At 37.0% G+C, this 1,153,433-nt stretch overlaps 5 protein-coding genes, 2 long non-coding RNA genes and 2 pseudogenes across 34 annotated transcripts; 1 reads left to right on the forward strand and 8 right to left on the reverse strand.

The window, feature by feature from the left end:
* Positions 1-62,776: 62,776 nt before the first annotated feature.
* STMN2 (stathmin 2) lies at positions 62,777-109,545 on the reverse strand. Its single transcript, XM_027064337.2, has 5 exons — positions 109,326-109,545; positions 83,262-83,357; positions 80,950-81,122; positions 70,589-70,780; positions 62,777-64,149 (listed from the first exon to the last, which is right to left on the reverse strand). The coding sequence occupies exons 1-5, from the start codon at positions 109,342-109,344 to the stop codon at positions 64,090-64,092; spliced, it is 540 nt and encodes a 179-aa protein (XP_026920138.1). The 5' UTR covers positions 109,345-109,545; the 3' UTR covers positions 62,777-64,089.
* A 9,301-nt stretch (positions 109,546-118,846) lies between these two features.
* LOC106984932 (6-phosphogluconate dehydrogenase, decarboxylating-like) lies at positions 118,847-121,042 on the reverse strand (annotated as a pseudogene).
* Positions 121,043-130,579: 9,537 nt separating this feature from the next.
* Positions 130,580-270,283, reverse strand: LOC128312881 (uncharacterized). Of its 4 annotated transcripts, XR_008292789.1 has the most exons (13): positions 270,205-270,283; positions 244,284-244,737; positions 244,024-244,181; positions 230,052-230,815; positions 227,829-227,954; positions 226,395-226,578; positions 204,960-205,072; positions 174,346-174,395; positions 173,652-173,727; positions 165,734-165,835; positions 149,925-150,087; positions 134,202-136,677; positions 130,580-134,167 (listed from the first exon to the last, which is right to left on the reverse strand). It is a non-coding gene; the product is annotated as an uncharacterized LOC128312881 (long non-coding RNA). The 4 variants fall into 4 exon arrangements; XR_008292788.1 differs by having other exon boundaries at positions 230,601-230,815; positions 244,024-244,737; XR_008292787.1 differs by having other exon boundaries at positions 244,024-244,737.
* An 80,408-nt stretch (positions 270,284-350,691) lies between these two features.
* Positions 350,692-781,109, reverse strand: LOC128312880 (uncharacterized). 20 transcript variants are annotated; one of them, XR_008292779.1, is made up of 11 exons: positions 732,425-737,077; positions 731,195-731,252; positions 669,837-669,998; positions 656,868-657,286; positions 631,763-642,408; positions 614,348-615,023; positions 571,998-572,091; positions 549,653-549,897; positions 490,307-490,362; positions 354,331-354,428; positions 350,692-351,151 (listed from the first exon to the last, which is right to left on the reverse strand). It is a non-coding gene; the product is annotated as an uncharacterized LOC128312880 (long non-coding RNA). The 20 variants fall into 20 exon arrangements; XR_008292769.1 differs by lacking the exons at positions 490,307-490,362; positions 732,425-737,077 and adding an exon at positions 777,522-781,109; XR_008292772.1 differs by lacking the exon at positions 490,307-490,362 and having other exon boundaries at positions 732,449-737,077.
* On the reverse strand, positions 358,607-358,788 carry LOC113600704 (uncharacterized; annotated as a pseudogene).
* IL7 (interleukin 7) lies at positions 731,408-796,698 on the forward strand. 2 transcript variants are annotated; one of them, XM_015083151.3, is made up of 5 exons: positions 731,414-732,010; positions 737,986-738,119; positions 776,707-776,787; positions 777,882-778,013; positions 788,973-796,698. In XM_015083151.3, exons 1-5 carry the CDS (start codon positions 732,001-732,003, stop codon positions 789,090-789,092), a joined length of 477 nt encoding a protein of 158 aa, XP_014938637.2. In that variant the 5' UTR covers positions 731,414-732,000; the 3' UTR covers positions 789,093-796,698. The 2 variants fall into 2 exon arrangements, with proteins under 2 accessions (XP_014938638.2, XP_014938637.2); XM_015083152.3 differs by lacking the exon at positions 776,707-776,787 and having other exon boundaries at positions 731,408-732,010.
* On the reverse strand, positions 785,055-846,240 carry ZC2HC1A (zinc finger C2HC-type containing 1A). Of its 3 annotated transcripts, XR_008292764.1 has the most exons (12): positions 846,088-846,239; positions 836,097-836,170; positions 833,872-833,988; positions 826,231-826,372; positions 824,287-824,435; positions 816,928-817,027; positions 816,192-816,291; positions 803,207-803,314; positions 792,812-798,327; positions 792,060-792,210; positions 790,635-790,779; positions 785,055-788,172 (listed from the first exon to the last, which is right to left on the reverse strand). XR_008292764.1 is itself a non-coding variant. In XM_027064340.2 (10 exons), the coding sequence occupies exons 1-10, from the start codon at positions 846,230-846,232 to the stop codon at positions 798,162-798,164; spliced, it is 1,218 nt and encodes a 405-aa protein (XP_026920141.2). In that variant the 5' UTR covers positions 846,233-846,240; the 3' UTR covers positions 793,218-798,161. The 3 variants fall into 3 exon arrangements, 1 of the variants encoding a protein (XP_026920141.2); XR_008292765.1 differs by lacking the exon at positions 790,635-790,779; XM_027064340.2 differs by lacking the exons at positions 785,055-788,172; positions 790,635-790,779; positions 792,060-792,210 and adding an exon at positions 807,029-807,145 and having other exon boundaries at positions 793,218-798,327; positions 846,088-846,240.
* A 49,752-nt stretch (positions 846,241-895,992) lies between these two features.
* PKIA (cAMP-dependent protein kinase inhibitor alpha) lies at positions 895,993-990,831 on the reverse strand. Of its 3 annotated transcripts, XM_027064341.2 has the most exons (4): positions 990,673-990,822; positions 932,496-932,625; positions 902,831-903,008; positions 895,993-899,493 (listed from the first exon to the last, which is right to left on the reverse strand). In XM_027064341.2, the coding sequence occupies exons 3-4, from the start codon at positions 902,979-902,981 to the stop codon at positions 899,414-899,416; spliced, it is 231 nt and encodes a 76-aa protein (XP_026920142.1). In that variant the 5' UTR covers positions 902,982-903,008; positions 932,496-932,625; positions 990,673-990,822; the 3' UTR covers positions 895,993-899,413. The 3 variants fall into 3 exon arrangements, with proteins under 3 accessions (XP_026920142.1, XP_014938635.1, XP_014938634.2); XM_015083149.3 differs by lacking the exon at positions 932,496-932,625 and having other exon boundaries at positions 990,673-990,831; XM_015083148.3 differs by lacking the exons at positions 932,496-932,625; positions 990,673-990,822 and adding an exon at positions 909,653-909,783.
* Positions 990,832-1,018,484: 27,653 nt separating this feature from the next.
* On the reverse strand, positions 1,018,485-1,023,316 carry LOC106989120 (uncharacterized). The gene is made up of 4 exons (XM_053208218.1): positions 1,023,294-1,023,316; positions 1,021,897-1,022,942; positions 1,020,153-1,020,262; positions 1,018,485-1,019,564 (listed from the first exon to the last, which is right to left on the reverse strand). The coding sequence occupies exons 1-4, from the start codon at positions 1,023,314-1,023,316 to the stop codon at positions 1,018,485-1,018,487; spliced, it is 2,259 nt and encodes a 752-aa protein (XP_053064193.1).
* Between the last annotated feature and the right edge of the window lie 130,117 nt (positions 1,023,317-1,153,433).

The raw sequence follows: 1,153,433 nt of genomic DNA on the forward strand, positions 1-1,153,433 counted from the left end.
GCTCTGAGCTGTCAGCATGAACCATGCTGTCTCATGAACTGTCATGAGACATGAGATCATGACCTGAGCCGAAGTCGGTGGCTTAACCGACTGAGCCACCCAGGCGCCCCAGGCCATTTCTGCTTCTTGCAGGTGGATGTGTTGGTTGGAGCTCCAGAACTATGTAGGCTCACGCGGCAAGGAGCAGAGGGCCGTAGAACAGAAAGATAGAAGGATTGGGGTCTCTGGTGTCCCAGGAACTGTTCTTCCAGTCAGTCTTTGGACTGACCGCCTCTGGACCTACATTGCAGGAGAGAAAAAGTAAACATTTATGTATTTGAGCCATTGATAATTTTGGCTTTTTGCTTATTCACAGGTGACTCAAATTCTATAATACATAACATTTGTTGACTATATCCTATGTGTCAGGCACCATGCTAAACTGTTTAAATTTTTTTTTTAACGTTTATTTACTTTTTTTTGAGACAGAGAGAGACAGAAGATGAATGGGGGAGGGTCAGAGAGAGAGAGGGAGACACAGAATCTGAAACAGGCTCCCGGCTCTGAGCTGTCAGCACAGAGCCCGACGCGGGGCTCGAACTCACGAGCCGTGAGATCATGACCTGAGCCGAAGTCGGACACTTAACCGACTGAGCCACCCAGGCGCCCCTAAACTGTTTATATGCACTCTCTTTCTTTTTTTAAATAATGTCCTGGCCTCAGAGGCTTTTATTATTATTTTTTGAGAGTGAGCAGGGCAAGGGCAGAGAAAGAGGGAGAGAGAGAATCCCTAGCAGGGCTCGATCTCACAAACTGCGAGATTATGACCTGAGCCGAAACCAAGAGTCCGATGCTTAACCAACTGAGCTGCCCAGGTGCCTCTGTTTATGTGTATTTTCTAATTTAATCCTCATAAAAGTCATTTGAGAGATTTGACTATTATCCCCCTTTTACAGTTTTAAATTAGGCATAGTTAAGTAACTTGTTTAATATCACTCAGCGGGTATGTTCTGGGGGCGGCATTTGATCTGAGGTAGGCAGAATTCAGGAACCAGGCCCTCATTTCTGTATATTGAGGACATCCCTCTCATGCAGTTCCCTTGACATCAAGAGCTGAGAAGATTTATGTTCCTCTGGGATGAACCACAACTCTGTTCTCTATTTCTCTATTATTACTGATGGGGCACAGACTTTTCTAATCTACTTTCCTCATCCTTCTTCCTCAGAGGAGGGAGGTGGGGGAGAGAAGCCCTAAGCATCGCTTGTTTTTAAATGTGAAGGACTTTTTAAATTTGAAGGACCAGGGTAAAAAAAAAAAAATCAGGTGACTGACATACAGTTCACAATTTTTTATTTTTCACACTAAGGTCATCAGTAAAAATAAACTATCACCTTCCCTGAACAACATTTGATGAAAACGACTTTTCATGTGAAAGATAGGAAAAAATGATATACCCACAAAATAATGGGCAGTCCTTTAAGCCAAATAGATTTAATTATAAACTTAGTATTTGAAAAGTGCAATGCAAAAAATAAAAGAAAGAAAGAGAAAGAAAGAAAGAAAGAAAGAAAGAGAGAGACAGAAAAGTACAATGCATTTTCCCCGCTTTTGCTCATGTTGTTCAAGGACTGGCGAAATGTCATCAGGATTTGAGAAACCTTATTTAACATCTTAAAGGGGCACCTGGGTGGCTCAGTCGGTTAAGCGGCAGACTTTGGCTCAGGTCAAGATCTCACGGTCCGTGAGTTCGAGCCCCATGTCGGGCTCTGTGCCGACAGCTCAGAGCCTGGAGCCTGCTTCTGATTCTGTGTCTCCCTTTCTCTGACCCTCCCCCGTTCATGCTCTGTCTCTCTCTGTCTCAAAGATAAATAAACGTTAAAAAAAATTTTTTTAAAAAAAGATCTTAAAGAAGAGGCAGATAGTGGAAAAGCTGCCTCAGAGGCAAATCTGGCCAAAGAGTGATGAACAGGTATGGCAAGATGGCTGCTAGCTACTGATATCCATTCTCCCTTTCTTCCTTGGTAATACTACCCCAGTTTTTATTTGGGGCAATATTGTGCTCACCTAAAAGAATATATATAGGTCCTCGCAGGCAAGGTTGGCCATGTGACAACATTTTGGCCCATGAGATACAAGCAAAATGTTGGGTGACATTTTCAGGACAGAGCACTGGGGCTCAGCTGCAAAGGGGGACCTCTTATCTTCCTACACTTTCTCCTCCTGCTGATCTAGTAGGAGGACATGTTGGCTATTAACTATCGCATCTCTCCTAGACTGAGGATGCCAATGCAGAAAGATGGTGGTCTGGGTCCCGGATGAGAGCTTGGAACTCCGAAAGGCCCGCTTTTGGACTTGTTTTACATGAGAGGGAATTTCATCTTACCTGAGATACAGTTTTATTTTTTTTCTGTTGTATGCATCTACTCCTGATATGAAGAGGTAAATCCAAATCCGTTTTAGACAAAGAGCATCATAATTGTGTTAAACAAAATTTCAAGGAATCATCTGACTTATTTACCAGGAAGAAAATCAGAGCCAGGGCCACAAAGTGAGTAGCCCAAAGTCATATCACTCGATATTCATTCTACAAATGTATATCGAGCATGTCCTGTGTGTGAGGCTCTTTGCCAGGAGCTGGGGGTGCAAAGATGACGCAGGGCATGATTCTGGCATGATTCACAAGATGGAATTAGAAGGGCTCACTGCCTTTCTCGCTGTACTGTACAGCCAGCATACTCTATGGGGTCGGCTCTGTGGTAGGTGCTATCCAGAGACTCCAAATCAGGGGCTGAGACTGGCGCTGGGGAAAGAAGTGCCTGGAACAAAGAAGAGGGTGTGACAAGTTGCTGATCACCTCGGGCTGTCTTGTAACCTGGAGAAAAGCAAAGGTAGCAATAGAAGAAATGATCAGATTTACTTTTGTTGTATTGAAGGCTTAAGAGAATGCTCACAGAAAACCACACACACTTATATTTTCTCTTTTTGTAACCTGCACACATGTATGTAAACACATATTCAACCATACACACACACACACACACACACACACACATATGCAGGAAACCTTTTCAAAATTGCATTTCTTTTGCTCCTTTAAAAACATCTTGTATATTTGGGTGCGTGTTTATGTGATTTATGTGGAATGGGGGTGAGGTAAGGTGGGAGCAATAAAACAATACAGTCTCTGGGGGCCCCTGGGGAGAATCTCTGAATTCCCTGGGATAGGAAGTTCCCTAAGAAAGCAGGAGCCACTTAAATTCCCACCAAACAACAAAGCATGCGTAGCTGAGATAAAAGGACAGTGGGGGTGGAGAGGGAAAAAAAAAACAAAACACCTCACCCTGGTTTAGGGAAGCAGGTGCACCCAATACAAACAATATCATTTCTTCTATTATTTGTAGGGTTTAGGAACAAAACAAAACAAAACAATACTGCACCCCTCCCCTCTGCGGTCAGGGGAGGGGGCTGCAAGGATGCTCAGTGCAACAAGATAAAAAAGATTGTTTCTCAGCATACATAACAGCAGAGAAACGAAATTTAAAGCTAAGAAACAAAAAGAAAATTTCCAGACTACTAGAAAATTAGGAATTTGGACCAAATCAAGTTAAAATGACACAAAAATGTTACTTGTGGGTGTGTTTGTGATCAGCCTCCATACGGCTGGCAGAATGAATGATGGGGGGGCACCCCACCCCCAACTACTCACAAGGCTATCTCCAGCTTTAAAACAATCAACTGAGGGACTGAGTGTTTGTGTTTGCGTTTACTCAGGGATGGGGGGTGGGAGGGGGCGGCGGCAGCAGCAAGGACAAAGAGCTAAGTGGGAGGTGGGTGCATGGCAGGGCCTCAGGGCTCTGCATTGCTCGGGCCCCTTCTGAAGCCGGGGAGGGCCATGTGTCTACCTGGTCAAGTATGTTTGTAAAGCTTGTAAAAAGAGAGTATTATTATTTAAAATTGTGTTTATTTATTTTGAGAGACAGAGTGAGAGCACAAGCGGGATAGGGGCAGAGAGAGAGGGAGAGAGAAAATCCCAAGCAGGCTCCAAGCTTTAGTGTGGAGGCTGACGTGGGGCTTGGTCTCATGACCAGGAGATCATGACCTGAGCCGAAATCAAGAGTAGATTGCTTAACTGACTGAACCACTCAGGCGCCCCGAGAAATTATTTTCTTATGCTTAAAGTAGCCTCCAAAATTATATAAGCTTCAGGCCCTATACATTCTGGTTGTACCTAAGTGGGCTTCATTAAGGTTTCTACTAAAAGTCCTTTCTTGCTGAGTGATAAATCCCTTCGGCTCTCAGGATGCAAGGGTGACAATGACATATGTACAGTGTGTAGCCGAGGCTGCAAGTCCAATATGACAAAGCTGCCCTGGGGCAAAAAGTATTATTTGGGGAGTGAGAAGATTGAAAAGCTGTAACCTGTGGGACCTTGATGAGTTGAGGTCAGCGGTCCCCTTGCATAAGACTAGTAATGTGGACAAATGGCATCTTCCACTTGCTAAAACCTTCTGCAGCCTCTGCAGGGATCTGGGCTTGCACGTTGGTATTTTCTCATGTAGTATTTCACGATATTTTGGCCAAATAATTCCAAACTTGAAGAACTGCTCTTCATTTTGACCTCAGGGTTGGGTCCGGGTGATAGGCCTCAGTCAGGGTCCCCAGGCTGGCTCTGCCTAAGGATGCAGTCCAGTCGGGGGTCTAGGGGAGAGAAGATGATTTATAGGAGGGACTCAGGTGACTTCCCAGCAGAACTCAGGGGAAGAGGAAACAGTAAGACAAGGACAACAGCCTTAGAAGACAATGGTTGTTTTGAACACAACGTGGTATCTGCCATCTAGATTTTCTTCCAGCTCCATCCCCAAGGGTCCATGTCGGGTCTGCAATAAAGAGGGTCCAGAATATTAAGAAGGCATTTCACTGAAATTATCGTATAGCACTGAGAACTCCAGGCTCAACTACAGCCCGGCATGATTTGGGATGAAGAATGTTTTCTCCACAGGTCACCGTCAAAGCCCGATGGAACAGTCCCTGCTCCTGCAAAGGGAGTCTTCTGAGTGCAAAGCATCTGGAAGGGATGCAGGGAAGACACGATGCTCCTGTGGTCTTGGCAGTGTTGTGGTGACAGGGACAACTTTGGTAGCAGCTGTTAAGTAGGAGAGAACAATATCACCTTGAGGCCAAAAGAACATGTGAGCCTTCTCTGGGCCACTAAAACAAACCAGCCAGGGGGGGATCGGGGTTGAGAGGGGCCACCATAATCAGCACAAAACAATAGTTTAATAATACATAATCAAATTTATAATAATGTAATAGTTTATAATAGCATATGATTATGATGGGCCGGGCATCTGGTTTGGCTCTCTACACCCTTATTTCCTTTAATGTTCACAGCACAATAAAGTAGGTTCCATGATTATAGTTGCTCTACAGATGAGGAAACTGAGTTTCCAGAGAAAGTAACTTGCCCAGGGCTAGCACACAGCGAGTAAGTATTGCGAGTACAGCGAGTAATATTCTATCTGAATTTCGAGCCCCGCTTCTTAGCTTTTACGTACATGGTAGTGGGAGTAATGAAGCCAAAGAAGTAATGTTTTTATGCTCTTATTGTAAGTCTATTTTAACCACCGGATTGCTGGTGTAACCTGGAAAACATAATATGCCTGGAAAAATGAATCAGATTATGCATTCATTCTTCATTTATTCATTCAAAAACATTTCTTGAATGCCTAGAATTGAACTCTGGGCCATGCTGACTGGTGTCCTACTTTATGACATTCTCGTGTTAACATTCTAAAAAGTCTGTGTGATGATAGGCTCTTAAATGTTTCCTATTACTATTTTGCTGCATTCCCGCCCCCCCCCCCCCTCCTGGGCAGTTGTATTTCTCATCACCATAGCTTTTATCTAATTCAAGCTCAAGTAAGAACCACCTTCTTAATAAGGTATGTTTATGCAGTTGGACAAAAGGCTGACCTTAGTTTATTTCTAGAAAGTCAGGCCAGATTGTGAAGGTTGAATTGTGTCTCTCTGACTGAAGGGAGGAAATTGGAAAAATGTTCTTCCAAAACGTGCTTACTGATTTACTGCCCTTGCATGTACAAGAGTCAAGGTCTATTGTCTGCGGAGAGAAACTGACTGTATATAACTAAAGGCATTGACCTCTACAGGTAACTTAAACTGATTGATATATCTGCCATGTCCCTAGCAAAGAAAAAGATATTCAATTTCATGAAGGTTGAGGATCCTTTTCAAGACACCATATCGGCTGAGAAGACAGAATCCATTGAACATATAATGCTTGAACCAGAATTTCTACAATTCAAAACTCAATGGCTGGTAAAGATTTGCCTGCTGAGTGAGAACATAGTTTGGCATTTCAGTTTTCCTATTGTTTATAACTTGTTTCATGGAATTGTTTGACTTTGGAAAGGTACACGTTGTGATTCTGACTATATATAAAACTAGCTGGGGGCGGGGGATGCAGGAATCATAAGTTGTGAGGGAACCTATTTTGTTCTGGATAAAAATAGTTTCAGTCACTCTATTGCCTTGCAAGGAAAACATCAATTAGATCGAACAATGTTCCCTGCAGAATGTAGATGCCGCGTTGTCTCTGGACACCTCCTTTGAATCTGGTTTGGACTACGTCGTGTCTTCTGTTAGGAGGAAATTATCAACAACAAGAGGAAATCCTGTACTAGTATTGAATAGTCCTTATTTTAAAGGTACTTCCCTTCTTGTGGGAATTGTATGTAATCAGAACAACACTATAAAATGTCTGAATTATTTTACAAGGTTTGACTTTCAACCCCCCCTTTTTTTTTTAAAAGATTGACTTATTGTGCTCAAGATACAGTCAATTGTTGCACTAGAGTGCATTCTTCTTGAGCTGCATGAACCTCATGAAGGTGGGGTGGAGGTTAAAACATCGGGCGCAGGAAGCAGGAGGTCCTTAGAGACACCCGAGTATTCTAGAGCACACAATGACTAATAAATGCTAAAATTACTCGGGAAAGAACCCTTGAATCAAAAACATTTGCCCCTTTCTGAGAAGAGCTGGCCTGTCTTCAAGCTGGAGGGAACTGGGTAAGCTTGCCTGTGATTCTCCACCAGTTCTTTTATCTCAGCCAAATGATGGGAGGGAAGGGAAGCCGGGGTCCTGAAGACCTGGAGTGGAAAAAAAAATGTCAAACTTACTTTTCCGCCTTTGAAAGTCACTGATTAGTATTGCCTGTGGGTAGGGAGCTGCTCAGAAGCAGAAGGAGTCCAAGAGGATAGCCTTTACCTCAAAATCTCGTGTTCCCTCTGGTTCATGAAACCGATTAAGCAATATGTGATCGGTGCCTGATGCAATGTTCTAGGTGCTGACCGCTATCACAGTGCTTCTCAGCCTTTCCTGCTGAATCACTCGCAGCAAGGGGAGGATGACTTGGTATACCTGGAGGCCCTGGAGGGTTAGCTCAAAGCACCAGGTGCAAGCACAAACATTTACTGAGTTTTGCATGTTGTCTTAAACATTCATCATAAGACCCTTGTATTCTGCTCCATTTATAGATCAATGTTGGTTTCAATACAAGTTTAATAGAACTCTCTGTGATGATGGAAATATTCTGTACTTGCACGGTCTGATGCCATAGCCACTAGCCACATGTGGCTTTTGAGCACTTGAAATGTGGCGAGAGTGACCGAGGAACTGAATTTTAAAGAATGTGTATTTATTTATTTTGAGAGACACACACACACACACAGAGTGAGAGAGAGAGAGAGAGAGGAAGAGAGAGAGGGAGAAGGACAATCCGAAGCAGGACCCGTGCTGTCAGCACAGAGTCCGAGGCAGGGCTTGATCCCGTGAACCAAGAGATCACGACCTGAGCTGAAATCAAAAGTCCGTTGCTTGACCTACTGAGCAACTGAGCACCCAGGTGCCCCCTGAATTTTTACTTATATCTAATTTAAACTCATTTGAATAGCCACACATGGGTAGTGGCTGCCATATTGGACAGTGCGGCCGTAGACAGAAACAGTGCATTTAGCTACTGGCTGAATGGATTTCCTGGTACTAGAGTGTTATTTCTGAGAACAAGTACTCCCCTAATTCCTCAATTTGGGTTGTTCATGAATAAATCCAGAAGGCCCTAATGCATCTGCGATGCCAGTCTCTCTGTGGCTCTTGACTCTCAGGGGAGGGAAACACCACCACCATCAGGCACTGCTCACCTACGGTGAAACCTGCGGCTTCTCTGCGTCTCGGTCAGCACAACACTTCACGAGCCGCCCGGTCCCAGGCAGCAAGCCTGTGATTTCAGGAAACCTGAAGAAGCTCCTCAGGGCAGCATGGGTGATCCCTGCTTGGGCTGCTGCCCCAAACCTGAAGGCCTTGCAGCCTTGTTTTCCATGTCTCAGCGTGGGGGCACATTGTGTTTCTACCAGGGAACCCTGAGAAGAATAGTTCCCTGCCATTGTCCTCTGCAGAGAGCATCCTGCAGTTCCCACAGCGGGACCCGCTCCAAGCCCAGCGCCTGCCAAAATCCTTCTGGCTTCTAACCTCTTTTTAGCAGTTGTGTTGAAGTTTCCCTTCATATCCCTTTGCTAATGGAACCTGACAGTCCCAACATCACATTATCTTTACACAGGACCTTCCCAGGTTCTCTTGAGCCACCTGCAGGATTTCTTTCTCTTTTTACCAGTTCTGGAAATTCTTTGTAACTCCCAGCCCCCACATCATAAGGGTAAGCTTAGTGTGAAGAGCCCAGAGGTATTTCATGCTCTCCACTTTCTTTTTTAATTAAAAAAATTTTTTTAAAATATAAATTTTTAAATATTTTTTATATTTTAAAAATATAAATTTTTAAATTTATAAATGTTTATTTACTTTTAAGAGGGAGAGACAGAGCACGAGCAGGGAAGGGACAGAGAGAGGGAGACACAGGATCCGAAGCAGGCTCCAGGTTCTGAGCTGTCAGCACAGAGCCTGACAGGGGCTAGAACTCACAGACCCGGAGGTCATGACGTGAGCTGAAGTCAGACGCTTAACCCACTGAGCCACCCAGGCACCCCTTGTGCTCTCCACTTTCTGAACAATTTTCAGTGAATATATAGTGTACTCCAATTTCTTCCCAAGTCTCGGGAATAGGGTATTCTGGTTAACAAACAATTTTAGCTTACTGAGAGTAACTACACCTGTCAAATGTGGGTTAACTAATTTTCAGAAAATTCAGCACAATGAAATAGTGTTAACAATGAAGCTATTCTAAATGTAATGCAATCTTTCTTTGGTGACTTAGAAGGTACATCAGCATCTTGCGATGCCTTAAAGTCACCATTATGAACAGTAATCACGCTTCGATTGTACAGCACGGAATAATTATGTTTATCTTAGTTTTCTAGTAGATTGGATTCAAAATAAACAGACCTTTGCTGCAAATAAAACAGTTTCTAATTTTATTTCTAATAATGATCACATTTTATTTTTTTGGACTCCATGTGAGTTAAATTTATTATGTTACATGATCACGTAATGTTATCCATATGGAATATTTAAAATTTAGTTATATATTCCATACATTCTAAAAACCTGAAAACATTCCATTTATTCATTTATTTATTTATTTATTATTTAGAGTGCTAGTGGGGGAGGGGCAGAAGGAGAGGGAGAGAGAATTTTTTTTTTAAGTTTATTTATTTATCTTGAGAGAAAGAGAGCGAAGGAGCAAGGGGGGCAGAGAGAGGGAGAGACAGAGAATCCCAAGCTGGCTCTGCACTGTCAGTGGGGAGCCAATGTGGGACTTGAACTCACCCACAAACTCCGAGATCATCACCTGAACCGAAGTCGGACACTTAACCCACTGAGTCACCCAGGCGCCCCAGAAAATATTCCTTTTAAATACAGGTGTGTTTGGGGCGCCTGGGTGGCTCAGTCGGTTAAGTGTCCAACTTCGGCTCAGGTCATGATCTCACGGTTTGTGGGTTTGAGCCCCGCGTCGAGCTCTGTGTTGAACGCTTGCTCAGAGCCTGGAGCCTGCCTCGGATTCTGTGTCTCCTTCTCTCTCTGCGCCTCCCAGTGCTCACACTCTGTCTCACTCTGTCTCTCAAAAATAAATAAATGTAATAAAAAAATTTAAATAAAGGTGTGTTTGAGGCAACAGGTGTAATCCAGAAAGTTGAATATAAACCAGGCTTTTAAAGAATGACTTGTATAAGAAAATTCATTTGTATAAATATGAATGCATTCCTCATAATAAACATGAAAAGCACAGACTTGAAAAAAATCTATAACCTCATCACAATAAATAGCTGTGTGATTTTTCTCTTAGTCATTTTTCTATGCATGTATATGCAAAGAGGTTTTTTTTTTATATTTACAAGACGGAATTCTATGAAATATGCTTTTATATCATGCTTTGCTATTTAAGATTTTGCTATGTCATTGAAGTCATGGAAAACAATTTTAAATTGAAACAGCACGATTTATGTAACTAGTTCCCTTCTTGGACATACAGTTATTTCCATTTTCTCATTATAATGTATAATGATACTGTGAACATCCTGCTCGCAAATTTTTTAACCAATCTTATTTTCTCAGCATGTATCCTGGAGATATCATTTGCAAAGAATGGGAAACATTTTCAAAGCCCTTGACTTGTGTTGCACCGTTGCTTTCTAGAAAGATTGTACCAGTTCACTTCCCTCAACAGCACGCGATGGTATCTCCTGGCGCCCCCTGCAGGCCTGTGCTTGAGGAGGCAGTGTAGCTGGTGGTGGGAGCTGAGCTGTGGAAACCGGGGGGGTCTCTTCAACACTAGCCGTGGGGCTTGAAAGAAGTTATTTAATTTTGCTGAACCTCGGTTTCTCAAATGTAAGTGGGATGGCACGACGACAAGTTGAGTTGGTAATAAATCATTTAGCATATTATTCAGTACATAGTAAGCACTTAATAAATGTTGGCTATCCAGATAGTCGGTAGTTAAAAGGTCTATCTCACTGTTGTAATGGGCAATATGATATCTCATGTCATTTTATTTTGTATTTTAAAAATTAGAATTAGTAATGATATTTTTATTTATTTTTTTATTACATTTTTTTTATCATCACAAAAGCAGTCCTAGAAAAATGAGAAAATACAAATCAGCACAAGAGGGGAAAAATATTCATAATCTCAACAATTTCAATTTCTTTAAAAATTTTTTTACTGTTTATTTATTTTTGAGAGAGGGAGAGAGAGAGAGAGAGAGAGAGAGAGCTTGAACAGGGGAGGGGCAGAGAGAAAGGGAGACACAGAATTCGAAAGAGGCTCCAGGCTCTGAGCTGTCAGCACAGAGCCCAACGCGGGGCTTGAACTCATGAACTGTGAGATTATGGCCTGAGCTAGTCGGAGGCCCAACTGGCAGCCACCCAGGCACCCCAACAATTTCATATTTTTCATGCCTTTGTCTTTGCAATTTTTCAAGAAGGGAGTGTTATTTTATTGACAGCTTTCTTAATTTATTCCCTGGTTGCTGTACCTTTTTATATTGTTACTTTTGTTCTATTTTCTCATCATTTTCATTTATGACCATGTTTTAGAGGGTGAGAGGGTTAAAAAAATCTTCCCACCTTCTTCCAGGTGGGCAGGTTTACTGTTTCAAGTGGCCCTGCATTTGTGTGCCAGGATTCATGTGTCTGCCTCCAGTCTTATTGGTCCTGATGTAGAGAAAATTCCTCCCTATTCTGGCAATCACTTCAATGTGCCCCAGTTTTCACTGTGTTATGTTTTCTTTTCCTCCTAATTCCTAACGGCTTCCCATGACTCCCCTCCCACTGCTTCACTGGGGAGTCAAGAGAGGCTGTCTCTGTTAGTGCGTGGGGGCCTGTGCAGGCCTGGAGAGGACACGTCCCAGCTAAGCGGCACCCTCTCCTCAGCTCTAGCTTGTGGTTGCTGTGTAGGAAATCGAATTTTATAAGAGGCTGGAAATCTAGATTTGTGTGTGAAATTTCATGATTTTAAAATGTTGACTTAAATATATTTAAACATATGATCGGTGATGGCCAAATAAGACAGATCCGTGGGCCACATTTGGCCCACAGGCCATGGTTGGTTACCGCTAGATGAGTCTGGGAGGCCACAGTGCTCCAGGCGGGGAGTAAAGAGGGTCTGAGTCTGCACCCTACATCCTGGTGAGGAGAGCTGTGCTGTCTGTAAGGAACCTCCTTCTTGTTCTCAGCATAGGAGAAAAGCTGGAGGAAAATTGTATTGGATCCTTGCGAGATGAGATTTTCCTGATATCTTTACACAGTTGAGAAAATATTTTTCTCTTGTCAGCTGTCATACTTCCCCAACTCTACACAGACTGAACCGGCAGACTGGATGATGGGTGAAGACAGAGCTGGGACTTTGCCCGTCTTCATTTGCTGCCATGTTTTGAAGCACTGGTGAATGGGAGCCTGTATCATGATGGTGCCCATGGGATTTTTAATTTATAGAAGTGACTGAGTGACAGCACAGACAGACGAATGCCATTGAAAGAAGATTTTTGTTTTAAATATAATTTATTGTCAAATTGGCTAACAGTGTGCTTTTGGTTTTGGGGGTAGATTCTCGTGGTGAAAGAAGATTTTTATTACCTATATTTCCTAAGAGGAGGAGGCCTGCCACGCTTTGCATGGCCACGTGGGGATTCACCAGTGTTGGTGCGTATGAAAGGTGTGTTCCAATTATCTTAGGAATTGACCAACCCAGGGAGGGGCAGTCTCTCCCTGGCTAATTAGGCCCCCGAAAATGCCAAGGCATCATAAGACATAGAAAATAAACAATAAGATTAATATAGAGTTCCATCAGTTCTAGAAGAAGCCTGGATTGACCAAAAAAAGGTTAATTGCTAAGAGGCCCAAGTGTATTGTGTATCTTGTAGGTCTTACTTCATTTAGGTTTGATCATGAGAATAGATCAGTTCTTGTGCAATTTGGAGTCAGCCTCATTTCCTGGTTCTCACACACTAGCCTGACATTGTTGTGTTTGGATTCACAACACGGCCAGGGGATGTTTACATCCCCACCCAGACAGCTGTGCTCATTGAAAGAGAAGGAATGATGATGGTGTTTATTTCTAGAACAGCAAAACACTGAAACCCCTGGTCTCTAAAAATAGGTCACAATTTTACTTAGAGGTGAACTGGAACTGTTTACCCAAACTCAGCACTGTCTGACAATGGTTTTCCAAAGTTCATGTCAGTTGAAAAATGGTCTTAGATTATTGTTAAAGTTTTAAAAATGGCAGGTATTAGAAATTCTGCAGAATTTTCTTTTCTAATCAGAAAATGTGGAGGGACAGCTGGGTGGCTCGGTCGGTTAGGCGACCGACTTCGGCTCAGGTCATGATCTCACGGATTGTGGGTTTGAGCCCCGTGTCGGGCTCTGTGCTGACAGCTCAGAGCCTGGATCCTGCTTTGGAGTCTGTGTCTCCCTCTCTCTCACCCTCTCTGGCTCCCTCTCTGTCAAAAATAAATAAACATTAAAAAAATGAAAAAAAAAGAAAATGTGGAATCATGGTTACGGAGTAGTTTCATGTAGTCACTCTAAATTAGCCAAGTCTGGGGAATCATGGATATAGCTGGTCCTGTTCTCATAATCAGAATTGCTTCATAATGGCTGGACTCTAACCCTGAAATGTTTTCAATGTCAGTTTAATCCTAACCATATTGGTTGATTTAGGAATAAGCTAAAGGGTGCAGGGAAGCGTACTTGACCAGTAAGAGGCCATTTCTGATGGTCCTAGGCAATCGAGATACCCCTTTTCGGGGTTGATTTTTAAAATATTGCACAGTTTTCACCCTGCAACTCTCAGGGTAAAACAGTTCTGTGGACAAGCTGAGGTCTCAGGGAAAAGGCTCAGGTTGGGGGTTCTTTGTGTAACAGCAGCATCTTTTCACGGGTTAACACTTCCTAGACCCAGCTTCAACCTTCCCACCCCTTACAGCTGTATTTCTCACATCTCATATATTGCTCTCATTATTTTAAGAGCGTATATTGGAAACACAGTAAGAGAAAATTTTGACAGGTCTCAGGAAATTAAGTTTATTAGACAGGAGCAACCTCTCATTAAAATACCAAAAGTCATGAAAAAAATTAAAAACAAACTTTTAAAGAGCCTCAAATATGTTTTCCAATGTTTTCATTCTTTGGCCTGCAGAAACAGTGCTGTAAAGAGGTTCAGATTTCCATTATTCACATGCAAATGGAATCCTAGAATGCTGCCTGAATTTAAATTAATTCTTGGCTTCCTTGCTGATTCAGGTTATCTAGGTGGCACAGACTGCTGGTTGCCTACTCAGGATCTATTCTCTCCTTCTTCCTGAGTGACAGATTTTTCACTGAGCACATTGCTGCTTAGCATAAGCCACATTTCCAGATCCCCTTGTGGCGTGGAATGGCCAATTAGTTCCAAGTAGAATTTGTTGAGAGCGTCTTCTAGAAAGTGCCCCTGATGACCAGGACAGATGGAGGCAGGGCATTTTTTCTTGCCCATCCTTACTTCCTCACATGCCTGCCTGGATCATGGACTGGATGGCTAGAGCTTTGGTAATATATTTGGTTTTGAAGTGACCTTACAGATGGAGGGTCCTGTGTTAGGAATGGTGGAGCAGGGAGATAGGAGTGTGGGTCCTTGATGGTTCTGTGGTTCCACTAACACCACTGTAGACTGCTTCTTCCTGGACTTTCTTCCTGTAAAGGAATAATAAGCTTTTATCTGGTTTAAGCCACGAGTCCTATATGAGTTGCTGTGTTAATTAGTGCTGGCCCTGTTCGTATGACTGAGGATTGAATATATTCGAGAATTTCACTTATCTAATGTGTAATTAATGCTTGTTGAAAGCAAATGCTTCCTGGACTAAATGTGATGTTTATATAAAAGAATTTTAAAAACCCAGGTGCCAAAGAGAGAACTTGACTTTTAAAAGCTTCTGCTAAGAAATCATATTCTCTAATTTCCCTAGCTAGCAGGAAAACTGTACACACGCACATGCACACACACACACACACACACACACACACACACACACACTGACAGACACACACACAGAGACTTGTTGACTTTCAGCACAGCAGACCTGTGTTTGAATTCAGGGCTATGCCTCTGATCAGCTATTTGGTATCAGCTGTATGACTTCGGGCAACTTTCTGACCTTGTGAATAGCTTCTTTGTTCTTCACCTACAAATTGGGGAAGAGTAGGTACCTCACATCTGTTGGACGGTTAAGTGAGATCATATGTGTACAGCAGAAGCCAGTAAAATATAGTGGGCTGAGTTGACATAATAGAGCATGGGAGAAAAATTTAGAGAGTTGAAGGGAGGGACAAAGTTCCCCAAATAGACTCAATCGCCCTTTTCATCAGACTTCTGCATCGATATTTTAGTTGTTCTCTCATTCTTGTCCCTTGCTCTGGGGACTCAGCCTTTGCACTGTTACCTGGTCGGTCTTCTGAGGCCTGTTTCTGCTTTATGAACCTGTAGCAGCCTGGCATCTGGGACACTGCGAGATCTGGTCAGTCCTTTGGTCTCCAGCATCATATCTAGCTCTTCAGAACCTAAACTTCCTGTTTTAAGTGTCCCACCTTCTTCCTAGTTCACAGACATTTCCATCCCTATCTGGGATACCTTGGGCCAATCCTCTGTCCTTGTAAACCTACAAAGCCAACTGAAGCCCAGCGTCAGCTGCTGTCATTTCCCTGCCCACGAACTATGAAATGTAGTTGGTTGTTTGTTGCCTTATATTATTCTCTGAAGTGTGAAAGTTCCCCTGGCTTCCTCCCTGCATCCCCCCTGCCCCCACCTCTCCGGCCCAAAAGCTGGTTTTATTTGCACTTGTCTCTGTTAGGAACATATTAGTTGCGTGTTTGATCCAGAAACAATTATGGCAGGCTGTTCACAGCCCAGGAGAGGCCAGCAGACTACCTCTCCAGCTGCTCACAGAGAGGCGTTGCCTATAGGGATTTCCCTTCAATCCTTCAATCTTCAGGGCAAAGGAGCCTAATTTTATTCATTTTCTCACTCAGTTAATGTTGACTGAGTTTACCATAGGCACTAAATTCTTCAGTAGACCCAGTCTCTCAAAGGCAGACTTACAGTAACCAAATTATTTGTAAATTAAGTAAACAAGTCAATTGAAAATAAGAAGCAGAATCACTGAAGGATCTAGAGTGGAGTTCTTGACCCTCAGCGGCACGCTCTCCCATCTCCCACCGTGGGCCTACGGGAGGGTCCTGATTATCAGCAGAGGTTGCTTGGTGAGTTAAAGAAACAGCGTGTTTCGTGCCTTGGGCTCCAGTCAGCCTGATGCACCTGTCTTCCCATGGAGCTTTGCATGCCTCTGGATCACATAAGCCAGTGCTGAGTACAGGCCATCCTCTCCCTTGTCAGGCATGGCCACGGTCCTGTGGCCGGTTAACCAGCCCTGCTGCTTCTCTACCCAGCACTGCAAATGATCCGCATATTCGGGGAGGTGTTCTGACTCATTAAAGTACTTGGCCTATTTTTCCGGGTACTGGGTTTATATTTTCTCTCTCGAAGTCTCTCTGACATCTTTGTTTTAAAGTTTCTTTGGTGTGCATCTAAATACGGACAACAGCATTCTCTGAGTGCTGCTGCGTCCTGTCTCGCTACAGACAGCATGGAGTGTTTCCCCAGATTGAAGACTGGATCCAAGAAGGGCGGCCTTCAGAAGATTTACACCCTGAAGACCATTCTGTTTCACCTGAAAATGAAAAAAACAGTGGCTGTGTCTTCGGATATTAGTGAATTCTAAACGATTTTACTTGAACAATGGGGCTAAGCTACTATTACCGTTGCTCACTCGCTGGCTGTCCTATCCTTACTGGGGTTCTCCTCTTTATGTTCTGGGCCACATGTGCAGGAACGTGGGTTCAAGATACAAGAGTCCCGGGGACCACGTCTTGGATTATGATAGGCGTACGCAGCTCTCAAAGGAAAACCTCCCAGACTCATCTGGAGCATCTGTGCTTTAGTGGCTGCCACGGAAGCGCTTTAGCAGTTTCTCTAAAGGAAGGGTGATTTGTGGATTTGCGTCTCGACCCGAGGCTGTGACGCCACCGCCAACGTATCACGTAATGCCTTTGGCTGGGGATCACGGCAGCCTCTGTGACCGAGGTGGCGCGCTGTCCTCTTGCTGTGGTTTCGAACAGGACGTGACCTCCGGTAATTTAGCAGCTGTTTCTATTTCTCCTTCCTTGAGACGGCTCATCCTGCCTCTAGCCGGTTGCCTGAGAGGAAAGAGGGAGGAAGGAAAACACAGAAAGGTGGAAGGAAGTTCCTTCCCCACACTGAGTGGCCCGTCTTCGAGGATTCCTTTCCATGTGTCCTGCCCTTCGCCACCCCCACCCCCGTGCGTTTCCCCTGCCTCCGCCCCCTCCAGCTTCATCACAGCTGGCCACACAGACCTCCCAGCTGCAACTCTAGCCCGCCCCGCCTCCTTCCCAGAACTGTCTGGGCTGTAGGCAGGAAACGATTAAGCAGCCCCCAGTGCTCAAGGCCCACACTGTCAGGGGACACGTCCAGACACCGTCCCCACCCTGCTCACCGAGGATGCACGTCCCTCTGCCGACGGCTGAAGTGCCTCATGGCTTGGGGACTGCGGCAAGCCCTTCCTGTCTCCCTCCCTCCCGTCTGCTGGGGAAGGACACTGGCAGCTGACTTTTGCAGATCTGAGTCTGTCCTCCACTGGGGGTCCTGGTTTCTTTTTTTTTTTTTTTCTTAATTTTTTTTTTTAACGTTTATTTATTTTTGAGACAGAGAGAGACAGAGCATGAACAGGGGAGGGGCAGAGAGAGAGAGGAAGACACAGAATCTGAAACAGGCTCCAGGCTCTGAGCTGTCAGCACAGAGCCCGACACGGGGCTCTCACGGACCGTGAGATCATGACCTGAGCCGAAGTCGGACGCTTAACCGACCAAGCCACCCAGGCGCCCCTGGGGGTCCTGGTTTCTAAGTCGGCCTTTGGGACCTTAGAGTAGTGACCATAGAGAATTCTGAATCCAAGCAACTTCCCGATTCTGCAGGGTCAGGGGTGGCTTGCAGTGTGTTTTGGGGGAGGCTTTGACTGTCCTTCCAAATCTCCACAGCACTTAACATTTTTTGATATACGTAACTGACACTTTCTCAATCCTTTGTAAAGTACTAGCTACCTTCAGCTTTTCTAGCCCTCTTCCAACAAAATTGCTGCCCCTAAGCCCTTCTTGAACTGTCATTCTGGAGTCACCATTCTGAATGGGACTCACCTTACTGTTTCCCTAAACCCAAGCCCTGACCAGTGCCCTCACACATGCATCCAGCCCACCTATCAGGGCTCTGGCCGCGATGGGCCCTGGCTTCCCATTTTCGAGGGCTCTGCCCTGGGATCTGCTGTGGGATCATTGTTCCGATCATTCCTGTTTGTCAGATCTGGTGATTTGCCTGCACTGTGCCCACGCTGTGCTCAGTCTTTCCATCCTGAGACTCAGTAACAGTTGCCTGTACTTCTGAACCAGCTGGCTGGGGTGGGGTTGGGGCGCACAGGAAGGATACAGAGTTGGCATCTCTTCAAGCCAACGATCTTTAAATTCTGCTCAACGCTTATTTAGTGGGGACAGGGACAGTATGGAAAAGAGCCGTTTCTGATTTTTACTTCAGAACCTTGTTTCCTTTTGTGGCAAGGGACACAGTTTACCTTTGACCGTTCTGTAATGAGTCTGGAGTGGTGGTCTGAGTTCCAATGGGCCACACTTGCAGATATATTCCAGTAAGATCTTAGCATTCCTTGTAGTTGAAGCTCCAGACAGCTTAACAGGGCTCTGGGCCTTTCCAAATATCTTTGGCACCTGGACATACCTCACCCATCGCCAGGCTGTCTGCAATATGTCATGCCAGCCTCTGTCTGTGACTCCAGCTTGTTCAGTTTTCCCATGTAAAACACCTTGCCAACCCACTAGCCTTGAGATGCAACTAGCACGTTGCAAAAGAATCGTAGCTGTTAAAAATGAGGAAAAATTTCGACATAGAGCCTGTTCTCTGGGGCCCAGCGGAGTTGCTTCTCCAGGGCTTTCGCTGGTCCAGATGACAATGACCCTTCAAATGAGCCTTCCATCTGATCCCTCAGGGCATTTTTCTATGCTCGTAAATTTTGCTATCAAGACAATTTTACGGAGGGAAAAAAAGCGCATTTTTTTGTTTCTTCTCCAGGAAATTGATTTTGACATTTCCACTCTCACGGGAAGATTCTGATGGAAGACATTCCGTACAGCTGAATGACTGTGTGACTTGAGGTGGACTCAAAAGTCCTCGAGAAAAATAAATGAAGTGACCAAGGTCCTTTGAGGAAGAATCTATTTTATGAGAGTCTTCCAGACTTTGAAAAAGGCACAGGTATAACTGGGTTCAGGGGGCCCAACGGGGTCACAGAACGTGACCAACTGTATTTGGGATCTTCTCACGTTGAATGCAAGGTCGGGAGCCAGACTCATCATCCTGCCGTTTCCTCGCTCAAGGACCTCTCTCGCAGGATGTGATGAGAAAGTGCAGAGGCCCTGGGGGGAGACCACCAGCATGTGCATCTTGGTTCCACCAGGAAAATGTCCCTTGTTCTGTGCTCCTAGAGATGTATGTCCAACCTCAGCTAAGGCAGGTGCACATTCTATTACAATTAGACATGTGTGCTTTCCTTTTCCACTAGACTGTGCACTTTGAGGCCAGTGACCGTTTCTTTTACCACCGTCCATCCCATGATGGGCGCTTAGAAATGGTCTTTGCCCTCCCTTATTCTACGTGCAATATTAAGCTGTCAGTTCAGCTCATTGCAGCCCTAAGGAAGAGACATAATTAGCCCATTTTGCAAAGGAAGAGATTGAGGTTTAAGTTCTTAAATTACTCACCCCAAGACCTGCAGTTAGCATGTGGGAGAGCCAGACCCCGGAAAATGACCCCTACATCTATTCCAAAACCCAAGCCCTTGGGCCTGCTTGTCCAATCATGAGCAGTGCTGGGAGTACATTCACATTGTGTGGTTGACTGAGGGAATGTGTTTCTTTGTCACAAGCTTGGCTAAAAGTGTTCCATCCATCGTCCTCTAACTTCTCTGATAATCACAATGCATTCCTTTCATGCTGTTGTCTTCTGAGGCCCAGAGATTTTTCTCCCCACCAAATGTATCTCTTTCTCAAGAAGCTCTTACCAAATAAAGGACATTTAGTTGTTCTTATTTCTACTTTTCTGACCACACTTTTAAAAATTTCTTTCTCCGAGCATTTCAAATCAGTTCTGGATAAAAATATACAGCTTTCTGAGAAATGTGGCAATTTTGGCCCCTGTGGGAAAGTGTGACTTTGGCCTCCAGTCACATCTTTTATGGCCTCAGAGGGATGCTTAATGTGGGAGGCAGCATGGGCTATTGCTCTACTGAAAATATAATCAGGCGCAAGTGGGAATTAAATATGACTGTATTGTTTCCAGACCATCAGAGACAGTCACACATGTCTTTATTCATGGGATCTATTGGGGTTGTGAGTTTGGGGGGACGATGGGGTGTGGGGAGCGAGAGTAGTGGATGCTGAGTTAGCAGACCCCAGTTGTACATGTATTTTAGTGAGTTCGAAAGAGTTCTGCTTTGGCTTTGTGTGCTGACACACCCCGGGGTGAGGTGTGGAAAAATCATCATGGCTCAGTGGCTGGGGGTTTCAGAGGTAGAACGAGACACATGGGCCTGCTGACTGGAATCCCAGAAGATCTGGAGCCGAAAGATGTGGTGAGCCAAATGGGCTGGGTGTGCGTGAAATCTGAAATCCTCCCGGGAGATTGGGCAGGGAAGTCTGCCACCTAGTTAGTGAGTCTAGCACTTGTCACTGGTTGATCCATTAAAATGATGTTAATCTGGTTCAGTGGACTCTCTTGGCTTCTCAGCCAGAGAAAGCTCACAGTCTCCAGTGATGCTGGGAGAGGAAAGCGGAGCCGGGAAGTCCAGTTTATTTCTGAAGTAAATAGAAAAAAAGAAGGCCAATGTTGAAGCCACCTGTGCAACTCTGTGAAGGGATGAAATACTTTTAGTCAGGGGACTGCTCAATTAAAACGATAGCATAACGCACACGCATGCACGCACACACGCACGCAAACGCACACGTGCAACCAAACCCAAATGCCTTATGGTGAAGCCTGGAACCACTGGCCAGCTTCTGGCCATGTGTAAATTATTTTACTTTTCACAATGATTGGTTCAAAACTCAAGTGTTGCTAAAGAAATTGGAGAGGCTCTTCATCCTGTCTTTACTTGAGCTTTGCGGAAGTTCTGCTGGTATTAGAGGGTTAGCTGTTTGCTACCTGGCCCTGAGCAACTTTTATTTTTTATTTGTGCACCATATGAGCTGTTTAATTGATTACTTGTGTTAAACATTTGCTGAATGCCAGGTGTCCTATTAGATACAGGCATACCTCATTTTTAAATAAAGTTTTTTCAAGGTTATTTATTTTTTCTGAGAGAGAGAGAGAGAGTATGCATGGGAAGGGCAGAGAGAGTAAATCCCAAGCAGGCTCCATACCATCAGTGCAGAGTCCCATGCGGGGATTGAACCCACAAACTGTGAGATCATGACCTGAGCCAAAATCAAGAGTCAGACGTTCAAATGACTGAGCCACTCAGGCTCCCCTAGGCATACCTCCTTTTATTGTGTGTCATTTTTTTACATTGTGCTTTGCAGATGTGTTTTTTTGTTTGTTCGTTTTTTGTTTATTTATTTTTGAGACAGAGAGAGACAGAGCATGAACGGGGGAGGGTCAGAGAGAGAGAAAGAGACACAGAATCTGAAACAGGCTGCAGGCTCTGAGCGGTCAGCACAGAGCCCGACGCGGGGCTTGAACTCATGAACCACGAGATCATGACCTGAGCCGAAGTCGGACGCTTAACCGACTGAAACACCCAGACGTCCCTTGTTTTGTTTTTTTTACAAATTGAAGGTTTGTGGCAACCCTGCCCCAGGTGAGTCTATTGTGCCATTTTTCCAACGTCATTTGTTCATTTTATGTCTCTGTGTTACAATTGCAATTTGGTAATCCTCACAATATTTCAGACTCTTAAAATTGTTATTACATTTGTTATAGGGATCTGTGATCAGTGATATTTGATGTTACTTTTAGAATTGTTCTGATGTGCAATGAACCGTGCCCATATAAGATAGCGAACTTAATCAGTAAGTGTTGTGTGTGTTCTGACTGCTCCACTGACTGGCTATTCTCCTGTCCCTCTCCCTTTCTTTGGGCCTGCCTATTCCTTGAGACATAACAATATTGAAATTAGGCCAATTAATAACCCTACAACGGCCTCTTCGGTAAAAAGAAAGGTCACACGTCTCTTACTTTAAGTCAAAAACTGAAGATGATTAAGCTTAGTGAGAGAGACATGTCCAAAGCCAAGATAGGTCGAAAGCCAAACTTCTTGTGTGGAACAGTTAGCCAGGTTGTGAATGCAAAGGGAAAGTTCTTGAAGGAACTTAAAAGTGCTACTCTGGTGAACACAGGAATGGCAAGAAAGCGAAACAGCCTACCGCCAGCATGAAGAAAGTTTGAGTGGCCTGGATTGAAGATCAAACCAGCCACAGCACTCCCTTAAGCCAAATCCAAGGCAAGGCCCTGACTCTCTTCAATTCTATGATGGCTGAGAGAGGTGAGAAAACTGCAGAAGAAAAGTATGAAGTTCGTAGAGCCCCGTTCATGAGGTTTAAGGAAAGCAGCCATCACCATAACATAAAAGTGCAGGTTAGGCAGCAAGTGGTGTTGTAGAAGCTGCAGCAAGTTATCCAGGAGATCCAGCTAAAATAATTAATGGGAGTAACTACACTAAACTATAGACTTTTTCAGTGGAGATGGAACAGCTTTCTATGGGAAGAAGCCATCTAGGACTCTCATAGCTTGAGAGGAGAAGTCAGTGCCTGGCTTCAAAGCTTCAAAGGACAGGCTGACTCTTGTCAGGGGTTAATGCAGCCTGTGACTTTAAGTTGAAACCAGTGCTCATTGACCATCCCCAAAACTGAACACTCTAAAATGCTAAATCTACTCTATCCGTGCTCTAAAAATGGAACAACAAAGTCTGGACGATAGCACATCTGTTTAGAACATGGTTTACTGAATATTTTAAGCCTACTATTCAGGCCTCCAGCTCAGAAAAGAAAATTCCTTCCAAAATATGACTGTTCATTGACAATGCACCTGGTCACCCAGGAGCTCTGAGGAGAGGTACAACGAGATTAATGTTGTTTTCATGCCTGCCAAGACAGCATCCATTCTACAGCTCATGGATCAAGGAACAATTCCAACTTTCAGAACTTATTATTTAAGAAATACATTTTGTAAGGTATAGATGCCATATATAGTAATTCCCCTGATGGATCTGGGCAAAAGAAATGGAAAATTTTCTAGAAAGCAATCACCGTTCTAGATGCCATTAAGAACATCCACGATTCATGGCAAGAGGTCAAAATTTCAACATTAACAGAGTTTGAAAGCAGTTGATCAACAATCCTCATGGATGATTTTGAGGGGTTCAAGATTCCAGTGACAAAAGTAACCATTGATGTGGTGGAAACAGCAAGAGAACCAGAACCAGCAGTGGAGCCTGAGGATGTGACTGAATTGCTACAATCTCATGGTAAAAATTTAATGGATGAGGTGTAGCTTCTTGTGGATGAACAAAGAAAGTGGTTTCTTGAGATAGGATCTACTCCTGGTGAAGATGTTGTGAAGATTGATGAACAGACAATAAAGGATTTAGAATATAAATATTCTAAGCAAGTAAAATAAACAAAAGCATAAACATGATGAAAGCAGTGGCAAAGTTTGAGAGGGCTGACTCCTAGTTTGAAAGAAGTTGTACCATAGGCAAAATGCTATCAAACAACATTGCTACAGAAAAATAATTTGTGAAAAAAAGAGTCAATCAATACACCAACTTAATTGTTGTCTTATTTTAAAAATTGCCACAGCCACCCCAACCTTCAACAACCATCATCTTGATCAGTTAGCAGCCATCAATGTCAAGGCAAGATCTTCCACCAGCAAAAAGATAACAACTTGATAAAAGCTCAGATGGCGGTTAACATTTTTTAGCAATAAAGTATTTTTTAATTAAGGTATTAAGGTATTTAATTAAGGTATTAAGAATACATTGTTTTCTTAGGCACAATGCTATTGCACTCTTAATAGACTATAGTGTACTGTAAGCATACCTTTTATGTATGCTGGGAATCCAAAAAATTCATTTAACTTGCTTTATTGCAGTGGTCTGGAACTTAACTGGCAATATCTTTGAGGCACGCCTGTACTTGACTTGTGTAGTTCGTAGCTAAGGGATTCCTATCATCATTCCCATTTTGTAAAGGAAGAAACTAAGACCTAGATGGTTCAATGACTTGCTCTCAAGGCCATAGAGCTGATTAGAGCTGGGAACCAAATGTAGGTTTCTCGGATTGCAAGGTCTTCCATGGCATCTGTAAGGCTTCTTGGATCAGGTTTCTTCTGTATTAGCTGCTAGGCTGCTAAACCCAAATCATTAGCCTATTTCTAGCGAGTGTACAGGGTCTGATGAGGTATATTAAATTAAATTCTGTTTTTCTTTTATTTTCACTACTTTTATTTCCCTGGTTGCAAGATGTATTTACTTATCTGTGTCATATATATTATTATATGATATAAAATACTTTACAGTTTTTATATTATATATAATATATGTTATGGATGTTACACATATAATATATAGCATATAACATGATTATATTCTCTGTATAATTATATATATAATGAACTGTCTAAGATACTTGTTGGCAAGATATTTAGGGGATGTAATATCAAATGGGAAGGAAATACCTATAGAAATAAATGACAATCTAGACCCACTAATTGTTAATAGTTTTCCATAGAGTCCTGAAATCTAGCATGTCTCTTATTTCCCATTTCTTTGCTACCTTCCTTCCTTCTCCACTCCCCGCTTCTCTCCCTCTCTCCCCCTCCTTTTTTTGAGTTGTAAAAGCCTAAAGTGACTGCCAGACTTTTGGCTACATGCAAATTACTTTTCTTTTTAAATTGATTGACTCAAACTCATTTTTGAGTTTGCTAGAGAAATGTTTGGGAGCTTTTTCCATTCTTCATTCTGGTGTCAGCTGACTTTGGTTATAACAAGTCCAACTGTTTTATAACACATTGTCTTCCCAGGCAAATGAAACATATCATGTGAAGCTAGTGAACAATACAGTTTTATCTCTTTGTTGAGGGTGAGAAAATGACCATCTTGATCACTGTTAAGCATTTTATTATTATTTTTTTAATGTTTGTTTTATTTTTGAGAGAGAGAGAGAGAGAGAGAGAGAGAGACAGAGTGTGAACAGGGGAGGGGCAGAGAGAGAGGAAGACACAGAATCTGAAGCAGGCTCCAGGCTCTGAGCTATCAGCACACAGCCTGATGGGGATGGGGGAGGGGGGGACTCCATGGACCACAAGATCATGGACCACAAGATCATGACTTGAGCTGAAGTTGTACACTTACCTGACTGAGCCACCCAGGTGCCCCTGATTTCTATTGTTAGTGTACTGTTGATCAGCCTGTCCATATTGCAATAAATTCCCTTTTTATCTCTTGGGTCGTAGTTTTTCAATTTGACCACCAATCTTCAAGATTTTCTCCCATATACTCTAACTGAATTTTGAACATTAAAAATAAGGATGTAACTTTTTTCATCATAATTTTAAATAGTTGTCAAAGATTTAGTTACTAGTATTTTATAAATGTTGACACAAAAATAAAACATGCACATCACTCATTTTAATGACTCCAACGGAATATAATCCAACAAAATCACGACCCATTTAAGAAAACAAAATGCAAGAACAGTTTCTTCTATACTAATCACAATTCTGACATTGTTGCTTCTCCTCTGAGAACTTTACAACTCTATGGTCTGTTGATTCCTTTTGTATGGGTCATGTGAAAATTCCCATTGATAGGAGAACTCATTGGTTTGGCCAGACCTGATTCTGTAGATGTGCCTCTGTAGGAGGGGTGGAGCTCTAAGCCAGGGCACTTAGTAGGCCTACTGGTTCTCAGAGCTGTTCTTCAAGCCATGGTCAGGTGGGGTCATCTGCAAAAAGCATGGCAGCCTATATGTTAGAAATCTGTCTGAAGAAGATTGAAGTAGAACTATAAGGACTACCACAATAGCCAAAGATCTTAAATTAAAAACATCTGTAATAATACACAACTAACTTTACCCTGCTCAGATAGTACTGGTTTCTGGATTTATTCCTTTTTGCCTTCCACATTGTGTCTTGGATGTAGAAAATGGCTAGTAATATGTTCTGGTTGGCTCTTTATATATTATCTGTTAAGTAGCCACAGCTTATAAGGAATCGGAGTAGCATCCTGTGTTGTGATTTGGCATCCTGTGTTGTGATTTGGCATGGAGGAAAAGGGATCCCTCCAAACTTCTCCAGATATTTTGACCTTAAGACCTTTGATCTGTTTTCCTGAACAGAGTTTGAGAAATTCAGCTATCCAAGCTCTGACTAAAGAAGAGGAGGAGCAAGAGATGGAGGAGGAGGGGGAGCAGGAGAAGGAGGAGGAGGGGGAGGAGGAGGAGGAGGAGGACAGAGAGGAGAGAAAGAACAAATGGAGCAAACACAATTTTTTCAGGTAAGATGTTCTGAACTACAAGGAAGGGTACCCAACAAAAGTGGCATAAACAGTAAGGGGGTTGTTATCTCCCGTAGCAGGATGTCTGGAGCCAGAGCAGTTCTAGGGTTGGTGTGATTACATAATGGTGTAAAGGTGCTTTCCAGCCTTTTGCTGTGCCATGCTCAGCATTTCAGTGCTATCCCCGCCATGGCTGCAAGATGGCTGTGGTGGTTGCAGGTGTACACACAGACAGGACAACACAAAAGGAAGAAGAAAAGTGGCGTTTGCTTCAGTAAATGTCTTTTTATGAGCAAGGAAAAGACCCCAAAGCATATTCTCTCTCCATTCCCATTGGCTAAGACTGGGTTGCATATCCATGCCCAAATCAGTCATTACAAAAAGAAGTGGAGAAGGGCCCCTGAAGCAAAAGGTCACGTAATTCCTGAACAAAGTAGAGGTATATTGGCAACAAAGGAGGAGGAAATGCCTATTGGATTAGACATCAACAATGTCTGCCACATTATAACATCAACTTGGTCTGTCTGCTTCCCATCTTGCTTTCTTTGGATTTTCCTTTATGGATCTATTCCTTTGGGCACCTTTCTCCCCGTGTAGTAGTAGTTACATACTTTGGATGTGCTTCAAGGTTAGACTCTGTTAGAGGTCAGTTAGTAGTGTTTTATCCCTTTGCCTCAATGAATGGTTCAGGGTGTGGCTATACTTAGTTCATGTGGCTAGATGTCTCTTTCTCCCACATTTGAGTGAGCTTGCGAGTAGCTCTGGCTTCTCCTGGCAGCCCTTTGGATCCCTGAAGGAGTTTAGCATCAGATGAGGTCAATAGGACCTGTGGAACAACCAAGAGAAACACACAGAAATTCAGTTTGACCCATGAAAGAACTGTACCTAATTCCCTTCTATCTCTGGATTTTTACATGAATCAATACATCTACGTGATGGGCTAAGCCAGTTTGAATTGTAAAATAAACACTTGCTGAATAAGGCACTTTAAAAAACTCCTAATTATAGCTTTTACTGATTTAAAACTCTTCAACGTCTCTCCATTGTTCTCAAGATAAGGTCAAGAATATCCAGTCCCGTCCCGTCACAGCCTCTACCTGCACCTCACATTTCACTGCCTTGAAATATTTTTATTTCCCACGTTGTGTGGTGCTCTGTGCCATTTGCAGGTCTTTGCACACCTTGCTTTCTTTGTCTGGAATACCCAACCACACTTTTTTCCTGACTAGTACCTACTTCTCTGTGGCATATATTGTTACTGGTTGCTTAAAAGCATCCCCTAGAGGAAAGGGCTCTAAAGTAAAAGTAAGAGGGCAGGCCGGCTGGCTCAGTCAGTAGAGCATGTGACTCTTGATCTCAGGGTCATGAATTCAAGCCTCACATTGGGTGTGGCACCTAATTAAAATTTAAAAAAATAATAAAGTAAAGTAAGAGTAGAGGATACTTCGATATCTTCTATTTAACCCCACGCTCTTGTAGCTAATTTACTAGAGAACTGCCTTTTGAAAAGAAGGTCACAATTTCCATGGACTCTTTTTTTTTTTTTTAAATGTTTATTTTTGAGAGAGAGGGAGGGACAGAGAGAGAGAGAGGGAGACACAGGATCCGAAACAGGATCCAGGCTCTGAGCTATCAGCACAGAGCCCGATGCAGGGCTTGAAGTCAGGACCAGCGGGATCATGACCTGAGCTGAAGTCAGACGCTCAACCAACTGACCCACGCAGGGGCCCCTTTCCATGAACTCTTGAATGGAGAAGACTACCTTACTTCTCAAGAGCCCTGTTTGCAAACATCTTCATATCCAGTGGCCTAAATTGACCTGGACTTTCTTCATGTATTATTTAACTGTTGGTTCAAAACTTTTACTGAGTGTAAGTACACAATCTCATCAACTAATTGGATCTTGCCTTTAAAAGGCTCATCTCTTCTGCAACTGAACTCAAACCGTGAATATTTAAATTTTAATTGTTGCCTTTTTTGGTTCCTAGTGTACCATCTGGTAAAATGTCTCTGTGTGCTTACTTCATTGTATTTCATGAGTATTGAAAAGCTTGGTGTTTATTTATAAAATCCATAGTAACATGGACTAAGGTAACTTAAAAGGAAAGCACAAAATACCTTCTTGTTTAAAGGTTTATTTTGTTTCACTCTGTTATAAGTAATGAGCAGAGGAGAAAGAGGAAGAAACAATGATGCTGGCAATTTCAGAGCAATGAGAATAGAATTCGCAAAGCAATGATTCACCTCTAGGAGCTTGTTTGGGCAGAACCGTTCTGCCTTGGGTATCACGGAAAAACGGACCAACAGCATTTTTTGACCCATTTTATAATAATTCATAGTTACCTAAATATTCTATTTTGTAATCCCTCTATGGAAAACCTCCTGCTACAGAATCAAGACAAGTACCAGTCTCAATTGTGGAATCTTAAGTATTTCTGCAGTTTCTGGTCTGGTAAACGTGTCATGCAGTTTATTTTTCAAAAAGTGACACATAAAACACTTAATTCAATTTAACAACAAGGTTTGGCTTCTAGGCAGTTTCTTGTGTGTGACTTCAACAGGTTTTCTTGGGTTGACTAAGCACATTTGTATGGAGTATCGCATCAACTAATGATGGTTGTGCACAGAAAATTAAGTGTTACCTTGCTATTTATGCTGCTATGTCCCTTGGTGCAAATCCCAATGGAAGGCCTACTTCTCCACGAACAATTCCTAGCAGGATATCCTTCCAGTTCCATGATACTAGAGAGAGAACTTAAAACATATGAGGGGGGAAAAAGCACACTTGGGCTTTACATTCTTTATTACCTTGGTGGTGTGGTCACGAACTCCTTTTTTCAAAGCTGTAAAGCTTTTGCTGCAATGAAAATCCTTCCTGCCACGTTGCCCAGCAACAGCTGAACCTTAGTAAATGAGGACTATTTCACACCGTTAAGGAAACAGTCCTGTGTGGAATGAGATGGTACTCTTAAGAATCCTCTATTTCATGTGTTTATTGAGATTAGTAGCTTCAGGCTGCTTTGGTTTATTGTGAGCCAGAACGCCTTGGGTTAGTCCTGTCTGGTCTCTATCTCTGATTTGTTGGGTGGAGACACTTGGTAGGGGTTGGTTAATGTCACCTTGGGAGCAAAACTGGGAAGAGGGACACGTTCGTCTTCAAAGCCAGCTCCATATTAATCTTTGATTTCTTCTCAAAGTTAATTTTTAATTATACAGTGATACATGAGTATATTCTCCTCATAAAAATGGAATGGTATGATGAGTCTGAGTTTCCCTTGACCACTCTTTTCAAGTTTAACTTATTCCCAGAGGTCACTGTTCTTATCAGTGCATCGAGGATCCATCTGAGAACATTTTCTACGCATTCACATACATATATATGCACACATAGGGGTTATGGGACATTGTTTTGTGTGTATATCTGTTTGTTTGCTTTATAAAAAGGAAGATCGCACTGTGTGTTTTGTTTGGTCACTTGCTTGTTTCAATCAACAATATTTCTTGGAGATCTTTTATATGCATACTACTCCTTTTAATAGCTGTGTATATTCCTTGGTTTGGTGTGCACACAGTAGTTGACTTAGCCCTTCTGCCCTTAGTGAACAGGGATGTTGTGTCCAGTTTCCTTTTTCTTCCCTACCTCCACAGATTGGCCAATTCCTTCTACTTTAGGGCACCCAGGGTCCACACGGGACCCAGGGACCCATTAGGGTCCATCGTCCTCATGATGCCAAGTAGTACTCACTAAGCCCACTGGACCACCTGCTATCATATAAAGTTTCCCTTCCATTTACTGAGAGAGAAGTGCCAGGTTAAACTAACTTATTCTGGAGTCTTCCTGCATTTCAGAACATGGGATGGCTCCCTGCTCCTTGCAACAGTGGTCCTCAAACTTCATAGTTGTGCTCGTGCTTCTGAACTTGGCTTATTTTGTTTCCTCTGCTTGGATTTCCTTTTTCAAAGTCCCCTCCTAGCCCTCAATTCTACCTGGCAGATTTCTACTCATCAGTCAAGGCCCAATTTAAATGTCACTTTCTGCACAGTCTTCTGCTCTCTCCCTAGCCTTCCCTTTTACTTGATCCTTTATCTCATTACTAATAAAATGTGTGCTCTGGCGCACACACACACACACACACACTTTTTACGTTCAGTTATACAGGGTCCCTGGGTATAGTTGTTAAAGTTGTGTACTGTACAAGACTGTGGGGCATCATTCACACTAATAATTGTTGCACATTTATTTTGAAAAATTTCTGGCAGATGACAGGAAAGTGTCTTGAGAAAAGGGCAACTTTTTCAAAATTGCACAATGCACCATTTGGGATAGCCTAAAGTCTGGTTATATAAGGTCTATTTTCTCCGTAGATTGTGAGTCCTTCAGGGGATGAATTAACCTGCCATAGTGACCTGTGATTTACTCAACTATTAGCATATCTATTGGCACAAAACAATAAAATAACCGACACCTACTAAACATTTGCTATGAATTAGACACTTTTTAAGGACTTCTCATGTTTCAATTTATTAAGGTTATTTTATTCTTGCAATGACAATGCAAGGTAGCTGCAATTATCATTCCATTTTAGAGATGACAAAACTGAAGTGCAGGATGGATAAGTGATTTGTCTGGGGTCACACAGCTGGGATTTAGCTCAAGCAACATGATTCTTAGCTCAAACTATTGACTCTCCAAATATGTTTATTTGAATTATGGTGTTCTGACTACAGCTTAATTCATTTATTTTTATAAGGTAATAATTCTAGGCACTCCACTGTATCCTTAAGCATTGTGAAGGAGGGGAGAGAAAAATTAATAATAGCTGATATGCGTATAACCCTTTACATAATTAAAAGGCATATTTACATATAATGATAATAATAGTTTCCATTTTATTTATTTGTTTTTAATGTTTATTTATTTTTTGAGAGAGACAGAGCATGAGTGGGGGAGAGGCAGAGAGAGAGGGAGACACAGAATCTGAAGAGGCTCCAGGCTCTGAGCTGTCCGCACAGAGCCTAATGCCGGGCTCAAACTCATGGACCGTGAGATCATGATCTGAGCTGAAGTCAGATGCTTAACCAACTGAGACACCCAGGTGCCCTCCATTTTATTTTTGATAAGTGTCTCTTACATGCTAGTCACCTCTCTAGAAGATTTTTTACATACATTCGTTATTCCATTTAAAAATCATAATCACGTGCAAAAATTGGTAACATTAGTCACACTGAACAGTGAAGGAAACTGATGTGTTGTGAGGCTGAATGACTTTCCCAAGGCTATACTGCTAAGCGCAAGCGTGGTCTCTGACTCTAGGATTGCCCAGCTCCCTCCCCTTGACCCGCCACTACCCTTTTATAGAGGAGAAAACGAAAGCTCAGAGTCGTTCTGAGCCTTATCTTTATCCTGTGACTCAAAAGCTCATTGGCTTTGCTCTATAGTATGTTGGCCCTTAGATGAGCTTAATATTGAAACCAAACTGCTATAATTGCTGTTTCCTTTTTATTATCTCTGAATCATTGGCAAAACTTAATGATGAAACCACACCTTGCAGATGAGGAGATTGGAGCTGAAAAAGTTGTAGTGACTTGTCCAACGTATACCTAGTAAATGGCTAAGCCAGGACATGAACCCAGGGATTCTGACTTCAAATGCATTATAACATCTTACAATCAAGTTATGGACTGCAGACAGCCCCCTTTCCCCCGAGCCTCACTACAGTGTCACTCCGAAGCTGGTATCTCCGTCAACAGCCAGCAGCCCACATCACCACCCCAAAGGACATGATCTTTTTTGAACTTCCGATGATAAAAGCAGAGATGCATATTGCTGTTCACATGACTAGAATGCCAAGGGCACCTAACTGGCTGAGAGTTATCTGGAAAAACCGTAACCTTCTGGTGGAGTGAGGGGGTCAGGGATCGGAGTGGCACAGTGCTGAGCTCCCTGGAACCCGAAGAGTGGCAGGGTGCTATCTGTGCTTGTAGATCCTGGCCAGGGGCTGCTACCTTTGCATTTGCTCTGGGAGGGATGAGGCAGTGCCATTTTGACAGGTGTAGCACCAGAAGCCGCTAAGTCAGTGTCCCTGTAATCACTCAGCTTGCCACCCTGCCTCTCACTTGCTGATAGGCTGGCTAGCCCGGGCTTTGGGAATATTGCAAGGAAAGCATGCATGGAGTGTGGGAGGCTAAGGCTAGTTTTGAAGGAGGTTGTATCAGTTAGAAAAAGATCACCGGTCTGGAGTGAAAGAAGTTTCAGCCTGGGAATGGACGACTGCCTGATTCCGAAGCCCAAGTTGTTTTCCTCATAACCCAACCCCTGACTCACTGTTAACTTCCTAACTGAGCGTTGTTTGGACCCTTCATTTTACAGAACAAGGATGCAGTGATACCCTCACACTTGAAGGCCGGGAGTCCTGGTCTGAGGACTCAGAAGGCCATACTCATGGCGCCTTGGTGGATAGCCCTTTAGACTATTGATTGCTTTTGAATTGTTGTTGAGTTCATCTCACTTCATATAAAACAATAAATGATTGTGGGCTCATTAACTACTTATGGGAAGGTCACTCACTCTGCCAGGCCTCGCCTGTGATGTGGCCCCTGCATGAGGTTTGAACCTAGCTTTCTGCAGCAATGCCGAGCAGGTGGCCGGCATGGGGCCCACAGGTGTGACTGTGGTCCAGTGTTCATGTGGGTTTGAATAACGAGGTGGGCTTTGCGATTCTTTGCAGGATGTGCAGCCAGGAGGGGTTGCGAATCAGTGGTTAGTCCATTTTTCCCACCGAGGAAGCGTTTCATTTTAAACCTATTTGCTTGGCATGGCTCCACGTCCCTTTGGTTCTCTGTTTGTGTGCTCTGCGCCAGCGAGCTGCAGCCTGCTGACTCCAGTGTCTGAGCATCTGGCTGCTGCAGTGGGGTTCTGGGCCTCCTCTCTGGAACAGGTGGGCTTGGGGGCAGTTCCTGCCCAGGGCACAGGCAAGGTGGAGAATGGAAAGGCCCAGGTTTTTGCAGCTCATGTGACCCAGGCGTACGACTATATGAAACACAAAGAGAGCTGGGAAGACAATCATGACAATGTGTAGAAAGAAAGAAAGAAAAAAAGAAGGGAGGAAAGAGGGAAGGAGGGAAGGAGGGAGAAAGGGAGGGAGGAAGGGAAGGAGAGAGGGAGGGAGGGAGGGAGGGAAGGAGGGAAAGAAGGAGGAAAGAAAGGGAACTGGAAAAAGAAGGAACTGGAGGTGAGGTGAGGGATGACATAATCCCTACTTTGGGGCACATGCTGAGGTCTGAACCTGGGACAGATGGGTAGAGGGACATAGGCATGGCAATCGCCATGTTGGCAGCACTTACTAGACCATGGTCATTCCAAGGTCAGTGAGGAGGAAGGATAGCTGCCTGGAAGGGAAAGGAATCTCCAAGTGGAAGAGCTTGTGGAGTCCAACTGCTATCTGTGAGGGGGAAGGCGAAACCGTGGGGTCAGATGGTCAGAATCAACCTCTGTAAGAGATGGGCACCGCTGGGTGATGCTTGAGTCTGGTTCTCCACAGCACCTGTTGCCACCGGACTGCGGAGCTGACGGTATGCGGTAGAAAGGGTCCGGCACATGCACATACCAAGCCCAGGTGAGTCAAGAATTGACAACATCTATCAGGAAGTAGGTCCAGCCAAAGATCACGGCGAGCCCTGTTTTCTGAACGCACTTCTTGATTTCTGCCTCATTCCTAAGCTGACATTTAAGCGAGTGCTCATACATACCGGTTTCAGTAAGTCTCCAAATCACTCAGGCAGGAGTTACGGACCCACTGCTCTAAGACCTTTTCTCTGATTCCCTCAGTGCTGATTTGGATATCTCTGAAATAGCTGTGGAAGATTCATGGTTGATTGCTGGCTCATGTGGCCCTAGAAATCATTTCTTAACTCTTGATATGATTGTACCAATGGACCAGGAATGTTCTCAGGTGCTCATGCTACTAAAATAACTTCAGTCATGCCAACTGCTCAGTTAACAATTGGAAAGTGGACTGTGGACTTGGTGAAAATCATATGTTACACGTGTTTTGTTACAGGCAGAGACGAATTTGGGGGAAAAGTAGATTTACGCACAAAGAACACTTCCGGCCTGGGTTTATTTATGTTCAAATTCCTCAGTGTCTACTAACAAAGATGTCTCTTCCCAGTAGGAAGGCCAGACCACAGAGAGTTTTCCCCTGGGAATCTTACACATCTGGATTAGAAATTAAAAAAAAAAAAATCATCCAGTTATTTCCGTATAGTTGGAAGTTTAGCATAATCTAGCCATAAAAGCCAGCTTTTCCCTTCCAGCATAGAGCTCTTCCCATTTCGCCAGGCTGCACTGTAGGCCCATTGAATCAGAGTCTCTGGTGAGGCCTCAGCATCGCTAGTTTTGCACATCTCTAAGGGATCCCCGTGTGCAATCAAGGCTTGGGCCCACTGCTGTAGGGTGAGTCATGCTGTCTAAGGCCAACTTATAAAATCGAAACCGGGTCACAGGGGTGGTGGGAGACAGATCTTCTCAGATCTGTACCATGGGCAGTGCTGTGTCACCTCTGGCCTCAAATGTGACACAGACTGAGAGCGCCTGGTGGTTTAAAATCAATTCTTCCATGTACAGGAAGTCGACATGAGTGCCATAATGCCAACAGCAGTCAATGTAAGCAGCCATTTGGGTCAACCTTGTAAGCTGGCAGCTTCCAACAGAGGTCATCTGCTATGTGTGTGCTTCATTTCTCAACCTCTCTCTCTCTCTCACATGTGTCTGTGCCCTGACTGTCTTCTTGCCTGCCTACCTGTCATTGAATTAATTTATTTTTAAAAAGGAGTCCTCAGAAAATATTATTATAAGTCTTTAATAAGTAGAAGACATTAATGAGTGGTTGCTTATGTTCCTGGTCCTTGCTCTTCTGTATTTATTTATCTGGTCTCATATTCTGGGATTCCCTTTCTTACATCTCAGGATTTACTTACCTGGTGTCTCACCCAACCCCCTTATCCACATTTCCCTGTTTACGTACCTTTCCCATTCTTCATGGCCCACTACCAGTGCTGTCTTCTCAGCACAGCCCTGCCGTCAGAAATATAATCTCTTGCATTTCTGAGCTGCTGTAGGGCCTGTAGCCTAGGTCTTAAAGCATCTATCGCTTTGCACGGCAAGCAGGTGGATGTCTGTAGATATGTCTTATCTCCTAGTGGTGGATGTTATTGGCGGCCTATCAACCTTTCCTTCAGCTTGTGACAGATTGTATTTTCCAAAAAGAAGTTGCAACAATAGTTCCAGTCTTGTGTATTCTTCCAGAGTCTTGCCATGGAACCATCAAGATGTGGAGTTTATGTTCCCTCCCCTTGGACCTGGGTGGGCCTTTGTGACTTCTTGCACAAATAGAATGTGACAAAAGTGAGGCCAAGTTAGAAAAGGCTACACAGCCTCCCCCTGACTCTATCTTAGGACATGTACCTTCAGAGCCCCGTGTTGCTATGTAAGAAATTCAGCAGCTTGAAAGCTGCAGTGCTGGAGAGACTAAGTAGAGACCGTACAGTGAGAAGTAGAGATGCCGAGGAGCCCCCTGTGCTCTTCAAGGAGCCCCTCCCCCAGCTGATGCCAGATGCAGCAGAGATGAGTCATCCTTGCTGAGTCTTGCCCAAATTGCAGACTTGTAAGCTAAATATGATGGCTATTAAGATTGTTTTCAGGCCACCAAGTTTTGGGTGGTTTGCTATACTAATAAGCAACCAGAGCATTACTCTTCCTCCTTCCTAACACAATTTCGGTTTTGTTCATATCTTTAGCCCTTGCCCACCACCTCGCGTGCCCGACCTGGAGGGAGCTGGCCCCATCCCTACTTCTAGGGACGGCTCTCTGTAACCCAAGGATATTCCCATCCACTTGAAAAGGATAGTTTCAGGATTCAGTTCAGGCCCTAGTACAAGAGGAGAGAGGTTTGTTGAGGACTACTTGGTTTATTCTTTTCTCTCCTCTGGGAAAACTTCTGGGAGCCACTTTATCTATCTTTTTTTAGATTTTTGAAATGTGCAGACCTGAGGTCCAGAACCACCACTCCGATATTATTACGAGCCTGAGATGAGCCTCCCTTATGGAGAAGAAAAGAGGCCAAAAGTATCACAGAGGAATGGAGCCAGAAACACTAGATTACACCGTTCCTGAAGCTTCCCCAGCTGCAGGACTTCCCAACACATGAGTATATCATTAAGGTCAGGATTTGCTGAGAGTCATGTATTCCTAAAGAAACAATGATTTAAACAGGATAGATGCTTAACACTTTCTCATGTAAAAGTCTGTAGCAATGCAGGTCAGGGTTGGTGTGGTGACCACATTCTCTGAAAGAGTCAGAGAACCGGGATTCTTCTAGATCATCAGCCCAATACTTCTACGATATGACCCTTACCCTTAAGGTTCAAGATAATGGCATCTGTTTTCCAGGCAGTTAGAAAGAGGAAGGCATAAGGAAGAAGAAGGCAGTGTTATGTACCATCTGTCTCTTGGGGAAGATTCTTAGACGCTGCCAGATACACTTCTGCTTATATCTTTTTGGCTAAAACTCAGTGTGAGGGAAAGTAGTTTTTATTCTGGGTAGCCAAACACTGGGGTAATAATGGGGGATATATGACCATGGGGTATTATGGGACAGCACAATCTTTGACACAGTGAGGCAATGAACTTCTTTACCATTTAGAATGAGCTTATACTGATTTTCTGCTAACTTGTCACCAAAGACATCTTGACTAGTGTGTAATCGAGACTACCCTTTTATCACCACTCTGTTCACTCAGAAGTTCAAGTCCTGGTGACTTCGAATTAGCAGACAGGAAGCGTCTGTCATCTTACATCTTCTAAGGGAGAAGATGTAATAGCGCAAGGATAGTCCCGGTCAGGAACGGGGATATCTTTTGTACCGAATGCCAACCCTGAATGCCGACCCTGGGATCATGGCCTGAGCTGAAATCAGGAGTCAGACACTTAACCGACTGAGCCACCCAAATGCCCCCTCAGATGATTCTTAATAGCAAGTATATGTTTGCATCTTACACATTTTATGTACATTTATTTTCAATTAAAAACTATCTTTTCCCATAAAATTACATTTTTTTCCATATAAGAAAACCTACTACAGTAACTTGTGCATGATAGGAACCAATCAATATTTGTTAAGTATCAGTCAGGTTTTACGAAAACAGAGCTCTACACTCCCTGGGCACCAACTGCCACTGACTAATGTGTTTTAATTAAATATTTCTATATATGCTTTCATGTGTATTTACACCAATTAGCACCTTTGTAACCTATAAAATAAATATAATCAGTATATCACAACTTGTAGGTGATGCTAAAGGAGCAGCAAACACTAGCAAAGGACTTGAACCAAACAGAACCAAAACAAAACAAAACAAAAAACAAAAGAACACCTTTGAAGCTGGCTTTTGTTTACTTTCAAGGAAAAGAATTCAAAGTACATACTAAGCTCTAGGAGCAATGACAAGAACAAGAATGTCAAAGCAGTCACGGTGATAATGGGAAGCTAATGTGACCCGTGTGCGCAGTGTGATCTCCCAGTGGGAAAGAGCAGGACTGTTTTGGATGGATGCCTCACGAAGGAAGGAGGGCCAGTCTTTCTTTAAGAATCTTATAGGTGCCGGTGCATTTGGAATGCCAGGTCCAGTTTTCAGACTTATGCGCTCCATCCTCGAAAGAGGCTCATGTATGTGGAATAAAACGAGAAACGCAATACATAAAAATGGTTAATAATAGCCATTGATATTGACAGAGGTTTTTTATGTGTTGGACACCACTCTATATATCACTTTATATTTGTGCCTAGTTTAGAGCTCATAACAAGACCATAAGGTGGCTACTACTACTTTAAGGAACTAGGTATTGATTTATGATTAGAAATATAAGGAGAGCCTCATGCATAGCTCATAGCTCAGTTGAGAAGGATCAAGAAAGAAGGCAGGGTTGTTGACTCTAGAATACACTGCAATTCTTTAAGAACAGACCATGGCCATTTGTATTTGACTTAGAACACGGAGGAAAGAAATGTACTTCGGAAAAGGAACTCAGGCTGTATGCTGAAAACAGCAGTGTAATGGTAGTGAGTCCAGATTCGTCCTCAGGGTTGTGCCCTTTTCTTGTTTTTAATGTTTCTTTTATTTTTTTGGGGGAGTGAGAGACAGAGCACAAGCAGAGGAAGGGCAGAGAGAGAGGGAGACGCAGAATCTGAACCAGGCTCCAGGCTCTGAGTTGTCAGCACAGAGCTTGACCCAGGGCTTGAACTCATGGACTGTGAGATTATAACCTGAGCCGAAGTCAGATGCTTAACCGACTGAACCACCAAGGCACCCCAGGGTTGTGCCCTTTTGGGACGCTGGACCACAGCAGCAGGGATAGAATGGGCAGCCTCTGTGGGTATTTTTTCCTTAGGTAGCAATCACACATAGGAGATGGACCCCTTGGCAGAAAAATGGTAGCGGAGATGTTAGTACAAGGGAGATGTTCTAGGAGGAGATATCTTTATGGTCTTTCTAACCCTTAGAGGTTATACATCTTTACATTAGACTATATCCAACTCCAAACATTTTATTTAAAAATCACCGTTTCTTCATCCTTCTCTCCTCTCCTTCCCTTCTATGCTTTCATTCTTAAAAAGAATTAGGTTACAGTGTTGTGAACTGGAAGGGGGAGCATATTAAATTAATACACTGTTGCCATCTTTTCCATCTTTATGATTTTTGTGGCCTATGAATTACCGGAATGTTACAGGAAAGTTGACTGGGAAGTTATCTTAATAGTGGTAATGAAGGGGGGCCACCTGGTTGGCTCAGTCGGTTGAGTGTCCCTCCGACTTTGGCTGAGATCATGATCTCACAGTTTGTGAGTTCAAGCCCTGCGTCGGGCTCTGTGCTGACAGCTCGGAGCCTGGAGCCTGCTTCAGAGTCTGTGTCTCATTCTCTCTCTGCCCCTCCCCCACCTGTGCTCTGTCTCTCTCTTTTAAATAAATGTAAAAAAAAAATAATGGTAATGAAGGGGAGAGCAAGTAACAGGGGGTGTCTTATAAACCCTCTCATTACTAGCAGCTTTTTCTTCTCCTTAGGTCCTTCCTGACATCCTTCTGCCTGGAAACTTTCTGAGTAACTCAGAGTGGGCTTTAAACAAAGCTACCATACCCAGCTCTGTAATGGAGAACTTCTGCCGAACGTCTGGGAACATTCCTAAGATGATTACAAGGATGAGGGCAAGTCCTGGAGAGTTTGTATCATCCAGTTTGAGGGATGATGAAAGGCAGATCAAGGATGGTTCCTGAAGCCCAGTTCCCCTCCTCAGGGAGACCTTGAGTTCCCCCGGGAGAACATCTAAAAGTCCTCTGAGCATGTCTAATTCGCTGCTGTGCACGAGATATCACATCATGGAGGAGACCCTGAAGAGTAGTTTCAATGATGGAAGAAAAGTGGGCACAAGGTGACAAGTAGAGGAAATCACACAATGCCTAGGAGGAGAACATGGGGTAAGAATTCAAATCCTGTTTCTATCCTTGGATATTGTCACTCTAGTATCCTAGCATCTGCTAAATTAACTGATCAAATAAGGGCTGTGGTTCCCTCTCGTTATTACAAGTTGTGATATTCTTTGCAGAGATGCAGAGAAATTAATAGAAGTTGGTATTTGTTCCACACTTCCTTTTTTCTTAAAGTTTATTTATATTGAGAGAGAGGGAGAGAGAGATACAGAGAGAGCATGAGTGGGGAGGGGCAGAGACAGAGAGAGGGAGAATCTCAAGCAGGCTCCGCACAGAACCTGATGTGGGGCTGGAACTCACGAACTGTGAGATCATGAACTGAGCCAAGATCAAGAGTCAGATGTTCAACCGACTGAGACACCCAGGTGCCCCTGTTCCACACTTTCATAAGTATTTGAATTAAAATTTTTGAAAAATGAGAGAGTTCTTGAACAGATATAGGAGACTGCTCAAGGACTAAAGGGATATATCTGATACTAACAGGAATTTAGTCACACAGAGCAGGTGGAAGTGGAAACAGAGGGCAACAATGGAGCCTCCCGCCAGGTGCTGTGAAGTAAGGAATCCAGTGAAAAGACAACTGGCTACTTAAATTATTTTGGAAACAACTTTCCAGCTGCCAAACACACATTGGGACTTCTTCTTTTCTGCCATTAGGATCCTTAATCATTTGAGATCAATATCTCCAAAGAAACCAAAAAAACATTCATTGACTTTTTGGGCTTGGTGGTGACTCTCTGACCACTAGTGGAATTGTCACCGGAGACTAAGGTGTGACCTTTGGCTATTTGTCAAAGCTTTGACGTCTTCCTGTGCTTTAGGTGTCAAACTGCAAACATTAATGCTCTGAGGGTGTCGGAATGGTAAGGGATTCAATTTTGGCAATAAAAGTGTTTCCATCTCCCGGAGTTCCACCCCCCCCCACCCCCCCGCCCCACCGCCGGAATTGTATATTTCAGGAGAACTCTATCATGGCTTGAACATTGGGAGTAAAATCTTCTTGGGGTCTGCAGTGTTTTCCCCAGTGATCTCCATCCTATGCCCGGGGCCTTCTGCTTTTTCATTCCTTCTGCCTCTCCTTTATTTTCGGGCTTGAGATGACATGGAATTATAACTGTAGGAATTCTGAGCCTGTCTGAACTGGGGTTGATGGGGGGAAGGGGGCATGCAAAGCGTCAGGGTTCACAGGGGCAAAGGTAAGTGCTGATGGATAGCCTGTCTACTGCCTGAGCCGGGACTTGGCCCTGTGACCTGGTCCTGTGACAGCCACACTTTAACAAAAACTGTTTGAAGAGGCTGCTGTGCTCAATTCCAGATTGCTTTTTAGGCCCAGCTATGGTTCTTCAAAGTCCGAATGCCAGGGCACATTCTGCCTCTTTAAACTGGCAGAAATACACCAGGGATGTTCCAGTTTCCTCCCAGCCTCTGTTTTGTCTCTGGCACTACAGAAGTCCCTATGGCTCCCCATTCGACCAGAGACCTAGTTTCCCTCCCTCCTTCCCTCCTTTCCTCTCCTCTTCCCTTCCTTCCTATAGTCACCACGTTTCACATTAGAGTTTCAACCTTATTCATCTTACAGCTGAAAGTTTGTGCCCTTTTGCCAACCTCTCCCTACTCCCTCCTAGATAAGAATCTAGTTTCTTGGAGCATCTGTGTGGCTCAGTCGGTTAAATATCTTAACTCTTGGTTTTGGCTCAGGTCATGATCTCACAGACTGATCCCCAAGGCCGGCTCTGTGCTGACAGCACAGAGCTTGCTTGGGATTCTCTCTCTCTCTCTCTCTCTCTCTCTCTCTCTCTCAAAATAAATAAATAAACTTGAAAAAAAGAATGTAGTCTCTTGTCCCATTTTTAGTTGTGAAGTGGGTAAGTTTCAAACTGGGTTAATATTCCATACAGCCTCTGATTTTAACCAGGTTGTCAGGCTGAAACCTGGCACTGATTCGGTGACACAGGTACCTGAGAGGCAATGATTAGGGGTAGGAAGCAGCTTCGGTGACAGAAATTCAGGGGCTGAGATGATTAATAATGAACTCCTCTAACGTAAGCAAGGAGCCTATATTTCTTGGAACTAAACTACTGTAGCTCCACCAGAAGCAGAGGGATGATCCACTGACTTTGTTTCTGCTGGGAATCAATAGCATTTTTTTTTAAAAGAATTGATTCAGTTTTCAAAACAATGTAAAGATTTCTTTTGGTTTGTTTCCTTTCTTTCTCCTTCCTCCCTTTCTCCCTTCTCTCTTCCCTCTTTCTCCTTCTCTCCCTTCTTTCTTTCTTTTTTTTTCCTCTCTTGCCAATATTTCCTAATATAAAGAATCCAAAGAAAGTCATTTCTTTCTTGAAAAATAGAGGATGTGCACAAATGAACCATTACACTTTACGAGACCCTGGTGCTCTGTTCATACCACATTGCTGTTTTATGATGCCTATCGAGGATTATGGGCATAGGGATTAAGAAAAATTGCCTTTTATGTGTATTCACTTCATACTTAAGCCATGTACTGCCTTGGCTCCACATTAATAGACAAGAAAGAAAACTTGGAAAGGAGGTGGTGTACCAGGCATTTAAAACTCAATTTAAAACCGCACGAGGGGACTCTTAATTCCGTCCTTCCAGGAGAGGACTTCCTTCATGCACAGTCATGTCCCGTCACGTGTAGCCTAGTGTCTCCCACAGTGGGGATGCCCACTCACCTCTGACCGTGGAGATGGAAACTGCCTGGCTGCCTCACTCTATTGGGACATCCTGGAAGGAAAGAACCAACCATGTCCTAAAAACAAGTTAAAGGGCTCCTGGGTGTCTTGGTTGGTTGAGCGTCCGACTTCAGCTCAGGTCACGATCATAGTTAGTGAGTTCAAGTCCTGCATCGGGCTCTCTGCTGTCAGTGCAGAGCCTGCTTCAGATCCTCTGTCCAGCCCCCCTCTCTGCCTTCCCCCACTCGCTCTCTCTCTCAGAAATAAATATTTTAAAAAACAGTTCAAACTTTAGGTCCCATACAAACATTATAAAGCACAATAGTTAAACTACAATACAGGATCTGTGCTCAACAAGTGATGAGAGTGTTTATTTTTGAGGTGTATACACAGCTCCTGGATTGCCTTTGAGAATGTGTATGTAGATAAAGGGGCACAGAGTATTGGGCAGTCTGTTTATTTTGTTACAGTTTAAAAAAAAGAATGACAGGGAACACCTGGGTGGCTCAGTCTGAAGTGTCTGACTTCAGCTCAGGTCATGATCTCATGGTTGTGAGTTCAAGCCCCATATCGGACTCCATGCTGACAAAGCAGAGCCTGCTTGGGATTCTCTCTCTCTCTCTCTCTCTCTCTCTCTCTCTCTCTCTCTCTCTCCCCCTCTCTCTCTCTGCCCCTCCCTCACTCATGCCCACTCTCTCTCTCTCACAATAAATAAATAAACTATAAAAAATACTTTTTAAAAAAAAGAACGACAGGGCACCAAGATAGTGTATCTTGGGCTATAACTTATCCAAAGAGATGCTACTAGCTGGGGTAACAGTTTAATTACAATCCCCTGTTTTACAATTCAACTGCCGTTGCTTTGACGTCTCCCTGTGGAATTCTCCAGAAATCTTTGTGCTGTGTGAATAACTAGCGTACGAACACCAGCCTTGCATGAGTCTCTGTGTGCAGACCCCTGAATTAGACATCATATTTGAGGGGTGAGCAGGGCAGGAAGAAGAGCATACAGCAAAAAGACAATCACAAGACAGGTTCTTTGGACTTCAGGAACTTACCATCTTGCTCAGTGAATAGAAGATGCTTGCAAACCCCCCATCTCTCACTACCTGACCGCATGTTCACTCCTTAGCTCGTCAATGACTCCAAAGAAGCTGGTTTGAGGCTGTTAGAATGTGTTTTCCTGAAGCAATGGAAGATAAACTAAATATCTCTAAATGGAACTGGGACCTACAGGTTCCTGTCTGCATGGCCGTATTTTATACACGGACACACATGCGTGGTTTCTTTGGTTATGGTGGGTCCCCTTTGGCCTTGCCTGAGGTTTGTCACATCCTTTCGCACACATAGTGACTACTAAAGATATCAGGTCTTTCCTAACAGCTCCTGGCAGCCCAGCAGAGTTCAGCAGGTGTGGTTTCAATTTGTATTTAGTCTCTTAGATGTTCTTCGCAGGCGTATTCTCACCATGAGGTGAGTGATGGTGGTATGGCCACACCGTAAATCATCTTCCTGAACATGTTCTCAAAGAGCTACTTCTCAGGGACCAAGATCATAGCCGCCTGTGTAGTACTTTCCACCAGCAAGTTCAAAGCTATTGTAGACAAAGATGTTGAGATTTATCTCAACACACTTTTCTTTGGAAGAAGGTAGGGTATCCTATTTAAAGGGAGGGAAACTGAGACACATGGGTGACGTTATTTTCTTAAGGTCATGGGGAGCTTGCGACAGATAGGAACGGAAACTTCTAGCAGGCTGCCTTCTTGGTTACGGCTTCCTGCCTTCAGCTTGGGTACAGAAAGGCTGATTTTGATTCAGAGTGGGTTCCTCTGATCGATTCTTTATCTGGCAATAGGAATGACTCTTATGCCAGCCTGCTTTCCTTGGGGTCCAGAAAGAACCTTTGTACTTTGGGGCTTTTGCTGAAGAAAATATAGGGATTTGTTCTAGGAATGCTGATTGCCAGGCTAGTGGAGCCTTATAGTGGCTGTGTGGTACTGGGAAAGCCACTCTACTGTCAGACTCAGTTTCCTTATGTGTAGAATGGGAACGCAATATGATGACAGGACAGTTTCTGTGAGGGCCAAGTGGGATAATGCACCAGAGACAGAGAGAGAGAGAGACAGTGTGTGTGTGTGTTTTAAAGTTTATTTATTTTCAGAGAGAGAGAGAGAGAGAGAGAGAGAGAGCAAGCATGAGCAGCGAAGAGGCAGAGAGAGAGGGAGAGAGAGAGAATTCCAAGCATGCTCTGCATTGCCAGCACAGAGTCCTACGCAGGCTCCAGGCTTGCATTCATGAACTGTGAGATCACGACCTGAGCCGAAATCAAGAGCCGGACGCTCAACCAGCTGAGCCACCCAGGCACCCTCACCAGAAAGTGTTTTAATTAAAAAAAAAATTGCATGTGTTTATTTTTATAAACGAAAAACCCTATGCAAACTGGAACATATACGTGTTCAACATGAACATTCTTTAAGAATCTGTTTATCTACCACTCACTTCCTTTGGCATTTCTTAAAAACAGGATTCTTTCAGCTGCCTGCCCCATCCACTGACCCTCACTTTCCTAAATTGTTTTCCTGAAGAACTCTGTTCTCCTTATTGTCATCTCTAGTGGTTTTGTCTTCATGGTCATTTCTAGAAGACTGTGACTTCTGATACTTTTCAAGTTTTCTTGTTGTAATCATTTATTTGGATTTAAAAGAAATCACAACATATACGGATAGAGTAACAGATCAGGTAATATCCAGAAGTGTGTGAAGTAAAAGTGAATCGATTTCCCTTCCCTCCAACCCCAGATTTAACCTTTAATGTGTATGCTACCTCTTTCTCTGTGCTTATGTGAACACACCTGATGTGAATATGGGTTCATTTCTATATTCTATAATAATTTTATCTTCTATAAAAAGAGAGTCATACAATAACTATTACTTTGAAACTTGCATTTTGCTTTAAAATATAACATATTCCTTCAGGTTAAAACACACATATTCTTTTTAATGGATACACCATATTTCATATGGCATTTGCCACACAGATATGCCATAATTTCTTCAATTATTGTCTTATTTATCTTGATTCAATTTTTCATGTTTTTCTCCCCACACTCTCAGAGAATGCTGCAATACTCAAATACAAGTATCTTAAAGTATATTGGTGCTTTTATTGCTATGTGTTAGATTTTCCAAAGAGGTGTCATCAGGTCAAAGGGGAAAGTGCATTTTAAAGTGTATTAAATGTTGTCAGATTGTTGTCAAAAGATTATGGCAATTCATGCTTCCACCTGTAATATATGGAAAGGCCTGACTCCCCACATACTGGTCTCCATGGATGCCATCAACATTTCTGACAGGTTTTAATTTGTGTTTCCTTGATTATTGATGAATATGAGTATTTTTTTCATGCATAAACTGGTGATTTTTCGTTCTATTTCTGTGAAATTCCTATTCAACTCTTCACCTTTTTTCCTACAGCAAATCCTTTTCATATTAATATTAACTCATTTGCCACATGTAGTTCAGATGGTTTCTCCCAGTCTATTGTTTGCTCTCTGCTCTTATGGTATCTCTTGTCACATGGATTTTTTTAAGTCATTCACTCTCTTTTTAGAAATCTTTCCCTTGTTTTCTGCGGTGCTGCAGTATCCCTGGTTTTTCCCTTCTTCTCTGAATGATTCTTTTTCCTTTTATCTCCTTGTTTCCTCTTCTTTTTCTTCATTTTTCCCTATAGATATGAGTTCTGACCACTTAGTCTTTTTTTTTTCCTTTTTAAAATCTTGGAACATTTATCAATTCTTTTTCATTTCTCACCTTTATGCTGATGATGCCCTGATCTATATCTCTGGCACCAACCTATATATAGTTTTAGGTTTCCAGTTGGCCATCAGACATCTGCACTTGGCTCTGTCTTCCTCACCTTACAGACAACTTGGGTAAGAACACTTACTTTAACTCCCCAAACCAGTTTCTTCCACCAACTTTCCTGACTTTCTCAATACATTCGTTCTCTGTTACCTGGACTTGAAACTTTGGGATCGCCTTCAACCCTGATGGCAAGGAACTCATCCAAGTTTTTTCCAGTCCAATCCTTTCCTCCCTATGCCTGCTGGCCCCTCCCTGGCCTAACACCTGCCACCTTGTAAGGAAATACTCCCATTTTTACGGATGTGTAGTTCCTCCCATGTGGACACAATGGTGTAGTGTATTAGGAAATGCTCTTGTGCTAGGGGAGACTGGAGACACACTTCAGAGTGAAGGTTGTAGACATGGGGGTGATGGACAGGAAATCTCACTGGTGGAATGAAGTCACGTGTGATATTGATCACTTGAGGAATAGGTCTTGCAGGTGAGTCTATGGAAATGGGGCAAGAGTTCCACTAACAAAGATCTTTAAATCAGATGTCTAGATAGTTGCTCCGTACCACATGTTTGAAAGATGGTTTAGCCATATGGAACAAGCTGGAAGGAGTGCAGGGATATCAGCCTTTGGGGTGGTGTGGTGTGCAGAGGAGATCATGAAAAACAGGGCTAGTTAGCTGTAAAAGGATTAGAGACTTGTGTTTCATAAGTCAGGTTGGTTTTCTGAATATTCTTCCTGTGTTTCCACTCTACTCTCGTTTATGATTTAGTGAAAACTTTGACAAGCTTTGGCTTGTGTCAGTGCTGCAAGGGAACAGAGCAGACCCTTCCTGGAATTAGCATGGTGGTGGTGGTGGGTGGGCTCAAAGGGGAGGAACTGAGTCAGAGCAGTTCCTCTGGGAAGCAACGTAGTGAAACAATTGAAGGTATGGCTGCATAGCCAGACTCCTGTCCAGCACTTACTAGTTGTATGACCTTTGTCAAGTTACCGGACACTTCTGTGTCTCAGTTCCCTCAGCCATAAAATTAAAGTGACAATAAAAATGATATACACTCAATATGGTTGCTGGGAAGATTAAATATATTAATACATGTGAAGTGCTTAAAACAGTGCCTGGCATATAATACATATTATATCAACCTTTGCTTTTCACCAGGAAACTCTACTTCAGGAACTAAAATTTGGAGGTTCTGTACTTTACTCTCTGAAAGGAAAGGACATTATTACCTTATATTCTTCACGCCCTGAAAAATCACTCACCTCCATTTGCCACCCTGGTCCAGATTTTCTAGTCTGTAAACCATAGACTGCATCTCACTCCCAGAATACTCTTTCTCAGAGCTCACTTCCACCATGATGTTGGACTCATTATGTCTGTGAAACATTGCCTTTTTTCTTATGCTTTGCTTTGTTCAGGTGGGTCTCATAATTACCCTTGTTCCTCCCTCTTTGACTTCATTAAGAATATTCCCTTACCTGGAAGATCCTTCATTCCCAACTCTTCCCCTCATTTCCACCTCCACTCCACAAATACTATCTATTCTTCTAGATCTAAATTAATGCAAATGTTTCCAGGACATATTCTGTGACTATCTTAGCTTTCAGCTACTTATGGGTCATCTCTGGGGTGCTTATGTGACTCGGTCAGTTGAACATCCAACTCTTGGTTTCAGCTCAGGTCATGATCTCACGTTTTTGAGCCCTGCATTGGGCTTTGCACTGGCAGCTGGGAGCCTGCTTGGGATTCTCTCTTTCCTTCTCTCTCTGCCCCTCCCTTACTCATGCTGTCTCTCTCAAATAAATAGATAAAAACTTAAAAAAAATTATGGGATGTTTTATGGGATGTATATTAGATGTTTCACATGTACCTTTCTTTGACTCAACATATTTAGCTTTGAGCTGTTTGTCCCTCATTCCTCCCATTTGGTTTCTTATAGTTCCTCTCCTATTGCTGCCTGCCAGCATGTGAGTTGAAAACACCCAATCATGGCCCAATAGAAATTAAGAACACCCAATAGAAATACATCATCACTGACACTTCTCATTCCTTATTCCAAATATCGATTGGCTACCATGTTGTCTTGGTTCTACATCCTAAATCATTCTGTATTTCCTCCCTCTCATTAGTTTTTGTCTTGATTACTGAAATAGACCCCTAATTATTTCCTTGCTTCTAATCTTATTCTATTCTAAACCATTCTCCACACAGCAATTATAATAATTTTTCTAATACACAAATGAAATTGTCTCAGTCTTCTCTTTTGATATTCTAAAGGTTTTCTACTGTGGAAAGATAAAATCCCTTCCCCTTTTGCCATCTAGTCTTCTACTATTCTCCCTTCATTGTTCAACTTTTACTATGAGCTTCAGCCATTGCTGAATCATGCCATTTCCTGACTCTGTGCCCTTGCACACTTAGTTCCTTCTATCTGGAAGACTCTTCACTCATGAGTCTGCTTGGAAAACACCTTCAAGACTCCCCTTAAGTGTCACTATTTCGTGATTTTTTTTCTAGCTCTCATGCTCATCTGAAGCATTATCTATCTCTATCATCTATCTATAAATAATTCAATCTTCATATATTATAAAATACTAAAATAAAATATAAATATAATTTATAAATTATATAAACGCACAAATATATGTATACTCATTAAATATAAATGATAAAATATAACATAATCTAATCCAATCTTTATGTGTATACTTTATATATATTATATATGTATATAATTACACATATACACTATATTGAAAGTAAATTATTTGTTTACAGGTCTGCCTCCCTTAGCAGACTGAGTTCCTTGCGGGTGGGATTGTGGGTTATTCATATCCCTCTTGTTTAGCATTATGCTTCATATGTTGTAGGTGGTTCATTAATATTTATTGAATAGATTAATAAACAGAATAACCCATCTCTTTACAACTAGAGAGTAAAGTCTGCAAAGGCAAGCAGAGTACCTTTTATATATACTCTTGCATCTCAGTCATGTTTGGAACTTAGTAGGCAATCAACAAATATCTATCAACAACCTCTGAAGAGCTCTGCCACGTAGGTCTGTTTTATATTATTATTAACAAATGTTTTCATGCATCTATGCGATGCTCTCATAATTAGATTTAAGTTCCTTTAGGGTAAGGACAATTTTCATGCATTGCTAACTGCACAGTGACTTTTGCAGCACTGTTTGATGAATGCCCATTGATCGAATAATCAGATAGTGAAGCCTGGATTATTTCCTTCCAACTTTTGTGGCTGTTTTATTTCCTGGAGCAGTATCTGGCCTCTCCCATCAAAGGTTCCTAGTGAAGATGTTGCCGAGGCCTCTGGGAACAACCTACTTTGGGCCAAGCAAGGGCTCTAAGCTCTTTATACACGTCTTGATGTGCTGCGACAGGAATAACATCTCTAGGTGTCTCAAATAACACTCTAGGTGTCTTGAAACCACCTGGTCGTTGACTTTTGCCAGGAAATGGCAGTGCTCCAGGGCCTGTTCATTCTGGCTGGTGGTGAGCTGAGTGAGTTCTGGGCAGCCTGTCAAACTTGGGTGGCCATTTTCTATTCTGCCCCAACCAGCCGAGAACTCCTCTGTGTCTACTTATGTGCCAAGCAAAAATGATAATTGCCTCTCATCTATCTCAATGAGTTATGATGAGGCTAAACAAGACTATTCAATATGAAGGAAGCAGCGGTTGGAAGTGCTTGAACAGCATAAATGCAGAGTAGAAACCGGAAAACTCCTTTCACCCAATATTAATACCTGCTGTGACCTGTAGTTGAGTGATGAAAATTATAAATGATTAGGAAGTGGAGATTTGTTCCGTTAGATAAGGATAATTATAGAATTATGAATATGAAACGCCTCTTTTTTTCCATTTTAATACATTTTAATCTAATTACAGTATTTATTATCTTCGAGGAATGTGTATTTCATTAGTAATGTAAAAAAATAAATAGCAGTTATGTTCAAGTCCTTTATTTTTTAACAGATGGAGCAGGAGGGAGTGTCTCCAGAACACAAAGATTGCCTGAGGCAAGAGTTGCCCTTACGTGTGATCAGACATTGCCCCCTCGTGGTCCAAAGTGATCTGGTATTTCCTCCAGAAATGGAAAATCTGAATGCAACACATTCTAGTCTGAGATACCTGAGCACCTCTCTCCCTCCCTCTCTCTCTCTCTCTCTCTCTCTCTCTCTCTCTCTCCCTCTGCCCCACTCCCCGTGCCCCTCTCTCACACACACACACACCTTCTTTCTTTCTGTCCTTCCTTTTCTACCGTGTTATTTAAACCACCATAACTGTCACGTGCACTTTTATAATTCTACTGAAGTCTTACTTGCTCAGTTTGATAGTCAAGGAAACATTTGTTGAGTACCTACTATGTGCCAGGATTCACTACCAACAGAAATTTTTGGACAACTTTATCTTATCTATCCCTTTATTCTCACAGAGCATGAATCTCATCATTTTCATGGTCATTTTCCCAAGTTGTATGAATGCGTGTGTGTGTTTGTTTATATTTAATTGTTGTCGATTTCTTCTCACAATCATCTAAGCTCTGTGAAAGCAGGCATCATTTCTGGTTTGCTCACTGTTGTCTATTTAGGACCTAGCCATGCATTTGGCATTGTCAATAATGTTTGAATGAACAGATAAGTTAAATCATTTAACTTGTAATGTGATAATTGTTGATAGAAGCAAACACACAAGATTATAGAAGCAGAGAGGAAAGCCAGCCAATTTAGGGAGAAGGGAGCGGATGGAGGTATGTCCGGGAAATGGAACATTGGATGCCTGTGCAGACAGGGTGGTAGGCAAGCAAGCAGAGCGAATAGCATGACCAAGACCATGGGCCTTGGAAGGCGCATGGAGAGTTTGGGCTGCAACGATCAGTAATGTTGGAAGGCGCCATGGCTGAGACTCTCCAGTGGGTGACCGGCAGCCGCTACAAGAACACGGGATAGCTACATTTGTCTCTTAAGCAGACCACCATAAGGCTGGCCTCTGAGCCGAGGATCAGATTCTCTTCCATGCTGGGCCTGGTGTGCAAGAAGCACTCCATAAAAGTCAAATGCAAACATGAATCAGTAAGAACAGAAGTGAAATGAGAGCAGTCATGAGGGTGATTGGAGCAAGTGGAAGATAAGTGAAAAGAATGGCCGTATGTTTGTGTGTGGAAGAGAGCAAAGAACCGAGAAAGTAGGTGACAGTTTCGCTCAGATTGCGTGAACTGCATGGTAGATCCCCAGTGACTCTTTGCTGAATGAATCAATGAACCTTAGGACTAGTCGCCAGAGAAAAAAGTGAGCTGGAGTTGTTGCAGTGAAGTCCTACAGATCCTGACATCTCTTGTGTTCCTTCGTTGCATTAATCAAGTCCTATTTTTGTTCTGTCTGGTGTTGCACTGCTCACCCTGTAGTGTCTTGATTGTGGGCGCCATGCAAAGACCTACACCACTGATATACTTGGATTTGACCTACATTTCATAAGGTTTCATCTGTAAAATGATTGCGGGCCAAAAAAAAAAAAAACCCTGACCTCTGAGTATCACTCCTAAAATTTGATTCCTACTTCAAAGTGCGTAAACTTTGTTCCTGATGTGCTGCCGCGAAAATTATCTTCCTGCTTATCATACAGTAGGAATTTAGCCTAAATTGATAAATATGGCAAAATCCATTTTGCAGTAATTTTCCTCACACGTTTTTCTCTTTGCAGAGACCAATTGAGATTCCTGGGTCTCTTAACCAATATATTACTCAAAGTAAAACTCAAAGTGAGTTTCACTGCATGGCAAAAACTTTCTAGAATTTACTGCAGTTTCTGGAGGACATGAAAATTTAAGAATCTAGCACCACACTTTGTAAGTATTCTAGATTTTGTAAAATTTTAAGAAACAATCTATTTTTTTTACTAAGGCTTCCTGTATTCTTAAATTTACTAAATTCTTAAGTGATGAGACTGCATGGGAGGAGCCTGACAAGAGGTTTGAAAAGAAACTTAATTTGAACTTGAAATCCGGACAGTTCATGAATAATACTTTTTGGACAACATTTTTTAAAAAGTTCCTAATTATTATTACTTTATTATTTATTTACTTACTTCCTAATTGTTACTACTTTCAAAACGGGCCATTATTGGTCAAAATTCAGTCGGAAACCACTCTAGTTATGTCAAATGGAAAGAGATTTAAGGCAATTTGGTGTCTACCAGAACTTTGCAAGTCCTGCAAGAATGAAAGTCGGAAGGCCTTTAGCTGTGTTTTCCAGAAAATCACAAACTGGCTGTTGCCACCCAGGAACCAGGAGATGGCAGGAAAGGTCAATGTCCATGGTCACAGTTGTGTTGAAGTGAGGCACTCTCACGGGTATGTGACTGCTACAAAAGATCATGTTTACAGAAGCTCACACATTCACTGTTACTTCCAGAGGGGAACACATTCCTTGTCCTCCTCTTCCACCTTCCGAATCTGATGTAAGCACATATCAGGATCTATAGAGTATCAAGAACACTGCTGGCAAAGAAAATGTCTCTAGTCTCCGGGACTAGTTTCTAGTCTCTGGGAATAGTACGGAGGGAACAAGAATGATGCTGAATGACATTTGATGATATTTAGTATATTCTTTGACAATAATTAGAATATTTATAATTTTTTTTTCATTTTTAAATGTTTTATTTATTTTTTAAAGAGAGAGAGAGAGATGGAGTATAAGGCAGTGGGGCAAGGGATGGGCAGAGAAAGAAGGAGACACAGAATCCGAAGCAGGCTCCAGGCTCTGAGCTGTCAACTCAGAGCCCAACACTGGCTTTGAACAAACCGTGAGATCATGACCTGAGCTGAAGTCAGATGTTTAACCAACTGAGCCTCCCAGGTGCCCCAGAATATCCATAAATCTTACTGGCTTCTTATATCAACAGAGTATATCCTTGAGTAATTTTTTTCAGAAATGAACAAAGATTCTTATGGGTTTTTATATGTCCGAAAATATCTTTACTTTGCCTTCACATTTGATTGATTACTTGATGAATATAGAATCCTATATTATTTCCTCAAGACTTTAAAAATATCATTCCATTAGCTTTTAGCATTCAGAGTTGCCAACAGGAGGTCAGAGGCAATTTGATGTTTATTCCTTTGTAGGTACATTGTTTTTACCTCCCTTGATAATATAAATGATAGGATATTTCAAAATTTCACCATTTGTATGGGTATAGTCTTTTGTCATTCACTCTGCTTAGCACTTAGTTGGTTCTGACAAGAATAGTGTAGGTACAGTAGAATGAGGTAAAGCCTTTTTGGAGAGGGATCATGAGAGAAGAAAGGGAGACAAATGATAGTGAGGGGAATTTTGCTGCAAAATGAAGCAGAGAAATATGTTAGTAGCTGTTGGAAAAATTTTTTTTAATGTTTATTTATTCTTGAGAGAGAGCACATGTGTGAATGGACAGCAGGGCAGAGAGAGGGAGACAGAGAGAGTCCTAAGCAGGATCCGCACTGTCATCACAGAGCCTGACATGGGGCTTGAACCCACAAACTGTGAGATCATGACCCGAGCTGAACTGAACAGTTGGATGCTTAACCAACTGAGCCACCCAGGTGTCCCAGAATAGAAAAAATTTTAAGATGTTTTTTAAGATATTAGCATGTTTGTATGCTGACATTGTAGAAAAAAAATGATGAAATAAGAGGGAGAGGAGAGACTTCCTGAAACAATATATCTGAGCTGGTTAGAGGAGATGTGCTCTAGTGCACAAATGGAAGGCCTGGCTTTGGACAGCTCATCTGTGGTAATGGTCAGGAAAGCAGAACATAAGTGTGGTAGGCAGATAAATGTGTTGTTGGGAGTGGATGGATATTATATTGTGATTACTTCATTTGCTCAGTGAAGAAGGCAGGAGAATCATCAGCTAAGTGTGAACACAGGGGAAGCCATGTTGGAAGTTTGAGGAGGTTTGAGAGAACATAAAGATAAAACCAGAGAAATAAAGTATGATTGCTGGGGAAAATTAAGGGCCCAACTGAAGTTCATGTTCATGAATTTAAAGAAGACAAGTCAGAATAGTTGTGTGGTTTCTGCAGCTCTGTTCATCTGGATGGGTACAAGCATGGACCATAGGAGCGTTAATTTACCTGGGGTTATGGGTTTGGTCAACTAAGCACAACACATCAAAGGAGGGGGTTGTAGGGATATATAAGAGAGAGGTGGCAATGATTGCCCTTGGAAAATAGGCTGATAAGGAGGAAGTGATGACTGAGGAGGGAAAGGCATGTGAAAAGTTATGATCAAGGGACTGGAGTCCCAGTGTGGTTGAGGAGAGGAGTCAAGGTATTAAAGAGCTTCAACTGGAAAGATGGGAGGTGGTGGTCAAAGAGCGAGATGCAAGGAGTAGAGATAATGGAGGGATTGGGATTATTGATAATGATAAGGCCTAGGGAATAACCATGAGGCTGAGTGACTCAGGAAAAGTGGAGGAGCATGATCACTCAAGAAGGGGAGGCCAAGCAACCCAAAGCAGACCGTGGAAGCTTCAACTGTGTGAATATTAAAATTGCCAATCATTGGGACAGAAGTAGAGTTGAAGAGAGTTACAGTGATCCAGGAACTAAAAATCATAGAGAAATGAGGGAGTGTGACCTGGAGGTTGGCAGTGAATGCCAACAATGAAGAGAAGAGGTTGAACAGTAGGGTGACATGAACTTCAAGACTGGGTGTTTTAGAGAGGAAGTAGAATGATCTAGAAGTGGCAAACAAGAACAAGGTAGATACTTACCATGTTTCCTTGAGACACCTGCAGAGAAGAAGTGTACTCAGGGGAGAGAGGTCTCTATTGGGAAAGACGTTCACAGAGGGAATTTGTGGTTTGAAAGAGACAAAGCACATCCGGTGTTCAGGACATAAATGTGAGGGATTTATTTGTTGCCAAACCCTAAGAACTATGCTGATGCTATACCTTCCCATTTCTGAAGAGAGTTTAGATCACCTAGACTCCCTTTCCTCAGGAACAAATGGGAGCTTCTGGCTTCAGGGACCTGTACTAGGAGCTGCCTGAAATGGCATAACTTGTGAGCAGAATCAGCAGCCCCAGTGGTGTGGTCTGTTGGGACCAGCGTTGGTTTGATGGTGTGTGGCTGAAAGTTTTGGTGTTAAAGTTATGGTCAAAGGGTTGCCCCCAAGTGATTTTTTTTTTCTGATTTTCCTTGTGGTTAGATGTAAAGAAGTTTTTCCATTCATCACAGAAGTTTGTTTTTCTGATCATCTAAAATGGTCCTTTGTATGATATAAAGCTTAATTTCAAGCTCAAATAAAAACCAAGCAGACGCTATCAGATTATAATAGGAGGAAAGATGTGGGAACTAATATTTATTAAAATGTCTCTATACACCAGGCACTGCATAAATATTTTTGTCATTTGGATTCATAAATTCATTTTGTTCACTGACTTACTAACTCACCAGAAATGTGTGTGTGTGTGTGTGCACGTGTGTGTGTGTGTAACACTTGCTAAATACTAGGGATTCAACAATAAATTAGAAACTCCGTCTTAGAGGAGCTTATGGTTAAAGGAGCTAAGCAAACAAATTATAATGCAGTGTGATATAGGTTACTAATGACTAATTATTTAATATTTACTATGTACTATGTGCTGTGTGGAGATCTTTTATATTAGCTCATTTACTCTTCTCAGCAATGTTCTCAGACATTGTATTAATCATCTCATAATAATGTGTTATAAGCCATTTCAAACTTCAGTGGCTCATGACAACAAATACTTACTTCTCTTGTATATATATATATGTGTGTGTGTGTGTGTGTGTGTGTATTTTAGGCTGTCAGTCAGCTGGCCATGACTCCTTGATTGGACTTAGGTCTGCTCATGTGTCTCCACTGTTGTTATAGCAGTTCCTCTGTGACATGTTTTCATGACAGATTAATAGGAATGTAAGGTAGCAAGCCTCTGCACATTTAGAGAATTTACTCACGTCAAATTTATTATTATTCCATTGGCCAAAGTATGACACATAGTCAAACCAAACATCAGTGGGGTGGGAAAATATACTCTGCCTCCTCTAGTTGGAGGTCCTGCAAGTCACATGGCAAATGTCCTGAAAGGACACATGGAGAGAGTGACAAATTGAGAACAGTGATTCAATCAGCCATAGGCATTTAGTATTATACTATCCCCAACTTACATGTAAGGAAATTTAAAGGAGATAAGCAACTTGCCCAGGATCAGAGGGCTAGGAACCTTAAACCCCAGAGACCATGCCCTTGACCACCACAATATTTTTGCACTGGTGCTTTGGGAACACATAAGAGGTGTCTTGTCAGCCTAGTGGGGTGTGAAGGGTATAAGGAAAGCTCGTAGGGAAGGTAAGATGTGGGGCTGACCCTAGCAGTATTTGGCCAGACTAAGAGTATCTATTTGGTTTAGCACCAAAGAGACCATAGATAGAGTAGTAGAGTGTAGTTTTCCTGGACAGGTGAGAACAGAAGGCAGATGGTGGTAGGCTAAAGGGTGCATGGGAAGTGAAGGAAGAGAAACGGCTTCTGGAAGCTTGACTGAGATGGATAAGAAAAACTATGACACTAGGATTGGAAAAGGGTAAAAGATAGCATTTTTTTTTTCTTCAAAGACCTGAGTGCTTAATGCTAGCCTGAAAGTTAGAGAGGCCCTGTTGGATTTGGATTTGGCCTCTAAAATATCCACCACATCCTTGCCCCTTGGTACAAGATGGATTATTAGGGGGTAAGGAAGAAAGAAGAGTTGGATTTGACTCAAAAACGAGAGAGAGGGGATCATATTCATGATTGTGTACGTCACTGTGTACTAACATGTGGTCTAGCTTAGTATCTGTCGTATAGCTTACAGAACTGAACTGACACATTTACCTAACTGGTATTCAGGGTATGAGGTAACATATTTATTACAAGGAGAAAGGACTTTCCCAAAGTACCCACGGATTTACATGAAATGTTAATACACCTTGCGTCTCCCTTTAATACACAAAATGCTCTACTGAACCTCAGTCACAGGAATTGGTGTGTTAGGAAATGATAACGTTTAGAGGTAGTTGACAGAAGTACACATGTGAACATTTTGTATGCTTGAGTTTTCTTTTGTTACTTCTTTGCTCTTTTACCCTTTAAAGCGATGTGGGTGACAATAGTTGCCATCATAACAAACCAATGAAAAAAATTAATTTGCCTTTTAGTATCTGAGATAAAGAGTTCATGTGTTTAGATCAGGCCTTCCTCCCAATATCCTGGCTTTAACTGGATTCCTTGGCACTTAGCATTTAGATGAATTGAAGATATGGAAGCCACTCAGAAGCTGTTGGAACATTCAATTTTGGACTGAGGATGATAAGAGACCTGTGTGATGGTGAAGAGTTTCAATTCAATACTTATTGATGAATGACAAACAACTCCAAAATTCAGAGGCTTAAAACGAAAAGGGTTGATCTTAGGGTTCAACGAAAAGGGTTGAACCTCATGCTTTGTGTCTCTAACAGATGGGAACTGTGCTCTACTTCATCTTTATTCCAGGTCACAGAGGTGGAGGGAAAACAGGAAGGTGAATGAATCATGAATGTGCTCTTAAAGCTTCCACTCTTAGGGACACGCATTACTTGTGCTCACATCTCACTGACCAAAGTAAGTCACAAAACCTTACCTGATTCCAGGTGTGAGGAGAGAGCTATCTTGAAAGGAAAGATGCAGAAATATTTAGTGAACAGTGCTAATGACGAATAAGTGACAAGGCACCATAACTGTCATTAGTGCTGTTCACTAAACCAGTCTGTGGCCTGTACTGCAGGTGGCCACATTCTCTGTTTGCCCCTCCAGGGTCTCTCTCTACCTTTCCTCTTCTTGCTTAGCCCCAGAGGCTGACTTCTATGCAGGCATCACCTGGGCTCCTTTGCCCTCTGGTTTATGGTTCGATTTGGCCAATGAGGGGTCTTGGCTAGAGATTGAAAGGTGAGAGTGGAGACACTTACTGTTGAGACACTTATTCCCCAATCCCTCCTTGCCAGATTGCATTTGTTAGAGGCTGAATTCATCTCCAGAAGGTCATAGCCCCCAGATTAGGCAGCCTTCTTCTACAGGTACAGCTGTCTCCTGGGTCTTCACGTCATAGGAGGAAATTATTTCTCTCTGTTGGTACACCTTTAGTGCTTTACCATCTTTTTAAAAATTTTTTAAGTGTTTATTTATTTTTGAGAGAGTGAGAGACAGAGTGTGAATGGGGGAGGGGCAGAGAGAGGGGGAGACATAGAATCGGAAGCAGGCTCCAGGCTCTGAGCTGTCAGCACCAGAGCCCGACGCAGGGCTTGAACCCACGAACCGTGAGATCATGACCTAAGCAGAGGTCGGACACTTAACCGACTGAGCCACCCAGGTGCCCCAAGTGCTTTACTATCTTTAGCTGGTTTCTTTTAATCTGTCCATACCATTCTATTCTGTCTGATAGAATCTTCATTAGTTTCTCTTCATCTACCCATTTATAATAATGTATCATCCATTTCTTGCCAAGATATGGACCAATTTTAGATCAGTAAAGACTTAGCATCTCTTGGAACCACATGATGGGCAGCAAGTTAGCCGAGAGAGTTCCTCGGATTCCGAGGAAGGCATATTCTCTATACCCTGTAAGATGTGGCCAAGGAGAATGAAGGAACAGGCACATCTCCTTAGAAGACAGAGCCTAGAGCCACAGATGGGAGAATTCCTCTCTGGCAATCAGAATAGAGACAGAAGCAAGAAATGTTTCATCATTGTGTATTGATTATGTTGGGGAAAGTAACTTGTCATCTTCATTAACTTGTCTCTGGTCAAGAGGACTCATGTCCACATCTGTCAGAGAGAGTACTGTGCATTACCCAGAGACCCTGGATGTTGAGCTTGCTGCTGTGATCAAATGGACCTGGAGATTTTACCTTAGGGACAGTGTGAGCGTACTTTACATGTGGGAAGGAGGGTGACTGAATGTTTTGTGACCAGTAGGGTGGCAGTCACTGGTGCTGTTCATTAAATATTTATGGCTTTCCTCCTTTAGAGCTTATGTTGAGATTGTATTTTCCTGCCCATTTGGAGTTAAATGTGGTCATATCACTTGCTTTGTCCAGAGAAATGTGATGTCTGCTGCTTCTGGGCCAGTGCACAATTGGCCGGCTTCCCACTTTCCCTTTTCCATAGGGGCCAGCAATATCTCAGATAAAGGCAGCTCCTTGGCCTTTAGTGCAGAGTGAGGAATGACAGAGTCCACAGTGACCCATGCTGGACATGTATCAGGAGCAGAAAATAAGCCTCTGTGATTTACTAGCCCCACTTTGATTTTGTAGGTTTTATCACAGTCTGGTCTAGCATCTCCTAACTAATTTGTAGTGACCATAATTCTAAACAGAGAGTACAGCATGTGCATAGAGACCAGAAGGTTCTTGTTAAAGTGAATAGTTTGGTGCCCAAGGGGAGTAATGTTCTTGAGAAAGGAGGGGGCTAGTGAGGCACTTTACCGCCATGCAGAGGAGTGTAGATTTTAGTCTGCTGCTAAGGGGGATGAGGTGGTAGAGGCCTGGAGAGATGTGGTCAGAGTGGAGAGGGGCCTGCAGATTAGAGTGAAGGAGATACGTTGGTTGTTGTAAGAGTCTAATAAAACCCAAAGTAGGGGAGTGATTATGGAAATAGAAAAGAAGCAAGAAATGAGGGACAATTTGGGGGTCAAACTGATGATACTTGATGATTAACTGGAAGTGGGTGGTGGGGGCAGTGAAGGATCCAAGATGACTTTATGGTAATTTGGGGGAAGAGTTTGGGAACCTCAGTTTTGTTTGGGGCTGTGTGTTTGCCTTAGGAATTTTCAGCAAATGGCCTGATTAGAAGTCAAGGCTAATTGTCTCATTCAGGGCTGAGAACGCAAGATGATCGATTATTTGGTTGCTAAAATCATGGGTGCCATATCTCCTCCTTCTTCTCTCCCTCAGTGGGATGGGGGTGGATGTGGCAGAGTATGACCGTCAGTACACTCTTACATATGTTATCTCCTGATAAATGTTATAAAGGCTGGTGCTTGCCTCCAGAGAAAACAGAATTTGTCACCGTCAGTTCCATATATTTTGGGTATGGAAGAAATAGGAGAGGAGGGTAAATCTGTAAACCGATGAGCTTCTGTGAATTTTCTTCAGAGTGCATTTTAAAGTCATATATTCAATTTAAACATAGTCCCGAGGATACCGGACTCCCTGTAAAAAAAATTATAAGTGGAACAAGACTACCAAACTGTGGATAACTTGCAAAATGACATCATCTCTGCAAAGATCTCTTAGTTCAACTCTTAAAGGGTCAGGAGCATCTGAGGCGTTTTAAGCCTTACTGAAATAAGATGTGAGAGAGACAACGCTTTTGGTTCCTTGACCTCATCTGTCTCTTACATGCTTTCTTTCTATTCTTTTATGAACTTGCAAGGTCTAGTTCATTTTTTTCTTCTTCTTGGATTCCTTTGGGTTCCACTGTTTTGAATAATATTGAATGAATGAGTTTCTTTTCATGCCCCACTCCCATGGAATATGCCCTGAATGAAACAATACCACCACTGTGGCCATCACCAAGAATCCACACATCTGTATCGATTACATTTTGCAGCGGGGCCTCTCAAGTGAGGTTGCAGGCAAGCAATGCCAGTGCCACTTGAGAACATGATGGAAATGCACATTCTCAGGCTTCCACAGACCTCAGAAATCAGAAATTCTGGGGTTGCAGCTCAGCAATCTGTTTTTAGCAAGTCCTCCAAATGACTATGAATCATGCCAATATTGCAAAACATTAGTCTAGGGGAACTTTATAGACATAACACATCCTTGCTGGTGTGGTAAGATTTGAGGATGGTCTGCTGATGAGCTACCAATAAGGAGAGAAATCACGCTAAGTGGGAATTGTGACCTGGAGCAAAGTCACTTATCTTCTGTCTCTCTGGGCCTTAGTTTCTCCACCTTTGAGATTTTCAGTTGGATTGGTCAACAGTTCCAATGTAGGGACCCACAAAGTAGTGTGAGATGTTTGTCAACTATTTCTAGTTATTTCAGAAAGCTTCATAGAAATTTTATGCTTCCCCTCAGTATGCTGCAGGGACACATCAAAATATCCCCATTGGCTCACAAGTAGATTGTGAGCTTCTTGTGGTCATTCATTTTCGTGTTTCCGGGGCTCAGTCACAGGGTCTGGTCCCATGGAAGCCCTTCAAATAATGTTTTACGAAAACATTACAAACTAAGTTGTATAGAAATCAGTACGAAAATGAAGATTGGTTTATGCTAATCAGAAGCTCCAACTGACTTCCCAAAGGAAGATCGTGGCGTTCAGGCTTGCAAACATGTGTATTGATCGTTGCAGTGTTAGATTCCCACAAAGAGAGGGACCAGGTGGCCTCATCCTCAAACCTGGCTCACTAGTGCTCCTATGGACTATAGCCCAGTTTACTTATTCATAAATCTGCGTGGTTTCAATTATTTATGATTTTCTGCTAAAGCTGGATGGGGTTCCTTTGGTCCTGTAAGATCCATGTGGGTCATCGACAGGACCCTGCTGTGTCCATGTGTGCAGTATGCTTACTGGTGGTGCAAAATTCAGCACTATGGCAGGGAAATCTCATTTTAACAGGCTGGTGAAGGTGTTCTGTGGCCACATGGGAGAGCACGAGGTGGTGCCAGGAACCTTCCAAGTGCTTTGAAAGGGGGTCTCGTTCTCAGAATCGTCAGTCTGAACCTGTGGTATCTCCTGCAGTCCTGAATGTTTTCAAGGGAAACAGATTGAAGACCTCTCCTGCTGCGTTGGCCTGTCAGAAGCAGAGAGAAAAGAGATGCTGCCTGCTGCCCCAGAAGGGAAGTGAATCAGCAGGGCACTGGTTTCCTTCAAACTCTAATCATTGTCTCTTTGCTTATGAGATTGTCTAATCCATTGGCCACCCTTTTAAAATCTGAACTCCAGGTCAGATACATGAAGGGGCAAGAGAACAGACTGAACCTTTATTAGTTCACAGAACTCCAATTCTTTATTAATCACAGCTTGCTCACAATGACATACAGGAAAATAGCACTAATGAAGAGTAAATATGCAGGCAGCAACCTTCAGGAGTTGGGATTTGGGGGAGAAACGACTTCAAAACTGCGATAGGTACTTATGGTGGGTGTCTGGTGATTCTTAGTTGGCACAAATGCCCTGCCTAGCCCCCTTAGCTGTATCAGCCCTCACAGATGGAGTAATTTTTTTTTTTTAATAGGCAGGATTGCCTCACACTGGGGAAGAAAGACCAGCTTGAGTGAAAGTCCGCAGTGTTTTTGATCTCGTTTGTATGTGTGTTTCAATGCAACAACCAGCTCACAGTTTCCAAGTGGAAAAATATTCAGTAGCATCATGTACTTGTACTATAGGTAAGAGCTTAAAATGAACATCATCAATCATGGCATCCACAAATAAGCCACCTGACACATTAATTAATTCATTCCATCAAAAGAACTTAAACTAGAGAATTAAGCCCACTTCATGAAGAGCGATTTCATGGCTGCTTGAACCATTTGGATTCGAATCTGTGTTCAGCGCTTTTAAAGGGTTTAACTTTCTGCTTCTACCCAGGTTGATCTCAGCTCTGTCTTCTCATCCATCCCTTTCTAAAGCCAAAGCACATTTGTAGCACATAATCCAGGAGAAGCAGAAGTAAATGCTATGATTGGTGTTTTTTTTTTTTTTTCTTAGCCTGGTTTTGTAGTTTCTAGGCAGTTAGTAGATTATGAGTGAACAAATGTGGAGGTTCGTGTGGAGTCATAAAACCTGTAACCTAGGTGTGGTCTTAGTCAAGTTCAGAGATTACAAAGCCATCTAGGTCATTAGGCAATGGTGGGTTTCTAGCACCATAGACTGTCTACTGACCTCATTTTTCTGTTGGAATGAAAAGGGCAGGGAATGGAGTTCGACATGAGGGCTTCAAAAAGAACAGACCTAGCAAATTCATTTGAGTGGAAAGACACAACATCAAAAGCCTGTTACAGGACATGTAAGATTATGAAATAACTTGCATAATGCAATACTTGTATTTTTTAACAAAAATGTAAGTATTTACAAAATAAGATCCAAGGTATTTTTTAAACATCAAGCAAAACATTCTGCAAAGAGACCGCATTGATTTTTTTTTAATTTTTGATTCTGTTTTTTTGTTTTTGTTTTTTATAATGAGTTCTTTTTAAACCATGTCATACATTTCCCATACTGATATCGCATGATCCATTATAATATAGGCAGGGGGATTTACTAATGGTGGGGCGTGCCATACCCTCCATCGTTTCAGCCAGACAGTTCAACCTGGAGTTCCTTGTTCCTGCGCACCTCCGCGGCATGCCTCTCCTGGAAGACACCAAAGGGAGAAGTAATGTCACAGAGCCTGGGTGTCTGCTCCACAGAGAACCGGAAAGGCTTGCCTACTTCTTTACACAATACATGCCTCGTTGGAAGTCACCCAGTTGTTTGATGTCTATCATTAGGAATTCTCTTCACTTCACGAGAAAGGACAAGGGACCCAGTAAGTATAACATAACAGAAGATCTTATAAGACTTACAGCGCCTAAAAAAACCCTTAATACTGTATTTGAGTAAAACTATTAAAAAGGTCATATGATCAAGAGAATCCAGAATATTATGATCGCTATATAAATCCAGAAAATGGCAATAGAACATCCTACTGTTGTTTACCCTGTTTTAATGGTTTTTCCTCTTCCTGAATATTTTAAGGGCTTTACAATTATCAGTGGACACTTTGAGAGGATTAGACGCAGGAAGAAGACTTTTTTATATGCTTCTTAAATGCTTAACCTATTAGTCAGAGCCTTTCAAAACTTGAGTCCCAGTGACCTTTCCAGTCTTACCTTCCTTCCTCCCATCAATATAAGGGAAGTGTAATAGATCATATTTTAGCATTGTATGTAACTACTTCCTTGGTATGCAAAAATGTATGAAAGATGGCTTTAGGAAACATTCCGTTTCCCTAAGAAGATGTGATTAGAGAGATTTCTGTACTGGAAGCCAAGAAATATGAGGTCTTTCTTTTTCTTCTTTCCTTTTTTTTTTTTTTTAAATTTAATTATATGTATACTTTTTACCTTTTAAGGTCTCCTTTGCCTCACTAGTTATCAAATACAAACAACGGATCTGAACTAGATGACCTAGAGTATCAGCTCCATCTGTGAAATTCTGTTGCATGAGTCGATTTAAATGCAAGATGAGGATTGCGGTCAGAATCATCAGAAATTCTTTTTATAAATGGCTACGCACTTGCAATACAAAAGAGGGGTCAGGAGTGAGCTGTGAGTGCCAGGAAAGAACGTTTTCATATATCGAGATGATTGTGGTCATTGGAGCATAAACTTCCAATGGTACTGCTAAGCCTGCTTACTATGTGGTGTTTGATGATCGTCAACGAATTGCAGCTTCAGCTTAGTATAAAGGTTAGTATAAAGGGTGGAATGAAAAAGACAGGGGTTCAGAGCTAAACTCTGTCGTCTATTTAGCTTTGTGATCTTGACTAAATCTCTCTAAGGACAAATTCCTTAGATATGAAATGGAGACAATAACAGTATCTCCTTTCAGGGTTGTTGTTTGGATTAAATGCAGTGTACATGCAAAATGGCTGGCCTACAGCCAGCAATCAAGAACAGCTAGTTTTACGTCCCCTTTTCCTTTCATTATTCATTCCTCAGACAGGTTCAATAGTAAATAGTTACATAAATTGCATTCGTGAACAAGAATGACCCCTCCCCCCAAACAAAAGTCAGAGGAGAAGAAAACTTTATGACAGATGAAAATTAATAATGGTTTAAATCTGTATCTAAGGAGTTATATAACATCAAAATCACCTTTTCAGAAAAGAACCACAGAATCTTATTCCCTCAAAATATTTTTATTGTTTTAAGCTGTATCATATTATGGGATGCTATTGTCGCTGAAATAATGACTACAATGTTTTTGCACCAACTTTTCTATATTGTTAGAGGTGAGATGATCAATATACTAAAACAACATCTCTTACTAAGTACTGTCCTTTGTGGTTGGCTAGGTAAAGTGGCTGTCAAGGTTGTCTGTGTTTTTTTGCTTCTCTTACTCCTGAACACCATGGGAAGCTCGTTTGGTATTTGTTACAATATTATGATCTGGGCGGTCTTGGCCTTGGCTAGTGAATCGTGGGATAGAGCTATAAAGGCAAGAAGATGTGACACAATTTGAATTAAGTGGAGAATTCAACAAGGTTCACTAGAAGTCCTCTTGACTGATCTGGTAGGTTAACCAACACTCTCCATTCCCGCCATCATCCTGGTATCACCTAAATGTTGCATTGCTTATGAGGCTAGTAGGCTCTTCCCTATTATTTCCACATACTTTTCCTCTCACTGGCTGAATTACATGCTTACTTGTAGTCAATGATATTTCCACCCTGTTCGGCTAGCTAGTTGAGAATTTAATTACATAATTTAATTAAAGATACAGTAATAGAAGCTAGTGTGGGTGGAGGAAAAGCTTTGGAAATACCTGAGAAAGGGCAGTATGATCAGATATTGGATCAAGTATAAAAGCTAGGGGAAATTTGTAAAAAAAGAAAAGTTGTTAAGGTCCTATATTCATGTTATTTTGCAGATATCTTTAGCCCTTACCCAATTTTACAGAAATTGAAACTGTAAATCATAGCTAATATGATATAGGTGGATAATGGGGAAAAGGGGGACATGGTACCCCAATTAACTGATCCATCTCTCAAAATGGTCTTGGCCTACATGAAAAGATTGGTAATTGGCTGTACCTTTAAATGCTTGATGTTAAAGTTGGATGTATTATGAATGTATGCAATATTGTGAAAATGATTATACCTGCTTTAACTGGCTTTTAAAAAATACCCACTACAGATCCTGGTTGGGTCTGATGACAGAGCTGCTGTTACTCAGGGTTCCCGATGGGCCAGGCAGTGAATTTTCTGCTAGATACTGTTGAATGCATTAGGGGAGAAAGGACATGTTGGGGGAAGAAGAAAGTGTCTCTTTAATCCTTTCGCATGGCAGGAAAAGGTGTTTTTCTATCTCTGTCTCTGTCTCTCTTTCTGTCTCTGTCTCCATCTCAGTCTCTGTCTCAGTGTGTCTCTTTCTATTATATTATTCCATGAACAAGAACATTTTAAACTTCACCAGAGTGTCAATCATTGTCCACAGACTATACTTTTGAGTCCTGGGTATGACTACTTATGTCACTCAATTTGAAGACTGTTGGGTAGTTGTAATTTCGATGTGAGTGACATAAACAGATCAGCCTAGTGTAACTCTCGGTGGCAGATGCACTCCTTCTTTCACACCTTTCTCCACATTTGATTCTTTCCTTTATAATAAGCTGGGGTGTTGAGACGAGGTGCTATGGAAACAGACATTGAAAGAAAAAAGCGTAACATTCTTTTCTGAAGGCAAAAAGAACACTTCTATGGAACGAAGATAAAAATACTTAAATATAATTTATGACAATATAACAAAGCATATTTAAGAAGTCTTTAGCTCAGTGGTTCTCAACTCCTGCTATTAGCATCTACTGGTAAACTTTAGAAGTAATACTGATCTCTGGGTGCCACCCCAGACAATTAAATCAAAATCTCCTGGTTTAAAGAGCACTTCAGTGGATTCTAAAGTGCAACTGAGATTGTTTTTGCTTTAGGCTTTCAGTTTTAGCTAAAGACTTTGAGCTAACATGGCTGGATCTCCAAGAAGTTTGTGGGAATTTGTCAGTGAATGACACTGAGGAAACCACGGACACCATGGCTCTGTATCACGTCGTCTGGCTAATTGACAGGCTCAGTGAAGTGAGGCCTGTCACAGTGGTGAGAATTTAGTGTGCTAGCCTTGACATGGATTTCATTTTTACTAACATTTTTCAGTGCTTTTGTATTAACTATCTATATTGGTCCATATTATGTGTTGTCTTATTCTCTAATTTTTGGTGCTATGCTATTCGTTGCTGGTTTTATATTATCTGCATAGGGAAAGAGACGGTTGGTAAATGCTCTTTGATATTATTCCAGGTGTCTAAGCACATAGTAGGTACTCCACGAATACGCACTGAATGATTAACTGATTAATCGGTGTCATTTTCAGTAGTAATCATCTTTTGATGCATCAGATTCCAGAACAGCTTATATATGTTAGCAGTTTCATGCATTTTCAGCATTAGTATTATTATTGATTCTCTTTTTAATTTAATCTTACTGCAGTAATTTCATTCAAACAAAAGGCGAGATATTGGTCATGATAAAAACCTTAATCTGTCTTATTTAGGAAAAAGAAAACATATTTAAAATACATCAAAAGGAAGTAAATTTGGTACTCCCCAAGGAGTACCTCCACTTTATGGAGATGATAATGAATCTTGGAGGACACCGGCCAAAGGTCCCATTAGATTTGAAAAGCATCTCTGTGGCTATGAAATTCCAAGGGGAATGTGGTCCTAGAAAATGATCTGGGCTGCATTATCCAGCGTGGGATAGAATACTGTCAGTTGGGATTTAAATCAGAATAGGCTATAAACCCCCAGTTCTCAAACCTGGCCAAATATTGGAATCATCTGGAGGGTTTTAAAAAATATAGACGCCTGCGTCTCACTGGGAGATTTTGCAGCTTGATGTCAGGATGTTAACCCGTCCACAGGCTGATTATTTCTAGGACAAATTGCATGTCTGTATGCAAGTGTGTCTGAAAGGAGGTGGAGACTAAATCTGGGTGAGAATGGGAAAGAGTGCTAAAAGGTGCTGGGCTGGGGAGTGGGTGAAGAGAAATACACAGAGAAAAAGAAATTACCTATTAAAATCCAACACTTCTGGAAATACTAGTTAAAACATGAAAATTTTATGTACCACTTTATAGTTGAAATCAAGAGGGATATGCTATATATTTGCATATGTGTAATTTCAAAAACAATAATGCTCCTGGTTGTCAGTGATATAAATCTTGCACTAGATATTACGGTCTAATTGAAAAGCCTGGAATATGATCAGCATGCCCCATTTCTAGCAACTTCATTATTATTATTTTTTTTTTTAGGGCCTAGGATATGAGATGGTTGAATCATAATTATCCCAAACAGAACACACAGTGGTCTTCTGCTATCCATGGTATGAGCACCAGTCAGCAGGAATCTCCTTGGTTGTACAGAAACGTGTGAACTGAGGGCAAATGGAGGAAGACTGAATGGTTCAAGGTGAGACACATAAATTTTGCCCAATGGAACTCCGCTCTCCTGCATCTCAGCAAAGCACTTGCTATGGTACCACCATGTGTAACATGCAGAGAGCTGAACTGCCTCCTTGAAATCCTGACCTGATGCACTTGGGTGTAACACAATGACATTGTTCTGAGAGTATGGAAGCACCAGCTTATATGCATAAATTAAATTTTAACTTTAAGGTTCTGACCAAGGCATTCAGTGGTTCTCTGCTCCTGACCAGGTCATCTAGTACTTTCTCCACATACCTCTGAGAGCCTCAGTGTCCTACTGCTGTGTCAGAGCCCATAGGCCCTTCCCTAGGCAATGCTTTAAAAAATCCCTCAAAAGCACAGATGTCCATGAAAATCTCCATGAAATTATATATATATATATATATATATATATATATATATATATATATATACATATTTATGTTTTGTGCCTGATTTCCTTTGGTTTTGGATTGATATTTGTCATCAGAGAATGCGAGTAAAAACAGAGTCATCAGAACTTCAGAACAGAGTTGCCTGATCCCTGGGTCTTCCTAAGAAATACTCAGAAAACAGGAGGCTGATCTTGTCTAAACTCTTAGTGCTCTGATGACAGGGACAGTCCTAATTCTGTCTGTATCTCCAGTGCCAACATGTAATAGTACTCAGTATTGGTGCAGAGGGCAACGGCTCAGAAAAGGACTGAGGCATTGTTTCTCAAAAATCATATTTCTCAATGCTTAATCCAATTTCTGGAGATGGAAAAAGCTACACTATTCATATCTATACTACACATTTTCAAAGGAAACTTTTCTGGGTGGTGGTGGCGGTGATGGATAGATAGCATAGCGTCAACAACAGGGAAAGAGAGAATACTTTTCAGAGGATCTCCTGCTCTGCTCATCCTGATTGATGAGAATGGGTATATTTCAGGGTTGGTGAGGAGAAAGACACCAGGATATCAGAACGTGAGGAAATAAACATCCCTTACTAGCTTCCCTTCCCTTTGGTTCCATGCAATGTTACTATACCCTGGTTTCCTATGTAGATTCTCCTACATGGACAGAATGGGCTTTCCATTTTTCCTAGGTAGTCTGTCATTCCTTGAATATATTTTTCCAAGTTATTATTTATATATTCAATATTACACTCAATGAAATAGTAAAGTAAATATTGAATGTATTATTTTGTTATATATTATTGTTACTTATTAATATGATATATTTTTATGGCATGTTTCATATTTCCAATTTAATATTTTTCTAATGGATTGGTTCTTAAAGTTTGTGCAAGTCTTTTATATATTTGAAAAGCATGAATCAGCTTCCCTGAATCCATTCACTACTAAAACATTTCACCAAATTCTAGCTTTAACGTTGGATTCCCACTCCTCTCCCATGTCGCAGCGCCCACAGAGTCAGTGCTACAGTGGAAGAACCTGTTCAAGGCGTTAGCTGTCTCTGTACTTGAAACAAGTTTTGACTAAGTCCCTGGTGCCCGGGCATTTGGAACTTCACCCAGCTGTGTTGCGTATGAATGCATGCTTATGCCCAGAACTTTGTCGGGATTACCTTTTCCTGCAGACGTTCAATAATAGCAGCTAGATTAGCCTCACGGTTTTCTTTAATTTGTTCCATTTTCAGGATCAGCTTTTCCTCCGCCATTTTGCTGAAGTTGTTGTTCTCCTCCAAAGCCTTCTGAAGGACTTCTCGCTCATGTTCCCTCTTCTCTGCCAACTGTTTCAGCACCTGGGCCTCCTGAGACTGGGGAAGAAAAACATATCCATTCTATAATCACCCAAAAGCAAACCTGGCAGAATAATGGTCCACTGATTTGAGTGTTCCAATGAACACTTGTTCTAGCCTTAAGCACTATTGTCAATTAAGTACTCATCTACATGGCTTTGAGTTTTCTACTGAATGTGGCTAGCTGAATTTTCAGCTGGGGATTTTTTGGACACACCGTCTTGGAAGAAGCATTTAACCCTCATTGAGGAATTTTTGTTTTGTTTTGTTTTTTAGAATAAGTTGATGCTAAGCATTTGTGCAACCGGGAATGCTATAATTAATCATTGGATAGCAGCATCCATTGAAGCCTAAGGAAAATATGGGAGGATTGGGGCAAGTTCACCTCTTTCCCCTGCCCCATTTTTCGTCAGCTGTAGGCTAAGTCCTGAGCTTATCAACTTTAGCCAATCAAATCTCCAAATGTCCTTTCTCGTTTTATTCCACACGCACCTCTCCTCACTTGCCTGTTTTACTTTCATTACCCAAATTTTCTTTGGAGACGTGTGAACGGTGTAAAGGTAATGTCCACTTGGCCACAGAAAACAGAAAGTCCTTGTTCTGGCCCCCTCTTGAACATGCCAAGGTCACCTGGGTAATCTTTGAAACCCTGTGGTTACTTAGTGATTAGAGTAGAAACGCCAGAGGCAGTTGCACCCCAGCTAGCATCCCCCCACATTTTGTGCACTGCAGTTTCCCTGCAGCATCAGGAGGCTGTATGACTCTGTACAGTGTATATTAACAATCACTGAAGTGCTTGATAAAAATGCAGAGGCCTGGTATCCACTCCCCAAAGTTCTGATTCTGTGGTTCTTTGGTTAAGACCCAGGTTAAGACCCATAGGTAATATATGTATGTATGTAATATATAAAGTTTATTTATTTATTTTGAGAGAGAGAGAGGATGGGGAGAGAGGCAGAGCGAGAAGAAGAGAATCCCAGGCAGGCTCTGCAGTGTCAGCATAGAGCCCCATGCGGGGCTTGAGCTCATGAATCATGAAATCACGACCTGAGGTGAAATCAAGAATTGGATGCTTAACTGACTGAGCCACCAGGCACCCCCAGGAATCTATATGTTTGATAAGTAACCCCGGTGATTCTAATGCAGGCTCTTCAGGGTACCTTTTGGAAAATGCACTGGCATGGCCTCTGGTGTCAGGCCTGTGTTGGTGACCTGGATGTGCTATTTAACTTCTTCCCACATTCATTGTTTCTTTCACAGTATGCAGCTAAGAGAAATCTTACTCAATGCTGAGCTATCCAGGTTGAAGGCTAAATTATTACACAGGCATTGTTCCTGGGTAATTCCTTACGACTGGCTAGTGCTCTGAGGTGAGTCTTTGCAGGAGTCACTGTAACTCTGAACACCTAAACAATGGCAGCTTAAAAATGTGTCTCATGGCTTGTCAAATATTGATTAATTAATGTTAATGTTAAAAGCATTAATAGGAAAACATTTAGTTGATAGCCATCATGGGGTCTCACAGGAGAGATCTTGGTATGCATACAGTATGAGGCTTGACGGAGAAGAAACTTCTCTTCAGATAGGAAGGGGAAAATCAGACAGCCTTGAGACTGTTTGCTGATATGTTTATCCTGAAGTTTATCAGGAATAGGTCTCGTGACTCATGGGAGATTAGAAAATTTGGGGAACTAGCCCCGCATCTTGTTTTAGTCCCCAAATGGTTTCACTGACATCCTTAGGAGACTACATCACTTACTTGCTTTGTTATAGCTTACGGTAGAACCCAATATGAAAAACAACGGGAAATGTTAACACGGAATAAATTCAAAATCAAACGGCACCTTTCTGGAGAAAACCTGAAAAAATATTTTCTAGCTGGTTCATCCTTCTGCCTCTAGGTGGGACTATTGGTAAAGCATCCTACATTGATTTGCTTCTTTACTGCTACTAGGACCACTGACTTCAATGTGAGAGACAGACTGACTAAAGGTGTGTGTGTGTGTGTGTGTGTGTGTGTGTGTAAAAGCTTCTCTCTGATGGACTTCATGGCAAGGGGCCATATGCCTGCCGTTCTTTACTATATCAGCTCACAGAGAAAGTTACCAAGGATGGTTATCAATGAGCAAATGAGTAATTTTTAATTTTCAGGGGCTCAAATTTACTGAGGCACTTGTAAAATTGTATTTTAACTTACAGTTCACATTTGCATTCTTAATTTTCTTTTGTGAGAGACTTAAAGACAGGAGACAGCAGAGGAAGGGAATCGAGAAGGGAAACCCTGGGGACTAAAAGGGCAATATCGCAGCACATACCTCTTCAAATGTCTTGCCTTGGTGGGGCACATTTGGCTTGCGTGAACAAACACTCCCACCGGCCCCGTTACCAGTAATGGAGAGAGAGGCCTATTGCTTTACTGGGCGCAGCATTTGGCTCTGTTTGAGGTGCCTCAATTAATGGCGTTAGTACTTTTGCAGCCATTGGGGCTAAATGAGATTACCCAGCATAGGTGTCAAGTGTATTTCTTTAGCACAATTAATGGGGTGAAACAGAAACAGAAGGCAGCACAGAGCGTTCTCACGTGAGGCTGCTGATAGGTGACGGAGACCCGCCAAACTGGGCCAGCCCACTTCGGGGCTGCTCATTTCTGTGGTGCCTTTTCCTATACTGAGGGAACGTTGCATCCACCGTCCTCTCCACTGATACATTTTTGGGACCTATTGATCATCTATGTTTCAAATATTTAAAGCCACATCCGTTAAAAAAAATACATTGATTACGGAAAGGATCCCACACTGAGAAGATAACTTTTGGCACCCTATTTTGGTTTTTCCCCACAGGCACTCAACTCTTAGACAAACTCTTCTGTGGAGCTAATAGTCTCGGGGCCTTCACCTCAGTTCTTAAGGTCTCCACCGCTGAAGACAGCACTGCTCCCTTTTCCTTCTTTCACACCCTAGCATCCAGATGTCACTGCCTACAACTTCTCTGACTTTATTCCTGGGGAGAGACTGATTCTGTCATCAATACACCTTTTAATCTCCCGGTCACAGCCTCAAGGAAGAAAACTGGTTACGCTTCAGTGAGCACATAAGCATTTAGTTCAGAAAACTGCCCTGAAACATAACATGCCTGAGGATCCAGAATAAAAATATGTTTTAGACAAAAGTGGAAGCATTTCCCTTCATTTTGGTAAACGTTCTCACCACATGGTGGAAGAGGTGATTTTATTTTCTTCCTCGCTTGGGCAGATTAGCAGAAAAGAATCTTGACTGGAAGGCTTAAAAGGTAGGATTTGCTGAAAGCTGTTAAAAATAAATTGTTTAAGGGCAAAGGATCTGACCACGGAGGACCATCTCTGAATGGCATGTACCTAACATAGAAGGTCACTGAAATACTGAAATGGAAAATTAGGGCATGATAACGATCAGCTGATACAATGCAAATGTCAAGACAAACTATTTATAGAGCTAAGACATCCAACATGACATTCTGGGAGACCAGGGAACCTTCTCCACCTTGCTATTGTAATAACGGAGGCGCAGAATTGGTGCCCACTTTTTCTAAGCATACACTGAACTCAGCATCACCGAAATGATTACATGAGAGGTACGTGAAGGGAAAAATAATGAGACAGGGACAAGAGTTATTGTACATTTAGGAACACTTTAACATTTTCCAGAGAGGTTCATTACCGTGCCTTATATTACTGAGTATAAGAGTTTAATTACTATACAAATGAAATGGAAGATAAATTTGAGTTAAGTGATATATAAAACTCAATTTTATTTTATGTACTCTTATGAGATTTAAGACTATATTTTAGTTAGTACTAGTGTTCCATTTCTTTCTGGAGTGAACACATTTCTAACCCTTTATTTTATTGTCCCCTTTCATCATCTGGATATATTACTTGCCACTAACTAGAACCATTTATCAGACACTAGATCTCTGAGTACCTAAGTATCTTTAAAGGATGTGTCTCTAATTATTGGCTTTACTGTTAACAGTGAAAAACCATTAGCAACCCAGTTAGAGTCATAAATAATGTCTTGTTAAAATATGATAATTGAGGGTCACCTGGATGGCTCTGTCGTTAAGCATCTGACTGTTGATTTCGACTTAGGGCATGATCTCACAGTTGGTAAGATCGAGTCCTGAGTGGAGCTCAGCATTGGCAGCACAGAGCCTGCTTGGTATTTTCTCTTCCCCCGCCCCCCACCCTCTGCCCCTTTCCTGCTTGTGCTCTCTCTCAAAATAAACAAACATTAAAAAATATGATAATTGAATATAATTGTGCAAAACAAAAGTGTGCAATATCCACTGTGTGTTGAAGTGAGAAGTATAATAAAACATTTTAAATGGTTAAAACCCAAGCACTTTAGAATGAGCTCTTCTGCTAAAGCCTGGAATGCGTTTACTGTGGTTAACTCCTAGGAAAAGAACCACGGGGGTGCTCTTCACTGAGGGACAACACATGACACATGTGAGGGTTCTGTGGACCAAGTGTCACATCCTCCAAGGAGCAGATGCCTCCCGAATGCTGAATCACAAATAAGCCAGCACTTGAGTTTATAATCGTTGCTGTACAAACCACCCCCTCTTTTCCTGGATGTGACTGTAATTACCATCTATAATGTGAGATGCCAACAAACAAGAAAGTTAAGTCTATCAGGTTTGGTGACTAATCACGGCCCAGTTTACACCATTTTATTTAAAAAAAAAAAAAGCAATGCAGGGGTGCCTGGGTGGCTCAGTGGGTTAAGTGTCCAACTTCAGCTCATGTCATGATGTAATTAATGGCTTTGTGAGTCTGAGCCCCACATTAGGCTCCATGCTGACAGTGCAGAGCCTGCTTGGGATTCTCTCTCTCCCACCCCCCCACCCCCCACCCCGACCCTCCCCTACTTGCATGCTCTCTCTCTCAAAAAAAATAAATAAATAAACAATGCATCTTTCTTTCAGAGGTTCAGGGACTTTGCAGTTGATTGTACCAATATCGTCAGTGTGTCAATTATCTCACTGAACTGTGAGTACTGTTTGTGTAGTACTCTTCTTAATTCAATCTGTTTTAGGGTGAGATTTTATTAATGTCATTAAAATTCTTAAATTGCCATCTTTTTTTCATAATACTTATTTTTTTCAAGCCACTGTTAGTTGGGCAGACCCATTTATATACCTGTCACCTGTCAAACTATTTCTCCTTTGTAACTTGATACATAATATTTTATAACATTTAAAAATGTTCAAGAAATGTATGGTAACATTTCAGTATCTTTTTTAGCAAGAAACTTCTTTTCTCTATATGATTCTGAGTTTGCTGGACTATAGTTTCTGCAGGCAGGAACCAGCTGTGTTTTGCATAATAATAGCTGGTTGTCTCTCACAGTACTTGCCTGTGGCTTCATGTAGGATAGGTCTTTTAATTCTCATTGACCCATGGTCAATAACTCCATGACCCAGGTCCTATCATTAGGCTCATTTTACAGATGGGTAAAATAAGACATAGATGGACAGGTTAGTCACTTGTCCAAGGTCACACAGCTATTATGTGATAGAGCCAGACTTTGATTACAGGTATTGTCTTAAGCATGTTCTTAACCACTGTGCTTTAAAGATGCTCTTAGAAACTATTGCTTGGCTTAGATGACCATATAATTTATTGTCCAAACTGGGCACTTATGACATTGAAATGATAATGATGATATCAAAAAAAGGAATAAACAGGAGTTGTCCTGGGCCAGTTGGGAAATGGTTAGCTTAGGTCTGCTGTTACTTGCTAAATGTTTGTTGAATGGATAAATGGCAGGCTGGCTGGCTGGCTGACTAAAGTCTTTATATTGCTTCACCCTTGTGGGCCAGTTGTGGTATGGAAATTTTGATTTCAAAATGTGAGCGACAAGCTGACCTCATGATATAATATAGTCTCATGGAGGTGAAAGCTGATTCCCAGAGATAATCAAAGACAGCAGAAAAAGCAGGAAAAAGGGCTATTTCTTGTATAACAAATTTCTTCTACCAGCAAATCAAAGGGGCATTAATTCTGGTTCAAAGAAGCCTGAGGGAGGGTTGTCCAACCCAGTAACCAGATGGTCAGTGCTGCGATAGTGTCAACAGATGGAGTGAGGGACTGGGGACACTGCCAAAACATTTGTCACAAAGTGAGTTTGGGCCCACGTGGAAATGACTCCATGGCAGTCCTCCAGCTGTAAATCCAGAAGGACTCACACAGGCAACACAGCCTGGGTCACAGGTTCTCAGATGTGGTCCCTAAACTCCCAGAAGCAGGCCTTTCAATGGTACCAATGGAGGCGAGAGAAGCTCACAAACTTTTTTATGTTTTAAAAGCCTATCAGAAATCTTATTTTGCTTGTATGTCTCTATTTTTACATTTACTTTGAGTTAGAATTAAGTTAATTTAGTGAGAATATGCTTATTTTTATGATAATTAAAATATTAACTGGCACTTATAGATTCCTTTGATTGTAACCATGACAAAGGAATTTATTAATACTATTTAATGTATTCATACTATTATACTATTATTATACTACTATTAATATTAATAGTATGTTTGATAGGCAGAATCTTTAGAAACTTGTAACTGTGAGAAAGGAAATGGATCCAGGGCAAAATGTTGCTGATCACTGGGCTCGGCTGAACATCTATTATTAGGAACTATTTTAAAAAACAGTAAAGTTGAAATTGAATAATTATCTGGTACCAATTTGAAAAAGTAAAGGCCTAAAATTCCTCCATCGTTCCCTAAAATTTTTCTGGTCTGATCATCTGTCTCTGTGCTGTCCAACTCAGTAGCTACTAGTTACATATGGCTGTTTCACGTTTCTTTTTACTTTTAAAAATGCAACTGCTAGAAAAACTGAAAATACATATGTGCTCACATTGTATTTCTATCGGACAGCACTATTCTATATAGCTGCAGACATTTATTTTTTTTCCATGTTGGCAGAGCTACAAGCTCACCGATTGTACAGTTATGAGCTAAATAGTTACTATAATTGTTATACTAACACTAAACGTTTACAGATAAAATTGTGGATATCTGCAATTTTGCTTATCTAAATTCTATTTCCCCTTCTCTGGATGAGAACATCTCAATTTGCTTTTAGGGGTCTATACCTCCACATTTCTCTGCAGAGATCTTACCTATTTGGGGAGCGCCTGGATGGCTCAGTCGGTTGGTTACGCTTCCAACTCTTGATTTAGATTCAGGTCTTGATTTCATGTTTCCCAGTTCATGAGATGGAGCCCTGTGACTGGCTCTGAGTTGACAGCATGGAGCCTTCCTGGGATTCTCTCTCTCTCTCTCTCTCTCTCTCTGCCCCTCCCCCACGCATTCTCTCTCTCTCTCTCTCTCCCTCTCTCTCTCTCATAATAAATAAATACACATAAAAAAAAGAACTATTGAGGGGCGCCTGGGTGGCTCAGTCGGTTAAGCATCTGCTTTGGCTCAGGTCATGATCCCGTGGTTCACGGGTTCAAGCCCCGCATTGGGCTCTGGGCTGACAGCTACGAGCCTGGAGACTGCTTCAGATTCTGTCTCCTTTCTCTCTCTACCCCTCCCCGACTTGTGCTCTGTGTCTCTCAAAAATAAACATTAAAAAAAAAGAACTATTGGGAAGGAAAAGCCCTCTTTCTGCCGGAGTTGCTAATTTTTGAGGAAAAGAAATGGGGACTGACAGTTGAAAACTAAACTTTCTTGGTATTGAAACCAATTAGATGCAGGAAGAGACAGATGACAGATATAAAAAGAAGGTTTTCTGACCTTATTGCTTGATCTGGATCCAGCTGTTTTTGAAGCTGTAACCATTCCTAGACTTTTTAGTCACATACCCACTTTGTATTCTAGCTAGTTGAATTGAGTTTTGGTTACATGCATGTCCTCACTAAGGTAATCACTGAGACATATGCACTGGCTGGAGGCTCTTTGAGGAGAATTAACAGTTCTTCTAATGAGCACTCACACAGCACAACCCAACAGAATAAAATCAATTAATGATTTTTGTAAGTTGGCACTTTCTGTTAATTATATTTTTTTCTAATTAAAACCCTACTACAAGGACATAATCTATATAATGATTTTTGCCTTGAAAATTTTAACAAGTAATACCAGACACGTGAAGGAATACTGATTTTAAGGGTTTCAAAAAACATTTTTCCTAGTGTCATAATGTTAGATAATATTTGTAAATGTCTTTTAGCCATGTGGCCGGTTTCTAGTTCCATTCAATTGTATAGATGTGTAATTGTTGATAATTTATCATTGCCAGGTTGTAGGAATTTTACTGGAATCAGTCATTAGCTAACTCAGGGAGTTTTGTGAGAACAGCGAGTTAATTTTGATAATCTCTGTGTCGTTCTTTTCCTTTTAATAATATCCTTCAAATCAAATACATTACCTTAGAAACACCAGGAGCATTCTGAACCATGATCTCAAAGTTTCAATTGCAGCTCAGTCACTGACTTCCTATTCTAATCAGGTCACAGCATCTCTATGTGGCAACCTAGGATCTGTACCTGGTGCCCATTACCTCTAAGAGGACTTGATCTGCTTTGATGCAACCCACTGTCACTGCTGGAGTTACTTACTTAGAGCTGTTGGCAGCAAAGTCTTGATGGATTGTAAATGCAAGTTAAGTTACTTTACTATGAGAAGAAAGCTCTAAGTAACAACATTTGTTAAAACAACTTCCTGTACACAGATTTGAGTTAGTAGCTCAGTTTCCTCCTTTTAAAATCCACCTCTATGACAACACTAATTGACCAACTACAATAAATATACATGTAAAGAAATACTTGTCAGATGCTTGGAGAACCTCACTCTTCAGTGAAAACTGAAAATGTGATTAGGATGTTTTCTGACACAGGAAGATTTTTCAACTACAAAGGTCAGAACAGAACGTAATTTTTAGTTCAGAAAATGTAATCTGAGGACTTCTAATCTTTGGCTCTTTCTTCCTGATCTGAAGATACACACACTGTATCTGTTAACTGTACATACACATACATGTGTTTGGTTTTGTCCTGCTTTGACTGTTAGAGAATTCAGTTTTTAGAAGAAAGAGTATCTTTGTTTTCTTTGTAACTATCCAACATAGAGGTGTTGGATGTATTGGCTAACTTTTTATAGGCAATATACTAATAAAGTTATACATTATTATAAATGCAGACTGTCCATTCAAATAAGACTATGCATGGAGCCTGTTTTTAGTGACTACATGCTTCTAAAAATAAATGATGATAAAGTCAGTGGAAAATACAATGTAGGAATGAATTTCCTAAAAATAACTCCATTTGGGTTGATTAAGAGCATCTTGATGGGATGAACTTTAATAATCACATGGTTGGTACAGATGTGTTTAGACATAACTTCTATCTTTACGTGCAGAGTCCTTGGGATTTCTGAGTGCCCCTCCTTTTTAGTACCTTTGGCTTCTTAGTCACCTGATTGTGAAAAATTGGAGATTTGGAAAAAGAAAAGTGCTCTAATACAAAGAAGGGCTAATGGAAAAAAGGGAAAAAGATGCCATCAAGGCTTGGAACTGAGTAGAGGAGGATCCTAATAGATCCCAGAGAGGGTCCTGATCTTAGAAGCACAAACTTCAAGGGCAGGAAGTGAGGCCTTTAGGAGGACAGGGTCAAGCTCGGGGCCCCTATCCCGGGGTGAACAGCATCTGGGAAGAAATATTTCAGAAGATCTGGTGGTCTGTAGTTTCAAGGAAAACCATGTGTTCCAGTGGGGAAAGGACACAGACCCTGAGAAGGAGGAATCACCACTCCTGCACCCCTCCCCACCTCCAAACACTGGAGTAAAGTTACTTAAGGCTGTGCTTTCTCTGTTATGCACCGTGTATTACAGCAGGGAGATTTTATGATAAGGGATCCAGGAGAGGGAGAAAGGTACTTTTAGTGTCTAAGGGCTTTGGCTTTAACTAGCCTAAAAGCAGCAATGTTTACTTGAACTAGCCCGGCTCTGTGTCTGTTGAAGACCTACACGTGTTGGGGATGTTGCAGGTGTAGAGGTGGTTGTCTCCTGGAACCTCTGCCAGCATGTGTGTGCGTGGAGGGGGAGTGTGTGGAGAGGAGATGGAGGGAGGGAGGGAAAAGAGGAGGGAAGGGAAGAAAACGAGTAAAGACAGAATTTAAAAATGTATGGAAAAAGTTACCTTTCTTCTTTCCTCTGCAGCCTCCAGTTTTTTCTGGATCTCCTCCAGAGACAGGTCTTTCTTCTTTGGAGAAGCTAAAGTTCGTGGGGCTTCTGAGATAGGAGATGGTGGTTTTAGGATCAGCTCAAAAGCCTGGCCAGAGGCACGTTTGTTGATTTGCTTCACTTCCATATCTGAGAAATGAATTATTTGAGAATGTTAACATACATACAGAGTGTGAAGCATGTGTTTATTTAAGTAATTTGAATTCAGGCAATTGAAAGTAGCGTTCTTATTCTGGCAAATAGCAAAATGCTGCATGGGATTATTTGCTCTACATTGTTCTGAACATATTAGACGTCTTTCATTAGTATAAGGACAGATATATTTTAACAGAATAAATATTTAGTGTTGAGAAATTCAACAGCATCCATAGGGAGTTGAATAATGGTAGGCATACTTAGGAAAAAATAGCCTGAATTGATTTTAAGCTAAACTTTATTTTTCTCTTGAATAAACATGAACTTCACATGAAAATAAAGTGGTACAGATTTAGATTTATTTTTTGAAAATTACCATGGCTGGAGCATTTTTCAGGCTAAATGATGAAGAAAAAGGTTAACAAAGATTTATTGGAAATTTGAAATTCTCTAGGACGCAGTGCACGAACAATGTTGAATTACCTATTTAGCTTCTGAGACTCAACTTATACATAACTTCTGACTTTCTACTTCCACCGGCTTCAATCCCTAAAGCTGCAGCAATTGTCATTGTCACTGTCTTTCCTGTCTTACTGGTGCACTTCGTGTAACCTCTGGGTTAGCACACTTAACCACACTGTGTTCTGCTTACTGATTATTTGTATGTTGTACGTATGTCTCTTCTTCCAGGCTTTAAGTTCCTCCAAGGACAGGCCTGTTCTGTACTTATCTTTGGAGCCTCTGTGACAACACGTAGTGAGATATTAGAATCTCAGAATAAACATGGCTGGATTACTGGTCACTGGTGTCCAGCAGAGTAAGAATCTCCCTGGTTTATTGGTTGGCTCAATGAACTTACACAAAGCAGACACTGGGCTTGCGTTCTAATGAAAGTTTTGGTTGGCAACTGAAACCTTTTCACATGAAGGACATCTCCTTATGAAATTGCTAATTGTTATGTTGATGATTGCATTTATGACACGTGTGCTGTGATAGAATAACTTTGGGAGGAGAAAGCCCGAGTCCTAGAACAGGCTGCAAAGGCACAGAAGGGGTTAACTGCTACAAATGCCTTCAGCTTATCTTCAATGTATGTGTTTCCACATATGGAAAAGAAAAACGATCGGTCCACAGGTAGTAAAATATACCTCAGCTCCATCTGCTACACACATAATGGTATCAAACCATTGGATTAAATTGACTGAACTAAGTGAGGATGATATTGTTTGGTCGTGATAGCTACTATTTTTGAGTGCTTACCAGAGATCAGGCTTGGTGCCTAAGCATCTGACTTGAATTTGACCACTTAAACCCTACAACAACTGCAGGAGGAAAATACTAGAGACAAGTAAACCTCAGAAAAATCAAAGTAACTTGCCTGAGGTCAGGCAGATAGTGGCAGAGCCAGGAGGCAAACGCACTAAATAGAATGAATTTGGATAAATCAAACTGAAAATGTTGCACTACAAATGAAGTTCGTAGTCATGCCAATGCTTTAGGCTCTTCTTTTAAAATTCTCGTTATCTGGGGCCTTAGTCCTAGGTCACATTTATCATGGAAACTTGTCAGCTTGTGGACATGCATGCACAAAATATGCACACTTTATGAAGACAGTGATAAGGGGAAAACAGTGGTGGTTGTTGATTTTTACTCTTGAAGTTTCCTTAGTATAAAGCATTTTCTTGCAAATTATGAGCCGGCCCCACTAAAGCTCAGCATATTATATTATTTGCCAAGAAAAGTTTTGAACATGCTGTGGGTCTTGCTATGCTGCTAACAACAATCTAGTCATGTGTCTTAAGAGACATTAATGTGCTGGTGTTAGCATCAAATTCAAACTGTTTCAGGGGCGTCTGGCTGACTGAGTTAGTGCAGCGTGTGACCCTTGATCTCTGGGTTGTGAGTTTGAGCCCCATGTTGGGAGTAGAGTTTACTTAAAAAAAAAAAAAGCCCCTCAAGCTGTTTCAAGCAATAGGCAATCAATGAGACCTAATAGCTAGACACAACAAGTCAATAGTGAGATCTACAAAATATCGATTTAATTATACCAGGAGCTGTGAGAGAGAAACAAAGGTATCTAAGCTTTTCCAAATGATGTTGTTAGCAGGAGCATTTCTGTTGCAGGGAACTCACCATCGTAGGTGTAGATGTTGATGTTGCGAGGTTCCGGGTAAAAGCAAGAGCAGATCAGTGACAGCATGGACAGTTCCTTCATTTTTTCCTTGTAGGCTACAACGAGAGGCTCAAGATTAGTGTCTTTCATTTCCTGAATTGCCTCTTAATGCTTCTTTTAGCCCAAATAATATTACAGCCTCCTGCAGAATGAATATTGCCAGGGACCCCGCTCTGCAAAAAGAAAGACTGAAACGGGACTTCCTAGTGTGTATTCCTTATTACAGAGGGCATAAATTACATGTTATAGCAGGTTAACTATAAAGTGAGAGAAAGGAAGTTAGAGAAAGAAAGGAAAGTAGAAGGAATTGAGAGCCAGCAGGACAGGGAGGAGAGACAGAAAAGCCATGGAAGAAGCAAAAACAGACAAAGTTAGCAGAGAGATAGGTCTGTTCTAGCACAAATGTAGGCAGGTCTACTGTATATACAAGTATGACTCAGGAGGTGTCCTTTGCTGCTTCGGCCTCAGTGGCCACGTATTCAGCTGGGGATAGGCAGAGAACCCATCAGGAGGGTTATTAAGCAGATACATCCTCCAAGGACCCGTGTTGCTGCTTTCTCTTCATCCCCAAGTGCACTTTCTTGCAGCAACTTCTTTCCACATACACCATAAACCTAGATCTGAGATCTGATGAGGCTCCCCTTTCCTCTGTATAACCCAGGTTGGGCACCCACCTTGCCAAGCAGGCGCAGGAATTCAGCGAGTGATTCCCTTCCTCCTTCCCTCCCAGGATGAACGACAACCAGATGGGGATAAGGAGGTGGGGACTTCTCACTATTGTTGATTATCAATAAGTTAAGAAAATGAAAGAAAAATGAAGGTATACTGTGCACTAACTTGTGAAAATGTATAAACAAAGGGCGATGGTCTAACATGTTGAGTCTCATAGGTAACATTCACCTCGTGGGAGGGGCTTCTGATCATTACAGCAACCCAAGGGAGGGCGAGTACCTTGGGGAGATGGGAATTCCCGGAAGGTTAATTTGGGCATTATTGACAAGTGCATCTTTTGTTGGCTAAGAGGAAACAGATTCAACACCCAGATGCTTTAGAACTACAGAATGCTACATTAGGAGGGTCCTAAAAGATCATTTAGCGAACTGTCCACCCACCCCACCAACAATTTTGCAAATAACACTGGCCCACAGAGGATAAAGTCATATGCGGCCTCCAGATAAAAATGCAGGAAATGAATCAATGTCAAGTTCGCCAAGATGCCTTTTTCGACCTCTCTTTTTGGGAGGAGATTCAATGTGCCAAGAGGGCTGCAAATATTCGCACATCTTTGAACCATATGCAAAGATCAAATATTGTCATACTGTGTATATGGTTCAACCTACCACATCCAGAGGGTCTCTTTAAGAGAATTTCCCTCCTTATTTAGCTGATTTCCTTTAAAATAAGCAACACAATTTGCCCTTTGCCATAACAGTCCTGACACCCACTCTGAGAGATTTTATCAGATGCCTTTGGAACTTTAGAAGGCAAAAACTATGTTTCTTCATCTTTTTTGTCTATTTAGTTAATGAAATTATGTCACTTATGAAGGTCCAAGCAGGTCTTTACATGGATGCTCAGTGTACCCCACAGTTTCTTTTGGATAGAAACATTTGATGATTTAATACATTCAATTCCATGAAGAATAAAACCCAAACCAGCAAGTTTTCATAGGCTGTGCCTTTTTGTAAGATAAAGCAATATGGCATCGAGAGTAATTTGCAAAATTAAGCTCATATTAGGAGCATATGTTAAAGATACCAACTTTATTAGGGAGGGCCAACCAAAGAATAGAAATAAAATAAAAGATTTTCCTTCTCATTGAGTAGTAACTGATTAAAGCTATAGGAGAATAGGAATTCCCACTGAAAAAAAATACTCCTCAATAACTGTCTTCAGTTTCTTGTGAACAAAATTCAATAATTTTCAGTAAAGCCACTGCTCTGTTAAGCTTGATAATTTAATAAAGGCAGGGGATATAAAAGTTGTCAGGGGCCAATACTTTAAAGCCCTATGTGTAATGTATGATAACCATGATTGATAAAAAGTTTCTTCTTTCCTCTGCTACGTGGTCTGGGGACAAAACCCCACTGACCTTTGTGGGTGATTACTTAAGAGACTCTTTACATAAGTTCTTTTATTTTGAGAGAGACAGAGAGAGTGAGCAGGGGAGGGACAGAGACAGAGGGAAAGAGAATCCCAAACAGGCTCTGTGCTGAGCCTGATGTGAGGCTCAATCTCATGAACCCAGAGATCATGACCTGAGCCAAAATCAAGAGTGGGATGCTTAACAGACTGAGCCACCCAGGCGCCCCTTCACATTGTATTTATTGCTGGTTTGGATTTATTCTTTACTCTACATGGCATGAACCTACCCAGTAGCAGCCGTTGCTTAGATTCTCACTCATATAGTTGCTCTGAATCCTAGGGAGCTGCTTAAAACCAGTTGCAGCTACAACCCAAACAACTCTTGACTGTTGCTCTGCAGTAAAGGCAGAAGTTTCCTCTTCACTGGGTGCAGTTTCCCAAACTTTCCCCCAGGTGGCATTGCCCTTCCTAATCCTCTCCTCTCATCTAAATTCTTGCCAAAATTTCAATCCCAATTCAGATCTTCCCTCCCAGCGTTTCCCTCGCTCGGGGGGTGCTACCCACATTAATCTCCTATTGCCTTTAGTTGGCTGTACTTGATTATATACCGTTTTATGTGATTCTATATTGTCTAGGGTCATTCATTACTACTTTTTGATGTGTAATTTTTGTTTACAGAACTATAGGTTCTTAGAGGGCAAATGCTACATTTTACTTATCTATGAAAAATTTCACAGCACAGGTATGGATGGAACAGACCTTTTTTTAAAAAAAAAAGAAAGCTATTGTTTTTATTTTTTTAAAAAATGTTTATTTATTTTTGAGAGACCCAGAGAGAGAGACAGGGCATGAGAGGGGGAGGGGCAGAGAGAGAGGGAGAGAAAGAATCCAAAGCAGGCTCCAGGCTCCGAGCTGTCTGCACAGAGCCCGATGCGGGATTCAAACCCACGAACCATGAGATCATGACCTGAGCCGAAGTCAGACACTTAATTGACTGAGCCACCCAGGCGCTCCCAGAAAGCTATTTCTTAATAAATAGTGTTGGCTATTGCTTATTGATTTTAAGTCGATCTCTCCATTAACAAGCATTTATGGTCACCATTGATGACCATAAATCATCAGGAGTTTCTGTGAGGCATTATGGAATCACAAAGAGATATAATAGTATCCTCATTCTCAAGAAGCTTTTGCATCTGGGAAGTGGGGTATCTGGATATAAAAATATGGAGTGTATGGATAAAAACAGAGATCATGGGGAAAATAGGGTGTTGGGGGAGGCACAGGTGATTTGTATTAGAAATTCAGAAGAATCTCAAAGCCCTGGTGCCATGGGGAGAGTGGCAGGAAATGGATTTACAGTTAGGATTACCGGATTTCTCAAGTAAAAATACAGGAAGCCCAGTTAAGTTTTAATCCAACAATTGCATGGGACACACTAAAAACCATTCCTTGCTTTTTCTGGAATTCAGATTTAATTGGGTGACTTGTATTTTAGACAGCAACCACAGCAAAAGGACCTGGATTGTAAGGACTGAACAGTGTTGAGGAAAGCAAGGGAGGGAGAAGGTGACTTAAAATATGTTCACATTAAAGCAAACACAGTTATATTTTTTAACTAGAACGTCAGAATATCATGAATTTTAAACAGGTTACTTAAAAGAAATTTAAGCTCAAGCATCAGGTTTGAGTCCACTCTTAGGAATATTTTTTGTGGGGAAGTTTGAGAGGCATGGAGATGAAAATGAGTGAGTTAGCTGGAAGTCCTGGTTGAAGCCATTAAAAATCTCTTCTTTCACTCTTAGAATTTGGCCATCACAATGATCTTAGCAATAGGGAGCCACTGAACATTTTGAAAGGGAGGGTGACCTGATGAAAGCCTCTTACTAGATTTATCTAGCCATTTTATACAGGAAAGATCTGTTACCAAGGGATACACTTAAGACACAACTGAGTGAAGTTCAGCAGGAAATGTGGCGTGGCTTAAGAAAACAGTAGGAAATGGCAACGGAAAAAGAAAGGGAAGATCCAAGAGACTTTAGGAAACAAGAATGGACAGTAAATAATAACTGTATTTGGAACCAAGGGTAGAGGGAAGAGAGCAAGAAATCCTTGTGGTTGGGTGGTCAGGGAAGCTTTCCAAGTGTCACTAAAACTGAGCCCAGTAAAATGAGTTGGCCTAGCAGAATATAGAGTGTGGGTTGAAATATATGTAATTTGGATAACCATCTTTTACCAACAATGAAAAATCCCAAGCAAATGAGAAGGCTATTAGAAATGTGCTAATAACATTTCACTATTGATATTTCATACTTTAAATTGATAGGTCCGTTCATCAGTGTTTGGAACTCGGCATATATTAATTTTTTCACTACATCCCAACACGAAGTAGAATTGTAAGCATGTTTGTAAGGATGTGGGAGGCAACAGGTAATTCCATATAATTTTTCTCATAGTTGGTCGCATTTGTTCTTAACTATTAATGTGTGCAAGTTTGTGCATTTGTCTAGTGAATTCATTTAAAATGTAACCCATATGATGTATAACGGTTCTATTGCAATATCCATGTGACCTAATGATTTTTGAACATTGTTTTCCATTCTTCCAAATGGCTACAAGGAACTGTGAATAATGGTAACAGCTGCTGTTTATTGAGCACAAACAATATATCAGGCTCTGGGCTAAGATATTTGCATGAATTTTCTCATTCAATCATCTGAATAATGCTATGAGAAGGTATTATAATTAGACTAGACTTACAGATGAAAGAAAAAGATGCAGAGAAGTGGAGTAACTTGCCCAACATCCAACTGACCATAAAGCGTGGAGTTCAGTTTGAATGTAGGTCTGTCTGACTCTATGTGTCCTGCTTTTAATGCTCTTTACTTCCTCCAACAATTTGTTCAGACGCGTTACACACATCTTGGCCATCTACAAATTGTGCTTAACAAGAAAATGATGTATATTACTACTACCCACTTTTAAAATAAAGAATCCAAGATTTTTTTCTCTTCCCATTTTTCTTTGGCATTTATTCTTTAATTAATTCCCACGTGTGACTTATTGACTCCATGACTATAAATTCAGGATAGAGATTTACAGAAAGAAAGTATAACTTTTTCTCACTTGTGTGTTTTGCTTGGATAGTAAATATTGGTGCAGAGATGGCTAGAAAACTCAGGAACAGTTTCTCAAAAGGATCTCTGAGTGTATATATTCTTATACGACTGAATATATCTTTAACATTCGTATCACAGCTAATGAGGCAAGTGGAGCAAGTGGTAGTTACCTAGGTATTTTAAGGAAAAAGCTCCTTTGAATATTTTTTTAAATATAATTTATTGTCAAGTTAGCTAACATACAGTGTATATAGTGTGCTCTTGGCTTTGGGAGTAGATTCCCATGATTCAGTTATTGAATATTTTAAGAGTGACTTATTTTGGCAGACAACTACCAAGTTTTCTCTATTTTTTTCTTTTTCCTTTGTGTATGTGTGTATGTGAATCTGAAGAGTATTTTTTCCTTTGAGGAACAAAGAGCATCAAGGAGAACAATATGATCAATACTAGAGATTTCATGGTCAGATTAGATCTTGGATTAGATTAGATTAAAGCAGCAGAGAGGTTATGTTTATTTAGTAAAATATGAAATAGACAAACACACATATATAATTATTTCCCTACTCTTCTAAATATATAATCTTTACATAGATCAGAATCAGTAAGCTTCCAGCTCTGTTTCTGGTACCTTTCTTTTCCAGGTCATAAATTAAACTCTTCATCCTCCTTTTAACTTGATTTTGACCATATCGTGTGTGTGTGTGTGTGTGTGTGTGTGTGTGTATTGCATTTGGTAGTTCGATTGCTTTGGGATCCTAGAGACTGAGGTCAGATTATTTTTTAAAAGTCAAATCTGTCATCCCATTTAGAAATACTTTTGGGAACTCTACCACTGTGATTTGCTTCTTGAAAGATGAAACAGACTAAAAGGACTTTATTTAAAACACTTGTATATAGTACATTAGCTTGAATTTGGACCTTAAAAAAAGGTTGATGAATATGGTTGATGAAAGTGTAATTTAAGATTCAACATTTAAATGAAAAAATAAATCTCACATTTTTGAAGATCTATTTTAACATCCCAGAAGATCACTGATATGAGATAATGTTCTAGATATTTCTGCTATGATGATGTAATGCTAATTGGCTTAGTACAGAAATGGATTCAGTCTATATTCATTCTACCCACCGCTCCCCCACCCCCCAAATTATGGCTTCCTAAGATATAATGACCAAGGAGGGTTTGAAAGATTAATGTTTGATCAGCTGATACAGCATACTTTTTCTGCAGGAATAGGTATCAAATCAAATTAGGGGACATTTAAGGTCAAAGCTGTACAACCCATCACTGGGCTGTACAGAAACATAGGAGGTTCTTAAATTTCAATTCAGTTGATTCTTGGCAAAACAATTGTGACAAGGAAAAGAAATTGGATGACATGAATCAGTCCTTGTGATCAAGACTGTAATAAGAGCAGTAAATTGTACCAATCTGAGACCTTACCTTACCCTCATTCCAGTTACAGCTCTGGCTGAGTTTAATAAGAATCCTACTTATCGTGCAGGGTTTGGTCCTTTTTTTCCCTCTCTCTAATGAAAGAAATTCTTATAGTCCTACATGGAGATAAAACTACACTGGTTTATAGGAGTAATGAAAGCACTTTATTCTGTTTATATTTCAAGACTTTCTTACCAAGCTAATTTTGAGTACTAAAGGATATATTTTTTAGGCCCTCAACATGGCCAGGTTATATGAATAAGCTTAAAATGATAGCTCGATTGATTGGCACTTAAATGACAGAAAGCCATCTCAGACACTCAGGAGAGTTGGTCCATCTGGCTAAGTACAGTTCTCACATAGGAATGACTCTTCCCTGCCCTGTAGTCTCCTGAGCCGGATGCAGCTGTCATTTGAGGCTGCCATGACCTGAATTGTGTCTCCATAATTGCTTAATGTGGCACCTAAGTAATTTAAATCACTCCCCATTACTTCTTAATATTTTTGGTGGAAGACTAGAAAAACATTTTCATTCATTTCTAATTCAGCAAAGATCACAGTGCCTATGCAGACTAATTATTGCATTTGTGGGCTCAATTTCTAGAATAAATAATGTTTTGGTTATCAATGATAAGGATGTTAGCTTCCTTCTTCACTTTGTTGTAATGTGTGACCTTTCTCCAGAAAAAGAAGTTCTTGCTTCTATTTCATATGGATTTAGAATGAAGTCCATGACTTGTGTCTTTGCATTGAATAAAGTGGTACAAAACTACAAATACAGTAAATTACTTATTATGTTCTCAGTGAAAGCAAGAACTTTCAGAAATGGAAAAATGCAAATCTGTTATCACAACTGCAAAAAAAAAAAAAAACCTGTCATATAAGATTCAGATGACTTTACCTCTGTTAATGGGCCAGTTGGCTTTCCCCTCAAATGGACCAGTGGTTTACATAAATGAGGACACAGAAAATGAATTCAAAGGAAATCCCATATATCAGTCACAAGATGGGGTTGTTCATCTTCATATATTGGAATACATTAATTTATATAAAACACTGTATGAAAACACAGTAGGATTAAGCAGAGACTCAACAGCAATTTGTGTGACAAGCCCTATAAATTAATCTTGATTTAATTCTTCTCTCAGTCTGAAAACTTGCTAAAAGATGAAAGCGTATTTCTTGAAGAGTTTCTATGTAAACTTGTACTTTCTTGGAATAGTGTGAAGTTTCTCTGCATTTGAAAAGCTCCCTATTGCAGTTTTATTTCTGAGTATGTCTTACAAAATACATAGTACTGAGAATAGTTACTAGCATCAACTGAGAATAAAAGTTATTTTAGCTTGGTGTTACTGCCACATAATATTTCTTAAGGTTTCGCTGGATAGAATCCTTATCTGGATAGTATACAATCTATACTTTATACTAGTATTCCTAAATGTTTTCGTAGGAAATGAATGGCACATAAATAACTAACAGAAAGTAACCATTTCAGGCAAAGTCCACAAAAATCTCATGTAGGAAGAGCAGTCGTTTTGCTTGCTTCCAAAAATGTAATGAGAATTCCAGGGTCTCATTTAATGAAATTTTGTAAAATGCAACAGTATGTGCCTCAGGTTTAGAACTACCTGATATTAAAAAAAATTATCATAGTGATATTATTCTTGGGTGCCTCTGGGAATTTGTGAGAGTAACAGGGCCTTTGAGATGAAAACGAAGCATCTTAATGTTACAGTTTCCACAGCATGATGATCTTCAGTCCCCTTTTTCAAGGCAGCCAAATAGCATGGAAGAAACCGTTCAGGTTAATCTAGCTGTGTGATGAAAATGGCTTTTTCGTTTCGGAAATTAAATGCTACTTTCTCAAGTTCTGCCACGTAAAGACTCATTTTCTGAAATAGGATTCATCAGATTGTATACTAGAACTTGAATTAGTAATAATTTTCTGCAGGGCACGTAAAGCAACATACAAAGCAAGTACATAGGTGTCTGAAGCCTCTGCAATGCACAGTCAGTTTGTGTCACCACTGCTACAAACAGGATTAAAATGTAAAAGACAACTTAGTCTAATGCAATTGGAATCACCAGCCACAGAATTTTAGAACTGGAAGGAAGCCTTGAAATCATTGAAATCATCTAATCATTTTTGTTTGTTTTTGAGGGAGGGAGGGAGGGAGGGAAAGAGAGAGAGAGAGAGAACATAGCTGAAGGGCAGAGAAAGAGGGAGAGAGAATTCCAAGCAGGCTCCATGTCAGTACAGAGCCTGATGCAGGGATTGATCTCACAACTGTTAAGCTCATGGCCTGAGCAAATATCAAGAGTTGGAGGCTTAACTGACTGAGCCACCACGTGCTCCTAAATCATTTAATGTTATTCTCATTTCTAATGAGATCTAACCAGATCTAATAACCTTTATTTCTTTGAAGGTCCCCTGTGGGGGTGAGAGATGGTGGGGTGATGTTGGTGGCAGGGACAGAATGGAAAACAGAGGTGGGAAAGGGGTGTCATAAATGGAAGTGATGGTAGACTTTACAAAAAAATCAGTGTCTTTCTTTAAAAAGCATTTATTTTGCATTGTGGCAGTTCCTAGTTCTCCACTCTAACCCCTGCCCCTCACCCCAGACTTGGGAAATCTTTAATCTCCTCTTTCAGAGCACTTGGGAACAGCCCTTCAAAGATGGCCACACAATTTAGCTTCTCTTGGGAAGCAAATTTCACTTCATGTGAAGACGACAGCCTCAGGTACGGACACAAAGTTCTTGGGATGTATGGTACTTGTTGCAATAGGTGTACTGTTATTACTTCTGGAGTTCCTTCCAGTTACAAAATTGTCAGGAACAATGGATTGTCCTTTTACTCTAAAAAATTATGAAATGGATTGAGACTCTTTCAAGTGAAACTATGATCTTGTGTAGTGACACAAGTCTGAACTAATCCCATGTGAGAGCTAGGAAAATAAGCATTGACATGGTGACTGCATCACAGGGCCTTTACGATCTTCTTAGAACTTCAGGTTTTTTAAGACCTTGAGCAAGTCCTTTAAGCAATTTGGACCTTTTCCGCATCTACAATTAATAGCTCCAAGCTCTGGAATTTTTGGATTCTACGAATTTAGCAAATTTTGTCTTTAAATAGAGTAACTTTCTCATTACATACAGATTCATCTTTTTTTTTGCATTTTCTGCAGTAAGCATTTTCTGTACTGATGTTTTTTAAACAGATTATTTTAAGGTATTACATTTTAAAGAAAAGGAAAACTTACTCTTGATATTTCTACTTTGCAAAATTTTTCCTTTTTTCAAATTTTGGCATTTCATAATAAATATTTATATTACATAAAATAGTATAACATAGAACATGCTTCATAAAGCAATTCATGTTTTAAGTTTCAAACTGTCAAACCATTAGGGAAAATTTCACTTTTCCACATACTACAAGATTCAGTTTGGCTTTCAATATGTGTAACATTAGCCAGAATAAATGGTGCACACAAGGTAAACTTTTTGGATACCAGCTAGAACTCCTTTTGAATTCGTAACACTCATCTTAAGATGTGAAGATTACATGTTGCTATACTGATTGAATGAGATTGGAATAACTTATGCATTGTATTTATTTATGGCAGAAAATACCACATGATTTGGTGATAAATACTAAAAAACTGAAGGTGAAAAGGGAATCAAGTGTTTGGTCTGTATAGACAAATGTGGATTGGATTTTGGCATAAGTTGCTGATGTTATTTTGAAAATCACAACGTGGTGATACATAATATGCAAAGGCATCATGTTGATTTTATTTGATGGTTTATTTTCTATAGACTTATTCTGCCTGAACATTATTCATAAAAGAGTAGACTTGTGGTTGGGAATATTGCTCACATCTTCAAAACACTTGCCAAGTAATAATACAGCAGGACAGATCTGTGTCCTAGGATGTGGTGTCAATTCAGAAATGTCTCCAACAGTTGTGACTCATGCAATTCCATAAGGCTGGGTTTGTACCTTCCTAAAAACAGAAGTGAATCAAGCCTAATGGTTTCCATCTCTAGGGCCTTTGAGTTTCTTCTTTCAAAGACAATCATTCTCCTGTCTTGTTTCACAGAGGTTGGCCCTTATTTGCCTGTTTGTTTGCTGCTAATTATTTCTTACCAACTATATTTAAATTTTTTTGAGGATGAGGGAAGGTGTCTCATTTAATGTTTTCTGTATTCCACCCCCCCCCCCCCCCCACCATGTAGGAGTACATACAGCTGTTAGAAGATGGGCTGTAAACACTTATCCATGGGTTGCTGAGCAAGGTGGGGCTGTTCATCAGCTGCAAAGGATACTTGAATCAGTCGGTGGCCCAGCTGGCTTTCCCACTGAAACCAGGTATAGAGTGGGAGTTAAGAGCCCAGATGTTAGAGCCACACTGAGCTCAACTGTTCTCCCCACTAAATTCATTAGCTTCATTTTCTGCTACAGACTGGTGTTTCTGCATACTTGAAGTTGGTTGCTTTTCTCCCTACAGCCCTAGCTATAGCTATGTGGATAGTTTCAAAATGGCACTAGTGAGTGGTACAACCATAATTGTGTAGTTTCCTGGCAGAATTTAAGAAAGCTCCACCACCTTTATCCTTCACAATAGCAGGTAATCAACTCTCTCTATTCAAGGAGAAAAAGAGGTCAATGTTTCCTCTACATTTATATGCTGTGTTGCTTCCCCCCACCTCCCCCATGGGAAGAATATGAATAGGAGCTGAAGACTTATGCTCTAGCTCAGGATCTTTTCAACCTTAGACAATGTATTAAACCTGAACAGAAGTTTATTTATCCACAAAATGGAGACAGGATATTTTTGTGAGGATTGAATTAGGTATGTGTTAAGAAACTGAAATGCTGTACTGATATGATATTGTTAGTGAAGATGAGTCTTCTGCAAATTAATCTTTATTCTTTGAGTGACCTTTTGAAGCTTTACTGGGCTTGGCTATAGTGAGATGTTGTGGAACCTTATTTGGTACAATTCTGCCAGCTTCTCTTAGTTCATCCTTATGTCATTGAGTCAACGAACACAGAGGTCCTACGATGTCCAGGAGAGACATAGTGGTTAACCAGCTGAACTCTGGGATTGGACTGATTTGTCTTAAATCCTGACCCACCACCTATTGGCTGTGTGTGACTTTTTCTCTCTCCCTTTCTCACCTGTGGAAATGGGAATGATAATACCCTTTGTAAAGTGTTCGGCATAGTCACAGAACCTGACAAAGTATTCAATGCATGTTAGACAATAGTAGTATTATTATTGTCAGCCACAGAGGTGATTACAGGGGAGACAAAGTGAGTGAAACATAATTGTGTACTAAAAAACAGCCCTCAATATAGTTGGATCTAAGACAAAGAAGTGTCTGCAGCAAAACAAAGTAAGAACAGCTCATGATGAGGAAGCCAGAGTGCAGTGAAGTGAGCGCTAGATTTGAAACCTAGATCTGCCCTGAATGTTTGCACTACAGAGCAAGTCACTTAACTTCCTTGGCTTCTGCTTTCCTTCCTTGTCAGGTGGGGATAATGAAACCTGCTTGAGGGTTGCCATAAAAATTGAGGAAAAAGAGCACTGGGAGGACATGTGACGTGTGGGTGGCTCATGCATAGTAAGGGAACAATAAATGACAAAGTAGGTGATAGCAGAAGGTGCTATTTGGTGATAAACGGCCATATACTAAGAGACAGGAAATCTGTTCGAAGACTTCACCGGAAGGAAAGATCAAGAAAAGCTGGACTGGAGGTTGACTTGAGAAACCTACTGTTACTTGTTTCAAGGAGTACAAATCCTTTCCCAGAAGCAATTCTGAGAAATCCTACTTGACTTCTTAGCTGACTACCCTATATAATACATATTCCCCACTCACTTCTAAAATTTATCAGAAGTGATAAAACATGCAGTTTTCTGGATAGAAGAACTTCAGGGTTATTCGTTATTTGTTGTTTATTTTTCATGAGCGACATCTTCCCTTTGTATTTCGATGGGTGAGCTTTCATTTGGCCAGGCAGGCAGGGCACAAAGTCCAGTGTTCTCCTCAAGTTACACTTTTCTGCATTTCTTCTCTAGGATATGTTGTAACATATACTGCAATTTGTGACCAATACAGACTGCAACTGGGAGCACCATTTTAAGGTTTCATTTTAAGAAAAATTTCAAAATTTGAAATCTAATTCTTTCAAGGCTCCCTAATTCAGTATTTCTTCCACTTGGAAAAAATTTTCATCCTAAATATTGAGTTTCGTTTTATTTGTTCTACTAAAACAATTTTTTCTTTTTTTCCAAGCCAAGTTTTTGGTTGCTAGGAGAGAGGCAGTTCTTTTCTCTTCACCTTGTGTTTTGGCTAGGTATTTCAGAACCTAGCTAGAATTTTTTTTTTTTTTTTTTTAATGAGGAAATGCCTACATTTTCTTTAAAACTGAACTTTCCTACCCTGTGCAATGAACTTGTACATTGTATTATGAGCTTGTAAGGACTTATGTTATTTTAATGCTTTCATGTAAAGCTCCTCCCTTGTCATTATTCTATGTTTGTGAGAAAGTATGGAGAAATGGAGATTGCTATAATCAACAGAATCTAGTTTGAAAAAGACCTATGTAGCACTTATAAATGTAAGCACATATTTCTATCATGTTCTCAGTTATGTCGTAAATACAGTTGCAAGTTTATATACCACACATTTATATTAAGTTTTAGAGGCAAAATATTTAAAATGATCTTTTATATTGGTAGCCAATTATTAACTACCCAGAAACCCAACGAATGTTAATTTGATTTCTTAGTTTCTTTATTCTATTCATTACATTCTGCTAACATCCTCTACATTTATAATGACTGGTACCTGAAACACTACTGACTGAAAAGGTGTTACTGTCATGAATGATTGAAGAATAATATGAAACTCTACGTATTCATAGCCTTGTACCACCACAGTCATCTAAGGAATACTATGTTCATATTGTTTGGCTCTCGTGTCTTTGTTGTACTTATCTGCTAATGGAAGGAGAAGAGGGAGACTAAATTGATCCAGAGAGAAAAGCTCCTGGAGTTATCTCTGAAAGAAAAGGTCTAATTGGAAGAAGGGTGTTGGAAATGGCAGTAGTAGGTCAAGAGAGTGCCAGGTAGGGAGAAGACTAGAGAGTCAGGTGTGAAGGATTTTGCAACAGCCCAGTGATGGGGAGTGATGGGGGTCAGATGAAATTGATGGTTTAATAAGAATGTAAGGACAAGAGACTCTGTGTGTCTGGTGTGTGTGTGTGTGTGTGTGTTATGTCATATAATCCCCCCCTTTCCTGTCCTTTAAGAGACCTCAGTGTAGACTTTTACATCTTAATGTTTCTGGAATCAGTTTTTATTTCTATGGAATGTGACATCTTATGTAGATGAACCTTACTGGGCAGGCAAGAAGGGTCAATTTTTTTTGATATTTTATATGTATTTGAAGTAGGATGAGATATGAAATAGGACAGTGAAACATAAAATGAGAAATAAATGCAAGAGAAGTGTACTTTTAATTCTGGCATATTCCCCAGAATGGATTTGCTTTGGAGATATACTATACTGGCAGCTGCATCATAAATATATCAGCTCTCCTTCTGTCACAAAGAATTACTGAGTAGCGATCATTTCTTAAATTCCAAGTAATTTCTAGTAGATTTGTTACTACATGTGGAAATTTACAAAGTCCAAGAATTTAGATGTTTACTTTAAACGGTTATTTTTATTTAATATTTCCATCATCTGTTCAGGGAGTCTTGGATGGAGATTAATTTTTTTTATTAAAAGTGCTTGATATTCAATTGATTAGTTAATCCTCATAACGACCGTGTGATTTAAGTGGTATTATTTTCCCCATTCATAACTGAGAAAACTGTGGTATAGAAATGATAATTTGCACAAGGAGTATCTGATAATGACGAGTGGGGCAGGGTTCAAAACTATGTCCATCTAATATGCAACCCACTTCTAATCTGCCAGAATGCACTCTTACATATAACAGCAACATTCTTGACCTAAGCTTTTTTGGGGGCGGGGGGGGGGGGTGAAGGGGGAATTTATATTACTGTTTTAAACTTTCATAGCATTTTGCACTCTTTTAAGTTCCATGACAAGTTGCTTTTTCTTATTACACAGAGCTTTTCCTTTTTGTTTTTAACTTTTAGAGGCAGGTTTAAACCAAGCTTTCAGCACACCTGAACATCTGGGCTTGGGTTGCTTTGTCTAAGGTGGGCCTGCTTGTATAGTTGCTCAAGAGGGAAGACTTAGACTCAGAGGGTAGAGAAGGTCAAAGTGGTGCTGGCAAGGGGCAATCATGGAACCAGCAGAAAAATCTATACTAAGTGTTACCTTTTCCTTGTCAACCCTCTCACATTTTCTATTTCTCTTTGCAGGGGCACCCCTGCTTTGCCCAGCAGCCCTCTTAGCTTGAGGGTACCATCTTGGGTCACTACTTACCACCGTTCCCTTGGGTTGGGGACTGTAATAAATTAAACTTTGGGTGACTTAGTTGCTGCTTCTCAGCCAATGCTCACTTAAGAATTGTAAAGAAGAATCTTGGATGAAACCTAAGCACAAGCCCCTCAAAATATCCGATACTGCTGTCCAAGCAAATCACTCAACATTTTATTACAATTTATTATTTAGAAAGTATTTTTCAAAAAACAAAAGGCTCAGTTTCTTCACTCCTCGTTTCCTTGTTACTCATTCTAAATGTGCATTGGTATCTTGACGAGCAAAATATCCACTCATTCTATTTAATGACAAAAAAATGCAATGGGTTATATTTACAGAGTACTTGACAGGTACCAATCACTTTCATGTTTGCTTCCTTGGTTCTGAAAAGGACCCTCTGAAACAGACAAGGCAGTATGTTGCCACTTTACAGATGCTGCAGTAGAGGCAGAGAGAGAAAAAGTGACCTGACCAAAGTTGGTTAGCTGAGAGAGTAAAGACTAGAGCTCAGGGCGTCAGGATCCTGCTTCTGGCCTCTTCCTGCAATGCAGCACCAGCAGCATGTGGAGACGGGTGGAGCTGTTGGGGCTTAAGTCCTCTATTCTTTTGGGTCCACTTTGCTGAGCTGGTCAGAGGAGGGAACTCACACCAGAGGGCCATGCTTCTTCCCCCACTGCTTCAGATACCTCACTGGTCACTGACGTTAGGTTTAATCCAAGTGTGGTTCTGGACCAGAAGCATCAGCACCACCCAGAAGCTTGTTAGAAATGCAAATTAAGGAGACCCACCTCAGACCCACAGAATCAGAACTTCTGGGGGTGAGATCTGAAGTTCCCAAGTGCTGCTGATGCTCAGTAAAATTTGAGAAGCATTTTAACTAAGAGATTTCCTGGCTGGTCTGGTTGATAGAGGAGATTAGTTAAATATTTTAATTTTGTCCTTTGGGTAGATCACAATACTTCCTAACTGATGTTCTTTGTGTATAATTATGTACTGTCTTGTAATAATTGTAGGGTAGTATAACAAAATTATTAAAGTGGTGGAGACTTCCAGGGGCAGCTGGGTGGCTCAGTAGGTTGAACGTTGGGACTCTTGATTTCAGCTCAGGTCTTGAGCTCATGGCTCAAGAGTTCGAGCCCCACATTGGGCTGTGAGCTGACAGTGGAGCCTGCTTGGGATTCTTTCTCTCTCTCTCTCTGTTGCCTCCCCTGCTTATACTCGCGCGCACGCTCTCTCTCTCTCTCTCTCTCAAAGTAAATAAATAAACTTAAAAGTGGTGGAGGCTTCCAGTGATGGTTTAAGTTACTACTATTGGTATTCAACTTTTTTGTAAGTACAGAATCTTGTCTTCTTCAAAAGACTAAATTCCCCAAGCATGAGAATCATGTTCATTTCTATTCTCACAATACTTGGCATAGGCTTCAGAGGAGAATTGGTGCTTGAATCTATTTTACTTTAGTAAATCTTGCCATTAACTATTAACGACATTGGACTAAAGACAGATATGTTTAGTGTGTGACTTCCCTCACATATGCATCTTTGATTACAGGACATATTTGATTATAGGACTTACAGGACTAAGTGCTAAACTTTATTAGTTTTATTTTTTATCAAAAAATCATTATAATAATATATTATATATAATATGTAATATATATCACACATATTAAATTATATGATATATATTACACATATTATATGTTACATATTACACCATTATAATCATATATATACACATTTTACATATATATAATAATATATATATACATTTATATTTTATATATAAAATGTATATGTATATGGCCTGAAGCTTACACATATGAACTAGACCCAGTAAATTCTTTTGAGCTTAAATTTATTCATTTTAAACAGAGCAACATGTATACTATTCCCATTTCATAGGGACTATATGAAGATTAAGAAGGATACAGCAAGTAAATATTTTCTAAGAACTACAAGGTCCAACATAGATCATGCCATCTAACTTTTCTTTTGAACACTTTACATTTTCAATCTTCTGTGTCTGTCTGCTCTTTTGTTGTTGTTGTTGTTTTAATATAAAAGGAAAAAGTGAGTCTGAAGTAGAATGAGGATTTTCAAGTGACAGGAGTCTTGGATCATGTAATCTGTGCATCAAAAGACTAGAATTGACTCATAATTTTTCATGTGTTTGAATGAGGATAATGAGAAGGATGCTAACTGGCACTTCTCAGATAAAGCTGCCAAGATTTAAATAACACAGTACATATTGGTATTGGGAATAAAAAAGAACTTTGCAGTCATAAAGACAACATGTCTGGAAGCAGAGTTCCCAAGGAGGCTTCAGAAACTCTAGTGTCAGCTCAATTGCCTGACTAGCTTAGCGCCCCTCCCTGTGAGAGTCTGGAAGTGACTCTAGCAAGTAGAGTCACTAGCAAGTAACGTTTTGATAAAATTTTCGGGTCCCAGTGTTGCAACAGTCAATATCTTGTTAAGTTGAGCTTTGTCATGTGCATTAGGCTTCTATCTACGAGGAAGCCTGAACTAGAAGATTATCATTAGGTTTACTGTGAGTGGTTTTGCTGAATGGAAATCAAACTGTGGCTGCAGTTTATAGGAAAAAAAAAATTCCCTAAAGAGGGAGTAGAGTGCTAATAAAAATGTAAAGTTTAAAATGCTCTCTTGTGTGAGTATTTGTGGAACTAGGTTTAGATAAATTTCATCCATGTCTTTTTATCCTGATATAAAGACTTACCACTGAAAAACTGAAAGACTAACAGATTCATATTCTGATGATCTATTGTTTTTTTTTTTTATTCTGATGATCTATTGTTTGTAATTACATAATTACTTGTGCTGTGGATGATGTACAAACTCTGACATCGAAAGTACAATTATTCTAAAAGAATAACTGTTAAATAAGCACTTTTACAGGCATTGCTTTATGATTTTGGTTAAAAAAAATCAGTCCCAGACAATATTATTTTAAGGTACTACACTAAAATTATCTACTTCTGGTCAACCTTTTTGAATTTTGTAATTTTTCCAAATATTAAATATTTTAATCTGGAGGCCAACAAAATTGCGAGTGTGAAAAATCTTTAAAAAAATTTTTTTTAAAAAATGTTTATTTTTGAGACAGAGAGAGACAGAGCATGAGTGGGGGAAGGGTAGAGCGATTGGGAGACACAGAATCCAAAGCAGGCTCCAGGCTCTGAGCTGTCAGTGCACAGCCTGACACGGGGCTAGAGCCCATGAGCTGTGATGTGAGATCATGACCTGAGCCGAAGTCAGATAGATGCCCAACTGACTGAGCTACCCAGGGGCCCAGCAAGTGAGAAAAATCTTAAAATTTTTGTTATGGTTTTATAGTCTAAGGTATGGCTGCTTCTCTTAAGTACAACTCCTAGAGAAGCTATATTTCCAGATGACTAGCAAAATGATTGCTGAAATGCATTAATTAACCTTTATATTCACATAAAAGTGTTTTGTGAGAACAAACGTACACAAAATGTTATCTTTAATCATGGTTAATAAAAATGGGTTATATAAACACAGGTTTTACTACTGCAAATGTCTCCTTGACAAATGACAGGACCTGATTCCTTTATTAAAAGATAATTAGCAATGTTTCACAAGGGATTCAGAGCCTTCTTCCTGCTTGCTTGCTTTTGACGTAATAAGATGAAGAGTCTTGAAGAACATCTAATGATTATACTAACTGTGGATGCCCGGGTTGTATATCTCCTTTAGTTCTAGATTTACTTCATAAGACAAAATATTGAAGTTAAATATCTGGTGTTTATGGAAGGAGGTAAGGGCCCATTTTAAAATGCGATAGCCATAATGATATTGATTACATTAAGTCAAGATTTTTTTGTTTGTTTGTTTGTTTCCCCCCCAGACGGGGTCATCCTGTTGTGTCCCCACCCAAAGTCCCTGCTGATTTCTTAGCTGAGCCTTCAGACAGCCATGTGTTCCATACATTATACCCCCTCAGAGCTTTTTTTCCCTCAAAGCCTAAATCATGGCAATTATTCTTAATGAATCCCGGGTCAGGTCTTAAAAGTAATCATCAGGTTGAATGTATTTCCTCTTCAAAGTGTGTCTGTGCTAGCAAAGGATAAGAGCATCTCAGGGTTGTTAGACAAAATGGAGGTTTCACAGGTTTGACCTCCATGGTGGGAACACTTCTGCCACGGAGCATATAAGAGTGGCTAGTACTGGTTAAAAGGACAGATTCTGGAACCAGATGGCCCCGGGCTCAAATTCTGTATCTAACTGTGTGACCTTGGGTGAAAATCACTTTATCTGTCTGTGCCTCAGTTTCCTCATCTGTAAAAGTACCTACTTTTTAGGATTATTGGATGATTAACATCACTAATATGTGCAAAGTGCTTAGTTCCTAGCCTGTTATATATGCTACATAAGGGTCAAATCAATAAATAAAAGTCATTTCTCATAGACACTCTATAAGGTTTAGGTCTACGCCAGAAAAATGAATCTTGAAAGAAAACAATGGCAGAGAAAAACCTGTTAATGAACAACAGCAACAACAACAACAACAACAACAAAGGAAGGGATAACCTTGAGGCTTAATCCAACTTTGTGTTGACTAACAGTATATCCTACCAACTTTGTGGCCAGTTCTATTTGGGACTATGTTTTTAGTGCCCTATTTGGGAAATGTTGTATTTCTAATTGGAGATATTTTATGTAGTATAATTTTTCAGGTTGCATTTCCAGAAATGTGGTAATGTTTGCATGGTCAGCCACCCACTGCATGGGAGGACTGACATATGGTATTTTTGATAGTATTCTTCAAAGACCATTTTTTTTCCTCTGGGTTGACTTTCTTGAATAGTATCAAATAATGGAAGCCCTTTATTGGCTTAAGTAAGGAGAAAACACATGTGTAATCTGTTTCCAATGATGCACCCACACTCACTAAATTATTAATAATTTTCTTATGTGCTATCCAGAAAAAAATTCAATTGGGTAAGTAATAAGTATGGGATATGTTGAAAAGCAATTTTAGTACTGTTCCATCTTCTGTTTTAATTTCTACAATATGTGAGTATTTGTAGCAAATTAGCTATATGGCAAACGGGTTACAGACTTTTAGATTATCCCATAACTAAAAGGTTGTGTGTTGAACTTCTTGTTCTGCACATTGTTTTGCTAATACTAGTAAGCTAGCAATATTGATTTGTCATCTTCCCAACTGTGCCACAAGCCATATTCATTTTGTGTTAGATACACACACAGAGCCAAATTCTCATTTTCCACCTTTCTCTTGAAGGTCTTCTGCTGAGTGCTACAATATGAATATATTTTTAAAAATCCAATTAAGAGAAGGTGATGACAGAGAACACATAACTCCCAGAGGTATACAATCCCTAAAAGAATGAGTATGGAAACGAAATATTTTGTAAGGATTGCCATGCATTTGAAAATATTAAGACCTAATATCAAAGCTTATTGTGGGAGGAACATGTATATCACAGTTCTCTACTTCTAAATCTGGTATGTTTGGTGGTTAGAATCAGCATCATCTGGTAGTTTGTTAGGAATGCAGAATGTCTGGCCTCAATGAGACCTTCTGGATCAGAATTTGCATTTTAATGCAAATCACAGGTAATTCATATGCAGATTAAAATTAGCAGAACACAGTAATATGAAACTATTAAATATTTTACAGATGGATTATAGTTTCATGAAACATAAGAGGAAAAAAAATCCCTGCCAATGCAAATATGAAAAAAAATCCACTTTTGATGATCCTAAAAATTAGTTTCTGCTTGTTTTTGGTACCTCTCCTCAGATATCACTTTGTGTCTACGTTTTAACTGCTAGCCTGCAGGCTCCCTGAAGGTGGACATTGACATTCAGGTGTGTCCACAACATCTGAAGCATATTTTAACCAAATGAATAAGTAAATAATGTTTTTGTTTAATTTATTCCTTTATTCAAACATTAAAACATTCTCTTCCTAAATAATTTTGCTATTACCCCTATTTTCTACCATTCATCCACTACAAACTCCCAAAAGTAACATAAGTGATGTAACAGCAAGGTAATGAAACTAGAAAGTAAAATCGTAACAGAATAACTAACCAGGGTCTACACCTACTTCCAAGTAGGTCTCCTTGAAACGGTGAACAAACTCTTTTCATCCACTAGGGTAAAGTATGCCATTAATTTATTGAACAAGCAACTGAATGTTCCAGATTAAAAAAAAAAAAGATTTTGTTAAATAGCATTTGAAACTGGGTTAAAGAAAATCAGGGGTGCCTGGGTGGCTCAGTTGGTAAGGCATCTGACTTCTGCTCAGGTCATGATCTCACCATTTGTGAGTTCAAGCCCTGTGTCGGGCTCCGTGCTGACAGCTCAGAGCCAGGAGTCTCCTTAGGTATTGTGTCTCCCTCTCTCTCTGCCCCTCCCCTGCTTGTCCGCTGTCTCTGTCTCTCTCAAAAATAAACACAAAAAAAAAAAAAAAAAAAAAAAAAAAAAATCAATCATCTATTTCTTAAGAGAACTTGATTGCCCTCTAGTGGGGTGAAAGGTAATGTGGACTCCAAGGTTTTCCAATTGAGAGAAGTAGGAAAGAGAACTAGCCTCAGTTCTCTGATTTGGTCTTTTCTTCTTGTCTGACAGATGTCTTGCATTTGCATATAAGGTCACAGACCCTGAGACAACAGAATAGTGTGTATTGTCCCAAGAACCAATAGGAAATTGATGTGAGCTGGAATTAGGTATCAGCAGCTTGGGAGCAGCCACACCCAAAGCAAGTAGCTTTGGGCCAGCTTCATCCAGGCTTGTGAGCAAGGAGCTATTGCAGGGGAATAGGGCATATAAGTCAGTTCTGTTCAGTTGGAGTAAAAAACAGTGGTGATCGCTAAATCAGGAATTTTCCTAAAGATGGTCTGGATTCATTAATGAGAAAAATGCTCAGTTAAATATGTAATCGATTCATCTCCCAGTTCATTTTTAACTATACAGATTTAACCTAAAATTCTGGATGATAGCAACTGCTAGATATTCACAGAATTAAATAACTATTTCGATCCTAAAGTGTAGGGAGGAAAACTATCTTATTGTGTGAATCAGCTTTCTGGCACTTGGAAATGGCTGAAGGGCACTCTTGAATCTGGGTAAAATGTAACCTCTTGCAGCCTTTTCATCACAGAGAACGGGTTATTTGATAGAAGACATACTGGGCCACACGATTGAATGCTTATTCCAGAATCTATCCATTAATAATTAAAAAATCCCCAAAGTGAGCAAACGTGTTTTTAGTGCAACAAATAAAATCCTGCTAAAAATGTTAATGATTAAGAGCAGAGGCAATTGTTCTAACAATAAAAATACTCCCCTCCCCCTTAGGATGGAATAATTTACTACAAATTACTTCACAAAACCATTGCGAATTGTGACTGAACAAAATTCCAGATTTTAATGTTAAAAACCATTCAATCTTAATTATTCATTATTTCAAAATGTACTTTCAGAGAATTTTAACATGTGTAGACAAATATCACCAGGTATTTTAATTTGTACCCTCATACTAGCCATGTGTATTAGGAATACACTGGGTCACATAATGCTTATTGCAGGCTCAGCTTACTCAGCAGGTATTAATCACATATATCATTAATTGATAAGCTACTGCTGTTTCTTTTTTAGTTTTGTCTTGAAAGCCTGACCAAATCCTCATTTTTCCACTTCTGGTTATTTATATATCCATTTAGAAGGCGCCCATTTCATTGGAGAAGATAATGGGGAATTCTATATGCACCTAGTACAATCATGCTGAATAATTGTTTAATGAATCAGGAAAAAGCACCCGCCCTGGTGATTAATTGATTAGGCTTTGCAACTGAAACGATGTCAAATCCGTGATTTTAATATTGCGGAGGTTGTACTTCTTTTCATGTTTTGCAAATACAGCTTATTCATGGCAGAAAGGACCCTTGCATTGTCATATTATGGGTGGGATTTTTATTAATGGGATAGTGGCTACCATTTCAAGATCCAGGTTTCTGTGAAGAATTGAGACTGTATCAAGAATCAGCAATTGGAAGATCAGTTTCAAAAAAAAAGAAAAAGAAAAAAAACAGTTAAAATTTTTTGCATAACCTGTATTTATATATTGATAGATATAACCTTATGGAATATACAGTGAAAATCATAACCTCTTAATTGTATATGTATAATTTTACCCATTGCAGTAACAATTATGTGCGGAGAATTTTCCAGCAATCTTTGGCACACAAATCCTACTCTTAGTAAGCACCTGCACGTAATATCCAACCCACATGAACATACATGATCCGGACAGGGATTGAAAATACATTCGCTTTATAATGTAAAATGAACAACAGGACAAAAAACTCTTTTTTTAAGGGGTTGGGGAGAAGGCAGGGAGGAGTAGAAGGAAGAAAAGTGAGTGCAACAAAGGTTAATAATCCTTAATCAAATTCAATCACTTGAACCTTTTGAACACATAAGGCCGTTGAGTCATGAAATAATAATAATATTATAATGATAATGATTTAAAGTAATATTGATAATGATGAGTTTGTAGCCGCCCGCCTGCAGCAGAAACCTCTTGGTGGGGGTGCAGAGCGCAGAGCGAGATCGCCCCCGTCCCTCATTCTGAGAACCTTTCTGGACTTGCGGGTGAACCGCGAACTGTGCGAAGCGGAGGTAGCTCAGGACACTGCGCAGAAACCGGTCTCCCGGGCTGCACCCGCGGGGGCGAGCGCCCAGCTCGGGGGAGGGGAGTGCAGGGCGCGGCGCTGGGCTCTGCAGGGCTGGCAGCGCTCCACGCGCCGGCTCGCCCAGTGCGCCCCCATCCGGCCAGCGGCTGACTGGTCTAGGTCGCAGCTGGGAGGGGTGGGGCCGAGCCGCGCCCCGCTGGATTAGTGAGGGTCCTCCTAGACTCTCCAAAGGGTCTTCGTCCCGGGAAATAATAGAGAACCGCGCGTGGGCCGAGGGTTTCAGCTAGGGGAAAGTGCCTGAGCTCCGAGGCTGGGGGAGAGCGAGAAGAGAAAAACCCTTCCCGCACCCCTGGGCAGGGGTCACCTCTGCGGTCTTGCGGCCGGCTGGGGTGGGGCCGCGCCTTTGTGTGGCCGGGCGGGGCTCGAGCCAGCTTTTCTGCAGAGCCACCCTCCGGGCTGGGAGGGGCTCGGTGCCAGGACCCAGAGCCCCTCCGGGCTGGGAGGGGCTCGGTGCCAGGACCCAGAGCAAAGCCGGGTGTCTGCGCATCTCGAGGGGTGTCTGGGCTGTTCTGGACTGCGGGGCTGCAAAAAGGGGCTCTAGGACTGCAGACCGTTCAACAGCCTTTCCCCAGCTCCGTTTCCTTGCCAAGCCTCGGAGCCCGAGGTCTTCCCAGCACCACGGAAAGGGTGGGGCAGGGCGGAGCTGTGCAGAGAGAGCCCTGTCCATCGCTTTTTCCCTTCTCCGCAACCAGCACCGGGTCCCGGGGGAGGGGTGCTTCCAGCAGCCACCAGACCTCGGGTCCCTCCCTGCCTGTCCACCCCCGGGGCCACCGAGCGCCAGAACCGTGGGACACTAGAGGCGCACGACCGGTGGGGGATCTCTGTGTCTGGACTGTTTCTCTGATACAGGTTGAGCCTATGAAAATTGCCATTTTTCGGCCCTGTTTGACCTACAAGACGGGTATTTCGCGTGGCTCAATTTAAGAAGTTGGCCTCTCTTGGATCTGTATTATGATTATATCTACACACACCTAGGTTCCCGAAGCTTTTACCCAAAATGATCAATGAGTTCAAAGAAGCCTTCATCGGCGTCAATGTCTAGCCACCCTATGTGGTTTTGAAAAGAAAAATGTTAACCCACTTTTTCCCTCCTCTCTCTGTAAAACGGAACAATGAGGCCAGGGTCGGGAAGGCTGGGGCAATGGTCGGGTCTGTTTCGGAAATCGAGGCTGGGAGTCAGGAGCGCGAAGCGCGGGGCGTGGCCCTGCTGTCCCTCCTGGGCTGGGCTCCTGGGCGTCGCGCTGCGTTCCCCACCCGGCCCTCTTTCGGCTGATGCTGCTGCACCCCGCAGCGGGGAGGAGTGAGGGCGCCGGCGCGGCTTCGCACAGGGTGGGGCCGTCCGCATTGTGCGCCCAGCGCTGCAGGTGCCTCCCCCTGGGACCGCTCGTCCTCACACAAAGAAACCCCACCCCAGTGCCTTCGAAACCGCTGTCCCTCCACCCCTCCCCACCGCGCGCTTCCCCGCCCCTGCAGCTGCCCACCCGCGCCCTCCAAGCCCTCCCCGACTTCCTCTCTCCTTCCCCTCCCTTTCCCTAAAACAAAGGAGCGTAGCACCCCCATCCCCGCCCTAACCTCCCCGCACCGCGCCCTAGGACTAGCGGTTTCTCCGACGAGACAATACCATAAAATTTGCCCCGTTCTCCACCCGTTTCCCCCCCCCCCCCCAGTCTCCACCCATCTTTCAAACAGCCTAGAAGGGACCGATTTGACTTCGCATTCTGTTTTTTCTTTCCCTCACCTTGCCCTCCTCTTCCCCATTTTCTTTTTTTAACTAGAGCAGAAATAAAGGATGTTACAAAGCACTTTCCAAAATGTCCCTTAACCCCATTTAAGGCAAACAGTAAAGGTAGCTCCCCCCACCCCCCACGATTGAGCCCTAATTTTAAACATGGAAACAGAATAAATTCTCTACCCATGGGAGGGCAACTTACCTGCTTCTACCTTTCAAAAGAAAATTTTAGTTTTAGATTTCCATAGACACCCTCTTTGCCCTTCCCAAACCCCCAGAACTGCCTTCGTCCTTCCCGGTTCCTGTTTTACCCTTAACGTCTTTTTCTCTATAAAATATCTCTGAATGCCTTCAAAACTCTAAGAGAGAAGGTGAGAGGTGGGCTCCAGGTCGAGCCGAGGGAGAACGAGGCGCGATGCCTTACCCATTGCTGTTTTAGCCATTGTAGGGATGTGCAGATGCTGAGCGGTGGAGAAGGCGAAGGGTCCAGCTACAGCAGCGGAGAGAGCGAGAGAGAAGACTGAATAAGGCACTGAGTCTGCAGAGTGGGACCGTGCGAGAGAAAGAGCAAGAGGCAGGAGCCCATGAATAATTATCACTCAGAAGCTCAAGCAGATTGGCTCCCAAGGTCCCCTGACATGACTCCCGCAGAGTCAGAATCTCCAAGCATTAAATATTGATCGACCAATGGTGCTGGAGTACAAAGTACCAGAATGCAGTTTGAAATGGAAATCAGTCCTTCCCTAGCAGCTCCCCCCCGTTTTGGGGGCCTGATAGTACAGTCCAAGTAGAGTGGAGCCTTAGCCCAGAAGCCTCCTAGGAGCTAAGAACTGGGCTGTGCCTACCTGGGAGCCAAGAGGATTGACTTTGTTCACACTTGTTTTATCTCACAAATAGACATTAAAAAGGTGAAGGGATTTAAAGCTTTGAAAAGTCTTCACAGCATGCCGACTAGTGAAAACATCTGTTTAAACGTTGTGGTTTTACTTGTTCATGTTTTCTCTTTCACCTTTGACCTTGTTTTGGTAGTTTCTAGTCCCCCAGAGTGACCCCATGTCTGGCTATGGTAGCAACTTGAAGCAGAACTGCATTATTGACTTTTGTCTCTCAGCACAGTGGGACTCAGATGTCTCGGACTCTTGAAGGTCTCTGGGCAGAGTGAGGCCTGGTGTTTTCTACTCTTGGCACAGAAGGAAGGGGCTGTCTGGGTTACTTAGGAATAGGGACAAATAGTTATGGTCCACCTGGGTACCTCAAGGAGGAAGGGGAGAGTCATCTTCCAGTGTCTGTGACCTCTCCATCTGGTTACATGGCAGAACCAGGTTGACTGATTGGCTTGGGTATTGGAGGACCATAGATGGGTAATGCCATTCTACTTTGGAGATGTAGAATTGCATCTCTGGATTGAAACCCCAGTGACTCTTTCAGGTTTCAAAGAAGAAACCTTCATGCTGAAAGCTTAGTGGCAATGAAAGGTGTGATCTGGGGGAAGATTTTTCAGAGATCTGCAGACCCAATTGATACAGGTCACAGAAAGATGTGTTAAAAGTTTCAGGCTGAGCGATGTGGTATGTGAGGATCTGTGAGATCAGGTGCAAAAAGCGACCTTTGATTAGAGAGAAGGCATTCACTAATTCATTCTTATTGACTTAATGAGTGTCATTCATTAATTCATTCTTTCTCAGAAGACTCACATAAATATTCATTGAGCGTTTATCATATGCCAAGCTTTGAGGACACAACAGTGAAAAAGATTTTAGACCTTGTTCTCATAGAGATTTTAATTTAACACTTCTGTGATTTCTCTGAGCCTTCCTCTAGTCTAGATCCATTCAGGAAACTGTGGTTTTTGACATTTGAAAAAAGGGAAAGAATCGCCAATTCCATTGCAGTTGATAGCTAAAAGAATAGCACATTGTTGAAATCATGAATACATACAGAATCCTGGCAAATTTTTAATTTTATAGAAATGATTGGGATTATTCTAATGAATGAAATAATTTCTTAGCAGCTTTCTATTAAGTCATATATCAAAAAAAATTCTAGGCTCATGAATAATATGCAGTTTTAAACATAAAACTATTTGAAAATAACAGGCACTCTCCTTGGTGCTGAAATAAATTTCTTCACCTCCTATTAACTTGTAAGACATTTAAACCCCATGGACATCTGCTGAGTGATAGAAAGCTATTGGAACTAGAGCAATTCTGACCTGCTGAATCATAGGAAAAATAAAAGATAAAGTGGAGATCAATAAAATTACTTCTTGAACAGGAAGATTAGAAATTATTTTTCCTGTCATTGTACAGGTCTGTGACTATGACACAGCAAGAGAGCACTATGGAAGTTGGCAGGGTCTGGAAATATATAGCCATTTTCTCCCTTTCTAGGGTCATTTCCCACTTTAAATGTGAGAGCTAATTCCTTCTCAGTGGAGTAGTTACCAGTAATGAGATGAGAGATCTTCAGCCGGTCTGTGTGACTCAAATCTTTATGGTACTCCTCTTCTCCCCACCACACCTTTTCCCCTCAGGTTATGTATCATGTTTACATATTCTCTAGCTTCCTTGGAGAACAGGATCCCTAAGTCATGACATTAATGTCTGTAACAACTACCACTGGCAGTTGAGTGAGATCTTTTTCTGCACCTTGATCAAACAAAAAACAAAACAGAACAAAACTCGCACACATTCTATTGTCTAATCTCTCATCCTTTGGGGAACATGACTTCCTGATGGATAGAAATGTGAGAAGGAGGTCAGTATACATAGGGGCAAGTGTCAGATGTGTGACTCTTTTCTATTTCTGACTCTTTGGGTGCTAGCCACCTAACCTCAGCTTTGTGTGATTTTTAAGTAATGTCAAGCAGGGAAGAGGGTAGGTTAGTATGATTTACAATAGTATACAGAGATAGTAGGCTATCATCAACTGGCTAAAAAAAAAACCCTAAATAAATTAAAAAAGCTGACTTATTAATCAATTATTGTTCTTTCTTTTCTTCTAACGTAACAATTTGAATCATGGATATTGGCCTGGGAGGGTAGGGGCAAATAGGAATAGAGAATTATTTTATATTCAATAGTTTATTCATTATTCATTCACTTGTTCAGCCAATTTATTCACCCAACAAATATTTATTTAGTGAAATTTCAGGCTTTTATATTATGAAACCACCAACCTTCTCCTTAATGTTTAAATTTTTTAATGCACAATAAAAGAAAGTGTAACCTTCACCTCTTTAAGAAAATTATATTTATTTTGGAGGATAAATATCCTGGATATCAGTTAGACTGCTTTTGGTTGCAAAGTATAGAAAACACAATCAAGTTGCTCTGATTAAAAAAAAAAAAAAAAAGAGGATTTTTGACTCATCTAACTACAGAGATAGAATAGGCCCCAGAAGCCTGGAGATAAAAATCAGCTTTCCCTGAAACAAATGATTTTGATGAGGATGGGTGGATACCCAAATTAAGGAATAAGTACTAAGTTTCTACAATGTGATATAAGGCCTATATTCCAGGATTTGGGGTAGACTGTAGGGTTATCATGTATAAACTGCCTAAATCACTATGGATACTTAATAAATTATAACTACTATGTTTACCATTTCCAATACATTTAAACTTTTTAAGGGTATGGACTGAATAGTGTATATCTTTATATCCATTATAGTGCTTGGCTTCATGATTCACACAGTTGAAAGTCCATAAATACTTGTGAATTAACAGTGACAATAATAAAATACGGTTGAAAATAATTCAAAATGATTGAACCTGGTGAAGCCATAGTGATGCTTTCAACCACATTTCTTTGCATAGCTCCTGTCAGGAGCAGTTACTAAGCTGTTTACTATTGTTTATTTATATTCTTCCCCATTCCCTAAAGGACAGAGGTGGATAAAACCTTTGTCAATTTTTTAAAATCTTTAACAGTAGTAAAAGGAAGCTGTGGAAATGAAAGATGTGCTAACAGAGATTTTAATTACTGTGGGTTACAGTGTATTGTGTTTTATCTCTGTGAGGAAGCCTGAGGTGTTGATTTCTTTCCAAAGTGGAGAGGAACAGTTGCTTTGGAGGTTTAGCTGATGTAATCTAATGTAGTCATATGACTTTCTGCTATTAATAATCAAGTGTCTGGGAAGGAATTCTAAAGTAATTATTAGAAGCTAGTGAGATACAAAAAATATTGTTAGAGTTGAGTTAATTGTTTTGATCTGACATTAGTTGATTACAAAGGAAGTTTGGGGGGGCAGCAGAGGAAGCCATAAAATTTCTTTTTAGGTAGTTGGGAATGCAGTTATAACTGAAGATATCTAGTAATGCATCTAAAACAGTAAGATGAAAAAATAGTTAATTGACTAACATTTTGACTATTTTGCTATATTTAAACTTTTATAGATTAATAAAGAATAAAAAGAATCAGGTGCCCTTCAATAGCACTATCTAATATGGTTTAATTAAAAGGAAGTCATCCTGAGAAAGGGGAGTATTCCTTATTAATAATGAAATCTATATAGTTCAGGAATTTTCCAATGTTTTAGAGTTGTTTTCTGAAATGATGAATGAACATATCTTATTATTTCCTCTTAGATCAGTTATTTCAATATGAAGGATGTTTAGTTAATTATTATCTCCTTTTTTTTTTGTACCTAAGGTTTTCTTTATGTACAAATGGGACTTGTACATATTAATAATTAGTATAATTTACCTGGAAACAAAATGACCTATTGAGATGAATAAGTCCTATTGATAGTTTTATAATTGAACTTTTTTGGGAACGAACTTGCCCTAATCATAAAAGGGACAATATAAATTTAATAAGTTGAATCTTTACATTAAATTGGTAGTGTTTGAAAACTGTTTGCTCTCTTGGCAGCAACTACTATGACTCTTTCCTTCTCTCTGTGAGTTGATTTACAACTTGAGTTCAAGGAGAACATTAGTTGGACACCACCGAAGCTGGGAAGTTGATTCCCCTTGGGATTCCACTCAGCATTTTAGCTTACAACACTCAAGTGGGAACACAATGGAGATAATACCGAAATGCCTGGAGGAGAAATCTAGGAGAAGTATGACTCACTGTATTTATCCCATAGGCCCCATTTTATTTTATTTTTTAAACAGAAGCCCCACAATGAGCACAGTACTATACATACAATTAACATTAGTTGCCCAAGAACTTTGTTTATTTTAAATCACAGCCAGGAGGAGGGGGAGGAGGATGAGGAGGAGGAGGAGGAAGAGGAGGAGAAGGAGGAGGAAGGGGACGATGAAGAGGAGGAATTAGGGAAGAAAAAAGCAAAAACATTTTATCATACTGCCTTCCAGGGATATTTTTCCATTAATCATTTATTAACTCGTTCTCTGACCCTCTGAACTTACCCTACCCCTGTTCTGCTTTATTATCAAATGAAATTGAATTAATAGATCTAAGTAATATTTTCAAAAAGCTATTTCATCAAAAATTCAATTTGACAGTAACATTAGCTTTGAGCTCAAATGTGTATTTAACTATTAGTTAAAACTTAGGGGAAACATTTTCTTTGAAGCAAACTGGCATTTGTCAGGGAAGATAACTGTAGTTATTTATGAGTTTTCTGAAAACTCTTTCTGAAAACTCTGAAAATGATGTGTTTTATTTCTGGGTATGACTATTGCTGAACTGTTGCCTGGACTTCGCTGAACACCCCTCCTTAGTGAAACGATGACTGTACTATTTCTTGCTTATCATAATACTGTCCTCCTTTTGGTCAAAGTGGGCTAACTGAGTTGTAGTGACTTCAGTTGTTTTGACAGTGGTAGCATCAGCTAGTTGTCACTCTGGCATAGTGACAATGGAATAGCTTTTAAGCAATATGATTCAGTAGAAAAGGGAAGATGTATGAGGACAGTCATAATATTAAAAGAAATATTTGCAATCCCACTTCGTCTCTAATTTTTAGTTGGCCTAGAACCAACCAGGAGTATAAGTCTCATGGATAAATTTGGCCAACCCTAAAATCTATGTACCATTCCAACCCCTTCCTTCTCCCCCAAATTAACGATTCCACTTTTCTTCAAGTGTTTCCCTGGGCATTAGTTATTGTATTGATTCAGGATTTGGTTGGCCTGTAAATAGTCAGGGACAATTTTATTAGCTGGAACTAGTCTAGCCAACAATTTTTTTGTGGGTTGAGTGCTTAAGCTCTTTTATTTGTCATTCAGTTATAGTCGGTTATAAATTGTGGATCACACATTTCAGTCTGAGGACGACATTTTCATGGTACCTGGTGTCTTGGATCTTTTTTGATAAGCTACCTTGCCAGGTTTCTCACCACAAATATGAGATGCAGAGAGATTTGTCTTGAATCCTTAGAAAAGCAGTATGATTTTCTCAAAGTATAGGTCATATGTTGATGTCATTAGCATGGAAGGCCCATCTAATTATATAGGAAAAATAGTCCCTTGGGTGTGTACTGAGAGGGCACAAAGATAATCAGTCGGTACCAGTTTCTGCCTAGTTGTAATTAGTCTAATTGTGAAGAACAAACATTTTTGGTAGCTTTAAACAAATCACGTGATGGTTCTGAACCGATTTGTGACAAAACAGTTGACTTATAATTTGCATCGTTAGTGACATGTCCCTTCCCATTTTTGACGTCATATGGGTGATTGTGAGGCCCTGGGTATATATGTAACAGCAGTAATTATGGGAGGCCTAGAGTTTGATTGAGACGTATGCATTAGATGTGTTTGGGTTAATACTTTTTAGGAGGATCTGGACCAGATATAAAATTCCACAATTGGCAATGTTGGCAGCCGTGGCAATGGTCTGTGGCAGTTGTCTTTTTTATTTCTGTAAATTTCCTGCTTCTGAATTAGATCTCCAATGGGAATGGATATTTAGGTTGTAAAAATCCTTGGTACATTTGCATTGGAAAGTATAAATCCATGGATTATGTGTTCTGGAATTTAAGAACAGCATTAGTGGTTAGAAACACTTGAATGACCCTGTTTTCAATACAGTTCTAAAACTGATTTTCATCGGTGTCTTTCCCCATATAACCAATCTACTGGTTGTGTATTACATAGGGGTGTGTGCACAGGTATCTCTTTAGGAAGTACAGTTTGCACCTGTTGGGTATGATTGTATATGATACTAGGTTTTGAAAATACCTGTCAAGATCAAGATGTAATAAGGATAACTTAGTAAAAACGTGAGAATTTATGGGGATTTTGTGATGTACATTATATCATAATTAAGGTTAGGGAAGAACTTTAAGATAAGGAGGATCAAATTCTTCTGTAAATATTAATTGTTCTAATTTTAAATACTCTTAGTTCATAACTTTTAAACACAGTGCTTTGATTATATACCCTCAATTTAAAGACAACAAAACTACAAACTCCCCCACCCCCACAACCCAAAACAACTCTGAATCCAAAAAACCAAAACCTGCTCCTTGAACATTTCAAAATTGTTCTTGTTTGTATAGTACTGGGTGTGGAAATTCTGGAACCATTTTGTATATACAGTAGGATTGAGAACTGAGTCAATATAATCTTATTATTGGGAGTCAGGTTTGTCTCTGTGGCGGAAGAGAGATACAAATACAGAATTTGGAAAGGTAGAAAAGAATATTGTGGTATTAGGGGCACCTGGGTGGTGGCTGACTCTTAATTTCAGCTCAGATCATGATCTCACAGTTCTTGAGTTTGAGCCCTGAATTGGGCTCAGTACTGACAATGCAGAGCCTGCTTGATATTCTGTCTCCCTCTTCTCTCTCTGCCCCTTCCCTGCTTGCTCTCACTATCTCTCTCAAAATAAATAAAAATAAATTAAAAAAATAAAGAATATTGTGGTATTAGATTGGAATTAGATGTCTAAAAAGTCATAGTATAAAAATATATATGCATTTCCTAATTCATGATTTAAAATACACCATATCTATAATAAAAGTCTATGCTTCTTAGTTTTATCTGCTGATTGAGCTAAGAAGCAATTACACACTGGTATAATGAGCAGTTAACACCCAGAGTTTGGTTTTGAAATACCATTCCCCACTAAAAACAGCTAGGGCAGGATGATCTTGTCAAAGTATATACCACATTTTCATGTAGTCAGCATGAGAAAACATAAGTGTAGGAAAAAGATTCCTTGAGAGCATATGTTGAGGAGACATAAACTTATTGATATTATTGTACAGAACAAACACTCTAGGTAGATTTAAACAAACCACATAAGGGGTGCCTGGGTGGCTCAGTTGGTTAAGCGTCCAACTTTGGCTCAGGTCATAATCTCACATCATGGGTTCGAGACCCATTGGATTCTGTGCTGACAGCTCAGAGCCTGGAACCTGCTTCAGATTCCGTGTCTCCTTTTCTCTCTGACCCTCTCCTGCTCATACTCTGTCTGTCTCTCTCTAAAAAATAAATAAACATTAAACAAACCATGTGATAGTTTCTCAATAGATTAGAGACTTGCCTGATTCCAGGGCTGGGACACAGAAAATTCAAGATAAGTCTGAAGGACCTTATTTAATGAAAAAAAAAAAAAAAAAAGGAAGCTCTAAAAACTAATGGGTATTGTAAAAAGGACATAGGAGCCAGCTTGAAGGGATCTCAATGGCAAATCTGGGACAATCTAACTATCAATACAAATATAGCAGCAAAGGGGCTTCTGGGTGGCTCAGTTGGTTAAGCAACTCTTTTTTTTTTTAAATTTTTTTAACGTTTATTCATTTTTGAGACAGAGAGAGACAGAGCATGAACGGGGGAGGGTCAGAGAGAGAGGGAGACACAGAATCTGAAACGGGATCCAGGCTCTGAGCTATCAGCACGGAGCCCGACGCGGGGCTCGAACTCACAGACTGTGAGATCATGACCTGAGCCGAGGTCGGATGCTCAACCGACTGAGCCACCCAGGCGCCCCAAGCAACTCTTGATTTCAACTCTCACAATCGTGAGACTGAGCCTTGCATTGGGCTCTGCACTGCCATGGAACCTACTTAAGATTCTCTCTCTCCCTCTCCCTCTGTCCCATCCCCATTTGTGTGTGCTCTCTCTCTTTCAAAAAAAAAAAACACATTAAATCAAATAATAATTAATTATGTATTTATGATAAATAAATACATGGGAGAAAAGGAAAAGCTCTTCTTTATCATGGAATATTATATAATAAATGTAGGAGGAAAGATAGAGTTGGAAAAAAATCATCATTCTGCAAGTACCATAATGATCACTGACTTAGGCAATAATCATTAAATGCTGAAATGACTAGGTGAAAGTTTGATGAGGAAGAGATAATTAAACTGTCTTAGAGTATTTCCTCACAGATTACTTATTAATTACAAAGGAAATATTGATGATGGAACCTTGAAATCTTGTGGAAGCCAACTGAGCCAAGCAATTGAAGTTAACATCACTAGCAATAGTGATAAATGACCATCATGTGTCTCTAGATGTGGTACACTACAAACAGCATTAGTTACTTGGTTCTCCTGCCAAACATCTAAAAATTAATTATGGAGAGTCCATAAAACAACTTGCTTGTATGCTTAAAAAATATCAATCTCATAAAGGTAAAGACACATGAGAAACTGTGACAGATAAAGTAAAGAGACGTGACAATCAGTGATTGCAACTGGTGATTCCGGAATGGATTCTAGATCAAGAATGATGTATAGGAGATGAGTAGTATATTATATTATGACACCAAACCAATATTGATTTTTCTGAATTTGATCACTGGAATGAGGTTTTGTAAGAAAATATGCCTATTCCTAAAAGAGAAACATAAGAGTATTTAAAAATATAGGGTCAACAATTAAAAACATAAAAATAAAGGTCATAATATCTGTAATCAACTTTTAAATGGTTTAGCATTAGTAATAATAATCATTTTATTATTTTTATGAATATATATAATATATATAAAGACAGAGAAAGGAGAGAGATATAAAGCAAATGTGGGAATGTTAACGATTAGTGAATACAGATGAAGGGCACATAGGGGTTAACTGTTCTTGGGACTTTCCTGTAACTATGGATTTTTTAAGAATAAAAATGTAAAAAACTTAAAAATATTATTAATTCTTTTTACCTCCTCAGAGCTTTTATGCTAATAGGCCAATGAGTGTCTGTTTTTGTTTTTGTTTTTGTTTTTTACAATGGATCTTTTATTAAGTAGGGAAACAAAGGAATTCCGCTTCAATTTGAGCAAATTCCACAGAAACTGCGCCCATCTATGTGTGCTTCTATCAAGTGAAACTGCCACTGACTCCCTAACCACAGGGGATACTTGGAAAACTGTTTCCCGGAGCTGATTCTCATTACCTCGCACACGGTCAACTCCTGGTTGGTCTTTTTTTTTAAATATAAATAAAAAAAATTTAACATTTATTTATACTTGAGAGACAGACACAGAACACAAATGGGGAGGGGCAGAGACAGAGGGAGACACAGAATCTGAAGCAGGCTCCAGGCTCTGAGCTGTCAACACACAGCCAAACACAGGGCTTGAACTCATGAACCGTGAGATCATGACCTGAGCCAAAGTCAGACACTCAACCGAATGAGCCACCCAAGTGCCTCAGCTCCTGGTTGGTCTTAAGAAGCAAGGGCAGAGGGCAAGGTGGTTCTCACAGATCTATGTTACAAGTAAACTCAGGTTGGCTCCTTCAGGAGTCTCTTATGAGACTTTATTTTAAGAGGTCTGATCAGAAAATAGGGCAGAGGGCTGTGTGAGCAGTGCTGTGTGGTAAGTGGAATGTCCCAGTCTGTGGCATTGTGGCGGGTAACCAGTCTGATTGGGCACTGTATGAAGATGATGCCATAATGCCACCATGGCTTGTCCAATTAGTGTGATTAAACTGCCTAGGTTTGGCTAAGAGTTCATAAGTGTGAGCCCCAAAGTAACCCCACTGGGCCTGGATAAGGTTGGCAGGTGGCATCTCGTGTCTGTACCCATCATAGAAGGAAAGGGCAGTGGTGAAGCAGGGCACGGGAATACCTGCCTGGACACCAGTGCTGACTGCCTGCTGCCAGAAGTCCTGGTAGTTTTTAACAGCTGAGTTAAAAAAGTCATCTAGTAGTAGATTCTGAAGTTATGGGTTTTGATCAAATGCATCTTTTATCTTTCCTAGGAACACACTCCTAATGGTGCAGACCCCCTCCATGTCAGGGTGACACCAACATAGTTGAGGGTGCAGCCAAATTCCATGGCTGCTTGTCTTCGCAGCATGAAGCCTTGTGCACATAAGATGATCGTGGAAGCATAGAGGGCCTTCTGAATGTCCTCCAGAAATGATTTCTTACCACCTTCAAACTGGATCTTTGGGGACCCTTCAGCTTTTTGCTAACTTAAATCCTCTCATCCTTCAGAGATGATAAACATCAAGAAAAATTGCTTCTGCAAGGAGGGTGACAGGACCATGGTACTCCAAGGCTGAGATGGTGGTCCACTTTCCTGTGCCCTTCTGCCTCTCATTGTCCTTGATCGTCAGCAGCAGGTGTTTGCTATTGCTGTCTTGGAACTTAAGAATATTGGCTGTGATTTCAATCCTAGCTCTGTCTTATTCCATTCCTCAAATGCCTTTGCCATCTCATTGTGCTCCATGCCTGGAACATCTTTCATCAAGCGGTAAGCCTTATGGATGAGTTTGCATTTCCCCGTTCTCTGTTCCAGTGTGCACCATCTGCACAAAGTGTCCTGCTCCTTCATCTCCCACCCAGTCACAAAATGATGTGTGGCCAGCCTTTTTTGTCCCTCTTGGCCATCCTGGGCCCCTTCCTCTCCACCATTAACTCTACTCTCCACAAACAAGATACTCTTGGCCTTGAGGTCTCAACACTGTGGTATCCCTGTATCCAGAAGTTCCTCCATCAATGATGATGTCACCAGCGTCTAACAATGGTACTAATTTTTCAATGAAATCATCAACAGCTTAACCAGCCATCACAAACAGTCTGATCGGCCTGCACTTCTTCAGCCTGGAGTGAGCATCAACCACTTTGGTTGCCTTTGCCCCATTGGTCAAGAAATCATCAACTTTGGAGACTTTTCCATTAAAAGTACACACCACAAAGCCATGGTTATTCATGTTCAAAACTAAGTTCTGCTCATGACAGCTGTTCCAATCAGTGCACTACCAGCTGGGACCATGGTGATGGTATCAATGGAGCTGAGAGGAAGTGGCAGGAGGTCAAAGCTGAGTCTCGTTGCCGCCAATGAGTTTTGTTTTGAAGGAAGAGTATTGGGAGTGCCTTCTTGGCTCAGTTGGTTAAGGACCCAACTCTTGATTTTGGCCCAGGTCATGATCCCTCGGTTGTGAGATCGAGCCCCACATCAGACTTCACGCTAAGCGTGGAGCCTGCTTGGGATTCTCTCTCCCTCTCCCTGTGCCCTGCCCCACTTACGTGCATGTGCGCTCTCTCTCAAAATAAATAAAGAAACATTTTAAAAAAGTAAAAGAAGAATCTTGTATAACTTCTTAAGCATTTCACCTGTTAAGGGGGGGGTAAGTTTTCCCCCTCAAAAATTAGAATGTTAGACTTTTAGCAAAGAAAGCTTCAATTTCACCAGAAAATTAAATATATATATATATATATATATACACACACACACACACATATATATATATATATATTTCTAAAACTTAATTAAAGCTTTATTTTTGGGGCAACTAAATGAAATCTTGTAAATGCTCAAACTGGCCTTGAGGGGGGTCATACCATACTTTTATCATTTTTGCTGGGTCAACATAATTACAGGAAAGGCAAGATTTGGTCACCTGTCACATCTCTCGGGAAATACCCCCCTCCAATATTTTTGAAAAGTCTGGATCAATTTGCCTTTGTCATTGTGGGTGCTTCGTATGGCAAGTGTACACTCTAATAAATATTCTACACAAATGAATGTGCTTCTGGGGACCCAACAAAGTTGCAATCATGAATGACTTCTAAGTCTTATCTATTATCAACAGAGCTGTTAACTTAAAGCTTTAAATGAGGTAGCTTCTATAAACACTGCCCAGCACAAAATATACATTGATTATTTTTAAGGTATGTGCCATCAACAAATAATGTATCAGGGTTTTTAAGAGAACATGAGTTGAATCAAGATGGAGCATTATGAACAGCTATTAATTTAAATTCTTTTTTCCCTCCAGCTTTATTCATATATAATTGACATGCAACATTGTGTAAATTTAAGATGTACAATATGTTGATTTGATATAATTATATATTGCAAAATGATTACCACCACAGTGTTAGCTAGCACTTCTATCACATCACATGATTACTATTTCTTTTTTGTGGTGTCAAAAACCAAACTCTGCATACTGAATAAAACGAAGAAAGGTGTTTCTTGCAAGGCTTTCCACCAGCAAGCTGCAAAACTCAAGGCTACGGGAGCAGTAAACCCTGAGTTGTTCACAAAGGGATTTTTATGGGGTCAGTGAGGACATTATTTTGCAGCTAATTGGTTGTCTAGTGGGTTTTTTCCCCTATTTGAATCAGGGTAGGTGAGTCAGGGGAACAAGAAAGTCCAGAGATAGCATGAACAGATGTGATGTTCAGGGACGAGCTGGTATCCTCTGCTGATTTCTGGGAAGAGCCATAAATTCGTGTTAGGTTAGGTTACATTTCCTTCATGCACCTGTGCTGACCACCTCTATTTTGTCCTTGACATTAGTGACTCCGTTTTAGTTTGGTTCTACAGTGGTGAGAGTTTTTAAGATCAACTCTCTAAGCGACTTACAAGTATATAACAGATATAACAGAGTATTGGAAAACTGTTAAATGGTCATGGAAGTCGTCTCTACCAGGAAGTGAAAGTAGTAATGTGGCTGGATTTACATTGGGTCAGCAGTTGACAATTATATGAGAAACAGACAAAGTAGATTTTTTGGTGGTAGTCAGGCTGGCCCGGAAGTGCTGGGTGCTAGTTTGGAGTAATGAGGCCTGTACTCTATTAGAGAGTCAGAGTGGGACAGGCGAGGCCAGAATACCTTCTACGGAGACTTTAACAAGTGGAGCTGCTGCCCTCCCACTTGTAAACATGATGAGTCAACACACAAGATCAAGAAAAATGCCAAGGAAAACAATGGGTTTATGACAAGGTTCCAGTTTGGGAGATAAGCATCACAAAGCACAGTTTTTTCTTCTACCTTTAATGAGAAGGGTTTTTATAAATGGGGTGCCTGAATTCGAGAGTTGTTGTAAGGTCTACTTAAGAAAGGAAAAGGAAATTTCTGATTCTAGATGCCAAGAGAGGGTCTCTGGGCCATTTATATTAGTTAGCTTTCATGGTGATTGAGATTGTTAATATATGTAGAAATAATATTTCAATTATATCCAGTATCCATCCTTTATAAGGTAAAGTAGTAAACTCAGTGGCCTATCTGAGGAGCACCAAGGATTGTTTGAGTGAAAAAGGTATGTTAAGAATTTTATCATTCTGAATTTGGGCCTACACTTGGGAAAGACAGTTTTAAAGAGATTTGTTAGAGAAACTGGTCATTGCATCGATACAGACTCAATCACAGATGCCTAAAGTTAGGAAACTATTACTTGGTTTAGAAAAAGCAAAATATTTAAAATATTTAAAGTAAATATGATAGCAAGTATAACAGATATTTGAAACCACAGGCTTTTCAGAAACAAAGAACTTTCATGTTAAAAATGACTTAAATTCTATGTACTTTATCACAATTGGAAACGGAAATAACAATTTAAAAAATGGTTTAAGAGCATAAAAAAACACAAAAATTATACTCAAAGATCAATCTTTTTCTGAACTATGATTTTTAAGCTTTCTCTGTTTTCTAATGTATGCATTTATATATGCATGTATTTAAACATGCACAAATAGGCATAAAATTACTTAGGTGTTTAATATTAAAAAAAAATATTAGCCTCATCAGCCGGTCCAGGACAATTGCTACCCTCACTGAATTTGCCATCCTAATAAAATTGCCTTGGTTACCTTGAGAAACATGTAAAACACACCTACCATACCATACCAGTATCTCTTTGCAACTACCATATCATCTATAGTAGCTTCAACTTAAAAAAACCTAAGCAACTTTTAGTCATTCAGTTACAGAGAAAACTGGGAAGTAGGTAACTGAAACTGTCACACACTAGCACCTTAGCAGGATCTGCTTTGTTTAGGAATATTACCCAAACTTATTCTTATGGAATTTTTCTGTATTTACATGACCAATATTTAAACTTCACTTGAAAGAACTAAAGTTCTACTTAAAAAAAAAAAAAGACAAACTTTTTGATAGGTTGATTAAACCAGCATTTATTTTCTCTTTATCTTATAATGTAGCAACTAAATCCATTAATATGATTCAGGTGAACTTGTTCTTTTTCTTTCTTTCTTTCCTCACGAATTTCAACTTTTTCAAGTTCTTAAAGGGCCAGCATTTCAAAAGCATTTTTACTTTCCTTTCTTGGAGTTTGCTTCCCTAGGCTAGTTTAAATAAGAGCGTAATTAGTCTTTATAAACCAATCATAATAGGAGTTCCTCTCAAATTGAGAGAATTTATAATATAATTTATTAATATTCCCTGGTATAAATGGCATATCAATACGTTTCCTTAGAATGTATTTCACAGAAGACATCCAGATGGCCAACAGGCACATGAAAAGATGCTCAACGTCGCTCCTCATCAGGGAAATACAAATCAAAACCACACTGAGATATCACCTCACGCCTATCAGAGTGGCTAAAATGAACAAATCAGGAGACTATAGATGCTGGCGACAATGTGGAGAAACGGGAACCCTGTTGCACTGTTGGTGGGAATGCAAACTGGTGCAGCCACTCTGGAAAACAGTGTGGAGGTTCCTCAAAAAATTAAAAATAGACCTACCCTATGACCTAGGAGTAGCACCACCAAGAATTTACCCAAGGCATCCAGGAGTGCTGATGCATAGGGGCACTTGTACCCCAATGTTTTTAACAGCACTTTCAACAATAGCCAAATTATGGAAAGAGCCTCAATGTCCATCAACTGATGAATGGATAAAGAAATTGTGGTTTATATACACAGTGGAATACTACGTGGCAATGAGAAAGAATGAAATATGGCCCTTTGTAGCAACATGGATGGAGCTGGAGAGTGTTATGCTAAGTGAAATAAGTCAGAGAGAGAAAGACAGATACCATATGTTTTCACTCTTATGTGGATCCTGAGAAACTTAACAGAAACCCATGGGGGAGGGGAAGAAAAAAAAAAGGTTAGAGAGGGAGGGAGCCAAACCATAAGAGACTCTTAAAAAAATAGAACAAACTGAGGGTTGATGGGGGATGGGTGGGAGGCGAGGGTGGGTGATGGGCACTGAGGAGGGCACCTGTTGGGATGAGCACTGGGTGTTGTATGGAAACCAATTTGACAATAAATTTCATATTTAAAAAAAATTAAAAAAAAAGAAGATGTGGTATATATATATATAAAAGAATGTATTTCATACTCAATGGAAAAACCTTATCACATTCCTGGAAAAAGTTGGGATTTCCCCCTTTTTCATTGTGTGCTCTTTTTAGTAGTATTTTTCCAGGAGTACTTCTTCAAGTCCAGCTATGGGCTCACTTTGAGGTGTTATTAATATTTTGTCTTTGGCATGAAAAAGCTGTTTTTACATCTTGATTTGCCTCATTTTGTATATTTCTATGGGATTCCTATTTCTTTTCTGAAGAAAGAAAAAGTCTTGCACCTTGCAGATTTCTTGGGAGGTCCTTAGTCTTCAGACAAGCCAGAAGCAATTAATCCCATTCCATCTACATCCCCTCCTAAGTGTATTTGTAAAAGTCCCATACAAACAATTATAGTTCTTTGCTTTTCAAGTAATGCAAACGCTTGCTACTCCCTTATTATTTTTGTAATGTCTTTTCAGATTTCTATTGAAGTGTCCTTTTTCACTACTGACATTGGTAATTTGTGTCTTTGCTCTTTTTTTCTGTATCATTCTGACTGTTGGTTTCATTGATTTTTTTCTATTGTATTTTGTTTCATATTTCATTGATTTGTACTTTTCTCTTTATTATTTCCTTCCTTCTGCTTGACTGCAGATCTCAGAGACAGCTGAGCTGTCCTAGAGCTGACAGTTATCAGGGAGGGTATTTTCAGTTCTTTTCAAAAAACTTTATGACTGTGGAATGTGTGTGGTATGTAAATTTCTGGGTGATGGCTACTGGTAATGCTTTTGGTGTCCACCCCAGTTAAGGCAAGAATGTCCTATTCCCTTATTGTAATTCCCTCACACTTTTTGTTAAGAATTTCTTATAGATGGCATAATGTGTCTTATGTCACAACACATTAAGGTGAACGGATTACCTACATTTTTGTGATGCAAAGAGTGAATGATCAGGGGATTTTGGATGGTGGCAGCCTGGTCCCTCCCTCCATTGTAAATATCCCTGTCATCCAACGATTTTATCTATTGATGAGGTTTGAATCAATTATTTCATTTCAGGTTATAAAATGTGTTTTTGAGAAATCTGTAATTTCTATATCACAATCCTATAATTTCATCCCCACCATTAGGTAAAGAACTTTCTTGCATAAAGAAGAATAATTTTGGATCTCTGAAATATAGTTAATAGAGTAAAGGCAAGATGGACACTTAATTCCATCCTTTTAATTGATATTTTTTGAAGTAAGGATTTTTTAAATGCTGTGTATTAGATTTTTTTTGCTTTCTTCCTTTTTTACTATTATTTACCCATTTAAAATACATCTATATTAAATGCCTTAAACAATTACATTCATTATACTTGACACTCAAATCATTTCAAGTTTGGCCAATAGGCACTCCTTCATACTGGCTTCTGTGACCTTTGGAAATGACCCTTCGACTTTGACAATTTCCTTACCCCTTGACAAAGCAGAATGTTCATCTTGTAAATTTCCAGATCCACACTGAGAATCAGATATTTTTCAGAATTCCCTGAGTCCTTTTACTTTTTATTATTTAATTTTTAAAATTTTATTTAAATCCAAGTTAGTTAATATATAGTGTTTAATATATATACGGTTTCAGGAGTAGAATTTGGTGATTCATTAGTTACATATAACACCTAGTGTTCATCCCAACAAGTACTCTCCTTAATTCCCATTAACCATTTAACCCATCCCCCACCCAATACATCTTCAGCAACCCTCGGTTTATTCTCTGTATTTAAGAATCTATTATGGTTTGCCTCCTTCTCTGTTTTTATCTTACTTTTCCTTCACTTCCCTTATGTTCATCTGTTTTGTTTCTTAAATTCCACATATCAGCGAAATCATATGATATTTATCTTCCTCTGGCTTATTTCCTTTAACATAATGTGTTCTAGTTCCATCCATGTTGTTACAAATGGCAAGATTTCATTCTTTTTGATTGCTCAGTAATATTCTATTGTATATATATACGCCACATCTTCTTTACCCATTTGTCAGTCGATGGACATTTGGGCTCTTTCCATAGTTTGGCTATTGTTGATACTGCTGCTATAAACATCGGGGTGAATGTGACCCATGGAATTTGCATTTTTGTATCCTTTGGATAAATACCTAGTAGTGCAATTGCTGTGTTGTAGGGTAGTTCTATTTTTAATTTTTTGAGGAATCTCCATACTGTTTTCCAGCGTGGCTGCATCACTTTGCATTCCCACTAGCAGTGCAAAAATCCCTCCACATCCTTGCCAACATCTGTTGTTTCCTTGAGTTGTTAATTTTAGCCATTCTGACAGGTGTGAGGTGGTATCTCATTGTGGTTTTGATTTGTATTTCCCTGATAATGAGTGATGAGCATCCTTTCATGTGTCTGTTAGCCATCTGGATACCTTCTTTGGAAAACATGTCTTCTGCTTATTTCTTCACTGGATTATTTGTTTTTTGGGTGTTGAGTTTCATAAGTTCTTTATAGATTTTGGAAACTAACCCTTTATCTGATGTCATTTGCAGATATCTTCTCCCATTCCATCAGTTGCCTTTTAGTTTTGCTGATTATTTCCTTCACTGTGCAGAAGATTTTTATCTTGATAAAGTCCCAATAGTTCATTTTTGCTTTTGTTTCTCTTGCCTCTGGAGACACATCTTGTAAGAAGTTGCTGTGCCTGAGGTCAAAGAGGTTGTTGCCTGTTTCCTCCTCTAGGATTTTGGTGGTTTCCTGTCTTACATTTAGGTCTTTCTTCCATTTTGAGTTTATTAATTGTGTATGGTGTAAGAAAGTGGTCCAGGTTCATTCTTCTGCGCGTTGTTGTCCAGTTTTCCCAACACCATTTACTGAAGAGACTGTCTTTTTTCCATTGGATATTCTTTACTGCTTTGTCAAAGATTAGTTGGCCATACATCTGTTGGGTCACTTCTGTGTTCTCTATTCTGTTCCACTGATCTATGTGTCTGTTTTTGTGCCAGTACCATACTGTCTTGATGATTACAGCTTAGTAATACAGCTTGAAATCTGGAATTGTGATGCCTCCAGGTTTGGTTTTCTTTTTCAACATTATTTTGGCTATGCAGATTCTTTTCTCTGGTTCCATACAAATTTTAAAATTGTTTGTTCTACCTCTGTGAAGAATACTGCTATTATTTTGATAGGGATTGCATTGAATGTGTAGATTGCTTTGGGTACTATTTAACAATGTTTGTTCTTCCAGTCCATGAGCATGGAATGTTTTTCCATTTCTTTGTGTCTTCTTCAATGTCTTTTATAAGCTTTCTATAGTTTTCAGCATACAGATCTTTTACCTCTTTGGTCCGGTTTATTCCTAGGTATTTTATGATTTTTGGTGTCTGAGTACTTTTAGAAGGAAATGGCGTTTGGAAACCATAATGCTAGATATGCTCAATGGGTGTTAGCTGTGCTCAGGGCCATTTGGTGGTCATTAATTCCAGCCTCTTCAGTGGGCAGAGCTAGGGCACTTGTATTTTTTCAAAGGAGAAGAAATCATGAATTTATTATGATATTTCAAATTCAGGATTAACATTAAAATATTTGAGTCAAATTTTTGATTATGTGCTTATATTGTGTTTCTTTTACATGGAGTATTTTACTATATAATAATATTAAATTTAATTATATATTTGTGTGTATATACAGATAATGTAAAAAAAATTACCAATAATATTACCAACAAATGAACTACCATTAAGATTTTTTTGAACTGTATTTGTCCATGAAATATATTCTATTCCATTAAGTATTGAAAGTTAAAATGCTATGTGAAAAAAGAATTGTGTGTGTGTGTGTGTGTGTGTGTGTGCGTGCACGCTTATATCTTTAACTTGATACACAATTAAATTTATTTTTTCTTTTAGTTTTCATATTTTAGGGCTCTTGCTTCCATTCCAATCTATTCTGTTCTGTTCCTTCTCTTTTTCTATAGCTACTAATTTTTTTGTAACAAGTTGTAATTCGTACAGGTTTAGTACAAAAAATTCTTTTTACAAATGTAATTTGCTAAATAAACCAAATTTTTTTCTTATACAAAAAATAACATGCTATATATGCTATTCTGAATTTTTCTTTTTCCACTTAATGTATCTTGGAGATCATTTCATATCATTTCATATAATTTCATATGTATAGCAATCTTCTTCAGTCCTTTTTATGATTGTACACTATATTTTAAAAAATTTTTAATGTTTTTATTGTTTTTGAGGGAGAGAGAGAAAGAGAGAGCATGAGCTGGGGAGGGGCAGAGAGAGGGGGAGACACAGAATCTGAAGCAGGTTCCAGGCTCTGAGCTGTCAGCACAGAGCCTGACATGGGGCCTGAACCTGAGAACCTCAAGATCATGACCTGAGCTGAAGTCGGACATTTAACCTACTTGGCCACCCAGGTGGCCTGATTGCACACTATTTAATTTACCATAATTTATTTAACCTGTCTGTATGGATGAGCATTTAAGTTGTTTCTGGTTTAAAAAAATTTTTTTTTGCAATGAATAACTTTGTACATAAAATATTTCATAATTCTGCCATTTTTTGATGGATACTTAGAGGTGGAGTTGCTGAGTCAAAAAGTGAGTACATAAGTAGTTCTTTTAGTTACTGTCGAATCATCCTTTATTGTTGTTACCTCTATTTGTATTCTCACCTATCATGGGGTTGTTCCATTAAAATAAAATAATACATTGCCAACATATTGCATTTTTGCCAATTGGAAGTGAGATCTTAATAAAATTTTAACGTATGGATGGTGTTGAGCATCTTGTCATATGTTTCATTCTTCTGTATATTGTTCGTTCACATTGGTTGTTTCTATTTGTTTGTTGTAGAGTTTTTTGCCTCAAATTTTAGGATATCTTCATGTTATAAAAATATCACCACTATGTCTATAAGTTATAAATATCTTTTCTTAGTTTGTCCTTTTTATTTATGATATTTTTTCTTATATAACTTTTTTTTATTTTAGTGTAGTCAAACTTATTTTTTCTTTTATTGTTTCTAAGTTGTGAATAAGGTATATTTTCCCAACTCCCAAGTTGTAAAGAAACTTATCCTGATTTTATTTTTCTATTGTATAATTTCCTTACTTTAATTTTTTGTATTTGAGATCTCAGATGTTTGTGGTGTTAGGGCGAAATGAAATTTCTTTTTCCACATGGCTATCCTTTATTCCAATGTCATTTAGAAATGTCTATCTTGTGCTCGCTTCGGCAGCACATATGCTAAAATTAGAAATGTCTATCTTTTCCTCACTAATTTGCAATGCCGTCTTTGTTTTTGTAAAAGAATATATTTTTAAAGGTCAAAAGTTCATACAAATATTTCCGGTTTTAGAGCTAGAAGTTCTCTTTAGTATTTGACAGACACAAACTGCCTTCATTTCAAATAATGCCTACTCAAACTCATCCTTGAATTTGGCTACGTTTGTTTCATGTTAGGTCTTATCTAAATGTAAACAGGTTAAAAACTGAGGCAAAATTTCCAAGACACTATCCTATGCCATACTACAAAGACGTATAAGTCATAGATTCTGTAACTAGGAACTTATAGTCTAATGAGAGAGACAGATAGATATATAGAGACCATTTCAATGTATTTTCAATATAAAGTTTACTGATCTATGCACAGCATTTGCAAAGATACATACGTGGAGTTGGATTCTTCAAAAACAAGATGTAAAGAAACAATGAGGGCAAGATAAAACAGTTATATTTATTTTATGTCTACCTCTTGATTATTATTAGCCTTGTTTGTTTTAATTCTTAAATGTTTATTTATTTTTAAGAGAGAGGGAGAGAGAGAGCATGTGAAAGCACGGGGAGGGGCAGAGAGAGAGTCATAGGCTCCAAAGTGGGCTCTGTGCTGACAGCAGAAAGCCTCATGTGGGCCTTGAACTCCCAAACTGTGAGATCATGACCTGGGCCAAAGTTGGACGTTTAACCGACTGAGCCACCCAGGGGTCCTGTTTTCATTCTTATTTCCAAAGTAGCACTAGAAGACCTGCACATCTGGTTGAATAGATGCAAATAAGGAAAGAAAATTACACGTGTGAGTCACAGCCCAAGGATAATGAATTCTTTAGGTTCTAGTGAAGAAGCAGCTCTGCATTTCATACTTAAGGCCAGAAAACAGAAAAACTTTGAATTATCTATTTATTATCTGAAAGTTTTCCCATGTAAGCCAATGTTTCCTTCTTTGGGTGAATCCTCACCTCCAGCACCTGCATTGCTTGATTAGATGGCATACTTGTCGGGGCACCTGGGTGGCTCATTCAGTAGAACTTCCGACTTTGGCTTAGGTCATGATCTCACAGTCTGTGAGTTCAAGCCTTGCATCAGGCTCTGTGCTGACCGTGGAGCCTGCTTTGGATTCTGCGTCTCCCTCTCTCTCTGCCTCTCCCCTGCTCACACTCTGACTTTCTTTCTCAAAAATAAATAAACATAAAAAAAAATTAGACGGTATAGTTCTCAACGATGTGGTCATGTGGACTTACTTTCTGCCTGAGGCTTTTAACTTTTAATTAACCCCCCTTTCCCCCTGCGCCTCCCACTTGGGATTAGAAGGACTTTTATTACTGGGAAAAGGATGGTTTTAATTCTCCGCTAACTGGAGGATGCATCCTAATTGGAGGATGGATGCCTGGGACAAAGGCATATGAGCTGTTTCCTCACCGGAGAAGCTGTTCAGGAAGAGCTACTTGTAACTGTATTTCTCCTTCTGAACAAATGCCCATTCCAGACTAGCATTGTATATTAAAATGCTCCCCTGGGGAGATAGGCGGAAAAAAGGAATGTTAAAGAGATGTCTAGCTAATAGCTCATGTGAGAAATAGCATGTCATTTCTCAATCAATGTCATTTCTAAGTCTTGAAAGGAAATTATTTATGGGTAACGGTTACCTGCCCGTTCATACATCATTTGATCCATTTCTGCCCCCTAGGTTTGGTCAGATGGATTCAGAGATGTAATTTTAAAAAATCACCTTCAGTTGCTCCTTTGGAGTTTGGTTGGAGTGTTCATATGACTTACCAGGCTGATGTATTTGTATTAATGGAATTACTATAGTTGCTTCCTTAGCATGGTAGATGGGAATATTTGAACACGTACCATGGGGCATGATAAAAGCAAAAGAAACAAAGATAGAAAGAAAAATATAATTGAACACCTGTCTACAAAATGTGATTTGTTGTACTTTCACCTTCTAAATATACTCTCATCAGAAGAGGACATGGTAGCCTATTGTTTCTCAAGGGCTTTGAAGTCAGCTAATTCTTTTCGAATTCTTCAACTAATTCTTTGGCTCATGAGATAGATGAAGTATAGCCATTTTATATTAATAAGTATAAGTTTTTGAGTACTTATCTTGTACTAGGCATGGTGGGCCTAATGTATACACTGCTTAATTTCATTTAATACTCATGTTAATCTTATATGACATGTACCATTATCCTCATTACAGTTCTGAAATTTAAGGGCTAAGAGTTTTGTAACTTGCACAGAGTGACAAAAGTACTAAGATTTGGAAGTAGGTCTGATTCCAAAGCATACATCCTTAGCAGCTATGCTTTATCCAGGTGGAAACCTAAACAATTTTTTGGATTTGGAACTTTATTTTAGACTTAAAATATATGTTAGAAATTTGATGTGATATTTTGGGGAATAATGAGAAGAAATCACTTTCAGTGATTCGAGGTCTGGAAACCAGTTTCTATGGTATAGTAAATGGAGACTAAGCATGCATATTTATTTAGCTATGTGTCTATGAATGAATACATAGGCTTTTAAGATTTTGACTAAGAAATTAGTATTTATACATGTATAGATATAGATATATATAGTAATTCTTCAGCTGACTGATGGGATGGTTGCATTCTGTGAGATTATTATGAACTCAGTGCACGATTTCCTATAGGATCAATGTTATTCATCATGTTTATGTATTAAGACCAATCCATAAAAAACCCATAATTTTATCTATTTGTTATGGACATTTCCCTGGACTCGTAAGTGGTACCTGAAATATAGTAGATAACAAAAAAACATTTTGGTGCATAAGTAAATGAATGAAAGAAACCCGAAGAATAATATCAATTATGTTACACATGTAATATCATTTCTATTATTGCTTCCACTGGAAGATACATTCAGAATTCTAACTTGAGATATCTGTAACTTCTCTTTCCTCTCTCCTTTCCTGAATACACAGAAGTATGAGCGGAGACCCTTCATCAGGTCACTGATCCAGTTTCTACAGTTTGGGAAGAGGTCTCCAGCAGGCCTGGATGAAGGGCTGACCAGGGGATCCCAAAGGTTGGTGGTAGAGGCTACAGGAAGGGGATGTTGGAGAAGCATAGGAGGTGGTGGTGGACTGTCAGAGCAGGTGCACATGTGTAGAAGAAAGGGAGGCTAGGAGATCTTTACTTAGGGTGAGGTGGAAAGAAGAACTTTTACAGCCTGGCCCTCAGCATGGAAGAATTGCATGTAAATCAAGATGCTGTGTGTGTGTGTGTGTGTGTGTGTGTGCATGCACGTGCAATGGGAAAATATTTTTATTGTAAATTCATAATAAACATCAGTCTCACCATTTATAGCCATAGCACAAGTATATGTTTTCACACTTCAAATCCCAAACCATTCATAAGAAGAATTCTTACAAGAGACAGGGAATTCAGCTACACCAGACTAAGGATTTGTGAGTCAGACAATGGCATTTAACAAAATCTGAGGAAAATATAGCACTTAGTCCATTTTGGATTCATGCATATTTGTTGAGAAGAGCTCCGTGTATGCAAATGATGACTTGTAAGACAAATAAAATCCAAGGAAATGGGATACCTGTGATGGGATAAAATCCAAGGAAATGGGATACCTGCGATGGGCATGCTTGGGGACAGGCTCACGTGGTTTGTTTGTAATTACCAGTACTGACACCAAAAACTATTAGTAACTCTAGAAGAAGCAGAAGATATTTTATTTTTTCCCCAGTTTATATATGCTTCCCTGAAGAACTTATTGCTTTAAAATTTATATTAATACTTCCCACGGTTGCATCAATAGTATCAGGTATTTGCAGTCTTTGTTAGAATTCTGTCTTTTGACCAGTACCCCAGTCATTTCTTAGTAGAAAGTCGGTTAATAAAAGAAGCTCTTTAATGCTTTCAGTACACCAAGATATAATTTTGTGCATTACAGTAGCACTGCTTACCCCCCAAAAATGTTCCAGAAAGCCATTAAGAAAGTATACAGATCTAAATCTCAAACTACTAGAGTATACTCAATGGCTCTCAAAGTAGAATCATTCCTATCAAATACATTATAAGAACAACTTCAATCTAAAATTACTTTTGTGTTTTCTCCTAAAATAAGTGAATTAGAATGTGGGTCTTGTGGCTTCTCCTCAAATTTTCTTAGCCACCTTTTATTTTGAAGTGTATTCTTGTTATAATCAGCAATCACTTTTGCCATTTATCAAAATCCATTCATATTAATTTAAGCAACAATGGAAACATGTTGAAAGTAACACCAACCTAGTGAAAGAAGTGAAGTCACAGCTCACAAAGAGCTGGAACCAGAAATGGAAAGTCATTCCAATTCACAGCATTCTAACTCTCTTTGTCTCCCCTCCTATGGGTCCACAAGATATTTCTGCTCTCTTTCTCTCTCAGCTCCTTCATTTTCCTCTCACTTAGCAGGTTGACTTACTTGTGCACATATTGTAAAATGGCTTTCCCAGACCCCTATCTATCCACTCGGCTTGATGCTAACAGAGACAATGCGGAATCACCAAATAAATTCCTGGGAGAGGAAATCTGAGTGGCTCGAGTCAGGTTTCCACTCCTGGTTCAACCATCTGTGGCCAAGGAAGAGGCAGGGTGATGGCTGCAAGAGTCCATTATTGAAGATTGCAGTGAGGCAAGTTTTAGAGGAAGAGGAGGAGTAGGAGGAGGAGGTGCTGGGGAGGATAAAAAACAACAACAATAGCAACAAATGCTTGCAGAGCATTTACTATGAGCCATGCACTCTCCTAAATGCCTTGCATGTAGGAGGAAGGCAACTCACATAGTAGGAAGGGATTTGTTGTCTCAAAAGGTGCTCACATAGTTTAGCATTTCTCAAAGTCTGTGTAGACATTTTAAAGATTGCTCTTTTGTGTGTCCAAATAATACCTTAACGTAACTTTTGTGACTTTTATTTAAAGAAAAGAAATTAGGGGTGCCTGGGTGGCTCAGTTGGTTAAGCGTCCGACTTCGGCTCAGGTCATGATTTCACAGTTCTTGGGTTCGAGCCCCACGTTGGGCTCTGTGCTGACAGCTCAGAGCCTGGAGCCTCCTTCTCCCTCTCTCTCTGCCCCTCCCCCTGCTCTTCCTCCACTCATGCTGTCTCTATCTCTCATAAATAAATCAACTTAAAAAAAAATAGAATAGAACGAAAGCACAAAACAGGGTGATGCAGGAATGTGACCAGTGATTACCCTATGAATATTGGAAAATAGGATAAAAATGCAAACTACATTTTGTGTGTTAGTGTGCAAGTGTGTGTGTGTGTGTGTGTGTGTGAGAGAGAGAGAGAGAGAGAGAAAGAGAGAGAGAGAGAGAAAGGGAGAGAACAATGATTGTTTTCAATCATGGTTCAGAACTGCAAAGCTGTGTTTTACGATCACTCATCATCTGAGGTTATCTATATCTGATTTTTAATAGAAATTCGACAACCTTGTACTTCCAAATACTTACACTTTCAAGCATGAAAATGAAATTATTTATAGATTTATTTTCTCTGAAGTTTATGGCAAAGCCTTTTGCAGAGCTATTTATTCCTAAATCTTGTTGGAAACTGCCTCCATGGCCTCATTATTCTAGGGTCTTGAATTACTCTCATCTATGGACTTTGGACGTACAAGTTTCTTCTTTGTCAGGTCTTTACTCTCATTGATTTTTATTCTTGTGGGCAGTGTCCTCTTTAACTCTTTAAAAAAGCCTAATTACCTACCCAGTTATAGAACCCATCTCATTTATGAGATGAGAGATGAGAGAGAGTTTAATAGATCTCAAATTTGTATTTCTAAAATTAGGAAAATTTTGCTAGGAAAAATAGAAATAAAAATAATGAAATTATGCCTCACTTACAATGGCGACACAGTGAAATACCATGCCAAAGTCCTTACCGCGGTGACTGGCATGTGAAAGTCACATTGTGTGTGGATGTGTTTGTGTGTGCTTACTTACACAGCACAATGAGAAGTGGGATGGTGGAGTGGTTAAGAGCCGGACAGCTTTGTACTCTTTGGTCACCTTCTGTGGCAAGGAGTCTTTGCTGATGAGCCTTTCCAGTTTGAAACCTGAGAAGCACTAGATGGGTGAGGAAGAAAATCAAGAGTTTTAGCCTACTTTTGGGTGTCCTTAAAGGTCTATTTTGATATTAAACATTTCCAACTTAATAAGCATTCTTGGAAAGAACCCAGTAACTTCAGGGTGAATTTTTATCAAGAGATAACTTCACCTTTCTCAGCCACTCTAAGGATAACAGCAATTTATCTCACTGCCATGCTTTTTTTTTTTTCTCTATTTTAATACAAACAACTTCTTGTACTACTCCGAATTTCTATCTGTGTCTGTAAGTCTGGATTTCTTTGAAATTCTTTTATGGTAATAAGGAGATTCACATATGAAGAATGTTAACAAGCCTAGCAAGAAGATTGCAAAGGACTGTTCTATAGTTGGAGTGTGCCCTCCCTCTCCCAAATTCATGTGTTGAATCCTAACCCCTAAGGGTGATGGTATTAGGAGGTGGGGCCTTTGGGAGATACAGATAGATACCTCTGTGTATTTTAGATAATAGTTTTTGAACATTTACACTTCAGAAAGGAATATGAACTCATGGTCAGGAGATCTGGGCTGTGGTCAGGGTCCAGGTGTATAAACATGAGCATGTCAATGCCAATTGGACATCATAACTCTGATCTGTTTTGTTGATTAAAAACTCTGAACTATAAGAAAGAACCTTGTAAGTTATTGGTCGTCAGGAGTTGTGTAGAATACTTGACTCTTGAATATTTACCATATGCTCACAGAAGAGTCACTTAGCTTTTTTTATACATGTTTTGAACGATAGCTTTGGCAACACCTAGGTCTGGGTTGAAGCTTAGATGCAAAGGAGTTTATTGTTTGTAATTACCCTCTTGAGAAGAAATGTCTTTAAAGAAAATGGGGGAAACGACACTTGAAACATCCTGTTTTAAAATCTCATTCTTTGGAGGGTGCCTGGGTGGCTCAGTGGGTTGAGCATCTGACTTTGGCTCAGGTCACGATCACATGGTTTGTGGGTCCGAGCCCCATGTTGGGCTCTGTGCTGACAGCTTAGCACAGATGCTGTGTTCACACTCTGTCTTTCTCTCTCAAAAATAAACATTAAAAAAATAATAAAAATAAAATCTCATTCTTTGAAAAAATATTGCTTCTCACTGCAAAAGGCGGTTGTTCTAATTTGCTTGATCAAATAAATGTAGTTTGTGTCTGTCACCACTGGCATCACAGAAGGAAAATGATCCCCTATCACACCTGAAAAACTATCGAGAATAAGGCAAAAGTGAAGAAATACAGTTGCCTTATGCAGTATAGAAGGGGATTAGTCATAGAATTAGATATGGATGAAATGGCACCTCGGAAGAAATTGACTCCCCAATAAGAATTCAAATAAGAGAACTGAGTGGGTCACAGGGGCCTCCTGAAATCCAAGACCGCGTATCTGCATGCACACCTGCTTCAGGATTGCTTCCTTTTTTAGAGTAAATTCACTGCTTAGAACAAGTACTGGGAGTCCAGCTTCCAGAAATGAAGGAAGCAATTACTTCCTGGCAGAATTACTGGGCAAGAAAGCTTGTGAGAATTCTATCTAATTCATGCTCAGAAAAGGTTTCTTTGGTAGGGAAGGGGAAAGCCCTATGTGTGACTATCATTTGGGTAACTTCCAATTTGGGACTTCTGGTGGCGGGATCTCTCATTATAGCTACATAAATGTTGTGGGCCGTCTTCGAAGGAAAGCAGCACGGGAAAGTGGGGTGGCTTATTGGACTCTCTCCCTTCATGGCTCCCTGGTTCCCACAGCAGCAGTCACTGCCCTGGAGAAGATGGACTGACAGTGTACCTCAGCCTCTGGGTTCACTTCTGTTTCTGGAAGGCCGCAGAGAGCTTTATAAAATTCCAGACCTGAAGACTAACTTTATTTTACTCTTCCTGATGATCAGGCCCTAATTTGTTTCTAGTAGCCAAGCTCTTGCCTACTTCCTGTGGGCAGGTCACTGCCTTATTTCTGTTGCAGAATCCCAGGGAAAGCCTTGCCTGTCCTGCCTGGTTCCCTTCTAAGACTGCAACCACACTTCACCCCATCCCAACCCTTGTAGGGACTGGAGAGCGGGCTCTGAATCTCAGCGACCCTGGCCATGTACTTGCTTTCTATTGGAGCCTGCAAGACTTTCTCAACACAGTGGACCACTGTGCTGGGACCATCACTCATGTCTGCTGTGTTCTGGACTGTAAGACGCCCCGAGGCAGGCGCCAGCTCTGTCGTGTTCAACATTGTGTCTTGAGGATCCTGAATGTGCATGGCATATACTAAGTGTTCGGTGAGGCTTTTTGTTGTTGTTGTTGTTGTTGTTGTTGTTTATTTTTGATTTTCCTGCTAATATCTCTTGGAGTCACTTCTGTTGCTCTGACTAATCCATCTTATCTAGTTCGGCCATCTGAGGTCGGACCCTCCTCCTGCAGATTGATTCCCAATGCGGACATACACAATTTAGTTGGAGTAGCATACTAATTATTATTCATAGCAATGCTTAGCACTTTTCATCACCAAAATGTCTTCCAATTTTAGTTAATTAATCAGCCCTGGATTTGTGTGGAGGTGACTATAAAATCTGATGTGTGATGATAAATCATTGCAAAGTAGCATGACAGTTTAAATAGGAAAGAGATAAATGTGAAGATACTTTCAGATTAACTACTGTGGGGACGTCAACCTGAGAAGTGTGTGATGTCCCCCATAGTTTCTCAGATTAGCTTTGCACAATCAGTCAAGGATTACCTGGGTTCAATATTGAATCCACCAATTACTGCCTGATTATCACGGGCAGCTTTATTAACCTGTCATCTCAGCCTCCTTGTATGTGAAATGGGGACTTTGATAGTATCTGTAGCAGAAAGCTATGAAGATTAGGTGAAAGAACATGTAGAACACCAAATACTGTGTTGGCATGTGGTAAGGGCTCCATAGATACCTAATAATTATGTAACTGTAAATTACAGCTCAAATCAGAAAAGTTAAATTCCCCAAAATTCTGAAGCAATGAACATTTACTTTTTAGTGTAGTACAAAGAATGAGCCAAAGGACCAGGGTTTCCTTTTCCATTTAAATGGGTACACTTGACCTGAGCAGGCTGTACAACTGTTTCATGTGAACTCTTCACGGTTCACATGAAATACATGGGAATGGAACCCCTTGAGTTGGACCTCATATCCTGGCATCTCAATTTCCTTATCCGTAAGATACGTATATTAATAATTATTTTTCAAGGATATAAGGATTAGTCAAAGCAACGCTTATAAAGTTTAGTGCCTAGCATATGATAGGTACTTGATAGTGTTATTATTATTTTTTTTTTGGAAAAATAAAAATGTTTTTGGTCCTTAATCCCATGTGCAGAGTTAGATCTGAAATCATTTTTGTTAATGAATATTCAAATATATGATACCCAACTTGTTTTGAAACAATTGTGTTTTGAGCTACAAAGGCCTGGAGAAAATTGCCCCTTTATAAAAAAAAAAGTGAAATAATCTCCAGAACTTTAGTTTTCCATTCTTTAATTTTAAATTCACTTTCCTTCTTGTGTCCGTTCTCTGTATCCCCACTGCCATCCCTCTCCTCACTCGGCTCTGCCAGTTTTGAAATGTGCCCCAGGGTTAGCCCGGCTTCTGGGTGCCTGTGGAAAGCCTGGAAGGAGCCACACCAGAGAGTTCCCCAGGGGTCTGTGGCCAGGCAGCTGGGGAAGAATCTACATGATGGAACTAGCACCAGGTTACCCACTTCCCAAATTCCTCTACAGTTCTTCCCCCAAGACCACTGCAGACAACTGGGCAGCCCGTCCACTGGGAAGAGGGGATGAGGGATGAAGTCCAGCCGCAGCCATCCACGCACCGGGCTGTCTAGGGTGTGGTGGGTACACACCGGGAGAAGGGGTGTCTTTATCTAATCCACACAAAGACATCACATGGGTTGGCAGAAACTCTGCCTTCTTTTTGGGAATTCCTCAAAATTCACCCCAAGTAGAAAGAACAGAGGTCCTTTTATTCCATTCTAAGGACTAATTCCTATTTCAGAATGTGTTTGGTGCCTTCCCTCCTCTGCTCTGTTGCTAAGGCTTTTCAACTTGCTCGGAATGTCTTTCCCCACTCACTCCCCTGTCGTCCAATCGAAGGCAACCTACAACACTCATCTCAGACATCATCTTTATGAAATTTGTGTGTCATCTCGTGGCAGACACATCCTAAAAAGACCTCCAAATGAGTCATGCTTCTGTGTAACTCTCTCCTCTGAAGTGCAGGCAGAACTTGTGGCTTGCTTCTGGCCAATAAAATACGGAGAAGGAATGGAAGAGTTACTCCTGTGGTTACCTTAAGTTATAGGAGACCCTGCCTTAGCAGACTGGAGAGAGATTGTCTTGTTGGTTTTGACGAAGTAAACTGTTTGTGACTTTGAATAGAGCGAAAAACATTTTATAGAAGTAAAAAAAAAATAAGTTTATTCTGGAATGGCAGAGGAATTGCAATTTTGGGACAAGCCAGCTATGGTGGGCTGCAGGCAAGTCTGAAGAAACAAAGGGAAGTTCAGCTATTCTTAGACTTTAAGAGGAAAGTGGGGGAGGGTTGATGTGAACTAGTTCACTGGAGAAGAATGAACGTTGGTGGTTGTGGAGGTTTCTCACTGGCAGCAAGCTGTGGTTCCTGTGTGTTGCCAGGCAGAGAGGGATCTTCCTTCTTTTCCTTAAAAGCAGGAGATAAAATTCCTATGTGAAAAATGTTCTCCCTGGTCAAAATTATTATCTTACCTCATCCTACTGGTTAAGCAGGCTGCCATGAGTTGTAGTTGCATGAAATCTCCCCCATCAGGGCTCTGACTCCATTTTAAGTAAGGTTTTCTTTACTTATTTTCACACCGCCCCATCTGAGAAGGCTGGTGAGAGGCCTGGGTAGCCACCGCCTTGCAGGCGGCCTCTAGGAGATGAGGGCAGCCCTGGGCTGACAGCCAGCAAGAGAACAGGGACCTCGGTCCTACATCCACAAGGAACTGAATTCTGCCAATAACCACATGAGCTTGGAAGGCACCCTGAACTCCAGATGAGAAGGCAAGTCAGCCAATGTCAGGATTTCAGCCTGATAAGACACCGAGTAGAGGGCCCAGCTAAGCTGAGCCAGGACTTTGACCCCCAGAAACTGAGATAATCATTACGTGTTGTTTTAAGCCACTAAGCTTGTGGTAATTTGTTTCACAGCAATAGAAGACTTCTAGCACCTCCTTCAATGGACGTAGTGCACCAACATGCCCCTGACTGCCCTTATGATGTGTTGTCATATTGCTGCACTTTTATAATACTTTTATGAAAGTATCTATCAGACTATATTGTGATTGATTGTTAACTTGTCTGTTTATTATGCTTGGTTTGATGACCCCAGGTTATAATAGACACCTAGGCAGAGACTCAAGACATATAAAGCAACACGTATTTGTAGAACATCTAGCAGCGAAGAAAAACACTTGGCCAGGTAACATCTCAAGTCTCAGTCCTTGTCCAGCTGGACATTACTATCAGGTACCTTTTGCTATCGCCCTTAACTGTATCCCATGAAGAAAAGAATATATGCCATTGTGTCCATTTGTAGGAATGGAGAGAAAGGGTAAAAAAGGCATATTTTGATAGTTTATAGGATAAAAATGTATGGAGGAAAAATATTTCTTCATAAGGTGAGTGAACAGTTTTTTTTGCTTATTTGAAAAATGTTCAGCATTGCTATGAACTTCTTTTAGAAGAAAGAAATATAATTTTTGCTTTTTTATTTTAGAAAATAGAAAATTTCATATTTACCCCAAATAAACATCTCATTTTTTCAGTGGAAACAGAGCAAGAGGGTGACATGGGCTGTTCCCAACTTATCCTCACAAGAAGACCAACTAGCCACTATCCAGTGATAGGACACCATTGTGAAATCCCAGAAACCCAGGTATGGTCTGAAGCAAACCCCCTCCCCCATCACAGAAATCTGGAAGGACTGCATTAGAAGGATAATAGGAGAGGCTACAGTCTGACTTTGTTGCCCCTCTTCCAGGACTGCATTGTGCTGCATCAAGGGGCCCCTGGACTTAAGGTTTCTACAGCAGAGAACAAAGAGCCCAAGGTGAACATCCACCTTCCCATCATTGTCAGGCACTTTCCAGGGAGCCCACTTGGACATTTCTTCAGAGGAATCACTCACGGGCCTTGACCATTGAGAATCAGATAGAAACAGAGAAGGGCTGCCCCCCTTCTTATAGCAACCAGAGCTGGCTTATAGGAACCAGAGCTGTACCTGTTAGGATGGCTATTCTCAAAAAGACAAGAAGTAACAAGGTTGGGAAGATGTAGGGAAAAAGGGAATCCTTTTACATTGTTGGTGGAAATGTAAATTGGTGTAGCCACTATGGAAAACAGTATGGAGGTTCCTCAAAAAATTAAAAATAGAGGGGTGCCTGGGCTCAGTTGGTTAAGCTTCTGACTCTAGATTTTGGCTCAGATCATGAACTCATAGTTTGTGAGTTTGAACCCCATATTGGGCTCCATGCTGACAGCGTGGAGCCTGCTTGGGATATTCTCTCTCTCTTTCTCTCTCTCTCTCTCTCTCTCTCCCTCCCTCCCTCTCTCCCTCCCTCCCTCCCTCTCTCTCAAAGTAAATAAATGAACTTTAAAAAATGTTTAAATAATTAAAAATAGAACTGCCATATAAGTTAGCAATTCTACTGGAATATAGATCCGAAAGAAATAAAGTCACTATCTTGAAGAGATATCTGCACCCCCATGTTCGTTGCAGGGTTATTTATAATAGCCAAGACATGGGAACAACTTGTGTCCATTGACAGATGAATAGATAAAGAAAAATGGTTATATATACAATGGAATATTATTCAACCATAAAACCAAAGGAAATCCTGCCATTTGTAACAACATGGATAAAACTTGAGAGCATTATGTTAAATGATATAAGTCAGAGAAAGACAAATAATGTGAGCGTAGTCTAAGAAAGCCAAACTCAGAAACAGATAGAATGGTCATTGCCAAAATCAGGGTGTGAGAGGTGGTGGAATGGGTGAAGGTGGTCGAAGGTACAGACTTCCAGTTGTAAGATGAGTAATTCTGGGGATATGATGTACGATGTGGTGACTATAGTTAACAACAATGTCTTGTATATTTGAAAGTGGCTAAGAGAAGATTTTAAAAGTTTTCACCACACATACAAAATTTGTAACTGCGTGAGATGATGGAACTGTCAACTAATGTTTTTAGTGGTAATTATTTTGCAACATATACATATATCAAATCATTAAGTTGTAGACTTTAAACTCATACAATATTATATGTCAATTATATCTCAATAAAGCTGGGAGAAAAGTACATTTCCATAGTAATGTGGAATGAGAAAATGGCATAAGGTGTTATGAGTAGTAAAGACAGCCCTCTGATGTGAAGAATGACTTCCAAACCCCTGACTTCCTCCTTCCTTTATGCTCTTATGCTACTTTGAATAAGGCTTCAGTAAAGCAGTTACTGTGCTGTACTGGAATTTCATGTCTGTTACCACCACCCGAGAGAGGCTGAGCAAGAGCAAGCATGGGAGGAACACAAAGGGAAAGCCCATGCTGCAGCCGACAGCATTGAGGAAGAGAGCTGGACCGACCAGTGGCTGTGAACATCTGGGCCCTTTCCCCAGAAGTAAGAGCCCCAGTGAGTGTCAGACTCTCACCCTTCAGATTAGTTGCTTCTCTTCCAATGGGTAATTGTAGAGAAGGCAACAGGAAGTGTTCACTGCCATATTCGATGGAACTGAAAACAAGGATGGATTAGGGATTTAATGCCCACCCCCCACTCCAGTACTTTGACTAAAAGCCCTCCTCCTTTAAAGTATTTATTAACGTTTTCAAGCTTTAACCCTTGTGGTTGTAATCTACAGCAATGCTCTCGACAAAGAATGAGGTCCATGCAAACCTAAATATTATGAAATAACAACCTTGAGGGGTTTTTTTTTTAACCCTATGCAAAGGACCCATGGACCCTTAATACTTCATAAAGTCATAAAATCCTCCTTTTCATCTCCTATTGACTGCTCAACTTAGCCAGACAGCACAGCACCTTATCCCCTCAAAGCTCACTATCTTTTCCCCTACCCACCCCTCTTTCAAGCTCAAGTGTAGAGGCATTTGTCCTTATTCTACTTGCCCTATACCTCTGAGCTCTCAATTATATAGATTGCCTGAATTTCTTTGCTAAATTGTCACTTCACCCAAGAATATTCTTATATTCTAAATCTGTGCTATTCTTCCAATATGGTAGCATCATTGTGTCTACTGAGCACCCACAGTATGGTTAATCCAATTTGAAATACACGGCAAGCCTATACACACTGAATTTTGAAGACTTAGTGTGAAAAAAGAATATAAAATATCTCAATAATTTTTAGATTGATTGCATATTGAAATAATATTTTGGATATAATGGGTTGGATAAAAATATATTAACATAAAAAATAAACCAAGTGCACAGGATTCATCTTCATCCAACATTTTTGAAAACTTGAAGTGAGAAAACTTAATTTTACTGTTTAGTATTTTTAAATACTCAAACTCTTTTCTCTCTAGTGCCCGAGCCCATCATTTTTCAAGTTTTCATTTTGATCATTATAACCTCAATAAATGAACGGACCTATTTCATTGCCATCAAAAGAAAAAAAAACTTATTTCACTACAGCATCAAAGAAGATTATGAATAATTATTCATATAACCTAAGTCTGCAAGGCAATTAGAAGAGCAATTCAGTTTTATTTTTACTGTATTTGCAAAATTCCTCCTCTGACTCTGTTATTATAGGTCTGTGCTTCCAAATATGAAAAATGGATATAACCTGATTTTCAAATGGAAAAAGATGAAGAGAAGAACTGCCTATAAAATCAAACATATCCAGTCAAATGCATTACTCGGAAGTATATCTTATTTTATTCTTTCTCTCACTGTCTGTCCCATCGTTTAAGAATAAAATGAAGCCACTGAACCATTTTGATCTGGGGCCATTTGTTGAGCTCATCTGAGGCTAAATCAGGAAGTTGGGAATGCTTGTGTCTGGCTTTTTAAAATTTTTTTTGAACCTTCCTTACTCTCTTCCATTAATCTGTATTGTCCTCAAGCCACTTGAGGAAGATTCCCCCTTGAGGTGAAAAGCTTGGTTCCTCCTTCCTGGATATTATTCCACCTCAGAGGTTTTCTCCCTCCCAATCCAAAGTTACCCATGCCTAGTCTCATCATTTTATTAGGTAATAGGCTAGTGATTCAAATAAGTGAGGTTGTTCTGAGAAGTTAATGGCTTCTCCTCCTGAAAGGTGGTAATTCCTTATTTTAGATGACATTTTAGACTTTGCAAAATACTTTCCCATGCATCTCATTTGACATTCACAGTAACCTAGAAAGCAGATATTTCTTTCCCTATTTTTCCAGGGAAGAAACTGAGAGGTTACATGACTCCACCAAGGTTAGATAAGTAATTACAAGAGAATCCAGGTCTTTTGATGCAAGGCTTTTCCCTTGAATAAACTGCCCTGTTTATGGATAATATATTTTTAACCAAAGAAAAAAGCCAATGTAACTTCAGGCACTATATTAGTTACATTATTATATATTTTTATTATCATAAATGACATTATTATTTTTAAATGTTTGTTTGTTTTGAGAAAGAGAGATTGCGTGTGCCCATGAGCAGGGGAGGGGCAGAGAGAGAGGGAGACAGAGGATCTGGAGTGGGCTCCACACTGTCAGTACAGGAGCCGATGTGGGGCTCAGATTCACGAATGCGAGATCATGACCTGAGCTGAACCGGCTGAACGGCTGCTCAGGCGCCCAAAGGGGGTTATATTATTAAAAAATCCTCGTTACCCCTCAAATTATATCACGTTTTTAATGTTTTCCTTTGCTTTTACTTGTGATTCTTAGTTAGCCGAGTGAATGGCAATTATGTGTGACGTTAAAACAAGTCAGATGTTACCCCCCCCAACCCTCATCTCAGGCTTAATGAATTAAAATTTCCAGTAGATGGGAAAAAAAATTGGTAGCTTAAAAAAGTCCACTGGTGATTATCATGCCCATCCCTGGTTAAAAATCCTTATCACACGTGGGTGCCTGGGTGGCTCAGTCAGTTAAACGTCCAACTTTGGCTCAGGTCATGATCTGACAGTCTATGAGTTTGAGCCCCGCGTCAGGCTCTGTGCTGACAAATCAGAGCCTGGAACCTGTTTCAGATTCTGTGTCTCCCTCTCTCTCTTCCCCTCCTGGGGACTGGTTTGGATTCTGTGTGTCTCCCTCCCTCTCTTCTCCTCCCTTGTTCACACTGTTTCTCTCTCAAAAATAAATAAACATTAAATAAATTAAAAAAAATATCTTTGTCACAGATCCTGACCAGTAATGAATTTTTGACTTATCTTGTGGTACAGGGTTTAGTGAAAGCGTGGCCTAACCTCAGTCTAACTCTTGGTGGAGACTTCTCCCCCAGCAGCCTTTCCTGTGCATGATAAAAGTGAACGACAGTGAGACAGGTATCTGGTGATCAATTTAGGGATGTAGCAATGTACTAATCCAGCACTGAGGCTGCTTCCCAGCATTCCACTATTAACAAATCAGGCAATAGTGTTTAACAAATAGATTATTAGAATAATAGGATAGCTTAAATGGAAACCGTTTGGAAGTTACATGTTTCTAGAGTTTTTGAATACTGTGAGCTTATTTAGAAGACTAAGCATTTGCTGGAAAGCGTCAGTGGTAGTATAAGTTGAAATTGGGTGAGACTGAAAATTAACATAATACCTATACTTTTATTTCATTTTCTTCCAATTAAAGCACTGCTTTGCTAACCACCTCTCTTCTTTACCACTCATCTTTAAATGAACCATTGCTACCTATTTTCAGAAGATAAAAGTATATTAGTGTATTAGTTAGGTATTGCTGTGTAACAAATTGTATAGCAATTTATAGGCTTAAAATAATTTTATATTCTTATGATTCTATGAGTCATCAATTTGGGCAACTTTTGAGCTCAATTGGGCTGATGGCCTTTTCTGGGTCAATCACTTGGTTGTAGTCTTCTGGTGGCTTAACTAGGACTCAATTGCCTAACATGGGCTCACTCACAAGTGAGGTGGTTAGCAGTCTATCCAGATGGGGTGCTCTCTGCTCCACTCCAAATGGTCTATCCAGTAGGCTAGTTCAGGGTTATTCACACCGTGGTCTTAGGGTTCCAAATGGAGTCAAAAGAGAACATGCCCTAATGTGCAAGTATTTTTTTGAGTCTTTGTTCATCTCATGCTTGCTAATATCCCATTGGCCAAAGCAAGTCAAATGGCCAAGGCCAGATTCAAAGGGTGGAGAAAAAACTTTACTTCTCCATGGGGGGAGAAGAGAGTAACATTGCAAGTATGTGTGAATATTAGAGGTCATCTTTGCAAATGACCTACCATAGTTAATAAAGATTGATATATGGTTATTTAAAACACAGAGAAATTCAAATGGCAAATATACTAAAAATAAAAAATAGCATAGAGGAACAGAGTAGATTTTAAAATGAATTGAAGCATTTATTCTAAGCATCAAGCAAATATAAATTTAAGTAAACATTTTTTAATATCACTTAGATCTTGCTTTTTTTCCCAAAAGGGTTTTATCCATTGGGAAAGATTATGTTAAACATCATTTAAATATTTAAGCCCTGAGGCATACCAGGTCATGAATTGTATTAACTTGCACAAAATGAAACTTGCACATAAATGGCCAAACATAATTTTCAACCTAGAATATTTTATCATAATTATGAAATATCATATTAAAGTATGAGTGAATTGCTTGAGCAATGTCACCAGTTCAGTGCTCTGACTGCGAAATGAGCAGTATTTACTCTTGAAACCTTCACTCAAATAATGAGGCCCATTAATTCTGAGCAGGGTTTCAGTTATTGCTCTGAATTTAATCTGATCTTTTAATTCTTCTCTGCCTATAAAAAATTCATAGACTAGAGTTTGATGTACCACATGTTCCTGGTAAGCACACACCTTGCTTCTAATGTGCGATATATTTAAGAACAAAACAGGCGGGGTAAATGCTTGATCTTGCTGTAAAGTACAAAGTACATGACCAAAGAGAGCTCATTAAAGTCAGATAGCACCTTATGTGAAATTTTATGAGAGTCTCTGCCTAACTACTCTTGTGATAGTGTACTTACTTTGGAATTAAACTACTGCAAAAATATTCCTTTCTTCCTCTGTGCTTTCCAAGCTCTGACATCATTCATTGCTGTCCCTCTGGTTTGTCTTCCTCTTTGCTGATTCCTCCACACACACTCAGTCAAGTTCAGCTCATCCAATAATTTCATTCATAGGCTACCCATTCCTGTTCTCTCACTTAACCTTTCCCATGGTTTATTTTATTATTTTATTTTATTTTATTTTATTTTATTTTATTATTAAAAAAATTTTTTTAATGTTTACTTTTGAGAGATAAAGATGCAGAGCATGAGCAGGGGAGGGGCAGAGAGAGAGGGAGACACAGAATGCAAAGCAGGCTCCAGGCTCCGAGCTGTCAGCATAGAGCCAGACGCAGAGCTTGAATCCAGGAACCATAAGATCATGACCCGAGCCTCCAAGGTTGGATGCTTAACCAACTAGCCACCCAGGCGCCCCTATTTGTTTTTTTAATGTAAGTTTTACTTCACTGCTTGAAACTTTCTGTCATCTTCAGACTTTCTTTACTCCTTCAGTGGAAGTGTGGCTTCTTCAAATAAGACTGTATCTAACTATACATATATCTAACAATTATGAAATATATATGTGTATAAATAACTCTCTAGCTATATAACTATATATTCTATATCAATATCTATCTATCTATCTATCTATCTTGCCTTCTTTTATTATTCTGGTAAACCCAAAAGGGCTTAGCCTATTCTCTATATTTCAATACCTTTTGCATTTCAGTTATTTCCTGCCATTGGTTTGCTTGGACATTGTAACCATGCTACTGCTCACATTACTCTCTCATATTTTTTCTAATCTCCTACTCAGTACTTAGCAACCTTAATGTCCAAATCAGTTTGTTACTCAATATACTGCCAGCAACCTTACCTTCCACTTCCTAATACTGCTCATTATCACTCTCATATCCTGGATTTTGTCATGATCAACCCCGCCCCGTCTCACAGATTACTAACTTGTTTTTATCTGACACTCACCTGACATTTCTTTACATCTGCTAAATCTTACTCTTACCTTCTTCAGGAACGGGCACTTTCTCTCTCCTTTGCCTACTTTGCATTTCTACTTTGGTGCAGCAGAAAGAGTAAGACTCAGAGAGCCTGAGCCTCAATCTTCCTCCACCAAATGGTAGTGGAATGATCTTAGCTAACTGCTTTGGGTCTCGACTTACTTTTTCCTGAAATGGAAACAAAATAAAAATCTATTTCACAAGATGAAGTGAATTCTCAAAGGATGGAGTTGAACTCCTGGTGAAGATTATTGAACACATATATAAATCTTATTGAAGCTATTATTTGCTGTTATAAGAACAAAAGTAACATTTTAAACAAAGTACCGTAATGAGCCGTCATCAAGTATGTCTACTCATGTTGCAACTATAAAATGATGCCATGTTTGTGGGCCTGTGGAAGGTTCTAGGAGGCTTGACAAGTGTAGGTCTGATCAGGATCAGATTTGGTGAGAACTGAATGAGCTACTAATTGGAAACTAATTGGGGCACGTAGATTTATTTACCTCTTTGCCTTTCCGTGGCACCATTTCTCTGAGCAGCACTTGTTCTACGTGCTTTTGCTTCTAGGTCATGGAATGCTGCTGAAGAAAGTCATGCAATGGTGAAATCATTTATTACACTGTAGATTGATGATCTCCAATTTTAGTTGGGCTTTTACCACTACTTTCTTCTCTTGTTTCATGGATCACTTTCCCTGAGCTGTCATGTTTTTCTCCTCAAGCTCCTAGTATCACTGTCCCTCTTCCTTCAGGCTGACTGATCTCATGAAGTAGCCCTGCACGTTTTCACTAGACTTAGCAGCTTTCTCCAAAGGTGGTTGCCTTTGCATCATGAGACCTCTGTCTTTAATTAATGATGTATCATCGCTGTCTCTTTCCAGGTCACCCAGAGAGACAAATTTGTGTCCTTTGTTTTTTTAATTCTTTGTATATCCAATTACTTACCAAATGCTACTCTCTCTTATATTTTTCTCATCAGGGGTGCCTGGGTGGCTCAGTTGGCTCAGGTCATGGTCTCACGGTTCGTGAGTCTGAGCCCCAAGTGCAGAGCCTGCTTGAGATTCTCTCTCTCCCTCTCTCTCTGCCCCTCTCTGCTCTCGCTCACTCTCTCAGAACAAATAAATACACTTAAAAATTTTTTTTTATGTGCCTTAGTTCGGGTTCTTATTCCGTTTGTATTGCACATTCCTTTCAAACTGCATTTCTCCTCCAGGGCCAAGCCTCTTGATGGCACACCCTGTGCTGGGCCCAGATATTAAAGGCACTGCTTAGCCTCTACTATTGCATGGTTTTAAAGTACACGTCTAATAATTTAGCATCTGAATTTCTTACCTATTAAAGAAGACATGAGGTAATTTTTTTTTTTTTTTGGTCTGAGTACGAAAAGATAAAAGAAATCTTTTCATTTTTAAGACTTAGCTGAGGCATCAGCTCCTCAAGGAGATTTTTCTTGAGGGATAAATATTCCTTTTCGAGGCTTTTGTGTTACTTTACTTACCTTTATCCTAGTGGTTACCATATTATATTAAAATTATCTCTTTAGATACTCGTATCTACCACTGGACTATCAACTTTTCAAAGGTAAGGGCCGTGTCCTTCAATTTTGTAATTGACATAGATGCCTGTGTTATCTCTGTAGGTGTTCAATAAACATTTGGTCATTTGGGTTGTTAGAAAATGATGAGGACTTTGGACTTTAGTCTATGGGTTTTATCGGTTTCTATTGTTTCTCAGGATAAGCTCAGATACATATTGCGCCAGGTGAAAAATTTTCCTATTCCCTTCTGGAATTTTCAATATTTCCTTTGTTAAATTATCTTTAACAATGTATTATTTTATTTAAGTTATAGTTTAACTTTACATAAGTATGTTATTGAATTCTTCAGTACACAATCAAGAACCATCAGTCAACACTTTGCTAAGTTATGATGTCTATGATTGCTTCTCATTGAGACGGTTTTTAAAAGTGCAACTTGGAGATCATATTATGGAGACCAGTCTGTATTTGTATTGTGCTTGAGGTGATGCTGAAAATGTCAAGGCAAAAGAATGCATAATTTAGCTGATGCATTCACTTGTTTTGCTTTTATCATTAAATGTGATGGGCCACAAAAGCTACTTCTTTATGGAAAAACTCATACAATGGAAACATAAAGCCCTTGGAACCAATGAGCCCCTTACATTGGTCAGTCAAAAACACAGATAAAAAATGTGATCTGAAGAAGTTTCAATTTAAAGTCTGGAATTTTACCAAGACCAAGACTAAAGTTTTCTCCAATCCATATTCTTTTTGATCCATTCTACAAAATTGCTTTTTGTAATGTCAAATAAAAGAAGCCTTACATAATGAGTGACTTTGGCGAATCCATTTGTGCTGGAAATGGTGGCACTTATTTGCAACTTGGAGCAGAATGAGAACAAAATCAGTCTTTTACAATGATGTCATATACTCCAGAATTGCTGACATTTATTCTAGTAATTTGAAGTGGGTAATGAAGGAATTGGAAGCCACTCCGTTTTCCTTCAACATACAGTTGGAGGAAACTACAGATGCCTTAGTGACCTCATTTTTGGATTTTCACATATTATGCATGCACTGATATCATTTTGTGGGCTTTTTTTTTCTGGAAATTGCAAAATTGACTTCTTCTAAATCGTTATTTTGCTAAGAAGAAATTCAAATGGAAGAAAATTCCATTTACTCTGCCTGTAGAGGGAGTGTCTGTAATGCTTGAAAATACATCTGGTTTTGTTGGTTTGTTGAAGAATGATGTCCGTTGTTCATTCTCTGTTAGCATACATGGCATCAGAGATTCTGAGAAGAATCCCCAGAGTCTTGTCTATGTACCATGCAAGCCATCCACTTTAGGAGAGCCAGAATCTTAGATCAGCATATCTTCAATTAGCTGGTTAGAAAATAATAGTGGAATAGAAATATGCCTTTAAAAATAACCATGTAATATAAAAATCCACATATATATATGCATATACATATATAATAATACATATAAGTTTAATGTTTATGCTTTAAAATACATGCATAATAATATATAATATAAATTAATATACATTATATAAATATATGCATTTAAAATATATAATATATTTATATATTATGTATATATATTTAAAATATTTAAAATATTTAAAATGTATTTAAAATATATAATACCTGCCTTTAAAATATGTATACATTTGCAATCATATAAATTAGTATACACATCGTACAAATAAACATTGTTTCTACGAAGAGCAAGCTGCCTTGTGATCAGCAACATATGAGAATGCCTTCCTTCCTACTCCATTGCCAACACTGAGAATTATCATTGGAAAAATATTTTCCACTTTGACAAGTGAGAAAAGTATATTATTATTATTTTAATTTTCAAACCTCTGTTACTGCGATCATTTAAAAATATCTTGAGGATTTGTCTTGTGAGGTTGATAGTTCATATACATTGCCTATTTTACCTTTTTGAAAATTTTATCTTTTTATTTTTTGAGAGACAGAGACAGAGAGCTAGAGAGAGAGAGCCCACAAGAGCTGGGGAGGGGCAAAGGCAGATGAAGAGAGAATCTTAAGCAGGTTCCTCTCCCAGTGTGGAGCCTGATGCAGGGCTGGATCTCATGACCTTGAGATCATGACTGGAGCCAAAATCAAGAGCTGGACACTTAACCAACTGAGCCATCCAGATCCAGGTGCCCCTACATTGCTTAATTTAATATGGAAGTATTTATCTTTTGCTTAATGATGTCTTTGTACTCTGTGATGTAATATGGATATTAAGGCTTTCTCAGTCTCGTATATTGTGAATTTGTTTTTTGTTTGTCTTTTGTCTTTACATTTTGTATACGATGATTTTTTAAATGCTTTCTTTCTTTAAAAAACATGTATGTCATTCAATTCAATAAGCCCATGGAACGTCCTGGCTGCGCTTTGAATTGAACTGACCCTGAGAAAAGAGATCTTAGAGAATTTGGTTTTGAGATATATAGATGGGTTGGGATTCCTGGATGCATGTTAGTGTTTCTTGTTCCTTATCTTCCCTACTCCCTAAGTTATAATAGGTCATTCTTTCAGATACCTATGGAAAATAGTCTAGGTGTTCTAGTACCCATTTACAGATAATGAAGTAAAATCACAGAGTTCCAGCTTTTTAGAACTATAAATTTCTCCTGAGTAGAGTTTTTGCTGAAGGACAACATTAGAAATTCATTTCGTGAACTATATTTGCCCACTTTAGTGAGCAACAAATGACAAATTCAGTCCAGAGCATCTTGATTTTTTCAATGAAACCAAGATATCAGATATTTTGCCTTACTACATTGATGAATGACTCATATCAAGATAATCCATGCAGAGAAAAATATAACTTGGAGTCTAGTTCTTATTTTTGAGTATTACTCATGTTCATTACATGACAGGATACTGAAGTATGACGCAGATATTGAATGAATAGGAAAGACAGATTTTCCAGGCTAGTAAAATAAAGGGAAGACTGGAATTCTCCTTAAGCTTGTTTAAGGAGAGAGAGTAGGGATTCCATTGGGGTGTAAATTCTTCCTAGTGAGGGGTGCATCAAAGGTCTGATGATATAAATACTCTCCCTAAGACAGCTTCTTCTAGTCTAAGAAGAGAATGGAATAATTGAACACAAAATCTCCATCCTTTCACTTTTATTTGAGCTAAGTAGCATTCTCTTTGGAGTCTGTCTCTTAAAGGAAGTTGCTGCTGCCACTAATATTTAAGAGCAGAGGTCAGGTGGGGCGCCTGGGTGGCTCAGTTGGTTACGCGACCAACTTTGGCTCAGGTCATGATCTCACAGTTTGTGAGTTCGAGCCCTGCGTCGGGCTCTGTGCTGACAGCTCAGAGCCTGGAGCCTACTTCAGAGTCTGTGTCTTCCCCTCTCTCTACCCTTCCCCTGTTCACGCTCTGTGTCTGTCTGTCAATAACAAATAAACATTAAAAAAAAAAAGAGCAGAGGTCAGGTCAGGTCAGTTGTACAACAAATTAAAGTGGGTGAGAGATGGTAAGGGAAGAGACAATGACAGATAGAAAACTTGTATTTTGTGTCAGATTGAGATTTGATTTCCACTGAGTTGTTGCGATCTTTTGTCCTTGCCCTGGATTTTGGGGACCTGACAGAGGAATAGGGAATCCTATGTCCCAGGAGGAGCAATGGTTTTCTGCTGATTTCTACTTAGAAGATCACCATCTTACGTCATCATACCGGCTGCTGGAATAATGAAAAGGCAAATTTCTTGGTTCTTCTGCCTTTTTTTCCTTCACGGCACAGGCGTGAGTTTTATATTTCCCTCTAATTACAGGGCATTAAGTTAGAACTAGCCGTTTACACCTTACAAATGAATCTTACGTAGCATTTTATCACCTAGTTAATATCTCAAGTCAAAGTTTTATTATGCTATATCACATGCCAGAGATTTTGTAAATTGAGATTTGGTAAAGTTGCCATTGTAAAATCTACCACATAAGTCAAATGGGAAGACCGAAGATAAAATTCACTAAGATTATTTTTTAATAGAGAAACTACGCTGGAATAAGAATAATTGTAGTAAGTCACTAACTGATTTATAAAATCTTTTGGCTTCTTAATAGATGCTCTGGGAAGGGAAGATAGCTTCAAATATTTTTAAATTATAGGCGATTAGAATAAAATAAAGGTTAAACTGTCACTGCACATTTAGAAGTATTTTAAGATGACCTAGCCAAACTGACACTGGGTTGCTAATGCATGTGCTAAAGAAGTACTTGAATGGGGCCCGAGGATAAGTGGAAGGTGGCAAAGTACTCATTTCAGGTGAGTGGAACAAGTGCAAGAAGTAAAAATTGTAGAAACTGACTTGTTAAGTATTCATTTGGCAGAAAAAGAACTATATTAATTTTAATTTCCTCAGAGAGGGAACAGGGAGAAAGCCCAAGTAGTTTAAATGGATAATAATAATAGTAATAGTGGTAATAAAGCAACTAAGCATATAATTCAGGTTATGGATTACAGAGATTTATTTTTTAAATGTTAAATGAATCATATTAGCAGTGTCACCTGGTAGGAATCTTTAGAGAAACTATTTTAAAAAGCAGGTAAAAATGAGTTGCATTTAATAGGTGATTTTTGTGTAAATGGTGCTTTTAGAAGCTGATGTTAGTCTGTCTTATACTTTTGTTTATGCTATGTACCTGCGCAGACTAGTAAATACTTAATAAATGCAGACTTTTTGAGGGTAGTTTAAAATTTACTCACAGTTTTTAATTAGTATTCTTTTCAGCTATCGTGTTTACAGGGAATACTTTCTGTGTATCTGGCTTTTTGCTCGGCACTTTGTAGATTTATGATAACTATAATACCCTTTTAAGTAAGTCAGAATTTTTTTTACAGCTTTATTGAGGTATAGGAGATTGAACTTCTCTCAAGTGTTCAATTTTATGACTTTATATATATAAATATATATATACGCCTGTGAAACTACGACCATAGTCAATGTAATGAACAGACTCATCACCTTCAAAAGTTTCCTTGTACTTTTTTTAATCCTCTCTTCTGCCCATCTTTCTCTTGTCCTCTATCAGCCTCTGATTCGTTTTATCCCCCTGTAGTCTAGTTTGCATTTTCTAGAGGTGTGCATAATGGGATCATATATTACATACTAATTTTTTGCCTGGTTTCTTTTACTCAGCATGATTATTTTAAAATCCATTCAAGTTGTGTTTCAGTTGTACATTCCCTTCTATTGCTGAGTAGTATTCCATTGTATAGATATACCACAGTTTGTCCAGTCACCTGCTGATGGATATGGATTGTTTCCAGTTTTTGGAAAGCATGACTAAAGCTACTATGAACATTCTTGTACAATCTTTGCATGGATGTATACTCTCATGACTTTTAGGTAAATACCTAGTAGTGGAATAGCTGGGTCCTATGGTAGGAATATGTATAACCTGTAAAGAAACTTCTAAACTGTTTTTCCAAAGTGGTTGTACAATTTATATTCCCACATATTTGGTATGGTCAGCCTTTTTTATTTTCTCTATTCTTGTTTTTTAATTTAATTTATTTATTTTTAGTGAGCATGAGTTGATTAGTCTGACACACTGAATGAATAGTATTATCTGAATCATAAACTACAAAATCAGGAAATCACTAAGAGATAATGAGGTTAACACATTTACCAGATTAAAAAATGTATATATATCAAAGAAGAATAAAAAAATTGGCAATAGAGAGATTTTATCCTATCAGATGTGCTTTTTAAAAATACTAATGTCATCAATAATCTCTAGTGGAATTTTAAATGACCTATTGCAATCTGAAACTGATTAAAATAAATAGTAGTTCCTTGTAAATTCATGCCAAACATTTAATGAAATGTATCGAACATAAATGACTTACTTTTAAATCCAGCACTCCAAGCAAAAATGTCAGAAAAGGTTTTTCATTTTCACTCTTTGTTAATTGAAAACTAGACAAATAGATCTCCGGAAGAACAGAAGATTTTGGCCATTCTAATAAGGGCTATTCTGGATTGAATTATTTCCCCCACAAAGTCCTAACCCCCAGGACCTCAGAATGTGGCCTTATCTGGAAATAGGGTTGTTACAGATGTAATTAGTTAAGGTGAGGTCATACTGGAGGAGGATGGGCCCCTAATGTGACATGACTAGTGTCCTTACAAATAGGGGAAATTTTGACACAGATGAACATATATGCAGAGAACACACGTGAAGATTGAAGTTACGTGACCAAAAGGCCACAAACCAAGAAATTAACAAGAGATGGCTGGAAGAGATCCTTTCCTGGTATGTGTGTAATTTTTTTTTAATGTTTATTTACTTTTTTTTTTTTTTTTTTTGATAGAGAGAAAATGGGAGAACGTGAGTGGGGGAGGGCAGAGAGAGGGAGACACAGAATCAGAAGCAGGCTCCAGGCTCTGAGCTGTCACTAACTTTTTTTTTAAGAAATGCCAAGCTGCCTTCTAAGGCAACAGTTGCATTTTACATTCCCTTCAGCACTATATTACAGTTCCTATTGCTCTCTGTTCTCACCGGCACTTGGCATTGTCATTTTATTTTTATTCATTTTTACTTTTGTTTATTTTTGAGAGAGGGGGGGGAGGTGGGGAGGAGCAGAGAGAGAGAGGGAGACAGAGAATCTGAAACAGGTTCCAGGCTCTGGGTTGTCAGCACAGAGCCCAATACAGGGCTTGAACTCAGGAACTGGGAGATCATGACCTGAACTGAAGTGGGATGCTTAACCAACTGAGCTACCCAGGTGCCCCTGATACTGCTGTTTTAAAGTTTATTTTAGCCATTCTAATATCTTAGGAGTTTTATCTCATGGTAGTTAAAATCTGTGTTTTCCTAATGACGAATAATGTTGAACATACTTTCACATGCTTATTTGTCATCTTGTATCTTTGGTGAAGTATCTACTCAAGCCCTTATTGGCATAATTGTTAGTATGTCCGTTTATCTCTTCATAGACATCTGGGTTGTTTCCACCTTCTTGCTATTGTGAATAATGCTGCAGGGAACACTTGTATCTATTTGAGTCCCTGATTTGAATACCTTTAGGTATATACCCAGAAGGGAAATTGCTGGGTCAATTCTATGGTAATTCTATGTTTAACTTTTTGGGATAATTCTGTTTGGATTTCTGTTTTTATATTTAAAATAGGTCTCTTACAGGCAGAATGTAGTCGGCACTTGCCTGTCTATCAATCTGGCATTCTCTGCTTTATAATCGGGATACTGTATTGGTTTCTAGGGATGCCATAATGACGTGCCACAATTCTGGAAGCATAAAATCACAGAGATGTCTTTTCTCACAGTCTGGAGACTAGAGGTTCCAACCCAGGTATTACAAGGGCTATGCTCCCTCTGTTCCCTCTAGGAGAGGATCCTCCTCTGCCACGTCTAGCTCCTGGTAGCCCCAAGTGTTCCTTAGCTTGTGGCCACATAACTCCAATCTCTGCCTCTGTCTTGACCTGGTGTTCTTGTGTGTCTGTGTCTTCACATTATCTTTTCTCATTTTATGGGAATAGCAGTCATATGAGATTAAGAACTTACTGTACTTCAGTATGACCTCATCTTAACTACTTCAGCAACCATCATACTTCTGGTTAGGCTCACACTGTGAGCCACTAGGGGTTAGAACTGCAATATATCCTTTAGAGAGACACATTCGATCCATAACAGGTGTCTTTGTGCATGCACATTTAATGCCAATGTTACTATTTTACGGTTTCAGATCTGACTCCCTTCTATTTGTTCTATATGTTCTTCCCCCCCTTTCCTTTTGACTTCTTTTGGACTAAGTACTTTTATTATCCTTTTGGCATATTTTCTACGACTTAAAAATTTTTTTTTAAAAGTTTATTTATATGAAAGAGAGAGAGAGAAAGAGAGAGCGAGAGACACTGTGTGATCAGGGAAGGGGCAGAGAGAGGGACAGAGACAGAATCTGAGGCAGGCTCCAGGCTCTGAGCTGTCAGCATAGAGCCCAAGATGGGGCTCGAACTCATGAGCCCCGAGATCATGACCTGAGCTGAAGTTGGACGTTCAACTGAACGAGCCACCCAGGTGCCCCATTTACAACCTTTCTTTTTAAAAATCAATATTTTAAATTTTTCAATATAATTCTTTAATTTACCACAGATCATGTTTGAGTAATATTGTATTATGTCATGTATGGTATAAGAGATTTATAGCAATACATTTCCATTTCCTCCCTCCTCATCTTTGGGGTTCTTATATGTGCGTTTTATATGTAACTCATGTCACGTATCTCACAATAGAGCGTTCTTATTTTTCCTTAAAGCAGACCACTATTATTTAAAGATATGCAAATATAGGAAATGGATTTAAAATGGACTCACATATTCTATTTCTGGGGCTATTCACTCCTTTGTGTAGGTCTAGATTCCCATTTGTATTGTTTTCTTTCTGCTAAAATGATTTCCTTTGCCTTTTCTTAAAGTGCCTTTCTATTAATTTTGAATTCTTTTAATTTTTGTATATTGTCTTATTTTTTAACGTTTTATTTTGAAGTAAATATAGACTGCAGATACTTGCAAATAATAGAGAGATTCTTTATACCCTGCACTCAGTTTCTCCTAAAGGTAACATCTTGCATATTATAGTACAATATTAAAATCAGGAACCTGACATTGATACAGTCCATACACCTGATTAATATTTTCACAAGTTTTGCACGCACCTGTATGAGTATATAATTGTATGCAGTTTTATCACATGTAACCACAAAGCTCCCTCATGCAGTCTTTTCACAGCCACACACATGCCTCAATCCATCCTGTCTTTAGCCCTGGGAGCCCTTAATCTTTTCTTCATCTCTGTGAGTGTTGTTTTATGTTAGTGATATTTTAAGAATTTAGTACTTTAAAAATCTTTCTCCATTGTCTGCTGGCTTACATAGTTTTTGAGAAGTCTGTCATTATTCTTTGCTCTCTTGTATGTAATGGTCTTTCCTCTGGCTGCTTTTAAGGTTTTTCTCTTTATTATGGTTTAAAGCAATCTGATCATGACTGTACATCCCTTGATGTAGTTTTATTCATGCTTTAGCTTCTTGGATCTGTGGTCTAATAATTTTCATCAAATTACAAAAATATCATCAGTCATTATTTCTTCAAACTTTTTTTTCCCCCTCCCCTCTCCCTTCTCTCTTTTATGTATGTTATGTCACTTGTATTTGTCCACATCTCTGGAGTTTTGTTTACTTTTTAAATTTCAATCTTTTTTCTCTCTGTGTTTCATTCTGTCTGATTTGTTTTTATTGTTATGTCTTCAAGTTCACTGATCTTTTCCCAATATGCTGTTAATCCCATCCACTGTAATTTTCATTTCAAGCATTGTATCTTTCATTTTTACAAGTCTGATGAGTCATTATTAGATCTTTTATTTCCTTATTTAACACCATCAATAATTTCTCTAGCCTTTGTAAGCTATGGAATACAGTTATAATTGTTTTAAAGTCCTTGTTTGTTAATTTTATTATCTGTGTTATTTCTAGGTCTATTGCAATTGAAGAGTCATATTGTCCAGCTTCTTTGCATGCCTTGTAACTTTAACATTGAATGCCATAATATGCCTTTTATAGAATATGAATTTTACTTTGTTATGTTCTACATGTTTTTGTGGTTTATAAACTCTCTTGAACTTTCTGGGACACAAGTAAGTTTCTTGGATACATCTTGATCTTTTTAAAGCTTGCTTTCATTTCTTTTTTTTAGATGGGACAATGCAGCTTTTATTGTTTGCCTAATTTTTTTTTCCAGTATTGGAATAATTGCCTCTGACTCCTTTATCTGATGTGTCGTGTGCTATGAAGTTTTCTACCCTAGTGAGAACATATGACATCCTCAGCCTTGGGTGAGTGACAGGGTTTCTTCCTTCCACTCCTCTTGGTTTTTTTCTCCTGCCTTGGGTACAACCCACAGTCTTTATTCAGATATACTGCTCGGTACTACCTGAAGACTCAAGGGCTAGGTGCCATTTGCAGATCTCGGGAGCTCTGTCTGCAGATCTCAATCTCTGTGAAACTCTTCCCTGTGAACTCTAGTTGCTTTGGGTTCCTTGGCTCCTGGCTCTGACTCCTCAACTCAGGGAGAGTCCTGGAATCCACTTGTGTTCCAGCTTCCTCTGCTGCTGCCTGGAAATCTCTGAGCAATCAGCTGAGGTAATCAGAGGGCTCACATCCATCATTTGTTTCCCTTTTTTCAGAAACAACTGTCCTGAATTCTTGATATTCAATGTTTCAACATCACTGTTTTTATATGTATATATGTTTTTTTTTTAATTTTTTCCCAGGTGGGAGGAAAAATCTGGTCCCTGTTACTCAATCTTGACAAGAAACAGAAGTCCCAGTGAACATTTGTAAATGAATAAATGTCAGAGAATTCACTCATTGTATATATCGCTTAACCTTGACTATTTCTTTCAAAGCTTTTATCACAGTTTAAAATGTGCATTTATAGTTTACTTACTTGGTTATTTATCTCTCTAACCATGCCATAAGCTCAAAGAAGCACAGGCTATTTATTATTCACCAATGTATATCTAACACCACGTTTAGTTCATTGTTTTAATGAATAAACCAGTGAATTAAAGATTTTTGAAGAAAGGTTTTGAGGTGTAGGTAAAATGCAGCTTACCTACCATCCAAATTTTCAGAATTCAAAAGTGAAATTATAAATATTGACATAACAGAGAAAAGTGTGATTAACATTATTATTTTATTTCCAATGAATCAAAGGATAAACATAACCAGTGAAGCTTTATATAGAAAATCATTGCCTAAAAAGACAAAGTACACTGTAAGTGTAAGAAACTTGTTGATTTTTTGATTAAATAAATGTTTTCTTTTTGGTCAGTGAAAATCCACCTGAATTTCCTTATTGCCACTAAGGCTGCAGGGCTGTGTCTTATCTAGATCTCCTCCGTGTACGTGAAATAGCACATTATCTGCTTCAAGGTAAAATTATTATTTCCTCAGGAGAAGGCAAACACCATATATATATATCTCCTTTGATGGTAAAAGATGAATATCACTATTATCATTGCAGACTTCCCTAGCTACCTGTTGTACTGCATATATTTTCTTTAATTTTTAAATTCTTGCTTGAATTTACAGAGAAATGGATCAAAGACATTTCTTCAAATTGAGTTTGGATGAGAAAAATTCCTCCTCTGCAAACATCCAAACCATATGGTATAATGGAAATGGAAACAAAATTGGGCTTTTGCTTATGATTTGCAGGGGAAAATAACAAGAACTCATCATTTTTTAGGCAATGGATTTGAGCTTCCAGATCACCTTCAAACTTTTATGGTCAGCCTGATTTCCTTTGAGTTTTAAAATTTGAAAGAGATGTTTTTCAACTGTGTACTATGAAAAATGTGAAACACACAAACACGGATGGAATAGCATCAGAACCTTCATATACTCTGTGCCCGGCTCCAATAATCACCAGCTCGTAGTCAATCATATTTCCTCTCTATCCTCACCAATTCCCCAGATTATTTTGAAGCAAATTCTGTACATTGTATCATTTAAAAATCTCTAGCTCTAAGATATGCTTTAAAAATAATTACATACCATTGTAACACTTAAGAGTAAACTTTGATTTTACAATTAATTATAATTTTGTTCAGATTTCCCTGCCTCTTAAATTATTTTAATATACAATTTGTTTGAATACGTTCTAAATGAATGTAATGCATTGTAATTGTTTGATATAGCTCTCAAGTGCCTTTTAACTATATCTTCATTATCTTTTTTTCTACTTGCAATGTATTTGTGGAAGGGGTGAGTTCCTTTGTTCTATATAATTTCCTACAGTCTGGATTTTCCTGATCACATACCTGTGAAACTAACACTTCCCTCTGACCCCCTGCTTTTCTGTAAGTTGGTGGTAGGATCTAGAGGCTTGATGAAACTCAGGTTTGACTTTCATGACAAGGTTACTTCATAGGTAATGTATACTTACAACAGGACACACAAAATATCTTGCTTTCTTTTAGTGGTGTTGGCTGTCATTGATGATCAGTGCACAGATGCATTAATTCATTAGTGTTTGTAAAATAGTCATATTTAAAATCTATCATTCTTTTTTCATTTGTTAGCTATAATGCTTCTCTAAAGACACGCTTTCCTCATTAAGTGTTTGTTATTCAGATGCTTAGGTCATGCATGAAAAGCAGGGTAAGTGTTCATTCTCTTTAGCAGTTTTCAGATTCATTCTGTGGTTGCCTAGAATCCTCTAATTGTGATCAATGCGATTTTTTTTAATGAGAAATTATTTTTATAGAATAATTAGGCCATCTGGTCAACTCTGGTCTAACTCACTAATTCTTATAAGGGTCTTTGGATAATAACAGTGAAGAAATAAAGAAACATATAAACTGAAATAAAAGAAGGCTTATGATATACTAAAAAAATGTGTTAAAATAGATGCCACAATGGCCTTCTGCCTCCCCTTCCTTTCCCAGTTGACTTGTGAACTAAAAGCTATATCTTTATATTTGAAAAGGTAAAAAACTCCGTTTTATTTAAGATGGCATGATATATAATATGCAGTCTTATATTAAAAGTCAGCATCTTTAGGGGCACCTGGGTGACTCAGTCAGTTGAGCTTCTGATTTCAGCTCAGGTCATGAGGTCATGTCAAGAGGTTTCATGAGTTTGAGCCCCAGATCGGGCTCACTGCTGTCAGTGCAGAGCCTGCTTCGGATCTTCTGTCCTTCTCTCTCTGCCCCTCCCCCACTTGCTCTCTCCCCAAGATAAATAAATATTTTAAAAAGTCAGCTTCTTTAGAAATTATGACAAAATGCTCAGACAGAGAGACGCACAAGCCACGTTGGTTATTCTCTTGGCTTTTTGACTAGTTTCTTGTGTTGGAGCTTATGGCAAAGTAAAGGACAGTACCTGGGTAAGTGGCAGGTGTTAGAAATCATTGTCTGAAATATTTCTCCTTTTAAAATGTTCGTTTATTTTTGAAAGAGAGAGAGTGGGGGAGAGGCAGAGAAAGAGCGAGAGAGAGAATCACAAGCAGGCTCGGCATTGTCAATGCAGAGTCCAACTTGGGCTCAATCCCGTGATGGTGAGATCATGACCTGGGTTGAAACCGAGAGTCAGATGCTCAACTGACTGGGACACCCAAGCCCCCTAGTCTATGAAATATTTCTAAAATGTCACAGAATAATTTGTGAACAGCAAACCGGAGCCCTTATATTATTCCCACATTCAGTATTCAACGTGCAGATTTACTTGATGCTGTTTATAATACTCTATGTGATATACATCTAAGATCTAAAAATCACACTCATTGCCTGACATCCTCCCTCAAATTCATGGCTTCCCTTTTGTTTATTGACAAGGGATTTATATTCCCTAGGATTGACAAGTTGTATGTTCCAGTTACTGAGTAAAATAATTAAAACTTAACTTCATGTGTCATCACTTTTGAATTGATATTCAAGTACGCATTGCCCAGGACACCAGACAGTCCTTTACAGGAAACACTTCTTGCATCCATATGGTTATCTGTCATTTTAGATAATAACAATGTCTTTATAGTGATTATTAGTATAAATTATTTATGTTAGTGACAGGAACATGAGAAATACATTAACCAGCAACTGCCTAAATGGTACATAGCACAGAACTTATGGGCACTTTTAGTCTTACTTGGATGCCTTTTCTTTCAGCTTGATTGGAGTTTAGTTCCTGTCTTTGGAATTATATCTGTTCATATCAGTGGAGCACAGACCACAGTGCCCAAGTGGCAACGGAACACATTTCTGTCTGGAAGTCTCAAGGATGACTGGCTCCATTCTCAGTCATTGGCATCAGTATCATCATGATCATAGCAAATACTTGTTGGGTGTTTACTGTGGTTGAGGTTTTTTTTTTTTTTTTTTTTTTTTACAAATGCTATGCTGTTTAGTATCTCAACAACATTGTGAAGTGAATCTGTCTGCAGACCCAATACTACATAACTAGCTTCTGACTTGACCATGAACCAGTTTGTCTCCTCCAAACGATGAGAGACCACACTGCCTCAGTTTCTTGATCTTGAAAATGGGGATAATAATGTATCAACATTACAGGGTTGTTATGAGGATTAAATGAGTTATTACCTGCAAAGTGCGTAGAACCACAAGTGCTCTACGGTTATTAGCTGTTAATGGAACTGCTGAACCCAAAAGTAACCTAAATAATGGACATTTTGGCCGGAGAAGAACTTGGCACAATAAGAATACTTTGTGCGTTATTAACCTTGATGGTTTGTGGAATGCATGACACATTGTCTTCTGTCTTCTTGACATTGCTACATCGCCATCTGTGGTCCAGCCTCTGCAGCCCCTGGACTTGAAGCAGCTAAAAAAGGGAATTGAGACTGGTGTTTTTATCTTTTATTTTTATAACTTTTTAAAGCTTATTTTTATTTATTTTGAGAGAGGGAAAGAAAGAGCGTGTGAGTATGCAAGTGGGGGAGGGGTACAGAGAGAGGGAGACAGAGAATCCCAAGCAGGCTCTGGGATGACCAGCGCAGGGCTCGAATTCATGAACCATGAGATCATGACCGAAATCAAGAGCTGGACGCTTAACTGACTTAAGGTGCCCTTAGTCTGGTGATTTTGGTGAGGTGACAAGAAAATTTACATTGTTTGCCTCCTGGAATTCAAAAAGCATCTTTATTTAGATCAGTTTAATAATTTGCACAGTTCGTGGGTTCGAGCCCCACACTGGGCTCTGTGCTGACAGCTCGGAGCCTGGAGCCTGCTTCAGATTCTGTGTCTCCCTCTCTCTCTGCCTTTCCCCTTCTCATGCTCTGTCTCTTTCCCTCTCTCTCTCTCAAAAATAAATGAACATTAAAAAAATAAAAAGTAATAATTTTCTGTAGTACTGAAAGCCATTCTTATCAGTCAGTAGAAGCCAGATTATTCTTTAGTAACAAATTAAGCCTGAAATTGCTGGGGCTTAGCCCAACAAAGATTTATTCCCATTGGATTTTTGCCAGTCAGAGACAGAGACAGAGAAAAAAGACAGAAAAAAAAAGCACATAAACTTTTTATTACCTCAACCCAGAAGTGATGCATGTCACTTTTGTTCACATTTAATTCTCCAGAACTAGAACATGTTCTTACCTAACTATAAAAGGGCCAGGAAATGTAGAGGAGAAAATGGAATATTTAACACTGCCTTCTCTTCCACACACTCCAAATGGCTCCTGAATACTTACTGATTACAGGTCTAAGCATTTGTTGCGAGTGATCCTGTAATTGTTGGTAACGAGAGATTGGTAAAACCACTCCCTGGATGGAGTTCAGGCTATAGGAAGGGTTGGTTTGGGCTGTGACACTCACTCACTGATTGGACCATAAGTGGGTACAGTATGTAGGTGGTAAAGAATAAATGTTGTCAAAAGGAAAGAAGTAGTCTTCGTGTTTTGCTGAGACATTTCTCCATTATCCCTTTGGACTTGGCCAAGAACTAAGGCATTTTTTCCTCTTTGCAAAACATAATTTAAAAGTTCTGGGTGGGGCACCTGGGTGGCTCAGTTGGTTAAGCAGCCGACTTTGGCTCAGGTCATGATCTCGCGGTCCGTGAGTTCGAGCCCCGCGTCAGGCTCTGTGCTGACAGCTCAGAGCCTGGAGCCTGTTTCAGATTCTGTGTCTCCCTCTCTCTGACCCTCCCCCGTTCATGCTCTGTCTCTCTCTCTGTCTCAAAAATAAGTAAACATTAAAAAGAAATTAAAAAAAAAGTTCTGGGTGAATGTGATATCCCAGGATCTATGTATGTATGCATATACGTGTGTGTGTGTGTGTGTGTGTGTGTGTGTGTGTGTGTTCACTTAAGTATTTAAATGCCAATCCTGGGGATTCCTGTAATAGGTTCTATTATTATGTTTGTTTTATAGCAAAGATACTAAAGTTCAGAGACAGTAAGCAACTTGTCCAAAATCCAAAATCCACAGCTAGGAAATGTCAAAACTGGAATTTGAACCCCGTTCAGCCTGAGACTAACTTATGACCTCTTCTTGAAGGCTACACTGCACCTCCCACACCTAGCATTTCCCCCTCCCTTTTTCTTTCATTTCTTTTTTTTTTTTTGTAATATCTCTTTTGCTAGAATGTTTTGCTTCCTACCCCTCATGCCCAATACCTAGTACATTACTTTCTTTGGCATATAAATTCAATAGATCTTTAAAATATCAAAAGACGAAAAACCCAAGCTAGAATTGAGGCTTAAAAACAAATTGAAGTTTTGTGCGATGAGCCCCAGACAATATCAGAATGTGAAATTGTGTGATGGAGGATGCTATGTATACTGTGTCTTCTGCATTGAAGAGGCCAATCCTCATAGAAAACTCTCTTCTGAAAGGCTGCTTAGGCATAGAGCTGATAGGCCCCATCCTGCACCATCGCCTCTGTCCAGAGCTGGTCTGACCAAGAGAGGGCATTTGATGCCAGTCCATAGCCTGACCAGAACCTTTTAAATTGTTCCAGAATGAAACTTCGGCCAATGGAAGCTTGATATTTATGCAGAGAGACCATTGGTGATTTGGTAGCAGTTTTATAGTGTGGCTTGATGTCTGAGGAGAAGACAGCACAAAAATCAGATGAGAGTTCGAGGTAGAAACTGTGATGGAGTGGAAGCCATCTAAGAGAGAATGGACAGAAGTGCACAGTAGTGGTGGCAGGTGGAACCCTTGAGTCTTGTTAAGGGTAGAATCCAAGAAAAAAGATCAGTAAACACTTTCTGCTTAGGGATGGGATAACCCTTTTGCTGAGCTGTGTTGGATTCTGAGAGATGGTCCACTTCCCATATTCTGTTTTAGTTCTTCCTGTAAAATCTGGTGGCCAGACTTTCTTGGCTAACATAAGGCTGGTCACTTGGCTGGCATTTCTGTTTGCCTTATGTTCATGTGATGTCACCTCTTCCTGCAGGTGACCACACTGGTTTTTATAAACAAGGTCTAGCACTTTCCTTTTTCTTTCTTTCTTTCTTTCTTTCTTTCTTTCTTTCTTTCTTTCTTTCTTTCTTTCTTTCTTTCTCTTTCATAACAATTATCCTCCTCATGCCTATGAGAACAGATTGGTTTTGAAGTTTAACAACTTACCTTTATGTTTATGTGTTATAAGTCTATTTAGGGAAGGTAGGGATGTGGGTCATGTGAATGAAGGTACCAGATCTATGCCCAGGTTATTTCTGAATGGAATAGAAATAATTATTTTACAAAAAATCAAAAGTAACTCTTTTGTTTATTTCAGCAGTTCAATTGAGGGTTTTTTTTAAAAGTAAGTGCTACATGGGGCTTAAAGTCACAACCCTGAGATCAAGAGACACATTCTCTATGAACTGAGCCAGCCAGGTGCCCTCTATTTGGGTGTTTCTTAGTGACCTATCACTCTGTCTTGCTTCTGGTACCTTTGTTGTTGTTTTTTTTTATGCCTCTGTGGACAAAGAAAATGGTTAGTTACTTTTTCTTTCACTTTTATTTTCTCAGTTGTATCCCTCTTCACCAATTCTACACCTCTCTTCATCTTTTCTTATAATGTACAAAGAATTGCTTTCTACTACTCCAGGAATCTTCCCCACAAATGAAACGTGGACCTAAAAGTGCCAGAGAGTGTCTTTATACTTGAATTGGTATTAAATGGAAAGAGATTTTTAGCTTATATTTTAGACATTAAACAACATAGTGGCTTAAAGCTAAAGAAAAAAAAGGGCTTCTTTTTCTTTTTCCCTAACTCTGGTGTGCAGAGCAACCCTTGAATGAAATTGTTTTATTTATATTTTATAGTAGAACTCTACTGTAATACTGGGATAGTGGCCAAGGAACTGAAGGTTCTCAGAAACACAAAGAGATTTACTTACCCCTGCTGGGCAGTATGTGAAGCTCTGAAAAAAATGTGACCTTCAGCTGGGTGTCACTGGGCTTACATTTTTCTAGTAACTACGTGACCACTGTACTCAAAATTCTTTTGTTAAACTTACATTTTTAGTAAATCTCACAGAACTATGGGCAATATTTCAACTGCTTATTTATCAACTAATGCCAAAAGAATACTCAAAAATGTCTTTGAAGATTACTCTTAAGTTTCCATCCAAAGCTATAAACAACTTGGGAAATACTTTTGGTGGCCGCTTTGATGTGAGAATCAGAATAAATGCCGATGTTTCAGTTGAACTGTAAGTCTAAGACCATGACCTAGGGGCACATCTTGTCTTGTCCCTTTGAGTTCCTATTTTGTACTTATTACAAATATTTCTCAGACTTCTATTTAATATCACATACTGTCAATACAGAAATTGGTTAAGGTTTCTACAACAATGGTAGGTATCTTTTAAGATCCTCCTGATTTCAGAAGTGAAAAAAGGTGAAAATATTAAGCAATATTTGACTACCCTCCTGGTTGCTTATCAGGGAGAACAACTCCTAACACTATTGCAGCTTTTGCATACAAACTCTGATGATATCTCTCTCTTTTCCACCTACAGATAACTGTGTTCCTCTAATTTTGCCAAGTATATGCTCTAAATAGTCTATTTTGAACTATTTTATAGATAGAACTATAACACAGGTGTTCTTATGTGACTTGCTTTTGATACTCAACAGTGAGATTCATTCATTCCAATGTAGCTGCCATTGTTGTTATAGTATCCCATTTTCCAGGTGATGGACAATTAGGGCTATTTCCAATGTTTTGTTCTTATAAATGATTTTGCTAAAAACATTTCACAGTTGTCTTCTAAGGTAAATGTGTGAGGGTTTATATCCAAAAATGGAATTGCTGAGTCTAGATGGTAATCTTAATCTGATTGTCAACAAATGCTGTGTACGTCCTCCCTTCCCTGAATATTCTGGAGGGGACATGAATCCTGTTCTTTTTTTTATTAGTGGACAGGATTTAATTTTATATTCAGGGACTTGCAGAGGTAAAACAAGGAATACGAGAGGGAGGTGGTGGTGCTTCCCAGCCCACAGAATGACTTTCAGCCATAACTGGGGCAGATAATGGTTGAGGCAGATTGGGCACTCCTCTGTCTCTATTGACATGGGTGTGAGGTAGGGCTCTGCTCTACTAGAAAACTGGGGTGTCAGACTGCAGCACAGTTGATGTCATGGAATCCACTGTGAGGTCTCTACTATGCTATGGAATATGTAAACTTAAAAAGAGAGCACTTCAAAAAAAATAACATTTCATTCTCAGACTGTATGATTTTATTTATTTATAACTAAGGAGACTAAGCTGGAAACAGCTTGGTTCCTATGCTTTCAGTCCTTCTGATGGGCTTCAAAGTTTTCTGTCTCCTTGGTCTCAGGTGTCATGGTACAAGGGATTTCTGCCATGCTGCTCTCCTCCACAGTCTTAGACATAATGTTTACCTCTGAAGCATGTGAAGCATGGTGGGCTTTGAGGTTCTTTAATAAAGAATCAGTCCTGCTGGGTGTCTTATTTTTAGACAGTGTGGTCACTGTGGTCAAATGGACTCTAATGTTCTTCAACAAAGGGCAGTTTTTCTTGGACTCATGGAGGACCCTGAGCTAGTCATAGATTGGATCCTGCCCAACTTTTGAGATAACTGCTAGATGCCTCTCTGCCTCAAACACAGTGTTATAAAACAAAATTTAATAGAGTATATTTGAAGATCTAGTTGGCTTTGTCAAGTGATTCATGAATCTAGCAGCATTTCATCTAGCAAATAGAGAGATGCTCCAATGAGTTGTACAAAATGGAAGGTTTTTATAGGTAGGAAAACGGGCTGAAAACGTTATCAGCAAAAGAAAAGAAAGGATTGTTTCAGGCCAGAACATCTTCATTTTGGGGGGAAGGGAACAAAGGGGGTTTTTATCGTGCAGATTACATCACTAGTGCTCGTCAGGAAATTTTAGATTGCTGGTTAAAAGGTCACATTTTCCTATGATAAATTGAAACTGTAATTAAATCTTGGTTTGCTGTCATGGGGGCAAATAACTCTGTTTTGAGCTCTCTCTGTTTCTCTCTCTCTTTCTTTCAGAGACAGAGAGAGTACACTAGAGTGGGGAGAGAGGCAGAGGAAGAAAGAAAGAATTTTAAGCAGGCTCTACTCTCAGTGTAGAGTCCAATGTGGGGCTTGATCCCACAACCCTGGGATCATGACCTGAGCTGAAGTCAGAAGCTTAACTGACTGAGCCACCCAGGCACCCTGGGCTTGTTCTTTTTTAATGACAGTACTGTCCATTTTGTCCCCAGATGAAATGGCCTGAGTATTGGCATAACCCTTGGCTGTTGGTTTTAGGAGGTGAATAACTTTTTTTCCAATAAATGAAAAGATCTCTTGTATCTGAAGGGACACACAGCTTAAGTTAGAAGAGTAACCAGGCCAAGCTTCAGGTAGAGCTTTTTTTCATGGTCATGAGTGGATAACTTTACCCTCTTCCAGAGAAGCAGCATGGTTAGCTCTAAGGTCTTCTTAGGCTTGCTGCTTTTGCCCTGGTTGGCCCCACCACTTTAGCATGTTCTTTTCCCAGTGTGGAGCTGGTGAGGACGAAGCTTGACCCTGGGGAGTGTGACACTCAGAGTTAGCATTCCCACGTGGGTGTACACATTGATCACTTCTTTTTTGTTGATCTGGATAAAGTTACCCTGAAATGTTGGTGCCTACTTGAACATAGCATAGTCTCTGGCACAATTGTGGCTGCAGTTTCCTCCTGGAGATATTAAGCATGTCCACATGCTATTCAGGATTTTTATCAAGACAGCTCCTAGAGGCTCCTTCTTACCATGTAGAAGGATGCATGGCATCTCATGGCCCTGGGCTCACTGCAGGTGGGTAAACCTTGTCATCCCCAGGTGCCACCCTCCCCCTCCTTTTTTAAATTTTTTAGTGTTTATTTACTTTTGAGAGAAAGAGAGAGAGACAGAGGCGTGAGTCCGGTAGGGGCAGACAGAGGGAAATACAGAATCCGAAACAGTCTCCAGGCTCTGAGCTGTCAGCACAGGGCCCTTGGCAGGGCTTGAATTCACAGACCATGAGATCATGAGCTGAACTGAAGTCAGACACTTAACCGACTGAGCTCCCCAGCCTCCCCACCATCCTCTTTTTACCTCAGGGTCCCAGGAGGGAGGGGACACCCACAATGACTAAAAATGGGTGGGGGACCAGGGGCACCAATTACAGAACACTCAACCATGTTTTCCAGGGACTCTCTGGTCACCTGGACCCAGATGGAGCCCCGCCTGGGGCATGAGGCATGGAGTGGCCTGGGGAGTGACCTCACCTTGGAGCCAGACACACCCACTCTCTGCTGCTTCAGCAATTTGATCTCACCGAAGAGAGAGGCCCCCCGCAGAGGCAGCTGCTTATCTCCCTTCAGAGCCTCCAATTCTACCTAAACTCAGTGAGGCCTCTTTCATCCTCTGGCTCACGGTGACCTATTACCATCACACATCCTTTGTTCTTGTCCCCACAAAGTTGGCCCCTATGTGCCTTCTACCATTGAGCCTCAGACTGGGTGACACTGCCCTTAGTTGAACGGGGCCAGATACTTCATTTTTAAATGATCCTTTGCATCTTGCAACTATGTGAAATAAAAAAAAAAAACCCAAAAACATGTATAATGAAATCAAACTAAAGATTTTGCTTTCCTCTCAGAAAGAACGGAACTGTTGGTTGGTATATCAACCAACTGCTGATTGGTAATGGATGGTAATAATGGGACATGAATCTAAGGATAGAAGAGTTAATAGTAAGCAGATTTGATGAATGGGCAAGTTTGTCAATATGAAAATATGTTATCTTCTCTCCAGAGGCAGATTCACTGTGACACTTACAAAGCTCAATCTTCAAGACCCTCACTTGGCTAGGGCTCTTCCAAGATCCTGGGAAGATTTGCTAGCAATGTGTTGTGTGATTATACAGTTTTTTTTTTAATTTGCAAAAGTTAAATATTTTATTTACAATCAGAGCTGCTGGCTAGTTCCACCATAACTTTCTTGCAGTCACACGTACCCTTATGTTGGGTGGCTGTGGACTGGCCAAAGCGTTTTTGGGATCTGACTAATAAGAACTTCAGCGGGGCATAGATTTCAGTGGGTTCAGTGGGATTATTTATGTCATTTGCAGTCAGTTCCATGTATCTATCCGTGTTCAGGTTGTGCTGTGACTTCCAGGAATTCTCTTAAGACATTTTGGGCCAATTTACCTGGGTCATCAGAAATTGCAAGACCAGAAGCTGCATCGTGCTCTGTGATGTTCTACTGTCTCTGGCCATAGGATACCTAGAGGAGAAATAAGGTTTGAAATTGTACAGGGCTGGAAAATTTAGTCTAGAAAAATATTCTGATCATCAAATGTATACAATTAAAAGTGGAGGATTTGGTGTTCAGATATGCCTAGGTAAAAGGGAAGTTCACTCTTGTCAGGTAGAAAATACCTTTTGTTTTTTAACTTCATTTGGTGAGAGACGTGTGAAACAGAATTTACCAGAATTCTTCTTTCTAGGGTACCAATTTGGACTACTACAAATAGTGTGTACCTCTGTGTGTAAAGTTGCATGTTTTATGTCTCTTGGTGCATTGCACTGTGTCTTAAATTTATCAGTGCATCTTTTCCTAATGAAATCTGGCAGTTCCAGATAAAACCACACTCAGCAGAAAGGCCTGAAGAAGCAAATGTCCCAGTGACAAAACTCCTGGGTGTATTCCTCAGGAAAGTAATGTATTTTTTATAGAACGATTTAATCACATTTTATAGTTCAGTGTAACTTAATGGTGATTTTAAATTCAGTTTGAGCTGCTCTCGTGTATGCCTGAATCCAAATTAATTTGTATGTTTTCTGGAATTATTAACCCTACGAAAATTCAAACATGATGGAAAAATTCAGTGGAAATACAAACCAAAATAAATCTGGCAGAAGCTTCAAGATGCCAAAAACTCTTTTATAACACTACAAAGAAAACAAAATGTCTGATGGTTAAAATCATGAAGATTAAGGAAAAAAATCACAGCCCCAAAAATAAATAACAAAAAGGAAAAAGAGACCTTAAATCAGTATTTGCTTTTATACTTAATTTGGTATTTGGGATTTTATATTGTTTCCAATATATTGATTGTTTTAAACTTCCCAAATTATTTGTCTTCAACTTCAACATCTGGGCTTATTCCCGATTCTCTACTCTTTGGAGTAAACTACAGCTGCAGGGGAAAGGACTCTATGAGTTAGCCATGCTTCTCCTCTTGTGTCTAGTGGCCGAGGAAACTTGAGCACACTCCCTCCTGTGTAGATGGAAGGGGCTCTGGCTTGGGGTGTGATCTTTGCTGGGGACTGGGGACCAGGGCCCAGGGCTGAAACCTCACGTTCAAGTGATGTGGAGGAGAGCTAGCCCTGGCAGTGGAGAACATGAGGACTTGTTTGTCGCGGAGGAGCAGAACCCCTCTTCTCCACATATCGTCCCAGGCAGAAACCCAGGTCCGCAGGAGTCCGCAGCTGGAATAGGAATCTTGTTCTCTGCTTAGAAATCTAATTCTCTAGGGGTGTCTGGGTGGCTCAGTCGGTTGAGCATCCAAGACTTCGGCTCAGACCATAACTCACTGTTCCTGAGTTCGGCCCCGCATCCAGCTCTGTGCTGACAGCTGACAGCTCAGAGCCTGGAGCCTGCTTCAGATTCTGTGTCTCCCTCTCTCTCTGCCCCTCCCTGCTCACACTCTGTCTCTCTCTGTAGCTCAAAAATGAATAAACATAAAAAATTAAAAAAAAAAAAGAAATCTAATTCTCTGCTTCAATTTATTGCAAACATGCAAACACAGGATGATTTTTCTTCTGAATCCAGGGAAATTACGTCTTTTACATTTGGTGCATTATCTAATTCCTTGAAGCATGAAGAAAGATATGCAATAATATCAATGATGGATTCTGTTTTGTGTTGGTTTCTGTGTTAGCATCTCCCTCCTTTCTTCCCTGTCTTCCTCCATTCCTCTCTCCTCTTCTTCTTACACTCAACAAATCTTTGTCTTATGCTATATATATGTATATATATCACATCACTTGGATGACTAACATTTAAATTGTTGTTATGAATCAATGTTGCATTAAGTATTAACGCTTTTTTTCTGTAGTATACATTTACATAGGTAGGATTGCTGGGTTAAAGGGTGTATATATTAAAATATTAATTTTATAAGCAATATAAGCAAGTATTCTTTAAACTATGTTTTTAATATTCTGGATGTTATCAGTCATTTTAAATCTTGTTAAGTGATGGCAGAAAATGTTATGTTATTGTTATCTGACTTTTAGTGACATTTAATGTCTTTTTTATATATAGTTTTTCATATTTTCTCTTTGCTTATTCATATAATTTATCCATTTAAAAATTAGGTGGTTTGTATTTTTCTTAATAGCATATAGGTTCTTATCCCATTATAATTAATATTATCTTTTGACTTTGTTCAGGTTTTTTTCCCTTCAATACTGAAGCTTTTTAATATTTATCTAATCAAATCTGTCAATTTTTTTCTTTTATAGTTAAGCATTTCTTATATTGTTTGGATGGTCATCTACATCACAATATTATAAAACTTTTCTTAATATTTTCTTCTAGTATTTTATTTTACTTTTATATTTGTATATTTAAATATCCTGATGTTGAAGGTTATTTGTGGTATTAGATTTGATTGTTTTCTTCCACACCGATAGCCAATTTTTCCAGCACTGTTTACTGAATAATTTATTTTTTTCCCCAATGAATTGACATGCCACCTTTATCATAAATGAAGGTCTTTCATATACTTGGATTGCTTCCTGATTTTTGAATTTGCTTCACTGATGTTTTTGCCTATTCCTGTGCTCATACCATACTGCAGTTTTGTAGTGAGTTTAATAATATGTAGTTGTAGATTCATAGTAAGTTTTAATAATATGTAAGTAATCCCTGGTCACTAATCTTCATTATCAAATTTTTTTTGACAGACCCCATGCCTTCATTTTTCCATATACATGTTAGACATACCTAGACATACAAGTAAAAAAAAAAAGTGTGGAATTTTATTTATAATTGCACTAAATTTTCTCTGTTAATTTAGGAAGATTTATTGCTTTTATTTTACCTCATTTATTCAGGTTTTACATTCTGTTCTTTGATAAACTATTGTGGTTTTAGAAATATAGGTTATTTTTATTTGGATTATCTCGGGTATATTATAATTTTTGTTGCTGTGAATTAAGATTTCCCTCCTTCATTTTTCTATCCTTTTCAGTGTTAGCTGGTTTGGTACTGAGTCTCCTGGATTTCTATGTATATAAGCATTTCATTTATAAAAATAATTATATTTTCTTTTTCATTAGATCTTTAAAAATGTTGACTACCAGTCACATAAGACATCTCTATCTAATTCTTGATTCTAGGAGAAATATTCTTAATATTTCACAATGTAAATAATTTTAATGATAGTATCTGATAAAAACTTGCATCTTGCATAGTGTTGCTACTTAATAATTTTTGAGGAATAGCTGAGGAATTAGATTGTTTTCACATCTTTTTACATAACATTTTCTTCCTTCGCTTTTTAATATAATGAATTATTTTGATTGATCAACTAATGTTTACTCATCCGTTCAGTCATAAGGCAAACCCTGCACAGTCATTGTGTATTATTTCTTAAAATACACTGTTTGATTCAATTTGTTATATTTTACTTAACATTTTATATTCAGAAGTGAAATTGACCTATGGTTTTTTTTTTCTTCTCTTCTCTCCTCTCCTCTCCTCTCCTTTCCTTTCCTTTCCTTTCCTTTTCTGTACTTTTATCAAGCTATTGTAAATGAATTGGGAAGCTTTCTGTCCTTCTCTAGGTGCAGGAATAGGTTGAAACACACAGTAATTACTCACTCATTGAAGGTGGGGTAGATGTCGGGAGGGTGATAAAGTAGATTGTCCTGTACATGACTCCAGAGTTCTCTCTGGCCAAGCATCTGGGACTGCATTAGGAGGGGCTGTGTTCAAATTCACCCTCACCAGAGCTGTGGTTCTATGGTTTTCAGGGTCTTTGGGTTCTGGACATCTGGTTTCCCCAGCCTGAACTGCCTGTTTGTTCTTAGGCTTACTCTGTTTGGAATCAAGTACTCTTGTTTGTCCTGAGTCTTAAAACACAGTTCCTACTTTTGCCCTATAAAACAAGGAGATCTGGCCACATTATTAGGAACTTGTCTATTTTATTACTTTATTTTAATATGTCAATTCATATCAAATATATTTATTTTTAAATATTTAAAAACATCAATGTGCTTGACTTATCATTATTTTCTACTTTTATTTTATTTTATGATTTTATTTAACGATGTGCATATAAACACATTTGTCAGACATTGTCCAAAATCTCTGCAACTTTGAATTCATTTAATTCTCTTAATAGCTCTACATTTTAGTTATTATTTTTTTCCCACTTTATATATGAGAGAAATGAGGCACAGGGAGATTAAAACTATTGCCCAAGTTACTCAGCAAAAACTGGTACAAGCCGCAATTAGATATACAGGAGCCCAGGGCAGACTGCCCCCAAATGTACTCCAATGGCATATTTTTATCATTCTGAATTAAAGCTGCTTGGGTAATAGCCATTGTAAGGACACTCAAACTCTCATCTGTCTCCCCGAAAGCAGGAAACAAATCTCCCGTATGAAAAATACCCTCCTTGTACTAAGTAAAAAGACATCCTTATCACCAGAGATAAGGATTTTGGAGAAAGCTGTAGAAATTAACCTTCTCACTTTTTTTTTTTTTTTTTTTTTATTAAACTACTGCCTAGGCCCAAATTCTACTTAGAATTCCTTACTAATTAAACCTCCCAAACACCTGTTTTCCTTATCCTGTAAATTCCTCAAAAAAAATATCATCTTTTTGTCTAAAGTGTGTAAAAACTGCTTGCCTTGGTCATTTCTTTGGGGTCACAATTTTACTATTGGGCCTCCGTGCACGTGTGATAAAACTTTGTGTTTTTTTTTTTCTCCTGTTAATCTGTCTCATGTAATTGAATTCTTAGTCTAGCTGGAAGACCTTGAACGGTAGAGGCAGAATTCTGCCTCCCCTGCAGAACTCAGTGGTTTGGCTTCAGAGTCTGTAGGTGTACGTCTCCAATCTTATATTATCAAGTTTAACTTTTATTTATATTCATTTCCTTCTTTTATTTCCTTTTGTTTTATTATTTTTCTACTTTCCTAAATTTAATATTAATGATATTTATAATCAGTCTCTTATTCTTAAATATAAAAGCATGTGAAGTTATGTATTTTCCTATACTTATGATTCTAGAACTTTCTCATAGGTAATGTTTTTTATTGCTGATTTTAAGTTTTATTGCATAATGTCCAAGAAATGACATTTTTTTTTTCTTGAGTGAAAAATTTTTCACACATTTTTTTTTTTCTTGAGTGAAATAGGGTTGTTCTCTCTGGTCTAGTAAATGATCACATTTTTGCAAATATTTCTAGTAATGAAGGAAGGATGTTTATTGTCTCTTAAAGGGTAAAATACTCTCTTTAAAAAATGTGTATTTTTTAGTCCAACTTTAGGATTACATTATTCAAATCCTGCATATTTTTACATACTTTTCATTTATATGATCTCAAATACTTAGATATATAAAATTCTTGTCATAGTTTATCAGTGTCCTGTTTTTAATATTCGTTTTATGTATTTTGCTTTCATTTTTATTCCATAAATATGCAGTTTTTACATATTGTTCAGAGATTATAATTTTTAAAGCATAAAATACTATTTTGAATTTCACTTTATATTCTTTTGCTCTCTCTATATATAATTTTTGCATTTACTTGATACACTTTGCCTGTTTCTTTTATGTTCAACCATTTATCTTCTTTTGTTTTTGGTATATTTCTTACCATTACTGAAAATAGTGTTGTTTTATTTTATTTGCAAACATTTTCTTCTTATTTGCAAACTAAGACTCCTAGATGTTTTTTTATATTACAGATTATATCTCTCTGTCTCCTGACATCCAAGGTTTCTGTGAGAAGTCTGATTCTTTTTACTTTGAAAGCCAGTTTTTATTTTGGACTGGTCATATCATTTTCTCTTTACTGTTAAATCTAAGACATTTCACAAAGGTATATTTAGATATAGATCTTTTTTTTCTCTTTAGACTCACCTATTACCTGGAGATTCTCTTGTACTCTGAGTTCAAGTTTTTCTTCAATTCAGTAAAATGTACTATTATTTCTTTAATTGGTTGTTACCTCTTTCATAGTATGTTTTCAGAAGTTGTTTTCTTCATGTGTCTCTAAACTTATTTTTTAATAGATTTTATTTTTAGAGCAGTTTTGGGTTCATAGCAAAATTGAGCAGGAGGTACAGAGATTTCCTACATACCCACTGCCTCCCTCACGTGTGTAGCTTCTCTCATTATCAACATCTCCCTTCAGAGCTCTACATTTGTCATAACTGATGAGCCTACATTGACATATCATTATTAGCCAAAGTCCATGGTCTACATTAGAGTTAACTCTCCGTGTTGTAAAGTCTATAAGTTTGGAGAAATTTGTAATGACATGTACCCATCATTACAGTATCACACAGAGTATTTTCACTGCCCTAGAAATCTTCTGTGCTCTACCTATTTATCCTTTTCTCCTTTCTAACCTCTGGAAACCACTGATTTTTTTGTTGCTGTGGTTGTCTCCATAATTTGACTCTTCCAGAATGTCACATATTTGGAATCATATAGTATGTAACCTTTTCACATTGGCTTCTCTCACTTCATAATATGCGTTTAAGTTTCCTTCATGTCTTTTCATGGCTTGATAATTCATTTCTTTTTAGTGCTGAATAATATTCCATTCTCTGGTTGTACCAGAGCTTATTTATGTATTGACCTACTAAAAGACATCTTGGCTGCTTCCAATTTTTGGAAACTAGGAATATAGTTTTTCCTATAATCATCCATGTGCAGTTTTTTGTGTAGATGTAAGTTTTCAGTTCATTTGTTTAAATACCAAGGCACGTGATTGCTGGACTGTGTGGTAAGAATATTTTTATATTTTAATATAAAATATATATATTTTATATTATTATAAATATAAATATATATATAAATATATAATATAAATATATATTTATATATATTTATATATATTTATATATATTTTATATATATATATTATATATATTTATATATATTTATATATATTTATATATATAAAATAAATATATAATATAAAAATATATATTTTATATATATTAAATATAAATATATATTTAATCTTTAATTTAATATTTAAATACCAAGGCACGTGATTGCTGGACTGTGTGGTAAGAATATTTTTATATTTTAATATAAAATATATATTTTTTATATTATTATAAATATAAATATATATAAATATATAATATAAATATATATTTATATATATTTATATATATTTTATTTTTTAAATATATAAATATATTTTTTAAATATATAAATTATATTTATATATTTTATTTATATATATTTATATATTTATATATATTTATATATATTTTATATATATATATATATATATTTATATATTTATATATATTTATATATTTATATATATAAAATAAATATATAATATAAAATATATATATTTTATATATATTAAATATAAATATATATTTAATCTCCTGATGAACTGTCAAACTGTCTTCCAAAGTGGCTGTACCATTCTGCATTCCTGTCAGCAATGAATGAGAGTTCCTCTTGCTACACATCCTCACAGCATTTGATATTGTCAGTGTTCTGGATTTTGGCCATTATAATAGGTGTATGGTGGTTTCTCTAAATTCTTTATTCATAATTTTATTTAAATTTTTTTCCTTATGTGTGATGAAACAACTTCACTTGATTTTCCAGGACATAAAATTGTTTTGTCAGTCCTCTTTCTCTTTCTCTTCCTTCTCTTCCTTCTTCTTCTTCTTCTTCTTTATTTATTTATTTATTTATTTGGCCAATGTATTCTCTAATTGTAATTTGCTACTTCTAATTCTTCCATTGTATTTTAATTTTCAATTATTAGCTTTTTGTTTGCCCGTTTTAGAGTCTCATTGTTTTGATCACATATCCTCTTACTGCCAGCTTCATTAGTGGGTTTTTTCTGTTTCTTCCATTAGCTTTGGCCCAGTGGGGACACATATACAGGTTGGCTTTCCTAATCTTTCTCTTTTGGGTCCCTGAATCCTCTCACCTGGCCTTTTCTCTTATTGCTTTTGGCAGATCTTGTAGTTTTTTGCTCCTGGGAAGGTGAAATGGATGTGGATTAGGGATGGTGAAAAGTAAGACAGATATTTATTTTCCAGTAGTCCCGCCAACCTCAGAAGGACAGACAAGATGGAATCTCTGTATCAAGTCAGGGATGGAAAATCTCTGTTCTTAGGTTTCTAAGCTGTGAGGGGGAAGGAACAATCAGATTGTTACAGTCTTGTTCAGTGCTTATTGAATTAGCTCAAGATGGTCATTTTCCTTTAGCACCGCCGCCCATGCAGGGTCAACCAACCTCTCTTACATTGGCATTTGAGGGAGTTCTTCTTCATTTGCAGAAAGATGCATGCTCTGCTTTCTGGGCTGTCTCAGGGCCTGTGGTCTTTACCTCGTACTGAAGCAGGGAAGGAGCAGCTGGTCTTCCTTTCTTCTCCCTGACATTGCTCACAATGGTACATAGTCATTAAAAAAAAAAATCATTTCTTAGGTATATTTGTGACCTTTCCAAGCTCCCCAGGTGAGCCTTACTTTTTTTGGTGATATATAATTAAAAGATAACATTGTGTAAATAACAGGTATATGTGTTGATTTCATACATTTATATATTATAATATGATTACTGCTGTAGTGTTAGCTAACACCTTTATCATGTCATATAATTATCATTTCTCTACTCATGGTGAGAACAATTAAGTTCTAATCTCCAGTATTTTTTAGGTAGAGTTTCCTCAACTGGGAGGGAAAAGGTGATGTAAACTTGTAATTAGGCTACCGACTTCTCTACCCTTCCCCCTCACCTTAATTTTGAGAAGGGGAATCTGAAGCCCAGAGAATTGTCTAGGATCATAAGACTATAATTAATGCTAGGTATTTAAAAATATACTGAATGAGTAAAGAATTGTAATAGACATAGAAGTACTTATTGATTCAAAGCTTACCATATTGGAATACTCTAAGCATCACTGGAAGACTGAGGATGATGTAAGAGTCACCTTCAACTGCATGAGCAGTTTGTTCAGGATTCACATTTAGTATGCTTTTGAACGTTAAAAGGACTACCCATGGTGTAAATCCTCTGAGCTCACATATAATGACATCAAGTTAATGAAACACATTTTCTTAATGAAGAGTGAGGGATATCAAGTTGACTTGAACCACTATGTAGGTGAGTAGCTGTTATAAACTTAAGCAATCAGCATTAAACTTATTAGTGACAATTAGTATGCACAGCTTATTCAGCATATTCAATTAGCACCTTAATGTATTTGGATTATATTAAGTGAGAGGATGATCTTTTAGTATAATTAGTAAGTGAAGTGAGAAAAAAAAATTCATCTGAGGCTCTCGTTAGAAGGACCTTGTTAATTTGCTGAAGTAAAGCTTAAATAATTTTTGTGAACTTCTGGATATTTGTTTGATTTGTTCAGTATCAGCTAAGTGAGTAGTATTTAACAGAACTGTTTGCAATGACGGAAATATTATGATGTCCAAGATGGTAGCCACTAGCCACATGTAGCTAATGAACTTTTTCTTCACAATTAAAAAACCCCAGCTTTATTGAGATATAATTTATATACCAGAAGATTCACCCATTTAAAGTGCATAACTTGATGGTTTTCAGTATACAGATTTGTGCTTCCATTCCCATAATCTAATTTTAGAACAGCCCCATCACTCTACAAAGAAAACTTGTACGCATTAGCAGTCCCTCACTGCTCTCTCACACCCTTTCCAAGTGCTGGGCAACTTCTAATATACTTTCTGTCTCTATAGAGTTGCCTATTCAGGATATTTCATATCAATGGAATTATACAATATGTGGTCTTTTGTGACTGGCTTCTTTCATTTGGCATAATGTTTTTAATGAGCTTTTTAAGTGCGGCTAATGTTGGAATCTAAAATTTTATAATTTAATTTGATTTATTTAAATAGCCATATGTAGACAGTATAGACCAAGTTGCTCAAATGCTCAGAGCTGCCAAATAAGTCACTTCTCAAGTGTGAAGAGGAATATGATTTTTCATGGATAATATTTTACTTGAATAATGTCTTAAAATTTAAAAAAATGTCAAAATTACCCTATGATTTCAGTATTATTTTCATTTTTCAGTTGATGTAATGAAGGCTTTGAAAGATAAGTAACTTGTACAAAGTCACATAATTAATAAGTATATTTTTATTTTTGATTTTATTTATTAATTTCTAGGGGTTTTTACATTACGATCAGAGAATGTTGCTTGTATTATTTTAACATTTTGGAATTAATTGTGATTTTTATTGGGGCTGTTGGTCATTTTATGATGGTTTTATGTAAACATAGATCGTAGTTTTTATTTCAGGGAACAGAGTTTGATCTATAGTTAGTCTTACTTTATTATGTCACTTAGATCTTCTATATTATTCCTTAATTTTTTTTCTTTCTGGTCTGTCAAAGACTAAGAGAGGTGACTAAAATTCTACTTTTGTGTTGTTCTTTGTAATGCTTATAGTTCTTGTTTTGTGATATATCTTTTGATGCATTGATAGTCTTGACCTTTTAAAATCTTTACTATGAATATCTGCTTTTAACATTATACAGTGACATTTTGTCTTGTTTATGTTTTATGACATGAATTAAAACGAGTTGATATTAAGGTTACAATGGATTCTTTCTTTCTTCCCTCCTTTCCTTCCTTTCTCTTTTCTCTCCTCCTTTCCCCATCTTCCCTCTCCTACCTCTTTCCCTTCTCTTCCTCTTCCCGCTTCTTTCTTTCTTTTTCTACATTTGCTTTAGATAACTTTGTCCACAGTTTTCTTTTCTTAAAAATATGAGTTTAATCCATTTATATTTATTGATACGATAGGTATATTTGAAGCTAGTTCTTTGAAATTATTTATACTTTATGCTTTCACTCTTTCAAAAATCATGTATAGTCCCTATTCTTCACTTTCATTGTGTAATTCTTTATGAATAGGAAATAATTCCTATATTTAAGAAGATTTGCATTTTTGTTCCAGTAGTTAACTTATAGCTATTATGTTACATATTTTTGTTAATTCTCTAATACTTTAGACATTATCTTTTACTTCCCTGCTATGAACAATCATAAAACTAGTGTATTTCTCTTCTTTTCTCCACTATATTTTAGTTAATTTTTTCATTCTTAGTACTTTATAATGATAAACGTTTATGCATTTTAGTTGAAGGCTTTAACAACATCTTTTGAATTCTAGTTGTTAAGATGGAGAAATTAATATACCTATTTTAACTCGATTCATTTCCCCTCTGCTCTCAATTTATGTTAGATTATTTGTAAATGTCAAGGTATATAACACATAATACATTTCACAGAATCAAAGATGCCACCTATTGTGAGAAGCAACATACTTTTGGGTCACATTTTCAATGGTTTGTAAAACTAATCGATAATTATAAAAACTAAGAAAAAGAGGATTGATGTTTTGAATTAAGTGCTTTGTCATGAGTGTTTGAGACTGAAATATAAATTTGGAACATGGTATTTGAGAACAAAAAGGCAAGATTAGGTTCTAATCAAACTGAAATAGACATCAATCTTCATTGCACGTGCTGAAAGTTGGAAAAAACTACTTGGAAAATGAAACTTTGATGGGATTTAAAAAAACGTTTTATTTATTTTTGGGAGACAGAGTGAGAACTGGGGAGGGACAGAGAGAGAGGAGGACAGAGGATTCAAAGTGGGCTCTGTGCTGACAGCAGCAAGTCTAATGATGGGCTTGAACCCACAAACCATGAGATCATGACCGGAGCCAAAGTTGGATGCTCAACCAACTGAGCCACCCAGGTGCCCCTGATGGGATTTGTTAAAGTTCTTTTGTTTCAACATATTTGATTTTTTTTTTTTTAGTACACAAAATATCTTTTTTTAAAAAATGTTTTTATTTTTGAGACAGAGACAGAGCATGAGTAGGGGAGGGGCAGAGAGAGAGGGAGACACAGAATCTGAAGCAGGCTCCAGGCTCTGAGCTGTCAGCACAGAGCCCGACACTGGACTTGAACTCACATACTATGAGATCATGACCTGAGCTGAAGTCGGATGCCCAACTGACTGAGCCACCCAGGTGCCCCAAGTACACAAAATACCTTTAACACCTAATTTATGATTTGTGCTCTGTTTTTTTTTTTTTTTTTGAAGACTGAGTGTTGATTACCAGAAAACTGTGTATTAATTCTTCTAGACAAGCCATATAAAGAGAATTAAACAAACTTTTGGAATACAAAGAGTCACAAAATCTCCAGTAATCATAAGTAATGGATCTGATAACTGATTTTTTATTCTTTATTTTTGTATGCAGATAGTATTTCATTAGAAGAATAAGCTTGAGTGGAAATAGAAGCCCAGGTAAACTTCTACAGTTAGAGCAAGAAAGCCTAGCATTGCCATAGTGATTTTTTTTTTTATGCTTCTGTTCTCATAATAACTTTAGGGATATATATCTCTTTTCTTGTTATTTTGATTCATGACTAAGACACATTCGTTTGTTTATTTGTTTGTTTCAGAGAGAGCTTGTGTGTGCACATGCAAACAGGGGAAGGACAGAGAGAGGGAGAGAGAGAATCCCAAGCAGGTTTTGCACTGTCAGAGCAGAGACCCACAGGGGGCTCCATCTCATAAACTGTGAGATCATGACCTGAGCCAAAATCAAGAGTCAGTTGCTCAACCAACTGACCCACCCAGGTGCCCCAAAGACATTATTCTTGAGTAGCTAAAATAGCTAAATAATAAAGACAGGCTAAATAAAAATAAAATAGCTAAATAATAAAGACAGGCTAAAAGGAGAAAAAAATTATGGAAATAAAATAGATTATCATAGTTTACAATATATTTTAAGATTGACTGTTTTCATGATTCAATACTTATAATTATCAACATATTTATGATAATATTCTTCAGTTGGGTAGACTGATACATGGATATTTATATGACAGCTAATTTTAATTAATCCAATTTAGGTAAATATGATTCATTGGAAAATATGAAATTATGTCAGAGAAGTATAAAAAATTAAGACATTACATTTACAATTAGAAAAGAATGGGTAAGGGTAATAAGATAATGGTGTCTCTTGTGATCTTTGCTTATTGCAAAGCTTTATCCCAATATTCTCCCATGGGACATTTCTTTCAGTGATGATACTGAAGGGTGAAGATCTGCTCAATCTTATGGGATGAATGAGTTAGGTCTGGATTTAGGTTTTAAAATAATCTATCCAGCAAGAATGTGCTGTGTTGATTATTTCGAGCTCAGTAGCTAAATACATGTTTTCCAAGCTCCAAATCAAGTTTGGCTGCACCGTTACCCTTGCACAATGAACTCCCTGAGAGCTGTCCTGCTTAGCCTTGTACATCACAGCATTTGTAGGACTGCACCGTTGGGAACTCTGGCTGGCACAGTGAATGTATGCAGGGAATAGTGTTAAAGAAACAGAAAAACCATTCAGGCAGCAGCTTAAATGTTCCATACCCAGAGAAGGCTGCTTGTTTTCCAGTCTAAGACCCTCACTATCTTATCTCAGACCATTCTGTTCTTTTCCTTTGTACCAATCTCACAACTTCTGCATTTGTCTGTTGGACTAATGTCTGCATCTGTAAGCAGACTATCAGCTCCCTGACATGGGGTGGCTTTGTTTTGTTCAGCTCTGTATCTCAAGCACCTAGCTGGAAAAATAGAAGACCAAGTAAACATCTGCCGAGTGACTGGATGAATGAAAGAAAACAAACGTATAGACTTTAGAAAGATGTCATAGGTATATAAAGTTAAGAATGCATCAGGGAAGATAAATGAGATTCATTACTTTATTTGCTTTACTGATTCTAATCAGTGGCTTGTTACTATAGTTCTAATATCATTGGAAGATACTGTATTTGAAATTTTTATTTTGTGTGTCATATCAGATATGTAGATTCAGAATATATTTAAAAATAATGGCAGCTAAAAGTGCTCATGTGGCAGCAGGTCCGTACTCAGAAGAGTTGACTTTCCCTTGTGCGTCTATACATCATTTTCACTGACTGTGCTGAGGACATATGTGTATTGTCCCCATATAACTGTGCAGATGGTTCCAGCTCCACCAGTCTCAGCACCTTCATCTACCCCGTGGATCTGCCAGTGACTGCGTTACACCTACCTACAGGGTAACTGTGAGAATAAAATGAAACTAAGTAATACCACTTTATAAACTGTAAAGCTCAACACAAATTGAAAGGATTATTATAATCATTAGGACATACAGTCTTACCACTGTAAACATTTATTACTATTTTCAAAATATGCATAAACACATTTCTGATTCATAACTTTGTTGATAGGAATATGTGCACAAACATTTATGCACGTGTAGCCACAGGAGACAATTAGATCACAGCCGGATTCAAGTGCATTTTTTATGGAAGAGGAAGTTCTGCTCTTACCTAAATAAAGGGACTGAGGAGATTCCTAGAAGAAAAATTTTGCTTGTGTTGAGCTTTGCTTGGTACCCTGGAATAATGAGAAGGTAATAAAAAGCAAATCTCTTGTCCAATTCTTATTGGACACTTTTTTTTTGGTATTAAATAGTTTACTAATGCATCCCCAATCTGTTTGTTCCATTATTTATATATTTTTTTGAGTCATGTCTTTACTTCTCAGAGTTTTAGGGTTAGTTTGCTGGGAGGTTTATGTGATGGTAATCATTAATCATAGAAACAATTGGGAAGACCAAGCCTACATTGTCATTTTCCCCCAGTTGGGTGCCTTACCCAATTTTTCGATTATTACAGTCTGCCAAAAAAACCCGTGTGTTTATTAGAAATTGAAAACTATTACCACCCTACTGCACTACAGGGAGACTGATGTTTGATTTACATTTGCTACTTTGTTGCCTTTCAAGAATATATTAAAGCTTCTAGCTTCCATGCTTTTGTATTTTTGCTAATTTTTTTTTCAGGCGTGTGTGTTTAAACGCTAAAACTGAATTCTGCCTTTTATTTTTCCCACTGAAGACTTTCTGCAAACTTGTAGCTAATGTTTTAATTTTGTTCAGCCAATATTTTTTGGATTCTTCACGTCTAATGGGCAGAGAAGGTAAAATCTACTAAAGAATTCTAAGGCATAGTCTTGACATTGGAAAATGTGTGGAAGGAAGCATGCACCCAGGAGAGAGGGAACAACAGAAGACCAACACTGCTGTTGGAGGAGTGGTGTGGACAGTACTGGGGGCCCTGGGAGAGGTGTGGACACTCACTTCTTTAGCAGATCAGAGAAGGGAGAGTACAAGGTGGCCTAGAGATTTTAGCAATGTCTTTAAGCATGAGTTAGGCTTAAAACTTTGAAATTTACAATTTTCTACATTTGGAAAAGACACTTTTGTTTGGAAGGGCAAGACTCAGGAAGAAGTATAGCCAAGAGAAGTTCCAGAAGTGGGGTTCTTGAATGAAAATATTTTTTATTTAGAATTTCATGGTAATATTTAGAGATGTCAAACTATTGAATAGGAGTAAAACCATTTTTTTTCCACTAAGGAGAATTACTGTCATATATAAAATAGATAAAAGTGGAACTAGAACTGGCTTGGAAAGTGGGGCATGTATGGACAGCCCCGAAATCCACCCATTCTCCCCACCCCCGGTGTTGCCCGTGAGTCTCCCCTGAGGAACCCTGAGGCTCACCAAGATACATTTATACAGCCACTGCTCAGAATATTCAAGATGCTAATACATTGAGAAGTCAGAATTATCAATTACTGGCCAAGTCCTTACTGTCAAAGGTAGCATCTGAATCTTTGTAAGTGGCATCATTTATGTTTTGAGATCACTTTCTAATTTTTATTGTAATATCTCGTGGTGCCTAAAAGTTGTGGAGGAAGGATTTATATGAGGCCAAATTAATATAACCATTCAAACCCTCAGAAAACTGTTTGGAGAGTGACAAAGTAAATAATATAAATATGCCTTTATAAGGTTTTGGTTCAGAAAGCTTTTGGAGATTAAAACAAGCAAACAAAAAACCCCTCTAGATAGAGGTACTAATTGTCTAACCTGAAATTTTTTTTTCAATATGTGAAATTTATTGTCAAATTGGTTTCCATACAACACCCAGTGCTCATCCCAAAAGGTGCCCTCCTCAATACCCATCACCCACCCCCCATCAACCCTCAGTTTGTTCTCAGCTTTTAAGAGTCTCTTATGCTTTGGCTCTCTTCCACTCTAACCTCCTTTTATTTTTTCTTCCCCTCCCCCATGGGTTTCTGTTAAGTTTCTCAGGATCCACCTAAGAGTGAACACATATGGTATCTGTCTTTCTCTGTATGGCTTATTTCACTTAGCATAACACTCTCCAGTTCCATCCACGTTGCTACAAAAGGCCATATTTCATTCTTTCTCATTGCCACGTGGTACTCCATTGTGTATATAAACCACAATTTCTTTATCCATTCGTCAGTTGATGGACATTTAGGCTCTTTCCATAATTTGGCTATTGTTGGGAGTGCTGCTGTAAACATTGGGGTACAAGTGCCCCTATGCATCAGTACTCCTGGATCCCTTGGGTAAATTCCTGGCAGTGCTACTGCTGGGTCATAGGGTAGGTCTATTTTTAATTTTTTGAGGAATCCACGCTGTTTTCCAGAGTGGCTGCACCAGTTTGCATTCCCACCAACAGTGCAAGAGGGTTCCCGTTTCTCCACATCCTCGCCAGCATCTATAGTCTCCTGATTTGTTCATTTTGGCCACTCTGACTGGCATGAGTCTAACCTGAAATTTGCATCTGGTAACTCTATCAATTTGGAAAGTTTCCCCCTTCCACCACCCATCATGGAATCGTACATTTATTCACATCACTTCCTGCTACTCACTTTATATTTCCGTTAGAGCATTTTTAATATTGGGCTAATATTTTATTGTAGTTTGAAGTTCTGTCTGGTGGTTAAGTGCTCAGTTAAACCACAGTAGTCCCAAGGGACCCAAATAACTTACAACGATCTGGTTAAAATGTTGAAATTAGTATCTAATACTTATTGAGATCTTGTCTGGTGCTAGTCCCTGGGCTGTCTTGTGCACACATTGGCTCATTAAATCTTCACGGCAACTTTACACAATATAGCCCCATTTTATTCATGAGAAACTTGAGGCACAAGGAAATTAAGTAACTTAATCAAGGTCGCTCAGCTAGTACATGTCGGGATGGGTTAGATCTAAGTCTGTGAACTTCAACACCTATGATCTTCCAGGAGGCTGGAAGATCTGGTTTTGTGGTATACACTAACCAGTTGATAAGACTGGGTCATTTGTCCTGCTCTTTAAATGTAACCCTTTTGTATACATGACATTGAGGTCTGCTTTTTAGATTTTATTATTTTTTTTAAAAAAGTTTTTATTTATTTTTGAGAGAGAAAGAGAGTGAGTGCACATGGGCAGGGGAGGGGCAGAGAGAGAGGGGAACAGAGGATCTGAAGCAGGCTCTGTGCTGACATCAACAAGCCTGATATTTGGCTCGAACTCACGAACTGCAAGATCACCACCTGAGCCAAAGTCAGACGCTTAACCAACTGAGCCACCCAGGTGCCCCAATGAGGTCTGCTTTTTAACCGAATGTCCCAACACACTGATTGCCAAACAGTGGATATGAAGAAGACTAGAGGAATTATCCAGTTATAGAGGATATATCCTGAGACTTGGGGATATATTTGAATAGTTGCAGTTGAGAAGTCAATTCCATTAAGTTAAAAAAAAATTCTTATATAAAGGTGAAAACATGCCCGGCAAGGCTGATAGCATATTTAGCATATGGTCAGCCTAGTCCAGAGCTGAACCTGTTTGCCTATGTTTTTAGTATTTAGCTTCAGACATCTCTGAAAACATCACAGCCAAAGTTGGCATTTTCAGGGCAGCCATGTTGTAAGTCAGGAAGGACACAAAACTTTCATTATGCAGTCAACCTCCTGTTGGCTTTTAGAATATTTTATAACTTTGCAAATTACAGACATCTGCAAGGCACTCAGGGTCCGGCAATTACACAAAAATTGAGGCAATTTGATAAAACCCTGGTGTTAAAAATTCATTTACCTTTTTAAGTCTTTTTCTCAACTGCGATCTATAATATGCCCCGCAGCAGGTCAGAGAGCCACATGACTGCTACAAATATTTGTGAAGAATTTTGAATGGGAAATGCTTTGCCAGTGACTCCATTTTCACATTTTATCTTACCTTTTGAAATATTTTTAAAACAAAACCCAAAACACAGAGATGAATCCCTTGAAATTTGTTTCTGAGAGTCAGCAAAAGCAATTATTCTTTAAAGGAGCTTCTCTTGAATTCTTTTTTAAAAAAAAATTTATTTATTTTTGACAGAGAGACAGAGGGAGAGAATGCATGTGCACGTGATGGGGGGATGGGCAGGGAGAGAGGAGGATAGGGGATCTGAGGTGGGCTCTGGGCTGAAAGTAGAGAGCCCCATGTGGGGCTCGAACTCAGCAACCGTGAGATCATGACCTGAATTGAAGCCAGATGCTTAACTGACTGAGCCACCCAGCACTCCTTGAATTCTTTATATTTCCCCATCTTGACCTTAGGAATGTGGAAGGTATAATTTAAAAGTCAGGATATTTTTTTTTTTTTTACTCCAATATGCACTTCATTGCCATCATAAACATCATCTGCAACATGTTTAGCACATTTGGGACAAAGCTGGACAGAGTGATTTTTTTAATGAGACCAAACAAAGAATGTTTTGAATTAGTTTGACTTCATGAAAGGGCCATGTTGATGAACCTTATTTGCCTCAGAATCTACAGAGAATGTAATATCTCCTTTATGGCTCTCAATGTCATATAAAATGTTGAATCGATATTTTATTGATCTTTCAAAGTTTTCCTATTTTAGGTTACAAAATGCAGGTAGATCTCCATTTTCTGAAAAGGTGACACCAATCTTTTTATATTTCTTCCAGGCTTTGTCTTCAGAGAGGTTAGAATAGCCTTTAACACAGCTTTTTCCGTTGCTGAACCGGAGCCATGTTTCTTCTGTAGTTTCTCACGGAAGATGCAATCAGTCCTCGAGGACTGTGGAGGAGAGTTCATGCCACTTGCTCTTCCTTGAATGTTCTAGACTGTCAAGTTCTATTTGGTAGTTTTCTCTCTCCTAAAGCATGTCTTTTATTTTGCCCAGTTGTTTTTATGTACCCGCAGCAGCCTTCCCCATTGTTCGTAGCAGTGCCCGACTCTTCCCTTTTCCATTTCTGTTCCTCTTCACTCTCTTCCCTTTCCTTCGCTCTGTTAATTTCTCTTCTTAACTCTTCTCAGTCTTTTTACCCTTTGCACTTCAGGGCTTTGGTGTGACACAATTTGACATTTATAGTTCTCTCTTGGCAATCTGCAACACATCACATCTTCAGTGTTCCTTTCGCCATAGGTTGTTCTTAAATATTTCTTTTCTTAAATATTTCTTTTCTTTCTTTCTTTCTATCTTTCTTTCCTTTCTTCTTTCTTTCTTTCTTTCCTTTCTTCTTTCTTTCTTTCTTTCTTTCCTTTCTTCTTTCTTTCTTTCTTTCTTTCTTTCTTTCCTTTCTTCTTTCTTTCTTCTTTCTTTCTTTCTTTTTACAGGCTTTGCATGTACTAAGCTTCAATGGCTCCAGACACAGCTAATGTGAAGGCCAAAACATGCAAGTGCTAAACCTATCATGTGTTTTAAGCTTTTTGAAATTTTCTTTAGAAGGCGAGAATGTTCACAATTCTCAGTATTAATGACCCATGGAAACTGGGGAGCAGGAAAGACATAAATGTCCATGACGTCCACCAGTTTGGTTGGTTTTCCTTGATGACTATGGAATTTTTAAATAGGTTGACTCCATTTTTTTTTTTTTTTGCCAGAATTCTCAGGGTTTCTTTTTTTTTCTTTTCGAAGGCCTATTTCTGATACATATCAGGTTTGATATATATATCAAAGCGATAACTCTTAAATGGAAAGCACAATCCGAGGAGGTGAGAGAGCGAAGAACCGGTCGCAGGGTTGCTGCCTTCACTCTGGTCCACCTGGGAGTCTGGAGAACTGAGGACAGAGAGATCTGGGCAGTAGCCTATCTCCCAGCATGCCTCCATCCTGGGGCTTACCAGGTAAATTCCCACTGTTTTCTATAGATAACCTTACTATGATTTAGTCAGTCATGGAGAACATTTTGCAAATAGTAACATCTTTCTGTCTTAAAATGGATTTTGTTTTTCTGTGCTCTCTTCCACTTGGGGCAAAGCAATGAAATTAAACAAAGAAGAATATCATGGAGGCTCTCTCTCTCTCTCTCTCTCTCTCTCTCTCTCTATGTATAATGTATATTTCCCCCCGTTTTTCAACCAGACCGGGACTATCTGAAAAGAAAAGCCAGGCACATCCATTTAAATTTTATATCAAAGTTTCCCAGGCATGGTCTTGGGACCGCTTGTATCAGAATCACTTTGGAACTTGGTTACAATGTAGATCCTGGGCCAGTTTTCATAAATTCAAGCACCTTCTTTAGGCATGTGGACTGGTGTACAAGTTATATTTTAAAAACTCCATACCTCAAGCTGTTCTTAAATATAGTGAAGCTTAAGAACCCCTGTACTATGGGACCATCAATAGGTCCATCTCAAAATTATCAAGTAGGTGAAACTTAGTCTCCTTTTTATTAAATATTTGCTTAACTGTGTCTTTTACCTGTAACTCCAAGCCACTTGCGTTTTTACCTCTCCCTGAAAAATCTCTTGTCAAACCAGGATAGCATTAGTTAACGCTATGTTAAAACAAAGTGCAGATTCTGAAAAAAATTGGAAAAAGCTTGTAAAATCTGGAGCAGAGTGAGGACTATGGGACAAAGTATTTTTCATTTACTAGGATAATCTACTCAAATCATAGGGCTTCAAAGAGGCAAGGGCTGCCATGTGTATATGTATTATCTATTTAAGCTGAAAACGTTCAGCTTTAGGAAATTTCGGCTCCTTAAACAGTTCACTCCCTTCAACAACTATGTCTGAGTTGCTGCATACATTTTTTTCGAGTTTTATTGAGATACAATTAACCTATAACATTGTGCAAATTTAAGATACACAATGTGTTGGGGCGCCTGGGTGGCGCAGTCGGTTGAGCGTCCGACTTCAGCCAGGTCACGATCTCGCGGTCGTGAGTTCGAGCCCCGCGTCGGGCTCTGGGCTGATGGCTCAGAGCCTGGAGCCTGTTTCCGATTCTGTGTCTCCCTCTCTCTCTGACCCTCCCCCGTTCATGCTCTGTCTCTCTCTGTCCCAAAAATAAATAAACGTTGAAAAAAAAGTTTAAAAAAAAAAAGATACACAATGTGTTGATTTGATACTCTTTTATATTGCAATAAGATTACTACGGTAGCATTAACTACACTTCCATCGCATCACATGATTACCTTTTTTTAGTGGTGAGAACATTTAAGACTTACTCTCTTAGCACTTTTCAAGTATACAATACAGTATTGTTAACTAAAATGACAACACTATGCCGTAGATTCCCAGAACTTACTCATTTTCTAACTAAAAGTTTGTTCCTTTGACCAACATCTCCCCACTTCCCCCAGCCTCAACCCCTGTTAACCATCATTCTATTCTCTATTTCTATGAATTCAGTCTTTTTAGATTCCACATAAAAATGATATCATATCGTATTTGTCTTTCTCTGTCTGACTAAGCATAATTTCACTTAGAATAATTTCCTCAAGGTCCATACATGTTGTCCCAAATGGCAGGCGTTCCTTTTCCATGGCTGAATAATATTACATTGTATACACACACACACACACACACACACACACACACACACACATATACATATACACACACACATATATTGTATATATTGTATATTATGTATATGTATATTGTAAACATTGTATACACACACATATATATACATATATATACACACACATACATATATATACACACACATACACACCACATTGGGTATATACAGTGTGTGTATGTATATATATATATATATGTATATATATGTGTTATATATATGTGTATGTATGTGTGTATATATACACACACACACACACACACACCATATTGGGTATATACAGTGTGTGTATATATGTATATAAGGTGCATCTTCACCCATCAACAGACAATTTCGATGTCTTTGTTATTGTGGATACTGCGACAATAAAAAACATGAGAGTATAGATATCTTTTTGATATCCTGTTTTCATTTCATTCATATATATGCTTAGAAGTGGGATTTCTGGATCATATGATCATCCTGTTGTTAATTTTTTGAGAAACCTCCCTCCTGGTTTCCATCATGGCTGTACCGGTTTATATTCTCACCAACGGTGCACAGTGTGTTCCCTTTTCTTTACGTCATTATCAACACTTGTAATCTCTTGTCTTTTTGATGATAGTCATTCTAACAGGGAGTATGTTAAATGAAAAAGCTTCTGCATAGCAAAAGAAACAATCAACAGAATGAAAAAGCAACTTAAAGAGTGCAAGAAAATATTTGCAAGTCATACGTCTGATAAGCAGGTAATATTCAAAATATATAAAGAACTCATGACTCATTAACATAAAAGGCCAAACAATCAAATTAAAAAATGAGCAGAGGAACTGTATAGACATTTTTCCAAAGAAGACATACAAATGGCCAACAGGTACATGAAAAGATGTTTAATATCACAAGTTATCAGGGAAATGAAAATCAAAACCACAATGAGATATCATGCTGAATGGTTAGCATAATTTTTTATTAATGCTGTCAGAAATGACAGAGGTCTAAGTAAATAGCCAACAGTGTTTTAAAGAGTATGAGTCTAGGGGTGCCTGGGTGGCTCAGTCGGTTAAGCATCCGACTTCGGCTCAGGTCATGATCTCGCGGTCCCTGAATTCGAGCCCCGTGTCGGGCTCTGTGCTGACAGCTCAGAGCCTGGAGCCTGTTTCGGATTCTGTGTCTCCCTCTCTCTCTGACCCTCCCCCATTCATGCTCTGTCTCTCCCTGTCTCAAAAATAAATAATCGTTTTTTTAAAAAACAAAATAAAGAGTATGGGTCTATTATAATTGATTGTACAATCAGCATTGCTTCTAAGTTAAACAGTATCAGAATTTTAAAAGGTAAAATTAACTGAAGATGCTCACAACTCCTAAAAACCAGTACGTTTTTATTTTTATGTTTTCCCTTCTAGTACTTGTCTACCTTTATATTTATTTTTTAATTTAATAGTGTTCTGTCTTTGTATTATTATATTATCATTTAATGTTTTATCATAAACTAGCATATTTTCCAGGCATTACATAGCCTTTAAAATTATTAGTTTTAATAACTACATAAAAGTCCACTGGCTTTTTAAAATCATTCCCTAATTGTTCAACATTTAGATTGTTGCCATTTTTTAGTTTAGAAGTTTTATGTAATAGAAACCTTCATACTTATAGCTTTTATATCTCAGCAGTGGGACCACTGAGTCATCGGGTATGAACAGTTTTATTCCTCCTGATAGACGTTGCCAAATGGCTCTCCAAAAGCATTGTACCAGTTTATGTTGCCATTAGTGATAAATGAGTTTGTCTTTAACAATCTAGCATTAATATCCCATTATCTACCTCTCTTGTTTTCTCCTGTAATTGTACGTGATAGATTTTAGATAGATTTTAGATCATGTATATCAATAACTTTTGAAGAAAATGTGAATAAATCAAAATAAATGTAGCATGGAAATTGTTTTCTTTCAAAACATTAATCCACTTTTATACAACAGATTTTACATAATTCCCCTTGATGTTGAATCCATTCTCAATTTTTTTCCTCTAAAAAGGGGTTTATCTATAACTTCGCCTTTTCCCCCCTGGGTATGGAGCTATGTATGTATACTTTATTATTATTTGCAATTGTTTACTAATATGCAGTTTATTATTTGACAAAAGATAGAATTTACTAAACTCTTCCTTTGTTGAATTTGTTCTAAAAGCATTCATGTCCTGTTTAAGATTCAATAATGCTGGCTTGTATAGTAAAAGATTGACCTTGCATATATGATATTACAGGAAGTGTTACAATTAATCATAAATACTTCAAATAAAAATTGAATTATTGATTCTTAGAAACAGAGAATTCAGGTTCAAATCATTTAAAATTTTCAAGGGGCAGGAAATCCCAATGAAGGAATACATTTCAGTCAACAACAGTCCTCTTTTATCTGGAAAATTTAACTTCGTTTTCTTAACTTGCCACTTTAAGAGGAAATTGGGAGAGAAAAAGGGAGCATCTTTTTTAGCATCCATATCAACCCAAATAAATCTGGAAATCATTGGTGTTACAGATGTCATACCTGGATAATCCTAACATCTAAGTCATTGTGGTCATTTATGTTCTGTAATAAATTACCCCAAAACTTACTAGTAAAAACCAGCCAAGAATTTTATGGGTCAGTAGTTTGGAGAGAACACAATGAGACAGCTTGTTCCAGCTCCGTGAGGTCTAGGGTCAGCTGGAAGCCTCGAAGGCTGGAATTTGGTATCATCCAAAGGCTCATTCACTCACTTATTTGGTGGTAGATCAGGGGTTTTGGCTGGTTCAGTCCCCCAGACCTAACAGCCCAAGAGAAAGACATGTGGATGCATATCCTTGTAAAGACCTAGACTTGAAGTTAGACGGCCTTACTTTCACTGTACTGTAGTGGTCAGAGTGGGCACAAGCCCCATCATCCCCATAGATGAAAGCTCTTGGTGTGAGGACTGCTAAAGTCACTTTGAAAAAGAAACGAGGGCTGGGGCGCGGCGGGGGGGGGGGGGGGGGGTAATGTTGCAGTCATTTAGGAAAACACAATACGCTGCTTGAATGATATGAAAAATAGATTTGACATATGCTATTTTTTTGTGAGCCTTTAAAAAACTCAGTGCGGAGGAGGTTTTGTATTCTACAGATAACAGTTATAAACTCTCTTAAAAGGGTAAAAAACAACTGTTTGAAGATGGGAATGACCCTGGTTGGCCCTTTGCCTGAGTGCAGAGCCCTGTCAGCATCATACAAGATAACTGACACTCTGGTAGAAATGTGCAGTCTTACTGGCTTGGTAAACCAGAGGATAGGGTTTGGATGACCACAGCAGACTGAAAGTAGGAGGGAATTCAGTCTTAGGAAGAGGAGAGCCAGAGAGCTGAAGATTTACATTCTACATATAAACTTTTTTCAATTCTCTGGCTGACCTCTGAGCTCCGTATGTAGGGGTGGATGATAAGCAAACCAACTAAGGATTTAAAACCAACCAATGAGCCAAACAAACACTTTAACACAGATTTTGTCTTCCACTCATCAAAGGGATTTTAGTCCAGCTAAACTGTTTGCTAACACAGACCAATCAAGCAGCCAATCAACGAACCAACTAACCATTATACTTTTGAGGAAAATAACAGAATCCAGTGACTCTAAAGGTCTGGGCCTCAACCCCTGTGAAATGTAGACAAATACCTCTGGAGTAGGGACAATCCTTCTAGGTAAACTGGTATAAATTCCTTTGTAATGACAAACTCTTAACCCAGGTACCAAGTTTCAGCAAAATTTGTTCAAAAAACTCTGTACAGAATCACAAACATGCCATCTCTACATAGCATAGTTAGGCTATGGGACTCTATTATACGAATTTCTAGAAGAGGTAAAATGAGTCCCTAACAATAAAAAAAAGACTTAAAACAGTGGCTGCCTCTTGCAGGGGAGGTGGACACTCACTGGCAAGGGGTGTGTGGGGACTGTCTGGGAGCTATCTTGTTATGTATCTTGACAGAGGTTTATGCTACATTGATGTTTACATTTTTTACAACTCAGTAAACATCCAATGAAAATTTTTACATTTTGCTGTATATAATTTTATCTCAAAAATGAAACCATAAAAATGGTAAACTCTAGTTAATAAAACAAAAGGAGAAATATTCAGAAATGAGCATAGTTCAAAAAACATAAAAAAATTAAAATGAATTGTTGGGTGAGGGGTGCATGGGTGGCTCAGTTGGTTAAGCGTCCAGCTTCCACTCGGGTCATGATCTCGCGGTTTGTAAGTTTGAGCCCCGCATCAGGCTCTGTGCTGACAGCTCGGAACCTGATGCCTGCTTCGGATTCTGTGTCTCCCTCTCTCTCCGCCCTACCCGCCTATGCTCTGTCTCTCTCTGTCTCTCAAAAATAAATAAATGTTAAAATTTTTTTCTAAAAAAGATGAATTGTTGGCTGGATAAAAATATGGAAAAGCAAATATAATAAAGTGAACTGTAGTATCTGAATAGTGAATTTGTGCAGGGCTGGGACTCAGGAGAGGCAAGGGAGGCATAGATTGCAATTGCAAGATTGGAGACACTCACTTTAGACTCGTGCAAGTACATGGCGGGCCCCTGCGAGCAAGTGCCTCTTTGAATTTTGCACCCTGTGTGCCTCTCTTCTCTCTTCGCTCTCTCTAGTCCCAGCCTACTCCATCCACTATGGTCACACTTATCCTCTTGGTAGCAACTGGACCTAACTTAGGTGATAGTCATGGAGGACTGTGCTCAGATCTTACTGTGGGGAGTGCAGTTAGCCGAAAACCCCTGACTGCAGGGGCTTTTAGGATCTTCTGCTTTGAGTTGAAGTCTTGTGCTTTCAAGGCAACCCTCAACTAATGAATGAACATGGTGGTGGCAAAAATGCCCACTATATCTGGCCTGTGAGGAACTCCTCTGTGGACAACCATTGGGCTATGTGAGACTTTCACCACAGTCTGAGTCTTTTCCTGCCATTTCTCCTTTCCTTTTCCCCGTCACCTGTGTTGGACCTTCATCATGGTCTTAAGCCTTTCTCTGCTGACCTTGCCCCAGTTTTCCTTCATCTTTCACAGGTTTTGCTCCCAGCATATATGTACTTCTAAGTCTATCTTGGTGTCTACATCCCAGAGGATGCAACTACCACGTATAATTCCTGCTCAGGTTTGTGTACCTGTTTAGTTACAGGTCTCTGCTTTCTTGCCTATACAGCTCACCCTTTAAAAATAGCCACCAGTCCTCTGCCTTACTTGGACCCTCAGGCAAGTTTCTCCAAACCTGGGTCTGCTGTTTCTGTAGACCAGCTCAAGCACCTGTCTTCCGGCCATTGTCAGTCTGCATATTCCTCTTGCTTTCTGTATTTGCTACTTCTAAACCCTTTATAGTCCTATTTCCTCCTTTTAACAATTAACAACCTTTTACTAGTCGATTATTTTTGAATGAAAATTTCTGTGTTCTAATTACTGTGTGGCTTCTGGTTTTTGATTGGACATGAGCGGCTATAGAACTGATGATGAGAAGGGTCCTCGTAGAAAAAGCTTTAAAGATGGAATTTAAGAGATTGGTCTGGTCATGTCCTTGGGATCTGGTGCAGTGCTGCACTTTTTATCAGGAGAAAATGGGATGATAGTCCATGACATACGGTAGCATCACGATTAATGAAGCCATCCATCATCTGTCATTGTGATGAAGTGCCAATTTGAACCAAATGCCTTGAGAGCCCAAGTGGCTGCTGTACTTGACTGTTAGGGCAGCAGTGGTGACTGCAAGAACTATGGTGTTTTTCATAAGGAAATTGGATCACTTGCAGAAAAATAAAAAGTGATAAGCTAAGGTCCTTCTTTAAATTCTCTGCTTATGTCATGATCTCAGAACCAGAGAAATTTCATGGCTGAAAATCAAACACAAAATTAATTTTAAGCATTGCAGAATTACAACATCAGCTGAACCAAAAGCCTCAGCCTTTTCTCATGTGAAATTTATGTAATTAACTATAAAAAAATGAGACCCTAAAAACTAAAATCAGGACATCTGGTTGGAATCGGATAAAACAGTCTTGAACTCCCCATGTTACTCTGAGTCTTTCTTGCCAGTGTAAATAGCTTTCCCTCCTGTGTCTAAAGGTATGAGAATCTCTTTGCTGGAAAATCCATGACAAGCTTACCTTGGGCACAGGTCTTGCAAGGGGGATGTTCATGCTTTTTCATATCCACCCCTTGTTGCCACTTGACCTATAACTGGGGCCAAATCTCAATATGCTTCAGAACTCAGGTATAGAAGTCAAGAAGAAATAGAAGTGCAAAGTTTGCTGATTATAATCCATAACATGGGGAATGTATGTGGAAGTGAATTCTGGGGGTGTTAGACCAAGAAGGACAGAAACGACACTGGAAGGGTGGGACTAAGTACATTGATATAGGTGCAATTGCTGAAATTTTGCATTGACTGTGCTAGCTCATGGAGTTGGAAGTGACTCTAACAATTTCTTTGGTTGGTTGACCAAACTCTAAAGTCAGTAGTGGCTTATGTTTAATGATGCTGAGATACCAGTGCTTATATGGCATGATATTAGGAATTAAAATGCCCAGAATTCAATCTCTTTACCCAGGTGATGACAAATACATTAAGGAGGGGATCACCTGCATCCTTAAAAAAGATCTGGGCTCACTGTCCTTTGTAGCCAAGCATGAGTGCAGGTAATGTTATCATTGGCATAGATTCCTTGATTTTATTTTATTTTTTTTAATTTTTTTTAATGTTTTTATTTATTTTTGAGACAGAGAGAGACAGAGCATGAAGGGGGGAGGGGCAGAGAGAGAAGGAGACACAGAATCGGAAGCAGGCTCCAGGCTCTGAGCCATCAGCCCAGAGCCTGACGCGGGGCTCGAACTCACGGACCGCGAGATCGTGACCTGAGCTGAAGTCGGACGCTTAACCGACTGCGCCACCCAGGCGCCCCAATTCCTTGATTTTAATAGAGATGATAGGATCTTGGAGTATCAGAAGTCAAGTGACCAGTTGAGGAAAGACAAGTTGTCACATTTATTAGAAAGGTCAGCAGGGACATAACGATAATCAGAACTTACAGAAAATTGATCACAGTTTTCCTAGGAATGGAGTAGATGGGAAGTCTATGAGAAAATGGCTTAATTATAACAGAAAACCCTTTAGGACTAGTGATTAAATGCTTGAGGAGGGTCATGGCCTTTCCCTAGGTGTCCAGACCTAAGCCTGTTCATAGATCCAGAGCTTCTTAATTGAAGGGAAAGTCAAGTTCTTTTCAGGAAGAATCCTGAAACATTGCCATAAGTATAAACTATGAATCTATCTTCAAGCTTGCATACATTTACTAGAGTGACTCTGCATCAGGGAAAAATTCTCAGACCTTTGGGAATTGCTAAACACTGTCTCTAAATTGTTGCTAATTCCTGGTGACCCCAGTGTAGTTGTGATCAGGTGACACAAGGAGTCAACCCAGGTGTGACTCACAGCATAACCAGCTAGTTCATAGGCCCACTTTGTTATCATTTCACTAATTTCTGAATTGGATTGGAAATACTTGGCACTTGGAAGAATCCCCACATTGGCCCGTGACCCATCGGTTAAGGGCCATCATGGTAGGAAGGGCTAACGGAAACTTCTGAACTTTTCTGCTTCTCACCACAGTAGTAAAGCAGAAGCAATACCGCATCTCTGGGAGGATTTTCACATATTAGTGGTACCATCAAAGGCAAAAAGTGAGGGGGGCGGGTAATACCTATCACATTCTTTTTTAACTTGCTTATTTGGCCTATGTAGGAGTTGGATAGATTTTGGAGAATGACTGTGGATTATTGTAAATTTTATCAGATGGAGACAGCAGTTGCTGTTCAAGATAGATCATCTTTACTGAAGAAAATTAGCATAGCTTCTGGCACTGTATATGCAGTTATTGACCTGGTCAGTGTTCTTTTCTTCATATTGTAAGGATCACCAAAGGTATTTGCTTTAACCTGAGCTAGTATTACACCTTCACTGCTTTGCCTGTCAGCCTACCTGCTCTGTGCTGCAATATAGCCTTCAGAGATCATTATTGCTTTGAAATTGGACCAAATGTCACTGGGGTCACTACATTGAGGACATCATGCTGTTCGGATATAATGCAACACGTGGTCAAGTGCCTTCTTTCCTCCCGCTGCCCTTCACCCGTTTTGCCATCCTCCTACCCTCTTCTCCTCTGGCAGCTATCAGTTTGTTCTCTGTATTTATAGGTCTGATTCTGCCTTAAAATTTTTTTTTTAAGTTGTTATTTATTTTGAGAGCGAGCGAGACCGCGTGCAAGCAGAGGAGGGGCAGAGAGAGAGGGAGAGAGAGGACCCCAAGCAGGTTCCCTGCTGTCAGCACAGTGTTAGCGCAGAACCCCAGGCGGGGCTCCACCTCACGAATCGTGAGATCGTGGCCTGAGCCAACATCAAGAGTCAGATGCTTAACTGACTGAACCACCAAGGAACCCCCTGAGTTCCTTTTTATAAAAATTTGAGTATAGTCGACACACGATGTTACATTAGTTTCAGGTGTAGAGCATGGTGGTGGGACAAGTATATGCATTATGCTGTGTTCGCCACGAGTGTAACTACCATCTGCCACCTACATCACGATTGTGATATCATTGGCTCTGTTCCTTATGCTGTGCCTTTTATCCCCATGACTTACTCATTCCATAACCGGGAGCATGTATCTCCCACTCCCCTTCACCCGTTTTGCCTAATCTTCTACCTCTTCCCCTCTGGCAACCATCGGTTTCTTCTCTGTATATAGAGGTCTGATTCTGCTTTTTGTTTGTTTATTCAATTCATTTGTTCTTTTGTTCTTTTTTTTTTTTTTTGATTCCACTTATGAGTGAAATCATATGGAATTAAAAAACTTTTTTAATGTTTATTTACTTTTGAGAGACAGAAAGAGAGAGAGAGAGAGAGAGAGAGAGAGAGAGAGGCAGATAGAGAGGGAGACACAGAATCTGAAGCAGGCTGCAGACTCCAGGCTGTTAGCACAGAGCCCTACCTGGGGCTTGAACTCCCGAACTGTGAGATCATGATCTGCTCAACCGAGCCACCCAGGTGCCCCTGTTTTTCTCAGGCTGAATTATTTCACTTAGCATAATCCCTGCTAGGTCTATCCATGTTGTCACAAATGACATGATCCCAGTCTTTTTTTAGGGCTGTGTAATATAACACTCTCTCTTTCCCTCAACTACCACATCCGTGTGCTCTGCTGTGAGGACTACACCCCCTGCACCAGCTCTGCCGCCCCTCAGCCCTCCAGCACCAGCACCAGCACCAGCACAGGACAAAGATCATCAGGGATTCCTAGGCTGCAGACTAAGGCCACCCACCCCTCCTCCCCCCATGACCTCCCAGAGGGTCGGTGTCCGCACTACCCAGACTCTTTCCTCCTTAGCGTGTTTCTTAATAAAGTACTTTTTATGCCTTAGAAAGACATGTGTCAACCAGGAGCAGGGAGATAAAATTCTACCATCTTTCAGAAGACTGTCGTCTTAGTGAAGTTTCTGGAAATCCAATGCTCAGGAACACATTGTGATATCTTCTTCAAGTTGGAAGGCAAGTTGCTGCTGTCTCTTGCACCATCTATAAAGAAAAGAAAAAGGCATATTTGATAGGCCTCTTTCTAAGTTAAAATTTTAGATTTATAGAAGACATGAGGAGATAGTACAGAAAATTCCCATATACTCCTTGACACTCCACCCTCCATATCTAATGTTCTTTAATTGGGATTTGTTTGATGTTTTCTTTGTAATTAGACTGGGGTTATGGGTTTTGGGGTGGAAGACCACTGAGGCAAAATGCCATTCTCATCACATCATATCAGGGGTATACACCACCAACATGACTCATCACTGTTAATGTTAACCTTGATCGCAGGCTGAGGTGGTGTCAGATTTCTCCACTGGAAAGTTCCTCCTTCTGGCCTTTGTTTCCCACACTGTCCACAGCCCACACTTAATGAGTAGGGAGTTATGCTACCTCTCTTTGAGGTTGAAATATCTACATAAATTATTCGGAATTCTTTTGCCTAAGAGTTTGTTAATTCTCCCCCATTCATTTTTAAATTTGTTTATTAATTACACTATGGGCTGCCTGATTTTATCTTATATTTGGGGTTATATTGGGTTATAGTCCAATTCTCTTTTATTTATTTTGATGCTCAGATTGTTGCAGCTTTGGCCACTGGAAGTTGTTTCTCTGGTTCCGGAATTCCCTTGGCATGCTATGTCATGTCATTGTGGGGTGGTTTTTGTTTTTTGTTTTTATTTTTTTAGTATGTCCTTACATTCTGGCATTGCAAGATGCTCCAGATTCGTTTTGTGTTTAATTTTACTTAAAGAAGTATGTTTGACAATGTGCCTGCCCAATATCTATTAATATTTCAGTTAAAAAAACATAGTAAACATAGTAGACACTCTGTGCTAAGTACTTTGCTACACGCTGGGTGTAATATCATCTATTTTTGTCAAATAATCAGGTAAGGATCATCCTCTTGGTTATCACTTATATGCGTCTGCTCCTTTGCTTTTTACAAAGCTTCTCCATTCCCATGTATATTAGCTCATTTTTTAATGTCACAGACATTTTCTGTGACATGTATGGCAGGAGTTATGATTTCTGGTTCATGGATAATGAATCTTATCTTGACTTTTAACAGATTTTTTTTAAAGGAGAAATTAAACTCTAGTTTGTTGTCACGAGTACAGCCTCTGCGAAATATATGCAGTCATTCGTTCAGATTCTTTCTTAAGCAATTCTACAGGGTTTTCCTGATTATGGCAACACGTGACCACAATGGATTTATGTTTTGTTTTTTTACAGACTGATTTTTCACTCCCTTTCCCATTTCAAGTCATGAAAATAATAGAAAATTTCAGTTACATAAAGTCTTGGCATATTTCAACTCACTCCAGAATGTAATAATGTAAATTGAGGAAAACTCTACGGAATATATTGCAAGTGCTCCACATCCCTTCTTAAGCATAATATTTTCCAGGAAGTGAAATAAAATCCCCATATCACACTATGTAAAATATTTGATGTAAATTAAGAACGTTAATAAAATTGTGAGTTACGGCATCAAACATGCTTTGACACAATTGCATGGAGACTTTAAAGATTTTAGTACAGTCCTGGTCTTACAAAACATTGCTTTATGGTGAACTAAAGATGTTGCAATGATCTCCTGTCAAATGTCTTATGTTGTAAGGTGTAAACTAAGCTTTGTTTATTTTATTATCTTTTTTGGGGGGGGATATAGACCCCATTGCTTAATGTGTAGCTCATATATTTTTATAGGATTATGTTTGACGGGCTTTGAAATTATAGATCACGATCTTTCCTTTAATTAGAGAGAAAGCCTCCATTTATCTCCGCGATACTCAAGTATTTGCTTGTGAACATCAAGGGAGAGCACTGAAGAGTGAGTTTTGCTACAGTGACCTGCACAATTAATAGCTTCAGAGAATCTTTCCACTCCATGGGCCTCAGCTGAGCTGAGCTGTCCCACTGAGCTGTGGATAACAGATGACCACATTTAGACATTTTAATTGAACTCCTTTTGGCTTTCTTCAGGTTTTGTGAGGAAACGGCCTTAACAATTCTCAGAAGTAAAAACTATGTTGTCAAGACGTTGTCAAAATGCTGGAATTGAATTTTAGCCCCCAGTGGAAATACGTTTAAACTACATTTAAGGTTGGTTGTTTTATCACCAACCTTAGGTTCTTTTGGAGTCTGTTGTGTTTTGGAGACCCCATTCATTTTCCCGTTCATTATTGACCTGATCTGAGGGGAATGGCACCTGTATGAAACTCCACTGCTCCATTCCCGCTGCCCATTGTGACGGCAGGGAGCTGTGTGAGGTGATTCTTCACAGCCACACAAGTTTTGGAACAAAGCTGACATTTTATGCTGCAAACAATATTCTACTGGATCCATGACACGTTTGTATGGCATGTAGGAGCTGACAAACCTGGGGCGGACAGTCATCCTATAGCTTATCACCTGTCAATAAATTGCCCAGGTCACCGTGTTGATCAACGTGGACTACAAATCCTACCCTGTTTTTCACCTATCACATTCATGGTTTGTCCAAGAAATTATCTGACATTTTCCCAGGTTCTTATGTGCATCTTACAATTGTTAAGTAATACTTGGCAACGGCATTTAGGGTCAGGAGTTTCAGGGGATTAATCAGTTTGTGAAGGTAGCATCTAATCTATTTAAGGGATTTAATTCATCGGAATTTATTGATCTCCAACTATGTACAATATACTTTGCATGAGGGGGAAGATATGAATAGTTTCTGTTTTTAAGGGGCCCAGAGCCTTGTAATAAAAAATTATTAAGTAATAAGTCAAAGGAGATTAATGGTATAATAATAACCAAAGTATATTTATCAAGAGAGTATTTCCAACTGGGAGTCAAACTGGATTCATGGAGGAGAGAAAGTGCTATTTATATGGTGCCAACTTTACATAGTTCTCATAAAAATGGTATGATGCTGGTATGATCCCCATTTTAACGAGAAAGAAAATAAGGCTCAGGGAAGCCAGGTACTTGCCTAACGTCATAGAAGGATAATATCATAGTGGGGGTCATCTTTGACTCTCAAACCTCTTCTTTTTTTTCAATTAACCATTATCAAGCTCCAAGAGTAGAGGTGCCAAACCAATCTATAAGATTGTTAGTATTATATCCTGTTTTACATATGAGAAAATGGTGGCTCAGAATGTATAAGTGGCCTGGTTTGTATTAAATAGACAACAAGTGGTGGACCCAGGATTTGTACTTAGGTCCTTTTTAATATTTTTTTTATTATTATGGATACTTTTTTCTTTTTTAAAAATTGTACTATGAACATTTAACATGAGATATACCCTCTTAACAAACATTTGAAGGGCACAATACAGTATTGTTAAGTATAGGCACAGTGTTGTACAGATCTCTAGAACTAATTCATCGTGCATAGATGAAATTTATACCTATTGAGTGAGGTAATTCCTGATTCCCACCTCCTCTTTTCCCTCATAATCCCCAACCCCCAATTGGAATGGTGATAGTCCAATTATTTTATTACATCCTTATATGTTAGCTGGAATACTTCTGTAGAAAGAATTTTTTTTTTCTCGTCAACGTTTTGAATACCTGAGGTACAGTTTTTACTGGAAACAGAAGTTATCTGTAAGATTCCCTTTATTTACTAGTGTTTAGAATAATGAGCTGGTTTTCCCAGCATCCTCCAAAGGTGATGAATTTTTTATAAATTTTTTTATGTAAGTAAAATCATGCAGTATTTGTCCTCCTGTGACTGGTTTATTTCACTTAGCATAATGTCCTCCAGGTTCATTTATATTGTTGCATATAGTAGGATGTCTTTTTTTTTAAAGTTGAATAATGTTCCATTGTATGTATATACCACATTTTATGTATCCATTCATCTACCACTGGCCATTTGGGTTATTTCCATGTTTTGGCTCTTGAATAATGCTACAATGGATGTACAGTGCACATATGTCTTTGAGATCCCGATTTCAATTCTCTTGGAAAGATACCCAGAAGTCAGATTGCTGGATATGGTAATTCCATTTTTAATTTTTGGGGGAACTTCATGATGCTTTCCATAACAGCTGCATCATATTACATTCCCACCAGTAGTGTATTGTGGACAATTTTGAACACACATTGTGGCGAGAAAGGAATGAGGCATCTGCCTGTACCCGTTATTCAGACTTACCATAGTTACACTTGTTCACAGTCATACTTGCATTCATTTGCACACCATTAGTGTCTCTGCCCCCAGAATTCTTTTGAAACAAGTTCCCAGACGTATTTCATCCATAAATATTTGAGTATGTGCCTCTAACAAAAAATAACTTCTGTTAAAGAGTGCAGTCATAGTGCCATGTTCATACATAAAAAAATTCTGGTAATGTCTTCACATCATCAAATATCCAGTCGGTATTTTCTCATACACAGTTTTATTTGTTTGTTTGTCTAAAGGTTTTATATTACTGATTTGTTTGCACTGGTATCCAACAGGCTGCACACTGCACTCTGTTGGGAGGTCTCTTACAGATTTTTTATTTCATAGGTTACTTAACTTTTATTTTTCAAATTTTTTAGTTGAAATTGGTTTGTTGAAGAAACTGAGTAATTTGTCTTGTGAACTTTCCTACATTCTGTATATTGCTGATTGCATTCTCACTTAAAAACCAAAAGCCAAAAAACAACCCCACCCCCCAAATCTGCTTCTCCATTCCCCATAGTCTCCTGTCCTGTGGGTTAGATCAAAAGGCTTGGTCGTATTTAGGTTATATTTTTTGGCAAGACTATTTCTTAAGTGGTGCTGTGAATTGTCATCAAGAGATGCATAATGTCCAGCTGTCTTCTGCTGTGATGTTAACTGCCATTAAGAATCATTCCCCAGCTTCAGAGTGTACTTAGGTGTTTGCAAAATGGTGACATTCCAATTATTTTATTACATCCTTACATGCTAGCTGGAATACTTCTGTAGAAGGAATTTTTTTTCTCATCAACATTTTGAATACCCTGTGTTACCGTTTTTACTGTAATAAGGTTATTTATTTACTGTAAATAAAGTTTTACTTTATCTATCTATCTACCTACCTATTTATTTATTATTTATTTATTTATTTATTTATTTATTTATTTATTTTAATGGCCATTTGCCCTCGATGCTGATAGGTTGGGAATATCCAGAATGATTAATGGTGTCTAATTCTGACTGAAAATGGGTAAGGTAAAAAATCATACATGTAAAAATATTTAATAGGCCAATAATATTTACTAGTATTTAGAATAATGAGCTGGTTTTCCCAGCATCCTCCAAAGGTGATCAATTTTTTTTTCAAAATGATGATTGCAAATTCCTGGATTTTAACATATTTGATTCATTGTATCCTCTGATGTTATTACTCTTGTTGATGCTGTAAATGACTCATCTTTGAACAGTGGGAGCTGCTTCAAGATGGCTCATGAATCCTTCTGACAATATTCAGATACTGATAACTTCTTTGCTTTATGGAATAGCAAAGCATTCAGATTCATTTTATAAATTTCCTGCTCCGGAATTTTATATCTGATTTATGTTTCCTCTTATCACATGTGATAATTTCATGTAATTATAGTGTAATATCCCATTGTGTGTATGTCCAGACACCTACACAGACATATCCTCCCTTTCCTAGATAAATGGTAATACGGTGTATATGTACATATTGCTTCTACAACTTGCTGTTTTCATTTAATGGTGTATACTGAGGATCACACATGAGAAAGTAATTTTTTTTAACAGTTGTATAGCGTTCCATTGTAAGTATACCAGAATTAATCTAATTCATCTGTTTTGATGAAAATTTAAGTTGTTTCTGGATTTTTACCATTTTAAAATTTACAATAAATGTCTATGTATGTATATCTTTTCACATTTTATTGTTTTATCTTTGAGATAGATTCCTAGAGAAGAGGTAAACATACATAATAGGCAATTTTGCTAAATAGTGTCAAATTGTTCTCCATAACATTTGTAACATTTTGCATTCTTTTTAATAATGCAGATGTATTTATTTCCCCTTATGCTTTCCAACTAAGTATGTGGTCAAGCTTTTGTTTTTCTGTCAATTTGATAAATAAGATAAATATATCTGTGTGATACTAACTTGTATTTCTCTGTGAGCTAGTTTCTTAATTATGAGCCTCATCTACTTGAGAGTCCCAAACATGTGAGGACCATTTGCATTTTCTTTTTTTTAAAGTTTATTTTATTTATTTTGGGAGGGAGGGTGTGCGTGCACATGCATGTGCACAAAAGAGGGAGGGATAGAAAGAGAGAATCCCAAGCAGGCTCAAAGCTGTCAGCATGCAACCCGATGTAGGGCTCGATCTCACACTTCGCGAGATCATGGCCTGAGTGAGGCTGAGTCGGTTGCTTAACAGATCGAAACACCCAAGTGTCCTTGTATTTTCTTTTCTAGAAACTGTTCATATCTCTAGACTGTTTTTTTAATAGCATTGTTGATCTTTTAATTTTGCTAATGAAATTGTACTTGCCATGCATTTTTAACCTTTATGTAGTCAGATTTATTAATTATTTTTTGTTTTTATTGCTTTAAGATTTTGAGTCAGAGAGTTTTCTTCACTTCTGGGTTATAGAGAAATTCACGAATGTTTGTACTTGTGCAGTTTCAAATTTAAACTTCAATTTCTAGGGTTTTTTTTTTTTTTAATTTTCACTAGTTTGGTGTGTAAGAAATAAATCCCATGTTTATTTTTTCCTATTACTGTCCACTTATTAAAATGCCCATGTTTCCCACTTGATTCTTGATTTCACTTTCATTGAACACTACAATTAATCATGTGTATTTCTGGGTTCTTTTTGTTGTTGTTGTTGTTGATCTACTTGGCTAGTCATATGTCAACACCACATTGTTTTAATTATAGAGGCCTTAGGATATGTTTATATCTGGTTGGGCTACTAACTCCCTTTCCCCGCTATTAGTCTTCAAGTAAATCCAGATCTTTAAACACTGAATTCAAGGTTTTTTCACTAGATTCTACTTCCTTTAGCAAGACATCACAAGAACAGAATGTTTAGACTCTTCTAAAAAGGCAAATAGGAAAGTAAAATTGTGAATGAATTTAATGGCAAAGCAGAGTCAAATATAATTTCATTTTTAGTTTTGGTTTTAATTAAAAGAATAAGAACAACCAAGAATAATGAATCCATTTAGCCTTTTATTCCCCTTCTATAGGTCCCCCTAGAGAAGTGATGTATTATCCTAATTTAGCAATCAACATTTCCATCATATGGATCACTTAATTATCTCTGATAGAGTACAGAGAGATACTTTGTGTTTGAAATTACTTGAACACACTTCTAATACCTGGAGGTAAAGTCCTGGATGTTTCTGCGTAAGATCCAAGATGTGGTGACATGATTGCTATACTGGAATGTATTACGGTGTGTGTGTGTGTGTGTGTGTGTGTGTCCACACTCTTCACTTGAATAAAGTGGGGTTTAATATTCATATTGCCAGTCTCAAAAATCCAGTGATATTTCTTAACATGGTAATGTGAGGGGAGAAAACAATAATTATAATGTGTGTAGATTCTAAAGCCTGACAGTTTTAACTGTAAAAAATTTTGCTAAGGGAACTATTTGAGCAAATTATTGGATTTTCAGATTGAGATTTACTGTCATAGGTGATCTTGTTTTCAAAAGCTTAATTGTACTTCAGTAAAATATCTGTCTTATATAACTATTTTTGTAATAAGTGGGAGGAAGCATCCGTGTAGTTTAAAAAATTACTGATGACTAGAATACTTGATGAGAAAAAAATAACATGTCTCCTTTTATTTTGGAATTTAATGTTAAAACACAGGAAGGTGTCATAATTTTGGCATTTACCAAAGTATGATACTAAAACCTGATTATTTTTTGAAGTATATTTATTTATTTTGAGAGAGACAGAGACAGCATGAGTTGGGGAGGAGCAGAGAGAGAGAGGGAAAGAGAGAATCCCAAGCAGACTCTGCACTGCCAGGGCAGAGCCCAGTGTGGGGCTCGAACTCAAGAAATTGCGAGATCATGCCCTGAACTGAAACCAAGAGTCAGCACTTCACTGACTGAGCCACCCAGCCGCACCCCCGCACCCCCGCCACCTCCCTTATTTTATTTTTTAAAAGTAAGCTCCATGCCCAAACTGGGGCTTGAAATCATAACCCTGAGGTCAAAGGTTGCATGCCCTACCAAGTGAGCCAGCCAGGTGCTTCTAAAAACTGATTATTAAGTGCCCTTACCACTTGCCAAGCCCTGCATAGGTCACTATGGATATATGTCAAAGTAAGCTAGGGAGACAGAAAGATACGGTAACAAACAAGTACAATGTGGTGATGCTGTGGAAGGACAGCATAGACGGAGGCTAACTGTGCTTGGTATACAAGAAGGATCTCAAAGTAGAGTGAATGTCTGACTCAAAACTTCTAAAGCATTTACTTTTGAAATCCCTTGCACTTGAGAGGCATTTGGTGCAGTTCTAGGGTGATTTTGATTTTATTATTTTTTTAAGTTTATTTATTTATTTTAAAAGAGAGACAGAGAGAGCAAGCAGGGAAGGAGCAGGGAGAAAGAGAATCCCGAGCAGCTTCAGAGTGGAGCCCAAGGTGGGGCTCCAACCCACGAACCGTCAGATCATGACCTGAGCTGAAACCAAGCGTTGGATGCGCAACCGAATGAGCCATCTGGGTGCCCGATGAATATTTTTTTTTTAAATCGTGAGATTATTTCCTTTTCTCTTAAAGTGACACTCAGATCTTTTTTTTAAACCAATTATTGTAACCCCCACAGGTGATACTTTTTCTTTCAAAAGGAACTCATCTACCTCTGCCTAATCTTCTCCCTTTCCTCTCTTTCCTATTTCAGTTAACAAAGTCACTGTTTATGACATGGTTTAAACAAGACATCTCAGCTAATCCCCCTCTGCCTCCTGTATTCAAAGGTCTTGAAATCTTGCTAATTTTCTCTGAAATATTTGTTCAGTATGTCCTCCAGTGGCTACTGTTTTAGACTTTTATCTTCCATCTGTATTATTACAATCCATTGAACTGTTCACCCTATTTTCATTATCTTCAAAATTATCAATTCAAATTTTAGTTAGGGTCAAATCATTCCACAGCCTTAACTCTTTTGCTCCTGTTGTGGTAATGTCCTTCAAAACCTGGCGATCTCCAGCCACTTCACTATACTTCATGATGACTTCCACCCACCTTGCTACATTTCCAATCTTAGCACTACGTTCTGCTTACCCTGCATGACTTTGCTTTTCACTAAACGCGCTGTGTATATTCATGTCCTCATGACTTTTAAACATTCTCTATGCCTCAAATACCACTTTCTCATGATTCTGCCCCTTAAATTGTTCTCCTGTGGGTCAAACTGAAAGATTTTTTGTATTATTCTTCCTGACTGACCCTCCATCCTTACAATAAGTTAGAATATAAATCTTTATCTACTCATAGTACTCTGTATATACACATACCACATTTGTTATACTGGATTATGACTTATAGCTTATAGATCTAGCTTCTTGTGAAGACTGAAGTCTTTGAAAAGAAAGACTATGGCACACACACACACACACATGCACGTGCACATTTAAATGTATAGATATATTACTGTTCCCTGGCACTTTGTACTTAGCCAAGTGCTTAGCACATAGTAAGGGCTTAATTGAATGCTTTAAGATTAACCTTAATCTTGTTGGCTACAGGAAAATATGTTAAGCAAGGGCCACTTCTATTTATGATTCCAACGGGAAACAGAAGCATACTTGGGTGAAGTTCTAATGAGAATTTAATGAAGAGACTATTTACAAAGTATAGATAAACCAGTGAGGAGTGTTCCGAACCCAAGTACTAGTAAGAGATGAAGCGAACACCACTGTGGGTCTGAAGGAACAACGGGAAGAAACAGGGTTGTTAGCAGAGTCTAGCGAGAGCTGGAGATGTGCAAGGGCCTTGGGTGATGGGTGCAGAGGAATGTGACCCTTGCTAGAACAATGGCCCCAGGGTGGCAGTGAAGGAAGATCTTCCTGACCTGTCTTCTCACTCTCAGACTTCCAGTTGATGCCTCATAATGGCTGGACCCAACCAGAAGCCAGAGGCAGGAGAGCTCCGGTGATGAAAACTGTGTGGGTCAGTCCCCAGGGATACAAAACAGAGCCAGGAGGGGCAGAGAAATGAATAGGTGGTACAGAGAATAACCAGAACAAATAACTTGCTCAAACCTTAATACTAAATGGATGGGTGTCAATCAGTCTATGGAGCAAGATGCTTATAATATAGACTTTCAGAAACTAAGTTGCCTGAGAACATACACCATAATTGATATCTCTGAATATTTTCCTTATCCATACTTTGTAACAGCAGCAACAACAAAAATGACCATAGCAACAGTAAAAATTACCACTTACTATGTGCCAGATGCTGAGCTAAATATGTCACGTATTTTGTTGTTTTTTCCTCATAACACTCCCCAATTTACAAATGTGGAACTGTTCCAGAAATCAAGTAATTTGCAAGAAGTGTAACAAGTTAGTGGTGGAGGTGATTCCAAAGCGTTTTAATTTTGTACTTTAATTTTTTTAATGTTTATTTGTTTTTATTCTGAGAGACAGAAAGAGTAAAAGCAGAGAAGAGGGAGCGAAAGAGAAAGAGAAAGAGAGAGAGAGAGAGAGAACCCCAGGCAGGCTTTGCACTGACAGATGCAGGGATCAATCTCAGGAACCATGAGATCATGATCTGAGCCAAAATCAAGTCAGATGCTCAACTGACTGAGCCACCCAGACGCCCCTAAAGCCTTTAAATTTTTAACCCGTACTAGTGCAGGGAGACTCAGTATTCTGTTCCATAAAGTCATAGCCTCCTCTAAAAGAATTGTGCAAGGTGAGATTGTCCCTAGAGACAACCTGCATGAAATTGTGGTGAATAGTGTCTGTGCAAAAGAGACCTAGGAAGAAGGTTGCTATTTTTGACTTAAACACAAAGATAGGTTATTTTGCTTTCAATGAGGAAAAGAAAGATAATGCTAATCAAATCTGCTGAAGCATCAGGTTATCTGGGAAGGTTTTAATTAGAAAATCTTAGCGCATGTGCCTAATGAAACGATAGTCCTATAATTGAATATAGAGACCTGTTGGTAATTAAATGATAATGTAGAATAAATCTTTCTCTTAACAGGTTTAATTCTCTTTTACATTACGCATTAATGGAGTAACATCCCTAATATATTAGTGCATAGCATAGATAGGAGACTTTCCCTACTTTACTCACTGAAAGCTTAATTAGGTACCATAGAACTGTGGCCTTCCTTCCCTTCTTTTCTTATGAGCTGGAACTATATCGGTGTGTTTTGTCTTATTGATTAGGATAATCTAAGCAAAAGCAGATGAATTTGTTCTTACATCCTCAGCTCCTGTGGACACATGTTTTGTTTTCATAGAGGAAATTGGGCTTCACAGAGTCAGGACTGGTCCTTGCAGGTCTCTGCTTCATCTAGATCCCTTTGGAGGAGAGGAAGGATTGAAAGAAAGGAGAGAAGCCTACGATGGTAAGTCATTCATGCAGACCTTGGGGAGGCTTCGTGACAACCTAAAACACCAAAAACAGAACCCACAAGTCACTCGGCTGGGCTCCGTGCCATGCCTACATCTCTGCCTTGTTTCTGATTCTGAGCAGCCTTGTTACTCAAGGTCCATAGTTAAAAAATTATTTTATAACAAACTCCTGAGTCATTGGCACTTTCAGCTCTTGGGGGAGCTGGAAGGAACTGTTGGATTTACTGCTTATATTTTCCCAGGAAGTAAAAGGCATGGATCATTGCTTAGGATGGCCACTAGCCAGCCAAACAGATGTTTGGCCCAGCTTCTGAATTTTACAAGGGGACATTTTTAGACTTACGCTGTTTGTTTGCAGTCCAGTCTATGCTTTTCCACTTTGCTTCTTTTTAAAAAATTTTTTTTCTTTAACATTTATTTATTTTCAAGAGACAGAGAGAGACACAGTATGAGGGGAGAGATGCAGAGAGAGAGGAAGACACAGAATCTGAAGCAGGCACCAGGCTCTGAGCTGTCAGCACAGAGCCTGATGACGTGGGGCTTGAACCCACCAACAGTAAGATCATGACCTGAGCTGAAGTCGGATGCTTAACTGACTGAGCCAGCCAGGGGCTCCTTTTCCCCTCAGCTTCTTATTATTTTGTTATTGGACAATATGTTTATTTCCATGTTTTATTAAAAGAACTGATAGACACATGGGTGGCTAAATTGTTTAAGATGTTGGATTCATTAATTTAAATATCTAATTTATTTTCTTTTAAAAATAATAATTTAAAGGAAAACACACTTTTGTTTAAAGGGTATTAATTTTACTTTTTATTCTCAGTGTAATGCCCCATTAATGACTCTGGTGTAAAAAGCTTTGGTGTGAAAAGCTCTGGTGAAGTTCACTACAACCGACACATTTAAAAGAAGAAGATGAATAATTCAAAGATTCTGGACCTGTGAAAGTACCATTTCTTGATCTCTGTCTCTTGTCAAATCATTTTCACTTAATATTCTTTCATACTATTTTTTCCATTTTGGGGGGCATACATACCACACCTTATGTCTCCGTAGGTGGCTATTACTTGAATTTTGAATCAAAAATCTTTCTTTTTTAAGGATTTGTTTGCAAATCTAGAACAGGGAACGCCGGCCAGCTCATCAATCTCCTACCACTTGTCATCCTTCCTCATCCAGGCAGTGCGAGAACTTCCATCTCTTTCTCCCTCACAGAAAATGCGTGCTTCCTTTAGCACTTTGTTCCCTGATCTTTTTGTAGTCTAGTCTAGTTAGATCCTCAAATAGTAAGAAGAAAACCATTTCAATGTTTCAGTCATTTTTACTTAAACTAAAACTTAGACCAATTGCTAAGTTTTCAAAACAGTCTCCTGCAGCCAACAGACTGCTTCAACTGCATTGTTATTTTAGCCATGACCACATTGGGAAGCAGTGGAGGAGAGGGTTATCACTATGATGGACGATTAGGAAAACAAACCACATCCTGCAGGAAGATGCTCTTAAATGTGGGGCATTTTACTAAGAAGATACATTGCTACATGACTGTATCTACAATATACAGAAGCTGCTCTTAAAGGGAAAATAAATCATTTTCTTCTTAAAGTGAAAATAAATCATTTAGAACACTTTTCCTCTCCTAGGTTAACAGAATTCTGGATATTTGGGAGGAAAATCTAGAAACTCTGTTCCAGTTTATGAATAATTGAATAATTGAATTAGCTTGTTTTCTATCAGGATGTTTTGGTTTCATAAAGACCGTAAAGATGGAAAAGCCAAATCTCTATATATCTGCACCAAAGTTAGGCAGTTCATTTTTTAAAAGAAGGTTTTGAAAAGTTGCTCTTGATTTTAGGGAAGGAGAGAACTTTTAGGGCACCTCTGTACTGAATTTCTTTTGTGCACTTTCATCTAGAATACTGAACTTACTGAAGTATTGACTTGAAATGGAGGCCATCTTAGGAGACAAATTTTGGACTTGTGCAAGTTCTTCGATTTCAACCGCTGAAAAGCGAAATGATGGCAGTATACTGCAGTTCTAGGTTGGCATATTTGGATGTTTGAGGGACGACCTTGCGGAATAGTGGAACTGTTTGGGCTTCAGAAGCCTTTTACAGGCGGCGCTTTCTGCCATGCTGACCTCAGGGCCTCAGGAGCCATTGTGGGTGCTGCACCACCGGTATGGGAAAGACGATGTGCTGCTAGACTTTGCTTTTGTCCTACTCCTCATGCAGAAGTGATGTTGCTTTCATCAAGAGTATTGCCCTTTTCAGCAAATCCTTTGTAAGTAGCAGTTGGACTATTAGCTTTTTGGGTGTTGATCCTGTAACATCTTCCCAACTCAGAAAAGAGAAACCTATTGGGTTGAAACTGAGAAACTTCTTTGGAGACCTTGAGTTAATCACGTTAACTTAAGCCTCCCTTTACAATTGGGCTTTTTAAAAATCATTTTTATTGAAGCATAATTTATGTAAAATAAATCCGTTTAAGGTTTACAATTTGATGAGTTTTTACAATATACAAGAAATCATACATATGCATATACTCATTAAATCACGGCTCCAATTATGATGCAGAACATTTCCATCATGCCAGAAGATAGAAATCTGGACCCCTTTGCAGTCCATCTTTCCTTTTACCCTTACCCCAGACAAGCACTGATCTGTTTTTGTCATTCTAGATTTGTTTGCAACTTTCTAGAACATTATACAAATGAAAAAAATATAGTATGTGTTTTTCGATGTCTAGTTTCTTTCATTCAGCATAATGATTTTCAGATTTTCTCATCTCACATATATCAGTGTTTCTCTGCCTTTTTATTGCTCAGTAGTGGTCCATTGCATGAATTTACTAAATTCTGTTTACCTGTTGGTAGATGTTTGGGTTGTTTCCACTTCCCAGCTATCTTGAAAAAAGCTGCTAAGAACATTTGAGTACAAGTCTTTGTGTGGACGTGTGTTTTCTAAACAGCTATTCTCTTTTGAGAATAACCAACCAAACAGTCCAACCACCACTGTTTGAAAATTCTTGCACATTTGAATTTTGATTTTCATTGTGGCTCTTCGGAACTTCTCTAATGACTAATGATGGCAAGCATCTTTTTATGTGTTGCTTTTATCCTTATCTCTTTTTTTTGGTAAAGTGTCAAACTCTTTTGCATATTTTTATTTTTAATTTATTTTTTTCTTTTGCAGATTTTTAAATTGGATTTTTGTTTTATTATTGTTTTGCAAGCTTTCTTTATATATTCTGGACACAGTCCTTCATGAGATATGTGTTTTGCAAATATTTTGTTTCACACTCTGACTTTTTTTTTTTTTATTTCTTGGCTATTTTTTAAAGAGTAGATGCTTTTAGTTTTGGTGAGGATCAAGATTCATCAACTTTTTTTCTTTCATGGTTTGTGCTTTTGGTTTCTTAATAAATGTTTATTTAGCCCACATTTGAAAAAATATATTACTATGGTTAATTCTGGAAGTTTTATAGTATAAGTATTAAGGTTTACATTTGAGTTGACTTTTATATATGGTATGAAGTGAAGGATGAAGTTCTCTTTTTTTCACATAGATGTCACATATTTATTGAAAAGGCAATCATTTTTCCATTGAAATACCCAGCCACATTTGTCAAAAAACAACTGATATGGGTGGATCTATTTCTAGATTATCCATTTGGTTCCATCGATTGCTTATCCTTATGCCAATACAATACAATCGGTGCGTGGGCCAAATCTGTTTGTCTTAGGTGACATCTGATGAGTCTGATTATGGCTATGATTGCAGTACAGTAACCAGGGACTCCTTGGAAAATAAATATAGCCAGGCTTCATAGCTAGAGCAAACCCAGTTAAATATGTCATTAATCCAGGTGTAGCCAGAGGTATTGGCTATTGCACATACCTAGACTGGCCAGTAGGACGTCCAAGTTACTCGATCGTTATCATTCATGCTGAAGAGTTTAGATTAGTGTATGTGTGTCAGGTATATGCAAAGCCTGGTGCCCACTAAGAAATAGTAGTGACTTCAGTAACAATATTTTCTTGATGTGGGATCAGGGTCTGGTTTTATTAAGTTTGTGAAAAGTGTGCAAAAGAATTTTGTCTACCCTTAAGCAGAGGGGGGGGACCACAGGATACCAATAATAACAGCCCCTATGTTTTTTTGCCTTGGGTTTTCAATTTTTATCAAAGTTGAAAAATTTGTAGGGATCATTCTAAAACTAGTAGAAAGAACATTTTCTGATACGCACATCTGTGTTTACTTCTAGGGTAAAAATTTTCATTTTTCCTCTCAGTTCTATTTTCTTTTCATCATTTGGCCTGATTTAAAACTGATCTCTATGTTGACATATCTGAGTATTTTCTCATCCATGGTGTGCATTTCTCACCTTTGTTTCTGCTTAAAGGCATATTAAATTTTTTCAATGTTTATTTTTGAGAGAGTGAGAGAGAGAGAGAGAGAGAGAAAGCGCACACACATACACATGCATGAATGGGGGAGGGGCAGAGGGGCAGAGAGAGAGGGAGACACAGAATCTGAAGCATGCTCCAGACTCTGGGCTCCGGGCTGTCAGCACAGAGCTGAACGCAGGGCTCAACCCCATGAACTGTGAGATCATGGCCTGAGCTGAAGTTGGGTGCTTAACCGACTGAGCCATCCAGTCACCCCTTTGTTTAAAGGTACATTAAATAATGAAACTATATTATTGAGGCATTTTGGCACATTTTAGGACAAAAATTGATTTGTTCTTGACCTCATATAAGTAGTCAAAATTTCTGAGGGAAGTGGTTCTAAGGAGGTAAACCGTGCTCCTTGGTTTGTTGTGATAGGGACAAGTAATGGCTAAGAATTGTGCTGAATTAATGAGACTCCTTCCCCTTCTACTCTGCCCTCCTGGGAAAGAGTACAGTATCTGGTTAGTAGTGCACAACCGCACTGCTTAATTTACCTTTCTAAAGCAGGAAAAGCAGAAAAGATCTAATGTATTTAAAACCGCAGGGAGGTTGGGAGGAGTGAGAATGTAATTTCCCCAGCTGCAGTTTGGCCATTCCTAATCATATGAAAATTGCCAGAAAATCCTTAATGGTCACTAGTGGTTTAGAGCTCTGAATTTCACACGCCTCACAAGACTGAGCTCGTCTCAGCAGAGTGGGGACTGGGCATGTCTAAGCAGGCTTCCTGGTGATTTTAATGACAACACATGCTCTGTTTTGTTTTGAAAAGAAAATTGGTCTTGAGATTGGAAGAGTCAGCTGTAGTGGGGAATGAGAAAGCACTGACACCAAATCTGGTCGTCGTACAGATTCTTTAGGATCAACCTGTACCATGGTTTACGTGGGTAGGAAAGACCCCACCCAAACGGTGATGGCAACACCTGGCCATCATTTGGCTTGTAAGATCTGATGAGGTCACGGACCAAAGGAATTCGGTCATGAGCAAGTCTGGAGCGAGTGGAGTGACTGAGCTAGCCAATCAAAATGGGTATTTAATCTGAGCTGGGCTAAGTCTTGTGCAAGTTGTATATTCCAAGATATGTTTTCTGAATAGTCAAGTGATTTAAATTTTTGTAAGACCTTTTTTTTTTAGTGTTTGCTCTTGAGAGAGAAATAGAGCACATGTGAGAGAGGGGGAGGGGCAGAGAGAAAGAGGGAGACAGAGGATCCGAAGCAAGCTCTGTGCTGACAGCAGAGAGCCTGATGCAGGGCTTGAACTCAGGAACCCAGGAACTGTGAGATCATAACCTGAGCTGAAGTAGGATGCCTGACTGAGCCATCCAGGTACTCCAAATTTCTATAAGACCTCTTTGACAATGACGACTTTAGGCATACTTTAAAAAAGATTTTGTTGGGGTGCCTGGGCGGTTCAGTTGGTTGAATGTCCAGCTCTTGATTTCAGCTCAGGTCATGATCCCAGGGTCCAGGGATCCAGCCTTGTGTCTGGCTCCATGGTGAGCGTGGAGACTGCTTAAGATTCTTTCTCTCCTTCTGCCCCTCTCCCCAACTTGCACATGCTCCTTTTCTAAAATAAATTAAAGACAAAAGATTTTGTTTTCCAAAATGATTCTTATTGACATCAGAAATTTGTCAGAAATTTTTTTTAGTATTCTAGCTCTTTCAATGTTAGTATGCCTCTCCTCATGGCAGATTTTCTCTGCTCTTATTATGAATAATCCTTAACATTGAATAGTTGTGCTTTTTTTTTTTTTTTTTTTTGGTAATGTGTCTTTTACATAATAATGTGCAGGTTAGTGTTGTCTTTTGAAACAGAAACATTAAATGTGAAATGAATATAAAAGAAAAGAACTTAAGAACAACAGTTCCAGAAGAGGTTTTTTTGAGCAATAATACAATATTTTAAATCAGAATGTCAGTTTGTTAATATTAATGGGAAATCAATTGTCAACCTGATATTTGTTTCCGTGACTCTGCAACTAGATAAGCACATCACCAGGAGACTGGAGCTCTGGTTTTGGGCCGGGCCGTGTGCCCTCACAGCTTCCTTGGCCTTCCCTTTCTCTTCTCCGTGTCACAGAGGAGCTGACTCCTCACATCAGAGGTCAGGAGGGGGAAAAAGTTAAGTTCTGTGTCCTCATTTATCTCTGCCATAGGTGGCTTCGCTGGTGGTGGCTGTCTCCTGCCTGGTTCCAGTTTCCGTGAAGTGTCCTGGCCCTCAGGCTCCAGCACCAGGCTCTCTTCCCTTTGTCTCTTTAGCCGAGCAGTGTTTGCAGCTTCCTGCTATTGTCAATCCCTCCATCTGCCTTTCCAACTCCTCCCCAGCTTCTCGGCAATTCTAACATCTGTGCAACCAGGACTCTGCATCAGATACCCTTGTGTTTTGAATGCCTTGTATCGTCTTCTGTTTTCCTGGTTGGACCTTGAATGATGGAATAGGCAGGGAATAAGATAAAGGGCAGTTTGGTTGCACGATTCAAATATTTAACGTTATTTAGCTTTTTCTAGTAAAAACATGGGACTTGAGCAATACTCTGCTTCAGATACATTCCGCTTAACTCAAGGGTATCTAGAAAACACTAAAATCTTTAAAAATCTTTCTGAAATGTCTCTTTCTTTTCTCCTGCATTAGTAAACAAGACTGAATTTTGTTTACTTCTTCTGATGCTTTAGATTCTTGTAGTGTTACTCGGGGTATCTAGTATCGAGATATTAAAATGGAATCTGCAGATAGTTGGACTAAAATATAATTCATCTTCAGTTTGCAACTTTGAGGCAGTTCTTAAAAACAATCCTTTTATCAGTCTGGTGTATGTGGTGTGTTTGCATGTGTATATGTATTTTATCATGAAAATAGATTTTAAAAGGATAACTTATATCTAGTCTTCTGATATTTACAAGTATTGAATAAAGTATGCTAAGTATTTTATCTTAAATAGAGCAGCAATACCAGGTCAGTAAGGTTTTTTTAAGAGCAAAATTTATTTTTGGATGGCCAAAAACTAGGTCACTGAAAAAGATGGGCTTTGGAAAATTCATTCAATCATTCACTGCTTTTTAAATATTTAATGATTACCTGCTATGAGCTAGGCATTGGAGCCACAGTGGTAAACATGACAGATGGTGTTCATCTCAGTAAACTTAAAATCTGGTAGAGGAGACAAACATCCATAGGCAATCACATTAATGTACAAAAAGTTATAGGCATACATAGCAAGGGAACTTTACCTGGTCCAGAAGTTTAGGAAGGTAAAGAAGCGATCAGAAAAAGAAAGATAATGAAGACCAACATTGGCCAGCTTATCAGGTATGATCCAGCTACCCACTTATTCATCTAGTCATTTCAACAAACATCTGCATGGGTCTCAGGAAGGTGATAACAATGAATAAGGCTTAGCTTCCAGTAGGACTCAGAGTGTCAGTAAAACCATAAAAGGATGCTCTGATCAAGCAGGCACATCAAAAGTGGGGTAATGAGTTGGGGTTTATGTCACACCAATAAACCCTTGACTAATAGGGACTTTGTGTGCTCCCCAAACCGTTTAAACCTCATAGAGGTAGGGGCGCCTGGGTGGCTTAGTCGGTTAAGTGTCCAACTTTTGATTTTGGCTCAGGTCATGATCTCACGGTTTGTGAGATCTAGCCTCATGTCAGGCTTTGTGCTGACAGAGTGGAGCCTGCTTGGGATTCTCTCTCTTTCTCTCTCTCTGCTCCCCTCCCCCCAAATAAATACACATTAAAAGATAAACCTTTACTGTAGCATTTAGTACTGTTCAGTCTAAGAAACTTTCTTGAAAATGTGGTACATACACATAATGGAATATTGTTCAGCCTTAAAAAAGGAAATACGTGACAACCATATGCCATATGCGATAACACGGATGAACCTGGAGGACGTTATGCTAAGTAGAAGAAGCCAGTCACAGAAGGACAAAGATGGCATGATTCCATGTACACGAGGTCTCTGAAATGATGAAAACCATAGAAACAGAAGGTAGAATGGTGATTGCCAGGGCCTGGGGAAGAGGGAAATGGGAAGTTGCAGTTCAACAGGCATAAAATTTCAGTTAGGAAAGAAGAGTAAGTTCTATACTTACTCTTTGCTATACAACATTGTACCTATAGTGAACCATACTGTATTGTGTACTTAAACAATTGTTAAAAGAGTAGATCTCATTTTATATGCACCACATTTTAAAAAAGACAATTTCATTGAGGCCAATTTTATTTTACTGATGAAAACATTTGAGAATCAGAAGTGTTAAAGGAGTCGTCCAAAGTCATTGAGCTTACCAGTGGCAGAGAATAAATTGTATAACAGTGTGGTTAGGAGTCAGTTTGTGAACTCAAGCATGTTCCTTAAGCTTCTGGGTTGTTATGAAGATTAAAACAGAAAATATTTAAATTATTTAACACAGTGTGGGGCACAGACAAATTAATTAATATTAGCTTTTCTAGGCTTGTGAATCACTGTCCAATCTCTAAAGACTCTATCAATACATTTCATTTGATCCCAAAGAAAATGAGGGAAAAAGGAAGGTGGGTGTGATCATTTCCATTTTTGAGAAAAAACAACAGATATTAGTGATTTTCCCTATATTACACATCAGGGATTGAGCTTTGATGGAACCAGGGATTTGATGTTCTTTACTTGAAATCTGTCGCCTCCCCTAAGCAATCAAGCTGCTCCTTATTGTACTATAAACAGTTATAAAAATATATATCTCTCTTACTAGACTGGATTAGACTGGTTCTCTACAGGATTGTCTCTCTTACCAAGCAGTCTGTTCTAGGAAGCCAGAGACTAGGTTTTATTTATCTGGGGTGTCCTCATAATACCTAGTACAGAGGTATGGAATATAACAGGTGTTCCACAAATACTGAATGAAACTGAGAGGCAGACAGAGACAGACATAATGGGTAATGCAAAGGAAGTTGCTCCCACAAGGTTCTGAAGCTAGCACATTTCAATTTGCTATGGCAGACAAATGGATACGAAGAAACTATAGTTCCTGGCTTTGAGGAATACCCCAAATTTTGGGCAAAATGGATTCCCTCTAGAAGGTGCTGGGCCCCTTGTGAGCATGTGAGAGTTGTTCCTTTAAGATTTTGTTTTGTTTTTGGCTTTCCTCTTGTATGGCCCTGTGTGCTCCTCACATTGACTCTGGAAACCTGGGAGGGGGAGTCCATGGCCCGGATATAAAATTTTCTCCTGTGCTCATTTACAAGCTGTTACTATATGATTCTACTTTCCTATTCCTGGACCTGTGCACTCACCCCCATTTACATGCCTCAAGAGTCTCACGTGGCTGGCACTTACAGCACGGGGTCTGCCCCTCTGTAGGGGTGGGATGCGGATGTCGTTAAGGTCCAAGCTCCAGACTTCTTTCTTCTTCTTGCTTTTAAGTGATGCCTATGCTTGGGCACACGGAACGCTCTCTGGCTTTACCCACCCATGAGTGGGATCGCTAATCAAATCCAGGACTAACCAGGAGACGACTTTCCTGGAAACAGAAGAGTTTTCTTTAGTCACTAACACAAAAATCATGGGCCTCAGCAATGTTATGGTTACACAACCACTTTTCCTTGTGCTATTACTAGCATTCAGTTATGGGAGTCACATGTTATGCTTTGATGGAGCCATTTGTGAAAAGCCAGCAAAGGTAACATCTGTACAAATATGCCACGGGGCCCTTAGCCTGAAGCTTTCAAATGATGTCTGTAGGAGATCTTACACAATGGTTAAGTTTATATTTCAATCATATGGAGCTAAATTATAATGGGTAGCTAGTAAAAGATGTTATGGATTTCCTCTGAAAGATGGGGAGAGAGAGAAAGTGTGCGGGTAGATGTATATGTGTGTATTTGTACATATGTGTGCACCTAGATGTTTTCATAGGAGCTAATTTGGGATTGGTATGTCTGAAAATATACTCCTTGGGCCAGCAAAGCAATTTCTAACTGGTAATACTACTTTCCCAGTAATACAAAACTTCTAAATGGGTTGTTTTTAGATTGTAATAAAATCTAGTAACTATGAAAAATTTTACCCTTAAAAATAAAATCCAAAGAAGATGAGTCTAGTTATTAGCAAGGTATTGCGATAAAGGAAGAGACTATTTCACGTGTCTGGAAATAGAGACTTTGCTGTGTGTTAGGGAAATAAGAGAAGTCTATTTCTTTTCAGTGTTTCAATTCCATTTGATAAACAATATCAGAATGGCCTGGTAGCAACAAAGCATTTGCATATTGACAACGCTTGCTAACGCCGCCTTCACTTTGCTGTCATGCGTTATCACATATTCAAATGACTTCTTTGAATAGACCTCTTTCTGAGAACATAATTGTAGTTTATTATATTTGTGGTAATTACTGCATTCTTTGAGAGTGTCTCACATAGTATATCCTTTGACTTGTTTAGTTTTAAGACATTCTTTTTCATGCTTCCACTTGGAAAATGACTAAACAAGGACTTTTGTTGTCCAAATGCAAAAAGGGCTTCTTCCGGTTGATAAAAATTGCTAAATCTGACACGCAAGCTGCAGCCTATAAAATGGCAGGATTTTTCCTCTTGCTCATTTTGCCTCTGTTCCTCTTTCTTGCTGTTCAGATGATACTGGTGACTTGCGAACTACTCATGATGAGGAAATTCATGGATTCTATGGAAAAATGAATCCCCAAAATTTGAGAACAAGAAACACTGTGGTGACTCCTTTCTGAAATCTCTCCAAAGTCTTTCCATTTCAATTCTTACCTCTTGTTGCAGTTTGACCTTGAATAGCTCATAATCACAGAATGTAGTGCTGATCAAGTAAGAATGCAGGATGATATGAGGAAGCCAAAAGTTCCTTCTTCCCCTCAGTTCAGCATATGGAAACCCCTAATAAAGAAGAATGAAGAATTAATAAAAGACAAGACTGTAGTAACAGTACCCAAATGTTTAGGAGTATTTTGTGTGGGGTTCCTTTTTAAAAACATCCTTGCTTTTTCAACCCCCCACCATCTTCCATGTTTGGTATCTTTCTGACTCTTGGGTAGAATTCTTGCTTAGTTCAAATTGACTCAAATAGTGGCTGTGAATCTTAGACATTCCAGCCCTCCCTATGTCTCTACCCTCCCCACCCCGTGCCTCATTGTTTTTATTCATTCCAGCTTGATTTATTTTTGCCACCTGGCTCCTGCCCCTGGTATCACTTGTCACTTATCTTTATCTGCTCATGCCTAAGCACATTTTGCTAGTGTGATCTAGTGGAAAGACTGTGAGCTTTGGGATTTGAAATACCAGTGACTAGTTACTAGCTGTGTGACCTGGGATACGTAAGCTTTTTGAGCTTCAGTTTCATTTTCATTAAATATAAACAAAGAATATTAATACTTTCCTATTAGGATACAAGTGAAGAATTCATAACTTAACACTATACAGTTTTTATCACAGTGGCTGGTACCCACCACAAGCTCGATGCCTATATACTTCCTTTCTCCTGACCTCCACTCCCAGAGACATGTATACTTCCTCCTGCGCTGGCCAAGCTCACTGACTTTCCAGGCGCTAGAGACCTGTCTGGCCAGTTTGACTCTTTCCCTTTCCCAGCCTTCTTTCTGATGACGGTGGGCTTGTGGGTCATGACATTATGACAAGGATGACCGATGATGCGACTACCTATCCATAGCCTTCAAATTGTCCTCTCCTTCCACACTTCTTCCTAACACCTGTCTACCTGTTTTTGGTTAACTACCTGTTGACAGTTATCAGTTACACATCTATCCTTTCTACCGTTATTTCTCTTGGCAGAACACTAAAGGAGGACAGGAAAGAATCCATAAAGATATAAGCTGAGATGTCTTGAGACTTGCTAAAATAAGTAAAATCTTCAAAAATGGCATCATCTTAAATTTAACAGCAACACCATTTTAGCTTTGCACCTTATACTCTTTCTTTCCCTATTTATAGAACCCTTATTAGTGACGACTTTTCTCTCTTGTTTTACCAAACCAGGAAATCAGTTGTATTCAGTTTCTTTCAATTCTTTGAACTATCCATTGCCAAAACATTCTGGTTTTTCTTCTATGGGCTTACTTTCACCAATTTTGCCATAATCTGTAATTTAAACTTGGATTCTGTTTTAAATAGGCAATTTGGACTTTTTCCTATTTACTGAGTGATTATCATCACCAAATGGCCATGGTCAATTTTTCTGCCAGTGCCATGTATGCTCCTATGAATCTTTCTTTTATTCTTTTATTTAACTTCTGTAGTTCTCAGACCTGAAGATTCTAAGTATAGAAATTCAGGGTGTTGGAAACAAGCTTAACATCCTTAAACAATTGACATGACATTCTCGCTAAATGGTCACCTGGCCCACCTTGAACAATCCCAATTGTATAATAATTGAATCTCCAGGCACCAACCCACTCCATATTTAGACAGCTTTGATTAGTAGAAAGCCAAACCACATTGTATTACCCGTTTACTTCTTCCTTAATCTTAAATTTGTCGCTTGGAGTCATGTGTAACAAAGTTAGTTTCTCTACTTCTAAACCCCTTATACATTTGAAGGCAGCTGTATTATTCTCCAATACACTTTTCCCACCCCCAACGTTTCCTTATCAGGATAAATTTTCCATTCACTCCAGTCACCTGTAAAACAAATGTTTGTTAACACATAAGTTTATCATATCTGCCATAAAATTAAGAACTTGTCTTTCTTCACGGTAATGCCACAGAAATGATAGTCATTAAAATCATCTCCTATAGATGCCATATGTTAAAAACAAATAATAGAAGAAACACTTTTTAATAAATATTACATAACTAAATTTTCATATGAAATGATAGCTTTGCACACCCATCTATGTTGTCTTAAACATGTAATGTTGACATATAAGAACAGCCAACCATATCTATCTATCATCTATCTATCTATCTATGGAAATGGGGGTGTGTAGTATCATTTTTGGAAATTACTAATGCATCTACCTTTCAGAGTCCATGACCTTTGGCCCAGTCAATCTGAGACAGCAAATCTGCCTGACAGGGGAAGAGAATATATTATAAAAATGATGAAGAGAAAAACAGAACAATATATAATTCCTGGCATGAAAAGCAGGGATAAGGCAACATAAAAGCATTACAAGCCAGACGATGATCCCGAGAGACGGTTTCCCAAATATTTTTGTTTTTTGCCCTCTAACATATCAGGTACTCAACCCAGAGGATCCCATAGCAGAGAAAGTACCCTTCCATCCATGACAGCAAAACCCTGCTCTTGACAGAGATGAAATGTAGGAGAAAGAGAAGCAAAGCCTACATCTTTCCCAGGCCTGGAGGAGGATAGTGGGAAGGGGAGAGAGAGGAAGAGAAGGAAGGAGCGTGTTGGTCAGATGTGTACCTCCACTCCAACTCTCTGGACTGCGGGTAGATGCAGGACCCTGGTTGTGAGGTAGGTAAAGGGAGGAGGCTGTCGGTCCTGACTCCCTTCTGAGGCTCACAAAGGCAGAACTCCAACTCTTCCTACACTGAACACACCTTCATTCCTCTAGTTGTGCAGTGTTGTTGTGAGCCAGAGCCCGAGGACTTGCTTCCTTGGGCTTCCCAAGGTGATTGGGGTCCGGGCGTTGGAGTTGGCCTGGAGTCTGCTGAGGCACAGAGAAGTCTTTTTGCAGCAGAGACCTGCCAGGAACCTCAGCATTCAGGGCCGGCAGGTGCCAAAGTGAGACCGAATTGGCCAGAGAGTGAACTGGCTGTAACCAAATTGGGAGAATAAGACCAGTTAGAGACTCTAGCCATGAATGGCAAGACAGCAGCCAGATGGACAAGACAACATCATCCAGGAGAGAAGAACACCATGCTCAAGGTCTCTGTGTCTCTCCATTACACACTCCCTTCCTTGCCTCCCATTTCATACACCCAACTGCCTTCTTTCAGAGCTGAGTAGGAGAAGGCAGAGGAAAACTGAGACACTGAACTTTCTTTCTACTCTTAGGAAGACTATTGCCTTAAGAGATTATTGAAATAATCAAATCAGACTAGGCTTAAACTGGGTTAGAGACGTATTTAAAAATTTCCCCCAGCCAGAGGATGGGGTCTCATGTGTAAAACTATAAACAACAACAAAACATTCTCTCTGCCTATCCAAGTGGTGTGCATTACAATTTTTGAGCAGCGTTTTGTATCAACTATCCCCCAAACACCTCTAATCATATCTGAAAGGGGGAGTGAAATTGCCATCAGTGATTTATTACCTTAAGTTCACTGATGCCTGAAGTTAATCTTGACTTTCTATTCATGCAGGGTTTATTTGCACACAGTGTGTTACATTAATTTTTCAGCACAGTTTTTATGTATTTTTATTAAAGTATACTTTTCTTTTGACATTTTAAAAGCCCTGTTGGTATTGCAGTAGCCGATGCATGCGTTCACTGGTTTGATTCATGCCTGCTTCTTGGCTTACTGTTTGTGTTTATCTTTAGTGAGAGCAGAGAAGAAAGTCCTGTTTATCCTTTGCTGTTCATTCAATATTAATCTAGGTTTTTGCATATTCCCAGGGTGCATTATTCTTTATGCTTATATGCCAAAGAGCTGGGGGTCCTGATAAATGCAGCAATTTCCATGAAAACAATTTTTAGTATTTTACTACTGATAACAGAGTTAAGGTAAATTAACTGTTTTCCCTTAGGATTCTAATTTCACGTGCTGATTGTGTTCAGAGAGACTCGGATTTGTTGAGATTAATTTTTTTTTCCCTGAGATTTCATTTTCTTATTAGAGTTATAAGAAGTTATATTACCCACGGCTATGCTGTTTGTTTATTTTTGGGAAAAGCATGGGGATTATCTCATGGGGTCAAAACGTTCCTGAAATTTTTTTAACTAGAAAAAAATTCCCCCAAATTTATTGAGCACCTAGTCCATACTGGTCACGTTGCCTGGTGACTTCCATTTAACTTTCTTAAGCAGCCCTCTGTCCCATAGAAGTCTTAGGCAAGGGAGCCTGGATTGAATGAATGGCTTAATGTATTGCCTTATTTTACCAAGGGGCTCCTGGAGACTTTGCCTAAACTTAGAGGAATGTCTGTAAGGCTGGGTATTCTGGGACTGAAGAAGGTCTGGGAAGGAACATTTGGGAAGAAAGGCTTTCCAGTGCTTCTTAAACCGTAGGGATGCCTGCCCTATCCTGGAGCAGAGCCAAAGCAGTAGCAAAGGAGCAATGTAACCACAGAGAATGGACACACTGAGACCAGGTGAGTCCTAGTTCTGTCATGTTCTAGCGCCTGTGTGCTCTTGGGTAAGTTACATAACCTTCCAAGGTCTTACCTTCACTCATCTGTAAATTAGAGACAACAATGCGAATGGACCTATCTTGTAGAGTTGTGCAGATAGATGAAGCTGTGTATGAAAGAGCCTTTGGTACACTATGAAATGTGGTGAGTGTTGTCATAACCATTTCTTCTTGGCACAGGTAAGCAAGGCCAGGGAGGGGAGCAGGGTTGGGAGTGGCTGGATAGGAGGAGTGGTATTGGTAGGGATCCCAGTGGGGAGAAAGGAACTTATTCTTTCTAGACCTTGCTCCTACCAGATGAGTATCTCATGATACTTCCCATAACCTTCCTCTCACCAGGTCACTCTGCATGTGGGACACTACTCTCCTTCTTTCTTTCTGACTTACTCTTCTGATATGTAGCAAAGCATGCATTTAGCGTTTGGTCCATATGGAGTAAGTTAGATGGGGACTGAGCAAATTCTCAGGACACTGGAGGTGGTCTTCTTCCTGATGGTTCATCTTCTAAAGTACTGGCAGTTGTCAGAGGGAAGTCCCATCAGAAAGCCAGTAAGAAAGGCAGTTATTTGTTATGTTCACACTCACTTGAGTAGTGACAGGAAGCATGGAAATGATGATTAACTTGTCCTGCACAGCTTCTGGTTGCTCAACTATGCCTTTCTGAGGAGCCTTTTATTTTAGCACTTCCTCCAACCTCCAATATCCCCAGTGTATCCATTTTCATTACCTCTCTTCCCTCTCTTCCTGTTCCTTTCCCCAAATTCCCTTTGCACTCTGGGACAACATTGTGGAGACTCAAAGGTAAGTGTCCCTCTCTCTAATCTTCACTTTTTTCAAAAGTGAGGCCTCAGTCCCAAGTTCTTTCTGTTTCCGTTTTGGAGGCCAAAGCCAAAAAGTCTGCAGGCTCTTTCAGACCTTTTGCCTTGACGCTTCTTTTCTAAGGCAACCATTGCGATGGACTGGATATATATGTCCCCCCAAATGCACACATTGAAACTCTAATCCCCAGTATGATGGCATTAGGAAGTGAGGCCTTAAGGAGATGGTTAGGTCATGAGGTTGCCACTCTCATAATGAGATTAGTATCCTTATACATTTTTTTTAATGTTTATTTATTTTTGAAGGAGAGAGAGAGAGAGAGAGACAAAGAGTGAGCGGGGGAGGGGCAGAGAGAGAGGGAAACGCAGAATCTGAAGCAGGCTCCAGGCTCTGAGCTGTCAGCACAGAGCCTGATGTGGGTCTTGAACTCATGAGCTGTGAGATCATGACCTGAGCCAAAGTCAGACACTTAACCGAGCCACCCAGGTGCCCTGAGATTAGTGTCCTTATAAGAGAGACCCTAGAGAGCTCCCTTGCCCCTTTCTACCACGTGAGGTATGGGTGAGGAGACAGCTGAGGATGGGCATCTGTAAGCCAGGAAGCAGGATCTCCCCAGTGAATCTTCTGGTACCTTTATCTTGGGCTTCCTAGCCTTCAGAGCTGTGAGAAACAGGTTTCTGTTGTTTATAAGCCTCTCAATCTATGGTCTTCTATTATAACAGCCTGGACAGACTAAGACAAATCATGCAGCAGAAGCAGCCTCACTCTGCCTGCAAGCATGTGGGATGTGGGGAAGTTTGAAGGTCAAATAAGGGAATACACTTGGGAAGATATGTTAATATTTAAAAAAATGATCCTGTTATGCACATATTTGGATTGTTTACTGTGGCAGACTGGAGGATGTCAGAATAAATTTATGTTAACTGTCTCTTCTCATCCAAAAGAGATTTTTATTATGTGCATCAGAGGCAGAACCCAGCCCTTGACTTCGTCAGTGTCTAAGGTCTGGATTTAAACAAAAATGGAAAAAAATTGTGCCCAGTGAGAGATCATAAACTTGGTGTAAAGATGATGCCTCTTCTTGGGTTAAGTAGTCTAGAGGATTTTGTTTCGAATTTGTATAAAAGAGCCCATCTTTCTAGGCCATTCCAGACACAATCTGCCATGGTACACCAGGTAGCAACAGAGAGATGTCTTATTTATTGACTCTTATAGAATTACAAGACTTGTTAGTTCAGCTTTGACTTTGTTACCTTGATTTAGTACTCTGTTCTGGTTCTAGCATGAAGAGAAATTAATTTTTTAAAAAATCCTAAAAATAAAACAAATCCAAAATTCCCTAAAAATGTATGTTATTTTACTTGCAAAAATAGTTCAACATCTTGAGTTTGATTTCAGCCTCTGTTCCTACATATTTTATCAGCTTTCTTCTCATTATCAATTTCACACTGCAGAATAGCGTGGGGCTGACAATAACAGAGAGGAGAACCGAGATAATTAAAGTAAATTTCTCAACTATACTTAGAAATTAGGGCAAAAAACGTGTGAATAAAAATAGGATACAAAATGTTTGATGTTTGAAACCCTGCCTTTTGTAGTTCAGGGACTCTTACCCATGTTAGTGCTGGTAAACACTGAAGGAAAAACATTTTATTGAAGAGCTTAAAAGAAAATTTCAATATATTTCAACACAAATTTCCTTTCCTATAAATTAAGGCTAAATGTATACTGACTTTACACAGACTTGGGATCAAAATGTTTTTTGAACTGGACAACCTCACACATATTCGTAATTGTTGCCTTTTCTCCTCCTCCCACCAAGTTCCAGCTCATTCTCTGAAGTTTAATCACGGATTCTTCCTTCAGTCACTCAGATTAGCCTTTGTTCTAATGCTCTTTAAACATCTACTACCTTTTTCCAGAAAGTCTTATCTGGAACTCTTGAAGTTGCCCACAGTTGCATAATCTGGTTTTCCAATGGGGTTTCTGTTTCTCTTCTTTCCGTCTAAGTGCATGTCGTAGCATGAGGAAAAATCATGGCCTATTGTCAGAATTTCTTGTGAAGTTCATGAAATGCATCCTGTCCCAAAATTTGAGAAATATTTTAGAGTCCTTTAAAATCTTTCTATCCTTGATTCTTGACACTTTATCCCCAACATTCTTTCAAAAGTGACCCCAATTTTTTTGTAGGTTTAACATTGTAAGAGTAATCCTCTGTAGGATGAGGTTGATTTGTACACAGGCAGGAAAGTCAGCGCCTAGCACATAATAGGGGCTCGATAACCATTTGTCGTATGAATTAAAAGAACGACTGTGGCCATACTTCATTCCTCTGAAGACATAAAGCCCAGTCTTGCCTCTAAGTATACATTGTAATACATCATCTCCAAAATGGCATCCTTTATTTCAAACCTCTGCCATTAGTAATCTTAAACTCAAATGCATTTTCATAGCACAGTTTTTAGTTTAAGCCTTCTATAATTACATTTCCCATTTTATTCTGATGTTCAATGTGCTTTTTAAAGGTTTCTTCTGCCCATGTTGCATTTAGTTTCCTCTTTTTGTCCCCAAACAATACCAAACTATTTGGGAACTTAGTTCACTCAGAAAGAAATGTGGAATTGAATGATACAATGTTGCTTCCTTGATGTGGTGAAGAGAAAGGTGTGGCCGGTTTGTGTTATCTGATGCCTTGGCGAGTCAGCAGACTCACAGTGTCATCCCGAAGATGAAGCCAGAATGATAGAATATCACCAAGGCTAGTAAAGTATTAGATAGCAAAGATCAATGTCTACTTCATGAGCTGGGCAGAGCTTCAGGCATGAGAACTTTACTATGCCACAGGAATTTCTATTTCCTTCCAGGACCCTTTCACAGTAATTCATATAAGCTCAACCGAAATGGAATTCATTACTACTATAACTTGGGTCTGAGAGAAAGGTCCATCCAGATTCCATTTGGTTAAATCAGGTTATAAAGATGCTACGAGGGCTTCACCTGCTTGTCTCTGCTCAACTTTATTCTGCATGGATCGCTTCTCGGCCTTTTGGCTAAGATCAAGTGTATTCTGCATGGAGGTTTGTGGCACACAGTAGGCAAGGTGACCACCAGATCAAAACTTTGGACTCTAATCCTTTAGCAACTCAGGGCGATTTCCTCCCAAAGTTCGTATAGCTATCCACAGAGATGACTTATTGGTCTCATTTTGCATATTTCCACTCCTAAAGCCATGGGAAGCCAGGAAGCTGCAATGGAAGACTTCTCCAGGACATCATGGAATGGGGATGAGTGGTTCCCTCAAGGATGTGATGCTGGTGGATAAAAACAATATGCTCACAATACCCAATTGTAATATCCGCAGAACGGAGCTAAGATCTATCTCATAGTGTTGTTAGTAGGATTGAATGATAGAATGTAGACTTCTTGGCATTTGATTGGCATTCAACAAATGATAGCCATTATTATTACTCGAGCTGTGTTAACTGTGCAAACTTTCTTCATCACTGAATTGTGATCTTTATCTTTATAATCCCATATTACAATTATGTTATCTAAGCTTACTCCCCATTGTCAGGGAAGAAATGGTGGGAACAAGTAATAATTTTCATCTTCAAAATATCAAATATTATAATTGTCTATTATTTTATGAACTTAAAAACTTTTATGTGCATTATCATTTGGAATCTAATCATTAACCTTGGGAGCTAAGCATGATTACCATCACCACTTTCCAAAGAGAGAAATTTTAATATAGAGAAATTAAAAGTCTTGGCCAATATCACACAGTTGGTATGTAACAAGCTCAAGACTCAAGATGAGTTCTTCTGACTTGAAATCTTAAAATCTTGTGTTCTTTCTAGTATCATTTAATTATCAATTTACTTGTAGAAGGTATTAAATTTTTTGTAGAATCAGGTACATTTTGCAATCAAACACTTTTTTTCCCCAAAATCAGACAATTTATAGGAAACATTTTACAGAGTATGAGGAATTTGTCATTATTAAGAATTTTGATTTTTTTAAAAAAATGTATTTATTTAGTTTGAGAGAGAGAGAAAGAGAAAGATAGAGAGAGAGAGACAGAGAGAGAGGAGGACAGAGAGAGAGAGGGAGAAAGAGAATCCCAAGCTGGCTCTATGCTGTCAGAGTGGAGCCCAACGCTATGCTTGATCCCACAAACTGTGAGATCATGACCTGAGCCAAAAGTGAGGTGGAAGTTTAACCAACTGAGCCATGCAGGCGCCCTAAGAATTTTGATTTTGACAACCTGAGTGTCTTAAACTAACATTAGGAAAATGGCCATGCTAGTAAGTAGGTAGGAAGGTAAAGAAGATAAAATTCACTTTTCCCTCAGTTTTGCTGATCTGCAGAAGAGATAGTGATTGAAGATCAAACCTCCCAATATTTAGGTCTCTTGCAAGAATTATATTTTACAACTATTAAGTTTGTGAGGCTATGAGCATCATGCGACTGGATGTGTTTATAAAGAGGTCAGAAAACCACTTATTCATGTTTTGGCATGGATGTATTTTTGTTGTTTAGGAAGAGTAACAGTATCAGTAGTTTCCAAACTGGGGCTGTCAATGTTACACAGGATCGGACCCTTCTCTGGAGTCAGGGCATCATCGGGTCACTGAACCCTAATCTGTGAATTACTTTTAAGGATTCCTTTAATTCTAAGTTTATGGTTCTGTCTTTTTATATTTATGATTAATCCATTTTTGAGGACAAATAATATTGTTAAAGCACATACTCAATGATTTTAAAACCATCATGTTTTTTGACATAGTGAGTAAGCACAGAGAGAATCTAGACCTGATTTTTCTCATCAAATGAATATAATAATGCATATTTTAATACCCTGATGTTTAGGGGGAAATGCTTTATTCTTTCAGTTACTGTTCACTATATAATGGTCACCCCTTACTTCAAGACTTGGTGCTTTATTTAATTTTCATATGCCCTGGTATGAGGGTTTTAGGACACTATGAAGCACTCATACTTTGCTCCAGGACTTCTTAAATTACCTGCCTGTAAATCTCAATGTGTAACTGCATTCAGTTCCCATGGCAACATGCTTGATGTCAGTATATGTTTCAGCATATTCAGGTCACTTGAAAACCAAAAGATGTGTCTAGCTGCAATAATAAAAGCAAATGCAAAGTGGATATTGGAGTGTTATTATTTATTTATTGTTAGTGTATAGAATATAAGAGGAAAAAATCTGTGGACAGCAGGCTTTAAGATGTCTGCAAAGATCTGGGCTCAGGTTTACGAGCTTGGAACAGAACAGTAGACTTTTGATCTCTGAAATAAGTAATAGGTGACTTGTACTTCCAGAATGAGAAAAACTCTAGTTGTCTATGACATATTGAGTTTATTAGACTCTGTAATGAGTTATGTTCAATAAAGCAAAGGCAGAAGCATGAAGAACAGGCTGGACTCTGCTAGTTGAGGCTTTGGAGACCATAGGAGGCAAGGTCTCTATTTCCACTCTGAAACTTGATAATGGAACATTACATAATGAACGTCTTATGAGACACCAAATCGGTGTGGGTGGGCAGGGGGCACATCTACAGTTAAAGTCATTGCAGACATTGAGAGGAAAGTGACATCTAGAATACCCCTTTACACACATGGACTCTTTTTATCCTTCCAGTAGTATCCCTACTTAAAAAAAACTGAGATAACTTTACAGTAACATGCAAATATGTTAAATGTAGTTCAGTGATTTTTGACAAATGCATCTGTTTATGAACACATCATCTCAAACAAAATATAGAACATTTCCATTGTTCCATAAAATTCCCTCATGACCCTTTCCAGTAAGTTTCCTTCTTCTAGAGGCATAGATTAGTTTTGCTTCTTCTAGAACTTCATGTAAATGAAATCGTACCACGTTTATTCTTTAGATACAGCTTCTTTATCTCAGCAAAAAAATTTTGAGATTAATCCATGTTCTTCTGTGTGTAAGTAGGTTGTCCTACTTGACTGTTGAATAGTACTTCATTTTCTGGATATACCAAAATTTGATTATTTGTTCTTTGGGTTATTTCCAATTTGGGACTAACATTAATCAAGTTGCTGAGGAGCATTTATGTGCCAACGCCTGTGTGGCAACGTGACTTTGTTTTTCTTTCGTCCAAGTGACGTTGCCAGGCTATCGCAATCTTATACCATAAATGTATACGTTTGACTTCATAAGACACTGCCAAAATAATTTTTGGAAGTTTTCCAAAATGACTGTACCATTTCAGACTTTCAACAGTAACCTTTAAGAGTTCTGAACGCTTCAGATCCTCATCAGTAAGAGATGTGTCATTCTTTTTCAATTCAGCCACAGGAGTGATGTCCAGTGATGTCTTTGTGGTTTTCATTTGCATTTTCCTGATGACTGATAATGTTGAGCACTTTTTTGTGTGTGTCCTTATCGGTCATTTGTATATTTTCTTTTATTTTCTAGCTGTTCAAGTCTTTCCTCAATTTTTATTGGCTTGTTTGCCATTTTTTATAACATCATAGGAGTTCTTTATGTATTCTGCAGACAGAGCCCTTCTTCAGATACCTGTGCTATAAATATTTTCTTCCAGTCTGTGCTTCATCTATTCATTTTTCTTGACAGGGTTTTTTGATGAGCAGATATTTCAGTTTTGAGGAAATCCAATGTATTGATTTTTAAGTTTTGTTGCTGATTTCTGTGTCTGACTTAAGAAATATTTGCTGTCTTTCAACTTGTGAAGATATTCTCTCATGTTGTCTTCTAGAATAGCACTTTCCAATAGAATTTCTATTTGTCCTATCCAATATTGTAGCCTTTAGCTATCTATATTGGTGGTGCAGCATTTGCAATACAACTAGTGTGAATGGGAAATCAAATTTTAACTTAAATTTTAATCAATTTAAATTAAATTTTGCATGGCCATACGTGGTTAGTAGCTATCGTATTGGACAACATAGTTCTAAAAGCTTTATAGATTAAAATTTTCCATTTGTAGCTATACTCCATCTCAAATTATTGCATTATTAATTTTATTATATGAAATAGTGGTAGAAATTCACTTCTCTTTTTATTTGTTTATCCAATTGTTCCAGTACCATTGAATTGTGCTATCAAAACCAATTAGCTGTCTATGTATTAGTCTATTTCTTGACACCCTAGTCTGTTCCATTGATATATTTGTCTGTCTTTATAGTCAAATACAACATTGACTTGATTACTGTAAGTTTACATCTCTGTCTTAGAATTGAACAGTATAATTCCACTGAATTATTTTTTAAGGTTGTTTTTGATTTTCCAGTCCTTTGCAATTTTATATAAATTTAAGAATCATTTTCTCAGTTTCTATTAAAAAAAAAGCTCTTTTTGGAATTTTGATTGGGAAGTTTTCATCCATAGAAATGGATTTATTTATTTATGTTTAAATGTTTATTTACTTTTGAGAGAGAAAAAGACAGTGTGTACACAAGCAGGGGAAGGGCAGAGAGGGAGACAGAGAATTCAAACCAAGGCTGTCATCACAGAACCCGATGTGGGGCTGGATTCCACAAACCATGAGATCATGACCTGAGCCTAAATCAACAGTTGGACACTCAACCAACTGAGCCACTCAGGTGCCCCTTAGATACTGATTTAAAAAAAAAATTAGGAGTGCTAAGCATCTGACTCTTGATTTCCGCTCAGGTCATGATCTCATCATCATGGGATTGAGCCCCATGTCAATCCACAGGTTGAATGTAGAGCCAGCTTAAGATCCTCTCTCTCTCTCTCTCTCTCTCTCTCTCTCTCTCTCCCTCTGCCCCTCCCCCACTTACATGTGCACTCTCTCTCAAAAAAAATTAAAAAATATTTTTAAATGTTTATTTATTTTTGAGAGAAAGAGAGACAGCACGTAAGTGGAGGGAGGGGGCAGAGAGAGAGGGAGACACAGAATCCGAAGCAGGCTCCAAGCTTGAGCTGTCATCACAGAGCCAGATGCAGGGCTCTAACTTGTGAACCCTGAGATCATGACCTGAGAGTCAGGGTCAGACGCTTAACTGATGGAGCCACCCAGGCACCCCTCTCAAATTTTTTTTTTTAATTTAAAAATTGTAAGAACTCCCTTTTTATAGCAACCATTTAAATTGCTCAGTTCATCATTCTGTAATCAAGGGAGTATTAAGTAAGTATATATATATATATATATATATATACACACACACACACACACATATATGTAAATATATCAAAATACCAGTTACTATTATTCTTATGATATCTGTAATTTTGCCTCGCGTCCGTCTCCATTCCTTACAGCGGCATAATTTCATATCCTATTACACAGAAACAATTTAGGCTGCACTCATGGTATTTTAATTTCTCCTATACCTTCATGCCACCATACACGACTACGTTTACTTTTTTATAAACATTTATTTTTATGTTTTTTTATTTACTTTTTGAGAGAGAGAGAGCATGTAAGTGGGAGAGGCACAGAGAGAGAGGGGGGCAGAGGATCTGAAGCTGGCTCTGCACTGACAGGCTGACTGCAGCGAGTCTCATGTGGGGCTTGCACTCACGGACATGAGATCAGGACCTGAGCTGAAGTCGGTTGCTTACTCAGGTGCCCCTATAGCTACCGTTATTTTGACCATTTCTCTCCTGAATTGATGAAGATATTGTCTATCCTGTCTTATTACTAACTTCTACCGAACACACACACACACACACACACACACACACACACACAAACACACACGATTTAATCAACATTTAAAAAATTTTCTTTTCAAAATACACTGTTAAGAAAATAAAGAAGCAAATCTTTGCAAAGCATATATAGAACACACACATACATAGAACATGCAAAGAACACTTAGCTGCTCAATAATAATAAGACTAATATCTATTGCACTCCTATGTATTTACCCAAGAGAAATTCATATACTCATTCAAAGACTTGTACGTGACTCTTTAGAACAGCTTTATTTGTAATAGACAGAAAGTGGAAACAACCCCAATGTCCATTGATATGTAAATGGGTAGACACATTATATATCATATATTCATACATTTCCCACTAGTGATTTCATGACCTAAAACTTAAAAAAAATACCCCAACAATACAGATTTAAATGACTTGGTCAAAAACAACCCAAAGGTGACAGCTTAAGTATGGGATATTTCTCTTGCAGCTGACCTGATGTGTTCCTGCAACCTGCAAACTCTTATGCTCTGAGATCCTGCTTTTGGTGTCTCTCTTTGGCAATGTCCCCACTTCTTGATCTCATAATAAATATTATTATTGCTTTAAAATTTTTTTTAACATTGACTTATTCTTGAGAGATAGAGAGAGACAAGCACAAGTGGGCAGAGAGAGAGGGAGACACAGAATCTGAAGCAGGCTCCAGGCTCAGGGCTGTCAACACAGCCCAACGCGGGGCTCAAACTCATGCACCATAAGATCATGATCTGGGCCGAAGTCGGATGCTTAACCGACTGAGCCACTCAGGCGCCCTTATTATTGCTTGCTTTGGACCAATGCTTTAGAGCCCACTTATTAAATTGAGTAACTGACAAAAACTGTATCCTATTTGTCTTTGCTTCCATTTCTCGAACTACAAGAATAAACAGATAAATGCGTGAACACTTCTAGAAAAGATACCCCAAATGTTTTAAAGGTGAGTGTGTGACTGTGTGTAACTGAGCTGCCCCTTCTGGCCTGCTTAGATACAGTAGGTTTGGCTCAAATTTTGCAGGAAAGACACAGCTTGAACTTTAAACAAAGTATTTTCGAGAGTATAAGAGATTGTTTCCTTGAAACAGGACAACATCTTATGAAGGTCAGAGTAATAAAGAATTCTGAAACACAAGAGTGGCTTTGCATAAAATCCAAGATGATAAATGTCATTAAAAAGCCAACTTGTTCTTCAAGGCTGGCCCTGTGGGCTGTGTCTTATCAACATACCCTATGGAATCAAGGTATCTGGTTCTTTTTCAGTGGTACAGTGGCTAACTGCTATCGTTTGGCTCAGTAATTTGATTTTTAACCTATTGAGACACTTATTGTTCTGAGAGTCTGATGAAAATTAGAGAGCCTCTTTTTAGCAAAAGATTTTTCTAGGTATGCCCACAATTTTGTATGCAATATCAGGGACTTTGTTTTTCTACAAACCATCATGGTAAGAGCTCTGTACCGAATATTAACAGGATAATACCTCATTAGGATAATCAGGAACATTTAGGAGAATTTATTAGCTAAGTGTATTATATTGGAATGACCAAGGAAACAAACTACCCAACCTTGGTGCCTCATAAGAAGAATTTATTCTCATAGTTTTCAAGGTCAGAAGTCCAAATCAGTATCTCCGGACTGAAATCAGGGTTTTTGGCAGGCCTACTTTCTCTCCGTAGGCTCTGAGGAAGAATCGGTTGTCTTCTCCGAGATGGCCGCTGCCATTCCTTGGCTTATGGGTGTATCGCTGCAGTCTCTGCCTCAGTGGTCACGTTGCTTCCTCTTCTTCTGTCTGTCATAAGGACACGTGTGACGATATTCAGGCCCACCTGGATAATCCAGGACCATCCTTCCATCTCAAGATCCTTCACTCGATCACATTTGCAGGCACTTTTTCCTTATAAGATAACATTTACTGGTTTCAGGGATGTCTTTGGGTAGCCATTATTCAGGCTACTACACAAAGGAACTACAGTAAAACCTTGGTTTGTGAGGATAATTTGTTTCAGAAACATGCTTCACACTCCCTTGTGTATCAAAACGAATTTCCGCAGAAGAAATAATGGAAACTCAGATGATTTGTTCTATAACCCAAAGGTATTTATATAGAAATGATTACAGTACTGTATTATAAGGGGCACCTGGGTGGCTCCATCGGTAAAGTGTCTGACTTCGGCTCAGGTCATGACCTCACAGTTCACGAGTCCGAGCCCCACGTCTAGCTCTCTGCTGAAAGCACAGAGCCTGGAGCCTGCTTTGGATTCTGTGTCTCTCTCTCTGCCCCTTCTCAATTTGTGCTCTGTCTCTCAAAAATAAATAAACATTAAAAAATAGTGTAATACAACACAAAATAATAAAGACAATCCAAAATAAAAAAATAAACAAGTTAACCTGCACTTACCTTTGAAAACCTTCATGGCTGGTGTGAGGGAGACAAGAGACAGGAGGCTTATTGTGTAGGATGACTTTCACTATCACTAAGGGAATCACTGCTATCTATAGGCTCAATGGAATCTTTTTCTGCATGAAGGTCATTGTATGCACTCGCACAGATGTTGACTACAGTACAGTATTAATAAACTCTTGTCATCTACTGTATTTAATGTAACTGGCAATAAGGCAGCAGAGGAAAGGGTCTCTATCTGCAGGCAGCCTGACCTAGAATGAAGCAAAGCATTCCTGAGCTTCCTCTTGTATGGAAAAGCAGAGGACTGTCCATGGGTGTTATGAAGTGACAAAAAATACACTAGTGTCAGTTGTGGGCACCTTCCAGTTCTCTGAAAAATCACTGATTTCTGTCAAACACTGAGGCCTGAGGCCGAGCATCTGAGCATGGGAGACGATCATCCAAAATCCTGCAGAGAGAGAGAGAGAGAGAGAGAGAAGAGAAGTATTGGCTTAGTTGTGATCATGCGACATTTGGTGTAACATACTACTTATATTGCGAGACATTGCTTGTTGAAGATTTATTAGAAACGTTTGCTTGTCTTGAGGAACACTCGAAGGACAAGTTACAATTCAAGGTTTTACTATATTTACAAAGCAGGCAAGGTCTGGTAGGAGAACCACACGGGGTAGTCTAGAAACCACTGGTCAGGATTAGAGCCTCTGCTTCAACCTTTAGGCCCGAAGGGGCAAGAAGCGGTGTGGTTACTGGGACCTGGGAGGACAGAGTCATGGAGACCAGACTCCTTGAGAGAAACAGAGTGCTCCCTCTATCCCCCCCCCCCACCCTTTAAGGAGCACCACTGGCTTGAGGCAAATTTTAAAGGGAGGAGTCAGGGGAATTACATCCTGATGCCACCCTTCTTCTCTCCAATCTGGTTTCGCATCAGCTAAAGCCAACTGGAAGCCATTAGGCACATGTACCCATTGACTGAGCCTACAGAAGTTAAATTCTCACAGGAGACAACAAGATAGAGAAGTGTGGAGTGTGGATCTAGAGGGGCAAATGGAAGATACTCAGCATTCACTAATTGGCTCATAGGGGAGCATAATCCATGAAAAATATTCAGGCAATTTCTTGCCTTGCAGAAGTGTGTGTCATCTTTGAGCATCATAACACTTAAGGAACCATTTCTTTCTCTAGGTAGCTCTTGAAAGTACCTGCCACTGCTGTTAAGACAACTGAGAATTCCGTGAGAGCAGGGATTTTGCCTATTTTGTTTACCAATGTATCCCCAGACTTAGAATATGGTATTTGTCTATAAATCCATATATTATCTATTTGTTGAATAAATGGAACAGAAATATAGCGTACAAATACCTAATGGTCACCCTCCGTATTGCTTCACACTCCCTATCAGGTGTTTGTTTCTCCTCCTGCCTGCCTTGGCCCAAAACAGCTGCTGTTGCTCCATGAGACTTTGCTGCTCTCCCCTCCAAGGAGATAGTGCTTTGGTCATGACACAATTCCACTCTACACTCATATTCCTATGGTGGGTCTGGTTCTTTTAGCTCCAGTGAGCACAACTGCCTAATTCAGGTAGATTCAGGTGCTTTTAGAATTTATTAAATTTATATTTTAATAAATACATATTATTCATTAAATACATGACAGATTATGCAGGGCACCTGTCTCCTGTCAGTTGAGATGCTCCTGAAGGCAGCTGTGGGGCTGAGAGAAAGGTCACATGCCACAGGATCTCTGATGCTGCCAAGTCTCTTTGGGTATCTAGGAGGACTAGAGGTCCATATCACCCACTTTGGTCCATATCACCTCCATATTGCCCACTTTGGTTTCCAAAGGGCTGCAGACTCTAGAGGTGGAAGATGGGGAACCCTTTGTGGTAATTTTCACTGCCATCACCATCAAGATAAAGATCTTCAGAATATTAAAGACTTTGTGATAAATCCTCTTTCTAAAAGCCTGTTCTTCTCCACATTTATCCTATCCTTCAGTTGTAATATACTTCTCAAAATAAGGCCAGTTTTTAAATGTCTTTTAGCTTTTTTGTATTAGTGTTGCCTACCTCTTCTGCCTCAAATGGGGCATCTATCAATTTAATGGGGATGACGATTTAATATCCAAGACATTTGGGCAATCCTATCTTCTTTCTTGACTTAATTACCCAATAAATTTCCACTTTTGTATATTAGAAGGTAGTTTATTGCAACAGGCACACACATCCCCAATGACACACATCTGAGTTTCACCTAACTCTGAAATTTACCCCATTTTAAAAAAAAAATTTTGAAGTTTTTATTTATTTTTGAGAGACACAGAGAGACAGAGCACAAGTGGGGGAGGGGCAGAGAGAGAGGGAGACACAAAATCTGAAACAGACTCCAGGCTCTGAGCTGAAGGCACAGAGCCCGATGCGGGTCTTGAACTCAAGAACCGCGAGATCATGACCTGAGCTGAAGTCAGATGCTTAACTGACTGAGCCACCCAGGCGCCACCCCCCCCCATTTTTTAATTTTTAGAGAGAGAGCGAGAGAGACAGAGTGAGTAAGGGAGGGGGAAAAAGGGGAGGGGAGACAGAGAGAGAGAGAGAGAGAGAGAGGAGAGAGAGAGAGAAAACCTTAAGCATGCTCCACACTCAGTGTGGGGCCTGACATGGGGCTTTATCTCATGACCCTGGGATCATGACCTGAACCAAAATCAAGAATCAGACACTCAATTGGCTGAGCCACCCAGGCGCCCAAGACTTACCCCATCCTTTAACATAATCCATCTTTCTGAGGTTTATCACTTTTCTTAAATTTTAATATCATCTAGTAACCCTGCCCTTACTCCTGACCCTCGCCTAAATCCCAATCTCAACTTGTTCCTGAGTGACTAAATGATTTAAGGCAGAAATGAGTAAATGGATCACCAGTCCAAAAATTCGACATGGAATGTGACCATCATTCCCAAAGGGGCTGCTTAACTAGGTTCATAGAAACAGATTTTGGTAACAAGTTTTTGAAGGACAGAAGGATGGACTTAGTATTCAATGCAATGATTCCAGTTTTAAAAGAATGTTTTTCTCCAAAAAGGCCAAAGGAGGGTCAGAGCAGCAATATATTCCTTAAACAGAAAAGTAGTCTTGCAGATAAATCCAGGATGATAAATGCCACTCAGAGGTTAACTTAATTACTCTTCCAGCCTGACCTTGACATCTTTTCCTGCCCGGTATTGCCCTTGATTCAAGACGACTTGTTTTTCCCATTCGGTGTTTGGCATACTAAGTACACGTGTAAATTGCTAGCTAGAAACTAAACCCCATTATTCGAGGCCTTTTTGAATTTAGTAATTATTTTCGAAAATCTGAGGAGAGTCATTTTCTCCCCAAGAAAATGCACATAAATACATATACACACAATTTTGCTTACCATTTCATGGATTTTAGGGATCCAAGGACCCCATATTTAGAAGCCATGAATTAGAGATGTTACCCACTTAGGTAACTGGCCACAGAAAGGGAGTCTATTAATGGAACATTCTCCAGGCCAGTTCTTCTTGTTCTGAAAATGTCGGTTTTGGGCTTGCTTTCATTTCCTGAGTGTTCTTGAATCTCTTATATCTTGTGATCACCTGGACACCATGTCTTCTAGGTAATTTACAGCAGAAACATCATGAACTATTTACACTGCACTTACTTGAGGCTTCCTCACTAGGTTTAGCTCTGCAAAGGGACATTAGATTTGCTTTCCAGAAACAGATGTTGCATGGGTGAGATAATTAAATGGGTAGGTGGCCAGATTCTTGCAGCTGCTAAGCACTCTTATCCATGTGGACTTGTAGGCTGCTTTCTGTCCTCAAATACAGATATACACGCCTCGCCATCAGTATGAGGTGCCCATACCTGAACAGAAATACTTTAGATTCATTTATGCTGTGTCATGCACTCTACTAGAATAGATAAAGTAGAGATTCCACTTATGTTATTGATCATACAGTGAATTTCCCCAAAACGCACCAGAAATTTATGACAGTTAAGATTAAGACCTAGCTTCCCGGCATCTCAGAGTCATCACCTGCTTCACTAGTGTTCCTAGCTGCGATCTGGGCCTCTGGCTCTTTACCACCCAGCTCAGCCCAGTTCCAGAGAGTACCACAGTTCCTCACCATTATGCGATCTGAGAGAAGGCATTTCAGCAATGGAGCCATCTCACCCCACCTAATGCAAACTACAGGGCTGGCTCCTTTACCTCCACTGCTTGATCAAACAAGTTTCAAATTCCTTCACTTTTCTTGCACAATTACAGTATTTACCCTTTCTTTGGACCTCAGGACCAGAGCTACACTCCCCAACTGGTGCTTCAGAGGGTGCCTCATCGCTGCTGGTCTCTGCCGCTCCGGGTCTAATTTCATTTTCCATCTTTTCTCCTGGGCAACCATTCTATTTAGTACACATCGACTTTTTTTGTTTGTATGTGTTTTATAAAATGTGCCTTGTTTTGTGCATGTATTTTTAATGTATCTAAGTAGTATTAGGTTATTGTGCTAAGTTACAGTAATTTAGTAGCAATGACAGATAACCCCCAGAGTTTTAGTGACCAAACTCAATAAAATTTCTTGATCACACAATGGTGTAATGGAGATGTTTCTGGTTGGGTGTTTCTGCAAGTAATGATTCAGGAATGCAGGCTCCTTCCTACTTGTAGCTCTACCATCTAACCCAGGCTCCCAATGTCATGTGGAGGGCTGTTGCATTCGAAACAGCTGGAAAGGAAAAGGAGCATGAAATATCACCAAGCGCAGGTATATTGTCTGTGATCCACCCTCTTTCCTCAGAGTCTCAGGCACAAGGGCTCATAAAGGATTTCGCCGTTGCCACTAACACTTCATTCACTGTAGATACTGGGCCCAAGCTCTACAAGATGAAGACTGATTTTGAAGTGCAAGACTTTTCCAGAAAACATCCAGTAGTTGAACAAACTTCCACTCATGACTTGTCTTTAAACGTTAGTTCATTCAACAAATATTGCCCTGAGCTCATTTCTTCGCCAGGTCTTATACTAAGTTCCTTTGAGGAGAAAAAGGTCACATGTGACAATTGTACATTTGAAAAAGCAAAAACAAAGCAAAGCAAAACAAACAAACCAAAAAACAAAAAAAAGCAAAGGACCAAAGAAAAAACAAAACAACAAAAACATTATAGTTTAATGAAGATATCACAAAAATGCTGCCTAAGCGCAGAAAAGGGTGTAACAGATTTTGATGAAAAAGACAGAAAGGTTAATATTTACTGCATTTAATTGGGGAGGAAGGAGGGAAGGGCATTGCAGAAATAAAGAATAATGTTTACAAAGGTTTGAAAAAGTCAGCGGGCATGGCTGCAGAATTTGGGGGCAGCCAACAAATGTACAGGGCCTTTACATCAGGTTAGCAGCCTGGACTTCATCCAGACTGGAATCCCATGCGGGGTTTAGAAACAACATAAAGGTTCAAGTGCAGTTTTGCAGTTGAGTTGAACTATGTACACTGAAATTTCCTCATTTGTAAAAATTCCCTTGATGGTAATTCCTGATTTCCATCTGGCATTCTCATTGTGAAGCTCAAATAAAATGATCTAAAATTCTCTTGCATACTTTAAAGTTGTTTACAGCCAAGAATTTTTATTATAGTTTGTATCCCTCGTTGGGAAATATGTGACTCAGGTGAGCCTTTGGCTATTGTTACAAAATCTTACGTGTTTTATTCAATTTTTTGTCATTATGTTTTCAAGTCTTTTTTCTCTTGGCTCTGTAACTCTCATATTAGGCAGCACGACACAAACATATAGTGTGTGTCAATATACATCTTAATTTGTTAATTGCCTTTTGAAATAATTGATAGTGGCCATACCAATAGAATCATACATAGTCTTTGGGACTTGGTGGTCAGTAAAAAAAAAAAGAAAAGAAAAGAAAAGAAAAAAAACACCTTCACTAATTAAGAGAATACCTGAACAATCAGAACTCAGTGGCTGTGCCATGGGCGTGACCCAGAGCACAGAAGATCTCCATTTTCACAAGCTTTGTCAGAGCAAGCAGAGGGTCGCAGAAAGACCAGAAGGTAGAAATAAAGAAATATAGCGATAGGAAGATGGGATGTAGGCAGAAAACAGATCCAAGCAGCTTTTCAGATTACAGAGGTCAGAAGGTACATTTTATGGTCTCACTTCCTATAAGAATCATTCAAGGGATTAGAGGCAAGCCCTGGGAAGCCTGGTGAGCATTAAGTCCTGACTGGGAAACTTACTAACATAAGACTGTCAGGCAAGAACCATAGGGAAACAAGACTGCGTCTGGCTCTTGGGAAAGGCTCCACGGTAGGAGCGTGGAAGGGGCCCAGTTGCTAGAGTGAGCGTGAAGCTAGAACGGTCCTAGCAGACCCTCTAGTGGAAACAGTCATCCATTTAGAACAAACAGGATGGTCACAGGACTGGAAGCAGCACTAAGCCTGTTGGGGGTGCTCAGCCTCTTTGGTTGTAAGGTTGGGGGAGCTTAGTTTCCAAGCTCCCTGGCAACCACTCTGTGCTTAGTGGTCAGAAGATGACAAATTTGTTAGAACTTGAGGTCATCTATGGGAATAAGTTCACAAAGTCCGTGCAAGACTCCGTGAGGCACTGAGGCTAGTGAACCAAGCTAAGCTCATGGACTAGGAGTTTGAACCTTAATGTTGGACTGTTGAATTTGTCTCTTCATAATCGTTGAGTGGCTGTTAGATATTATTTTCTCAATTACATTGCCTACACCCAGTGTCCCAATTCCGTCTCATTCACTTAGTAACTCGTCACAATCTGGCTTCTATTCTAGCAGCTAGGCTCAAACTTTACTCTGTAAATTACCTTCAGTTTCCAAAATGTGAAATCCAAGGGATGTTTTTCTGGACATTCTGTCCCAGCTGATGCTGCCATTTACCTTCCTTGTATCTTCCTTCACCTTCTAGTTTTCCTTCTTCCACTTTTCTCCTTAGATCTGGGGAAGTTTCTTCTGTCCATCAGTGCACTCTCTTGGGTGATAGCCTCTAGTCCTAGAGACTTAACTGCTTTACCTACTGACAACTTGCAAATTGATTTCTTGGGCCTAAAGGTTCTAAAGACTCTCAGACTTGAGTATCTAATTTCCTATCGGCCAATGTAACCAGCACGCCTCTTGGATGACTGTAATGTAATAATTACTGCCAAATTCAGTATTCTGCTCTCTAAAGCTAACTGTTTTCCTATAAATGTTTTACCTCATTTGACAATGTTACAACCACATAAGTCATCCATGTTCCGAGCATGTAGACCAGGTGTCCCTTGTTCCCCACATTTTTCACTTCTCCAGTTCTTTAACTCACAGCCAGGCCCTATTGAGTTTGACGTTTAAGTATTTTGTGACTTTTTTTCCTATACGTCACTTTTAAAATTTCCTCAGTTGAATGGCAGTCTGACTTTGGAGTCCAAGCATTAGCTATGAAGCTATGCTGTGTTCTCATAGTTCACACTTTTATAAAATTAAAGACACACATACTGAGCATTGTTATATATTATTCACAGCTAAAATACATGTTTCTAGGTGTACGAAACATGGAACTATATATACTAAATTTATGATAGTGGATGCCTACAAAGAGGTGTGGTGCTTAGGATCACCAAGCAAGTGGGGCTTTGAACGTATTTGCTGTTTTGTTCTATAAAAAAAGAAACTTGAACCCATATAAGAAAACAATTGTCAGTCATAAATGGTGCTTGTTTAAGTTTTAATTAAATTAGTTGTAGTTTTGAAATTCCTTTAAAAAATATGATTAGCTTTTCAGGGGGTTGTAGAACAAATGCATAGAGCATTGTTGACTTTGTAAAACAAAACATATAAGGTACAAAAAAATACTCAGTGATATGTTAATGGTGTGTTATTTTGGGATGGTAGTATTTTATAGGTAGGTATTTTTCCCTTCATGCTTTGAATAATAATCATTACAAAATTAAATGAAATTATAAGAAATAGCGATGAAGTTACATTTCCACAAAACACGTAAGTGGTAAATTCAGGAGGTCTAACTTCAGAGTATATAGTCTTCAATGCATCCTTTTACCACCTCCCTAACAAAAGGCTTCTGAATCCTTTCTACCTTCTTCATTCCCACTACCTTTCTCCCAGTTCAGACTTTAATAACGTCTCTCTTGAAGAGTAACAATAGCCATGTAACTAGCTTCCTCCACATTTGTACCTCCTTCTCTCTAACCCACCCTGCACACAGTTGCTAAGTTGTCCTTCTGAAGAGCCAGTCTCTTTGTGGCACTTCATTTCCCATAGGCTTCAAGAGCAGTTTCAAATTTATCAGAAAGCACGCGAGCACCTTCTTGGTCTTATTTCTGCGTTAAGCCCTTGCCTTCTCCTGTCATCTCCTGCAGTCTTTCCACCTGGACTCTTTTCTCCGGACGTAGCAATTCTCCTGTAGCGAAATGATATGAGCCAGCTGCTGCCTCCCCCTCTAGTGTTCTTGCTTCCTTCCCTGGCCCCCACCCAACTCCTTGCCCCTTCAGCCTGGCTAACTCTTCGTCACCTTATCTAGACCAGTTCTTCTGTGGAAAGCGTTTACTGAGCAACTTCAACCATTCTTAGAGGAGATAGTGGCAACTCTTCTGTTATCTTGCAGCCTGTATGGGATTCTATGCTTATCCCTCGGGGATTAATCATTGACTTTTCTGTCTCTCTGGCCTATCCTAGTACTTGAGTGTCTGATGCTGAGGCTTGCTTCGCATTTTTTGAATGAACAAATATGTTTTGTCTCTTGCTACCCCTTTTGATTGGACCAGGAAGAGGACAGCTCCCCCGACTTCTGGTCCAAGGACACTGGGTGAACTTGCTGGGGAGACCTTCCTGCACCGAGGGGGCCAGCTTTGCATGACTCAGCTTCTGACTGCTCTTGCTTAAGATCCTTCTAGCTTCTGCAGTATGTGAGAGAAGTGACCTACATTCAGAATCACTTTATAATTCAAGAATTAAACTCAAATGTGTAACAGGAAGAGAAATTATCTCAGTATAGGGAAACATCAGTTTTCAGAAAGCCAAGATAATAAAAATGAAGAATTGAGGAAGCAAGAAGTGCTGACAATAACAGCGGAGAAAGTAGGACAGTTTAGACGAAGTTTCTTGGAGGAAAAGGGCATTCAGTGAGTCTGGAATTTTCTACCTTTCCCACATAGCTCTTTATCTGAAAATGACACTTCTGACCTTTTTTTTTTTTTTTTTTTTTACCATCACAAGGCTATTCTCTGGTGACCATTAATCCTCCAGTCACCACTATGGATACCAAGCTCAAGGTTGAGGGGCAAGTATCCTCAGCAAATATCCACTTGCTGAATATATTTCAAATTTTAGTCTCAGGTCATTCTTGCATTCATTTGGCTTTCTTCCTCCAAGAAGCATTTGTTTTAAACCTTTGCTCTTTGCCAAATCTCAGACTAGGCTCTGGAGATTTAGGTATAGTCAAGTGTTAATTTCTGCCACAGAGTTTACTTCTCTCAACTTTTTAAAAAGTGGCAAAAGCTCCACATAACACAAAATTCACCCTTCCAACAATTTCCAAGAGTAGAGTACAATATTGTTGACCACGTGCCCATTGTGCAAGAGATGCCCAGAAACCTGCCCCCATTTCCCATCCTGCATGACTGAAACTCTACACTCACCCAACACAAAAATGTCCCACCTGCCCCTGCCCCTGGTCTCTGGTACACATTCAACTTTCTGTCTGATCATTTTAGATGCTTCATATAAGTGGAATAATGAAGTATTTGTCTTTCTGGAACTGGCTTATTTCACTTAGCACAGTGTCTTCCAGGTTCATCCCTGTTGTAGCATGTGACAGGATTTCCTTTTTTTTTAAGGCTGAATAATATCACATTGTACATATATACCACATTTTCCTTATCTTCTCACCCATCGATGGATATTTAAGTTCTTCTACCTCTTGCCTACTGTGAATAATGTTGCAGTGAACAGAGTTGTGCAACCATCTCTTGGACATCTTGTTTTCAATTCTTTTGGATATATACCCTAAGTGAGACTGATGGATCATATAGAAATTCTATTTTTGACTTTTTGAGACACCTCCAAACTATCTTCTCCAGCCAACAGTGCACAAGGATTCCAATTTCTCTATGTCCTTGTCCACTGCCGACACTTGTTGTCTTTTTTTTTTTTTTCCTTTTTACAGTAACCATTTTGGAAGGTAAGAGGTGTCTCATTGTGTTTTTATTTGTATTTTCTTTGGTCGTTAGTATGTTGAACCTAGTTTCATATGTTTGATGGCCATTTGTATATCTTCTTGGAAAAATATCCTTGGATATTAGAAGTATTTTGGTATTTTATATACTCAAGCAGTTTATTTATTTATTTATTTTAATTTTTTTAATGTTTATTATTGACAGACAGAGAGAGAGAGAGCATGAGCATGGGGGGGGGGGCAGAGAGAGAGGAGGAGACACAGAATCAGAAATGGGCTCCAGGCTCTGAGTTGTCAGCACAGAGCCTGACACAGGGCTCAAACCCACAAACCGCAAGATCATGACCCGAGCCGAAGTTGGATGCTTAACCGACTGAGCCACCCAGGTGCCCCTCAAGTAATTTTTTCAACACAACTTTATGACGTAGGTGCTTTTATGATTCCTGTTTTTTAGGTAAAGAAACTGAGGCACAGAGAAGTTAAGTAATATAAGTAATATATTCTTTTAATTTTACGACAACCCTATGGCAATAGTGACCTAAGGCAGGTATTGTTACTACAATTAAAGTTAAAGAAACCAAACCTAAGAGTCCTTAAGTGACTTGCCTACAGCCTTGAAGGATAAATCCTCCTTCCATGATATTATGATCAATAATGGATAAAATCTGAAACTTTCTAGTATTTGCACGTTGCATAGATTCTTCTTCCAAAGACCTTTTTAGGCAGGTGTCTCTGCAGAAAGCACAAAGATCCCTGAACATTAGCAATGTAAGAATGCACACTACTGACTTCTTGATTTACAGAAAGAGATATACATGTACATTCTTCATGAAGCAAACAACAATTTGAACCTCTGACATATGCTAAGTCTTTGTGTCCGATTCAAGATCACCCAGGCACACCCATGTTTGTGGATACCCCTTGCTGTGGCTGGCTTCTCTACAGGAAGGATCCAAGGGCACATTCATAGCTAAACCAACTCCTGGTTCCAACTTCTTGGGGCTGAAACCTAATCCTGTGGTGAACACAAGACAGGAGCCTAGACTCAGATTAAACAGGCCCCCGGAAGGGTGCTAATGTGAAGACTCAAGTAGTATTGCAAAGGAAATGGTCCGGGGCCCTAATTTTTGATTTGATATGCTGGGTTGGGTTTGATCACAGAAGCAAATCATAGTGAAATGTGAGCATAAGACTGGAGCAGGTCAGAGGTCACATGACCTTTATGCTCTCTTGTTGCCCTAGGGTTCTTTAGGTGCCCAGTCATGGTAATGAGCAGGTCTTGCGGGAGTACTAAGTGGTCTCTGCTGGGGAGATCAAAGGGCCTCTAAACCCTGGAGCCAGAGGTAATGGTATTGATTCTACCTAGTAGTTTAGGGGCTGCAAAGGAGTGTGACTGGGTGTTTAGCTGTCAAGAGGCAGGTTTTCAAATGATGAGTGTTGGTTCAAAACCTGGAGAGTTCTTCAGATACAATCTGGAATTGGCCCCTGTACATGGAGGGCAGAAAGAGACTGAAGAAGAGTCAGGCTATCCCAGACTAGTAGACAGCAGTTTGAATAAGCAAAGGAAATTACATACAAAGCTTGTCTCTGGTGGCCACAAGATGAATAGATCTCAGTACCTGTCCACCAGGATCTTAAGGATATATAACTGAATCCCACCTTAATGGGTGGGATTCAGTTATATATCTAGTCCAGGTGGGGTAGTCTCAAAAACCCATTACTCTTTTAAGGCTGCATCCTTGCCATGGCTTCTAGTGTCAGAACAGTGGGCAGATCATACATTCCAAGGACAAGAAGCCTCTGATTGCTGGGGGTCCAGCTCACAGGTCAACCGGTGGTCACATCCTCTCAGTGACTTCCTCCAACAGAGATACAAGTGGGAATCGTTAAATTCCATATGAACAAAGAAGTAAACATTCACTGGTGCCTAATTCGTGTTTAAGATCTGACTCTCAGCTGCTTTCTGATCATTTAGTTCTTGATTATTTTGGGCCTTGTCCCTACATGTTCTGGTAAGCCTGGGGGACCACAGATTGCATCTGGCATCTCTTTATATCTCATCCACCACTCAGGATACAGCTTTGTTCTGCAGTGTTCAAACCTGCTGCTTTTGGTCTGATTTAGTTTTGATCTCCCTTTCCATGCAGTGCCAGTACAAGGGCTATTCACAAATAAGTAGAATGTTGCTTTTCCCTTGGAGATGACAGAGCTTGGCTAATTGGGCTGTTTGCCTGTTTCTCTTAATCTCCTTGATCTGTAATACTTGGTGTAGAATTATATAAACCTTGGCAAAGAAGAGTCTCTACTCATTGCCCCAATTTTCTTACTTCTCATTTACTTTTTTATTCTTCAGCCTCTGGTTTCCATCCCAGCCACTCCATTGAAACTGTTCTGTGACCAAGTAATTGCAAAACTAAAATGGTCTTTTTGGTGTCTTTGTTTCAGCTGATGCTGCCAACCACTCCAAACCACTCTCTTGGCTTGTAAGATCCCACATGCTCCTTGTACTGTAGCTGCTCATTGCCAGGCTTCTCTTCTTCCTCCACAACCTCTTTAAAATGTCGGGAAAATTCTTTCCACTTTGCATGTTCTTCCTGACTGCTATTATCTATCTCAGTATTCTCCTAAACCTTGTTGATCCCAAAAGTTACATCTTCTAGCCCAAACTCTGTCTAATAAAATTTAAACTTGTATATCCAGTTGCTGCTTGCATGTCCTCCAACCAATGCAAAAGGCAATTAAAATTCAGTATTTCTAAGCTGAACTTACATGTGTGACCACCTCCTATATTCCATGTCCCCTGGAGGCAATAACCTATGTAGTCACTCAAGCTAGTCACCTTATTTTTGATCTTCTCTCTTTCTTGTCTTCCACCTTCAATCATGTAATGCTGTCCATTCTTTCCATAAATAGTTCTTGAACTTGTTCCCTATGCTCTATTCTAACCACTACTACATTGTTTCTCAATACTTTTAATATTCTTATTAGTTACCACTCATTATCTCTTGCCCGGTTTGGTAAAAAACTTTTGGGTAGGTCTCTGAACCAGTACCTTCTTCATACTCCCACTGGAACCAACTGTATGTAATATGTAACTCATCTGCTTAATGTTCTTTAAAGGTGTCCATTACCAATAAGATAACATCCAGCTTTCTTAGCAGGACACATGCATCTCTTCATGATCTTTTACCTAGATCTGCATGTTATGGAGATCACTAATCTCCATGTTACGATGTAGCCTTCAGTGATATCAATTTGCCTGAGGTCAAGGTAAAAAGGGCAGGCAGAGATGACAATGTGAAGATAAGCTTAAAAAGGGAAATGAACATAGCAGTCTGGTATGGTAGCTATCTCTCTATACCTTTGCATTTTGAATTCTGATGTCACCTCCTTCAAGAGCATCTCTTAACTCCTTCCTCCACAACTGTCATAGTTGTTTCTCTTCTGTGAGCCAATAATAAATACTCTGTGCATATATATATATTATTGTAGTAGCTATGAGCTGTTCTGGTACAGGGTTAATATCAATAAATATGTGTGGAATTGAATTAGCATTGCTTATTCTCCTTAATTTCTCTTGGGGATATTGGTAACCCGTGTCTGGTTAAAACTGGGTTCAAATATCGACATATGGTAGTGAGCCTTTCCCACTCTAGATATGCCATGTCCACCCCAATGACCTGGACCCTCATTGCAGCCTCTTACTCCTCCACCAGGTGCTGGTCCTCATCGAGCTTTTTCTAGAAGCTTATTAACTTTGTGAGCAGCACAGTGAGTGCCCGCTCCTGATCGTCTGCTCCAAGGGTTCAGAGTTGTGGGTGACCTCTTTCTGTTTGTTGGCTTGGTTGACAATCAGTCCATTTCTTCCAATCTTCCAGATGTGAAAAGTGAAGAGGACTGGTCCCTGATCTCTGTTCCTTGAGAGTTCATGTCAACCACTTTCTGCCCAAGCCAGAAAGGGGCCTATCTTATGCTACCTGGCTACCATAACAAAATACTATAGCCTGCATGGCTAAAACAACAGACATATATTTTCTCACTGTTCTGGAGGCTGGGAAGTATAAGATCAAGGTGCCAACAGTGTTCCATTCCCGGTGAGGCTCATTTTCCTGGCTAGGAGATGGCTGCTTTGTCCTCACATAATCTTTCCTCTGAGCTTGTGTGTGTGTGTGTGTGAGAGAGAGAGAGAGAGAGAGAAGAAACAGAGAGCGAGCTCTCTCCGTTGTCTCTTCTTATAAGGACAGTAACCCTATCAGATCAGGCCCCTACTCTTATGACCTCGTTTAACCTTAATTACCTCCTTGGAGGCTCCATCTCCAAGTACAGGCACATTGAGGGTTAGGGTCTCAGCATTCAGTTGAAGATGGAGAACACACACATTTTGTATACAACATGGCCGATTCAGAAGTCTGTGCAGTGGTAATCACAAAGCTGAGCTGCCCTGATAGCTGACTTGTGAATGCTGAGAGAGCAGACCTGAGCAATAGATCTAAAAGAAAGTATCAGCTAGGGTGTCCTGAGGTCTAACTTGGGGGAAAATAAAAGATTCCAAGAAAAAAAATGTATAGAGCACATACAATCAGGAAAGAACATCACTTTATTTCTCTCATGTTTGGAAAATGTAGCAGTAGATCTGACCCTTTTAATTTTTTTTAATTTTTTTTAAATTTTTGTGTTTTTTTGGTCTTTGATTTATTTTGTTTTTGATTTATTTAGAATAATGATGTTTATGGTAACAGCTCAGTTGATATTATTTTAATGATTGGAGTTCATGCTTCAATTGCTCATACAAAATCAGGTCTTTTGTTTGTATGTCTGGCATACTGGACATTTCTATTAATGTAGAAAGTTCTATTGGACAGTGCTGCTGTAAAGATAGTAATACTGCACTTATGTTAGAAGAGCTGGGTCCATTTCTCAGTTCTATAACTTACTAGCTTTAACAACATTGGATTTTATATCTATAAACTGCAGTTTCCTCATCTAGAAAATGGAAATAATGTTAACCTCCTTCAGAAAGTTTGGAAAACGTAAAATAGTCAGCAAAAGTGATTGGGATGTTATAGATGCTTGATCAATCACATTACTCAGCGGTTAAAATCATGTTCCATCTCTGGAGCCAGACCATGCGAATTAGAATCTTGGGATCCTGATATTACCAGTTATTAGCTCTTTGACCTTAGTCAAATTACTTGCTGTCTCCGTGTTTCAATTTCCTTATTTGTAAGATGAGGATTTTAATAGTAATGATCTATAGGATTTTGAAGAGGATTGAATATCTCAACATATGTAAAGCTTCTAGAACATAGTAAGTACTTCATGAATATTAACAAGGACAAAGCAATGATTAGTTCAGAATATATTAGAATAGTCTTGATATCTAGACCACTTAGAATAGGGATTCCTAATGAACAGTATTTTTATTACTTTTTTTAATTTTTTTTTAAATGTTTATTTATTTTTGAGAGACAGGGAGACAGAGCGTGAGCAGGGGAGGGACAGAGAGAGAGGGAGACACAGAATCGGAAGCAGGCTCCAGGCTCTGAGCTGTCAGCACAGAGCCTGATGTGGGGCTCGAACTCACGGAGGGCGAGATCATGACCTGAGCCGAAGTCGGATGCTCAACTGACTGAGCCACCCAGGTGCCCCACAAACAGTATTTTTAGATGAGCTTCAGAGAACCTACGCACTCTGAGTTTAAATGAATTTAAATGGATATGTGTTATGTGCATTTTCCTGTATTTCTGATGTTCATCCCTTTCTTGATCTGAGACCAAGAAAAAAAAAGAAGGGCTGTTTAGAAGGGCTTTTTGGGGTTACATCCAAGGGAGCCCTTTCTCCACTGCTGATCTGCTCTCAGCAACTTACTTTCCCTGATAATTTTCCTGACAGAGGAGTTAATACTTGGAGTCTGGGTTCTAAAGAGAATGAGAAATTTATTTTCCCACAAATTGAGTATTTCAGTTTGGTTCTCTGAGGTCTAGTGTCTTCATCTGTGGGCTGGGAATGTGGAGATGATAATTATTGAATAACACTGGAAATCTAACATGTTATGATCCTAACACAAATGAAGTGCTGTTACTAAAACGGTCACTATATCAAGGACATTGGACAGATTTGAAACAACAGCTTGACCAGTATTGCTTTATGAATTCTCTTTATCATGAAACAAAAAATCTAGAGCAAAGAGCTCCTGAAACAGCGGGTCTCAGAGCAGAGAAGCACTTGCTGCTTAGCAACATCCCCAGCCTAGAGTGCAAATAGAAAACTGCGGGACCGCTGAGCAGTTTCCAGAGGAAAAATGAGGCAGCTCAGTTTTTTTTTTTTTTTTCTTTTTCTGTAGGAGGGATGCTTTAGGATACAATAAAGCATTGCTTAGACAATGCAGCAGAGGTCATGGGCAAAAATCTCTGTTAGCCACACTGTAAGGATGTAATGAACTGAAGTGTGACATCCTTTTTTAGCACAAATGGATTTGTAAGAATCTGAGTCTGAGCTTTACGGTGAGCAGAGACAGCTGTGCCACCAATAACCAGGCTTCGATGTTTACACACATGTGATTTTAATCTTTATCACAAAATGGTTGAATATAGCAACAACCATTATTTTTGAGCCCAAAGATCTATAAAGTATATTATTTTTTTAAATGATAGGTTTAAACAGAAAATCCTTTGAAAGGCACATCTGTAGTCATCTTGTTGAAACATGCGGTATTTCAATTTATTCTCTTTTTCTTCATGCCTGTATATGCCTAAATTATCTTTTCTCCATGTCACAATATATTTCCTTAAGAAACCATATTTTTTTTCCTGCCAACAATTCTACATGTTTGTAAGTAAAACTCCATCATATGGTAAAGATGCAGAGAATCTAATTATTTTCTAATCCAGATGAAATTTTTAAGCTACATATCATCTATCAGTCTCATAGTGGCAGTGTATGATATAATAAATGACAATAATATTATATAATACAATAAAATTATATAAATACAATATATGAATACATATATATATGTATTATGTAAATACATATAAATATATAAATACAACAAAATATATATGTATTTCTGGTCTTGGAATGTTTCTGGTTATCCAGTTTATTCAGGATCATTCTCATATTCTCATCATGATTTCATTCTCAGCCAATATTACTGACCCAAATATTTCTAAGTGACAGATTGTTCTGTCTCAGACATGAAATGTAAATTGCCTTCCATTGACTGAGTCAGAAGTCACACAAAATCTTTTCTGAAACTCTGATTAAGACTATAGTTGTCATTCATCTCCGACTTACAAGTCGTGTGTGTTTGCCTTTCATTTGACCTCAATCCCTGTTAGATTCAGGATTTCACTTTTTTGCCAATATCACTAATATTATCCTTAGTTTAGTGGTAAATATCAAACATCAACCAACCATAGGGGCCAGAGCAGATGATGTGCATAGAATTACCTGATGTCTTAAGAGAAGCACATTTTTCTCCAGAGCTTCTGGAGTGGAGACGAGACAAGGTAGAGTCAGTCTTCAACAACTTAAGAATTGCACAGAGGTAAGAGTGTCCCAAATAAAAAATAGGTCTCAAATAAAAGAAAAAAAACTTCTTTAATTTTCTTCCCTTGTCTCTACCCAGTGAATGAGTCAGGGTCAGGTAGGAGGAGGGCATTGTATCTAAAGACCTTGGATAGTTTTCTAAGTAGCATCCAAAGTAATTTTTCTTTCCCTACATCTAGGGACTCATAATTATCCCCCCTTTGCCCCCCATCAGGACATGCAGCATTTCATAGTGGACATTACCAGAGGGGAACATGCAGTGATGTAGATGTGCCTCATCACTGCAGCATTGCAGAGATCATAGGAAACACAGCAGGAATAATGCAGAACAAGACATGAGAATTTAAGGATTGCATGTTGAGCAAGAAGAAAAGAAGAAACAAGAATTGTTTCCAAAAAGCACAACAACACCGATTCACTTAAATGAATCACTGTGGGTCAGCTTGGGACACAGATCAGCATAGGACCCAAAAGCAGATCAAAAACAATGACTCAGAGCAAGAGTGATGAGAAGGAAGCAGACCACAACTGGGCTTAGTTTTAGAGAGAAATGATCGTTAGCTGCAATTGATGAGCAGAGAGTAAAGGAAGACAGTTCATAACGCAGAGTAAACTATTCTCAAGTAATTATTTTCCTTTCATTTTAAAATAAAATCTCAAATAGAAAATTCTGTAGGTTCTTGAGCAAATACTATCAAATTCTTCATTCTATTCTTTCTTGCTTCTTTCCAAGATGGAGAAACACTAATTTGACAGACATATTCCAAGAAATTGTTATAATTATACTTAGGAGATAGAATCCCTGAAGTAAAATGCAAATGACTTAGGAAAACTGTCTGCTCTCTATGGCCCAGCCTGGTTTACCAGAGTTCCTTTCTCTTGGGTTTCAGGTAAAATTCCACCTAACAATTGTTCTTCTGAACAGTTCAACATGGGTTTGTTTAAACAGGACAAGTGATTGCATTAGAATTGGGATGAAATCACAATGCTGTTATGTCTGTCTTATGACCAGGGAAGCCCAGAATATATGAATGTAATCCCAAACATAGCAATGCCTCCCTCTAGGGTCTCTGAGAGAAATATTTAGCAAAGAAAGTCAGCATAACAGTCAATTGTTATGTGGAATTTTACCTGAAATCCAAATGGTCCACAAGGCAAGGTTGAGTTCTGGGTCTGTGGGAGGCCCAGGTGCTGAGGACCTAGGACAGCTGGGGTGGGCCTGCCATGTGGTTTATGGCTGCTGGCCAGGAGGTTGGGGCTGCCTGGGCCAGCCTGGTGTTGGGTGGGCTGGGAAAGCCCTGGAAAGCTGCCTGGAGCCTGGTGGCACTGGAGTGGGCCCAGAGAGAGAGTCTACAGCAGCCTGCCTTGAGCTTGGGGCCACAGGAGCCACCTGGGGAAACAGTACTTGCTTCATTTTCCTTCCCCCCTCTCCCCCAGAAGGAGGGTTTCCCTGTCCATGCTGGGGTGTGGGGTGTTGGGGGAAGAATGACAGGGGTAATGTGAAACTTTCTCTCCTGCCCATTTGATTGTGTCTTTTCTAACTTCTGTGCTCTACCCAGGTCCTGTAATCTCTCACCTGGAATCCTTAGCTTCTTAATCATATTTTCAGAAGTAAATAGTTGTTCAGACTGATGTTTCTGGGAAGAGGTCAGTGCTGGAAATTCCTCTTCTGCCATCTTGTGTCTTGATTTGCTCCTGTCACAACCTCCCACACCATTTTTCACTGGAGACTTTCTAATAGGAGTATAGTTATTTCTCATTGTGGTTTTAATTTTTGCATTTCCCTAATGGCTAATGATGATGACCATCTTTTTATATGCTCATTTGCCATTCATCTCTGTTCATGTCTTTGGCCATTTGCTAGATGAAAAGTTTTTTTTTTTAATTGTTGAGTTTTGAGAGTTCTTTATATATTCCAGATACATTTTTGCCAGATATGTGGATTGCAAGTATTTTCTCTCAGCCTGTAACTTATCATTTTATCCTCTAACATCCATTTGCTGAAAAGCATATCCTTCCTTCACTGAATTTTCTTGCACTTGGTCCAAATTCGGTTGGGCATATTTCTGTGGGTCTATTTCCATCTATCTACATTCCTCCATACTGTCTTGGCTACTGTAGCTTTTTCAGAATTGTTTGTTATTTTCTTGTTTGCCTTTCCATATAAACTTTGAGATTTTCTATATGTGTAAAGATCTTGGGATTTCATAGAGCTTGCATTAAACCTACATAGCAATTTAGGGAAAGTTTTCATCTTTACTATGTTGCATCTTCCAATCCATGTACACAACACGTCCATTTATTTAGAGCTTTGATTTATTGAATCAGTATATTGTAATTTTTAGCATGTGGATCTTGTATACACTTTTTTACATTTCATCTTTTTAGGCTTCACTTACCTAATTCATTTTTGGGGAGTGATTGTAAATGACATTGTGTTTTAAGTTTTGCTTTCTACCTATTTGTTGCCTGTATATAGAATTATGATTGATCTTGCATTCTGTAACCTTGACAAATTTTATTTTAGGAGGTTTTTTTTTTTTTTTGGTAGATTCATTGGTATTTTCTACATAACCAATCATGTCGTCTGCAAATAGAGACAGTTGTATTTCTTCTTTTCCAATCTCTATGCCTTTTGTTTGGTAAAGAGTATTTTTGTTCTACAGGGCATAACAATCCCTTCAAGGTCCTTCTCACAATAGCCAGTCCTGGTAGACAGACATTACAAGTGTTGCCTGCTTGACTAGGAAGAACTTCAACCTCTTTTTCTACTTCTTTAAGAGGAAATGCAATTTCCATGCAAAGCTTGAATTGAAGGACATGTGCTTTTTCTCACGTATTTGTGAGGGCAGATTTCTTACTCTGTCAAGAAGGAATCCCATCATGAGTACTGGCCTACCCTGGCTCTGAAGACTTTACCCAAATCCTGGATTTGTCCTTGACTAATGAGTGCCAAGCTCTATTCAGACAAGTGACTAGAGCTAAGAATAAGACAGCTTTGCTCTACTAGATACCTGCTGTGCTCCTTCTATGAAGCTTTCTCTGATCCTTATATGTAGAATTATTCCATCTTTTGTGAGTTCCCACTAAAATATATACTCTTTTGAGAGCCTTTCATCACATCCTTCCTCTGTCTATCTTTCAGCCTACGGAGGCAGATACTCCTCTAACCCTTACTCTTTTCATTGAGGTTATAAGAAAGGGTTCTATGTCATTCCCGGTTTGTTTTGAAATTTCTGCCGAGACAGAAGCCTGCCTCAAATCCAATAATACTTGGTGAAGGCCATATACCTGGGTGAACCCTTTTTGTTACTTTCCCCTCACTGACCTCTGTATTAAGCCACTGGCTTCTATCATGAAAGACAGATACACATGAGAGCCCTAGAATCAAGACTATTTTTTTCAACTGTCTATCATCCCCATCAGACTCAGGAGGCGATGCCTCCATCCTAAGACTGGACTCTCAGAAATATAAACCAACCTGTATCAGCTCTATGGAGACTGCAACTTGAGCCAGTTGACCATCTTTTTAAAAATCAATCTGTCTTTTTACATTTTTTTCTACTTTTCCATAGTTGGCCTTTGACATCTCATCCTATCTCAACAAATAAAAGAATATCTTTGCCTTAAAAAGATTTCTGAGGTTATGATGGTTCATAATCCACACTCTATTAAGGCAAATGTTTATTTAAATCAACTAAAATTGATTTAAATTCATTTATTCTGTACACCTAAGTGTGACATCTCAAGTAATTTCAGATGGCCACCAGCTGGATGGAAATATATTTTCCCTGTTCAAAAAGTCTTGTACACCCTACTGTGTACCCATCCGTGTGATGGGTACTTAAGCAAAGAGACATGTTAGGCATGGTTTCATGACTCTTGGAGTGGATAATCTGCTTGAAGACACGACACGAAAAAACACTCAATGCATCCTTGCTCTATGATTAAAACTAGTTGTGATTCATGACCTCAAAATGCCTTCTTTATAGTCAGCTTTTCTAGAATATTTCTTCTGAGTTAGTTTTCTAACATGTTGTTGCTTAATTGATTGATTGCTCCAATTTGCTTTGTTGTACATATCAAATGGGTCACTTCTTCAAGTGTGATACAGTCCAGCCGAATAAACAAGCAGGTGTTGAGAGATGTTGGGATTGCCCTGCCAGTCATGATCTCTGTATTACCTTCTGTGTCACTCATGATCAGCCTGTGAATGCTTTTCACTGAAAAGCCAAGATGAAAAATGACTGCTGTGTGAGTTCCTTAATGCTGTGTTACCATACATCATCTGCAGGTGGATTGGCTAAGACTCCTGGTTGCCTGGAAATCATTTCAGGTTGTTCTGAGCTCTGGGTCAAACTGTGGGTGCCACAGAATGATCCTCTCTCTTCTGATAGCCTTGCAAACTTCAAATTACTTCTACTTTCAAACATTTACTGGGTGTAAGATTTTGTCCTGAGGGCTGTATAAATGTATCCTGCCTTCAAGATACTTACAGTTTGGAGAAGGGACAGAAAATGTACACCATCAACTGTACCACAAAATATCATGTTGTGCGTGCCAGAAAAGCGAGGCCAACAAAGGCCTCAAGGAACTTAAAGTGAGAAAGATTAATTCTGAGCTGGAAATTACGGAAGAGAGAAGAGAATTGGAGCGATATGTTGTAGTCTGAGTAGGACAGTCATAGGTACATTTTGTGGAGAGGGCTTTGCAAGCAAAGAAAATAGAGAGTAAAAGCATAGCAGCAGAGAGAAGTTTCTGGAGGATGATAAGTAATCTGAACTGGTTGGATTTGAATGGTTATAGGACACTGGGCATTTATGTTAGAGTTAGTGTTTAGAAAAAAATTTGGGCATTATTGTGTGACAAATCAAATGTTCTTGTTTTTAAATGATGTATTTCACTGATTTTCTTTCTTTTTTCGTTTAAAGTTTATTTATTTATTTTGAGAGAGAGAGAGAGAGAGCACGAACAGGGGCGGGGCAGAGAGAGAGGGAGTGAGAGAACCCCAAGCAGGCTCTACACGGTCAGCACAGAGCCAGATGTAGGGCTTGAACTCAGGAGTTGTGAGCTCATGACCTGAGCTGAAATCAAGAGTCGGATGCTTAACTGACGGAACCACCCAGGTGCCCTATGAATCAAGTGTTCTTTTTTTTTTTTTTTTTTAATGTTTATTTATTTTTGAGACAGAGAGAGACAGAGCATGAACAACAGGGGAGGGTCAGAGAGAGAGAGGGAGACACAGAATCCAAAACAGGCCCCGGGCTCCGAGTCAGCACAGAGCCCAATGCGGGGCTCGAACCCACGGACAGCGAGATCATGACCTGGGCCGAAGTCGGACGCTCAACCGACTGAGTCACCCAGGCGCCCCTCAAGTGTTCTTATATAGGGGATGTGGTTTTAAGTTTGTTGTTTAAGATAAACAACTCGAGAAACGACGGAGAGCATGAATTGCTTAAACAGAAAAAGAGAGTTCATTTGGGATCTGCTGTTTCATTCATATTGGAAGTAACAGAAGCTTTCCTTAGGTCAGTCATTGTGAATATGGAAGGGTGAGATAAGGAGCAGATTGGCATTGAAGACTTTGGTCATAACCTGGAGCCCTCAGGTGTTTTGTTTGTTTTTTTTTTTTTAATTTTGTTTTGTTTTTCGATGCTTGGTCTCTAAAGGGGCTCTTGTAGGAGTTAAATCATCACTATTCAATAGAAATGTAATATGTAATTAAACTCATAAATGCAACCCATATATGCAATAAAAATTTAATAGCCACATTGACAAAAAAAGAAAAATGTAAGTTTAATTTTAATAATTTTGAAGTCAAATATCAAAAATGTTATAATGTCAACATGTAATCAGTATAATATTGATGAGATACTTTCATTCATTTTTTTCTTATCCAAGTCTATGAAGCCAGTGTGTACTTTATACTTAACAGAATACTTCAGTTGGGACCAGCCATATTTCAAGTGCACATTAGTGACATGTGCTAGCCAGTGGCTATTCTGTTGGACAGCACAGACTTGGGTATACTTTTACTTATCTACTTACTGCTAATCGACTTTTGCTAATCTACTTTCTTAAAGAAACTTTCCTAATCTTCTTATTCTATTGTAACATATTAGCCTTTTCAGTGACTTTGACTCCTAGGAAGATGCCCTGGTTTTACTGATGTTCAAAGCTCTAGGGCATGGCAGAGTTTCTAACAGAAGTTCAGTCTTCAAAAAAAAAATGATTGTTACACAGGTGAAGCAGAGAATGCTGATTTGGGGCCTGTCCTTACGTTTGAGATGTGGAGGTAGGTGTGGGAAGGAAAGGAAAGGTGTATACTTCTTAGCCTGACTCAGTTCTGACTTAGGAGACTGAATAGCTCCCATTATCCCCATTGAAGCAAATGTGACTAAAAAAAGTGAACAGTATTCCTTTCATCCTCATATTTATATCAAATATTCACAGACAAGGAATTGGTGTAAATACAGTTGCTTGGAGCCACTGATGAAAAGTTCTTTAAAAATAGTTAGCATTTTTGGGGGGGTCTGCATGGCTCAGTTGGTTAAGCATTGGACTCTTGATTTTGGCTCAGGTCATGATCTCATGATTCATGGGATCGAGCCCCATGTCAGGCTCTGTGCTGACAGTATGGAACCTGTTTGGGATTCTCTCTCTCCCTCTCTCTGCCCCTCCCCCACTCACACATGCACACTCACTCTCTCGAAAATAAATAACCTTAAAAAAAGCCACTAGAATTTAAAAATATATGTATTTAGTATTTTCACTATGCTTAAAAAAAAGCCTCACGGCTGAAATATATTTCTCTATTAAAAGTGGAGTTAATTTTTTTGCATTTTTGAAATGTTTCCCTTTAATGTCATATAACTGATATCCTTTTTCTTTTCCCTATTGTATTAATCATATTTTAAAATTTTTATTATCTTATGATGTTTTGCCATCTTAAAAAATCTTTCTGGCTGCTGAGAGACTCCCCCTCCCAGGGCTAGCCAATTCTTAGAGACAGCTTGGCAGGCAGTGTACCTTTCAAATGCAAATCAACCAATCTGGGAAATGTATTCACCCAACAAATTCTATTAACTTACACATCAAGCCAATATTTCTCCTGCCCTAAATCATCCCAGGGTTGGGTACCAGGCAGCTAGAGACTGCTCCTATAGCTTAAAACCTCCAGAATTATTCAAAATAGACAATCTTAAATTGTTTCCCAGCCTTGCCTGGTCTTTCCTGTGGAAACATGAAAAAAGGCTACAGCCCAGGCTTTCCCCTCTTCTGCCTCCTGCCCAAACCCTGGTGCTTTCCATGTGGCCCTGCATAACATGATGTGCCTCCTTCTCTAGGGAAATAGAAATAATGAATTCTTCTTTCAGTACCATTGGCCTCGGTGTTGTTACTCAGTCACTTCCATAAATTTAAATCCCAAGAGCACAAATGAGACACATACATGTCTACTTCTCTGTCTCAGTTATTTTGTATTTCATTTACTTTGGACACATATTTTTACCAGAACGTAAATTTAGAACCCAAGCTAAAAGGTATGTCAGAGGATTTAAAACTGTGCCTTCACAGTGAATAGAAAGCCTTCGGGGAATAGGGCAACTGAAGAAACGAGAGTTGTGGGTAATGAGAAAAAAGGAAACACTATTTACACGTTCTTATAAAGTACATCATGGAGGCATGAAGGCAATAGAATGTGGCTTATGTGTCTAGTACATGCTGGGTATTTTTCCTATCCCCTCTCATTTAATCATCTTCAGTTAATAGAGAGGACCCAAGAAGGTAAATGACTTTCTCAAGGTCAAAAAATTAGGTGCAGACTGGGTTTGAATCCAGATCCTTCTTGGTCCCCCACCCATGCTCTCATTGCTGCACTGCATTCTCTCCATCTGAAAGCTCGAAAGCTGTGAATTAAAGTGTCACCCAAACATACTTGGAGGGCTGCAGCTTTCGTGATGTTTTCTTTTCTGAATGCCTGACGCAGGGCATGTTTTCTATATAGTATTCAGATGTCAAGAATATGAGGGCAACATCACAGATTTTATTTAGCGACAAACAGGGTACGAAGTACAGTGGAAGACAATGGCTGACATTGAGTGCCGAGAGGTATTTCTCATACTGGGAAAGGAAGAAGTATTTCTCATACCTTTAGGCTCCTGAGGTCCAACTGGAATGCTGGTGGCGATGGGGAGACTTCTGTACAGAGGAGAGGGAATGAAAAGGTGCCAAAACAAATCAAAAAGAAAAGGGAGTAACAAGTTTCAGGCTTTTTTTACGACAGCTTATGACTCCATGATCTAATTTATTAATTTTCTCGAATCTACTCTACTAGTGTTATAACTCAGTCCGTATTTGTGAAATTTTTTAAAAAGTTTATTTGTTTTGAAAGAGAGAGAGAAAGAAAGTGTGCACACACAAGTGGGGGAGGGGCAGAGACAGGGGTTGGGGGGGCGGAGAGAGAATCCCAAGCAGGCTCCATATTGCTGTTGCAGAGCCCTCTGTGAGACTTGAACCCACAAACTGTGAGATCATGACCTGAGCCCAAGTGAAGAGCCGGTCGCTTAACCAACTGAGCCACCCAGGAGCACCCGCATTTGTGAATTTTTAATGGAAACAGAGGCTCTGATACTTCAGAATGAAGAAATATAATCTGGGGGTTTCCTAGGCAATGAGTGAACATATGAGAAAGGGAGTGTAACAATAGAACATGTACCTCTCATAGCTGCAGGAGAAGAAGGAATCGTGCAAAGATTTTTCTTCCATAATACAATTTTTTTTATGTCAACACATTTTCCATATGGATAAATGAGTAGAAAGGAAGAGCAGGATGGCGATGAATAATAAGCTACATGAAAAGCAAAGAAAACTAGTGCGTCCAGAAGGCTTAACTTACTGTATAACCAAGAGTGCGAAATTGGCCCAAGAGGGTTATATCATTGAAAGTTTGGAATTAAATGGAAAATAAACATTTAATTTGATCCTCAGATGTGATTTTTAAAATTACTTTTGCATTAGAATATGTCTTTACGGTTTAATGGATTCTGATTGTGCTCACTGATGACCTTTTTGACTCTTCAGACCATTTCAAATTCTAAAACATCAAGGGAACGATTTCCCAAAGTTTAAACGTAGACGTAATTGGATTTCTAATGCTTAGAAATCAGGATGAACAATTTTAAGTTAAAGAGAAATGTGGAGAAGATGAAGTGACATATTGTGGATTTAGCAGGAAAATTCTTCGTGTGTTCCCCAGCTACAACTCTGCTAACTACCCTGTGCTCGTAGATTACTGGAAGGCAGATATCATAGAAGAAAGGGTGTTCCTATACCGGGTGAAGCAGTGAAAGCTGGAAAAGTGACTCATTGCTTCTAAATAGGAGCTATTTCAGTTTCCTTTCATTTGTGGGTTTTTTAGTTCAGTGCGAGAATATATAATGTGACTTCTAGATGTTCCATTCTCTAGAACAATTTATTCTAAAACACAGTTTGTTCTCTAGTGAATTTAAAATAGGTAAAAGAAAACAGTTTTCTAAGTTTAGGGATAGGAAGTAAAAAGGGAGAAATGTGCAGAAGGAATTACGAAAGGTGAGTCACTTGCTAGTAAACTTCAGAGTCTCAGAATTAAATCAGTTTTCCCCTTAGTACCAAGGGCAAGTCAGTGATAACATAATTAGAGCTTCGCAAGGATGTGTTCGAAATATGGTGTTTGCCAGGAGACACCTTCCTCCTTTGGGTTCGATTTTATTTCCTTCTAGAAAAATTCCCAGATGAAGGCACTTTGTGAAAGGATCCACTCTCTTGATTTTTTTTTCCTTTCATTCTAGAGTAGAGAACTTGTAAGTTTTTAGGGAACAGAAAATCTAAAATATGTGAGATAATCCCCCCCCCAAATATTGAATGTAAATGTAAAAATCCAAAGGATAATAGAATTTATTTTGCTTGTAAAATTTTCATATTTCATGTTTTCCTGTGGCCTCTTCTTTCCCTTTGTTTCTCATTTCACCACGGGAATTTGATCAAAAACAAAAGAACAAGAAGACGTCACTTACAGTATGGTAATGGTTTTAGGCTTTTAAAGATATTATAGAATATTTGATCCAGTTATTATTTTTTTATTATTGAGTTGTTGGTGTTCTTCATATATTTTGGAAATCAATTCTTTTTTTTTTAAACATTTTTTTTAACGTTTATTTATTTTTGAGACAGAGAGAGACAGACCTTGAACGGGGGAGGGTCAGAGAGAGAGGGGACACAGAATCTGAAACAGGCCCTGGGCTCCGAGCGGTCAGCACAGAGCCTGAGGCGGGGCTCGAACTCACGGACTGCAAGATCATGACCTGAGCCAAAGTCGGACGCTTAACCGACTGAGCCACCCAGGCACCCCTGGAAATCGATTCTTTATTACACATATGGTTTTGCAAATATTTATTCCCATTCAGTAGGTTGACTTTTCATTTTGTTGATTTTTTTCTGTGCAGGAGCCTTTTAGTTTAATATCGTCCCACTTGTCTATTTTTGCTTTTGTTACCTATGGTTTTGGTGTCATATCCCAGAAAAATGGTACAGCAGCTGTGGAAAACAGTGTGCAGATTCCTTGAGAAGTTAAAATTAGAAGTACCGTATGATCCAGCGATCCCCCTTCTGGGCATAAATCCAAGGGAAATCAGACTCCAGAAGAAATATCTGCAGTCCTACATTCATCGCAGCATTATTCATAATAGCCAAGACATGGAAACAACTCAAGTGTCCACTGACACACGAATGGATAAAGAAAATGTTGTATATGTATTCAATAGACTGCTATTCAGGCTCAAAAAAGAAATAAATCCTGCCATTTGTGCAACATAGATGAACCCGGAGGACATTATGCTGAGTAAAATAAGCCAGTCATAGAAGGACAAATACCTCATGATTCTACTTATATGAGGGATCTAACATAGTCAAACTCATACAGGCAGAGAATGTAATAGTGGTTGCCGGAGCTGGAGGGTGGGAGAAATGGACAGCTGTTGTCCAATAAAGTTTTAATTATGCAAGATGAATACATTCTAGAGTTCTATTAAAAAAACAAAACAAAAACAAAGGGACACAAGGAAACTTTTGGAGGCGATAGATATGTCCGTTGTCTTTATTGTGGCGATGGTATCCTGAATGTTTGCGTATGCCCAAACTCATGAAATAGTGCATGAAATATGTGCAGGGGTTTCGTTTTTGTTTTTGTTTTTGGTATATAAATTACACTTCAATAAAGCTGTCAAAAATTCTGGACTATTTGAAACTGACAGAAAAGTACAGAGAATAATATAAGACACTGATACTTAGCCATCACCCAGTATTTTAAAATATTAACATTTTACCTTCTCTTCTTTTTTCTTCAAATCATAAATTACAGAGAAGGTTAAGACTCTTGGCTACCTTACTGTGATCCCATCCCCTCTCTCCCCAAAGATAAAAACGGTTCTCATGAATTTTATGTTTAAGTTTCCCATGCGGGAACTTCATGAGCAAAGAGAATCCTAACATAGGTCGCCGTCAGGTTTGCAGCTTGGTAAACGGCTCAGTAGAGCAGGTTGGCCATGCTGCATGAAGTTGGCGATGTAGCTCTGCCGTGAAGGAGGGATTCTACCGCAGGGTGTAAGCCCAGAGCAAATCTTGCTGGTTTGTCCAGGGAGACATGTCCATTTCATTGCAGCATTGTTGGAAGCAATAAAAATTACTTAGTTAGAAATTATTTTTATTGTTAAAAACATTTGTGCCAAACTTACTTTCCATGGCTAGATGTGTATGAAATGAGGAGAGAAAAAAAGTAAACAATACAAAAGTGTGAAAAAGAAAAAAATCTTTAAGACAGATGTAAATATTTTGTTAGGCTGTACACTTTTTAAGCTTTATTTCAGTCGGTTGGATGAGCAGTAATCATATCCTTCCAGCTCAAAGTGTGGTCCATGGACCAGGGGAGGGGCAGGTTCTTGGGGTATGTGTGTTAGAAATGCTGACTTTCAGGCCCCACTCTAGGTTTACTGAGTTAGAATCTGCATTTTAACAAAAACCCCGGGTGATTTGTATGCATAGTGGTTTGAAAGCACAGGTCTAGAGCAGCTGCCCTCAATTTTTAGGTCTCAGCAGGCCGATGGGTCAAGATGAGCTGCGAGGTGAATGCAAATACACCATTAGTAATGATCAAATACACACTTTGCTGAACAATTTAAAGAAAAAGAGCAAATGTGAACTATTTCACACGGTACCGGCACTCAAATTCATGTGCATTTCCTGAGTGAAAGAAGAAGCATCGAGGTGGGTCTGTAGAGATAGGGATGTGCAATGCCACATTGCAAATATCGGAGCGATTGTGATGGGATCCCGTGGGGGGAGGCACGTGCTTTGTGACTGTGAGAGGTGGCTGACTCGCAGAGTCAGAATCCCAGGTAATTGATAACCAACGGTAACAGGTATCTGCTCTCAGAGAGGACCATGTACTCATTGAACAAATATTTACTCATCCCTTGCATATGCTACCTCCTCGGCTAGACCCCAGGGAGCAGTGGTGCCCACCACAGACACAGTCCATGTCCCAACAGAACCTACGGGCTCTCAGGGGAGGCAGCATGACTGTCATACATTAACAAGTATGACGGTCCAATGAATCTTACAGGAAGAGAGGCATGAATCTTACAAAGATAGTTAGGCAGTTAGGTAGGTAGATAGACAGTTGAGAGATTGGTAGATAATAGATAGTTGATACATAGAAAGATACATTGATAGAATGAGAACATACAGCAGAGCCGTCTATTGGAGTCCCTGTGCCAGATGGCCACACATTAGGAGCTTTTGAAATGTTAGAGAGAAATGTCTGATGTTAACAGAATATGTGTAATTATTAGAATATGCAGATGCAAAGAAAAGCAGGACGGCAAAACCTTGGGGCACTGGCTTTAAATACAATGGCCAGTCAGGTGGGATTTGTAAAAATTATTTACCATGATTAGATAAACATACAAATCCAGAAGAGCAGTAGGTTATTTGTGAAGAGGCGTTTGGAAACCTTGATTCAAATATTATCCAGACTTCTCAAGACTCCTTTCTGGAGCTTTTAGATGCACCTACTGTTTAATTATACACTGAGCCCATGCTTCTCCCCTGGTGCAGGGAGCTGTAACCAGCTCTCTCTCAAGGGTCTCCCAGGGAACTCCCAAACATTTTTTATTTGAAGAAATGAACACGTGCGAAGTAGTTTGGTTTTTGAAAATGTCTTCTTTGAGGCACTTGGGTGGGTCAGTCAGTTAAGCATCTGACTCTTGATTTTGGCTCAGGTCATGATCTCATAGTTGAGAGATCAAGCCCCACATCAGGCTCTGTGCTGCCAGTGCAGAACCTGCTTGGGATTCTCTCTCTCGCTTTCTCTCTCTGCTTCTCCCCTGACTCCCCTCTCTCTCTCACTCATTCTCTCTCAAAATAAATAAATAAACTTTAAGAAATACAAATAAAATATATTCTCTGCTACCTACTACTGCTATTTTCCTAGTCTGCCACCATGACAGAGAGACAATAGACAAGGGAACCACTCAGGGGCCCTGTCTGGCAATTTAGGGTTATTGAGAATATGCTGGTGTCATATCAGAAAACTAGTGTGTCAGGCAAACATTATAACCATAACTAAATATATATTATATGATGCATAAAAATACATATATAACATACACACACACCCACATATATATGTATCTGTATATATATATATGTGGGTATGGGTGTGTGTTATCCTAGTATTTCCTTTTCCTCAGCACTCCTGATGCTATTTCCAGTTTATTACCTCCTTAGAGAAGGGCTAAGACAGTAGAAAGAGAGAGAAACAAACCCAGAGTTTTCCTTTGGGTTTTGAATTTCAAAAACCAAACATAGCCTTCAGAGGAGAAAAGGCGTGAACGTTAAGTTTGGGAGATCCTAATAAAGAAAACAAACCTGTCTCCCCTGATGATCTGATTGGATAAATGTCCTCTGATCCATAGGACAGAATGTCAGAAGGCAAGTGAGAAGAGCACTGGGCCCTTGATAAGGTGGGTGAGGGGCTATTTCCTGTGCTTCTGAGAGGCCAAGGCTCAGAAGGGCAATAAAAGACCAGATACGTTTAGGGGACCCAGAGCAGAGATAGGCTGGGCCGTGATTCTCAGACAGACTTGGGAGGATAGCAGAACTCCGTAGAAGGAATTAATGTCTTCAAGTGGATTTAGGCAGAGGAGGTTTAGTTGGCCAGGGAGACCTTCACTTCCCCAGGGTGATATGGCACCAAAGAGCAATTCCGGTTGCCTGCGGCGGCACAGAGGTTAGATCATGCTGTAGGTAGCACAGTCTCCATGGCCCAAACTGGTGTGGAGGCTGCAGGATGAGCAGTTGGAGACAGCTGAGGCTGAGCTGGACTAAGGGCACCTGCAGTCGAGAGGCAGGGATGACACCTGGCTGGTGGGCCGATAGGAACAGACTCATCTGACTCAGATGTCTGTTCTCCCAGGCCATAGCTCCAAGCCTGGCACTCTGCCAATGCTCCAGAATTGTCGTGTTACCTCAGAATAGGAAGGGTGCAGAACTGATAAAAAATTTGGTTTTCAACTCAGGAGAATGAGGATTCAAAGTATAAACTGAGTTGAAAAAATAACGCCCCAGTTCTTCACATTAATTATTTTGCCTAAAGTTTGTGCTCATCACAGTAGCTTTCTCAATATTTGTGTGGGATGGAGGTTTGGAGATGAGGTACCTTTAGGGAAGAAGGGGATTGTCTTTCTCCTTCTCTCTCCTTCTTACCTTACCACATCGGGGTATCTGTGATGGAAGCATTTCTGTTCCTCCGGTTTACTTCTATCTTTCCCTAATTTGTTCATCAATATCGCTCTTCTCTATTGCTTGCCCCAGAGACAAAGCAGACAATATCAAACCTAGAAATATGTCTGCGGACACCCTCAGACAGATGTCAGATAACACCCATTTCTCACAGGATTATGAAGGCATCAGAAGTTTTGTCAGCTCCCAAAACCACTTGCCTTGTCTTCTGAGGCCCAAGTTATTCTGGGGGGTAAGGATGCAGAGTCTTCATAGCTTAGTGAACAGATATCAAACACGTAGAGAGAGGAAAGGGATGGAGAAAATATAGGAAAGGTGGAAAAGACTTAAGGATTTAGTTGGAGAGAAGGGAAAAAGTGGAAGTGTGGCCACAATTTTCTTGTGGAAAATGTATACTAGTTGGCTTATCTGTCATTTCCCCTGCCAGGGGGAATATGTTTCGTGGAAGATTGTACTGAGTCAAATATATGCCTTATACAGGTGCTTTGTGTGGACCTGTGAGCACTCAGGAGCAACGTCTAACTCCCTGGAGAGCTGAGAATTCTATGAGATTTTTAAAAGCTTTTTTCCTTTGTTGAGGTAGATTCTTTCACATGGAAACCTCACCCTTGCTGCTCTGCTCCTGTGTTACTGGCAGCTTAGCCAGAGGGCAGCACAAGGGCACCGTTTCTATACTCAGAGCAACAGAAGTCATTGCTGTCATGACAGAGAGAATCATTCTGTTATCTTTGGGTGCCCCACCCTCCCTGTTCCAAGGTGGAATAGGTTCCTGGTCCATTTTATTGTTGAACAACATGGATGTACCTAGAGTGTATTATGCTAAGTGAAATAAGTCGGACAGAGAAAGGCAAATATCGTACAATTTCACCTATACGAAATTTGAGGATTTAAGAAATTAAGCATTTAATAATTTAAATTGAGAATTTAAGAAACAAAACAAATGAATAACCAAAAAGCAGAATCAGACCTATAAATGCAGAGAACAAACTGATGGGTGCTAGAGGAAGGAGGGGGAGGGGATGGGCAAAATGGGTGAAGGGGAGTGGGCGATACAGGCTTCCAGTTATGGAATACGTAAGTCATGGGAATAAAAGGTACAGCCTAGGGAGTATAATCACTGGTGTAATAGCGTTGCATGGGGACAGATGGTAGCTACAATTGTGGTGAACATGGGATAACACAGAGAAGTTGAATTACAACGGTCGTACCCCTGAAACTAATGTAACCTATGTCAACTATACTCAAGTGAAAAACAGACACACAAACAAATGCACAAACAAAAACGAAAGCCCTCAGTGGAAAGCGCCTTGTTTCCCATCCAGTCAAGCTGGCCGTGTGTTCACCATGGGAACTGGCTGCCATTCTACCGGTGAAGATAATGGGCACTTGGTGCGTTGTGGTCACACTGTCATGGCGAAGACCTGTGGATAGTGTTCTGCACCACTTGCATTCGAAGAGGAAATCACCCCAGGCTGGTTACGTCTAAGTTCGATGCTTGTCTAGAAAGCTGAAGCCCAGCGCCACTTAGAACAGTGTGGAATGGTGGGTGGCGAGTGCCGGGGAGGACACAGGGAGGGAGGAGAGGCATGTGCTACTCAGGATCCCAGGCTGCAGCTTTGTCTGTGTGAAGAAGCCAACTCAGTACTTATCTGCTCCAGACAGATAGAGCTCCTGTGCTGCGTTTCCCACATTGGGGAGCAATAAAACAGATGAGGAAGGAGAAAGAGGTGGCGGCAGTGGTGGGAGACCAGAGGAAAGGCTCCATCGACCAAGGGCGGGCTGCTGTGTCTCTGTCTGGTGGCTTTTCTTTCCCGATACCCCACCCTTAACATGTGGCTGGTGTCCATTAAATATGTGTTGAAGGAATGAATAAATATTTGGGGGTGTAATGGTTTCGACTACAGTTACTTTAGTAATTAAGTTATTGGCAATAATGGTATGATAAGCATTTTGTCTATTTTTTTTGTCATCTATAGTCCTGATAGGTTTTTTTTTTTAATGTCCAATTGTCATAAAATTGTGTAACAGTTAGCTATGATGGTCAGACAAAACCTAGTCAATAAAAGTGACTGTAGGCCAAGCAGCTCTGTGGAGGTATTTTTGTATTTCCAAAAACATGATCTTAGACCCCAGAAAGAGGACTCTCTGTATATAGAAAAATTAACCACTATGCCCTCCTCACCACCAGGGAAGCAAATGGGATCTGAGACAGAATGCATTCAATAACTGCACAATCTATGATGACGGCTCAGGCAGAGCCATTATTCTTTCATGTGAAAGGTGAGTGCTTTGCAAGGCAGGAAAGAAGCAAGAGTCTCTGAACACCAAGGTCTTATTTCTCAAAGAGTAGGAGGAAGACCCCATGAATGCGAAGAATATGCTTTCTTCTATATGATTATACTCCCCTTTCTTAAATGGTTCTAGAGGGACATGGCTCAGCCATTATTGCTAAACAGCTTCTACTGGCTCCTTCTACTCATGGGTGCACAGCCGATGGTTCCCCTCAGAACCAGCAAAAGCCTGAGCAAAGAAAAACGTCTATTCCAAGTTTGCTGAAGTCTGAGGTAGCAGACTTGGCGGTAGTGCAGAAAGAGATGAAGATATCCATAGACTTTTCATGGGAGAGAAGTAGAATTTTCCTAGGGGCGAAGGGGAGGGAGTCCGAGGAAAGGTGAGTTTTCCAAGGGAAGAAAGGATCAAAGTGTCACAGTGGGAAAGGAATGGGGCCTCTGGGAATGTAGGGTTAGGGAACAAGATAATTCCCATGGGGTAAGAGGTCCTCCAAAGGCCTGGATGGAAGAGCTGCATTTTCTGATGCTTTTTCTTGGTTCAGAGGAATGAGTTAATTAAATAAGGTTACCACTCCTCGTCTTATTTTAGAGTCTTTTAAGATGCTTACTTGATCTTTCTGTAAAAGACTATTCAAACCTCTGTCAGAGGTCAAGGTCAGGGCTCCTTGTCCTTCTTATCTCCTGCTGGGTTACCAGGCTGAGGATATTGGCCAGCAAGCAACCCCAGAGAGATGGTAAAGCCCATTTCATAAACTCCCCCTCCAGAAATGGGCTGATGATACACATTGATCTATCCTTTAAGGTAAAAAGGCGTTCCTTGCACATTGCATTCTATAGAAACCTACCCTCCACCGTCTTTGCCAAAGATGAAGGTGTCCTATGGACCAGGGTGATTCTACAAGTCAGAATTTTTGTTGCTTGTTGTTTGAAAGAATTGGAAGTTAAAGCATTAGCTTTTCTTCTAAGTTTCACCCTTTAATGACATTCCTAAATGAGACTTTTAAGTATTCCAAAATGTAAGAAGATAAAATTAGAAAAATAAAAACTCTTTCTGCAAGGTGGTAGAATTTCATTAGACAAACTTATGTTTACTTTAGTCTTATCTACATTTTATATATATTGGGTATATGGCATCATTTTCCAGGTCATCTTAACATGTCATTTAATGTCCATTTAAGCCCGAACATTTCTCTACGTGTATCTGGTTTATTTTTGTTTTCCAGTGGGAATCCACATCTGTTACATGTATTATACAATTAGGTGTAGCATTGCTTGGATGTTGCAGATTCAACTGACAGGCCCTTATCGATTTGTGATCTTTCCTGCATAATGAAAACATGAGATTCAGTCTGGTATTTGAGTCTGGTTCCTTCTTACCATTAATCCTCTTTTGCAAACAATTGTTTCCTTAGCAACTGTACTAAGTTACTGAATATATTACTTAACCTGTTACTCAGGGGCTTCTCTCAAGGTGAACTGGATTCATTTTCATCTTTTTTATTTTTTCATAAGCTTGTTTTGTTAATTATAGTCCTTACTTGACAGCACTCCTTGCTTTTAGTGTTGCACTCACTTTGCACAATTTGCAGGGAAAATCAATCGTTAAACCTCTGGAATTTCACCTAATGCACATTATGCGGTCACTTGGCTCACAGAGAAGACTTTTCGTGGTACCATTAAGTGTGCTTTTAATTGTATGAAAAAGACTCCAGTATTTGTAAATCTACTTCTCATTCCCAAGCATCTTGAATTTAGTCAATAATTAAGTGAATCAGTGGAGACAGAAGATTTTTTGTATCAATAAAGGGGTTGTCTCTCAAAATTAACCTGATAAAGTATCATTTAGCAGAGTTAGTCCATCAATTGGGGAAACACAAGAGGTTTTCCATTTCTTTTGAATTCTTTTTTTGCAATATTGAAATGTCTGAGAGTTCATTACATTTTACAGGCCAAGAAAGAGCACTAGGAAACTTGCAAATTCTCCTTAAGAATATGAGGAGGGAAGGAGTGTGATGATTGGATGATCCTGCAGACGTGTGCATTCTCACTATAGTTCAGCTCACTATAGCTTCTCCAAATACCTTCCAAGGAGAGAAGCCAGACAGGATTCTACAAATGTGTGGAATGTCACCTGGACATTAACTGGGATTCCCATGGGACAGAGGTTAACATAGAACTGCCACTGCTCTTATATAGAACCCATGATAGAGCCCACAGAAGTGCTGAGGTTCAGAAGTCCTGCTCTAGACCTTTCTCTTTTAAATGAACAGAGGCACCACGTTTGGAAGGCCAATTCAAATGCAAGTGGCCGCCAAGTGCCAAGCATGGAAAACGTAGCCTATTGTTTACATTTTGGCAAGTCCCTCCTCAAGGTGGATTCTGGGAAAGAGAGGATGTTGATTTCTCTTGGTTCTAAATAGATTCAGTACCAAATGACACACTGTGGTTAAGCCTAGAAAAGTCCTTTGTGAACTTCTTATCTATCTTTCTGATGACTTATTTCTATTTTGACATATGAATGCTCACTTCTTGGCTGCTGGGTTTCCTGGCTAAGGTACATGTCAATGAATGGACAGAGCTAGAAGTTCTGACCCACTTAATATGTCTTTTACCAACCTATGTTTGCTTCATCACTATCACTACTGGTTGGTACAAAGTTTCTCTTTCAGTATTATACTGAAAACAAACTTCTCCATATTCCCCCATAATGTTTACATAAATTAATATTACCATAGCCATTTTGCTGAATTGTTTCTGATTGCCTTTTAGAGAAGTGGGAAAGTCCACACAGGGCTTCTGGTTCTAGCTCTACTTTCAAAGAATGGGGAATTGATATTAAAGTGTCTGCTTGAGGATGCCAGTCCCCAGAAGAGCTGGCAAATATCTTTATGGGATTACCCATACCTCACCAGAAAGGAGTTTTCAATGTAAGGAGTCTTCAGGGTAGTTAGTAACTTGCTCCTCAGTCTATAGTCTATGGCCCAACTTTCCCCCTTAGGGGTTAGCTAGGAGGGGATCTTTAGTTATAAATGTACCTGGGCATGTCTTTGTCTTTAGGTCTCCTTGTTCATGGTAGGAGACATAGCCACAGGCTACAGTCTTTGAGATGCTAATAAGTATTGAGAGATGAGATGGAAAGTATAGTGTTTCTCAAATTTATTTAAATATAGGTTATCTTCTCATGGGAGAATTTTAAGCAACACTTACTTAAAATAATATGTTGGGAAATTGTATGGCAAATTTATATTTTCACGCCAGAGTTTATGAAGACAATTCGATCACCTTGTTCTTGCCCTCTCAGGAAGGCAGGGCCAAATCAGTAAGAAGTGTCTCAGAGTCATTTGTATGTGTCCGCACAGGAGTCTGAAAGTACAAAGACTTGAATGAGAATTATCTAAGTTAAAAGGCTACATAACACTTCTTCTGAAGAGAATCTGAAAGGATTAGGGATCCACAGAATTCCTTTCTAAAGTTATTTAATGAATATGAAAGTTAAAAATTAATTGTGGATATAATTATGGGCTTTGTGGAAAACTGTAGACTTTGGGACACCATGTTAATTGAAATCAGTTTTTTAGTATGCTTCATTGTGTTCTCACTACATACTGAGCTTTGTGTAGATTGTACCAGAGCCTCCATTCATGAGGCTTCTAGTCAATACTGGAGGATTTTAAAAAGGAAATATAGAAAGATATATGCTACAGATGAATGAGATAGGAGAGAGTCTGTGTAAAAACCACCTACATGTACATGCCCTCATCTGCATATTCCAAAATATTGTAGTTGTGTAGATATCCATATTTATCATAATCAGTAAACATTTTGAAAACCTCTTTTGTGTTTATTACTGTTCTGGGAACTAAGTATATAGATTTAATTGAGAAAAATCTCAGTTACTTTGAGGCTTCTTTGGTCTCTAAAGGTACAACTGAGAAATCTTGTTAATGATCAGGAAGAGGAGTTACATGTAAACGAATTGAAGAAAGTGAAATCGACTTGTCAGGCTTTACAACCCGGAAGTTCAGACTCCTCTTTTTGTTAGACTAACAGGAAATAGCTTGGTAAGCATAGCCTTGAAGCATGCTCTGACCTGTGTGCATCACTGATCAACAGGGAAGGGGAGAAAGCTGATATCCACTTGGAGAAGTCACTCCCACTGTTGGACTGGCTACTAAGAGGCAACTTACCATAAAATCAGGCCTTAAGATGTAAAGGATATGAAAGCTAAAGTTAAAGAAATTTTACCTTTTGATGTGTCTGGTACAGGCTTGGCTTGTGTCTATGTTGTTGACTATTATTATTATTGTAATAATAATTATTAATTTCAATAATTTTTATTAATTGTAATTATTAATAGGACTCTCTTTTAGTCTCAAAAGTGACCTAGTTTGGAAAATAAATAATATTCTCCTCTATTTAAAGAGGAAAGAATATGGGGCGCCTGGGTGGCTCAGTTGGTTGGGCATCTGACTTCAGCTCAGGTCATGATCTCACGGTCAGTGAGTTTGGGCCCCGCATCAGGCTCTGGGCTGCCGGCTTGGAACCTGGAGCCTGCTTAGGATTCTGTGTCTCCCTCTCTCTCTGCTCCTCCCCCGCTCGTTTTCTCTCTCTCTCTCTCTCTCTCTCTCTCTGTCTCTCTCAGGAATGAATAAACGTTAAAAAAAATGTGAAGAGCAAGAATATGGGGTTTGGGACTAGAGAGATCTTGGTTTTAATCCCAACTTTGATGTTTACCAGATCGATGACCTAGTGCAAATTACATAATCCCTTTGAGCTGCGGTCTTTATCAGTAAGTGGAAATAATAATTCATTTGAAAGTTGTTGAAAAGCTTATATAAATGTAAAGTAGCCATCTGAATACCTGGCATATGGCAGACACTAAATAAATCGTGGCTACTTTGCTATTCTGATTGGTATTTTTAACTAAGGTTCAATTCCAGGAGAAGAGTGAGATAACAGAAATCCTCAGATAAGAGGTGATAGTTAAAGAAGGGTTCTAGTTTTTCTACCACCAGGGAAAGAGCATGTGTCCAGCAGCCAAGGACACAGAGGACAAGGCCCAGTGAGGGCCTGGCAGAATCTGAGACAGGTGGTCAGACACTCACGCCAATAAGCTTGTTCGAAGGCAAAACATAGATCTTACCAAAGAAATGTGTCAGAAATCCGGTTAAATGGACCAAGCACATGTAGAAGCGTTGGGAAGAGAGTAGGCATTGTGGATCCAATCCACACCAGGTACTGGATCTATATATAGGATCCGAACTGAATCCCCGTTTCCACCCTATGATGGACTAAGTCTCCCAGTGATTTCCCCATCTATTCCAGACTAACAAAGGACCTAGATATTTTGAGTGTGCAGCTTTAGAACCTGTGGTTGAGCTAGTCTGGGAGGGAAAGGCTAACCTAACCACAGCTGATTTCTTTTTGTCCTGGTGGAGTAACATTCTATACATTAAAAACATTTTCATAGCAGGAAGGCTACAGAAGCTTCACCAAATTCTGTGACATCCAAAGGCTTGTGGAAATGAACTGCAACGATTTGTACTGTTTGTATGTATGAGTAAATTCTATTGAAATAACCTTGTTGTTTCAAGAAACAAAAATAATCTAACTTCTCATAAAAATAGTAGCATTTTATGGTAGTGTTATTTTTACAAGCATCTATGGTAAACAGAATTCGAATATACCCACCCCCTGTGTATACAATGTATAAAATTCTCCCCCACTGACCATTATTGGGACTTGTGAATATGATAGAATGTCATTCCCATGATTATATTATGTTATATAGCAGAATGAATTTTGCAGATATAATTAAGGTCTCTAATGGCTTTGAATTACCGAAAAGATTATTGGGGTGGACCTGATCTAATAAGGTGGGTCCTTCAAAGAGGTAAAGATATGAAAAGTAAGGGAGATTCTTTTATTTTTAAAAATATCTTTTTAATGTTTATTTATTTTTGAGAGAGAGAGAGAGGAGAGAACGCAAGTGAGGAGGGACAGAGAGAGAGAGGGAGACAGAATCTGAAGCAGGCTCCAGGCTCTGAGCTGTCAGCACAGAGCCCGATTTGGAGCTCAAACCCACAAACCATGAGATCACGACCTGAGTTGGAGTCAGATGCTTAACCGACTGAGACACCCAGGTGTCCCATAAGTAAAGGAGATTCTTATGCTGGCCTTGAAGGAGCAAACCTCTGTGTTGTGAAGGTAGCTGTGTGGTTGGGAACAGCTGGTAGACTCCAGGAATTGAGAATAGCCTCCAGTTGATAGCAGCAAGAACGCAGGAACCTCATTCCTACAATCGCAAGGATCCCAATGCTGGCCAAAACTTGAATGAATTTGGAGGAGGATCTTGAGATACAGATGAGTCTACACCCCCATTCACCACCTGGATTTCAGTCTAGGGAGACCCTGAGCAGAGAACCCAGAGATTCTAAGTCTTCTGAAACTGAGATAGGAAGTGGATGTTGTTATAAGCTACTGAATTTGTAGTAGTTTGCTATATAGCAACAGAAAATTAATGCATCTACTAAACAAGTTTTACTAGGAATTTTAAATCTAATGGAATTTGAAGCCAGTTTGAAACCAAATGTAAATTATTGGTTTTATGTCTATAGGTTTGGCTAACTTTAATCAGGATTAAAAAGTTTAATGAGAGATAATTCCATACCTGATCAAATTCTTCAATTTAAAATTAATTCTGAAATCTGAAACCAGTTGCATTGGGTTATTTTTCACAAATTTCGGAATCACTTGAAAAGTTATTTTAGAGAATTTATTTAAGTTGCTTTCTTTAACAGCTTTGGTCCAAAATGTGTGGAAGAAACTTCATGGACCATATGTCTTATGTTTGCAAAACACTGGAACAGAATTCTGAGCTATCTAGCCTGCTAGGTATTGAGCATTTCAGAATATGTTATATGTATTAGGAAAAAATACTTTTGCAACACTTTTTATGTACTAAGCATATGTAAATCAGAATCAGTGGAAGCCTAAAAAGAATAAGATATACATTTCTTTTTGATGAGTAAATTGCATAGTCTGTTTCAACCTAGATCATAGATATTTTCAGAGAGGCATTGAAATAAGTAAAACTAATTAATGTCTGACCACATAAGAAGATAAATTTCTATCTTTCTGCTGAGTTTTTGTCTTTGAAGCTTTTTGTTTTGTCATGCTCTGCCAGTTAGTTCTTATTTATATTTCATGATATTGAGTTTGTCATATTTTTTAAGCTAATTGCAGGGTTTTATTTTATGTCTTTTCCAGAAGAAGGCCATAGGGTAAGATGAAAGTATACTAGATTTCAGATGATTCAGAAAAGAAATATCCTGGAAATGTAATGGAGGCCCTTTCTATCTGAACCGTGTTGCTGTGACTTTAATTTAAAACTTTTTTTTTTCCTAAAAATTCTAACTTGGTAAGAGATTGTGAGTCAGTTATTTCTCCTTCGATGTGCCACATGCTTTTTTCCCTTTTGCAAATGTCCTTCTGTTAAAAGGCCCATACATTCGGCACCCTTCAAAAATGATTTTATTCCTTTTTTAACTTCAAAGGAAATGTTTGAAATAACAGGAGAGAAAGAAAATGTCTGAAGTAGTGAAGATAGGATTGTGTATGATTGAGCTTGACAATATGACAGTTGATGAGCTCTGATGTTTTTATGCATTTGGGAAAAATTGCAGTGGTTCAGATTACTTAAATGATCTGTTGTCTTAAGTCAACAATAGACGTGTGTCTTCGAAACAGTATTTTCTCCCATTTGTTTCCATTGTCTTAGCCTCTTAAGCAACACATAGGTGATTGATTTATAATTTTATAAGCAGCAAGAGTCTTTACAGAACATTGATTATTTCTCCCCTTCCTCTCCCTTAAACCATTTTCTCTACAAAGGCTCTCAGAAATGGAATATTTATTGAGATTGCCAGTGGGTTCCATTAGTTGGACTGTAGCTCGTGGTTTACTAATGAGGCTAGGCTGTGTTTTCTGTCATTAAGGGTGATTTGAAAGAATGCTATAATTATCGCTTTGCATTGATTGCGGTTGCTTTTCTTACGGCTTTAGCAGTAACTATGTTCTAAGATATCTTTCTTTCAGAGTTTTTCTGTACTACTTGATATTTTATTGTTGGTGGACATTCCACTTCAGCAGAAAAATAGAGTAAATTATCTTTGTTGTTTGTCATTTGGAGGAGATGATTTATAGATATTTACATTTAGTTAAACTCCTACTTTCCCCAACATATTGTGGGTAAACACCCAGGATACTGCAGAGGTTGCTAAGATTTTCTTTTGCAAGGAAAACACCGTACTGGATCTTTTATAGGCACACTTAAGTCATGGTGATGTTCCTCCTTTAATTTGGAGGTTAAGCTAATTATTTTTGCAAATATCTTATATCAGACAGACTGATGTGTAGTCCTGTTAACCCATTCTTAGAGCTGCTAGATGTTAATTCACTCCCCATACTTGAGACTTTTCCTCCTTTGTTTGCTTGTTTGTTTCTGATTCAACCATAGTTGGCAGAGAGCTAAAGTCTTTCGAACACCCCCAGGGTCTGAGTCAACTCAGATGTGGCCAATGAAATGACTCTAGTAGAACATGTTTAACTGATCTTCACTAGACAAATTTCTCCAGGGATCATGTCCTCTTCCACAATACAGTGGAAAGCATGTGCACTGTGGAATAGATAGACTGGAGTCACCACTGGTTGTGTGATGTTGGTAGGTTACCTGAGCTTGCTGAGCTTGTTTCCTTTCTGTAAAATGTGCATTATTACCAACCTCTCAGGCTTCTTATAAAGACTAAAAAAGATAACCATAAGTAAAATATAAGTAATATATGTGTATAATATATATAACATAAGAAATATATTCTTCACAATACATGGTATGATGTCAAATGTATGTTGTCTCCTAATGCATGTTGTCTTTTGCATTTTCCTATGCTTTCATAAAAACAGTAACAAAAAACAGCTTTATGGAAATTGTCTAATGGACAGCAAATGGTGGGTTCTCACCTACTCTAGCTCTCTTGAATGAATACATGTATAAAAGTTATTATCAAAGTTATTATCTTGAATGGATAAAGAAGATACACACACACACACACACACACACACACACACACACACACACAATGGAGTATTACTCGGCAATCAAAAAGAATGAAATCTTGCCATTTGCAATTAACATGGATGGAACTGGATGGTATTATGCTCAGTGAAATTAGTCAGAGAAAGACAAATATCATATGACTTCACTCATATGAGGACTTTAAGAGACAAAACAGATGAACATAAGGGAAGGGAAACAAAAATAATATAAAAACAGGGAGGGGACAAAACATAAGAGACTCATAAAAATGGAGAACAAACAGAGGGTTACTGGAGGGGGTGTGGGAGGGGGGATGGGATGAATGGGTAAGAGGGACTAATAAATCTCCTCCTGAAATCATTGTTGCACTATATGCTAACTAATTTGGATGTAAATTTAAAAAAATAAAATTAAAAAAAGTTATTATCTTGTAGTTTCTAGGAGCAGTCAGAAGTTTATTACTATTGTGGGTTGATTTATATCATGACACTTTTCTTTGGGAAGAATTTAATGCTGAAGACATGTGCAACTGAAATATTCCATTGTTTACAATCTCCCAGAAGAGGGAGAATAATTCTTATTTATTTATTTATTTATTTATTTATTTAAAATTTTTACAAAGCTGGAGGAGAACTGCCTTGATGAGTATTCCACCGATGGTTATTTATAATAAGCTGCGACCAATGGGGATGAGGACATCTGGAGAATGGATGTCATTCCCAGACAGTTAAATGGTGAATTCCCAAACAAATTACAAGCTAAGTTTTTATTACACAGAGTTATATTTAGAACCATAGAATGCTTAGACTTGCTTAAGTCTTTATTGTTTAATAATAAGTATCCATGCATTATACTATATGGTGCATCCTTTAGAAAAATGAATTAGAATCAAGGACTGATTTGAAGACTTTTTGTCACAAACACATATATGTTAGGGAGGTGAAATTTTTGAAAAGGAGGGGTAAGTGAGTGAAAGGGAAATAGACGTCTCTTCAATAACTGTGAACTCAAGATGGAGAAGATGGGGATTAAGCATGAGGGGAGGGAGCATTGTAACGTCTATTATTAAACCAGGGAGTGGAATTGGTGAGCACTTTCCCATTAGCCAGGCACAAGAGTTGGGATACTAGCTTCCCCTGCCCACCTCACTTGATAAGTCATTTCAATAATGCCTGCATTTGACAGAAGGCATTTTGAAGACGTGTGGAGTATGTGGGAGGAATATTGGAATATAAAGAAGAATTTGTCCCCTCTGACCAGGAAACTAGAAAGTGTCGAGGATAGCAACATGGGAGAACTAGGGAAGCAGATGGTTTCAGGCTCTAACCAGCCAAGAGCTGTTGGTTCCTGTCCACGCAGTGATTTCAGAGTGCTGTGTGGTAATTTAAAAGCAAATTAAAGTACTTATACCTCTGAAGGACATATGAATTCAGTGGGTCTCAGTGCAAACTTCTTAAAATTTGGATATATTATAGTCCTTTTCAACTCCTTTTCAAAAGAAGGGGATAAAGTAGCAAATCTGGAAAGAGAATCTCTACCATGTCAAACCCAGGAATAACATGTTTATTTGAAAAAAGGAGGCCATGGAACCCCTCATTCAAGGTCATCTGAGGTTAAACTAGAGATAGTCAGATATTTTCCTCTCTGTGGAATGCTTTCTATTAGCAGAAACTTAAAGCATCATTTCTCATTATGTGAAGCTTCCTAAAGATAGACACTGTGTATTACCTGCTCTCCTCTACCTGCTGCCTAATCTGTCTCACCAATCATAGCACTCTGCAGAGATAGGTACTCAATCAAATAGCATGAAGAATGCAGAGCAAAGAGCAGTGCAGAATCAGAGCAGTTATTCAGATATATTCATTCCAAATCAACAGCTTCTTTTTGAAATTAAAAGAGCAGTTTATATTTGAAGAAGTAAAAGAGTATGAAAGGAGAGAAACTCACTTGTTTGGGTTACTATGGTCAAAACAAGACATGCAGTATGTTCTCTTGTTCTCCAGCTCTGAGACTTAGTAGTCGTTATTTTGAAGAGAAAGAGTCAGGAGGGTCTGTTGAGGCTTTCATACTTGCTAATTGAGGAAAAGGTGTTGACATTGGTCTTGTTAGATCCTCTTGTCACCTGATGGTTTCTGGATCTTCCAAGATATTTGTCTCATGGGGGAAATGAAGGAGGATGAGATGGGAATGGCTCTTATCTCCACAGGTTGGTGAGATCCCAACTGCCTGGCCCTGCCCACTGGATTTAACACAGAGATTTTGTCGCCTGATTTTTTTCTGCTTTGTTGAGGTCAGAGATGGAAGCTGGATTAAACATTTGCCAGTTTCTAATCTAGGATTTGTGCTGAAAACTGGAAATTGTCCCATATTTGACAGTATATCCATTAATATTATTACTAATTCTCAGACCTTCCACTTTGGGAATTTATTTGCTTTCTAAAGTTTGTCTGATAAATATCTCTGTATTTTCTTCAAATTTGCTCAGTGGGAACCTTTTGTAATTTATGAATGCCCTCCAAAGCATACTCATCAAATTCTCTTGACTCTTTGTATTTTTCCTGGTTATGACATTTGATCTAATAGATGCATTCAATGCACAAAAGAATATTCTAAAAGTGAGTTTCCATTGTTTCTATTTTCAACTATTTTGGGTTAGTGCATATTTATATTTTTGAGACATCCCATAATTCCAATTAATATTAGACATCAGGAGGATATACAAATAGTATGTAAGCAGTGATTCATCTTTGGAGTGTGGAAAAAGCTGCTCAAAATTCATTAGATCCCCACTAAAAATAATTTTGAATAAATTAGGAATTCTCAAAAGCTGTGCCATTCTAACATTTTCCCCCAGAGTTTCAAAAATGCATATATCTTTTGTTAGCAAGAATTCTTTTAGCCCAACCAACGAGATGATGCAATATCCTAAGTAGCCACTTAATGATTGTCAGTCACTGATGATATAGCTCTCTTAAAAGACATTTGTATTCATCTTCTTGTTATCAGAACTCTGATTTTATTCAGAAATTGGAGGATCCATATATTTTAGGAGATGAAATAAATACTTTAAGCCAATATATATTTCCGTTGTCCTTGCTAGATTGGGCATTTATGAAATTCTGGCTGATTCACAGGTGAAGAGCAGTTTCTTAGAAAAATGATCTCCACTCTTAAAAAGATACTTAGGACAACACATGTCCCTCCCTGATTTGTTTTGTTTTGTTTTGTTTTACATTTGGATTTTGTTATGTAGGAACACAATGGCTATAGATACTGTAGTCATCCTAATACAATGACAGGTGAAGCCTACAGTTGTTGAAATAGAGCAATCTTGCTATCAGAAAAGCTGATTTAATGGATGCTCTACTTTGGGACTTCCTATTATGTGAGTTAATAAACTTACCTTATTATATACAAAAAATTTAAAACATTATTCAAGTGTTATTAACATACAATAAACTGTACTTTAAGGTGTACAGTTTGGGAAGTTTTGGCATTTGCACCTAATGTGAAATCACACAATCAATATAATGAACATATCTATCTCCCAAAAGTTTTCTTATGTACCTGTCTGTGAACAAATACAGTTTTAATTTTTTTTACCAAAACATATTCTTTATTTTGATTGATTACACTGATGACAATATCTAGCACATGGTTGAGTGGGAATGGTGAGAGCTGACATCTTTGCTCTTTCTTTCATTTTTGCATGTAGTGTTTTACCACTGTGTACGATGTGAGCTATAATCTCTTTGTAGGTATTTTTATTTGAGGAAGTCCTATTCTTAGTTTGCAGAGAGCTTTTGTTAGGAATTGATGTCCAATTTCATCAAATATTTTTCCACATTTATTGAGATAGTCATATGGTTTTTCTTTTTTAATCTGTTAATGCATTATATTATATTGATTGATTTTTTAATGTTACACCAACTTTCATTCCTGAAATAAATCTACCTCAGCCATTTGACAAAATTTTGTTAAGGAATTACCATCTAGGTTTAAGAGGGTGTGAAAATTAGTAAAGGGAAACCTCCTTCAAAATGGAGTCAGGAAGTCTGAATGGGGTATTTTCATGCATGTACCACATTTGCAGCTTCTTTTACATACCCCAGCAGGAAAAAGCTTACTTGACTACCCCAGCGGGAGGAAAAGAGATTTTCTTCTTGACCAGCAACAACCCAGCCAATAAGAACCATCGTAACTCAGCCAATGAGAAGTTGCCATAACCCTGAAATCTAGTTCTCTTCTAATAACATGTCATTCTAGGCAGCTCCTTCATCTCCCTCTTTTCCTCTTAAAAGAACACTCCTCTTTGTTCTCTGGACTTGCTTGTAGCTTGGCATAATTTGCATGTTCTGAATTGCAATCTCTCTGCTATTTCTGAATAAACTCATTTGCTAGTAAACCAACTGCTTATTTTATTTTAAGGTTGTCAAGGGATATTTGTCTATAGTTTTATTTTCTTGGAATGTCTTTATCAGGTTTTGGTATAAAAGTAATGGTATCATACACCAAGTTGCTAAGTATTCCCTCCTCTTCAGTCTTCTGGAAGAAAATCATATTGTTTTTGTTTTCTATTTTACTTATTTCTGCTATGATCTTTATAATTTCCTTTCTTCTGCTTCAATTTTCATTTGTCCTTTTTTTTCTTCTAGTTTCTTGTGATTAAAACTGAAGTAGTTGATTTGAGATCTTTTTTTTTTCTAATATGGGTTTTTTTAAATCTCTATTTCCCTTTCCCTTTTGCTTTAGCTGTATCCCACAAATTTTGATATGTTATATTTTTATTTTCATTCAGTTCAAGATACTTTCTAAATGTAAATTTGGAAATGTGCAATTTAGTTACAAATATTTGGGGATCTTTCAGTATATTTCTATTATTGATTTAAAATGAAATTTTACAGTTTCTGGGTGGCTCTGTCGGTTAAGTGTCTGACTTAGGCTCACATCATGATCTCACTGTTCATGGGTTCAAGCCCCGTGTCAGAATCTGTGCTGACAGCTCAGAGCCTGGAGCCTGCTTCGGATTCTGTGTCTCCCTCTCCTCCGCCCTCCCCCTGCTCATGCTCTCTCTCTCAAAAATAAATAAAACATTAAAAAAATAAAATGAAATGAAATTTTACTGTGATCAATTATATACTTTATATGATTTAATTGCTTACAAGTGTATTCAAACATGTTTTGTGTCACAGTTTATGGTATATATAAGTTAATGCTTTGTGTGTACTTGGAAAGAATATATCCTGTTGTTCAGTGAGTGTTCTATAAATGTTATTTAGGTCAAGTTAGTTGACAGTATTGGTCAGTACTTCTATCTCCTTATTGATGTTCTGTCTACTTACATCAATTATTGAGACAGGTATGTTGAAATCTCATACTATTATTTTGCATTTATCTCCTTGCATTTATATAATGCATTTTTTAAGTTTATTTATTTATTTTTTGAGAGAGAGAGAGCACAAACAGGAGGGGCAAAGAGAAGGAGAGACAGAATCCAAAGCAGGTTCTGTGCCATCAGCACAGAGTCTGATGTCGGGCTAGAACTTACAAACCGTGATTTCAAGATGAGATCAAAATCAAGAGTTGGATGCTGAGGTCCAAGAGTTGGATGCATAACTGACTGAGCCACCCAGGTGCCCCTCTATAATGTATTTTGAAATCTTGTTATTAGGTAGATAAATGTTCACAATTGTTATGTTGCTCAGATGAATTGACACCTTTATATTGTGAAATGGCCCTTTTAAACACTGATAATATTCTGTGTTCTAAAGTCTATATTTTTCATCTTAACATATCCATATTACATTAGTAAGATGTAAGATGTTAGTATTTAGGATATTATTTATCCTGACTGGGTAATGATATACTAATATATACTATGATATTAATATAGCTACTTCTGCTTTGTTTTGATTAGTGTGAGCATAGTTTATTTATTTTAAAATTTTGATTCCAATATAGTTAACATAGAGTGTTATATTAGTTTCCGGTGTACAATATGGTGATTCAACAGTTCTATACATTACTTAGTACTCATCATGGTAGGTGCACTCTTTAATCACTATCACTTATTTCACTCATATCCCTACCCACCTGCTCTCTGGTAACCATCACTTTGCTCTCTATAGTTAAGAGTCTGTTTCTTGGTTTTTATGTCTCTCTTTTTTGTTTTCCTTTGCTCATTTGTTTTGTTTCTTAAATTCCACATATGAGTGAAATCTTATGGTATTTGTTTTTTTCTTTCTTTTTTAATGTTTATTTATTTATTTTGAGAGGGACAGAGAGCATGTGTACATGGGCAGATGAGGGGCAGAGAGAGGGGGAGAGAGAGACAGAATCTCAAGCAGGTTCTCTGCTGTCAGCACAGAGCCCAACACAGGGCTTGATCTCATGAACCATGCAATCATGACCTGAGCTGAAATCAGGAGCCCGATGCTTAACTGACTGAGCCACCCAGGTGCTCCATGAATTTGTCTTTTTCTGACTGATTTATTTCACTTAGTATCATGCTCCTTAGCTCCATCCATGTTGTTGCAAATGGCAAGATTTCATTCTTTTTTATTGCTGGCTACATTCTATTGTATATAGATAGGGCATGGTTTACTTTAAATCTATTTGTATGTTTATATTTAAAGTGGGTTTGTTTTAGGCAGCATATAGTTCGATCTTACTTTTGTATGCAATCTGACAGTCTTTGCCTTTTAACTGGGGTGTTAGGTTATTTATATTGTATGTCACTGTTGATATATCTTGGATTCTCATGACTTCTGGTTCCATCTCTTCACCTTTCAGAATTCCCTGGGCTCTTCCTGGGTTTCTCCTCTCTGTTTTGTGACCTGGTAACTCTCTCTAGGTAGTAGAGCTCTAACTCATTTTTTTCTTCTATCTCTCAGAAATCACTGTTTTTCATTGCCTGCTGTTCACTGACTTGAAAAACCATTGTTTCATATAATTTGTCAGTATTTTAAGTTTTTTCAGGCAAGATGGAAAATTCTGTCCCTGTTACTCCATCATGACTAGAAGGAGAAATTCTCATATAAGCTAATTTTGATAGTTTAGTTGTTATTTTTATTCATAATTAAAAAAAATCTTATATATATGGTGGCATGACGAAATGCATGCACATTTTGAAAATTATTTGTTTGGAAAGAAAATCTATTTACTTATTTTTAAAGTTTATTTATTTATTTTGAGGAAAAGGGGAAGAGGGGCAGAGAGGACGAGAGAGAGAATCCCAAGCAGGTTTTGTGCTGTCAGCATGGAGCCCAACACGGGGCTCCATCCCACGAACCATGAGATCATGATCCGAGCCGAAATTAAGAGTTGGATGCTTAACTTACTGAGCCATGCAGGAGCTCCTATTTAGGTACTTATTTAAATAACCTTCTTACATACCTTTTCTTCACTATAATTGCAAGGTAGAGATGCACCCTGGTTTATTGCTGAAAATTGTTATGTTTAAACATATCTAGAATAACCATTTCTGTTATATATGCAAAGAAGAAAAGAAAGTAACCCTCTATAACTGATTTTTTATGCATAAATGTCAATTAATTTTGAGGTTATTTAGCATAGGCACCACAGGTCGTGAACTCATGACCCACAGGCCTTTTATTTGTCTTTCAGTATCTCGGCCCTTACAATATTCCAAAAAGATATCAGTGGTGCCATCATTAAAAAATGTCAGAGAATTTAAATGGAAATCTAGATTTCTAGCTTCTCTTAAAACACTTTGAATGTCAGGAGATACTTATAAAGTATCATAACAAAGCAATGAAAAGTTGGAGCTAAAGGGTGATTGCCACCTTCAGATGGAGCATGCGTTTTCCAGCATACAGTCCCCATCACTCCTGTAGACTCAGATCTAGCACTTTCACTCACGTACCTCACGTGACTGATGACTAACAGGATTTGAGTTTGCACTTTGTCCAATATAAGGGTTACCTATGGATTCAACCCATCTCTAGATTTCTTTCTAGATTCATTGTCAAATGACTGGGAAAACGCCTCTGGCTTTCAGTGAAGTAAACAAAAAAACAAAAATTCTCTTTCTCTATTTTTCCTAATTTATTTTTTAAGGGGACTGGAGAGAAAAATTCCTTTCTGATTTCTTTTTCCACCTCCTTGGCAAATATGGACATGCTTTTATTCTTCTTCATTTGCCTTTTGTCACTGTTTTGGTAAAATGGGGGCACAACGTAGCTTGACACCTAATTTTTTAAAGGATCCCTACTTGTTGAAATAAACCAACATCTCTTACCCTCCTGGAAATGGCTTCCTCACAGAACCTGTACTCAAAAGCACATATATGACCTGGTTTCGTGATGATTGGGACTAAAAAAGATGAGAAACTTTATATGGTGCAGTGGTGTCCAGGGCTGGGTTTTGATTACTTTCTAATTTTGCTTGTATATATAATGTGTTTGCAATGGATGATGCTTCACTGTGACCATTCCACTTCTCCAATTCTGGTTGGACCAGTTTTTTCACTCCATCTTAGAATTAAAGAAGTGGTATAGCCTAATTATTTTGTCTGCCTACATGATTATAATATTCTTGGCTTAAATGAATCTTCTAAAATTGTAATAAGCAATGTCAAGGTTGCAAATTTCAAATGCCAGTTTTCAAATACAAACTGTAATATGAAGGGGCCACTTCATAGAAAATACATAACCTTCATCTTTTAGTCTTTAGACTTCCTCCCTGAACTCCAAAATGTATGTTTATAAATGTGTGTTGTGTCTCTTGCAGCCCCTACTCAAGCATTCACATTTACATGAATCTGGGTGGTAGCACATAGGGAAAGAAACGTTAGCTTAGAACTAATGAGTGCTAGCGATTAGCTAAAGATAGTACCCGTTTCATTCAATCCTCACAATAAGCTGTAAAGTGACTGTTATCATTTTATTTTACAGATTAAATAGAACTGAGGCAGAGCTATATTAATGTGCTCCACAACACACAGTCACATGGATTCAGGCCCAGGGAACTGACTCCAAATTCCATGCTCGTTAACCTCTACTTCATATTGTCTCCTTCTTAAAAGTGGATAAATGATGAACTACAGGACTTAAATTTGAGTCATGGTAGGCACATGAGGGAAATTTTTGCAGCTGGTATATCAGCTCTGATACAAAGAAGTTTTTAGTTTAGAAATGGCATCGGGGCACTTGAAAGGCTCAGTAGGTTGATCATCTGACTTCAGCTCAGGTCATGATCTCAGGGTTTGTGAGTTCGAGCCCCATATTGGGCTTGCTGCTGTCAACCTGTCAGTGCAGGTCCTCTGTCCCCCACTCTCTGCCCCTCTCCCACTTTCACGCTCCACAAGATAAATAAATATTAAAAAAAAGAAAAGAAATGGCATCAATCAACAGATGGCCCGGAAGAAGTCAGATGGAAGAGAACTAGGGAGATGGAGGGAGATTGAGACCAGAATTAACACAGAGACATGTTCTTTAGCCCCTTCCTTTTATGTTTCCCAGAAACTACACCTTATTTATGTTTGTATATCAACTGCAAGTTGTTGCTGGATGCATAGAATGAGTTATGGACATAAACACACACACATAAACAAACCTACACATAGCCATAAAACTTGTTTCATGTAAATGTTCCACAAACTACATTCCATTAGGAGTTTACTTTTTTTGTTTTTGACCTTATAACACCACAATATAAAATAGAACAAAATAAAACAAAAATGGGAGCAACTTCAAATAGTGCCCAGGAAAAATGCCTGGACCTGAAAGCTTTAGGTAACATTTTCAGAATCATGGCAAGGTAGAATCGTGGCAAGGTGATAGACAAGATAATGGCCCTCCCAAAGATGTTTACACCCTAATCTCTGAGACCTCTGAGAATCAGTTGCTTTATATACAAAAGGGAGTTTGAAGATGTGGCTAAGGACCTTGACACTGGGGTATTATCCTAGATTATCCAAGTGGGACCAATGTAATCACACGGTCCTTAAAAGAGTTAGAGAGGAGATGTGTTGATGGAAGCCAAATCAGAAAGATTTGAAGGCACAGACTTTGAAGTGCAAGAAGGGCCCCGAGCCAAGGAGTGCAGGTGGCCCCTGAAGCTGGAGAAAACAAGAATGTAGACTCTCTCCTATAAAGTCCTGTTGACACTTTGATTTTAGCTCAGTGAAAACCATTTAGGACTTTTGACCTCCAGATCTGTAAGACAAATTTCTGTTGTTTTAAGCCATTAAATTTGTGATAATTTGTTGTAAGCAGCAATAGGAAACCAATGCAAGCAGCATGGCCAATCTCTTGGGAAGACCAGTCCCTAGGAGATAACCTATCAAGACTATCCTTTGGAAAATTTATGATATTTTATGCTAGCCCATGCTTAGTGACATGCTTATTATGATATGAATCAGTAAATATCTACAAAAATATTTTGACTTTATATGATGGATTTCCCTTGCTAAAATATTATTTCCTCTTTAGTCTTTAATAAATATTCGAAAAAAAGTAGCTTGATTTTTTTTTTAATTTAAGAAAACAAGCCAAACAATGAATTTTCCTTTTTCCACAAATAAAAAAATAAGAGTAATTCCAAAACACATAATGCTTATCTTTTAAGTGTTTTACACTCGTGAATAATCTTTATAGAATACAAAAAAGTTTTTCTTAGTTTTTTTTTTTTTTAATTTGAGAGAGAGAGAGAGAGTGAGTGGGGAAGAGGGACAGAGGGAAAGAGAGAGGGAATCTTAAGCAGGCTCCACACTCAGAGCATAGCCTGATGTGGGGCTCAATCTCACAACCCTGGAATCATGACCTGAGCCAAAATCAAGAGTCAGATGCTCAACAGACTAAGCCATCTATGCACCCAAAGGAAGTTCTAGTATTTGTTATTTATTTGTATAATCAGATAAAGCAATTTCTCTTTTGGTGCTATTGTAAATAAATTATCTTTGAAGATTCAATTTAAAAATTAATTTGATTCAGTGATAAATTATATGTGATCAAGTTTCTGATAATCTCCTTTGCAAATCTCCATTGTGCAAATGTTATCAGTATAAGGTCATGGTTCATTGGATAATAAAAGCACAGATATTTTGGATTCTACAGATAACAATAGAATTGGAAATGTAAAACATTTTAAAATTTATGTGTAAATAAGTCTTTTTTTTTACATTAATTTCTTTATCAGGTTAAGAAGACCCTTGAAAAAGAGGGTATAATTCTTAAACAAGTTTAAAAAGTTTAGAATTTTAAAGACTTTAAAATTTATGATAATAGGGTAGAATTTGAAGGAGCACTTTGTGAAATTCTTTGCTTTAATGAGTTTTGAAAATACACCAAAAAAGCAATGAAAACTAAGATCAAATTGGAGAGTTTTTCTCCCACAAATTCATTGTTAAAAATAGACTTTTTAATATAGTAAGATATTGAAAATATTTTAAACCATAGAGTAAATTTAGGTTTGACTGACATGTTTAAGCTTGCAATTACTTCCAAAGTAATTATATAAAAAGATATATTTTGTGAATATTAATTGGGTAGCTCACACATTTCTTTTAATCTTGAATACAGTTAGATAATTTACATGGTTGTAATGTATTTTCTGATTTGTATTCTACTTTCAACAAGGAGAACTATAATATCAAAAGAAGTTTATTCATATACTATATGTAAATAGTTTAACTTAATCTTTTTATGACATACTTTATTTCTGGCCATTTTGGTATTTTCAAAGGCAAGAAATAAAAATTTAGTCCTGGAATAGGGGATTTCAGAAACTTTCAAGATCTTAGAAAGAAGAGACCTTATTTGCTATTTTCCTGAAATAATTCTTTAAAAATTCTTGAAACACATAATAAGAGGGAGGGGATGGGCTTAAATTTCAAACATGCCATAGTCAGAGCTTACTAGCAAAATATGACTTGAAATTGTAAGTAACACACACACACACACACACACACACACACAGGATGCAAAATATATATGTCTTACTTGTAATCTGGATTCTGTTTTTATAGGAAATCAATCATTTGGATCTTGTATTTGCTACTGTTTAGCCATTGACTTTGTTTGAATCATTGTACATGAGATCATTTGTTCACCTCTAATCTTTAGAAGATAAATAACCTATAAACCATACCAAAATTAATAAAGCAAAATGTTATTAACTCTAAAAGCATCTTTAAGTTTGAGGTATTAGAAAGTCTATCTGAGGACCGGTCAAACAGAAATATAAAAGCTTTGTAAGGGCAAAGTGTTTGCTTTTTTGTTAAAATTAATAAATTTTGATAGGAAGAAGGCTACTGGGAGCTCATCCAGTCCCACTGCTTTGTCTCATCCTAGACAAATTATTTTACCTTTGAATTTCATTTTTCCAATTCAGAAGATGGGGCTTGCAACACCTACTCACAGACTCCTTGTGAAATAGTGATTGAGATAATGAATATAAAGGACTTAATAAAGCGTTTGGCATATATTGAGTGCTCAAAGGTTTCTTATTATCACCACTACCCTAGAAATGTTCATTATTATGGTTATTATCCCTTTTTCTATAAATACTTCTATTACTTAATAATATTACCTTTATAAGATTCTTCATGGTTTCCTAGGTTATGATCTGATGTGTCAAAGATCCAAATAAAAGCTGAAATTTTTGGTTAATATTTCAGTTCTTGAAAATAGATGATTCTGATACCACTCACCTCCCAAAACAAACATAAAATACACAAAACTCCAACTGCTACCCACTATCCCCCAAATCAACTTTGAAACCCCTTTGCCGTATATGTTTTTCCCTAGTTCAACCTCAACCGACATTTCCCTACCTTGCAGACACACAAAGCCACATGCTGTTCTTTGAGCTTGCCCAAAGATTTCCTGCTGTCTTTCTCTCAGGCTGTTCCTGTCCATGGCCCTGGATAAACACCCTATAGGAACCTCAGCTGGGGCTTCAGAGGAGAGACTAGACTCAGCACATTGGTAGATTTTTGAATTCCCCCAAAACCTATTAACTATTTGAAAATAATTCTGTATCCTCAAAGAACTAAGGGAAATTTGGAAAATGGACCAATAAGTCACTATCTCAGAGAAACCAGAACATTCTACATTTTTAAGACCAGGTTAGACCTCCGAGTGGTTAACCACCAAGGAAAACCCTGAACCACGCTGCTAAATGGCATCACTTTTTAACAAGCCTCCTTCTTGGCCATATCTTTCTCTTACTTCAATAATGGTACAGTACATTTGCTACTGCTACCCCTGTGATAAGTTCCTGTCTTTGCTTTTGTGTCTTATAAAATCTTATTCTTTAGTCTCAATAAGAGCTACTTCCAAAATCTACATCTAAGTCCCATTTAGGAAATCCAGTGCTCCTCCTGGCCCATTGTCCTTCTCAGTCCCTGTTGCTTTCATGGCCAGTCTTTCCAGCAAGCTCCCTATGTATGACATACCCTTCCTCCATGCCTCTCAAAATCCTACCTCTAAATGGACCAAACAAATGTTAGTTCCTTCATAAATCCTTTTCTAATTTCTAAAAGGCTTGAGACAATCTTTCTATTTACAAACTCTTGAAAAATGGTTCACATGCTGCCTTGTACCATAGTTACCAGTGTACTTATCTCCTCAGCTTGTCTTGCTGGATATTAAGTCTGTAATGTCTCACTCATATTTGCATCCCCCGAGGCATATCTCATAACGCCTCTCATCAAGTAGGTGCTCGACAAATATTTCACTAATTGTGTTGAATTAAAAAACTTTTTCAGGGCACCTGGATGGCTCAGTTGGTTGTGTCCGACTCTTGATTTTGGCTCAGGTTATGATCTGACAATTGTGAGATGGAGTCCTGCTTCAGGCTCCGTGCTGGGCATGGAGTCTGCTTAAGATTCTCTCTCTCTCTCTCTCTCTCTCTCTCTCTCTCTCTTTGCCCCTCTCCCCCTGCTCTCTCTCTCTCTCAAACAAATATTTTTAAAATTTTAAATCCCTACAGATAAAAATCAGGGTTTTGTTTGTTTGTTTGTTTTGGGCACAGAAATATGTATAGAATCTTAGCCTAGACTTGTCTTCAATCTGACATTTGCCCCTTTGGTGTACTCTTCATTAATATTTTTTGCAGATGTGAAAGTGAGACAAGTGGAAAGGAAAAGAAAATGTGATGTGTTAGATCACATGTGCATTTTAGGGAAAACCCCAGGGCAGTTCCAACAGAGTTCATCTACATTACACCAAAAGTTTTTACCTAGACAAACCATAAAAATAAGCTTGACTAAATTTTGTTTTTTAAATGTTGGACTCGGGGTGCCTGGGTGGCTTAGTCAGTTAAGTGTCCGACTCTTGGTTTCAGCTCAGGTCGTGATCTCGGTTCATGGATTTCAGCCCTGCATTGGCTCCGTACTGGCAGTGCAGAGCCTGCTTGGGATTCTCTCTCTCCTCTCTCTGCCCCCTCCTCCACTCTCTCTTTTTGTTTCTTTCTCAAAAGTAAATAAAAATTTAAAAATTAAAAAAGTGTTGGATCCATTCAACCACAATAGTTTATGTCTGTTATGTTAAATAGTGGGATTAACATTTTTACATTTTAATTATTTGGGCACTGGTTACACTTACTATCTATGAGGTGACTTTCATTTTATTTCGCCATTGGCATCATCATTAGAACATACAGGGCTGTGTGTGGGTTGGGAAAATCTATAGGAGTAGGTGTCATAACATTTGGGGGTATGTTCTGGTTTTTTGGTGAGAAGTAATGCAAATTTAAAAATTGTTCTTTAGTCCCCTTCGAGCCTCATATTTGACAGATAACAATAAGAATTATTTCTATCTTACAGGGATTTTTGAAGATTAAATAAACTATTTTGTGTGAAAGGGAATTACAAAATGTACAAAATTCATTGTATTATTTGGGGTCACATATGGAATAAATGTCTTATGGAAATTGCCTTGGGATTTCCAGCCACTGGCTTTGATCGTGGCAAAGGGAGCTGATGAAAAATGTCTTTTCTTTACATTGTTTCTGAAGTGCAGGAATAATTATCCTGGAGAAGTAGTATCACTGAGGTTTGAGTGGAGAATGTCCTCTTGTAAACATACTGATGTTTGTAGCACTTAACCTGTCTTCAAATAGGAATCACCCCATGGAAATACATGAAATAATAGCGTAAGAGAGGAGTTTGGTAATTATTGCCTCCACCCTGGTTTTCAATAAGTATTTTCACATTAGAATAATCTGAAGAGGTTTTGCAAGTTCAGTACTGGGGAACCCAGTAAAATTCTAATTCAATTATCCGGGAGGAGTGCTTGGGCATTGGTATATTTTAAACCCTCCTGAGTTTTTTTGAATGGGCAGCCAGAGGCGTGTGGTACTGTTTTGGATTAGTCTTAGTTTAGATATAAAGGCTTAAAATTCGATATGTTTAATTGTTAGAATTTTATCATTCAACTCTTTTTACTTTTAATAATTAACCCATATCATGCACATTATGGGCCAGGTGTTAGTCTAAATCACTTTACATACACTAATTCACGTATTCAACTTTCATAACAACACTGAGGTAGGCATTGTTATTTCCCCTATTTTATAAATGAGAAGACTGGAACAGAAGGACATGACTAATGTCACACAGATCAAGTCATTCTCCCCTCACTCGTCATCCCAACTTTTGAGCCCTTGATTTCTTATTTTAGGGATATTACATACTGCAGATGATAGCACAATATTGAGATGAAAGAAATAGAAGACTTCGAAAGGAAAAATGCATAGAAAATTATTTAAAAAAAACTAGAATAAAGAGTCATTTGGACACAAATCATTACGACAATCCTTTTTTGGGAACAAGAAATAAACTATTTCAAACCCCAGTGATTCGTACACCGAACACAACTATTGAAAATAAATTTGTGTTCAGAATTTTTAAATGAATAATACATCAAGAAAAACATTACTAGTGAAGTATGTTATAAACCATCAGAAACGTTTAGAAACTGATTTTACGTTATTGCAGTATAAATATTATTAAGCAGGGTCTTGTTTCGCCATGAAATATGGATGGGCTGTTTAATATGCATGTAGATGAAATTTCTAATTAATTCTGGTGGTCATTACAATGAGGTGAACTTTAAAAATGAATTAATGCCTTATAATACTATATCTCGGGCAGCATTGATGTTATCCATTTTTTAAATATCCACCATCACGTGGAAATATTACAATTAACTTCATGGTGAATCAACCAAAGAAAGCAAAACTGGGAGAACTAGGTCTGTCTTGTCTATTTACTGCTTTCCAGTAGGATTATAATTTAAAATTCTACCAAGTAAAGGTTTATAAAGTTGAAATATTAACTGATTTTTCTCTGTGATTCCATAATGCCTTTTAGTTATCCACTGAAATTAGATTGCAAGTGCAAGGCTTGTCATGTAAAAGAAAGGCTAAAAGGAGAAAAAAAGATTAAAATCCTTGGTTTTTGACTTACATTTAAATGTAGTAGTTCCCAACTAGGGGTGATTTTACCCACTTCACAAGATATTTGGCACAGTGTAGAGATATATTTTTTGTTTGTTTTAAGTTTATGTATTTTGAGAGAGAAAGAGAAAGGGAGCGCAAAAGCATGAGCCAGGGAGGGGCAGAGAGAGAGGGAGAGACAGAATCTGCACTGACTGCATGAAGCCTGATGTGGGGCTTGATCTTCTGAACTGTGAGATCATGACCTGAGCCAAAATCAAGAGTCAAATGCTTAACCCACTGAGCCACCCAGGTGCCTCAAGGTATAGAGATCTATTTGGTTGTCATATCAGGGAGGGGAATGCTATTGGAACCTGATGGTAGAAGGCTAAATGCTCCACAAACACAGGGCAGCTTCCCACACAATGAATTATCTGACCCCAAATTATAATAGCGCTGAGATCAAAAAACTCTGATCTAGAGATTTTTGAAAAAAAAAAAAGATTTGGCACAAAACTCTTTGATAAAAAAAGAAGGCTCAATTTTATTGAGTACATATGTGCAATATGCTAATTGAAGATTTGTCTATACTTATATGAGTTAATGTTCAGAACAATCCAATGAATATAGGTAATTATAATATTCATTCTATAATGACAAGGTAAAACAGCTTGCACCAATTCAGATGGATAGCAAGTGATGGAGCTAGACTTCAACCTTTGGATATCTAATTCCAGAATTTATTTACACAACCACTCTGACCTGTTTTCAGGACTTCAACTGCAGGAGTCTCACAGATAGAGAAAACTGTTTGGAGAGAATTTGCAAAAGGCCTGTGGTCCTCAGAAAATGAAGTTTATACCATCAAGAAAATAGTTGGGAGGAATGAATGATTCTGTAAAAGCCTATTTTCCAGTCATAAAGGAGATGATTTTTGATGGCCCAGGGGAAAACAATAAAACACACAGGTAGAAAGAGACAAGTCCAGGTGAGAAGAATGGGGATAGAAATCCTAGATGGATTTGGGGATATCTGACAACAGAGTGAACCGACACTTCACCTACCAGGGAGTAGCTTCACACAGAAATTTGCACACCAGTTTGGTATGTCAGGATGGACAATCCAGGCGGAGACTGACTACACGTACCTCAGGGGATATTTGGCGGAGGCTGTTGCTGAGACATCCCTATCACTCCACTTCCTAAAGTGGGCCACCTTAATCGCAAAGTGGCATGGGAGAGTATACAGAATTTTCCCGTTGCTCTGAGAAGACCCTAAACGTGTCTGAGAAAGTTCTGCAGACTCGAAGACACTCCATGGTAATGGTGGGGTGATGCCATCTATGACCGTGGTGTATGGAGCCCACACCATAAGAGGCTGGGCTAGCAGGAGTAGATGGCGACGTGGATCGATGCCAACGAAGACTACATCTTATAAGGATCAGAGCGGACACCGTGCCGGCGTGAAACACAGACCTCCTCTTCTCCCAGCCGTGGCATGCAATTCATCAGGCTGTCTGGGAACATGAAATCAGTCGTGTGGAGATGAAGGGAGCAGGAGAATCCTGATTTTGAGACTTTAACAATGCCTAAATACACACTAATTGAGATTAAATCCTGCTCCAACAGCATAATGGAGACTTTGAGGGAAGCAATTTGGTTAAGGAAAATAAATTTGCATTTTTGAACTCCAGAGTTTTATGTCTTTGACATTCAGTTATGCTACATGTATCTATGCAAGAGACAGAGGAGCAGTGGGAACTAATAGCATTTTCACGAGAAGTGCGTGTGATATTCTGGCTTGCAGTCTTTCTCTGCTGCACCTATCCCTTAAACTACCGCCTAAAGAATATTTAGAAAATACTTCTTTGCACACATCACCGAATCTGCCCAAACTTCAGGGTTTCCCTTAGTTTATAGCTAAGATCCAGACTTTATGCTAACCTTCCACATTGGGCATCTGTATAGTTAATTCTCTCCGACCCTAACTGCAATTTCCATCTCCATCCCCCAGAAAGATCCTCCCTTTTACCCAAATAAATCTGTTAGATTTCTTACAGACACTCGGACAGAACTTACCTCTCTGTCTGGACCATAATGCTCTTCTAATTTGGAATATCTTTTCCTTTCCTTTCTGTCTGTCTGATTCTAAATCTCTTTCAAAATCCATACTCATGTCACACATGGTTTATAAAGCTTTCTCCAAATACCCTGATCATAACTCCTGGAAATGACAGCTATATATTCATTGGCATGTGGACAATCGGGCTATGCTTTTATCAAGGCTTTTATTTGAATTGCAAAGAGGTCTCAGTTTTTCTATCTGCAATTGCTCATGTTTTGAAGGCTGAGTTTTCATTAACCATAATTCTTTATGGTCCCTAATTTGCTTCTTCACAGATTCATGCAATGTTCAATTTAAAAGGTTTCTTTTCTTTCAATGCATTATTTTTGAAATGCCTTTTACTTAGGAGTGACTTTATTTTCCCTGTAATGTGTTTTCTGAATTGAAGTCAAGAAGTATGAGCTGTAACAAAGATGATAGTGGCTTTTACTGTTAAGAGACAGCTACCAGATTGGACGCTGTCTAGGAAACTTTTCTTTACAGTGCACAAGTTACTCTGCTAAACAACCTCCTGCCCCCGGTCTGGGGTAGAGAAGCATGTTTGGTATTCATTTTGTGTGGACAATGTGTGTTTGAGATAATTAGCATGCAACTGACACTAAAAGGTTAATTAGGATAAATTGATGTTAGCAGGAGTCCTTTTATCCAAGGAAATTGGGCCATGTGTTTGACCAATTAACCCAAAAGTCAGTCAAATGTGAAATAATACAGTCTTGTGCAGTGAAGAATTAAGTTAACTCAAAGAGAGTTCTTGCCTCAGCCTTTGGCTACCAGGAGATGATTTCTTGTCTTCTGGGGAGTCCTTCCCAGTAGGAGTGTCTTTGTTTGCCTTGGGGAAAAGACTGAAGACTAAAGGTATTAGCTTGAACCTTTGGTAGGTGCCAGAGACTAACAGACAGCTATGTGGGCGGTATGTGATAGAGCTCCAATAAAAACTCTGAACACCAAAAGGTATGGGTGAGCCTCCCTGGGTGGCAATACTCTGTGTGTACTGCCATATATCAATGCTGAGGAAGTAACACGTTTGTGATTCCATGGGGAGAGGAGAACAGAAACTCCGCAAGTGGTGCTTTTCTTGGACCCCTTCCTATGCTCTCTTCCCTTGGCTTGTTTTGGCCTGCACTGTTTCCCTGTTGTAAATCATAACTGTGAATATAGCAGCTTTTAGTGAGTTCTGTGAATCCTTCTAGTGAATTGTTTAACCTGAGAGTGGTTTGGGACTGTGCTCCCCCCTTATCACATTTGAAGTTGGTCTTAGAAGTGGGGGTAGTCTTTTGTACACTGTGTTCCTTCTAACTTTGCAGTGGGCTAAATTCAACCCAGAGGTTCATTAGCCATATCCATAAACACTTAAAGTCTCCTCCTTCTAGGCATATTGTAATGGATATATAGTGTGTGTGATAAACTGTTATCACTTGAATGACTGGGATTTGAAGATTGTTACTCCAGTATAACCTAGATATCTGAACAATAAACACACAAAAATAAAACCTTTGGCTTTGACTTAAAGCATAGAAAGGTAAATTCATTTACCCTATTTCAATAGGCATTTTCCCTGGGTATGGATTCAGTGGTTATAGGTCTTTGCCATCTTTCTTAAATAAATCAACCCTACAATTCATTATCCACTATATAGTTATGATTTCTTAGAAATGGAGCATAATAAATCTCAGCTCAGGATGCTTCTAGATTTCTCCCCTTATTTTTGTACTCGTATTTCATGTGTATATGTAATATTTCATCGATTAATGTAATCCTAATACAAATGTAACAGACATAAAATGGGTTGGGGCTGTATATGATAAACTCTTAATAGGCGTACAATTCAACTATAAGAGGAAGTATTCAGGCATACAAATGGGCATTTTAGGATTGGAGAGCATTTCGTGTGCTGTGAGCATCAGAATTTAAGTTTTACATATGAAATAGTAAGTGTTAGTTAACGAGACAAATTAATTAAATTGTGGTTGGCTAGGAGAGCTTCTGTGGTAATTGACAAAGCAAGTAAGACTTGGAGGTCAGTACTCATACTTTGATACAGTTCACAAACTTTAAATGGTGTACAGTATTTTAAATTGCAATACCTGATCTGTAATTGCTTTTTTAACCTTTAATTTCTCTTCTACTTTCCTTCATTTCACTTAAATTATGGTGTGTACCCAGACCTTCTTATAAAGAGAAAGCCTCAGTAGCATGAAAGAGAGAATATGAAACTTTTTGCCTTATCAATCATTTCATCTCTGACACAAGATAGTGTAAAGTTATGAAAGTAATTTGCATTTGTGTGTTACAAACAATATGTCTAGAACTCTAAATATATGGCTGAATAGAGAACGAAGCCAATTTGTTATTTGTTTCTACTAAGCAGTCACAGGGGATCGGCTTGATTTACCCAAGTAACGACATCAGTTTTCAACCCTACCTCATCTGGTAGCTACAGTGGTGGGATAATAGTGTTTCAGGACACTGGTAGGTGCAAATTTCTTGGGTGATTAAGAAAGGAGTCTACTCCTCCCAGAAACTCCTCAATACTGCCAATGTTGGGGAAACCCTGTGACTTCTTTCAATCACAGGAACATAGAATTTCTTTCCTGTGGACTCATTAGTTGCAGCTCTATCATCTTACAAACGAGGGACTCCAGTGTCTGAAAGGTTTTCCCAACTTGCTCACACACAAATAACTGATGGAAAACCACATATTAGATCCTATTAGATACAAGGTCTCCGGCCCCTTGATCCAAGTCTGATCACTATGCTCTATGGTCAATTCTAGCCTAGAAGATTGTTGAATACCTGATCACTACTGTTTTCTTTTACCACTAAGCCCATTTGCTCCTTATTTTATCACTTTCTCTAGAAAATGTTGACTTTTTTATTTTGCAAACTCTTTTTTTTCTTGAGCACTGGAGAATTTTATCATGGTATTATCATTTTTTCACTAAAAATGTTGAGATATAGTAATTGGCAAATGCCATTAGTTTCAGTCATTTGATATTGCGATTTGATATTTGTATATATTGTGAAATGACAATCACAATAATTCTAGTTAACATTTATCACCACACATAGTTACATTTTGGGGTGTGTGTGTGTGCGCACGTATGTGATGAGAACTTTCGGGATTTTACTGTCTTAGCAACATTCAAATATACAATATGGTATTGTTAACTATAGTTGCCATGCTGTACCTTACATCCCCATGAATTATGTATTTTATAACTGGAAGTTTGTACCTTTTTACCTCTTAACCCCTTTCCGCCCACCTCTGGCAACCATCAATCTGTTCTTTGTATCTATGAGCTTATTTCTGTTTTGTTTTGTTTCTGTTTTTGTTTTCAGATTCCACATGTAAGTGAGATTATACAGTATTTGTCTTTCTCTGTCTGACTTATTCCACTTAGCATAAGGTTCTCAAGGTCCATCCATATTGTCATAAACAGCAAGATTTCCTTATCATCCTTACTTAGAAATAATTTTGGGGAGCCTGGGTGTCTCATTTGGTTAAGTGTCCAACTCTTGGTTTTAGCTCAGATCGTGATCTCATGGTTCATGAGTTCGAGCCCCACAATGGGCTCTGCATTTCCAGTGCAGAGCCTGCTTGGGATTCTCTCTCTCTCTTTCTCTCAAAGTAAATAAGTAAACTAGAAAAGAATTGATGATTTCAGTGTTGGGGCACCTGGGTGGCTCAACTGTTTGAGTATCTGGCACTTGATTTTAGCTCAGGTAATTCTCCCATAGTTGTGGGATCAAGCTCCGCATCAGGCTCTGCACTGACAGCTCAGAGCCTGGAGCCTCCTTGGAATTTTCTCTCTCCTGCTCTCTCTGCCCCTCCCCCACTTGCTCTCTCTCTCTCTCAAAATAAAGAAAAAATAATTTCGCCATTTTCTTTCCTTTCTCTTTATGGGAGTCCTATGAATCAGAACCTGGATGCTATTTTTTTTCCAGTTACTCTAGTCATGTAAGGGATTTCACCAAAATTTAGCTCCTTAAAACAACCCAATTTGGCTCGTGATTTTGTAAATCAGAATTTTTGGAAAGACCTTACTTAGGCAGTTCTCACTAGGGGGTTCTGATGCAGTTGCAGTCAGATTTTAGCTGGGTTTGTTGTCATCTGATCGGCGAGACTGGACGTTGGAAATAACTTAACCAGAAGGTAGTAACTGATGCTTGTTGTTGGCTCGGAGCTCAGTTGGAGCTGTCAGCCGGCTCCTCTACACGCGGCTTCTTCATGTGGTTTGGACTCCAGCTGATTTCTTTCTTCAGAAATTTGTTGAATTTTCTAAGCTTCCACTGTGTGGTTTTATATTATGATTTTTTTAATATGTCTTTGCTATCATTTTTAAGTAAACATTTTAAAGAACATTGTTGCAGAAATGAATGTAGATCTTTCAAATCGATGCATTTTCATAAGTGAAAACACCTATACAAGCGGTACCTAGATCAAGATGCAGAACATTAGTAGCACTGAAAAAGCCCCAATTTCAGTTATGTTCGGAGAAGCCCTTCCACTATCCTAACTTCAAACACCATAGATTAATGTTGTTTGCTTTTGAATTATTTTTAATGTAACCATGGCGTATGTACTTTGCTTCTGGCTCTTTTTGATGGAGGTTATGTTTGTGAGAACCAGTCATGCCACAACATTTGTGATTAATCTCTTTGTTATGTTATTACATGGCATAAGATGCCACAATTTAATTCATCTGTTTTGTTGTTAATGTACATTTTTTCAGTTTTTGGCTTTTATCAATAGTGACTCTGTAACCCATTTAATTTTTATTAACTTTTTTAAATGCTTACTTATTTTTGAGAGAGAGACAGAGTGCGAGCAAGGAAGGGGCAGAGAGAGAGGGAGATACAGAATCTGAAGTAGGTTCCAGGCTCTGAGCTGTCAGCTCAGAGCCTGACATGGGGCTCGAACTCATGAACCGGGAGATCATGACCTGAGCCGAAGTTGGACGCCTAACCGACTGAGCCACCCAGGCATCCCTGTAGTTCATTTATTAATTCTTGTAGTTTATCTGTACATTCTTTTGAATTTTCTACCTACAGAGTTTGTTTGTGAATAGTGATTTTTCTATAATTATTTTATGAAGGTTTTCAGTGGGAGAAAACATAAATGCATTTTCTTAGACTTACTTCTTGTACCAGAAATCTGGTGAGCACATTTTACATATTGATACTTTACTAAATCTTCCCTCAGAAATGTTATATCAGTGTATCTTCCTAATAGCTGCTTTGTCATAGCTTTTTGGACACTGCACACTTTTCCTTATTAACCTCTGCCAATCTCTTACCCAAAAATAAAACTTTAAAAAAATTGTATTGATTGCTGGAAATTTGCATTGTAAATTTATTATACATTTGTATTAGGATTTTTTGGTAAATTGATTTGTTATAACCTTTGATAATTTTTCTTTTCACATGATTTATGAATTAAGATTACATTTGAGGGGCACCTGGGTGGCTCAGTCAGTTAAGCATCTGACTTCGGCTCAGGTCATGATCTCACAGTCCATGAGTTCGAGTCCTGCATCAGGCTCTGTGCTGACAGCTCAGATCCTGGGGCCTGCTTTGGATTCTGTGTCTCCCTCTCTCTCTGCCCCTCCCCTGCTCATGCTCTGTCTCTCTCTGTCTCAAAAATAAATAACATTAAAAAAAATTTTTTTTTAAATATTGCATTTGATGTATAAGAAATTTGGTATAGAGAGATGTAAATAGTGTTAAGGGTTGATACTGTGACTCCAGATTATTTCATGACATTCTTAACACGTGGCTTTTGTCTCATAATTGTCACTTTCTGATATAAGATGGCTGTTCTATCTCCAGCAGCGAGAAGAAGATGGGGTAAAGGTTTATACCAGGTATACTTGCCCCAATTTAAAAGTATTTCTGGAAGCTTTGTCCTGTAACCTCTGCCTCTATCTCATTGTTCAGAACTAGGTCAGGTAGTGACCCCTAGCTTCTCTGGAGCAGAGACTGTAGCTATATTATTGCCACTTCAAACATAAATGGAGTTCTATTCATAAGGAAATACGGAAGAGTGAATTACGTTGGCAGCAGCAAAATCTTCCGGTCTACACCAGTTTTGCTCCTTAACAACGCTGTGCATCTTCCCATACATAGAGTCTATTTAGCATCATTCCAAGGAAGCATTCCTTGTAAGGTTCCTCATGGTCTGGGGTGACCTACAAACCTAAAAAAATGAGTTATCACTCTCCAACACATCCATCAAGTCCTTGTTATGGCTGCCTCGAAGGGTTTGATATTTGTTATGAAAAAGTAACCACTGTGTGTTTCCTAGTGTTCCCTTTTCTGAATTGCAACTATAACTGTACTTATGAAAGAATGGTAGGACTCTTACTGTATGAAGTATGACCTCTACATGGAACCCTTGCCTCACGTTCCTCCCCAGGGGGTTTTGGAGTATGAATGGCACACAGAGCTGTTCCACTTTGGGCAAGTATCAGTGAGTCCTTAGTGGCAGGCCACCACTCCGTTGCAGGGTTTTGTGCAATCACCCAGACATCTCTGGATCCATCGACTCTCGCAGAGAGCAAGTTGTGGGAGGAGGGCTCAGCTGTCAGCCACTAGCAATCAACCGCACAGCAGCCGTGTCTTGAAGGAGCTCTGGGCAGGTAGCAAACGGCATCATCACCCAACTATCCTGGCAACTCCCAGTTCTTCTCTTTAAAAAAGTCTCGTCTTTTGTTTCCTTTGGCTTCTTATAGCCTATGTGTGTGTTGGGGTGGGGGGTCGGGTTGGAGCGGGTTGTTCCTGCTTGCTCGTTTCTTTGACTACTTCTGAGGAGGGCTTAAGGGAGGCTGTCTTTTCCTGGTTTGATCAGCTTTCTAAGGCCTCTTCCATGGGTGCCATCTGGGGGACCAAGAGATGGATTTGGGGTTCAAAAATCACAAGCTATTGCAGCCAGGCCTGCGATTCTGTTGGCAAAGCATCCTCCTCAAAAGCTTTCTATTTTATTCCTAGTTATGTGCAAATGGATGCAGTTAGAATGTTTCATATACATAATGTTTAAGTATGAAGATTCCTCGGTTTTATTTAATGGCCTCATCACTCAGGCTACTGCCCTGGGGATATTCATGGGTATTTCAGCTCCTTGGTGATGGAATTTACCGTACTCTTTTCTGTGCATTGTGGAAATGAGAAACGGAGAAGTTTTGTAGATAGCTTCAGTTCTAGTTCCTCTGACTCCAACGTTTTGACTAAATTGCATTCACAGCTACACATGATCAAGATATAATTCTAATATTAATGGAAGCTTATTTGTATTGAATACTTACTATATTATAGTTATTATTATTCCAAATGCTTTACATAAAGTAATTTCATCCCTCCAAAAAATCTATAAGGAACTTTCAAAAGGCCACATGGCTAAAAGACACTGAACTGTTTGAGACTATGAATAATATTTAGTAGAAAAATATGATTCTTCTAAACAGACTCTCTAATTCAAGTATCACTTCCTTGGTCTTCAAAACTGTTCATTTTCTTTTTCTATACATATACTTACTTCCCTTTGACTTTTGTCTGGTCCATGTCATGATTATTTCACATCAGACTATTGAAATTGCCATTTTCTATATTTTCAATAGCTGATCTCGCCTAATTCACAAACCTTCTTTCTTTCCCAAAGCAGGAAATTCATCTTTGCCATTAAAAAAAAAAAAAAAAAGCAGTCTCATTTACAAGTTTCTATTCACAATAAATATTTAGTGAATTGAAACCCCCTCTTGAGCCCATTTTTTCTTCCAGGGATTTGTCTTTCCCTTCTTTCCAAGATTGCAAATGGGTTTAGGTGGAAGCTCACCTATCTTTATGGTGGTGGGGAAGGAGGCTTCTAGTCCAAACTCATGGGCACGGAATTGCCTCCACTCCTCTTGGTTCCCGGGCATCTTTTGCTGCGTTCCGCTGACATGTGGTCCCATCCTCTTCTAGATAGTATGCTGACACCCATTGCTGGAATTTGTGGCCCCTGCCTCAGGCTTCCAGTCGATGTCTCCACTCCCCGGCTTCATGGCCCTCACCAGTCTCTTCAAACCTCTGCAGTCCGTTTGGTGTTGTGTGAGCTTCCTGTCACAGCTGCACACGGGGCAGACACCATCCTAGACACCATCCTCTTATGCCACATTGGAAGAGACAGGAAGCGAAGGAGCTGTCAAGGTGTTCTTGGATTCTCTCTAAACTTATTTGGAGTCTCTGTCAGTGTTTCCCACATGCTTCCTATGCCCCTTTGCAAAGACCCAGGCAATATCTTTACATGAATGCATCTTCTCAAAATCTTTCTCAAGCTCCTGTCATACCCGAGGGGCATTTCTCAACGTCTCCTATGTAGCATATTACTTACAGTAATTATATTCTTAGACACCTAAGCTTAGTTCTTAATGCATAAAAGGAAAATGTGGAATTTAGGATACTTTTTGTTCTCCCTGTCATCAATTTCAGGCTTTCAAGACTCACTATAATTAAACAGTCCAGCTTTTACTGCCTGGAGAATGAAGACTCATCATTTTAACCTGGAATTCAACATCTTTCACAATTTGATTTCCAACCTATCTTTCCATTTTCCAAGTTGCTGTATCCAAACAGATTTCCATCTCTTCATTCCTATTAACACCACTTTTCTACATTTAAATGCCCTTCTCTCCACCTGCCTCATCTGCTCATATTTCCTTCCTCAGCAAAGCTTTTCCTGGCTTCTCTTTGCTACCATTGCACCTTTCTTGCCTATTTTTGTTTGTTTTTTGCCTCGTACTCTGTCAATCTTGCAATCTCCTCCTTCACTTTATTTTCCTTTTTCAGCGTCTCTGAGTGTCGGGCAGTTATCAGGGTTCAGTTCTTGGTCTGTCCTCTTGTCTCATGGGTTGTCTTTGGTTGATTGTACTACTTGTTGTTCTCAACGATTGTGTCTAGTCAATGGTTCCCACCCCTGTGTCTCCACTCCTAACATCTGTCTTGAAGAATATTGTTTCTTTAATGGAGCCATTTATCTCTTCTGCAAGGTACTTCAGACGAAGGATGTTCAAAGCTGACTTACAGAAATGGGAGATGGAAGGCTGTTATTTTTACATTCTTAACACTCTAGGCCAATTCTGTTGCCTCAGGATGAAGAAATAACCAAGAAAGATGAAGAATTTAGAATGCAGGAAATTAAGATTTATGAAAGTTAAATGTTAATTTACCATAGGGAAGGTAAATAGATGCATGAAGGTTTAAAATTCACCCTATCTGTCCAAGTGTCGGAAGGAGTAATACTAGACTCTTTCATTTATGTTCTGTTTTATAAACATTTTGTCCTAATTATAGATATCATAAAATTTTATTACCAAAGAATTGGGGAAAAAATTAAAAAGAGAAAAATACAAATTATTCCTAAGTTCACCATCCAGAAATACTAACAAGTCAATTATTAAATTATATTTCATTCTGATCTTCTTTTCTATGCACATATATATATTTAATGTACTTGTTTGAATGTCATTTATTTACTTATCTATTTATAGTCACGTAAAATAACCGCAACACCAAGTAAAGTACTGTTTTTACTTAATATTATACAGGGAATATTTTTATGTTATTAAAATTTCCTGTAATTACCACTTTCAGAGACTGCAATGTACCATTGTCTGGACATACTATAATTTATCTCATTATTATCTCTCTGTTGGTACTTTAGATATTTCTAATTTTATTTTTCTGCTTTTAAATCCTATAAGATGAGAGGACAGGGCAAAGAACCAAACTCTGAGAACTGCCAGCGCTCAGGGAGAGGCTGGGAACAATAAATGATGGAGGAGATTGCTCTTCGATGAATGTCCTTTACCTATATCTTTGATCTCGTGTTTGATTATTTTCTTCAAATAAAGTCCTAGAAATTGCTGTGACTAAAGTTGGGATTTTTTTTTCTTTTCTTCAACTAAGATTCAGTCTTTCTTGTCCAGTCTGATTTGGGACTAATCAGGAAGATAGCATGGATGGCTTAAATCCAGCAGACGTTTTTACTATAGCTTTTCTTTGTCCCTCCCCCAAAATTCAATAGCTTGTCTTTGTAAATTGCTTGTAAAAAAAACTTGTCTTTGTAAATTGGAGACTTCTCCAAATGCCTATGCATTTCCACATGCTCCTTCTTCAGAATCCTCCATAAGGAACACAACAGCTTCCACCTCCTGCCTATGAGGGATGTTTAGGGTTCTAAAGCATATGAGGCCAGAGAACAGGGCTAGTGTTTCAGGGAGAGACATCATAAATATTATCCTTGGTCCGCTAAGGGGAATAAAATTATTTAATACACAACCACTTGTTTAATGTTTTCGGCCCTGCACAATTTTCTGGATACCTGTGCATTTTAGACAAAAGATATAAATACAGTTCATTTTGGTTTAAGGTTCTTTTCTCCATCACAAGTGGTACTTTTAAGCCTATATTGAAAACAACAAATTTGATTCTTTTGAATGAAGTCATTGGTTGTTAGAGCCTGAATGTTTATGTGCCCCTCCACCCCAAAAATTCATGCATTGAAGTCTTAACCCCCCAATGTGGTTTTTTTGGAGATGGGGCTTCTAAGGAAGTAGTGAAGGTTAAAGGAGATCATGAAGGTGAGGCTCCAATCCAATAGGATTAATGTTCTTATAAGAAGAGCCACCTGAGAGCTCTCTTGCTGTCTCTCTCTTTCTCCACTGGCACAAAGAAAAGGCCATGTGAGGACATAGAGAGGAGCTATCTGTTTATAAGCCAGGAAGAGAGGTTTCATCAGGAACCAACCTGCTGCCACCCTGCTCTCAGACGTCCAGCTTCCAGAGCTGTGAGAAAATACATTTCTGTTGGTGAAGCCACCCACTCTGTTGTATTTTGCTACAGCAACCTGAGCAGATTAACAGTTATTAACTAACCTAATGTCAGACGGAACGTCAGAGCACAGAAGAGACAAAGCAAGGATAGGTATAAGAATCTACAAGAAGATGTGGCCTCTGATGTGTGGAAATAAGATCTGTTTAAATAAATGAAACTAACATAAGGGCATAAGTTTTATCTGAAGGTTTTGAAACTTAAGTGATGAAAAGGCATTGCAGAGGTTCTGAAAAAATCAAACTCTTGAACCTTAAGCCCAGAGATTCTAATTTGGTCAACCGGAGTAGGGTCTTTGTGCTTTATTTTAAGCAAGCACACCAAATAATTCTGATGATGAGTTGGGTTTTGGAACTACTAATCTAAGTATTACAGAGTTGGCTTTTTATTGCTTTTTAAAGAAAGGTATTTTTCCTTTTCTATTCTTCTTAAGATGGGCATAACAACATAACACACGGTGGTCAACTGACTCATATCTGAGCCATCTTCACCTATAATTAAGAAGGAATTTAATAAAATATTATGCTCATACTGTCTCTTTATCACCTCCTTCTTTTTAAATTCTCTTTTTAGGAAACTTGCCTTGAAGCATGACTCATCTTTTATTCAGCTTCAGAAGAAAGCAGTTAAGTCTTTGTGTTTCATTTCCAGGGTAAGGTTTGATTGCTTTAGAGAATCAAAAAAAAAAAACAACAATAGCTTCATCTCCCCCCACCCCCCACAGGAATATCTCTGAAAAACAGATCCTGATTTCATTTTTATTCTCTTTTGTGCTATTCTTTGCTCTATTTGTAAAGAAAATTTCCTTCTACCTCTTATTCCCTTTCCCTCTCCTCACCACCTCCAACGTTTTCAGTCACTCTAATTTTTATGTGATTTCATTTTTTATAATTTAGAATTTGATAAAAGCTATGAAAAAGAGGAGCAGATGCTTCCTGGAAAATGCTTTTGTGTCTTTGCTTTAGAGACTGTTCTGTATTAGCATCGTGGATTTCTGTATCTCTGATTATTTACCATTGTATATGTCCCCGTTTGATTCAAAATCAGCTAATATTGACTCTTTTAACCCTATAACACATTGTGAGGCTGAAGTGGCTTTCTGTCGTATTCAATCACACGGTATTGGTGTGCTTAAAGGTGAAAAAAAACCAGAGTTGAATATTGGCAATTTCATATGATCTAGCCCAATATACTTAGTGGCTGAATAAACCAAACCTCAGACAGATTAAGTGACTTTGCTCAAGGTTACCTAAATGTAACAGACAGAATCAGTTTCAATGTGCTCTTTCCCTTAAACCATAGTTGTTTCTCTTTAGAAAAAAGTATTTACCAACATTTGCAACCTGTTTTCTTTTTTCCCCTAAATTGAAAACAATGAGATCTTAAATTGGGTTACTGGATGTATATTGCACGTGCATACATTTCTGATTCATAGGGCATACACACTATATTTGTATTGTTTTATATTAAGCAGGCCATTCTATATTGCTCTTTAAATGTTCACAGTTTCAGGGGATGCCTAAGTGGCTCAGTTGGTTGAGCATCTGACTTCGGCTCAAGTCATGATCTCACGGTTTGTGAGTTCAAGTCCTGCATCAAGCTCTGTGCTGACAGCTCAGAGCCTGGAGCCTGCTTCAGATTCTGTCTCCCTCTCTCTCTGTCCCTCCCTCACTCACTCTCACTCTGTCTCTCTCAAAAATAAATAAACATTTAAAAAATTTTTAAAAAATGTACACAGTTTTATATGAATATACCTTTTAAGGGTGAGAGATAGTTGTTATCATTTCTAGAACTTAACATTACATACAGGACAAAGAATTTTTAGATTGGACTTTTTGTGCATGTTATATTGGAAAACCCTAATATCTAAAGTATGATAGTGTTCATGTTATTTTATGTATGTGATACCTATTATGGATAGAAGGTGCTGCAAGTAATCAGATCAAAAGAGAAGTAGTCATAGTACAAGACCTAAGTCCTAGAAACTTGTTCTAAGAAGATTGCAAATAATGGAAATGTTACAATAGCCTTAGAAGAAAGTCTATTATCAGTGAAGTTCCTGAACTCATAACTGTTGAAGTAAATTTATTGTTTTAATAGTCTGGGTCTTCTTACCTCCTTGTATTCAAATTTCCTCCTGTGTAACTTTCCCATGAGCAGGATGGCCTGCCCCTCCTCTTGACTCATTCTCCATGTGACTCATTTGGCCAATGGAAGGAAGTAGAAGTGATAGTGTGCCAGCTTGAAGCACAGGACTCATGAAGCCTTATACATTTCTGTGTGTGTTCCAGAGAAGTGGTTCTCAACTGGGGGCAATTTTGGTAATATCTGGAAATATTGTTAGTTATTACAACTTGGGGGATTCTACTGGATCTAGTAAGGAAAAGCCAAGGACGCTACTGAAAATCTTGTAATGGATGTGACAGCTCCCCACAAGAAAAATTTATTCGGTCTAAAATATCAATAGTGTCGGGGAACCTAAGTGTCTGATTCTAGGTTTCAGCGCAGGTCATGGTCTTGTGGCTCATGAGTATGAGCCCCACATCGGGCTCCACGATGATAATGCGGAGCCTGCTTGGGATTCTCTTTCCCCCTCTCTCTGCTCCTCCTGTGCTCTCTCTCTCTCTCTCTCTCTTTCTCTCTAAATAAGTAAACAAACTTAAAAAAATATCAATAGTGTTGGAGTGGAGAAACTGTGTTCTTTATAGACTCTGTCATACTGTACAAAGGACATGCCTAGACTGGCCCGCAGGTGTTAGGAGGAGGAGAAAGACACAGGGACTAAAATTAACTTGCAGAAATGTGAGCAAGTCCATCAAGATGAACTAACACTCAGCCTTGTGACATATGAGATTTAACAATAAATGATGTTTATTTTAAATAACTAAGTCTTGAGGTGGTTTGTTACGCAGCATTAGCTATCTAATACAACCTTGCAATAAAGAAAAGGTGAATATTGGGTGTCAGGGTCACAAGTCAGTATATCATGTGAATCAATTACCAATGAAAAGATAAAAAAAATTAGACTATTACAGTTCCTAAACCTTGCCAAGAGAACATATTTTTAAATTTTTTCTGTGAAAATGAATTCAGTTTTAAGATTTGGATAATTAACCTATTTTATGTTAGCATAAAGAAGAACCTCTGTTCTTTTTAAAAAAATTCCTTAACATTTATTAATTTTTGAGAGACAGAGTGTGAGTCGGGGAGGGGCAGAAAGAGAGGGAGACACAGACTCGGAAGCAGGCTCCAGGCTCCGAGCTGTCAGCACAGAGCCCAATGAGGGGCTCAAACTCACAGACCATGAGATCATCACCTGAGAAGAAGTTGGACACTTAACCGATTGAGCCACCCAGGCGCCCCAAGAACCTCTATTCTAATTAAATGATTTACTATCAAGTATGCAATACAAAATAAGCACTATCAGTGCCAGACATCATCATGAGCACTGTGAGTATAAGGAAGAAAGTAGCCCCTGTGTACAAAAAACTCCCCTTACACCTGGTATATTCAAAACACTGTGTTCATGTAATTTAACTAGTTTATATCTTATAATTGATTTAGGAAGAACATCTAACTTAAAACAGACAAATCTATATTTTGAGGCAGACTTATAGCTTGGAATATTTGAATCTCTGTTTTTTTCTGAGTTTTTCTCCCTCTCTTCCACTCTCTATTGGTATGCTTGGTGCTAATTTTATCTCCTAAGCCAACACCGAAATGGAAGAAAGATTAAAAATTACATGTTCAGAAAGTCAGAAAGAGACACATATGTACATGAGGAGGTATGTTTTTAATAACCAAAGATAGGTAGCAGGGGCAGTGGGAAAGTGAGACTACATAGAAAGGAGGAGGAGAGGGGTCTCCTTCTTCAAAGGGGAGGTGGTGGGTAAGGTCGATTTTTCCATTTTCTAGCACTGGGGAACAGAGCTAAAGAGACTCATTTCTGGCTATTCTCCAATATGTATTTCCCCTCCTCCCTGGCCACCCATGGCCTGTGGACAAACCACAGTTCCACGATTCTGGATACTGTAAATTTCAGTAAATGGAAACTGGAGGCCTTGGAAACCTTATGCGGAGATGAGAGTATTAAATGCACATCACTTGCTGACCAAGGTGGGACTGATAGAATCCATTTGGACTTTTCCTATGACCGGGTACAGCTTGGGACATAGTAATACTACATTTAACTTTTTTAATGTTTATTTATTAATTTTGAGAGAGACACACACACAGCATGAGCGGGGGAGGAGCAGAGAGAGATACAGAAACACAGAATCCGAAGCAGGCTCTAGGCTCTGAGCTGTCAGCATGGAGCCTGATGTGGGGCTTGAACCCACGAACTGTGAGATCATGATCTGAGCTGAAGTCAGATGCTTAACCGATTGAGCCACCCAGGTGCTCCTACATTTAATTTTTATAGCAATACATCATATGTAACCATATTTTTATTGCTTTTTGAGTCTTCTGTAATCCATTTTTACCTGTGTTACACTTATACGTATATTTCATGCTAATTCATTATTTAATTTTCAAAATATTCTTTGTCACGGCACATACAATCAAGTTTGCGATTATTCCTTCTGGGGTCTGAAAATATGTAGTCTTAGAAATGTTTTTCTCATATCTATAGTAATCCAACATATTTTCACAGCAGCAAGGCAGGATTTCCTGGTAGCATGGTTTCTATGCCTCCCACAACAGAAGGGTTGAAAAAGACTTCATGTAGAGAGACTATGCACTTTCTCTAATTGTGGCAACATTAAATCTGGGGTGATGAATAAACCCCAGGGTGACTGCCATGCAGCCCCATCTCCTGATATTTCTACCTGTTGTGAACATCCTGCAGAAGCAGGATGGACCCACACCCAAACTTTGGTTCAGAATTCAAGAATAATGATGTCATATGTACACCAAGAGGGTATGAAAGGTATATGACTCATGTAATAATTCATTGTGGGAAAGCAAGGCAGCTTTCTCAGGCTGGTCTAGAAATGGGCCAGCAAAGCAGGCAAGGAAAATTGGCTTCAGGTTGTTGTGGTAGTTAAAGGCTGTGACTGGGGTCATGGTTCTCACATGTAGCCAGGGATTCTGCAGTGTGAATCCCTCATGGCTGCACAGGATTGAGCACCCAGGCTTTGCTATCACTCAGATATGGGCAGAAGGGGAGAGGAAGGAGTGAGGCCTAAAAGTTGTTTTTAATCAAACATCAAAAATGCAGCCAGGCTATTTCTTAACATGCCTTTACACGAACCCCTTCTGGTGTGGGTGGGACATGGGACTTTTTTTGAACCAATAGAATATATAAAATGTGATGGAATATCATTCTTGTGATTGTTACCTGGTAAAGGTGAGGATGTTACTCCCGTGATTAATAGCACATTACCCGTATACATATATGCTGACTCCACCCAGACTCATTCTCCTGCCTTGCTGAGCTTGAAGAAGCAAGCTGCTATGCTGTGAACTGTCTATGGAGAGGGCCACATGCAGGGGACTGTGGGCAACCTCTAGGGCCAAGAGCTTCAGGACTCCTGTCCAAGGAACTAAATTCTGCCAACAGCCACAACCATATAAACTTGGACGATAACTCCAAACCTCAGATGAGATTCCAGCTCAGCTAACACCTCGATTGTAGCCTATGAGACCCTGAAGCAGAAAACTCAGTGTCCAGACTCCTGATCCATGAAAACCATGAGATACTTTATGTATCTTGTTGTAAGCTGCCAAGTGTATGGTATCATATGCCTCAATAATTAATACAGATAATATGACTAATACACCACAGCATGACAGCTGTTTCCTAGACCTCTGCCTATATCTTTTCATGTGAGGAAACGATGTCTGATTTAAAAAAAAAAAAAAGATCTTTCATGGGATTGTATTTTTGTTTGAGTAGATGGCAAATAGATTAAAGCCAGAGGTGGAGGTCCTTCAACATGGTAGAGGATCTCAGAATGGAATGGAAGGAAAAGAACTGCCAGGTGGAGAGGAAGTAGGAAATGATTGAAATAACCATGACATCCCGAGTGACCTCAAGCAGGGTTCCTGCCCGGGAGGCGGGAGAGACACTCTGAAGAGGTAAGATGCTTATGGTAACCGGATGTAGGCGGTAAAGGAGATGAAGGAACCAAAGGTAACACAGAGATTTTTGAGACGGGGTCATGCAGACAGTGACTGCATTGGCAGAAATCACAGAAATTGGAAATTCAGAGAGACCTTAATTTAGAAAGAGGGTTATTTTTACATTAAACATGTTGAATTTGAATTGACCAAAAACAGAGTTGGGGTTCCAGACTAAAATTCACTATTCACAGATTCAGCAGACATGGCAATGAGCACATTCAAGGGTCTTGCACTGCATAAGCTCTGGGCATAAAACTGACCAGCAATCCAGTTAGTAAGCAGTAAATCCTCTTTCTTTGGATGTTTGGATTCTAATTCAGGTGGACATGTAATGGGTACATTCATACATTCATACATTCATACTGGGTACGAGATCTGTGATCGAGGTATGAACAATGTGCTGTAAAGCAAAAAGGTTGGGGAGAATCTTCCTCATCCTTCAAGACTCAGTTCAAGTGGAATGAGCACCTCGGTGGAGCCCTCTCTGATCAGGCTCTCCCTAGTCCCCTGTGGCCCCAACATGGCACCATTACAGCTCCTGCCCTCTTCTATGGTGATTATTTACCAACACTTCCCCCCACGCCATTACTAGAATATGAGTTCCCTGAGGGCCAAATAGCCTCATTTCTCTCTCCTTTGTATTCCTGGTGCCTAACACAGCACTTGTCATATAGTTGCATTCAAGGGATGCTTGTTGAATGTGTTATGGTTAGTGGTGTAATTAACCTATTTAAGGTGTGATTTGAGCAAGGAAGGAGGATTCTGTCCACAGAAAAAGCCAGAATCTGAGGGCTGTATCAGGTACCTCTTCCACAATCCATTCATAAAGCAAGTCTGTGAGCTCCCACTACACATAGTGTGATGGGCCCATTAAGGTTTTGCCTTCTTATAAAAAGTGACTTTAGATGTGTGGAATGTCAAAGGATGCTCATTACCAGCTTAGGAAGTGTCTCCCTGGGGGCACATATAACCCTCCACATTCTGGAGGCCTCCATGACTTAGATATCTGTCCTAGCATCTTGCAGTTTGGTGGCCATGTCTCTGCCATATCAAGTATGTAAGCTTTCAGCGTCTTGAATTGATGCGCAGTATGTGGGGGCTTGTGGAAATCAATCAACATAATAGAAAAATGTCAAAATAAAATCCAAAGGAAACATGTCATGTACCTCACAGTAGTGAACATTGCTTACCAGAGAAAAGAATTACCTTTATGAATTAGAAGCTCCCTAAGTCTCCCTCTTCATTCATTCTTTATAACGAAACTATAACTTCTGAAGTTGAATATTGCTTTCTTCCCCCTAAATCCCAAAAGAAAGATTCTGCAAATGTGTTCTAAATGTTTGAGTTATTTTGCCACCAAAAATGTGCTTCTCTATTTGGATTTAATATTACATATTTTCTTTTTAAATTGAGCTGCCATGGATAGAAGAGCAACGCGAGCATATAGCATTTTCTGTTTCCTGATGTTGAAATCTTCCGAGGTGACACAGAAAGTGGCAAAATGAATTGGAAAGGTACAAAGGGCACACCCTAAGGGAGGTATTTGTTGGGTGGAGAAAGTAGCGGTGGGAAGTGAGAGTACCCAGCCCGGAATACACCACCATTCTAAGCTAGGGAGCAGACAGTCGAAGCGAAGCATTTGCTAGCATTCATTGAAACTGTTGCTTGCCATACACTGAGACTTACATTAATTCCTATACAGGTTCTAGTGTTAGGAAAACCACAAGGAAAGTTCAGGATTTGAGATGATTTAATTCTTCCTAGTGCTATTGGTAAATTCCTAAAAGAGAAGACGAGATTTGGATGAAAGTGGTCCAACCAAATGACTATAGGAACGAAATATGGGTTTTCAGGAAGAGGTCACTTGTACCTTTGATTTATCACCAAGTCCAATGATGCTTAGTATAGCCACCTACTATAGCTTAGCTAACGTTAGTCCAAATAGCAACAGAAGGGCAGAAATTTAGCAGGTCACAATATTTGGGTTTTATTAAAGTGTGAGCTATTGCTCATTCTGCCTGGAAAAAGGCTAATCCTGGGTAAAAGATCAGATTCTTCATGATGCCTCCCCACTGAAGGCAATTGTTTCAGACTCCTTCAAGGCAGAGATTGATCTGAGACCAAAAGAGAAGGCAAGGAGACAGAAATCTGTAGCTAGAAACCAAATACTTTTATAATCAAAGGTCATATTTAAATGAAGATCTTGAATTATGGCCTGGAAGCAAAAATACCTGACGTTTAATAACTTTTAGGAGAACTGTATCCTCCTTTGGAAATATCCTGGCCACTAAAACTTCAGCAGCTCAAAATGGTCTGCTAAAGCAATGGGGTATTCTGTAAGGTCTGTTTTTATACCACTTACCTCAGGTATGATCATACAGAAAAATGTACAAGGCTGTATATACACAGAACAGAACAATGCTGTCAGATTGGCTGATCAAGACAGTATGCTTTTCCCATGACAGGGAATCTTTCCTTTTCTCGTCAGCAGAAGGTACACAGTGTGCACTAATACTTACTATGTTTAATTTCCTATTCTCCCTTTTCTTTTGTTATTTTATTACTGTTAAATTTTATTACCGTTAACCGGTTCTTTCTGTCCTTTTTGTATTCATTATTTTAGGGTTGGCTCCCTCATCTTTTAGCCCTATTGCTGGAAGAAGCCATATCTGCACTTGATGAAGAGGACTGCACATAAGCCAGGGATTTTGTACTTGGATCTAGGTGAGGAAGAGGTTTTAGACTTTCTTCAGGAAGGACATAAACATGTTTGTATAGGTATTAGCATTTCTAAAAATATATTTAGATATTGGGCAGCCAAAGAGGTGAACTGTAATGGTCATCAAGGCTGACTTCTCAATATCCCACTCCCAATGATTAGCACAAGTCAATCATGATAATCTCATTTCCTTGTCAGTCTTAGACAGTGAAACTTCAGTGGAATATTGCTACGGCACTTTAAAATGGTTGCCTGCTTCTTCCTGAGATATGTAAAAATTACATGGTTTCGTTGCTGACTCTGGAAGTTGTAGCTCTGGTTGTATTTCACACATGACATTCTGCAGCTATCTTACAACACTTTGAGGATCAATCCAGCACAAAAAAGAGATGAACAGAAATCATAGAAATGAAAATTTGGAGTCCCTGACTGTGGACTCCATGTTGTAAAATAATACATTTTATTATTGTTTAATCCAACTGGAACTGGGTCTTTTCTTATTTGGAGCAAAAAAAATACCAGCTCATGAATAGTTTATCCAGGACTATTTTGGTTCCCTTAGCACAATGGGACCTAGTGTTTTATTTGATCTGCATATATCCACTGGGTATACGTCAGAAATAGAGTTGCCAGGCTTAGCAAATAAAAATACAGAATACTCAGTTAAACTTGAATTTCAGGTGGACAAACATTTCATGGGATATATACTGAAATTTAAATTGAATTTAGCCTCCATCTTTCATCTGGCAATCCTAACAAGGATAACTCGGTGATAAGGTATAAATTGCTATTTTTGGTGCCCAAGGCTATTCTGGCTGTTTATTAGAAAAGAAGACCATATTACTTATGGATGACAGTGAAGATGAAAGGGAGTCAGATTTCCTTAGCACTCCTGTTTACACTGGGGGGTAGGGAATTTAGATGACATGTTGGCAAATTCTTTCTATAAAGGGCCAGATAGTAAACATTTTAGGCTCTGAGGACCTTACAGTCTCTGCTGCAACCATTCCTCTCTGTTATTTCAGTTTGAAAGCTGCCACAGACAATGTATTAATGAGTAAGTATGGCTACATTTCAGTGAAATTTTATTTTAAAAACAGATAGTGAGCCAGATTTGGCTTGAAGGCTGTACTTTGCTGACCCTTATCTAGATCATCCGGTGGGAATTGTGATGAGACATGACTTGAGTATCCAATCTCAGAACACTCCCTTAATACTTTATCTCTGATCCTATAACATGCCAGACTGAGTTGTTGATTAGAGAATTTGTATAAAGCCCCACATAAAACTCTTGTAGAGCCCAGGACAACCTTTACAGCTTTTAATCTTACCCATACACCAAAACCTTGATTCAATAGAACCTTCCTTTTATACAGAAATGAAGTGTGGAATGGAGGAGAATGGTAGATGGCAAATGAAATGATAGGGATTGCAACACAAGAGACAAGATCCATTGTCTCAGTTATAATCATCTCTCTCAAATAAATTTACCACAAGCAACATAAGAGCATTTTAGATTCAGAGCAACACAATATAAATAAATAGATACCAACTCCATGAATAGTAGAAGATCATCAGAACAAGGTACTATGGGCAAAGTTTGCTTGTAAATGAATCGCATATTCAGGGTCAGTAAATCAGAAACACTAAATTCCAATTCATGATATAAAAGACTAACTGGAGATTCATCTCTGGATCACAGACAAAAAGTATAAACAGATAAAATGATGATAATAAATATGGAGAATATGAGGCAAAAGTAATGTATAAGGAGATAGTAGAATTCATGAACAGACTCTATAACCAAGAAAATAATGGCAGAAATAGCTCTTGAGCTGAAAATAACATGGTTCAAGAAATTTAAGAAAAGCTTGATTATCTAGTGATATTCAGAATATATTTTAAAATATCTTATAAGCATCCAAGTAAATTAAAAAATGAGAACAACTTATACTGACTTTAGATCTCTTTTCACAGGGTTAGCTTCCAGAAAACAATAAAATAAAAATTTCCACCCGCAATATCATTGGGTAGGCAAATTAATTTTCAAAGGTAAAATGTACAGCAAGATGTTTTAGATGTTTATAGAAGAAATAAAAGCAGAATTTCTATCAAGTTATCCTTCCTACATAGATGCCTTTCAATTAATGAATCAAAGTTTAGTCTAAGAATAGGGGATTGTAGATAAAAGAGACTAACAAATATTTAAGCCAGAAAAGCCAATCGAATTACTTAAATATTTATAGAATTTGGTTTCAAAATTAAGTCAGTAAAAATTATGTGGGAAAAAAAACAGTGTTTGGAAAGAGTTTTATAGAAATACAGATTTATACCCCCAAATTACATTACAGAAAACAAGGGAAATTGCAAGGGAGTGAGAAATAATGACAAGATGGACATAGAAAGAAAACAAAGCCCTGAGATTCTCCTTAAATAATCATAAACTTTAAAAATCTGCTTATTGTTTGGCTTCAAAATTAAATAAATATAATTTCAAGAATTTAAAAATACCAGATATCCACTAAGAAATTAAAAATTGAATCCATACCTTCTAAATTATTGCAGACATTATAGACAAAATAGACAGTCTGTATAGACCCCTTCCTGTCAAATAGACTCAGAAAAGGAAAAAAGTGTAGTCTTTAAGAAATATGTCACATGAAGATAATAATGTCTAAATGAAAATGAGCCTTTTAAATGTTACTGCATTTCAAATTATATATGAGGAACAGCATAAAAGGGGAATCCTATTTATTACATATTTTCAGACTTTGTCCTAAAATAGAATAGAAGCTTGCCTTTTCTCACACATCCTTTGGTCCCACTCTGCATTTTCTCCATCCATCTCTATTTCATAGTGTTATCTTTTTGCACCAGTCTTGGCTCCTGGAGACATCAACTATGATGAGGGCAATCATGCCTCAGCATTGCATGGACTGACTTCTAGAGCCCTCTAAAGCATCAGTCCCAATAACTGTGTTCCTACTTACTCCCTGGCAGTCAAAATATTATAAAAAGTTATTAAACTAAATGTAAAATAAAACCCACTAAAAGACAAGAGCACTCATATGAATTAAAGAATAAAACTTAGCCATATGCTGTGAATAATTAAGACACATGGTGCAAGATGGTTGCAGATAAAGAGATAGGTAAAGATATATTTGGCAAACACCGTAAAAGTGCACCAGATACATTTCCAAGACCAAAATATTAAGTAGAATGTTCACCATAAATTTATAATACATTTTGAAGTCTTAACAAAATTTAACTCCAGTGTGTCAAACTTCATATTAAAATATATTAACTATATTAAAATATATAAAGCAACAACAGGCAGAAATACAAGGAGAAATCAACATTTCAGATCAAGTTTATAAAAAGGATTCTAAGGACATAGCACTTATGAATGATAAATTACTAATGATATCCTTCAGTGATGCTGACTGTCTGGAATCTATCCTAGGTCTTTATGACAATGAAAATGCTAATAGCAATAAATGACAATGAAAATGCTAAGAGCAATAAATGAAATAATTTAACCACAATAATAGAGATCAGGCTTTTTTTCTGGGTATTCTAAAAATATTGCCATAATTAACTATTACAATAGCCTGACCAGATAGATATAACATCCATTTGAAGTGTGAGCTATCTGACATTGTGAAAGGCTAAACTAACTTGTCCGCGGTCACATACTCTTTCAAAGAAGTGGCCAAAATTTGAAATTGTATTTGTCTGATTCCAGACCTCAGTCTTTTTCTATCATGCCATGATGCATGTTATGGTCAGACTTTCATCACCATAGTAGGAATGAAATGAACATAAATCATGGCTCCTCATTGAAATATTATACAATATTAAAAATTATATTCATTAGTTTTTAAATTAATCAGTTTTTAAATTTAAATCCAAGTTAGTTAACATATAGTGTAATAATGATTTCAGGAATAGAATTTAGTGATTCATCACTTACATTTGACACTCAGTGTTCATCCCAACAAGTGCCTCCTTAATGCCCATCACCCATTCAGCCCATCCCCCACCCAACACGCTGCCAGCAACCCTCAGTTTGTTCTACTTAAGAGTCTCTGATCATTTGTCTCCCTCTCTGTTTTTATATTATTTTTGCTTCCTTCCCTTAAATTCCACCTATGAGTGAAATCATGTGTTACTTGTCTTTCTCTGATTGACTTATTTCACTTAGTATAATATACTCTAGTTCCATCCATGTTGTTGCAAATGGCAAGATTTCATTCTTTTTGATCACTGAGTAATAGTCCATTGTATATATATACCATATCTTCTTTATCCATTCATCAGCTGATGGACATTTAGAATCTTTCCATACTTTGGCTATTATCAATAGTGCTGCTATAAACATTGGGGTGCGTGTGACCCTTTGAATTAGTAATCCTGTATTCTTTGGATAAATACCTAGTAGTGCAATTGCTGGGTTGTAGGGTAGTTCTATTTTTAAGTTTTTGAGAAATCTCCATACTGTTTTCCAGAGTGGCTGTACCACTTTGTATTCCCACCAGCAGGACAAAGGGTTCCTCTTTCTCCACATCCTTGCCAAAATCTGTTGTTGCCTGAGTTGTTCATTTTAGCCATTATGACAGGTGTGAGATGGTATCTCATTGTGGTTTTGATTTGTATTTCTCTGATGATGAGTGATGTTGAGCATATTTTCATGTGTCTGTTAACCATGTAGATAACCACTTTTCTTGGAAAAGTGTCTATTCTTGTCTTCTGCCCATTTCTTCACTGGATTATTTGGTTTTTGGGTATAGAGTATGGTAAGTTCTTTATAGATTTTGGATACTAACCCTTTATCTGATATGTCGTTTGCAAATATCTTCTCTCATTCTGTTGGTTGCCTTTTAGTTTTGCTGATTGTTTCTTTCATTCTGCAGAAGGCTTTTATCTTGATGAGGTCCCAAGAATTCATTTTTGCTTTTGTTTCCCTTGCGTCCAGAGACATGTCAACTAAGAAGTCGCTGCAGCCAAGGTCAAAGAAGTTGGTGCCTGTTTCCTCCTCCAGGATTTTGATGGCTTCTTGTCTCATGCTTAGGTTTTTCATTCATTTTGAGTTTATTTTTGTGTATGGTGAGAAGGTGGTCCAAGTTCATCCTTCTGCATGTCGCTGTCCAGTTTTGCCAACACCATTTGTTAAAGAGATTGTCTTTTCTTGATTGGATATTCTTTCCCACCGTGTGGAAGATTAGTTGGCTTGGGTTCTGTATTCTATTCCATTGATCTATGTGTCTGTTTTTGTGCCAGTACCATACTGTCTTGATGATTACAGCTTTGTAATACAGCTTAAAGTCCAGAATTATGATGCCTCCAGCTTTGGTTTTCTTTTTCAGGATTGCTTTGGCTACTTAGGGTCTTTTCTGGTGCCATACAAATTTTAGGATTGTTTGTTTTAGATCTGTGAAGAATTATAGTGTTATTTTTATAGGGTTTTCATTAAATATGTAGATTGCTTTGGGTAATAGCGACATTTTAACAATATTTTTTCTCTCAACCCATGAGTATGGCATGTTTCTCCATTTTTTGGTGTCATCTCCAATTTCTTCCATAGGCTTTCTATAATTTTCAGTGTAAAGATTTTTTTATCTCTTTGGTTAGATTTATTCCTAGGTATTTATGGTTTTTAGTGCAATTGTAAATGGGATCAATTACTTGATACCTCTTTCTGCTGTTTTATTATTGGTGTTTAGAAATGCAACCGATTTCTGTATGTTGATTTCATATCCTGCAACTTTGCTGAATTCATGTATCAGTTCTAGCAGTTTTTTGATGGAGTCTTTTGGATTTTCCACATAGAGTATCATGTCATCTGCAAAGAGTGAAAGTTTGATTTCCTCTTGGCTGATTTAGATGTGTTTTATTTCTTTGTTGTGTTCGTTGCTGAGGCTAGAACTTCCAACACTACATTAAATAACAGTGGTGAGAGTGGACATCCTTGTCATGTTCCTGACCTTAGGGGGAAACTCAGTTTCTCCCTATTGAGGATGATATAAGCAGTGGGTCTTTCATATATGGCCTTTATAATCTTTAGGTATGATCCTTCTATCCCTAATTTCTTGAGGTTTTTTTTATCAAGAAAGGATGCTGTATTTTGTCAAATGCTTTATCTGCATCTATTGAGCGGATCATGTGGTTCTTATCCTTTCTCTTATTAATGTGATGTATCACATTGATTGATTTGCGGATATTGAACCAGCCCTGCATTCCAGGAATAAATCCCACCTGATTGTGGTGAATAATTCTTTTAATGTATTGTTAGATCCAGTTTGCTAGTATCGTGTTGAGAATTTTTGTACCCATGTTCATCAGGGAAATTGGTCTATAGTTCTCCTTTTTAGTGAGGTTTTTGTCTGGTTTTAGAATCAAGGTAATGCTGGCCTTGTAGAATGAGTTTGAAAGTTTTCCTTCCAATTCTACTTTTTGGAACAGCTTCAAAAGAATAGTTGTTAACTCTTCTTTAAACATTTGGTAGAATTCCCCTGGAAAGCCATCTGGCCCTGGGCTCTTGTTTGTTGCGAGATTTTTGATTACTGATTCAATTTCTTTACTGGTTATGTGTCTGTTCAAGTTTTCTATTTCTTCCTGTTTCAGTTTTGGTAGTTTATATGTTTCGAGGAATTTGTCCATTTCTTCCAGATTGCCCAATTTGTTTGCTCATAATATTCTCTTATTATTGTTTGTATTTCTGTGGTGTTGGTTGTGATCTCTCCTCTTTCATTCGTAATTCTATTTGGGTCCTTTCCTTTTTCTTTTTGATCAGTCTGGCTGGGAGTTTGTCAATTTTGTTAATTCTTTCAAAGAACCACCTCCTAGTTTTGTTGATCTGTTCTACTGTTTTTTTGATTTCAATGTCATTGATTTTTGCTCTAATCTTTATTATTTCCCTTCTTTTGCTGGCTTTGGGCTTTATTCACTGTTCTTTTTCCAGCTCTTTTAGGTTTAAGGTTAAGTTGGGTATTTGAGACCTTTCTTCCTCCTTTAAGAAGGTCTGGGTTGCTATATACTTGCCTCTTCTGACTCCCTTTGCTGCCTCCCAAAGGTTTTGGGCTGTCATGTTTTCATTTTCATTGGCTTCCATGTACCTTTTAATTTCCTCTTTAATTTCTTGGTTAACCCATTCATTCTTTAGTAGGATATCATTAATCTGTAAGTATTCATGGTCTTTCCAAATTTTTTCTTGTGGTTGATTCTGAATTTTTTTCTAAACAAATTTCTTTTTTTTTTTTTAATGTTTATTTTTGAGAGCAAGACCGAGCATGAGTGGGAGAGGGACAGAGAGAAAGGGAGACACAGAATCCGAACAGCTCCAGGCCCTGAGCTGTCAGCACAGAGCCTGACGTGGGGTTCAAACTCACAGACCGCAAGATCATGACCTGAGCCAAAGTCAGACGCTTAACTGACTGAGCCACCCAGGCACCCCTCAGTCTTTATTTTAAAATCTAGTTTGTCTGATATAAGTATGGCTACTCTGGCTTTCTTCTGATGACCATTAGCATGATAGATGGTTCTCCATCCCCTCAGTTTCATTTTGAAGGTGTCTTTGGGTCCAAAGTGAGTCTCTTGTAAGTAGCATATAGAAGGGTCTTGTTTTCTTATCCATTCTGATAGCCTATGTCTTTTGATTTGAATGTTTAGTTCATTGACCTTTAGAGTGAGTACAGAAAGATATGAATTTAGTGCCATTGCGTTGCCTGTAGAGCTGGTGTTTCTGGTGATGTCCTCTGTTGCTTTCTAGTCTTTGTTGCTTTTGGTCTTTTTTGTTTTGTTTTGTCTTTTCTCCACTCAAAGAGTTCCCCTTAAAATTTCTTGCAGGACTGGTTTAGTGGTCACAAACTCCTTTAGTTTCTGTCTGCCTGGGAAACTCTTTATGTCTCCTTCTATTTTGAATGACAGCCTTGCTAGATAAAGAAATTTTGGCTGCATATTTTTGCAATTCAGCATATTGAATATATACTGCCACTCCTTTCTGTCATGCCAAGTTTCTGTGGATAGGTCTGCTGTGGACCTCACCTGTACGTATTTCCTTATAGGTTAAGGACTTTTTTCCCTTGCTGCTTTCATAATTCTTTCCTTGTCTGTATATTTTGTGAATTTGACTATGATATGCCTTGGTGATGGTCAGTTTTTGTTGAATCTAATAGGAATTCTCTGTGCTTCTTGGATTTTGATGTTTGTGTCCTTCCCCAGATTAGGAAAGGTTTCCACTATAATTTGCTCACATAAACCTTACCCCTTTTTCTCTCTCTTCATCTTCTGGGACTCCTATGATTCAGATGTTTGTCCTTTAATAAGTCACTGAGTTCTTATTGTGCACTGAGTCTTGTGTCATGCTCTTCTGTCTTTGTTTCCCTCTTTTTTTCCAGCTCCATTATTCTCCATAATTTTATTGTCTAAATTGCTCATTCAGTGCTCTGCTTTCTCTATCCTTGCTGTCATGGCATCTATTCGAGATCGCACCTTGGTTACAGCATTTTTAATTTAGTTCTAACTAGATTTTACTTCTTTTATCTCCTCAGAAAGGAATTCTATGCTTTTTTCAACCCTAGCTAGTATTCTCATTATTGTGGTTCTGAATTCGAGTTGAGACATCTTGTTTATATCTGTGTTAAGCCCCTGCTGTCATTTCTTCCTGTTATTTCTTTTGAAGTGAATCCCTTCATTTTGTCATTTTGTAGGAAGAAAAGATTAATAAAATAATTATTAAAAATAAAAGAAATTAAAAACCAAACAAAAAATTAAATAAAGGAAGCTAGATCTTAGGTGAGTTTTTGGTTTGCTTGTTGAGAGAAGCTTGATAGAATAAAGAGAAAGAAAAGGGGAAAAAAGGTATGAAAAAATTTTAAATTAAAAAATTTTATAATGAAATAGAATAAAATGAAATAAAAGAAAATGAAATAAATAAAATGAAATAGAATAAAAGAAGTTTAAAAAGAAGAAAAAAATAAATGTTTCTCTTTCTGTATCTAAGAAAGAGGAAAAAAAGAAAACAATTTAAGCAAAAGCCGGAGCAAAGAAAATGAACAAATAAATGAACCAGCCAACAGAATGAGACCCAAATAAAGTTACATCCAATTTCCCCCAGAACTGAAAATATGAAGCCCTCTATAGTCCATACACTCTGTAGGTGGTCTTCTAGCAGATGTGCTTAGAGGGCACAGTTGGGCAGGGCTTGGTGTAACCGCTTCGTTCTCCACTAGGTGGAGCTTCTTAGCTTATTATTCTGGGGTGGATCAGTGTGGCACCCCTGCACATGCACGTGCACGGGAGGGTGGAGGTGGAAGTGGCCTCACCCAGCTCCCTAGTCTCTGCCATAGGAACTTCGCACTTTCACCAACCTGCAATCAAGCACCCCTCCTTTGTCTCAGGCCTCTGTCCATTCCCTGCCTCTACCCTGCCCATGTCTAAGCTGTCTGCGTGTCAGGCAGCACGTCTCTCCAGAGTTTTATCTCAGATGGAGTTGTGTTTCAAAACCCCACACGTCAGAGACCCCTGCGCCTTGGACCCGTGCTAACTCTCTGGCAGAGGGGTCTCACTGAGCAATAGCTGTGTGCGCAGGCTTGCCCCAGAAAATGTTCACGTGATCATGCAGTGGCAGAGGTTCAGAGATTATGGCAAACCACAACACACAGTTGGCACCGGGTGTCATCGCAATCTGGTGTCTTTGTCCCGATGTCAGCAAAGGTGGCTGCTCTCCAGGGTCTGCTGGGACCTTTGCCTGTGGAGAGGTCTTATGGCCTCTACCAAATGCACTTCAAGACGGAGAACTGTTTCTCCCAGTGTGGTACATGGATCCCTCAGACCCTGCTGCCTGCTTCTCAGGATTTGCCCTGCTTCGTTATCAAGCAACGCCAGCACTGTGTTCCAGAACCTCGGACTCTGCGCTCCACTGTTTGGAGAACTCTGGTGGTATTGAAACCCTTTTCTTTCTTTCTGTCAGTGGTTTTGGGGAACAGATTTCTTGTTCAGAGCCTTGTGAGTGTTTTCACTTATTCTTTCTCTCCAGTTATTTCCAGGGGAGTAGTTTTCTTGCATGATTCCGACGTGCTGCACTCTCCCGTTTCTGTCCTCTCACCACAAAAACAACTCCCTACCCTCTGTAGCTTTTCTCCCAGTTCACCTCTCTGCATGGCATAACCATGGCTCAAGTTATGAAGATCTGATCCTCAGATCAATTTCCTGTGTGTTCAAAATGGTTTGGTGCTGATCTGGCTGCCTTTTAGGGATGAGACAAGCTCAGGTTCTCCATGCTGCTTCACCATCTTAACTCCTCCAGCTTAATTCTTCTTTTTTAAAGTTTATTTATTTTGAGAGAAAGAGGGTGTGTGAGCCAGAGAGGCACAGAGAGAGAGGGAGAGAGAGAATCCCAAGCAGAGCCTGACATGGGGCTTGAGCTCATGAACCTGTGAGATCATGACCTCAGCCAAAATCAATAGTAGGATGCTTAACTGACTGAGCCACCCAGGTACCCCTATTAATTCTTTACAATAATATTTTTATAAACATAGAATAAGAAATTGACATAAAATTTAATCCTAACTATGCGAACAAAATGTAAACATTGTGATTTTTAAAAACCTTTTTTGTATTTTATGTAGAATGGGTAGTTTTTTTCTTAAGAAATTAACTCTGAAATTCACTCCACCTTGTGTTTATGATAGCATTTCAGTAGGTAGGTCTCAAGAAACTTAAAATAGGAAGATTTTTGGCATACGGGGTCAAGTATTGCAGAAGAGTTGAATAATGCACTGGCTGCTACAGAAACACTATCAAAAAGATTTTTTTAATTTTTATTTCTTTATTTCTTCATTTTTAATTTATTTTAATGTTTACTATGTATTTGAGAGAGAGAGAGAGAGAGAGAGAGAGAGAGCATGAATGGGGTGGGGCAGAGAGAGAGGGAGACACAGAATCTGAAGCAGGCTCCAGGCAGCACAGAGCCTGATGTGGGGCTTGAACTCAAGAACTGTGAGATCATGACCTAAGCCGAAGTCGGATGCTTAACCGACTGAGCCACCCAGGCACCCCTCAAAAAGATTTTTTTTTAACGGGAAGACACCCACCTCAAATTTTTCTGGCCTCTGATTATCCTTCAAGAATATTTTAAGATATATCCCCAAAATTATCCTTCTGTTATTCTTTAAGAAATAGCTTTATAAAAATGAATCTTGTTTATAAGTACCTTTATAACCAATTTTGTTAAAGAGACAAATATTGTTTCTTATGTTTAGATTCCTAACCATAAAGTGTCTTCAAAACAAGCCATTATTCATTATATTTTTGTGAAGACAATTTAATGAGAAATATAAAATGAGTTCTCTATTAGAAACTGGCTGACAGATTACCATCATTCTGAACAGACTTGCAACATTTTAGTGTAGTTTGTTTCACAGAATTTGGCCTTTTTCAGCCCTTATGGACGTTATTCAACCCTTATGGACATAATGCGTGGGGGCTGGGTTATATTGAACACATCCTACTTAGCCCAGAGGAGGCATTAGAGTTCTGGAGATGCCACTTAAGTTCCTGGATACTCAGATTCAAGTAAATTGACCTACTTGCAAGGAAGAGGGCCAATATAGGCTTTTATTTCTTTTAGCAGTAAAAGCTTGACTCCTTTCCCGCCTAATTAGATGAATAACTGATTTTATGATCAGTTTGCAGCCTTCTCCCTACAGAGAGCAGTGCCTGAAGCGCACTAATACTCCCATCAGCAATTTTTGTTTCAAGCCTGGAGTTTTAATTTGATGAAAGATGTGCCAAGACGAAGAATCCTGCATCAAGTTTTATACTGCAGAGAGAGCCTGTGTGTGTGTGTGTGTGTGTGTGTGTTTTTAAACTAGAACCCTCATGCATCGCTTTTCACTGTGCGGATGTACATCAGAGTGTGCTGAGCTAGCCATCTAAGGTAAGCAATTCCCTCTGACATGTACAAAGCCTGTGTTTCCTGTTGACTCTGATACAGTGCAGTTCGTGTTCACAGCTGCTACATCGATGGTTTGCAAAATCAAGGAAAGCACGTCAGTGTCAGAGTTAGCATGCACTTCTGGTGGTTCTTGAGGTATATTACCTTCGAAATAAAGTCACCTTCCCAGAAGACACGTCTCTTGGCTCCAGACATCCCAGAACCCAATGGTCCTGACCACCTGGTGATGCGCAAACAGACTGTAGAGTCCCCCATCCTTTGTAGCCTTTGACAAATACTTTTAATAGTCAATTAACAGGGGTTAATTGTCTTGCTCAACAAGTACGGAATGTTTAACATTTTTAGTAATGAAAGATTGATTCAGGATCTATTTTCAATTTTGAAAAACGCTCAAGGAAGAGATTCCCCAAGAAAAAATGGGGAGACAATATAAATAAGAGGCCAGCCACCCACAGCAAATTCACGAAGTTAATTGTGGGGGAAGGCTGGATCAGGCAGTTTCTATGAATATACTAGTCACAAGATGGTGATAACATGTGGGAAATGGCTCTCCAGTTCAATTCTTGTTTTCTTTTAGATTTTCGTAGCTTTCTGAGTTTTCAGTCAATACTACCGCTGACTAAACAGAGAGACAGTACATTTTATGGAAGTAACCTAAACCATGACCAACCAATTTTGTTTCAGTCAGAAGGATGTGCCAGCCAGCAGAATGACAAAGCCTGTCACAGTAGAGAGAGGATAAAGGTAATCTCTTCCAGGACTTTCTGAACTGAAAAAAATAATAGATGCTTGATCTTTCTCTGAATCTGATATTATAAATTTCATCTCTGTTTACTACTGTTGTATATGAAAATCGTCGAGAAACGCAATAAAAGAGGTACCATGAAGGTCAGAGTTTGGTATTCATGTCCTTCTCACATGTTATTTCAGTTGGATGTTTTGTTTTCCTGCAGTTTTCAGAACTGATTATAGAGCAGTGAAGGCAAGCTACTATGTTGCAACGGTTGAGAGTTTTAGAAACATTCTAAGAGAAACAAACTGGAAAGCTACAATATATTGAGGGTGTTATTGGTCACATTAGGTATGCATCCAATGTGTGTGACACAGGGGGGCTTGCCAGTAGGTGACAGATATCTCAGTTTACCGGCTGGTCTGAATATTCTGGTTAAACTTGCAACTGTAATATAGAATCTGTTGTGCATGGATGCTGTAAATGCAATGAATGTGAAACAAAGTGAGTACTGTTACAAAATTATTGTACACAGACAGACAGAAAGACACACATACGCATTCACAAGCAGTGTTTGGGTACCTTTTGATTTCATTTCCCTCCTAAGAATTTCCAGAGATCCTGACCTCATTACTTTTCACCTGAACTTTTGCAATAGCCTCTTCAATTACTTCCCAGCTCCTAGCCCACCTTCCACAGCATGCAAAAATTACTATCACTAGAAGAGATTTAATCCCGTTACTTAAAGTCTTCAAACCAAAATCTACATTCATAACTGTGGTATATTTAAGCCAGGCAAGGACATTTTGCTGCTTCTACTAAGTTAATAATTTATTATTCTTTCCAACCAATAGTCTTAATATGTGTTTATGGATTATTTATGTATAAGGAGGCTGAGCGTCCACGTGAAAAGGGGGAGAAGAAAGCACTTAGCCTCCTTGCAATTATCACCCTCAGTTCAGCTCTGGTTCCAAACTTGTATACCTTATTCTGTCAAAAGAAAGTCCAATTATCAACCAGCCTGACATTTTGTAAGAGGGAATTAGAAGGCAGCATGGCTGCCTGGGTGAGAGTCTCCCTTTTCACATATACTACCTGCATGAGTTTTGCTAAACTCACATGTAATAATTTCACTCCTATGTGCTTGCCCAGGAAAATGAAAACATATGTTCACAAAAGGGCTTCTATAAAAATATTAATAGCCATATTATTTATAATTGCACCAAACTGGAAAATAAAGTCCTAATGTTTCTCAGCAGGAAAATGAATAAACAAATTGCCATGCATTCACACAATGGAATACTACTCAGTAATAAAAAGAACAAAGCAACATGGATAAATCTCAAAAAGGGGACATTAAATGAAAGAAACTAGGTGCAATATATATATATATATATATATATATATATATATATATATATACACACACACACACACACACACACATACATATATACATATATATTATTGTATACATTCTTTTATATCAAACAAAATACAGTCAGAACTACTTTATAGTGAAAGGACAGCTAGTGTGTGTGAGCAAGAACTAACTAGAAGGGGCACAATGGAACTTCCTTGAAGATGGAGATTTTCTTAATCTTGTGGTGGGAACAGATTTCACAGGCATAAACAGTTGTCAAATCTATCCAAGTGAACACATAAGGTGCAGGTGCTTCATTTTATGTTAACTGTATCTCAGAAAAAAGGCAGTTATGAGCCATTTATTGTTGCTTGAAGGTATTCCTTTGGGGTATCATCCCTTGTCCCAAGGAGCTAATCAGTTTTCTCTGCTAACACATTCAGATTTTTTTTTTCTGAGACGAATCTCAGTAAATATGCTTTTCTGTAACATTTTTAAGGGACTATATGTCAGACTCTGGGCTAAACTCTTCCTCACCCAGACATACATTCATTTAATACTCAAAATCCTATGAGTTAGGCTCTATATTCCCAATTCACATGAGTTAATATGAGGGTAGAGCAATGATGTAGATTAGCAAAAATTACACAGGTATAATTTCCAATAAATTACTAGCACCCAGTGAGTTTTCACAGCTCCATGTAAATGAACACATCGAGCAACTACCCAGTTAGTGCAGCCCTAATGTGGCCCACGTAGCTGAGGACACCAACTAACTCATCCCAGCCTGCCATTCTAGTTTCATCTCTGACATCGCTCACTACAAAACCTGTATTCATTTCAGCCACAAAGAACTGATACTTCCTGGGCATATCTTTGCAATTTATCCTGTGTTGCATACAGAGCATGACTGCCTGGGGGTAATTTCCCCTTTCACATTCACTACCTGTGTGAGTTTTGCTAACCTACATCATTGCTCTACCCTCATTTTAACTCATGTGAATTGGGAATATAGAACCTAGCCCATAGGATTTTGAGTATTAAATGAATGTGTGTCTGGATGGGGAGGGGTTTAGCACAGAGTGCGACATATAGTCCCTTAAAAGTGTTAGTTATTAAGGGGTCTCTGGGTGGCTCAGTAGGTTGAGCATTGGACTTTGGCTCAGGTCATGATCTCACGGTTCATGAGTTCAGGCCCTGCGTCGGGCTCTGTGCTGACAGCTCGGAGCTTGGAGCCTGCTTTACATTCTGTGTCTCCCTCTCACTCTTCCCCTCCCCTGTTCACACTCTGTCTCTCTCTCTCTCTCTACCTCTTAAAAGTAAATCAACATTAAAATTTTTTTAAAGTGTTAGTTATTACTATTTCAATAATATTATTTGTGCTTTCATACATTTGTTCTTATTTTAGAATTTATTATTTATTATTTTCCATCTCATTTACTTTATTCTAAACGATTATCTTCTTAGCTTGGTTTCTTAAAAAAGGGAACTTACCCTTTTTTTTTAAACAAAAGCGAAGTTTGCATGGAACATGGAATCATGCAAATGGAATCATATTCATGGAAAGTGTTTTGAGATATTCTTGATTAACTTTTTTAATTCACAGGACAAGGTTAAGATTACTATGAAAGCTGATATTCGGTTTCCTGGAGTTCTGTTCACATTACGCCTTCATGCTAAGATTGTCATTTCTTGAAATACTCATTTCTTGTATTTATTTTAGTATTACTGTTAATGGCACAACTGAGAGAATGAAATGCCGGGTGAAAATTTGCTTTGTCACTCTGGCGGCTGAATCAACAGTCCGTCTGCTCACAATTTTTCCAAGATCTCAGTGTATAGATTTTCTCCTCTGTCTGCTTTCTCCCCTCCGTCTCTCTCATGCAGAACTTTGTTTGTCTGTTTATTTTGAGAATATTTATTTTGCAATATAATGGACAAATATCTTAGTGGTAACCATTTCGTATGGAAGCTTAGAGGAAATTTGGGGTTGCCTGTTGCTTTTTGTTCCTTTCTGTGTGTGTAACCATTTTATTGTGATACAGTTTATATACCATTCCTTTGAAGTACACGAGTGAATGGCTTTTAGTATATTTATAGACCTATGCATCCATCTCCACAATAGTTTTAGAAAATTGTCATCACACGCCCTAGAAACCCTGTTCCCATTAAATATCACTCTTCATTTCTCACCAATATCCTACCCCCAGCCCGAGACCACCACTAACCTACCTTTGGTCTCTAGCTCTGCCTATTTTGGACACTTCGTATAAATAGTAATCATATCATAGAAGTGTTCTTTAAATTGAATATGGTTTCTTGCACTTAACATAATGTTTTCAAAGTTCTTTTCATATTGTCGTATGTATCAGTACTTTTTATGGCTCAATATCCCATCACATGTAGATGCCACATTTTATTGATCCATTCCTCAGTTAATGGGTGTTTGAGTACTTTCTAGTTTTTGGCTATTCTGACTAAGGCTGCTATGACATTTGTGTACATAAATTTTGGTGTGGACATACGTTTTCATTTCTCTTGAATATATAAGTAGGAGTGAAATTGCTGAGTCATATGGTAATTCCCTCTGCTCAAATTCCCTACCTCTAGAATACATGGTCATCCTTCAAAACCCATCCTTATTGTCACTTCTCCCTTCTCCCAACAAGAGTCAGTAAATCATTGCATTTACCTGCTTTCATAACACTTTACACATAAATGTATTGAGGGTTTTCTTATTGCGGCTATAATTGTTAGTTAATAAATCTGTCTTCTCACCCACTGTGAGTCTCTGTGGGAGAAAATAAATTTTGTTCATCTTTTTTTTTCCCCCAGTAACTAGCTCCTAGTTTTCAATGAATGGTCAAATAATTAACTGAGCATAAATGAATAATTTGTGCCTTAGTCCAGTTTAATAGTTTTTCTCCTCTGTCTTCGTTTTACAAACAAAGAAATTGGAGGTGAGAGAGAGTGATAGGATATTCATAAGTAGTTCAAAAGCAGTTCATAAGAAGTTAACCTGAATTTTATTTATTTAAAAAAATTTTTTTTAACGTTTATTTATTTTTGAGACAGAGAGAGACAGAGCATGAACGGGGGAGGGTCAGAGAGAGGGAGACACAGAATCTGAAACAGGGTCCAGGCTCCGAGCTGTCAGCACAGAGCCTGACACGGGGCTCGAACTCATGGACCGTGAGATCATGACCCGAGCCGAAGTTGGCCGCTTAACTGACTGAGCCACCCAGGCGCCCCTATTTATTTATTTTTAAAGTTTATTGATTTTTGAGAGACAGAGGGAATGAGAGGGGGAGGGAAGACAGAGAAAGGGAGAGAGAGAATCCCAAGAAGGCTCTGCACTGTGAGCATGGAGCCTGCTGCGGGTCTTGAACTCACCACCCAAGCCATGAGATCATGACCTGAGCCGAAACCAAGAGTCAGACACAACCGACTGAGCCACCCCAGTGCCCCTAAACCTGAATTTTAAGACAGTTGTGGCTTCTAATATCTGTGCTTTTTTTTTACTATGTTATTTGCTGCACGATAAATCTTTTGTGAATGAGTAGGTGAGTAAATATGCTACTATAAAGATTATTTTTGTTTTAAATAGATCCCTTGACAATATGCAGTTTTAAGTCTCTCTGTTGTGCATCTTCAGTATTATGCTATGTTGGCCTGGGGATATATTTAGGAAGGAGAATTTTGCATGACACCCTTCAAATCACACTTGAAGGAATTTAGGAGCAATGTTTGTCCCAAAACACACTGCCTCTTAATGCTAAGCTGCATGGCATTTGTATGGACTAGCACATTAGGCTCATATAAAAAATTCCATAGCATTCTAGGCTTTAACATACAGTGAGTTTTAAAGTGCTTCATATATTTATTATTATCACAAAAGCACATTGGATCTCCTGATTTGAGTGGGTTACAACAGTCTATTTGAAAATGCACGCTAATGATAGCTTTGTTGTGTGTAGAAATTCATGTGGAACACCCTCACTGTTGAACTGCAAAGCACTCCCAAGTTATAAACATCAAACTAGAGCAAACACTTTTTTAAAAGTGACAATGAAGTCACTGACAACTTTAAACAAGAAACATTTATTATCTCACAGTTCTGGAGGTCACAAGTCTGAAATGGCCGTCCACGGGCTAACACCAAGGTGTTGGCAGAGCTGTGTTCCTTCTGGAGGTTCTAGGGGTTAATCAATTCTTTTGCCTTTTTCAGATGCTATAGGCCAACTATGTTTCTTGGCCGGTATCCCCTTCTACTATTTTCCAAGTCGGAATCACAGCACTTCTAAATCTCTCTTTGCTTTAGTTGCTTTCTTCCTTTACTTCATAAAATCTCCAATGATTACATTGACATTGTTGGTGTGCCTATCATAGTAGGATAGGAGCAAATATTAGCAATTTCTGTCTTCTTATGATATTAGGTTGGCCATCAGATGCACAGAAGAAAACTGATTAAATACTCTGATGATTGGATACACCGTTGCAAGACACGCCAGAATATTAGCTTTGGTGAAATTCTTTTATGAGCTTATTCTCTTAAGACTGTAAACTTCAGAGTCAAATAATGGGTGGCTTTTCCTCACCCATGAATCCAGAGCTATAATTTGTAAAGATGCCTTATTAACCAGCTGTTTTTACAGAACGTGGCTTGATGATACTAAATAGTTGGCTCCCTTCCTTTTCACTTCTTGATATTAATATTTCAGGCATATTTATGAAGGTGTTCTTGAACAGCTGGTGGTCTGAAACATCTCTAACTCAAATTTCAAATTTGTTTTGAAGTCTGCATATATATTTTAATATTTGAGGTGGAACAAGAAGAAAGCCAGAGAGAAAGGAGAAAGTTACAGGACATCTATAAAACATAGGGAACTCCAGGGTCTCTAGGAACTTGGAGAAATTGAAAAATAGTTCAGTCTCTAGAATATTGTATAATTCAAGAAGGATTTCAAGCATGTGAGAATATTAAAGAAGCGTTATAATGCACATTTCAAAAATAAGGACGTTTGTAAAAAAGATAATTTTATCTCCTAACACATTTCAATCATGAAGAGAAGGATTATAGGCCTTCTCTGCTCATTGGAAAGGATAGTGATGACAATGAGTGATGTTTGCCTCGGGTGGGGAAACAAGGGACTGGAGTCATATGGATCACACATTTGCTCCCCCTTTATTTAATACTTTGTTTGGATCCTTCTGAAGGAACATAATAAAAAATATTAGGCTTTGTTGAAAACATGTAGAAAATGTATTTTGAACATTATTTCTATTTTATTAGTGCCACTAAAAAAATAAAGAGTGGGTTCTTCTGTTCTTCCAAGGAAGTTGACAAGTATTTTGCCAAAAATGCATTCTATTAAATGCATTCATAAAGATCATGGGAGAGGTATATTACCTCTTCTTATTATCATTGCTAAAATTATTTTATTAGGGCTACAGAAAATAATAAAGCCAGCTTTTTCCTGATATGATTTTGTAAGGGCAAAGGACAACATGTTTCATTTTTAAAATATAACAATAAAAACCAAAAAGCATAAACTGAAAAGGAAGAAAAACAGGCAAAACATTCTGGGGGGGGGAGGGAGCGGGCACCAGAATACATTTCATGATAGTTTAAAATCATGAAAAAGAGGATATCAAGTACAGCTCTGGGATAATATAAAAAAAAAATACATGAAGGGCGCCTGAGTAGTTCAGTCAGTTGAGCGTCCGACTTCGGCTCAGGTCATGATCTCCCAGTTGGTGAGTTCGAGCCCCACTTCAGGTTTTGTGCTGACAGCTCAGAGTCTGGAGCCTGCTTCAGATTCTGTCTCCCTCTCTCTCCCTCTGCAACCCCCACTTAGTCTCTCTCTGTCTCAAAAATAATAAAATTTTAAAAAATACATGAAAAATCAAAATACATGAAAAAATTTAAAACATGAAAGATCATGAAAAGGCATAAATAATTTAGGAAATGAATTTTGAAAAATCACAAATGTTTTAAAGTTTATTAATTACACAGATGTCAGGAATGACATAGAGTATTTAGCAACAATACTATTCACAGATATCAAAATTTTGTATATCAAAGTGCAAATTAGGAGGCAAGGGAATGCATTTACTTACAAAGAATAAATCAAAAACATTTTCTTGGAACAGCGTATTCTCAGAATAATGTGATGGAGCCTCGATATTAATGTGAGGTAAATGGGACAAAATAGTGGTGGTCTGCTTCCAGAAAAGGCTACTGAAGGTCCTATCAAGGGGACAAGTGTGCAGAGAACAAGAGGCATAAAAACACAGGACACGTGACTATTTGAAGCAGGAACAGAGAAACCTATTAAACTGTTTCGGTTTTTTTTTTTTTTTTTTTTTTACCAAGAATCAACTTGGCTTTATTTTCAAGAACATTTTGCAAAGTTTTGCTTGGGTCTGTCTTTGTTTTACTTTCAAAAAGTATATACTCTTATTTTTGGACTGCTGGACAGGTATGCTTGGATATTAGGTCTGGGAGCAGTGATGGGCTGCTAAACTAGCTCTGGAGAAAACAGATGCACAAAATGAAAACAACCCCAAGTTATAGAATTCGCCAGTTTAGGTGGTGTAAATTCTTCCACCATGGCTGATTTACAGCTACCAGTGTGATGTCACTGAAGGTGAAATTTGGAAGAGAAGCACAGAACTGGTTCTAGCCAGCTTCAGCAAAGCATTATTTGGAATGATACTGACTTTGTTTTCTAAAATGTGTCTGCATAACTATTGAGAATCATATTAGGAACCCTTTTCTTCTCACTTTGTGCACTTCCAAAAACCTTGAGTGAAGACAAAGCAGTAGCAAGCATATCATAGGCAGTCAAAACAAGTATAAAAATCCATTTTATACTTAAAGGATTAAAATTAGAAAATCTTTGTTATCTTCTGTACCAGTTCTGTGCCTCTGGTAACCAACTCCAACATAGAATTAGAAGTCTTTGAGACTTATTGGTGGGTGGGAGTACATCTCAAACTAAAGGGAAAGGAGTAGAGTAGGTATGGAGAGCCTTCAGACCATCATGCAAGTCTATTGTCTTAGGAAGGAAAGAAGTTAAGAAGAATTGGGTAGGAAAAGCCTCAGACTACAACACAGCTCTGACAAAGTCTTGGCCAAGACACCCAATGGGGAGCCCCAGAGCCTAGATTAACCATTAATGGCATCTCTTATGGGCTGGAATGGCCCATCTGTAGTTCCCACTCTGGGTTCAGTCATTGGCTAAAAACAGCCCATGCCTAGAGTAGCTTATTATGGCAGATACTTGCGATAGGCTGTCTTTGAAGGGACATCTGAATGGCATTCCTACAGGGCTGCCATACCCTCTTCCTCTAAGATGCAAAAATTACAAGGTCGATGGGACAGAGCTTTTTATCTTCTTTGTTCATTGATATATTGCCAGCACCTCAAATAATAAGTGGCATATAGTGGGTGCTTCATAAATATTCACTGAATTAATTAATTATAGACCATATTGTATAGCATAAACATGATTGAGTTGCATTTAGTTACTGCATTATAGAGATAACATATGTGTCTTCTGTCCTTGAAAAACGAACTCACCATTTCTTAGGAAACTAGTTACACCATTAAAGCATCACTGTAATATTGTTTAAAGCCTATAACAGACTTACGAAGAACTTCTTGAAGAATGAGAGAGAAAGAGAAGTCAGGAGAAGCTTCACACTGCAAGTGACTTTGTCTGATTTTTTAAATTATTTATTATTATCATTTTTAAAATTTATTTATTTTAATTCAAGTTAGTTAATGTACAGCGTAGTATTGGCTTCAGGAGTGGAAGTCAGTGATTCATCACTTACATGCAACACCCAGTGCTCATACCAGTCTTTAATAGTTTCATGAGATTTATTTTAAAGAGAGAGAGTGTGTGTGAGCAGGGGAGAGGGGCAGAGGGAGACAAAGAATTCCACACTCGGGGCGTAGTCCAATGCAGAACTTGATCCCACTGCTCTGGGATCATGACACGAGCCCAAATCAAGAGTCAGGGCGCTCAAATGACTGAGCCACCCAGATGCCCCAGTTTCATGAGATTTAGATACATGGATTTTTTTTTCTGAAGTGAAGGAAGAAGACTCAGTCTAAAACACTGCAAACGACCAGAAGCCCAGCCAACCAAGTTAATGGATCTCACAGTCTAGAACCAAGAGAAATCCTGAAGTTATTTGCTACAATGTGTGTTTATTTCAGTAAAGGAAGTCTTTTGGACACTTACAAGATTCCATTCCTCCTACAGCTTCAGTTCAGTTAAACCTACATTTGCTGGAAGCACCCCTGGTCAAGGGAAAAGATTTATGCATCTTACTTCTATGGGGAGAAAATAAATTAGGGAAAATTAAGAAGCAGAAGCTTATTCTGTCCATCTATCCATACATTTTTTTTTTGTCTCCTCAACTATTAAATGCCATGTTGGAAGGTGTATTTTCATGTTTCAAATAAAAAATTCTACTATGGTGTTAATGTGGTTATGGGACTTCTTCCTGATTCTCTCTGTGCCATCTGTCCCTACCCTCGCTTATTCTCGGTTGTCAGGTATTTAGTAGTGACATTGGGAGGCAAAAAGTGAGGCTTCTATCTGGCCCAGCTGCTCGGGGTCAGAGTCACTGCAAGATGTAAGTTTTTCTATTCAATTATAACTGGGTTACTAGCATTTTCGCATTCATTTCATGGGTTTGTTCACTCATCCATTTGCTCAAGAAATATTCTGTTTATAACTTCTGGACTGGGAGAAAGATTGCTAGAGGATCATAAAAGAAGTAATTTTTTAAAATGCTGGTACTGAAAATTTTGTGATCATTAAGCAAGATATTTTGGAATTACAGTGGTTACAAGTATGGAAAATGACCAGGGCGAGGCTGTGGAAGGAAACATCTGTAGGGGAGTAGAGGTCTGCCATTGGTTGTGACGCCTTTGAGGAACTAGAAGCCAGGGAGTTGGATGGTTGTCACCTGGGGGCTGAATTCTGCCAGGATTACGGTAGAGCATGGAATCAACACAAAGTCTACATCAGGTGCAGAAGTAGGAGTCAGCTATGGATGAGGAGTGTTCACTGAGGTCTGTAGATGAGACCAAGAAAGAGGGGGAAAAGGATGGTATGTCCAGATGAGATATTCCTCAAAAATGATTGCTTTCGAGAGTTGGGAGCGATGATCAAGAAACAGTGGTCGAGATTGAGAAGGACCTAGATCACCCCTCCTGATTTCGAGGACTGGAAGAGAGAGCACCACCACGTGAGGAGACTGCAAAGGAAGCACATCCTTGGTGCAGGGCCAGGTATCAGAGTAAGACTAAGAAGTACGAAAACTGAAGTAACCCAACTTCGGTTGTGAGAAGTCCAAAGTTATTTAGCCAGTGGAAATAGTAGAAAAAACTCGATTTTAATTTAGTCTTCTTTTTTTTTCTTTTTATTTTTTTTTAACTTAGTCTTATTCTTATTCACAGGCTGCACCTCCTCTGCCTTCACTGAAGTCTGAGAGTTGGAAATGGTCAGGATTCATTATAGATTGTGGCCACAGTTACATTTGAGAGCAGAACTCATTTTGCCTCCCTTCTTATCCATGAACACTGGAATAAGAAATCAGAGTAGGCCAAATAGAAATAGGAAAGCAGGGCTAATGGGAACAATAATATACTCATTTCTCCTTTCTCTTACTATGGTTTTATACACCTGAGATGGATACCTGTATTTTCTCTCTCTCTCTCTCTCTCTCTCTCTTTCTCTCTCTCTCTCTCTGGCAGGGGATGGGGTAGTGGGTATAGGAGAATACGAAAATTACATAAACTTGGTTCCTGCTATCCTAGTTTGTGAAGCAATTTCTCTCTGCGTTGGTCATGCAAGGAACTTCTTGAAAACCATTTGCCAAGTTGTTTTAGAGATTAAAATGAGTGTTTTTCTTATCATTCACCAGAATATGGGAAAGCTAGTAGTTTTCAGGTTATGTTTGAGGAAAAGTGTAAAATAGTCTTCCTCCGATCAGTCTTTTTTTCACACTTTTTCTGTCTTTGGATGCCACTGCCCTTTCCAAGAACCCCATATCTTGCGGCTGCCCTTGGATGCCTAATCCCACTGCAGTGATCCACCCAATACACTGACCTCGTTCTTTCCATTCAGTCAGAGTCGTACCTACACAGTGACCCATTTTTTTGATTATGTGCCTGTGTTATCCTCACAGGGTTTTTAGCTGAGACATTTAAATTCAAATGAAGGAATTTTCTAGCAATCAAAGTGTTAGGGAAACAGGATAATATTCCTTAAGTTAGAACATGCAGACAATTGCTTACCACATACTGCAGCCTCCAGTAGGATTTGTCGTTACATAGGATTTGTCCTTTATAGAGTGAAGCCAAAGCCCCTAAACTTCATGATTACAGAATTATTGACAAAAGCCCAGAAATCAAGGAATCACACAAAATACTTGCTGAAATCTGCTAGACAAAATGTGCCATTCTCTATCCATGCTATTTGGCTAGGGCATTACTCACCAGAGTAAACCTTGGATGTAAGATCCAGTCAACAGCGTATCTCAGACACAAGAGGCAGAGTTCTTGTCGCTATGGAGACAACAGAAAGAGAAGACCATGTCACTGTCCTTGAAGACTTCTGCTACAACAGAAATGAGTAAGAATATAAAACCTTGCTCGTACCCTCAACACCAAGTCCATATGAATGTAGTGAAAAGTGTACTACGTGAAGGCATAGCTGAGCAAAAGGTGATTTTTCAGGACATGTAGCTGGCTACTTACCATCGTGTCTGTATTAATTTTCTTCTAAAATCCACCCTCTTTAACTAAATGTGGTGGCATTTATTCCCTCTGAAGTAGTTTGGATATTGAATAAAGAGTTATAATAACTATAGTTCAATTCGTGTGTTGGTATTAAAGAACAGAAACATCATTCACGTATACATTCATTTACACATCCATTCATCCATACTTTATTAATTATATTTTCAACTAATTTTTATTCAGGGATCAGCATGGGTCAGCCTTTGATAACAATGGTAAATGATATGTAGTTCTTCCCCTTAAAAGATACCCAAATCTAATTTATCAATGAGTGAAGGCACTAACTACAATTATAAGAAGAGAGACTGTGGAGTCTAGTATGCTAGTAGTATAAACTTGACCAGTTAAGTTAGATGCTTTATAATTAAGTTTATTGTAGGTGATACGGGTATTTCTGAGAATAAAAAAATATATACACACACGCAAAAACACACACACATTCACCTGCGGAAAAATAATAACTCTTACTGATAACATTAGGAACTCCAGAAAGCTGACTGTCAGAGAAAACCAGAGCTGGATAGTAGTTAAAGGGATGGAAGCAGATTTTAATCAGAAACTATTGCAGTAGAGGAAGAGAGACCTCAGTATACAACTGGGCTCAATCCAGAGCCCTGAATGGACTAGTGGAGATTTCTAATCAAGGAGTAGAGTGAATGGAAAATTACTAAAAGTAGACATTAGGGGTAAAGGTGGGATTCTGGATAAACTGACTTAACAGGATTCTTGCTGAAGGCTGCCAAGGTGATTAGATGCCATCTGGGGGATGATGGAGATGAAGAATTTGATCAGATATCAATGGCGATCAGATATCAAGGGTGAGAATTCTGGCTAAGTCAACTTGGGAGGATTCTTTCTAAGACCAGGCAATGCAAAGACGAACAGGGAAGTCCAACAGTAGGGATCTAGAAGATGGCTCAGAATATGAAATTTGGTCAAGAAGAGACAGTCTTTGTCATGACACAGCTCCAAATGGTGCCCATAACTGTGCAACTTAACCTAGGTGGAAGAATGAGAAAAAATCAGGACACTTGCTGGTATAGAAGAATTGATGGGGTTTTCAGAGGCTTAGATTTTAGTACTGACCTTTATGTTAATAGTAAGCAAATCCACCTGTTTAAACCTCTCTGGCACTTAGTTTCTTTATTTGTAAAATTCAAGGATAGGACTCAGCGGTATTGAAAGAAATCTAAGATGACAATAGAACAGCTCCCAAGTAGTCTGTCGTGGCAGGGTGATATCAAAAGGCCATAGCAGATCTCTCTCTATGTATATATTGTACTCTTTACAGGGGAAGCTCTCATTTCTCCTTCATGGATCTGCATTTCATGTGTTCTTAGCCTGGTTACACCCATCATTCAGTCAACGAGGTCACTCAATGAACACTGAGAGTCCACTCTGTCCCAGACCTATGGCTAGGGACTGTGCTCCCGGATCTCACATTAGCTGGCACTCACTCATTCTCCTGAGAATCATCTTTCCTTCTGGTCAGATTAACATGTTTCTCTGGTTAGAAGAAGCCCTCCAAAGACAGTTCAGTGTATAAACAGGGAAGTGAATGCCTGTTTCCGCAGGGCATTTGGCTTAAAAATAGTTTTGATAAAAAGAGACTAATAGTGTAATTACCCAGTCTTTATGCTCAGAGCACCTTGAAGAAGGAGTCTGAGATGATTTTGGAGATGAGAACTCCCCTTCCTTTTCATGAACTGGGTTAAGTACAGGAACACCACAAATGCTTATGTGCAAGAGGATATGGTACAAAGAACTCTTTCTGAAAACAGTCTTTGAGGTGGACGCCTGAACCATCCAACTGTGTGTCTCCGTGGAATGCACGGTGCTATGAATTGAACTGCGCCCCTCCAAATTCATGTGTTGACGTTCTAACCCCCAAACCTCACACTGTGACTTTAGTGGAAAACAGAATCATTGCAGATATAATCAGTTGTGATGAGGTCATAACAGTGGGCCCTCATCTAACATGACGGGTATCCTCCTTATAAGGGAGAAGTGTGGACACAGAGAAATATACGCAGGGACAATACCATATGAAGATGCAGGAAGAGATCTACAAGCCAAAAACACAAAATGAAACAAAACAAATAAACAAAACCCAACCACCCAAGATTTCCGGCAAACCACAAGAAGGTAAGAGAAAAGCAAGGGACAGATTTCCCCCCACAATTTGCAGAAGGAACAAACTCTAGCAAAACTTGAGCTTGTACTTCTAGCCTCCAGAACTGTGAGACAATAAATTCTTGTTGTTTAGGCCACCCATTCTGTGGTGCTTTTTATTGCAGCCCCAGAAAAAAAAAATATCCATCAATGGGGCAGAAAACATTGCACTGACATTTCTCTGAGAATTGTTATGTGCAAGAGGCTTAGGGCAAGTTGGGACACATTTAGGACATTTATTACCTTACTCCCAGGGGTGGAAGCTTACTATAAAAGAAACATAAACTTAAATGTACATCTAGAAAATAAAAAGATATAATACAGGTTTTCCTCTTAAAACATATTTTGACAAAATCTTTTTAAAAAGGTATTGAAAAAAAAACAGATTTATATGACTTTCCGGGAGAGAAAGACACAGAGGAAATATAGAGGAAATAAAAGATACAAAGAATGAGCAAGTGCTCTCAAATGCTGCAGTTCATTCGGGAAAAGTATAGCTGCATAGAATGTTCAGTAGAGAAAGAGAATGGTATACCCACACGCACACACACACACATTTTCTCATGTTATGATCTCTACAATTTTCTAGAAAATCAGAATCACGTTTAATTTGAAGTTGTGTTTATTTGTTTGTTTGTTTGTTTGTTTACCACTGTACAGATCAGGGATTCTCACAAATAGTTTGAAAAAACAATCTTAGGGATATGGGGGAATTTGGGTGGATTGGAAGTTTACTTTTACAATCCCAAATTACAGAGCTGTGGATGACTTACTCTCCTGGTCACACTGATTCAATAACTTTCCAGCTCCTGGGGACTCTTCAGTCTCTTCCCCTCGTCCTTTTGCTTTCTTGAGTGGGCTACTAAATGAACTGAAAAAGAGAGATGAAATATGTTGTGTTTCTTTTAAGCTTTTCAGTTATTTTCATATTTGTAAGTAAAATATGAATAGGTCTTTTGCTTTTCCGCTCTTTGCCATTTTCTTTGACTAGCCTGAGGCATCCCTTTGGTCTGAGGCGATGAGATGGGCACAAGAGTGGGAATAAATTGCCACAATGAGGTTGAAAAGCATTCAACACAGGTTTTGCAATATTTGACAATAGACTTGAAGGCTTTTTCATATAAGGAAAAGGTCTTCTCTTTCCTCTTAGCGCAGAGCTCCGTACCTTCTCACACTGATGTGTTAAGAATGAGTAACAGACTAAAAAAAATATTGATTTCCTCAGAACTTCTGGGGGTTTAAAGTAAGGCCTGGGGCCAGGAATGTGGACAGGCCATGCTTGCTGGGGTCAGGCCTTCAGTTCCTCACCACCACAAGAGAACCAGGAGCTGACAGAAGCCGCCGGCTGTCTCCCAGATGAGCAGCAACCAGCGGAACAAAACATCACCATGGAAACCAAAGGAATCAGAGGACAACAGGAGGATGCAAGATTTCCTTTACTTATGAGGTCATGTGAGCCACAACCTCCACCAGGAGAAAAAGATGTAAATTCTGAGTGGCTGCATATTTTGTTTAAAAGCATTACATTATTGCATCAGGCTGTACTGCACTAATTAAAGGCGATCTTCTTCCTTTACTACCCAAGGTTCAGGGGACTTTGAGGAATATAAGATTGGTCTCAAGGAATGAAGGCAGATTCTCTTTGCACATCCATGTTACAGTGTGAGTACAGTTGCTATTCAGATTAATTCTATTAACTTTTGCTTGGTTTTCTGACTGATGTACAGGATAAGATGAATTAAGAAATCCACACTGATGACCAATGCGGAGGGGATCTGAACAGGAACATTCTGTGCCCTCCCACTGACCAGCTCTCTTCACTTCTTAAGGGAACTGAGAATCTATGGGTGGTTTTGCAATTAAGAGGGGCTGTGGGTCTCTGCAGAAATCTTTCTTCTCAGGTTTAATATAATTATGAGCACTAATATTTCAGCCCTGTTGGTTACTGGGTAGAGTGAAGACAATGAGGTTACTCAAAGAAACTTGATGATAATGCAGGTAATATTGTTTCTCAAATAATAACCTAGGGAGAGTTTCTTTTTATTCTAACCTGTTATAGACATGGTGCTTCTATAAAATACAATAAAAATGAGTCGCTGAGGTCCAGAGAATTTCAGCGTGCTCCTGAAGATCATGAGTATCGGTGGTGGCACTGGTGAATGGCAAAGCTGGAACATTAATTAAGATGATCATCTCCTACTATCATTGGGCATGCACTTTTCCTTTTCTCTATATTCATAGCTACTGCATCAAAGACACTTTGCTATGAATATCTCTTCTAACCTCAGGAAAACGGTGAGTGGTTGAGGGATATCGGTTAAACAATTGAAGTCAGGGCTTTGCCCTAGGAACTGTACAATCACTAATTTAAGTAATACAGTTCTGTCCACTCAGAGCTAATAATCAGAGCTAATGACCGGGGAGTAAACTTTGCATTTAGACCATGATACACTACACAAAACTTCTCAAACAAAGACAGTCAAATAAAACACTGAGTATCCTTGTTTTATAAATGACAATGCTGCATTAGGAACGCTCATGAGTGTGGGTAACACGCCCCAAGAAGCATTGGGGGTGGAATAATAGGATTCCTAATTACATTACTTTCAAGTTTCTAAAAGGTAAAAACATTAATGCTTCTGTAATAAGGACTGAAGGTATAAAGAAAATGTTTAAAAGGAAATGTTAATGGAAATAAAAACAGGTGGTATGTAAATTCCTAACAATAATCTCTAATTTGATGTATAATTTTCTGGTGAACAGGAAAACACAACAGTTAGCAGAGAACATGCTGCACTTGGTAGCTTAACTGCATTTGGCTCCATTAGCCATTAAAAGAAAATATTTGCTTCTATTTTACCCTTACTTTTAACAAAGCCTTTTTTTTTTTTTTTTTTTTTTTTTTTGCTATGCTTTGAATTAGTCTTAATAGGACATCTATTTCACACTGGATAACTCCAAACTGCTTATTTAGGTGTTTCTATGGTTCAGTAACTAAGCATGGATGAATATGTAATTAGCTCTTAAACTCTACCCTAATAGGCAATATACATCGCTGTTCTATAGAACTTCATTTAACATGTCCCTAAGCATTTTTAGAATGTTAAATAGACAGTATTACCTGGTATTTGCTTCAATGCAGTGAATTTATTCCCCAGTAGACACATAATCTATACAAAAGTTTGAGAAGAACTATTCAGTGTAGTGATACAAATATAAAATCTGTCACAGGGACTAGAATACACAGAACATTTAGGAAATTGAGAGGAAGTAGCTATGTCCCTGGACAGTCCTTACAGAATTCAATTTCATTTGAAGGCACAAACTAAAGTACCAAAATATAGAATGTCGATTGTTTTAGAAGTAAAATAACAGACATTTAAGTAGGTGTTGGGCAACATGACTGGAGGAAGATGAACAACCGAAATTCAGTTAGAAAATGTTTTATGGTTTATCAAAAAATCTATCTGGAAATGACAAGAATGTCCCTGAAATTGTTACAACAAGGAACATTCTTTTTCCTCCTCCTAAAAGTTGCCTTATGAGCTATGAGATGCTAAGAAAGCTTTCTGCAACATGTTATGATTACAAGAAAGATCAAGGGCAGGAGGGAGATATAAAAATAAAGTTGTTTTCTGAAATAGTAAGAAAATAACAAGAATGCTAAAAATTTTCCACTGAGTCCTCAATTGAATTTAGAAATAAAACAATGACTTTATGATTCTATTAATAAATATTTTATTGGGTTCAGGGAGAATTTTTCATGATTATTGCATACAGATCAGTAATTCCTGTAAACCTGTAGACTCTGCTTTTGGCGTCTTTGAATAAGGTAAGTGGATTCAACAGCATTTTAAAAAATATCTCTGCTGGGGCGCCTGGGTGGCACAGTCGGTTAAGCGTCCAACTTCAGCCAGGTCACGATCTCGCGGTCTGTGAGTTCGAGCCCCGCGTCGGGCTCTGGGCTGATGGCTCAGAGCCTGGAGCCTGTTTCCGATTCTGTGTCTCCCTCTCTCTCTGCCCCTCCCCCGTTCATGCTCTGTCTCTCTCTGTCCCAAAAATAAATAAACGTTGAAAAAAAAAATTAAAAAAAAAAATCTCTGCTTAGCCCTAGTTAATAGACTCAGGAATTACATAGAAAGTCAGTTGTCAATGAAAGATTACTTCAAAATGCATTCAGTTGGACATGTAAGTGAAAGAACTTAGAATAAATTTTTTAAAATTTCTGTTTGACTCCAGGCATATTCCAAGTTAACTTATCTGTGTATAAAAGTCTGTTTTCATTTTATGTATATATAAAAATATATTTCTTTCTAATTCTGAGGAAAACCTTCAGTCACCTTATGTTTTTAGAATTTTACTTTGTGATTGTTTGGTTGACTACGTATCACCTGTTTTCTTGATTATTAAAGTGAAGCATGCTCTTGGCATGAAATGGGAAAAAATGAAAATGCGTATGCTGACTTCCTGTCTCACTCCTTGCTGGGGGTAGGTCCAAGAGTTTTGAGTGAAGGCAGAGGGGGTTGGAGGGATTTAATAACAAGAATTATTGGAGATGGCAAAGGCATAAAAGTTAATGAATATAAATAAAAATAATGAAGTTGGAATATTCAGAAGAAACTCCAAAGTTTTCTAGACTTTATTGAGAAATAAAACAAGGAAAGAAGGATAAAATATTCAGTGGCATCTTCACTCCAGAAGTAATTTCCAACTACAGTGGAACTGTGCATGCTCCAGTCTATTTCTCTCTCTGCTAATGACATATCAATTAATCTTCACAAAATGCAGCCAGTAATTAGAGGTGGAGCCACAACAGTCTAATCAGCTGCACCATAAAGGGATGCTCAGGAAAATACCTCTGGATACTGGTAACATATCGCTTCTCCTCTAAACTCTAAAATACAGCATTGTCTTGACTTCAGCAACAATATGAAGAAGAACCACGGTCAGGGTCAGAAGAACTGCCTTATATAGTTGGTATGGATGTTGAACATTCTTGGCACTTTCCATGAAGATCGCTTCTGTGCCTTTAATGACCTATGAGGTCTGCATCTTTTAGAGCAGAGGTTCCGCAGGGTAAATGAGCAGAAAAATCAATCAACAACTCCTCACTGGGAAGCAACATAAGCAACATTGTTAATGGGTATTATGTTTTGGTTCTTTTTTTCTATTAGCAATAATCACGCCTCAGATAAACCTCATTGGCTATGATTCTGCCACTGCACAAAGCTTGGTTCTTCTTTTCTGTGCAATGTAAAAATTATGTCGCTGAGATTATACTGTATCGTGTAATTCTGTTTATTACTTTTCTGCATATATATGCATACATATATATTTATGCATGTATATATTTTTCATATCATTAATCATTCTTCACAAAAATGATTTTAATGGTTGCATTTTGCTTGCTAAGATTTTTTTCAGGTTAATGCATTTTTTAAATTTCTAAATATTCTATTTCTTTGTGTCATCTTCAACTTCTTTCATAAGTGTTTTATAATTTTCAGAGTACAAATCTTTTACCTCTTTGGTTAGGTTTATTCCTTGGTATCTTATGGGTTTTGGTGCAATTGTAAGTGGGATCAATTCTTTGATATATTTTTATGCTGCTTCACTATTGGTGTACAGAAATGCGACAGATTTCCGTATTGATTTTGTATTCTGCAACTTTACTGAATTTGTGTATCAATTCTAGCAATTTTTTGGTGGAGTCTTTTGGGTTTTCTATATAAAGTATCATGTCATCTGCAAATAGTGAAAGTTTGACTTCTTCCTTGTCAATTTGGATGTGTTTTATGTCTTTTTGTTGTCTGATTGCCGAATTCCATACTGTCAATATTCTTAGCTTCCCTAACTATTGTCCTCTTAGTAGCAATGAAGACCATTTCCTTGTTCTATTATTACAACAATGTGGCAGTGAAAACTCTTACATGTTTTTATATATGTCTTCTATATTCTTCTACATATATGTCTATCTGTCCACGATAGGTATTTCAACATATGATTATCGGGGTAAAGAGTGCACTTTTCTGGGGTAGGTACTGCCTGGTTCATGATCAAGAAGTCATTCCAAAAAGAAATGTCTGCTTCCTTTATCCTCATTGTCTTTCTCTGCCAAGTTTCTCTTTTACCAACATACATCCTTCTCTCAAAATCCCTCAGTTTGGTATCTCTTCCTGCTTCCTTGGAAACTCCATTCCTCTCCACATGAATTAAAGATTCATCCTCTTGGTCCATTTCAGTACCGTGGACACTACAGGGGCACCGTAAGAGGAGCACCTCAAGAAGGTCTCCTCAGTGGGCGCTTGGGTGTCTCAGACAGTCAAGCGTCCAACTCTTGATTTCAGCTCAGGTCATAATCTTGCAGTTTGTAGGATTGAGCCCTACCTTGGGTTCTTCACTGATGGCTTGGAGCCTGCTGGGGGTTTTCTCTCTCTGCTCACCCCTGGTCACTCACTCACATTCTCTTTCTCTTTTTCAAAATAAATATATAAATTAAAAAAAAAAAGGTCTCTTAGGCTTGATCGCTAGCTCTGCACAATGCTGTGGGCTTTCTAGAAGATCTGAAGGTTTGGTTCTAGCTCAAACTGGAATTCCTTTCAAAATAGCCATGGCTAACTTTCTTACCAAATCTCCAGGATGTTGGTATATTTCACCAAGACTGTATCATGTTTGCTCAAAAATGGTACACTCTGCATTTGTATTAGGGAGGGAAGATTCTATCAGTATGACCTTGTCTTTGATCCTTTTAGAAAAATAAATCCCATCATAATTATACTAAACCCAATCTCAGTTTGTAACACAGGAGAAACTACACTGGGTAAGCATGATGCTACCCTGTAGGAACTACACCAACTCTGATGGTATTCTTTTGCTCCGAATGTGAAGGGGCTTGGCAGATTGCATATTAATCACACCATATATGCACATTCACACTTAACTCTCACAAGATGCCAAGTGGTTGCTATCATTGTTCCCTTCTAGTAGATAAGGGTATGTACTCAATCTTAAGTGGTTACATAATTTAAGATCACAAAAGTAATTCAAAACAGCAGGATTTTGTCTAACTTTTGAGGACCATGACATTAGTCCCTAGGCAATCACCACCACCACCAGCACCATCATCATCAGTATCATCATATAACATTTAAATAGTTTTCACTATGTGTTAGTCTCAGTCTAAATCCTTCACCAAATTGGTGACCCAATGGAATAGGCGATCTTATTACCGTCTTTTGACACAACTCTTTGAGGTAGACAGTATAATTGTTACCCTTTTATGCGTGAAAAAAACTGGAAACAGAGAGGTCATAAAATTGGACAAATGTCGTACAGCTCAAATATCATAGAGCCAGCTTGACTAACCTTTGCCTTTACTAATTTGGAGTTTATGATCTAGATGTGACCATCACAGATAACAATGAAGAGAAAACAGTTCCTTGTGATACAGTATACCAATACTGAAAAATTCTTTAAATAAGCATTGTTTTACCTGACTTATGAGGTTGCTGTAAAATTTTATAATAATGTTTGCAATTTTTTTCATCATAAAAATAGTACATGTTCATTAGCAAATCATATGTTTCCTAACAAAGTAGGGAATAAACTCGCTTCTATTATCATACCAGGACCTCTTGTTTAGCATGCTGCTGTATTTTCCAGGTTTTAAAAATACAAATATATAAACAAAATTGGGGTCATTACTAATTTTTCCATTTTGAGTCCTTATATCTCAACAGTATGCTTTCTATGCTATTTGAATATTTACTTATTTATTTACTTTTATTTTTTTTGTTTTTTTTTTAATTAAAAAATATTTTGAGAGAGACAGAGAGAGGGAGACAGAGTGAGAGCTGAGAAGGAGCAGAGAGAGAGGGAGAGAGAGAATCCTAAGCTCCACACTGTCAGCACAGAGCCCCATGCGGGGCTTGATCCCACGAACCATGAGATCAGCACTTGAGCTGAAATCAAGAGTCAGACACTTAGCCAACTGAGCTACCCAAGTACCCCTATTTACTTTTATTTTTGAAAGAGAGAGTGTGAGTGTGGTAGAGGGGCAGAGAGAGATAAAAGGGGAATCTTAAGCAGGCTTCACCCTCAGTGCAGAGCCCAGTGCAGGGCTTGATCCCACGACTCTGGGATCATGACCTGAGCAGAAATCAAGAGTTGAAGCTCAACCTACTGAGCCACGCAGGTGTCCCTATATTATTTGAATACTTATAAAGTTAGTTCTAGGAACCGTGGCTCTGGGAAGTGAGGGGACTTCCCTCTAGTTATATGTGTCAATATCAAGGGAAAACACATGGCTTCTTATACTGATTTTCTCCCAGTTTGGGACATATATTTACGTGGGTATTTTTTCCTCTCAAGTCGTGGATTCTAACTGCCATTTAGTACTTGCACATAATTTTGTCTAGTGCTTTCTTCGTGTCAATTCTTGAGCATCCACTGAAAAATTACCAGGGTTCCCTGAGGGTATTTTGTTCTGCATCATCTCTGCTGGTGATCATTAACCAAAATGTGTGAATTGGTTTCAAAAGCACCATTTTTAAAAGCTTTTTTTCAGGGTCGCCTGGGTGGCTCGGTCAGTTAAGCGTCTGACTTCGGCTCGGGTCATGATCTCGTGGTCCGTGAGTTCAAGCCCCGCGTCGGGCTCTGTGCTGACAGCTCAGAGCCTGGAGCCTGTTTCAGATTCTGTGTCTCCCTCTCTCTCTGCCCCTCCCCTGTTCATGCTCTGTCTCTCTCTGTCTCAAAAATAAATAAATGTTAAAAAGAAAAAAAAAGCTTTTTTCGGTCTATTGAGCTCACAGGGAGTTAATCAAAGCAACTCCAGCCAGAGCTGGTGATTACCATTTGTCCTGCCACAACCCTTGCTTTGGCCCTAAAGTGGACCACATCCTTATCATCCTTGGCTAGTAAATGTAAACCAAATGATGTGTTTCACCACCTGAAATGAACTGAATCTTAATCAGAAAGTGAAGTGATAGGATCACCATATTTTTTCCTGAACTGAAATAAAATTCACATGTAACCTATAAGCTTTCTATCTACATTTTACTTCAGAAACTCTCTATGAATCCTGTATAAAACGTATTAATATTCTATGTGTTTTACTAATAGATGCTAACACTTTTAGAGTGCTTATAATATACTCAAAATGCCCTAAACACTGCGCATGTGTTATTTTATGTAAGCTCATAACACATTCATGAGATGTTATGGGCTGAGTGTGTTCCTCCAAAATTCATGTGTCGAAGCCCTAACCCCCAATTTGATGGTATCCCAATTTGATGGGACTTTAGGTGGTATTAGGTTTAGATGAGATGATGAGGGGGCAGTCCTCATGGTAGGGTTAGTGCCCTTAGATAAAGAGGTCAGAAAGATTGCTTCCAATCTTCTGTCTGTCTCTGCCATTTAAAGCCACAGCCAGAAGATGACTGTAAGCCAGAGAGAGAACCCTCACCTTGAATATGACCATGCTGACAGTCTGATCTTGGATTTCCCAGCCTTGAGACTGTTTGAAATTAATCTTTCTTATTTAAGGCACTCAGTCTGTGGTTATTTTGTTATAGTGCACCAAGCAGACTAAGACATAAGTATGTATTGTATGATTACAGATGAAACAGAAGCTTGGGGAGGTAAAGTAACTCACAAAGTCATTTTTCTAGAAAGCTGGAATAAACCATGACCACTAAATCTAGTGTCCAACACCTAATCACCATGCGATATTGCCTCCTCCCTCCCAGAGAGCCAAGCATGGAAAGAAAACCAGCCTTTCTGTGAAATATTGACAGAAATTCACAGAATTTCTTGATGTTGTTAATACACGCAAGCCAACCTAGTCCTGGAATTCAGGCGACCCATTTTATTGATGTTGTACTGAGCCCAGCATCACAAATGATCACAATAACTTCCAGGATGGTAATAGTTAACAGGTTTTATCCATATTACCCATTTTACTACAATTTATTCTTTTGATAATTATCATATTTCATTTTAAAGTAATGCTTTTTTTTCATAGAAACCAAATGAATGACTTCAGCCTTTCATTCACTCAGTGCCAAATACACTAGGATGGAAGTAACGGATTTTTGTCTCTAGATACTCATTCTTTCTCATTCATTTATTATACACACTCTTATTTAGTGCCTCCATGTCAGGCACTCTTCAAAGCATTGGGAAACAATGATGAGCAAAACAGATAAAGGTACCTGTGTTCACAGAATGTATATTCTGGTGAGGAAAGGGAGACTGATAATAAACAAATAATCAAGTAAATCAATACTTAAGATAATTTCTTGCAGTAGGAACTGTTATGGAAAAAGTAAAACAGAGACAAATGAATGAGGGGCTTCAGTCAGAGAACATTTCTTAGGGATGCCAACCCTTGCACTGATGCTTGAATTATGAGTGAGAAATTATAAGGAAAAGCATTCTAGGCAAAAAGAACAGAGAATGCAAAGTCTTAGAGTCAGAATGAACTTCCATATTCCAGGGAATAAGGGGAGATTTGTTTTTAGAGCCAATGTCCCATTTTCTTTAGGATCAATTTGATTTATTTCAGACCCTAGACATAAACCAGTTTGCATGGCTGGATTAAATAACCTAGTGAACTCTGACCCACGTTGCTTAGGCATTAAGGTTGTCAAGTACCCATTTGGGTTTTGTTTATGTCTTCCTTCCTGTTGAATGTTGTCCTATTTGAAATCTTTCCAGCATTTACTCTAAAAAGGAAGCATAGGTCATTTAAATGAGAGAGCAAGCAGACAGGAGATGCTGTAAATCAGAGCATTACTGGTCATGATTGGATTTTGAACATATTCCAAGAATACTTTTTGCATTCCTCTACAACCTCTTTTGATCTGATTGATTTATGCTAGAAATTATGATCTCATGTTACAGTCTTCTCTTGGTTTGCTGCTGGGATACTGGTGCTTTACAATGGCGGTGATAATGAACATAGTGAAATCATTAAATTCCTACAGCCATTAGCAGAAGAATTTGGGGTGGGGGACTTAATTTTTCTATGCAAGAAGTTCCATTTGAGTCACTAATTCGAGTAATGGAAACCCACATGCCACTAATGACTCAGACCACTTCACTAGGGCGTGCCTTAGTATACATGTTGGGCAAGGCCATCAAGGCAGATGACAACACATTTGTTGAAGAGAAGAAAAATTTACAGTTAAGGGTCTTAAGATAAAAAGCATGTGTGTGGAAGAAATATCTCTTTCCTTTACCAGAAATTCCCTTCTTTATCAATATTTTGTCTAATTAATAGCCTAAAAATATAAACAGAATCATATAAGCTGGTTTCAAAGTCTAATTTCAGAAATAAGAAAGAAAATATACAGGGAAAGCGATATATATCGTTATATTACTATGTATCATGATGCCAAAATAATAATTCTCTGACGACAAAGGTGAGTCTTAACTTAGTAGGATCATCAGATGACCAGACCATGAGAAAACCTTGAAAATTGTGTCATTTTTTAAAGGAAAATTATTTGTCAAATAATTTTGAATATTTAATGATATATTGAGAGGTATTTATTTTCAAAAGGTTGTAGGCCATGTTAGCTATTGTGATTTGCTTTTTTTCTATTCCAAAAGAAGTCCTATAGTCACCTGTTATTAGCTAATATCACAGGAATGTTAATGAGAACACCTTATTTAGGGGAGACAAATATGTTTCCTCAGAGGCTTTGAAAAAAAAGCTTAATGCTACATTTACCCATTAAATTAAATTCTGCCACATAGGCAGTTTTTAATAAAGGTTTTAATTTTGTTTCCCAGTAAATCTAGCTCTGCACAGACATTTACCATTTAAAAATGAACTTGCAAGTAGCTGCTGCAGTGTATCTGTCAGAGGCAGAAGAGGTGTCTAATCATAAAAGTCTGCAGTGATAAATAAAGAACAATTATCTCATGGCATTTGGTGATTTGGAAACCTATAGATTTAGACATAAATGGGGACTCACATGTCTCTCTCATGCTTATCTTTATGGGAGGACAGGGCATAGCAAGTGGGGATTTATGGTCCTCAGATAAGCATGAAGACAGTTCTACAGACTCTATTCTTCTTGCCCTGTTGGCACATATTCTCAACGTGCCCTGTTGGTGCATATTCTCAGGATACCACCTGAAATGCCTGGAATTCCAACATAATTCATTTCACAGGTGTTTGTTGGCATTTCAGAAAGCCAGGACCACTCATCACATTGCCTTACTGAAGAACCAGGATGGGCTGATCTTCACAAACATCAGAACCATCATTTTTTTAAAACAGAATTTATGTGAAACATAAAAGCAATGGTGCTTATACTAGAGTTGCTGATAACGATATACTTAGAATCTTGATTGGAAGGAAAACATGGAAGATCTTCCTTTATGTGGTAAATTTGAGAAAAAAAAATCATTCTGTTCAATAATTACCCAGAAGCCAGTAATACCTAGAATGAAAAAGAATCTATTTTTTGCTCTTTCCAAGTATGATTAATATTCAAAAAATGTCAACTATACATGCATATAATCAGATAAGACAAATACTGAGAGAATTACATTGGAAATTATTTTGTATTATCTGAAAGACGAGAAAAATTTTAAATTCTAAGCATAACCAGAACAATTATTTGATAGTTATATGTAAATCTATTAATGAATTATGTAAATATGAGATAATATATTACTGAATCTTAGCAAGTCATTTTTATTCAGAACACTTTTGAAGCTTTTGTACATAGTAAAGTGTGTGGAGAATATTTCAGCTTAGTTAATAGCTATCTTTAAAAAAGACATATTAAACATTTTTTAAGTCATAGGCTGGGAAATGTTTGCAAAGTGAATTCAAATAATTAGAATTACTTAAATCCATCTAGGATTTTTAAATCATTTAGAAGTTTACTAAATAATTATAAGGATAAGAAAATGGGAATCAAAAATCAGAATCTGGTTGAGTGTGATTTTTAAACCTGGCTAAATAAGAAAGATGATTTATTAGAAGCTTAATTTATACTTTGGATGCCTAAAAAGGGAATATTTTAGATTTGTTAAGTCAAGATTTGTTCTAGATACACCAAGTTCACAATGCCTGCAATTCCAGAAACACTGATGGCTTGTATCATCACTTAGACTTCTCAGACAAAGCATTGCAAGAAATAGAAATGAGCAAAACAGCATTACATCAAATTTTGTTGCTTTACTGAACTGACTGCATAAGGGACCCTCGTTACATACTATTGAAAATATTTTTAGTCAAAACTGTGATTGTAAGTATTATTTATTGCTTTTGCAGGTTGAAATTTAACGTATCTATTCATTCATTCAGTAATTCAATGAGTAGAATGCCCACCAAGTATCACACCCATTCAAGGCACTGGCCATTTAGAAGTGAACAAAAAAGGAAGAAACAGTCCCTACTGTGAATAAAATTATCAATTAAGTACAAAATCATAAATATAAAAATAGATGTGTCACACTGGCTAAAATCAATTTTTTAAATAAACATCAGCTGTGCTAATGGCCAAAAGTCTTCAGGAAATGACATCTGCTCTGAGAGGGATAACATATCAGTATATTTTTAGGTGTAGCATAGCTGACCTGCAATATTTTGGGACTCTCACTTCTTAGGGAAAATAAATTCCTAAACTGAAAATCTGACTCAAAATATCTCACTTATATTTCACTTGAGTGAAAAAAAACTACACGTAGATGAACAGGTAGGTAAATTGATAAACAACAGAGAAAAAACAAACACAATGTTCTATATCCAGGTTCCTCTAATATTTTCCAGGAGCAGTTCAATTAGTCCATCGTTAATAATCAGGAAGGATATTTAAGTATGATACGTGCCAAACTAACATCACTTTTGGCACAACTGCTTTGGCAACCACGTAGATGAAGTAAATAACTCTACCCAGCAAGTTAAATCACTTAGTTATACAGAGGTTCACTTCAAAGCTAGTGATCCTCATGGTTTCTAAGGATGCATTCATATGCACACCTTATAGGAACTATAATACAGGTAGGTGTTTGATAACTCTTGTACTCAAAAGCTTCTGCTTCTTTAATATACTGACATGAAAACCTTGGAGTTTCTAACAAATACTTTGTGACCATTAAAGTAGATTCATTGCTACCTCTGAGCAAAGTACTATCCTAGGTTTTAGATGTCCCTGTGGGGCCACTTTTTATTCTGAGATAATATTGGTAGCAACAGCAATGGCCAATATTTATTATTTTGAGATAGCAATAATGCTAATGGTAATAACAGTAATGATAGTAATAGTTGACTTACTCCATGCTAGGCACTGTGCTGAGTGCTTACATACATTATCTCACTTGATCATCTAAACAACTTAAAACTTCTAATAGTGGAAAGTGAAATGCAAGGAAGGAGTGTTATGAAGACAGTAAGTGGGTGATGTTCTGGATTTGGCTCAAATTTAACCAATTCCAAAGTCTGTATCTATAATTCCAGTTCGAAATAAAACCTCAACACTTTTAACTACACTTGGAAAATTTAAGGGTATACCAATCCTGTTTTACCATGACCTAGATAGTGTCGATATTTAGGTTCCTGCCAGCAATCTTTATTTTGAGGAGTTTTCCCTAGAGCTCCTCCCGAAGTTCAGCTGGATCAGTGGGTATTTATAAAGGATCACCTAAGAATAGTAGTCATGTAATTTTAGGATTATTCAAGCTTCATTTCAGCATGCAGTGAGAAATATAGAAAGCTACATGATTTGGCTATTAAGTTGGCTTTACAGAACCAAAAATTCATCTTATCTCTTTTAACGTTAGCTACCAAGTTCCTTTTGAGGATTATAAACATGCATGAAATTATTTTAATCGAACAAGAAGAATAAATGAGGTAGATAAGATGAAGGAAAAAGATGATAGTAAAACTAAGAATACAATTATGCTGCAGCCAAACATACACGTAATCCTGCAATATGTCTGTGAAGTTGACTGAAAACTTCCTTTAAGGCCAGCGAAAGGAAGGTAATATAGTTGCTTATAAGATTTAGAGTCTACAAAAGATGAAAAACTAAGTAGTATTCGAGAAGACCACAGTGTTTTCAGATTCTGAATTACGAGAGAAATTTCTCTCCGGGGATCTAATAAAGACAAACCGTTCTTCGTAGCACCTGACACTAGATTATGAATTTGACGGAGTTGTTTCTTCCATTGCCCTGTATCACTGAGCCAACCCAGTGCCGTTTAAATGTGGATTTCTGTGGTAATCAATGGAATGCATCATATAAAAATTATTCCAGAAATAACATTTCTCCTGGACTGGCTTCGGATAAGGTTTGGATCGCAAGAGTTTGAGGTTGCAGTCTTTGGCAAGAATCTGTAATGCCGGCATTTTACAAACCGATTGAGAGAAATTTCGTTTGCTTTGATATAAGATAAAGATTTATTTTTTTAATGAAAAAAACAAAACATGATCCTAACCATGTTTATTTAAGATGTTTGTTTAAATAGATGGCTATCCCACCTTTTGGGGGAACTAGGTCAAGAGCAGTGAAGGAACAGAAAGGGCTATAGAAAGTGCGAGGAGGACCGAGCACTGGATGTGGTATGTAAGTCATGAACCACAGGCATCTACCCCCCAAACCAAGAGCACACTTTACAACCTGTATGTGAGCCAATTTGACAATCAATTATATTAAAGTGTGAGGAGGACCAGGACTGAAAACCTGGATGAATATCAGTAATAGGAGACTTTGGACAAGTTCATGTACTTCTGTGCACATGTTTCCTTCCTGAAAATTGGAGGTAGTGGTAATTATTTCATATGGTTCTCATGAAGAGCGAGGGGATATGGTAGGGATCGAAACATGTATACTAGTACAGTAGTCTTCTTCAGAGCATATTTTTTAAATTAGAATTCGTCCTTGTCACTCATACTTCACTACCATGCCTTTGGTGTTATTGTATCTGTTAAATCAAATCAAACTTAGATGTATGCTAACACAAATAAATAACCATTTATATACACATCCACGTCAATGCCATGCTTAAGGCTATGCACGTTGGAAAGCAGAGTCATTATCCAGTGGGCTTGATTAGCGGAAGCAGATGTGCTAACTCACGTGTGTGTGTAGATAGGCAGATAGAGATGATGAACTTATCCTAATACTCTTAGATAAGAGAAACAGGGGTGGGGGAAGTACCCGTATGTGTTTGGATGACTCCGGGTGCCTAGCTGCTAGTGGATCACGCCCTGGATGGAGCCTGGTCATACCCCTTGCCTCTCCGAGAAACTCTACAACTGGTACACCTGCACGTTAAATATGGGGCTAACACACTAGATGAGACTAGTGACTGAAGTGACTGAAGGAGATGCCTGGGTAGATGGTGCTGTCCTGGTTATGGACTGCTGCTTAACAAGGAGGGATAGATAGTTAAGGGCGATGCTCGGAACTGGCACCGCACGATTCCCACAGTACTCTCTACTGGTTACAAGTGAAGCTAGAAAGAGTTTGCAAAGAGGAGAATAGCCGCGCTGACGAAGCTGAGCACAAGAGAATTTGAATTGAAGATGGATTTCGGCATCAAAGGTGAAGGTTAAAAGGCAGTGTTCATTTTGAAATCCGTAATTTGCTGCTTCCGGCAGTCAGTCACCCTATTGACGAGCTTGTGCTCCAGGGCAAGTGACTAGAAAGATCTGTCACGCGTTGGCTGGTGGCCATCTCTGCTGAGTATACTGTGAAGGGAAAAAAAACACCTTCCTCCCACTGTGCCTAGTCATGGTGGGCTGACCTCTGATGAGTGAGCCCTGGAGCCAGCAGGACTGGAAGCCTGATTGGAAGCACGTCTGTGATAACGACAGAAGAAAAGAGCCAAATCGCTAAATCATGACAACCTTGTTTTCCTTTTCTATTGCTTCTGTAATAAATTATTATAAAGTTAGTGGTATGGACTGCACAAATTTATTATCGTACAGTTTTGTAGGTCAGAAATTAAAGTTCTCACTCGGTGAAAATCAAAGTGTGGGTAGGGTTGAACTTCCTTCTGGAGAAAAATCTATTTCCTTGTTTTTTGTAGCTTCTGGAAGCGCCTGCACATTTGGGCTCATGGCCTCCTTCCTCTGTATTTAAAGCCAGAGGGGCACCTGGGTGGCTCAGTCGGTTAAGCGGCCGTTAAGCGGTAACTTCGGCTCAGGTCATGATCTCACAGTTTGTGAGTTCAAGCCCCGCATTGGGCTCTGTGCTGACAGCTCAGAGCCCCAAGTCTGCTTCAGATTCTGTGTCTCCCTCTCTCTCGGTTCCTCCCCTGCCCATGTTCTGTCCTCTCTCTCTTTCTCTCTCTTCAATAAATAAACATTAAAAAAAATGTTAAACCCAGAAACATTGCATCTTTTGGATCCTTCTTCCTTTTTCACATCTCCATTTGACTCTGATCTCAGCTGGGAAAGACTCTCTGCTTTGAAGGACTCATATGATTAGGTTGGGTCCACGTTAATAATGTGCCCATCTCAAGGTCCTTAACCTTAACTACATTTATTAGGGTCCTCTTTTCTTTGTAAGGTAATCTCTTCATGGGTCCCAGAGATTAGGATTTAGACATTTTGGGGAACTCTTCTGCCTACCACAAACCCATCAGAAATGAAGAAACTTTATCTTAGATTCCTTTCCTCCTGTTCCTCCACTCCATCTCCCATTCTTGCCTGGATTTGGGGGGTGCTAAGTTCTACCCTTTCCAGTGGCCACAGCAGTAGCAAATTTTCTGTATGGCTAATGTGGTGGCCAGTGGTTGCTAGCAATGCCATTAAGGCAAATGTGAAGGGGAGCTCATACGTCCCTGGTGGCTTGAAAAGAGGACTAGAACTGATTGTCAGGGACGTGTGAGCACTCTGAAGAACTGGGAGCTAGTTGAAAAGAATCTGGGGCAGAAACTGCACTTTCTGGCATGAGCCTTTGGAGAGTCAGAAACAAAATAATTGGGGGGATTAGATACGAGCTAATTTTCTTTCCTTAAAAGCTGGTGAAAGCTGGGGCATACCAGTTAGAGTTGAATGAATACATATATTGTTTCTCACGGTCACTGCTGTTTGTGCTGCACTCAAAAGCCTGATTTGCTACTTATAATAATAAATACTGGAGTGACATGGAAACACACAAACACAGAGGTATAGAGAAAGCCATTTTTAAAATGAAACCTCTATAGATATGCAAGATTTAACTTCCTTGCTCATTCCCCAGGCAGGAGCCTGCAATAGTCTATTAATAGCATCCCCTGACATATCACACTCTGCAGATGTTCCCTCACTGCTGAATTTTTCCCACACCCAAACCTGTTATCAATTATCTATATTTTCATTTGGGGAGGCCAGAGCCAGGAGGAGCATTAACTCTGGTGCTGTCATAGCATTTCTTCTTAGCATTAGCAAGGTGGCAGTAACTTTGCATAAAATATTTTTTAAAATTCAATGAGCGGTTTCCTTATGAATTTATTAAAACTCCTTATCTATCATGAAACAAGGAGTACCGGTATTGTATAGCCATATATCTTGCACCTGTGAAGTCTGAAAATCAGGACGGAGGAAGTAGTAACACTGGGCCAAATCAAAGTGCAAGAGGGAGGAGGGCAAAGGGTATGAGGAAAAGAGAATGATGTGTGTGTTTTCCACACACAGGGAGAAAGCATTGATTAACAGTAGGTTCTCAGAGTGTGTGGGTGGCTCAGTCAGTTAAATATCTGACTCTTGGTTTTGGCTCAGGTCATGATCTCATGGTTCCTGAGTTCAAGCTCAGGGTTGGGCTCTATGCTGATGGTGCAGAACCTGCTTGGGATTCCCTCTCTCTGTGCCTCTCACCAGCACTCTCTCTCTGTCTTTGTCTCTGTCTCTCTCTCTCTGTCAAAACAATAAATAAATATAAACTTAAAGAAAAGTAGGTTCTCAACTCTCTAAGAGAGCTCATTTTCTAAAGTGTCTTGGGGAGCACTATTTTGGGCACCAGGAGAAACACAGCAACTTCACAGAAGTCTTACTGACATGAAAAGAAACAAAACAACCTAAAAGTATGGAATGATCTTCTTTTCTTTTAATTTTGGCAGGGATGTTGCTTGTACTGAATTGATATAACCTTTTTGGGCATAGACATATGTTAGAGAGAAAAGGAAAAGTCACGATTAAATACTTCATCTGTTCAATGAACCTTCCCTAAATGTGCATTAGATCCATATTTTAAGAGAAAATAATTCAATATATGTTTTGCATTTCAAATGTTATGCTTGACTTAAATGATAAAGCAGCCTGTATTCTCTTTTCTGGCTGAGCTTGAGTGTGACTCATGACTACCCATTTGCATCCAACAGCTAGAATTTTGGTCTCACTCATCTTTTGTAAAAGAATTCTTGGCAACAAAAGAGAAGGATACTGACTAATGAAAGCTCACGAATGTATTTCAACAGGTTGCTCTTTGGCATGAAAATAAATAGGCAAAGTTGAAAAACTTATGCTTATTTTATGGTGGGAGTTCACCCAGATCCCAGGAGGCTTTATCCTTCCATTTTAGTAGACCTGGAACAAAGAAAAGGTTGAAATTTCTTTGCCTTTGGCTGAGCTGCCTCTTCAAAGAGATGGGCCTCTGTGGACCTTAGGGACCCATTCATCAAACTTCGCAAAACATGGGGTATTAGTCATTGGGTCCTGATCCAGCTGCTCATTTTTTAAAAAATTTGTTAGTGCTGATGGTGCCCAACATGAGGCTAGAACTCACAACCCTAAGATCAAGAGTCACATGCTGTACCAATGCTTATTTTTATTTCATCTTCTGTTTTGTATTTTCCCCATGTTGGAACTCCTTGCTAAAGAAGACAGATCACTTTCAATCATGTGACGTCTTTCCAGAAGGAAGGTGGAAAGTTTAAGTTCATATCAGTACCTATGGGATTTTAATTCCTAGAGGTTGGCCATTTGACAAGAATAGACTAGGTATGTTAAACCTTGTGGCTTGCTCTAAAGAGGATAATTAAGGTTTGGAGTCAATAAATCAGAGTTTTAGTTTTGGCTCAGCTGTTTATTAATCTGTGTAACTTTGGACAATAAAAGAAAATGTGGTATACACATACAGCCTTTAAACAGAAGGAAATACTGCCATATTTCAACAACATGGATGGGCCTGGAGGACATTGGGCTAGGTGAAATAAGCCAGTCATAGGAGGACAAATGTTGCATGATTCCACTTATATGAAGTATCTAAAATAGTCAAACTCATAAGCAAAAAGAGAAATGGTGGTTGCCAGGGGGTGGGGGGAGGGGGAGAGGAGAAGCTGCTATTCAATGCATATACATTTTAGGTACCCAAGGTAAAAAAGTTCTAGAGACCTGCTCTATGGCATTGTCTCTATAGTTAACAATACTGTGTCATACACTTAAAAATGGAAGATGGTAGGTTTCACGTTAATGGTTCTTCTCAAAATGAAAAATTTAAAAAGACTAAATTTTATGTATTGTCTGCTCCATGCAGCTTCTCATAGGGTATCTTATTTCATCCTCATGACTACACTTTGAAGCATATTTTGGTATCATCCCTATACTATAGATGAAGAAAATGAGCTCACACAGGTTAAACCAATTGCTTAAATTCACACCATGACTGACAGAGACAGATCTCAGTGCGGGAGCGTTTCTTCCCGATAGGCTATCCTCATTCTGTCTCGTACATTATTTCCCCTGAGTCAGTTTCTACTGTTATATAAGTGAGGTTAACAATGCCTAACTTGCACAACTGAGAAAGTTAAAAATCATGTGTGTGGTACCTGGTACAGAGGTTGAATAAATTTAACCAATCACCGAAAAAATAGTTGTTGACTACCTCTGCGTACCACGCATGGTCCTAGGTGCTAAGGGACATACTGGCAAACAAACACAACACGGCATGGGATGTCATGGAGCTTCCTGGTTTGGTATTATCCCATTTTATTACCAGTGATCTCAATGGGGGTTGGGTGGGAATGGGGGTGGGATGGGGAATGTATTTGTTTGCTATGGCGGCCATAAAAAAAGTACCACAAACTAGATAGCTTAACCAGCAGAGATTTATCATCTCACAGTTCTGGAGGCTGTAAATCTGAGATCAAGGTGTCAGAAAAGTTGGTCCCTTCTGAGGGCTGTGGTGGAGAATCTGTTCCATGTTTCTCTATGCTAGCTTCTGGTGGTTTTCTAGCACTCTTCAGTATTCCTTTGCATGTAGAAGCATCATCCAATCTCTACCTTCATCTTAACATGGCATCTCCTCATATGTGTGTTGAAGTTCAAATTGCCCCCTTTTGTAAGGACCACTCACAATAGTGGATTAGGAGTCCATCTTTGTAGAGATTCTGTTTCCAAATACATTCACATTCTAAGGTGTTGGGAGTTAAGACTTCAACATATACATTTGTGGGGGGGGGGGGGTGGCAGGAACACAATTCAATCCATAACAGGGAGTTTCTCAACATAAATAAATTTTGATTTCCCTTACTATGGTACAAAAAATTGCAGCCAGGCCTTTGTCTAGCAGTTAGGACACAGGAATTTGTTCATAAAAGTGAGGACACTGTGGGTGTGCTACCCGTCTACAAGCTCCAGGAAGGCCACAACGGCCTCTGAAACACAGAACTAAGTAGGTTCACGATGTTCCCCAAACACAATCAGCTTTCTGTCACTCTCATTGGTTTCTCTGAGCTGTTTTGTTCTGAATGAGTCTCAAATGGTGAAGCTGCCCCCAGCAGTGAGTGCGGCGACGGCGGTGGTGGCAGTGGTAGTGACTTCTGATCCCTTGAAGGTCACCGAACACCAGAATCAACCACTGAGTGTGCACAGAGAAAGGAGGATAACGGATGGTCTGGAGTAAGCTGCGGAGTCACTTAACGTGTATTTGTTGACAGTTTCCAGAAAACAAAGTTTCCTAGCAGTAAAACTAAGAAACATATTGTGTTGTTTTTGTCCAAGGCCAAATACCATGAAAACAGCAGTCCTAGCCATTTGTCCATTTTGTCTGATACTTAGGAGAGGCATTAAGTGAGTTCCCAAAAGTGGCTTTAATATTTACAGACTGCCAGCTTTTCATGGATGTGCTCTTGTTTGCTCCCCGTATCAACCCTGTGAGGGAGAAAATGGAAGTTTCCAAAATTTGGTAAATCACTGGACATTGCTCCAAAATTTGTGGAGCTAGTATTTTTTGTTTATTTATTTATTTTGAGAGAGAGAGAGTGTGTGTGTGTGTGTGTGTGCGCATGTGTGAGTGGAGGAGGGGCAGAGAGAGAGGGAGAATCCCAAGCAGGCTCTGCATTGTCAGCGCAGAGCCCCACACAGGGCTTGATCTCGGGAACTGTGAGATCATGACCTGAGCAGAAACCAAGAAGAGTGGGCACTTAAGCGACTGAGCCACCCAGGCACCCCAGAGCTAGTATTTATATCCAGGTTTATCTGACTCCAGTTTCAAGGCGTTCCCACAATATCAAGCAGAAGCAACTGGGCATTCTGTATGACTGGGAACACTGATTTCAAATACTTTGTCTCCTTAGGCATTCCCAGGATTCCACATGTAGTATCTCAACAGGCAGCAAGGAGACGCTTACAGAAACCTAGGCACACATCACCTGGTGCTCTCCACCAAAAGTTGTTTTGGGGCCCCAAAACACTTTTACCATGATTGGGAAATTTGATACCAGAAAACGTCTCCAGGCTTCTCACCTTCATGGTGCTCGGTCAGTGCCTAAGAGGCAGGCCACCCCAGTCCTGTGTCCATCCTCCTTCCAGCCCATTACTCCTCTACCCTTCCTTTTCCAGCCCTTCCCTCCATTGTCTCTCTTGCTCTCTCTGGATATTATGTTTTGCCTTTAAAAAAAATTCCCCTAAATTCTTCACCTCTTCTAGTATCTTTCCTCGCTTCTCAGTCAAAGCAAAACATACTTATTTTCCTGAATAACAGATTTCATTTCCTATGCCTAAGTAAAGACCATACTTAGTGTGTGCAACTTCCAAGACCCACATCGTTGTCTCAAACCCTTATCCCTATGACCTCTTACAAAACACCTTCCTGCAATGATGCTCACTCCTTCCAGATTTGTTACCGTCCTCCTTTCTCCGTTGTCTACCTATAGACATTGGCCTCTAACTCATGGTTATCCCTGACCAGCACAAGGACAGCTTCCCTCCTGAGAGATTTCTCTATGCATAATGACAACCTAACATTGAACTTCCTTAACTCTATAAAACTTAACTTTTACTTCACGTTATTTCCTGACTAGTAAAGTTATACCTGAACTTTTATTATCATCTAAGCATTTCTCTATGTGTGCAATTTAAAATTCTTACATTCCACACACTGATCTCAACTTCTTATGCTTTCCAAACTCATGGAGATTTTTCCAACCTTTATGTCCCCTCCCCCACTTCACCCACCCGGTATATAATCTCCATTTTTAAACTCATTTAATGCCCTACTTAGACAGGCATGGTCCAGCACTTAAACACATTATCCTGAATCTCAACACTTTGATCCTTTTCTGCTCTGTAAATCTTCTGAAATCTTTTGTCCAATTACTTACTACTGTTTGAGAAGATTACAGAATCATATGAGTTTATGCCATTTCAGTTTGTGACTTCTCATTTAAGTTGGGTCCTTCACACCCGGTTAATCTTTTTATTGTCTCTAGGCAGCTTCTTTTCTCATTGTTAATCTCTTTTTGCCACTATTGCCTCCTTGAAACTCTCTCTGTCTCTCTCTCTGTCTCTCTTTTTACCATTGTTAATACCACGAGTTCCCACTGTTAATTTTTTATCCGTGATCATCCTTATTCATTCCTTAGGAAAATGAGTTCCTCACGGTTTAGTCCTAGTGCACTTCTTACCTAATTCTACAAAATCTTTCTGAATGATCTCAGTCCCTATCATCCATGCACAATAACTTCCAAATACATATTCTAATCTTAATCTGTCCTGAAATATTCTAGAACTTAATACAAAGTTGTCAATGGACAATTCTACTGGAAAGTTTCTTAGGTACCTAAAATTCATGCAAAACCTAAGTAAAACTCTTCCTTCTACATCTGTTCTTCTAGATTTTTTTTTCCAGTTAGAGAAACATGATTTATGTGGTCTAAAACCTAGAAATCATGTCTGACACTTCTTTCTCCATCCCCTCTCTCAAGTCCAAGTGTTTTTACTTAACAAATCTCTCTGATTTGTCTTTTCCTATCCATAACTATTGTCTCTACCCTAGCTCTGACTTTCAGCATCTCTTGCCCAGGTAGGAAAGATCAGTAATTATGAACAACAACCTTAGTGTTTAAAGGATCTGAGCTTTGAATTCTGGGCCCATTACTTTTTGGCTGTGTGATTGTGACCAAGTTAGTAAGTCTCATTTTATTTATTTGTAAAGTAGGGATAATAATATATATAATTTAAAGTTTATCTATTTATTTTGAGAGAGAGAGAGAGAGAGAGAGAGAGAGAGAGAGAGAGAATGGGCAGGGAAGGGGAAGAGAAAAAGAGAGAGAGATAAAGAGAGAGATCCCAAGCAGGCTTTGTGCTATAAGTGCAGAGCCTGATGCAGGGTAAAACTCACAAACCGTAGGATCATGACCTGAGCTGAAACCAAGAGTCAGACGCTGAATGGACTGAGCCACCCAGAAGCCTTGGGATAATAATATTAATAATGATGGTGATAATGATGATATCTATTTCATTCTCATTATATAACTTAAACCTAGGTCTTCCTGACACTTCATACTCTGTTTTGCCATCTGGTACTTGGAGTTTCTTCCAAAACATAGTACTACCACCCCAAACAGCACGAATTTGGATGACATGATCTGTGTCTACTGTGTCTAATGCTAATCTTGGTCTCACTCCAACATCTGCCAATTCATTCTTATTTTTACAGAAAGCAGTGGACTTATAGGGACGATCTTAAAAATATTAAAAGAAAAAATATTCTCTGAGAGTCTTGATGATATTCTTGGTACTGAACAGCAAATTACAAATACTTTGATTATAATGCCCAACATTTTTAGAGTGCTCAATATATGTTTCATATTGGGCATTTTATCTTTTTTTAAACATTTTTTAACATTTTATTTTATTTTGGGGAGGAAACAAAGAGAGACAGAGCATGAGCAAGGGAGGGGCAGAGAGAAAGGAAGACAGAGAATCCAAAGCAGGCTCCAGGCTCTGCGCCCAATGTGGGGCTCAACACCATGATCACAAGATCATGACCTGAGCAGAAGTCGGATGCTCAACTGACTGAGCCACCCAGGCACCCCCACATTGGGCTCTTAGACACAGTATGTCACATGATCTTCAGGACGGTTGCATTTGGTTGTGCATGCCATCCACTCTACAAGGGCATCACGCCTAAAGGCACTATTTTCATCATAAACATCACATCACATTTATGACAATTTTTCATCAGATGACTATGCAGTGGCTTATTTGAACAAAACCAAAATATGACACATTTCTGAGATGAATGTAGAGCGAAGGGAGAAAGAGTGGATGCCATTTTCTAATGTGCACAAATTCACTGTACAGGTTTGCATCTCTACCATTGTCTTCATCATCACCTTCATCTTTATCATTTCTTTTTCAGTTAGCTGCTTTTCCCGTATAAGACAACCGATGCCAGTGAAGTTAAATGACACGCACAGCATTTCACAGATGTGGCAAGTGGAAGAATTGTGATTTGAGTTCAAGTCCATATAAATTTCAGGCATGACCCCACGCTGCACATCTCCTATGGCAACCAGTGTAGTGCTCAGCATGGATACTTGTTCCAATGATACCAAATGGTAAGAGTCAAGATGCTGAGCAAAAACAAAAATTTCAAAAATGTTGAAAACTATCAGACAGGTGAATAAGGAGAACTTGGGTAATAGGCTTTCTGGGATTCTGATTTCATTTCTTTTCCCTGTGTCTACCTATCTCTAAGGCAACATTGACTTTAGATAATATAACATGTAGAAACCTTCTCTTGAAGGGAAATTAAACTTCAGAAAATCCCAGGCATATTGACTCAGTGAGGGAATCTGGGCACTGGTCATCTTCTAAACCTTATCAGAGCTGAGACAGAGGACGGTCATCCATTTTCCAGGACAGCGATGTCTCTGAAACATTAAAATGATACCCTTTCAAGGAATGATGTGAGCAGGTTGTGTTTACAAACTTGATCGCATGAATCACACAGCTGAGCACATCCAATCAAAGAAAAAGGAAACAAATGTCCTGAAAGGTCATACACAAACATGAAATGACCCTGACCATAGGACTCTGTGACCTCAGGCAATAATGAATGCTGGCCAAGCAGAGCACGATGTTCTCCCCGCTGGACTTGTTGTCTCTTTGAGATGTGAGATTTAAACATAATAGTTCAAAGCACTGAAAAAAGTCGTCCTTGCAATGCTTTTAACTTTTGAATCAAAATCTGGTATGATTTGTCACCCCAGCCTTTCATTTTAGATAAATATTTTAATAAAGCAGGAAAGGATAATGACCCTGACATGTCTATTACTTCAAGGTATTAATAGAGAACTATGAGGATCAGAAAATATGGCCCAGGCACAATTCTGAAGAGGATGGTGTTTTTCCTGGTGCCCTCCAGCCATATGATTCTGGACCATTTCCACATATTGATATTGACAGTATCCCTTACTATTCCTCTCAGATACTCACAGAGGAAAGTGCTCTGGTTGTGACATTGTTTGATTTTCATTTGATATTATTTAGCTAACCTGACTGTGTGGTGACTGTTTCTTGCGTGGTGTTAACATACAGCTAGGCAGCTAATTTAGAGAGGCATAGAGAAGTTCCCTGGCTTTGGGCAAAAAGAAAGAGAGTGGTAAAAGCCAGTGACTCATAGTCGGACCGAGAATCCAAGTACCTTATAAATTTTTGTTTCTTTTATTTAATTAAATGTAGGTTTCCCTTCCCCCAAATAATCTTGGGCAGATGAGAGGAGAGCTGAGACTCTACCATTCAGTCAATGGTATTTCAAGCCCAATTTAGGAATCAGTGGTATAAATTGCTCTGGTATATAGTCTGATAATATCTATCAAGGTTTAAAGTACACATACCAATCACAATGAGTACAGAAAAAAGCCAATGAGATTAAATGAGTGATTGGCTATAATATGTAATGTTCTACTGATGGAGAAAAGGACAAGCCAGGATAGAGATAATGCAAGTCCATGAAGTAGAGAATTCAACAAATTCTCTCAAATAGGGAAAGGGGTTTTCAAAGAGCCAATTGATTAAAACTTTTCTGAAATGAAAAGACTAGATCAATCAACTGAAAGGGGCCTTGGTATACAAAGACAAATCAATTCAGAATTACAGAAACTGAGACATATTCTAGCTAAGTTATTGAACTGAAAGGATGAAGAAAGATGTCTTTGGTCATGTGGTCAACATATCACCCGTGATAGAAGAATATCAAGGCAACTTTATTTATTTTCCAGAGCAACCCTCAGTGGAGCAATGTCTACAAAGTACTGAGGGATGAAAAAGGTAATACATGTTTATTGTATTCATCCCAGTCATTTTTTAAGAATAAATGCCACAGAGAGGCTTTCTCAAAGAAAAATCATCATATGGTACCCATAAATCCCTCTGGAGAAGAAGGAGAACAAACAAACTTGAAATCCAGCCAAACATGAACATATCAAAAGACAGAATTTAACATATAGCAGCTATGGTAGAATGACTTTAAGTATTCAAATCCTTTAGTAAGTATTTAATCCACTAAAACATATATAAAAAAAAGACTAACTACTGAAAGAAATTCTGATAGCAGATCAGAATGTAAAGGGTGTTCATTCATCCAAAGTGAAGATCATACAAGTATCAAGGACGGAAATGTGAGTGGGAGTTGAGATGGGCTGAAATGTAACGATGCTAAGAAGTTCCTCTCTCATCAGAGAAAGACAATCAAAGATGTCAGAACTGGAAAAGTACTTTTCAATGCCATAATTGGTCTAATATCAGTTATTTTGAAAAATATTTTTTTCTGAAATTTAGATATTGTAGAATCACATGTATTTTGTAATAAAATATATTCATCTGAAAAGACTGATAATTTCTTCTGTTGTTTTTATTTTGTTAAATTCAAATAAAATTTAATTATTTTTAATGTTTAAAGTATGTATCTTAGATGATCCCATTGTTTTAGAGTAATTTCTATATTTTCTATGGATCTATGTATTTATATACCTGTTACTCCACATTTGTGCACATGTGTGTATAAACATATATTTGTGTATGCACATGTGTATGTGTATACACACACAGGCACTTATATATACATAAATACATGCATACACAGACATACATACAAAGACAGAGAGACAGAGAGAGACAGCTGTTGGCAGTAACAACCACAAAACCTTAACCCTGAAAAATGCCTGTGGCACTAGCCCAGTCACCCGCCTTCCACGAGAAATGTGTGCTCCAAGATCTTTTTGGCTTGATACACAGGTTTCCACTGCACAGGGCTAAAATAGTAGCAATGTCATTGTCAGGTCCTCTATCTTTCTGTGTTAGAAAACCTTTGACCTTATATCTGGAAGGCTTTCATCTTCATTTGTCTTTACCAAAGCCCCCTTAACTTTCCCCAGAAGCTCTTTATGGCTAAGACATTTGACCAAATACCCATAAACTTTAATGATAATGAAGTCTCATGTTCCTGGTCTCTCTGGCCACCCCTGATTGGTTTAAGGATGAACATCTACTCAAGCTGGGACAATGAGCCTGTCTACAGAAATTTGGATATTTTACCACGCTCTTGCAGTTTCAGCGGCTAGAACTTTGAATGTAATGCCACATATTGTGAAGGCTCATTTTCCACCATGGCATCTGACAAGTTGACAAAAGTGGAGTTCAGGGAGAAAGAAAGAAGCAGATAATGTAGTGGAATAGACACAGAGGTAACTCGGCATCTCAGTGTGCCCTTGCCTCTCAATCTCAGGACTGTACACCTCTGTTCTCTTAACGATAAATCCTTCTTTCAAGTCAGCCTGAGACAGTTTCTTCCGCTAAATAATCCAAATTAGCATATGAATTAAATTCTTAAGAAAGAAAAACATGTAAGAATCCTTTTATGGCATTTAAACAAATGTAATGAGATCTATAATCAAAACACCAGCCAATTCAATTCCTGCTATATTTCAAAACAGAAGTGTTAAAGACCACTTAATTTTCAACAAATATGCATTGAGTTTACTATGACCCAAGTACTATTTTATGTACTTGAACAAAAAAGACAAAAATCATTTGCTCTTAAGGAACTTACATTTTGGTGGAAGCATATAGTTTTCCAGTCTCTGGATAACGTTGAAAAGTAAAATATTTGGAAAATAAATGGGTTCATTTAGGAGTAACCAATTCAGTGTTCCCTAAAATATAGAGAACGTTTGCATCAAGAAATGAAAACATCTGTCAACATAATAAGAGAAATACTACATATTTTGGAGTTGTAAGATGAACTTGATGTAATAGAACAGTAAAAAAAAAAAAATATTTCAGACACCTGTATTTTAATGTGGTTACTTAATGAAGGAAATCATGCTTCCAGCTTTCAGCTTTTGATAATCCATAAGGTAAAAAGAAGCTGTTTGGAAAACTGCATTTTGAGGTAACAAAGCAAAAAATCTGTTCAGGAAATATCTGTTGTATGAATGAATGGCTAGTTTTTGGTCTCAAACAGCTAACACCAAAAGTAAGGGAGATATTAGCATACTTTCAACTATTCAAACCCTGTCAAAAAATGTAGATTTACTTGCTAATTCTCTATTCAGCTGTGTCTAATACAGAATTCGTAATACCAGTTTAAGTTTTCTCAGTGAGGTATCTTCTTATTTAGAATTTCTAGCATATTATGTTTTTATTCTGCTTGTTTTTTATTTATGCTCTTTTTAATTTCATATTCATGGATGCTACTCTCAATTTGTCTCTTTGAAGAACACTTACATATTTAAAGTCATTTCCAAATTTGATTTGATATCAGTGTTTCTCCTGAATTTTAGTTTTGTTACTGGTATTTTAGCGGGTTTTCAGGTGCTCAGGGCTCTGAGAAAATGGCCCATTCTTGAATTGGAAGCTCAGGTTCCTAAAGTAAGGTGATATGACATATGATACAGCTATAATCACTGAGTGAGAGGATACCCAGGCCCATGTTCTGCTTTGAGACTGTATCTTCTTACCTCCTTCACTATGTAACTTCCCCAAACTGTATCTAGTGCTCAGTTACATTAAGCAACTCTGGCTCCTGATTCTTGCCATTTTCCTAAATAATTAAAACTCCAGTTTGCTTCAACATGCTTTCAGATCTGGAGTCCAACAGGTTTATGGCTTCAGCCCCATTTCAATTTGTTTCTGGCCAACAGACATGTTTATCTTGCACTTTTAACATGGCTATTTTTTTTTTTAATGTTTCATCATTTATCATTTATCCCTCTGGAGTGGAGGGAGCACCAGAGGGTGAACTTAACAATAATATCTTGGTTGGAAGTTCCAAAATAAAGTTCTAAATTATTTTTTCCAGACTCCAATCCAGGAGGAATACTTTGGGCAGTGGGACCATTTCCCTTGAAGTGACATCATATGATTGAACTGAAATTTAAAAAAAAAAAAAAACAAAAACAAGAACAAAACCAAACATGCTCTGAAATGTCCTCTCCCTTGCAATAATGTAGCACAGGCCATCTGTATGATTAGGCAATTTCTAAGTAGTTGATCTGGTAGAATGCCATAGGGTCAGGCCCCTCAACAAGAGATCCTGGCTCCATCAAGAGAATAATCATTTATTCATGCACTGCTGGAAGTGGCAGAATGTAGAAATCAGGAATTTCTTTATCTTATAAACTGATTTCAAAAAACAAGATGAAACTTGCTCAGTAGCAAACTATTAGTTAGAGGTAGAACTGAAATTAAATTTCAGGTTCTTTGGCTAACAGGTCACTGCTCTTCATATCATACCATGCAATTTTATTTATTTCTTTTTCTTATAGAAATACAATGAATGTTGAGCATTTAGTGAGATAACCTGAAAAATGCCATATTACCCTCCTGGGTTTAAACTGCTTCATGCCATACCAACTTGCTGGTATTAATGCAAATGTATTTTTGCTGAGTGTACTTTTATTACACAGAAAACTAAAGACAGTGTCAATGTTTGTTATTTTGTTCAATTAATTTCAATTCAAATATTCATTAGGTAGGCGCCTGGTGGCTCAGTCGGTTAAGCATCTGACTTTTGATTTCGGCTCAGGTCATGGTCCCACTATATGGTAGATGCTGTACTAGGGTATCTGGCACATAAAGTGAACAAATGCAGACGTATTTCCTGAATTCATGGAATTGACACTCTAGTAGAGGAAATAGGAAAAAAAAAATTACAAGATAAGTGAAAATCAAAATGATTGCAAGTATTATGAAGGAATGATACCAGGTCCTATGTGGAATTAATCAGAGGATTTGACTAAAATCAGGGATCCAGGGAAGGATTCTCTGGAGATATAGAAGCAAAGGTCATACAGAAGTAGATTCTTTGAGGACAGGAAGGAAGAACATTCCCATCAGAGAATAGGATGTGCAAGGCCCTACGGAAAGAAGGTCCATGGGTCCCTCAGTGAATTAAAATAATCCAATAAGGGGCACTTGGGTGGCTCAGTCGGTTGAGCATCTGACTTTGGCTCAGGTCAGGATCTCATGGTTTGTGGGTTCAAGTCCCACATTAGGCTTGCTGCTGTCAGCACAGAGCCTTCTTTGGATCCTCTGTCCCTCTCTGTCTCTTTTTCTCTCTTTCCCTCAAAATAAACAAGCATATATATTCAAATTCATCTCTTGAAAATTAGTGTAATCTGTAGTTAATAGTTTCTATTTCTTCTCCTTCTCCTTCTTCCTCTTCTTTTTCTTTTTGTATCCTCCACTACCCCTTCTCATTCTTCTTTAGCTTGCTTATGCATCCTTATTTTACCCACAATCTACAAATCAAACACATCAGGTAACGTCTATTTTTTACTTTTTTTGGTGGTGGTGGGGGGAACAACCCACTTCCAGTGTCCTGCTCCATTTTATGCTGGTTGTGCTTTTGTGTTCCTGTAGTCTGGCATGAGAAAAGCATCACCAACACAGATGCTCCAGAATAAGAAGACTTAACCTAACCCAAACCCAGCCAACACTGCAAACACACAGAGACAAAGCATAATAGAGAGAGTGGGGGGAGTGGAGAGAGAGAGAAGAGAAAAGAAAAAAAAAAGACAAGGTGGATGAAATTTCCACAAATTCTGGAAAGATGGACAGTTTGTACTGTCTTTTGATGAGGAGCCATCTAATTCATTGTTTTATGGAGGGTAATTACATTACATGGATTTTTTTTTTTACCTGTATTAAAAGAGAGTGTGTGCATGTATGTGTGCATGTGTGTGCGTGCGTGCATGCACACTGGTTACCCAAAGAAGTGTGGTGGAAAGCTTCATTTTATTTCATTTTTGTTATACTTAGAATAGCATAATTCAATAAATAATTGTTGCCTCTTTAAAATAAAACCCACAGAGAATTAGGAGTTGCATCATTACACATGTTACTTCTTTTCCAATGAAACCGTATTTCATAATGTTTTTCTACATTTCTCTGAGAAGCTAGATGTCTATACAAAGTCATGGCAATGTTAAAGTGCATATTACATATGATGTAACAAATGAGGCAATTAATTTGGATTTGTTTCCACAGAATAAGCTATTTGATATTTCTGTACTCTTTATGGCAGATTAGTTTTGATCATGGTAGATTATTATATTCTTTCTGAGTCATTAAAACCTATTACCGACGTGTACCAAACTGTGTTTTGAAGCATTGTCATTATGTTTAAAACATATAATTTGCAGATAAAGGTAAAAGCATGAAGCTTGTCAAATATTCTTTTATTTCATATCGCAAAAAAGTAAGAAAATTCCTCACTTCAATGTTGAATTATCTTAAGTAGAGAAATCAGTGGAAAAAAATGATTTAAAAAAAAAGGTTTTAGCTCAATATTTGCAAGGAAACTGTGGTAACGTACGAGTGCTTTTCATCTCTGATTATTCTCTCCTTACAGACCATACAGGAAGAATCTGCTTCCCAGGTCCCTTTGCAACTAGGCAGAGTCATGTGGCTAGTTCTAGCCAGTGAGATGCAAGTCAAATCCACGCATCTGATTTCAGGCTGAGACTTTTTAAGAACAAGTATGTCATGTCCATAATCTCTCTTCCTCTTTGACAGTGACCATGGAGGCAGTTTACTGAAATGGTAGTACTCAGCAAATAAGCATGGACTTATGGAGACAATATGGAGCATGAAGCATGGTGACTATATGGAGAAAAGCAAAGACATCTGACTGACATCAGACTTTGTGCATGTGAGAAGTATATTTTATTGTTTAAGACTCTTTCACTATAACTGGTTACTAAAACAGGCATGTCTTGATATACAAAATCTGTGTATAAACTTAACTTTATTAACGTGTGCCTGGGTGGCTCAGTCGGTTAAGCATCCGACTGTGGCTCAGGTCATGACCTCACGGTTTGTGGGTTGGAGCCTTGCATTGGGCTCCGTGCGGACAGCTCGGAGCCTGGAGCCTGCTTCAGATTCTGTGACCGCCCTCTCTCCCTGCCCCTCCCCCAATTGCCCTTGGTCTCTTTCTCTCTCAAAAATAAACACTGAAAAAATTAAAAAAATTAACTTTATTAAGTGAAAATGTACTTTATTAGGACAGAGATACTCACTATTTAAAGGTACCCCAAAGTAAATGTTCCTTTAATCAAACAATTTTTTAAGTATAAACAAACACCGCTTAATTTACATGATTTTTTAACTGATTAATTAGATCATAAAGTTATATGATTAAAAAAAATTAAGAGAGGGGCACCTGGGTGGCTCAGTCAATTAAACATCTGACTCTTGACTTCAGCTAAGGTCATGATCTTATGGTTTGTGAGAGCCACCATCAGACTCTGCACTGACAGCGTGGAGCCTATTTGGGATTCTGTCTCCCTCTCTCAGCCCCTCCCCCACTTGCTCTCTAGCTCTCTCTCAAAAGGAATAAAAATTAACTTCAAAAAAACTTAAGAGGTTATGAGTGTGAATTTTAGTTTTTATTATTCAATAAAGATGGTGTGCAAGGCAAATAACTTACATGTAGTCAGGTATAAGCCTTTAAATTAGGTCACACATGTGAGAGCAATTTCTAAGCCGAAAAGCATTATAAAATAAAGAGAAATCACAAGCATCATTGTCATTACCATTAAAATCTTGCTTTCTTAAGAGTCTCAGGGCTGGCCATGCACTTAGGAGGGAGTCTACATATATTACTCTGTGACATGGTATAATACGCTTATAATTCAGTCAATCAACTGAAGTTGTTTGTACTACCTGGTACTGAGCAACCTATTTAACTGATTTGCATGTTAATTGATGGTTCATTACCTTGACTGATACAGTAAGTTGTTTTGATTTCATGTAGACAGTCTTAGACAGTTACAATTAATTACCTAAGAAGCTCATGCTCCAAACGTGGAGTCAGGGACTCCAAAGGTACGAGAGAGACTGGCAGTGACTCTGCCCTGAGGTGTGGGTTGTGTGTGTGTGCTCACACGCATTCATGTGCACGCATGTGTGTTCACAGTCTTTCATACAGCATTTTTTGAACATCCTGATATTATTCTAAATTTTTTTTTTAACGTTTATTTATTTTTGAGACAGAGAGAGACAGAGCATGAACGGGGGAGGGGCAGAGAGAGAGGGAGACACAGAATCGGAAGCAGGCTCCAGGCTCTGAGCCATTAGCCCAGAGCCCGACGCGGGGCTTGAACTCATGGACCGTGAGATCGTGACCTGAGCTGAAGTCGGACGCTTAACCGACTGAGCCACCCAGGTGCCCCCATCCTGATATTATTCTAAAGTGGCTACTGTGACAGCAACTTTAAGACTAAGCAATTTACCAAATTTTGCATAAGTAAAATGAGCTAAATCTAGGGCATTGATTCTGACCCTCTGAGTTCAAGGCCGGGACACCATCCATCAGACCATCGCTTCCTTTAGAGAAAAAGAACCAGAAAAGCTCAATATTGTAAGCCATTTTTTTAAAGTTACATTTTGTTCTCTGGCTTATCTGGAATTATTATCATGCTGAGTGTTGTGAGAAACCTAAATTTATGTTCTCTATACTGCAATCCAATAGTTTCAATCCTATTTATGTAAAAATGTATTTTACTTTCCTATTTTTCTAAATTTCTATCCTCATTTTCAAGCAGATGGAAAGGAAAATTAATTATGATCATTCACTAATAAACGTTACTATAATGGGATGTTAACAGGAGGATCAGAGCTCCTTGTATTTCTTCCCTGACTATTCCTGTCTTCTTAATGTTATCCTTGTCCCGAAATGCTTGCTGTTGAAGAACTGTGTTTATCTCCACAATCCACTTTTAAAATTTGTAATAAATTCCTCAAATCTTAAAGCAGCCTAGAAACATGGATTTTAGACATGAGACATTGATTTGAATGTAACCATTAAATACATGAGTGAACTTGGGCATGTTTCTTAATGAGGCTGATCTCAGTTTCCTCAATTCTGGCCAGCACGCTGTCCCATCAAATAACCCAGGAAAACACCCTGTTACTATCTTTTATCTGGATCTCGGTTCAAAGTCATTGTCCACTGCCACTCTGGAGAAACCTCAACAGAAGCACTGAATTATCTAAGCTCCATTTAAAATACTAACAACATCCTTAATTTTAGAAAAGTGCCCAAGCCACATGTTATTTTCTAATTCATTAATTCCTGGTCACACTGAACACTGAAATGTAAAATGAAGTCTTCCCTGATTGGACTCTCTCCTTTGCTGTGATGAAATAGGCTTCTTTAAATTTCTGGAGTATTATCTACCAACTTCATTCTTTGCCCTGACCTTCCTCAGTTTCTCAGATCTGAGTGTTAAGAAACCTCCATCCTCCTCCCGTTAGTCTCGAGGTGAGGAATGTATGGAATATTCCGGATCTGCCACATAGATGGGCTTAGAATTAAGTCAACTTGTCCATACTCCAAAATCTCTTTGTTGTCAAAAACATGTGGGATTCAAGGATAGGCCTTGGTACCAATGTCACCTCCACATCTCCCCTCTTCATTTTATTAGCTGTTGTACTAGTAATGCAGTTGGCTGTATTAGTTAGCTTCATTGTATTAGTATTAGTAAGTCATCCCTAAATGTAGTAGCTTAACTCAACTGTTTTTTAGCTTCTAATTCTGTAGATCAACAACTGGGGTTGGATTAACTGAATGGTGATCTTCTGCGCTCATCTGGCGTCACCCATCTATCTGCCTTCACCTGGCAGTGTTGGCCTCATTCACGTTTACAGTCTTGCTGCTTCCTGGCTGTGAGCTGGCTTAACATTGAATGGATACCTCAATTCTCTTCCTTTCATTCTCCAGCAGGCCAGCTTCTGGGTGATTTTAGGGCTCCAAATACAGCAAGATAGCACGATCCAATGCACACATAAATTTTAAAGGCTCTCCTCATGTCACAATCCCAATAGAGTGAGCCACACAGCCGGCTCAGATTCAAGATGTGGATACACACGCTCTACCTCCTGACAGAAGAATCTGCAATGTCATAATGTAAGAATGTAGATGTAGGGATAGAGTTTATTCCTCTTTTCACATTCTTCCACAGCCAGTCCTCTGGTCACACTGGTCCTCAATGTTAATATTATCCCCACTTGCAAAATATACTCATTTCTATCTAAGACCCTTAAAAGACTCATCCAGTCAAGGCACTAGGTTCAAAAGTCCATAATCCGGTTTTATAACTTTCTACATATCTAAATGCAGTTTCTTAGGTAGGCATATAGAAGGTGATGTTACAGCCTAAATGCTTGATGATCACCCTCTGTCGAGTGAAGAAGAATGTACCAAGTCTACTTTATTACAGGCTAAAGGTTGTGCCTTATCCACCATTACAGAGTCGTTCACGCAGAATCATTTTAGTCAGACCAATTGCCTGCCAAGTAGGATGACTGAGACTGACTGATCTGAGCAGAAATTATGGTCTATAATGTTTTTTTTTTCTGCTTCATGTGCAGAAACAGCCTCCAGCTGGATCTGGTTGAGCCAGACTAAATTGCATTTGATTCATTGACTTTGCTGCAATTGGTCTGTACAATAGTATGGCAGGGACCCAGCACTGCAATCCTTTTATTCACATGACATTAAAATGGTATGTAGTAAGTTAGATGGACTGAATCTTTTGGTATCATTTTTTTATTTGCTCAAGTAAAACTTATAGGATTTTGAAATCTTAGAAATACTATTTTGTGTACATGCATGCATGCATGCACATGCACAAGTGATTTTAACACTTTCTACACATGTTGAATCATAGCATCATCTTTAGAGAATGTTTTCTCTAAAGATTGTTTTGCTCATTAGTTTATAACAGTAATAAATTAAATGGTATTATTATTACATGCCATATATCATACTACATGGTTTCAAATCATCAGTTCTTTCAATCTCATAGAAAATCACGTCAAAGTCAGTACTGTTATCATCATCCTCATTAACAGCTGATAGCACGGGATTTGGGGAGCTTAAGTAACCTACCCAATGTCATAGAACTACTAAGTAGTAGCTGAGGTTTGGGCTGAAGCAATTGAAACCCAGGATTAGTACTGCTGCCCATCCCACCTCACTGGCTCCTCCCTCCCTCCTAAGCCACCTTTTCCTTCTTAATTCAACTGGTATTTCTTGAATATCTATCTTTTCTTTAAACTTAAATTCAAAGAAGGATACATTTCAAGGCTCTTGAGAAATTTACAGACAAGTAAGAAAAATAATTACGTGAATCACATGTAACAAATGTTATCAAAACATGGCGAATCCTCTGATAGATTAGAATAGTAAGGTGTTAGAGGATTAGAACAATAAATATCCGTGAGGTTATGTTTAATGTTAGTTCTGTTCGCCACTTTAATCTTAGACTGAGAACACTACTTTGAACCTGTCAAGCATTCAAAACATACTTGTTGATTGGATCACCGGAAGCAGTCTCATGTGAAAAGTACTTGACTGAATTACTGAAAACAGCCTCACAGACTTGACCCATGCCTGTAGTAAATTCTCAAAAGTGTCAAGTACTTAACTTAATTATGAAACACTTTACTATGGATTTTACCATGTGCCAAGTACTCTTCTAAGCATTTTGCTAATGTAAACACAAATAATCCTCATAGCGATTATTAGCCCCATTTTCCAGATGAGAGCAAGGATCTGCAGAAGACCGAGCACTTTGCTGCAGCTAAAATGAGGCAGAGCCAGAGCTCAAACACCTGCAGTCTGGCTCCCAGGATCCATGTTCCCAAGTACTACCCTGCACTGCCTTCTTATGGGTGCTGGGATTTCGAGGCCACCTTCTGCAGCTGCTTGACATTCAAAACCACATTTCTCTTCTTTTTTCTTTTTGTCTTGATGTATATAAAGAATTTTCAACTCCATTTCATTAAAGATAGAAAATTGGAATTCATGCCATTTGGAAAATTATTTATATAAATAAGAGAGTAGGTTTTATTCAGGTTTTGACAGACTTCTGTCAAGCTGTGTGTATCTATAAGCACCCAGGACTCGTGTGTGCTCAAAATTTGCATTTTTTTTTATTCCTACTTGGCTAACACTTATCTACCTTTGTAGTTTTTTTTAGCTTATCCATTTATATTTTCATCCATAACTTCATACACATCAGAACAGTGTCAGGCTTTAGGCACAGGAAATGTAGTGGTCCTGGGGCACCTGGGTGGCTCAGTCGGTTAAGGGGTCACTTTGTGTCAGGTCATGATCTCACCGGTTCATGAGTTCGAGCCCTGTGTCAGGCTCTTTGCTGCCAGTTCGGAGCTTGAAGGCTGCTGCAGATTCTATGTCTCCCTCTCTCTGCCCCTCCCTTGCAATCTGTCTCTCTCGATCTCAAAAATAAATAAACATTAAAAAAAGTTAAAAAAAAAAAAAAGAAATATAGTGGTCCACAGCTTGTAGCTTACTGTCCTAGCATTGAATCAAGCGCCTTGTGACTGCATACCTACTAGTTCTTAACAAAACAGTTGGGAGTCAGGGAGAACTGTGTTTAAATGTAAGATGTTCGAATTTTAAGTATGCAAACTTGGGCAAGTTATTTAACCTGTAGATGTCAGTTTCTTTATCCACACAACAAGAAACAAAAATAACCACTGTATAAAGTTTCATGAGAAAATGTATACTATACCTGGCTAAGTAAATGGTGGCTATTAAAATGGTTCTAATCATGGAGACTTATCCTTCTTCTGGACTCACATTTCTGCATGCCATGTTTTAGTGAATCATCCCTAGCTTTGCTCCTAAGAAGAGATTCCAACCTCCCTCTGTCTTGGGCTTTCTAATAGGACTTTCTGGAGCAAGCTTCTCATTTCTTGGCCACTTCAGCCCTCATGATAAAAATGCTATGCCACTAGCCCATCTCATTGATGCCCACCAAAAGAGGTAAAATATTCTCAGCTTGAGTTTCATAGATTTTTGTATTCTAATACCCTCATCTACCTCAAAACATTTTTTTTCTCTTTCTGACATATTCCTTTTCCCTAGTATGGAAAAACACATGGCTATTTACCTTAAAATACATAGTATTTGTTTTCTATCATCTAGGGATCTTCCATCTGGACCTTTGCAAATATTTCTTTCAAATTCTGACTTAAAATCAGCCTCCTATTATTAGGTTTTCTTCAACATTTCCTGCTCATTTTTATTGATTTTGTGTTCAATGAGATTTGATTTAAAAAAAAATCTGGAATGATACAGAATATGGATTCATTATTTTCTATTGATCTTACATTATTATGGAGCTGGTTAAACATTTTATACATAGCTTTTGGTTCGTCATCTTGTCTTGAGAATAAAGTCAACAGAGTGGAGAGTGAAGAAGGAAAAACAGACATCAAGTGGTGGAAGCAAGGACAATAGGGCCCAAAAGGGCAAGCATGAGCCCACATAGGTCTCTTACTATCATCAAGCCTGTAACTTGGTTGATGGAGTGACCTGAAGAAGAGCTGCCCCCCTTCATCACAGATGTAATATGCACCTGGGCAGGGTTTAGAGAAGCATAAAGAGATCCAGTGGGAGCTAGAGAAGCTATGGGCCTGGCTGCTACTCTTCACCAACATGATGAGCCAGATCAGTGGCAATGAGCATGAGTGGCAACAGAGCCTAGTGTCAGCATTGACCTTCTGAGCATATCTTCACTCTCTGTGTCATTCAGAGAGATCTATCTCATATTTCTTCCCCAGACATCTTTTTCACCAATTGTGTTTCTTCCAAGTCCTTGATCATCCAGCCAAGTCATTAGCTACTGCCTATGAATTAGTGCAGACCTATACTTCTGGTCATCTCTCCTGTTAGGCATAAGGAACAGCTAAGTACATTGCTTGAAGTTCTGACCACTGGGTGGATTTTCCTTTACCACTATTCGTCTGGGATGTCCCAGAGAGGGGCTGCAGTGTTGTAGCCATATGCCTTCAAGTAGTGCAAAGTCATCTGTAAATCAGGACCATTTTTTCTTCCTCAAGAAACCCTCCATGAGGTGCAGGCCGAGAAGGAGGAAGTAATGTAATAGGAAAATGGGCCATGGAAATTTGGGCCATTTGCTTATGCAATTTACTGTGTCTTCAGAAACTAATCGAGCTCAATCTCACATGTACTATTTCTGTTTGATGATGAATGCTACTGTCTCTCTCAAGGGTATGAATCAATGAATTCATTCATTCAGACAACACTCAGATGCACAGTTTAAGCCGTATAGTAATATGGTGGCGTATGGTTAGGTGTTTGTTTCCCACCAAAGCTCTGTAGCAAGCCAGAAGAGTTTTTTGAAAGAATAATTATTTGAAAAACAAGGTGTAATTTTGCCTCAAAATCCTAAATATCTGCTCTGTGAATCACTTCTAAGAACTGCCAGAAGTTCCACACAGCCTTCCTGTCTGATAAAGAGACTTCAAGCCCTGTTGTATCTTATAGATCACATAGGCCAAATGATAGGACAACTTGCTTGGCATTCTGCATGGGATGCAAGGACCTCGCAACAAGGTCCTTGCAACAAAGTCTCTTATTCTGGACCTCCATCAAAACTAAAAGTTTTTTGAGTTACTAGGTAAATGGGTGAGAGTAACCTATCCAAATGAGGCATCTTTTGCATTCAATATCAAAGATATACAATTAGTACTTTTTCTTTAGTGGTAGGAGGGGTCAGATGCAGCAATTTGCTCTTCATTTTGGAAGGGATATTTTGACATGCCATGGGCCATTGTTTGGATTCTTAGAAATTTCATTAGGTGGCCATCCTCTGAATTTTTGTGGAGTTTGTTTCCTACACACTGGCACAGATGTTTCCAAATAATGCCTAGAGTAGTTGCTACTATCTTCACATCCTTCCCAATCACCTAAATATTATAAATAAAATGAACTATCATGATATCCCACTGAATGAAGAAATAATCAAGGTCCCTGCAGGTTAGATTATGACATAAAGGTGGAGAATTAATATAACCCTCACGTAAGATAATGGGGATGTACTGTTGTTTCAGAGAGCCAAAAATAAACTGCTTCTTTTTGTGTCTACTAACAGGTATGGAGCAAAAAGAATTTGCCAGATCAGTGGCCCTATACCATATGCCAGGGGATATGTCGATCTGCTCTAGTAACAAAACCACATTTGAAGGAGCAACTGCAATTGGAGTCACCATCTGGTTAAGTTTGTAGAAACCCACTGTCATTCTCCAAGATCCATTTGTCTTCCACAGAGGCCAAAGAGGCAAGTTAAATGGGATGTGACAGGAATCACTATCCCTGCATCTTTCAAGTCTTTAATGGCGGTACTAATGTCTAAAATTCCTCTAGGAATGCAATATTGTCTTTGGTTTACTATCTAGGCAGTTCTAGTGGCTTCCACTTGGCTTTCCCTAACATAATAGCTTGCGCTCTGTAGGTTAGGAAACCAAAGTGGGAATTCTTACTAGTTCTGAGCATGTCAATTACAGTCATGCATTCTGGAATCTGGGAGATTACCCACAGGGTGAGTTTGGAGACTCGCTGATTCACTGTGAGATAGACCGAAACTCAATTTATTTCAGACCTCCATTAACCTCTACTATAACTGGTGCACCACAGTGAAATTTTTGGTCTTCAGGAGTTGGTTTAAGTTTAGAGCCAATGTCTAGTAATCCCTCTGATTATTTCCTCTTCTGCAATGCACAATCACCTTGGTAAAAGGCTGAACACCTCTTTAAAAGAAGGCTAGAAGATTTACATTATATGCTTTCATCATGGAATAAGGTTTTTCCTAAGGGTAACATTTAAGGGGCTTTGGGTCTGTGAACCAGTTCACGTCTGAGAACTTGTTGAGGGGCATGATTCCTCAATTACAATAATTTAAGTCAGGCGTCTGTTCACTAGGCCTAATTTTTTGGTGTATACAAATCAAGCAAGACTGTGGTATGCTACAGATCTATTTCAGCTCTAGAGACATCTTGTCAACTGGCCAATTAGACCATTTTGACTCTTGATTTTGACTCAGTTGCCTTTAAACTGTGCAATTTTGTGATTTGGTGAAACAGTTTACATACAGCTTTTACTTCTGTTTCTAGTTTGGGGCCTGAAGATAGTAGGAAAGGCAGTAAAATAATAAACCACAGACATAAAGTGGGGTGGCAAGGACAAACTGAAAGCCATAAGGATAGGCTGTCACATACATCCATTTCTCACAACCTCCAACCAAGTTTCTAACTTCAATGATGCCAGTAACCAGCCAGAGAAGCTGGTGCCCAGGATTCAGAGAGCATAAGGACATCTGGCAGAAGTTTGAGGGTCTGCTTTCCTAGCTGCTGCCCCAGTTGCTGTAAACACTAACCACAGATTTACTGACACCGAAGGAGATTCAACAGAGCTAAAGCAGCTGTAGGACTAGCTGCTGTCGCACAATAGAATGAGCCAGCAGATCAGGGACCAATGTATATGAGCTACAACAGCATTTATTGCCCTGCACTGAATGTGAAAAAAATATGGCTTCTGACTCACTCTGCCTTCCAAATGTCATGCAAAATGTTCCTTATCACCCATGCTAATGAAGAAATATGCAAGTGTCAGAGAAAAACTGTACCAGACAATGTTGAACAGGCAAGGAAGCCTTTGTGGAAGGCTATTACAATGGGAGAGACATATCAGAAGTCTGAGCTCATCTCTAGTGAAGCAAATGGCAGGAATTCTTAAGAGCTGGTTTGGGAGGATCTCAGGGCATCCGTGTTTACTAATTGGCTGTGCCAAAAGGAAAACTTTCTCTTATCTTCATAATAGCAGGTTTTTCTTCTTACAACTTGGAGCAAGACGCCCACTGAAGTTAGGCTCCTCCCCTCCCACAAAGTCTGGGGCTGCATGCGATCCCCTTCCCTGATGATTACCCTTTAAAAGGAGAGCTCCCTGGTCCTTGAGAAAGATAGTTTTAGGTTGCAAAAGTGGCAAGAAGCCTTTCAAAACATTTTCATCCCAAAAAGGCAGAGAAAGAATTTACAATTACAAGTTTTCTGAAATAAATATTCTAAGACAAGAGAGGTCAGGAGCCTAGCATCAGGAAAATGTCTGGTTATGGTGTAATAAAGCTGGGGGGAATATTAAGGCTATCTTGGTCTCCAGGAAGGGAATGCTAGGAAATGTAGTTTTAGCTTGGCTAAGTTGATACCATACAAATCCAGCAGTCTCTTTTCTGAACTCCTACTGTTCTAATGTCTCATTTAGTACTTATTTGTTCTGTTAAGAACACTATGCAAGAGTGGGAAGTAAGACAAAAGAATGCATGGCCTGTAAGTGTCCTATTGAAGCATTGTAATAAGACTATCTAGGGATGATTTAATTGTCGCTGTTGTAGCTGACAAACTGCCACAAACCCACGTAAAGGAATGAGGGTGGCTGTGTTCTAGTAAACTTTATTTACAAAAACGGGTAATAGGTTGGATTTAGCCCATTGGCTATAGTTTGCTAACTCCTACTCTAGATGAATGTGGTTTTGCTTGATTTATTGTTTACCTTGGATAATAACCTAGATTCTGTAAAATGAAATATTGTTTTATGGATTTATATGTTATAAATGATGTTTCTTCAAAAGAGATGTAACAGTTTTCTAACCAGTAGAGAAGATAACCCCAAATGTTACAATTTTATTTCACCGTAGGACATTAACTACTTCTGTTTTCTACACTGCAATCTTATTTCAAGGTTCTGTGTTTCCTTAACTATAAATACTTCCATCACTCTATACTCTTTTGAACCAGCTTCACTCATCTTCCATTTCCTTCATTATTGCCTTAAATAAACCTCTGATACATGTTAGCTGTGTATTTGCAATAGACTCATATCGTTAACTTTTGAAAACTATGCTTTGATAGTTCTCTGTTTTCTGCCTTGGGCATCCTAAGCCTTTCTCTGAAGAGCAGAAGCTGCCCTGATAAACTCAAAGAAAAAGAAGAAACAGTGGATCTAAACCTGTTCCATAATTTCCCCCCAAGATTAGTTAGCCCTCTTCTATTAAGGAAGAGAGACTTAGGGTGTGAGCATGGTCAAGAATGTCGCTCTAGCTTTGTGGTTCTCCCAGTGTGCTGCCCAGAGCAGCAGCGGCAGCAGCTGATAGTTATTAAATGGTCAACTCATAGGTCCCCTCAGACTTAAATCAGAAACTCTAGAGGTGGGATCCAGCAATCTGCTATTTGAGGAGCCTTCTGGGTGATTTTAATGCAAGCTAAAGTTTGAAAATTTCTGCACAGAAGATATCCATTGGGGAAATGGAGTACCTCCTTCTCAAGTAGGCATCTAATAGAAACCTCATCCACTGTCTATAGTCTGTACTCCCACTGGTGAGGACCCAACTTTAGACTTCACACTGCCGCTGAAGGGAGATTTTCAAGTCTGTCTTATAAGGGTGACTTGCTTATTCTTGATAACTTACTATTTAATTGGCAAGGTAAATTCCACTTTACATCAGGATTTATTTTTTAAGTGAAGGATAAAAATTAATTTGGGAAAGTGGTGTGGTCAGACCAGGCACTCTTCTCCTTGTCCTCTGCTGGGGAGGATAATTTATCATTGTTTTCATAAAGACAAAGATTTAAAATGAATTTCCATATCGTCTCTGATTTCTCTTCCATCCATAATTGATTTCTACTCAGGCGGATGACCTGAAGTAAGAAAAGTATAGTGAAAGAATCATGAAACAGTGTCAGAATGGGATACAGAGATTGTCCTGAACAAAGCATTTCATTCACGTATGTCAAAAGCTATGGTGGGCTTTCTGGAATTGTCTGCTTCATAATCACCCACTGGGTATGTCTCAAAACAAGCTGAAGAGTGAGTGAACAAGTGAGACAAGCAATAATAATGTAGACAGCCTTATGGGGTCTTTTTTTTCTTTTAAATACAGGTCACTAGTTGGGTGAAGCCTTTCCTACAATCACAATTAATCTAAATAGAGACTACTAGATTGCCATGGGAAGTGCTCATTGTAATGACACATTTTTCATGCCGGACGACTAGGTTTTGAATGCTGATCCAGGCTACTGGGAAAACCACTTTTAGTTGCATTGACCTATTCTGACACATGAAGGGCAGGGGAGCTGCATTTGCTGCCCAGCTTGTTATTGTAACACCACTGGGTATTCAGGCGGTGACTGCCTGTCACAGAAGTGCACTGTCATCTTGAGCTTAGAGCCCAGATTTACACCAGCACAGGAAAAGTTTCCTCATGAGATCATTTCTTTTCATCAACAGGACTTCTATTTTCATTAAGCATCAAAAACATACGCTCTCCGAAAGCAGGAGGCCCCACGGAATAAATATTTTAAGAACACAAGCCTCTTTTTCAGTAATCATGGTCTGTCTGCAAGAGTTTGCTTTAGTTACTTGGGGAATTATCTCTAAGGTAATTTTGGATTCATTATGGCCTCCAGAATATCCCTGTGTTGTACAAAACTTTGTCTGTCATTCAGCAGGACACATCAGACCATGGAAGATGGTAGCTCTTGACTGGTCCTTAGGCCAATTGTCATAAGAGTGAGTGATGCCTAAGAGAGTCTGACATGATCACAGGAGGCTGTTGTGGGCTCTCTTCTTTCTGCCTCCAGCGTCAGAGTTCACAAAGGCTGATTTTGTTAGTACATATGAGGCAGTGCAAGCTCTAGATGCTTTAGTCTAAATAAAATGAAAAATTATGGTAGCTTATTTATTAATTTGTAAGAAAATTTACCTAAACATATCACAGTTTCAAGGTATTTATACTCACTGGTTGGTTATTACTAGGTTGGCATTACTATTAAATGTTATTTTTAATATAGATGATTGTAATTTTCAAAACAACAGGAGGGTGACTTACTGAATGTTGAACATATTCCAGAGACTATTCTTACAAATGCAATATTTTGAAAATTATTAATGTAAATATTCCTCTGATATTTCTGAGCACCTGACCCTTATTTGAGTGTGTCTGTGGATTCAGAGTAGAGATTATAATTTGTTATCCAGAAGGAATGCTACAAGAAAGAGAGGGTCTAACATACAAAAATATGATTAGCAACTCAATAGCCAAAATTGGCAGGCTTGACCTAAGGCTTTAACTGAAAAAAGAGGAAGAGTATAATGGTGATAGAAGGAGGAGAACAAAAGGCTATATATACTTGCACTAGATTAGTGAAGATCATAGCAAGGGCAGAAAGAATCTTGGGCCTCTTCATCGTGAAAAGCTTTGGAAAGAGATCAGATTTGGGGCTTTCCTTTGACCAACCTGGAAATCCAGTCACACCAATCCTGAGTCACATAGCAGGGGACTCTGAGGTTAGCCTTCCTAATTCATTCCTTGGGTCATTTGGATCATGTAAACTAGACCCAGAAGGAACTGGACATCTGGCTGGGGAAAAGGGGAGTCTCATGAGGTGATTCTCAAGCATGACTGCAGAGTGAACCACCAGAATCAGGCTGAAGAGGAGGCACAATCAGGGAGGAAGAAGGTTTTAATCTAGTTCCTCTGGACTCTTAGCCTATGCTCCAATGGTGAGATGTTCTTAAGAGAAATTACCTTTATGTTGGGATAGCCAGTGAGCAGTTCTCACCTGCATGCCTACTGCCAAATAAGAATGGAAAAATGCCTTCTGATGTTCAACCTTCTTTCCCTTCAAAGTACTGAGAAGTCTTCCCTTTCTCTTATTTTCATGAATAACAACATTTTTCTGATTGCAATTGTTTTTATAACATCTCTTCATTTTGGTATAATTTCAAGTGTTTTAACTGCATTTGTACAGATTTGCCATTTACTATATTTAAGGCCTGCTGCTTCCGGAAGATATACAGGAAGAGACCTTTTCCCCCTCATTTGTGAAATGATTCAGAATCATGCAGTAGAATGAGTAAGTTCTGGGAAGACTTCCATGCTCAACAAAAGTGTTCTAATCTCATTCAGGGCATGTGATGTCTTGCTGGCCACAATCACAGAGGATAGGTAGCCCTCCTCTGTCTTGGTCATCTAGTTTGCTTCCTGACCTTGCTCTTTCTCATCTTTTGTCTTGAATTCTAGGCTTCATATTCATGTGAGGTCTGAAGCTCTGTATCCACTGGTTGGATACATGACATAAGTATTTATTAATACATCATTCTTGAAAAGTTGTTTTCAATTATTTGTATTATTCTCTTAAACATCCTAGTAAGGAAAAAAAATTATTTTCTTCTTTTCCATTGTACTGAAGGGGAATTTGGGGGGTTAAATGCTGTTCCTCAGGAAAGCTGGAGTTATACCAACAGTAGAAGTACCCAAGACCTTTAAAATCATTGATTTGCCTTACTTGACACTTCCCTTAAAATTTTATCACTTGAACCATTATGAATAAAACATGAAGTTTGCACTCACGCCATTTACATATCTCCTTGCTCTGAGGAAAATACAGTCCCCTAGATTTCTCTCTTCTTTCTCCAGTGTACTTCAGGGACTAGCAGACACAACTGAGATGATAAATGAGATTCCATGGCTGAGGGCAGTAGAGTAGCAACCCACTGACCCAGTGCTCCCTCAAACTGGACTTGCCCATGCCTGAGGCTAATGGTTTAATTTGCTGTATAATTAAGGCATGAGTCTGGAGAACTTGATTCAGCATCTATTCACTTTTGTTTGGTTTATGATTTTTGCCCTAATGCTGAGATTTTCTGCTATGGCATTTTGCCCCCTGGTGCCTTGGACTTTATTTTGGATTTGGGTATACTTTCATTACATTTTTTTTTAAATTCCCAGTTTTAATTCTTCATAGAACTAGAATATTGTTACCATATGCTTATCATTCAATCTTAATTTGCCTATTTAAAACATGAGGATATATAATAGCTGCCCATCTAATATCCTTGTTCTTAGAGTCCGATAAGATATCCAAATTATTTTTATAATATTATTAAACTCACTAAAATTACTATTCCTGCTACTACTCATGCCAAGAGCAGGACCACTACTACCACTATTACTACATCTACAACTTGTAAAGTGTCCTTACTTGGGGCTTTTATATCATCAACATATAGTAATAGTTGACTCTCAGCAAGTGCTCAGTACTTATAGTGAAATTATATTAAATTGGAGTCTAACATCGACTGCTCAAACTCATATTCTGATATCTATAAAAATACAAACTCGAAGACCATAACCGTGAAGATCATAATTCAGTATATCTTGAGTGTGGTGTTTTTGGTGATTCCAAAGCATGGTCAGGTTTCGGAACTTCAGCTAAGATCACATCACCCTCACAGCTCCTTTTTAGCACCATGGACAGCACCCCTGGCTTCAAAAATTATGCAGTGGAATGTTAGAATTCTATAGTTTTTGAATGAAAGGGATCTTTGAGATAATAAAAACAACAACAACAATACAATGTTTTCCAAGTGAGAAAAGTAAATCATACAAATATTTTTAAGTATTTCACAAAGATCACACAAGCAAGATCAACAGTGCTGACAGCCTTATATCTCATGACTTCTCAATTCTCTATATACACTGGATTTTCTGTGTTTACGAAACACACAGTATTGATCTCCCAGACCCCATTTGCTTTGTAAACTTCTCCATACCAACTTCAAGGGTGGTCATCTCTGACTTCTCAGACTAAGCCAGCTATTAAAAAAAAAAATTAGTGTATACTTTTATAGATGCATGTTGCTATCCTTCACATCTTTTATCTCAATATATAATTGTACAATCAGAAGTGTAATTATTGGGTTCATGTTCTCCTCTACCAGACTGTGAACTTTAGAGTTTGTGATAATGTTTGCTGATCTTTGTGTTCTTTCCCTAGCACAATGCCAGGCACATAATAGACATGTGATGAATATGTGTTTAATTGAATTGAATTTATTAGCAGCCATAACATGATGGAATTTTATTTGTCCTAATTTAAAATCTAATGAAATTTCTTGCTCATGCCATTTACTTTTGACTTCAGTGTGCTGTTTATGACTAACACTAACATGTGCAAGAGGATCTTTTACTATCACATAAAAGTTCTTTATGACAGTAAGCTGTTTGTTGTTTTCAATTATGTATGAGTTATAAGAAAAAATATACTGGCTCATCAAAAAGCAAAGAAATTTTAGTGTGTCTATTCAGGAAACTGAAAGATACATTTTTATTTTTGTTCCTGCAGTTATATATAGCACTGTCTGTAGAGAGATAAACAGATGATAGAGAGAGGGAAATAGAGAGAGAGAGAAAGAGAGAGAAATATAGAAATATAGATGTAGACATAGACGTATGTATATGGCATGTGACTGCATTTAATGCCACTGTACATTTAAAAATGATTAAAATGTTGTTATGTATATTTTACCACAATAAAAATACATTAATTAATTAATTAATTAATTAATTAAGGTCATGGTCTCTGCCTTCAGACAGCTCTTAATCTAGTTACCATGATATGCTAAGACAGTTTATGGACCAGACCTAAGATGCTGGTGAAGGTATAAGGTGGTCATTGTGGTCAGTGCTATCAGATCAGTGCTGTCCTGATTAGAAGCTACAGCCTTGACTCAGAAGTGAAGGTACTTGCTAAATCAGGCAACTCAATTCAGTTAAATATGCTGTTACAAAATGACTCAGCAGAATGTGTTTGAAAGTCAATTCTCTGTTCAGCAGGAAGGGAACGCTGAGCTTTGCCCAGTAAGTACCGCTCATAGCTTGAGTAGAATGCTGGCGAAGTCTGAAATTTCCCTCTTGCTGTTTTAGAGGCTCTAGATTTCCCGTCTTTTCTAGTCTGATCCTATGATTCACACAGCCTGGCGGTGATCAGGCTTTTGTCTGTCAGTGAATGGAGAGAGACTTAAGAAAGAATTCTGTCCAGCTTTGATTTCTCTATTTGTTTTGGTATTTTTCAAAATTTAGTTGAGGCAGAGAGCTTTGCAAAGCTCTTCAGATAAGATGACCATTGATTGATTATTGTTCTAATCCTGGTATGTTTATCATGAATAGCTAGGAAAGTAGACACAAAGGCAGGGAGGGTTGAAGATGAAATACATCTTCATTAGATTAGATTGTGTTAGATTAACATGGGGAAATTATTTAATAGACAGATGGTAAGGGTCCATCAGATAGATTCTAATTTAACAGGGCTTAAGTGGTGCCCAGAAATCTTCATGTTAAAAAAAAAAACAAAAACAAAAACAATCCAGGTTAAAAAAAAAAAAACAATCAACTTAGGCTGAATGTTCAGCAAAAGGGTGTAGTGGCAACAAAGATAACAAGAAGACTAGAGATTTAGGTTCTCATTTAACTCTACTATTGTACTACTGTAGTTGAAATATGTAAGCTGTATCTAAAAGCTGCAATGGCAGTGGGGCAAAATGAGAAGTCAGTAAAGCAGTAAGTTATTTCACGTAGATCACTGGATCAGGGATCTTAATGTAAAATCGACTGACTTTTTATTAAACTGCGGTTTATTAAACAGTGGTCAATTATGTCTATTGATCAGACTATTGATAGAATTAATAGGCTGTTTTGCCATCACTGAAGCAGTGTTCTTAATCTCCCTGTTTTTTGGCCTCTGTTATATAAGAAAAGAATTTTTTTTAATTACTGTAAGGTCAGTGAGTGGCTCTGAAAGGCAGTATAATGTAGGGAAGAAAATAGAAAGACCCAGGGCTGAATCTAGAGTTTGTCCCTTATTTCTGCATCTACCACCATTACCACCATGACTGTGACTGTCATCACCTCCAATTTTTCAGTACCATTAGACACAAGACAGTCTTGTAATGTTCAGCACAGAACGTCTAGGTAGGATTTTTTACTATCTTTTCCAGATGAGTGAGCTATAGTTCACAGAAGTTATGACTCGCCCCAAATCACATAGCTAGCAAATGACAACACAGATCAAAACTTTCTCCTGACAAATAGTGCATTTCTCCCCCCTATTCCAGCTGAATGATCTTGGAAGAATTTAGTATCTGCATTTTAATTTCCTTGTTTTCCAAGTGCAAATAATACCTCACAATGTCATTGCGAGGATTAACTAAGACAGAAACTGATTGGTAACTATAGGGAAGCATTAGTAGTAGTACAGCAGATATACTAGTTTTCTGTCAATACTCATGTGCTGTGCCTTTCATAGCATAGGAAAGAAATGTTCGTTGGATACATGGACTCCCCAGTTTAGCCTGCCCACTCTCTCAACGCTTCTGTACCCTGCAGTGGAGTATGGCCACGGGCCAATGAGAGGACAGAAGTGTGCAACGGCTTCCAGCAATCTTCCTTTCATAAGAAATAGCTGCTAAGTACCCTTTCCTCCACCCTTCTGTCCCTTTTCCACCCACCCGCCTAGGGATGGTAGAGTGGTGAGAAGAGGAGAGCCTGGCGCTCTAAGGATCTCAAGGAGAAGAGCAACATACCAGTCCCAGGCTGCCCATTTGCAGACGTTTACATTAAAAATAAATAAACTTTCTTTTTCCTCAAAGTCTCGAAGGATACAATATGTAGAGTAAATATTGTGAATCATTTAATATTGTGACATTATTATATGTAAAACTGCATTAGATATGATAACATATGTTTTGTATAATACATACTATAACACTATCTATAGATACAAATAGTCTATATGTATATCTACATGGAGAGAGAGATTTCTTTTGAATATTTTTTTACGTTTATTTATTTTCGATAGAGAGAGACAGAGCACAAGTGGGGGAGGGGCAGAGAGATAGGGAAACACAGAATCCAAAGCAGGCTCCAGGCTCCAAGCTGTCAGCATGGAGCCCCACATGGGGCTCGAACCCATGAAACGGAAATCGTGACCTGAGCTGAAGTTGGACACTTAACCAATTGAGCCACCCAGTTGTCCCAAGAGATTTGTTTTGAGAGGGGGATGAAAGCTAACTAATCTTTGACAAAGCGGGAAAGAACATCCGATGGAAAAAAGACAGTCTCTTTAACAAATGGTGCTGGGAGAACTGGACAGCAACATGCAGAAGACTGAAACTAGACCACTTTCTTATACCATTCACAAAAATAAACTCAAAATGGATGAAGAACCCAAATGTGAAACAGGAAACCATCAAAACCCTAGAGGAGAAAGCAGAAAAAAAAACCTCTCTGACCTCAGCCACAGAGACTTCTTACTCGACACATCTCCAAAGGCAAGGGAATTAAAAGCAAAAATGAACTATCGGGACCGCATCAAGATAAAACACTTCTGCAGTGCAAAGGAAACAGTCAACAAAACTAAAAGGCAACCAACGGAATGGGAAAAGATATTTGCAAATGACATATTGGATAAAGGGCTAGTATCCAAAATCTATAAAGAACTCACCTAACTCCACACCTGGAAAAGAAATAATCCAGTGAAGAAATGGGCAGAAGACATGAATAGACACTTTTCTAAAGAAGACATCCAAATGGCCAACAGGTACATGAAAAGATACTCAATGTCACTCCTCATCAAGGAAATACAAATCAAAACCATACTAAGATACCACCTCATGCCGGTCAGAGTGGCTAAAATGAACAAATCAGGAGAATATAGATGCTGGCGAGGATGTGGAGAAATGGGAACCCTCTTGCACTGTTGGTGGGAATGCAAACTGGTGCAGCCACTCTGGAAAACAGTGTGGAGGTTCCTCAAAAAATTAAAAATAGATCTACCCTATGACCCAGCAGTAGCACTGCTAGGAATTTACCCAAGGCATACAGGAGTGCTGATGCATAGGGGCACTTGTACCCCAATGTTTATAGCAGCACTTTCAACAAGAGCCAAATTATGGAAAGAGCCTAAATGTCCATCAACTGATGAATGGATAAAGAAAATGTGGTTTATATATACGATGGGATACTACTTGGCAATGAGAAAGAATGAAATCTGGCCATTTGTAGCAACATGGATGGAACTGGAGAGTGTTATGCTAAGTGAAATAAGTCAGGAAGAGAAAGACAAATACCTTATGTTTTCACTCATATGTGGATCATGAGAAACTTAACAGAAGACCATGGGGGAGGGGAAGGAAAAAAAGTTACAGAGAGGCAAACCATAAGAGGCTCTTAAATACTGAGAACAAAATGAGGGTTGATGGTGGGGGGAGAGAGGGGAAAGTGGGTGATGGGCGTTGAGGAGGGGACCTGTTGGGATGAGCACTGGGTGTTGTATGAAAGCTAATTTGACAATAAATTCTATTTAATATAAAATAAAAAACTAAAAAAGAAAATTGATTTTAGACTACAAAAATTTGGTATATAATATATATATGCATATACATATATATATGTATATACATGTACATATACACATATACATACATATACATACATATACATATACATATATACATATATATATATTATAGAGTATATAGACACTTTGGTATAAAGGGGAAAAACGAAATCCATAATTGCATGAGCCTAGGGCTACATTTATTTTAATTTTGCACATACTTTTCTATTGTTTTTTAATATGATTTAAAAAAATCTAGTCTTCATAAAAATGTGATCCTGAGAACACTAAATATTCCCACGAGGTATTAATTAGTGTTAGAGGCAAAAGGGTTTGGTAAATATAGTAGTCCTGGTGGAGATTCAAACTCATGTTCACAAATACCATTAGTGACTTTTCCAATTCATATGGCTCTTTTGAAAATCAATTTGGCAGTATATGTCAGGGGCCACGAAAATGCTTGTGCATTTTCACCCAGTGTCCTATCTGCAGAAATACACCCTAAAATAATCCAAAATGTAACAAAATTCATACAGGTAAATATGTTCATTTCATCTTTCTATATAATATACAAAAATTGCAATAGTAAAAAGCTGATCAAACATCTTTGACTTTAGTTCAGTGGTTAAGTGTATTAGGCACATTAAATTGAACAGTGGTCAAGCATATCTTGCCCCATGTCTTTGCTTATCCTGCCCCTTCTATGTAGTGAACCCACTGTTCTTATCCCCTTTCCCCCAAACCACTCCTTTTCAGCCCTCAGATCTTAGTTTAGATATCACTTCCTTTCCAAAGTCTCCTATGCTGTGTTAGAAACTCTTCTTGTAATTGTCATAAATCTTCTTGTCCCTTACTATAGTACTTTTCACATTTTATTGAAATGCCCTGTTTACTTCAATATACACTCCCAAATAAATTGTTAGTAACTTTTAGGAAAGACTCAAGTTTTTATAATTATTTCAGAATCTAGCACAGTATTTAATATTTTATGGACTTGAATTTCACTGTTAGAACATTTATTATGGACACATATCAAAGCAATTTGTAAACTCTATATATACTCTGATAACAACTGCTTGAAATAATATTTCCAAAATTGTATCCAATGAAGTACTAATTATGACACTTTATGGTCAAGAAAGTCAAACATATTTAGAACATTTTCTGCATTCTACACATCCTCTTATGGATTCTCCATTTATATCAGCATAAAAAAAGCACAGTGAGAACTTGTACAAAAAGAACCCTGTTATCCTTTGTTTAATTCATTATTTTTCAAATGTATTTAACAATTAGGTCTCTTTTCCTTACAGCACTGATTGGCATCTCAAGGAAATAGTGTTCTCAGGAATAAATTTTGAGGAAGCCTAGATTTGAAAAATGATATACCATACAGATGGCCAACAGGTACATAAAAAGATGGTCAATGTCATTACTTATCAGGGCAATGCAAGTCAAAATCATAATGAGACATCATTTCTCACCTGTTAAGTGGCTATTTTCTTTTTTATAGACTTTATTTTTTTATGTTTATTTATTTATTTTCAGAGAGACAGAGACAGTGGGAGTGGGGGACAGGCAGAGAGAGAGGAGAGAGAGAATCCCAAGAATCTGTGCTGGCAGCACAGAGCCTGATGTGGATCTCAAACTCATGAAAGCACGAGATCATGACCTGAGTCAAAACCAAGAGTTGGATGCTTAACTGTCTGAACTACCCAGGCACCTCTAGAATGGCTATTTTCAGAAAGACAAGAAATAACAAATGTTGATGAGGTTGTAGAGAAAAGGAAACCCTTGAGCACTATTGGTGGGGATGTAAATTGGTGCAACCACCAAAAGTATGGAGGTTCCTCAAAATATTAAAAACAATAGAACTACCATATGATCCGGCAATTCCACTTCTGGATATTTACCCAAAGAAAGGAAAACACGAATTCAAAAAGATGTATATATCCTCATGTTCATTGCAGCATTATTTACAATAGCCAGGGTAAGGAAGCAACCTAAATGTCCATCAATGGATGAATGGAAAAAGAAATTGTGGTATGCATATTTTATATATTATATACATACATTATGTATTATATATACTTATATATTATATAATATATACTTATATATTATATAATATGTATTTATATATTATATAATATATACCAAATATATATGAATATAAATATATATGTGTGTGTGTGTGTGTGTGTATATATATATATATATATATATATATATATAATGGAATATTATTATTCAGCCATAAAAAAGAATGAAACCTTGCCATTTGCAACAACACAAATGGGCTTCTATGTTGCACTACTAGGTATTTATCCAAGGGATTCAGTTGTGCTGTTCTGAAGGACACCTGCACCCCAATGTCTATAGCAGCACTATCAACAATAGCCAAAGTATGGAAAGAGCCCAAACGTCCATCGATGGATGAAAGGATAAAGAAGATGTGGAAGATGTGGTATATATATATATATATATATATATATATATATATATATATATATACACACACACACACATACACACACACACACATACACACACACACACACACACAATGGAGTATTACTCAGCAATCCAAAAGAAAGAAATCTTGCCATTTGCAACTACGTGGATGGAACCGGAGGGTATTACATTAAGTGAAATTAGTCAGTCAGAGAAAGACAAATATCATATGACTTCACTCATATGAGGACATTAAGACACAGAACAGATGAGCATAAGGGAAAGGAAGCAAAAATAATATAGAAACAGGGAGGGGGACAAAACATAAGAGACTCTTAATTATAGAGAACAAACTGAGGGTTGCTGGAGGGGTTGTGGGAGGAGGGATGGGCTAAATGGGTAAGGGGCATTAAGGAATCTACTCCTGAAATCATTGTGGTACTATATGCTATCTAATTTGGGTGTAAATTAAAAAAAAAATTAAAAACATATTTTTATAATCTAACAACAATCTTCCGGAGTGCCTGGGTGGCTCAGTTGGTTAAGCATCTGACTATTGATTTCAGCTCAGGTCATGATCTCATGGTTTCATGGCATCAAGCCCCACATCTGGCTCTGTGCTGACAGCACAGCGTCTGCTTGGGATTCTCTCTCTCCCTCTCTCTCTCTCTCTGCCCCTCTCCCGCTCATGCTCTCTCTCAAAATAAATGGAGAAACTTAAAAACATTAAAAAATAAAAATAAAATAAGTAAAAGCAATCTTCTAATTAAATCAATATTTCTGTTCCCATTACCCATTCAAAATGAATCGATATGCAAATTAAGTGTGAGTGCTCACAGACTTGAGATCTTGAAAACATGCAGCATTTTTTTCCAATTTTTTTATGGTGGTAAATAGACCTAAGATTTACCATTTTAACAATATTTAAGTGTATAGTTCAGTGGTATTAACTGTATTCATATTTACATAGCCATCGACACCATCAATTTCAACCACTATTTTCATCTTACACCACTGAAACTATGTACCGATTAAACAATAACCCCCCTTCCCCCTCCCCTCAGCTCCTGGCAATCAACATTCTATTTTCTGTCTCTATGATTTTGACTACTCTCAGTACCTCATATAAATGGAATCATACACTATTTGTCTTCCTGTGATTGGCTTATTTCACTTACCATAGTGTCCTCAAGGTTCATCCATGTTTTGGCATATCTCAGAATTTCCTCACTTTTTAAAAAAAATTATTTATTCATCTTTGAGAGACAGAAAGAGAGCATGAGCAGGGAAGAGGTAGAGAGAGGGAGACACAGAATCCGAAGCAGGCTCCAAGCTGTTAGCACAGAGCCGGATGCGGGGCTTGAACTCAGGAACTGCAAGATCGTGACCTGAGCCGAAGTTGGACGCTCAACTGACTGAGCTACCCAGGCACCTCAGAGTTTCCTCACTTTTTAAGTTAAAAGTATTCCATTGTACTTATCTCTCTTTTGATTATTTACTCGGAATCATTTTAAGCTACAAAATTTGTTTTTGGTTTTTCTATTTGTTTTAAAATTTTTCTATCTCTAGGGGCACCTGGGTGATGCAGTTGGTTGAGCATCTGACTCTTGATTTCGGCTCAGGTCATGATCTCACGGTTTGTGAGTTCAAGCCCCACATCAGGCTCTGTGCTGATGGCGCAGAGACTACTTGGGATTCTGTCTCTCCTTCTCTCTGTCCATCCTCCGCTTGTGTTCTCTTTCTCTCTCTCTCTGAAAAATAAATAAATAAACTTAAAAAAATTTTTTTCTATCTCTAGTGATATTTCCATTTTGTCATACATAGTTTTGTTTTTGACTTTCTCCACATTTTCCTTTAATTTTGTGAGCAACTTTAAGACACTTTTAAACTTTTTGTCTAGTAGATATGCCATCAAGTCTTTCTCAGGGACCATTTCTCTCTTAGGAACATTTTTTAAATTCTTTTGAATGGCCATACTTCCCCAGTTGTTTGTATGCCTTGTGACTTTTTGTTGTTGAAAACCAGAAATCTAAAATTACTATAGTAACTCTGAAAATCGGATTTTCCTCCTTCCCCAGAGTTTTCTGTTTTTCTGTTCGTTTGTTTTAGTTTTGGTGCTATATCTCTGTGCTGAGGATCAGCCGGAGGTATAAACTTAAGTTCTTTTCAGATCTTGCCAAGACTGTGCTTTTCCTTAGACATGCATGATGACTTTCTAATTTCCCTTGTACATGCAGTTGCTTTTGAATATTGGACTCCCACAGTGCAAAAAAGAGAAAACTGAAGCAAGAAGGAAGGTTCTGGAAGTCCTCTGAAAGTCACTTCAGCCAGAGGACGAAGGTATTGTAACAATGGGAGGGGGGTGCAACAACAATGGCTGTCAGTCTCTGTGTCTCCCTTTCTATGATCTGAAGCAGCCATCAGAGATCAGAGATCAGAATACAGACCCCCAATATTTGTTGGACAGGATCTGTAACAGCCACTCCGGCACCTACAAGTTGTATATAAGCTGGTCCCAGAATACATGCACAGCTGCCTGTCATCTGGCTGTGGGTGATGGACAGGTAACTGCTGTAGCAGGAAGAGCTAAAGTGGACCAAAAATAATTGCAATGTACTATCAAAGGCTTCCCCTGGAAGCAGCAAACCTTCAGTGGAGTCCAGAGCTCTAAAAGGGTAACTCAGACACATTCTACCAGTGTCATTGTTGAGTAGGAAGATGGATCTTGGTGTTACCCACTCTGCCATCTTCTCAGAATCCTCTGTTGTGCAGCTTTTTAAGGGCCTTTTTTCCCTTTCCATATGTCTTTTGTCGTATTCTATTGTCAAGGGACAGGAAGAAAAGGAAACCAATAATTACAGATATGATAATGAGTATACCATTCTGGCCCCCATTTAGGACCATCCTCAAAAATTTCAATGGAGCCTGGCTGAAGTACAACTAACCAATGTCCCTTAAAGGAATTACAGCTGTGGTCAAAATCTTTCTCCCTGTCATGGTTGCCCACTTGTATGGTAGAATAAAGCAGAGAGGTACTAGCCAGCCTTTATATTGTTGCAAGGACTAGAGCCATTTTTGGTTTTTGTTTTGTTTTGTTTTTAATTTTTTTATTATTAGTAGTATTATTTTGAGAGACAGAGAGGGTGTGCATGTATGCAAGGGGAAGGGCAGAGGGAGAGGGAGAGAGAATCTTAAGCAATCACCACACTTAGCGCAGAGCCCAACTCAGAGCTCAGTTTTGCAACTGCAAGATCATGACCGGAGCTGAAATCAAGAGTCGGACGCTCAACGAACGGAGCCACAGAGACGCCCAGGAGTTTTATTTTATTATTGAGCAATGTAGCTAGAGTCTATATAAAAGCTTTGAAATTGGAAGTTATTTTGTCTGAAGATGTGGATAATGTTGAACATCTTTTGTTTATTCCTTTGTTCTTTTCTTTCTGTTCTTAAGCATATTTTCATTTTTAATGCTAGTGGAAAATAAAGGCTCTTTAAATTCTACTCAGTTATAGTAGAGATGAGAATGTAACTTTAATTAAAGTGAGTCAACTTAAATATATTTCTTTACCAGAGCTAATTTCTTCAGTATTGTGAAATTTCCCACTTCTCGTATCTTCTCATTTTGGGACAATGAGAGAAACATTAGTCTATACTAATCTATAAAAAAGTAATTTAATCATTTGATAACTGGCATGTGTATGAAGTGATTAGATAAATCTGTAATGAACAATATGCATTAAATATAGACTGTGGGCAGGGCACTTTGACAGGTACTTCTTAAAGATCCCTATGAAACATGTGTTGTTTAATTTTATAAACTGTACCAGTGGCTGAAAGAATGTCAGTGATTAGCATTATGCTGACAGAACTGTCAGATGGCTGAAAGAAGTTTTCTAGAATCAATTCATCAATTTTGGTGTGATCTTCCTACTGCTGAATTGTGTTTACAAGATGCCTTACCTCGGCATTCAAAGCCCTATGCTTTATGGATCAAGCCTATATTTAAAACTTGAGCTTTCACTGCACCTTGACTAGTTTTTACTTCGTCCAGCTGGTTTTCTCACTCTCTCTGTTTACACCTCTCTTTTCTCCTCATTGCATTTCATTAACACAATTTGTTCCTCTCTCCTTAGTTCTTCCTAACCAATCTTTTTCATCCTTTAAAACCAAGCCCAATGCCATCTTTTTCTGCAGCTTTCCTCCTCTAAATTCTAAGTTTTTTGTCTGGATCAGCCATTTAGGAATTATTCCTCTGCTGACTTGGACATTTCCTTCTTCTTACCTAGTACTAACAATGCAAGGTTTATGAATAACATACTTGAGAAAATTCTCTACCTAATCAGTTATCATTCTTTGATATCCACCAAATGACAGGCATTTATTTCATTAACTGCACTCTTCCAAAATTCCACCACCATAAGTTAGATATTGTTATGCTTTTTGTCTATGCTGAAAAAGATACTCATAACTGTTAATACATTTTAAATAGATTCATATTTAATGAAAACTATTTAGATACATTTTCTAGTCTTGATGATATTCAGCTTTTTGATATTTCTCTGAAATATTTATTTATTTTAAAGTTTATTTATTTATTTTGAGAGAGAATAAATAAAGTTTATTTATTATTTATTTTGAGAGAGAGAGAGAGCACACGTGCACGCATGAGCAAGTTGGAGAGGGGCAGAAAGAGAATCCTAAGCAGGCTCCACGCTTTCAGTGTGGAGCCTGACATCAGGCCCTTAACTCACAAACCACGAGATCATGCCCTGAGCCAAAATCAAGAGTCGGGTGCTTAATTGACTGAGCCATCTCGGTGCCCCCATTATTTCCCTGAAATATTCAATTCATTATGTATAATGCTTATTTTTTTATCTAAATATCTCCCCAAGTCACTTAGCCTCTCACCAAGCACTTTTCTAACACTTATCATCTCTATATTATATATTAATGTGCTTACCCATTTCTTTCCACTCTAGAAAATAGTGTCCATGAAAACAATGATCTGTCCCTTTGCCTTCCTGCTATTACACTCACACTAAAAGAAAATTGTGCACAATAATATCTGTTGCATGAGTAAATTAATAAAATGACAGAACTTGAGGTTCTGAAAACCTGAGGTTCAAATCCTGGTTTTCATAATTGCTTGGATCTAGAGCCTTTGAGGAGTAGGAGGAATATTACATATAGTAAATACTATCCCTGGTAACAGATTAGCCCTAGATAATTCCATGTAGTTTAATGCTGTGAAAGTTTACTGATTGTTCAAGAGCTCTTCCGCATGACCGTTCAGCAGGCAGACATGTATAAAGTGATTCAGGGACAGAGGCTCCTTCCAACTTCTGTTTCCACTATCCCCTAGGGCTTCGGTGTCCTTGACTAACAGACAGGGGTAAAGAGTGAGTGGAAGTTTGCATGTGGTTTCTAGCCTCAGAGGGGGTGTGCATCATTTCCTTCCAAAAATCCATTAATCAGAACCCATGCACACGGCCAGGGGTAACTACAAAAGGATCTGGGAAATATATTTTAGGTATGTGCTCTAAAGAAAAGGGAAAGAGGTTTAATGAAAACCTGAAGATATCAGACTAAGAATATAGATCATACAATCCTGCAAGGTTGTGAAGGGGGTAATGTCTATTAAACTTCTTTGTGTATCTCACAACTTTGAACACATACTTACGAAGTAGATAAACAAATGACTAGATACTGAGTGCAGTATTGATGGAGGGACCGTTTATACTCATCTTTGAACATCCTGCAGTGCCTGGTTTAGTTAGCCACTGTTCATTAAATTGAATTATTTGAATTCAATTAACTAATTAATATAAAATGTTCATCAACTTATTGTAACCACAAGAAGTGAATAGGTGTGACTGGCTTCTTAGTGGCTATATGGCCATGGTTATTTTTGTTCCTACTTAGAGAGAGACATACCTGTTAAATTCTCTTTTTCTTCAGGATTGACAGTCATGGTTCAAGTGAAAGTAGAGAAATTTAGTCATAAACTACATACATATTTATAAACAATAAGAAATACTAAGTAATTACCTCAGATTGCCATTAGGGAGAGACAGACAGAGGAGGAAATGAGAGAGGAGCATGTGCACAGCTACAATATTTTAGTTCTGATTAAGTGACAGATTTGGGGATGTTTCTTATAAGTATTAAAAGTAAATAAATAAGTGGTGATGAGACACTTCACACCCATTACCATGGCCACTATCAAAAAAGCAAAAATTCGGTGTCTGTGAGGATGAGGTGGAAATGAGATCCTTGTGCACTGCTGGCAGGAATGTAACATGGTCAAGCTGCTATGGAAAACAGTATGTAGATTCCCCCAAAAATTAAAAATAGGATTACCACAGACATGAATCTCACTGCTAGGTATATATCCAAAAGCAGGGACAGGAAAAGTGCACACATGTTCATAGCAGACTTGATCATAATAATCAAAAGATGGAAGCCATCCAAGGGTCCAGCAATGGATGACTGGATAAACAACACGTGGCACACACATATAATGCCTATTATTCAACCTTAAAAAGGAAGGAAATTCTGACACAATGTCACAACATGGATGACACTTGACGACATTATGTTAAGTGAAATAAGCTAATCATGAAAAGACAAACGCTGTCTGATCCCACTCACATGAGGTACTTCGACGAGTTAAATTCACAGAAACAGAAGGTAGAATGGTGGTTGGCAAGGACTGGTGGGAGGAGTAATTCTTAGCGGTGTAAAGTTTTGGTTTTGTAAGATGACAAACCTTTAGGGGATGGACTGTGGTGATGGTTGTACAAAAATGTCCATGTACTTAATGCCAGTGAACTAGACGTTAAAAAATTGTTAAAATGATAAGATGTAAACTTTGCATCTTTATCACAGGTTTTTAAAATAAATAATTTTAAGGGGTGCCTGGAGGGCTCAGTCAGTTAAGCGTCTGACTCTTGATCTCGGCTCAGGACATGATCTCAGTTTGTGAGTTTGAGCCCTGCATCAGGCTCTGCACTGATAGCATGAAGCCTTTTTGGCATTCTCTCTTCCTCTCTCCCTTTGAGCTCTTGCTCAAAATTAAAAAAAAAAATTAAATGTAAATGAATAAATGGACAAAAAAAGTGGACTATTCACACAACAATGATAATGCACTATGAACCAAAGATTATGATTAATTAATTTTTGTTTACCTAGATGACTAAAGGAAAATAAAAGAAAAGGAAAGAGAATGGCTCTGTTTATACAATGCCAAAATAATCGGTTTACAGGCTCAATTCACTCATTAAATTCAAAGCAAAACCAAAAGGTTGCCTACAATGTGTCCCAAAGAATTTATCAAATAGATGTTTTATTTTTCAAGTGTTAGCTTTTTGTAAGTCAACCTCTTTGATATTTTAATTTCTGATTAAAGTCCTGATCCTTCAAATCTTTCTCACATAATGTGATTTCCCTTTGCTTTTCCCACTTTACTTCATGCTACTGTTTAACGCCTCTTTGATGATAGCACATCTCTTCGGGACTGTCTACCAAATGTAAAAGTATCCATAATTATTCTTGTGTCTAGTCTTCTCAGTTCATCTGGGATTCATTGCTAACATTTCAGGCTTAATAACAGATGTCTTGATCATTTATGCACTGGTCCATTTTATTTTCTCCCAAATTATTCAGTGTCATTTCAGCATTCAAAAGGAAATGTTTAATTGAAATGTTTTTCAACAAAGTAGCCCATTGTCAACATATTAAATAAAAGTACCCTTGGAAATAAACCCAGGTTTTATTAGCACGTGGAGGCTTTGCTTACATATGGAAAAGAAAGTTTCCTTGGTTTGGCTATTTTTTCTTATAAATTTTACGTTCATTTCCAATGGTAGTAAAATCTGTTTGTGATTCTAGTGATATCAGTGGGTTGTATATCATTCCGCAAATGTGCTTCAGGGTTGTCCCCGAAAGATACCTGCAATAGGGCTCTGTCATTCTTGGGGTGACCCTCTATTTCACAGAATAGTCTGCCTTTACCTCTTCACAGTGAGACTATTTGGATTTTATTTTTTCCCCTTTTCTCCTCTTTCATTCTGCAACTGCTCATTGACCTTCTTTCTTTTCTCTCTCTTTTTTTTTTTTTTCTTTTCGACTTTCCCTTTCTTTTTTGGCCATATTAAGGTTTTTCCACCTTGGCATATTTCCATAAATTATTTGCATTGGAACAGTTTGGCCTGTGTTACGTCCAAACCTCTTTAAATAAGTTGTGACAGAAGATATTTATAGAGGGCATTTGCTTTCAGGGATTTAGTACTGCGAAGGTCACCTTGGTTTTTCATTCTAAGGTGAGGGCAGGGCAGTTACTATCACTTGTTAAGGAAAATTGAGGTTGCCTAATAAGTGAGAAAAATTAAACTATGGCAAAATTGTTTCAATGGATGTCAAATGCAGTAGAGAATAAGAATTAGCTGAACTTTACAACTCTTTTTACTGTTGAATTTCACACTTGTTTATACATATATGTGTTGTGTGGTAGAAAGCATGCCTGATTTTCAGTGTTGGGTCTGCCCTTTCTCACTACGTGGCAAGCATTAAGCATCCATTTACTAGACTTCAGTTGACTCCCCTCTAAACTTGCATGTTTTAGGTGGATCTTTGAGGTCGTTGGGCTTGAAAGTTCTGTAGTTCTTCCACAATATAATTTATTTGTTCTTTTAGGTCTCTAAGGGCTGTCATTGCTTCCCAATTATTATAACAATGCTTTGCATAGCTCTTCCTAAAGAAAACACACACTCAAAAGTCACTTAGTAAATCATTGGTGTTCTGTAGTTATGCATTTCCAGCTGTGTATCTTCACGCTTTAGCATCGTATAGTAGTAATGTGCTATATTATAAAACCCAAGAGGAAACAGCTAAATGTCACTATAATTTTTTTGAAATGGCAACAAATGGTTCAGAAATGCATCCAGTAGCTCAGTGAAAGAATAGGTTGAAAAAATGTACAGTTACCATTGACAGGGAGCTGCACAGGATCTCTGTGGTGAGGAAAGAGCAGAGCAAGCATTGTAACCTAGCTGAATGACACGAAATACACATAGACTTTTAACGCCACAGGAATCATTTGAAGGCTGGAAGCTGTCAGGTTTAATGGCACTAAGTGAATAGGTGAGAGCAAACTCCCTGAACCAGTTGAAATGGCTCCACAAACAGTCACATTTCTCTCTGATACTTCGTCTTTGATGGGCAGACAAGGTTGTTTGCTTTGTGAAAGCTGAGAAGCTTTATCCCTCAGATTGAAAGTCACCAGAGTGTGAGATTTAAAGACATAAACTCGATGGAGAAATGTAAATTAGAAAACAAATATGCTGAAGGATAAGACTATTGAGCATTTCCACGTGAGCTTCTGCTTTGGCCCAGAAGACAATCCACTTACTGAAATAGAATGAGATCAGAGAATGACAAGGAAAGGGAGCGGAGGTCTCCCTATAAAGAAGAAAAAAAAAAAGCTAAGACTTCTGGTAATATGGACTCCGAAAGGTTAGAGGAAATGATCAAAAAATCAGGAAAGGGGACAGGTTTTTGACACCAATGCAAATAAGATTACACAATAAACTGTTTAAGATAAATCAACTGTCATTGCCTAAAGATAGCAGCATACAGTTAGAGCTCCTTATTTCTTTCATAAACTTCTACTTTCTCTTCTGGTTCCCTCAAGTATTGGTAAAATCTATTAGCCACGAATAAGAAAAGATTTTCTGTTTGGGGCCAATCTGGAGTTATTTTTGTTAAAAATGTAATTCCATTATAACATATATAACAACTCAATGCATTGTTACAAAGTGAACACATCCATATAAACTCCACCCAGGTAAGGAAAATGGACATTGCTAGTGTTAGGGAAGTTCTCCCCATGCTGCCACCAGCCAGAACATTCCTACTCTCCACTTTAAGGGTATCTACTGACTTTTAACAGGCCATTGATTAGATTTTCCCATTTTCAACTCAATATTATGTTTGTGCGATTCATACCTATTGCTGCACATAGCAGTTTATTTTCACTCTCTCTAGTGTTCATTGTATGAACATATCACAATCTATTTACCCATTCTAATGCTGATAAGCATTTGGGCTCCTTCAGTTGTGACCATTCTTCTGTATGTATCTGCCATGTGGACCTTTCCATGAGGCTGTTGGAGCTTCCTCACAGTATGGTGGCTGTGTCCCAAGAGAGAAGAAATTGAAACAGCGAAGTATCCTTAATACCTAAGCTTGGGCATTTCAGACATCACTTCTGCATACCATTGTCCAAAGCAGTCAGACATAACCCAGATACCAAAGGAAGGGAGGTAAGTTCCTTATGTGTGTATAGGGAGGGGCAAGAAATACTTGGGAGAATCATACCAGATGAAACTTCTGAACATTCTGTTCAAATTCTTAACCACTCAGTTACTACTATAGATTGATTAATGGTCTGTAGGCAAAAGTGATGCCCATTGCTGGCTTCTCTTTCCTCTTGGCATCTTGGCACCTCAGGTCGTCATGGGCTTTCTCTCTGTGGTCTTTAAATAGATTTGTTCAACATTTTTTCCCACTTTTCTAGGTATTTTTGGTTTGTTCCAGACCAACTAAACAGGAAAGAAAATCTTTATTCAGAACCATTGCAGTAAGGGAGAGGGACTGAACTCAACTCTACTGAAAGAAGGTGATGGGGGATGGGACATTTAAATTGTGAGGTGAGCTACTGGAAAAGTACTGAAGGATATTAGGAGAGATGTTGGTCAGTGTGATCAGTCCATCTGTGTTTGCTAATTGTCCTTTTTTGAAGTTAGACTCCTGGCCTTCTGCAGAGACTGGGAGATAGGGGTGCTATCTGCTTCAGTGATTATGTTTCAAAGGGGGTGGTTCCCAGGTCCTTCAAAAAGACATATCTAGATTGTAAAATGACTTACATTTTGAAGGGTCGGAGAAAGAGTTTACAATTCCAAGTTTTCTGAAGTAAACACTCTTAAGAAAAGGCAGGCCAGGGGTCTGTAGTCAGAAAGAAACCTGTCTAATGTTTCATCAAGTCCAAGGAACTGCTAAGACTGTTCTGGTTACCCTCAACTTCCTTTCATGATTTCAGGCCATTTGCTGCATCTCTCCCTCTTCCTCCCTCCCTTCCTTTCTCACTCCCTTCCAATCAGCTCAGCAGGTGTCCAGATATGCAATTCTCTCTGTCTTAAAGTCTCTTTATAAATCTCTTTGTCTAGCCCTTTATTCATGATTTACACTCTTAGCTACATGTCATTTCCTAGAAAGACTTTTCTTGACCCATCAACTTAAATTAGGTGTCCCTGTTTTAAATACAGGAATAGATGATGATATAGGTATAGGCATAGGTATTGGTATAGGTACAGGCATAATTAGTTGTGAAATTATTTGGTTAAGTTTCTCTATTCAGCTATATATTCAATGAGGGCAAGCACCATCTTTATTTGTTCAACATCTAGCATAGTACTTGAAACACAGAAGGCACAAAATGACTTTTGAATAAAAAGAGGTTCAAGTCTCATTACCTCAGCCAGGTAATCAAGATCAGCATCAACAGTCATAAGTAATACTGATAATATGTATCCTTGATCTAATACGATGAGAATGGCACATTAACCTCGGTGGTCTGTATCCCCAAATTTACAGCTCCAGTCTAATCATGAAAAACACCAGACAAATCTCAACTGAGCGACATTTCATAAAACATCCAACCAGAACTCCTCAAAACTGTCAAGGTCATCAAAACAAGAGAAGTGTGAAAAACCGTTATAGCTAACAGGAGCCTAAAGAGGCATGACAATTAAATATAACGTGCTATCTTGGATGGGTCCTGAAACAGAAAAAGAACATTAGGTCAAAACTAAGGAAATTTGAATAAAACGTGGACTTTAATAATAATAATGTATCAATATTGGCTCATTAATTGTGACAAATGTATCATACTAATGTAACATAATAATAGGGAGAACTAGGTTTAGGGTGTTTGGGAACTTTCTGTACTATCTTTGTAATTTTCTATAAATCTGAAATAATTCTAGAATAAAAAGTGTATTTAAAAAGTACTCCAATCTTGGGGCATCTAGGTGGCGCATCTGGTTAAGCACCTGACTCTTGATTTCAGCACAGGTCATTATCTCATGGATTGCGGGATCTGACCCTGCGTCCGGCTCCATGCTATCAGCTTGGAATTCTCTCTCTCCCTCTCTCCCTGACCCGCCCTTGCTCTCTCTCTCTCAAAATATATAAATAAACATTAAAGAAAATACTCGTCTCAATTCAATTTCCTCCGCATAAATGTTTACTGAGGACTTTCTATACCTTAGATATATGGCCAGATTATAAGCTATTTGAGCTGGAATAAAGTTTAAGCATCCATGAATGATTTCATGGATGAAATGAAAAAGCTTTTTTCATTTCATTCATGAAGAACCTAAAGTAGAGGGGTATTAAGTGACTTGCTTAAGATCATATAGCCACCAAGTGCAATATTTAAGACTGGACCCTAAATATTCCTACTCTCTCTCCAGTGTTCCTCCTGACACAGCTTTTTGCCTCCTAGGATAAAATATAATCCCTTTAAGAATTAAGCAGTTTGGTTGGGCCAATTGACAACATCCTATAAATTCAATGACTGCCTAGCAACTTATATTTTTGACAACCTCTTCAATCTTAATTTTAAGCAGTGTCACCAAAACCCTAAATTGGATCCTGGACCCCAGATTTCGTACTACTCTTTCTATTTCTTTGTATTTCTCCTCCCACAGATCAGTAAATCTCTACAATATGCAAACCATTTTGAACAAAAAACACAGCTTTATTTGGAGTATTTGGGGAGGAGTAAGGGAGACAGAGATATCGATTGTAGAGTGTCAGACTAGCTGATGGTCTGAGTTGATTACTTAATGCAATCTGATATCTTTTAACATTGTTGCTTATTATATGATTAATTTTGGAGATAATTTATCAAAGGGATAAGAATTTATTATGGTTTCTACTATTGGTTGGGCATTATGACATCAATGGAGACACACAATTAAATGATAACTTATTTACCCTTATGGAAAAGGCAGTCACAGGTGGGGAAATATATGTTATCAAGTGATTTAAGGCATTAATGGGTTATGATGAAATGCTATGGTAAGGGTGGAACTGTAAAGGCACAGAGCAGGAGGTAGTCATTTCTGTCTCAGAGGTCAGGGCTGGCTTTGTAGATAAGGTGATAATCATTGCTTACATATTCTATAATTTTAGTACGACTTTTCATGGAAATTGTATTCAAAGATTCACCACCTGTAATCTCTTTCTCAGTATTCCATGTTACCTTTGGGGACCATTATTTGCCCACTCTTGGTCTATGTGATTCAGCAATGGTGCCACTTTTAGCTTTAGGGATATATCAGAAAATTAATTTTATCACTGGCACATTATTGATGCATTAGCATAATTCCAATTGTCTTGTCCAGCAACGATTGGTGCAGAAATACACATATCTCCCAAACTGGTTTGATTCCAATGAATCCTAGGATTTGCATGGATGCCTCTTCCCTTGGAACTATTGGCAGAAAGAAGTGAACCATGAAGTGTGGGAGGCCATTATAGGTACCCTGAGGATAAACCCAACCAGCAGAAGGCTAAGCCAAGAGATGGAGAGAAAGAAATAACTTAATAATGTTATTTGAAATCCTGGATCAAGTCTAGACTAATGTTAAATTTATGCCCGGACTTTCAAGTTATATGTGCTAATAAGTCTCCTTCATTGAGAAAGTTAGTTGTTGTTGTTTTTTTTTTTTTTCCCATGTGCAATTAGAAGGGTTCTACTGTCTAATAAAACAGTGTAGAGACTTTGATTCACCAAAGCATACTCTGATTCAAAATATATGAGAACAGTAAGTACATCAGAGATTGAGAAACAGTGACTAGTAGACCGAATGCAGTTGAAGTCATCCTGGCTATTAGAAGGAATTAGAAGAGCTAGCCTAGCACTAAAGCATATTTAAAAAGCCTGATGAAGCATCAGGTAAAGAGACATAACTTCTGAAGGCCAAACAAGTCTTCCCTTTGTCGTAGGTCCCAAATTCAGCTATGTAAGAACGTGGCTCTCCACTTGACCCACAACTGCTTTCCTTTCTATCTGAAGTCCTAATCCTCATTGTTGTACATGTGAATAAATCTGGTTTTGCATCATTTAAAACGACAACAACAACAGCAATGACTTCATTTAATGACCACCTAGGCTCCCACGCAGAAGGAATCTGTTAGCAGTAGTGATCCTTCAGAAACCACAGGGGACCAACAGAATAAGAGCTGACATTTAACAGGGGCCAGGCACTCCGCAGAGAACTTTACACCTCATTTCCAATCTCGCAACACCATGGGGAGATACTTTATCATCCCCATGATGCCCAGAAGCAAACTAAGGCTCAGAGAAGCTGGGTAACTTGTTTGAGGTCACACAGAAAGGAAGTCACAGGGCTGGGATTAGACTCCATATTTATGATTCCCTCCCACTGTCTCTCTGGTTCAAAATTATAAATGCGACCCAAAGAAATATCTGTGGGTCTCTGGCCAGCTTTATAATTGTTGATTTTATGACTGAGCAGGAATTTGTTCAATAAATTTAACTTAAAATCTGTTTTGTGGGCTGCCTGGGTGGCGCAGTCGGTTAAGTGTCTGACTCTTGGTTTCAGCTCAGGTCATGAGCTCACAGTTTGTGGGTTCAAGCCCCATGTCGGGATCTGTACTGACAACACAGAGCCTACTTGGGATTCTCTCTCTCCCTCTCTCTCTGCCCCTCCCCCTGCTCATGCTCTCTCTCTCTTTCAAAATAAATAAATAAATAAACTTAAAAAAATAAAATCTGTTTTGTACATAAAGTTTTATTAGAACACAGACACAACCATTTGGATGGTGTTATCTCCTGCTGTTTTCATGCTATGAGGGCAGAGTTGAGTAATTGTGACAGAAATTGTATGACCTGCAAAGCTGAAACTGCTTACTAGCCTTTTTTAGCAAATGCTTGTTCACCCTGAATGTATATCATCTCTCTTGGACTTATTCCATGAAAGGATAGTTATATTGCATAAGTAACAGGAAATCTGATCACACTGGCTTACATCAACAAGATAAATTTATCTCACATAGCAACCTGTTCAGAGGTAGCATGGTTTATGGTTCCAGGTTGGTTAATTCAGTGCAACAAGGAGAACTTTTCTAACTTCCCCAACATACCTCATTGGCCATAATTGTGCTAAATGCCAGCTATAATTACTAGTAAGAGGAATGTAATTATCATGATTTGTTTAGGTTGGTTAGGATTTATCTTCTGGGCCTGGGGAGGGCCCAATCTTCAACCCTTCCTGTGGCACATGGCCACCTATATATAATTGTCTTCATATTTCTCTCTCTGTATCTCTCTGTCTCTCTGTCACTCTCTCTCTCTCTCTGCATGTATGTGTATATATATATATATATATATATATATATATATATGTCAAGAACATATGGATTAGCTTTTATTGAGTAAAAATTACTTTGATAGAATTGAAAGTGAACCAAATCCTTAGGAATGTGCTCCATGTGGTCCAATCTCCAAAAATGGGATGCTTTCTAATTTCCAGAGATCTCTCTTAGTGTTTCACAAATATTAATCATTTCTTTTCCATGGGAGAAGATTAAAGGGCACTTAGGGAGGTGAGGTGACTATAACTTAATTAGGAAGTATAAATGAATAGGAATATGGAAATGTAAGTCATTGCAATAATTGTTCAAACAGGGGAGGAGATGGTAATCCTGCTACACAGCAGTGATCCGGAATGATCTGGAAACCTGTTCTCACCCCTCTCCGGGGAGGTCTGGTGGGTTGAAGTGCTGCTGCTCTAATCCAGTCCTCAGACCCATTTTCTGGGTTAGCATAATATTTTACAAATTTTTTCGTTTTATTTATTTGAGAGAGAGAGAGAGGGAGACCCCAAGTGGGGGAGGAGCAGAGGGAGAGAAAGAGAATCCCAAGCAGTCTCCACGTCCACACAGAGCCCTATGCAGGGCTTGATTCCATAACCTGGGATCACCACCTGAGTGGAAACCAAGAGTCCAATGCTCAACAGACTGAGCCACCGAGGCGCCCTTGGGTTAGCAAAATATGTGATGGAGACTACTGTCAGCAAGATATCAAGGCACCAGCGATGAAGTGTGTGGAGGGATGAGAGTTGCTGGAATTATCTGATGATTACAGAGTACTTTGAATTAGGTCCAGACACCATTCCTGCAGGGCACAGGGTAGTAGTGGTGGTTAGGAGTTGTGGCTCTGCCTTTGAACTCCCTGGAATGGATCCTGGCTCCATCCATCTTTCCTAACTGCACAGACCTCAGCAAATCTTTTGAAACATCTATGCCTCAGTATATTCATCGTTTTTTAAAATAATAATACCTAACTAATGGGATTGTTATGATGGATAAGAAAAGTAATAATTATCTCTCTCTCTCTCTCTGAGTGTGTGTACCTATGTATTACTGAGATCAATCTTTGAAACAAAATAAGCACCTAGTATCTATTACCATTATTTTTATGAAAACTCCCATCACATCTCCATTTCTCCTGGAAAATTTTAAAGAAGTCAAGATTGATAGGATACTAGGGTCTTTAAGACCCTTTCTCAGACACAGCAGCCTAGGCAAAATACTGCTCGGGTAGCCATTTAAATGGATTCTTCCACAAGTCTAATAAAAAGCTGTCCTCATCAAGGCTGTCTCCATCTGATTCTTTTAATCTATCCTAAAATATCAGACAGCACTATATTTATATCAGGCATTTAATCATTGAGAGCTGTAATCAGGAAACCTGACTTGTGTAGACTTCCTTCTTGACTGACTGGAGCAGCATTCAAATGTAATGCACTCCTCCATCGGCATGATGGTGGGAGAAGAAAGTCAGTGCTCTCATTGGACTAGCTGTTGAGTTATTGACTGCACTGTCCAACTTGACCTTTAGGCTCCAGACATCAAAGCCCTGAGATACAATTAAGTCTCCTGTTATTCACCAGAAGTGGAACATTTTAATGTATGAAACTGAATCATCTTGAGAAGGCCATTCTAGTTGGAGCCTTGTGCCTAAGACAAAGAGCTGGGCAAGGCAGACACGAAACAACTTGGTTTTGATCAGTAAGAAGCAAATTGACTTTGGTTAATATAAGCAAATTGGTTTTGATAATCATATTGTACTTATATTAAGGCAGGAAATTATATGTCTATTTAATCACATTTGAAACTGGGCACGTTAAATGAGCAGGCATCCCTAATGATAGGCTGCTATGGGTGTGTACAAAAAAAATACCATAAAGCATTTTAAGCTTAAATGATAAGATTTTTAACTTTATAAATATTGAAGACAAGGCAAACCTTCTACCTAATGCTGTAAATAATGGCAATCAATCACTGGAAAGGAGACGAGGTCATTTGCAAAGAGGCCAGAAAAGATCAATATGGTCTCCTAGCAACAGACCTGCATACTGCAAGATCCTGCAGCCATGTGGGACCTTTCAATCTCTGACCTGACCCAAAAAGCCACATCAGGGTCATTGTCTGCATTTCCATAATGCTAACTCAGAGAACATATTTCCCAATGACAAAGATGTTAGTACTTATCAAATAAATATGAGGGGGAATGAGCACCTAATGCAGAATAGCCTAATAGAGAGTTAATTAATTTATATCTATGGCAAATTATATTTAATTTGACCTAGATAGCACTGTCTAAAATAAAACTGGATGTACAAAGAAAGTCAGATGCTTTTGCTCAGCAAATTAAAATTGCAGAAATTAATAAAAAAAGTGAGAATCATTGGGTTCTGGATCCTGATAGTGTTTATTTTTGTTATTCTAATCGGCACTAAGCCATATCTTTGATATGATAATCAAGATAATTTTCCAGATAGAAAACGCTCAGTTATTCCGACCTTAACCCAAATTGATTTTTAATTATATATTTTGCTTCAATTTTTTTACGCAACCTTCTTTAAAAATTTTGTTTTAATGTTTATGTTATTTCTGAGAGAGAGAGAGAGAGAGAGAGAGAGAGAGAGCAGGAGAGGGTCAGAGAGTGAGAGGGGGACACAGAATCTGAAGCAGGCTCCAAGCTCTGAGCTGTCAGCACAGAGCCTGACGCGGGGCTAAAACTCACAAACTGTGAGATCATGACCTGAGCTGAAGTTGGACACTTAACCAACTGAGCCACCCAGTGCTCCAGCACAACCTTCTTTTTAAACCCAGTCATTTCAATTAAGAATGACAAAGACAAACATAAATAAATTATTACAATAAAGTGTGATATATACAAAGCATATGATATAACATGATCTTAAATGGAACACTTTACCCTGTATGTCTTAGTGGTTGTGGATGAGGGAATATTTCCAGAGGATTTGGTATCTGAGCAATTTTTCCTAGTAGTTAAGTGTTTTATTGGACTGAGTTTGTCTGGTTTCATATCCCAGATCCAAGACCGACTAGCTGCTTGACTGGGTAAATTACATAACATTTTGGTGCCTCAATTTCTTCCGCTATATAGTAGGTATTAGAAGTTGTTCTAAGTATTAAAGTAATGTGTATGCAAAATGCTTATAAGAATATCTGGCATAGGGGTGCCTGGATGGCTCAGTCAGTTTCTGACTCTGGTTTCTGCTCAGGTCATTATCCCAGAGTCATGGGATTAAGCCTGAGTCAGGCTCTGTGCTGAGTGTGGTGCCTGCCTCCTTAAGATTCTCTCGCTCTCTCTTTCTTTCTCTCTCTTTCTCTTTCTCTCTCTCCCTCCCCCTCTGCCTCGATCTCCACCCCTCTTCCTCTAATAAAGAAAAGAATATCTGGCATATAGTAAGTTTAACAAATATTATTTTCATTGTTATCCTTAGGAATCACTACTTTGATATATGCTAATTTCATCAATTAACTCAGTAAGGATTTCCTGAGAGCCTAGTCTGTCAGGCAAAACTCTGACCCATAGCAGTGAGCATGAGACAAAGTTCTTGTTCTCATAGGGGTACACCCCTGACATCAAGTCCAACATCTGTCATATAAGGCATTGGGAATGGATGTCTTAAGTTTTAGGTTTCTAGGATGAGTGAAATAATACAAAGAAGGCTGTAAGCATGGAAGACAGAGTTTACCACACTTTCGGATAACTCACTTTATTCTGAGAAAGAGGTTAGGGAAAATAAACAAAAGTTAGACTTAAATGTGTGTCAACTTGCATAGGCAGTTAGTACATGATATTGTCTGAGAGGCACTATTGAAAGGCTTAGGCTTCTAAATATTTTTATAACCATAATATTCTCATTGTTAGGACTTCACTACTTTGGGATAGAAAACTATGAGTCTTGGAACTCATTTTCAGCACCAGATTTTTCTGGAAAGAATGCCAAAATGAAGTCACAATGATCTATTGGTACAGTATGAAAATCTATCTATGGGAGATGAGCAAGCCTGTCAACTGAGAAGGTGTAAGGGCAGGAGAAGAAAGAGTTGGAGAAGAGTACAAGAAGGCACAATTTTCCCTAAGGATCGGAAGACCCTTTGCAAGCACTGCAAAGGAGGCTCCTGTGGTCACGGGCCTGAGGGCCACAGGCACCTGGCGAGACTGGGAAGGAGCACACAATGAATGGTGCATAAGACCCCTCATTCCCACTCCCCAAAACGTGGCAAAATAAGACAAGAAAAATGAAGACACATTTCTTTGTTTGTTATAGAGAAAGATGACCCGGATTCCAGGTCAGCTTTATCTTTCACTGCCGTTGTGACCTTGGAAAAATCATTTAAATTCTCTGAGCCTCAGTATCTTTAACTCTAAAATGTCAGTTATCAATACATCTCTAGCTAGACTGTTGTAAGTATCAAATGAAATGATATTTGCAGAGCTTATAGTTCATATAGAGCTTAGTTCATATAGTAGGCATGCAATACATAAAATAATAATGACAAAGATAATAGTTATTTTATTATTTTCATTACCTTAGACCACAAATGCCCCTAAGACAGGAAGGGAAGAGGTGCTCATTTCTCATGTCATGACAGTACCCAGAAGAAAGCAACATTAAGTTGGGGGTTTATATAACTATAACTATAACTATAACTATAACTATAACTATAACTATAACTATAACTAACTATAACAACTATAACTATATTATATATATGTATGTATGGCTTAACACCAATATGTGAATACTTGAGTGTGAATGTCTGTCTGCATTGTGCCCAGTGCTGTGCAGGATATCATGAAGAACACAAAAGTATGAGATGACCATCACTCTCAAGTAACTTACCATCTAGGTGGTAAGGCAAAACACACAATTCAGAGAAGGGTCAGTGCAGGCAAAAGTCTAGGTAAGGCTTCTAAGAATAGAAAATAACTGATCTGGATGTTAAAGAATGGAAAGAATTTGGATGAAGGCAAGAACTAAAGGAGGACTTTTAAGGTTGAGAACAGCATAATTCAGAACAATTGATGGCATGTATTGAAAACCAGCCAAGGGATAACATAAGTCAGGGAATAAATAGAAGTGAGATAAATGGCGAGAACCACAGTGTGAAGCCATCCATGGAGGGCCTTAAGAAATGATGGCAACATTCCTTGCACAGCCAGAAATAAATACTAGATCATTGTCTAAAATGAAATGTAAGGTCCTGAGGGTTTTGAGAATGGCAAACAGGGGCAAAGGATTAACAATGATAGGAGTCATTGGTTAACATAACCTAGGAAATAAGCCACAGCAAAGATGGTTCTTTTTTTCCCCCATAGATACAACTCATTGCCTGATATCAAAACAATCATTTCCAAGGAAAATGGATTTTGAAAAAGAGTAATTACACATTTGGCAACATGATAGTTGCCTTTACTTTTTTCTCTATTCTTGCATTGATTTCCAAATAGAGTTGGCAAATGCAAATTACAAACACATCAGGCATTTCGTAAACATCCCACACATTTCCAGGGCAGCTCAGAGCCAAACGTGGAAACAATAGTCTGGCAAATAAAATGTGAGATCACCTCTCAGAACAGCACAAAACTGCTTCTTTCCCCCAAACTGCATACTCCTACATTGTGGATACTCTCCCTGAAATTAAAGGGTGTCAGGCCATCTTTCATTGGTGGATCTGTCCCATCGGAAGTAGTCAGGACCTAGATTGTACACTATGAGTCCCATGTGAGGAAGAACGTACAATAAATGAGAAAATAGTTTTAATGGGATTGAAATGGAGCCCATCCCAGGCCCTTCTGGCTCAAGAAAGGGAGCCATACCAGTGCTCTTGCTAACTGTGTTCAGGGATCAGAATCATTGATTGGAAAAACAAGGGTGTCTATCAATACAATAGAATATGAAACAGAACTAATTTGGCCTTATCATCAACAATAAACAGTTTTATTTGTATTGTTCCAGTCTCTTGGCTTAAAAATTGAATTAATTTAAAATAGTAACAAAGCTGAGAATTCCCAATTTTTGTTATTATTATCTGGTCTGTTACTACAAATACAAAGCAAACATTTAAAATGTTACTCAAGGCACAGATGAAAAATTAGAGGAAATGATACAGACTGTTTTCTGTATCATGGAAAGAAATTTTAATATGTCAAAATTTAACAGATAATTAATCATGTAGTACTTATTTTAAAGATACAGCATCATTCATTATAGGAATAGGAGAGAAAAATAGGAAATGCTTTCTCAATGTGAACTGGGGTAGGTGAGTATATGAAGGAGGTGTGGTTATATATGAAGGTGTATTTTCTCTAACCATTGAGGCTTTCATAAATTTATGATTCATCTTACTCATTCTTGAATTGCATAAAGGTCCATATTATTTTCTCTGAAGAGCAAGGACTGATTTCCTATTCATTCATAGTCAACAAATAATTATTGAGAAATAAGCACTGTATTAATTTGAGGATGTTACATAACTTGGCATATTTTAGAAGTTTTGTTGATTCCCAGTAAGTAGACTCCCGCACGAGTGAGTTACCCTGTGGGAACACAAAATAGGAGACATTTCAGTTTCTGAGATCCTTTCCAGATCTCCCTGAGCTGCTGCCCTGACACAGACCACCATACTTCACCTCGAACCCTTGATATTTAATGAAATATTTTTTTACAATCTTAGATTCCTTGTGAACTGAATCACTAGCAATTCATCTCTGACAAATTGAGAGATGGTGATTTTATAGGTAGAGAGAGAAGGCAGTAGAGTAGCTAAGATGAAAAACATGGCTGAAGTGTATAAGACAGGGAAAGAAAAAGATTTAAAAAACAGGTTTGGGTAAATAAGAGGTAAGAATAATAGTGGTATAATCAGAAACACACAGAGTACCTAATACCAAAAGAGAGAAAGAGAGAGAGAAATGCACAAAGAGAATTTTATCTTCTCCTCTTTTTCTTCAACTTCTATCAATTCTGATTTAGTTAGCATATGTTGGTTGCAAACTCTCCCTAGCAACAGCCTCTCATTGGCCATCTGGCTCCCATGTGATTCCATGAAATCCAGCTCAGCTTTATGCCTAAACACAGAGCCCCACTACCATCTTCATGATAAGATAAGCAGAAAACAGTTTGAGAGGACAGCAGTAAGACCAATTATTTTTTCGTTAGGGCCTAAAGATCTTCTCTAAAGGTCTACCTTATCAAATATACGCAGACAGAACCAATCTCTTCCTACCAATTAAGCTCTCATTTATTTATTTATTTTTTTTGTAGTAAGATCAATAAAAACATTACAGAGGTATTGGTTGTCTCAAATATGAATATGAGCATGTATGAATTCAATCCTAAATTGCAGAGACACATCTGGAGAGACTGTCTTGGAGCAAAATACTCCTGGGACCTCTTAGCCAAATTCAAAGTGAGGTAAGACTTGATAGAACTGTCTGTATCAGGACTTAGTTATCATTATATTGAAAGGAGATTTTTATTTTTAAGTTACAGATTTACCTATAAGGAGATCCTACAGCCTAAAATAAAGGATGGGACAATAGAAATTGTGAAGAGATGATTTTAATGTCATACTAGGTTGTTAAATTTTACTAAAAAGAAAAAAGAAAAACAAAACTCAAAAATTCAATACCAGATTGAAAGATTGCTCAGGATTCAGCACACTTTTCATCTATTCCACATACGGGGGGAATGCACAACCTACTTTAGTTTCTACAAAGTGTAGTATTTCTGATACTTTAAATAAGATTTTACTGCCTAGCGTATATCTGTACCCATCTCTTTGTTCATTTATTCTCCCAACACTGCAGTCTCCACAGAAGGAGTCTAAAATGAAAATATATCTTAAGGCAACTGGACGATATTAAGTGAAATCTAACATTTCCTTTTACTGTGATGTATGATTTCTCCTATTATAATGAGTGTCCTTGAATTTGTGCCAGGCGAGGCATTCCTTTCAGCATCTCTCTCTGGACGTGATGACAAACTATACTGCTGTGGTATTTGCTGAATTTCCAAGGGAAAAAAAATGTCCACACTCTTACCCCTCTAAATGGAACATCTGGAATGGGAACTAAGACAATGCCAAGATGGCATTAAAAACTGGATTACAGCATTTCCTTGTGCTGCCAAATTCTCTTAAAAATGCATCTTCCCACAAAATCCTACGCCACTGCAGCCTCAGGATCTGAATACCACTGTTCTAAACGTAAGGGAATTGTTTTTTTTATTGCTGTTGTGATAGAGAGACAATGAAATGTGATGTTTCCTTTCCTGGGAACTAACAGCAGGGACAAGACCTTGAAGTAGTTTCACTTTGCTTTCATTATAACTTGATTTCCACTTTTCATGGGACACAATGATAGGAGGCGGCTGCAATCTGAAGGTTATGCCGACTTCAATTTTCAATAAATGGACAACAGTGAAAGATCCATGTGCCCATGGAGCCATTCCTAAGATATCTATGTGGAAATGATTTTTGTCCTTACTTCTTTGGCTTAGGTCATAGTTCTGTTTTTTTCTGTTAGTTCAATAAACATGGAACATTTACTATGCTCCAAGCATGGCACTAGTTATTAGGAACATGAAGAAGAATATTCATTCAGGGCCCTGTCTTTGCAGTGTTAGTAGACATCACAGATGTGTTCAGATTCACTACAACACGGTACAAGGTAGGAAAAAGCAAGCACAAAGCCTTGGAAAAAGGTAGTTAGGCCTGGATGAAGGTTTGAAGCAAGAGACTGTCTGATCACCTATGAGAAGCCCTATGGGAAAGGCTGAAGTTGGGTGTTAGGATCAATAATCATTCTTCAGAGAATACATTCACTCATACCCTCAGCATTTTCTGGGTGACTTCTCTGTGTTCAAATTGTCTCAAAATTTAATCATGAACAAAGACAAGTAAATTATTGTAACCAGTAAGGGAAGTACTATGATAGAAATGTAAGTGGTTGTTATGGGTTAAATTGTGTCTCCTCAAAATCCATATGGTAAAGTCCTACCCCCAGTACATCAGAATGTGAACTTATGTGGAGACAGGGTCTTTAAAGAGGTAATCGAGTTAAAATGGGATCGCTAGGATGGGCCTTAATCCAATATGACTGCTTTACAAAAAGGGAAGGGGCGCCTGGGTGACTCAGTCATTTAAGGATTTGACTTCAGCTCGGGGCATGCATGATTTCATGGTTTGTGAGTTGGAGCCCCAAGCTGAGCTCTGTGCTGACAGCTTGGAGCCCGAAACTTGCTTCAGATTCATTGTCTTCCTCTCTGCCCCTGCCCTGCTCGAGCTCTGCCTCTCTCTCCCTCTCTCTCTCTCTCTCCCTCTCTCTCTCTCTCTCTCTCTTTCTGTCTCAAAAATAAATAAACACTGGGGCACCTGGGGGGCTCAGTGGGTTATGTGATGGACTTCGGGTCAGTTCATGATCTCGCAGTTTGTGAGTTTGAGCCCCGCGTCGGACTCTGTGCTGATAGCTTAGAGCTTGGAGCCTGCTTTAGATTCTGTGTCTCCCTTTCTCTGTCCCTCCCCTCCCCTGCTCAGGGGCTCTCTCTCTCTCTCTCTCTCTCTCTCAAAAATAAATAAACACTAAAAAAAAAAAAAAAAAAAGAAAGAAAAAAGAAACATTAAAAAAATTTTTTAAAGGGAGAATTTGGACCCAGAGGCATGCATACAAGAAGAAACATTAATTGAACATGAAGATGGCTATCTTCATAGCAGAGGAGAGAGTCCCAGAACAGATCTTGCTTCACAGATATTCTCAGAAGGAACCAACCCTACCAACACCTTGATTTCAGACATCTAGCCTCCAGAACTGTGAGACAATAAATTTCTTTTGGTTAAACCAGTTTGTGGTACTTACTGTACCAAACTAACAGAGGGGTTTAGTGTGAACACCATGAAAGGAACAAGAAAACTCTAGAAATGGCTTTTTATATATGTCTTTTGTGAAATACAATAACTCTATAAGATTAAATTCTCAAAGAAGCGCTGTTCATCAATATAAGAAGTATTTATTAAGTATCTACTATGTAAGAGATATTTCCTAGGCATTGTGGGTAAAGTACAGAGCGATATGGACCCTCAGGGAGTTTACAATCTGATAGAGACAGGCTCCATTGTAAGATATTAATTGATCATATATGCATGAGGTTTTTTTCTAGGCTATCAATTCTTTTCATTAATCAATGTGTCTCTTTTTCTACAAGTACCATACTATTTTGATTACTCTGACTTTGTAATATAGAAGCGTGAAATCAAGAAGTGTGATCCTTGTAGTTTTGTTCTTTGTCAGGATTGCTTTGGCTATTCAGGGTCTTCTATGGTTCCACATGAATTTTAGTACTGTCTTTTCCTATTTCTGTAAAAAATTGCTATTGCCCCCCAGCTGTAGCCTGCAGTTGGGTGGGGTTGGAGACTGTGCTCTGCAACTGGGTGGGGTCACTGGCTGGGGTCCCTACCTGGGCAAGGCTACCGGCTGTGTCAGCAATTGGGCAGAGCTATGGGCCAGGATCCTCTGTTGGGTGGGCTCGTAGGTGGGGCTTAAAAACGTGGTGGTAGAGTAGGCTGAGTTCCAAGGCTACCCAGAGACAATGTTGGTCTCCCTGGTTATGTGGGGCCAGAGGCTCTGCTCAGCAGTTGGGCAGAACTGCTGGCTTGCTTTTCCACACAAAAATGTAGGTTGGGGGATTGTCCGGCCGGGCTTCCTGGATGGGTGGGACTAGATGTTACACACTCAGCACCTGGGCGGGGCTACAGATTTGTTTCTCTGCCCAGACCGGACAATAGAATGGGCCCCATGATCAGCATGACCTGTTGACTGGAGACCTAGTAATAATTTGGGTTCCAGTTAAGAATCTTTTCAAGGGTAAGGAGTGTAAAAAGTGAAAATAAAGAGTTTTAAGGTAATGCAAACGTTTTCTAATAAAAAAATTAATTCTATCATACTTTAGCTTTTAATTTTTTTCTTTCTTCATTGTGAAATATAAGAAGCACAAAAGTATTCAAAATTTGTAAATGTCAGGCATCAGTTTACAAAATGTTCTCCAATAGAGCCTCATGGTCATTTTCTGATCATAAGTTTTATATAGTGCCAAGAAGTAGTGAAGGAAGTGAAAATTTAGCTCTGTTCCCTGTAAGGCTCTCCCTTATCTCTGCAATATCATTAACAGACTTACAATTGTTAGGAATCAAGAAAGCACACGCTGACCAGGTGAAACATCGCTCTTTTCTCCTGGATTGGAAATTGATTTTGGTATGAAGCAGAATTGGAGTGATTGCTGTCCAATGCAAATGTGAGACCACAAGTCACTCGGATGGCAATAGAGGTGATTATTTCAAACCTAAGGCCCCGAGTTAACAGGTCAGAAAGTCATTTTCCTTGTAATTCAGGAGAACAGACAGGTAGTTGAGAGGGCAAGAGCATCTTGTAAAAGTAGCCTACAAAATTGCACTTGCAAGGGCTGAGGAAGAGCCCAGTAGTGGCCTCAGGCCACAGCAAGAGAGTAAGGCCTTAGTGGAAATGGTGTTGTGGGAGAGAGAAACCAGGACCTCAACACTGAAACTTCTCCGAGAAAACTGAACTCAACAGATATTAATTTCATTGTTTTAGTCACTAATTTTGTTTCATATAACTTACTATTTTTATTTGTGAATGAAATTCCCTCACTTTTTAGCCTCTTCTCACATGTGTGCCTTCCAAGCAGACCAGACGGGAGGTAGTTACGTTGCCACAAATGTGCCCACATCTCTGTGTGAGGCAGGGACTGTTTAGATATTTATATGGTGCAGAATTTATTTTGACATTCTGAATAATTAAGGGCAAGATGGAGACTGCTGAATGCCTTTTCCATAGAGTAATTCCTTTTATGTAAAATATAATACTACATATCATGGATAGGGCGATCATACATCCTACTTTGCCTGGCCTGCTCTCCAGGTGTAATTATCTATTATATTCTATGATACTATACTATATACTATACTATTATTTCTTTTTTGGATCACATGTATATGTCAGGAAGACTCTGGCTGCCTTGGGCCTGGATGGAGTGGGAAGGTCTTTATTCACAATTAAAGGTGAGGAAACAGGCCCAGAGTGAAGACTTGGGGAAGGACCCTGGGGCCCTTCCTAAAGAAGTTGACTTTCTGAGGCTCTGCCCCCACCCTTCTTGGTGCCCCCAGGCCAAGTTCTCTGAGCCTCCCAAACCAACACCTACAGATTCACCCTCGGGGTATTCAATGCCCCTGAACTCTTTCAGATGTTGTCCCCGCCCCCTCTAGTGAATGCGAATTGTTTTGGGCCCTCATCCTTTAGTGACCACCTCAAGGAGGTCCCAAGGGGAGAGTCAGAGAGCATGCCCACAGCAGAGAAGATCAGGGCTCTGTGGTCCCTTTTGAGGTGCAAGGAGATACTTTCACTTTCAAAAGTATTCTTTTTTTTTTTTTTAAGTTTATTTATTTATTTTTGAGAGAGAGACAGAGACAGCATGAGTGGGGGAGGGGCAGAGAGAGAGAATCCCAAGCATGCTCCATGCTACCAACACAGAGCCTGAAGCTGGGCTCAAATCCACGAAGCTTTGAGATCATGACCTGAGCCGAAACCAAAAGTTGGATGCTTAACTGACTGAGCCACCCAGGCGCCCCTCAAAAGTATTCTTATTTGGAAGGTAAGTTATATCGCCTCTTCAGCCATGGGGAATAGAAATATATTTGAGAGCACTGGCTCTTCCCTCAAAAAGCACACAAGTAACTTTAGGAATATAAAGCTTGGTATGACTGCCATGGCTATTCATATTCATCTTTACAAGACGCTGAACAGGCCCCTCCTTTGATGTAAAGTTTGGGAGAATGGGGTGGAATTATAGGTGTTCCCCTGAATTTGAAAAAAAAAAAACTTATCTGGAAGTCAGGGTTCCTGGTCTTTCCTAAAATTCCGAAATGGGACTGGGCTTGAAAAAAAAAAAATGCATAATTTATCTGTGCCTGGATATTTTCACTTATAAAACAGGGGGCAGGGCTACATTAATAGTGCTTAGACTCTTTTCCAAGGAACCCTGGGTTACAGAGTGCCCTTAAGTGTGGGGATCAGAGGTCTATAAGTCTCAAAAATCTTGCTTCATCAGAGCATCAGATTTCTCTGTTTACATACTGTGATTCTACCCAAAGTTCACTTGACTACAAGCTTCCAGCTGTATAAATAGATATGTCAAATGCCTGATGTTTGAAATTCTCTAACAAATGATCCGGTGAATCTAACCGGGTAATGGGAACATGATTGCAGGGTGGCTGCTTGGAGTGCTTGTCAGCCCAGGGGCATATAAACTCTAAGCAATTAGAAAATGCTTCCAGTATATAGGAAGCCTGCTTACATTCCTTCCACATCTAATAAAGGTAGTAGTTGCTTATGCTTTTACAGGCTGCATGCAGAAAATCAAACCTATTGAATTTCTTTCTCAAGAGTTCTCAACCAGAAGTTCTGGGGCTATTTTCCAGCACTAGGCCTATGCCTACCTGTCTCTGTGTCAAAACATACCTTTTAGACTCTCCAATTTTCAATCCTATTGTGTCTGTGTGTAAAATCAGGACAACATATTCTGTCCTTCTGCTTTCTCCTGCTTGTTGCCATTATCAAAGAAGATAACAGGTTAAAAACAAAACAAAACCATGATCCAAAGGAGTGTGTTCCATTATTATTTTTTAGGATTATTTCTCGGGATTTTTTTTTACATAATTTTTTTTTGGTTATTCTAGAGTACCCTCGAATATGAATCAATTTAAATTGTTTATCATAACATTTTCTAAAAATATTACTTCTCAGAAATATTGTATTGAACTATAGATCAGAGATATTGGTTGCAAGAAAAGGAAACGAGCCCTGTCTCAGGCAAAATGGCATTGCATGCCCACAGGATGAGTGAAAATGTAGATGATAAGATATATATGACAAGGCTTAGGGAATAGACAGATCTAGGAGAACACTTAGACCCAAAGAGGCAGGAAAAACATAAGGTGCCTGGAGTAGTTTGGCAGCACGTACGATTGTTCCTGCAATGCATTATCTCTAACCAGGGATGGGTGATTTTCAAAATAACACATCTCTTTGTATAGCACAGGCACCAAACCATCAGGATGGTCTCTAGCTAAAAATCCATACTGTTGCACACCTACTGGATATCAGATCTTGCCTCAAATTATCCCCTATTTCTGCATCTCTAGCTCAAGATCAAAGCTCCATTTAATACCATTTCATTAGATGTGCTTGGGTCATTCTTGGTTGCATCACGGGAGGAATTTAGGAAGTGTGTAGCCAGGAGTTCTGTAGTACCAGAAAGACACCAGCCTTGGCCAAAACTGCACACAAAAGGGATTTGTGTGCGAATACTGAAGGGGTTGCATTTGCAACAGCTAAAATGACAAGTATGCACGCACAAAAAATGTGGCATTTAGTTGCTACCTTGTTTTCTTCCCATGTGTATTTTGGTAATTGAATTATCTCTTATTTCTCGAGAGTGCAGAAAAGTAGTGCCGAGGTAACAGATAATATATGCAAAACATGAAATTTTAGATGCTGATACTTACTTGCACTGATTTATTCAATGTTATTTCACCGAGCAATCAAACATTAAAATTGAATAAGACAGGGTACAGAAATATATGTGACAGATAATATTTAGCATGTCTTTTTCAGAGATAGAAACCTTCTTTAACTTGAGTAAAGAAATGAGATTCCACAAGGAAGCTTATACATTTATAAGTGTAGATGATACAGAGAAATTTTGCATATTCTCTCATATTTTGCCCATGTGCATTTTTATATACAGAAAAAAGGTTCTTCCTTCGTATGATAAAGTTATTTCCTTTGTCTTGTTTCCATAGTGATAATGGATTGGTGTTAATCTGTCTGACCCACTGCCTACAGTAGAAGTCCAGGTTATTCTGCCAGGTTCCAGCTGAGTCTCCAAGGATAAGAACGGCCTTCAGAGTGGCCAGAACTAACCCTCACAACTCAAGCCATCAGGGAAGCTGGCAATTAAAGGGATGAATCGAAGGGCCTGAGATCAAAAGCTAAAGACCAAATACAATGGAGAATGCACAAAGAGTTCATTTAAAAGCCAGAGGTGGAGAATTAAATTGGGGTCAGAGAACGGAGAGTTAACAACAGAATAGAGGTGAAATCTGAATGAAACTGGAGGAAAACAGGACAAAGGAAGTTCTGGAAATTTACCTGTAATACCAATAGTTCTTTAGAGGTCAGCAAATCAATCACAATAGTTCTGCTGGCTATTTTTAAAGGTCAGGATCAGGAAAAATGGATCTGTTCACATTTTTTTACTATTCTAGTTTATAGGCCTGCTTCTAATATTGGAGAGGCTCAGGGCCAGAGTACAAATGGAAAACCACACAGAAGATGTTTAAATGCTTAGCTGTATATCAAACCAACAAAGTGTGAAATAAAATACATTTTCTGTGCTCATCAAACAATATACTTTCATAACAAAAAATGAAGAAAAAGAGAAGGAAAGCTTTGACTTTATAAAATGAAAAGTAGGCAAAATTTAAATTCTGATTGAACTTAATTTTTATTGTGCCTATCTAGGTATTCTGTTAATGGAACCACAATGTTTAAATGAACAACAGGGGCGGCTCAGTCAGTGAAGCATCTGATTTTGGCTCAGGTCATGATCTCACAGTTTGAGTTTGAGCCCTGCATCAGGCTCTCTGCTGACAGCTCAGCTCTGTGCTGAGCCTGGTTCAGATTCTGTGTCTACCTCTCTCTCTACCCCTCCCCTGCTCATGCTGTGTCTCTCTCTGTCTCAAAAATAAATAAAACATTAAAAAAATTTTTTTAATGAAGGATAAACAAAGGCACTGGTGATTTATAAGTTACTATGTATTTATCTCATAGTTTTTTTCTTTCTCTCCTGATCATGATTTTATAATGGATACTTTGAGACACTTACATTCTTTTGACGCGATGGTATAAAAGATAAAAAAAACCAAAATGCTCGTTTTTAACGTATATAAACTTTGAATATAACATATAAAAAAAAGAATGAGATCTTGCCATTTGCACCAACATGGATGGACCTAGAAGGTATAATGCTAAGTGAAATAAGTTCAACAAAGACAAATACCATTTGATTTCACTTATATGTCGAATCTAAAAAGCAAAACATGTGAACAAAGAAAAAAAAGCAGAAACGGACCCATGAATACAGAGAACACATTCGTGGTTACCAGAGGGAAAAGGGGTGGGAGGATGAGCAAAATGAGTGACACAGAGCGGGAGATACAGGCTTCCAGCTATAGAATAAATATGTCACAGGGATGGAAGGCACAGCAAAGGGAATATAATCAGTGATATAATAGCATACGGTGATAAATGGTAGCTATACTTGTGGTGAGCACAGCATAACTGTATAGAGTTATGGAATCACTATGTTGTACACCTAAAACTAATGTAACATTTTGTGTCAACTATACTTCAAAAAAAGGGTGGGGGCAGAATGTAAATTAAAGTACGCGTAAAGAATACAATGATATTCATGTAATTTTAAAACTTAATTTCTTCTCAAATATCCAAATGTTCTATTAAGTATAAAAGCAAAATACAACTTATAATAAATATCCATTGAAAAATTCATTAAAATAAATATAAATTGTTAAGAAGATATTTTGGAAAATGTTATTAATTCTTACTGAATAGTTTTGTCAAAACGGAATTACTCACAAATCTAGTTTCTAATATCCAATATCATTGCCAATATAAAGAATCAATGTCAGGCTACCATTGTGTTATATGATATATATAAATGTCATAAACATACGTATATGTAAATGTAAGCGTAATATACATTAATTTTGGAACTGTTTCTAGGCCATCTTGCACCTCTGTTGCAATAATTCTGTTAATGTGCAGACAGCTTTGGAATTGTGCATTGAACATTGAAATACAAGTGAATGGAAGAAAAGGGATGCCCAGTACACTGGGAATTGATGCTTCCTTATGAAATAAACTGTTAGAGTCATGTGCTGTGGGAGGAAGAATGGGGCAAGGTTTTTTCCTCTTATCTAAGACCGTCTAATACTGAAACCCTTTGTGTGTCTATTTCCAAAACCTTTATCCAGGGAGATAACCCAAAACCTTTAAGCGTTCAGATAAGGGCGTATTTTATTCGAGCACATAGGATATGAGGTGGGAAGCTCTTCTTGGCCTGACCGGTATGAGCGAAGGCAATGATTTTAGGCGTCCAGGTCACGCCATGTCAGCTCTGAGCACCAGCCCCTAGTGATGTGATTATGTATTCTTTCATAATTTAATTTGGTATGTTTGTGATATTCAGGGTCTTCTAAAGCATGGGGTCCTGGGCAGGGGTCTTTCTCGTGTGTCTAAGAGTGCTAGTGCCAGTAAGAAATATTACATCTATTTCAAATCACTAACAAGGGCTAGAGGTACAGTTTTTAGCCATAAAAAGAGAAAAGGAAATCATCCAAACTTGACAGAACTTCCACGTGGTAAGTAGGGGAAAAAAATACTTAATGTGTTGGTCAAGGTTAATGTATTGAGGTTTTAACTTGTAGCTATACTTCCTTATTTGTCCTTCATGGTCATGATCAAACATGTTGGCAGACACTTATTTCTGTGTTTTAGTGTCTATTGCAAAGATTAAAGCTCGTATGTACTGATAAATTTATGCTGGGTTCCTGAGATAAGAGGGGAAATGGGCCAGAGAGAAATTATTTTTGAGAACAGCAATAGGTAAGGAGAGATTTCCTACAAATTGGTAGGAGGATGGACATCCGCAGGTTCGGGGGGGGGGGGGCTTTCACCTGAACCCTGCTTTGTGGAGGCATGTGGGGAGAAGAGTAAGACCTTGGAGAAGGTGGCATCCAAGTGTACCTATAGCCCTGGCCCGAGATAAGAGACACAGCTTCAGAAAAAGGCCCAGAGATGGAATGGAAAGCAAAAATCGCCAAACTGCAGTTCAGTGGTTAGGGACAGCAGCGTCTCAATAGTAATCAGCAGACTGGCAAGAGACGAGGCTTTCCTGAATATTCTGCTCTGCATAAGGTAAATGGGGTGAAGAGGTCAGGAGAGTATGAATGCCTGAGACTGACTTTTCTGGTCTAAAGGAAGATTTACTTTCATTTATCAAAAGTGAAGAAGTGGAATGGGGCATGCATACTTAAGTTTGCGCTGCAAACTTATTACCATTGCATGTGACTGTTTTTGTTCAGCTCTCCGTCTTTTATATTTGAATACTCACCATAATCGTCTTGATACTTAGCATCAAGAGACATCTCAACAGTACTTAACAATCTCTGGACTATATTAAGCCTTAATTTTACTATGTTTTTGCAACTAAATCAACTATGTGAATGGGCATTACTTTGATCTGTATTTGGTTGGTTGTATAGTTTGGAAAAATAAGATCCCTACACAATATCTACCCTCATCTGTGAGTAGTATTACCTAAAGATTTGTGTCTAAGATTTATTCAATGCCTTTTTTTAGTTGTATTTATTTATTTTGAGGGAGAGAGAGAGGACGGGGAAGAGAATCCCAAGCAGGTTCCACACTCTCAGCTCAGAGCCTGACGAATGGCTCAACTTCATGAATCTGCGAAATCATTACCTGAGCTGAAAGAGTCCAATGCCTAACCAACTGAGCCACCCAGGCGCCCCATTTACTGCCTTTTTAGGGCTATATTTTAAAAATATGAATTGGCCTTTAAAAAGTAATGTAAGTCATTACCATATTAATATGAAACCTCAGATTTCAGAAAGAATTTGTAGTGCCATGAAGATAGTGGGTTTCTTGGGTACAGGAAGGAAATGGATTACACCAAGGTGCAAAAGCCTATGAAGTTAAGGGCTGATGATTTTATCTGAGTCCTGGCATGCATCTATAGGCTCCAGTTTAGTAAGATTTCCAATGATATTTAGCAAACTCAAAGATGCAGTAAAACTGAGAACAAAAGTAGAACTCTCCAATCTTTCAGAAGTTTCCCACTGGTACCACCAACCAGATAAATGTTAGCCTAGTTTGAGAAAATATATTTTTGAATAAATGGTAGCTTTCCTGCTCTCCCATCCCTGCACACTAATCACTGTTTCCATCTCTCTTCCCGTCAGTGTGCTCAGAGAAGCTAATATACTGGGACTATAGCATTTGATACAGATATCAGTTTTTGACTTAGCTAGATTCATCCCTGTTTTGAAATGTATATTAGGTCAAGCCATTGGGTTTTATGTGAGTAGAAGTGGTTTGCACAAGAATGTAACGTCGTCTGCAAATGAAAGCTCTTATGACATGTATCCTGTTGAATTACTTTTTCAAATAGAAGCAACCTCAATCATGATATTCTTTTTCTTAAAGTTTATTTATTTATTTTGAGAGATAGGGGAGGGGCAGAGATAGAGGGAGAGAGAAAATCCCAAGTAGGCTCTCAGGGCAGAGCCTGACACGGTGCTCAAACTCACCAACTGTGAGATCATGACCTGAGCTGAAAAATCAAGAGTGGGACATTTAACTGACTGAGCCACCCAGGTGCTCCTGAATCATTATATTCTTATACATTGCCTGTAAATATAAACTATTCAGCCTCTTTGGATTACTGTGAGATAAGTATTGGTCTCATTTGGAAAATATAAAAAAACAAAAAACAAAAAACTGGCCTCCAAGTATTACTGATTGGATAGTGTTGTAGGTGGATTGGGATGTTTTTTCTTTCATGTGCCTCTTGAAGATCATGACACATTATGAGATTGTAGTTAAAGTCATAGTCAAATGTTAGTCATTTGTTTAATCTTGTGATGACCAATATAATAATATCAATCAACTAATATAACACTATATGTTAACTATACTGGAATTAAAATAAAATTAATAAAACAATACTTTTCCCTTGAAAAAAAAAAAAGAAAAGAAAGGGCAGGAAAAAGAGCCAGTGCTAGAAGCTTTCCTCTGGTGTTGAAGGAAGAATGTAGGCTTCTTGCCTACAGGTCTCCAGCTTTGGCCCATGGGGGTTGCCCTTTGCCCAATCCTCAGGTGTTTCTTAAAAATAACATTATCAACCAAGCCATACTTTAATATGGCTTTCTATGTTTTCCAAGTGTTTTCATACACATTATCTCACTCTACATTCACCTGGTCCTCTGAAGTCAATTTGCAAGGTATGATCATTCCAAATTAAGGGTAAGAAAATAGTCTCAAAATAAAATAGTCTTCCCAAGATTTATACAGTTAGTAAAATGACAGAACCAGAATAAAAATCCAGAGAGTCTAGTTTTATACCTTTCTATAATAATAATTGATAATTGAAGGCCATTTCATTTCAAAAATATTCCCCCCCAAATTGTATTTGTCGTTTCTAATTGGCAAAGACTCTTCAAAAATGCACTTTCCTCTCTTGAGTAAAATTAATTTCAGATATATGGAATTCAGAGGCACACCATCCTATCTCCCAAGCTCTGATTACCTGGGATGTGATGGGTGAGGTCAGGCAGGTCCCATCAGTCTTGCTGTCTTCACCTAAGTTGCAAATCACTTTCTCATTGAAAGTAAGAATTCCAACTATCTTCTTTTGCCTTCAAATATCAAAATATCAAGAGGATCCCAAAGCAATATTATTAATTTCCTCCACTTTTCCATCAATTTGTAATTCTCTCCTTCCCTTTGCTTATAGAGCTTTCTTCTCTTTACCTAGAAGGTACTCTGAGGGGAAAAAAAAATGACAGGCTAAAGCTGAAACTAGGGCAGCACTACATTCATCTGAAGGCCTTCAATTATGAAGTGGCTCAGTCATTTAGCTTTGGAAAGCTGCTTGGTTAGAGCATTGCAAGAGCATTTGATGTTCCAAATGCTTCAAAGTAGGTCAGTTTGTACTACACCAAGGGAAAAAAAATAAAGTAGTAAAATTGTTTCTGCTTGTAACTTTTAAGGATCTTCCCATTTATATTCAAACTCTTCTACAGCACTAAAATACCAAGATGGAGAGAAAAATAAATTCAGGTAAAAAAAATTAAATTTACTTATCTACGTGCTTGTGATGAAGAAACAGTTTTTGTTTTTGATGAATAGTTTACACTGCAAGATATAACTAATTTGCTGTCTGTAAAGTTCTAGGAGGAGGCCAGGCTATTATGGATAAGTAGTATTATTTATTTTAAAAATAAAGTTGAATGCTATATTTTTATATCTTAATTTCGAAAGAAGGCAATAAAAAAGTGAGTGACTATCTACTTTTCCCTTCCACAGATTTATGTTAAATGTCTACTGTGATAAGCACTTTCCATGATCTGTAGGGCATGCATGTATAAGCTAAAAAGTTATGATAAAGCCCTGAGTCCATTGGAATTAATCACATATCCAGATAAAAATACAAGATCTCTTATTCTGAGGAGTGCATCTCTGCCTGTGCAAACCGTAAGAGTCAAGAATCATACAAAAAAGGTGGAAGACAAGAGACATTCCCATTAAATTTAAATAAAGATAAAGAAGGCTGAATATTTCAACTTGGCATTTGTAGTATCCACCCTAGACGGTTGGTGACACTTCAAGTAAGAACGGGAGAATCTTAGTCTCCCCAGGCTAACGAGAGAGCTCAGAACAATCAGAAGGCTTGTGGGTAATGGAAATTGGTTTTCCCACAAAGCCTAAGGAACAGCTTGTAGAACTAAATCAGGCTAAAGCATACGCTTCGACTTTATTAACCTTTTTATAGAAGAAACTTCTGTCATTTAATCATTCAAGATATTTATGGAGGAAGGCATATCTATGTAACAGCTCTTGTATTTTCTGTTTTCCTCACAACCACCTACTAATTGTTACAGTCATGCTAAAATCTAACTACTTGAATGTGTGTATTAGAATACCTCCAAATATTCAGTTATTCTTTTCTCCTAACACACAGTCATTGCTCGTGTCCTCCTGATTCCCTTTCCTTCCTTCATACTTTCTTTTAGTTTCATCTCTGATACAAATTCACATATATATACAAACCATTTTCATAAGGTTCCTGTTTGGAAATTGGACTAGCAAATTCTCCTAATAATTAATTGTACTGTAATAGAATTTTTTTGTTTACTGTCATTCTGTCTTAGTCTATAGCATTTGCAGTATTTGCCAAGATGTATTATGAAAGGGTGCACTTAGATTTCACTATTGATGCAGTCTATTGAATCAGACTGAAAAATTCTAAAAGATTCCTAATCAACATGTATGCATGCATAAGAATTGATTTTCTTTGTGTCTGAAGATACTGCCACTAATTATGTTGCTCTGTACCCCTGCATGTGGCTGAAGAAATAAATCAATGTGGGACTATTGGTCCTTATATTCTCTATGTGAGTAAATCATAGTTTGCAGTAGACAATGTTTGTGAGGCCTGAATATTAATACAAAATTTGTTTTCCATTTTAATAAACTATTCCCACATCTCTATTAAAATTCTCCTGGTATCATGTTTAATATGCAATTCAAAAATGAGCCTACTTTTTAACTCTTTAGAGAACTGAATTAGGATTCATTTACACACACACACACACACACACATTTTCATTTAGATTATAGGAAAGGCATATCAAATAGATTTCAATTTGTTCCTTAGCCAATTGATTGGTAATGACTGGTTTGAGGATTCTGAAGCTATCTTGAAGCTCAGCAAGAAAGAGTGCTGAGATAATATCACAATGCCTACTATGTTTTCAACAGTTGGGGGTGGCATGCTTTGTATATGCAATCACAGCTATTGTTCTTTTAGGAACTGTTGTCTTCACTCCCTGCACAATGCTTGAAAAATGCTTGGCATCAAGTGTTGAATGAATACATGAATGAATCTAGGATCTCTCAATCACACTAAGGAACACACATTGAATTCACATGAAACAGGGAAAAACACCTGCTACAGAACAGGGAGAATAGTGTGCACTGGAAAAGTTAGAAAAGTCTTCACAGGGAAACTGCACATTAAAGAAGGGGAAGAGTGAGAAGAATGGTCAGGCAGAAAGCTTAGAGACGAGGATAGAGGAAACAAAATGAGAAAACATTTTGGGATATAAATATATAAATAAATATTGTGTGTTTGAAGCAGAGAAGAAATATAACGTATAATAGTGGATGGAATATAACGTATAATAGTGGAACACTAGTAAAGAAAGGTGCGTGTTGCGTGGGGGTGGGGGGGATGTCAAAGGTAGGGACAGAATATGGTGCACTTCTAAACCAAGCACAAGGATTTGAAATTAATGGAGAACAAAGTAACTTTTTTGTTTTAATAGGAAAGTGAAATATTGAGTGTGATAGTCTAGAAGCATTGGTCTCACATTTATGCACAAACAGGTGGAGAAGATGCCGGACAGCCTTGACGCAAAAAATCAGGTGAGAGGTCTGGTAACAGACTTTTGGTGCTAAAGGTTGTCCAGTTGGGAATGGAGAGGGAATGGAAAAAGTGAAAAGTATTTTGAAAGTTTTTAAAAATTACATTTTTTGGTAACCTTGACATAGAGACAGAAAGAAAGGAAGAAATAAACATTTTCCAAGTTCTTCACCTAATGTTATGAAATAACTGGAAATCTCCAGAGTATACTACTGGAGACCCTGGAAGGTCTGGTATGGTCAGAAACTATGACTTAATTTTATGTAAGATAAGCTCTAGATGTCAGAGGAAACCGATGAATATGGAAAGCAAAGACGAAACAGTGCCCTTCCTGTGGTGTATATGGATACGGGTTGTTTTGGTGATTGAAGAATAGAAAAGCAGAAAGAAGATTGGAGAAGACATTGTAATATGGAGTTTAAAAATATTCATGAAGATGTGTGTCTTTGGGTCAGATGTGGAAAAGCATATGTAATACATTCTCATTGGGTCCTGTTGGATGTTATGAGATCGTAAATCTTCTAAGATTTCATGAGCCAGATAAATTGCTGCATTCCTGTTACAACTCTTGAACCCTAAAGGGCTATGATTAATGGATAATAATTGTTTAATTTTAGGATTTGAAATAAGCAGGATGATCACCAATAAGAGAGTTTTGAATTGATTAAGAGGAAAGAAATTTTGATAAAAAAGTTAAGCTGAGAAGAATGAGGTTTATAGGAAGTTATTTATATAAAAAAGGGATTCCAGCATGTATCTTTTTACCCAATTTATGAACTCACTAAATACTTCGATACTTCTGTTTCTTTGGCAGATCTTATCCTTCCTTGTTAGATAAGATAAGATCCTTCCTTGAAGGATAAGATCTTATCCTTCCTTGTTACCTTGTTTTTCAAGGTAAATGTCAAAACAAAAAAATGAATAAATCAATGAAAAACATTATGTATCACAAATCTCTCTTTCTTAAAGCACATTGCCTAAGATGGCCACAGTGACACAGGAAAACAAGGTTTTTCTCATATTATAGCCATCAGAAGCCAGCTTCTCTTGAAGTTGAGTCATATGGCACCTCATAGTTTAATTTTTTTAATGTCGATATATTTTTGAAAGAGAGAGAGAGAGAGAGAGAGAGAGAGAGAGAGAACACAAGTGGGGGAGGGGCAGAGAGAGAGGGAGACACTGAATCTGAAGGAGGCTCTAGGTTCTGAACTGTCAGCACAGAGCCCGATGCAGGGCTTGATCCCACAAACTGTGAAATCATGACCTGAGCCACCCAGTCACTAAAGGTGAATATAAAACTGTTTGATAACTGAAAGGCAAAAAATGTATATTCAACCTAATGAGAGAGAAGGTTATAGTCTCAGTGGCACTAAGATTAAAAGTAGATTATTGGCACATCTTCAGTGATCTGCTTTTATCGGTGCCACCAGGTTGTTCCATAAAGGCAGAAATAATAATTCCACAGTGAGATCAAACCAGATGAAACAGTTTCCAAATGAAACTGAAGATGGTGCCATGAAAGAAACTTGCTTCCCCTCTGCCAAGGTCTGTGCCAATCCCAGTATAGGTGCTCAGTAAATATGCTTTGAATAAATGCGTGAAGCTGCTGTATGGGATTTGGTAGTTGTCCTTGTCAGAATCTGGTGGGTCTACTTAAATCCGAATTTTTGGCATGAGTATACAACTTTTTGGAGCAATAAACCAAATACAATAAAATAATGGCAGAGTGGAGTTCCAAGTCAAATTTTAGGAATGAGAGAAAATGAGAATCACCTCTTAGAAAAGTGGCAAGGCTTAATTACAGATATTTTTACACTTTTAAGTGTTTGGTGGAGGATAAGTTGGAAGCAGAGAGGGAAGGAATCTCCTCCAGAGAAGAAGAATGGAACTTCTAAAGAGGAGGAGTCATTGCACAGATGAGTTACCAGCAGATGTGAGGAAAGGTGCCAAATCTGAGTCATCCTGTGTCTGTTTTCTAAATCCTGGGGTGTCCTATTTTCTTCCATGCATAACAAAAGACATCAGTTACAGAGACAGATAAAAGTGTGTTTGTGGAGAGGGAGGTTGAAGCTCTCTTCCCCATTCTTATGTTTCCTATGTAGAAGAGAACAGATATTTTTGGGTAGGATGGTAAAGCATAGTATCTTTATTACCATTAAAGCATGTTTCTTCTGCCACCAAAGGATGCTAAGGATAAGGAGGAATTGGAGGCAACGAGTTTCAGAAATGAAAGTATTATACATGATTATCTTTCAGGTAATGGTACGGTTCCTCATTCTATCCTATGCAAAAGCCAGTGGTAGTTTTGGTATTTTTGATTCTGAAAGGGAATTTCTGATTTTAAGTTTCTGACACTGAGCATTAGTTCCCAAAATACAGGATCTTCCCAACAGAGCAACATTTAGGCTGGGATCACCATTTCTGGATTCAACTGTGAAGGATGAAATGGACTAGGGTCACTTATGTCAAGGGGTTTTTATATGGAGCCAGGAGACCATTCAGGAGATGGGCCTTAAGCACGTCCTCACCAGTGGAATCACGAATTTTTGAGCTGGGCCAAACCACAAATATTCCAAGGACTCAGCCCAAACACCTGCAGCTGGCTATAGTAAGGAATTTTGCTTAGAGATAGCTTGAGCAACCAATTACAGTTCGCGAAAATTAGTTTTCTGCCACCAGCACCAATCAAAATACTTTCTAACCAACACGTACAAAATTCCGTCTTTCTTTTAACACCCTTGACTTTTGTTTCCTAGGGGGGCACAGTTTGGTCTCCTTCCCAAATCTAGATTCCCCAAATTGTAATTCTGGGACCTCAAATAAATTTTGTGTTGTATTTCAGCTTTGTCTCTTTTCTTGGTCAACAGAATCTGCTGATACTGTAACTGGTGGTTTGCCTTGGTTAGACTTCTTCCCCACCATGATTGCGTCTCCTCAATCACATTTTCCAATGAGGAGAAACTATTGCTACGCTTGCAAATCCTATCAGAGCTAAATGCCCTTCCCCAGACTGCAACCAAATGGAATGAGAACCAGGGAAGTAAGCTATGGCCAGTAAGGCTAGTTCTCCCTGGTTTTCCTGAAAGTTATATTCAACTTGGACCCTTAAAATTTCTGTTCCAGTTGAAATATTTCATGCTTGCAATGATTTTTGAGTTTTAGCAAAAATGAGTTAATTACTTCAGCAAAGTACTAGCATACAAAAATCACTTTAGGTATATTCTTGGTTATTTGAATGCAGCTTAGCTTAGAAGCATACTCTGGCAGGGAAAATTCTAGATATTCTAACAAACAAAACAAAATGTTCAGTCACACCAGATTCATCTCTTTTTTTTCACCTGTTTTATCATAATGTATTAATAAAGATGAGAATAGGGTAATACAAACAACACTGCACAAAATAATCAAAAGCTGGTTGGAAATATTTCATTGCCTTTGTTAATTGCTACTTAATACAGAATTGTTCAATTTACTTAGTAAAACCAGTCATTCCAAAACACATGAGTGCTTGAATGCCATGGAATGATATTTCTCTGCAGGAATGAACATGATTTTCTGATAAATCCAGCAACAGAACATTCTGTCAGTATTCCAAATGCATAAAAAAGCTTATGTGAAAAGCTCTCTCATTGTATCCTGATAATTTTCTGAATATATAACCGTTTGGCTTAATTATCATTTTCTACCATCTACATCTGCCTGGTCCTAGAGAATCTATTTACAGATAAACTAATGGTAAAAATAGGGTGTAAAGAACTAAGGTTAATACTTGATTTAGATTTTAATGCATGGCTCTTCAATTGCGCATGCAAGGCAGCCAACATATGCTAAGCACCTATGTCGTTGCTGATGGTTTATTTTTACTGACCTAAATCGTAAAGCTGACTAAATTTTTTTCTTCATGAAGTGAGGTTGGTTGCAGCTTCAGCAAAACCCTTCCTATTCTGTGAGTGAGACAAATCAATAATTTCCCATGATTTTTGTATCATCAAGAAAACATCCATGGTAACTGGAAGCTGTAACAAAATGTTAATCATTTATGCTGCTCTTAGACCCTCTCATTGGGATACCATGGAGGGGGCTGGGATGGAGAAAAACCCAAGTCTACAGAACTAGTCTTTGACTCCATTAGTCTTACTACAGATTTAATTGTAACCATTGGTGACTGTTCTTGTTTAGCTCTCTGCTATCTGGAAATTGTACAATCTTGATAAGAGGATTTCAATTTGTCATTGAAGAACACAGGTATGGCTTCACTGCTGGTGGAGGACAACACCAGAAAATGGCATTTAATGGCTCATTTAAAAGCCATTTGCTGTGAAAATGGAATTAAGGGCCACTTAGGCTGGTTGGACATTTGCTTTTTTTTTTTTTCTTTTACTACGCACCGAGAATTGGAAATTGCTTAAACATCACCCTGTTTTTAAGGATATGAGAGGCTGTATATGATGATGGTTTGTTAATATTACAGATTTATACACAGTGGTATTATCAATTATCCAATGTTCAAATTGGTGACAAGTAGAAAATTGCATATCATGATAAGTTAGCAAGTACTTATTTAAAATAATGACTTAATTTGGTTATTATTATGTGTCAAGTCATCTAAGTTCTTCATTTGAGTTAACTCATTAAATTCCTGGAATATTCCTATGAGTTAGAAATTCTTAATTATCTCCATTTTATCGATAAGAAAACTGAAACACAGGCAAGTAAGTGATGTATTTAATAAGGGTGTATATTTTGTAAGCTGTGAAGCTTGGTATTGGGTCCAGACACTGGTTCTCAAGACTGCACGATTCAACAATCAACCTGTGGCTGTCAGTCATGTTCAGCAAGACCACAGGAGCATCATCACATTCATGTGTTTTCAGGCTACTTCTTTAGGGAGGCTTGAAAAATGAAGAAGGCGTCATTAGCTGAACAAGTTAGACTTTTCCTCCGTTCAGGTAGGTTTGTGTTCTGCCACTGGGTCTTGCTCCTCTGAGAAGAGTTATAAAAGGTTCCTAACTTATTTTCCCAAAATACTATAGCTTTTGTTATATATATAACATACATATGTGTACATACATATGCATATAGAACATATATGTATATATACATATGCATACATACTGTATATATATAACATGCATATACACGTGGGTATATGTATATTTATATTCAGATATACATATATACATATATCAGAGATCACAAGACAATAATTTATATCTATTTAGCACTTCTTCCGTGCCAGGCAATATTCCAAGACCTTTATGAACATCAACTTATTTAACCTTTACCACCATCCTATTAATTAGGTGCTGTGATTTTCATTCTTAGCTTAAAGCCAAGAAAATTGAGACTACATAGAGTAGTGTCACAACATGCCCCGGGTCCTATAATAGTTGAGCTGGGTTTTAAACACAAGCAGCCTAGCTCCAGGGTCTAATTATCTTACTATTAGCAATATTATAATTTCTATTTCCTGTAATATTTCTAATTAATGACTGACCAGGAAGCAAACGAAAAACCAGGAAGATGATTCCTCAAATTTAATTTCCCCAACCTGTAAAATTATATACTTTTTCAATTGTGGGCTTTAATAGTCACTGTGACAAGCATGTTAGTGGTTAGTGTTTATAAACAAAAACACTAACACAATAAGAAAACTTATTGTATAAGATCATCTATTGCTCTCTATAGAAACTCCTGTCTTGCAGAAAACTGAGTATACATTTAAGTAATATTAGACTGCTTTTACTGCCTGTTCTAGTAGATCAATATAAAGATCGATAAAAAAGAGAGTATCTGAGCTAATAACTAGAATGATTGCTATGCATTATTATTTTTTAACCAAAGAGAAGATGCCTCTGCTGTTGCATCTGACACTTTAATTTAGCTTCTTTCAGTAACTGTATTTGAAAGCAAGCATTTTTTTCCTCCATTAGCAACATTTTACTCCGGCTTTGACTGCAAGCTTTTAAGTATTCCTTCTGACTATTTTTACAAGCTCAAGTGATTTCAGCTCGCCTGTCACTGCTCACAGGAATCCTGCACTTTGGGGTCAATACAAGAGGGATTTCATCATATCCTGAAATGCATTGGCCTGTGGGTTTTAGTGACAGACAAGATTTATTACTTGGTGAATATAATTCTCTCGCTTATGAGTAAGTACAATGGTCATATTTTTTGAATAAAAAAATTGAGGATGCATCATCCAGCATATGTTCTGACAATAAGATGGAATATATAATATCAACTCTGTCAATATAATTTATGGCACATTATCAGCCTTTGTGTGAGAGCAGCGTGGAAAATTCAAAGGGCAATTCTTGATTTCCTTGCTTGCTTTGTGTGATATGAAAATAGAATAAAAGGGAATAAATGGCCATCCTAAAATTTGGGCTCTATGATCATCCCAATCTCTCTTCCCTCATCTTGTTCTTCTATCTTGCTTTTTTTTCCCCCACACTTACTGAGCATATTTTATGAGGCAGAAACACTACTAAGCACTGATGGGATAGAGATTAATATTATACTACTTTGACTTAACAGGAATGCATAGTCTATTTGTGGAAAGGGATACAACAAATATAAATATGTTGTTCCATGAGGAACACAACAGAGGGAATACAAGGTCAAGTGGAATTTGACATACTTAGGTTAAATTGGCTTAAATATTAACAGAGTGAAGGACTCATATAAGCTTCAGAGGTAGATCAGCAACTTCAGGCACAGCCGAATACAAGAACTCTGCATGATGTCATTCACAGTTGCATCTCTCAGTTATTCTTTCCTTTATACCAGCTCCATCCTCAGATAAGCTTCCTCTTTCCAGAGAGCTTTAGGTATATACTTTACCTATGTAATAAGCCTATCAGAGATGGGGATTTTATGGCTCATAATTCCAGAAAAAAGTCCTAGCCTTTATATTGATTGCCTTAATTGAATTACACATCCAGTCTTACAGTCTTCTATCAGTCAGCATGGTGGGGTGGGGTGAGAAAAGCTCTGATTGGCCACATCTAGTTCTTGCGACAATTCCTGGGACTAGAAAGAGGGATTGGATTGGCCCACTAGAGTCACATGAATTGTGGGTGAGAACAAATGGTTGCCCAAAGGAAAATCAGATGTTATTATTGGTAGAAGGTGGATTAGATAGTCGCTGGGCAAAAATAATAGCTGACTTTTTTAAAGTCTTTATAGAAGAGAGAATGTTTTAGGCTAAAGAAATTTGCTGAAAGACAATGATGGAAGGATATACACAGAAGAAACTCAGCAAAGAAACAGGAAGAAAGTATATGCCAGGGGATAATATGGAGTCTGTTAAATACATTATATGGTGTTCTCTAAAGCCATTTGAATTCTAGACTCTTCTGGTAAGAATGTCCCTTATGTATAATGAACCACCAACAATTTTCATACAGTGAAGATCATAAGTTCAGTTAAATTCAGATGTTAATTACAATAATCCATAATAATCCTAGAAAAGGATATGAGGGAGAAAGCACTTGTTGCTTCCTTCAGTATGATATTTGCATGCTTTTGATCTTGAAGGAGAATTTCAAACCAAAATCAATCCAATGAATACAAACCAAAGAAGGAGGACAACTTTAGTGCTTTTCTTCATTTTATCTATTCTCAAATAAGGAAGGCAATGGTAAATGTCATACAATAGAAAGAACAAAGGAGCTGGACCTAGAAAACCGAATTGGAATACTGGTCATGCTCCTTATTAGGCAAATGTATGATGTTGGAAGATTTGTTTACTCTTTCTGGGACTCCATTTTCTTGTTTTTAAAATGTAAATTATTATGTTTTACTAAAATTATTCAAAAAATAAACTGTACATATAAAAGTTTTTTATAAACATTAAAGTGGTATTATTATGACCTAGTATATGTGAGCTTACAGATATATTTAATTTTATCATTCCTTGTATTAACAATGAATATAATACATATTTTTGGCTTTCCATGATTTCCTCTAAAATTGGAGTTCAACGTAATGGCATATCGCAAGTAAAATATTCTTAAATATATATTCAAATGTGTTCAGCCAGTTCTGGACCACCAATTTTATACATAAAATTTAGGATTCAGTTTTTTTTAAGTTTTTACTTACTTATTTTGAGAGAGAGAGAATGAGTAAGCAACAGAGAGAGAGGGATAGAGATAATCCCAAGCAGACTCTGTGACATCAGCACAGAGCCCTGCATGGGGCTCGAACTCACAAACTGTGAGATCATGACCTGAGCTGAAACCGAGAGTCAGAGGCTCACCCTACTGAGCCACCCAGGCACCCCTAGGAGTCAGTTTTTATAACAGTAATATTGGAAGATTCAACTTGACAAAAATATAAGGTACAAATCAGATAATAAGAACAATTCACAGGATATATGGTAAATGGAGTTTTCTAACATAGAGGTGTTTTTTTTTTTCTAACTATGATTCAGGGAATTAATGACAAGATGGAGAATTTTGACAAAGAATTACATTCTATAAACAAAATAAATAAATAGAAATTATAGAATTAAGAAAGCCCAATAATTGAAAATAACCCCTCAGCGGATGAGTTTAATAGGAGATAGGCACAGATAAAGAGAATTAGTAACTAATGGAAAGTACAGAAAAGAGCTTAACAGACATGTGGAACACATAAAAAGATTTGATATAGGTACACTTGGAGGTACAAAGCACCTCCAGAGAATCACAGAGAATCCATATCTGAAGGGATAATGTCTGAGATATTTTTCCAAACTGCCGAAAGACATGCAACTAAGATGTTAAAAACTATATAGGCACAGCTCGGAGATATCGCATGTTCAGTTCCAGACCACTTCAATAAAGCAAATATTGCAATGAAGCAATTCAAATGATTATTTTTGGGTTTCCTAGCACATATAAAAGTTATGGTTAGATATACCGTAGTCTATCAAGTGTGCAAAAAAAATATACATACCTAATTACTTAGTTACAATACTTCATTGCTAAAAAGTGCTGTCCATCTAAGCTTTCAGTGAGTCATAATCTGTTTGCTAATGGAAGGTCTTGCCTTGATGGTGTTGGCTGCTGACTGATCAGGGTTGCTGAAGGTTGGGGTGTCTGTGGCAATTTCTTAAAATATGACTACAATAAAGTTTGCTGCATCAATTGACTCTTCCTTTCACAAACCATTTCTCTGTAGCATGTCATGGTGTTTGATAGATTTTTAACCACAGTTGAACTTCTCTGAAACTTGGACTCAATCCTCTCAAAACCTGCCACTGCTTTATCAACTGAATTTATGCAATATTCTAAATCCTTTATTGTCATTTTAACAATCTTCAGAGCATCTTTACCAGATGTAGTTTCCATCTCAAGAAGCTAATTTCTTTGCTCATCTGTTAAAAAAAACTCATCTGTTAAAGTTTTAACATGAGATTGCGGCAATTCAGTTACATCTTCAGGCTCCACTTCCAATTCTAGTTGTCTTGCTGTTTCTACCATACCCACAGTTACTTCCTCCATTGAAACCTTGAACCTCTCAAAGCCACACACAAGGGTTGTAATCAAGTCTTTTCAAACTCCTATTAATGTTGATATTTTGACCTTTTTCAATGAATCATAGATGTTCTTAATGGCATCTAGAATGGTGAATCCTTTCCAGAAAATTTTCAATTTGCCTTGCCTATATCCATCAGAGGAATTATTAGATATGGCAACTATATCTTAAAAAATGTATTTATTAAGTAATAAGATTTGAAAGTTGGAATTACTCCTTGCTCCATGGGCTACAGAATGTTTAGTTAGTAGGCATAAAAAACAACATTAATCTCATTGTACATTTCTATCAGGGGCTCTTGGATGACCAGTTGCATTGTCAAAGAGCAGTCATATTTTGAAAGGAATATTTTTCCTGAGCAGTAAGTCTCAACAGTGGGCTTAAAGTATTCAATAAACCATGTTGTAAACAGATATGCTGTCATGTAGGCTTTGTTGTTCCATCTATAAAGCACAGGCAGAGTAGATTTAGCATAATTCTTAAGAGCTTTAGGATTTTCAGAATGGTAAATGAGCAGAGGCTTTGACTTAAAGTCATCAGTTGCATTAGCCCCTAAAAAGAAAGTCAGCCTATCCTTTGAAGCTTTGAAGCCAAGCATTGACTTCTTCTTTCCAGTTGTGAGAGTCCTAGATGGCATTTTCTTCCAGTAGAAGTCTGTTTCATTTCCACTGAGAATCTGTTGTTTAGTGTAACTCCCTTAATTAATTCTCTTAGCTAGATCTTCCAAATAACTTGCAGCCTCTATGTCAGTAGGTGCTGCTTCGCCTTGCACTTTGATGTTATGGAGATGATTTCTTTCTTTAGACCTCATGAACCAGCCTCGGGAGCTTCAAACTTTTCTTCTGCAGTTTCCTCACCTCTCTCAGCCTCAGGAAACTGATTTATTGAATAGATCCAGCTATGGAAGGTCTTAACTTCTCATTTAGCTTTTTCAGAACTGTCCAATAAAATTTTCCACCACAATGGAAATTTTCCATATGTACGCTAAACAATAAGATAGACAAAGAACATGTGGCTCTTGAGCTCTTCAAATATAGCTAGCATGACTAAGCAATTGAATTTGTAATTTGTTTTTTATTTTAAATTTCATTTAAATTAGAATTTAAGTAGCTACCACATTGGCTAGAAGCTACCGTACAGGACAAATTTAGTTGCTTCCTTGTGCTCAGCTTAATCTTCCATCCCTACATTTTCTATGGACGGGGAAATGTAAGCTTAGGCCTAAATCTTGATGGATTCAAACTCAACAACTTCAACTAGCATATTTCCTAGTTGTTGCAGTTTGCATATTACATTATATCTCGAACTACTTTAACATATGATTGATAATGATTATTATCATTAGTGATAATAAGATTGATCTCAGGATGAGAATGATGACAGTCTGATCCCTCCATTTCACTGTTCTACTTTCCCCTTGAGTCTAGAGTCTAGAAAGCAATCCATGGGGTAGCTATAGTGGAACTAAACAGATGTCTGGGTCTTCTTTAACCTTACTTCCTGATTTTTTTTTAGACCAGTTGATAAATCTTGCATATGCTCATTTCTTTAGGGGTTACAGAATGATGGTTTTCTGGCTCTACCATTCCTTCCATGAATTGGCTTTTTCTTTTCTTTTTTCTTTTCCTTCCTTCCTTCCTTCCTTCCTTCCTTCCTTCCTTCCTTCCTTTGTTTCTTTCTTTTTTTTCTTTCTTTCTTCCTTTTGTTTTTAGAAAGAAGAGATTTTCTGATTAACTGAGACTATTTGGCCACCCCAGAATGCCTACATGAATGGAAGGTAGAAACTTTTTTTTTCGCCCCTACTTATCAATCTTTAAAGTAAGGTGTTGTAACAGCCACTTCATGTCCTAAAATAGGGGTTTATGGCTCTTCCTTTCATGAGTATCATTTAAAAATCATGTTTTTAAAATTAATTTACAAAGTTTCCAACTCACTACAATCACTTTTTAATCCAATCGTTATGATGTAGGCCCATGGATTCCCATTCATACTGGTTTCTAATTCTTTATTTTATTTTAATTTTTTAATTTAAGTATAGTTACACACAATATTACAGTATCACTGACTATATTCTCTGTGCTATGCTTTTTATTCCTGTGACTTAATTCTTACCATAACAAGAGGCCTATATCTCAAATACCATGTGACTTCATTCATATGTAGAATTTAAAAAACAAAGCAAAGGAATAAACAAGCAAACAAAAGCAAAATCAGACATATAAACACAGAAGACAAACTGATGAGCACCAGAGGGAGGGGGGGTAGAGGATGGACAAAGTGGGTGAAGGGGGTCTGATGCTATCTTTTAAAATGGGATGTGGATTTTATTATACAGACTTCCTCCTAGGGAGGTACCTCATAGTTTTATATAGATCATACCTTCAAAGCAGTTGAGATGCAATATCATGCCATCTTTAACATATATCTTTTGTGGAGCTCCAATATCACACCTCCTCCAGCAATATATCTCTCATTCTGGGCATCTGAGCCAGGCACAACGTTTAGCTGAAAGTCAGACTCACTTGAACCTGGATGATTCTTTTACATACTTTAAAGAGCATATATATGGGAAACGGACACCCATGTTTACTTTTTTAGGGCCATAGCTTTTCCAATGCACCAAATACTTATATGACTTACAACAAATAATCCCAAATGGTCCATACTGTATACCCTTCTGCATCCACTAGTACTTCATGTGGATAGAGCATGGCATCCATATTTGCAGGGCAGAGGAGACAAGAGAAGTATATGGTATATCTTGAGGCATAAATTAAGGAGCTATAATCTGTAAAGTGAATCTAGATTCATAGAAAGGTCCCAAAGTGGGATGGTATAATTTAATGCTGGGTTGAACAGGTATAGGATGCACACATTTACTTATTGTCTAGTATGTTCACAGACATCCATAAAGTCTATAGTTTGTCATCTTATGGTCCATGCTGAGACCTTCTGGATCTCAGAACACATTTAGCTTGTTGGAAATAAATTTTCTCTGCCAATCTGGCAATATTGAGAGATAAAGGCTAGGAAATGTTTGGGGAGTTTATATGGCGCAGGGTAGACATATTATAACTGGGTTTCACTCTGGGGAAATCTTACATGCTTTGATCCTTACACATGATAATAATGGTTTCTAATATTTCTGAATCACCTTATAGTTAACAAAGCACATCATACATAGTACATGACTTGCTCTTCACAAAAATTCAGTGAATTAGATTTTATTATATCCTGATTTTCAATGAGGAAACTGAGGTTTATAGGAATAATTTGTTCATATTTCTCCATCCAGAAAGTGGTTGAGTTTGGATTTAAACCAAGTCCATCTAACAAATTAGTCATTAATTCATTTAATAGCAATTTATTAAACACTATTTGTCAAGCCTTCTGTTAGGCACTGGGGAGACAGTGCTGCACAAGATGAATACATACTTTTCTTTTTTTACTTTAGACTTTTTAAAGAAAAGTTTTAGGTTCATGGCAAAATTGAGGGAAAGGTACAAAGATTTTCCACATACTCCCTGTCCCCACCAATGCATAGCCTCCCCCATTATCAACATCCCCCACAAGAGAGGTAGTTTTGTCACAGTTGATAAACTTACACTAATGCATCATTGTCACTCAAAGTCTGTGGTTTATGTTAGGGTTCACTCTTGGTGTTATACATTCCATGGGTTTGGACAAATGTATAATGGCATGTATCTATCACTATGGTATCACAGAGTATTTTCATGGTCCTAAAAATCCTCTCTTTTCTGCCTCTTCATCCCTCCCTCCAGCCCCTGACAACCACTGATCTTTTACTATCCATAGTTTTGCCTTCTCCAAAATGTCAAATAGTTGGAATCATACAGTATTTAGTCTTTTCAGATTGGCTTCTTTCGCTTGCTAATGTGCATTGAAGCTTCTTCCATCTCTTCGAATGCCTTGATGGCTCATTTCTTTTTGTGCATGTGGGCTGAATAATATTCCGTTGTCTAGATGTACCACAACTTACCCAAAGAAGGTAGGAAAATCTATTTTTCAATAAGTCATACATCAAGAAAATTTTTGAAAAGATCTTTTCATCTTGCACTATCAGTGATATTTTGTTTCTGAAATATTGATGAGTCTGAGAAAAGACTGTAAAACTTTTGTGGGCCGGTAAACATCTTGGCCAAGGAGAAGAATTTTAACAGCATTTTTATGGTTCTCTGAATCATTTCTGAGCCTTACCAGAAGTCTTCAAAATTGTGGTAACTTACAGAAAACAAAATTTTTACAAAGATCTCTTGTAGCTGTATATATTAACATTTTCTTTTTCAAATCGCACAACGACCTCTAAAGAGACAAAGCTTTGTTTCTTTCTGTTTTCAAAATTCTGAGAAGATGAGGCAATTAAGTGAAATTCAAATGCACAGTGATTTTATTTCATCTAAATTGTTACCTGGCTTCTAAACCTCTCTAGCCTAGAGTCTATTATTTCCAAAGCCAGTTCTACTTTTAAGCAAATGTGATGGTGGTAATTCATTAGGATGGTTTTATTTTAGGTACCTGTTCTCACTGTTAAGCCATTTTCTTAATAGCTAATTAGATGTCATGGAAAGTATTAATAAAAGAAAGATTTCATTTCTGTAAGGGTGTTGACATATCAGTTGCTCCCTCTGTTGAGTCATCAAGGTATGGATGCAAATATGTAAGAGGCTTAAAGAGTACAATGACTCTTGCCTTGTTATAATGTGACCATATGTGGCCAATTATATTTCCTCTGTTTTTAATAATGTGGTTGTTTATTTACTAGTCCACATTTTTCTCTGATCATTAATTTTTATAGGCTTTCATCTTTTGAATCACCCTCACGTGGTATGTTAACAGCAGCGCTTGCTTGCCACCACATATTTTAAGCTTCTAAACAGAACACGAAATTGTGTTGTTCCCATGGAAACCTCAAACATTGCAGAACCACAGCTTTGAATCTGCAACTCCTATTGTATGTAGGTAGGTTCATGCCCTGTAACAGTGTACTCTAATCGCCAATGCCCCTAACATGAAGATACAGTTAACCTGGATGCCATTAGGGTTAATTGTTTATCTTATTTTTATTTTTGATTTATTCCTTGGATTGGTTCTGTTATGGTAGAAAAGAGCTAGACTAGTCCATCACAATTAACCAAAATACAGAGCCTTTATGAACATTAGCATCTGTTATGGAGAGGGGAGTAGCAGCTACTGGGGCTATTTCTATAATATTTACACATTCATTCATTCATTCTTTCATTCAGTTATTATTTATTAATTGTATTGAAAGGTGCACTGTTTGGGGGCTGGGAGTTACAGCCATGAGCAAGACAAAATCTCTGACTTCATGATGCTTACATTCTAGTGAGATACAAGTATGAAGTTTAAAAAGAAAAAATATATATGCATATACACGTACACATATATGTATGTATGTGGTAGGGGTTGCTATTTTAACTAAGGTCAGCAGAGGATGCTTCTCTGTAGTAGAGGCATTAGAGCAGAGATTTAATTGAAGTAAGTGAGTGTGTCAGGCAAATACCTGAGTGAAATTCATTCTAGGAAGAGGAAATGCAATGCAAATGCTCTGAAGTGGGAACAAGCTTGATACGCATACCCTTGACGTATAGCAAGAGTGCCAGACTCCTAGCACCTAATAAGCAAGCAGGGGAGTTAAGTGATGTGAAAGTAGAGATAAGAAAACAGAGGGGGATTGGGGAAGACAACATGCAATGTCTCATAACCCACACTAAGGACATTGAATTTTGAGTATGAAGGGCTTTGAGCATAAAGTAATGGGATCCAATTTACAGTTTCAAAAAGATTGATCTATTTGTGGTGAGGATAATTAATTGAATTAAGGCTAGAGCAGAGGCCAAGATACCAGTTCAGATGCTATTGCAGTCATTTAGGTGAGAGAAGACAGCATAGAGGTGTGTTGAATTTAGTATCTAATCTGAAAGACAGAATTTACTGATGTTTTGGACACAGACTGTGTACAAATGGAGTCAAAGGCGACTAGTATTGTCCTGACTAAATAGATCAATGATAGTCCCATTTACTGAAACGTATAAAACTGAGGAAAGTGGTTTTGCAGGGAGTCAGGGAAAGGGAAGAATTTTGATTGAAACATGTTAAGTCAGAGTTGTCCACTAAGACATCCAGATGCAGATTTTTGGTGGTTCAATATCCAAGTCTAGAATTCAGAGGGGTTTGTGCAGGGGATATAAGCTGTGATTCTGGGAGACACACATTTAAGACAATCATGTGCGTGAATAGCCAAAGCTAGAAATGATGATGTTGATGATTTCTAAAGATATCACCCTCCTTACACCTATGTTGACTTCAGATGTTTTAGTTATTGATTGCCACAATAATGCTGTATTAAAGATGACCACAAAACCTCAGCAACACAGGACACCGAATTTATTGCTCACATATCTTTGGTCTGTTGGTGGTCGACCAGGCAGCTTTGCTGATCTTGACAGGGTTCATCGACATATCTGGGGATTGGCTGGCTGTCAGCTGCAGTAACTGTGGTGACTCAGCCTGCTCTGGGTGTCTTCCATCCTCCAGCACACTAGCTGGAGCTGTTCTCGTGGTGAGAGCAGAAGCACAGGAGAAAGCAAGCCCCAAGAGCAAGCCTGTTACAAGTCTCAGCTTGTGTCAGACTTTTGATTGAGTGTCAAGGAGCAGGGTATGCTACGTTGCCCACAGTGAGAAGGCACTACAAAAACAAAACAAAACAAAACAAAACAAAACAAAAACTATGGAAAAGGGTATGGATATAAGGGGAGATGCAGAATTTGGGCCATTTTTGCAATCTATCACACAGGCTGACTAAGCATTCTAAAGAGCCCATGTAGAAGGCAGCCGTACATGAGGTGAAAACCATTGCATGAAATGTCTGCTTCCATTTCAACAACACCATCTTCACTTAGACTCAGTCTCCTTTTGAAAATACAGAAACACAATTTTGAAAATTTTGAGGTCCAGTGTGCAAATTCCAGCCCCATGTCTTGTATTTCTGGGATTACTTCAACTAAAAAAAACAAAACAAAACAAAAAACTATCGTGATGTCTATTTTGTTAAGATAGACAAAATAATAAAAGACTAAAAATAATATCCAAAGTTTCTAATGCATAATAAGTACTTGACAAATTATAAATGCTCTGCTTGTTATTAGTAGAAAATTCACTATTTGTATTCTGAAATATAACCATCAGTCAGTGTGATCTGTGGCCACAAGCATAAAATTATGCAACCACAATTGCATAAGATTGAATTCATAAGACTGAATCTCCAAAATTATTACTATTTAAAATAAAAACACCTTTTACCTCCACATGTAAAGTTACTCTACGGTAGTCATGATGGCTTGAGTATCCAGACTTGACTTTTCTTTTTTTTTTAAAAAAGTTGAGCTTTTATATGTATATCTTCAAGTTTTTGTCACTGTTTTGATATAAAAAGGGATTGATTATACTCTTAAAGGTTGTCTGTCTTTTTTGCTTTAGCATAAATAAAATTGGCTCAAAATTCAGACTGCATTGTGGGAAAGCATGGAGTGATATTTCTGTTCTAATCTCCAGTACCCACACCAAGGTAAGACAGAACTGCTTAGATTGAAGAAATACGTGACTATACTGGCATTGAGGGTTTTTTTTTTTAAGTTTATTTATTTATTTTGAGAGAGACAGTATGAGTCGGGGAGGGGCAGAGAGAGAGGGAGAGAGAGAATTTGAAGCAGGATCCATGCTGTCAGCATAGAGACTGATGCAGGGCTCGAACCCACTAACTGAGATCATGACCTGAGCCCAAACCAAAAGGCAGAGGCTTAACTGACTGAGCCATCAACTGAGCCCCTGGCATCAAGTTTTAAGATGAAGATGATGTGTTTCATTACTTTTCTGATCAACATGCTAATACAGCATGGTCTAAAAATTGCTAACCCCCAACAGAATGGTTGACAAATGCCTGAATCAAAGGGCAATGTGGTTAAGCTGAATTTTGAAAAGAAGTATGATTAAGGAAGTACAGATCCCACATCCAGGTTACCTACTCTCGCCAGATAGGACTGTCCAGCTTGTCAGTTAGCTTTGGTCGTACAAACTTGTTACCACGAGTTCAAGAGTTTACAGAACCTTTTCCCTTCTTTCCTTCCAGACTGTGAGCTCTAGGAAAGCAGTAGATTTGTCTGTTTTGCTCACCCTTTGATCCTAAGTGCCTGTGTTTTTTATGGACTCAGGATCATTGGAAAGTCCTGAATTTATATTTGTTAACATATTTGTTCAATAAATGTTTACATGAAGGATTTTTCCCACATGCTTTGTCTAGTTTCTCTAGGGTTCGTCTGGATTAAAATATTTGAGAAGTAAACAATACAGTTCAAGAATGGAAGAATTTTTTTGAATATTGCTTAATGTTTTTGGAAATAATTTTACACACTCTACCCTACGTGTCCATAATATGCTTACTGTGCTACTTTAGTATTAAGTACTTCAAGGCTTCCCATCATTATTAAGATAAAGACCTGACCCATAAAACGACCATAAATCTCTGCATGATCTGGCTCCCGGCAACTCCTGCCTCTTCATCTTACATCCTCCTTTCCATCTCTCTCTGCATTCCAGCCACAATGGCTGCCTTTTATTTCCTTGGATTGACAATGGTCCCTAAGAACTCACAGCCTTTCCCCTCGGCTTGGAATGCTACTGGGTCATGCCTTGTCATTTTTCAGATCCTAAACGGACCTTCCCAGACGAAATCAGTTCTCTAGTTAGCTGCATTCATAGTGTTCAGCATTTTAGTTCCTAGCAGTTATCACAATTTAAATCATTATATATTTATTTTTATATGATTGTTTATATCCATCTTCTACCATACTGTAAAGCTCCATTAGAATATGGACTTACTTATTTAGTTCACTTCCACACTTCTAAGAATCAACACAGTGCCTGGTACAAGCTCAAAAAAAAAGCTCTGTCCTGTATAACAGCTTGCCATCAACATAATTTCTTTAACTTGAAAAATAATCAGGCAATTATAGAGCATTCTAAAGGGCTTGGTAGAAAGAAACACATTAGAAGAGACTCATGTGATTTTTAAGAATCCCTTCTTCCTACTTTCAGTACATTTCTTATTGGAATGTCAAACTCTTTTTCTCTTTTTTATCTTTCCCAAATCATCATTTTATCATTTAAAAAACAAACAAACAAGAAAAATTTGGCTTGAAGAATTATTAAGACAGAGATACTATATTTCTCTTCTTTTATCTACTTTCCAAATGAAAACCCCACGATATCCAGACTTGATTTATATATCTGGAACTATTTAGAACAGGGGGCTTGTTACAAAATCTGACCATTGACATCTCCTTTTTAAAATTTTCTTTTAATGTTTATTTATTTACGAGAGAGAGACACACATAGAGCAAGAGCAGGGGAGGGGCAGAGAGAAAGGGAGACACAGAATCAGAAGCAGGCTCCAGACTCTGAGCTGTCAACACAGAGCCCAATGTGAGGCTCGAAACCATGAACCGTGAGATCATGACCTGAGCTGAAGTCGGATGCTTAACCAACTGAGTCACCCAGGCACCCCCCCTTTTTTTGTTAATGAGAAAAATTCCTGCATCCCAGGATCAGCTGAAGTGCTTTTCATTATATCCTTAAAGATATCAGAAGATTTTTTAAATATAAAAACAATTATAGAAGACCTGGATTTTAACATGTCTTGGGTTCACTGATACTGCATCTGATCACTTTCCCCAATTACATCTTGTTAATGATTTATCTATAGGTCTGTTCTCTTAATGAACATTAAATTGATAGTCTCGTGTATTTTTTCGAATAGTACTGAAAAACAGTTCTATCAACTGATGAGATTAGCAATATCATTAGCTCATCGGGCATCAAATATTTCCAGGCTACATCCTTTATTCATTCCATTTTATATAGCCCTAATTCTTGCTATGATTTTTTCCCCCTTCAGTGACCCTGACTCGAATGGTTGCTAATACTGTCCTCACAATGATAAACATGTAATTTTCCTGTGCAGCTGTCAGGTCTCTTCTCCAGCACTTTTCAAGCAACAAGAGAGGCTCCTATATATTAGTGCAAAAGTGACAGCACACTTCTACTCAAAGTATGAGAGGAATGTGTTAATTGCCCAAACACAAGCCCACACATCAAAGGATAGAAGGTTTCTGGACTAAAATAACACTTAGTAATATTTCCTTGAGGTATATCTTCTTCCAGCTTCCTTTAAAACTGTCCATGAATCACAGAAGAAAATGAAACAAAATACCAAAAATTAATTCCGAGACAACCTGTTGCCAGGTTTGGAGGAATTTCCCTAATTATAATATAAAGCTGGTGGGTTGATTTGTTATATACTACTAGTGGTTACTTTGATTCATGTCATTAGAACCCTCTGTGGCCAAAGAAAATGGAAAAAAGCTTTCCCCCTAATTTTAACTCTCAATCCTTCAGCAGCAAAAACGCCTTGAGCTTCTACATGTGCCAGACATATAAGTAGTGAGGATACAGTAATAAAGGTCATCATCATCATTGCATCTTCACTGAGATTACTGGCTGTCAGGGGAGCCTGTAGTTTTAAAGGAATATAAGAATAATGCCACAAATTAAAAAGTGCTACAGGGAATATCATGGCAATATCTAATTTACTGCACATAGATTATAAGATAAAGTAACACCTAATTTGAGAAATAAAGAATGAGTAGTTGCATGGGACAAGATGAGAGGTAAATTATTTAAACAGAATTTGTGCTGAATGCCTGAGTGGCTCAGTCAGTTGAGCATTGAACTCTTGGTTTCATCTCAGGTCATGATCCCAGGGTTGTGGGATGGATTCCCATGTCAGGCTCCATGCTAAGCATGGAATCTGCTTTAGATTCTTTCTCTCTCTCCCTCTGCCTCTCTCCCCTGCTCATGTGCTCTCTATCTCTCTCTCAAAAAAATTTGTTTTTAAATAAACAGAATGTGTGGGGCACCTGGGTGCCTCAGTCGGTTAAATATCTGACTTCAGCTCAGGTCATGATCTTTCATGGCTCCTGAGCATTAAGCTCTGTGCTGACATCTCAGAGCCTGGAGCCTACTTTGGATTCTGTCTCTGTTTTTCTCTGCCCCTCCCCTGCTTGCTCTCTCTTTCTCTTTCTCTTTCTCTTTCTCTTTCTCTTTCTCTTTCTCTTTCTCTTTCTCTCTCTCTCTCTCAGAAATAAACATCAAAAAAATCCAGGATGTGTGTTGATTTCATATTGAGATTTATCTTCAAATAGACTATACTAGAAGTCCAATAAATGGTTTCCTACATGTCACTAGAATCACACTTCTGCATATCATCTGAGATTAGATGTATCAATGGAACCAATAGGTTTGAAGGTCTGGAAAGAAAACCAAACATGGTGCTTTCAGATGCCTTTAAAGTTTCAGTAAGACTGGATTATGAAGGGTTAGGTAGAAAATTGTAGAATATGAAATTGAAGACATCAAGTATTATATTTTACAGGATCTTTAAATCTTGTTAAGGAATTTGGGCTTTATTGCATGGCAATGGAGAGATGATAGGGTGTTGAAAACAGGCAAGTGGCAGTGTTAGGTTTGTCTTTTAGAATTATCAGCATGGCTTTGGTGAAAAGAATATGCTTGAGAAGGACAAAAGAAGAATAAGACTAAGCAGACAGAGGCAATTATAAACAATGATCTGAGGATGACATAATAGTGTCCTGGATGGTGAGAATGGAGAAATGTACACAAGTGGATGCTTTATTTACTTAGGAGATAGATGAATGTGGGGATGAGAAAGAAGAAATGAAATATGGCTTATGTATCTGGATGTTTGACACGACTCACTGACACAGTGAAAAGATGAGAAAGAATGGGTAAAGATGAGCTTAGTTTTTGATATCTTAAGCTTGTGGTCCTACAAGAGGACATGAACAACAGGTGGTTGAATAAACCATGCACATAAATATGTGAGTCATTGGTATAGGAAATCAGTGAGGTCTTGGAAATTGCTGAGACTACCCTGTAAAAACAGATAGAGTGAAAGAAGAGAGAGTAGAATAAAATTGGAGGTACACTGATATTTATGGGATTTGCTGAGACATAGAAGCTTGCAAAGGTGAGTGAGGAAGAGGGGCTGGTCTAGAAAAGAGAAAACAGCAGCATAGGCCACAGGTAAGAGAAAATTTGAGGAGGGATTGTGCATCCGTAAAGTTTAATCTATGATTTAAGGGATCTATTATCTGTCATTGATGAAGTGGTGGTCGTTTTTTGAAGGGGCCAAAATGTTTCTACCTAAATTGCTCTGTATCCATAAAAATAGAGGAAGTAGCTCAAAAATTGGGGATCAGGGTACTGTAGGTGGGAAATTATATGTTAGGGATTTAGAGTTCTAAAGTAAAATGCTTGAAGTTTGAGGTGTGATAGAAATACTGAGGTGAACATTAGCAAATAACCACACTACCCATTCAGTGACTTAAGGAAAAAAACACTTATAGGTGCTCTTATTTAAATAGGGATCTATTAAAATGTTCTCATTTGGACATTTATTCTAGTAGGTTTTTTTAAAATTTAGCAGAGACATCCTTATTAGACATTTTGGGTCAAGATTGTCATTCTACTTTAATTGTGCAGGAATATGAAGTCTCATACTCATTTAGCGAAGACATTCCTTATCCCCTCAACAGTTTAGGAATGCAGATACATGAGCAGAGAACACTGTAATTTGCTGTGACATCCACTCTGTAGCACAGAAACACAAATCAGGAGTGCCTAATGCAAACGAGAGACAAATTCTGATTAAGGAAGGCTTCCTGAAAAAGGTAGCACCTGACATCAGCCTTAAAGATGAGTAAAACTCATCCAGAGAGAGAGAGGTAAAAAGTATATCTTTGAATTCTAGAAAAAAAATGTTGTCCCTGATTTCTAGCGCCTTTCCATTCTGTATTAGGCGAAGGTAACATAATCCTTACAAGTCAGGCTCCTTAATTTATACAACAGAAGGCCAATTTTGGCTCTTGGAAACACATCAATCCTTCTTTAATTGACAAATGAGACTATCTCCTCTCCAAGCCAGGAATTGATTGCAATGAAGCAGTTGCTAAAGTGTCTGAACGTTAATTTTTTGAGTCCAATGACTACATCATATACCCATCCCTCTAAACCAGATCTTCAGAAAGTGAGATATCTAGACCACGTTATCATAGCTTTCCTCAGAGAAGTTACCTCTTTGATAGTGTGTTAGCACTAAAAAATTTATTTGAACAAATGTATTATCTCTTGCAAGCCAGTTTCAGACACTATTTCACCACTTGATACTTCTTAAACAGGAACTCAACACCATTAGTTTTATTATTATTTCACTACCAGAAAAATGTAATATCCAAGTTAATTTTTACAATTTCTTCTGCTTTTAAGTACTTAATATCTACTCAATCTTCAATTCTTGACAATTTCACTTTTCCCTCGCACTTGTTCCCACTCTCACTACTCTAGATTGGATCTTAATCTTTTTCTCCTAGTCTGTATACTGAAATAGTCTCTTCACTGGGCCTCTGCCAGGAGTCTAACTCATTCAAGTTCATCTTGCTTTCTACTACTGCAGTGATGTGTTTAAAATCAAATTCAGACAATGCCATGATCTTCCTTAAAAGCTTTCAGTGGCTCCTTGCTATAGGATATAGTTCTAATTCATTACATGATAGAGTAATCACAGTCTGCAATCTCCCATTTTCAGTTTCCCCAGACTCATCTGTAGCTCTCAGCTGCCCCCAAACTGATATTTATGGGGCAATATCCCTGATGAACTTACCTTCAACTGAGTCCTTCACTAGGGTATGCAGCAATGTTTACTGTGGAATTTAAACAAATGCACACACATGGACACATATGTGTGTACACACACCGTCCACAGAAGCAAAATCTATGGGATTAGGCTCAGGCACAAGAATTTCTTAAAATTCTCACCATTTCACAGAACTCATTTTCTTAACCATTGTGCTAGTTACAGTGTGCTGATTCCAGGTCCTGGCCCACACCTGTCTCATTCATCATACTTCTAAGTTATGGCATTTTTCCCCTCTTATCCTGGAATGCTATTCCTTAAACCACTCTCTTTCTTCTTTTGACAACTCTTCATCTTTTGAGAATAAGAATAAGCATTATTCCCTGGAATAAGCATCTCTTCTTTATCCCTATTCCCCTGTTGTTAGGTGCCCCTTTCTATATGCTCTCAAAGCATTCCAGTTAGTCCTATATTATCATTTCTGTCACTGGACTACTGTGATTAAAGTGATCAGTCTTACCTATCAGATTGTAAATTCTGCCAGTGCAGGGATTGTGGGTTTGTTTTGTTTTACTATCTTTTAAAATGATCTAAATTTAAAGGTGATTCTCTTCAAAGTGAATAATTCAAAGGGAAAATTTTTTCCAATGGATTAATTGGAATTTACATGAATGTGAATATTTCTTGTCACTAATTAAGTTTTCACTTTTGCAGATGTATATATGACTATTATGTGCTATTATTATACATACATATATACTTGTTATACAGTTATATGGTCATATTTGTATATATATATATATATATATATTTGGATCTGTATATGGTTGTATGACTATGTGTGTGTGTGTGTGTGTGTGTATGTGTATACTGTCACCTGTATACATACACCACATACACAGACACACACACACACTCAGTTGCTAAGATGCTGAGTGCTTTTTATATACCAGGCATTGTGATAAATACATTGCACTATTATTTCATATTAATGTTTTAACAATTTTATTAGAGTGATATGCTATTAACCACGATTTCACACATGGGATTACTTGACCTTTGACAGGTAGAGAGATTTGCTTATGACAAAAACTTGACCCATTTTATATGACTACAAAATCATTACAGAATACAAACTAAATAGTTTCCCGTATGCATGTTTATTATATGTATACATATAATAAATACTGAAGAGACTAACACTAGCTAATTGCATTCAAAGTTATTTTTAAAAAGTTGAAAGTTCAAATAAAGTTCACAATTTTTTAGAATGCCAAATTAACAAAAAATAAGCAAACGTTTTTATTTCACATTCCATTGTTAAAATAACACAGAAATATATTACCTTTTGAAAAATTGTGAGCAAAAATCATTACGTTCTTCATCTCTATTCAAGGTTTTGTTTTTTATATGAATGAAACTTACCTGAAGATGTCTAAATATTAGAAATAATACCATAACACTTGAGAGCACCCAAATACATAAAACAATTAATAGCAAACATGAGGACTCAAATAGATAAAATCACGAATGAGACAGGAGAGATCACAACAAAAAACACAGAAATACAAACAATTATAAGAGAATATTATGAAAAATTATATGCCAACTAATTGGACAATCTAGAAGAAATAGACAAATTCCTAGCAACCTTAAATGACAAAAACTGAAACAGGAAGAAGTAGAAATTTTCTTTTCAATTTTTTTCATTTTCCTAAATTTATTTGAGTGAGAGAGAGAGAAACAGACAGAAACAGAGAGAAAGAGAGAGAGAGAGAGACCACAGGCAGGGGAGAGGGGCAGAGTGAGAGAGAAAGAGAGACAGAGAGAGAGGGAGAGAGAGAGAATCCCAAGCAGGCTCCATACTCAGTGTGGATCCCAGCAGGGGCTCAATCCCATGACCCTGGCATCATGACCTGAGCCAAAATCAAGAATCTGATGCTTAGCCAACTGAGCCACCCAGGCATCCCAGAAGTAGGAAATTTGAACAGACCCAATAACCAGATAAGAAATTGAATCAATAATAAAAAATCTACCAACAAACAAAAGTCCAAGGCCAGATGGCTTCCTAGGGGAATTCTACCAAACATTCAAAGAAAAGTTAATACATATTTGTCTCAAGCTGCTCCAAAAAATAGAAATGGAAGGAAACGTCCAAACTCATTCTATGAAGCCAGCATTACCTTGATTCCAAAACCAAAGACCTCACTAAAAAAAGAGAACTACAGACCAATATCCCTGATGAACATGGATGCAAAAATTATCAACAAAATACCTGAAAATCGAATCCAGCAGTACATTAAAAGAATCATTCACTATGATCAAGTGGGATTTATTCCTGGGCTGTGATTGTGGTTCAATATTTGCAAATCAATCAATGTGACACACCACATTAATAAAAGAAAGGATGAGAACTATATGATCCTCTCAACAGATGCAGAAAAAGCATTTGACAAAGTACAGCCTCCATTCTTGATTAAAAAAACCCTCAACAACAACAACAACAACAACAACAACAACAAGAACAAAACCCAACAAACCCTTAGCAAAATAGGGATAGAGGGAACATCCCTCAAAATCATAAAGGCCATGTATGAGAGACCCTTATCCTCAATGAGGAAAACCTGAGAGCTTTTCCTCTAAGGTCAGGAACAAGACAAGGATGTCTACTCTCACCACTGTTATTTAACGTAGTACTGGAAGACTTAGCCTTAAATCAGACAACAAAAAGAAATAAAAGGCATTCAAATCAGCAAGGAAGAAGTCAAGCTTCCATAATTCACAGACAACATGATGCTTTATGTAGAAAACCCAAAAAACACCACCAAAAAATTGTTAGAACTGACACACGAATTCAGTGAAGTCACAGGATATAAAATCAACATACAGAAATCTGTTGCATTTCTGTACACCAGTTATAAAGCAGCAGAAAGGGAAATCAAAGAATTGATACCATTTACAATTGCACCAAAAACCATGAGGTACCCAGGAATAAACCTAACCCAAAAGGTAAAAGATCTGTACTCTGAAAACTATAGAAAGCTTATGAAAGAAATTGAAGAGGACATAAAGAAATGGAAAAATATTCCATGCTCATGGATTTGAAGAACAAATACTGTTAAAATGTCTATACTACCCAAACCAATCCTCACATTTCATGTAAACCCTATCAAAATGCCACCAGCATTTTTCACAGAAGTAGAACAAACAATCTTAAAATTTGTATGGACCACAAAAGACCCCGAATAGCCAAAGTGATCTTAAATAAAAAAGACAAAGCTGGAGACATCACGATTCTGGACTTCAAGCTATATCACAAAGCTATATTCATCAAGACAGTATGGTACTGGCACAAAAACAGACACATAGATTGATGAAATAGAACAGAAAACCCAGAAACGGGCCCACAACTATATGGTCAACTAATTTTTGACAAAGAAGGAAAGAATATCCAATGGAAAAAGTCTCCTCAACAAATGACATTGAGAAAACTGGACGGCAACATGCAAAAGAATGAAACTCAACTACTTTCTTATATCATACACAAAAATAAATTCAAAATGGATGAAAGACCTAAATGTGAGACTTGAAACCATAAAAATCCTAGAGGAGAACATAGGCAGCAACATCTTTGACATCAACTATAGCAAATTCTTGCTAGATATGTCTCCGGAGGCAAGGGAAACAAAAGCAAACATGAACTATTGGGACTTGGAGATAAAAAGCACCTGCATAGCAAAGCAAACAGTCAACAAAACCAAAAGGCAATCTTCAGAATGGGAGAAGATATTTGCAAATGATATATCAGATGAAGGGTTAGTATCCAAAATCTATAAAGAACTTATCAAGTTCAATACCCAAAAAACAAATAACCCAATGAAGAAATGGGCAGAAGACATGAATACACATTTTTCCAAAGAAGACTTCTAGATGGGGGCACCTGGTTAGCTCAGTCAGTTAAGCATCTGACTTTGGCTCAGGTCATGATCTCATGGCTCATGATTTTGAGCCCTGTGTGGGCTGTGTTGACAGCTCAGAGCCTGAAGCCTACTTCAGATTCCCTGTCTATCTCTCTCTCTGTCCCTCCCCCACTCACACTCTGCCTGCCTCTCTCTCTCTCTCTTTCTCTCTCAAAAATAAACTAAAAAATAAACATTAAAAGAAAGAAAGAATAGAGAGAGAGAGAGAGAGAGAGAAAGAAAGAAAGAAAGAAAGACAGACATCCAGATGGCTAACAGACACATGAAAAGATGCTCAACATCCCTTATTATCAGGGAAATACCAATTAAAACTGCAATGAGATACCACCTCACATGGCTAAAATTAACAATATAACAGAGAACAAATGTTGGCGAGGATGCCAAGAAAGGGAAACCCTCTTTCCCTGTTGGTGGGAATGCAAACTGGTACAGACACTTGGGAAAACAGTATGGAGGTTCCTCAAAAAGTTAAAAACAGAACTACCTTAGGGGCACCTGGGTGGCTCAGTCAGTTAAGCGGCCGACTTCGGCTCAGGTCATGATCTCGCGGTCCGTGAGTTCGAGCCCCGCATCGGGCTCTGTGCTGACAGCTCAGAGCCTGGAGCCTGTTTCAGATTCTGTGTCTCCCTCTCTTTGACCCTCCCCTGTTCATGCTCTGTCTCTCCCTGTCTCAAAAATAAATAAAACGTTAAAAAAATTAAAAAAAAAAACAGAACTACCTTAGATTCAGCAATTGAACAATTAGGTATTTACCCAAAGGACACAAAAATACTGATTTGAAGGGATACACATCCTGATCTTTATAGTATTATCAACAATAGCCAAATTATGGGAAGAGCCTAAATGTTCACCAACTGATGAATAAAGAATACATTACACACACACACACACGCACACACACACACACACACACACACACACACACACCATGGAATATTACGCAGCCATGAAAAAGAATGGAATCTTGCCATTTGCAACAACGCAGATAGAAGTAGAGTGTATTATGCTAAGCAAAATAAATCAGGCAGAGAAAGACAAATACCATATGATTTCACTCATATGTGGAATTTAAAAAAGTGAAACAGATAAATATAGGGGAAAAAAGAGAGAGAGGAAAACCATAAAACAGACTCTTAACGATAGAGAACAAATTGAGGGTAGCTGGAGGGGTGATGGGTGAGGGATGGGCTAAATGGGTGATGGGTATTAAGAAGGGCACTTGTGGTGAGTAGTGGGTATTATATGTAAGTGATGAATTACTAAATTCTACTCCTGAAACTAATATTGCACCATATGTTAACTAATTTGGATTTAAATGAAAACTTGAAAGAATAAAATAGAAATACTACCACAACAACAAAAAGAAATAATACCATAGTAAAAATAAACAAATATGTATCAGAAACTAAATTGCTGCAAAATCAAATTATTTTTATTTTTTTCATTTTCAATTTTTAACTATTGTAAATATTATTATGCTTTTCATTCTAAGTAAATCAATTAAAATAAGAATCCAATTTAACCAATAATTAGTGGCCAAAAATGTTGGCATCACTGGTGAAAATGGTAGAGAAACAATAATTAAAATAAATATTTTTATCTGTTTAAAGACATCTGATAGATGTTCAATAAATTATTTGTTGGATTCAACCAGATTTAGAAGCATCTTATCACATTGCACTGAATTTCTGTAGTTATGTCTCTCCACTCCTCTTGACTAAAGGCTCTTTGGAGTCCTACATCATAGTATTTTTATCTTCATATCCCTGATAAGCAGCCCAATGAATAGAAGGTATTTAGCATGTGCTAATCAATAAAGCAATTCTCAAATCTTTTGGTTTCAGTATCGCATTACAGTACTTGGAATTATTGAATAATTCTTTTGTTATGCAGGTTATAACTATAGGTATACCATCTCTAATATGCACTGTGTTAGAAATTAAAAGTGAGAAAAATTTTAAGTGTATTACTTAATAATTTATTTATCTTTTTACAAAAATGTTTATTTAATTTGAGACAGAGAAAGAGCATGCGTGTGGAAGTGGGGGGAGGGCAGAAAGAGAGGGGGAGAGAGATCCCCAACCAGCCTTCATGCTGTTAGGGCAGAGGCAGATGCAGACTTGATCTCAGGAACAGTGAGATCATGACCTGAGCTGAAATCAAGAGTTAGATGCTTAACTGACTGAGCCACCCAGCCACCCCTATTAATTAATAATTTTAAATACTAACAATAAACCTATTGCATGTTATCATAAATTGCATATTATTATGTAAAACAAATACATTTTCCAAAGCAAACCAACTTAATGAGAAAAGGGTCATGACTTTTAGTTTTACAAATCTCTGCAATGTATGGCTTACCAGGTATGAAATAAATATAATAATCTGGAGTTTTTCATCTGTTTCTGAATTCAATCTGTTTTGATATGCTGTTTGAGTTAAAGAATACAAAGAACATGAAGCTCCACAAATATACTAATTAGAAAAGGAGAAATATTTTCATAGACTTTTGAGAGACCTATGACTATTGTTTTATACTACATCAAACTCAGCAAATGTTAGTTTCTTAATAGCTTATTGCAATGTGAAATTTGAATCCAGATCAGTACCTTTTGTACTGTTACATTAAAATCCATTGTTCTATATTGTATATTGAAAAGATCTTTTATCCTTGTATGATTTTGCATTTATAATTTTGAAAACTTTCATTCACCCAGCCATGAAGATCTTCCAGATGTTGATATATAATATCATACAATATAAAACTATCATGTTTGTTAATTTCACCAACGATCTCAACAAAGGTCTTCGGTTATTTACAAGATGTCAAACTAATGGTGGTAGATATAAATTTTCCAAAGGCAAGAATGAATTTTATCACCAACAACAAACACTGTCAGTTGTTTTCTTTGAAATAAAAGGCTCACTTTATTTATTGCTGCCAAATACCCAAGTCTATATAATTATGGTTTGTCTGTGACAGTTTTAAAATAGACGTGGTGTTCTATGGTAAAAGCATCTGGTTTAGGTAGCAAGTCAAACAACCACACTTTTCAGGTAGACAAATACTTTTCATGTAGACAACCAACAAACTTCAATATGCCGCAGAAGTGACATTTTGCATACTCCCCATTTCTTCATAGATAATATAAAGAAGGTGTGCAAAGGAGCAATCTAGTAAAGTTATCAATTCTCTCATTCATCAAAGATATTCTTAAGCAAAATTCACCATTTTTTAATTCAATTTGATGGTGAAGAATGCAATAACTACTAATACATTTTGGTGCCACTATCTTGATTTGAGCTAAGACAATGGTAATTTTATCCACCATTGCTTTCGTACCATCAATGTAAATGTCACGAGTTAAAAAGGCAAGTAAAATCTTAGCATTATAATGAAAATAATTGTTTCTTTGTGTGGATTCCTCTGAAAGAATTTCAGGGACCCTCAGGGATTAATGAGATCATGAAAACAAGTTCTTTTTCATACAATTGCAAGAAGAATGCAAATCTAATTTCAAGTTTTGCTACCTTGCGTAGAAGTTGCTGAAAAAGTTGACTTTTCTAATTTCAGGACTAAAGTCTGTGATCATCAATGGATTTTTACATAAGCCGAAGAAAAATGTTGTTAATGCCCTGTTATTCCAGTTAAGCTCGAATCTGTAAGCAATCTGCAAGTTCTGTTTACTCTACTTCAAAAATAGATCTGATACATCCATATACTGTCATTCCAGCTCCTTTTCTAGGTATTTATACCATGCCACAGCATTAATCTCTTGAATTGTTATATTTGCTTCCTAAATATTTTTCTCTGTTCCCATATTTGTTCATATAAAATACATTCTCCATAGTAGGCAGAATGATCTCTTAAACATTAAATCAGATCTAAAAATGCCCCTTCTGAAAACCCTTTAGTGGCTTTCACTGCCAATGGAATAAAATCCAAGTTGCTAACTGTATCCTACAAACAACCACAACATGTCTTAAATATATGTCCTAGAAATTATATATGCACGTGTATGCACACACACACACACACACACACACACACACACACACACATCTAGAATACAAAGAAATGTCATAGGAATCTAACACTTTACTTCACACTTTCACCTTGATATCACAAAATTATCTGTCTCTCATTTGAATGAATAAAAATGAGGAATAAGTAAAAGACAGATATTTCTATTAACTACAGATTATGTGCAGAAGAATTTTAGGGATCTTGGAATGGATGGAAGTATTTATTACAAGTCTATATCATTAAAGGCGCTTTGTTTTGCACTATAGTGACCACAGTACATTGTTCTTTGGCTTTTCAGATGATTTAAGAAATAATTCAACTGGATTTTTTTGAGGACATAATCAAAATAAGTAAAATAAACATTAGGCAAGCAATGTTTATATTGGCTGCTTGATTGTTATTCAAAGCATCTTTGAAACATCAGCATTTGATAATGACATCAAGTAATAATATTTTCCTAAGTCAGTAGTTTACAAAATATCTTTATCACCTGCCTCTTTTCATTTGACCAATACCACTATGCTATATGATAGGTGGTAGTTATTTGTCCTTGCTTTTAAAATGTATAAAAGTTGTTACCATTGAGTGATTACATGTCAGGAGAATGTTACAAAAAGATACAATGACTACTGCTAAAACGGTGAGGCTAATTAACAAAATTTCAAGAGAAGAGAAAGGTATAAACTCTAAATGTAGAGCATTAAGTGTAGATCTTTTTTATACATAAGAGGCAGTAAATGAAAAGTATTAAATGCCTAGGACCCTGTCACTTCAGAACCTGATTTTTTTTCTTTCTTCACATGCATTTGCCCATGGGAACTTTGTTTCTTTGGATTTGGATAGGTACATGAAAGAGGCAGAGTGATGGGGGCGGGGGACTACCATGAAGCTTTAATTATATTTCTCCCATTCCTTCCTCCATATGATTACTTTCCATCTAGGAAGAAAAACAAATCCTCTTTTTCTAGTGCTCTTGTTTTGACAAAGAAATAAAGAAAAGTAAGATATTATAAGCATCTCAGCTTCTGACCTCAAAAATCAGACTAGACATTTCTAAGACACTAGTTTGGGAAATATCAATTCAATTAATTTCCTTTAGTGGAAGTTACATGGTTGAAATTTCAGCCAATACTTGAAATGTCATGCTGTAAAGACTATTTTAAAAACAATTACAACAAATTATGGATTATAATTTACTTTTGAGATTTGGCTAATTTCCATTTCAAGAATTCACTATCTCCCATATGAAAAACTTTTTTTTTGACTCATTGATTTATTTATTTTTTAATTTACATTCAAGTTAGTTAGCATATTGTGTGACAATGATTTCAGGAGTAGATTCCTTAAGGCCCTTTACCCATTTAGCCCATCCCCCCTCCCACATCCCCTCCAGCAACCCTCTGTTTGTTCTCTATATTTAAGAGTCTCTTATGTTTTGTTCCTCTCCCTGTTTTTATATTATATTTGCTTCCCTTCCCTCATGCTCATCTGTTTTGTATCTTAAATTTCTCATATGAGTGACATCATGTGATATTTGTCTTTCTCAGACTGACTGATTTCGCTTAGCATAATACCCTCTAGTTCCATCCGCATAGTTGCAAATGGCAAGATTTCATTCCTTTTGATTGCCAAGTAATACTCCATCTTCCTTATCCATTCATCCATTGATGGACATTTGGACTCTTTCTAAACTTTGGCTATTGTTGATAATGCTGCTATAAACATTGGGGTGCATGTGTCCCTTTGGAACAGCACATCTCTATCCCTTGGATAAATACCTAGTAGTGCAATTTCTGGGTCATAGTCATAGGTTAGTTCTATTTTTAATTTTTTGAGGAACCTCCACACTGTCTTCCAGAGTGGCTGCACCAGTTTGCATTCCCACCAGCACCGCAAAAAAGATCCTCTTTCTCTGCATCCTCACCAACATCTGTTGTTGCCTGAGTTGTTCATTTTAGCCATTCTGACAGGTGTGAGGTGGTATCTCATTGTGGTTTTGATTTGCATTTCCTGATGATGAGTGATGCTGAGCATTTTTTCATGTGTCCGTTAACTACCTGAATGTCTTCTTTGGAGAAGTGTCTATTCGTGGAAGAACTTCTTTTTTATCCAAAATAAATTGTCTTCCTGGATAACCTTGGAAATTTTTCCAGTGACCCTATTCATATTCTGTATTATATAAAATAAATAAAATAAAATAAAACTTCTCCCTTACAATACCAAATAAAGCATATTGCTAAATTTGTTTAAAATATACCAAACAGCAACCTGGGTGGCTCAATTGGTTAAGCATCTGACTTTGGCTCAGGTCATAATCTCACAGTTTGTGAGCTTGACCCCGCTTCAGGTGAGCTCGAGATCCACTTCGGGTGAGCCTTGCTTCTCTCTCTATTCTCTCTAGCTATTCTTTGTTAGGTTCACAAAGCACCATTTACTAAAAATGAAGAATACATTCACATGAATTATATTTATTAATAGAATATTCCTTGCTGTAAAGTTAGTTTGGATTTTATTCTAAGTACAATGTGACATTACTTGGACTTTTAAACAGAGGAGTGATACAATCTAATTTCCGCTTTGAAAGATCATTCAAATTGATGCTGAGGTGTGGAGGATGGATTATGGGAGAAGAGTGGCAGCCAAAAAAAACAGATGAGTGGATCAGCCTCAATTTAGACAACTTTAAATTGACACTTGGTCTGAAGAATTGGGAGACAACAGTGAGTGTCTGAGAATGTGGCAAACTGCTAAATTTAAAGACATGGCATTTAATCAGCTCTAGCCAGCTGTCTTACAGGAATATAGATCTTATCTCTAGTGTCGTCAGATTTCTTTAAAGAGAAAGATATAAAATCTTGTGATTGTTAAATGTTGGCAACCAATTAAAATTATTTTTTTTTCAAAAAACCACTTAGAGCTAAATAAAACCTGCCTCTACGTTGGATTTAACCAAAAGGATCAACGGTTTGCAACCTTAAGGTTGAATTAACATTAGCAGCCTAATGCTGAATGGACGATAGACATAGACAGAAATAGAATAGAATATAGATAACTTTTTATTTTCCTTGTTTTCCATTCCTTCTTACCAGGTTGGGGGTTAGACATTAGAGTTTACAAACCAATAATTTATATGTATCAATAAAGTATAAAGAAAACAGCTCATAAATCTGTTTATGTTGGATTTCTCTTCAAAGCCAATCAATTCTTTGTATCCTTGCTATTGGAAGAGAAGTCCAGAAAATAAGTGGCCAGCTAAGACTTAGGGAAGTTATATTAGAATATTGAAGCAACATCGATTTTATTTCTATCTTTTATGTAAACCAGAGTCAAAGATCTCAATCTTCTAAAAAATATGACAGCCTAGGACTAACTTATGAATTATGAATTCCTGAGATAAGCTGTGCCTCATTTATCTCGTATATGAGTGCCTAACATAGTACTTGATCTGACACTTTAGGTGCTCAGAAATGTGTACGGACTAAATTATACTTCCCAAACAATTAAACTACTAGCTAATGTCAACCAAATTTCTTTCATTGGTAAATTTCTACTTTTGAGATAAATATTTCTTTATTTTTGGTCACAATTTTCTTTACATTTGTTTTATCAGGCTAAACACCTGAAGTCACACTTGGTCCTCTCGTGCTAACTTATATCCCATTTCTAGGAAATAAGAAAACCCTATCAGCACTAATTTCTACTTATATACCTGAATCTGCTTCTCTTGATCCCCTGTCCCAGTTACCAGGCTAATTCCAGCCATCTGTTCTTGCCTGGGGTACCACATTAGATTACCATTTGGTCTTGATTCCACTTTGCCTACAATCTATTTTCCATACAGAAGTTAGAATGATCTATTTTTTTAAGTTCATTTATTTATTTTTGAGAGAGAGAGAACAAACAGGGGAAGGGCAGAGAGAGAGAAGGAGACACAGAATCCGGAGCAGGCTCTAGGCTCTGAGCTGTCAGCACAGCCCAAGGCAGGGTTCGAACTCACGAACTGAGATCATGACCTGAACCAATATCGGCTGCTGAACGGACTGAGCCAACCAGTAGCCCCTGATCTATTTAAAACACAAACAAGATCATGCCATTCCCTTGCTCAAAACACAAGCAATGATTTCACATCAAAAATTGAGCTTAAAACTCATTAATATTCTCTCCTAAGACTTTATGTGACTAGTCCCTACCTAATCCTTTGGCCTTATTTTCTACTACTATATTTCTTGATCAGAACAGTCTGGCAATTAGCCACTTTACTGTTTTTTAAATATGCCAGGCGCACTGCTGGCTCTGAACTTGACATTTGCTATTCTCTTGTCTAGACCACTCTTCCCCAACACATTTTTATGTCTCATTCCACTTTATTCAAATGGCTACTCATATAATACTACTTTTTAGAAGCCTTTCTTGACCTCTCCCTCAGGTCATCTATACCAGTTGTTCTTATCACTTTGTGCCTTTTTTGATACACATCACAATCAGAAATTATATTTTTTTCTTGCTTAAGTATTAGTTATCTTTCTCCAAACTAGAATGTAAACACCTTGTATATATAAGGATTTATATATCTTCATCCCTGATGTGCCTAGTATGGAGGAGATTCTGATCAGTATATATTGAACTTAATTGATTTAATTGCAATGATCTTGGTAAGATTCATAACTAATAAGACTAAAAATGTTTTAGCAGTCAACAGTACTTATTAAGCATCTACCTACCATATGTGGAAAATTATAATAACAATTCTGACAAATAAAAGAGAACTATAAAACCCAGTAGAATCCTCATGTCCTTATAATTCTATCACAATTTCCACAACAAACATATCATAAAACACTCAGTTTTATAAAGCTTGCAAAAATAGAATAGACAAGGGCAAACAGATATAATTATTCATAAAAACAAAAAAAAGAAAGAAAAATAAATTTATTTAAACTTCCTTGGCATTGGGGGCAGAATATTTCCTTAGGCCATAAAGGAAGATAATTCTCTGTTCAACAATTTGGAAATATTTTTAAAAACTACTTTCAATTAAGACATTAATTCTTTTCATTTGTCTTTCAGATGAGGAATATTATGAAATTTTCTTTTTTCCCTTCCTCAAAAACCAATCCAGATATTTTTTTTTTCTATTGTAAATTAATTGTGCTGTCACTATTCAGTTGCCAACCCATGAGGCAGCTGTAATTAGGATAAAATAACTGAATGTGGGTAATGACTTCCTGGTAGATCTCTAGTTGCCTTTCAGAAATGCTTACTTTTGTTCAAAGCTGTGTTTTCTTCATAAACCTTTTGCTTTTTGTCCTGATGCTAGTTTTATTATCTAAAGACATCAGTTACATTGTATTTAATTCAAACAAAATTTTTTTAACTCCCACTCTTGTTCTCTGCATATTGTCCACATTTCTTTAAGTCAAGTTGATTAGAAATAGCCATAAACCCAAACCAAGAAACAGACTCTTAGCTACAGAGAACAAACTGACGGTTACCAGAGGGGAGGAGGGCAGGGGGCATGGATAAAATAGGTGATGGGGATTAAGGAGGCCACTTGTGATGAGCACTGGGTGATGTATGGAAGTGTTGAATCACTATATTGTACACCTGAAACTAATATAACACTGTACATTAACTAGAGTTTAAATAAAAACTTTTTTAAAAATTTTAAAAAAGAAATAGCCATAAACAATCAAAAGGCACTATGATATTTTTCCAAAATATATTTTCTATCATAGACTGTTATTTATCAATAAAATCTTAATAAAACAGCTTCATTACTTCTATGTGAATATTTTTCTCCAGCTTAGAAATATGATTTGGTAGACACACCAAAGAAATATTATCAGAGAGATTATTTTAAATAAAAAGCGTATCTGGATGTTTCCCTAGAACAATTGCTTAGAAATTAATTATTAGGCCAACTGATAGAAGAGGCAGAGACAGAAGAGGAAAAGAAGGAAGAGGAGAAGGAGAGAACAGTAATGCTTCAAATTATGGTGTATTTTAATGCTACTATGAATATACCACCTAATACATTTGCTCCTTACTTTTGCAAACACTTCCACAACAACAACAAAAAATTTTTTCATTGACATGTTGACTCTATCACTCTTTCACTATAATGCATCTCATGTCTTCTTTTCCCTACTTACCTGCCATGGTCCAAAATATCATATAGTTACTTGTTTTTTGCTTCCTCCATTGTGAAAGTATGTTGGAAAAAAACCCAAACTAAGTTTAAACCCAATTATTTACTTACTACTTACCTACACCATAGCACCATAGCACGTTAAACATTATTGAAAAATTTTTCCACATCTGTGCTGACAATTGCAGTTTAAAATCCTCATCCCAAAAAACAATGGATACCAATTTACTTAATTTTCTCATTCTCCACAACAAATACGTACACTTCCTTACTCTGAAACCCTTTCAGTTAATCCCCTAGCCTAATATTTAACTATACTATGTTAGAAATAGTATAAATATTAGAACGTATCAGTCAGAAAAGTTTTCACCTTTCTATCAACAACTCTATCAGCCAATATGAGTCTGAATCCGTGTTTTTGGCCTTCCCTCCCATTAAAGTGGAGGAATAGTTTGCTTTTCTAAAGGCCAGGTCCTCCTTTTTTCACTGCATTCAATATTCATAGCCATCTTAGCCACTCTGGTATCTCTGAAATTACTACACCGTCCTTAATTCTAAACTTTTTTTCTCTATTGATTTATGCATAGGTGCATAAAAACATGATTTAATATCTCATATCTTAAAAGCAACAATTATACTCTGACTTCCAGCTATAATTTGATTTATCTGATCCTTTTCATAGTAAAATACACTAAAGTGTTGCCTAAAATAATGTTTCCACTTGCTCATCATTTTTCTTCAATCCAAGTAAGCTCTCATACTCAACTACTTTGTCGAAGTCATGACTGACCTTGCTGAAAACAATGGCCAATTTATCAGGCTCAGTAATATTCAGCACAGTTGAACATTCTGCCATCATAAAACACTGTGTTTTCCTTTTTTACATAGTTTATTTATTAAGATATAATCCATATGCCATCTAATTCACCCTTTTCAAGTATACACTTTAATAGTTTTTAGTATTTCCACACGTTGTGCAAATACCACCCCAATCAATTTTAGAACAGTTTTATAACCCCCTGAAGAAATCCCATATCTCAACACTCTTCATTCTCTACCTCCCTCTCCTCTCCTTTACCCACGTCCACTGCCTACCACCATTTAGGCAACTACTCACTAATCTACTTCCTATCTCCATAGATCTGACTACTCTGGGTATTTCATATAAATGGAATAATACAATATGTAATCTTTTGTGACTGGGTTTTTAGCATGGTGCTTTCAAGGTTCATCTATGTTATAGGATGTACTGATATTTCATTCCTTTTTATTGAAGAATAATATTCCATTGTATACATATAACACATTTATTAATCAATTTTTCAGTTGGTGGACATTTGTTTCCAGTTTCGGGCTATTATAAGTAATACTGTTATGGACATTCAAGTACATATTTTTGTATGGACTTATGTTTCCATTTCTCCTGGGTATGTAAGAGTGGAATTGCTTAGTCATGTGGGTAATTCTATGTTTAACATTTTGAGAATCGGGGCGCCTGGGTGGCTCAGTCAGTTAGGCATCTGACTTTGGCTCAAGTCATGATCTCACGGTTCATGAGTTCGAGCCCCACGTCGGGCTCTCTGCTGACAGCTCAGAGCCTGGAGCCTGTTTCAGATTCTGTGTCTCCCTCTCTTTCTGCCCCTCCCCTGCTCACACTCTGTCTCTCTCTCTCTTGCAAATATATAAACATTAAAATAAATAAATAAATAAAAACATTTTGAGAATCTGCCAGACTCTTTCCCAAAGTGGCCACACCATTTTATATTCTCACAAGCAATTTATGAATGTTCCATTTCTCCACATCCTCATCAACACTTGTTATTATCTTTTTGATTAAAGCCACCATAGCGGGAATGAAGTAGTATCTCATTGTGGTTTTGATATACATTTTCCTGATGGCTAGTTTATTGTTTTTTAACAGAAAATACCCCCCCCCCCACTTTTCCTCCTACCTTTCTGCTGCTTTTTCTCAGTCTCACTGCTGAAACTTTCACTGCTTTTCTGCCCAAATCCTAACTATAAAAATGTCCTGGTTGATCTATAGTCTCTTCCTAACTGATTGCCTTTAGTCCTATGTGTTTAAATATCCTTTATATGCTGATTACTCCCACATTCTTATTTTTAACTTTGACCTTTTCTACCCACTTGACTTTTTTTTAATTTTTTTTAATGTTTTTATTTATTTCTGAGACAGAGAGAGACAGAGCATGAGCAGGGGAGGGGCAGAGAGAGGGGGGAGACACAGAATCCGAAGCAGGCTCCAGGCTCTGAGCTGTCAGCACAGAGCCCAACATGGGGCTGGAACTCACAGATGTGAGATCGTGACCGGAGCTGAAGTCAGACGCTCAACCGACTGAGCCACCCAGGCGCCACCCCCCCCACTTGACTTCTTTTCATTCCATTTGTATCTTAAATTTATTATTTCCAAAATAGAGTTCTTTATATTGGCATCCTCCAAGCAATTATTTCCACCTCCCTAATCTCTGTTTCACTAAATTATACCATCACCCATTCATCCATCCAGGATCCAAGCCTGGAAGACATCCACAATTTCTCTCTTCCTTACTACTCATGATCAATCTGCCAATTTCACATTCAAAATACCATGCAGATATGTCCACTTCTTTGCTCTCAGCCTATTCTACTTCACAACACACTAAGGCAGTGGATGCCAAACTTATATCCTCATTTCAGCTCTTGCCACACCTATAATTTATCCTCTACACAGAAGCAACCACTAGGGTTTTAAAACTTAAATTTGATTCTATCACATTCAAAAAGGAAATGATCTTGTATGGTGCTTAGTGTTTACTGGATTCTTAAACAAGGAAATGGAGAATGTGTAATGTATGTGGAAACTGACCTTGATTTATTCAGAAGCATGAAAATACTAAAATCCGGAAGTTATTTTGGTAAATTAATGGAGAAAGTGGAAATGTTAATTTATTTATAGAATTGGATTGTGTATATTTGGGGCACAGATTGGGGAGAGTGTGATTATTTTTCAGTCTTGTGTCATCATATACCTCTCTATTCCCTAGGGTGGTCAAAGTTCAAATATCACACCTTAATATAAGTTATTCACCATGCTCCTCTGTGGTATTAATTTAATAACTTATGAGACTATTTCCACACTAAGAAGTTATAGAATTACATGAAGAATAAAATAGATGACTCAGTGTGTCAGTGTGAGTCAGTCACCTGCCACATGGATTGCAGTCGACTCACCTGGGAAACCAGACAGCTGTATCAGGTAATCTCTGGAGCCACTTTCAGCTCTAAAATTATAAGCTGTCTTCAGTGATGTCTAATTACTCTAAAAACCAAGTTATATAAGACCTTTACTGGAATTATTTGACTTCTACTGCCAGGAAATCTTTGGCACTTTAAATGCAACTATTTTTTGGTATTTAGGAAAGCTGCCAAAGAGTGAATAAACATTAAGTACGGAAACTCTCTGTTTATTACCAGAGTAAATACAATAAAAGCAGGAGTGACTTTTATCCTTCATACCAAGTAATTAACTAATTAACTCACTTTGTCTCATATAAAATGATAATCTTATAGACCAATGATCTATTCCATTTCTGCACAATTTTGATTGTGTTTCAAGATAAATGTTCCCACCTCCCCTAATCTGTGCTAATTAAGTGAAGATTCAAAAGCAAAGGACCTGAACTGACACCAGATATTCAGTTCACATAATAATCACTGGCTTTAGCATCAATTTTTTTAAGGTTAATCTAACTTTAGTGGAGCAAGTAAAACAGAAGAAGCATTATGCTAAAAAGACCTACAAAAAAGTGGGAAGAGTAAATTGAAGAAAACCTGTTGCCACAGAGACAATAGTGCTGAATCATTTACCTATTAAACAAAATGGAAAAAATTGGTAATTTTGAGTAGAGCATGTGAAAAAGAAAAGTTGTTTGTAAAGCACAAATCCAAATAATTTCGACTGCGGTTATTGCCATGTAAGTGTTAGAGGCCAGTGTGTTTGCAGGTCTGAGCATGTTCATGTCTGTAGACATCAAATAAGAAAACAATGTATTTCTGGGCATGGAATTTTAAGGAGTGCTGATAGGCAAAGTGAAGCGTAGAAGTATTTTGCATTCTTTGACTACCACTGCGTATGAGAAAAGAAAGAGCTTCCTACCATCTGCAGTTGTTCAGACTTGCAAATTGTTATGCCGCACTGAATTCTGCAGATTTCTGGAAGGCAATGGAATATTTTTGTGTCACGATTTCATGCTGAAAGGAATAATCTTACTTTCTCCCTATACTTGCTTTTTATGACTTTATTGAGATATAAAGTATAATATACTACCAATATTAAAAATACAGAGTTTGATGTTTTGATATATGTATAAGCTATCATCATAATCAGGATAATGAATATTATTACCTTCAGAAGTTTCCTAGGCTACCTTTGTAATCCATTCTTTTCTCCATCTCCATCCTTGGGCAACCACTAATCTGCTTTCTGTCACTGTGGATTAGTTTTCTTTACTAGAATCTTACATAAGTGGCATCATACATTTTGTATTCATTTTACCTGGCTTCTTTCACTTATTAAAATGACTCTGAGATTTATCCATGTTACTGTGTATATTGAAGACTTTCTTGTTTCTCTTTTATTGCTAAGTAGTATTCCATTTCATGAATATACCACAATTTGTTTCTCCTGTTAATGGATATTTCATTGGTCTCTAGCTTTTGGCTATTATAAATAAACCTGCTGTGTACACTTACATGTAAGTCTTTGTTGACTTTATGATCTCACAGTTCTTGGGTTCGAGCCCCGCGTCGGGCTCTGCACTGACAGTGCACGCACTGTTGGTATTCTGTCTTCCTCTCTCTCTCTCCCCCTCCCCTACTTGCTCTTTGTATCTCTCTCAAAATAAGTAAAAATAAATTTTTAAAAAAATTATAAAAAAAATAAAATGAGCTTGCCAAAGTGGTATAAAGATGGAATTGCATTTAATCTGTAGGTCAGTTTAGAGAGAATTGTAATCTTAATAGCATTGAGTTTTCCAGTCCATTAACATATTTGGATTTATTCCTTCCATTCATTTATTTAAATTTTTAGCTGCGATCAACAATGTTTGTAGTTTCAGAGTAGAAGTCTTGAATGTTTTTGTTACATTTATTCACAGTTATTTTATTTTATTTCAAAAAAATTTTAATGTTTATTTATTTTTGAGAGAGAGTGAGACAAAGTGTGAGCAGGGGAGAGGCAGAGAAAGGCAGATACAGAATCTGACTCAGGCTCTGGCTCTGATCTGTCAGCTCACACACTGATGTGGGGCTCAAACCCATGAAATGCGAGATCATGACCTGATCAAAAGTTGGACTCTTAACCGACTGAGCCACCCAGATGCCTCCATAGTTATGTTAAAATTTTGATTCTAAACTGAGGGTTGATGGGGGTTGGGAGGGAGGGGAAAGTGGGTGATGGGCATCGAGGAGGGCACCTGTTGGGATGAGCACTGGGTGTTGCACGGAAACCAATTTGACAATAAATTTCATATTAAAAAAAATTTTTGATTCTATGATAAATGGGTATTTTGAAATTTTAACTTTTAATTTTTGCTGCTATTCTTTGAAGATCCAATTGACTTTTCATATTAGCATCATATCCTATAAACTTGCTAAACTGATTAATTAGGTTTGTAGATTCCATGGGTATTCTAACTAAGCAATCATATCATTGGTAAATAGGACAGTTTTACTTAAAAAACTTTTTTTTTAAGTTTTATTTATTTTGAGAGATAACTAAATTATTATTTTGAGAGAGGGGGAGAGAGAATCTCAAGCAGGCTCTGCATTGTCAGCACAGGGCCCAATGTGGGACTCGAACTCATGAACCATGAAATCATTACCTGAGCTGAAATCAAGAGTCAGATGCTTAGTCAAGTGAGCCCCAGGAGAGTTCTACTTTCATCTGATATTTCTGCCTTTTAGTTTTCTTTCTGGCATGATTCCAATGACTTGTACCTCCCCTAATACGGTATTGAATAGAAGTAGTGAAGGTGGACATCTTTGATTTATTCATGATTTGAGGAAGAAACATACTACGGTATTTCACTATTATATGTGATATTAGAAGGTTTGAGATAACAAATTAAAGTTTTTAATAGACACAGTGGTATTCAGATTTTCTATTTATTCTTGCGTGACATTTAAAGATATTTGTCCATTTCATATAAATTTTTTGTTATAAAGTATCCAACAGAATTTTGATATGTATTATTTTTAATGTCATTAGCTGAAAATATTTTCAAATTTCCTCTGTGATGTGATCTTTGATTCATTAATTATTTAGAAGTGAGTTTTATGGGTGCCTGGCTGTCTCAGTAGGTTAAGCATCTGACTCTTGATTTAGGGTCAGGTCATGATCTCACAGTCATAAGATAGGGTCCCACGTAGGGCTCAGTGTGGAGCAGAGCACCTGCTTGGGATTCTCTTTCCCTCCCTCTCTGTACCACCCTCCCCCGACTTACTCTCTATCTCTCTCTCCCTCTTAAAATAAATGAATGAACTTTAAAAAAAGAAGTGTTTAAAATTTCCAGATAATTTATATTTTCCTAAATAATTTTATTGTTATGGATTTCTATTTAATTTCATTGTAGGCAAATTATATACTTTGTACAATTTTGATCCTTTTAAATTTAATATATATGTGTTTATTGGCCTAACATATAGTCTATCTTGGTGAATGTTCCCTTGCATTTAAAGAGATATACACTCTACATTGTTGCATTTATTGAAAACCTATTTTGTGTTAATTGCTTTCCTGATTTATTGCTTCCATTATCTTATTTAAGACATACTCCATACAATTTGATATTTAAAGAGGTCTGATATGTAAATCTTCTTACACGATGTCTGACATATCATTATGTGCTAAATAATTTTAATTTTATTTTCTGCCTCTTTCCCCTTTTACCCACCACATACTTGGACCCTTTGTGCCAGTAATAAATCCACTCATTTAATTAATTTATACACAACGGAAAGCATTTAACTCTGCTTTAGTATTAATGTCTGAATTTCAGTTCCCTCACTTACAAACAGGGATTAATTATCTTTACCATGAGACATTAAATGCTAAGTGCCTGCCACCATACCTGGCATTTAATCATTGATTCTTTTCTCCTTTAAGCACTTGTTCACAAACTCAACATTAGGAATGATCCTATATGCTAACTTTATTGCATAGTAAGGATCCATGTTATACAGAGAAATTTATGAATAGTGATCATTTACAAGTCCTCAAGAAGACATACTGCAGAATCTGCTATCTACCGTTCTGTAATAGCAACATTTTTCAAAGAGCATATGTACATTTTTATTCTATTCAGATGATTGTGCAAGAAACTTTTCAAAAAAATAATCACCAAACAAATGCTTGTTAATCGGAGTCTTGAATTTTAATGTTTTGGCTTACTTTGTCTAAAAATCTTTCCTAGTTGGAAGATAAAATATGTCACACTCGATTTCCTTCCCAGTTTAGATTATAAAAGTACAAAATAAGCAATATATTTTTTATGTGCAGACTATTTGGAGGGACAGATACTTCTGATAGCCAATTAAGACTCTCTGGCTATAAATTTGTGTGAAGAATACGTGGGGTTGTTTTTGGTTCAGTTATTTCTAATATAAATGGGAAATATTAGCATGTATATTATCCTTTTTGTGACCTAGATGAGTACTTTTTTTCTTCCAAGTTTTTATTTAAATTCTAGTTAATATACAGTGTAATATTGGTTTCTGCAGTAAAATTTAATGATTCATCACTTACATACAGCACCCAGTGCTCATCACAAGCACCCTTCTGAATATCCACCACCCATTTAACCCATCCCCCTGCCAACCTCCCTCCATCAACCTTCGTTTGTTCTGTATAGTTAAGAGTCTCTCGTGGTTTGCCTTTCTCTTTTTCCCCTTATGTTTATCTGCTTTGTTTCTTAAACTATGAGGCAATTTATTTAGAAGAACATGTGGAATAGAACTGTGATTTCATTTAGTTATTCATTTAATCAATTTTTTGTATATTTAAGATCTCTAACTATAAGACAATGACTGAGATGAAGAAAAAGAGAGGCCAGCAGATTAAGAGATAAACATTTTTGGCAGAAAATCTACCATGGACAAATTGTCCAAAATAACATTTCCAAATGTGTGTTCTGTGCATAAGATATACACACTTGTCTTCAAGTATCTTGGTACTCCTGGAGCATCTGTTTCATTTCTTCATGTATGATAAAGGAAATGAGAAGAGGCAAACTTTTACTGAGAGAACGAAAATATTATATTTGTTACTTGGCATTTGTGCATACAATTTCAGGCCTGATTTTGGTTTCAGGTAAGGACACCTCCCCCATTATCAACATAAATGCTTCATGTGAATGTCACTCTTTGCTCAAGAGATTGGCATAGGCTCTGATTAGTCTTGTAAATAAGAATGGCAGAAGACCCTAGTTACACAATTGGTTCAAGAATGAACATGTGGTCCAATTAGATCCAAAGAGATAAAATGAGACTTTGCTGAAATTTTTCATAAACAGAATCTCATTCCCTTCTCCTAGATGTAAAATCTAAATGGATATAATTACTAAAGCCTCCACTGACATTTGCTACCACACACCCCAAAATATTAGCTGATGAGCTAAAACATAGATAGGAACATTGCCTCAGTTCTGAATTCAGCTTCATGGCTCATCCCTTTTCTGATGCATGAGCGAATCTACATAAAACTTGGTTACTTAAGCCCACTTGGGTTGGGATGTCTGTTATTTGTAGCCTTGTTTCAAAGAAGGGACAGTATAGGAAACCGATTTATTCTATCCCAAGGAGAAACTTCCTGGGACCTACTTCTGCTCACAACAAGACAATTCTTAGGCACAATGAAAATACAAGAGTTATGGAGGCTCATTTTCATAGTCAGTATAGAATTAAAGTAATTGAGTTAGAGCTTCAGCAGAATATCTGTAGTGGGTCTTGGCATTTAAAGTTCAGTAAGCTTTAGGACCCATTAATGGAAGAAAAACATGAGTTTCCTCATGCTTCCTCTAGTCCTCTTGGTTCTATTCCTTTCCTCCTGAGTGGCTTCACACACACACACACACACACACACACACACACACACCCCAATTCCAAGAACAAATAATAGTTTTCTAAGATAGCATAATCTTTGCCCACATTAAGGAAAAAATACATTTTCTAAATGCATCATCATGTAGAACGAGTTCCTTTGCCAAAATAAAAGGTCTTTTCTATTAGCAGGCAAAGCCATTTAGCTTTTCTTTGTCTCTAACTTTCCATTCTAGATGGATTATGTACTCACTAAATAAGCCCAATGGACTCATTAAAATATTTTCCCAAACAAAATTTTCTTGAAAAATGAATTCTTCTGTCCCACATGAATGAGAAAACAGTTACAACTCTCTTGTTTTTTAATTAGCACTTCTTTTTTGTTTAGGATATAAACTGACACAATCATTCTGGAAGGAAATTGGCCAGTGTTTTGTGAAATAATTCTGGGTTTGACCTGGGACCCAGCAGTCACATTGAGAACCTCTGGCTCAGGACTCTCAGTGAGCATGCACAAAGCCGCTCATCCAGGTCTTTCCTAGGAGAACAAGAGGAAGGCAATCCAGGTGTCCATCAATAAGGGAATGAATGAGTAAAATGTGCTGGAGCCAGACATTAGGGGATATGATGCAGTAATGGTAGAATATAGATACATCTCAGGAATATGGTGCTCGCTAAAAAAAGAGTAAGAAACAGAACAAGATCTATAGTGTACCATTTTCATAAATTAAACACAATCACAAAATATACCACGTGTTTTAAAAAGGTAAACACCTATTTGGGGACACAGATGTAACATTGAAAGTGGTGATTAACAAAGGAGAGGAAAAATAGTAGTTGGATTTGGGAAAAAATTAAAAGCGGATAGATGATCATTCACTAGCAGGTGAGAAATATGACTAAATCAACTTGCTGCCATAGAAATTACAGCAACAACATAAAAATGACCTCCATTGACTTTTGACTATACATTTCAAATGCAGTTTGTCTTAGCTTTGTAAAAACTTACTGTGCCACAGGTAAAATACTCCTGTAATAAGAAAATGAGCCATTTACGGTTAAAAATTCTCTCAGTTAGGGTGCCTGGGTAGCTCAGTCGGTTAAGCATCTGACTTTGGCTCGGGTCACGATCTCATGATTCGTGATTTCAAGCCCCACATCGGGCTCCGTGATGATGGCTCAGAGCCTGGAGTCTGCTTCAGATTCTGTGTGTGTGTCTCTCTCTGCCTCTTGTCTGCTCACTCTCTGTCTCTCTCTCAAAAATAAATCAACATTTAAAAAAATTTAAGAATTCTCTCAGTTATAGCCAAGTGAGGAGATGTGAACAAAATGCAGAACAGGAAGTCCTAAAAAGCTTTCTGATATATACTTTTAGAAATCATTTATGGTGATGGATTACTCTTGGGACATAAAAGCTGGCTTACACCACTGCAATTTAATATTTCATTAGGAACTACATATGTATATTTATATCTATAGATACATATAAATTGTTGTTTTTACTTTTAATACATGTTTTTCTTATTTCAAAGATAATACATATGCCTTATGAAAAATTTAAGAAGCATTGAATGGTTCTGAGAAGAAAATTTAAATGACTCCTATGTGTCCATCAAAAGATAAACAATGTAAAACCTTTTAATGTACACACATTTAAGGATTTTCTGTATGTGTGTGTGTTGTGCAGTCAAATACAGTTTAATACCAACAAAAGAGGGAAATACTATAATAACATCTTGTAATTTTTTCACTTTGCAATATATATGAAATTTCACATTTAGGTAACTGTCACTTTACAAGGTGCTTTTACTGGATGTCTAGTATTCCATGGAATGACTGTAACTGAAATTAGACAATTTCTTACTATTCTATGAAATTATAGATTTTTGTAATTATTTGCTATTGTAAATAATGCTTTACATTATGATGTAAGTAGCATCATAGAAAGATACAAAGTATTTTTCTCAGGATATTCCTGGAAGTAAATTTGCTGGGTCAAAGGTCACACACATGGTAGTGGTTTTAGGAGTGGATCATGAGTTAACAATAGAACTGGAAGTTGCCATATGAGAAAGACTAAAATGTTTCCAAGATTCAGTAAGTTTAAATTACTTTGTATTTAATGCCAAATCTAATGGCATGTTCGGCTTGAAAATATTTACTGGAGCATGTTTCTGAGGATAAAAGAAAAATTATTATAGAACAATTTTAAACTAAAGATGAATAGGAAGGAGCCTACAGCCAGAGTACCTGGCGTGAATCCTGACTCTGACACTCAGCTGTATATACTTGGACAAGTCTCTTAATTCATTTGTGTCTTAGTTACCTCATCTATAAGATGGAGGAAACAATGGCACCATCCTCAAAAGAAACCTCAAATGTATTTGTTTTGAGTTTTACATGAGTGTGTGTGTGTGTATGTATGTGTGTATATATGCATGTGTGTGTGCACATGTGCTTAGGTTAATGCTTAGAATATTGTTTGGGCTCTAAAAGTGGTAGCTATTATTGTTGTGTTGGTAGTTATTAAGATAATTATTAGACTGAATCTTAAAAATAAAATCATCCTGTTAATAGCTTTGACACTTTCTATTTCTCTGCTGCCTTATCTGGTATCTATATAGTCACTCAGGAGGAGGACTAATTGAAAAATGTCATTTCATTTTTAACACAAAACACAAAACATATACTCACATACACACACATACACACACGCACATCGTGGAAGATGCATTTACTTTCATCCATTTTACACACTTGCATTCTGTTCTAATAGCATGGGGTACCTTTATTAAGACTTCCTTTGCTAAGAGCAGCTAATGCCAGAGAGCAACCTATGTGACCATAGGTTGTAAGCTCTACTGCTTTTCCATATCCTCTAAATCTGGACCCTCCGCTATCATCTAATGAAAACTAACATTAATTTCAAAGGTAAAATTTAGTGACTGGAACTGTTTTGCATTGTGGTTATTTTAACAAGCTCTGCCTTTTAATTAAACATCACACCTCAGAGAATTTAGTCTCCGATATTTGCTTCCAATTTTCTGCTGGAGTTTCCAGCTCCAGAGATTTTTTAAAATAATTTCAGATGTTTATTATTCATTGTATTCACCTTTTCTTTGGTCTCAATTGTTTCAGGTCTTCTTAAATGGGTACCAAATATTAAAGATCATTTTATTAAAATGAATAATTTGATTTTATGGGGAATGAGAAATAGTTTGACTTAGTTTAGTAGTTGCCCACCTACTATATACAATATATGGCACTAGACATTGTAAGTAACTCATGTAAGTCTAAATTAGGACCACTCACTTCAGATAGTTCACAATATAAATTAAATTTGTAAGAGTTGTAAGTGGTATTTAAAAGTTGAGAGCAAGGAGAGAAACAGCCTATGCTATTGGGGTTGGAAGAGACCAATAATATGCTTTTCTTACTGATTTTGAGACCCGTTGAGTAAGAAACACAGAATATGGACAAAAGAAGATCAGAATGCCAGCTTTATCAATGATAAATCAACCTGAAGGCTGTAGCTTTAGAACTGGAGGCAAATGAAGTTCAAATAGGGCAGACCTATTGCACACCCCTGGTCTCAAGCAATGCCATCCTTGGAAAGGCCCAAAGCAATGCTGGAGGAGCCTACCTTTGATTGAAAACAGACTGAAGCAAAGCTTTTAGGTGAGACTTTACTGGTAGATTCTATACCAAGATAACAAGAGTGAGGGGAAAAGAGGAAGGGATGGGGAGCAGAGGGAGAAGAAGTAAGAAGGAAAGCAAGTAGAGATGGTGGGTTCAATACTAACCTGGTCCAAAACCGCATGAAATCCTAACTGATTTTTACACACAGGTCACCTTCTTGACAGACTTCCTTGAACCACTGACAACTCTCAAAAGCAAGCTGGCTGCAGAGGGACGAGAATTTATTTGCTGGCTACTTCCTCACTTGTGTTTTTTTGTTGGGCAACTTTTCACATGGGGCATCAATAACACTTGTGAGTTGTGTTGTCTACCTTTCTAGACAGCTTCAGGACTTTTCGAGCTCTGTATCTGGGGTATTCTCCAGAACATCTAAGTTCTTACATCCTCTTGCTTTGGCTTAGGAAGTCGCTTTTAAAACAGTCTCTTAGGAAGTCGCTTTTAAAACAACCTGAACCTAACAGTCCAACTGGGGTTTCTCACCATTGGCTAGCTGTAGGATATATGAGAGATCATTGCCAACATCCAGTCTCAATCTTGACACCGCAGTTTGCTTTGCTTTCTCTGTGTGTATCAAGGGCCAGTTCCCTTGAATATAGAGGATACACACCGAACTTTCACATGGTTCCCCTGAAGCTTCACTCACTATTTGGGGTCAAGAGGCACCACCCTCCACACACACCTTAAGGATTAATAATTAAACACTAGCCTTTCTCTAAAGAAATCTTCCTTTAACGGGTGTGAGGTTAATATCTCATTGTAGTTTTGATATGTATTTCCATGATGATTAGTGAAGTCAGGCAAAATTTCATGTACCTATTGGCCATCTGTATGTCTTCTTTGGATGATATTTATTCAGGTCCTTTGCCCATTTTTTAATGGAGTTCTTTGGTTGTTTGTTTTTTGTTTTTGATTTTGATTTTTTTGTTTGTTTTTTGCTATTCAGTTATATGAGTTCCTTATTTATTTTGGATATTAACTCCTTATTGGATACATTTTTTGCAAATATTTTCTCCCAATCCATAGATTGCCCTTTCATTTTGTTGACTATTTCCTTTGCCGCACAGAAGCTTTTTAGTTTGATGTAGTCCCACTTGGTTATTCAGTCTTAATAATTGGTTAGTTTTACTTTTCTTTCCTGACGTTTTGGTGTCATAGTAAAAAAAATCATTGCTAATACCAATGTCAGTGTCCTATGTTTTTTCTAGGAGTTTCATTGTTTTAGTTCTTATGTTTAATGGCTATTATCAGAAAGATAACCAGTGCTAGTGAGGATGTGGAGAAAAGGGAATGCCAGTACACTGTTGATAGGAATCTAGATTAGTACAGCCATTGTTGAAAACAGTATGAAGATCCCTCAAAAAAACTAAAAACAGAACTACCATATGATCCAGCAATCCCTTTTCTGGGCATATACCTAAAAGAAATGAAACCAGTACCTCCAAGAGAATATTTGCACTCCCATATTCCTTGTGGCACTATTCACAATGGATAAAATATAGAAACAACCTAAGTGTCCATCTATGTATAAATGGATGAAGAAATTGTGATATGTATGTACAAGGGGGTATTATTCAGCTGTAAAAAGAAAATCCTGCCATTTGCAACAACATGGATGAACCTGAAAGACATTAAGCTAAGTGAAATAAGCCAGACAAGAAAGAAAGAAAGAAAGAAAGAAAGAAAGAAAGAAAGAAAGAAAGAAAGAAAGAAAGATGAAGAAAAGAAGGAGGGAAGGAAGGAAGGAAGGAAGGAGGGAAGGAAGGAAGGAAGGAAGGAAGGAAGGAAGGAAGGAAGGAAGGAAGAAAAAACCTGCATGATTTCACTTATATGTGGAATCTAAAAAAAAAAAAAGCTGCATACATAGAAACATAGTAGAAGAGTGGTTACTAGGGGTGTCAAGGTTGGGGGAATGGGGAGATGCTGATCAAAGGGAACAAAGCTGCAGTTACATAGGATGAATAAGTCTAGAGATGTGGTGTATAGCAAGATGAGTATAAAGCACTGTGCTGAATATTGGAAGTTTGCTAGGATTTCAAGCCTTCTCATCACAAACAAAAAATGGCCACTGTGTCAGGAGATGGTATGTTAACTACATGTAGTAATCATTTCATTATGTAAAATTGTATACCAAATCATCATGTTGTACATCTTAAATATATACACCATTTTTAGTAAATGTTTAAATTAAAATTTAAAATAAAAAAAGAAATCCACCCTAGAAAACCCCTTTCTTTTTTGCAACTCTTTTGATCCTTTTATATACTTGGGATAAGTCATTTTAGGATAGTAAAACCAGTTCTCTGTTACATCCTTTGAAAATCTGTAAGCTGGTCTGCCAGGAATCTCACTTTGGAATTTCATATCTTTTGTATTTTTGTGCCCAGTCAAATATTCAAATGTCACCTCCATTAAATTGGAGTACAATGCTTTAGAGCATAAATCCCAGAGCCAACTGGCTGCATCTTCTAGCTGTGTAACTTGAGGCAAATAACTTATCATATCTATGCCTCAGTTTTATTATTTGTAAGATACAAATAATATCATAGCATCTGACACTATTGGGTGTGAACTGACTAAAAGTCTGATTTCTAAAATATGCCTACTAGTTAACTGATGTTCCTTGGAATTTTCTCTCCCATAAGAAGGTTCCCAGAAAGAAATTAGAAGCTAGATATTAAATTCCCCCTCTTCTTAAAAAATAAAAGCCAAATAAATATAAGCTCATCATTATTTTCTTCCCTTATTTGATGCTTTGGTCACAGCCAGGTGAATTTCTCCTACGTGTCCAGATAAAGTTTGGAACAGCTCCCATGTAGCACTTCACTGGAAGGTGTGTGGCTTTTAGCAGCTTGCAAGTTGACAAAAAGCCTATCACGTGGGGCACCCGGGTGGCTCACTGGGCTGAGCATCTGACTCTTGATTTCAGCTCAGTCCATGATCTTAGGGTCGTGGGATTGATCCCCGTGTCGGGCTCTGTGCTGAGCATAGAGCCACTTAGCATTCTCTCTCTCCCTTCGCCCCCTCCCTCGCTTACACACCTTCTCTCTTTCTCTCTCTCTCCAAATAAAAACAAAATATATCATGTGAAATATTACAAAACTTGTTAAATTTCTCTATAGCAGTAGCAATTCCTAAAAAGAGTCAGTATTCCCACAGTCCTACTGTTTTACTGAAGATCACAAATGACCCTTCAGTGTAATAACCAATGGTCGATCCCCAGTGCTCTCCCTATTTTCATTATCAGGACCCCTTGACACAGCTCATCCCTTCTTCCTGAAACACTTTCCTTTTCCTTTGTTTTCCTCCTGGACACTCCTTCAAAAGTTCTTATGCTCCTTCCTTCTCTTCTGCTCAACCTCTTAATGTTGAGTGTCCAGTGCTCAGTCCTTAGTTATGGTCTCTTCTCTTTCTACACATACTCCCTTGGAGATCTCATTCAGTCTTTTGACTTTACTTACCATCTTTTTGCTAACAACTTACAAATTTATATTTCTGGCTAAGGAAGACCTCTTTCCTGATACTCAGATTTATTTCAACTGCCTACTCAACAGCACTACTGGGATGTAGATCTAGTTCACATTTGAAATGGAGCTTGTCCAAACCCCCACACCATCCCTTCCCTCCATCTCCACCCCTCCTCCCTCAAAAAAAAAAAATACCCCAGCTCTGTCTACCATATTTTGATCTCAGTTGACAGGGATTGTATTGTTCTAATTGTTTAGGCAAAATCTTTGGGGTCATCTATAAGTTGTCTTTTCTCTTATAACCCATATTCAAATAATTTGGAAGTTCTACTTATATCTACCTGCAAAATATGTCCAGAATGTGATTACTTCTCAGTACTACCACCATTATCATCTCCTGATTTCCTGCAGTCAACTCCTAATCAGTCTTGTATTTCCACTCTCACCCTCACAAATATTCTATTTTCAATTCAATAAGCAGAGTAACCATTTTATTTTATTTTTTTATTTTTGTTTTTATTTATGTCTCAGACAGAGAGAGACAGAGCGTGAGCAGGGGAGGGGCAGAGAGAGAGGGAGACACAGAATCCGAGGCAGGCTCCAGGCTCTGAGCTGTCAGCACAGAGCCTGATGCGGGGCTCGAACTCACAGACCGTGAGACCATGACCTGAGCTGAAATTGGACGTTTAACCGACTGAGCCACCCAGGTGCCCCAGAGTGACCATTTTAAAATGTCAGATTATAAAGTTCACTTAAAGTTTCCAATAATATTATACATATACCTATCCTGTGCCCCAACACTTCCACTCTTACGTCATACTCATGACAATAAAAAGACTTATACAAAAATAGTCACAGTATTCATTATGTGTTCATATTCTCATTATGTATTCATAGTACTTGTATCTATAGTAGCTTTATTCACAATAACCCCAAACTGGGAACAAACTGGAGAATAGAATTTTTTAAATTGTGATATATTCATTTAATGGAATAATACACAGTAAAATAATGATAACAATAACTAACTACTGATAATATACAGTAATATAAATGGAAGTCAAAAATATAATGCTGAGCCAAAAAAAGCCAGGTACCTGGGTGGCTCATATGATTAAGTGACCAACTCTTGATTTCAGCTCAGGTCATGATCTCATGGTTATGAGATCAAGTCCCATGTTGGGCTCTGCACTGGGTGTGGAGACTGCTTGGGATTCTTTATCTTCCTCTCTCTCTGTCCCTCCCCTGTGTGTATATGCACGTGCATGCTCTCTCTCTTTCTCAAAGTAAATAAATAACACTTTTAAAAAAGTACAAAAAAAAAGCCAGATGCAAAATACTACATCCTGCACAATCCTAAGTATATGAGTAACAAGCACACACAGAACTAATTTATGGCGCTAGAAATAAAAATAGTAATTACCTCTTTGGAGGTATTGTATAGACTGAGAGGAACAAAGGGAATTTGCTGTTTACTGAGGAAAACAGTATGGAGGCTCTCCAAAACATTAAAAATAGACTTGCCATATGATCCAGTAATTCCAGGACAATAAACTGGAATCTTAAATACAGAGAAAAAATTTGCAGTTGCCAGAGAGGAGGTGGGTAGGAGGATGGGTGAAATAGGTGAGGGGAATTAAGAGTACTTATGATGAGCACTAAGTAATGGATAGAATTGTTGAATCACTATATTGTACACTTGAAACTAACATAACAGTGTATTTTAATTATACTTGAATTAAAAAAATCCAGTCTCTTTATTTTCCCATAAAAATAAAAAAGAAATAAAGTGAAACATAGTAATAGTCTATACCTTGATCTGGGTGGTGTTTGTAAGATTTGTACACTTCACTGTATATAATTTGTATCTCAATAATTTTTTAATGCTTATTTTTTTATTTATTTTTGAAACACAAACAAGCAGGGGAAGGGCAGAGAGAGAGGGAGAGAATCCCAAACAGGCTCCCTGCTATCAGTGCGGAGCCCAACACGGAGCTCGAACTCAACAAACTGGAAGACCACGACCTGAGTGGAAACCAAGAGTCGGACATTTAACTGACTGAGCTACCCAGGCACCCCTCAATAATTTTTAAAGGAACTTAATTTTGCTGCCAGGTGAGTCTCCGAAAACTTTACAATAACTTGATGTATTAGGTATATCTTGATGTATTATGTATTATGTATTATGTATTTCTTTAATGTATTATGATGCTGACATTCCTCAAGCCTGTGCTCTCAACGACACACTAGTCAGGTGCATCTTAAATGACCTGCGTTTTGTCATTTTATACTCTCCCAACATTAGCAAAAATCTGTTTTCTCTTTGAAGAAAGACTTACCCTGCTATTGATTTCCCTTAGTCAATGCAGTAAAAGGATAGAGGGAAATAAGAAGTAGAAATTCATTAGATCTTTTTTTCTATCATCACTCAGAATTCCAAAGAAATCTCTCACATTGGAGGTCTGCGAGTCTACTCAGTTGCACTTGAGGAATACACTGTACTTGGTCAAGTTTGCTTGGCAAAGCTTTGTCCTCTATGAAAAGCTGCCCATGTGAAGTGACAGTCTCTCTGCAGAGTAAGATTAACAAAAAGCCTCTTTCTCAAGGGGAGAAAACTCTGACCCCACCTAACACCAGATTCCTGTTTTAGCTTCTGCCCAGGTATGCCTTCAACCCATATGATTACTTCTTGCTAAACTCAGCTGCAACAATGTATAATTTCTAACACCACCAGGCACAGATCTATCTGCTAAACAGTAGGAGATTTAGCAGGAGGTGCTGTAATACTTATTTGACCTTCACTGGGCCCCCCATGCGATGAAGGTTTAGGACAGAGGCAGTGGAAGTCCCCTTCTCTCCGGTGTTCCCTATGAAGTAGTTCTGTACACAAGGAAAAACCGACAGCCAAATGGGAAAGTGTCACATTATTAATGCTTGATAGTGCATGATAGCACTCCACCTAAAAAGGTAATTCTTCTGATTATTATGAATTGTTGACACTATTTATATTATTGAGCACTTGCTAAGTACCATGCAAATTTGGGTATTCTTAACACAGATAATTGCCACATTTCTATAGGTCAGGTTCTGTCATTATTTTGCAAAAGGCAAAAGTGAAACTTAGAGCAATTAAGTAACTTGTTCCAACATCATTTGGCAAGTAAGTACTTTAGTATGTGCTTTCAATTACAGCCATGAGTTTGAAACCCAGCCCCCCCACAGCAGATCCTAGTTTCTTGGGTGTCTGACAATTTTAAAATCTTTTAACTTTTGGTTTCCTGATCTGTAAAATCTTCCAAATAATTGCAAGGCTTACATGAGACAATGTAGGTCAAGTTCTTTCAGTAGCCCAGGATGTAATTCCATCTGAGCTACTGATTATTCCAAACAAAGTAGGTTTTCATTATCTTCTTGTATATTTTAAACTTTAATTTCTTTTCAGTTTTAATTTTTTTATTCATTTCAGTTTGAAGACCATTTTCCTTGGTAGTAAAAATGAAAGTAAAATAGTCATTGGTTGTTTATTCCCCTGTGATATTTGTTGTCAAGAAGACCTGATTCCAAAAACACATTTACTGGTCATATAACCTCTGAAAATTGCCTAACTTCTCTGATCTTCAGTTGTAAAATGGGACTGATAATAATGTCCTTTCAGGGTTTATTACTCTCACAATTACATACAGTTTCATAGCTGAGTTTTGGGTATGTAAGAGATATTCCTTCAACATTGCTTCTTTCTCCCATTTGCAGCTATCCAGTGTTTTATCCCTTACTTGTATATTTTCTTGCTACAAAATAGCTAAAATAGCATTCTTCATTTTTCTTTACAGTTTTTCTTAAGCCTGAGCTTTAGCTTTCCTGACCTATTTTATAGGGTTTGTAATATACCTTTATTTTACTTTTCCCCTTGGTTATATGACCATTATGTCATAGTCATAAATGAAAGATCATAAAACAACTATCTTTGTAGGTGTATTGGCTTATTTATTTATTCCCTCTTGTATGTCCTTTGTAATTTCATTTTAGGGCTCACTATTCTTTTATAATAGGATGCTTCTTTAACTTATTTGCCATAGCTTATAGCTCTCATTCTTCTTAACTTTTAAATTATATGCCAAAAACCAAAGTATAAGATATGTGTCTAAATGTGCCTATTATTTTCATTCTCAGCTATTTAGAAACTAACATGACCTGCTACTTTTCCCCAAGGTTTCTATCACAACCACACCATCCTTCAGTTATTTCTTATAATTTAGAATTAAATTCAAAGAAGCAAATCCTCTTTTGTTTCCTCTGCTCTTTGGTGAATAAATCCTCTCAGTAACAAAGAATACTAACTTATCAGGCATTCTTTCACCAAAACTAGATTTCCTAGAGGTGTTCATATGGTTAAAATCTCACAGCACTATTAAGTCTTACTCTTGAAATACTTTAAAAATAGCTTCTGGGAAGGATCATATGAATCTTTCATCTGGCAGGCCCTTGGCCAAATTAATTCTACTGGGAAATGGGCTTTCTAGGACACTGAAAGGCTGGGAGCACAGATACTGTGCAGTTGAAAACTGGGCAATGAGGAATTCTGCTTTCTCACCTGGAATAGGATATGATTTTGCTAAGGCTGAGTTTGAATCAAGAACCAGGTAAATATTTTCTTCTATAAGAGCATAAACTATTTGTTCAAATCTTCCGAATAAAGATAAAAGCTTTGAATATAAAAGGACAGAGGCACAATGAAACTAAGGCTTCTCTGATTCAGTAGTTCTCTCCTGTACATACACCAATACCCCAGTAGCATTCTGACAGTAGGAATTCTATGTGACAAATGTAGGTCAATTGATACACAATACAGTATCTGCTCCTATGATGTGTGAATGCTTAATTTCTGATAAGATTTATTGGAAATTGTTATCTAAATAGAAACTCTCTTCCATTGTTATTGTGTGAATGTGTGTGTGTGTGTGTGTGTGTGTGTGTGTGTGTGCGCATGCATGTACACATGAGTGCATGGGCACATGAGTCTTTGCTACCAATAAGTAACTCACTTGAAATGATGCTATTGGTAATAGAAGTGAAAATGGCAAGAAGATTCTCTCCTCCTCTATCATCATACATAGTTTATTATTGAAAGATAGTAAATGAAGCTGAAGGAAGAAATAGTAATCTTTGGATGCTAGTGTGGAGAGAAGATAGTCTATGGGATATCATTAGGTTGTTAGGGAGAGTTTGTGTTGTGAAGTTTTATCTGCAGAATGTGTCTACTGGTTCTTATCTCTAACCGGTCATATCTAAAGAATGGAGACTGAGTTGAGGGCATGATGACTCAAAGCATAATTCCTGCTATATACTCTCTTGACTATGCCAATCAAGGGAGTTAAAAATCAAAGTGAAGAGTAGTCTAAGGTGGCCCAAGTGTCTAAAATGGATAACCTTCCCCTAATACCTGGGATGGTAATATAGGGTATGACAGATATCTCAAGGACCCATCCATGTGAGAAGCCTAATGCCTAGTTGGATTTTAGGGAAACTCTATTCCACACTGTTGATTAAAGCCTAGCCACCAAGTCATTAAAGCCAAAAAGGGATAGACAAATTATTATATCTTTGGTGATTATTATGATTTTGTAGACTAAAATGTTCAGATTATGAATATGATATGCTATAATTTATATAAAGATTTGAAGTTTTGCACAGAAGTTTTCTATGGCTATAACTGTATGAAATTCCTATACTTTCTTTCTTTCTTTCTTTCTTTTTTTTTAACTTTTTTAACGTTTATTTATTTTTGAGACAGAGAGAGACAGAGCATGAATGGGGGAGGGTCAGAGAGAGGGAGACACAGAATCCGAAACAGGCTCCAGGCTCTGAGCTGTCAGCACAGAGCCCGACGCGGGGCTCGAACTCACGGACCACGAGATCGTGACCTGAGCCGAAGTCGGCCGCTCAACCGACTGAGCCACCCAGGCGCCCCCCTATACTTTCTTTATAAGAAAACCCCTAAGTATACCATTAACTGGATTTGTATTGAATATGGTATTGGATATTGGTATTGAATATGACGTTGCATCTAAGCCATGCTATAATCTAATTGCATGTTTGTCATTCATGAGTTTTTCTTATGAGTCAACATTTTGAACATTACTTATACATATGGAAAAATTTTTAAGAAATTTGTCAGTATTTAGCTTTTCACAATGTAGTATTAGTTATACTTCTAAAAAATTATTGATATAAATTTAGTTATGAATTTTGATATTCAGAACTGATGTTTGGAAATTTGAAAGGGAAATACTAAGATGATAAATATTTATTTATCTAAAGCTTTTAAGAAATTAGAGTTCAATATTAAATATCCTTATATTAAAATTAACAATAATACTATGCCTATGAAAATGAAGAGTTGAAGATAAATTATGTTGAGTCTTTCTTTGTCTCCTTTCCTGTGGTTGCATGAGATTCTACCTCAAATACAAGGTGTTCTATTCCTCTATATATCACATGGCAGTTTCACATGTAGAAAATTTTCTTTGTACATTTGGTACTTGAAAGAGTGGCCACATGTCCACATTTGCCTGAGATATCTGTTGTTTATGTTTGTAACCCCACAGTCATTACTAACAAAGCCCTCTTTCACTTTCAGAATGTCTCAACTCAATGTGGGAGTGCCTTGTCCCTAAGCCATTAAGAGGAGTCATCTAGATTTTATCCTGGTCCAGGATGCTTGATCCATGAGTTTCAAGAAGAAAAGAGGGACTCATAAATTTGGAAAAAATACTTAAATTTACCTCATAGTATGATATTAGAATATATAGCAAGTTATCTTGCAGAAGAGTGGAAAATGGAGAAATGTATTCACAAACATTAATTTAAAATATTATAATTAAATGATTATAAAATATAAAAATTGAGGTGAATGTAAAAATATTATAATTATATTACACAAAAATTATAAAAATAGAGGTAAAGTTAAAAACTTCAACATAAACTCATGGTTACTTTAAAAAGGAAAATATTTTGTTGCTTTCTCACTAAAGTAACTAGAATCTTCTGTCACCCTGCTTTTTCCCAGTGATTATAAGACACCATATAATGTTTACCCTAGGCATTCATATTTTGGTATCTAAATCTATTCTTTGAAGGGTAACACATTGTAAGTTTGCTAAATAAAAAAAACAAGGTGGACCTAGAATACTTCTTGGAAGAAAGCATGGCTTTCTGAGCATAGTGATACAGGAGCCAATTCTAAGAGTTAAATCGCCTGCATTCTGAACAGTAGGAAATATGGTTATGATCAAGAGAAACAAGCTTCATGTATGAATGCCTATAAATATTTAATAATGCTTTAGGGACAAATTATATAAAATGTGTGACAGAAAAGTCATATGTACTAACAAGGCCAAATTTTTTACTAGATTGCCAGAAAGATAGCTGTATGTAATATGTAGTGTCTAGATGTATGATCACCACCAAGGGTCAGCAAGGGGACTGTAAGGAGTCTTGATCATGGTCCTTAACAAATTCAGTCTCAGAGCACCCAGATAAAGAGGTATTAAGTTAGATTATTGTGATGCACTGCAGAGAAGCAAACTTCCTACAAACTGGATGGCTGAAGTAGAGATTTTAGTGGGGGTCTCTGGGCCCTGAGACTTCCTTACTTCCACAGAATAAGTCACAGCGTTAGTAATGCTGCTTGGCTTAGACAAAATATAGGCTGTATCCGATATCTGCAATATTTTCAATAAGATATATATGTTATTTAAGTTTTTCGTGAATAGTGAATATAAAGGGACCGTGATGTAATAAAAAAAAAAGTTGATATTTTCACATGTGGCAATATGTCACTTCCATTGACTGTTTTCTGTTTGCTGTATGACTCCTGTCACGAACTCTGCAACCAGAGGAAGTTGACCATGATGGGCCACTGCTCATCCGATTCTGAGAAACCCCATTCTGTCCAATAATTTCCAGCATGTTTGAGCAAATAAAGAGAGCTCTGAATGTAATTTTGGAGTGGGTGTGCTAATGTGGTCTCTTCGGAGGAAGAGTAACCTGCCTAAAAGAGTACTTTTTTTGGTCTCTCTTCTTTGTCTTGTACTAATAACTTGCAACAAGACATCATAATTGATACAAATATAGAGAGATTAAATAAACAACATGCTACTGAACAGTGAGTGGATCAATGAAGAAACCAAAGGAGAAATTTAAAAATACATATAGTTAAGTGAAAATGGAAACACAACATGCCATGATCTATGGAATGCAGCAAAAGCAGTTCTAAGAGGGAAGATCATAGCAATACAAGGCCCGTCTCAAGAAACAAGAAAAAACTCAAATAAAAAATCTAATTTTAACTCAAAAGAACTAGAAAAAGAAGAAAAATGAAGCCCAAAGTTAGTAGAAGGAAAGAAGTAACTAAGATCCGAGTAAAAATAAATGAAATAGAGGTTAAAGAGACAGAGCTGGTTCTTTGAGGGGCACCTTGGTGGCTGAGTCAGCTGAGCGTCTGACTCTTGATTTCAGCTCAGGTCCTGATCTTGCAGTCATAAGATTGAACCCCGTGTCAGGCTCTATGCTGACAGTGTAGAGCATGCTTGGGATTCTCTCTCACTCTCTCTGTGTCCCTCCCACCTTAAAATAAATATATAAACATTAAAAAAAAAAGAGCTGGGTTCTTTGAAAAGATAAACAAAATTGACAAGCCTTTAGCTACACTCACCAAGAAAAAAAAGAGCTCAAATAAATAAAACCAGAATGAGAGAGAAGTTACAACTGATACCAAAGGAATACAAAGAATCATAATAGACTACAGCAAATAATTATACACCAACAAGTTGGACAACTTAGAGGAAATGGATAAATTCTTAGAAACATGCAATCTTCCAAGACTGAATCAGGAAGAAATACTAAATCTGAATAAGCCAATTCCTAGTATAAATTTTGAACCACTAATCAAAAATCTCCCAACAAAAGCTCTGGACCAGAAGACTTCACTGATAAAATATTCAAAAATTTAATACCTATCCATCTCAGTCTGTTCCAAAGTAGTGAAGAAGAGGGAATGCTTTTAAACTCAGTTTATGAGTTCACCATTACCCTGATACCAAAAGAAGATAAGGACACCATAAAAAAAGAAAATTATAGGCTGATATTCCTGATTAACACTGATCCAAAAATCCTCAACAAACCATTAACAAACTGAATTCAACAATACATTTTAAGCATCATATATCATGATAAAATCCGATTTATTCCAGGGATGCAAGTTATGGTTCAACAACCAGAAATCAATAAATAAGATATACCACATTAACAAAATAAAGGATAAAAACCATATGATCCTCTCAATCAATGGAGAAAAAGCATTTGATAAAAGCCAACATTCATTTATGATAAAAACCCTCGCAAAGTGGGTATAGAGGGAACGTACCTCAACATAATAAAGGCTGACAAGCCCACAGCTAACATCATACTCAACAGAGTAAAGCTGAAGGTTTGTCCAGTAAGATCAGGAACAAGACAAGGATGCTCACTCTCACTATTTTTATTCAATACAGTATTAGAAGTCCTAATACTTTAGGAGAATTTAGGCAAGGAGAAAAAAATAAAAGGCATCTGTATTGGAAAAGAAGAAGCAAAGTTGTCACTATTTTCAGATTGCATTATTTTGTATATAGAATATCCTAAAGACTCTACCCCAAAACTATTAGAACTAATAAAAAAATCAGTAAAGTTTCAGGATATGAAATCAATATACAACAGTCAGTTGCATTTCTACACAATAACAACAAACTTTCAGAAAGAAATTAAGAAAATAACCCCAATTACAACTGCATCAAAAAACATAAAACACTGGAGTGCCTGGGTGGCTCAGTTGTTTGAGTGTCCCACTCTTGGCCTCAACTCAGGTCATAATCTCATGGTTCCTGGGATCGAGCCCTGGCTCTGGCTCTGTGCAGTCAGCTATCAGCTTGGGATTCTTCCTCTCTCTCTCCCTCTCCCCCAATTGTGCATGCACACTTTCTCACTCTCTCATTCTCAAAATAAATAAATAAACTAAAAAAATAGAATAAAATATCTAGGAATAAATTTAACCAAGTAGGTGCAAAAACCTGCACATCAAAAACTATAAGACACTAACAACAATCCACAGAATTAATGCCATCCCTAACAAAATTCCAACGGCATTTTTCACAGAAATAGAACAAAAAAATCCTAACATTTGTATGGAACCACCAAAGACTACAAATAGAAAAATGAATCTTGAGAAAGAAAAGGCTGGAGTCATCATGCTCCCTGATTTCAAACTCTGTTACAAAGTTACAGAAATCAAAACAATATGGTATGGGATAAAAACAGACACATACATCAATGGAACAGAATAGAGATTCCCCCCAAAACACACATATATATGGGCAATCAATTTGTGATAAAGGAGGGAAGACTACGCAGTGGGACAAGGGCAGTCTCTTCAATAAATGGTGTTGGGAAAACTGGACAGCCACACACAACAGAAGGAACTAGATCACTATCTTATACCACACACACAAATTAACTCAAAATGGATTAAGGACTTGAATATAAGACCTGAAAACATAAAACTTTTAGAAGAAAACATAGGCAGTAACCTTGTTGACATAGGTCTTGGTGATAATTTTTTTTTAATCTGAAAGCAAAAGGAACAAAAACAAACATAAATAACTGAGACAACATCAAACTATGAATGTTTTGCATAGTGAAGAAAACCATCAGCAAAACCAAAAGGTAAGCTACTGAATGGGAGACGATATTTGCAAATGATATATTCAATAAGGGATTACTATTCCAAATATATAAAGAACTCCTATAATTCAACATCAAAAAACCCAAATAATCTAATTAAAAATGGGCAGAGAACCTGAATAGACATTTTTCCAAAGAAAACATACAGATGGCCACAGACACATGAAAAGACGCTCAGTATCACTATTCATCACTAAATCAAATGCAAATCAAAACCTCATTTGGCCATCACCTGATACCTGTCAGAATGGCTATTACCAAAGACAAGAAATAACAAGTGTTGTTAAGAATCTGGAAAAGAGAGGACCTTCATGCAATGTTGGTGGAAATCTAAACTGCATTTACTATGGAAGACAGCATGGAAGTTCTTACAAAAATTAAAAATAGAATACCATATGATCTAGCAATTCCATTTACTATTGAAGACAGCATGGACATTCTTACAAACATTAAAAATAGAATACCATATGACCCAGCAACTCCACTACTAGGTATTTATCTAAAGAAAGTGAAAACACTGACTTGAAAAGATATGTGCACTCCTGTGTTCATTGCAGCATTATTTACAATAGCCAAGATACAGAAACAACCTAAATGGCCATCAATGGATAAATGGGTAAACAACATGCAGCATATACACATAGAAAATAAAATATTTCTAGCCATAAAAAAGAATAAGTTCTTGCCATTTATGACAACATGGATGGACCTTAATGGTAATATGCTAAAGACAAAGAAAGACAAATACCATACGATTTCACTTATATGTGGAACCTAAAAACAAAACGAACCAAAACAAAACAAAACAAAATTCATGATACAGAAAACAGAATGATGTTTGCAAAATGGAGTCAAAAAATACTTTCAGTTATAAAATAGTCATGAGAATGTAATGTACACCACGCTGACCATAGTCAATCAAATTATAGTGCATACTTGAAAGTTACCAAGAAAGTAAATCCTAAAAAGTTCTCATCACAAGAAAAAAAAGTTGTGTAACTTTGCTCATGGTTGGTAATTAGACATGTTGTGGTGATTGTTTTGCAGTATACAAATCACGATGTTGTACATGTGAAATTAACATAATGTCATATATCAACTATATCTCAATAAGAAAAAATCAGTATTTAACCTAAATTGTCATCTTTTTTCCCATTTACTGCACCTAAAAGTTTCTCATTACATTAAGATCAGATCAAATTGTAATTTTTCATTTCTTCATTACTGGAACATTTGTTCCAAAGCCATTTATATGCAGTTAAATGATCTGTCTGTCAAAATGGTAGTACCATTTCTGGGATAATAATTTTTACTGAATTAGCTTTTTAAAAGCCTTTAATTTTTACTTCAATTATGTTGTTACAATTTTTCTGCATATTATTTTCCCCCTGTAATGAAATGTGGGCCCATTCTCTCACATTATGGGTCTTTCTTATAGTTTCTAGAACGGGACCTAGGTTTGAGGATCTGGCTATCTGACTTTGAAATAAAATAACTCATCCTTCTAAAGTTAAGAAAATTGGTTGCTGTAATTATCCAGCAAGGCAAAGGAAAGATATTGTATTAATTTCTAGGTTCTACCATAAATCATTGCTTAAAGAAGTATTTAGATGGTGAAACAAATTTATCAAATGCTCAGTCATGCCATTTTCCAAGAGATAGACATTTTCATTTTAATTTCTAAGCAGAGTTTCTTTTTTTCAAATTAAACTCCACCTTTGGACAGATGGTCCTTTGCCCTGGAGCACAATTGATCACAGCAAATGCTTAGTAGAATGAGTAATGTTATAAATCAAAGTGTTTATTCCTTGATCAGATAACCAGGCATGGTACTCTTAACTGAATTCATGGTACTCTTACCTGTATTCAGTTTTAGACTTTCACCATCTGATAAGTAGAGATTATTCACTTTCTTAGCTATGAAATATATTATAAACTTTGCAGATAGCTTCAAAAATGTAAATATTCTTTGCTACTTTAACATGCATTATGATGGAACATTTGGAATGAAGGAATCTTCATGGATTATTATAGATGATCTAGTCACAACAATTATACCTGATAATAATTATTTATTTCATTAACAACTGTTGCTTTTTCTACAGATGAAATTTTATCTTATATTCTTGCATGCAGCAAAAATTAACAATTCTATTCTTTTTCTTCATTCTGTTTACACTTCCATTTTCAAGCTCTAATTATATGTTTAGTAAAGGATTTATCCCAATATAAATGAAGAGTCTAGGATTTTTTAATAATTATATGTAGGATTTAAAAATTTACAATAATATAAAAAATTAGACATAGTTGTGTAATTTGCTACTTTATTCTTCTGTGTTGGGATCAGCCAAGATATTTACCATGACATATGCATAAATTCACCATTATAGAAAATTAACTAATTATTAACAATTTGCTTTTGCTGTATTTAAAAAAATATGCTTTTTATTGTAAAGGAAAAATATCACCTGTTTTATTTTCCTTTTTAATTTCTTCATAGTGTCTGGCATCTATTTCTTAAGTGTGATCATAAAAAATAAAGCATAGATGTGAGCAACTGTTTAAATTTTAGGAAATGGGTCCCTTCAAAAAGCACAGTTAAACCTAGTTACCCTGCAGATATCTTACTCAACTCTTTATATTTCCCACAAATGCACTGAATAAAAATACCCAGGATACACCCACAGTAAGTTCACTTTTAAGAATCCAGTCCTCTATCAATAATCAGTCTTTTATTCAGATACAGATGGTTTTCCTTTAGCTAAAAAGACAAAATAGTCTTATAGAGGCAAAACTAAGTGATTTGCATCTAGTCCAAAGACAACTATAAATTTTTTAGTCTACTTAAACTTTTATTTAAACCTAAGAAAGAAACTCATTAACTTTTGGAAAAATATACACCTATATATAATGTAAGTAAATATTATCCTTGATCTATAAATTGACTCAAAGTTAAAAATCAAAATGATAAACACACCAATTAAAACAGGCAAAGGCTATGAAGAGACAATTCACAGAAGATATAAAATTGCCCAGAAAACAGATGAGAAAATATTCAATACAAATACACAGAAATCAAAGAAAGTATGGATAACTATTTGAACTACCAGATCCATATAACTTTTTTAACTTTTATCATTTAATTATATTAACCCAGCAAGGTATGTTCAGATAACCAGAACTCATACCATTGGTATGCATACACATTTGAAAAACTTTTAGAGGGAAATTTGCAATTTTATATGAAAATTTTAAGTTTTATATCTGTTTTGTAAGACAATTTTTTACACTTAATTTATCCTTAATATTTAATTAAGTTTTAACTACAAGAATGCCCTTAAAGTATAGGAATCATTTAAAATAGCCTACAAGTCAAGGGCACCTGGGTGGCTCAGTCAGTTAAGCATCCAACTCTCAGTTTCAGCTCAGGTCACGATCTCACAGTTTCGTGGGTTCAAGCCCCACATCCAACTCTGCACTGACAGTGTGGAGTCTGCTTGGGATTCTCTTTCTCTCTGCCCTTCCCCTGCTCATGCTGTCTCTGTCTCTCTCAAAATAAATAAATAATCTTAAAAAAGTAGTCTAAAAATTGATTAAACATGTTACTATGTATTTAGTATATAGCTAATGAAACAGTGTAATAGAAGCGTAGGTAATATTATGCAAAGATATTCATGATATAAAATAAAAAATCAAGGTACTAGTTATTATATCATTCAATTTTTATGTAATGAAAACATCAGTCTACTTTTCTCTTTAACTACACACACACACACACACACACACACACCAGACAGGACTTAATCTAAATGTTAACAGTAATTACATTATTAAGAATGATTTCAGTGATTTTACCTTCTTTTTGTTCATTTATATTTTCTAAAATGTCTACATTATCCATATAAATAAAGGAGTAATATTTTGACATTAAAAAGATGTTTCCTGCAAAAGTTTCCTTGTTACCAATTACCCATCTCTACTATTCATACCATGTCAATAACTTTGTACAGATTAACCTCAGAGGAGAGCAAACACACCCCAGAAAAAAGCAAGGAGTTAACATTCTTGAATGCATTTTTAAAAATTTATGGTAAAAACAATAAAGCAAAGCTTTCAAGATCCAGGCTTTGCTCAGAAGGCAAAAAAAAAGAAAGAAAGAAAAAAAACCAGGAAAACAGTTTATGTATTCCCAAAGACCAGAACCTAGAGGATTTTGTGGTTAGATTAATTTTAAAATGGTCCCAATTCATCTTTCCTGCTCTGAGCCTTAGCAGGTTCACCATAAAAAGACCAGCCTTGTGACTTGCTTTGGCCAAGAGAATGCAGCAAAAGTGGAAATGTATTAATTCTAAGCCGATGCCTCAGGAGGCATGAACACTTGTCTCTCTCAGACTCCTGTTTCTTCCATGACAACAAGGCAGGTCAGCCTCCAAAAGGAGATTACACAGAGCAGTGTAAAGTCATCACAGAGAGCTAGCCTGCCACTGCCCCACCAGCTGGTCACATATGCATGAAGAAGCCCAGTCAAAATCAGCTAAACCAAAAGGTGGCAAAAAAAATTAGCTAAGCCAAAGGCCTGACTGACAGAACCCATGATAAACCCTTAATAAAAGAATAAATGTGTTTTGTTTTATTGTTACTGATGTTTTATGCTTGTCATATAGTTAATCAATGTGAATTTAGAGCATTAGATTTATAATATAAATTATAATATGAATTTATATAAATATAGATTTGTATATAAATATATAATGTACATTACCATAGGAGTTTTCACAGAATTAGCATAATTACATGGCACTAGAAAAATCACAGAAGATATAATTAGGGTTTAAATGCTGGTAAATACCAAAGGATGGCCAAGACTAAAGAAACTAGGTGAAAAACTCCAGGTAGGTTTATGAAAAACCAAGAACTGCAGATACTTGGATCTTGCTTTGGAAAGAGTGGTCCAGCCATACTAAAAGCCTCTTTTTTATTTTTAATGTTTATTCATTTTTGAGAGACAGAGTGTGAATGGAGAAAGGGCAGAAGAGAGAGGGAGACACAGAATTCGAAGCAGGATCCAGGCTCTGGGCTGTCAGCACAGAACCCAACGTGGGGCACAAGCCCACAAGCCATGAGATCATGACCTGAGCCGATGTCAGATGTTTAATTGACTAAGCCACCCAGGAGCCCCTAAGAGCTCTTAAAGAAGCTTCTGATTCAACCTGGTGGTTTAATGTTACAGTAGTGAAGTCTGCCACAAAGCAGCTTCACAGTGTCCTACTCACCCAGATTAGTACAGAAAAACATCCAAAATGTTGTCACTGTCCACTGAGAATACTGATATGGCAACAATCATGAGCCAGAACCCAAAGCAGCCTGTGGCTAGACTTCATAATCAAAGCTGTGTTGGTTAGTTCTGGCTAGGTTATACTGAGTAACAAACAATGCCAAAAAGCTCTGCAACTTAAAACACTAAGATTTAATTATTATGAATCATGTCCCCTGCAGTTTGGATAAAGGGTGGGAACAGGGGGATCTGTTCATTGTAGTTACTCAGAGAACTAGAATGATGTTCGCTTCAAGGTATTATGACCCTTTCTCAACACATGCATTTACGATTTCTGAGTCAAGGAAAGGAAAATAGGTAAGCAGAGTGCCAACCATCACAAGTTTGTAGCCAAAAGGGACACATGCCATTTTTCCTTTTACTTATCTGAATTTGAGGCAGCAGGAAAAAAAAAACCTGGTGAAATATGATCAAGGAGAGAAAAGGTGAAATATCTAAAAATACATATATAATCTACCATGGCAAGAAAGGACAGACAGATCAAGGTTCCATCAGACCAGAAGCTAATAATATAAGCTTATGGGTTCTCTTTAAAACAAAAAGCAGACAGAATATTTTAACTAATTACTTACTTTATACACCCTTATAATGCTTTTCCCTTTTTATTTTTGGCTGCATATGCTTATTTGGTACCAATTTAATATTTTCTATAGACAATTTAGTCTTCTCGTATGACTAATTCTCACATGACTATATTTGTTATTGATAGCTTAGAATTATTTCATTCAGGTTAATAGCTTGTTTTTCATGTGAAAATATGATATAATTTTTTGGACTGTTGTCAAATATAGGAAAACTTGTATAAGTTTAGTCAGTATTGTAATGCTATTTGGCATGAGGGGAATTATGACAAAGACAAGAGTCAAGTGGAATGAGATAGCAGTCCTAATAAATTTTGAATAAAATATCTTAATTTTTCAAACTTTATCTAAACATAGGACCCTGAGAACACACTGCTAGGGTCTTTCTGTCTTGGAAGGGGGCTGTAGAGTGAAGGGCACTGTGGCAAACAGAAGTCCAAGATTACTGCCCCTTGTGCACACACCCTCTATAATCAATCCTCTCCTTTGTAAGGCAGGTAGAACGTGCAAATAGGATGCAATATCTCTCCCATGATTAGTTTACAAATCAGTTAACTTTAAGTTAATTGAAAAGGAGGTTAGCTAGGTGGGCCTCATCTAATTACTTCATTAAGCCGACTGGGCACCTCCAGAAGGCATAGAGATTCAAAGCAAGAGAGGGCCTTTTGTGAAGGGGAGCCCTTGGCAAGGATCTGAGATTGGCCTCTTGGACACGACAGAGGTACTCACAGACAATAGTGAGGGAACAAGGTGCTCAGCCATAGAACCACGAAGAAATAAATGCTGCCAACAACCTGAGGTATCTTGGAACAGATCTTTCCCTGGCGGGCTCTAGTGAGACCGCACCCAGCTGACACCTTGATTTTAGCCTCGGGAAACCCTGCTAGAGAACCCAGCTAAAACATGTTGGATTCCCGACCCATGAAACTAGGAGATAATACATCTTTGCTTTAAGCTCCTGAGTTTGTGGTTATTTATTTATTATGCATATGCAGCAATCAACTAATGCAGGCCCCAAAAGCTTAAGCTTCATTGGCTTCACAGTCAATACTTGTCTAAAAGTGAGGAAATGTGGTTATGCAGGAACTCAGAAGTCAAGGAGAAGCAGATTTCGGTGACCAAATGTAATGGCTGTCACAGAGGTCATGACATCAATCATGACTGCCAGCAGCGGATGTCAGAGCGTGATGCTCAAAGGTCAGACAAGCCGAAAGTCAGTGGAGGCAAACGTGCAACATTCAAGACCAGAATGATGAGTCACAACCTATAACATACAGACTCCATGCCCATACCCTTTATCTTGAGGAGAGAGTGAAACAGAAGAAGGGTTGAAATGGTTTCATCACCGTTTTAGAATACTTAATATGAAAAGTTCAGCCTGACTGAAAATGTATTCATATGCTAACAGGAAATGCCATAATAACATTTATCCATTTCTTTAAAGGCAAGAATATTAAATCTCTTAAATATAATTTCAACCATAGTAAAGTCTTAAAAAGTTGTGAAAAGCTATTTAGAATTTTTATTGCCTATTTATACAGAAAATACAGAAAACATTGCCTATTTATACAGAAAAGATCTTCTGATCTTCAGATCTTGAGTTGCCCAAATTTAAATCTCTGATCACGCTTAAACCAGAAGTGCATAAGATTCTTCAAATTATTAACTTCAATGTCTCTATCACTGGTGAGATGAAAGCTGGCAACCTAAGTTAAATTCAGGTCTGGAGATTTAACTGAAGTAATATTTTTGTACATGCAAGCTGGTGCCTCAATTTTTAATCCACAGTTTTATCAGGCAGTAATTTGGTAAAGAAAGATTAAAAGCTTTGCTTTGCTTTGCCTTGTTATTACTTTGTTTATTGAAGAGATACCAATACAGACACAAAATATTATATGAAATGTTTAGATCATCAAAACAGGAAAAATAAAACTACAGTACAGAAATAGAGGCTTCCTTAGTCCCGAGTCCCTAGTGCATTGAACTGTGAAGCACACAAAAGAGTGCAAGGTGTGAGGTGAGAATCATTCTCAGAATTTAGTCATGAGATCCCTCTATGGGCCATTATCTCAGTGATGATAAGCTAACTAGCTACCTTCTTAAGGTGGCTCATAGCCTCTGGTTCTCTTTACAATGCTTGCATTCTTATCTTTTAAAGAGGTACTTTCCAACCTTTATCATAGCCTGGTACACATAAAAACAATAACATTTGAATGTTTATTTATTTATTTTTGATGGGGTGGGGAGAGAGAGAGAGAGAGAGAGAGAGAGAGAGAGAGAGAGAGAGAGAGAGAGAGAATTCAGAGCAGGCTCTGCACCTGACATGGGGCTCAAACTCAGAAAGTGAGATTATGACCTAAGCTGAAATCAAGAGTCAAACACTTAACTGACTGAGCCACCCAGGCACCCCCAAGACAATAACATTTGTATGGAAGAGTGAGGGAACATGGAAGTGTATGACACTTGACAAAACTTTTCTTGCAAATTCTTTATGTTTCGTAATTATCAATGCAATTGCAGAATATGGGACCATATTAAATATTAAATTTGTATGATTTCCAAAAAACTATTTTCATAAACTTTCATGAGAAACTTGAATTTCCATCCACAAACAAATCCCAGTGAACAACACGTACTGAAGATCTTTTCAAATGTTTGATAGCCACTATCAGTGCCAAACTTTTTCTGTATAAATAAGCAATAAAAATTCTCAATCATTTTTCACAACTTTTTTAAACTGTACTATGGCTAAAATTATATTTAAGAAATTTAATATTCTCACCTTTAAAAAATGGATGAATGTAATTATCCATTTCATGGCATTTTCTGTTAGCACTTGAATACATTTTCAGTGAGGCTGAACTTTTCATATTAAGTGTCCCAAAACAATGATGAAACCATAAATTCCACAACGCACATGCAATTTTAGAATAATCACTGTTCAACTATCATGGACACACACAAAAGGGCACAGAAGCCACAAAAGAAGCCTCAGATACTGAAAAGATGGAGAGTCTAGGGCCTTCCAGTAATCCCCACCCTTCCTTCTTACCGTCTTCCTACCCTACCCTCCCATAGCTCCATAGGCCCCTGTCCCCTCAGGCCTGACAGTCCTCACACTGTCTACTGAGGCAGCTGACCAAGACCATGAAGTTCCTCCTGGACAGGCACTGCCCATCAGTGTGGAACAGCAAGGCTGGTGGCCCTGCACCAGTCACAATGCAAGTTCCTTGTGAAACAGCAACAGACCCTGCTCCAGTCAGGCAGCCTGCATGAACCACAGGTAAGCCTGCTGGGCCACAGGCAGCCAGCCTTGGAGCTGTGGCAGCTAGGACTCCACTATCCTGGAAATACTTGATTGAGAATCTCTAAAATGACTCATTGTTCTAATTTGTAAAAATAGTTACTGTAAAAACATTCATAATATCATGAAAAGCCAATTATGCATTTTGTTCCTAGAAACATCTGACAATTAAGGTAATTATTTAATTAGTATGTGCATGAGCCTCTCTCCACCTAAAATGTATGCCAAACTCAAAGGAAGTGAGAAATGTGAAGTACACAAAGAATTTCACTTGGAATGCATATTTTAGATTGATATTTCTTCTAAAATCTAAAGTAGTACCTCCCCCACCCCACTCCCAATTTGGCTCTACTTAACTAGTTGATATTTATAAAACTCTGAGCTAGGCACAGTGAAGTGCGACAAGAGGAAAGAGAAATGTGTGTTTCTACCCTTCAACTCTTTATTAACGACAGAAAATAAATAGTAGTAAATAGAGTACAGGATGGCAATGTGGGTAGGCTTTGAGTGATGCTACCATAACTGACCCAACTGCCCTGCCTCCACCTTTCTTCTCCTGTCCATACCTATCCTCAGGTGCAGGAGTGAGTCTGTACCAGGACAGATCCCACCCATCTGGTAGGAATTGAGGACAATCTGAATGAGCTTTGCAAAACCATTGCACTTGGTACACCTGAGCTCAACTTGAGCAGAAATTCAAGGCATGGCATTAAGATAAAAAATTGGGGGAAACACAGTAATTTTTTTTCTAGCCCATACATGTTGAGAATGAAGCAGGTATTTAGTTATATCTATAGAGATGAATTAATTTTTTAACAGATAAAAACCCTCAAAATCAGAGGATGTAAACATTAAATATACAACATAAGTGTCTCTAATATTTCTAATGCTTGCACTGGAAAGGAAAAACAAAGCCAATAAATATTGCTCAAGTGAAGGGACTTTATGTGTATATCATAAAACTATATTCTATTTTCAGTCCACAAATTGCCTATTTTATTCAAACTAGAAACCAGGGTCATATAATTTAATGATTAAACATCTAATGTACCTTGTGAAATGATTGCTTTAAGTTTATCAGGTGTTCTGATCAAGTGTTTATTCCTTCTACCCAGATTTTGCTCTGTTCCATATATTTTTTTCTGTCTCTGTCTGTCTCTCTGTCTCTCTGTCTCTCTCCCTATGTATGTGTATACACATACTTTAAGTTAAAACACAGTGCATAGAGCTGCCATCATTTCCAGCTTCTTAAATTAATACATTCTTTTCAAGTTTCCTAAAACAAGATGGCTGACATTGTGGGGAAGATTCCAAAGGAATCCAAAAAGGAGTGGGACCTGATTGAGCCATTAGGTGGATGATCTCTTCAGCATCACATTTCAGTTATCTTTTGATTTATTTTTTTACCAGGCAGTGTCACATAGATTTGTAAATCAGTGTTATACCTCCCTTAGGAATCTTTGGTGTCATTATGATCATTTGATCGGAAATACACCGTTTTAAAGACATAAAACTTCCATCACATTAAAGCAACCATTCACAAGAATATATTTGATGCATTCTATATTAATATTTGTGTAGTTAAAAAGTGTCAACCAAATGAGTCCTGAAGCTCATATTAGAATAGTATTTCACCAGTGTGTTTGATGCAGCTTTAGCATATTTTTCCCCACCACAGCAAGAGTTAAGATACAAGCACCAGTTTTGTATTTAAAACTCTTTTTCTTTCCATGCTTTTTCACCTGGAAATTATTTGATCATGAATTTTATTTTCTTTTGGTTGATTTCATTAGAGTGGATCCTCTTCAGTGTTAAGCAAGTTTGAGAATATGAATAAAAAGCTTTTATTCTTGAAGAATGAGAGCTTTATATTTAAAAATCAGTGTTTATCTTCAAATTTCCTTTTATAATATTAGAAAGAACTATTCATTACTGTGGGCTAGGGAAAAGTTGTTTATCTTCAAACAGAATTCAGAGTAGAGCTCACTGGCCATGTGGTTTTGCCTTTAGATTTTTAAAAATATAACAGACTTATTTTTTTTTTAGTAGTTCTAAATTTACAGAAAACTTGAGCAGAAAGTAAAAAGAGTGCCTGTACTGCTCACTCTCCTCCCACCCCCTTGTTTTCCTTATTAACATCTTGCCTTGGTGGGGTACGTTTGTCACAACTTGTAAGCCAATATTGATACACTATTATTAACTAAAGTTTATACTTTAGAGTTCAGTCTTTGTGTTTTACATTATATGGGCTTTGACAAATTTGTAATTCCATGCATCCACCACTGTAATATCATACAGAACAGTTTCACCGCCCTGTGTTACACTTACTCATCCTCCCCTTGCCCTATCCCCTGGCAACTCCTGGCAACCACTGATCTTTTTACTGTCTTCATACATTTACCATTTCCAGAATGTCATATGGTGGGGATTAAACCATATGTAGCCTTTTCAGACTGACTCCTTTCAATTAGTAATACGCACTTAATATGTCTTCCAGGTCTTTTCATAGCTTGATAGCTAATTTCTTCGTAGTGCTGAATAATATTTCAGTTTCTAGATGTATCACAGTTTATCCAATAATCCACTGAAGAAAATCTTGGTTGCTTCCAAATTTTGGCAATTATGAATAAAGTTGATAAATAATCAATATGCAGGGTTTTGTGGGGACCGGCATATGTTTTTGTGTTTTGTTTTCAACTCCTCTGGGTAAATACTCAAAGAGCATGAGTGCCATATCACATGGTAAGAATCTGTTTAGTTTTGTAAGAAATAGCCAAACTATCTTCTAAAGTGGTTGTACCATACTGCAGTCCCACTAGAAATGGATGAAAATTCCTGGTGTTCCACATATTGGCCAGTATTTAGTGTTATCAGTGTTTTGCATTCTGTCCTTTCTAACAGGTGTGTAATGCTATTCATTGTTGTTTTAATTTGCAATTTCCTCACGACATATGATATTGATCATCTTTTCATATCCCTATTTGCTATATCTTCTTTGTGTTAAATACCTGTTCAGAACTTTTGTTCTATTTTTTAATTGGGTTATTTTCTTATTTTGAATCTTAAGAGCTCTTTGTATATTTTAGATAACTGTCCTTTATTAGATACGTGTTTTGCAAATATTTACTCCCAGCCTGTGACCTTTCTCTTCATTCTCTTTTGCAGTTTTTAATTTTAATGAAGTCTAACTTCTTAATTTTTCTTTCATGGATTGTGTTTTTATTGTTGAATCTAAAAGGTTTACACCAAACCTAAGGTCATCTTTCCTATGTTATTTTGAAGGAGTTTTACAGTTTTTCACTTCATTTAAGTATATTATCCATTTTGAGTTACTTTTTATAAAAGTTGTGAGGTCGGTGTCTACATTCTTCTCCTTCTCCTTCTCCTCCTTCTTCTTTCTTCTTCTTCTTATTTTGCATGTGTTGTCCAGTTGTCCCAGAATCATTTATTTAAAAAGACTATCTTTTCTTTCTATGGGATTGCCTTTACCTCTTTGTCAAAGATCATTTGACTATATTTGTGTCTATGTCTGAGCTCTCTATCCTGTCCATTGATCTCTTTGTCTATTCTTTCACCAATACCATACTGTCTTGATTAGGTAGCTTTATAGTAAGTCTTGAAGCCACATAGCATCAGGACCCCAACTTAGTTTTTCTCCTTCAATATTACACTGGCTATTTTGGTTCTTTTGCCTTTATGCATAAATGTTAGAATCAGTTTGTTGATATCCCAAAAATTGCATATTGGGATTTGACTAGGATTATACTGAATCTATAAATCAAACAGAGAAGAACTGATACCTTCACAATATTGAGTCTTTCTATCCATACACGCGGAAAATATCTCCGTTTATTTAAATATTAATTTCTTCATCAGTTTTCTAATCTTCCTCATATAGATCTTATACACATTTTGCTAAATTTATACCTAAGTATTTCATTTTTTTGCTAGTAATGTAAATGGAATTGTATTTTTAATTTCGGATTCCAATTTTTCATTACTGGTATGTATGAAAACAATTGCATTAGCTAAGGCTTCAGTACAATGTTGAATTGGCCAACTAAGAGAAGACATCCCTGCCATGTTCCTAATCTTAGCAAGAAAGCATCTAGTTTCTTGCCTTTAGATTTTTGACTGTACCATTGAAACTCTGGAGCCATTAACTTCATGAGGCCATGGTACCACATCATCTAAAAAAATATCTAAACCCAAACAAAGTAGAAGCCTTGGCAATTGATGAGCTATGGTTTTTAGTTATTCAATATTTCCTCATATGTGCTCCGTATGATTTTGATAATTCTTGATGGGAAAAAAAAATCTGTGGCCAAATAAGTTTCTAAAACATTAGGTAACAGAAAAGTAAAGTGAGTGTGTTTTCTAGTACCCACTTTGGGAAATGGTGCCATTCGATGAGCTACAAATGTTGTTGATGATCTTTATCATCATAAAGAAAAATGTATTGAGAGTCCATCTGGTACCAAGTTCTGCAATCAATGCTGCCTCTTTGCCTCTGTCTCACGCTGCCTCCCACCCCATGCCACATAACTATCAGAAAGGATCGGGTTGTAATGGGGGCAGGGTAGTGCACTATGTCAATGCTGGCACCAGGTAGCATGGGAAGAACAGATCCCTGTTACTGGAGGCAGCTATATACCTGTATCTGCAAAGTTGACTGTGTACACCCTCATGCCCCCAATTCCAAATAAATAATAATAATAATGACTGAAATCTCTACCAATCCAGGTTTTTATGCTTCCTTTCATAAACAGAGTTATTAAGTGGAGGTATGGCTAGTGTTTTCTAAAACTTTAGAGTGCTTTTGAAATAAGACCTTCAACTGTTTTCATTTCAGTTCACTTAATTACCCACAGCAAAACATTAACTGGGTTTATTAAAGCATGGCTGAGGATGACAGCTATTTTGAAGGTGGATAGTGAGATAGAGATAGTTAGTTGTCTGAGTCAGCTCAGGCTGCTATAACAAACGATCACATACTGGATGGCTGAAACAGCAAACATTTATTTCTCACACTTCTAGAGACTGCAAATCCAAGATCAAGGTGACAGCATACGCTGTTTAGTGAGGGCTTTCTCCTTGTTTGCAGATGGCTGTCTTCTTTTTGTATTCTTACATAGCAGAGAGCAGTGAGAGAGCAAGCACACTCTCTTATAAGGGCACTAATCCCATCAAGAGAACTCTACCTCCTGCAAGTGCCTCCATGGCGTGGTGCCTCTGAATTTCCCAAAAGCAAATTGTCCTGGGTCTCAGCTCCAATAGAAAGCTTCTTGTGCCATAATTCAACCTGTGACTTCTGTTTTCTGCTTGGAGTTCTGGGATCCAACTCTGATCTACAGTTCAGTCTTGGACACATTGTAAATTCCCTTATAATACATTGTTTTATGATCCATTGTAATTGGTCAATTTAACTCAGAAATTTACATTAGGTTTTCTATGGATGACCTGCTACCTTATAAATCAGAGGTCTTTAAACCACCTGTGGTTTTCTTTTTTCTAAACAGATTGTGAGCTAAGAACAGTTTGTATTTTTAAATGATCACATTTTAAATAGAAAAAAAAAGAGCCCACATAGACTGTGCTGTGCTTATCATCTTGTGGGAAACTATCTCCCTATTTCAGACTCAACATGTATTTCCTTGTTCTGCTTAAGCGTGTGTCACACGCACCTAGCCAACCCTTCTACATTATCTGTCCCCTTCAAGGAGGGGATGGGGTCCTTTTGTGGTAGTACGGGAGCCTGTTACAGGACAGTTGTGTACAGGTCACATGGGGCTGGTGGGAGGGAGCTTCTGGCCACAGGGGACCCATACCCACTACTGAAACTCATCTTGCTCTGTCCCTTCTAGGAAGAGTAAAGCCTGATTCCACCCAGTGCTTGACAGTGTTGTATTTACGTTGGCTACTCCAATACCAAGATGCATCAGGCAGAAGCGTTCAGACTTTTACTCCAGGATTAGAGGTGGGCTCCTGATCCTATATGACTGGTGTCCTGGGGCACAGGTATGCACGTGCACATCTAAGTACACACACACACACTGAATTCCATGTGAACAAAAGACAGAGATCAGGGTGATATGTCCATGAGCCAAGGAATGCCAAAAGTTGCCAGCAAACCACCAGAACTACAAGAGAGACGTGAAACAGATTCTCTGTCACAGCTGTCAAAAAGAACCAACCCTAATGATACCTTGATCTGGGACTTCCTAGCCTCCACAAAATGAGACAATAAATGTCTGCTGTTTAAGCCACTCAGTTTGCCATGTTTGTTACAAGCAGCCCTAGCAAACTAATACATTGTGTTCAACTGAAATGTCTTTTTCTTTTCCTGGACCAGAGAATACTTCTCTTTTAGAGTATATTTCTGCTTCTTTGAGTTTCTACATTCAAACTTTAGCTAAAAGTCTTTGTGGAGTTTGGAGCACATAAGGGAAGGGAGCATTAATCATGCATATTTTTGCTTTTTATAAAACCACTATGAGATCTGATGCAATGCAATTCCTTAGGAAAGGATTTTGGTTCTGATTCTAATATTTCCTCAAGTTTGGCATTACACTAGAATTTCAGTCTATATATTTGTGCTAGTGTTGCGTGATATTGGATTATAGAATAATTACCATTTTAATAATTTTTATTGTTTTTTAAAAATCTTATTCCCCCAGCAAAATGAATGCTGGGTGGGGTCAAGCTAAGTCTCTGTGGTGTATTGACTCCTCCCTACACTATGGTTTTAGTATCATTGAGACCTGATGTTAATAGCCTTTCAGCTCTATCAAACTGGAAACTTCACCTTCTTAAAATGCAGTTGCCATGGAAACAGCAGAGTTCTGGGATTTTTGTTTTCTGAAGGTATCGAAAGACTCAATGCCAATATAAGAGCACACAGCATGACATATTAGCATGTGCAATTCTGTGCTGTTTTTGAATTGAAGAGGGTATGAAAGGAAAATGGCACCTAAATGTTTTCATAAACCTGCCAAGAAGCTCTTGTTTAATCCTTGTGTCATATTTGATTCATTTATTTATATCCACCCTAGTGTTCCAAAAAAGTGATTTGGACAGCTTGAGTCCTTGAAATTGATACTAGACAATTGGACAAATATATATACGTATATATATGTATATATATCCTACTTATAATCACATCCTCTGAAAAGGTATCTTTGTGCTGAACCTGAGGTTAAATAGATTTTTCTTTGTTAGGTCATAGCTATACTGCTTCTTTATTCTTATCCCAATGCCATATCCTATGATAAAATCCACTTAAAAAAATCTTTTTGTAATCCTTTAATTAAGTCTTTCATCTTGCTACTCCCCTTCCCTGATAAAAAAGGATTGAAACCTCCCTACCGTTCCACTTAGACCTCTCCCCACTGTTATATATTTAAGCACAAGGTCCTATACAGGAGCTGGCGTGGGGAGCGTCATGATTTGGTAGTGAAATCCCAGGGAAGTGAATTTCTATCTCAGCCTCAAAATGACCTTAAATTAGTTAAAACAAAAGAGATAATATATTGTACTAAGAATGGCTACTTTGAACTGATATTCATAGTGAAAAAAGCTTGCCTCAGATCTAGAGTCAAAATAGTTTTTTTTCCCGTGATGACTTAAGGTGTGTTTCAAAAGACGTTAGCAGAAAGTTATCAGTCATGTACATGGTATGAATGACTTTTATTAGAACCCTTCTGGAGGACAGATGATAATAGGACTCACAGTGTGGCTAAACCAAATAAATCAGGGTTCAAATCATAGCTCTGCCATTTGCTCTAATGTTTCCACAGCAACCGCATTTTAATGTTGGATAGAATGGTTAATTATTTTAATTCCAAGTAACAACAAGAACCAGGGCATTAGGAAGGGTTAAGTGAAAAAGAACTAAATATAACAACTGAAGTAAGTTACTTAATCTCTGTTTACCTCTGATCACCACAGCTAAGAACCTCACCTAGTACATAATAGGTACTCAGTAAATAGCTACTAATAATGGATTCATTCAAAACCACACTTTATTCTTCTATTAAAAGGTGATAATAAAGCTATTCCAAGAACTCTTTAAGGTTAGCAATAATAATTGAGATGGCCCAGCATTTTGATACTCAATAAATGGCACCATTCCTTTTTCCAGTAAGACAGGGGTTACTTGAGGAGAGCAACCTTAATTATTTGTATCTATATATCCAGGTCCTAGCACAACATCTGGATATGATAGGCACTCAGCATTTGTTGAGTGAGGACCTAAAGAAGTATAGATCCAGGTATGGGCATATAACCCAAGTTTGGTCTGAGTGCCTTTTCACAACTTTTCATTGAAATGAGAATAATGGGAAAGGACCCTATTCTCACGTTTTGATATAAAGTTCTAGTGATATAAGCTTGATGTTGCTTACAGTCAATGTTTCAGACTCAAGTAGGCATCTGGAGCCTTGGAAGATGAAATTAAGAGACAGAGAGAAGTAATATGAGAAAATAATGCAATCATGAGAAAAAAAATAGTGGCCCTGCATCCAGCCATGCATGAGGCTGACTCTAGACCTACCCTTTCTGTGGGTGGGTTATTGTAAATGTGGTAAGTTGGTGGTGTAAATGTGGTGGAGGTTAATACTACATCATCATGTGCTTTGGGAGGGGATGTCTAATTGGAAAAACTTGAAAGTAGTTTACAAGAGGAGGCACGTGACCCATTATTCTCTTATCATCCAATGGAAATGTGGATAGAGGCTGTGGTGGTACTGGGCATTGAAGATCTCTTCTCCAGGAGAAGAATGCTGACTTCTTGCAGGCATGGGAATAGTCTTGTATAGAGAATAAATATTAAAGGCTCAGGAGCCTAGCAGCCCAAGGCCAGCTTTCTACGGTGTGCTAACATCTATCAACTTTATAGGAAGATTGAATTTAAGTTGTAAAAAAAGGAATCCGGCCCATCAATCATCCACTGGAAAGCTGAATTTGAGCACGATCCCACTTGTTTGTGGCCAGACAATCTGAGATTGCAGGGTCATAAATTGGACAATCCTGCTTATCTCTCCACAATGATCTAATAATTACCCCAATTTTTGCATGAGTTAGTTCATGATCACTGTATGCCACTTACAATTGAAGTAGTTCTGACTAATATGGGCTTAATTGATGTACAAAACTGTGCTAGATAGTGAGAATGATGTGAGTACCGTTTGGGATTGTGTTGCTCATTGGTATACCCCAAGCAGTGAGACAAATGCTTGGCACTTAATGGGCATTAACATATAAATGTCGAATGCATGATCTAATAAAGTTTATATAAAATCTCATTTCGTCTTCAAAGTACCAGTTGTAATTTTCATTTATACTCAGAAAATTGAGGCTTAGAAAAGTTAAGACACATAGCACATCAGTGGTAGGGTTAAAGTAAGACCCAGGTCTGATGCTCAGATTTATACTCTCTTAATTACTATTCATCTCCTCACTGAATGAAATGTGATTGTAAATCTCTAAGAGGTATCAGAATTCAGTTTCCAAGAAATTAGGGTTGAATTATTTATATTATGGTAACCTCTAGCCCTATTGGATGCTGTGAACAAAAAAGGGTTACTTCTTATTCTCCTGGAATTTGCCTTCTGCAGAGAGAAGTACGCAATTTCTGAAAAACCAAGAAACATTTTTCTCCCCAATGGACAAAAGCTTAAGAGGAAGGGAAAAGAGTGCCGATTGGGAAATGTTTGTTATGACTTTCATATTTCCATGACTATTTTCCACGGAAGTAATCACAGAGAGCATGGCAGAGGACATGTGGAGGATGTGTTTCTAATTCAGCCCAGTGGGTTCTTCCCTCCTGCCCATTCTTTCCTGGAACCAGACAGGATAAAGCCTGCGTATTCATGCATATGTCCCTTGGCTGGATTAACGCATAGGATGTGCAGGTGCCAATAGGCCCGATGTTTCTATCAATCAATGTAGCACACCCTTCTTGCTTCGAGTAGAAGTTTGGGGAGCTGCTGCAGACCTCCCTCAGTCATTAGAAGACTGACATTTCTAGGCTGCAGATGGTGAGCATTCCCAAGACCACAAATACCTCTCTGGGGAACAGGCACAGTGTCTAGTGGGTGTTTTTGGTTGCTATCCAAGCCACTTCAACAGATCAACCGACATTGAAATGTACTGTGACATTTCCAAATGAGAAGAGCTCAAAAAACATGACCTCTTGGACAAGAGGAAAGATTTTGCTCATTAGCAATTAGACAGATTAAAGATTTTCTCCTCTGCTTTCCTCATTCCCCTCTGAAAAAGTGTGGAGGAGGCTCCTCTCTGCACAGCAACATCACTTTTCAATTTTTTTCTATTCCCTTCTAGCCAGAATATCTCTGGGAAAGAAACAAGGCTCAAGGCCTCTATGATATTGCCAGGGCAAGCGGGAAACAATGGAGTCGGGGAAGAGAGAAAGCCAGGAGTATTTCACACAATTCAATATATTCTTAATCTAACATAAAAAAATGAAGTTTGGAGAGTTGCGTTAGGTAATATCCTGAATACATATGTTTAAAAAAAGGTGAAATGTCAAATATGTTGACTTTCATCATTTATTTTATCATTATCTAAAATTTCACCATTCACTTTTGCGTTTTTCATGTTTCAAGTCAAAATGATCATATTATCCCATACAAATATTTCTATACTTCTACTGAATAATATACACTAATAAATAATCATACAAGCAGACACTTTCATTTTAAAAAACTTTTTGGTACCACAATTCATGTTGAATTTGTGAAAGCATATGCTTCCAATCAACCAAGTAGATGTATACTTGATATCAGGACAACAAATAACATAATAATAAATCAAGCCCTTTGTATTGTGATTCTTTAAGTTCTGTTTAAAAATTATTTATCTGAAGTTTCCTTACTGGTTTTCCTCAAAATAGTAGTTCAGAACAAGGGAAGTTGAATTTCTCAAAAGCAATTAATTCTCCCCAAGGCCTGTAGCTATGAATCCTCAGGCAATGTTTTCTCCCTATTTGAAGACTCAGACTTAATTTTTTTCCATCCCACTTATTTGTAACTTTTTAATTGCTTAAGATAGTTACAGCCTAGAAAATTATTAAATATAGAATTCACTTATAATTGAATAAGCAATTGAGGTGCAAAAGTATTTAATATCAGATAACAAAATGCATTTATAATAGATACTAAAGCTGATGAAAGGAGCGATTTATTTCCTGAGGCAAATATTTAGATAGACACATGCATGCTACACATTCTAGCTTACAAGATGAATGAATTCAAATAAGTCATTTAACCTTTTCAGCCTCAGTTTTCCCATGTATAAAAAGGACAGTTATGCTTACTCATGCAGTGGTTGTTAAGACTAAACGTAATTCAGGTGTGCCATTCACTTGGGGGCAAAAGAGAAAATTAATTCAGTGTGGAAGTTCATACATTTTAGTTGTCTATATATTAGGCATAGGAGATGGGGAGAAACTATGCATCTTTGTATACGTTCAGTACTTAAATGGAGAAAAACAATAAAATCTAGAGTTTAATAAGAGGAGTAACTTAAAAAGTTCCATGAAAGCATAAGCTCCAATAATTCCACTATGGGGTATTTACCCCAAGAAGACAAAAACACTAATTTGAAAAGATATGTGCAGCCCTATGTTTACTGCAGCATTATTTACAATTACCAAAATATGGAAGCAACCTAAGTGTCCATTGGTAGATGAATGGATAAAGAAGATATATGTACACACACACACACACACACACACGCACGCACACAGATATTATGCAGCCATAAAGAAGGATGAAATCTTGCCATTTGTGACAACATGGTTGGATGAAGAGGGAATTATGCTAAGTGAAATAATTCAGACTGGGAAAGACAAATACCATATGATTTCACTCATATGTAGTGTCTAAAAAACAAAACAAACACAAAGAAAAAGCAGAATTAGACCTATTAATAGAGAGAATAAGCTGATGGTTGCTAGAGGGGAGGGGGATAGGAGGATGAAAAAAATGGGTGGAGGAGAGTGGGAGATATAGGCTTCCATTTATAAAATGAATAAGTTACAGGAATGAAAGTCATGGCATAGGGAGTACTGTCAATGACCTTGTAAGACTGTTGTATGGTGACAAATGGTACCTACACTTGTGGTGAACACAGCATAATGTATAGAGATATTGAACCACCATGATGTACAGCTGGAACACTGTGTGTCAACTATACTCAAAGAGAAACAATTAGGAAAAAATCATAAGACAATAAACACAAGAATTCAATAAAAAACAAATGAAATTGATTAATTTAAGAAATGGTTCATAGAAAACAACAAACTGAAAACTCTATCAAGGGAGAAACTAAAATACAAATAAACAAACTCAGAACAGCTGACCATCAAATTCTCTGATTTTTTTAAGTTTAACAAACTTTAAGAATTTTTTAAAAATTCTAAGACCTATGAATACATTTCAAAGTCTAGAAGTATAATTTTATTGAAATTAACAGCATTTACTGTATTAGAATAGAAATGTACATAAGATATACTCTGATAAGTTCTCAAACGTTCTAAAACCCAAGGTGTTTTATTAATAAATTCTTTCAAAGTGTAGGTAATGCACATGCTATATACATGTTTTGAGAATAGAGTTAAATATATTCTACACCAAAAAACAAAAAATCAAAAAAGGTCAAGCATACTTACGCTATTGAGACAAATTCCTAAATACAATATTAATGAATACCATTTAATGGTAGTTTTGAAAGAATAATGCACCATTGGCACAGTATAATTTATCTCAAGAAGGGTAAGTTGGCTCAATACTGGGAAATCTTTTCCTATGATATACCATTACTTCAAAAATGTAATAAATAACAAAAATTTCCCTGAAAGGGATTAAATCCCCAAATTAGTTATCTTCTATTGAACTTCCTCATAGTTATACATAAAATTATACTGTATCAATCCGAAATAGAGTGTCTATTTTAAATCAAGAGCCAATATCATACTTACTGGTGAAATATTACTTCCTTTAAAGTTCAGAATGATACAAAGGCATGTACAATTACCATTATTCACCAATGTTTTAGTCATTCTGCAAATATTATAAAACATAAAACAGGATACACACAGGAAAGGAAGAGATAAGATATCATTGGCAAAAGATAAAAAAAGATAACATGGGATATCTAAAAATTCACAGGAATTAACTGAAAATCTAAAAGGTTAATAGAAGAGTTCAGTAAAGTATCTATATTAAAAATAACTTTAGAAAAACATATGGCATCCTTATATAATAGCAACAACTAGGTAAGAAAAATAATGTTAAAAGAAATCCTGGCAAATGACAGTGGGCTGAGAGCTCCCTATTGGAGCTCCTATGCTGCTGTATGATCTTTACTAAATAGATAAACACAGTCTCTTGCATTTGGCACGTGGCAGTTGATCTTATATTTGCATTCTTTTTAATTCCCATCATTAAAGAAATACAAAACAATTCATATTCACCCAGAAAAGGTAGCAGTATGCATTCAGTACATCGCCCCAAGTCTGTATTAACATGTGCTCTCTGTTATAATACAGTCTGAAGAAGAACTTCATTGCCTTGATATTCCATGAAATATCCTGTTGGTCCTGTATGCTGATGATGTTGTGCTAATTGTATAAGGTGATCAAGAAGTAGCAAATACTCTGGATATACTGCTGAAACACATATTTGCAGGGATTGGAATATATCCTACAAAGTTCCCGAAGCCTACCAAGGCAATAAGTTTTTAGGAGTCCAGTGGTCAAGCATATCCAGAATATCCTTTCTAAGTTAAACATGTTGTATCTAGCATGTTGTATAATCTACCACTAAGAAGGAAGAATAGCATCTAGTAGGATTCCTTGAATTTGTGAGATAGTACAAACTGCCTCAGAAATATTGCCCTGTCTAATTATCGGGTGACTCTCAAGGATGCCAAGTTGAATGGGGTCCAGACCAAGCAAGGATTCTGCAGCATACTCAGAGTATGGTGCAAATTGCCCTGCTTCTTGGGCAATGTGACCATTAGATCCAATGCTACTGAAAGTATCCATGGTGGATAAGAACAATTTGTGCCATGTCTGAGAAGCCTCAACAAAAGAGTCAAAGTTAAGGCTCTGGGTTTCCTGAGCAAACACATGAAAGAACAGAAAACTATTTGTCATTTGAAAACCAGATGCATTAGTGTAACTAGACCCAAATAAAGAGTAAAGTCCATGGGCCTCAAGTGACTATGTAACCAGAGTTTCTAATTAGTAACTAGATATTGTCAAGTCCATCAAGGTACAATGCCAGGTGAGCAAAGTAGCAACTTGTGATAATGGTACATTTTGAATCAAGCCCAGGATGGTCTCAATGGATCAAATAACCGACACAAATATGTGGCCAAGACCCCTTAGTCACCTATCTCCTGCATTCACATACTTCTCTATCAGCTTCATATTTAAGACCTTTTAGGTTATCTTCTACAAGGCCCAGCTGATGGAACAGTGCAATTTGGGGTATAGTTCACAGATGGGTCAAATATGTGTGTAGGTATAAGCTGAAAATGGAATGAGGAAGACTACAGGCTCACTGAAAGACTGTCCATAGTAAGAGGCAACCCTCCAAGTACACAGAATTTTGAGCAGTATATTTGGTATCTCTTTTATATGGAGAGAGAAGGGGCCCTGAGGTAGGAGTACACACTGATTCTTGGGCAGTACCCAATAGTGTAGTTCTGGGTCTGTAAACCATAGCCTGTGGGCCAAATACAACCTGATGTCTGTTTTATAAATAAAGTTTTATAGGAACACAGCCACACTCATTTGTTTACATATTGCCTATAAGTGCTTTTGGCTACAATGGGAGAGGCTAGGTAGCTGCAGGAGGAACTATTATGGCCTGCAAAGACTTATTATCTGGTTCTTTACATAACAAGTTTACCCACCCCCAATACTATTCATTGGGAAAGGATCAAAATAACAAGACTGGAAGGTCAGAGACATGACCATATCTGGGGAAAATGTGTGTGAATATAGAGATGAGAGTGGGCACAAAATGTGCAGAACTTTGTTTCTCATATCAATGACTAGAGAAGAGACAATAAACAACCAGGTAGAAAAGATGTCTCATTCAGTGGAAGTCAGCTAACCTCTGTTTTCAGACTTATCAAATCTTGGGATGGAAGCCATAAATGGGCCAAAAGCATGGAGAGGGAGAGAGACAGCACGCGCGGGAGACAGATCTTAAATATGGGTTTATGCTAACACCACTATCCCAGGGTTTACAGAGGGCCTGATGTGCCCAACTGATCAACATGAGATGTCCAAATAATATGAATGCATCAGATTAAGGATCCCATCTTACACCTACAGAGATGCAAACATGGGTACAGATCAGAGGACTTACTGTTTCTACCAAACTCATAATTCATATAGTCAGCCTGATAGAGCACTATAACAGACTCTTAGAGGTTCAGCTACGGTTTCAGTTTGGGGACAGCATCCTGCCAGTTATAATCACCACCCTCCGTGATGTGGATATATCTGAAGCCAATGGTCTTTATATGGTATTGTGTAATTGATAACTAAACACACAGTTTTATCCTCTCACCATCACTCTCAAGAACTCATGTGGGACATTTGTGCTTTCTATTCCTGCAACTTTAGCCTTCGTGGGAATAGAGGTCCTGAAATACTGGAAGTGGGTGCGAGGTGGAAATGGCAGCTAATGCTTCCATCATGGATGCAGTAAGTGTTCTGCTAAACTTAAAGCTATGACCATGTGGTCATTCTGAATTTTTCATGCCAGAAAACAAGCAGTCAATGAAAGGAGCTATCATAATTGGCTCTATTTTTCACAAAGAACTAGAATTCTGCTAAATAATAGGAGCAAGGACAATATATGGAATTCTAAGGCTTATTGGGTTCCTCTTGGTGTTCCCATTTCTAAAATATATAAGGAACACTACAAATGAATAAGATAACAAAAAAAATGTGCAAAAGGTTAGAATAGACTATTCACAAAAGAGGATATCCAAATGGCCAACATAAATCATGAAAAATCATGATTTCCTCTGTTAGTCATCAAAGAAGTGAAAATTACACCACAATGTGATGCCAATACACACCCACCAGAATGACTAAAAGGAAACAAAACAAAATAAAACAAAACAGAAAAAACCAAATGTTGACAGGATGTCAAAACCAAAACCCTCATATGCTGCTGGTGGGGGTGTAAACTGGTATACTACTGTGGAAAAATGTTCGGCAGGATCTAAATGTGTGCATGTATTCACTAAAAGATGTGCACTGGAATGTTCATAAAAGCATTTATGTGAAATAAGCCCAAATCTAAAACTATCCCAACCCCATTGACAATAGAATAGATAAGTAATTATTGTATATTCACATAGCCGATTGCAGCAATAAGAATGAAAAATCGACAGAGGTGCCTGAGTGGCTCAGTCGGTTGAGCTTCTGACTCTGGCTCAGGTCATGATCTTGCAGTTCGGGAGTTCAAGCCCTGCATTGGGCTCTGTGCTGACAGCTCGGAGCCTGGAGCCTGCTTTGCATTCTGTGTCTCCCTCTCTCTCTGCCCCTCCCCCACTCACGCTGTGTGTCTCTCACTCTCAAAAATAAATAAACATTAAAAAAATTTTTAAGAATGAAAAATGGACAATTACTTGCAAAAATATAAATAAACCAAATAAACATAATGCTGAATGAAAGAAGTCAAGCAGAAGAATACATAGTGTGATTTCATGTACATAAAGTATAAGAATAGGCAAAGATCATCTAGGATGTAGAAATCACAATAGTGTTCTCCTTCCGGGGAAGAAGGTTGTAGATAACTACAAATAAACAAAGCTTCTGGGTTCTGCTGATACCCTGTTTTTTTGATAGGATTATGGGTTATGGTTGTGCTCAATTGATGAAAATTCACTGATCTGTATACTACTTTCACCTTTCTCCTATACATATTTTAATGAAAAGTTTAAAGAAAGAGAAAAATTGTAACCTTATTTGTTGTTAGAGTCAAGGACATCTAGGTTAAATGTTTAAAAGATTAGAACTATCTATAGATAAAACACTAAATTATTAATAATAGCCGTGTATGGTGCTAGGAACGATTTTTCTTCCTCCTGTTTGTCTGCATTTAATGAGCAAATATGGCTTCAACACAGAAAATGTTTTCAGCTGAAACTGCTTTTTTCATAATGTTAAATTAAATCTATTTATCATTTTTTAGTCATGAGAACATAGACTAGCATTACGATACTTTTTAATACGTTGGACGTGCCTCTAATCTTCAGAGCCATGTCGCTGGTATCGTTAGTACCAAACTGTGAATAAAAAAAGAAAAAAAGAGAGAGATGGCCTGCCTCTTTTGTCTTGCTCATTGGGCATGTTGGAACATTTGTGATAGCTGCAGTCAAGATGCCTGGACTACATTCTTAACATCCTCTCTCCCTTCTTCCACCATATTAAGACAGTTCATCTTTAGTACACTTCTAATCGTGCACAATATGTTCTAATCCTTCCCATCTGCTTGTTCTCCTCTCCCACTCATCATTTCCACAGCCTCTTTTGAAGTCTAAAAAGAATAGTTACCTCCTTAAGGAAATACCTTTCCAAAAAACAGGTTGAATACATTAAATACCTTGTTTAGAATTCACAATAGGCAAGAGGCCTAGACAATGTCCATCAACACATTTCTCTCTTAATTGCCACAGTATTTAGTATTCCAATTAACATGGAATCTTGTATATTGAGTGCAACTCTTAATTTGGAGCTCCAACATGCTTACTGCTCCACTCTGTTTCACTGATTATCAATTCAATAAAGATAATAATATAATAACTAATAATATAATAATATAAAATGAAAATAGAGCAACCCTAGGCAGCAGAGGATGAAGTTACTGAATATGCATTAATTAGGATAGCATTTGTGATCAATCACTATATTGATCAAGGTCTAATAAAAACAGAATACCTTGTAAGTGTTTAAAAGAGAGATTTGTGGGTGCCTGGGTGGCTCAGTCACTTAAGCGCCTGACTTTTGATCTCCGCTCAGGTCATAATCTCACGGTTGGTAAGATCAAGTCCTCAGGTTGGGCTCTGTGCTGACAGCAGGGATCCTGCTTAGGATTCTCTCTCTTCCTCTCTCTCTCTGCCCCTTCCCTGCTTACACACATGCTCTCTCTCTCTCTTTCTCTCTCAATAGGTAAATAAATTTTAAGAAAAAATTAAAATGAAATAAAAAAGGTATTTTATTACAGTAAAATAGATGCATAGATGATGTAAGAACTTATGGGGTCATTAACCCAGAAATAAGCCATTAGGAAGCCATTGCCACTCCTGGATGAGAAGGTGTGGTTTAGCTTAAACCCAGAAACCAGGGTCACATTATATAAGTCAGAATCAATGACTTGTCCAGCAGGAGCTGGAGCCATGAAAGGATATTTGCTGTTGGCAGAGATGCTGCCCAAGGAAGAGACAGCTGATTTTAGAATAAATGTGTCAAAATACAATCACCATCCCTAAACACACAATAGCAGAAAGTAGAATGGAGAGACTGACCTAGTTTTATCCTACCCTGAATTTTCACCCTTCCCTGATCATCAAAAAAACAAAACAGGGGCATCTGAGTGGCTCAATCAGTTACTCATCCGACTCTTGATTTCAGCTCAGGTCATGATCTCACAGTTCGTGAGATAGAGCCCCACATCGGCTCTGCGCTGACAGCATAGAGCTTGCTTAGGAGTTTCTCTGTGCCTCCCCCACCTTCACCCCCCACATGCTCATGTGTTCTTTCTCTCTTTCTCTCAAAAGAAATAAATAAACATTAAAAAAACACAAAAGATGAGCCATTAGATTCACGACTAATCTCAGCCCTTAAATTTTGACATTTGCTAATAAAATAACCAACAGTCCCTATTCCTGGTATATGAGAGATGAATAAAAAATTTCCTGAATCAACAAATCACCTAATTTGTACTATTCCGAGAGTGGCAAAGAAACCATAATTGAAACATGTAATTTTGCCCATTTTATCCTATTTGAAGTAGCATTTAGAATACATAGAAACTACATATAACTATATGTATATATAATATAAATAAGTATCTATCTATCTATTTATCTGTCTACAACAATCCAGGCTAATATTTACAGGGAAAGATGTTTAACAGTGCTTTCTCTGGTCCCCTGATGAACTTCTTTCAGAGATAATTTTCCAAATCTTCTCATATTCTTTCACATCAATTTAACCATGGTTAAATGTCCTGGAATAAATGTCCTAGTAACCTAGTAATTCATGTTAACTTTTTGTTTTTACTTTTTAAGTAAACTTTTTTATTTTAGAATAGATTTAAATTTACAGAAATATTGTGAAGATAGTATCAAGACTTCCCACACTCCCCATTGCCAATTTTCCCTTTATTAACATCTTTTCATTAGTAAAGTACATTTATCACAATGTTCAACTGATGTGGATACATTATCAACTAAAGTCCACACTTTATTCCAGTTTTCTTAGTTATTTTATTTCATTTTATTTTATTTTATTTGAGAGAGAGAGAGCACACACGAGCAAGGAGAGGGGCAGAGAGAGTAGGGGAGAGAGAATCCCAAGCAGGCTGTGTGCTGTCAAAGCAAAGCCCAAAACAGGGCTTGACCCATGAACCATGAGATCATGACCAGAACAGAAACCAAGAGTCCGATGCTTAACCAACCAAGCCACCTAAGTGTTCCCTTGGTTTTTACCTAATGTACTGTTAGTGTTCTAGGATCCCATCCAGGATACCAAATTACATTTAGTTGCCAGGTCTCCTTAAGCTAGTCTTAGCTATGATAGTTTGTCAGACTTTTTTTGTTTTTTGATGCCTTTAACAGTTTTGAGGAGCACTGGTCGGGTATTTTGTAAACTGTCCTTCAATTACGATTTGTCCAATAATTTCTCCAGGATTAGATTAGGATTTAGGATTTGAGAGGAAGATCAAGAGGTAAAATGACATTTTCATCACATCATGTCAAAGTACATACTATCAACATGACTTATCACTGTTGATGTTGACCTTGATCACCTCACAAAGGTAGTGAGATCTCTCAAAGGTTTGTCAGATCTCTCCACTGTATGTTACTCTGCTCTTTTTGCTGCTTCTATGCTATACTCTGGGGAAGAAAGTTACTGTGCACAACTCACACTTAAGGAATGGCAAGATATGCTCTTTCTCCTTGAGGGTGGAGTACCTATATCAAATATTTGGAATTCTACTGCTTGGAAGATTTGTCTCTCCTTCTCCATTTATTTACATCAGTATGTTCCTGTGGATATTTATTTTATGTTTTAGGTTATAATTCAATACTAATTTGTTTTTTTGCTTACATATTTCCAGCTTTACACAGCAAAGCTTTTACATCTGGCTTTGTGTCCCTTTGATATTTCCCTATCTTGTGTGGTTTTTTTGAACTCTTCCTCAATTTCTAGCACTGCAAGATGCTCCAGGATGATCTTGTATGGATATTTTTTGCAACATTCCTAAAATCAGCGTTTCTCCATGAGGCCCTGGTTTCTTTTTTGGGGAATGGTATTAGAAACTAAGAGGTGGGTGCTAAGTATACTTTTTGCTACTGGGGTATCATTGCTTTTAAGACCTTTCAGCTGACAGAGAAAATATATGTGTTTATATTAACCCATGTATATGCACATATCTATAAATATTTCTCTCTAATGCATATCCATTTGTATCTATAGTAAGATAAACATGACCTCATATTGATTTATCCATCTCTAATCCATGGATTCTATGTATAGTGGTTTCAGAATGGTTACCCTGTACCCCAGTAGGAAATGTTCTAAACTAGAGTACAGTAGGGAGTGGGGCTGAAAATACAGTTAGTAGAAAGCTTTGATAAAAATGTGAGAATTAGATACCTAGACTTCCTTCCCCATTTTAAGAAGGTGGGTAACCTGAACCAAACTATGTATTACGCACAGCAGGCACAAGCCCACAATTCTTTTGGAGACCCATAAGAATGTTTTAATTTCTTGTACATTCAGAGACAAAAAGTGAGTTTCATTCAGCCTGGATTATATTTCTCTTTACAAACACAATCATAAAGTATAATTCTTGTTTTATTTTTTTAAGGAGGAAGGTATTCATGAAGGCAAATGAGTGTCATCATACAGTCCTGTGAAAAATATTAGGAGAGTTTGATTTGTGCAGATGTTGAAACAGAGTTTGAGATTTAGGCACTTTGTTTAAAGGAGATAGGCTAATGATGCTGATAAAGGGGGATAGAAAATGGAAAGTCTGGTCACTAAAATGCCCAATTCCTTGGCCTTTCTCTACTTCTACAAACAGGCTTTTATGATTTTTTTTAATTTATTTTTTTTAAACCGGCTTAATCAATCTCTATGCCAGAGTAAAGAATGAAGGATTAATTTTGAGAGAATTGACAGACTCCAAAGAAAAAAAATCCACAATTACCCAATGAAAAAGCATTTTGTCAAGCTATAGCCATACAGTAATGCTACCAGCCCACAAATCCTAGCTCTGCAAAATAGCTTCTAACTCATAAATGCTTTCATCTTAATTATAAGTAGGACACAGAAAGCATTGTCATATACCATAAGGTCTCTAATTAAAAAAGAAAAGAAAAGAATGTTAAAGCAGAGAGAATGCTAATGCAGGGGGCAAAAAACTTCCCTCAAAGAACAAAGAAAGAAAGAAAAGAAACCTAATTTTAATAGTCTCAGAGAAATAAAGACGATATATTATATCTAAAAACATGAAAAATATGCATAGTTGATTTTTTAACTATTTATTATTTATTTTGAGAGAGAGAGAGAGGGAGAGAGAGAGAGAGAGTATGTGCATGAGTGGGAGGGGCAGAGAGAGAGGGAAAGAGAGAATTGCAAGCAGGCCCTGGGCTCTCAGTGCACAGCCCAATGCAGCGCTCGATCCCACAAACTCTGGGATCATGACCTGAGCTGAAATCAAGAATAGGCTGCTTAAACTACTGAGCTACCCAGGTGCCCAGCATGCTTGATTTTTTAAAACATATATTTAGGCAATAAGGAGGAGCTCCTGGAAATTACACATATAATAGAAAAACATAAAATACAATAAAACATATAGAATATACATATAGAATATAGAGTAAATCTCCCAGGAAACAGACCAAAAAAAAAAGAGAAGAAAATATATGAGAAAATAAATTAATCAAAATAGAAGTACAATTTTATGACAAATAGGAGTCCCTAATGATGAGACTAGAGAAATCCAAAGCAAACAATGTATAAAGGGCATAAAATAAGTAAACTCTTAGAACTTAAATACTCAAAGGACCTATGAAATACCTTAAATTCAAGAATAAAAATACCCACACCAAGACAAATTATTTTTGAAATTTTAGGGCAGAAAATAAAAGTTTCAGACAAAAAAAAAAAACAAAACAGAGTACCAGAAATCAGATTTCTTGTCTATAATATTGTAAGCTAGAACAAGGGCCAATCTGTTTAAAATTTTAAAGCTATAATTTTACATCCAAAACACAAACTATTTCCAACTTATAATTCTATCTCCAGACAAAATGTCAACCATGAAGTTATAATAAAGGTATCAACCGACATGGAAAGTTTTTAAACAATTAGTCCTGTAGACCATTTCTCAAGGGGCTACTGGACAATACATTGCTTCAAAACAAAAATTCAAAAGAAGATATTGAAACTGATAAATCAGCTGATACATTTTGAAGTGATTGAGGAAGTTTGCATAACTCTGGCAAAGATTTTGACAATGAATTAGTTTTAGTTATTAGATTAATTCAGCGAATAGCCCAAAAAAGTAATGATTAACAACACCATGAAAAATGAAAAGATGGGATAAAAAAGGAAGAACAGTATACTACATGGCTTAATTGTGATGAAAATGTTTGCATATAATAGTGAAAATATTGATTATTGTTTTATAGATGTGGCATATTAATACATGTGGAGGTGGTGAATATGTGTGTACATGATGTAAGGAAACTAAATCCATATCCTCCTAAGCCTCTTGAATATGCCCACCTCTTCCAACCTCACCAACCTTGTCTTTCACTTCTTACCTGGACTCCTCTAGCAAATTACTAACTGATTGTTGTACATGCATTCTTTCCATAGTCTGTTCTGCATTCTACAGCCAAAGCACACTTTTCTACAGGCAAGTCCAGTCATATCACATTGTACCCTTTAAAGGATTCCCAAAGCCCTAGGACAAAGAGCCTAGTCTTTGCTATGGCCCTCCAGGTTCTACATGATCTAGATCCTTCCTACTCTAATTCATTACTTTGTATCCCTCGTCCCTTCACTCTCTTTATTTCACTAGCCTTTCAAAGATGTCACAGAAACTTTCCTGCATAGAAATGTATCACATGCTATTCCTTCTTTTCAGAAAGCTTGTCTCCCACTTATGTCCCTGATATCACCTCCGCTGAGTTGGCCCATTGTCCTACACATCTTGACTCAAGTATCATTTGCTCAAGGATGTTTTCTGATCTCCAATAATAGAAACTAAGTAATAGTCATTTACCAATTCTTTCTTTTTTTTTTCAATATATGAAATTTATTGTCAAATTGGTTTCCATACAACACCCAGTGCTCATCCCAAAAGGTGCCCTCCTCAATACCCATCACCCACCCTCCCCTCCCTCCTACCCCCCATCAACCCTCAGTTTGTTCTCAGTTTTTAACAGTCTCTTATGCTTTGGCTCTCTCCCACTCTAACCTCTTTTTTTTTCCTTCCCCTCCCCCATGGGTTTCTGTTAAGTTTCTCAAGATCCACATAAGAGTGAAACCATATGGTATCTGTCTTTCTCTGTATGGCTTATTTCACTTAGCATCACACTCTCCAGTTCCATCCACGTTGCTACAAAAGACGTGGTGCTACATATTTCATTCTTTCTCATTGCCACGTAGTATTCCATTGTGTATATAAACCACAATTTCTTTATCCATTCATCAGTTGATGGACATTTAGGCTCTTTCCACAATTTGGCTATTGTTGAGAGTGCTGCTATAAACATTGGGGTACAAGTGCCCCTATGCATCAGTACTCCTGTATCCCTTGGGTAAATTCCTAGCAGTGCTATTGCTGGGTCATAGGGTAGGTCTATTTTTAATTTTCTGAGGAAACTCCACACTGCTTTCCAGAGCAGCTGCACCAATTTGCATTCCCACCAACAGTGCAAGAGGGTTCCCGTTTCTCCACATCCTCTCCAGGATCTATACCAATTCTTTCTAAAACATCCTACTTGAAGTTCAAAGGAACAGTTTTCTATTTGCATTCATATTATGTTTATTCAGGCTATAACTAATTGAATTACATAATTAAAATAACAAGTAAAACTATAGCATAAAAAGTTTAAGAACAAATGCAACTGATGTAATAAGGGCACAACAGAATGGGTAGGAACAAAAAGTGAGCATATTAGTGAGCAGCCTACTCCTTGCTAGTGCTTAGCATGGCTGCTACCTCAGCCATGAAGTTTTATAGAGTAATGGAAAGTGTCAGGGAATGAGGGGTGTCAGTTAACAAAGGGTCAGGTGAAAAAGCTTCTACTACATTTGGTTCATTCTTAAAAGTTCTGTGAGGCAAAGACATGTTTGCATTGGCTTATCAGGTTAAAGCTATGGTCTAGCATAGTCAGTGCATGAAACAGTAGATACTCAACAAAGATTCTGCAAATAAGTGAATACAAAAAACATGAAGTTTGTAAATAGTCTGGTGGCTACTGATCACATATCCCCCACGTCTGTTTCACTGATACTGTCTGGAACATTTGTGCTGACCTTCTTGTTCTTTGCCTTGCAAATAATTTCCACAGCACTCTGTAATTGTGTTGGTAATTGTGTTGTTCAAAAAGCTCTAATCCACAAATTAACTGTGCTTTAGAGCATGATTAAACTCCAAACAGCAAAATTGCTGAGGAAAATCCATTACTATTATCTAAACAGCTGAGCGACTTCCCAAAATATTCATAACACAAATTGTTCTTCTAAAGGCAAAAATGAAAATTGTTTATGATTTGCAGAAAGGCTAAGTTAAATAAAAAATGTTAGCAAGGCTTAAGGGGGCAAAGATAATATATTCTCTGTATAACTGGGCATCTTTAAACTTATTTTAAACATTAAATTATTTAAACCACAAAAAAATATCATACATGGAACTTAAGTAAATTTGTTCTGAATAATAAGAATGAATTAAAAACTGTAACTTAGATAATTATATTTGGGTTGATATCACTACTAATGATTTTAATTATACTTAGTAGGAATAAAAGGAAAAAAAGCAGACACACCTTATCAGACACAAACATAATAGGTCATACTTGATCTTTTTGCTTATTCTCTTTACAGTTGCTTGTATTTTTTTTACCTTTTTTTAAATTACAAAGATATTACATGCTTTCAATGACAAATAAAACCTAAAAAAAGTTAAGAATCTGTACACACCCCTGGATAACCACTACTTTGATCCTTTTATGTACAAACATATATCTATAGCTATATAGATTTGTATATAATATATAATGTATGTATAATGTATAATATGTAATATATATTATATTACTTTCATAAGAATTGTATGATACTAATCCATTAATTGGAACTTTGCTTTTAAATTTTTGTTAAGATTGTAGATATTCCTTTAGTTCAGTATATATAGATATGTTTAATTTTTAGATCTCTCTCATTTTAAATTATATTAGTTTACTTATTGAAACTATGAAATCATAAGTGCCTAATGCTGAAAAATGTGTTTGTTAGAATAAAATACTTTTGCTTTATGTGCTCTATTAGAAATTCAAGATAATAATCCTTTACGAATATTTAATGTTAAGGGATATGATGCATTACTTGCAATGTTCAACCATATTTACTATTCCAAACATGCAAATGTCTATCAAATGCTATTAGAAATTTTAATACCTCTAATTGTTACCCCAGAAAACACTAATAGGATAAATATTTAGATAAGTCAGTGCTGAACTCTTGCAAATTTCACTTCAAAATTCCCAGTCATATTATATTCATATCCCCTTGTTGCACAGGTTTTAGAGCTTGTTGTGTGCTAAGACACACTGTGAGAAGAAAAGAGGAGAAAGGCAACAACTAAAATATTTCACATCACTAATCAAAATAATTTCTATAAAATTATGCCAACTACACCATAAATATATTGACCAATTATGCCATTTCTGCAGGGATCTCAGTTTAATAGTATTCATGGAAGAATTACAATGATAAAGTTCTGAAAAATAGAAGTGCTCTTTTTTCTTTTCTGTCATCACAGTTTTATAGCAGATATGTGTTTAGCAAGTTTCATTTCCTTCTATGACAATTCATGGATGAGTAAAACCTTTTTTCCTCCTCATGCCCACAGATGCAGTATTTGAAATGCTCTTCATTCTGTCCTGAATTCCAACAAGTCTTTGAGACTCAAAGAAGCCAATGCAAAGAAGGACATCTTCTTTCCAGAATTTGACTCTTAAAGTCTCATAGAGATGAAGCAATGGTAATGATTTCAGAGAATACTTGTATAGGATAGAAATCTACTTCATCTATACTCTAGCTGAGGAGGAGGAATGCTTTAACCTTGAGATACCCTTTTATTTTGTCTCTGTGTGGATGAATGTCTCTTGGATAGAGCTACTACAAAAGTAATAGGCAAACAGCCCACATCATATTCATTCAGTGTGGACGCCCATGTAAATGTCCATGTTGATTGTACTATACCTTGAAACGGGAAGCATCTTTAAAAGAAACATCAGGGGCAAATTAACAGTATTTCACCAAGTGATATATTCATTCAAAACATAAAAGTGAAATATAAGGGCTACAGTCTGCCGCTTTCTAAGGTCAGTTTTATAAACAACTTTGTTCACAAAATTTTATAACCACCTCCATCCCACACTCACCTAGGAAATGAAAACAGCTAATTTTAATTCTATTGGGTCACAATCTGAAGAAAGATTTCTATGATACATAAAGAATCATAATCTATAAATTCTTGGCTCAACTTTAAATACACAGTGAGGAAAAGTAACTTTTTTCAGAAAGGATATTCTACTCCAATCTTACTTCCCCACAAGAATCATCTATTTTTATATCAGTCAGAGAAAAAGTTACGCTTCAGTGACAGGCTATTTCCCAAATCTCAGAGAGTTAAAACATTATAGGATAATTTCTCATTCATATTACCTGTCTATTATGAATCCAGGTGGATCTTTGTTCTGGATTGTTCTTATTCTGAATCCAAACTGAAGGGCTCACTCTCTGGAAAAGTGCTGGTCCCAGTGGCAGAGATGAAGAGCTCTGGAGAATCTTGTGCCAGACAGGTACTCTCATGCTTCATCTTTGCCTCACAACTCATTGGCCCAAACTAGTCACATGGCTCCATTGAGTTACAGGGTCAGGATTACCAGTCCTGAGAAGTTAATGAATGCCTGGAAGGAAGAGAAACAAAAATACTACTGCTAAATAGCATTAATGAACATGCTGCCTACCAAATACTCACCTTCTCTCCCTCCTTCAGAAAAGAAATATTTAGCCTCTCCCCCAGGGAATCAATTCCATGACCCCAGACCCCATCCAGGCTTGGCATCAAACCCAAACCCAGCATCAAGTGTGTCTAGCTCCTCCTGATCTGAAGACCAATGGACTAAACAGTTATCTGCAAATGTCAACTCAATATTCAACAGTGGAACAACGACAGAATACCTACAATCACACTCACTCTTGTCACAGAATATTTAGTCAAAATTATGGTCTATTTGGCAATATAACTCTCTTTAAGACTTTGTAAACTTTTTCCTATTTAAGTCAGATCCATGTTATTTTATCACCGCCAACCTTCTTTTTCCTCCAGCCTTAATTATAAGATACTTGATTCTTGCAGATTTTGGTTGGAGAGTCACATGCTTAATCTCTTTTCTCTCAATCATTTTATTCAAATGAATAGGCCTCCTAGATACTATAGCCTCATTTGGACCATTGTTCTAAGATTTTTTAATCCATTCAGAGTTTTTATAAAAGAGGTGACAGCCTTATTTTAAATTTGAAACTCGCCATAAGAACGAATTTTAATTGACCTTTATTTGTCAAAAATTGCCTCAGTTTTATCTTTCACCAATTTTGGATGAGAATTAGCTGCCTCTTACAAGGTTCGATGGCTAAAATTCTTCTTCTTTTTAAATATATTATCTTAGTGCTCGCTTCGGCAGCACATATATTAAATATATTATCTTAATTTTTGTTTAATTTTGAGAGAGAGAGCTAGCAGGGAAGGGGTAGAGAGAGGTGGAGACAGAGGATCCAAAGCGGGGATCCAAAGTGGCTCTGTGCTGACAGCAGAGAGCCCCATGCAGAGCTTGACTGAACCCTTGAACTGTGAAATCATGACCTGAGCTGAAGTAGATGCTTAACCAGTTGAGCCACCCAGGCGCCTTGGTGGCTAAAATTCTTAACTATTCTCTTTAATTACTGTCTACAAGTTGGTTAACTCTTTTCTATTCTCTCTCTCTTTTCTCTCAATATCTCCTCTTTCTCTCATTTCTCTCTCTCTTCCTCTTTCTTCCCGTCCCTCCCTGTCAAATATCAATAGTAACTCCATACATGCTTTCACTTTTCTGTTTTATAACACCTTTCTTTAAAATTACAGCTGCATTTGGCATATTATCTGCCTATCAGATGAATGTAGATTATGGTTTTAACGCATATTTCATCACTAAATAATATGAATTACCATTCTTCCAGCTTCAAATACCAGTTTCCTTGCTTTCCACTCTGTTTCCTAAGTAATGACAGACATTATAGGGATTTGGTTTTAACAATACACCAATTGAGGAGCCTAGGTTGTTCAGTGGGTTAAGCATCTGACTTCGGCTCAAGTCATGATCTCATGGTTCATGGGTTGGAGCCCTGCATCTGGCTCTGTGCTGACAGCTCAGGGCCTAGAGCCTCCTTCAGATTCTGTGTCTCCCTCTCTCTCTGCCCCTCCCCTGCTCATGCTCTGTCTCTCTCTGTCTCTCACAAATAAATAAAAAACTTAAAAAAAAAAAACAATACACCAGTTATAGGTAACAACATCTGTATTAGTGATATAGGTTATGCTGTTATAACAGATAATTCCATAATTCTAGTAGCTTTAGATGGTTTATTTTTCATTCATATTATATGCCCATCAAAAGTTAACTAGAAGCTATGTTCTGGGTGTCATTACTCTACAACCCAGGCCAACAAAGGAGCTACAATCTGAAATATTTCTGAGCTCTGAAGGGTCTTGCACCAACAGTTAAATGCTCTGTCCCAGAAGTGATATATATTACTTTTTCTCAGGAGTCCCTGTGGAAAACTAGCTTCTCTACTACACCTGTGCTAAATATCTTATTTCTCTAGATCTATTCTTTTTTTTAATATGAAATTTATTGTCAAATTGGTTTCCATACAACACCCAGTGCTCATCCCAAAAGGTGCCCTCCTCAATACCCATCCCCCACCCTCCCCTCCCTCCTATATCAATCCTCAGATTGTTCTCAGTTTTTAAGAGTCTCTTATGGTTTGGCTCCCTCCCTCTCTAACCCTTTTTTTTTTCCTTCCCCTCCCCCATGGTCTTCTGTTAAGTTTCTCAGGATCTACATAAGACTGAAAACATATGGTATCTGTCTTTCTCTGTATGACTTATTTCACTTAGCATAACACTCTCCAGTTCCATCCATGTTGCTACAAATAGCCAGATTTCATTCTTTCTCATTGCCACGTAGTACTCCATTGTGTATATAAACCACAATTTCTTTATCCATTCATCAGTTGATGGACATTTAGGCTCTTTCCATAATTTGACTATTGTTGAAAGGGTTGCTATAAACATTGGGGTACAAGTGCCCCTATGCATCAGCACTCCTAGATCCCTTGGGTAAATTCCTAGCAGTGCTATTGCTGGGTCATAGGGTAGATCTGTTTTTAATTTTTTGATGAACCTCCACACTGCTTTCCAGAGCAGCTCCACCAGTTTGCATTCCCACCAACAGTGCAAGAGGGCTCCTGTTTCTCCACATCCTCTAGATCTATTCTGCACACTTTTGCATACTGTTCTGTGACTTGGAAGGCTACCTTCCTGTCCTAGGACTTCCAGTTGGGTTCAAGCACTGGAGGTACCAGTAAGTAATTGGAAGGCAGGAGATCAGGTTGAATTATTTGTTCTGCCATGTCCCTCACTCTGGGGTCACTGTGGATAGATTGTATTCTTCCACTGACTGCCCAATTTCCAGTCAGGTAGCCCTCTATGTTCAGCTGCACTCTTCAGGTTCTGAAACCAGATAACCATTCCCTCCCCCTTGTCCCTTCAGACCTAAGGTTAACAGATTTCTCTGTTGCTAACTCTAGAGTTCTACCTTGTCATTTATTGGTTTCTGTAAACTCTGCCACAACCTAACAGTCATATTTTTATTAAACATTTCTCTCATTATTCTGTTTGTGCCATTTTTTTTCTCCCAGGATCCTGATTTATCTACCACTAACATAAGAGGGAGCCAGAAAGCAAAATCCAGCCTACTTCCCAGAAACTAGAGGGCTATTAGAAGTATTTGAATAAGACCACTAATAACCACTAGAATGTTCTCTTCATCATAGTCCCCAGATATAGTTATTATCTGGTTAATTCTATAATGTTAAGAATCTGTCCCTGTTACAGTGAGATTTTTCAAACCATGCATAAAAATAAGATCAGGACAGACAGGACAATTCTCAAATTCAATTCCCAAATAAAGAATAGAGCTCATATTTGTATAGATTTTTTTTTAGGTAAGTATCACTGACAATCACCTCTACATCTCAGTGTTTGTTTGAAGTTTGTATATATGAACCAAGTCTCCAAAACTCTATCTTTAGCCTCACCTTTTCTCATAAATTCTGCTGTTAGAAGACCCCTTATTGCATCTTTGATTCAGCTTTACTACATTCTCAATGTCTCTTTTGACTTGTCCTTCTAAAACATAAAAGATTCTCTCCTTATATGGCCAATTTAAATTTCCAAGTAAGAGAATTTAATAAGTCCAACTCATCACCATTTTTATTATTTGGATAGAGATTTCTTTACAAAATGTTTCCACTAGCTCCTTTCTAATATGTAACTTGGCTATCCATGAGCCTCATGACCTACCGAAGTCCAATCAACTATAGCTAAGAGAGTCATAGAAAATCGGGCAGAGATTCAGGGGTGAAAGAATCACCAGGATAGATGAGATCTCCTTATAAGAAGAGTCTGTAGGTAGGGCAGCCATTCTAAGGTTTGTCTTAATACTACAACAAAATCTCAATTATACACTGAAAGAAACATTACCAAGAGTCAGTTACACCTGGCATATTATATAGTAGGAAATAAGAGAACCAGGCAGCTGACACACAGAGTTGTTTTTTTCTTAAAACGAACTTTAAAAATTTATTTATTTATTTATTTTGAAAAAAAGAGCATGAGATGGGGAGATGCAGAGAGAGAGGGAGAGAAAGAGAATCCCAAGCAGGCTCTGCACTGTCAGTGCAGACCCCAATGTGGGGCTTGATCCCACGAACCATGAGATAATAACTTGAGCCAAAATTAGGAGTAGGATGCTCAACGAACTGAGCCACCCAGGTGTCCCTAAAAAAGACAAAGAAATTTGGAAACTAGGAGGCGATATAACAGAATTGGTATTACTTAAACTAGTGGCTCCTAATTTGGGATCTGAACCAGCAACATCAGCATCAACTTCTAGATGATCTGTTGGAAATGTAAATTCTTGGTCTCTACCCTAAACTGATTGGATCAGAAATCCTAGAAATGGGACTCAGCACTCTGCTTGAATTCACCTTCCAGCTAATTCTGAAAAATGCTGCCATTGAGACCTCCTGTCTGTCCTACTCCAGGGCTTCACAAGCTTTAGTTAACATGCAATCACCTGGGGGTTCTGTTAAAATGCAGATTCTGATTCAGTGGGTTTGGGATGGGACTTGAGATTCTGCCTTTATAACAGGCTCCCAGGTGATGCTGATGCTCTTGGTCCATGGGGCACATTTTGAGTATCAAGGCTAAATTACCAAGTCCTTCAGAATACAATCCATTTTGTCATATTTAGCCCTTGTACAGAATAAGTAATTTCCTACCATTATTGGGAACACCTATGCATAAATGCATTTGCAGCAAAAAAAAAAAAAAAAAAAAAAGGAGGATGTGAAACACCTTCTAAAAGGATCTTTTGGAATCAAACCACCATGCTGTTGCGATTAAATGCAGCTAACCCAGTTGCAACTTTCTCTGGATTCTCCAGTGCCTTTTCACCAAAAAGCTTACCTTAATTTCCTTTAAGTAACCACCTCCCCAATATAATCCCCTAATTTGTAGTCCTAAATTTGAGGCTGATGACCACATGTTCTCTCCAGTTGTCTGATAACCCAGATTACTAGAGCTTTACTCTCACTAGCAGCTCCCTGCTGTCCTGACCTGCCAGCAGGCAGTTACAGTCCCAGACCTTTAACTTCCTTCCCTAACCTCTCAGTTTTATTAGAAAATGCCTAGGCAAAATGGTGACGTAGCTAAAATTGCTCTTCTAAAAATCACTGTTTCACATAAGCTTCCTCTCTCCTTCTTCCCTCTTATTAACTGTGCTTTGTTCTCTCCATAGGTGGTCAGAATGGTCCAAAGAAATGCTCACCAACACCTGGTCTCATAATTGCCCTTTCTTCTTCAAGACCTCTTTAAAAACCCCCTTCCTTCAAAATCTTTCAGCTTCCTGCCCTAAAGTAGAGCTATTATGTAATATATTCTCATTAAGGTGGTAGCAATTTATAATAATTTATTTTACCACCCCATCTGGATGTATTTATATTTTAATGAAAAATGTCTGTAAAAGGCAATCCAGTAGTTCATAAACTTTGGCAATTGCAAGAATCACCTGGGCAGCTTGTTAAAAATGCAGACTCTCAGGTATTGCCTCAATCGGTTGAAATCTCTGACGCAAGGCACGGAGTTTCAATGTGAGAATTCCTTCCTGATGTTTCTCAGGAAATGTCATTCCCAACTAAGAAAAAAGTCATTTAAAAACATCAGGAACACAGAAAAATCTTTTGAAAGATTTAAAGCTTAACAATGGACATAGAGCTGGTTTAAAGAAATCCACTGATTCAAGTCAAGCAAGAGCAGAAAACACTGACCTTCAGAGCAGAAAGTCAAGGTCAACAATTCTAGGAACCAGGACTGGAGAAGGTAGGAGGGAACCAGCTAGTAGTTAGGATCCCATCAGCCAGTATTGCTTAGGGCTGCTGCCATATTTAGAGTGTAATTCATGTTCCTGTCTGCTGCTAACAGTGAGTCATTGTTGCAATTAAAATAAATATTAATAAGTGCTTATGCACAATATACTTTGTACAAATTTTATGAAGGGACTCTCAAGAAATAAGTTTTGGAAGCAAAATTAGTCCTTTCTGACACATAATTCACTATTCTGCTAGAAATCTTGCTTAGGAGGTCCATATGTTTTGTCATTTTAATCCTACTCAATAATATTCCCTGGAATTTTCTTGTATTTGAATATCTGTTATAGGTGAATATAAATTAATGGAAGTAATACAAATTTCAACCAGAAAAAAACAAATACAGTCAGAGCAAGAAGACAAAGTATTTCCCTAATATAAGAGGAAAATGGCTTTAAAAAGAATATTGGATGCCCTCTTAACAATTCAATGAAATGGAATGTAGAATGAAATTCTACATCCAGAATATCTGTCAAGAAAAAAAAAATAAAGACAATCATGGCAATGAATGCTTTGTATGTTTTAAAATTTCATTCTAAGTAATTCTAAAATATTTAATATTTGTGGTATTATCTTTCCATTTTTAATGATTTTTATATATTCATTTTGTGTTACTGTTCCCATATTTTAATATTTCCTTGTTCCCAATGTCTATATCAAATACAGAATATTTTTGCATGTCACAGAAATATATAATCTTGTCACACTATATTAATCAATAATAAAAAATAACCACGCATTTACTGGCCTTTTTTCATGGAAAACCACTGAAATGTTTAAGATAACCATATGACAGAAAAATGATTCCTCATGTATGATTATAGTCACTCATTATTATTTAAAAACACATGAATATAATGATACCAAAAATACAGATTTTTATGATTAAAGGAAATCAATTTCTCACTCCCAAATTCCAAATCCTAGCAATCGGCAAACACAAGTGAGACGCAGACATCTGTATCTTTAACAAACATCATAGGTCACACTAATGTGTATGTCCTGGGTGGGTAACAGTGCAGAATACTGCCTGAACCTAATGGAGGTAACCACAGAATCTTGGGGGTTTAAGGGAAGTTGCCAGAAAGACTTTGAGAGGCACTGGAGGGCGGCGCTTCCTCGTTCCTGCTGATATCCTTCAAATTATACCATACAGGTTGTACCTATATCTGCTCAGATATGATATGAAGATATTATTACCTATTTTTATGGTTTACTGCGGTAATTAAACAATGCATCAAGCCACCTTCTTAGAATCATGACTGCCACATAACAATGCCTTTCCTCCTTTGCCCACCTTGTCTACCTTCTCCTTCCATCAACCCTGACTTCTATACCTATTTGTTAACCACAGATTGAGGACGTTAATGTGACTCAATAAATCACTCTATGCCTCCTGTGCATCAGCATAAGCCTGAGTGTTTAAAGGAGAAATGTGGAATGAGAATAGGAATGGTGTCCCCACTGGCAGCCACTGAGGTATGTGTTGAATCAGACTAGATTGTCTGGGTTGCTTTGCATCTGTTAGAATTCAGCTCACACCTTTGCAGTAACATGGATACTACATTCGTTACAGCAGATGCCAGAATGTCTCCAGATTCCTGAAGTGATGGCTATACAAATTTGTGCTTTGAGAATTACAGTCATAAACATAGAAAAGCATGCCCATAAACGGTAGTTTAGGACCCTTGTTTGCTTTATATTCTACATTAATTGACTTAACTGAATGATTTATGTTTATGTAAAGTGTAATTTCAACAGGATGTTAAAAAGTTTCTAAGAGAATGCATTAAACAAACTAACCTTATTATGAAATATAGCATATCATAGAGCATTTTAATCTCAAAATCTTATGTTTGTAAGTCAGTACGTGGATTTTCTTATACATAACTTACAGGAAAGCAGGCAGTGCTATGTAACTGCCAGCTAAATTGTATTAATTACTATATATTCCCTAATTAGAGAGGCAGTGAAAAGAAATAGATGGCTTTATGAAAAAGACTAGATATTGTTGGCCTGGCTTAGAGCACTTCTTATCTAACAGACCTGAGTCACCAGTGTTTTGGAACATGCTACATCTTTACTTCCTAAATACTTATTTAAAAATATTTGCAACATTGTGTTCTTTTGGGAGAGCTAGATGTCTGCAAATGATGGCTATGTTGACCTGGCACTTCCAAAGTTAAAATTTGAGCTATCTCATGTGGATTTATTTTCATAATTGTGTATCATAGCTTACCTCTTTTTATGGAGGGCAGTATTTTACTCAGCTTCTGTATTTACCTCTTTTTATGGAGGGCAGTATTTTACTCAGCTTCTGTATCAGTGTGCCTGGAGCCCTGCCTGTACCCTGTGCTCAGGAGATATTCAGTAAATATGTGATGCATAAAACAATTCACGAGAGTCAGATGCCCGTATTCTTCCTTTAGGGTTCTAGGAAAGTGTTTCTAGTTTCCTCTGCAACCATTCTAGTGTCTCCTACTACTCATCTGTGAGGAAGTTCTTTGTGCATGATGTAAATCACTTCTACAGCGATGGAACACTGTCCTTGCTTTGACCGTTGACCTTCTCCAGGTTAAACATCATAGACCCTTCAGTTTATCCTAAAAGTGTCTCAAGTTAGGCCCAGAATGGAGGGATTAGATGTTCAAGTACAAATAAGTCAGCATGGAGCAGAGCTGGTATCCAGGGCATTACTAAGTGCTGATTTGGAATCCAATAAGAGTTGAATCATTGTGGGGTAATTTTCATGTATATAAAGAATTGTCTTCATCAGGGAAGTAACTTGTCATCATACACAGACTTTTTTGTTCTTTATTTTTACACTTACAGAATTAATATACAATTTATATATGGTAAAATTTACCCTATTTCATAATGAATAATTCTGCAGTTTTTGAAAAACACACCATCATGTAACCAATGCCACAATCAAAGCATAAAACAGCTCCTCACTCCAAAATATTTCCCTATGGCCTTTTGTAGTCACCCTTCCACCAGCCCCCAGACCCTTGCAAAAACGAATCGGTTTTATCTCCTTATAGTTGTGTATTTCCAAGAATATAATAAAAATGAAATCACAGAATGTAACCTTTTGATTCTGAATTCTCTCACTTAGTATAATGCATATAAGAATCATCCATGTTGTTGTCTGTAGTTCATGCATTATTGAATAGTAATTTTATTCCTTTGTATGGATGTACCAGATTTGTTTATGCATTCTCCAGCTGAAGGACATTTGAGTGGTTCCCAATTTGGAACAATTATAAATAAAGCCACTATAAATATTTGTGCACAGATTTTTGTGAGAGCACAGAATTTCATTACACTTGCATAAATACCTAAGAATGAGATGGCTGAGTCTTATGTTAAGTGCATAACTAACATTATGAGTCTACCAGAGTGTTTTCCAGAGTGGCTGTATCATTTTCCATCCCCAACAGTAGTGAGATTTCCAGTTGTCCCCCATCCTAGCCTTCACTTGGGATGGTCAGTCTTTTAAATTATAATCCTTCTAATAGGTAGATAGTGGTATATCATTGTGGTTTTGGTTTTATTTCCCTAATGGCTAATGATATTGAGCTTTTTACATGTTTACTTGAGATTTGCATATCTTCTCTGAGGAAATGTCTATTTAAATCTTTTATCCATTTTATATTGGGTTTTTGTTCTCCTACTGAGTTTTGCGACTTTTTAAAAATATATTCATACATACAAGTTTCTAGATACGTGATTTGCAAATATGTTTTCCCATTTTATGGCTTGTCTTTTCATTCTCTTAACAGTTTCTTTTGAAAAGAAGTTCTTGGGGTGCCTGGGTGGCTCAGTCGGTTGAGCTTCCGACTTCGGCTCAGGTCATAATCTCATGGTTCATGGATTTGAGCCCCACATCAGGCTTTGTGCTGACAGCTCAGAGCCTGGAGTCTGCTTTGGATTCTGTGTCTCCCTCTCTCTCTCTGTCCCTGCCCTGCTCACACTCTGTCTTTCTCAAAAAATAAATAAACATTAAAAAAAAAAGATTATTAGAGCCAACAATGCTATGTCAACTAATGAGTAGTTCTAAACATGCCAGAGGAAGAGTTTCTCAGTACACGTGATGATACTAAATCAATTCTCTTTTTATTCAAGTCCACATTTCTCCCTTTGTCCTCAAGTATTTATATATTCATATTCTCCTTGCTTAACACAAAAGTGTAATTTCTTAATGTACTTTATATCATATGGAGAAATGTAAGAATTGGTTAAATACTATTCATACTCATAATTACATTGGTCACATGTAAATCCAGTAAAACTGGTTTGCGAGCATAATTTGTTCTGGAAACATGCTTGTAATTCAAAGTACTTGTATATCAAAGTGAACTTCCCCATAAGAAATAATGGAAACTCAGATGATTTGTTCCACCACCCAAAAATATTCATATAAAATGATTACAATACTGTAATAAAATACAAAATAATAAAGAAAATACAAAATATAAAGAAAAATAACTATATTAAACTGCATTTGAAAACCTTAGTGGCTGATGTGAGGGAAACAAGAGAGAGGAGGGTTATTGTGTAGGATGACTTTCACTATCACTAATGGAATCACTGCTGTTGGCTCAATGGAATCTTTTTCTGCATGGGGGCCATTGTATACGTTCGCACGGATGCTGACTACAGTATTAATAAACTCTTGTCATCTACTGTATTTAATGTAACTGGCAATAAGTCAGCAGAGGAAAGGGTCCATATCTGCAGGCAGCCTGACCTAGATGAAGCAAACCATTCCTAACCTTATTCTTGTATGGAAAAGCAGAGGACTGTCCATAGGTATTGTGAAGTGACAAAAAATACACTAGTGTCAGATGCGGGTACCTTCCAATGTTCTGAAAAATCACTGATTTCTGTCAAACACTGGGGCCTGAAACAGAGCATCCAAGCATGGGAGACGATCACCCACAATCCCACAGTGAGAAAGAGAGACAGGCAGAGAGAAAGAGAGAAGAACCATTGGCTTAGTTGTGATCATGTGATGTTTGGTGTCACATACTACTCATATTGCAAGACACTGCTCATTTATCAAATTAAAATTTATTAGAAATATTTGCTCATCTTGCAGAACACTCGCAGAACAAGTTACTCACAATCCAAAGTCTTACTGTATATAAAAACATGCGTCAAGAAACCCATTTGGCTTCCAAATGTGTAATCTCTTGGGCAAAGAAATGCATCTCTAGATATTTTTCTAAAGCAGTATTTCCATTTTGTCAACATGTTAAAACCATCTGAGGACTTGATATCTTAATCCTGCTCATCAGATGAAATGCACATAGTCTCTGGGGGTGGAATCCTGGAGTCAGAATTAAAAAAAAAAAAGCCCAATATGATTGAAATGAGTGGCCAACATGATACCACTTCATGAGAAATCTAAAATAGTCTAATTCACAAGAGGAGAGAGTAGAATGGTGGTTGTCAGGGCTGGAGGGAGAGTAAAATAGGCAGATATTGGTCAAAGGTACAGTTTCAGTTATATAAGATGAATAGTCTTAAAGATCTACTGTACAACACAGCACTTATAGTTAACAATACTGTACCGTATACCTAAAATTTTGCAAAGAGGATAGATCTTACATTAAATGTGTCTATCACAAAAAAAAAAGAATTATAAATAAGAAAGGTGAGAGGAAACTTTCAGAGGTGATGGATAGGTTTATGACACAGACAATATTTAGTCTTTTTCATAAGACCATCTATTTCTTTTCACTGCCTCTCAGTGTTTGTAGGTTGTATGTTTCTAGGAAATTATTCATTTCTTCTAGGTTGTCCATTTGTTGACATAATTTTCATGACGGCCTCTTATGATCCTTTGTATTTCTGTCGTATCAGTTATAATGTCTTCCCTTTTATTTTTACTTATTTGAGTCCTCTCTTTTTTTCTCGGTAAATCTGTCTAGCTAAAGGTTTGTCTATTTTGTTTATTTTTGGGAAGAAAAAGCAGCTCTTAGTTTCATGGACATTTTCTGTTATCTTTTTAGTCTCTATTTCATTTATTTCTGCTCGGATCAGTGTTATTTCCTCCATTTGCTAACTCTGGGCTTTGTTCTTTATCTAATTGTTTGAGTTATAAAGGTTGTTTATTTGAGAGCTTTTTTTCTTAATCTAGGCATTTATCACTAGAAACTCTCTTCTTATAACTGCTTTTGCTGCATCCCAAAAGTTTTGGTATATTATGTTTCCATTTTCACTTGTCTCAGGTTATTTTTATATTTCTCTTTGACTTTGACTCATTAGTTCTTTAGTAACATGTTGTTTAATCTCCACATGTTCATGGATTTTACAGTTTTCTTTAACTGATTTCTAGTTTCATACCATTGTGCTTCGAAAAGGTGCTTGACATGATTTCAATCTTTTAAAATTTATTAAGACTTGTTTTGTGGACTAACATGTGATCTATCTTGGAGAATGTTTCACATGTGCTTGAGAAGAATGTGTATTATGCTTTTGTTGAATGGAATATTCTGTACATATCTGTTAGGTCCATCTGGTCTAACCTGTAGTTTAAATCCAATGTTTTCTTATTGATTTCCATCTGGATGATTTGTCCATTACTGAAAGTGGATATTGGAATCTCCTTATATTATTCTATTGGTATTTCTCCATTCATATATGGTAACATTTGCTTTAGTGAGTCTTTTGTAGGCAACATAAACTTGGGTCCTTTTTTTAAATCCGTTTAGTCACTCTATGTCTTTTGATTAGAGAATTTAGCCCGTTTCTGTTTCAAGTTATTATTGACATGTATGAACTTACTGTTGCCATTTTGTTAATTTTCTTATTGTTTTTTAATTCCTTTCTTCCTCTCTTGCTCTTTCTTTGTTATTTAATGATTTTCTATAGTATTATGCTTTTTCCTATTGGGGGGCAGGGGAAGACACAGAAAGCCATCCTCATAATGATTACAATGTTAAATGTTATATCTGCTTTCTCTAAGGTTTTTGATTTTGCAAATTGACCATTTAAAATAGGTTTATTCATCATTTAGAAGTTGAAGATATAATTCAGGAATTCCAAGATGAAGAGAAATATAGAAGATAATATATTTAAATTAAAGCTGATGGAACATTTTTCTTACTTATTTGAGTATCAAATACTTGATTCTTGCCTAAAACTACAAAACAGTCTTAACAACTAACACAGATAATTGTTTTAGGGGAAAAAAGCCCTCTAAAAGTAAGCACATATGAGTAGTCTGTAAATTACAAACAACTTAAAAAATGTTTACTAGTCAAAATTCCCAGAGTTTACTTTGAACACAAAACCCTTCAGCAATTTATTATTTTGTTGTCAGCTCTTAGTGCATGCAAACTAATTTGTTTCTTCAATAAAAGTGAATCCTAATATATATTTTTGGACTCTACCTCCCTCAGACCTCCTTTTTGGCAACTTTAAAAGCACAGAAAAATTGATTTTAGTACAGATTATCTTTCTTCAGAAAATATAGCATCGTCTTCCCATCTGTTTTGGGGGCACCACGAGCCATGCCCATATAGGTCAGAAAACTTGATAAATGTGTGTGTTCTCAGTGCTCCACCGATCAGCCATTCTCTCATCTCTTTCCCTTTCCTGAGGCTTCCCTAGTCCCTGGGACACACAATATTAAAATTAGGACAGTCAATAACCCTACAATGGCCTCTGCATGTTCAAGTGAAAGGAAGAGTCTCAAGTCTCTCACTTTAAATCAAAAGCTACAAATGATTACACTTAGTGAAGAAGGCATGTTGAAAGCTGAGATAGGCTAAATGCTGGGCCTCGCGTGCCAAACAGTTAGCCAAGTTGTGAATTCAAAGGAAATGTTCTTGGAAGGAATTATAAGTGCTACTCCAGTGAACACACAAATGATGAGAAAGCAAGACAGCCTTACTACTAGTATGGAGAAAGTTTGAGTGGCGTGGATAAAAGATCCACTCTCTTTAATTCTTAGAAGGCTGAGAGAGGTGAGGCAGCTGCAGAAGAAAAGTTTGAAGCTAGCAGAGGCTGGTTCATGAGATTTAAGAAAAGAAGTTGTCTCCATAAAATCAAAGTGAGGACACCTGAGTGGTTCAATCAGTAGAGCAGGGCTCAGGTCACGACCCCAAGGTCATGGGATCAAGCCTGCTTAAGATTGTCTCTCTTTCCCTCTGTGCCTCTCCCCCAGTGCATTCTTTGTCTAAAGTAAAACAAACACACACACACAAAAAACCACCCGAAGGCTGACTGACAACTGCACATAAAGGCAACCAGAAGAAAATAAGGTTGATGCAGAAGAGGTTGGGAAACAATCTCGCCATTAACCCCACCCCCCACATGATGCCCCACAACCAGAAAGGAACTCAAAAGGAGCTTCTCCCTGAGGGGAAAAGGTTTCAAATCCCACATTGGGCACCCCAATTTTTTAAGACATACATGTGAGAAACCCCCAAAACATCTCATTTGGAAACCACTAGAGCTCAAAACATGAGACCCCCCCAAGACTAGCGATCCAAGAAACTGCTCTTAAAACGCTTACACACTTGAATTCATCCTACTCAGAGCCCAGCTCAGAGGCAGCCAAGGGCGCCCAGACTTAAAGTGAAGGAGGCTCACCTGCTTGTATTAAAGCGTTGGTCTGCCGGGCAGGCATCCAATGCAACTCACACATCTAGGAGCTGCTCTAACGCTCTCTGAGAGGGAGACTGGTGGGCACCATCGTGGCGTGTTCCCTTGGCCGAGCTCCGGAGCACCAGAATCTCCCTGGAAGGGAGCCTTTACCTCAATCTGCTGCAGCAGATCTTTGTGCTGCCACCTAGGGGACATCTCTTTATTGCCAGGCTCTGGAGGCCAGGGGAGCTTGCACTCCTGGTCCCAAGGGATTATAATAATCAGTATCACCCAGAAAGGAACTCATATCCTTGTGTGGCACCCCAGTTTACAACTGCTGCCAGAACACCTCTACACATGGCCTGGCTCTGGTTGGTGCTGCTGACATCCGGGGGGCCCATAGAACTGTAACCAATGGGGAAATTTTCCTTAAACAGCACCATCTCCAGGGCATAGCAAGAAGCAATGGACCCAGTGGCTTAGTTTTTTTCTGTGAAGGAGACTTATTAGCTACCCATCAAGAGTATGGTCTCAGTGGTAGGCTTCTTATTAAATATGCACCTTGGGCCTGACTGTAATCATTTCCAGAGACTTCCAAGGGCTGGTGATACGTTTGAGCTCACCTCCTGCCATACTATATAGATGCCAGTGTCTCCTTGAGGGGAGCTTTACCCACATCTGTTCCCCTGATTTTTATGTCTGGTACACCAGATTTTGCACCTGCTGCCCAGGGGATGCTCTTGGATTGCCTGACCCTGGTGGTCAGTTGGACTTGCATTCTTGGGTCCCACGGGACTGTGGCAATCCGAGAGACAATTCTTGTCAGGCTACCACCACTAGGGCTCCACAGACAGTGGACTCAGGCACACTCCCAACTGTGAAGGAAGCCTCTTTGGTTGTCCTGGGGCTTTGGCCTGAGGGGAAGACTTCAGGTTTGGCACACAGTTAGTTGTCTATGGAGCTGCCGTACAGAGAGCCGGCAGGTACATGAAAAGAAGCTCTACATCAATAATCATTAGGAAAATGCAAATCAAAACCAGAATGAGGTATCACTTCATACCTGTTAGAAAGGACAAAAAATAACAAGTGTTGGTGAGGATGTGAAGAAAAGGGAACCTATAGGACTGTGTACCATGATGTCACGGCTCCTGAGTTCCGGCCCCGGCATCAGGCTCCATGCTGACAGTGCAGAGCTTGCTTGGGATTCTCTCTTGCCCTTGCTCTCTGCCCCTCCCCCACACTCCTTCTCTGCCTGTCTCAAAACAAATAAATTAATTAAAAAAAAAAAAAAGAACTACCACATGATGCAGCAATTCCACTTCTGGGTATTTATCTGAAGAAAAATAAAAACACTAATTTGAAATGATATATGCATCCCTGTGTTTATTGCAGCATTATTTAAAATAGCCAATTATGGAAACAACCTAAATATCCATCAGTGAATGAATGGATAAAGAAATTGTGATTATATATATGTATGTTATTCAGCCATAAAAAAAGTATGAAATTTTGTCTTTTGCAACAACATGGAGAGAACTTGAGGGCATTATGCTAAGTAAAATGAGTCAAAGAAATACAAATATATGAGCTCAGTTATATGTAGAATCTGAAAAATATATGTACAAAAAAAAAAAAGCTCATAGATACAAAGAATAGATTGTTGGTTGCCAGGAGTGGGGGTTGGGAGAAATGGGCAAATTGCTTTTGTTTTTAGTAAATAAATTGATTAAAAAATAAATAAATAACAAGTCATATTGGAGTTTCATTTCTTTCTTTTCCTTTAAAAAAATTGTTTAATGTTTATTATTTTTGAGAAAAAGACAGAGACAGAGAGCAAGCAGAGGAGGGACAGAGAGAGAGGGAGACCCAGAATCAGAAGCAGGTTCCAGGCTGTGAGCTGTCAGCACAGCCCGATGCGGGTCTCAAACTCACAGGCCGCAAGATCATGACCTGAGCTGAAGTCAGCCTCTTAACCGAAAGAGCCACCCTGGTGCTCCCTGGAGTTTCATTTCTAAAGGTGGCTGGACACATGGTTAGAGATACAATTGGGAACAAAAAGCCCCAGATTCAAACCCATTTCTGCCTTTTATTGGCTCTGTGAACTTGAGAAAATTTAGCATGTCTCTACTTAAAAAAATTCTTTTTAAGTTTATTTATTTATTTTGAGGGAAGCAGAGACAGGGTGAATGGGGGAGAGGCAGAGAGAGAGGGAGAGGGAGAATCCCAAGCAGGCTCTGCACTGTCAGCACAAATCTCTATGCGGGGCTTGAACTCATGAAACCGTGAGATCATGATCTGAGCCAAAACCAAGAGTCAGATGGTAACCAACTCAGCCACCCAAGTACCCCAGCATGTCTTTATTTTTAAATTGAGACAGTGCTTATAAGACTTCCCAAAAAGGAGTGTACTTGCTGTGATGAGCACTAAACATTTTATGGAAGTGCTTAGTCACTATACTGTATGCTTGAAACTAATATTACACTGCATGTTGACTAGTTGGAGTTTATATAAAAACTTAAAAAAATAAAGCAAAAGAAATGAAAAAGAAAAACAAATGAGAAAGCGTATATAAAAGCACACAATAGATTGCTTGACTAATTGTAAGCAAGGCAAACATTTGTTGACTCTAAATATGACACAGCATGTTCAGACTTTTCGAAATATAAACATCTCTGTGAACCTGTCAGTAAAACCCTGACAGAAAGAGCAGCGCTACATTTCACAGCCACTGTGCTCGGGCCAGGCAAACACAGGGTAGATACATTCAATCCCAGTATCAGAAGAGGAACTTCAAGGCCTTGCTTGACTTACCTCTGATTCTAGTTCTGAGTCGGTACCCCTTAGAAAGTGTTAAAGTCATTATCACCGAAACAATAAAAATAAAATAAAGACAAAATGGGAACAGTTCCAAAATGTGTCCCCAATAAATGACAGTATTAAGATATTCTTTTTCAGGAAACTTTGAACTGCCTTGATGACTCACTCTTCTGTCTCCAGAGTCCCCTCCTGGCATCAGATTTATGGTAGCATGAAAGGATAAAGTTTATCCTCATAAGTCACCATGAACTTAGTCATCATGTTGCCTCCAGATCTGCCTTTTAGTTAATGGGCTTGCAATGAATAAATAATGAATAAATAATCTGGTTCCCAAATCTCTGCCTGATTATTCCCCCAAAGACTCACCCTATTGATTCTTTTTATGTTCTGATTCACAACCTCCCTTGTGAATTTTGGGAAAATTCAGTCATATTTGAAAAAAAAAACAACTAAGGTTATAATCAATTAAAGACATGGCTACTAGTTTGAGATCTAGAAGCAAACTTAAAAATAAATAATTATGCTTTCTCCCTGACATGGTAACTGAGATTTGTGCCTATCTCACAGTTCCAGAGAGGATGTTGACAGAAAATTTTCCTAGCAAACATCTAGACCACCCAGAATTTTGTGCCTCATGATGACAGGACAAGCAACAAATTAAGAAGTATAAGACATGGCCTCAGGCTTTAGCTCTGTCTTTAAACTATTGTATAACTTTGGGCAGTTTATTTATCTTCTCTGGTGCTCAGTTCACTTGTCTGTACAGTCGAAGAGTGGAGGCATAGTTTCTCTAAGGTCCTTTATAGATCTTAGAAGTCTATAATTCCTCCATTCTAAGTCAATTGAGCAACTCATACATGTTTGGGAAATGCTGACTATATTAAAGGGATATCTTTAGCCTTTTCTCATATATTCATTTTACATTATATTCTGCTTCAGTATATGACAGTCATTTGGGATGTGGAACAATCTTGATGAGAAAAAACAATCAATGAGTATTCAGTACCTGCTCTGTGTCAGCATAAATACTTATAATTCCTCCTTACCAATTTTATCTCAAAATATTGTCTTTTTTTTTAAATCAATTCTATAATATTAAAAAGTTCTTGACAACTAGTTGAAGCCTAAATCCTGGTAACAAAATATCCTTTTTGTAGTCCCTCTTTCCATTTGTTTCTCTGAAAATAGCAGATGTTTTCTTTTTTATAAATGAATTACTGATTTCAGTAATTTTTAAAGATTTTTAAAACTGTGATTTCATACATGGGCTGATTAGAAAGTAGGAATCGTGGAGAAGTAGTCTTTAGCCCTCTGGCGTGCAGTGCACCGCTATGAGCTGGTTTTAACACTTTCACAGAGTATTAAAATAATCAAATGGAGAACAAAGCCTAAGGCCAGCCAAGATCAGAAATCTAACCAGAGATCTCACTAAAAAGCTAGAACATATGAGTTTAAGGGTGAGCTAAAAATAAGCCCATCCCCCACCCCCACCTCAATCTTTAGTAAGGAAATTTGCATTATCTTCAGCTCTGGTGATGGGTGAAGGTGAGGGGGCGATGGGAGGGGATTTCTTTTGATAGGTTGAAATCACAGGTGCCTTTTCTGAAGTTTGCAGCATAGGTTCATACTACCTAAATTCTCTCTCTCTCTCTCTCTCTCTCTCTCTCTCTCACACACACACACACACACACACACACACACACACACACACAGCAGGGAACTGGTTTAAAGTGGTCTGGCTTAATGTTGCTCTGAGGCATATTGCAGAAACAAACACAAAGCTTTCCAGCTTCAGAGTTAGTTCAAATTGGTTTGGCACAAATTAGCAAAACTTTTCCCTTCTTCCAGAACTTTATCACCACCTTCAGAGAACCCTGTTGTGTAGTAGCTCTATAAGAATTCTATAATTGCCATGTGAGAAGCACCTCTTGGGTTGATGTGAAAGCACAAGCTGACCAATCATGAACATCAGACTTGCGACAGGGCTCTCAAAGATGCTGAGGGATGAAATTCCAAAGACACGAAACAGAAAGACACCCACACACAAAATACAGCAAAACCCAAAATCATTGTGAATGAGATGCAGAAGAAACATGGGCAACAAAATCAGAAGGCAAGAAGTTAAAGATTCTTCGCTTGACCAAACTTTAGTCAGGCTCTCGAACCTCTCCTAGGTCCATCTGTGTACTTTCTCATAAAATCCAGCTTTAGCAAGACCTGTGCAAGTGAGTTTAGCCAAAACCTCCCTTGATATCTGATCAGATTCCTCATCCTCCACCCTCCTCTACCTGATGTCTGATCACCTGGTCACTCTACCTCTAACACCTCCTCCTAATTTTCTGTCAACTGCCCTCCACTCTGCTCCTTGGCTGTAAATTCTGTTATGCAGAATAAATCCGTATGTAAACAAATATTTAATTTATAGTAGAACTTATATGGAAATTCAGCAAAGGAATGATGAATATTTCGGTAAATGTTGCTAGGGCAATTGTTTATTCACTTAGGAAAAAAATGGAGTATTCAGAAAAAGCAAATCCGTATGGATTTGACGTACATGTGTTGGGGTTTGGAGTCAATGGCCAAGAAAGAATTCTTGAGATGTCTTTGGTGCAAAAAGGTGGTTTTATGAAAGCACAGGGACAGGACCCGTGGACAGAAAGAGCTGCACTGAGGTTGTGATGGGTGACTGATTATATACTTTCAAGTTGGGAAGGGGTTCAGGGATAGTGTAAATCTCTAAGGGATTTTGGAAACAAGGTTTCCAGTACCTGGAGGGGCTAGCTCTTTTTAAGAAAAAGTCATTTATCACTTTCAAATAAAATCTTAGTTATGAGACCCTTCAGATGTATACCAGTGGGCCATATGCTTGGAAGATGATTGCTAACATATATCCTGAGGAGTAGAGATAAAGGAAGTTTCCAAAGTAATTTTTATATGTTAAAGTAGACTTACAGGATCCTGGAGGTCAGGATAATGTTAAGCTAAGGTTGCCTTTTGCCCTTGGCAAAGTATTAACATCCAGACAATTGAGTTCCTAGAGGAAGGTCACTCTGCCTGTTGCAAGGACTTATCAATGGATAGTAAGTAGTAAGGAAGTTTAATTTTTTCTTTTGCTTTTATTTCCCACATCAGATTCAACTCATATGTGGGAGGACAGTTGCAACAATTTAGAAGAAAATTAAAGAGAACATCTTTACGGTAAGACCCGAGAGGGGCTTAGACTGACCAATACAACTACAATAAAATTAAAAACTGTTTCACTGAGACTTTCCTAGAATTGAAAATCAATCAATCAATTAGGATGTATTTGCCAATGTCAAGAGAATGCAGAAGACACTAAGAGCTCCAATAAATTACTTTTTTTAATGTATATTTATTTTTGAGAGAGAGAGAGAGAGAGAGAGAGAGTGCGCGCGCGCGCGCGCGCGCGCGCGCGCGCGCGCACACAAGTGGGGGAAGGGCAGAAAGAGAGGGAGACCCAGAATCCAAGGCAGGCTCCAGTCTCTGAGCTGTCAGCACAGAGCCCAGGGTGGTGCTTGAACTCACGAACTGTGAGATCATGACCTGAGCCGAAGTCAGAATCTTAACCGACTGAGCCACCCGGGTGACCCTGCAATGAATTAAGTTTAAAAAATACAAACATCCCAGTGTAAAAAATAAAATGGACAAACGAATTGAGTAGAAATCTGCAAAAGGTGAAAGCAGGAATGACCAATAAACATTTGGTAATATATTTAGTCTCATTAGAATTGTGAAAATGCAAATTAAACCTGCAATATGATAAGTTGTCTTATCCCACCTACTGTGGGGCAACAACTCTCAGACAGATTTGCTAGGTATGTTAACTACCATAATACCTTTGAAAAACAAATGCATAATATCAGTTAAGGTTAAATGCACATGTCCCAAGATCCAGCATTTCTACTACTGGGTAAATACACCCTCAAGAAATCTTGCATGTGCACACCAAGAGACACGGACAAGAACAATTAGAGAAGCACCACTTATAATAGTAAATGTCTAATAGAAAAAATAAATAACTTACAGTAAATCCATCCAAAGGAGTGCTTTAGAAGTGGGAATGAAACAAGACTCTATACAAAACAATGCTATGAAAGGACAAATATATTTTGAATTATAAAAGTGAGCAATAGAAGAACATATATGGTAAGACTCCTATTATACAAACTTTAAAAACATGTGCATGCTTGGTAAAATGATAAAGAAAATCGAGAGAATGATAAGCCCCAAACTTGGTATATTTGTTATTTCTGAAGAAGGAGAGAGAATAGAATAAGTATAAGACAGAGGAGCTTCAGATAACAATAATTGTTTTATTTCTTATGCTTTCATAAGAAAAGTGGCGGTGGTTTCACAGGTGTTTGTTATATTTTTTATATCAATACATAGAATATAAACTCTTTTTCAACATACTCAAAATTAAGTAAAAGCCAGACAAAGAAAGGAAAAGATATTAACATCTGTGTCTGTTTTGTTCACAACTCACTCTGACAAGCATTTTGTGAAAATGTCTATGAAAGACAAAACAGTACATTGGATTCCAAAAACCAAGCATTCCACTTATTACTTTATGTGTGTTTTACAAGTTTCATATATTGGTTAGAAACAAAATAATAAAAAAAATCCAACTTTCTCTTCCTACTGTGTCGTGAGTGAAAGGTGATTGGTAAGGTGTTGCTCTTTTTATGACTAGAAGAAACAGAGCCGTATTACATTGTGCTCCCAACTTTACAGGTTGCCAATAGGTTTCATTTTAATTAGAAGATTTGTAGAAAAATAAAGTAACCAAAAATTATTACAAACTATGGAGTGACATAAATACCTTGGATCCTTTGAAGTGTGCTGACAGTTCTATTGTGCTTTGACAAATTTTTCTCTTTTTGCTACTTTTTATAAAATGTATTCATTTCTCTACCCTGCAAGAAAAACAAGACCTAATTACATATAGTATACTAAATAAAGAAAAAAATTTTCACCCAGCTGTGTGATCTTAGGCAAAAATCATTATTCGCCATAGGTTTCAATTTCTTTTTTTGTAAGATCAGAATGGTGGATGTCATCTCCAAAATTCTTTTCTATGAAGATAATCCACAGAGATGGAAAATCTTGCAAAGATGCACCCTTGTCTGCAATTACAACTGTGTAAGCTGTACTCTGACAGGCTATGTAAATCAGCAAATGAGTTTTAGTAGTGTTTGCTGCATTGCAGCAGTTTGGAGTGAACAATATGATACCTTTTACAGACATGACTGGGAACATGAAGGATCACTGGGCTTCTTGTTCCCATGGAACTATAACCTCAATTAAAATTCTCTTCTCTTCTCTATGAAACTGTGCACAAGAGTCCAAAAATCAAGAATGATACTGAGAAACCTGCTGGGCTTCGTAATAGCTCATGTTCTTTTTCTGCCCTGATTTAATTTGGCTTTTGGTAATCAGAGATGCTCAATCATAACCCCTTCTGGAGTATTTCCAAATTATATATTTGGAAACTCCACCCAGGGCCACTGAATCAAAATTTCCCAGGGTGTGGCCCCGGCACATGGATTGTTTTAGATGGTCCATGGGTGGAAACACTGATTTAATGAAATTCAGCTCCCAGACATGATCTGCACTGGACAAAAAGAAGACAGTAAGATCCAGCCTTTTTGTTTTTAAATAAAAGGTTAATACCTTCAAAGAGAAGCCCACAACTAACTGCTGTTATTTGTTGGAAATTTTTTATACTAACTTCAAAATAAAAGTGTCTATGATACAAAGTGGAACTTCAGTTCAGAGAACAACTTGCCCAACTATGCAGCAGGCCTCAATGCAGCCTATGCATTACAAATAATTTTTTAAGGAAGAAGATGAACAATTAGTGAAATTCAAATTCAAAGTAGGGTGCCTTCTATTTCCTCTATAATAAGAAGAACTAAGACATATTGGATACTTATTTAGGTGTAGACATTGTGCTAGGAACTTTCAATATATTCTCTCTAATCATCACCACAAGTTAATTCCCCATAAAAAATGAAGAAATGGAAGCTAACAGAAGATAAAATACTTTCCCAATGTCTTGAAACTAATAACTAGCAAAGTCAATATGCTTAAAACTAGGTCTCATAACTGTAAATTTTGTTGGATATAATACCAATGCTGGCATTCACTATTTCTTGGAATTATTTGGACAGAAGGAAAAAATATGTTTTCATGGTGCTACATTCTCTGCTGCAGATACAGATACTGTTGGTGTTACAGAAAGTGTGCAGGGGAAATGCTTTCATTCTGTAGCCATCCCAAGAATGAGAAGAAAGTTCTGGTAAACAAAGTGCATAGAGAGCCTTCCTATTTCTCCTGTGCTGCATGTGGAGCTGGGACTCTAAGCCAATCTGGCTTTCCTGAAAGTGCTATTTAGATGTGGGGGTGGATGGGACTTGCCCACAAACATGGGCAAGTAACAGTGAGAATCAACTATGGGACTTTAAGCACAAGTCCGGGTGGGCAGGATCAGGATCTGGAGAGTGGACAGTAGGAAGTCTTTTATTGAAAAGGACAAGTCCAGGAAAATCTTAGATGGAGATGTGTTACCATAGTGGGGCCCATTTGTACAGAAGGGAAGAATAAATTCTCCTTCTTTTCTATGAGGTCTTTTCAATCATTGTACCAAAAAGGAAAAAAAAAATTATTTATGTGTGCTAAGAAAATTAAATGCATAGCATAACTACATAAAACCTGCTTGTATACATTGATTCAAGCCCCTTCATCAAAACAGTCAGCCATCACCAACATCCATTGATTTATAAGTTAAATGTTTCTTTTTTTAAATGTTTATTTATTTTTAAGAGAGAGAGAGACAGAGTGCAGGGTGGGGGGGGGGGGCAGAGAGAGACACGCAAACAGAATACAAAGCAGGGTCCAGGCTCTGAGCTATCAGCACAGAGCCCGATGTCAGGCTCGAACTCATGAACCACAAGATCATGACCTGAGCTGACGTCTGACACTTAACCGACTGAGACACCCAGGCACCCCAAGTTAAATGTTTCTATGCCAATGTGTCCTTCTACTGAAGACTTAAAAATATTTTGTATAGATTTATTCCTATTCTCATAACAAACTACAGTTCAGCCTGACTGACTCACTACTATTATTCCATGAGCCACTTTAAGGTTCCTAATATATATGGGTGGAACAGTAGTAGATCATGGGCTTTTAGAAATGAAAAGGATGGACATAAACCTCAATTTATAGACCAGGAAACTCAACTGAGAGAATGAGTGACTTCCTGTTGGTTCCAATAGATTTTGGTGGCAGAACTGTGGTTAAGACTGATGACTCATTCTCCAGGGGTCTTTCTATTTTCCCAGAGGTTTCAACATGTGTTCCCCTGAGCTTAGAAATGAACTATTCAGGGACAAGCCCTTCACAAACTTGGTCTGGCTGCTGCTTCTGCTGAGGGTTGACTTTGTTAACAGCAGCCAACAATTGCAGATTCCCAAGGTGGCAGCTGCCTTCAGAGGTGGACATGTCACCTGGTGGTGTAAAGCAGATTAAATCAAGCTTCTTAGATGAGGACTGGGCAGCAATTTGTCCTTTCTAGCATAAACACTTTAGCCAATCTGATTTTGATTAGCATTCTCTATTTGTAATTCATGGAATAGCATCACCATATCCAAACTTACCCACCATGTTTTATGCATTTTAGTGTTATAACACTGAAAGAAATATAGCATTGGAAAGATGTCAGTGGGGTTTCCCGATTTTATCTTATACCCTCATTATCTGAAAGGACTAGGTTCAGATAACAGGGACAATAATGATTGAAAACCCAACGGCAGCATACTGAAAGTCAACATTCTTCAGAGCCGGGTGCTCTTCTGCAGGATATATTATCCTCTAGTAGCCTGAATCTATTAAATGTTTATAATTACACTTGATGATGCTTAATAGTTTCCTATCTTGAGGATTCTAAGTTATACTGTTAAAGAGATTTTGTCTTGTTTTTTTTTCTTTATCATGGTAAAATATACATAGCATAAAATTCAACATTTAAATCTTTTTAAGCTCCCAGTTCAGTGGCATTAACACATTCACATTGTGCAATTATCACCACCTCCATCTCTGGCACTTTTTCATCTTCTCACGTCACACTAGCTTTCAATTTTTCCCTCCCCTCAGCTCCTGAAAACCACTATTCTATTTTCTGTTTCTATTAATTTGACTGTTGTAGTTACCTCATATAAGTAGAATCATACAGAATTTGCCTATATCTTCAAGGTTCATCCACGTGGGCAGCATGGGTCAGAATTCCTTCCTTTTTCGGACTCAATAATATTTCATAGTATGTATATACCACATATTGTTTATCCACTCATCGGTGGATGAACATGTGGGTTCCTTCTATCTGTTAGCTACTGTGAGTAATACCACTAAGAACATGAGTGTACAAATATCTCTTTGAGTCTCTGTTATCCATTCTTTCGGGTGTATACCCAGGAGTGGAATTGCTGGACATTGGCAATTCTATTTTTTTTTAAGTTTTTATTTAAATTTCAGTTAGGTAATATACAGTGTAATAGTAGCTTCAGGCGTACAGTATAGTGGTTAAACACTTCCATACAACACCTGGTGTTTATAACAAGTGGACTACTTAATCCCCATCACCTATTTCACTCATCTCCTCACCCACCTCCCCTCTGGTAACTATCAGTTTATTCTCTATAGTTAAGAGTCTGTTTCCTGGTTTGCCTCTCTCTCCACCTCCCCCGCCACTCTGATCTTTCTTTCTCTTTCTTTCTTTTCCCTGATGTGCATTTGTTTTGTTTCTTAAATTCCACATATGAGTGAAATCATATGGTATTTGTCTTTCTCTGACGGACTTATTTCACATAGCATAATACTCTTTACCTCCATCTACGTCACTGAAAATGGAAAGGTTTCATTCTTTTTGATGGCTAATATGCCATTGTACGCATATATCACATCTTCTCTATCCAGTCATCAGTTGATGGACACTTGGGCTGTTTCCGTAATTTGGCTATTGTAGATAATGCTGCTATAAACATCAGGGTGCATGTGCCCTTTCGAATTAGTATTCTTTGGGTAAATACCTAGTAGTGCAATTACTGAATCATAGGATAGTTTTATATTTGACTTATTTTTTTTTTAATGTTTATGTTTGACAGAGAGAGAGAGAGAGAGAGAGAGAGAGCATGAGAGGAAGAAGGGCGGGGAGGGAGGGTGGGCAGAGGATCCAAAGCAGGCTCCATGCTGACAGCAGTGAGCCCGATGTGGGGGCTCAAAGTCACAAACTGTGAGATTATGACCTAAGCTGAAGTCAGACGCTCAGCCAACTGAGCCACCAAGGTGCCCATATATTTTTTTTGCTTTTTTAAGGAAACTTCATACTGTTTTCCAGAGTGGCTGCATCAGTTTGCATTCCCAGTAACAGTGCAGGAAGATCTCCCTTTCTCCACATCTTCACCAACCCATGTTGTTTCTTGTGTTGTTGATTTTAGTCATTCTGACAATTGTGAGGTGGTACCTCACTCTGATGAGTGACATTGAGCATCTTTTCATGTGTCTATTGGCCACCTGTATGTGTTCTTTGGGAAAATGTCTATTTGTGTCTTCTGCATATATTTTAATTGAATTTTTCATTTTTGGGGTGTTGAGTTAGAACTACTTCCCATAGAAGCTGCACCAAGTTACATTCCCACCAGGAGTGCACAAGGGTCCAATTTCTCCTCACCTACATCTTCACCTACACTTGCTATTTTCTGGATTTTGTTTGATAAGAGCTATCCTACATAGGTGTGAACTGGTATCTCATTGTGGTTTTGATTTACATTTCCCTAATGATTAGTGATGTTGAGCATCTTCTCATGTGCATTTTGGCCATTTGTATTTCTTCCTTGGAAAAATGTCTATTCAAGTTTTTGCCCATTTGTGTTGGATAGTTTTATTTTGTTTTTTTAAATTGATGAAATGTAAGAGTTCTTTATATATTCTTTATATATTTATTTATATATTCTTTATATATATATATATATATATATATATATATATATATATGATGTTAATCCCCTATCAGACTTATAATTTGCAAATATTTTCTCCCATTCTATGCACTGTATGCATTGTATCTTCACTCTGTTAATAGTGTCCTTTGATTCACACAATTTTGCAATTTTGATGTAGCCCAATTTATCTATTTGTATTGTTGTTGGTGGCATTGTTGCCTTCATTTCATATCCAGGAAATAACTGCCAAATCCAGTGTCATGAAATTTTGGCCTATGTTTTCTTCTAAGAGTTTTGTGATTTTAACTCTTATGGTTAGCTCTTTGATCCATTTTCAGCTAACTTTCCATATGGTGTAAGGTAAGGGTTCAGCTTTGTTGTTTTGCATGTGAATATCCAGCTTCTCCAAGACCATTTACTAAATACTGTCCTTTCCCCATTGCATATCCTTGTTGATATCCTTGTTGAAAATCATTTGACTATATTTGTGAGAGTTTTATCTCCTAATTCTCTGTTCTATTCTACTGGTGTATATTTTCTGCCTTTATGTCTGTAACATACTGTTTTGATTATGGTAGCTTTGTAGTAAGTTTTAAAATTGGGGTATGTGAGACTTCCAACTTTGTTTCTCTTTTTCAAGATTATTTTGGTTATATGGGGTCTCTTGAGATCCCATATGCATTTTAGAATGGATTTTTCTGTGCCTGGAAAAAAACATCATTAATATTTTGATAAGAATTGCATTGAATCTGAATATTGCTTTGAATACTATTGCCTTCTTAACAATATTAAATTTTCTGATCCCTGAACATGAGATGTGTTTCCATTTATTGATGTCTTCCTTAATTTCCTTCAGCAATATTTTGTAGTTTTCAAGTCTTTTTCCTTCCTGAATGAATTTTATTCCTAAGTATTTCATTCTTTTTGGTGCTATTTTATACTTAGAAGATTTTATACTTATAAGATCATATCATCTGTGAGCAGAGATAATTTCACTTTGTCCTTTCTGAAGTAAAGGAAGTGCCTTCTATATCTTTTTCTTGCCTAATTGTTCTGGGTGGGACTTCTGATACTATGTTAAGTAGAAGTGGTGAAAATGGGTATTCTTATCTTGTTCCTGTCATAGAGAAAAGTTTTAAATCTTTCACCATTGAGTGTATCAGCTATAGGTTTTTAAAATCTATGGACTTCATTATATTGAGGTAGTTTCCTTTGTTATGGAGATTTAAAAATCCAAGGGAGGAACAATTTCTACGGAATACTTGATTCTGTTTTGGTTTCACTTAATTGAAATATGAGTAGTACCTGGTCATGTCCAATATATGATTAAGAGAGCTAGTATAAATTGTGTTGTCTATGGAAACTAAGCCTGACCTTCAAGAATGGAGCAGGAAAGCATAAAAGGGAGATTTTGGTCCCCAGCACACCTCTTCTATTGCCTTAATTAGGGGAAAAGTTTGACCAAAGACTGTTGCAATTTTATACGTGAAGGACCAATAAAGGTGTAGGTAGGTTCTTCGGGAATGAAACATTGGATCCCCTCACAAGACAAAGGACTTCAATCAATCAAGGTGCTACCCTAAGTCAAAGGGAAAATGAGTAAATATTGTAATGAAAACAGTCATAAATAAGCCAGCAATAACTACTGGGACAACTGTAGCCTCACCTGTATTTCTTAGCTTGTTCTATTATAGTTTGTCTCTGCTCTTTAGTCATCCTATGTTATCTGTGTATTGACAGTGTAGTGACAGTGTTAAGTTTCCATTTGGTTTATAATTTAGAGCTTATCAAGATGACGTCTTGCCCAGATTGGGAAGCAAGGATATTCCTGGGTAGACCTGGACTTGCAGAGCAGGTTTAGAGACCATAATCCCTGTGAATGGTACTGGGTGCAAAGTGGATAAGTTCTCGTTTGAGAACAGAGCGTGACTACAGCTGTATTCAGGATTGTGGCATAACAGCATATAGAGTGGAATTTTTCCCACTACATGAGAATTGATGACTGAGCCCAAAGCTGAGGAGAATGATGCATTAAGTATTCCGTATTATAAAAAATAATTGAGTGCTGCTCTTCCATCGGAAATTCTCAACAGAGAGCAGAACTAACATGGGCATCTTCAACCATCATCCCAATCTCTCCTCACTACCCCTTCCCTGCAAACTACCACCACAATTCTATATACTGAGCAAAGGAGAGAAGGAGAAAGTAAGAGTTCTATGGTGAGACTCTTCCTTAAGCCAAATGTATGTTGGGAGGAGAGGTAGAGATCCAAGAGAAAGAACCCTGACAAATAAAAGTGAGGAAAACTCAGTTTATATTTAGGTTACACTCCATTAAATTAATTTCACCATTCAAGAAACATTTATTGAAACTTTACTATGGCACAGTGCTAATTCTTAAGAATAACAATGAAAAACATAGGAACTTAGACAATGGAGAGACAAACCAATACACAGCATGATAAAGGGCATGGACAAGGCAGTGGGAAGTACAGAGGAAGAGGACCTAACACCCATCTTCCTGGATCAGGGCAGAGAAGACTTCCTGGAGATGTTACTCAAATATACCTTGGAAAGCAAAAGCTGAATTATCAGACACAAAGGTAGAAATAACCATTGTAGGAATAAAGAAAAGAGATGGAGGAAAGTTTGTGTGTTTGGGCAGCCTCTTCTTTGTAATTACAGACTTTGAATTTTGTTCTGAAAAGAAATTCCTTACAGATTTAAGCAGAGGAACAACATGGTGATGTATGCCTTTCAGCTAGATCACTCTAGCAGCACTTTGAATATGGAATTAAGGAAGGGTTCACTGAAAGGAAGGACACCAATTAAGAAGATAATCAATGATCAAGGCAGTAAGTGATGAAGAACTGAACTCATGTGGTAGCTGACCTTGAGGCTGACTTGGAGGAGGGGGACTAGTGCGACAGGTATTAAGGAAACATCCTTGAAAAGTTTTGGGTTGGGGAAAAGGGCAGAGAGGAGTAATTCTATAATAGCCCTAATTTTCTTTAGATCGGAAGCTTCTCTTCAGTATCTGACAGCCATTAACAGTAAAGGATTTCCTATCACTTCTTGTTCAGAGGCAGAGATATTAATTTTGTTGTGGCATTATCATAGTGCGGTGGGAGAGACACGGGTTTTGGAGCGACACTTGTCTATAAATCTTACTCCAAAATAGACTGGCTGGTGACACTGCTCAAGCTCGTCAACCTCCTCAAACTTCAGTTTTCTTATGCATAAAATGGAAATAATGTTTACCACAGAGAGTCACTGGAAAGATAAAATAAGATAATCCATAAAATAATTGGTATACAATCCATCTGGCACATATTAGTTCTCGCAAAATGTTAGCTTTGTCCTATGATTTTTTTTCTTGTTATTAATAGCAATGTGTAGGACAATGAAATGGGCATTAGATGTTATCTAAATGTGTTTTTTGAAAATATCAGAAATAGATATGGGATATTATGCTTACTTTATATTTTTTCCAATGCTCCACTTAATTTTCCCCATCAGATACTGTTGTTTTAACCATTGGAGACATTCATTAATTCTGTCATAGTTTATTATGCAGACTCATAACTTTGTGGGTATGTCTTTCTCGCTCTATAGAGTATTAAGTCCTTGAAGGACTGTGAATAAATAACATTCCCATTATAGAACTTTTATTGTGCATTTTAAATTTGATCTGAAGACATCAAGTGCACAGAATTTGGTAGATACTGATATAATCTTCTTTCTTGTTTTGCAGCGCAATCTCATCTTCTCAGGTTTTGTAGAACAATGTTATATTTCCTGTAGCCACACCGCCTCTTTGCTTATGTCCCCAGCCCCCAGTCCAATCCAGCCCCCGTTTCTGTAAGCACCCACTCTCTTGCATCACAAATGTGTCTTTCCAATCCACTGTCCAAACAACTGTGTGTGTGTGTGTGTCCTCAAACAACCCACAGTATTGTCTGACATATGCATTTTCAATCTTGCTTTTTATTCTGCTTCCTAAGTCTTTCATACGATTTTATGTTTTTGAACATACTATTTGATCCATATTTCTTTATGGAAATTGAATTCATTGCTTCTGACTGATGTATGATAAACCAATATAAGTAGATATTGCATTTTATGTATTTTTTCTCTGATTGGTAGACATTTATGTTTTTCCTTTGCTATTTCATGCAGCATTGCCACAAATATCTTTGTACACATCTTATTTAGTAAATCTCATACTAAAGTAGTAACAGAAACAATTATTTATTTAAGTATCTATCAAAGACAGGCTGGAAAGTTTTGTTTTTTCTGCTAATGATTTTTACTAAACTCATGAAACCGAATAATCAGCTGGGTAGAAAAGCAAGGGAACTTATGAACTTTATCCACAAGAAACAGAACCTCAGTGGAGAAATATGTCACAGGGAGCTATATCTCCTTTGATAATCAGTTTCCCCTGAAATGAGAAAGGTTGATCTTCCTTTTTCTTTAAAGGAGCACTTCCCACATAAAAGCTTCACAAAGATAGAAGTAGAGGTAGCAGAGGCTTTATTATTTTTTGCAATTATTAAACCTACCCATTTATTTAAGATAATATTTTATTAGTGTCTGTCTCCCCTGGTTGACCGTGAGCTCTTTGAGGACCCAGACTGGGTGTTGTACTCCCAGTACCCAGCACGTACTCAGTAGCTATGCGCTGAATTAACAAAATACAAATAAATGCAGAACCAGGACAAACAACCAGGTTTCTCCATTTCACACTACAGTTTTACCTCAATAGGCCAGGCATAAAAGAGCTCTTGGGACCCCCCTTCTCAGAGAAATCATCAACGATCCCACCCCAAGTTAGGTGGGGAGACAGGACAAATTCTCTACAACAGTAAACGTTTCGTGTTTTAATGAGATAGGAACAAAGCACTCTTTTTTATTTCTCTGTCCCTGGAGGCTCAGATCACAGCTTCAGGTTGGGATTAAAAAGTGGGGGAGGGGGATAAATGGGAATGGGGCTGAGGAGCCAGGGCTGAGGCCAGAAGAGAAAGCAGAGATTCTGCTATGCCCCCACCCCAGCCCTGAGCTGAGCCAGAAATCCAAGACCTTGTAGCCTCCAGCAGCCAACACAGTGAACAAACACCACATGTGTGGCCTTATCTGCAAATCAGTATCATAATGCACCCAAACTACCCATGCAAGGCTGTACTGGGCCCTAAGTGCCGGTACCAAAGATTTTAGAATTACATTGTCTAGGGGTGCTTGGGTGGCTCAGTCAATTAAGCATCTAACTCTTGGTTTTGGCTCAGGTCATGATCTCATGGTTCCTGGGATGGAGCCCTGCATCTGGCTCAGTGCTCCTGCTTGGGATTCTCTCTCACTCTCTGTCTCTGCCCCTGCCCCCTATTGATGCACTCTAAATAAACAAACAAACAAACAAACAAACAAACAAACTTAAATAAAAATAATTATGCTCTCCAATAATCAGAAGCCCCACAGGAATACTGAACATTTGAAATGCAGGTATTGCAACTGAGGAATGGGAACTTTTATTTTATTTTATTTTAAAAGCTGACATTTGATTCAGTCATTGGAACATTCTGTATGTTTGGAAAAACCTGGGTATGTGGATCTACTTTTTCAACTTTAATTTAATTTTATCAAAATACAGATCAGGTATTTCCAATGAAATTGAGCTTCCAAAATTAGATCTGCTGTAAGCGTAACATACACACCAGACTGTAAAAAAAAAGAATGTAGGGGATATCACCACTAATTTTGTGTATTTATCACATGATTATCATGTATAATCACGTTGAAATGATACTCTTTAAGATATTTTGGGTTAAATAAAATATATGATTAAATTTCTTTCATCTGTTTCATTTTACTTTTTTAAATACTACCAGAAAATTTTAAATTGTATATGTGACTCAAATTATATTTCCATTGGACATGCTGCTTTAGAAGATATATCCTCAAGGAGCGCCTAGGTGGCTCAGTCGGTTAAGCATCGACTTCAGCTCAGGTCATGATCTCACGGTTCGTGAGTTTGAGCCCCGTGTGGGGCTCTGTGCTGACAGCTCAGAGCCTGGAGCCTGCTTCCGATTCTGTGTCTCCCTCTCTCTCTGCCCCTCACTCTCTGTCTCTCTCTCAAAAATAAATAAACATTTTTTTAAAAACTTAAGGAAGATATATCATCAAAATAGCAAATTTTGCTGGTGACAAATGAAGGTTCAGAGAGTTTAAGGGACTTTTCGAAGATAACACCTCGTCAGAGTCAGGATTAAGTGCAAGAGCTTATGACTTCCAGTCCAGTTTTAGAAAAATATCTTGATGGCCAGCTGGCAAATGCTGTGCTATATCTAAGAGGATAAGAAAATTTCAGCAAGAAACCTCCAATGATGCTGCTGTATCTTTACTTTTTTAAACATCAAAAGATTAATTCGTAAAAGAAACATCCATTTTATGTTTTATTTATGTTTAATTTTAATTTCAAATGGATAAAGTCCTATACCAATTTGTAATTACATGAACTTTGGCTAGCTCAACTGATTTGTAAATGTTTCATTTGCCTTGATGGTAACAAGTCTTTTTTTTTTTTTAATTAACTTTAATTCTTTCTTCCTTTTACCTAGAAATTCCACAACTGCAATTGCTTCATGTTGGCTGCATGTTATTGCTATTATATAACAGCTTTAGATGGAAGAGTGATATACTGAAAAATATATCACATTCTTCATAATGTCCAGAATGACTCAGACCACATAAAAACAACCAAGCTTTGCATTTCTCAGATGCCGTAAAAATATATACCTTCCCGAAATGTTCAGAGTTCCACTCTAGGTAACATCAAATTGGCCACAAGATTACATACAGAAACGCTCTATTAGTTTTCTAATTTGCAAGGTTTCTTTAATCTTCCATTTTATTATTTTTCTTTCCTGCTCTCCACCTACCAAAGAAAATATAGTCGAAACTACACTCCAAAGGCTGCTGAGCGTAGCAATTAGGAAAGCTCAATACTGGAAAATGTTTTACTAATGCTTACACCTAAGGAAGAAAACAAGAAAGGTGAGGAGGAACTGAAGATTCTCTACAGAGAGGCTTTCTGTGAAAAAAGCTGAGTGACAACAGGTTCAGATTTCTGGATAAAATCCTGGCTTACAGTGTCAATAGCTCTGAAATTAATGTATAGTTTTTCAGAAGACAATTTCGCCCATACGAAACATTCTGTTAGAGGTCAAGTTGGTAACTTACACAGGTTGTTGTACAGTGACATCTATAAATGCTTCCCCCTGACATAGTAGGTGTGGCAGGGACAGTTAACGGTCGCTGAATGAATGTCCAGGTATTTTCCCACATTTCCCAAGCTCCTTGTACTTAGTGCGGTCAGATGACTGGTTCTGTCCAATGGGCTATGAGAAAAATGAATCTGTGTTCGTTCCAGGCCGCGTCGTGTAATAACTGGCAAGGGACAGTAATGGTCTGCCTTGACGTACATCCCCTTAGCTCAGCTGGAACTATGTTTTGAAGAATTGCCTTTTTTGTATGCTTCTGAGTTAGAGTTGTCCCATGATTTAGAAGCCAGAAGTAAAGATCTGGAAAGATTTGGTGGCAACTACATAGCCCTGGCTTGCAAATTCCCTTGCAGGCTACAACTTGCCCACACGTGCCAGTGCTTAAGGTCGGATTTTTTGTGACTTTTCCCGATTTTCCAAGTCCACCTTTCAGACACTTACTTCCCCAGCTCCACCCACAGTCTCCCATAAATATGTAAGGACTCATTCCTCTGAAAGTCCCCTATTCCACAATAGTCAAGAAATGGATTCCTGCCTAATACAGTAATTCTTTAACTCCACTCGCTCGTGCCCTGCCTTAATCACTGTGGAGGCTTCATGTTGAAATGATACAGCAGGATCACAGCAGCCTAGGTTGCTGAATAACTGCTCAAGAATAGTTTCTCTTGAGTGTTGATGAGTCTAACCAACATTTTCCCATACAACAAATTACCTTTTTGATCAGAAAAGGCACTACAAATTTGGAGTTTATTATCATAGCATTGCCTAGACTAGCTTAAGAATTATAGTCCAGGGTATGACTGGATTAGAACACAACTAACATATAATGCAACACCCTATCCAGTAGTGTAGAACATTTTTGTTTCTCATTAATTTAAATTACTAATCTGAGTTGAGAAAAATGAAAAGCCTTGGACATTAAGCAAACTAGACATATTTCAAAGGTACTGTAGTCTTTGTAAGTTATGTGCATACAGATGTAACCCATGAACCACATTTTCCAGGAGACTGGCCAGAGGACAAACTCCGGGAGGGAAAAAACTATAGCTCGCTCATTGTCACTTCTGAAACACCCAGCATCTTATAAATAACCACACAGTAAAAGGACATGGCAGAGAAATGTTCTCCATGAATACAAATGAAAACATGTAATAAAGTATTAGAAAATCATATCCAGCAATATATTAAAAGGATAATATGTCACAACTAGGTGGAGTTTATCCCAGGGTGCAAAATTGTTTCAATATTCAAAAATCAAGCGATGTAACTGACTATGTGAATGTACTAAAACAGAAAAAAAAAACCCGCAGGATCATCTCGATAGATTTGGGAAAAGCTTGTGAAAAAATTCAATATCCATTCATTATTAAGAAAAAAAAACCCACTCATCAAACTAGGAATAGAAGAGGACTTCTTTAACATATTAAGTACATGAAAAGATGCTCAACATCATTACTTATTAATCAAGTGCAAATTAAAAACATAATTAGATACCATTACACATCTATTAGAATACGTAAAATTGAACAATAACAAAAAAGTAATGTGTTGACAAGGATGGAAAGGAACCAAAATCCTCACACATTGTTGTGGGAATGCAAAATGGTACAATCTCTTTGGACCATATTTTGGCAGTGTTTTATAAGGTTAAGCATACACTTATCATATGACCTAGAAATCCTATGCTCAACAGTAATAAAAACATATGCTTGCACAAAAGACTTCATATGGATATTTATAGCAATTTTATTCATTATCTCCAGAATCTGGAAACAACTTAAATGTCCTACAGATGGTAAATGGATGAACTGCTGTACATCTATACAATGAAATACAATTCATCAATAAAACCAAATGGACTATTGCTACATACTGCAACATGGATGTATTATGCTAGTGGAAAAAGCCTGATTCCACAGAATACGTAATGTGCAATTTCATTAATATAACATTCTAAAAAAGGAAAAATTTAAGAATGGAGAATAAATTGGTTTGTCAGGGGTTAAGCCTAGAGAAGATGGTTGTCTACAAAGGGCATGAAGGAATTTTGGTGGGGGAGGTGGGGTGGAAATGTTCTATATTTTTGATATGGATGAGGTTCTACACAATTATCAAATTTCAGAACTAAACAGCAAAAAAATTACTATATAATATAAAAGATAAATTTTAAAGTATTATTCAAAGGCATTTTAATAGGGCAGAATATTAATATTTGACAAGTCTGGGTGATAACTAAATAGACCTTAATTAAACTCTTCTCCATAGCCTCCAAATAAAAAACTAAATTTTCCTGTTAGAAGTCAGAACAGTGGTCACTGGGAGGACTAACGAATGGGTCTTTGGGGATGCTGACTTTGCATGCATGCCTTATGAAAATTAATTGACCTGCACAATTGTGATCTGCACATTTTTCTCTATATTTGTCATACTTCAATAAAAACTTTATGCAAAGTAAAAATGAGAATGACAGTATTTTGTGTCATTTTTAACTAAATGGTTTTTTAGCTGTAGGAAGTATAACTATTTAATCATCAAATTTAACTATGTTTATAACACACAATACATGTGACCTGGGACAAATAATATAATCATTCTTGCCAAGTTTAATAATTGGACTAGTGCCTGTTTAAACTCCTTCCCATTCCAAATATGAGTGATTATAAACTCATCTGTAAGTTAGTACACCCTTAGTAGCTAGTTTCTTTTAGCTTTGAAATTTCACCAGCAAGAATTATGGGAGAAGAAAAAAGTATGTTTTGATTTCTTATTGAAAAATATTTTAACTGACTAAACCTTATATATATATTTTTTAATTTCATGTTTTTGATTTAACTTGCCCTTTTTATTTTTTTTTTTTTTATTCCTGCAGTTTTTCATGCTAGGAATTGCGAAACTGCATTAACAAATTCCTTAGAAATAATACTTATTTTTTTTTGTTTTTGTAAACAGCACACAAGATTCTGGACAGTTTTAGAAGTATCTTGTTCTCCTTGTTCTGGATGTCAATGGTGGCTGAGAGGATAAATATTTCTCTTAGGTACCTACTGCTTCAGGATAGACTGGGGCATGAGGGAAATGGGTGTAGAGGAAGAAGCAAATGATAAAAAAAAATTTGCAGAACCTTTTATGGACTACTTCAAATTGAACAAAAAAGATTCTATACATAATTGAAAAGGTGGTATCCTTCAATGCTTGAGAGTTCATGAGAACTAGCAGGATCGTGCTGAATGTAGCTGGTGGCCTTGTGTAACTCTTCAAATGTTATTGAGGTCAATGTTTTCATGATTCCCTTACTCATATACCATGAAGGGGACAGTGTATGGAAGCACTATGGTATGAAAAGAACTTGGGCTCCAAGGTCAAGTTGGAGATCTGAATCAGGCTCCACTACTTTGGAGCAAAGCAACAAGCTCCCCAGAGTCAGATGCCTCATGGAGAGAAAAATACCCGCACAATGACTTAAATGCTGCCAAAATGAAATCTAATTTGCATACAAGAGCACATCTGACTCACAGTACTCAATAAATACTAATTTATTTCTTCTGCTCCTTTCCTGAAATAAGCAGATTGCAGTTCTAGAGAAAATATTGGCTAATATTGATACTTTTCCAATTTGCTTTGAAAAATAAATTGAAGATAAATCGATTCAAATAGATGTCACTCACCAGGGATATTTTAAAATTTCAAGGAAAAACTGAGAGCCTAAAGTGTTTCACCATGAACAGAAACCCACATTAAAAAGGCTAAAGGAAGAACCTATGAGGTTACAAATTGATCAATCTTATATCTCAAATCCACCAAAAACAATCAGAGAAGGACTTTTAAGAAGTATTGGCATTATCATCTCATGTACTTAAAACAAGTCTCATACACATATATACACATACATCCTAAGGAATAGACACTTTTAAAGTCACTTTTTCCTTAAAGTGACTTTAAAGACATGCATGAGAATAACAACTGCAGTTATCTCTAGAAAGTGGGATATTACCTCTAATATCTAATTTTTTTCTTTTTTTATAATTAACCCCATTTAACAAATTTCATACACTGATTAATAATCAGAAATGACATTAAAATATCTTAGAAATAGATTTCCAATTTCAGCCTGCCTTTTCTTTTCTTTTTAAATGTTTATTTATTTATTCTGAGAGCGAGCATGTGCATGAGCAGGGAAGAAGCAGAGAGGAAGGTTCCCAAGCAGGTTCCATGCTATCAGTGCAGAGCCAGACTTGGGGCTCGAACTCACAAACTGTGAGATCATGATCTGAGCTGAAATCAAGTTAGATGCTTAAAGGGAGCCATCAAGGTCCCCCTCATCCTGGCTTTTCTGACTTTTATTCTTGATACCCTGTTCTGGCAAGGGCTAAAAAAGTGGCCCTGGAAGAGAATGTGGAGAAAAAATACCGTTATTTCCTAAAGGATAGACAGACACTTTAAAGTCCCTTTTTCCTTAAAGTTATCCTTTCCTGCTTCAAATCATGTATCGAGAGGAAGATACGCACACTAGGATAGCAACCTTCCAGTTCCGTTATGATACAAAAGGCACACCAGTGTTGGAATGAAGTGAGAACAGACCCTGGAGCCCATCCAACAAAGATAGTGCAAAGAAACATGAGAGGCCAACGTAGGAAGTGCAGCTAGCTAGGCTTAGTGTTCAAAACACCATGTCAGCAAAACTCATAAACACAGCAGGTCCATTAAATTAGAAAGTGAGAACAACCAGTGATCGTTCAGCTTATTGACCCTGAACCCTACATTTCCTGAGAGTATAAAGCCCTGGTATCTAAGAGAAAGTACAGCTGTGAATGCAAATACGCCGTGTAGCACAAGAGAGATTATAAAAGCTCAGAACTAGGCAAAGCAGAATATTCAACAGTAGAATCCACAGAAGTCATGATAACAATAGTAAATTACAAAGGAAGTGTTTATGAAATATGTATAGATTTAGCATTTACATTATACAGACAATTACAAAAGAAACAAGATTAATCCAATTCCACCACTCTGAAAAAATTGATTTCTTCCTTTTATTCCTTATGTGCATGTGCATGTGCATGTGTGAAGAATTTTTTTTTTATTTTCTTTTTTGTTGCCAAGGATTTTAAACCTCAGTGACTAAATGCAAGTGTTTCTGGTTTGTTTTCCATTTAGGATTGTTTGCTCATTCCTGGGCACTAGGTTTGCACAATGAGTGGAGTCACTCTACAGTTTCTTGTGTGTTTGATTTGGTGTTGGCTGGAGCCTAGAGGTGCCTGCCCTCCCCAAGACCGTGCTCCAGGCTGCATTTTTAAACGGGCTTTGCAGATCTTAGGTGGGATTATGGATGTAGCAGTTTCTTTCACATTTATATCTAAACACTGAGCTTATAACTTGCAGTCACCCAGCAAACTGGCTGTAGCTCTTACTGGGCATATACACAGGCCTGATATGATTATTGGATAAGCTTGATCTTTTTAGGGGCAGACCAAGAATATTCTGCAAAACCAGATGGTAGTTGAGGTAGAGTGGAGGTCAGGAAGACTGCGTTCTGGTCTTTTCCCTCTCTGTGGAAGAAGAGGTTAGAATAGAAGAAATGAAAGCTCACGTCAACCCCAAATGCTATGATTTCACTTTGACCTCCGGACCTAGACATGAGTAAGATGCAGGTACTTTTCATCCTACTGTTATGCCAAAACCTACTGTTAATCTGCTGAATTGGAATGGAATGACCATGGAAGGAATCAGGTGCCAATCTGTACTTACTCCTAGAAAAAAATAACAATGAAAATATAATGGGCTAAATGGGTAAGGGGCACTAAGGAATCTCCTCCTGAAATCATTATTGCACTATATGCTAACTAATGTGAATGTAAATTTTAAAAAATAAAAAAAAATTTAAAAAGTAAATAAACATTAAAATCAAAAACCAAAAAACCAAAAAAAAACCCCACAAAAATAAATAAAAATCTTTTCAGATAAAAAAAAAAGAAAATATAATGGAATACCAATATAACATTAGGTTTGGATTCTGTGAATCAAATCTTCTTTTAAAAAAACATGACACAGTTTGGCCATACATTGCTGTGATAATAATGATAAATTGCAAAAGGTAATCTAATAACATTAAACCATTTAAGAAAACAATTCAACCAAGAAAGATAGAGTGTGTATAATCCAACAGAAAATCTACAGAGTATTATATGACCAATTGTACTTACTAGTCCATGGGAAATTAACTTGAACTTTATAAACTGTATCGAGGGGCGCCTGGGTGGCTCAGTCGGTTACGTGTCCAACTCTTGGTTTCTGCTCAGGTCATGATTCTGCTCACGGTTTGTGAGTTTGAGCCCTATGTTGGGCTCTGCACTGACAGTGCAGAGCCTGCTTGGGATTCTCTCTCTCTCTCTCTCTCTCTGCCCCTCCTGGTGCTCACACTCTCTCTCAAAATAAATAAATAAAATTTAAGAAAAAAGATCCTCTCTCTCTCTGCCCCTCTCTTCATTCCCATGCATGCTCTCTCTCTGTCTCTAAAATAAAAAAATTGAAAAATAAGCTATTGAGTTTAAAATGAATCCCTGACTATTTTTTATTGAGGTATAATCGACATATGACATTGTATTCATCTTAAGTGTACATGATTTGATATATGTATACATTATGAAATGACCACCACAATAAATCTAGTTAACATCCATCACCATATATAACTACAAAACATTTTTTCTGATTATAAGAACTTTTAAGATCTACTGTCTTAGCATCTTTCAAATATGCATTATGATATTATTAACTATAACTAATGTACTAATATTACACCCCTATGTACTAACGTACTAAATTTAGTACTAATGTACTAAATTACACCCCTATGGCAATCACTTTATAACTACGAATTTGTACCTTAGACCCCTTTCACCTATTTTGCCATCCCTCATTCCCTCCCTCCCACCTCAGACAACCATCAATCTGTTTTTTATATCCATGAGCTTGATTTTGTTTGGTCTTGGTTTTAGTTTGTTTTTGTTTTTGTTTGTTTTAGGTTCTACACATCAGTGAAATCAGATGTTATTTATCTTTTTCTGAGTTATTTCATTTAGCATCATATCTCATGATCCATTGTCACAGTGACAAGATTTCACTCTCTTTTATGGCCAAATAATATTTGTATATTTGTATATATGTATTTATATATACAAATATATATATAATGTATAATATTTGTATAAATGAACCACATTTACTTTATCCACTCATCCATCAGTGAACACTTAGGTTGTTTCCATGCTTTGGCTACTGTAAATAATGCTGCGTTGAGCATGGGGATGTATATATCTTTCCAAATTAGTGTTTTCATCTTCTTCAGATAAATACCCAGAAATGAAATTGCTGGATCATATGGTAGTTCTATTTTTAATGTTTTGAGGAAACTCCACAATTAAAGGGGCACCTGGATGGCTCAGTTGGTTAAACATGCAACTCTTGATCTCAGTTCAGGTCATGATCTCACAGTTAGTGGGATAGAGTCCCACGTGGGTCTCTGTGTTGACAGTGCAGAGCCTGCTTGGGATTCTCTCCGTCTCTCTCTCCTCCCCCAACCCTGTTCACACTCTCTCTCTCTCTCTCTCTCTCTCTCTCTCTCTCTCTCTCTCAAAATAAATAAATAAATGTTAAAGAAAAAAGAAATTAGTGGTGCCTGGGTGGTTCAGTCGGTTAAGCATCTGACTTCAGCTCAGGTCATGATCTCAGGGTCCATGAGTTTAAGCCCCACATTGGGCTCTGTGCTGACAGCTCAGAGCCTGAAACCTGCTTCAGATTCTGTGTCTCCTTCTCCCTCTGCCCCTCCCCTGCTTGTGCCCTGTCTCTCTCCATCTCTCAAAATTAATAAATGTTAAAAAGAAGAAATTAAAAACCTTCTGTTGATATTCTCTGGTAGGATCATGGCATACCAGGAGTATATTAATGAAATATTGTTTATTGTAAGAATAATACATGCAGATTAAAAACATTAAAATATAAAACTTTAAAACATAAACTGTCTTCCTGACTCCTAGGCCCCATCCCCAAGGATTTAATAAATTTCATAAACCATATATATAACATGATAAATAAACACACATGTATTTCCATTGTTTTAAACATTTTTATATACACTTATGCTATTCTTATATAAGTTCCCTTTTTACCTAACACTATTTTTTTCAGTTTTTATTTAAATTCCAGTCAGTTAACATACAGTGTAATATTAGTTTCAGGTGTGCAACATAGTGATTCAAAACTTCCATACAATACCTGGTGCTCATCAAAAGTTCATTCCTCAATCCTTGTCAACTATTTTTTTAAGCTATTTATTTATTTGGGGGAAGGGCAGAACGTGAGGGAGAGAGAGAATCCCAAGGAGGCTCCACACTGTCAAAGCAGAGCTGCATGTGGGACTCGATCCCAGGAACCGTGAAATCATGACCTGAGCCAAAACCAAGAGTTGAATGCTCAACGAACTGAGCCACCCAGGTGCCCCTTCGTCACCTATTTAACCCATCCTCCCACGCACCTTTCCTCTGGTAACTGTCATTGTTCTCTATAGTTAAGAGTCTGTCTCTTGATTTGTCCCTCTCTCTTTTTTCCCCTTTGCTCGTTTATTTTGTTTCTTAAATTCCACATATGTGTGAAATCATATGGTATTTGTCCTTCTCAGACTTATTTTTCTTAGCATAAAATACTCTCTATCTCTATCCATGTCATTGCAAATTGCAAGATTTCATTCTTTTTTATGGCCAAGTAATATTCTGTTATATATAACATATATATACATATACTATATACATATACTATATATATATATTATATATATATATTATATATATATATATAGCCATTCATCAGTCAATGGACATGTTGGAGGGGGCCATTTTAGCATTATCTACGGAAACTTAACATATACACATCCATCCATTCACCCAGAACTTGCAGAGATATAAGCATTTATCTTATATAAATATTCATACTTGTGTGCCAAGAGACATATATAGAAAAAGAATACTCATTCCAACATTACTGTTAAAGATAAGTGGCTGTGACATGATGTGTACATGTTAAATTTCAGTAGATTATGCTAAACTTACCCCCCCCAAAGAAGATGAACTATTTTACATTTTAAGGTAAGGGTGTTCCTATTTCCTTACACAGTTGAAACCCTTTAAAGTCAAAGAAAAAGAAGGGGAAACCATGTAAATATATAACATTCTGAATGACTTGCGTAAAGTGAACACAGACTTCTTTACCAAACTCTTCAATCATTAAATAAGAGTTAGCTCTGAAATCTGAGTCACAAAGATGTGAAAGCACATTGTGCTTCAAGCAACATATAACTAAACATGGGGAGCTTGTGATCTTCAAAAAATGGCATTGTCAGAGAATAGAAATGAATTCAAAATGGATTTGAGGAAAAGAATATAGGAATAATGACCTTAAATGACTTCAGAGAGAAACTGCGTTCTCCCCAATCTTTGAGGATGGACTCTGGGAAGATGATTTTGACATTTATTTGGTATATTCTTCCACGGGTCTGTAGAGAAAACAGAACATTGTCCTGCATGCCTGACATGATGTTTAGATCTTTAATATACTACATGCTTAATTCCAAAATCCAGAAGGATAACTGGCAAAATTTAAATGATTTCTAGTTTGTCAAAATAAGTAAAATAACATTAAAACATAACATTAAAATTCATACTGTTGACATGGCTAGCAAATGGAAAACATTTAAAAGTAATCCTTTACTGACTACTTTATTGCCTAATTCCTCACTTTTGTTTGGTTTTTCTGAAACAAGTATGATGGTTCTGAGACTGAAGAATCCCACTTTCCATAGCTGATGCCATAGCTGATGATTCATTGGAGATTACTTTCTTCCAAATTCTTCCCTCAGACACAAATCCTTTTAACTGGAGTGTGTCCTTTTCATTTTCTGGAGGTCAACTAGGCTAACCTCTTGTAACAAACTGTATCTTTTACAGCTTCCTAGTTCCCTTTTCCCTCTAAAATGGAATGATTGGGCCTTCAAAAGCACATCCAAGAATAATTTTAGGGCCAAAACACAATTTTTCCTAGGATTTGGAAGCTAATGCCACTAACCACTCAGCCTTAGTTAGTTCTTATAATAAAACAAGAAAATGAAATAAAAGGTTCACAGATTAGAAAGGAAAAAACTCCTGGAACTAAAAAGTGATTACAGCAAGTTTGCAGGATACACATTCAATTACAATAGTCAATTCTGTTCTTATATAACAGCAATGAACAAGTAGAATTTGAAATTAAACACATTACTATTTACATTAGCACCAAAAAAAAAAAGAAATACTTAAGTACACATCTAACAAAATATGTGTAATACCTATATGAAGAAACCTACAAAATCTGATGAAAGAAATCTAAGAACTAAATAGATGGAAAGATGTTTTGTGTTCACAGGTAGAAATGTTTAAAATGGTCATTTCAGTCCTCTCAACTTGATCTATACATTCAACACGATCCCAATCAAAATGCCAGCGAGTTATCTTACGGATATTGACAAACTGATTCTAAAGTTTATATGGAGAGACAAGACTCAGAACAGCCAATTCAGTACTGAAGAATGAAGTTGGACAACTGACAATACCCAGCTTCAATACTTACTATAAAGGTATATTACTATACATATAATAAGTAATACATATTCATATATATTGTTATATGTTATATTACTACATTGTTATATTTATGTAATGTGGTAATATAAATTTATTTCTATATAGTATATGTATATAAAGGCATATTACTATACTTTTATAATGTGATTTTGTAAAAAATGTTCAATGGAACAGAATGGAGAAGCCAGAAATGGACCCACACAAATATACTCTGCTGATCTTTGATCAGTCTGCTGATCTTACATTTCTTACAGAAAGTAAATCCAAATAGATGTTAGACCTAAATATAAAATGCAAAAGAATAAACCCCCTAGAAGATAACATAGGGAAAATATCTAGATAACCTTGAATGTGGTGATAACTTTTTAAATAAAACACCAAAGGCACAATCCATGAAAGATAGAATTGATGAGCTGGACTTCATTAAAATTAAAAACTTCTGCTCTGTGAAAGACAATGTCAAGAGAATGAGAAGACAAGCTACAGACTGAGAGAAAATATTTGCAAAAGACTCATGTGATAAAAGACTATTATCTAAAACACACAAAAAAAGTCAACACTCAACAATAAGAAAATGAACAACCTGATTAAAAAATGGACTAAAGACCTGAACAAACACCTTACTAAAGAATATACACAAAAGTCAAATAAACATGCAAAAATGTTCAATATCATATGTCATTAGGAAATCATAAGCTAAAGCAACGATGAAATACCACTACACACCTATTAGAATGACCAAAATCTAAAACACTGACAAAACCAAATGTTGGCAAGGATGAGTAGCAACAGGAATTTTCATTCATTGGTGTTGGGAATGCAAAATGGTACACCCACTTTGGAAGATGGTTTGGCAGTTTCTTACAAAACTAAACATACTCTTATCCAATCACACTCATTGATATTTACCCAAAGAAGTTAATAACTTATATCCAAACCAAAGAGCTGCACATGGATGTTTATGGCAGCTTTATTAATAATTGTTAAAACTTGGGAAAAACTAAGATGTACTATTGATATAGAAAGATGAGTGTCAGGGGAGATGGGGAAGGAGGGACGAATAAGCAGAGCATGGAGAATTTTTAGGGCAGTGAACTATTCTATATCATACTACAATGGTGGAAACATGTCATTATATATTAGTTCAAACCCATAGAATGTACAACACCAAGAGTATATCCTCATGTAAACTGTCAAAATAATGATATGTGAATGTAGGTTCATTGCTCGTGTAACTAGTGCACCACTCTGGTGGGGAAATGTTGATGGTGGGTGTGGGGCAAGGGTTATGTGAGGTTATCCGTTCTTCTGACTCAATTTTGTTATAAACCTAAAACTGCTCTGAAAAGCTAAATCTATTTTAAAATTTTTAAATAAAACTAAAGAAAGAATAATGTGCTAATATTCCTTGCTACAACACCATCTGGATAACATTTTTATTTTGCACCCACGGCTTTTCATTCCAGCTATGGCATCTCAGTGCCAAATCACCAAAACAAACAAAGCAAAATTTTTAAAAAATTCAGTACACACACACACACACACACACACACACACACACACACACTACCACCACCACTATTACCACCAGTGACAGACTAACGAAATGCTACAATCATTAAGTTAAAAAGTTGTAAGATGTAATTGTTTGAAACAATAAAAGATGTATACAATAACATTCTTTTAATGTTTGGTTATAAGAAATATTGAATGACAGTTATTCATATATAAATATACATATATAATTATATATTTGTAGTAATTCATTATTTTCATCCAAAATTTCAAGGATTAGCCTCAATTGAGCCAATAGTTTTAATCACGAGTCTGCAGACTTATTTCATAAAGGACCCATACTTAATATTTCTGGCTTTCTGGCAACAAGGATCCTGTCACACTCACTTTTGCCTTCATAGTATGAAAGCAACCATAGACATCAGTAAGTGAATGGACATGGCTGTGTTAAAATAAACTCTTATTTACATAAACAGATGGAAGACCCACTTGACCAGCAGGCTATAGTTTTGCCAAACTCTGATCTTTATAACAAACACTTAACTAGAACTGCTTGGAAACTCATGGAAGAAAATATTAATAATGCTAATCCCCTTGAATTTTTTTCTTAAGGGAAGACAACACTCTAATGTCAAGCTCTAAAATTTCTTAACATTTTAGGGTTTTTTAAGTTTGCTTGTTTGCTTGTTTGTTTGTTTGTTTTGAGAGAGACAGAGCGTGAGTAGGAGAGGGGCAAAGAGAAAAGGGAGAATTCCAAGCATGCTCCATGCACGGTCAGCACAGAGCCCCATGTGGAGCTCCGACCCACAAAACAGTGAAATCATGACCTGAGCTGAAATCAAGAGTCAGATGCTCAACCAACTGAGCCACCCAGGCACCCTGATAACATTTAGTTCTTAAGATTACTTAGTTATGGTACTTAATTTCACTATATCTAAAATTCAAAAATTCACCTTTTCGTTGATTTATAGGAATCGAATTGTATTTTAAAACACCCCTACAGCTCATACTAAAAAGAACATTGGTATGAATACTCATAGAATGAGGAATCTCCCAACCAATTAGGAATTTCTCCACCAGAATATGAGTATATGTACCCATATACTGTTCCTTCCTTCTTATTACACACCAGCAGTCAGTTCTCCAAAGGTTAATCTCTCTCCCAACTGCAACACCACAACCTACCCCTCCTGCTTGCCCAAGAACATGTCTCCAGACATTCTCTGCCTTTTCTCCAACATTGCTCTTAATTTTATCCTCTCTACTGGAACATTTCCATCCATTTATTTGTATGCTGTTACTTCTCTTGTCTTTGAAAACAAAACAAAACAAAATCTCTTCACCCCACTTTCTCAAACTGCTATGGCCCGTGTTTGCTCTCCTTCAGAGAATTGTCTGTCTCTAGTCACTTTCTACTTCCAAAACTGTTTTTGTTGCGGCTACCAATTCTCTCAGCATGTTAAATTCAATGGTTGACCTTTAATAGCATCATATTTGACTTCTCCAAAGCATTTAACATAGGAAACCCCTCTTTTTTCTTGGAAATACTTTCTTCACTTGGCTTCAAGCTCCCCATCCACTTGCACTTTTCTCCCACTTAGATTCCTTCTTAGCCTCCTTTGTGATTCCTCCTTTTTCATCGCTTCTCGGCCTTTTGGCTGAGATCAAGTGTGATTCCTCCTTTTTCCGACATCTTCAGGTTGAAGTGCCCAGGACTCTGTCCTTGAACTTCTCCTGTCTATCTCATCAGTCTCTTGATCTTATGTGCCATTTCTGTAATGACCTTCAGAGTATTTCCAGAATTCAGCTGCTTCTCACCATCGCCACTGCCACCTTCCTGTCAGATCCACTCTCACCTCTGGTCTGAATTGGTGCAGTATACTCCCCCAAAGTCTCTTTTTATTGCTTCTTCACTTCTTTCTCCTCCCTCTAGGCTTTTTTCAAGTGTCCTCATCATAGTGATCCTGCCTCATCCACCCTATTTAAATGAACAAGACAGGGGTGCCTGAGTGACTCAGTCCATTGAGCATCCAACTCTTGATTTCAGCTCAGGTCATTTCACCTCACAGTTTGTGGGTTTGAGCCACCCATCAGCCTCCACACTGACAGCGCAGAGCCTACTTGGGATTCCCTCTTTCCCTCTCTCTCTGCCCTTACCCCAATTGTGCTCATTCTCTCTCTCTCTCTGTCTCAAATTAAATAAATAAACTTAAAAAATAACAAATAAAATAAAATAACAAGACACCCCACAATTCCCCCAACACTTACTATTACCCTGACCCATTTTAATCTTCTTCCTGGCAAGTTTCTAAATTCAATGTAATTTTCAATTATAGTATAACTAGTATATAATTTGCTTTAAAATGATGTTTATTGTCTGTGTCCTCTCTCAAAATATAAGCTCCATAACAATATTGATTTTTATGTTCCTATCTATTGTTTCCCCAATCAGACAATAGTAGGTTCTCATAAATGTTTTTGAATGAATATATTTATGAAAATGTTTTGGGTGCAAAGATACTATTTTTCCATTCATTAAATATTTATAGTCTCAAAAGACAGGGCACTCCAAAATATTTTATATAGTTGCTTCTCTCACTCATTATACATACACACACACACACACACACACACACACACACACATCTTATATCTGTATTTGTAATAAATTCCATATGTTAAAATTAATTTATATTGTCATATAATTATATGGAAATATAATATGCAATAAATTTGCATACATATAAAATAGATATTTAAAATATCTATAGATGATAATAATTTCATATTATATATAATTTATTATAATAAAATCTATCATGATATATATAATATGCATGAGATATATATATATGCATATATATATACATGAGATAAGCAGGTAAATAAAATATTCTGAGTGCATACTATATCTTGAGACTATGAATTTTTAAGCATTAGACAAAAAGTATCTTTGCATGCAAAAAAACACTGTGTATAGGATAGACCAGGTATGCTGCACAAACAAGTCACCCTCAAAATCTCAGTGGCCTCACACCACAGAGGATCTTTCCTAGTCTTGCTATGTATGTAACATGAATCTGCAGGGAAGTTTATGCCACATAGTCACTGAGGCACCCAAGTTGATCTGAAGCTCTCTAGAATGTTCCTGGTCACTGTGAGAAGGACAGAGACAAGGAGAGCTTTGCAAACTGCTCTTCCATACTTCAATGCAGAAATCAGTTCTGACCACAGGACATTTGCCAGAGTCGCTGATATGGACCTGACTCATTCAAGGTTTCTGGGAAGCAGATGGAGTGTTGGTGAGCACTACTATCTTTAACATAATACCTCATCATAATATTACTCTTTACTATATCATAATGGCAAGATATGGTGAGCTGTGCACCCTGCTGGAGCCTCTTTAGAGCCTAAGGTACATTGCCAAATGTATGACACCAAGATTTCAATTCAATTCCAGTTTGAATTACTTCTAAAATGAGAACAACTCAAAACATATAGTGAGCATATGACCAACTAACCAATGAAGCATAGATGTGGTAGTCTTTGACATTCTTTATATTTGACTTTAAGCAATGAACATTTTAAACATTTTTGGCAAGGGTAGCAATCAGTAATAACAATGCTAATAAAAATAATATGCATTAATAAGTGAATATCTACAGTGTTTCAACCACCTTATATACATTGCCTCATTTAACATTATTTTAGCAGTGACTCTTTCAAGACAGATATTATTATCATCATTTGACCAAAAAGAAAATTAAAGTTCTAAGAAGTTAAGTGACTCACTTGCTGAAAGTCACACAGCTAGTACCTTCCAGAGCTAGTATTCAAATCAAATCTGACTGATTCCAAAGCCACTGCATGCAACTGCCTGTATATATTGAAAACTGAAATAATCAGGGGGCATGCCTTATGATTTTGGGGGCCATACAGAGTGATTCCACAAATAAAAGCAATAATTCAATGTCAATATTTACTCAGTAAATTTGAAAATTCAAATCAAATGACTTTCCTGGATTGTTCAATAATAATTATTAACCGCAACGAAGTAAGCTAACCTCTTTCTTTCTTTTTTTTTTTTAATTTTTTTAACATTTATTTATTTTTGAGACAGAAAGAGACAGAGCATGAACGGGGGAGGGTCAGAGAGAGGGAGACACAGAACCCGAAGCAGGCTCCAGGCCCTGAGCTGTCAGTACAGATCCGACGCGGGGCTCGAACTCACGGACCACCAGATCATGACCTGAGCCGAAATCAGTATGCCCAACCGACTGAGCCACCCAGGTGCCCCAACCTCTTTCTTAATATAATGTTAAAAAGAAAAAAAGAAAGAAAACATAATTACTCCTTCATTGTCCAAACTGTGAATTAGCCAATAAGCTAGATTTTCAGAAACAAGACAGGCTTCTAATACCACACCTGTCCCTGGTCAGGGTTAGTTCAACTTCTCTCTTTAATTAACGTTTATCTATTTCATAATTTCCTCCCCCTGTAACAAATCCTGGATTCAAATCCACCTTCTAAGCTTGCATTTTCTAATCCATATTGAAATCTAACCATATTTCCCCCGGGGCGGGGCGCAGCTTCCTGGAGTTAAACAGGACACATAATAACACTCCTCTCCATCTGTTTCCACTCCCTTATGTGGTCTACAGCCCTCTCAATTTTTTTCTCCACTACATCTAGGAATCCCTCAGGTGATTATACCTTCGTGCCATCTGCTATCCAGTTCTTCCTGCTGTCAAGCCACTGGGGCCTTTCAAACACAGAAATGACCTTGATCTGAAGTGTTGGAGAAAGCTACCTTCTCAACAGCTAGCTTCACCTTAAGATGCATAAAGCTGATAGATGTGCTTGCTCTAAAATGCCTTAGCTAAGTTCCAGCAATGTCTGTAATTCCTTGTGGATACCTCCCATCCTGAGTTCTGTACTGTTACTCTGCTCTGCCTGTCTCCTTCAAATGAATAGCCTGACGTTGGTTTGTCTTTGGACCTTGGGTGCTGCCCTGGAAGAATCTTTGTTTAAACCCATTACAACCTTCTGACCAGCCTCATTCTTCCTCACAGATATCCTTGCCCTGAGAATACCAAAGCAAACCCTAATTCAATCCATCATGCTGGCTCCTGCTTGTCCAGTCTTTGCTCGATGAGAACAATGAGAATGAGGGGGACAGTAGGGAGGGAATTCCTTATAAAGCTACAGGTACATGAACCAAAGCTGTGAATGCTGCCTCTAAGTCTCCAACGTTGAGCCAGTCACCTTTCCCTCCAAAAGAGTGGCTGCAATTGCTTGCTTAGTGATTAAATCCAGGTCAAAAATTTGTGGTTGGTGGTGTTATTTTGTTACTGTTGTTCTTATGTTGCTTTCAGCCACCTACTAAGATGGTTAAACTTGAATACTTTTATATGGAAAATACATTTCCAGTGTGTTTGTCCCTTACCACTTCAGACATAAGGGCTTATCAATCTTGCTCTAAAATTTGTTGGGATTCACCAGGGTCATCTTGTGATCATAAGGTCCTAGAGAGATGCTAATGAATCTAAGCTTTTGTTTAGTGCCTGGCCTTTTGTGTAGCCTCTTTTGAGCAGGAGACCACAGAGTTAGGTTAGAGAATGATCTTGAAAACAGTTCTTTCAGTGACTCGCATTAACCCCACAAATCATTCTTGAGCCCTTCAAACGTGTGTCTTCAGTTCCTACTGTTTCTTTAATTCTTATTCTCCCTTTCTGCTCTCCTACCAGCATTTGTGAGAGCAGTTTTCCTTCTATTTGTCAGGCTTAACTCCTTGTCCTATTTTTTATTCCATCTCAATCTTCTCTTGGAACCTGATCTCGCTCTTCAATCATTCTATCACCAATAGCGTTTTCCCTTCTGCCTACAATAAATTCTGTCTTCACTATTTTTTAAAGCCAGAAAATTTCTCCTCAGCCATATGACCCCTTAAGCTACTGCTTCATTTCATTTATTTCTTTTCCCCGGAACAATGTGAAAGAATCGTATTTCCCCAGCTTTAATTCTACACTGTTTTTAGTACTTCACCTATCGAAAGCTAACTTCACCCTAGCCACTCTTCTGAAACTGGCCTCTCAATGATCAGCAAGGATTACAAAATCGGTGGACCTTTTTCAGAAATGATAGTGACTTTACAACTTTTGATACTGCTTTCTTTTTAAAAATAGTCCTCAGGGAGCCTGGGTGGCTCAGTCGGTTAAGTGGCCGACTTCGGCTCAAGTCATGATCTCGCAGTCCGTGAGTTCGAGCCCCGCGTCAGGCTCTGTGCTGACATCTCAGAGCATGGAGTCTGTTTCAGATTCTGTGTCTCCCTCCTTCTCTGACCCTCCCCCATTCATGCTCTGTCTCTCTCTGTCTCAAAAATAAAATAAAATAAAATAAAATAAAATAAAATAAATAAATAAAATAAAATAAAATAAAATAAATAAAATAAAATAAAATAAAATAAAATAAAATAAAATAAAATAAAATCGTCCTCTACTTCTGAGACACTATAATGCCCAGATTTCCTTTCTGCCCTGGGCATTCTTGACCTCCTTCTCTGGTTCAGCCTTGGATTCCCGAAAACAAGCATTCTCTAAAGTTTTGTCCTCAGGTCTTTCCTCCTCTCTTTCTAGCTTCCCCTTTTATTATTCTCATTCCAACGCCCATCATTTTTTAAGTTTCCCTTAGGAGTTGTGGCCAATGCAAAAGGTAAAAATACAGTATATGAGATAAGGTCCGAAAGGAGAAAGGCAACATTCTCATTATTTAGAAATCATGTGATTGTGTACATAGAAAATCCAAGTGACTTTGCAGATGAACTGGTAACCTGAGAGATTTCGTCAATGTTGTTGGACCCAGTGCCAACATACAAAAGTCAAAACAGGTAAAAGTGTAATAAATGCAATAATAAAGCACCTATCACAATAAGAAGAGAATATAAAATTCCCAAGGAAATCCAATAGAAATGTGAAAGATCTTTAAAGACATTTTTAAAAAAAGAAGAAGAGGGGCACCTGGGTGGCTCAGTTGGTTAAGCGTCTGACTTCAGCCCAGTCATGTTTTAGCGGTTTCTGAGTTGGAGACCCATGTCAGGCTGTGTGCTGACAGCTCAGAGCCTGGAGCCTGCTTCAAATTCTGTGTCTCTGTCTCTCTCTGCCTCTCCCCCACTCAGGCTCTGTCTCTCTCCCCCTCTCATGCTCTCTCTCTCCCTTTCAAGAATAAACATTTTTAAAAAAGAAGAAACGGAGATACATATTTTATTAGTGAATGAGAATTGTATTGCCACCAAAAAATGTGGCAATTTTCCCAAATTATTCTTTAAAAATTTCAACTTAAACCAAATACAACACAGTTCATCATGGAACTGAAGCTGATTCTAAAGTCTATATGGAGCTATTAAAGGCTAAGAACAGATAAGATTATTTTGAAGAAGAAAAGGAATGAAGGAATACGTGCCCTAGAATTAATGTAATGCTATAGCATTGTAGAGAGCATGATATTGTTAAAGGAATAGACAAATAGACAAATAGAAGAAGGAGGAAGTACTGAAGCAGATGCATAAATATATAGAAACTGGGCATGTGACAGACATACATTATATTGGGATAATTAAATAATCATATTTTCAAAAATATATATCTATCACACATAATATATAAATATACACAAATTGTACCTGTAAATTTTTGTTTCTTGGGGTGAAAAAGATCTGAGACAAATACGTTAATAAAATTTTCAACCCAAGTAGTAGGTGCCTTAGTATCTATAAATTTATGTGCTTGAAATATTTCACATTGAAAAATAACAACAGAATAATACATTTTAATGCTTAGTTATTGGGTATTTTTTAAAAAGTGATAAGACAAAATGTGTAGTCATTAAGGATTCATACTTTTTTTATAGAGTTTTTTAATAAAAGAGGAAAATTATCAGGATTATTTTCTTAGAAAATGTTTTGAAAATTATTTTAAAAAAACACTATTTTTTAAATCTTAAAGAATCTTGGGTGAAAATATATATATATACTATTAGTATATATATTAGTATATATATTATATACTATACTATATATACTAATAGTATATATATATAGTATATATATATAGTATATATATATAGTGTATATATATTAGTATATATATTATATACTATACTATATATACTATAGTATATATATATAGTATATATATATAGTATATATATAGTGTATATATATATAGTATATATATGTGTATATATACTATATATATATAGTATATATATATAGTATATATATGTGTATATATATATATAGTATATATATATAGTATATATATTAGTATATTATTAGTGGTGAAGGCCATAAGTTAGTTCACCAATTTGAATCATGCTATATTTTACTTAAGAACCAGAAATCTAGATCTTTTACATATTTTGATTGACTTCCTTAATTTTCTGCTATTTGCTACTTGACATATAGTTTTGTGTTTCTACATACATTTTGTACTTATAATTAAACCAGTGTAATCAATTCCTCAACAAAATTCTACAAATCAGAAATGTAGAAATAATTTTATGTTCATATTCAGGAGTGTAGTGAAAAACTTGGAAAATGGCTCCAAATTATTTTTTTCTGAAAATATAATAATAACTTAATAACTTAGCTATTAACAATCTTCATTCTTAATGGTGAGTCACAAGAGGCAGTAAAAATATTTCTATCTCCAGTCCTCAGTGGAATACTACTTGGCAATGAGAAAGAATGAAATATGGCCTTTTGTAGCAACGTGGATGGAACTGGAGAGTGGCATGCTAAGTGAAATAAGTCATACAGAGAAAGACAGATACCATATGTTTTCACTCTTATATGGATCCTGAGAAACTTAACAGAAGACCATGGGGGAGGGGAAGGAAAAAAAAAAAGAGAGGGAGGGAGCCAAACTCTAAGAGACTCTTAAAAACTGAGAATAAACTGAGGGTTGATGGGGAGTGGGAGGGAGAGAGGGGTGGGTGATGGGCATTGAGGAGGGCACCTGTTGGGATGAGCACTGGGTGTTGTATGGAAACCAATTTGACAACAAATTTCATATTAAAATAATAATAGTAATAATAATAATAATAATACTAAAGCTCACATACCTCCTTCAAAAAATAAATATTTCTATCTCCAGTTCTAAATTTTTCCCTGAGGTCCAGATTTCTGTACACAAGTGTATACTCCATACTGTACTAGGTAGAATATCAAAAAGATGTCTTAACCTCAAAAGAGCCAAAACTCTTCACAGCTGCACCCCACTGCACCAGACCTGTTCTTTCCCAAATCTTCCCCATCTCAGTATGTTATTCCTTTATCCATCCAAGAGTCAACCCATAGCAACTATCCTTGATTTTTCTTTTTCTCTAACCCCAATAGCAAAGCAATCAGTGCACTGACAGCTCTACCTTCAAAACCTCCCCAGAATCCTCTGCTTTTCCATGCCTGTTGCTAGCTTGCTTATCCAAAGTTCCATCATCATTCACCTAGCCATTTTAACAGACAGATAAATGACCTCCTTACTTCCCTCTTACTTCTTTATCCATTTTTTGAGAGAGAGAGAGAGAGAGAGAGCATGAGTATGTGCATGAGTGGGAGACGGGCAGAGGAAGAGGGAGAATGAGACAGAGAGTCCCAAGTAGGCTCCACGCCTGGCGTGGAACCCAATGGAGGGTTCAATCTCATGACCATGAGATCATGACCTGAGCTGAAATCAAGAGTCTGACACTTAACCCACTGTGCCACCCAGGTGTCCCTATATCCATTTTTCATACTAGTAAAATCACTGGAGTGATTTTTTTAATGTAAACCACATCAAATAACTTGACTTCTGCTCTAAACCAAATTCAAAATCCTTTCCGTGTTCTGAGAAGTTACACAAGCCTAATTCAGCCAAACTTCAATCTCTTCTGCTGTCACTTCCCTTTCTCCATTCCTTATCCAGTAAAGTACAGACACTGCAATCATCCTCTTGCTTTTCCAATACCAGAAGACTTAAGGCTTCTGAATTTGTTACTCATTCATTCCTATGTTCCCTGGTCATTACTGGCCAGCATCTTGTCTTATCTCCTCTAAGATACTGCCTCTTCAGCCCTTTCCGGACCACTGAAACAATAGTACTGCTTCTCGGTCATGCTAATATCTCACGGTGCTAGAATTTTTATTTCTTCACATCTCCAATCACTGCCTTCAATGATCTTGTCAATTTCTTTGTCTACTTGTGGACTATCTTCCCTAAGTAGAAATTGGGCTTTACAGAAGAGGAAGACTGTCTGTGTTGTTCGCCACTTTATTCCCAGGTCACAAAACACTGCCTGGCACATCGACTAGACCCTCAAATGCAGGTCCTCAAAACTCTACCTGGCCCTCAAAACTATTTGGTTAAAAAGTGAATTCTAAAAAAACAAATCAGGAACCATAATATGATGTATGACATTGCTAGTATTTAACGTTTCTGATATTCTCTCTATTGCAATAAAACATGAGACTCATAGAAAGATACCTTGGAGGACAAACAAGGTTAACCAGGAAATATGTATACCATTTATCATTTAAGATACATGTATTTATACATGTGTAGATACATATATATACATTTATTATATTCACACAAATATTCACATGTAACCAGGAAATATTTAAATATATAATATGTAACATTATAGTTTTTGTGTAAGTAAAAATTATTTAACTGCATGGGGGAAATACATTTACTTCACTTCTTACAACTAGATACATTTTGATATGTCAAAAAATAGAAATAAAACTCAAACTTCAAGATACTGGGTAAAACTATGGGAGTTTTTTGTACCTCAAGATGAGGAAAGATTTCTAAACATCAAAAAATAATGAAAATAAAAATAATAGAAGTCACAAAGTATAAGACTGTTGGATTTGGTTACATAAAAATTTAAATTTCTATTTATTAAAAATAATACTATAAATCAAGTTAAAAACAAAAATTGACTTCCAAAAATGTTTTTCCAATTTGTAACAGAAAATGTTTAATATACTTAATATATTAAAGCCATATAAATCCAAAAGAAAAATAGGTTAAGTGTGTAAAGTATCAAATTTATAAAAATAGAACCACCATGTACATGGAAAAGATATTTACTATCATAATTCAAATCTACATGTTATAAAAACAAGGCACTAGATGTGTGCTCATGCATACATGGTGAAATTATAAATTTATCACTTTATTTCTGGAAAAAAATAGCAAATTATGTCAAAGGTTTTGACAAGCTCTTGGCTTTGACCTATTCTACTTCTGTTCCTTTTTCTTAAATAAGTAGAGATGCATAGATTTAAGTTTAAGGGGGTTTGTTGGAAAGTAACAAAATATAAAAATGTGAAAACATCTAAAAATCACACAATTAGGGAACTTCTTTAAAAAAATGCCACATCAGTGGCATCTGGGTGGCTCAGTTGGTTAAGCATCCAACTCTTGATTTCTGTTTGGGTCATGATCTCATTATTCATGGAATCAAGGCCCTTGTGAGGCTCTGCGCTGACAGCGTGGAGCCTGCTTGGGATTCTCTCTCTCTCTCTCTCTCTCTCTCTCTCTCTCTCTCTCTCCTCACTCCCCTTCCCCCCACACATGTGTTCTCTCTTTCTCTGTCTCAAAATAAATGAATAAACTTTAAAAAAGTAATGCCACATCAACAGAAGACTGTCAAAATAATACTTTGGCACAACTTGTAGCAACATGGATGGGGTGTAATAAAAAATCTTTATTACATCCATATGGTATGAATTAGTTAGGATAGGTTGGGTTAAACTGTAGTAGCAAATATTTTTCCAAATTTCACAATTTAAATTAGAGTTTATTTGTTACTCTCACTACATGTACAACGTGGGTCAGCAAGGAGTATTTACTCATGGGGGTCACTTGTGGACTTGGACTGATGAGGATCCATCTCAACAAACAGATGTTTCTATAAGCATCATGGTAGATAAAGAGAATCATGAGGAATCATGCATTGGCTCATACTACACTTTTCTTCACATTTTACTGCTCAAAATAAGTGATATGGGCACATCTACCTTAAAAATGGGTGGGAAATGCAGCCATGCATGTCCCAGAATAGCTTTATGTTTCCCAAGTTTAAAAAATATATTCACAGGTGCCTGGGTGGCTCAGTCAGTTGACCATCCAAGTCTTTATTTTGGCTCAGGTCATGATCCCAGCATCATGGGATCAAACCCTGCATCAGGCTCTGTGCTGAGAGTGGAGTCTGTTTGAGATTCTTTCTCTCTCTCTCTCTCTCTCCCCTTCTGACCCTCCCCTCCCCACTTGCATGCTCTCTCTCTCTCTCTCTAAAAAAATTTAAAAATAATTAAAAATATGTATACATTTAGAAAAACTCTTTTATGGTGTTGTAGTTCCAATGTTGTGTGATGGGTTCAGAAATATGCATTTAATGATTATGCTTCATACTCTAATATCTATCATGTATATCAGATATTATATCTAAAAAGATAATACAGTAAAAATGGAAATATAAAAATAATCACATGACTGGACCAGGAAGTTTAGGTGTTTAGAAGCAGCCACTGACTTGGTGATCTGCCTCATATTTCAGTTCCCCTGGAATTATTATGCTACTTTCTTCTAAGTAAAAAAAAAAACAGATACATAGTCTTTCGTCTTCAGATACCAAGTCTGCCTCCCTATTGTCAATATGTTTGAACTACATACTTATTGCCAGTCTATCTGACTTCATTCATTTGTTTATTGATTCATTCAATCATTTAGTCACTCACCAGAGATTTATGTAGCACGTATAAGTCAAGACCTATGTTAGATTTTGAGGATGTAATAATAAAAAAAACAACTTCACTTTGCTGTGGTAGCAATAGCCATGAAATATAAAATTATGAAAAAAGTGAAGTACAATAATAAAATCAAATCCATTATTCTTGTGGTACGGGAGACATGATAAAATCTGCTTAGAGGGATTGGGAAAGAACTTTATGGAACTGATAATTCATTTGGGACTTAAAGAATAATTTGTGTATCACCTCAGGACTTGGAAAAAAAGAGTATTCATGAATATTCCTATGTAACAGGATCCTCATATAGACTGGCATAAAGAGAATACAAGTCTTAAAAAAGGAAAGAACACCAGAATATGAGACTAAAGGAAGCAAAAAGGGCTTAATTCTTTTAAAGTGAGAAAACTGATTATTCATAATTGAGCCGCTTTGTTTTAGTTTTGTTTTTCACTTTCTGAATGTAAACTTTGAGAGTAAGTCTTAAATGAGTTCATACTTGAATGTTATCCCAAGAAGTTTGTTTTTGTTTTGCTTTTTTATGTTTAAAAAAATTTTTTTTTAACGTTTATTTATTTTTGAGACAGAGAGAGACAGAGCATGAATGGGGGAGGGTCAAAGAGAGAGAGACACAGAATCTGAAACAGGCTCCAGGCTCTGAGCTGTCAGCACAGAGCCCGACGCGGGGCTCGAACTCATGGACCACGAGATCATGACCTGAGCCGAAGTCGGACGCTTAACCGACTGAGCCACCCAGGCGCCCCTGTTTTGCTTTTTTAATACAGGAATTCACTGGGGTTAAAATAGGGAGTAACACAGTGACTGATTTATATAACTTAAGATCATTTTGACAGTCATTGGATGACAGATTGGCTGAAAGCAATACTAAGCTGGGACACCATTTAGAAGGACATCACGCTAGTTCTGGGGTCAAGAAACAGTGAGATCCTAAACTAAGTTGAAGCAGTGGTGATAGACAGGAGTATTTGCAGACAAATTTAGGGGATAAAGTGGTAATTGTTCACATGAGGAGCATGGGAGGGAATTTACAGATGAGAAGGTTAAAAAAGAGGGAAGGCTTAAAGATGACCCTTAAGATTTGGATTTGATAACCAAGTGGAATTTTGGTGCCAATGATAATGAGAGAAAATATAGAAGGAGGGAGAGGTCATCAAGTTGTGAGGTTTGGGAAGGGCTAATGAAGACTTCTGCATAACATATAGGGAGTAAATGTACTTACAAAGCATTGTTTAGATTAAGTTGAATCAACCTTTTCAAAGCCATTCACATAGACCAAACAAATTGAGCCTCATAACTCCTGGCCTATGTGGTGGTACTACTTTACAGCTTTTCAGGTACATTGCTGAAAGACACCGTGGAAGGAAAATCCTCTTAGTGAGCAGAACTAGGAATAGTTCACCTGGTTGTTCATTTTCCTTGGAAAGGAAAATGGTTAGAGGTATTAATCTGTATAGTTTAATGGGCTGAGGCCAGCAGGACTTGGAAGAAACATAATTAGAATAAGTGGTGACAAAAAAGTATGGGGAAGAGGCATGTGGAAGAACCTCTATAAATGGGCAAATTAGGTGAAGATATTTGTGTCAAAGAATGACCTTAGTAGAGAAATATTTTAATAATCAAGCATGGAAAATGGACCACTGAGTGGATACCGGTGACCTTTTCCCCAGCCACTCCTATCACTGCCCGATGGCCTCAAGAACAGTCACCATGGTGGCAGGAATGGAGGTTATGCACATGGGCTTTCACTCCTTGACCAAGGTCAGCCTGGCTACCTCCAGTTCTGAGTGCCCATTCTGCCCACAGCAGAGGCCTATGCTATATCGTCAATATGGAACCATTCCCCAAGATCCACTAGCTACCTGATAGCAGACTGATTTCAGTGTACTGCTTCCATTATGGAAGGTGCTTTACTCTTACCAAAATGGACATTTACTCTGGATACAGATTTCTTTCTCTGCATGCAATACCAAAACTATCATCTGTGCACTTATAGAATATCTTATCCACTATCATGGCATTCCACACAGCATTGCTTTGGTCAAGCAATTTACTTCACAACGGTTAAATGTGACAATGGGCTGATGCTCATTGAATTCACTAGCCCTGATGTGTTCCCTATCATCCTGAAGCAGCTAGTCTGATGGAATGATGGAATGGCCTTATAGATTCAGTTACAGGAGCATCTCGGTGGCTCAGCAGCTTAAGTGTCCTACTCTTGATTTCAGCTCAGGTCATGATCTCGTGGTTCATGTGTTTGAGTCTCGCATCAGACTCCACTCTGACAGTATGGAGCCTGCTTGGGATTCTCTTTCTCTCCCTCTGTCTCTGCTCCTCCCTCCTGCCTCAAAATAAATAAATAAACTTAAAAAAAAAATATTCCAGCTAGGTGGTGGTATGTTGCAAGGCTGGGGCAAGGTTCTCCAGGAGGGTGTATATCCCCTGAAGTACTGTCCAATATATATGTCCATACCCAGAATCATGAATCCCTAAATCAAGGGATAGAAATGGGAGTAACTCCACTCATTATTATCCTGAGTGATCTACCAGCAAAATTATTGCTTCCTGTCCTCTCAGCTGTAAGCTCTGACGGTCTAGAGATCTTAGTTCCAAAGAGCAATATTTCAATCAGGAGACACAATAATAATTACATTGTAGTGAATGTTAACCATCTACTTTGGGCTCCTCATGCTTCTTCCTCAACAGGCAAGAAAGGGGTTACCCTATTGGCTGAGGTTATTAATCCTTATTATCAAGGATCCTTATTATCAAGGACATTGGGTTGATACCTGGAGGAAGGAGGGATATCCTGAATACAGGAGATCCCTTAGAGTATCTCTTAGTACTTCAATGTTTTGTGATTAAATGAAAAACTACAACCTGTTTCAGGCCGGTGTGCTAATGGCCCAACACTACAGACATGAAAGTTTAGGCCATCCCAGTGGCCAAAGAACTATGACCAACCAAGATGCTTGTTGAGGGCAAAGGGAATATGGAATGGATAGTGGAAAAAAGTAATTATAAATACTATCTATAATCATCAGACCAGTTTCAGGAAGAAGGAGTATAATACTATGAGTATTACTTATTTAATTTTGAATAAGTATGCATATATATTAGCCAAACATTTTTGTTTTTCCTCTCTTATCCCTCATCATCGAATATGAGATGTTACTATTAGTTACCTTTATATAACAGTGAGTTACAGGATATCAAGGGATAACAGTGAATATCACTCAAGAACTTTGTATCTTCTGTGGAAAAAGAAAAGTATCTTTTCATTTTTAAGTAGAATAGTTGTATCCTGGTACCTGGAAGTATGACTTTGTTATTGGCTTTATTTGGGTTTTAAGTATGGGTTAAGGAAATGCATATAGATGTGGTGGTGTTTTTGTTGTGTCAACTTGACTAGGCTTCAGACCCCAGGTATTCAAATACAAATCTAGGTATTGGTGTTGAAGTACTTTGTAGATGTAATTAAAGTCTATAATTAATTGATTTTAAGGAAGGGAGATTATTCTAGATAATCTAGCTGGACCTGAGCCAATCAGTTGAAAGGCTTTAAAAACAGGGCTGAGGTTTCCTAAGAGAAGAAATTCTGCCTGCAGACAATAGCTTTGACTGTACCCAAGAATCCCAGTCTGCTCTTCTTAGTGGCCTGCCCAGTGGGCTTTGGTATTGCCCAGACATGTCCCGTAAGCTAACTTACTGCAGTAACTTCCTCAGTATGTATCTTCTAATGGTTTTGTTTCTCTGGTTGACTCCTAAGTGATGTAAACAGGAAGCACATGTCTGCTGTGATCACAACTTAGTAGACTATATACCAACAGGTATGAGAAAACTGTGGGACTAGACTAAATCTGAAGTGATGATGATAAAAAAGTCAAACAAAAATGAAAATATTTATTAACAATATATTCTTTATGCACGGTTTGATCAAATTTGTCTTCTTTCTGAGAACCGTCCTCTGAAAACTTCAGCTGTGGGAAATTAAGCAAATCCCAGCAAAGAGGTGGCATGTTGCCTTATAAATTATTGAATCTGTCAGTTATTGAATTTGTTTTCTATAAACTCATTTCTAAGATGACTTCGCTTGCCTAGCATGAAGCCAAGCTCAGATTCATTTTTTATGTGGCAAATTTCAGGAAGCATTTTATTTGACCAATGATGGAGGGCAACCCAGTCCACTGCTTGGCTTTATCAGGATTTTATTAAATCTCCTCTGAGGCTCCTCAGATTTTCACTTGTAGAAATAAATAATGCTTTAGGCCTTGCTTAAATCATTTTCATTATTTTGGGGTGCTTTTTAAATGATTTATGTTATGGTGCTTTAGTTGTTGACCTTATTTATGATGGCCATAATACAATTCTCTGTATTTCCTTTAAAATAATAATAATGATGCCAATATGTTGAGGGGTTACAATATGCAAGGTGCTCTGCTAAATTCACTATAGTGATTGCCTCATTTAACCCTCAAAAGTCCTTTGAGGTAGGTACTGTCATTATTCCCAATTCATAGATGAAAAAGTAGAAGCACAGAGAAGGGAAAAATAACTGGCCACAGGTCACATAACTAATAGACTCAGCTCTGTATAAGTATAACTCATGTTCTTAACCACTGTGGGTTACTGTGATTAATTTAGAAGGAAAAGGAAATTAAGTATTTTTTAATTTCATAATTGGTTAATGTCCTAATGACTAACTTTTAAGATGAATACATTAAATGTATTATTCACTCCAAAAGCAAACAAAACTAGCTTGTTTTTGTTGGTATTCCCAGAAGTTTTTTCCTGAAAATTGATAATGCATAATAAAGCATTCTCATTCCTGATTCATAACATGACAGAATATATTCTGTTTTCAAACTTCTAAGAACAATAAAAAAATTTTCTTGACTTACCAATATTTTAATAGTCGAAGACAGGTATTCTAATTAATGACTGGCCTTTCCCTCTTTCTTTCCTTCTTCTCTTTCCTTCCTTCTTTGCTGCTATTATTTCACTTTTGAAGAGTACTTGTGGATGCCTCCCTTACCCAACTTTAGAAATGTATAGACCTTTCTTGAAGTCAAGATTAGTTATGCAGTCATTGCAAGCCTGAGTGAAACTTACAAACAAATAAACACTGTTCCCATCTTCCTGACCATGATGTCTCTCTGAGAAGCTCTTGTTCCCTCTTTTCCTTTTGAGAAAGAAACGAAATTCTTCACACATATTAATGCCTTTACTAGATTAGACTTACTGGAGGTTTATGCCGCAGCACCATGGCTCAATATCTCTTGAAGATGTGTCTTCTCTCTTCTCTCTCCTTTTCTTTATCTCTACCTTTTGTTTCATCTCCGTACCTGTTTGTATGAAAGTACGTCTTCCTCTCTGACTCCTCCCTTGGCTGACATCCATTCTTTCCCATTCAAGGGAGGAAATTTAGGAAAGAGGACTAGTAAAGGAACATAGAGTGATATTGAGCAAGACTAGAAGTGCTGAATTTCTCTAGGGAGATAATGAATCAAGCAGAAATAGTCTAGTATGGTTCTTCTTCCTCAGCCCAAGGATGCAAACCTGTTCTTCATAATGACTCTGGTGGGAGAAAAATAAAAGAGCAGAGAGAAGGGCTCAGTCATGTTTGGTATTGTACAACATGGAAGAGGATCAGTATAATTTGCTTTCTCAGTTTGGAATATAAGCTACAAATAGCAATTGTAGACAGCACTGCCCTAAATTGAGAGATATCCATGGGTTTCCAAAGCAGTCTAGTTCTAACTCTGAATGATTCATGAGAGCGGGTACTCAGTTGCCAGGCTCCTCATCTATAATAAGCCTAACTCTTTCAAGGGACACTGATAAGCCTTTGTATAGCTGTATTGACTGACTAAATGTTCTCCTTTAATAGGGTAGATAAAAGGGATTTAAATAGATGGCACTTGAAATACCCTCCAGTTAGAGATGGGCTTATAATAAATGTATCCTTATTAACTATCACAAAATGTAAAGCCTGAGGTGACCAAGTAAGATCGAAAGCCATGTGCCCTCACAAACAGCTGAGATGAGGAGCACTATCCTCAAAACACCATGAAATGTAGGACAGGGATTAAGAACACGTTTTCAAGAGTCAGACCACCCGGTTTCAAATCTGACTTTATGTCCCACCTACTGTGCTACTGCAACCACTCAGAGAATTTCTTTTTACTTCTGTACCTCAGCAATAATACTTCCCTTATAGGTGTGCAAAAATTGAATGAGGTAATGTGTGTGAGATATTGAGCACACTGCTCAGCACATAAAACAGCTTAGTGGAGGTTAACATAATTAAGGGAAGAGAAAGATTTACAGTTGCTTTCAACACTGAAGGATATGCTTTTTTTCTCTTTTTTTAATTTTTAATTTTATTTTTAATATTCTAAAATTTACATCCAAATTAGTTAGCCTATAGTGCAACAATGATTTCAGGAGTAGATTCCTTAATGCCCCTTACCCATTTAGCCCATCCCCCCTCCCACAACCCCTCCAGCAACCCTCAGTTTGTTCTCCATATTTATGAGTCTCTTCTGTTTTGTCCCCCTCCCTGTTTTTATGTTATTTTTGTTTCCCTTCCTTTATGTTCATCTGTTTTTTTAATGAATTGAGGTGAATTTTTAAGAGAAAGACTTTAAGATAGACGTAGCATTTCATAGTTATCCTGAGGCTCTAACTTAGCGTTCTAGTTGCTTATTTACTTCTCTGTGTCACCTTCTCCAAATTCCATTAGCTGGGACAAGGACTCCGTTTTCTCCCTCTTGTATTCTCATCACGGCCACCATGTGCAGCATATAATATAGTGTTAGTGTAAAGAAAGACGGTGACTAGATGTAGTATTATGTTGGTTTTAACTACTCACTTTTTCCCCAAAATATATGATTTTCCAACAGGAGATCATGATATTTTTACTTATTTTGTTTTCTTTTTTAAATTCATTTTTTAACTTTGTACTTGAAAACATTTTCAGATTCACAAGAAGTTGCAGCGATAGTACAGGAAGTGCCATGTACCCTTCACCCAGTCTTCCCCGGATAGTTGTTGCCAACATCAAACCCAGGAAACTGACATTAGTACCATGTGTAGGTAACTATATGCTATTTAGTCACATGTGACAGCTTGTGTAACCACCACCACAATCAAAATATATAACTATTGCATCACCCCAAAGATCTCCCTCAATTTACCATTTCATATCACTTCCATTTCCTTGTTTTTCTTTTCTCAGTCTCTGGAAGCCACTAGTTGGTTCTCCATCTCTACCGTTTTGTCATTTTGAGAGTGCTATCTAAATGTAATTATGTAATATGTGATTGTTTTTAGGACTAGATTTTTTTTTCATTTACCATAATGCGCTTGAGAACTAAGTTGTTGTTGCACATATTAATAGTTTGTTCCTTTATAGTATTGAGTGATATTTTTTGTATGGATGCACCATAGCTACCATGGCTTATTTAGCCATTAACTCCTTAAAGCCTATCTAGTTTGTTTACAGTTTTCTGTCTATTAAAAATAAAGGAACTATGAACATTTGGTATGCAGGAGTTTTTTTGTTTTATATATATATATATATAACTTTTTTAAATGTTTATTTTTGAGAGACAGAGAGAGAGACAGAGTGTGAGCAGGGGAGGGGCAGAGAGAGAGGGAGACACAGAATATGAAGCAGGCTTCATGCTCTGAGTTGTCAGCACAGAGCCTGACACAGGACTCAAACTCACAAACCATGAGGTCATAACCTGAGCCGAAGTCAGATGCTTAACTGACTGAGCCACCCAGGCACTCCTATATATCTTTTAAATCTTTATTTATTATGAGAGAGAGAAGAGGGCACATGTGAGGGGAAGGGGGAGAGAGAGAAAGAGACAGAGACAGAGAGAGCGAATCTCAAGCAGGACTCATGCTGTCAGTGCAGAGCCCGATGCAGGGCTTGATCTTGTGAATGGTGAGATCATGAACTGAGCCAAAATCAAAGGTTCAACACTTAACTGACTGAGCCACTCAAGTACCCTGGGTATGTAGTTTTTTTATGTGGCTATAAATTTTAATTTCTTTGGGATAAATACCCAGGAATGAAATTATTGGGTCATATGATAAGTACACATATAGTTTTATAAGAAACTGCTAAAACATTTTCCTGAGTGACTGCACCATTTTATATTCCCATAGGCAATACATGAGAGATTCAGTTTCTTCACGTCCTTGCCAGCATTTGGTCACAGTTTATCGGCATTGACATTTTACCAGTATGAGTAAATTTAGAAAACTTACTTCCATTTACATCCTTATGCCCTCCACTATCTAAAAGTGTCTTAAAGGTTTCCTCTTTATACACTGAAAACTGCATCAGACAGTATTATAACTTTTGTTTCAAATGACAAATAAAATTAAGAAAACTCCAGAAGAGAAGGAAAGTGTATTGTTTTTACACATATTTTTACTCTACTATTCTTTCTGATATTCCAAGATTCCTGCTTTTTTCACTTTCTGTCTGCTAAAAGAACTTCCTTTATCTATTTTTTAGTATATGCCTGCTGACAACTATCTTAGTTGTCCTTCATCGGAAAATGTCTTGATTTATCCTTCATTCTTGAAGAGTAATTTTTGTTAGATGCAGAATTCTAGGTTGACAGTTCCAGTGTTTCTGTACTTGGAAAGTATCATACCACTTCCTTGGTTTCTGATGAGAAATGTGCTGTAATTTCAATAGTGTTTCCCTTATTGATAAGATATTGTTTCTCTTTTGCTGTTTTTAAGGGGTTTTTTGTCTTTAGTTTTTAGAAGTTTGATTATGAATTGTGTTGGTATGGATTTCTTTGGATTTAGTCTGTTTCCTGGTTTGTTCAGCTCTTAAATCCTTTGTGAATTTTGCCAAAATTGGGAAATTTTTAGCCATTATTTCTTTGAATACTTTTTCAGTCACATTTTCATTCTTTTCTCCATCTAAGATTTCAAGGATATGAATGTTAGATCTTCTCTTATAGTCCTGAAGGCCCCTGAAGTTCTGTTTACTTTTTGTTTCAGTTTATTTTCTTTCTCTTTCTCTATCAAGTAATTTCTATTTCTGTACCTTCAAGTTATCTTCTATCTTTTTTCCTCTTGTCCTCTTCATTTTACTGTTGAACCCAGAAGCTAGTGTTTGGTTTGTTTTAGGGTGGTTTTTGGTTGTTTTATTTTGAAGTTCTGAGATTTCCGTTTGTTTCTCTCTATATCCTACATATCCTATATCTTATATCCTATATCTTTATTGAGACTTTCTGTCTTTTCATTTGTTTCAAGCATAATTTTTTTAAAGTTTTATTTATTTAAGTAATCTCTACACCCCATGTGGAACTCGAACTTATGACCCTAAAATCAGGAGTCCCATGGTCTTCCGACTGAGCCAGGCAGGCAACCCAAGCCTCTTCACAATTTTTTAATAAAGCATTTTTACAATGGCTGATTAAAAATCCTTGCCTGTTAATGATAACCTCTCTTTTATCTTGGTGTTGGCATCTGTTGATGGACTTTTCTCCTTCAAATTTAGATAGCCCTGGCTCTGGGTATGATGGCTGATTTTCAAGAATCCATGAACATTTGAAATAGTATGTTATGAGGCTCTGCTGTTTCAGTAGACCTTTCCTGACACCACACCAGTGAGAAAATGGGGCACTTCGACCTAACTGCTAGATGGGGGAGGAACTTCAGGTTCCCCACTTGACCCCCAGTGACACCTGGAAGGTGGGGAGGGGTAACCTGTTACTGTGGGCAGGGGTGGGATTCAGGTTCCCTACCAATAAGGAGAACAAAGCAAGAGAAATTTAACCAAAAATGAAGAATCTTAGAACATGTGGCCCACCGATGTACATCTGGGATATATAGGACATGACATTCCTAAAGGGTCTCGTGACTAATGTTTTACTACAGAATAAAGGGTAACCTTATCGTGACAATAGCCAACTTTCCACGGTCTTAGAGACCTTACTTTTAACATGCACAAATTCTTTGGAGACTTATACTATCCCTAACCCCTGCTGACTAAAAAGTATAGAATCAGTCACTCCTCACAATCCCAGTGCAGCTCTTTCAGCCCATGGTCCTGTCTCCATGCTATAACAGAACCACCCTCTTGCACTGAAAATGTCTCACTGACCCCACATCACCCACTAGGCCTCTACTGATACCACCATGGAAGTAGGAGAGGTAGACTGCCTTGTTACTCCTCCCTATGTGGCCTCCAGTGGTGTTGTATCATCTGGCTGCATTATCACTGGACATTGGAGACCCTGACTAGTTACAAGGCTTCCTCTGACATTATCCCAGCAAGTACAGAGAAGGATGTCTCATTACTGTCATGTGGGAATGGAAGTCCAGATCTCCGCTAACACTGGGATCCAGGGAGCCCATTGCTGCCTGGTAGGAATGAAAGACCCCCTTGGTATTTTTTGACACCAACATAGCAAGAAGAGTGTTTTGTTCCATAGGGTGAGGGTAAAAGTCTATACTCCCCACTCAGCTTTTGCTGGTGTAGGTTGAATTAGGGCCACAAATTATTGTGTGGTCTTTGGTTGGAAGAATACAGTTTCGATTTTTCGATTTTTTTTTTTTTTGTCTTTTCACTTTCTTGGTCTTTGGCTAGATAGACAAAGCTTTTTTTCTAGTGTTTTCTTTTGTTTTTGTTAGCATTGATGAGTAGCTGGCTTCTCCAGTTCAGGATGTATATGGCAAAAAAAAAAAAAAAGGAAACTCTCCACCATCCTGATCCTCAGGTACTGTAGTTTCTAGCTTGTCTCTGCCTTTTTCTCTCCATTTTTAATAGTATATATTGTTTTATATGTAAGTTCCAGGAATTTTAGGTGATGATAATGAGAGGTATAGGGGGAAATACATCTATTATATATTTCTGCCATAGTACTTAGTATATTTTTTTAAAGTACTTTTTGTCAACTGTCCCTGTGGAGAAAAAGAAAAGTAGAATTTGGGAGCAGAAGATGGAGAGAAAAGTAAAAACTCTGGCCCTGATAGTCTACAGCAACATAGAAATTAAGCAGCTTGGATCCCTGGTTATTAGAGCCTCCTGCAAGGCCTGGAAATATTCTTCATATCCAGCAACACAAACTTCGTTGGCTGCCCAAAAGCTAAACACAGAATGGATGAGGCCTGGAAGATAAGAGAGGAAGGAAATAGATTGGGAAAACCACTACTGGGCAAGAGGGTGAATCCTACTATGTCACATGGTATGGATTAAATAATGAGCTGTATTGGGGAAGATTATATGCCCAGGGCTCAGCCTCTCATTCCTTCCATCAACCCACAGAGAGGGGAATAGGACCCAAGCACTGCTGGAGACATGGTATGCCCTTGAGCAGAAGAATCCCATCCTCTTTGTTAGTCTTCCTTCCTATAAGGTAAATGTGGATGAGCAAAGAATTCAGCTCCAACTAGTCTGGGATTCATTGCCAGAGGAGTTGGCTTGAAAAGCCATCTGCCTAACAGTAGAAGAACATGGAGTTCATGGGAGGTTCAGTGTTTTCTCCAATTCTGTGGTAAGTTCAGTTCAGATGCAAACTTTCTAGCCAGGAGGAGGGGACTTCTCAGCCACAACCCACTCCTGGCTAGCACATTGTCCAGGTAACTCAGAATGAGATGTAAACATCACTTCCAGACGCATCTGTTCATTGGATCACACGTACCCCACTGTGTATTTCATAGCTAGGTCTACTCCTCCCTAGATACAAAATCCTTTTGGTTTCAAATTATTATTAGCCACAAAAGATGGACTCAATAAGTCAATATATACGAATAATAACAGGGATCTATTAAAATAGATTTTCTTTAAACTGATAACAGTGAAAAGCAGTACAGTTTCTTTAAAAGTCAGCAGTTACACAGCCTTGTGACACAGCAGGGAGTGAAATCCAGGTTTGAACTGCAATGTCACTTCCTTCTATTGCAATATGAGACAGCCTAAGCTGCCGTTTCTGTAAAAAAGATGATATCATTTTTTCTGAGTCTCAAGAAAATGCCACCATCTTTCCTTCCAATCATTATAGCAAACCAGATAAATCTGCATATTCATTTTTAAAAACATCTTTACCTTAATCATAAGTTAACTTCATTGTTCACTGCAACTGCCCCAAAATTAAATTCTTGCTAAAATTTGCATCATTTAACTGTGACAAAACAAGCAGCTAAACTAGTATTTTTGTCTTGTGTAAACAAAGTAATTAACAGACAAAAAGAACTTCACTTTTCAGCTGATTGTCAGGAGGCTTTGCTGACAGATCAAAGGAAGAGATAAATGAAATTATAAATCAAAAGCTGTCAGCACTGACTTCAATGTAAATCAGTGCTGACTAGAATCAACATACACAATACTTAGTCATTTCACAAAAAATATTTATCATCTGTCATATTTTGTTAGAAGGACTTAAAGAAGATTCAACATATGACTGCTGATTAATGGGTGGTGTGCAAGGACTGAAAGCATCCCAGGCTGAAGAAGTGTGTTAGTGATATAATCACACATAAGAACATGACAAAGGAATATTCTATTCAACACCAAATCTCTCCCTTTTTCCAGCATAGATGTGCAGGCAATGTATTGAGAAATTGGCAATGAACATGCAATATTTAGAAACATAAATGCAGCCCCGCTGAGAAATATCCTGGTCCAATTACTTGGGCTTCTTTCGGGATAAAAATTAAGTTGCCAGGCAACGGACAAAGATCTAATTTCTCAGAAATAAGAGTGTATGTGAGGCGGTGTGTGTGAGGGAGGCCGACAGAATACACAAAGCGCCTTGATTCTAAATGGTTAGATATGACAGATTTGTTGTGATGGTGAATATAATAATGAGAAGGTGTTAATAAAATTGATTTTTCAAAAATATGGATTCTTACAAAGCAAACAATCCCCCCTCTATGCCCCCCCATCTTTTTTTTTCAAACGGCAGTGATGCAGACATGAGAAAACCAACCTGTGGTAACTGATCAGGTCAGAGGCCAGGCTGTGACTTCTCTGTGTGTGCCACAGCATAGCATTAGGAGGCAAGAACTGAGAGAGGCATATTTCTTGATGCTCCTGCTGAGCAGAAAATATATGATGTGGCTAGAACTACAAAGGGTCGCAGCTTTTATTCACCATAGGATAGAAAAGCTAAGGCCAGTAAAGGAAGGCCTCAGCCTCCCATTGGAAAGGCAGCAGTGTAGAGATGAGCAAGGGGCATCATTCGCATTTTTTTGTATGTGTATGAAAAATCAAAGGATTTGCTTGGAAAGGTCGGTAAGGGATGACACATATTGTTTTCCAAATCTCTAGCAAGGTATTCAGCAAAGGTCCAAACTCATTCCTACACACACACACACACACACACACACACACACACACACTCCTCCTTTTTAAGTACATGATTGTCACCTGCTGCAATCTATGCAAATGTCTGTTCCAGATCTATCCTAATTGGATAAAAAAAGCAATAAATGTAATGGGACATAGTTAACCTCCCAAAGGCCTATTAGTCTGCTCAACTGTGACAGCTAGGAGGAAATTCAAGTAGTTCTAATAAATCACCCAAAGGCAGAGAGCAACTGCTAATAGAGAATCTCAGGGAAAAAAAATCTGATGGGAAACATTCTGGCTTTATAGATTATGAATCTACAATTTCTTTAAACCTTACCCTAGCTTCCATCTGTCTCTGGTATCCCCCATCCAGTACTGTTTTTCTACAGAAGCGAGCTTGAATTGGTGCTCCCTAAATCTGAGTTTTTACTCTGTAGGGTTTCCATAATGTTTTCTTGGCCCACCATAGACCTTATGCAAAGTCTTATTGAAAAGGTCCAGTGCTTAGTATCACTTTCTCACATGGCCCATTGTATGCATATGTATGTACACACATGCTTCACATGCACAGGCTGAAAATTCAAAATGAGACCAGCACTATAGCATGGACTCTTGGTATTCACAGATTTAGCATCCTAGGTTTTGGTATTCACAAAACAAAATTTCAAAGACAATGAGAGCTTGTGATTTTTAATTTAGCTGAAGTAAAAAAAAAAGTTTCTTTTCTTAAAACATGTTTTTAGTTTATTTATTCATTATTTGAGAAAGACACAGACAGCATGAGTGGGGGAGGGGCAGAGATAGAGAGAATCCCAAGCAGGCTCTGCACTGTCAGCAAAGAGCCTGATGTGGGGCTTGAACCCACAAAACCGTGAGATCATGACCTGAGCCGAAACCAAGAGTTGGACACTGAACCAACTGAGCCACCCAGGTGCCTTAAAAAAGTTTCTCAGGTTGTTTTGAAGAGTATGTTTTATAGGTCATGGGTCAGCTCAGTTAATTGTCAAATATCCTGTTCATATTGTGTGTATTGTAGATGAGAGGTTAAATGACTTATTCGGGGGCCACAAATGGTGAATAGATATGCTGAATCCAATGTAGATCTCTTGAACCATGCCTAGAAAATAACTGAAATTATGAATGTTCTCACATAATCACATCAGAGGTTGTTCCAAACCCTTTTTTTGAAGAATTTACCAGACTTATTTTGCACATCAGGAAACAAAGTTTTTACAAGTTGAAGGTTGAATTGCTTAGAGCACAGTAAAATGATACTTTTATGTGTTTCATAAATTTTGAAGCTATATGACTTGGAGAGCTATCGACAACTTTTGCAGTTAAATATTTTTACTGAACGGTGCAAGTTATCTGTTTTCCAAATAGAATCCACATCTCAAAACATTTTTTTACCTTGCTTCTTTTCTCTCTCAGTTCTCTCTCTATGACTCCATAGGGACATGCTGGCAGGATTCTTCAAGGCTTCAGAAGACGTTTCTGACCACTTGCTGCCTGTGGGTCTTTGCAAACCACTAGCCCACGGACAATAGCAGATTGGAGGGACAATATGCCAATGGGTGAAAGAGCCCCTCAGCTGGCTGCTGGACAGGAGAGAACTGTAGCACACACACTAAGAGGCTGGGGCAGACCCTTCCCAGTGGTCAGCAGAGGCACAACATTCATAGTCCTTGCCCCAGGAAAGAAACAGCCCTATTTTCCTTACCTATAAAGAAGCCAGCAGCCTGACCCACAACACTTAGGGGAAATACATCTACAGGTAAACAATAATAAGAAATAGAATTTGTATAAGGTACTTATTCACTTAAGACTGGAAAATCATGTTGGGAAAAAAAAACCCAAAAAACTGGTAGCTTTCATTGAAACAGAAGTAATAGAAAAGATGAACAAAATCTTCAGACAAAAAGTAACAAGAGTCTTCAGGAAATAGAATTAGAGCTCCAAAAAGACTTTCTAGAATTAACAAATGTGGTTTCTGCTTTTTTAAAACTTACATTTAAAAACAAAAAGAAAAAAAGAAAGATGTATGCTAATTAGCCATTTAGGGTTCTCAAAGATTAAGAGAGATACGTTACAAAAAAATTAAGTTTCACAGAATTGGAATTTATGAGTGAGAGGCCATGAGCCACACAGAACAGACCCGGAAGATCTAATGTAACAAGAATGCCCAAAAGGACAGTGGAGTATAGATGGGAGATGAATTATTAGAAAAAAACTTTTTTGAAAAAAAGAAATCTACCCTGAATTGTAGAATATTCAGATCAAGAGTTCATCATGCCATAGGCAGTATTAATAAACACACACACATACACACACACTCACGTCTAGACAGATCATGGCAATGTTTCTGAAATGGAAGAAGAGAGAAAAATCTTACAACTTCCAGAGAGGAAATTACAGAAGAAAGACACACTTCTCAAATCATCTTTCATTAAGAGTTAAGTCTCGATGATGCCAGAAGGATCAGAATTTTGTAAAATGCATTCTAAAACAATTATTGAAGATGTAAAGCAAACCATCATGCTGTAAACCTTAAACTTATACAGTGATGTATGTCAATTATTTCTCAATAAGACTGAGAAAAATAATTATTGAAAAAGAAAATATAATTTAAGAGACAGTCTCACAATAACAGGAGACTAAAAATTCTTAATTGTTTTAACTAAGGATTTGAACCAAGCATGGAAGGAAGTAGGAAATAAAATATTTTCTAAAGGTTTCATGTTTGTGTGAAGTGTAGAAGAGACAGCAAGGAAAACCTTGTAGGAAGAGAGTATAGTTATTATTTAACACTCTTAAAATATTAGAAAAATACATGTTTAATTTTGATTGTTAAAGACTGGAATCAAACTCTATAATGAATAAGAATAAAGAGGAACAAAAAGAGAAATTTGTCAAGACAAAGGCAAGAAAAGGAAAAGCAAAAGAAAAAAGAAAAAAAGGTGAAAAAAACAGTAACTTAAGTAAGATTTAAGAAATAAAACCCATGTTACATCACCAAAGTAAATATGAAGAAATACTGAAAATAAGTAAAATGTTTAATCTAAGAAAATGGAAGGAAAAACAAAATAGCAAGGAATCAATCATAATAAATACTGTAAGTAGTGAGAAATAATTAAAATAGAAAACAAAATATTAAAAGAATAATAAAAGCAAAACCTAATTCTTTGGAGATGAATTAAATAGATAAAAAACCTGAATGAGGAAATAAAAAATTTTAAGAAAGCAATATGAAGGAATATAACTGTAGATAAGGCAGCAATGAAAAGAATCACAATATACCACGTGACTTCATAGCAACATATTGAAGTAGCCAGAGCAATGGTACCAGTGGTGCCTAATACTAATGCAGGGGTGAGAATGTTCTCTCTCTGCGTCATCCCACATGATAGACACTAGCTACATGTAGCTGTAGAGCACGTAAAATGTGGCTGGTAAGATTGGAGAACTAGCTTTCCCCCTAAGGTCAGGAACAAGACAGGGATGTCCACTCTCGCCACTGTTATTCAACATAGTATTGGAAGTCTTAGCCTCGGCAATCAGACAACACAAAGAAATAAAAGGCATCCAAATCAGCCAGGAGGAGGTCAAACTTTCACTCTTCACAGATGACATGATACTCTATATGGAAAACCCAAAAGATTCCACCAAAAAACTGCTAGAATTGATTCATGAATTCAGCAAAGTTGCAGGATATAAAATCAACGCTCAGAAATCAGTTGCATTCCTATACACCAACAATGAAGCGACAGAAAGAGAAATCAAGGAATCAATCCCATTTACAGTTGCAGAAAAAACCATAAAATACCTAGGAATAAATCTAACCAGAAAGGTGAAAAATCTATACACTGAAAAGTATAGAAAGCTTATGAAAGAAATTAAAGAATACCCCAAAAATGGAAAAAGATTCCATGCTCCTGGATAGGAAGAACAAATGTTGTTAAAATGTCAATACTACCCAAAGCAATCTACATATTCAATGCAATCCCTATCCAAATAACACCAGCATTCTTCACAGAGCTGGAGCAAATAATCCTAAAATTTTTATGGAACCAGAAAAGACCCCAAATAGCCAAAGCAATCTTGAAAAAGAAAACCAAAGCAGGAGGCATCACAATCCCAGACTTCAAGCTATACTACAAAGCTGTAATCATCAAGACAGTATGGTACTGGCACAAGAACAGACACTCAGAACAATGGAACAAAATAGAGAACCCAGAAATGGACCCACAAATATACGGCCAACTAATCTTTGACAAAGCAGGAAAGAATATCCAATGGAATAAAGACAGTCTCTTCAGCAAGTGATGCTGGGAAAACTGGACAGCAACAGGCAGAAGAATGAACCTGGACCACTTTCTTACACCATACACAAAAATAAACTCAAAATGGATGAAAGACCTCAATGTAAGACAGGAAGCCATCAAAATCCTCAAGGAGAAAGCAGCAAAAACTTCTTTGATCTTGGCCACAGCAACTTCTTACTCCACACGTCTCTAGAGGCAAGGGAAACAAAAGCAAAAATGAACTACTGGGACCTCATCAAAATAAAAAGCTTCTGCACAGTGAAGGAAACAATCAGCAAAACTAAAAGGCAACCGACAGAGTGGGAGAAGATATTTGCAAATGACATATCAGATAAAGGGTTAGTATCAAAAATCCATAAAGAACTTATCAAACTCAACACCCAAAAAACAAATAATCCAGTGAAGAAATGGGCAAAAGACATGAATAGACACTTCTCCAAAGAAGACATCCAGAGGGCCAACTGACGCATGAAAAAATGCTCAATATCACTCATCATCAGGGAAATACAAATCAAAACCACAATGAGATACCACCTTACACCTGTCAGAATGGCTCACATTAACAACTCAGGCAACAACAGATGTTGGCAAGGATGTGGAGAAAGAGGATCTCTTTTGCATTATTGGTGGGAATGCACGCTGGTGCAGCCACTCTGGAAAACAGTATGGAAGTTCCTCAAAAAAGTAAAATAGAACTACCCTATGACCCAGCAATTAATTGCACTACTAGGTATTTATCCAAAGGATACAGGTGTGCTATTTCAAAGGGACACATACACCCCCATGTTTATAGCAGCACTATCAACAATAACCAAAGTGTGGAAAGAACCCAAATGTCCATTGAGGGATGAATGGATAAAGAAGGTGTGGTATATATATACAATGGAGTATTACTCAGCAATCAAAAAGAATAAAATCTTGCCATTTGCAACTATGTGGATGGAACTGGAAGGTATTATGCTAAGTGAAATTAGTCAGAGAAAGACAAAAATCATATGACTTCACTCGTATGAGGACTTTAAGAGACAAAACAGATGAACATAAGGGAAGGGAAACAAAAATAACATAAAAACAGGGAGGGGGACAAAACAGAAGAGACTCATAAATATGGAGAATAAACTGAGAGTTACTGGAGGGGGGATGGGCTAAGTGGGTAAGGGGCACGAAGGAATCTACTGTGGAAATCATTGCACTATATGGTAACTTGGATGTAAATTTTAAAAAATAAAAAATTAAATTAAAAAAAAGATTGGGGAACTAATTTTTTTCAATTTCATTCAATTTAAATAGCTACCTATGGTTAGTGTCTACTGTATAGGGTATGGGGCAGCACAGAGGAAACAAGGAGACCCCCCAAATTTGACATTAAGAAGGAGAAAATTTGAGTAAACCACTAATCATACAAAAGATCAGTCAAATACCTACTAATTTAAAAAGCAACAAACCTAGACATAACAGCTGGCTTTTACCTGATGTTTAAAGATGATCACCATAGTATTTAAAATATTACAGATTATTTAAAAATAAATAGAAGTTTCTCTAACTCGTTTTATAAAGTTGGGAAAATCTTGATACCACAACTTGACTAAGATACTGCAAAAACAACACTGTAGGCCAATTTCACTAATGAATACTAGGTCATGACTCCAAATATCAACAAATCAAATCCAGTAGCATGTTAGAAGATTAACAACTGAGTTTTCTACTAAAATTATTGGTGTGATTCAAGAGCAGAAAATCTGTCAACGTCACTCACTGCACCATTAAATTAAAGAAGGAAAAATATGTGATTATAGGAATAGATGCTGAAAGCATATGATAAAATGCAAACTCATTCCTAATAAAAACTTTAAAAAATAAATTACTTAAACATGTTAAAGGTTACCCAAAATCAATAGCAAACACTATGCATGGTGAAATACTGTAACCAATTCCAGTGGATCATGAAAAAAGAGAAATAGTGTATCTTTATTGCTAATTAAAATTATTTTAGACTTCCTAATGCTCCAACACAATAAATAGAAATAATTACTATCAATTTGCAAGGGTAAGCTAAATTGGCTTTCTCTGCAAATGAATAAATGACTTAAATGTTTTTTTACACTGAAATATTATAGGGGTGCCTGAGTGGCTCAGTTAGTTAGGCATACAACTCTTGATTTGGGCTCAGGTCATGATCTCACAGTTTGTGAGTTTGAATCCCACATCAGGCTGTGTGCTGGGTGTGGAACCTGCTTGGGATCTGTCTCTGTCTCACTCTCTCTCAAAATAAGTAAATAAACTTAAAAAAAAACTGAAATATTACAATAAAATCCAGAAAATTTTGTATATAAATTTAACATGTAAGACATCTTTTCCAGAAGTCAAGGACTCCAGAATCCTCAAAATAATCAAAGAACAAACCTGGACGCAAAAACAGAATAACTGAAGTAATTCAAAAAACTATTTGCCAGAGGAATTAAAATGGAAAATGAGCAAATAAAAAGGTGTTTAGTCACACAAGTGGTCAGAAAGGTGCAGATTATAACTAGAGGGAGATACCATTTTTTAAGACATTAAATTGGCCTACAATTTAAAAGAATAATAACATCTAGGGTTGGTAGAATATTAATTGCTGCAATCTTTGGGATTTAATATGGCAAAATTTATTAAAAGTATATGACTAATGCCTGGAAAGCCACGTTGGGATTTATCCCTTGGAACTAAGTGTGTGTATATTTAGGAGCTGCATTGCAGCATTAACTTCAGTAGTATAAACCTACTACTATATGTTAACCAGTGGAAGAACTATAGAACATTATGTGACCATTTGAAAGAATGTGTTGGAGCTATGTCTGTTGTCCTGGTGATACAGATGCACATGTTTTATTCTTCTATGTGAAAATCAATTTGTAAAGTATATATGATTCAGTTTTTATATAAAGTAAATCCTATGTATGTGCTTAAATGCTTCTGGGACGAGGAAAAAAACGTGTGAAAAGACATACCTATTAGACCGTGCATTTGTTGCTATTTGATATTTTCCCATTTTATTGTTTTTAAATTTTTTTTAACTTTGTTTATTGTGAGAGAGACAGAGACAATGCAAGTGAGGCAGGAGCAGAGAGAGAGGAAGAATGCAGGCTCCTCACTGTCACAGCTGAGCCAGATGTGGGGCTCAAACCCACAAACCGTGAGATCATGACCTGAGCAGAAACCAAGAGTTGGACACTTAACTGACTGAGCCACGCAGGTGCCCCAATATTTTCCCATTTTAAACCTTCTTTTACATTATATTTTTTTATTTTTGAAAAGTAAAATATTCTTGGTGTAGCAAGTGAAATACTAAACTACACAAAGAAAAGCTAATTATTGCCCCTGCTTCATGTCTCTATTCCCTTTCTCCAATGCCACCCCTTGTGATAACAAATGTTAACAGCCCAGGATGTATTCTTTCTCATCTTTATTCTTGCTTAAACAAATACGAATATATACAAGCATATGTTCATACATAATGGTTTGCTTATTTCTACTAGATTAGTGTCATGCTGCACATATGACTTGGTGACTTGATATTTTTATCAAGTAATCTGTCAGGGATATTTCTGATATACAAGTGTGAGTTTGTGTGTGCGTGCATGTGTGTGTGTGTGTGTGATTGAATTTCTTTTTTCTCCCTCTGTTTTAGTTCATATACTATTTTAGTTGAGTGGATATAACACAAATGTTCTAATAAATATTGGGAGGTTTTATCTTTTTTGATATTGGTTTGGCTTGATTTTGTGTTTCTGGTTTTTTTTTGTGTTTTTGTTTTCCAGTCTTCTCTCCCCGTCTTTCACAGACCACGCTATTAAAACTCAATACTTCAGATGAGTAGAAATTGAAGAATTGTCATTTTTTAGTAAATCTGGTCATTTTTTTCTCTTTAAAATGATCAGTTATCCAGATAATCTAGTAAGGACAAAACTGAAGGGAAAATGAATTTATTCATGCTGTATACTATTATGTTCCAATTTTTATTCCTTGTATTTCACTTATATTCTTATTATATGGTACTCCTTATAGATGAAGAGTAATTTAATAATAAGAATGTGTATGAAAAATCCATCTCAAGTAATGTAACAGGTTAATTCAGAAGTTGGGGAGAAGAGGGTGCTCAATAAAATGCCTTACTAACCCCAAAAAGAGTCATTTGGCAAAAATAACATATAGTACCAGTTTTCAGGTGTATATAGTCCATTTCTGAAGAGACAGATTAATTCATTGAATTAAATATCTACCTGTAAAGACAACTGTGAGAAAATAACCCATGGGGTAAACTGTTTCCACCATAAACTAAAGGATGGTTTGAAGCACAAAGCACCAGCCCCGATGTCATATCTTTAGCTTTACATGTCTACTGCTTGCAAACTTTGAATGCTTTGAAACTAATATAATTCTACTCCCTTTGGAAAGGCTCTTCACTGGCTGTAGAGTACCGTGGTGTGGTGGGAAACACACAGGCTCAGCCCCAGATTTTCTGGATTTGCATTGTAGATCCACCTCTCATTCTCTGTGTGATCTCAGTGCCCCATTCCTTATCTGTACAACAGACGCAGAGAAAGCATTTGCCTCATAGGGTAATGGGGAGGATTCAGTAAATGAATATATGCGAAGTACTCAGAAGAGTGCTTGGCACTTACTTAGTGCTATGTAGGTGTTCGCATTATTTTTGTTGCCCTCAGTGTTGTTGAAACATGATTGGCTGTCATGCAAGTGGGCTTACTATCCTGAGTGAGAAGCAGAGTCCACCCAGCACTCTTCCTAGGAAACTCCTTGCCAACTCATATCAGGATATTCACAAACTGAAGTCTCCCGGTTAAAGCATCAGTCTAAGGCCAATGTGAACACCGAGAGATTCTGAGAAGGGAAAGAGTATAACATTAAAACATGGAGTCAGGTGAGATTTTTAAAAGTTGAAGTCTCAGATATTTAGAAAGCTGTCAGACTCGTACAAGCTGCAGTGTGTCTGCCTCCAGAAATTATTTCACCCACCTTGTTCCTCATCCTAATTTCCTGTTTCCTGTCTACCATGCATTAAAATTTTAACTAAGTCAATTTTTTTTTCTAAAATAAAACTTAGTATCATCTTCGCCAGAGACAAAAATAACAAAAATGTGGATAGAATATAAGAGCTTAAGTTGAGATATCTTTGTCATATCTATTTTGGAATTGCTCCACTGTTTGTCATATGATTTCTATTTGCTTATTATTGTGGTCTGTTGGATTTACATTTCAGATAGCTATAGTAGTTGTATGGATATCCCGGTAAGTGAAATACAGATAAAGAACCTCTTATTCCTGCCAACCAACACTGCCATGCAGCCTCCCTCTCTCTGAACTTGAAACGGTCTCTTGTATCCCAACTCTTTTAGTCACTAGGTCTCAGTCTTCAAATTGTCTCTTTCATTGTGTCTTCTCCGTGCCCATCACCAGCACTCTCCTTTTTACTGATGGTACCTCATAGCAGGATCGCTATCACAGCCTCCTAGCTGGATTTCCTGATGCATCAATTTCCTGTACAATACATCCTGTATCAACATAAACAAGGGACTTCCTTCTCAGCGTAATTTGTCTTCTCTTTTCAATTCTGAAATGATCAACGACTGGAACCATGATATGTTCATGTCTGTACTTCCAGGTTTTTAATTTTCAAAAATTTATTATTGAAGTGCAATTGATATACAATGTTATATTAGAACATGTGCCCAATACACAGCAATTGTGGGGTAGGGGGATTTTGAATTTAAATTTTGCTTCCAGGGCTAAGAGTGCTATCATCAAGTTAAATGCTTTTACTTTAAACAGATTAGTTTACAAGCTCTTTGGGGTATTATGAGCTTGTTTAGGAATCAGAGGCTTTCTTTGTTTTTGTCTATTCAACCTTCTCAAATGTCTACTGCCTGTGCCAGGAGGAATATCTAAATCTCTGTATGGTCATGCGTGAGTACTTGAAAACCTGTTTCCCCAACTGTTAGCAACAAAAAGATTCCCCGCAGAAAAAAGTATCATACAGATAACCTGATCTTAATTTTGGAAATAATGATTTTGATTAGCAATTTATGTAAAAGGAAAAATATTGCAAGTGAGTCATTTCTTTGGTAGAACAACAGGTGGCAGCAGAGGGAGATAATCTTGGCAGTCCCATTTTTTACAATTATTAAAACTGAAGATTGTTTTTTGTAAACCATTTTGAATCCTGTCTAAAAATGAACATAATTGCCAAAAATCAGCGTGTACTTTTGTTTAGTAATTATAATACATTCAGCTTTTGAAAATAATGATATTCCTGGGATAAATACACAGAGATGAACTCTCTTAGAACACTCTCTTGAAAAGTTACTTTTTGGTAGATCTGAAAAGAAGAATAATAAACCAACTAAGTAGATACTTGGTTTCCAAAAAGATAACTACTGGACCTTTCTCTTACATTAATCAAATTTTCTCTTCCTATTATTCAATTTATCATGGCAACATTTCAGTTTTTAAATCACATTTAATCTATCATGTGATTTGGTATAATTTTTTTTTAATCCAGAACTGAAATCTTTTGGCAAGAAATAGTAAATTTGAAGGGGCGCCTGGGTGGCTCAGTTGGTTAAGTGTCTGACTCTTGATTTCTGCTCGAGTCATGATTTTGCGATTTGTGAGTTTGAACCCCCTCATTGGGTTCCATGCTGACAGTGCAGAGCCTACTTGGGACTCTCTCTCTTTCCCTCTCTCTCTGTCTCTCAGAATAAATAAACAAACTTTAAAAAATAGTAAATTTGAATAAAGAGCATTACAGTTTTATAAAAGGCGCCAGAACTTATCTATTCTTGGAAGAGAACTATGGCATTTTTCTAATAATTTCAAAGGTTAAGGTGCACCTTGACACGAGTTATCTGGACAATTGACTAAATTTTTCATTTTATTATTTATGTGATTGTAGCAGTGAAGACAACTCTTTTATTTTTATTTTATTTTTTTTCTTTTGAGAGAGAGAGAGAGCATCTGTGCACGTGAGCAGAGGAGTGGCAGAGGGAGAGAATCTTAAGCAGGTTCCACGCCCAACATGGAGCCAGTAGTGGGGCTCGATCCCACAACCTTGAGATCATGAGCTGAGTCAAAATTAAGAGTCAGACACTTAGCCAACTGAGCCACCCAGGCGCCTCTACAAATACTTCTTTTAGAGAAATACTCTTTTCATGTGTAGTTTTGTATGTGGAGGGAACTAAGGTCAGAGGGAGTCAAAGGGTTAAGATCCTCTTTGCACCCAAAGGGAACAGAAAGAAAATAATTAACAGTCATATCAAATCTCTGAAGTAGCCCCAGATACACCAAAACTGATGACAGGTGACAGTAGAAGGTTAGACTCAGGTTTAATTATTGGTAGTTTTGAATGCATTTAAGACTTTCAGGCCACTTACAAATAAAATGGTCTTTTTTTTCTTCTTCCTTTAAAAGACATAATCTATGCTTTTAGAGACAGATCTTGCTGGGCTAGCCTACAGAAACTTTTTTTTTTTATTGTGGCAGCAAGAAGGGATAAAGTTTGCCAGACAACAAAGACAATTTTAGGAGAAGTATAGACTCACATAGTGTTTTAAAATCAGCAGTAAAAGGACACCTGGGTGGCTCAGTTGGTTGAGTGACTGACTCTTGATTTCAGCTCAGGCTATGATCTCACCATTTGTGAATTCGAGTCCTGAGTCAGACTCTGTGCTGACAGCACAGAGCCTACTTGGGATTCTCTCTCTTCCTCTCTCTCTCTCTCTGCCCCTCCTCCACCTGTGTTCTTGCTCTCTCTCTCTCTCTCTCTCTCTCTCTCTCTCAAAGTAAATAAATAAACTTTAAAAAATTTAAATAAGCAGTAAGGTATTTACGCCCCAGCTTTCTCTTCTTTACTTCATTCCTTACTCCTAGCAGCACTAACCTCTTACCTCAGGCCCTCAAGCCTCCCTACACCTTCTTTCCTCTACCCTTTCAGGCTTACTTTCAGATTAAATAGAAATAAATAACTTATAACAGGGGTAAAGGCCTTAAGTTAAAGTTCCACTGAGTAGAATAAAAGTGTCAGGCTCCCAACTATCAAATCAAGGGGGCTTGTCAACAGTGAAAGGACAGAATTATGGGTACGGCACTGAAATAAATCATGTAGTTGCTCCTTCCTCTGTTTCCATGTATGATGAGCTGAAACAATTGCAGACGTGGCCATGATGTTGGTCTTCAAGGCACATAACCTCTACACCACTGTGATACACACCTATGACCAATACAATCAGAAACCAAACCACACCAACTAAACAAACAAAAGAGCCAAGCTCATAAACACAGAAAACGGATTGGTAGTCACCAGGGAAGAAGGTAGGTGGGAAATGGGTGAAATGATGGAAGGGGGTCAAAAGGTACACACTTCCAGTTATAAAATAAATTAGTCATGGGGATGTAATGTGCAGCATGGTGACTATAGGTAATAATACTTATTGCGTATTTGAAAGTTACTAAGAGACTATATCTTCAAAGTTCTCATCACATGAAAAAAAAATTTAACTCTGTATGGTGATGGATGGTGACTAGATTTACCATGATGATCATTGCTGCAATGTATACAAGCATCAAAGATTAATGTTGTACACCTGAAGCTAATATATTAGCTTTGTCCCTCAATAAAAAAAGCTCAATTGTCCCTCAATAAAAAAAATTACAACTCATTTGAAATGGTCTCAAGGGTACAGGTTCTCAAATGGAAAATTAGATCCTCTTCAATTAAATAGTTTTAAGAAACAAGGTCTGCACACACATGTCTTTGATGACTTCCTCTCTCAAAAGAAAATACCTGAGCTGGTTTCAGAGTGTTTGTTTCTACCACACAGCAATGGCTCACTCCCAAACGGGGAAGCTCTATAGGCAAAATGTGACTTAGGAAAGGGGAAAGAGAGCAAGATTAGTCAAAATAGTGAAAATACCATCAACACAAAGGAAAAAAGAAAGAGAATCATAATAAAGGAATTTTGTTTTTAGAGCAGGAAGAATCACACATACCAGGACTGCCACATTCTGTCAAAAACATGTGGAAAATATGTCTCCTACTCAAGCCACTCTTGGCAACTGAGTGATAACTGTGGATGTTGGGTCAGTATCAGGTCCTCTTGACCACCGGGGCTTACAAACAGGAAGAAAAGGAAGCATCTGAGTCAGGTTCCAAAAAAGGACAACAATGTGTATGTCCTCACTGTGTTTGGTTATCTCTAAATGAAAATAAATCTGGTGCCACCTGGATCACTACCAGAACAAGGTGATGATCTAGAGATGGGTTCATTCTATTCTCTTGTAACTCTTGTGGGAAAGAAAAGCTGTTGGAGTACAGTTATATCACTAAAAACAAGAGCAGAAAGAGTGATGACATACATTTCACCTCACAGGTTTAGAACAAGGATGCGTCAGAGCACGTTAAAATCTGTGGAAAAAACACAGTTTGTCAGATAGAAATGAAGCCAGAGTGTCAGGATATCTTTGAGCTCAGCTCAGTTCAACCAATCACATTCTTGCACAGATCCAATCAATAGAATGAAAACTTAAATAAATGGGTACAAGCCAATGTCTCTCTAATGGTCACATAATGAAGGTGTATCTAATTACACATGGATGTCCAACTGATCCAGCACCATTTATTGAAAAGACTACCAATTCCTCATTGACTTATCTTTGAATTCCTGTCAAAAAACGGTTTCTTGTAGCATTAGAGTAAGTCTTGAAATGTTACTGTGAGTCCTCCTTCAGTTTTTTCTTTCTTCTTGAGTATTGCATCCGCTGTCCAAGGTCTCTTGACTTTACAGACACATTTTAGAATGATTTTGTTGGTATCTAAAAATAACCTTTATAGGACTTTAATTAGAATTGAATTGAATCACTATATAAAATTGGGAAAATCTTCCAAACCAATAACATAGATTATCTTTCCAGTATTTTAGTCTTTATTTATTTCATCAGTGTCTTCTAGTTTTCCACACACAGAAATTGTGCATACATGTTAGACTTGTGCCAAAGTACTTTAATTCCTCATGGTATTGGATTTTTTTTTAATTTTGAATTCCAAGTGTTCACTGCTGGTATACAGAGAAATAATTGGATTTTATATATTGATTTGATATTTTACAACCTTGCAAAAAATCAAGAGTTTTACATAAACTCGTCTGTAAATAAAAACAGTTTTATTTCTCTCTTTCCAATATGTATATGTTTTATTTATTGTTCTTGTCTTATTGCATTAGCTAGGACTTGCAGTACAATGTTGAATAGGAGTGGTAAAAGAAGACATCCTTGCCTTGTTCTAGATCTTAGATGAAAAGGTCTAGTGTCTCACCATTAAGTATGACGTTAACTTCAGTTTTTTATTTAAGTCCTTTACCAAGTTGAGGAAGTTCCCATTCTACTCCTAGTTTGCTGACATTTTCTATCATGCGTGGGTACTGGATTTTGGCAAATTATTTTTGCCAGTTGATATAATTTCTATTCTTTAGAGTTTTTTAGACAGGCCATGGTAATTAGACATCATCTAGCAGATGTTGGAGGATGAGGAGCCTGAGGAGATATGAAGGGGGATTTGATATTGATGATGCGGGGTTGGGGGGCAGGCTTCTGGTTAAACTGACTTAGCAGAATTCTTACTAAAGCTGAATTTTACAAGGAAGTGAGCAAATGGGCCTAGGAGAAGGTTCAGACACATGACTCATATTTTGTCAGGCAAGGAATCTTTGTTAAGCATAATGGATGGCCTCATTGAATGAGTTAGGAAATGTTCCTTCTGCTTCTATTTTATGTAAGAGATTGTGAGGAATATCATTTGTTATAATTTCTTCTTTAAATGTTTAATAAAATTAACCAGTAAAACCCTGGCCATGATGTTTTGGGTTTTTTTGAAGGTTTTTAATTTCCTTATTCCATTTCTTCAGTCATAGATGTTTTTCCCTTTAATTTAACACAAAGATCAGTCTGTAACAGATTTTTAATAATAATAATAATAATAATAATAATAATAATAACCTGGTCCTTTACCACAAATTATTTGAGTATACCTCCTCCAAATTGTTGTAATACTTCTGTAGCATGAAATGAATGTGTTATAAACACATTGGCTGCCTTCCAGAATCCATCAGATGGGTGAAGTTCCAGGCCTGGGTAAACTAAGGAACTAAAGGAAACCGAGTGGCCAGCAACCAGACCAGTCCTCAGAACAGTCAGGTGAGAACACCAGGAACATCATTGCTGCCACCATGTCACAGTGGATCCACTCAAGGGGTCTGTTGATACCAAACAAAGATGCTGCCGCCACCTCTACTGCCCCTGGAATAGGTCTTTCCTGCCTCTGACTCTTGGAAAAACTCACTTTAGGTTCAAACTACTGGATTAGAATACTCATTTCTCAAACCAAGTTCCTTCATTGATGTGGCTTCTGAAAATGCCTAAGATCTGGGAATGTCCTCTACCAGCAATGTCTGTCCTGTTTTTTCACTCTTACCTAAGAACCAGACTTTGGTTATGGACAATGGGTATATTGTTATAGACAATGGGCAGATGGTCCTTGGGTAGTCATTGAAGATACTGAAGAGGTTCAGATGAGGGATTGAGACTCAACACCAAGGAAACATCCCTAAAGCATGTGCCATCTCTTGCTTTGTGGCAAATAAAAATCACTCATATAATTGCCTACAACTCAGGAGTATGTATTCCTCCAGTGACCATGTTTCATTAAGGGCATAAAGCCTTAAAATTCTCAGGAATACAAACTCAGAATCAATACTGTTCTTTATTTAATATTAAGCTGTAGGAAGAAAGAGGAAGAATCTAATCTTTAAGCCAGTGTCCCCAGAATTCATAAGAGAAATATCAAACCCATGTGGAAACTGATGTCACATACATAAGATTCTGCACATTATCTACATGTAATGCCAACATAGTCTTTCCTTGATATCTTGTTTTTCTTTGCAAAATAAATATTAATACAGTAATTTCATGCTTTCTCAGGAGTGAGACAGACTTTTATATCTATTAAGAAGCCGTTATTAAGGAGTAGCACAGAAAAAGCCGGTAATAACAGTAATAAAATGATCCAAAATGATGTATCATCAGGGACCTAAAATACTCAAAACTTTTTTTTGAATGCAATAAAATAGTGTGTTTTGATGGTTGGATATGGAGAGGAAAATAGAAGAGGCTTGGGGACAAAGTGCTGTTTTCTTTGTTGCAGAATTGAGTACAAAATAGTTCCAATGATTTAGCATGTGACAAGCTCTTTCTTAGTTATTATCAAAGTTAAAGTGAATTTCTTGAGCATGGCATGTCTATAAGCCTGAAATTTGTAGAAATGACAGTCTGTCTGAGAAAAAACTTTTAGCATATTCTCAGCGGTGGCTAAATATGAAATGTGAGACCTCTCTCTGCTCTGCTGAATGAATTTTTATGGAGACCTGATGTGTGGTTATCTTATTTCTGAGGGTGAAGGAAAATTTACCATATCTTTGGCATATTGTGCTTCTATATGCCCTTACATACTCTACAAAGAAACCAAGTTTAAAAATCACAGAAATGCACAATTATACTATGTAAAATCACAATGTCAAAAGGTACCATAACAACACAATTCTAGTGTTGTAGAGAATGGAAAATAACATTTAGGCAAAGAGCAAATCTAACAAACAATATTTTAATATAATGTGGGCCATGTAGCTGGTTTAATCTGTGAAAAATATGTCCCTGGCCAGCATTAGAGTTACAAATTTCTTATTCATGCTCAAGCAAAATGTTACCAAGATCTGGCATGTCACAGAACGCATCACGCCAGTGAAACTCTATGACTTGGATATGAGGCACCAGATTCTACTCCTGTACTCTCAGGTGAGAGGAAGCCACTCTTTTGATAGATCCTAATAGCCACTACCAAATAGCTCAATCTGACTCAAAACTATTGAGATAATCATAGTGGTATTTTTACCAGCTAAGACTTTTCTCACAAATGTAAACAGTAAATTATACAATGTCCAAATGGGAATGCATGATACACATCAATCTTTCCAAGTTTATTTTTTTTAACTTTTTCATGTTTATTTTTGAGAGAACAAGCAGGGGAGGGGCAGAGAGAGAGAGGAAGACACGGAATCTGAAGCAGGCTCCAAGTTCTGAGCTGTCAGCACAGAGCTGGATGCAGGGCTTGAACTCATGAACACCGAGATCATGACCTGAGCCGAAGTCGGTCATTTAACCGACTGAGCCACCCAGGAGCTCCACAGTCTTTCCAAGTTTAAGTTGCAAGATTGGTGACATTGCATAGACTATGTGATCTGCTTACAAACCTGCTTTGCTAGAAGTTTGCAGCAACAACTATCTTTTGCTCTGAAGTGATGGAACTTCTGAATTAATTATAAAAATATTGCATAGGTAGTTTTAGGGTCATTATTCAGAGACCTGGCTGAGTGGTCCTCATTCTGGAAATGTGAATTAAATAAGGAACAATGCATAACAGGTGGTAAGTGCATGTTCTTTCCATTGCATTGACTGCTATGAAAAGGAGAGGAAAGAGATTAGAATACTATCAAAATTAGTGGAATACTATTTTCATGTCAGCACAGAGAATTTCATGGAGGTTTTATAAACAATTGCAAACCCATCCTCTTTGAGCATTGATGTTATTACAGGTTGCTGAACCTGTACAGCTTGCCATTTGAAGACAAGGCCCACTTCATATTCATTCCTGCATGCCCACTGCCTTTCATGGTGTCTCCTTGTAGATTGTCTCATTTACTAATACTTAAATCTGAATAGGTAAAAGCAGACACTGAGATCTGGATTGTCATAAGAACTATTTTTTTTGTCTGATTTGATTTCCTCCCTTCACAAACAACAGCTAAACTTATTAAGTGGTTTCATAGGGCAGGCACTATTCTTTTTTTTTATGTTTATTTACTTATTTTGAGAGACAGCACTAGCAGGGGAGGGGCAGGGAGAGGGAGAGAGAGAATCCAGGGAGAGGAAGAGAGAGAGACCCTACGTTGTCAGTGCAGAGCTGGATGCGGGGCTCCAACCCACGAATTGCAAGATCATGACCTGAACCGAAATCAAGAGTTGGTCGCTTAACTGACTGAGCCACCCAGGGGCCCCTGGACAGACACTATTCTAAGTGCTTCGCATTCCAATTTATTGAATCTTCAGAACAACCCTATGAGATTCTACTATTATCCTTACACAGATGAGGCACAAGGAGGTTAACTTGCCCAACATACTACCACTGTTGAGTGACTGAGCTGTGATTTGAACTAATGCAGTTCTGGATCTGCAGCTGTGTTCTCAATTATTCCACTAGGCTACTGAAGGCACACGTGAGTTTAAAAGAGAATGACAAAATTGGACCCTCTGAAACATTTTGGCACTTTCAATAAGCAACTTTTCTCTCTTGATTACTATAACTTTTCACTGAGATCCACTTTATTATTAATCAAAACAAATTTCTTTCTTATGGCACTCAACTCTGAAAACTTCAAATACCTTTAGTAATGCGAGGTAAGCACCACCGTTTGAAGATAATACTTTATAGCAATATTTCTACCAGTTCTAGTCCACTTGGAAGTCTTAACATCTGAGGAATATAATGGAGTAAAATATTTGAAGACATAATTAAATGTCTTTTCATGTATTTATTGTATATATCTAACATATAATTAAACATTTTTTTGGCTGCAATGGAAAAAACAATGTCTCTTTCTACTATAAAGTCCAGCCCTGATCTGATGCACAGATCTGGATCCACATGCTCTAGGTTATAAAGCATCTTCCCTTTATAATGGAAAATATCTAAAATCTTCTCATTTGGAATTTCTACAGGTGTTAATTAAATTCTTTTGAAAATCCTTACAGCGCTTAAACCTAATTTCTGATTAAAGTATTGAGGTTGGTTGTGTGATGCTGTCTTGCTGTCATTGTTGTTTGTTTTGCTTTATGTAGGGACTAGTTTACCTGCTGTCTCTTTTCCAAAGGCTGCTTCTAAAATAACTCCCATTGCCCAGCCTAACTGAACGGAACACTATTGCATTAATGTTTAAAAAGCACTGACTATGGTGTTGGTAGACATATTTTCAACTACAACATATTTTACGTGTAAGAATCAAATCACTTAACTTCACTAGCTTTACGTCCCTCATTTGTCCTATGCGGATTGTGATCATCTATTCCTCATGGAGTTCTTTGCTCATTCACTAACTCATTCCATCAGTCAGCAGATCATTTTAGCATCTTCAGGGGCCAGACACCAGAGAACCTACAATGAGTAAACAAAGTGCCTTCCTTCAGGAAATCACAGTGGAGTGCTATTGGAATTAAGTAAGAAAAATACAGGTAAAGTCTTCAGTGCCTCATGCATAGTAAACCCTAAAAACACATTAGATATTTTAATTAAACCAGAGCATTTCCTTTACCCATAAGTGTTTAAAAGGATGAGCAAACCTATTTTCAGTCCTCAGGCCCTGATAATCTTTGGGGAAACACAGGGACTACCAACTAAAGAGAAATGGGGAGTTGGAGAGTGTACTGAAGCAAGGATGTGAGTGATTAATTTTACTTAAAGTTACATGAAAAGCTTCATAGAGAAGGGTATTTGATATTTGGGCAGAAGGGGAAGAGGAATTCGGCAACTGGATAAGAAAAGAAAGGGCAATCTGGGATCTGGGTGAAAGGAATGGCGTACGTAAAAGCTGAGAGAGGTGAGGGTGCATGATATGTCATGGGAAAAAACAAGGATCTGAGCAGAGTGTAAAGATGAGAGATGAAATTGGTAAGGCAAGTTTGTGGTCATGCTGCAAGCAGCCTCAAATGTCATGCTAAGTAAGAAGTTGGAAACCATCTTAAATATCATGTGGAGAAATATGAAGGTTTTAAACTAGAAAATGAAGGGATGGATGCGTTATTTCAGAAATGTCACAGCTATACAGATCTGAGCGTGAAACCCTAGAGATGAGAATGTCCATTACAGTCTATGGTAATAATTAAGGGAAGATACAAAGAACCAGCATTGTGAGGTGAAAAAGTGGACTACAAAATCACTTTGAAGAAGGAGGACCATTTGGTGAAAGGAAGTAGGTAAGGAAGAACGTGAGGGAAATGAATCTTTTGAAGATTTGAAATACAAATCATTATCCTTTTAGAGGTAATGTTGAATATTGAAGAGGTCAATCAAGAGTCAGGAGGGATATAGAAAGAGAAAAAAGAGAGAGAGGGAAGGAAAAGGAAGGGGTGGAGGTATGAGAGAGAAGAGATGGATACCAGGAGTTTGAGATTAATCAGATTATATATATAAAATTGCTGCCCCTGGTAAATGGCTAGGTTGCTATAGATTTTAGAAATTAGGAATAAACTCAAAGAAATCAAAGATACAGAATGCAGACACAGGTCACATTGAAGAAATACGGTCCAGTCTCACAAAAGACAAATCTAGTAGATTCAGGAATGAAGCACACATTTTCAAGGACCAGAGGATAAGAATAGTAAATGAGACCTGATAACCACACTGAAGATTCTTATATCTAAAACACATAACAGAGAAGAGAGGAATATTTTTTCTAATAGGTTTTAGTACATTAAAAATAAAACATAATCTAAAAACTAGGAATTTTAAAATTTCAGTGAAACAGGGAAATTGACTGGTTTTACATAAGCGGAAATTAAGGCTGAGAGACATTATAGCTAATAGATCTGACTCTCAAACTTCAGCTCCTGCTTTTATAATTTGAGGAATTTTCCCATTGTACTACTCTTTTTATCTTTCACACATAAGATGCTTACTGATATAATAAGAGAATACCGATTTATTGGATGAGGTAGATTTAGTAGGATACAAAGCAAAGCAATTTCATTTTCTCTAATCATTCCCTTTAACACTAGCTACTGAACAATACATAATTATTAACATGACCAGCCAAGTCCAGTATTAAAGCTCTCAACTTTCTGCCAATTAAATACATCTTCACTCCCCAGCTTGAATCTGTCTTAAGTGGAATGCACTGGTTTATTGTTTCTCTCCTGCTGGCTCTAGTTTCTGGCCTCTTCTAAATGTGTAAATTGAGGTTAGGCAGGGAGGTTAAGGGTCAGCAAATGTTCTAAGAGACTAGTAAAGTTTTAATATGGCCCTCTGGTTTTTCTCTCATAGGTGCTATTTTGGATTTCTCAGAAATATCTATCCTCAATGAGAACCTCTGGTTACAATTTCAGGCAGTTGGAAATGCCTCCTTCCACCTGGCTGGTAGCTTACAAGGTGAAGCACCCCCACTTCAGCTCCGACATCTGGAAATCTCCCCCCAGGCTCTTCCTGAAGTGTTCCTCTCATTCCTGGCAGAAAGACCTCTCGAGTGGGGTCATCTCAATGTACTCTCTCCTTCCATTATTCCACCACTGGTATAGTTGAGGCTGGCTCCCAACGAGGCCTTTCTCCTTAGTTACCAATAAACCAACCAGCCTAGAAATTGGGGACCTGTCCCCAAATCTCCCAAATGATCAGGGCACACGCTTTGTGAGAGTTATAATGAAGCTTGGAGTACGCCTTGAAACATCTTTCTTCCCATCTTCAAATGGGGTTGGGTGTTGTGGTAGGCAGCTTCCTCATTAAACAACATGTCTGTTTCTCTTCTCCTCTATATTTCCCAGGGAACCCTGTTGTATCTCAACCACACAAATACCCACACATTTTACATTAGAAGCTGAAAATTCTATATTAGTTTTCTGCTATTTTGTGCGAACTGTCTTAGAGCAAAAGATGAACGCCTGTCTGTCTTTAGGGCAAAGGTTGTCACAGGAAAATAAAACAATACATGCTGTTTGGTGTTTCAAGTTTGTTGTTTTTTTTTAATATATGAAATTTATTGTCAAATTGGTTTCCATACAACACCCAGTGCTCATCCCAAAAGATGCCCTCTTCAATGCCCATCACCTACCGTCCCCTCCCTCCCACCCCCATCAACCCTCAGTTTGTTCTCAGTTTTTAAGCATCTCTTATGCTTTGGCTCTCTCCCACTCTAACCTCTTTTTTTTTTTCCTTCCCCTCCCCCATGGGTTTCTGTTAAGTTTCTCAGGATCCACATAAGAGTGAAAACACATGAAAGAATGAAATATGGTGTTTCAAGTTTTAATCTACAAAAAATTAACACTTCACATGCCATCTGCCACAATAGGAAAACCAGAAACAAAATAAGCACTTCATGTTTATTCAAATATATCATGTTAAAGCCAATTATCACAGAGGTTCTCATTCCACACTTCATCTTCCAGAACTTCCCGTTGGCCTCCTCTCTCTCTTCTTTTTCTAGTCTTTCCCTCACTTCCATTCATTCCACTTTTCCTTTTTATGGTGTTTTTTTCTTTCATTTTTCAACTCTCTTCCCTGAAAAAATGCTTGCTGTAAAGGGTTCATAGAGCCATATTTGCTGCCGTTCAGGTGGTATATTCAGTACAAGGCAGTACATTTGCTCCACAGGTGGTTATATCACGCACCTTGGATCAAGATCCAAGGAGAAATCTGCCATTCCTTGAACCATCTCTAATAGCAGCTTTGCACAGCTTCTTCATTACCACGGACAACTGCTATTAATGATCTAAAATATTGAAATATCAGTTCGAGAACACTAAAACTTGCCAATAAACTGATTTTTGTGTGGATGATGAATCCCATGTTCATAAATATGGTGATCATGCATATTTTGACAGAGAGAGAAAACCATAGGATATGATGTTAGTATTACTAACACTAATCTTAAAATGTAGTAATATAGATGGACAGTTTTTAATTTTTAAAAAATAAATTCTGATCCAATCTAGCCCCTTTTTATCAGGTCATGATTTTGGCTTTCCTACTTTCTGTCCATAATAACACTGTGTGCCACCAACCCTCATAAACTCTAGCCTCACTGCACTTGACAGAGTGAAATGTCATTGATGAAAGTGTATTATGGATACATTGCTAAGTTGTTATCTGACAGAGTTGAAGTACAAATAATGAACACTTGGATTGACCACCTTCAATCTGTAGGCTATCTCGTTCCTCTGTAAGAATGTAGCTGCAATGATCTGTTCCTTCCCTCCTCAAAACTATTTCCCAAATTCTATCGGATGACCTGGCATTAACAAACTACAGCTTTCTTTTTTCTATAAACTACCTTCTTAAAGAAAATTATCAATCACTCTTCACATGACCTTTTGTTCTCAACCTCTTATAGTGCAGCTACCTTCACTGTCAGGCAATAAAAATTGTTCTCACCAAAACCATCACTAGTCTTCCAGTTGCTACATCCAATCAATTGTTAAATTTCGGCCCTACATAACTTTCCTGTAACACTTGGCATTGTTCACCCTCATTCCCTCTTTCTAGAAACTCTATCCTGATCTCTGTATTCCCTCCTCTCCATTGTCTAGTAATCCTGTGGCAATTTCTACTCTTTCATCTGTTGACTTGCCCTTTGAACATTCACTGTGTGTTAGAGCTCCCAGACTATGGCCTTCTAATCTTGCTCCAAATACTCTCCTCTGGAGAAACACTCTCATTGCTTTAACTTTGTGCAAATTTTAATTATGTCCCTAGCTTTTGTCTATTTCCCAGCCTCCAAATCCAATTTTGCAATTGTCTACTGAGAAAATAAACTTTGTTTTCACACAGCTCCAACTTAACATCCAGAATAAAATTCTTAACCTACCTATATTCACACACAGACTATCCTGCATATACTTCCATCAGACAGGAAGTGTATTTAAGGTTCAATAGCATGGAGTCTGGGACCACACTGCCTGGGATTACATATTGACTCTAGCACTGATAGTTTTGTGACTTTAGACAAGTTGCCTAACCTCTCTGTGCTTCACTTTGTCACATGTAAAGTGGGGATGATGATGGCAGCCCCTTTTAAGATTGTTATAAAGATGTAAAGAAGTTGTTCGTATAAAATATTCAGAAGAGTGTTCCTATGAATTGAATATTTGTGTTCCCCAAAACTCATGTTGAAATCCAAAGCTCCCAATGTGATGGTATTAGGAAGTGGGAGGCAATTAGATCGTGAGGGTGGATCCTTCATGAATGGGATTCAGGCCCTTTGAAAAAGACATTAGAGAGCATACCTTTTTCTCTGTCTCTCTGCTCTGCACCATGTGAGCTATCTGAAAACTGGAAAGCATGACCTCACCAGATATGGAATCTATCCCTCAGGAAGCATGTGAAATAAACTTGCGTTGTTAGAGCTACCCAGTCGATGTTACTTTATTATAACAGCCTGAAGGGACTTACACAAATGTCTAGTACATAGTAATCACTCCAAAGTTAGCCATTATTAGTCATTACTGCATTTACCAGAACATAATAAGCTTTTTAATCCTACATCTCCACCCACTAAACACTGAGATTCCTGATGGTAGCAACCATTTCTCAGTCATCTTATGCCAGGTTCCTAGGCAGCTCCTGTCACATGGAAGACAATCAATGAAAGGCACATTGAATAAAAATCTTACTGGCAGCCTGTGTTCTCACATTAATTTAGTGACTTACCACCATAGCAACTCCCCTCTCAATCATCAAAATCTGTGTGCATGCTTTAAGGACCTCTGTCCCCTATCTCCACTGCCACTGAGAATCTTCATCATATCTGACTTGGGCTATTGAAATAGTTCCCCAAGTAGATTGCCATGATCCTCACATATTATCTCTAAGCCTCCTTTCTTTAAAAAAAAATCATGTTATTTCTCAGGTTGAAAGCCTCCGTTCCTTACCTTCTACCCACAGAATAAAACACAATTCCACAGTATAACATATGAGATTTTTCAAACCCTGGTCCTACCCCATTCCCCATCTCCTGTCACCCCCCTTAATGCTCCTGTCACCTTGAACTAAATGTTCAGCAAATATGTCAAGTTCCTCTAATGTCCAAGTCTTCACACAAGCCTTAAAGCTTTTTCCTACCTACGACCCTGAGAGAATCTTAGTTGTCTTTTAAGATTCAACTCAAGTGTGACACATCTGCAAGACCTTCCTGACTCCCTAAGAATTTGTCATTCTCCCTTCAATGATTCCACCATGCTTTGTTTCTATTTCTTAATGACATTTCTCAGGCAACACTCTTGTTACTACTCACCCATATGTCTCTTCCATTAGACTACAATCAGTTCTTTAATTATAGGGGCGATGTGTCTCCCCCTTCCACAAAGCCCGATCAGTTGAAGATACTTAAAAAAAATGACTATTAAACTCATCACCAAATCCAATCAACCCACTCAATGGACATTCTTATCATCTATTCTTTATTAGATACTGTATTAGTTTTAGCTAGGAAAATTAAAATGTTCCCCTATGTAAAGTAAGAAGCTGCTCAACTATAAAACAAAAATATTTCCTTTCCTTTTCTTTCAATTTGGGAAGAAGTTTGGTTAAAGAAAACCAGATTCCTGGGAAGGTGGATAGGAGTGTGGAGAGGAGGTAATGATAAGGACCAATTTTTTTGTGTGTGTATTAGCTTACCAAAATACATACATACATACATACATACATACATACATACATACATAACAAGCAAGTACTAGGAGCCCAAAACAATGAAGTTATTCCTAGCCCACACACTCTTACAGTCATTTGCTGGGGTATCTCTTTTCCTCCTGACCACTGCTTCTATGTCCCCATTTCTTTTTCCCCCAAATCTCAGAGCTGGGCACCTGTTGTAGCAAGATTGAGAAAAGAAAAGAGAAACTTTGGAAGGTGCTGCTAGAGACATGTCTTACAGATTGCAATGAAGAATAATTTGCCCTTGCAGATCTGCAGTAATCAATGGGTTTTTATCCCCAGATGTATGTACAGCTACATAATAGTTGCTGGCCTCGATGCAATGCATAGGCTTAGGTTTGAAATTCCACAGCTGCAGCACATATGAGGACATGGAAAGGCTCCGCAAAGTCTACTGGGTGCTTTCCACCTTCCCTAGGCTTAGCAACAGCCACACAGAAATTCCTCTCTCCTTTTTATTTTATTTATAGTGTCCTTTTATGAAAAAGTTTAGAGAAATCAAGGTAAAATACATTAAAAAGCTTGTTTATCCAAATTTATCATCAATGAAATGAAAGAATGTTGCAATGGAAGGGGACCTAGATTACATGCCAAGTACTGCTAACTAATTATGGGACCTTGGTTGAGGCACGTGTTTTCTCCAGCCTTCAGTTTTCTTCTCCGAAAAAAAGAGGGTGATCACATGGACAATGTTTTATGCCTAAAGTCCAGTCAAGACCCAAGACCAAACAAACTGAAGAATTCAACTAATTTAAAAAAATAAGGAGTATGTTGAAAATATCTGAACATAATAAAGTCCAAGCTTAGGCAAATGAGGACTATACATAATAGCCACATTAAAAACTCAGCTCAAATTCTCAGTCTTCCAGTCTCAAGTTACAGTTCCCAGCTGGTGATTATTGAGCATAAATGGAACTTTTGGGAGGAAACTGAATTGTTTCCCAGTATAGAGACTTTTAAAAATGGCAAAAGTAAAGTAAATCGTGCCAATGTTCTTGTTTGGAATTGAATGTGTGCATAGCACCGTGTCCTTTTACAAGGCCTTCCTGTCCTCTACATAATTTTGTTTTTCATAATTAGCACAATTACCTCTCTTTCATAGAAAAGGGGAAAAAAATGCCCTGTTGGTGAAGCCAATTATCTGAATCGAGTCCACTGTTATTTCCACAAACAAGGAGAGGATTTATTACTGCATTCTTTCTTTAACACTTAGAGAGTGAGAAGACAATGGTTCAGGACTTTCACCTGAATCCACCCCTTTCTTACTTCTTAGGAGAAGCAAGCATTAGAAAGAGCACCTATGGGGTCACAGTCCTCAAATCGCCCCTAAGAGCCTCTATGCCCTTGGTCATAGATTTAGTGCTTAAGATCCTGATTTGCAAAAAGTTGCAGTTGAACTAGATAACTGGCTGAATCTAAAACCCAATAAATGTGCTTGTTCTTATTTTTAGACTTTATTTCTCTAAGTGAAATAAATGAGAGTAATATTAGTTACATCAATGGCACTACTAAAGCATTCACTGAGCTTCAATAATAAGAGTAACAATAACAATAAAACTTTATGGCTTTTTTTCTCAAAGGAAATTGGAACACTTTACCAACATTATTGTCTCATTAATCTCATGTCTTTGAAAAATCGTGCAGCGTTGGGAGGATGGAAGGGTAGGAACCAGGGAATCAGACAGACCTGTTTTCTATGTACCTACCTGGAAATTGTTTCAGTCATGAGTAAATAAGATAATGTACATCAAGTATGTACCTGCACAGTAAGCACTCAATACATAATTCTCTCCCTACTTCTCTATCTCTCCAGACCGATAGCCCTTTACCCCTCTGCTCTTCTCTCCCTCCCCCTGCTCTGGCAATCCCTCCCCTCTCTCTTCTTCCCTTTTGTAACCGTGCAAGCTGAGACAATTTCATTAAAGTTTTTGTCTTATTTTTGTTTTAGTGGCACAAAAGTATTCTGATCCCCTCTGAAAGAGCTCCTATAAGTTTGCTATCACTATTCATCTGTCATACGTCGGCAAGAGTCCAGCTCTTACCTTTAATCAAGTCTCCAGAGGGTAAGTAACTCCAGATAAGTAACTCTTTGTCTCAGTATCACTCTTCTTGGGTTCAAAAGAGTCTTAAGTTTGAGGCATCCTAATGTCTACACTTCGGGCACCTGCATGAAACAGTAAATCTCTAAATGGAGATATGCTAAAATCTAACATGGAATGAGACCTACGATTCCCAAGAATTCAAGTTATAATCTCTGTGTCAGTGTCTTTCTGTACATATGTCTCATTGGTTGCCCCAAACCCTTTGCTACATACCACCTGTTTAAACGTTGTAGCCTTGCCCTGGGACATCATGAGAAAGACTGCACATTCATGCTTGGGGCGGGTTGTTCAACAGGGAGCTGTGTACTGTTTGAGGCCGACATAGTGGTGCTGGTGGAAGAAGCAGAAATAAATCCAAGAGCCTCTCCCCCTTCCATGGTAGGGTATCTTAGAATGAAAGTCAACTGACTTTTTCCCCACCCAAACACCTTCAGTGGGGATTATCTCTCCATTTCCAAACTAGGAGGAGTGGGAGTTTTGTAACTACAGACTGTGAAGTTTTATCTCATAGAAGGTAGTGTAATGCGTGAAATTTTAAAATACATATAGAAGAAATAGCTTATTCAAGAAAGTGTCATCATGTAGCCATCCTGAGGTTTTGCCCAGAGCAAGAGGTAGTAAATGACAGTGTTTATTCAGATATATACTTGGACAGCCTGATACTCTAGGAAATATTTCGATTTGTGGGATACTGATCTTGATGATGTCTTAGAGAAAAATAAATCATGATTTTAGGAGCTGGCTACAAATTTCTCTGGATCATAGTCGAATTGTGAGGTCCAGTCACTGGCTTGAGCACCATCTTCATCTTTGAAAAGAATGGAGCAAAATTGGATTCTATAAGCACACACACACACACACACACACACGAAATTATGAAAAACAGTTCCTGAACCAAAGCGAAAGGGAGTGCAATGAATAATCCTTTAGAAAAAGCAATGGATTTAGCAATGGAGACTGATTTATAAGTTAGCATTTTAAGAGGCAGATTTGTATACCTTGGCTCAAATAATTACAAAGGAAGACAGTAATAATGTAGGATTACAAGGTTGCAGTTTTAAAACCTCCTCTTTTGGAGGAACAAAAGAAAGTGTGGTTGCATTTTTAAAGGATATAGCAAAGCAGAACAATGAGAAATTAGGTAAAATAAAAGCTGAACTGCTCTCACGAACATTTTCTCAACAGGAAGATGTGTTACCAAAGAGTGGCGTCTCCCCAGGGCTGCTAGAAATGCTTCACTGTTCATGTCATTTCATATAAAATACATAAAGCTGCCATAGCAGGTGGACAAGGTGACCAGATGGGTCTCCTGTCTCTAATTTCTGTGATTTAAAGGTTCTGTCCTATTACCCAGCAAGAAGCACTGCTTCTTAGTGATTCCATTTATAAAATGATCCTACCAGTGTTTTCTCTTAACTTCCACCTTTGCAAACTCTTTTCGTTTTCACCTATGCAGTAAGACTCCAGATTACTGTATTCAGCATCACAGAGAGGGGAGGGTAAGGAGGGCGAGTTAAACAGAGTAAGTGGTTACTTACTTGGGAAAAAAATTAAAGGCGAGGGAAACTGGAGGGAAAATGAAAGATCATCACACGCTAGTGAGTTTCTCTGCATCCAAATGGAATTTTGATTCAGATACCACATTTCTGTAAGAAAAGCTGCATTGAGTGTAGAAAAAAACCTTCACATTAATCTTCCTGTTGACAAGGCTAAGGAAAAACAAACAACGGAACTAATTTAACACTGGTTTATTGAAGTTCTCAGATTGTAATTTGATTCTTGAAGAAGTCACAGGATAGTGACACCCTTTGGATGACACTGAGCATCTCCGACTTGTTAAAAGCCTTTTCATGACAGTTCTGGAATGTAATCCATGTGTGCCATTTACATGATCTATGTAAATCTTCATCTTTTGGTCCAGATGGACTTGGATTCACAGGATGAAAAACTCTCAGATGGCAACCCTTGCTGGGTTTCAGTTATAAATACAAGGTTTAGCCTGAATCTTTTCTGCCCTATTGTGGGCAGTTGTGAATGGGGCCCATTGTGACTACTGTGTATTAATTATAAGAGACTGGATCACTGGTGGTTGCAATACACTTCAGCAGAATTCAAATCTGACTTTTTGCTGTCAGAATAAAAGAATTTTAAATTGGATTTAATGTTTTAGGCTCGCATAGACTAGCAGGGGGACCTCTTAACCAGTCACTTAGTGTGAAAAATGAAAGAGAAAGGGATCACTTATGTCAGAGTTCAAAACTGGAGCAGGGCAGGGTTGGCGGGGGGGGGGGGGTGGTCATTAAGGAGATGGGCCTTATCATGTCCTAACCAGATGAAGGCATGAACTTTGAACTGGCCCACACTGCAACTCTTCCAAAGACTCTGCCCAAACACCTGCAACTTTGTTGCAGTACGAGACTTTGCTTAGCCATAGCCTTGGCAGCCGGTTACATTCAGCCAACATTAGTTTTCAACATCAATCAAATTTCTTTGCAAATAACACACAAAGGTGTTAAAGTCCTTGACTTTTGTTCCCTAGGGGACATGTTTTGTGTTGCTACTTAAATCTGTGCTCCCCAAATTACAATTCTGAGACCCCAAACTAGTACTTTGGCTTTATTTCAGCTCTGCTGCTTTCCTTTGGTTTTAACTTTATTTACTTATTTTAAGAAAGAGGCAGAGCGCTCACAAGTGGGGGAGGAGCAGAGAGACAGGGAGAGAGAATCCCAAGCAGGGTCTGCACTGTCAGCACAGCAGCGCCCTACTCCGGGCTCCATCCCATGAAGTGTGAAATCATGACTTGAGCCGAAATCCAGGGTCAGATGCTTAACCGACTGAGCCACCCCCGTGCTCCACTGCCACTTTTCTCGGTTGACACTAGCAAGACACACTCCACCACTGAAGCATTAGGGTCATTTGTGACAAACTGCCACGTTCTGGGATCCACAAGGAAGAAGAACAATGCAATTCCTCTTTTTCTCACGCACACACACACACTCCTCCACCCCAGGCCTCCACCACCTATCAGGCTCGTTTCCATTTCTTTCTTCTCCCAGACATTGTACGAGAAGCATCAACCACAATGGCAGTAAAAGACAGAGCATAGTTGCTGGATTTAACAAAACAAATGGAAGCCTTTGTTTTCCTCAGAACCTGGATGGAATAAGAAAGTCTAAGCTTGCACTAAAGAACATGAATGCCATTTTCCACACCTGCCCAATTTTATGACATTTGACTCTGTTGCTATTGGGCACTCTCACTGTGCACTCTCTACAGTAAGTCCACCCACACATCTCCATCATCTTTTTCCTTAAATTTCACATGTAGGTGAAATTTTCAACACTCCTTTCCTGGCATTTTGCATATAGCTTTTTGTAGCTCTTAATAGGTATTTCTGTAACTAATTAATATATGAACATATTTATTTTTGACATAGATAATGTAATCTGGAAGGGAAGATACAAGTTCTCAATGTGTTTATATTATCTGTTCCTGAAGTTTTAGCCCAGAGTTAGGAATTTTTTAATTAAAAAGTTTGTTGCATAAAGAAAATGGATGAATTTATCAAGAAATGGATCCCTGCTTACTCATATGGGAGGATCAAGGGAATATCTAATGCTTTGGGTACAATAAAGGGTCCTATTTTTGAGATAATGTTGAATTATTGTTACAATATACTTACCAAGAAGTTGGCAAAGCCATTACCTGCAAACTACTTTCAATGAGAATCTGAAGGCTTCGCAAAATATCTCATTTGTTCTATGAACAACTCTTACAAATTTGATATATATTGGGCTGATATATGTCTCTTGAAAATATCCACACACGTAGGTTAGTTCTAGTACATGAGTTTATTTAGAAAATAAGTTAAGTACTGCTAAAATTAGAAATAAGACAAAGACGCTATCTCTGCTATTATTCAGCATTATATCAGAAGTACTAGCCAATACAAGAAGGAAAAGAACTAAGAAGGAATAAAAAATGAAAAAGAAAATATGATTGTCCTTATTATTCCATTTAAGAATATGACAGTATTCTTAAAAATGCCAATCAAGTTTACTGTTGTGTTAGTTGAGCTACTAAGGGAATTCAGCAAGGTTGCAAGTAAAAAAACAAAACAAAAAAACATACAATTATTGGTATCATTGTAATTCAGTAATAAATGCTTAGAAAATGCAGTGGGCCAGAGATCCCATTTATTGTGGCTACAAACTATTGTAACCATATTATTCACTTTATGTTGTCTATAAATTAGCATCTATCTATCCTTATCTTCCTTATTAAAAGAGTCTGATGGTGTTCAGATTCTTATCTGTGACAGAAGGGACACCACTCCCAGCTCAGGAGTATATTCTAAAAAGACTAAGTCAGCTATTGATTTTTAGCATTTCCTTTGCTTATGATTGGTTTGGGACAGCCCCTAAGCCAGTGGTGGCTGGGAAACGTGAGGGCTGCCCCTCAGAGTTACTTGCTCTTAAAAGTATACACAGGCTCTTTTTCTAGTAGTTTTTTCCCTGTCTAGCTGTGATGCCTGTGTGGCAGCCACTCAGTGACAAGGAGGGAAACAAGCCAAAGGGGAAAAGAGAAATGTTAAGCATGACTGAGCTGAAAGATGGAAAGAAACTGTATTCTTGATGATTACTGAAGCGACTGAATTGACCGATCCTTAAGACCACTACTCTGTAATTGTGCTTCATAAGAAGATACACTTTCCTTACTATTTAAGCCATTTACCAAATAAGAGAAACAATGGACAGAGGGATTTATTTGCAATGCACCTAACCAATCAAGAATTACATCCAGAAGAAAGGAAAAAGAGAGTGAGAAAGAAAGAACAAAAGCTCTTATAAATTTATAATAAAACCATAAATAATCAAATAAGAAATCAGTGAAGGATATCAACAGGGAATTTACAGAAGGAGACAATAGAATATTCATGAACATAAGAAAGAATGCCCAACTCGATAGAAATCAGAAAAATTCAGAGTAAAACATAATGAGTATAATTTCCAGCTCATCAGACTGGCAAAAAAAAAATGTCTGACTAAATTAAAATCACACTGATGATGGTATGGATAATTATGAACTCTCATGGAGGCTAATGAGAGAGTTAATTGATATAACACACACAAAAGCAATTCAACCATGTCTGGCTAAAGATGTCTATATCCTTCAAGTCAGTCGTTTATTTTCTAGATGTAACTCTTAAGCAAACTCTAGCACATGTGCACAAGAATACATGTACAATAATATCTAAAAGCATTTTTATTATAAAGGAAACTGGTTAAATATCTATCATAAGGAGAATATATTAATATTATTAATTGAGTGGTGTAGAATACCATAGTTTAAATAAATGAAATAACCCATATATAACCTGGATAAATCTTATATGATACAATGTTGAGAAAAAATTACAACACTATCTAATATGGTATCCATAATAGTTAAAAAATATATCACATATACATTGTTTTTTGATGTACAGTCACATAGTAATAATAAAGCAGATACATGGGGATAATAAACACTAAATGAAGGATAATAGTTTCTTCTGGATCATAGAGGGAAGCTTCAACATTTTGAACTCTCATTTTTAAACTCTTTTGAAATTCAGATTTTTGAAAGTTAATATTTTTTCAAACTGACCACTTTAAGAAATCCATGGAGGAGGAGCCAAGATGGCGGAACAGCAAGAAAATTTGTTGTGTGTCTCCCGTCCATGAAATACAGCTAGACCAACACTAAACCATCCTGCACACCTAGAAAACTGATTGGAGGATTAACACAACAATCTGCACAACCCGAACCACAGAATTCAGCAGGTACATGGCAAAGAGAGGTGAACTTGGGGAGAGAGAAGCCAGAGGTGGGCAGGGAGCCGCCTTTGCAGGCGTAGAGAGGATAAAGACTGGGGCGGGGGAGAATACGGGAAAAACACCCCTCCTCCAAAAGCAGCTGGAGAGAAAGTGGAAAATTGGAAACAGCCACAGGGACTAAACTAAAAAGGGAGAGAGGAGAAAGGAGAGGGTTAAATTCCATTAAGACTGTAAACAAGGGGAGCACAAAGGCTGCAACTCCGCAGTTCCATACCTGGTGGTGCTCTGGTGGGAAGGGCAAATCCCCAGGAACAGAGTGGGGTCCGGGAGGTTCTCGGGCCACGAGGAACGCTTTTCCACGGGGAAAAGCGGTTCCACTGCTGGAAGGACATTTGGTAGAAACTGTTGAAGCCATCTGGTCCCAGCCCAGAAGGGGGCCACATTCGCTGGTGCTGGAACAAGGTCCTTAAGGTGAAGCCTGGTGCCAGACGTGTGATGTGATTTTCCATAATCCCTGAAAAGCTGCTGCTACACTATCTCACGAACTTTTTCTGGGGCGGGCTGGCATCTGGCTGCAATCTTGGGGCACCGGCAGCAGCAGGGTCCAGCAAGTGTTCCTTGGTACAGCTGGCATTCAGTCATTGCTCGGTGAGACCCTCCCGCAGAGAGTCAGAACAGGTCAAAGCTGCAGTCCTTCAGAAGTAAGGGGCCAGGGAAAATAGCCACATCTGAGACAAAACTCGGGAGAGAGGTACTGCCTGGGGCTTGGTCATGGACAGTGAAAAAGCAGGGAGTGGACGAAAGCTGAAGACGGAGGAGGGGTGCCTAATTGCTGATCGGGGAGAACAGAATTCTGATACTAGAGACTGGATAGCTGGGTGGCGCCATTTTCACCGCTCCTGCGTGTGCACATACGCACCTACAAGCAACAATGTTCCACCCCATTAGGCTAGCAGCGCCATCTAGTGGAGAGCAGAGCCATTATACAGAGTCCCATCCAACAGGGCCAACCTCGCTCTTCAAGAGCACAAGTCTCACTGCCTGCTTAGTTTATGGACTATAAAGTGCTTCATAGTCTGACTTCTAGGAAAAACAAAGTTTTTCTAGGGAAAATTTTTATTAAAGATATTTTTCTTTAGTTGTTTTACTATATTTTTTATTTTTGTGTAAATTTTTTCAAATTCTATTTTACTTTCATCATTTTATTTTAGTCTACTACAGTGTATTCACTTTTTCAAATTTTCAAACAATTTCCTTTTTTCTCTTTTTTGTTTCTTTTCTTTTTCTTGAGTACAGAAAGAGAAAAAATTCATTTTTATTTTCAATTTTTACTAAAAATATTTTTATTTTTTTCTACCATATTATTTACTTTTGTATAATTTTTTTCAAATTATATTTTATTCCCATCATCTCATTTTAGTCTACTTCAGTGTATCCGTTTTTTCAAATTCTCAAACGATTTCCTTTTCTTCTCCCCTTTTTTCTCTAATCTGCCAAACCACTTTCACCACCTAGACCAAAACACACCTAGGATCTAGCATCATTTATGCGATTTTGTGTGTGTGTGTGTAAGTTTTTATTTTTAATATTTTTTAATTTAATTTGTTTTACTTTTAATTCTTCTACCTCATTAATTCCTTTTCTCCCTTTGACAAAATGAAGGAATTCACCCCAAAAGAAAGAGCATGAAGAAACAACAGCCAGGGATGTAACCAACACAGATACAAGCAAGATGTCTGAACCAGAATTTAGAATCACGATAATAAGAATACTAGCTGGAGTCGAAAATAGATTAGAATCCCTTTCTGCAGAGATAAAAGAAGTAAAAAATAGCCAGAATGAAATTAAAAATGCTATAACTGAGCTGCAATCACAGATGGATGCAGCGGCGACAAGGATGGATGAGACAGAACAGAGAATCAGCAATAGAGAGGACAAACTTATAGAGAATAATGAAGCAGAAAAAAAGAGGGAGATGAAGGCAAAAGGGCACAATTTAAGAATTAGAGAAATCAGTGACTCATTAAAAAAGAACAACATCAGATCATAGGGGTCCCAGAAGAGGAAGAGAGAGAAATGGGGGTAGAAAGGTTATGGGAGCCAATCATAGCGGAAAACTTTCCTAACCTGGGGAAAGGCACACACATCAAAATCCAGGAAGCACAGAGGACCCCCATCAGATTCAGCAAAAACCGACCATCAACAAGCATATCATAGTCAAATTCACAAAACACTCAGGCAAGGAGAGAATCATAAAGCATCAAGGGAAAAAAAAAAAAGTCCCTAACATACAAGGGAAGACAGATCAGGGTTGCAGCAGACCTATCCCCAGAAACTTGGCAGGCCAGAAGGGAGTGGTGGGATATATTCAGTGTGCTGAATCAGAAAAATATGCAGCCAAGAATTCTCTACCCAGCAAGGCTGTCATTGAAAATAGAAGGGGAGATTAAAAGTTTCCCAGACAAACAAAAATTAAAGGAGTTTGTGACCACTAAACCAGCCCTGCAAAAAATTTTAAGGGGGACTCTTTGAGGGGAGAAAAGATGAAAAAATAAATACATACATACATACACACCAAAAGCAACAAAGATTAGAAAGGACTGGAAAACACCACCAGAAACTCCAACGCTACAAGCATCATAATGGCAATAAATTCATATCTTTCAGTACTCACTCTAAATGTCAATGGACTACATGCTCCAATCAAAAGACATAGGGTAACAGAATGGATAAGAAACAAGACCCATCTATATGCTGTTTATAAGAGACCCACTTTAGACCTAAAGACACTTTCAGATTGAAAATTAAGGGGATGGAGAACAATCTTTCATGCTAATAGTCAACAAAAGAAAGCTGGAGTAGCCATACTTATATCAGACAATCTAGACTTTAAAATAAAGACTGTATCAAGAGATACAGAAGGGCATTATATCATAATGAAAGGGTCTATCTACCAAGAAGACCTAACAATTGTAAATATTTATGCTCCAAATGTGATAACACCCAAATATATAAATCAGTTAATCACAAACATAAAGAAACTCATCAATAGTAATACCATAATAGTGGGAGACTTCAACACCCCACTCACAGAAATGGACAGATCATCTAATCAAAAAATCAAGAAGGAAACAATGGCTTTGAATGACACACTGGACCAGATAGACTTAACAGATATATTCACAACATTTCATCCTAAAGCAGCAGAATATACATTCTTCTCCAGTGCACATGGAATGTTCTCCAGAATAGACCATATACTGGGACACAAATGAGCCCTATGTAAGTACAAAACAATCGAGATCATAGTGTGCATATTTTCAGACCACGATGCTATGAAACTCAAAATCAACCACATGAAAAAATTTGGGAAGGTAACAAATACTTGGAAACTGAAGAACATCCTACTAAAGAATGAATGGACCAACCAAGAAGTTAAAGAGGATAATAAAAAGTATATGGAAGTCAATGAAAATGATAACACCACAACCCAAAGCCTCTGGGACACAGCAAAGGCGGTCATAAGAGGAAAGTCTATAGCAATCCAGGCCTTCCTAAAGAAGGAAAAAAGATCTCAGATACACAACCTAACCTTATGCCTTAAGGACCTGGAAAAAGAACAGCAAATAAAACCCAAAACCAGCAAAAGACAGGAAATAATAAAGATTAGAGCAGAAATTAATGCTATTGAAACCAAAAAAAACCAAAACCAAAAACAAAAAACACAGTAGAACAGATCAATGAAACCAGAAACTGGTTCTTTGAAAGAATTAACAAAACTGCTAAACCACTAGCCAGTCTGATCAAAAAGAAAAAGGAAAGGACCCAAATAAATAAAATCAAGAATGAAAGAGGAGAGATCACAACCAACACAGCAGAAATAAAAACAATAAGAAGAGAATATTATGAACAATTATATGCCAATAAAATGGGATATCTGGAAGAAATAGACAAATTCCTAGAAACATACACACTACCAAAACTGAAACAGGAAGAAATACAAAATTTGAACAGACCCATAACCAGTAAGGAAATCGAGTTAGTAATCAAAAATCTGCCAAAAATCAAGAGCCCAGGGCCAGATGGCTTTCCAGGGGAATTCTACCAAACATTTAAGGAAGAGTTAACACCTATTCTCTTGAAGTTGTTCCAAAAAATAGAAATGGAAGGAAAACTTTCAAACTCTTTCTATGAAGCCAGCATTACCTTGATTCCAAAACCAGAGACCCCACTAAAAAGAACTATAGGGGCGCCTGGGTGGCTCAGTCAGTTAAGCGGCCGACTTCGGCTCAGGTCATGATCTCGCAGTCCGTGAGTTTGAGCCCCACGTCAGGCTCTGTGCTGACAGCTCAGAGCCTGGAGCCTGTTTCGGATTCTGTGTCTCCCTCTCTCTGACCCTCCCCTGTTCGTGCTCTGTCTCTCCCTTTCTCAAAAATAAATAAAAAACGTTAAAAATTTTTTTAAAAATTAAAAAGAACTATAGACCAATTTCCCTGATGAACATGGATGCAAAAATCCTCAACAAGATATTAGCCAACTGGATCCAACAACACATTAAAAAAATTATTCACCACGACCAAGTAGGTTTATACCTGTGATGCAGGGCTGGTTCAATATCCGCAAAACAATTAACATGATTCATCACATCAATAAAAGAAAGGACAAGAACCATATGATACTCTTAATAGATGCAGTGACACATTTGATAAAATACAGCATCCTTTCTTGATAAAACCCTCAAGAAAGTAGGCATAGAAGGATCATACCTTGAAATCATAAAAGCCATATATGAAAGACCCAACGCTAATATCATCCTCAATGGGGAAAAACTGAGATCTTTTCCCCTAAGGTCAGGAACAAGACAGGCATGTCCACTCTTGCCACTGTTATTCAACATAATATTGGAAGTCTTAGCCTCTGCAATCAGACAACACAAAGAAATAAAAGGCATCCAAATCAGCCAGGAGGAGGTCAAACTTTCACTCTTCACAGATGACATGATACTCTATATGGAAAACCCTAGATTCCACCAAAAAACTGCTAGAATTGATTCATGAATTCAGCAAAGTTGTAGGATATAAAATCAATGCACAGAAATGGGTTGCGTTCCTATACACCAACAATGAAGCGACAAAAAGAGAAATCAATGAATCAATCCCATTTACAGTTGCACAAAAATACCGTAAAATACCTAGGAATAAATCTAACCACAAAGGTGAAAAATCTATACACTGAAAACTATAGAAAGCTTATGAAAGAAATTGAAGAAACAAAAAAATGGAAAAAAGATTCCCAGCTCCTGAATAGGAAGAATATTGTTAAAATGTTGATACTACCCAAGGCAATCTACATATTCAATGCAATCCCTATCAAAATAACACCAGCATTCTTCACAGAGCTGGAACAAATAATCCTCAAATTTGTATGGAACCAAAAAAGACCCCAAATTGCCAAAGCAATTTTGAATAAGAAAACCAAAGCAGGAGGCATCACAATCCCAGACTTCAAGCTATACTACAAAGCTGTAATCATCATGACAGTAATGGTATGGGCACAAGAACACTCAGATCAATGAAATAGAATAGAGAACCCAGAAATGGACCCACAAACTTATGGCCAACTAATCTTTGACAAAGCAGGAAAGAATATCCAATGGAATAAAGACAGTCTCTTTCAGCAAGTGGTGCTGGGAAAACTGGACAGCCACATGCAGAAGAATGAAACTGGACCACTTTCTTACACCATACATAAAAATAAACTCAAAATGGATGAAAGACCTCAATGTAATACAGGAAGCCATCAAAATCCTCGAGGAGAAAGCAGGCAAAATCCTCTTTGATCTTCGCTGCAGCAACTGCTTACGCCACACGTCTCTGGAGGCAAGGGAAACAAAACAAAAATGAACTACTGGGACCTCATCAACATAAAAAGCTTCTGCACAGTGAAGGAAACAATCAGCAAAACCAAAAGGCAACTGACAGAATGGGAGAAGATATTTGCAAATGACATATCAGATAAAGGGTTAGTATCCAAAATCTATAAAGAACTTATCAAACTCAACACCCAAAAAACAAATAATCCAGTGAAGAAATGGGCAAAAGACATGAATAGACACTTCTTCAAAGAAGACATCCAGATGGCCAACTGACACATGAAAAAATGCTCAACATAACTCATCATCAGGGAAATACAAATCAAAACCACAATGAGATACCACCTTATACCTATCAGAATGGCTGACATTAACAACTCAGGCAACAACAGATGTTGGCGAGGATGTGGTGAAAGAGGATCTCTTTTGCATTGCTGGTGGGAATGCAAGCTGTTGCAGCCACTCTGGAAAACAGTATGGAGGTTCCTTAAAAAATTAAAAGTAGAACTACCCTACGACCCAGCAATTGCACTACTAGGTATTTATCCAAGGGATACAGGGATGCTGTTTTGAAGGGACACATGCACCCCAATGTCTATAGGAGCACTATCAACAATAGCCAAAGTATGGAAAGAGCCCAAATGTCCATCGATGGATGAATGGATAAAGAAGATGTAGTGTGTGTGTGTGTGTGTGTGTGTGTGTGTGTGTGTGTGTGTGTATATATATATATATATATATAATGGAGTATTACTTGGCAATCAAAAAAAATGAAATCTTGCCATTTGCATCTACGTGGATGGAACTGGAGGGTATTATGCTAAGTGAAATTAGTCAGAGAAAGACAAAAATCATATGACTTCACTCATATGAGGACTTTAAGAGACAAAGCAGATGAACATAAGGTAAGGGAAACAAAAATAATATAAAAACAGGGAGGGAACAAAACATAAGAGACTCATAAATATGGAGAACAAACTGAGGGTTGCTGGAGGGGTTGTGGGAGGGGGGATGGACTAAATGGCTAAGGGGCGCTAAGGAATCTACTCCTGAAATCACTGTTGCACTATAACTAATTTGGATGTAAATTTAAAAAAAATAAAAAATTAAATTAAAAAAAAAGAATTCCATGGAGCACCTGGGTGGCTCAGTCAGTAAAGGTCTGACTCTGGGTTTTGGGTCAGGTCATGATCTCACTGTTCCTGGGACTGAGTCCCACATCAGGCTCTGTGCTGGCAGTGTGGAGCCTGCTTGGGATTCTGTGTCTCCTTTCTCTCTGTACCTCCCCCACTCACACTGTCTCTGTCTCTCTCCAAATAAATAAATAAACTAAAAAATAATTTTGTAAAGAATTCCACATGCACCAAAATTTTAAATATGAAAAAAGTCCTTATTTTTCCAGCATTCCCCATACTTCTTTTTTAAGGATAAATCCATTCATCTAGGTGCTCAGATGAAAGTTCTTCAGGACATCCCTGACCTCTGTTTATCCTTAGACCTTGCATCCAATCCACTGGCCAATTTTCATGGCTCAATTTCACCACCAATTTCATCCCGACTCTGGTAAGTTGACCATTATCTCTTGATTGGACCGCTGCTGCAGTTTTCTTACTCATCTTGCTGCCTCCACTCTTTCCCCTTGGTATCTGTTTTTTAATTAGCAGGCAGACTTGACTCCTTTAAAAGATTAGCCTAATCATGTCACTACTCTGCTCAAAGTACTCAATGAGCTTCCTATGACATCCAGATTAAAATCTAGTTGCTCTGGCCTCCTTAATGCTCCTTCAACCTTCTAAACACATTTCCACTTGTGTCTGGGAGAAGGCCTGGGGCTTACCCTTCCATCTTCTAGACACACCTTTCCACATGGGTTGTCCTTTCACGTTGTCAAGAATGGCTTGCCTTCACCACCCTTCTCTAAAATCCCCTCTTCTTTTAGTCTCTTTCCTTCCCCTGCATAAATTTTTCCATGGCATTTCTCAACTCCTGACACACTGTGTATTTTTTATATAATATGTATATTTCCTATGGGTGTTTTGGTTTTACTGCATGCTCTCATTAGAATGCAAATTCCAGGGAGTAGGGATAGTGCTTCATTGTTTTGTTGTACCTATTGTAACAAGAGCAGCACCTGTCGAATAGTAGAAGTTAAAAAATTATTGACTGGTTGAATTTCTTGAATCTGCAGTTTTTTAATCTAAAGCAAATATGATAAAATTTTATATTTGATAAGTCTATGTGCTGTCATCATGGAATTTTTCTACATTTTATAATTTAAAAAAATGAAGACCCTTTATTCAAGATTAGACCTGCTTTAAAAAATGGCTTTGGGACATGAGAAGGGCCAGGCAATAGAAGAAATGGCAGGAGGAGGACAGATAAAGAAAGATATTTCCCTTAATTTCATCTGACAGCATAGATCACAAATTCTTTACTAGGAAGTTATTATAAACTAACATCAAAACCTTATCACACATTACCTAATGTCATTGTAAAGAATGTGCCTGCATCCCCAAAGGCAAGGGAATTAAAAGCAAAAATGAACTACTGGGACCTTATGAAGATAAAAAGCTTCTGCACAGCAAAGGAAACAACCAACAAAACTAAAAGGCAACCAACGGAATGGGAAAAGATATTTGCAAATGACATATCGGACAAAGGGCTAGTATCCAAAATCTATAAAGAGCTCACCAAACTCCACACCCGAAAAACAAATAACCCAGTGAAGAAATGGGCAGAAAACATGAATAGACACTTCTCTAAAGAAGACATCTGGATGGCCAACAGGCACATGAAAAGATGCTCAACGTCGCTCCTCATCAGGGAAATACAAATCAAAACCACACTCAGATATCACCTCATGCCAGTCAGAGTGGACAAAATAAACAAATCAGGAGACTATAGATGCCGGAGAGGATGTGGAGAAACGGGAACCCTCTTGCACTGTTGGTCGGAATGCAAACTGGTGCAGCCACTCTGGAAAACAGTGTGGAGGTTCCTCAAAAAATTAAAAATAGACCTACCCTATGACCCAGCAATAGCACTGCTAGGAATTTACCCAAGGGATACAGGAGTACTGATGCATAGGGGCACTTGTACCCCAATGTTTATAGCAGCACTCTCAACAATAGCCAAATTATGGAAAGACCCTAAGTGTCCATCAACTGATGAATGGATAAAGAAATTGTGGTTTATATACACAATGGAGTACCACCTGGCAATGAGAAAGAATGAAATATGGCCCTTTGTAGCAACATGGATGGAACTGGAGAGTGTGATGCTAAGTGAAATAAGCCATACAGAGAAAGACAGATACCATATGTTTTCACTCTTAGGTGGATCCTGAGAAACTTAACAGAAACCCATGGGGGGAGGGGAAGGAAAAAAAAAAGAGGTTAGAGTGGGAGAGAGCCAAAGCATAAGAGACTCTTAAAAACTGAGAACAAACTGAGGGTTGATGGGGGGTGGGAGGGAGGGGAGGGTGGGTGATGGGTATTGAGGAGGGCACCTTTTGGGATGAGCACTGGGTGTTGTATGGAAACCAATTTGACAATAAACTTCATATATTGAAAAAAAAAAAAGAATGTGCCTGTCTATGTGTTTGTATACTAAAGGTAATTGTATAAAGTGAATAAAATTTTATTCCAAAATTATAGACTTAATCATCCTCAATTAATTCCTTTCCTGTTATATGATGTCCTGGGTTAAGAAAAGTACCTAGATTTCATTGATATCTACTGAAAATTTATTAAAATAAGTAACTTTTTTTTTTAGAAAAAACTCATTGCAAGCTGCATTTATGCCTCTGTATGCCATGTCCTATATTTGCAGATGGCTTCAATTTGACATCATGGATTTTCTTTCTTCCCTTCTTATTTAATATAATTTATTATGCCCCTGTTATTTAGTCAATCCTCTAGGAATACAGCAGAAAAGAATGATGACAATCATAATATGATTATTGTCATTACATTATATAATATTGATAATATTTGTTTATCATAACAAGAGTCAACACTTATACCGTGCCTATTATGAACCATATACTGTTCTAAGAGTTTTAGATACAATACTTTATTTAATTGTTACAACAACCTTAAAAAGAAATAGAATAGATTCACATAAAAAAGTACTGGAAGGTTAAGCATCTTGCCCAAGATCACTTAGGATCAACTTCAAGGGCAAGCAACTAGTATAGTTGCCTTGAAGGACCCTGTATTTAGAAAGGCTCACACTTGTTTTAATGCTCTACTGTAGCTGTCTCAAAATTCTTAACACATTTTTAGTAAGGTGCCCTGCATTTTAATTTTGTGTTAGGTTCCACAAGTTACGTAGCTGATTCTGCTTGGATATGAAAATGGGTTGTTGATTTATGGCAACCTTGCAATTAATCACCATGCTCTACTACTTTTTTCTTCATGCAGAAAGGGAACTTTTCACACTTCTTTACTCAACAAATATCACGTGCACGTCTTCTATGTTCCAGACACTATTCTAAACATTGGGGATACAGTGAGGAGCAAGATAGGCTATGTCCTCCTAATAATGAAGCTTATTTTAGTGGACATACAGATAATAAACAAATGAATAACAAAAAATCCCACATAGGATTGTGGTAAATTCTATGAGGTGAATTAAATTAGAATCATAAGATCAAAAATAACTGGGGGCTGCTATAGATTGATCAAGAAAGGATGACATGCAAAACAAGAAATAACTAACAAGACACCACCCAGGAGAAGGTCTGAAGAATGTTTCACTTAGTTTCACGTTTGCTCTTTATTTGTTCACCTTCAGAAATAGACTTGACCAAAACTAAGAGCAATTTATTTTCCTCATTTCACATGCTTTTATTTGTTTTATTTATAATTCTTAGCGAATTCATTTTCAAAATGGAAATTACATCAAAAGATCTGTTGAGAAAGCTTAGTATCTCTTATATTGAAATGCCAAAGGACTTTGTCAGTGATTTATGTGTCTATAAATTAAAGTCGGTATGCTTAGGAAAATCTGGCCATGATGCTAATTAATTGCAATGAGAACAAGATGGAACTGATTAAAATATTGACTCATCAAATCCAGGCTGCTGTGTGCTCTCCATGGGGAGTGCCATCTGAAGTTGTGTGGTGTCACATCACTGATGAGGAGTTGGCTCATAGCATGCACTTTCCAAAACCAGTAGAATATAAAACATTATATTTTACACCTTTTATTTCACGGATGGGGAATCTAAGGCACAGTAAGTTCATTTAGGTGGTCAGAGGAAGTTCAGGCCTCCCGATTCATGCCCTCCTGATTCCTGTTATTTATCTTTAATTAAGGATGGAACATCATGACATATTTGTATTGCAAATAAGGACCCTAAAGCAAGTCAGGATGATCTGCAGATGATTAGTTCTTCTGAAATGCTTATTATGCCCCACTTAATATACCTTCCCCTATACCACATTCAGACCCCAAGTCCACTTCCACACACGACCCCACATGCACATTTCATTCAGGAAGAAAAGGATCCTTGTTCAACATAGATATTTGGTACTTTAGAATTAAAACAAGACTCTGTTAATGAGATTATGTCATTCTTCTTTATACCCTTGCATGTCTTAAGTATTTCAGTATAGCCTACACTAAATTGCTCTTCACAAAAATAAGGTAAAGATATTAATAATTACATACTTTGCCCAATTAATATGTTTCTTCCACATATTTAAAAAAATGTTCCCATCCTAACAGTGATCAATTATTTGTAATTAGAATCTATTCTCCTTCATTTATCAAACTCTGCATTGCTGAAAATGACAAATAGCCCCTGGACATTTGAGAAAACAAGGAGTACAGTCAGAAATATGAAAATATTGTCTCTTAAGGAGTGTGGAGGAAATTATGCTCTTGGATTTCTAAGTACAGCTCACCTCAAGGCATGTTCTCATCTATTTGGAAACTCATTGGCTTTCTCTGACTTCTTTTTAGGGAGACAGAGCATGCGTGCAACCAGGGTAGGGACAGAGGGAGGAGAGAGAGAATCTTAAGTAGACTGCATGCCCAGCACAGAGCCCAATCTGGGCTTGATCCTATGATCCATGATGTCTCAGCTACATGCAATTTGCTTGTGAGGTTTTGAGAATGAATTAAGACACTGCATTAGAGAGTTCTCTATAGAATGTGAAGCAATCTGACTAGAATTATTTTTTCTTCTGTGAAAAAGTAGACAATGTTGCATCTGCTTCTAGCAATCTAATACGACTATATTCATCAGAATATGGAGTCATTTTAAGCATTATTGCTTTCACAATTATACGTTAAAAAGGTGGAAGATAATAGGATATCTTCAATCATCGTGGCAAGACAACCTGAGTTCATATTACTATTTGTTTTAAAGTTTTGTCATTTTCTTCAGCTCTATTATTATTTCACAGCCTTTCCACCTTACCTGGTGAGAGCTGAATAATCCAGTGGTTAATAAGAATCTTGTTAACATTTTGGAGCGCCTGGGTGGCTCAGTCAGTTAAGCATCTGACTTTGGCTCAGGTCATGATCTTGCGGTTCATGGGTCAGAGCCCTGTGTTGGGCTCTGTGCTGACAGCCCAGAGCCTGGAGCCTGCTTCAGGTTCTGTGTCTCCCTCTTTCTCTCCCCTCCCCTGCTAATGCTCGCTCTCTCTCTCTCTCTCTTTCTCTGTCAAAAATAAATAATTTTTTTAAAAAAAGAATCTTTTTAACATTAAAAAAACCCGAATGTATGTATCCTGTTACCTTACCTTGTATCAAAATACATTATAATACCTTCGAGACAGAAACATCACTCCACATTTATTGCAGCTTGGAGCTATTTGTGATAACACTGTGAACACTATGTTTGGGTTTCAGCTTCATAAAGCTGGTGTATGTATACATGCTTGTGCTCTTGCAGGTCATGTACTTGATCTCATTTAACTGCCCTAACTAACCAGTGACATGTTTTTATTGGTGTAATACTGGATCAGAAGCCATCTCATTTCTGTGTTAAATAGACTCCATTACAGAGTCTGTTGCATTTGACATTATGGAACTAGCCTGAGAGATTTTTGTGGGCAACTGTTTTGTGGCAACTCCCTTGAAATCCATGGTGAAGCTTGATCTTGGAAGGTTGGCTTTCTACTATTACATCTTTACAAAGCCTCAGACAAATAAAATGCAGGAAGTTAACTTGAATTTAGATTGAGCTGTTTAGTAAATTGAACTCAACAAGTTTCCAAGTAGTGTAAAAATCATAACTGGCCACTGTGCTCTGTTAATTAATTAAAGAGATAAACTGAATTTAATTTTTTATTTAATTTAAAAACAAGCTACATATCTAACGCATATCCTTAGAATGATCAAATTAGGGGTACCTACATGGCTCAGTTGGTTAAGCGGCCGACCTTGATTTTGGCTCAGGTCATCATCTCACAATTTGTGAGTTTGAGCCCCCACATCGGGCTCTGTGTTCAGAGTGTGGAGCCTGCTTCAGATCCTCTGTCTCCCTCTCTCTCTCTGCCTCTCTCCCTCTCTCTCTCCCTAAAAAAAGAAAAAAAAACCTTAAAAAAAAAGAATGATCAAACTACGTCAAGTTCTTTGTAAATCTAAATCCATTCAGTGTAGATGAAGTTCACTATATTTAAAATATATCCAGCACTATAAAAATAGCTCTTTTGTATTTTCTCCTTATTCTTCTTCTCTGTTACAGAATCTGATGGACTTGACAAAGCAGTTGTTCTGTCATACCTTTCTTCCTAATGTTAGGTCCTCTCCACAGCCATGACACTGAACAATGTGTTACAAAGTCAACCCTTTGTGTTTGCTTACATTAATAGGTAATTTGACTTCCTATATACACTTCATATTCTTAAGTTTCCCAATATTTTACATAAAATTTAAAACATAGATTCACTTGTAGCTTATACATTGAATAGAGTGCAAAATCCATGCATTCCCTGTGTATCGTTTCTAATAGTCATTTAACCAATCTTGGCATATGAGAACTTCATACTCGGATTCAACTATTTCTGAAATTATGACATTTTGCTCTTCATTCCACATATTAGGAAGCTCAGAATCATGTTAATTTCTCCCCCCTTTTTTTCATCTCCTTTCTATTCGAATCAATTTATAATTCCTTTTTGCTTTACTTTTGAAAAGTGTTGGTTCTTCCTGTTCTCGGTGCCTTTCCATAGTAAGATCGCCAGGGTTAGTACAATACTGCCTAATGGGTACATGGTACCTCTAGACTCATCTTGTCATCTACCTCTCCAATGAGTTTCAATTTTATCTCTATGCACCTCTACTGAAGTTGTTTTCCTGGAATGAAAATACGATTGATTATCCCATTCCCCTGCTGGTGAACATTTCAGTTATTCTAATTTTCAATGTCACAAACATATTGCATATAACAATAGCATATATACCTATATATGCATGTATGAGTAATTTTGAAAACTAACAACCTAAAAGTGAAATTAATGGGTATGGGGATACATACTCTGTTAATTTTGATACAGACTGCAAAAAAAATCATTTTAAAGATGATATTCATTTATGTACCAACCCATAATATCTTTTTCTCCTCATACTTACTTTCAGAGGATATTATCAATCTTTGTAATTTTTTCAATCTTAGGGGGAAAAGTCCTAACTTCTTGTTTTTTCCAAATTATTAGTGAGTCTAAGCATCTTTTCATATGTCTTTATTATTCTATTGTGTTTCTTTTTCTGTAGTTTGCCTGTTTATATGTTTTGCTTAGCTTAAATGTCAAAAACATGTTTCACAGTCAAACAAAATGTCCAGATGTAATTATTCTTTTTTAACAGCCACATAATGTTTTATTTTTTATTTTTCAAGTTTATTTCTTTATTTTGAGAGAAGAGAGAGAGAGAGAGAGAGAGAGAGAATCCCAAGCAGGCTCTTCCCTGTCAGCGATCATGACCTGAGCCAAAACCAAGAGTCAGACACTTAACCGACTGATTGAGCCACCCAGGTACCCCCTTCCTACATAATATTTTAAAACAAGTATATTTCATAATTTATTCAGTAGTTGCCATGTTAATAGATATTCAGAATGGTTCTAGTGTTTTGCTATTACTACTAATCCTACATTATACGTATTTACCAAGAGATGTTTATAGTGCATTAGTAGAAATTTCTAAATGTGGTATTGCTGGGTTAAAACACTGACATATTTGCATACTTTTTTTATTTTAATAAATACTGATAGCTAAATTTTCTTTTGAAAATATTTGTATTTATATGTACAATCAGATTGAGAACATGCTTGTGTATTTCTATGACTACTGTATTTGGTAGTCTTTCCCACTAGATTATAAGAACATTGAGAACAAGGAATGTTGTCTTTTGTTCACTCTGTATCCCCTTTGTGTAGTGTACTGCATGGCACATTATAGACACTTAAAAACATGTTTTATGAGTAAACAATAATTGAATGCTATATAAGTTCCTAAATTCTAAATGTGATACCAAACATTAAAATCATGATACCACTGACATTTCATTCCTTCAGATGGAAAAGATAATTGGCAAAATAATTTTATGGAGTTATTTGATTGTCATACATTTTAGTGTGTGTTTACTGATACTGATACCGTATGTATCACATGACTGTGCATGTGCATATGACTGATGAAAATGACAGCAACTTTATAATCAACACAGAAACTATAATTCTGTGTCCAGAAAATTCTTCTCCCCCAAAGATTCAAGATTCAGAGCTTCTAAAATCCCTTCCTTTAGTTCCCAAACATTCTCTATTTTCTACAGATTCTTTTTTTAAAAAGTTTTTATTAATATATCTTGAGAGAGAGAGAGCACGTGCATGCATGAGTTGGGGTGGGGCAGAGAGAGAATCTCAATCAAGCTCTGCACTGCCAGTGGGGATCCCAACACAGGGCTCAAACTCACAAACCGTGAGATCATGACCTGAGCCAAAATCAAGACTGGGACGCTTGACTGACTGAGCAACCCAGGCGGCCCTGTCTACAGATTCTGTGACAAACCTTTCCTTGTAAAAAGAGAGATTAGCTGTTTTTAGACCATCAACACCCAACTGCTTTTTCTCTTTGATAATTGGAAGAACTCTAACTGTATTGAAAAAACAGAGGACTCTGGACAGAAAGTAGTTACATATAGGAAGCATTTTCCTTGGGGATAGATGCTAACACCATTTGTCTAGTCTAAAGTTTTCTGGGGGTCCCACTTTCTAGGAAGGACAAACGTTATCCATGTATTTTCTTAATCATATATCTTTGGTCTTTAAAAAAAAAAACCCTATAACCATTTTATTATGTTAAGGGATTCTGTGCACCAAAAATTGGGAAAGAGATCAGTGGGAATGCCTTGTCTCTGTTCCATATGGGAAGCCTCAGCTAGGAAGTCTTGTAGCCTGGAGGTGAGTTGATGACTAAAGGTTGGCATCATTTGAAGTCTTGTTCACTCATGTCTAGTGGTTGATGCTGGCTTTCAGCTGAAACCTTAGCTGGGACTCTATGGTACATGAAGTCTCTCCAAGTAATGATTGGGCTTCTTTACAGCAGTGTGACAGCATGGATTGAAAGAGCAAGTATCCCCAGTCCACAAGGCAGAAATGCCTGCACTTTTACAATCTAGCTTCGGAAGACATATAAAGTCACTTCTACTGTACTCTGTTGGTTGAGACAGTCACAAAGTTCCACCCAGGTTCATGGTGAAGGGGCACAGACCCAACACTAAATGAAAGAAATGATAAGGGCACATTATAAGAATATGTGGGATGAGAGATATTATCGTAGCCATTCCTGGAATATACAATCTGCAGTATTACTACTCAGAATTTGGTATTTGATATTTCTATGTATTTTTTTAAGTTTAGTATATATGCATGTAAAAATGAAAATACATTTTTATGCTTTAAAACTTTATACATATTTTTCACAAGCTATCTGTGTTTTTTTTTTCCTCAATGTTGCTTTTTTTGGTCTGTTTTGTTTTGAGAGAGAGAGAGAGTGTGTGCACAAGCAGGGGACAGGGGCAGAGGGAAAGAGAGAATCCCAAGCAGGCTCCACGCTCAACACAGAGCCAATGTGGACCCAATCCCATGACCCTGGGATCAAGACCTGAGACAAAATCAAGAGTCCAATGCTCAACTGACTGAGCCACCCAGATGCCCTTCCTCAATGTTGTTTTAGGACTGATGTAGATTGTGGGGCACCCGGGTGGCTCAGTTGGTTAAGCATCCAGTTCTTGATCTCAGCTCAGGTCATGATCTCGCAGGTCCTGAGCTTGAGCCCCAAGTCCACCTCTGTGCTGACCACTTGGAGCCTGCTTGGGATTCTCTCTCTCTGCTCCTCCCCTGCTCTCTCTCTTTCTCTCAAAATAAATAAATAAACTTTAAAAAAAGGATTGATGAAGACTGATACATATATCTAGTTCTTTCCTTTTAACTTCAGTAGAATATCCTTTTGTGTAAGAATATCATAACTTATTTGTTCCTACTCCTGCTCCTCTGGTCTTAAAGTCCCAGCAAAAGTGAATTTTCAGCACTCTTTAACACTCTACCTGCAATGACAACACTCTACCTCAATGTGTTAATTATAAGTTGCCACATTATGTTAACAGGAAAATAAAATTGAAATAGCTTGAGCCTCAAAATCTAGGTGAATGTTTAACTTATATACTCATTCCAAAAGTGTTTTTTTTCTAAAATTTTAATAGGTAATACTTGTAATATCATTATTAAATAACAATATGTTAAATGAATGAATCAATCAACCAGTCTCCTGATGATTAGCCAAGCAATAAATGAATTCATGGCCCTCCATTTTCTGGAGACATACTTTCCAACTTGGCTTATCATACTTCTTCCTCTGCTGACATTGGTGCCTCCCCTTGGAATGCCTTCCATTCGAATTTCTGTCAGTTACAAACCTTTCCATCCTTCGAGCTGCCTCTGAAAGTCAGTCTGGCAGGGACAAAAGCTCAGGCTCCAGATTCAGACAAATCTAGATTTAAATACCTGTTCAGCCACTTTCAAACTCTATGAATTTGAGAATATTTTCTAGACTTTTTTGTTATCAATAAACTACAGATAATAATAACATCAACCTGGCAGACTTATTTTAAAAATTAAAATATTTGTATCTTTTATATGAAAAATGCTTGTCATATGGTACATTTTCAAAGATATTAGTTGGATGGCATTTCCTTCATGACACCTCTGACCACCAATCCCAGTAACATAGTGACGTAGTTCCATCAATTTTTTTTATTAGAATCATATGGAGGATCTTTAAAATTCCAAATCCCAGGTTACACCTCAGGACAATTAACCAAGTCAAAATCTCTGGGGGTGGAACAGAAGAATTTGTAATTTTTTTTTTTTGAAATTCACTAGGTGATTCCAATGGGAAAACAAACTTGAGAACTATGGCAATAGTATCCCTCCAATCTTCCTGATCACAAAAGAAGCATCTGGAATATTTACTAAATAATTAAAAGAGCCTCCTCAAACCTAAGAATCTGATTCTCCAAGGCAGAGACATAGTAATCTGTATTGTTAAAAAGTGTCCTAGGTGGGGCACCTGGATGGCTCAGTTGGTTAAGCGTCAGACTTCGGCTCAGGTCATGATCTCAAAGTTGGTGAGTTTGGGTCCCAAGTCAGGCTCTATGCTGACAGCTCAGAGCCTGGAGCCTACTTCAGATTCTCTCTCTCTCTCTCTCTCTCTCTCTCTCTCTCTCTCTCTCTGCCCCTCTCACGCTTGTGCTCTCTCTCTCAAAAAATAAACATTAAAAATAAATATTAAAAAAAACCATAAAAAGTGCCCTAGGTAAATCTCACCAACAGGAAGGTATGGAAACAAGCTATTGGTATATTGGATGTACTTCTATATTAGAGTCTCTGAATAATTTCTAAGCTCATTTTCAATGTGGGAGAGTTCCTCTTTCAATTTTGTGTTTCCTAAATAGTGCTTAAATATATTGGGTATTCAATAAATGTCTTTAGTTGAACTGAATTAAGAAACACAAAAGTAGAGTAATTATTATAAGTCCATTTGCTAATTAAAACGTTTCCAATTTGTATTAAAAAGTGAAGGTGAAACACTATTATCCAAAGTACAAACACTTGTACATAATCTGTCATCCGAAAAATGCTGGCATTAGCCTCAGCTTTGCCACCATCAAGCTTCAGGATCTTGGAAAGCCACTTAGCTTCTCTGAGCCTCAGTTTCCTCATACGCATAATGCTGTACATACACACACAGTTTAGGCAGACTGTCTACAGTTTATTCACTGTAAATGCCAAACAAGTCCAAATTGTATTAGGTATGCATGAGGAGAAACTGAAGCAAATTTCTCTATTTTAGGTTGCCTCTCTTAATTTTTCTTCCTGGAAATAATTGCATCACTTTTCTACAGCCAAACATTCTTTCCCATTTTATGCAGCTCTTTAGTATCTGCAGATGAAATGTGCTCAAAGACTCAACGCCACTGCCCTTCCCACAGGGGCGACAGCCTCCAGGACTGCACTCTGCCACTGCTACATATGTCTGTGCTTATTTTTATTCTGAGACTTCTCTCTCACTGTCTGGTTTGTGAATTATGTGTCTGCTTTCTGTTTCCTGCCAGAATGTTCTCTCCTCAGCAGTCGGTCATTTTTCATCAGCAGACATACACAATCATCACCCTCATTGGTAATCCTCTCACTGTACCAAATGAAAAACATATTTATTTTTGTTGCTGTATTTTAACCCCATCTTTTCTCACTTTTCAATGAGTTTGGTTTTAAGATTAAGATGATCAGAATAAAAGAACAGATATAAGATGGTTCGTCTCTGGTCTTCCTACTCAAAGATTATAACAGAATCACCCTCAGAAAGGAGATAATAGTCAGTAATTAACTGCCAGTTTATTTTTCACTAATTATGTGGAAGAAAAGACAGTGATATTGAAAAACTATTGATCTCAACTGACTTGAATGACTGCAATACACACAAACAAGAAGTGATATCTGCGCTAATAGGTACAATTTTTATAGTCAATTTCTATAACTGAAATTATAACTCTTTCTTTCCATCATTTTCTGTAAGAATTCATACACTTAAAGATGATTGAATTTTTTTAAATTTAGGACAAAATAGATATTAAGGGAAGTAAAATTACAAAAATATAAATAACATCTGATATCAAAATACTTTTAAAAGAAAATAATATTGGATTAGAACCATGGTGCATGTCTCTTGAATAAGAATATGCTTTCTTTCAGTGCTGCCTTTTGCAAAATGTGACTGAAAATGTTATCCAAAAAAGGAGGTAAAATGTTATAACTAAATCTAACCTGGCCTTGGGACCAACACCTGTTTCATTTCTTCAATTGATGGTTTAAATGTTAGGTAAAGGCCAAATGTCCATGATCATTCTGTAGGTCATTCAACTACCTGCAGTCACAATGAGTCATATAGCATAACAGAACAGACGAGAATATTTTATGGTGGTTCTGTTTCTGTATCTGGATGAAACTAGCAGAGATATTTTTCAGCAAGACATCTACAATAATTGTCCCAAACTTGAATGAATCAACAAATCTCTGTTCAGTGCCAGTAAACACCTTAGGAGATAAAGTAAAAGATGAAGAAGAAAGAGCAACTGCCACTTCAGGTTTTAAGCTGCATATCGAGGACTGATCATATAAGGGTGGCTGTTGAAGACGTAGAGATAACTGGCACATGATCCTGAGACAGATGGTTTTAATAAACCCAGGAGCTATAATCTGATGGAGTTCCATTCTTACAACCATTGAGCGTTGTTCCTCAAGATAATCACTCTGAGCAGATATACAATATTCGCCGTAATTGTCAGTGCTCAAAACAATTTTGAAATACCTCTTTTGGTAGAAATAATGCATTTTTCAAATGACAATGTGACTTGTTTGTAATTGGTCCTAATTTTTTAATTGTCTTTGGAAATATATTTTTATATATGTGCATGCATAGAAAAGTGTTTAAGAACATGGAATCTGGATCAAAAATACCTGGGCTTAAATTCCACCTCTACCAATTCCTACCTGTAAGAACTTGAACAAGTTACTTAACCCATCTGTGCACAGATCTCTTTCTCTGTATCTCTGTACCTAATTCACAGAAAGGTTGTAAGGATCAAATGATTATACATATATGTGCAGATACATGTGTATACTATAAACATACATATATAAAATGCTAAATGAGAATTTGCTGTTATTGTTATTATTGAATAATTAGAGATCATCTTTCTTTTCATATTTTTCTTGGTGACGAGTTTCCTCTGAAGTTATTTTATTTTTCCCTTTGTAAATTAATACCTTTAACCATGCTAAGTATATTTTCAAAATGTTATAAATTTTACTAGAAGTAAAATTAATATAATAATCTTTATAGGGGCCCCAGGGTGGCTCAGTTGTTTAAGTATTCGACTCTTGATTTTGGCTCAGGTCATGATCTCATGGTTGTGAAATTGAGCCCCACATTGGGCTCCACGCTTGGTGGTGTGAAACCTGCTTAAGATTCTCTTCCTGTCTCTCCCTCTGCCCCTCTCCCCTTAGCTCACCCTCTCTCTCTCTCGAAAAAAAAATAAATTAAAACTAGTAATTTTAATATAAATTGACATGATGATCTCAATATGGTGAGTAGTAATTATTACATGTTAATTATTCTATATGGTTGTAGAATAACTTTAAATTTTTACATTTAGGAAATATACGAAAATAATATTTATATGATATTTAATATTTCCACAAAAGCACGTAGCCTATCTCTCCCTTTTCATGTTTTAATGTTGCTCACCAACAGTTTATAATTTAATTCATATTGTTATTTATATGTATTTTGCATTTTTAAATATCTTTTCTTTTTTTAATGTTTATTTATTTATTTATTTATGAGAGAGAGAGAGAGAGAGAGAGAGAGAGAGAGAGAATACAAGTTGGGGAGGGACAGAGAGAGAGGGAGACACAGAATCCGAAGCAGGCTCCAGGCTCTGAGCTATCATCCCAGAGTTGGATGCTCAACTGACTGAGCCGCCCACATGCCCAATATGTATTTTAAATTTTTCTGTGATTTATTATGAATGGAATTGTTTTCCCATTGTATTTTGTAACAGGTCATTGCTGATATCTTAGGTTGGTTTCCCAAAAGCAGACGTGGAGACAAATATTCATATGCAAGTAATTTATTAAGAAAGTATTCCCATGGAAATGTATTCCCAAGAGAGTGGGGTTAAGGAGGACAGAGAAGAGGTAAAATCTCAGCAAGGATACAGTCTCAGACCAAGTCTTGCCTAAAGTACCTTCGACTTGATCCTATGGGGAACTATGACACATAAGCTAAGACTCATGTCAAGGAACTCGAGCTTTCATATGCCCATGAATGTCAGTCAATGGTTAATGGACAGACCCAGGAAATATAAATTCCCAGAGACTTCTAGATATTCATTGAGACAATGTAAACACTAGTAACCTGAATGCAGTTATGCAACAAACAAGTGCCACAAATCCACCTACTGGAAATCAAAGATATTAAAGCCATGGCACATAAAAACAGTAAAAAGAGGACCTGATGCTCAACATCACTAATCATCAATGAAATAAAAGAAAAGCAAATCAAACCACAATGAGATATCACCATATATCTGTCAGAATAGCTAAAATAAAAAAGACAAGAAATAACAAGTGTTGGTGAGGATGCGGATACAAAGGAATCCGTATACGCTGCTGATGGGAATGTAAGTTGGTACAGTCATTGTGGAAACAGTATGAAAGTTCCTTAAAAATTAAAAAATAGAAATACCATATGGCCCAATAATTCCACTACTGGATATTTACCCAAAGGAAACGAAAACACTAATTTGAAAAGATTTGGCATCCTGATATTTATTGCAGCACTATTTACAATACCCAAGTTATGGAAGTAACCTAAGAGTCTATTGGTAGATGAAAAGACAAAGAAGATTGGTATATATCTACAAAGGAATATTACACAGCCATAAAAAGGATGAGATCACGCCATTTGCAACAATATGGGTGGACCTAGAAAGTATTATGTTAAGTGTAATAAGTCAGACTGAGAGAGACTAATACTTTATGATGTCATTCATATGTGGAATCTAAGAAATAAATAAATAAACAAACAAGAAGCAGAATCACACCTGTAAATACAGAGAACAACTGATGGTTGCCAAAAGGGAGGAGAGTTGGTGGTGGGCCAAATGAGTGAAGGGAAATGGGAGATAAGTGATTCCAGTTATGTAATGAATAAGTCACAAGAATAAAAGTCACAATGTAGGGAATAGCATCAATATCATAATAGTGTTGTATGGTGACAGGTGCAAACTTCATCTGGAGTGAACATAGCATAATGTATGAACTTGTCCAATCACTCTATGTACACCTGAAAGTAATGTAACATTGTGTGTCAGCTATACTCAAAAAATAAATAAATAAAAAGAGAAAGAGGGAGAGAGAGACAGACAAACAGAGATTGAGAAAGAGTAAAGGTAACAGGAGACTTTTGCATAAGGTTCCTGCACAGAATCTGTCAGCTTCACTTACAAAAATCATAGAAAATACAATTTTCTATAGAGGTGCTATTCACTTAATAAAATAGATGTTTTCCTGAAAAAAATAAATAAAAGAGGATCTGAGAAGATCATGACAGGGCATCTATATTGTCCCCTTTGGGACAAGCCTTGCTTGTCTCACACCCATTCCCATCTTATATTGAGTTCACTCCATCCTGTAACAGATTCTTCAAAATGATGGTTGGTCACAGTTTCTTAGAAAAAAATAGTTCATATCTGGAACAGTAGCTGGAATTGGAGTTGCTACCTGATAAAGTTTAAAATAATGCAATCATTTTCAAAGACGCACCACATTCTGCACAGGCTAATAAAAAGAGATAAATGGGAATGTGAACAGCACCACTACCCTTCATCTTCTGAGCCTTTCATAGTGGCACACACTTCAGCAATTCCCAGCATAAGTAAAGTGTACTTTCAATTCAACACCCTGAAGACAGGAGAAGTTCAAAGGCTTCCATGCACCCTTCCTACCATAATGACCATCACTTCCTGGATCATAGGGCCACTGGAGGGATTCTTCCAGATGCCAAGTATGCTCATTCCAAGTATACACTCAGGAACTGAAGAAATAAACACAGGATGGGTCTGTGGATCCACTGGGCACTTGATGATTCAAACTTGGGACATAGCTCCATTTATTACTTGATTATTATAAACCTCACATTGATATTTTGAGTCCCTAAGAATTGGTGTTAATCTCCAAGAGTTTAGATTTCTCATTTTCTCCAATGTACAATTACTGTAGCAATTTACCTCAGATTTCTTTTAACAGGGCTGGAGGAAGAAAAATTGTTGATGCCCATGGCAGTGTTGAATGCGAGCCCAAACTCTTCCTTCAATAAAGAGGCTCTTGGTCTGTGAACTGACTTAGGTTTGGAATTAGGGGAGATGACATGATTCTCCATTGTGTTGACTCAAATAATTAATTTAGGCCACTACCTGGAATTTTTCTTGTTCTAGATCAGGTAATGTTTTTGCTATGCTGTACATTTACTTTGTTTTAAGGACGTGAGATTGATTAGCTATTTCTAAAGATTTCTGTGGGTCAAAACTTCTAATGTACTTACACTAATATTCTCACTTAGTCCCTGGCCATTAAATGTTGCATTATCTTCATGAGTAGCCCAGCTCAATGATGGCATATCCTAACATTAAACCTATTGAAGACATTCCCATATTTTAAAGATACGTATGTTCCTCTCACCTATGTAATTTCCCAATGACTGAGTGAAGGGAGTGTCCTTTAGGTTCTCACAGAAAAAGCAATGTGGGGAGGACTGGTTGCACATGATAAATCCATTCCAATTTGCCTATTTCCCTAAGTCCTTGAATTCTTTCCTCTATATTATACCAAGGAAGTTCTGGTATCTCAAACTTATTATTGAGTTACTGGAAACAAATTTTTACTCAACAAACCAGGTAAAATGTTAGAGGCCCTTCCACCTGTCACAATGAATACATTATATTCAGACCCTTTGATAGGTACACCCATATCAGTAAATTTGGCCTTATCTATTCATACACATTTTGCAATTGATTTTGGAGTATAAGCTATTTCCTCCAGGTCACTTTGAGCATATCCCTTGGAGCATGCTGAGAATTGACACCAGTTATAAGATGGTTGGGATGAATCTTGAGAAGAAGGGGCATTACTTGTATGACAACTAAATCAGGAAAGGTTATTACAGTATCTTTAGTAAGAGAAAGCTAACCTCACAACAGGAGGGAGGGCTATTTCCATTAGCAAAGAAAGTTCAGAGTGTTCAAATGTTCAACATTCTTAACATATCTAAGTCTTCCCAATTATCCTATTCCAAGTCTCAGGGTCCACACATTCTCCATCAATGTCCTGACCTCCACATTAAGAGATTTGATGAGGCTGTGAATTCACCTTTTGTAATCCATACAATGAAATTTTGTTTCTGATTTTTCAGGGAGATTATCATAGAACTTCAGGAAATAAAGATGATGGTTAGGTTCACCGTTGAAGTTCTCTGGCTCCCTGATTGTGACTTGACTGAGATTCACATCACTTGAAAGTTTAAAGATTTGAAGTACCATTTTCTTTCTGAAAGCACTTCAATGCACTGGGGAGCAGCCATCGCCCTCCACAGTGTTTTTGATCATCATTGGAGCCACAACAGTGAAACACATCAGTCACTTCAATTCTCCAACCATTTGTTTCACTGGATACTTTACCACACAATCAACTGGAGATGATAAATGTGTTAATCATGACATCACTGAATGCCATGACTTATCTGGATCCCATTTCATTTTCGCAAGAATGGTAGCACTGCATTCAAGTTTAGTTCAGAGAGAAATTGAACCAATCCCTAAAGACAACCCAAATGTTTGCAAAGACAAACACACCTTGGGACAAAATACTTGCAACGCATTTAGCTACAAATGATTAATATCCAAAACATAAAAAAGAATTTCTACAACTAGTAAGAGAAAAACTAATACCACAAGAAAAAATAGGCAAATGCATATGAACTACCAACTGCACAAAGGACGTGACCAATAAAAGCATGGTATAATCTGATTAATTGAGTACTTAATTTGTAGGTAGTGGTCCTTTTTATTTCTAATTCTTTTGTCTTAAAAAATAATTTTTTGAAATTAATAAAGTAATGAGTTTCTTTGGTTAATATCTTCTGGGTAACTTTTCTTTTTGCTATCTTTTTGCATCTTCAGTTGTCGGCTGTAAACTGCATAGAGCTGATTTTTAAAAATATAACCTATTTATTCTCGCTGCTGAAATGATCTTTTTACATTTATTGCAGTTATTGCTATATTTGGAGTTGTTTCCACTCTGATCATTTCCATCTCATCTTTGGTGCTATTGTTGTGCCATATTTTATATGTCTGTTGATTTATTCTAACGTGTAGGCACTATTGTTATATATATTCAATGATTGTTTATATTTACTCGTGTGTTTAACATGTTAATTTTGGGGGCACCTGGGTAGCTCAGTCATTTAAGGGTCTGACTCTTGATTTCAGCTCAGGTCATGATCTCACAGTTCTTGAGTTCGAGCCCCACATTAGGCTCTGTGCTGACAGTGTAGAGCCTGCTTGGGATTCTGTGTCCCTCTCTCTCTTTTCCCCTCCCTCTCTCTCAAAAATAAATAAATACTTTTTTAATGTTAATTTTTTTGCCCATTTAATGGATCTCACACTCTTTCTAGGATAATTTTCCTTTTATCCAAAGTACATCCTTTTCAAGTTCTTTCAGTGAGTATAAGAATAAACTCAGTATTTATTTGTCCTAATTTGAAAAAATTAATGAATGAAAAACTCTTATTCTTGAAAAAGAGTAAATATTCTAGATTATTTTTTTCTCATAACTTTGAAAAAACCCTTCCTTTCTTTTCTGGCTTTCACTGTCATGAAATCTGCTGTCAATTTTATTCACATTAAGTTCATTTTTCTATGGCTTCTTAAAGATCTCTTTACCTTTGGAGGTCAGTTAGGAAACTGTAATGCATTTAGGAATTGATCTTATCTTCCTTTTATCTGCTTAAGATTCATTTAAGCTTCTGTAATTCAGTAATTCATGTCTTTAATCAATTATGAAAAGTCTTAGACTTTATCTATTAAATAGATTCTTTCCTTCATTGATTCCATACTCTTCTAAAGAAAAGTCCTATCGGTTTGATTAAAACTTTCATGGTAAATATGTTTGAATATATTTTTTATTACAGATTCTTTTTGTTTCCTTGTATACTTGTTCTTCTTAAAATATGTGCATCTTTCTCATATTTTCTATGTTGCAGTTGTTTCCAGTGTTTTAGTTTTAACTGTGATTTCTATTCAGTGGACTTTTTCTGGGGAATTTTCACCTGTCCTGGGATGCATCCTTCTTCAGAGGATATATATTCTTCTGACCACATATGTGAAGCATCTTATTTCATGCTGTTTATTTTGTTCTTTCTTTCTGTTCCATTTTGCTTTTCTTTTATTACGTGTTATATTTTATTTGCTTTCGGATCAACTTAAATTCATGTTTCTGCTTGTGGTTCCCGAAAACCACAAGAGACCAATGCGATTACACATTCTCAATGTAAACTTTTTGCTCATTGTTTGACCACTGAAAGTAGTAGCCAAACCAGATAATTTTCTTTGTCTTCTTTCTTTACAATAAAAATTTTTTGGTTGTTATTTTTGGTTTGTTTTATTTTTTTCATCTATTCTTTTACTAATATTTAACTCTTTTGATTCTCAACTCTGTTCAAGAACTTTACATCCAACCTCCTTCCCTTTGCCTAAAGACAGCCAAGGCCTGGTCTCCTGGGAAAGCTTCCTGGTTTTCTGGGATTCTTCTGCAGAAGAATTATAAATTTCAGTTCTAGTTCCCAATCAGTTTTCTAACTCTTTGGTTTTTATCTCTGGAGATTCCCTCACCTTTTGATGAATGCATTAAAAATTGTTTGTTATATTTTATCCTCATAAATGTATGCTGTAGTGAAGTTTTTCTGAGTATGGATTCTGCATCATTGCCAGAAATACAAGTCCTGAAATTTTCACTTAAATTTCATCTTTTATTCAAGAGTTCCTTGAAGATAATATTTGATTTTCAAATAGTTGTTGAGTATTGCTGTTTGATTTTTGAGATTTATTGAAGGGTTATTCTAAAATATGACCTGTGTGTTTCCCCAATTGGGTAACTTATTGGGATTTCTTATGTGGTCTAGAATATCATCAATGTGGTCAACGTTTTAAGAAAAATGAAAAGGATTATGTATATATAGATATATAGATATATATGTATAGATATATGTGTATATATAGATATATAGATATATATGTATAGATATAGATATATATCTAGATATAGATATATATAAATTTATATATATATAAATACACACACACACATACATATGCATTTTTTTTTTTGAGAGAGAGAGAGAGAGAACAGGGGAGAGGAGCAGAGGGGCAGAAAGAGATGGGGGGAGAGAAAGAGAGCAAGAGGGAGAATCTCAAGCAGGCCCCATGCTCAGTGGAGAGCCAGATGTGGGGCTTGATCCCACAACACTGAGATCAGGACTGAAATCAAGAGTCAGATGCTCAACCTACTGAGTCACCCAGGTGCCCCAAGGATGAGATATTTTTAAGGGAAGAAATGTCAATTATCAATCTACTAGAATTTACTATTAAATCTATTAGGATGTTCTATGTCCTTATTTATTTTATAATTTATCATTTGTCAAAAATTGAAAGTGATAAGAACAACACGTTTCAAATTGTACTATTTTACTTACTTTTCTTTTCTCTAGTAGTTTCTGCTCTGTATACGTCAATGCCACGTTATTTGCTGCTTAGATTTTGGTTCTATTATATGCTGAGTGCAGACAGTAATGTTTATCTTTCTTCCATTTACTGGTTTTGTTTGTGAATTATATTTCAGGGGACATTTGTAGTCACACTCCTAATAAATAATAGTTATTGTTTGCTGAATATACCTTTGTTCATCCTTTTGTTGTCTACTTTTTTCTGCTATACTGTTTTGTGTATGGTACATATTTACATATTTGGGGTGACCAAATGCTAATCTTTTTTTAAATTCCAATATAGTTAACATACAATGTTAAATTATTTTGGGTGTACAATAGAGTAATTCAACAATTCCATACATCATTCACTGCTCATTATGAGACCTTCAGCTATTTCGCCCATCCCCCCCCACCCCCCCCATGGTAACCATCAGTTTGTTCTCTATTAATCTTATGCTTTATAAGAGAGTTAAACTTCTTTTTCCTTTGCATTTATGGTTGTGTATGAGATATTTAGTCATATAAACATCCCTGTGTTTCATGCTCTGTTTATTTTGTGCCTCCTTTCTGTTTCCTTTTACTTGTCCTTCTCTATCTAGATATTTTGTTTAATTTCTGTAGTGATTTAAAAGTCACGTTGTTTTTATGCTTCTACTGATCACTTACAAATTAACATTTAAAAAATGCAGTGGAAAGTATCTATATTTAAATTTTTCTACATCAGTGCAGAAGTGCTATCCGTTGACTTCCTCCTATGAAAGACGAGAAATATAGTGTGCTCTACTTCCTCTCCTCCTGCCACCAACCCCACCCACTGCTTAGTTTTAATAAAAAATAGTCTGGATTCTTAGGTCCATTTTGGTATTAATACATGGTATGTATCTGAAAGAATTGTCCTTGTATGCTAACGTTAATTGTTACAGCTGTTTTTATAGCTCCTGGGTATCAAATAAAACAATCTTCAAATAGTTTCAATGCTTACTGACTGTCATTTTATACCATAACTTCCCCATTTTTGTGATCTCTATTTTAATTAATCTCCTTTTCAACTGCTAAATATTTTTTCAGAAGTGAATGTGGGCAGTGTATTTCCTTAGAGTTTGCATGCAAGAAAAGAACTTTCTGTTGCCAAAACACATGACCAATAATCTGTCTGTGTTACAGGATGTTTCACTAGAAGCATTTTCCCTCGAAAAAGAAAAAAAAAGGAAAAGAAAAAAAAAAAACTATGCCCCAATTTTTCCCCCTAAGGCACTTAATAATGCAGGGATAATTTTATTGCCTGATTTTTTTTCCTTTGGATCATTTAAAAAATATCTCAGGTCAGAGATCGAGTTGTCATCAGGGAAATAGGTTAGCATATCCCCACATAATTCAAGTAGGGCCTTTGCCTCTCTACCAATTCTTCCCTGTTGTCCTTGTCTACAAGAGAAGCAAGTCTCTACAGGACATGGTTTACCATTTGCCTAGCTGCCTATACCAGAGAGGAGACATGGAAGCACTGGGGACCACCATGTCAGGAGTCACTCTCCATGCTGTCAACTCTCTGCTTGGTGGAGCTTGAAACATAGTTACATGTTTAAAAAAGAGAGAAGCAATCCAAGTGCAGCACTCTTCATAGGCTACAAGTCTCATTTGCCTCCTTCATTCACCTCTTGATGTAGATATAAATATTATTTTTCATCCCCATCTTTCAATATTCATATAAACTCATGAATCTGACTTTAGCTCTTTCATAAGAAGAAATGTATGGCTCAGCCTCTTAAGTCTTGGTACCACCAGCACAAAACAAAAACTTCTTGGCGTGAAGACAGATCACATGTATCTGTGGACTATATACTGAGTGACTCTGTTTTGACTTTTCTTTTATGAAACTGAACTTGGTTTTCTATGCCATCTGCCTTTGTGAAGGATATTAAATGAAATCATCCTATGAAATTCATAAACATACTCACTGTCAGATATTGATGAGATAGTGTTAATTACTTTGCTCAGTAAGGCTGTCACCTGTAGATTCAGCCTTAACCTAGGTTTGAAAACATATCTTGTCCCAAAGTAGAGAAAACTTTAGTTTTGTTCTGTCGATATATCCTAATCTCTAAAATTAGGTTATTGTCTTGTGACTTAGTTTCACTAAGTGAATTCTGTTCTAGTAAGGCTATTTCTTCCCAGAAGGTCTTTGTTCTGCCTTGTCCTCATCAGTCTTCCTAAGTATTAGGAAGCTGTCTCTAAATTCCTGTTCTTATGATAGAATGATGGCTATCTGGATGAGACGGATTGGCCTCACATAGCTCTTCGCACTTACTGGTTCTCAGCCTACTGTTCTCCATGCATCTCTTGGCCATTGACTGTATCTCTCTTCAGAGCCTTCTCATTTCTTTCCCACTTCAGAGGCTTTCCAAAATACTCCGCCATACCTCAGTGGGCCTATGCAACCCTATGAACCTGCATTCCTAAATCCAATCTATCCTACCATCCACCAAGCCCTTAGTTCTAACACAATATACTTATTTTTCACCAGAACTAAGGCAATTCTCAAGACTTTATCTGAAATTGCTTCTGAGTGACTAAAGTCTTTGGTGAAGGCAATAATATTTGCAGTGACTTAAGGAATGTGCCATAATGTATGAGGGGAGCTTTTGAGGGCATATTTCCAGTCATCTGAAACTGAAATTTAGTTCATTCAAATTAAGATGATACCTCCTTCACACCACATTATTTTACCTCTTTTTTGCATGTAAATAATTCAAGTGTTTCTAGGCATGTTTTGCATTTTTTCTCTAATCATCTTCACAAAGGAAACCATGAATGGTTATTCCTCCACCACTGAGTAGTACAAAGAAAGAAATATACAAGTATGCTCATTTGTTTTGCATGCTTCTAAGTAAACTTTAACAGTATTTCTACATATATTTTCCAACAACTAGAAATTCATTATTAAAATACTGGCAACGTAGGGGCGCCTGGGTGGCCCAGTCAGGTAAGCATCCGACTTTGGCTTAGGTCATGATCTTATGGTTTGTGAGTTTGAGCCCAATGTCAGGCTGTGTGCTGGCAGCTCAGAGTCTGGAGCCTGCTTCAGATTCTCTCTCTCTCTCTCTCTCTCTCTCTGCCCCTCCCCTGCTTGCACTCTGTCTGTCTCTCTCTCAAAAAGAAATAACAATTAAAAAAATTTTTAATGAAAATAAATAAATAAATAATAAAATACTGGCAACTTTTATTCTGCTTAAATCAAGAAATGGCTATTTTATCCCAAAAGGGATGAAAATTTTCAGAAATTCTGTTGGGATAATCCCTGTTGAAGTATGGATTGAAAATTTCTAATTTGAATCCAATTAATAAAAGAACAAAACAATCCAAACCTTTTAACAATTGTTTTTTTTTTCTGAGATAACCATTTTATCTTCTTGAATCTCTGCATGACTTGAGTTTCTATGATGACTTTTCACATAGTTATTTCTATTTATCAGTGAACACTTATTGAGTGCCCATTATCAATCAGACCCTTTTCTAAGCATTTCATGTGTGCTACCTTGCTCCATTTCACATCAGACCTCTAATGCAAGGTTATCACCTTTCCATTGATGAGAAAACTGAGACCCAGACAGCTCCCCATTGCATCCCACTATCAAAGAACTTCTATCCAAACATTCTGGAGGGATAGGAGAAAAGAGAGCTAATTGTTAATATAACGTTACCTAGAGCATAGTGATTCTATAAAAAAAATGTTTATTATATTTAAACAAATACCACTGTCAGGCACCATCCTTTTTTAAAATAAATACCCACAATTTACAAATATCAGCAACATGATGAGATAAGTACTATTCTTTTTTTTTTTAATGATTATTTATTTTTGAGAGAGAAAGACAGAGAGACAGAGAGTAGGGGCAAGGCAGAGAGAGAGAGAGAGAAACAACAATCTAAAGGAGGCTCCAGGCTCTGAGCTGTCAGCACAGAGCCCAATGTGGGGCTTGAACCCACAAACTGGAAGATCATGACCTGAGCCAAAGTCCAAGATCAATACTATTCTTATCTCTGTTTTGCAAATGAGAAAACTGAGGCACAGAGAAATTATAATTGAGATACCTCAGTAAGTGGTGAATCAAAATTTTAGATCCTGGCAGGCAGGTTTCAGTGTCCATGTTCATAGTCATGACCATCATGCTAAAAAGCAAAATTAAAGGGTGCCTGGGTGGCTCAGTTGGTTGAGCATCTGACTTCAGCTCAGGTCATGATCTTGCAGTTGGTGAGTTCAAGGTACCCCCAACCCCTCACGTCTTACCCTCCCACCTTCCACCCCCTGCTGAGCCCCACATTGTCGGGCTCTGTGCTGACAACTCAGAGCCTGGAGCCTACTTTGGTTTCTCTGTGTCCCTCTCACTGCCCCTCTCCCACTCATATTCTGTTTCTCTCTCCTCAAAAATAAATAAACATTAAAAAAATTGAGAAAAAAAGAGTTAAAACAGTATAGGCAATCTGTACAGAGCAATAACCGATAGTGATAGTTCCTTATAATGTTTTCCTTTCCAAAGATTTGAGATTTTTGAATTTTGCATGCAACTCATCTCATTGAGAATAACAATGTTTTATGTGCCTTTGCTCTGGGTTTTAGACAGTATAGTAAAGAATGAAAATCAGTGACTGACAAGGAAAGTCAAAATGAATGTTCAAGGGCTTTCTCCTTTGGGAAGGATCGTTCCTAGGAATTTGTTATTTATTTGGGGGTTTATAATATTTGAGTGAAATATATTCATAGAATTATTAAATGTGAAATGCAAAAAAAAAGAACTTTGAAATGTAAAAAAAATTTAAAAAGGCACTATCCAGAAGTATTTTTCCGCAGAATAATTTTAAATCACCTTAGCTTTAAACCTTCAGTTTATACAACTTAAGCGTTAAGGAAGAGTTGTTTATTTTTCAGTAAGTGAAATAAACTCCATCTCAAGTGATGTGCTACTAAAGGTGGCACAAGAAAACACATTTTAAAAAGTATTCTTTTCTTTTTACAATTTTGCAGCTCTCTGCTTGTCCTTGGGAATTTGTTTCTTTAAACACTTTACAAGTCGGCGTCTGCCCCCTGTGGTAAGCTGAGGAGGCAGCAATAGCATGTACATGTTAGTGTATATTACAGAGTGTGTGTGACGAGGGCCCTGCACTTTGTACAAATTCAGCCCTATGGCCTTTTAAGGAGGTGTGACAGGGTCACTGGAGGACTGAGAGAAGGGAAAAATAGCACTCTGGATGCCCTGTGCTTCTAGGGGAGCTACAATGTTGCAGGATCTGTTTTATTTCCTTGGTTCGTATGACGGCAGCTGTGAAATCCTGGCCCAGGGAATAATCCCAGTGGAGTACCTGGCTTCTTGTTTCCCCAGGCGTCTGGGAGACCGGGATGATGGCTCAGGCCTCTTGGATTCAAAGAGAAGTGATCTCGGTTAGCCTGAAGACCCCAATCAATCAATTTGCTAAATACCAATTTGTTAAAGAAAGGCTGTGCTCTGTGGAAAAATGTAAATCAAATTGGAGACTTTATGTATTTAATGTTCTACTTTATTTACAAATAGTTTTAAAATTATCCACAGAGAGGCACCTGGGTGGCTCAGCCCATTAAGCATTTCATTCTTAGGTTTGGCCAGGTCATGATCTTGGGGTTTGTGAGTTCGAGCCCCACATTGGGCTCTGTGCTGACAGCTCAGAGCCTAGAGCCTGCTTCTGATTCTGTGTCTCCCTCTCTCTGCCCCTCCCCCACTTGCACTCTCTCAAAAATAAACATTAAAAAATTAATAAAAGATAAAATAAAATAAAATAAAATAATCCACAGAGAGATATATACCTAGGTAAAGAGCATAATTATGCTAACATCAACTAGAATTTTTCTGTCCAAAATGCTAATATTCAGGCAGGGGAGGGGCAGAGAGAAGCAGAGAGAATCCCATCCTGTCAGCACAGAGCCAGATGCAGGGCTTGAACTCATGAACTGTGAAATCATGACCTGAGCCAAAAACAAGAGTCAGATGCTTTACCAACTGAGCCATCCAGGTGCCCCACACGCTGAATACATTTGTAAGCAGCCTGCAGAGAATGAGGGGAAAAGAAGTGAAGAAGGAAGAATATATCAATGCTGACTCTCAGTGAATGGATGGCACTACTATTCAGATGTTTATAATTTATTTTTTTATTGAGACAACATTCTAGGTATGGTGCTGCAATACCATTGACTTGAACTCAGAAATGAGAATACCTGATTCTAGGGGAGACTGGATGGCTCAGTTGGTTAAGCATCAGACTCTTGATTTCGGCTCAGGTCATGATCTCACAGTTTCTTGAATTCAAAACCTGTGCCAGGCTCTGCACTGATAGTACAGAGTGTGCTTGGGATTCTCTCTCTCTCTCTCTCTCTCTCTCTCTCTCTCTCTCTCTCTCTCCCTTCCGTTCTATCTGCCCCTCCCCTGCTCACGCTGTCTCTGTCTGTCCCAAAATAAATAAATAAACTTAAAAAAATTTTTTTAAGTTAAAATACCTCATTCTAATTAAATGTAGTGGAAAGAAACAGGCCAGCTTGCAGCTTTGTGAAGCAATGGAAGGTAGTATACCAGCCAATGCAGTTAAGAGTCCTGGAAGCACTCCCAGGTCTCCCACTCATCTGCTCCATGGCTTTGGTAATTTGCTTAACCTCTGTGAACAACAATTTCCATACCCACAAAATAGGGTTGATCGAGTTACTATGTTAGAAAACTTTGAGAATCTTTAGCATCAGGTAGAGAGGCAATAAACACCAGAATGCTCCCAGGCACTGCCCTTCCCAAGAATTGTCCTACTGAAAGGTACCTGGCAAGCGACAGGGAAATGTGACTTGGAGTCTTGTTTATAAGATGCCTGACATTTGAAATAAAAATTGACATTTCTGGGAGATCCAGGACCCTTCATTACTGGAGAGAACCAGCCTGGTAGGGGCCTCTGCTCTGCCTGTGAGGAACAGTTGGATAATTTCCTTTCCCATTCTACACCCACAGAATACTGATGGGGAGAAAAAAAACTAGAACACTTGATTCTTCTAGGGAAAAAAAACCATAGACTATTATTTAAATGCCATTAAAATCTTAAGAGCTATTCATATTTTAAGAGCAAAGTGGAGTTTGAGAACCATCCCTGAGATGGCAAATTTTAAGAAAGCAGCCACAAGTAGCAAGATCCTACCGTACAAATGCTAATTTCATCCTTTCTCTCAGCCTATACCTAGAGTGTTAAATAGGTTGTCATAGGGCACTTGCAGAGCAATGTTCCTAGGGAGAAAAAAATATAAGATCAGCTGTGTTTGGGGAATGTTTCAATATTATATTATTGGGGATGACAAAGATGAAAAAGACAAAAAAAAACATGTGTATGTATATATTTACTGAATCTAAAAAAAGGGGAGAGAGGTGCGTGAGTGGCTCAGTAGGTTAAGGATGGAACTTTTGGTATCAGCTTAGGTCATGATCTTGGCTTCGTGGATTCAAGCCCCTCATCAGGATCTCTGTTATCAGTGCAGAGCCTGCTTAAGATCCTATGTCTTCCTCTCTCTCTCTGCCCCTCCTCCCCCCTCTCAAAAATAAATAAATAAACATTTTTTTAAAAAAGGGAATAGAGAACATGAAAAGAGAGAAAAAGAGAGTTGGGGCTGAGAGAATTCCTGAACATTCCATTTCCAATGTATGAATGTGGGTGAAGTGTTCTCCACCCTACTCTGCTGAATCCTGCAACCCATTACCATGACCACAGTGGGAAAACAAGGTGTTCCCCCACTGTCAACAGCAGCCTATAAATGTTCCATGAATTAGCAATCCACAGAGCATAATTTGGAAAAGCTTCACAGTGTAAGTCATATAAATATAGCAACTAAGTGAACAATGAATAAGAAGATATAGGTATATAAACAAGTACTACTATCCAAGTTCTTCTGACAAATTTTCAATTCTTACATACCTTTATATTGGCCTATTGATAGAAGTCACTAGATCTTAATTCTGGCTGTACATAAAATAACCCAAGGAGCTTTAAGAAAACAAAAACAATATCTGGATCTCACACCCAGTGGCTGATAATAATGTTCTAGGATGAGGCCCAAATGCTTATATAGTTAGAAGTACCCAGATAGTCAAGTGGAAAACTCAAGATGAATAGTCAAAAAATACCTCCTTCCCTCTTGGTTATAGCTCTTTGGTGTTCTTTCCATCCTCTTTCCTCTTCTTGCCCAATATTGCTGTTGACAAAATGTCACCATTTTCCTCCTTCACTAAGAACTGAATCAAATGAGCAAGAGTAATGGGGGCAACAGAAGCAGAAATAAGGAGAGATAGGAGGGACCTAACTGCTCTTATGAACTAATCTCCACCTGAGGGTGGAGGGTTCCAAGCCCTCAGGCAACTCCTCCCATGATTCCCACATGCAACTTCAGATTCTTGGTCAGTCCTGAGATTATTCAGGTGATGTATTTCTTAACCCTGAAATCTCCTGGAGAGAGTCTAACGTACACTTGTAGAGCCAGTGTCTATCAACTTGACCAACACTTGCCTCCTACACTCTCTTGTATAGGGTCCTACCATGACTGCTGGACTCAGGGATTGCAAACTCGAACAAGGATGCCAGAAAGAATTTACCAGAGCCTAGCCCTGGTAGTTGATCTTCCTAAGCATAAGACCAATTATCTCCCAAAATGCTGATTCCCACTCCCAGTCTTTCCTGTTCCTCTGCTTAATATTCTTAGTTTCCCTTTTGGACTTGGTTTCCCTTTAGGACTTGAAGCATTTTCTGGACTCCAGGTAATGTGTCTAAATCCTGGGACTGTAGGTAATTTTTGTCAGGCCCTTCCTTTGTGTGTACCTTGTGATGTTGGACCTGAGTCAAGGCTTGGCTTTCTAGGGAAGACACATGCCAACCACCTGGGCTTCAACTTTCCAAATACAACATGAATCACACCTATAATGCCCCACCCATAGGACTGTTAGCTTGGTATGCACACCTCCAGAGTTAGGAATGAGATAGATTCATCACCATCTGATTGCCCTCCACTGAGCCAGCCTCAATAGCAAGATCAGTGTCCTCCAACCTGGTTCTGGCTCAGATTGCAGCTTCCAACAAGACCTTAGGAGGCTTAATACCTATTAGGACACCTGCATCAAAGCGTATAACTCTAAACTCTATCACAAAAACATCCAGAGCAGGTGTGAGAAAAGCATTCTATAAACTGTAATACTAAGCATATTATATATTAACAGCAATTAGCATAGAAGTTTATTTAATGTTTAATTTTTAAATGTTTATTTATTTTGAGAGAGAGAGAGAGATTGAGAGAGAGAGAGGAAAACAAAGAATTCCAAGCAGGCTCCCTGTTGTCAGCATAGAGCCTGACAAGGGACTTGAACTCACCCAACTGTGAGATCATGACCTGAGCAGAAATCAAGAGTCGATGCTTAATCAACCGAGCCACCCAGGCGTCCCAACAGCAATTAGCTTTGAATTTCCCTTAATAGAGTAGTCATGTCAGGTATATTATATATATTAAATAGGATCTATTGGTCTTCCTGAGATACTGATTACCATGACTGAGATTAGTTCTATGAATAAAATGCATTGAATTCTAAAGCATCTATTGGCATGCTTGACTTCCCAAATAGCTCATTAAACTATAAAACCAGTGACACTTGGTAGACATAGGTAAAAGGTGCTTTTTTTGGCAACACGTTTTCCAAAAGGTAGCTTAAAAAACAAGATTTGTCATCTTTTTTGTATTTTTTACTGTATCTAAAAGAATATATGCCAATCGAGATGAAAAGGGATAATTCAGTGTGGAGACTTGACTCAAAAAAGCCTTTATGGCTTTGTGTTTCTGGTGTTGTTTGCAAGAGACACAGCCCTAATGAAATCTGCCCAGAAGGGGCTCTGCCATGTCACAGTTATACATATTAGAGCACCAATACGCAGTTAGGTTAGAAAAGCAGAGCAAGTCTGTCCTTAGTTATAAAATCTGCTGCACTGCAACTAAGTAAAAAATCAGTGTGTCCTTTTCCCTTTAAATGCTGGGGTTGACTTCTCCTTACTGGATATGTGTGTTCCATATATTTTCCAGTAAGTTCTAATTTCCTCTGCACTGACCATTAGTTCCAATCAGCTTATCACTCTTCCCTTATATGAAATTCTTTAGCCCAAAAGGAAAACTCTAGGGTGCCAAAGTGATTGATGGTTTCTGTTAACATCATCTTAGGCAAATAAAAATTCTCTTTAAATGTTCACATTTCACTTGTAGCAGCCAAACTTGTGCCTTCATCCCATATTGTTCACAAGAATATTTGCATAAGCTTTGGACTTTCTCCCAAATCATATTTCTGGTTTTTAAAGCTAAAAGTGATGGGGATTAGTCTTCCACGTGAGCTCATGGGTGCAAGGGTCTGTTTCTCTGCCCTGTCTGCCCTCACAGCTCCCTGCCTCCTGCAGGCAGCCTCCCTCCACTTTTCAGACCCTCTTAACCTCTCAGCTCCAGCTTCTACTCCATGTTCAGTTTTGTGGACTTTGTCCTGGCAGTCATGGGCATGCTCTCTCCGAGCTCTCTCTGATTTGGATGTGGACACTATCTAGTTGAAAACATCAGACGGGTTGAAGGCTGGGCCCTCCTACTCCACCATCTTCCCAAACTCCCTGCTACCGATTGTGTTTCTGCCAAGGGACACGAAACTCAGTCACTACCAAGTGACTCATTCCCAACTACCCAGCCTCTCAGCACATGTGATTAAATTCCTATCTCAGCAATATTTCAAATCATTGCACTTTGGGGCAAGTGTTAATTCACCAAAATGATGAATGTTCACTATTCCAAGGTGCAGGGTCTCCTTCAGTTCAAAACATTTATGGGCTACACTCACATACCACATGCAATGACAGAGACGGTCCCACCCCAGAGCTATCCCCAATATCCAAAAGATGACCTAGAGTTTTTTCTCTTTCTTTTCCACTTAAGAAATCACATTACTTGGAATGCCCGGGTGGCTCAGTTGGTTGAACATCTGACTCTTGACTTTGGCTCAGGTCATGATCTTAGGACCATTAGGATTGAGCCCCACGTTGGGCTCTGCACTGAATGTGGAACCTGATTTGGATTCTCTTTCTCTCTCCCTCTGCCCCTCTCCCCAGCTTGTTCTCTCTCTCTCTCTCTCTCTCTCTCTCTCTCTCAAATAAAAAAAAAGAATAATTAAAATTTTAAAAAAAGAAACTGTTATAAATCAAATTAGTGACGATGGTATTATAAGTCTAACATGGAACACAGTATGTTTTGTCTTTAAAAAGGAAACTATATGATATCACTGACTTGGAAATATTAAGGAACTTGCAACATACTTCACAATGAATCTCAACACATCAATGTGTTACAAGAGCATATTTGAAAAGTATTGGTCCATAGGTTTCATTGCAGGGCAATGGGATTATTATGGCACTTCATATACATTGCTTCATTCAGTTCTCACAATATTCCTGTAAAGTGGGAGATGCACAGATAATTTCCTTCATACTAAAAGCCCAGTAAGCAGTTCTGTGTTGCACAAGGGACATTTAAGCATTTGCTGCATTGAATGGAGGGAAGGAAGGAGTAGAAAGGGGGGTTTGGAGGGATGCCTTTATGATTAACTTTGCAAGGCTCACATTCAAAAGAGTTTATTCTTAACTTCTTCACCTGCAATTAGGAAATCATGTTGTTATACCAGTATTTTAGAGTCTGTTCTACAAATTCATTTTTCCCTTGTAATGCTTTATAGAAAATAAAAAAGGTACTGAATTCAAATAAGTTCTAGGAAACACTGCATATTATGTCTGTTTTGTGGACTCACAATGCCCTTTTGTATAGTAAAGGTGCTGAAAATTCCTTCAGGAAAGAATCATGCTTAGTTTTGCTTCGCATGTATTATTATTTTTTTTTTTTTTTAACAGTTATTTATTTTTTGAGAGAGAGTATGAGCGGTAGAGGGGCAGAGAGAGAGAGGGAGTCTCAGATTTGGAAGCAAGCTCCAGGCTCTAAGCTGTCAGCACCAAGCCCCACTCAGGGCTGGAACTCAGGAATGCGAGATCATGACCTGAGCCGAAGTTGGACGCTTAACCAACTGAGCTACCCAAGCACCCTGCTTCATATGTATTATTAACATTTATCTGACCATGACAAACTTTTCTCTTATACTTCCTTTTAACATGACATGTAATTCGGTTTTGAGAAACACATTTTGAGAATTGCTTTGTGAAGTGTTAACTGTCTCATGGTTCAAATAATAAAGTGCCTTCTGGATGCTTTTTACTCATTTTTATTTGATAGAAAAAAAATGGGCAATAATCTTATGAAAATCCCTTATAAAGGCCTCTTCTTGAAACTGACAAAACCAAAAGAAACAAAAATGAGAAAAAAATGTTTATCAGTTCTGAAAACTAGTAAATACTGCCAAGGATGTATCACAAATCTTTGGCAGGAATGACTACCAAATACAGTAAATTTGAATCAGTGTGAAGAAAAACATCGAAGGTTGATGTGCAACTTCCCTTCCTGAAAATGTGCAGTTTTCAGAGAAGTAACTAAGGCAAATTCTGCCAATTCCCACTAATGGTGAATAAATGTAGAACTGGACTAGAAGCACAAGAGGCTTTGGGAGAAAGACTTCTGCCCTAATCTGTCCCTGCCCCCAGGCTAATGCGGGGGTGGTGGGTGGTGGAGGAAAGAATGAGCAGCTACTCTGGTATGGTTATTTGTTTAATGGTGCCATTTACTTAAAAGTAACATTATTTTCTCCAATCTGGCTGCTGGTAAGGGATCCTCGTAATCTGAAGACTAGAAGTAACGGTGAGCAATTTTTACAGATACAAAGGTGCTTATGAAAGAAACAGGAAGTAAAAAAAAACAAAAAAACAAAAAACACTTGGCCTTACCAAACTACAAGGTCTTAGGCCCTATAGTTTTTCTCTAACCTGACTTCCCATCTTCTGTCTTAGCCTGCTTGGGCTACTTAAGAAATAGCATAGACTGAGTGGCTTAAACAAGACATTTTTTTTTTTTTTTTCTCACACTCTTGAAAACAGAAGACCAAGTTCAGGGTGCCAGCATAGCAACATCTTGAAGGCTCTCTTGTTGGCTTGTAGAGGGCTTCCTTCTCACTGTGAGCTCACATGGCCTTACCTAAATGAATATACTTTCTCATCCTCTTCTTAAAAGGGCACTAATTCTATCATGAAAGTCCTACTCTTATGACCATATCTAAACTTAATCACCTCCCAAAGGCCCTACCTCAAAAACCATCACATTAGGGGATAAATATATCAATTTGGGGGACATAACTATTCAGTCTTTAATACCTGCCTAGCTAAAGTAGGTAAATAATACAGAATCAAAGGGGTCCTCCTTTACACCCTCAATTCAGGACACATATACAACTCCCTACTTACCTCCTCAAATGTCTCATCTCCCCCACCCTGCCCACCTCTTCCACCGCACCCCTGCCTGTCCATACACACTGGAATTCACCCCACACACTAGAAGAGAAATCCCAGTGCATTTTCCCCAACACATACAGAGAGTAATGCATACAGAAATAAAGTTTCCCATGGCCACAGCTCTTTTACTACCTGTCTCAGGTGTAGCATAACTGAATTTGTCTTTAAATTTTAAAGATGAATTAAAATGGGAGTCAGATAAGCAGAAAGGGAAACCATGAAAAATCTACCTAAGCTCTTTTGGGAACAATAGCAGTCTTGCCTTTGTTACTTTACACGAAGATAAGTAAAAGCAAAAAATTTGTTTAAAAATATGATAGAATCATATGGCATTTTTTGTGACTGGCTTATTCTAGAGATCTGCTGTTTAACACTGTGCCTATGGATAACAATTCTGTACTGCACACTTAATGGGGGAGGGGAAGGAAAAAAAAAGTTAGGGAGAGAGCCAAACCATAAGAGACTCTTAAAATCTGAGAACAAACTGAGGGTTTGATGGGGGGTGGGAGGGAGGGGAGGGTGGGTGAGAGGTATTGAGGAGCACTGGGTGTTGTATGGAAACCAATTTGACAATAAATTTCATATTTAAAAAAAAAGTCTATTAAGAGGGTAGATCTCGTGTTGTGCTCTTAACAAAATAATTTTTTAATTGGTTAAATAAAAGAAATGAATCAAGCATTTATCCTTACTTTCCTGTTATTTATACCATTGAGCAATCAAGTAGCTTAGGAAAAATATCTTGTAAAATTTTTCCAGTTATTGAATGAAAACAAAATGAGAGAATTTGAGTGTTAACATTTTAGAACTCCCGATGTTTTAATGGATGTAGGTGTTGAGCATCAGTGGATGCTAACATTAAAAAAAAAAAAAAAGTGAAAAGCCGACATTATGTACTTCCTAATGAAAGACTACATCCCGGCTACAATCAAACCAGAGTGTAATCAAGCATCTGGATCCAGTTACCAATTAATAGGAAATGCAGAAGAAAAAAAAAAACCTACTAAGCTGTAAAAAACTCTGTCAGTCCAATTCTCCTGGTTCTTCAAGATATTTATTAGGATGGAAAGAAAGAAAGGAGAAAGAATGCGTAGATTAAAAGACAATAGTAAAATAAAGTTTTTGAAAGTGGACATGTACTCTTGGGTGATAAAATCATAAGGAAAAACAAAGAAGTAAGTATGCTAAAAGTCAGGAAAGTGGGTACTTTTGGAGGGAGAAGAGCCATGATTAAGATGAGAAAATAAGATAAGTAAATCCTAGGTATACAAAGCACAGCATGGTGACCATAGTTAATAATACTCCATTATATATTTGAAAGTTGCTAAAAGAGCAGATCTTAAAAGTTCTCATCACAAGAGAAAAAAAAAATTGCAAGTATGTTTGGTGATGGATGTTAATTAAACTTATTATGATAATCATTTTGCAATTGTACATGTATCAGATCATTAAGTTGTACATACAAAACTGATGCAATATTATATGTCAGTTATATATCAATAAAAAAATAAATAAATAAAAATGTAAAATTCAACAAAAACTACAAAAAAGGGATGGAAAATGGAGGGGCTTATGAGATGACTGCTAAAGTTCTATTCTTGAGCTAAGTGATGGTAATAAGATTATTCACTTTATTTCAGTTACATAAGATAAATAAGTTCTTGAGATATATATAGCAAGATACCTACAATTAACAGTGCTGTACTGTATGCTCAAAACTTGCTAAGATGATAGATCTTATGTTAAGTATTCTAATCACAATAATAAATAAATTAATCACAAAAATAAATAAATTAAATAAATAAGCTCATAACAATAATAAAGTGGTAAGAAGGGAACTTTGAGAGGCAATCGATGTGCTTACAGCCTTGGTGGCAATGGTCTCATGGGCATATACTTATTTAGAAACTGATTCAGTTGTACACATTAATTGTATACAGCTTTTTTACATGTCAATAATACACCAATAGCATGATTTTTAAAAAATTATTCACTTTATAATAATTTAGTAATCTCAAACTCTTTTATTGTTTTAAAATAAAAAGTTAAAAAATACGGCAGAAAGCAAAGTATGCAAAATGTAGATTAAGATATTGGTTGCAAAAAAAGGTATTCCAAGAAAGAAAATTTTAGGGGATTTAAATGTCAAGATAATTATAACTATATAAAATAATATAAACTATTATCTACAGGTGATTCCCCTTCTTTTCAAGTTCCCAAGGAAGTTACTAAGTTTATATAGTCAACTTTATGATTAGAAGTGTGAAAATATGTTTGAAAGACCTTTTTTCCTGGAAAAGCATAAATGAACTACAGCCCCTCAAAACATATCAATGGTAAAATAAAGCACTGACAAAGCTGCTATGCAACAACAAAGTATGTATTACAGGATAATTCTTTCAGATTTCAAGGAAGAATATTTCTATGAGCATGGACATGGAAGGAAAGCTTCAGTTTACACAAAGTTAATGTAATCCTGAAACAAAACCTAACCAAAACATCATACAAAAAAATGAAATCACAGACTCTTCTTTTATAAATTTAACAGCTAAAATTGCTGATACAATGTTAACATTTGTAATCTATTGACATATTGAAATTCTATTATATGACCAACTGATACTCATTTCCAGAATGTACGAATAGTTTAATAATAGAAGTTTTGTTAGTATCATTTCTCTCAAAATTGGATGAAGGGAAAAATACTCTGTAATCATCATAGGTGCCAAAAGTCATCAAACCTCTATTCTACATTTTATTTAACTTCTTAATAAATGACAACATGGCTAAGAAAAAAAGCCCTCAGTAATAGCCAGAAATTTTTACTCTCAAGCTACTATTCATACTGTTCTAGAAATGATATATTGTCCTAGACATATTGTTTCAGAAAATACCTAAGGAATTGTTTTAAAATATTTTCAAAAAATATGAAGTACTGATAATTACAAAGATTCCTTATTTGATAGGCCTCAAAATTTTTATTTATTTATTTATTTATTTATTTATGTATTTATTTATTTATTTAGAGAGCATGAGCAGGGGAGGGGCAGAGAGAAAGAGAGAGAGAGAGAGAGAGAGAATCTCAAGGAGGCTCCACACTGTCAGTGCACAGCCTTATGCAGAGCTCTAACTCATGAACCGTGAGATCATGACCTGAGCCCAATCAAGAGCCACCCAGGCACCCCAGGCTCAAAATTTATCAATTGCAGAGAAAATAGTTTTGTATATGAAGAAAACAAGAACATTGATTCAAAATAACTGAAAATAAGACAATTCCACAAAGGCATTCATTTTCAAAATTAATATTTTACCTTTCAGCAAATAACTACTTAAACATATTCCATTGACAATAGCAATTGTTAGGCAATAGTCTTACAGACATCAAAATATAAATAGTAAGAAATGGGAATACATGGACTTTTTCCAACTTTTTTTTTTTTTAGTTTTCTATACATCTCTATTTTTTTGTTTATTTATTTATTTGAGAGAGAAAAAGTGTGTGCATGCATGCACACAAAAAAGAGGGGCAGTGAGGGAGAGCACAGGGGAGGGGCAGAGAGAGAAGGAGAGAGGGCAGGGGAGGGACAGAGAAAGAGAGAGAGAGAGGGAGAATCCCAGGCAGGCTCCACACTGTCAGCACAGAGCCTGCTGTGGGGCTCCATTCCAGGAACCATAAGATCATGACCTGAGCCGAGATCAACAGTCAGAGGCTTAACTGACTAGCTACCTAAGTGCCTCATCCTTTAAAAAGAACTGTCAATTTTATTGTCAAAATCTAAAGACCTATTTCTTTAAAAATTGAAAAATAAAATCCATCAATAAATTTTATGATTATGTTTTAATAGGTGATAGAATTTAAGACTCACCTCATGGAAATATTGCTTTAGTTATTTTCATTTTATTTATTATTACTATTTTATTTTTTTAGTACTAGGAGAGTCTTTAGAATATGTCTACCTCAAGCCCTCATTTTCAAATGGGAAATTAGAGCCTCCCTATAAAGGGTTTGTTTAAGATTTCTAGTCAATGACAAACCCAGGACTTCTGATTTTGAGTCCATATTACCTTTACTTTTACCTTGATTCCTCTTATCTACCTCACTCTCCATTATACCAAATGCCTAAGTCTTAACCTTTCATGGTCTTTGTTTCATCTGACTTAGATTTAGAGTGTTAATAAAACACTTTTTTTGACTCTCTGTTCAACTCTGTCACTCATACTGAGAGCCTGGAGTAAAAATTTGTCAGTGGAGATTTGGGGATTCAGTCAAGCCTGACACTGAAAATTCCTGTGTGTATCTTTTCTCATCTGATACTGACTGTTCTGCCACAGCCACAACAATGCATATTTTCTGCTAAGATGATAAAACTAAAAATGGGCAAATATTCCTCTTTCCAGGGACTCCTTTGGCCCCTTCTTATCCATCTAAGAACAGAACAGATAAAAGGGACTTATCCATTTACAAAAATACACGTCCTTCTTGCCCATTCCAGAATCTCTCTAAACAGAAGTAAAGGTTTTGTGGCCAGCTGTTAGATATTGCTTTATTCATCAAATGGTTATACTAACTTATAATCATGTTTCCATGATCCCATTCCACAAACTTGACTCAAAAACAGTTCCTTCTTTTAAATCTAGTCATAAATCCTCATTTAGCCAAACATAACCCCCATGGTCAACTTTAATTATTGATACAACAGTGGAATAAATTAAAAGTACAAATAATTAGCCCCAGGACAGTAGGTAAAGCACAGAAGTGCAAGCAGTGAAGTTTAGACAAGGAAAGGGAGAGTAGTTGGAGGTTTACTCTTCAAGAAGCAGAGGCAGAAGAGGAGAGAGGCTGAGGGTAGAACTCCAGCAATTTTGACTGACCTTAGAGCACCGAACTGCCCTGAGCTACCATGGTTAGGGTGCCCCCCACACATCCCCAAATGCTTGTGCACTGTGATTATCTAAAAAAACAAAAAAGAAGGGGTGCCTGGATGGCTCGGTTGGTTAAACGTCCATCTTCAGCTCAAGTCATAATCTCTCAGTTCATGAGTTCGAGTCCTGCTTTAGGCTCTGTGCTGACAGCTCAGAGCCTGGAGCCTGCTTTGGATTCTCTCTCTCTCTCTCTCTCTCTCTCTCTCTCTCTCTGCCTTGCCCCTCCATTGAACCACACTCAGACCAACATCTCCAATGACCTCCAGATTACTAAATCCAATTTTACTTAGTCTCAATTTTCATTTTATTTGATCCACTACAAAGAATCCTTTAAAATGGTTCTTTACATGGCTTTCAAGACATGTTCCAGATTTTCTTCCTCCGCACCCCTCCCGCCCCCACTGGTTATTCCTCCTCCATTTTCTTTTCATCCCTTCCTCTCCTCCCAGACCCTTTAATGCCCAAACATCTGACACTAAGTCTTTTAGCCCCACTTCTAAGTACCTTAACTGCTTTGGTGATTTTATCCTGATTCATGGTTTTCGATATCACCCTGTCATGGAGAACACTTTAATTTATATCTGCAGCTCACAATCTTCCTGAACTACATATTCATACATCTAGGGTCCTTATGTGACATTTACAATTTAGATTAACATATCCAAAACAGAGCTTTCTTCTTTCCCAAATGCTGCACTTTTTCCCCATCCCTGGTAATGCAATTACCATCTATTCAGGTGCTCTGATCAAAACCCTTGGACTTGCCTTGATTCCTCTTTTTCCGCATACCTTACATCTGTTCTCTTACCAAATTCTGATGACTCATTCTAAAAATTATATATAGGATCTAACCTCTCCCTAACACCCTCAATATCATCACCCTGAACTATGTTACTAGCTCCTCTCACCTGGATTATTACAACACCTTCCGAACTGGTTTTCTTGCTTTCACCCTTAACCCACTCCAGCCTGTCAATAAGGCAGCCAGAGTGATCATTTAAAAATGTCACTCATAGCCAATTACTCTTCTGCTTAAAACCTGCCTGTAAAATAAATATGCATTTGAAACCCTGCATGTAGGGGCACCTGGGTGGCTCAGTTCGTTAAGCGTCCGACTTCGGCTCAGGTCATGATCTCACAGTTCGTGGGTTCGAGCCCTACATCGGGCTCTGTGCTGACAGCTCAGAGCCTGGAGCCTGTTTCAGATTCTGTGTCTCCCTCTCTCTCTGCCCCTCCCCCACTTGTGCTCTGTCTCCCTCTGTCTCAAAAATAAATAAACATTAAAAAAAATTAATAAAAAAAAAAGAAACCCTGCATGTAAAATAAATAACTCCCACTTTAGAGCAAAAGCCAAATTCTTAAAATTGCCTACAAAGTCCTACATATCTGGCCCCACCATTGCCTCTCTGACCTCCTGGTGTCCTGCTCTCCCCCTTGATCCTTCTGTTAACAAATCCTGGTGGCTCTATCTTCAAATTAATTCTAGAATCTTATCTCTTCTTAACAACAACAAAAAAATGTTCTCACATTTCCACCCCAAATATCTATAGGGCTCACTCTGCTCAGACATCACCTTGCCAATGAGGCCTACCCTCACTGCAACCCCTAACCCTCTGGGTATTCCCAAACCCCCTTATGTTGCTTTATTTTTTCTTGATTATACTTACAATCTTCTTACATACCTTGCAACTTAATTGTTTATTATGTTTTATTGTTTCTCTCTCTCTCTCTCTGTCTCTCTCTCTTTCCTTACCAGAATAGAAGTTCTGTAAGAGCAGGGATATTTGCTGTCCTGTTCACTGTTTTATTCCCACTATCTAAAAGTACATTAAAACATAATAAATCAATAAATCATTACATGAGTGAATGAATAAATGAATCTAATTGAGTAACTCATTACCACAATGGGATTTACAACAAGAATATTTTGCTTCCAGAGTAAGCTTGGTGTTACTGTCAAAAACAATGACATCTTACATTTGCTTAGCACCTTACTCACTGTTACTCACCTCAACTCAGAGTTGCAAAATGATTTTCTAGAGAAACAGGTTTCCAATTTAAAGCTTAGATAATCAACAAGATATTTCCAAATAGTTGAATCTTTGTTAAAACTCAGCCTTGGTTTGTGATATCCCAGTATTTAAGCATGTGAATTTTCCACCTGCTTGCCTCATATCCTTAGATTATTAACTGACCCACTCTTTCCTTTTGCTTGTCACAGTATATTTTAAATTTATCTAATAAAACATGTAGCTCAAAATATAATTTAGTCTGTAAACCCATCTGTTCTGTGACCTCTTTCTTGTACAGATAACTTGCCTGGTAGTTATACTTAGAAGCTCTAAGTATAAATAACACCAAGGTCATTTCCCACACAACATTGGAAGTATTTAGATCATCTTCTGACTGTATGTGGACATGTTGCAATTACATTTCAGTATTAATAACATATCAATTTGTGATAAAGGATGATAATGCTTTCTAATCTGTAGAGTATACAAATCTGCTTTTGAAGATACCAAATTGGAGAATGAGACCAGATTATATAAAGAATGGGTCTGTGCTTTGAGAAATTTAGAAATGTGATCCTGTCAATTTTTAGATCACCTGTCTTTAAGCACAAAACATCACTGATGCATGGGTGGGTTTTTCCCCTACCTCTTCTAGATGTTAAAATACAATGGATTTCAAAAAACAATAACTGATGAAATATTACCAATATTTTTAAAATTCTATCTAATATCAAACCAACACATCAATTCTACGTAGATTTCCAACTGCAACTTCATGGGAAACCATGATGGAAGCAGTATTTTAAGCTGACACAGTAGGACTTGATATTTCTACAAATGCAGAAAACTGGTAATGTGACTATTACCAGTACTCTGCATTGGTGGTACTAAGACTCATCTTCCTTTTTTCCTAGAACCATTGTAGCCCAGGATCACCTAAAATTCTTTGCAAAGTGAGTCAGGCTAAGACAGGGTGAGAATGTGGTCCACTTCATGAAAGAAAAAGACCCACTGCTAAAGCAGAAGACTGTAGACCATGTAAATAAACCTACCTCTGGCCAGGCTGCATCTGGTTAGGCTCTCTCACTCTCTCTCTGTCCCTCTCAATCTCTCTCTCTCACTCTCAGTCTTTCTCATTGCCTTTATACCATCACCATCACTCAGACACATTTCTGATTGCGATTTGTAGAATCTCAGTTTTGTGGATTCTTATAGATCTTGTGTTCACCAGACCTTTGTGTTAAGGGAGCATCTACATGTACTTGGTTAGAAAACTGAGGATTATTACATCCTAATATAAATCTTAGAACATATGACATGTAACTGAAAAAAATAACGAGATAATTTTTCACTATCTATACTGTCTTTATCTCCAAGCATAGTGAAAGTCTCCATTACTGTAAATTACTACACTGTTTCACTTACAAAACTGAAAAAAAAATTTTTTTAAAGCAAGAGCGTTTCCCATGAGCCTAGCAAAATGCTTCTCAGTCCTCAATCTATATTTTACTACCACATAAAAGGCTGAAATATCACTAAGTGAAGAAATCAAGTGCTAACCAAAAAGCGACTGAGGAAGAGAGCTGTTTCCCCCTCTAGTTCCAGACTGCTTGCATCACAGAATCAGGCCATTTCCCCTTGCTGCTGGAAACGTCTCTGCTTCCTGCATGTCCTCCTGTGGTGGGCTCTGTGCCCCTATAGTAGATAGACAGATCTTTAGTGTAGTGCTAACTGGCCAAGGTGTCCCAAATGCACTGAATGGATAATTAATGTCATGAGGATGTTGTTTAGGGAGGAATAATTCAAAAGCACACCACCAGCATGGTCTTTTTAATTTGGAAAGAGCCAAGTTTTAAGACAATGTTTTCACTACAAAGCTATACCCCTATCTGGAACACACATCAACATAAATCACAGCACAGATTACAGAATTTTATGTTTTAAAAAATAAGAAATAACAAAGAGAATTAACTAGAGAAATGGGTCAAAGTGGTCAGAATTTTACAAACTTTTAGTTATAAAATAAGTAAATCCCGGGGATATAACGCACAGCATGGTGACTATAGTTAACACTATTGTATTGCATGTTTGAAAGTCCCTAGAAAGGAGTAGTAGACTTTAAAAGTCCTCAATGAAGAAAAAAATTCTGTAACTATGTGTGCTGAGGGATGTTAACTACCTTATCATGATAATCATTTAGCAATATTCACACATATCAAATCATTATATGATACACCTAAAACTTATACAATGATATGTCAATGACATTTCAATATTTAAAAAAGCTAGAGAAAAAAATCAAAATACCAAATTTCAAAAGACCTTTTTCATCCTAAAACAAGAATGATTTTAAATTTTTATAGATTACTGTATATATTATTTTAAAATTTCTGAACATGAAAATACATTATAAAATCAAAAGGTAATTAATAAATTGGAAAAATTATGTCAGCATAGATGAGTAAAAGGGTTAATGTTACCTAATATATAAAGGTGTTTTATAAATCAATATGAATAGCCTGGTAGAAAAATAGGTAAAGGACATGAACAGGAATTTTACCAAAGAAGTACTAAAGACCATGAATAACACTTAAATGTTCAATAAGCATATGAAAGCTCAAACTCATTAGTATTATGAAGAATGAAAATTAAAACCAATGGTGAATGGTTTTTTTTGATAGCCTAGGTTATGGTGTGGCACTATATTAATTCCCAAATCTCCATAATTTAGCAAAAGAAAGCTGGTTTCTCATTCATGCAACAAATTTATCACAGATTAGAGGGGAGCTCTGTTTCATATAGTTACTTAGAGATCTACACTGAAGAAGGTCCCACTAACTCACAGCTCTTCAATCTGAAACCCGTGCCCTTCTTAGCCAATGAAGTATGAGAAGAGATATGAGAATCACGCGTAATCTTTTCTCTGGCTTAGCCTAGAAGTAACACATGCCGCTTCTGTTCACAATTTCCTTGGCTGATACTTATCACATGCCTTTCCAATTTTAGCATTGTTCTCTGCCAACCTTTCAAACTGGCAAAGATTTAAAAAAAAAAAAAAAGGATGGATGGATGGACGGAAGGAAGGAAGGAAGGAAGGAAGGACCTGTGTGGATCAAGATATTTATCAAAAAAAAAGCCATGCAAGTAAAGGAAAGAGACATGAAACTGTATGACACATTTGGAATTCTGCAAGGTATTTGCCTGGGAGAGAAATGAAGATAAGAAATAGATTGGGAGGCAAAGAACAGCCACCTGATAAAGGTCCTTAAAGGCTCCACTCTGGAGATAATGGGTATTACTGATAAATTTTAAGCAGAAGAATGGTATGATCAAATGTGCATTTTTAAAAATTGCTTTGGCTTCTATAAAAAATGGAAGCAGAAAAACTGGGAACTGAGAGATCAAGGAAGGCACTGTTGCAGGTAGTAATAAAAGTATAAATTAAAAATTAAGAATATCTACCACCTAACAAATTTGGGTATGTCTATTATGTTAAATCAGGAGGGGGGATCATATTTCCATGTCAATTTCATACAAAAACTGAGCATTAAAAACAATTTCATCAACCAAACTATAAGATTTAAAGTTAATATTGCAGCTGGTACAAGAAGTTGCAAAACCCTTTTACCGACTGTTCACAGCACTGGGATCTTATCCTTGTGTGTGACATTTTTTGGATACTGTGCCCTCCTTCCAGTTACTGTAATGAGATGGGTTCTAATAAGCTGCAGCCCCCAGTAAGCCATCTATCTTCAACAGCATGCCTCTCCCTTTCCAAAATCCATAGAATACATGCAAACCTTTATTTGATTTCAGAAGGAGGGTTCTTAGTGTCACCTTCTTACTGTAATCCTCATTTTTTTTCTATATGGCTTGTTCTTTCTTTCTCTCTATAGAGTTATTGCAAAGCCCCTTTGATACCCTTTGCCTTTCCTCCTCTATCATTCCACCAACTGATTTAATATCTCACTTGAAAGAGAGTAGATTGTAGCAGTTAAGAGCACAGACTGAACCAGACTGCTTGAATTCAAACACTAGTGCCATCATCTAATTACTCCATGACCTTCATCCACTTACTTAGCCTCTCCATATCTCAGCTTCTTCTAAAATGAGCATAATAATACCCATCTGTGGAAAAAGTTGCAAAAATGGCTCCAGTTCTTTACTGGATCCATACACTTGGCATTTGACTTTGCAACTGTTCTTATAAAGAAGCAGATTCTATTCCCCATTTCTTGAACTTGGACTAATGTCTCGACCACCTTGTCCTTTTGAATATATAGGAAGTGATAGTGTGCAGTCTGAGCTTGGATTTCAAAATTTCCACTTTTCTTTCTTGGAATCTTGCTGTAGCTGTGAGAATAAATCCTAGGCTGACCTTTTGAAAAATTGGGGACCACACAGAAAAGGACCAAGTTGTCATTTCTGAGACCTTCCTAGACCCCACAACTCAACCCAAGTAGGCAGCTGAGTGTAAACAAGTGAATGATCCAGGTCAAGGTCTTTTGGGCTTAGTCCAGATCACCAAACCAGTGACTTCTGAAAAATAATAAACAGCTATTGTTGCAAATTGTTTAACATTTTTAAGTTTTAGAGTGGTTTGTTATACAGCTATTATGGCAATGGATAACTGATACACTATCTCATAGGGTTGAGGCTGAAATTAGTTAATATGTGTCAAGTACTTAAAAATGATTAGCATTTAGTGTTATTTAAATTGGTAGCTAGATTTATGGCAACCACCCAATTCTAAGAGATAGGAAGAATCTTCTCTGCTTTTAGCAAGAGACGCAGATAACAAAACAAAGAAAGGGGGTGGGAAAGACTCAAATAAGTGCAGATAATGTAGGTAAAAGATGGGACAATTAAATGTCTTTTTCTCTCTCTCAACATAAAAGAAAATATTGCAGTCACAAATCAATAAAAGCTTCTCTACAAAAAAAGGGGGGGGGCGGGAATCAGAAAATAAGAGCTCAAAAGTTGGGGCTTAATTAATCACTCATTACTTTAAACTGAGACATCAAAAAGTTGTGCCCTCACGGGAGGAGCACTATGAGCAACACAAGCCTCATATACACTGATAGTCTGGTTTTTCATTATCTGGATGGTCCAAGAAACTTCAAACCTGGAACTCAGATTGACGGTCCCAAACTGGAAGTACATCTAGTTACCTGTCATAAGAACACAAAAATTCTGTCTGGAGAAAGCAATGTCTAGCGCAAAATGATAGGACCATAACCAGGCACACAAAGAAACAAGACTTTAAGAGTGAAAGCAAGCAGAAATAACAGTAGATAAAAACATACCCACAAATACTTAGCATACTATCCTTACCATAAATAAGTGGAAGTATAAGAAAACTATAAAACATACGTGCTTACTTTATTCAATAAAAAATAAAATTTTTTAATGTTTTTTATTTATTTTTGAGAGAAAGAGAGACAGAGTGCCAGCGGGGGAGGGGCAGATAGAGGAGGAAGACACAGAATCCAAAGGAGGCTCCAGGCTCTGAGCTGTCAGCACAGAGCCCGATGCAGGACTCCAACTCATAAACCACGAGATCATAACCTGAGCCAAAGTCGGACACCCAACTGACTGAGCCACCCAGGCACCCCTATTCAATAAAAAATAAAAGACCAAGCTTAAATATTTCATCAGGGTACTATAAACTACCTGAGTAAGTTTTACAATGTATCATATCAAAAAGTAAATCTCTAAAATAGAGTTAACACTTCCTGTGAGTTAGGCCATTCTTCTGTGTGATGGCCCTAAATGTTTAAAAACTACTTTCTTCTGCTAAGCCAATATCTCACAACTCTTGTGTATAATGGTGTGCTGGTAAATGACACATCTGTATCATTTTCTAGTTTCTGTGGCAGAAATACCGTGGCTGGCTTCAAGCAACCAATAGGATGTCACTAAATGCACAGCTGAGAAGAGATGCATACAGTCAGCTCTCCTAGTCCAGTATGAACCAACACACTGTTGGATGTATTCCTGATCATGTCTTTTCTTGCCAACGTTAAATATCCCTAATTTTTTGTTATTTCCCCCATGCAGTTGATTATATGTGGAATATTCATTCATTCAATGGGTATTTATTAAAGGCCTACTATTTCCCAGTAACTGTTCCAGGAACTTAATATACATCAATGAACAAAAAATATCTTCATGGAGCTTATGTTAAAATGGAGAGGAAAAGATAATGAATAAACAAAAACAAGTAAACATACAATCTGTCAAATGTCGATAAATGATACGGAGAAAAATATATAGGGATAAGGTAGGGGGGATTTCTATTTTATATGGGGAGAAGGCCTCACTGATAAAAGACCATATGATATATTTAATCTTCATAGTTTGCCATAAAGCTTTTGATAAATTAGAGAGAAAAGCAGTTGGTGTGTAGAGAGTTGAACTTATAAAAACTTTAAGAAGCTTTCATACGATATAAGTACTATGAAGAGGTATTACTCCTAAGCAGAGATTGCAAATGAAGTGTTGAAAAGAACTGACCCACCATTTAAAAATTGGGAAGATCCAGTGAATATGCAAATTTTCAGTTTTGCCTACAAGACTGGAAAACCAGGCAATGCTGATCCTACATTCTGATTTCCTTTACAAAGGCCTGATCTCCCCAGGCAGTCACTGCAGTCCCTAAAAGGCTGTCTAGCTTTCAAATGGCCCCTGCAGCCATTTGAATTCCTGACCTTGCCAAAATTAATTAAAAATTATTTTTTTAAGGATTCCACTGGAGTGCCTGGGTGGCTCAGTCAGTTGAGTGTCCCACTTCAGCTCAGGTCGGGTTCTCAGGGTTTGTGAGTTCAAACCCCACACCAGGCTCTCTGCTGTCAGCCCAGAGACTGGCCCCCTCTCTTTCTCTGCCCCCTCTCTTTCTCTGTCCCCCTCTCTGCCCCCTCTCTTTCTCTGCCCCTCCCCTGCTCACGCTCTCTCTCTAAAAATGAATAAACATTTAAGAAAAAGAATTCCATAATTCTTTTCGTTTCCAAATCAGTTTTTTCATTGTCTTTGAAAATCAAACCACAAACTTTTAAAAAGTAATATACTAATGAGGCTCTGTAACCTATTCTATAAGGTGTTTCTAAAATACATTTTGAAAAATGATGGCATGAACGTAAAATTGATTTATAAATTCACAAGATAGCCACTTTAAAGGGAAAAAAATTAAGAAGTAAAAATTCCAAAATGTTAAAATAGTCATATTTTTTATTAGTAATCAAGATATATAATATTATATAGATATTCATATTTTTCAATATGTGTCCATTTTAACATAAATTGTTAGTTTTGGAGCATAGTTTTTTCTTGTGATTGCCCTTACCCTATCAGCATTACTAAAATATAGTGACATACAAGTGGCATTTCATACTTTGAAAGTATTTAATATATATTAGACAATATGGAGGAGGTCTGACAAAATTAATTACAAATTAATGAAAATAACTTCATCAATGAATGAAGTGTAAAGGATATCAAATTACTGCCCATCCAATTCAGATAGAATATTTCTTTAATTCATAATTCCAGAATATAAATAAAATTCAAAACAAACAGCAAAACCAATACCTACACTAGTTTATAAAACAAATTTTCTGGACTCACTTTATGCAACATCACCTTCTGTCTGCCAAGACACATACTTAAAAAATTTTATTTACAATGCTGCCTAGAAACCACTATTAGTCATCATAAATATTGCTATAACCAAATAATTCCCATAAACCAAATGTTGCAAATAAAAACAAGTGATTCTGGAATAATTTCTAGAACCAGTCTCCTTGATTTCAAATTGTTTGTTTGTGGGAAGGAATAGGAAGAGGATAAAATAACTAAAGTAGATCTTACAACTAAACCTATAATATTTTCAACTTAATAGTATATATGAATGGAAATGTTTGACAAAGAAGCTATTTCATAATGAACTCAATTCTCTTCCCCATCACTTTACGATTTCCTTTTATGTATTTCTTAGTTATAGAACACATACAACACACACAAAGCTGTTTCATCTTTATAGTGTCATTTTATGTAGATTATGTGAGGTTTAAAGATATTGAATTTTCAGGACAGTAATTGTCTCTTATAGCACAATTTTTTTTATTTGAAAGAGAAAAAGAGAGAGTGGAGGAGAAGGGCCAATGGGGGGGGGGGGAGAGGGAGAAAGAGAGAGAGAAGCAGAGAGAGAGAGAGAGACAGAGAGAGAGAAAATCTTAAGCAGGCTCCACACTGAGTGTGGAGCCCAACATGGGGCTTGATCCCACAAACCTGGGATCATGACCTGAGCTAAAATCAAGAGTCAGACACTCAACCAACTGAGCCACTGAGGCACCCCTCTTACACTACATTTTTAACATAGCCAAATATGTTAGTATGTTAATATCACATATGCATGATGAAATCATAATACATTTGTTGTGCAAATATATAACTAAATTGAATGTGTCTAAAAGGTAGAGTCTGTCTGTATTTAGAATTTCTGAGTGAGATATTCCAATTAATCTAAACCCTAGTTATGAACTGATGTGTAAATAAACCAGCATGAATACATGCACCCACCTCTAAGATGATATTGGCTACATGTGTACTGAGTGCCTGTGATGTCCAGGGATTATGCTAAATATTGAGAATAGAACCAAAAATAAGATAGGTGCCTATCCTCAGGAAACTGTGAAAGTCTAATAGTGTAACATACAACAGTGGAAGTAGCCATCCATTCATTCAACACACATCAAATGCCTAAGGCAAGATAGCTTTGTGCTGGGCTCAAAAGACAGCATAAACAAAAAAGAAGTCTGTAGCCTCAAAATCATCAAAACAATTACAATATAGCTGCTAAGTGTTAGATAAAATAAAGACCTAGTTCATACAAGGGACACTAGATAGAACAACCCGTAGGAAATAAAAACTGAGCTTAACCTGAAGAATGTCAAGAGCACTCTAGACTGCAAGGACAGCAGGTGCAGAGCGAGGGAAGCCTGGGAGTCTGAATGACTTGAGGATTCAGGATGCTGGTGGGGTGTCTGTCTAAATGATTGGATGGCAGGAGGGTGGAGCTAAATCATGAAGAATCTTGTATTCCATGCAGAGTGTCTATTGACACAGCCCTTAAGAAACAGGAAGTCACTGAAAAACTTTAAGCAAGGAGTGACATAGCTAATCAATTTTTTTTCAAAAACATCTTTTAAGGAGTTTTTGTAGTGGAGGAAAGAGAGTGATTCCTATTGCCTAAAGAAAGGCAATGGATGAGAAGATAGTAATAAGCAAATGGTATCACAAAGGGTTTAGTGGTTAATTTTATCATTCCAAGATTTCTAGCCTAGGGGATAAAACGTACAATTAAATTACATATTCTGGAAGGATATAGAGTGGGAATAATGAGGTAGAAAATAAGTATATGATGGTATATGTTGAGTTTGAGAAATGTTTGAGAAACTCAGGTAGATGCACCATAGCCTGTTGGATAATGGGATTGGAATTTAAGGTCAGGTAGGATTATCCCAGAAACAAAAAATGTAGGCAATGAGCAGAAAGTAATGGTTAAAAACATCTGAATGAATGAAGTAACTCAGGAAGTGAGTGTAGCATGAGAAGAGATAGGTGAAAACAGAACCCTGAAAAATAGAAATGTTACAGGGGTGCCTGGGTGGCTCAGTCGGTTAAGTATCTGACTCTTGATTTCAGCTCAGGTCATGAGCTCACAGTTAAGGAATTGAGCCCTGTGTCCAGCTCAGTGCAGAGCACAGAGTTTCCTTGGGATTCTCTCTCTCTCCCTCTCTCTGCCCCTCCTTTGCTCGTATACATGCATGCTGTCTCTCTCTCTCTCTCTCTCTCTCTCTCTCACTAAATAAATAAACTTGAAAAAAAAAGAATAGAAATGTTACAACAAATAGGCAGAGGAAGAGAATCAAAGGAATGAGAAGGAAAGATTTTCAGTTTACAAAATGAGAATTAAGGATGGCCATGAAAACATAGGAAGGAAAAAATATTCCAAGAAGGAATGATTAAGTGTCAATGTTTCCGAGACATCAAGTAAGCTAAGTAGTAAAATGGACACAAAGTGCTTTTACAAGACTGCATCCAAACCAAGTGGCCAGCAATAGATAATGTTTAAAAAATTATGAGCCATTTATATATAATGCAGCTACCACACACACACACACACACACACACACACACACACACACACAAAGTCTCTATGCTCTGGTTTAGAGAACATATTTACCTACTGAGGGAAGCAAAGAAGGGATAGAAGAGGAAAGAGAAGTAGAAGTTCTGCCACACAGAACTTCTGTAGTGGGCTTTTCTATGTATCTCAATTTAGAAAATACCATTGGAAACAACTGAACCTATCATATATTAAATCAGCAAAATAGCCATAAATAAAAAAGATTGATTTTAAATTACCCTGTAATGCAACATTTTGATGTTATATATGTCCTTAGAGGGATGTGTTCAGGAACAGAAAGAAGTATGTAAACAGTTTAAAATTCCATTAGAAGGTATGTTGTTTAATATAATATTAGTATTAATATTTTGCAACTACTTTATGTCTGTTGTCAAAAAACAAGGAGTTAAATTAGGGATATCAAGAGTCAATATCCTTCAGTGAAAGAGAAAAGTGATAACATTCTAAATAAAGAAATTAAGTGAAAAAAAGCTGAACTATTAAAATGTAATTAGAAAGATCAACACTAACTCATAATTTTTCCCCGCTGTGGCTACTCAAAGGTCTAGAAGAAATGGGCACTTCTAGTGCCCAGAATGTGATCTCTAATACAATAACCTACTAAAATAACCCAAAGCTCTAGTGTAATAGAGGTTTGGGGTCAATTTTGGAAATTTGAATATCTAGATATTAGATATGAATTACTGAAATATAAAGGTAGAGACAGATAAATGAAAACAAAGCATGTTGCAGATCAATATGTATAGTATGATCTCACTTTGATTAAAAATATATATTAACAGCATGACCATCATAAATATGATGGCTAGATGGAGTGTTAATTTTTTAAAATTTGCTTGTCTCCATTTATTCAATGTTTACACATTACATGTTCTGCTTTTATAATTTTAAGAAGTCAATTTAAGAAGTAACATCATCAAGAATTTACCAACTAGTTCCCTGAAGACCTGGAACATGGTAGACAGAAGCCAGAGTGCAGTGATGAATGAATAGGAGTGGAATCTGTAAGTGAAAACTATTCGGGAGTCCCATGCCGAAGAAGGGGAGAAAGAAGGAGAGCAATTAGAAGCAGGCAGCTCAAAGGCTCAAATGCCTGTGGGGTGGCTGCAGGCTAAAGGCATTCTTTGCCCTAGAGTTTTGGTGCTGGATTTCCTCTCTCCAGAAGATGCTTCTTAGACATATCCATGTGACTCACTCAATTACCTCCTTTCAATCTTTGTTCAAGTGTCAGCTTCCTACTGAAGTCTGTTCAAAATCACAGCTCTCTCCCCTACCCTCTCTTCCACTTGCACAAAGCCCCTGCCCTGATGCTACTTTTTTTCCATTGATCTTGATAATTTTCTAAATTTTATATAATTTTTACCTTTTTCTTGCTTATCTCCTCCCCTGGAATGTAAAGTCAATTTAGCAGAAATTATTTTGTCTTTTTTATACACTGATATATTCTAAGTACCTAGAAGAGTGTATGCCACATAGTTTACTTGATAACTATGTTTTGAATTAAAAGAAGGGTTAGTTAGGACTGGGAAAGACTTAAGCACATTTATGTGCTAATCTTAACTATTCCCAGGAAGAAAGGAAGAAAGGTAAGCCCTGATCAATGAAGTTCACGACGGCAAAGCAATCTTTATGACATTTCCTTTGTATCTTCCTAGAGCGTATATATCACATGTATAGCAGTAAGCAGATAAAAACAGTTCAGGATGTCTTATATGCCATTGAAAGAGTGGAACTGATTACCATTTTGTGTACTTGCTATTTGGCTTTTATTTCTAGTAACATAAAATGCACTGCCAGAACAGCTATACCAAATTTTGTTGGTGCTTTTTCAGTGGAAGATAGTCATTGCTTTGGCAACCATGCATTTCAGAAACACAGGCTGTTTGAGTTGGTACTAACTACCATGGAAAAGCAAAGGTCCAGTTAATTCCATTTAATGATATGATATATTGAATTAACTGCATGCACACAGAAGGAAAAGTACCAAAAGAGAACTGTCAAAAAGGTCTGCTTACAAGAACAGGGGTGTCATAAGGTTTACTTCCTTTTACAGTTTAATATTCAATAAAGATTAAAAGGAGGGGAAAAAAGCAATTGTATTAAGTCAAAGTCAACAATACAAATATTTATTAAGAGAATCAAAAGACATAGAGGAAATTAAAGTCAGAAAGATAGTAGTCTCAATCAATATTAACACAAAGTAACTATAATAATATGTTGGAGGATGTGACTGCTGGTTGACCTTGAACTGGACCACCAAATCAGAGATTCCTCACTGCCCTCCTCCTCCCCCCATTCCTTGTAATGTAGGTTCCACTTGCATTCTCCCTTCCCAGTGGCTTCTTCAAAGATACAGCCTTGAAACAATGATGTGGTGTTGAGACCATCTGGATGGTATACGTGATTGAACTCAGTTAAGGCCTCTGTCTAAACTTTTAAGATTTGGTGGGCAGGTGCAGAGATCTACTCATCTTACTTCTGCCCAGGACAAGCCCCTTGCCAATCTGGAGTGGCCTGCCTCTTTCTTCTGTCTCTCCCTGACCCCTGAGAACATGGACCAGTTTTAGGTTACACCTGGGAGGTTCCTAGGAGCTTGCTTGCAAACTGAAACAAGAACAAAAGTATGAATTTGCTCTACTCCATATCTCCTAGCACTATTCTAGATCACCTCCTGAAATTTCTTTGGGCCTTTAATCTTTTTTGCCTTTTGATAGTGTCTTGTGGCTCTTGAAAGTCTTCGGTTTTGTATTGTTCTGATTGTTTGGGGATCTTACTTTAAAGTCACTGATTTATATGTGGCCATGGGACGATGCTTGAAAAAACTTCTAGTCTCAAAGGATCATTCTTAAATGATCAATGCACCAGCACATGCAGTATTTGTTTTTGTCTTGTCTTTTGGTTAGATCTCATTGGAAGCCACTTAGATCATGTATATAAAATGAAAATATATATTCTTAAAAGTTTAAAAGTACATTTAAATCATTTAATACCTGAGGACATATTTGTACTTGGTAAACAGCTCTAATTTCATAAAGTTTAAGATAAAAAAAAAAGTTCCGAGGGCTCCTGGGTGGCTCAGTCAGTTAAGCCTACGACTCTTGATTTTGGCCCAGGTCAGGATCTCATGTTTTGTGAGTTTGAGCCCTATGTCGGGCTCTGCACTGACAGTGTGGAGCCTGCTTGGGATTCTCTGTCTCTCTCTCTGTCTCTCTCCCTCCCCCTCTTGTGTGTGTGCACGTGCTCTCTCTCTCTCTTTCAAAAAAAAAAAAAGTTCTAATACGGGTTAGTTTGGAATTAGAACCAAAAGATCCTCACTTTTCTAATATAAATAAAAGTTTAAAAGTCTCAGAGAATGAAAATAACACAGAACATCATTTTGAAAGGAAAGAAATAATAAGAAATAGAAATTATTGGTCACTGGGGGGAGAAGCCAAGATGGTGGGACAGCATGGAAGTTTTTTTTGCATCTTGCCTCTGTGAAATACAGCCAGATCAACACTAAACCATCCTGCACACCTAGAAAACTGATTTGAGGATTAACACAACAATCTGCACAACCTGAACCACAGAACTCAGCAGGTACGTGGTGCAGAGAGGTGAATGAGGGGAGGGAGAAACCCACAGAGGGCAGGGAACTGTTTTTGCTTGCAGGAAGATGACAGAGACGGGGTGAGGGGTGGGGGAGCTTGGGAAAAGCACCCTCCCCCCCAAAGCAGGTGGAGAGAAAGTGGAAAAGTGGAAATAGCCACAGGGACTGAACTGAAAAGGGAGAAAGGAGAAAAGAGCGGGTTTAAATGCCACTAAGACTCTATAAACAAGGGGAGCGGAGAGTCTGCAACTCCGCAGCTCTATACCTGGTGGTGCTCTGATGAGAAGGGCGAATCCCCAGGAGCAGAGTGAAGTCCGGGCAGTTCTCGGGCGACATGGGGAAAAGCGGCTCCTTTGCTGGGAGGACATTTGGTAGAAGCTGTGCAGCTGACAAAGGTGCCAGCAGACCCCAGGGAACAAACACATTCTCTGGTGCTGGAACAAAGTCGCTAGGAGTGAAGCCTGGTGCCAGATGTGTGTTGTGATTTTCCATAATCCCCGAAATGCTGCTGCTACACAAGTGCATGAACATTTTCTGGGGTGGGCTGGCATCCAGCAACAGTCTCTGGACACCAGCAGCAGCACAGTCCTGCAAACGTTCCAGGGTGTGGCCGGCACCCGGCCATTGCTCGGTGAGAACCTCCCCCAGAAAGTCAGAGCGGGATAAAGCCACAGTCCCCGGGAAGTGAGGGGTTGGGAAACACAGCCACATCTGAGATACAACTCAGGAGGGAGGTGCCGCCAGGCAATCGGACGGCTTGGTCACGGGCAGTGTAAACGCGAGGAGTGGACAGAAAACAGAAACAAAGGACAGGCGCGCGATTGCTGATCTGGAGAACAAAGGTCTGTAACTACAGACTCGGTAACTGGCTGACGCCATCTTCACCCCCTCCCGCGCATGTGCATACACACCTACAAGCGCCACAACAATCCACTCCAGTAAGCTAAGTAGCACCATCTAGTGGAGAACAGAGCTGTTACACTAAGCCCCGCCCACCTGGGCCAACCTCCCTCTTCAGGAACACCACAAGTCTCTCCGCCTGCTTAGTATACGGACTATAAATTGCTTCATAGTTTGACTTCTAGGGGAAAATGATGTAATTTCAATGGTACTTTGGTCTCTTTGCTAGTCCATCTATTCAATTTTCTTTTCTTTCTCTCCTTTTCATTTTTTTCTTTTTCTTGAATACAGAAAGAAAAAAAAATATTTTTATTTTCAATTTTTATTAAAAATACTTTTATTTTTTACTATATTTTTTACTTTTTTGTAAATTTCTCAAATTCGATTTTACTTCCATAATTTCATATTATTCTATTTCATTGTATTCATTTTTTCAAATTTTCAAATGTTTTCCTATTTTTTTCCTTCCTCTTTTTCTCTAATCTATCAAGCTCCATTCAACAACCAGACCAAAACACACCTAGGATCTAGCATCATTTATTTGATGTGTGTGTGTGTGTGTGTGTGTGTGTGTATGTTGTTTTTACTTCTTTACTTTTAATTCTTTTTACCTTATTAATTCCTTTCCTCCTGTCAAAATGATGAAATGAAGGAATTCATCCCGAAAGACAGAGCAGGAAGAGACAACTGACAGGGACTTAATAACAAAGATACAAGCAAGTTGTCTGAACCAGAATGTAGAATCACGATAATAAGAATATAGCTGAGGTTGAAAATAGATTAGAATCCCTCTCTGTGGAGATAAAAAAGTAAAAGCTAGTCAGGATGAAATAAAAAATGCTATAATTGAGCTGCAATCTTGAATGGATGCCAAGGTGGCAAGGATGGATGAGGTGGAGCAGGGAATCAGTGATATAGAGGACAAACTTATGGAGAATAATGAAGCAGAAAAAAAGAGAGAGACTAAGGTGAAAATACATAATTTAAGAATTAGAGACAAGAGTGACTCATTAAAAAGGAACAATATCAGATCATAGGGGTCCCAGAAGAGGAAGAGAGAAATGGGGGTAGAAGAAAGGTTATGGGAGCAAATCATAGCAGAAAACTTTCCTAACCTGGGGAAAGACACACACAACAAAATCCAGGAAGCACAGAGGACTCCCATTAGATTCAACAAAAGCTGACCATCAGCAAGGCATATCATAGTCAAATTCACAAAATACTCAGGCAAGGAAAGAATCATGAAAGCAGCAAGGGAAAAAAGTCCCTAACATACAAGGGAAGACAGATCAGGGTTGCAGCAGACCTATCCACAGAAACTTGGCAGGCCAGGAAGGAGTGGCAGGATATATTCAGTGTGCTGAATCAGAAAAATATGCAGCCAAGAATTCTTTATCCAGCAAGGCTGTCATTCAAAATAGAAGGAGAAGTTAAAAGTTTCCCAGACAAACAAATATTAAAGGAGTTCATGACCATGAACCAGCCCTCTTCTGCAAGAAATTTTAAGGGGGACTCTCTGAGGGGAGAAAAGAAGGAAAAAAAAAGACCAAAAGCAACGAAGACTAGAAAGAACCAGAGAACACGACCAGAAACTCCAACTCTACAAGAAGCATAATGGCAATAAATTCACATCTTTCAGTACTCACTCTAAACGTCAATGGACTGAATCCTCCAATCAAAAGACAGAGGGCAACGGAATGGATAAGAAAACAAGATCCATCTATATGCTGTTTACAAGAGACCACTTTGGACCTAAAGACACCTTCAGATTGAAAATAAGGGGATGGAGAACCATCTTTTGTTGAATGGTCGACAAAAGAAACCTGGAGTAGCCATACTTATATCAGACAATCTAGACTTTAAAATAAAGACTCCAACAAGAGATGAAGAAGGGCATTATATCGTAATTAAGGGGTCTATCCACCAAGAAGACCTAACAATTGTTAACATTTATCCTCCAAATGTGAGAGCACCCAAATATATAAACAATTAATCACAAATATAAAGAAACTCATCAATAGTAATACCATAATAGTACTGGACTTCAACACCTCACAGCAATGTACAGATCATCTAAACAGAAAAGCAACAAGGAAACAATGGCTTTGAATGACACATTGGACCAGAGGACTTAACAGTTATATTCAGAACATCTCATCCTAAAGCAGCAGAATATACATTCTTCTCCAGTGCACATGGAACATTCTCCAGAATAGACCATATACTGGGACACAAATGAGCCCGAAGTAAGTACAAAACAATCGAGATCATAGTGTGCATATTTTCAGACCACGATGCTATGAAACTCAAAATCAACCAAATACTTGGAGACTGAAGAACATCCTACTAAAGAATGAATGGACCAACCAAGAAGTTAAAGAGGATAATAAAAAGTATATGGAAGTCAATGAAAATGATAACACCACAACCCAAAGCCTCTGGGACACAGCAAAGGCGGTCATAAGAGGAAAGTCTATAGCAATCCAGGCCTTCCTAAAGAAGGAAAAAAGATCTCAGATACACAACCTAACCTTATGCCTTAAGGACCTGGAAAAAGAACAGCAAATAAAACCCAAAACCAGCAAAAGACAGGAAATAATAAAGATTAGAGCAGATATTAATGCTATCGAAACCAAAAAAAAAAAAAAAAAAAAAAAAAAAAAAAAAACACAGTAGAACAGATCAATGAAACCAGAAGCTGGTTCTCTGAAAGAATTAACAAAACTGCTAAACCACTAGCCAGTCTGATCAAAAAGAAAAAGGAAAGGACCCAAATAAATAAAATCAAGAATGAAAGAGGAGAGATCACAACCAACACAGCAGAAATAAAAACAATAAGAAGAGAATATTATGAGCAATTATATGCCAATAAAATGGGATATCTGGAAGAAATAGACAAATTCCTAGAAACATACACACTACCAAAACTGAAACAGGAAGAAATACAAAATTTGAACAGACCCATAACCAGTAAGGAAATCGAATTAGTAATCAAAAATCTGCCAAAAATCAAGAGCCCAGGGCCAGATGGCTTTCCAGGGGAATTCTACCAAACTTTTAAAGAAGAGTTAACACCTATTCTCTTGAAGGTGTTCCAAAAAATAGAAATGGAAGGAAAACTTTCAAACTGTTTCTATGAAGCCATCATTACCTTGTTCCAAAACCATACAGAGACCCCACTAAAAAGGAGAACTATAGACCAATTTCCCTGATGAACATGGATGCAAAAATCCTCAACATGATATTAGCCAACCGGATCCAACAACACATTAAAAAAATTATTCACACGACCAAGTAGGATTTATACCTGCGATGCAGGGCTGGTTCAATATCCGCAAAACAATTAACATGATTCATCACATCAATAAAAGAAAGGACAAGAACCATATGATCCTCTCAAAAGATGCAGAGAAAGTATTTGACAAAATATAGCACCCTTTCTTGATAAAAACCCTCAAGAAAGTAGGGATAGAAGGATCATACCTCAAGATCATAAAAGCCATATATGAAAGACCCAACACTAATATCATCCCCAGTGGGGAAAAACTGAGATCTTTCCCTAAGGTCAGGAACAAGACAGGCATGTCCATTCTCCCCATGGTTATTCAACAGAGTATTGGAAGTCCTAGCCTCTGCAATCAGACAACACAAATAAATAAAAGGCATCCAAATCAGCCAGGAGGAGGTCAAACTTTTACTCTTCGCAGGTGACATGATATGGAAAACCCTAAAGATTCCACCAAAAAACTGCTAGAACTGATCCATGAATTCAGGAAAGTGGCAGTATATAAAATCAATGCACAGAAATCGGTTGCATTCCTATACACCAATAATGAAGCAACAGAAAGAGAAATCAAGGAAGCGATCCCATTTACAATTGCACCAAAACCATAAAATACCTAGGAATAAACCTAACCAAAGAGGTGAAAAATCTATACACTGAAAACTATAGCAAGCTTATGAAAGAAATTGAAGAAGGCACAAAAAAGTGGAAAAAGATTCCATGGTCCTGGATAGGAAGAACAAATATTGTTAAAATGTCGATACTACCCAAAGCAATCTACATATTCAATGTAATCCCTATCAAAATAACACCAGCATTCTTCACAGAGCTAGAACAAACAATCCTAAAATTTGAATGGAGCTAGAAAAGACCCCCAATAGCCAAAGAACTCTTGAAAACGAAAACCAAAGCAGGAAGCATCACAATCCTGGACTTCAAGCTGTATTACAAAGCTGTAATCATCAAGATAGTATGGTACTGACACAAAAACAGACACTCAGATCAATGGAACAGAATAGAGAACCCGGAAATGGACCCACAAATGTATGGCCAACTAAAATTTGACAAAGCAGGAAATAATATCCAATGGAATAGAGTCTCTTCAGCAAGTGGTGCTGGGAAAACTGGACAGCGACATGCAGAAGAATGAAACTGGACCACTTTCTTACACCGTACATAAAAATAAACTCAAAATGGATGAAAGACCTCAATGTAATACAGGAAGCCATCAAAACCTCGAGGAGAAAGCAGGTAAAAACCTCTTTGACCTTGGCCACAGCAACTTCTTATTCAACACGTCTCCGGAGGCAAGGGAAAAAGCAAAAATGAACTACTGGCACCTCATCAAAATAAAAAGTTTCTGCACAGTGAAGGAAACAATCAGCAAAACTAAAAGGCAACTGACGGAATGGGAGAAGATATTTGCAAATGACATATCAGATAAAGGGTTAGTATCCAAAATCCATAAAGAACTTACCAAACTCAACACCCAAAAAACAAATAACCCAGTGAAGAAATGGGCAAAAGACATGAATAGACACTTCTCCAAAGAAGACATCCAGATGGCCAACCGACACATGAAAAAAAGCTCAACATCACTCATCATCAGGGAAATACAAATCAAAACCACAATGAGATATCACCTTACACCTGTCAGAATGGCTCACATTAACAACTCAGGCAACAACAGATGTTGGCGAGGATGCAGAGAGAGAGGATCTCTTTTGCATTGCTGGTGGGAATATAAGGTGGTGCAGCCACTCTGGAAAACAGTATGGAAGTTCCTCAAAAAACTAAAAATAGAACTACCCTACGACCCACCAATTGCACTACTAGGCATTTATCCATGGCATACAGGTGTGCTGTTTTGAAGGGACACATGCACCCCCATGTTTATAGCAGCACTATCAACAATAGCCAAAGTATTAAAAGAGCCGAAATGTCCATTGATGGATGAATGGATAAAGAAGCTGTGGTATATATATACAATGGAGTATTACTCGGCAATCCAAAAGAATGAAATCTTGCCATCCACTACGTGGATGGAAGTAGAGGGTATTATGCTAAGTGAAATTAGTCAGAGAAACACAAATATTTTATGACTTCACTCATATAAGGACTTTAAGATACAAAACAGATGAACATAAGGGAAGAGAAGCAAAAATAGCATAATAATACAAAATAAATATAATATAAAAATAAAAAAGTAATATAAAAACAGGGAGGGGGACAAAACATAAGACAAAACTCTTAAATATAGAGAACAAACAGTGTTACTGGAGGTGTTTTAGGAGGGGGGATGGGCTAAATGGGTAAGGGGCATCAAGGAATCTACTCGTGAAATCACTGTTGCACTATATGATAACCAATTTGAATGTAAATTTAAAAAAATACATTAATTAAATTAAAAAAAAGAAATAGAAAATATTACATTTCACTGGTCAAAACAATGTCTTATCCAGGACAGACCAGGAACAAAAGTGTTTGTCAGAGAAATAATGTAAGGAGGAAGACATGATTAGAAAATTTGTTAGTTAAACATTAGGGAGAATTGCTAACATAGTAAAAAAAACAAGGAAATCAAAGCATATAACCGCCATTTCATAGGCCATATTACTCAAGAAACCAATGACACTCTGCTCCATTGTTTGAAGAAATCATTTCCTGAAACACCAAACTCAACAGCTCAGTGTTTTGATCTCTCAAAAACTTCCATTTTTGTGCTTTTCACATTGAAGTGTATATGTCACTACCAGCTAATGTATTGAATTTTCAGGCAAGCATGTCAGTGGTAGTTCCAGGCTTTTGGGTTGCTAATTAATCGACACACTATTGGCATAGAGGAACAACTGATACCCTGGGAACTCAGGGACATATAAGATCTTTTTTAATTATTACTATTTATGGACTTAATTACCGCTGCAATACACTTAATCATTCTATGTCATGTACAAGTTAATGGATATTCTAAGAGTCCAATCAGAATCCGACACAGTGACAATGTGCTGGAGCAACTTGGCTTGCCTGAAGGAGAAGCAGATTGAACTAACTTTGTAATTTAATAACAATAAAAGGATTTAAATAAGACACACAGTCCTCCATACTAGAAAAAGAAGTCTAAATTTAAATTAAATATAAGAATTTTGACATGCCTACCAGATCCCTAGACATATCGATGTCAATCAGTAGTTGTTACTATAACATTCTTGGATATTACCACAGGTTTGCCGAGAGCATTGGTCCTCTGTAAGAATAGCAAGTCAAGACCCGTGCAATTGGATATCTCCCTTTTCTACAAGTCATACTTGGAAAGAATCTGTAACTTGAATTCTATTGATTTCAGAGAATTCCAGGTTGAATAAGATACTGTCGCTATTGTCCATGGAGCTCACAAGAACAACTCAACATCTTCACATAGCAACTGGCTGATATTAAGGGACTCTGTCCAGGGATTTTAAAGCAATAAGGGGAAAATATTTTTCCACTTTCTTCAAATAATTTCCACGAGGAAAATTGTCATAAGTGTAATCTTGTTTAATTAATCATCTATAAAGGCAATAGTTAAAGCACAGTCCCTCCAAAATTTAGTACCTAAAAGAAACCCCTAATTGCCAACAACATACCCATTAGTGTAAAAAAGGACGGGATGATGCAAACTACATAAGCTACTGCTCCTCCCTCTGAAAGACAATTTGGGCAATATTTCATCCTTACCCTAGCCAATACTCAATCCAGAGTACACAGGTGAGGTCATAGAAGACATTGCAATAAGAAACATGAAATTAGACACCAGATTTATAATCGATTCTGGTTGTTTAGAATTACACAATTTAAGGACTAAAATGAAAGAGGAGAGAGAAAGGAAGGGATCACATGAAGAAATCGTGTATCTTGGGTTTCTCAGTCCATCCTTTCCTGCTTCTTCCAGAGAACCTAATTTCACTAATTATTATATAAATATGCTTTAGTACCACTCATTCATGAAAACAGAAACTTCTATTATGCTTTACATGCCTTTCAAACCATAGCCTGATTTCTTTTATCTTACCAAAGATCTTTTAAACGCTGTCTCTTCTTGCATCTTCCCTGGTACCCCACAAATTGGAATATAGCTTTTCTCTATACTGCTCTTCTCAAATCGTTGTCACAAGAACCACAGACAAACTCTGCTCTGCCAAATTAGTGGGCACACTACCCAAACACATACCAATTATAAATATAACTGCAAAAGTCTAAGTTAAATATTAGCAACTTGAATTTAGCATTATGGTAAATTTGATTCAGGAATACAACAAGAAAAAAATATGACCATGTAAATGGACGCTCAGCAGTCATTTGATAAAATTCAAAATCCATCCTCAAGCTCAGGCTTGAAAATAAAACAGATATGATTTAGAATTATAGGTTGTCCACTTACACCTATTTTTCCATCAGACAGGTAGATTAACATTTTTTAGATTTTAGTTTCACTAATTTTTAAAATGGGTCTAGATTGCCTTAACCCTTATTTGAAATACATCTCATCCTTTCCTTTTCATAACATTCTTTATCTTTGAAGTCATACATTTAACATACATTCCCCCCCTCCCCAGAGTGAAACCACCTTGAAGACATGCATATATGTGTGTGCGTGACCAGTTACAGAATTTGCAGGGCCCAGCGCAAAGTGAAAATGAAAGTCCCCTTATCCAAAAATAATTAAGAATTTCAAGACAGTGACTGCAGAGTATTAAATTAAGCAGGGAGCCCTTACATGCATAGGCCCCTGTGCAACTGCACAGTACGTATAAGGCTTTATGTGTGTGTGGTGAGTCTGTGTGTGTGTCTGTGATTGACATATGTTGAGTATTATGCCTGGAAAATTAAGTCATAGATACCTGAAAAAATATCCATAGACAGGGGTGCTTGGGAAGCTCAATTGGTTAAGCATCTTAATTCAGCTGAGGTCATGATCTTGCAGTTCACGAGTTTGAGCTCCATGTCCGACTCTGTGCTGACAGCTCAGAGCCTGGAGCCTGCTTTGGATTCTGTGTCCCCCTCTCCTCTCTGCCCCTCCCCCCCGCCAAACTAAAATAAAAACATTAAAATTTTTTTGAATCCATAGACAGAAAGATAGCTAGCATTCAGATCTCAGACTATAAACAATAGTCATATTAAGTTGGGTAAAAAGTAGTTCATATAATTAATAAAGAAAATGTTTTCAACTTTACCACAAACTAACTAGTTTGACTGAAGACTGTAGAACAACTAAAAAGACATTGATTAACCTTTAACGATTCTCTCTTTAAGTAGACATTCCTATCGTTTTATTTCAGTTCTTTCTATTACATTGTTTAAATCATTCTGAAATGATGTCTTCCTTCTTAATATTTATTGATTGTAATTTATAAACTGTGTACTATTTTGTTTCCGTGGTGATTTTTCTGCACGATTCATGGATTCTATGAGTGAACATTATAGTAACCACTCCATTTCTCTAGTTATAAAACATGAGCATATAAAAAAAACATAAAATGTTTAATCCTTGTCCATCTGTTTGATAAAAAATAATGTTCAGCTTATCAAAATATCAACCACTGACTTCATTTTGGAATTTTTCCCAAACAGTATTTATTCTCTTATACACAGAAAAATAATAACTTGATGTAGTGACAATGTATCCCTTTTCATACATCAATAGCAATTTCAAATTCTTTATGAATATTTTCTTCAGAGTGATTCTTTACATTTGGGGCCAAAATTTAGTGAGGAATTTACATGTCCTCTCCTGGAGCTCTACATAATTTCCCTTCATGATTCCCCAAAGTTCATTTATGCACAAGCCTTTATTCTGCCATGTTTTATGGTGACTGCATGAAAAAGGAAGACGGATTTCCTCTTGAGCAAGTTATTGATGAATGCTCTTTTATTTGTCCTGAAAAGTTTTTTTTTTTTTTTAAAGGTGTAGGCTATGTGCAATTGCATACCTCAGTGGTGCTATCAGGGATTTTAAATTTATAAATGACCAATCTAGGTGTGTTCAGTTACAGAATTCATTTTTAAAACTCACTCCAGCCTCCTGTTTCTCCAGTCCCCACTTGCCACTCTAGGTTCCACTCAAATGGAAATACTTGGCTTTTTCCACCCCATTCTGTCTCCTGGTCTCTATTGCTTCTCTCCACTCTTCCTCTTTTCTTCTATTTCCCTCTGCCTTTATGTACGTCCTCTTCATGTGTGTTCTCATTCATGCATTTTCATACAATTGTTCTCTCTCATTCTGTCACTCACTTCCTGAATGCCTGTGTACTGGGTACTGTTCTTCTAAGTGGATGTAGGCTTGGCTGGGCACAGGAAAGAAAAGGCGTGGGGAGCGTTGTGAGATGTGCAGCAGGGAAGATCAGAGAAGGCAACAGTACCCAGATCACCCTGAACCTGGAGGGCTCGGTACACAGTGGGAAGTGGCCAGAGGGTGACCACAGAAGGTGGTATTGTGGAAATCAAATATCCTGCTGCTGTGAGGAGAGTGAAGGAGGCTTCAGCAAGGGTGAAAGCTGGATGATCCCCTAGACAGCAGGGTTTTAATGATCGGCCCATAGGCAATTCACATAATGGAGAGATTGGTTCAGGGTTCATTTTAGAGGTAAAGTTGACAAGACGTGCTTATGGATTGGATGTGAGAAGTGAGACTAAAAGAGGAATCAGAGATCCAGCTGTCAGGCTTGAGCAACTCTGTCTCACTCTCTATTTCACTGTTATTCTCTATTTCTTTCTCCCTTCTTTCTTTTCCTCTTTTCTTTGTTCACACTGTAATAGACTCTGGAAGGTTCACATCCCTACTTTAGTTCCTGCTTAAGTCTCCATTTAGAACTCAGAAACTCCAGAAAGCTTTCCTGAGGTCCCTACAGTGGGGAATAGACACACCCACATGATACCTGACACTGCCTCCCTCTTGGCACCAATCTCTACACTATTCACAAGGATCACTAACACAGAGTTTGCAAGCATGAACTCTGAGTCAAAATACAGCAGGTTTGTGCCCAAGTTCTATTACTAACTAGCTAAGTGAACTCTAGCAAGTTACTTAAGGAAGTCTCTGTTCCCACATCTGTGAAGTGTAGATAAGAAAATTGTCTACTCAGAGAAAAGTTTGCATGAGAGGATATATATAAAATGCTTAGTACAATACTAGTACAAAGCAAATGCTAGATAGATGATAGCCATTATCATCATCATTATTGTCACTTTACAGTACCCATCTTCTTTTACGCAGGGTTCCTGCCGAATATCAGAAAACTAATTCAAACAGGAAATAGTAAAATAATTCAGGCTTAGAAAAACACACTAACTCTTCAGTAAAACACGGTAAAAATGGATAGTATGATTTATTGGCCAATTCTGACAAATGTATACGTGGAAGTTATAGTCGGGTTCAAACATACCACTTACCAGATTAGATGCACCCACAGGATTATTTTTCTTTGAGGTCTCACCTGGGCAGGTGCATCTACAAACCACAGGGCAGAAAGAGACTGATTACAGAGGTTGAGGGGCTGAGGGCGTGACCCTCTTAAACATTCTTTACTTCCTTCCACCCCCCCCACCCCCCCGCCCCAAGACGTCTTGGCATCACTACATCCGTGGCGACGCCTCCCTTGTGGCGTAGGCTTGCAATAGCCCAGCTTTCGCCCTACACATTTGCGGCTTCCGTGGACACATTAGCAACCAACGCTTTTAGATCCCAGTCGCCTAGCTTTGCCAAGGCGGTCAGAGGTCATTTGGAGAGTGTTTTGCCTCGAATGGTTCTCATTCAGAAGGCCATCTCATTCCTTCTGTGGTGCTTTGGAAATTCGCGCCCTCCTCTGGTCCCGGTTCAGGTGCACAGAAACGTCTGGGGGAGGACGCAGGTGCTCAAGAGAGGTGGGGCGGTGAAGGCGCCCGAGTGGTGAACCCAAAGATCGAACCTGCAGACCCAGCGCAAAGTAGAAACTGAAAGTACATTGCCGGCTGATCCTACGGAAGTTATGGGAAAGGCAAAGCGCAGAGCCTGGCCGTGGTGTGTGCCGCCCCCCTTGGGATGGATGAAGCAGCAGGCGCGGCGTGGGTGAAAGGAACCAGCCGCAGAGACCGCCCTACCCCGCACGCGCTCCCAGCAACTCCGCGGAAGACCAGGGGCCTGGCAGCGACTATGGGCGGTGAGAGCTTGCTCCTGCTGCAGTTGCGGTCATCATGACCACGCCCGCCTCCCGCAGACCATGTTCCATGGTAAGGACTCCTATTCCAGGCGCACCGGTTCGCGCGCCCTGCACGCCCGGGGACTCCAGGACGCTTTGCCGGGCCCGGCGCCCAGGCGCGTCCGGGAACAGTCCAGCCTTGCACTTTGGACCTGCCGAGAGCACTGGCTCTCTCACAGGCAGGCGTCAGCCGCGCCTCAGTACCCTGGCCCACAGCCACTTGCACTTGGGACTGCTGCTCCTGGCCGGCTGCGAGAAGCCGTCCCAGACGCCGGCTTTCCGTCCCGAGCCCTAGAGCTGCAGCCTCGGCGCCGCTCAGCGGTGGCAACCAGGTCTCAGAGGTAGCCAGTGGCTCGCCGTCAGTCTTCCCGAGCCAGCGCTGTCCTCGGTCAACCCGGCTCCCAGCCCGCCCTTCCCGAGCTCCTGGCGGCGCCCAGTTACTCACAGGCGCCTGGAGAGGGGCGAGTACCTGGGCTCCTGTAGCTCCGTACTCTCTAGAGAAGTGAAAGCGAAGCTCCCACGGGACGCGCTTTTAAACCCTAAAGGGACAGGTCCCTGGAAAACCCCGTTTCGCCCCCTCAGTGAGGCTGGGAGTTTCCGACTGGGGCTGTACCTCGTGCCCTTTGCTGGGAAACCGAGTCCTTGAGCTGGCACCGAGAAAGGCGAGTTTCGGGTTTTTGTTTTTCCTATATGGGTGCTCCTTGGAGGAGGCGGGATTAAATAGGCAAAAGTTCAAATTCTAGGCTTTTGCTAGGATCCGATATATTTTATTTGTGCGGACTACGGACAGAGAGTAAAAAGGACAAGGGCAGAGCTGAGTCGAGGGACCGGGATTCCGGTGGCAGCCATATGGCCAAGGAAAAGAGCCAGAAAGTTTACTGGAAGGGGAAAAAGGAGAAGACGAGATGTGAGGGGCGAAGATCTGTTGAGGGAAATTAGAATGCTTTATAGTGAATACTTCCTCAAGCAAAAAAAGACGGGTGGGGGAGGGTGCGGGAGTAGGGAGCAGTTTGCTCTTCCGTTTGATGCCTGGTCTGTGCGCTTTCCAGGCTGCACCGTTAGATCAAAGGAGCCTTTCCTTCCTCTCTCGTAGGTGTTAAAGAATCAAGAGTTGGCATAGCGAAGAAGTACCAGATCAGTACCAAAATAAAGGGGGTTGTGGGGATAGAGTGTGGAGGACAATTATGGAAAAAGATTTGTAATGGGTGCCGTCCAGAAGTTCAGCGTAGAATTAGAAATTAGGTATATCCCTGCCTTCCTTACAATGCCATGGATCGCCTGCAATTCTTTCTTTCTTATTGCTCTTGGTTCTAATCCCTGCATCACCTCTGATTTTAAGAGGAGAGGTTACAAAGAGAAAAGAAAAGAAATGGAAGCTAGGGTATGCATTATTAACAGGGAGATTTATTTCCTGAAGTGTATCTATATTGTTCATTTACGATAAGGTATTATTAGCAAACAATAGAATAGAAAACTGAACTTCTCATAATGTGTGGCTTTTGCATTTTGTTCCAAGAGATTTCACTAGAAGCTTAAGGACAGAGTTACTGTAAGGAGGGTTTTTTGTTTTGTTTTGTTTTGTTTGTTTGTTTTTTGTTGTTTTTTTGCTATTTGTTTTGGGAGTTGAAGTCGTTGAGACCCTACTATGTGGTTCTCAACTATGCTGTCTAGTTTAGGTAATGTAATCATATTTGAGGGGCAAAAGTGGAATAGTAATAAAGACAGGGAACCGAGAAAGATGAGAAAGCCTGAACAGGTACACAGGACAATCACACATGGTACCGCATTGATATTTCCATATCTGAAACAAAAATGAAAAGGCTATTTTATAGGACCAAGTTACATGTCATATTCACACTCATGCACATGAGATTATTTTCTAGGATCTCACCTCTGACACATAACCTAGTGTAATAAGAACAAATATTTAATGTCTGTTTTCTGAAATAAGAGTGTATTATGGTACAGTATTTCAGAGCTTGGCCAGGAAGCACCTTAGTGAGGTTCATGTGGGAAAAGATGGGTTTTTGTACATTCCCGCTAACTACACACACACACTTTTTTTTTTTGTAGCAAGCAGTGTAGCTCGGTGGCTAAAAGCTGAGTTTCTAAATTCTTCACTCTTCACAAAGTTGCTTTGTTCCTCAGATTCTCCATCTGCAAAACTGAGTAACTGGTAGTACTTACCTACAGAAGTGGTTATGAGATTAAATGAAATATTGTATGCAGTATCATAGGACAGCTGCAGAAATGTCTTTAAGGGTTTATCATGGGATTTGTGGATAGAGTTTACAGTGCAATCTTAATATTGGCTGTGGCAGATATTAGATTTCTTTAGCTGTAATCAAACTTATGTTTGTAACCTTAACGAGATGATTTCCATACAGCAGATGGTTTTCTGTTTATTAATTTTTTGTTTGCTTTATTGCACCAATTTGCTTGCGCCAGTTGTTCATATTAAAGGCAAGTCTTATATATTCAGATAATGTTTTCTGTTTCATCCTGAATGTCTTTTGAGTACTTTTTTTTAATTCCCAGTGGAAATGGGTCTATGAAATGTTATAATGGATATTAAATAAGCACTTATTGGTCTTAAAGACTGATGAAAGATTGGATTTGATACACAGTAGAAACTAATTTTTTCTAAGTTTATTTATTTATTTTGAGAGAGAGGGGCACAGAGAGAGAATCCCAAGCAAACTCCATGCTGTCTGCACAGAGCCTGACTCAGGGTTCAATCTCATGAACTCTGAGATGATGACCTAAGCAGAGATCCTGACCTGAGCCAAGATCAAGAGTCAGACGCTGAAACCACTGAGCCACCCAGGCTCCTTTGTAGAAACTAATTTTTTTACGTTCACTTTGACCCCATAACTTATACAGCTGAGGATTGAATGTATTATTTGGCTTAAATTAAAAACCAACAAGAATTTTTTAGACAGTCATCATTCTGGTTTGACCAAATTCCCTACTGAAAACAAATTCTACAGTTTCAATCCCTTCAGGAAATCTAAAGACAATTCCACAGGCCCAAGCTTGCCTTGCATTATTCCTTATGGTTTGTCTTTTCTGTAACCTGAAGAAAAGTTCAGGGTTGGGAAAAGGGTGCATATCTATGTATAACCTGAAACAAAACAGAATAAAAGCAGAGATTGTTTCCTGTTGTGACAACGATGTCAAAATCGTGCTCACACGAGGCAATATTAATATGTTTACTCTCTATATGGTGTGGAGAAAAGACTTCAATTGTAGACCAAACTGCAAATTGTTAATTCCAGAGGTGGGAACCTGAGAGATGTGAGTCTGAAGCCCTGGGTGTGTTTGCAGTATTGTCCAGAGGTGATGTCAAGTCTAAAGAAATGCCTTATTTGGATGGCCAGGGGGATTCTTAGAATTACGGTGCTTGAAAGTTGAATGAGACGTTGAGAGATGATCTAGTCTAAAGATTTCCTTTTACAAGTCAGTTAAACGAGACTTAAAAGATGCTGTCATTCAATCAGTCTCACAACACATTGTCATACAACCCCTTGTCAGAGCAAGACAAAACCCCCAAGTCTCCATACTCCAAACCCTCTGTGTTTTGTATTGCTCTAGTCCCTCTGGAGCTAAGCTGTTTAACAACAGCAACAAAAGACACTCTTTACAGACAAGGCAAATTATGTTTCAGAACTGAGAAATTAGTTGTAGTACATAAAAAAGACTGAGGTTTCTACCAAGCCATCATTGAAAGCCCTGATAAATGTCATTCAATGAATAACTGAATTGATACGAATTTGGGGAGCACTAATTACTGAAAGTTAAGGTGAAGAGGACACAACACATACTGCTCATAGAAAGTAAAACGGCCTCCTTTATTAAAACATGAAAGGTGGACGTTTGAAATAACATTCATGTTAAATAGTAAAAATGTCTCTTTTTTCATTAGTATTTAATTATTTTATTATATTCCCCCTAAATTGTATGCTGTATAGCTTCTCCTTATCATCTACTCTTTCCAAATACCTTTGGGACACCTGTAAAACGACAGAAAAAATGAAATTTGGCTGTATGCAATCTATACAAATCCAGTATATTTAGTGAATAAATAGCAATTGATTATTGTTTGAGAATCTTCAGGATGCAGGAACATTAGTACAAGAGAGAGGCAAAGCTGTGTAATATTACACAGAGATGGGTTTCATTCAGAGGACTAATGTAATTACATGTTATTAAAAGATTATGGCCATTTCTGATAAAATGCTGGTGAGGCACTAAACTCAGATTAGAATCTGGACCTGGGACCTACCATCTGATTTTTACAAAAAAAAATTTGCAGGACTCTTTTGATCTTTACAGATAATGTATGTAAGGTAACAAAGTGCTTGGCACATGATAGGTACTCAAGGATAACTATCGTCATCATCATTATTCATCTCCTATGTGAATTTTGCCTGAACGCATATAGACACTTAGCGGCAGAGCTATGAATACATTACGTGTCTCATTTTCCTTCTCTTACCTTGTCAAGTGTCCATGATATATGAAGATGAGATATAGGATTCATATTTGTTGTTACACCTGCTATTTAGCCCAGTTCCGCTATTTGTAAAAATCTGGGTCACTAATAGCATATAATTTATTGGGGAGTGCTATTGATTTTTATATGACAGATAATGATATAATAGATGATAATGTTATTGGGAACTTTATGATGTATTTAACAGTGTTTAGATTGTCATAATATTAGGTCCTTGGGTTCCAAGGAGTATTGTTTGTAGTACTACTCAGAAAAGGCACAGATGTGAAATGTCTTGCAGTCAACAAGTACAATTAAACTTCATTTGGAAATTCACAGGAAATATATTGTCAACTTAGGTCAAAAGTTTGCAGAAAGATGCAAACAAGACATTTTCACAGGCTTACGAAGAATAAGTCTGTATATGACCAGATTTTAATGTCTCTGGGAATAACTGGCTTTCCATCAGTGCATTATTACTGTCTGAAATGATAACCATTTTTAATTTCATTCCTTTTGTTTAGACGATTGTCTCTAACTGGGAAGGCTTACCCAAAACAGATATAAATCATTAGCTAACAGGGTGTGAATTTATTTATTGGGTTTTTTTAACAAGAAGTGTTAACAAGTTTTTTAACAAGAAGCTAGATAGAACTGTGTTTGAAGAAAATAGGAGTCTCTGGGCACTTAGAAACTGAAAAGATAAAATGTCAAAATATAAATGCCAACTTTGTCACAGTTCTGGGAAGGGTAAACCCTTTAAGGCCCAGTATTAAAAAGAAAGAATGTAATTACGGTGCAGAACCTTCTGCACTGCTGCCTCCAGAAGCAGCTGGATACCTGGGCAACCATCAAGGTTTACATAAATATACATGCCACAAATCATAAAATTTCAAAAAATTTTAATTGTTTTTTTACCTATAGTTTACTTGTTTACCTGTAGATGCTTTTTTTGTAGAAATGTTCAACATAAACTGAAATTGAATAAACTGATTTATACCCTAGAGTGTTTTTCAGAGGCAAAGAGGCTGCTTTCATCACGCCTGTTCGGCACTTTTCCAAAGAGTAATTTTTAAATAAAAAAGTAAAAGAAATCTGAACTCTAAAATGTAATCTTACTTTGGCTGTTACATAATATTGAATTTTAGGGTTCTTCCCACACTATCCAAAAGCCAAGATGCATTTTAAAAACTTACTAGAAATAAATGGTCAGTCTGGGGTGCCTGGGGGGTGCTGAGTTGGTTAAGCGTCCGACCCTTAATTTTGGCTCAGGTCATGATCTCACAGTTCGTGGGATATGCCCCATGCGGAGTTCTAGCTGAGAGCTTGGAGTCTGCTTGGGATTCTCTCTCTCTCTCTCTCTCTGCCCCTCCCCGGCTTGTGCTTGCTCTCTCTCTCAAAATAAATTTAAAAAGAAAGATAGAAATGGTCAGGCCAATTGAAACAACACAATCAAACTATATAATATGATGTATAACATTTAGCTTATTCTTACTCACTGTTCAATTTAGTTTCTTTTAGGTATATCTTTGGAATTCCTCCCCTGATCCTTGTTCTGTTGCCAGTAGCATCATCTGATTGTGATATTGAAGGTAAAGACGGAAGAGAATATCAGCACATTCTAATGATCAGCATCAATTACTTGGTATGTGCTTGTTTGTTTTTCTCACATTTTAACAGTTTTATATTCAAGTATCCATCTGTATTCCTTGGAAGAAAGTGGAATAACTAAAGAGCAAAATTTAATGAGCTACTAAGTACATATTTTTATAGTTGGCATCATTATATCCTTTTAAAATAATTCCTTAGTAGACCTTCAGATTCCCACCACTATCCATTTCAGCCCAGTTCCATTCACTACTAAATTTCTTATAAGCATAATTTAGCATAACTATCTGCATTTCCTCACTTCCTGATGACAGTCACTGTAGAACACTATAATAGAAAAGAGAAAATAACAGAATACAACATTAAAAAATTATCATGAAAAGAGGTATATAGTTATTTTATCTGACTGTGTGTACATGCATATGTATTATACAGATATTTTTATACCCATGTATATAAGTAACTTGCTGTGAATTAATTTTTTAATTTACTGTGGACTTTTTTTTTACAATATATTTTATATTTTAGAGCAGTTTTAGGCTTGCAGAAAAGTTAAACAGAAAGTAGAGAATTCCCACATACTCATTCTTCCTCTGTACAATTTCCCTTATTATTAACATCTTGCATTTGCATGGTACATTTGTTAAATTGATGAACCAATATTGATACATTATTATTCATTAAGGTCCATAGTTGACATGAGGGTTCACCTTTTCTGTTGTCCAGTGCTTTGGGTTTTAACAAATGCAGTATCATGTATCCACCATTACAGTATCAGAAAATAGTTTCAGTGCCCTTAAAAATCCTTTGTGCTCCACTGATTCATCCCTCCCTCCTTCCCTCCACTTGAATCCATGGCAATCATCAATCTGCTTATGGTCTCTATAATTTTGCCTTTCTAGGATGTCATATAGTTGGAATCATGCAGAATGTAGCTTTTTTAGACTGGATTTTTTCACTTGGCAATGTATATTTAAGGTTACTCCATGATTTTTTTTGTGTAAGTGTTTGGCTTAATAGCTCGTTTCTTCTTTTGCTGAATAAAATTCCATTGAATGGATATACCGCATTTGTTTCTCCATTCACTGATTGAAACACATGTCTTGGTTGCTTCCCATTTTGGGCAATTATGAATAAAGCTTCTATAAGCATTCATGTACAGGGTTCTGTGTGTACATATGTTTTCAATTCATTTGGATAAATATCTAGGAGAGTTATTGCTAGATCATATTGTAAGACTGTCTTTAGTTTTATATAAAACTGTCAAAGGGTCCTCCAAAATGACTATACCATTTTGCATTTTTACCAGCAATGGATGAAAGCTCCTGATGCCTCGTATTCTCACCAGCATTTGGTGTTGTCAGTGTTTTTAATTTTAGCCATTCTAATAGGTGTGTGATGGCATCTCATTGTTGTTTTAATCAAGTTCCCTAATATCGTAACATGTTGAACATCTTTTCATACGTTTATTGCCATCTGTACATATTGATCGATGAAGTATCTGAACTCACATCTAAACTGACATCTTAAAAATATTAAATCCTATTGTGAAATATCTTTCCATTTATTTAGAGCTTTCTTTGATTTCTTTCATCAGTTTGATATTTGTCCTCATATAGATCCTGCTTACGTTTTCTCTGATCTGTATCTAAGTATTCCATATTTATGGTGTTATTGTAAATAGCGTTATGTTTTGAATTTCAAATTCCAATTGTTCATTGCAGATATGTAGGAAAGCAATTGACTTTTGTATATTATCCTTGTATCCTGAAACTTTACTGTAATCACTTTACTAGCTCCAGGAGGAAAAATCCTTTGGGATTTTTTACACAATTATTCCACCTACAAAAAATGAATTTTTTGACAATTTAAGAGCTATATCAACATAATCAGATGTGTTGATTTAACAGATAATCAGTTCTTGAAGCCCCAAATGGCAAAGGAGAACCCTCTCAAATGTTCATGAGTTGGGAGAAATTGTCTAATCTGCCCCCTCCTGCCATTCCTTATCATCCTCTCCACATGCTTATACTAAAGTAGCACGTGACACATAGAGAAAATCATTGTTCTACCTCTTAGAGGGATATGGGAAATTCAAGATAATATTGAACAGGGACCACAGAGGTCCCTGATTTTTCTCATTGACATGGAAAAAAAATGTACACTAAATGGTAATTATATCATTTTATATTTCATTCATTTTTGACACGACATTTTCTGCATTAATGCTACTAAATTAATGTTTTTGAGTCAAGATAATGCTTTTATTAAGTTTTATTATCTGGGCAAGGAATCAACTAGTATTGGTCCTACATTTATAAATAACTATTATGTGTGTAAAACTGCAAAAAAAGAAAAAAATGCTACTAGCAATCCAAAAGGAGAGTTTTATCTACCAGATTCATAGCACATTTTTCCTGGAAATTTAGAGGAGCTTATCTCATTAAACCACACAGCAGCAACAAGAACAACAGCAGCAGCAATGATGCTATTTAAACAAAGCAAAATATGGCTACTCTTCTTAAGAGATTAATTCACAAGACATGGAAGAGTGTATGAACTAATCAATTCCAGTGAATAGTGCCATGATAATCTCGAGAAAGCTGTTTGTAAATGTGAGGTGATAAATCAGAAGGAAGGAGAAAGAATTCACAAAGAATTATTCATATCAACATGAAGACTATTCATTCACTCAGTGTGTACTAGACGCTTTGTGGACATTACTGGGTTTGAGTCTCAGGGACACCATAATAATACTAATATTTACGAAATGTTTGTTATGTTCCAGGTGCTAGCCAAATAAACAGTATGCCTGTAAGAAAGGTGCTTTTATCACATTTATTTCACAGAGGAAGAACCTGAGGCTTGGGGTGCCCAGTTTGTGTCAGAACCCGGATATGAGCCTCTGCTGTTAACCAGCACACTCATCTGCCTCTTGATAGCAATATCTGTGTTAGTGTATTCATGAAGCAAACATCTGTTTGGAGCCTGCTATTATGGAAAACCTTTCTGTGGGGTGAAGTGGTGGGGGCTTCAGGGTAGATATAATGATGGACTAGGTATGGACCCTTTTTTAAAGAAGCTTTCATTTGGTGATGGTTAAGTCTTGGTGTGAAGTATGCAACTTGCATACTTCATATGGAGCGGCTGCCATACTGTCATTCAAAACAAACAGACTGGTTGCGAGCTAGATTTGGGAATCAGAAGATATAAGCTGGGTTCTCTGAGGAGGAGAATAGATTAGCGTGGCCCTAGGAGAGAGAACATGCTGTGGGATAGTGCACTGATCTCCAGACTTTAGACAGTACACTCATTAGTAAAATTTTTGGAGCCTGCACTACATATACACATTTAGCATTTATTTACATATTAGAGCATTTCATAGTATCTTTTTCATACATTAAGAAAGATATATATATATATATATATATATATATATATATATATATGTATCAGAAGAAAATTTACAAAGGATGAGATAAAAACCACATGTAGATAGGATTTCTAAAATTTTCTTCCCGCACAGCAGTGGAATCCCAAGCAGGCCCTGCACTGTCAGCACAAAGACTGATGTTGGGCTTGAACTCATCAACCGTGAGATCGTGATCTGAGTCGAAACCAAGTCCGACGCTTAACTGACCAAGCCACCCAGGTGCCCTCACATACCTTACCTTATTTGAGCTTCACAATACCCCTATGAGGTGATAATAATAACAATAGTAATAATAATAATAACTAATACAAATACAAGGTTTACAATGTGCCAGTGCTGCTGTGAGCACTTTCTGTGTATCAACTTATATGATTCTTAAAACACTTCTAGTAATGGGGAAACTGAGACCTGGATCACATAGGTAGAAAGTGGCAACACTGGAAATCAAACCCCAGCAATCTGGTTCCAGAAAATATACTCATTATTGTGAGGAAAAACAGAAAATAGCTCTGCTATTGTTTTGGCTATTTCAGGTCCTTTGCAATTTCATATGAATTTTAGAGTCAGCTTTCCATTTTTAGGAAGAAGTCAGTCAAGAGTCTGATAGGGATTTTGTTGCACCTGCAGCTAAATGTGAGGGCTTTGTCTTTTCAACAATGCATAACAGTGCTTCTGATTCATGAACACATGAACGTGGGATGATTTTCCTTTTATTTAGATCTTCAGTTTCTTTGAACAAATATTTTGTATTTTTCAGACTGTAAGCTTTGAGCTTTTTTTGTTAAATGTATTCCTGGGTAATTTATGTGTCTTTGATGCACTTGATATTGTTAATGGGATTGTTTTCTTAATTTCATTTTAAAATTGTCTGTGGTTCTTAACCCAGTACTCCTTGTACACTTACCTAAGTTTATATCTTATTTCCCCATACTAGTCAGTAAGTATCTTAAGGACAGTTTATGCTTGATTTATCTTTGTATCCCATAGAATGTTTAACAGAGTACCTTGCATATAGCAGTTTTTCATAAGTAACTATATGAATTATAATAATATATGATAATAATGAATGAATTCAAAATCAGTACCATAAGTTAATGAGAACCCAGACCTTGTTTCAAATAGGCTAGAAGTCTCTTTACTTGAACATCTGTTTCTTTGGAAATTTGTTATGAATCAAATGTCGGGTACCTTCCTGATATTCAGTCTGAACTAGTTTGAGATGGTGAATACTGTTGTGTTTTTTCCATAAAAAAATATTTTGCCTAAACATGATTCATATGGTTGAGTTACATAACTCTTAGTCACCAACACAGAGGCTGATAAAAAATAAAAAGGCTGCTAGATATGGTCACATACTTTCTAGGAATGAGTCAGTCTGATTATAGGCACATGAAGGGCTGTTCTTTATTGTAAGTTATTAAGTTATAAAATGTGAATAGGTGATAACTGGCTTTACAATTTCCAATGTCTTTAACTCCATCTCCATCTTTATTTGAGGGGCCTTCACGGATTCAACTTCCGTCTTTGCATACATAGATGGCCCTAAGGTTTACACCCCTTTCATAAACTTTAGCACCATTTAATTTAAATACCAATTAGAAGTCTGTACTCAGATGTACTGTACTGGCACATCATGCATAATAGAAAACTAATTATCATCACTTTTCACCTGTTCCTGCTTCTACATTCTCTATCTTAGGTAACATCATTTGCATTTGCCCAGTCTATCAGTGTTGAAAGCCTGGAATTATCCCTGGCGCCCTCACTCCTTCATTTCATCCATCACAGATTATTATACCTCCTGAACACCTGTTTAAGTCATTCATCTATTGACTTCCACTAGTATAATTTTAGATCAGGCAGTCCTCGAACATCACTGAGATGGCTTCCATAGCCATCAGGAGGTTCCCCGCTGTATGATCTCCCCGCCACCAGAGTGCATCTGTCCTCTTTGCTGGCACTTTGTTATCTTTCCATAATTCAAACCTGATACACTCTCTTTCCTTTTCAAAAAGCTCTTTAACATTTAAAAATCTCTCTCACCTGATACCAATTAGACTTTGATCTTGCATTTCATTTCATTGGTTTGCTGATAAAGGTAGCCAAGAAAATAAATGATCAAAGTCTTGTCAAACATTACCTTATAAACATGTCTAAATATGTTTAAAAACTGTTATTAACAGAAGAAAAAAGATTTAAAGGAGCTAAAGTAAACCTTAAATTAGTTCTTTTTATATCAGATTATGCTAGAAGATAAATTCTCTGTGTATATAATTTAGCAGTCTGACTGAATCAGTTGCAATTTAACAAGAGAAGTTAGCTTATAAGAGGCCAGTCTTTTTTTTCTATTAATGCTTTATTTTAGTTATAAAAATAAAATCAAAATACACTACTTCAAAGACAGATTTTCTGAGTGGATTTAAAAAAAAAAAAAAAAGGAAAAAAAAAAGGCCCAACTATATGTTGTGTACAAGAAACATACTTTAAGTATAAAGATATACATAGACTAAGAGTAAAAAGATGGAAGATGATATGCCATGTTAACACTAAACAAAAGAAAGCTGAAGTAGCCATGTTCATTTCAGGCAAAGCATGCAGTAAGGAAGATTGTCAGTAAGGCATTAAATAATAATAAAGAGGTAAATTCTTTAGGACAGCATAACAATATTTAACGTGTATGTGCCTAATAACAGCATCAACATTTGTGAAGCAAAAACTGGTAAACTGCAAGAAATAGATACATCTGTTATTATAATTGAAGACTTCAACACCCCTCTATCAGTAATTGACAGATTCAGCAGATAGAAAATCAGTAACCATATAGTTGAACTGAAAAGCACTATAAAAACTGGACCCAACTGACATTTATAAAATACTTCATCCAATAACAGCACGATACACATTTTGGGCAAGGTGACATGGAATATCATTGGAATATCAATATCCAGGTCTGAACATATTCTGGGTTATAAAACACATCCTAACAAACTTTTAGCATATAGAAATCATGTGAAGTATGCTCTCAAACTAAAACATAATTGTAATTAAACTGGAAATCAATAACAGAAAGATAGATGGAATATTTGGAGTTTAAACAACATTTTAGATAACATATAGGTCAAAGAAAAAGTCTCAAGAAAAATTTAAGAATATTTTGAACTAAAGAGAAAATATACATTACCAAATTTGTTGGACACAGTGAAAGCAGTACTTAGAGTATTGAATTCATATATTAGAAAAGAAGAAAGATGTAAGTCAGTCATTGAAGCTTCCATATTAGGAAAATAAAAAGAGAACAAATTAAAACTAAATTAATCAGAAGAAAAAAGATAATGAGAATTAAAAAAGTAATTCAAAACAAGAAATTAATAGAGAAAATTGGTGAAATCAGAATCTGGTTCTTTGAAAAGATCAATAAACTTGGTAAACTTTTCTCTAGCCAGGCTAACCAATAAGATAAGAAAGACACAAATTACACATATTAGAAATAAAAGAAAGAACACCACTACTAATACCATGGATATTAAAAGGATAATAAAAGAATATTATTGTGATGGTTAATTTTATGTGTCAGTGTGGCTAGGCTATAATACACACCCATTTGGTCCAGTAGCAACATAAATGTTGCTGTGAAGGTATTTTTTAGATGTCAACATGGAAATCCATAGACAATGAAGAAAACAGATTATCCTTCATGATGTGGGTGATACTCATTTGTTACGGACTGAATGGCTGTATTCTACAAAAATTCATATATTTAAGCCCTTAACCTCCAATGTGATGATCTTATTGGGAGGTGGGACTTTGGGAGGTAATTAGGTTCAGATGAGGTCATGAGGGTGGAGCCCCCATGATGGGATTAGTGCCCTTAGAAAAGCAGGAGAGATACCAGAGCTTTCTCTCTCCACCATATGAGGCCACAGTGAGATGATGGCTCTCTGCAAATCTGGAAGAAAGTTCTCACCAGGCACCAAATTGACTGGCACCTTGATTTTGGACTCTCCAGCCTCTAGAACTGTGAGAAATAAACATCTGTCTGTTGTTTAAGTCACCCAGTCTATGGTATTTTGCTATAGCAACCTGGGCAAACTAAGACATCATTCAATGTTCTGAAGGCTGTAAGAAAAAGCACTGAATTCTCCCAAAGAAGAAAGAATTCTGCTTTCAGACTCAAGACTACAACATCAACCTCCCTGGGCTTCCAGCCTACTGGCCTATCCTGTAGATTTTGAGCTTGCCAGCCCCCACAATCAAATCAGCCTATTCCTTAAAATACCACCCCCCCCCCCACACACACACCTCTTTCTTCCCCTCCCTCCCTCTCCCTCCCTCCCTGTCTCCCTCTCCTACTCCTTATCTATCTATCTATCTATCTATCTGTCTGTATCTCCTATTGGTGGTTCTGTTTCTCTGGAGAACCTTGACTAATACACTTATGAACAACTCTATGGACACAAGTTTGATAATTTTGATGAAGGCACCAGTTCCTTAAAAGACACAAATGATAAAAACTCACACAAGAAGGAATAGATGACATGGATAAGACTATTTATTAAAGAAATTGAATAAGAATTGATAACTTTTCAGAATACAAAATGCCAGATCCAGATGGTTTCACTGGTGAATTCTACCAAACATTTAAGTAAGAAAGTATACCAGTATTCTACAAACTCTTTCAAAAACAGAAACAGAGGGAATACTCACCAACTCATCTATGAGGCCAGTATCACCCTAATACCAAAATCTGACAATGACACTGCATGACACGAAAGCTGAAGGTAAATATTTCCATGAACAGATGGGGAAAAAATACCTTAACAAAACATCAACAAATTAAGTCCAATGATGTATTAAAATAATTAAACATCATGACTATGTGGGATTATTCCAAGTATGCAAGGTTGGGTCAACATTTGAAAATCGATTAAAGTATAATATCAACAGATTAAAAAAAATCATGATCATATCAATAGATGCAGAAAAAGGATTTGACAAAATCCAATGGGGATTCATTACAAACGCTCTCAGAAAACTATGACTAGAAAATAATTTAAGCAAACTTATAGAATTCATTTGCAAAAATCCTACAGGTAACATCATATTTAATGGTGAGAAATCAGATACTTTCCCTTAAGATTAAGAACAAGTTAATGATGAAGGGTCTCCTGAGTGGCTCAGTCAGTTAAGCAGCTGACTCTGGTTTTGGCTCAGGTCATGATCTGAGTGGTGAGTTTGAGACACATTAGGCTTTGCACTCACAGCACAGAGCCTGCTTCGGATCCTCTATTTCCCTCTCTCTGCCCCACCCCCACTCGCACTCCTGCTCTCTCTCTCTCTCTCTCTCTCTCTCTGTCTCAAAAGTAAGATGTGGTATGTATATACAATGGAATACTACTAGGTGATGAAAAATGAATTCTTGCCATTTTTAACAACGTGGATAGAACTGGAGGGTATTATGCTAAGTAAAATAAGTCAGTCAGAAAAAGACAGATATCGTGTTTTCACTCATATGTGGATCCTGAGAAACTTAACAGAAGTCCATAGGGAAAGGGAAGGAAAAATAAGTTACAAACAGAGAGGGAGGCAAACCATAAGAGATTCTTAAATACAGAGGGTTGATGGAGGTGCGGAGTTGGGGGGTGGGGAAAATGGGTGATGAATATTGAGGAGGGCACTTGGGATGAACACTGGGTGTTGTATGTAAGTGATGAATAATGGGAATCTACTCCTGAAGCCAAGACTACACTGTATACACTGTATGTTAGCTAGCTTGACAATATATTATTTTAAAAAAGAAGAAAAAAAGGTTAAAAAATTTTAAAAGGACAAGTTAATGATATACCCTCTTATCACCCCTGTTCAGTATTATTCAAGAAGAACTAGTTAATACAATAAAATAAGAAGAGAAAATAAAATATACTCAGGGGAATTAAAATGGTTTGTGTTTACTGGTGACATAATTATCTTCATAGAAAATTTAGAATAACCAAAAGAGCTCCTGGAATTAATAAGCAATTACAGCAAGGTTGCAGGTTACAAAAAGACAAAAGACAGTTGCTTTTTTATATACCAATAAATGAACAATTGCATTTGAAATTACAACACTACTTACATAAGCATAAAAGAAATTAAATACTCATGGATATATCTAATAAAATATGTACAATATATATATGAGAAAAACTATAAAACCCTAATTATCAAAGAAATTGAAGAACCAAATAAATGGAGATTTATGTCATGTTCATGGGTAGGAAGCCTTAATATTGTTAAGATGACAATTCTTCTAACTTGATCAAAGCATTTCAGTCAAAATATAACAAGTTATCCTGTGGATCTCAAAAACCTGATTCTAAATTCACATGGAATGTCAAAAGACCCAGAATTGTCAACACAATATTGAAAAGGAAAACAAAGTGTCCTGACATTGTCCAAACTCAGGACTACTATAAACCTAGAGTAATAATAGCAGTGTGTTATTGGTGAAATAATAGACTAATCAGTAGAACAGAATAAACAGCCCCAAAGAAACCAACACTAATATAGAGAATTGATCTTTGACAGAGGATCAAAGCCGATTCAGTTGGAGAAAGGATAGTCTTTTCAACAAATAGACCTTGTAGCTTTGACAAAAATTGACTCAAAGTGGAAAGTAGTCCTAAATGTAAAACACAAAACTATATAACTCATAGAAAATAAAATAGGAAAAAAAATCTAGGTAAACTTGAATTTGGCGATAACTTTTTAGATATAATACTCAACAGTGCAACCCATGAAACAAACAAACAAACAAAAAACTGAGATTGGACTACATTAAAATTAAATCTCTGCTGTGAGAAAGACACTGTTAAGAGAATGAAAAAACAAGCCACAGACTGGGAGAAATATTTGCAAAACACATATCTGATAAATATCCAAAAAAATTATTAAAACTCAACAACAACAACAACAACAAAATAACTTCATAAAAAAGAGGCAAATACCGGACTAGACACCTCACCAAAGAAGATAATACACATAGGAAATAAACATAGAAGAAGATGCTCAAGATCATGTCACTAGGGAATTGTGAACTAAAACAGTGAGATAGCACTACACACCCGGTGAATGACTAAAATCTGTCATGACTAAAATGACTAAAAACAGTCACACATCAAATGCTGACAGAGATGCAGCGCAACAAGCGCTCTTATTCATTACCAATGGGAGTGAAAACTGATACAGCTATTTTGGAAGACAGTTTGGCAGTTTCTTACAGAGTTAAACATAGTCACACCATGTAATCATGATTCTAGGTAGTTACCCAAATAAGTTGAAAATGAATGTCCATGCTAAAACTGTCATGTTAATGTTTATAAAGGTTTTATTTACTCATAATGGCCCAAAATGGAAGCAACTACATCATGCTTCAACAGGTGAATGGATAAACAAAGTGTGGTACCTAGATTCAGTGGCATATAATCAGTGATAAAAAGATATGAGCTATCAGGCCACAAAAGGACATGACGTTATCTTAAATGCATATTGTGTAAAAGAATTCAGTTAAAGGGCTACATACCTTATGATTCCAAGTATACACCATTCTAGAAATGGCAAAACTATGGAGAAAGTAAAAAGATCAGTGGTTGCCAGGGGTTGGGGAAGGAGGAAGGTAGAAATGAATGGGTGATGCACAGAGTAATTAGAGCAGTGAAACTATTCTATATGACACAGTAATGGTGGATACATGACATACATTTGTCAAAATAGACTTTATTCCACAAAGAGAGAACCCTAATGTAAACTATGAACTTAAGTTGATAGGAATGTAACCATACTGATTCATGAACTCTAACAAAGATACCACACTAATGCAAGACATTAATAAAGGGGAAATGATGGATAGAAGGAGTGGATATATTTGAACTGTGTCCTTTTTTCCAAGTTTTTCTACAAGCCTAAAACTGTTCTAGAAATAAAGTTTATTAAGGGGCGCCTGAGTGGCTCAGACGGTTAAGCATCCGACTTCGGCTCAGGTCGTGATCTCGCACTCCGTGAGTTCGAGCCCCACGTCAGGCTCTGTGCTGGCAGCTCGGAGCCTGGAGCCTGCTTTGGATTCTGTGTCTCCCTCTCTCTCTGTTCCTCCCCTGCTTGTGCTCTATCTCTCTCTGTCTCTCAAAAATAAATAAATGTTTTAAAAATAAAAAATAAAGTCTATTAAAACAAAGCAAAATTCATTCATTCATTCATTCATTCATTAAAAAATAAAAGAAGGCTAACAGTACTTATTTTATGGCTACAAACTTTCCAAATTCAACATCCTTTTGTATGTACAACTAGTTGCTGGGGAGGAAATAATTATATTTCCAAAGACAGTTTCCTGGGCAAAATGAGATTAAGAACTCAACCTCTTATATTTTGAGGCCCAATGAAAATAGGTTCTTTATGAAGGACTGAATTGTTCCTGGCTGATATCCACTGGCAGGAAGATTCATCATGAGAGAAAGGAGTCTTGACTGGTTACCTGTACTGAACACCAACAAGATACTTACTATTGTTCAAGACATTTGTTAGGAAAAGTTTACTCTGGAGAAGAGTGTAAGGATTGGCATCACTTTTAGATCTGAGTACCCCGCTATTGTAGATCTCTTTGGAGACAATGGTGGGCATACAAGAATGAAGTAAATTGTGAATTTGGGACCTCAAGCCTGTGCACAGTAGGAGCATATACACATATATGGACCAGGAAGAACATCAGACTATGTTGCACTGATTTTCTGTGTTGATACCTTATATCCACAACAGAAATTAAAACAGAGAGAAAAAGCATAAGCAGAAAGCTATGGATGGATCACACAGTCCTGTTTTCTTTACATGGAATTTGGAAGGAAACTTAGTCTGTTTGCACTGAATAAACCCTCCACATTCTTGGCTAATTCAGAAAACTGAAAAGAGAGATTTATACAAGTCTAACAAGTGGAAATAGAGCTAGTTTAGTTGGAAAGTTTTTAAAGACGTGACATTCTGACTACTCTTAGTCTGCTGAAGCGTGTCATACCTGTTTTGAAAACTACTATGATCTCATTACATACAACAAAGAAATGACGTAACATATGTTCTAACCTTCATAGCGGGCTTTAACAGGTGATCACACAATGGAGTCTAAAGGTATATGTATCATTGGTATTCGTGATTTAAAATGTACTGCTGGGGTGAGATGACAGATAGAAGCACATTAAAATGAGCTAAAATTGGGTACCTAAAACCTTACAAAGTATAAAATAGAGAATCAAACTAAGGAAAAGACACTTTTTATGCAAAAAAGTCATTGAAAACTGTCAGCACCCAAATGAGAAAGATCTTTCAGGAACCCTCACGACTTACAGCATGTCCTAAAACAACACCCCTCCAAAAATGGTAATATAAGTGGTATAGTGGTTTGAATGGTGGCACTTCTATTACACCTGGGATATATAAATGTGATCTTATTTGGAAAAAAGGTGTTTGCAGATATAATTAAGAATCTCAAGGGGCACCTGGGTGGCTCAGTCCGTTAAATGTCCAACTTCGGCTCAGGTCATGATCTCACCATTCGTGAGTTCGAGCAGCCCCACATCAGGCTCCATGCTGACAGTTCAAAGCCTGGAGACTGCTTCGGATTCTGTGTCTCCCTCTCTCTCTCTGTCCCTCCCCCACTTGCGCTCTGTCTCTCTGTCTGTCTGTCTCAGAAATAAATAAACATTTAAAAATTTAAAAAAAAAGTCTCAAAGTCAGATCAATCTGGATTAGGTGGGTTCCAAATCCAATGACACGTGTCCTTAGAAGTAAAGAATATGAGAAGAGACAAAGAAAAAGCCAGGTAAAGAGAGACAGAGATTGGAGTTATGAAGTTACAAGCTAAGGAATGCCAAGGATTGCTGGTTGCCTCCAAAAGCTAGGAGAGAGGCATGTAACTCTGCTAACCCTTGATTTTGGATTTAGGCCTCCAGAGAATACATTTTTGTTGTTTTAACCTACCCAGTTTGTGAACATTTGTTATGGCAGCTATAGGAAACTCATATAGATGGTGGCAAAAGCGTACATAATTCTGAAAAAGATCTCACTAATAACTCCATCTTGGAAAGAAGCAGTGGAAATATCTGCTGGGGAAAGGCAAGTGAAGCAGACAGAGGACTCCCTGAATATCAAAGTCTCTACCAAAAGCAAAACACCTCACTCTTAATTGGAAGAGAACCTTGAAAGTGAAGTGACCACTCTCTTTCCAAGAAAGGCAGCTCACCAAACCCCCCACAATGGACTTGAAAAGATTGTTATGGAGTAGACAATACCATGACCTCATCTACAAGTACTGAGAAGAGACAGTGTTCTCTGATAGGTGAGAAGGGACATATGAGGTCAAATAAATATCAGCATAGAGTGGTTCCCTATAAACTTAAGATGAAAACAACATGGCTACCCTGCAGAAATATCACAGACAGTAATAAGTCAATTTATGAATAATTATCCCTGAAAACCCATCAAATGGGAGAGCAAAATAACCTATGATAGAGGAAAATTTCCCCCAAAATGGCTGAAAAAATGGAATTAACAAATTAAAGGGGCATATCATGTACTATAAAAAATTGATATAACATGATTGTCAGTGAGTTATATCTTGGTAACGTGATTGAACTTCAAGATAAAGGAAGAATAATTCAAGCATTCAGACAGAAATGGCAAATCAATTTTGGGAAAATCAGAGTGGCTTCAGATTTTTCACATCTAAATGCAAAAGATAATGGAATAATAGCCACAAAATTCTGAAGGAAATAAAATGTGACTCAAGAATTTTATACCTAGCCAAGTTATTGTTTATGCATAAAATGCAGAGACAGAAAACTATGCATCAATGCCAAACTGTAGGGGAACAGAGCACTCATAAGCCTTAAAGAAGAAGAAGAAAGGGGCACCTGGGTGGCTGAGTCGGTTAAGCGTCGGACTTCGGCTTAGGTCATGATCTCACAGTTCATGGGTTCGAGCCCCGCATTGGGCTCTGTGCTGACAGCTCAGAGCCTGGAGCCTGTTTCAGATTCTGTGTCTCCCTCTCTCTCTGCCCTTCCCCTGTTCACGCTCTGTCTCTGTCTCAAGAATAAATAAACATTAAAAAAAATTAAAAAAAAAAAAAGAAGAAGAAGAAAAAAACTACCAGCCACAAAATCCAGCTAGCCAAGAGAAAAAAGGATACAGTAGCAAAAGGTTAATTGATGAGCATAAAATGTACTTTCTTTTAAAATTAGAGTGGTCTCTCCTCTCCCCAAAATATATTGTATTCTTTTGTTTTTTTCATGGTTCTTACTAATATCTGAAATTTTCTTATCTGTGAGGCAGAGGCTTTCTTGTTAATCACTGTATCCCCAGAATCTACAATATTACCCAGCACAGAGTTGACCCCCTCAAAAATATTAATTGACTGACTGAGTGAACATACTTTACTATATTTACATAAAAATCTTAAATGTTAATTTCAAATTATAGTGTAAAGATGTTGATATGCATTAGTGAAACTGTAAAATTAATATGACTTACATATAAATGACTTACCATATTGACTGTACTCATGACTCCTCACCACTCTTAGTTTATCACTATTAGAACATGTAACCCACCTAATGTCTTGCTTACTGTTGGTGGGCCAGGCAGTGTTTACAGTTATGCTGCCAGAGTAAAGCACTCCCTTCTGATTCTGCATGATACTTTGTTCCACCATACTTGATTATATTGCTTTGCCTGACATTTTTCTTTAGTAAATCTTCATCTTTGTTCTACCTGTGACCACCCCACTTCAGCTCACTATAATCTCTAAATATAGTCAATCTAGAACTTGGTTCACTCATATTCTCTCATTAATAAAATTTGATGTGTCCTTAGGTTGAAAGTGATATATAAAGTTCAGGCAAGTAATAAGGCAGTTGGAAAATGATGATTTTCATCATTTAGCATCAGCACTGATGATTACAAATTCATATTTGGCACATTTTTAATTGCTGATTGTTATAATTGTAAGATGTTATATAATCATTACTGCCTATTAACATTAACACTAGTGAGTGATTAAAATCTCCTAAAATGATTAATATGCATACATTGGCAGGTTTGCATTGGTTTTCCTGATATATGTAAAATAGCAACTTCTGTTCCTTAGTGGTTCAGTTAAACATTCATTAAGCATCTGACAATTGCAATCTTCCAACTCAAAAATGGATCTTATTCTCTCTAAGAGCTCTAGTGACTGAATGGAAAATTACAATTTTAATAGGGCTTTGAAGAATGGTAGGTCTTAAGGAGGCAAATGAAAGAGAATAGAGGACTACTTGAATCAAGTTTGAAGTCCAAGGTTTTCAATGCAATTTTGTATGCACTTATGGAATGCCTGTTAGTGGTTGTATGCAAGCAATTAGATATTGAACATAGTATAAAAAGACCAGTCTGGCAGAATGGGTTCCAGTACTGTGAAGTTCACAGTTTTGTCATTCTATGAGGCTAGCATTACCTTTATTCCAAAACGAGACAAAGACCCCACTAAAAAGGAGAATTACAGACTAATATTCCTGATGAATATGTATGCAAAAATTCTCAACAAGATACTAGCAGATTGGATCCAACAGTACATTAAAAGAATTATTCACCATGACCAAGTGGGATTTATTCCTGGGCTGCAAGGATGGTTCAATATCCTCAAATCAATCAACGTGATACATCGCATTGATAAAAGAAAGGATAAGAACTATATGATCCTCTCAATAGATGTAGAAAAACATTTGACAAAACACAGCATCCTTTCTCGATAAAAACCTTCCAGAAAGTAGGGATAGAAGGAACATAGCTCAACATCATAAAAGCCATATATGAAAGGCTCACAGCTAATATCATCCTCAATGGGGAGAAACTGAGAGCTTTTCCCCAAAGGTCAGGAACACAACAGGGATGCCCACTGTCACCACTGTTGTTCAACATAGTACTGGAAGTCCTAGCCTCAGCAATCAGAAAATAAAAACAAATAAAAGACATTGAGATCAGCAGGGAAGAAGTCAAACTTTGACACTTTGCAGGTGACATGATACTCTATGTAGAAGCCCCAAAAGACTCCACCAAAAAGTTGCTAGAACTGATACACAAATGCAACAAAGTCGCAGGATAGAAAATCAATATACAGAAATCTGTTGCATTTCTGTACACCAGTAATGAAGCAGCAGAAAGACAAACCCAGGAATCGATCCCATTTACAATTACACCAAAACATAAGACACCTAGGATTAAACCTAACCAAAGAGGCAAAGATCTGTACTCTGAAAGCTATAAAATGCTTTTTAAAGCAAGATTCCAAAGGAGTAGGTGGGACTAAAATAGCCCCCAGGAGTTGGAAAAAGAAGAAGTGGGAGTGGATTAAGTCCCAAAAATCATGTGACTGTTAAATAATGAAGAGGGGGAGGAATTGATAAGATATGGAAAGAAAACACAATAGGACCGTTTGGAGTTCCAACAGCCAAGAAAATGCTTGCTACACAAAAAAGCTGTGATTCCTCTCCACGACTGGGTGGGAACATTGTGGTTGTCACTAGACAAACAGCTTTACCCAACAAAGTCGTGATTTCATGAATATCATTTCTAGAGGAAGATCTTGACAGAAAGTTGACGAGATCAAACAGAAGAATTGAGGAGTTATTACAGAGTAAACATTAGATAATACCATGAGGACTTTCAGAAATAACATGGCACTTTGAGAGGAGTTTATCTCAATCGGGTAGGAAGTTAAAGGCTTATATTATAATGATGTATCTATAAAAAAGAAGAGTGAATTTATGTTTTAATCATTAGATGGACACACATGTAAAGATCTCCTAAAAAGAAAAAGGAAAAGCAAAGACTTTATGTAACTATACACATTACTTTTCTACCCACTTATAAACACTGTCTTACAAACACTGGCACAAATAACTACCTATTCATCTGTGTATGTGTGAGTATACATATTTAAGAGAAGGCAATTGATACCAAAGACATAGTCCGGAGAGCTAATCTGTGAAAACAAGTGATTCTGAAGAAAAAAAAAATGAAATAGAAGCAGAAATTCCAAAATTGAAGAAAGATCTATTTCTGTATTTAAAAATACGTATATAAAGTCTCTTGATTATGTCAACAGTAATAAGGAGAGACAAACACTAGGATATATCAAAGAGAAATTTTTCAAGCAAGCATTCATCCTAGAAGAATAAAGAGGAAAGGTTTCCAATAAAAGAAAATAAAATTTGGCTCCTCTCCATTTTTTCACTCATTTTTACCTCCAGTTGACCAGTCTCTACTGAGATTTATAATAACAAGAGCATGAATCCATAATCCTACACATAGGAAAATTTTAATGTGCCAAGGGAAATAAAGATAAACAGAGCTCAGTTAGGATACAACTTTCTTATATTAACAACAACAACAACAACAACAACAACAAAAACCTGACTGCACGATTGTCCAACAAAAGAAGGTATTAATATATTTCAATAGTGAAGAAATGATACTATAAAAATGACTACTATTAAAAACTGAACTGTTTGGTGATGTCTGGATGGTTATTATAAATATAGAAACAATAACATGTTTTGCCTAAAAACTAAAAATATTCAAAGCATGTGATTACAGAGGGACTGAGAGGAAGTAAAAAAATAAATAAATCCCTCTTCACATTTCAGAATAACCAAATATGTTTACCACTTATATTGAGAAAGAATATAATTTTAACAGTTTTTTTGAAAATACTTTTTTTTTATTTTTAAAGAGAGACAGCATGCAAGCGGGGACGAGGGGCAGAGGGAAAGAGAGAGAGAATCCCAAGTAGGCTCCATGTTCAGCACGGAGCCTGACATGGGGCTTAATCCCGTAACCATGAGATCATGATCTGAACCAAAATCAAAAGTCCACTGCTCGACTGACTGAGCCACCCAGGCACCCCTAACTTTCTCTTTTGATTGTTTTATTGACCCATTGGTCATTTAGTATGATGTTGTTTAGTCTCCATGTGTTTGTGATTTTTCATTTTTTTCTGGTGATTTCTAGTTTCATGTCGTTGTGGCTGGAAAAGATCTTCTTAAATTTATTGAGGCTTGTTTTGTGACCTAACATGTGATATATTTTGGAGAATGTTCCATATGCACTTGAAAAGAACATGTATTCTGCTGTTTGGGATGGAATATTCTATATATATCGGTTAAGTCCATCTGGTCCAATGTGTCATTCAAAGACACGGTTTCCATGTTAATTTTCTGGCTGGGTAATCTATCCATTGATGTAAGTGGATTGTTAAAGTCCCCCACTATTATTGTATTACTATCAATTTCTCTCCTTATGTCCATTAATGTTTGCTTTATGTATTTATGTGTTTCTGTGTTGGGTGCATAGATATTTACAATTGTTACAGTCTATTTTAAAGTCTATTTGATTTGATATAAGTACTGCTAACCCAGTTTTTTCTTTTTAAGATTTAAAAAAATGTTTTTTATTTATTTTGAGGGAGAGAGAGCATGAGTGGGGGAGGGACAGAGAGGGAGAGAGAGAATCCTAAGCATGCGCTGCTGTATGCTCAAACCAGCATACAGTCAGATCATGATCTGAGCCCAAATCAAGAGTCAGGCACTTAACCAACTGAGCTTCCCAGGCATCCTTAACCCAGCTTTTTCCCACCTCCATTTGCATGGTAAATGTTATTACAAGCCTACACTTTTAATTTGTAAGTGTCTTTAGTTCTGAAGCAAACATCTTATAGGCAGCATACAGATGGATCTTGTTTTTTAATCCATCCTGCCACTTTATGTTTTTTGATCCGAGCATTTAGACCATTTACATTCAAAGTAATTATTTATTCGTGTGTACTTATTACTATTTTGTTATTTGTTTTCTGGTAGTTTTTGTAGCTCCTCTCAATTCCTTTCCTCTTCTTTTCCTCTTTGTCATTGTGATTGATGAGTTTTTATAGTGTTATGTTTGGCTTTCTCTTTATTTTCTGTGTATTTGTCATAGGTTTTGGGTTTGTGGTTACCATGAGGTTTGTGTGTGTATACATATATATATATATGTATATATATATGTATACACACACACACACACATATATATAATCCTAAATAAACAGCAGTCTATATTAATTTGATGGTCATTTAAGTTCAAACACATTCTAAACAAACAAACAGAAAAAGAAAAAAACCTTTCTTTGTTTTTCTTTTTTCTTCTCCCCCATTTTTTTACTCCCTTCTCCATATTTTATGTATATGTGGTCATATTTTACTTTTTTATTCAATATTTTGTTATGTCTAATTATGACCATTTATTTTGCACTTAAAGAAATCTCTCCTCAGCATTTCTTGTAAGGCCAGTTTAGTTGTGATAAACTCCTTTCTCTTTTGTCTGGGAAACTCTATATCTCTTTCAAATCTAAATAATAATCTTGCTGGGTAGCATATTCTTGGTTATAAATTTTTTTACTTTAGGCATGAACAAATGCAATCTGAAGTTTAAAACACACCATTTACAGTAGCACCCACCAAAATGAAATACTTTGGTATAAATTTAACAAAATATGTACAAGACGTGTATGAGGAAAACTATAAAATTGATGAAAGTTCAAAGGAAAACTAAGTAAATGGAGAGATATTCCATATTCATAGATAGAAAGACTCAATACTGTCAAGATGTTACTTCTCCCAATTTGATCTAAGATTTATCACAGTCTTAGTAAACCTCCAGCAAGTTATTTTGTGGATATCAACAAACTGGTTGTAAAGTTTATATGGAGAGGAAAAAAATCCAGAAAAGCTAAATCAATTTTGAAGAAGAAAATTAAGTCAGAGGAATGACACTACCCAACCCAAGACTTACTATAAAACTAGAGTAATCAAGACAGTGTGAAAGTGGCAATACACACACACACACACACACACACATACACATATAGACTAATGAAACAGAATAGAGAGCCCAGAAATAAAGCCATATAAATATAGTTAGCTGATCTTTGACAAAGAAGCAAAAGTAATACGATGGGGCAAAGACAGTCCCTTCAACAAATGTGCTGGGACAACTGAACATCCATATGCAAAAAAACAAATCTATACACACACTTTACATCTTTCACAAAGTATAACTCAAGATGTATCACAGTCCTAAATCTAAAACGCAAAACAATAAAGCTCCCGAAGGTAACAGGAGAAAACCTAGGAGACTTTGGGTATGGTGATGACTTTTTTTTAAAGTTTTTATTTAAATTCCAATTAGTTAACATACAGCGTAATATTAGTTTCATGTATACGATATAGTGATTCAACACTTCCATACAGCACACAGTGCTCATCACAGTAAGTGCCTTCCTTCATCCTATCACCTACTTAACCAATCCCCCCACCCACCTCCCTTCTGGTAGCCATCAGTTCACCTGTATAGTTAAGAGTCTGTTTCTTGGTTTGTCTCTCTCTTCCTTTTTTTCCTCTTTGCTCATTTTTTTTGTTTCTTAAATTCCACATATGAGTGAAATCATATGGTATTTGTCTTTCTCTGACTTATTTTGCTTAGCATAATACTCTCTAGCCCCATCCATGTCATTGCAAATGGCAAGATTTCATTCTTTTTGATGGCTGAGTAATACTCCATTGTGTGTATATATACCACATCTTCTTTATCTATTCATCAGTTGATGGACACTTGAGCTGTTTCCATAATTTGGCTATTGTAGACAATGCTGCTATAAACATTGGGGTGCATGTATCCCTTTGAATTAGTATTTTTGTATCCTTTGGGTAACCTATCTAGTAATGCAATTGCTGGATTGTAGGGTAGTTCTATTTTGAGCTTTTTGAGGAAGCTGCATACTGTTTTCCAGAGTGGCTGCACCAGTTTGCATTCCTACCAACAGTGTAAGAGGGTTCCCCTTTCTCCACATCTTCACCAACACCTGTTGTTTCCTGAGTTGTTAATTTTAGCCATTCTGACAGTTGTGAGGTGATATCTCATTGTAGTTCTGATTGGTATTTCCCTGATGATCAAATGGTATTGGGAAAACTAGACAGTAACATGCAAAATAATGAAACTAGATCACTTTCTTACAACATACATAAAAATAAATTCAAAATGGATTAAAGACTTAACTATAGGACATGAAACTATAAAAATCCTAGAGGAAAATACAGGCATAGCATAGCCATAGCAACTTCCTACTAGATATGTCTCCTGAGGCAAGGGAAACCAAAGGAAAAACTATTGGGACTTCATCAAAATGAAAAGCGTCTGCACAATAAAGAAAACAATCAATAAAACTAAAAGACCTATGGAATGGGAGAAGATCTTTGGAAATATATATATATATATATATATATATATATATATATATACACACACACAATACACACACACACACACACACACACACACACATATATATATATATATATATGGTTAGTGTCCAAAATGTATAAAGAACTTATAAAACTCAATACCCAAAAAATGAATAATCCAATTAAAAAATGGGCAGAAAACATGAATAGACATTTTTCCAAAGAGGACATGCACTTGGCCACCAGACACATAAAATGATGTTCAGCATCACTGGTAATGACTTTTTAAATAAAATTCCAAAGGAATGGTTAATGAAAGTAAATGATAATCTGGAGTTTATTAAAATCAAAACTTTCAAGGGCGCCTGGGTGGCTCTGGCCCAGGGTCGGTTAAGCGACTGACTTCAGCTCAGGTCCTGATCTCACAGCTTGTGAGTTCAAGCCCCGCATAGGGCTCTGTGCTGACAGCTCAGAGCCTGGAGCCTGCTTTGGTTTCTGTGCCTCCCTCTCTCTCTGCCCCTCCCCTGCTCATGCTCTGTCTTTCTCTGTCTCAAAAATAAATAAACAAAAAAATTAAAAAAAAAAAAACTTCGGGGTGCCTGGGTGGCTCAGTCGGTTAAGCGTCCGACTTCGGCTCAGGTCATGATCTCACAGTTCGTGAGTTCGAGCCCTTTGTTGGGCTCTGTGCTGACAGCTCAGAGCCTGGAGCCTGCTTCAGATTCTGTGTCTCCCTCTCTCTCTGCCCCTTCCCTGCTCATGCTCTGTCTCTTTCTGTCTCAAAAATAAATAAACATTAAAAAAAATTAAAAAAAAAATCAAAACCCATTCATATGTATATATACATATATATGTATATATACAAATATATATGTATATATACATATATATACATATGTACACACACATATATACATATATGTACATGTATATGTATATGTACATGTATATATACATGTATATGTATATATACATATATATTTCCCCTGATTCTAGTAATTATAGTAGCACTATTCATATTTATATATGTATGTAATGTAATTTATGATATATGTAACATATGACATATGTTATTGTAGCACTGTGTACATATAGTTACATATTTATTATATTCACACACACATATACCTATGTCTTTGAAAACAAAGTTTGCAAAATAAATGTTTTTAGGGACTTGTTTACTAAGGTTCTTCACATAGATAAGCAGGGAATCAACAGAAGGTAAACATGCTATCACATGCTATCATCTAAATGACTACACCTGTGATTAGCCTTGCAGCCACAGCCACATTAGCCTTCAATCTAAGTGTCTTTAAATGATGCCATTCCACCCAGAAGTGATTTTTCCCTAGACCGGATGAATACCAATGTAGAATTATAACATTTTTTTACCACATAAGGTTGTACGAAGTGACTTAGCATACAGTCAAACCATAGATTCCTGCCTTACCTGTATCGGCCTCCTAGACACTATTTTTTAGTTAAGATATAATTGGCACACAACATTAGTTTCAGGCATCCAAAAGTGATTCAGTATTTGTGTATATTGCAAAATGGTCACCACAATAAGTCTAGTTAACATCCATCACTACACAGTTACAATTTTTTTCTTGTGATGAAAGTTATAAGATTTACTCTATTAGCAACTTTCAAATATACAGTATAGCACTATTAATTATGGTCACCATGCTTTACATTACATTCCCCAGACTTAGTAATTTTATAATGGGAATTTTGTACCTTTTGAGTACTTTCACCCATTTCGCCCCCTGCATCCAACATTTTTAGAGCATATTTGGCTCTATGTCAGGCCCTAGCACACAAACATGCTGGAGATAGGATTGTTGTATTTGAAAGGAAACAGCTTGTAGACTGGAGGAGGTAGAAACAATTTTAATTGGACTGAGGTAACATTAAAGTTTATGGAAAAAGTGGAGAAAACAGGAAAATAAAGAGGGGTATCTTAGTAATAACGATAATATAATTGAATTTTTAAATTTAACAGATATTTACTAAACAACTTAAAGATTCAGGTGTGGTTCTAGGGACTGAAGATCCACAGATGTAAAGGTACTCTTATGATACTTTCATTCACAGTTTTCAATGTGTGTTTCTGTAAAAGACACAAAGTTTAACTACATATCTCTCCTACTCTCACAAAGATCTTTTGAGTTCAGTACTATTATTATTCCTTTACCACACTGGGATATAATATACAGTTTCTTTCATAGGAAAAACTGAGGCATAATGAAATAAAGTAATTTGCCCAGAGTCACAGCTAGTGGATGCTAGAATATAAAATTATGCCCACACCATCTAAATCCAGAGCCCTTTTCATAACTGTATTGCTGTAACTGCTTTCTTTTGGAACAGTTATATGACATATTTGTTATGGAATGGGATTTTTTAGTAGAAAAGCCAGTGTTTCAAGAAAAAGAATAAACAACTAATTATATCCAAATTGAGTCTGAGCATATAAAATTTCAAGAGCATTTTCTCCAAGACAGAAGGGAATGAGAAGATTGGCATATTTCTAAGAGAGGATTCTCTTATTTTGATTCACTTATTTTGAGAGACAGAGAGAGAGAGACAGAGAGAGAGAGAGAGAAGAGAGAGGCAAACCAAAAAACAGATCCTTAACTATAGAGAACAAACTGAGGCTTACTGGAGGAGAGGTGGTTGGGTGGGGGCATGTTAAACTGGTAATGAGTATTAAAGAGGGCACTTGTGATAAGCACCGGGCATTGTATGTAAGTTATGAGTCACTAAATTCTACACCTGAAACTAATATTGCTCTATTGGTTAACTAGCTGGAATTTAAATAAAAACTTGGAAAAGAAAAAAAAAGAAAATATTCTTCTTTGTTCTCTGTGATAATACTTTTGAAGTTTATTTTTTTCACAGGGTGACCACATACCCCAGTTTTCTGGGACCATTCTGGATTGTACCAGAATGGCAGCCTATTTGGTTAGTTTCCTCTTGCATTCTTAAAAGTGTTCTAGTTTGTGCAATAAATTTTTTGCTCACACTATTTGTACTATGCTACTTTAATTTTTGGTTTGCATGGTACAGAGCTTTCCTATATTTGTATTTTTTACTTACTTTGAACATAAAAATATTTTTAATGTCAAATATGTTACTTGTTTGCCATTATTCAAACAGTACTGAGATGTATGAAACCTTTTTAATTTCTCTCCACTGTCCCCACTAGAATCATGCACCTGAAATAATTAATATTAGCAGTTTGATGAAAATATCCTTCTTGCTCAAGAAAAGCTATGCATATATGTAATGTGCATACAAACATACAAAATTCGCACACATATCTGCATATATAGGACATATGAAGGTATTTTCCTTTACAATTTTTAATAGAGGGTTCATAATATATTCATGGCTCTTCTATTTGTTATGCATTATTTTCACTTTATATCATGACTATCATTCTAGGCCAAATATATCTAGAACAGTTTTTTCATAAATGCATTATGTTCCACATTTAGTGTATTCTACAGTTCTTCCAACAGTTTTCTTATTGGTAATCAGTCAATATTTAATCCTACAATGTTACAACAGACATCTTTGTATGTGTATATATATATATATATATATATTTATATGTGCATATTACCTCCTTTGAATTAATCTTTGAATTTCTTTTTTTCAAAGTTTATTTATTTTGAGAGAGAAAGAGCACTAGCAGGGGAGAGGCAGAAAGAGGGAGGGAGAGAATCCCAAACAGGCTCAACGTTGTCAGTGCAGAGCTGGATGTGGTGCTCGAAACGTGACCTGACCTGAGCTGCAACAAAGAGACGGACGCTCAGCCAACTTAACCACCCAGTTACTCCTTATCCTTAAATTTCTGTAAAATTGGTTCCCCTAATTGAGATTTGTTGAAGAAAATGGCATATTCATTTGAAAAATGATTCACACTTTGACCAGCAAATAAGGGAGCACATTTTGTCACATCCTTGCCAGCAACAGATGTCATTAGCCTTTAACATTTTTACCAATCTTGGTAAGTGAAAATCTGTGCCTAATTATAGGCTAAATTTGCATTTCTATTGCTACTATAAAATGGCCATCATTTCATGTTGACGGTGTGCATTTCCTTTTATATTAATCAAGCCTATTCTTACCCATTTTTAGGTTGTTTGTCTTTTAATAATCAATTTGTACATTTTATATAAGAAATATTTTTAAAATTTGTTTTATTTCCATTGTATATCTCATATAATCCATTTTTTTGTGCAGTTAGTCTCAATTTCAGAGTTTAAAGTGATTCATACTTACTGTCAGATACTATTCTTTCTTTATGCTTCTTTTCATATGTTTTATAATTTTGGTATATGAATTTTGGTATTTAAGATAATTCTTAAAAAGAATTTTCCAGGGGTGCCTGGGTGGCTCAGTCACTTGAGCATTTGGCTCTTGATTTTAGCTCAGGACCCAGTGAAAGCAGTTCTAAGAGGGAAATATATAGTGATACAGGCCTACCGCAAGAATGAAGAAAAATCTCAAATAAACAACCTAACGTTACACCTAAAAGAACTAGAAAAAGAGAACAAACAAAACACAAGGTGAGTAGAATAAAGAAAATATAAAGAAATACGTGAGATAGAGACACACACAAAAAAAGGAATAAAGGGAAAAAAATTAATGAAACCAAGAGCTAGTTCTTTGAAAAGATAAACAAAATTGATAAACCCTTAGGCAGACTTATCAAGAAAAAAAGAGACAGGACCCAAATAAATAAAATCAGAAATGAGAGGAAAATTAACAAGTGACACCACAGAAATACAAACGATTGTAAGAGAATACTATGAAAAATTATATGCCAACAAATTGGACAACCTAGAAGAAATGGATAAATTCCTAGAAACATACAATCTTCCAAAACTGAACCAAGAAGAAATGGAAACTCTAAACAGACCAATTACAAGTAACTGAATTGAATTTGCAGTTTAAAATAAAAGGTAGCAAAAAATAAAAGTCTGGGACCAGATGGATTCACAGGTGAATTATGCCAAACATTTAAAGAAGAATTAATACCTATTCTCAAACTATTCCAAAAAAATAGAAGAGGAAGGAAAGCTTCCAAATTCATTCTATGAGGCCAGCATTACCCTGATATCAAAACCAGACAAAGATACCACAGACAAACAAACAAACAAAAACACTACAGGCCAGTATTCTTGATGAACACAGATGCAAAAATTCTCAACAAAATATTAGAAAGCCACATACAATACATTAAAAAGATTTTTCACCATGATCAAGTGGGATTTATTCTTGGAGATACGTGGAGGGTTCAATATTTGCAAATCAACAACATGATATACCACATCAACAAAATGGAGGCTAAAAAACTTATGATCATCTCAAGAGATGCAGGAAAAACATTTGACAAAATTCAATATCTATTCATGATAAAAAAAAACTCTCAATAAAGTGGGGTTAGAGGAACATACTTCAACATAATAAGACTATATATGAAAAATGCCAAATCTGCCAAAATTTACCCAGAAATAGACAACCTGAATAGGGCTATCAGTATTAAAGCAATTCAGTTAATTGCCAATAACCTTTCAAAACAGAAATACCAGGCCCAGATAGATTCACTGATGAATTCTATCAAACACATAAGAAATTATATATAGCAGATTATGTCTTTCAAAAAAGTGGTCCATTTTATCTATGTTATCAATTTGGAGATATAGAGTTATTAATAGAATTCTCTTAATTGTCCTTGTAATGGTCATGGAATTTGTAGCGATGTCCTCTTTTTCATTTCTGATATTAGTAATTTGTGTGGTTTTTCTTCTTAGTTAAACTGGCTAAAGGTTATTGATCTTATTAAACTCTTCAAAGAAGCCACTTTGGGTGTTACTGATTTTCTCTGTTGATTTCTTATTTTCAGTTTAATTGATTTCTGCTCTAACTTTTATCATTCTTCTCTTTTGCTTACTTTGAATTTAATTTTCTCTTCTTTTTATAGTTTCCTAAGGTGGAAGCTTACTGATTTTCTTAGATTTTTACTTAGATTTCAATATATATATATATTCAAAATCAATACTTTTTCCTTTTTTTTTCCAGATACTTTTTCCTTTTTAACACAAATTTAAAGCATTCAATACTTTAAATTTTCCACTAAGGATTGCTTTCACTGCATCTCAGATTTTGATAAATTATATTTTCATTTTTATTTATTTCAAATATTTTAAAATTTATCTTTAAATTTCTTCTTTGATCCATATATTGCTTCAAAGTATGTTGTTTAATCTCCAAATATGTTGTGATTTTCTAGCTGTCTTTCTAGCTTAATTCCATTGTGATCTAACAGCAGACATTGTATGATTTCTATTCTTTTAAATTTGTTAAGGTTTATTTTATGGCCCAGAATGTGGTCTGTCTTGGATAATATTCCATGTGTGCTTGAGAAGAATATGTAATCTGCTGTTGGATTAAATGGTCTATGGATATCAATTATATACAGTTAACTGACGGTGCTCTTATGTTCAACTTGTGTTCAAATGTCCTTACTGATTTTCTGCTTGCTAGATCTGTCCATTTCTGAGAGAGGGATGTTATTGCTTCCAATTATAATAGTGGATTCATTTATTTCTCTGCATCCTATCAGTTTTTGCCTCATTTATTTTGTCTCTGTTATTAGGCACATACACACTAAGAATAGAATTGACTCCTTTGCCATTATGTATTGCCCATTTTTTTCCCTGATAACTTTCCTTGGTCTGAAGTCATCTCTGTCTGAAATTAATACTGTTACCCCTCCTTTCATTAGTGTTGGCATGGTATATATGTCTCCATCACTTTACTCTTAATCTACATTTCTCTTTATATTTAAAGTGCGTTCAGGGGGATGAGGTGCCTGGGTGTCTCAGTCGGTTAAGCTCCGACTTTGGGTCGGGTCATGATCTCACGGTTCATGAGTTCAAGCTCCATGTCTCATAGTTCGTGGGTTAAAGTCCCATGTCTGACAGCTCAGAGCCTGGAGCCTGCTTCAGATTCTTTGTCTCCTTCTTTTTCTGCTTCTCTCCCACTCATGCTCTGTCTCTCAAAAAAAAAATACATTAAAAATTTTTTTAATAAAATTTTTAAAAAGTGCATTTCTTGTAGACAATATATACTTGAGTTATGTCCTTTTGATCCATCTGACAATGTTTTTTAATTGATGTATTTAGACTATTGACACTTAAAGTGGTTATTAATACAGTTGGATTAATGCCTACTATATATTTTTTTACTATTTTCTATTTGTTCCTATATTCTCTTTGTTCCTATTTTTGTTTTCCATCCTTTTTTTTTGCCTTTTGTGATTTGAAATTTTATATAATTCCATTTTCTCTCCTTTGTTAGTATAGAAATTATACATTTTTTACTTTTTTGTAGCTACCCTGGAGTTTTCCATATATATTTACAACTAATCCAAGTTCATTTCCAAATAATGCTATACCACTTCACAGGTGGTACAAGTACCTTAAAATAACAACATATTCTCAATCCTTTTCTTCCTTCCTCCTGTCACTTGTATCATTGCTTTCATTCATTTCAGCTATAAGCAAACATTATACATACACACACACATATATATAATCAAGTTATATATATGTATATATGTGTGTATACATATATATGTATATATATGTATACACACACATATATGTATATATATTCAAATGCATCATTGCTAATATTATTTTAAACGAACTGTTAGGGAATAAGAAAATAAAAGTTGTTATTTTATCTTTACTTATTCTCTGATGCTCTTCCCTTTGTGTGTGTGTGTGTGTATGTGTGTGTGTGTGTGTGTGTGTGTGTGTGTGTATGTGGATCTGAATTTCTGACCTATATAATCTTCCTCCCCTCTGAAGTACTTTTTTTTTAACATTGCTTTCAAGGCAGGTCTATTGACAACAAATTACCTTAGCTTTTATTTGTCTGAGAAAGTCTTTGTTTCTTTCCTCTTTCAAGTATAACTTCTCAGGGCACAGAATTTCGGGTTGGTGGTTTTTTCTCTCAACACTTTAAATATTTCACTTTACTCTCTTCTTGCTTCAGTGATTTCTGAGAATTTGGATGTAATTCTTTTCTTTGCTTCCTTTATAGGTAAGATTTTTTGCCCAACCATCTCCCCACCCATGGCTTCTTTCAAGATTGTTTTTTATCTTTGATCTTCTAAAGTTTTAATACAATATGCCTAGATATAGGATTGGGGTGCTTATTCTGCTTAGTGTTCTCTGAGCTTCTTGAATCTGTGGCTTGGTGTCTGGCATTAATTTGGGGGGAAATTCTCAGTCATTATTGCTTTAAATATTGTTTGAGTTCTTTTTTATCTCTTCTTTTGATATTCCCACTGTATGTTTGTTACACATTTTGTAGTTGTCCAGGATTCTTAGAGACTCTGTTATGGATTTTTTTCTAGTATTTTTCCTTTTTGCTTGTAAGTTTTAGATGTTTCTATTGTCATATTCTCAAGCTCAGAGACTCTTTCCTCAGTCATGTCTACTCTAATAAAGATCATTATTCTATCATAAGAGTTTTGATCTCTAGAATTTATTTTTATATCCTTTCTTAGAATTTCTCTCTGTTACATTATCCATTTTTCTTGCATGTTGTCTACTTCTCCCAATAAAGCCCTTACTGTAAAATTCCCAGTCTGATAATTCCAACATCTCTGCCCTATCTGATTCCGGTTCTGATGCTTGCTCTGTCTCTTCAAATTGTGCCTTTTGCCTTTTAGTATGCCTTGTAATTTTTTTATTGAAGGATGGACATGATGTATTGAACAGGCATCTGTGGCAAATAGGCTTTGAGTAATGAAGTGATAAGACGTGGGGAGAAAGGGAACATTTTATATCACTATGATTAGGTCTCAGTCTTTTGATGAGTCTGTGCCCCTGGACTGTAAACTTTCCCCATGCTTCTCAGTATCTCCCCATGTTAGGTGAGACAAGATGGCTAGAGGGGATGGAGTTGGATATTTCCCTTACCCCAGATAGGTTGGGCTCTGATAAAACCCATCAGGTTAGGTTCTGTTTAACTAGTTTCTCCTGAGGTAGGCCTTGTTAAGAACAACATAATGCTCTGACATATTTGAAAATCATTTTGTTTCCTTCCCTCTGCCAGAAGCACATAGGGATTTTTCTTAGATATTCACTGTGAGGAACTCATAGAACTTCTATAGGAAAAACTCAGAAGAGTGTGCCTCGCCCCGCCCCGCTACACACACACTGATGATAGGGTACCCTTGGAGTTTTAACTCTCAAACTTGTCCACTCAGCATTCAGCAAATTATAAATTATGGATTAGGTTTTTCTGTCTAGCTGGCTCCCATGGAGATTTATGCCACTATAAATTGTGATTATTTGTATCTACCTGTCTGTCTCTCCAATATTTGGGGCAGCAGTTTTCCCTGTAAACTCCCTTTTCTGACAGATATAAAGAGTTGTTGATTCTTCGGTTGGTTCAGCTTTTTACTTGTTATTATGACAGACTGGCAGCATCTAAGTTCCTTACATGCCAGACTATAACTCAGTGTTAAGGAATTGACTTAGTAAATGTGCAACTCAAGTCATAAGAGCAAAAATGTATGAGTACGTCAGGAACTAGACTACTAGTTGGGGGTGTTCAGTGTGCTGTGGCATTGGCCAATATGTTTTTACAGAAAATATAGAGATTGTACAGAAAATCTGTACAGATTGTACAGAAAATACAGAGTATTGGCCAAACTAGAAAGTTAGTTTAATGTTGATCAGTTAAGAGAGCCTCTCCTATATATGTTCATATGTGTGCATATGTACATACATTTGAATGTATGCTTTATGTAATATTTTTTCTTTTGATGTTTTATTATAAGCATATTCCTTTGTTCACACACATTACCTCAAAACAAATATAATGTCTGCTTAATATTTTATGTTCCATCATTAGTATTACCATTTATTATCAGCTTTTTTTCTATTTTAGTTTGCTCCTTTTCTGTGGATAAATTTCATACAGAACTTAGCTAACTTGACCTTTAAAATTTTTTTTAATGTTTATTTATTTTTGAAAGAGAGAGAGACAGAGCATGAGTGTGGGAGGGGCAGAAAGAGAGGGAGACACAGAATCTGAAGCAAGCTCCAGGCTCGGAGCTGTCAGCACAGAGCCTGAGACAGGCCTCAAACCCACGAACCACGAGATCATGACCTGAGCTGAAGTCAGACGTTTAACCAACTGAGCCACCCAGGTGCCCCACTTACTTTTTAGTTGGCATTTTAGATAATGGAACTTCACCTCTTTAAAACAATCTATTCTTCTGGTTTTGTTTACAGTTCTCTGACTTTTCTATGTATGTGTCTATTTGACATCTGTTCTTAGATCTCTGAACATCAGTTCAAACTTCATCTGTTTAAAATCACACACATGACTTATTTACTCCACCTTTTCTACTATTCCCTTTCTCAGTAAATTGCAACACAGCACCAGAAAAACCATCAATCATCCTTGGTATGTCAATCTCCATTAACTTTAATTTTTAAATCATGTTAAATTGGCTTCCTAAAGATTCACCTATCTCTACATTCTCTCCCACCACCAGGTCCAATAAACCGTGATCTCAAGCACAGACAATGCAATAGCTTCCTAAAGATTCATGCATATACCTTCTTGAATTCTTCTGTTCATCAGACTGCTATTAATATAATCTCTGAAAAAGGTATTTAGCCATTAACTATTGCTTTTAGGATCAAGACAGTGCTCTTTAACATGTTCTTAAGCTCCTGCATAATTTTGTCTCTTCCAGCCCTTCTGTTTTCATGCAGAACCAGTGATTTCTTTTGCTTTCTCAGCTATACACCTGCTTTCCCTTACTCTTTTTTTCCAGAAGCATATCTGTCATTGTTCCCCCCCCCCATTTAAATGTAGCCACACATGCAGTTTCCTACATCACAAATCCTCCTCTATTTTTTCTTTCTTTAGTTCACTCATGGTTCAGATCTCAGTTAAAGTATTTCTTTCTCATGAAAGTCTTCACTGAGGTTCTTAAGTAAAATCTTGTATAGGTTCTTGTATAGGTTTTCATGGCTGCATATGCCCTTTATTCTTAACAGTTATCAAGTTTGGATTTGATTGTGATTATTACTGGATTAATGTCTGTCTTTGCTACCAGATAGTAAAATTCCTGAAGTTTGCAACCATTTATGATTTTGATCACAGTTCTGTCTCTACTACTGTAAAGTACATGGTAGATGCTCAACAAGTATTTGATTGAAGAATAAACGAATGACATTTTATTTACACTAAGAATCAACTACCAATTCATACTACAGTCTGCTAAGCTACCTGACAAATGGTAAAATTTGTACCAATTAAAATAGGATTCCAAGAGCAATATACACCTTTTCAAATTTCAGATGTAGTACAGACTTCACCAAAAATAAGTCTCACTTTGAAAAGGCCCTCCAAATGAATCTTTATATGGGACAAGGCTTTAGACCATGGATAGGTTGTGATAGTGCTGATCAGAAATTAAGACTATTTCTGTAGGCAACAAGTTCATTTTCAGAGAATGGCAAGGTATGAGTCTAAATCTTTATCTTCTGCGTCAAAACCCCAATCCTTAGAATCAGCCTTGTCCTACAAAATGAATAGGAAGATAGAAAAGAAATAGCATGTGCTGATGACCAGAATCATTTATCAGCAATAGACATTAGTTCATTTAGACACATGTGACCATGAAGATTCCATGTAGGCCAGACTGACCTTCTCTCCTAAAGGAAAAAAAAAGGAAAAAGAAAAATTAAGAAGAGAACTATCTCTTTATGATGCTAATTGAGTAAGAATATTCTAAGACAATATATGTGAACTGAAGGTACTAGCTGCCCCAGGCCATTACCCTTGCCCCTTCCACCTTATTTTTGGCCATTAATTGATCCAAGAAGCAATAGTTTTCTGTGAGTCAGCTTTTACTTCATAACAAACAGCACTAAGACATACAACAGTATGCATTTATCTCCAAATCACAGGTATGCAACTTGGTTGGGCTCGATCACCTCTACATGCTTCATTGTGGGTCACAGGACCCAGAAGGAACAGCTATGTGGTAGTTTTAAAATATGTTTACAAATTCTTTGATGCTCCTTTGAAGAGATGGAGCTTAATTCTCTGCTTCTTGAGTATGGACTGTAATTAGTGACTCACTGGCAACGGATAGAATAAGATGGAAGTGGCAGTGTGTGACTTTTGACCAGGTCATAAAAGACATTTTTGTAGCCTCCTCCTTGCTCTGTGTTGAACTGCATGCTTGTGAGGAAGCCAGCCACCATCTTGGTAAGGATACTTACACCTATGGAGAGGCCCATGTGGTGAGAAATTGGGGCCTCCTGCTAATAGCTATGTGAATAAGACCTCTTGAAAGTGGATCCTTTAGACCTAGTCAAGCCTCACTTGACTACAGATAAGGCCAACATCTTGACTGTAGGTCCATGGAAGATGCAGAGTCAGAAGCACTCAGTTAAGCTCCTCCAACATTTCTGGGCCCCAGAAACCATACGGTAATAAATGTTTCTTGTTAAGCTACTAAGTTTTGTGATAATTTAGTAGGCAGTATTAGCTAATGAACAAGCTGCTACCAGAGGCTTATTCTCCTCATGTTGAAAGACATTGATGTAAGTAGCCCAACTCAGTTGTGCAAATACATTTCAAGCCTCTGCTCTTGTCCCATCTGCAAATGTCCACTATCCAAAAGCACAGTATTTTGGTCAAACTCAACATCAATGGGCAGGGAAGTACTTCTCTACAGGAGGCTATGGTCACTTGATGACATCAGGTTCAAATCTTCAGAAATTTGTAAGGAAGAAGAGTCTTTGCAGATGTAATTAAGAATTTTGACATAATGAAACTATCTTGGATTTAGGCCCAGTTGGGCCTAAATGCCATCACAGGTGGCATTCTCTTTATAAGAGAAAGGTGGGGGTGCCAATGCAAACTGGTACAGCCAATCTGGAAAACAGTATGGAGCTTCCTCAAAAAGTTGAAAATAGAACTACCCTACAATTCAGCAATTGCACTACTAGTTATTTACCCAAAGAATACAAAAATACTAATTCAACGGGATATATGAACCCTGACATTTATTGCAGCACTATCAACAATAGCCAAGAGCCAAATTATGGAAAGAGCCCAGATGTCATCGACTGATGAATGGATAAATAAGAAATAGTACACACATACACACACACACACACACACACACACACTAGAATATTTCTTAGCTATCAAAAAGAATGAAATCTTGCCATTTGCAATAACATGGATGGAGCTAGAGAGTAGTATGCTAAGCAAAATAAATCAGGCAGAGAAAGACAAATACCATATGATTTCACTCATATGTGGAATTTAAGAAACCAAACAAATGAACATTGTCGGGGAAAAGAGAGGCAAACCAAGAAACAGACACATAACTATAGAAAACAAATTGATGGTTACCAGAGGGGAGGTGGATGGGGAGATGGTTAAATAGGTGATGGGGATTAAGGAGTGCACTTGTTGGATGAGCAACAGGTATTTTATTTAAGTGCTAATTAAATAAACTGAAACTAATATTACACTGTATGTTAACTAACTGGAATTTAAATAAAAACTTGGAAGAAAAAGAAGAGAGAGAAACACAGGGGGAGATCTAACAAACACATAGAAAAGAAGCTGATGAAGTTGCAGGCAGAGGCTAGAGCCTTGTGGCCACAAGCCAAGGAACACCAAAGCATGCTGGTAGCCAACAGAAGAAAGAAGAGGCAAACAATGGATTCTCTCCTAGAATCTCTGATACCTTCCTTTTGGACTTCTGACCTCCAGAATTGTGACAGAATAAATTTCTGATTTTTTTGAGCCACCAAGTTTTTGGTCACTTTCTACAATAGCCCTAGGAAACTAATACGTCCTCTGATAAGGTGGAGGGAAGAGTTGTATACTGGCTGAAAAATCATCTAATTTACTTTTTAGCATCACTTCAAAAGATAACCAGACAATAAAAAGACTATGTATTGATACTACCAAAATAAATGAACAAATAAACACATAAATAAGCAAATGAATACATAGATGAGAAAAATGAATTCATAACAAGGATGAATTATCCATGAAAGCAGTAGAAAATGTCAAAATTTTTCTTCTCAACACTTTCTAAGAAACCAGAGTAAAAAGATCTAAAAATAATACAATGTAAGAGAAGAGAAAATAGAGAAAGTTAAGGTGAGCTCTTTAGATTTAGGGGGAAAATGGAGGATAGATGGAACAAGGAATAAGTGCTGTGTTAGAACAGGCATACGGAAGATATGGGGGAAAAAACACAAAAAATGAGATTTTTAAAAATCAAAGATAAATATATAAAAGAAAAGATGAAATCCATTTTATATACAATTAGTGTTTCTGAAGAAGCTACTGTTACAAACATAATAGGAAAAATTCCCAAGAAGAAAATTATACTGAAAGACATGTCAGTTTATAATTGAAAGGACATTATGTATTTTTAGAACAATTTATATAACATGTTTCATAATGGAAAATATTGCAGTTCAAAGTCAATGTGATCTTGGCTTTTCTTTTTTGATTTTACCTAGTCATAATAAATATGAAGAAATCTTCAAATATGTCATGATGCCTATAAGAAATTATTATTGATAAATCAAGTAAAGTAACTCAAGAGATGGATATCTAAGGTTCTCTTCAACTCCGTGATTCCATTGACCTTAGTCTGAGCCATCCTTCTCATCAAGCTTGCATAAAAACAATTTCAGAAGCCAGCTGTAATTGGCACTCATGTGCACCTGTTAATGTATTCATAAAATGCACTGGAGTCAGTAATTGTTACCTCTATAGAAGTCAACCTTTTAAGTGTATTGTCACTTCTTTATATACTATAACAAGCATTTGGCAAACAAATCAACTGGCATAACATTAGCTTTCTGTATGTTATACATACATACAACAACATATGACTACATATCGATGAGTTGTTTTTTTTAATACTGGGAGCAATGGCTTCACCAAATGGCTTTTCAGATATTCATGTGCCATGCAATTTGTTACAATGATCCAATAAATGTACTAATTATGTACTCATTGTGTATATTTTGTATATTTTTGGTAAATTGGAAAACATTACAGATTAGCCGCAAATTTGTCTATCTTCTTTTTTCTTTTTTTTTAAATGCTTCAAGTTCTTTTTTAAATTCCAGTTAGTTAACATATAGTGTACTTTTAGTTTCAGGAGTAGAATTTAGTGATTCATCACTTACATATAACACCCAGTGCTCATCACAAGTGCCCTCCTTAATACCCATCACCGATTTAGCCCATCCCCCCACCAACTCCCCTCCAGCAACCTGTTTGTTCTCTATAGAGTCTCTTCTATAGCTTTTTAAAAATAATGTCATGACAAAAAAATGCTCTGTGTTTTATCAAAGAGAAATATATGTATGATTTATTGGTTTTTTTGGAATTAAATGGATATCCATAGGAAAATGATTTAATAGGCAAATGTCAATTCTTCACTACTTCTTCTAGAATGTGTATAATGGCGACATGAGTTATAGAAAATATACCCATTTTCACTTGAGACATTTTCAGTATAATGGGGGTGGTTGACACTAACAAATTTTCTGTTTACAAAAGCGTACTTTTCCAAAGGTAAAAAGTGATGTAAAAGTGTCCGAGGGATGCAGCACCTGCCCTTTGTATCAAATGGCACAAGAAACTGGGACTGTGTTTTCTTAGTCTCTTTTTCTCATAGGGCTGGGCAGGGACCTTGCACTTTGGCTGATAGTAAGTGTTGAGTGGTTAAATGAATGTTCAGACACTAATTCCTGCAGGTAAAGCAGGATATAGTGCTTTATAGTATAGATAGTATATACTACTATAGTATATATAGCATATATACTATATAGTATAGATAGTATATACTACTATTAAGGCCAACATATACCCAGAGACCATTTATGCTTTTCACGGGTAACTAGAGTAATGCACACTTTTCTGAGAGAAGACCATGACTAAAGTTTGCCATTACTCCATTTCTCCTGTTTCTTTGGTGACAACCTATAGGCTAAAATTACTTGAAGTCTTTCTAGAAGCTCTCATAGCATGGAATTGCTGGTTTGCTTGACAGAATAGTCCAATCCTGTGCATAAGAGAATCTGAATCCTTAGGAAGTTCTTCCTAATACCTCAACTAAATTCTTGATTCAAGTAGTCCCCACATTTTAATACTACATTCCTTAGAAATGAAAAATGAACATGTACTATCTGCCTCCGTACTCCTACATTACAACACACACACATTCAATCCCATTGTTTCTAGCAAAGTTCTATCTCAAGCATCCCAGACAAATTGGATTATTAAAAAAAGCTGTGTAGAATAAATACAATTTCACTGTGTCAAGAGGTTTTCTCTTATTCTAATGTAAGTTTCTTTTGTTGCTGTTTTGTAGTGGCAGGAAACCGGACTGGAAAACCTCTTAAATGCATCTCAACTTCATGATTTCAAATTTTATAGTATTTTGTCTACATAACATAACTTCTGAAATAGGTACTTACTTTTATTTCCCCAAATGAACCAGATTCTCTCAGTGACTTCTGGGATTAAATTATGGAGTCTGGGGGAAGCTCTAAAGATGTGAGGGGTTGTATATATATTTGTTTATTCTTCAACTATAGAAAACTATTCTTTATGCCTAGTCAGCTGAACCAGGCTAAAGTTATTTTCCTTAAAATGCATATATTAAGACAAAGTTTTATAACGTTGTTTTAAAAATTGCTACATATTAGAAAAGTCCCCAATTTAACCATACTGTTATATAATTACTTTCTACAGGACACCATGATAAAAAATCGTACCAATTGCCCGAATAATGAACCTAACGTTTTTAAAAAACATGCATGTGATGATAATAAGGTAATACTAATTACTTGGAATTTATGTCATTCAAATTTGACTTTATAGAAGCTTATATTATTTGTATGTCTGTTAGAGATAAATATATTGCTCATATTCATATCATATTCTTTTGGTTCTCACCAGACAGTTCCCATTGACCTATTAGGTTATACTGTGGTCTTCTTTTATAATTATTTTACAAAGATCCCTATTCTTATTTGGTAAATAATTTTTTTCTATTTTAGCATTTCTATTTTCACTTTGAAAATGTTAGAAGAGCTGATGAATTCAAAGACATACATATCCCTTATTTCTGAAATTCTTCTGCAGCAAAATATTTGTTAGAGTGATTGCTTACATATTCACAAACATGTCATGACGATAATTTACTTCTAGGGCTTTGAAATTTTTTCTTTCAATATTTGTTTATCTTCAAACAACTACTACCTCTGGTTGGTGGAATATTACAACTTACAAACCTTACAACAAAAGTCTGTGTCATTTCCTTCTACAGAAAATAGTATGTGTTATTTCCATCTACAGAAACCAGTATGATATTCAAGTCTTTTTTAAATTCACAGTAACCAAGTTAACCTCATAGTATCTCATAGTGTATTCATAAATTCTTTTAATTTTAATTTCTTTAAATATTTGAAAGACTTGTTTGAAGTGAATATGGACCTTTATTTTCTTATTGCCAGCTATTCATCCATAGCTCAAAAGGTACAAAAATAATAAGAGAAACCACGTACCTTTCATTACTGTTGCCTCCAGAAGCCCTCTCCTTTGGTTATCTCATTTAAAATTGAATAATCTTATTATATGCTCACTCATAAGTGATGAGATCATAAATGTATATTATAAAGAAAGGAGACTTTAAAAAATCAAATAATCATTAAAGCAAATTCTAGGGACTTCAGACTGTCACTTAGGAGCTACACAGTTTTAGTCTAGTTATTTGTCAGTCATGTGATTAACTGGAATGGAAATCTGGGGTGGAGGTGAGGCATTATTTGGCAGCACAGCTCTGGCTTTAGGCTCCTTACGAAAGCTTATCATTTCTTCATATTTTATTTGAACCACAACACTTCTGATTTTTTCTTCTATAATAGGAAGCTGTGTTTTTATATCGTGCTGCTCACAAGTTGAAGCACTTTGTCAAAGTGAATAACAGTGAGGAATTCAATCTCCACTTATCAAGAGTTTCACAGGGCATGTTACAGTTGTTGAACTGTACTCCCAAGGTAAGTTGTTTACTTTGAACAGAAATACAAACTAGTCCTCTGATAGGGTGCTATAATTCTCTTATGGATGTATCTATTATCTTAGAATTCTAAGTGCTTATTATTACCTGAGGTTTAAGTACATTTACTCAACTCTAGTAGAGGAAAATCTTACCAATTCTTAGCTGGGCAAATAGTTTATGAAAGAAGAGTAAAAATAAATGACTGCATACCTCATTTCTATAATAACTTTCCAAGAGGCTAATGTGATAAATTTTTACCTCTAAAACACATTAATAATTTTAATCTGTATATGTACACATTTATAAGAACTCATAGCCAATAAAAGAGATCATCTAACGTATTTAACAAATATCTTCACATGTTAAAACTGGACATATATATATGTCCAACAATTTTTTTTATTTTTTTAAATGATTTTGATAAGTATATAGGGCTAATTTTCCCCTACTTGTCTGCTAGTGGTTATTAAATATAAACAGCAAAACAAAATTTGGAAGACACTATCTTGACACTAGGCAACTGTTTATTCATGTGCAAAATAGAGAAAAAAATAGTTATCTGTTATAGGAGGTTGAAAGGATTAAATGGCATAATTCATGTAAAGTGCTTAGTACTAAAAAAAGTTTCAACAAATATATTATTACCATTGCCCCCCCTTGAGGAATTTTACCAGCTGTGAGAGAAAGCCAAAAAGTTTCTTATGCTTTTTTAAAAAGAAATTTTTAACATTTTCATGATAGGGAAAGGGTCATGTGCGTTTCTATTTTTTAATACCAGTAGTTGCCCACAGAAGGTGAAATGGTAAAATTATCTTTGAGCCCTATTGACAGTGATGAAAATAAAAACAATGGAATTTGAACTTCATTTATCATTACATTATCTACCTGATGCAAGCCAGTCTCCTCTTGGTGTCCTGGATTTACCAAGCTTATTTCCAATTTTTTCCCCTTACTTATGTTAGTCCTTTATGTGGAATTTCTACTGTCCTTTTTTCTATAACTTTGGACTGTCCTGTTCTATGCATCTATCAAGGCCAAGCTTACATCTTGTGAAGGCATATACTCCAGGCGACTGCCTTTTAATCCTTATTTAGAGTGATTTCAAAGCACTGTCTAATGGAGGAATGGCAGATAGGCTTCTTATTGCTTATACATCCAGTTGCTTAATAGTGACTGTTGTTGGAAAAGTTATATTGAACATAAAGTCTCAAATCAGGGCTGAACTGAGAAGTCTGCAGACAAAACTGGTGATATCAACTCTTGGCTTAGGAAGCAGTAAGGGTTAGAGGTATGCTATATATTTGCAATTCCTTCTCTCATGTGTTGAAAGTTGCATGGAATACCATGTTCCAAAATCAACTAATTGTAGAAGAAAATACACAAATAATTTCTATATTGAAATTAAATTAAATTCTTACAAAGTTAACTAACCTGATACAGCCCACCTTTTTCTTGAAATTATAAGGCAAAATGTTAAATTTTGAGTTTAGCTACAGTGAATTTCCTTCATGAGTCAAGCATGTTATAAGCTTTTATTGTTATTTAATTCATTTTGCTTCCGATGGATAAAGCTTATTAAAATTTATGGTCAGGATTTAATAAATTAATGCTAACTTTATTTTCATGTTGATTAAAATTCTACTTTTGTCCCTGTTAGTATACCCTTCTATATTAGTTTTTCATATCTCACAGGCATTAACATAGTGCTGGACATGGGAATGCCATGGGAATTCAACTTTTAAAGTGGATCCCCTGAGTGATTGCGATGGAATTAAGAGACATTTCAAAATAGCTACCAAGGGTGGGGAGATCTTGTAAAGGAGACACAAATAGCACTGAAATAATCAGTTCTGTGGTTCATGGTGGCAGAGCTTGATTGGGGTCAGCAAAGATGGGGCTTGGAAGTAGGATTCTTATTTGTCCTTTACTCTGACACAAATTCTCCAGATATGTTATTTTTAACAACCCTTATTTAGTGCTAAGAGAGTACCAGGCACTGCTCTAGGTATTATATATATATTACCTCAGACTTTACAAAAATCCTACAAGTATGTACCATTAAGAAACTACAACACAGAAAAAGTTAGAAACATTCCCAAGGTCACAGATTGGTATGAGGTACATCTGGGATTCAATTTAGGTGGTGTGGTTTGATGCTATGATCTTTCACGCCACCACACTGCCTCAACTGTAGACCGATTTTACGGCCAAATTCTGTGAATGAATTGGGAAATAGACACAGAAGGCAGATATGAATTAAAAGTGGGGCTTTATTGCCAGAGAAGCTGGATTGAAGAACATGGCTTAGACCTGAAGTCAAAGTGAGGACTCTGAACACTTTCCCAGGAGTCTAGCCCTGTATGCAGCAGGAGTCCAAAAGGCTCCCCAGTTGGAGAGAGAGCAGCAGGAGTCCAAAAGGCTCCCCAGTTGGAGAGAGAACCTGAACTGACAAGTGCAAAGAGAAAGCCCAGCCCAGACTGTGCATTTTGGCATTATTTCCTAGAACTTACCCCTCAATAAAGCACACCCCATCCGTTGCTAGGTGTGATGCCTTCAGAATTGATATTCCTAGTAAGTCAAGTTGGAGTACTATCATTTATTAAGCACTATGTATCTAGCCCTCTCTATAACCCTAGGAGAGGTGGTCATATTGCCATTATAGAGATGAGGACACTGAGCTTCAAAATATTTAATTTCCCCAGGGATATACAGCTAGTAAAAGAACAAATTGGGATTCAAACCCCTATCTGTCTGAATATCTTGCTCTGATCCACACCTAAAGAACCTCTTTGCCTTTTTCAGAATCCCATTTTGAGGGTCAATGTAGTGATTGAGTTCAGATTATATTCAACATTAAATTAGAAAGAGAATGCATTCTGGATAGACTGAAAAGGACATTTGTAATTCAGACTGAATATGTCCAGAAGGGGAAGGGAAGTAGGTATGGGGTAGGAAATATCTTACCCTTGAGATTGCTGCATACCCTAAACACGAGGCATGCTCTCCAGACAAACCTCTTTCAGCTGACTCAATGGTAACCAATGCAGGAAATGATTACTGCCTTGTCTAGCTGCTGATTCAAGTGTAGTTTCTATCTCCCTGTCTAGCTGCTGATTCAAGTGTAGTTTCTATCTCCCTTCTATACCAGTAGTGAAGCCTCTGGAGTCAGACTCTGGATTCAAATCTCAACTGTACTATTGACTGATGGCATGAGCTTTATTTATTTATTTTTATTTTTTTTAAGGTTTTATTTATTTTTGAGACAGAGAGAGACAGAGCATGAAGGGGGAGGGGCAGAGAGAGAGGGAGACACAGAATCGGAAGCAGGCTCCAGGCTCTGAGCCATCAGCCCAGAGCCTGAGGCGGGGCTCGAACTCACGGACTGCGAGATTGTGACCTGAGCTGAAGTCGGACGCTTAACCGACTGAGCCACCCAGGTGCTCCTGGCATGAGCTTTAAAAATTTACTTTGAATCCCTGTTTCCTCAGTTCTGCATTAAGACTAATAGAAGTAGCTACCTCTGTTATATGAGAATTAAATATGATTATATAATATGCTTTAAAAAGTGTTTGCCACATAACAAGCTTCAGTGAGCAATACAGCACCACCAGTGGAGGCTGGAGCCACTTACACCAAACCCTTTCCCCCCTGTATCCTGCAGGGGCATCTTTATTAGGACAGGTCTGTGAGCAAGCACAGCAGGTCTCTTCCACAGAGGACCAACACAGACACCCCGCATGCAGCAGGTCTACTGATCATAGAGTGCTCCAAAGTTTCTGCTTTGGTTCTGGTGGAAATAGGACTGGGCTTTTTTTTTTTTTAATTAGGCTTATAATTTTTCTTTGTTTGTTTGGGTTTTTTTCCTTTTCCCATTTTTGGATCAGGTCTTTCTTTCTTTCTTTCTCATTGGAATCAGGCATAAAGTTTTTTGGTTGCTTATTTGTTTTTGTTCCTTTTCTTTTTCTCTTTTTTTGGAGGATTTTTAAAAAAATCAGGCTTATTTTAACAAACAAATCAAATACACCTATTTATAAAGGCCCAAACACTCCCCATTGCAACAAGGGGGAACTCTGCAGAGGACTGACCTGGGGAAAGAGCAGCCAAATCACAAAAGTAGAGACTGCACACAGCATACACCAGAAACATTTCCTAAAGCACCAGGTCCTGGACAATGTATGATCCCTTCTTAATATAGCACTACTCTCAGGAGCAGGAAACAACAACCTTTCATAACACGGAAAAGACAGAAACTTAGACAAATGACAAGATGGAGGAATTCTCCCCAAAAGAAAGATCAAGATGTAACCACAGCCAGGGATTTGCTCAAAACAGATATAAGCAGTATCTGAACAAGAATATTGAACAACAGTCATAAGAATACTAACTGGGCACGAAAAAAGCATAGAAGACACCAGAGAAACGCTTGCTGCTGAGATAAAAGACCTAAAAACTAGTTAGGCTGAAATAAAAAAATGTTTTAACTGAAAGGCAAAACCAACTGAATGTAATCACAATGGGGATAGAAGAATCAAAGGAATGAATAGGTGATATAGAAGATAAAATTATGGAAAATAATAAAGTTGAAAAGAAGAGGAAAAACTATTAGGTCACAAATAAAGACTTAGGGAACTCAGTGATTCCATAAAGTGCAATAATATCCATATCATAGGAGTCCAAGAAGAAGAGCAGAGAAAAAGGGGCAGAATGTTTATACGAACAAATTATAGCTGAGAACTTCCATAATCTGGGGAAGGAAACAGGCATTCAAGTTCAAGAGGCACAGAGAACTCTCATCAAAATCAACAAAAGCAGGTCAACACCATGATATATCATAGTGAAACTCGCAAAATACAAAGGTAAAGAGAAAATTCTGAAAGTAGCTAGGGACAAAAGTTCCTGAACCTACAAAGGTAGACACATAAGGTTAGCATCAGACATATCCACAGAAACTTGGCAGGCCAGAAGGAAGTGGCATGATATATTCAACATACTAAATGGGAAAACTATGCAGCCAAGAACCTTTATCTGGCAAGACTGTCACTCAGAAAAGGAGAAATAGAGTTTCCAAGACAGGCAAAAAAACTAAAGGAGTTGGTGAACACTAAACCATCTCTGTGAGGATTTTTAAAGGGGGCCCTATGAGCAGGAAAGAGATACCAAACACAACAAAAACTAGAAAGGAAAAGAGACAATCTACAGGAAGAGTGACTTTACAGGTAATACAATGGCACTAAATTCATATCTATCAATAATTATTCTAAATGGAAATGGACTAAACGCTCCAATCAAAAGACATAGGGTATCAGAATGGGCAAAAAAACCCCAAAAAACCAAAAAACTCCTTGATATGCTGCTTACAAAAGACTGATTTTAGCCCAAGACACCTCAACATGGAAAATGAGGACATGGAGAACCATTTATCATGCTAATGGGCATCAAAAGAAAGCTGGAGTGGCCATACTTATCTCAGACAAACTAGACTTTATTATTTTGTTTTATTTTATTATTTTATTTTATTTTATTTATTTCATTTTATTTTTTAAATAGTTTATTTATAAATAAATAAAGACAGACAGTGTAAGTAAGGAGGGGCAGAGGGAGGGAGACAGAGAATCCCAAGCAGGCTCCATACTGTCAGCACAGAGTCCCAGGGAGGGCTTGAACTCATGAAACCACGAGATCATGACCTGAACTGAAATTAAGAGGTGGACACTTAACTGACTGAGTCACCCAGGCACCCCCAGAAAAACTAGATTTTAAACCAAAGGCTGAAATAAGAGATGAAGAAGGGCACTCTATCATAATAAAGGCATCTATCCATCAAAAAGATCTAACAATTGTAAATACTTATGCCCCTAGTGTGGAGCCACCTAAATATATAAATCAGTTAATAATAAACTTAAAGAACTTAAAGTGAATAGACACTTCTCCAAAGAAGACATCCAGATGGCTAACTGACACATGAAAAAGTGCTCAAAATCACTCATCATCAGGGAAATACAAATCAAAACCACAATGAGATACCACCTCACACCTGTCAGAATGGCTAACATTAACAACTCAGGCAACAACAGATGTTGGCGAAGATGTGGAGAAAGAGGATCTCTTTTGCATTGTTGGTGGGAATGGAAGCTGGTGCAACCACTCTGGAAAACAGTATGGAGGTTCATCAAAAAAAAAAACCCTAAAAATAGAACTACCCTATGGCCCAGCAATTGCACTACTAGGTATTTATCCAAGGGATACAGGGATGCTGTTTCAAAGGGACACATGCACCCCAATATTTATAGCAGCACTATCAACAATAGCCAAAGTATGGAAAGAGCCCAAATGTCCATCGATGGATGAATGGATAAAGAAGGTGTGGTATATACGTACAATGGAGTATTACTCGGCAATCAAAAAGAATGAAATCTTGCCATTTGCAACTATGTGGATGGAACAGGAGGGTATTATGCTAAGCGAAATTAGTCAGTCAGAGAAAGACAAGTATAATATGACTTCACTCATATGAGGACTTTAAGACACAGAAGAGATGACCATAAGGGAAGGGAAGCAAAAATAATATAAAAACAGGGAGGGGGACAAAACATAAGAGACTCAAATATGGAGAACAAACAGAGGATTACTTGAGGGGTTGTGGGAGGGGGGATGGGCTAAATGGGTAAGGGGCAATAAGGAATCTACTCCTGAAATCACTGTGGCACTACATGCTAACTAATTTGGATGTAAATGAAAAAAATAAAATTAGTAATAAAAACAATAGTAACAAACTTAAAGAACTCATTGATAATAATACAATAATAGTAGGAAATTTTAACACCCCATTTACAACAATGGACAAATCATCTAAGCAGATCAGCAAGGAAACAACGGCTTTGAATGATACACTGGACCAGATAGACTTAACAGATATATTCAGAGCATTGCATCCAAAAGCAGCAGAATACACATTCTTTCTGAGTGCACATGGAACATTCTCCAGAAGAGATCACATACTGGTCAGAAATCAGGCCTCAGGCAGTACAAAAAGATTGAGATCATACCACACATATTTTAAGACCACAACACCATGAAACTTGAAGTCAATCACAAGAAAAAATTTGGAAAGACGAGGTTACAGAACATCCTACTGAAGAATGAATGGGTTAACCAGGAAATCAAAGAAGAAATTTAAAAAAATACATGGAAGCAAATGAAAATGAAAACACAACAGCCCAAAACCTTTGGGATGCAGCAAAGGCAGTCTAAGAATGAAGTATGTAACAATACAGGTCTCCTTAAGATGCAAGAAAAGTCTCAAATACACAACCTAACCTTACACCTAAAGGAGCCGGATAAAGAACAGCAATTAAAACCCAAACCTAGCAGAAGAAGGGAAATAAAATAAAATAAAATAAAATAAAATAAAATAAAATAAAATAAAATAAAATTAGTACAGAAATAAATGATACAGAAATTTTAAAAAAGAACAGATCAACGAAACCCAGAACTGGTTCTTTTAAAGAGTGAACAAAATTGATAACCCCCAAGTTGGACTTAACAAAAGAAAAGAGAAAGGACCCAAATAAATAAAATCATGAATTGAAGAGGTGAAATCACAACAACACTGCAGAAATACAGAGAATTGTAAGAGAATAATATAAGCAATTATATGCCAACAAACTGGGCAATCTGGAAGAAATGGACAAATTCCTAGAAACATATAAACTACCAAAACTGAATCAGGAAGAAATAGGAAATTTTAACAGACCCATAACCAGTGAAGAAATTCAATCAGTAATCAAAAATCTCCCAACTACAAGGGTCCAGGTCCAGATGGCTTCCCAGGCGAATTCTACCAAACATTTAAAGAAGAGTTAATACTCATTCTTCTGGGAGTGTTCCAAAAAATAGGAATAGAAGGAAAACTTTCAAACTAATTCTATTAGGCCAGCATTACTTTGATTCCAAAACAAGACAAAGACCCAACTAAACAGAATTTCAGACCAATATCCTTGATGCACATGGATGCAAAAATTATCAAAAAGACACTAGCAAATCAAATCCAACAGTATCATAAAAGAATGATTCACCATAATCAAGTGGGATTTATTCCTGGACTGCAGGGGTGGTTCAATATCCACAAATCAATCAACATGATACACTATGTTAATAAAAGAAAGGATAAAAATCATATTACCCTCTCAGTAGATGCAGAAAAAAGCATTTGACAAAATATAGCATCCTTTCTTGATAAAAACCCTCCAGAAAGTAGGGATAGAAGGAACATACCTCAGCAGCCTAAAGGCCATAAATGAAAGCCCCACAGCTAATATCATCTTCAGTGGGGAAAAACTGAAAGCCTTTCGTATAAGGTGAGGAACACGGCGAAGATGTCCACCCTCACCACTGTTGTTCAGTATAGTACTGGAAGTCCTAGCCTCAGCAGTCAGACAACAAAAAGAAATAAAAGGCATTGAAATTGACAAGGAAGAAGTCAAACATTCGGTCTTCGCAGATGACATGATAACTCTATGTAGAAAGCCCAAAGGACTCCACCCCAAAATTTCTAGAACCGACACACAAATTAAACAAAGTTGCAAGATATAAGACCAACATACAGAACTGTTGCGTTTCTATACACCAATAATGAAGCAGCAGATGGAGAAATCAAGAAATCGAACCCACTTACAATTGCACCAAACTGTAAGATACCTAGGAATAAGCCTAACCAAAGAGGCAAAAGATCTGTACTCTGAAAACTATAGAACACTTTTGAAAGAAATTGAAGAAGACACAAAGAAATGAAAAAATATTTCATGCTCGTGGATTGGAAGAGCAAATATTGTTAAAATGTCAATACTACCCAAAGCAATCTACACATTGAATGCAATCCCTATCAAAATGCCACCAGCATTTTTCACAGAGCTAGAACAAACAATTCTAAAATTTGTATGGAACCAGAAGAGACCTGAAGAGCCAAAGCAATATTGAAAAAGAAAACCAAAGCAGAGAAATCACAGTTCCAAACTTCAAGCTGTATTACAAAGCTGTAATCATCAAAGACAGTATGGTACTGGCACAAAAACAGACACAGAGATCAATGGAACAGAACAGAAAGCCCAGAAATGGACCCACAATTATATGGTCAACGAATCTTCAACAAAGCAGGAAAGAATTTAAGAAACAAAACAAATATGCATCAGGGAAAAAAAGAGAGAGAGAGAGAGAGAGAGAGAGGCAAACCAAGAAACACTCTTAACTATAGAGAAGAAACATGGTTACCAGAGGGGAGATGGGTGTGAGGATGAGTTAAATAGGTGATGGAGATTAAGGAGTGCACTTGTGATGAGCACATAGTGATGTGTGGAAGTGTTGAATTACTATATCGTACATCTGAAACTAATTTAACACTGTATATTAACTATACTAGAATTTAAGTAAAAGCTTAATACAAAACTTAAAAATGATGTAAATATTAACTAGAGTGGGACATGGAAAACGAAGACAGTTGATTCATAGCAATGATGGGTTATTTCCGTTATTTCACATTTCTGTTACTATTATAATGTTATTCCACCAATAGATATATGGGAGCATGGAAATCCCTTATTTCTCTTAAAGAAGGAGGGGGAGTTGCATGCTCTGGGACTCAGGAAATCATAGGAATTCCAGCTGAACTGGAAGAGTGGAAATGAACACGAGCAATATAAATACATTGAGGGACTCTGGCTAAGAAAATTTGGAAACAAAGCTTAGAGAAGGGAGATAACATCTGTGTTCCCAGGATTACAGAGGTAAAATCATGTTTTTTTTGCATTTGTCTTTTTAATGAATGCTCAATCTTGGTGTCCTAGGAAATGTCACTTAAATTTTCACATCTATGCATTTCAAAACTGCTTAGTCCTATGAATTTCAGTTTGTATTTTGTGAAGATGTCCTAGACCCTCAATAAAATGAATATGAGAAATTCTCCTTCATATTTTTCTTTGAAATCTATTTAATCTTTTAAGTGTATTATTTAAAGGCTATGTGTTAGTGTTACTAAATATATAACAAAGAGAGATCCCAATTTGTGGCTAAACTAATAATAGGACAGATGATCTTAAACCACAGGTATTATACTTACATGACTATGGTAGTTTATTTATCCTCTTGCAGCTCAGTTCCCTCATCTGTGAATGGAGGCAAAATCATCAACTTCATAAAGTCATTAAGTAGATAAAATGAAATAATGTATGTAAAGCATGGAACGCAATACGTGACCTAGAAAACACTCAATAATTGGTTGTTATCCAAAAGGTGAATTACGCTACCCTCCATGTCCCCCTTCCAGGGGTTTACTGGAATGTGATCAAGTGTATACAGAGCTGCTCCCTTATGTATCTATTCCGTGTGAAGTATTTCTCCACTCTCTGTAGGTTGTACAGGTAGCCTTTTGTAAGATTTTCATCAGGGCCTGAAAACGAGTTTTGAGGCACGTGTCTTCTATACTCTAGTGAAAACCAACCAGATTGTCAGGGTGGACCTTAGGGCACAAGCTCAATCAGGTAGATCATCATCAATCAACTTTGCCAAAATACCCTGAATGTTTTCAGTGTTAATTCTTCCTTCCACAAAAAAATACACTTTTTCCTATATTAAACAAGACAATTGAGTAATCCACAAATATCTTTTCCATGTAAATTTCAGCAGAATTTCAATAGCATGTACACTGTTGCAGTGGTGAAAATGGCAGCCACCTGATGTAGCTCTTTAATCCTAAATCTTAAACCACAACAATCTTGAATTTCCTCCACATCAATTATCACAAGTATAGTTAGAAATCATAGTTCAAAAAATATCATTCAAGATCCTCCCTTTTCAATTTCACCAAACTTTCAGCATAACCTAATAGGATGGAAATTAATAATTGAATATTTTAAAAGGTGTTTTTTTAATGTAAATTTGAAACTTTTTAAATTTATTTTTCTAGGAAGACAGCAAATCTTTAAAGGAACAGAGAAAACAGAAGAGCTTGTGTTTCCTAGGGATACTACTACAAAAGATAAAAACTTGTTGGAATAAAATTTTGAGGGGCTCTAAAGAACATTGAAAAATATGGAGTGGCAATATAAAGACATATGACTTTAGTTGTATCTTCCAAGAATCTATTTGCTCATACAGTTTTTGGGGGTAGAATACCCTAGAAGTGACAGAATGCCTCCTGGTAAAAGCGGATTACAGCAGCTGAGAAATTCATACAATAGAACTAGAACTAGATGGACGCAGACAGTGGAAACCAAATGCTGCAATCAACAAACTATTTTATATGTTTTTGGACATAATCAATCAGTATTAATTCTGTGATTTTTGTAAGATAATCCATGTAAACTATTAGTTGCAATAATACTTTTTAAACCTGTTTTACAATTTCAGAAGAAGAGATAAAATCTGTGAAGTATATAAAGGTTGCAAGGATTAAAAAATAACATTGCTTTATTATCAAATTAATTTTATGCATCAGCATACTACAATGAGAGTGGAAATTGGTGTCTCTGTGCTGAAAATGTTTCAGAATTAACAGTGAGATGTGGGTAACGTCCATGAGAGGAGGAGTCATATACCTTAAAGCAGCAGCAGTATGAAGGAGTACAAGAGATTTAAGAGAGAGATTAAGACATGTAATCATACATGAATGTATAACACAGTGCCTTCACTAGATGGTATAGCAAATGTTTTAAGATGACCATAAAGGATAGTTTCACAAAATAGAAACTCACCTGTTCTAAGGATGCTAAACCATAATACTGAGTTATTTTGGTCATTTATATGTAATAAAATTTGTCTAAATGAGTTTGCAATTTGGGAAGTATATTTTTAACAGAATAATATATGTTGACCTTTTAATTAATGAAATGTGTATATTTAATTTTGACACTGTATCTTATTATATACAAATATTTTCATACAGTATTACAAACGTTGCTTAGTTTGGATAACATTCTCCTTTGATAATAAATGGTCTATGTAATAACACTGTCAGATTCACTTAATGCCTTTTAAAACAAGATTTTAATACTGTACCACTATTTGATCTCTCACTGTCATTGAATATGTGACTTTTAATACCTTATTACTCAGAATGTGCATGAAACCAGGACCCAAAACTATATAAGAACAGGAACTTTGCTTTCTATGTTAAATTTTAGTCTTTTAAAAGAAGCTTTTGTATATTACCACATCCAGTTTAGAGAAGTCTGCCAATAGTCTTTGCTTACTTATAAAGGGAAATGAAAAACCTATTCTAGCCAGGCCAGAGTCCTTCAACAGCCACCACTTTGCTTAACTCACAGCCTTACTGCTCTTTTATGCTTTCATTACCACCTGGTAAAGTGCTGACCGGCTTTGAGCTTCAGATGAGGCTCTGGTGCCAGTGTGTGGTGGTAAGACTTTCCTCTCGGTTCAGGTTTGTGTCCCTGCCTCTCTTTCTCCCTCTCCCTAAATCCTATGGCGTTTCACCCTCACTGGTGCAGGTAGCTGTGTAGAATTGTACAGACAGTTGTACAGAATTCACTGACTGCTCCATTAATAGTGCTTTGAATCAATTATGTTTTTTGTTTGGTTTTCATTATTAACTCTAGAAAAGGGAGCTCACACTTTCAGGAGCAAATGATTCTTCACCAAGCTCTTTCTTCAGATGGACTTTTCCAAGTAAGCTATGCTTCCTTCCACCATAAAACATGGTCAACTGTGTGGTACACCTTCACTCTGATGAACTGGTATTGTCGGTAAACCATCAGCTGTAGAAATGAGGGAATTTTAAGTTTCTAAGGCAAGCTCTTCAAACTGTCCTTGAAAGTGTTCCTTGAAGCCTGTCTCAAACATCCCTAACAAGTGTTGAAAATGATTCTGAGATTATGGCAAAATAAAGAACAATATTTTTAAATGCTTGCAATAAGTTATTAAAATTTTCTTCCTTGATTTTCGTTTGTTTATGATATGTTTGAATTTTAGAGAAAATTCACACTCAAAACAGTATTCAGCCTATACTGTGTACCAAATGCTTGAAAAAAAAATACCCAGGCATTTATGGTTGTATTTACCTTCGTTGTTTCCTACCCACTAGGAAGGTAAGTGGAGACAAGGCAGGCTAGTTAATAACGAACTTGGATATTATATTTTTATATTTTTACTCTCCAATTAGAGACTTGTTTTATCCCAATGAACATTTTCTTTCCAGTATGTACATTTACAATACTTTAAAGCAGTATTTTCTAAAGTTTGTCCCAAGTAATCCTAATCCTCATCAATGCTACAGAAAAAGATGATGACGGCACAGAAGATGAAGAAAGATGAGGAGGAGGAGGAGGAGAAATATAAAAAGAAAAATAAAAAGAGGGAGGATTCTGAGTTCTGGAGTCAGATAAATTTTCTTTCAGAGATTTACAATTTATACAAGTATATTAAAGGATGTATAAACACATACAGCTTTAAAAAAAAAGCTTAACACTAAAAATCATTTCCAAAATTTGACTAGAGAGCACTACTTTTATGTAAAATCCATTACCTAAATGCACTTTGGGGAATATTGCATTATATAAAGGGTCTCAATTAAAAGTCTTTTAGAATAGGCTCCCAAGGAATCCGTTGAAGGAAATACTCCTTCCAGGATTAAGACAGTTCTCTTAAAACTACAGATCCTGCTCAAACTTCAAGGGGCATCTCAATTCATTTCTCCTCAATTGCTATGGCTTCCATGATGATTCTAGATAATGTTAATATTTCTTCCTTTCGTTGCCCAGCACTTAATTTCCGGTATCAGGCATTATTATTTGATCAGATTCATCTTAATATTTTATCTTAAATACAACTTATTATTTATATAATTTGTTTTCTATCCACATTGGTTTAAAATGTTTTCTCCTGAAAAAGCATATGATCTTCTGCGTTCCTTTAAGTTTCTAATGGGAAAAGCTAGGTATATGGTGGTTAATACATAAAGACAAATCGCATTAAACCAGTGTACCAATAAAAATCTAATTATCAAAAAAATACTTTACTGCAATAAAATACAACTTACTTAAAGGTAGATATGCTAGGAGCATAGAACATAATTAATTTAAACCAATAGGACTCCACAGCTTTGTGTTCTCAACATCTCCATGGAATTTTCATTTCTAAACTTTGTTGTGAAACAGCTTTCAGTCTTGATTCTGAGCAAATAATAGAATCTGTGGAGATATTATAGGACAAAAAAAAATACAATAGGTAGGTACATTGATAATCACCAATTCCAACAGTTTTTTATGTCTCAGTACCTAAATATATGTATGTACCTAGATTCACCAAGTATTTAGTATTTGAGAAAGACGCAAAATGGTTACTTTGGTTTGGAATAACCTGGGGTTTATTTTCATTTATTTGTTTTACATCCTCTTCTACACAACGGTAAGAAAAAACTGGTTTTCTGTAGAAAACAAGTTTTCTAAGTAGGGGGGAGGTTAGATACACTTTAAGATCTTATTATCAAAGTGAATCAATTTTCTATCTGTATCTTACATGGGGAATATTGTGGAAACATTTACAATTTAGGGCTCACTGCTCCTGTTTTTCTTTCTTTAAAACACAGACTAAGGGTCCCATCCTTTCCACACTTCCCAGGTGGGATTGATGATTTTTTCGTTTGTGCCACCACTAAGGTCAACAAATAACTCAATAATCTACCAGGTGCCACCATGTGAGAGATGGGCATGTGCTTGGCAATTTCTACCTTTGATGCTTATCACAAATTTTATGTTTGAAAATAATCTGAATCAAATGGGAACATTTTACCTAAGAATTTAATTGGACAAGAACTCTTATAAATTGTTCGGGAAATGGTCCAAATCCTATCAAATGAAAGGCAGTTGATTTGAAGAACATCTCATCAGGTGAAGTAAAAGCTTTCTAGGAGAAATCAGAAAGATCTGACAGGAAAGTATAAAATCACAGATATCTATCTACCTTATCATCTCCTTACCCAGCATTCCCAGCAGAAAGGAAAGGATTTGTCTTTAGCTGTGAAAAAGTTTAAATATGTAGACAAATACATCTTTATACTTAAGAAAGAGGAGTTACTTTCATCAAGGTTAAGTTAAATACTATGGTTGGGACTTATATCTTCACAGCCCAGTGGGTTTAAAGAAGCCCCATCCTTTGAATACCACTTAACAGGAAGATGCAACACAGATACAGATAATTCACTCAACAAATATTTATTAAGTATCCATCTCTAATGTGACAGTTCTGGACCTAGAGGTACAAGAAAGCCCCTGCCTTCAGGGAGCATATATTCCAAAAAAGGCAACACTCAACAAATGAGCAAAATTATTACAGAAAACAAACTCTCTGGAAAACAAAGAAAGAAAAAAAAAATTGATCAACAGAGGAGGTATTTTAGGTAAGATGATTAAAGACCCCTTTGAAGACATTTGAAAGTATGTTATTGGTCTCAAAAATGTCAACATATATCACTGGCAATATAAATTTCTTTGATTCAAGTAATTTGCAAAAAATCAAAACAATACTTCAGCTATAGTACATAGTACACTGTAATAGAAATAAATTATGAAAATATCGATTGTTGACTCTGAAGCTGTATGTTGCCCTCAAGTATAAGCTTTATTTATATATTTTGAAATAATTTCAGATATATAGGAGTTGCAAAGATAGTACAGAGTGTTCCTGTATACCTTTCACCAAGTTTCCTCTAACGCTAACATCTTACATAAGCATGGTACATTTATCCAAACCAAGAAATTAGCATTCTTTGTTGTGGGGGTGGGTGTGTGGTGCATGGCTGAATGATTGGCAGCATCCCTAGTCACTACCAGAGAAATTGAGGTTACGAGAGGGGAGGGATGGGGGAAATGGGTAAAATAGGTGATGGGGATTAAGGAGTGCACTTGTCAGTGATGAGCACTGTGTGATGTATGTATGGATAGATTGTTGAATCACTATATTGTACACCTGAAACTAATATAACAGGGTATGTTAACTAACTGGAATTAAAAACTTAGGAGCGCTTGGGTGGCTCAGTTTGTTAAGCATCTGACTCTTGATTTCAGCTTAGGTCATGATCTTGTGGTTTGTGAGATCAAGCCCTGTGTTGGCTGCATGCTGAGGGTACAGAGCCTGCTTGGGGTTCTCTTCCTCTCTCCCTTTCTGCCCCTCTCCACTCTTTCTCTCTCTCTCCCTCTCAAAATAAACATTTAAAAAGAAAAAACAAAACAAAAAATAAAATAAGTAGATGTCACTCACCTATATTAAATATCGTTGTTAGGCTAGATGATTAAAACAAATTCTTATCTTAAAAAAGATTGTAACTCTTGTACAACTAAAATGAAATATTAAAGTAATAGCATAAAGAGTATCTGGTAATGTTTGAGTAATAGGTTTGAGATGCATAAATTGTTAACAAAATGTGAGGGTTAAATATTAAACATTCCTATTAATTACTACCACAATGGTGCCTAAAATGAGCTAGATTAAGGTTCTTAAAAATCAGCATATGGGGGCGCCTGGGTGGCTCAGTGGGTTGGGTGGCCGACTACAGCTCAGGTCATGATCTCACGGTCTGAGAGTTCGAGCCCCGCACGGGGCTTTGTGCTGACAGCTCAGAGCCTGGAGCCTGCTTCCGATTCTGTGTCTCCCTCTCTCTCTGCCCCTTCCCTGCTTGCTGTCTCTCACTCTCTCAAAAATAATAAACATTAAAAAAAACCAGCTTACGAATTATTAAAGTCACAACAAAATGAAGAATCAAAACTATCTTTTATAAACCTCCATAATGTCATGAGATAGATATAGATATATCTATGTTGCGGAGAGGCCTTTAAAATAAAATTGGAAGCTAGTAATATTAAATTATCTAAAAGCACCCTCTAGTGGCAAAAAAAGCAATCCACGTATAAGCCAAGCAAACTTCCATATAATGAGTATTCTGATAGTAGTAATTAACTAAAAAACTTCTGAACTTCTGAAAATAAGTGTGGCTATCATTAACTTGGTTTTAATGATTTTCTACTGCTCAATTCAGTAACACAGTTGGAAAAATTATCTTAGTACTAAAAATATATCCACCACATAAAATACATATACCTACAATGCAAATATATTGCATTGAGTACAAATCAAACATGTTTAATTTAATTATAGTAAAAAATTTTTTTATATTTATTCATTTCCTGAGAGAGAGACAGAGTGCAAGCAGAGGAGGGACTGAGAGAGGGAGATAATCCAAAGCAGACTCCAGGCTCTGAGCTGTCAGCACAGAGCCCAATGCAGGGCTTAAACTCACAAACCGCCAGATCACGCCTGAGCAGAAGTGGGATGCTTAATTGACTGAGCCACCCAGGTGCCCCTAATTTGATTATATTTTTACTAGAGACAGCTCCTGTTTAAAATTTTAAATATGATAGTCTAAAATTACTAAGTATTGATGACAAACCAATACTTTTTGCCATTAACTGTAACATTACCTAATTCGAAATATACACGCAACGTTTTCTATCAATCTTAAGTTCACTAATGTTTTCAACTGCTATATTTTACTGGCCATGAAGAGAATTTACTATGCATTAGAAATCTTGTAATGAAACATTTAGAACACTTTGAAGTCAGAAAACACTGCAATTCAGTAAAGTAATAGCAATTTTTTTAAAAGCTGATGGCACAAAAAAATGGCCAATTAAAAGCTACTTTCTGCCATTTAAAAAAATTTGTATTTAGACTTTGAATATTTTCTTCATATTTCAGTGTGCTCTTATCTTTCTACCTATGTCTGGGTAAAAGCTAAGACATTAATAAAGACCGACTGGAATTTTTTTTTTTTTTTGCTTCATCTTTATTGAATAGGTTCAAAAATGAAGACAATATTTATAATAAAAAACTGTGAACAAGAGACAACAGCAACCATAATAATTTTACTTTTTCAAGCTAATGACTTTCAGAATAATATATAAGCAATTTTTACATTTTAAATTTAAGCTTATAATCATTTTTTATTCTACCACACTGGCAAATACTTGTGAAAATAAATAAAAATAAACTAAATGATCTAGGAAAATTTCTCATAAACTGAACTATTGCACAACAAATCAATGTGAGAATAATATATGTAAGTAATATAAAAATGCATTTAAACACATTGTCACAACATGTTTCATAATTCATAAGTATACTTCACCAACTTACTATTTATAATAATCTCTGGGTTCTAGAATTGGATGATTTTTTTTTACCAACTAATTTTCCATGTAGTACATTGTAACATTTACTTGCTACTGCAAAATTCTGTGAGAAACAAACACGTGCCACTTCTGTTTAAGTTCATTTTATCTACCCTTCCCCTTGGGCAAAAACTATGTGGTCTTAAAAAAAAAATAGTGCTCAGTTCCAGGTAAAACAAAGTTTAAAGTTCTTCCTATGATTTATAACAATTAAGACAGAATAACATATTATAGAAATGAAAATCTAATACGTACATTATTCTCCTAAATTAATTACAGCTTATTCTAATAAATGGACTTTTTTTAAAGACTAATTTGACTGAATGAAGACAACCAGAAAAAAAAAGTTAATAAAAAGTCAGGAAAGAAACCATAAGGAAAATAAAATAACAATTCCCATTATCTCAAGTTTACATACCCTGCCTGAATGAAAAACAAAAACAGAAACAAAAACTAATGAATACAATTACAAAGTACAAGCATAAATAAATTTCAGAAAAATTGTAAGCCACAAATTTCTACATTAACCCTTACAGTTGATCACAGTCATAAACGAGAAGCTATAAACTGCCTATAAAAGATTTGCTTATAACTTTATAAGATCAAAGCTCTTTCCATTCAACAGAAATTACTAATAAATTATAGAATATGGCTGCATAGGCGATCAAAGAAATCTGCTAAATACTGTTACATTGAAAGTGACAATGATTAAAAGCTACATTTTAGCCAAAATTAAAGTATAATTAAATTTTTGTGAATGTTTAATTACATAAGTCAGCTAATGCATTAAAGCAATACATTTTCAGTGGGGTTTTTACTGTGATGTGAATGGTGTTTTGGCATTAAACACTAAAAAGAAAATATAAGTAGGAAAATTAGATATTCTCTTGACCTACTCATAACTACATCTAACTATACTTCAAGGGAAATTAAAATTTAAAAATTGCTAATGATTAACTATCCAAATTATTTATTAGGTGAGGTGGTTTGTTTTAAAATCTATTAAAAATAATTTTTTCTAATTACACAGAAATAAATGTGTGGAATTTTGTAAGGAAATTTATGCATTTTATATTATTTTCAAACTTTGCAAATAAAAAAAGTAGTAAAATAAAACTCTTTAGACATGAGGTTATGAAAAAAATGAAATATGGAGATACAATTAGAAGTAGAATATACATTCAACTAACAAAGAAGTAAAAAAAAATCATTCAGTTATGACTGGAATAAGACACATCTGCATTTTTCAGTCTTGTGTTTCTAAAAAGGAAACTGCATAATTACATTTTAAAGAATGAGTAAAGACCTTTAAATTATAAAATTAGTGACATACTGAGTAAAGGACAACCTAGACCCGTGGGGCTTTTTTCCTTTCTTTTTTAATATTTATAAAATTAATGGTTGGCAAGCTCTACAGAAATGATCTCACATAACTAGTTGTAACTAAAAATATTCTCTTCATTTCCAAAATTTCAAGCATCCCATCCTATGATACTATCTGAAAATAGGCACCGATAATAAATATGTTAGTTCTGATTTTTTGCTCAAGGTAATGATCATCCCTAAAGCTTGAAGGACTGAGCACTAGTGTTTGATTTTGTGGAGGTATGCTTCATGTGCTTTAACAACAATAACAGAAAAGTAACACCTAAGTTAATGATTCCACTTGAAATTATTTTGACAGATGAGTGAATATTTCCTTGAATGGCACAGTTTGGGGCATCAGGTATTTATTATATACAGTATATGTACACAAATATATACACACACACATTACACAGCCAAAGATTATGCTTCAAAAATTCCTGAAAAAAGTATTTTGAATAATTTTAGCATAAATTCACTAGAGGAAGTGCTTAGCTGTCCAAGCAGCAACAGTCATAAAATTTTAGACTTAGCTTTTTTTTGGACTCTGTTCACAGAACCATTCTTCGAATGCCACATTCACAGCAGAACTTTGCCCATTCTACAGGGTATTTAGTCCCACACTCATGGCAGAATTTTGGTAAGTGTCCTGTTGAATTTCCTTCCATGCCTTTAATGTTTCCGCCATTAAGTGAAGATACACAGTCTCCATCTGGCCTGAAGAAGTATAGGAAAAAAGTGGAAACACAAAGTTCTTGTCAGTAGTTTTCATAACCCTTAGAAAACACAACATAAAAATATTAAGTACAACTAAAACATTGTTTAACCTCATTTTTAATACTCTTCTAGTTTAGATTAAAAAAAAAAAAGAATCCCTTTTAGTTAATAATGAAATTCTAAATGTCTTCTTTGGCATTTTATTTGTCCCTGTTATGAGAATCTTTCAGGAACAAATGCCACCATACTTTGCATCTCCTCAATATACTACGTATTTACTACAATGGGAGCATGATGGAAATTTAGGTGTCCCTTCTGCAAAACCATCTCTACAGAGAAAACTGGAACTCTGCCCTGAGGAAAGGTGGAAGTCTTGCCTCCAAATATACATCGTAATAAATGTGTACATATAACATATATTATAAAACTAAATACATAATTTCTCCCAATCTATTATGCTATTTTCACTGTATCCATAGTATCTTTTAAAATTCTCATCATTATCATTAGGTTCTTTGCTCTAATTTAGTTACACTAACACACTCAAATTCTTTCATCCTTTATCCCCTGTACTGCAACCCTCATGGCTCTGGACACTCTCACTGTCACCTTGAACTCTGTGTCCCCCTTTGCTTTAACTGTTGTCCATCTGACATGCAGTATATGTTATTTATGTTATGTCTTCTCCATAAGATTGTAAGCTCCCTGAGTGCAGGGATTTTTATCTGTTTTATTTTTGCTCTAGGCTAGGATCAAGAGAAGTACTGGACATAAACTCATCTCTCAGTAAATATTTTTTTAACGAGTAAGTGAATGAGTAATACATGACAAGGATAAAGAAAGCAAAATATTTGGTCTGTTTAAAATGCCAAAGAGGGGGCACCTGGGTGGCTCAGTCGGTTAAGCATCCGACTTCGGCTCAAGTCACGATCTCGCGGTCCGCGAGTTCGAGCCCCGCGTCCAGCTCTGGGCTGATGGCTCAGAGCCTGGAGCCTGCTTCCGATTCTGTGTTTCCCTCTCTCTCTGCCCCTCCCCCGTTCATGCTGTGTCTCTCTCTGTCTCAAAAATAAATAAACGTTAAAAAATAAATAAATAAATAAAAAAAAAAAAAATAAAATGCCAAAGAAAACTTCTCTCAAGAATGATCAACAAAAAAGGAACAAACAATATTCAGAATAAAAGAGGGATGTAACTACAGATATAACAGAGATTTAAAATTATAAGAACAATTCTATAGCTAGCAATTTGAAACTCAGATGAAATGAAAAATTTCCTAGAAAAATGTACTTATGAAAACTGATTTCAAATAAACTAGCACTAAACAAACATAATCATTAAATTATGAATGAAATAGTAATTAACAGACTACCCCTCCTTATCACGTAGGTACACACACACATAATGGACTCAGGACAGTTTACATGGTAAATTCTACTAAACTTTTCCAAAAGAGGGAGGTGAAAAACAATATTCTGCAATTTCTTTTCAAGGTTGTTTGAAACTCAAACTAATAAGATAATATAAAATTAAAATAAATTTTACTTGTTAACTTGGAAATACATGTAAATATCTTCAAGAATTTCAGCAAATGCAATTTACAAACATGCAATTCAGGACACTTTAGATTTATTTCAGAACATAGGACTGATTTAACATTAGGAAATATATTAATACAATTTATCACATAAACAGACTAAAGATTTAAAAATATTAGTTATATGTACATATATGATATTCAATAACACTCACCACTTATTCTTGATTAAAAAAACACTTAGAAAAATTAGGAATAAAAGGGAATGTCATTATATCAATAAAATGTATTTAACAGAATTCTGTATCAGTCTCCCTCTTTAATGGTGACATGTAAGAATGTTCTTTAAAAACAGAAATGCCACAAGAATGTCAGCTATAATCATTTCTATTTTAATATAACCTATAATGTAGCCTAAGGTGAACTCCTTGTTTCTGTGGACACATCTGACACTGGGATAGCTTCCCAGCCTTCTTTAATGAAAACCTTTAAAAAGGTGGAATGCCAGCTGTGCTTCCAGGCCATAGAGCTTATACGCTGTCCACTGAAACCAGACATCCCTCGGGACAAACTGAAAGCTATGTCCATGGACTGTTATGTGAGAAACTCATTCCCTTTGGGGGACACAGAATTTCCTATTAAACTGATCCTACACACACTTATAAGATCTTGTTCTTTCACACCCATGCTGTCACTTGGACGGTCAAAGACCAGCTCCAGGATGGGGGCAAGGATTTCCAGGAAAGAGACACACCTGACACTTCTTGCTATCATTCCCTATTTCCTGTCAGTAATCCCAATGCCAAATGTCATATATTACCATGTGACTACATCTAGCTGTGCCTCCGGATGAGCATTTCAAGAGTCCTGGCTTAGAGAAGAGGCATGAGGAGAGGGGAAGGCAAAGTTGAGTTTCTAAAGCTCCACTTTGTACAAGTCCAACAAACCAACTCCTTTCTCCCACAATGACATTAAAACCTAAGCCTTTCAACAGGAAAATCAGTAAAGCCTCAAAGGTAAGTGCAGTGTCAGGGTTAATTTACCCATTTGACCTCTAGTTTCCTTTGTTTATTTACCTGTGGAGGTTTCCTTTCCCTTTCTGAGAGCTAAGCTATACATTCAAAAGGATATTTGTTCCATTTTGTGTAGTTATTTCTAGGTATTTTGGGTGGAAGAACCATCCAGAAAATGTTGTCTCTCAAACTTGCAGGAAAAGATATCTATGAGATTCCTTCATCTATTATGGTTGTAATTACTCCATCTGGGTAGGGTAGTAAGTCAAGTGAACAAGGTTCAGGGTTTCCTATCACATATCAACCATTTAAAAAGAAAGAAAAGAAAACCAAAAAAAGAACCCAAACTCATTTTTAATGGATTTTTACCCCTGATTGTTGACACTTTTGTCTACCTCTTTAGAAAGATTAAATGATCTTTTTATTCAAGCGCATGTATTTATTAAGCTTTCTACTTTATAAGAGAATGTTAATTCTACACTCAGAATGGCCCTATACTTATACAACAACATAGTACAGCCACATGTCAGGAATCCAAGAAACATTAAGTTCACTTCTTTAATACTTAACATGCGTCAAAACCTCAGCTGAGACAAACAATGTTTATTAAAGAATATAGCTGGTAAGGTAGTAATTCACCTATTCATCTATTGCTCTCATTCCATGTTATGCCTAAACATCACTCTTAAAACTTTAAAAATCCAAACCAAAGAATTCAAACTCTCTGGGAGGGATGTGGACCTGTTCATTTTCAGAAAGTTCCACAGGTGCTTTGTTCTGAAGGGTAACAACCAAGATTGACAGCTAGGATTTAGATACTTGAAAATCTAACCCTGCATTAAATCTAAATAATGGATAACTGTGTATGTTATATACTTATAACAAAAGCGGACAACATATATACCTATACATAACAAATATATATCACAACAATTTTTGGTGAATTCATGTTATAGGCCTGCATTGAGGGCATCTTAAAACACCCTATGAAATTTATTACCGTATTTACAGTGGAGATGTTAATTAAGAAGTTATCCATTGGATGGGGAGGATAAATTAGAGGAAGGTGGTCAAAAGGTATAAACTTCTAGTTGTAAGATAAATAGGTACTAGGGATGTAATGTACAACATGATGACTACATCAAACAGTGTGACAGATAGGAACGTTTCTAAGCGAGTAAATCCTAAAAGTTCTCAACACAAGGTGAAATCTTTTTTTTTTTGCTTTTTTCCTTCTATCTGTGTTAAGAAGATGGATGTTAACCGAACATATGGTAATCGTTTCAGAATATATGTAAAACAAAACCATCATGCTGTCTGCCTTAAACTTATCCAGTGATATATGGCAATTACTTCTCAATAAAGCTGGAAAAAAAAGTTATCCATTAAATTACTCAGTTCCTCTTTTATAAGAATTCACAGGCAGATTTCTGAGGCCTTGAGACTAGTGCTTTCAAAGAGAAATAATTTTTGATTTTTAAATATAACATCAATCATGTAACTACTCTTCTCTTCTCCTGTACTCTGGCTGCTACAAAGTTTGGACCCAATTTATGGCCAAGGGCTAAGCTGTGGACTAACTTCATTCCTTTTTTTGCTTTATCTTTTAATTCTCATTTTTCCTTTTCCTATTCTTTCATTTTTATACAATACTGTATCTCAACGTGTATCTCTGTATATAGCCTTAAAGCTTTCTGGAATAGTTGGAATACACACACACACACACACATTTTTATATAATATTGTATCTCAACATGTATCTCTGTATATTGCCTTAAAGCTTTCTGGAATAGTTGTGATTGATAGACACACACACACACACACACACACACACACATATATACTAGCTGTAACTGGAAGGAATTCATTATATGCTTAAACACGGAGTGAATGTCAAAGTTGTACAAATATTGTGACAGATAAGAAAGGGAAGTACATGGATATTCACAACCTCAGTAGGGGAATTTAAATGTATTAAAATGCTGCTGAAAATTACAATACCAGTGGTATAAAGGGTCTATGACTCAATTTGTTGAGGTAAAAAGAACTACGTTGCACTTAAAATTAAGATATAAAATACCAACGAATCCAGTGAAACTGAACAGATTACTTTGAGCATTTACAACATTAATAACTACAAGGTATAGGAAACTATTATTTATGCCCAAATTATTTCTTTAGTGTACAGCTTAAAAACCAAACTAAATCATTGACAGTAAAGGAAAATTAGATTTTCTATTAACAGTCTGATACATATTTTTGTATATGGTCCTTAAAAAACTACATATATTCATTTTTATTTTAGTTCTTACAATCTCAGAGCTAAACATACCTGGCTATGTAGCTCTCAGTATATGTTTTTCTTTTGTTTGTAAGCACACCTGAAGCAGGATTTCGTGCCAAACTAGGTGGTGTGGAACTTCGAGGTTTGATGTTAGTTCTAAGAGAGAAAGAGATGACATAATGAAAACATAAAAAATAGTAAGCATTTATTTCTCATATTGCTTATTTGCATGATTAGAAAAATAATTTGAAGCTGTAGAAAGGTGAATTCAAAAGATTAAAATACGAGTAATTATTTTAAATCTGAAAACAATATAGTTAAAGCTAAGGATAATCCAAAGCACTTTGCATTTACTAACAGTATCCTGATGGCATATAAAATCAACTATATATATATATATATATATATATATATATATATATATATATATATATGTTACGTGAAATTTAAAGTTAATAATTCTGAAAGGCTTCAGGATTTTAAAAGTTTAAATCTATAGTTCCTTCAAAATAGAGATATTTGTTAAATGCCTATGAATACCTGTTAAATAATGTGTTACACATCATGAGATGTGGTTAAAAAAAACAACAAGAAAGAAGGCGCCTGGGTGGCTTAGTCGGTTAAGCATCTGACTTTGGCTCAGGTCATGATCTCACGGTTTGTGAGTTCAAGCTCCGCATCAGGCTCTGTGCTGACAGCTCGGAGCCTGGAGCCTGCTTCAGATTCTGTGTCTCTCTCGCTCTCTGCCCCTCCCCTACTCATGCTCTGTCTCTGTCTCAAAAATAAATAAACATTAAAAAAAAAAAAGAAATATTAGCCAGTATTAGCCAAATATTAGCCAAGAAATATTTAATAATTTTCAATAAATGAAAGCCTACTCTTGGAAATAGCAACTAAAATAAATGGGTTAATATAATTTCCCCCTTTTAAGATTTAATCTAGTCAACTACACAGCCTGGACTATCTGGTATCAGTAGACGAGTTCTGGTTGGATCATCACTGAATTCCCTTTATGAAATTTCAGGAATCAAAGAAAGCTTAGACGGTTGAATAACAATACAGTGGTAAAAGTACAAGATTTGGGATTCAGATGAACCCGGATTCAAACCCAAATTGCTACTGACTAATGTGGCAGTAGCAGGCAACGTGAGTCTAAGTTCCCCATTTCTAAAATTAACTATCATCAGTTTTCTTATAGAAGTTACGATATGCCAGCTGCAATTTATATAAACATTCAGAATAGTTGACGATGATGATAATACTATTTTATTACTACTATGGCTATTGTTACTACTACTACTAGTTAACATTTACAAAATGGTGCTTACCACATTTGGTATAGTTATATTTCTAATTGCCTTCATATATAAGCTTACTTAATCCTCATAATAATCCAATGAAGTAAACAGTATTAATAACTCTACTCTAGAAATGAGGCAACTAAGGCAAAGAGTGGTTAAGTAACTTCACCAAGGTGACACATTCAAATGTGTTGCCAAACAGATGTTAAAGAGCTAGTTCCTTCTCCCTCTTTAGAGATTTAGTCAACTCTTTTCAGAGATATCCAATGTTGTGTCACATGAACAAGCAGAATACATTTAAAAATTCCTTTAGATGGTAAGTTCTTAAACAATGGCTGAAATTCTTCCTCCTTAGCGAGCAAAGTTGGAGACAGTCTCTGAAATAGCTACCTCCAAAATAGACATAGGTAATAACAACATCTACTGTTTTTCAAATGCCAAAAATGATGCCAGGTACTATACATACTTTACTTTGTTTAATCTTCACAGAAATCTCAGAAGATATTATTATTCCCATCTTAAAGTTGAATAAACTCATACTCAGAGAAATTAAGTAAGCTGCAAAGCTATAACATGGCCACAGTATTTGAACTTGAATTTAGATGGGTTGTTACATTTCTTATATCAATATGCAATGCTGTCATTCAAAAAGAGGCTGCTTTCAGTAGTTACTTTAAGTTATTTCTAAACTTTGGGACGCCTGGGTGGTTCAGTCAGTTAAGTGTCTTATCTCTCGGTTTCAGCTCAGGTCATGATCTCGCAGTTCGTGAGTTGGAGCCCTGCATCAACTCTGCGCTGCCAGTGTGGAGCCTGCTTGGGATTCTCTCTCTCTCCTTCTCTCTCTGCCCCTACCCTGCTCTCACTCTCTCTCAAAATAAGTAAACTATAAAAAAAATAAATAATTTCTAAACTTTGACAAGAATCACCTTGGTGTATGAATGGGTTACCCTGGACCCTTCAAATGGCGACTGACAGTCTAGCGATGAGGTATATATACTCTTATATAGCCAGCCCCTCCAGGGATGTTGCAGAACTGCTACAGTATCTTTTTGGGAATTCAATCTCTAAAAACTAATTGCCAAACAATGGCAATTCCTCCAGTGAGAGTCAGAAGAGAAATAGGAAGGGCACTTTTTTTTTTTTTTTGGCTCTAAAACAAAGTCTTGCTAGAAATCCTATCACCCTCTTATATTATGTACATGAGATGCACAGATAATACAAACACACCTATAGATATACACATATAACCTCACTTCATATCAATGAAGTTATTCAAATAATTAGAAAATTGTTTTAAAATTAGAGAAAAATTAGATTATCAACAAGAATCATCATTATGAAATATCAATCATGTACTTTTAGTAACATCTTCTAAGAGGTGGAATCTGAGTATCAAGAACCATTCTTAGGAGATTGGGAAAAACAGTCTTGATCAGTACTTAAAACATGCTGCCCCAGTCCCACATGGTCAGCACACTTTTGCTCCTGGCCAGAGTTTGAAAAGTGCTACCCTTATTCTGTATCTGTAATCTGCTTGACCTAGGTCACACAGTAATAAAGAAAGTTTAATTTTGGAATTATACTTACTCTACCTTGCCACCAGTCACTGTTTCTTTGAGATACACTTCAGAGCAAATAGAGAGCAACAGGAGTACTAAGAAAATGGCCCAGGGCACAAATTCTTCCTTCTAGGATTGATCACTAACTACTTAAAAAGAACACATGGTTGCTGCTAATATCTCAAAGACTTCTCCCATCTTTATTTTACTTTATTTTACATTTAGTTAAATTTATTCTTACTTTTCGTACATGGTAAGAGAATGCTGTAGCAGGCATCGGTTTAAAAGTTAAGTAAGTGAATTCTGATGAATAATACACATTTCAACTTTAATAAGTAATTTATCAGATTCTAATTTCATCATTTTAAAATGAGAGGGCTAGACTTGGGAGTTGGAGCCCAAACTAGAAAACCCTGAAGACTTACGTGGAAGAGTTCCAAGATGACTGCCATCAGCACTTGCCACTCTTCTCCGCTTTCTAGGCCAGTATAGAGAGGGGAGTGTACCTGGCAGTGTCTTATCCTTTCCCAGTTTCATGTGTTATTTGTAACCATGTAACCAAAAGGATGAGAATTCCTGGACCAAATGTTTTCTAAAATCTTTTTTCTGGCTTTTTATAATAATTCATTATCTAACTAAAAAATAATACAGGAATATTACACATTATGTAGGGCATAATATCCCCTATTCTCTTCTTTTTAAAAATATTGCTCCTAAAAGAAAGCTTCATAAAAATAACAATTATTGAAGGTGGCTATTTCAATCCTCTAAAAGTTAAAATTTAATGTAAACAAATGTATGCTAAAACCAGCTTTATGTAGAACAACAGAAATGCTCATCTAACATCAGTGTTTTAAATCCTAGAAGATTATTTAGCACTTCTAGGCTTACAAATGATTAAAGAAATATTTTTTAAGTATAGGAATGTATAAGTTTATAATATTCAATTACATAAAGCCTTTAAGGAAATATCTGAAAAAGATTAACCAAACTGAGTTACAAATACTTACTTGTAAATGGGTAATAACTCATGTCTTTTGATGGCACTGTCTGATTTTGTATCACTGTCATACAACTTTTGCACATGTCTTCCAGTTCGAAGTGGAGGGCCTAACTTGTCCATCTTACTATTAAAGTATATAAAGGTGTACCCATAAGGAGATTGCTACTGTTTGTTTCTTTATATTGAGAAAATATTTTTAACATTATTCTTATTCATCAGAAATCTACCCACCAAGCTCTAAATTATCAGACTGCCAGAGTAAGGACTATCAAAAAGAATCCTCAGTTCATACAAAGTCTACTATTAGATAGGAAATTCTGACGAGGCAGACCACCCTGCCAATTTTGAGGAACATCCAAAAAATGCCACATTTTTATACAGCAGGGCAATGGAATCATAAAGCAAGTTAAGAAGGACAATGGCCATTTCAAATAAAACTTGTAGAGCTAGAAAAGTTATTATTCTGGTAAATAAGACTGATTTGATGTTTGTTCTTATGGAGTTCACAAATAATCTAATTTCCATGTTTCCTGATTTCATAGTAAGTTGTTTTTTCTTCTTTATTATTTTATAATTTCCTCTGCATTTTAAAATTCCAAATATAAAGGAATCAAATAAATTATATATATCTTTACCCCTGACTTTCTAACAAAGAATGATTATTTCTAAAATTTATACAGAGAAAGGTAAAGCATAATATAGTGGGGAAAAAAATGGATGGCAATTCTGAAATATCACATGTAGAAATGTTAAGTGGCCATGTCATCTGAAGTTTCCTATTTTTTTTTAACCGAAAGTATAAAGGAGCTCCATCTGGAGGAAAATATGGAAGACTGCAGGTTTGTTGAAATGTCATTGTTTTACATCAAGCAAATAATTAAATCCTACATACTATCACCAACCAATATCCATTCATGGTAGGGACCAGGAAAAATTAAAATAGGAGAGTGACTACTGAATAACACATCAATGCTCATTAACTTAAAAAGGATACTCTTTTTAAGAGATGCTTGTTTACTCCACTTAATCTTCCATTTACTCACTGACTCTACAAATCCTGAGCACCTACTATGTATCAGGCACTATGCTACATTCTGGGGATATCCTGGTAAATGAAACAAAACTGATCTTGTTTGTACAGAATTTGGTGTCTAAAAAGAATCCGTTCATTGCTCTTGATTATAAGGGTCTCTATAGAGGGACACATTTTATACATTTTAATGTTTTTTCAGTATCCTATACATAGCAGATATTTCGCTGTGAAAGTTGGTATTAATGCTTTGCAGGTGGTGGTGCTTATATTAGGTGTTTACATCACAATATTTAAAACACTCTAAAGTTTTTTTTTTTTTAATTTTTTTTTCAACGTTTATTTATTTTTGGGACAGAGAGAGACAGAGCATGAACGGGGGAGGGGCAGAGAGAGAGGGAGACACAGAATCGGAAACAGGCTCCAGGCTCTGAGCCATCAGCCCAGAGCCCAACGCGGGGCTCGAACTCACAGACCGCGAGATCGTGACCTGGCTGAAGTCGGACGCTTAACCGACTGCGCCACCCAGGCGCCCCTACTCTAAAGTTTTTTTAAAAATGCCTTCAATAAGATGTGGGGTACACACACACACACACACACACACACACACACACACACACACACGTGCACATAGGAATATTACCTAGCCATAAAAAGGATAAGCCTGCACCATTTGAGACAACACAGATGGACCTAGAGTGCATTATGCTAAATGAAGTAAGTCACACTAAGAAAGACAAATACCATATGATTTTGCTCATATGTGGAATCTAAAAATCAAATGAATAAACACACAAAGAGCAGAATCAAATCTATAAATACAGAGAAGAACTGATGGTTGCCAGGGGGGTTGGAGGTGGGAAAAAGGGCAAATGGGTGAAGGGGAGCGGGAGATACAGGCTTCCAGTTATGGAATGAATAAGTCACAAGAATAAAAGGCACAGCTTCAGGAATATAGTCAATATTGTGTTGAATGGTGACAGATTGTAGCTACATCTGTGGTGAGCACAGCATAACATATAGAGAAGTTGAATCGCTATGTTGTACACCTGAAACTAATGTGACACTATGTGTCAACTATACTCAAAAAACTTCTTAAAAAATACCTTCATTAAATACATATATTTTACATAATTTCTAAAATGTGTGAGATTAAAATTAGGTTTCATCTGTAAAAGATTATTAATTTTACTATTTAGTAAATGTCAGTAAAAACTTAGTAAAAATCAGATTTTTCTTTGAATTGCTTAACAATTATCAAAACTTTAGTGTTACAAATAGTGGCTATTTTACAAAACATATCTGTGTCTTCGGAATAAAGAATGAAAGATCTTATTTTCTTTCTCAGAAATTACTGAAATTAAGATTTAGAAAATTTTAAACTACATTTTTAAAACAAAATTTTCTAATAGGGTAAGAACTATTCAAATCTGACATACGACACAACAAAGTTCAATTTGATAAAGGAGATGTATAAAATCTAATAAAATCTAAAGGTAATTATCTAATGTATTATAAATTTTTCATATATGAGAATTAACCAGTATTTTCAGATTTTGAAAATCTAATTGAATGTCAGTTTCCAATAAGGATTTGTTTCGTGGCCCATATACCTGGTCATAAATTTTAACTCAGTTGACCTATCTACCTATGTATATACATATACACACACAGACACAATTCAAATATTACTTCAGCTGAATGTCAGTAAATGCAATTCTTATTTTTAAGTTTATTTATTTATTTTGGGAGAGAGAGAGAGAGAGAGGGAAAGAAAGAGAACACAGGGGAGAAGCAGAGAGGGAGGGAGGGAGAAAATCCCAAGCACACTCTGCACTGTCAGTGCAAAGCCTGACACGGGGCTTAATCCTATGAACTGTCAGATTCAAGAGTTGAATCTGTCAAAATCAAGAGTTGGACACTTATCCAACTGAGCCACCCAGGTGCCCCAGCAAATGTTATTCCTAAACTCAGTTCACTTAAACTTATACTCTTGTATAACTTGCTATTGTTATGCTATGTTATCAAGGTATAAGCAAACAAAAACAAAATTTATAAATCCCCATAATGTAATGAAGATTATATATATACCACACATAAAAATTTATATATAATGTACTTACTTTACAAACTATAGTATTTTTATAAATTTATTTATATGTAAACTTTATATATTAAATATATTTTTATATATATAAAATCTCAATTACAAATATTTTTTGGCCATGCAATAATAATCAACACTGGGGGGCACCTGGGTCGCTCAGTTGGTTAAGCATCTGACTCTTGAGTTTGGTTCAGGTCATGATCCCATGGTTCACGAGTTAAGGCCAGTGCCGGGCTCTGTGCTGACAACATCGAGCCTGCTTGGGATTCTCTCTCTCCCTCTCACTAAATATAAATAAACCTTTAAAAAAAATCGACATTGAGGCTATTATGTAAATTTAAAAATTATTAGTTTATGAAAGAAGACCTTTCAAATAGTTAAATCTTTCCCTAAACTAACCCAGATCATAAGATATAACAGATGATTTCTCGTGTACCATCTGCGTATTTATTTTACTGAGCATGAACACTTCTCTACTCACATTTCTTTTTATATCAAATCCCTTCATTCTGTTTTTCAACCTCCAACAGCACTAAAGATAAGTCAAAGCAGCAACAAGATGAAGGGATATTTGGAAATAAATTAAAATCTTTGCAAAAGTAGTAACATGTTTTCAAAAGGAATTTAAGGGTTCACCCCAGCAGATTGCTCTTTGGTTGAAGTTTCTTCTCTTTATCTTTCTTGGTTGTGCAAATCATCAGCAACTGACTTAAGGAAGCAAATAAAATGAGTTTAGGAACCTGGAAGCCTGTGTCTATTTAATGTTTTGTTCTGACCTCAGGGGCATTATATGTTCAAAGCTATGAAAAAAATTCACCTTTATTGATGTTAACACTGAATTTATACACCCGGGGTTACTTTGAGAATAAATCTGGGGAAAGTAAATTATCTATTAGGTATTTTTAGATTATTCACAAAGTTTGAGCAATATAATTTCAATCTGATACTAATCCATTATGCAACTATCAGTATCAATGTTTTTAGAGTGCTTCTATGCTATTTTTCTTTTAAAGGTTCCAACTGGTGATGTCAATTATATACCCAAGGGCTAAAAGAAATTAAGGCAGAAATAAACTAATCCATTCAGCAGTAGAAATAGTCTTGCTACTGCTAAGGAAAACAGAAGATGATATTTTGAAGTCAACTAAGCGCACATACATAGCATACATCTAGTGCAGACTAAGCAACCTGATACACATAACATACGGTTTCAATCCCACATGAAATTCAAGGATATGCCATTAAATTGGCACTTAGATTTCATCAGAGTCAACATGAAAGTATATTTTCAATTTCTCACTGTTCTTTCAATACAAGCACACAAATGTGCTGGGTTAGTAAAAGTTAAAAAATCCTTTGGTTCCATGGACCTCTAATCAATGGTCAAAGTTTCCAGATATTCCACATGACCAAAAAAAAAAAAAGTTCTAACTTTGGGAATAAAGAATCCTTAAAATCCATACTTTCAAATTATAAATGTCTAATCCCTATGATAATTTACTTATTCTAAAATACAGAATGGCAAACTTTTCCTATGAAGGGCCAACCAGTAAGTATTCTAGGCCTTATGGGCTATGCTATCTTTGTCACAAATACTATCTGCACTACTGTAGCATAAAAGTAGCCACAGACAATATAATACATAATACATGGTGTGGCCATGTTCCAATAAAACAGTTGTGGGCAAGATTTGGCTCTCAGGCCATAGTTCAAGAAGACTACCTGATCTAAAATATAAAAACTCCATATATGAGAGGATGCCAGTATTTTAAGATTTTGAAAATGTAAATGAAAAGCAGATCTCAGTGATGATTTTTAAAGTTTTACCATATATGAAAGGGTTACGATGGGTATCACTACATTACTTATAATCCCAGACAAGTATACATTACTTTTTGCCAAGCTAATAATACATTTCTATAGATACTAAACTGTAATTTTGACTAGGACTTTTTAATTTAAAATTACTATCTGTAGTTGCATACAACTGCCACAATATGAGGAGTGTACCTAAAAAGGAATAATACTTTTGCAATTTTTCATAATATTCATAGCTGAGTATGAATTCCCATCTTAAGAAATATTTGGCAATGATATCAACCTACTGAAATAGGTTTTAATTTGAAATAAATATTAACCTTGAGAAGGTCCTGGTTTATTGTTGATACCATGAGAGCAAATTACTCAGGAAATATGTAAAACACTCAGTCTTTTAACACTATAGCAAGCAGAGTAGGTATAATAAAAAGGTGACTTCTTAAAGAATATTGGGAAAAATTAACGGTTTGTATTTTGTGTCTGTGTAGACTCCCAAAGTTATGATGTTCTGAGGCACTCCAAGTTTTTAAGTGTGTTATACTTCTATTTTTTGACCCTAAACTCATCAAATCCTATATATAGGGCAAAGTTAGTTTCCCTAAACCAATAGCCTCAATCACTGTTGTCCATATAAGAAGCCAAACTCTGCAATTCTGGTTTTTTAAGGCATTTCTAGTTTAGTAATAAATGACAATGAAATTCATAAAAATTTACAGTGTTCCACACAAAATCAATTCACACATATCAAAAGTTTGGCTTATGAGAAAGGCCTATTTCCACTTCTACAAAAATGTACTTAAAATTTAGATATCGGTTTCTTACTTTTATCAATATAATTAAAGTAAAGGAAACCAAATTCAATTTATTAAAAAATGCCCCTTAAATGCATTCCATTGCTCTAGTTTCACTACATGTATAACAGCCTATCTCCAAAGTAAATGTCTGTTTTTCACAGTAACTGAAAAGAAGTTAAGTCTTTGATATTTAGTATTTTACCTATTGAAAATTATCGGCTAAAATATCCACTTAAGCTGGTAATTAGCCATTATGAAAGCACAAACCTCAAGGCATGACTGTACATTCTGTGACACAATTCAAATGTGGCAGTATTTATTTAAAAGCTTTGCATTTCATCATACTTCTAAAATTTCCTGGGATTAAAGATAATCATCTTTTACAATAAAGGAACATTTTTCCATTGAGAATAGTTTTTGCTTTAAAAAAAATCTGATAAAATCAGCTGACCCACAGATTATCTAGAAATTACCAAATATATGAGAATTTTTCCAAGATAAAATTTTTCTGTAGTATGAATCCAATATCCGCTAAATATTACACATCACTGTTATACATGATTAAAGCTGGTAGCAATCAAGATTATATACACAAGGCATTATTTAAACAATCCCAAGCTACGGAAATGATTGTTTCATTAACCTCAGAAGGTGCTCAATGTCTTGAACATCGTAGCTAACCAAATGTCTTAATTCTACCTTTACTCAATCCTGAATCACCTTTGTCAATGGAAATAATGATTGCCATACAAACTTCAAGTAATATCCTACCACTATCAGGACCATGGTTCTATGCTGTGCCAATAGGTTAACAAATAAGGGATTTAACTTATTATTTCATTTTTTGTTTCATTCATTCACCAAAAATTTATGATGTGCCTCTATGCCAGGCATTAAACTACATTTTATAGTTACATTTGTAAGCAAGACAGACAGACACATGAGCTTTGGCCAGAGAGCTTACGATCTAGCAAAGGAAAAGTATAAATCAACATAATCAATAAATAACAATACACTCAATAATTAAAAAAAAAATGAACTCTGACACTAAACAGGTAGCAATGAATGGTTCTACTTAATATAGTAATATAGTAATGTTCCAGTTAATATGGTAACATACTGGCCACAAGCAAACACCAAAGCTCTCTGGCAGTAGTTGGAAACATTCTTCTAACATGTAAGGACTATATATAAAATGGACAATTGACAAGTTATGTTTGACAGTTTAATACCATGTGAGACAACCAGACATTTTAAATCTTCATGGCATTGTAAGCAGTGCATAATTTATAAAATTACTGTGCTCAAAGTCTTTGCTAATTGTTAGTAAAAACAAATTTTCTCCTCAGGATTATATAAATGTTGATCAGAGTTTCTTATTTCTTAGATCAGTTGAGTGAGACAGAGGAGATATGCACAAAGTTATATGGCTATTCAGTGGCAAAGTAGGATCTAGAAGCCTAACTTTCTAATCCAAAGGCAGTGCCCCTTTTCATTACACCTGCCAGTTTAACATGCCCTATTAAGAATACAGGGTAGGGTGTCAGGACAACTTAATATTGCCAACAGATAAAATTACTAGTAGGAGAGGAAAGGCAGTAAAAAAATATGAGCTTTTAATTCATGAACAACTGTAAATGAAACTATAACACAACATGGAAGGCAGTTCTGTGATATGGTAAAAAAAGCTTTGTAAAAGTTAAAATGCATATATTACTGTCTACACTTTAATTAAAAATTATCTGAGTCAATTCAATAGAGAAACTAAAAAAATATCATAAAATCGTTTTTTACAACCAAACTTCCTACTTTTTAACCACCTATTCTGATAACCTCTTTCTTAAGGATAGCCTGTGTCTTCTTTATGGAAGCACAATAAAAAGAAAAAAAACATGTAACTAATCAGATCTCGTTAGCTGACTTTTTCTTTTTCTACAATGATACTTACATTAACTTAATTTAGATTTTGTGCTTTCTATGTAGTCCAAATTAGGGAGTTGGAGGGAGATAGTTACTCTTACTTTATAGATAACTCTCTATATATTTCCTACATTAAAAACAAAAATGATAACCCATATCTGAAAATATGTGTGCTATATTTCCTAAATCAACTTTATTAGTATCTGTATAGACATAAGCTCTCATTCTTATTTTTTTTTGAAATTTTTTAATGTTTATTTATTTTTGAGAGAGAGAGAGAGAGAGAAACAGAATGTTAGCGAGGCAGGCAGGGGCAGAGAGAAAGACACAGAATCTGAAGCAGGCTCCAGGCTCTGAGCTGTCAGCACAGAGCTCAACGTGGGGATCGAACTCACGAACCGTGAGATCATGACCTAAGCCAAAGTCGGAGAATTCACGAACCCAGCTGCCCATAAGCTCTCATTCTAATGATCACGTGGTAACCCTTAATTTTCTGATTTATCAAAATGAGAAAAAGAGTTTCTACTGAGATAGGAGGATGTTTAAAATCTGTGGTGTTACAAACAAAATTTTCCCATATTAACATAAAATAATTGTGGAAAGCTTAATTATACTACTTTCTTAAAACCCATGTATATAAGACTGTAGAAAGATAAAAAGTATTTAACAAGTCTACTAAATAGAAAATAATCATCCACTGTTAATATTTCAGCATATTTTGTCTACATGCATTTTTATAGCTTCTATCACAGTATACATGGAGTTTATATCCTACATTCCTCTCCTATAATAATAGAATCATCTCCTTAAAATTTATATACAGTTTATGGTGGTATAATATCCCTGTGTAGATTTTCATAATTTTCTATTCAAACAAAAGCTAGAAACTTAGGTGGTTTGATTTTATTTTTTTACGTTGTAATAAAACCATATGAAAAGAAACTAATGTTTACAGCCAAAGAGACTCCAATTGGTATCCTGCTTCCGACTCTTAATAGCTGTGTGGCTTCAAGCAAATTACTTTGCTGCTCTATGATGGTGGGGTGGTTTTAATAAAAATATGTGAAAAATGTCTAGCACAGTGCCTGATACGTAATTTTTAATAAAAAATGGTTATTACAAAAATCTTCTGTATTTCAAATGATTTCTTTAGACTAGATTCTCAGAAGTAAAATTATTCAACTGAATATATGAATGTGTTTTGGGCTCTTGATACATGCTACTAGATTTTTTTGCAAAATGGTAATCCTAATTTAGACACTGAACAGTAGTGTATGTGCCCCTGAACAGCAATATATTAAAAGACAAATGAAATTTAGAAAGAAAATCAAGGTTAATAAAAAGGCCAATTATCTAAACATAAAACTTTGGCATCACTTACATACATACATACATACACACACACGTACACATATACATACACATATGTATACATGTATATGCATATATCCACATACACACACACACGTATCACTAATCAATTAAATTCAAACTGACTTACCCTACATGAGGAGTTGCTATCCCTTTATGGGAGGGAGATAAGGTCTGAAGCTTGCTTCCCAAAGAGCTGCTAACTGAGGACGCTTTACCTGAAGGCACACCTTATAATAAAAAAGGCATTAGTTTTAACAACAGACTGAAAGAGAAAAATCACATAAAACAGAGAATCTGACAAGGAAAACGATGCTTTAAGTCACGATGAATCTTTGTGGCAATAAATCAAAACAAGTTATCAACTAAGAAAATGGTTTTTTTTAATGAAATTTCCAGAGAACAACATATAACATCCTTCGTTTAAAATTTCCATATTCCTTTATTACAATTTATGTATAAATAAAGGTACACTTCAGTTAATCAATATCTTCTTCAAACCATTAAACGTGTCTATTAGGACAACTGTCAAGTTTAGAGCAGTACATATAGAAATGAGTGGAAAATGCTGTGGTTGAAGAATCAAGAAAAGAACTTGGTTGATCAGACAGGTTGACTCTGACAGGTTATGTATCAGTAAAAATATCAAGGACAGACATTTAAGGTGGGGAAAAAAAGTACTATAAAATATCCTAAGTACAAGTTATTGCAAATTACTTTACTTTTACCCACAAAGAATTATTTATCCTCCACATCTCTTCCAAATTATAAATCTATTTTAATAATCCAAAACAGAACACTCTCTTAATTTCCATCTTTACTCTCTACCCCCCAAAAAAGTCAAATTATTTTATGGAGCTCATTACCTACAACAGTTTTGCTAGTGCCACTTGGTTGTGGTAATCGTGAAGATCCTGATGGTGCAGTTCCAGGAGAATTTGACTTTTTAAGTGCAGGCGGCTTATACTAAAATAATGAAAAAATATTTTATCAACATCACTTTTTGATTATGGATTGTAAACTAGCATTTCAAAAGCTCCCATACCCTGAAATGAGCAATTTTTTATTAGGTACTGAATTACTCAAATTGAGAGAGTATAGATTAAAATACATCATCTCAGAGAGAGGTTTCCCAAAATACATTCGCTCTCAAAACTAGTATACTAAAAGTTTGGCTCAGATGTTGCACTGCTAAAATAAACTAAGAACAGCTTTACTCAGTTCACAGGGGGAAAAAAGGTCAAATGGAAAAAATTTCTTCAATGTTAAGATTTTAAATGCCAAATATTAATAGAAAAAGAAACACCCAATGATGCTCACTTAGTAGTGCAGATTTAAAAGTCAAAATTTTTACATATTCCTGAGCATGGTTTTATATTTCACATACATAATCCAGCCATATTTTCAACGTTTATTTATTTTTGGGACAGAGAGAGACAGAGCATGAACAGGGGAGGGGCAGGGAGAGAGGGAGACACAGAATCGGAAACAGGCTCCAGGCTCTGAGCCATCAGCCCAGAGCCTGACGCGGCGCTCGAACTCACGGACCGCGAGATCGTGACCTGGCTGAAGTCGGACGCTTAACCGACTGCGCCACCCAGGCGCCCCTCCAGCCATATTTTCTACTGATAATAATTCATAAGATTACAAATAAGTTTGGATAAGTTTTAACAATAGCTGCCTTATGGATTTCCTGAATGCAAAGAGGAAGAGCTAATTTTGGCTTCACTATCCTCACCAGATGTTAGATGAATAGAATATAGGTTGAGAAAAGATAGAGTATTTATTTTTTCTCCACTCTCTAGAGAGATATCATTAATTTTAGGCCGTGGAGACTGCTTTGGATTCTGTGTCTCCCTCTCTCTCTCTGCCCCTTCCCTGCTCTCTCTCTCTCTCTCAGAAAATGAATAAAACATTAAAAAAAATTTAAAAATAAAATAAAAATAAAAATAAAGTATCTTATTGATCACCTGCTCCAATATAATGAAATGAACTTTCCCACAGTAACACTCCAACATAATCACAGAACAGGAATTAAGACTCATGCCATTCAGTTCTAGCCCTTCAACTATAAAGTGCTTACTATACTTGAGATTTAGCCCAACGCATATTTAGACTGCTTAGGACTTCATGTGAAAACTGGTTTTAAACCTAATTTTCAAAAATCAAATCATATTTTATAACCAATAATCAGTATGAAAGTTAAGAAGCACTACTACTAAAAATTGCTAGCTAAACATAAATTTTAAAGTCAAACATTACACCCATCAAAATTTAGTATGTGACCTTTTAATGAAAATAAATCTTGATGAAAGGGTCTCTCTTCCCCCTCCCCACACACACACATTCCATGCACATCTGGCACTACTATGCAAGAGATTAAACTTTTTTAAGCACTTGACACTTAGAAAACCTTCAATAACTTTCAAATGAACAAATGACTAGGATCCTTTGGAGATAAGCCATATAAAGATATGGTTTCTCTCAAAACCCAAGAGGTGTTTCCAGTATTTAAAAGGGCATCTGATTAGTATTGGTCTCTCCCACTAAAATACCAATGAAGGCATTAGGAAAGATTTTAAAGCTAACAACAATATGGAAAACAAGCCCTAACAAAGACCTGTTAAAATATGAGGCATGTCTACTAAAAATAGGCTCAGTAAAACTGGATTAAGAAACAGGACTGGTGAGCCACTCATATTCTGTGAGCTACCAAAAAAAAAAATAACAAAACAATTAGCATAGACAAAGGGAACTGGTACAGCATATTACATACAGAGAAGTCAAATCTTTAGGCTGGGCACAGGTGGGAAGAGCTCTGGTACCATTACATACTGAGGAATAAATATTTTTATGCACATATTAGAAATTAACTTAATGGTGTACAACTAGAAAATAAATTTATTTCAAAAGGTGCTCTGTTTTTCCCCTCTCTATATTAGGCCTCCTATTGTTTTACCCAATTTTTTTGTCAAGATTTCCTGAGATATCCAGAACGTAGACTAATCTCATCTATCTCCTATAATATTTCCTTTTACTTTTGACCAGAACTAGTCAGGTTTGTTTCTTTACTGAATCCTCATACTACTCTGAATGCACGTTTAAACCATATTCGCCTGCCTCTCAGTAACTTGCTGTTCCCCTGACCTAGATAATCTGACTCCTTCCTTACTGAGCTGTATTTCCTTTGTTCTACAGCTAGCTGAAATTCTACTGGTATAATAAAGGTTTTCGGGATGACTCTAGCTATCAACCATTTTATACAAATCCATTTCAGTCATCAGAAAAACAAACAAAAAAAAACCAAAATCACACTATTTTTATAGTTATATTTAATACATATTTTTCTCATTCATTAAATATGCATTTGTTAGTTTATTATTTCATGTGTTTTTATATGGTCACAAATCTAATAAATTTCCTTAGTGAAATATTTATGTTTACAAAGACTTTTTCTTGAAATTGGAAAGAGCTTAAAGAACATAGAGGGCATTCATTTTTAATAACATAGTAGAAGGCACTATTTGGATTGACCTTTCAACTAAAAAGTAAAAATACTCAGGAAAGTATAAAAAAAAACCACTTTATAAGCACAGAATGACAGAAAGAAAAAAATAAAGTGGTAGGCCAACACCATTTGAGATTATAACAAGTCTGGCCATCACATGGATTTGCTGTATAAATCTGCATTACTAGGTGGTCAGGCAAACTAAAGCCAATAATTTAAAAGTGCCTTCACAGTGGCAGTACTCTTAGATACCTGGAAGAAACAAATAAAAAGGCTCTTCACATGAATAATTCTCATGAATAATTTTTTAAGGGCAATAAGCACCAAATGATCAATAATAATTATGTATATAATGATATAAGAAATCATAAATGAAAAAAAGCAAGAACATATCCATAAAAATCAAATGATATCACAATTATATACATAATAGAAAACAATTATGTTTACTACACTTAAATAAAAGACGACTCTGAAATACAGAGAGGGAATTGGAAATAATCAAAATAACATAGGAAATTAGAAAAATAATCAAATACAAATCAAACAATCAAATTAAAAAAATAATAACAGATTACAAACTCAATGGTGGGGGCGTAAAACATATGTTTAACTCTCCTATAGATAATAATTTTTTAAAAAGTATCTTAAAAAAAATAAGATGCTAAGAAACTGGAAACCATCCAAAAGTAATTCTAGAAAACTGGTAACTGTGTATTCTAGGTTTAACTGCAGGAAAGGGAAAGGAACAGGGAAGGGAAAGGGGGCGGCAATGAAAGAAAAGGGAAAAGGAAAGAGAAAAGCATGACCCATATTTATTTGGCAAAAACAGTCAACAAAAATGGACTTAAATGGGCACAGGTGTATTAGATTTAGAAGCTAAAAAGACCTTGAAAACATTTACTTACAAATACGTTCAAAAAGTAAAGGAATACATACACAAGAATTAAAGGAAAATATGGTAATAGTGAATGAACGCACAGAGAATCTCAACAAAGAAATGAAGGCAAAATCGGGCATTTTTTCAGATATCCAAAACCAGAAAATTCCCTTCTAGTATATCTGCACTCTTGGAAGGCTCAAGAAGCTTCTTCAGGTTGAAAGAAAATGACATTATATGGTGACTGAGATTACAAGAAATCTGAAAATGATAATATATGAGTAAGTAGTATGTAAGTTAAATACAATATGTATATGAGGCGGCAGCAGAAGAAAAAAAAGTATATGCATGTATGCATAAATATTCATGTGTGTATACGTATATAAATGACTATATATTTACTTTATTCTCCTAATTTCTTTAAAAGACAGATGACTTTTAAAGGTGTAAGTAGAACACTGTAATACAGCACATATCAGGAATATCGATCGGTTTATAAGGCTATAGAGTTACATATATATAACAATAAATTAAGACTGGTAAGAGATATATGGAAATATCCACAGATATGGATAAGTTAAAGATGCATTTTGTTATTCCCAGAGTAACCATTTTAAAAAAAATATGATGATTTATAGCTTAAAAACCAATAGGGAAAATAAAATGTCTTTCACTAAGACAAAAGAGGCAAGGAAGGAAGAAGTACCAGAAAAATTTAATAAAGGGGGGGGCACCTGGGTGGCTCCGTGGGTTAAGCCTCTGACTCGGTTTTGGCTCAGGTAATGATCTCACACTTTGTGGGTCTGAGCCTTGCACCAGGCTTTGAATTGACGGCATGGAGCCTGCTTGGGATTCTCTCTCCCCCTGCTCTCTTTCTGTCCCTCCCCTGCTGGCACTCTCTGTCTCTCTCTTGCCAAATAAATAAATAAACTTTAAAAAATATTTTTAAAAAGACAAAAATAGAAAACAGACAGCAACATGGACTATTCACCACAAACATCAATAATTATATTGAGTGTAAATGCCTAAATACTTCAACCGACAGTTTGAAGCTGCCAGATTCGAAATACTTGAACCAAAAACTGGCAAATTAGTAATACTGAAAAAGTCACAATCACAGTTGAAGACTGTAGAAACATTCACCAAAAAGACCATATGCTAGGCAATGAAACAAATCTCAATAAGATGAAAATCTTACCAAGTATGTTCTCAGACCATAAAATTATTAAGTAAACAACAACAACAACAACAACAAACTAGCAATAAACATCTAGAGGAACACCAAGATCTGAAAGTTAATGACTCCCATTTGGATAAACTATGAGTAAAAGAAGAAATTACACCTATAGGCATTATTGCATTGAATGCTCTTGATAACTGTTATGAGGTAGGTACATATTATCCCCATTTTATAGATGCAAATGTGAGGGAAACCAATCTACCCAAATCAGGGTAGATTTTACAGCATGTAGGGAACTAAGTCGGTTGAGATGGATGGAAGGTTTGGATTATGGAGGGTGGGAAAGATCAGGCACAGTGCCTGATCAGGCACCTAGGTGGCTCAGTCAGTTAAGCATCTCATGGTTTGTGAGTTAGAGCCCCGCATCAGGTTCTGTGCTGACAGCTCAGAGCCTGGAGTCTGCTTCAGATTCTGAGTCTCCCTCTCTCTCTCTCTCTGCTCCCTCCCCTCCCCTGCTCATGCTCTGCCTCTCTCTCAAAAATAAACATTATAAATACATAAATAAGTAAAATGTCATGAATTTGCTAGAATTTGCTAAAATTCCTAATGAAGAAGAATGATGGAAAATTAAACGAAAAGATTGTTTTTACCTATTAGAAATAAATCTTCATTGTATTTTTATCATTATTTTGATCAGAGCTGGGTCAAAAAGTGGGCTGTAATTGGGCCAGATTATAGTTACTAAATATGATAGGGATTCATTTTAAGCATCTTTAGGAAAAGTATTCTATTTAGTTTACTAATGTAGACCAGGTACTTGGTAAAGTGTCTAATTCAGAGAGCGTACTCAATAAAAATTTCTTGAATAAATAAAGATGAGAAAATATGGACTTACACTGAAATGACTATATAGGACTGGGCATAGAATCAGAATTGATACACTTTAAGTGAGAACTATCAGCTACCTGGATTTTACACTTATAATCATTGCCTCCAAGTTGTTGGAACACACACATTCTATTCTATTTCCTTTACTGATTATTATGACTAAAGAAAAAAAAATCATATTAATGATCTTAACTATCTTAAGTCAAAGATAAATGTTGTTTGACATCTGTTTTGGAAATTCTTCAAAATGAGTTTTCTTCACTGTTCTTTCCTCACAATGATGATAATAATAATGAAATGTTCTATTCTCAATAATATTAACAGAACTTCAATATGGATTTTTCTCAAGAAGGTTCCCCATTGTAATGGCATCCTTTAATCCCATATTTTATTCCTAAGTAACAAACAAAATGAATTTCATGATTATTTACTGCCTATTAGATTTACAGTACTAGCAGGGAGAAGATAAGAGTGAAAATAAAAGATCTGTTTTCTAGGCTGTGAATCAGAACTGCACAGGAAGAACTGTGAGGGTAGCAGATGGAAGGAGAAATCTGAAAGGGAAAAGAAGGGCAAGAAAATAGACTGATATTTTACATACATATTAGAGGAGAGCTACCTATGTTCACATATAAACTAGGAAGACAAATGTGATATTCTGAAAAGAAAACAAATACTTTTTAGAAATTATAGTACATTTTGAGAGAATCTTGTATTTATTTTCCCTCAAGTAGGCTCTATGCCCAGAGCAGAGCCCAACATGGAGCTTGAACTTATGACCCTAAGACCAAGACTCAAGCCATGATCAAGAGTCGAATGCCCAACCAACTGAGCCACCCAGGTGCCCCAAGAGAAATCTTAGAGAAAGATTTAAATAAATGGAGGAGTAGTTTATATATTTAAATAGAAGCAGCATTTGGATAGGGTATAAAAAGGGTTACCAATATTTTTGTGATTAATAGCTGATGTGCTTTCTACTTTCTTGCCAGTGATACTGAGAAAAGTAAGTGAAATGGTTCAAAATTAATTAATAGACTTTTCAGTTCCAAACCAAATGCTCATGTTTTTAGGCATAAAGATATAGTAAAAAATAAATAAACTGTATATAAAAGCTTTGTGAAAAATGAAGTTTGCTTAAAAGTATGACATTATCAAAGTTTTTGTGTCATAATATGCTTAATGAAAAACAACAGTGCTGTACAAATTTCATATAACAAAATCCTTTCATGGTTTATGGCTCTAGAGGTGCTTTCACATACACCATTTCATTTGCTTCTCACAAAAATCAGGTAGATTACTTCACAGACGAAGAAAAAAGGCTCTTACGTACTTGCCTGAAAGTTCAGAAATAGCAGTTGGTCTTGACCCCAGGATTTCACTCTCTCATGTGTATGGTCACATATAACATGGAAACATTCAGTACTCACATAATTTTCAAATGTGTATTTTTACTGCCATTTTCTCACTCTTCTAACCCCACTAGGTTCCTCTGAATCTCCTTCACCTACCTTTTAACTAGTTTTCATACTTTTTCCTAATACCTTTATCAACCTGTGTATTTTCAAATCTCTATAAGCTCAAGTCCATTTAAAATTAATAATTTTAATTACTTGTTATCAATTAAACACTCAAATTTTTTACTAAGTCCCTGAACAGTAATAAAACATTTTAGCAGGTGAGAAAATTATAGCCAAATGTTCTGTAAAGCATATGCAAAAAACTGTAAAACTGAGTCATTTTCCATTTGTAGAAATAATTGAACATTTCACCTGTGTCCGAGAAGTTGCCTTTCCTTTGGTATCAGTAGAAAATTTGCCTTTGTTACTAATACGTGCTGCCTGTTCTTTACAGAAATTAATATGTCTATCAGCTGCATTTTCATTAAACCTCCTTTGGCAATATGGACACTGAATATAATCTAAAACAGAAAAAAGAAACAAAATAATAACATAATTCTTAAAGTGAAACATAAGGAATTATAAGTTTTTTGTGGACAGTAATTCAATATGTGTAACAAAAGCAATAATATTTGATACACAAAACTTGTTATCTCCTTATAACCACCCAACCTGACCACTAAACTTGGTAAAGACATTTAAGAAAAAAGTCTGCTAGCATATGGTAAATTCTGATTTTCTCCCAGTTTAGAATCTTATTTGAGGGGAACAATACCCAAAACATAAATCCTTAGTACAAAAGAATGAATAAGTAGAGGAAAAATAGGATTTCTTCTTTGTCTTTATAATATATCATATGTTTCCACAATATATACATATTTTTATACTGGAGACTAAGTTATTAAGCAGTAATAACATATTACATTAAAAATAAATTTTAAAATTTGAGCTCATCTGTTAAAATTTTTCATTTTAATTAGAGTAAAACTGTTAGGCGCCTGGGTAGCTCAGTTGGTTGAGTGTCCAACTCTTGATTTTGGCTCAGGTCATCCCAAGGTCGTGGGATTGAGCTCCACATTGGGCTCCATGCTAAGCATGGAGCCTGCTTGAGATTCTCTCTCTCTCCCCACCTCTGCCCTTCTTGTTAGCACTCTCTCTCACTAAAAATAATAATAATAAATAATGATAATAATAGGATAAAACTGTCAAGAAATAGTTTGACTTTATACAGTTTTATTTTCTCTTCGAAGTTCCAACAGATAAGATAAAAATATACCTCATTACGATACGATCTGGCCCTTTATAGAAATAGTTTGTTAACCTCTTCACTACAATAAAACGTTAAAAACGATCATATCTAGGTTTTCTACCGGACTCCTTTTAAAAAATATATATATATTATTGAAGTATAGCTGACATACAATGTTACATTAGTTTCAGGTGTACAACACAGTGATTCCACAATTCTGTACATTACTCAATTCACACCACAGTAAGTGTAATTACCATCTGTCAGCATACAATGTAATTACAATATTATTGACTCTATTTCCCTATGTTGCACTTTTCATCTCCCCGACTTATAAGACTTTTCTTTACTGAGAAATAAATCTCAATCACAATACTAACACAATTTAATGCAGCTAACTTGTTATATTAAAATAACTACCTCTTCAGACTACTCTAATAGTCAATGTCCAAGTGTCAATTGTGTTATTTTAAATCTTTCAATATCTCAGTATCTTATATGAGGTTGCCAGCATCTTACCTTGCTTTTGGTAACAACAGATAAGCAACTTTTATCTACCTAATGAAGAAAGTATAATAATACATGAAATTAAGGCATAATTTAGGTAAATGAATTTTTATGGTGGTTTCCCTACATAAACATGTACCTCTTAGAAACAACAGTATGTTTTTTTTCCTTCCCAGATAAGAAGATACCAAAGGCATCAGGCAACAAAACAATCTGAATCTTACCAAATGACTACATTTCAATTGATAGTGAGCATCTTCAAATATTTCCTGTTATATTAACATTTGAAAGTGACTATAATAATGTTTCAAATGATATTATAATGCTTTATGTTTAAATAACAGTATTGAAATAAAAAGATAATGAATTTCTATGTTCAACACTGATGTGTCTTTATAAGCCTAAATGTCTGAAAAAATCAGCATTATTTTATAGTTAAACTTTTAAAGATTATCAAGTTCCATAATTATAAATTAACTTTAATAACAATTTAAATTTATAAAAATTCGATCAGTATTTCCTCTCCATATGAACATTTCTGTCAACAGTATTCCACATACCAGGATCATAAGAAGGTGGAGGAGGAGGAGGAAGTTTTCCACCCTCTTTAAGTGCCTGATCGAGGCCTTTAGCTGCTCTTATGGTGGCAATGAATTCTTCATGTTTTCTTCTCCAATTAGATGGTTTCTTTGGTGGTTCAGGCTATACAGAAATAAAGAAAAACCCATTTCAAAATATTTTTTTAATTAGTTGAGGGGCGCCTGGATGGGTCAGTTGGTTAAGCATTAATTTTGATTTTGACTCCGGTCATGATCTCAGGGTAGTGAGATGGAGCCCTGCATTGGGCTATGTGCTGAGCATGGGGCCACTTTGGAATTCTCTCTCCCTCTCTCCCTGTCCCTCCCCAACTCACATTCACACACACACCCTCTCTCTTAAAATAAGTAAACATTAAAAAAAATAATAAAAAATAAAAAATAACTGAAATAAAACTTGAGGAAATGCTATGTTATTTTAAATATTCTCTTATTAGAAGTCCTTAAGTGACTTTCTCCCCAAATTTATAATTTTAAAAATAAACTTCATGTAATTGTATTATATGCGATTTTTAAAATGCAATTGTAATTGTTAAAAACACTGCTAAATTGACTTCTGTAGGTGTTACATCCATTTAAGCTCCACTAACAGGGTAATTTCCCTATTTTCCTATGCTTTCCCCAACAGAGTATGTTATTAAACTTCTATTTTTTTTAACTCACTGGAGAGGTGAAAAATACTTCTCTCTTTGGTTTTAGCTGGCTTTTCTCTTATAAAAAGTGAGTTGAGCATCTTTTCGTATCATTAAGAATCATTTGCACTGCTTTTTTTGTGAACCATTTATGTGCCTAGTCAAATTACCTGTTGGGTCGCTGGTCTTATTTTTAACAATGTCTAGTTAACTCTTTATAGGAGACTAGCTTCAGCCCTCCCCTGCAATGTGGCTATCTTATGAGCTTGTCTAAGGCTGTTCTGATATTAGTAATTATTTTTAAAATATAGTTTATTTGTTTCTTTTATGAGTTCCAGATTTGTAGTCATTGTTAGCAAGACCCAACCTCACACTACGGTAAATGGAATTTTCCCATGTTTCCCCGCCGCCCCCCCCCACCCCCCAGAATTTTCATGGTTTTACTTAAAATTTTTAAATCTTTCATTCATTTGGAATTTATCATGAGTTATGGTGTGATGTATGGATTCAACTTTATTTCTTGTTTTTAACATGGCTATGCAGCTGTCTGTCTCAGTATCCTTTATTGACTTTTCTCACCATTGAACTGATAACACTTTTATCATATTCTCTTTTGTATTTGGGTATTTCTGAAATTTCTCTTCTGTTCCACTGTTCTGATTATCCTTGTGTTAGTATCAGTGTTTTAAATGTTAAGACTTTATAATATAATACTAGTTTAATACCTGATAGGATAACCCTACTTTAGGCTGCTTCTTTTTCAATCTTTTCTGGTTATTCTTGTTATGTACATTTTCCCATATGAACTTTAGAATCAGCTTGTCTAACTTTTTTAAACTATATTTTAACAAAAAATTAAACACTGCATTCATAAACAACTTAAGGAACTTAATACTTAATACCTTTATTTTTTTGAACCTGCCTATCCAAAAACATGAGATATTTGCATTTAAAGAAGTGTTTGTGTTTTTCAGTTTTTTTAAAGTATTCTTTGTGGAAGTCTCATACCTTATAAGGCATAATGTATACCTTATACCTATAAAATTCCTAGATATTTTTTATTTTGTGTTATTTTTTTATAGAGAGTCTTTTCTTTTTTATGTTTCAAGGGGTTTCTTGACATATGAGACTCAGTAATTTCTGTATATCTCAGAATTCTGTATAATGAGCATTATATCTCATTACTTCACTGGTTTCTCTTACTGTTTATAATCATTTAACAGTTGATTCTCTGGAGTTTTCCAGGCATATCATCTAATAATGCTACTTTTACTTTCTCTTTTCTAATCTCTATGCATCTAACATCTAACTGTGTCTGTTATAGCAATCACTATATTGGTTACAGTTTAATCTTGTTTCTATCTTTAAAGGCCACCTCTAAGTATCTTTCCATATGCATAATGCTGGGACCTGTGCTACAATAGGTTTAGTTGTGTCATATTATTGAAACACCCAACTATCTCTATTATGTCTTTATTTTTTAAGTCAAGAATATACATTGAATCAGCAAAGTCAAAAGATGGTTCTTTAAAAAGAGTAATAAGCAGGACTAGTAAGGAGAAAAAGAAAACACAAAATACCAAGGAATGGAAAATAGTACACGATAGAGTTCTTATAAACATGAGGAAAAACGAAGATATGTACTATAATGTACCTTATGCTAATAAATTCTACCACATTATACGAACACTATCCTTGACAAACACCACAAAAGGGATACCAGAAGAAACAGGAAATCACAACAGTCTTACATTAATTTTTTTTAATGAATCTATTATTTAAAAACCTCAAGACAACTTCTGGCCCAGATGCCTCTACTGTTGAATTCTTACAGACATTTAAGAAAGAAATAGCATTAGGTGCCTGGGTGGCTCAGCTGGTTGAGTGGCTGGCTCTTGATTTCAGCTCAGGTCATGATCTCACAGTTCATAAGATTGAGCCGAGCTCTGTGCTGTCAGGTTCTCTCTCTCCCTCTCTCTCTATCCCTCCCTGCTCATGCTGTCTCTCTCTGTATCTCTCAAAATAAATAAATAATATTAAAAATAATTAAACAAAAAAGAAAAAGAAATAGCATCAATCTTTTAAAACTCTTTCAAAAAATAAAAAAAAAACTAAGAGAACAATTTTCCAATTAGGTTTACAAAAGCAACAAAAATTTGATAGAAAGAAAAATGACAAACTCACTTCTCTCGTGAAGATAGATGCAAAACCTTAACTAAATACAAGCAAATTTAGATACTGGAGATAACTGACCCTTTAAAGTTTCTTATTTAATAGTGAAAGGTCTGAATACAACATTCATCTGCTCCATGAGTATAACTCATCTAAGTTTTGGTGCTCTCCTCTACCTTTTTTCTCATATCATCCTTGTGTGGTTTATTATTATTCATCATTGAATGAATTAGGTTTTCCTGGTACAGCTATTTACAAGAGGTTCTGCAGAGAAGGAGAGGTCCACAGTCCCTTTCCAAGCTACACAAACCAACAGCTCTCTTCTCCTTTGTAGATACAGATGTAAATAAGGCCTCTCCATGATTACAAGTCACACCTCTCATTCTTCTCTAAAACAATATGGGTCCAGGAAGGCTACTGCTGCCAGCCATGGTTCCCTCAGTAACCATACTAACCACTTCAAAAAAAATAGGACCTAGCTCTTTAGAGTGGGCCCCTTACCTTCAGAAAGGGTATTTTATTTTCATTAGTGCTTTTGGAGATCTTCTGACATTGGGCTTCTTCAACTCTGTGCCTCTTCTCCCTACTTCCTCCTTTCTGGCTTTTGTTCAAATTAAGCGAGGCTCATTCCACTTCCTGGCCATCCAGGGTCCTGTGCTCACCTCAGTTCCTGCTTTGGCTATAGTAAACAAGGGATATATACTTCCTGATTAGACTCCTCTCACATAAGGAGTCACCTTTAGGGTGAGGAGACCCTTCACCTTTGAGGTGGCAGGTTCCCATTCTGGGCCATGGGTCCCTCAGCAATTTCCTACACTTCCTCTGTGGGTAGGTTCTCCTGGCATTCAGTTGCTTTGGGCAGCCCTTACAAATATTTTGTAGTTTGTGGATTAGTTTCTCCCAAAATGGAGTTTGTATCTGCTTTACTCCACTCTGCTTATGATTTTGTAGGATTTCCTTGATACAGATAGAGAACTACACTATGATGTTTAAATCTTCTAATACACAGATTTTCAAGGGGGAGGAGTTAAGATGGTGGGACAGCATAGAGACCCTCAGCTTGCCTCATCACTGAAACACAGCTAGGTCAGCACCAAACCATATTGAACACCTAGGAAACTGATCTGAGGATTAACACAACAATCTGGGTACTTGAGCCACAGAACTCGGCAGGGATGCAGTACAGAGAGGTGAACTGGGGGAGAGAAAAGCCATGGAGGGTTGGGAGCTGTTTTTGCAGAGAACAGAGAAGGAGTAAGGGGGGAGAGTGCAGTGCATCGGGATCATGCAAGAAAAGCATTCCTGCAAAAGTAGCTTGAGAGAAAGAGTGAAAACACTCACAGGAGACTGAACAAGAAATTTGTTCTCCATAACCGCTAATGTGAAGAAAGGAGAGGGTTTCAATACCATCAAGATTCCATAAACAGTGGAGTACAGAGTCTGAAGTTCTGGGACTCAGTGCCTGGCAGAGCTTGGGAGGAAGTAAGGCAAATCCCCAGGAGCAGGAAATGGGGTCTGAGGGATTCATGTGCCACATGGGGAGAAATGGTTCCCCCGCTTGGAGTGCATTTGGTAGAGGCCATATGGCTTTCTCACAGGCAAAGGTCCCAGTGGACCCTGGAGAGTAGCCATGTTTCCTGATATTGGGACAAAGACGTCAGAGTGTGGTGAAACTTGGCACTGGCTATGCATTGTGATTTGCCATAATCTCTGAACCTCTGCTGCTGTGCGATCACATGAATATTTTCTGGGGACAAGCCGGCACCCAGCCATTGTTCAGCAAGACTCTCTGCCAGAGAGTTGGTGCAAGTCCAAGCAGAGGTCTTTAAAGTGTGGGGTTTTGAAACAAACCCTATCCGAGATAAAACTCCAAAGGGAGGTGCTGCCTGGCGAGTGGACAAGTTGGACACGGACAGGGCAGAGGCAAGGAGTGGATGGAGGCCTGAAACAAAGAAGGGGTGTTTGATTGCTGGTTGGTGAAGAGTGCCAAGTTCCTGTGTCAGAGACTAGAGAGTTGGGTGAAGCCATTTCCACTTCTCATGCACACAGGCATCACACTGATCTACCCCAGTAAGCCAAGCAGCACAACCTAGTGGAGAACGGAGCTGTTATACCAAGCCCCTCCCAACTGCACCCCCCCCACCCCAAGCATATCCCCTAGAAGACCAGGACAAGTCCCTCCACTTGCTTAGTGTACAGACTATAGAGGGCTTCATAGTTTCAGTTCTAGGGGAAATGGGATGTAACTTCATTCAGGTTTCATTCTGTTTGCTGGTTCATTTATTCATTTTGTTTCTGTTTTTGCTTAAATTGCCTTTTTTTTCTTTTTTTTTTTTCCTTCCTCTTTCTTGGGTACAGAAAGAGAAAAATTTATTTTTATTTTTTTATTTTATTTATTTTTTAAAATATTTTATTCTATTTCATTTTATTCTACTTTATTATATAGTTTTTTAAATTTTTTTCTTACCTTTTTTTTTTCTTTTCTTTCCCTTTTTTTCTCTATCCTGTCAAGCTTTTTTCAACAAACAGACCAAAACACACCTAGGATCTAGCTCCCTTTATTTGATTTTTTTGTTTTGTTTTTGATTTTTATTTTTTATTTTATTAATTTTGTTTCTGTCCTCCAAACTAACAAAACAAAGTAATTCACCCCAAAAGAAAGGACAGGAAGAAATGACAGCCAGGGGCTTAATCAACATAGATATAAACAAGATGTCTGAACTAGTCTGAACTAGAATTCAGAACCACAATAATAATATATAATAATAATAATAATAATATATTATTATATTATATTATTATATTATATTATATTATATTATATATATTATTATATATATTAATTATTATATAATAATAATTATAATATATAATATATAATAATAATAATAGCTGCAGTTGCAAAAAGCATAGAATCCCTTTCTGCAGAGATAAGAGAATAAAGTTTACTCAGGACTAAATTAAAAATGCTATAACCGAGAAGCAATCTCTAATGGATGCCACAACATCAAGGATGGATGAAGCAGAGCTGCAAATCAGCGATATAAAAGATAAAATTATGGAAAATAAGAAAGCAGGGAAAAAGAGGGAAGCAAAGGTAAAAGATCATGATACAAGACTTAGAGAACTCAGTGACTTATTAAAAAGGAATAACATCCAAATCATAGGACTCCCAGAAGATGAAGAGAGAAAAAGGGGCAGAAGGTTTATATGAGCAAATTATAGCAGAATATTTTCCTAATCTGGGGAAGGACACAGACATCAAAATCCAAGAATCACAGAGAACTACCATTAGGTTCAACAAAACCCACCATCACCAAGGCATATCAAAGTCAAATTCACAAAATACACAGACAAGGAAAGAATTATGAAAACATCAAGGGAAAAAAAAATCTTAATATACTGATTTTCAAACTTTAACATGAATACGTCTCCCCAAGGATTTTGTTAAAATGCAGATTCTAATTCAGTATGTCTGGGTGGGACCTGAGATTCTGCATTTCTAACATGTTCCCAAATAGTGCTGACATTATTGTTCTATAAACCACAATTTTGAGTACCAAGAAATTAAACTACTTAATGTAAAGCAATGGTTTTTACCTTGCTTTTATCTGAGGCTTAATTTTTCACTATTAGAACCCTTCTCCTTTAAAAAGAAATAGGATAGCTAACATTTATTGAGACATCATCATGGGTAAACTCAATGTAATCCTCATAAGAACCCCACAAGATAGATACTACCATTACAATCACTTCACAGATAAAGAAAAGTATAGATTAAGTAACCTGTCCAACACAATATGGTAAGTAACAGAGTAAGGGTTAAATCCAGGCAGGCTGCTCTTGAGCCAGCTTTCATTTTTATACCCACTATATTACATTGCCTCCAAAACTTTCAATAAACAATAGATAGTTTAACTATCTTAGCTAATTAAAGCCAATATAATCATATATCTGGAAGACATACTAAGAAAAATTTCAAATAATGGTTTGTGTACATTATTCAAATTTCACTATTCTTGACTTAAACAGTCACAGACTGAAAAACAAAGATGGACATTAGATTTTTCTATTGTCAAATAATTCTATTGTAAGATTAATTGCCCCACTGGGAAATGTTTTCCTGTAGCACAAGGAGAAGTCATTATTACTGAAGTAGAACCCATACAATGAGGTACTCAAATTTTTACTATTTCACTGAACTATTTAAAACTATGCCCAACAAAGTATGTATGTGATTTATTGTTAGCAATATAACACATCACAGGTAGCATTAAGGAGAGATTATGAAAGGAGATTCACTGCTTTCAAAGAAAACAAGCTGACAATGGCTATACATGGACAGATGAGTAACTGATCAAACTTCCCCAGAAAGCATAAGATCACAATTACTGACAATCAAAATAATCAGTCTCTATTATACTAAGGTATCTATAAATTATAGCTTTACTTTGGATTATACTACTGATATGACACTTAAACTTATACACAGTACCTAAGTTATGTTTGAAGTAATTAACAATGACTTAAAAAGAATATGTGAAAACTTTTAAATTATTTCCAGCCTACAACTAAGCAATTGGCTTTCCAATGCTACAAAAACCTCAGTGTAATAGGTTTTTAGACAGTAGTTGGTTTCTTCTTTGCAGAAGTTTAAAATAAACAATTTTCTGATCATTTATAAACTGAAAACATGAAACAATTCTCCTTAATTTTCAATCTTAGCACAACAGATAATTACAATTATTTTTCAATATATATAGCAGGAAAGTCCATACTATTCAAAAAGCTATGTAATTACCCTAGGTTTAAGAGGCTTTACTGTTGGAATATCAGTTCCTTCAGCTCTTTGTCTGCTTGAATCAAAAGTCTTCCGTTTTTTAGTGGCAGTTTTCTGGCAAATAGGTCCATGTTTTTTCTGTCAAGATGAATAAATGCAATGTATCATTTTCTTTTCTATAGAAGGGAATTCTAAAAAACTTTAAATTGCCATTTGAGACCAATTTAAAAACTGGAAGATGAAATAAAAATAAAACATAAATTAGATAAATAAATAAAACATAAATAAGACATATTTTGCTTTGACTAAAATTGTTAAAAAGTATATATGATGCATGCTGTAAGTTATCTTTCTCAAGAAAGTACAATTACTACATACAACAAGAGAGTATAGAAAAATACTCTTCCAAAATTTTATTAAGTTATTGAATATTCTAGTTTTTATACTGCTGAGAATAAGGTAATGTAACCAAATTGAAGCTATTGAGTGAAAAAAAAATTTCCCTTCATCACTAAATACATGAAAATAGATACTAGAAAAAGAATGTAAACAGAGACTGGATTAGCGTGAGGATCACAAAAAATTAACAGAATAGTAGTAGTCTGGGCTACTAAAATTATTAACATAACAGTAGTATGTTAATGTAAAGTTAACACAAAATGATAGAACACAGTGGTCCGATTTCCTTCACAATCATCTATTTCTTCCCTTTTGGAAATCAAGTTCTCTGCCTTTCTTTACCAAGGATTTTTCTTGAGCTGTCTAGCCTTCCACTTCTATAGTTTTGTTTTTTTTAAAAAATACAGCTGGCAGCTCATTCATTTAATCTTTCATGCATTCATTTCAATGGAAGCTCTCATAACTGATTCCAGTTAACCTAATGGATAAATAATCATTTCCCCTCCCCTAAATAAAACACGTTAACAAATGCCATCAGTGCACTACATGCACTTTTTTTTACTTCTGTATTTTGATAAACACTGAACAAGCTAGAACTGTTGAACTTTATCTGAGAAAAGAGGAAACCTCAGAACTGGTTGGTTTGGTATCATGGAGCCTCTTATATTTTCAATACACAATCAGAAATCAATTGTTCTGTATACGTGTTTTCAGTTTTCATTTTCAACAAGCACTGTAATTATAGCTATTAGAATAAAAATCTCTTAAATATGAAAAAAACTAAAAGTGTGGCTAACAGGAAACTTCCTAATAGATGTCTATTCTCACATTGAGTTGTATGTGTCAAAACTATGTAGCGCTTATTCCCAAATAGTGATCACATTATTTAATTAAATAAATAAATGAGGGCAAAAAGGGCAACTTTTTTCCTATGTAAACTGAGCTGAATGCTTTGAAAATAGTTTGAAAAACAGTGAATTGATAATAGAAACAAGAAAATAAATCACTAAGTGTGGGCTAGATGTTTTTAAAGGACAAAGGAAAAAAAAATTATTATTTATAAGAAGTCCATAGTCTGATGGACATTTTAGATCATTAAATCCTCACTTTGCTTTAAAGAAACAAACTGGAAATAGTAATAGACATTCTGGATTGTGGCAGAACTCTAGCCTGCAGATCCATATTCAAAGAAAACTCTTTATTGTACATCAAAATATTAATAAATGTATATTTATATTTAAAAGTAAAAATCAAGTATTTTATTAGTACATAGGCATTTTTTCCCTTATTCTCTAGTTGGCTATTTTTATATTAAAATCAATTAAAAGTGCTTATGTTTGTGTACATCAAATATCTAAAAGTATCTAAAGAATGCATAATATATTTTAGGTATACTTTTAATTGAAAACAATTTTTCTTCAGAATATTTCAAATATATTTAAAAATTAAGAGAACAGTGTCATGAACTCCTATTTCCTCATCAACAATTACCAACAATTCAGCAATCTTGTCACCTATACTAGCTTTTTTTCCTTAAGTACTTTAAAGCAAATCCCAGACATCATATCATTCTGTCTTTAAATACATTATTATGCATTTCTCAGAGTTTTTGTTTAGTTTTGCTAATATTCCCAGAGAGGAACACTTTAACACAGTAGTTCTGAAGACCAAACTCTAAAAAAGAGAGAACATTCTGGAAGAAAGACCTAGATGAAACTGATATCTTTAACAAAGAACACTGGCCAGTATATCTTTTAATTATTCCACAGAGGTTCTTTCTGTAATGGCTGTCCTGAAGTATCAAACAATTACAGATCTGCCAAAACCCAAAGGAAAAAGGTACTCACTAATGCCACTGGAAAGAATGTTCTTCCACAAATCTTGCATGGTAACAATTCTCCAACTTGGACACTTCCATTTTCTGAAACAGAAACGAATTTTTTTTAATGTTTATTTTTGAGAGAGAGATACAGTACGAGTGGAGGAGAGGCAGAGAGAGAGAAAGAGAGAAACAGAATCAGAAACAGGCTCCAGGCTCTGAGCTGTCAGCACAGAGCTCCATGCGGGGCTCGAACCCATGAACTGTGAGATCATGACCTGAGCTAAAGTCAGACACTTAACTGACTGAGTAGCCATCTAGGCGCCCTTAGAAAAGAATTCAATCAGTAAATTCTTTGCTCAAATTGTGAAAGTTTCAAATTTCAATGTCTTCCCTTGGTTTCATATGCAAGTTGTGAATTCTTGTGGAAAATGACTTGTTTCATTTTGGAATAAACAATATTATTGATTAAAATGGGCACAAGATAACCACAAGTTATCAGTGGTCAAAAAGGCCATGCCAAATACTGAAGTCATGATTTAAGGATAACCAAATACATATTGCTGGAAATATGTAGTTTTCTTTAATTTTAACCAAACCAATTTGTTATATTCTCTGAATTTATAGGCTATCTCTCCTGTAAATTACCAAACGTTAAAAACCAAGTTTATCTTGGGGTGCCTGGGTGGCTCAGCTGGTTAAGTGTCTGATTCTTGATTTTGGCTCAGGTCATGATCTCAGGGTTTTGTGAGTTCGAGTTCTGTATGCTGACCGCACAAAGCCGGCTTGGGATTCTCCCTCTCTCTCTGCCCCTCCTCTGCTCGTACTCTCTGTCTCTCTCAAAATAAGTAAACAAACCTTAAAAAAAAGTTTACCTTAAGGTTAATAATACGTATTATTAATCCTCAAAGCATTAAGATATAACATTGGTGATCAGTGAGGTGGCTTCCTGAGACGATCTAAGGAGTCTAAGATAAAAAGAATCTTGTTCTGTTTAACACCGGACAACAGGAAGTATAATGCTTTAAAGAAAAAATCATCTAGTTACTATGCTGCCCTCATTATATGAATTGTTCATTATTTTATACATACAATATTATATTAGGACTCAATGGAGATACTACAATTGAGATATTCTGACAATTCATTAAATAAGGAACAAGTAGCTGAGACTTTTACTCAATCAAAACTTAATACATCTATCACGCATTTTCATACAACACATTTTGTTACTAAGTTGATTTAAAAAAAAACAACTACATTCTTTGGAATTCTACATAGCTGAGTCAATTTGTCATTTTATTTTCTAGCCAATCATCAAACCTAAATTTATTTCCATATCTGTAATTTTGTAAAAATGATACTTGAACCTGTATCTTAAGCATATTTTCTGCTGAATATTTTACTGATTGTTTTATCACATGAAAGACAAATAGAAGCCACTTTGTTTTAGAAGTAACCTAAATAAGTTCATGAAAAAAGTACAATTAGGACTTCATATAATTTATTCCAAAACATTTAGTGAGTTCACAGAAAACTAATAGAAGAATCAAAAGAGAAATTTTTGAGAATACAATCAAACAGTACCAGAAAAACTGCTGTGTTCTCTCATTCTCTTAACACTCCACTACCTTATTTTAATTGTAGACAGTGATTATTTGTCATCTCAGATGGAGGCAATGTCTCTATGGTGGCAGTTAAGCAGTGGGCACTACAAAGGCAAAGCTAAGATTTGCATGATTTGTCCTTCTCCAATACCACATGTTAGGTTATTTAGGGAGAGCAACCTCATTTATAGGGACTTAATTCCACTATCTAAAAAGTTGAGGCAGTTGCTAGATAGAATCCATTACATACATTAAGATAAGCATGTCTTCATAATGATGGTCAAAGTGATATCACATGATGCATAATCTATTAAGCTGCTTATTTATAGTTTTCATATACTCTTAAATTCTATGCAATGATTTAAAAATTCATTAATACAAAATGTTAAAAAGAAGCACATATTTTATTTGCTTAAAAGTATATTTCAGTATCTCCTTGTTAAATAGATGACAAAGCAAAATTTTATAAAAATTAACTATTGAGAAAAATAAATTCAACCCATGGAAATAATGTGAGTGCCTGTGTGAGCACTCACAACTTGCCAAGCACATATCAAGCCATAGTGACACAGCATGAAATAACAAAATCACTGTTCTATAAAGCTAACAGTCTACATGATTTACTTCTTCACTATATCTAAGAACCAAATCATCTCCCATTTTTTAATGTAATAGCAACTACAATACTAACATATAATAAAATCCAACTCCTGGGATTAATTACAAGTTATCAAATATGTTCAAATTGTCTTTAAAGGAAAAATCTTTATCTCTAAAAGGTATAAAAAAGAGGAAACCGCATTAAAGAGAAAGGATTTAAAAACAATTATCCTGAAGAAAAAAAAATAAGTCATTACTTCATTCAAAATAAATAAAAATGTAAAGTTATAATTTCTTCCCTCTTATATTAGCTGGTCATGGAGGATTGCCCTATAATTCACAAAATATAACACATGTATGTATGTTAGTGTCAACACCGCCTGCTACTAGCAAGTCATGATAAGCAGCTTAGATTCAGTCACAAAGCCAAATTTTGTTGTAACGGTATTCATTAAAAGATATGACAGCTTAGCAGAAAAAGTACTGGTCCCAGCTCTATCACATAGAACTGTGACTCCCTGGGCACCTAAGATTAAGCTTCCTCTCGTATAAAATGAGAAAGTTAGGTTAAATGGCCTACACGGCCCCTTCTATCTCTAATATATCATAATAAATATACTATATTCATCTAATAAAATCTATCTTAAGACCACATTAGGAAGAAAAGTACATGGATGATAACATATCTCTCTTACCAGTATTAAATTAAAAAAAAAAAAATGGTTGTATGTAAGGATGATTAAACCAACTGACCACTGCAGATGGTGGAATGAATGCTTCAGGTAGCATGCAGAATGTTGAGAAAATCACTTCCATTTGTCTACATACAGAACTGAGAATCTACAAGGTTGCAAAGAACATGATGTCTCTCTCCTTGTTGGAAATGTCTTCAAGAAGAAAATGTATGACTAATCATATAAATAGCTTCAGTTTAAAAGTTGTTAAATGAGGATATTATCTGTTCAATCTACCTTATAATTTAAGGGATCATCTAAGATGGTATATATAAAAATGCTTCACAATCAATGAAATAAAAAAATACGACTCTGCAGCGCATGCGGGCAAACTCCACTAATCTGTCCTGAGTGGCAAAAGCTAGCAAATTGTGAGGCTTATAAAAATATAGTAGAGATGATATGCAGAGGGTTGACTATTGTAGCAGAGAGCAAGCACTGTTGAAAGAAGCATTCAAACTAAGGACAAAAGCAAGTAAATAAAGTACTTTAATATTCTAAAACTCTCAAGAAGGTAACCTCTTATAAAAGTTATCACAAACACAATGTTGATTCTGTTATGCATTACCATATTTAGCAATTTCAAACGTGCACCATAAAGCTTGAAACTGTATCTTCATATAATGCTGTTACATATATATATATATGTGTGTGTGTATATATATATATATATATACACACACACACATATATATATATGTAACTACAGACACATATATATATCATATAAAGATGTGATATATATGTATAAGTATGATATACATATTATATATTATATGATAAATATATAGATATATAGAGATGTGAAATAATATATTGTTACATAAGACAGTTATGACATTCTAAAATGTACATATTTAAGAAATAGGAAAGAATATTTTCAAAAGAAAAGAAGTCTTGAAATTCAGAACAGTTCTGGCCTCTGTGTAGCATGTCTATTTCCTCACCTCTGGTCACTGTTCATCTGAATGCAATCTTTAAAATAAAACCTTCCTTTTGCAGCACATGGCATCCGTTACACACCACCTTCTTCCAACAATTCTTTTCAAAATTTAATTACTTCCAGGTCAATAATCTCTAGTATCTCCAAGATTTTTCCCGTTGAGCCCATCCTAGATTTCAACATTTCAACATTCACACTTAACCTACTCACTCACCCTCCACTCCTCTTTAGTCCATCCCTCCAGTTCAGCAAAAACAACCACTGTTGAAACAATTTAGTAAAGGTCCACATTTGACTCTTAAATGCCCAAGCACCTTCTCTAACCACACATTTCTACCTTCTACCTCTCTCTAAAGCACTTTCTTGATCTCAGAGTGATTTGAATTTTCTTGATAACCCATCTCTGGTTGCACTTCCCTTCCTACTCAGTCTGAACCTGACTAGTCATTTCCATTTTGACCAATCACCCTCAAATCCCTTGCTCCAGGGTCACATGTTTGGAAAATGCCACATTGAATAAATGGGTATTCTTAGGGCAGAACTTCCTCAGTCTTAAAAAAGAGATTAGTATATTATTATTTCCTCAACGGAAATCCTTTCTCATCAAGGAGATATTTTAGGACCAATGTCCTGAGTAGCACATTTTTTTTGGAACACTGGCTTACATTTACTGACTAGCTCCTCTCTACTTCCCTTTCTCTCCCTATCTGAATTGCAGGCAAATTTTATCAGGCCTAAAGACTATATTAAAATAGATCAATTTGTTGATCCACAAGTATTTGTTGAGCACCTAGCATGACACAGGAACTGTTCTATGAGGTAAGCAAACACAGATGAACTTACAGAGCTTCTAGTCTTCTAACAGGGAAAAAAATAAAAGCAATGAAATATATAAAATGTCAGGTGGTGATAAGCACAATGTAGAAAAACAGCAGAGTAAGGAGAGAGAAGACAGTCACAGTGCTATGTGTGTTTGAAAGTGGGCAGGATCAGGGAGAGCTTCTTTAATGAGGAGATTTTAGAGTACTGACTTGAAGACACAGGGAACTAGGGGCGCCTGAATGGCTCAGTAGGTTAAGCGACCTACTGCTGGTCTTGGCTCAGGTCAGGATTGTACGGTTTGTGAGTCTGAGCCCCACATCGGGCTCCACGTTGTCTTTCTCTGGCCTCCGTCACTTGTACTTTCTCTCTCTTTCAAAATAAATAAATAAACTTAAAAAAATAAAAAGAAATAAACAAGGAATTAAACCACCCATGAATCTAACTGCCACATCCAGAGGCATCTGGCTGGCTTAAGTGGTAGAGCATACGACTCATGATTTCATGATCTCAGCATCATGAGTTCAAGCTGCATGTTGAACATGGAGTCTAGTTTAAAATAATAATAATAATAATAATAACAACAACAACAACAACAACAATTGTCAAATCCAAAGCCCTCTCTTCAGTCCTCATTCTACTGAATCTTTCTATACCATGAAGCACTGTTGATCAATCCCTTCTACCTTTAAAGTCCTTTCTCTCTTGGCTTAAATGATATTTCTCCCTCCTATGCCCAAGTTTTTCAGATCTCAGAAGCTAAGTAGGGTTTGACCTGGTTAGTACTAAGACCTCCAGGAATTTCTGGTGCTATAGGCTTTTTCTGGCACACATTCACTACTCAATAAATATTAGTTTCTTACCACTTTCCCTTCTTGATAATTTTTAAATCTCTTTACAGACTTCTTCCTACTCCAATTTCCTTTCCTGTTCAACCCTAAAGCATCAATTCCTCCCCAAGCTTCTTTCCACATTTTGTTACATACAGCTTTCCTGAGTGAGTACATCCACTTGCTGTCACTTATATGTCATGGCTACTAAGCTAAAAATTCCAAGTAAACATTTCCAAGTAGCCATGAGACATTTCCACTAGATAGCCTCCAAGTACTGTACTAAAATTTATAAAGCCAAACTCATTACCTCTTCTCCCACTCCACTTGGTCTTCTTGGTTAAAGATAATAACATTATCTCTTAGTTCAAGCTAGATAGACCTTTATATTTGATTCCTTTTCCCTCTCACATCCACCAGTCATATCTCACCTCTCTATCTCAGAAATATCTTCTAAATCTATCCTCCTTTTTAAAAAAAAAATGTTTATTTATTTATTTTGAGAAAGAGAGAGAAAGCGGGGGGGGGGGGGGGCGGGCAGAGAAAGAGGGACAGAAAGAATCCCAAGCAGGCTCCACACTGTCAGTACAGGGCTCAACATGGGGCTAGAACTCACAAACTGAGAGATCATGACCTGGGCTGTCAGACAGTTAACCAACTGAGTCATCCAGGTGCCCCTATCTTCCCTTTTTAATTCCTACTACTTGTGCCTTAGTTCAAATCCTCATCACATATATGTATTTCCAGTTTCTTCTTTCTCCAGTCTATCTATCCTGCTGCCATAGGCATCTAATGAGACTGCCCACAACACCTTCCAAGCATGCAGCTTTACCTGTACCGAATCACTCCTAAGCTCCTAACACACTTCTTATGAGTTTACCCATCCAATAAACAAGTACTGAGGGGGCTTCCTATGTACTAGGCACTTCTCTGAAAGCTTTATATATGTGACATCATTTAATCTTAATATAGTCAGGTAGGTCAGTATTTAATAGCCCCACTTTTTATAGCTGAGGAAACTGAAGTTGCAATTAACCAAATCATAGAGCTAAAAAGAAACAAAGCAATGATCCAAACACAGGCCTCTCGAACACACTGGCTATTAAAATAATCTAGTTTCCAACTCAGCACAAAAAATAAATAAATAAATAAATAAATAAATAAATAAATAAAGGCAAGATAAATTTAAAAAGATGAAGAATTGTTCAGTAAACTAGTATGTGTTTGGACTAGGGAAAAACAAAACAAAAAGGAAACTCTAATGGGTCAGGAATGCTTGTGTTAACTAAATCAGAGGCTACATTAGAGAAGAAGAATTAGACTTCTAATGAGGTTTTAGAAGATAGTACACTAAGATCTACTAAGTTAGTAACCCACAAAAGGAATGGGCAGCCTGATCTCTGTTAAAACTGTTAGTAACCACTTATCAAGATGTTATGAGAGAAATGACAATACTGTATTGATTAAATCTGCTTAAAGTTTATCATTTCTACATTTTAAGGATGAAAAGCTTGGGAGAGATTGGAACTCTCCCAAGTCTAGAACTACTTCTACTGGTCTCGAGTATACCTATTGAGCACAAGATTTAGGTGAAAAGGAATTAAAGGCGTTGCTCTAACTACACACAGAACACAGAAGTGCTCAGGTATAGATTACACAAAATCATGAGCAATAATAATTTATATTTAGTTTTGAAATACAGTGTTCGGACTGATACCTCATCCCGTTAACAACTAGAAAACATGAAAGTCCCAGAAGACCAAAAATAATATAAGTGGTACATGTTTTATATAAAAATAATTTTTAAAAGAGTACAATAATCTTCAATAGAATTTTTTAGAAGCCCATATATTTTCTGGTTTTATAATCAAGCTTAGTCCAGTTACTGGTTTCAACTAGATACATGGGTATAATGCCAAATAGTACAATATTTGCTCAATTACTATGATGTTGAGCAAATTCCTGAAGATTTTCTACTGGACACTTCAACATAATGTTTATTAGACACTTAGTGCTAGATTTTAACTTCCAATAAGGGGAAAACTTTATCTTACTTATCACTGTATCAATGTTTATTAAATGAAGACATGGATAAATGAATTAATGAATGGTAACCTTAAGATTCAAACTTATGATCTTTGCAAAATGTGACCTCATAGGGACTGATTTTAAAAAAGAAGGAAAGAAAGATAGGCACTGTTCTAACTTCAACAAAACTTCTCAGAGCTTTTGTTGTATTAGTTTAAACCACTTTTGAAATTACTAATATTCAATTACTTTTCTGTACAGAAAACCAATTTCATATACTGTAACCTAATTCATTAGAACTAAACACATTATAGTTAATGATAATAACTAATTTTGTTTAAAACTCAAAACAAAACAAAAACAAAAGTAAAGGGCAAGTTACTATTTACCATGATACATCACAAGCTGGGCCCATAAAACGTGCCCCTCATAACACACTATATTAACATCAGAATACATGTATTTCTCCACCCATGTAATTGAGTACTATAATAGGTTTTCATTATATTTTAAAAGCATTCTTATTAAGATTTCAATAGTAATGTCTTAGTACTGCAAAAATGTAAGGTTTACTAAAATACCGACTTAATGAGAGCAGAGCTTTGACTTTATATTTTTTGCTACGTCTCCAGGGCCTAGAATGATGCCCACCATAGACAAAGTCATTAATCTAACAACAAATATTTATTAAGTACCTACTCTGTGTCAGACAGTTTTAGGTGCTTAGCATACATAAGTGAAAAAGCAGATGAAGATCTTTGCCTTAATTACAAATGTTGAATAAAATAATAAAAATCTGCAGAAAAACTGTTTTAAAGCATTTTAAGTATGTTTTGATAACTTCATGAAAATTCCAGAACCCATTATGCTATAAGACCAACACATATTACAAAATACATTAAAAAATATAAGATGCCGGGTCACCTGGGTGGCTCGGTTGGTTAAGCCTCCTACTTCAGCTCAGGTCATGATCTCACAGTTCTTGAGTTCGAACCCCACATTGGGCTCTGTACCGACAGCTCAGAGCCTGGAGCCTGCTTCAGATTCTGTGCCGCCTTCTTTCTCTGCCCCTCCCCCGCTCTCGCTCGCTCTCTCTCTCTCTCTCTCTCTCTCTCTCAAAAATAAATAAATGTAAAAAAAATTTTTGAAAATAAGATGCCTCCAGGAGTCCTCTAAAAAAAATATTGAAAGTAAGGAATGCTATCATTACAATTCCTATCTTATGGAAGCTTAATGATCCCCCTAAAATAAATTAAATGATCAAAGACTAAGACCTTCATTTGCAACAGTATACTGCAGCTGCCCACAAATGGAAAATTATCAGAATTCTTATCTACCATTCTCAAGCTGTTTACTATGAGAGCAAAAGCATGAAACACTATCATACTCATCATTACACTTGTTTTTTGGTGAGCTTAGGTAACTGCAAAAAGTTACCAGTTATTACTTTTCATAACATAACCTGAAATAATTTGCTCTCTGGCATGCAACAATACAGGGCTCAATGCTTCTGTTTATTTTTAATTCCACCTGAATCTATGTAAACTAGGAGGGGGGGAAAAGAGCTAAATCAAGGCAACATGATTTTTCAATTCTGCAGGCTTCTTCTTCATGGAAAGGATTAACCACAATTTGAAAAATAATCTTGAAACTGTTGTTGCCAATGTTAGTTGGGTTTTTTTTTTTCCTTTGTTGTTTTTAGGCAAACGCTATACTACACAGGATTAAATGGATAAAAATAATAGAGAAGTGAAAGAATTGGGAAAAAAGCAAAATCTGGAGTCATGGTTACAGCACAAGGATAAACTCAAAAGATAAGGAATCAATGCCGGCTCTTTCTTACAGAATCGTAATGAGTAAGTCTTAAATCCTTCTGTTAATCTATTGTCCCAGCTCTAAAGCTGGCCAGTGACTCTTCCTTGGGAGATGCTCTTGGCATCCCTCCAACAGAAGATGCGGTACAAATAGAAAAACGGTTACCTAGGGAAACTGGCCAAGGAAAGTGTCAGAAGCTAGAGGCTGGAAACAGCCTAGAGGTGGAAATACACCCCGAGGCCCCCCAGGAAAGGCTAGCGGTAGGGAGCCCATGGACAATAATAAAAAATCTACTTTGCAAGAAAAATAAAATCTGTCCGGAGTCTATGATTACCAAAAGGACACTCAGGAATCAGGCAAGACCAGAAGATGTTAGGAAGAGACCTGCAGGCAGATGCCAAAGGCAGTATCAAGCTCGAGGTGGAGAACCCCAGCTGAAGACCGTCTGAAGCGGGGCAGCCAGAGGATCGTTAGCTCCACCGTGTCGGGGGCTGTAGAGCTACCGCCTGCCAGGGCCTCGGGAGGAGCGGCGGGGTCCACCACTCCGGACCCGCCCTCGCTTCCCCGGTACCGCTGTCCTGGGCACCCCTGGCTGCTCCGGGTCCGCTCTAACCGCCCGGCCCGTATTCCTTCACCTCCTCACCTTCCAGTCCCTCCATTGCGCCACCACCTCTGATTCCGCGAGATTCCTCCGGCAGCACCCGCAGCAGCTGCCACCGCCGCTGCCGCCGCCGCCACCGCCCAGCTCCGGCTGTAGCAACCCGGCCGCACCTCCCACCCGCTAACATCCCGGGCTCCCATTGGCCCGACGCTGGCGGGGCGGGGCTCCTGAAGGGCGGGGCGCCATGAGGAGGCGCGCCTCTAGCAGCCCCTGCGCGGCTGCCTCCTGGCTGTGAGCTTTCCCGGCCGTCCTCCCTCCCGGTAAGCCTAAACCACTTCAGGTTGCGTACTGCCGCCCAATGACGCCTTTGTTCCTCTGATTGCAGACTTGTTTCCCTCACAGCTTATCCTTCTATTTAGAATGTCTCAGCACCTCACGGGCAGCCCTTCACCAGTCCCTCAGTCGGTCAATGCAGGTGTGTCTTCTATTCTATCTCTCTCTGAGGACTTGAAGCAAACAAGCAAGCCAAACACACGTCCTACACTCGACTGTGCAGCGCACTCTCCATTTTCCGCTTGTTGGTCACATGACACTACCTGAGTGTGTTTCCTTACGCTAGAAATTCACACACAGATTTAGGGGTTAAGGCAATTTTTTCCCCCTTTTTTAGAGAAATCATACTTTGCGCCTGGCGTGTAGAACTGAGATTGCTCTAAATACTTGGAAATCATTTCCTCAGCATGAAAGTTTGGGCGGAAAATTAGAAGGGAAAGCCAGCCCTGCCTTCATCTTCATCTACTCTGGGCTTACCCAGGCCCTTTTAACTAAAATAGTCTGCTGGCCTCCTAATTTATGAAGTAATATCAAAACTATAATCAGGGAGTTTAAGGGCGGAATGAGGGAATGACTTAGGGAGTGAGGGCTATTTCTGTCAGAGTCCAACCCTTTTGGGATGAAGGTAATTTCGAAACCAGCTAAAACTTTTGCTTAACAGTCTAATACATTTCACCAGAACTAAATTTCTTTGAAAATTTGATTTAATAGTGAGAAACCATGTGGTGTGTTAACTCTAGTATATCCACTGGCAAGTTATCAGTATTAATGTAATTTCTGAACAAATCTTATATTAATTTTCTTATTTATCTGTCCAGTTGCCGAGTTTTCACATCATATCTAACTTTGTCTATTGTTAGAAGGATGTATCTTACAAAGCAGTAGCGTTTAGGAAACAATGGTCCTCCTACTCCCCGCTCAAAGGTATTACAGTCAACCCTTGAATAATACTGGATTAAGGGTGCTGACACCTGCACAGTCAAAAGTCCACGAATAACTTTTGACTCCCCCAAAACTTAATTAATAGACTGTTGTTGACTGGAAGCCTACCAAGAGTATACACAATTAACACATATTTTGTGTGTTACATGTATTATATATTGTATTCTTACAATAATGTAAGCTAGAGAAAAGAAAATGTTATTGAGAAAATCAAAAGGAAGAGAAAATACATTTACAGTACTGTATTTATAAAAAAAATAAAAATAAAACTCCACGTGTAAGTGGATTCCCGCAGTTCAAACCTGTAGTTTTCAAGGGTCAACGATTATAAACTAGAAACAAACACTAGGGGGGGATATCACCTCTTATTAGGAAGGTTATCCAAGTATAGTTAAAAGCCATATGGTCCATCTCTTACAGAGTCATGTAAAGGAAAACTTCAACCATTCATGCCCTTCCCATGGTTCTGCTTTGACTTTTCTGTTCCTCTAACATCTGAGATCCTGGGCCTAATTGGCCAGACTACAGCCACCTGCCACTTAGCCTCCTTGGCCTGAGTGGATAAGTCCTTTTTCCTTGGTGCTGCTAAGACAAAGCTAGAAGTATGTGTGTGTGTGTGTGGAGGGCACTTTAAAAAAAATTTTTTTAACGTTTATTTTTGAGACAGAGAGAGACAGAGCATGAGCAGGGGAGGGGTAGAGAGAGAGGGAGGCACAGAATCTGAAGCAGGCTCCAGGCCCTGAGCTGTCAGCACAGAGCCCGACGCGGGGCTCAAACTCACAGACCACGAGATCATGACATGAGCCTAAGTGGGACTCTCAACCAACTGAGCCACCCAGGCGCCCCTGGAGGGCACTTTTAAAAGAGCACTAAGAAAAAAATAAATAAATAAAAAAAATAAAAGAGCACTAAGGAGGAAAGAAACACACTTGGAAGAAAACCCCCAAAAATGAAGGAATTTGCTTTACAAATTGCAAATTCTTGATCTCAAGTCAAGCCAAAGATGGAGTTGGCTGATACATACTCTGTTAGGCATAATAGCTGTAGTAACAACAAAAACATTAATACAATAGTAATGACAACAATAACAATTTTTTTTAAATCGTATTAGGCATATTTTAGGTCCTTTTCATATGTTTACTTACTTCATCTTCAAAACAGTTCTTCAGAGTAGATACTATAGTGTTCATTTTTCAGAATTAGTGTCTTTGTTTTCTAGATATCTCAGATTAATTTTTTGCCATTATTTGTACTACTAGTGAATGGTAACTTGGGTTTAAACTCTGGTCTGTCTGATTTTACCTATGGCAATTTCATGAGACACATCACTTCCCTTTCTCACCTTACCTTCTAGTTGCCTCAAATATAATTCTAAATGTTCAGACATGTTATTGAAGGTATACTTGGGTAGGCATTATTACTCTGAATCTTAATTTTCTAACACATGCCTGCTAATCTCCTGGACAGATAACGGTCTCTCAGCACTTTTATGCTACAGCAACCCTGGCTCCTGCAGCTTTTCCCTGGTCCTGATCTCTGGGCAAAGAGGATAGTTTCTTCTCTGCCTTTCTAAATTCCATCCTCTGCCTCCTACATGCTTGGCCTGAGAGTCTCTTGAGTCTTGGTGCTCTCTTGTGACTTTACTTCCTCTTGATCTATTCCATTCTTCTGATTCATCCTTTCAACAAATATTTGTTAAGTACCTACCTTGTTTCAGGCCCATTTCATTACTACAAAAATGAATGAAACTCAATTTCTTCTCTTATGTTCCTTATCTGTTCATATCTTTGTTAGCTGTCAACTGATCTTTTTAGCTCATGATAACATTCATAGATGAATACAAATTAAAGATTTTCTCACCTCTTTATCATACAAAAAAGAAAGCAGTGGTTCAGAGATGTTTACTGACTCCATCCAGGTGACAAAACTAGTAAGTAGCCGAAATAGATATTGCACCCTTATCACATCGTATCCCTGCTTCTTTATGCTTTGCATTACTTTCCCTTCAACCATCATTTCCTGGAGCGAACCCACATGTCTTTTGCACCTTCCAAAGTGCTGAGCAAGCTATGTGTATCTTCTTGTTTCAAAGCTCCAACCTCCCTTTGGATCTTACACAAAGATCAGTTTGCCTCTCTGAGACAACATTTGGCTGCCATTCAAATCATTTGCAGAACACAGGTAAATGAGATTCTGAATCTCGGTGAGAATCCAACTCAGTTTATCAACTCCCATTACGTAGGGCATTTCTTCCTTCCATAGCCTCCAGAAGAATGACCCATGGCACTTTAGGAATTTATGCATTTAGTAACCTTAACAAAATGATAATTTTCATCAAAAACAAAAGAAGCATATTTCCCTTAAAGGGGAGAAGGAGCTGTTGAACAGTTTTCTAGATTGAGGAAGCACATCCTGAGTTGGCTCTTACTAGTTTTATTTTGTAGATTGAAGTAAAAACAAAATTCTTTTAGTGTTCAGGGATAAAATAGTATAGTTTTAAGCAAGAAAACACTGAGAAAAGAGAGGAACTTAAAGCAAACTTCATCTCTTTTATTGACTGGAGGGCTATTCAATTCACAGTGTGATAGTGATTATTCTACTCTTTCTCCTCTAGTTCCAAAAGGAACTCCAATTCCAAAAGGAACATGTATTCTCCCCACTTGCAAAACTAATTCTCAGCAGCAAAAGGATAAATTTTTTTCAACCTGCAGTTATGATCCCATCTACCCATCCTTTGCCACCACAATCCAAAATCTTAACTGGAAATCTATTAATTGAGATACTTATTGAGATACTCCCACATAAAGATCTCTGTTCTTGGCAGAACAGGAGGCTCCAAAGAAGTCTCTGCTTTTTATGCAATTAACATCTGGTAGAGGAAGCCCTGGGAAAGACATAATACAGAGTGATAGAGGACAATATATTCAATATATCATTAAGTCTTAGGTGTTGTGGCACAGCTTATAAAAGTGATTGGTTTCAGGAAGACATTTACATAAATGGAACAATTTAAAAGGCCTTATGGAGAATAAGAACTTAAATTGTATTTTGAAGGGTGTCATTGGATAGGTAAAGATCACTGAGGATGAAGGGGCAATGGCTTACTTAAGTCTTAAGAAAATAATGCAAGCCTGGCATGTTCTGGGATAGTCAGTAAATGAGAGTATTTATATATATTTGTTCCTGTAATATTTTTTCTTAAGTTACAAGTACAGCATTATATAACTTATATTTTTTTAAAATCTCAGGTGGAGGGTGTTAAGTTAATAATAAATGGGTGAGGGTCATTAAAGAGGGCATTTGTTGTGAGGAGCACTGGGTGTTGTAGGTAAGTGATGAATCACTAAATTCTACACCTGAAACCAATTTTACCATATATGTTAACTAACTAGAATTTAAATTAAGTAAAAACTTGAAAAATGTATAGCACATATGCCATGTGTCTACACAAAGGCATCTCCCCCCCACCCCCGCATTTTATTATTTAGACTTTCATTCATCATTTTAACTCTGTTTGCCAACCTCCTCATAATAGAGCATCATTATATTGCATTTGAGCTCAAAGCTACAGTTATCTTTGGATATATATGCTTCCTTGAAACATATGTGGTACTGTTTTATATGTACATCTGTTTTTAATTTATATACATGACATTATACTGTAGCCTTCACTCAGTTTGTAATTTTTAAATAAATATTAATTTAGAGATTTACCCATGCTGCTGTATGTAACACTAGTTTATTGCTTCTAAATTCTGGATAGTATTTTACTGTATGTATACACCATGCTTTGTTTACCCATTTCTCCAGTGATGTACCCCCAGTTGCCTCTAATCTGCTACTACGATGGACATCTTTGTGTCTGTCCCCTTGTGAATCTGGACTCCAGTTTCTCTGGGATGCATCCCTGGAATGGATTACTGGATCATATTCACTTCTAGTAAGTATGGCCAAATTGTTCTCTATAGTGGCTGTACCACTGTACACTGCCATCAGCCACGTGCAAGAGTCTCATTTCCCTATGTTTCATTAACACATGGTTTACCTCTAATTTTCACCAATCTGTTGAAAATCAAGACATTGGCATCTCTTTACATATTTGCTAATTCAGATTTGATTTTCAATGAATTGCCTAATTTTATCCATATTTTGTGTCAGGATTCTCATTTTTTCTTAACGATTTATAAATTCCTTATGTATTTTAGATGTTTACTTATTGCTAATTTTGATTATTTAAAAAAAATCTTTTTCCAGTGTGTCAAATATCTGATAACTTAGTCTATAACACCTTTCATAGAACAGAAATTGGTCAGGTCGTCAATATATTGTTCTTATGACTTGTGCATTTGACTTTTTATTGAAGTTCTCTTCACCCGTAGATTATAACAGTACTTGCTTACACATTTTTCCATTAGTTAACCAAATCTAATCCTAAGAAAACAGAAACAATTTAGATACTGACTGGGGAGGACAGCAAAAACGTTTTGTATGTGTGTGTCTTACATGTTATAGGGTAACTCTAAAAATTCAAATAAGAACCAATGCCTGGAACTTTTTGGAGACGTTGTGAACTTCAGCTTTATGCCTATTGTCTTCAGGAAAGCCATATGTTTTCAGGTGCTCCTTTTCTCACCTGGAGGAAGAGAAACAGAAAAAAAGAAAAAACATATCCTAAGTCCTTTCCCCCTTGTCTTATTATTAATTAATAATTATAATTATTATTAATTATAGCAGCTTCCTGGGTCCTTCAAAAGCATTTTCTTAAAAATGCTCTAATGTATTGCAAATAAATATTATATAATATTAATCATGAAGAGGGTGTTTATACTAAGGACAAAAAAAGGGAAACGTTTCCCATTATAAATCACATAAGTGAATATCTTGGCATTTGTTAATGATTTTAACACCCTAATGAGTATGTTTCTTAAAACAATTATTAGATACTGTAGTTTCTCCAGCTACTTTTAAATGGAAACGGCTATATGAGAATTAACCCCATGAATACATGTAATTACTAATATAATTGATGACTTGATTTTAAGAACAAACAGGTAAAAGTGAAAAACTAAAGCTCTAATTTTCAGTGTAGTTGTGCCTTCATTAGAACTGTCTGCCATTAATATACAAATGCCCACATTTGCAAACCTATCATTCTAATAGAAAAGTTACTTATTTACAGTTTTACATTGAAAGTATACTATTCTATTTACTTACTTCTTACTTAGAATGTACTTCTTACTTAGAATAGATTTGGTATATGGTCTAATTTTATAATATGAATCCAACAATTGTTTGCTTACTGTTTCTAAGAAACAGAATTGCTTAAGCCTTGAGTACATTTATGTTTCTTAGCAGCTAACAGATAATCAAAAAAACAAACGAGGATTTCATCTGGCTCTGTTTTCAAAACAAAATAAAGTTTATGTTTTCATAAGAAAGAGAAATTCCAGATAATAAAATAATGGTATTCATAGGAACTTAATTTACATGCAGTTCAAGGAATGACCAGTTTTCAAAGAATTTGAGTACCATAATATACTACAGTGAATGTCAGGGTTTTGTTTTGTTTTGTTTTGTTTTGAGAATTCAGAGCTCTTAATACCTTTACAGTGCCTCTGTTATTGTGAACATCGGTGACCTTTTGTAATGGAGGATGTTGTTGACAGTTTCAGATCCCCTCACTGGGAGGTGCATCCTCACTGGGAGGTGCATCCAGCCTAGCTGTTGAGAATGTTAGCTGATAACCCATAGCTACTTCCTTCTCTAAAGAATTGCCCTTCTTATGAATAGTAATGCCATATCTAAGAGGTCATGGCCCTCACCATCAGGAGGGCATCCCACAGCCAATGGCTGACTCTTGGATACAACAAGCTAACCTTTGACTGAAGGTGAGCTAAAGCCAGTGTCCATGTAAGACTACATCCTTGCTTACCTATCTTCTTCCCTACTACCCTAACCTGTTTCCCTTAGTCATGGAGTCATCTGTAACAAATCACTTACACAAGAATCCCCCTCTCAGTCCCTGCTTCTAGGGAACCGTCCTTTTATAGATATATAGTAGTGCCAATTTAATGACCTACTACTATTACTAAAAGTTATTCTGTCTCATGCCCAGCTGTACTTGAGTTGATAATAACAACACAGAATATTAACCATTCAGTGCTTTTGATAATTCTCTACATTTCATAGGGCATTTCATTTTTGAGAAGCTTAGTATAATACTTCAGTCAATGGTATTATTTGCTAAATGACTGAATACATATGAGCGAATGGTGTGGTTTTCAAAACAGTTCTTTTGGGTAGGCAGAGAGATTTTATGTATTTATTTTTTAAAGTTTATTTATTTATTTTGAGAGAGAGACAGTGTGAGTGGAGAAGAGGCAGAGAGAGAAAGAGAGAGAATCCCAAGCAGGCTCTGCACTGCTAGGGCAGATCCCAATGTGGAGCTTGAACTCACAAACCATGAGATTATGACCTGGGCCTAAAACCAAGAGTTGGATGCTCAACCAAGTGAGCCACCCAAGGGCCCCTAGAGAGGTTTTATTTAATGTTTAGGGTTAATATGTTATTATGCATACCATTTTCTATATATTTTCATGTTGTTCTCAGAACCTACCTGTGATGTTATCCTTCCCATTTTAATGTTGAAGACAGTGAAATTCAATAAGACTAAGTGACTTTTTCAAAGTTACAGTGAATAGGTAGTGGAATTGGAATATATAAATAGATTATCTGACTTGAGATTCATATACTGTAGCATAACTACTTTTTCTTAATAAGAATAGTGACCCTGTTGAGAATGACAGAAGGGAAGGCATTGGATTTCTGTTCTCTCAAGTTTCAGATCAGGAAACAGAGAGGACTGATAAACTGTTCATGGAATGAAATAAAGGCAAACCATCTGAGTTACTCTTTATTTCCATAAGGACAGAATCAATGTGTGATGGTTAATTTTATGTGTCAACTTGGCTAGGCCACAGCTTCTAGACTAGATTTGGTGAAAAATTATTGTGGATGTTTCTGTGAAGGTCTTTTCTGAATGACATTAACATTTAAATTGGTGATCTTTGGGGCACCTGGGTGGCTCAGTTGGTTAAGCATCGGACTTGATTTCCCCCTGCTTGGGATTCTCTCTCTCTCTCCTTCTCTCTCTCTCTCTCTCTCTCTCTGTTCCTTCCCTGCTCTCTCTCTCTCCCTCTCTCTCTCAAAATAAATAAACTAAAAAAATTTTTTTAATAAATCAAAAAAAATAAATTGGTGATCTTTGAGTACGGTAGATTGTCCTCCTTAATGTAGTGGGCCTCATCCAATCAGTTGAAGGCCTTAATAGAACAAAGACTGTCTTTCCCTGAGTAAGAAGGGATTTGGCCTTTGGAGTCAAACTATAGCTCTACTCTGGATTTCTAACTTATGACATAATCCTGAAGATTTTGTACTTGAAAGCTTTCACAGACATAAATCTCTTTTTCCATATGTATGGACTCCATATAGACATGTGTATATGTATGTATGTATGTATGTATGTATGTATGTATGTAAGTATATGTGTGTACATGTATGTGTACATCATGTATACATCCTTTTGGCTCTGCTTCTCTGGAGAACCCTGACTGATACATCATGTTTACCCACAGAGGTGGGTAACCAAAAAATAAAAATCAACAAAGTAACACCAAGAATATTCTCTGGAAGAATTCAGAATCTTTATGTAATCTTTGCCATATTAAAATACCCCATTGGCTGCTTTCAGTTGTTAGGGGTCTCCTTTGTTTCTCTCCTGTTTTTAGAGAGATATGTATTTCACCTCTTTGTGTATCAATTTGGACACTGTAGAAGAGGAAAACTATGGACCAATTTCAAAAAATAAATTTTTGAAGATCTTAAAAATCTTCTTGCATTACAACTTTATTCTAGAAAGGCCAAGAAAAATTTACTAAAAGACTGTCCAGCATGGATGGTTGGTTAGCTAAACCAAGGACTAGAACTCAGGTCTTCTGTCTTCTGGCATTTTGCCTTCCAGGCTATAATTTTGTGTCTCATTATATACACAAATGTTTACATAGTTCAGCTCTAGACATTATAAAAAAGTGATGTGACCTCAAGGAACTTAAAATATAGTTAATAAAGCAAGAATATGTGAAGAATATAATAACACATGACAAACAGCAAATAAATAGTATATTGGATGTAATTAATGGCCAAATGAAATATATAGGAAATACGTATTAAATATTCAAAGTAGATTATCAGGGGCTGGGTTTCCAGAGAAGGATTGATGAAGAAGACTGGATATTGAGAATGGAGGCCTACAGATGTTTATAATCTAGATGAGATGATTAGATATAAAAAATGCTACAAATACAAGCTCACACACCCAATGCTACGCTGCTAGAATGAAAAGTTTAAGTCAGAAGAGGCAAAGGATCTATAGGGAAAAATGTCAACATGGTTTGGAATTGGGAAAGTTTCTTTTGTATTTATTCTTAGCAGATGTAGAGGATTATGGCAGGTATTTTGGGTAATGGGTTGATCGCAGGATAAACAGAGGGGAAAAAGTAGCAGTGATAATTGTCCAGGTCAAAAGACAGTGAGAACATGTTGAAAATGGAAAATTAGCTAAATAAGTAGTTACTGAGCAGCAATTGTATGTGGGAAATTTATATTAGGCCCATATCACAGAGGATCATGAGTATGAGGCTTTCAAACTAAAATTTATTTCATAAACAGTGAAACATCTTCAGCTTTGATGATTTTTTACAGGGTAAAACATTTTTTAAAAAGTATAATTAAGATGAATATTTCTGGTAGAGACAGTGAACAAGTAATCATTTGGAAGGACCCAAACCTAACAGGATGATGGTCTGGCCCATTGTTAGTAACAGAATTGGTAGATTCAAGGGTATGGTTTATAATATTTAATATTACTATTGTCCAGGGCACAAGTGTACAAATCTTCCCTTCCTAATTATGTCAGCTACCAAAGGGTGGCTTAAGCAGATCACCCACAAAAAATACTAGTAAAATGTGAAACAAAATGCTATTTTTTTTATTATTGGTTGGAAAATGTCTAATACTTCCATTGTTAGAATTATAATAAAGCTTAGTTGGACTATATAGCATAAGCATTATATTAGTCAGCTTGGGCTACCATAACAAAATACTGTAGATTGGGTTTAAACAACAGAGTCTTATTTTCTCACAATTCTGGAGACTGAAGTCTGAGATCAGGAGGCCGGCAAGATGAGGTTCTGGTGAGGCTATCTTCATGGTGTATAAAGAACCAACTCTTGCTGTTTCTTCCATGGTAGAAAGAGAAGGATCTCTCTCTGTCTTCCTCTTCTTATAAGGCCACCAATCCTATTAAAGTAGGACTCTCACCCTTATAACTTCATTTAGCCATTATTGCCTTCTAAAAGTAATAACTATATCCACGTATAGTAACTTTGGGGGATTGGGCTTCAACATATGAATCTGGGGGGGGGGCGGGCACAATTCAGTCCATGGCAGCATTTATGTAGACATAGTATTGGAAAATTAAAAAGTGACATACAATGTGTATGGCAGTGTAATTTACAATGACTTCTCTTATTGTTAAATGTCACCTAAAAAGAGTGTGTATGCAAAAGATGACAAAATAAAGCAAAGTGTGTCTTAATACAAGTATGGAAATTTAAGGGTACAATAGATATTTCAGGGGAAGGAGTCAACATGGCAGAGAAGTAGGGGTCCCGAAGTTCCCTCGTCCCTCCAACACAGCAGTATCAAGGCCAGAAGACTTGTAATTCCAGGAAACCAGGCTACAGAGTGACAGAAACATCTCCCGGGACCCACAAGGACAACTTGGAGGGCCATAGGTGCATGATTATGGAATTGGGAGAGATAAAATGGGTGATGTAGGCACAGAGGGGAGGGATACCTTAATGTGGAGAGACAAAAGGAAGAGAAAGAGAGGCTATGGAAGTGTAGGATTGTATTTGGAGAAGAGAAAAACCATGGACCAAGGAACTGAAAAAATGGAGAAAGAACCAGTTTCTAACTTGATCCAGTGTTGTGGTGCTTTCTCCAGACTGAGGCCTGCTGCACTGTACACGCACCTTGTGCCATGCTCATGGGTCAGAAGAACAAATATTGTTAAAATGTCAATACTACCCAAAGCAATCTACACATTCAACGCAATCCCAATCAAAATTGCACCAGCATTCTTCTCAGAGCTAAAACAAACAAACAAACAAAAATGTATGGAACCGCAAAAGACCCCGAATAGCCAAAGTAATGTTGAAAAAAAAAAAAACAAAGTGGGAGGTATCATAATCCTGGACTTTAGCCTCTACTACAAAGCTGTAATAATTAAGACAATGGTTTTGGCACAAAAACAGACACATAGACCAATGAAATAGAATAGAGAACCCAGAATTGGACCCACAAATGTATGGCCACTAATCTTTGACAAAACAGGAAAGAATATTCAATGGAAAAAAGACAGTCTTTTTAGCAACTGGTTCTGGGAGAAATGGATAGCAACATGCAGAAGAATGAAACTGGACCGCTTTCTTACACCATACAAAAAGATGAACTCAAAATGGTTGAAAGACCTAAATGTGAGACAGGAAACCATCAAAACCCTGGAGGAGAAAACAGGTAACAACCTCTTTGACGTCAGCTGCAGCAACTTCTTTCTCACTATGTCTCTGAAGACAAGGGAAATAAAAGCAAAAATGAACTATTGGGACCTCATCAAGATAAAAACTTCTGCACTGCAAAGGAAACAATCAACAAAACTAAAAGGCAACCAACGGAATGAGAGAGGATATTTGCAAATGACATATCAGATATAGGGTTAGTATCCAAATCTATAAAGAATTTACCAAACTCAACACCCAAAAAAGCAAATAATACAATGAAGAAATGGGCAGAAGACATGAATAGACACTTTTCCAAAGAAGACATCCAGATGGCCAATAGACAAATGAAAAGATGCTCAACAGCACTCATCATCAGAGAAATGTAAATCAAAACCACATTGAGATACCACCTCACACCAGTCAGTGTGGCTAAAATTAACAATTCAGGAAACAACAGATGTTGATGAGGATGTGGAGAAACGAAAACCCTCTTCACTGTTGGTGGGAATGGAAGAGCACACTGCATACACTGTATGTTAGCTAACTTGACAATAAATTATATTTACAAAAATTGATATTTCAAAGAAAGAATTCACAGACCTCATTGATGGGTCAGATGCATTTTTTTTTCATGTCATTCGTATGCAATTCTCTACTTCTTGAAGTATGAAAGCAACTTCTAGTAACATTGTTAAAATATAATTTAACCATTAAGAATCTGTGATTAAGAATCACAGATATAGAAATAAAATTATAATAAACACCGGATTTAACATATATATGTGTGTGTGTATATATATATATATATACACACACACACACACACACACACACACACACATATATACTTAACTTAATATGTGCTCAATAGGTATTTGTTGAAAAGAATTTATCTGTCAATTTTACCCAAACTAAGATAAAATGGCTATTATAATTAAGGATTAACCATAATTCCAAGACTTTCTGGCAGTTAAGGTTACCCAAATTGAGAAGGAACAAACTGAGTCACAGATCTTTTTATCAGATATTAGGAAGTATTTTGATTCTTCAGGAAATTTTCCTCTAAAACTGAATTATGAAAGCAATTTATGGTGAGAGAATAGAATCAAAGGCAAATTAGAAAATGAAGACTAGTCTGGATGGTTAAAAGAATGTAAATACTAGTGGGAGAAATAGGGAGATTGGCAAAGAAGTTCATCTGAAACAAAAATATAGATTTGGTATTTTATAATAATGGGAAACTTTACAAAAAGTAAAGCTAAATGTGGTATTTTCAATAATGCATGAAGTATATTTGTCAAAGAGAGATTTGTGTTGCTTTTTTAGAAATGAATTTTTAGTCATTGTGTTTTTAGTAGATATTTCTGTAGCAAGATATGAAGAACTAAAATTTGGGGGGCTTACTAACAAGTGAAATCATTTGTATATGGGAAATTACAGAATGAAGAAAATGAGGTCTTACTGAGTTAACTGTCACAAGATCAGTGGGTAGATTTAATCATCATTTACAACATAAGATTCAACATTAAGTGAACAAACACACATTTCCAAACCAAATGTGGTTTCCTATAACAAACTCATTGCCTCAAAGTTATAAGTAAAAATTCTTTAAAACTCTAAATAGTATTTTCACCATTGTATGAAAGCATTTTGACTCTCTTAGCAAGTAAACATAAAAATTAAATGGTAAGTTAAAAAAACAACTTATGATAAAAAAGATTAAAATAAATATAAAAAAATTTTTGGTATGGAATTATATAAATATCTGTAAACTTTTCCTTATCTATCTAGTACAATATAATGACTCCTCCTTTTTTAATTCAAAAACAAATATGACAATAGTTTATATTCAGTCAAGATTTATCATTAGGGGCGCCTGGGTGGCTCAGTTAAACATCTGACTTCAGCTCAGGTCATGATCTCACGGTTCCTGAGCTTGAGCCCCACATCGGCCTCTGTACTGACAACTTGGAGCCTGAAGCCTGCTTCAGATTCTGTGTCTCCCTCCCTCTTTGACCCTCCCCTGCTCATACTCTCTCTGCTCAAAAATAAATAAACATTAAAAAAATTAAAAAAAAAGATTTATTATTAAATTCTCAACTGAGACTTGTAGATTCTGGCTTCAGATATATTTTTGCAGTCTGAGTTGAAATAATTAATATAGGGTTTATACTTTCTATTTCCACATAGTAAAAAAAGTAAACATGATTGGTTCAGTATTGAGGTATGTGGCATATAAATAAGTCTAAATATTTGAGGTTTCAAATGCTTTTTTTTTTACTATTTTTATTTCCAAAGATCTCCTAGTAGTACCAATGTGGCCAAGAAATTTAAAGTAAACTTTATTTTGAAGTTAAAAATGAGGCTTAAATTATTTATCCTTTACAAATAGACCTTAGAAATGCAAAAATGCAAAAGAAGATTCTGTGCTGGAATTTTCGGTTTTTTTACACAGTGAAGCATATTTATAACAAACACATTATAGTTCTTCCTAAAAGACAACAACAAAGAGAGATTAGAAAATTACTCCTTGTGTTCCAGCTGATGAACATTTTGCACAATAATTCTGTGACGTGTTGCTAAAAACTGCAGCAGCAGAACAGTGTTAACACAACTCTAGAACAGAATTGACCTATTTGAAGTCTGAAGTGTGTCCTTCAGAAGTTTGTTTAAATTGAACACTCTTCTTTTTTTCCCAAGAATTTTGCCAATTTATAAATTTTATATTCTCTTGGTGATGTCTGATTCCAAGGACATAGTTTTGTTGGATTATCAACCTTACCCCTGGTGCTCGGTCCTCATTCCCCATGCTCCATGATGATCCCAATGTGGAAGCCAGACCCATTTCTTTTTTGTTCCCTCAATACCATTCTCAGAAACATCTGCACGTATAGTAGATTTGTGAAAACTTAGTATTAAGAATAATACGCCGAAACCACAGTTTTATGGGACTTAGAAACTAATATATTAAAGATATAGTTAAAGTCTCATATAAGCTTCTCCAGTTTGGATGCAACACAGCTATTAAATTTTGGTTTTGAAACAATTATTTTATTTAAATCTTTATTTTTATTATTATTTTTTATTTTAGAAAGAGTGTGAGCACACTCAGCATAGAGCGTACTTGGGCTCATGACCTGGCCAGAAACCAAGAGTTGGATGCTCAACTGACTGAGCCATCTAGGTGCCCCTTAAATGACAATTTTTAACAAATTTATGACACAGGTGAACTTACCACTAGGTGAAGTTAAAACAGATATCTGTGCCACATCATTAATTAATCACAATTTTTTAATCATTGCAAGTTTCCATTTTAAGTTAAATCACTTCTTCAAATTTTAGAAAATAGGAGATAAATATCTCCTTTTTATTATTTTATTTTTTAAATGTTTATGTATTGTAAATGTTATATAAAGAGACGGAGTGCATGTGCAAGTGTGGAATGGGCAGAGAGAGAGGGAGAGAGAGGATCCCAAGCAAGCTCCACGCTGTCAGTGCCCCAGGGCTTGATCTCACACTGAACCATGAGATACTGACCTGAGCCTATATCAAGACAATGATGCTTAACTGACTGAGCCACCTAGGCACCCCTCCTTTTTATTATTTTTGATGTATTTCCAGATAGAACTTTCATAATACCCAAATGATGTTTCACATTTTTTCACATCTCAGCCCAATATTTCACTCTTAAGCAGAAATATCTTCTAAGAAATTTACCCTAATTTATAGTAATACAGGATATAAAATTGAATGAAATTTAATATTATGTCTTCCAAGTACAAAGGTGAACATGAAGAAGACCGACTAATGTGTTAAAATTTAATATATTTTGTGAATCCCAGGATACTAAAAATTTATAAATTGATAGAATTAGATATGAATGCCATTTGAAAATAATAGAATTTAGAAAAACTTACAATAGATTAAGTCAAATAATGTTTCATGCTATTTTTCTCTAGGAAAAGGAATGTTGAATTCACTTTTTTTCTCCTATAAATTATTTTTATCATTTCTTAATCCTTCAATTCCCTTTGCCATTTCTCAATTTCTCAAGTCAGAAATTCTATTTGACTGCTTGCTCAACAGCAGCTTCCAATGTAATTTGTATTGATGTTAAGAACCATTGCCTGAAATCTCAGAAGGCAGCAGTGTTGGTGACCATTCTTGCATAATATTTTCTGGCTGGTTGTGTTTTTCTGCAGAGGTATTTGACTGGAAATTCATCTCATTCACTAAATTATAGGAATTGTTTAACAAAAAATAATGAAAAACAACAGCAAAATAATGGCCAAAATCTCAAATTAAAAACCCATTTTGGAGGCACCTGGCTGGGTCAATGGGTTAAGTATCCTACAATTGATTTGGGCTTGGGTCATGATCTCTTGTTTGTGAATTCAAGCCCCATGTCTGGCTTTGCATCACACTGACAGCACAGAGCCTGCTTGGAATTCTCTCTCTCTCTCTCTCTCTCTCTCTTTCTCTTTTTCTCTTTTTGCCCCTCCCCTGTTCTCTCTCTCTCTTTCTCTCTCAAAATAAATAAACTTTAAAAAAATTAAAAATCTATTCTGATTTTATGAAGTACGCTTATTTCTAATAACATAATGTAATCACAACTGATTTTAGTTTTTTGTTGTACAGGAAATTAAGGTCAAACTCAGAGAGCTAGGTGGTAGAAAGATGATTATGTGGTAAAAAGAAGTAGTGCAGAATAGTGATTAGACCTTTGGTCTCTAGAGCAGGACTGGCAAACTACAGTCCATGGATCAGTTGCCTGTTTTTATAAATAAAGTTTTATTAGAATATAGCCATCCACACTTATTTACAAATGACTGCTTTTTCCACGCTACTGGCAGAGTTAAGTATTTACAACAGAGATTGTATGGCCTACAAAGCCTAAAATATTTACCATGTAGCTGTTTAAGAAAAAGTTTGCCCATCTACCCCTACATAACAAACCTGAATTTGTACCCTTCCTTTTCTTGAAAATGGAATGAGCTTATGTGCGCCACCCATTCTACACTTGTAAGATGTAGATAATAGTAGCTTCTTACAAGGTTCCTATGAAGATTAAATGTGGAAGTTGAGGTGAAGCACTTAGTACACAGTAAGGTGTTAACAAATGTTAGCTGGAATTATGAGCTTGTGTTAGGCCACATCTTGTTTTGTATTATCTCTCAGATATATGTATAAATGCTGCAATTATTAGCCAACAAAATTCATGATGTTTACTAATGTTATAATGGATAAATGGTTAGCCTAAGTAGAATATTTTCAAATCCCCAAAATATGCCATAGTTATTCATAAAATTTAATATATAATACATAATTATGTTTCTTTTAAAAAAATTTTTAAGTTTATTTATTTTGAGAGAAAGAGAGGGAACAATGGTGGAGGGGCAGAGAAAGAGGGAGACAGAGGATATGAAGGAGGCTCTGTGCTGACAGCAGAGAGCCTGATGTGGAGCTTGAACTCAAGAACTGTGAGATCATGACCTCAGCTGAAGTTGGACACTTACCTGACTGAGCCACCCAGGCACCCCTATAATACATAATTATGTTTCTTAACGCAGGTAGTTTTATTCTGATTTAAAATATTGTGAAGAACCTCCAGTACTGGTTAAGGACTTTCTACCCTGTCTCTCCCACCTAATACAACTAAAAATCCCTGTCCAGAGGTATGAATCAGCTGTATGAAGACTCTGAAAAATATATGGTAGCAGTGAGATTGGGGAAGAAAGGCACTACTCAGAGAATGAACAATTTGGCAATGATTTTCCTATTATTGTTTTTGTTAACCTCCCAGCCTGAACTCAAAGGCAGTGCAAATCTCAGAACTGTACACCAGCACGGACAAGAAAGAACTTCAATAGAAGCACTATCTTTCTGGTTTGAGGAGTGAGAAGGGGAGTGTCCATGGAATAGAGAGAGTAGGGGAGTCTGTTGGATGTTTTCCCTTCTGGCCCTACCACCAGGCAAGCTCCAGTCCTAAAGCTACAGTCTCATGGTGGCAGAGCTATTGCAGAGGCCCAGAGAGCCCTAAATCTCTGAAAGAGGTCATTCTGACTAGAGTGACTATGGTTGGAAGACTATGGACAGATCCCCATTGCTTTTGTTTTTTCTCTCTATCCTCTTGCCACAAGTCACAGGATGAATGTGGTAGAGTAGGGAGACTAAAGACAAGATTACTCAACATAAACACACACACACACACACACACACACACACACACACACACACACAAGGAAATCTCAAAAAACTTCAAGGGCAAAGTCTAACAGACAAATTCTGAGATGACCTAGATATTTAAAATAATCAAAGACTTTAAAGCAACTACTATGACCATGCTCCAAGAAATAAGGAAAATTACCAATGAATAGAAAGATAGAAAGTCTCAGTAGAGATAGAGAAGCTATAGAAAAGAATGAACTAGACATTTTAATTTTTTTAACGTTTATTTATTTTTGAGACAGAGAGAGAGAGAGCATGAATGGGGAGGGTGAGAGAGAGGGAGACACAGAATCCGAAACAGGCTCCAGGCTCTGAGCTGTCAGCACAGAGCCCGACGCGGGGCTCAAACGCACGGACCACGAGATCATGACCTGAGCCAAAGTCGGCCGCTTAACTGACTGAGCCACCCAGGCGCACCATGAACTAGACATTTTAGAAGGGAAAACAGAAGTCACAGTCAAACTGCTGAAAACCAAGCAAAGTAAGAATCTTTAGAACAGCCAGAGAAAAAGATTAACTACATGTGGGGGAATAATGATTTGAATAACTGAATTTTTCATCAGAAACCATGGAGGTCCTAAAGCGGTAGAAAAAACAATTTTAAAGTGCTGAAAGAAATGACCTGTGTTGGTTTGAAATTCTCTAGGAACTTCCTAGGTATAATCTGAAATTAACCCCCATATGTGGAGGGCATAGTGAGACCAAAAGACACAGGCCACTCTAGGTTTTTAGGTGGCAGTTTTAATAAACAAAACTTACATATGAGGCTTATCTTGGGTGGCAGTAAAATGAATGGATCCTCATACCTGCCCACCAAATCTTAAAAGTTTATAGAGAACCCTCAACTGGGTTCAGTCACATATGCTATGCAGGTGTTCTCAACAGCACATCACTATCTCAAGGCTAAGTATTTGGAACAGCTTCTGGGAGCAAGAAAGGCAAGCAGAATCTACACTCTGCGTTCTCAGGTCCAGCTCACAAGTCACTTGATGGTCACATCTTTTCGATGACATTCCTCAACAACCTGCCAACATAAAATTCCACATTCAGCAAAAATATTATTCAGGAGCAAAAGGAAAATAAAAACATTCATATATGAAGGAAAACTTAAATAATTTGTTGCCAACAGAATTGCTCTAAAATAAATCCTAAAGGAAGTTTTTCAGGTGAAAGGAAAAGATATTAGAGGAAAAGTTGGAAGCTCGAAAGTGCAGGAAAAGCAACAGATCTGATAAATCACTGGGTGAATATAATAGTAGAGTAATTTTCTTCTCTTAAAGTCTTTAAAATACATATGATGATTAAGAACAAAAAGGATCACAGAATTTTCTGTGTTTATAGGTGAAATACATACAACAATCACAATACAAGGGGGGAGTAAATGTATCTCCAAAGTGGTAAGATTTCTACATTCCACTTGAAAGTGGTAAAATATTTTAAGTATAATGTAATAAATGTAATAAGCAATTATATACATTATTATCCCTAGAACAACTATAAAATAGTTGTACAAATAGTTACAGTCAAACCCCAAAATAAATTAAAATGGATTACTGAAATGTGTTCAAATAATCCAAATGAGAACAGGAAATGGAAAACAGAATAATCAACATAGGAGACAAACACAAAATAAAACAGTAGGCATAAATCCATATTATAATTACATTAAATGCAAGTGGTTTCAATATACCACTTACAAGATAGACTTAGAATCAACAAAAAAGAACCATCTATATGCTACTTACAAGAAATCCATTTTAAATATGGTGGTTTAAAAGTAAAAGAATGAGAAAAGATAAACCATGCAAACACTAATCACAAGAAAGCTTGAGTGCTGTATTAACAACAGGCAAAGTATACTTCACAGCCAGAAAAATCAGAAGGAATTGAGTGACATTATATAATTATTGAAAGTGTTAGCTCACGAACAAAACATAACACTTAGATTGTGTAACTAACAACAGAGCTTCAAAATGCATGAAGCAAATACTGATAGAACCAAAAGAAGAAACAGAAAATTAAAGTTAAGAGAGATTCCAACTTTCTTCTATTAATTAATAGAACAAGTAGACAAAATAATCATCAAAAATTGTTTTAAAAAATTGAACAGCCAATTGATTCAGTCAGTTGGAACCATTTGACATTTGTAGACACTCCACTCAACAATAGCAGAAATGCAAATTCTTTTCAAGGCAGTTGGAGCATTCACCAAGATAAATGATAACATTAACAAATTTGTAAGAATTGTAATCATCAAACTATATCTTTGACCATAATGAAATTAAAGTAGAAATCAATAATATAATACATGGAAAATCCCCCCATAGTTGAAAATTAAACAATACATTTCTGAATAGCCCACGGGGCAAATGCAAATAAAACTACAATGAGATACCACTACACAATATCGTAACTTTCTTAGCATGGCTAAAACAAAAACAAACAGAGGCTAGTATGGATACAAAGCAACTTGAAATCTCAAATTTTGTTGAGATTTGCAAAATGCTACAGCCACTCTGAAAAACAGTTTGACAGTCTCTTATAATGTTAAATATAGATTTAACCATTTGACCTAGCTACTCCTAAGTATTTATCCTAGATAAATGAAAACTTATATTCACACAAAGCCTGCACATAAATTTTATAGCAATTTTATTCATAATTGCTAGAATTGGAAACAACTCAAAAGTCCTTTAGCAACTTAACAGATAAAGAAACTGGCATGTCCATACAATGGGATACTACTCAGCAATAAAAAGAACAATGATTGATGCACTCAACAGTATGAATGAACCTCAAGGGCATTATACTGAGTAAAAGAAGCCAGTCTCAAAAGATTACATTCTATATTATTTTATGTATTTGACATAGGAAAGGTCAGTTTACAGGGACAGAGAATGGATTATTGGTTAGTAGGGAGTAAGGGTGGAAGGAGGAGAGTATGTTACTGTAATGGAATGGCACAAGAGAGTGTTTTGTGGTGATAAAAATATTCTGTATCCTGATTGCTATAGTGGTCACATAAATCTGTACATCTGTGAAAGCCCAGAGAACTACACCAAACAAACAATTTGCATATAAGTTTTTAAAAATTGTGACTGTAAACCAAAATACCAGTTTGTGATTTTTTTCATTTACTTCATTCATTAGAATAGAAATAACTAGGAAGCAGACAGAGATTAGGTCAAAGATGAATTTATTGTTTCTTCAAGTAGATTAACACACCTAGTTGGCTGACCCTTTGACAACATGTTGGAATTAAAAATGTACTTTTTAAATTGTTGTAATGGATCTGAAGATGAAAAACAAACATTATAAGTAACTTCTTGATAAAATTTTTCTCTTTAGTGGTCATATTTGGGATTTCTTGGTACGTATGCTATTCCACTGTAATTCAAATACTATTTTATAATAGTTTTAGTAAAAAGTTATTTTAAATGTGAGGTTCCTTTCATAGTACATTAGACATAACTGTTAAAAAGTGTATGCCAAGAGGCTTGACATTAGTGATCTTGTTCCTTTTGAATTCTTGTACTTCTAGCCCACATTCTATCACTAACTAGCCAGGCAGTCCTCGAGCAAATCAATCAACATCTTTGTCTTCAGTTTCTTCTTTTATGAAACAAGGATTTTATACTAACTCCAGGACCCATTCCATCTTAAAACATCAACATTTTGTGATTCTAGTAGTATTCTGTAGCCATTTATGAAAGGAATAGCTCTTGGGTAGGTTTTCCTTCAACCAAAAATATCTTGTTAAAAGCCTATCTTTGCATTGCTTGAAGTATTGCTACATTAGGTGGTAGAAAGTCAATTTTAAGAATTATTAGCAATATCTTGAGTCTGAGTCAAACTGTTAAGGTAGGGCAGATTATCTACTTCAAAAGGCTTTTTTGATTAAATGCCAAGTCTTTAGACAAGGACAGATCTGTTGGAATCATAATCCTATCTCCTATCTCCAGTGACTTTTGACAACTTCATTGATTTCCGTTTCTCCATTTGTAAGCAAAGGTAGTAATAGCTCTTCAAAAGGTTGCTGTGAAGACTAAGTCAAGTAATACATGAACATACCTAACAGAATGTCTGACACATAAGCATTTACTATCATTAGGTTCATGTAAACTCCAATTTCTATTTTTTCTTGAAATTAAGTAATTGAAAACTCAGAACAATACTCTGTATTTTCACTACTCAAGAGTGATAGGCATGTCACTAATCAGGATTCATCAGTAAACAATGTACTAATGCCTCTATATTTATGGAGGAGGAGGCCAGGCAAATGTGTCTATTAGAAATGCAATAGAACAGTGAGAAAAACCAGGTGAACAAATCAGTCCTTTAAAAGGGAAACTTTACTCACCTTTTCTGTAGCACCAACAGTGGACAGAAATATAAAAATCCAGGAGTACTTTGGAAAACTCAACTGTCACTAACACTAGGCCATCTCTATCCAACTGCAAAATTTTGCATTACTCAGAACACACATTTCTTGTATATAGCTTTCAGTTTCCTAGCTATAATTATTTATGTATTCTTTATTAATAACTGTGATGATTTGAAAAGAGGCTCATCTGTATTAATTTCCTAGAGCTGCTGTAAAAAATTACCACAAACTGGGTGGCTTAAAACAACAGAAACTTAATTTTCTCCCCTACATCCTCTATCTTCCCCTCCCTTCCATTCCCATTAACTATACCAGCTCATTCTTATCTTTGAGGGTAGAGATCATGTTTTTATATTTTATTTCAATCCCTCATTAAATCCAGCACCATGCCAGACCCTAAGCATGAATTTATAATCATTATAATTCTATTTTATAGTTCCAACAAATTTCATTGAGTTGAATTAAGCATCAAAAATCTTTGAAATGGGATATTTTGAGGAAACTGTGAGGGAGAATTTGAAAGCTAAGAGGGGGGAACAGTATATAATGATAACTAATCTGTCCATGTGACAATGGCAGGAGTATTGTGAAGATGATGCATTTTGTCCAACTCATACATCAAGATGCAGAGCTTCCCATATAATAGTAATTCTCCATTTTTGAGTGGGAGCTTTGTGCCAGGCATGCTACTTAATACATTACATATAGTATTTCAGCTAATCCACCAAGCAATCCCATGAGAGAGGAACTATTTATTTCTCAACTGTGGCTTAGAGAGTTTTCTCAAAGTCACACAATTAACAAATGACAGGGCTTGATTTCAAAGCTCAGTAGTTGACTCCAGCAACACATTTTGTCTAGAAAATAAGAGGATAATATTGACTTGCTTATTTATAGTAGCCTGCTTCCTGGTCCAAAAGCTGGGAGAATTGAGAGGTAAGTACTTTAACTGCTTCTCTTTCTGTTGTCATTGATTTAAATAAATATTCATTCCATTTTTGTAGATAAAAGACTTCTTTATAGTTGCTCATCATTTCAGAAATGTCAGTAGGTAATTAAATTGGTATTTTCCAAAATTTCTTATTAAGCTTCAGACTTTTGAGAGTTAAAACTATTGAAAATATTTCTTTTTAAGTAAAGACTACTGTAATTTTTCTATTTGTGATTACTAATTTGTATTTTATTAAAGTTTCTCAAGGTAAACTTCAGGAAAAAATAGAATAGAACAAATTTAGCCATGTGCAAACCGATTGATTACTTCTCTCAAAAACAGACTTACCATTTATTATATAGTTCATTATCTTTATGTTAGCGTATAATTTTTCAAATGTTAGGAAATGCTGTCAAGAATCATTTTCAGATTGTGTACTAGATTTTCAAGCTTTTGGTTAATTTATACAATTCATAATCTCAGAGGGAACACAAAATTCATTTCTGGTAGAGTAAACAATTCATAGTTTACATTTGACCTTTATATTTTAAGAGTATTTCAATTCCTTAAATCCTTTAAGACTGAATAACATGGGGTATTTAGAAGTACTTAAACTTCTTGTGAATAATTATTGTTGAATTCAGTTTTGTTTAAACATTTCTAGTAACTTGGAAAATCTTGAGGAATACCAATGAATTAATTGATTGTAAAACATTTATAGACTGTTAATATTATGCAAATAGTATTAATAACCAGAGCCAGAGAAGAAAATGAAATGATGTTTGGTCACCCCCTAGTGGTTTTTCATTGGGAATTAGTATTGTTTAGCCTATGCCCAGAAAGAATTATAAAAGGTTACATATAAAGTGCTGCTATGATTTAGAGTTTCCATGGTCTATAAAAATACTCTGTTGTTTCAAAATCTGAGAAGTTTCTGTGAAATGGAAAGAATAGTAGATATATAATCTTTGCCAATATTTATATAAAAGAAGGAAGGTAAGGAAGTTATTTAAATGGTATACTTGGATTATTATTCTATTTATTACTCATTACTTTAGAGCAAGAAAATTGGAGCATGGAGTTAATGAGAATATAGATAAATCTTAGAAGAATATTTATGTACTATATTTTTAGTATAGAAATCCTCTGGTGGCACAACAGGTATTTAAGAAACACATGCTCAGTTCTCATGGTTATATGAAGAGTAATCATAGTGCTAACATAGTTGTTAACAAAGCTCTAGGCATTCCCATTTCTGATAATCTGTGAGATTTTTTTGTCTTAAATATCATGTCATGATCCTAAACAAAATATGTAGTACTTAAAATTAAATCTATTAACATCCCCTCTGAATTCTTTCTCCCTTCAGAGCTTCCCCAGTTTCTGTCAGTGATTAGTACCATCCTTCAAGGCTAGAGGCCATGATTAACTTCAATTGTTTTTTTTTTTTTTTTGCCTTATGGTAAAATTATTTTGAAAATAAGATTTCATATCTATGAAGAGTTTTGACTATGTATTTTAAAAATCCTACATGACATAAACTTGGATCTATATAACAAAGGGGCTTTCAAACACATTACTTTCTTCTTTAATTTTCTTTAATTCAGAAAGCATATGTAGCTGATACTATATCAGACGGTTATTAGGGATAATTCAAGTTTCTAAGTAAATCAGTTTGAAGTACTAAGAAACACTGTAACTACCACTAAATTCATACCAGGAAAGGAAAATTGCTTTTTATACATGGATAGTCAATGTTATGTGTTAAAATAAAAAAGTTAAAATGTAATTATGTTTCCATTATCCCTCTCTCCTAATACATGGAAGAAAACCAGAAGGCAGAATCTTTTAGAATAATATGGCAGACTTAGAGCTTTTCCTTTATACTGAAGTTTTCTCCCTCATAATCATACATACCATAAGCATGGCTTTGAGAATAGTTTCAGGAACTTTAATTCAAAAACATATCAGAAAAATTGAGTAGATCTGGGAAGGTTCAGTACGGAAGTCGAAGCAAGGAAAGAAACAAAAAAAGCAAGGGCTATGTTGCTAAAAACTATCCAAAGGTAAAAGGGCACACACACAGTGTAACTTATAGGAGATTATGATAAGGAGGATAATGCTAAATTGTATTCAGGGTCTTTCTAAAAATATTTTGCTTTATCCTTAATATTTTTGGATAAAAATAGTTACTTTTTCTCTTCTGTTCTTTTTTTTTTTTTTTTTTTTTTTTGTCATTATGTACCAGATGTGAGGGCAAATCTGGTTCCTGTGGCTCCATCGTGGTCAAAAGTGAAGTCTATATTAACAATTTGGTTTAAAATATGTGTAACAAATTTTATAAACCAATGTGATAGAGATTTGTTGATCTAGATTTAGAATAATAGGTAGTAAAGAGACCCTTATTATTTGTTTAATGTACAGTCAGTGCACATGAATATTCTTTGCAGTATCCAGACCCCATCTCTTCCTGTTCATGTTACAGAACCATCTTGTCATGTTTGTTGTGAAACGGTGCCATTCTTGGTTAATGGCATGTCTCGCATCACAATAATTGTTATGACAATGCCTTGGCTCTCTGAAAATTATATTGAAAATATAATAGATCTTTTTGCCTGTGCTTCCCAAATATAATTTTAAAACCATTATATCATTACTCATGATGCTGCTGCATCACTCATCTTGCTAGTGTGAATGAATATGTGCTTCTACTCTCTCTCGAAGTTTTTTGCTATGCTTCATTGATAATGTTACAAATTCAAAGCTTAATCAGAATATGCAGGAAAATGCAAACTATATACATTTCTTGTTCATGTTCAATTTAACATATTTTTAATTTTATAACATATACTAAGCACCATATCTTCCAACCATGTCTCCTCTTGAACTCTTTACACAGAAATCAGTGCATTCCTAGAATACAGCCTCTTCTGATGTTGACTATACCTCTGCCTTCTACACATCACCCCCAGTGGTAAATACGTTCAGATTTAGAAGATTTGTTCATTTGGACAAAACAAAGGTTCATTCTTTCTCTGTCAGCATGATGTCACACATTGGTCAGAGACAAGAGAAGACACAAATTAGTAGAAAGTTTTCAGGGTGTATGTTACAGTCAAGCAAGTATGTAGAAAGCTGAAAATCAGAACTTTTGAAGAAATAGAAATTGAAATACTGAATCCCACTAGCTTTTTAAAAGAAAGCTACTCTTAAAGCCTTACTGAATAAAATTAGATCAGTAAACATTAAAAAAGTGTCCCTTGGCTGGCTTAGTTGGAAGAGCTTAGTTGGAAGAACTCTTGATTTCAGGGTTGTAAGTTCAAGCCCCACATTGGGTATAGAGATTACTTAAAAATCAAATCTTTAAGGAAAAAAAAAGCGTCGTGTATGTGTGTGTGTGTGCGCGCACACGTAAAACAGTATGTTAGAAATGGGTTTTTTCCAGAAGAAATTAGATATTACAGTCACTCTCCTCAAAGAAACTTACAAGTTGGAAGATACATGTGTACACAAATACACAAAGAAATAAACACATGCCAACCGTGGGAAGGGAGGGAAAAGAGGAGGATTTGGGTAGACTGTCTTTTTCCTAATATGCTTTAGACTGTCAAAGCAAGATATACTTACAACAAAAATCTGAATAGTTTATGAATAAGAAATAGATCATAAACTGGATGTCATGTTAGTTTCCTATTGCCAAAATTATCGCTCTACTATGGCATGTTTCAGTGTTCTCCCTGGAGCTGTTGTTATAGGTCCTCTTATGGAGACTCAGTGGGGGAACTGAGTTTGAAGAAACAATGGTAACAGTTACTGCTAAATATAAACCTGATACTTATGCGAGCCATTATACCAAGGGTAGGGGTAGCTGTTTAATTCCTTTCTGTGGGACATGTACAAGAATATTTCTAACAGAATGAACTGAATTTGAACATGCAATCCACCATTCATAGTTGATAGCTTTGGAAAAAAGAGCTAATTCTATGCATCTTAATCTCCTAGATGAAAGGGGATCAGAGCATTCAACACTTAAAGACCAGGTGCAGAGACCTTTAATCCACATTGGTCCCCCCTCTGCTTTCTGACTGTAAATTATCCATTTGTAACACATTTATTCTCTTCAAGTTGTCCTTGATAATTCATTTTATTCTCTTTCTATCTGTATCATTTTAGGGGCTAAGAAGAACATACCTCATAATTTTTCTAGCAACACTTACTGGATGGCTCTTTTTATACTCAAATTTTATAGTTCACAAAACTTGCACAGTATTTAATCTGTGACAGTTCCAGAGCAATGTGACAGGGTACGTTCAACCACAATTGGAGTCAAAATAATTGCTTCAGACCTTTAATATTATTTTATCCCGTATCCTCAGGATAGTAAATCTTTTGAGGCAACTGTAGATATGAGTTTATTTCCTGGGGGAAATACTTTCTGTGTATTTGTAACAGAAGCTCTGTTACTAAACTCTAATGTTATTCTCATGTTTTTTTTTTTTTTATAAAATAACCAAAATTAGAAAAGAATAATAATTCTGTTATTCTTTAAATTAAGCTGTTTTCTAAACAAGTAACCTATCCTAATAGGCAAACTGGGACATAAAGAGGCCATTTGGTGGTTTGTTTAACAGACAAAGGCAACTGCAGGACAGCCAGGAGACACATTTAAATTCTGTTAAAAATAGCAGGAAGCATTTTGGTTCTCAGCAGTATACACCACTTGTGGTTTCCTTGAGCACACAAGACAAGTCAGCTCAAGCCTGTGAATTTTTTGGGTGAATGGAAACAACTCCCTTCTGTCCTTGTTTTTTACTGGAATGCTGACATGTGCAATGCTTGAAAATTCAGATCATTTACTGTAATCAGCCAGAGTTTACCCTGGCACTTGAAAAGGAGAAACTATTTCATTAGTACAGCATCGTCCATTTTCCTGTTAGCAGAAAACGTATATACAAATGTTTAGAAATGTGAGATTTGATGGTTGTGTTACCTTTTGGGTGATACAAGTACAGTATGGTAGGTGAAGAGATGAGAAATCTTGGTTAGCTGTTACATTTCTTAAACTTGGCAGAAATGGTGGACAAGAGCAATCATTGAAATACCATCCCTTATACTAACATTCTAGAATATAAAGAATTTATGAATCTTAGATTAAAATTCTTCGTACGTTTCACTAGTACTCCACAAATTTAAACCTTTCCAAGTCTGACTATGAATGTGGTTTGGTTTTTCAAGTGCTTATGGGTTTTATTTGTGTTGGCTACCATGAACACAAATGCTACCCAATAAAAAATCAAGTGGAAAATGGAGGTATATGATTGGCAGTTAAAATAAGAATAAAAATTTATTGAGAACCATGGATGGGTTTACATTCAGTCAAGTTAGTGTTAGGGTCAATGGTGGTTACTAAGTAGAATTGTATATCCTTTAATCAAAGCCACTCCCAAAGATAGCCAAAAGAAAGAACCTGTTTGTCCCAGGCAGGCAGAAAGCCAAACCCAGTTATGCAAATGAGAAAAAAAGAGAAGACAATAGCTATCTCTGGCAGTGAAAGGATCAATAATCAGTGGGTCTGGATTTGGAAAGGAAGGGGCAACATGAAGTTTTATTTTCCTCTTTCAAGTGGACACTACAGACAGATGTAGCAAAGCTGATTCTGGTGAGAATTTTTGCCCTCTGCTAGTTTTGGTATTTACCAGAATTTCCCCTTGGCTATTTAAGGGAATAACATAGCAGTTTATCAGAAAATCCCTCATTTTGATAACTCTGAGAGGGACCCATATGGGGGCCCTCCTTTGAAGGTAGATAGGGGATGTCTTTAGGTCCATTAACTTGACAGACTTTGGTTTATGCTTTAGTCTTTTTGGAGTAAAAAAACAATTTAGACAGGGAATGAGTACTTAATGGAGGGAAAAGGAGGAACAGTAAGAGTTACATTAATCTTACTGTCTTGTTTTAGGTATCTCTTACTTTTTTTTTTAACGTTTATTCATTCTTGAGAGATGGAGAGAGACAGAACATTAGTGGGGGAGGGGCAGAGAGAGAGGGAGACACAGAATGTGAAGCAGGCTCCAGACTCTGAGCCGTCAACACAACCTGATGCGGGGCTAGAACCCACGAACCGTGAGATCATGACCTAAGCCAAAGTCAGACACCTAACCAACTGAGCCGCCCAGGCACCCCAGGTATCTCTTACATTTTTAATTTTTCATTAGCTTTTTGTAATGAATCTTCTAATGAAAACTATTTTGAAATTTGGAAAAACTTTTGGAGATTTCTGCTTGCCAATTAAAACAGGTATCCCATTCTGTTTAATTTGGGAACTGCTGTTTTTAAGTGCACTCCTTAAATGATTTTATCTAATTGGAACGTTTTCCATAATGGCCATTATATTTCTAGGCTGTAATTCCCCTAAGGACTGGCAATAGTTTAGTAGGATCCTGGCTGCAAATGGAGTTAGCTCATATTTTTGTCCAGCCATATCTAGATGCAAACAGGGTGCAATTCATTTCTGTCTGGCCTTATTTTAGGACTTCCAACCTGACAGTTACTAAGCCAAGTTCCTCAAAACATGAAACAAGTTTAGTAAGATTTTGCTGTTTTTGCTAGATATCTGCAACTCCCTGAACATAAAATAAGCAGATGTGCTGGCAGGTGGCATACTTGGCTCTTTAGAATTTAAGGATCCCGTTAGCTAAGCCTTTGGGCTTTTCAGAGCTGAAATAACACCTAAAAGGGACATGCTGCCAGGTTGGGAGTTGTGTGTGTTTTACAGTGTACCTCATTGCATGGAAGTTTCCTTGAGGTTGGTGGCTGACCTAGTGTTAATCTAACCTGTTCTGAGACTAACTTATACTATCGTGGGAAACTTCTTGAGGTGGTGAGTGCTCTAACAGCCTTTAAATACTCTACCCGTGCCCACCAATTTTTGAGACTTTTTGGCCTCCAAGATCCCCCACTAGCAATAGCCTTTATTTACATAAAATAAAACAAACGTGCATTTTAATGTGTCGGCAGTAACCAAGAAATGTTACTGAGTGCTGGCCATGAGAAGGCCCTGTGTGCACCAGCATCATTTCCTGTGGAACATTGCTGAGGTTTTCTACCTGGGGAATTGTGGTCTGAAAGGCTAGGAGCTTAGCTCTGGGCATATCCTTCTGCCAGTTCAGTCAGGCTCCAGGCAAAACTGCCAGCTCAGTTGGCTCCAGGCCAATAGGCCAGCTCAGTTTTCTCTGGGCAACCAGCTGAAGTTGGTCAGCCTTGTAAAGGAAAGCCAATTATATAGGGAGCTCAAATACACACAAAGTAGAACTCAGAACCAGAGGAGTTTACCCACAGCCCTCAGAAGTGGCAAGACAGTGAATTCAGGATTCTGGGGTGCCTGTGTTTTCTTGTTGTCCCCAAATGCTGCTGAAAGTTCACTTCCAATCCCATCACTGCCACTAAATCTGTTAAATAACAAAAATTCAACTGAATACATTTAAAAGATTTAATTGGCTTTATTAATCGAATCAAGCAGCATCTCATCTAGCAAATAGCTCCAAAGGGCTACAGAAAAAGAAAAGTTTTTAAAAGTAGAGAGGAAGTACAAAAAAGGAAATTATTAGCAAAGATCCATTGTTTTAGGCAAGGTTGCCCTTCCATGGGGAAGGGAGATGGTCTATCAGTAAATTTCCTAGTGCTGACCACAAAATTCTCATGTTGACTAGTTAAAGTTTACATTCCTGGGGAGTTGAAACTACCCACCGTTTAGGTATTAAGTCTTGGTTTACTGACTTGGGGTCTTAACCTAAGTGATGCCATTTTGGGCCTGTGGTTTTCTTTTTAACAAGTCATCATCTCATTAAAAAAACAAACAAGGGGCGCCTGGGTGGCTCAGTCAGTTGAGCATCTGACTTTAGCTCAGATCATGATCTCATGGTTCATGAGTTCGAGCCCCACGTCGGGCTCTGTGCTGACAGCTCGGAGCCTGGAGCCTGCTTAGGATTCTGTGTCTCCCTCTCTCTCTGCCCCTTCCCTGCTCATGCTCTATCTCTCAAAAATAAATAAACATTAAAAAAATTAAAAATAAATAAGTAAAAAATAAGAAACAAAAGTGTCACGGAAGTATAGCAATTAATTCAATATGTAACAGTAGCCTTTGTACATATAAACATAAATTTAACAGAAGAAAAGATTCTATACACTATAATAAAAATGAAAATCAGCCAACCATTCCCCACCAAAAAAATCTCAAAACCTGGAGTGCAATTGAAAAGAAATGTCCAAACCTATTTGGGAAAAACTATAAACTGCTCTTATAAGATGCAAAAGAAGGATTAAATAAATGGAAAACAGATTACGTTCTTGAAAACAGTATCAAAATGATGTCAACGAGTTAACGTACACATTTTACATGATTCCAATGAAATATCATCAGAATTTTTTTCTGGAGCTTAAATTTTTATTATAGAGTTAACTTGGAAGAACAAATAAGCAACAAGTAGTGAGGGGAAAAATGGGGGAATGGGTGCAAGAGTGTATATGATAGACTAATGGCCTTGGCAGATGTTAAAGCATAGTATAAGATCACTATAATTAAAAGGGTATATGGTTCTCCACTGTGTAGACATACAAAAAATAGAAGAGAAAACAAACTTCAGAAATAAACTAAGTTGTATATGAATATTTAATATATGGTAATGGTGGCATTCCAAATGTATGCATATTATCTTCATAGTATTTTTTAAAAAGGCTTTTTAATAAGTGGTGTTGGGATACCTGGGAAGCCAGATCCTATCATGATACATTCTACATGTGGTAGATAATTAAATATATTATTATATTTATATACATATAAATATATTAATATATTAAATATTTTAAAAAGTGAAATCACAAAAGAACCACAGAAGGCATTAATTCATCTATAAATTGGGAATAGGAAAAACTCTCCTATGACTCAAAATCCAGAAGTAATAGTGGAAAGGTTTGATACATTTTACTACATCAAGTGAAAGTATTTTTACGTGGTAAAAACACCAAAATAAAAAATTTTTAAATGACATTGTGAAAAATATTATACATTAAATATGTTAATGTTTTGTTTGTGACTTAGATCAGAAACAAAATATTGACATATCTAATATATAAAGAGATTTTCAAAAAAATAAAGTAAAAGACCAACAATACTATAGAAAAATGGGCAAGTAATCTATATATTTCTAAGAAGAAGACATACAAATGGCACACACACTTAATGAAACAAATTAAAGCTGTACTATGATACCATTTCTCATCTAAAATACTCTGTTGGCAGTCTGTGGGAAAATAGGCACTCATACATTCCTGGTGGAAATGCAGAATGGTTCACTCCTATTGAGGCAAATTTGTCACTATCAGACAACATTAGATATGCATTTACACTCAGATCCAGAAATCCTATTTATAGGAATCTATTTCTAAGATGCACTGAAAAAAAAATACAAAAAGATGTGTCCACAATATTTGTTGCTGTACTATTTGTAAGAGCAAAATATAGCAAACTCTGCAGATGCCCATCAATGGAGGGCTGTTTGGTAAATTGGATGATATACCCAAATCAAAGGAACTCTGCACATATAAAAAAGAATGTAGACTATTTTTATATTCTATATGAAGTAATATTCAGCAAGTATTGTCAAGTGGAAAGAGCAACGTGGAAAAAAAAAAGTGTGTATCTTAAGTGACCAAATACAAACACACATTTATTTAGAGGAAAATTTTAAAAATACTAAAAAAAAAAAAACCAAAAAAAACAAAAAAAAAACTATCTAAAGGTATAGGTTACCTATTGGAAAAATAGAAAATTGTATGAAGGGCACAAAGATAGAGGCTTGATTTCTTTGAACGAATCTTGTTTTAGAAACATATATACAAAATTAAATCAATGTGAAATTAAAATTAAAACAATGTAAATAAATGAGCCTAATTGTGTATGGAATTGATGACATAATTACACAGAGAAGAATAATTTCAAGTGATTTATAAGACATTAACTGTACATTCATAGTAAGCTATACACTAAGGATAAAAAAACTTGTATAATCCTACACTGTTTTTCAGTAATCATATTGTGTCTGTGTGGTTGTGTGTAGGTACATATTCTAAATATATGAATAGGAAATTATTTGCTTTGACATATTATATATAAAATGTCATTAAGAAAAAAAATTTTAGTATAAAAGATGCAAATATCAAAGAAATTAAACACTTTAATTTTAATTTTGAAATGTAAATACCAAAATGAACTTATGATGTACTATCTTTGTTTAGTTATTTCTTGCCTCTTTTCACTGATGCCCCTATGAAATTATGCCAAAGCCAGTAACAATGAGCATCCCTAGCCATTTAGCACCAAGATCATGGTCTTTAAATAGAGAAATGGCAGGACACCTGGGTGTCTCAGTTGGTTAAGCTTCCAACTTCGGCTCAGGTCATGATCTCATGGCTTGTGGGTTCAAGCCCCATGTTGGGCTCAGAGCCTGGAGCCTGCTTCCGATTCTCTCCCTCTCTCTCTGCCCCTCCCCCCGCTCATGCTTGCTCTTTCCTTCAAAAATAAATAAGCATTAAAATTTTTTTTTAAAATAGAGAAATGGCTAATTCAGATCTATAGCATAAAAGGGAAGCCTGCAACCTCTTGTCGATGGGAAGCAAAAATTTAACAAAGACTGCTGGGGTCTTGGTAAAAAGAACTCTAAAGCCATTAAGGAAGGATAATAAATGCACTGTGTGAAGACACAGGAAATATTCTAACACTTATATGTGTATAATGTCATTTTAATATAAAAGGATATAGAAAAGAAAAATTTCCTGGTCACTTGTGCATGGGAAAACTGCCAACATAGTTTGTTTGAGATAGGTTCAGTTAAATCTAATGTCCCATTTTATAAATGGGACAGAATTATCCAGAATGTTGTGTCTATCTTGGTCAAAGTTCCATGTGATCTTGAGAAGAATATGTATTCTGCTGTTGTTGCATGTAGCCCATAGATGTCAATTATATCTAGTTGATTGTTGATGATGTCAAGGTCAACTATGTCCTTACTGATTTTCTGACTATTGGAACTGTTCATTTCTGATAGAGGAGAGAAGTTTCAAACAATAATAGTGGATTCATTTCTTTCAGTTCCATTAGTTTTTGCCTTTCATAGTTTGATGCTCTGTTGTTAGGCTCATACATATTAAGAATTTTATGTCTTCTTGGAAAATTGATCTCATTGTTATTATTATGTAATGCCCTTCTTTATTCCTGATAACTTTTTTGATTTGAAATCTTCTCTGTCCAAAATTAATATAACTATGGTTGACCCCTGAACAACACAGGTTTGAACTATGCAGATCCACTTTTATGCAGATTTTTTTACAGTATGGTACTGTAAGTGTATTTTCTCTTTATGTCTTAATAACATCTTCGTTACCTTACTTTATTGTAAGGTTGTAATATATAATACACATAATGTACAGAATATGTTTTAATTGACTATTTATATTATTGGTGAAGTTTCCAGTCAACACGGGGCTATTGTTAAGTTTTGGGGGAGTCAAAAGTTACATGTGGATTTTTGACTCCATGGGATTTGGTGCCCCTAACCTCCACATTGTTCAAGAGCCAACTGTATTTCTATTTCTTTTGATTAGTGTTAGCATGGTATATTTTTCCCCATCCATTTATTTATTTATTTTTTTTATCTATATGCGTCTTTATATGTAATGTGGATTTCTTGTACACAACATATAGTTGGGTCTTGATTCTTAATGCACTCTGAAAATCTCTATCTGTTATTAGGTGCATTTAGAGCATTAACATCCAGGGTAATTATTGACTTAATTGAATTAATAACTGTTACATTTATTATTGTTTTCTATTTCTTGCCTTTATTCTTTGTTTCTATTTTTGTCTTCCACACTATTTCTGCCTTTTGTGTTTTTTTTTAATGTTTTTATTTATTTTTGAGACAGAGAGAAACAGAGCATGAGCAGGGGAGGGGCAGAGAAAGAGGGAGACACAGAATCTGAAGCAGGCTCCAGGCTCTGAGCTGTCAGCACAGAGCCCGATGAGGGGCTCAAACTCACAGACTGTGAGATCATGACCTGAGCTGAAGTCGGACGCCTAACCAACTGAGCCACCCAGGCGCCCCCCTTTTGTGGTTTTTAATTGAAAATTTTATCTGATTCCATTTACTCTTCTTAGCATATCGATTTATACTCCTTTACTTTTTCTCTTGTTACCATTTTTAGTACTTGCCCTAGGGTTTGCAATATACATTTACAATAATCCAAGTCCGCTTTAAAGTAGCACTATATTGGGGCACATGGGTGGCTTAGTCTGTTGAGTGTCCGACTCTTGATTTCGACTCAGCTCCCAATCCCAGGATGATAGGATTGAGCCCTATTCCGGTTCTGCACTGAGTGTGGAGCCTGCTTAAAATTCTGCCCCCCCCCACCACCTCTCCCTCTGCCCCTCTCTCTTGCTCATGCACCCTCTCTCTCTGAAATACAAACTAAATAAAAATAAAAAATAAATAAAAATAAAAAATAAAATAGCACTATGTCATTTTATGGTTAGTGTGAGTATATTATAGTAACAAATAATTCTAATTCCTCTTTCTTGTTGCCAAATTAAAACATTATTGCTATTATTATTTTAAACAAGCTGTTATCTGTTAGATTAAGAATAAGAAAGATAAAAGTTTTTATTTTACCTTCACTTATTTCTTCTTTGATTTTCTTCTCTTATGTAGATTCCAGTTTATGATCTTTATTATTTTCCTCTCTCTAAAGAACTTCTTTTAACATTTCTTGCAAGACATGCATGTCTACTGGCAACAAATTACCTCATTTTTATTGTCTGAGAAATTCTTTATTTCTCCTGTTTTGAAGGATAATGTCACAGTTCTTTTTGTCAGGTTTCTCCTTTGTAAAGTTATTCTTTTGCTTTCCCTTTTTCTTGTCATGAATAAATGAATGTTTGTCCTTGGTAGTCAAATATATTATTTCTTTTTATGAATTTATTGTTTCTTCAATTGTTTAAGAGAACATTTTTCTATGATAATACAACTCATTCTCAAAACAATAGTATAATAGTACAGTATAATGATTTGAGTTCAGTTAATTTAATTATTGTCTATTACTTACATTAAAATAATATCCACCAATCCTTTCCCTTCTGCAGACCAACACTAATCAAAGGAACACTATGAGATATGTGGAATAATGCATGAATATTTTCTATATCACTTTCCCAACTAAATCCTTATGTTGCAATCAAAAGTGTAAGTGCTAGCAGTGCCTGAGTCACTCAGTTGATTCAGCCTCTGACTCTTGGTACTGATTCTTGGTCATGACATGACACCTGGTCATGATCTCGCGGTATGTGAGATCAAGCCCCATATCAGTGCAGATCCTGCTTGGGATTTTCTCTCTCCTTCTCTGCCCCTCATCCACTCTCTCTATCCCTTTCTCTGTCTCTCTCTCTCTCTCAAAACAAATAAATAAATAAACTTTAAAAAAAGTGTTATAAGTTCTTAGTCTTGAGTCAATTAATCTAACAATTTCAAAATTAGATTTTGTCAAATTAATTTTAGCCACTAAGTTTGTCTATTGAAACATGTGACTTCTATTTAAAAATGATTCTATGTCATAAGCTTATAACTTAGGTTAAATATTTATTAGTGACATGACATATAACGTACTTTACTCTTATTTCTACTGAGGAAACTCTTCAGAAATTGACTCAGATTTTCATAAATCATAGTTTTAAAAATTGCCTCAGCAAGTTATTATTTTGACAAAACCTCCTGCATTTCTGACATGGTTTTAGTGAGCAATACTATGTTCCTGTCAGGGTATGTTTACTACTTTCCAGGTTTTATTCTATTGCCAAGTACAGGTACTTAACCAAACAAAGAAGCATACATTTCTAGGCCATATCTGATTGACACAAGAGACGTTACATCAGGAGGTATATATCAGGAGGTAATATATATTATGAGGAATATTCTGTTTACTAATAAAGGCATATTGCACTCTAACCTTTGGATTTTGAGGCTTAAGGGAAGATATTTGTAATAAGCATATTAGAATTACCAGCTACGCTCTTTAATTTTATCAAAACTGGTTTTCATGAGGACTCCTTGGAGTTTATATGCATATATTTATGGCTTACAAGCCAATTGGGTCTAAAAGGGAATTCTGTTTCACAATGTTCTTGGAAGGCACAATGTCCTGTTGGCTGCCACTGCTGCTTTTTCCCTTCTTGGTACCCATCTGACCCATCATTGCTTTCCAGAGTGAACAGCTTTCTAAAAAAAATTCTGAAACAAAATCACTGTTGTGTTTTAGAGACACAGGGTATTTTTTGCTTTTAGAACTGCATATGGCCACCAGGAGGCAGATATCTATTACTAATTATTTATCAATATTTAGAAATACAAAGTAGAAAATAGAAATATAGAAACATAGAAAAATATAAAGGTATATTTTTATTTTTCACTTGAGACATGTACAAGAAAAGACTAGTTTAACTATTGTTAAATAACTTGATTTTCCTATCTGAGAAATGTGCCGTAATATAGAAATATTTATTCAAGGGCAATTATAGTCAGTCTTTGATTAACCAGAATATTTATTACAGAATTTGCTTCAGATTAAGAAGAAAATGCTTTGGGGCATGTGGGTAGCTCAGTCGGTTAAGCTTCTGATTCTTGATTTTGGCTCAGGTCTTGATCTTATGGTGGTGGGATCAAGCTTTGGGCATGCAACCTGCTTGGGATTCACTTTCTCTCTCCCTCTGCCCCTCTTCCCTGCTCACTCCCTCTCTCTCTCCCTCTCACTGTCTCTCTCAAATAAACATTTCTTCTTTTTAAATACAAATTTCTTCTTTTTAAAAAGAAGAAAATGCTTTTTATTTAAAAATTATTATTTATAGCAATAAAATTTTAAAAGTCTGCTTTTCTGATTGAGTAAATAGACTGATATGCTTCACAACCCCTGTGTATGCCTGTTGAGATTCTGAGGAATTTGGGACCTTTTTTCTTTTATTAATCAACAAGAAAATAACTTTAGTATGTATGAATAATGTGGGTTAAATTAATCATGTAATTATTACTATATGGTGGAAATAGATATTTATTTTTTTAATTTTTTAAAGTTTATTTTTATTTGTTTCAAGAGAGAGATAGAGAGCAAGCTGTGGATGGGCAGAGAGAGAGGGAGACAGAATCCCAAGCAGACTCCACACTGTGGAGGGCTATGCAGGGCTTGAACTCAGAAACTGTGAGATTATGACCTGAGCCAAAATCAAGAGCTGACACTTAACCAACTGAGCCTCCCAGGCACCCCTAGATACTTATTTAAAGATAGTTTTCATGATATATCTAACTAGTGGAAGAGAAAATTCTTAATCTAGGAATTGTGATAGGAGGAAGTCTATAGATTAAAAGGGAGAATTATCTGGATGGTGTCTCATTACTCTTCAGAGGATCTTATGAATAATGGGAGGACCTTGAGATCCTGGACTAAAGTCAACTAGATTAAAAATGAGAAACCTTCCTTTAGTAAGCCAATCAATGTATACTCTATATTTTTCTTTTCTTTGGTCTCCTTGGTGTTTACCAGACTCTGCCTGATCTCAGTTTTATCAAGGGGAACCAAGAGGATATACTTTTGCCTGTACTTGAATCAGAAGACTAAAAACAGCTCTCAGAGGTGCCAGTAAGAGTTGACAGAGGAAATCAGTGTCATCAAATGACTAAGCCTGTCTGGTGGTTCCCCCAGTCCTTCTAGTGCCAATCCCTCATGGCTTTACATTTTATTTTGTTATGAGAACTTATGTCTCCTTCTACTATTTTTTTTAACATTGTGACACTCCAAAGGTAACAGTTGTAAGAAAAAAAATAGACATGAACTTGAATTCACCCTAAGGCAGTCCTGAAATAGTTTCCCTTTCTCTCTTTTCTCCTGATTGGAATTTTGCTCTCACAATTTGGCTTTCCTCATATAGGCTAGAGGAAATGCTCTAAGTATTCCACTTGCTAGGATCCAACTAAGCCAGGCTTTACCAGGCTGTGAGCTCTACATGGCTGAAGATCATTCCCTATAGTTAAATTATATAGTTAGCATCCTGAAAGTACCTGCTACATAGAAGAAAGTCATTCCTATTTGTTCAGTGGATGAATAAGTTAAACCTTTGTGCCATTGGGTGGCACTACTCATTAAGAGGTAGAAGAAGTCATTTAACTATGTTCTCTGAGTTATCTGAGACTGGATATCTCATATAACAACAATACACCAACAGTAATGTTAATAGCTAACATCTACACTAAGTGCCAGGCACTTTTCTCAGTGCTTTATGTGTATTAACTAATTTGAACCTTTAACATTATTTTTAAATGTTTATTTATTTATTGAGAGAGAGAGAGTGAAATATCACACAGGGAAGGGGCAGAGAGAGAGAGAGAATCCCAAACAGGTGCCACACTGTCAGCATAGAGCCCGACCCGGGGCTTGATCTCGCAAAGTGTGAGATCATGACCTGAGCTGAAACCAAGTCGGACACCTAACTGATTGAGCCACTCAGATACTCTATAACATTACTCTTAATGTTATTCAACATTGCTAACAGATGCTATTATTATTTCTTCTTACAGACAAGAAACTGATACCCAGAGTGGTCGAGTAAATTGGGGGAAATGATACATTTAGTTAGTAAGGAGTCTGGGTTTTGAGCCTATGTTATTAAATTCAGTCTCTCTTAAATGTATTTTCCAAGTGTTACCTAAAATTATCAATCATTTGAAGTTTCAGTGAATGGACAAATGAAAAATTCAGGGTCTCTCTGATATTTGGAGTGGTTGCCAGCTGGTGGCAACCGGGTATCCTCTACTCCCTCTCCTGTTGTTGTTAAATGACTTAGTGGAAATCTATAGTAATAGAGGTGAAAATTACTCTTGCCCCCAGTGTTATTTATGTCTTCTGCCCCTTCATTTTTTGTTTCTTTTTTTTTTAAATTTTTTATGTTTATTTATTTTGGAGAGAGAGAGAGAGAGAGAGTGAGTGAGCAGGGGAGGGGCAGGGAGAGAGGGAAACACAGAATCCGAAGCAGGCTCCAGGCTCTGAGCTGTTAGCACAGAGCCCAATACGGGGTTTGAACTCCAAACTGTGATATCATGACCTGAGCTGAAGTCAGTGCTTCACTTACAGAAGCCACCCAGGCACCCTGCCCATTGTTTTTTTTCTTATGCCTTTCTTCCTCCCCAATGCCTAAGGGTTGGTTATTCCCATACTTCAGGCAAACTTCAGATTGGTCTTAGAAGCCTAGATATGGAACTCCTTTCCTTTTTTTCTTTTTCCCACATAAAGTTAGGTAGGGCTAAGTAGAGTGTAGAAAGTGCTAGGCAGGGGGCTTAAGGAGAAAGCTGGACTTGGGAGGATGGAGATTGGAATGCAATTCATTGAGTATTCTTGAGGATTGTGAGAATTATGAAGCAATAAAATGGAGGAAAGTAGTGATACGTGAGCAGAAGGAGAGGAACGTGGAAAGACAAAGTGTAAGTGAAGAAGCTCAAGTGGGAAACTTGTGGAATGAGGCAGGTGGGCCGAGAAGGAGGGAGTCAAGGAGGAAGACAACTGTGTTAAGATATTGTCAGATTGAGTCATGAAGGGAGAGAACAGATGGTCATGTTTTGCTATTTTCAGCTGCAAATGCTGTCTTTGCAAAGTCAGACTCATTCAAAATATTCTTGTATGGGCTGGAAGTACAACAAGGCACTGTTCTGAGAGCAGGGAAGAAAACAATACTGTGAAGCAATTGTAATTCCAACAAATGGCAGGCCGAATATTGCTGGATATTTAATACTTTGAGAAGTTGTTTACTTAGGACTTATTGTAGCATAGGACTCACAGATTCCATTTGCTTTTATATTTGCTCAGGTTGCTGGAGTTAGGAAATGTCTTAATGTTTTGTTTTATTTTGTTTTGTTTGATTAAGCCAATGAGGGAATACCTGTTGATGACACAAAGTTTACCTTTTATTACAAATGTACTTTAAAAAAAAGAAAGGAAGGAAGGAAGGAAGGAAGGAAGGAAGGAAGGAAGGAAGAGAAAGAAAGAAAGAAAGAAAGAAAGAAAGAAAGAAAGAAAGAAAGAAAGAAAGGTACTTTAAATCATTTGAACCTGGGCAGGTAAAAGACCAGTGGGAAAAACAAATGCTGTTTCCAAAGAACTGAATTTTATCAGACCAGAGGATCTGTGTGGTAATGAGAAGGGCTGGAGCAGAAGGTTGGGGAATTATGTACCGAGGAAAAGGACATTAGTTTGTGACTTACATTAAAGCCTGTTTAGCAGGAAATTGAAATCTCTATTACTGGTGTCACAAAACTGTTATCCATTTGATCTTTTGCTACTGAGAGAAGTAAAACTCAGATGAGAAAATGGGTAGATTGTGCAGAAAAGAGGGAAGAAGACCCAATCTTTGGGATCATGCACCTAATAAGGGCTGCATGGAGACAGAGCTAGCGGTTTAAGGCTGAGTGGAGATAGGACCTGTGTGAACCAGGGGATATAATGGTTTGAAGGACCTGTGTTTCCTTGGGTAGAGATCCTCTAAGAGATAGATGGGTTGGCATGTTGTTTGTTATTTCTGGGGCTACCCACTGACCTGAGAATCCCAAGCATAGAACCTTGCAAAAGAGCAGCCTACAAGGAGCATTAGCATATTAGGTGACAGTTCTGGGCTGAACTCCAGGGTCTGCTCTGTAAGAACAGATGGACATTCACCATTTTATTAGTTTCAGGGGATGCAGCCCTTTGCAGGAGGTGGTGACCAGAAGAGAACCTGATGAGGACTTCTAGAGTATTGGAATATTCTGATCTTTGATCTGGATGATGGTTACCTGAGGGTGTTTGTTTTATTGAAATATGGAAAACTGCACAGTTATGAGCACTTTCTAATATTTGTTATACTTCAACAAAGTTAGAAGAAAGATCATGTCTTACCTTGCAATAGAGTCAAAATAGAGATGAGGCTAAGTTCTTAATATGTTAAAAGTTTTTCTGGTGATTCTGACAGGAGGCCAGAGTTGAGAATCCATGAGAAAGAACTATACACGAACATGCATCCCCTACACCCCTTTGCCTCAAAAGTCAGTCCTTTCTCTGCTTAATCCATGGAAAACAGAATAGGGCATATAGTTTGTGCCCTATGATATGTGCCCTATGGTATGGATGTCCCATAAAGTAGCTAGACCACTTGAAATGTAGCTAGCCTGAATTGAGATATAGGCATAAAACAGACCCTGGATTTTGAGGAATTGGTACAAAAAATGTGTTATTAATTTTTATATTGATATATTTTGGTGCCAGTATTTTTTAAAGCAGTTGTTTACTGCTTTATTATTTTAATGTGACTACTAGAAAACATAAAAGTGCATGTCTGTTTTGTAGAATTGTTCTATTGGACAGCTCTGGTGTAGTTGAAGGAGCATGGGAAATTATTATCAGAGAAGTTGAACATAGGTTTCAGTCCTGGCTTTGCAATACAAAAACTGCATGACCTTGGACAAGCCACTTAACTTCTCTGTGCCTTAGATTGGTCATTTATAAGGAGAGAAGTATATTCATATTTCAGAGTAATTGTGAGAAATAGAGGCAATTTAATCAAGCATCCAATACATATTCAGAACCGTAGAAAAGATCATCTTTCTGTGGTGCTATAAAAAGACCTCTTTCTCTTATACTTGCGCCACATGTCAGCAGAGAAGTATGGTGCCTTTAAAAACTGAGGCGTGTGTCAGGGCATGAGTGGAAAGCATGGGTAAAGGACAGCAGCAGCTGCTGTGCCTCTTGTATGCATTTCTGCTGCTTCTCACTTTTCCTCTGACGTTTGGTTTTCTCAGCGGCTGGAATCTTAACCTTGGAATACATCCTTGTGTCTACTTTCATCTGTTAGCCTACCTTCAAAAACCTAACTCTCAAGTTCAGGATTCTTCCAATTCTATGTTAGGCTCCTTGGCATGGACCTCCTCTTTGTCTCAGGGTCTTTGTGCCTGGAACTTGCTCGGATGCCCACACTCTTCCCTCTGAGTGATCTTGTGGAAGCTGGTCTGTCAGCTGCCAGGCACACCCTGAAGCCCTCAGTGGCTTTATCAGCTTCTGGGACTTCCAGGTCTTCCTCTTGAGGGTCTCAGATTTCTACTTCTCTGCCTGACCCAGTGTCTCACCTCAGACTTAACACATGTACTGTGTTCTAGCTAACTTGGATTGTTTGAAAAATATATGACCCCATGTTTTCCTACCTGTTTACCTCAGTTTACATCATTTTTTATTCTATCTACAGTGTCTGATCTCTTTTTCTTCAATGAAATAAGTATTTTAAGGAATCATTCTATTGCATCCTTCTCCATGATCTTTCCTGTTGAGTGACATTTCTCCCTCAGCATATGCATGAGATGTTCCTGGTTCATCTGTTATTGTTAATCATATTAAGATGAATATGTGATTATGTATGTACTTGTCTTGCCATTGCTATTTGATGAGTATACTTTAATAAGTCGTAGAGTCTCATGTGGCCCTGTCTTTGAATGGAACCACATTTTAAAAAATCTCATCTAAAAACCAGAACTAATTGAAAAGTATTCCCAATATTTGCATGTATCTCTTGGAAGGTCTAGTTCACAACCTATAGAAATGCTGTTTACTATCCTTTCTAAAATTTTCCTTGTTTCTTCATTGAAATCTCCTGTGAACCCTCTCAAACTGTCTTTTAGAAACCCCAGTTTCTGGGCACCTGGGTGGCTTAGTTAATTAAAGCAAATGACTTCAGCTCAGGTCATGATCTCAGGGTTCGTGAGTTCAAGCCCTGCATTGGGCTCTGTGCTGACAGCTCAGAGCCTGGAGCCTGCTTCAGATTCTGTGTCTCCCTCTCTCTCTGCCCTTCCCCACTCATGCTGTCTCTGTCTCTCTCAAAAATACTAAACAAACATTAAAAAAATTATAGAAACCCCAGTTTCATTGCTTTTGTAATTTCCCAATTCTTAGCTTTTTATTATGCAAACTGATTTAAACATATTAGCTTAAATTTTTTTTCTGGTGTATCTTCAGAAAAGAACAACTCTTGTATTGATTCTTCATGAAAAAAATCTTTTTCCTCTTATCAAGCTAACCTGTGTCTAGATCTATTCTTCCAGTTCTGTGTTATAAAGGCCTAGGAATCACCTGAGCAAAAATAAATTCTCACTACACAGTGGAATTGAAGGAAAATTCCTTATAATAAGTGATAAAGTGACAATGGGAAAAGGCTGGGAATACTGACAGAAAAAAAAAAACAACTATGGTTACTGTCACATGTTCCAGTTTCTACTAGTCAAAGATTTTGTGGTATTAAAAAAAAAATACTCCTTATTGCACCTAACACAGTGACTTAAACTTACTAAATGTTCAACAAATATTTCCTAAATAAAATTGATGATTTACTGGATTTTATTTAGGACCATGCAGGAAGATAGATTCTGTTTAAGTTGTTACTGCCTAGCTATAGCTATTTTTTCATAACTTTTTGCCCTTAAAATTCATTGTTATATATTATTTTATGGATTTTAAAGAATGTGTGGGATAAAAGAAAACTTAAAAATTAAACAGGACAGTCATACTGGTCACACTATCCTACTCAAGTGAAACATGTAAAATTAATCATGGTACCCAAAGTGCAAACATGTGTTCTGTTAGGAGTAACCTATATCATTTCCTTGGCCATTCTTATTTCTTAGTTTCAGAGTCCAAAAGCACACAGTCCTTCTTTAGTATTGCTAGATTTCAGTGTTAATTTGGTTACTATTTTTCTCTGTTTTCCAAAAGATGCAGTGTTCAGGAAAAAGACCTTAAGTTTCTGTACATAAATATCAGTGTCCTTTCCTTGACATGTTTCTTGGTCCCTTCGTATTATTTTCTCCTACCAAGTTCATGTATGAATGAAGTTCAAGTATGAATTCCTACCAAGTTCATCATATTCTATCAGAACGTTCATTTTTTTAGCCTATTAGAGTACATTATATTTTATTAGTGTAAAGCATATTCTTAAAACTTGAGTGTCCCCTTCTGTAAAGACCAAAAATCTCCCCAAAGATCTTGTTCTCTGACTAATGTGTTGCTAAGACTAGGAGACTATGATACAACATCCTTTTTTTGGGGGGGGGGTATTCTTAGTTTTAGCAAACTGAAGGGAATTTATACTACAGAATGTCAAGAAATACCTTTACCAGTATCACTATTTAGCTGGAAGACTTACTCCGATTTGCTAATTTGTATGTATGTTATCCTATTGGACATCTCTTATCTGTATGTCCTATCAAATCTGTGTGAGAGTGTGTGTGTGTTTGTGTAAATGTGCAGCATACAGTTTGAGAACCAAATTTAGAAATAGTTACCTTATTTAAAAAAATTTTTTTTTCAACGTTTATTTATTTATTTTTTTGGGGGGACAGAGAGAGACAGAGCATGAACGGGGGAGGGGCAGAGAGAGAGGGAGACACAGAATCTGAAACAGGCTCCAGGCTCTGAGCCATCAGCACAGAGCCTGACGCAGGGCTCGAACCCACGGACCGCGAGATCGTGACCTGGCTGAAGTCGGATGCTTAACCGACTGTGCCACCCAGGCGCCCCAGTTACGTTATTTTAATAACCTAGAAAAAAAGTGATAGAAATTAAGTTTTTATGTTCTAGAAGGCAATATTACACAGATTTCACTATTTTCAACTATCAACTGTATCTCTGAATTGCACGTTTCCCTAATCAGTGTGTAAATTTTAACTACATTGTGAGCTTCAGAAAGCAGACATTCATTTACAAATATTTATTGAGTATTAATAGACAATGAGGATACAGAGATGAATAAAAAAGGGCTGTTTCCATCAAAGAGCTCATATTCAAGTTGGAGAGATACACATGTAAACAAATAGCTGTGATCTAAGGAGATACATTTGCAGATAAGGTGTTAGGGAATCAAGAAGTATAGAATAGCTAATTTCTAGACTGGGGCTTCAGAATGGGAATGTAAGTCAAAAAGGCTCCGGAGAGTGAAATGGGACAGGGTCTGGAGGGACCAGTGAGAACTTGCAATAAAGCATAAAGAAGAACATCTTAGGAACAGAAAAACAGCTAACACAGAGCAAAGAGTTATGTAAAAGTAAAATGTGGCATTTATATCAAAAAGTTTTATCTGGCTAAATTTAAGAATTTTTTCAATTAGGGGAGTGAAACAATCAGATTTATGTTTTAGAAAGATACATGTGGTTGCCAGATGGATAGAAAGAGTGCTGGACAAGGCAGGTCCTAGTGAGCAGGCTATTGCATTATATTAGATAAGTGATGATTTAAAGGATTGTAATACAGAGGTGCCTGGGTGGCTCAGTTGGTTGAGCATCTGACTTTGGCTCAGGTCATGATCTCACAGTTCATGAGTTCGAGCCTCACGTTGGGCTCTGTGCTGGACTCTGTGCTCAGAGCCTGGAGCCTGCTTCCGATTCTGTGTCTCCCTCTCTCTCTGCACCTAACCCACTCGGATTCTGTCTCTCTCTAAAATAAATAAACATTTAAAAAAATTTTAAAGGATTGTAATACAGACAAAAAGAAGTGAGAAGTTTCAAGGAGTAGTAAGAATTAGAATTGATGGACTGAAAATCAAACTGCAGAAAGAAGAGTTAAGAGAACTGTAAGAATTTGGATTTTTAATTTGGTTTGAATTTGGGAAACCAGTGCCTCCATATATGAGATCTACAGCATATGAAGAAAAGCAGTTTTGGGAATGGGGTCAAATATTGGATTTGGTGTTGGAATATTGAATTTTAAGATGTTTTTGGGAAATCCGTATTGAGCTGGATCCAATAAGTCAGCTGATCAGGAGTGACCTCTGGGATTTATCATGGTAAAAGTGGTGATTGATTGTGTTGGTCAAGAAGTTTTTGGGAAATCCATATTGAGCTGGATCCAATAAGTCAGCTGATCAGGAGTGACCTCTGGGATTTATCATGGTAAAAGTGGTGATTGATTGTGTTGGTCAAGAATAAGTCATGTGAAGACTGGGATTGTAGAAGAGGAATAAATATATAATCCCAGGGAACCACAGTATTTACTAGGGAGGTAAAGAAGGTTGAACTTATCAAGGAAAGTAAGCAGTTGCCAGAGAAAAAGGAAAAGGATTAAATGCATACATACATTCACCCAGAGGGTGGGAGGTGGGGTAGGAAGGTAAATGAAGCATCTCAAAAAAGATTCCGTGGTGAATAGGATTAAATGCCATGTGGTAGACTATAAAGCATACATGAACTATCCATTATATTTGGCTAGTAGGATTGATATACTCACTTAGGTCTAATTCAGAGAACTAGAGTGGGACTAGATACAAAGAAATTGAGTGGCTTTGCTTGTACATGGCTGCTGTGGAGAGGAGCTAGTGATACCACTGGCAGTCATCCTGGAGTATAATATAATGGAACACAGAACTCTAAAACATCACATCCTAATCTTGCCCATCTCTCCATATCCAGTCTCCAGGTTAATGCCTAGATACGTGCAACCACCCCTATGTAGAAATGAGCACTGTAGGATCTGGGGGTGTAGCAAAAAAACCTTATGGGGAGAATATTCTGGAAGAGAAAGGGCATATCTGTATGGAAGACTTGTGAATCTAGAGAATTTGTTTCTTAGGATACAAAAATTCTTTCCTTTAGGAGGCTTTATTATGTAGCCACATGAATATCAATTAGAATTATAGAACCACTAAGTTTTATTTTAGGAGAAGTTTGAGTCCTTTGGAACATCATCACTTTTTAATTTCCACATTGGCCAAAGCTTCAGTGACAATTACTGAGAGTCCAGGTGCTACTGAAGACATTGTTGGTAATAAAAATTTGATTGGAAGTTAAATTGCAAAAGGATAAGAAATAAGGAAGAGAAACATGAAAACAGCAATGATGCCTATTTTCAGAAATACAAGTAGTGAAGTTAAGAGGGGAACTGAGAACTTGAGTACATTTGTGAAAAAGGGTAAAGTCGGTGAAGAAAAAAGGATAATTAACAGACCTCCTGAAAGAAAATGTTTAAAAAACCTCAGATGTGAAAACCTGTATCTTAGAAGTGGGAAACTTCCTATGTACTGAGAGACATGACAATAAAAGCTGTGCAGCACTTATGACTAAACTGAAGTTGCAAATAATGAATGAGCATTGTTATAAACTTTTTACAGTCACTCTGAAGAAAGTAGAGTGAAGGCAGATGGCTTGAATGGTTTTGATTGGGCAGAGATGGCACAAAGACAAGAAAGGAAGAAAAGCAGGAGCATTGAGAAGGATTAACAGTAGATTCCAGACTGGAGGAGAGTTGCTAAGGAAATACCGATCTTGATAAAAACAAAGTAGATGTGGTGCAAACTAGAAAGTTAACCAGTTATAGTCAGATAGTTTTGTTAATTTTGACTTTATAGTGAGAGATGGCCAGGATCCCAAATCCCCACATTCTGGCCTAGATAGAGGCAACAAATATACACAGAGCAAAAAACACCAGAGACAATACAAACTTGTTTTGCACTGGCTAGCATTTTGTTCCAAATCCCTGTGTACTGTTTTATCCTTGTGACCTGAGTAAGATGAACTTAAAAGATTTACATCCTCTTTTACCCCTTCTGCCTAAGACCTTGCCTGAACTCAGGCTGTGTGTTATTTGATGCTTACTTTCTCCCGAGTCCCACCTTGGGTTCTGCTTGGTTTTTGCTGCCTTTATGTGGTAAAAATAATACAACGAAAAGAGAGCAACATCAAAACAAAAGAAGTTAAACACTCTGCTTTTCTACCCCAAGGTGTTATCCTTAATATAGTAAAACCATGGGTGTCTGTGAGCACTCCATTTTGTTACTGACTGATTTTAAAGATTTTTAGTCAGGTGAATAGGGCTGGTGCATCTGGAAACTGCATTTTTTCTAGATCAGTGATTGACAGGTTGTAGAGGTGAGGGTGTGGGCAGAAAAAGATGCCAAAGTTGCACAGGGAGTTCTTTCAAAGGGGAAGTGTGTGTGTGTGTGTGTGTGTGTGTGTGTGTGTGTGTGAGAGAGAGAGAGAGAGAGAGAGAGAGAGAGAGAGAGAGAGGGAATGTATATGGGTGGAGGAGAGAGTGTTGTAAAACTTTCAGGGGATTCTGATAAACACTGGTCTTTCTTCTGACTGAAAATCTTTTACTGCCCTACAGATGAGCAAGTAAGAACGATAGGAGTGATATTGGGGCTTACGATTTAACAGTTGGGTCTGGCAGATGATGAAGTCCAGGAAGTGGGCCACCAGAGTGGAATGGAGGTAAAAATTATTGGAGTAAAATCCCAGAAAAAGAGGCTAGAATGCCGGTATGTCCACCACAGGAAGGCTTTAAACTTCTCCTTTATCACTCGCAGCACTTTCTCGGGATCAAATACATAGTGTATGTTCAATAAATACTCTTCATAGACTATGCACATTTCAGAAAAAAATGTATTACTTTTAATATCAATTATGTGAGCATGCAACATTACTAAATACAAAAGTCATACAAGCTCACAATGACTTCAGAGACTGCCACTCTTTAATTAAAGAACAATTTGGGGCCTATTAAGACATCATAAATCATAGATGCTTTCTTATTTTTACTTGGTAACTATACATTGTCTTCCTGTTACTACAAGCTTCACTCAGAAGCTTGGCTACCTGGCAGTTACATTTCTTTACCCTTTATTCCTTCTCTGAAGAGAAAGAGCAATCTCATTCATCTTCTAAAACGGTGCATTTTTACTGTGTCTGAGTAAGACTCAAGTGTAGGGCATTTACAGCGAGCAGTTCTGGGGGTGTTGCCTAAAAATTGAAGGCTGCCTATTACCTATTGGAAAAACATTTCTATAAATTATGATATCAATATGTTGGCATAGGATGTTTACAATTGATAAAAGGTAAATTTGACAAGTTCATACTTATTGCAAATGAGTTGAAAAACTGAAACTGTCATACATATTTCTAGTTAATTAAACAAAGCGAGTAGCATGGGACATAAAAAAATCTGAACCATGTTAAATTTATAGACTGCATGCCAGAAAAATATTTTGGGGCAAGTATAACACAAAAAATAAATTCTAATTGAATTTCTTTTTTTAAGAAAAGTAATTTTCTGTGATCTAGTCACATCTGTGTCATTACTCATCTAGGTAACCTTGAGAAAGACAATTCCCTCTTTTGAGACTCAGTTTCCCTCTCTAAAACAATGGAGGATGAACCACTTCATCTCTAAATGTTCCCTTATAAATAAATATGCTCTATAAATTGGCTTTAGTTTTATGGCATGTGTAGTAGAAAGCTCCTTGGAGACAGACCAAGATAGGTTCAAATCTTAATTTCATCATTTATTAGCTTTTTAAACTTGGAGAAGTTATAGTTTATTGAGACTTAATTTCTTAATCTGTGAAATGGGATAGTACTACCTTTTTAATCAAATTGTCTAAGAAACAATTAAATGGAAGAAAATGTGCTGAGAAGTTATTAGCATAATGTCAGTTGGTTAGTAGGCATTAAGTGCATATTATCAAACCTAATGTCTTAGTTTCCACCCTTTCCTCCTTAAAAATTCAATACCATGTATATTATTGACTTGCAAGAAAAAGATACTACAGTACAATTTGGAAGACACTGTGAACTTTTGCTGAGCAACATTTGTAGGTTGTAGGCATTTTGAAAAGTAGATTTTTATCTTCCAGCTTGGGAATGCCTGTGGGTTTGAATATAGCAGACAAAGTAGCAGTAAGAGGTCAAAATAATTCAAAAAGCTCCATATGACTTTGCAATTTAACACTATTATATATTCAAAGACAAGCATGACACCACATGCATTAATAATAATATATCACATAGGAATATAAACTCTTCACATACACTCAGCACTAGTCTTACCAAAACTTTACAAAACTACATGAAATCAGTTTGGAATTCCACAACTTTAAGGATGGAGAACTTTACCTAGATTCACAAGAAAGCTATGAGAATAGTAAATGAGGATGTTGAAAGAGTGATTTTATGGGTTGGATGTTTTAAATGGACTATGAGAGATTGTCTAAAAAAGCCTCAGGAACCTCTTTTCCCACTTGTAAGATTATTAATAGGTGGATTTATTTGAATTTTAACTGGGTACTTTGGACCTTAATGGGTTAGAATGAAGTACTCTAATATTTAGTCTTCCTTCTATTTTCTGAGAGACTCACCCTATGGACATTTTTTTCTAGTAATACATGATTGAGGGCAAATGATACCCATGCCCTTATCCCACTCATTTGGAACATACTGTAAATTTCATCCTATATGCAGCTATAGAGGAGAGCTGAGTTCCCACTATGTCCATGGAGATTATCTATGGAGATTCTGCTTAACCTACTTCATATGGGACTCTATCTAAGACCTCAAGGATAATTAATCGGGCTCTTTATTATAAAGGGTCTTCCTGTTACTTATTTGTCCAGTAATCCATGAGCCACTGGCATATTACTGGTTCCTTATTTATTACCACCGATAAGTGATTTTATAATACTGACCAGAGGGATTACACGGCTCACAGAAACTTTCCACATAAGAACCATGATGTCAAAACACAGCAGAGGCTATCACCAGTATTAATGAGGATTTTGTTAGCTTCTAATGATAATTATTATTGTATCAGAATGCAATTCACACTAATTATTAGTAAAAGTTTACAAACATTAAAAAGTGCATAATAACATTTGTATCTGATAGGGCTGAAAAAAGACATGGAAAACACAATGCAAGGGCTTTACTTTTGTGATTGGTGGCCACATGATTGCAAGATAATTTTTTCCATCTGTTACAGCTCCATGCAGATAAGTTGTCCTCCAAATTTAAATAGTACCATACAGCACTGAGAAATTTGATTCCATAAGAACAAAATATTTCCTGTTCTTAGAATTATCTTGTATTCTCTTTCCCACCATCATGATTATCCAAAATCCTCATAATTAAAAAATTTTTTAAATGTATATTAGTGGGAAAAGTTCTCCAATGGAAAATAAAACAAAATTTGCAGATTGAATTCTGGTCTGTGCAGACACCAAACAGACTGAATTCAAGTAAAATTCACATTAATGGATATTTTCAAATGCCTGTTTAATAAAGCAAAGGACTCTTGATGAATTGGTTAGACTTAATCCATCAACAGTGAATCAAGGGGAAAGATTAAGTTAAAAAAAATTGTGATCTATCCTGTGTACACCACCATACTGTGGAGAAGGAAAAAGGCAGCCCTTTTAAAAATGAGTGGTATAAAAATTCACAGTAACGTACATTGTTTTTGTTTGTCATAAGCAATCAAAGAAGGGGGCAGTGCTGAGTGTCTATATTGTACAATACAAAACAGTGTAAATAACACAGCAGGAACACACAGATACATAATGCTAAAAACAGTGCTTTCTGGATGGTTCTTTTACTGGGTGAATACTTGGACCAGAGATATTTAAACTCTGGGGTTCAACCAACCTTTTGCAATTAAACACAATTAAATCCTCTGACATTGTGAGGGGCCAGATGCTACAGGAAGAATCATCATCTAGGTCTGTGCTACTCTCTACAAGCATTTTATCATATGGTCAAGTGAAAGGATCCATACAAAAATGACATCCAAACACAAACCACATGATTTCAACCATTGCTAAAGACAGAGGTAGAGAAAAGTCTGTCTGCAGCCACAGCCTCTGCCCCCATTTTTAATATGACAATGAGCAGATTCCTACAATGCAGCACAGCCACTTTTTTTCCCCCCTTTTCACTCTTGGGAACAAATTCATTCCAGCCAGGCCTGGAGATTTGAGACATTGTCAGCTGTTGATGAAGTTATCAAAGTGGGGTGTTAGCTTTCAGATTTTGCTGCTTCCCCTTGGGGTTCCCCACTTTGTTCTGTGGAATTTCGTTGTGCATCTTCTTCACCTTCTGTAAGAAACAATGAAAAAAGGGTAAAGGCAAATAAAAGCTATTGCTTATATTTACCAACTCTTAATATATCATATTGAAAATTTCAGAAATACTCAAAAAGTCATAAATTCTACAGAGACAAGTATATTTTATTGGTGATCAATTTCTCATGAAGAAAACAGTATAAGAGTTTCAAGGGCTGGCTAATTCTGGTGCTAAGAACTTGGGACAGCACAAAATAATATCTCAATTTTTATAGTTGTTAGTGATCATCTATGCTTTTGATAAATAGCCAGTAAATCTCAAGGTCTGGTGATGGCACTTAATAGTTTCACAGATTGCAGAAATCAGTAGTGATTTTAGGCAGAAATCAGAAATGAGCAGCAACTCTACTGTTTCACTCCTGTCTTATTTTAAGAAATATTTAAAAATTTCATTTTCTATTATTTATAGTACTTGTTGATAACCCAGCTGATTTCTCGGAGGTTTAGTTAATTAAATTAAAAGCAACAGTGGAGGATGAAAGGACATTATGTCAGCTGGTCGGTCCCTTGCTGAACAGTTATCATGGCCTCTGGTCTGCCCTTATAGAACATATGTACAATGCCAATAAAACCAGCATCCTCAGTAGCAATCTCAGCTCATGACATAGCAAGCACTGAAATTAAATAATGCTTTCTTTTCACATAGGTAATTTTATCTAAAGTTCAAATTTACAAGCTGTAGGCAATCCTTGATTCAAAGATTAATATGTTTGCATGTATTAGTTCATCATTAAGCAACCAATAAATATTAGTGGATAAAATATTTTTGGGCGTTGCAATAACGTAAATTATATCAATGTTTGCTAAATGTTTGTTACCATAATTCAAATGGATAGAAGTAAGTGGACTGTTCCATTTCTTTAGATGGAAATGTTGAAAGGCAATTTCTTTTACTCTTAACAAGTATACACAAAACATTTCACTATACACCATACTTCCAGAAATTAAAAGCAGTTCTACATAAATTATATCTATATCTATATTCTTATATAGATATATTCTGTTCTAAAGGGGTTCTCCGGGTTTACATTATATATTATATATCATGTTCATAAGCTACTTTCATTATTACAACAATGAACAACCTCCCAAGATGTGCAGATGGCCTGAATGTGAGATGTGTAGATAAGCATGCAACAAGAACTTGATAAATAGGAAAAGCTCTTAATAACCAAAGGAATGAAGTGAAATTAGGGCAGATGCAAGACAGTAGAATATTTAAGGATGAAAGTGACTGCATAAATACAAGATGAGGAACTTGGCTCCCATGAGGCTTGTGATTTCTGGGTGTCTGGGGACACTTCCCAGGGCTTCTTAGCATAATGCTGCAATTACAGAGGTGTGGCTAAATAGATGCTTTTTAACAAGTCATGGTAAACATGGGACAGCAATATTGTTGAGTATAAATTAAAAAGAAGTTGAAACACTCATGAATTACAGAGGAAGTCCCTTACAATACTCAGCTACTGATAGTTCGTTTGTCATTATATGTCAGTGTTGTACAGTTACTATTTTTAGTTCTTTGTACTTAGAATAATAAAAAAAGTTACTACCGCTTATATTTTGCCTGATTCTGGACTTTAGGATTTAAAAAGAAACAGAAAAATTTTCAGGAGCCTGGAGAATGGCAATTAACACTTAGAAATGTTTAGAAAAGAAGACATTTAGAAGCATAATGATATTTGAATTATTTTAAACTGTTTAAAAATATAAAATCTAAAATTATTTTATTATATTTGTTAATATAAAATATCAGTTTATTATTTCATTTGCTATATACCAAGTTAATATATTCTCTTGTATAAGAAAGGTCTTGATGCTGTTGAGTTTCAATTTCAGTGAGGAGAAAAAGAAGAAATGTAACTGTACTATGAATATATTGGGAGTGGCTAAAAATAATGCATATTACTTAGAATAGAATATTAATATACAAATAAAAATATAAATCTTATAAAAGAAATTAATTAGCAACTTCTCAAAGACCACAGAAAAAATTTTACTTACCTCATACCACCAAATTGCAATAATTCCCTAAATCCTTTCTGAAGTAACTTCTGGTAGTAATAATAGGGAAACAACAAAACCTAAAGTATACATAGGTCTGTATATTCCAAGGTGGTGATGTTAAGTTTTATTTTCAATCTGAATTTTAAAAGACCAATCTGTGACCTGCTGACCTTTAGCCATTGAATAAAGTACTGTCCCTAGGTATTTTAGGGTAATGTTGCTGTTTCATTAACATATACTCTGACTCAGTTTTCCAATAACTGGAAAGCTCTGCCATAAAAATTCTAATAGCAAAGAAGTACTGAATAGTTATCATGAGTCAGAAGCTGACTTTTCACGTACACAACACTGTGGTTCCTTAATTGTGAACTCCTCTTTTAATTTTAAAGGTTATTTTTGCACAAGATTTGTCAGAGAAACACATTTAGCTTTAATACTTGCAAAAGCTATGGATGAAAGAACTATTGGGATTCATTTAAATACTCAGAAGTACTTTGACATCTACATTTGCTTTACTTTTCCATTGGTAAAGTTAGATTGCTTGGGTAAGAAGAGCGCCAAGGCCCAATAATAAGACAAATTTTCCACAAACCCTTTCTATTAAGAAAAGAAAACTGAAAGATCTTATTACCTAAGACATTGATATAACAAACTATTTTACTCCCATTCTCAATAGGATTGATCCTGGAGACCCTTTTCCTTTGAAGTGGTTATTTGAAATGTTATAGGTGGCCAATACTGTCAAAGGTAGGAGCTCCAACTTTGTTAAATATTCTACATAGAAATTTCAGAGCTTTTATAGAGATTAGGATTTAAAAAAAAATTTTAACGTTTATTTATTTTTGAGACAGAGAGAGACAGAGCATGAGCAGGGGAGGGTCAGAGAGAGAGGGAGACACAGAATCTGAAACGGGCTCCAGGCTCCGAGCTGTCAGCACAGAGCCCGACGCGGGGCTCGAACTCACGGACCGTGAGATCATGACCTGAGCTGAAGTCAGCCGCTTAACCAACTGAGCCACCCAGGTGCCCCAAGATTAGGATTTTTTAAAACCCATGTGCTTTATTCATTGCATTTGTAAAATCAGATTAAAGATTCTGCATTTGAGTGGGAACCCTATAAAGAGAAGTCACTGAAAATGAAATAGGAGTGACTAAGGGATTAGTCCCTGACTTTTATCTTGTCTAAGATTGTTTATAACTCTACTAAATTATTTTCAAAGGTAGTTTTTCATGTTTTAATCCTACGCAGTGAAATGGTACAAATCATCTCATGTTCGTAGAGAGATGTGTGTCAAACAACTCACCTGTCTTGTTGATATCAAGACCTGCTAATTTCAAGGCTAATTCATTGCTGTTGCCACTTGCAGAGGAAACCAGGATATCATGTATTGCATTTCTTCTACCTGTTCTTCCAGAAGCAATGAAATCTGCATATGTAGTTTCCACATCAGTCATTGCTAACAAATATCCACATAGCAGGGACTACAAAACAAAGAAAAACTAATAGGTAAATATAATGTTGGTCGATGATAACATTTAACAAAGATGCTTGTTAGCTTACTGGTCTACAATATGAATGTTAAATAGTTGTCTTGCTTTCATGTTCAAAAAGCAAGTAATGCTTTAATTCTTGATCAAAGGTCAGGGAATTTTTTCTGTGAAGGCCTGACGGTAAATACGTTAGGCTTTGAGGGCTATATGGTCTCTATTCCAACTACTCAATTTTGTGATTATAATGCAAAAATAGTCAAAGTAAATGTGCTAAATACATGTAATAAACACACTGTGTTTGCAAAAATAGGAGTAAGAGCAGATTTGGCCTGAATACCATAACTTGTATTGGTTTAGATCATAAAATTCTCCTTCTCTAATGTCACTTTAGTCAGTCTTCAACTCCAGAGAGAACTTGAGATCAATGGCATACCAAAATTGGGGGTGGAATCGAAGTGGTCCATCCTAGACATAAGCAGAATGCAAGTTACACTGTCTACAGACTCTAAGAATGATAATGACCAAAATTCAGTTTGCTTTTTATTAGCACCATTAACCAGCAAGTCTGATCAATGTAAGTGACCAAATAACTGCCCCCAGTCCAGGAGAACAGCTCCCTTATGGTCCCCCTTGTTAAGTCATTGTTTGAGAGGAATAATAATATTTCTTGACTGAATCTTCGAAATAAAATTTTCAAGTTTAAAAAGGAGTCAATGAAAGTGAGTTTCCCCAAACTTGCGATACACATACTTAATTAAAGACTTAATGCAAAAAATATTTTCAAGGTAAAATATGATATGTGTATTAACAGAAGACCACCAAATGCAAATCTTTTAATATTTTCTGTTTAAATTTATGTCCTTCCCTAAAGGTCAAAAGAGGAATGGGTAGTAATATATAAAACAATAAACTTCTGTTGTACTAATTTGTTGAAACAGAACTGAAAATAACATAATTTCCCTCCTATTCCTAAACATTCCAATTACATTTTACTGTAGTTTAAGATTAAAAACGCATCAATAGTCAAGAGAAAGGAATATTTTCAAAATGTAAGAAATATGGGGGAAGCAAAAATGGTGGACCCCATACATCATCATGGGCATGCACACTGGCACTCTGAAATAACTTGATGCCATCTACACTGTAATTTAGGATGGCAGTCAGTAAGTAGCACATTCTTTTAGGTTTAGTTCCCCCAAAGCATATTGAGGAAGGAGCTGTTCTTTCAATCTGGAGAAAGTTACATTTTGCTTCTTTAAGAGGAAGCTGAAACAAGAAAGAGGGAGGAATAGCATAATACACTTTTGAAATAGGAAATATATGTATACTACATGCTTACTGTGACTATATTATGGATAACATTGCTTTCCATTCACTCACTATACCTACCATTATTTTGTAAGGGAATATGCTTTAATGGTTATTATTTTATTAAAATTTCAAAATGCTCCTCAAAAGATCCCGGGTTTAGTCATGGAGTGACTTTTGAAAATCACTCAACCTCCTGGTCTTCCATTTTCTAATAAGTAATGGGACAGCTGAATGGCATGATAGTTAATAACAGCTCAAGTGAAGCTGTAAAAACAATGATCACTCAAAACTATCGCATTTCTAAAATTATGAATTTGGAGATTCCCTTTGTGGCCATAACCACCTACCATTTTTTCCCCTCTTACTCTTAATGAATCTGTTCTTCACACTGGTTAAATCTTTAATTCCTTTAACTTTTTTTTTAGCTTTCTTTAGGTCCAGTCTGGATCAATTGCTGACCATTTCATGTAACTTCTTATTAGCCTCAAGAAATCCCTTTGACCTACTCTCACCTTGATTTTCCTAAGCCTCACCTAGGAAAACAGCATGGTGCACTTTCTCTGATCTCATTACCTGGGTAGCTAAATGTTACCAGAAAAAGTTACAAAATTGTGCCAATTGGCTCAACTGAAAATTTTTGACTCTATTATTAGTATACACTCTTGGTTATTCAGAAATTCTTTTGTTCACCTCTAGTTGACTCCTCCTTATGCTTTTCTCTGTGGGAAGGATTCCAAATGCTTCCCAGGCCACACAACCAGATACCCCCCTGCCTTAAGAGATGATTTTGCATCTTCTTTCTCTGAGAAAATGTAGGACATCTGCTGTAAATTCTCTTAACTTTCTTCCTGTCTCAAACACATTTCTCTGTAAAACGCTATTCTTTCTTTTCTAAATGAACTAGCCGCTCTCTTTCTAAGGCATTCTCTTGATTCTGTTTCTTATCACCTCCTGTAGGACCTTGCTCCATCCATAATTTTTTTTCCTCAATAATTTGAGTCTTCTTTCTCCTCTGGATTTCTCCTGTAAGTTTGTAAGCATGTTCAAGTCCCCTTACTAAAAAAAAAAAAAAAAAAGAACAAAAGCAAAAACAAAACAAAACAAAAATCAAAACAACTAAACCAATCATTTAACCAAACATTCTTTTCTCAATCTTTATAACTCTTTGCACTACCATCTCTTTCCTTTATTAAACTTCTCACAAGGGTTCAGCTACTTTTATTTTTCTCATTTTCCTTGAACAAACCTTTAGAATTGCCATATTCCATTGGCTTTTATGTAGAATATTTTATGGACATTACTTTGAAATGATCTGTATTAACATTAAGTAACTGATTAATTATAAAATTTCTTGCAAGTGCCCATCCTGTTTGAGCTCTCTATAATATATGACATTGTCAGTTACATTCTCCTTGAAACTCTCCCCTAGCACTTACAGCAAACTACAGAGGCAAGATTATTATAGGTATTGTCATAAGTATTATTATAGCTATCTGTATTTGAATTTAGATTTTCCATTTAGTTGTTATGCTATATTTAATCTTCCTGTACTTAGTGTTTCATCTATAAACTGGGATAAATATACTTAGTTCTCAAGGTGGCTATGAGAATTTATGTGGATCATGTATCTAAAGAGCCTAATACAATGTTTGGCACATGGTAGGTAGGTGCTGATATAAAATAAACAAACAAACAAACAAACACACAAACATAAATACAACAATCTGTCATCTTACTATCCTGGTTTGGCACCTGGTGGATAGGTGCTGAAATAAACAAACAAACAAACAAACAAACAAATAAAACAGTCTGTCATCTTACTATCCTGGTTTCATCCAATTTTGACTTTTGTATTCTTCACAAATTTCTTTTCCTAGGGGACATTTTTATAGGAACTTAGGTCAGTCCTTGACCTTTTTTTTTTTTTTTTCTTTCTAACTTGAATAACTCATCTAATCCTGAGGCTTCTGATTCCTTCCTAGGGATAATGCAAAAGTATGCATCTCTTTTTCCCAGGCTTCTCACACACAAGGTCAACTGCCTGCTAAATAGGTATTTTCACCTGGTTTTGCATAAGCATTTCAAATTCAATAAAAAAGACAACCACAAAACACAAATAGAGTAAACTGGCCTCACCAATACACTGTGTTGGAGCATACTTTTGCTTATTTCTCTCACTTGATATCCATGTCTAATAACTTGCCAAGTCATATTGATTTTTATTTGATGTCACTCATATTTACTTTCTGTAAAACAGGAAAAGCTCATCCTGGGGTTATAGCTGAGTTTTTCCATAATCTGGAAAGAACCCACTTTTGTTGCTTTAACTTCAACTACTAGCTCTCATACTTTGTATGTTGCTGAATAGCATACACTATTTCTCCAGAGCTTCTCTGCTGGTGTATTGCTCAAGTCTGTTATTCCACCTGGAATGCCTTCCTCTAACAAATCTGCTCAGTGAAATGGATTTAGCCCTCAAAATTCAGCCAAATGCCATCTTCTCTCTGTCTTCTTTCCCCTGTCTCCTCAGCTGGCATTCCCACTGGCCTTGATTTGTGCCTGTACAAGGCACTTAAATTCTAAGTAGCACTGTCTTCTTCTAGACAGATCAGAAGCTCTGAAAAGACAGGAACTACATTTTAATGTTTTAATTACATACAATTCCTAGTAGAGTCCTTTGCACAAAGTCAGTGCTAGATAAAAGTATGTTGCATAGAATTGAACAATGAAGAAGAAATATATTACATCTTTCATTAGTAGCCACAGAGAACCTCCCTCTTCCCTGTTTATACTAAATTACCAAATCCTAAAAATCCAGAATTTTCACATGTACATAATCTGAGGACTTGAGAGTTCTATGGTCTGACCATCTTCACTTAACAGTTAGTTAAGTTCTGGAATGAAGGTCTAGAAAGTCCCAGTTTACTTTTTCTGTCTTACCAGATTGCCTGTATGCGAGTAAGTTATGAGTTTGGATAAAGATTTTGACCTTGGAGTAGTTTAATGTTATTTAGTTATAAAGATATTTTCATTATCTACTCTACCACCAATTAACCAACACAGTATCTAGGTTCTACATTACTTTGATGATTTAGAGTTTCACATGCACATCAACCTAATAAATGTTATGTCATAAAAGTTTCAGGAAAGGTGAGTTACAGGAATAAATTCATCCCACAATCACTGTTACTGTCTTTCACTCTTAGTCTCTTTATGGCTTTTTAAAACTCAGGCTTTTTTTTAAAGTTTTTTTTTTTTAACGTTTATTTATTTTTGGGACAGAGAGAGACAGAGCATGAATGGGGGAGGGACAGAGAGAGAGGGAGACACAGAATCGGAAGCAGGCTCCAGGCTCTGAACCATCAGCCCAGAGCCCGACGCAGGGCTCGAACTCACGGACCGCGAGATCGTGACCCGGGCTGAAGTCGGACGCTTAACTGACTGAGCCACCCAGGCGCCCCTAAAACTCAGGCTTTTAAAAAAGCACAACTGGTATTATTTCCCATCTGATAACAATGCTATGATGTATGCAAAAATATCCTCATTTTCAGATGAAGAAAATAAATCCCAGAAATAGTAAGTGATTGCTAAAGAATACACAGAACTATGACTTAACCCAGGTTGATGGGTTTTGCATAAAAAGGTACTGTATTTTGCAACAAAATCCTTTTTTTTTTTTGCCATTATCATTTTTCTTGGTAGACTGTCATAATAATACATGTGCCTGTGGGGGTTTAGTATCTTATTCACTTTGCTAATAGTAGTTTGAAGGAGATTTGAAATGTCAAGAATGAGACAGAAAAAAGTGGTGACATTTTCCATGAGAAGATGTGAATTAAAAAGAATGTATACCGTGTAATGATTTGTATATCTGGGAATATTAAAAGATCCTGGCAGTATTTCTATTTATAAAGGGGGGAGCCAACAACTTAATTTGAATTTTCACATGGTATTCTCTTAAGTAACATGAACATGAAATAAGAAACAGGGTTATGACATATGTAAATGTATATTGTGCTCACCTTTAAAATGTGTATATATGGCTGTCAATTGGATTGAAAGACATTAATGATGATTGTGAGAAGAGTTTATTACTATAAACTTCTCCTCTCCTTAAGCACTTATGAAACATATTTACTAGGTTGATACGCTAAGTACTGGACATTCAATTATGGTAGCCATTATAATTATTATTATAATAATAGTTATCACAAAAGTAGCATTTTATTTTTATTACATTTTATTTCTCCGGACAATAGACTTATTTTTCAGTAAAAAGAAAAATAGCTGACAAATAGCATACATATAAATACATGAATGAAGAATACAATTGTATTTTTAGACAAAATATATAAATGTTATGAACTCTCTTTTTTTTCTCTCTCTTTCCATGATTATATTTCTTTTAGTGAATTCCCCTTAGGTGCTCAAAAAGAGTTATTTTTACATGCAGGGGTAGCTATGTTATTTTTTCTTTCAGTTAAACATTTAGACACAGCTCTTCAGTTTAGTGCTATGACTATCAGAGACCGGAAATATCTTTTACACTGAATACTCCACTGTATAATGACTTGTAGTTTTGCTTAGATATTTTGGGGAACCTATTGCCAAATGATTATGTCTGATTGATACCTACCAAATAATGATAAAAGTTTTAAAAACATCTAATAAATATCAGCAGCTGGTAGATGTTTAAAAGAGTAGCAATTAGCACACATGGCCTTATAAAAAAAAGTAACCAGAATAAAACCTGCAAAATTTACCAAAAGTGGGCTTCAGTAGAGTTTCCTGTTTATGTTGCTTTAATTAGAATTTTGTAGATATCACAAAATGGTAGTACTGGATACAAACAAGATAAAATGTTATTTTTTTATTCAGTTATACAAAACAGCCAATTATTTTAATATTCACAGTCTGATTAGAGAGAGAGAGAAAACATTTTATTACTTAAATGCACCATTTAAAGTTAGATTAATTAAATTATAAAACATAAATTTCCAAATATTGATATCTAAAAATCCAATAAAAATTCATAACTAAGAAACAAGCTTGCTTTTTCTTTCCCCCTTCTTAAAAAAAAAATCTTACTTTCTCACTCTTTAACAAAAGAAACAGTATATTGGTATTCTAAAAATTCTTCATTTCTATAATGGATTTCTGAACTGAGATTCATGATTCATGTTGGTCTTCCCCTTGTTTATGCTCTTTACTTTTTTAAATATCATATGGACAAATTATTTGCAAAAATAAACCAAAAGATTTTACCTTAACAGATTTTACAGATTTAGACAGATTGTAAGAGGATAGGAAAAGTATGTACTTACGTCTCCTATATTAAACAAATTGAAGCATTCCACACAGATGTGTATCCTAAAAGAAGTTGGGCCTATGAAGCTGCTAAAATGATTTTTATAGTGACATTGAGTCATGAGCCAAATGGTGACTGGATAACATGCTAATTTTACTCCTGTAAATGGGGACACATGAAATGAGACTCACAGACTTGGAAGAAAGAATGGAGAGAATGCCATCAGCAAGCACTGAAGTCTTCTCTCTAATATGAATGGTATGATCTCTTTTAAGTTTAAAAGAGAAAGAAAATTCTTCCTGTCCCATATTACAAATACAATTACATAACTTCTCAATTGTTCTTTATGAAATCATGCAACGTGTGTTAAAAGCCCCTGAGTAGTTTACTGTGTGCTTAGGGCTTAGTCTACATTAGTGTTTCTGAAGCATTTTGGTCTCAGATATCCATTACATTCTCAAAAATTTTTAAGAACAGTAGTGAGTTTTTGTTTATGTGGTTATATCTGCTCATATTTACCATATGGTATTAAAACTGAAATTTTTAAAAATATTTATTAATTCATTTAAAATATAAATACTAAACCCATTAAATGTTTCCATAAATAATATATTTTTAGTGAAATATATATTTTTGAAAGCAAAAAAAAAACTAGTGACAAAGAATGGCATTGTTTTCCATTTTGCAATTCTCTGGCTTAATTTTGTAAATGTCTGGCTTTATAAAAGACATCTGGTTTCTCATGTCTGCTTCTGCATTCAATCTGTCTCAATATGTTGTTTTAGTTGAATTATATGAGGAAAATCTGGCCTCATACAGATTTTTTTAGTTGGAAATGTGAGGAGAGTTTTAATAGCCTTTTCAGATGATTGTGGATTTTTTTTTTCTGCAATGTGGAATCTGTAATCATATCAAATACTTTCCATACTCTTTTATTGAAAGTTATTGTCTACCTTGTACTTTAAATGGATCTTTGCTTATGATTATTAAATAAATATATATATATATACATACACATACATACATATGTATGTATGTGTATGTATATATATGTATATATACACATACATACATATGTATGTGTATATATATATATATATATATATATTTTTTTTAATATCAAGCATTGGTCATTTGGAGGATATTGGTTCACTAGGTTATACAAAATTGCCAAATGGTACTATATTGTACAATATCACATTTGTTGGTAACACCACCTAACTCATCAGCAAAGTCTTCAAGAACTGGGAAAATGACAAGGTCACAGGGACAGATAATAAGTTTTTCAAAATTATAATTTTTGTTTGAAAGCTCAGATTTAATCATTGGCAACAGACACAGTGGAGTTTGCTCCCCTTGAAGTGACAAGCTCACTTTGTTCATTTTCAACAATATCTCTGCCAAATATCCAAGTTTGAAAAACCACAGTTTGCCTGTTAGTTGTTCTTTCAAGTAAAAATGGTGATTTATGAAAAGTGGCTAGTTCAGCTCTCAACCCAAGTAGTCACCCAAGTACTTGACTTGAGACAGCCATCTACTTTGGTACCTGGCAGAAATGCTTCATGTGACTTTCCATTTCATCACAAAGAATATTCAACAGATCTGTATTCGAGGGCCAAGATTTGACAAAATTAATATTTTTTTACTGCTTCATCAAGTATATCTGTAGGTAAATCTAGTATTTATAAAATATTAACTGTGAGTGCATGGTGGTGTATAAGAATACCAGGGTTACTAGTGGAGTTTGGTGTTGCTGACTTGATTCGTGCTAAGGTGCCAGCAGTTTTTCCCACCATGCTTTTGCACCACTTGTGCAAATGTCTGCCAAATAAAAAAAGCAATATCATAATTATGAAAATAATTTTGAATTTGTGAACCTACTGAAAGTATCTCAGAGACTGACTGAAAGGGTTTAGGAGACCTACAGGAAAGTTTCCTAGAAGGAAACTCTATTGTAATGAATTGTAAAGAATTTTGCGAAGAATTTAGCAAGCAAATTGTTCATTCCTAAAATATTCTGGAAATATCAGCTGTTTTATTTCCATGCTAAGTACTACCCATCTTTTTCTCTTTTCTTTTCCTGTATAAAGGTACTACTTATTTATCTAATTCAGAGTTAAGATTCTAGTAGCTTATTCCCAAAAATCAAGCCCTTAATCTCACAAAATCAGAGGGCTTCAGACTAGGTCTCTTGAGCTCAAAACAGAGTTCCAGAACTTGATGCTGCCTCAATTACCTTTTTCCTTGAATTGAACTATATTCTAGTTATACTTGGAGCAAATCTCAGCAAGGAAGAAATAAAAAGACCACAGCTCTATAAATAGACACGATTTAAAAAATTCCACAAAAGTCTCCTCTCTTACGGTGTAATTCTAATTTCTGCACCAAGTCATGACATTACATGCTCTAAAGTATCATTTGGTATAATAGGGACAGGTATTGCACTTCAGAAGAGTTTGGATAGTGTCCTATCAAAAGCATACTTTCAAAAAGTAATCTCATATACTGATTTATATCTCAGAGAAGAGGCAACATGTATTAACTAGGTGAAGCCAAACCATTTTTTATTCTGATTCCAAGGCAGTGATCTTTTCATTACATTCAAAACATTGCTAGAATGCATTTTACCCAATATGAGAAAAAGAATAGAAGGTCTTTTGATGGTTTTCACAATAAGATTTTGACTATTAGAGATGCTATGCCATCGACCTTCATTGTAGGAAGTTCTTCAATTTCTCCCTGATTTTGAGTATATAAAAAAAGTCTCAAGTTGAAAAAATTTCCAATTATTTGATACTAATGATTTTTCTTCTCATTCTTCTCTCTGTTCATCAGTTCATCTCTGATCTTAGTGATGTGATAATTGTTACTCTTATGCCTTCATTCAAGGTTCTATATATAGAGAGAGATACAGATCTCTCTGTATAGATAGATAAACATAGATATATATATTTCCTTTTTTAACATGGGCAAATTTTCAAATTGTTTTTGTAAATTCATAATCTAGTAATTTGTATCATTACTTAATTTCTTGTCTGATTCAAATCTGTTTTTTTTTCCTTTCCACAATACTTAGCAAATCAAAACTTTGTAATGAGAAATCTAAGCCTAAAAGTGTTATAAAGCCAGAAGCACAGGGTATATTCCTTTAGGAAATAGTTTCACTAATTAGGCAACAAGTGACCTCAAAGCTACTCATAAATCCCTTTGTTCATTTCTTGCTGACCTCTTTATCATCCCTAACAACAGGAGTTTCTTTATTTGTCTGTGCTTCTCAAGTCTTATTTATATTTCAAATTCTTTCAAATTCTTACTCTTCATAGAAAATCTTGCCTAATGACTCTATGAAAAAATCAAGGTCATCCTATATAATTTTCTTCAATTCCTCTTTCTTTATCCTCACATCAAAACTGTCCATCTCTTTATTCAAGAGTCTTTTGCCCAACATTAATATCTGACTGGTGTTTTTGATTCTATCTTCTCTCCCATTATTGTTCCTTCAATTTTGCTTCTTTTCCCTATTTCTCTAATGCCTATAAAATTGCTTACACTTCCCGTGTTATAAAATATATTCCATTTTTTAACGCCGTATGTTCTTTAAGTCACTCACTTGTTTTACTTTCATTTCCTCCCAAACTTATAGGAAAAGAGGTAGATACTAATTTTCCCTGCTTCCTCTATTTTTCTTTGCAGTTTGACTTATGTTACTTATCAATTTACCAGAACTGCTTTCTCAAAGAAAAAAAACATAGATTAATCACAAAATTCAAGGTTTTTCACAGTAATCATCCCTATCAAACTGTATACAGAATTTTACATTGTTATTTCTCTTGAAATGTTTTTCCTCCTTTGGCTACTGTAGTTACTGCTGTTAGTTTCCCCATAGTCTTTTCCTTAAATTTCATCTTGCTGTTTCCCCCACTTATCTCTTAAATAATATTTATTCTTCTTGTTGTTGTTCTTTATGTTCTGTTTGGTAATCCCATTTACCCCAGTAGTTTTTTTTTTTAATGTTTATTTATTTTTGACAGAGAGGGAGACAGAGCATGAGCAGGGGATGGGCAGAAAGAGAGGGAGACACAGAATCTGAAGCAGGCTCCATGCTCCAAGCTGTCAGCACAGAGCCTGACATGGGGCTCAAACTCACAGGGCGTGAGATTGTGACCTGAGCCGAAGTCGGACGCTCAACGGACTGAGCCACCCAGGCTCCCCCACCCCAGTAGTTTTAACTGCCACTTGTATATATAGATGACTATCAAATCTATAATTTGGGGGCCTGATATTTTTCTAAAGTATAGCTTGAGAATTTTTATTGCCTATTGAAAATCCACCATGATTGTCTTCAAAAACACAAATTCAGTAGGTTCAAAATGGAATCCCTTTGCTGTATCTCCACCTCCACCTCCAAACTATTCATTCTTCTCATTATTTTAGTGTATATTACCACTATTTCGTCAGCCACCTACGACAGATATCTTAAAATTGTCTTCAATTACTCCATCCCAATAACTACTCACATCTCATCTTTGCATCTAATAATTTTTCAAACCTCATTATTTTAATTCTGTCTATTCAATGTCTCTCTTACATTCTTCATTTCCATTTTTTCTCTGGTCACTACCTTCATCATCTGTTTCTTGACTATTGGAATTATATGCTTACTACTTACTTATCTAAACATATTCTTCTCCAATTTATGCTTTCCACTATCACCAGAATTAACTTTATAAAACATAAAGTACTCAAAAATCTTCAATGGTTCCTGGAAACCCACTAAACATAGTTAAAATTTTTTGCATGGTCTTCTAGAATTTGAAGCCAACCTACTTTACCTTTCCCTACAACTACCTCTCTCATGCATATTAAGTTTCATTCATAGCTAACATTTGCAGTATGTCTGGTGTTCTTATGGTTTTCTAATCCTGTTTTCCTAACCTAGAATGCCCTTCTTTCCCAATAACAACAAAACCCTGGTGATCTCTCAAACCAAATTTATAAACTACACCCTTTTCCCATCTCCAGGTATAATGAATAATGTATTACAGTGTTCATTTAATTTGGCGCTATGCAAGAATTATTATTTAATTATTTTCATATCACTCTTCTCTGTATATTATATTTTTCCTGAGATCTGGGTCTTTGAATTTTTAGTCCCTAACAGTGCTTGGCACAGGATTTTGTATATTCTTATATCTATAAGAAATATTTTGTAGATTTTTAAAAATTATCTTACTCAAAATCCTCATTAGTTAAGTAAAATTATCAAGGTTATACCATTGTCAATAGTAAAAGTAGGCTGAGGAAGCATGGTTCCTTATTTTTATTCAGTTCTTTTCCTGTCTTGAAGACTTTTCATAAATTTAAGGAGGTGAACTATAATCATTTCCTGTAATACACTTTTTTTCTTCTGTATATTCTTAATTATAACAGGATTTAAAAAAATAACAGCAACAAAAAGCACTCGAATTCCTAGTAATCTGTCCTATTTTCACTGTGCTGAGGGTTACCTTTTTTCAAGGTGTTTTTTTTTTTAATATATAAAACATATATAATTAAGTAGCAAATGAGTGCATGGAATGATTTGTTCTGTCCTCTTGTTAGAGCTTTTTACATCATTTACTTAATATTTCAAAGGGTTTATAAATCATTTATCAGCTAATCTTTGCAACATCCCTGCTGAGACAGTCAATTAGCTGAAGAAATACTGCTGGTTGGCAAGTGACAAGTAATATTACTTGCACATTATAGATGAAGAAACTAAAGCAGAGAGAGGTTAATCAAACTGACTATGTCTTACACAGTCTCTGGTAGTACTGATGTCAGAATGGAAGCCTGGGGTTATTCACATCAAAATTATAAAAGCATTAAAAGCCTGGGGCTGGTGCTGTTCTTTGTTATATAATACTTTCTAAATCTTTTGTCTTTTCTCCTCCTTTTCTGGGTCTATATGATTCCAAGGAGGAAAGATAATTTGAAAATCTATACCTTCTTATTGAACTAAGACTGTTTTTTTTCTATATCAAATAAATATTTAACTTTTGAAAGGATGTTAGAACACTGACACATTTCTTTTCAAAATAACTCATTCTTAACTTTTCCATCTTCAAAATAACAATGAAAGGTCAAATCAAGCTCAGTAGTATTTTCTGGTCTGCTCCAAGTTGTAACAATGACCATAAAAAGAATGAAACAGTTATTGTTTACTAGTGTTCTATCAGTAATAACAAAATATCAGCTATTTGCCAGATTCCATACTAAACAGTTTATTAGAATTATATAATTTAAATTCTCAACAACTCTATCAAATAGAGTATTCTCATTATCTCAATTTAAAGATGAAATAACAAGGGTCTGGAAACATTAAGTCATGAAACTGGTAGGTAATTTAACCACTTACAAAACCAGTATGCCATTTAAGAGCATAAGAAACTTAATTTTCTGTTGATGGTTTGTCAGCAATATTTCTTTTCAAAGTATGTAAACAGTTCACATACTGTTTTGAGGCATTACTTTATAGGATGGCATTTTATTAACATCCCTACAGTACCTTGTTTTTTAATACTATCATCTGATACACACATTAAATGACACTACCATCCCTTCCTTGGTTTCTATATTTGTTCTAGAAACATTTTGCATTCCAGCTCCCACAGATCTGGTCTACTCATGCAGGTAATGGTCCTCATCTTTAGCCACCTCAGTCAGGGCTGTTCAGCCTTGTGACACTTACCAGGGACACTTACCAGAGTTTGAGAAGGACTTATTAAACTGACACCTTAAAAAAATGGTTTCAAAACATGAAAGAAATCTGCAATACTGCGATAAAAACTTGTCTAACTGGTTTTTTTGAACACTAGTATTTGTGCAGCTTATCAACTATAGTGTTGCTCAACTCTCATAGAGTTAGTTATCAATAAATTACAGTGACTATGTGATATGGATACTTTTTTATTTAAGTTTATTGTGTGTGTGTGTGTGTGTGAGAGAGAGAGAGAGAGAGAGAGAGACAGTGAGAGTGGGGGCGGGCAGAGAGAGGGAGAGAGAGAATCTCAAGCAGGCTCTGCACTGTCTGAGCAGAGCCTGATGCAGGACTCAATGTGGGGCTCAAACTCCCAAACAGTGAGATCATGACCCAGGCCGTAATTAAGAGTTGAATGCTTAACCAACTGAGCCACCTGGGAGCCTCTGATATGGAAACATTTTAATACAACTGATAAGATGTCATGTGAAGCTTCCAAAAGTGCAGTTGCCTAGGACTGAGGAATCTTTAAAAAAGGCCCTACTCACAACGAACTAGAAGTGACTTCAGTAGGAGGCTGAGGCAGAGATCTTGGGCCAGGGAGTGAAAAAGCAGGCCTGCATTGGAGAGAGCTGTCTAGTATAGGAGAGCCAGGAATTTGACTTTTTGAGTGAGGAGCATGAAGGTAGGTAGGGGGCCCTTCAGTGAGAATACTGGGATTGCTTCTAGAATTCTAACTTAGATGAATGACAAGATGGCATTCTTTGGTAAATGCTAAAGGAAAAGCAGCAGCAGCAAAAGTCTAAGAATGGCACGTTAAGGTATCGCAATGCCACATTTAAAGTAATTTGGCATTCTTTTCCTTTCTGCATGAATGAAAATGCATTAATTGAAAACCCACATTTACACACATGCTAATATCTGCTCTTCCGCAATCAAGTATTTTCTGCATAATGTCTAAATATCTATTCCAACTGAAATAGTACTTAAGCACTCCAATACTCCTTTTTTCAGCCAAAAAGAAAAACAGGTGCTATGATTATGTTTCCATATATTTAAGTATATATATCATCATTGCCAATTCATCTGCTTTGCAGATATGAATTTTCTATATGGTATTCAATATCTCCCTTTATTGAAAATGTCCTGTTCAGTATATTATAATAAATGTTTTTCATATTTATTATATGTCTGAATGTTATCTCTTTATTAATGGAATGAACTTCAGCACAATGTTTAATACTGTTTTTCTCTACCATCATTATATTTTAAGATTTTCCATACATTACCATGAGATTTTCAGATTTATCAGGCTTTTTGAAGTCAGTGGGATAGGCTCCAGAGAGAAAAGTGAATGCTAAAGAACAGCAACATGCATTAAATACTTTAACAGATTAAGAAAATATTAATGTAGCCATTGAGAAATATATGTGATATTTATGCCATATACAGTGGATATATAAATCGATAGTTTCAAAATGAGGTAATACACAGAACTATATTAAAATATGACTTTTAGGGGCACCTAGGTAGCTCAGTGGCTTGAACCTCTGACTCTTGATTTCATATCTTGAGGTCATATCTCACGGTTCCTGAGATCCAGCTCTGCATATGGCTCTGTGCTGACCATGTGGAACCTGCTTGGAATTCTCTCTCTCCCTTTGACTCTGTCCCTCCCCCCGGCTCTCAAAAATAAATAAATAAACATTTAAAAATAAGATATAATACAAATTTTAGTAACTTTTTATAAGGTGAGAAGACAAATAATAAGTGCCTTTTTGTCTAGGAGACAAGTTGTTATTCTGGAAAACCTCATGACATTTTGTAGATTATCAAAATCATTTTGCTATCAATATCAAGCATCTCTAATATCAACTCTATTATCAGTAGTTTAAATTATCATTATTACTCAATTGCATTATTAGTAACATTTAAGAAACTATTTAAAGTGGTAAACATTGGTTTTAATAAATAAAATACTACTTATGAAGTTACAGTAAACTGAAACTAAGAGATCTCAAGAGGGTGGAGAGTTTCTATTTTTGTTCGTCTTCCAAATTTCAGAGAAGGATTATATGTACAGTGTAGGGTACTAACTAAATATGTAACAAATAAACTTTTAGACTTTATTACCTTGTGGTATAAATTAGGATTTCTTTTGTATTGACATAACTAGAACATTTTTTATTTCAGCACTATGAATTATTAACATCTTTGGCTAATTTCCAGAATGTCTGTGTCATCCAAATTTATTTGAGTGTTAATTAGGAGACCTCATGCTTATCTTCTAGGCTTTCACTTTTGCAAATCACTTCATTAATTCACACCAACTTTTGATAATTTATAGTACAACCAAATAGTATAAAAACACATAGAAGCATTTGCCAAAGAACTCTAAGTAAAACAGGTCTCAGAAGACAAATACCATATGATTTCACTCATATGTGGAATGTAAAAAAAAAAACCATTGAATAAACAAGCAAACATAAAACAGAATCAGACCTATATATACAGAGAACAAACTGATGGTTGTGGGGGTGAGTGGGCAAAATGGATGGGGGGGAGTGGGAGATATAGGCTTCCAGGTATGGAATGAATAAGTCACCGGAATAATAGGCACAACATAGGGAATACAATCAACGATATTGTAATAGCATTGCTTAGTGACAGATAGTAGCTACACTTGTGGCGAGTATAGCATAATGTGTAGAGATATTGAATCACTATGTTGTACACCTGAAACTAATGTAACATTGTATGTCAACTATACTCAAGTAAAATAAAAAAGAATAAAAAAAAACAGATCTCAGATACGAAAATAGAGCCATGCTTGGTTATACTGCCATCGAAGTGCTTCAGCTGAAGTGAGACCTTCAATCCTGCTGCGTGTATAAATCACCTAGGGTGGCTTTTAACCTCGCCAGTGGCTGCCCCCACTATTATATCTGATTTTTGTCTACATGACAGTAATAATTTTTTGATTGAAAACTTTATTTCATTGGTTCCAAAGGCAGCACAATAGTTGATAGGAAATGGGTGTATATGTGTGTGTGCATATGTGCACACACACAATCTCTACTGCCTTTAAAATTATGGGACAGGGTTAGGGCACCTGGGTGGCTCAGTTGGTTAAGCATCTGACTCTTGATTTCAGCTCAGGTCATGATCTCATGGTTTGTGATATTGAGCCCCATGTCAGGCTCTGCGCTGACAGTGCAGATTCTTGGGATTCTCTCTCTCTCTCTCTCTCTCTCTCTCTCTCTCTCTCTCTCCTCCCTCCCTCCCCCACTCATGTGTGTGCATGGTATGGGCACATACTCTCTCTCAAATAAACATTTAAAAAGTTACGGCACAGGGTTAATCATAAATATTCAGCTAAATTCCATTTGTCAGCTTATTAAAGTGCAAACCAACAGAGAAAATAAAGACAAGTCTTGTTTTTTTATTTATTAAAAAAAAAAGTCTTGTAGAAATCATTAGGAATTTAATACAAAATAGCGGAACACAAAAATTGTGTTGCTTTGTTTACTCCCTAGTCTGTGGCAATGCAAACAACAGAAGTTAACCTGCAATTTAAATTAAGTTCGGTTATACTGTATTAGGTATAGCCAAACATTAACTTGCCATTAATTTTTTCCAAACAAATCACATTTTTGTTCTCTTCTTTTTCTCCCCATCTCCCTTGGAGTTACTACTTACTCTACTCCTTGCCATATTGCCCCTAACACTTGTCTCCTCTACTAGAATGTGTTTCTATGCTTATTACTATTCAATAATTCAACAGTAAAATACTGTAAATGTAGGCAGAGGCATTTTAAGAAGCAAAGAAAATGCCCTTACACATTTTTAACATAGTAATATCATATAGAAAAATTTTAAAAATTTAGTATAGCTAAATTTTACAGATTGTTGTCAACCCACTTAAAGAAGTAAGAGGGATAAGGCATAGAAAGAATGTGTTGTTGAGGGTGATGAAAATAAGCAGGTATTTCTTTTTTTTTTTTTTAACATTTATTTATTTTTGAGACAGAGAGAGACAGAGCATGAGCAGAGGAGGGTCAGAGAGAGGGAGACACAGAATCCGAAACAGGCTCCTGGCTCCGAGCTCTCAGCCCAGAGCCCCATGTGGGGCTTGAACCCACGGACCGCGAGGTCATGACCTGAGCTGAAGTCGGACGCCCAACTGACTGAGCCACCCAGGCGCCCCGATAAGCAGGTATTTCAAACTACTACCTGCCATCCATGTTCAGTGGATTTAGAAGACAGAGGTTTGAGTGCCATCATTATTACTTATTTACCATTTGATGCTAGGCAAAATACTGAATTTCTTGGGCTTCAGTTTACATGACTCCAAAATGTGGGTTCCCAAACTGAGAAAATACTTCAAAGCTTTTCTAGGCCTAAAAGCCACCGACCTTAGTGTCCATGTGTCCTTTATAAAGGCCAAGTTTTTACAAAAGATAGTATACTTCTAAAAGCTTTTAGAGAAAGGAAAGGCTATATTTAGAGAGTCTGTTGAGTGTCCCCGGGTGTTCTCAAGCCTTACTACTATTTTTAGCCAGGTGTAGGCCAGTAGGACAACACATTTGCTTTAACTAATGACTGTCCAGTTTTCTTAGAGTCAAAGGTAAGTTTTTCATTATTCCAAATGCTGACTTAGTACATTGTTGAAAACAAGAATTATTTCAGTTTTTTTACTGAATTGGCCTGCTGTTCCATGGTCTGACCTGAAACGTGATTTAAAAGGTTGTATTTCGGTTTGGACAGACAGTCTTTATCCTGCTGTTTCATTATAGACATCTTACAGGATAAACACGTGCAACCGTTTTGAGTTCCTGAGTCCAAGTGTTCCTTATAGTGTTTTGTTTTGTTTATGAATTGCAGGCCAATTTACTCCAATTTGAATGCAGGTAGGAATTTATAAATTTCTTCAAGAACCTATTTTCATTCTTATGTATCATATTGATTTTATTTTAATACAGAGAAGACTTTACCAGATTCATAGATATTGCATAGATATTTGATAGAGCAAAAAACAAAAGAAAAAAAAAACATCATTAGGAAAAAAACCCAGAAACCTCAAATGGAAAGTGATACAACCAACAGAAGTATATAGTGCTAGTAAGAGTAATTAGCACATGTAGACTGAGAAGCAGACTATCATTGTAAAGTTTTAACTATGCTAGTTGCCAGCAGGAGGAGGATTACTTGATTCAGAAATCTTTTCCTTTATCTTTGTAATTTTTTTTAATAATCTCAAAACTAACAGAAAAGTTGAAATGACAATGAAAATAATTCATCACCCAACCCATTTGAGAGTAAGTTGCCAACATAATGCACTGTCACCCTCAAAGACTTTAAGATTTCCTACAAACATATATCCAAGTATAATCATGAAAATCAAAATCAAGAAATTAACATGACACATTACTACCGTGCTATCTAATTTTCAGACCCCTTTTAAGTTTTGTTGACTATCCCAGTCATTTCCTACAAAATAACAGAATCAATTCCAAGTCCACATGTTGCGTTAAGTTATCCTATCTCTTTAGTTTTTTAATCTGGAAAATTTTCTCATGCTGACCTTCATAACTTTGAAACTTTTAAAGATTACAGACCCAGATATTTTGTGGGATTTAGCTGTTTGTATTTGTCTCATGATTAAATTTAGGATATATATAGTTGGAAGGAATATCACAGTAGTAAATCTCTATTCTTAGTGCATCCTATCAAACAATTTTGGCAAACTTTTAATTTATACCCTTACTAGGATATTAATTTTATGTATTTGGTTGAGGGGTGTCACCCAGTCTTCACTATAACGTTATTTTTTCTTTCCCTCATTCATAAGTTTTATGGTAAGGTACTTTGTGAGTATGTAAATATCCTGTTTCTCATCAAACATAATTTATTAAATTTAATTATTTACATCAGTATGAACTCATAGAGTCCCTATTTTATTCAATGGACTATAATTTGTTTCTATCATTATTTATTTTGAGACTTAGATTGTTCAAGATTTGCCCTGTGGGAACCCCTTCAATTTGGTGTATATGTCTTTGGGTGTTTCGCCGTTCTTTTTTTTTTCTTTTTTTTTTAATATTTATTTATTTTTTGAGAGAGAGAGAGTGGGGGGGGGGAGGGACAGAGAGAGAGGGAGACACAGAATCCGAAGTAGCCTGCAGGTTCCAAGCTGTCAGCACACAGCTAGATGCAGGACTTGAACTCATGAGCTGTGAGATCATGACCTGAGCCAAGCTGGATGCTGAATTGACTGAGTCATCCAGGTGTTCCTCACCATTATTCTTTAATATCTTCCTTATTTCTTGAACCCATAATATGGTCTACAGTCATTTTATATTTTCTGTGCCCTAGCTTTGGAATCAGTCATTTCTCCAAAAAGCTATAGTTCCTTCAGTTGGAGGCCTGTAATTTGAATCAAAGATCTGGACACTAGGTGTGCTCATTGCTATTGGCAAGCAGCAGCCCCAGGTACTTCAAACAGACAGAACTAGAGCATTTATGTACATATATACGTACACACATATGAAAAAATATATTCATAAACATTTATATGTTCATGTACACATTCACATTATATCTGTGTTTATTTCTCTGTGTATTGAAAATCATGAGTTCACATTAATATCCTTGATCCTCATTTAACACCACAAAGTTCATTCTAGTTTCCGTCCTTTTCCTATTTTAACACCTTCCTCAGATAATGAGAAACATTGATTACTGTATCCTTAATATCCTTACTTATTGGATCAATCTCCCTGTTAAACACATTCTTATAGCTGACATTCTCCCATCCCATACATTTTCCTCACCTAGTACAAGTTATGACTATCTGTATTGAGTGGTTGCCATGACCACTTCTTCATAAGGATGTCCTTCTCATGCCAATCAGACTTCAACACTCCACACTTTTGCAGACATACTTTTCACCCTTTTCAGGCTCTGAGACACAATGCCAAAGCACTGTGGTTCCCTGCATGCCCACCATCCCCACACCAACAAAGGCTAACTTGATCTCATCTAATAGCTTCTGGACTAAATTGTTCAAGAAGGGAAGGGATAAAGAAGTGGATGAGAAAAGAAATAGACAAGTATTTTTCTTCCCTAAACAATATTTGAAGAGGTTCTTTATTCAGAGAATTATAAAGACATTATGAAGTATCAGCTGAAGAACTGAACCTAGATTACATATTTTTACATATCTATATCCTTTAGCTATATCTATGACACACATGTACACATAATTTTATAGCAAAAAAATATGTAACAAAAATATATTTTAATACACAACAACACACGTATATATAGTGCTATTTTACTGTTAACTACCAGTCCATTTCTATGAATGGATTTGCAAAACTCCTAGCTTGTGATAGCATCTATATTGGTTCTTATTGGATCCTCTTCTTCTTTTATCACTTAGGTTTTAAGTTCATCTGTTTGGTGAGTCACAGTTGCATCTCATTAGTGAGTTGTACGATCATTGGTAATCATGTCTGGTCTCCATGTATCTAAGAAAATACACCAGCTCGGTGTCTCTCAAAAGGCTGTCTGCAATTTGCAACAGAATCAGTTGAGGTACTTGTTAAAATTCAGGTTCTTGGATCCTGTCCTAATTTCCCGCTCAGCATCTCTGTAGAGGGTAATGGATATTTGGGAAACATCTCAGCTGATTCTTACACATTAAATACTGAGACTACGGTGTACCTCACATGTCTATAATTCTTTAAAGCTCACTGTTTAAAACACATAGGTCTTACTAACTATAACAATTTTGTTTTAGCTCTGTTAGTTCACATTTGCTATTTAACCAACTTAGACATTGATAGATATATGAATAGTCTCCAAAGTAAAATATATCTATCTTATGCAAAAATATCTTCTACAAAACGTCTCCACAGAGTGAAATATAAGTGCCTTCCAAGATCTTGTTTGGAGGAATCTTACAGATTTTCCAGATTTTAGGGAGTGGCAAATGCAAAGGCCCTGATCCTGGGAAAACCATTACAAAAAGAAAAATCCTGAAGGAAAGTGTGTGAGAGGATAGTATTATAAATGAAGAAACATTGAATGCATGTAGGAAATGTACAGCAGCTTAATTTTTACTCTAAGAGTGATGGAAATGGGTTTTTAGAAATAATGTGATCTGATTTATGTTTTTTAAGATTGGTCTGGCTATTGTACTGAATAATAGACTATAAGGGTTGGGGCAAGAGAAAAAGCCAGGAGACCGTGGAAGAGGCTGCTTATTGCATTAGATAAGACAAGCAATGGTGTCTTGGAGTGAGTTGAAGATGGTGAGAGGTAGGTAGATTCAGAATATATTTTCCTGTTAGACCTGGCATGAATTTCTCATGGACTGGATGTGGGAATTGTGGGGAAATGAGATTTTAAGGATGATTCCAATATTTTTGGTCTGAAAAACTGGATGAGTTATGAAGCCAGGAAGAACTGGAGTGGAAGGGGTGAATCAGAAGAAAATATTTAGTTTTATCTGCTGACTTTGAAATGTCTACTCTGCAGAGAGTGGAGGTAGTGGGAAACTGAAATAACGAGTCTTGAGCTTGGATGAGTGGTTAGGGTTAGAAGTATGAATCTGGGAACCACAGTCATCTACCCATTAAAGTGATGGGACCAGTTTAAAACTCATGAGTAGTGAGTGTAGATGGAGAGTGAAGAGGGAATGAAGGTTAGGGCATTCTTAAGTTAGACACTGAGGATGGAGTCATGACCAGAGTATACTGGTAAGGAATGACAAGTGAGAAAGGAGGAAATCTAGGAGAGTATGTAATACTAGAAATTATGAAAGCTCATTTTCCAAAATTTCCTATGTTAAGGATAAATTAATGCTTGATATTGTAAAATGAGCTTTAACAAACAGAAAAGCAAATAGTTCACGATTGATTGCAGTGTCATGGGGAATGGAAAAGTTGTGAAAAATTAGGTAATTTTTAAAATTTTAACAATTTCAAACAATTTTAAAATTTTTAAACAAAAGTATCCATTTTAAAAATTAGTGCACCATATTTATACATATTTTGTCTTTGTGTCTACTGCAGCTATAGTATGCTATAGGTGAGGGATGAAGAATTATAATTTATACATCAAATTTATGGGAAAAGGGGGAAATCCCTACATTTTTTATAGATTTTTTGTAGAATTCAAGAGTGTTATAGATTTTGAATCTCTTCATATTTCAAACAGAATTTTCTAAATAACCATTATGATTTTAGAATCAGAACAAATCTTATATATAAAATGACTTACTTGAATGCATTTATTTCATTTTTATAGGTAAAGACTAGGACTCAGGTTTTTTTGGTTACCAAGTATAATTTCTTATCATAACACATTATTTAAAATATATAAATAATTTTTAAAAAGGAGCTTACCAGAATATTTTAAGTTTTTTAGAAAATATTAAGTAATTAAAGTCAGAGGAAATAAATCTCATGAGGATTCATTTACAGAAAGAACTCAGAATAGGGTAAGAAAAAGTAGGAGACGTATTTCCACATGGATAAATATGAGATTTTTAGGAGAAAATAATTGAAACTACCCTTAGAAGGGCATAATACTAGCTGAATGAAATAAAGATATCATGGGAATAGTCGATAATTTTGAAGGTGGATTTTGAATATGAAGGCTGATACAGATTAATATGTGATTATAAGAAAGACCAACAAGGTAGTGGAACAAGGGCTTCTTCATTCAAGCATAGTTTACCAGTAGTGAAGGGAACTTTTGATACTGTGGTATGTGCTACTTTAGGACAGTAAACACTTAATTAAAGAAGTAGGTTATGTAAAATATAAATAAGATTCAAAATATTTGTGAAAGGGGGTGCCTTGATGGCTCAGTTGGTTAAGCCTTGGACTCTTGATTTTGGCTCAGGTTATGATCTCACAGTTTTTGAGTTTGAGCCCCGCATTGGGCTCTGTGCTGACAGTGCAGAGTCAGCTTGGGATTCTCTCTCTCCCTCTCTCTCTGCCCCTCTCCAACTCACTCACACACTCTCTGTCTCTCTCTTTCTCTCTCTCTCAAAATAAATAAAATTAAAGAAAAATCATGGATGGTGAAAGCTACGTGGGATTATTTTAAAAAGTTAGGGATGGATGGTTAGTTTAAGTGACTTTTCTTTTTAATAACAAGAATAATTGTCACATAGAAGACCTCACTATGCCACTGAAAAAATCCTGGGACTGCATGACTCCACAGTCTGATTATCTAGAGTTACGCTGTCCAGTATGATATGCATTACCCACATGTGGCGATTGAGTACTTGGAATGTGCACTAGTTTGAATCAGGAACTGAAATCTTAATTTTGTTGAGTTTAATTTACATTTAAATTTTAAAAACATGTGCAACTAAAGGCTATACTGTTGAATAACACTAAGAACATTTCCATAATCACAGAAAAATCTATTGACCAGAGCTGACCTAAAATTTTAAAAATTACATTTATTAATTATATTTATTAATTACATTAACAAATTTTACATTTATTTCTCTTTGCTAAGAAAATCTTCTTTTATTAATAAGCAGTACTAGCAAGATGGTTAGATATAAGCTTAAGATGCAAAAACCTGTTGCATTTCTATAAGCCAGAAACAGAGTTCTTAAAAATCATTTAAAATTTAAAGTTCCTTAGGAATAAACCCAAATAAAGATGTGCAAGACATTTGTGGAGAAAATAATAAAGCCTATTGAAAGATATTAATGAAGTCCTAAATAAATGGAGAGATACACCTTGTTTATTGATAGAAAGACTCATCATAATGATATAAATTCTCCCCAACTTCATTTATATATTCAATACAGTTTGAATCAAAATACTTAACAGAGCTTTGGGGAGCTGCTAATTCTGAAATTTTTATGAGTGGTCAAATGGCCAAGAATAGCTCAGAAACACCTAAAGAACATTAACATGGAAGGATTTACTCAACAGATATGAAGATTATTATAAGCCTATATTAAGACAGTGTGGTGTTGTTTCAGGGTAATCAAATAGACTCATGGAACAAAATAAGGAGTTCAGACTATAATATACAGTATTTGGAAATCTGACATATCACAGAGAAGTCACTACAGATTATTCAGATAAGGATGGACTATTTTGTAAACAGTCCTGGGAAACTTAGTTATTCATCAGGAAACAAAGAAATTGGATAATGCATACAAATACATTCTAGATGAATTAATGGCTTGAATACAGAATAAACAAAAAATAAAAATGAATTTTAGAAGAAAATCTGCTATATCTGTGTAACATCAAGCTAGGAAAGGATATTTTAAGACAAAAAGGCACTAACCTAAAAGTTAAATTTGATTTCATTCAAATTAAGAGCTGCAGTTTATCACAAGATCAAAAAAGTGAGAAGACATAACCTATTTGTACCATGTATAGTTGATAAAGGATTATTAATTTGTATTTAAAGAATAAAAAGAAGCTAATAAGAAAAGGATAATACAAAAATGGACCAAAGATATTCTCTGGAATATCACAGAACAGGAAACATAGTAACAAACAAATGAAAGGATTCTAAACCTACTGGTAATTAAGGAAGCACAAATTAAAACTGTTTTAGATGGAATTGTAGTCCCTAAAATTCATATTCAAAGTCCAAACTCCCATTGTGGCTGTATTTGAAAATAGTGCCTTTTAAAAGGTAATTATGATTAAAAGGAATCATAACAGAGGACCTAATCTGACTGGTGTCCTTATGAGAAGAGGAAGGCACATATACAGTAAAAATGGTCAAGTGAGGACACAGCGAGAAGGTAATAGTCATCTGCAAGCCAAAGAAAGAGGACTCAGGAGAAACCAAACCTACCAACACCTTTTTACTGCACTTCAAACTTGCACAACTGTGAAGACTGAAATTTCTGTTTTTTAAGCCACCCATCAGCGGTATTTTGTTAGGGCAACACTAGGAGACTAATACTAAGACCAAATGAGATTTTATACCAAGGAGATTGGCCATTCTAACCTATGAGATATAGAACAAAAGGACTTCCAATTGATTCCATAACTTGGGAAAACATTTTGTCATTTTCTTTAAAGTTGAATATATAATTCCTTATGACTTAGCAACTCTACTTTTACTTAAATATGGTTAAAATAAGTCTTGCACATGTGTACCAGGAAACATAAAATAAATGTTCATGGAAGCAGTGTTCATAATATGTCCAAAACAACCCAAATATCATCAATAGAGTAATAAATAAGCACATTTTCTTACATTTACAATGAAATACGGTGGTGAAAATTAATGAACACTAATACAACACGCAAGGATGAACCTTAGAAACATAATGTTGAGTGAAAAAAAGCAAGCACAGAAGACTATATAAACTGTGAAATCAATTTTATAAAAATCAAAAATAAGCAAAATCATATATATAGTAAAAAAATACATAAAAATTAAGTGAATGTTGAACATAAAGCCAAAATCAGAGTTATTTCTCTGGTGAAAACTGGAAGGTGGGACAAGGGTAGAACAAAATGATTCAGCAGTTTGATTCCAGTTCTCAATTTTAGTGGTGTGTTTGCAGGAGTTTATTATTATACCTCATAACTTAATGTATTTGAATATTTTCTTTTGCATGTATTAATTATTATATAATAGCATTTAAAATATTAAAATCCTCTATCAAAGGTAACCCTTAGTCATTAATTATAGAAAAGGGAATCTACTTTGACGCAACATACATATTTAGTAGTTAATCTTTTACAGTTGAAATCTTTCAGCTATGAAAGTTTTCCCTCTTCACATGAGGGCTTTATTTTCCATATAAAGACATCCTACTTTGGGATAATTTATTGTCATTAATTAAGTGATACTAGTCCTGTGGCTGCCTAGGATTGTTAAAAACAACTGATAACTACATCTCCTGCCTCAAGAGAATACAGAAAAAAGATGGAGTGGGGGAGGTAATATCATACATTATTGATAAATACATATAAATACAAAAGCATTACAAAGCTATTTCCCCATTAGCAACTTAGATTTTATTAATAAGTATATCAGAATATCATATATCAATTAAAGAATAAAATAATTAAATATGAGTGGATTTCCTCTTATTTTGCAATGAGTTCCAAGGTGGTATTTTAGATGGTTACTTCCTCTTCATATCTGAGAGAGAGAGTACATGTGGTTTGGTGGAAGCTTCATTATGCTAAAATTTACATTTCTTTCTTTAATGAAATGACTTTTGTCTCTTGGAAATGCAGAAGATAGCAACAGCAGATTATAGAGAAATAGCCACTCATGCAGTACTGTGGCTGTCCTACCTACCTGTGGAAAAATATAAATACCAATTTTAGAAGTTAATGATTCTGAAATTGCCCTTATCTTTGTCATTATAAAAATGCTCCAGAAATCATGTTTTGCAAATCATATGGCACAGAAGCTTATCAGGGGATATTCTATCCATAATTGAGTCATTTAATAATATGTCTAATGTAATGGGTTGATATGTAAATAATTAAAACTAAATAAATTCTCTACAAAGCTGTAGTAATCAAAACAGTATGGTACTGGCACAAAAATAGACCTAAAGATCAATAGAACAGAAGAAAGAGCCCAAAAATAAACCCACAATTGTTTGGTCCATTAATCTATGACAAAGGAGGCAAGAATATACAATGGGAAAAAAGTCTCTTCAGTAAACAATGCTGAGAACACTGAAGAGCTACATGCAAAAGAATAAAACTGGACCACTTTCTTATACTATACACACAAATCAACTCAAAATGGATTACAGACCTAAATATGAGATCTGAAACCATAAAAATCCTAGAAGAGAGCATAGGCAGTAATTTCATTGACATCCACAGCAGCAGCAGCACTTTTCTAGGTATGTTTCCTAAGGGAAGGGAACAAAAGCAAAAATAAACTGTTGGAACTACATCAAAATAAAAAGCTTTTGCATGGTGAAGGAAACCATCAACAAAACAAACAGGCAGTGTACTGAATGGGAGAAGATGGTTGCAAATTATATACCCAATAAGGGGTCAATATCCAAAATATATAAAGAACTTGTACAACCCAATACCAAAAAAAAAAAAAAAAAAAAAAGCCAGTCCAATCAAAAATGGGCAGAGAACTAAATAGACATTTTTTCCAAAGAAGACATACAGATGGCCAACAGATGTATGAAAAGATGCTCAATGTCATAATCCTCAGGGAAATGTAAATCAAAACCACAATGAGTTGTCACCTTACACCTGTCAGAATAACTAAAATCAAAGACAAGAAATAACAAATGTTGGTGAGAGTATGTGGAAAAAAAGGAACCCTTGTTCAGTGTTGGTGGTAATATAAATTGGTACAGCTACTATGGAAAACAATATGGAGAAATACCATATGATCTAATAATTCCACTACTGGGTATTTACCTAAAAAAAAAACAACAAAAAAACACACACTAATTTGAAAAGATATGCACCCTATGTTTGTTGCAGCATTATTTACAATACCAAACTATGGAAGCAACTTAAGTATCCATCAACAGACAAATGAATAAGAAAGATGTGGTATACACACACACATGCGCACGCACACGCACGTGCGCGCGCGCACACACACACACGTATATGCACAGGAATATTACACAATCATCAAAAAGGATAAGATCATGCCATTTGAGACAAAATGGATGAACCTAGATGGTAGTATTAAGTAAAATAAATCAGGTTGAGAAAGACAAATACCCTATGATTTCACTCATATATGGAATCTAAAAAACAAAAACAAATGAATAAATAAGAAATAAAAAGAATCAAAACTACAAATACAAAGAACAAACTGACAGCTGCCAGAGGGAATGGGAGTAGGAGAATGGGCAAAATGCGTGAAGGGGAGTGGAGATATGGGCTGCCAGTTATAAAATGAGTAAGACAGGAATAAAAAGCACAGCATGGGGAATATCATCAATGATATTGTAATAGTGTTATATGCTGACTGACGATAGCTACACTTGTGATGAGCATAGGTGAGAGATGTTGATTCATTATGTTGTACACCTAAAACGAATGTGACATTACAAATGTTACAACTATACAACAAATGTGTCAACTATACTCAAAAAAAAAAAACTAGATAAATTCTTCAGCTATATCAGTAGTGTGAGATCTAGACTTTCAACTAATGGATACTTTTGTCATAGATTTTCGCAATATGGGGTCTGTCTTGGTCTTATAATTATCCTTAGAATCATGGGGACTGATCCATTCTTGCAACAAATTTTATTGCTTACATTCAAAGTGTCAGTTACAGTGCTGGATCCTGAAAATACAGAAGTCGACACACAAGGAAATATAAGGATAAAACAAATTTTCTAACACATTAACTTTTCTCATTCATTCATCCATAAGTCATTCAACATGGGTCTTATATTGAGTACTGAGTACAGACCAGGTGATATGGTAAACGCTGAATCTAACTGCGAATGAGATAGATAGGCCCTGATTTTGATGTCACTACTGTCTTTTCTCTTGCCATACAATGAGATATCTTTATTAATTTTGCTTTAAGGTTTTATCTGAAATTGCTAATGAAAAATAAAGTGGTTAGTGCAGTTTTGACATGCATAGGTAAATTCCCATGCCCCATTTTCCTCCCTTTTAACTCCCTATGTACACTCACTTTTTGCCAAGACCAAAACTAAGTGTGCCCCAACAAGAACCTTCACACCATTGACTGCAGCTCTTCCTTACTTAGACTTGTTGTCATCATAGCCCTTAATTTTGATAAGCAACTAAAAGGTCATGAAGACAACCTAGAATATGATTTGTCTTAGGAGAAAGTAACAAAAAGATTAATCTGCTGCTCCACATGACTAACCTCCTAGGATTAAACCAGTCACCAAGATCACTATATGTACTAGGCAACAGTGAGCTAAAAATGGAAAAAAGCATCATACTGTTATTGTATTCATTTCCCTCCAAGGTACTCTCTGATAAACACCATAGGGAATTGCAAACAACTTCCTTGTATGTTATATATCCATCGTTTTCCAAATAGTCATGTCTTATCCAGCCATCAGCATACTTTTTCTGAGGTGGTTGAGTGTGAGACTAAGTGTTCCTACCTGATTGGAAACCTTCTTGTCCTTAATTCATTGGCTATACTTGATTTTTTTTTCCCCTTGGGTCAGACTTTCAGACTTCTATCAGAAACTGCTCCTTTGGGGAAACCAGGCCTTCCAGAAACTCAGGAAACTAAAATGGAGACAGCAAGAGAAAGGGACATTTATTTTTACTTAGAGATCTCAGTTTTTTAAAATTTTAAGTAAATGTCCAAATGTAGGGTTCCTAAGCAGTATAAACTTCTACGTTATAAGTTTATATCCAGTTTATAAGTTTGCTAACTCAGAAGTGAATATGACAAGGGTTTAGGTTGTATTTTGCCTTCAAGCCAAGCAAAAAGAAAGCCCCGTTATCCTTTGATCATTACAACACAAAAGGCAAAAAAGGCAAGTTTTCTGTTTCTGTAAAATTTACTTCCTTTCTTCAGTCTTCATCTAGATCTTTAGTAAACTATTAATTTGATTAAATTATTCATAAACATAGGAACTTAGAGAAGTATATTTCACAGAGACCTTTAATGTATAATATTCACTGCACACATGCACCATGAGCTCCTCTTTTCAAGCACTGATGGATACATAAGAGTGTGAATGTCTCTGGGTAGCACAAGGATGTGTCTTTTCTTGGGATGGGGAGATGGGGAGAGAATAAATCTGTTGAATGCTAGTCAGTGATTTAGAAAAAGAGATATTAGGGTAAAAGGAAAGGCTGACTACAAGTGAAGCAATAAAGTCCTAAAGCTGTGCTTCCAAAATAATAATAGCAGTTTTCTGAGTAGTTGAGGAAGCAATCTCCACAAATTATAGTCACACCTGTTACAGATCATCTGCTGATAAATTCCAAAGCATCATTAATGGAAAACAAATGGCACTATCTTACTTACCTTCCCTTTATCCATTGACCATTCTCATATAAATTATTTTTCTCTTCAAAGTTACGTTCTTTCCTATCTGTTTATAACAGGATCTAGGAAGAGTGACACATAATGTGCCGCGCCTTGATACTTTTACAGTGAGACTCTGCAAGGACTAGTGAACCATTACGAGGCTATAAATTGTTTGAGACTGAATTCCCTTAGAAGCAGAACTTGAAGAGAATTTGAATGCAAACTGTTTATCTGGGAGGCAGTCCCAGGAAACCCAGAAGTAGAGTGGGAACTGAGAATAGAGGCATGGGAGGAGGCCAGTAGTGGTGCTTTACCGAACAGATTACTCCTGGGGAGAACTGCTGTCAGTCCTTCAGGGGAGTTCTGTGAGACCACAGAGTGTGATTCAGTTACCCCAGTAGTGGGTGAGAAACTGTCGTTGGTTGAAAGCTGCACCCACATACATCAACTCTTGGGTACTTCTGGCCTGTACAGGGTAGATAATTGCAGGTGATAGCATGATTCTATCAGTCGTTACTGCGATGATGAGTGCTGGGCAGCACCGACAGCATCTGGTACAGTGGGGATGGGGATATTAATGACTAGCTTGAAAGTCCAAGTGGAAAACCTTAAGTTCTTGGGTTAATGGTTTTACTTTCAGGCATTTAAGCACTAATAGATCAACAATTTCCATTATTAAATCAAGTCTAAGATCTCAAGTCCCCAATCTTTTTGGAAAACTGGGTGTTTTTGATAGATATTTAACAAGTGAATGATTAAGATTTCAAGTTGATCATTCAACAAGCATTTACCGAACACCTAAAATATGCCATAGGTATACTAGACACCAGTGTTACCATTATTAAAAGCATTATCTTACCATCTGGAATGCAATGTATTAGGACACCCAGATAAGTAAATCCATAATTATAACATAAATTATTACAGCATGTTATAGGAAGACATAGCAGGACCATAATTCATGCTGTGGACAGTGGTATGTGAGTATCAGCAGGGCTTATTGTAGAAGGCACTATGTGAGATGGATATGTAACATGAATGAGGAGTGATTTTTGAGACAAAGAGGAGAGAAATTCATGGTAGCAAGAAAAAGAATAGTTAAGGATTAGGCTAGAAAGGAATTACATATACAATCAGTATACTCACTGGAGTATAATAAGAACATGGAGAAAGAGTTAGAAACCAGATCACGAATGGTCCATGTAGTAGTGCCATGGTATGAATGTTTGTGTTCTCCCCAAATTCATGCATTGAAATCCTAATCCCCAAATGTAATGGTATTAGTTGGTGGGGCCTTTGGGAGGTGATTAGGTCATGAGGGTGGAGCCCTCTTGAATGGGATTAGTGATTTGGTAAAAGAGACCCCACTGAGCTCCCTACCACTTTCTGCCACTTAATACAATGACAAATTTGTGACCCACAAAAGGACCCTCACCCAGCCACGCTGCCCTGATTTTGGACTTCCAGACTCCAGAACAATAATTCCATTGTTCATAAGCCACCCACTCTGTAGTATTTTGTTATAGCAGTGCAAATAGACTAATACAGGTAGAATGCAAGATTTTATCCTAAGCAAGAGGTAAATGCACTGAAGGATTTTAACTGGAAAGTTAAAGTTAGAAGAGAGAGAAAAGTTGATTTTCATAACATAATCAGAAGTTTCTGTAAGAAAAATTTGCCTGTGTTTTCTTTCAGTGGCTGGATTTTTGGGGAAGGGTGATGGCAATTCTGGATATAGAAAGATTAGTTAGTAGTCCATTGATATAAGTCAAACAAGAAAGTAAATATAGAATTTCTGAATTTGTGACTGACATTTCTTTCAGTACTTGAAAAATATTATGACAATGTTCTCGCTCCAAGCTTCAGATTAGAAATATTCTGGGGGCGCCTGGGTGGCTCTGTCAGTTAAGCATCCGACTTCAGCTCAGGTCATGATCTCATGGCTCATTGAGTTCAAGCTCTGCATCAGGCTCTGTGCTGACAGCTCAGACCCTGCAGCCTGCTTCAGATTCTGTGTCCCTCTCTCACTCTGTCCCTCCCCTGCTCACGTTCTCTCTCCTCTCTCTCTTAAGAATAAATAAAACATTGGCACAAAAACAGACACATAGACCAATGGAATAGAATAGAAACCCCAGAACTAGACCCACAAACGTATGGCCAACTAATCTTTGACAAAGCAGGAAAGAATATCCAATGGAAAAAAGACAGTCTCTTTAACAAATGGTGCTGGGAGAACTGGACAGCAACATGCAGAAGATTGAAACTAGACCACTTTCTCACACCATTCACAAAAATAAACTCAAAATGGATAAAGGACCTGAATGTGAGACAGGAAACCATCAAAACCCTAGAGGAGAAAGCAGGAAAAGACCTCTCTTACCTCAGCCGTAGCAATTTCTTACTTGACACATCCCCAAAGGCAAAGGAATTAAAAGCAAAAATGAATCACTGGGATCTTATGAAGATAAAAAGCTTCTGCACAGCAAAGAAAACAACCAACAAAACTAAAAGGCAACCAACGGAATGGGAAAAGATATTTGCAAATGACATATCGGACAAAGGGCTAGTATCCAAAATCTATAAAGGGCTCACCAAACTCCACACCCAAAAAACAAATAACCCAGTGAAGAAATGGGCAGAAAACATGAATAGACACTTCTCTAAATAAGACATCCGGATGGCCAACAGGCACATGAAAAGATGCTCAACGTCGCTCTTCATCAGGGAAATACAAATCAAAACCACACTCAGATAACACCTCATGCCAGAGTGGCCAAAATGAACAAATCAGGAGACTACAGATGCTGGAGAGGATGTGGAGAAATGGGAACCCTCTTGCACTGTTGGTGGGAATGCAAACTAGTGCAGCCACTCTGGAAAACAGTGTGGAGGTTCCTCAAAAAATTAAAAATAGATGTACCCTATGACCCAGCAGTAGCACTGCTAGGAATTTACCCAAGGGATACAGGAGTACTGATGCATAGGGGCACTTGTACCCCAATGTTTATAGCAGCACTCTCAACAATAGCCAAATTATGGAAAGAGCCTAAATGTCCATCAACTGATGAATGGATAAAGAAATTGTGGTTTATATACACAATGGACTACTACAGGGCAATGAGAAAGAATGAAATATGGCCCTTTGTAGCAACATGGATGGAACTGGAGAGTGTGATGCTAGGTGAAATAAGCCATACAGAGAAAGACAGATACCATAGGGTTTCACTCTTATGTGGATCCTGAGAAACTTAACAGAAACCCATGGGGGGAGGGGAAGGAAAAAAAAAAGAGGTTAGAGTGGGAGAGAGCCAAAGCATAAGAGACTCTTAAAAACTGAGAACAAACTGAGGGTTGATGGGGGGTGGGAGGGAGGCGAGGGTGGGTGATGGGCATTGAGGAGGGCATCTTTTGGGATGAGCACTGGGTGTTGTATGGAAACCAATTTGACAATAAACTTCATATATTGAAAAAAAAGAATAAATAAAACATTAAAAAAATATTAAAGAAATGTTCTGTCATTGGAACTGATGTTTCTCTGTAAGTAGTACATTGTTTCTCCTTGTCTGCTTTCAAGATTTTTTTGTCTTTATTTTTTCTAAGTTTAATTATGATGTGTCTTGGCAAGGATATCTTTGTGTTTATCCTATTTGGAGTTTCTCAGATTCTTGAATCTTCAGGTTTATGTCTTTTACAAATTTGGGTACTTTTTAGTCATTATTTCTTTGAATACTCTGTCAGTCCTACTTGCTCTCGTTTCATTCTGGGACTTTGGTAATATGAATGTTAGCTCTTTTTTTTTTAACATTTATTTTTGAGAGAGAGAGACAGAGAGAGACAGAGCATGAGTGGGGAAGGAGCAGAAAGAGAGGGAGGCACAGAATCAAGAGCAGGCTCCAGGCTCTGAGCTGTCAGCACAGAGCCCACATGAGGCTCAAACCCACAAAACATTTTATCATGACCTGAGCCAAAGTAAGACACTTAATCGACTGAGCCACCATGTGCCCCGAGTGTTAGCTCTTTTTTTTTTTTTATTGTTCTACAGGTTCTTGAGATCCTTTTCCTTCTTCACCTCCATCTCCCAGTCTGGTTTACTCTCTGTTTCTCAGATCTGATGAATTCTATTGATCTATCTTCAAGTTAATGATTCTAGACTTTGTCATCTCCACTCTAAAGCCTATCTAATAAGATTTTTATTTTGGTTATTGTATTTTTCAGTTTTATCATTTTCATTTGTTTTTATTGTTATAATTTCCACTTCTTTGCTTACATTTTCTATTTTTTCCCCATTTGTTTCAAGGAATACATAATTGCTTACTGGAAGCATTTACATGATAGCTTATTTGAAATCCTTTTTAGATAATTCCAACACCTTATTTATCTTGGTGTTGGTGCATGTTGTTTGTATTTTTTCATTTGTTTTGTGATTTCCTGGTTCTTGGCCTGATGAGTAATTTTCAATTATATTTGAACATTTTGAGTATTATATGAATCTGAATCTTATTTAATATTGAGATGTGGCATGAAGACTGGGGTGGGAATACGTAGGTACAGCTTTCCACTGGGCCCTATTGACAATACTTCAGCAAAAATGGGCACTGATTCACATGGTTCACTGCAGACAGATGTGATAGAAATTCAGCTCTCCTCTCTCCTCCTGCCCTGCTGATACCTGTGCCCCACCACCCCAAAGTAGGACCATTCATAGCATCATATTTCCTGTAAGTGGGATGGAGGTTCAGCTCCCCAGCAGGTCCCCTGACATTAGGGGAGGTGGAAGGGAAGTGTTAATTGTCTTTCTTCACACCATCTTTCCATTGATGCTGGTTGTGGGCAAAGGCTCAGCTCTCTGCTGACACCAGGGTGGGAAGAGAACCAGCCCTGCTTTGTGCCACCTCATTGTATCTTAGTGCTTTAGGAAGAGAATAGGCATTCTGCACCCTACTGGGTCTTACTGACACCAGGTGACAGGGTGGTGTCACCCTGTCAAAGTAGAGTGTCAAAGTAGAGTGACTATTAGCTTCAACTTGCAACATCCTATTATTGATTTCAAGTAGAGGTGGAGGCTAAGCTCCCAAACTGGACCCTAAGACTGTGTGAGGGCAGTCCAGTGTTAACTAGCCTTGTCAGGCCACCTTCTTAAGTCTTTGCTGATTGATAGGGGTGGAGGCTCAGCTCAGTGCTGGGCCACACTGAAGTACCCTGGTAGGAGAACCAGAGTGCTGCCTGCTTTTGGAGGGCAAAAGTGGGATGGTATTGAAAATCAGGTCCTCGCTTGGTCCCACGAAAACCAGGGGGCATAGGTGGTGAATGCAACTTTTCCATTGGTATTTGGCTTGAGCAGTGCATGTATTACCAAAATGGTTTTCTGGTGTTAGCAACCCTTTTCCTCAGACTTTGGCTCGGTAGATCAGGTTTTCCTTGAGACGTTTTTACGTCTCTTGTTCTGTTGGTGGTTATGGGTCAGAGGTTCCTGCAGTGTCCTCTCCAGGATATATAGGGAGCAATAGGAAACAGGGAAGTTATCGCCATGTCATTCCTCAAGTCCTAAGGTTCCTAGTAAGTCCACCTTATTTCCATCTTTAAGTGTCTTCCTATGCTTTTTTTTTTTTTTATGCTGTGTTCAGGGTTTTAGTTTTAAGTGTGAGGACCTGGGAGAAATGGGCTACCCCATCTTATTGGAAGCAGATGTCAGGTAGTCTATTGATGTTGAAAATGTGGATTTTCACACATTTAAAAGTCAAGTGTTTTGTTGGATTTGAAATTTAAAAATAAGCAAGGAATGAGGCAAGAATGATCCATGTGGTAATAGATCAGAGATGGAAACTTCAATATACATTCATGTTTCACTTAATATTGACACACATGATTATGTACAGAAATGTTTATAGATAGGCGTATATACATGGCTAGTATACACACATCTTTCTCTTTGCTCAGTCAGACCTAGAAGCAATGACACCCTAGCAGGAATGAGCATACCTCCCCCCAGATCTTAGTGTCTAATACCATTCCCCAATAAAAGGATCTAGGGCTCCTTGGAAAAATGGCTGATTCTCAGACTGGGACAGTAAATATAAAAGATGAGCCTAGACCCTCTTTCAAAAAAAAAAAAACAATGAAGTACTAAAAAATACAGACGTATATGGATGGGGACATAGCAAAGTCGCACAAGAGCCAACTGAAAGTGTTCAGATTGGTCACAACCAGAACAATTTCAGCAATAAAGTAGCATTACATTATAACCCAAAGTATAAAATAAAAATCCATGAGTTCTTACTGATAAAAATGAATAATGGAATACATAATTAAATGGGGGAAAACAGATAAATCTCCAATGCAAAATTCCAAATAGTTTATGTAGATACTCCACCTTAAGCATAACTCCTCACTTCTTAGTTGTGGGCTGAGTATAATGATGTTCTTCCAACATGTACAATTTGGAATTGGGGAAAAGAGTAACTTTACCTGAAAAATACTACCTCATACTACGCTACCTTTATATGACTAATATGTACCATGGGCATGATTCCACTTCAGAGGGCAGAGATTATCATAAACATTGATTGTAAGCAATGTCTAAAGTACAGTGAAATTTAGAGTACATAATGTCATTGAACGTGATTCTATCTCTAATATGGCTAATCTCAGATTATTTTTATTGGTGCAAAATACAAAAATCATCAGGGAATGTTATGCTTAACTTTTAAGAACAGTTAAGGTATGTTATTTAGCAAATTCTCCTTCATGCTTTTGAAAACAGGGCAGTTCTTCTACTCTGACAGTGGGCACAAAAATGAGTTTGTCATTTTTTTCCATTGACCCCTTTCTCACCTCTTCCCCTGTGTTATATTTGTTCTACTTTCTCAAGAACTAGTATTTATTCTCGTTGATATAATGATATAAATTATAGAATAAATGCACTCATTTATTCATTCAATTATTTATTAAATGAATCTTTACTGAACACCTACATAAGGCAAAAAAAAAAAAAAGGCAGAAAACTAATCTGGGTTGCACTGAAAAATAATCAACTCAGTTAAAATCTTTGCTAATAACAAGTGTTACTCAATTTACTGGAAATTACATTTCATTATGGGGGCTCACAGACTCAGGGAAAAGCAAAACCTAAATAATAAAAAAAGTAATAAAAGTCCTATCCATATATTGAGTGCCTGCTTTGTATCTGACTCTGTGAAAGAAACTCTAAAATGATTAGGGATGTTTTGAGGATTGTCTGTTATAATTGGAATCTCCATTTTATAGATAAAAATAAAAAGACTCACAGATTAGGTTACTCACCTAAAATGAAATGGCCCAGAAACAGCACAACTGGAATTAGAACTTTAGATTTTATGATGCCACAGCCTATCCTTCTAATCACAATGTGTGTGTGTGTGTGTGTGTGGGAGAGAGAGAGAGAGAGATAGAGAGAGAGAGAGGAAGTGGGAGAGAGAGAGGGAGTAATAGGGAACTTCTGAGAAATGGTGAGTACTGCCAGGTATCCATCAATAATTTAGGAACTCCTAACTATGCAAATAATTGTTAATCATAAGGCTGAACTAAGGATCTAAGGATCTCTCACTTTTGAACTAAGAACTTAAAAGGTTTCCATAAGTTGAGTTGAAATTTTACACTTACATAAGATACTTATTACAGACAGTCAAAGTATAATTCAGTAACTGAAGAGCTCTGAAAATACTGGAAGCATTCATATCAGTGCGGTTTCATAATGTGGATAATAGAGGATTTAAGAAATTGGCAGATGTACCTGGAAGACTCATTTGTTTCCATTTCTGTGAAGATAAGTGAATAAAAATAAGAAAAGTAGAAATGAATGGCTAGCAATTTTAAGTAGTTTTTTAATCTCCATACTAGGAGAGACTAAGCAAAAAAAAAAAAAAAAGGATCTTGAAATGATATTTTTTTGAAGCACTTACAATTGCATCTGGTCTTTTTATATCAAATAACTTGGAATATGAACTATAAAATAAATCTAATCCCTGATGATAGAATTGTTGACTTGATCTGAAAGTATGAAATGTAACATGATGTGGTAATCAGAGAGTCTTAAGAAAAGCGGTAGAAAATTCCTCACTGCTTCTCTTAAAAAGCAAAATTATAAAAAGAACCATGTTAAATATTATTTTGAAACAAAAACAAAATTCTCATACTGTTACAGAATTTTAAAATTTTTATTTTGGTTTAATTTAAAATAAATATTCATATATTTACATAGTTGTCACAAGGTAAACATGATTTTGAAATCAGATTTCTTCATTAAGCATTCTGTTTTGCTGTATTTTCTTGTAATTATAATAATGAATTTTCTACTAAGGAGATATAACTAACTAAAATATTTTCTTATTGTTGACTATTAAAGATGTTTCAAATTTTTTGTTATTAGGTATGACCTGACAATGAACACCTTTATATAATAATTTTCTAAATATCAATTATTTATTAAAGTTTCCAGACTTAGAATTATTATGTAAAACCTATGACCTTTTCATCTTGTGAGATATTGCCAAATTACTTTTCAAAAGATGAAATCAAATTATATTACCAAGATCTTTGTCAACACAAAATATATATAAAATTTTTTATTTTGTTATATTAATAAACTGAAACCTCACATTCCATTTCTTTGAATTTTTACACAACTATTGAGGTTGAATATCACATACATATTTCAAATACGAATCATGTTTTCTCTCTTTTTTTTTAAGTTTATTTATTTTGAGAGCAAGAGAGCATGAGTGGGGAAAGGGCAGAGAGAGAGGGAGACAGAGAGAATCCCAAGCAGGCCCAGCACTGTCAGTGAAGGGCCGAATCTGGGGCTCGAACTCATGAACCTCGAGACCATGACCTGAGCTGAAGTCACATGTTTAACCAACTGAGCCACCAGGTACCCCATAATTGTATTTTCTCTTCATTTCCATCTTTAACTTTTCTACCTCTTCATAACTTATAGCCAGGTAGTTGGAGAGAAAAATTACATGGCAAAGGAAATTAGTATTTCAATAAATTAAAGATTACCAATTTCAAATGGGGTTTTCAAGACTGGAAATATGGCTCTGACTTACTAGTAAGTTCTTTCTAATTGTCCTTAAAGGACTGATTTTTTTTTTTACAAATCTTCCCCAGTCTCCTGAAATTTCCCTCTATCCTCTCTATCTCCCTTGTTCTTAGGAGAGGAGTTGTCTCATATCTCATTAAGAATATAGAAGTCACTGGGGCACCTGGGTGGCTCAGTCGGTTAAGCATCAGACTTCGGCTCAGATCATGATCTCCTGGTTCGTAAGTTGGAGCTCCACATCAGGCTCTGTGCTGACAGCTCAGAGCCTGGAGCCTGCTTCGGATTCTGTGTCTCTCTCTCTTTGACCCTTCTCTGCTCGCACTGTGTCTCTCTCTCTCAAAAATAAATAAACATTTAAAAACATAGTAAAAAAAAAAAGAAAATAGAAGTCAGTAAATAACTCACTGTGGAATCCATTAATTCATTAGCATTTGTACAGATCTTTGTATTCCTTTTTGTTGTAAGAGTTAAAGTAAAAAGCCATTTTCACTATACCTAGTGGGTATTACATTTTCTCTCATCTTCTCAAGTACTTCGCAGCACTGCATTTTCCACAACTTGAAAACTCCTTACGAATTATTCCCATCAAAATTCAACTTCTAGACTAAGTAACTCCTACTTAAAATGTTAAAAAAATATACTCAACATCTTCTCTTGATCCCTATCTATCTTCTGTATCTAATTCATGGCTGAGCTTTTTAAAAGTGTCTTCATATACTGTTTCCATTTCTTCACATCCCATTTATTCTATAATTTAGTTCCATCTGGCTTCTCTCACCCCAACCTCTTTGCCCACTGCCTTGAAATTTTACTTATAAATGTCACCAGCTATCTCCATGTCAACACAACCAATGGACAGTTTTGGTCCTCATATTTCTAGGCTCTTTGTTCTTTAAAAAAGAAAACAAAAGCAAAAAACTTTGTTTTTATGCTTCTATGCTTTTATACCCTAGTAATCTTCTATCTCAGTATATTTTAGTGGCTCCCCTTCTTTAATCTCATATCTAAATATTCTATTAGTTTTAGTTATCTTCAGTGCAATATACAACTTATGAAGGATTATTCTCAACATTTAGTTTTCATAACAATGCTAATAGCAGTAATCAATACTTCTATAATGCTTCCATGAGCCAGATACTATTTTAAGACAGTTATATATATATATATATATATATATATATATGTATGTGTATATATATGTATATATATATGTATATATGTATATATATGTATATATGTATATGTATATATACATATACTGTTACATACAAATTTATATAGTAAATTATATACAAATATATATAATTTATACATATTTATATACTGTTATATATATATACACCATTATATATATTTATATACATTATACACATTACATATGAGTTTACCCTCCTCATAAACCTATGAGATAAGTCTTATTATTATTCCATATTACAAATAAAGAAACAGGCACTGAGTGGTTAAGTGTGATTACCCAGTGTCACATGAGCAGTAATTGGTGATGTCCTGAATTGAGTTAATGATGGGTAAGTTAAAGAGTTTAGAGAAGGCAAGTTAAATGATGTCTCATGGATTGGCCTTAAAATGAGCAAAATTTAATTAATGACATATAAAGTACCAGAAAGCAATGAATGGAACATTTTTTACTGAATGCAAACTACTAAGTCATAAATCAGTAACTAAGTGTGATTGATTCTTATTGAATGAAATTATTTCTCTGTTCTTTTGAAAAAGAAATATTCTTATTCTATTGTTTCACATTTTTTTTCATTCATTCACATATTTGCTCATTTATTAAACACACATTTCCTAAGCACTTTCCATGCCCCAGTCTCTGTTGAAAGCCTCAGAGGATTCAATGGTGAAGAAAGCACCAAGTCCTTGCTCTTAATCAAATGCCCCAGAGGTGGGGGAAGAAGAGTAAACATATTGATAAATTTCATATAAGTGACAGAAATATAACTGGATAATGGGATAGAGAGGCACTGAAGAGGCAGGTATCTGGCCAAAACAATAGTGGCCCTTTGAATTGAAATGTTAATGATTAGAGGGATAATGGTCTAGGTACAAGTACCAGCAAATGCAAACCTGTGAGGAAAATGTGCGTGGAACCAGGTGAAGGTTGGGGAACGATACCAAAAGTGGCCAGAGCATACAGTACTCCTAAGCCTCACTCAATGGTTTATATTTTTCTCTTCACAGTAGATAGTTGTTAGATGTAAGAAGCAGGCAGTGATATCATCTGATTTGTGTTTTTTAAAAGATTACTTTGACTGTTGAGTCTACTACAAAAACAGAATAGCTGTACCTCTATGAGGTGTGGATAATAAATTTTAAAAATCCCCCGTGAGCTCATAAATGGTTCATTAATTATCACCATTAGTCTCAACTATATTGCATTAATATAAGCTTGGTGACTCTGGGCCTGGGGCATGATAAATTAGGGAACCCAACTATTTTCAAATAATGTAATTTGAAAAATTCTCAAGCTTGTTGAGGTTCAGGAATATCATTTTATTGATCGGGGCTGGATGAGAGGTCTAGAGTAAGAAAAGAGCACATGCCAGTTCTCTTCCTCTGTCTATTCTTCCTTTCTGTGGGAGAAGTGGTGGGAGGGATGTGGATGCAACACTTAAATTTCAGAACTAGTTCGATTTCATTAAGTATTTGCTAAAAAACTACTATATGTTAGGCACTAGCTGAGACTGGGAATACAGAGTGAATAGTAATAAGAGCAGCTATTACTAATAAGAGCAAGGCACTGTGCTAATGCATAACATGTACCATCTCATGTTATATTAATTTACACATTAACTCTATGCAGTAGGTGCATTTATTATCCCATTTGCCACATAAGAAATCTGATACTTTTAAGGGCTTCAAGTTTACATAGCTAGTCAGGGGTGTAGGCAGTCAGTAGATCACTTTCTTTTTTTTTTTTTTTTTAATTTTATTCTTACATTTATTCATTTTTGAGAGACAGAGAGAGGCAGACTGCAAGGGAGGGGGGGTGCAGAGAGAGAGGGAGATACAGAATCTGAAGCAGGCTCAAGGCTCCAAGCTGTCAGCACAGACATGGGGCTCAAACTCACAAACCATGAGATCATGACCTGAGGTGAAGTCGGACGCTTAACCAACTGAGCCACCCAGGTGCCCCAGATCACCAACTTTCTTAACCATTATGCTGTATTGTCTTCAAGGACCCTACTGAGAAGTACAAAATTATACATATAATTCAAAATTATACATAAGACCACCTGGTACAAAGTAACTGCTTGAAAAGGCTTGCGTTTACGAAAGATGCACTTGGAGAGAAGACTGTGAGAAAGGATCACAAAAATGCACTCTCTGTACTAAGGGGCAACAAAAGTGAGAAAGAACTAGCCCAGGGCACCAGGGTAGGCTAACAGTATGATGTTTAGGACCAAGAGGCAGTGTTTCTCTCTTCTTTTTCCCTCACAATTATTAAATTATATCTACTTCACAGTAAGAAAGAAGACACAGCATAGTGGGCAGTTTGTGGACATAGCTTGGATCCTGACAGATGTAGATGGTACAACACTGGCACCAAGTACAGTTTAAAACACTCATTTTTTTTTTTAGCCTTGAAGCAAAATAGCTTTCTGATATGTATAATTTAGGAAAGTCTTGAGAGAAAATATTGAAAGCATACTATCTCAGAGGAAAGTGATTTTGCAAAAGCTCTACCAGCAGAAGCAACTCTAAACCCACCAATCATTTAGTGAGCTTTGTACTGTTATATCATCCCATGTGTTGTTTCTTTATGCATTTTTTCTAGAAGAATGCTCATAAGAGTTCATCAATTCTCAGAGATAAAGATCCACACTGATGGGAGAAAAGAGCTTTGCTCTGGAATTAGATCAGTTTAGGTTTTGCTGCTTACTAGAATTAGGTAAGATTCTTAATCTTTCTGAGTCTGTTTCCTATATGCAAACAGGGATAACACTACTATAGAAGGGTGTGGTTAAATTAAATGATGTACATAACCTTCAATACTATGAGAATATGCCTAGTAAATGTTAAGTGATGAGCCAGTATTCTGCTTCCTTGAAATGAATGAAATCTGTTTTCATGCTCTTCACATGATTTCTTAGTTAATGGTCTAAATATCAAGGCAACGTGTAGTTAAAAATTATTTTTGTTCTGTCACTGCCCATCTCCACTTCCAGTACATTCTCCTTGATAAATCATAACTCCATGTCAGTAATATTTATCACTTAAGCTATTACTGTTCATATGTATTAAGATATTTCAATGTGAGATAAGTTATTACTCAAAGGGATGGCTAAGCCAGCTTTTTCATGATTCCAATGGATAAAAATATATCTTATTCAGAACTTTCAAAGAAGAGAGCCAGTGATTCAAGATGTGGGTAGGAAAACTATTTTCTTTTCTTTCTCTTTCTTTCTCTCTCTCTCTCTCTCCCCCTCCCTTCCTTCCTTCCTTCCTTCCTTCCTTCCTTCCTTCCTTCCTTTCTTTCTTTCTTTCTTTCTTTCTCTCTCTCTCTCTCTTTCTTTCTTTCTTTCTTTCTTTCTTTCTTTCTTTCTTTCTTTCTTTCTTTCTTTCTTTCTTTCTTTCCAAAGAATGTTATTTTCTTTTGCTTTGGTGGGGAAAAAAGACAGATTATAGTTAATTTACAATATAGTTATATTTATAATATATACACTAATTGTCAGTTTATATAGTTCATAGTCTAATTTACATTTGATTAGCAAAAAGAAGTGTCATAAATTTACAATGATAAATCAGTTTTCTTTAAGCAGTAATGCAGATTTGGAGATATTTTCTGAAAGTGCCAAAAGGAAGCACTGTTTTTCTTTCAAGTCCATAGACTCTGCTAGTTGTAAAGGCTAGTAAGTCTCAAATGCAAATAGAATCAGCATTCCACATGTGGCAACCAGGAAATGATTTGTGTACCAGCTATTTTAACAAAAAAGGCTTGCAAACACAATAAATGAGTAGTGAAAGTCAAAATAATGCCAAATATGTGTGAAAGCAGAGAATTATAAATTTTGGGGGCAGATTAATTATAATATTCCTTCAGAAAGATTCATGTAATGTTATTTAAATGGAGAACACAGTCAGATGATCTAGATTATCAAGCTGATACTATAATACTACCAAAATTCTTTGTGTGATAATATATGTTGTAGGGATAAATAGAATTTTATGGGAAGAACTAATTAAATGAATAATAAATTTCATTTATACTTTGGCATAAATATATCAAGTTGGGTTTTCTTGACTAGATGAATAGTAACTATGGATAAAAGGAAACTGTGTTTGTTGTTGCTGTTGTTTGTTTTTCCAGAGTGTAAAACACTTTAAAAAGGAGGGTGGGGAGGTGGGGTTGTATTTATGGATTTGGGAAAATGGCTCCATGGACTCTACCTCTGTGATATAAACATTTATTCTAGAGCTGAAAGAGAGTTTGGATTAGTTATTTCAACACATCTAAAAAACAGTCATGTTTAAACACTAGGAGATGAAGAGATACCAGTTTATATATTTTTTCAAACTGTAAGAAGAAACCTCCTTTCAGTTTTCATCGGAACCCCACAGGGTTCACAGTTCTTCTGTATTTATTTATTTATTTTTGAGAGAGAGAGAGAGAGAGAGAGAGAGAGAGAGAGAGAGAGAGAGAGAACATGCAAGTGGGGTAGGACCAGAGTGAGAGAGAGAGAGAGAGAGAGAGATAGAGAGAGATAGAGAATCCCAAGCAGGCGCCTCACTGTCAGTACAGAAAAGCGGGGTTCGAAATCATGAACCATGAGATCATGACCTGAGCTGAAGTCAGATGCTTAACCAACTGAGCCACCCAGGCACCCCTTAGGGTTCACAGTTCTTAAGCAAAGCAGTACAATGCTTACATGAGTGCTTTCTCCTGCTGTGAATAGCTTTCCAGTCTTCCCACCAGTTCTCATCCCTTCTCTTAGTGTCTTGGTCAGAATTCAAAATTCAACCCAGGAAATTTGTTCCCAGTTTCACTGCTGGTACCTGATCATGTTATTTCAATCACCTTAGCACATTTATACCATCTACTTCCTAGAAGAGGTAGTATACATGTGAGATTTAAATAAAAGAATGCCCATAAAGTGTGTAATGCTCAGCTTCTATCACAATATGAATATTTAGTAGTTCCTAGCTAGCATTATTATTACACCATTTACATGAAAACAAGAGGGGCCTGGGTGGCTCAGTCCATTAAGCACCAGACTTTGGCTCAGGTCAAGATCTCACGGTTGGTGGGTTGGAGCCCTGCAATGGGCTCTGTGCTGACAGCTCAGAGCCTGGAGCCTGCTTCAGATGCTGTGTCTCCCTCTCTCTCTACCCCTCCCCCACTCATTCTCTGTCTCTCAAAAATGAATAAACAAACAAACAAAAAAAAGACAACTAATTTGTACTAGTTGCTTTTTGATTTTAGATTTCTTTCACACATCTGTGTTCTTCCTCTCCAAATGGGATAAAGGAAATAAATAGACATTTATTGATTATCTACAATGAGAGGCAGTGCAGGGTATAGAATTAGTGATTTTCAAGTTGAAACGGACCTGGATTTCAATTCCATCCCTGTGATTTACTTGGACTTCACTATGTCTCACTTTCCTTACTGTTAAATGGAGATTGCAAGGGACATTGCAAGGATTAAAAATAATTATAGGGGTGCCTAGCTATCTCAGTCAGTAAAGCACGTGACTCTTGATCTTGAGGTTGTGAGTCCACGCTCCATGCTGGGTGTAGAGATTACTTAAAAATAAAATCACATAAAAATAATAATAATCATTATAATAGTATTTGGATTCAGAGGAGTATTCAATACCTTATTTAATGTAAACTATTATATAGTAGTTGATTGAGTTTTGAGAATCTGATAACGGCTATGTATTCCTTCCCTAAAAGTAAACAAATAACCCTTCACAGCATTTTACATGTAATTCCAGGAATTTGTTAATATAAAAACCAATCAAAACCCTTAGTTGGCACAAACAACTCAGTAAAATTGTTACAGGGGAAAGAATTACAGTTCTTCTTGAAATACAGACTACCATCCTGGAGAAAGACAAACAATATTTTAATGTGCTCAAAATTTGGATCAAAAATGTGAGCTTACAGAATGGTATCTCCACCAGGTCGTGAGTTGACCAGGATTGAAATTCCTGACATGACTGTCCCCATCACAGGCTTGAAAACCTGGCACGTGATCAAGTGCAACCTGGAGCTGAAGAGCTTCAGTCACTTGTCTGTAAAACGTGTATGTTAATACCATTATAACAATGGCATTAAGATTAAGTAGTAGAGCACAAGAAAACTCTCCTAGCACCGGGCAGCCCAGAAATAAATCTTTCAGCTCTTTCATTTCTCTTTTTCCTTCTTGCTTTACTCATTTCCTTCCTTGCCCTGAGTTCTCATTTTGTTTCATGTTCTAAAATGGCGAAGTCATTGTAATGCTTTTACTCCAATAATGTCATATAACTTCTAGCTTAATAAACAAAGAAAGCCTAAGAAATAATTGAGGTAAATTACTTCAGTTTATTACCCTCATTTGTCCAGAAATGTCTCTTTGATTCTCCTTTACTATTCGTTGTTCATCATCCATGGGCACAAATTGGATGTGTATCAAATACATTAAATCTCTGGAAAATTCTGTCTGGTGCCATTTGGGGTTTCATTTATATACTATATAGCTTTTCGAAATCTAAACTATCGTTTATAATCCTCTTCTGTTTTAATACTCTAAAACATGGCTTCTAATTAATGTTTATAGTGGCATTACATTCATTTCTCTTTGCTTTTTCTCTGATCATTACAGGTACTACCTGACAAGTTAATGACATGGGGTTTCTGACTGTGAGGAAGGTCAAGGAGGAAAATACGATGAGTAAGGAAGATAATGAATAGAATTAGTGGAACTTTAGCAGTAATAAAAACAGTGAAATTACAGTTAATTTAATTAATTAGAAGTCAGGAAAATTTTGTCATGTGTTGTCATTAATTGGTCAACTAGAGTAGTCTCACAAACAATAAAGAGCAAAGAATGGAAAATCTATTGTTTCTGTCATCTTCTTGTTATCAGAGCACTTTTCTCCTAGTTAATGAAACAATAACAATGTTTCATTGTTATGTATCATTTGAATTTAATGTCATCAGTGTAAGATATGGAGATATATGAAGCCTCTTATACTTTATTCACAAATTTAGTATTACAGCATCATATATTCCACAGTAAAAATCATTTAGGAGAAATGTAGAATTCATGCAAAGTACAATAATTTTTAAACTTAAAAAAATTTTTAAAAGATTGCTGACTATGTCTTGGCACACTTTCCTTTGTAGAATATGTTAGAACCCGCCTTTTTTTTTTCATTAAGAGCTACTGTACTATAGAAAAAGCCTCTATTCATATTCATAATCATCAGCCAAATCAAGGATCTGGCTTGCTTAGAATTAGTAACTCCTTTTTGCATTTCTTAACAAAGAAAGGAGCATCTGATAAGAAAAATAAAATCCTACTTTTGTTAAAAAAATAGTAAATGATGGAATATTAGAAAATTATTTTTCATGAATAAATATCAATAACTACTAAATACTGGTCCATGTAAATTAAATAGAGGCTTTGGCTATCAGATTCTAAATATGAAATGCATTCATATTCAGGAATCATTTCAAAGCAAGTATGGTGTTATTGTTGGGGTTTTTTTGGTAACTGAATAACCATAATGAGGAATAAGATCAATCTGTTTTAATTTACATAACTGCTAAATATAAAATAAAATTTAGAGTTTTTTTAATTTTTTCATTTTAATTTTGTAATGAGACAAAGAAATTAACTGTGCTTTCTATCATATTTTAGTTTTTGTTCAACTACTGCTGCCAAAATTCTTGACAGATAGTGTTACCTGTCTGTGTCCTTTCAGAACAACTTCCTTGCATACCAGTGCCATTAAAAAAAAAAAAAAATCAATAGCCTTAGGAGACCTTTCAAGTATTGATTCATCCCTCAAATATGATCCAATTTAGCAATAAAATGATGTAGAGGTTTATATCTTTTTCTCAGTGCATTAAATTTGGAAGGTTTAAATGTCTTTTCCCAGATGACAGAAATGGCTTTTATACAAACACACATGGATACACACACACACATATCATTTGACATACTTTCCATCTGTAATTCCACACTGAATTTTCCTTGCCATTCACCAACACCAAGGCCAGTTTATCAAACTCCTTTTCCCTGCCAGCTGGTTTGCATTCAGGAAACAGGGAGACATTTTTGTGTCCGCTTTAGTTAACCTACATCTTATTTATGAACTAAGAAGAAATTATTTTTATTTACTGGTATCTTGACCCTTTCATATAATTACTTTTAACTATATGGCTTGCAGGACTAGTCTTATGATTGAAGATACAGGAAAGATCTGATGCTAAAAACGTCTTCCCATCTACTAACAGATGCTTGACGGTCACTTCATACCCGTTTGTCTCTAAACCTATCCCTTTAGCTTAAATCTTTCTTTCCTGTTGAACTTCAAATACCTGTCGTACCTTAAGATCTTAGTCATTTTTTTCTTAGCCTGAATGATCCAAAAGCAAATTTTGAAGATGTGTGGGAAGGGAGAGAACTTGAGGGCGCAGGCTTCTGCAGAGAGTATTCGGTAACAGAGGGCATAGAAATGATAAATAGACTCACAGGGGAAAGAAACTCAGACAGTGGAGCTTGATGAAACCGAAGTCAATATTGTAGTTTTGCCTCAGGTCTATTCTAATTAGTTAGACAAGGAAGTTCTAAAGGTGACTGCTACTTTTGTGTAAGAGTTCACCTGAAAAGCATAACGTATAAATACTTTGTGCCCCTGCATATTACAGAATGTGTGATTCAAATTGCAAGAAACAGGCAGATTCCCACAAGGCCTTGGGCATACACCATTTTGTAGCCTGCTCACTTTGAGCATCCGAAACTGGCTTGTAGAAATATGGTTCTTATTTTAAATTTCTCATTTCCCCAATTGAAATAATTTTTATGTAAAAATTAGGCTTTTTTAAAAAGACCACAAAAAGACTAAAATTATTCCTTGACAAGAATCTAATGTTTACCACTATAATATATTGTGTACAATTTATTGACTATTTCTCCTAAGTATATATTTAGGTATTCCATAATCTAAAATTTTTTAGGTGTAACTACAATATGATTCTGGTGTCAACCATAAAATCCTCTCATAAAACTGGTGAAATCCTTGGCTACAAAAATATGTTTCTATTTTATATCACTGTTTCTATATTAGTGGTATCCATATTCCCTAGCAGGTTACTTTTCAATCTGGTAAACTTCTCCTATGTCACTTCCTTGAATCATAGATAAAATACAAATTGCAGACAATTCTCCCATTTATGTTTATAATTTTTAAAATTTCAACTAACAGTGCAAAGTTTTCATCGATGATTTCTGTAGCTTTCTCTCTTCCCAAACTTCTTATGTCAATATTAAATTCCTGGATTTAAATATGTGACTCTTTTCTAATGTGTTCTCTATTAAAAGTTTTCTTTTTCTTAGAATTATTAGTAGAAGTGGTATTTTCATGGGAAGAAAAGAGCATCTTCGCTACTATTTCTCTGTCAGTGCTTTGGGACTACATACTCAGTTGCATGATAAGAAAAACAAAACAAAAAAAACCTGGCCTGGCATCAAATGGTGGGATTAAAAACCACTGTTTCACTTCCTCGCAATTAAAATATTTACATCAATTTCTCTTTGTTTTATAAATGGCATGTAGAACCCAGCGTGGGTGTGGCTCATGAATCTGCTTCTCTGACTCATGATCTTAGACTTGTTGCTTCCAACTTCTTTATAAATACACCTTTTACCAATAACTGGAGGCCAGGTTTGTTTAATCTGGTTGGTTCTCAACAGTTTAATAGTATGAGGCATCTCTTGAAGCTACTTCTTTGCTATATCTGTAAAGTAGCTCTCCCATACCCTCCCCCAACTCTTGTATTCTGCTGCCTGTTTAAACTTAAAATCTGCAAATAGTCCATTGGGTTTGTTTTGTTGGTGGACTGGCTGTTTTCCAAGATTTTGTTGTTGATCTTGTCTGACTGTTTAAGGATGACCTTTTGGTGATGTTATAAAACTTCTTAAGAAAAGTAAACAGATGTGCTCATCTAGCCTTCTTCAAAAGACTGCAAAAAAGCCAGTTTTAAAACAGAATGGCTTGGTATAGAGAGCTGCGGCATATTACATCTGCACCTGCATGTTTTCAGCGTTCAGAACTAAAAAATTAGCTCTGCAGTATATAATCAGACAGAAAGTAAAAGCAAAAAAGAAACCAGTAAGGAAATTTTTCTGCCAGATACTTCAACAGTATTGATAGATAGGCCTGTTACTTTTAACATTCACATAAAGATGGTAGCCAAATAACCAATTCCATAAAACAACCAATTCTTCCATGAGAAGAGTTAATGGACATGGACATCAGGAGTATTAGACCTGGTGAGAATTCTGAAGGTCTTCTTTTTTAGAGGAGGGATAAGAGGTCTAGAATGGTTAAGTGACTTGCTGAAACCAGAAGCAAGACCAGGATCAGAGTTGGGATTTTCTGCCTTTTGATCCAGAACTGAGCTTATTCTTTGACTGAATCAGCTGTTTATGCATTTACATCAAGAGAGCCCACATGTACCAGATTTGTTTCCATTGTTACTAATAGAAGCAAGTCCATACTTTTACAGGTATTACAGCATAAAATTAGCCCATTAGTCAAACTTGTCAAAAATTAGTCAATCTAATATTCCCAAAGAGACAGTGCTTTGTAGATTCTTTTTTTAAAAACTGGAAATAAGAATTAGATAACATATGTTTGCATATATGTGTGTATGTTCAAATTTAAAAGAATATAATTTTTGAATTTTTAATTGTCTAGTTATAGATGATAGCCAAAAATAGAATATTCTAGCTAATCAAATATACTTGTAGTATTTACTTATTTTTGTAAGGACCTTTATATACCTGTATGGTTTTAAGGATAATTAATGGAACAGCATGGAAATATTATGTATTTTCAAGCTAACACTACTAAATATTTTTAGGTATCCTAAATTATGTGAAGACTGAAATACTATTGCTTTACCCACTGTACAGAAAGCAGTTCATGTTTCACCTTGAAATAATACTGCATCAATCTCAGGAAACAATTTGTAGATTGAAAAGTTCATTCTCTGCATGACACATTAAATTTTCACAAGGATTTAGTTAAAAGAATTTGCCTTTTAAGGTTTTGATCACTTTTCACCATTGTTTCTATGCATTTTCCTGTTAAGGTTCCCTGATCCTGTTGCTAAGCAACCCTGCATTCTTATTGGGGAATGATGATGAACTAAAATTTATTTTAAATATGCCTGAATGTATATAGTCTCTTTAAGAATATCTTGATACTTTTGTCTAAGAGGTTGTGTAAGAGGATTATTCATTGCAATTCAGAGATCTATAGGAATATAAATGATAGAATAGAGTTTTCCAGGAGAGTTGGAAGAATGCCAATGGTACACTGGAAAAGCACTAGATCTTACTTCCTCCCTGTATGCTTTTTTTCTGGAAAGGGTAAAATCCATAAGATGAGAAGTTAAAGGATTCACCAAAGGATTTCAAATCAACATAAGGAAGATGTTCCTTTTATTGACTAGATTAAATTATTGTTTTTCTTCAAATTCTAAAGAAAAACTATAAAGCCACATTATTTTGAAAACTAAGTTCCATATAAGCCTGACATGGGTATTTGAATTTTATCAGGCTTTCAGATCAAACTGAATGTTAATTAAATTCTTTCCACCTGTTTGCTCTTTTCCCAGACATCCCTCCTCAGTTCAGAAATATCCTCCTTTCAACTATTTAGCCAGATGGGACTGGCACCAGCAGCCTTGGTATTTCCTGTCCTGATATGTAGGGAAATATAAACAGACTACCAGCATATAGCCAGCATACAGTGAGAGTTCATGTATACCACTCCCAATGTGAATCTGATAAAATAAAAAAGGTTGTTCCTTTAAACAATCTTTTTCAGTGATAACAGAATCAAAGGAACAAAGATATTTTGTTACTAAAGAATCATAGAGTGTCCTAAGTACAAGAGGAGAGCCCCACTAATGCCAACCCAATAATGTATAGATGACAGTGCAGCCAAGGGATAGTCTCTGTGGTGATACCACCTTCAAAAGTTTTGAAAGTTACACCAAACATCACCTATTTTCCTTATAACCTTCCATGTCTCTAACATTTAAAGATACATCTAATACTATACTGATTCTATTTCTATTTTGAGGGTGATCTTTTGTTAGAGGTATGATCTAATATACAGAGCTTAAAGTGTTGATTATTTGCCCCTTCTTCTAAAACTTTATTACAACTTAAGTTTATAATTATATGACCACTCTAGATGTTAGTTTCCTTGCTTATAAAGTGTGGTTTGCAATGCTTTCCCTACAGAGAAAAGATTAAATCTGATAAGAGCATGGTATCTACCATATAGTCAACATTCAATGTGAGCTCCCTTTCCTGTTAGCTTCACTGGGTATGGGCTACTTCTAGTTTTCTAGGACTTACTAAAACAGTTCATACCTTCTAGGAATACATGGTTTCTATTCCCTTACAATCTTCAGTTTTATCAAACTAAAGTCTCTTAATTCTTTTATAATTCTTGCATTCTTATTTCCCAGCCTGGCTACCTTTTTCTGATTTTTTTAGAATTTAGATTAATTTATCAGGCATCTACTTAAGTACTGTAAGATGAGGGGCATTACAATAGGTCCTGAGTTTACAAATGTAAACAAGATCCCTGTCCTCATGAAGTTTACCGTCTAGTGTCAACAGTAGTAAAAAGACAAAAAAATTGCAATTATACCTGATAAGTTCTGTGATACTGGCAAAACTGTGGCCCTGTAAGAACACATAAGTGAGACATCTAAATCAAATAAGGGAGAATGGGAGATTAGGGGAGCTTCCTGTTCTTATAGGCGTTTCTCCAGAGTTGCCAAACAGATCTGTATTTGCATTCCAAATTTGGATTGACCAACCAGTCAGCCTTAACATTCCTCTTAGCTTGACTAAACTTCAGACAGGTTTCTTCCTGACTGCAGGCCCCTAACCTCTTCTTATTTAAAGCATTTGCTTTAGAAAACTTGCTACTGTGAATTTGATCTCTGACCCTTTGATATGTAAATCTTCTTCCAACCTCTTGACAGTTTCAAACCCAGGAGTATCTTTCTCAATTACCTGGGAGCCATTTGCTTGAAACATAATCAAGAAAGAGAGCAGCCCCATTCTCTGTGGGACAGTAAGAGTCTACTTCAATAAGTGCCAATTAGAAAACGCAGAAGGCCTAATTGCCACTGACCAATCTACCGCCTTCGTGTCCTCCAGTACTCTTCTACTAGCTCACCCCAGCACTGAAAAACTCTCCCACCTTTCGTTTCAGCAGAGTTGAGCCCAGTCTCTCTCCCTTATTGCAGGAGTCTTCAATACACTTTCCCTTGCCTGTTTAATTCTGTCCTTTGATAGGATGCAGTCTAGGTTTTGTACAAGGAAGAAGAGCTGATTTTTGCCTGGTATTCTACTCACTGATGTCTAGCACTTAGTCAGTCTTTGAAATTGCTGATTAAAATAAGTCCACCATGTCAATCAATGTCTAGAGGGCTCTAAACTCTCACCAGCAATAAATGAAGCCCCAGAGTTCACCACTTTCTGATTGTAACTAGAATTTTCCCCCCATAATATATTTCTTTACACTTATGTACAAAATATGCCTTTGCTTTAGAGAGACTGTGAGTAAGCTAAAATATTCACTCTTCCTACTATACTCATTCTTTTGGTACTTCAGTGATTTCAAGGGATCAGAATCCTGGGCAAACATGGGAGCAATTCATCATGTTCACTATCTATAAATTACTCAACAAGGACTCTACCTGCCATACTCTCCATGAAGCTCATTATAGGATCAATGGAGACACTGAATTCTCAGACTGAAAAAGAATTTCAGATAATTGATGGTTTTAGCCCCAACTTTAAATTCTAAGATGGATGGAAATTTCTAAATAAATCATAATAAATTATACATTTATCTTCAACAAAGATTGAATAATAAAATTTTCTAAAGATTGTTGTAGAAATTAAGCTTCAATTTAAATTTAATTTTAAGGTAAATAAAAATATTCCATTCTGATACCTTTTTCATTATAAAATTTATAAAACGAAATTTATTTTTATAATGTGCACATTTGCTATATCAGCCTTTTCTCTTTCAAAAAAAAACTGTTACTAATTTAAGCATATTATACAGCATATGGTACCTTAGAATTAAAGAAATATGGGAGAATGATTTGATTACCTCCTCATGCTACATGAAAATTCATTACTCCAAATTTTCCTGTACAGTTTTTTAAAAGATGCCTGTCATCTAACTCACACAAACACCCATATACATATATTGTTCTTGTTGGGGAACAGATTTAGTGTAATAAGTGGTAATTAAAGTTAGTGTGATAATTTTATGTAGTTATAATTTACAATATAGTAGAAATGTTGTTTTTATATAAAGATGAATATCTTTTTCAAATATACTGTAGACTCATATAACTATCTCACAATACACATATTTATCCATTATATTAGGTTTAGAATACTACTTCAGTGAGTTGAGTATGATATCTTATAATTATACCTTTGTTTTTATCATATATTGTACATACAGAGTCTGGTGGGAAACATATCCCCTGAATTATAATAGTATCATTAGTGGAAAATGCAATATTCTTTTAGTACATAATAACATGAAATTAGCACAGATTTTCAGCAAAAGATGGGAGTTGCATATATTGGCCTTTATTGGCAGGCCTATTTCTCCCTGGTAATTACCTAGTCTTTATGTACATGTTATAGTGCAGTGCTCTTAAGGAAATCCAGCTTTCTTCGCTCTTTAATCTTTTCTTCCCACAAAATACTTGGCAAACATAGCTATGAGCTTGATGTGAAGTGGTTGTATATATCAAAATTTCTTTACAAGCTTACTTAACCAAGGTACCAAATAATTTACCCAGAATCCAAAACAAATCTGTTGAAGAGCCAAATGTGCAAAAAATCCTGTAACACACTAGATTCCAATGAGCTGCAGTTTTTATTAATTTTATACCACTTAGCAAACTCAGATTGGGCTTTATGTTGGGTTTCTTTAACTGACAAACGCCTAAGAGCACACTTTAAATGCAGTTACACTGGGAGACTATGACAGAAAATGCATTAGGAATACAGACAAAAAAAAAATCACTTACATATGCCATGTGTTCTGCTGAAGGGAGAATTTCAGCTCCAAAATGAGTTTATTAATATGTTACATGTTTGGGATAGAAAGCTCTTATCTTTTGAGAAAGAACATTAAATATTATATTTACGCAGTTTAACACTTCTTGAGATACACCTTTAGAAATAATACTTTGTTACTACAGTTTTGAGAAATTTAAGTTGTTTCATAGCTATTTATCTTAATATTCATGAGAGATACTTATGACAATATTTTATTAATAACTATGAGATATTTAACAACAATGTAGTATTAGAATTTCAGAAAATTAATAAGCCAATAAAGGTACATCTCCTGGTTCAAACTGCAGAAATGAAAATTCTGAAGTCAAGTAAATTGGGCAAAGTATTTTGCTGTTTAGTTAAAGAAACTAAATTTATTTATTTATTTATTTATTTATTTATTTATTATTTTATATGAAATTTATTGTCAAATTAGTTTCCATACAACACCCAGTGCTCATCCCAAAAGATGCCCTCTTCAATGCCCATCACCTACCCCCCCCTCCCTCCCACCCCCCATCAACCCTCAGTTTGTTCTCAGTTTTTAAGAGTCTCTTATGCTTTGGCTCTCTCTCCCACTCTAACCTCTTTTTTTTCTTTTTTTTCCTTCCCCTCCCCCATGGGTTTCTGTTAAGTTTCTCAGGATCCACATAAGAGTGAAAACATATGTTATCTGTCTTTCTCTGTATGGCTTATTTCACTTAGCATAACACTCTCCAGTTCCATCCACGTTGCTACAAAGGGCCATATTTCATTCTTTCTCATTGCCACATAGTACTCCATTGTGTATATAAACCACAATAAGGAAACTAAATTTAGATGTCCCCCATTCTTTTACCACATTTTTTAAATGCATTCAGATTAATCTGGAAAACTTCATCAGGAGGTTTACTGATATTTAAAGGTAGAACATTTTTTATTGTCAGGCTGATTTTTAAAAGATTAACTACAGCAAGGATATATAAGTCAAATTAGTGCAAACAACATCCTGGCTAGTCTACCTCAGTCACTTTCCTAAATTTCAAGGTTATTAATTACTCATCTTATGAATTTAATTTTAGAAAAGCCTCAAATTAGCAACAAGTTTTCATATGACTCAAAGCAGTAAAGGTTTTACAGAATTGTTTAATTTTTCTTCAATTAAAATATAGATTAAGATACATATTAATATTTTATAGAAAAGTCACATATTTTTCAATGAAAGAAGCCTTCCCTTCTGTGCTCCCAAAGGGCATTTGTGTGCAAAACTCAATATTGGTTCAACTCTGTTTCTTTTCTGATTCAAGACTTCAGTATGAGTGATGATTAGCTACATGATTAAATGGCCAGGAATCTCCTCAAACATTTTTTTAACTCCCTAATACAGTCTTTTATATCAAGCAGCAGCTCACCAAGTAAGTGTTGGATGAATGAATGGACAGATCCCAGTCATACACGATCATAATGACTAAATTATTCTTTAAAAATCTGAGGTTAATTTTGTGTGGTCAAGTACTAAAAACTGGAAATAGAAATCAATACTTCCTTTTATTTGTAACATGACCTCTGTCCTCAGAAGATGGTGAAAAATGCAGTTTTCCCAGTGGCTTCAGAAAACATACTAAATGGTTAGAAGAACTAAGATATTTATGATATATATTTAATTGGTTTGGGAACTGAGTGAACAGGTATTAATTCTAAAGACAGTCCAATGCCGATTTCAATGATGAGGACTAAACTGCAAAGGTTTCAAACTCAGCCCCACAATTTATTAATTTTGGCTCACATAATAATGCCTCCTGATACTGTCACACAAGTCCTTATTTTGAGATAATAGGTGATTTGACTCTGTATATGTGGGTTTTTAAAATATTACATAGAAAGCTACACTCAATATTTTGTATGTGTATGAGAAATATGATACTTTAGGTATATTGTTATTTATGATAAACCCAGATTTACATAAGTTTACCTCAAACTGAAAAAAAAATGCTAATTAATATTTTCCCTTTTAATGTAATTACCAACAGTCTCTTCCCCCTTAATTATGTGGCCCTGTGTCTAGGCTGCTGATTTGTGCAGGATGCCAAAGTTATTACCACTGAAATATGCCATCAAAGAGGCAGATGTTCCAAGTGAAGTCAAGGAATTACTCATGGTTTTAGCATGATAAAAAAAATGAGCAGGTTTTTTTAAGTTTGTTTATTTATTTTGAGAGCGAGAGAGAGAGAGAGAGAGAGAGAGAGAGAAACAGGTCGAGTAGGGGAGGGGCCGGGAGAGGGGGGGACAGAGAATCCCAAACAGGCTTCCTACTGTCAGTGCAGAGCCTGATGCAAGGCTTGAACTCACAAACCCTGAGATTATGTCCTGAGTCAAAATCAAGGGTCGAATGCTTAACTGAGTCACCCAGGCACCCCCCAAAATTAGCAGTTTTAATGCATTAGTTGCTATACAAAAGTATTGATTTCATTAGCTATTCAGGAAACCTTCAAAACAATACATGACCAGTAGGCTGGGCCAGATTTTGCTAACTATGGCAAACCGGTCTTCATAAAACAATCTAAGGGGCATTCTTGATCTAAACTCAAACATCTACAAAACCTTTGCAGGAAGATTGGACATGGAAATGATTTATCATGAAGGATGGCAATTCAGCTTAACAACTGAGGCAATGAGATGGATGGAATATGCCCTTTCCAATGAAGTTACAATAAATTCTATTGATGGTAACAGTATTTCCATAGGCCTCTGTTTCCAAGAGGTTATATACAGTATCACAGAAGAACACTGCAAATACATAACTGGATCTTTATGAAGGATCAGAAAAATACATCAAATCTCTCTTGACCAGAACTAAGCTTTTGCAATGAAAAGAACCATTATTATCATTATAGGCTTATTATAGTATTATTAAATAAATTATTATTATATGCAGGGAAGACAGATTGGCATCATATCAGCATTACATCACTAAAACCTAATCAGTACACAAAACATGCTAAGCCTAAACTAAGGATTCTCACTTTTGATCTCAAGGTTATGCTGGTTTATCACAATTCTTCAGAGAAACTCATTATCAAACTTATTGTATCTTATCCTTCACTGTATCAGAACTGTTTCAAAAGGGATCTTGTTAGTCATCTCCATAAAAAAAAGTCATAGTCTTTTCTATGAAATCTTTGGAGGTTGCTATGACAATGGTATTTCTAGCTTAGCTCACAATTCATATTCTTTAGTTCTTACCCAAAGTAACCTGGTTCTGCTTGTTAGACGTTATCTTCTAAGATTCCAAAAGATATTCCCAAAAGTCTTCTTCAGAGATTGGGATTGGAAAATAAAGAATTATTAAATGTTGAACTTAAAAAAAAGTCGTTTGTATTTTGAGCACCCTAATATAGCTGTCTTTATTTTGCACAATCCCTTTTGTTAACAAGGATGCACATTTTCACACGGTCACGTTTATAGCAAACATACAGTTTTGCTTTATCCTTCTACTATTTTCAATAGTGAAAGCATTTTTCATATTATGTAGTTTGGGGGGGGTTATTTAATATTAAAGAATAGATGACATTTAGTGGATATCCACATTTAATAAGTTTCCTATTACTAGTTACTTAATTTGTGTTCATCCCCCCCCTTTTTACATATAAACTTACAAAGAATATTATGATGAATATGCATTTTTTTCTTCTAAGGAATTGTTTCTTTAGAACAACTTAGTAAGAGTGAGACAAGTGTTATGATTTGCTTGGCTTGCATTTACAGTATTTATAAAAGTGTAAAATTGAATGTGTTTAGGTGAGGCTTATACAGTATCCTGTTTCCACTGCCTCCCCTCAGGCCACAATGCACATTTACATTCCTTACCTGACCCTTGGAAGCTTTAGAATTTTTGACTCCTGAAGTAGTGGATCAAAGGTGTAAGTATTTTCATGACTTTCAGTAACTAGTATCACTGAACTCGTCAAAACCAATTATACCTATATTTTTATTTTATTTATTTATTTATTTATTTATTTATTTATTTATTTATTTATTTATTTTTTAATTAAACTGCATGCTCATTGTGGGGCTTGAACTCACAACCCCAAGATCAAGAGTCATATGCTCTACCAACCGAGCCAGCTAGGTGCCCCTAATTATACCTACATTTCAATGTCACCAACTTTCATTCATTTGAATGCTTGCACAGTGCTCTATAGGCATTGGGGAAACGATGAAATAAGACAATGAACAGGCAGTTACAATGAGGTGTGATATAATACAAGTTGGAACTAGATGCCAGGCCAAATTGTGAGAAGGGTAGAAACCAGCCGTTTCCAGTTAGGGTCATCACATGGGGAAGGGATAGCAAGCAGATAAAGTATGGAGGAAGGAGAATTCCAGGTAAAGAAAGTACATAAAATAGCCTAGAAAATATAAAGCAAAGCACATCTTAAGTATTATGTAGAAGGTGTGGTTAGTGTTGAAAGACATAAATATATATGAATATATATACCAGTTTTATAATAACATAGCCATCTTTAGGTGTCAATATTTTTCATTTAATGTATTAACTGTATAAGCATGTTATAATAATGTGTTTTTAATATGTACTGGATATGAGAAAATCAAATTCCTGGCATGATCAATGGAATGAAAAGTGGACAGTGATTAGGAATCTCGCTAGCTCTTGAAAGAAGACAGGCTTGTGTGGTTTGACAGCAGCATGGGCTTTTATGTAGGAGAGGAGAAGGTGATGGAATTGTAGCAGCAGGTGGGAACAGTCAAGGTACCTGAAGTGCCAGGCAAAAGAGTTTATTTTGGATTTTTCAGTGGTCAGTGAAATGACATAAAAATTTTAGAGAAAACAAAATCATAATGAAAGTTCACACTGATTCCCTTAATTCAGGCAAAATTCAGAATGTTCTGGTTTTAGCATTGGAAAACAATCTCCAGGTAATTGAAAGAAGAAAACCACATCCATTAAGGGGTTCTCTCATTTCGACTATCACTGGGACCCCCATACCAGCCTCTAAGCCTCCATTCTAACACTTTTGTGAAGATATAGACAAATATCTTGTTTTGTTTCACTTTAGTACAAATGATATAGAAGAAACATCAAAAGAATTTATGAAATGATAAGAGACAATAAGTGGGAAACAGGGAGTGTGAGAAATATAAAAAGTCTGGTTTACAAAGAACTAGTTTATTTTTTATAGATCATTGTTAGCCTAGAGTCCACAGAACTTTACTCTGGGCTCCAAGTATCTGTTAACCTATGAAATAGTATGTAAGATATTGTGTGCATTTGTACAGTCTGTATAAAGGATGGAAGAGCACCTCTACAAACAGATAGAAAAGAAATTCCGGTAGTTGTCTGTTATGCAAGCCAAAAGCAGATGGGGCAATTTAGCAGAAACAATACTATAAGGGATATAAACAATTTGGTCCAAGTACACAGGTCTCTGGGTTGTGTTGAAAGAGTTGTGTTGCATTATTCAAAAGCAAATTTTAGAATGTCTGGAACAAGAGTTCTTTCCCCAGTGTTCAAGACATAGTGTTTCTGAGAATCTCTTTGAAATCACATTGAACATTCTGTGCACATGTATATGTGTATGTACATTTTCTGAGAAGTCATTAAGAAGTTCATAAGCCCTTCTATGGTACTTCCTCATTCCCTTTCTGTGCTGGGTCTCCCATTTCTGAAGGAAGAAATTCTAACTTCTGAGACCTTGGGCATAAATCAGCAGGTGGTGAGAGCCCTCCTCTCCAACTCTGCATCTTTGAAGTGTCCTTAAGCAAAGCAAGCAGCCATCTTTTTTTCGCAATTATTATTGTGAACATCATTTTTCACAATTGTTATTTTAGAAGATTAACAGATGGGGAAGAGATGGGAAGTAGGTAGTTAAGAGACTATTATAAAGGCCAAGGTGAAAAGTGACATAATTTAAACTATGATGGTATGAATGGGGATACAAAAGCAAGCATGGCAGGAGGGACAACTTGGTATTTGGTACAGTTAACAAAGAAACAGGGCACCTGGGTGGCTTAGTCAGTTAATCGTCTGACTATTGATCTCAGCTCAGGTCTTGATCTCAGAGTCGTGATTTCAAGTCCCATGCTGGGCATGAAGCCTACTTAAAAACAAAACAAAACAAAACAACAACAACAAACACCCAAAATGAAGTCACTTGGGCTAAGCCCCATGTCAGCAAACCAAGACTTAATATCTACCTAAACTGACTGCAGTTTCAACCTCTTCTAGGAATTGAATCGTAAACTAGTCAGTCTGGAATTTCCTGGCCAGCTAGTGAGGTAATCCACCCTGCCTTCCCCCAGAGGAATGTGACCTCGCCTGTAACAATCCTTTTCTTTTATGATTCCCTTGTTCCACCCTTTCTGCCTTTAAAAATCTTTCCTTTCCAGCAGCTCTTGGAGTTCCCTTCTATTTGCTAGATGGGATGCTGCTTAATTTATGGTTTGTTGAATAAAACCAATTAGGTTTTTTAAAACTCAAGTTGTCATTAAGTGTTTGGAAAACAAATTGTTTTTAAAAACTGTCACCGGGGCACCTGGATGGCTCAGTAGGTTGAGTGTATGACTCTTGATTTCAGCTCAGGTCATGATCTCAGGGTGGTGGAAATGAGCCCCATGTCAGGCTTTGCACTGAGTGTGGAACTTGCCTGGGATTCATATTCTCTCTCTCTCTCTCTCTCTCTTTCCCTCTCTCTCTCTCTTTCCCTCTCCATCTCTCCCTCTGCCCCCTCCCCCACTCGCTCATGCCCTTTCTCTCTCTCTCAAAAAATAAAATAAAATAAAATAAAAATTGTCACACTTGGGAAAAAGAAGGAAACCAAAGAGTTAATCAGTCCCTGGCATATAAAAGGAATATAATACATTTTGGAAAGAAGCAGACTATCATGGTGAAATTGCAAATTTTAGTAGTAGCTATATATTAATTTGTAGAACAGACAGCGGTTGGACTATATTACTAATGCTTATAATGCTTGAACTTCTGGTCATCTCAAGTTCACTGGCACTAATCATTGTAGCACTGAGTCCTATAAGTTTGAATTTTGAAATGTGGATGAGAAATGAGGTCATGGCATAGATAAAGAGAGATGATGAAACTATAAAAATGATAAGGATCTTGGTGAGTTGTAGTTGATCTCATTCAGGAAGGTGTAACTGGGCACTGGTTCTGGAGGATACAGGAGTAGCTTGAACAGAAAGAGGGCCAACATTACTTCCTAACATTAAATTCAAATTAGAATTTAGAGAAGGTAGAATAATAATCAGAAAGTGACATAAATGTAAGCAGCGACTGACTTTCTTAGGAGAAAGAGAAAGCTAAATTTCTGTTGGAAATGGTAGGGAACTCATTTGAAAAGTCCAAATTTCAACTAAACTGAGGAAATCATAAAATATTAAGAATAAAGAAAGCTTAGTTGATTCAGGAGGAACATGGAAGTTGAGTTAGTAAAAACTAGTGTTAAAACATGTCTTTGCCACTCATCATATGAATAATTCTGGACTAATCAGAAAAAAAATGAACTCTTATTCACAGTAAGTCAATTGAGAAAAGTGATAAATTTACGTAAAGTGCAATACAGTTGGTAATTTGCAATGCTTGAATAAAACTTCATGTTAAAATATAGAGAAAAAATTACAAACTATCTACTCATTTAAAAGAAAGCAATATTATCCTTTCTCATAAAGGTCTGAAAGTTAAAGAGAAAAAATATGAAATGTAAATTATTCACTGAAGTTTCTGAAATATTAGAAAGTTTGAATCACAAAGAGATTATGTTTGGGGTGCCTGGCTGGCTCAGTGGGTAGAGCATGCAGCTCTTGATCTCTCAGTCATGAGTTCAAGTCCCAGATGGGGCTGGGCATGGAGCTTACTTTAAAAAAAGAGAGAGATTATGTTTATCAAGGATGTGTTACTGTTTAATGCAATGGTGAAAAAATAGAAAAATTCAGTGGGAATATACTTCCATTAAACATTCCCCACCCCCCTTGCAGCTGTTATACAAAAGGGAGCCAGCATCTGCCCATCATTTCCTTTGAATAGGGGTTAACTTCCTCCAAGAGGCTTAACTTTATGGTTAAGACCATGCCCTCTGGTATTGAACCCTTTCTGCTTGAATCCTAGACCTGCCCACTTGCTAACTGTACTACTTTTGACAAATTGTTTACTTTCTTTAAGTCTCTTTATTTTTATTTGTATAATAGAGGCAATATTTGTGAGGTTTAAATGCCACTAAAAATTAATCAGCATGTATTTAAGTTCTTAACAAATGGTGATTAAGAACATTATTTGTCATCGGGAGGAGTTTGGAAAGATACATGGAGATAGTAGATGGATTCACAAGGTCATGGGGAAGTGCAAGTATGTTGAGGTTAGGCCAAATTGGAATAGAATGAACCATTTCAAGAAAAGTAACAACTGAAAGGTGTCCTCCTTTCCCTTCAGTTGCCAAAAAAAGAGGTATGGTTAATAGAAAAGAGAGAACAGATTGAAAACTAGTGACTTCTAAATGCTTTATTTCTTTCCTTTAAATTTAATATAATTTTAGTTCTTTTAGGAAGGGCACAATCTCTCCATTTTGCCACAGGCCTCTTCCTTCTCTCTTAGTGTGACCTGGCCCAATTTGCTTGGCCCTATGGGCATTTGATTAGAGGAAGCATGTTTGAAGTGTTTTACACAAAAACAGAAAAAGCTATTACATACTAACATCCAAAAGAGACAGATATATATTCATGTATGTATGTGGGTCTACTTGTTCAACATCTCTCTTAACAAATCAGCAAGAGCTTCAAAGATAGAGTTTTCATCCTCTCTGACACTTGCTTGGGGCAGGGAACAGCAGCAGGGGTAGCAGAGAAATCTCAGATTGAAAGACAACCTACCAGTATTCACAGGGACCTACATTACCATTTCTTACTTTCTTCCTACCATCAGAGCTCTCAAAGAAGTCATTTATACCCTTTCATTGCCTTTTTCATTCATTCATCTCCCACAGTCAGGTTTACATTTTTTACTGCATTTTCTTCTGTAGTATTATAATTGCAAAAATGAAGTGAACTTGCCTCATTTCTCTCTCTTCTTGACCCCAAAGAACTATAAAACCAGTACGTTTTTTTCCTCTTTCTCTTTTCCAGCAATCTACCCTGTAGGGTGTGAACCCTACAATGTGTATGACAAAATTGCCCTCTTAAAACATACTGAACTTTGAGTATATATGTATATTCAACTGTATATATAATTAAATATATATATTGAACTTTGTATATAATATTCATTTGTTATTCATTATTTATTATGTTCATTTATATGTATAAAATGAATATTAATTTTATCCCTTAAAATTTAAACTCTCCAGATAACAAATATTTTTGTCTTTGTGAGCTATATAGGTCTCTATCAAATAATCTACTTTTTTTTCTTGTTCTTTTCCTACAACTTTCTAAAAACATAATAACCATCCTTAGCTCATGCATGGATTTGGCCTGGAGGCCACAGCTTGTTTACTACTGCTTTAAAACAGCTCTAGCTTGGGGCCCCTGGGTGGCTCAGTCAGTTAAACATCTGACTTCGGCTCAGGTCATGATCTCATGGTTTATGGGATCTGGATTCTGTTTTGGATTCTGTGTGTGTCTCTCTCTCTCTCTCTCTCTTTCTCTCTCTCTGCTCTCCCTCCCATGCTTGTGCTTTCTCTCTCTTTCTCTCTGAAAAATAAATAAACATTAAAAATTTTTTTAAAAATAACTCTAGTCCAAGAAAAATATGACAAAACTAAGCAATCAGTTATTGATGTTGAATATTCCATATTTTAAGACAGGTGAGGGACAAGTACTATAATGAAAATAAACTTACCACTTCTCAAGAAATACAAGAAACAAGATAAATTGAGTCCAATTATTTATGAGTAAACCAGGCAAGTTCTCATCTCCCAGTTGATGCCTCTGAGTCTCCCTTTTCTCATTCTATACAACTGTCATTTCCTGACAATGATTCCTTGCTCTCATTGAGGTAGAGTTCTCATTTTGCCTTAGATGTAGCCTTCTGACAAAGGAATTGCTGTACTTGTTTTCTCACTCTCTTATCATGTATGGGCTTTCTTCTTTGGTAAAGCACAGATATTTCTATTGAGAAAACTGCCTAGTCTGTTAGTTGATATCACCAACCTTTCCTTTCCTCTGCATTTTCTATGCTATGTTTAATCAACTTAAATTAGTCACAATTGATTTCCAGGCCCACCAGTATACCACCTCTGCCTTTCAATACTCACTCACCTTATTTCCCTGCATTTTTTTGTCTATTACTTTTGCTTTATATTTCCCTGTATTTAAATTCTTGTTAATATTATGCATAATACACTGATAGATATAGGAGAAACAAATATAATAGCTTTCTGCCAAGGCAAACACTCTCACAATGCACGGTTGTTTCTTCTCAATTGTGTGAAGGATCTGTCTGCTGGGATGGGTCATTTTCATTTTCAAATAGGCAAGACTGTGTCACATACCAGCTGAACATCTCCAAATTCTGCCTATCTCCAGGCTATGAACTTTAGAATAAGCTTTGACTCTTAAGTATCTATTGTAGTCTGAATGTTTCTGTACCCACCAAATTCATGTGTTGAAATCCCAATGTCCAATATGATAGCATTAGTAGATGGGGCTTTGGGAGTTGCTGAAGTCATGAGGCTGGAACTATCACAGATGGGATTAGTGCCTTATAAAAGATGACCCAGACAGATCCCTTCCCCTTCTACCATATTAGGACACAGGGAGAAGGTACCAGCTTAGGAATCTCAAAGAGGACCCTCAACAGAAGGTGACCATATTGTCACCTTGATCCTGGACTTCCCAGACTCCAGAACTGTAAACAATAAATTTTTGTTGTTTATAAGATACCCATTTGGTGGTATTTTGTTGTAGAAACAAGGTCAGACTAAGACCGAATCTTTCTTTCCCTAGGGGAATAGTTTCTAAACCAATTACATAGTGAAATTACTGTATTGCCTCAGCACACACCAAATGATACCTAAAGAGGTCAAGTCCAGAAACAGGTTTTCTGAAGAGTTTCATGATCTACTACCACATACTTGAGAGATACTATACACTGTCATTAGTATTAGAAGCTTCATGTGGCATCGGTTTTCTTTGTGGCAGTGTGGACACCAGTATCTTTCTACCTCTAGCTAGATGAGCTTGAATGCCTCTTTCTTTGTCCTTGTTTGAGAATTACTCTAGTTTTGAGACTTTGACTTGGTTGATCTTCAGACTGGTTACTGTCACAGGTGTCTATTCTCTTGACTTTCAGGAACATTCCTTATTACTTTCAGACCTCCAGGGCAACTTTAGAAGTATAGAGAAATGAAGAGTAGCTTATCATGATGGTGAGGGGAAGGAGGATTGTTGTTCATTTATTCAACATTAATGAGTAGTTGCCATATGCCAGGCATTCAGGCATTGCGCTTTTGATGCTAGAAATAGTGAACAGACCTTGTTTTCAAGTGGTCCATAGTAAAGCTGGGATGACTTTCCAGGCAGACAATAATATGAGTAGGTTAAGTGCCAAGATAGGGGTTTCAGTCAGAAGGGGGTTTCCATTACTATGAAACACTTTTGGAGAACAGGACATCTGATATGTAATTTAAGAAAACAGAGGAGTGTGAAAAACAACAAAAAAGTTTCAGAAATGAACGTTCAATGCAGAGGCAATAGCACGCATAATGAGCATTGGTGCTTCTAAAGAAGTGTCAATAGTTAAGTATAACTGGAATATAAGTCTTTTGAGTAAGTAGCACAAGAGGTTCCAAAATTTGCAGTGGATAATCTACTGTAACAATATATCACCTTTTGGAGCATCTGGGTGGCTCAGTTCGTTAAGCATCCAACTTCGGTTTAGGTCATGATCTCACAGCTGGTGAGTTTGAGCCGTCTGTCAGGCTCTGTGCTGACAGCTCTGAGCCTGGAGCTTGCTTTGGATTCTGTGTCTGCCTGTCTCTCTGCCCCTCCCCAACTCACACTCTGTCTCTCTCTCTCTCAACAGGAAGTAAACATTAAAAAAAAAAAAAGAATGTATCACCTTTCTTTTGTTCATTCTAGAAATATTTGGTGAGACTGAGTGGCTCTTACATGCAAATGACTGTTGTAGGTTCTGCAATAAAAAACCAAGACCCTACCATCATGGAATTCTGGCTGCGAAGGAGACAGTAAATAAACCAGTACAAACATATATTGTCTGTCAGATGGAGACAAATGTATGGAGAGAAATATATCAGGAATGGGATAGGTGCATGCGTATTTAATGTGTGCAAGGGTATATGTGTTTGCTTTGCATGTTCATATGCAAAAGTTATTTTTTATGGAATGATTAAGCCCTCATTGATGAGGTGTATTTGAGCAGAGACTTGAGGGTAGTTTTATCCTATTATTACACCCTCCATTATAAAATTCTAGTTGTGTGCCTATGGATTATTTTGTAGAACATTTCCAGCAGATAAAATTGTAAATGCAAGGACCTTTGGATGGGAGAGTACTGTGTTTGGAAAGCACAGCAAGGACGTTGGTGTTCCTGGTGTGGAAACCTTAAAAAGAATAGTGGTTAAAGTGGAGATGGTGACAGTGGAAGGGGTACAGATTAGATAGTGCGTTTAAGAGAGTCTCTTTAAGTACTTATATCCTTAGAGCTCCCTCCCTCTTAAGGAGAGACAAGTTCTAGCCCCAGGAAGTAAAGAACAGGTATTTGGTACTTGTAGCTAAAGTGTTAAGCTAAAAAGCCTAAAATCTTCGTGGAGAGAGATTTTGCTAAAATTTTATAGCTTTTCTTTACTACATCAGAGTAATAGATAAATAAAAAGAATTGTCAATGTTGGGAAAATACCAAAGGATTTGTGTGGGGTTTTTTGTTTGTCTTATTTTTTAATAACAGAGAAGAGAAATTACCATTACTACCCTGAATCTGAGAAAAACTTGAGCAAAGAGAGGTTAAATGGCTTATTAAAACTGTAAACCTGGGCTTGAGAGTAGAAAGAGTAGGAGGGCTCTACATGCTGACCTAGTTCAGTCACCCACTCAGAGAAGGGCAGTTTACTTTCAGTAGGCTCCCCAGGGCAGGAGCAATTCTCTTCCCAACAGCTGGGATGGCTTGGTAAGCAAGATCTGATTCAGCTTCCCAAGGTCTCTCATTCCTCTTCCCAAATCCCTGAACCCTTTTAATTTGAACTGTGGTTCATCAAATGTGTACCAGCAAAAAAGTATTTCCTAGGAACTTGTTACGAATGCATATTATCAGGCGGGGCCCCCAAATCGTTGTTTTGACAAGCCTTCTGATCTCCTGATTCGCGCAAAAGCTTGAAACCCATTGCTCTCCTTCTGGTCTCAGAGACAGAGAGACAGAAAGAGAAGGTAGGGAGGGGCAGAGGATGCCCAGGAAATTGTGCTGGAAAGTGAATCCAAATAGCTTTTTATATTGGGTTTTTACGTGGTAATTTACAAATGATTGTAAACAGCCACAAATTGAAACACACAGTTACTTTAAGGTCCCTTTAGCAGAAATCAATCTTGTATGGTGGCAGTTCTCCTATACTTTGGTCTATTACTTGATAGGTCATTTCCTCACAGGGATGACTAACAGCAGTTCAAACGAAAATGCTCTTTATATTTAAATTTTTTTTCCAACGTTTATTTATTTTTGGGACAGAGAGAGACAGAGCATGAACGGGGGAGGGGCAGAGAGAGAGGGAGACACAGAATCGGAAACAGGCTCCAGGCTCCGAGCCATCAGCCCAGAGCCTGACGCGGGGCTCGAACTCCCCGACCGCGAGATCGTGACCTGGCTGAAGTCGGACGCTTAACCGACTGCGCCACCCAGGCGCCCCAATGCTCTTTATATTTAAACAGCACTTTCTGTTCAAGGATGTCAAAATGCTTGACAAGTAGTGAAATGCAGCTCACTAATTTTCTCAACCACCATGGCTGATGGTAAATAGCATCTACCATCATTGCTGTTTTCTGGTGATTTCTTGACAGGGAAAGCAAAAGTGACTTGGCTATGTATGTCTGTTGAAAGTCAACGGCTGAAGGAGAAAATATCATTCATTTTTGTTCCCATAGGGCTATAGTTGATGTAGTACTTACTGACTTCTATTATTACATCCCAAGGATAGATAACTATGCTCATCAAGGGGAAAGCCCAAAGAACATTCCTGTGCTTTCTTTGTTAAACCTGGTTTTTAAGAAATCATCTGGCCTAATCTACATTTAATGATGAGACAAATGCTACTTAAATCCCTGTTACTTTTGTTTGCTTACAGTTGATGCCGCTTGGGGGCACCTGGGTGGCTCAGTCGGTTGAGTGTCTGACTTTGGCTCAGGTCATGCATGATCTCGCCTTTGGCAAGTTCCAGCCCTGTGTGGGGCTCTGTGCTGACAGCTCAGAGCCTGGAGCCTGCTTCAGATTCTGGGTCTCCCTCTCTCTCTGCCCCTCCGCCACTCATGCGGTCTCTCTCTGTCTCAAAAATAAATATAAACGCTAAAAAAAATTTTTAAAAAAGACACAATTGATGCCTCTTGAAGAATAAGAAGCAAAGGCCATTACACTGGAGAATCCTTGAGAGCCACGTTTTAGTCATCTTTGACTCCTTTGTGACCATTGCCATATCTGGAATAGTATGTATGTTCAGTATTTTTGAATGTATGGTATATAAATAAACCAAAGTACTTTCAAAGTTAGAGGCCACGTGTCAGAGAGCAGGAGAAAAGGTAGTTAAAAACCTACTAAACTATCAAAACCTAGTGCTGGGTGAGTGCTGATAAAAACTTGACCATGTCCTCTGTCATTGCATATGATGTTGTGACACTAACATGTACTCACCAATCAAAAAAGGTTTCAGAACTCAAATTTGGGTGTTTTCAAGATGAGGATTCCTCTCCTCTACCATTTCTTATAATAAAACTTGGAACCCTAGAATCAACAGGCAATATACTGGTTTATGACTTAAAATTGGAACATTTTCATCCAATTTTAGAGGCATGAGATAAAACTGATGCACAAATATTAGAATTTTCATTAATGAAAAAAACTAATTTCCAAAATTCTTAAGGTTGGTTTCTCAAAATATTAAAATGACCACATGTCATGAGCCAAGGGCACCCTATTTTTAAAAAATAAGAGACTGTAGGGGCACCTGCCTGGCTCTGAAGGTAGAGAGGGTGACTCTTGATCTCTGGGTTGTGGGTTTGGGCCCCACATTGGGTGTGGAGATTGCTTAAAAATAAAATCTTAAAAAGAAAAAGAAGAAAAGAAAGGACTACAAAGTTGCATAATTACTGTTAATTATTTGTTGACTTTGTATGAAAAAAAGCTCATTTTAAATAAAAGGAAGTCCAACTAGAGTGACATACATTAATCTTAAAAGTTCCTGTATTAGATTTTTTTCTGTCCCCAAAATGCCAACCATGCATATTAAACTGAAATTTGTTTTTTGCGTATTATTTTTGTACCCCTTTGCCATTTGAATTTTAACCTTTCTTAACAATCTTGCTGAAAATCAGTGTGGTTTATAACCACTCTGTTTAACGCACCAGTACTTAGGATAGTGGCTAGTACATAACAAACACATAATACAATTTCTAAATCACCTTGATTAAAAATCTATACTTATCTTGGCTTTAAGCATGTGAAGACAGAAATAGTTTCTCACTGCACAAGAACATGTGAATGATCCAAAGTAAATATTAACTATAAATACAAATTATCTATTAAGATACGGAACCACCTCTGAGATTTGGGATTACTTCCTGATGACCCTGAGTTCAGAGCTATGGTAAAGGCTTATTTGAGGTGTGATACTATTTTCTAACATATACTGAAGGAAGAAGTTGGTAAGAGAGCATGTAAGATTTTGCGGGCTCAAACAGAGCTTGACTTATCTGCATGGAAACAACCAGTAAAAGACAGAAGCGTCAATTGTCTGCTGGATTAACCACTCCCTGGTGCAAGGCATGCAAGAGAGAGGAGACTGGGGTCTAGCTTTCAAGGATCCTCACTCCACTTATTTGCTCTCATAGGATCAAATTATAGGCAAGAAAGAATGTGAGAACTATTACTATGTACCTTTATGCAGTAACAGTAAAATGTGGTTCAATGAATGTTCCATTAAATCTGACCAATTGGAATAATTTCTCCTTTCTTGGTAGAAAATTTCTGGTGGAAATGGACAAAGGTGGGCATGGAATGGGACGGGGGGTGCTTCCTTTCTGTTACAAATTCTAAACTTTAATTTTCTTATGATTTAAACCTAACTTAAAATCTTACTAAAACTCTTGGGCTTTTTTTTTTTTTTTTAAAGGGCAGGTACTAAAATTAAATTAGCTGAGTGTTGAGGGTGAAAAAAAAAAACCTGATTATAATTTTAAGAAAAGATAGATTTATTGCTGTGAAAATTACCACAACTGTTTTTGTTCCAAATATGAGACTGCTATAACATTTCAATTATGATTATAAGTAAATAGACATTCACTGGCTGTCTCCATCTGATAATATTACCAGAGATTTCACTTGAGGAAATTTAAAATTATTGTATTGAAAATGCTACAAGACCCTAAACTGAAGTTCATTATATAGCACACAGTATCAACAAGCTGGCAAAATTTTGACATCTCTCCTGCCTCCTGCTCTTCCTCCTTTACCTTATTCCCTCCCTCCCTCCCTCCCTCCTTTCCTTCCTTTCCATAAGCAAGTAAATGGGCAAATAACAAATAGTGGGGATCAAAACCCTTATATTCATTACAGCTGTTTGGAATGTTGACTCTCACAATAACAGGTTTTAAATACTTTAAACTGGTTTTAAAGACTGTATCTGTACCTGTATTATTATTGTACTCAATCGTTTTGGGTGTCTGTTTGCCTATCTGTAAAATAGGTAATAATAGTGCCTACTTCTTAGGATTGTTGTGAGGGGGAATCTATTTGGTTTCAGAACAGCATTTGGGGGTGGGGGGGGAAGAACAGCATTTAGCACAGAGTAAGCAAAATAGTTTTATTTTTCACTTCTCTAATTATGTAAAACATTTAGTATTTGGATCCATAGTCTCAAAATCTAATCTTCATTAGTATGGATAGCTGATTAGCTAAATGGAGGGGAAACGTTTCTGTAGTAATTATTCCTTTAGTTTCTCATTTTATTAATTTTTTAACTGAAAACCAGAGTCACCATTTCCTGGCATTATCTATTACTGATAAACAGTTCAAAACCATAATGTTGTTTTTGAGAAGGCACTGGATATTGGAAATGAAGGGAACTAAGAAATAGTAGAAAGTAAACTTTATTTTTTAATCTCAAGTTAAAGATGAAATTAATGGTGATATATGTGAAAACTATGGAAAAGTCCTACAGAATGAACCTTGAGTACTTACAGAAGAGGTGAAATTCAAATGACAGAAAATGACTAATTCTTAAATCAGGAACCCTTCACTAAAATTAAAAACATAAATGCTTTCTTTTTCTTGCTTTCTTGTAGGAGGTGAAAGAGTACTTGGTAGGTGTCAGACTATTTTAAAAAGCAGATTATAGTGGTGATATTTCAGAAGTACAAAAATACTAAGGCAGATCTTATAAATGACTTGTTTAAAATAATTTTATACCTAACAGAAAGTTAGTAGAAATGCATTAAAACTGTACAAGGTAGTTATGGAAGAGAATTTTCTGTGAATTTTAGTTCTTACCTTTTAAAATGATTATGCGGCAAGTGCTCCATTTAGGTTGCAAATTATGTTCTAGTTTACAGCAAAAACTACTACTTAACTTTCACCTAGTAAGTGTGTGTATGTGTGTGTGTGTGTGTGTGTGTGTGTGTGTGTGTGTGTGTGTGAATGATATACTCTCATGAATATCAGCATTCTGTCAATGCAAACTAGATTAGTAGATTATTTAATTGAGGTAATCCATCAGCATCATCAATGTTTGTTTATTAAGCAATGAAATCGTTAGGTAGGAGGCATGGTTCTCTGCAAAAGAAGTTGGTAATCACAAATGTACAAACTGGAATATGGTGAAAAAACCAGACAAGATAGATTTTTTGTCTAATTAAACCAGAAGTTTTTTTTTTAACATGACTACCTCTTTGAGTTGAAAGTAATCCATATAGATTTTCCTGGTTCAGGCTCCTGTGAGGTCTACAAATTTGGAAGTAGGAGCAGATCTAAGCCTATTTCCATTTTCATGCTTACTCTTTTTTTTTTTTGAGAGAGAGAGAGAGAGAGAGAGAGAGAGAGAGAGAGAGAGAGAGAGAGAATCCCAAGCAGGCTCCACGCTCAGCATAAAGCCCAAGGCATGACTCAATCCCATGACCCTGGGATCATGAGCTGAGCTGAAATCAAGAATGGGATGCTCAACTGACTGTTGCTTACTCAATATTCTGTTAATAATTGGTAATAGGCATATGGGGAATGATTAAACATTAATAGTCACCTGTCATATATTAAGATCACATTTGTGTGGTATAATGAATTTACAGAATGGAATATTAGTTATATTTTATTGTCAAAGGTTACCTGCCAACTGAGAAGTCATTTCAGAGGCTATGCTCTAAAATATATCATTTTACTGATATCCATGAGACATCCCAGGATGTGATTAATAGGCCAGAAACATTAAGCCAGGGATATTTTTGTCTTGGTAATGCATTTATTTGAGACAGCAGTTATTAGAAACCAGAATAATAACACCAATAACCTTCAAATTAATTTTGACCCTAAAGTTACAAAAATGTTGACGGAAGTTAGCATATTTACATACTGAATTAAAATTCCTAAACTAGTATTATAATTGATGCAGTTTATATGAAATACTTCACATATAACACTTCAATAAGTTAATAAAATTAAAACAGTAAAGAAAGTATCATAAATATTTGTGTCCTAAAAGGATTTCAAGGGAATTTCTGATAGTAAAGTTAATGCATGATTAGTCATATTACTTTTATTTATAAAACATGCAAACATACATTTACAAGATTATATGTCTTTAACATTAAGAGAAATGTATTCCAGAATTAATTTTTGAAACATTGCTTTTAGGGGCGCCCGGGTGGCTCAGTAGGTTGAGCGTCCGACTTCGGCTCAGTTCATGATCTCACGGTCCGTGAGTTCGAGCCCCGCGTCGGGCTCTGTGCTGACAGCTCAGAACCTGGAGCCTGTTTCAGATTCTGTGTCTCCCTCTCTCTCTGCCCCTCCCCCGCTCGTGCTCTGTCTCTCTCTCTCTCTCTCTGTCAAAAATAAATAAACATAAAAAAAAAAAGAAACATTGCTTTTATTGTGCTTATACTTTCTAATTGAGAGATTTGGCCTTTTAAGTGTTTTAAGTTATAGAGCTATCAGATATAAAGCAGGAGGAAACCCAATAATCCAATGGTGTTTGTTAATATAAGCCTCTGTATAAAAGTGTTATAAAACAGTTAAAACTTAGCAAAACCAAAAATAGACATCATTAATCAACAATGGCTATTTTAAAAATCTAGTTAATATTATACTACCTGTGTTAGGATGATGAGGAAGACTGAAAAAATGCCAGACCAAGTTTGGTTCTTTTACTTGAAAAAAAGTTACAGTATATTGGGTCTGTGTCCTAATTTGGGGATATGTAACTGCTACTCTCATGTTTATTGTTTGCATTTTATTAGGTGTGAGTGTAGAAAAAGAACTAAAATGTTCCATAGTGCAGAATCTCCTTCCTCTCTTTCCCTACTCATTTTCTAACAGAAAAAGCAAAGAATACCTAGTGAACAGATAGACCTGATGATTTTCAATAGGACAGTGTTTCTTTTCTGAAATACTGGTAAAATGAGAACACTCTAAATTAGGATTTGTGGGACACCAGAAAATTATAACATGAAATACCAATATAGAAGAATGTATTTTATGCATTCTAAAACATATTTTTAAAGCGGAAAAGATGATGGACAATCAGAGAACATAAGACATAAAAAATAATCAAATGGAACAGGAGTATGTTCCAAGCTGACAGGCAACTATACTATTATTCTCACATAATTGGATAGTAGTAATAACTCAGGAAGATTAAGTTTAAAACATTTAAAGAAATAAACACATACACACATGCACATGTATATATCAATCTGAGGTACATAAATACATATTCGTATATTAAAGAATCACTTTGAAATTTTTGAAACATTCTTTTAATTTTTGAAAAATAAATATCCAGTGAAAAGATAAGGTTTTTTCCCCAAAACTTGACTCTGGAAACAAAGAATGTTCAAACGCATTTCCAAGAACTTGTCTGTTTACTTTAAATGAAATCCAACTATAAAGTAATCAAATATTTGAAATAGAAGGAAAATGTTCATGAAAGTATACACATATACATGTATTTATGTATGTATATATATATTCACACATTACTGATTAAATATAATTAATATATAATACACATAAAATATATAAATTTGCTTATATGTGTATACATGTATGTACTATATGTTTAAAGCAGGTATTTTCACTATTTATAACATCTCATCTTAGAACCAGACTATGCCAACAATCTATATGCCTGAAGCCTTTGGTGAATAGCTAATGAATTCAGGATCCAAACATGAATTAACAATATGGGTTTGGTAATGTAGGACAGGCTTACTCATACAAAGAATAAAGTTGTTCTGTTCCCAGGTACACATAGGTTGACTCAACCAAACAAAATAAATTATTGCTAATCTGACTAGTGATCACCAGTCAGTTCTCACCTGTGGAGAAGGGTGGCTTACATATTAAACACAAGCTCCAAACAGTTTTTGTACTGGTTTCCTTAAACCAAAATGACTCATATTAATAATAAAAAGCCATATAAGGAAAAAAAAGTAAATTTATGTGTTTAAGCCCCAAAATTTATCATACTAAAGCATGTGTGTGTACTAACAATGCAGCTTTTATAGGCAGTGTTTCTACTAAAGTTTTCACACTAATTGAGGCTTTTTTTTTAATTTCACAGTTTAAAGATGTTGCTATTGATCACATCTAATCAGTAGCACCCAGTAATGAACAAGACCTGGAATATTAAAATGCTTATATGTTCCTGCTAAATTCATTAAGCTTCAATAAAATAGAAAGACATCATATACCAAAAAGAGTCCTTGGTATATGATGTACAATGGAGTTACAAATCCTTTTTGGACAACTTAATGATATTAACAATAAGAAATTTCTTCAATAGTTGCACATAAAAATATATATACATTTGGTTATAAGGCAGATAATTAGCAGGTTCTTCAAAGACATTTGCAAGTGTAAGTGAATGTTAACAACTCTCTATAAATTAAAGTTGTTCTCTCCAAAGAACTTCCATATTGTATTACAAACAAAAATAAATAAATAAATAAAAGTCAACTGTTGCTTTTAAGTAAGGGAGCTTCCCCATTTTATCTGACACTTGATTCTGACATCAACACCTTTCTTCAATCTTAGTATCCTTTCTGATAATGAGTTAGTGACAAGAGTGATTAGACATATGGTAAAATTTCAAAAGAAAATAAGATGCAGAATTAATAGCCAACTGACTTTTCCCAGGTCATCCAATCAACTACTTGCAGAGTTAAAAATAGAAGTTAAGTCTAATTCCCACAGCTATTGCCAGATCAGAGCCTGACAACTTTGCTTTGTGTTGGCTTCAACCTCTCCCACCGGTGGCATTACCTGCAGAGACATCTTCCCATGAGGTTCAAGGTCATTTCAAGGCTTAGTTTAACTAACATGGGAGAGGTAGGAAAAGAGTTCATAAACATTTGGGAGAAGTTGTGGTAATGAGGTCTGGTTGTAAGTTGCCCGTGAGAAGAAACATGACAGAAATTAAAAACATTTATTAACCCTTACAGTGTTTCAAAAACTGCACTAAATTCTCTTTTATGATATCTTCTTTAATCTTCACAACAACCCTGTGCTTTTCCTGTTTTAAACACCAAGAAACCAGTCACGGAGGTTAAGTAACTTATACTAAGTCATATAGCTAGTAGATTGTAAAGGTGGGATTCAAACTCGTTACAATTCAGAGCTCAAATTCACTTCTTAAAATACATGATTTCAACATAAGTGGTAGCTAAAACTCCCAAAATAAACACACAAACAAGGGAAGGGGAAGGTCTAGTGATCAGCATACTTTGAAGATGATGCGTAGAGCTTTTTTGATTGGTTCTGAAAGTGATCAAAAGCTGCCTGAGAGCTCTAAGTAAAATTATCAAATTGAACAAAAAACATTAATTTTATAGTCAAACATTTTGAGATCAACCTAATTGCTCTGCTTTCATAACCCTGTTATATTATTTCATGTTACCCTGTTACTTCATTTTCCTTTTTATCTATTAAGGGGAAATTCAAACATTTAAGGTTTTTGCCTGAACAAGTTAGTGATTTTTTAAAAAATGATAACCAAAAGGCCAACCCTTCGTCTGCTTAGTCAATGGACTGTTTAGTGTCAGGTCATTTTATTGTCAAATTTAATTTTTCTGGTCAAATACTGACCTTACAAAGCCCCAGTGAAGATGTTACAGGATGATTATCTCAAACCTGCATATTTTCAATCAACCAAAATTTTGCTTTCTCTATCACTGTGTTCCTTACAATAAATGAAATTGAAAAAGGCACAGACATAAGAGAACCATTGATTAATATTTTATTATTTTATTATTAAAATCTTGCATTTTGAATTTTTTAAAGTCCAAATCCATTGAAGTTAAAGAAAGAAGGGTAATGTCATGTCTTCCTGTCCCAGGTAAAAGGACTGTGTTTGGCTGAGTGTCTTAAAGTGCTTACTAGATATATATCAATCTTTAATATGCATTACTTGTAATTTGCACCCTACAAAACCTCAGAGGGAAGGGACTATGGTTTGGCAAGAGAGGAGGGTAATCCCATTCATAATTCATTGCCACTATACCTACAAAAATAATCGCAATGAACATATATAGAATGCCAATTATTTTGTGGTGGGGAGCAGCTTTCAAAACTAAATGGTACTGATTTATTTTGTTGTTCAACAAATATTTTATAAATGCTTTTAATGTCAAACATGAAACTAATCATTTGAGTTGCAGAAGTTTTTATGATTCTGATATTTTACAGTTTGAAAATAACTGTACATTTATTGAGTACTTACCACAGTGTATGATACTAGTAAGCTCCCTAGAAACCTTAACACCTATAAAATATACTAAACACTACTGTCTCATGCTTTGGTTTGCAATCCTAGGTTGTTCCCTAATATGCAGATGATTTAAGAAATGAAATTTAGATTTGTCTTCTACAGGATCACCAGCCATGTGTTGACTAACTTTTATCAATGGACATTCTCAGGTTATTTTAAGACTCTTGTGTACTAATCATTAGGTAATCCTAGTAAATACAGGTGTGTTACTGTAGTTAAGAATGTCAGCCTTCTTGCATTTCAGCTTGATCCATTGCAGGAAATCACAGATTACTTGAAGGCAGTTTCCCCATGAACTCACTTCCTTGAGATGAGATATTAATTTGGGTGAACAATGATTTGTCACAATTTATTTTGGAAGGTAGTGGTTAAAAAAATGCAGTCTTTTCAGAATGAATCCTTCTAAAAGTGCACTGTTCTCTAGTGAGCTTACCTTATAAATAAGCCCCAAATTTTAAAATCTTTAAAATCGTTTTAAATCTTTGCAATATTTAAAATTTGATGATCTTTAAATCTGTATTGGGAATTGGTGAGTCTGACAGATTATTCTCATTGTTCCATTGGGGTACCCACCAATTCAGATTCAATATTATTTTTGCAAGTCCTACCAGGATTAAGTTTTGTGAATGGATAGAAGGAATTAACACCCTTGTTGTTTTTCACTACATTTCAATTATCAGAGAACCTGAGTGTGAAAATCATGGAGAGGAGCGTGAGAAATGGCATGAAAGATGTTACTGACTTCTCTGTTTATGCAGCCAAACTCTGCAGTATAGAAGAGAAGCAACAAAGTGGGTTGTACTGCTGCTGTGATTGCGATGACCCAACAAAGCCAATGCTTGTACCCTCAGTCTCATAAACGTGGCAGTGCATTGATCAAGATGTGAGGTTCTTGTTGCTTATTTAAGCAAAGGTCAGAATGCTTATTTGTTTTATGCCTGCTTTTTAAAGAAGGTTTGATCAGGCAGCAATAAAAGTAAATAATAGAGAAATGTTTATTAATAGGTTTTTCATCCCAATCAACCAAAGAAAAAGCATACCTTAAAACACTATTGTGAAATGTCTAGGGTATGTCTATCTATGTTCTTCTAACACTTCAGTTTTAAGTAGCTTTTAAAAAATATGTTATAAACATGTTGCTTCATCCTTGACATTTTAGCATGTTAATGTCTAATTAGGGTAAAACATGATGCAATCCCTAGCAAGCTCTTTGTTTCTCCCCTCTTGGACAGTGCAAATCAAGACAATCTTCTGAGAAGATAGTTAAAAGTCTTGCCAATTCTGTTTTACTTCATACATTCCAATATTCTGTAGTTTAGCTTAAATACGACACTCTCACGAGAACAAATTAAAAAGAGTACACTAAAAGGGGCGACTGGGTGGCTCCGTCGGTTAAGCATCTGACTTCAGCTCAGGTCATGATCTCACGGTTCATTCGTGAGTTTGAGCCCTACATTGGGCTCTGTGCTGACAGCTCACAGCCTGAAGCCTGCTTAGATTCTATGTCTCCCTCTCTCTGCCCCTCCCCTGCTTGTGCTCTGACTCTCTCTCTCTCAAAAATAAATAAACATGAAAAAATAATTTTTTAAAGAATATACTGAAGAGAAACTAAAGAAAAAAAACCCAACAAAATACAAGATTTACTATAATGCAGTACATAAATTTGAACCAAAAAATAGACCAAATTTTAGATTGGGCTAGATTCAAATGACCCATTGCTGGGGCTTAAAAAAAAAAAAAAGCTAGCTATAGATATTACTAGTTTTTCTACAGTGTTGTTATGAGACTTGACTGACATCTGTGATGTACACTGTAATATCTTTGAAATGATAAAAATGTGTGTCTGAAAAACTTGAAATCTGTCAATACTCATGTATAGTATTTTTTCCTCCATGAATTAGAAATGAAAAAAGTGAAAATATTTCCTTGCTCAAATGATGATAAACGGATTCCTTTATATTAGTTGCATTCATTTTTAAGATAGTTAGAAATGGCTACAGAAAATACAGAAATACTATTTTTTTGAAGAAGTTTATGACTTTTTATAGTAAATATACTTCTTCAAATTATAAAAGTGCATGTGTTACCTCTGACCCAACAATACCACTCCAAGAATTTTTCCATCAAAAGGAGAAGTGCCAATCCTGGGTCTTGGCACCATCAAGAACAATAACAACAATAACAAAAAAAAAACACACACACAGACAAAAGTAAAAGCAACAACATATAAAGGCATATACCTTTGTGTCCGTTACCACATACCGTAAAATCACAAAACAAGTTGGAACTTTATAAATATTTATCAGTGGGTTTTCACTGAATAAAATTATGGCACATTCTTAGCACATCTTACTAGGCATCTACTAAAGGTGATATGGTAGTGTCTATGCTAGATATCATTAATAAAATAGAAATATAATTATAAATATAAATATAATTAATTAATATAATTATCATTATATAATTAAAATATTATTTAGCCTTAAAAATAATGAAATTTTGACACATGCTGCAACGTGGATAAACTTTGGAAACATTATGCTAAGTGAAAAGAAACCAGACATAGAATGACAAATATTGTATGATTCCACTTGTATGATGTAGCTAAAAACAGGCAAATCCATATATGTATAGAATAGAGTTTACCAGAGGCTGAGAAAAGGGGAAAATGAGGGGTAACTCTTTAATGGGTACAAACTTTCTGTTTAGGAGAGTGAGAAAGTTCTGAAAATGGTTAGTGGTGATGGCTGCTCAACATTGTCAGTGTACTTAATGCCAGTGAATTGTACACTTAAAAATGGTTAAAACAGTAAATTTTGTTATTCCTATTTTACCACAATAAAAATAATACAAATCCACTATATTTTAAAGCATAAATTTACTTTGTATTAAGCATATTATAAAGTTTTCATAAAATTGCCCTTATTTTAGGAGCTTATACAGTTATCATATTTTGGGAAGTGTAAAGAAAACAGCAGCTTAAGTTGGCCTCTTGAGTTTTCTTTCCCTCCATCTATGTTTTTTCTAGATTAACGTTGTCACACTTTCCTTTGAATAGCATCAGCAAGAACCATGCTAGCTTGTACCGGTCTCTCCAAGTATCAGTTAAGAATTTTTAATGTATTTTTATGCTGGCAATTGTTTTAGAACCTAGGAGGGATGAATTTGTCTTTCTTCCCCTAACTTGGCAAAAGCAAATACATTACTGCAGACAGAATTACCAGAAAGAAATAGTAACTTTGAGGCAGACATACATCCATCTTAAGAACACTGAATATGTTTCAAAGTAGACTACACCACTCAATTTCTGGCAATGTTCTTCTACATATTTGGCACTACAGTACTCTAAGTCTAGAACTGTTTCTTTTTTTGTAAAAAAAAAAAAAGGTTTTGATTGGAAAACCCTAAATAAATCATTTGGAATGTGTTACATTCAGAACTCCTTCTGGGATTCCTTTTCCATGAATCAGGGTTCTTTGAATACTCCTCTCACTGGCACTTGCTTCCGAATCAACTTTAGCTGCCTTTGTGCCAGTGATAGTGAAGAGCTCTCATTTTAGGTTTTAAAGCAGGGAGAACAATAGAAGGAGAACCTCACTTCAAGTACCAAAAATGTCTGGGCTAATAAAGGACACATATATTGTCAAAGTGAGTCCAGAGTAGATGTTCTTAAACCATTTGCTAAAGAATACTTTAGTGGGTCCTTAAACACCTACAATTGTATGTGTGTGTGTGTGTGTGTGTGTGTGTGTGCGCGCGCGCGCATGTGTGTGTATGTACTTGGGGACTGGAGGCACCGCCTTTGTTGAATTATCAAAGGGGATATTAAGACCCAAAAGTTTAAGAAACACTGGACAGATTAATTACAAAACAATTTTAGACTACTACATTTTTATCATGCTTTCCTTGGCTCTTAATACTTCAAAGGGCAACATGGTAACTTGGAAAGAATGTTTTGCTAAGCATTTAGGTGACATGACATCTTTGAATCTCAGTTTCTTCAATGTAAAAGCAACAGATAGTAGAAGGTTGAAATTTGATACCACAAGTGAAAGTACCTGCAGAGTGCCTTGTAACTGGACAAGTACTTATATATGTAAGGTACCTTCTTCTGCTTATGCTTTTTCAAAAATGCAAGCATGTTGAAAGCAAGTAACAATTTCTCCTTTAAAGTTTTGTTTTATTAATTGTAGCATACTATTAGTAAGTATGAACTAATGTACATTTAATGGCATGGAAACTTACAATAACTTCTGTTGAATATAATTATTTGAATTTACTTTCACTATATTATTATATAAATATTTTTAAAAGCTAAATGATACTTGCACACATACTGGGAGCTAAACTTGGCTAACGGAGAAGAGTAGGTAGAGATATATCCCTGGGAAAGAATAACTAATTTCTCCACTAAAATCAAATTACTTAACATCTATGCATATACAAAAGGTTCCTGACTTAGGATGGTTCAATTTATGATTTTTCAACTTAATGATGGTACAAAAGAGATACATGTTCAATAGAAACTACAATCCAGTTTTTGAATTTGGATTGTTTCCCAGGTGAGCAAGCACTACTCTTTTGTGATGCTGAGCAGTGGCAGCAAGCCACAGCTCCGTTAGCCATGCGATCATGAGGGTAAACAACAGATATACTTACAACCATTCTGTACCCACACAACAATTGTTTTTAACTTTCAGTAGAGTATTCAATAAATTATGTGAGATATTCAGTACTTTTATTGTAAAATAGGCTTTGTGTTAGATGATTGTGCCCAATTGCAGGCCAATTTAAGTGTTCTGAGCTCATTTAAGGTAGGCTAGGCTAAGATATGGTGTTCAGTAGGTTAGGTATTAAGTGCATTTGATTTACGGTATTTTCCACTTACGATGGGTCTATTGGGATGTAATCCCCTCATAAGGTGAAGATCTGTATGTAGCTAGACACTGTACTATGAGTTGCAGGTAATAAAAAGTTGGCCGTCACAAACCATGTTCCCCAAGGCTATTTTAGAAGAACAAGTTATGTTCACACTAAAGAACAGACCACAATAGAAAGTACAATAGGAATTTAGACAAGGGAGAAAATTTATCTGATGCAAACACAAGTGGGTATGGGGAAAGCCTCATGGAAGAGGCAGTGTCTGATGTGAGTAACGTTTTGACATGTACAGGAGGAGTGAAAGAAATGAATGAAGACATACAGGCATGACATCATGGGGGCACAAACTGGAAATAAAGAGCACTTGGTTCAGGCTGATCGTAGGGTCGCTTAAGGGGATTACTGAGAAACTAGATAAGGAGATATCTCACTGCCTGATGCATATTACTTATTAATAATACTTTTAGACACAAGTATTGGGGCATCTGGGTGAGCTCAGTCAGTTAAGCATCTGACTTCAGCTCAGGTCATAATCTCACGGTTCATGGATTTGAGCCCTGTATCCAGCTCTCTGCTGTCAACATTGAGCCCGCTCTATATCCTCTATCTCCCTCTCTCTCTGACCCTCCCCAGACCCTCATGCACTCTCAATCTCTCTCCCTCTCTCTGCAAAATAAATAAACATTAAAAAAATAATAAAAGTATTTAACTTAAAAAGAACATGGATGAGAACTTAAAAATAAAGACATAATGAAGGGGGTGAAATATTACATAAATCTGACCGTCAGGAGGCCATTGGTAACTTCCAAAATAGCACTTTTTATAGTGTTTTCACTGGAGACACTGGTTGAACAGAAATACAGTTCTTGAGCTTTATTATTCCTATTTTTTTTCTTTTCCATGTTTCAAAATCTCAAAATAAGTCCCTTTCAATTGTAACTAATGAAAATAAAGTAGCACCAGAAAATGCCTTTTGTTATGAGAAGTCAACTTTGACTCCTAAATTTGTAGAGTTACTGATAACACTGCCCACCCACTAAACTAAATATTTTTTTTACATGGTTAGAAAGCAGTAGATTGACTTCATGCTATTTTGTCAAATCTACAAAAATGCCTGCAGTTCATTTGGCATCTAATAGTGCACATCCTCCTGTTTTTCATTCCTCCTCCATCTCCTGAACAGGCAATTAATTTTTCCTTTCCCTGGGAAACGTTTAAAGGAAAGGAAATAAAGTCATAAATCAGTTTCAGTCTTGAAGTCATACATATATTTCTTCGTTGGACTCTGAATTTGGTCATTTTTCTCAGAAAGAAAAAATTATTTCAACATAACAAAGACTAAATTCAGAAATCCCTTAAATTTATTTATCTTCCTCAGTTGCACTGAAATGAAAATTTAAATTTTCTAACTTATTTTCTCTCTTCGCAGAAAGGCTTCTCAAAAGCAGGTCCATAACTTAGTGAATTCATCTCACCTATGAAGCCACTGGCAGGTATGATGCCAGCTTAGGCAATACCAGTCTTGGTATTCTGACCCATTTCTTGCCAGAGAATTCAGTTTCTTCAGAAACCCAGCTAATAGACACTTTCAATTTCTAACTGTTACTAGGATATTCTCATGCACTAAGTAGTCAACATAAAGAAACCTCAAAATTATAGAAATTTTTATTGTACTTAAGATCAATTGTACTAATCTATATTTCGTAATTTCTTAAAATGAATTATTATATTAACATTTATTATCACTTATTATTCAGAATCATTATTTATATAGTTAAATATTTGAAGGTGAATAAAGAAAGATAGTAGAATAAAGGGTTTTGCTGTTCTTGCTCTTTGTTCCCTCTTCTATTTGGTGTGCCTGTTTCAAAATCGCAGAATCTTGAAATTTTAATATTTCAAATCCAAACCACACTCAACACATAATAATAATAATAATAATAATAATAATAATAATAATAATACTAAAACAAGCCAAAAGAAAAAATTGATGCTGAGGTTTTCGTGATCCAGGGGAGAGTTCCCGGAGTGGGCCACTTGGATTTGCTTACCTCCTCCACTCCCTCTGCCTCATATACTAAAGGTAGAGACAAAGAAGCCAAATCAAATCCTTCTTTGGTGTATTTTATAAAAAGAAATTGTATTCAGAAAAGCAATAATGGTATATAATAGAATGAACATGATTTTTCAGAACCAGTATCTTTGTCTAAAAGCAATATATAAAAAGGAAGGTAGACAGAGATCAATTTTTAGCTATAAACCTTGCCTTTTTCATTGATCTCCTATTTTAATTTACTAAAATAAAATTACATGGCTATCGAGTCAGACTATCTAAATTTAAAGATAACAGATCACCTGTTAAATAGTATATTGGCACACAGATGCCCCAGTCTGGCTTATTGCAACTACTCTCTGTTGGTGAAGTGGCACATTTGCAATCCCCATCACAGCCATCTTAACCATTTCAAAGCGTATTATTCAAATGTACATCCCTACGTGGCAGCACTTGAGCTCAGCATCAAGAGGTTTGTGGGGAAATCCTAGAACAAGTGGTCAGAAACCCTAAATGGTGAAACTGACTTGAGGATGCTCAAATAACCTGAGGTTTAGATTGGCCAGCTCCATTGGCTTTCTAACTGCCTGTGGGGAAAGCCTCTCTGGAGAAACTCTTCTGAGGTTATTGGGGAATCCTAGGACAAACACACTGCTTGCTTTTTGGGGAGGACCTGCCCCAAACCCTACCCAGGTAGGTGTCTCACAACCCAGCTGGACTAAAAACGCTTCAAGAAAAAGTGGATAGACACATTCACATTTGTACTTTCACCTATGCCTATGCACAGGGAGCAAAGATATAAGTATGGTCCTCTTTCTCACACCCCAACAGATTCTGCTGTCCTCAAAATCCTCTCGTAGCCGCAGTGACTACAGTGAAGGGAGTTATCAGGATCCATGTTGGTACTGGGCTAAAAGCAGGATTTTTCATGCCTTGTATTTGGGGGAAGGACGCAAGCAACAGTATACAGAGAGAATACTAAAGTGGTATAGGGCAATGCCCTTTGTAGGTCCTTGACAAAATCAGTCGTGGAATAGAGCTTGTGGATAGGGGCTGACAAGAGCTGGCCTGTGAATGGACCCGGCATTCCGGGGAAAGGGAGTGGGGGGTGGAAATCAATGAAGTAATTGACGAGAGAAGATGATAAATGAAGGGAGAAGGAGAGACAAGTGCTGCTCAACCCAAGCTGAACTCCAGGAGATAAGAGAAGTTTCTCCTCTAATCTGAGACTCTTACTAAAGGTTCAGTATTGAAGTAGGTGTTTGACATTGAAATGGGCACAGACCCATCCTGACAACTAGGGAGGGAGAGGACAGAGGAAGGCAAGAGAGGAAAGATTTCTGATTACTTCATCAAGCTACCTCCAAGGACCTGCTGCTCCAAAAACCAGAAAATAACCAAGTGACGGCTGAAGTAGAAAGATAACAGTGCAACTCCAATTATTTCACATTTTGAATCTTCTTCAGTGTCTAAGCAAACCTGGCATTGCAACGGTCGATTATCTTGAAGAGTATAGAAGCTGACCGTCTTCTTTGTTTGCCCAGTAACACCGCTCCTCTAATCTCAGGCACTTGGCTGATTAACATTTCAATCCAGTTGTTGCTCCTTTTCCCTTTGCAGAATGCAGCAGAGATATTCCCCTTCTTCCCCGTGTATTGCAAACCCCATTACTAACCGCGCGGAAAGAACCTAGCGACGTGGTGTGAAGCTAATAATAGCCGGGCGGCTTACCTTCTCGGGATGGAGTCAGCGCAAGTCCCAGCGCCCGCTGCCCCCGGGCCGCAGTGCCGCGGAGCCGGCCGAGTGCCTGGTCAGCTCCGCCGGCCCCCACCCCACCTGCCGGCTGCAGCAGCTGCTCTCGCCGCCGCGCTCCGGCAGCATGAAGTCATCCCCCGCCCCGGGCCGGATCACCACATTCCGTGCCAGTCGCGGGGGGAGAGGGACCTCTCCCGGCCGCGGGGAAGGTAGTCTGGAAACTGTTTCCGACGATCGCTACCCCTCCGGGTTTTAGGTTTCTTTCCTATTAATGCTTTTACGGAGGAAGCGTTGCCGGATTGTGGACCGAGAGAGAAGAGCCAGAGGGACTTTCTCTGCATAGCGCCTTTCCTCCGAGAGCTCCCCTGTCACGCCCGCTGTATGGACAGCTCCATTTGACTGTGTGGGTTTCCCACCCTCTTCATTTTCCTTATCAGTATTGTTCATTTCGCTGAATTTGAGACTGGGATTGTCTTTTGACATAAACATTCAAACGCTCTGGAAATGTTTTAAATTGACAATTAATCTTTCTAAACCCCTTGGAGCACGCCTCACTTTCCCCCAACGCACACACACAAATGCGCACATGTACACACACAGCCAAACCACTCACAATCATGAAAGCTGGGACCTCTCACCCTGTCGCCTACGTAATAGAATGGGAAACTCCCAAAGGAGTGGAGAAGTAGGACCGACCAAAGAAAGCACTCGAGGAAAGAGAGAGGGGTGGCCCTAGGATTTTGTTGCTGTTTAGTGGTGCACTTAGTGTACAGATGTTGCCTCTAACACCCTCCCCCCCCCCACCCCCCGCAATTGGGCTGGCTGCTCTGGTGACAGCTATGATATTTGGAAGCCAAGAAGCAGAATCCACATTAACAGATGGCTGTATCTTCTTTTTGCCTCCGAAGGATTTATCAGAATTGGCCTTAGGAATAATGTAAGCAAATACGCATATAAGCCCCTTCTTAACCTTTTTTTAAATTGGCACCAGCTATTAAGCTGTCTCTTTCTCCCTCCCTCTCTCTCTCTCTGTCTCTCTCATTTTTTTTTTCCCCCCCGACAACCCCCCTCCCGTCACTACCTCCCTCCCTTTCTTTCTCTATTCTGACCCACCAGTGGTTTGGGGATTTAAGAGGAAAAAAAGGGCCAAGGATTGCCCTCTTTATAGCAAAGCTAGTGCTTTTTTCTCCCAGTGTTAAGCCATTCCCAAGTAGAGATGTTCTTTGACACTAGAGTTCAGTGTGAATGGAGTTTCCTCATTTAACTTACTTTTGGAATTCCCATCACTAGGTACAAGCCAGTTTTACCTTGTGGATTTGAACAGCAGCATAAGCATTGCATTGCATAAGGCCAGGGAAGCACATTTGATCCATGAAGAAAGAGCTCCCTCCCATCCCTCTGTTTAGCAGTTCCAAAATTGGGAGGTAGTGTAGCAAACAGAATTCCAACAAAAATCATTAAGAATTCTTGGTCCTAGAATGCATGCTTTTTGGAAGCTGCAGCAACCTAATTTATATCTCTGAGCCTCAAATTTATAAAATTAGGCCATTAATATCACCGAGGTTCTTAATCTGTATCAAAGAGTATGTAGAATCTGGATGGGAATATTACATCTTTAGTTTTGCTAATCCATAATTGAAGTTTAGCATTTAGTATTTCCTTTAAATATAAATGCAGGCAATGAACCACAATAATATTAGGGGAACCTGTGACTTTGTCACCAACAGAAGCCCCAGATAATTTCCTATTTCAGTTTTTGTAGATATCTCAAAATCACTATTCTGATGGTACAATCAAATCATCATCACCTTTTTTGTTTTATTTAATACACTATATCTATTCTTAGAATGAGTTTAGATACATGGAAAAATTAAGGAGATAGTACAGAGTTTCCATATCCCACTCCCAGTTTCCTCTATTATTAACTTTTTACATTAGTATGGTACCTTTGTTACAATTAATGAACCACTATTGCTACATGAATATTAGCCAAGGTCTGTACAATTTCCTTGGGATTTACCTAATGTCTTCTGTTCGTTTCCAGGCTCTCACCCAGGACACCACATTGCATTTAGTTGTCATGTCCTCTTAGACTCCTCTGAGTTATGATAGTTTCTCAGATTTTTCTTGTTTTCGATGACCTTGACAGTTTTGAGGAGTAGTGGTCAAGTATTTTGTAGCATGCCTCACTGTTGTAATCTGATGCTTTTCTCACCATAAGACTGGGGTTATGGTTTATTGGGAGGATGACCACAAAGACAGAGTGCCAATTTCATAATGTCACATCAGGAATTTATACTATAAATGTGATTTATGACTATTGATATTGACCTTGATCACCTGAGTACGGTGAGCTCAGATTTCTCCACTGTAAAGTTACTCCTCCTTCCTTTCCATACTGTGCTTGTTGGAAGAAAGTCACTATGTGAAGCTTATGCCTAAGGAGTGGAGAGTTGTCCTCCAGCTTCTTGACAGCAGAGTATGTACATAAAGTATTTGAAATTCTGCACAGGAGATTGCCTATTGTCCCCTAAATATTAATTTATGCAACTTGTTTATATCAGTACAGATTCGTGCATATTTACTTTATACTTTGGGTTATAATCCAATACTACTTTATTTTGTTCAAATTGTTACAGCTTTATCCATTGGGAGCTCTTTTTGTTGGCTCCTGTGCTCCTTTGATGTGTGCATGTGTGTGTTATTACTTTTTTTACTTTCTGGCATTACAAGGTACTCCAGGCCCATCTTGTATATTTCCTGCCCCAGGCCTAGAATCAGCCATTTCTCCAAGAAGTCCTGATTCCTTTTTATTGGAGAATGGTAATAGAAAACAAGATCTGGGCTTAAGGTGTGGTGGTTGCTAAGGGGTATCATTTTTTAGGCTCTCTGAGCAGAAATATATATTTGTAGTAAAAAAAATATTTTTACTATAGATATGTGTACATATTTATAAATATTGCTAAATGTAACTATCATACTTATATTGAGCTAAATATGAGTTCGTACTAATGTCTTCAAGTGTAATCTGTTAACACATAGCTCGTTTTAGTTTCTTCTCCTTGCTAATTCATAAATTCCTACAATGAGAGTAAGAAATGTGGCTCCAACAATCTTTCATCCATTTGCTCAACTGTTCAATTCCAGTGTACACATATAGCAATATAAGAATTGTTGGCCCATTACCTCAATATCACTATTTTTGAGTATCGTAGTTTAATAAACCATTGTTACATCTTGTTAGTGAATTTAAATGCTTGTATATTTCTATATCACAAATTTTGTTTTAAAAATATTTTAATAACTGAATTTAAAAATTGGTAATTAGTTTCCTTTGAAGTTACATATATTATATGTATGAATTTTAAAAGTGTTATTTTAAGAAGAGTTACATAAACTGCTCCAGATTGTTAAAGAGAACCATGGTAAAAAGGAGGTTAGGATCCCATCCACAGAACATTTTTTTTGAGGATATTATGAGATGATGCGAAATTGCCCGGTGCAGGCAATGAGGGGAGCTCATGCTTGATAAGTGTTACCCTTGGCCACTTGGGCAGGCTTCCATCTTCCTTTAGAGTTTTGAACACCTGGAAGACAGAATATGCTAAATCCTGTGCTTAATAATTTATAGTTTATTTACAGGATTTGCTAAGTATCAGGTGCTAGAGGCAAAAGTCCATATAATGTTAAGGAGAAGGAAGAAGAAAAGGTGAGGGAACCAGAAGACTGAGATGACTCCGAAGTTCAGGGGTTTTGTAGTTGAACAGATCTGAGCTCAGATCCTTTTATTCACAATCTGATTTTGTCTCATTTTTGAAATAAGAAGAACAACGGCTATTGCATTGGCTTGTCCTCAAAAGTGAAAGTAGATGTTTGATCTTTTCCTTTAATTTTTCTGAGGCTGTGGAGATTAAGTGTGGCAACTTGGGACAGTCCTAAAACATATTCTGTTGTATATGGTATAATTTCCATTCTATGAAGCCAGACTCACTGGAAGTATAGACAGTTTCTCGTGATAATTTAAGTTCCTTCATCTATCAAAGTACTCTTGTCAGGTGTTTTTACTCATGGTGGAGAATCAGTGTTGATGGTGCTGGAGAAAAGACAAAAATTAAAGATGTAGAATGGCAGAAACGAACTGTTCAAGTACTATACCATGACAAGAGGTAAAAGGGAACTAGAAAGAAAAGGAATAAAAAATGAGAAATGTTTCATGTCAACATATAGAGCTTGAATCTGTCTTTTCATAACCTGACATACACCAGTATGCCAGATAACTTCATGAGTAGAGAATAGAGTGAAGTGAAAGATCATTTTTTTTTTACGCTATGACTTCTCATTGCACAGTCTTTTTAAAAAAAAAAATAACCTTTTGATCATGACTTTGAGGTCTGCAGTTCTTCCTTTCTGATATCCTGGAATTAGAGATCAAATGGCCTAATGATATCATGAGTCTCAGCAAGGGACAATGTGAAACCAGAGCCAGAGGCCCTGTGTCCCTGAAGCTGTTGGCAGTGGAACCAGTCCTTTGGGTTAGGGAGTTGTTCCAGAAGAGGCTCATTTAAATGCAAATACACTGTCAAGGAGTGGTAACCAAGTATAGAGTATCTCATTAACAGCCATTAACAATTTAGCAGAGATTAGCTTCTCAGATTTATTATGGAGAGGAGTTGTCAGGGTGATTTGGCTCCAACGTCTGTCACCCACTGACTTGCCAGGTCTCCTGCTCTCATCACTCCACAGGAGTGTGCCTAAAGCTGGAAATTTGGTTTACTAGAAAAGAATTGGGCAGGTAGTACATGACAGTCAATATTGTTTCACATAATTTTGATTTATAAGAAAGGTTAGGAGAATTTCTATGAAGTAGTGTGTGTGTGTGTGTGTGTGTGTGTGTGTGGTGGCTGCTGACTAATCATGCTCCACAGAAATCTTAAAAGTTTATGACAAACATTTCTTTCAATGAGGTAAGAAAATATATCATGAAAAACATGTACAGATGTAATTCAAGGGTAGCAAAGTTATAGTTACAGTAAAAGTTGCATTCAAATAATTATACATAGACTAAGATTTCCTGCACTAGTAAAAAGTACTGATACAAGAGTACAAGGTAACAATCTTTCGTATGAAGTTGGGTACTGGATAATGAATAGTATCAGCAGATATAACTGAAAGAAAAAAGAGCACTACAAACAGAACAGAAACTGTTTCTTTAGACATTGCTAAGAATTCACCTTGTTTTTACTGGTGAAGATTTGACATATAATACGAGATCAGTATAATACAGGGAGAATTCTGTGATTGGAACTCTATATTTAATTGTGAAATGTATATTTGCTTAAGTAAAGTGCTTAGTAAATGGCGTATGATACATTCAACGGAGTGGTGTAAGTAATTCTCAAGTACACCTTTTTTGTTTATCATCATTATGAAGTCATGAAGTAAAACAATCTACTTAGGCAATGCTCTTTAAATCTTTTTAATTTCAAGTCTTTTAAAGACTCTGACCAAGCCAATAAATCCCTTCTGCAGAAAGTACTCTTTAATGAAAACTTTTCTATTGTAATGAATGGATTATTAAATAGTATTTATAAAGAATTATGTTTCTACATTTCTCCATTTTTCCATGAAAAAGGAATATTCAATTCTTCAAATCCAATTTAGTCTAATAAAAAAAAAGAAATTTAAATGTGATTTAAACATTGTTTTCAGTGAACTGTGTTTGGTCTGCAGAAAGTTGATACTTATTTAGCAGGTATTGACCGAGTGTCCAATACGTGCTGTTCTAGGAACTGGAGATAAAGAAGTGAACAAATGAATCTCTTCCTAATGGAACTTATGTTCCAGTAGAACAGGACAATAAGCGGACAAATATTGCTTTTTAGTTGGTGAGAAGGGCCATGAAGGAACAGTATAATGATGCAAGGGTGGGTGCAGTTATATACAGTCCATGGACATTTGAGCAGAGACTTGGAAGTGTGAGAGCATGCTATATGAATATAGTCAATCCTTGAACAACATGGGTTTGAGGTGCGTGGGTACATTTATGGGTGGATTTTTTACAATACAGTACTGTAAATGTATTTTCCCTTATGATTTTCTTAATTAATTTTCTTAACATTTTCTGTAGCTTACTTTGTAAGAATATAATATATAATACATATAACATACAGAATATGTGTTAATTGACTGTTTTTGTTATCAGTAAGGCTTCCAGTCAACAGTAAGCTATTAGTTAAGTTTTAGGGGAGTCAAAAGTTACACATGGATTTTCAAATGCACAGGGTGTTGGCATCCCTGACCCCCATGTTGTTCAAGGGTCAGTTGTACGTTGAAAAAGAGGTTTGGCATATGTAGGGAGGTGGGCTTATACTTTCTGTGTTAAGACTAGAAGGCTAATTTGTTTGTAGTGAATTGCTCAAAAGGGGAAATTGTTAGAAGATGAGATTAGAAAGGTAGGTGCGTAACAAATCATGTAGGACCTTTTTTGGCAGTGGCTAAAAGAAAGCTTTAAGGGATTAGAAGTTTGTTTTAGGACATGCTAAGTTTGTGATACCTATCAGGTCTTAGCAGAGATGTGAAGTATACAATGGATATAGTAGTCTGACATTCAGAGAGAGAGAGATACAGTGGCTGAAGTAGAAAATTTGTGAATCATCATAGTATTTAGTCTTTAGACCAGATGAAATTACTTTGGAAGTGAACATAGGCAGAGAACAGATGATGCTGGAGGACTGACCAATGGGACACTGCAGTATCTAGAAGATCCAGCAAAGGGTACAAGTCAGCAGAGATAAGAACAATTGTCCCAGAATTCAAGTGGAAAGGTGTTAGAAGGAAGAGGGAGTGATTATTAGTGCTATGCCACTAGTAGATTGAGTAAGATGAGAACTGATAATTTAGTCTAAGATTTGACAACATAGAGATAATTAATGACCTTGAAAAGAATAGTTTCTGTATAACGGAGAGGACAAAAATCAGCAAATGGGAGAAAGGAAGTGGAAACATTAAGTAGTTTTGAGTGATTTGCTATAAAGAGAAGCAGAGCCATGGAACATTAATTAGAGTGGAGTATGGGAGCAAAGAAAGTATTTTTCCCTTTAAAATGGGAGGTATTACATCTTTATACACTGATGGGAACATCTAGCAGACAGCGTATAATTGATGATGTGGGAGAGAAGAGACACAATAGAAGAAAAATCCCTGATTAGGTAAGGGGAGAGGGACCCAGTGCAGAGTGAAGGGTTTGGCCTGAGATCAGGGACAAACATTTCTTCTGCCAAAAGAAGGAAGGCAGAGCATATGGTTTCTGATAGACCCAAGTAGGTTGGTAGACTTGATGTTTGGAGCTTGTGGAGATTCTATTCTGATCTACCTACGTTGTCAATGAAATAAGCATCTGAGAATTTAGAAAGAGGCATAGGTGTTGGAGATGTAAGGAAAGAAAAGTTATGAAATTATCACCTAGGGAAGAGGGAAAGAAAATTGATTAAGTAGTCAGTTTTCTGCTAAGTACTAAGAGCTAACATAGGATTAGTGATTATAAATTAAATGAGACCAATTAGCAAGGTTGCTCCTTTTTCTCCAGCCATATTTAGCTGCTCGGCACAGGTACTGAATTGGCATAAGATTCTATTTTGCGAGGGTTGGCATTTTGCACAGCCAATACAGCTGAGAGTGAGGGCCAAGGGACTTACTTCAGAGTCCACACAAAGGAGTGATTCTAATGATGGACCATGGACTGTAACAGGGTGAAGCAGGGAACTGAGGAATTAGACCTTGAACACTACACTTGATTTTAACTATATATTGGATCACAAGAGCTGAAAGTCCTGACTCAGAGTGGTATGTTAATAGCAAACACAACTAGGACCCCCATGGTTCACCTGGTCCCACAGGAATAGTGTTTCTTTCAGCTTAATTCCTGACTGTAATTTCTTGGCACTTAAGTCAATAGCATCATCTAAAGTGAGGTGCATATTTTTGATAAGTCTTTCAGAAATGCATTTTACAAAACTTGTTTTAATTTTAAAATTGCTAGTATAGAAATAAGTATAACAGAACTTGCAGTGTTTTCAAGTGCTTTGCAAGTTACACTTGGCTTTGACTTGCAGAGCACTTCCTCTAACATTGGAAATAAGAATAAAAAATAGAAATTAAAGAAAACATTTTATCTTCAAAGAGATATGTAGTCCTCTTTTGTTTTGTTTTGTTTTGTCTTGTTTTCTAATCTGGGCCAAATTTCATTATTGACTTCACTTCCATTTTTTTCCTTCCAATGTAAGCAGTATATGAAGGCTAATTTTTCCCCCTCACTGTGTATATAAAGGCATGTTTGCCCCCTCGTGGATGATTCTGTAACTGTCACCAGGAATTTTTCTTATTTTTAGTGGGAAAAAAAAAGACTGAAAGTACAGATATTGTGGTCAATGGGAATTATTTTTAAAGAAACATCAAGAGACTGACCAAAAGAGATTCAAATCACTAGATATTTAATCCTCTTCTATTAGTTTAAAAACTTGGGATGATGTTAAGGACCACACTGTAACTGAATCTGTAAGATGGTGGTCAAAGAAGTTAAAAATTTGACATTCTTTTTAAACATGGGAATGAAGAATTATGAGAGAAAGCTAGTCTCACCCTTATTTAAATATTAAAATCCTTAATGTTTGTAACTTAACTGAGAAGCATGAGATGGCTTTTCTTAAATTAAAGATTATATAAATATAAATAGAGGAAAGCCTGACATTGATTAACTTTTACTTGCTATGTAGTAAATTGTACGAGTTATGAGAAAGTCCATTCTTAAGACTGTGTGCACATCAATGAGTCTAATGTTTCATTAAGAATTTTCTGTACTTACTAGAAGAAGTAACTTCAATGTGCTTAACTGAGCATTTATAATATACCTCCTAGAGAGCAAAGAGTATCTTCTAACAATCATTCCTTCTTTTTTTTTCACTATTTCATTCATAAAAAAACATAAACAAGAAAACAAACTTTTGAAGACTTAACTATGTGCTTGGCACTGTTAGGTCCTGGGAATAAGATATAGTTGTTTTCCTTAAAAGCGTTGCAATTTGATGTAGAGACAAAAATTGCAATGAAATGTTATAAATTTCACTGCCAAAGTTTGTACATGATATAAATCCAAGCAACATATTTTAAGTTCATTCTCAAGGGGTAGTTCACAGAGGTTTCATACAAGAAAGGGCCTAAGCTGTCTTGGAAGGTCTTGAAACAGAGCAAGAGTGGGAGCTGGCCACGAGAGGGCAAAGGTAGCCTAGTCTTAGAAACTAAATGTACACAGACATGAACTTGTGGCTTATGTACCCATGCTTAAAGACCTAATCAGGACACTTGCTGATAGCTTCATCATCATCACCATCACCATCACCATCACCATCATCATCATGTTAACGGTAAATGAATGCTTATTGTCAGTCAAATAAACTACATGTAGCACCTACATATAGGTGGTTTTCTACTGTCTACCTTATCCGTTCAACATTATTATTATTTTACACAAACAAAAATGAAGGCTCAGAGAGGTAATTTGTTCAAATCTAAGTGTGTGCACTTTCAATAGCACTCACTGAAACTCTGTGCTTAACTGGTTAAGAATGACTTGCTCATATGTAAGATCTCAAATAGTGGTTGATAAGTATAATAATCTCATGAAAGGTAAAGTGAAGTAGTCTACTTTAATGTTTATGGTACCATTTGGTGAATGCACTTAAGTGCCAAAAAGGAATAATGAAAGTGAGAAGTACACAAAAAATAGAGCAAAAAGTTCATATATGTACGTCCATGGGGAGCAAAGATTTTTTTTTTGAATGTTTAACTTTTTGGCACATAGCAGAATATCACATTCATATCATCGTTAAGCAGCATCAGATATAGCATCAGATGTGTATAGACACACAAATAATTCACATTGCTTGCACATTATAGATAAGTACATACTCTCATAGTTCTGTACAAATGAAATAAGCTGGTATTTCTCATTTACTTAACAATTAGTATATTTGAATCATGTTAGGTGAAGAATTATTGATTGGAAATTTTATGTTTGGATTTTTTACACATAACAACAACTTTTTTTAGACTTAAAATACCATATTCAACAAATGGGTTATTATGCTGGAGAAAGTGATCAATGCAGTCAAGTGCCTGGAATCTAAGCACTATGAAAAGTAACTGAAGAACTGAGAAAAGATGAGATAAAACAAGACCAGGAGGCAAAGGTGATGGCTCGAATCTACATTAGGAGTTGTCCAATGAAAGGGATTAAGTTTTTCCACACTGAAGATTTTAGACCAATTAGCCAGGTTTAGGTGGATAAAAGGATGAACATTTTAGCAAGTAGAACCTTTCAACTATAAAATAGATTGCATTTTAAAGTAATGAGCTTCCTGTCACTGAAGTGTTTTAGCAGAGATTGAAGCTAAGAAGTTGGAAAAGTAAGAGTTTTTACAATGAGAAAATTCTTTGATTCTATGTTACCAACTCCTCATAAATTTGTGTAGTTCATGCGTTCCACTCGTGACACTTAATTGTATGAAGTCTTTAAGTGGCCATTCAAAGTTGGCTGTTTCCTGTGCCACAACTCAAGAATGTTAGCCTTCCTTCTGTGTAAATCTCATCTTCCCCACTGAATTATCATTGTCACTAAACAACGAGATTTCTTTCTTAAAGAAATGAAAAAGAAGAAACACCCAAACTAAGTTTTTACAAAATTGTGTTATCAAATTTAGTTAACCAAAAAAACTTCAAATATAGCAGCATGAGTTCTCATATACCCTTTACCCAGCATCCCCCAATGGTAAGTTTATGTTATCGTAGCACAACTATTGAAACCAGAAAGTTTATTTTGACACAATACTTATCATCTAATTTTTACACTAATATTCAAATATTGTCTATTTTGCTGTGGTCCAGGTTCAAATCCGCGCTCCCTTACTGCATTTATTTGCCATATCTTCTCATTCTTCAATTTAAGATAGTTCCTAGGTTTATCTTCATGACCTTGAACTAATGGAGAATCCTGGCCAGTTATTTTGTAGAATGTTTTTCAATTTGGATTTGTTTGATAAATTTCTCATGGTTAGACTGAGGTTATGTATTTCCTGACAAGAACACACCACAGGGAGATATTATGCCCTTGGCAGTGCACCATATCAGGAGATTCAAGAAATTCATATGTCTCACTAATGGTGATACTAACTTAGATGGCTTGGTTATAATGATAGCTGCAAAATTACTATTTTTCCCTTTGAAATTGAGATTGCTCAAATGTTCTACTTCTTGTTTTATTTTCTCACACTAATTTTAACACGATCAATAATCCCTGGTTCCAACAATTACTGTGCTATTTGACAAATTATCATTTTCTGTTCCCATTATTTCATCTACATTTGTTAACTATAATTCAACTGAAAGGAAGAGCTGTTCCATCTCTTTCATTTCTGTATTTATTCAGTTATTTATTTATATATATCAGGACGAACTTGTGGGTATTTATTTTGTTCTGTGAGTTAAAATCCATTTCTATTATTAATTATTTTGTTTCTCAAATTGTTCCAGATTTGGTTATTGGTACTACTTCAAGCTGTCTCCCATGTTTTTCCTACATAGCCATACAACTTTTTGAGTCATGCCTTACTTTCTGGCACTACAAATGTTTCAGACCCTTCTTTTACTTTTCCTTGTCCTAGCCTTGAATCAGTCATCTCTCCATAGAGTTCTTTTTCTTTGCATTAAATAATGGTATTTAGAAATCAGCATCTTGGTATGAGGTGTACTAATTGCTACCCAAACTACCTACTGCCTCTTGAGTAGACAGACTTAACAACATATGTACGAATACATACATACACACATACAAATATGTATCCATTTTTATATTTATCTTTTTGGGTACAGACACACACACACACAGAGTTCAAAATGATACATGAGTTCAGACTACTACCTTGATTCCAATCCAATCCCATAGGGTTTATTCTAGTCTCTCTTATCCTTTCCTTATTTGTAACTCCTTTCGCTAACAATTGAAAACCCAATTCTCGTTATCCATAATCTATTTTTTGCTCAGTTCTAGAATACACATAAAATATTTAAAAATCATTAACCTGTACCTCTGTGAAAAATAAATTTACTAACAAGTTTAATATTTGTGTATAGTTCTTTTTGTCTTTAGCCTTGCAGTATATATTAAGTGTATGTTTAATTACAGTATATTATAGTACTGTTTTCCAAAGTTACTTTGGAAGTTAGTTCTTCCTACCTCCTTTTGTGTGATTTTGTTATTCATTTGTAATAAAGTGAGGTTTATTTGCGACTCTTTATGTTCCGTTTTAGTATCCTTTCAAATCCTGCTTGATTTTAATTATTTATTTACTTGGGTATGTGAAAATGTTCATAGTTTTAATTGGAACTATACAATAATATAAATTCACTATCATCTCCTTCTCATCCCTTCTATCCCATTCCCATTCTTCCCTTCTCTTCTTCTTTTCCCTGCTGCTTCCTATAAATAATCAATTACACTAGTTTCTGATTTATCCTTCCTGTATGTCTTTTTGCACAGATGAGTAGATACATGTGCATTTTGCTATAGTCCCTTCTTTCTTACGTGTAAAAAGTGGCATAGTATAGATATTCTTTTGAACTTTGCTTCTCATGTATGTTGTAAATCACCCTGTATCAGTTGATACAGATATTCTTCATTTTTATTTTTTATAGCTTCCTCGTATCCATGGAGCGTGAAAAAAATCTGGTACTTTGTGCTCAACTCAGACCTAATGGGCCAGAATTTCTAGCAGAAAAACTGATAATCCATATATGTAATAACTTCCCTAGATAATTCTTTTCATTGGGTAAGTTTGAGAAACACTGGTTGACATCTCTACAATTAAGATGTCTAAAATGAAAACCAGTTATTTAATTATTCCTTCTTCCAAACTGTTCCATCCTGCAAATCTTTTCTTCCTCAATGAATGGCACCATGATTCAAATATTCAAATAATAACTCAAAGAAAAAACCTAAGAATAATCCTTGATTCCTTGCTTTTCTTCAATTTTTGCATAGACTTCATCAATAAGTGCTCTGGAATCTATCTCTTCATATTCATTGCCACCATCTTCGTCTAACGCACGGTCATTTCTCCCTTGTTCTACTTGAACAGTCTAGTATCCCACAAGAATTTGATCATTTCCACTATCTTCTCAAAACCATTAATGGCTTTCACTTGCATCTAAAATAAAATAAAAATCCTTAGCCTTGTAGATTCTGGTCCCTATCAATTGATCAGCTGTGTCTTGTGTTGATCTCCTTCACACTGGTATCAATCAATCATTTACCCAGGTACAGGATGAGATTTTTCATGCAGTGCTTCTGAGTAGGGAGTTTCTATTATATCGTTTTTATTCTTCCTCTTTTTCTTTCTTTCTTTCTTTCTTTCTTTCTTTCTTTCTTTCTTTCTTTCTTTCTTTTTCATCCTCTTGTTTCAGCTTTAATGTCACTTCCACTTAGAGATCTTTCCTGGAACCATTTCTAAAACAAGTCACTTTCCATCTCTCCCTTCAGTCAATCTTTATCTATTTTGTTTCCTTCCAAACAACACTTAAAAATAAAGGAATGTAGATGGACAGATACTTTTTTGTGTAGCAGGATTTAGCAAAAGTTTTTAAAAGTGGTGCCATTGAGAGCATGATATGGTAAGTTTTCTGAACTCTTCACTAACTCAAGGGAGAAAAACTAGAACAAACTGTTTACATTACATTAAAATGAGCTCAACCTTCTTTTGTCAGATTACTGTATATACTATTATTCCCTTCTTGTGGAACTCCTCTCTCATAAATGATCCTAAAACTCTGCGTTTTATGCAGCTCAAGGAAGTAACAGTCCACATCTATCTGTGACAAGCATGGACTCTGATTAGTTCCTTTCTGTTACTGATTCTTCATGCCACATTTGGTAGCTGTAGACACTTGTCTTATGTAGCAGTTGTATGATACTGACCCACTGTTGATTCAGAGCCTTGTGAACCACATAAAGCTTCCAGGGTGTTGCTAATCTCTTATTGATTGACCAAGATTCATTGGATTCCCAGCCTTGCAATTTTTAGTGCCCAGGTCATTTATTCCCCCAAACAACCATTGTCCATTGCTCTACCAACGAAACACACACACACACACACACACACACACACACACACACACACGTGCGCACGCATGCACACACACAGTGTTTTTGTTAGTTTAATCTTTGTTTTTCCTTTAATCCTAGCATGAAAAAATTAGGAAACAGAGTTAAGCCAAACAAAAACAAACTTTAAAAATAAATTTGAATAGTATCCTTTTCCTCCAGAACATTCCTCTAAAGTAGCATTATCATTAATGGCAGAACAGATCAGATTTTTTCCTTGGACATGAAGGCATGATAAAGATATCTCACTAGAAACTGGAATATATTAGCTTTCAAAGTCAAATTCTTTTTCTTTTAAGGTTGTATTTTTTTAAGTTTATTTATTCAGAGAGAGAGAGAGAGAGAGCAGGAGGGGCAGAGAGAGAGGGAGAGAGAATCCCAACAGGCTCAGCACTGTCAGCACAGAGCCCGATTCGGGGCTTGAACCCACAAACCGTGAGATCATGACCTGAGCTGAAACCGAGAGTCAGATGCTTAACCAACCGAGCCACCCAGTCACCCCTTTCAAAGTCAAATTCTATCTGTAATCCTCTGCAGTATGCCACTGTGATTAAAGCATGGGAATTAGAGTCAGAGATGCAGGTTGAGTCTAACCTTGTTCCTCATAAACTTTGTTTCTTAGACAAGTCATTTATCTTTCTATGCCTTGAGTTCTTCATTTATAAATTATTGATATTCAGGATTAATGAAAAAAATCATGTAAGTACTGCTTGTGCACTTTAAAAAGACACCAATTAACATTAGTTGGTATTATAATTACATTTTCTTTGCATATTGACATATTTTATTTTCTCACTGTAAAGTGTAAAAGTACATTTTACCTTAAAGATGAGTTTTAATGTTAATAATGCAATTGAAAATATGTCTGACAATTATTTCATTTTAATTGCCTAACAAAAAATGTGCCTTATATTCACCATAATGAATAAAAACCTATTAGTGAATGAGATGTCAAATGAGTCACCAAAACATTTTCGTTTATTGTCTCTCATTGAACCCTATGTCATAAGAAGACTTTTTGATATAGTGAGGGGTCAAAATTTTACACTATTTAAGAATTAATGCCATAGCTGTTCTATTTTTATAATTAAAGATGAATTTTTTTTGTTTACGTCCTGATATACAACTTTTGAATGGCCTGGAATGAGACAAACTTATACTTTGGGTTGAGAAAAAGGATAAAGAGGCTCAATGCTGATGAAAGGAGGAAGCCAGAGAAGAATAGGGAAAATAGGATTAGTTTCTCATTCAAAAGAGGGGCCAAATACTAGAACTTTCCATAGGGAAACTGAAGCACACCTTTCTTTCTGAGATTTGAAAGGAAGAGATGCCCTACATTTAAATATCTAGAGTATATCTTCCATTTAAAAATGAACCTAGCTAATCATCTATCGAGGAAGAAGAGAGTAAAATAGCCTGTGAACAAGTCCTTTTTGTGGTATTAAATGAAACTAATTATAATGAATCTCACGTATCTAATGAGTTTAAGAATTCCCCTTGGAAAAACTGGTCTGCCCTTTATAAAGGAGAGTAGAGAATCCAATTGCATAGAGTAGGGCAGCTCTACTAACTGCATAAATCACACTTATTTAAAGCTTCTGTTCAAAGATTGTTATAATTTTTTAATTATGTATGTAATTATATAAATGTAATTATATATATATATATATATATATATATATATATATATATATATATATATAATGTCAACAAGAAATCTTAGCTATAGTTCTTGGTAGTCTCCTTGTAGTGACATTCCCCTTTCATTTCCAAACACTGAGTGATGATAATTATTTTTAATTGAAATGAAGAAATTGATTGTAACTATCACAATAACTTGAGGTACTAAGAGGAATTAGAAAATCAGAATTTAAGATCATGATTGCTCATTGACTTTCTTCATGAAGTCACTAGCATTACTTATTACTAAAACTCTTATTTTCTGAGTATTGACTGGGTTCCTGTGATATTTAAGTAGATTATATTAATGATTTTATAATTGTAAGAATTAGAAGTTGATGCTTTTTTCCAATTATTGACAAATATTATTTTAAAAAATATTCCAGTAAACAATAGTTTTATTTTAAATATATGGAACTTAAAAATTATATTTTGAGTAAATAAAGCCATTAGTTTTGAGGAATGATCTATTTTTTTACTAACCTTATTAATGCTGTTTGTTCCAAATCATCTCCATTATGCTAAAAAGCAAGGATTCATTTTTCTATTTTTATGGAGACTGTGTGGAAAGTTTCTATGGGATGGATGGACATTCTCTGAAAAACAAGGAGCCTAGGGACCTGCTTTCCTAAGATGCATTTCCCATCACTGCCACTCATGGTCATCTTGTTGCTAGACCCCAACTGTCCGTTTTCAGAACTCATTTTACAGCCTGTTATGAGCATTTGGCACAGTCAATCTCTTCTTTGAACCACTCGCTACCTATGGCTTCAATGCCACCGCCCTCTCCTAGTTTTCCTCCGACCTCCCTAATCATTCCATATAGATCTTCTGTGTTGGACATTCCTCCTCTTCCAGACATTAGACCTCTTCTTTTGTTCCAGGGGCCCTGCTTGAGGTAACCCATACAGTCTCCTAGAGGGTTGGTGAGATTTGCTATGCTGAGGTAAAATTGCTGAGAAAACTAATGCATCCTATTATTTTGAAAGGCAGCCACAGGCTGACCTAACCTACATTGCCTATATGGAAGGAGATACTCAGAATTCTGTTGTATAGCTGTTTCTTGCTATTTTCTGTATATTCTCCAGAAGAGAGGTGAACTCAGGCTAGAGTTAGCCAACGTGCAAACAGAGATGAAAGGGAATATTGCTATCTGCCTGTAACCTGTAATCTAGACTGATTAAGAATATGGCGTTTGGACCATGCAAGGTAGAAAAATCCAACTGTTTCTCTACCTGAAATGCAAGTGGTTACAAGACATGGCTGCAGTCTCCTCAAAAGGAGATTTCACTGTGGCCTCAGGTCTTTTTAAAGCACTTCCTTTAAAAGTTAAGGCAAGGCAGTGGGAAACAGTCTAGCAGCAAAGATCAGATTAAGGACAAAACCTTTCTACCTGCACAGTCACCTCCTGTATACTGTCTCACGTCCTCTCTCCTTTATCTCTGGTTCCAGCCATAGCTATAGTAAAAAAATCCTGTGTAGGGTTTAACTCTCTTTGCCTGACAGCACCCTACCTCAGAGCATGTACTACGTGTTTCTCTTTATCTGCTCCAAGGCTTTTCTAACTCTTTAGCGTGGGACACAGTGGCACCCCCTGAGCACTCATAACTCAGGGAAATTGAGATGACTCTCAACTAATAGGGAATGTGAGCCAGTGGCTGAATGCTTCTTCAGGTCTCCTCAACCAGAAACTTTTGAGAATCATTTCCTGAGTCTCTTTAGAAAGTCACACATAAAACTAGTCATCTGACATACCCCTATTGAAACCGCTTTCCTTCCTTCCCTTTTCAGTTACGAGAAACTCCTGCCTGCTCTCTGCCAACACACTCCCAAATAAACTGCTTGCACACAAGAAGAATCTTGGGTCTGTGTTGGATGTGAGAGAGACCTTTGCTAAAACACCACTCCAAACCCTACTTTAATAGGACCTTCAGAGACTTAAGCTGAGATAGAGTGGAATGAGCAGGTACAGAGGTCAGTTGTGGCAATGCCAAAGCCTTGAAAACCTGTGGCTAGATGAGAATTTTGGCTATGGTAACCCACACATGGGGCTGACCAGAAACAAACCCAACTCTACCAAGTTTTTCAGGGGCTTGTTTTGCAAAGAACCCACAAGCCCAACTGAAATAATGTCTGGTCCCTATCTTGCACCATCAGGAAATGGCCTGTAAAAGTGTCTAAGGATACCATTTTCTTTAAAGTCCATGTCAAAAAATGACTGTGGAGGATAATGGACAAAGAAATCTTTGAGGAAAATAAAACCAGCAGCTACTAGGTTGGCTTATGAAGGAATTTATTTTACCTATGGAGAAGAGTATGTTTGCTATTGCTGCGCAGCAGGGTGTAAAAATTGCTGTGGAACTTTTCTGAGCTTTTATTGCATATTATTTAATTTGGAAGCAGATAACCTTCGTTTGTAGATTACTGGTCCATAAGGAGCTACATTTGTATTTTGTGGAGAGGACTGAATTTTTGAGGGATCCTAGATTTCTTGCTGAATGCACTAATGTGCTGGGGCTTGGTGCTTGTTCCTCTGAAAGAGAGTGAAAATATCTATGTTTTTATATGTTAATAGGAACATTGCTGTACCTTGTATTATTTAATGTTTATTCTTGAGAGAAAGAGAGACAGAGCATGAGTGAGGGAGGGGCAAAGAGAGAGGGAAGACACAGAATCTGAAGCAGGCTCCAGGCTCTGAGCTGTCAGCACAGAGCCTGATGCAGGGCTTGAACTCACGAACCATGAGATTGTGACCTGAGCTGAAGTCAGATGCTTAGCCGACTGAGCCACCCAGGCACCCCTTATTTTTATTATTTATATTATCACACTGGAGTTTTGTATTAGGATGGTTTTCTTGTATTGACTTGCTTTTTAACAAGCACTAAAACACTTTCCTATTGAATATGAAACTATTAAAAGAAAATAAAACTTATAGTATTAGCATAGACAAATAATCTTTACCATCTTTTCTCTTTCCTTTATTGTGCTGTTTCAAAGTATGCTTATTTATATAAATATATATTTTATTTAATTGTGAATACTTAGATATATTGTGTTTTATTCCTACCTATTCTAATGGGCAGTCACCATAGTATTTAGATGGATATGTGCACTTACCTTTAAAGCATTGAAAATAACTTTAAATTTTACCTTAATGTAGCTTATTTTTCTTTGTCAAATCAAAATATAAATTTTAGAGAACAATCCTTACTTTACATCTAAAAGCTTGTCAATAGAGCAGAGAAGCATACAGGCATTTGTCAATGAATCCTTCACAGGACACATAATTTACATCCTGAAGCAATAAAGGAACTCATTACTGTCTTGATAAATAGATGAATAAAATGTTCTGTTTATTGTTCCTCGGACAAATTCACTGGACCAACAAAAATAACGCTAAAACACACAATTGTACAACTCTTTCTTGAATCAAAATAAAGTAGAGTTTAAAATTTTTATCAAACTTCTTATTATGCCCTTTGTCAATTATTTCATCACAATTTAAATACTTCTTGATAATCTTGTAAAATAGGTCTGCAAAATTTTATTGCCTTTCTTATAAATACGAGTCTTTTAAAGACACACAAAGAAAAGTAATATACACAGTAATGTTCAGTAATAGTATGATTTTGCTGATATTGATTTTCCTCAAATATGTTGGATACACTGTATTCAAGTTTTTTCAAAAGGAATAGTTACCATGTATATATTTCACAAATATATTAAAAGGTATTTCTAGGATTAAGTAAAAGAAAACAAGGGGCACCTGGGTGGCTCAGTCGGTTAAGCTTCTGACTTTGGCTCAGGTTATGATCTTGTGGTCCATAAGTTCGAGCCATGCATTGGGCTCTGTGCTGACAGTTCAGAGCCTGGAGCCTGCTTCAGATTCTGTGTCTCCCTCTCTCTGCCCCTCCCCCACTTGCATTCTGTGTGTATGTGTCTCTCTCTCTCTCAAAAAAAAAAAAAAATATATATATATGTTAAAATAAATAAAGGAAAACAATGGAAAGAATTAAACACTGATTTTTTTTAAATTTACATTTCAAATTTTAGTATGCAAATAACTTATTGCAATTATTAGGAAAAATTATAGCTATATTTGTAAATTTCTTATAAGTGTCATTTTGGGGGGAAAATGTGGCCAAGCATAATTTTGGAAGTATTTGGAAGATTATTCTGATTATAGTTTTTTTACAATATTATTTCAAAATGAATATCTGCATGTCAATGCACTAAAAAAATTTTTTTAAGTTATCCTTACGTGCAGCGTGGTGTAAACTCATGACTCTGAAATCAAGAGTTGCATACTCCACCAACTGAGCTAGCCAGGCACCCTTGGATATTAATACATTTTTTAAAAGTAAGAACAATATCGTACCTTGCAATATTGCTTTCATAGTCTTGACAACTCTAAGACTTTATTATTGTTAAGGTTCTTAGAAACGTAGATACCTTCCAACATATTTTATTTAGCTGTCAACCTCCATTGGATAGACATTTCTGTTCATTATGCTCTTTATAATTTTTCAAGTATTTACATGTGATGGTTAACTTGACTGGTCTATGGGATACCTAGGTAGCTGATAGAACATCTAGGTATGTCTGTGAGTGTGTCTAGAATACCTTATCATTTAAAGCACTAGACTGAGTAGAAAAGATTACTCTCATCAATGTGGGTGGGCATAATCCAATCCGTTGAGGGCCTGGATAGATCAAAAAGGCAAAGGAAGTGCAAATTTGCTCTCTGATTGAACTGGGACATCATCTCCTGTCCTCAGACATCTGTGCACCTGGTTCTCAGGCCTTTGGACTCAGGCCGGGGCTTACTTCATTGGCAGCGGGTCTCCGGGCCTTTGAGTTTGAACTGGAAATACAACATTGGCTTTCCTGGGCATCCAGCTTGCAGCAAACTGCAGAGTGTGGGACCTCTCAGCCTTCATAATCATGTGAACCAATCTCTATGTAAATATATATATAAATATATGTGCATATATATGTGTATATATATATAATATATATATTTATATTATATATGTTTTATCAATACATACCAATATCTTATTGGTTCTGTTGCTCTGGAGAACTCTGACTAATACAGATTTTGTTACCAAGAGTGGTTCTAGAAGAATGGAATTTTAAGGATGAATTTTCTGAATTGGTTCTGGAGTTTCTGGAATTATCTCTCTAATCTGTTTACATTTAAAGATACTAATGAAATTATTTCCAGCAGTAAAGAGAACTGATAATTCATGGCTTGAACTGTTTAGAAATATGCAGTATATCTGCATTGGTTACTCCTAATCAACCACTTATAAGAAGCAAGGAACCTTGGGGCACCTGGGTGGCTCAGTAGGTTGGGTGTCCGACTTCAGCTCAGGTCACGATCTTGCGGTGTGTGAGTTTGAGCCCCGCGTCCGGCTCTGGGCTGATGGCTCGGAGCCTGGAGCCTGCTTCCGATTCTGTGTCTCCCTCTTTCTCTGCCCCTCCCCCGTTCATGCTCTGTCTCTCTCTGTCTCAAAAATAAATAAAGGTTAAAAAAAATTAAAAAAAAAAAAAAGAAGCAAGGAACCAAGTAACTCCATATACGATACTTCTGAACATTTTGGAAAACTAAAAAATATAGTGATATTGATTGGTTGTTCCCAATGCCTGTGGACAAAGTGTTGAAATAAAAGAATGAATTCAGTTATTTGAATTCCCAGTTTAAGCCACAGCAATGGCCTAAGAGCTTCCTTGTGTGCTCTGAGGGAGACCCTTATCTTTTGTAACCACAGGGCTGAAATAGCTGAAAACAGAATGCATGATCTGTCTTGTTGTTGTTTTTTTTAAGTTTATTTTGAGAAAGAGCATGGGCACGCACAGGCAAGTGAGCGCAAGTTAGGAAGGGGGAGTGAGAGAGAGGAAGAGAGAATCCAAAGCAGGCTCTGTGTTATCAGTGTGGAGTCCAACTGGGAGCTCCATCTCATGACCCATGAGATCATAACTTAAATGGAAACCAAGAGTCAGAGGCTTAACCAACTGAGCCACCTAGGTGCCACATGATCTCATTTGTGACTGGCTGAATTACAATGTAACTTGAGCTTCTACCTCAGAGTGTCTACTGTTAAAGTGAGGGCATTGATTGAGAAAAAAAAATAGGATTTTTAAGTTGTGTTGGAGATATGTGGGAAGACCAATATGAAGCTGGAGACCATGAATCCTAAATTATGATAGGTAGTCTTTGCATGTGGAAGAGGTCTCCCCATCCCCAGTGCAGGGGGCATCCCCGCCCATAGTGGTACAAACCTTTCCATCTCTTTGTGAGGGCATTAATTCTGCATTGCCTGAGGAAACAGTAATACCCTCCCCTGAGGCAGTTGCTATGCAAAACAATTCTGATTCTCTTCAAAATGTACCCACACCATCACTGTATGCTTCTAAACGTATAACTAGTATTTTTTTTTTTTTTTTAAAGGTCCAAATGCAGTCGTTTTAGGACAGCAAACCTAGACTTAATTATAGGAATGTGACCTTTAACCAGTCTGGAATTTCCTGATCTTAGTAGTAAGATAATCTACATGATAGACAACCTTCCTCCTTCCTCCAAAGGAAGGTGACCTGGCCTGAAATAATCTTGTCTTTTCTTTTTCTAATGACATTTTGTTCTTCCCCATTTCTGCCTATAAAAAGTCTTCCGTTTCATACAACTACATGGAGGTCCTCTCCACTTTCTAGGTGGGATGCTGCCCAATTCATGAATTATTGCATAAAGCCAAGTAGATTTTCAAATTCACTCATATGAATTTTGTTTTTTAACACTAGGCTCAAGTCCCAACATTTTCCTAAAGGTGAGGCACAGTGTGACTCATAAAGAGATGAGCTACTCTAAAATAATTACTTGAGTTTTCCGACTTATATAAGCAGAAATCTGGAGAACATGTGTGGGAATGAATGTAAGCCTAGGGGCCATGTCTGTATTGTTTACTGTTTAATTGCCAGTACGTAGCATTGTCTCCGGAACAGAAAAGATACCCAATAAGTATTCTAAAGTAATTGAGTGGTTGCTAAAAAATTCTTGTTGACATTTTTCATATAGATAAGTAGAAAGATAAGTAGGTAGATAGATAGATAGATAGATAGATAGATAGATAGATAATATAAAAAAAGGAAGAAACAGTGGGGCTTTCTTATCTGCTTGTTTAGATGTGGGGAATAAAGGACAAAGAAAGCGGTAGGTCTTGAGAGCTGTCAGCAATCCAACGTAAAAAATGGCGTTAGGCTGTTTATTACATGTGTTTATTTTTATGATAATTATTTTAGTATTCATTGCTCTCACTTAACCTACAGTACTACAAGGGCAAATACCACTACTCTGCTTCCAAGCACCAATTGTAGTATATAGCATAGATTAGGTTCTCAATAATGTTTAATAAATGAATAAAACAACTAATAGTAGTATGTACATCTAACAGCAAAATGGCTCTATAGCAATTTTATAGGAGTTACTTCACGAGTGATTAATAAGATAATTACATGCCAAATGAAGCTTTTATTATTAAAAAAGAATCTGTTGTGAATGCATGAAAAATGTAACTACAGGCCAAGAAGTACAAGCACACACAGACACACACACACACACACACACACACACATGCACATAAATATTGATTGATTGTTGATTGGTTGAATGAATGATTCGTTTAAAAGAGTTTTTCTTGGAGAGGAAGCCCAGAGAAGTAAGATGTACTGATGTGGAAATGGAGAGACTTGAGGTCTGATTTCATTTGTTACTAATTACTTGGCAGAAGTGAACAAGTCACTTAATTTCTTGGTTACTGTTTATTTTCTTATGACAAAAAAGGGCTGGGATTAATGATTTCTAAAATGTGTTGAAATTCTCAATTCCTATGAATTTTTCTGACTCTTCAGTTTTCACCCTCACTTACATTGTAAGAAGTAGAATGACCTTGAATGGTTTAGGGTCAGTAAAAAATGTTTTTACTGCCTTGAGGTGTAAGTGGTTCTTATCACTGATCCATGTTGGAGCTGCCTTGTATGGCAGAGAGACTGTGGTGGTTTATGAATTGATCTTGTCTGGGCAGATTTACTACTGTGTATTTTATTGATTTTTCCATTCAGTAAACTTGCTAAACCAGGTAATTGCCCAAACTCAGAATTGGATAAACTAAAAAACTCCCAGGTTGAAAACAGTTCCTAAAAGGAATATGGAGTTAGAATGAATAAGCCAAAACTTCATGGAAAAGAGACAAAAAGCAAGATATCACTTCAAAATTCTTGTCACACTTAAAAAAAGCTTTAATTGAAAAAAAATGCATATATATGTGTACACACACATATGCATACATATACACACAAGTTATAAAGTATAGCTCAATGTGACTTCACAGAATATTATCAGGACCCTAGAAATTTCTGTTGTGTCTCTTTATAATCACTTTCTTTTAAAGTAAAAATAATGTCCTTGTCATTGTATCCATATTGAAGATCAATTTACCACCAATAACATATTTTTAAATTATTAATTTCTCTAAAAATAGTGGCATAGTTAGTGGTGAGGGTTTTTGGGGGGGTGACAGTGGGGTTCATGGGCTCTGGAGCAGACAACCAAGAAAGAATTCTTTGAGACGTCTTGGGTGCAAAAAGGTGATTTTATCGAAGTATGGGGACAGGACCCGTGGGCAGGAAGAGCTGCTATCTCTGAGTATAGCTACCACTATACTACTGATGTGAATGGGGAAACTGGTAGTGAATTTAGCACAATCCACACTGTATGATTGTGTGAATGAGAAACATAAGACACAAAGTCATTAAGGTGAATATGGGAAGTAGATTTGATATGCCCTGATTCGAGAGACCCCCCGAAAACAAACCACCAGAGTCCAGAGTTAAAGCCAAGCGGCAAGGGTCGTTTATTACAGGTTCGAACCCGGTCCTCCGCGCACTCGTTGCTGGTGACACTAAGAGACCCCGAGCGAGGATCTTACAGCTTCTTTTATAGACAGGCACAAACAAGTTAGGGATTTTTCGCAGTTACAGAGCTGTTATTGGTTGACATTTAAATTTGAACACTCAGCAGAACTTGATTGGTTCCTGCCTTTTTTTCAAACCACTCAGCAGAACTTGATTGGTTCCCACCTTTAGGTCAGACCACAACGGGGCACGCCCTGGCTGGTTTTGGGAACGGCGGGGGGGAGGTCTTTTCTTTGCAGTTGTGAGTACACCTGGTAATTTTTCTCTTAGTCTCTCATTCCCCCCTTTCTTTGGTGCCTTAAGAGCTAATCTTGGATCTTATGTGTCTGACTCAAATGTTTCGGTAATGATAGGTTGGTATTGGGTCCTAAGGACCATCAGTTGGATCATGTTAACTCGGTCTTTGATAAAGGCAACTAGTTTATTAATAATATAAGGCCCGAAGGTGAGGAAGAGAAGGAGGAGTATAAGGGGCCCAGCTAGAGCAGAAAGCAGGGTGGCTAGCCATGGGGACTGACTGAACCAAGACTCAAACCAGCCTTGTTGTTCTCGTTCATGCTTCCGTTTGGCCAGGCCTTCTCTAACTTTAGCCATGGACTCTCGGAGTACTCCGGTATGGTCAGCATAAAAACAACATTCTTCTCTTAAGGCTGCACACAAACCTCCCTGTTGGAGGAAGACTAGATCTAGCCCCCTTCGGTTCTGTAGGACCACTTCAGAAAGGGAGGTCAGAGATTTTTCGAGGTGCGAGATTGAGTCCTCAAGTCTGGCTATATCCTCATCAATGGCTGCCCTTAGGCTATTGAACCCCCCGGTGCTGGATGGCTAGTGATGAGATCCCTGTTCCTGCCCCTATGGTACCGAGGCCAAATAAGGTGGCCAAGGTTATGGCCGTAAAGGGTTCCCGTTTTGTTCTTATTGACTCTCTTGCTTCCGTCCCTTCTGTCCACAGATCATATACAACATTTTCTCGGTGGTAAATAACCTTCGGAAATACTAATACCATGATACAATATTCGGTTGACGAATTAAAAACATTTCTGCTAACACATGGGGTGAACCCTGTCTTAGAACAAATCCACCAACTGTCAGGAGCTGGAATTATCCATTTAGATTCATCTATAGAGTAATTAGTCGGGGCACAGAGCTGGATATGGCTAGAGGGGACCTTTCCTATACAAGTCCCATTGCCAGTGACCGCTTGCAGTGTGAGGCTGGGGCCCTTTTGATTCCACTTGCAAGCTGCTGGCGACTCTTCTCCTGATTGTGAAAAAGGGGCAGCTAGACCTATGGCTTCGTAGAAGGGGGGTTTTATATCATAACATAGACAGCAGGCCCTTGTTGCCTCAGGGTCCGATCGGTTTAAGGCCTCATACGCTGCTGTTAGCAATTTCCATAGGGAGTCTATGCCTTCTGGTTCTGATTTTCTCGGACAGCTTGTGCTTTTACTCCTGGGGTAAGGATGGGGGTCCTGCTGGAGGGAGTAGTGGAGATCTGCCCGGGGATAAGCTTATCTGTTTTTTTTTTTTTTCAATACCTGATTTGGCCCCACTGGTTGTACAAGAGGGGAGACTTTTAATTTTATTTGAATGGCAGTCCCAAAGAGGGGACGTTGATATAAGTAGAGTCCCCAAGTGAGTCCTGAGACCCACCGCTTGTCCTTTTTCCCCTTCTCTGTAAATCTTACATGAATAAGGTTACAGTTTTCATCGTACCTGGTGCAGGTACATGGTTGGACATAGGACATTTCAATAAATTGGGGTTTTACTTCCCACTTCCATTCCCCATCATTGGGGACACAACTCCAGGCTGCACAATAGAGGGTTTCAAACCCTCCACATGTGTGCCTCATCGCCCCCGTCCTAAATCCTGGACATGCATAAAATCCGTTTCTACTTATTGATACCCTCCTTTGCAGTTGCCTCCATTTACCTCCTTCCATTTCTTCTAATGGACTAACTTTTTCTAAATTAAAATATAAATCTGGCCACCAGGTGTTTAATGGGGCAGTTCCTAGGGTTTTGTTGTAGATTTCATGAGTCTCTAAGTTAGTAATTTCCCATGTCAAATTATAGGGGGTGTGGGGGTTTGGATTTACAGACAGAATTTGCAGAACAATCAAGAGGAGGGCAAGTACCATAGTTACGGCTCAGTCCGTTGGCGGCATAGGGTCAATTTTAAAGGATTGTCCTTAGTCCAGTCAACAGTCCAGGTTGTCTTTGAGGGTCCAATGAGGTCTGAGAACGGGTCCACCGGTTTGGCGTGGGTGTAATGGATCCAGGCGGCGATTCCGTCTACTTTGATGGCCGTAGGCGTTGTCAGGATGACCTGGAAGGGTCCTTTCCACCTGGGTTCCAGAGTCTCCTGCCGATGACGTTTGACGAGGACCCAATCCCTGGGTCGGAATTGATGAGGAATAGGCGGGGGTCCAGTTTCATAAAGTTCTTTTAATTTGGGCCATACATCTTCATGGACCCTCTGCAAGGCTTGTAGGGAGAGCAAGAGTTCAAGACCATTATCGTTCTCAGTTTTGACAAGGTCATCTTTTAGGTTAGGGATGATGGGGGGTGGTCTACCATGCATTATTTCATAGGGTGTGAGTCCCAGTTTGTATGGGGAGTTACGCACCCTGAACAGAGCGTAAGGGAGAAGGACTACCCAATTAACACCAGTCTCCATGGTCAATTTGGTTAGGGTCTCTTTTAATGTTCTGTTCATTCTCTCTACCTGTCCTGAACTTTGGGGTCGGTATGCACAATGTAATTTCCAGTCAGCCCCAAGTATGGAAGCCAGTCCCTGACTTACCTTAAAGATGAATCCAGGTCCATTGTCTGACCCTATCATTACTGGAAAACCATACCTGGGCAGGATTTCTTCTAGGATCTTTTTGGCTACAATCTGCGCCATTTCATTCTTGGTTGGAAAGGCTTCAGTCCATCCTGAAAAGGTATCTACAAAAAACTAGCAAATACTTATGTCCATATTTTCCTGGTTTTACCTCAGTGAAATCTACTTCTCTATAGGTCCCCGGTCTGCTCCCTCTTTGTCTTACCCCTGTTGTCTGAGGATTGCTACTCGCATTGTTGAGTTGGCACACTGTACATTTAGTGACTACTTGATCGACTTTATCAGAGACATTTCTGATTTTTAGTCCAGTCTGTCTCAGTAAGTCCAACATTCGCCGGGAACCTAAGTGGGTGCTGCAATGGATCCGCTCTAGAACTTGCCATCCTAGTTTATCTGGGAGTATAATGCTGCTTTTGGAGTCTCTCCACCAGCCATCTTTGATTCGGGTCATAGGAAGTTTACTCATCCATTGAATGTCGCTTTCTGAATACTCAGGGCTGGGGGGCAATTCCCGGGGTCCAGGGTCTGGCAGCTGTAGGGTCAGTAATTGCGCTGGGGGCCGAGCTATGTTTTTTGCAGTCTGATCGGCCAAATTGTTGCCCCGGGAAACTGGGTCGGTTGTCTTCTGGTGTCCTGAGCAATGCACAATCGCTAGCTTTTTGGGTTCCCATAAGGCTGCTAGCAGGGCTAGAATCTCTTCTTTATTTTTGATGTCTTTCCCTTCAGCTGTGAGGAGCCCCCGTTCTCTGTATATCGCCCCATGTACATGAGCAGTGGCAAAGGCATATCGGCTATCAGTGTACACGGTTAGCTTGCGGTCTCTTCCTAATTTTAGGGCCTGGGTTAAGGCTATTAGTTCAGCCTTCTGGGCCGAGGTTCCGGGGGGTAGGGCTTCTGCCCAAACCACCTCGGTTTCTGAAGTTACGGCCGCCCCTGCATACCTTTGTCCCTGGTGAACGAAGCTGCTTCCATTGGTGAACCAGATGGCGTCCGCATCCGATAATGGTTGGTCCTGCAAGTCCTCCCGGACCCCATAAACTTGAGCCAGTATGTCGGCGCAGTCATGAAGTGGGGTTCCCATGTCCGGGTCTGGCAGCAGTGATGCTGGGTTCAGGGCCGTTGAGGGGGTGAAGATGACCCTGAGGGGGTTCAACAGCAGTCCCTGGTAATGAGTGAGTCGGGCATTGCTCAGCCATTGGTCAGGCGGCTGCTTGAGGATGCCGTCGATGGCATGCGGGGTGGTGACTTGTAGCTCTTGGCCCATGGTCAGCTTATCAGCGTCCTTTACCATTAGGGCAGTGGCTGCAATCATCCGGAGACAGGGTGGCCATCCGGCGGCCACTGGATCTAGCTTTTTAGACAGATAGGCTACTGGCCTGCGCCAAGGGCCCAAATGCTGGGTTAGCACCACCTTAGCTATGCCTCGGTTTTCATCTACATATAGGTGGAAGGGTTTGGAGACATCGGGGAGTCCCAGGGCAGGTGCTGATAGCAGAGCAGTTTTAATTTGTTGGAAGGCCTGTTCGGCTTCTTCCGTCCAACTAAAGGGCTGTGGATCTTTTGTTGCCTGGTATAAAGGCTTTGCTAATTCAGCAAACCCTGGCATCCATAGTCTGCAGAACCCAGCTGACCCTAGGAATTCCCTCACCTCTCGTCGTGTCTGCTGTCTGGGAATACGAAGGACAGTCTCCTTCCGGGCATCCGTTAGCCAGCGTTGCCCCCCTCTCAGTAAGTAACCCAGGTAAGTTACCTCTGACTTGCAGATCTGAGCCTTCTTTGCTGAGGCGCGGTAGCCTAAGGTTCCCAGAGTTCGCAGGAGACCTTCGGTTCCCTGGATGCAGGCTTCGGGTGTCTTGGCAGCTATTAAGAGATCATCAACATATTGTAGGAGAGTTATATTAGGGTGTTGTTGTCTATACTCACTTAAATCTTCGTGTAGAGCCTCGTCGAACAGGGTCGGAGAGTTTTTGAATCCTTGTGGCAGTCTGGTCCAAGTGAGTTGGCCATTTATGCCCCTGTCTGGATCTGTCCACTCGAATGCAAATAGCTCTTGACTTTTAGGTGCTAGTGGTAGGCTGAAAAAAGCATCTTTTAGATCCAGAACAGTATACCATTGTTTTTCTGGGCTGAGGGCGCTCAAGAGAGTATAGGGGTTAGGAACGGTTGGATTTATGTGCATCACCTGCTTATTGACTTCTCTCAGGTCCTGCACTGGTCTGTATTCCCCGCTGTTGGGTTTGTGCACGGGCAGCAGGGGGGTATTCCATGCTGAGTAGCAGGTGTGTAGGACCCCAAAGTCAAGGAGGCGGCGGATATGCGGTGTGATGCCATTTTTGGCTTCCGTGGGCATCGGGTATTGGCGCACGTGGATGGGGTCCGTCCTGGGCTTGACCTCTATAAATAGGGCTGGGCGATGTTTTGCCAGCCCCATACCACCGTTTCTGCCCACGCGTCTGGGAAGCGTTGAAGCCAGGGCTCGATACCCTGATCCAGAGGAGTGGGTTTCTGATGGAGCCTGTATTCATCTTCCAGTCTCACAGTGAGTACAGATAAGGGTTGGTTGTGAAAGTCAGTCACTGTGGGTCCCCCTGGTTGGAAATGAATTTGGGCCCCCATTTTGGTAAGCAAATCCCTCCCCAACAAGGGGCAGGGGCTGTCAGGAATGACCAGGAAGGAGTGGGTTACCTTCCCATTTCCTAAGTCCACAGTCCTCTGAGTTGTCCAGGGGTACTTCTTTATTCCGGTGGCCCCTTGTACCCAGGATGATTTTTCAGATACTTTTCCATGGGGCTTGACCAGAACTGAGTGCTGTGCCCCAGTATCAACTAGGAACTGGACTGGGGTCCCCTCCACTTGCAATGTTACCCTAGGTTTGGGGAGGGGATCTGAACCCCGTCCTCCCTATTCTGTATCTTGGGTAAACAGTATGGGGGCTATTTTAGGCTGCCATTGTCCTTGGCTGGGGCGGGGTTGTTTCTTCTTGGGGCATTCTCGTATCCAATGGCCTTTTTCTTTACAACAGGCTCATTGATCTTTATCTAAGTGCTGCCTGGGAGGGCGTGTTGTTTGAGTGCCTTCTGGGGGTGGCTGTTCTTTCTGGACTATAGCGGCCAGGACTTTAGTCATTTTCTCTGTGGCCTTGATCTGTCTCTCTTCTGGGGCGTCCCTGTTGTTGTAGACCCGTTGTGCTATACGGAGCAGATCCTGGATCTGTTTACCTTCTAAATCCTCTAGCCTTTGGAGTTTTTTTTTTTTAATGTCAGGAGCTGCTTAATTTACAAAGGACATAATGACAGCAGCCTGGTTCTCAGGGACTTCTGGATCCATGGGGGTAAACTGCCTAAAGGCTTCCATTAATCTCTCTAAGTAAGCAGCTGGACTCTGTGCCTTTCCCTGTACGACCGAATATACCTTAGCCAAATTGGTGGGTTTGCGAGCTGCAGCCCGGAGACCCGCCATCAGAGTCTGGCAATAAATGAGTAGCCTTCCCCTACCTTCTGCCGTGTTGTAGTCCCATTCGTCCTGTGGAGGTCTGGTTAGGGGGAGAGCCGCATTAATGAGGTCAGGGTTAGATGTCGGCTGACCGTCGTCTCCGGGAACCAGCTTTCTTGCTTCTAATTGGATCCTCTCTTGCTCCTCTGTAGTGAACAGGATGCAGAGGAGCTGCTGACAGTCGTCCCAGGTGGGCTGGTGGGTGAACATGACACTGTCTAAAAGAGCTATTAGGTCTTTAGGGTTATCAGAGAATCGAGCGTTCTGTGTTTTCCAGTTGTAAAGGTCACTGGTGGAAAAGGGCCAATACTGGAGTCGGGGGTTGCCTGTTTCATCTGGGGGTCCTATTTCCTGCAGGGGTAGGGCCACAGTGGAGTCAGGGAGGCGAGGGTTTGGCTCACGCTGGGTGCGTCCGCAGGTTCGGATGGCTGGCCTCTCGCGGTTGGTTTCATTTTCAATGGGGCCCTGCGCGGCTGCTGCCTCCTGTCCTCCTGGTTCCGGCGCAGCTGCCGCTTCCTGTCCTCCCGGTTCCCCTAGGGGGGCAACTAGCGGGGTGACTGGTGGGGCGGCTGCTGCGGGCAGGGCCTGGGGTACGAGCGGAGGGGGATGATAGGGTGGAGGATTTAGGGATAGTAGGTCCTGACTATTGGGCAATATGGGATACAAGGGCGCGGCTGGCGTCCTTGATTTTGGGGGATCTGCAGGCCGTATGGCAAGGACCTTACACGTTCCCGAGGATAGGAAGGGGGCCAACCAAGGGGGTGGATTTTCCACTAAATTCTGCCATACAAGAATGTAGGGAATCTGATCCGGGTGCCCCTCGCGACCCGGTAGAAAAATCTTTGACTTCACCTTAGCGATTATAGGGAGGCAAAAAGTTCCTTCGGTTGGCCATCCAACGCCGAAGGTTGGCCATTTGGAGCGGCAGAGGGTTATTAATTTTCCCCTCCGGATGTCTAGACTCAAATTCTGTCCTCTGGTTCTAACATCCCTGAAGTTAGCAACGAGGAGAGAAAGGGGAGTGCTTTGAGATAGGCCCATCTGTATCCTGGAGGTGGAGGAAAGGATTAAAAGGAGAAACAGTAAAGTTATGAGGATTTCTGGCTGGGCCAGGCCAGGTCACCTGCGAAAGAGAAGGGGTTTAACACTTAAAGGTTATAGAATAGAGAACACAACACTTAGATCGCTAGCGCATTTCGGGTGTCTGTCACCCGGACAGAAGAATTCCGATGGGCCCAAAAAGGTGCCCCAGACGGGTGCCAGTGGACGTCTCCTACTGGACCCGACTGACTGCCCTATAGCGCGTCCGCCAGGGCTGTGTCAGTCCCCGATACAGATCCCGCGCGGAAGAGCCAGAAACGAATAGACAAACAGAAACGGACAGAGCCGGCTCACTTACCGATCGGTCTCAGGACGACCCATTGACTTGGGGTCTGGTGGGCTTGGGGGGATCCCGGACGAGCCCCCAAATGATATGCCCCAATTCGAGAGACTCCCCAAAAACAAACCACCAGAGTCCAGAGTCAAAGCCAAGCGGCAGGGTCGTTTATTGCAGGTTCAAACCCGGTCCTCCGCGCACTCGTTGCCGGTGACGCTAAGAGGCCCCGAGCGAGGATCTTACAGCTTCTTTTATAGACAGGCACAAACAAGTTAGGGATTTTTCGCAGTTACAGAGCTGTTATTGGTTGACATTTAAATTTGAACACTCAGCAGAACTTGATTGGTTCCTGCCTTTTTTTCAAACCACTCAGCAGAACTTGATTGGTTCCCGCCTTTAGGTCAGACCACAACGGGGCAGCCCTGGCTGGTTTCGGAAACAGCAGGGGGGGGGGAGGTCTTTTCTTTGCAGTTGTGAGTACATCTGGTAATTTTTCTCTTAGTCTCTCAGATTCATGTCATGAGCACTCTATGAAGGTGCACACACTAGTCGTGTCTTTACACAATGTCGGCTGTATTCAGTCATAAAGCAAAGTTAATCACAATTATAAAGCAGGTTCAGGATTCCAAACTCAGTGACATTTCAGCATGTGATTCAACTTGGCTTCTTACAAAGGTCACAGAACAGAAGACAAGCTGATGGGGAAAAATTGTGTTATAAGATGGCCGACAGGACTGATAGGCGAATTCCAGTCCCGTTGCCCAAAGACTCCCCTTCCAGGTTCCCTTCCTAACTTGCTTGCCGAGCATGCCAAATTACTACTAATGAGGAAGTAACAGACTATAAAACGTCCCCCATGCTTGCACTCAGACCTCTGGAGAGCGATCTCCTCTGAGCCCGCCGGTGTGAAATAAACCTCCTGCCTTCCAAGATCTCCCAGGGCCTTTTGGTTGTTCCGTTGGGTGATCCAGCCCAGGTTCTGTATCAAAGCTACACAACAAACAATGGTGTGGGAAGTTAACGAACCAGGTTCGTTACTAACGAGGTCAGTCTGTGGATGTGCAGTTGAGAAAGGGCCTAGGTCCAGTCCAGGTCAGCTCTCAGCACTTAAAGCTTACTATGTTCAAGCAGTGAAGGACCTCGGTCTGTTCAGAGATCAACTGGGCAGAGCTTTCAGCAGACAGCTGCCTTTTCTAAGTGGTCAGACATAGAGGGGTCACGTCTGAAGAGTCTGACAGTTTGCTGCAAAAATTCTCCCCTTTTTAAAGGGATTTAAATGGCCTTGGTCCCCTACAGAACTTCTCTGGTTCTGCTTGTTATCACTTCTGGGTTGGTAGCTGATGCTGGTCTTATAGCTGCAGTACCTTTAACTGCATGTGTCATTGCTTAACACAGTCCCCTGCATGACACTCCTTCTTGACACTGCTTGACACTGCTTGACTGCAAGACTCCTGCTTGACATGAGAAACTCCATTTTGCTCTGTATAATTCACTCTTCAGAAAATAAAAAGTTGTGTTGGGACCTGCTACTGATGAGGAAGCATAAGGATAAGGCAAGCTGCCAGGCCTCACCCTACCCCCCCCCCCCACTCCCCAGGTGGGATATGTGTGATATCCCTCAGGCACTCCTGGCTGCTCAAGAACAAAGGAAAGGGGAAAAACAAATGGTTAACTGACAGAGATCATAGTCCTACAGGACCTAAGTTCCCATCACCCCTCCATAGTGATGTGGGAAACAAAGGCAGAAGAAAATGGCAGATAGAACTAAATTTCCTTATAACCTGCAGCCCATTGACAAATACTTGAGGCTGGCAGAATGAAATGTTTCTCGGAGAGCTCCGAACTCCTTTCTGTCTTAATGCTAATGCTTTGCTAGAGGGAAAAACAACCTTAGCTTGACAATAGCTAGCCCTTCAGTATCCTGTGAATCTTCTTTAGCATATGAAAATCTCACTTGAGCCTTCCCCTGGACTTTACCTCCCCCAACCCAGTAGTATGTAACCAGTCTCTCCTCATGGTCCCTGGGTAGCTCTTCCTGCCCATGGGTCCTGTCCCGCTACTTTAATAAAAGTGTCTTTTTGCACTAAAGACATCTTGAAGAATTCTTTCCTGGCCATTGGCTCCAGACCCCGTGAACCCCAGTGTCATCCTCAAAACCTCAGCAGTTACACAATTTTATAATCAATAAGAACACGGCAAATTTCTAGGCTCTGCTTCTAGATCTCAGTACCAAAGACTATCCTGTTTTTTTCCTTCTGATGTAAACCTTAGTGACCACAATAGGGCACTTGAAATTTCTAGATAGTTCATTGGGTTATTTTCTAAGAACGTCCTCCTAAAATTAAAATATAATCTAGGAAGATACCACAATAACCTGTGGATAAACTTGATTTAATTGGTCTAATTTCCTTGATTTGTCTTACTCAGATGGTAGGGATTAAATGAGACACAGCCAGTGACTTATGATAAGTTACATGCATATTGCCAAATGTGATATAACAGCCCTGCCACTGGCCATAGATACATAAAATTCAGAGGTAAAGTCTCAGTGCTATGCTATGGTTGAGGGCACTTTCAAGCAGTGAGATACAGAAGTGAGGACAATAGTTGGTTGGCAGTGGTACTGAAAAATGTAGACAAAGAAAATGGATTGAAAAGGTAGGAAAACAAAGTTCATGTCTGGTTCAGTTTATCTACGGTCAATCATAGTGTTTAGTGACCTTAAAACTCAACATTATATGCAATAGATTTATAGAAGTAATCCCCTGCAGAGTCCATTCAAAGCATAAATTCAGTAAATAAGACACACTGTGGGGATTTTCTCTTTGTCCATTCTAAAGTTTGCTATTGTTTTTGTGATTGGAATTCAAGCTGTTACTGCATTATTCAGAGATCACAGAAAATGTGTGTTTGGAATGTATTAAAGGGATAGAAGAAACAATGAGGAACAAACAAAGTGGGAGAAATGAGATTTGGTGGTTTGAGTAATGGGTCATTAGGAAAATAAGGAAATTAGGTTAAAGAAAGCTGAATGACTAAGGCTGTCATAAAACAACACAAACAAATTGAGTGCATCCTTGTGGAACATTTCAAATTTCCAGAAGAAGGAAGTGCTAGAGTTTGAAATAAATTGCTGGGCTTTGGTTAAGTGGTGGGAAGGAGTTTGTGTCCTAGCTGCCACCTTTGTTCTAGGCTTTCAGAATGAGGCCTGTGTACAAGTGTGGCCCAAACACTGATGGCATGGGAATCCACCTACCCTCATCCCCTGCCAGAAACATCAATTTGAATAACTATCTGCTTACAAAAATACCTTCACAAAAGCCCAGGATTCCAGGTGAGAGACTTCAGCACCTTGTGTGAAACACAGAAATAAGAAAGGGCACACTGAGGAGGGTAGGAAAAATAGATTCACACTACCACTATTACCCCACTTTTAAGCCCCAGCGGCTCAGCAAAGAGTGAAACACCATCTCCTTGGGAGAAGGAGAGTAAAGTGAATTCCTAACCTCATCTTGGACTTCAGAGCTGCCCACCTCAGCTCCATGCTGACTCCGGCTATATGTTCATTACTTGCACTTCTGGGTATATATCTAAAGGAAATGAAAACACTATGTTGAGGAGACATCAGCACCCCTGTGTTCACTGCAGAATTATTCACAATTGCTACGATATGGAAACTACTTAAGTATCTGTCAATGATTAAAGGATAAAGAAAGTATACATATGTATAATGGAATATCACTGGGCCATACAAAAGAAGGGAATCCTGCCTTTTGCAACAACATGGACATTGAGGGTATTGTGTGAAGTGAAATAAGTCAGACAGAGAAAGACAAATGCTGTATGATACCATTTATATGCAGAGTCTAAAAAAGAACCCCGAAATCAGAAATAGAGTGGAATAATGGTTGCCAGGAGCTCGCAATGGGGAAGATGGGGAGGTATTGGTCAAAGGGTATAAACTTCCAGCTATTAGAGGAATAAGTTCTGGGGATCTAATTACAGCATCGTGATGATGATGAACAGTACTATATTATATACTTGAAAGTTTTTAAGAGAGATTTTATTTATTTATTTATTTATTTATTTATTTATTTATTTATTATTTTTTATTTAATTTAGTTTTTTTTTTCAATGTTTATTTATTTTTTTTGGGACAGAGAGAGACAGAGCATGAACGGGGGAGGGTCAGAGAGAGAGGGAGACCCAGAATCCGAAACAGGCTCCAGGCTCTGAGCGGTTGGCACAGAGCCCGACTCGGGGCTCCAACCCACGGACCGCGAGATCGGGACCTGGCTGAAGTCGGACGCTTAACCGACTGCGCCACCCAGGCGCCCCTAATTTAGTTTTTGAGAGAGAGGGAGAGAGAGCAGGAAAGGGGCAGATAGAGAGGGAGAGCAAGAATCCCAAGCAGGCTCCACACTGTTAGTGCAGAGCCTGATATGGGGCTCGAACTCATGAACCACGAGATCATGACCTAAGCAGAGATCAAGAGTCACATTTCAACTGACTGAGGCACTCAGGGGCCCCATTATGAGAGTAGATGTTAAATGTTATCTCATGCACATACAAGATGGCAATTATGTGAGAAGATGGGGTGTGTTAACTAACCTTATTGTAGTAATACTTTTGTAGTATACAAGCATCAAATTATCACATTATACATCTTAAACCTCCTTGTGTTATATATCTTCCTTGTGTCAATACTATCTGAATAAAGCTGGGGAAAAAAGGCACCATTTAAATGTCATTATTATATTAATCCTATAAAAGGTGTTCTTATGAATAAAAATTGATTACATGTTTCAAAGAACACATTTGAAAAGCCATAAAGCAAAATTAAAAAAAAAGAGATAGTTCTGTTTTTATTTTGTTTTAATTATTTTTCTCTACTACCTAACATTGTTTCATACATAAAAGGTATCAGCTTTGAGCTGGGAATACTATCTAAAGTAAAGTATATTAAGCTTTTACTCTGTGCCAGGCTCATTTGTATTTTTACAAACCTATGAACTCGAAGCTATTATTACTAAACTATTTTATAGAAAAAGAAAATAAGACACACAGAGGTTAAGTAATTTGCCTGTTTTAAACTGTTTTTTTTTTAAAGGTTATTTCTTTTTTTTCAGAGAGACAGAGACAGCACGAATGGGGGGCAGTGCAGAGAGAGAGGAGAGAGAGAGAGAATTCCAAGCTGGCTCCACACTGTCAGCACAGTGCCTAACATGGGGCTCGAACTCAGGATACTGTGAGATCATGACCTGAGTAGAAATCAAGAGTTGGATGCTTAACTGACTGAGCTACCCAAGTGTCCTAATAATTTGCCTGTTTTACATTAAACGATGTATCTTTGTGTCTGAAACTTTAGGAGATATTGTTTATTGAATAGAAAATACAGAGTATTTGAAATTGAATATTTTAGTGGACAATTATTCAAATTTTGTTTATTATTGGAATCTCAATGCGTAAATAATATAACAGAACTTAACAAAAAATTTTTTTAATGTTTATTTATTTTTGAGAGAGAGAGAGAGAGAGCAGGTGAGGGCAGAGAGAGCAGATGAGGGGCAGAGAGAGAGGGAGACACAGAATCTGAAGCAGCCTCCAGGCTCTGAGCTGTCAGCACAGAACCAGACAAGGGGCTTGAACTCATGGACCACGAGATCGTGACCTGAGCTGAAGTCAGAAGCTTAACCAACTGAGCCACCCAGGTGCCCCTGTAATAACAGATCTTTAAGTCAGGCCTGCATTTAAATCTTGGCCATGTCATTAATTATATTACCTGTGTACCAGTGTTCAACCTTTAAGTCTTAATATTTTCATCTGTAAAAATCACACCAACCTTGCTGAGTTATTGTTAAGACTATAAAAGATGTGCATTAAATATAGTAGAATGATGTGTTCACAGTGGTTCCTTACTAAATGACAGGGTGTCAGAAAGTGTTTGCTGTCAATTACCCCCTTCCTGGGTAAAATAATGTTCGTTTTGCTCAGTTTACCTGTGCCCTGTGCTTCAGGACCTTTCTTCAGCTCTAGAAGTGAAGCTCTGATAGTCTTAGCCAATTACAATGATTCTCTTCTCTAGAGATTGATTCAGCAATGGACTTGTGACATTATTCTGATTAGTAGGTCAGAAGGAAATGTCTGCTGAGTGGTGGAGAGACTTCTTAAAAGTTCTTTCTTTCTCCTAAATAAGGAAAAAAAGCAAGAGTTTTTCTTTTTCAACCTTCGAATGTTATTATATAAATATATGAGTCTTAGTTTTCCTGGTGCCATCTCATGAGGGGAAAAGCTAACTCCCTGAAGAAAACAGGATGAAAGATGGAAAAAATTCTAGGGCTTGATATTTCAAAATAACTACATTAACTGTGATACCTCCTTAATTCCAGGATTTTCACTTTGTGAAATCTCTCCAGTTTAAACTATTTTAGTTGGGTTTTGCATTACTTTTAGTCACAAACGCCCTAACAGATGAGGCTTATCATCACAATAATTGTTCAAAAGAAGAATGTATGTTTCGCTGAAAAATTTACCTATCCGAAAAGAGAGGGAAACTGCAGAAATTTAGCATCTATCTCCCAGTGCGTACTTAATGCTTTCTGAGAGAGCAGTATAGAATTGGTCAGAACTAGATTTTTTTTTTTTATTCGACCACTTTGCATTAGTGGTGGGATCCTTGCCTCAAAGGATCTTCAGGAAATGTTGTCATGCTTTTTCTTTCATTTCTAGCCTCAGGTTTGTCAGGTAGTCTTTTGCTTCCTGTCATCTGGTGTGAGTCTATGCATTATTTATACACTCATTCAACAGATATTTATTTAATTCTTACCATATATTTTGCCTACTATCAGGTGCTAGTACCAGAGAAGGCTTTCCTGAGAAGGAACAAGCAAAGTAAGATAAAAAGGATGCGTCAAAGTTGATTAGGTGTAGTGGGAGGAGATGTCTGTGAAACCACATAGTCCAAGAAAAGGAAACTATGTGCCCTAGGGATAATGGTGCACTTGACAAGTGGAAAGTCCAAGGTTTGAAATATAAATAGCAAGGGGCTTATTGGCCGAAGTTGAAGCTAGAGAGGTAGGTAAAAGGAATGTTAATGACTTTAATTTTTATTCTAAGAGTAAGGAGGTCTTTGAAAACATATTTTAGTAGTGAGAAACATGACCAGATTTTCATTTAGAAAAGATCACTTGGATACAACATGAAAAACAGATTGGAAGGAGGCAAGTGGATGTGGGGAGATGAGTTCAGAGGTTGATACAGTTTTCTAGGTGAGAGATGTGGGTAGCTTCAATTAAGGTAAGAGCAGTAGAAATAGATGAATACAGATTTGACAATAATTTGGAGGTAAAATTGACAAGACTTCCATGAGGAATGAGATAGACTGAGATGCCATAGATGCTGATAGATTTTTGGCTTGCAGAATAATGGTTATGGTGAATTACTGAAATAGAAAACTGTAGAAGTAGATATGATTTCGGTTTATGGTGGTTAATTGTCACTCCTCAGTCCAACTCATTCTGCAGGAAGAACAGTAAATGCAATGTACAGTTAAATTAAAAGAGCACATGAACAGGATCACTACCCCAGAATCCTATGAATTTTAGAGTTTCAGTATATATCTGCAGTTGTATCTCAAAACCATACTATTTGTGACTTAATATTTTTCTGACCAAGGGGGAGTTTTATGGACTTCCCTTTGACCATTTCTGGTATCATAATTGTTAATCCACAGATATGAGAACTAATGTGAAGTGTATGTCATCTGGTAACTGTATCTTTCCGAATTTTGAATTAGGGAACCAGAAAAATGTTCACAATGTAAGTCTTCAGGCCAATTAGCAATATTCTGAGATGTACTTGGGTCAGGATTCCATTTATTGTCTGGTCTGCATAAGACACATTCTTACCCAAGGACTCTAATGACGGTTCAGTTCTCTTGTTCTCATTGTCAGTGCTGATATTCAATAGACTTCAAAAAATCTTGATATTCTTCTCCTGTGTGCAATTATTCTGTCAATTACTACAAGCCTCCTTGAAAATAAAGACTGCACATTTTGCCTATATTTTTGTTTATATTTGCCACAGCTTTATGCAATCCATTCTCAAGAGAGTCTAACTCCTTTTCATTTGATGGACACTGGGTGTGAGAACAAACTCAGATCTCGAAGCTGGGTTAATGATTTTGATATTTTATTTGGATGAAAGCAATCTTCTGCTTGCCAATTCTTGATTTTCTTTGTCATATAAATCATGAAATATTATAGCCTGTTTCCCATCTATTTCACATCTAAGAACATTATGTTTCATTAGCAACTGCCAAAGAAGTCTTCAGGCCAAAGTACTATTCTGGCCTTTCTTCTTGTTATGGTAACTATAGCCACATTGCCTCTGATGGTTACTTGCCACCACCAGCCTCTAACCATTCTAAGAATCTACCATTTTTATTTATGTTAAGGACACATTAATGTAGCAGCAGCATCAAATATCAACTTTAGTATGAAAAGACAGCCTGAGTTTCCCTGTGATGACTGTGCCCTTTTCACTGGTGCACTTCTACTGTTTTAGTGAAGGGAACAAACACATTTTGAGCCCTCTTAGTGATCACAGTCACATGTGGATTATCTGCTCTTATGTAACACATTTATTTTAATTTACCCCAAACCTTGACTCTTGTAACACCTTCCTCAATTCTTTACCAAGGCATATCTACCATCTTGTGTTATATACTATATGTTATCATCATGTTTAGCTTTGAAAAGTGATTCCACATTGTATCAGGATCCATTTCAGGTGAAATTCTGAGATATAAAAGATCATAACCATGTCTCACACTCTCCACTATTCAATTTTATAAACTCATCCTGGTTCAACTTATTTCCTTCTAGTTTCTAACAGTGTATATATTGACCAGGTCACATAATTCTTTGTTGAGTAAACGGTCTTTGTTCTCATAGTAGGGAAATTATTTCCCTGCTCAGGCTATGCTAAGTATTGCCTGGAAGCTCCAAAGAGAGCTAAGAAAGGTGGTGTAAGAACAGAACAAACATCATTTGGTAAGGCATTTGGCTCATGTGAAGTCTTTACTTATTGTCTTGGAAAAAAGAGGCTGATTTCCTCTAGCAAGTGGGCAAATATTCCAGAGGCTAAAAAAGAGAATCCTGGGTTTAAGATTTTCAGACATATTCCACCCCCCGCAGTTTTTACCATATCAGATCTCTGGGTCCTACTATTTTCCTATCAATATTTTGGTTTCATTATAGGAAACCCATTGAGGCTACATTCTTTATATTCAATAAATATTTATTGAATATTTTATTCAATATTTAAATATTTTTATTCAAAAATATTTTATTCAATATTTATATCAAATCTATGAAATAGTTTATGCTGTTTGTGCTTCAGGTTCCTAATATATAAAATTAGGATAATATGTTTATTATAAGATTATTTTGAGAATTAAATAAGATAATGCATGTTAGGGCATTGGAAAAATTATCAGTGTTAGTAAACACTCAAAACTATTAAAGTCATGATGATGATTATGATGATGAGGAGGAAGTTAGTACTGATATTCCCCTTTCACAGATAAAATGAGTCTATGAGTATGAATCACATAAAATCACACATGTCTGAAAAAGTAGAACCATGGTTTGAACCCAGGCCTGGCTAACTCAAAGTCATTGCTTGTTCTAATACTCTAGACTGCCCTTCAATTTCATTTCTTGAGCTGGCTATTAAGTGACCTGGTAAAGCCTTGAACGATGAACAAAGGTTTACCAAATAGGTGGGGTTTGATTTGCAGATACAGGTAGGGTGATAATAAGGGCATAGAGAATGCATATGGTTGAAATTGAAGTTGTGATCATTCTAGTATGCATGGGGGACTTCTGATTGCTTGGGTTTTCCAAAAAATAAATTGTTCCTCTTAATTTAATTTAATAAATACTTAAAACCTGCTATATGCTCATTATAACTCTATTTGCCATGGGGAATTTAGAAAAATTGAATATCTTCCTTTTCTCTAAAGAAATGTTTATGATTAGATAGCAATGAGGAAGAATAAGTACTCTAACAGTTAATACAACAGACTTTTGCATAAAGGTTAAAATGAGAGGATAAAACTTAATATTGGAAGTGATACTTGAGCTAAGTCCTGAAGGAGGAAAAAATGAGTTAATAATTAAATATAGTAAAATAGATTTTTAGATTAAAAGTAAATGCAGACTGTGGAGTTTTGCTCATGAAAAAAAAACCCTAATATTCCTTTAAAGCTGCCTTTAGAAGTTATATTTAGGGTGCCTGGGTGGCTCAGTTGGTTAAGTATCTGAGTCTTGATTTTGACTTAGCTCATGATCTCAAGATTGTGAGATCAAGCCCCCCATTGGGCTCCATGCTGGACGTGGAGCCTGCTTAAGATTCATTCTCAATCTCTCTCTCTCTCTCTCTCTCTCTCTCTCTCAAAAAAAGTTATATTAGATGAAATAGATTCCCTTTAATCTGTTCCCCAATAAGAGTGGAATTAGAAGAAATGACTTAAAATATAAATTGGTATGTAGCTGTTTTACGTTTTTTTTGTTTTTTTTTTTTTTTTTTTTTTTTTTTTTTTTTTTTTACGAATCCAGAGATCTATAGCTGGTAAGACCTTTAGACTTTAGAATTACCTTCTCCTTAATGTGAGGATGGCAATCTAGTGGCATCAAATGCCTTGTTGTAGAGAAATTTGATGAGACTAAAAGGAGGAAGAATTTGAAGAAATTACTTATTGAGGTGTACTCGACCGTTACAAGTATGTGCAAGTGCTAAACATAATGAGCATTTGTGTTCTATTTTCCTTTAACTTCAAAGATAGTGGTAAGCATTTCTCTTTAAAAAAAATTGTATGTGTTTTTACCAAGTATAAGTTCTCAGTGTTAAAATGTTTGATGAAAGTTATTCAGTTTAAAAATGATCATCATTAGGAGCACCTGGGTGGCTCAGTTGGTTGAGCTGCCGACTTCGGCTCAGGTCATGATCTGCCAGTTTGTGAGTTCGAGCCCCACATCGGGCTCTGTGCTGCTGACAGCTCGGAGCCTGGAGCTTGCTTTGGATTCTGTGTCTCCCTCTTTCTCTGACCCATCCTCTGCTCATGCTCTGTCTCTCTCCCTCTCTCTCAAAAATAAACATTAAAAAAAATTGATCATCATTATAATCTTTTATTTTCCTAACATAGAGTAATGACAGTATGTGCTTTGCTAAGAAGACATTTTTCTCACTTATGTTATTTATAATGTTAAAAAGAATATGTGAATTTTGGTTTAGAAAACCATATTGAGTATTTTCTTATTTTGGTTTTTTGTTCCCTCAATGTTCAGATTTTGAATAGAATTGATCAGAGTTCTTTTTTATTATTTATTTATTTACTTATTTATTTATTATCGTTTATTCATATTTGAGACAGAGAGACACAGAGCATGAATGGGGGAAGGTCAGAGAGAGAGAGGGAGACACAGAATCTGAAACAGGCTCCAGGCTCTGAGCTGTCCGCACAGAGCCCAACACGGGGCTCAAACTCACTGACCGCAAGATCATGACCTGAGCCGAAGTCGGCTGCTTAATCGACTGAGCCACCCAGGTGCCCCAGAATTGATCAGAGTTCTAATCCAAAAAATATATGTGAGCATCCAAACAATTTTAAAATTGACATAAAACATAAAAGCTTGATTTTTTTTAAATGGGAAAAAATAAAATAGTCTAAAATACTCTATAAAGAAATAGTGATGTTCCTAAATGTGGAAAATTATTCATTCCTTCTTATTTTATTATTCTGTAGTCCTAACCAATTTCAAATGATGTTTGTCATCTCTGTTTTCAGTTAAGTGTTATTTATTTTTAATTAACTTAAAAAAATTGACTTGTTAGTTGATTTGTATCTGGCTTGCCTAAGGATATCCTAAAATTATATTCTCCTCTTGTCTATACTATCAAGTGCCCAAGCTGAACCATGTCAAGTGCTATTGAATCTAATAAAGCCACAGTTAAAGATTGAGTATTAGGGAACTTATATATTTCTCTCACAGAGGATATTGGAGAATAGATTCTTCCCTTCTTATAGATGATGATCATGAGAAACAATGTGATAGGAGATGATCAGGGAAAATATTATGCGTATTACTCAGGGACCATTATTACTTCAGGCTAAAATGCTGGGACTTTTGATTCTGTCCTTGCCTTCAGCCCTCAAAAATCAATTCATCAGTGTACAACTCTCTCCATCTCTTTTTGTCTTTCTGTATCCCTCAAACTGCCCCTTTTGTCTGAATTTATGTTTCTTGATAGCACAACTTAAAACCTTCTGAGATTTTACCATCTCTTGTCTGAGCTTCCCCTCTTTCTAAGTTTGCAAGAATTGGACTTTGATTGACAAGGCAATTTGTCATGTAAATAAATCAGTTTTTGAGGGTAGATATTATTTACCTGTTCTCTTTTCCATATCATTGAGATATGAAGTCTTAATAATATCTAATCAGTATACAAATTGACTGGGTTATATTTCCTTTTTTTAAATATTTATGTATTTTGAGAAAGAGAGAGCAGGTTGGGGGAAGGAACAGAGGGAGAGAAAGAGAGAGATAAATCCCAAGCAGGCTTAGCTCTGTCAATGCAAAGCCAGAAGCGAGACTCAAACTCAAAAACCTTGAGATCATGACCTGGGCAGAAAACAAGACTCAGACATTTAATTGACTGAGCCACCCAGGCACCCAGATTGGGTTACATTTCTTAATAACTGTTAATGTACTATCATAGTTTGAAAACAAAGTTCTTGCACTCAATCTTCACATGACTCAGTTCATCACTTATTCAGCAATCATATGAAAGTATGTTTCTGTTTATATTTAGTTTTGGAAATCCACCGTCTTTTCTCAATCCCTGACAATGTATCTATTGTCAAAACACTGCATTCATGCTGCTACAATGCATACATTGTAATCACTGCATATTATTATTGCTTAGAATTCCTCCCTTGACACTAACTTATATTGAAAATTGAAAAATGATTTCAGTCCCAGGATATAACATTAATATGTAAGCAATAAGCAATTGGATATTAAAGTATTTAAAAATATAGCATCATTTGAAATATCATGATAAATAGGAAATTTTGGAGGATACATGTAACAAAAGATATATAAGAATTTTATACTACAAGCTATAAATATTGCTGAGATAAATGAAAGATGAGATAAATGGAGAGATGAGCCATGTTATTGGATATATTGACTCAATATAATTAATCTGTTAGATTCTACCCAAATTGAACTACACATTCAAATCAAACCCAATTGAAATCCCAGTAGGCATTTTTTTATCCTAGAAATCGACAAGCAGATCCTAAAGTGCATGTAGTAATGAAAACGCTCTGAAAGAGCAAAAGGAACTCTGTGAAAGAAGCATAACTTTGGAGTACTTATGTCATCTGACTTCAAGACTTGTTAAGTTACAACAGACAAGGCAGAACGGTATTAGCATCAAGTTAGACAAATAAATTTGTGGAACAGAATAGAGAGTCCAACATTGACCTACATATGTGTGGCCCAATGATGTGTGACAAAGTTACAAAGACTGTGGAGAAAAGATAATCTTTTCCAGAAGATGCTGCTTCAGCAAATGTAAATCCAAATGCAATGAACTTTGATTAGTACCTTAAACTGCTGGAAACATTTCCCTCATTACTTCAGGTTATACATGTTTGGCAATAGTTCTACACAGGTGATCTAATGCCCTTTTTCAGTGCAGCCATAGACAATTTAAAAAATAAATAACTCCAAAAAGATATATCGGAAAACCACATTATGTCAGTTTATCCCATTATTAGTGTTTGATTACTTGGGTAAGATGGTGTTGGGCATACTTTTCATTGTATGTGTATGTCTTTCCATCTATAACTAAGTAACCTGTGTAATGTTACATTAGAATGGTTAACCTGTCCCCCAACAACCTCCTGCCAATTGGTTTTATTATCTATTAATAAATTTTTGCCAAATATTCCTTTTTATAATTTTGGTAGGAGCAGAATAATGGACGGACTGTTCAATGAGTGTAGACTTCCAGTGAGAATTTTTTGTTCCTGCAAGAGATCACATGGAAATACCAATTTAGAATTGCTTTTCATTAATTTCTTGATGGGTGGTTTATATAGATCGTACAAACCTTGGCTAAAGTTGCAGCAGTGTAAATTCAAACATCAAACCTGAGTCTGTGAGAATAAACCTGTGTTTACCAATTCCTAAGGAAGCCTTTAAAAAAAGTCTCATTCTCATATGGTAATGCAGACAGGTAGCTTTTATTTTTCATTATTTTAATAATAGTAGAGTCTTTTGCAAGTCACAGCTTTGTGTGAGATCTGATTCTAATTCCTTCCCTTGCTTTGGTCCAAATACTTAACATTCTTATGTCTAAAAAGAAACACTTCTAACAAAAGCCTCTGGGTTAGAGGTCAGCAAACTATAGCCCATGAACTGTTCCTAGCCCACAGACTAATTTTGAAAGTAAAGTTTTATGGGAACAAGCCATGTTCATTAATTTATGTATTGTCTATAGCTATTTTTGTGCTACAACAGAGTCATTGCTGTGACAGTACAACTATTTAGTTAGCTGAGAAATTTACTATCTGGCCATTTGGGAGGAAATATTTGCCAACCCTTCTGGGTCACAGTGACCAGGAAGCATCTTATGGACAAGTATACTTTCTGGGTGCTTTCACTCTTTAGATTGCTCGCTATGACAGAATTATTTTTCTTATAGTATTTTAATATTTACCTATTTCATTTACTCTGGTGTAGGTCTGCTGATAGGAAATTTTCTCAGCTTTGTTTATCTGAAAATGACTTTCACCTTTGTTCTTGAAAAATAGTTTTGCTAGGTACAGGAGGCTATTTTCTTTTGGCACTTTGAACATATGCTCTTATCCTTCAGCGTGCATTATCTTTGTTAAGAAGTCATCTATAAGTTGGGGCGCCTGGGTGGCTCAGTCGGTTGAGTGTCCGACTTCGGATCAGGTCATGATCTCACAGTCCATGAGTTCGAGCCCCGCGTTGGGCTCTGTGCTGACGGCTCAGAGCCTGGAGCCTGCTTCAGATTCTGTGTCTCCCTCTCTCTCTGCCCCTAACCCACTCACATTCTGTCTCTGTCTCTGTCAAAAATAAATAACCATTAAAAAAAAAATAAAAAAAAAAGAAGTCATCTATAAGTTAAAATGCTGCTCCTTTAAAGATAATATACACCCCGTGCCTTGCTATGGTTGTGCTTTAATTTTTTGCTTTAGTATTCAGCAATTTATCATAACATGCCTAGATCCAATTTTCTTTGGTATGTTCTTCATGGAGTTAGTGGTACCTTCAAATCTCTGGCTTGATGTCATTAATTAGTATAGGAAAATTTTTAGCCAGTATTTTTATGTGTGTTGCTTCTGTTCTGTTTGTGTTTTCTTGTCTCCTTCTAAAGAATTACATATCTTTTTGTTTATGAATTCTCTTTTCAGCTATATCTAATCAGTTGCTAAAGCCATTTATTGAGTTTGTTATTTCTATTGTTAAATCTTTCAGTTCCATATTTTTTCTTTTAAATATAATTTTCAGACCTTTGCCAAAATTCTTAATTTTTAAATTTCTCTGATTATATTAAAGATAATTGTTGCAAAGTCTGTTCTTGATAGCTTCCTTAACTGGATCTCACATGTATTTCTTTCTATTGTTTGTTATTTTACTTTATGGTTGTTTTATTGTTTATGTACTGGTTATTTTTATACTTCATTTTTGCATATCAAAAATTATAATACAATATGATATTTTCCTGTAGAGAGGATTTGGCTGTTTGGATTACATTAATGAAATATAATTCAGATCATTTAAAAGTGGCCTTCAGTGTGTTTGTGGGAGGAACAATTTCTGTTTAGTAATTATTTCCAGACTAATTTAAAGCCTCAGGGAGTTCTTTAAGCACCATGCACTTGATGCCTCTCAATATTAATTTTATGTCCCACTAACACTGCAAGGTTAAAAAAGAAAAATCTGTGCTCAGCCACTCAGGCCCTTAGCTACCATTCTGGAATCTATACGTGTTCCTAGGGAAAAATTAGTTTCTAATGCTAGGTTCACCCCTTTGGGTCTCCACTTTATCCTGGCTGTTGGTATAATACTTCCTCAATGGCTTACTTCCTTAGTGCCTGTGCACTTTCTCAGTGCCGATGGTCCATATTTCTTAGTCTGGCAGTTGCAGAAAAAGATGTTGAACTGTGTGATAGATGCTGGGGTATACCACCTAGAACCACTTTTACGAATAAAAAGTTCTTTTCAGAGGTGCTGGCTGATGGTTGCTCACAACTGAAATGCCCAGAGGCTCATGCCTTGGGGCAGCCTAAACCAAATGACTGATTGATGTGGGGTACAAAGTCTTAACCTCACTGTCTCAATTTAGGACTTCTGTGAAGAGTCATTTAAACTTTGGGGCATCTGTTGAAATTTCGTATCATTTCAATTTCTTTCTCTGCCAGTGTGCTTTCCTGAATCCCTGATAGGTTTTGTTTCCAATTATTCCCCATTAATCTACTGCATGCAAATCTCAGAACTCTAGGAAAAGACATTTGAGAGTTATATTTACTTTGCTTTTACTACAGTCATCATTTCTTTTTTGTTATGTTTAGCTCATTTTGGGGAGAGGAAGTCAATGTTGGGAAGAAGTAGAACATTTGGGACAAGTAATATACTTTGGCTATGGCAGACACAATTAAAGTATATTATCTTGTTTTTTGCCTGAGGGGGCACATCTTTGCTTTTTGTTTCACATTCACTTTTGAGTTGATATGATCAGGAAGTGTCCTTTAAAATGTTTTTATAGGGTGATTTAAAATTTATTTATTAACCAATTGCTGCCAAGCTGAGACCTTGAAACATTCTTTCTTCTAGATTTTTATTCTTCTTTCTTCTTGTGATGCTGGCCGGTCTTCAATTTTTTTTCTTCTTTTTTTAAACCTTTGACATCCCTTCTTTTGCAAACCACTTCCTCCAAAGCTTGTCCACATCACAAAGCTTACTACTGCTGGTCAACCCAAGTTATAGTTCCGTGTAATATCCAGAAGTTTTCAGCTGCATAGAGCAGGCTTGGACAGTGAGGAAGCTGAGACACCTTATGTGTTTCCCATCTCTGAAGTATGCTTTACTGCTCAAATTGTGGTTAAAGTAATTAAAGGTAGTGCCTTTTAGGTCTGTGCCTTGCAGTTTCAGACAAGTCTGCCCTTTAAGTGAATTCTGTATGTTTTTGGAATCCTCTCTCAATCTGGAATTAGTTCCGCTGCATTTGGCAGCTATGATCATGGATTATGCCATAGGGTTAGGCTGTCTTTTAGGTTCACTAAAAAAAAGAAGTGTCTTGTCTATTTTTCTTTTTTATTATTTTTAGTTGACATACATTAAGAGAATAAAGACATCTTTCCTCAGGCATCTTTGTGTGAAAATCATCAAGATTTTGATAATTATTTTATTAATGAAAACAGATATATGGTATATTTTTAGGTATTTATTTGAAGTGGGAGAAATGTGTTATCTTTGTATTTAGATTTTTTATTTGTTTTACATAACTAACCTATAATTTTCTTCCACTGAAATGGATATACTGCATATATCTATTAGATATCTAATAAATGTTTCAGCTTCTGAATTAACTTTGGTTTACCTGTATTAGATTTTAGATTTGGAAGTGAATAGTCATCTACGGTAACATTGATATATCAGTGATTTAAACTCATGAGAGTTTTAGTCTTTTATTGAAACATGGTTTTAAACAAGTTTAAATTTCTTCTTTAAAGAGTTCAAAGAAGGGGTGCCTATGTGGCTCAGTCAGTTAAGTGTCTGACTCTTGACTTCTGCTCAGGTCATGATCTCAAAGTTTGTGAGTTCCAGCCCCACATTGGGCTCTGTGCTGACAGCGTGGAGCTTGCCTGGGAATTCTCTCTCTCCTTCTGTCTCTGCCCCTCCCCCACCCTCAAAATAAATAAGTAAACTTACCAAAAAAAGAGTTCAAAGAAAAATTATTTTATTTGTTATAGCTTGGATTTTTTAATCACATCAGGATTATATCATATCAGATCATATCAGATTGTGAATACTCTTTGGATGAATTTATTCTCCAGAGAATTGTGTAAGTTGACTCTGATGTTCCAAATCCTAAGCAGCATTATATTGTAATTTCAGGTAAAGATTTATTTAATTGTTGTTAATCTAGCAAGTAAAACACACAGAATTTATTCATGTTTGTGTATAAAAGTTTTAAATCATTGCCAATATCACACTCAGCCCTTATAATGATAAACAGATTATTAGATGTACCTCTAAGAATTTTGCCTGACTTTCAGAGCATTTGGCGAGAAGTGCAACTGACTTAAGCAACAAAGAATGACATCACCTTGTTGCTACCCCTCAAACTGCAATCTTGCTAAAATGGTGATCCTTCTTCTTAGTATTTTTTTAATTTATCCTGTGTACCAAGTTGATTTTGTATGTTTTTATGTGTATGTGTTTTTGGTCTCATACCTAATCAATTGCACTACTTAGTGGATATTAATAATATGCTAACCAATAACATTATATCTATAGAGGGAGTATGATGTAGCATGGTTGGTGAAAAAGGTAAGGAAACCCACTGGCAGTCTACCTACTTGCAGATGCGTGATTCAATCATTTACATTTTCTGAACCTCAGTTTTATGACATGTAAAACTGCTAGATCAGATAATCTCTAATAGCCATTGTAGTTCTGTCATCTATATTTTTATGGTAATTTCCATGATCTATTCATGATGGAGTTTTACATAAAAGCAACTAAAGATTATTTATGACCTTGTAAGTAAGAAACAGAGGAGTGAATAAAAAATCACTGTCCTGCTGTATTCCTAAAGAATCTTTTATATCCCCATTTTTCACCCTATAGTTCATGTGTAAATGATATCCATTACTTAAAATTTCATATGCAAGACCATCTGGTCTTTATAAATGCTATTTCAGCTTTACCAAATATTGATAAATTGTGCAGCTTTGTGCTGCCAAATACTTAGGCCTCTTTGTCATGGCTTCATACCAATTTCAAAATGAATACTGAATATAATTATTTAGGGATGAAAGAGTAATAGTAAATAAAACCATATGCTTACTATTAAAGCATTTTATTTGAATAACTCTTAGTAGCATATTTTCAAAACTTGGTCCACTTGTAATACTGGAAGAGTCCCATTTTTATTTGATTCCTGAAACTATAATTCTTGGGCAATAAGCCCATCTGTATTAATGGTCCAGGCTGAATTGAGCTTGATTGGTATTTGAAATTGATTCTGTCCAGATACCAGATGGCCCAAGTTGGTATTTTATTTGTCACTTTCAAAGGAATTTTTTTTTTTTTTTTTTTTAGTGGGAATGAGCAGATTCAAGATGATGACTGTTCTCCCCCAGGTTTACAAACAACATTTAATATTAGTGCTGCATAGATGGCCCCAGAAGAACTCCCAGTTAACTGATGACTCTGCTCCAGTTATTTTTTTCATTGAATTTTTCTCTCAAGAGTCTAGCTTCTTTTGATTTTTTTTTAAATTCCTATCTCTTTTAAAATCTAGTTCCTTAACTAAAATAGTACAGCAAGTCCAGATAGTATACTTTGACCTCTGGGATCATGCTATGAGTATATTAATAACCTGTGTTTTAGAGAAAACTGGAGTCAGCTGGCTTATTCACTACAGTGGTGGATTTATAAAATGGATAGTAGGAGGTAAGATGAGGACAGATAATGGCAAGTTTTTGAAATGAAGCTAAGGAATCTAGATTTTTTTTCAATGTAGGAAATAGCAATTCTTCAAGAATTTTTCTCAGCAAGGAAGTGGGAGAGAAGAGCTGGAAGTAAGGGTGTAGAGATATTTGCATTAATCTAGGTGGGAGATCATCAGGATTTCAGTTTGGCAGGTGTCTGTGGCAAAGCAGGGTAAAGGGTGAGTAAGAGCTCCTTTGGAAGAAGAATTAATGACAGAAATGATATAAGTGACAAGGGGGGTGTGCTGTCACCTCAGCTTCTCAGCTTTTCACACCCCCAACAAAAATGCACAAAACTTGGAATAGACTTGTTCTCCTTCTCCATAAGCTCCTGCAGGCATTTTGAAGGCAGTGTAGAAAACTTGCAACGATGGAAGTTGAAACTGCAGAGGTAGTCATTTTTCTTCCAGCTCCGTATAAAAATATTCAAGTGGGAGCCTAGAACTGGAATTCATCCTTGGGGATTCACTAGAGTATGTTTGTGTACCAGTGGGGAGTAACATAAGCCAATTACTGACACTCTACTTCAAGCAAGGAGAGATTCAAGTTCTGATTTACCAAATAATGCCTGCTTTTTATTTCATTTTACAAAATACCCAAATCTTTTAAAAATAAAAGAAAATAAAACGCACAAATGAGGAAATACATTTGAAAAATTACAGAGCATACATTTTGCTCCTCCTCTGACTTCCTCACTCTGATGAAACACTATAGCACAGGGCATGGGATCTGCTTTACCTAATAGTCACATGAAAGGGCTTCCTGTGCAGGACAGGTAATAAACAATGGGATCAACATTGACCAATGAGAAAAAGGAGGTAGGGAGGATTTCCTCCTTTTGGTGAACTGAGATTTCTGTAAAGCTTATCTGGAAATATAGCTCACAGACTAAGCAACTGGCTAATCTTTTTGTGAAACCTTGTATTGCTTCCCCTCCTCTTCTGCCTCCATTTTCTCTCATTCTCACTCTCCAAAAGCTGCATCTCTCTACAAAGCAGTATCCTTCAAACTTTAGTGAAACTAAGAATCACCTGAAGAGAGTTTTTTACACACCTATATGTGGATTCACCACTGACAGTCTAATGCAGTATGCAGTTGTTTGGGGTGGGGCCCCAAACTTTGTGTTTTAACAAGTTCCAAGGCAATGCAGATACAGATGGTGGATGATGAATAGAGCATACTCAGAGTGCTATAGGCTGGAGTATTAGTGACTAAGTTTATCCTGAGCCTCTTGGTTTGTTGTGGTTGTTGTTTATTATTTTTTAACAGCAGTTGTATATATGAAAGGTATACGATGTGATGATATGATAAACATATACACAGCAAAATGATTACTACAATAAAGCTAATTAATATATTCATCTCAAATAGTTATCATTTAAAAAAATTGTGTGTGTGTGTGTGTGTGTGTGTGTGTGGTGCGAGCACATGAAATCTACTCACTTAGCAAATTTTCAGTATTCATTACAGCATTGTTAACTATACTCATCATGCTGTATGTTAGGTTTCTAGAATTATTTATTTTATATAACTTAAACTTTGTACCCTTTGATCAATCTCTCCCCATTTCTCCCACCTTTCTTGCCCCTGGTAACCACCTCTTCAATTCTCTGTTTTTATATATTTGACTTTTTTTAGATTCCACAGATAAGTGACATCATGCAGTTTGTTTGTTTACATTTTTGTTTTTCTCCTGTGTTAGCCTAGTTTCACCTAGCATAATGTCCTCCAGGTTTATTCATGTCAGGATTTCCTTTTTTAAAGGCTGAATTATATTCTACTTTATATATATCCCACAATTTCTTTCTCAGTTCATTCATCAGTAGATATTACATTGTCTTCATATCTTAGCTATTATAAAAATGCCACTATGAACATGAGAAAGCAGATATCTCTTTAAAGTGCTGACTTAATTTCTTTTGGATATACACCCAGGACAGTGATTACTGGATCATATGGTAGTTCCAATTTTTAGTTTTTTATGGAAACTTCATAGTGTTTTTCATAATGGCTGTACCAATTTACATTCCCATCAACATCGTGTAATGATTTCCTTTTCTCCATATCCTTGCCAACATTTGTTACCTTTTATCTACTTTTCTACCTTTTATCTTCTTGATAATAGCCATTTTAACATATATGAGGTGATCTCTCATTATAGTTTTGATTTGCATTTCCCCAATAGTGATATTGAGCAAATAACCAGCTGGTTATTTGAATGCTTTCTTTGGAAAAATGTCAATTTGGGTACTTTCCCCATTTTTTTAATTGAGTTGTCTTTGTTGTTGTTGTTGTTTCTCTTAAGTTGCATAAGCTCAGACTCTTATTTTCCAAGTAACCTAATACGGTATCAGGGGCCGAAAGATAATTTACCATCCCAATTACTAGACTTTTTATCTATGATTAATCGTGATAGAGATGGAGGTTAAAATATTAGGAGAAAGGTAACTACTGCATGTAATAGATGTGGGGGAGATGATAATTGTAATGTCATGAAGTAGATTGTTATTTTTAAATGGCATTGAATGGCATTTAAATGACATTTAAATGGCCTTCTCCTCGTAAATAATCAAATTAGACCAATTAATTGCCAATTTAAGGCAAACTGGAAAAAATCAGAGGACACTCTTGACAACACTAAAGATGACTCTCATTTCTTCCACCCATAGTGCCTTATCACACTGAAAATCAGGCCAGGCCTGGGGTGTTATAAGATTAACTGAGCTGCAAACAAGATTAAATGCATAGACTCCACAGGTCTTCTAGGTGGAAATCAGGGAGGGCCCTGATAAGGAAAGACTTTTTCTCTGAAACCTCATAAGGGACTGTTTTGACCACCAGAAGGCAACCCTTTTGCTTTTGTCAGAGGACAACAGCTTTTCATTGCCTGGAGAAATTTTAAAAAATTTTACTTGAGGCATGTGCCCCATAAGAGGACACTCTTCTCAAAACCCCCTCATAAGAGGACACTCTTCTCAAAATCCTTTTCCATCACTCTTTGTTAAGTCTAAGAACATTAGAACTGAGAAGTTCTAGGGGCATCTCGGTGGCTCAGTTGGTTAAATGTCTGACTTCAGCTTAGGTCATGATCTTACAGTATGTGAGTTTGAGCCCCGCGTCCAGCTCTGTGCTGACAGACAGCTCAGAGCCTGGAGCCTGCTTCAGATTCTGTGTCTTCCTCTCTCTCTGCCCCTCCCCTGCTCACACTCTGTCACTCTCTCTCAAAAACAAACAAACAAACAAACAAACAAACAAACAAAAAACTGAGGAGTTATGTTCTGGGAAAAGATAGTGACATGCCAATGAAGTTGGAGGACCTGTAAGCAGAGAACAGGGGAATGTATAGAAGAATGGATCAGTGTTAATACTGGTGGGAATGTGTAACACCGGACTGGATAGGGCAAATTCATTGAGGAGGGCTACTCATCATTGACTCAAGAGTCAATATTTTAGTAAGAACAATTGGAATTGGTTTTAATTGTTTGTTGAGATGACTTCTTGTTTATTGGGATTAATGGCCATATTAATAAAACAAATGTTAGAACTTTCTGAAAAAATTATTGTAGAAGTGGACAGAAGATGCAGAGGAAGTAAGAATATTGGAATACATTTGTTGTGTAAGAGCTGAGAAACTTTTGAATAGTCAGTGTAAAATACACACTGGATTTGGGACTTAATATGAAAAAAAAAGATGTAGCAGGTTTCTTTCAATCCTAAAATTTCCTGGAGAGCAAGAGGGGTATGATAAAGAAACAATTATTAGTCCAAGTGTCTTACTGCCCTCTAGTGGTTAAATTTGGCATGTGTGAACACAGGAGAATGCCATGGTGTTTTAGAGTAGAAATCAGAATATTTAGCTCAATGTTTCTCACATTAGGTGATATATGAAATACTTAAAAGGAGCGTACAAAAGTCTTTTGATGTCTCTGGTGTTGGAAAACTATTTTTATTATCGCCTTCATAAATATGATTAAAAATAAGCTAGTATGCTTATAAGTCCCTATAAAATTATACAATCAATATAAATAAAATAAAAAAATGTGGAGGATTTCAAATTAATAATGCCAGTGTGATGGATTAAAAGTAACATTAATATGATAGGTGTGGTTCTTTTGCTAAAACTAAATTTTGGCTCACACCTAAAAATGGTCCTGTCTTTCACTATGTATATTTGTTTATTTGTTTTTGCCTTTGGCATATTCATATCACCCATCCTAATATATAACATTAGAAGTCTCAATTCTTCCACAGTTTTATCTATTGCACTATCAGGAAATCTTTATTTCTACAGCTTGTCTTGATATCCCTTATTCCTCAACTGAAGGGGTGGTATTGTTTGTATCTCATTATTCCATGAGTGTTTTGTTTTGTTTTGTTTTGTTTTGTTTTTGTTTTTTTTTTCAGGACTGTTTCAGATAATGGGGTATTGCCTGGTATTAAGTGAAAATATAAAAGTGAATCCTAAAATCCATGTTAGCTGTGGGTTCTGAGGTATCCTATGGATGACCTGGAAAATTACTGAAATTTATGCTTAAAAGATTAAAACCCTGAGGTAGGGGTTGTAGGTCACTGAGAATATATCCATTGATTACCAAGGAGCCTCAGACTCTAGTTTTAAAGCATAGTTTAACATCTTCCTATTTCAGGTGAGAGAATTTAAATTAGAGAAATAAAGTCATATACTTAAGGTGTCACAATTAGTTAATAGTGATTCCTGGAGTAGGGACCCAGATCTTGATACTTTCAAGCCAGTATGTTTTCACTAAACCATTTTGTTTATATATAGAGGGAAAGATGAAAGGGGCTGGACATGATTTTGTCTGTGTCTGCACTGGATTTTAGTTAAGGTAATAGAATTTTTATCTATCACTCTTTAAAAAGGTTTTCATTTATTTATTTTGAGAGAAAGAGAGAGAGCGAGCATGCATGTGTGAGTGGGGTAGGGGCAGAGAGAGGTGGAGGGAGAGAATCCCAAGCAGGCTCCAGCACTGTCAGTACAGAGCCCAATGTGGGACTAGACTCATGAACCACAAGATAATGACTTGAGCCAAAATCAAGACTCCAATGCTTAACTGACTAAGCCACCCAGGTGCCCCTGGTTCTTTATATTTGAAGTGTGTTTTTAATAAGCAGCATATTGATGAGTGTTGCTTTATTTTAATTTAATTTTATTATTATTATTACCTACTATTCTGCTTGTCAACCTCTCACTTTTAACTGAGATGTTTTAGATGATTTTCCTTTGATGTGATTATTGATAATGTTTAGGTTTAAATCTGTCACCTGATACCTCTTTGCTATTTGTCCCATTCATTCTTTATTTTCTGGAATGTCAATTGTGTTCTTAATCCCACCGAATGTATTTTTCACTTCAGATATTATATTTTAATCTCTAGAGGTTTAATTTTGGTCTTTTATTATTTATCTTCCATGTCTCTACTTAGCATGCTCATTTTTTTCTAAGTTATTGCATATAGGTGTTACAGTTGAGGTGATTGTTTTGATGTCTGATGTCCTTGTCCACCAGTTCTTTGTCTGTGAAATATGTGATATTTCTCCTCATTGTGTTTTTCTGCTTAATTGTTTGCCTGGTAAATTTTATAGGATGCCAGACATTGTGGATTTTGCTTTTTGAATGCTAGATATTTTTCATTTCTATATTCTTGGAATTTGTTCAGTGACAAAGCTTAAGTCACTTTGTAACTATTTGATCATTTGGATGTTGCACTTTAGCTTTGTTAAGTGGAATTGGGCAACATTTAGTGTAAAGCTAATTTTGTCCCAGGCTGAAGCAAAAGCCTCCAAGGCTCTCCCCATTCTTCAAGAATTAAGACAATTTCCATTTAGCCAGTGGGAACAGGAACTGTTTCCAGTTTTGTGTGAGCTTCAAAGATGTTTTTCCTCTGATTCATTCATGTAGTTCTTTCCCCAGTCTGGGTTAGCTTCTTCACATACATATGACGGTAAGTACTCAGTTAAAAACTTGATGAGATCCTCTGCAGATCTTTCTGTACATTTCTCTTATATATCTACCGTTTGGCTTTGTGAACTCAGCCACCTCTGTGCCCTCAGACCCACAGCTCTGCCTCTTCAACTCTGGAGACTCCTACCCTCCATCTCATTTTCCTTTCCCTGCACTGGAACCCAGAAGCTCTCTCGGAGCAGTAAGTTGTAGCAGTTGTGGGACTGGCTTTATTTTTTTCCCCTATTTTTCAAGGATTATTGTCCTTTGCTGCCTCATTCAATGTCTTGAAATCCGTTGTATCACATACGTAGTCTGTTATGTTGGTTGTTGCAGGTCGAAGGGTAGATTTGGTCTGTCAGTTCTTCTTGTTCAGAAGTTGCAACCCAGCCTGAGTTTTTGAAAGAATAAATAAACAAATGATGAACCAATACCTAGGATATTTTATTGGTTGAGAGCATAATTTCTCTCTCTGTCTTCGTAGTACATATGTGGTTCTCTTTCTCTTGCAGGCATCTGAGCTCAATATTGAATGATATAGATGAAATCTCTGCTATCATGAAGCTTACATTCTAAAGTCGTAGGGGTAAGGAGGCACACAATGAGTCATAATAAATACATACATTACATACATTACGTACTACATGAATAGGGGAGAGGTGTTATCCAAAAGTAAGATAGAAGAGGGGGATAAAAACTTTAAAGAATGGGATGCAGATAAGGTCTAAAATTCAAATGGCTAGGATAGAGCTCTTTGTTAAAGTGGTATTTGGACAAAGACATGAAGGAAGGGAATTGGCTATGCTGTTATTGAGGGAGGAATGACGCAAGCAGAGGGATGAGTTGGGCAATGTCCCTATAGAAGTGGTGTGTCTGGATTGTTGAGCATAGCAAGGAGGCCAGTGTGGCTAGAGGAAAATGAATGAGGAAGTAAATAGTAGATTGGAACTCAGAGTTAATCAGCTTTATAATGTATAATGTAGGGCTTCATAGGCCCTTTTATAAGATGGGGAGCCATTGAAATATTTGAAACAATAGTGTCACATTTTTAGCTTATGTTTTAAGATCTCTCTGGAAGCTATGTCGAGAAAAGATAGCAAGTGGGTGGGTGTGTAATAAGGGTACAAACAGGGAGATAATTAAAAGGTTGTTTTAGTAACTCAAACAAGAGATAATGGTAACATGCATAAGGGTCTTAATAATGGTGAAAAGTGGTTGCATTGAGGATTCCTGGAGGATTGGTTATGGGATGTAAAACAGAGTCTGGAGACTGGCAGCAAATTTTGGGGACTGAACCAGGCAGGATGGGATTGCCATCATATGAGATGGAGAAAAATGCAGGAAAAGCAGTCTGGGAGGGTGAAAGTTGGGAATTCATGTTTGGCCACATTCCAACATCAGACAATAGAATGGAGAGCTTCAATAGGCAGTTACTCCAAAGGAAAGTCTGGACTGATGACCTAAATTTATGGAAAACAGTTTTAAATTTATAATTTTTGTGTGATTAATGAGTTAATGTATGTCTCCCCAACCATCTCCATAAAGCAGGGACAATGCTATTTTTATAATGCTATTATATCACTATCTAGCAAGCACTTGTCATAGGGTATCAATAAAACTGAATGTTGGTGACTAAGTGAATGTATAAACTAGAGTACATTTAGGTAAACATTGTGGGGGTAGAGATTTAAGAAGCAACAACAGGAATAAACTCAGGAACTTCATTAAAATATGTCATTGACATTTGACAATTATGGTGATAATAGCAGCATGATAATAGAAATATTATTGTCACCCAATTTTATAGGTGAAGATTCTGATGCATATAAAGCTAAAATTATCAAGTCTTCTAAAAAACATATTTTTTACTACTTTTCTATTTATTATGAAAATGTTTGTTGGGGTTTTATTTTGACTCCATAGCTCCATCTCTAGTATATTTTAACATAGGGAGTGAAGAGAAGATAACATTGATTTTATGCCATGTAAATAGCCCTTTCTTTCCCCAACCATTTTGTTTATAATTATTTTATTACCCATGAATTCATGGTGTCTACTTTGTCATAATTTAAGTATTTGTATATATAAACAACAGTTTCTAGGATATGCATATTTTTTTCTAAATTTATTATGAAATGTTTAAAAACTAGAAAGTAAACTGCAAAGACTAAAGAATACCTGGATGTCTATTATCTACCTTTCCAAATCTTAATGTATTAGGACTACTCCAGATCTCATTGTTCATTTTATTCTCCAGTGACCTATTCCAGCTACTGCTGTTGAGTAACAAACCAGCCACACTTAGTGGTATGATCCCAAACCACTTTATATCGTTTATGGATTCAGTGCATCAAAAGTTGCACTGAAAGTTGGGAAACGGCTCAGTGGGGATGCCTAATTTCTGTTCTATGATATCTGGAGACTCAGCTGAGACAACTTGAAGACTGTATAACTCAAGCTCCACTATGACTGATTGGAATAATTTGCTTGTTCACTCACAAATATGGTGGTGGATGCTGGCTGTCAGCTGAGAATTCAGCTGGGGCTCTACATTACCTGAGGTCCCTCCAAGTTATTGTCTAGGCTTCTTTACAGAATGGTTCCTGGGTTGCAAGAGCAAGTATCCTTAAAGCACAAGGCAGAAATGCATAACACTGTTATGATCTACCCTTAGAAGTCACGTAGAGTCTCTTGTACTGTACTCTATTGGTTGAGGTAGTCAAAAAGGTGTATCTACAATCATGATAAAGGATATAGACCCAGTACTCAATGAGTAAAATGACAAGATCACATTGTAAAAGGAACATGTGGGATAGGAGATATTGTTGTGATCATTATTGGAATATACAATCTGCCACAGTGCCATACTTTGAATTTGGTATTTAACATTTCTACAGATTTAATTTTTTTTTTTACTATATATGCTTGAAGAAATGAATTTTATGTGTTTTAAAACCCATATGAATGCTATACACACACACACGACATAAAGTTTTAGAGCTGTGTAGCATACATATATATTTGGAGTTATTTGTGGTGTTTTTTTTCCTAATGTTTTTAAGATGAATCCACACTGATATATAAATATATATATAGCCCTTGTTCTTTCATTTTAACTTCAGTGTAATATCTGTGTAATTATACCACAAATTATTTGTTCGTGCTTCTGATGGTGTATATTTAACTATAGATATGTTGTATACTATATATCTTACTATATTCCCAAATTGACCTCCCAAAGTTGTGCTACTTTACATTCTTAACCATAGATGTGAGAATTATGTTGTTTTCCTTTGAAAGTAACCAAAAATTGATTACAGAAAACAGAGAGAGTAAAAAACTTCTTAGAAAATTGCTGTCATAAAATAGAAGGACTAGCTAAATAACAAAGTCTTAGGAAAGATAGAAACCAGGGTTTTGGACATCAACTGGGCATTAATGGTTATCTTTTTTTTTTCTTGATAATTCTTTTATTGTCATAAAATATATAGAAGATAAAATTTATCACTTTAAAGTACACAACCCAGTGGCATTCACAATGTTTTGCTACCCTTACCATGATCTCCTTTCACAATATCATCCCAAAAGGAAACTTGTATCCATTGAGTAGTGTACTCCCCATAGCTTCTCTCCCAGCCAGCTCTTGCCAACCACTAACCTGCCTTCTGCTTTATGACTTGGCCTATTTTGTCTGTTTCATAGAAATGGAATCATACAATATGTCGTCTTTTGTGTCTGGCTTTTTTCACTTAGCATAGGTTTTCAAGGTTCATCGGTGTTTTAACATGTGTCACTATTTCATTACTTTTCATGGCTGCATAATATTTCATTTTATGGATCTACCGCATTTTATTTATTCATTCATCATTTGAGGGACATTTAGGTTGTTACCATGGTTTTCTTTTCAAAGTTCAGCCTTTAGAAAACAACATCAGTTACCTTCACCTAAAACTTCATAGCTACTTATAGTTCATATTCTTGGGAAATTCTGTCTCATTGGTCTAACTTAGGTGATGTGTGTAGCTCTGTCATTGGACAGGGAGGTTCTGTGAGTTACAATCTTATGAGATTTATATAAATTTGAGATGATGGATACTTGTAATTTCTCAAAAAAGTACAAAACAAAATGAATCAAAAACTTATGTTCATTTTATTTCCCTTGAATTCTAGCAGAATTTTCTCCAGTTGTCTAGCAAGTTGGTGGAGCTCTGCATTTTATATTTTTTGATGATGATAATTTGCTCACTATATAGTTGGTGGCTTATTTCGGTAGAATTTTCGGTATGGGAGAGTGCTGTCTTAGCTCAGATTATTAAGTGTTTAAAAGTTATGATATAATTTTTTATAAGTAACAAGGATTGTATGTAAGCTGCATCTTATAAAAAAGAGTCAGTCCCCAGTTGAGCTTAGAAACCAATTATGGGATAAAGATCCTCTTCTAGAAACAAGAGTGCATGCAGCTAACTTCAAAGATGTGAAGAATCGAATGAAAAGCATTGACCACAGTTATTGTGGGGCAGAATAGTTGTGGGAGTTCACGGGGGTAGAATTTGGCTATGTGTGAGGAAGATTTTTCATGCTAAAAAGAAACAGATACTTCATTCATTATGTGAAAATGACAGCAAACAATAGGTTTCTATTTATTGAATTTATAATCTAGAGGGTCAGCTAATATTTTTTTTTAATTTATGTTTTTGGATAAATGCTTCCAAAATCATAGTTCAAACTTTCAGTTCAAACTTTCTAGGTATATTATGCAAAAAAACCTGAAAAAAATGTAATAGGAAATTGGAGTTGGCTATATTTGAGATGTATGTTCACATGTCTGTATTTGTGTTTTACAGTGCATTATGTACAGTACAAATCCATCAAAAGATAATAGTCAAAATCAGTGATGGTAGAAAAACTGGATATTTTATAAAATTAGATAATAGATTATAGAAATATAGAGATAAATTATAGAAATACACTAGAAATATTGGTCTGTTTTCTTAGGCAAAATTTTACTGAATTTAATAATTAAAATTCTTATAAATTATAGTATGAATTATTAGTGGTACAAAAAATTCTTGAATAAGATCATTTACAAATGCATTCAGTTGGAATGTAATAGCCTCAGAGTTGTGATTTTGCTTTTGGTCATCTTTACTTTATTAAAAAAAAAAAAGAAAAAAGAAAAAAAACTCTCTTTGCTGTGAACCATCAGAAATTATGCTTTCATCACTCTGGGAGATGTGTTTTCATTACTAGCAGCAGGGAATAAAATGGAAAACTAATTTAGTTGAACACGATTTTCACAGTAACTCCATTTTAAGAGAGAAAGGATAGTTTATCTTTGAAACAGAGAAATTAATATTAATAAATGATACACAGTTCTAATTGCAACATGTCAAAGATGTAGAAAATATTTAGGTGTCATTTTTTTTATGATAAATAAAGGTTTTTGATTTAAAGGAACTAACCATGGATTGTTCTAAAACAATAATGGTAGACATAAAAGGGAAATATATGAACTAGGAAAGGTATATACTGGTCACTTAGAGCCTTTTAGATTTTTTTTACTTTTCCTTCTAACAAGAACCCACCAACACTGGTTTTTGTTTTTGTTTTTGTTTTTGTTTGTTTGTTTGTTTGTTTTTCCTACTTACTCGGTATTCTGTGCCAGTCCTGGGTCCAAATCCCTTCCTCCCAATTCCAATGTTCTGCTCTGTGTGTCAGGGAGGCGACTCATGCAGGCTGCATAACTCAAACTCCATTACTGAGAGGTTATGGTTGGTTTGCACACTGAGAGTCATTGGCCAGAATTTGGAAAGCATGTGGAAGGGACAAGAAAGGGAGGAGAAGCCTCAGGCTTACCTTTTACATCCGAAGCCTACCTGGCTCCATTCTACTTCCTAGTAGGCAACACCTTTCTTGGGCTTTGCTCACCCTGTCCCTCCCTTTCTCTCACTGTCTCTCCCCTCTGGAGATTGGTACTCACTTCTTGCTGTTGATAATCTGAGTTTCTTCACTGTTCCCATCTGTTACCTCTGTAACTAATTTTATGCATTAAATACTTTCCATTATAGATAACTAGACACTTTTTTTGGATCCCAATTGAATCAGATACTCACATACTCAGGCTTCTAAATTTCTTTCCCTTCCTCACAAGTACATAGTGAAGTAAAAGCAAGAGATGATGTCACTGGAATGGAGAGGGACTATCTGAGCTTGTGAGATGAATAGAATTATGATGAGATGGCATTTAAATATTTGAACATTGTATAGTATCTGACATAAGAATAGTCTTGTCCTGCCCGAAGGAGGTTATAGGTCATCTGAGTACTCCTTTTCATCCCCAATGATGGCTCCCAAGCTTCCTCCCTCTGACTGGCAGCCTTTGAGAATTTTATCAGGGCAGAAATGTCTTTCTTGGTAAGTCTTACCAGTGAAAAGGGTCTTTGATGCTATTATAATAGAGGGAGATTTAACTTCTCTTCATCTCTGGGATAATGTTAAAGATAATGATCCATCGTGGGCAACATTACAGGGGCCAAATGAGGGCAACATATGCCCAAAGCCAAGCTGGGATTAGCGCCGTGATTCTACTGAAAGAGTGCTGGAGGCCAGGTCACAAAAGGAGATCACCACTGACTTTAAACAAGAGCAAATTATTACTATTTTCACATATAAGATCTGTCTCTGAGACAAGAGGAAGAAAAGGAAGCAATTCAGCTGCCTTAATGATAGTATTTATATTTTTGATAATTCAGAAAATATGGAAATATTGCATAGAGGTGCTAGGTATGAACAAGATGGGAAGAGGACACTCTAAAAACAAAAGCAGATAAAAACCAGTTCAGCAGTTTTATTTTTTCCCCTGTCTGTGGTTTTTCCAGTAAATAAGAAAGGCTGAAGTAAGCAAGACATATGCATGGTGAAATTTTCCATCCCTTAGAGGAGAGTCCATGCTTTACAGATGTAACTTGTGGGACTTTTCAGTTTCTAAATACCATGAAAGCAAAATGAGAGAAAAATGGATGGAATTTTGAGGACCAATGGGAAGAAATAAGATTTAGGCATCATCTAGGGACAATATTTTCATCATAAGATAAAACTTTCACAATTCACACAAAAAAATTAAATGGACTGAGAAAGCAGGTGAAAAATAAATATTTTGCACATTTATTGATGTACAATAGGCTTAGAATGGATGTAATCAAAACCTGGGATAATAATATAGATACAACACAAATAGCAGAGTAAGGTATATTTGGTAGAAACTTGTAATAAAATATCTATTTGTCATTTTTTAGATGTACTTTGTGGTGATGATTGCCAATAATGAATCACTTGATAGTGATTTATACTTCGATTTTATCTAAGTATAAAGTCCTTAGATATAGTAGCTATTCTTTCTACTGCATTACTTTGCCATATTCTTTCTATTGTCATTTGTTACATTCCTAAAATAGCGTATTTTCTTGCAATTTCATAACATTGTGTTTTGAGACATCTGAGGTACTTTATTTTATGGCTATGAAAACATAAAATAAAAAAAATAGATAAATAAAGCTAATATATTGCTATAATTGTTTTAAAATATCTAAAAGCTTTAAGTAATGGCTATACAACTTTAAAACATGAATGTTTTAATGATTTCAGATTCACAAAATTGTTATTTCACAGTTGCTTAAAAATTTAAGGTATGTTTTATCTCACTCAGTACAATGCTTATGTAGACATATAAGCTATGGTTTGTTGGTTGGAGGGTTTCAATTATAGTAAAGGTAATTATACTTCTTTCTGAAGTAAACTTTCATTCTCTGTATAATTACATTTTGAATGAAAAGAAAATATCAAAACCTTGGGTTACTCTGGAGATCTTTTCTTAGTACTTTGTTAGTCTGGCCTCATGATGGCACCAAAGGGTAGGAAATTATTTTTTGAATTCCCAATAACTTACTGAATTGCAATAAAAATATAAGGAAAATCAGCAAAGGACAGTCAAGTTTGCTAAACCTTCCATATAAAGAAGGTTGGGGGAGTTGGTACAGTTTTGGGTATGCCCTCTTTGGTATAGATGGTTACAATTCCCTCCTGCTTTTCAATATGGAACACACTTTGTCCTTTCTCTCAAATTATTTTGTCTCCTTGCCATTATCTCTTCTCCCAATTTGTCTCCTCTGCTACAGCAAGTAAAACATGCTGATGGGGGGGGGGAAGTATTTCCTCAATCTAATTATAACAATAAACTTGTGTCTTAATAATTTTGGAATATACATGATTAGCAGATGGCCACTAAGGAGACCACTATAAAAGGAAATATACATGATAAAATATGAAAAAAAAAGCTCTTTCACGTGTGATATCTCACTCATTTTCCAATTTCTTAGAATATCAAAATTTAGAATTTAATTATGCACCATAATAAATCTTACTTCAGATTGATGGCAGTAATCTCAGCTATGGTCTTAATATTTCTCATTGGTAGATGAGGCATAGTTAAAGTGTGCATTCACATGAGTGTCCTGCGATGTGTGCTCCTATGTATCAACCCTGTGTACTAGGTTTTTGTTACACATTGGAAGGGAATAAAATAAACTTGTTCCTTTTCTCTTCAAAGATACTTGTAACCCAGCTCAAGTGAAAAGATGAATATATCTAAAAATGACTAATAATAACAGTCAGTAACAATTTGAAAGGCTTGAATGTTATGAATTAAAAATAGAGTAAAGCAGCTTTTGATTAAGAAAAAACTTAAAATTCTATGTAATGCATTTCTCCCCTAAATGTAAATCAATCAATCAAACAAACAAGAAAACATTTTAAGATGAGCTAACATAAAAAGATGATGTTTGATTACATCGCCTTTATGACCTGCGGTTGATTTCCTCAATCTATAGAATATAAAATTTTTTTATGTTTACTCTGTTTTCTCAGTTTTTATAATCTTTTGTGTTGGTACAAAGCTTCACGAAAATACTTTATAAAACAGCACCTCAATCTTTTCTTTTTAGTTCCTTTGGAATTTGGGATCCTCTGACGATGTTTCTTGTACTTCCCGTCCCAGTGTCTCTCTCCTTGCCTGTAACCAGCCTTAGTAAGATAGGGTACTTTGGACTTTCCAGCTTCCTGAAGACCCTTGGATCAGCTCGCTCACATAGTACTCTGTGCTTTTGTGTAATGATTATTGCTCTTCCTTTTTTTTTTCACTCCTATAATCACTGCAGTAAAGAAAACATCTACTACTGAAATATGTGAAAAAACAAAAGAGTTCTTTCCTCCTGGTCTCCTATCAATCTTGCATTTTTACATTTTCATATTCTCTCTTCTCCTAAAATCATTGAGATCCTTGAGGTTGGGCTAGAGGACAATCTGAGAAGCATAACCTTGAGTCATGGTCCTGGATCAAATTTGTCCCTTAAGTAGCTTTTCTGTTTAAGGAAAATCCCTTCTGTATCGGGCACAGTGCCTGGGTAGCTAAGGGATGGGCTTTGGCCCTCATTAGCCTGAGTACTTTCATGGGGGTGTGTGGAGAGTAGTGTGGGTTAGCTCTTAGCCTCTAAATCACTATATCCATGAGGCTTATTGGCATTCTCTTTAAAATTAATCCTTAGTGGGACCTGCTTTCCTAAGTGTGTATGTATGTATGTATATCTATAGATATATATCTATAGATGTATATCTATAGATATATATCTATAGATATATATCTATGTATATCTGGTTGTCTGAACACTCTAGGAAAAAATATATATCTAAGAATTTATGTATCTAAGAATATAATATATAACATACTTATTATCTATGTATTACTTTAAGAATATATGCGTTATGTTTATGTATATGTCTATATATATATATATATATATATATATATATATATATATACAAGTACATATATATATATTCTTAGAGTGTTCATCTAGCTTAGACCCTCACTCTGGGTTTTTTGTTTCATTAGAAATAATCTACATTTCTAGACAATTAGTCAATTAACACAACAGAGAACAACATTACAAATGAAAAAAAATAGTTTCTTTTTCAAAAGTCACTGTTATTTTAACAAGAAATATGAAAAAAAAAAACACCCAAGTTTGAACACTTCTTTGTAATGGGCTGACTTTTAATATATGCATGGATATATTTTTGTCATCTATTTGTTTTACAACATATTTTTAAATGTTTTGAATTTGAAGTCCTTTTCTAAGAAATGTTAGAGACACAATTTAGAAGTATTGAATAACAGTGATATAAGGGTGATTGTATTTGACTGAATTGTATAGCAAGCAGTACCCTCAGTGTTAGATGGTGAAAAGGCACCTACAAATAGGTGGAGGAGTGTTTGGGTGTGGGTGGCTCAGTTGGTTAAGCATCCAACTTCAGTTCAGGTCACGATCTCCTGGTTAGTGAGTTGAGCCCCGCATCAGGCTCTGTGGTGACAATGCAGAGCCTGGAGCCTGCTTTGGATTCTGTGTGTGTGTGTCTCTCTCTGCCCCTCCCCTTCTCACACTCTGTCTCTCTCAAAAATAGATAAACATTAAAAAAAAAATTAGGCAGAGTATCCACTGGTCCAGAATAAAAGTGGATTTTTTTTTCAAGGGCAAACTTAGCACAGAGACAAGGACTTTGAATGACCTGTTTTTGCTTGTCTGCATTAAATGATTTCTGTCATCTTCAGTGTGCTTATAATGGTGCCAATTCAGGAAATATTTAAACCTATGGGGTGCCTGGCTAGCTCAGTCAGTGAAGCATGCGACTCTTGAGCTCAAGGTTGTGGGTTCAAGTCCCGTGTGTGTGTAGAGATTACTTAGAAATAAAGTCTTAAAAAGAAAAAAAAAAGGAAATACTTAAACTGATAAAAGGGTAATGTTGGTATAGATATAAGATTCCCATCATTTTATTTTAATCACTTTAATCTTTATCAGCTTCTGGAAATGGAAATATTTCCAGATTATATTAAGTTACATAATTATAGAAACTAATGATAGACATGGTTCTTAGAATTTGTATGAATAGAATCTTTAATATATAGATGAAATTATAGATGGATTTTGAAATTTGAAACTGAAATAATACTATTAAATTGGTACCCCTTATCTTCAGATGAAGATACCAGGGAACAGAATGTTTAATTACTTATAGCTAGTGGATGGTGATACTAGACTAAAATCTGGAACTTTTGGGTAATTGCTGAGTATTTTTTATTTTTATTTATTATTTTTTCCTCAGGAAAATAAAGCCAACATACTTTATCTGCGGGATAAAAAGAAAAGGACCCTTAAAAAAAGGCCCTAATTTCAGAAAACCCTAATTTTGTGTTGCTCTAAATATATGGATTTTTTCCCTTCTAAAATTTCCGTCTCTTCTTCAAAGATGGAAAATGCTAAGATAGGCTGTGTTCCTTATTGTTTAACATCCTGCACCTTTATCTTTTATAGAAATGAGAATAATAGCATAAATTCAATAATAAATTTAAAGTTATTCACAATTTATTGATATATTTTAATAAATTCCTGAATAAATATTGTTTTATTTAAATTCTACGATGCAATATTTATATGAACAAGACAATTTATGTATATCATATCATACATACATATGCATATATATGTGTACTATATGTAGTCCCATGATATATATGGGTGCACACAAAATATGCATATGCGCATATGAAGCTTATATTATTAGCAATCTAATATTTGTAAAGTAGTTACAACTTTTAATATTTGTAAGGTTCTCAAAACAATATCTGGCATACTGTAAGGATTACATATGTGCTTCCTTTTTGTTATGGTGATATAGTCTATAAAAACTAGATTTCAGATCTATGAAGAATAATAAAAACACTAGGTCTATTTTGTTTTTAAAACATATATTTGTTTTCCATATAAAAGGATAAAAAGCATCTCTACTATGGCTGCAGTACTTCTCAAAACATTAAATCTCTACCAGTCAGTAAATAATAAGTGCTAAATGAGTGGTATGGAAAGTAAGTCTTGTGGAAGTTTAGAAGAAGGAAAGATTGCTTCCAGATGAAATGCTCAGGGAATGCTGAATTTGAGCTGCACTTTGAAAAATGGGCAGGATTTGGATAAACAGACTAAAGAGGGTTGGGTTGAGAGGTATTATAACAGAAGTAAAGTGTAAAGGCAGAGCTTAATTTTCATTTTTCTCTGCCTCCGGGTTGATGAGAGGAGATAAATATATTTAAACATGAAGCCAAAAAGGAAAATCTTCTTTCTCTTTCAATGACTTTTGAACTCTCTCCCACTATCATTGTATTTTTCAAAACAAGGCTTCCTGAAAAATTCTCCTTTCTATTATGCTCCCCTGGATAATGATATATTCATATCTATTCCCTTAAAATAACATATTCCCATAATTATGATACTATTTTATATTTACAATCTTGAAATGAAAGTGTGTGTGTGTGTGTGTGTGTGTGTGTGTGTGTGTGTGTGTGTTTTCTTTATAACCTGGACTTCTCTCATTCATAAAGAAACAAGGAAGCTGTGTTTTTTTGTCAAAGTAGGGAGAAAGGTACTGTCTGTACTCAAGGAAAATAATTGCAGTACAGCTGAGCATCCGATGACACACAGCGTACCATGTTTAATAAACTTCATGGAAATCTGGCCACAAGGGGTGGCTATAGGGATATTTGTCACTTCGGGAAACAAAGCTCTCCTCTCCATCTTCAAACAGCTCTGTTACCTATATCATCTTAACTGGCAAGGGACACACTCTTGTATGTATTGGCTAATGAAAGATATGTGACAATGTAATCATTAGGAAGATCTATAATTTACAGAATCTTAACCTAAAGAAAATAAAATTCGGAATGGATGTCTGCTGAAACAACAACAACAATAGCAACAACAAAAACCCCCACATTCAAGCTGAAAATAAATGATTTGGGGATTTTCTACTGTTGAGGATTATCTGCACCAGTGAGCCCCTCTGGTACTGCTTATAAAAGAGTGTTGACTTAGTTTGTCTACTAGAAGGCTACCCCAGCTGCAAGGATATGTAGTAATTACAATAGATTTGCGTTATCTGTCAATGTAAATCCCTGAATCAGTTATGTATACAAATACAAGTATTTTATTTCCCATTTTATTTGGTCAAAGTTGCTTTGAAATGTACTCAAGGTGAATTTTGGGTTAATATATGAAAAGAATGCTTTGGCAAATACCAGATTGGTGAAAATTAGCCGGATTTCATATTCTCTAAATAACGTAGCCTCATCTGTTAATGCACACCAGTTCAATCTACGATATTTATTACACCCTTTTTGTGAGCAAAAGCCTGTGATTGCATCACCTGAGGAGTTATTTAGATGTGATTAAAGCCTAGAATTTCAGCTGGACAAGCCCACAACGTTTGTGGCTCCACTTTGCACCTTAAAACTTGCATTTGCACCTGCAAAAGGCTGAAATGAATCGCAAGTCAGCACATGTGTGTTCCATTATTCATTTTTTATGAGCAGATGTGGGTGATGTGGGCAAAGAGCTAGATGCATCTTTAATTGAGAAAACCTGTGGAAAAGTTATCCCTAAATCTCTCCTAGGGAATTGATTTAGAACACGACACACCATGATTTGGAAACTACGAGTCAGACCCAAATGTTGACCAGACAACCTAAACTTGAACATAGGCTGTCAGAAATGAATATTAAGGACATTAATCCTCAGATTTTCTTCCTTTCAAAATTTCTCTTTGAATAATGCTGTGTCCATTAGGGTTTTGTTTTTGTTTTTGTTTTTGTTTTAGTGTTTGCCTTAAAATAATATAAGCCATCAGGATTAAAGACATGAAACTCAGTGGCATTCATCTGCAGAAAAATAAATAAGGTCCCAAACTTGTATTTCCATGTTTCATTCACACAGAAAGAGTCTTAGAATTGTATAATATAAAGGTATTTGGATTCATTTACACTAAATTAACTTACATCTGAATATTTATTCTATAGTAGATAATTCCCTATAGTTGCTAGTGATGAGGAGTGGAGGTAAAAGTGAATGAGACACAGACTCTGACATAAAGAAATACTTATTTTTGGGGCGCCTGGGTGGCGCAGTCGGTTAAGCGTCCGACTTCAGCCAGGTCACGATCTCGCGGTCCGGGAGTTCGAGCCCCGCGTCAGGCTCTGGGCTGATCGCTCAGAGCCTGGAGCCTGTTTCCGATTCTGTGTCTCCCTCTCTCTCTGTCCCTCCCCCGTTCATGCTCTGTCTCTCTCTGTCCCAAAAATAAATAAACGTTGAAGAAAAATTAAAAAAAAAAAAAGAAATACTTATTTTAAAAAGCACAGTTTATGAAGCTTGGCTATTCTAGAGTTTGTAATAATGGTATAGCTCATAATCAGGTCAAACCAAATTGTATATGCAATTGAATATTAGATGAATTGCTCCACAAAAACCAATGCTATGCCTATATAAACCAGTGGAAGTGTTAGGTATTAGAGAGACAATGAGGAATAACCCTTAAGGAGTTTATAATACATCAAAGAAAAAAATGATTCATGCTAGGATAAAGAATCCAAGGGAGTGATAGAAACCAACAGGAAAAACACCTACCTCAGCACTGGTGAACTGGAGACAGGAAATGACATCCACAGTTAAGCCTGAAAGGTGAGTTGGTGTTAGGCAGGTTGGAAAAGGCATGGAAAGCAGGTCTAGATAGAGGAAGAAACACATGAAAGATACAAAGATGGGAAAGCATGGTGACTTAGAGGAATGGTAAGGAGGTTTGTCATACCAAACCATAGAAAGGAAAATATTAAGGAAAATGAATTTGAAGCGATTGTAATTATAACTAATATTTTCTATTACTATATGCCATACTGTAGTCTAAGAACATTAGAGAATGTATCTCATTTAGTCTTCACCATAATTATTTGAAGAGATATCCCTATTAAAAAATGAGAATTCTGAGGTTTTGAGAAATTAAATACTTGTCTAAGACCCCTAGTTATTAGATGATAGACTTGAAACCCAGGCTCTGGCCTCCATGTTCTTCACCATTGCATTGTGGTTAATGAGGATCAAGCTGAGACATGTTGAGGGGTTTGTAGTTTATCTACACAGCATTTGGTAACCATTAAAGTGTTTTAGGTCTGAATTTTAGCAAAGTAGAGTAGATGGATGAATGAATGAATGAATGAATGAAAGGTAAAATATTGGAAGGGCATGATTCTGTAATTAGGAAGAACAGGTAGGAGGAAATTTTAGTACTCCAGAGAAAGATAAGAGTATAACTAAGATAGTGGCAGAGAGATAGAGAATATTGGGAGTTTTTAGATCATATCAAGGAGGCAAGAGGCAGTATCAGTAAGACTTGTTGAGGGAAATATTTGGGGAAATAAATTAGAGTGGCTGGGTTCTTGGCTTCTAGCATAGACATTTTGATAAGTTACTGCATTATGATTCCAATAGTGATAGCTCAAATGTTATATACTTTTAGAGGGCTTTCATTTGCCTGCTCTTTCCACATACATCCTCTGCCACTTGAGAAGACTTGAGAAGTAGATGCCTGTTCTTATAGCACCCTGAGGACACAATTATCCATGCTAGTCACAACATTTCATGGCTGTTCCCACTTAACTCAGCTTCACCGAGGTCATCTTTTACATTCAGTACATCCAGAAGATATCAGAGATTTAAATGTTTGTTGAAGTAGTACAATGACACATATAAGTGGTAAAGAACAATAGGGGCTCAGGAAATAGTAGAGAGTAAAGTCTATCTTATTAATGCTACCTTAGGAAAAAAGGGAAGGAATTGAAAATATAGGACCTATTTTTATCTGCTTCTTTTTTTTCCCCTCAAATCATGGGGTTTAGGAAGAGAAGGTAGAATATGAGGAAAAAAATGACTGCTTTTACAGACATTTTACAGACAATACAATACAATACAATACAATACAATACAGACAATACAGACATTGTGTTGAGGAATAGAATTTGCCCCTTTTGGACAAGGACTTAAAATACTACAAAATTGGATCTTTTCCTGAAGATGAACAGTGTCTTGTGTATTTATCAAGAGGTTATTCATTTGATTTATCAATATTTCTTCAATATGAAAATTCAATGGTCAGAGGGGGGAAATTTATAAAAAAATATTTTTATGGAAAACATTGAGAATGACATAAAAGGATAAAAATGGGGGAAGTAACAATGATGATATAAATGGGGCCTAGAATAGTCAGATTGGACACAGTATGGGAATGCAAAGCATGGATAAGAGGCCAAGTGAAATTTTGTTGGATGTTATGGTAGAGCACAAAGAATACCTTATAAGAGTCATAGTGAACTTGATGATGCAAGACTCAGTATTGTCTCCTTCCAGTAGGCATATTCTCTGAGTTTAAGACCTCAAAAATTATTTCTACCTAGAATTAAGGCAACAAACATCATTGATGTTGGAACTTCTCAGTTTGGAACTCTGTAGTTGGCTGGTGTATTACTTGATTTCTCCCATCTTTTAATTGCAAATTATCCATTTATAGAACTATATATCTGACTATATATCCTTCTACATCCTGTTCACCTGATTGTACATTTCTGTAAGTGCCTTCTGGGTGGAGAACAATTTCTTAGTGATTACATATCACTTCTTTCTGTCTCCCTAACTTCTTCACATGGAATCTTTCTCATAAAAAGCATTATAAAAGTATTAAACATACAATAGAAAAATGTGATATAATAATTTTATAGTCAGTTTGTGAGAAGGATGGATCCAGAAAACAAATGGGAGGATCTTTTATTTACTGTCCTTTTGTCAACCTGAAGGCCATATAAATGATGAGTGTGGGTGGGATGCAATATATGAGAGGAGATAAATTAACCTACAGTTCAAAAAAAGAAAGACATAAAAGGGCCAAAGTGAAAGTGGAACATGTTTCGAGAAAGGGTATGAGAAGCTGCAGGGGGGCTTTAAAAGACAGAAGAGCTGGATGCTGAGGACTTAACTTGGAAGGACAATAGGAATCTTGAAGTGAAGGTTTATGACCTGAGTTATGGAAAGCACTTCTATGAACTCCTTTATTAATCTTTAATAAAATACCTATTCCTGAGAAGAATCTAGCTGAGATTTGTGGGAATGATGGTGAATGAAGAGAATGACTGAATCCTGCTCATGGAGTCAAGAACAGAAACTTCCCATGGGGTGTAGCTGCAATAGCATTAGAAAGGTAGGTAGGGAAGTAGATCTAGAAATAGAAACAGATCTGAAGGGAGAAAAAACAAATAATCCTGTGTAGTCCATCTCTGCTTTTATTTTATTTTTTTAAATTTACTTATTTATTTTGAGAGAGAGCGAGAGAGCCCGGGAGGGGCAGAGAGAGAGGGAGAGAGAAAATCCCAAGCAGGCTCCATGGTGTCAGTGCAGATCCCAATGCAGGGCTAGATCTCATGAACCTTGAGATCATGACCTGAGCTGAAAGCAAGAGTTGGATGCTCAGCTGACTGAACCACCCAGGCACTCCCCCTCCCCCCTGCCACCCTTTGCTTTTCTTTTTCTTTTTTTTTTTTAAATGTGTATTTATTTGTTTTGAGAGACTAAAAGATAGAGCATGAGCTGAGATTGGGGGCACAAAGAGAGTGAGGCAGAAAATCCCAAGCAGGCTCTGCACTGTCAGCACAGAGCTCAATGTGGGGCTCGAACCCAAGAACACAAGCTGTGAGATCATAACCTGAGCCAGAGTCAAGAGTCAGACACTTAACTGACTAAACCATCGAGGTGCCTCCTCTCTTTGCTTTTAAGCAAACTGTGGATGAAAATAAAAGGGAATAAAATAGGGGTTTTGTCACTATGTCACTAGTGTAGCCAGACAAGAGGAAGTAGGAGTGATGGAGATGCAGGTCTCAAATCATCACCTGGGCAGGCCAGAATAGAGACAACAGAGCAGTGGAGACAGCCACATAGCTCTGGCTCTGTCTTTCAAACTTTGAGATTCAGTGTACTGAAAATGTAAAATCTGAGATACTGAAAGATTAAATATGTTAACATATGTGAAAATACAAAACATAGGTACTTGGATCACAGCAGATTTTTAAGTGATGGTGTATTTTTTTTTCCTGAAACTTCAACTCTTCCGATAGCTGCTAAAATTTCCATTCATGTGTAAACAGTGGGAAAGTAAAGAGAATGGTGGGAACTACTATCGATCTAACTTTTAAAATAAAGGAAATTGTTTTTTAATATGAGTGTAACAGGGACTTTGTGAAAGGGCTGTGTCACCTTAAAGTTTCCAATTGATAATAAATGGAAATGCTGGTCATAATTAGACATGTGCCAGAAATACGATAAAAGGCAAGTTCCAATCCTTCAAAGGGAGGTAGTTCCCAGCCAACATAAGCCTGGGAATATGGTCATGGTACATGATGATGATGATGATGATGATCCCAGTGCTTCAGAGCTTTGTCTTTAAAGCTAACACCTCTAGACTTCTGACTTGCCTCTCAGCCTCCAGTGTGGTAGAAGTTTGTTCCAGTTATTTCTAACCTATTTCAATAACACTGTGTAACAGTGTGGCTACAATGTAAAAAATATACAAGGTACAGTCTTGTTAATGTCATCTTTGCTGTTGTCAGAGATTGGGGTGCAATCACAAGGCCAGGATATTTTAATGGTTCTTTTATCTACCTCCCCTGGGACTAATAGGATTAGAAACTAGATTGAACTTTGTAGAGCTCATCCTATCTACACAGTTCCTTCCAGGAAACTGCTTTATTCCTGTTTCCAGACAGCTGGATTTGTATAAGATGATTTGACTTAAGTCATATCATCTCTAAACTTCTACTGTAAGAGATTTGATCCCACTCCCTGACCCTCTAAAAAGGAGGATGAGTTAAGAAGCCTGGGAGCCTCCAAAAATGAATATCAGACTCCACATTTGCAACTGATTCAAGTGAAAAAGAAAATGGAAAAGATAATATTTAGAGATAGATATAGCTGCAGAGATAGCAATTTAGTAAGACATAATTTTTGAAAAAATTGGTTAAAAAGGTGGACTGGATGGAATTTAGCTAAGGATGTACACTAAACAATAAAGTATGCACCATGGATGCGATGCAAAAAAAATGTATAGACAATAGAGAGGCTTTTTTTGTTTTATACTGTTTTTGTTATTTTATTCGAACCTTAAGAAAGATTAAGGCATTACTATGCAGTGACAAAGATATAACATAAGCAGGTGAGGAAGGTAGATCGATGTTCAACCACTTCCATTTCTTTTTTGTGCCAAAGGGGACAGGTTTAAGATGAGAAAATTTAGAATAAACATTGATATGAAATTATGGTTGAATGAAAAATCTGTAAGAAGCGAGTTAGTGGTTCTTCTGACTTAAAATAATTGGAGCGCACCTCCCCCGTTCATGCTCTGTCTCTCTCTGTCCCAAAAATAAATAAACGTTGAAAAAAAAAATAATTGGAGCGCAGCTATGATAAAACTTGCATATGCACTTGAAATTTTCTCAGTGATCTCTAAGGATTCAGTGGAATGAAAAAGAAATACAGGAATACAGGAGACAGGCACCTATTGTCTCCATTTTCATTGAGGGAAAGCTGGAAGCTGCAATATAAAATCAGTAAACATGGCTTCAGTGCGGGGTAAAATTGTAGAATGGCTTATCATATAAGCAATTAAGATTTAGAACCGTGTTAGCCTGAATTCATCATATGCTATATTCTAGGTTAGCCTTAATATTTTGATAAATTAGATAGATGAGATTCAAGAAACAGCCTTGGGATGTTAGCAAGGTTAATTCCATTATATCCTTTGCAAGAAAATGGAGAACCGAGAGCTCTGTAATAGAAAGCAACATGTGATAATTTGAACTCTTTTGAAAAACTTATGTAGAATGGTTGGAATCACAAGTGTCTTGAGGACAGTGAGTATCTTTTTATTTACCTTGATATATCAGCATGCAGCACAACAGTAGATACTACAAAAAATGTTAATATCTGACTGAGTGAAGGAATGAATATTGAATAGAGCCATTTAAGGTTAGTTGGTTATCTAAGTACTTTTGAGCAGGAGCTATGCTAAATAAAAGAAACGTTGCAAGGTGGCTTCCATTAAGGTTCCATGTACACTTCTGGACTCTGTACTGGCATGGTAACGTTGCCTCTGAAATCTACTTTTAATTTAGAAACACACTAATGATTATCAAATTAGACTGATACATTTGTGTCAATACTATAGGTAATTACATCTATAAGGCACAGAAAGTAGAAGCTTAATAATTGATATGTTCTCTTTGGGGCACCTGGGTGGTTCAGTTGGTTAAGTGTCCGACTCTTGGTTTCAGCTCAGGTCATGATCTAACAATTTGTGAGTTTGAGCCCTGCATTAGGCTCTGCGCTGCCAGTGTGGAGCCTGCTTGGGATTCTCTCTCTCTCTTTCTCTCTCTCTCTCTTTCTCTCTCTCTCTCTCTCTCTCTCTCTCTCTCACTCTGTCTCTCTGCCCCACCCTTTCTTGCTCTCTGAAAATAAATAAATAAACTTTAAAAAAATAAATTTTTTTATTGTGTCCAGATCTTTTGCAGAACTACCTTACATCATAAAAAGCTGAAAGTATTAGAGGCATTGTCTGTAGAATTGCACTTATTTTATGTATGTGATATGGTGGCTAACTTGAGGTTGTATATTTAATGAGCTCAAAATACTTTAACTTAATATATCTAGTTTCATTTTGCAATGAGCAGGGAAACTTTGACCTTACAATGAATGGATCAGAGTTGGCAAGAATTGTGCATGGTAGTTTTGTGATGCAGATTTCAGCTAATGGACCATGTAATTAAGATGACCAATTGCTAATGCAGTTGGAGAAATTCCAAGAACTCTGATATGAAGCCTACCAATTACAGTGCATTTCCCACTACTATCCAAGGGGATTAATAATTCTTTTCATTGCCTTTATTGAAATTCTTCAACAAATTTAAGAATAGCTCAATTCATAATGGAAGAAATAGTATTATATCTACTTGCACAGTAAAGTACAGGAAATGAGAGAGGCATAGCTCATCTCTAAGTATCTATAATGGTTCTATCTGGTACTTTTTTATGTAACAGTACTTTTATAATTATATTTTATCTCACTGATATTGAGTTTATATAAATGGATTCACAATATATTGATCTTTTTGTCAAGGATTAATAAATAATCCACACAGAGGTGAAAGGCACGGGATAACGTACATAGATGAGTCAATTTTTTTTAGATATACAGTGTTAGCAAGTAATAAAGTAGGTTCCTCATAATTAGAGCATTTTCTTCTCCTTCTTTATTTTTACTGCTAGATTTTCCCTAGGTGCTCAATAAATGTTTATGGAACAAGATTGAATCATCAATAACACAGTCATAGTAAAATTTTATTTTGAAAGGCATAGTTCCAGTATTGACCTAACATACGTGGTTTAAATCTCTAGTGCTAAGCATTGTATATGATATTTAATTTTGAGTCAACGTATGTTAATTGAAAGAATGCGTAAATAAACCCTCTACTCTTCAATTATGTTGGAAGTTATTTATTTTGGCAACAGTGTATTACTCTAAGAGAATGTCGAAGCACACGTAGAAGAATGTCAACATTATAATATATGGGTGGTCAGAAAGTGGCTGTTTGTTTTATATTATTCTCCTTATTTTTCTATATGTTTAGAGTATTTAGAAATTAAAAATATATTTAGTATGTTGTTTTTCTTCAATCTGAACAGCTTTATAACATTTATTAAATAAATATTTTTGTGTTCATGGTGGGAATATAGCTGTGCTTAAAAACATACAGTTTTGTTTCTTTCAAGCAATTCTTCTGAAAAACATATAGGCATGATCTAAGCCAAAAAAATGTATTTTTAAATTCATAGCTGAGTTCTCAAGAAAGTAACGGAAATCTTCAAGTGCCTCCTCTTTCCCTAACAACATAGAAGTATTTAAAAATTGAAATAAAAATTGCAAGTCAATATAAAATCTGGGGCATTTCTTGGGGCATGGATGGGGCATGATACAGCAACCTGGAATTTTAGGGAATATTAGCTAAATGGGTACCAGGATATTGGGACTGGGCCTGCTGGGGGCAATCAGGAGAATTTTCATAAAATCCTGCTTTTCCAAAGTGATATATCATCAGTGAAAGGGTAGGCTAGACAAATTCATTGATCAGAAATAGAAAAAGATATGAGACTGTCTATTTTGGTCACAGCTAAGATGGGAGGATAAAGTAGCTATTCCAAATGTGTGTCATAGGCTTGCCACACACGGGTCTAGGGTTCCACTTTATCCTACCTGGCTGATCAGGGAAACTGGAAACTGAGAGGTTAAATTACAGTAGTCCCAGTTTGTTGAGATGCATTGTCTGTAGCGGAATCCTATAAATATCCTCTCTGGAGGGAATCTTCCTTAACCCAGGTCTCTCATATTCTTCCACAAGCTAAATTCAATCAAATATAAAGATACAATAGCAACAACAAAATCAAATACATGCACGAGAAAACAGAAACCCACAAATTTAAACACCAAGGACATTAGGTATTGAAATCATTGCTTATAGAACACTAAATAATGAAAGAAAGAATATATATTAAAAAAAAGTGACCAAAGTATAAGAGGATATAAAAAATAACCAAAAATAGTTGAAAAAGAATGAATTGGCTATTTGTATTAGTCAGGATAAGCTGTGCTGTGACAGAGAACACAACCCTGACAACAAATATTCCTTTTATTCCCTTAATGCTGGCTGAGGATCAGGTGACTCCATGTTAACTATTCTCTATACAGCAACTTAGATATCCAGGCCAAGTGGATGTCATGGCTGTGTCATTTTAACATAACGGCCTTTTCTTGGCTAAGGCTACGGGATGGCCGAAAGCTAGCAAACAAGTTCATCTGAGATTCTTCTTGGAAGTGACTAACACCATGTCTTACCCACTATCCAATAGGCGGCATCTCTCTCAAAAGGGCTGAGAGCTCTGTAGGAACATGGAGAATATTTTTCTTCTTTATATCTGAAAAATTTATTTATTTATTTAGAAGTTTATTTATTCTGAGAGAGAGAGAGAGAGAGTGCAAAGGAGGGAGGGAGAGAGAGAATCCCAAGCAGGATCCATGCTGTCAGTGTGGAGTCTGATGCGGGGTTTAATCTCATGAACTGTGAGATTATGACCTGAGCAGAAATCAAGAGTTGGCCGCTCAACCGACTGAGACACCAAGGTGCTCCGGAAAAATATAATAATTTAAATCAAAACCTCAATTTGGGGGACTATAGCAGAAAAGCAGTCATGAGCTAACATGTCTAAATGGAGTTCTAAAAGGAGACTAAAGAAAATAGGGAAACACAATGACAATTTTTTAAAGAATTTATGAAAGATATAAATTCAGATTCAAAAACCACACATGAGCTAAACAGGATAAGCATGTAGAAATTCATATTTAGTGGGGTGCCTGGGTAGCTCAGGTGGTTAAGTGTCTGACTTCAGCTCAGATCATGATCTCACAGTTCGTGTGTTCAAGCCCGGCATCAGGCTCTCTGCTGTCATCATGGAGCCCTCTTCGAATCCTCTGTCTCCCTTTTTCTCTCTGCCCCTCCCCCACTTGCTTGTGTGCTCTCTCTGTCTCTTTTTCTTTCTCTTTCTCAAAAATAAACATTAAACAATTCATATTTAGTCACAACATAGTGAAACCACACAAGAACAAGGACCAGGGCTCATTTATAACGGCCACCAGAGATAAAAGAAATATCATCTATAAAGGAGTGACAATTAGGCTGCAGTTGAACTTTTCAACATTAAAAGTCAGTAGAAAAATAACTATTAGTTATAGAAAGGCGTATTTTGTCAAGATTCTCCAGAGAAACAGAACCAATATGATATACATATTATTATAATTATATACTATTATATAATATATTATTATAATATAGTGAAACAGAACTACAGGTGGAGATTTATTATACGAAATGTCTCACACAGTAATACACGCTGAGAAATTCCACTATCTGCTGTCTGCAAGCTGGAGGCCCAGGAAAGCCAGTGGTGTAATTCAGTCCTGACTTGAAGATCTGAGAATCAGGGGAGTTGATGGTCTAAGTCCCCATCTGAGTCCAGAGCACAAGAACGAGGAGCACTTATGTCCAATGGCAGAAGATGGATTTCCCAGCTCAAGCCAAGTAAATTCACCTTCTCACATTCATGTTCTATTTAGGCTCTTAATGGATTGGATCATGCTTGCCCATATTAGTGATGGTAATCTTTCTTCAGTATACTGATTCAAACACTGATCTCTTCTGGAAACACCTTCATAGACACACTCAGAAACAATGTTTTATCTAGGCATCTTTGAGTGCAATCATGTTGACAATAAAGTTTATCACGAGAATTAGTAACTGTCCATGAAGAATTGTGAACTTCATGCAACAAGCTTTCTGAAAGAAGGTCAAAGATATTTTCAAATAAATAAATTGGTAGGAAAGCTTACCTTACCTTACCAAAACAACAACAGCAACAACAACAACAACACCCCTCGAAACCAACTGATTTATGCAATGGGAAAGCAAAACAAAACAGGATAGAATAAAACAGGGGGAAAAAATAGCAAATATACCAATACACATGAAGTTTTAAACATATGAACATGTGAACCAATAAATGTAAGAAAAAAAATCTCAATCTTATTAATAATCAGGAAAACACATATTAAAACTACAATCAGATACTATTTTATCTCTAACCATTTGGCAAAAATTAGGAAGTCTAATAAAACCAAGTAGTGGTAGAATAATGTCAAGTCTTCTACACTTCTGATGAGAGTTTGGTTTCCATAAACATACTTATGGGAAACAATTTGGCATTGTTTAGTAATGTTGAAAATATGAAATTTATTTATTAGGTATAATCTTGACAGAAATTCTTGCATACATATGCCAGAAGAAATGGATGAATTAATCTGTATTGTTTGTATTGGTAAAAACAACAACAACAACCAAAAAAAAAGAACAACTAAATATCCAATGACAGAAGAATGCATAAAATTACTTATGTACATATATATGAATTTATATACATATACATGTATAATGGTATGCTATGCAACATTGAAAATGAATGATTTACATAAAGTCTAATAACATAAAACTAAACACAATTTGTTTATAGTTACAAATGTATGTACCAAAGTCACAGTGGTAGGAAACAATACCTGTGAATACTAAGAAGTGGGAGAAAGGATATACTGAGAGGTATGCAGAGAGAGGCATGCATTGATCATTCTAATAATGTATTTCTTAAGCAGAGTGATAAGATTATTTTTTCGTGTAATATGTTCAAATATATGTCCTTTTCATATATAAAACACTTAGAGTCAAAAAAGTGTAAAAATGCAGACAGTGAGTGTCTGCCCTGGTATGTAGAAGTTCATACAAAGTAATGTAAAGTTTTAACATTGATAGATACTAGTAAGAGAGATACATGGTGCTATTTAAAATGCGGACTTATGACTTTTGAAGCATAACAAAACAGAGAGGAAATCACCTATGTAGGGAAAGCTTGGGTATTGTCTCTTACTTCAAAGATCAGTCCTCTTTATTTGCTATTTAATCCTCCCATGCAACTTCCCTGTTTTTTAAACTACTTTTTTCAAGGGGCGCCTGGGTGGTTCAGTCAGTTCAGCGTCCGACTTTGGCTCAGGTCATGATCTCACGGTTTGTGGGTTTGAGCCCCAAGTAGGACTCTGTGCTGACAGCTCAGAGCCTGGAACCTGCTTCAGATTTTGTGTCTCCCTCTCTCTGCCCTTCCTGTGCTTGTGCTCTGTCTCTCTGCCTCTCAAAAATGAACAAATGTTAAAAAATTTAAAAAAAAAACTACTTTTTTCAAGACTCAGGTAAATTCCATCTCTGTCATAATCCTTAAGATAAATTAAATGCCATTTTGGGCTTCCAAAGATTGATTCCAAGCTTCCCCTGATCCCACGGTCATGGGATGGAACCCCGTGTTGGCCTCTGCACTGAGCATGGAGCCTGCTTAAGATTCTCTGTCTCCTTCTGCCCCTCCCAACCCCCTCCCTCTCTAAAGTAATGAATGAATGAATGAATGAATAAATAAATAAAAGAAGATTCCTCCTTAGAGCTTTTAGAAGGGAATACAGTCTTGTAGATAACCTTGATTTTGGCCTTGTGCCACTCTAAGTAGAGACCCCGCCAGCCATCTAACTGCTGACCTACAGAAACTGGTAGATAACCAATATGTGTTACTTTAAGCCACTAAGTTTGTGGTAATTCATCACACTAGCATAGAAATAAACACAGTAATAAACATAAAAACCCACACATAAATGTATAATTAACTATTGTGGTAACTACATAATGGGAAAGAGTAATAGGACACTGAACAAGAGTAATAGGGGGACCTGCGCTTAAAGACATTCTGAGGAAGCAGACAAAAGGATGAATGTGTTTTGTACTTTGTTTTCATGCACTACAATGTACCTCTATAATGCCAGTATTCACTTTGACAAGTAGTTACAGAGTACCTACTAAGTAAGTATAAAGCAAAACATTAGGTATTGGAGAGATGGTATAGATGAGTTTAAGAGATGCCTCACCTCACAAAACTCACAGTCTAGAACACAAGTTGACAAGCCAGTCTGTGGACCATATCTGGCCTGCCACATGTTTTTGTATGGTGTGTGAGCTAAGAAGGATTTTTACATTTTTAAATGTTTCAGAACAAAATCAAAAGAAAAATAATATTCTATTGCATGTGAAATTTATATGAAGTTCAAATTTCAGTGTTCCTAAATAAAGTTTTATTGGAACACAGCCACATTTGTGTATTGTCTATGGTTCTTTCACCTTAAAATGGCAGAATTGAGTAGCTGTGAAAGCCCGAAATATTTACCCTTCATTAAAAAAGTATGCCAACTCTAGATTATTATCATAGTTAAATCAAGCATATAGGTGATCATTGAATAAGTACCATCTAGAGAAAGAATGAATTACTTACCATCTCTATTTTGCTGAGTACATTTGACTGTTCCCTTACTGAAATTACAATCACCACTAAGTTCTACCTCCTCTCAAAAACATCTGCCAAGAGACATTGCTTAAAGGCATGCCTTATGAGAAACTCACAAATGCCTGCTTTATACTGTAAGCATTTTCTTCTTTGTATTAGCTAATGTCTTTTCTAATGTTTTAGCTTTTTGCCGATGTAATTGAATCTCAAATTGTTTTTATTATATTCTGTAATACTATGGGGAGACACTCTAAATATTATAATAGTTATTAATATTAATGTTAATAACTGGTGCTCTTTCACAGGTCAGTTGCTGAATTAAGCTCAGTTATGGGTTCATAAATGTAAAATCATCAAAGCTTGCACAGTGGGAGATCCTCGTTTCCTTCCTCTGGCCCTGGTTAAGCAAGTGAACTGATCCTTACATTGTTCCTTGCTAATTGTGAGACAGATGCTTTGCATTTTTTAGATCTCGGCTACATCTAAAGAAAGTGGCTTTCTTGATAAGACCCTCTAAAATTAGAAAGTTGTAGAATTATCTAGTTATATGTGTCTTAATAATTCAACTTGTCATGGCAACATGCAATTAAAACTTTCCTTTGGGACCAAAGAGAAAAATCCCAGTTACTGCTAAAGAAGTTTAGCCAATACATAATGAGAAGAATAATTCAAGTAAATGGGACTGAGTTTCATGAAGAAAAGTAAAATAAAAGCAAAACATTGTTGAAACAAGGAAATTAATTATGACTGCATTTGATGATTTTATGGTTTTTGTAACCTCACTTATTAGATTCTCTTTTTATTATTCCCAGTTAAAGCAGTATTATTATTTTCTTACTTGGTAGGGAAAAAGGCATTAAATTTACTCAAAGATTATCTTGTAAAATAAGTGTAACTGATACCAAATATTACTTTTATTTAAAGGGAATATAGGAAAACAGATACTGCATTCCACTAATACAGTGGAAGCATTCTGAACAAGGTTAGTCAAAGAAGAGGTTAATTTTTATATATTTATATGTATATCAATATTTATATTGACATTTTTATAACCTGTGTATCTGATTAAGTTATGTATACTTTTTTTAATCCTGTAGTAAGATAAGTCATCTTGTTTTATATAAACTAGAGTGTAAAATATTATAGCCTAAGTACACTATTTCTTTTCTGCTCTTACTGTTATAACTAAATGTCTGTAGATTATTTACTATATTGTATTGACTCTGAGATGTCCATTTGTTTTTTTGCATTCCACATCTCTGAAATAGGGATGCACCTTATTTTAGGTGACTTATCATAATTAAATTGCTAGCAGTTTTTCTTTGTAGATGGTTTAAATTATAATGTATTAATATGTCTTTCACAACTAATACTGACAGATTCAGTGAAATACTAAATATTGAGACCACTTCTGAGAGAGTAACAAAGTTTAGCAGGGACTGTTTGTTGCCCTGCAATAATTATTTTTCCTCTTTTTCAAAAAGGTAGCTGAGCATAGAGCGAATAAACTAAATTTTGCCAGACTACCTCAAAGATTACTGTACAGATTTGCTAGGGTTTCACAAAGTACTACAAACTGAGTGGCTTAAACAACAGACGTTTACTGTCTCATGGTTATCGAGGCCAGAGGTCCAAGATGAAGATGTCAGCAGGGCCATGCTCCCACTGAAGGTGCCAGGAAATGATCTGTTCCAGGTCTCTCTCCTAGCATGTGGTAGCTCTGTGGCTTATGGCAGCTTAATTCCACTCTTCATCTGATGTTCTCCTTGTGTCCCTGTCTATCTCTTTGCATGGTATTCTTTTTATAAGGAAACCAGTCATATTGTATCACAGGCCCATCCCACTCCAGTATGACCTCATCGTAACTAACTGCTTCTTCAATGGCCTTATTTCTAAATAAGGTCATATTCTGAGGTACTGAGTGTTAGGAATTCAACATATGAATTTTGAGGGATACAATGCAACTCATAGCAGTGACTACATTCTGGCCAGTGAGATATAAGCAAATGTGTCAGCTTCTGGACGCCTTCCTTAAGACAGAGTTGTCATGTATTTTTTACTACTTTTCCTTAATTTCTCCTCCATCTTGCTCCCTGGAAGAGGGATATTACCTTAGAATATGAGAATAGAGGCCACAGCCCAAGAATATTAGAGCAGTGACCCGGATGGAATCTTGTTTCCTAAAAACTTTGGAGAGTACAGCTAGGTACCAAACTTGAGTCTAAGCCAATATCATTATGAATTTTTCTGTTATTATCAGCCAACCCTAGTTTGACTCGATATATGAGCTCTTCCAATCAATTAAAACCTTGGCTATAGTGGTAGGCCATTCACATGTGTCATGAACTTTATAAACCTCATTTTCCCGTTTGTAAAAGGAAGATAATCACATCTACCTCAATGTCAATATTAAAAGTTCTAGTGTGTGTACAGCATTTAGCACAATACTGACAAACAAGAGATTGTTGTTATGGAGGTTTTCATCTGAATGGAAGATTGGAATAAGTGTTTATTAAGGAGCTTTCAATTCTCTGTTTTTTTTTTTTTTATTTTATTTTACTGAAGCAGTATTATAAGTACTTGAAATAGATGTTACCATCTATTTACTCATTCATTTGTTCATTCAACAAATAATTATTCAGCACTTTCCTTGTACCAGGCACTGTATAGGCAATGGAGGTAGAACAGTGAGTGTAAACAAATTGTCCCTGTTCCCTCCCTCAGGAGGCTTACACTCAAGTTGGGTATAAAAGCTGCAGAAGAAAGGCTGGTGATGGTGTTATTATGCACATGACCTTTGACCTCATCTATCTGGGAATATGTTAAACTGTGGAAAAGTGGAACTGTGAGTGAAAAAGCACCGAGCTTGACAGAATCAACCTGTACCATAAATGGGGGAACAACAGAAAGTATCAGATGCAATGTCGCTCACAATGAAAGTGACTTGCTAACATACTTCACTTTTAACCTAATGCATTTCAGTTTGCAAAAAGCCTATGAAACATAGCATGCCGTCCATATCAGTAAATAGATGTTCCAGGATTTTAGTTTGAAAAAGAAATCTTTTTAAAATTATTACTGACAACAACAATTACAATAATTATGACTTTTCTTGAATGTTTTATTCTGAATTATATTCCATCAATGCTGTATATAAGTGGTTGTCTGTATTATCTTTGAAGAGAATTGCTGTGTGTCTAACTTTAAAGTTCATTACTTTTGCTTTTTGCCTTTTCCTTCAAGTAGAGATTTTTTTTTCTTGTCTTCTGTGTTTTCCCAGCAGGAATACTATTTTAAACAGATTGCTCTGTTCATATGTTCTGCCTTTAGAATTGGCATGATTATGGTTGGGCCTTTAATGGGGGAATTATTGGAAGTAAGGAAGGTTTCAGCTTGATATAGCTAAACCTTGTCCTTGACCATTTTACAGTGAGAAATAACTATTTAGATTGTCATTTATCAGACCCTGAGAGTCCAAGCAACAGATTTGTCATAAAAATATTTTTTCAGAAAGAATTATTCAAATTGTTCATTAAATTACTTCCTAGTTAATAAAAGTGAAATGGGTTCATCTTTTGAATAATGTTATTGTAGAAACTAAAAATCCAAAAAGATAAACTCTCTGGTGACAACCTAGTGGGAGACTGGACACCTGTGGCTTTATTGATACACAGTGCCTAAAAGTAAACAAAGCATAGTGCAATAAAAGAACTGCCATGCTTACATTTCTGTCTTTTCCAGTTTATTCAGGGACCGGTGTTCATCATCTGCACTGGGTTCTGCTCTTCTCAGTTACACACTTTGACTGTCAGAGCCTAAATATTTATAGAATGAAAGTCCGTGCACCATACCAGTTACAATAGCTAATCTTGTCTTTCTACTGCGATAGAGGACATTTAGACAATGTAAAATTAGATTTTATTTATTATGCCAAAGGATTTTTAGATTCATGGCTATATGCAATGACTTACTTTCAAAATTAACTGATTATTAATGTAGCTCCTGTATTAGAACTATTGCATAGTTTTATTATTATTTGATTTATATGGTCTGTTGTCAACAACAGTAAAAAATCTGTATGCTAATTTTCTAGCCTACAGATATGTATAGCTGTGTTTACGACTCTTTCAGTATAAGGAAAGTCTAAAATATTTTCTGATACTTTAAATCTTGGAAGAGAAAAAAGTAAAAGAATTTTAGAGTTGTAGTTTGTGTTAGATATTAAATCGTTTGCCAAATATGACTTATAATGACAATGTTGACAACGTTCTATGGAATTTCAGCACCTCTTTCTTTTTAAGTTAATTTAATTTTTTTAAATTTTTAATTGTTGAGAGAGAGCATAACTGGGGAAGAGGGGCAGAGAGAGAGGAAGGAAGAAAGACTCTTAAGGAGGCTCCCGGCTCAGTGTGAGCCCAACATGGGGCTCAGTCGAAGCCCCTGGGATCATGAGCTGAGCCAAAATCAGGAGTCAGATGCTGAACCAACTGAGCCATCCTGCTCCCCTCAGCACCTCTTTTGGTCTTTACTCAAAACCAAAGCTGTTTCTAAATCTACATGCAGTTCAGATAGCCACCTATGTGTGTGCTTGAGTGATTGAAAATTCCAAGTTACGGGCCCTTGGGATGATTGCATTAATGCACTGTGGTGTGAAGACCACAATTCATTTCAAGCCTTTCTCATAGTCATGACTGGAAAGAATATCATGCTTTAATCACATGCTTTAGTTCGTACAAATTAATGTTTTCTCCTCATAGTTCAAGAGAAAATAGCATAAATTTCATGCTCTCACAAATTGACTTTAAACTGTTGATGGATGGCATTTGGAAAGAAGGAAATACTCAGCATTCTCCTATAACATCTTTGAACATTGTCATGTATAGCCCAAGGCATTTAATAAAGCCCCCAGGCTATAGTCAGTGATCAAAGAATACGTTAGAAGTGGGGTGTCCGTGGGGCTCCCCATGCCATCTTAGGGACCAGACAGTCCAAGGGTCATGGCAGAGGAAGGGCAACATGGTGAATACAGAAGAGCCCGAGTTCAGGTCACCCTGTAATTTTACTAGATTTGCAATCTTGGGGAATTTATCTAGTCTTAGTAAGCCTCAGTTTTTTGTGCATCGATGATAATAGAAATGAGAGACAACAATCTTTTTTTTTTTTTTTTTTTACAGGGGAACACTAGGATGTTGTGGAGTGTGCCCATTAAATGATAATTATGTGATGTGATAGAAGTTCTAGCTAAAGCTACAATGGCAATCATACTGCAATATATAAATAAATCAATAGGTTATTATCTTTAAAAAGAATTTTTTAAATTTATTTATTTTTGAGAGAGAGAGGCAAACAGAGTATGAGCAGGGGAGGGGCAGAGAGAGAGAGAGGGAGACACAGAATCCGAAGCAGACTCCAGGCTCTGATCTGTCAGTACAGAGCCTGACACGGAGCTCAAACCCACGAACCATGAGACCATGACCTGAACCAAAGTCGGACGCTTAACTGACTGAGCCACCCAGGCACCCTGGTTATATATCTTAAACTTACACGATGTTAAACTTACAATATGTTAAACTTACAATATATCAAATGTATTTCAATTAAAAATTAAATAAAAATTTTAATATGTCAAATATATTTTAATTGAAACTTAAATAAAAAAATATAATGTGATCTCCAGAGGCAGGCCAGCTGGGTTTGAATCCTGGTTCCCTTCATTTGCATGGGACAATTACTTAACCTCTCTAGGCCTTACTTTATTTATTTTAACATTTATTATAGTAATAGTACTGTTTTTTTCTTAGTGTGTTATTGTTAACAAATGAGATTATCCAGGTGAAATACTTAGATTAGAATACCATCTAGAATGGTGTAAGTGCCCAATAAATATTGATGTTTTACTTGTAATTATCATGTGCTCTATGTGGCCTGAAAGTTTGTATTTTAGCCAGATCATACCAGCTGTGTAGAGAAGGGACTATGTGGAGGAAGGCTTACCCTAGAGGCACAGTAAAAGGTCCTCAACTAAGATGGAACAAGTGGGAATATAAATAAAGTGAATTGATGGATTTCATGTTATTTTTCAGGTAGGACTGAGAAAATTTGCTCACTAAATATGTAGGAAGTGGGAGAAGTTGATAACCTTTTTGTGCCTAGAACAATAAAAGGTAGATGATGTTCCTATTAGTAGAGATAAAAAAGGCAGGAGAATAAAGTTTGGAAGGATAAAGATAATGAAAATAGTTTTAGAAAATAGGTATCTGTACCATTTCTTCAAATAAAGTAGTTTAGTACCAGAAAGAAAGAAAAGAAAAGAGAAAAAAAGAAAAGAGATGAGAAGAAAAGAGAAAAGAAAAGAAAAAGTAAAAGAAAAGAAGCGAAAAGAAAAGAAAAGAAGGAAGGAAAGAAGAGACGAAGAAAGAAAGAGGCAGAAAGAAAAATAGGTCCCTATGTCCAGGGCTAATATTACATGACAGTGCAAGAAATGGTAAAAGTTGTTTGGGGGAACATTTACACAAATCTTAGGAATTAGTGAACATGTTTAGAGAATCAGACAGAGCCTCATTTCCTGTCAAACACAACTGCAGTGATTGCTCTTTTGAACAATTTAAGATGCACTTGAGAAAGCTGGCAGGGAAGAAAATAGGAATCTTAATTTTTTGCCTTAATATGAATTAATTAAATTAAATAGCTGGTCTTCTCTTACTGCTCATCTAAAGGTACATGGGCTACTTGAATTGACTGATTTTTGAAATGAGTTATTATTTTGGAGAATGGTGTCTGCCTAGAGGACAAAATATTGGGAATAATATTACAGTGAAAATGCAAAAGGGTACTAGGTATCTGGAAGAAAGAAGGAAGGACAGTTAGAGAAATGCAAATGACAACAAGACATTTTGCCTCATTTGCATCATTACTTAGGGTTGAAACTCATAATTTTTCTAAAGGGATTTTTATAGGTCTTTCATTCATTCAACAAATACATCTTAAGTAACCACTATGTTCTGAGCACTTCTAGGAGCTCAAGATACAGTATGAACAAAAGAGTTAAGGGATCTTCCTCAAAGAGCCGGTATACGCTATTTGGAGGAGAAAAACTAAATTAACAAGTTATCAAAATAAACATTGTAAGTTCAGACTGTGATTGGTAAAAATAAAGGAATTAACAATGAGGCATGATACAAGGTAATGGACGTTCTTACTTTGGTTAAGAACCTCATCTTAGGAGATAATGAAATCATTTTCATGTATACTACAGTGATTGTTAGAAGACACATGGACAGTTTATGGACACAGATTTTAAATTAAGGGATTTTATTTATATTAACTATATAATTTTTTTAAAAAAACAAATGAGAGATATTAGGGTATAGTTCTGTATTTTGGAGAAAAATCCAGTTTAAAGAAGAAACTGATGATGTAGGATAAATGGGGAGTCTCAACAGTGGAATCATAAGTGGTGAACTGTGATGGGATCCTGAGCACAGAGCAACAGCTTTTAGTAGGAAGTGGACATTTCTTCTACTCCAGAAGAGGGAAGCTGAGTATACTGCATAGATGCAGAAAAAGTAATAGTTTTCTTGACAGGAACAAGAAAGATCTCTCCCCTGTTCTTGTTTTTGTTTTTCTCTTCTGTTTCTGTTTTATTCCAGCCCAAGTAGGCAGAGACACATTGAAATTGTTTACCATGATGTGTTGCTGATTTCCAAACTTCTAAATACACTTAATTAAAGCTTTTCCCCTGAGTAAGAAATTCATTTTAATGCAAATGCTGACATACTGAGTAGAGTTTACATTTGTATTCAAAGTTGGAAGGAAAATCTCTTGTGTAAACTATTAGTTCTATAAGAAGGCATATACCCAAAATTGAGCAATTTCATGAATCATTGGTCTCTGCTGTTGCACATAAGGACATTTTTTTTTTAGATTATATCTAAAGCACTGCTATGTAGCATTCTAGTCATGTTTGTAGGCCTACAGGGAAACATTACATATTTTTTATAAACAAAATATCTTAATGTACGAAAAGAAAACGTTAGGAAACTTCTTTAATAAGAAACAAAATGCAAAATTAGCAAAATTTTACATACTAAAAAATGAGTTCTTAAAAATGTTGTCTTTGCCTAAGTACAAAATTTTGATATACTGGAAAAGCAAACTCATATTTCAATGTAATTCTTTGTCTGATTAACATGGGAAATGTTCTGAGAGCCTGCATCTCATATGTCATTTGAATCAATTGTGATGCTAATTAGTCCAGAAATCTTCAGTACACTAATTCTTAAATCCTATTTCTTAAATATCTAAGCACAGAATATGAATTTCTTTGTGTTTCTGATTTTCCCTAGGACTTAGATAACTTAAAATCTACATTTTCAGCTACCTATGCCATCATTCTTCTTTTCTATTTGTTAACTCCATGCATATAACATTTTGCATACCAAATTAAAAACAAAAACTAGCATCATGTAAAAATTTTGAAAAATATGGGATCATTCAAACTTTCCAACTTCTATTCCCTAAATCAACTGTTAGCCTGATAAGCTAGGTTTCCTCTCTTCCATTCATTTGTCATTAATTAATTAATTCAACAAATAGTGATACCTAATATGGTGTTATTAGACATACAGAATAAGATAGTAGAGGCCCCTAGCCTAATGTTTATTGGAAAAAATAGACATTTAACTAATAATTTCAACTGTGGTGAGTGCTAATGAAACATAGGGCAACACAAGGTTTTGTGGAAGTACATGGCTAGCCTGGATTTCGCAGACCAGAAGAAAGATGGAAACAATCAGATCATAGAAACATGAGCATTGTCCTACCAATCTTTGACCTTACTTTTCAAACATTGCTTTTTACATTTTTGGCTGAGAAATACACTTGTATAATTTTGGAGAATGATGGTATCCTGCTGCTTGGCCTGAGTAGATTAATAACTTAAGTTCATGGAACAAAAATCATCCTGATTTATATATAATTACAGCATATTTAGTTCAGTCTGATAATGAAACTTTATCTACAGTTGTCCAAACATCTTGAGTCTAGAAATAGCTGTAGGTCTCCAAACAAATCATTTCTAATTTTTATGTGGTAAATGTAATGACAACTTGAGAACTAGCTTCTAAATGAATAATGTCAGAAGATGTATCAGTGTTTCTAATTTGTACTCTTCTTTTTCATTTGGCAGATAAACATTTTCAATGGAGATGATGAAATCAGTGCAGACAAGGCTGCTTTTATTTAGAAGAAGGAATGAAAAGCATGTTTTTTAAGCTAGTGGATTGGCAAATCAAGTCAAAGGTTTTAAAGGATCTGGCTGCTGCCCGACTGATTTAAAGGTATAGATATCTAGATTTGGAAGACTTAATTTGAAACTATTTTTTAAAATATGAATTGCCTGTATAACAAAGTTTGACAGCTTCCCTTTAATTGGTGTCAAGATACATAAAACTTTTGCACCCTTCCACGTCAGAAGAAAATTCTTCATGTGTGATCCCTGGTTAATGAATAGAGTTATATGAAACTGTTTCACATTTTAATGAACTAATATGGATGGTTGGATCTCTGTATGATACATAATACAAGAAATAATCTTGAAATTTATTCGAGGAAGAATGCAGTTTACCAAACTGCAGTCCAGGTTTGTCTACTAGAATTAAATAGTTAAGGTCTAGCAAAAACATAATAAGTTTGGATGGATTTTTAGTGGATTTCAAGTACCAAAGAGTTCAATTCTTTTCCTTATCCTGTGTAGTAAATTCTATATATGCGATAATTTAAAAATTTTAGTTAACTAAAATCTGTGTGTGTATGTGTGTGTTGTATAATCATATTCATGATCAATGGACAGTCACAGGGATTAAAAAGTGTGCATTTAACAAAAAATACAGATTAATTATATTAGTAGACTCACATAATGTTAGAGCTGTCAGTGACAGAGAGAAAATGTAGTCTTAAATTGCTAGTTAGAAACTGAGACCAAGACAGGGCATACCACGATGATGATGTAGGAAAGAAATAGATGTTGGGACTAGAATCTAGGCTTTATTTATTTATTTATTTATTTATTTATTTATTTATTCCGTGACCATTTATTTATTGGGAATCTGTTATGTGCTAAGCACTTTTCATGGAATCTAAAGAAACAAAGATGAATGTGTATTACACTTCCTAGCCTTTTGTCCTATATGCTAGTACTTCCAGATATTCTTATTTCAACTCTTCAACTTCTTTCTAAAAACATTATACACACACTAGAGGGAAAAAAAATAGAAAAAGTAAGGCTCAGAAGATAAATTTGGGAAATCTATAAAAAACTGAACAAAAAGACAAATAGATGGAAAAGAGAAGAGAAAACTGGAAAACCCTTTCAGGAGATGCACTATCTGAATAAAATGAGTTTCAGAAGGACAGAACAGAGAAAGAAGGAGGAATCATGAAAGTGGATTTCCCAAGACAAAGAACATAAATTTCTTTATGGAAAGAACCTACTGAGCACCCAAGATAATGGATTACATTAACAATATTATTAGGAAGTTAGGAATAATATTAAGAACAAATATAAAGTTCTATTTGCTCACAAAAAGGTAAATAAAAAGATATATATATAGTATTAAGAATCAGAATTGTTTCAGAATTCTCAACAGCAATGCTGGAAGGTAGATTGGTAGATTCATATGCTCAATATTCTGAAGGAAAATTAGACCTAACCTAGAGTTCTATACTATTAATCAAGCAGAGACTAGAATAAAGACTTGGAGATGTTCAAAATTTCAAAAAAACGTATTTCCCACGTACTGATTCTTTTGACGAAACTGTACTATGTGCTTCACAAATATGAGGTAGCAAACCAAAAATGAGAAAAATGTGGGACACTGGAAACAAGAGATTTAATCAAGGAGAGATGAGAAGAGAATCTCTATGATGATAATGGCAGAGAATAGCATGACTTCCTGCTATAAACATAGAGAGACCTAGCCAGGATTTCAACATGTTCCTGTATGTGTGGATCCATATAGTTTAGAGCCTCATAACCATATCATCTTTTCTCCCGAAAGAGTAGATCAGCAGTCAAAACCAATGAATCCCACTTTTATTGATGACATGCAAAGATGATATTATTTGGGTAAGACAGACTAAGGAGACAATAAAGATTACACTGAAGCCGGCTTCTCTCTTCACTCTCTTCTTAGCAAAAGACTTCAGATTCCTGCAGACTACAATTCAGAAAAATAAAACACAAATTTACCCTAATAAGAGAAATTATCCTCTATATGGCCTATGTTCATGTATGCCTAAACTACCCCTGAAAAATATATAAGAAGCTCATAACAATGATTGCCTCTGGGAGGGAGAAATGGTGGCTGAAGGATCAGTGTATAAGAGAATTACTTTTCGTTCATCACTGGTACTTTAGGATTTTGCACAAAAAGTGTGAATGATCTAGATACAAGGTAAAATTAAAATGACGGCAAGAAAATGACTCCTTCCTTCTGAGCCTTCAGTCTTGTTAAATGTCTCTTTGAGGTGTTTAGAAGCTCAACAGTTCCACATAAGATTCCACAGAAACAGGGTGATGCTAGGCTCTAGGAGAGGAATGGAATGGAGCTACATAGGAGTTAAGTTTTATATACTATTGAAATTAATTGGTATTAATCAAAACTAGGTACTTATAAGTTAAAATGTTAATTGTATTCTTCAGGGCAAGCATCAAAAATATAATTCCAAAATATAGTAAAAGATAAGGGGATTGAAATAGAACACTAGAAAATATCTATTTAACAGTATCAACAACAAAAATCAAGTTGATAATAGAGGAACAGGAATTAGAAAAAGATATGATAGATGGAAAACAAATGGCAAATGTTGGACAAAATTTCTACATGTATTACATTTAATATAAAATTACAAAATTAAGTATAATTATATTTAATATAAAAAGAGTAAGCACTTCATCTAAAGGCAGAAATTTGCAGGATAAATTTTAAAGAATGATCCAAACATGCTGTCTACAAAGTCACACACACACACATACACACACACACACACACAAATATATATGACATATATAGGTAAAATATAAAAGGATTGAAACAGATATACCAGAAGAATAGTAACCAAACCAAACTGTACTGCTAAGCAAATATCAGAAAAAATATATTTTAAGACAAAAATTTTTACTAGAGACAAATAGATGTTATAATAATAAAATGGTCATTCCATCAAGAATATATAATAATTATAAACATATATGCACCTGAGCACCATGTGAGTAAACTGTCTTGAACATCCTACCCAACTGAGTACCCAAGATGACTGCAGCCTCCCTCAACACTGTGTAAAACAAAATTGTCCAGTAAACTGAAAGAATTGTGAAAAATAATAACTGGCTCTTGTTATTTTAAGTTACTAAAAAACAAAACAAAACAAAAACGAAAACAACATATATGCACCTAACAACAGAAGCTCAAAATACATGAAGCAAAATTGGGCACAACTGAAGGAAGCCATAGACAGTTTTACAATAACATTGGGGTACTTTAATAGCCCCCTTTAATAGCAGAACAACTAGACAGAAAATGAGAAAGAAAATAGAAGATTTGAACAACATTCAACCACTAGAATTAACAGACATCTATAGAATGTTCCACCCAACAGCATCAGAACTTACATTCTTTCCAAGTTCACATGGAACATTATCCAGGATAGACCATATGCTAGTCCATAAAATGGATTACAATAAATTTAGAAGGATATAAACAATATAAAGCATGCTCTCAGGCAACAATGGAATGAAATTTGAAATCATTAACAGAAAAATTTTTGAACTCACAAATATGTGGAAATCAAACAATATATTCCTAAATAACTCATGGATCAAAGAAGAAATCATAAGGAGGATTAGAAACACATTGAGATGAATTAAAATGAAAACACAATATAACAATACTTGATTTTCCTGAGGTACTCTTAAAAAGCAGAATAATTAGACAAAGACATCTAAATACAAAAATTGAGGGAAATTTTAAGTCTGGGGACAGCTCAGGAAGAGCAATGGCACACTGAAACGCTGTGTGAACCTGTACCACTTTTCTGAGTATTTTACATACATAAACTTATTGAGTTCTCACTATTACCACATGAATTAGATACTATGTTATCCCAGTTTACAGAAAAGGAAACGAGGGCACTGAGTGATAAAGATTTTCCAACGTAAATTAGAGCCATAATCAGAATCCAAGGAATTTGTGTCAACCATATTAAGTTTTAAATTTAGTTTGGAAATATTTTATCCCTAAATATTTTCAAACTCCATATAGGCCATGATGGTTTTCAAGATTCTTGCAATAGACCTATGGTAAGGAAGAAAATACTGATAGAAAGCAATCTCCACTTTTGCTAAGTATACATGTCCTAGAATTCAGTGAATAAATCCTTAGGTTAATAACTATGGGAATATAACATTAATATTAATGTAAAACTCAAAAGGGCAGGGATTATTGGTGAGGAGATTTTAACAGATGATTAATAAAATTTTGGGAAATGGAGATGGAAGGATTAATGTGATTTAAACTTAGATTTACTCCTTTGCAAATGTCCCTCAAGGAAGAAGTCAATAAGAATTTAGCTGATTTTCCTCTAAAACCTTAGTAAGGCTCAGGAATTGGAAGTACCTTAAAACAGACACACATAGTGGACCTGAAAATTGGGAGGTTATTTGGAAATTTGTCTAAGGAATAGATATACCCACCTCCAAATTTCCCAAACCCAAACAACAGTGTGACTCTCCTTTTGCTGTTCCAGAAGAAGTATGATACTGGAGTTCTTAGTAGCACTATGGAAATCAAAAGAAAATGAACAATTCCTTCAAAATTCTGAAGACAACTTTCAATCTAAAATTGAGATTTTCATTTAGCATTTTTTTTGTACAGCTTTGTACAAACTTTTATTTTGCCTAGACTCTACTATTACACTAAAACTCCAATAATATTGTAAAATTTTAATATAGTAAACAGGAGGCAAAGTTTTTGAAACATTTTTTTTTGCAAAAATTCACTCAACTGTTTTATAATTAAGTACTATGAAACATTTGAAAATATCTCAATTCTACCTTTGTACTCAATTGATCGTTTGGCTAGATATGTAAAGTTATGCTTTGGAGTCTAAAAAATTAGACTTTATATCAGACCAAAATAGTCACTATCTTATCTGGTCCTTGGTCTGTACATTCTTGTGTGTCAATTGTGATTCAGTGTCCCCTTACTTGGTGTTACTCTGCTCACTCTGCTCCCATAAAATACCTCCTTCCAGGAGTTCCTGTTAATTAAGGTTAAACATCTAAAGGAAGAAAATAGCAACAATAGGTAACAATCCTGACAGATTTCCTCTTAAAAGATCTAGATGAAATTTAAGCAATAAAGTTATCATGACTTATTTGCATTATAAAGCAGATATTGGTGATGACAACACTATTTCATATAATTACTATAAAAAGTAACCTGGAATCTAAAAATTTCCTTGAAGATTTTTATATTTGTCACTAATAATATGTAAGTTCTCAAAAAATATATCAATAATTTAAAATAATGGTTTTTATGAAATTTGAAAGTTTCATATTAAATGTACTTTCATTTATTTATTTATTTATTTATTTTTAATGTTTAATTTTGAGAGAGAAACAGAGCGTGGGCAGGGGAGGGGCAGAGAGATTAGGGACACACAGAATCTGAAGCAGTCTCCAGGCTCTGAGCTGTCAACACAGAGCCTCATGTGGGGCTCAAACTCATGAACCACGAGATCAGGACCTGAGCAGAAGTCGGATGCTTAACTGATTAAGCCACCCAGGCACCCCTTAAATGTACTTTTAAATGTAAAAATAGTTATGATTTAGTGTAATTTAAAACTGTCTTGTTCCTCTTGTAGTCAGTGATATAGCCAATCAAATTTTATTGAATTCTTACTAAATACAGTTATTGTCCCCACAGAACTGCAATTGATAGTTGAAAATATATTAATATAATATCCCAATCAAATTTTGGTGGAAGAAACCATAATGTGAATTAAGTCAGTCATGTCCAGTTTACAAACTGTAAACTATTTGTTACCCCAGGTTTTAAGAACTTGTGTTAAGTGTTGTTTGGATGAGAAGACTTTATTTAAATAGAAGTTTCTTTTTTTTTTTTTTTAATTTTAGAGAGAGAGCACACGAATGGGGTAGAGAGAGCACATGAATGGGGTAGAGGAGGAGAGAGAGAGAGAGAGAGAGGGGGGAGAGAGAGAGAGAGAGAGAGAGAGAGAGAGAAAGAGAGAGAGAGAGAGAGAGAGAGAGAATCTTAAGCAGGCTCCATGCTTAGTGCAGAGCCCAACACTTTGCTTGATCTCATGATCCTGAAATCATGACTTGAGCCAAAATCAAGACTTGGATGCTCAACGACTGAGCCACTGAGGCACCCCTAGAAATTTCTATTTTTTATTTTTTTTTTCAACGTTTATTTATTTTTGGGACAGAGAGAGACAGAGCATGAACGGGGGAGGGGCAAAGAGAGAGGGAGACACAGAATCGGAAACAGGCTCCAGGCTCTGAGCCATCAGCCCAGAGCCTGACGCGGGGCTCGAATTCACGGACCGCGAGATCGTGACCTGGCTGAAGTCGGACGCTTAACCGACTGTGCCACCCAGGCGCCCCAAAATTTCTATTTTTTAAAAACAAGGTTTTGATCACTGTGCTCTATTTAGATAGTCCCTCTTAAACCCACCTCCATTTCCCCATATGTATTGGTGAAGAAAAGACAAACTCCTTGCAGTAGTATTGGGAAACATCTAAGAAGAATCGGTGACACTGTATTTTACAGGAGATGCTTCTTCTCTAACAAGTATTTATAGAATATGAAATCTGGGAAAATTATCACCCAATTTTCCTCTTCTAGAGGCATATTCTAAATGATAGGAATCTGTATATCCATGAGGTTTGCTGACATTTTTTATTTGATCCAGAATCTGTATTCTTTCTCAAAGAAAGCATAATAAGCAGCACAATATATTTTGTGCTACTTACTTAACATCTGAATTAAGGTGGATGTTTTAAGATTATTTTCAGAGAGAAGGTGTATAGTTCAAATTATTTGGCTGTATTTCACAGTATTATTACAAAATTGTCAAACAATGGCTGGGCTCCAGTATAGTTCTCAGTTCCTGTGTTCCATTGGGACACTGGTCTTAAATCCAATGCTTCCTCTTATTCCAAACATAAAAACAAACAAACAAGCAAACAAATAAACAAGTGGATAAGTAAATGAAAATATTTTAAAAGCCAGCTCTTTTCTCCCTCATCCATAGTAATTCTCTTCTAGCTAAAAATACTTCCTAGAAGTGATTTTTATGTTTCTTAGAAACTCTCTATGCAGATATCCACACTAGTATAGAGAAAACTATTCCTTCTAGATCTCATACATTTTCCATTTGAAGTATTATTTATTTTCGTATGTCACTCTGAGTTTATCCATTCTCCTAGATATGTACTCTTCCGGTGCATTTGAGCATCATAGGAAAATAAATCTTACTCTTGATAATGGTAGCCTGGTCATTGAGTCACAGAAAGCTATTATTCCTACAATTTTTCAATAGTGAGTAGATTCTATAGGGGTAGAATTTTAAGATGTAAGTACACTGTTTTTCTATACTCAAATTACATCCCTCTTATCATAGAAATTGACCAGTGAAGTGTGCTGCTGACTTTTCAGAATACATGTACATATAGTCCATTAAGTTATTATATATATAACTTTGGTCAAAAAAGCATACTGTGAAATGTTGCCTTTGTTTAAACTCCCACTATTTCACTATACAGCTTTAAGATTCAACTTCTTTATTGCCCTCTGGTGGTGGGCTCTGTGAACTGCCTATTTAGAGGTCTGATAACCTTATTCAAGTAACTAAGTAGGTATTCAATTCCTCAGGTACAAGCTAAAAAGTAGATATTGGGAAACATTCAAATTTATTGAAACTGACTAAGGAGGTCAATGACTTGATTGTTAGTTCAAAAATATGAAATATTGATTCTCCTTTTGTCAAATAATATTGCATGAAGAGAATACGAATACTTGTTTGCTTTGGAATAAAAAACAGTAATTAAAGATTTTCTTCATTTGGACCATGCCTTCTCTGAAAATACAGAGTTCAATTAGGAGTTGGACTTTCCAAAATATTCTTTTAAAAATAAAACTCCACAAGTAATTTCAAATTATAATTTAAGTTTATCTTAAATTTAAATATTTATATCTATATTGATTTAAATGTGGTACACTATATAGTTTCAGGTGATTCCATCCTTCATATCTTCTCCCCCCTTCAGCAAATAGGATACATACTGAGTGCCTAATACGAGTTAAGGAACTCTGTATGAAATTGTGATGTTGGTAAAGCTTAGCAGAAAGGATTGCAGCCTGTGTGTTGATGAATTTTCCCTAGGAGTGTAGAGATGGTAGGTGGGGAAGGGTCAGACATGTCTCTGTGCTCCCCAAATTTTCTCTGTCAACTATCAACCTCTTGTATTAGAAATAACTTCCCTTGTTAGAAAGGGTTTTGAGACAGTAAATGTTTTCTATTAAAATGTAAGTATTTTCAGGAGTACCTGAGTGGCTCAGTTGGTTAAGCTTCTGGTTCTTGATCTCAGGGTCATGAGTTCAAGCCCTGCATTGGGCTCTGTGCTGTGTGAAGCCTACTTAAAAAAAAGTATTTTCAAAGTCTGTAAAATATAGGGTATTATGTAGTTTCCTTAGTATAGCCGATTTTCAACAGAACAGACTGGGGACTGTATCTATGGATGTGTACGTGCATGTGTGTGTCTACTGAGGATACAAAAGACACCTTGGACAAGAAATAGTACTGGTATATGACAAGGAAAAGAACATAAAAGACAAATTTCATCTACTTAAGTTACCCCCCGGCTGGGGAAAGTCTTACTTTTCCACCATCCTTTGCTAATATATTTAGTAAATGCCCAGGGTCCTTAGCTACCTCTGTAAGTTTTACAAGCCTGTCAATATCCCATGTGCAGGGGATGAAGCCTCGAAATTTTGCCCATATAGTTTTTCTTTCCCTCAGAGTTTTCCTCTGAGCTATGTAGTGGGGTAGGTTTTTGGTGAAAATCTGTGCTCATTTGTTAAATAGAAACTACTTTTATAGTTTAAATAAATAAATGGTATTTTGAGCCAATTGCAGAGTACCTCTGGCTTCCTCATAACAGATACTTTAGGACAAGTAGGTCATTTATATTCCCTTAAATCAGAGTACAAAGTTATTGAGCAATTCTAGTTCAAACCTTGTAGTCACAAAATGTGGAAAGAGATATCCAGCATTCTGTCATCATCTGCTTATTCTCTTACACAGACACCAAAAACTCTTTCACTGAAGTCGAAAGAAGAATAATACTCAAACAAAGTCTGTGTTTAAAGTCTGTGTCTTGTTTTTATTTTTCCCAGGCATAAAGTAGGTAACTGTTCGATGTTCTCATGATAAATATTAAAAATCTAAAAGATGTTTTATTTACTAAAGGTCATAAAATTCCAACTTTTCTTTTGGTAGAGGGATTTATGATGAAAAGTTTGGAAACTTCTGTTCTATATTAATTTTCCTGATTTGAGACTGCAGAGAACAGCATTTAGATGGAAAAAGTTGCCAAGAGGACCATAAGTAAAGGCATTTATGCGTTCTTTCTTATAATTTCATTTATTAGTTTTCAACATCTAACTTTGAAAAGCTGCCTGAGGCTACGCAGCATGTACAACAGGGATCACAGCTGTGCTGCCCCCACCCTCTCCCTGCAGATGGGAATAGAGTGTGCCTAGCAGTACCGGCACAGGCCCACATTTCTCTGTCCACCCTTGTTACTTCTCAGGACAGGGGCTTTTTTCCATCAGCTTCATCCTGCTCCACTTGACTCCTTTTCCCTCCAGTTTTATAGAAATATAATTCACATTTAACACTGAGTAAGTTTAAGGTGTGCAGTGTGATGATTTGATACATGCATGTACTGAAAAATGATTACCAGAAATAAAGTTAGTTAACAAATCCATCACCTCACATAATTACATTGTGTGTGCATGTGTGTGTGTGTGTGTGTGTATGGTAAGAACATTTAAGATCTCTCTTAGCAACTTTCAATTGTACAATATTGTTAATTAGAGTCACCATGCTGTACATTAAATCCCTGGAACTGGGGCACCTGGTGGCTTAGTTGTTGAGTGTCTGACTTTGGTTCAGGTCATGATCCCACGGCTCGTCGGTTCGAGCCCCGCATCAAGTCTGTGCTGACAGCTCAGAGCCTAGAGCCTGCTTTGGATTCTGTGTCTCCTCTTTCTGCCCATCCCTCACTCATGCTGTGTCTCTCTCTGTCTTTCAAAAGTATATGAATGTTTAAATTTTTTTTTAAATTAATAAATCCCAAAACGTATTCTTCTTATAACTAGACATTTGTACCTTTTGACGAATATCTCATCTCCTCCACCCCTAGCCTCTGGCAACCACTATTCCATTCCTTGAGTTAGCGTAAGTGAAATTCTACATATAAGTGAATCATACAGTATTTGTCTTTCTCTGTCTGACTTATTTCACTTAGCATAATGCCCTTAAGTTTCATGTATGTTGTCACAAATGGCAGGATTTCCTTTTTTTATGACTGAATAATGTTCATATATATGATATATGTATATATCTCACATCTTCTTCATTCATTCATCATTAATGAACACTATTAATTATAGAAACTCTGTCAACTCCTACAAGTGACTAAGGTAACAACACACAAAATCTGGGTGCTGTTACAATGGAGAAAATTTCCCAATGGTAGCAGTAGATCCTGGCTCTAGATAGGCTACGCCCCACAGGCAGAAAGGCTGGCCGTATTTTGGGAGTAGCTGGTTTGAATATGAGTCAAACAAATCAAATAATTGGCTGATATGTCACTAGGACAAAGTCTATCATCTATTTTAGGCATCTTACCATAGATATGAAGTGAGAATAAATGGAAAAGAAGGCATCTAAAGCAAAAGGTTCTCATGAAACCAGTTCTTTTTATTCTATAGAAGGGAGAATATACAATCTCACCTCAGAACCTGAAATCAAACAATGACATGTAACAGCTTGCGTAGGATATAATTGTAGCAGGAAAAATACAAGCAGAAAGCACAGGAGAAAAAAGTGCCATTTTGTATGGGAATAAATAGCTTGGAATATCTCAATGGCCTCCTAAAAACAAGCTTGGGTTTCAATATAGTATAATAATTAATATTCAGTCTTAAGAAAATAAAACTGTACCTTTGCTTTCTTTTAGAAAGTGCTGGAAAGGCAACTATATTTGACAAATTTTCATAAATAAAGAAATTTAGCACACTTAAATGTTTTATCTACTAATTAAAAAAATCTTTCCTACAGAATATCATTTTCTGATGAAATAGGGGGAAAAGAAGGTGCTAGGGGGTGAAGAAGTATGGGGTAAGTATAAAATTTCCTCTCCTCCTTTTTTACCTGAAAATATTTTTCCAAGCCTAAAGAAGTAGTAAAATTCTGCCTCTGAGATTGAATGAAAGTTTTAATAGACACATCTTATATATATGCAATTTGATTTCCACAGTTATTTCAATGTGCTGACTGGGCTGCTTGCTTTAAACGGAGACTCCTCTAAACAAAGCTCTTGAAGAAACTAACAATGTGTGAACCAACTTGTTTGTTCTGTGTGTCACTTGGCTGCAACAGTAGACTAAATTGCTCTTTTAACCACATTGTTTGTACCCCTTGTAGTATCTGGAATCATTCCTGAAACTAGAGAAGGGGGCTCAGGAAGCTGAAAGAGACAAAATATCTAACTATTGTTTCTTTGCAGAATTACAAAGGTCAGGTAGCAGGTTCATTTCTGATGGTTTTAAAGAGAAAAGCTAAGGGGTTCCTGGATGGCTCAGTCACTTCAGCGTCAGACTTCATTCAGTTTAGGTCATGATTTTGTGGTCCATGGGTTCAAGCCCCACATGGGGCTCTGTGCTGGCTGACAGCTCAGAACCTGGAGCCTGCTTCAGATTCTGTGTCTCCCTCTTTCTCTTTGCCCCTCCTCCACTCACTCTCTATCTCTGAAAAATGAATAAACGTTAAAAAACTTTTTTAAAAGGATGAACTATGGCGTCTAGTCCACTTTGGAATTCATATCCCTGTTCTTGTGTGTTTTCAATGCTAGTCCACCTTGAGTGGATCACGAGAGATGATTTCTCAGCATTAGCCAGTGGTTTTCTAATTCTGATCTTAGTTTGTCCTAGTGATGTAACATTGATGAGGGATTTTGAAATTGTTAAATGCTGCAAAAGGTCTTGATTTTGTAATGATACCAAACTGTGGAAAATAAAAGGAGGATTGGTGAATTTTTGATAAATTATAATAGTTCTAATTGATTTTCATAAGAAAAAATAGGGAATGGATTATTTAGGAATCTGAATGAATATCTCACCTATTCCTATTAAAACTACAGGTTAGTTGAGATAAAAAATTTTAGGTATAAATTTTGGTAATAAAATTTGTTATGACTCTTTGCTTAATCATGAATTTAAGTGGTGACCGGTTCACCAGTTTGCAGTCAATAAGGTTGGCCAATGGGATAATTCACTTTGTAGTCTGGGACATCCAGCCCTATCTTCATTCTCTTGTTTATGCTCTATCTCATGTATTTTAGTAGTAATAGTAGTAGTAGTAGTGGACAGTTATTATTAGATAGAATTGAGTTGTTTCTATAATTTTTTATAGTCAAACATATACTAAGTAATACAGATTTTGAAAGCACTCGTGTTTAGGATGGGGAGACCAAAAGTGAATTCAGTGTTTATAATACTAGTAGCTGCCCTTCAAGGAGCCTGTGGTTTATTTGGGAAGAAGTGACATATGCAATAATCTGAGGTATTGAATAAATAAGTAAGTCTAAGGGCAGAGGTTCCTGAGAGTGAGTTGAGTATGGAGGAAGCAAGCTAAAATAACCCATTTCAAATCCTGGCATTATAATGATTTGCAGGTCTCCTCACACCTTTTCCTGACAGCATAGACAAAGCAAACAAGACTGGAGAATATGCTACAATGGCCAAAATAGATTTAATGTCATTTTAGCTGATTATTTTTAGGCTTTGAGTATATGATAATTCAAATCTACCTAAATAATAGGTTGACTTTAACACTGAAAATTCAAAAAAGAAACTGCTGCAAAAGTATACACAATAGTAACAACTAGTTTTTGGAAGAATATAATTTTTGTTTTTGCCATATACTAGTATTACATAACCTGCCCCAGACCTAGGAACAGCCTTTACTCTGACTGGTTATCAGACTTTGTTGTCTTGTAGCTAAGACTGAAACCTTTTTTTAAAAATTACTTTTGTAGATTTTATCACCAAAGACCTCAGAGCAACCTGAGTGCCAGAGTTCTGGACTTGGACAGGTAAGGCAGAATTATGATTAGAATTCTTGGTCAGGGAAGAAGGCTCCTGATTTAAGAATAGTTTTCTTCCTCTTGAAAGCTCAGGAGAACACATTTAATCCATCTACATTTATGAAAAATTTAGTACAGAGAATTTCAAACATCTACATAAGTAGGAAGAAACAAATAGAAACCCTCACCATTAATCTCATCAAATATCAATTGCTGGCTATTTTCTCTATGCCGCCCCTTACTACCACCATCTTAATTCCCAGCAATTTTGAAGCAAATTCTAGATTTTCTTTTCTCAGTAAAAATTTTAATATACCTATTTCTGAAATGTAATAACTGCCCCTTTCAAACCCAAGTATAAAGTCATCATCACATACCCCCCAATTAACGATAATTCCTTAATATTAACAAATAACCGGTCAGTTCACATTTCCTTGATTGTCCTATAAATATATATGTTTTTTAATTTTAATGACCATTATTTCTTTTATTAATGATCCAGACACAATTTTTCTTTCTTTTTTCTTTAATTATTTTATTTTTTACAATTTATTTTAAGTTATAAGTTTAAGAGAACTTCATTTGTTCATATTTACTTGAATTTATTTGTCTGCCATTGAATCAAAAGCATTCATCCTGCATGGTACTCAACTGTCTGTATTGTGTCCATTGTATACCCTTCATGCCTATACATTTATCATGTTCTTTGACCCATGTGTTTACTGTCAATTGGTAGATAGATCTAGAGCATTGAAAAAATTCAGGTTTGATTTTTTGGTAGGTCTACTTCATAGGTGATGTTCATTAATTCCAAAATGAGTTATAAAGTGTCTGCTTGTCTTATTGTGATGTTGCAACCATCAATTATTCATGCCTAGACCCATTAATTTATTATGGGTACCAAGTGGTGATGTTCTGCTAATTATGTTATTATTTTTTAATTAATATATTTATTTTGGGGGGGAGACGGGGAGAGAGAGAGAGAGAGAGAACAAGCAGGGGAGAAATGGAGAGAGGGAGGGAGAGAGCGAGAGGGAGAGAGAGAGAGAACAAGCAGGGGAGAAATGGAGAGAGGGAGGGAGAGAGCGAGAGGGAGAGAGAGAGAGAACAAGCAGGGGAGAAATGGAGAGAGGGAGAGAGAGAGGGAGAGGGAGAACCACAAGCAGGGCCTGCATATTCAGTGAGGAGCCTGATGCGGGGCTCGATCTCTTGAACCAGGAAATCATGACCTGAAAGGAAACCAAGACTTGGACCCCTCACTGACTGAGTCAATCAGGTGCCCCTTTACTAATTATATTATTATTATTCATTTTTAGCTGGAATATTCATTTCATCAACTATTTGGTTGCCCTGAGTCACAGTTTAATTTGAAAAGGCAGAATAAATGTTTCTTTTATTTTATTTACCAATTTTGCCAAAAAAAACAAAAGAAAAAAAAAAGACTCCAGAGTATATTTCAAAGATGATCAGTTAGGTATTTTATTTCCTTGTTGTTGTTTTCATTGATGCTATTGTAATTATCAGTGCACAGATTGTGCCCGACCATATTCAGATTGGCTCCTGAGTCATTTTGACACATCCCAGTGGTCTTTGATAGTCTTCCCTACTCTCTGGTATGACAAGATGTAATAGGAACAACTTGTTCTCCTGTGCTGGTTCTGAAATCAGCCATTTTTCCAAGGAGACGTTATCCATTGTATTTATTCAAAGTTGTGTTCCTTCTAGTTTAATCTTCATTCAAGAAATGATTTTTTAAACATATTATTTATTGAATTCTTTCACTTTTTCAAATCTTCCTATTCTCCAAATGCTTCATTTCATCTTGTAATTGTCTTTTTATGTTTTTTTTAAATAAATAGTTTCTATCACTTTTTAAATTTCTTTTACTTTTTAAAAAACACTAGGCAACACATTTTGTTTTCTGGGTCTTTTTCTCAGCCTCTCAGGGTCTGCTGAGACTTTCTTACCTTTATTTTCCTTTTTATTTCCTACTAACTTTCTGTGGGATTTTACTGGAATATTTTTCTTTTCCTCATTTTAAAATGAAATAAATTTCCATTTTAGGAGAGAAACATAGGTCAGAATATATTTTCTAGCTTCACAATTCCAGTGCTCACTGTCTTCTGTTATTTTCATGACATGATTCAAAAAAATTCTAAAATTTTCCTCCTCAGCCCTCCAACTTTGATTTTTCAGGTTCTCTTCTTTTCTGCCCTGTTGAGCCTGGGGATTTGTTCTAGAAGGGTGGTTGGTTTGATATGTGTCAAGGTTTCACAGGCTCCAGAACACATCTGTAGCCTCAGAATATCTCAAAGTTCTTGCACACATTTGCAAATTGGAGGCTGCAAGGTCTACTGCTAGTTTCTGCTGCTGTTCTCTGTGAGTTTGTGATGGCAATCATAGGAATCTCTGGCTCTTCTAAATATAAAATCAGCTTTCTCTTCCTTCAACTTCTTTATTCTTTTAGATACCTCATGTGGGTCTTTTTGCTCTTGTGGATTTGTCCCTACCTGGTTGTAAGTTGCAGTTCACGTGGGCACCTTATCATAGATGTTGTCTGTGAGTTTTTGGGCTTGCTTTACCAGATGCTTTTTCTTTTCTTGTTAGTGTGTGTCTTTAGGGAAGGGGTAGGATATTCAGAGATAAAAACCTTCTCTGTAGCTGCTGTCATTTCCCCAGAGACCTCTGCCATTCGTATTTAAAACAAAATTATAGGAGTCATTATCCTGATCATAATTATATTGTATCTGTATCCTTTTCCAGGCTTCATGTTCCATATAGACCCCCCCCTCCCCCCACTGTAGTATACTGAGTGATTGGATAATGTTGAAGTTTGGGGCCCTCTTTCTGTACCGCCCTCCTCCTAAACATGGCAGTCTTAAACTCTACGCTGTTTTCTTCACTGTTAAGGAATTTAGAAAATAAAGAGAAGCACAGGTTTACTGGCTGAAAGTGGATTAATGTATTATTTTTCTTAGGTAAAATGTTATAAGACTCTCTAGGCTGAAATTTCCTTGAATCATATTGCAAAGATGAGTGCCCACTTAAAGCACACTAAGACCTGAATCCAAGGAGTAAAACATTTTTAGAGCCTTCAAATTTGCAAACTTAGTGCAATTCTGCATTACTTATTAAGGTAACTGAAAAAAATAATTTTGTGATAAAGTAAAAGTTGATTTTATGAAATAATATTATTTTTAAAGGGTATATGTATATATATACACACATACATGCTCAGTGGGTCTTTGAACAACATAGGTTTGAACTGTGGAGGTCCACTTTTACATTGATTTTTTTCAGTATGGTACAATACTATAAATATATTTTCTCTTATGATATTCTTAACATTTTCTTTTCTCTAGCTTACTTTATTGTAAGAAGACAGTATATTTTATATATAAATATAAATATATATATAAAAATATATATATATATATAACATACAAAATATATGTTGACTCTTTATGCTATTGGTAAGACATCTGCTCAATACTAGACTATTATTGGTTAAGTTTTTTGGAGTCAAAAGTTATAAATGGATTTTAAACTGTGCAGGGGGTTGACATTCCTAATCTCACATTGTTCAAGAGTCAGCTGTATATATCATTACATATATGTATCTGGGGGTGGGGAGAGGAAAAGTGTTAAGGCTCTATCAGTTGTTATCTCTTTTTCTAGAATATGGAAACATTTGAAGAGAAATGTAGTATAAAATAAGATGATAATCTAATAGTGAATATAGTTGTAGCTATTGCTATGCAATGAACCAATCGTAAAATGCTTATGGTTTAAACAGCAATCATTTCATCTCCTCACAATTATGGATCAGCAATGTGGGCTGGATCCCTTGGTTGGATCTATGTTGCTTTCATCTGAGGTCACTCATAAAGTTGACATCATCTGGTTACTTGGCTGAGATGGTTGCTTTCACATGTCTGATCACTGGTGCTGGCTGTTGGCTTGGGCAGGTGTCTCCATTACGCTGGCCAGCCTTTTTCATATGGCAGGTTTCCATAAGGAGAATCTTGATGCACAAGTACTTTCCAGCTCTTGATATGCTACTGGTCAAAAGCAAGTCACATGAGCAAGCCCAGGTCAGTGTGGGAAGGAACTACACAGGGTAAGGAAATAGTGAGACATGATGCATTGGGACCAATAGTCTAACAACCTACTACAATAATTATATAAAGGAAACCATTCTGAAGGCAGATGATAAAAAAAAATACATGTAAGTGGGAGAGTGGTGTAGGTGGGAGTAAGAGGCAATAATCAAAGCTTGCCAAAGCCTGAAGAAGCTTCTGGTATGTTTGTAAAATCCACTGAGATTAAAGTAGTTCTATAACTATTTTCTGACACCAGAATAAAGGTCACAATAGCACATCAGGGAGGCCCATCACTCTTTTTTCCCTTCAATTTTCATGCTCTTTGACTCTGCTCATTTTTAGAATAAATTATGACTTACTCTTCATAAATTTGTTACCTTATTTTTCTCAAAGAAATATTGATCTCACTTTTATCTGCTATCCCACAGAAATGCAATAGAAAACAATTTCCTATGTAAAATATTTCACAAAGTGTAATATTATGTACCCAGTACAATTAACAGGTATTAAGAATCACATTTCATCATAGCTTAAATAATATCATTCCTCCCCTAAAACTTAAGATAAGATTCTCACTGATTCCTAATGGGTTATTTTCTTCAATAACAAGAGCTGACTTAAGGCCATTTCTTCCTAGTGCATAGAGGTCCATGTTTGACTGCTCTTTGATCCTCATTCACATTATCTTTGGTGAACCTGATGATCACACCCTCTGGCTCAGGCCACCAGTATTGCTCCTGATGAAAGTTAACAGTGTTGGCCACATTAAGTCTTACACAGCAAATTGCTGACTTCTGGGGTTTCCTATCAGCTTTACCAGATATTCCACAGCAATTGTTGGACAAGGAAGGCTATAAGCAAGAAAGGTAAACAAGTGTTAAAGCGTTTTAGCATCTAACTGAAATTTTTTATCTACCATAATCTTATGGAATAAGTATAAAAGTTACTTATAGCTTAGGTAGTGAGAACTTGGGAAAATTTTGGAAGCATCTATATTCATCAGTTATTTCAGGAGTTGGATATTCCCTGGTAACTCAGGATCCTTTTTACCTGGAACAGGGAGCTCTTTCTGTGTTGAAGTGGTTTTACCTTTTTCCAAGGCATTTTTAGTTTTCTCTATTAGAAATTATCAAACTTACACATATTAAGCCATTTAGTCAAGGAAGAGTTAGAGGAGTCATGAGAAAATACTGTTTTGTAAAGCACAAAAGACAGCGATAATATTCCCTAATTGCATTTGCCTCTCACCACCACCTCCTTCGTGAAATGCATCAGCATCTAACTGGTGTCTGTGCCCCACTAATTGGACGGAGCTGCACTGGCATTCTTAGAAAGCACCGATGGTCACTTAGGAAACTGTAGGTAGAGCTTGTGTAGCCAAAGTTCTCAGGAAAGAAACAAATAGCCTTAATAAAATATGCTTACTGTTTTTCTTAGTTAACATTTATTCTCTGTAAGAGATTGGTATCTGGTTTGACAGGGAGTAGTCTAACTCTGTATTTGCCCAAATAATAAAATCAAGGTTAACATATCTCAGCTTTTCATCCTACTGGAATTAATGTATACAATTTAAAGTTATTTTTTTTAATTGCTACTGGTTAGAATGCCTGAAGCCTATTAACTGAGCTAGTTAAGGTACAGTGTTAATAGGGATATTTTTCTCTTTTTCTACCACAGGATGGTGAAGTGTGCCCCATTTTCCACAATAGAGTCAAATGAAAAAGTATAAATCTGTCACCACTAAGCCATGAGACAGGTACAAATGTTTCTCTCCAGAGTTAACATTGATGAGAATCTTTGTGGAAAAGAGTCTCCTCTTTTTGTAGAAATATAATAAGATAGAAGTTGTATTCTCAATTCCACTACTAGGAGAATAATTTCATAGTCAATACCAATGTTTTTATTGATCTTTTAATACCATATGCAGTGTTTACATTAAAAGAAGGTTAAAAAAAAAAGTAGGAGGCTTTCAATGCAATCTATCAAGGAGCATTTTCTAATGGCAGGATTCAGTCCCAACTTTAATACATGAAGTTAATACAGGCTTATGAGATCAGAGAATCAGCTACAACAAACATTATCATAAGATGTTAAGTTTTTACGTGTGCCCCTGCAGGAATGGGGGAGGGACAGAGAATCCAAGCAGGTTCTGCATGGTCAGCACAAAGCCCATTGCCAGGTGACCTCCAGATCATGACTTGAGCAGAAATCAAGACTGGGTGGCTTAACTGACTGAGCCACCCAGGCCCCACTCCCTGGCACCTTTCTTTCTGATTGCCACTTCTTTTTTCAGAAAAATTTCATGCACTTAGAATAATTAATAGCATCATCCTTGGCTTCTTGATAATTTCATAATGATGTGGCTTGAGGAAGGAGCTCATCCTCTTTGGGGAAAGTTCAGTCTAAGAAATAAAACATCATTAACACTAGATCTGCATCTGATGGTGGTATGATGCAGATTAGTATCCGCTTTGTCTTTTGACTTTCCAGACTACATGGGAAGAATGTTATGGTGTGGTTTAGGAGAGTGGTAGCTCAAGAAGATTCCATTTTGTTGCTGTGTTACTCAGGGATTTTATTTGAGCACAATCTTGTATTTTGTTCTGTAAAATTATCATAGTCATTCTTTTGCTAATTAGTAAACAATTAAATGCTATCCTTCATTTATTTTCCCCTTCTGATCAGGAGCCTCCTCTCCATTCTCAACCTTGATCTGAGTTCCAGTGAAGCAGCGTGGAGCAGCTAGATTTCTGATTTCTGAAGTGCAATGCGGGTTCCAACTCTGTCTTCATCACTTATCATTTAGCCTCTCTGATATATTCATTCTAGAACTGGCAACGATGGTCAGTTTGATTCCTGTTTTTCCAGCAACCTTTGCACTTGAACAGTGTATCACAGCATCTTATGTAGAATGGCATGGATGGAAAAGAAGAGCAAAATAAATCTTTTAGGAAGGTCTAAAATGCAAATCACATGGAGGTAACTGCTTGAGATAAAACTAACCCCACCTAGGGCACCTGGGTAGCTCAGTCGGTTGAACGTTCGGCTTTGGCTCAGGTCATGATCTCATAGCTTGTGGGTTCAAGCCCCAGGTCGGGCTCTGTGCCGACAGCTCAGAGCCTGGAGCCTGCTTCGGATTCTGTGTCTCCCTCCCTCTCTGCTCCTCCCCTACTCATGCTCTGTCTCTCTCTCCCTCAAAAATAAATAAACATTAAAAAATTAAAAAAAAAAACTAGCCCCACCTGAATATTGTCAGTAAGGCAGGGAAGCAAACGAATATATTGTTCACTAAATGTATTGTTTTCTGGAAGTGTAGAATTTACAAGAAAGCCTCATTGCAAATGAAATGCATTTGTTTTACTAAAAGGTGTTTAAAAGTAGTATTGAATACTTACTTTTCAAGACTTCTGTGTTTCCAGAGTACTATCTACAGTCAGTTTTATGACATTACATAGAAGAGGAGACTGAGTCTCAAAGATCATAAGGGATGGATTCCAGAGCCTTTGCAGGGCCCATTACACTCCATGACCTCCCTTTGCTTGTGCTGTTTATCCAGCTAGGTGCTTGGAATACCAGAATGAATAAATCTCTCTTTCAAAAGGCTTTTAACATACATTAGGTAATAATAAACAACACCTACAAGTAGAACAGAGTACTTTATTTAAAGCATAAACAGAGCAAATGTTCATCTAGTATCATTTAAATCATCTTTAAATTACCTTTTAAATCAACATGCTTATACTTTGGTGTATTTTCTTATTTTTTCCTAGTTCTCTTTACATGTGCCTCTTTTCTTTTTTCTTTTCCCATCTGAAATGTTTATGGTCTCAAAAGTAATTACTGCTTGAAGAAAGTTTTCATGGATACTAAATGCTACCTAATGGAAGCCATAAGCATAGAGTCTGCTAGCATTTAGAGTGGTATAATACATATGCCAGCTTGAATCAAGTGGGAGAAAAGGTTAATCATTCTTTTAAATTGGTAGTGTTGCTGGAGGTGGATTAATATGCTTTTTGAATCCCTTATGTGCTGTAAAGCTCCTTGATCACAGTCACTATGACCATGTTTTAGGTTTTGAATTAAAGGTGTCTCCTGTGATCAGCCGGGCCAACTCCCTTAATCTCTCTGGCCATATTAGGTGATAGTTTTCTCGTTTCAATACATGATCTATGTTATAAGGAGTGTTGACTATACCAAACTCTAAAGTGGGAACCCAGAAAATGAAAGAATCTTTCTACTGATGCTTAATCATAATTCTTTTCATCGTGAATATAGTCCTTTCCCTATGTAATGCGGGAACATTATGAAAAGTAGAATGTTCTCTTGTGCCTTTGGAACCTGGAGTGCTCTCGACCTGTCAGCTCACTGGCAGAGCAGGCTTTGTCCAGACACCAAAGAACAAAATGTGAAATTGGCACCAGCCAGCCTCTCCGTTGCACAGGATATTCCTGTTTAAATGACGACCAGAACATTTTACAATTTGAAATTATTGTCATCTGGTTTTCTTTAGTTTCTTTGGGAATGAAAGCTTTGAGAAGCTTGTTAAAAAATCTGGACTTCTGATGGTGAGGCTTAACTAGATCCATCGAGTCATCAATCAACAAACATTGACCAAAGCTTACCACTCCCCCAGGTGCTGTCCAAAGGACCCAGACACATCTCAGATAGTGGCCCTGCCCTTTCACTTCTATTAATAGTATTTTTTCTAAATGTAATCAGAGCTCAGGTAAAGACAAGGCATTGATTTGAGTCTGCAGTAAACAGGGCTGCCTAGGCTGATCCCTTCAGTTCTCAGAATTACTTTGTCCCAAGTATAATTTTCCCAGTGCCACGAAACCAAGTTCTGTCATCTATCTATCCACTTGACATTTGATCATGATAGTCCTTGCCTCTTTGACCTCTAGTGAGGAAACTAGCATAAGACACTGGAATATGCCTGGTTCTATAGGTTAAGTGCAGATAATGATATGAATACAATTGAAGATGAAGCCCAAAGTGGAAAAGGCAGCTGTAAATAGATTAAGTAAAAAAGAGGGTATTTGAAAAATAAAGTAGTAAAGATTGAACCTGATGCAATAGCAATGAGGAGCTCCTGGAAGTTTTCCAAGAGGTGAGGGGTTGATTTTTTTTAAGAACATTCCCAGCAGTTTTATACCAGAAAAAATTATAAGGGTAGTGACTGTATACATGAGATCCAGTGAAAACACTAACTTTAGGCCACTGAGCATGTTTTGAGCATATGCTGTAGAAATTAAATTAGAAAAGAAAGGATAATCTGAAGTCATTTTAAATGAAAGATTCACAAAATATTGGAGCTGGAAGGTATCTTTATTGGATTAGCCAACATTTTTGAGCAGCTACTATGTGGCAAGCACTGTTTTTATGGTCCAGAAGCAAAAGACAAAATAAAGACCAGAAGAATCAAAAGACAATATGAGGGATACATAAACAACTCATTACAAATCTAATGGAGATACGCTATTAAATAAATCATAAGAATGTAACTTTGCAAAAATAGAATTGGAACCAAATAACCCTGCTTGAGGATATGGAAGAAGGTATCAACAATGAGAAAATCCTTGAATTGGGCTTTGAATGTTGGGAATTACCCAAGTGGAGAAAAGGTCAAGGACATAAGGCAGAAGGAACATCCTGGATGTGAGAACAAGCACAGCATGTTTAAGGGATTGCAAAAGAGATTTTTTTTTTTAATTAGAGTGTAGAGTGCAAGTTGTTAAAGGGTCAAAAATAAAGTGCAAAAGGTAGGTTGGAATAAAAGTATAAAGTGGTCTAGCATTTCCTGTGAAGAAAGATAGGTGTTTTCCTACAAAATGGGTTACTTTTGTGTAAGGCTTAACAAACACTAAATCAGAGTTGTACTAAACACATGGCTTACTGGTGAAAATTTCTGTATTTTGTTTTCCAGGTTAGACACTGTTACAATTCTTTAACGTTTCTTTTTCCTAAGTAAGTCTATCTGGTGAGAATGTGTGATCCATTTTATTTTGGAAAGTTTTGCCTTAACTTTTTTCTACTTAAAACACAAATTCTAATCATGAAGTTTGTATCCTTGAAGTACCTGTTCATATTCTTTCTTTGACATAATGGGGCTAATCAAGATGTCTTTTCTAATTTTGAGAACCAGAATGATTGGTTCCTCATGTTGGTCATTTCAATAGATGGGCCAATTTTAGACTCATTGCATAAGAATCATCTGAATAACTTGTTAAATTTAATCCTCATAGATTCTGATTCAGCAGGAATGAGGAGATATCCAGGAATATGTATATTAAATGGGATACTCCAGTATCTACATCTAGTATGCAGCTAGATGTAGGAACCATAGTTTATGTTCTGCCGGGAACATGGAGGTATCATGGATACCATAAATGGAGATTAGGAAAAGATGCCTGGTAATTCAGATCCTATATGTGCCTAACTTTTGGAATTTAAAAAAAAGTTTGGAGTTCGAGTTGAAGTTTTTTTTTTCATTCGTTCATTCAATGAATCATTTATTCACCTACCTATTTAACAACTATTTCTTGAAGTCTAATATGTTCCAGATATGGTACTAAATTGTGGTGGCACAAAAATGAATAAGACATTATTCCTGCCATTAGAGGTAATATCAGCTATAAGTGACGGGCAAGAAGAGAATAATAATCGAGTACGTTAAATGCTACATAGAGAGAGAAGCAGTAGGAATTTGTAGTAAACATAAAAACATATCTTTTTTTTCTCTCAAAGACTGAATTGTTACCTACATACTATTGCCAAATGTATATCTTCATTCAAAGTTTTTTTTTTTTCTTGTGCACTCTAGATCCAAGCATAAAATTGCCTACTGAATATCGCCTGTTGGATTTCCCCATGAATCTCAAAGACAACCTAAAAAATAAATTAGAATTATCATATTTAGCCTGAAACCAGTTATTTCCCCCTGTGTGTCCTATTTTAGTAAATGGCATCATTTGGACTCCAATTGACCAAACAAAAACCTGAGAGTCATTCTTCACCCTTCTCCCCTCCCCTAAACTCCCCCTGAAACAATCCCCAAGACCTGTCATAATTATACCGTATATATATTTGTCCACTCTTCTCTGTGTCCATTGTCATACCCTTCACATTTTTTTCCTCAGGTGTAACAGCTCCATTCACTTTCTCTCTGACTCCAGTACCATTTCTCTATTATTCATTCTCTTCATTACAACTTAAATTTCACTCAACTGCCTAAACCCTTTGAAATTTTTTCTTTAATTTTGGGAAAAAGGCCTCAAGCACTGTGATCCCATCTACTCCACCCTCATCCAGTGCCTCTATCTCTACCATTTCCTTCTCCCATACATTTTCAACAATACTCTATAGTCTTGAGTTTTTAAATGACCTCTCTTACCCCTGAGCTTTCTCCAGGCTATGTCATCAATTTGGATGATTTTTTAACCATTTAATCATTGGCTAATGCATCTTCATCATTTAAGTTTCAAAATAAACATTGAATCTCTGTCTTTTCATGACTTTCATTTGAGGTTAAATTCTCTTTCTGTATATTCTCTTAAAACCTGGCTGTCGATTATCCATGAGATTTATATTTTGTAGTTTATTTTTCCTACTACATTGTAAACTCCTTATGAACAATGTCTTTATCAGTGTTATAGGTACTCAATAAATATGTATTTTGTTAAAAGATAAAAGAACTATCACTTGGGTGATAATTAGAATAAACTCAACATTTTAGGAAACTTTACAGACTTATAGTATACTTGGAGGCTTAATCAGATCATCACATTTTCAATCATATTTTATTCCAGGGAGTGTGCATTTTTTCTTTTTTTTAAAGAAATATTTCCTCAGAAGAAAGGATTCTCTTCCCTTTGAATATTTTTTCTTTACTAGAGGGTTTGGTGCCCGAGGGCTGACCCACCTAAGGTCCCCATTGTTAACATCTGTATTATATCTACTGGGTTGGGGTCTCTTTTCATACTTAACAGGAATGTCATACTGCTTTTATGTAGTTTCTTCTTTCTCTTCTCCATCTTAAGATCATCCTGCTCTGCTCCTTTGCTTTTTCCCGAAGTCTCCTTTCACCACTTAATGTGGCATGGTAAGTCTACGCAGTGGTGCTGAAGGAATAGTAAAAAAAATAGAAGTATGCGTGGGGGATATGTCCTTTAGAGAATTTCTCTTTCCAAGTAAATACTTTTTTTTTTCCTTAGGAAAGTATTCCTCCTTCCCCTCTTTAGATCTTAAAAAATATTCCATGAGGCCTGTCATTTAAACTTGCTCCTGGGACAGATTATAAACTATAAAAGATCTAGGAAGAAAATTTGAAATACAAGGAAATGTGTAGAAAGACACAAAGCAAGTGGCGGGAAAACTCCAAGGGTTTGCATGCTCAGTAAAACACTCCACAGATTGACTCTTTTTAGTATGTCTTTTGATCTGAAAAGTCAAATTATATCTCTCACCTAATAACACATTTTGAAAAGAAACTGCAGTGCTTACTGGTTTGGGCTAAGATGGAAAGAGACACAGGAGTGGGCCCTACCACAGTTTCATCGTGATTTTAATTGTGGATGAAATGCAACAGAAGGTTGAGACAAAGCGAATGCCAGCACTCCGTGAATACTAAGAAGGCACAATAACTGTGAAAATTCTTTGCAAGCTACAAATAATATTTTTATTTAAGGAAAATTTAAAAGTAATGTACATTTTTCATTGTTTTTCACCTTTGCTATCTTTGGTAACTTTTAAAAGTGAAAAAGACAATTGAATTTGAACAGAACAGGAAGTATATGTACATATTTTCAAAAACAAGACAAAACTTAGACATCAAAAAACAATTGTTCAAGTGTCCTTTTGACTCTGGCCCAATTTGAGATACACAGACATTTTGGCCTGGTATATTGATATATTTGGAAACTGAAAGACTTGAGTTTAAATTTTGGTTTATCTACCACAAGTGTCATATTCTTGATTTCTTCATCTGAAAAATGAGAATAATTATAATATAGAACTCATGTAAAAATTACAAAAAATGATATAAGGTACCTGCAGTAAAGAATCTAGTATGGCTAATAAACAATTGATTTTTTAATATTTTTGAGGGCCATTATTATCTGGGAGCTGGGATAGAGTGAGATATTAAGATCAGAAATTCAATTCAGAATTACTGAACAGCATTCTATTACATGCTTTGAAAAAAATGCTTTTCTAAGTAGAGGCAAGCATGCATTTGTTAGAATATTTTAATTTTCTCTGGAAGAACTGAAAAAAAAAACCTTCCACAGAAGAGTAGCAAAATCTCATTTTTAATTTGCTTTTTAATTATTTATTTTATCATTAATAATTTCTTACTGTTCAAGATTTGGTTAAGGAGTTTGAGATGTATTTATAGTTGAATAAAAGGTCAAAGGCAGGAGGAATAAAACTGTAAAAATATGAGACATATTATGGTATACTACAATGAGTATTTATTTTGATATTTTGAGGACTTTTAAGACAAGACGCCACTACTTTAAAATTAATTATAAACATATAAATATATATGATAAATAATTGGTTTGTGTGAAATATGGAAAATATGTGCAATTTTGAAGAAATAATATTGTCAGCTGTGAGGTTAGAATTTGCCCCAAGTATATTACTCAGCTAGGAAATCCATTCACAAGCGAAAGGAAGAAATCCCAATGAGTTAAATAAAGTACTTTAAACATTTATGAGAAAAAAATAAAACTACCAAGTGAGACAAACTGTTCCAAACATTAGAGTAGCTAGCTATATTGGAGACATATAAATGATCCACAGATTAAGTATATTTCTCAGAATAACACAAAATGAATCCATTTCAATGACAAAACAAAATAAACAACCAAGATTATATGAATTTTAAACATACCAAGGAAAGGCAGTATAATACATACATATAAAGTAATTTGTAACTGAAAGTGGCATGATATTTGTGAAGATGAAACTATGCAGATATAGAAAAAGGATACCATAAATATTTGGTATGTGACTAAATTATGCAAATAAGGTTTATGGCATTTTCTATTTGTTTTAAAATCATGAGGTAGAATATAAAACAACTGAGATGCAATCTGTTCTATAGTTGTTCTACTTGAAAAGAAATTAGTGTGTGCTGGGTATTGCACAGAATTGGGGCCCCTGAAAATTAGCTTCTGTTCTTAACTAGCTATGCCTTCCAAAAGACAAAGCAAGGCCAAAGGAGATTTTACACTTAATGTAAGAGTATGGCTCAAAGTCTCAGGAAAGAATGCCAGTGAATATAACTAGACTTGTATATGGACCTCCGTTGCCTAGAGGCTTTTGGTATAAAAGGCCTAAAAAAAAAATCCAGCCAAAAGGTCCACTCTGTCTACTTCTACTCCAAGGCCAAAACTTAATATTGAATACTACTCTTTTCAAGTTGAGGAACATGTTCCTAGAAATGAGAAAAGCACACTGAAAGAACAACGTGTGTTTATGTATGTGTGTGTGCACACATATATGTACATGTGGGTAGGGAAAAAGAGAGTAGGAAAAAGAGAGGTCAGAGGGAGAGAGAGAAGGGAGGAGGAGAAGATGAAAGAGGGAGAAAGAGATGCATCAATATTTTCCCACAAAGAATTCCAGGATTCTTTACCTCTCTACCTTTCTAGGATTTGGGAATTGCAAAAGACAGCCATATTAAGACGTTGGCTGTATGGTTTAACTAGATGTTCTTGCCTGGATCAAACATAGCAGTTCTTCCTTTTCAGAGTGAAGCAAGAAAGGAAGAGGGGAGAAAACTGAGCTCCTTCAAGAGATCAACAGGTAAATGTTCATTTGTCTTTTCTGTGCATAAATGTGAAAAACCAAAAGTTTTATAATTTCCATTTGCCACTCTATTGTAGCAAATTTGCACACAAGTTTTTCTTCGTAGGTTTTTGTGATGGACTAAATGTTTGTATCTCCCTCCCCCATTTGTATGTTGAAATCTAATACCCAAATGTATTTGGAAGTGGGGCCTTTGTGAGCTAATTAGGCCATAGAGATGGAGCCCTCATGAATAGGATTAGTGCCCTTATAAGAGGCCAGAGAGCTACCTAGGTCTCTTTCTGCCATGAAAGGACACAGAAAGAAGTTGGCAGTCTACAACCCAGTAGAGGGCTCTCATCAAGAACCCTGCCATTCTGACACCATGATCTTGGACTTCTAGTTCCAGAACAGTGAGAAATAAATTTCTGTTGTTTAGAAACCACCGAGTCTATGGCACTTTGGTATAGCAGTCCAAACTGACTAAGTTCCTTTTCAAGACTTGGTATCCAAAATTTAAAAAATATACAGTTTTCCTTATTTGTGGAAATAGAATATATTGATGAAAATAGAAATTCTTGGAGGTTTTATTAAACAAATATTTATTGCATGTTTACAATGTGTCAGACTATTTTAGGCTTGGCATGATATTGAGAGATAATTCTCCATAGGTTTCTTCTGTTTCCGCATATCTTACAAGCAGAGGTAGTAACATATTTTGTTCTAGACTGTCTTTTCAAAAATGTTTATATAGCAAAAAGCCTTCAAAGATAGATAGTGAGTGCCTCCATCCAGAACAAAGGAAAGTTTTGTTAATCTTAAAGATAACGATTCCCTCCAGGGCAAAGGGCAGGTTTGCTTGTAGCTCATTATTAAAGATTTAATTTTTTAATCTAGATGTGCCTCATCTTTAATACAAAACTCATTATCTCCTGGGGCCACACTGCATTGTTCCTGTGGAATTTGAGAGGCAATGGGAATTGATGTGTACATGAGTTTATGCTTCTTCTTGTGCAGTGATTAATAGAGTCGAATGTCTGAGCCAGGAACCTTGTGTCTTCTGCCAACCTCCATGAAGTACATTAAATGGCAGATAGGGTAAAATCTTAGATCCTTTATAATTCTTCATAGATGGAAGAGTAAACAAGACAGTGCACCTTTTCCTGTAGCTTAAATCCTAATTGGAAGTTGACAGCTCTAATTGGAATTGATTAGTGACAATGAACAAATGATCAGTAATTTCACTTCTGATGAGATCTTGCCAAACATTTAACTGATAACTGCTATATAAAAAAAAAAAAAGACAATGAAGAACATGCAGGGACAGCTTGACTTCTGGAACAGCAGAGTTAAGGGCCTCCAAATATCTGCTTCTCTACAGAAATAGACAGCACTGACAAAAACTGTCAAAATCAATATTTTTAGAATTCTAGAAATTAACGCCAATTTTGCAATAATCCAGGAAATTATAATCAAAGAAAAATGGTTGAATCTTAACAAGAACAGCAAGGTTAGTGGGGCTTTAACTTGCTCTAATCTCATTCCCATTTTTCCTTAACCCTGTGGTTGTTTTGAAAACCAAAGGCTTCACAACGACTATAGCACAACTACTATTTAAATGCAAAGAGAAAGAAGAATGAAAAAGAACAGAATATCCAAGAACTGTGAGACAATTATAAAAGGTATAAAATATATGTGATGGGAATACCAAATGGCAAAGAAAGAAAGAAATGGAAGGGATGTTTCAAGCAATAATGACTGAGAATTTCTCAACATTAATGATAGACACCAAACCACAGATCAAGGAAACTCAGAACAGCAAGAGTAAATACAGAAAAATTTACACCTAGGAATATCATATTCACACTGCATAAAATTAAGGACAAGGAAAATCTTAAAAGACCCAACAGAGGAAACACCTAATCTGTGGAAGGATTAATGTAGGAACCACATTGGACGTTATTTCCGAAACCATGCAAACAAGAACAGAGTGGAATAGAATATTGAGTGTTGAAAGAAAAAAACACCAACCTAAAATTCTGTATCCAGAAAAATTATCCTATAAAAGTAAAGGGAAAATAATAACTTTCTGAGACAAAAATGTGGGGAATTTGTGGCCAATGGATCTGCCTTGCAAGAAATGTTAAAAGAACTTTTAAAGAAATTTCTTTTAAAGAAAGAAAATGATAAATGTCTGAAACTTGTATCTATATAAACAAAGGAAGAGAGAGAAGGAATAAGGTCATGTTATTAGCTTGAAATAAGCCACAATGTAAATATTTACATCAACAAAAATGGCAAATATTAAAATCAGAGCCACAGAGCTACAATTCCCACCCCAAAATGGTTTGTTAAACATTTACTGGTGCCTCATATAATACAAGGCTTATTTTTTCTTAGGATGATTGTCTTTCAGGACAAAACATGCATGAGCCAGTAATTTTACTTTTAAGTCTGATTTTATCAGTCATGTTAGTGGGAATTCTCCAAATTATAGCAATAAGTGGTAATGGGTTACCATATTTATAATTTAGCAATTAATTTCAGTCCTTTTTCCTTAGTCTGAGTTTTAGTATGTTTCTGTTTTGTTGCTCTTCTTCTCCTTCCTCTCTCGTTCTTACTCCTCTTCCTCTTCCTCCTCCCCTGCCTCCTCCTTCTCCTTCTCCTTATTTCTTCCAGACAGAGTAGTATATGGAGATACTATATATGGTACGTTCAGCTATACTCGTTTTTAAAACAGAATTTTTGTCTATATCTTTTAAAGCATTTGTTTTTATAAAAAATGTATTCACATTATACAAACATCAGAATTATAAAAATATAGTAAATAGATTTCTTTTTTGCTCCCAATATCCACCCAATTAGTTTCTGTCCTCTCCCTTCATGAGGTAACTCTTGTGGTTACTTGCTGGAGTCCAGCTCCAGCAGGTCCATGGGTTCCCGAAGGATGGACGGCGTCGGTGAAAATAAAACAAAACTAAAATAAAAAACTGAAGTAAAAAAAATAAATAAAAATGGACACAGACAACATCAGTGCGTTGATCTGGCCGATTTATTGTAGCAAATGTGACATTATATATGCTAGTGATTTCCTTGTAACATACATCATCTATGTTTTTCTAATGTTTCCTAATTTAAAAAATATTCTTATGTGGAATCAACCTTTAAGAATTAACATGACGATTTTCTCGTAATGTTCCCGCATACCCTTTGATTATTAATTTCTTACATTATTCCATTATGCATCTGCATTTATCTATAATCTATAAAGCACTTACTTTGCTGTTCTCATGAAAGGCCCTCCATTTCTCAATACCTCAAGTGGAACATTTACAGGGACATGACCTCCTAACCACATGAGGCCAGAAGAACAATGTGTTTGCCTTGGTCCAAGGTGCCAGGAAGGGGCCCAAAAATCCTTAGAAACCCATGCCTCATACATTCTCAGACAGACAATGCACCTAGGAACCAATGAACCGTTCTGTACCTTAACCGACTAGGTTCAGTCATCATCTGGAATGCCTCTGGGGGGCCAGGTGGGCCTAGGGGTTGAAGTCACCTGTGCCCAGAGATACACTCCTTAGTTGCCGGAGTGAGGCTTTCAGATCCATATGTCTCTCCTTTACGGGCCCTCTTTGCTGGCAAAGGTATGAGGCCATCCTTCCTGTAAGTGGAGGAGTCTCCATAGGGGATGGCAAGGGCTAATGTAAGGCCGCACAATTTCTTGCGGAACCTTATTTTCTTTCCTAATGGTTCTTTTCCCAGAGGGCCTGTCGAGGCCAATTCCCCAGCAGACAATACCCCAGGTAGTTTTATGGCCAAGTTACCTAAAAGCAGGAGTACAAGAAGCTTCACTGTTGGTGGGCCACCTTGCAATCACCAGTCCGTCCACAGCCGGGGCCTTGCCACTCAGGCTGGGATAGCTCGGCTTCCAGCAATTACTTAATTTTATTTCCTACAAATTACATATTTTTAAATTCATGTACAAACTAACACAAATATGTATTTTTGTCTCCCTTAAAAAACACAAATCCTAAATATTATATTGGATACCATGTTCCTTGCCTTTTCATTTACTATATGTTGAGATATTAACATATGAGTACATAAAGAGTTTATGTTTGTTAAAACTACATAACATTCAAGTGTATGGATATACCATAACCTGCTACCACTATAGTTTTTTTTTTTCATTTCAGTAATTGACGCTCTATCTTTCCATTTGCTATAGTCAGCCAACTTACTGTCATTCTTGACTCCTCTTTTTCAAGTTCTACACATAATTCCTCTACAATTCTTGTTGGCTCTACCTTCAAAATACATTCAGCATCCACTCACTTCTCACTAATTTTACCACCTCCACATCTATCCCAGGCTATCACTCCACTCCAAGACTGAAGTATCATGTGCTTCCTTGAAATCTTGAGCGTCACAGAGCCCCAAAGTCTTAACTGTGAGTTCCTCCACTTTTGCTGGATGTGCTCCATACTCAGTGGGAACTTGTCTCATTGTTCCCCTATCAACCAGGCCAGCTGCACCCCGCCTGGATTGCATCCTTACTTCCCTACCAGCCTGCAAAATTATTCAAGCAAATCAATCACATTCTCAAGATGTAACCTAGGGGACATACAAGCCTCTTGTAACTATAATGCCTGCTTTCTACCGCCCCACTGTATTCCCAACTGTTCTTGTGTGTCCCTGTATGGTGTGTGGTATCCTCCTTTCCGAGGCCATCAGTATGCTTGAGTAATAAACTGCCACCAATCTCATCATCTAGGGTCAGTGTCATTCGGCCATTTCACACTATTTAGGGTGGCGTATTTGTTCTTCACCAATGGAGTGACTAGGAGACAGTCAGAAAAATCACCATCTATTTTTGTTTTCTCTGCCACAACTGTTGTCTCTCTTCTGTCCATAGTATATTGTCAACATTGTGATCAGTGTGTTGTAACATAAGTAATATTTCGAAAATCCTCTGCTGCAACCCATTCAATGACTTTTCATCTCATGTAGGGTAAAAGCCCAAGACCAAAAAGAGTTTACAAAGCTACATATTCTAGCCTTTCCACTGCTCATTGACCCCCTCATCTACTACTCCTGTTCTCATTCATTCTGAACCAGACGCACTTTCCTCCTGCTGTCCCTTCCTAGTATGCTCCCACAAGGTGGCATACCAAAGATGGGCTAGTGGCACCAGTCTACCTAGCTCAATAGAAACAACAGCAACTGTTTAGAACTTAGATTAAAAAAAATATTTTTTATCAGGGAGAAGCATTTTATCACTGATATTGTTTACACTTGCTTGTGCATGGTGATCATAAACATTTTATCAGCTTTTTTATAGTTTTAAATTTTTCTGCAGACAGTGTGTACCTTATTGCCTTGCATCCATGGTGAACTACCACTGACCACTCCCTCTCTTGCTATGAGTTTGTTTCCATCTTAGAGGGTTTGGACTGGCTATTACCTTTACCTAAATTATTCTTTCTTATGAGTCTTGTGTCTGTATCCTTACCTCCTTCAGTCCTTTCCTTATATGCTATTTTCTCATGAAGGCCTCTGTTACTGCTGCATTTAAAATTGAAATCTTACTCCCATTCTCTATTGATTTTGAATGGGAAGGGTTTCAAATTCAGAATAAATGTTTTAAAATATCTGTTTTCTTTCCTAAGATTCAGTTTATTTTTATACTATTGCCCAATTTTATACCCTCTTCTGATAAATCATAAAAGATGAGAATTTTCATAAAAGACATTAAAATGTTAAATTTAAATGGCTGTCAATTTAATTACATACCTCATTAGATATGTCAACTTTCAGAGCTTTAACTTTAGAAATAAAGCTTATTTGAGACTATCTGAAGAAAAAAGTATGCGTTGCCGCTCTCCCAAGACTTTTGATGCCACTTTCCATGATGTAAGTACCCCAAATGTATTGACAAGAATAATTATGATAATAATTGTTGAGTTGGTTACCATAGGCAAGGCATGCTTTATTATTGAGTTGTTATAATAATCTCATGAGATTGGTATTATTTATATCCCTCTTATAGATGAGAAAAATGAGACCAAAGCTTCAAAGTTATTTGACCAAGGTCACCCAGCTGGTAATTGGCTGTCAGAGTTTTCATTTAGGTCTACGTCCATCAAAGGCCCTTGCTCTTAATTAGAGCATTATGCATACCCTCTGTGGAAGTGAACATAGACCAAATGGTAGGTGTCGATTAATAATACCAGAATATCATTATGGAATAAATGAGAACATATCAGGTGAAGGTGGAAAAGCAAAATGCAAAACTAGATTTGGTACTAGCAGTGCAGGGGTTGGTAAACTGCAGTCTATTGATGAAATGACCTACAAATGTTCGCCACTTGACAGATAGAAATACAGCTCCTGATCCAATGTTAATGTAATACATTTAAATGCTACTAAACATCACTTTGGCAACTGCAAACCAAAGGACTGCAGTCATTTGCATGAAATGTATAAATAAGGGGTTTGACTTACATGTTGTCATAGACATAAATTCAGTTTACTCTTTCTAAAAGGCAGAACTTGGCTATGAACATTAAACATGACTTGTATGACCATGTTAATCTTTCCACCTCATATTTCAATTTTTATGGGAACTTTATTACTAAATAATATATCTCCAAGCTCTCTTTTTGTAGCTCTGCTGCCCATTACTTGCCTAAACTACACTCTGTCATTACTTATAGCAGTTTTATGCCTCATATACTGCACAGCCCGTGATGGCTGTCTTCCTAATAAATTCTTCATCACTTTCAATATAATAATCTGCATTGCAGCTTCATTAATATCCTTTCATTCAAAGATCCAGGTAGGCAGCATCCTGCTGAGTAAAAGGCTTTAAAAAAATTAATTAGGCCATAGGAACCTGCTTCTGGGCTTTAGTCAATGTCATGAAATAATGCAGTTACTAATATAATACTGGTGGCTTTTGAATAACAGATTAATTAGGAACATCCTTATATGGAGGAATAAATGGAGTATTCATGACATGATTTTCACTGCAACAATAAAATGCAAAACTCAATACTCAATCAAGTTTAAACCTAATCTTGTTACCTTGATGTGTGCAGGCTTGAGACTCAGAAACATCCACTATAGAGTGGTCTCATGCCAAAACCTCTCCATTTAAACTGAGCTCACAGATCCATGGTTCTGTCTACCATAGAGACTGAAGGTAATGTGGCTTAAGAGTTTTTGTCTTGTATTCCAGATAACCTGATTTACTGTGGTCATTGTTTGGGGCAGAAGCCCTTATCATCTAAATTGTATTTGAACTGAGAGCCAATACTTCCTTTTCCTTTCTTTCAGGGAGTATTGAGATGTTGTTTGGGAAGGATGCCAACCAAGGCTATCATAATTTATAATTTGATAATTAATAATAATTCATTTGATAATTCATAATAATTCATTATTTAGGAGATGAATATTCTGAAATTATTTACTGTCATAGGAAGTGTGAAAGTAAATTCAGCTCTAAATTTAAAAGTTGAAAAAATGGAAATTCCATAGGGAAATAAAAACCCAAAAACTTGGGAGTGGATAGGTAGTGGCAAACCAGATGCGATAATTAGTATTTGGGGGTGAACCTAAATTGACCAGGTAATACAAGGGTTTTTTGATAAAAAAAGGTCAGTGCTCTTTATAGGTATGTACTGAGTTTAAATGTCTGTTTAAGATGTGACTTGGTAAGGAAAATCCTATTTCAATTTTGTGAGGCTTAACTAAGACAAATAAGAATTTTACAAGAATTTTACTCAATGAGCCCATTATGTTGTAATTTTATAATGTGAACATGACACCAGCAGTCAATTTGATAAGTATATTGTGGCTTAGCTGTGCAAGTGAATACTATATACAACAATGAAATGAGCAAACTTTATCTCTACACAAAAATGTAGATGAAGACCACAAGTGTAATGCTGACCAAAAGGAACTAGATCTAAAAAAAAAAAATGCTATATGACTCCATTTATTTAAAGTTCAAAAACAGTCAAAGCTAATCAACTTCCCCCAACCCCACCTTCTGGAAGCCACTTATTTCATTTCAGCCTTTATAGTTTTGCCTTTTATAAAATGCCATATAAATTAAAGCACATAGTATGTAGATTTTTGTACCTGGCTTTTCTCACTATAGTGTTTTTGAGGTTTATCCATCTGTTGCATAATCAGTAGTTTAGTTCTATATTTTTGCTCAGTTATCTCATTGCTGAGAAACTCATTGTATAGATGTACCATGCTTTGTTTATCTATTTACCCATTGATGGACATTTGTCTTCATACTAGTTTTTAGCCATTATAATTAATCCACTATAAATATTTATGTAGAAGTTTTTGTATGGACCTGTCTTTTCATATCTCTTGGGTAAATACCTGGGACTTGGATTTCTGGATTCTATGGTAAATGTATGATTAATTTTAGAAGAAACTGCCAAACTATTTTCTTAAGTGCTATAACATTTACATTCCCACCAGGATTGTGAGTTCCAGTTGCACTGCACTTTGTAAGCAGTTTGTATCATCTGTTTTGTTATTATTTTTATTTATTTTTAAGTCATTCTGGAAGCTGTGTAGTGGTATCTCCTTGTGGCTTCAATTGACATTTTCTTGATGAGTAAAATCATCTTAAGGATCTTTTCATGTGATTTTCTGCCATTCACATTTCTTCTTTGGTAAAATATTTGTTGAAATATTTTGCCTATTTTAAAAATTGTGTTGTTTCCTTATTATTATTATTATTAAGTTTTTATTTATTTATTTTGAGAGAGAGAGATTGAGTAGGGGAGGGCCAGAGGGAAGGGGGGGGGGGAGAGAGAGAGAGAGAGAGAGAGAGAGAGAGAGAGAGAGAGAGAATCCCAGATAGGCTCCATGTTCAGCACACAGCTTGATGTGGGGCTCTATCTCATCACACAGTGAAATCATAACCTGAACTGAAATCAAGAGTTGGACACTTAATAGACTAAGCAACCCAGGCACTCTGTTGACTTATTTTTAAGTGGTAAATGCTCATGTGTTTAGAATAAAAGTTATTTAACAGATAAATATAAGTTTTGTAAATATTTCCTCCCAGTGTCTTATCTTTTTGTTTTCTTAACAGTGGTCTTTCAAGGATTAGAAGTTTAAAATTTTATGAAGTTCAACTTACCAGTATTTCCCTTTAAACATTTATGATAAGGCCTATGATTGGTTTCAAGTTATTTTTCATATGATGAAAGTTAAGGGTTGATAATTAATTAATTTATTTATTTTGCATATGGATATCCAGCTGTTCCGGCATTACTTGTGGGAAAGACTACTCTTGCTCCATTGAATTTATTTTGATATGTCTCTCAAAACCAATTGACTATATTTGTCTGAGTCTACTTGGAAACTCTATTTCATTGATCAATATTTATAATCTAGTGGATATTCTAGATTATTGTAACTGCACAGCAAGTTTTGAGATCAACTAGTGTTTCCTTGAACTTTTATTTTTTTTCAAAATAACTTTGTCTATTGTAAGTCACTTTGCTTTTCAAAACATTAATTATAATCTTGTCAACTTCTACAAAAAAATTATCTGGGATTTTGTTTGCAATATCTTTGAATCCATGGATACACTTACGAATTAACATGTAGAGAATGATTCCTCCAACTCATGAATTCATGGTATCTCTCCATTTATTAAAGTTTTGTTTAATTTCTCTTATGAATGGTTTGCAGTTTGGGGCATGGCATTTTTGTATATATTTTGTTAGATTTATCCTAAAGTATTTCAGATATTTGATAGTACTGTAAATGGTATTTTTTAATTTAAATTACAAGTTATTCACAGGTAGTATATACATATTTGACTTTGTATATTGACTTTTTGTATATTGACTTTGTTTCCTGCCACTTTTTTAAACCACTTAGTAATTGTAGTAACTGTTTTTGTAGGTTCTTTGGGATTTTTTTTTATTCTTTAGATGATAGTATCATTTTTGAATAAAGACAGTTGCATTTCTCCCTTTCCCATCCCTATACCCAGTATTTTTTTTTCATTATTCTTCTTTATTGCACTATCGAGGACCTATACCAGTTACCAAGAGAAGAGTGTTAAATTTTCCAATTAATCTTGTGAATTTTCCTATTTCTCCTTTTAGAGCTATCAGTTTTTGTTTTATATATTGTAAAGTACTTTTGTTAGGCACATGACAGAACTATTATGTGTTTCTGAAATATTCCACTTATCATATTATAATTATCTTTATATATAGTAACATTCCTAGTTTTGAAGAATATTTTATCTTATATAAATGTATCCTACTTGAGCTATGTATCTTTTAGTATATAAATATTTCCTTTTATAGTTAATTATTTATGTACATATAGTGACATGCATTTCTTATAATCAGCAGAGTTAGGTCTTGACATGTCATTCTCTGCCTTTAAATTGGTTTGCTTTGACTTCTACATTTAATAAAGTCACTGATATGGTTCAATTTAAATCTACCATCTTGCTAGTTACTTTCCATATCTTCCATCCATTCTTTGTTACTTTTATTCTCCTTTCCTATTATTATTTTGAATTAATTAATCATTTTTAAAAATTAAACTTTTCAAAAATAGGCTTATTTATTTATTTATTTTGAGAGAGATGGAAAGAGAACAAGCGTGCAACCACGGGAAGGGCAGAGAGACAGGGAGAGAAAGAATCCCAAGCAGGATTTTTGCTGTCAGCACAGCCTGATGCACGGCTCGATCTCACAAACCATGAGATCATGACCTGATCCAAAATCAAGAGTTGAACGTTTAACGAACTGAACTACTCAGGTGTCCCTAAAAATTAAACTATCTTATCTCCACCAGTGGTTTGTTTGTTTGTTTGTTTATGTATTTATGTATTTATTTATTTATTTATGGACACTCCAAGATTTCCAATATGCATCTTTATCTTAAGATACCTTTAAATAATATACTACTTCATGTACAGTATGAATATACTTACATGTCCTTCATTCTATCTACAGTGCTATTTTTGCCATCCATTTTATTTCTAAACATATTATAAACCTTATGATAAATGGTTAGTAGTTTATCTTTACACAGCAAATTATATTTTAAGCTAATTAAAAATCAGAAAATAGTAGTTACTTTTTTTTTTTCTATTTCTAGTGTTCTTTAGTTGTGTAGATGATACTGTCTATCTGGTATCATAATTCTTTTTTTTTTTGAAGTTTATTTATTTATTTTGAGAGACAGAGAGAGGTGCGGGGAAGGGAGGGACAGAGAGAGAATCCCAAACAGGCTCCACGGTGTCAGCACCAACCCTGACGTGGGGCTTGATCCCATGAAGCATGAGATCATGACCTGATCTGAAATCAAGAGTCAGAGGCTTAACCTAGTGAGCCACCCAGGTGCCCCATAATTCTTTTGTCTAAAGAACTTTCTTTAGGGTGTTTTTGTTTTCTTTTTTAAAAAAATTTTTTTTAACGTTTATTTATTTTTGAGACAGAGAGAGACAGAGCATGAATGGGGGGAGGATCAGAGAGAAAGGGAGACACAGAATCAGAAGCAGGCTCCAGGCTCTGAGCTGTCAGCACAGAGCCCAACGTGGGGCTCGAACTCACGGACCGCGAGATCACGACCTGAGCCAAAGTCGGATGCTTAACTGACTGAGCCACCCAGGTGCCCCTGTTTTCTTTTTTCGTATTACAAATCTACTTGCAATCAGTCATCTCAGATTTTACTTGTCTGAAAAAATTTTCTTCTATTTTAAGTTTTTAAGATTATTGTTTTCACTGGGTATAGAATCTTTGTTTAACTTTTTGTTTGTTTTATTTCAGTACTTTAGAATATTCTCTTATTTTCTGGCTGGCATGGTTTCTGATAAGAGTTCTACTTAGTTTTAACCTTTGTGCAATTTTTCTTTTTTCTTTAGTTATTTTGAAGATTTCCTTTTGATCTTTAATTTGACTGCAGGATACTTATGTATGTGTGCTTATCCTACTTCTGGATTTTCTGAAGTTTTTGGATTTCTGTTTGGTGTCTTTCATTAGTTTGGAAAATCATGGCAGTTATCTCTTCAAATATATATTCTGCCCTTTTTTATCTCTCTTGTCCTGGAACTCTAATTTCTAGTAAGTCAGATCATTTGATTTAGTGTCAGAGCTCTTCATATCTGTTTATCTCTCCTGCTCATTTGTCTCTTTATATTTCATTTTAATTTCCATTGTCATGTTTTCACATTCATTTATTTTCACTTAACTCTGTTCATATCTCTCATTAATCTACCAAAGGAATTCTTCATCTCTAATTTAAAAAAAAATTCTAGCACTTCCTTTTAATGATAATTTCAGAAGTTCTAACTCTGTGCTGAAACTCTATACATCCATGCAAGTTGTTCATCTTTTCTACTACAACATTTACTCATAGTATTTTAAAGTTATTAATAATTGTTATTAAATATTTTAATTGCTTATTTTTCTATTTTTGAAAAAAATATTGATTTAGGATATATTTATAACACAAAATCTGGTAATATTAACTATTTTAATGTCTTTAATATTTCCAACATATAGATTTTTATTGAGTCTGCCCTTCTTGATTGATTTATCTCTAGACAATGTGTCATTATATTTTGGATTTTTTTGTGTGTTTCTTAATTTAATTGAGTTTACATTGTCAAGTATTTACTTTCCCATTACTTTGTGAACTCCCTAAATTTAAAATTATTATTGCCATGTAAATAAGTAAATATATGTTTAAATTTACAGAGATGTCCACTAATTTCTTTACCCACTATATCTTTTGTAATATTACAACTTCTTTCTGGAGTTACTTTTTTTTCGCCTTGGAAACTTCATCCTTCAAAAACTATCTTAATTATATAGTTTAGTATTGGTGAATTTTCTCAGTTGGTTCCTTTTCAAATATGCCTGATCTTTATTTGATAGTGTTAATTCAACAAATTTTCCCACTATGCCAGATACTGCTTAGTCACTTGGGATATTTTGCTGAAAATAAAAACAGAAAAAAGCAAAATCTTTGTCCATATAAAGCATAGTGGAACAACGTAGGCAGCAAGCAATGGATATAATAAGTCCATTGGAGTCAAGAAGTATTATGTAAAAGAAAACACATAATAAGCATAAGCATGGTATAGAATATTGGTAGTGCTGTGGTTGGAAGTTGGTTACCGTTTTCAAAAGGGTGTTCATGAAGGTGTCATTAAGAAGATGAGCAATTTCCAAAGAGGTGAGGAAGTGAAGAATATGGATATCTGGGAGAAGACAGTTCCATGCAGATTTGTTAGCCAATGGAAAGGCATTAAAATGGGACCAAAGAAAGCAAGGGGGCTATATGGCTGGAACATGTTCATGAGGAGGGAGAAAAAGGAGGGAGGTAATGGCATTCTGAATAAGTTGGGAGCCATCACAGTGTTTAAACAGGAATCATCAGAGCTGACATACATGTTAAAATGATCATTTGAGACTCTATGTTCAGAGTAGACTGTAGGAAGTCAAAGGTGGAAACTTTTCTTTTGTTTCTGTTTTCATTTGTATGCTTTACATTTTATACATTTTAGACATCATATTTTGTATTCTTTATCCAACAGAGATGTCTGAAAGTTATTATTGCTGTAGTCATGTTTACTATTAATTTGGTGATTCTTGCTTATAGTGGTTTGTTTTCTTTTTCTTTCTTTTTTTTTTAAGTTAATTATTTTGAGAGAGAGAGCGCTCATGCACTTGCGGGGCTGGGGGCAGAGAAAGAGGGAGAGAGAGAGAGAGAGAGAGAGAGAGAGAGAGAGAGAGAATCCCAAGCAGTCTCTGACATGGGGCTCCAACTAATGAACCATGAGGTCATGAGCTGAACCTAAATCAAGAGTGGGATGTTTCACTGACTGAGCCACCCAGGCACCTCAGTGGTTTGTTTTCTTTATGTATTGTACTTTTGGATTATAAACTCATTGCAGGGAGGATCTTTAATCTGTGGGCATACTGGGAGATCTACTCTAATAAGTGTTTCTAGTAAAAATTTACATTTGTTTTTCAATGTGCCCCAGCACGTTACTAAACCTAAGGCAAGTTTAATTTTTCACTGTAGGGTTTCTTAACTCATACTGGTAGTATGTTGTCTTGCCTTGCTATCAAGCAGAAACAGTTTTTTTTTTTTTTAAGTTGTTGCTTTATTTGAGGGTCCTGATTTTGGGAGTCTACATTCTGGGTATACCCTTTGAATAAGCCCAACACTCTGTCTTCTGGGACTTGGGCTTTGTAATGTTCAATACCATTGGTTTCAGGATCAACAAGTACCCTCAGGAAACACATAATTAGAGTATCCGTTTCATACTCTGGTTTCCATTCCCTCTTAATTTTTATCCCCTAAGGGATTTTCCTTATTTTTCTTCCAGTTTAGCAATGCCTTTTGAAGGACGTTTGCTCCATTTTATTCTTGTTGGTATAAAGAGGACTATTAAGGCATTTGGTCTGCTATATTGAAGAAACAATCATAAAAATTATCTTAAATGTTAAAAAGAGATAAAAATAAACACATTTTAAACATAAAAACTAAAGTGAATAAAAACATAAATGCTAGAGATATAAATGGTGAAAGAAAAAGTGAAGACTAATGATATATTTTTATTTATAAAATGCAAAGAAATAAAAAATTTATGTAAAATCTTCAAAACAAAATATAGAAAAAATAATAAATAATAATAATATATATGTAATTAAATATTAAGTATTAAAAACTTTGGAAAGAAAAAATACTCAATATAATTCCAGTGTGGAAAGGAAACATTGCTACAAGATAAAGATATATATTAAAAATATTTCATCTCTGGGGTGCCTGGGTGGCTCAGTCGGTTAAGCCTCCAACTTCGGCTCAGGTCATGATCTCGCGGTCCGTGAGTTCCAGCCCGGCGTCTGGCTCTGTGCTGACAGCTCAGAGCCTGGAGCCTGTTTCAGATTCTGTGTCTCCCTCTCTCTGACCCTGCCCCCTTCATGCTCTGTCTCTCTCTGTCTCAAAATTAAATAAACATTAAAAAAAAATTAAAAAAAAAACATTTCATCTCTAAGTGTACATAACAATTCCTTCTAAATTTGTAATGTAAAGTATTTATCCTGAGTTTACACTGCCTGTGTTTAAATCCCTGCTTTATCATATTTCTATCTGTATGAAATTTAAAATATACTTACTTGTTCTGTGGTTCAATCTCCTCATAGGAATAATAATGAATGAGATAGTATAGAGAAGGGAAACAGCCCATTTACTGGCACATAGGAACATGTTCAGTGAATGTTAGCTATTGGTTTTAATATTAATTAAGTTAGAAAATGAGAAAGCAGTTAATATTGACAACAAAGTTCAGGTATTTGCACTTCCGTGTGGAGTTAGACACACTTATACCAGGTCTGAAATAGGAGCAGATAACTAGCTGGCTTTATGCTCTAATTTCCCAGTTGAAAGGGTACTGCTGATGGGTGCCTGACTTTTAACCATACTGGCAGGCAGGTCACTGGGAAGTTTCAATGGTATGATATAATTATCTCTTTAAATTCTGACAGGACTGAAAGGCTTGAGAATGTTATAAAATCTTTTGTTCCGTGTACTTCCAACACATGTTTACCTCTCTGGATCAAAGCCAGTGGAAAAAGGGGCATTTTGGTCTTTGCTTGTGTTGAAACACTTGTTTACTCAGAGCAGATCTTCCGATTTTCTTTAGCAAGTATCCAAGAGGCATATTAATGACCAAGGTTATTAATGACCTCTAGTTGAAATAACACTGCATCTGTTGATTCCACCATTCATTACCTTGCATAAACATTTCTGTGATCATGCAAATTTGATGAGAAACCTTTTTTTGGTGGGTAAAATTTTAGTGGTCCTTTCTTCCTAATTAATTATGCAAATGAACATTGTGCCTTTGTTCTCTTTTCAGGTCTTAACTAATTTTACATATTCATCGATTGCTTTGCCATCTACTAGCTTGTAGACATCTGGCATTATTATAATATAGCCTTTGAATTGTGGAGTCATATTCTGCCTCAAGAGCAAATATATAGTTTATGTTTCCATACAGTGGTAATCCAACCAATGAACAATGCCGTAAAGAAAAAAAAAACAAAATAACAAGTCTATTTCTTTTAAGATCACTTACAATTTTCTTTTTTTTTTAATTTTTAATGTTTATTTAATTTTGAGGTGGGGAGAAGGGCGAAAGAGAGGGAGACAGAGGATTAAAGTAGGCTCTGTCTGACAGCACAGAGCCTGATGCTGCACAGAGCCTGATGCTGGGCTCGAACTCACAAACTGTGAGTACATGATTGGAGCTGAAGTGTGATGCTTAACTGACTGTGCCACCCAGGTGCCCTTAACAATTTTCTTTCTGGTACTCCTTGTTAATCAATGTGTTTAAATTAAAAAAAAAAAATTTTTAATGTCTATTTTTTGAGAGAGAGAGAGAGAGAGAGAGAGAGAGACAGAGTGCAAGTGGGGGAGGGTCAGAGAGAGAGAGAGAGAGAGAGAGAGAGAGAGAGAGAGAGACACAGAATCCAAAGTGGCTCCAGGCTCTGAGCTGTCATCACAGAGCCCGACACGGGGCTTGAACTCACTAATCATGAAATCATGACCTGAGCAGAAGTCAGATGCTTAACCAACTGAGCCACCCAGATGGCCCAATCCATGTGTTTAAATGCAACTGTAATCTGCTGTGGAAATCTTTTTTCAATGTAATTCTTAATAGAAACTCCAAAAATCTTTTTTCAATATAATTGTCAATAGAAGCTCTAACAGGTAACAAGAAATAAAAGCATTTTCAAGAAATAAAACAGGATTATGAACTAGCAGTCAGCAGTCCTGGGCTGACAAAACTTTAAAATACACTAAAATGCAAAGAGTGAATTTGGCTACTCTTTGATTATAATTCTAATTAAACATAAACTGCTTCAGTTTTAGTTAGAGTGTAGAATATATCTTTTCAAGGAATCTATATTTGTAAATAATGTTATTCCTAAGATAATTTGCTACCATGTCATTATTAATAGAAGATAGACTTTACTGAACATGCATGTTTTATATTTTTTTGCAAGTTTGATTTTTTTAAAAAATTTGAAAATTTTTTTATTTATTTTTGAGAGACAGAGACAGAGACAGAGTGTGAGCCAGGGAGGGGCAGACAGAGAGGGAGACACAGAGGCCGAAGCAGGCTCCATGCTCCAAGCCATCAGCACACAGCCTGACACAGGGCTTGAACCCAGGAGCTGTGAGATCATGACCTGAGCCAAAGTTGGACACTTAACTGACTGAGCCACCCAGGCACCCCTGCAAGTTTGATGTTTTTTAATATCTTGAGTGTTTCTCATTAAAAACAATGACATCACCCCCATTCCTTACCCCCCCCCCAACCCCACTTCTTTCCTTCTCCAGCTATCCCCCTAGACAGTCCTTGTTCTTCCTCATAAATATATTAACAAGACTGGCTATCTCTGTTGTTTTTCATGTCCATTTCTTCAACTTTTTTCTTTAATTAACTCTAGTCTGGTTCCTTTTTCTATCACTCCAGCAAAATAGCTCTTGCTGAGTTTGCCAGTGACTTCCAGATCACTAATTCCTTGGGCCATTTTTTTTTCCCCAGGGTTCATCTCTCGTGACCTTTCAGCAGCATTCAACATTGTTGAATGTTCTTGAGAGGCTACTCAACTTCCATGACACCAGACTCTAGATTTTCCTCCTCCTCTTTGACCACCCCTACTCTATCTCTTCTCTATCTCCTTTACAGGTATACCTTATTCTAAACCAGAAATGTAGGGAGTTCCATAGGTAGTTGACTCTGCATTTGTTTTCCCAGTTCAGATGTCTTCTCTAAGCTCCAGACTAATATATTTCATTATGGCTCTTTGAAGTCTTCCTAAACATTATATCCAAAATACATTCATAATCTTCTTACCCTACTCCCACACTAATTCTTTTCTATTGGCCCCAATCATAGTGAAGCCTATACGCCATTTAAAAGCAAATTTCCAAAAACAAGGATTCATCCATAACACCTTCCCCTCCTTCACATTCTTTCTCTAATTTACTTGCAAGTTCTTTTGATTTTATTCTAAGTCTCAAATCTGAAACCTTTTCTCTATCTACACTGATATCTCACTAATCCCTGCTGCCATCATTCTTTCCTAAATGAATACTGATGTATCTGTGGAAGTGTCTCCACTGATGTCTCCAATTCCATATTTACTCTGAAGCTAAAAAAAAACATTTTATAAATGTAAATTTTATCATAATAGTCCCCTCCATACCAGCTGGCAATCCTTCAGTGGTTGCTCATTGGTCTTGGTATAAAGTTAAAAGTTATAAGCATGGGTAAGCATCACCTTCACCATCTGGCTAGTGATTCTTCCAGCTTTCTCTACCATTTATTTGCTCCTTCAGGAACTCTCTCTGACTGCATACCCACTATCAAAACATGATATCACTCAATATTGGAAACACACAAAATAACTAAGAAGCATAATTTATTACTTGCCAGTCAAGGAACAGTTGTAATTTCAAGGCACAGTGTTTCTTAACAAAGAAAATGCTGATCTTATATAGGGTTTTAGGAAACAAGGTGTTCTAGAAGTGGAGAACTTTCAGAAACAATATTGTTTAGATATTCACTTACTGAATGTGAAAGCATGGTTTCTAATGTGACTGCTGATTGATTCTCAGAAGTGCACACTGCGGAGTAAGGCTGTTGATTAGCTTTCAAAAAAGTTGACCCTGTTGCTGCTTAGTTGCTAAATATGACAATTTCCCCAACCTCCATTCCTGCCAAATTTTGTCCCTTTTTATTTTCAAATATTAAAATATTTTATTTTTCCTTATCAAGTGGGAAATTTATTTTAAAAATAGGACTCAGCTTGGTGTCCTTCTTCTTCACAAAGTCAAAAAAACAAAAGAAAACAAACAAACAAAACACAAAAGAAAAAAACCTGTGCTATGAATGAATACACTGAAACTAATAGAAATAATGTGATTTGTATGAGTTTTGATAATAGAACATCATATACAAGGGGACTATTTTTGTTTTTCTATATTTTTCCACTTGAAGAAATATTGTTTGAGTAGTAGGTTGTATAGCAAACCATTTTTATAATTAATAATCAGCCCTAAATATAAAAGAACACAAAATAACTTCACTTTTATAGTGTTCCAAAAAATAGTTAACTGAATCTTGGTTGCAGACTCACTTTATTTTCACTCTGTAATCCTAAGTGAATTGAAGAAAGAAGATACCATTACATACAGTGTCAAGCAGTTTAAGGAATAAAATAATGGCTAATTAATCATTGGTGGTAATTGCTAACTGTTATTACATTTCCCTCCTAAGTCATGAGTTTTTAGCGTAATGTTTGGGATGTGGCCTACATTCAATGAATTTTGTTGAATGTAATTATATTGATGTAGTTAACATTTAGAAAAAACTTTCCAATAAATAATAAATATGTTCTAGAAATTTCTCTGCTAAAACTTTTGGCAGTGTTGCCATTAGAATTAAAAAACTCATTAGAAGCTGACAAAATCATTCAGATATGTGATTTGGCTTAAGCTATGATAAAAGCACACTTTTTCCTAAATTATAATTATTGTTAATAGGCAAAATATTTTACATGTCTTCTATTTTTTTCAAAATCAGTAGTTAATACCTGATCAGTAAAAAGAAAAGATATAGTGACAAAATTCCCTTCTTTGTTTCAATGATTTTAAATGAATATTACAAATGTTTGTGGAAAGTATACTCAATTTTATTGACATAAACACATGATTCCAAGAATAAGGTTGGCGATAGTAAATTCTTTCCAATCCGTGAAGCACTCTAATCTTTGTTTTTAACAAGAACTTTATTCAATATTGCATTCTCTTTGCTATTTAAGAATTTTGTTGGAGTGCTGGGTGGCTCAGTCGGTTGGGAGTCAGACTTCGGCTCAGGTCATCGTCTCCTGGTTCTGGAGTTTTAGCCCTGCATCGGGCTGTGTGCTGACAGCTCAGAGCCTGGGGCCTGTTTCAGATTGTCTCCCTCTCTCTCTGTTCCTCCCCTGCTCGTGCTTTTTCTCTCTCTCTCTCAAAAATAAATACACAACAAAAAAATTTAAAAAAAAAGAATTTTGCTGTTTAATTTTTGGATGGTTGTGACTGTTTTATCAACTCCACTTAATTTTCTTTTAGCTCATTTGAAAATAGTCATAATAATAAATCTCTTTTGGACTAAGAGCTTCTTTGATCTTCTGTTCTCCCCTACCTATTCACCTCTCTCACCCCTCACTTCAGGTGTAACCCAAAAATAAATGAGACAATACCATTTTTAGAGCCTTTCAAAGAAGAATTTTCTATTTCACTTGATAAGACCTTTTGATATTTAACTGGGCTCCAAATCAATTTTTTGGCAAAAAAGGTAGATCTACAAACAGAAGACATGAGTTCTAGACTAAGTTTTCCTTTTTTACTTGTAAGGTGACAGAATTTAACAACATGAGTAAAATAACACTGCTGTGCCTTTCCCACAGGACTGACATGCAAATGACCTGCAAATTTTGTGTTAAGATTTTATTAGTATTTTATAACATTTCCAATTTAAAGAAGATTGCATTATAATTATAATAACAAATTACTTATGTGGTCTTTAAAATTCCCAAAGAAAATCATCCTAGATATAAACCATTGTAATGACTCACATTCATTAGGCAAGATAACTCTGGATTTAAGGATGTAAGTTTATTGTTCTTTAAATAAGTCAGTGATAACAATATCTAAGGAACTTGAATGGGTAAAATCCCTTCAATTCACAGTCAAGTACAAAAGCAGAAGCTAGTCTACTTCCTGTTATCTTTGAGAGGCTTACATTTTTGCAAGGAAAGTTTCACCAGGGTGATTGCCTTAATTATTTTTATTTGAGTAACAGTACCTAATAAACCAATCCAGATTGTTACCTAGCTCAGTAGGGGAGAAAATAATAGGGTATCTTCACATCTTCTGCCTCGAAATCATGTCCTCAGTTTCTTTGTTTCTTCCTCTTTTATTGTGGTGTGAAGAGTAGAAAGGAAAGCTCCCCTCTGCAGGGGAAGGACTTATAGAGAAGGTAACCTGGTTTTACCCTGCCTTTTAGGAATCTTTGCAGTTTGGAAAAGCACATTTCTCAGTTTAAAAAAAAAAAAAATATATATATATATGCATATATGGTGTGTGTATATATATATATATATGCATATATATATATGGTAATTTTAGTGTGGATTTAGATTCTCTTTAATCCCCAGACTTTGTTTGAAAAACTTGAGGAAGGAGGAAAAGAATCAGATGGTGATGGAGTTTGTGTGGCTGACTCAGGTGGCTAAGATGGCACCCTTTGGGCCGTGTGATGCTTCACAGAGATTCCTTCGTATAGATTCCTTAGTAGGGAAAGAGTACGTTTTTATTATGAACAACAATAATACAATCTTACTTTATCAACAACATATTATCAAATGTTAGCTTATTAGGAAAAAATTCCAGCAGAGCAGTAAAGTCTGTTTTCTTTTTTTTTTTTTTCCTTTTCATCCATATCTAGCTTTTGATTGTTAGAAAACTGAAAGGGGTCCATGAGCTTTTGAACCACAGTAAGGAGAAGAGCAAGGGAGATAATATTTTGAGAATTTATACTCTGTTTTTTTAGAAAAGGGTCAGTGTGTTGGGGTTAATTGTTCATTTCTAAACTTGAAATATTTATTTTCCCAAACGACTCATTTCTGATAGGGAACTTGCAAGTAAAGGTCGAGAGAGAAAGTTCTTTTGCAAAGATTTCAAAAGAAATATGGGAATTTTTCCAAGTTAAAAATATAACATTCCTCAAGATATATGATTTCAAAGCTTCTCTTCATTATTTTTCAATATCCTTTATAGAATGCATTCGCTTGTACTGCATCAGTTACTAACCAGGGATTTAAAATGTCTGAATTAGGAAACTTAGCATTTTCATTTTGTTCCTGAAATAGATTATTTTAAAACTTCCTTAATGTATTTTTCTGCTATTTCATGTGTACCTTTCATTGCCCACCAAATGTTTCACTATCTTTATTGGATACAAAGAGGACAGAGTAATTCCTTTTAGCAGATTTTCAAAAATTTTGTTTTAGAAGGGGTCGGAATTTAAAAACAATTAAATAGATTTGGCATATATATAGAAGGCTAATTTACATGAATGGGTAGAAATGGAAAAAAGAAATAAGGCAAACAATGAAATGTGTATGCTCCCTCATTTAAAGGTATGCAACAATATAGCAATACTTAAAAATGTATTTTTCTATACTAAAAAAATGTAGTAGCATTTGAAAAAAATTAAGTAACATGATCATAGTATATATTTATATTTGAAGAGAAATGTGTCCACTGTGTTCTTGATCATTTTACTTGAAGAAATTATTTATTGCATTTTACTCATTTTCTCACTGAGTTTATGGCGTGTTTTACTGACTGACTTTCAAAAGAACTAAACCTGTCTTTTGTGAATGTTCTAATATTTTTAAAGACTTTCCTGATTAGCTGGATAAAAGGACATAGTGACACGAGTGGGGAGTAGGATTAGATGCCATCTCTCATTTGAACTGGAATTAGAGACTGCAGTCGTAGAAATTGAATGATGTCTTTTCCATTCCCCATGTCCCTTTTTCAAATATTTGCAAAAACCTCAGGAAAATCAGATTTGATCCATCTCATCAATTTTTAGTAAGATGGGCATTTTGATTCCTTCTTGAGGCTGGATTCTAAAGCTACTGTCCACTATGCCAAGTCTATATGAAACTTGACACTGCATTTTATCTCAACTCTAGTTGACCATGAGGGTAGCCTCAATGTCATCGCAACCAAAACACCACAGCTGTTCTCACTGCTGCCCAAAGGGAGAAACTTGAACCTTTGTTCAAGACTTTTCTGGCATTTTATTTGACATAGATAGAGTGCCAGCTATATGGAATAGCATCCCTTCTTCATAGTATTTATTGCCACAACATGTGTATCATGTATACATATGTACATTGCCAAACATGTATATCCTGTTTGTTTGTTTATTGTCTGTATTTCCATCTCCACCACCCCCCACCTCCAATTTGTAAGCTCCCAGAGACCAGGAGATGGGTTTTTTGCAAGCACTTAATACTGACTCATTGTAGGCACTCAAAAATATTTACTGAGTGAATAATAAATTTCCAAATTTATTTCCAAATTTCTTCTTATAAAAAGTGTTTAACTATTTTGAAATAATTTTAGTTGGAAAGATCAGATGATATTTTTAAGGCACGTTTCTAGATTCTTGATATAGATTTCCAATTTACTTTTCCTAAATTTAATTTGGATTTCAGCTGTCACCATCAGTGATTAAGAATGTTGATTTTTCTGAACCTATTTTGGTGCTGAATGTAAAACTATTTTTTAGCTATCCAGTTTAATAATAGAAAGATGCTATCTAATTTTAATTAAGAATTACTTGATTACTTGTTCTTGAATGTTCCAACCTAATATAGTATAAATATCTCATGTAAAACTAAGAATGCACTCTTCTAACAAAGGAACAATGCTCAGTTCTTTCATCATAACTTGTAGTGTCTATAGGGAAGGTCTTTTACTTTTCTGTTAATAATACAATATCATAACAGTGTTTTGCAAATTTGGAACATTTGCATCTTGCAGTATTTTTGAGTATAAAGTCTGAAAAATCTTCCACTAAGAACACAACCAAATGTCACATAAAATAAACATTCTTTCAAAACCACATTTATGATCTCAAACTTTAAAGGAAATTCCTAGGGATCAAAATTAAAAATACGTATGAAAAGTGAGAAGCTATAATACTAACTAAGCACTAAAATCAATCTGTTCCAAGGACATTTATCTACAACAGAAATATAGTGGCTTAGTTTTGTTTTTATTTTTTTTAAATTTGTTGAAAGTTTATTTGTTTTGAGAGAGAGATAATAAGCAGGGGAGGGGCAAAGGGAGAGGGAGAAGGAGAGAATCTCAAGTAGTCTCCTTACCGCCAGTGCAGAGTCCCATGTAGGGCTCGAGATCATGACCTGAGCTGAAATCAGGAGTTGGATGCTTAAGCAACTGAGCCACCCGGGCGCCCCTGTTTGTTTGTTTTTAATTTGAGTATAGTTGACATACAATCATGTTACATTAGTTTCACGAACACAACATAGTGATTCAACAACCCTATAAGTTTTGTTATGCTCACCACAAGTGTAGCTACCATCTGCATAGCATCACTATGCAATGCTATTACAATGCCATTGACTGTATTCCCCATGCTGTACCTTTCATCCCTGTGACTTATTTATTCCATAACTGGAAGCCTGTATTTCTTATTCCCCTTCACCCGTTTTGTCCATTCCTCTCTGGCAACCATCAGTTTGTTTTCTGTATTTATATGTCTGATTCTGCTTTTTGTTTGTTTATTCATTTGTTTTGTTTCTTAGATTCCACGTATAAGTGAAATCATATGGTACTTGTCTTTCTCTGACTTATTCCACTTAGCACAATACCCTGCAGATCCATCCATGTTGCTGAGGGCAAGATCTCATCCTTTATTTTATATGACAAGGGGATAATATCCAAAATACCTAAAGAACTTCTACAACTCAGTGCCCCCTCCCTCACCAAAAAAGAGTAATCTGATTAAAATGGGCAGAGGACATGAATAGACATTTTTCCAAAGAAGATATACAGATGACCAATGGACACATGAAAAGATGCTCAACATCACCAATCTTCAGGGAGATGCAAATCAAAACCACAGTGAGATAAAATACCAGTCAGAATGGCTAGAATCAAAAAGACAAGCAATAACAGGTGTTAGGCTGTGGAAAGAAATGAACCCTAGAGGCTTAGATTTTAGGTTTTAAAAGCTATGTGGGGGGAGTTGCCTGGGTGGCTCAGTTGGTTAAGCATCCAACTTTGGCTCAAATCATGATCTCATGGTTCGTGGGTTCGGGCTCTGTGCTGAGAGCTCTGTGCTGAGAGCCTGGAGCCTGCTTCAGATTCTGGGTCTGCCTCTCTCTCTGCCCCTCCCCTGCTTGCACTCTGTCTCTCTCTCAAAAGTAAATAAACATTAAAAATTTTTTTTAAAGCTATGTAGGGGAAGGATTCTTCATCACTTAGTATTTTGTCCCTGTGAAAAAGTACTATATATTGGGTGCTGATTGAAGTTGCATACCTTGTACTGAAGATAGAATGATTACCTATTAAGGAAAGTCTCCTTGTCTCCAAGGATGGATTTTCAATAGGACATTTTGTTTTTCTATAAGGTCACGGCTTTTGAATAGTGGTTAACTTATGCCTTTTAGTATGAAATATTCAGTGATTATGACTATGAGATTTTTTTTTCTCCATTGCTTTATGATCTCTTCTGTGAAGTGAGTTGCTGGGTCTGTGGCAATGACAAATGGGAGACCATCAAAATCCACTGACAGAGTGAGGAAGAGAAAGGAAACAAAATCAAATTCAATAATTGACATCTATTCCCAACAGTCAATTATTTATTTTATTATACACTATATGACTCTTATTAGAATATAAATTTCATGAGAATACTTACCTTTTCCAATCTGTTTATCACTGAATCCCACTGTTAGGCGAGTACATGGCAGATAGTGACTGATTAAATGAATAATGAGAAAAAATATTAATTCCTCCATGATGGAAGATGTTGAATATAACCTGTTACGAGATAGCTAAGCACTTGCTATCAGAGCCACTGATACAAATGTTCTCACATTCTGATTCTATTCAGAGTGGTAGAACCACATATCTTTCCCCCAAAACCTCTTTGTCACAGATATTCTGACTTTCTTCTTCCAAGTCCTTTACTAATATACTTTCCAGATCCTAGGATTCTAATCTCAGTAATCCTCGTTTTGGAAAGAATGGAAAACACTGGGGGATTTATGTTATCACCCCTTTAGATGGTCTCATAGGAAATGATCCTATAAATCATAGGAGATTCCTCAAAAGGTATAGGTAGAGTTTTGGCCAGTGCTGAAAGAAAAGTTCTTAAGAATATTGTTAAATACACCTCACTTTATGATCCAATTATTTTGTTTCTTGTTTAAGAAACCTTTCTCTGTTTCAAGGTCTAAAAGATATTCGCCTATTTCCTACACTGTGGACTAAATTGTTTCCCCCTCAAATTCATATGTTGAAGCCCTAACCTCCAATATGATTGCTGAGGTCTTTGGGAGATAGTTAGGATGAGCCATGAGTGTAAGGTTCTTATGACAGGGTTGGTGCACTTCCTTATAAGAAGAGACACCAGAGAGCTTGCTTCCTCTCTCTCTCTGCTATATGAGGACAATAAAGCAGCTATTTGCAAGCCAGGAACGGAGCTCTCAACCATTATGGCAACTTAATCTCAGATTTCTAGCTCCAGAATTGTGATAAAATAAATCTCTGTTGCTTAAATTACCCTGTGTATGGTATTTTTTATGGCAGCCTAAGCAGACTGAAACACTCACTAAGAATTTGTTTTTGATTTTTAAAAAATATTTAAATCCCCAATCCATAACATTGATTTGTTAAAAATTTTTAGTACCATTTAATAATATACTTAGTAAATTTTTCCAAGCTTCATTTGTTATCCTTCCTTTCTCAATGATGTGATATGGTACCTGTTGATATAAATAAATATATACATAATAAATATATATATATATATATATATATATATATATATATATATATGGGCCTCTTTCTGAATTCTCTGTATTGTTTCATTTGAAACTGTTATAAAATTATTAGATAATAGTTGGATATATATTTATTTATACATATATAGTTAGGTATATTTACTATATAATTATATCTAGATATAATTTGTAAATATATTTCATATGTCTATCCCTATCAGTAGTATACTGTTTCAATTTCTATTGCTATGACTTCACAATAAGTCCTTTTATCTGGTCAGGCAAGTCCCCTAACCTTCAGAAACATCCTGGCTACACTTGGCCCTTATTTTTCCAAATATGTTTCAAACTAAATTTGTCAAATTTAATGAAAAATCTCATTGGAATTTAGATTAGATTTTCATGGACTCTATAGATTAATTTGAAAATAACATATTTTCCTGATACTATCTTCTATTTATGGAAATAATATACATTTGCATTTCTTGAACCCTAATATCTTTTTTAAAATTATTTTTATCCGTTTAATTCATTATATTGATATAACTTGTTAATTAAAAGAAGTTTTATATTTTTAAAAACCCCAAAACATTGTGCCAACAATTACGAGACATAGTGGAAAAGCTAAGAAGGATGATTGGATATAAGATTGATATATGGAAATCAATTGCATTTCCCTGCACTAATAGCAAACAACTGAATATATAATTGGTAGGATGACAACATTTAAATAGAGTGAAAGAATAATAAGTATGAATTTTGTTTTCTAGGAGTCTCTCCAAAAATACCTGGAAAATGTGTTCTCTGGGTTCTCGAATCTTCAAAAGTTTTTATTTGTTTTCTTTATAATGGAAACGTGTTTTATTGAATTCCGACTACTCTAAGATTAGCTATTTTTATCCTGAAGACTTTCAGATATTACTTAGTTGTGTGCTAGCATTTAATTTTGCTAAGGAGAATCTGAAGTTAATCTGATATTTACATTCTCAAGTGATTTGATCATTTTGCCCACATGCCTAAAGCATTATTTGCTTAATTTGAAATCTAGTGATATTAAAATATGTATCATTATTGATTGTTCTATTAATTTTTGTAGACTTTTAATATGTAGATCAAAGCCTTTGTTTATTTCTGGAAAATTTTTGTATCATCATTAATTTTATCATCAGTTCATAGAACTACTAGTAGGGGTGGTATGTGTTAAATAATCTCAATATGATGGGCACAACTGGGTAGCTCAGGTGGTTGAGCACCCAACTTTTGATTTCAGCTCAGGTCATGATCCCAGGGTCATGGGATCGTGCCCTATGTTGGGCTCTGTGCTGAGTGTGGAGCTTGCTTAAGATTCTCTCTCTTTCCCTCTGGCTCCCTCCCCCACTCACATTCTCTCTTAAAAATAATAATAATAAAATAATCTCAATATGACTGAAGATAGTTTTGTAAACCTCATTTTTCTGAATGACAGTTTAGCTGGTATTAAATTTTAGGTTTATCATCCTTTGCTCTCGATACTTAAAAATATTATTTAATGTAGTCTGACTACTCTTTATAATAAAATAAGTTTTCTATAAATCCAACTGTTAATTACTTTTTAGTCTTTTTGCTTTCTTTTTGGTTCCTTTCAGAATTTGTCCTTGATGTTTTAAAGTTTCAATATGGGTGTGTCTAAAAATCAACATATCATACACATATAAAACTATTTATGGAGGTTTCTTAACCTGAGAACTTTCAACTTTCAATGGTCCAAATATTTCTTCCACGATATTGTCATTATAATCTCCTAGATCCAGGTGCATTCTGGAAGCCATTATGTGGTATGAAACATGAGTTTTTATTTTTACTAAATGCATTTTAATTTCCAAAATTGCTGCTTGGTTATTTATGTTTACCTTGACTTTTATTAAAATTTCTGTCCTTTATTTATGTGCTATTTTCCCCTTTATCTTTTGAGGATTTATAAATGCACTTATACTAACACTGTGTTCAGATCTCTCTATTAATCCCTAAGGAATTTTTTTTTTCATTTTTTTGCATCTATTTTCTTAAGCTGTATTTTCTCTTACACTTTGAAATTCTTATTTTTCTTAAAATTTTCATTTTCTTAAAATGTATCATCAGAATTTTCTTTCACATCCACTCCAGGTTTTGAGGGCTTCTTGTGAAATGTTTTAATAGTTGTGTGCCAGGCTCTTTAGGCTTTCAAACAGCAAATCAAGACATTTGTTAACAACTCTTTTGGAATACAGACATACAATTTCTGGATCTACATCTATTTAGAGGGTGCAGTCTGGGCCCAGACTACCAAGAATGACTTTATATCACCTTATCTTATGGGCCAAGGACTGGCTAACAGCTTAGATCTTGGTGGCCCATAGTTGGCTTTGCTAGGGAAGCACATTCCAAATCCAAGACCATAAATGCAGTAAATGGCTTCAACCTTTATTTCCATTCAAACATTAAGACTATTCTCTCAGCTCCATTCGTCTCCAGTTCCTGGTGGAGGCAAGAGGCTTACCTATTTCTGATATTTCTTTTATATTTTGTCAGGAGAAAAGGTGGAAGTTTATGAATGTATTTGATCTGCCAATTTGTTAGAGAAATCTATCATAAAATTTTATTTCTAAAGTCAAATAGTTTACATATAAAACATTCACCCAGTTTAATTATAGTTTGATGAGTTTTGACAAATGCACACACATGTAACGACCATAGTAATAAAGAAATATGACATTTCTAGGATCCCTGAGTGGCTCAGTCAGTTAAGCATCTGACTCTTGATCTCAGCTCAGGTCTTGATCTCTGGATGGTGAGTTCGAGCCCTGCTTTGGGCTCCACAAAAAGAAATACCTATGACATTTCAAAGGTTATTTTCTTCTGTAGTATCTAATCTGTTCTGAACCTCAACTAGTAAATTTGTCCTAGAACATACTGAATTTTTAATCTTTCCATTTGTTTCCTTTGTATATCTTCTATTTTCTCTTCAGTGTGGTCATAGTTCCTTTAAATACATTGACATTTTTGTAATGGCTTTTTTAACATTCATATCTGTTAATTTCATCATCTCTGCTGTGTTTGGGTCTGTTATTATTCATTTATTTTTCTTCTCATTAAGCGTCACATTTTTTGGGGCAGCTGGTTTGCTCTGTCGGTTAAGCAACTGACTCTAGATTTCGGCTTAGATCCAAATTTTGGCTTAGTTCCTGAGTTGGAACCCCTTGTGGAGCCTGCTTGGGATTCTCTCTCTCTCTCTCTCTCTCTCTCTCTGTCTTTCTCTCTCTTTCTGTCTGTCTTTCTCTCTTTCTCTCCCTCTCTCTGCCCCTCCCTAGCTCTCTCTGTCTGTCTCTCAAAGAAAATAAATAAAACTTTAAAAGAAATGATAACTTGGGGCACCTGGGTGGCTGAGTTGGGTAAGCGTCAGACTTGATCTCGGCTCAGGTCGTGATCTCACGGTTCATGGGTTCGAACCCCACGTTGGGCTCTGCACTGATGGCGTGGAGCTTGCTTGGGATTTTGTCTCTCCTCTCTCTGCCCCTCCCCTGCTCATGTGTGAATGCTCTCTCCCTCTCTCTCTCTCTCTCTCTCAAAAACAATAAACTAAAAAAATTAAAAAATAAAAGAAATGATAAGTTAAAAAAAGGCACATTTCCTGCTTTTAGTCATATTTGGGTGCTGATTGTTGTGTATAGTAATTACATTTGTTGAGTGTCTTGGGGGGTTTTTATTGTCTTCCTTTAAAGACTTGCATTTTGTTTTGACTGATAGTTGAGTTACAATTTAGGCTTATTGATAAATTTTAGTTAAAGTAGGTCTAGAGTAGCCTTTGGTGTAATACAGTTTTTGTATTAAGAATTGACGCTTTTTTGGACAGTCTCTTTAACAAATGGTGCTGGGAGAACTGGACAGCAACATGCAGAAGATTGAAACTAGACCACTTTCTCACACCATCCACAAAAATAAACTCAAAATGGATAAAGGACCTGAATGTGAGCAGGAAACCATCAAAACCCTAGAGGAGAAAGCAGGAAAAGACCTCTCTGACCTCAGCCGTAGCAATTTCTTACTTGACACATCCCCAAAGGCAAGGGAATTAAAAGCAAAAATGAACCACTGGGACCTTATGAAGATAAAAAGCTTTTGCACAGCAAAGGAAACAACCAACAAAACTAAAAGGCAACCAACGGAATGGGAAAAGATATTTGCAAATGACATATCGGACAAAGGGCTAGTATCCAAAATCTATAAAGAGCTCACCAAACTCCACACCCAAAAAACAAATAACCCAGTGAAGAAATGGGCAGAAAACATGAATAGACACTTCTCTAAATAAGACATCCGGATGGCCAACAGGCACATGAAAAGATGCTTAACGTCGCTCTTCATCAGGGAAATACAAATCAAAACCACACTCAGATAACACCTCACGCCAGAGTGGCCAAAATGAACAAATCAGGAGACTATAGATGCTGGAGAGGATGTGGAGAAATGGGAACCCTCTTGCACTGTTGGTGGGAATGCAAACTGGTGCAGCCACTCTGGAAAACAGTGTGGAGGTTCCTCAAAAAATTAAAAATAGATCTACCCTATGACCCAGCAGTAGCACTGCTAGGAATTTACCCAAGGGATACAGGAGTACTGAGGCATAGGGGCACTTGTACCCCAATGTTTATAGCAACACTTTCAACAATAGCCAAATTATGGAAAGAGCCTAAATGTCCATCAACTGATGAATGGATAAAGAAATTGTGGTTTATATACACAATGGACTACTACAGGGTAGTAGAATGAGAAAGAATGAAATATGGCCCTTTGTAGCAACATGGATGGAACTGGAGAGTGTGATGCTAAGTGAAATAAGCCATACAGAGAAAGACAGATACCATATGGTTTCACTCTTAGGTGGATCCTGAGAAACTTAACAGAAACTCATGGGGGAGGGGAAGGAAAAAAAAAAAAGGAGGTTAGAGTGGGAGAGAGCCAAATTATAAGAGACTGTTAAAAACTGAGAACAAACTGAGGGTTGATGGGGAGGGGATGGGAGGGGGGGAGGGTGGGTGATGGGTATTGAGGAGGGCACCTTTTGGGATGAGTACTGGGTGTTGTATGGAAACCAATTTGACAACAAACGTCATATATTGAAGGAAAAAAAAAAAAAGAAAGGATTGACACTTTTTTGAGTTCTTGACCGAAAGCCTCATATGTTCACTATGTTCTCTCTACTGTCACTGATTATGATTCAAATATCTTTGAGCCCTGTGTTAGCTCTGGGAATTGTTTACCTTATAGGTTCCCTGTAATTTTTTGCTCAATATCATGGTATTTCACCAGTGAAGGCAAGGGTCTAATGCAAAATTTTGGAGTCCTTTTTCTACATAGCTCTCTCCCTTACAGAATTTTGCCCTCCAAATTCGACCTGCCTCATCTCTCTGAACTGTTAGCTCTGTCTCCTTAACTCAGCAGGAATCCTGGCATCTACCTGGGTTCTCTCCCACTCTCCAGTGGTCTCAGGAGTGCTACCTGGCAGAAAGCCTGTACAGCCATTGGGAGTTACTTCATTGTTTTTTTTTCCATCTCTCGGAGATCTTTTCATCTGTTGTACAATGCCTGCAAACAGTTGTTTCCTGTGTTTTGCCCAGTTTTTGAGTTGACAAAGCAAAAGGCAAGTCTGGTACTTGTTACTCTGTCATGTCAAAAGTGGAAATCTCTCATACTTGAATTTCATATTTCAGTACCTCAGCTACTAAAGTCTTGTCATAAAAAAAATCCTCACAAGTTGATACTTCTCTTAACATTATTCCCAGTCTTCTTTTTGCCCTTTCATGTGATGGCCATGAAGTAATGAAGGAGCCATATAAATTCGTATGTGATAACTAAATTAAAATTTCTTGGGATTATGTGGTTAGTTAAAATTGTTTGTGCTGTCCCCACTTATTTACAAATTACTGTATTCATAGTGTAGATTATAATTGGGTAATTCAAATGTCCATCAAGGCTGCCTTAATAGCATCTTAATAATTTACTGCTTATAAACTCACATACCGATTAATCTCTTGGACACATGGGCAGCATAATATAAAACTTTCAGTAGTAGCTTACTAATTTAACCTTCTGATAAAACCTGATAATTTTCTCTGGGTAAAAACATGGGCTTGAAAATGGGCATTATTCTAAGTTAAAATCCTCTTTATTATTTTGGGGAAACTATGATAGCTTTATGTAACCAAACAAAAATAGTCTTTTTGGTGGTGTTGTTGTTGTTGAATAAATGACGATATATGTGAATGTATATTCAGTATCTTTCCTGGGAATACTGTACAGATGGTGGAAGAATAAAACATTCTTTTTCTCCTGAGGTTGCAGAACCAAATCTATGCTGGCTGCATTTACCCAACATGTAAAGTGCCTGTCTGCAGCTGGGGAGAAAGAGACCAGTTTGCAAAGAGAAACAGAGAAAAAAGAAGGGATACTTTATAATTCTCTGAGTAACATTAGTTTTTTGGGGTTTTTTTTTTGGCTTTTTTTTTCCAGCTACATTAACCAACAAATTTCCTTTTTAATTCAAGTGGATTGATTTAAGTTTCTATTTTTTTTTTTTTTAAGCAAAAGGTTCTGGTGATTGCATTATTCAAATAAAAATGCAAAAATTTTGTGTTTTCTGTCTATGGCCACAAAGTTGTTTTACCTAAATCAATACAAGTATTTCAGCAATAGGGGTGCTTATCCTTTTTCTCTGGCATAACTCCATTTATTTCCAACCATTCGATTGCCCTGTACCATCTCGGCACATATATGCAATGTGTGTGTGGTATGAAATTTTATCTTCAAATATATTCTTCCATATTCCTATATTCCTCTTGTAGCTTTTTGTCTTATTTCTTCTGTAAGAAGATCTCAGCCAAAAGGCCAAGGAGGAATGTAAGATATTTCCCTTGTATGGTATTTTACACAGTGTAAGCTCATCAAATGCTATTTGATGAGTAGTCTCTGAGAAATGATATTCTACTTCACTTGAGCTTCATGAATGTTTGGCATTAAAGGTTGTTTAACATTGTTCCATTTTCTCTCCATGACTTACTGTTTATAGTTTTCCCCTAAGATACTGACAATTAGTCCTGGTCTTATAAACATATTTGGACTGATTTTAATTAAATAGCAAATTAATTAATTTTTATAGGAAAATATAAAGAAACACTTTTCTTTCCCTGTGATAAACAAACTACTCATATAATCCAGATCATACTGATGACAAATATATCTGCATCTATTTCTTTTCTGATCCATAGATAATTTGTAAAGATCTGTATCTACTCCAAATGACTATAATGATAATTTTCATCAACATTAGAATAGCCAAAATAATATTTTAGAGTACAAAATACATGCCATGCACTATGCTGGGTTAGTCACATGCAAAATCTCGAGTCCTATGACAGGTCAGTCAATATAACCTCATTTTACAGAAGAAAAAAGAGTCTCAAACAATTTAGGTAATTCTAATTATAAAGTAGTGATTTGGATTAAAATAACTTTAAAACCTATTAACTAGGTATATGGCCTTAGATAAGTTATTCAACCTTTATGAGTAAACTTCAATTTTCTATAAGATGAGGTTTAAAAATTGTACTTATCTCTGAAGATGGCTGTGATGATTAGATGAGCTTATATAATTACAATATTTATCATAGTAGTCAATACAAAAAATTAATAGTATATTTTTTTGTTTTTGTTATTATTACTATTTCCAAATATAAAGCCTAGCCCACTCAAATCTTGGTAAGTCTGAAACAAGTATTTCTTTGTGCCATATCACATATACTGAGCTATGTTCCTAATAATGACTGTCTGAAGATAGAGGGTGGTCATTTTTAATCTACATTAAGAATACTTTCCTTTTGGGGCGCTTGGGTGGCGCAGTCGGTTGAGCGTCCGACTTCAGCCAGGTCACGATCTCGCGGTCCGAGAGTTCGAGCCCCGCGTCAGGCTCTGGGCTGATGGCTCGGAGCCTGGAGCCTGTTTCCGATTCTGTGTCTCCCTCTCTCTCTGCCCCTCCCCCGTTCATGCTCTGTCTCTCTCTGTCCCAAAAATAAATAAAAACATTGGAAAAAAAATTAAAAAAAAAAAAAAAAAGAATACTTTCCTTTTGACTGGACCAGAGTCATATGGCATGGTAAACAACTTTTGCTATGTCTCCTCAATGACACTTGTTCTATAAAAATATCCTACTACCCTCTTTGGTGGGCTACCTATAACCCTGTACATACTTGCTACACATGAAACAAATAAGCAAGCTTGAGAAAAGTTGTCTTGACTACTTGTGAGCTTCTGGTTTTTGAATATGAAACTTTTAGATCTCAGAAATGCTTTCTATTTTAGAATCCTTACTATTTTCACTATTTTTTATTTATTTTTCTTTTATTTTTGACTTAGTTGTGGTTTCAGGCCAGATCCACCTGAATTAAAAGTTTACATTAAAAAAGTAGGGTAAAACCAACAGATAAAGACAAGGAAAAGTAGTTTTAAAAATATATAGAAGAAACCAGTTTGTCAGGTGTAGTTCTTAGGCAACAAAGTATAAAATTTTAAATAATAAAAAATATATGTGTGTGTATATGTGTGTATATATATATATACATATATAATAAAAATGCTATATACACACACACACACACACACACACACACACACACATACAAAAATATATATATATCTCCCCCCCCGGACGTTAGGCTTATGTATGCAATTAGCAAATCATAATTTGAACTGGTCAGACCCTACTGCCAACACTATCCACCTTGTACTATGTTTTCCTTCCCACCATGCTCCTTCTCCATATTAATTCTTCTATATAATGACAATCACAATCCAAATCGTCACTTAAACAAGAAGTAGTGAAGTGATTCGCCACTGTGCCTCCCATGCTTTTCCCTGTGTTATATCTCTACAACCTACTACAATCTATTACTCCTTTTCTGTCTCATTGCTTCTTTACTTCTGGTCTGGATCATTTCAACTGCCTTCAAACTCTGTGTCTTTTTATTATTGTTGTTCTCATCTTGCCTCTATTCCATTCTTCATAAAGAACATGATTTGTCATTCACAATCCTTTAGTAGTTTGTAATAGTTTACACAATAAAAATCAAAATATTAAGTATAACCTCTATACTCTTGCTGATATGTGTCCTTTCTCAATCCAGCCATCACAATCCCCACGGGTTTCACAATCCCCACTGAAATTCTAAGTCATCCTTTCTGTCATCTTTTTGTCACATCCTGTAGCTTTGCATGTGCTGTTCTTTCTGCCTAAAATACATTTTTCTTTTGGATCCCCAGAAAATCCTTATTCTTTGAGGTGACTTTCTAGTGGGTTCTCTTTCTGAATTGGAGATGATTATACTCCTCTTTGTATCACTAGGCAGGTTTAGGAGTTCCAATCAATTTTGAATTGAAGCTAAAGCATTTGTACATGATGATGTTCTAGTTATCTATTTCTACCTAATGAACCGTACCAAAATTTAGTGACTTAAAACAACAGCAATTTATTTTGGTTAATTTTCTTCAATGTGAGTAGGGCTCAGAGCAGTTAGTCTCTGCTTTTTTTGGTTCCTCTTCACATGGTCCTCCACATGTTATTTGGGCTTCCTCACTGCATGGTGGCAGGATTCTTAGGACAAGAGACCAAGAAAGGCAGGAGCAAGCCTATTCCACCTCTTATGGTCTAGCCTCAAAAGTCATATAGCTCCACATCTGCCATGGTCTGCCCAGATTCAAGCAGAGGAAACAGATTTCACCTCTTTTTTTTTATTTAAAAAAATTTTTTTAACGTTTATTTATTTTTGAGACAGAGAGAGATCGAGCATGAACGGGGGAGGGGCGGAGAGAGAGGGAGACACAGAATCGGAAGCAGGCTCCAGACTCCGAGCCATCAGCCCAGAGCCTGGCCTCACGGACCGTGAGATCGTGACCTGAGTTGAAGTCGGACGCTTAACCGACTGAGCCACCCAGGCACCCCAACAGATTTCACCTCTGATCGAAGGAGTTGGAAGTCACCTTCTAAAAAAAGCATGTAGGATGAGTGATTGTTGTAGCAGGTTTGAAGAGATTTTAAAGGAATTTATAAATGCAGATTAACAGTTGCCATATATATTATATTTTTAAGAAATTAAAAAATGTACATATGAAATTACTTTTTAATTGTTATAAACTAGCCACACAGTTCTAGTTTTAGAAAAAGGGACATTTTTTTAGGGTCATGCATTTTTACCATACATTTCTTGGCTTTTGTCATTTCAATTTTAGTGGTTGCATTAATGGTTATGTAGAGTGTTTGAAAACAGAACAGATTTAATATTAACCTGATAAAATTATAATGACTTGTAGGAATTTCCCAGTTTTGATATTAAAAAGTTTTATTGTGAATTACAAATTATTTATTTCCCAATGATAATTCATAATTGAACATGTTGAAAGGAATGGATATCCTTAAGTGTGAATGCAGTATTTTCTTTTCTTTCCTTCCTTTCATTTTTTCATTCTTCCTATTCTTCCTTCTTCCCTTCCTCCCTTTCTTCTTCTCTTTGTCCCTTCCCTTCTTTCTCTTCCCCTTTTCCCCTATTCTTTCTTCCTTCCTTCTTTCCTCAGTTCTGTAATTTTCTTTTTATTCAGTAAAAACAGTAAAATAGCAACAATAAAGAAAACCTTGTTTCATAAACTTTTTTGACAGAACTCTATGGTTTATTATGGCCGAATGTTCACTTAATGTTTCAATTAAGTGAAGAAAGTACATATCTCTCTGAGTCCATAGGTGCTGTAGGAATTTCTCTTATAAATTTGAAGAGCAAACATTTTCAACTACCTTTGAGGCTCTCTACCTTAACAATTATATAATACATGCATTTTTTTCTTCAAAGCAATGTATAGGTTGTGTGATAACTATTGTTTAATTTTTTTTAAATGTTCATTTACTTTTTTGAGGGAGAGAGAGAGAGTGCAAGCAGGGGAAGGGCAGAGAGAGACAGAGACACAGAATCTGAAGCAGGCTCTAGGCTCTGAGCTGTCAGCACAGAGCCCGATGCGGCGCTCAAACTCATGAACCATGAGATCATAACCTGAGCTGAAGTCGGACACTTAACAGACTGAGCCACTCAGGCACCCCTGATAACTAATGTTTAAAAATATTTTTTTATGGTTGTGATCACCATATATGTAATGATTCTTTTTTCTATGAAAGTTGGACATATATGTATAGGTGAGAAGAAGTTAAATTATACTGATATTAAAATCTGCAGGAATTAGTTTTGCAGATACTGTAAAATTAATTTGTTTTTTTCCACTGAGGGATCTTATAGTAATCATAGCACTTACTGATGTATCTCTACTTTCGACATGAGTTTATAAGTACTACCTATCTTGGTGCTGACAAGAGCAGTAGTTTCTTAGTCTCGTAAATTATTATGGAATCTGTTTATTACACATCCAAAAAATATTTCTTGTGCATCTAATATATGTTAGACTTTGGGCTGTTTGTTGCCTAAAAGGCTACTTGCTGTGAACAATGTTGGACTAACCCTGGTGATAATTATAGTTGTTTCAGCAGTTTTTTGTTTGTTTTGGTTTTGTTTTTTGTGTTTTAGTTTCAGGAATTTACTAAAATGGAATTGGAATGGGTTTACATGTCTCTCTTTCACCTCTCTTCTCAGATCCCATTTTGTACGTTGTGCTTTCTTCAATCCATTCCATTTTATTCAATGCATAATGAAGTTAGGTGGACAGAAGGAAGAGCACAGACTTGAATCCCACTTCGTGTTCTGGCTTTGCCTTAACACCTAGTTGTAAAGATTAAAGGACAGCCTTTATTTCCCCACCTTCCTATTCCCGTGGTGGAGAGACTGTAGCTAGAACACATGGGGCTTAACTTTCTACCAATCTCAACTTTCTTAAACAAAGAAGAGTGACCTGGCTTATTGGTGATTCTGGGAGAAGAAATAGATACGAATAACTCTGTTCTCTTAGGCCTCATATTCCAAGCTAGAATGCAGAGAGGGCATATTCTGTCCTGCACTCTTGGATTGTGAGCGGCATCATAAATGTAGTCTCTTAAAATTGCATAGTAGTGCTTAAGATCTGATGTTCTATAGCAAAACATTATTATGCTTAGTAATCATGTGCTGAACCATAATCTGATTCATAAGTAAACATTTATTTCATGGTTATTATTTACCAGGTCTTAGATTATATAATAAGGATATAAAGTAAAAGATGGTATGTGTATAATCTAGTTATACTCTACTAAGAGATATAGAAAAGAAGATAATCCAGCCATCTAACTCTGAAGGAGGGCTTGGGAAGGAGGCCACAAACAGACTGTTAGTGTATCTGTATACATTCTAAATTTTGCCATAATCTAAATCTTTAAATAATTTCAGTTTTCACTTTACTTTTGGCTTATATTTGCTTACAGAACTTAATCAAGGCCTTATATCACATAGTATATTTATGATGCTATTTAACTAATAGAAGACCACATAAAAGCCATGCCACCTTATTCATCATGTGTCTTGACATGGAGTGGCTTCCAGAATGTTTATCTCTTTGTAAGTATACCTTTCCAAAGCCTTAGGGATATCTGATGCATATCCATTACCTTGTTTGTCTGCTTATAGATATCTTCTCTGATCCATACCCCTTTCCTCTTTGACTTGACTGTGTATTTGGACCAGCATCTAAGTACTAAGAACACAAGTGTATGCATAGCCTCATATTAATTATTAGTGACTTAACAATGATATTATATAACCTATATAATATAATATATAATATACTAAAATTAATTTACAAATTCAGTCTTCCTCTACCAATGAATTGGAAGGCATTGGATCGAGTGTATTCTGTGGTTGTGTGTGTGTGTGTGTGTGTGTGTGTGTGTGTGTGTACATGCTGAATATGTCTAGCTTTAGCATTTTCAAAAGTATCCATATAAACTGTCATGTTGGTAATTGTTAGCCTGAGTAATCATACAGAATTAACTCCAAATATCTGGGGTTTTCTCTTTGTTTTCCTTCTGAAGAACTAGCAAATTTCCTTTGAGAGACAGGTGTTGAGTTGTTTCAAGGCTAGTTCTGGGATACCCATTATTTTGTCCAGAGGTTGCAGCAGGTCAAGAATCTACCGTCACTAAGATGTGTCTCATTCACTTTGAATGTGTATGGCACTTGACTGTTCTCATCTGATTATTCACTGAGTTGAAATCTTTGAGCCTTACAACAATTTCACTTCTGCTCTTCATTATTTTAGAGGCCAAAGAGATTTTGTTTGTTTTATGACATCAGATTGTATCCATTTTAA

Source organism: Acinonyx jubatus, chromosome F2 (genome assembly GCF_027475565.1).
Source record: "Acinonyx jubatus isolate Ajub_Pintada_27869175 chromosome F2, VMU_Ajub_asm_v1.0, whole genome shotgun sequence".
Classification (NCBI taxonomy): domain Eukaryota; kingdom Metazoa; phylum Chordata; class Mammalia; order Carnivora; family Felidae; genus Acinonyx; species Acinonyx jubatus.

Excerpts from the sequence above, each read along its gene's own strand:
- ZC2HC1A (XM_027064340.2), bottom strand. The coding sequence starts at position 846,232 with ATGTTAGCGGGTGGGAGGTGCGGCCGGGTTGCTACAGCCGGAGCTGGG. Across the intron at positions 826,373-833,871 it reads TAAAGCCTCTTAAACCTAGG|CCTGAACCACCAAAGAAACC; the intron begins GTAATTACATAG and ends ATTTCTGTATAG. Across the intron at positions 817,028-824,286 it reads AGGCAACTTCTCGGACACAG|TATAAGCCGCCTGCACTTAA; the intron begins GTGAAATGTTCA and ends TCATTATTTTAG.
- LOC106989120 (XM_053208218.1), bottom strand. The coding sequence starts at position 1,023,316 with ATGGGTCGTCCTGAGACCGATCG. Across the intron at positions 1,022,943-1,023,293 it reads GGTCGTCCTGAGACCGATCG|GATACAGATGGGCCTATCTC; the intron begins GTAAGTGAGCCG and ends CTCCACCTCCAG. Across the intron at positions 1,019,565-1,020,152 it reads CTCAGATCTGCAAGTCAGAG|GGACTGCTGTTGAACCCCCT; the intron begins GTAACTTACCTG and ends ACTCATTACCAG.
- PKIA (XM_015083148.3), bottom strand. The coding sequence starts at position 909,757 with ATGACTCAATGTCACTATAAAAATCATTTTAGCAGCTTCATAGGCCCA. Across the intron at positions 903,009-909,652 it reads ATTTGTTTAATATAGGAGAC|TCCCTGCTATGTGGATATTT; the intron begins GTAAGTACATAC and ends TTTGTTTTGTAG. Across the intron at positions 899,494-902,830 it reads TCTTGATATCAACAAGACAG|AAGGTGAAGAAGATGCACAA; the intron begins GTGAGTTGTTTG and ends TGTTTCTTACAG.
- STMN2 (XM_027064337.2), bottom strand. Across the intron at positions 70,781-80,949 it reads CTGCAGAGGAAAGAAGAAAG|TCTCAGGAGGCCCAGGTGCT; the intron begins GTAACTTTTTCC and ends TTTCTTCCCCAG. Across the intron at positions 64,150-70,588 it reads TTGAACGTCTGCAGGAAAAG|GAGAGGCATGCCGCGGAGGT; the intron begins GTAATCCCGACA and ends GGTGTCTTCCAG.
- IL7 (XM_015083151.3), top strand. Across the intron at positions 738,120-776,706 it reads TGATCAGCATCAATTACTTG|GACACCATGATAAAAAATCG; the intron begins GTATGTGCTTGT and ends TACTTTCTACAG. Across the intron at positions 778,014-788,972 it reads TGTTGAACTGTACTCCCAAG|GAAGACAGCAAATCTTTAAA; the intron begins GTAAGTTGTTTA and ends TTATTTTTCTAG.